This window comes from Heliconius melpomene, chromosome 9, assembly GCF_056956725.1.
Source record: "Heliconius melpomene rosina isolate 202511_hmr_F chromosome 9, ASM5695672v1, whole genome shotgun sequence".
NCBI lineage: Eukaryota > Metazoa > Arthropoda > Insecta > Lepidoptera > Nymphalidae > Heliconius > Heliconius melpomene.
In genome coordinates, this window is record NC_140397.1 from 1,852,800 (window position 1) to 3,006,232 (window position 1,153,433).

General features: G+C 32.7%; 24 protein-coding genes and 27 non-coding genes across 67 annotated transcripts; 35 read left to right on the forward strand and 16 right to left on the reverse strand.

The window, feature by feature from the left end:
• The first annotated feature begins 54,031 nt into the window (after positions 1-54,031).
• LOC146536136 (MICOS complex subunit Mic10-like) lies at positions 54,032-54,822 on the forward strand. Its single transcript, XM_085190511.1, has 2 exons — positions 54,032-54,199; positions 54,650-54,822. The coding sequence occupies exons 1-2, from the start codon at positions 54,127-54,129 to the stop codon at positions 54,820-54,822; spliced, it is 246 nt and encodes an 81-aa protein (XP_085046637.1). The 5' UTR covers positions 54,032-54,126.
• A 1,686-nt stretch (positions 54,823-56,508) lies between these two features.
• LOC146536137 (5S ribosomal RNA) lies at positions 56,509-56,627 on the forward strand. Its single transcript, XR_014878286.1, has one exon. It is a non-coding gene; the product is annotated as a 5S ribosomal RNA (ribosomal RNA).
• A 158-nt stretch (positions 56,628-56,785) lies between these two features.
• On the forward strand, positions 56,786-56,904 carry LOC146536138 (5S ribosomal RNA). Its single transcript, XR_014878287.1, has one exon. It is a non-coding gene; the product is annotated as a 5S ribosomal RNA (ribosomal RNA).
• A 152-nt stretch (positions 56,905-57,056) lies between these two features.
• Positions 57,057-57,175, forward strand: LOC146536139 (5S ribosomal RNA). Its single transcript, XR_014878283.1, has one exon. It is a non-coding gene; the product is annotated as a 5S ribosomal RNA (ribosomal RNA).
• A 155-nt stretch (positions 57,176-57,330) lies between these two features.
• On the forward strand, positions 57,331-57,449 carry LOC146536140 (5S ribosomal RNA). Its single transcript, XR_014878262.1, has one exon. It is a non-coding gene; the product is annotated as a 5S ribosomal RNA (ribosomal RNA).
• A 155-nt stretch (positions 57,450-57,604) lies between these two features.
• On the forward strand, positions 57,605-57,723 carry LOC146536141 (5S ribosomal RNA). The gene has a single exon (XR_014878263.1). It is a non-coding gene; the product is annotated as a 5S ribosomal RNA (ribosomal RNA).
• A 155-nt stretch (positions 57,724-57,878) lies between these two features.
• LOC146536142 (5S ribosomal RNA) lies at positions 57,879-57,997 on the forward strand. The gene has a single exon (XR_014878264.1). It is a non-coding gene; the product is annotated as a 5S ribosomal RNA (ribosomal RNA).
• A 153-nt stretch (positions 57,998-58,150) lies between these two features.
• On the forward strand, positions 58,151-58,269 carry LOC146536143 (5S ribosomal RNA). The gene has a single exon (XR_014878273.1). It is a non-coding gene; the product is annotated as a 5S ribosomal RNA (ribosomal RNA).
• Positions 58,270-58,424: 155 nt separating this feature from the next.
• On the forward strand, positions 58,425-58,543 carry LOC146536144 (5S ribosomal RNA). The gene has a single exon (XR_014878265.1). It is a non-coding gene; the product is annotated as a 5S ribosomal RNA (ribosomal RNA).
• A 154-nt stretch (positions 58,544-58,697) lies between these two features.
• LOC146536145 (5S ribosomal RNA) lies at positions 58,698-58,816 on the forward strand. The gene has a single exon (XR_014878266.1). It is a non-coding gene; the product is annotated as a 5S ribosomal RNA (ribosomal RNA).
• A 157-nt stretch (positions 58,817-58,973) lies between these two features.
• On the forward strand, positions 58,974-59,092 carry LOC146536146 (5S ribosomal RNA). Its single transcript, XR_014878267.1, has one exon. It is a non-coding gene; the product is annotated as a 5S ribosomal RNA (ribosomal RNA).
• Positions 59,093-59,249: 157 nt separating this feature from the next.
• Positions 59,250-59,368, forward strand: LOC146536147 (5S ribosomal RNA). Its single transcript, XR_014878268.1, has one exon. It is a non-coding gene; the product is annotated as a 5S ribosomal RNA (ribosomal RNA).
• A 157-nt stretch (positions 59,369-59,525) lies between these two features.
• On the forward strand, positions 59,526-59,644 carry LOC146536148 (5S ribosomal RNA). Its single transcript, XR_014878261.1, has one exon. It is a non-coding gene; the product is annotated as a 5S ribosomal RNA (ribosomal RNA).
• A 161-nt stretch (positions 59,645-59,805) lies between these two features.
• On the forward strand, positions 59,806-59,924 carry LOC146536149 (5S ribosomal RNA). Its single transcript, XR_014878277.1, has one exon. It is a non-coding gene; the product is annotated as a 5S ribosomal RNA (ribosomal RNA).
• A 161-nt stretch (positions 59,925-60,085) lies between these two features.
• Positions 60,086-60,204, forward strand: LOC146536150 (5S ribosomal RNA). Its single transcript, XR_014878275.1, has one exon. It is a non-coding gene; the product is annotated as a 5S ribosomal RNA (ribosomal RNA).
• Positions 60,205-60,361: 157 nt separating this feature from the next.
• On the forward strand, positions 60,362-60,480 carry LOC146536151 (5S ribosomal RNA). Its single transcript, XR_014878276.1, has one exon. It is a non-coding gene; the product is annotated as a 5S ribosomal RNA (ribosomal RNA).
• A 157-nt stretch (positions 60,481-60,637) lies between these two features.
• Positions 60,638-60,756, forward strand: LOC146536152 (5S ribosomal RNA). The gene has a single exon (XR_014878272.1). It is a non-coding gene; the product is annotated as a 5S ribosomal RNA (ribosomal RNA).
• Positions 60,757-60,914: 158 nt separating this feature from the next.
• On the forward strand, positions 60,915-61,033 carry LOC146536153 (5S ribosomal RNA). The gene has a single exon (XR_014878269.1). It is a non-coding gene; the product is annotated as a 5S ribosomal RNA (ribosomal RNA).
• A 157-nt stretch (positions 61,034-61,190) lies between these two features.
• Positions 61,191-61,309, forward strand: LOC146536154 (5S ribosomal RNA). Its single transcript, XR_014878270.1, has one exon. It is a non-coding gene; the product is annotated as a 5S ribosomal RNA (ribosomal RNA).
• A 160-nt stretch (positions 61,310-61,469) lies between these two features.
• On the forward strand, positions 61,470-61,588 carry LOC146536155 (5S ribosomal RNA). Its single transcript, XR_014878274.1, has one exon. It is a non-coding gene; the product is annotated as a 5S ribosomal RNA (ribosomal RNA).
• A 157-nt stretch (positions 61,589-61,745) lies between these two features.
• Positions 61,746-61,864, forward strand: LOC146536156 (5S ribosomal RNA). The gene has a single exon (XR_014878271.1). It is a non-coding gene; the product is annotated as a 5S ribosomal RNA (ribosomal RNA).
• Positions 61,865-61,939: 75 nt separating this feature from the next.
• On the reverse strand, positions 61,940-92,266 carry LOC146536157 (uncharacterized). Its single transcript, XM_085190512.1, has 3 exons — positions 92,162-92,266; positions 62,569-63,079; positions 61,940-62,130 (listed from the first exon to the last, which is right to left on the reverse strand). Exons 1-3 carry the CDS (start codon positions 92,264-92,266, stop codon positions 61,970-61,972), a joined length of 777 nt encoding a protein of 258 aa, XP_085046638.1. The 3' UTR covers positions 61,940-61,969.
• A 20,203-nt stretch (positions 92,267-112,469) lies between these two features.
• LOC146536158 (uncharacterized) lies at positions 112,470-114,626 on the forward strand. The gene is made up of 5 exons (XM_085190513.1): positions 112,470-112,495; positions 113,139-113,691; positions 113,815-113,892; positions 113,995-114,142; positions 114,454-114,626. Exons 1-5 carry the CDS (start codon positions 112,470-112,472, stop codon positions 114,624-114,626), a joined length of 978 nt encoding a protein of 325 aa, XP_085046639.1.
• A 47,824-nt stretch (positions 114,627-162,450) lies between these two features.
• LOC146536159 (uncharacterized) lies at positions 162,451-165,869 on the forward strand. 2 transcript variants are annotated; one of them, XM_085190397.1, is made up of 4 exons: positions 162,451-163,677; positions 163,758-163,838; positions 163,931-164,066; positions 164,832-165,869. In XM_085190397.1, exons 1-4 carry the CDS (start codon positions 163,006-163,008, stop codon positions 165,011-165,013), a joined length of 1,071 nt encoding a protein of 356 aa, XP_085046523.1. In that variant the 5' UTR covers positions 162,451-163,005; the 3' UTR covers positions 165,014-165,869. The 2 variants fall into 2 exon arrangements, with proteins under 2 accessions (XP_085046523.1, XP_085046524.1); XM_085190398.1 differs by lacking the exon at positions 162,451-163,677 and having other exon boundaries at positions 163,703-163,838.
• Positions 165,870-166,751: 882 nt separating this feature from the next.
• Positions 166,752-172,555, reverse strand: LOC146536160 (uncharacterized). The gene is made up of 3 exons (XM_085190514.1): positions 172,483-172,555; positions 171,931-172,113; positions 166,752-167,685 (listed from the first exon to the last, which is right to left on the reverse strand). Exons 1-3 carry the CDS (start codon positions 172,553-172,555, stop codon positions 167,504-167,506), a joined length of 438 nt encoding a protein of 145 aa, XP_085046640.1. The 3' UTR covers positions 166,752-167,503.
• A 5,168-nt stretch (positions 172,556-177,723) lies between these two features.
• Positions 177,724-178,726, reverse strand: LOC146536161 (uncharacterized). The gene is made up of 2 exons (XM_085190471.1): positions 178,619-178,726; positions 177,724-178,442 (listed from the first exon to the last, which is right to left on the reverse strand). The coding sequence occupies exons 1-2, from the start codon at positions 178,645-178,647 to the stop codon at positions 177,959-177,961; spliced, it is 513 nt and encodes a 170-aa protein (XP_085046597.1). The 5' UTR covers positions 178,648-178,726; the 3' UTR covers positions 177,724-177,958.
• Positions 178,727-195,064: 16,338 nt separating this feature from the next.
• LOC146536162 (uncharacterized) lies at positions 195,065-197,242 on the forward strand. Its single transcript, XM_085190516.1, has 4 exons — positions 195,065-195,211; positions 195,874-195,954; positions 196,235-196,382; positions 197,073-197,242. Exons 1-4 carry the CDS (start codon positions 195,065-195,067, stop codon positions 197,240-197,242), a joined length of 546 nt encoding a protein of 181 aa, XP_085046642.1.
• A 530-nt stretch (positions 197,243-197,772) lies between these two features.
• On the forward strand, positions 197,773-198,945 carry LOC146536163 (uncharacterized). The gene has a single exon (XM_085190271.1). It carries the CDS (start codon positions 197,961-197,963, stop codon positions 198,807-198,809), a length of 849 nt encoding a protein of 282 aa, XP_085046397.1. The 5' UTR covers positions 197,773-197,960; the 3' UTR covers positions 198,810-198,945.
• Positions 198,946-215,797: 16,852 nt separating this feature from the next.
• On the reverse strand, positions 215,798-223,350 carry LOC146536164 (serine/threonine-protein kinase 40-like). Its single transcript, XM_085190380.1, has 7 exons — positions 222,717-223,350; positions 221,997-222,230; positions 221,622-221,754; positions 220,977-221,157; positions 220,577-220,670; positions 219,914-220,114; positions 215,798-219,505 (listed from the first exon to the last, which is right to left on the reverse strand). The coding sequence occupies exons 1-7, from the start codon at positions 223,191-223,193 to the stop codon at positions 219,008-219,010; spliced, it is 1,818 nt and encodes a 605-aa protein (XP_085046506.1). The 5' UTR covers positions 223,194-223,350; the 3' UTR covers positions 215,798-219,007.
• A 711-nt stretch (positions 223,351-224,061) lies between these two features.
• Positions 224,062-227,350, forward strand: Afg3l2 (AFG3 like matrix AAA peptidase subunit 2). Its single transcript, XM_085190379.1, has 2 exons — positions 224,062-225,654; positions 226,177-227,350. The coding sequence occupies exons 1-2, from the start codon at positions 224,202-224,204 to the stop codon at positions 227,040-227,042; spliced, it is 2,319 nt and encodes a 772-aa protein (XP_085046505.1). The 5' UTR covers positions 224,062-224,201; the 3' UTR covers positions 227,043-227,350.
• A 52-nt stretch (positions 227,351-227,402) lies between these two features.
• On the reverse strand, positions 227,403-231,952 carry Taf3 (TBP-associated factor 3). Its single transcript, XM_085190378.1, has 2 exons — positions 231,720-231,952; positions 227,403-231,565 (listed from the first exon to the last, which is right to left on the reverse strand). Exon 2 carries the CDS (start codon positions 231,543-231,545, stop codon positions 228,066-228,068), a length of 3,480 nt encoding a protein of 1,159 aa, XP_085046504.1. The 5' UTR covers positions 231,546-231,565; positions 231,720-231,952; the 3' UTR covers positions 227,403-228,065.
• A 747-nt stretch (positions 231,953-232,699) lies between these two features.
• Tfb1 (transcription factor B1) lies at positions 232,700-244,624 on the forward strand. Its single transcript, XM_085190381.1, has 11 exons — positions 232,700-233,143; positions 233,725-233,926; positions 234,423-234,559; positions 234,840-235,041; positions 236,241-236,346; positions 236,787-236,912; positions 237,292-237,531; positions 237,963-238,061; positions 238,457-238,583; positions 239,162-239,337; positions 239,516-244,624. Exons 1-11 carry the CDS (start codon positions 232,990-232,992, stop codon positions 239,636-239,638), a joined length of 1,692 nt encoding a protein of 563 aa, XP_085046507.1. The 5' UTR covers positions 232,700-232,989; the 3' UTR covers positions 239,639-244,624.
• Positions 235,515-235,587, forward strand: TRNAT-UGU (transfer RNA threonine (anticodon UGU)). The gene has a single exon. It is a non-coding gene; the product is annotated as a tRNA-Thr (tRNA).
• Positions 244,625-244,962: 338 nt separating the features above from the next.
• Positions 244,963-252,559, reverse strand: Syx13 (syntaxin 13). Its single transcript, XM_085190383.1, has 6 exons — positions 252,409-252,559; positions 251,894-252,125; positions 250,502-250,667; positions 250,089-250,217; positions 249,509-249,647; positions 244,963-249,095 (listed from the first exon to the last, which is right to left on the reverse strand). Exons 2-6 carry the CDS (start codon positions 252,112-252,114, stop codon positions 248,920-248,922), a joined length of 831 nt encoding a protein of 276 aa, XP_085046509.1. The 5' UTR covers positions 252,115-252,125; positions 252,409-252,559; the 3' UTR covers positions 244,963-248,919.
• A 30,920-nt stretch (positions 252,560-283,479) lies between these two features.
• On the forward strand, positions 283,480-362,805 carry LOC146536170 (fibroblast growth factor receptor homolog 1-like). Of its 3 annotated transcripts, none has more exons than XM_085190386.1 (15): positions 283,480-283,660; positions 320,956-321,096; positions 352,342-352,501; positions 353,757-353,881; positions 354,978-355,280; positions 355,718-355,909; positions 356,148-356,350; positions 357,931-358,066; positions 358,494-358,750; positions 358,986-359,223; positions 360,005-360,194; positions 360,549-360,660; positions 360,873-361,066; positions 361,511-361,648; positions 362,040-362,805. In XM_085190386.1, exons 2-15 carry the CDS (start codon positions 320,997-320,999, stop codon positions 362,242-362,244), a joined length of 2,553 nt encoding a protein of 850 aa, XP_085046512.1. In that variant the 5' UTR covers positions 283,480-283,660; positions 320,956-320,996; the 3' UTR covers positions 362,245-362,805. The 3 variants fall into 3 exon arrangements, with proteins under 3 accessions (XP_085046512.1, XP_085046510.1, XP_085046511.1); XM_085190384.1 differs by lacking the exon at positions 356,148-356,350 and adding an exon at positions 356,769-356,986; XM_085190385.1 differs by lacking the exon at positions 356,148-356,350 and adding an exon at positions 356,769-356,986 and having other exon boundaries at positions 320,959-321,096.
• Positions 362,806-366,535: 3,730 nt separating this feature from the next.
• LOC146536171 (putative glutathione-specific gamma-glutamylcyclotransferase 2) lies at positions 366,536-383,603 on the reverse strand. The gene is made up of 3 exons (XM_085190304.1): positions 383,076-383,603; positions 379,776-379,811; positions 366,536-368,563 (listed from the first exon to the last, which is right to left on the reverse strand). Exons 1-3 carry the CDS (start codon positions 383,301-383,303, stop codon positions 368,048-368,050), a joined length of 780 nt encoding a protein of 259 aa, XP_085046430.1. The 5' UTR covers positions 383,304-383,603; the 3' UTR covers positions 366,536-368,047.
• Positions 383,604-385,499: 1,896 nt separating this feature from the next.
• On the reverse strand, positions 385,500-669,190 carry cv-c (RhoGTPase activating protein). 4 transcript variants are annotated; one of them, XM_085190195.1, is made up of 20 exons: positions 668,707-669,052; positions 434,502-434,573; positions 418,044-418,192; positions 405,082-405,195; positions 403,181-403,323; positions 395,963-396,575; positions 395,728-395,867; positions 394,432-394,572; positions 393,028-393,137; positions 392,471-392,638; positions 392,055-392,167; positions 391,579-391,831; positions 391,021-391,124; positions 390,570-390,697; positions 389,986-390,145; positions 389,498-389,592; positions 387,861-387,998; positions 387,435-387,575; positions 387,119-387,337; positions 385,500-386,646 (listed from the first exon to the last, which is right to left on the reverse strand). In XM_085190195.1, the coding sequence occupies exons 1-20, from the start codon at positions 668,897-668,899 to the stop codon at positions 386,532-386,534; spliced, it is 3,309 nt and encodes a 1,102-aa protein (XP_085046321.1). In that variant the 5' UTR covers positions 668,900-669,052; the 3' UTR covers positions 385,500-386,531. The 4 variants fall into 4 exon arrangements, with proteins under 4 accessions (XP_085046321.1, XP_085046322.1, XP_085046323.1 ...); XM_085190196.1 differs by lacking the exon at positions 668,707-669,052 and adding an exon at positions 639,009-639,456; XM_085190197.1 differs by lacking the exon at positions 668,707-669,052 and adding an exon at positions 441,380-441,657.
• An 18,971-nt stretch (positions 669,191-688,161) lies between these two features.
• natalisin (neuropeptide natalisin) lies at positions 688,162-690,385 on the forward strand. The gene is made up of 2 exons (XM_085190547.1): positions 688,162-688,425; positions 688,609-690,385. The coding sequence occupies exon 2, from the start codon at positions 688,621-688,623 to the stop codon at positions 690,115-690,117; it is 1,497 nt and encodes a 498-aa protein (XP_085046673.1). The 5' UTR covers positions 688,162-688,425; positions 688,609-688,620; the 3' UTR covers positions 690,118-690,385.
• A 214-nt stretch (positions 690,386-690,599) lies between these two features.
• Positions 690,600-785,485, reverse strand: LOC146536174 (rho guanine nucleotide exchange factor 17). 3 transcript variants are annotated; one of them, XM_085190543.1, is made up of 21 exons: positions 785,216-785,485; positions 747,232-747,337; positions 744,218-746,243; positions 704,469-704,546; positions 702,124-702,306; positions 701,584-701,812; positions 700,599-700,911; positions 700,139-700,230; positions 699,441-699,663; positions 699,147-699,238; positions 698,914-699,044; positions 698,281-698,441; positions 697,982-698,071; positions 697,602-697,822; positions 696,065-696,085; positions 695,429-695,606; positions 695,156-695,223; positions 693,313-693,461; positions 692,823-693,000; positions 692,304-692,474; positions 690,600-691,986 (listed from the first exon to the last, which is right to left on the reverse strand). In XM_085190543.1, the coding sequence occupies exons 2-21, from the start codon at positions 747,291-747,293 to the stop codon at positions 691,700-691,702; spliced, it is 4,953 nt and encodes a 1,650-aa protein (XP_085046669.1). In that variant the 5' UTR covers positions 747,294-747,337; positions 785,216-785,485; the 3' UTR covers positions 690,600-691,699. The 3 variants fall into 3 exon arrangements, with proteins under 3 accessions (XP_085046669.1, XP_085046671.1, XP_085046670.1); XM_085190545.1 differs by having other exon boundaries at positions 747,225-747,337; XM_085190544.1 differs by lacking the exon at positions 696,065-696,085.
• Positions 785,486-791,695: 6,210 nt separating this feature from the next.
• Positions 791,696-796,357, forward strand: pasi1 (septate junction component pasiflora 1). Of its 2 annotated transcripts, XM_085190087.1 has the most exons (7): positions 791,696-791,780; positions 791,970-792,224; positions 792,866-792,933; positions 793,539-793,658; positions 794,006-794,056; positions 794,353-794,463; positions 794,751-796,357. In XM_085190087.1, the coding sequence occupies exons 2-6, from the start codon at positions 792,038-792,040 to the stop codon at positions 794,437-794,439; spliced, it is 513 nt and encodes a 170-aa protein (XP_085046213.1). In that variant the 5' UTR covers positions 791,696-791,780; positions 791,970-792,037; the 3' UTR covers positions 794,440-794,463; positions 794,751-796,357. The 2 variants fall into 2 exon arrangements, with proteins under 2 accessions (XP_085046213.1, XP_085046212.1); XM_085190086.1 differs by having other exon boundaries at positions 794,353-796,357.
• A 184-nt stretch (positions 796,358-796,541) lies between these two features.
• Positions 796,542-951,614, reverse strand: trh (PAS domain-containing protein trachealess). 3 transcript variants are annotated; one of them, XM_085190084.1, is made up of 13 exons: positions 951,376-951,614; positions 927,477-927,509; positions 903,498-903,545; positions 880,702-880,722; positions 832,607-832,845; positions 821,477-821,553; positions 814,907-814,996; positions 810,824-810,989; positions 805,796-805,920; positions 803,611-803,804; positions 803,132-803,238; positions 799,142-799,289; positions 796,542-799,033 (listed from the first exon to the last, which is right to left on the reverse strand). In XM_085190084.1, exons 1-13 carry the CDS (start codon positions 951,522-951,524, stop codon positions 797,833-797,835), a joined length of 2,598 nt encoding a protein of 865 aa, XP_085046210.1. In that variant the 5' UTR covers positions 951,525-951,614; the 3' UTR covers positions 796,542-797,832. The 3 variants fall into 3 exon arrangements, with proteins under 3 accessions (XP_085046210.1, XP_085046209.1, XP_085046211.1); XM_085190083.1 differs by having other exon boundaries at positions 803,132-803,241; positions 951,376-951,611; XM_085190085.1 differs by lacking the exons at positions 880,702-880,722; positions 903,498-903,545; positions 927,477-927,509; positions 951,376-951,614 and adding an exon at positions 851,537-852,191 and having other exon boundaries at positions 803,132-803,241.
• On the reverse strand, positions 872,270-872,408 carry LOC146536177 (U4 spliceosomal RNA). The gene has a single exon (XR_014878281.1). It is a non-coding gene; the product is annotated as a U4 spliceosomal RNA (small nuclear RNA).
• A 23,196-nt stretch (positions 951,615-974,810) lies between the features above and the next one.
• TRNAA-UGC (transfer RNA alanine (anticodon UGC)) lies at positions 974,811-974,882 on the reverse strand. The gene has a single exon. It is a non-coding gene; the product is annotated as a tRNA-Ala (tRNA).
• Positions 974,883-975,845: 963 nt separating this feature from the next.
• On the forward strand, positions 975,846-975,917 carry TRNAA-UGC (transfer RNA alanine (anticodon UGC)). Its single transcript has one exon. It is a non-coding gene; the product is annotated as a tRNA-Ala (tRNA).
• Positions 975,918-982,024: 6,107 nt separating this feature from the next.
• TRNAA-UGC (transfer RNA alanine (anticodon UGC)) lies at positions 982,025-982,096 on the forward strand. The gene has a single exon. It is a non-coding gene; the product is annotated as a tRNA-Ala (tRNA).
• Positions 982,097-983,161: 1,065 nt separating this feature from the next.
• Positions 983,162-983,233, reverse strand: TRNAA-UGC (transfer RNA alanine (anticodon UGC)). Its single transcript has one exon. It is a non-coding gene; the product is annotated as a tRNA-Ala (tRNA).
• Positions 983,234-988,133: 4,900 nt separating this feature from the next.
• TRNAA-UGC (transfer RNA alanine (anticodon UGC)) lies at positions 988,134-988,205 on the forward strand. The gene has a single exon. It is a non-coding gene; the product is annotated as a tRNA-Ala (tRNA).
• A 226-nt stretch (positions 988,206-988,431) lies between these two features.
• On the reverse strand, positions 988,432-1,013,265 carry LOC146536183 (tubulin monoglutamylase TTLL4-like). 5 transcript variants are annotated; one of them, XM_085190030.1, is made up of 17 exons: positions 1,012,327-1,013,265; positions 1,011,883-1,012,233; positions 1,011,071-1,011,305; positions 1,000,589-1,000,767; positions 1,000,016-1,000,212; positions 997,823-998,071; positions 997,124-997,398; positions 996,538-996,745; positions 996,105-996,231; positions 995,639-995,858; positions 995,112-995,261; positions 994,649-994,747; positions 994,191-994,407; positions 993,971-994,038; positions 992,716-992,736; positions 992,373-992,430; positions 990,517-990,627 (listed from the first exon to the last, which is right to left on the reverse strand). In XM_085190030.1, exons 1-17 carry the CDS (start codon positions 1,012,704-1,012,706, stop codon positions 990,623-990,625), a joined length of 3,039 nt encoding a protein of 1,012 aa, XP_085046156.1. In that variant the 5' UTR covers positions 1,012,707-1,013,265; the 3' UTR covers positions 990,517-990,622. The 5 variants fall into 5 exon arrangements, with proteins under 5 accessions (XP_085046155.1, XP_085046154.1, XP_085046158.1 ...); XM_085190031.1 differs by lacking the exon at positions 992,716-992,736 and having other exon boundaries at positions 990,518-990,627; positions 1,012,327-1,013,264; XM_085190029.1 differs by lacking the exons at positions 992,373-992,430; positions 992,716-992,736 and having other exon boundaries at positions 988,432-990,627.
• Positions 1,013,266-1,014,178: 913 nt separating this feature from the next.
• woc (zinc finger protein without children) lies at positions 1,014,179-1,028,633 on the reverse strand. Its single transcript, XM_085190051.1, has 20 exons — positions 1,028,356-1,028,633; positions 1,027,384-1,027,803; positions 1,026,561-1,026,922; positions 1,026,154-1,026,328; positions 1,025,632-1,025,778; positions 1,024,978-1,025,148; positions 1,023,430-1,024,713; positions 1,022,949-1,023,225; positions 1,022,598-1,022,706; positions 1,021,769-1,021,889; positions 1,021,010-1,021,654; positions 1,020,470-1,020,637; positions 1,020,018-1,020,265; positions 1,019,179-1,019,389; positions 1,017,543-1,017,668; positions 1,017,040-1,017,161; positions 1,016,498-1,016,636; positions 1,016,181-1,016,280; positions 1,015,208-1,015,383; positions 1,014,179-1,015,010 (listed from the first exon to the last, which is right to left on the reverse strand). Exons 2-19 carry the CDS (start codon positions 1,027,760-1,027,762, stop codon positions 1,015,209-1,015,211), a joined length of 4,959 nt encoding a protein of 1,652 aa, XP_085046177.1. The 5' UTR covers positions 1,027,763-1,027,803; positions 1,028,356-1,028,633; the 3' UTR covers positions 1,014,179-1,015,010; position 1,015,208.
• A 1,547-nt stretch (positions 1,028,634-1,030,180) lies between these two features.
• Ino80 (chromatin-remodeling ATPase INO80) lies at positions 1,030,181-1,044,881 on the forward strand. 2 transcript variants are annotated; one of them, XM_085189852.1, is made up of 29 exons: positions 1,030,181-1,030,356; positions 1,030,546-1,030,791; positions 1,031,014-1,031,219; positions 1,031,683-1,031,880; positions 1,032,565-1,032,656; positions 1,032,930-1,033,122; positions 1,033,739-1,033,876; positions 1,034,344-1,034,537; positions 1,034,885-1,035,077; positions 1,035,356-1,035,535; positions 1,035,632-1,035,887; positions 1,036,222-1,036,368; positions 1,036,917-1,037,057; positions 1,037,182-1,037,303; positions 1,037,694-1,037,971; positions 1,038,249-1,038,499; positions 1,038,957-1,039,057; positions 1,039,504-1,039,671; positions 1,040,087-1,040,246; positions 1,040,587-1,040,714; positions 1,041,074-1,041,163; positions 1,041,556-1,041,633; positions 1,042,145-1,042,303; positions 1,042,618-1,042,720; positions 1,043,022-1,043,095; positions 1,043,310-1,043,430; positions 1,043,568-1,043,726; positions 1,044,013-1,044,203; positions 1,044,668-1,044,881. In XM_085189852.1, exons 2-28 carry the CDS (start codon positions 1,030,554-1,030,556, stop codon positions 1,044,192-1,044,194), a joined length of 4,350 nt encoding a protein of 1,449 aa, XP_085045978.1. In that variant the 5' UTR covers positions 1,030,181-1,030,356; positions 1,030,546-1,030,553; the 3' UTR covers positions 1,044,195-1,044,203; positions 1,044,668-1,044,881. The 2 variants fall into 2 exon arrangements, with proteins under 2 accessions (XP_085045978.1, XP_085045979.1); XM_085189853.1 differs by having other exon boundaries at positions 1,030,550-1,030,791.
• A 15,480-nt stretch (positions 1,044,882-1,060,361) lies between these two features.
• Positions 1,060,362-1,066,112, reverse strand: LOC146536186 (protein takeout-like). The gene is made up of 5 exons (XM_085190350.1): positions 1,065,952-1,066,112; positions 1,063,701-1,063,926; positions 1,061,999-1,062,129; positions 1,061,609-1,061,764; positions 1,060,362-1,061,200 (listed from the first exon to the last, which is right to left on the reverse strand). Exons 1-5 carry the CDS (start codon positions 1,066,037-1,066,039, stop codon positions 1,061,019-1,061,021), a joined length of 783 nt encoding a protein of 260 aa, XP_085046476.1. The 5' UTR covers positions 1,066,040-1,066,112; the 3' UTR covers positions 1,060,362-1,061,018.
• Between the last annotated feature and the right edge of the window lie 87,321 nt (positions 1,066,113-1,153,433).

Consider the following 1,153,433-nt stretch of genomic DNA (forward strand, 5'->3'; position numbering starts at 1 on the left):
TAAACATAATACATGCTACAATATATATATATATATACCTACACAAATTATAAATATATAATTATATATACTGTTAAATCGACTATATATACATATACATCCATATATAATACATACATAAAATATACCCATACATACATACATATATACATATATATATATATAATATATATAGAAACACTGATTAAAGCTATTATGTATTACGCTATAGAATTAAACATACACAAAATACACCTAGGTTCACTCTGCCTACCTCGCAGCGTGCGGGATGCGGCATGAAGCTGATTTTTCACTCTACATTTTTCTCAAACAAAAAAAATCGTTCATATTTTCATGCCAATCATATTTATTTCTTTATACTTATTAACCCAGTTATGTTTAAAAAACCCAATTCTAATAGACTGTATTTCTTCCTAAAAAAAAATTGGATATTATTATAAATATACCAACAAAAATATAATTTCAGTTTTTTCCAGAAATTCTAGCGATAAGCATAAAATTATATGTTTAGTCTTTGTAGTCGTATAGCCTTGTTGAAATGTCACGGTCCTTGGTGGGGCTTCCCTCATTCTACCGTTGAAAATACTTATTTTACAATATTATAATTTTGGGAAACCCGTGGATTCAAAGGGCGCAGGACCGGACGGAGTAGCGAGAATTAGGGGAGGCCTATGTCCAGTAGTGGACGTTGAAAGGCTGATGGATGGATGGATATTGATTTACCGTTATGAAATAATCTTTATTATCGGCGCATCGTCTGGTGGCAAACGTGACCTTTGTTTTGAGGGTTCAATGCCCACTCCCACTCCCAATCTTCTCCTTCAGGTGATAAAACGAAGTATGGCATTGAAAATGCAATGTTTAGAAAATTGTATGGAGAGTGGGGAATGACATATCTTAATGTTAGGTTCTCTCTGCCTATATCTGCTTAACAGTAGATCGAGCCACCGCATTTATAGTAGTTCATTTATGTCATGATGGAATAAATAGTATAATAATATAAACATTGCTAGTAGAGTAGGGAAAAAACCATTTCAGGAAAACCAAGGGCAAGGTCGCCTCCCACGAAGAAACACAAGGTCCATCCACAAAGAGATTGAGAGTTTATGTAAGACGTGAAAGGAATTATTATTGAATCATTCCCGTTCAATGTCAGCCTTTAGAAATGCGAAAAGAGACTTAGTTTTTTTAATAACTAGTCGTCGCTCGCAACTTTCTATGGAAATATTTTAAATAATAATAAAATTGGAAATTCCGGAAGATTTTGAGCACACAACCTCTCGCGTTTACGGTCACATGCTTCTAGAGCAACTGAGCCATGGCTGGCCTAATACTTTTTATTTACTAATATATTAACATTTCATAAGTCTGTTAAGACATAGCGCGGTGTTGTATTTCGCAATTCAACACATGAAAACTATAAGCTCCTAAAATTAATTTCTAACCGCTTAACCTGAATTTTACAGAAAATTTTTAAGAATTTATAGAGACTAATTTCCTTTCATTCCATTTTTGATTAGGGAGATCAGGACCAAAAAATATAACAAATAACATCAAATACATCAACATTCTCCACAAAACAATGCTGCTACAAAAAAAAACACCAGCCAAAATTAAAACCAACCCTTTTGTCAATAGAAATGCCACTTACAATTTTTCTGCGCCCAGCCCGTTAGCGTTACATTTGCAAAATTACACCGACCCCCCAATGGATGCCCACAGACACTCTAATGTCCAACCATCAGTACTTAAATGACACACGTCAGTCACCTATCCAACTCTTCAAATCAACGAAATCACAAATTCCTCATCCATTGCTTTTCCAATACAAGAGAAAATAATAGAACTAAGCTGAAAACAAGCAATGTATACTAAATTTTACAATTCTCATGTTACAGTAAAAGGTTTTCGTTCAGGAATTATGGGATAAATCCATCTCTGCATTCAATGACGTCATTCCGCGTCGCAACGACAGGGCGGCGAAAGCGCATTTGTCTATGGTATTGCCACCATTCAAATTGTGATGTCGATCATTGTATTTCAGTATTTGTTGTCCTAACATATTATTATGTATGTATATACGAGACGATGAAGTTTCTGAAAGTACAATGTGGTGCCCTATACCGATTAATGGAGTATATAGCCTATAAATTTCATCGATTGAGGCCAGTCTGGTTCACTCTGGGTAGAGGCAAAGCGCGGCGTTAAGTTTCGCCATTAAACATGCTATGCCTCAAGAATTCGATGAAAAATGAGGAACGGAGTGTAAGTGAACATTAGATTCCCTCTGCCTACCCTGTTGCGGTATACAGCGTTAAGCTGTATATATATTTTATAAGCTGTATATATATATATTTTTTTAATTATTTCAGTACGTTTCAAGTTTTTTAATTAATTATTTCATAATCTTGATAGCTTAACTATAATTAGATATGATGCACGAAAGGTTATAGGTACAGTATATATAAATAGAAATATGTAAGTAGATAACGTAAATAAGTCCGGTATTAGTAGATTCAAATCTCACTCAGAAAAGTACTTATATTAATTACATTCCAACATAAAATATGACATAAACACTGCGTGAATTTGAGTTTTACTTCCCAAAATAGAATCATTAACAATCTTATCTTTTAATAAATAAAGTTATATATTATATATATGTATATCTTATTTATTTAGTTTAGCTAGTTTGTTCGAACAAGTAAAATTCAGTAACCCCTAAAATGCAAAAAATGGGTATGGGCTGACTTAACAACAAAACAAAAATTGTCAAGTTAAGAATTCAAGCTTTTAATTTATTTACAGTAAACTTTAACTCCATTTCCAGAATATATTAAATGCTTTATAAAATCTCTACGTCATCCTATCCTTTACTCTGAAGTCATTGAACTCTTAATCCCTACTAGTGCAGTCACCCAACTACGCTCACGCACACATGCACACGCACACCCATCACAGTGTAAGCGTGCACACACACACGCACATTGACCCAGTTATTCCCCATTTTTCTGTAATTACTCACCGCGTCTTTGTTAATTTCCCTGCATGAGGTAGAAAGTTCGACTACAGTGACTTTTCATATTATTTTTGAAAGATTTTCTCCAACTATAATAGTGGTATCATATTTCAATCATGAAGCCTGGCACAGCGTCTCACTTTAAACGCGACGGTTACCCCTTCAGCAGATTCTTCTTCATTCTTCAGTGAGAATAAAGAAAAATATGCTGAAGATATGGCATGTAGGATGTCACAGTTGACATCTTCGCTACTACCGGCCATTCGTTGTATGTCTTCATTGCGAATTCAATCAGCTACACTAATCCTGCATATCCTAAAAAGAGACCATATTTCCACAGCATTAATATTTCTTTAATTCTTCCTGCCGAAAACTTTGCGTAAATTACTACCACTTTTTTACCACCACTTCCTCCATGTATTTGTTTCAACCGCCATTTCTATTATTAATAATGTATATATCTTTTACAATAACAATTATATAATAATTGAACATAAAAAAAAAACGTCACGAAAGAACTTCTAACTATCAGTAGTTTTAAAGTGAACGCTTCAAACACCTAGCACCTGATATCTTTGGCACCCCTGAAACTGGGGGAGTATGGAAATTGTCACCCCATTGTCATTTCTAGTTGTTGTAAACAAACTGCACTTGGTTTTTAATTGCATTTTATAAAATTAAAATTAAATCAGCTACACGCTGTATCCCGCACACTGCAGCGTAGGCAGAGGGAATCTAGTGTTAAGACACTTCCGTTCTCCAATTTCCGCCGAATTTTTGCAGCCTTTGCGTGTTGAGCGACGAAACTTAACGCCGCTCTTTGCTTCGACACCGGGGCGAAGAATAGAAAATATAAATTTAAATAAATAAAAATACTGTTGTTCTACTGTGTAATAAGTGTAATACTGTATAATAAATGTAAGTAATAAACAAATTTAGCACAAAATTATATTTTAGAAAACGTATAAAAATGTTGAATTAAGCGGGACTCGAATGTGCACCTCTTAGAATTTTTAAGCACTTTGAACACTAAGCCGATCTGTACGTTCTCAACAAGCTACGTCTAAATTGTTATACACCTGTTACAAGTTTCTTTTTTCAGCTTCGCGCTGTACCCATCATATAGCAGGTTAGACAGAGGGAACCTTGTGTTAAGTCACCGTGTTCTATAATTTCCGCCGCATTATTGAGAAATTGCGCATTGAGTGCTGGCGGACAGTTATGTTGTAAGCATATATGTAGAGTTCCTCTAGTTTTAGTTGCCATCAGCTGACTCGTAGGCTCGTCTTGTCTTTTCCTTAAAAAAAAAACCAAGACTTTCTGTCAAGTGAGTCCGTTTTCCAATTTTCAGCCAAATTTCCGAGACATTGCCTTGGAGAATGACAGAACAACACTGTTTTTTCTCTATTAGATCGGGTAAATAAAAATCACTTAAATATCATCGTTCCCCCAAATGAGAATCAAACCTGCAACTATCGCGTTTATAATGATAAGTATGATTCTATTAACTCAGCCTAAATTTAAAAAAAAAAAAAATTCACAAAATTGACTCAAAAAATCGATTACCACAAAACTTATAATCCGATACGAATAAAAAAATCAGCACCGAATGGAATATCGATTAAATTAAAAGGCAATTTTGACGAGAGTTACGTATAAATGAAGCAGTGGGCAGATGTAAATCACAAAGGAGTCATGTAAATGCCGTTATAGTTGTTTTCCCGCCCATAATGGCTCTCTGACAAACCAATAGACAATACGTTATGGGGTTACAGACCTATGAATAATATTACATGAATAATATTTATGGTATAATTGAGATGTAAAATATTATTATGGAAAAACTAATTAAATTTAAACCCAGATTTAACCCCCACCTTTTGGAAGCTATTCTTAAACGTGTTACTAATATTGAAATATAGATTTTGGTTTTACCTTATGTATGTTATATTTTTTATAATTAAGATTAATTTTAAGGTTACTTTGTATATATATAAATATAACATTATAAAATGCATGTTGGTTTATTCTAATTACTTTAAGTACGGTTATTATGTTAAGATAGATCAATATCAATATAACTAAAATAAATACTTATATTAAAATATACAAAGTAGAATGCTAAAATTAGTCATATAAGTTTCCTTTGGGAGTATAGGGAAAGTGAGTCACTGAGATGAGGGAACACTAATTCCTATATTAACGAGACGAAGCGGAATCTTACGTTTTACGTGAAAAATAAACAACTAGTTATGGAAACAATTTGAATTCTTTATAAGCTAAAAAAAAAATAATTTAAATACGGCACGTGGGGAATGGAGTGTCTTAACAGGGTAGGTTCCCTCTGCCTACCCTGCTGTGTGCGGGATACAGCGTGAAGCTGATTTAATTTTTTTTTTAAATACTAGTAAATTCTATAATTTCCTAACTCTACATCCGGTTACACCCAAAACGGGCATCAATCAAACGCGTAAATTGCTTCTCTCGACACGACAGCTTTAAAACGCAATCCCTTTAAAGCTTATATCAAAGCTATAGTTATACACTACTATACAAATATGGGGACGATGATTGACTTTTGTGTTACATGGGAATTGTAAGAATTTTAATTAACCAATCGTAGAGCTGAAAAAATATTACTTATTTCTTCTATTTTTAAAGAAAAAGGTAAATTTGGTCGTAATGGTATAAAAAATGTGGTAAAATATTTTTTAATACTTTTGGTAAAATAGAATCCTATTTACTTGAAGTATTAAAAAAATATTAGTAGGATTCTTTTTTTACCAAATAATAATTCTTAGCCGAAATTTGTAAGAAAATCCTACATATATAAAAGCTTACAATATAAATGAGTACAAGTATAAGAATTTTGACGTAGCTTGATGAGAACGTATAGGTTAGTTGTCATTAAATACATTATATATTTAAATTAATACAACAGAGAAGATAAGAGTAATTATTTTCATACAAGTGTCCAGACGTTTCATATAAAACGTTTCATGTTAATGACAACACGTCCGCGTCAGAGTTGATTTACATCTGGCATGCAAATGTTAAAGGTAAGTTATATTTTCATAGTGTCCAAAAGGTAGTATTAGTGCATATAATTTTCTTTTTAAGGTCCCGTACAACAAAAGGTAAAAATAGAACCGTTATAGGATAATTTTGTTGTCCGTCTAGATCGGTACTTAGTCCAAAAGCCTCGACGAGTCCCTCTCGCACTTAAGCGATTTTATCTTTCCACTTAAAGAATCGAATCCACTACCATCCGCTCAACACTCAGACCCAACAACTCCAAGACATCTCCATCCTTTTGATGTTCATCTGATATACAGCACATCACCTAAAACAACAATTAAATTAAGTCAATAATTAAATTTTCTTATTATCCTTGTAACTCTCTCAAGACGTATTCCATTAGCAAGTCACATTCGAAGTCGGAGTCGCGATAACGTCGACGTCGACTCCTTTACGTCCAATTTGCACAAATTGCTCCGAGTGCAGCGAATTGAGGGAAACTTAGGAGATATCGTTAGCTAGGCGGTGTGTAGTTGGTTATGGGTGCAGATCGCATTTTATTAGTGAAATAACATAATTGGATCAGCTTAGATGAGGATGCGGTATTAATCATTCATTGTTTTGAGGATTCCTGATCCAGGACACTAGGGTGTGACTGTAACGCGATGGTTATGAGTTCGATGCTCACTCTGGGGGTGAATTATTATTTTTATTTCTTCGCTCTGTGACCAAGCCTAGCGTTGGGCTGTATGTTTTTTTTAGAAGTGTTGCTGAAGAGGACAAGATGGTATCTCAACCACATTCACATTTCTTTTATTCGTCTTCTTCCATATCCACGAATGCAAAGTGGTATTATATAAGTATATAATATTTATTTACTATTCATTGTGCAATAGTTTTATATAAAAGAAAGGAAACAGTAAACAAACACCATCTAAAATAAAACCAGTTATATTAATAATGCTTTCAGTCGTATTAAGCCCTAATCATAAGGTAGAATTTAATATTTTTAGTGAAGCTCAATAAGTGTATTATATTTTTTTCGACGCCCATTACAGACGACACAGTCTTCAAACAACACACACGTTATAAGTTATTTATAGTTGGTTTCAAAATATTTAAAATCTAATATAATTATGTATTATTTTCACTCATTGACAAATTTCAAAAGAATTATGAATATTCGTCTATATTTCGGACATTATCATTATCCACAATATTCCTCATTTACGAATAATATTTTCCGTTTATACTGTGCTATTTATACTGCGAGTGTCATCTTTGTCTATTTCTACATATATCCCAGTCCTCTCGATTTCTATTACAGTCACATTTCATATACTTACACATTGGTTGAGGCTATCTTCGACAATTTACTATCTCTTGTATTACGTGGAAAATATTTAAGGCTATTATATGATTTTATAATTCAAACTGAAAATATGCTTAATATCAAAGGTTTTGGGGTATCACGTGGTATATATTTATCCTTGTTTTTCTGTTTTGCTCTTCGTGTGTACATAGTATTAAACTATAGCCCGTTCAAGTTAACCGATATTCGTTGTTGGATAGCAGGATTCGCCTATTTGTCTCTGTGTGTTAATTACATCTCTAAAATTATTGTTTTCGATGTGGTGTACCATCGTCTAAAAGCTATCAGAATTAAATTCGAATTTAAATATGTATGTATAAACATGATTGGTAAAGAAAGAGTCAAGTACAGAATTAATAATATCAAGACTTGTGTATCCGTTTATCATGAATTGATTTATTTTATTAAAAATATGGACATTGAAATGCAAGCTTGGGTAAATTTAATAATGTTAATTGAAATTTCCTTATGTTATCTGATTATTAGAATAAAACTTTTCTTTTTTTCAGATATTTCTTACTTTCTTCATAAGCTTCCCAAAAACAATCGTTTTTACACATAGATCGCTGTCACGGCTGCTGAAAATGGTATATATGTATCGAATTTATTAAGTAATGTAACATAAAGTAGTAGTGGGAAAGGGAAGCGGGGGGAGACCTCGGATGTCTTTCATGACGATGTCGATGATGCTGGAGGAAGGTCACTTTAAAAACATGAGGTCCCTCCGCAGGGCATGCCTAAAGAAATTGATACGCGAAAGAGGTACGCTAGGGATAAGCGTGAAGCTAAAAATGAAGAAATAAAAATATTTAAACATAATTGAGACACACACGTCCAGAACACAAGTAAAGTTACTTAGTTACTTGGTTGGCTGATTCATGTTCTTCTGCCAAAATACGAACTAGTTTAATATCATAGTCTTCTGGGAAGACAAGTTATATATTAGAAGATTTATAAAACGTATTTTAAAGATCTTACTTCTATTGCAAACTAACATATTATCATATATGATATCAATAATATTTTGTATCTATTCAATTTCAGACTTCTTTTGAACTTGGCCCTTTTATAAGTTTGTCAGTATCAATTTACACGGTGATTATAGCGTGTATACCGGCCGTGTTTGTGGAGTTGGCGGCGAATGAAGTAGACATTATTAAGGAAGTCTTAGCCAGGAACCTATTGCTATGTCCTGGTAAAAAATCTTAACTATATATATGTGTAACTATAATATATATAGCGTAAAAAACATATTTTTAATACAAGTGAAACTTTTCATTATTCTTTATATTATTCAATTTATTTAGTAAAACACCAAGAATTTTGACCAAGTCTCTTTTAGACTCCGAATAATTTAATCAATATAAAAAATTGAGCTTTAAAATTTAAAGAAAGTCAAGAACGTTTTTATGCATCTTATTTACCTGCCAAGGTAACCACTATCCAAAGTTTATATTTCTTGATAGTGTTTACAGGTGTTGGGTTTCATGCGCATCTAGGATCTTTCACGTGTTGCAACATAACGAAGGTCTAATAGGGCGGGAGCAGTCAGACTTTTTGACTATTTCTATATGAATAACTTATCACTTATCATACATTAATTTAATACAGAAGCAGGAATATTAACTAAGATTATATTTAATTCCAGATCAGGACCTACTATCGGAGACGCAACACGCGTTAGATTATATTAATCTACTACCATTTAAATACAGCATATGGCGGATAATACCTGTGAATGCGTCTCTTCCTCTTAAATTTCTTGGATTATGTGTAACTTATATTATAGTAGTAGCTCAATTTAGTGGAATTACTATCAATGCTTAATTTATAATATTTAAATAAATTTGTATGGATGCATTATATTCTTTTTATTTTTCTCTTTCTTTTTCACTTCACTAGTATTCAACCTGGGCACCAAGTGGTAAGACACTCCGTTACAAATTTATATAGTAGTTACGCTTTGAATCGTAACTAGTATCAATAAAGACATTAAATAATTCGTTCCCCCGAATGAGAATCCAGCCGAGCATTAAATCATCTGGTCTAAAATACTACCTCGTTATTACTTCTTCGGTCTTCTGTGGTCTTCAGTGATAGTTATTCCTTGTACTTGAGCCTCTGAAAATTTAGTCCATTTATTTAGATACTACAATAAAGAAATTAAAATATTAAATATTTCATTTCCTAGAGTGGGAAACGAACTCACAACCTGTCGCGTACCGTCGCACTTTTGTGCCTGTACGCCACAGGATATTGTATTTTTTATAACATGGGTTCGATCCCCACTGAGATGAAATATTTAATTTATTCTAGTGTCGAGGCCAAACGCGGCGCTAAGCTCTGCCACTCAACACGCAATGCCCCCAGAATCCGCCAGAAAGTGGGTAACGGAGTGTATTAACACTAGGTTCTGTCTGCCCACCCTGCTGTGTGCGGGAGACATGAAGCTGATTTAATTTTATTTTATATATCTTTATAGACATGTTTAAAAAGCAAGGTCAAATGAGACATTCTACCGCTACAAATTATAGACAAAAGTGGAGAAATCTTTGTATTTTATGTGTTATTTAAAATATTGTGTTATAAATAAGTACATCTATATTTTATAATTAGTTAATGGATTATGTTGACTACTGTTTGCCTCGGTCTTCGCATGATATTTTAATTTTATTATATTTTTATCTATTATGTATGAAAACTTATCAATATTTTTAGTAGGTACATATTTCTCTCGTGATTTATTTTTTTATTTTTATTTTTTATTTTTTTATTTTTTTATTTATAAGGCCCACCAACAATTGATACAATTATTACATGCCATTAAAGAAAAAACAAACTAAATTATTTCTAATTGCTCAATTATTTACAGGTAAGCTCCACGGAATTGGTATAGAAAAACTTAGTAACTGTATTATAAACACAAATATAAATGAAGATAATATTATTTTAGGCTTATTAACATAAAACGCGATTAATAAATTGCCGTCTGAAATTAAAAATAAATAAATATGTTCATATTGTATGTACACCAGATACATCTAAAATTAGTATAAAACAGTCTGGGTTCTAAAAGAAATTGATGATGAGAGAGATTGAGATTTGGAATGGGAGGGACAGTCTGGGGGTTTTGTGGTGTTTTAGTAAATATACAATTAATACTCAAATTCTTATATATATAATATATATTTTATCTTTTGCTATAAAATTCAGATTTTATATGTAGCAGTACGTAATATCATTTATGCACCTATATCCAATTTTGTCATATTAAATCCAGTGGGCAGAATTTCTATTAGGTGGAATAGCGGTTTGAACAGGGTCACCGAAAGCTGAAGGCAACTCAGGACTGGCGTTGAGCTCTGACACTCAACACGTAGTCTCCAGAATTCATTGGAAAGTGAGAAACGGAATGATGAGGTATGTCTTAATGTGAACAGAATACTCTTTGCCTACCCTGCTATATGGGATACAGCGGTATATATCTTTAGTAAGGCTATGTCCTGAAACAAACGTACAGATATAATATTTATTATAGATTGGATATTATGACTTTATTATTATCGAAAAACATTCAATATGAATAATGATATTTTCTATGACACGTAATGACGTACTACCATTCCATCAGTTGGCCTTACAAAATATATCTTGTAATACGCAGTTTCATATGAAAATAAACATAATGTTTTATTTTCAAAATTTACAGGATTTTAAGAAACTTATGAACATACGTTTATATTTCGGACATTATCACTTTCCTGAGTATTCAAAATTTACGTGTTATTTTTTCAATATTTATTGTTTTATTTATTCTGCCAGTGTATTCTTTATATATTTTTATTATTATCCACTGCCTTTAGATTTTTTTTACAACGTCACTTACACGTACACAATGATTGAAGTGATTTGCAATAACCTACTCTCTTTACTATCGAGAGGAAAATATATTTGGAAATTATATGTTTTAATAGAAAATGTTAATACTAAACTTAATTTTAGAAAAATTAGAGTAACTATCGGTATTTATGTGTTTATCTTTATATGTGTGGCATTCCGCATCTATATGGCTGTGAAGTATAGTCCATTTCCGTTAAAAGATTTTCAGACCTGGACAACCACAATCGCTTTTACAGGATCGTGTGTTAATTACTTATCTAAAATAGTTCTATTTGATATTATTTATAATTTAATGAAAGCTATACGGAATCGATTGAAATCTAAATTTATGAATGTGAACGTAATAGGGCAAGCGAGAGTGAGATATAAAATTGAGAACATTAAGTTATGCCTCTCAGCTTATATTGATATACATAATTTTATAGAGAATATGGATTTCGAAGTTAAAACTTGGGTAAAAATTTTACTTTAAACGTATTGTATGTATCTGTAATATTATTTTAATATAATAAATTAAATTGTAAATATATTTTCAGATCCTCGTTACTTTATTTATAAGCTTACCGAAAACTGTGATTTTTACTCACAGGGCATTGGCGCGAATATTTAATAAGGTATGCTAATACATTTTACTATTAATATATTTGTAAACTAAGCCCACATCCTAAAAATATTGGCATAATTTAAAAATAAGTTCAAAATAAAAACTTGAAATGTATAAGGTGAAACGTTGATGGAGTCAAATAAATGCCATATTAACTTCCATATTTATAATTTAAAAAATTGAGATCTCGAAATTATTGGATTGTAAGCTTTAGAGAACTAGTCAGTGTTAAGAAGTGTCTTGGGAGTCAAATTTAATATATCTATATATGAGGCCAGTCACAAATTGTGACAGTAAACCGACTGGTTGTAGGTTCGATCCCCACTCGAGGAGATGAAATATTTATTTAAATTTGTATTTCCATGTTTTCGCTCTGGAGTCGAGGCAAAGAGCGGCGTTGAGTTTCGCCACTCAACACGCCACGTGTCTTAATTGGAACGGAATGTCTTAACACTTGGTCTGCAGGTTCCCTCAGCCTACTATATGCGGGATACAGCGTGAAGTAAAAAAATATCTCTAGGTATTTACTATTTAATTCCTAAGAGAATCCATCTCCATATTACGTCATGCCTTTTAACACATGTTTAAATGCTTATAAAAATCTTTTCTTTTCAGTCTTCATATTTAGATATAGGAGCCATCTTATCAGTTGTAATATCTATTTACACGTTAATTTTTCTGTACATACCAGTCTTGCTGATAGAGTTAGCAGCAAATGAAGTTGATAATTGCAAAAAAATGTTATCAATATGTGTTTTACTTAATAAAGGTAAATAAATTTATTATGTTTCTTAATTATATAATAAGTAAATTTTGTGACTAGTATATTTTTTTTAAATAAAGCATAAACGATCATTATTAAATGTGATCAAAAATTGTGAGTGCACAACAGTTGTTGTTTTTGAAATCAATCCACACAGAGAAATTAATTGTTCAATATTTTTATTTCTCTGCTCTAATAACAAAATAAAGTATAGCGGCGTTTAGTTACACCACAACGCAAAGTTAGCTCAACAGAAATAACATAAGTTGTTATTACATACATTGCAAAATTAGTTGTTATTATAGATATACACGCTTAGTTGTTTATTTGTTGTATAACTAGCGGACACGCGCTGCTTCGCTTGCGTATTTAAGGGTGAATTCTAATAACCCATGAAACATATGTTCAATGAAATATTTTTAAGAGTCTAAATTTCAAATTTTATAAAAATCGATGGCGATTTAAAGATTTTTCCATACAAACTTTCAACCCCTTATTTGCACCCCTAGGGGGTGAATTCTAGAAAACGATGAAACACGTATTCAATTAAATACTTTTAAAAATCTAAATTTCAAATTTTATAAAAATTGCTGACGATTTAAAAAAAACCTATACAAACTTTCAACCCCTTATTTGCACCCTTAGGGGGAGAATTCTAAAAACGATGAAACACGTGTTAAATTAAATACTTTTAAAAATCTAAATTTCAAATTTTATAAAAATCGGTGCCGATTTAAATTTTTTTCCATACAAACTTTGAACCCCTATTTCACCCCTTTAGCGTTAAAATTTTTAAAAATCCCTTCTTAGTGGATGTCCAGATTACGAAAGTATATTTTTGTCTAAATTTAACGTTTCTACCATTAGCGGTTACGGCTGTGCGTGCGTCTTACCTCAGTCAGTGAGGACAAGTCCTTTTATATATATAGATAATGATAGAATTATTATTTAAAAGGAAAAATCCTTCACATTTGAGGGAAAAGAGTATCGTAACACTACTCCCTAGATCCCTGTTAAAAAAAGCGTGAAGCCTCTTTTTTGACCTAAACTAATATATAATTATAATTTTACTTTCAAAGATCAAGCCTTGGTTGAAGAAACGCAGCATGCTGTAGACTATATCAATGCTTCTCCAATCAAGTTAAATATATGGAGAATATTGAAAGTGAACGCGTCTCTACTATCGCTCTTTACAAAATTATGTATAACTACATTATTGTTTTCGCACAATTTACAAATTTTAGTTTAAGTTAAATGGTTGTTATGTAATATAAAAATATAAAATTTTCAATTTGTGTTTTCTTTTATTTTTTTAAGGAAAAGAAAGAAAGAAGTAAACTGAGAACCTAGAAAGAGACCCAAGAGAAAGATACCCAAAAATTCCGTCGAATTCTAGAGGAATTGGGTGATGAGTGACTTGACTCTTACTAGGAATCGAATCCCAACCGTTACTTTTAGAGTCAGATGATTTCTCAAGACGCCATCATTTCTACTCTAGTCATAATATTTTAGCATCCTGTTATGCGTTAGGTACAGAACTTTAATTTGTTAAAATAAGAGCATTTCAATACGTTTATTATCTAAAGTACATTTAATTTTAAAATGTTAAAAAATTGAACATTCCACGATAAAAAACAAAGTAAAAGCAATTTCATTTCGCTTTAACCTATTTTTACGACTGTAATTAATGTTTGTTATAGAAATGTATTGTTAATACATGTATTTGTTCCCGGTTTTTACCTTAATTTCTTTATAACTCACATTTTTGTATTTAAATTGTGAGTAATAACTTAAACTAGTCAAAGGTTTATACGAAACTATATAAATCGTAAATCTTCTTACGATTTACATAATCTTTCAAGCTTAAGCTGTTAGGTAATTACATTCATCTGACATGATGAAGTAGGCAAAAGGAACTTAGTGTTAAGACACTCCGTCCCTCACTTTCTGCCGAATTCTGAAGGCATTGCATGTTGAGTGGCAGAACTCAACGCCGTGCTTTACTTGGACCTCGACACCAGAGCGAAGAAAGGGAAATATAAACGTAAATAAATATTTCACTTCCTCGAGTTGGGATCGAACCCACAACCGTCGCGTTACAGTCACACCCTTGTGCCGCTGCGCCATCACGGCCTCGAGTATAAAACGTGTAAAAGTTAGACTTATAAAAAATTTAGGTTTAAAAATAATAGTACTTTAACAAATAAAACAAATCTATTTTTGATATTACATATACACAGATCAATTACAAAGTTTCAAATAATTACAAAAAAATTGATATATTCTATTTCATACTTAGTGTGCTGTGACGTCATCCATATAATATTTTACCCATATTTAATCAGTCGTATAAACATTCTAATATCAAATATATGTATGTAAAATGTATTAGCTTAATACTGTATCGAAATTGAAAAAACTTATGGATTCGCGTCCATTATACTTTGGACACTACCACTTCCTAACTATTTTAATTTTGTAGTTTTTTTATACTGCTTACTTTATATTGGCGGTATTTTCTTTGTGTATTTCTATATATACCTTTGGATTTTGAAACAGTATTTGCGTGTTCAGTTTTACAGTCATTAATCAAAATGAAGGTAATATTTTTACTGGTATGTTTCAAGTGTATTAGTATTTGTTGTCCGACTTCAGTAAAACCTGATACCTAGTTTGCTTTACATCTGTTTTAAAAAACTTACAAAATTCTGAAAAGTCAAATAAATATGCCTATAAATATCTCCTTGAAAACTTTCAAAAATGTTATAAATAGTCGTCTCTTGTTTGGTCACTATCATAATTTACAATATTCAAATTCATTAATACGATTGTACTGTATTGCATTCACTTTTAATTTAATTATCATATATTTTATACTATTTCCCGAACCATTGAATTTTGACAAAAACTATACTTTTCCAATGATAGAAACAATAAGTAATAATTTGGTGTCTGTTATATTTCAAGGGCATTATATAAAAAAATTGTATATCTTGGTGGAGAAATCTCAAAAGATTTTGAATGTTACCAAAATTTCAATAACTTGCTTAGTTTATGTGTGCTTAGTTCTAATTTTCGCACTTCGCTTGTATTTCTTATTAAATTTCTCGATGTATCCAATAACAGATATTCGTTTTTGGGCTTGTGCTATTGCCTTATCGTCATACTTTATTAATCATATAACTAAAGTCGTAGTTTTCGACATCATCTATCAAACAATGAAATTAATAAGGAATAAGTTACAATTTAGATATGTATTTACAAACGTAATTGGTAGAGAAAGAGTGAATTATAGGGTACAAAATATAAAAAATTGTTTGTGTATATATGAGCAGCTAGTGAATTTTATGGTGGATATTGATATTGAGCTACAAGTTTGGGTAATTTTTTTTTTTCGTAGATAGAGGGAACTTGGGAACTTAATGTTAAGATTCTTCGTTCTCATTAGAACACTTTCGTTTTCCACTTTCCGCCGAATTCTGAAGGCATTGCGTATTGTGTATATCTATACACAATACGTAATGCAATTATTTTTGATTTTATCTAAATATACTAACTAATCTAATCTTGTTTCAGATTTTAATAACATTATTACTTAGTTTTCCAAAAGCACTCACATCTATATACTTAGCAATGAAGTCGGTTAGCTTATTATCATATTTTCTTTATATAATATTCTAAATTAACCTGAAAATACAAAGTAAATGGCGTGGAGTTTACTCATTAGATTAAAAAAAAATTAAGCATACACTTAAAAAAGTATTAATTAAATATTCATATTCATACTGAATCAATTCAATATAGAAAACTTTGGTAGAAGACAATATGGAAGCAGATTCTTGCGCGACAATTGATAACTAGAACTATGTTGACTGTAGTAAAATGGTAGTAATTGATTTCAAATAGCATCTGACTCTCACCTTCTATTCTTATTTCAAGAATTTAAACAGAATATCCGTATAGTACGGAACGTTTCAGGGTTTTGCATAAAAACAAAAGAGTCTCATTGTGAAGTACCTTGGGACCAAGACCAAGATAATTGATTTTCATTTATTAGAAACTTGCCTATTTCAATTTATTTTTAATATCTATATATTTTATGTAATATCTAAATAATCAATTAGTCCATAACAAATGTATATGTATTTTCCAGAATATATTCCTTGCAATCGTCCATTGCATAATAACATTCTACACAATTTACATTTCGTGTGTACCAGCTTTACTGATTGAATTAACATTAAATGAGGAAGATATGATAAAGAAGGTATTGATGAACCAATTGCTGGTGTCAACAGGTAATTGTAAAGTTTTAAGATCTTCTGTGGCATTGGTAGTGTTCACTTATGATGGTAGAAAATACGAATTCAAAGATCTTATATTTCTTTTTTTTATTCGTAGCTATGTAGCTACTTCTCTGAAAATGATATATTTCTTCAATAGTGTTGGAATTGCTGAATATTTGTATATTATGATCTATTTAGGCTTCATGATCTATTTAAGTAAATGTGTTTACGTACGTTACGTTTGTATGTTTATCCACAAATTCCGAAAATTTAAAGTCATATCGAGATGATCCTTTTTAATTAAAATGAAGTACATTCAAAATTCATCAAAATCGGTTCAAAAAATTTTGAGATATATACTTTGTATCAAAAGCATAAGATTAAGGTCTTATAAATAATCTTTGGTCTCTTCCAGATTATGAGTTGCAAGAAGAAATTCGTCGTGCATTAGATTATATTCATTTAGTGTCCATAAAGTGTCACGCCTGGCGAATGATAGCCCTGGATGTAACTCTGCCCTTGAAGTTTGTCAGCACTTGCATCACCTATGTAATTGTCATAGCGCAATTTAATAATGTTACTATTTCATAATAAAACACTATAAGTAAAACCTATATTTAATTTTTAATCCAATTTTGGTAAAAGTCGTCTACACATTTTAGAATAAATATAAATTTAAAATGACGGAAGCAAATATGCAATTTATTTCAATAGCTAGCAAAGAACGAAGCAACAGCTTAATATTTTAATTTTTTATAATATTTTAAAGATGTAACTTATTTTAAGTTATATGATCCTAGAATATTTCTAGACTTCTAGCTTGAATTATTTAAATAAATTTTAACAAATATAAAAAAAAATACTAGTATAGTAAGCTCTTATCCAAAGAATATAATAGTAATAATAATAATATTATTAAATAATTCGTAATCGTAACAAAAATGAAAAAATATCATAACAACTAAAAAATAAAGGAGCAATATTTTAATCGAATAACTAACTACACTTTCTCGTCTGGTGTCCCACAGGGCTCACATTTTGGTTCAATTATTTTTAACATTTTTATAAGTTACTTAATTTCCTATTTCAAATATTCGACACCACCATATTTATACAGTTTTTGCGTAAAATACGATTTTCTAATGGTTCTAGCTGTGTCCATAAAAATCACAATAGTATTGTTTACTGAAGTAACGCTAAAGGAATGGGGTTTTACAAAAACAAATGTCATCATAATAAATTTATTTAAAAATAAAATCCCAAACACGTACAAATAAGGTAAAGTACAATGACACTCAATTGGTCAGTGCAAAAAATGTATTATAAATGTTAAATAATAATATAATACAATTTAAATGAATCTATCTATTCATATACCGTGCAATCATTGCGAAACATAGTCATTTGATGTATTAATCACTCGATCGATTGACTTCTCAGTGTGGGGGTGACAAGTTTGCAGTAAAATGGAAATACACACACCAGCCAAGGGAGGTAATATTTACTTTCGTTTACATATTTAAACAGACAAAGAAAACTGAAACGATTCCATACATTTTTGGGCCCAGAATATAAAGAAATGAAAATAGTATGATTTAATACGTTCAGGTTAATCATTCCCTCCCTGAAAATTCAAATATTTTAAATTTTGGCAATCTGAAAGCTGAGTTATTAGAGATTTGATTAAAGGGAGATTGTTGTTGCTTGTTCCAAAGGATGTCTCTGTCAGTTTCTGAGTATTAGAAAGAACAATTGATACACTGGCTCCGCCTGTCGAATCTTCTACGTGGAGATGCCTCGTTCAATACATTTGACATTCTCAGAATTCAACATACGACAAGAAGTACAAGTTCTCAATAACAAAATTGAAAATGCAAAAATCATCAGACACGATGTCATTGTCAATCAGCTGTCACATCTGTCATTCAAAATATAATTGAATTTAATCAGTTAAGGATCTAAAACTTATTTTTTCATTTTTCTCCAAGCTTTTAGTATGTCAATTAATTATTATTTGCTATTCTAAAAAGAAAAAAAATACAAATTTTTTAGACCACATCTTAACTCTTTACATTTAAGCCTAAAAGTGTCAGTTTCTTTTAGTAGTTGTTGATCATAAAGAAAATTCTAATATATTAACAAGCTTATTATTAAAAAGTGATATTATTAAGCTGTGCTACAATAATGACAAAATTGATACAATTACTGATATATTTTAGAAGCAAAGTTATATTTAGATCTACCATCCGCCATACATTATATTTAATAGGTACACGATTAATATAATCTAATGCATTCTGAATGGCTTGTTGCAATTCGTAATCTGAAATAGAAAATATTATATTTTTTAATCATAAACTTAGGCAAAATCATAACCATAAACATAAATTTAATCATAACCTACCTACTAATCATAACGGATTCAAATGCTATACAAAAGAGACTGAAACTTTTAGGCTTAAATGGAAAGAGTTGAGATGAAGTCAAAAAAAATTGTCATTTTTTCATTTTTAGAATAGCAAATAATAATTAATTGACATACTAAAAGTGGAGAAAAATAAAAAAAAAATGTTTTAGATGTTCCTCGCCCTCTAGTGCCTTCTACTCTGATTTATCACTTTGAAACCTGGATATTACAGACGGAGAATGAAAGAAAGACTTGAATGGTAACATGCGAAGATATCACAGTAGTAATGAAGAAGAACATACCAGGTGGTATGGGTACATCGTTAGAATGAACGATAAAAGAATAGCAAAAGATTTTAAGAACAAAAAGAATTAGTATACGAAAGTGAATGATTAAAAATGAAAAAGTTATCTAGAGGCCGTAGCGTTTGGCGCTCCGTTCTTTGTAACCCCGATAGAGGAAAAAAAAGACGAGTTGCTACATCTTCTTATATAGCTAGTCATACATTGTCATTTACGTATAAATAATTCTTACGTATCTATGATAACGCTGTCTGCAAAAAAAATAAAAACAGATTATTTGAAATATGTTGTTGATAAAAACCTGTCGATATTATCAGATGATTCATCAACTTCTTCTTTATAAGATCCACTTCATGTGATGTTAATTCAATCAATATCAATGGTAAACATGAAAGCTGAACTGTATAAATTGCAATCATGTAATGTATTATCCTATGGTATGTATCCTGAAATCAAATCCCATCACCAAAATAAACTTGTAAATTACATATAAGGAAAAAAGGGAATCATTATTTATTAATATTTTCATTTCTTCGCTCTAGCACCAAGGTCAAAGCTCGTCGAAAAGTGGGGAACAGAGTATCTTAACACTAGGTTCTCTCTGCTCAACCTACTATATAAGGGATACAGCTTACGCTGTGATGTGACCGGTTTTTTATTTAATATGCTATGCCGATTAAAGATTTGAGATGTAAATAATATCCAGTTCTTACAACTATGTTTCAATAAGATATTGTAATTTCACCTCTTTCAACGTGAAATAAACAGCTGTGATTGCTCTTGGAAAACTTATTAATAATGTAGTTAAGATCTGAAACAAAGTTTTATCAGTAACAAGTTTTTCCTCATGCTGAAATATTCAAACTATGATATATCTATTCCTTTTGTGCTATCCGTGGGTCTAATTACTTAACATAAATAACCTCTGAAAAGATTATACAAAAATAAGTATGTAAGAGGCCATTCGTTGCGCAGGGGCACGAAGTGTGTTTATTTTAATTTATATTTCCGTTTCTTGGCACTGGCGTCGAGGCAAAGCTTCCAGAATTCAGTGGAACGGTCTTACTGGAGTGACTTAACTGCCTACTCTGCCTAGTATAGCAAAAAATATAAATTTATGTTTACCCATGTTTGTATCTCAAAATCAATATTCTCCGTAAATTCCGCCAAATATTTGTAAACGCGCATACAATTTTTAATATTTTGTATTTTATAATTTATCCTTTCTCTGCCTATTGCGTTCAAAAATAAATATCTGAATTCGATTTTATTTCTTACAAATTTCATAGTTTGATATACAATGTCAAAAACCACTAATTTTGTCATATAATTGATGCAAAGGGAGATATAGGCAAATATAATAAGCCAAAATCGAATATCGTTGATTGGGTAAAAATATGAATATAATATAAAAGAAAAACGAATTATAAGTAATAAAATAAAGTACACATAGGCCGCGATAGTTAGACGAACTTTTGAAATCATCAAAATTTTTTGAGTTTCGTCGATTAGGACGTACATTTTTTTAACATAGCCTCCTTGAAATATAACAGAAATAAAAGTATTTAATATCGCTTCTGTCATAGTATAAACATAGGGTAAGGAAAAGTTCCATATATCAGAAAATGAGAATATATAAGTGAAAAACAACGTGAAAGCGATAATTACGCAGAATAATCGTATTAATGACTTTAAATATTGTAAATCATGATAATGTCCAAATAAAAGACGAATGTTGATAATTTTCTTAAAAGTTTCTAAAGAGATTAACATTTTGTTTTCCAGGTTAAAAACAATCACAAGAAGCAGTAAATGTAAACTAGATTTTACACAACGTGTATTACCTACTTGAACCAAATAAATAAAATGATTACATATAAATTGTATTTATTGCTCAAAAAAAATATGTTTTCAATATTCTAATAACCTTTCGAATACAATCTATTTGTTTATAGATTACTATTGAAATGAATAAATCAATGTGTCTGTACATCAAATATTTAAAAAGATATATATCATCAAGATTTTGTACCATAAGTACAAAAATTGTACAAAAGTTTTTTTCTGAACTTGAAGTCTAGGCTAATCAGAACCCTTTCATCTGATACCTTACTTGAACTAGCAACTTTAACACCAAATTTTGCCCCATTTTAAGGCTTTACTTTACTCAACACGAAATGCCTTCAGAATTCGGCGGAAAGTGGGGAACAGATGTGTCTAAATTGGAACTGTGTCTCTTAACATTAGGTTCCCAGGTTCCATCTGCCTATATAGCGTGAATGTTGTCCTAAAGTACAACGCGCGTCCGATCAAATCAAATTTTAGGACCCGCCCGCTGGATGGTTAGTAATAAAAAACAAAAGCTGGAAGTACTGCCATACGATGAATATGGTAAAAAGGTTGGGCCTATTTTTGGCAACAGGTGACAACAGATGGTATATATAAATTATCCTCACGAACGAAGTTGTGGGCACCAGCACTAGCTGTGCGTATGAGTGTTTTTGTGTGCTTATTATGTATGACCATGGCATTTTAATATGAAGTATTTCTATTAATAGAACCTCATAATTAGAAAGGCGTACGACTGCATAATTGCATATACATATTAAAATGTTGCAGTCAATATATTTTATAGAAAGTTGCGTATAATACCAATTAGCCTAACTTGTTTTTTTTTTATCATGAGGTTAATGGTGCTAGCCCTATTGACTTTTACAGTGACACCGGTGGGGGGGGGGGAGGAAAGAGGGTACTCTGTCCCTGAAGAAATGCAAGCACTATGTGGCTGCCTGTGAGGAAGTCGACGACTGTAAGGGAAGCACTATGGAGCTTGTAAGGGTGCTGATGGCGTGAAGGGTGTCCCCTACGGGACTCAAACCTCGGTTTGCGGCCGTCGAGCGGAATGGTAACCTAATTCGCTATGGCATTTTACTGATGACAACATTGTATTTTATCAATAACTAAATTGTAGAAAAGTCCGCATTTCATTAGATTGAATTTGATTTACCATTTTGGGGTTCAGCATTTAAGGCAAGTAAAAGAATCCCTGAAACTTAAGAGTGAGCTTGAGAAATTCATCTTTCCGTGGTACCTAAAGCAGTATTACTTTAAAAAATATTTACAGTATTAATGTTCTTAGAGGCTACGAGACTCGTGGCGCAGGAAATGAAATACTTATTCAAGCTTATATTTCGGGGAACAGGATACAGTATGTGCGGGATACAGCGTGAAGCTGATTTAATGTGAAAAAAAACTAAACTAAAAATTAACAATCTTATACAAGTACACCCAGATGCATCAGCTATACCACAACCCTACCTAACTAAACACGATAAACAATAAAACTCGTCAAGAATAATAACTTGGATTGTATAAACAAATAAAATAACGTAAAATATTTTATCTCTTATGAATATAATCCACGTTTTATGGCTGCATTAAATTTGAACAGTTTCCAGGGGGTAGCATAAAGATGGCATAAAATTTCTGAGCCTCTAAAGGATTATCTGGCGCCCCAGGTTTTTTTTATATTTTAAGAGCTACTTAAACCTTTGAAGACGATTTGAATAATTAAAGCTAGGTGATAATTTGCAAGTGAAAATATTTTCTTCTCTTACTTTTTTTGTTGTTCTGCATTTTGCTTGGCGAGTGGGGAGGATTTAGTGTTACAGTGATAATACTAAAAACTTCAATTTTTTGCTTAGAGATGTTGCAGCTTTATAGTTTAACTAGCGGACGCGCGCAGCGTCGCTTGCTTAATTAGGGTGAATTCTAATAAACCATGAAACACGTGTTCAATGAAGTATTTCTAAGAGTCTCAATTTAAAATTTTATAAAAATCGGTGGCGTTTTAAAGATTTTTCCATACAAACGTTCAACCCCTTATTGGCACCCTTAGGAGGTAAATTCTAGAAAACCGTGAAACACGTGTTCAATTAAATATTTTTAAGAGTCTGAATTTCAAATTTTATAAAAATCGGTGCCGATTTAAAAAAAAATTCATACAAACTTTCAACGCCTATTTTACCCCTTTAGGGTTAACATTTTTTAAAATCCCTTCTTAGTGGATGTCCAGATTACGAAAGTAAACATCTGTCCAGGTTTTTCGGTTCTACGCACAGCCGTAACCGCTGTGCGTAGTGCGTCTTACCTCAGTCAGTGAGGACAAGTCCTTTTATATATATAGATTATATAAAATCAAATCAGCTTCACGCTCTATCCCGCTCTTTTTTCACTTTGGTAAATGTAGAAAATGGAGAGCCTTACTTAACACTAGGTTCCCTCTAACCATCCTCTAAAATACAAGATAAAGCGTTAAGCTAAAAAAGTATAAGTTTACAATTTCAAAGCTTTAACTTTTTAAATTTCTGAAACAATATCGCTACTGACTGCGGTCCAGGAAGTTAGCAATTATAGAGTTATGTATCAAAGTTGGTGCCCCTCGGCGACAAGCAGATGAATTTTCTGCCATCCATCATCCCCCGTCCCTCGAGTCCGGTAGTTCAAAAGTTAAATTGAGTGCACTTTATAAAGATACATAGAGATTGAACGGTTCTTAATACTTTATTGTTTCGCTTGGACTTTAATGAAAATAGTAAATTATGTTATTAAAAAATGTAGTTCCTTGCTTTGACACCTGGACGAAGAAATGGAAAGGGGGAAACAGAGTGTCTTGACACTAGGCTCTCAAAAAAAAACACATAGTAAACACGTCTCGATTTCTGACTGTAAAATCTACGGTTGTGGTTTTGATTTTTACTCAGAGGAATTAATTACTTCTATATCTTCGCCTCCGTATCAAGACAACGCGCGGCGTTGAGTTCCTTTGCCTAATCATATGAAAGTTACATAACTTGTATTTATTTTATACAAAATTTATAGAAAGATATATATAGAAAGATCAGTTAAATTTTATATGTGTTAACTAAAACCAATTTCATAGAAGATTAATTGCGAAACAATATTAATTTAGGTACAACTAAAATGTTCAAATGAGCTCAATTAGATACAACTGACGAATGGAAGGATCCAACAAATAACTAATATGAAACTAATTTTACAAATCGACGTATTGGACTAATAGTAAATGGTTAGTTTAGAATGGTTCAATTTATTATAATGATTTGGATCTGTTCTTCAATTGTTCCGTTGTCAACAGGTTGGTTTAAATTAATTTAGTATCTAATAACTTAAATTTGGGGGGAATGATTATATTATAATCATCTCCATTTTCCAGTCTGGTAAACGAACAGCGGCGTTTAGTTCCGCCGTTCAACACACAATACTTTCAAAATTAGTCGGAAAATTTGAAACTGGGTATCTTAGCATTAGGTTCCCTCTGCCTTCTCTACGGCCTTCTCTCTCTCTCTCTCTCTAAAAAAAATAACGTAACTTTATTGCTTAGTATCTCGAACTTTATAACATACGAATTGATGTTCGTCACCTCAAAAGCAATGAGATAAGCCATTTTCCGTTCCCACCTACCGAAAAATTTTTGTGGCATTACTTTGAGTGGCGAATCCCAACCTCACGCTTGCCCTCGCTACTATAAGAAAATGAAAACAGTAAATGTCATTCCCTCGAGTGGGAATCGAATCCACAACCATCGCGCACTTACTCTAGTCATTTATCATATATAACAACCATATTTATATAATCCAGTAGTTAGATAGCACGTAACTAATGAACTATAGTCGTAAATCAAAGCGGCCGTATATTAACATCGCACAGTATTGACAGCGGACACCGCACGCATTTATCAATGTGTCTAAACATGAGTTCGTGTATTGATATTGAAAGTACTATACCTATATTGTTTATATTAGCAATTAAATTTACGTGTATTAATTAAATAATTAAATGTGACAGGTCGTAGGTTCGATTCCCACTCGAGGAAATTAAATATTTTAATTTTTTTTTGCTCACTCTGCAAACGAGGCAAAGAATGGCATTGTGATTCGCCGGTCAACACGCACTGTAATGCCTTCAGAACTCGAAAGAAAGTGGGGAACGGAATATTTTAACACTAGGTTCCCTCTGCCTATCCTGCTGTAAACTGCTAAACCTAGTATAAATCGTGATTGATTGTCTGATGTTTATTTTTATTTGCCTAAGCCCGAGATATTCAATACCACGAGTTATTGTAAACGATATTTAGAAAATCCATAGAAATAAAAATACTATGTGAAAATACACAAAACCTCCATCCAATTTGTGAGAGTATCGCTTACAATTGCATCGTATTCAAACGTCGCCATATTTACGTATCCTATTTGCTTCTACTTAGAGAAGTAATATTTTTCAATAGAAATAGAAATGTATGTGTTGATTCTAAACATATGTGTATTTTTATTTTCTTGGCTCTATTACAATTTTTCTTTTTTCTTTTTTTTATTGATATGTGCATCTAATCACGCTAATCTCGTTTTATCCCGCACAATGCATGAACCTAGTGTTAAGACACTCCGTTCTCCACAAATTCAACAAACAACGTGCCTAGTAGCGGATCGCGATGCTTTGAAATGAAAATATTAAATATTTCTTTTCCTCGAGTGGGAATCGAACCCGCAACCTGTCACATTTAAAGTCTCATGCTTTTTCTTCTGCGCCATGACTGGCCTTTGAAAAATACAATATTCTTATATATTCTGACTAGTGGACCCGGGCGCGGCTACGCCTGCTTGAACTATAAGAATATTTATTAAATATTATATAATATATTTATTTTTATAAGGATGAATATCAAAATATAAGTTCATTTTGGGTGACGTTTTCTTAAAACAACAAAGAAACTTTGCAAACCGGTGCTTAGCAACGACGGTTGTTATTAACATGGCAGAATAAATTGCATGTCAAATTAGAAAGTATTATAATTTATTAGTATATATGTGTAATGTAATGTTATATAGCCTATAGCACTTCTGAAGAATGCAGCTTTCATACGAAACAAAAACATAGTAAATCGGACCAGTAGATCCAGAGATCTTAGCGTTCAAACAAACAAACAAACAAACAAACAAACTCTTCCGCTTTATTATATTAGTATAGATATCACAATATTATGATACTTACTATTTTGCAACCTGTTTAGATTCACTCTGCAATAGTTAGGCTTTCCCTTTGATGCTACCTTTCGATTTATTGATATTTATTTTTCTCCCAATCGTACATTAATAGAAAGTGTGTTTACTCAGCATTTTATCAACTACTTTAACAAAATACGTTATAATAGGGTTTTTTTTATTTACATTCAATAATGGAAAAATGTGATTTAGTCTTTGATGTATTATTACTAGGATTTGTGAAGTTAAAAATGCTTGAGAAGTATAGTGGATATTGATCTTGCAATATTGTCATATTTAAATATTTATACTTTAAATTATATATATATATAGATAGATATAGTTGGCTAAGTTTATAATTATGTTTTTCTATAAAATTTTCGTAAATGTTAACTTTTCAGTATTTTTTTCCTTATGTTTATTGTAAATTCTCACTTTAAGCCAAATTTTATAACTGTAGGACAACGAGAAGTACCGTATAGGTTTCTCGCAGCAAAAAATTACGCTAGCTTAGTTTTTTCGCTGCCGTGTGGTTTTTCTGTGACCATATGATCCGGCGACGGAAGAGCAAAAAGAGGGTTATTATCTTGACCGATAGACATGTATGTATGTTCATCTGTTCATCTGTAGCTTCTAAAATAATTATCATAATAGACGTATGCGTATATTTCAATAGATATGTATATAAGAAATAACAGTCGTACATGCAATTTCAATCAGGCGAGTGGTCATCCAGCGCCAGATGTGGCCGTGACGAGTTAATTTCATATGCTAATGTGCAACCTGCGCTAGTATTAAAATGTTAGGTTTTAGCCTAATATTGGGATGTAACATTAACGAAATAAAATTTAATTGGGGAAGTTCCTTTAATTCCAAAAAACCCCTTGTACTAAGATTTTTTTTATATATATTAAAATAATTTACTAACCATAATATAAAATACTACTAAGGCCGTCGCAGCACAGAGGCACAAGCTTGCGACTGTAAGCGCGACGGCTGTGGATTCGATTCCCAGCTCGATTAATTCAAATGTACTGATGTAACATTATATTATGTAGTAATGTAATATTTTTAACATGTTTTTATTTCATCATCATCAACATCATCGACAGTCATCTTTGGTCCACTGCTGGACATATGCCTTCCCCAATTCTCGCCACCACACTTGATCCTCAGCTCTTCGGATCCGCTTCCCGCCAACCCCTTTCTGTTTTTATTTACTTCTGGCCAATTTTAATTGAAAATAAGTGAAAAAACATAGCTAAAGGAATTAAAAGCTAAAGGAAAGAAATTGAAAAAAATATTAAAGTATTTCCTTTTTTTATTTATTTTATATAAAAAAATCTAATCTAAGCATAAAATCTTTATAGCTGTATACATCAATATAAACGACCCACTATGTAATAAATATTTGATTTATTATGTTTATTGAAAGGGAATGTTGCTCTAGTTAGAGCTGACATAGCGAAAACGCAATTTTTGATTAATAACCAATATTTGAAGAAACATTTCTAAAACTTTAAGTTACTCTTGTTATAAACAATATGATTTTTTTTTCCTGAAGCTATCAACCGCGTCCCGTATATAGAAGGATAGGCATTGCCTGGTATTTCCATTCTCCACTTTTCGCAGAATTCTCAAGGCGTCGATTGTTGATCGGCGGCACTCAACGCCGCGTTTTGCTCCATTACCAGAGCCAGGTAATGAGAATCTGTACTTATAACAAAATCGGAACTGATTGATGTCTGTACATGGAAGATATATTAGGTCCTTAAATATTAATTTGGCGGTTGGGAGGACTTTCAACGTCCACTGCTGGACGTCCTCCCCTAATTCTCGCCACTCCGTCCGGTCCTGCGCCCTTTGAATCCAGCAGATTTCAGCTGTCTTTTACTAATATACTTATATCAAAGAACAAAGTATATATGCACTTTTGCCGCTTTATAGTATTTCATTGATCGTCAGCTTCACGCTGTATCCCGCACACAGCAGAGTACGCACGACATCTAGTGTTGAGACACTCCGTTCTCCACATTATTTTCATATGTAAGGACCCTAATATTGGGGATATACTCGTATAAGGTAAGATTCCAATCACAGTCTCTGAGTACCTAATACAATCTTCAATCACGTACTATCTACTAACAATGACGATCACTGTCCGTATGTTCGTATCGTAATGATGCCCCGGGGCCTCCACTACGGTGGTTTGTAGTTCAATTAATAATGGGAATCGGCAAAGCTGACCGCTTCAGTGGTATGGGAATCAAACAAATCTCTTGTGTGTATTGGATGGCATTCTCTTGTTTTCAGTGTAATTTTATTTGTATCGTAAGTTCGATTACCAGTCGGTGAAATAATTGTACAATTTTTTCAGTACCTACATAAGTGTAATAGTGTTAAAACACTTCGTTCTTCGCTTTCTATTCAATTTCCATGATAGCATGTGTTTAGTGGGAAAGGAAAAGCTGTGCTTTATCTTATTACCGCAACGAGAAAATGAAAAAAATAATTCGATGATTCGATTTAATCGATCAAAACCTTCGCGTAAAGTCAGACGTTATGCCGCTGTGCTATAAGAATAAAATAAAGCTAGTGTTAATGTTAAGACATACTGTTTTCCACTTTCCAAAGAATTTTCATGTTGAATGACAAAGGAAATGATGTTTTTTTTCTTATTGATTCCATTTTCTCGTTGTATCCCGCAGTCAGCAGGATAAGCAGAGGAAGCCTAGTGTTAAAATACTCAGCTTCCCATTTTCCGAGGAAATGATAATATTAGATAAAATTTTCATTTCCTCTATTGAGAAGCAAATCTACAACCTCTCGTGCTTACAGCTCACACTTGCACCTCTGCACCATAACCGGCTTTAATATACAATTGAATAAAACAAACATTCTTACATTGCAGTATCTTAAACAAAGGTAATTCAAGAAGTCATCCTCGAGGCGCTGCGGAATCGAGAAGCGCTTTAGTCCGATAAGTCGTGTGTATTTCCTCCCGCTGTTCTCGTTATCTTTATACTGTTATACTAGTACTATGAGTTTTCACTAAGTTTAAGAAATATTTAGTTTTCAGCTTCACGCTGTATCCCGCACACAGCAGGATAAGCAGAGGGAACCTAGGGTTAAGGTAATTCCGTTCCCCATTTTTCGATGCATTCTGGAGCATTTGCGTGTTGTGTGGCGGAAGTCAGAAGAAGAAAACCTCGTTATCTTAACAAGGAAATAAAAATATTACCTGTATATTTAATTTGCTCAAGTGAGAATCGAATTAACAACCTCTCAGGTTTACAATACGCCTGTACCCCTTAAATATGTAAATAATTAAAAAAGCCATATCTTTTTAACAATAAACTATTAAATATAATATTAGTAAATTTTATTCCTAGTCTTTTACTATAGTAGTTGCATCCAAGACAGCTGCAGGCGAACAATGCATTATGTATAACTTTTTATAAGGCGCTCGAGAGAATGCAATTTGAAACAAAGTATCAAGTTTAATGTGATTTTAGATTAAGAGTGGCGAGAAAACACTGAACCAGAAGGAACTGTATGAAATGATTTACTGCTCTCCGTTTTATATTTATTGTATGAATGGAAATAATATTTAAGGAAAAATAGAGAATATTTAGTGATATTCAGTTATTATTAAAACAATTAAGCTTATAAATAGAAAATCGCGTGCAAAACGATCTATTTGTTTAGGTTTTCACTGTATCGCGTATAAAGCAGGATTATCAGAGTGGACTTAATGTTAGAACTCTCCATTCCCCATTTTCCGCCACTTGTAGTGACTATAATATATTGTTGAATGGAGAAAATCAACGCCACAATTTACTTTGTTAGCAGAGCGAAAATAAAAATAATGTATTCCCCCAAATGAAATCGAACCTACAACCGTCGAGTTATTTTTTAAATAATAATTACTTTAATTTTATTCTACAAAATAAAATAATCACGATTCCATACAAAGTATCAAAATTTATGTGATTTCAGATTAAGAATGGCGAGAAAACACTGGACCAGAACTGTGTGAAATAATTTACTGTCTTCCTTCTTTATACAGCTTATGTTTATTTAATGAATTTTGCTGCCAGATAAATGATTTCACGATGTATTTGCTTGAAATTGTTATAAGTCTAAAATATTTTTAATAAATACTTTTATTTGATTGGAAGCCAGTCGTGGCGCAGGGGCACAAGGTGTGACTGTAAACTCGATTGGTTGTGAGTTCGATCCCCATTCGAGGAATTGAAATATTTATTTAAATTTTGATTTGTATAGGATAATAAAAAAATCGATTAAGTACTAATCGCACTTGCTCACTAACGCTTCCGTACCAATTTCAATGGATTGTAGGTCAATGGGAAGTATAACTTATAAGAGTTAACTGAGCAATTTTCTATTAAATTCTTATCAATTTTCATTCTTCGGATTGTTTACTTTATTCGTATTGCAAGTTCAAATTACATAACAGTAGGTCCACGGAAAGGACCCTATAGGTTTTGACTACGAATACAGCTTCATACAAAATGCAACAAAATCGAAATCTACAGTGATTTGAACATTTCATATCAATTTCAGCTTGATACCTCCAAGCAATCTCAAAATAAATGGTCTTGACAGACGAACAGACGGACAACAAAATGATCTTAGAAGGATTCCGGTGTTTACCTTTAAAAGTACGGAGCCCTAAAATAACATTTAAATAATAAAAGCAATGAAAATTAACAAAGAACATCACTAATTAAAATATAATCCTCTTCTTTATAATCGCATTCCTAATAGCTATAATAACTCTGTTCCAAGAGATTTTATTACATAGCGCTGGTAATTCATCACGAAATGGAAGATGGAAGAAAAAAAACTCAGAAAACTCAGGTGCATTTTAAAATATGAATATTTTAGTTGCTTTAGAATTAATTACTGTAACAAAAAGCCACCCAAAAAATAAAATATTTTAGATTTTAATATAACATTCTACACACTAGGTCCGTTTTTCCTACTCTACTTAAGGAAAATATGGAATTAAAAAAACACACGTTTTTAAATGAATAGATAATTTTGGGTCAAAGGTCTTTTATGTTTGATGCAGTCTTTAACTATTTTTAAGTAGAGAAAGGAGTGACAATTCCGTAGATTTTCTGTGCTTAATTAAGAAAATATAACAATTCTTACATAAATAATCTTAACTACAAGTTTTTTTTATTTTGTCGCTCTGATAACGAGGCAAAGCACGGTGTTGAGTTCCACCATTCAAAATGCAATGCGTATAGAATTTTTCAATAAGTGGAGAACGGAGTGTCTCACCACTAGGTTCCCAGGTTCCCGTATACAATGTTAAAATGAAAAAAAAACTAAAGATTTTTTATACAAAATTTACAGTCAAATTATCAACAACAATGTTCCTTGAACTAAGAATCGAACCCATTACAGCTTAACAGACATCACAACCACTAAACCAATAGTACTTTCCACATACTCCTGGCTTCTAAAATATCAATACCTATTGCCAATTTAACCATAAACCATAAAAGCTATTGAGTGCAATCGTAAACGACATTTCCCGCTCGATCGCACGTCGTCTCTCCTTCATCCAACGTATTCATGATGCTTTATAACTTTTATGACGTTCAGAACTGGAGGAACGGTATTTCCATGTTTTTGGATTTTATTGTTCTTGGAAACTATTATAGTTTCTCTTTAAAATTATATATGGATTCGCTCTATTGTTAGCTTCTTTCGCTTCGCTCGTTGTAATGATAAAAAAAATATCTTTTAATGGGAACGTTTTGTTTTATTATAGTACTTACGACTGTGCTTCCTCATACTCGATATTCTTATATAATATGTGTTATATTTAAAATATATCTCTTATAGCTTAAGTCTGTACCTAAGGAAGTGTTTTAATTGAAACTGAGTGGCCTAACACTAGGTTCTCAGGTTTAGGTGCGAAAAGCGTTAAGTTGTATCTCCAATAGCAGGATGATGGAACCTAGTCAGAGGAAACTCTGGTCCCCACTTTTCGCCAATTTTTATTCAACAAGCAATGCCTTAAGGGATAAAGTGACGTTAAAACAAAGGAAAAATATATGATGAGTATCAGTAAAAATATCATCATAATAAACGAATACGAAAATAGAATTGAAATATTGTCACCATAAAATAATATAATTTAGAAAGATAGAAGTTTTGAAATATTGGCTGTCATCTGTTTGGCACGAATACGTTGCTGAAGTAAACATACAGTAAATTATTTTACATTTCGGATGTGGCATTTCTCGTTCTTTTTGCTTCACGCTTTGTATCCTGCACATTGCAATAAAAACAGAGGGAACCTGGGAACCTAGTATTAAGACATACTCCGTCCTCATTAAGACACTTCTGTTCCCCACTTTCCGCCGAATTCTGGAAGCCTTATGTGTTGAGTGGCTGAACTCAACGCTACGCATTGCCTTGTTACTAGAGGGAAGAAGTGCATTTCCTTGATCGGAAATTGAACCCACACTCACACGCTCTGTGCCACGACGATCTAGAAAAAAAATAATTTTCCTTTTATTTCGTAACTCAGTGTATTTTAGCGAATTGAAACGTTTGCAGAGATGATGTGCATTAGGTCTCCATAGCGCGTGGGATTGATAGCGCACATTTGTTTTAGCTTTGTATCATATATGTACATAAATATATGTATGTCGTTACGTTCTCGCTTATATTAGGAACTGAATATATTAAATGTAATACTATGTTTTCTTTATAAGTTTCATTTTTAGGGTTATATACCTCAAAAGGTAAATACGGAATTTTTTTTTTCTCTGTGCTTCAAGAAACCATAACCCTAAATTTCAGCAGACCGACAACAAACTGATCCTAATAATAAGATCTAAATAATGAATGGAGTTCTATAAGGGTTCCTTTTTTACCTTTTGAGATATGGAACTCTTAAAAATAAACAATGTGGCCAGTAAATTAATAATTACGTTATTTAAGCGGGCGAAGCCGCGAGCGGGCGGTTCTAAAATATAACTAAATTTAATTTAAGGCATTTCTTTTGTTGTTTACTAATTAATAAAATGATATTGCATATTATATGAAATAATAAAAACTTATCAACATTCTCATATTCCAAACTTAATTTTTATACTGGAACCTGACCCTCCCTTAACATATTAAATAGGTATGCATATTAAAACTTCCCTGAAGCGTTCAGGGAAATCAAATAATATAAATTAAATGATATCACATTAACATACAACGTATACAGAACTGATATCAACCGCTTGTTTGACAAGCATTAGGCAAATTGTATCTTGGGGCTATATCCGTTTGACTTTGAACAACTGTTTGTAGGGGAATAGTTCGGGTAAAGGGCTCGAGAGACCTGCTTGTTTTATTTAGCTGCTACAAAGAGAATTTTGGGAATATTTTGGGAGTTTTGAAGGATTTGTATGGGTTGTTGAAGCCATTGACAAGCCATGGCGTAGTGGTTTTGCTGGAATTGTAGGTTCGATTTAACCTCTATTCTAAGTCTGGTTACAAATTTACTTAAAAAGGCAATGTTATGAAAATTAAATGGAAATTGGGGAACAGAATCTCAGTTGACGTTAAGTTTCCTATGCAAGCCCTACTATATGCAAATATAGCATGAAACTAAAAAAGGTTACCTGATATCTATGATAAATAGGATCTATAACCATTATATCATAATTTAAAGCTGTTATAGGAAAAAACTGTTATAGATAATGTTCTCTTCTTAATCTTTATTGAAAAAGCTTAAGAATAATTGATAGTTTAACAAAGACAAAGATAGATATTAAATTATTTAACAAAGATACTATAATATGAACACAACAAATATACATAAAACTACATATTTGTCATCAAATCCAACCTGAAATTATAATACTAACAATATTAAATTCACCCACTGAACTACAGCCTGAGGCGAGGTTTTAACGAATCTACTCAAATTACTTAATGTATATGCTATTTTAATTACTTATACGATTCGTCTACGTAGTAATTAATCGGAATTAAATAATTAATTGCAATTTGTGTATGAATCCCAGTTAATAATTATGAGATTTGAACTTTGATTATGTAACGATAACGTTTAGGCAAGGAGAATTTAGTGATATATTATTCTGCTTTCCTTTTTTTTCAAATATTTTATAGTTTAATCAAAAGGTTTAATAAAATTCAAATCCATAAATAAAATCAAATACAAAGGGTCAATAAAATAATCGCTACCGGTCACGAATTCACATGTAAGGTAAGATAATAATTCACAATAATGTTCCTTTTATTACCCACCCCCAAATAATAGATGTACCGTACAGGACTATTAAGGTATCTTTTTTATCTTTTTCTTTGGAATAGAACTATAAGATATATTTGAAATATATTTTTTATTCAATTGTTCTATCTTAGCTTACTTTTTTTCCTGTAAAATTAATATAAAGTAAGTATTTATTTAAAATATGGATAATATGTATTGTTGCGTCCAGAATGAAATAAAATAGACAACTTATTTTTTATTAATATAATAAATGTAAACATAATAATACTATTTTAATAGCAATGTGCGACGTAGAAGTTCTACGGCGTAGACCGTAGTAAAAAGAGATAAATAAACTGTCTGTTAACCAATTGTCACCGAAATTCAGTACATCGTTTTACTTAGTTTACTAAAGAATATTCCATTATAATAATAATAGGAAAAATAATAATAAAAAAAACAAAATATAATAAAACACTACGCTTTCTGCCCAATTTTCTAAACTTTTTATAAGGGGTGGACAAAGTGTGACTGTACAGTCGACTGGTTGTGGGTTCGATTCCCACTCGAGGAAATGTACCACGCACGCAATAAAAATATTAATTATATTTTTATTTTTGCGCTCCGGTGTTGGGACAAAAGCGTGGCGTTGTGTTCCGCCACTCAACACGCAATGCCTCCTGGGTTCGGTGGAAAGTGAGTAACAGAGTGTTTTGACACTGGGTTCCCTTTGTCTTCTCTGGCCAGATCCGTAGCTTTTGGCGCACCGTTTTCTCTGGCTATCCCGTTAGGGATAAAGCGTGAAGCTAAGTTAAGTTATAATATCAATAGACTTAGATTTTTTTCGTAATAAAATTAAAAGTACCACACCTAGTTCCACACCGTCGTTTGCCTATGACTAAGACCGTAAAATAAACAAAGCAGCTTGCCTCCGGGACCCATAAAACGTTTCTCAATAGATATATACTTCCTTCAGAATTTTTAAATTTACGATCAGAATCGGAATTTTATGATTGTTTTAGTGTCGATACGTTTATGTCTCTTAAATATTGGATATTTAATCAGCTGTGAACGATTGCAGATTGGTTGAGATTTTTATAGTAGAGGTTCTTGTTGCAATTACTTTATAAAATTTATGTAAAGTGTTCTATATTTATATTATGTAGAACCTTAGATTTCTTATATAATAATTAAGCAGATAGAAGTAGTAGGCAGAGGGAACCTAGTGTTAAAACACTCCGTTCTCCACTTTCCGCTGAATTTTTCGAGGCATTGCGTGTTTAATGGTAGTATTCAACGCCAATGAAAAAATGAAAATATTTAAATAATAAAAACTATATATTTACTAGCAGTCCAAGTTTCCCTCAGCCATTTTCCAATTCCATCATCAGACCAGCTCGACAATATTTAGATTCTTAGATTTTAAGGCATAGTTTATTACAGCTCGACCTAAAACATTATAGTAAATATAAATAAGTGATTTTATTGAAATTGGTCTCAAGAAATGTATGTTTTTTCTAAGATTTCAATGTTAAAATTGTTTTCATTTAACTACGGGTCCTCGTGCCAATCCCCACGATTAGAATAGCTTATTTTCATATCCTCGTTTTAGTAAGATAAAACGCGGTATGGAGCTTCATAATTCAACATGTAATATCACGAAAATTGGACAGAAATTATAGAAAGGAGTGTCTTAGCACTACCTTACGTCACTCAAAACCAAACTTTAAATGAATGTAAAAAAAATTCAAAAAATATGTTTCCATTCAATTCAATTTAAACAAACTTAGATTAATGTACAGTTTTGCGGAGCACGAGATATTAATATTAAAATTAGTTTTCATTTAAACGGGGGTTAAGCTGACGGGCTACGAGACGCTGAAAAATTACCTCGCCTCGCCTTTCAGGAATTTACAATTTCATGTTTACTTATACTGAAAAATATTACACTATTGTATAAGGTGTAATATTTTTATGAAAAATATAATATGAATCACTTTTTCTGTATAATTTTTATCACACCCACCTTTATACAAGAAACCTTTGTTTTTTCACTCTGTGTCTCACATATAACATAGTAGGTACATGGAGGGTAATCTAGTGTCAAGGCACTCCGTACTTATAAAGGCACTTCTGATCACCATTTGAAACTAGTAGAGTGTCGAATCTTAACGCCGCATTTTGCCTCGTTACCAAAGCGAGAAAATGAAAATATTAAATATTTAATTTTCTCAAATGACATCGAATCTGTCGAGCTTCCAGTCAAAACCCTTATTTATGCCTCTACGCCAAAACTGGCAACTTTTCTCATTTTACAAAAAAGTTACATATAAAAAGAAATATAAATACTCATAGTTTCCACAAACTTGACTATATTCAATTCCAGTCTAAATGTCACTTCCTAAATTTCACCTCAACGCCGATGCTTTCGTTAATTGCTTCACCCAAACTATCGAAGTTTATTCTAAACTCACACGTTAGAATATCGAATACTCGGATCGTTCTATCAGTATTAAAACTGGAAATTTAATCAGTCGGAACTTCCACATGGTTAGTTCAAAACTGTTAATATTATTGAAATGGAAGAACTAGAACGAGATAGTTCTAATATTTATTGTTATATTTTTTTTTAGTATTTTTACTATTTTTGAAACTGGCTTAAGAAAAGCGAGTGATAAATCAAAAAAAATCAGAGGGAACCTAGTGTTAAGACACTCTTAAAATATTAAACATTTCATTTCTTCAAGTGGGAATCGAACTCTCAACCAGTCGCGTTTACAGGCACACCCTTGCATTCCTGCGCCACGACTGGCCTCAAATTAATATAATGAATACTAACATCAAAAAGGTTTATTTCATGAAATATTAATACAAAAGTTTCCATTATATCTCGTATAAAGTTAATACCGCCCAATTATTGTGAATGCCTCATACAATTACAACCTATAATTTAATTTACGTGGTCCCAAAATGGATGAAAAACGTTTCAAACTTTTCACTGTCGAAGCCTAACATTACGGTTTCATTGGAAGAGGAATAATTTTGTTACAAATATTTAATTATAGCGAGAGTGGCCTTTGTCATATTAAATTTATATCAAACTTTATATTTCAATAGCGAACTTTAATGAGTAAATTATTTTTTTATTTTGTTTTTCTGCTATTCGTACAGTAATAGTAAGTACAGTAAATATATCTTTATATTTTTTAAAAATATTTACTTATATACACGTCGAAGCTGACACCTGACATTGAATGTATGACAGCGACAGTTGTAAGTTCGATTCCTAGGATTTTTTTTTTATTTCACCGCTCTGGTAACGAAGCTAAGCGTAGATTCCGCTACTTAACACACAATACTTGCGGAATTCGGCGGAAAGTGGGTAACGAAAGTGTCTTAATGGGAACAGACACTCTGTTCCCACCAGCTTCACTGCTATGTGCAGGATACAGCCTGTAGCTAAAAAAAACCTTACAAACTGTCAAATCAGTAGAAGTTTTAGTAGCAATGAACTTCACAAGAATTTTTACATAAAAATAATTGGTCTACCAAGAAAAAATTTTCAATATAAATGAGTTAATGCATCGTTATGCATGCAATACTTAGAAATTAACTAAATAATACTTTTACTTATCCTTGAGAACACAAATTGCTTAGTAATTTGTACAAAATTATTTATAATGCTTAACTTTTATAATTCCACGAATGTAGATTACAATAATAATTTTATTTTGATGAAATAGTTTTATTTCTTGTATTTTTATTTCTTCGCAAAAAATATAAAAATACTTACTTAATAAAATATAATAAAAATATATTTCTCACGGTTATTGAACTCACGACCTTCGCCCCTAGATAATGTGCAAAACGAATAACAGAAAGAACAATTATTAAGCAATAAATCAAAATCCAAGGCTGTCTAAGGTCGTTAGTAAGAGTACGATGAACTATACAAATCGTTCAGTGTATTTATAAAGTATATAAAAGCGTACAAAAATACCTACATATTTAATTTTTTTTTAATAAAATAGTCAAAGGGAACCTAGGGAACCTCGCTCTCCACTATCCAGCTACTTCAAAGACATTAAAATGTTGGTAGAAGATATTGATTACTATGAAATGGTTCATTGAGTTCCCTCACTCAACACGAAAATTGTGTGGTGCGTGGAGAAAAGTGTTCAGACACTGTATTCCTCACTTTCTGTTCAATTATAAAGTATACCTTAATGCTTTATTTTCTCTACCAGAGCGAGAAGTGGGCATCGAACTAACAACCATCGTCTCTATAAACATAAGTCGTAGAAAACAAAGACTTACATATTAAATTATTTTTACTCATCATTAATACCGGTCTATTCGCAATGAAAATTATTATAATCAATATTAAATTTCAAATACAATTTGAACACGTTCCAAACGTTTATACAAGAAGCTATAGTAATTTTATTAACACCTCTCATTTAAGCACTAGAACACCTGCTCGGCAGACGTCTATAATAACACTTGTATTTTGTACTAACTAGGTGTTTTAAGCTGTTACAATATTCACTTGAATTTAAATTAAAAAAAATAGTTTCTTCACGCTCTATCCCGCATGTAGCAGGGTAGGCAGAGAGAGCCTAGTATTAAGACGATTCATTCCCCATTTTCCGCCTAATTCTGGAAACATTCCATGTTTAGTGGTGGATTGCGTGCTTTTACTTCGATATCTGAGCGAAGTAATGAAAATATTAAATATTTCATTTCCTGAATTGAAATCGAATCCACAACCTATCGCTTTTATAGTTGCCCGCTTGTACCAATCGGCCAGGACTGGCCTCTAGAATACATCTAGACATATTTTTTTTGTTTTTCTTCATAAATTAAATTAGTTGAATATTTGTACTTTTCTTTATAATTCATATTGACATGGTCGTAGAATACGAGTAGCATAGGAGATTTAGATCTTACATTACAAAGAATAACTTTGTACTTATTTATGAAACAACTACGAGGATAGAAGACGTTTCTCTTGAAATCTTTTTAAGCCAACTACCATCTTTTCTGCAGACTATTGCTAACTACAATAAAGCCAATTTAAAAGAAATTAGCTTCACTGACTTATTATTAATAGAACCCAGTGTTAATACACTCTGTTCCTCACTTTCCACCATATTTATATACTTAGAAAGGAAAAATGAAAATTGCAAATATAATCCTTCCTTCAATCATCATTCAATCATTCCTTCAAGTTCTTAGTTCAAGATCTTAGAACCCATGAAGGCCAGACAAAAAACCAGGTACTATCGCTCTGCAGCACCAAAACCTCCTTATACTATTGAAGTTTTGTATACTGATTCACAGCGGTCAATATACCTCGACCCAAACAATGGTGTCTGGGTTGAAAGTGTAATGTCATGGCTTTATTGTGTCTAAAAATGTATTTGGCCTTCTAAGGACAGACATAATATGCTATTAGAGCTACTTGCAAGAAAGTTTTTTAGCTTTATGCTGTATCCAGGGTAGATAGAAGGAGCCTAGTGGTAAGACACTTTGCTCCCCTCGTTCCACCAGCTTTTGGAACTGTTTCGCAGTGATTGATGGAACTCAACGCCGCTCTTTTGCTGCTTAAAAAAATGTTAGAAAATAATTTAATAACATTCAAAATATTATTAAATACTGAGGCCGTCGGTGTGGGAATGTAAACCCAACGGTTGTGGATTTAAATCGAGAAAATTAAATATTTAATGTTCTCTTTATCGTTCTAGTAATGACGCAAATCACGGCGTTGAGTTTCGCCATTTAACACCCAATATCTCAAGAATTCAGCGGAAAGTGGGAATCGTAAGTATCTTCCTCCCCAACTCTCGGAACATTTCATGTTGAGAGGTGGAGTTCAACGCCGCGGTGTACCCGAGCTAGCAAATGAAAATAAATGTAAAAAGTATTATTTAGCTAATAGTTACCCAGTTTCTAAATATCACAAATGCATACTATACTATATGTATGTAGATATATCAACTAAATGACTACTTTGTCGCTAATGTGTCGCTGAAACTTTCCAACTTCATTAATTTCCTCATACATTAAAAGCTGTAATTTAAATAATGAAGAAGCTTGTTTGCTCTCTAAAGCAGCGCTTATGTGATTATTATTTAACTAGTAACATGAACGCGACTTCGCCCGCTTAAAGCTAGCAAGCGTTAATGGTGACACGGTGTTAAGTTCCACCAACTAAAATATTTAACATCCGGAAATGAGCGGAATGTGGAGAATTCGGTTAAAAACTGTACGTTTTTTTCTGCCTTATCCAACAAATGTTAATAAAAAAAGTAGTATATAAAAAAAATGTTGTTGTTGTTGTTGTTCTTTAATTATGGCGATCTATTAATAATAATTTCGTTTCTGTTCTTTTTTTATAAATTTTCATTAAGCATATTAAGTTAGCCTTTAAGTAAGGTACATAATTTATGTTAAAATCTTTTAAGATTTTTGTATTAAAATTAGAAAAAAGTTGGCTTTTTATTAAATTAAAAAAAAAAACAAAAACACTTACTTCATGGCCACATCACATGGTGAGGCTTTAGATAAGCGGATTCATGGACGTTACGTCAAATGCCAACATTTGAGGAAACGCGGCGTCTACTAAATGTATTTCATTATTTAGTATATTAGTTGGTTGCAAGTGGATTTACTTAGTTATATAAAAGTCATAGAGAATTTTATAATTATATAGGATTGTTTTACTTTCATGCTTATTTTACATTTTTCTATAGAAAAAAAAGTTTTTTTTATTAATAGTTAGTTTAGGCAAAGGAAACCTAGTTATACGATACTATATTCTTCTTTTTGAGTCCTGTCTTGCTTAACTATTTCCCGCGAAAATCTTGGGAATCGAACCAACACCCGGACTGACCTTGTTTTACTTCGCCACTATGGTCTCAATTATAACCATAAGCACCATTTTCTTATTTTCAAAGAATTTATTTTAAAAAAATCCAGACTTTAGACATTTTTAAAACAAAAAACAAAAGAAAGTAAACAAATAGGAAAATACTAAACATAAATTATAGTAAAAATAAAAGTAAATACCTAAATAATAACCAGTCAATAGGAAGGTATCCTTTCAATAAATACACTGCAGGGGACGATTAGTACGATTCCTGGAGTCTCTCAGACATAAAAATTGCAAATTATGCGGAATAATGACGCTATTTTTCTTTTTAATTTCTATATTATGAAAGAAGTTGTCGTTGTTGCAGAGAGGCTATCAACTGTGAAGGAAAAGGAAGCAATATTTAAGCCAGTGTTTAAGTTGATTTCTTTAAAAAAATGATTTCACTAAAATCATCAATATTTTTTTTAAATATGAAAAGAGTAGCAAATGCACATTGATATTATTTTCGAAACCACTTATGGTTGAGACGATTTGTGGTGCAGGTGTGCGCCTGTAAACGCAACAGGTCGTAGATTCGATTTCCACTCGAGAAATATTTAATATTTCCATTTGTTCGCCCTGGTAACAACGCATAAGGCGGCGTAGAGTTTCGCTCCTCAGCACGTAATGCCTCAAGAATTCGGCGGAAATGGGGTACAGAAGTGTCTTAATGGGAACGGATTGTCTTACCACCAGGTTCCCAGCTAAAATCTAGAATCTCTCGAACCTGGGGAATGCTTATGCCCCTTCGCCATAACAGGCCTCAAAAAAGGCATTTTTTATATAAAATTTAAATATTAAAAAAACATTTCCATTAAAAACTCTTCGTTCTATGACAACGTCACAGATTGCTATAGTTTATCCGACAAAGAGCTCAGAAATTCTGATATTGTGCTTCAAAACACAAAAGACGAGCTTCAATGAGACGGCACGATTAAAATTTATTGTTAGAAAACTCCACACAGAAATGTATAATTATTATACTTTAGTTTTCTTTAGTTTATTTTTGCTATGGCTTGTGGCGGAGTGCTGTATCGTCTGATCGTAGAAATGATGATTGTGGGTTCGATTCCCGCTAGAAGAAGGAATTATTTTTATTTTAGCAGGATATGGCACGATAGGAGGGGAAGCGTTATGTTTTGAGTGCCAGAACTCTAAGCTAATCAATGAAAATAGTAAAAAAAATTATTTCCTCGAGTGGGAATCGAACCCACACCTCACGTTTTGGTTCTGGCCTCAAAACAACCACTCATTTATCTATTACAGCCCAATCAGACTCCATTTAAAATTGAAATACAATATTCATAACACATTCATTGGGGGTACGAAGTAGTAATTAACACATTAGCATCCAAATAACTTGCACAAAAGGTGTTTCTGTGTGGGCCTAACGTGTTTTGGATTTGGTAATGTTTGTTCGTGAAATTGATGTGTAATGTAATTTTTAAGGTTCCGTAGTTTAAAAGATTTTTAAAATAAGATTTTAGTTGAATTTTGTGTGAATTTTTTGCTACCTAAATCTATATCTCGTGGACTTAGAATTTCGAAATATGATAAGAAATGACAGTTTACAGTGTAAATAAAATAAGCGTGACCATACGTACATACAGACAGACAGGCAGACAAGAAATTAAAAAATAAACTTTCTGTTTTTGTTTTTAAATATCCCTCTTTCCATTTCAGTCAAAAATTTTAAATGTACAGACAAACTATTTTTACTGTTTTATTATATATAGAAATTAGATATTTTTAGCATTTCTTTAGCCTCGTCCACTGACGTCTATATTTTTATACATATTGTCCGCGGGAACCTAATGTTTTTTAACCTTCCTTACTTCCCGATAGTCAACAAATATTTTCCATATAAATATAAATTTAAACTTCCACTTAAATATACCGTACGATGTATACAAACCCACTCTCACCAGTATGAAGTGGCCTGATTACTCTGTTTATTCTATTACAGCGGTAATTGTTCACTGAATGGGCTTAGACTGCTGCCATTAGAGATATTGTGAGTCGCTATGGTAATATTTATTTCCATTTATTACTGTGATGTCACTAGAGACAATTTAATATTAGTAATCTGAATGAATTAGTATATATTTTATAATAATTCTTCAAATTTATATTAAACGCTTATAACGGAGTAATCTGTCACTAAAATCTCTTTTCTCTCTACATTTTCAAAACGAAATGACGTATTATCTTATAATTATACTAGCGGACGCGCGCAGCTTCGCTTGCGTAATTAGGGGTGAATTCTAATAAACCACGAAACATGTGTTCAATGATATATTTTTAAGAGTCTAAATTTCAAATTTTATAAAAATCGGTGGCGATTTAAAGATTTTTTCATACAAACTTTCAACCCCTTATTTGCACCCTTAGAGGGTGAATTCTAGAAAACCATGAACCACATGTTTAATTAAATATTTTTAAGAGTCTAAATTTCAAATTTTATAAGAATCGATGGCAATTTAAGAATTTTTTCTACAAACTTTCAACCCCTTATTTGCACCCTTAGGGGATGAATTCTAGAAAACGATGAAACACGTATTCAATTAAATACTTTTAAAAACCTAAATTACAAATTTTATGAAAATCGGTGCCGATTTAATTTTTTTTCCATACAAACTTTGAACCCCTATTTCACCCCTTTAGGATTAAAATGATTCAAAATCCCTTCTTAGTGGATGTCCAGATTACGAAAATAAACATCTGTCCAAATTTCAAGTTTCTACGCACAGCGGTTACGGCTGTGCGTGCGTCTTACCTCAGTCAGTGAGGACAAGTCCTTTTATATATATAGATATACTCATATTGTATTATAAGTAAACTTAACCATATTGACTTTGACCAGGACAGCCATGAGTGGATTGAGCAAGTCTGTTGATTCAGCTAATGCACGCCATCTAGCCTTGGGGCTTGTTCTGTAATCTCTTATCATAATATAAGTATAGATTATTATCTCATTCTCTTCTTGTTATAGACTCATCATAGCCCGCAGCTTTGTTTGTGTGGACTTTAAAATTTGAAATGGAAAATCGTTCGCATTTCCTCGAAAGAAGGAAGGGAAAATGGTTTGTTCCTGTTCTGTATGAATTTCAAAATCCTCTTTAATTGCTCCCCTACAGTCGTTAATTCAACTTTTCAAGTACAGTACTTTCATCTGTGTGACACTTAAAATATTTTTTCCTCCAAGTGGGAATCGAACCCACAACCGCTGTGCCACTTTGGCCTCTATCCCTACATTTTATCTCAACAAACCGGCATAGATCAAACATCTTACAGCATCTCCCCTTTTCTAAAGTCATCGCATCTTAAAAGTAACTGTCATATGCTCAAAGGAAACTATCCTAAATTCATAACTAAATTGAGGGCCGTTGAAAGCTTAGAGTATAGTGTAGAGTCATCTTCACCAGGGGAAATATGCTAAGGCCAAATCGAATTACCAATGATTTATTTGTCAGTCCATTTTCTAATATTTCACAAGTCATTGAAGATCGTTTAGAAAAATAGCACTATATTATCTATGTTGAATTATTATGCTTTCTCGTTTTTGTAGCTTTACGCTGTATTCCGCAAAAGGTAGTGGGGGAGGTCAGAGGGAACCTTAAGATACTTTTGTCACAAAATTCCACCCAATTTTCTAGATTCTACTTGATTATAAATAAAATAAAATTAAATCAACTTTACGGTATCCCGTACACAGCAGAATATCCAAATGGAATCTAGTGTTACGACCCTTCTTTCCCCATTTTAAGCCGAATTCTGAATCCCTGAATTGTTATATAATACACGGGGAAAAATTAAATAAACTGGGAATATTTCATGTAAATAAATATTATGCACCAATATTGCGCAGTTGCCTTTAATTGCCAGTCAGTTCGAATTTCACGCTTAACCCTATCATAATAGCAATTTTGGAACACCTGTGCTGCCACACACCTTGTGTATGAGTCGTCGATTCTATTTAGATAGATTACAAAAGAAGATTTATATTATAAAAGGGAGTAATGTAACGTATGAAATCGAAAGGTCACTCACTCATCACGAAATCTCAGAAACTACATGTGCTAGGAATCTTGCATAGGAGTTATTTATAGGACGTAGGTGCTCACTAAGACGGGAATTTGTAATATTCGATTTCTAAGGGGTTGTTTTTGGGGTTGAAAGTTTGTATGAAACTTCATTACTAATGACATTTGTCTTTGTCATTTGTTACTAAATGCTAGGAGTCTCAAATTTTGCATAGACGTCACTAGGACATAGCCATGGAGACAGAAATTAATAATAACATAGTTCACGCGGGTGATACCGCGAGCGGGCCGCTAGTGTTTTATAAAAACTAGAAGTAGCCTGTATACTTTCTTTGTATAGTGTTTTTTACTGGAATTCTGGGGAAAATGGTGAACGGAAATATCTTAATATGAACGGAATGTTCGAACACTAGGTTCCACGTGCGTTCCAGAGGAATACAAAAAAAACAATTAAATCTTTTATTTATACTAAACTTAACCAACCATATAATATGATAATTCAATGAGTCACGAGTAAATCATTGAATAGATCATAATCGCATAAACAGATGGCGTTTAAGTGAATGGGAGTTGTATGCAATAAGCTCACCTGTTATTTTTCTTACTTCATGTTACTATAATATGAGGGATTATTAGTATAGTAATTGCGACGGTTCTGGGTTCAATTCCAAATCAAAATGTTTTTTCTAATTTCCCAATCTGGTTATAAGGTTTTAAAATAATAATTATTATGTGATTATAATAAAGTAAAAGCAGCTTCAGTTCTTTTCCTACATACCAGAATTGGCAGAGAGAATCTAGTGTTAAAACAGTCCGTCTTTCACGCACAGTCCAATTATCGAAATGGTAAGTATAGAGTGATTGAACGAAACGCCACGCTTTCTCTTGTTACCAGAGCAAGAAAAAGAAAATAAAGCATGCCCCTGAGTAGAAATCGAACCCTCAACCCACCAAAATTACAGCAGACATACGAGTATATATAAATACTAGCGGACGCGCGCAGCTTCGCTTACTTATTTAGGGGTGAATTCTAATAAACCACGAAACATGTGTTCAATGAAATATTTTTAAGAGTCTAAAAGAGTCGGTGGTTTAAGAGTCGGTGGCGATTTAAAGATTTTTCCATACAAACTTTCAATCCCTTATTTGCACCCTTAGGGGGTGAATTCTGGAAAACCATGAAACACATGTTCAATTAAATATTTTTAAGAGTCTAAATTTAAAATTTTATAAAAATCGATGGTGATTTAAGAATTTTTCCATACAAACTTTCAACCCCTTATTTGCACCCTTACGGGAAGAATTCTAGAAAATCATGAAACATGGGTTCAATTAAATACTTTTAAGTGTCTGAATTTCAAATTTTATAAAAATTGGTGCCAATTTAAGAAAAATTCTATACAAACTTTCAACCCCTTATTTGCACCCTTAAGGGGTGAATTCTAGAAAACTATGAAACACGTGTTCAATTAAATACTTTTAAGAGTCTGAATTTCAAATTTTATAAAAATCGGTGCCGATTAAATTTTTTTTCCATACAAACTTTCAACCCCTATTTCTCCCCTTTAGGATTAAAACTTTTCAAAATCCCTTCTTAGTGGATGTCCAGATTACGAAAGTAAACATCTGTCCAAATTTCACTTTTCTATCATCGCCGGTTACGGCTGTGCGCGCGTCTTACCTCAGTCAGTGAGGACAAGTCCTTTTATATACAGGGTGGAAGAGGCTGCGCTTCTTTAATTGAAACTGCATATAGGGTAAAAAATTTCAAACTCGAAGCTAAAGAAATTAATCAAGATGCCTCAACAGTTTGGACGTAGGATTTTTTTTTCATTTCACGATTTTTCTCTATACCTGTATTTCGTGTGACGCACACATACACATACTACTACAAAAATACTACTAAGCGTTGCCAAACTTCTACTTTTCATTCGTCAAAACAAAACCGAACGAGAAAGAACGATATCTCGCGTTCTTTTTCACGCAATTACCTATTTATTATAAATCTAAATAATGTTCAAACCTCTTATTAAAATTGTTTAACAAAATCCTACTTTAAGTCAATTTATTATATCACTTTTATTATGAAATTATTTAGAAATACTGCATGGTTATTGAACCACCCACAAAGTTATATTCAAAATTTTTAACACAAAATGATATTGAACTACGATAGATAGGTACTTACATTTAACATTAGTTTTACATCGTCGTTGTCGCATTCTCCTTTTACTATCACTAATATTTACATCATAAGTAATATTAAAAACTCAACATTTGTTTGAAATGTCTTAAAAAATGTATGTTTTGATAGTACACTCAAATACTGACACAATAGTTTCACATTTGAGAAAAATACTCAGTAATCACATCATCACGATCACGAAACATTCATCATGATTTTAGAAATCCGATTAATGATAAAATTAATATTAAACAACATCCAAATAATTTAAAACACTTAATAATTATTCAATGTATAAAGTTAAACAAAATAATGTAAATACAACAGAACTTAGCCGTTCCGCGGCTAAGTTCTGTTCTCACACAGATAATTAAAAACATTGTAATAGTTGCCATTAACTAAAATACTTATCGAATATACTATTAAATTTTTTATTAAGATTTTCATTATTATTTATATTTGTATGATTATTTTGATAGAAAATCGTATAAAAATTAAATATTAAACGAGTTTTATAATGTTACACGAGGACCTGCGAAAACTCAATACGAAATAAATTAATATTTAGTAATTATTTGTAAATAGTATTGATAATTTTATTAATTATTTTAATATCAAATCATGCGTAAAAAGTATAATCTACATTTATTATGAATTATAGTGTTATATTGCACAATCAATCAATATTAAAAATGAATTTTGTTATCTGTACAAAGACACCCCGCTCACGCCGCACCGATTACCGGGGATTCCCATAGAATCGGTGCGGCGCGTACATTCTGCGCAATAGTAGTTGGGTCGGACTATAGCTGAATGCTATTTACTAAACCATATAAATACAACGGGTTATGGGCCCAGACCACGTTGTAACAATAATAAAGAAGATTGCATCAATCGTAGAAAATTAGAAATACTGGCGAGATTAAAACAGCGTTACTTCACGCGACGCTTTGGCGTTGGTATTGAAATTTGGAGGTTAAGTTGCCGGGAAGGAATAAAAAAGAAAAACAAGCAAAATAAACAATCACAATGAAAAGGAAACAGCACAGTAATAAAACTGGAAGGAGTGAAAAATTGGAATGCTTGGAAGTTCCAAACCATAATACTACTACGGGGGGAAATTGTGTCATCATCATCTGCATTTATTGTAAAAAGAAATGCTACAATTAAAAGAAATATTAAATGTTTCAAGTGTAATAATATGGGTCATTATCGAGCTGAATGTAATGTGGACAGAAAATGTAATATTTATTGTTAAAAAAAGTGAAAAAAAATGCTATTATTGTAATAATTTTGTAAACATGTTAAAAATGAGTGTTAGTTTAAAACGGGAACATAAAAAATGTGTTTGTAGTGCAACAAAAGTAAAATTAAAAACCTAATAGAAATAATTCAATAAAAGTGTGTGTAAAGTGTATTCCTAAGTGTTGCGTTAATTTAACATCAGCTCGCCGCCGTTGCCTACATACCTACGCTAGTTGCTGCGACTCGATTTCTTGAATGAGGCGTGTGCGACGTTGCCGCGCCGACAGGTAAGTGTGTGAGTGATAATATAACACTTTACAAATGGCGTTTTTTTTTAAAACGATTATTTTATTATTTATTTTGTTTGAAAAAATAACTTTTTCATTTTTGGGAATTATTTTTTTTCTGAATTATATTATGCTTTTATAGAGTAGTTAAAACTGTGGTTTCATTTAAAGTGGTGCCGTCAATTCCACCCTGTATATAGATTCAAAAATACTAACAAAATTAAAAAAAAATTACAAGTGCATATATGTAGGTACTAAATATATATATTTTTGGGAAAGTAACATTTGTTGCTTCGTTACAAAGATATATGACCAAATGTTCACTTGATGCGTGCTTTAGATACATAAAATTACAAGAGGTGCATAAAATTATAATAAATTTAATTATTTATGTGATATTAAGTACCTATATAGTTTATTTACCTGGTAAACTTAATTGTTTCTTTTTTCATTTTCACGCTGCCTACCAACTTTCTCATCACCAGATAATTTGAGAATCATTTTCTTTTCTCTGGTATCGAGGCAAAGAATGCCTCCAGAATCGGCGGAAAATGAGGAACGAAATGTCTTAAGACCTGGTTCCCTCTGCTTACCCTGCTATGTGCGGGATACAGCGGGAAACGATAAAAAAATACTCGAATTAACCTATTCTATATTAGTTGTAAATATTTACTACCTTTACACCAAAGTATACAAGCCCTTCCCTACTTTAACATCACTTAATTATTCAAATTAGTATACAAATGCCGTGTGACCTGCAGTATGGTACACAAATACTGTTGATAAATCAACATTATGCAAATAACTACAAACCGAACAAGTGTTCTTTTCCACACTCGTTGACATGAAAAGACATATTTTTCTTATATTTTTTTAGGGTTCCGTAAGTCTCGAAGGTACAAGAGTAAACCCTTATAGAATCACTCTGTTATTCGTCTGTTCGTCTGTCAAAAGTTTTTATCTCGAGATCGCGTGAATAAATAGATCTGAAATTAATATAAAATATCGCATAGCATATAGCAGGGTAGGCGGAGAGAATGTAGTGTCAAGACACTCCATACCCCACTTATCGCCGAATTTTGGAGGCATTGGATGTTGAGCGATTGAACTCAACGCTTTACCTCTTTACTAAAGGAAAGAAATGAAAATATTAAATATTTTCTTTCCCGAGCGGCAATCGAACCCACAACCTATCACGCACCCCTGCACCACGACTGGTATCAGCTTGCTCAGATAAAGATTAACAATCTATATTATTAGTTACCAATATTTTATATATTATAGACCAAATTAGTCTCATAATACATTTACTTCCTTACATCGTAAAACTTTCATATTAGAGCTTACTTTTACAACCAACCAGTTCTAATAACGAAGACAAAGCCGGGAACTAATCATATGACATTAAATTAGGATGACTATAAAACACATAAGCTTGGGATATCGTAAACTAAATTAAGACACTATCTTGTCACGAAAATGAATGATAATACGAGAACTTCTAGTAAAATATAGATTTTGACTTTGGCGGCGTTAAGTTTCATCTATAAATGCGCGGTGTTCACAAAGAGAAAAAAATACTTGTATCCTAATATACACTACGTGATCATGGACTACTGCAAATTGGTTCCCAGGTTCCCTGCCTACTCCGCTGTATATTACGCATATAGCGTGAAACTAAAAAACACAATATTATATTATTAAAACACAGCTGAAAAATATGTCTCTAATTAATATGAAATACCAAAAGGATTTTTTATAGTAATTAGGTCTTATAAGGATTACATTTCTAAAGGTGTACTTGAAGTCGCGACCTAATTAATTTACGAAGCTTAAACTTCATAAGCATACTAATTAGCTGTTTTGAAAATGTATATTATTACTCCAAAGGAATAAGATTTTTGGTAGGTGTTGGTTTTATAGGGTTCCGTACTTCAAAAAGGAAAACGGTATTCTTATAGGATCACTTTATTGTCGGTCTCCGTCTCTCCGTCTGCCAAGAGCTTTTATATCGAGATCCAGTGGATGTATTAATTTGAAATAAATGTAAATGTAAATAAATATTGGAATCTACAGTTTTGATGCATTTTGTATGAAATTGGCCTCGTAGTGCTTCCCGTGGACCTACTATCATTAAATTTCGTAAGTAATGTTTCATAGCAAAAAATCTATATTTTTTTTATTTTTAAGGTTTTTTTCTATTTTCTTATCTCCTTACCCTACTCCATATAAAAACATAATATATACTTTAAATAATCTAAAGAAAAAACTTCAAATTATGACTTTATACAATTTTCATAATAAATTAAACTCTTAAAAGCTTTTAAGCTCCTTTCAAAGCCATCTTACTTCACAATGATACCTATTATTTAAGTTATTACGCGCCTGCAGCTAAATTAGGGCTGTTTAAAGGACAAATTACTAACAATCTCAAGAATTAATACATCATCGCGCAGTGGGATGCCGTCTGAATGTCAACGAGATGGCTGCAAGTTCGATTCCCACTCAGGAGAATGAATTATTTTCAACTCTACACGCCTCTTCTCAACACGCTTTTAGCGCTACGTGCTAGATATAACTTCACGCTGTATTCTGCACATAGCAGGCTAGGCAGTGGGAAGCTGGAAACCAAGTGTTAAGACACTCTGTTCACATTAAGATATTTCCATCCCCCCTTTTCCGCCTTCTCTCATTTTGCCTCGTTACTAGAGCGAGGAAACAAAAATATCAATTATCTCAGAAAGAACAAAAATAAAAATTAAACCCAGAACCATTGCGTTAATAGTTGCACGCTTGTGCCCTGTGCCACAACAGCCTCATATACAGCGTGCGGGATAAAGCGTGAAGCTAAGATAAAATTAATTTAAAACAAATAATTACTTACCTTCATAATATACTAACAACATCATAAATGTATGTACCATAGTACTTGTATTCTTAGTACTGATATCTCAAAATCACAACCCAATTATCAACTGATTTGCCTTCAACTACCCCCCCTAATGCCTCTAACTAAGCAGACGTACGGCAATTTAGCACACATCGATGTAGACAGAACTAGTAATAGACAAAGGCTTACAAACTGTAGGCCTAATGAAGACCAGATCATAACACCATATGAATATCTTCTGGACGGAAATATGAAGGAAATGTAAGAAAATATTGTTTTATATTTATACTTTACAGAATTTAAGAAATCTTTATATACAACTAGCGGCCCACTCGCCGTTTTTAGCCGCGTGAACTATGTTATTATTAATTTCTGTCTCCATGACTACGTCCTAGTGACGTCTATGCAAAATTTGAGACTCCTAGAATTTGTAGTAACGAAGTTTCATACAAACTTTCGACCCCAAAAACAACCCCTTAGAAGTCGAATATTACAAATTCCCGTCTTAGCGAGCACCTACGTCGTATAAGTAACTCCTATGCAAAATTTGAGATTCCTAGCACATGTAGTTTCTGAGATTTCGTGATGAGTGAGTGACCTTTCGATTTTATATATATAGATAAAAAAACATCTTGATATTTCAACCCCCAACTCTTAGTCATCACGTTCAATAGATAGATATCTATCTATATCTATCTATATCTATCTATCAAAGGTCAATAATAGAAATTCGTGAACAGGAAATGAAGCAGTTGATTGAAATTATTAATTATCCAAATTAATGCTCTTAATTAACGTCAAGGGTAATCTCCTTAAGCTACAGAAGCCTAATATGTCACATCTAATTTCAATTATGTACTAATTATATGGAATATAGTTATGTTTTTTGTTATCAGCTGCACGTTGTATCCCGCACACAGCGTGTTAGGCAAAGGGAACGTAGTGTTAAGACACTCTGTTCTCCATTTTCCATCGAATTCTGAAAGCATTGTGTGTTGAGGCCAGAGCGAAAAAATGAAAATATTAAATATTTAATTTTCTCAAGTGGGAATTGAACCCACAGTCTATCGTATTTGTAGTGACATTTTGTGCCCCTGTGCCTCAACTGGCCTCATATAGTTATGTAGAAACATGAAAAGGTGGACTTTATGTTGAAAAGTTTGTGGAAAATGTATTTTATTGTAAAAAGATATGTAAATTTAAAACTTTAGCGAAAGTAGAATATCAGATTTCATAGAATTACTACATTCAGGCAGCTAGTGTTTTAACACTGGTGAACAAATAGTTTAAGTTCCGCTAATCAACAGGGAATATCTAGAAAGTAGGGCAAAAGGGGGGGAAAAGAAAAGAATATTGCCTTTGCCTCAATCATTCATTCTGTCATTTTATTTTTAAAGGTATAATACTTGTGTCAAAGCATAATAAATAGTTCATATATATATATTTCTTCTTTAATACCAATGTCACTAAAAATATGACATTATAAATGTCTACATTTTGTTATATTTAAATATGTAATCGTAATTAGATATTTGGATATATTCTAGGAAATGCGTAAAGAAGATAAAAGAGACTTCGAAGAAAGATTTAATGCGTGTTTTGTAGATTTCGGTTTAAAAATTAGTAAGTATAGAAACCTACTTTTTAATATTATAAAAGCTTTAGTGTTTGTTTCATTGAAAACATTTCTCAGGAACCACTGGTTTGGATAAAAAAAAATATTCTATAGTTAAGGCCATAAAACATCATGTTTATTCTTCCTCCTGACATTAATCCCGGCTATTTCCAGGGTCTGCCTTCCTACTCAACCTACTCCACTTTGCACGGTCTTTTGCGATCATGTTTATTATTTCAATGTAACCCACTGCACTTGTGAAATTTATCTCCGAGATTTATTTGTAGTAGCTTTCAGTTATTTCCAGAAAATAATCGGGGTAGATAAATAGCCGCACTTTCCGCCAAATTTTTCGGGGCATTGCACGTAGAGTGACAAAACTCAACGCCGGGCTTTTTCCCTTCGAGAAATCAAAATATTAACTCCCCCAAATTTAATTTGTCATATTTTTTTTATAGCGACCGGCCTCTTAATAGGAAGTATGTTGGGTGGATTCTTTCTCCGTGGTTACAGGAGGTGGCCTATGTACATAGGAGGTGGTCTGGGATTCGGCATGGCATATAGCAATTGTGAGAATAGCCTGAATGGCTACTTGCTATCTATGGATCCGAAAATTTGTACTATTAAGTAAATATTTATTTTTTACCTTAATATATTCTATAAACAAAACTTATTAGTAGAGGGAACCTAGTGTTATAACACTTCTTTCCCACTTTTCGACCAATTTCAAGTTGTAGAGACATTAAGTGTTGAGTAGCGGAACTTAGCGCCGCAGTTTGTCTATCAGAGCTAAATTAACCGTTTTCGGCCGTCATGACACTGATTAAACTTTTTTTTTCTTTTTTTTCAGAAAACAACCATGACTTGAAACAACATTTTTTTCATTATTTTCTTGTCTTCATGTATGTATGTAAATTTATAAATAGTATTATTAATTGAAATTGATGATTATACTAGTCTATTGTAAAATTTGTTTGTAATAAAGAAGATATAAAGAAATGTGACTTTAATAGAGATGATATCAGTAATATCAAAAAAAACTTACATTGTTATTTATTAGCTTCAAAGTCTTGTGGACGTAGTGGACAACAGAATATCTTAGCACCATTTGTCTATTCTCCCATAGCAAAATAGCCAACTAAGACATTCCGTTGTCCACTTTCTGTCAAAATTTAAGACATTGCATTTCAAGTTGTGTAACTCAACGACGCACTTAGATACACTTACTATAAAAATTTTAACACTCAATATTTTATCTTACCTAAGCCTACCGCAAAATAAAAATAGAATATAAAGAAATAAATTTTTATTTCTTTGAATTTTCATAAAAACCTTTAAATAATAGCAGAGTAGGCAGAAGGAACAAAAAAACTAAAAAATAAAATTGGTAAAACAATGTATTGATAAGTACTAAAAGGTTAACAGTTTCACCATAATTTTATCAGAGCTTATAAAAGTTTAATTTCGACATTGATATATCACCCATAAAGCATATGGCTCTTTCGAACTCGACTTTTTCAACAAACATAACGATATTGTAGTCACATTGTCCGTTTAAAGTCCATAACGGATTAACGATGCAAGTCCGCTAATATTTTATTGCGACTGTAAAATTGGACCAATTCTAGTCAATTTTTATGAAGAATTACTATTATTATTTTCATATTCTTGCTCTAGGAGAGCTAGAGCTAGGAGACGCGAGGCGTTGAGGTTCCCACTCAATGTCTCGGAAATAGGGCGGTGCGAGGGGAACGGTGTGTCTTAACATTAGGTTCCCATTTTCTTTCTGCCTACCCATGCTATGTGTTAGACTACGTACAAACGAAACTACTAGATATTGAAAGTTGAAATTTGTGAAACTTAATATACTCGCAAGCAAAGTTCAAATAAGTAATCAAATTGTTTGTACAATTGTTTTAATTTTACCAAACATTTGTAGAATTAGCAAAATTCGCTCTATAATATAGATGACTACAAGTATACGGTTCCATGGTGTAAGCGTGGTGTTCCATGGTGTGAGCACTCTGGACTCTGAACCTAGCGATCCGAATTCAAGTTTCGGTGGAACCTTGTATATCTTATTTCTTGTGTACACAAAATGTAACTGTTAGTTTTTTTACATTTATTATACTCGTAGCTTATGTTTTTTTAATAGATCTGAAGGCTAGTGATCAAAAGTACTTCCATACAAACAAGTTAATGTTCACCCTACAAAAGTATTAAAGGAAGTGATTGACTCGAAGATATGTTAATTAACGACAATGTTAATCAAACATGACTTTATTAGATTTTAGCTTTTTCTTTGAACAGTTCTGTCGCCAACGTCCATACCACGTTGAACACACCGGTTCTCGTCCGATCACCGAAGTTAAGCAACGTCGGGCGCGGTCAGTACTTGGATGGGTGACCGCCTGGGAACACCGCGTGCCGTTGGCTCTTTTTGTTTTTTGTTGTTGTTTAAGTAACCTCTAATACCTAATATTATTATGCTCGGTTTGCATTGGGTTGATAAAATGTAATGAACTCTACATTTATCTATTTGAAGCTGTCAAGAGTGACGTTGTCAGATATTTAGTTCTTTAGGATAAGCAATCGCCAACGTCCATACCACGTTGAACACACCGGTTCTCGTCCGATCACCGAAGTTAAGCAACGTCGGGCGCGGTCAGTACTTGGATGGGTGACCGCCTGGGAACACCGCGTGCCGTTGGCTCTTTTTTTTTGTTGTTTAAGTAACCCGTAATACCTAATATTATTATGCTCGGTTTGCATTGGATTGATATAATGTAATGAACTCTACATTTATCTATTTGAAGCTGTCAAGAGTGACGTTGTCAGATATTTAGTTCTTTAGGATAAGCAATCGCCAACGTCCATACCACGTTGAACGCACCGGTTCTCGTCCGATCACCGAAGTTAAGCAACGTCGGGCGTGGTCAGTACTTGGATGGGTGACCGCCTGGGAACACCGCGTGCCGTTGGCTCTTTTTTTTTTTTGTTGTTTAAGTAACCTGTAATACCTAATATTATTATGCTCAGTTTGCATTGGATTGATATAACGTAATTAACTCTACATTTATTTATTTGAAGCTGTCAAGAGTGACGTTGTCAGATATTTAGTTCTTTAGGATAAGCAATCGCCAACGTCCATACCACGTTGAACACACCGGTTCTCGTCCGATCACCGAAGTTAAGCAACGTCGGGCGCGGTCAGTACTTGGATGGGTGACCGCCTGGGAACACCGCGTGCCGTTGGCTCTTTTTTTTTTTTGTTGTTTAAGTAACCTGTAATACCTAATATTATTATGCTCAGTTTGCATTGGATTGACATAATGTAATGAACTCTACATTTATCTATTTGAAGCTGTCAAGAGTGACGTTGTCAGATATTTAGTTCTTTAGGATAAGCAATCGCCAACGTCCATACCACGTTGAACACACCGGTTCTCGTCCGATCACCGAAGTTAAGCAACGTCGGGCGCGGTCAGTACTTGGATGGGTGACCGCCTGGGAACACCGCGTGCCGTTGGCTCTTTTTTTTTTTTGTTGTTTAAGTAACCTGTAATACCTAATATTATTATGCTCAGTTTGCATTGGATTGACATAATGTAATGAACTCTACATTTATCTATTTGAAGCTGTCAAGAGTGACGTTGTCAGATATTTAGTTCTTTAGGATAAGCAATCGCCAACGTCCATACCACGTTGAACACACCGGTTCTCGTCCGATCACCGAAGTTAAGCAACGTCGGGCGCGGTCAGTACTTGGATGGGTGACCGCCTGGGAACACCGCGTGCCGTTGGCTCTTTTTTTTTTGTTGTTTAAGTAACCTGTAATACCTAATATTATTATGCTCGGTTTGCATTGGATTGATATAATGTAATGAACTCTACATTTATCTATTTGAAGCTGTCAAGAGTGACGTTGTCAGATATTTAGTTCTTTAGGATAAGCAATCGCCAACGTCCATACCACGTTGAACACACCGGTTCTCGTCCGATCACCGAAGTTAAGCAACGTCGGGCGCGGTCAGTACTTGGAAGGGGGACCGCCTGGGAACACCACGTGCCGTTGGCTCTTATTTTTTTTTGTTGTTTAAGTAACCTGTAATACCTAATATTATTATGCTCAGTTTGCATTGGATTGACATAATGTAATGAACTCTACATTTATCTATTTGAAGCTGTCAAGAGTGACGTTGTCAGATATTTAGTTCTTTAGGATAAGCAATCGCCAACGTCCATACCACGTTGAACACACCGGTTCTCGTCCGATCACCGAAGTTAAGCAACGTCGGGCGCGGTCAGTACTTGGATGGGTGACCGCCTGGGAACACCGCGTGCCGTTGGCTCTTTTTTTTTTTGTTGTTTAAGTAACCTGTAATACCTAATATTATTATGCTCAGTTTGCATTGGATTGACATAATGTAATGAACTCTACATTTATCTATTTGAAGCTGTCAAGAGTGACGTTGTCAGATATTTAGTTCTTTAGGATAAGCAATCGCCAACGTCCATACCACGTTGAACACACCGGTTCTCGTCCGATCACCGAAGTTAAGCAACGTCGGGCGCGGTCAGTACTTGGATGGGTGACCGCCTGGGAACACCGCGTGCCGTTGGCTCTTTTTGTTTTTTGTTGTTGTTTAAGTAACCTCTAATACCTAATATTATTATGCTCGGTTTGCATTGGATTGATATAATGTAATGACTCTACATTTATCTATTTTAAGCTGTCAAGAGTGACGCTGTCAGATATTTAGTTCTTTAGGATAAGCAATCGCCAACGTCCATACCACGTTGAACACACCGGTTCTCGTCCGATCACCGAAGTTAAGCAACGTCGGGCGCGGTCAGTACTTGGATGGGTGACCGCCTGGGAACACCGCGTGCCGTTGGCTCTTTTTGTTTTTTGTTGTTGTTTAAGTAACCTCTAATACCTAATATTATTATGCTCGGTTTGCATTGGATTGATATAATGTAATGACTCTACATTTATCTATTTTAAGCTGTCAAGTGTGACGCTGTCAGATATTTAGTTCTTTAGGATAAGCAATCGCCAACGTCCATACCACGTTGAACACACCGGTTCTCGTCCGATCACCGAAGTTAAGCAACGTCGGGCGCGGTCAGTACTTGGATGGGTGACCGCCTGGGAACACCGCGTGCCGTTGGCTCTTTTTGTTTTTTGTTGTTGTTTAAGTAACCTCTAATACCTAATATTATTATGCTCGGTTTGCATTGGATTGATATAATGTAATGACTCTACTTTTATCTATTTTAAGCTGTCAAGAGTGACGTTGTCAGATATTTAGTTCTTTAGGATAAGCAATCGCCAACGTCCATACCACGTTGAACACACCGGTTCTCGTCCGATCACCGAAGTTAAGCAACGTCGGGCGCGGTCAGTACTTGGATGGGTGACCGCCTGGGAACACCACGTGCCGTTGGCTCCTTTTGTTTTTTTTTGTCGTTGTTTAAGTAAACTTTAATACCTAATATTATTATGCTCGGTTTGCATTGGGTTGATATTATGTAATGAACTCTTCATTTATCTATTTGAAGATGTCAAGAGTGACGTTGTCAGATATTTAGTTCTTTAGGATTAGCATTCGCCAACGTCCATACCACGTTGAACACACCGGTTCTCGTCCGATCACCGAAGTTAAGCAACGTCGGGCGCGGTCAGTACTTGGATGGGTGACCGCCTGGGAACACGGCGTGCCGTTGGCTCCTTTTGTTTTTTTTTGTTGTTGTTTAAGTAACCTTTAATACCTAATATTATTATGCTCGGCTTGCATTGGGTTGATATAATGTAATGAACTCTTCATTTATCTATTTGAAGATGTCAAGAGTGACGTTGTCAGATATTTAGTTCTTTAGGATTAGCATTCGCCAACGTCCATACCACGTTGAACACACCGGTTCTCGTCCGATCACCGAAGTTAAGCAACGTCAGGCGCGGTCAGTACTTGGATGGGTGACCGCCTGGGAACACCGCGTGCCGTTGGCTCTTTTTGTTTTTTGTTGTTGTTTAAGTAACCTCTAATACCGAATATTATTATGCTCGGTTTGCATTGGATTGATATAATGTAATGACTGTACATTTATCTATTTTAAGCTGTCAAGAGCGACGTTGTCAGATATTTAGTTCTTTAGGATTAGCATTCGCCAACGTCCATACCACGTTGAACACACCGGTTCTCGTCCGATCACCGAAGTTAAGCAACGTCAGGCGCGGTCAGTACTTGGATGGGTGACCGCCTGGGAACACCGCGTGCCGTTGGCTCTTTTTGTTTTTTGTTGTTGTTTAAGTAACCTCTAATACCGAATATTATTATGCTCGGTTTGCATTGGATTGATATAATGTAATGACTCTACATTTATCTATTTTAAGCTGTCAAGAGTGACGTTGTCAGATATTTAGTTCTTTAGGATAAGCAATCGCCAACGTCCATACCACGTTGAACACACCGGTTCTCGTCCGATCACCGAAGTTAAGCAACGTCGGGCGCGGTCAGTACTTGGATGGGTGACCGCCTGGGAACACCACGTGCCGTTGGCTCTTTTTGTTTTTTGTTGTTGTTTAAGTAACCTTTAATACCTAATATTATTATGCTCGGCTTGCATTGGGTTGATATAATGTAATGAACTCTTCATTTATCTATTTGAAGATGTCAAGAGTGACGTTGTCAGATATTTAGTTCTTTAGGATTAGCATTCGCCAACGTCCATACCACGTTGAACACACCGGTTCTCGTCCGATCACCGAAGTTAAGCAACGTCGGGCGCGGTCAGTACTTGGATGGGTGACCGCCTGGGAACACCGCGTGCCGTTGGCTCTTTTTGTTTTTTGTTGTTGTTTAAGTAACCTCTAATACCTAATATTATTATGCTCGGTTTGCATTGGATTGATATAATGTAATGACTCTACATTTATCTATTTTAAGCTGTCAAGAGTGACGTTGTCAGATATTTAGTTCTTTAGGATAAGCAGACGCCAACGTCCATACCACGTTGAACACACCGGTTCTCGTCCGATCACCGAAGTTAAGCAACGTCGGGCGCGGTCAGTACTTGGATGGGTGACCGCCTGGGAACACCGCGTGCCGTTGGCTCCTTTTTTTTTTTTTTGTTGTTGTTTAAGTAACCTTTAATACCTAATATTATTATGCTCGGTTTGCATTGGATTGATATAATGTAATGACTCTACATTTATCTATTTTAAGCTGTCAAGAGTGACGTTGTCAGATATTTAGTTCTTTAGGATTAGCATTCGCCAACGTCCATATCACGTTGAACACACCGGTTCTCGTCCGATCACCGAAGTTAAGCAACGTCGGGCGCGGTCAGTACTTGGATGGGTGACCGCCTGGGAACACCGCGTGCCGTTGGCTCTTTTTGTTTTTTGTTGTTGTTTAAGTAACCTCTAATACCTAATATTATTATGCTCGGTTTGCATTGGATTGATATAATGTAATGACTCTACATTTATCTATTTTAAGCTGTCAAGAGTGACGTTGTCAGATATTAAGTTCTTTAGGATAAGCAATCGCCAACGTCCATGCCACGTTGAACACACCGGTTCTCGTCCGATCACCGAAGTTAAGCAACGTCGGGCGCGGTCAGTACTTGGATGGGTGACCGCCTGGGAACACCGCGTGCCGTTGGCTCTTTTTGTTTTTTGTTGTTGTTTAAGTAACCTCTAATACCTAATATTATTATGCTCGGTTTGCATTGGATTGATATAATGTAATGACTCGGTTCGGTTCGGTTCTTTATTTATGGCGCTTCGAGCGTGCCAGTTGAGCACTATTCACTTCGCCAATGTCACGTTGTATGGAGAACACACAAAGGAGGTTGTACGGTAAAAAAGAGATTATATTACACGATAGGAGAATGCATGTCAAAAAGAGTCCAGTTAAAGTGTTGCCTTCACCTATAAAATAAAAAATCATAAAATAAATATATACATGAACATGAGTTAGTAGTAAATAGTATTTTACAAATATATTAATTTATAGTTTAATATTATTATATCTAATATATTTACATAAAAATTTACATAGAGGACTAAACACAAACATTAACAAACATTGAACACTAAGAGGACGGGGAACTTTATAAGGAAGAACATCATATAAGGGATGAATTAATTTAGGACAGGAAAAAAGTATGTGGGAAGGTGAACCGTCGTCCAGCCCACATTCACACAGTGAGTGGTCCCTGACCCTGATCTTGGCTAGGAGCACAGGCGTACAAGCATGCCCAAGGCGCAAACGACAAATAGTTGATAAAACCCTCCGTTCAGTAATTTTTTGAGAAAAAAACCAAGGTCGCCTTGGGATATTGGGTTGAATAGTGGCATAATACTTACCTTTCTGAGATTTTGACAATTCCCAGAATTTAGTCCATGACAAATCCAAATGAGCTTGTGCAAGAGACAGCAGATCCTGAGCCGAAATAGAAAAGTGATCTAAAGTACCACACTGGATGGCTAATTTAGCACAAGAGTCTGCAGATTCATTCCCACTGATTCCAGAATGCCCTGGAATCCATGCCAAAGTAACATCTAAACCCTTTAGATAACATGAGTACAGTTCTTCACGAATCCTTAAAATTATGGAAGATCTCAATCTACTATGAAACGGATTTCCCTTTATAGCCAATATGCAGCTTAATGAGTCAGTAAAGATAACAGTCTGTTTAAAATCGTGGGAGAGTGTGAACAGGATTGCTTCCAACAAAGCAACAGCCTCTCCTGTAAACACAGATGATTCGGGAGGACATTTAAATTGTAATATAATTTTGAATTTTGGTATCCAGCAAGCTGCACCAACACAGCTTTCCTTTGAAAGCTTCGATGCATCTGTAAAGATGTAATGACTCTACATTTATCTATTTGAAGATGTCAAGAGTGACGTTGTCAGACATTTAGTTATTTAGGATTAGCATTCGCCAACGTCCATACCACGTTGAACGTCACCGAAGTATAATTTCGTATTAATATATTTTCTCACATAGCAGAGAAAATAGAGAAAATCCTGTACTAAGGTAGTGCGTTCTCCGCTTTACTCAATCAAATATCGGCGGAACTTTATGCCAGGCTACGAGTATGTCTTGCCAGGGGGAATGGACTAATTTTATAAATATACATCCAATAATTGAACCCACAGCCACCAAGCGTACAGTGAAACTTTTTTCTACAACTCCAATTTCTTCCAGTTTCCTTCCTCGTTGAAGAAGAAGGTACTCGAAGATCTGACTGTATTATTACTATGCTCCTACTACCGACTTGCCAAAGTTAGTAAAAATACGTAGGTATAGGTCAAAATGTTTACTAAAGTTTAATGTGTTAACATTTCTGCCATTTTCTGGAAGAACATTTTTAATACGTAAATGGATACATTAATGAGATACTTGAATATGATATTTCACACCTATTGCAATAATAAAATTAAACAGAGCATTTAAAATTATATTACTTGTAAAACATGGAAAATGCATATAGGCTATTGCTATATAGGTACGTATGTAGGGCCTTATTTTTTAATCGCTCTCAGATCTGAGATCGATCTTGAGATGCCATTTTCATTCATTTCATATGTAATTGAGATGCCTTTTTTATAATTTCATATGTAATTTATAAATGAACGCTTCAAAATCCCTCTTAGACTTGAGGGCGATTTATAAATAAGAGCCAAAGATATGCGTCTATAAGATGTACCTCATTAAGAACCTGTTAAGTGTTCATGGGAGGTATCCTTATCCCTTCCTGATTGCCTTGTGAATTTCGAAAATTTGTATTTTTTGATTGCGTTAGCTTAGAAGTTTGATTTTTTCACAGCTCCAAGGGACGGTAGACCTGAATACCACGCATACCTAAGATCAGGATCTTAACAGACAGACAGACCGACGGACCACAATGGGGCCTTAAATAGGGGTTCTGTTTTTTTTTTGGAAGGTACGAGAACCTAAAAATACCCAATAATAATGAAATACTAAATGTATGTGTATATAACATCCAGAAATATATTTCTGTGAAGCACTCTGATTCTATCTGGTCATTGTTTTCGAACACTGCTGTTAACTTTTACGATATTTCTATATAACGGTGTAGAAAAGTTCATTTCGTTCTTTTATTAAGTTCTAAGCTTATAACACTGTCCACTTCTAAATTGGATATCGCGTGATATTTTGTATTTATGTGTACAGTTGTTTTTCTCATTTCCTTTTATGGTATTATGGTGGGATAGACATGGTGGGGCCACTTACGCTGTAGGTAAAAGGTTAGTTTTCTAATATTTGTAAAGAAATAATATATGTATGTACATGCAGTTTATAAGAAATATTTAGTAATAAAGAGTATAATTAAAACATATTAATTTTTTCAGTTATTTAAAACTGGGCATGTCCAGCAAATGGTACAAAAAATTCAGAATGGACGTCAAGTATGTGTGATTTTTAAATAATATCCAATTAATCTAAACGAAATGTGACGAGGGGAGTGTCTAAACACTAGGCTACCCACTGGCTTACCCTATACTATACTCTATGGAGGGTAGAATATGAAGCTAAAAGAATACTCCGTAACTCTCGATTGATCGATCTTAATTTTTAAATTCTCAACTAAATAAGCTTTTTTACAGAAGTCTCATATAAATAACTGATACTACTGTATTTATATTTGACATAAATATATCTCATGAATCAAATAATATTAACTTCATATATAACAAAACTATAGCAAAATAGCTCTTATTGATACAAGATATAGTTCAAATTTGTAAAGCTTTCTAATTTGGCTTAGGCCCTATCTATATTAAATGACCCTGATGTACAATACTTCCCTTCTATGGTCAGCTACGGTTAATATGGAAAGACATTTTTGTTAAGATACCGTGCAACTTTGAACTCTGCCTCTATAGGAATAAACTCTATAATTGCTCCCGTGGGCACAAGGTGCAATCGAAATGTTCTATTGAAGTCGAATAATTCATCCCAACCCTTATAATAAATAGGGTTGGTAGTGATTATTATCTTTTTTTTGTTTAAAACAAATTGGACTTGAAACTTTTTAATTCTTTTACTATATTTAAAATATTTATTTTTTATTTGGGATTAATTTGTAAAACACGTATTTTGTAAAGTCGAAAGTACTGGAAACATATTATACCGTTTCGACTTTCAGTTCACTTTAGAACACTTAACAACTTAGGTTTGATATAAATCTTCGAGGTTTTGGGTACAATTGCCTATCGGGGAAATATATTTTTTTTATTTCCTTGCTAAAGTAACTAAGAGAAAGTTATCCTAATAAAATTGATAGCCAATTTACAGTCACATTTACTCTTTTGCATAATTATAAAAAATGCCTACATAAATAAATATTTTCATTCATTCTTTCAGCAATTTTTTTCATAAAATAGCAACCCTAGTGCCGTAACGCTACATAATACGGTGGCGTCACACAGTCGGTCACCCTTTACCGGCGCGTCACTCCGCGTCCGCAATATCGATAATGATTTATTATATGTACGAGTATGTACATCACTACTTGTACTATTTGATATTTATTTATTATCTGTATTTTTATAATTTTACCAAAAAAAAATCTTAGTAATTGTTATTTTATCGAATTAGAAGCATTGGTTAAAATTTTGCAAGATTACAATTCAATTTATTTTCAGACATTTTTTAATTTTTTCGGAAATATTTTAATTGCAAAATAAATTATTATTCCTCCTTCATAAAATATGGTATGGTTTCACTTTCACTGTTACAAACAAAATACAAATTACGTTTTTTTTTAAATTGAAAATTATAGCTTCATTCTCTAAACGTCCATAATAATATAGAACTCGTGTCAATAATATCGCCTTGTTAAAAATCGCAACCTAATATTATGAAATCATTTATGCACCTTGCCTTATGTCAACATTTTCATAATGGGCGCTTGTTACCGTGTCATTCTTATAATTCTTTCAAAAGGCAAATTACAAGGGTTATACAGGTTTTTTTGTGGAAATTGTATATACGAGTACGTATTTATTAGCTTGTCAATGTATCCCTTCTAGAGTAGGCAGAAGGATCTTTATATTAAGATAAACTGTTTCCTATGCATCTTGACAAACGTTGGCAGATACGTAGAGGCATCTCCTCGCTATGTGTTCTCTACCGTATTTTTAATAAGGAGTGATCTGGGGAACTGTTTGAACTTTAATCTCCCACCGAATTTTATAACCCCACAGTACGTCACAAACTCAAGTATCATCCACATCTTCTAGATATGTTTGACTCCTCTACTGTGCGCTGTCGTAAAAACTTCCTTCTTCACAACTGTGGAATGCACTACCTGCGGCAATGTTTCCAGGTTGTTATACCTTAGGCACCTTCAAAAGACGCGTTTATCTTTACCGTAAAGACCGGAAACGCACCTGCAGGTCCTCTGGTGCACCATGGAGTCGTGGACGGCGGTCATCACTTACCAACAGGTGTCACGCTCGCTTGTTTATCTTGTCTTTTCCAAAAAAAAGGACAGATATATAGACAATGAAGTCTTAGTAATAGGATTTTGTTTTACCCTTTAGGTACGAAAACCTAAAAATAAAATAATATTTTAAGAAAATATTTAATCGACTAAAACATATCGACTAAATGACTTTACTAAGAAGTATGAGTCACCGTACTAACACTCGTATGAGAAGGGAAATATGTAGTACTTTCTTTTTATAACTAACATTGAAATTAAAGATCATTGTTACTATGAATGGTGACGCTATTATAGTGCAGTAGGGTATATCTTAGTATATATAATGGTAGTGGTTTCGAATTAAATAGAGAAAATATCGATTACCTGGAGATGGAAATTTAATAGAAATTTCCTAAAAATGATGATATTTTTTTTCAGCTCCACGCCGTATCCCACACAGCAGGGCAGGCAGAGAGAATATAGTGTTAAGACACTCCGTAAATTGGATGTTTTCAATCCAATTTCAACAACGATTATTATGGGAAGTTAGATTACTGTATTAATTCAAACAACTAATCTAACCACATGCTTACGGGTGCTCTAATGAGATCGATCTCAGGCAGATCCTCACTAATATCTGACATAGCTTAGCTCTAGGTAGATTAATCTAAATCTCAAGTCCACGTACATACGGTACATATTATACATAATATAAGTTTATGAAAGTTAGAAATAATTTATAGAAGCAAAGGAAGAAATAGAAAAATATTCTCTGAAATAGAAAAAATACGTAACTAAGCTATGAAACATGTGAAACAGTGATATCTAATTGTAAACACGATGGTTTTGGGTTCGATTCTTAAAAGTGGATGGTGCGTGGGAAGCGGAAAAAAAGAAAAAGTATTCCATTATGCATATTGTACATATAAAAATTATTATATTTTTTATAAATATCCTACACTAGTAACTTGTAACCCAAGTGCTGAAAATATTGAGACATTAGATCTTCATTTTCTTGTCGAATATAAGACATTGGAATTAGGTGAATTTAACTCCATAATAATGAAAGTAATTTGAATAATTCTTTCAATATTTAATCGAACTCTACTATTTATAATAAGAAAATTTCTAAGTACTTATCTATATAATTTATCTACTATTTTATATTCAAATTTGACTGAAAGACCATAACCTAGGTTCATGCAGTATCATTTGATTGGGTTGTTAGGTTACAATGTATGTAGAACAAAGCCGTTCGTATGAGATGCAGTTAGCATCACGTTTTAACAGTCAAAGGGGAATAGTTAACAGAAATTCAATTATAAGTTTTACTCTTAGAAGCATAGAGTAAAATAATATCTAATAATATTCAAATTTTTAGTTGTGATTTTTCGTGTATCTATATATATAAAATCGAAAGGTCTCTCATCACGAAATCTCAGAAACTACATGTGCTAGGAATCTCAAATTTTTCATAGGAGTTATTTATAGGACGTAGGTATTTATAGGACGTAGGTAGGTAGGGCGGGAATTTGCAATATTCGACTTCTAAGGGGTTGTTTTTGGGGTTGAAAGTTTCTATGAAATTTCGTTACTACAAATGCTAGGAGTCTGAAAGTTTGCATGGAAGTCACTTATAGGACGTAGGTGCTCATGGAGACAGAAATTAATAATAACGTAGTTCACGCAGGCGAAGCCGCGGGCTGGACGCTAGTATGTCTATATGTATATGACTGTTTTCCCACTTGGAAATACTTCCCAAGATCAACAGTCAGAAGTAAAATAGTCATATCTGTCACAAGAATGGTCTGTCTATCATTTTACCACTTCGGATACTCTTTTTCCCATCTTCCACCTAATCTTGGAGACATTGGTATGTAGTAAAAACAAACGCCGCACGAAGTCTTGTTATCAGAGCGACAAGTTCTAATATTGGGAATCGAACGAATATATATAATTAATTATACATATTCTGCCTAAAATATTTATTCTATGACTTGAAGTTTATTTATATATCACCCAAATGACTCGTATCTTGAAATACGGAGGAACTAAAACTTGGCTTTAAGATATAATCGTTAAGTCTTGGTGATAAAATGTAAGATATTTCTCTTATGAGATATTAGAAGTGTTTAATTTTTATTTTTAGCTCAAGTATCGTATCCTGCATATAATATGTATAAGGTACGCAAAGGGAACCTTGGAACCTAGAAAGCGTGCCTTGTTAGCAGAGAGAAGAAATTAAAATATTAACAAACAATAATACAATCCCGAAAAATTCCCGAAAAATATAATTTATATATTATAAGGCAGAGGGAACATAGTATTGAGGCACTCCGTTCCCTCTGCCTTATAATATATGAATTATATTACAATAACAATTACTTAAACTTATTTAATTCACATGCATTTTTAAACTACATATATAATAAAAAAAACAACATATACCCAATTAAACAGAGGCAACCAAATAAGACGATGACAGCGCCAGCACGAACGCTATGCTCTGATACGACTGCGTTATCCAATTTATTTAATACACGAACGAACTTCAACGTAGAAACCACTGACGTTTAATTAAGACGGAAAATTTAAAGTAATTTTATATAATTTTGTTGTTCAACGCTTTTATAGGTAACTTCTACTTAACTGATTACATGGGCTAGTGTATGTGGATTTGTAATTGTTGTTTCTTTTTTTTTACAAAATAAAAGAAAACTTAAGTTAGCAATTATTTAATATTTTCGAAGATTATTTGATGTTTTCATGGCAGGCAGTAGAATAAATAATCATAATATATTAGTATCAGGCATAATACGTATTTATAAACCACTCTCAAGACTGAGATTAATCTTGAGATGCCGTTTTCATTTGTACAGCTTTATGCTGGTACAGGCAGAGGGTACTTAGATACTCGGTTCTCCATTTACCGCTGAATTCTGGAGCCAAAGAGGCGCGAGTCCAAATCCCGCTAAATTAAAATTTTTATATGTTTTCTAAAAAGTATTTTACTTTCATAAGTGTAGAATAATACTTTAAAAATGTAAAAAAAAAATTTAGAATTTTAGTAAAAAACGAATAACGATATAACTGTGCTGCAAAACAATTATTCTAAGTTTTATTCTGTTACTGCATTCGCGGTTTGCCGATGTTCATTAAAGTGAATGCGGGACTCGAGTTTAAAATCTATTAATTATTTTTTTATTCATTTTACCTACGAGCGAAATAAAAACAATTATCCTTTGAAATAAAATTATTTCTTTCTATGTCATAATCAGGTAATTTTTTCAGCTTTAGGCTGTATTCCGGTAACCTAGTGCTAAGAAATTCCGTTCGCCACTTTCTGTTTAATTCTGGAGACAATGCGTGTTGAGTGGTAGAGCTCAACGTCGTGCTTTACCTTAACACCAGAGCAAAGAAATGAAAATGTAAAAGGAATCGAACCCACAACCAGTGGCTTTTACAGTCACACTTTACTTAGTTGTGCGTCTGAGCCATGAGTGTCCTCGCGTATATGTATTTATATAAACAGACATATTTAATACAAAATAATTATATATAGAAACAATATGACATCACAATAAATAACTCAAGCAATAATAATGTATACCATAAAATCTGTTACTCAATTTAAAAAAAACAAATTAAACAAAACGCCTGTATACAAATTAAGAACAATGTCAAAATAAATTGTATGAAAGCAACTCCACACGTCCACTAATGTTTTATTCCTCTGGGTAAGTTTTCGTTAAAATAGACAATTGAATGGAAATGTGAACAGAGATGGTGTAGAGTATTTGTTAGTTATATTTGTATTTGCGATTTATTTTAAATTAAAATGAAACGGAACGATTCAGTTATTTTTGAAAAAAAAAAACATTAGATTAAGTTAATTTTTTTTTAATTTGGAAAATGTTCTATTTCTTTTTTGTGAAGTTCAAGCTTCCGCGGATTAGGTATATTGAAACATTATATTTCGATAATACTTCGAAAATTATAATAAATAGTATGTTTAAAAATTAACAACATCGCTTACTTCAATAATACGGAAGATCCATATAAACCAAAATTAACATACCCAAATGAAATATTTAATATTTCATCGCTCTGATGTCAAGGCAAAACGCGGCGTTGAGTTCCGCCACTCAACACGTATTGCGTTCAGGATTCAGTGGAAAATGGGGAACGGAGTGTCTTAACACTAGGTTCCCTTTACCGATAGTAAGACAATAGCTAAAAATAAAAAGAATTAAATTTAAATATACATATAAACACTAGTTTACCAAACAATATTCTATTACACTCTATGACATTTTACTTCTATCACGTCACACGTGTTGGTCACGTGACCGGTGCACTCCCTCTAAATGTATTGTTCTTGTTCAGAATCTATAATATAATTTCGATCGTGTTTTTCTTTTTGTATAAAAGATTTTTTTTATTTGTTTATATAGTGTTAAAAATATTTTTTCTATTGGTTTAACTTTATATGATCTAAATATATCTGAACTTTGCCTTTTCTGGTATTCAGAAGTTTTCTGAGAGACAGTTTAGTGGTTTGTCACTAAATTGTCACTAAGCCACTTATTAGAGAAGTGACAAATCACTTTGATTTTTTTAAAATTATTATTTTTGAAAATCCTGTCAAAATGCCTTAACAAGTTAAAACACCACGAGACAATTCAAGTTTTTGTTTTTTAATATTTATATTTGTCTATAATCTTCAATTTCCTTTGCTTTTCTACAAATCAAAATCTAATTCCAAGCCCCCAACAAATTGTTTGTTTAAACGCATCACATCAAAAATTTCGCTACTTATCTCCGCATGAAGTGAATGTAACAATAACGCACAATTACGTGGACGTGCGCGAGACAGAGCCGTGGCTTGAGGCTACTCAATTATAGAACAAGGGTTGTTATTCTATTGGAAAATGTCTCTTAGTTTGGTATATATATTTTTTTTATTCCATTACATATGTTACGTATGTACGCAACGGTAAAGCGTCTGTTTTTAAACGGGATGGTTGTACGTTCAATTGCTACTCCGGGATTGATATATTTTAATTCTTTCGCTCTCGTAACGAGACAAAGAGATGTTGAGTTGAGAATAAATTGAAATGTGGGGAACGGAGTATCTGGTTACTAAAACTGCTTCTCTTCCGGTTCCCTCTGTCTACCATGGTGAAGATGCTGAAAAAACTCATAAAATTACACGTGTAACACTGGAAATTTCTTAATTTTTTTTATATTTTTCTTCATTATGAAATTAATTATAATTGAAGATTATCATTGTTAATTAGTACTTCTTGATACTTTTGATAGTAAACACAGTCTACAGTGTACTGTGATCACGGTATTTTGTACTTACCACCCATAATATAGTAAAAGTAAAAAGATATCATATTATGTACTTGATCTACCGTCCACTCGCAAAATCTAACCCTCTAATGAGCGCGGCCGGCCGTTAAGACCCCTGGATATCAAAACAAATATAGCCACGTGGCTTTACCATCAGCAAATTGCAATTGAAGTATGAAATATGTCAATTATAATTAATAGATTATTGATCTCGTGTTTTCCCCTGGACTTAACGAGGGTATCTTCGACCATTGTTACGAACACGGTGTTAGGGTCAACAAGGGTTCTTAAGCCGTTCTTAATTGTACTTCAATTTTTTTTGTTATAGGGAAGATTATTTGCTTATGAACAATATTTTTTAAAGTTCCAGCGTTGAACTTCACGAAATTTTATTGTATTTTTATTGTTTTTAATTGTGAAAGCAATTTTTGTATAAAATTGAATTGAAATACGTATAGGTTATAAAAATAAAAATAAAATTGCCATGTCAAAGATTGACGGTAGTACTTCAAAGCAATATGTCATGACGAGAGTCGACTTTAATTCGCAGGAAATTCGTCGTAAACTTTTACGATATCGCCAATCGCCTTCCGAAACGAGAAAGGGTTCCGATGTTACGAATAATTTTATATATTTCAGCATATATTTGCATTCTATCCTATACTATCTTTATTTAAGACGCACATACATTTTTAATAAATAAATTTAGGTTTAAAATTTTAGCTTGCTCGGCTTTGTTCAACAATAATCTGTTTTTTTATTTATTTAATTATTTTTATAATTGAATTTTAGAATCAATATGAAACAAAAACAATATCAAACAAAACAAAAATATTGAAATAAAAAAAAACCACATTAATTGAACATGTATTCAAACAGTTCAGTTAAACCTAAACTTCTTACTACAATAAAAAATGTGTATACAAGTCTAAAAATTTGTATACTATTATGTACAATTAGTTACAAGTGTATTTTATTACTTTATACATAATTGTAAATAGTTAAATTGTTATAAATTGTATGATTTATTTTAAAAAATCTGAAAGACCACGAATTTTCTCAAACATTGAAAACACATTAAACACTAAGGTAGAATTTATAACTATAATAAACAGCTAAATAAGGACAATATATGAAGTAAAAACATATATATACATATCTATGTATTTATATTTCCATACACTTCTGAAAAGAGGGTAAGGTAATAAATTTTAAATCCATTAGTCGCTGTTCGCAAGTACACGTGTTTTGAACTAAATTTTCGCTACATTTAACATAACGAGACTGGAGTCCTATAAATTGTTGCCACTCTAGTTTGAACTGATTTGAATAGGAATATAGAAATATATTTTTACATATTTTTATTAAAAAATAAACAAAACATATTTTCAAAAATGCGTAAAAATAAATCTACATTGGCGTAATATAAATTTTCTTTATAAATATTAAACGATTTTTAAAATTAATCTATTTGTTATATCTACACTATTTATTAATAATATAGATGGTACTTTAATTAAATAGAAAAGTTTTATTTTGAATGTTCAATAAATAAGAACATAAAAATTTAAGAAGCATCAACTTAAAAATACGAAAGTTATGGACCATAAATGTGAGTGTGTAAATAATAATACAAAATACAATAAGTTGCGATATTGAGAGTGATATCTAGAAACAGTACAAAGGGTGGGGTACACTAAGGAGATAATAATATTAAAAAATAGTTTCACAATGTTCCCCTCATACATCAGAGGGAACCTAGTATTAAGATACAGTATTCTTCATATATAAATAAGACAAGCCACGACGATGACTACCGCCAATCAATAGGCAATGTCTGGAGAATTCGGCGGAAAGGGGGTACGAAAGTATCTTAACACTAGATTTCCAGGTTCCCGCTGGCTATCCTGCTATATGCGGGATATAACAAAAAGCTTATTGTGCACCATTCTTTATTAAATTGACACAAGGCGTCATAAGGACGCGTTCGCACCGCGGCGAGTCTCGCTCGTAAACATTTACGACTTGCCAGATTAAATATACTGATAGTTCTTTTTTTATTGAAACAACTCGCAAATAAAGAAAAATATGATATAGAAAATTTGAATACCAACATATTGTATTTTTTAAAAATAATTTATTCTTTTATGTTATTTTGTTTATCTACCGCATTTAAAGGGTTAGAACTTAGATGCAAGCAATATAAGGAAAAGTGAACTCGTTTTTTTAGAAGTGGAAATCTTCCTGGTATGTTTTACATACAACGTGATATTTACTAGTGATTATTAGTAATTAGTTCTTAACTGAAAGGTTTGAAACGCCATAATGAAAGAAGAGAACTGGACAGAACCACTGTTCTTACTTTTAGAGCTATTATTAAGTGAGGAAACCAACTATGTATCAAATTAATTGTTAAATTGAACTCAAAAGTTATTGATTCAAATACAGCATATATTTTAACCAAACCAATTTATATAAATTAAACACTATATATGGAATCTTTGTTTATTTAACTTGAACCTACCTACTAACATAAGGCTATCTTTATTCCCAACCCCTCCAATCTTCCCCCTGTCTATAATTCACTAAATCTTATATGATATTGTCATCATCACATCTTCGTATAATAGTCATTTTATTACGGACGTGTCTCTTAAATAATTCTAGATAAGAGCTCATATCATTTACTATAACGTTTGTAATATAGGCATAATAATAATATGTAGAAACTGTTTCATATACGGGAAAATCAATGGGTTAGTGTGGATATGGCTATATTATTTATTTTTCTATAAGTATTTAATGTTAAAAATCATAATTTTTGTTATTTTCACTGTATCCCGCACGCAGCAGGATAGGCAGAGGGAGTCTAGTGTTACGACACTCCGCTCCCCACTTACAATTGAAAAACTCTTTTTTAAAAATTCATAATTTTCTTTTGGCTGTAGTGACAAACGCGAAGCTTGTAAGTTCAATTCCGTCTCGGAGAAATTAATTATTTTCATTTTTTTCCTCGTTCTGGCAAAAAGTCATACCTAATATTAATTTTTTATTATAATTACATAAGAATAGGTAATTGTTTTTTTTTTAAATATTATTTCCATATCCATATTAATTAAAACTATTTTATAAGGAAAGTCTTTATCAAGGTTCTAAGAAAATATTGTATAGATATTAGGCAATATACTTTTATTGTTTCTTTACTGTATTTATCTAACGTCCTTTCACCGGATTGTTACGGAAGCTGTAAAAGGACTTATCCTACACATGGAAACAAATCATTTGTTTGTTAACACTTTTTCGAGTGTTAGTATATAAATAAATAAATTGCATCCCGCATATAGCAGGGACCCTAGTGACTAAATATACTCCGTCCCGTACTTTCGATAGTGGCGGCACTCAACGCCGCTTTGACCATAATTTTTCTAAAACAAATTATAATACGGAATACAATGAAAAAGAATTTCCACTAATCTTCTAACGAATAAATAAAAATCTTTCAAAATGAATCTTAAAACTATACGATAAGACATTATCATTCGTTGTAAAGTGTATCTTTATGTATATGGTGGTTGTGGATTCAATGCTAACAGGAGATTCCTTATTTTAATAGAGTAAGCAGATTAAGACATTTTTGAGACATTTTTAACTATTACACTTTTTAGGCATCGCCGCGTTTCTTTATCTATTTTTATTTATATTACCCACCGACCGATATCGAACCCATAACCCTTGCGTTTACAACAAAACGCTACCGCTGTGTTCTTTAATTGTTGTTAAATCACAATAAACGAGAACAGAGCCTGCAGAGCAGTAGTTCCTTCAATAAAACGGAACAAAAAGGAGTTACGACCTAAACTGTGACATCTGGTCGACTTAATACGTATTTACTTAATGTTTTGCTGCTTAATGAAAATGTCAGCTATAAACCTGGACTTTGGTTGTTGTAACAGAATTACTAAATATAAAATACATATAATTTTTATTTCTCTTTTTTGTCTCATTTAGCAAAGTAGACAGAGAGAGGATAGTGCAAAAACATTCCGTTTCTCATAATATGTTTGTCCTTCTTAGTGACATTATACAATGGATGGAGATTTGAACCCATAACTATTATCATCAATATGACCCGCAAAAGTACCACAAAGATATCAAACACATAAAAACTTAACAAAGCAATACTTAACTAATTAACAAACAACATAAAATTACTTAACCAAAGTTAAGAGATATCCCCCCCTTATCATCTCCTTGTTATCTCGTAGGACCAAAACAAAAGAAGCTTATATGTTTTACGATGGATTATTTTATAGTTATTTGTAATCACTATGATGTTGTCAATGTGAACTTTTAGTATTCCAAAGGCATTACGTGTTGAGTGGCAGAACTAAACGCCGCGCTTTGCCTCGACACCAGAGCGAAGAAATGGAAATATAAACGTAAATAAATATTTCACTTCCTCGAGTGGGGATCGAACCCACGACCGTCGCGTTACAGTCACAACTGGTGTTTTACCAGAGCGCGAAAATAAAATTAAAGAAAAAATATCTACGCTATATCCTGGATGTAGCCCTTACTATAAATAAGGGAACCTAGTTAAGACAAATGGACACTTTCAGACGAACTTATCGAGAAATTATGTCTTAACGGGCGGATTTGAACGCCGCGCTTTGTCGTTACCAGAAAGATAAAATTAAATTATAAAATAATATAAAATATTTACTTTCCGTTTATTTTCATCAATAAAATCGAACCCGTTATATATGACAGCTATTATAACTCCACTGCTAATGACACACTGTCCATACCAAAATTAATATAAAATCATATTCACAATTTAATTAGAGCATTCAAATACGTATTTTGATGGTTTGCTTAATTAACGTAATTCAAGCCGCGTTCAAACGCTTGCAATTTACAACCCGCATGCTGTGGAGAGCGGAGGGCGGAGTGATTATTGTTTTGGGGTCATTTGGATGGGATAAAGCAATGTAGACACCCTTATTGACACCAATAGGAAATGTATGGGGCTGTCAAATGTAGTATTCGTTTTTATGTTTAGGAGTTATAGTGTAACAGAGAGAACGTTAATAATACTGTGTTTTGGTTATTAAGTAACAAACTGTAGGGAATTATTATTTATTGTTTATTTAATATATATGTATTTTTAAAGCAAATATTATATTTGAAATACATTTTTTTATCAGAAACCATAAATAATAATTAGTTTTTTTTTAAATATTTTCCAAAAATAATTACAAAACATCGATTTAATACAAAAAAATCGTCTCAACGTCCGGGCTGGACGTTAAAAATTCCGTCAACTCATTTATAAAACCAAATGGAGTGGACGCGTTTCCCAGCTTTGCAATTGATAGCCTTCGACTAAGTGTCATTTCGAGAGGAGAGTACGCCGCATATTTTAAATTCTCTTTTTATTATGTAGATTGAGGTATTAACTTCGATATGGGTTCGATATGGGGATATACGATAAATATTTTTTTTTATCTTTTAATAAAGTGTTTGTAAGCGTGACGGGTGTGGGTTCAATTCCCATTCGGGAAAATGATGATAGATTTATTATTACTAATAACAAGCGGGAAAATGATGACAGATTTTTGAGAATATACTTTTATTAAATTAGTGAATCAATTTTACATTTTTAAATATAAATTATTATAAAAAAGATTATTATTATTATTACAAATAACAAGCTAAGTAAAACCGCAATGAACATGCAGTGTATCAAAAACTGGATAGAAAGTGGAGAACGGAGTAGAATATACACAGGCAGTACGGTACCTAGTGATAAGACTCTCCATCTGTGGAAGAACTCAACCCCGCGTTTTTCCTCTTCACCAGAGCGGAGAAATGAAAATGTATTCTCGAATCTAAGAGTGAGAATCGAACCCACAGCCTTTCTCGTTCAGTCACGTTTGTACTCCAGTGTCACAACCTGCCCCTATTTTTTTAAATTTTTATTAATTCAATAAGCAATTGAGCTAATTTTTTCAACCGGATACAGGCTTCAGAATGAAAACCGGAAACTCGTCGCGTTCATCACGCCGGAAGTCCTCTAGCTATTTGATAAATAGTTGTTCTTCAACAGTTTTTCTCATGCAAATGAGGGGTCGGATGACGGATGGCGTTTGTCACAATTTTTTAGGATGAATTTAATTTAAAATTGTAGAGATAAATGGAAATTGTCGATCAGATTTTTTTATATATTTACTAGGGGAGTTTAATTAAGAGAATACTTTACAATATACGATCTACCACAGTTATATATTATATAGCATATTTATACATGAATAAAGTAATAAGTAATACTATAAATAATAATTTAACAAAAAATGCATATCCCGTATAAATATAGAACCCCAGATGTTTAATTTATCAGAAGAAATCAAAAGTAATTAAGGTATCACTCACCTGATTAGAAAATTGAACCCATTACAATCTCATTTATATTCACACATCGCTATTAATGCCGCACACAGCAGGGTAGGCAGAGGGAACCTAGTGTTAGGGCACTCCGTTCCCTACTGAATATTATTATATTAGTGCTTACACAAATATAAAATTGTATATACGAAAGTTACTTTATTCCTTATTGTTTATCATTTCAAACACAAACAACATACCAAAACGAGAAAATTTATCGAACGCCATTCCTTCTTTACCTATCACAGCGGGATGGATACGACCTAGAGTTGAGAAGGCAACATCTATACAAACTTATCTAAATCTTAAAATCACGAAAATCAACCTTAATACCTTAGAATAAGCCTTTACGTCTAAAATAACTAGTGATGTGCCAGCATAATGTGTATCATTTATAACGTATTGTATTTTGATAGTACGTCACTACGCTAGTTCTGTTGGATGGATGGTGGTCATGAATATAGGAAATGGTTATGCCCTTAAATGAGCCAAGTTTGAAATGTCTAAATCGCTGAGTGTAATGCTACATCGCTTTTGGTTATTGTCTTTGTCGTTTTGAAGCGTGAAATTTGATGTTTGTTGAGAATATTTCGCAGATTGAACGGTAAATGGATTATGGTTATATAAGATTTGTCTGGTAAGTTTCGAATGGTTCTAAAGTTATTATATAAATTTCTAAGGCTGTTTTGGTGCAGTGGGGCACAAACTAACTGAAATAATTGTGTACACAGTCTTCGTTCGGGGCAATTTAGATGAGGTATTTTCATTTCTCCATTTGACAAGATAAAATTCGGTGTTAAGTTCCGCCATTCTAAAAGCAAGGAATTTGGGCAGAAAGTGACAAGCGATCTTGATATTACTTTTATGTCTGGTTTACATGATTAAATATATTTTTTTAATGAAAAACGTTATAGCAACATAATAAAAATTAAATGTCGACATAAACAGCTATGTGCTGCCAAATACAATAGTTGTATTCACTTCTTAGAATATTCAATAAAATAAAATTGCTTATGTTTGGTATATTTATAAGCACTTTCACACACTTCAGTTTAATTTCTTCTCTTTCTTCCGTAAAAATATAGTATTGACCTGATGAATTTATTTAAAAAAAAAAACAATATTAGATATATATTGCATAAAGTAGGTAAGATCTAAAAACATCATTTCGCTAGTTAATTTAGTTTAATTTATAATCTCTCACAGATTATACAGTCCCCTAACAAATAGTGATGTGCTGATAACTTACAATCCCGCGACTGACAAATGGTGTTAATAAGAAACCTGTCGCGGTGGGATTAGGCTGTGTTAATTGCAGCGCCTACCGCGTAGTGATGTTCTTTATTTTATTACATTTTGTTTTTTTTTCGTCGTAAGCCGTCGTAACGTTGTAGACATATTCTGCACCAGGGATCATTTTACTGGTTGCTGCTCAAAGAAACGCATATAGGAAAACAGCAACATGTTTTTTCCTTCTCTCGTTCTCGTTATCTTCTCTCGCTACACATAATGCAAAAATTTAATATTTTTATTAATATAAAAAGAAGAAACTAAATATCCTTAACATATATCGGTAATAATATTTAAAAATATTCTTACCATATTTTGCGTCTCTCTATATTATTTTTAAATTTTGTGAGCACAGCATCGTTTATCGATATTTAAATGTAACATCACTAGTTAACTTTTAGCAAACTGTTGAAAGCGGATTATCTTTAAATTAAAATGACTTTGCAAAATTAAAATATGTCATAATGTTTCGGGGGGGTCTAAAATGAATACAAAATTAATTATTTTTTGCTAAATATTCTTTTGTGTACATTTGAATAAATGGGTGCCAGTTTATAGATTCTGTGCAATTATTCTGTTTAGTTAAATTCGTAAGCCAACACATAGGCGAATAAATATTTTTAAAAATACCTAGTATTAGTCTAGTATTGAGATTACGGTACCACGGTACGTTACGTACGTACGGTTACGGTACGTTTTCCGTGTTGAGTGGTGAAACTCAACGCTGTGCTTTGTCTTTTTCTAAATCCGAAAAATAAAAACACTTCATTCATCCAAGTGACTATCGAACTTACAGCCGTAATCATATAAGAAAGTATTATATAAATGAAGTGAAGCTAAAAAATACTTTTATATCATAAATAACTTAAAACAATAATAAAAAAAAAACAAATACAGCGTAGAAACAAACTAACAATATACCCTCTTTTTATACGTACAAATTAAGTTGTCATAGACAAATTCTTAGTGACCAGCCACTATTGTATGATGGAGTGCGCGATCAGCGTGATTTAGAGGAGGCTAGAGGGTTGTTATGGAGGATTATTAATCTCAAAAGGAGGATTATTAAGCTTTATTTCAGAGGTAGCTTTGGAGTAATGAAGTTATATAGTAAATAGTATCGTATATTTGGTTACTTTTGTATATTGATAAATACATAAAATTATATTTATTCCAAGTAAAGAATATGAGTTTGTTGGCTTTGAGTGCTCTAATCTTATTAAGTACTTGGTTGGAATTGAAAAATAATTTTTTTGTTGTATAGTCGATGTATCTAGATGTAGATTCTAGGCTTTAGACTTATATTACATCACCTTAAGCCTATGTCCTAACCCATTTCTTTTTAATTACGAAAATTCCTTCAAATTGGCATCGAACTTATGACCATCGCGAATACGTTCAAACATTCAGTCCGTTCTGGGAAATATTATTATTTTAAATACTACTATTTTGATTTCCTCGCTCTAGTAATAAAAAAAGCGTTGAATGCCATCACTCCAACGGTTCCCTAGAACGGAGTGTCTTAACACTAGATTCTCTCTGCCTACTACGGAATCCTACACACTGAAACGTAAACTAAAAACATATTATACATAATCTAAGTTAATGATGTAACAAACTCCAACCAGCATCAACTCCCATATAAACTGATGGAGAAGGGTCCAACACAAACACGCTCTTCAATACACTACCGTGCCGAGCCGCTGTCAGCGAAACAAAACGCTTTAAGAATGAAAAATGAAATCAAGTGGACATTGCGAAGTGCGTACTGTGTGAGTGCGGTAACTTTGAACTTAGTACAAAATTGTGTGTGAAAAATATTTAATAACATATAGGAGAACATATAGGAGAGGCAGAGGGAACCTAATGCTAAGATACTCTGTCTCCTAATTAAGAATCATTACAAACTTATTTTTGTACCTACAATCCTGTAATTAATACGGAACCCTTGTTGGGTCCAACTTGTATTTAACTGGTTTTTTTAACTATATTTTTAATAGACACATCAGCTACCGTCCTACAACCGTTACATTAGTAATCATTTAAATAATAACACAATATTTTAATTAACCAAATCCAAATTAAAACTAATATATAATTAAGAATATACGAGCTTGAGGACAGTGAACGAGACGAAGAAGGTATGAGACTATAGTATTTCTCGCTCTATTTTCTCTGACTACCTCGCTAGACATTCAGCGTGAAGCTAACCTAAGTTAATATATGATTGGAATATTGCCCATATATTATAGGGGTTTTATTGTAATGTCCATTGCCCATGTAGACCTATAGGAGAAGCTTGACCATCCATTTATCAGCACACTTAACAAAATTTACATAAAATCCAAGCATGATTAATGTCCGTGCGTGGTGCGTTGTACGCAGTCAGTACGACCGACGCGGGTTTACTGTTTATACGTTGTATAGTTGATATATTAGCTGATTTAAATTGATAAGATTTGGCTGAAATATTCATTAAATTATTACAGCCTCAGCTTCGAGGCCGACAGTTGTGGATTCGATCCCTACTGCTTGCAATGAATTATTAGTTATTAATATTTTCATTTCTTCGCTCTGACATCAAGGCAAAAGCCCGGCGTTGAGTTCCGCCACTCAACACACAATGCCTCGAGAGATTTGTTGGAAAATGGGCAACGGGAGTGTCTTGACACTATGTTCCGTCTATACTTATACGGTCATTAATTTAGACATTATCTATGAAAATTAATAATTTTAATGCGAAATAGTAAAGCTTTTAAGAGACATATTAAAAAAAAGATGCCAAAAATATAATTTCTTATGTCTACTTTAAATCATTTAAAAATTTCTGTACATAGTAAAGTAACCTAGGTGTAAAAACAAGTGCAGAATGAAAATGACAAATGCGCGTATTCGATACGAAGACAAACGGGAGCTGTAAATCTAAATTAAGCCAGCGCTAAATAATGTATGAGAAGAAAACTCCTGAAGGAATTATGATATCCATTATTCATTTTCATGATAGTGATTTGTTGAAAAATTCATATTGACGTCGCTTTTCTTTAATATGTTTTTTTAAATGAGAAAAAAATATATTATATAGAAAAACTAGTTGTTGCTCACAACTTTGCTTACGTGGATTTCTAGCTGTAAAATGTAAAATTTAGTTTTTTTCGGTTCGTAGGAACTTCAAGAAATCTATTAAGATATAGAAGATAAGATAAGAAGAAGAAGAAAATTTTCTAAATTAAGTACTCATCATCTCAAGTACTCATCAAGTACTCAATCATGACATGAAATATAATAATAATAAATCGGAAATTGGGGGAGTATCCAAAATGGAAACAGAAGCTTAACATTGGGTTCCCAAGTTACCACTGCCTACTCTGCTATATGCAGGAACTACAAAAAATAATAATATTGTACATATAACAAATATACACATATGTGTATAATAGATATTATTTCACAATTCCGTATTTGTTAGCTTATTCCTCATAAAATAAACAAACGATATCAAAATAAATGGCTAAAGGCATAATCTACCAGACGGCTGTGCACTGACGTTCGTTTTTCTCACATTCAAATTTGACAAAGACAAATCCCCGGTCATTTCCTCTGCGGTTCGGGTGTTTCTCTGTTTATTTTTGTTTCGATTTTTAATATGAAACAGACTGTATATTTGTATATATAAGAAAATAAGAAATAATAATCGTCGTTGAGTGCCATTGTATTTGATGTTATAATATTTCTATTCGTTTCTAAATAATAATTTGCACATTTTCTCATTCGACTCCAGTATATTAGGGTAGACAGAGGGAATCAGAGTAAAATAAATGGAAAATTTGAGACATTGCAATGCAATGGCGGAACTTAACACCATATTTTGTCTACAGAAGCGTAAATATATATGTATAAATAATTTAAAGATAGACGCTATTCAAAGTTATAATGAAATAGTTATAATTAAACCACTCTCTAAATATATACGTACTATATTTTCATCATATACTTACCATAAATAGGCAAAACAGGAAAATAATATAAGAACCTACACCGTGCTAAGCGACCCGTTACAGAATCACCCTTCGCGACTCAAACATCCGTATGTAAATGCTATCGCGAATTTATTGTTATAACTCCTACAGCTAAGTGATATTCAAGATTTTCTTCTAAATATGTTCGTAGCATTTCCCTTGTTTTACCTAAAATGGACCATTTTATTTTGAACTATGAATAAAATTTCCAACCAGAAATAACTATTCAAGTGGAAGACCAAGTAAGGCTGGTTAAACTCGTGGTTTATTTCATATTTCTCCTCGCTGATTACTCGAAAATTGTAGGTAATATTGGAGAAAATGAAAACTGATTGTAGAATGCTTTTGTATGAACCAAATGTAATATAGAGACCATTTTCAAATTCGACCATTTCAGTTTGTTTGACATTGAATAATGAGATTTTATAAAGGAAGGATTCGAACGGAATATAATATCTACTGCATAAGAAACAGTGACTGAGTTTAATGAAGATTTATGGGAAAATGCATTTTCTCATTTTCTCATTGTTGGTTATGTGAAAACAGGTACTAGGAAATATAACAGCTTTCCATAACAATTTGAAGGACTAAAATTGTTATTGTATTGTCTAAATATATTCAGACATGGATAGGTAAATTCGTATTCCGAATCAAAATAAAATTGAACACATTTCTAATTTTTCTTAAGTATCTTTAAATATATCACAAAAACTGTAAAAAAAATACAAAAAAAAAACATTTTCCATTAAGTAAAAAATAATACCAAATATTCATTTGCCCTTAAAAGCTATCACCAAATCAATCGAGCTGAGAGGACGTTCAAAACAGATATTTGTGAATGAATTACAAATAAAACGTTCGCGATGCCATCAAAAACGCTTTCGCCATAAATTAAAGGTAATATACATGTTAATGGTATAAGGAAATCCATGTCTTCCCCTTTGCACTCGTTGACAGTTTGCGCCTTTTTGTAGAAGCGATTTGGAGAAGGTATTGTCAATAAGCAACTTCACGCTTTTTGTCGCTTAACACGGTAGGAAGAGGGAACTTAACACTTTATCTTGTAACTGGAGCTAGGAAATGAAAATAACTCATTAATCTAAGTAGAAATCGAACCCACAATCGTTGCGTTTTCCTTTAAACCCTGTTGCTGCTGCTCCAAGCCTCAAGCGTAAAATACGTTGGTTAAATGAAAGTGCTATATTAAATTGCAAATAATTTATTTTCTAATTACTTAATGCCATATCCATTTCGAGTAAATTCAAGTTCTGGATCTCTTATATGAACCGAGCATTGGAGTGAAACTAAAAGCATTGTAAATTTTATACAAACGCCGTCAGTATATTCGCCGTTTACAAATCCACGAGATATAGTACTCCCTGAAGTAACATTTAAGTGCATAATATACTCAGAGAAATAGGTAAATTTTACCAACTTACTATAAAATTTGTATTTTCGTTAAGATATATGATATTATAAACTTTTATTTTGTGACTTTAAACAAATTAAAATCAGCTTCACGCTGTATCCCGCACAAAGCAGGATAGGCAGAGGAAACCTAGTGTTAGGACACTCCGTTCCCCACTTTCTGCCGAATTCTGGAGGCATTTCATATTAAGTGGTAGGACTAAAAGGCTCACGACTCCAGAGCGAAGAAATGAAATAATTATTTCCTTTCCTCGAATGGGGATCGAACCCACAACCAGTCGATTTTGCAGCACCCCTGCACCAATTCTATATTTAAAAATGACAACGAAATCCTTTAACCTAATACTAATAAAATGGTCCCATAACAAAAATATATACACAAAAACATTCGAGTTATCGATAACAAGAGTTTATTGCAATTGTTAACGTACAAACAAATCAACGTTTGGTTTAATTAAGCTAAGTGACACAGTGTTTATCATCTAAACGATCGCGTCGATTGTGAATACGAATGCAAATTTAGGCAATTTGGTGTTAAATATTCAGGTTTTACCGATTAAGTGTGGATTCCACTAATTTTTGTTATATTTTCCTGAGAGAAAGAGAGAAAAATCTTATTAAAATTATTGTGCATAGTCTATTCTTAATTATGCTGTCAATTATATTATGCTGCAACTAAAAAGTTTCATTAAAATCCGTCCAGTAAGTAATTAGTTGTACGTATTCAAGTATTCATTTGTTTACTGTTATGCTAGTCGTAAGTCCCGAAACTTAGTTTGCGTGTACATAAAGCCTTTCAAAAAGCTGTGCGTAGTTTTTTAAACTTCACGTTTTATCCCGCACTAGTAGGGTCAACTAGTGTTGAGACACACTTTTCCCATTAAGACATTTCACTTTCCGTTATTCTGGAGACATTGTGTGATGCCAGCGTAACTTAAGCACGTTTGCATCGTTACCACGGCGAGGGAATGAAAAATATTTCAATTTGCGCTTACTATTTAACAGGTCTCGATCATTTCAAATAACATATAGATAAAGATAGATAGAAGAAATAGATATAGATAAAGATATCCTATAGTCACCCACAATTTCTATATACATACAAGTCAAATACAAGTTATCCTATTTTCACTTGGCACCTCTGTCCAACGAGGCGTGACCGCCAGATGTCGGCACTAATTACGTGCGTGTGACGCGCATTCCGATTAAATTGCTTCGTGATCGGCGTCCACACTCTATACTCTATACTCTATACTCTATGCTCTATGCTCTGTACTCTATGCTCTATGCTCCATGCTCTATCGATTTGCAGTACAATGAGGTTATTAGTATTTATTGATGTAGCTGGTTGGTGTAATTAAGGTATTTATTTGTATTAATTCGTTCAAATTCTGAGCGAAGCCTTACTTTGATAAAGAAAATGTTAAATTAAAAAAGAGATATGTAAAACATCAAATTATTTAATTTCTGAACTTTAACTTTATGCTATATCCCGCACACAGCATTGAAGGCAGAGGTAACCTAGTGTTAACACTCTTGGTTCCCAATTTTTCGCCGAATGTAGAGGCATTGCTTGATAATTGGTGGATTTGAACCCTACACTTTGCCTTGTTGCTGGAGCATGTTAATGATGAAAATGTTAAATTTTTCATTTCCTTGAGTAAAAATCCAACTCACAACCCGTCTGGTTTAAACGACTGCCCCATATGTGTGTAATTAAAGGTGATTTTAATCCAAAATTTAAAATATCCAAAATAAAAACCAAAAACACCAAAATTACATCAACCTAAACTAAATTTCTAGTCCAATCTCATCCTAAAACAATAACCAACTAGCTTGTCATCCACGACTAAATGTGGACTAACGACAAAGTATCTAATTATGACCACGTTTTAATCAAATCCTTTACGAAATACAAAGACATTCCTCGAAATATCCCATACATATCAAGCAGATTTCTGTCTGGTGCATACAAAGAGGACTGCCCGGTCTGAATTCTCTTGACCAGTATAAGATGACCCCTTTCATAGGACCCATTGCTTTTAATTTTGTTGTAAGGTTATATTGTCTAATGCCAACTTATAGTAGTTGGTTTGTGGTAGTCCAATTGTGATATATTTATTAGAAATGTTGGTAAATATGGTTTTGAAATGTAATAAGGTCTAGCCGTGGTGCATAGGTACAAGTATGACTGTAAATGAAATAGGTTCGATTCCCACTCGAGGATATGAAAGTTGCGAATTTGTGAAGCATTTTTATTTGTTATTCAAAGGTAGTATCATAATGTTAATAATAAATTTAATAAAGTAATAAGAAAGATATATATAATACTAGCGGCCCGTTCGCGGTTTCACCCGCGTGAACTATGTTATTATTAATTTCTGTCTCCATGGCTATGTCCTAGTGACGTCTATGCAAAATTTGAGACTCCTCCTCCTTGCATTTGTAGTAAGGAAGTTTCATACAAACTTTCGACCCCAAAAACAACCCCTTAGAAGTCGAATATTGCAAATTCCCGTCTTAGCGAGCACCTACGTCCTATAAATAACTCCTATGCAAAATTTGAGATTCCTAGCACATGTAGTTTCTGAGATTTCGTGATGAGTGAGTGACCTTTCGATTTTATATATATAGATAAAGAAAATAATAAGATTAAGAAATGATTTCATTTATAAAACAATACTGTAACCCAAAGTTAAATCACTACGGTGTAAGAAATAACACTTATCTCTCCGTTGACAGCTTTATGAGGCGGGGCGGAGGCCTGGCGGTGTGAACACATAAAATATTAATACACAATTGGTACGAGTGGCCGTCTGTTAATCTACTTTTATAGAGATTTGGCAGAGGATTAATTATGTCAAAGGAATTTGTGAAAAGCATTTACTTGTACTAGGGCTTTTCTGGTGAAACTGTATTTTCTGTTAAGACGGAAGTTTTGGATGTTCCAAATCAAATCAGCTTGACGCTGTATCCCGCACACAGCAGGGTAATTAGAGGGAACCTAGTGTTAAGACACTTCGTTCCCCACTTTCTGTCGAATTCTGGAGGCATTGCGTGTTGAGTGGCAGGACTGAACGGCGGAACTCAACATTTATAAATATTAAAAAAAAACCATTTTAATTTCCATTTGTCTAAAGATACATCGCTATATATTTCTAATGTATTTTTTCGTATTTTAGCAATTCAAAGTGATCGTGACTCAAGAAGATATCACGATAAGTCTCACGTAATTGCACTCGTTTTTTAACGACTTTATCTGATTTTTCTGAACCATAAATATTTCTTACACCAACTTTAAACTCTACGCTCTTACAACTAAAGTTGCTTTTTCTAAAGCAAATTTAATATCACAGACAGTGGGGCATCCATCTGGATGGACAAGCATTTTGCGGAATAAGAAATTGGTCCGAACGATTTATATAAAACGATTCAAAATGTGTTAGCTATTTGAAAAGAATTTTTATTTGTGTAAAATATTTATATTTTGTGTTCGCTTATACGTTTATACTATTCTATTGAGTCTAAATCTAACTATAAAAGCGAAGGTTTTAGGTTCGATTTTTCCTTAGAGAAATGAATTATATACGTTTACTCGCTTTGGTAATAAGGCAAAGCGGCGCTGAGTTCTGAAACTCAACAGGCATCTCGCATAATCCTAGAAGGGTACATAGAGGGATCCTAGTGTTATGAGACCTCATTCTCGAGGCACCGCCCATATTTCAAAACATTGTGTATTGACTGAATGAAGGCATCAACGCCCATTCTGTTGTTACCAGAGCGAGTTAATGAAAATAATTAATTTCCCCAAATGGGGATCGAACCCACAACTATCATGTAACACGCTGTACCACGACGACCACTAATCAAACATACGAGTTTGTAGGTATATTAATCTATATATATAAAAGGACTTGTCCTCACTGACTGAGGTAAGACGCACGCACAGCCGTAACCGCTGTGCGTAGAAACGTGACATTTGGACAGATGTTTACTTTTGTAATCTGGACATCCACTAAGAAGGGATTTTGAAAAATTTCAACCCTAAACGGGTGAAATAGGGGTCGAAAGTTTGTATGGAAAAAAAATTAAATCGGCACCGATTTTTATAAAATTTGAAATTTAGATTTTTAAAAGTATTTAATTGAACACGTGTTTCATCGTTTTCTAGAATTCTCCCCCTAAGGGTGCAAATAAGGGGTTAAAAGTTTGTATGGAAAAATCTTTAAAACGCCTCCGATTATTATAAAATTTGAAATTTAGACTCTTAAAAATATTTAATTGAACATGTGTTTCATGGTTTTCTAGAATTCACCCCCTAAGGGTGCAAATAAGGGGTTGAAAGTTTGTATGGATTTTTTTTTAAATCGCGACCGATTTTTATAAAATTTGATATTTAGACTCTTAAAAATATTTAATTGAACATGTGTTTCATGGTTTTCTAGAATTCACCCCTAAGGGTGCAAATAAGGGGTTGAAAGTTTTTTTGCAAAAATCTTTAAAACGCCACCGATTTTTATAAAATTTGAAATTTAGACTCTTAAAAATATTTCATTGAACACATGTTTCATAGTTTATTAGAATTCACCCCTAAATACGTAAGCGAAGCTGCGCGCGTCCGCTAGTATAATACAAAAGAATTAGTCTTCTCAAGCTACTCTAAAATGCATAAATCAAGAGCAGGTCAGTTTGACACTATAACAAGAAGATCGTTGCATATAATACCAACTTTGCAGTTGAAAAGGATGACTGATGACCGTACTAAATATTGTGCATCGCTTGACCGGCGATTTGCTTACAACTAGCGAGATTAATGATACATTTTATATATGACCAGTAATGAACTAAGTTTCTGTAATCTGTTGTTAGGAATAAATAGAAAGATACAGTCAAAAAAAGTTAAAATAAACAAGTTGTGGGGTTCGATTCCCACTCGAGGAAAAGATATATTTAATCTTTTCATTTTTTCGTTCTGGTGTCAAAGCAAAGACCGGCGTTGACTTCTTCCACTCAACTAGCAATGCCTTAAGAATGCGGTGAAAAGTAGGGACCGGAGTGCTGCCTATATAAGGGTGATAAAATGGAGAACTGAATCTCTATCTATTCCTCTTAATTCAGAACTTACCAAAAAAAAAAATAGAAAACCCGTAGACACTTATAAACTATACTAACTATAACAATGTAACAGAACTATTTACATAAATATACATACATATAAAGGAAACTAGTGAATCTAACCCTTGCAGCGCTGTCACATCTCCCCAGCACCGCCCGAGGCGAGGGGACCATTGTCCAAGCGCAGGGTCACCGTACTAAAACAGGATATTGAACTAATATTGCAGTTGAATAATCCAATTAGTGTGCTGTCGATACGGCTTGAATGTAGCCTTTGATGTAACAGACTGCTTCTGGAACAGTGGCTTACTAAATCTTGTGATATGAAAGTCTTATTGTAATCATTGAAAATCTAAAATAGGTATATATATCATATTAATCTGTGATATTTTGTTTTTGTTTAAATATAGTATAAACCCTCATGGTGCAACGCCATAGCACCTGAGGTTGAACGCGACGGTTGTGAGTTCTTTTTCGACTTGAATAAATAAATATATAAAGTACAAAACTTAAAATTACTTAACGAACATACTTTAAATAATAATTAATTACCAAAGTTAAATTACAATTAATATTTAACAACATATTTCATAGCTATTCGTATCAATTATAATACCATAACTAAAAGATACATGACACACACTGTATATATATATATTTTACTAAAACAATTTAAAACCTAGACTAAATTTAAACCTAGAAAGATAAGATTATATCTGAAATTTCAATAAAAATATCTCACTTCAATTAAAACACAATCAGATCGCCCCTTAATTCTTGCAGCTATTAACTCCAAGCTTTATCTCGACCGTCCAAGTATCCACGTCTACTCCAAACTATTTGTCCGATCCTAAATAATTCCATCGAGAGAAAAACAACCAATTCTCCTCACGTCACGTACTCGCTTGCGTTTTACTTTATCGTGTCCGCATCCAGGAATTAGTCCTGACATTGATCGATGTCGGTGATACGAAGTGGTCTAACAGACCGATTTCGATTTGTATTGAACTAGATATGACCGACGGGTTCTGTTTTAAAAAAATACAATAGTATAAATATTTTATTGCGTAAAAAGTTAATATACTTCCAGGCTTTACTGGACATATTAGAGGTTGGCATTTAACTTGGTGCCTGGTGGTAAAAAAATAGCCAAGTCCAATTTACAGCTTGAATTTTATTCCGACTGAACACAGAAATCAACACCCATATAGCTATTCTTTTATCGGTGAATTCGAAAACGATGCATTACTTATCATTTGTCTTGGCTTTTATTTCATATTTATGTTTTTGATTATTAATATCCCATCGTTACTTTTTGTAAAAAAACTAACACTATAACTCTGTAATACCTTGATATAATTTTCTTACTTAATTATTTGATTCACTATCAAGTTTCTAGGTCATCTAGAAGTGGGTTGAGTTTTTAATGAGTGAAAGAGTCAGCTAACACCGGTTTTCAAATAGAATTATAGTAACAACCATTAGAGTTAAATAATTGAAATTTGAGCTACGGAGTTTAGCTTACAAAATATAAGCCACGCATTGGTTAAGTAGTTGTTATGAGAAGTTCAAACGTAGCTTGAAATTATTCCTGTAAAATGCACTTTTTAACTTGGCTTAATACGCTGGCGAGTGTCTTGATAACAGCTATAGTCAAATCTGAACAAATTGCTTGAAATGTTCACTCATAAATAATCACACCGAAATATAACATTCGAGCATATAACCTAGCAATTAATACATTTCATACTACCTCAATATCAAGAGTAAAGATATTACTGAACCCGCAGTGACAAATATCAGCTCGCGTCTAACAAACTACGCTATTAGTAAAATTAATTATTTACCATCTCGTTCTGAACGTTTTGTTCCTTTGACCATATCGCTAGAGTCGCCAATCTGCTAAGAGGCAAGTTGTCGATAGAACATTTATTCATGAGATCCAAATCCATAGCTTTCAGACCAGTAATGGATGGCAGTTTCAGTTTTGTTTATATTGTGCTACTTTATATAATAATAGTTTTATATAATTTAATTTACTTATTGAATGTAATTTGGAGTCTAGTCAGACATAGTAACATCACTCTCTTCTTTGCGTACAGCAGTAATTAATTTGTTAAATACAACAATTATGTAAATTTTATAAATGACTTCGCGACTTCAACACAAGAAAGAACAAAGAAAACTTATGTAAATACATGTAAATATATTTAAAACAAAAAAAATCAGGGTAGGCAGATGGAACCTAGTGTTAATTTAGTGTGTCAGACACTTTCTTCTCCATTTTCCGCCGAATTATTGAAACATTGTACGTTGAGTGACGTAACTCAACGCCACGGTTTGCCTCTATCTTTAGATATGATTTATATGTAAAATAACTATCGATATGGAATTAACATCCCCACACTCTAATACTATCTGTTGTGAAATCTGAACAATACATTGGGTATATATTAGACTGAAATCAACGCAGTGTACGTAAATTTACTTGTTGGGAATAAGCTTTTACTATACTAAAAGTTATTTAGAAATGACCATAAATACATTGTGGGTGTACAAAATATTTAATGATTTTTAAATTATAAAATAATTGAATTTATTTATGTGTTTTGAAACAAAATTAAAGAACATTATAAAACGTATAAAAATTTACTAATAATTTTTATTTTTATGGCAATTTTTCGCTATTTTGCATAATGAGTAAAATGTGAAAATAAATTAAAAATAATTATATCTCCATACTGGGAATCCAACCCACGTACCGCATTTAGATTCAAACACTATTGAAGATTTCAAACCGCTAAAGGTAAATGATTCATGATTGAATGATGATTCATTTACGTATTAAAATTAGAAATACCTACAAATATAAGATCAATATTACGCAATGTATGCTATACAATTGTATAAAGTCGTCTTTATTTGTATATTACATAGTTATTTGCATTGAAATGGCAACTGTCTTTTGTCCTTTGAAACTACATCTTCAAGATTGCTTATTCAGGTCTAAGACAGCTTTCTAACGAGGAATGGTATTAATTTTCAGTTAAAATGTTCTATAAAAATATTTAAGTAAATAATAATTATTATCTTTTATCTTGTTATATTTCTTTTATCTTTATAAAGTATTAAATTAAATTTAATTTAATATTTTCTTTATTCGCTATGGTGTCGAAGCAAAGCACGGCGTTGAGATTCGCAACTCAACATGCAATACATCCAGAGTTCTTAGGTGAAAGGGAGGATTTTAACACTATATTTCCAGGTTCCCTTTGTTTACCCTGTACGAGATACAACGTAAAGCTGTGTATAAATTAAATAAGATGTTTTAAGAAAAATATTTAGCGTTCGCTATAAAAACATAAATATTTTACTATCACGCCGTTCTGAACATTGTACTCAATTTAATGTATCTCGTTTTAATTATTATAATTATAAATATTATAATATTGTTAACATATAATAACTATAAAGGTACCAAAATTATGACAACCTCATTCTAAAAATGTTTAATATTATAAATATTTCATAAAAAATACAGGGTTCAGTGAAAGAATGTTTAACACTAGTTTTTCTTTATCCTGTTCTCCGAGAAAAAAAAATATGTCCGGAACAAAAAAAAACTAAGTATCCGTTAATACTAAATCATATCAAAATAAGGATATAAGATGAAATAAGACACTTTACTGTGAAGGGCTCTTGATCAACGCCATCTGTCTGATGAGCGTGGACGGCCCTCACTGGCCATACATATTTATGTTGGGGATGGTTGGTCCTGTTTTAAGTTATAGATAGCTATGTATGTATATATAAATTATATATAATTACTAGCGGACGCGCGCAGCTTCGCCCGCTTATTTGCACCCTTAGGGATGAATCCTAATAAACCACGAAACACGTGTTCAATGAAATATTTTTAAGAGTCTAAATTTCAAATCTTATAAAAATCAGTGGCAATTTAAATTTCTTTCCATACAAACTTTCAACCCCTATTTCATCCCCTTAGGAGTCGAATATTGCAAATTCCCGTCTTAGCGAGCACCTACGCCCTATAAATAACTCCTATGCAAAATTTGAGATTTCTAGCACATGTAGATTCTGAGATTCGTGATGAGTACCTTTCGATTTTATATATATAGATTACTAGCGGCCCGCTCGCGGTTTCACCCGCGTGAACTATGTTATTATTCATTTCTGTCTCCATGACAACGTCCTAGTGAAGTCTATGCAAAATTTGAGACTCCTAGTATTTGTAGTAACGAAGTTTCATACAAACTTTCGACCCCAAAAACAACCCCTTAGAAGTCGAATATTGCAAATTCCCGTCTTAGCGAGCACCTACGTCCTATAAGTAACTCCTATGCAAAATTTGAGATTCCTAGCACATGTAGTTTCTGAGATTTCGTGATGAGTGAGTGACCTTTCGATTTTATATATATATAGATATAAGAAAATCCACTTATTTGTTTACTTATCTGAATTACTTTCGTGATCTAATAATATTTTTCAGAGAATATCTGTACATTGGAACTTAAAATTTCAGCCAATTCAATTATTTTGTAGCAATTTTGTTGTTAATACAGTTTCAAAATCAATTTCCCATTTCTCTGTTTCTTCCAATAAAAAATAAACAACAGAAAAAAAATAATGTTTATTCTGTCAGTATCATTATTTGAGCTTACAATACAATATTTGCATACTGTCACGTTCAGCAGCACGTGTCACGCTGTCGCTTCACGCGGATTATATTTATTTCCAATTATTTAAAGCTATTTTGCAATTTCTATAATAGAATATTAATTTTCATTTTGTTCATTAGCTACGTTATTTAGTTTTCTCTTATCCTTGTAATCTTTGTAGAGTCTTGCTATATGTGTCGATAATAATATTTTTTTACACTATATCCTAGAAGGATAGGCAGAGGGAACCCGGGAACCTAGTATTAAGATATTAAGATACGTCCTATTAAGACACTTCCGTTCCCAACTTTCTGCCGAATTATGGAAGCATTGCGTATTGAGTTATGCCTCGTTACCACAGCGAGGAATTGAAAATATTAAATTTTTAATTTCCTCAATTAAAATCGAACCCATAATATCATGAAAAAGAAAGTAATTAATTTAACAGATTAATTATTATTGCAGACATAATAATACATATCCTCAGCCAAATTAAAAATATTTTCTAAACAATATTAAACAATTTTTATTATTATTAACAAAATAATTGTAAACAAACAATAAACCTATTCGAAACTGTTAGCCAGATGGGTCCCTTTCATAATATAATAATTCTGTAACAAGCCACCTGATCTTGATTATCAAAGAACTCATTGTACTGAATTTAATTGGACAAAGGCTATAAATTATTAAGCCTAGTTGAGGAAGTAAATTAAATTGTATAATAATTATACGACTGTAGGAAGTTTTTGATTATACTGATGGTTGTAGGTTCAATTTCTACTCGGGGATTTTTTTAAATATTTTTTTCTAGTCTGTTTTTTACTGTTTGAGTAAAACATAATAATAATTACAAATTACTATAGTAATTATTATTAATAAAGTAATTTGCAAAGCACTGATCACCTAATAGTATATTTTTTCTCTATTATCTATCCTAATTAATAAACTTACTAACAAATTAATAAACTCTACAAATTTAAAATACTACTACATACATACAGCATTAACGTGAGAAGAATTAGAATTTTGAGGTTTAGTTAAACACGTCACAATTGAACCAATAAAAACATAACACAAAAAACCTTACAAAAAATAATATTTTCATTTCATCGCTCTGGAATTGAGGAGAGAGAAAAGTGAGGCGAGTTCCACCACTCCCGAACTCAGTGGAAAGTGGGGAATGAAATTGTCATAGTGCATCCGGAGTGTCTTAGCACTAGGTTCCCAGGTTATACAGCGTGTACCTAAAAAAAAATCATTTAATTTACAATATTCGTTTATCGTATCGGGATTTAAAACCCTTGGTCCATGGTCCAATGGCTCTACAACCATATGAGCTTATGTTAACTTTTTAAGCTTTATTTTTTCACATCAACATTTACATCCCATGGATTAATACATCATTAACTTTAAATTTCTACTAGTGATGTATGTATATACGAATGTAAATAATAATATCTGTAAATAATATGTGCCACCGATATTAGCGGATACGAATACGAATGTGGATATTGTTTTTTTTAATTTGGCATCAATCTCATTTGTGTGAGATTTTTTGTTTTTTAAGTTCCAATAAAAAGTTAATACTATAAATACGGAATCTTGAGCCTTTATAAGAAACGTAATTAAGGTACTTTCTCATAATAATGAAAATAAGTAATTAATGAATTTACCTAATATTATTTTTTCTGCTATAATATTCACAAAATATTCGAATAATGGCGAATACGAATCGTTACGTCACTAACTCCTATGGGGCGTAAATCGAACCTACTACATGTTAATTAACCATATTACTTCATATCCACATGACCTATTTTTACCCCTCACAACGTTATTTTACTCATTTTACCCTACGAGGGAGACAGGGTAAAGCGAACGGTTTAGAAGAATAAACTTAATTAATTAGGAAATTATTACCCTTTTTTAATTGGACATCCGCTATCGGGCTACATTTTTTTTTTATTTCCTATTAGATATTATGTATGATAAAACACAGGCTTGTGTCAACTTTTTTATGGTTGAGGGGTTGAAAAGGGTTGAAATTAATAAAATATTATGTTAGCTTATTTATTATCTAAATATCAAATTAAAATACAAAATTTTCGTTCTTCGTATATTTTGTAAATAAACTTTTTTAAGGCCATATCTTGTAAGCGCGATGATTGTGGGTTTGAACTAAACTTGGGGCAATCAATTTCTTTACACTAGTAACATGAAGCAAGATATTCAGTTCAACCACCCATCACGCTATATCTCCAATTCGAGCAAAAAGCTGCAAACTGAGTGTTTTAACACTGACTTTCTCTGCCTAACCTGTTTTACAGAAAAAAACATTAATCTTATCTTTCATGTTATACAAATAATCCTTATTACTAATTTAGATAACTAAATGAAAAACGCATAACACTATTATTTAATTAATTTTTCAAAGCCTTACCATTTTTCAGGGAGCTAGTAAAATTGAAGTTTTATTAAATCAAAAATAGTTAAACGCTTTAGGCTCCCTCTAATTTAATATACGAGTACCCACATTCCTTCATATTCAGCAAAAAATATCTTATTAAGAGAACACTACAAAACTAAGGTGGATATAATTTAATGTATTCCCGTAGACTGATTTCATTCAATTACGTTACTATCCTATCTGGATTTATATTAAAAAATAGCTTTTTTGCAGAATTGAGGCCAGTCGTGGTGCAGGAGCACATGGATGTGACTGTAACGCGACAGTTGTGGGTTCGATCCCCACTTGAGGAAGTGTAATAATTATTTACGTTTATATTTCCATTTCTTCGCTCTGGTGTGGAGGCAAAGCGCGGCGTTAAGTTCTGCCACTCAACACGCAATCGGCAGAAAGCGGGGAACGAAGTGTCTTAACACTAGGTTCCCTCTGCCTACTGTAGTGTGCGGGATACAGCGTGAAGCTGATTTAGATTTTTAAAGAACATTCTATTAAAACAAAACCTCATCTACAAATCTGCTCTATCTATCCACATTCCAATGAAAAAAATTAAACTAAAATAAAAAAAATAGAACCCGCACTTATCACAGGAGCAAATTTCAAAACCAATACGATCGTCAACATAAAATTTGAATGGCGTAAAACATAGCGCGAATCCCTACCGCTTATCAAACACTTGTTTAGTTAAAAACCCGTGGTGTTCATTGTTCATATCAGCCAATTAGTGAGTTCGATGTCAACGATAACTTAAAAATTCATATTTGCATAGTCATTTAAAAGAATACTTGAGCATATATTTGTATTTATAGTCATATAAAATATTTCAGTGTAAAATAGTTTGGTTTTGCTTACGTAGGTGCTTAAGGAGTTTTGAAATAACAACTTGAGTGAAAATTGGTTCGTAATTTTAAGCTTGTTAGCTGCTATTAGTGTTGGAAAATAATTGAAGGGTCCAATTACTAGCAATTTTGGTTTCTTATTCTACTCGTAATTATTTTGTAAGCTTATTAGAAAATGTTTTGATTTTTATTTACTGAACTATACTGATTCTTTAGAAAATACTAAAAATGCGTGAAAATAAAAAAGTCCCCTGCAATCGTTTATCTAATATTGAGGTTAGAAAAGGAAATAGGAAACACATGGTGGCGCTTAGACCCTTGGTCCTGCCGGAGATAAGTTCGTTGATTCAATAAGGACCAGCTTTTAAGGTTACAGCTTTATTATTAAATTTTCGTTAGTTTGTTTAGTAGACATTGAATTTGATTTTCGGGTACTGGGCCTAAAGAAAAAGAATTATTTAGAAAACGTATAAAAAATTTAACGTAGCGGGATTTGAACCTGTACCTAAGACGTTGACTACTAAGCCATACGTTCTTATCAAGCTACGTCGAAATTCTTATACACTTGTTACAACTTGTTTATGTTGTTAGCGTATCTCTATAGGATTTTTTTACGAATTTCCCCTATTTCAAGATAATTGCAATTTAATATTTTAAGATAGATTTGTTTTCAGAAAGTCATTTAATAAAATTATAAACATAATATTTTATCATAATATCAAAATATTTGATAGCAAAAATGTCAGTAATTAATCTTACCCTTTCACGAGCCGTTAGCGTTAGCGAATAAAAACGAACAACTTTCATCTTTCAACTTAAATTTCTAGCCTCATTAACTAAGAATATTAACTAAGTATAGAAATTTCTATGCAAAATTAATATTTAAATCTAAAGTAATTAAACGTTGGCGCAGAGGCACAAGCTCGCGACTATAAACATGACCGTGGGTTCGATTCCCACTCGAGTACCTACATAAAATATGTAATATATTCTTTTCCTCGCTCTGGTAACTTGGCATACCGCGGTGCTGAGTTCCCCCACTCAAATTAACTTTATAATTTATCAACAAACTCGCTTCGTTTTCTTCTGTAACTGTCTAAAAACAACAGCTAGGACAGGAGAAAATAATGCTAAAACATTCCGGCCATCACATTCCGCAGAATTTTTGAGACATTCTGTATCAAGTGGCGAAACTCAACGCCGTGCTCTTTCAATCAGAGCGATAAAATAAAAACGAATGTCTGACATCAGAAATTTTCATATAGTTATGTTTACAATTCAATCAGTTTCAATAGGTTCCAGTAGTAGGCCTCGCCGCAACAGTAGGTCCCCTCGTTACGGCGTGTATTACAGCGCCATGTCGACAGCGATCGTAAAACTTTATGAACTTACGCCCTCTTGAACTATCTGACAATCAGATGATGCAGACTAATTTTGCTAGAAGAATCAAACAGTCTACTTTTCAGGAATCTGTTTTTTAATGAAAATATAAAAAAGTTTATAGTGCCGTAATTGTAGACCGTTTCCGAAGAAATTTTGAGATTTTCTAACCTACTTAAATGTAAAATTTTTCCTTTCGATATCAATATTTTTGTATGTGTATTATAAATTTACTACTTACTTATAAAGTCTCCTAGTTTTTTAGCTTCTCGTTGTATCATATATAATAACATAATGGCAAATATAGATGAAATTTTGAGAAATAAAGATTGTAACCATAGAAAAAAAATATAGATAAATATTTCAGAGACTGCTAAGCTAAATCATTACTCTGTACCACCAGGGTAGATATTTCAATAACGACATCCGATACGTGATTGCTTGAAGATGTTCTACATAGCGCTGCTAAGTGACAGACTGACTCGGCGATTTGTATGAATGTAGTAAATAAAAAATATATTAATATGTTATTGGGTTCGATTCCCATTCGTGGGTATGTTTATATTTAAATAATTTTCGATATTCCACTCTGATTGACAAAAGCGCGGCGTTAAGTTTTTAATTGTTTCAAAAAGATTTCAGATATTTCTTGTAAAGCCTACTAAAGGCTACTTTAAATGTGACGCGGTTATGGGTTCGATTCTCATATGGGGAAATAAAATATTCAATATTTTCTTTTAGCTTTTTTTAAATTATATATTATACTTACATAGAAAAATAGGAATTTTATTTAAAAATATCCTCCCGTACAATCTTCTGCACCAATAAAACAAGAATAAGAGATCAAAGAAAATAAGAAGAAACAAATTCTACTAATAAATAAACTCGAATAGACACAATAAGGGCAAGGAGTAATGGCCCCGAACCTTTCGATGAATGTTTAACTTCAAGTATGGAACTGCTAGAGCTGTTATATAGCAAAAAATATATTATATATTTGGCTACAGCCTATTTATGCTAGTTTCTCAATTAGTGAGTGTCTACTTAATTTTTTTTTTTTATGTTTTTCCACTCGAAAGAAACAATAATATTAAAAATATACCTAATAAAAAAATACGTAGCGGGATATGAATCCATCCATCTAAACGATATCTAAAAGTAAGCACGACGATTGTGGATCCAATTATTTTCAATTCCTTGATGATAAGACAAACATGGCGTTAAAATCCACTACTCTATAGGCAATATTTTGAAGATTGGGGAGAAAATGTTGAAGCCCTAAGGTATCTGGTATATGAGGAATACAGTGGGAATCTAAAACAATAATAAAAAATTAAGTAATATCAACTCAACACTTCCTTTCTTCCACGTCTACAAGGATAGTCACTGATGAGGTCAGATAAGGCACAGTCCTCTTATTTATAGCACCGACGTCTGACAAATGTGGCGAACTGTGTTTTTTTCTCTAATATCGTTAACCCTGATTAACTATAGTCAATGTTTTTTCAAGAGTGAAAGGTTAGCTACCAATCTTTTGTAAATGAGATATTAAATAAGAGAAACGAAAATCATTTTGTTACTTTTATTTAAATCAACTAATTAAAGAATGAGTAGGACTCTCCCATCAAGGCTTTCGTATCTATTTCAGGATTGTAGGCCAACGGGAAGTACAATTTATAAAAGTTTGTAATGATTTTTTTCTATTAATAGTTATAAAAAATCACTTTTTTTCTTCATTTGTAAGTTCTGACTTCGTGCCAAATTTAACCTTTTGATTGCGTTTATTTAGAAGCATATTTTTTTGTACTTCAGGGGACCACATTTGATATTAATTTCAGCTTGATATCTAAACCTTGACAGACAGACAGATCACCAAGAAAGTGATCCTATAAAGGTTCCATACTTTTTGAGGTACGGAACCCTAAAGTTTAAAACCCCTAACCCTAACACACTGAGTAACTAAGATATTATACCATAAATTTTACTACTGAAATTCAAAAGCTCATTTCTTCATCAATATGCATCGCGTCGTCCAGTAAACGTGAATTTACATTTACGATGAATGTGACACGGTTCCAGAACAATAAAATCTTTATAGCTATTGCCTCACATCGCCTTTGTACGTTGATCCTGGTTTAGAACCCTATCGAACTATTCTCGAGCTCCAAATAACTAGGTGAGATTAAATTAATATTATCTATTACGTATACGCTACCCTTGCTTACCTATAGAAACGGTTTAGTATGAAAGGATGTATTTTTTTTTTAATTTTTAGTTTCACGCTGAATCCCGCACACAGCAGATACGCAAAGGAAAGATAGTGTTAAGACAATCAATTTCAAAATTTCTGCCCGATTTTCGAGACATTGCGCATTGGGTGGCGGAAATGAACACCGCACTTTGCATTACCAAAACCAGTAAATGGAAATTATTTATATCCCCAAAAGAAGAACGAATCCACAACAATCGATGGCTTCAATACTATAACATTATACCAACAACAAGTTTCAACCAACTTTTCACAAAATCAAATCGACATAAAGAAAAAGACAAAGTGCCTAATATTGAATCCCTAACACGCTTGTCTGTGTCTGATGCGGGTTTCAAACTATTCGTTCCTTTATCCATACCGTACCTGAAAGCTGTACTAATTACATTGCAGATACTGAGGTGGCGAAAAATTTCATTTTCGAATACGTTGCATGAAGCTACTATGTAATCTGGTTTGAAATATGGAATTGTAAGAATTAAAAATAGATATTAGGCCTGTACACACGACTGGTTGTGGGTTCGATCCCCATTTGAGGAAATGAATAAGTGTCAAGGCCTCCAAAATTCGGCGGTAAGGAAGTGTCTTAATAGGAACGACGTACCCTTCACTATGTTCCCAGATTCCCTCTGCGTATTCTGCTATATATTATACAATATTCTTACAGAATATTAATTGTCCTATCAGTGGAATCCAGATTCTTTGCAGTAATAAAAATAGCAACTGCATTTGCTACAAAACACACTAGACATTTTCATAAAAGAAAAATACATTAAAAATCCAAGCAAAACCAAGCTACACCAGCTAACTTACATCCATATCACTATCCCTAATTAAAAGGGGGGAACAATACGTAATGGAAGTCTAATCTGGTTACATCGTCATCGACGTCGATGATTGCGCTGATGACGTACGAGGAGCAGCAATAATCCTTTTAGTTGCGTCTGAGGGAAAAACTAGTTAGCACTAACGTGATATGCGCCTTAATCATTGGGTAACTGGCTTTTGTGTGTAACGTCTGTGTAGACTTAAAAAGTAAATTTATGATAAAAAGTAAGTTCAACGCTTTTTATTTTTTTAGCTTTATAGCAAAGTAAGCAGCGGGAACCTGGGAACCAAATGTTAAGACACTCCGATCCTATTAAGACATTTCCGTTTCTCACTTTCCTGGTAATTCTGAACATTTACAGGCTTGTGCCCCTGCGCCACGATTCGTCTCGTATGATCTTGTAATATTATTTTATTCTGTAAGCATTAATTTAAAAAACTACGTATCGAGTAACGCAACTTAGCACCACGGTAAGAAAATAATCTAAAGTATGAAAAATCATAAAATGGAATCTGCACGACTGTCCACAGCAACGTAGAAAAGCGTGAAACTGCTTTTTTTTCAGGATGAGGATAAAATCCACAAGTATTGTGGAATGTGTCATGATAATCTTAGTTCCTAATTGTCTTTTAGCAAAGTGTACAAGTACTTCAATTTATTTATTTACTGATATTGAGGTTCGTAATGGCGCAGAAGCACAAACGTGCGACTGTAGACGCTACAGGTTGTGGGTTTGATTCCTACTCGAGGAAATGGAATATTTAATCTTTTTATTTCCACGCCCTTATAACGAAGCATAAAATATAATTCTCAACACGTATATGCCTCTAGAATTCGGCAGAGAATGGGGAACGATAACAGAAGAGATGACGGTCTCTTAGTGAAACGAGAAAAGTGTTATTTTCTCGATGTGCGGGATACAGCGTCTATCTAAAAAATAAAATAAGGGAAAACAAAAAGAAAATACATATTATTAATTGTAATACAGTAGATATTCGTTTATGAGTATATTTGCAGGCGACACGGCGCGAGGGAAGTGTCGCCATGATTTACGTCGCTTGTTCACTTGTTCGATGCTAATCGTGTGCTAAGCAGGCGGTTGATTTATGAACGCGGATTCCAGTATAATTATTTTGTGATTTTAAGTAGGTAAGTGCGTGTGTCAGTTTCACACAGCAGAGGGAACCTAGTGTTAAATCACCAAGATTTTCCTCGAAACCAGAGCGAAGAAATGAAAATATTAAATATTTTATATTCTGGAATAGGATTCGAACCCACCACCAGTCGCATTTACAGTCACTTTGTTTTTATTTGTATTTTGAATTTGTAAAACAAATCTTATTCTTTAAACAAAATTTATAGTAGCATTATTGTCTAATAACTAAATTTGAGTACTTCCCTAACCGTATAAAAGAATATAAAGACGGAGCGATCGCGCCTCGATGTACTGAGTTAATGGGCCGTAAAGGAAATGGGGCGAATGTGCTGACCAAAATGTATACATAAGTTAGAATGTATATTTCTTATAGTATTATAAGTTATTTGTAGCCAGACTAATAATGTCTTTGTAGGAACCTAGTGATAAGACACTCCGTTCCCAATTTTGCTGTGACACCAGAGAGAATATATAAGTTGGAACGTATATTTCTTGTAATATTATAAGTTACTTATTTGACTAATTTAAGTAATTTTAAAACAAATTAGTTTTTTGAACTTCAAATGGTTCATGGTTCCAACTCCGGTCCTTTACATAAAACTTCGAATATTTACTGTAATATAAGAACCTATACCACCGGTAAGAACCACCATTAAGCCTAACACCCATCAATTTATTGGTGAAAAATGTATATCTAAGAGCTGTTGGACACATCATTTCCTCTTCCGCCGAATACGTCTTAGTCAGTTGACACCCTTTTAATTTATCAAGCAAAATGTAAAAAAAAAAATTATCTAAGCATTTTATGAAACTCCTTAAAGTACAATATTTTTATTTTATTTATTTATTTCAGCTTCTCAGTGTATCCTGCACATGGCAAGGTAGGCATAGGGAGCCTGGGAATCTAGTGTTAACACGCTTCTTTCCCCATTAAGCCAAATCGAGAGTGGTGGAACATTACGTCGCGCTTTGCCTCGTTACCAGTAAATAAATAAATAAATATTAAATATTTCAATCCCCCAAGTGGGAGCCGAACCCACCGAACCGTGGTGATTACAGGCGCACGCTTGTCACCCCTATTCCACGAACACCTATGCCACGAACTTCTTATTTTATTTTTTGTTTAAGCAAAGCAGGACATAAAGAGGTTGGCGGGAAGCGGATGGGTCCGAAAAGCTGAGGATCGAGTGTGGTGGCGAGAATTGGGGAAGGCCTATGTCCAACAGTGGACAAAAGATGGCTGTTGATGATGAAGCAAAGCAGGCAAAATAATCAAAAGGAATTTCGTTTTAAGACACTCCACCTCTATGCACCTCACAGTTGCCCAGACATTATGATGATAGAGGAGTGGTGGTACCCAACGCCGCTCTTTCTTTTGCTACCAGGCGCTGTTCCGAGAATTACATAATAAACTCAATGTAAGACAAAACTCCCACAAAAGCTTTAGATAAGCAAAAAGATGAACGATTTAATCCCACTGTGCCAGTATGATAATTCCTTTGACGCTACGTTTGTCTTTATCGTTGAGAATTTTCAACTTGCCCGTAAATTGTCTGCTTACTTGATACTTCTAGAGCAATTTTATTTAATATCTTATTTATATAGTATTTGACTGTTAAAAAAAGGTTGCGGGTTCGATTCCCACTCACAGAAATTAATTATTTTTAGTTATTAAATCTGGTACCAAGATAAAGCTAGGCGTTGAGTGTGGATATTCAATACATAATGTCTCGAAAATTGAACGTTGCTTCGGGTACGGAATGTCTTATCACTAAATTCTCTCTGCCTAACCTGCTATATAGGGTGTTAATATATAACCTGTTATATATTATATAATTAATTTATTTCCAATATAATCAAATCATGAAATGAAGAAATAAATGATGTAATAAGGGAAAAAACGCTTTTATTATTTACAGCGACTCAACAGCTCAGATGTGCGCGCCATTGAACATTGTGACCTGCGATATTTCCTTAACGTACAGGATGTTCCTTATGATTTTTTTTAATTATCTATATTTAGTGGAGAAACAGAGAGAATCTTGTGTTATGGGACTCTTGTGTAAAGTTGTCGAATTGGATAAAATTTCAAAATATTTAAATAATTTTCAAATTTTAATTTCCAATTTGTGTTCTGCATATAGCCGGGTCTGAGCAAAGCTAATGTCACAGCGCTCTGTTGCCCATTTCTGGACAGATTTTTGAGATATTGTCTATTTGGCAGCGAACCTCAACTCTGCGCTTTTTCTTGTTACCAGAGTAAAGAAATAGAAGTAAATCATTCCCCGGATGGTGAAATTACTTCTCTCAGCTGTCTACATTATAGTCAGATGGCCTCAATTTTCCCTGGTCTGTTACGATAAAATATAGTGTTAAAATACAATATTTAACAAACAATCTCAACAACAATTAAGCGGAAAGTAAAAAAAAAACTACAATTATTACACACTATCTCGCTCTCTCTCATTTTTTTCTTGTATTATTATCACAATATATTTATTATATACAAATAAAATATATTTTTTCTCTTTAATTTAATCCCTAAAATCGAACACGCTGTACATAGACAAATTGAAAGCAATGAAGTCGAAAGCGTAAGTTCTCAATCATTCAAGTTAACGACAACTGTGAAGAGGGGTTGCTCTAAGAATAGCTAAAATCTTAAATAGATGCGGCAATTTGAAAAGTACTATCGAGTATGACTCATAGGAAGTAAATATTAAATACAGAATTGTAGTTTAAAAAAGTATATTAGAATACATAAATAAATCGCTTATTTTACTCGTGCATTAATCTCATTTGTATGAAATTTTAATAAAAAATGTGGTAACTGTTTCGTGGTTATCTTATTTATAACAGTTCTCATTTATTGATTTAGATTTATGGGCTTTATCCCCCATATAACGACGTTGGCAGCGCCTATTACTCTCACTTTACTCTCTACAAGAGTTGGAGACAGTGCGTGTCTCTAATGTCTGTGAACTTAGCAGAGCATTGTCCAGCAGATCAAAAAAAAAATGGAGTTCTCTTCGCATGCACCTGAGTTCTATAGTTCCTGATAGGTTTTATAAATAGTTCTGCCGTTTTTACCCCTGAAAAAGTTATGTAAAAAAATGATCTGCTGACTTCCCGTAGCAGATCATTTTTTTGCAAATAAAAATCGGGGCGAGATCTGCACTCATAGGGATGAATAAAATAGTTCCTGATAATTTTTAACAATAGTTCTGTTAATTTCACGAAGAAAAAAATTTTTAAACAGAAAAAAAGAACGTTCGTTTCGAAAATAGTTCGAAAGGTAAAGTAATTTTTAAAATTAATAAAATGATACTCAGACGCGAGAACTCTTTATTTTACAATAAAATATAAGTAGTTCTGCGATATTTAGCCTGAAAGAAAACCAGAACTCTGAAAAAACTGCCAGCAGAGCATAGTTGATTGTATGAAATATTGAAAAATGTCCATTTCAACTCTTCATATGTAAAAGTACTAAATAATTTATTTCTGAATGTGCTCAAACACGAGAACTCTTGTATTTCTAACAGAATATGAGTTGTTCTATTATAAAAAGCCAATTACAAAACTAGAACTCCTGTAAAAATGCCAGCAGAGCATAGTAGAAAATTCGATTTGTTGAAAAATATCAAATTAACTTGTTGCGACGAAAAATATTTTTTAAAAATATGAATATCTTGCTCAGAAGCGAGAACTCTTCATTTTTCAACAGAATACAGGTAGTTCTACGATATTTAGCCTGAATGAAAACCAGAACTCTGAAAAAACTGCCAGCAGAGAATAGTTGATTGTATGAAATGTAGAAAAATGACATTTTAACTCTACATATGTTAAAGTACTAAATATTTTTTTTTGAAAGTGTTCAGACACAAAAACTCTTGGATTTCTAACAGAATATGAGTTATTCTATTATACAAAGTCAATTACAAAACTAGAACTCCTGTAAAAATGCCAGCAGAGCATAGTTGAAAATTCGATTTGTTGAAAAATATCAAATTAACTTGTTGCGACGAAAAATATTTTTAAAAATATTAATATCTTGCTCAGAAGCGAGAACTCTTCATTTTTCAACAAAATACAGGTAGTTCTACGATATTTAGCCTAAAAGAAAACCAGAACTCTGAAAATCTGCCAGCAGAGCATAGTTGATTGTATGAAATATTGAAAAATGTCCATTTCAACTCTTCATATGTAAAAGTACTAAATAATTTATTTCTGAATGTGCTCAAACACGAGAACTCTTGTACTTCTAACAGAATATGAGTTGTTCTATTATAAAAAGCCAATTACAAAACTAGAACTCCTGTAAAAATGCCAGCAGAGCATAGTTGAAAATTCGATTTGTTGAAAAATATCAAATTAACTTGTTGCGACGAAAAATATTTTTTAAAAATATTAATATCTTGCTCAGAAGCGAGAACTCTTCATTTTTCAACATAATACAGGTAGTTCTACGATATTTAGCCTAAAAGAAAACCAGAACTCTGAAAAAACTGCCAGCAGAGCATAGTTGATTGTATGAAATATTGAAAAATGTCCATTTCAACTCTTCATATGTAAAAGTACTAAATAATTTATTTCTGAATGTGCTCAAACACGAGAACTCTTGTATTTCTAACAGAATATGAGTTGTTCTATTATAAAAAGCCAATTACAAAACTAGAACTCCTGTAAAAATGCCAGCAGAGCATAGTAGAAAATTCGATTTGTTGAAAAATATCAAATTAACTTGTTGCGACGAAAAATATTTTTTAAAAATATGAATATCTTGCTCAGAAGCGAGAACTCTTCATTTTTCAACAGAATACAGGTAGTTCTACGATATTTAGCCTGAATGAAAACCAGAACTCTGAAAAAACTGCCAGCAGAGCATAGTTGATTGTATGAAATGTAGAAAAATGACAATTTTAACTCTACATATGTTAAAGTACTAAATATTTTTTTTTGAAAGTGTTCAGACACGGGAACTCTTGGATTTCTAACAGAATATAAGTTATTCTATTATACAAAGCCAACTATAAAACTTGAACTCCTGTAAAAATGCCAGCAGAGCATAGTTGAAAATTCGATTTGTTGAAAAATATCAAATTAACTTGTTGCGACGAAAAATATTTTTTAAAAATATGAATATCTTGCTCAGAAGCGAGAACTCTTCATTTTTCAACTTCGAAAAATATCAAATTAATTATTTAAGACGAATATATATTTTTTTAAAAAATGAATATTGTGCTCAGGCTAAATTTCGTAGAACTACTTATATTCTAATGAAAAATGACGAGTTCTTGGTTCTGAGCAAGATATTAATATTTTTAACAAATATTTTTCGTCGCAACAAGTTAATTTGATATTTTTCAACAAATCGAATTTTCAACTATGCTCTGCTGGCATTTTTACAGGAGTTCTAGTTTTGTAATTGACTTTGTATAATAGAATAACTCATATTCTGTTAGAAATCCAAGAGTTCCCGTGTCTGAACACTTTCAAAAAAAAATATTTAGTACTTTAACATATGTAGAGTTAAAATTGTCATTTTTCTACATTTCATACAATCAACTATGCTCTGCTGGCAGTTTTTTCAGAGTTCTGGTTTTCATTCAGGCTAAATATCGTAGAACTACCTGTATTATGTTGAAAAATGAAGAGTTCTCGCTTCTGAGCAAGATATTCATATTTTTAAAAAATATTTTTCGTCGCAACAAGTTAATTTGATATTTTTCAACAAATCGAATTTTCAACTATGCTCTGCTGGCATTTTTACAGGAGTTCTAGTTTTGTAATTGGCTTTGTATAATAGAATAACTCATATTCTAATAGAAACTTAAGAGTTCCCGTGTTTGAGCACATTCAGAAATAAATTATTTAGTACTTTTACATATGAAGAGTTAAAATGGACATTTTTCAATATTTCATACAATCAACTATGCTCTGCTGGCAGTTTTTTCAGAGTTCTGGTTTTCATTCAGGCTAAATATCGTAGAACTACCTGTATTATGTTGAAAAATGAAGAGTTCTCGCTTCTGAGCAAGATATTCATATTTTTAAAAAATATTTTTCGTCGCAACAAGTTAATTTGATATTTTTCAACAAATCGAATTTTCAACTATGCTCTGCTGGCATTTTTATAGGAGTTCTAGTTTTGTAATTGACTTTGTATAATAGAATAACTCATATTCTGTTAGAAATCCAAGAGTTCCCGTGTCTGAACACTTTCAAAAAAAAATATTTAGTACTTTAACATATGTAGAGTTAAAATTGTCATTTTTCTACATTTCATACAATCAACTATGCTCTGCTGGCAGTTTTTTCAGAGTTCTGGTTTTCATTCAGGCTAAATATCGTAGAACTACCTGTATTCTGTTGAAAAATGAAGAGTTCTCGCTTCTGAGCAAGATATTCATATTTTTAAAAAATATTTTTCGTCGCAACAAGTTAATTTGATATTTTTCAACAAATCGAATTTTCTACTATGCTCTGCTGGCATTTTTACAGGAGTTCTAGTTTTGTAATTGGCTTTTTATAATAGAACAACTCATATTCTGTTAGAAATACAAGAGTTCTCGTGTTTGAGCACATTCAGAAATAAATTATTTAGTACTTTTACATATGAAGAGTTGAAATGGACATTTTTCAATATTTCATACAATCAACTATGCTCTGCTGGCAGTTTTTTCAGAGTTCTGGTTTTCTTTTAGGCTAAATATCGTAGAACTACCTGTATTATGTTGAAAAATGAAGAGTTCTCGCTTCTGAGCAAGATATTCATATTTTTAAAAAATATTTTTGCATCTCAACAAATTAATTTGATATTTTTCAACAAATCTAATTTTCAACTATGCTCTGCTGGCAGTTTTTTCAGAGTTCTGGTTTTCTTTCAGGCTAAATATCGTAGAACTACTTATAATCTATTTAAAAATGAAGAGTTCTCGCGTCTGAATATCATTTTATTAATTTTAAAAATTACTTTACCTTTTGAACTATTTTCGAAACGAACGTTCTTTTTTTCTTTTTAAAAATTTTTTTCTTCGTGAAATTAACAGAACTATTGTTAAAAATTATCAGGAACTATTTTATTCATCCCTATGAGTGCAGATCTCGCCCCGATTTTTATTTGCAAAAAAATGATCTGCCAAGGGAAGTTAGCAGATCATTTTTTTACATAACTTTTTCAGGGGTAAAAACGACAGAACTATTTATAAAACCTATCAGGAACTATAGAACTCAGGTGCATGCGAAGAGAACTCCATTTTTTTTTTGATCTGCTGGACAATGCTCTGCTAAGTTCACAGACATGTGTCTCTAACCTAAGTGGGAAGCCACGACCTTCGATTATTATGGTACACGTTATCCCACAACGCTAACACCCACTACAAAAACCCAATAAAGTACCATTTATTTATAAAACCTATAGAGTAAGCTTTTTAAATTCTTTTTAGCTGCACGCTGTATGTGTTTCAGAATTTAAGAAATTATAATTATATAATATTGTAAATTATTATTAAATAATTCATTCCCTCGAGAAGAGATGGAGTCTACAACCTTCACGTTCATAGTCTCTTTCTCTCTCTCTTTCTCATGTGGCACAACGGTCTCTATACAGTAAATTCTATCTAAAATATACCACATCCGTTATCTAGTTCCTATGAACTTATCTGTTTCTAGGGGCAATAACAACTTAATAGTGTAAGAGCATGTGATTGTCGAGCGAGCCGCCTAATGGCGACTCTTAAACAATTTACCTTGCTTTATGTCAATGTTTTTCCTTTCTTTGATTATTGCTACGATTGTTCTTAGAAATGTTTAAATGTCTGTATTTTCCGTACAATTAAAGTTCACATTTTTTTATTATACATGAGTGTGCTGGTGATGGATTTTTATTAGACAGTCACTTCTAGTCCTATAAATATTTAAACAAAAATATTCGACTGTAATATGATTTAAAAATAAATAGAATTTTATGATGATAAAATAAGGATAGGAATCATAGTTATACTTTTTCAAAGAGAAGCCCGGAAATATATTTTTTAGCTTAACATTCGCACATAGTGTAGGCAGAGGGAACCAGGAACCTAGTACTAACCTAGCGCCTTACACGTTACCAGAGAGAGGAAATGAAAATATTAAATATTTAATGTTCGCGAGTAGGAATCGAACCTTTCGCGTTTACTTACGCTTGTGCCCCTGCGCCACTACTGGCCTCAATCTATTTATTATTATTTAACCCTATTGAAACGTCCTAAATATACGACATTCATATCTAAATTCTTTAGAACTAACATTCTTAATAAAGCACCAAATATAAATATTAAAATATACATAATCTATGGGACAAAAGGCAGAATCCGTCTGATAAACTTTACATCGCCTTTTCACTGTTAACTTTTGTCATACAGGTATAAACGAATTGAAAGGCTTTGTGAGCGCTGCGGTTAGTTCACGTCATTTTACTGTGAAATTCTATAAGCTATTTCGTCGTGTTCGTGTTGATGATGGTGTATTTGGTCTAGTGAGAACCTTAGATCTAACCATGTGCACAAAAATTGAATTTGGCAGGTATATTTTTATTGCCCATTTTTTTCCCAGCATAAAAGAGTCGTATAAAATTTACAGCATTAGTATCAAATATTAAGGCTAGTCGTGATACAGGAGGCATTCCAGTCCTACCCGAGAAAATAGAATACTTGATATTTTTAATCCTTCGCTCTGGAATCACGGCCAAGCGAGACGTTTAGTTCTGCCACTCAACACGTAATGCCTACAGAACTCGGCGGAAAACTGTGAACAGAAGTATCCTAATAGGGAAAGGAGTGCCTTAACACTGAATATCCAGGTTCCCTCTGCCTATCGAACTATATCCGTAATACAGCTTAAAACTACAAAAAGCATCCAATACAAAATCAGAAACGAAATACCTCATGTTAAATGTTAATCCCGTTGTTATTGACAGTCAGCCCCAAACCGTTGTGACGTTACTTTGTGAATAAACAACATAGCACGTTGCCATTTCCACGTAAATCAATCCAAATATTGAAAAATATCCAACACCAATGCAGTTCAGAGCTAAAAACAATTTCAATCCCAAATTGAACTTACTCGACCGATACAAATGTTTTCTTGCTATTTTATTCTTCTGCGGTTTCAATCTTAGAGTTTTTAAGTTTTTCAATAGATTTAGAGTTTTATCAATTATTTACAGTATTTCTCTTATTATTATAACCACTTCAGCCACTGTATATTGCTGTGTGACAACCAATATTTTACAAACATGGTCTTTAGTTGAATATATATTGTCTGTTTCTATTTTAATCATCTATAACAGCAAAATTACCAAATTCTCGTTCAAGCTTCACGAAATTGACATCCATTTGAGAATTAACTATGATCATTATTATAGCATCAGGAAAAAGGTTATAATAACTATAATTTTACTCTGGATCATTAGAATTTGCTACACCAGTATTCATTGTTTGTCCTATGACTGTTTTATTCATTTGATTACTTTCATAATAAGTCTCTTCGCATCTTTTTCATTGGATTTGAACCGAGTATGGCGTTTCGTAGTTTTGGATATAGTGTATCATCGTCTTTCCTTGCTCCGTAAAAGACTAGAAGAAACTGCTGAATGCAATTACTATTTGTATATAAATAAAAATAAAATTATTAAGGAAGATAAAATTAAATTTTGCATCAACTTGTATAGAAGTATTGCTGATATCACTGATTTAATTTCTCCTGAGTTGCATGCTTCTGTAAGTATGACAATCTGATAATTATAATAATTAGGAGCCAGCAGGACTTCAATATGAAAAACATGTCTTTTTTTATTATTTTCATAATGTTTTACATTATAATAAATAATTTATCTTTTTCAGATGTTTGCTAGTATTGTATGTAGTATACCAAAATTGATCATCAATATTTATCACGTACTTCTTGTATTGGAAGGTGTAGTAAGTATTTTTCCCGTTTTTCGAATTTTAATTAAAATAAAAATATTATGAAATATGGAAACAACATTTAGTAATGATACCTATTGAATATATAACTTATAGGAACCAGCACAGTCCATCGGATTTCTTATAATGCATATTTCTCACGTGTGTTTCCTTCTATTTTCACCATGCGTACTAATTGAACTGCATTTAATAGAAGTAGAAAAGATAAGATGCCATTTACTACATCGTCTTATTGAAGAAAAAGGTACATTTTTTTATTTTTTCTGTGTACTTAATAATTATTTCAATTTCATGCTTACCCATATAGCATGGTAGAACCCAGAGACCCCAGTGTCGAGACACTCAGTTTTATATATTATGCCTGAACTAGTGATTTACTAAGTATAATATTATGTTTTTTAGCTTTACGCTATAGCAAGCTAGGTAGAGGGAAACGAGTGTTAATGATCGGGGTTACAGTCTTAACTACACTTAATCCATAAAAATCCAGGTTTGCTAAAATGACGTATGTCTGAGGGCCCTGGGATCTCACTTTATTATAATATATTGTTACAGATCCAAATATTAAATCGGATATAAGTGATTTCCTAACGTATACAAACATAAGGAATTTCGAAAGTAAAATATGGCGGTTCATACCAATGAATATAAGCCTACCCATAGAAATTGCAAGTATGTGCGCTTCTACTCTGATTGTGATTATTAATTTCACACACTTGTATGGGTAAAATATATGGAAAAAAGTAAGAATCCAAATGGCTTTTCTTTTTCCCGTTGACAGGATGTGGATTCGATACCAAGTTTTCGACTCCAAAAAGTTAATAAATCTTTTATGGGGCTGAGTATACGTATATATAATAAAATTCCGCAGTGTATTCTTAGTTTGCCACTACCAAAATTTAAAATATCTGTAAAAAAAATTCTAACAAGTAAAGCTTATTACACTGTTCAAGAATATTTAGAGGATAAACATGTATGGAATTAATGTCTATTGAATGTCGGGCAGGACAGCTGCCAGCTAATGTAATAGTAAAATATACCATTGACTTTGAAAAGAGCAACTGTTGAGTTTCTTGCCGGCTCTTCTCAGCAGAACTGCCTTCCGAACCGGTGGTAGCTTTTTGTTGACATGTACAATCGACTATTCAAAAGTGCTTTTATAGTTTATTTGAATAAAGAATATTTTGAATTTGAATTTGAATTTGAATTCCCACTCGAGGAAATTAAATATTTAATATATTCATTACCGCGCTCTGGTAACGAGGCAAAACAAGGAGTTCCCCCACTCAACAAGCAATGCCTCCAGAATTTGACGGAAAGTGGGGAACGGAGCGTCTTAACAAAAGGTTCCCTCTGCCTACTCTGCTATGTGCGGGATACAGCGTGAAGCTGATTGAATTTTTGCTTGCTGAACTAAAGACGCGCTCTGGTAACGAGGCAAAACAAGGAGTTCCCCCACTCAACAAGCAATGCCTCCAGAATTTGACGGAAAATGGGGAAGTGTCTTAATGAGTATAGAGTGTCTCAACACTAGGTTCCAAGGCCCCCTTTGCCTATGAAGCTAATAATGTTTCAAAAAAAGCTTTGAACTAAATAAATGTACTTTCCGTAAGACCTCAATGACAGTTCGAAGGGTATGGTTTGACGAGCTGACTGCACATTGGTGTAATGATATACTTACTTACAAAGATTTGTCAAACTCAAATTTAGAAAAACTTTTCTTTGATTACTCTTTTATAAACACAAACAGGAAAAATTGGTTATGATTTAAGTTCGACCACAAAATCTTTAATTGAGCATTTAGTATATATATTAAATTAATTACTATACTTTACTTTTCAGCAATTCCAGTGCTTGAGCCGAGTAACTTTTTAGTATAGTAAATAAATTTAAAAAATTCAATTAGCTTGACGCTCTATCCCGAGCATAGCAGGGTAGGCCGAGGGAACCTCTTGCTAAGACGCTCCGTTCACCACTTTCGCCGAATTCTGGAGACATTGCGTGTTCAGTGGCGGAACTAAACGCCGCTCTTTGGCTCACCACCAGAGCGCAGAAATGAAGATATAAAACATAATATAATTAAAACGATTATGAAATTCACTTTTCTGCCTTGTTAAATCCCGGACCAGATCACAAAGAGGATTCACTCACTTCACTTTGATCACATCACGTGTCAACGCCTGTTTTAATGTTTTAATTTCTTCCATTCCGTTTCTCTGACAAAGGAATAATTTATCGTCATAAATTATTAATTTAAGTGAATATTATAAAAATTTTAAAAAAATAAACAGGCCGTCGTGGGGTAGCGGCACAAGGTTGTGATTGTAACGTGACGGTAGTAGGTTCGATCCCCACTAAAGGAAACGAAATATTTAATTTTCATTTCCTTGCTCTGGTAACGACGCAAAAGGTGGCAGTGAATTCCGCAAAAGCAGTAAAGTCTTAATGGAAACGGAGTGTCTTGACACTAGGTCGCCTCTGCCTACTCTGCTATGTGCAGGATACAGCATAAAGCTAAAAACACATTTAGAATTCAAACCCCCTAATAATCTACAGTAAAGACAAGAACGTAAACTGAAATACAAATAAAACCAAAAGCACTAAACAAATCGTACTATATTATTCAACTTAAACGAGTTAACGACATGAAAGTGATTAGCACACAGTAATACCCAAACGTAGGTAACGCCGCCGTTAATCCGTTACGCCGTTACGCCGCTAACGCATTTAATACGTTCCAACGTTATCTCTATACGCTTGGTGTCGTTAAAAATAAAGAGCGACAGTGAAATAGGCTCTGATAAGAAATATATGTAGTGTTATTTTCATACAGTATTACTTTAGTAGTAGTTGTCTATAAATTTATAACAATATAATAATGGTAAGATAGGCAAAAGCCACACAATACAAGAGGAAAGTCATGTTAAAAGCATAAGTATATTCCGGCGGGCATATATTTATATATATGTGCTAAAGATAGAAGACGAGGCGAAAGAAGTATGTAAATTTGCTACGTTTTCTCTGCCGTTAGGGAAAAAACAGTTGAAAACACAAAGTAAAGGTAATTTTCAGTAGCCAACAATATTTCTTTCATCACCATCATCATGTCAGAATTTCGACGCCCACTGTTGAACACAAGTCTCCTCTAAGGATCTCCACGCTGATTGACCCGCTGCCTGCATCCAGCGGTTTCCCCCAACCAGATCATCGATCCACCTGGAGGGAGTGGAGGGCCTGCCTACCGAACGTCGTCGTCCGGTTCTAGACCACCACTCGAGAACCTTTCAGACCCAACGGCCATCGGTTTTGTCTTTTTTTTTACTTTAATATATATAAAAGCCTACATACAATAAGCGTATATATATATACTCATATATATACGTATTTATATACTAATGTTTCGCAAATCATAAACTAAAAGCGCAATCAACAAACGTATTATAATAACTTTCATCGTACAAATGCGATGAAATAATGTCGAAAGTCTCTCACGACTCATTAGCAGATTTAGCTTAGGCCGAACACAGAACAAAAATATAATAGAAATGACCTCACTTGTATATTTATATATATATTTTATTCTGTTATTAGTATACATTACTATAACGACAATACAGAAATATATTATCTGTGAAAATTTCAACTATCGGTTCATGGGGTACTGCCTAGTGACAGACAGACACACAGATAGACACACGATAATTATTTTACCCTAACCTATTTTACCCTTTAGATACGGAATTACGGAACTCTAAAACCGGGTGACCTGATGATGATCACCGCCGCCCACGACCCCGTGCAGCACCAGAGGAGCTACAGGTGCGTTGCCGGCCTTTGAGGTGGAGATAGACGCGCTTTTGAAGGTACCCATACCATACCGACCTGGAAACACTGCCGCGGGTAGGCTATTCCACTGTTCGGTGGCGCGTGGAAGGAAATTCCTACGAAACCGCACAGTAGTGGAATGCCACGTATCCAGATGGTGCACTTACACTATTTATTCCTAAAGTTCAGTTTTTACAACACTTCTAAACTTATTCTTTTTTTTTCCTAGCTGTACTGTCCCATTGTTAGGCAAAGGCCTCCCTCCACTTCTTCCATTCTGGTCTATTTCGCCCTATTGAGTAGCCGTTAGGCTTGTAATGGTCCAGCTCATCTCGCCATCTCTCTCTCTCTCTCTTTGCCAATTCTCCTTTTAGAGTTCAGAATCCAGCTGATAGAAGATTTCGATTTCTCTTGTTCTATGACAAGTATATTTTCTTGATGAATTGTAAACTCGTTGATGTGGCATTTTATCTTGTCGCTGGAACAAGTAAGTTTTAATGGTGATTGAAGGGGGTCTTTCTTGTGATGTATCTCATGGTTTAAGAAGGGGTGAATTTGTATAAGCGTTTAGTGCGTCTTGGCTGTTAGAGAAGATAAGTCAAATAACTTTTTATTACTAATGTATAGTGTAAGAAATATATTATTTACTAAATGAGGAGAAAAATGCTACAAAATATTACTCTCAACTAAGTTATTTAAATTTAAGGAGACAAACGCGCTGTTGAGTCGGTGTTTCCGCCACCTGACATGCAATGTCTCAAAAATTTGTTGAAAAGCAGAAAATGAAATGTCTTAATTTAAAATATCTCTATATATATTAAGTTATCACTGCATATCGTGCTATACACAATCAATATTATGAAATCCCACTGTCTTGCTATTTGTATGTATTACATCTGTATTTATAAAATAATTGGTTAAAAGTTTAAATTATTTGGTAAAGGTAAAAAGTTATTGGTTATTCCATTTTACAATCGGAGAAAACCATGAAAATTTAAAAATATTTTGTATTGCATTACATTCATCAACATCTTTCAAGCCTTATGACAACCACTACTGGACATAGACCTCAAGGATTACAAAAATACCTTCACGCGTTTTCCCGCAACGAAGAGTATCATATTATATTACGAAAAATATATAAATTAGTATTATAATAAAGACAGCATCCTTGTGATGTCAATTTAGTTCCAGCCATTGCAATTGAAATCTTATATCTACAGATATACTCTCTAAGGACCGAGCTTAACTAAGCTTTAGAAAACATTATAAAAACTATTCGAGAGCACCGAATAAAAACTTTATTGATACAATGAATAGAAAGTGCCGCCACTTGGGATGTAACTTGACTAGTCTTCGCCTCTTACTTTAGACATATACTAAAATGCAAGCCCTAAAACTAAAAAGTCGGTAGCAACGAATTTCTGTATATTTTTATTATTTAAATGTTGTCGTAGTGCAAGGGAAAAACAGTAGATTATATTAAACATATTTACAATTTTTACATGATTTACTAAAACAAACCACGGCGTTCAGTTGTGCGCCGCAACAACTAGAAATTCGGGTGGAGAACGAAAAGCGTAGTATAAGCTTTTTTTAATTTCACGCTGTGAAGTTTACGCACGTAAGAGGGTAGCCAGAGTAAACTTGGAGACTGGGAATCTAGTGTGAAGAAACTTCTATTTTCCATTTTCCGCCGAATTCTAAAGGCATTACGAGTTCAGAGGTGGAATCCAACGCCGCGCTTCGCTAGAATAAATACGGCGTTCAGTTTCGCCTAACACACACGAATTCTAGTGGAGAAGGGAGAGATTAGCGCCAACCTAGGTTCTGCTTTCTCTGTAAGTACACAAATACCAAGAAATAACATATTTTATAAGAACGAACTAACATAAAAACATATATTTTTCCATATACATAGATAATGAAACACTGAAATCCGGATATTACCAAGTTCAACCGGAGCCGTAATATTGCTCTCATCGCTAGATAAAAGAAGGGTCGTTTTAGTTAAATCGTCTTCTTCACGCTTTCTCATTTTCAGTCGAGTGTTTTTGTTCTTTTCATACAATACTAGAAAGATAAGGATTGTCCATTTCAAATATTAATTTTATAATTATAAAAGGATTGGACTTTGACGGTTGATATGGTACAGTTGGGAGATATCGTGGTGTTTAAGGGTTAGATTCTCACTTGAGGGAAATTTACAATACGGAAATTATCATATTAAATTAAATTCTATTGTATTGAATTTAATTTTATGTTGAATTGAATTGAATTGAATTCAATTTAATATAATCCCTTTTACAGTCCAAAATTTAATACTCATTAAATTGCAAATTTGAATAAGACAATGTTATAGGTATTATAATTTATAACAATAATATAAAAAGAAATATTATATGGAACCCAGTGGTACATCGTACTATTTTTCTCCCCTAATTTGCACCCACTTTTATCCCATAAACATAACCTCAACATAAAATCGAACCCGCGACCTACTCTATACTCTACATACAAACATTTACGTTACATAAAATAACACAAGGATATTCTCATACAATTCTAAACTCGATTGCATTTTCATACATTTAAATTTAAAATTATGCAACGTTTGTCCTTTAGAATTTTTATTAGCTTTTGTATATAAATAAACTAAGCTAGCAAAAATTAAGTCCAGAACATGCTAGCCATACAATCCCCTAATGAAATTCGAAATCAAGGGAATACGAAACAATTGTGCGCTGCAAAACGATTTTATCCCAATCGCAGAAAGAAAGTAACGGAAAAAACTTGCCTGAATACAGATGAATCTATTATTGAAAATGTACTGCGGGAAAGACTGTCGAGCTATAAAAAGTAATTAAAAAAATTGCTTTTCGCTTTTTCATAGTAAAATAGACAGAGGGAACCTAATATAAATATAATTGCAGATACTCCATTCCATACTTCCCAAACAATCGAGAGTTTATATGCGAAGTGGCGGAATTTACCTCTAAACATTAGTTACTTCCAGTGGGAATCGAACCCAAAACCAACGACTTTACAACTGGATCACCCTGGCAGAATATGGCAGGATTAAATATGTCGTAACTGCCCTGAAACTAAAATCCTTCGTCAAAATATTCACCCGTGAGTACACATACACCTCTGCCAAAAGCTAACAGACAGACCGACTGCCATGTAGTCGTCTCGTTTACATGTTGTTTACAGAATAAGAACAAAAAACCAATACAGTTGCAGTACTCCACAATTGTTTGTATTTGCAAATAGAATTTGCTTATAAATATTGCTTTCTATTCAATGAACTGTATCGACGTAGAATATCTCTAAAGGTAGTTTTAAGTTATTCAATTTCTTATATTTGCTGTGTATTTTTGTAATGTATTGGTTAGTTGCTGTATTTAATGTCCAGATTAGTCATTATATGTTTAATTTTCTAAGCAATTTTTTTTTTTCAGATTTACGATGTACCCGACTAATAGCAGAGCAGTTGGAGATCCTGGTACTTTTACACTCCGTTATCCACTTTTCAGCCAATTTTGAAGACATTGGGTATTGAATGGACCTAAAAAGCGTATTTTGTCTCGAAGCCAAAGCGAGGAAATGGAAATAATTTATTCTCCCGAGTGGGAATTGAACCCACAATCGCTGTCCACGACGTCCTCACATACAAACATTATATTATTGAAATTCAAAGAATCACCCAAGAACACATATTTAAAAAGAAAATAATAAACAAAATATCTGAGTATCACAAAAAAAACAATATCCTTGCCATTTTATTGCGAAGCAGTGGAAATATCAGAAATTTATTTACGAATAATATATTATATTATACGAGGTAGGTACCTCCGTTGTACGCAAGGATCGCTCACATTCATCACCCCCATTCAGTCATCCGTCAAAAAAGCGTTCACCGTAGTTTATTGTCTAGCAACACCGCACCGGGGAAATTCCTGCCCGCTTTGGTGTTTTCATTTTTAGGAATCCGCACAATGAATTTATTTGGGGTCATTAAAACCTTTTTTAAAATCACATTTTGTAGTAGAACAAATTGGGGGCCAAACGACATTTTTTCTTGTAAACTGCTTTAACCTTCGCTTTACGATCTTGACTTGCTAACTAAACTTTTAATTTTGTATTTCTTATATGTTTTTATGTGCAATAAAGTATATATGGGTCATAATCAGAAAAAGTGCACATTTTGTGTCTTTTCTTGTCCCGCTACTTTGAATGCGTTTTAAAAATACAATTTTAAAGATAATTTAAATATTTTGCCATTTAAGATAAATTTACTTATTAACTTAAAGATTTTTGTAATATTTTAAATGTATTAAGGCTTTTAATAGTATTTTTTGTTAGTTGCAAAAAACTTTTCAAAATGCTTCCATACAATTTTTCGTGTCCCATTCACCACTTTACTTTTTAAAAATTGATTTGTTACGAATGTTTATGGTTTTATTTGATTTCAGATATGTTTATATTACTTTACTTTATGCATAATATTAAATAGAACTACTTTTATTGATACATTATTTAATAAATAATATATATTAATTAAGTAAATTTGTCCCAAAATATTGTCTTTTTGTTACTCAGGGCTAGTAACGTACAATTAAAATATGAACGCAATTATTTTGGATGGTATTTAATATTAGTTTTTATTGTGGCACCATAATTGTAAAAGTCAATGCTATCGTAGCTACAACCAGTAGTGTTCTCGCAGCAGTTGAGGGGTTCAAATGTTTTAAAGGGAATGCGTAAAATTACATCTCAGGGTTATAAACGGCTTTTATTTTGGTAAGTATTCTATAATTTCGTTTTCTTGTTTATGTTATTTGCTTCTTTTTACAAAATCTCAAAAAAGAACGTCAGTGCTTGCACATGCAACACGTGGCTTATGAGCAAATATTTAAAAAGGTTAGAATTTCTCAGACTTCATTCTCAATTTCGTTATATTTCGTTACGTAACGAAATTGAGAAAATATGAAGCCTAGTTCACAATTACGGTACCAATGTTTTCTTATATATGTTTATAATAAAATTTTATCGAACCGGTGCTTGTATATGGAAGATATGTATATAAGAAAAAAAAATTGCTGGCATATGAAAAAAACTATTAGTGACTTTTCATAACGTAAAGTAACCAAAAATAATGATTTTTAAGTTTTTTTGCTTGTTTGCTTGTTTGTCTATGTGTTTGTGCACGCTAATCTCAGAAACAGCTGAACCGATTTAGTTAAATTTATTTTTATTCTTTCTGAAATTAGTTGTGATTTTGTGATTTTTATTTTTTGATATATATTTTTGTATTTTCAGTAAGCGTAAGCTCCTATGTCAAATGCTGAAACAAATGCTTTTTTTTTTTTAGATATAGAGAACGTCTTAAAAAGACCAATCCTATTAAATATGAAGATATGCAGAATAAACACTTACAAAGAATTAAACTTAATTCCAATGATAACGACTCAAATTTTGATATATTTTAAAGTGAATTTAATTTTATCATTAACTTTGTGATCTCTAACTAGAAATATAAGTTTATTACGTTACGAACTAGCATTATTATATTGTTAATATTCTCACTTTGTTATGTTTTCTTCTTACATTTATAATCTGTTAATTCAACGATTGAACCTTTAAAATTTTGATCTGTGTCTCATTAAATAAAAAAAACAATAGTTGTATTCATATAATATCGTTATTTTGTTGTGTATAATGCCTTATGTCATCAGTTTCGTAACAAACTTTATCAGTGTTGTTACTTATCAGTTACGTTACGAATTCGAAAATGTCCACTTTTCTGATTATGACCCATATATTTCTCCTGATATTTCTTCAGCATCATCGACTGTATTCTCGCAGATGGGGAAAGTTGTAAATAAAAATAAATCTTATTTCTGAAATTACAAAAATTCCATTTACCTACTTACTTTTTAAAAGGCACCTTTTGGGTTTAAGCCATCTTTATTTAGCTTCACGCTATAGCCCGCATTTACATTGTAGGCAAAAGAATCCTGGAGACCAAGTGTTAAAACACTGTGCCCATTAAAATATTTCTATTCCCCACTGTCCGCCGGATTCTGGAGGCATTATATGTAGAGTGGCGGAGCTCAACCCCGCACCTGTCTACTACCTACTTGATAATATTTATGTCCTATCAAAAACAGAATTACATGCAGAACAATTTTTATTCTACGGAACTCTTCACTATAAAACAAATTCCCTCTTCACTCCATCCACTTTTATTTTTTCGTAGCAACACTAGCGAAAGATATGTTTTAAACATTAGAACCGTAGGGCTGTATTGGAAATCGCTTTATTTGATATGATGAATCGGTTTAAGGTTACATGTAGCTACGAGTAGGCGACATGAAGGTGCACCCTTGCGAACTTTTGTATAATAGTATGTGTTATTACAAATATAAATATATTTGTTAATTGATTACATAAAAAAAAATACTGTATGTAAAAAACCTGAATTCATTTTTTTCCCCAAATGAGGATTGAACTTATTACCATCGCGTTGACAATCTCTCTGTCTTACTATGTCGTATTACTCCGCAATTGCCTTGGATATGCATATTATATCATCCTGCACATAGCAAGGTAGCCAAAGGAAACCTGGGAGCTGGGAACCTAATGTTAAGACAGTTCCGAATTCTAGAGGCATTGCGGTTAGAGGGGCAGAAGCCAACACCGCGGTTTGTCCCGTTGACAGAACGACGAAATGAAAATATTAAATATTTCAGTTCCTCAAGTGGTAATCGAACCTACAACCTGTCGCGTTTACTGTCTCACGATTGAGCCTCAACGCTACTACTGCTCTCACAAATGTATAATAATAAAAGTTTCTGTTTTCAGGTTCCCATAACAATCACATACAAAAGATTCACTTCCAATATTAAAATTACCCTTTTACCTATAATAATAATCGGATTATTAAAAAAAAATATCTTATTCATACCAAAATAAATATAAATTTGAAAAAGATATTTCGAAATGAAAAGCGACCACTTCCTTCGCAATAAATCAGTGTAATCCCTCGACAGTATGAAACCTTTACATTGTTAAATGATATATGGGATTCCAGTCCTTATGTGGGTAATACTACTTTATGTCGTAAAGACTATTTTCCCGTGTTCTGCTGTTAAGATATTATTTTCATACGTTTATTTGTCAACATGCCAAAGTAGCCCTTTGATTTCCATGTATCCCTTTTCTATACAAATAGGGTATAAATGTAAGGGTGATTTTGAATTATTTTAATTTTAATAAAATTTTGCTGTGGAGTGTTTACAGTTTTTTTTTTATTTAGACAGAGAGAAGTCTCACTACGTTCTCATTTTGCATGTTGAGTGGGAAATACTCCCGAGCGGGAATAGCTAGGGAATAGCTCCAGAGCTTACCCACCACCATCACCATAATGTTCTGAATAATCTAAATCGTCATCGCTAACAATTTTTATTTGTATGACTTCTGAGATGTAAAATAAAACAATTATGAACCGATTGAAATAAAAGTAAGATTAAATTTTAAGGGAAACTTGCTAAAATACAATAACGATTCCAATTAAATCAATTAAGCCTACAAGATGAGATTACAAACCAACAGACAAAATTATTATATACCAATAATATTTTTTCTTATATATCTTCCATGTACAGACACCGATCTTTTACGATTATATTATAAGTATGGAAATATAAGTATATAGATAAATCTCAATATATTTCCAATTTTTCTCCTATCTCAGAGAAAGGTTGTACAAAACGTAATCAATGTAACCGAATCAATGCTTTTGTTCATTTTCTTTTCCACCTCAATTCCGTACATTTAACTGTTTCACAGACAGACATTCGGTCTGTATTCAATTAACAAATCTAAAACAGTCGACTCGAATCTTTTTGTAGAAGTTGAATTTAAATTTTCTTGATATAGATTTTTTTAAATTAACTTCTTAATTTTTATACTTTTATTAAAACAAAACCAGTAAAAGGTTATTTATTTAACAAAATTTCTATTTGCTCAGTGTGTATACAAAAATAAAACCTTTTTAACTTTTAATGTTTTTAATTTTCTCGCTCAAAACGCAATGTCTCCAAAATTCTGCGGAAAAGCGTAACGGAGAAAGGAGTAAACAGAAGAGTCTTAATTAAACGAAGTGTCTTAACACTAGATTCCCAAATTCGTTCTGCCTGGTCCCCGCTATGGAAAGATAACAATAAATAAAAAAAATCACAATGTAATATACTATATTAAATATCCACATACTTTCTAAAAGACAATTAACTAGAATTGGACTTTCTCAATAATAACTCAAAATCACAATCGTAAAAATCAAATTTGTATCGCCTAATATGAAAATCCACAATAAAGCAATAAATATCAATTCGGAGTGAACAGCGGTCGAGATATAAACCAAACCGGTGATTAACAGATCGACGCTTAATAGACCTAGCGGTTATAGGGTTGCCAAAAATGTGTTTGTAAGTTAGAGGTCAGTTTTTTTTGTTTAATTAATCATCTCAGTTTTGTGGATGAGAGAAAGCATTTAGTGTTAGGGTAGTCCGTTCTCTTACTGAGGCCGAAGTAACGCAGCGGCACAGCGCGTTTGTAAACGTGATGAGGGTAGATTCGATTTGCACTCGAGGAGAATGAATCAGTTTCATTTTCTGCTCTGAAAACAAGAGAAAGCGTGCCGTAGTGTTACCCCACTTAACATCCAATGTCAATAATTGGGTGAATATGAGGAAATTTTCTGCCTACCCTGCTGTATGGGATACTGAGTGAAGGTAAAAAAATCAAAAACGTCAAATTATATAATTTTTTTATAGAAATTGCCCACTCGGTAGTATAACGCTTCACGCATGACACGCTGGCATTTGATTTATTTTTTTCATGCATTAAAAATATATTGAACTTGAATTAAATTGTAATTAAATTTGAATTATAAACTAAATTCGTAGTAAAATTTTTAACATTTTTAAAAGTGTTAATCACACACTAGGGGTAATAAATATTTGTATTATATTTCTTTACTTAGTGTTTGTTATTATTTCAACAAAAAAAATATACAAAGAATTAAAGCAATAAAACTTCCTAATAGTCAACCCTAAAAAGCAATTGTAAAACGACTGGATATAACTCAGCAGCCGCAAGGCCATTTAATCATATAACCGATTGCGGTGTTGTAATGAACATTACAATACAATCTAAAATATACACAACAAGCATGACAGTAAACGCGACGAGTGTGGGTTCGATTCTCCCTCGAGGAAATGAAATATTAGAGATATTTAATATTTAATTTTCTACAGTGATAATATTCATTTCCACCCTCTGGTAAAGCTAAGGCGCGGCGTTAAGGTTTGCCACTTAACACGCAGTGCCGCTAGAATTCAGGGGAATGTGGAGAATGGAAAAATCTCAATGGTGGAATTATCTTAACACTAGGTTCCCAGATTCCTTCTGCTTATACCTTAGTTCGTTGGCGCGTTCGTTGACGCGTTCTTACAGTGTGAAGCCGTATCCCGCACGAACGCCCTGTCTTGTTACTAATGAAAATATTAAATATTTAATTTCCTCGAGTGGGAATCGAACCCAGAACCCGTCACGTTTACAATCGCACTTTTGCACTCCTGCGCTATGATTGAATACCAATATTGACAGGAATATAAATATCTATATATACAATCAATCACTAGGACAAAAATTTGTATAAGACTTCTTTGATCCTCCCAACAATACCTTAGCAGAGCTTATTAACTTCGAAGTAATAACAATTTTACTAAAGGAAATTCACACTTTTTTCCATTCGAGGGGATTTTTCAAAGAAATCTGCTATTAATTACTGTCGTCGCCAAAGGGTTCAAATCTTTAACCCCTTACCACAGGGAAGTATTAGCTGGAGGCATTTTATGCACTCCTAAACTCTTTTAAACTTATTGTTTTTCTTTTGTGTAAATGTCATTGAGAAATGGTCATTATTAGTGTTTGATGTTTGTTTCTGAGTGGGCTATTACTTTTTATAATTTCACCTTTTTTTTGGAGTTTTTTTGAGTGACAGTTAAAAATTGGTGTCGATTATTAGGAAAGTAAAGGATTTTTTTTTAATTATTTAAATTAAGTGAAAAAAAAGGTTAGTAGATAGTTTCACAATAGAGCACGTAGAATTGTAGGCAGAGGGAACTTGGGAACCTAGTGTTAAGAGATCGTTCTTATAAAGATATTATTCGTTGAGTGACATGTTGTTATTGACACTACATTGACTCCAACTCCCACTCAACACGCAATTGCAGAATTTCGTGGAAAGTGGGTAACGGAAATATTTTAATTTGAACGGTTCTTAACACTAGGTTCCTAGGTTCCCTCTACCTACCCTGCTATATGCGGGATACAGCGTAAAAGTAAAATAAAATAATAAATTATATATATAAATTATTATATATAAATTGTTTTTTTCTATAATTATAGCGTTAGCATAAAATAACATTGTATACCTGTCACCACCTCTATCATTCATCACTGACGCAATGGAGGTAGAATAGAAACTGACCTAAGCTCTAAGCACGATATACAATATCAAGTGAGCTTTTTGATTTATTGTACTAAAGGAATAATAGAGTAAAATATATTTTCAAAACAACATTTCGAAGTTAATTATTCTTTAATTGTATATATTTCTTTAATAAATATTATTGTAAATGGAAATAGAAAATCCCGGGTCAAACATTATATATGAAAGTTTGACGCACAGACAACAACTGTATAATTACTTCTATAGTTATCTATTCTTGAAGTAGTGTATAAGTGCTATAACTGCCATATTTGTATACTTCAAGAGCTTTACGATGTAGAACCGTAGGTAGAAAGAATTTAGTTTTAAGACTGAACTCAAGTTTCGAAACATTGTATATAGAGTGGCGGAGCTTAACGCCGCTTTTGTCTATCTTATCATTCTCCCTATAAAAGCTGATATACTTACAATTTCGCAAATATAATTAGGTAAGGTAGTTCTAAATATATTACATACATATATTATTATAAACACAGCAGGAAATTCAATACAATCTAACATTAGGCTTAATGTTACCTCTGTTTATATTCGTACTAAGGATTCCCACAGAGCCTTTCTGTAAGATACATGAAGTTCGTGCTTAGAAACTGTTAAAAGTAAGGAAATAAACTTTAATAATGTGGATCCGTAACGTCGATATGGACAGTTATAGACGCAAAAAGGGTTTTTGAAATAAAAATAACAATAAACTAACTTGAAGCTGACGGTTTTGGGAAAAGTTTAGAAAATTATTGTGAAATATATCGTTTAAAATTTAATTCTTATTAAATTATAGTTTATTCTATTTAAACTCCAAACTATTACTTTTAATTAAAAAGATAATTTTTACTCTTCAATCCATTTTTTACTTATGTATCTCAATATTTTTCATTCCAGCTTAATTTACATTTACATAAGCTATACTTTATTTTGTTACCAGAAGGAACAAATAAAATAAACCATTTTCGTGATTAGAAAACGAACCTACGACCGCTGCGCGACGATGACCTCCTAGTTTAAATAAAAATTTATATTTCAAAGAAAAGAACAAACACCTTGTCCACGTTTTTCTTGATATTTCTTCCTTAGTCTTGATTTTTAATATAATTTCAAATATACAATACATATAAGGCAAAAGCCCGGCTTTGAATTCCGTCACTCAACACTAATGCATGTAATGTAATGCTTCGTAAAATTTAGTGAAAAATGGAGAACAGAGTGTCTTAACACTAGGTTCCCTTTGCCTAACCTGCTGTGCGGGATATAGCGTGAACCTGATCAAATATCTCTCCCACATGATATTATTTCACACATCATTTGTTCACATCTCTTGTTTCTTCAGGTCATTTGTCAAAAACTACAATGACAGTTCCCGGCGTGATTTATTGTTAGCCGAGCAATTCGTGTAATGGATTTATCTGTTGAACTTGCTGGTGTTTATGTTTTATATAAAGTTATTCTTCCAAACTTTTACCTGTATATGTGGTGTTTTTTTTCTACTTATATTGTTACTAGTGGGCCCGGACGCGGCTACGCCCGCGAAAATATAAGCCTAAATAATCAAAATAAGTTAAAAAATAATAATAAGTGGAGATTTATTATTAGAAAAAATATCTGAGTAACCGAAATGAACCAAAAGAAATAAAAGAAACTAAAGGAAATTCTTAATATCAGAAAAAGTATCTAAAGTTTGCCGTGCGCGCGTACTAAACATTTTTCTATATTAAATAATTATTAATTTTTGCGAACAATATTAAATAAAATCCCAAATGATTAAAATTACGATATTTTAAGTGTATAACATCAGTATAGACAACCGAACTGAGATAAATTAATTATAAGCAGCAAATAATTTCATAAAAAATAATAGTAATTCGAAAATATATAAAAATTTACAAAATCATCAAAGTCAAGATCATACTATACCACTCGTAGGCTAGGTCATTTGGAATCAGTGACATCTTAATTATTTATTAGAATGTTACACATTACACTATAATTTCCATCAAGATGAAATGCTAAAAGTGACTATTATATTTATTTTCATAAGGATGAATATCAAATTATAGAAATCATCTAATTTTTGTTAATATATACAAATCTATATCGGCGCGCGCCATGTATGCATTAAGCAAACTCACTTTGGGTGACGTTTTCTTAAAACAGCAAACTTTGCAAGCTGTTGCTTAGCAACGCGTATCGACGATTGTTATTAACATGGCGGAATAAATTCCTTATCAAATTAATTATTTTAATATATTGTTATATAACGAAAATATTACAAATATGAGAAAAAAAAAGTATCCTATGTTCATCCCGGGACCCTCAAGTATCTCTATATGAGTATTTTATCACAATTAAATTAGCGGTTTGGCCCTGATTGCGTAAAAGACAGACAGACAGACAGACAGAGTTACTTTCGAATTTATAATATAGGTATGGATTCTTGAGTAATTGATAATTATAATCTAGGTGTGAAAATGAATAGTACTCAAATTCAAAATACAATACAAAATTTTAAAAAATGCAGCTTCTGGCTTTTTCTTTGTCTGCCTTAGTTTACAACAAAGCTGAATAGGCAGAGGGAACCTTCTTTTAATACTATATTAAAAGAACGTTTCCTCTGCCTACCAATTTTCGGGACACTTTTTACGTAGTGAGCGCCGTAACTCAACGCTGCGCCTACCACATTTATATATATTGCATCAAGATACACATCTACTGGTACAATACTTCTATCCCTTCATAAAATTAGAACCCACTAACCCAAACTGAACTCTAAAAGCTTACTTTAATACTAAACACATACATAACCCATATCTCACAATGATTAAGACATTGCCACAGAACCCAATAGATAACATACAAATTGACACGTAATTGAAAACCTTATCAGATATATGACACTAATTACGAATCGATAATCCACCTATAATTAACCTACAATCAGGCTCAATTGACATAACGGATAATCCACGCGTATAATTAGTGGAATACTCGTATTGATATTAGAAACAATAGCTAAGCTATGATATAATACAATTAACTAGATAAATACTAAATTAGGGGACGGTCCAGTGATTATTAGCTAAATCTATATTAGCTATAGTAATGTTGTAAAGCTAAACAGTTTGTTTGTATGTTTGGATGTACTAATCTAAGGAACTGCTTGTTGGAATTTAACAATTGTGTTTTTAGACATACACAGCAGAGTAAGCAGGAACATGAGAATTTAGTGATAACATATTCCGCTTCAATTAAGACACTTCCGTTGCTCACTTTCCACCTAATGGAAGTGGAACTCAACGCCGCGCTTTACCTCGTTTATATCTCAGACATTTCCTTAGTGACAAACTCACGACGTTAATTCCAACAAAACATATCCCAAGTGCATTACCAACGTCCATCTTTGTATTTGAACAATTGAAACTTTAATCAGATTTATCATTTTAATAGAGTACCGTTCTAAATCCATTAATATAATTGCATAAATCAATTAACTGGTAACAATACACAATCCATTTACGCTTCTAACCCTGCATATGTAAAGCGGGCGGTCTTTTTGTCCATCTCTGTCCACCGGTCAGCGGGTGCAAATGTAATGAATAACTTAACACCCTAAATAAATTTAGATAATTGAGTTTCCGTTTATAACGAGATAAGCTCTAAGTACTTAGTTTGCTTATCCCGTGATGTAAAACTGATAGTGAAATTGTCAGTTTTATCGAGTCATTTAAAACTATGGATAAAATATATATTAAATTTTTTGTTAGTCCTTTTTCCAAAAAAAAGCATTAATTATAATAAAATAATGCATTAAACTAAAAAAATTGCACAGGAGCATCTTATTTATTAAGTTACGATTCAATAAAGTTTTAACAGAAACCGTATTTCTTTTTAAATAATGAAATTTTCTACTGTAATTATAATATAACTGTTTTTATAAATAAGTAAAACATCTTACTTAGTACCCTTTAGTTAGAAATTTATGGCTCGACACCCCATTTGTTGACCACTGAAAGAGTCAAAGGGAAATTAAATTCCCATTTTTCTATTGTAACTAACCCTTGAAATGCGTGTCAAACTCAACGATATTTTATTGCACGGAAAATCGCAAAAAGGACCCAGAAATTGTATGGTTCAAGATAAAAGTACCTTACAGAATTAAAACCGATTTACTAAAGTATAAACATTAGAAAAGTTAAAAAAACTATATGTCAAAGTAAATTGTCTTATTTCAACATAAGGACTTCTCTATCTGATGCTAAGCCAGTTAATTATAAATATATACTATAATACTAATATATATTTTATAAGTAGAAAAAATGTCTATAACTTTTGTTAACCTGCTAGTAAAAATATAGTTCATATAAAATGTCACTATTTAACTAAATTATAAACACCGCCTCGACTCATGACTTACGTCTGTATAAGAAAATAATTTCAAAGGAAACACAAAAGCAGTAAAAAAATCACGACGTCCTCTCCACAACCCTTGAATGACCAGTTCCTGACGGTAAATTTAGCATTTTTCCATTACAAGGGGTTGAGATGACCCCTTTCGTTTTGTCCATTCTATATTGTGTTTTATATAGGCTATTACGGAAAATAGAAAGGCATTTTACCCTATTTTATTATTTATTGTTTGCTAGTACAATATCTATAAATCCTAGCTTCCGCTTCATTACCTTGAAATCTAAAATATATCTTATACAGATTTTTACTTTTAGTAGCCTCTTCATATATTTATAGGGACATCACTTAGGTCTCTATAATGATAAAAAATCATTTTAATTAACAACAACTTTTACGACAGTGCATCCTCATACACAATATCTCATATAAAATTATATAATTGTTTTTTTTTATATTTTTGAGTAAATTGTCATTTTTATGTTTAAGTAATTACTATAATATACTAATTATTATTATATTATAATAATTATGTAATGACAAAACGTTAAATTTCTTACTAAAAAAACTGATATAATATATATAGAAATTTTACAAATTCAATGAAAAGCACTAAAGATACTTGTGGATTCCATTTACCACCAATCCTTAATTTGCTTTGCATTTTACGATATCTTGAACAATATCTGTCAATTTCCTTGTCAATAAATTGTGGGCGTTTATAGCGAACGATGTCATTTGACGGTTTGAGGCGAGGTTGGTAATCCTCGGTCTGTGGGACCCCATCTGCGTCGTAAGGGTTAAATCGCGACAAATAGACCATTTGCAAACAATAAAACGCATGAAACTCACAAATTAGAAATTTCATTTTGTTGAACTTGTAGAAAAAAATGGTAAAAAAATATTTTGATTTCTCTGCTCTGGTAAGGCAATGTGCGGTATTGAGTTTTTCCATTCGACATTCAAATTTTCGAATTTGGGAGTAAAGTAAAGAACAAATACACTCATGTCTATACACTCTAAGTTACAAACATTAATATATTTATTCGGTTTATTCAACACTAATCGATGTCCTTCAAGTGGATGTACATTTGTTTGGGATTAAGACTTAACATTTTTCTTTTAATTTTCAATGCTGAACTACCGTTATAACCGTATACCGTTGAAAAAATATATAAAATTATATATTTTGATGCAGTTTCATTCTAAGTATTCTTTTTCTTGTATCTTGCGATTTTCATTATCTTAAAATTTTTCCCGAAAATATAAGCAAGTGGAACGAAAGCGTGCGCAACTCTACGCTCTACGTCGCGTCGTGTGTTCGATTCCCACGCGGGGAAATAAAAGATTTAATATTTTCATTTTAGTAACGAGGTAAAATGCGACGTTGTGCTCTGTCACTTAACACTCTATGTTCAAGAATTCTCCCTGACTCTTTTTTATAGCTTTAAGCTATAAAAAAATGAGATCCTTATAATTATCCACATAACTAAAAAAAAAAATGTTAAAATAAACAAATGATTAAGACTATAAACCTCTTCTCAACAAAACAAACAATACTCACTTACAAATTTGAAATATCTGTAAGTTTTCACAAAGTTCCGCTCCACGGTACATCCGGTTACTTTCCCGAATAGGTACACCGTGAGTACAGTGCTTGATAAATTCCAGTACATTTCACAGTCTGGTGACCACTTTCACAATATAAGCACAATGCTTACTATTTTAGCTTAAACCATGCTAATGCTAGTATATTTGTTAGGCAACTTATTCTTATTTGAATCTTTTATATAATAAAAAGTTTTATAAGAAGAATTTTATAAATAAATTTTGTCTTTTATGTTTACAACCAGATATGTTCTTACATTACACTTACTGTTCTATATTATAAGAAATATTATTAAGAGAAAGAACCTAGTGTCTAGACCCTCTGCCCAATTTCCAGAACTCTCTCACTCGCTTTGTCTTGTTACCAGAGCGAGTAAATAAGAAAAAAATAATTCCCTCGAGTGGGAATCGAACCCACAATAATACAGTGCCACTGCACCACAACAGCTTTTAAAAATAGAATACTAGATATTAAATATAGTGACTGGAAACACGACAGATTGTGAGTTCGATTCCCAATTGAGAAAATGAAACAATTAATGTCATTCAATAAGTAATGCCTCCAGAAGAGTAGGCGTGTCATAACACTAGGTTCCCACTGCCTTCCCTGCTGAGTACAAGATACAGAGACTATAACAAAATAACTTCTACTTAATTCAAATGTATATTACTCCTAAGTTATTTTTCTTATAAATTATAGCTATTACAGTATGATCAACCCATATCATCTGTCTACATTTTCATACAATCTTTTATTCAGTAGGCGCCAGTAATAAGTTTTGTTCGAACAAAACGATCCCAAGTGACACAGATACAAAAATTTTACAAACTTATCTATACTTCCACTACACCAAGAATAAATAGAATTTGGACTTTATACCATTGTAATTAAGCTTAATATTAAAGAAATATTATTAATAAATGGCAAAATAAAGTTGGTATTAGCATTCTTTTAGAGGGAAACCGGTGATTCGTCAAAGTCGAGTATATTTATCGTTTTAGTTGAATTTTATCGAACTAATAGCTTCGGAGATAAATTTACGATTGCAGAAGGACGAAGGAAATTCTATGTGGAAAGGATTAACTTAAAAAAAGAATAATCATATAAATTGGTAAGTAAAGTGTACCTCTTTTTTAGTAGAATAATTTTTAATGTTTATTATGAGTTTTAGTGAGACCAGTGGTGGCGCAGAGGAACAAACGTGCAGCTATAAACGCGACAGGTTCTGGGTTCGATACCCTCTCGAGGAAATAAAAACCTCTGGTAACAAGGACCGACATTTTTTAAATGTTAATAGTTAATTCCGCCACTCAACACGTAATGCCTCAGAATGCCAGAATTCAACGGAAACGGGAGGCGGAGTATCTGAACACTAGGTTCTAAGTTTTGCTAAGTGCATGATATAGCGAGAAGCTAAGAAAAATAATTATTAATTTAATATTGAATATCATTACTTAACAAGCAATGTCCATATTTAAAACTTAAAAAATCTGTTTTTATTCTGTTTTAATTCTATATTAAGCTATTCATATAAAAATAAAGGAGAACCACTGTCCATTCGTTATCCAATTGAATACATCTACACAAACTGTCAGAAACATACCAAAATAAACTCATTCCTTTTATATTCGAGTATTTAGAAATATAAAAACCAATATTACGCCTCGCTTCATTTTGTTTGTCGATATCTTTTATATATAACGAGGCCACTGTAAATGCCACAGGTTGTGGATTCGATTCCCACTCGAGAAAATGAAACATTTAACTAATACTAACTAATATTTTCAGTTCATTGCTGTAGTGACAGAGCAGACAACCAGAATTCGAGGGAGGGAAGGTTTTAGTACTAGGTACCCAGGTTCCCTCTACCTACCCTGCTATGCGCGGGATACAAAACAAAGCTAAAATAATTGTATACATTTCATTATCAATTAAGTAACCGAATCCCTCTTAAAGTGATACAAGTCTAGAAATTTGCATTGTTCTAATATATGTTAACTTAATTTTACATATCCCCCTTTATGCGCCTTACTTAGAATAACTTAGCTTCTACTTGAAAGCTACAGTCAATATATACAATTTACGGTAACTAAAGATAGATTATTGTATAATTGTACCATAAAATTATTTTCTAACGTAAACTTTGGCAGTATCTACTTATTAATTTCTAAGGTCTTGCATATGCATTAAAAAAGTTATTTTTAAAGGAAACTAAGAGTTAAAACACACCGTTTTCCACTTCCGCCAAACTTTCGGAACTAAAAGCCGTGCTTTTTTAACCTTTTGTACCAGAGCGGAGGAATGAAAATATTAAAACAATAATTCATTCCCTCGAGTGGAAATCGAATCCAAAACCGTAGTGTTACAGTCCCACGCTTGAGCCCCTAAAATAAAAACTTTGAATATTCTCGACAGATGTATCACCATACGTGCTGTAACTATTTAATAGCAAAAGTTGAGAGTAAGAATTTCTACGAATGTTATCGTAAGTTTCGCTTTAAAGCGTCTTATGCACTGCCTTACGAAACAATGAAGCAAGAAATGGAGAAGGTAATGTTTTATTAGCTTTACGCTATATCCCGCACGAAGCAAGGAAAGCAGAAGGAACCTGTGAACTTGTGTGTAAAGACACTTTCTTTCTTTCCCATTAAGGCAATTCCGTTCATCACTTTCCACCGAATTCTAGAGGCATAACGTATTGAGTGGCGTAACTCAACGCCGCGCATTGCCCTATTACCGAAAGAGTAGGAATAAAGCAGAGCCTGTCGTATTTACACTCAAAGGTAATGTTTAAATATCGTTAATAGACTGTGCCTCTACGTCATACAATTTTTTACCAAAAATATAAAATGCCATATATATACCTATAATACATTTCGTACTTTAAGAACTCTACCCACTTCCTGTTCTTGTCACAGTAAAGTTTGGAATTGAAGTAGCTAGCTAGTATTTCGATGTTCGCAAGGTTATTATGCAAAATGGATGATTTACGTTTTCTTCGATGTCGTTTGTTATTTACACGAAAATGAGTTGAATATTATTAATAATTATATTTAAATTTACTCCTATTGTGCAGTTGGTACAAAAATAATTGAATTCGATGGTTGTGGATCTTAATAAGGTATTTATATTCGATTTTGTTTAGCTTCATACGTTTATCCCGTATTAACAGTGCTGGCAAGGAGAATTTAGTGTCAAGACATTCCTTTCTTCATTTTTAGCTCCAATTGCATGTTGAATGTCGAAACGACGTCAATCCTTGTCGTACCATAGAAGAAATAAAAATTCCCCCAAGTAGATAACGAACCCACGCATTTACAAGCAGACATTTTTTTTAAATAATTGTGTACATTGTTATATTCTCTTAATAATCGATTTTAATTTAATATATCTTTCAGGTATAGACATCGTTGTGTTACAGTTTTATTATATGTATAAATTAAATTTTTAAATATACAAAAAAAATACAAATAAAGTTAATAAGAGTAAATTAATGTAAAAATATAAAAATGTCTATATAAATATTAAATATTACATCCATATTCACATTTTCTAGTAACAGTTAAAGTTTAAAACTACGATATAAAAACTAAAAAAATAGTTATCAAATCTCAATAGCTTTTCACATGAAAATATTAAAAATGCTCATAAAAACTGCATTTTAACTCCATAGTGCGATTTAGTTTATGCTCACCGTATATGTTACACCGTTTATCTAATATCTATCTATATATAGTATAAATATTATAAAGAAATGTTTTTGTCTGTCTGTCTGTTTTATTTTTCGCTTAAGCTATAGAACTTGCAGATTTATTATATCTTCTTTATAAAGACAAATAAATAGATTTCATAGAGCCTCTTTCAAAAATGAACTCAGAGAAAGATGAAAATCGTCGTCGTCATTTTTTTTACATTTTTAACTTGTTATTCCACATTCCAAAAAAACTATTTTATGTCCATTGATAGAAAGAACGTATGAATTAAAACTTAACATATACTTTTAAGAATTAAAATGAAAAGAATGGTAAGAGTCCGCCGTTTAACGTCTTGACTTGACGAAAAAGGAGAACGGAATATTTTGACATAAAGCTAAAAGAAATAAGAAATATATATATAATGCACTAAATGTATATAATAGATATATAATAATTTATATAATATTTTTAATATTACACACCTTATAACTTGAACATACTTTTATTAAATATGTGAATAAATTTTACATTTTTAAATATAAATTATTATAAAAACCTTATTATTATTAAAACTCTAAAACAGAAAAACCCACAGGCTTAACTGGTAGTCTATAAAAACATTCTAACCGTACCACGTTAGAGTTAACGGTTATGGTTAAAATTTTAACGGTTTACGTGATCGCTTTCAGAGATAACGTTTCGGGTGCCTAGATGAAATTATAACCCTGTAAATGGATTTAACTAAATTTTTATAGGAGCACCGTGCATAGGTTTTTGAAATGAACATCCATGAGGCTATTATGGTGCAAATAGCATCTGACTGCATGCGATGGTTATGGATTCGGTGCCCGCTCGGAGAAATGTGGTATTTTCATACCCTCACACAGGTAAGGTAATGAGACAAATGGCGGCCTAGAATTCTGCCAATCAACACAGAATATCATAAATTCGGTAGGAAAATGGAGAACGGAGTATCTTAACATTATGCTCTCTCTAGTTGCTCATCAGAAAAAAATAAAATATTAAAAAATAACACTCGTTCCAAATTTTAATATTTCAAAGAACCAATATACATTATCTGTTCAAATATACACAAATGTAGGCGGAAATATCTTTTTATTTGTCAACGTCAAATCCCCATTGCGAATGACAAAAAGAGAATGAAAGAGAGGAGGTTGCCCCCAAATGAACCGTATCTCGGTTATCTTATTAGATTAACATTTCGATTTAGAATTCTGTGTGTGTGTTTGTATGTGTATGTATGTACCATACAAATTTTCTTTATAGAAATGAATAGCGATTTGCGAAGGGATGATACTGGTAATGTGTGTTTGCCTTAGCTCCATGCTATACCCCGCGAAGTAGACAGAAGGACCAAGACACTCTCTTCCTTTCTTTCCGCCCATTTTTTCAGATATTGCATGTTGAGCGGATGGAACTTAACGCCACACTTTCTTCCATCCTGAATCTCTTGAATTCAACGCCGCGCTTTGCCTCGACATCAGAGCGAAGAAATGGAAATATTTATGTAAATTAAATATTTAATTTCCTCGAGTGGGGATCGAACCCACGACCGTCGCGTTGCAGTCACACCCTTGTGCCGCTGCGCCATTATTATATAATGTTTCTATATAATAATGAAATATATTAGTATAGTTATTGCTGCATGTAGAAAGCACCGCAAGTTACCGCGTGCAACCGACAGCTTATACATACGGACCTAACAATTTAACGCCTTGTAAGTGGATCTGTACACTTAAGATTTAAGTTCTATTCTTTGATTACCTGACCTTTGAATATCTATCTTTGAATGCGGAAACACCATATTCAAAGGTCTGAGGGAACCTGGGCACCTAGTGATAAGACACTTCTCTTCCATTAAGATACTTCTATTCTTGACATTAGGAGGCATTGCGTGTTGAGTGACGGAATCCAACCCCGCGTATTGTCTCGTTACTTGAGCTAGAGCTAGGTAGCCCTTGCGCCACAACTGGCCTCATTAATTTGATTAATTTTATTGTATAGTTTTATGGTGCATCCTGCAGAGCAGGGTAAGCATATGTAACCTAATGTTAAGACATTCTATGTTGAGTGGTGGAACTCAACGCCGCACTTGGAACCAGAGTGAACCCTTGAATTAAATTCATTTGCCCGAGTCAGAATCGATCCCAAAACCGTCAATCGCTAAAGAAAAAGCGATAGAAAAATAAATAAATCAATTCTTCAAGCGCACGTGTGCAATGAACCTTAGCCCTAACTTGCGTCTTGAGGTCGTCTTAGTAGTTGATATTAAATTAAACTGAGACCTGAAGTCATTAGGACCCGTCGAATACATTTTCACACGTAAATGTAGCAATTTAGTATGTGGTCACTGTATTTAGTGGATATGTTTTGTTTTCATATAGCATCACGCTGTAACCCGCACACACCGTACTACTGTTCCCTTCTGTGTGCGGGATACAGTTGAAAAAAAAACTTTAGACGTTTTCACAACAGCTTAGAATCAAAATATTTAATGAATTAAAATTATGTTTAGTAGAAATGGAATATGGTATATATTCGATTTCATTTATTGTATGTATAGCAAATATTTCTCAATTTCGGCATGATCACATTGGATGGTTATAAAAAAAAATAAAAAAAATCCATTCTAAGAACAACTACGGATATTTTTTATTAAAATATTTATATAAAGACTTTCTAAAAGCTCTAAGTAAGAAAATTTTAATAAAAATAACATGTAAATTATGCAGATGCTGAAATTTTCATAGTGTCCTAAATAACAAAATTAATGTATAAAACCTGTTCTTTAGAGTGCACTCTATTTGAAGATTAGAAAAACTAAGTAAATAAAAGCAATCGTGTCTCAGCGGCACACCGCCTGCTCTAAATGCGATGGGTTCGATTCCAACTCGGAGTATTTTTTTTAGGGAATATCAAGAAGGAAGTATCTTAACACTAAATCACCTACCCTGCCGTACAAAAAGCGGGAAACAGCGTGAATCAAAATAAAAGTTAACTGACCCTCGAAGCAAGCTGTATACTACTTGCTGAACTTGACATTCTCCGGATAAAAATAATAATGTTAATTATTTACCTTTAAGCATCATGTTTTGGACCCTAGAGGAGTAGTCAAAGGGAACCTAATGTCAGACACAACGGACCATACACCTCGTTTACTGTCAGACATTTGAATCTATAACCACTGTCTCGTTATTACTTTCCCTCTACACCATAACAGCTTTCCACCAATTCAATCAACTAAAATTAATTTAGTAAAATTACTTTAAATCTATACATTAACATATATTTCGTCCCCTAATCTTTTTTAATAGCTTCACATACATTTAATATAGAACGTTTATGCAAATGTGCTTTTTGCCATATCCGAGTAAATTTGCATTCATTTGAGGTCTCATTTCTAAAGTTCAATGGTACGTATGGGATATAAATATTGTCGTTTTTTCTGTTTTTTGATGGCAACGTTTAGCCCCCCCAAATTGTTCCCCCTTAGGTCATGATTATGCATATCGCTTGAAATTATATTTGTTATTCTCGGTTTTTAATTTTGTAAAGTAGAAATTGTCAGTTGCGACGCAGTAGAAATGTGCTCGTGATGATGGTATGGGTATGGGTTCGATTTATATGAGGGAAATTTTGTTTGTGTATCGCATAGAGAAAATATTTTTACAGCTGTACCCTTATAGCAGGATAGGCAAATGGAACCTAAAGAGAAAGGGAACCTAATGTTTTCCACGCAGCGCCTAATATTTAAGACGTTTTTTTGTCTATCAGAGCAAAAAAAAAAAAATAATTTAACTACCTTAGATTATAGAGAAAATATTAATACTAAATATATAGATTTTTTATAAATTTTTTATCAATTGTTTATTTTCCAGGACAGTTTTCCTGAAGAAAAAGACCCACATAGCAAACGTCAACAATACTTTTTTTCCGTTTAGATATTCGCACCACTGACCTGAATATACCTAACCCTTGAGATCTCTTTCAATTATTCAAAGGACCTTTGAACACGAAGGGTAAGGCGAGGATGTAGAGGCTTTTGTATACGTTTTATAACAGTACTTGTTGGCAAATTGTGTGGAATTCCAAGTAGGCTTTTATATTAATATATATGTACGTAAATGTTTTTTTTTCACCCTGAATTTTGCGAATACATCGCAGGGTATATAAAAGGAACCTAGTGTTAAGACACTTAGTTTCCCAATTAGCAAGTGCAGGAGAATACCGAAATTAGACTTAAGTCTCTTTCTTTACAGCAATAGGTACCCATCTATTTTCTTTTTTATTCTTTTCGTTTTTACTCTCTTTCTTTGTCTAGCTTCTATATATATCTCTAGCTTTTGCGGACTAGTACGGCGGAACTTAACCCCGCGCTTTGTCTCATTAGCAGAATATGAAAATGAAAATATTAAATATTTAATTTCCCCTCTCTGGCAACGATATTAGTAAATATAAAGTAACTATTATATTTTTTAAAAAGAATACTGGCAAAACTCATTTTAAGTTTTCTCAAAAGCTTTCTCACTTTCCTTATAAATATAAATTTATACTACGTTTATCTTTTCTACGTCTTTGTTATCGCAACCTTGCTAGAATGTCATGGACTATCTTGCTTTTCCCCTGTTCGACTTGAAATTGTTTTTATATAATTAAGGCTATAGTTGCATAGGGACACAAGCGTGTGACTGTAAACGCCAGGGTTATGGGTTGATTCCCACTTGGTATAATGAATTAATGTTTTCATTCCGCTGTGGTAACGAGGTAAGAGTGGCGTTTCTCTATTCAACGTGCAATGCCTCGAGAATTCAGTGGAAAATGGGAAACGGAAGTATCTTATTACTAGGTTCCCGTCGGCCCTCTGCCTACCTTGATTTGTGCTAGTAAAAAAATCTATATATTTATAGTAATAAATCATTATTGAAATATATAATTATACATTTTACATATTATTAATACATTATAAATATTAGAATGGCTGTCAGTCCAATTAAAAAAACTGTCATGGTATTATTTTGTACTATGCAAATTAACACGTTGACGGACAGTAGGAACAAGCGAAGTTCGAAAATTGACACTATATGTTTTGAAAGAAAAAAAAAGATAAAGATGTTTTCAAAACACGACACTATGCTTCTACGTATACGCCAGTAAGTGCACATTTGTGCTGCTATAGCCGTAGTGTCTAAACCCGACCGTTTCGTTTTGGACGGCTATAGCAGTCATGCCACATTGTGAACTTCGCTTTGACGGCTATAGCCGCAATTGTCCGTCAACGTGTTAATTTTAATGTAACAATTTTTCAGTGAATGTGGCCTGGACGACGGTTCACCTTCCCACATACTTTTTTCCTGTCCTAAATTAATTCATCCCTTATATGATGTTCTTCCTTATAAAGTTCCCCGTCCTCTTAGTGTTCAATGCTTGTTAATGTTTGTGTTTAGTCCTCTATGTAATTTTTTATGTAAATATATTAAATATAATAATATTAAACTATAAGTTAATATATTTGTAAAATATTACTAACTCATGTTCATGTATATATTTATTTTATGATTTTTTATTTTATAGGTGAAGGCAACACTTTAACTGGACTCTTTTTGACATGCATTCTCCTATTGTTTAATATAATCTCTTTTTTACCGTACAATCTCCTTTGTGTGTTTTCCATACAACGTGACATTGGCGAAGTGAATAGTGCTCAACTGGCACGCTCGAAGCGTCATAAATAAAGAACCGAACCGAACCGAACAATTTTTAAACTTAATCGTATATTAAATTCTTAATTACATATTTTTTTGGTCGAACAGGAAAGAAACCTTCTAGAAAACCAAGGCCAAGGTCGTCTCACATAAAAGCAGTAAAAGGGAAGCTCAAGGTTTGCTCCCGCGGAGATTGTGAATTTATATGAAATGAAGGAAATTAATATTACGCTTCAGGATCTCAATGCTGGCTCTCTACGTCTCATTACTTGTAGTTTTCTAAGAAATACAGAATATATGGACACTTATGCACGGGAAATGATCCATAATTTTAAAATACAGTAATAAAATATCTATGCATTCTCTTTTAAAGTAGATTTGGAGTACTTGTTTGTGTAGATTTTATTATGTGTATATATATATGGCCTTGACCTGATCGAGTGAGCTATGATATACTAACGCCCAATATTAATAATGTATCTCCTATCTCCAGTTAACGTCTATCTCGTACTGTCCGACATGTCTATCCAATCACTAACCTGCATGCCTACCTCCATCTCTGTCTATTTCAATCTATGGTAGCAATTTTTGGATTAGGATTGGTTATTAACATTGGGCTTAAAAGAACTCACTAAAAATGTACAGAAGAAGATATCACTAAATATATATCCATCCATTCATCAGTCTTTCAACGTCCACTGCTGGACATAGGTCTCTCCTAATTCTCGCCAATCCAGAATCCAGATTGAAATATTGAGAAGATTATTTTCTTAATTTTTAATATAAATGAATAAAAAGAGGCCGTGACTGTAAGTGCAGTAATTATAGATTTGAATGGATTATTACTCCGCTCTGGTAAGTATTATTAAACTAATTTTGTGGGAAGCTAAAAAAATCTCAAAAACAAAGTAGGCATATATAGTGTTCAGACATGTTATACTTTATTTAATGTAAAAAAGTAAATAATTTATTGAATAGGTGGTGGAACAAATGCCTTACTTACCTGCAGTAGTAATAAAGCTAGATTATAAAACAGAAATATTTTATAATAGAAATCATCTAAGTTTTATTTTATTACATTTACCAACAATGACTATGGTAAACATATAGGTGATAGAAAAACCAAAAGGAATATGGATTATAAACAAAATAATTTTAATTTAATTTTGTCCTAACCCTCTTCTGTAATATATCACGAATTCATCAAGACCTAACAAATGAAAGGCCATAGACACCCTAAAAGTGACCATACATTTATGTATGCATGGTATTTTCAATATTACTTTTTACTCTGATAAATATTGTACATTTTATTCCATTGCTGGTTTTTTTAGTAAATTTTTCTATAAACATTATAAAACAGGCATGTATTGAAGCCTGGTTAAGTTAACGATATGGTAGTGAAAGCTTTCACTTTAGGATTTATGCGTTAAATCCATCTCTGCAGTGACGTCATTGACATAAGGGTTCTGTATGCGTTTATGTTACTATCAGTTACTATGAAATATATAGTTCTAGGCATTTGTTAAAAAGGCTGATATATATATTTTTTTATTATTTTCTTATTTATTTTAGATTCATGTTAATTATTCCTTCGTAATCTATTAGATTTGGATTTATTTCTGTTAAAGGAGGAGATTATCAATTCGATTGTATTTTTGCAAATATTTATTTCAGAAGTTTCTTTTGACTAGGTGAATCGATTTTGATATATTTTTTTTTATTTGAAAACTGATGCTTTCTGTGTTGTCCGATTTTATTTTCCTCTTTTTCTGACAATATTATCCATGAGAAAAACACATAAGTCTTAAATTTTCGTTCTGTATGTCCGCGAGCGATGGACGAATGGCTCAATATTACGCCAACCGATTTCGATGATTATTTTTTTATTGGAAAAGATACATACAATTCTAGGGTAGCTTGAAGAAAGTTTGGTTTAGTAGTAGTAGTGTAAATTAAAAAAAAAATTAAACATTCTCAAAAAAACTTTGCATCCACCAAAAACATAAAAAAATTTTAAAAAAATCTATTAAAAATAACTAATCACTTACAAAATATATTTCCCACTAACGCAATGTAATACCGCATTTGTTACGCGTAGATGAAATTGCATCGCCATAATGTGAGCTTTATTGAGTAAGTCCCCTTGCACATTACGCTTGCATATATATACAAACATACACACAAACATACATATGAACATATGTGGGTTTTTTTTAAAGGGCATATTTTTTTCTAAATCATTGTACCTATACTGGAAAACGGAAGTGTCTGAATGGGGAACGGAGTGCTTTAACACTAGGTTTTACATTCCCTCTGCTATGTGAGGGTTACAGCGTTAGACACTTTTTTTATCTTATTCTAATGGTTTATTGTCATATACAAATATACTTATCACATATATTATGTTATTATGTATGTGTAGCTAGGTTAGCATTCAAAACCGTATTTTATTCTATGAACCAAATATTAACTTTTTTGAACCCCGTGCTTCATGAAATTTCACGATAAAATATCCATAAGTTAAATATAATTAACAAACATTGACGCCGTCATAGCGCAGAGGCAGTAACATGCGACGATAAACGTTACTGGTTGGGGGTTCGATCCCAATTCTTAATATTTTCATTTCCTTGCTTCTGACCGTTATCAGAAGGCGTAATGTCTCGAGAATTCGACTTAATGGGGAATGAAATGTCTTAACACTAGATTCTCAGGTTCCCCCTACCTGTAGGATAAATGAATATTGTATGTAAATCTACCCCCTTATAACATTATATCACAAAATCAAAACAAAAACGTTAACTGGACACGGATCATTAATAAGTTAAAGGAAGTCATAAACATATTTTGTATAATTGTAACCACCGTGTGGTCGGAGGGCAGCTATTTCCTGTGAATATGGAGAAACATGAAGATTTCAATAAAATTAAACGTAATAAATAGGATAATAAATAGAGTAAGAACAAACAGATAGATAGATAGATAGGCAAAGAGATTTTCTAATAAGGGTTTAAACTAGAAGTTGATCGCAGTAGTAGTGGGTTCTGTCCCCATTTTGTTCTTCTCCCTGTATGCCGCACGTAGCAGCGTAGGCAGGGGGATCGGAGAATCTAGTGTTGAGACACTCTTTTCCCATTACGACACTTCCGTTCCCCAATATTGTAAGTGAACTATTTTGATTTCCCTGCTATGGTAACTCAAAGTGCAGTGGTAGGTTCCGCTTCTGAACATGAAATATCTCAAATTTAGGCGGAAAACGAAGACGACGCATACCCAAAACATCTAAGCATAGATAACTGAAATTTAACCTATTTACCAATAGGTTTTTTGTGAAATGTAGTAAAACAATAAGAAGTGGGTTTCCCATTTCTTACGAGAATGGAAAAAATAATTTTTGACGTATTATAATTAAACTTGCGACTTCTATTAAAACTAGTGAAAATTTATTAAATAATTATAATAACATAACATAACAACAAAAAAAACAACAAATTATACATTTAACCGAAGCTTTTCGACTCTTTAACCATCAGCACATACTAATCTCCATAATACCTACATCATACCTACATCTGAGTCATCATCATCCCAACACTTCAAGAGTCATTGAACTCTTAATCCCCACTAGTGCAGTCACCCAACTACGCTCACGCACACATACACACGCACACCCATCACAGTGTAAGCGTGCACGCACACACGCACAGTGACCCAGTTATTCCCCATTTTTCTGTAATTACTCACCGCGGCTTTGTTGGTACCCCAAGGTATGAGCTGCGACCACGGTAAATGTGACTTTAAATATGCAACGAGCAAACACGGGATAAAACGATGGTTTAAGAGGTATGTAATATGTACATACATACATACATCTTGATTTTTTTTTATCTGTATTCATCTCAAATCTGAGGGATGGTAAATGATAAAGTGACTGATCACTCTGCTCTGTTAGTTTTAGTAACAATTTTTATTTAGAGTTGCTAAGTCAAAGGAAAAATCAAATTATGAGAAATTGTTGCTACTATTATAAACTTCTAAAACTATCTGTAAATGTCTTAATTATCTATATAACCAACTGAAGCAGTCATGACGCAGGGGTACAAACGTACGTGAAAACGTATTCGATTCCCATTCTACGGCATGGTCAATATATTTTTCGGCGGTTCGGTTCCACCTCTCAATACACAATGGATCTCCAAGATTTATCGTAAAGTGGGGAACGGATATGCCTTAATAGGAACGGAATGTCTCAATACTAGGTTCCCAGGTTCCTCTGGCTATACCACCATACGATAAATTAATAAAAAAAACTAGCAAGCTAAATCCACAGTTTAAGTAGTATCAACATACCGAATAATACTTCAGAACGGGGATAGCCAACACCTGTACATCCCTCCAGAGCCTGGAACTGGGGGAGTATGAAAATCATCACACTCTTATCACTTCATTACACTCGAAAGAGACTAGGTAATGCCCAGCATAATTTATTTTTAAAAATGTAACGTGATTTAAGCTTAAAAAGATGTAAATATTAGTAAAATATTTTTTTGAAAAGAAAAATATGATTTCTAATGATTATTCTGATAGGTAATGTATTAGATTAAAATATGGTAAAAAAGGAAAAACTTGTTTATCCATTTGTTCTTTAGAGTAAAATTTAGAAAATGTTAAAGAATGAAATAAAAATAATAATGATTTGGAAAAATATTATATAAAAAAAAACTTTTTCAAAAAATCTTTTATGGTTATAGACAAGTTGTACTAAAATCTAAAGAATAATGTTATGACATTACAAAAATTTGTAGGTGATATGAAAAACAATACCAATTAAGACACTTCCTTTATCATTTTCTTTATGCACTAAACTCTGTAGGGATTACGTGGTGAGTAACGAAAGTCAACGCCGTGGTTTGCCGAGTTGCCACAGCGAGAATTGAAAGTATACAAAATTTCACTACCCCAATTATACTCCGGGAATCAAACCCATAACCGTCACGTTTCGACGCCATCGATGACTTTACAATTTAACATACGTTTTTTTATAAATATTTTCCATAACAATTGAAAACAAAAAAAATAACATCATATAAAAACTTTGATTAAAAATTAAAGAGAACGTATAAAAAGAGAAAAACGTAAATAAACACCGTCTGGCCGCAGAGTCCTTTCAAATGTTACGTTAAAAGGCATCAAAAGCCACACATAATACATTGAAACATAACCGGAAGCCTAATTCAATAAACACTCAATCAAACATGGACGTCGATGTAGATTATTATGAAATGGCAATGTTATATTTTGAGGCCAATGGATGCTATACTATTATGGACGTTGTGGATTCGATTCCCATACGAGGATATGAAATATTTTCATCTCTTCGCTCTGGTAACGAGGCGCGGTGTTTGAGTTCCGCCACTTAAAACGAAATACCTCCAGAATACGAGGAATGTGAGGAACAGAGGTGTCTTAATGGGAACAGAGTTTTAACTCTAGATTTTTAGGTTCTTCTACTTCTATAAGAAAGCAACTTTCGTCTGTTTTTCTTTCCGAATATTCAAAATTTATTTAGACTTTCTTCTTCTTTTTTTTTTCAATCGTTTATTAGATTAATTTATTATTATATCAATTTTTTAATGAACTGATCGCTTTTTTAATGAACTGAACATTTATACAAGATTCCAAATAAAAAACCTTATGGTGAACACATCTAGTAGATTAAGACCTTCACGCGACATCTGATGAAACATTTTCCATTCAAATGAACAGCCCGTCCCTTTGATCTTCACCAGGCTCTGGTGCATTGAAAATTTTAATCGAAACTTTACGATCGTTGACGCTTTATCGCGATAACAAGTTAATTGAGCGTGAGTTCGTATGAAACGGAATATGCGAGCTTTGATAATATATAAGTGTTTAGGGTTGGTTCATCAGATAATTATTATATATAAGAAAAACAAAATATATATGAATTTTAGGCGAGTTCATGTCTGTGTGTGGTTCTCTGGCTACTGTACTCGTAGTGTTATAGTGTCATATTCAATAGCTTATTTAATAATTTACAATTTTAAAAACTCTCACGGATTTACTTATATCTTAAACCGGAAAATTATATACCTGTGTCGTATTTATAATATTCCTCAACAAGTTTTTCCGATAAGTAAATGTAAGAATGTCAATTAAAAAAATTGCTTATACAAAAGTATAAGACAATTTTGTGGAACATTATCTACTAACCAAACTGTGTTTAGTTTTTGTACAGTTTCATTAGACTTAGGAAGTTAGATTTGGTAACCAGGGCGTCCTCGTCCTTAATTAAAATAATTAATTCGAGTGGAAATCGAACACACATCTATCGTGCTTGTAGTTAAACGCTATAATACCATTACGTGACGATAGCCTCTTAAGTAAAGATTAGAAAAATCTAATATTTACACAAAATTAAGGGGAACCTCGCCGGAAGTGGGTGCCAACCTTTACTTGTTACTAACCCTTTAGTGCGGAATAGTTCAAATAGTGCTGCATTTTAAAATAGGGTTAAGTGCGTCGCAAAGTATAATTAGCTTCCAGCAGCTCATCTATGTATACCATAAAATTACTGTTTGTTTCTAATTAACGACATACAGACGGCAGCTGGTTTATGTTTTTCTAAGTAAGTATTGAAATTATAATATTTTCTTAATTTCTTTAAAAGTTCACACGCTTTCATGACATCGTCGACATTATAGTACTTTTATTTCTGTTTTGTTTTTTCAGCTTTACACTATATACCGCACGTAGCGCGGTAGGCAAATAGAAACCGGGAACCTCTGTTCCCATTAAAACACTTCCGTTCCCTACTTTCCACTGAATTCTGGAAGGATTTGTGTTGTGCCCCTTCGCCACGATTGTTCTCAATTATTGATTAACTTGAATTAAAATAGATTTATTCTTACTTCTAGATGAGAAAAGAAGAATTGTATCACATATCTTCGATAAGAAAAATACAAACAATGTTATATTCCAAATATAATATAACCAAGGCAAAAACAAGAAAAACATAACAATTTTCCCAAAACCGTCATCACCATCAACTCTAAAGAATCTCTTGAGATGATTGAAGTTGAATAGCATACTTCCGATATACTCGTACGTGATAGAGTCACCATTTAGAATATTCAGTTATTCATAGAAAAACGATCCATATCTCGGCTTTTAGTGAAAAATGTATTACCATAACTATTTCCTATTGTAGTTTTCCCTTTAACTTTTTTGCTGACGGTACTATGCGTGTTGAAGCATAATGGGAGGGTTATCCACCTCTATTGGAAGAAAAATAAAATGGGCTTCAATTTTTTTTTTTTGTAAAATTCTTTTAATCGTTTCTAAATATAATACTAAAGTGGTGTTGGCGTAGTGGCATGACCGTGTAAACGCGATGGTTGTGGAAACGATCCCATTCGGGGAATAAATTATTACTCATTAAAGGTGAAGAAGGAAAGTGGAAAACGAAGGAGGAGGAGGAAGAGGAGGAAGGTTCCCTCTGCCTAATTTGTTATATGCCTATGCTATGAAAATAAACATATATATCACTATTTTTACTTAAACTTTAAATAATATTAGCATTTGAAAAACTATATACCTGAAACTGAGAGACAATGCCCAGGCGAAACTACTGACTTTAGAACGGAACACTTCTGAACTCTTATCATATGCAAGATATGTACTTGAAAAAAAAACTAATTTTTATTTTCTTACTATCTCTATAAAAGAGTTATAGTTTTCGACCTAAAAAATTATAAAAAATAAACAAATTAATTCAATTAAATATGGGAAAAAATATACATATATGAATATTTATTAATATAATATTTTGTTAGTTTGTATATATTATATTGTATTTATTATATATATCTGTATGTATTTTCAAAATTGATATTTTAATTTTTTATTTTTTTTTTATTTTTGCACGCCTACACTTTTTGTTCTCCCACATGACAGGTTGGCTGGTAGAAAATGCTTGTTAGCGTTAAGCCCGCCTATTGTACATTTTTTTTTTAATCTTTTTGTGCAATAAAGACTATAAATAAATAAATAAATATTTTATCACCACAAAATTTTACTCATTTTTTTTAAATATTAATTATTAATACTCATTTATTTGTAATTATTAATATAACAGGTATTTAATAATCTACAATCTATGGTTAATAGCTATATCGATATTAATACAAGCAATCTATTAAATGAAATAGTTTCCATAACGCAAACTTTACGAGTTCGAGTTAAAAAGCCAATATGCATATTCCGTATTGTTTGACGCCGCGAAATGACTATTCACGAGTGCATATTTGACGTCCACCCCTCCACCTATCCCGCTTCCTCCACCATAAAACAGAACAAGCCACTTTCATGTAAAAATGTATGAAACTATATGAAAAATAAAGTCGAAATTGGTTTGTTGAGTAAAATTTAGTTCTATACAAAACTCGGCGCACCCTGTATATGGGTAACAGCTTTTGGCGCTGTGCGTTAATGGATTTCAAGTACAACATTGTTTTCGAATACATCGAAACAAATGGAGAATGGACATTCGCAATCAAAGTGCGTTTTTATTGAAGGGTTCATTTAGATATGTAGAGAGTATTACAGTGGATAAACTATAAATATTTTCTATTTTTGTGATAAGAGACCAGTGGCGAAACGGAAGCACAAACGTGATTGTATTGATTGATTGTAACTTGCTATGCCTCATCTGCTAGGATACTGAAGCTACAATCAATGAAATCAAACCATGAAATTAAAAAAAAACATTACTAAGATTAAGATAAAGTATAAAAAAATGATATTTTAATCTTATTTTTAAAATAATTTACACTCTTTACCCTATATCATATTCGAAGCAATAAAATAATAAAAAAAACATGCATAAATGCAAGAGATAGATGCAAATTTAAACGTAATTTTAATGAAAAAAAGAATACAGAATTGTTATTCCATATATTTTGTTTTCTGAAACTTGATTACTTATTATTCAAGCTCTGGGCAAGATTTTTCAGAATATCGTTATGAAAACATCACCGGTAACATGTTTTTTAAACAACAAGAAAAAAAAACGATTCTTTAAATATTCGCTAGCATTTATATTCAATTTATTAAAAATACAAAATGGAAAAATTTCAAGCTGAATACTCATAGCCTATGATATTAAAAATTTATATATATGTACACTGTAGGTACATTATTCATATACTAGTTTTTTTTTTATGATTAAAGTATATCATTTATTTAATTGAACAGGCTTATCTCAAGAACTACAACAGCTAAGAATTTTAAAATTGTAAAAAAAATAGAAAAATAAAATTATAATTGATATCTATGTCATATAAGTTCTTTACCTATTATCTTTATTAAGTACTATCGAATTTGACAGTACTGTTGGATTAGGTCAATTACATTGCACCTATATAATATTTATATCATAGTACTTTATCCTAACTTCACATACATGCCACGCTATCAACATAAGAAAAATATACTAAAACTAATATATAGCATATTTTTTCTACGTTCATCTAATAAAAAGTTAGAAACCATTATTTCTAACCCTTTTCCTTAAATATATACATAAGTAACTGCACATCTCTTTAACATTGCAGATCAAACGACGAGAGCAAAGCTACCTTGCATCCAACATTGTATGTACCGGAATAATTATAAGAAAATATAAATGATCTTTTTTATGCATGCGAAAGGGATTTTCTATAATAATTATGATATATAATACGTTTTACTGGATGAGGCTGCATAAAATAATTAATAAAGTTAGAATTATCTTTTTGAAGTACTAATAATGTATAATATAGATAACATCTAATAGGAGAATAGACGGATTCGTTACGTAACGCGTAACGTCTGTCTGGCTTTTCTTTCTCTCACGCATATGGCAGCGCCAGGCAGGTTCCTCATATCTCACTCTAATCAACAGCGCTACGCGTATAAAATTTTAAAGTGCAAGAATTATATCTAAGAATAAAATATATTTTATAATCAATAAATGATTTTATTAATGAATAACCTTTTATTACATTATTATATTCATATACATCAAATTTAAGTAATAACCTAAGTTTTACTCAAGTTAAACAATTTCAATATTAAATAGTTCAACTCAAATTCGTTTACTCGTAAATACTTGTCTTCGTAATAACTTCTGTCGGGCGTCTTGGGACGCACACCTTATCTTATTCAGTTTCAAACAGGGTAAGCAGAGGGAACCTGAAAATGGAATCGAACCGACAATAGCCACAAATTTTTATTTGACATTGGAAGTAATAAAGATATCGTGAAACAGGCACCGCCTAGCGTCTGACTACTAACGCGGTGATTAAAGGCTCGATTCCCACTTGAGAGATTATTTTCGTTTCCTTGGCTTGTACTACGTCACTCCACCCACAATGCCTAAAACTGAGAAACGGAATATCTTAACAATAGGTTCCCTCCACCTCCGCTACCATATGCGAAAAAAAGCTTGTACAATAAAAGTAAGCATTAACCTCCATAACTTCCAGTATCTCTAATTCTAAGTTAAAGGGTGCATAAAGGAAATTCAAAGGAATGTCGCAGGATGTACAATACGGCTGAGTTCAATGCACCAGCCAACACAGGGTTTGCGGGTCTCTATGTTAATATGTTAGTGACAACTTGGGGGGTGACTCTAAGCTAGGTAGGGAGACACTACCACTTTTGACCTGAGGGAATAGCGGCTAGATAAAAGATTCACTGATATAAGTTTCCATTTTTATAAATATTACTTAATAATATTTTTTTACAAATGAAATAAATCCATAAACACATTACACTTTTTTGCGTGGTGCAGGTGGGTAAAAAATTTACAAACAATTATTCTGCTAATAGAACCTGTAATATACCAATTATTGGGTTAAACAGCCGAAAACGATATCCTAGATCAAATATAAATACGGCTCATTGCTTTAATCCCTCTTTGTATATATATATATGGGCATGAACAAACAATATGCTAATCTGTTGACATCGCCGATCCGTTAATCATTTGATATCGCACGCGTCACCGAGATATTCATATAAAGCAACGCCTGTATAAATTGTATGTATTGTGTATATTTAATTATTACATAGGAACTGGTGGTGGTGTCGTTATGGGGGGAATGTAGTGGGTTCCATTCCTGTTCGCGGGTATGAATTATTTTTATGTCAGCGAACTAGTGAAATAAAACAATTGACCTTAAATACTGCCACTCAACACTAAATGTTTTGGGTTCGAGCGAAAACGCAGATGAAGTATTTTAAATGCTGATCCTAATTTCTCTGATAAGAAGAATAAATCTTCATAGAATAATGCCTAACTAAAGTGATGGATGTAAGCTCAATCCGAGACTACGATTTTATTTAAATTATTGTTGACGCCCGCAGTCCATACCCGTATAATGTCTTAAAGAATTATTTCATTTGTGGACTCTGGTACCAATGCGAAATTTGAGAATCGGAGTGTCTTAACAAAAGCTACTCTCAGCCTATTTAGCTATGATTTTATAGTAAAATGCAAGTCGAGACACTAAAGGTTGTCTTAGGTTTCGATACCCACTAAATTAATCACTATTATCACTAAGACATTAAATATTTAATATTTCCATCTTCGCTCTTATATCGAGGCAAAGCGCTGCATTGAGTGCCACCACTCAACACACAATGCCTCCAGATTCGGCGGAAAGTGGGGAGCAGAGTGTTTTAACACTAGCCTCCCTCTGCCTACCCTGCTACGTGCGGAATACAATATGAAGATGAAAAAAAATATTACAAGTATATTAAAAGAGTAAAGCTAAAAACATTATTAAAAATAAAATCACTTATACTATCTACAATATAAATAAGAATTATGAAGATAAAGGTATTTTATAACTATATTTCCTCTATATACCTAACTCTCAAGACGCATTTCATTAGCAAATCCCATAGAAGTACGAAGTTCTGGATACTATCGACTCCTTTACGTGCAATTTACACAAATGGCCCCAACTGTTGGAAATTGAGACAAACTTAGGAGATATCATTACCATAATATGGGTGAGAAATACTTGGGTTGTGTGAAGTTAACTTGGCTGAACACGATTGATGCAGGTTCGAATATAAAGTTTTTTGTCATAAGAAAGCTAGCTGCGTTGAAGAAAATATAAGTAAAATAATTTCTTTGAAACATCATCATGTTTAAATAGAAGTGAGATAATAGAAGTGAAAGTTTTTTTATTTTTATATGGTTTTCGGGATAAAAATCATATATAATTAAAAGAAATAAAAAAAAGGCGTGGGGCAGTGACACTAGGGTGTGATTGTAACGCGACGTTTGTGGGTTCGAACCCCACTCGAGGAAATATTTCCATTTCTTCACTCTGGTTTCGAGGCTCGCCGTTGAGTTCCAAAATTCGACGGAAAGTGAAGAACGAAATGTCTTAACATTAGGTTTCCACTGCCCACCCAACTCTATGCGGAATGCAGCGTGAAGCTGATTTAATTTTCATTTAATTTACCTACCTACCTACCTCCCTTTTCCTTCTACCTACCCTGGCATGTGCAGGACATATCGTAAAGCTAAAAAAAACTTCTTCGGAATTCTTTATTAATTTACTTAAAACCCTGAAAAATTGTAGAAACAAAACATTTTCATATATTGATCAATTTGATAAAATGTTCATTAATCACTATTAATGAACACTCTAGCAATAATGAAAAATGTAACAATATGTGTTTAGAAATATTGGTTGCAATACAAAAGACAGTAAATAGCCGTTACTCGGAACTAGTTAACCCAAATGTAGTGACTGTTCTAAAAAACAAAAAATGCCTTACTTTAACAAAAATATCTCTATTAATATTATTATGTATTTTCGTTTATTAGTCGGCTTATATTCTGATATATTTCACAGAAAAAAGTTTTTAAATTTCATTAGTAAAGCCTATTGCGTTTTCTTATCATTTATTTGTACTATTAACTGTATATACTTAATTAAAAAATTTAAAGATGATAATTCAATAACAGTCTATTATTCATTCATTTACAAATTAATTATTTTCAATTTGGTAACTTTAATATCTATTTTAAGTTGCGGTTCAGATTTATTGAAATTTTTGTCCGAAATAAATGCAATACCATATACTTACAATGGAAAATCACAGAAATTCGAAACGTTGATTTCTTTGTGTATGTTTATAGTTATATTAGCATTTAATGCTTTGCGAGGTGCTATAGCCATAATGGTATACGGATTCGAAGGTTTTCCAGTATTTTGCACGGGATTTATACTCTTCGTAAATATAAGCCTTAGCCATATAACGTTAGTTATAATGTTTGAAGTGACGTTAAGTCGAATGAAGGCTCTTAGGAAAATTATAGAAAACAATGTTAATTTCTCACATTTGTCAAGCAATAGTCAAATGAGTATTCAGAGTGTGAAATTGAAAATGTATTTACAAACATATAAGAGACTAATTGAGAATAATAATAAATATTTTGGTGTAGCTTCGAAGTGTTTGGTAAGTTTTTAAGAAATAACTGTAAAATTTTAAATGACATCCAGATAGATATACGAGTACGTATTCAATGATAGATATTGGATTAGAACTTTATGAGGAAAAACATACTGTAAAGAAAGGAACCTTAGGTCAGGTGAAAACGATTTAGGAAACAGAAGGTGCACACTACAACTCTGCTCTAAAACTAAAACATAGAGTAAATTATAATATATTTCTTTTATAATTTTTATTATCTTTTATCTTCTCCTTTCAGGTACTATTAAGTTTGCCATCTTTCTTCTTTTATATGATTTCTACAGCTATAGACGTTCTTAATCGAAACCCTCAGGTAAATGCAAAAAAATACTTTTTTTATTTCTAAAATATATACTCGATTGACTATTGTAAAATTTCTCTCCAATTTCTTTATTGTGGCACAACATCAGACTTATCTCCATTTTTTCAATTCCAATGCCTCCAGAATTCGGTGGAAAATGGGGAACAGACTTCAATTCATAAACACTTGCTTAATGGAAAAATAGTATCTTAACACTAGGCTTCCAGGTTCCCCCTACTTACCATACCATTATTGAAATTAAAAATATACATAAATAAATTATTTTTTTAACAGGCAGATTCAATTTATATAACAGATGCCATACTGCACATATCTTACCCGTGTACCTCAGCTGTTCTTGCAGAATTAGCCATAGCGGAAGTGGATAAAATCAAAAGATATATTAAAAAACAACTTTTGAAATGTTCAAGTAAGTAATAATTAAGTAAATTATTTGCATGCATTAAAAAATTACATTTTATATAAAATATTAAATATAATATTTATAAAATACTATATATAATATGTATGACTTGACCTCGCTTCCCTTTGGCTTTTCTAAGGCTTGATTTGTAGCATTTAACTAAATTTAAAATGTTAAAGAGGCCATCATGGCTTAGCGGCACAGTGTCTGGCTGTAAACTATCTTTCCTCGCTTTTGATAGACAAAGACAAAACGCGGATTTGAGGTCTGCTTCTCAATTCACATTGTTTCTATAATTAGGAGAATACGGAGAATAGAGAATAGAAAGATCAGTTGTGGTGCAGGGGCACGAAGTGTGCTGCAAAATCGACTGGTTGTGGGTTCGATCCCCACTCGAGGAAAAGAAATATTTATTAAATTTACATTTTCATTTCTTCGCTCTGGTGTCGAGGCAAATCGGGCGTTGAGTTCTGCCACTTCCACACACGAAAGGAGTGCCCTAACACAAGGTTCCCTCTGCTTACCCTGGCCTATGCAGGATACAACGTATACTACTTATGTATTATATGTTTGTTTCAGACGCAACTTTTAAAAACAAACTATACGATGGAATAGTTTTCCTCGAATTCAAACCTCTGAAGTACAGCGTCCTAAGGGCCTTCTGTGTCAACATCACTTTGCCATTGACGCTCATTAGCTTAAGCACAACTTATACTATTATTGCAATTCAATTTAATCATTTAATTTCTTGTTGAGATGACTATTTGTGTTTCTAATTCATATTATAAAGTTATATAAAAAAATATAAATTTAACATTGTTTTATTTCTATTTTTCTTTTAATTAAAGCGCACCATGACTTCTGCCAATTAATCTGTAATTAAGAGAATGAAGCCTTAACACGTGAAATAGTTTGTCTAAACTAATTAGAAGAAATAAAAAAAAACAGATAAAGAAATACTTCCTTATAAAAGATTCAACTGACTGTTAGAAACACTTAATTGATTGACCTATTTGAAATGTAGAAAATTAAGAATTGAGATAAGACCTTACTTTCTAATAACTACCACATTTAATTTAATATATTAGACATTCTTGTACTATAATGCTTTTAAGAAAAAAACAATACACATCTTTATCAATTTTTTTTTCTTAATCCTTCTGTTATTTCCTAAGCAATCTGCTTATAGGCAAAGAGCGGCGATGAGTTCCGCCACTCAACACGCAATGCCTCCAGAATTCGTCGAAAGTGGGGAACGGAGTGTCTTAACTTAGTTCGCTCTGACTACCCTGCTGTGTGCGGGATACAGCGTGAAGCTGATTGATTTTATTTTTTTTATTATTCAAAAGTAAGAATGCTAAATATACAGGGTGGAAGAGGCAGCGCTCCTTTAACTGAAACTGTATATAGAGTTAAATATTTCAAACCCAAAACTAAAGAAATTAATCAAGGTACCTCAACAGTTTGGACGTAGGATTTTTTTTTATTTCACGATTTTTAGCCATACCTGTATTTCGTGTGACAACCTGTATTTCGTGTGGCAACGTCGCACACGTACGTGTGCGACGTTGCCGCTTTGACAGGTAAGTGTGTGCGTGTTTATGTGATACTTTACATATGGCGTTTTATTTTAAAACGATAATTTTATTATTTATTTTGTTTGTAAAAAAAACTTTTTCATTTTTGGGAATTATCTTTTTTCTGAATTATATTAGGCTTTTACAGAGTAGTTAAAACTTTGGATTCATTTAAAGTGGTACTGACAATTCCAGCCTGTATATAGTGTCATACATATTATTATATTATTTTATTATTTATTTTTCTACATCATACCCAATATAAATATGACACACTGATATCTTTCCTCAGCGAGGATGTTCCTTATACAATGTATTGCTCAAGGACCATTAAAATAGTGAACGTATATAAAATCTAAATTTATAAAATCAATAAAATGATTCAATATTTATTATTAAAATGGTCTGTGAACATCAATTTAATATGAATAATTAATTAAAATGTTCCATATATATATGTGACATTGAAATTGTAACTTTTTCATTCCTTATTGAAATTACATATGAACAAACACGTTTATTTCTACAATGGCCGTAGCTATAGAAAAAACGGTTTCTCACAAGTATTCTACTTTTACAAAGATAATTGTACAAGTCCAATTATTTTTGGGATTATATATAAATTTATATAATAATTATATACTTAACATTGCAACAATTATCTATTGTGTTATATTTAATCTTTTAGATTGCTTTCGTTTTTATTATTATTTCTGTTATACGAACCTAATACCTTCAGAATATAGTGATTATACCTTTTTCATCACCTTATTCAAGCTATTTTACTGTCTTGTCTCAGCTGTACTCTCCGTATTTAGTAATGGAGAGAATTTAAACATATTTCTAGGCAGCATGAACTCCATTAGTTACATTTGTTCATTAGAACGACAAAAATATGAATCAGTTATAAGTTTTTGCGTATTCAGTGCGATGGTGGTACGAAACCTACTTCAATTTCTATATTATATTATATTTCGAGAGGAAAAGTTTTTGTACTATTTAGGAAAGTTTTGCCTAACTATACAAGCGAATGTAAGTAATATGAAAAATATTATTATGTTTGAACATTTATGGAATAAGTTGAAATCTTTGAGGGAAATGATATCGAAAAAAATAGATTTTACAAATGAAGCAGTAATTGATATGAACATAAGGAAGCTTGAGGAATTTACTCATATTTATGATAACATACTCGATAGTATGGAGTATATAGGAAATGCAAATAAAATCTTGGTAAGTTTATCTACACTTATAATAAAATAAAACCTTAAGAGGGTCGCTCTCTGTAATTGGAAGATATTTAAAAAAAAATGTTATTGGGAACCTTTATTAACCTAATAGAACCCAAAACAATGATTTTTAATTTTTTTGTCTGTTTGTCCGTTTGTCTGTGCGTTTGTTATCGCTAATCTCAGAATCGACTTCACCGATTTAGATGCGGTTTTCACTATTGGATTTTGCCAAGCTATCGAAACCATATAGGGTTAATTTTATTACAATCGGTTCATAAATAAAAAAGTTATGTCAATTTAAAATATTTAGTTCGACAAATTTACTAATTGCCGTAACAATTATTTTATACACCTGTTTTACTGAATTGACTGGATCTTTAGTTTTCAATTTGTTTATTAATATTCGTATTCCAATTTAAGGGAACCTAATCCATCTAAGCATTAGAGGACAATTTAAAGAATAAGATACCTACAACTTAAGATAATGTAACTTTTCCACAAAAATTGTTTAACTTTTCAGATCTTAATGAACTTGTCATCGTATTTCCTGTATATTTACTACTTTGTGATTTTGCTGAAAACACAATTTTATAACCCTCGTGTATGTACCTTCTACTCATATATGTTAATAATTTAAAAATTATAGGGTAAGGTTTCCCTGCCAAAAAAAAATTACAAATATATTTGAAAAAAAAATTTAATCTCTAAAATTTAATCAAGTAATCTTTATAATATTACTACACCATGCGCTTTACTATTATAGAAATGTAAACATTTTACTAAAACTTTTGCTTTATTTAATAATGTTAACTATTTCAAGAAAATATTTATTTTCTATTTTAAGCCCATATTATTACAAATTGGACTAGTTAATAAAAATCATCTTTTCCTTTAGACTACAATTACTCTGATAGATTTGATAACACTTTATTCTACAACATTGGTGCCAGCTGTGCTAGTAGAAATGGGAAAAGAAGAAATTAATAAAATTGAATATTTCCTTAAGGAACAATTAATCCACGTAAGATGTGAGTATTTATGAATGAACTAAAAATAAAGAAACACGTTGACGCTCAAATGTAAAAAGAAATACAAATCTTGACAACTTACCATTTTACTGTAATGATGTATACGAGTATTTAAAGCCTTAATTACTCGTATACATCAGGAGTATTAAGCACCTATGATATCGTTCAATTTTATGAGACTGCTAAAATTAACTTTAAACGTTTTTTTTTCTAGTTTTAATTAGTTTATTATAATAATAAACGAATAACGCGTTCAAGGGAGTATATTCAATTACACATCTGGTTATATAATCAGCTTTTTTTAAATTTCAGATTCACCTACGAAGGATAGAATCATTGATATCTTAAAGTACCTGGAACTTCGTCCCTATAGATACTCAGTTTGGCGACTCATCTACATGGACATTTCCTTACCATTGTTTATCATCAGTGCATGCACCTCTTACACTATTATAGTCGTCCAGTTTCTTCAAATGTAATAAATCTTATTAATGTTTTTAACCAATAAATTCTTCACCATTAATACTTCTTTTAGTTAATAAATCAACTGCGTTAAAAAAAACCGATTTTAATTTTAAGAATAAAAAATCATAAAATAACTTAATAAATATTTAATTTAGAATATTTCTTATACAAACCTAAATTATGTGTATAGGTTTTAAATTCGTGCTGGTATAGGCAAAATAAAATTTAATATTATAAACAGCTTAAATTAACAATGCAAAATTACAGTAATGAATATTTATAATTTCAATCTCCATCTTAAATCAAAGACTAGTTACTGTACTATTTTTTATAAACAATACAAATAATTATCCACTTCTGTCCCCTAATCCAGTATCTGTGATTGTGATATCTGTGGTTGATGAACAAACGAACAGACAGACAAAAATTCTGGGGGTTTTTTTAGCTCCTGTGATCGATATTTCACCAATTTCATTTCAGTACTTTATCATGAACTATACATTAAATTTACTACAAACGACACTTTTATATTAAGTAATTGGTATGTTTTTGAAATATAAATACACACATTATCCATAGTTTCCATCCAATAAATGAAAATGTAAGAACTGAGTAATTAACAAAAAATCCTTTAAAATGTTTTTTTTTTTATTATAAAGTAACAAACTGAGGTGATCGGAACAACAAGAATATGACGTCCATTTATATTTACAAAGAAAAGTTGAGGCCATCGAATAAATTAATCAAAGTAATTTGTATAATACGAGTTGTCTTTGGCATGTACTCGGAAGTATGCAAAAATTTCTACATTTCAACCTTAATAAAGTTATACTCTGTTATTTCCATAATATGTTTAATATACTACGGAAGAGGTATTCTATCAATCCAAGAATTAACAGATTACAGCGTAACTAGTCTTCTATCAATATTGAGTAAAAATCAACATTTTTCAATGTATGTATCAAAAATTAATGTAATTGATGATGAATTGGACTTTAAAGGAGATTTCATGGAGGGTCATATTTCATTTTACGTTTTCTTTGGATTAATGATTATAAAATATTCTACGATGGCAACTTATGTGACTAAAGTTCCTTTCCCAATACCTCTTAAGATGCACGTGGTTATACTGTATTCTTCAACTTCTCTGTCAATCAGTCACTTCCCCGGAATCATTATATTCGAAATGTTATGGCATCGGATAAAATTTCTCCGTAAAACAATGAAATACACTTTGGTTTCCTTCAGAGTGCGAGATAAAAGATTAATTGAACATAATTTGAAGAAGATTGTGTATTATTTGAAGATGTACTCCAAGCTAAGAAATAACCTCCATGATGCTGGCGTCGCACCAAAGATACTTGTAATTTTTTCCATTTTTTTGAAGATGCACTTATATTTTATTCGTATTGCTAATGAATATGGTTTTTTTTTATTTTTTAGATTTTTATTCATTTCTTTGCTTGCGTACGAAATCTTATAATACAAGTTGCAAAACTTATAATGGCCCATGAACCACTTCAGGTGACTTTTTATATATACTCTAATAATACTTTGTTTTATATTTTAATTTAAATTTTAATCAATTCTATAAAGTAATTTACCTATTTTTTCAGAATTTAATATTTATAGTTATATACGAGTTGGTTTTAATAGCGCTTACATTTTTACCCTCATTGTATTGCGAATGCATTCGTATTGATTTGGAAAAAATTAGATGTTTCTTATCTAAAAAGATATTTCAAACTTCAGGTACGTAAAATTATGTTAAGAATCTTCTATATTATTAAGACCGTAGCGCGTCATAGCGCAGCAGCACAGATAATTATTTTCATTTCCTTTCTCTAGTTACAAGAGAAATTTCGAAAAGTCTCGAAAAATGGGCCGAACCAAGGGAATAAAATTTCTTAACTCTGGGTCTCTAAAGTCTCTTAACTTCCCTCTTCCTATCCTACTATATGTATACAACGTGAAGCAAATTTTAAGGGTTCTATACTTCAAAAGGTAAAAGAGAACTCCTATAGGATTATTTTGTTGTCAGTCTGCCAAAATCTTTTTTTTTTTTTTGAGATTGCTAGGAGGTATTAGGCTGGAATTAATAATAAATATTCTTGAAGCACCGAAAAAAATTAGCTTCTAAGTTAACATAATTAAAAGATACGAGTAATTATGTATCGATTTTCCTGCATCTTAAATTAAATTTACCGCGAAATCCTACCTACAACAATTAAAGGAAAAAATCGGATAACTGAAAATTTATAAGTATTTCATAGAAAAAAACATTACACACATATTATATTTATTTAATTATATTAATTTCACACAAAATGAGTGCATATACAAAGTTAATTGGCCAACTGTTTTGTTATTTTATTTATATATTTATTTTATTTTAATACTTTATTACACCATAATTGATATTAATTTACTAAAACACAAAACGAAAAACAAACATAAAACGTTGCTATGAATTGAATTATGAGAAATATTGTATTTAAATTTGTTTTTGTATTTCAGATGAACATACAAGCAACTCTTTATATGATGCACTAAAATTCTTGCAACTGCGACCGTTCAAATACACCATCTTCCGTTTTATGTCAGTTGATATGTCGATGTTTGTGACATTCGTAAGCGTTGCAACTAGTTATATTATCGTTTTAATACAATTTGTTAATATTTCTAACTATATTAACTAATTTTAAGTAACTTAAGTACTACATAGTCCTTTGGTTGAGAGAAAGATTATCGATTTATATGGAGTGAAATCATTTTTGTTTTGGGTATATGTTGTTGTTGACATTCGGTGTTCATGTTAGTTTTCGCCAATTTCGTTAATTTCGGCTCCGAATAGACTCTGGTACTGTTGGTATCGTATGAGGCATGCGAGGAAATACGGGGAAAAACTCCAAACCTCTCCTGGAATATGACAGCTACAAAAGAAAGAGTGAACTGAGAGGACAGGAGAGTACTAACACCTCCGGTGTTGTAAAATTCGCCCGCCGGATTCTAGGGGCGGCACATTCTAGGTACGGCTATAGAAAAGGCAAACGAGCTGAATGTTATATTTAACGTGGATTTTAACCTGAATGCGGTGCTCAACTAGTTATGAATATATTTAAAAATGAAAATAAAAATAAAACTTGATTAGATATATACATAATTAATATATCTGAAGGAACTGGACGACTATAATAGTGTAAGAGGTGCATGCACTGATAATGAACAAGGGTAAGGAAATGTCCATGTAGAAGATGCGCCATATGGAGTATTTATAGGGACGAAGCTCCAAGTATTTAAGAGCATCAATTACTCTATTTCTTGCCGGTGAATCTGAAATAATACAAAAAAAATTGTATATTGAATGCCTAACGAAATACAAACGCATATAAATTGTTTTAAATCAATTTAAGTATAGTCCTATTATTGTTATAGACTTTATAGTTGCCTTTTCTTCACAACTAATGTCCACTAATCAAGTGTACCTAATTATCATAATTCTCACTAGCTTTAAATATAATTATGTTTACTGAATAAACAAAAAATATTTTATCATTGCTACTATTTTTATTCTTATATTTAATCAAACTTACATGTAATATGAAGTAGTTGAGATCGAAGGAAAGTCTTGATTTTATCTATTTCTGCATTTCCTAATTCTACAAGAACGGCTGTCACCAATGTTACTAAATATAATGTTGTAAAATCAGCCAAGATCGCTTTTGTCTGTAAATAAACATTATTATTTTATGATTCTTTCATTTTTGATGAAACTCAAGATTATTTAACTATAAATAATTCCCAAATAATAGATAAAACAAATGTAATAGATACAATAATAAAAATATCAAATGAATCAATGACTTCAATTTGTACTTAATTTTCATGAAATTATAATATATGTTTGGGTTTCCAAAAAGATACATTCAGAATGTAAAACTAAAACATAATCATATATTTATTACGTACACGAGAAGCATAATATTGAGTTGTGAGCCTAATAACAAAATAGTAGATATACAAGAAGAACGATGGCAAGCTTATCAATATCTGAAAATTTAAAACAAACATTACTAAATGTAATTTTATTCTGTTACAAAAAAAACACTGAAAATTTTACATATAATGTGGACGTACCAAGAATTTTGTTACATGACCTATATATCTTATACTGTCAATTATTTTTTCATAGATGTTGATAAAATCCTCCAGTTTCTTTATATTTGTTTCCATTACTGCCTCATCAGCATTTGAAGCAAAATCTAAATCTTTAAGTATCATCTTTCTCAAGGACTTAAACTTACACCATAAATGCTCAAACATTATTATTCTTTTCATACTAGTAACATTCAATTGTAATGATAATAAACACACTGTGAAGATATACAAAAAATCGTAACCCTCACTTATAAAATAATATAAAAATTGAACTGTATGTCGGATGACCATCAAACTGAATGCACATAAACTTATAAATGACATATAATTTTGATATTCCAATGTACAATTAGGACCTGTTAAATTTATACTATTGAAAAATTTATTGAAATGTTCGCCCTTACTAAATACGGAAATTAAAGTTGCTGCAACGCAGTACAAAAGCCTATACAGTGTTATTATAACGACAAAGTAAAACATACTCGTATTCGGTGACATCATTTCTGTATAAGTGAAATAATAGTAACAGCGAAAACAAGACAATAGATTAAAGAGAACGCAATAAGACATCATAACAGTTTTGATTACATTATTACTACTGAAATCAGTATATTGTCCCAAGAAAAGTTGGCCGTACACAATTATTTTAATAGAAGTAGAATACTTAACGTAGGATGCAGATTTGCTCTCAGTATCTGTCATTGTAGCAATGAACATATTCGTATGTAAGTCCAAGAACAAATAAATATATAACAATATTATTTCAACATGAACTTTATTAGCTTTACAGAAAATATTTTTATTATTCATGATAATTTGATGAACACATTATCATGCGGTCCATCAATGTAATAACAGTATATTGTATTGATTGAAATATTAAATATGTACCTATGCGTATCTACTATGTATATTTTTAACCTTAAATAATTATAAGTAGGAGTTTCTGAAGACCTAACCCAGTTTCATTTTGGACCATTATTTACTGGATATCCTATTTAGATTTAATAGTTTTCTTAGTTCTAGAATTTTTAATATGTATGCGTTAGTTGTAATATAACGATAAGATATGTAACACACAAATTAATTATCATAATAGGTAATGTTGCATCCATCGGGAAAATCTTCAATACATAAAATTTGAAAGGTCGAGCTTCCACGTATTGAATGAAACGGTCGATATCTTTAACTTGATTTTCATTTGAAATCGTACAATATGTAAATATTTAAAATAAATGTACAAGTAAAAAACCTTCGGATAATCTTTTTAGCTTAATAAGATTTTGTCTTACCAGACAAAAATAAGAATTATTTTGAATATTATTCTTTCCACATCCACTATCACTTTATGTACGATGAGACGACAATGTCAAACAATTATAATTTTAATATTTCGCACTCACTCACTTTTCTCATTAATGTCACATTTTTCTTAAAATACTATTTTCTTACCTGTGGTTTCAAATTTCATATTATGTAGAATTATTTTTATATTTTGCGCTTCACTCAAAAGAGATGATGCAAATATGGATGGAGCAAAAATCACTATCAATAATGAAGTCACTGAAAAACACTCCACCACATAGCCTACAGGTGATTTCTAAAAAAATAATTACATTATTATAATATTACATTATTATAAAATAATTACATTATTTTTACTATAAACACTCATTTCAATTTAAAGCTTCAAACCATCCTGCGAGTAGAAACTCGCATGCAGGCTGTCTGATCTGTGTAAAAAAACTTTACAGCAGCAAGAGTCCGCTCACATTGTACCGGGGTCTCTCAAAATGTATTTCTCATAGCTCTGTAAAACTCTCTCTTCTTCGAAATCGCCTAACGGAGCTGAGATACTGGCACATACTTCGCAAACAAGAATACTCTCGTTTTCCCCAGTGTGAAGCAAACCCAAAGCAGTTGCGGATCATATATTCTACGGCTGTATACTATCAGTCGTACCCATTCGATTGATTTCAATGACACAAACAACGTAAGAGGTGGGCCTCTTACATTCCTCCCAGCTATTTATAGCTCTTTAAACTCTGTAAATATCTTCTATTAAAAAGGAGACTTACAGTACTCAATTTAATCTCGATTATTATTGTATACATGACAAACATTACACTTGGTATATTGAACAACAAAGTTATTATTATCTGAAATATATAAGATTATTTTAATACTCAACAGAGAACCAAATATTTTATTAATACTTTTATAAATATACTAAATGCGTGGAGTACAAATACAATTTCATGTTAAACTAGACTTATTTATGCAAAACAATAAATAAACAGATTTTGTTGTTAAATAAATAAATAATTTTAATTTCTTATACTTGTTGATAGCGAACTGTATATTTTATACAATATGTACAATTAAACATATTATATTGTATACTTAGTATGCGCATAAATGTATGGAAGATACATATACTATACGTATTATGAGTTATTATCTGGTCTTTTCTAGTTTTGATATTTTTTTTATGATAAATCAGCATTTTAGAAAATAAAAAGTGTTTCGCTTTCTATTTTGATTGTAAAAATGTGAACTTACTACAGGATCAAAAGATTTTTTAGTAGTTTCCGTCAAATCAATCAGTGACTTGTATACTTGATTCATCTGTTTTGTCATTCTCTTATGCAAAAGACACTTTCCAATACCTATAAGTCGTAAGCGAGCTGCATAGAACGTGAAGACCATCATAATAAAAGGTAAGTCCAAAGCGAGGAAAGGAACAAAATATATAATTTGTGCCAATACGGTAATAATACAGCCCACATTTTTAGAGCAATACACCCCAGATAATGCTAATTTTACAGAAAAACACATGATGGTGCAAAAAATTATCTTAAAATTGAAATATTTGCAATTTACACCAATCTGACAGTCAATTTTTTGTAAATTTTCTAAAAAATCACAAAATGACTTGTTTTGTGGTATAAATAAAAAAAATAAAACATAAGTTATGTATTCTAAGAGATATTTAGTATACCACATTTGATACTCAACGTTTGTCCCAGGCTCCAGAAGGATGAAGCAGACCAAATCAGTGGATAACGCATAAAATGCTGTCAAAGATTTTACAATAAGCCTATGTATAGGAGTGAACTTTGTGAATCCATTATCAATGGCGAATATAATATGTAATAATATAAAAAAGAATTTCAACGTTTTTGAGTGGGGTTTGAATTTGTGATTTGGGAACTCTTTTACAACCAATTGAGGTGTCACTCGAATCATTGTTATGTTTTTATTATTTTCATAAATTTTTGTCACTTTATTTACTTCTTTCTTTCTTTTTATTTCTAGTGTGCAACTTATTTCATATGTACTAACGCAATTAATGTTAAAGTTCAACAATTTACGTTAATTCATTTAACACATTAATTACTTTGATGTATACCTAAATTATTTAATATTCTTCAATATTTTATCTTTGTATCCACAGAAAGATATAAAATATTCAAACAATAACATTTATTACTACATATTTTCAATGAGGTTATTAATTTTACTTTATATTTAATTACTTAAAAGTTGTACGCTGATTTTGTTATTGGATTAATTGCTATTTAAGCTGGATCACAATTCAGATATTTTGGATCAGATACATTTTTGGGAATTGAAATAATTTAGCGAACATTTCAAAACGTTATACTAAACATCCTATGTTTAATAGTCGGATTGTCTAAAAATTATATATAGAACAACCAAATAAATAAATCAGCTTCACAGGTATATCCCGGGTAGACAGAGGGATGGAAATATAAATTTAAATAAATATTTAATTTCCTGGAGAGGAGATGGGACCCATAAGCAATCACTTGTACAGTTACATTTTGTGCCCCTGCGCTACCACTGCAAGCTTCTGTATCCCATATAAACATGTAATCATAGAAATCATAAAATTTTCGTATAATCTGAATTGAAGTAGAAAAACTATTTCCGCCTCATTCATGATGACCCTAGAAAACAGCTTATAGACTCTGGCCGAATAGGTACATTGGTGGGTAGTTGTTTAAAAGAGTTTTGTCTCCCTTTTTGAAAACAAGCCAAGACAGTCTTAGTGAACATCCACGTCCTTATAAATAATATCCAAGCAAAATTTGGAACTCCCGACACTTATATTTTCAGAAATTTCGGGATGAGTAATTGAGTGACCTTTCGATTATATACTTATTCATAAATAGATGTAGGTCATATTTTTTCCAAAATAATTATAGACCCTTATAAGAAAAACGGTAGTATAATATGAAAGTTTTAGATATATTCACATTTAGAAGTTATTAAAAGTGCGCTACATACATAAAATATTAGAACTCGATAATAATTCAGTACATTAAATAAATAATTGTGTAGTTCAAGTAAGCGAGTCGCTAGTACTAATTTAATATTTAATTTATATTACACATTTGTATTAAATTAATATTTAATTTATATTAATTTAATACAAATGTGAGAGTTGCACAGCGACAATCACATATGTTATATGTACATTGACCAGAGTAACTAATAACTTAGAATTCAGTGGTATAAGATCGCAAACTAGAAATTGGAATGGTCTGGTTTCTATATACTGGATAAATCTTCTTATCGCCTTTACTTTATTGTGACCTGAAGCAATAATTTTTGTTTAAACATTTTATTTTACTTACTTTTTAAATATATCAACATGCTTTCCAAAATTGTTTTGTAAAACGGTTAAACGGTTAAGAAAACATTGCAGGTACCTGTAGTGTAAAGCAGCTTATCATGAAGAATAATTTTTATCTTACTCGCTTCAGCTTCGAGCTTAGTGGCACAGATCGCCGGTAAAATTAAAAGTAGCATATATTGGAATATTGTTGTATACATTAATAGATGATGATATCGAAGGTTCTGTAATCAATGGAATAAAGATTATTAGGAATAGACAAGCTCGAAGCGCCATAAATAAAGAACCGAACCGATGAATAGACATAAAGAAGAAGAAACATTGACATAAATAACAAACTTCATTTAATGACATCTGTTAATAAAATCAATTTTTGAAAAGTTTCGTTGAACCGAATAAAAAGTTATTGTGGCTCTTAAAATTTCACTATTAAAAATGTATACAATTAGAGATATCGAAATAGCGTCTGATTAATACTATTACGCTTATTAATCATATTTTTAATATTGACATGAATAACTACAATACAAGAAATAATACAGATAATTACTTACTGTGGCATCCTTGAACTCTTGTATTATGTTAACTATAGTAAATATTATTTCCGGTACTTTAATAATTAGTAGACATAAGAACTAAAAAATAAATTTTCTATAAATTATACCTTACAGAATTCTCTAATTGTATCTAATTACAATACACTTGTAAAATTTACCAAATAATCAAATATTTCTTTAGTTTGCTCCGTCGCATCTATAAGGTATTTATATAAAATATGACTGGAAATAATTTCACGGTGATTCCTTTCGATGGCGATTCTTAATTGTTTCAAACGACAGTACACAGCGTAAAATAGAAAGAAGTAGATCATCAAAGGAATGTTCGGACCGAAGAAAAAAAGAATGTATAACCAATAATAATAGTTTTTGATATTATTACAGATTTCCGGAAAGAAATTACAATGAAGAATCCATAGACCTATATTGTAAGCGAATGTAATGGTTATACAAATAACCATTTTCAATTCAACACTGTTTCTAACATTTAAACGTAAATCTTGATCAGCAAGAAACAAATTTTGAAATAAGGTATACAAAGTTTTGCGTTTATTACAATACGAAAGAATGATAACATTGAAAAAGTAATGAATGATATATAAATTCCACCAAAACGCGTATTTGAAGGGAAAATTAGAAAATAAACGAAATTCAAATAAAATTGAAATGACAGTAAGTTGTATTACAGTAAGTAATGCAAAAAACAATTGTCGTTTTCTAGAGAAAGATCTTATAAAACCGAAGTCTAGCATAAAGAAACCACGAAGTATTATAAAGAAGATTTTGATACTTTTTGATTTATCAATATTTTTGTCCTCTTTTTGCATCCATTTTAATTTAGGACTTGGTCTCCCGTAAATCATTGTCTCCTATCAACACCTGTGTATTTTCTTAACTGTTTTACACGTCTTAATCTGGCTAAGTTAAAGTTGCCAATGTATTACCACGTTATTTACTATACCATTTAATCAACTATATTGACATTTGAAATGCAAAGTTACTGCAGTCGAATGTTGAATGTTTAACGAAACAAGAATTAATTAACCAACATATTTAAAATGGCTGACCCATTTATGTTAAATTTTGCTAATAAAATATATATTCATTATATATTTTATTAGCTTCACGCTATATTCGCCATATAACAGGTTATATAGAGGTAACCTAATCCATTCTCATCCAGGATTAAAAATAGTCTCATGTGCGTGAAGTTATTAAATAAAATATAAATTTAATATAGTATATGTTTAGTCGTCTTCTTCCTCCTGGCATTAATCCCGGCTATTGCCAGGGTCTGCCCTCCTACTCAACCTACTCCACTTTGCACGGTCTTTTGTGTCCTCGGTGGTTAGACCATTGGCTCTCATGTCCTGCATCACGACATCCAGCCAGCGCTTCCTTGGGCGTCCAGGAGGTCTCACTCCAGGAACTGATATAGCAAGGCACTTGCATCCGACATAGTTCTTAGGCCGGCGCGTAACGTGGCCAAACCATCTCAGACGACGCTCTTGGAGCTTATCCGCTACGTCACGGACCCCAAGACTACCTCGAATGAATGTGTTCCGTATGCGGTCAGACCGCGTTACGCCGCACATCCACCTCAGCATCTTCATTTCCGTGACGTGAAGCTCCTGAGTGTGCCGAGATAGTGCCGGCCAACATTCGCTGCCGTATAAAAGAACCGGTCGGATGTTGCTCTTGTATATCAGCCCCTTGAACTTGGGCGGTATTCTGCGGTCGCAGACCACACCAGTGACCTCCCGCCATTTGGCCCAGGCAGCGCTTATCCGCCCTTGGACATCGTGATCGATGCCTCCAGACTCGTGCATAACGGATCCAAGGTACCTGAACTTCTCCGACTTAACGGCTGGCTCAGGACCTATAAGGATGGTGCTCGAGTCCCGGCTCCCGCAGGCCATGTACTCTGTCTTCGACACATTTAGTTTAAGACCGCCGTTCTCAAGCGTACCCTTCCAGAGGTTCACTTTACGCTCCAGCGTCAGTCGGTTCTCGGCAATGAGTGCTATGTCGTCGGCATACATCATCAGCCATGGAGGCTGGTCCTGGATGTGAGCCGAGACAGTATCGAGCACTACATTGAATAAGAACGGACTAAGAGCCGAGCCCTGGTGAACTCCTACTGTAATCGGGAAGGGTCTAGTGTCGCCAACAGCAGTCCTAACCATAGAAGCGGAATCGTGGTACATGTCTCTGATAATCTCAATATAGGCCTCAGGGATCCCTTTGGATCGCAATGCCCACCAGATACACTGACGAGGCACACAGTCAAAGGCCTTCTGCAGATCTAAAAAGGCCACATGCAGAGCTCTCCTTTTTTCCCTGTATGCCTCCATCAAAGTTCTGAGGGCGAAAATGGCGTCCATGGTGCCCGATCCTGGCTGAAATCCATATTGAGACTCAGAGATAGTACACTCTCGGCGGAGCCTGAGGTCGATCATGCGCTCGAAGAGCTTCATGGTATGACTCATAAGCTTAATTCCCCTATAACTACCACAATCTTGAACACTGCCCCTTCCTTTGTAAATAGGGGTAATGAAGCTAAGCCGCCACTGATGCGGCATCTTACCAGTGTTCAAGATATGGTTAAAAAGGTCAGTAAGCATGAGCACACCAAGAGAGCCCAACGACTTCCACGCTTCGATCGGAATGTCGTCAGGTCCCACCGCTTTTCCGTTCTTCATGCGTCGAAGGCAATTACGTGTTTCGTCAAGGGTTATTGGGGCAATAAGTCCGAGGTTAGGCGGTGGGTCGTGATGAAGACTGCATGGGTGCTGAGTATTCAGCAACTCCTAGAAGTAGCTTCTCCACCTCTCCTTCACAGAGGCATGAGTACAGAGCGGCGTGCCCTGGGAATCTTTGACGCAAAGATAAGATAAAATAGTATATGTTTAGTCGTCATTGAGATATATTTAGTCATGCCATAAATATTGTTACAAAGATTTTTTTAATCTACGTAGCATTTGATACTATTAAAATATGTTAGCTTAATACATAAATATAAATAACAAAAAAATATTAAACTTATTCGACGTGGTTTCCATTGGCTGCAAGTACGGTCCTTTAAACGTTGAGGCCAGTAATCAACAGCAGCACCCACTCTTTCTTTTATAATTCTTCACTACCAATCGTTTGGATTGTATTAGGGATCTATCCGTCCTATATAAGATGACAATAAATCATAATCCAGAGGATCAGGCACTGTTGACGGCCAGTCTTTAGCGCTGATGAAGTCCGGTACGTTCGTGTCTAACCAACTCATAACTGGTAGGACGCACTCGTAAAAGACTGAAATTCATCAAGTCTACGCGCAAGACCATTCATTATGACCTTAGAAAATAACTTATAAATATGGGATAATTAATTAATAGGGAAATTGGTTTGGAAATATTTAAGTTATATTGCACAATGTATTAATTTAATATTTAATTTATATTAATTTAATACAAATGTGAGAGTTGCAAAGCGACAATCACATATGTTATGTGTACATTGACCAGAGTAACTAATAAATTAGAATTCAGTGGTATAAGATCACAAACTAGAAATTGAAATGGTCTGGTTTCTATATACTGGATAAATCTTCTTATTTCCTTTACTTTATTGTGACCTGAAGCAATAACTTTTGTTTAAACATTTTATTTTATTTTTTTATTTTATAATTCAACAAAAAAATAGTTTTGTAAAACTGTTAAAGTTCTGCCTTGTCGGGCCAGGCCAGTTGTGTGACACCACTCTCAATGCCCCCAGAATTCGACAAATAATGGGGAACCAAAATGTCAATGAGAACAAAGAGTCTAAATGGGAACAAAGTGTCTTACAATTTGATTCTCAGGTTATTTCTGCCTACCCTGTTTTGTGCAGGATACAGCGTGAAGATAAAACAAGTTTCTACAGAGAAGAGTAAAACACACACACACAACACACATTGCAGGTACCTGTAGTGTAAAGCAGTTTATCGTGAAGAATAATTTTTATCTTACTTGCTTCAGCTTCGAGTTTAGTACCACAGAGCGCCGGTAAAATTAAAAGTAGCATATATTGCAATATTGTTGTGTAAATTAATAAATGATGGTATGGAATGTTCTATAAGCAATGAAAAAGAATTAAGATATTGACATAATATAACATACTTAATTTAATGACAGGTTTATGTGTTAATAAAATCAATATCATTGTGAATGAACATTCACATTTTAACCGAATAAAAACTTATTTATTTATACTTATAATAAATCTGTAGAAAAGTCGTTTCTGTACATTGAAAATATTAAAAAAAATTAGCCAGGGTGTTAAAGGATAAGTAAGAGAATCCATTTTCAACATTTTTGTTGTCTGTTTGTCTGTTTATGTGAACACGTATCACGTAAAAAGCACACAAAAAAATTAAGCAACTTTTATACATTTAAATTATAAGTAACTCAGAGAAAGTTTTAGTTTTTATTTCATTGTAATGCTTCACTCTATCAAAAGATTTAAGTATTTAAGTTTTTAAGAAGTTCATATTTGATATAGTAGAAATAGACACATGTAACGCTATCTATTGTCAACAAATGGTAGGTTCTAAAATATCTTGATAACGCATAAAACATACTGTTGAATTAAGCATTAATTTCGACAGGAGGACTTTTAAACATTCTAATACTTTAGTACAACATAAATCCTCGGGCGAAGCCACGGGCAGGCCGCTGGTTTTTTATAAGTTAATCTCATTATTAATTTCATTATTAAAATGTATGTAGTTGGATATCAATATAAGTTAAATATCAAAATGGCGTCTTATTAATAATATTTTTAAGTATTATTATTGGCATGAATAACTCGAAATAATAATAATAAAAAAAAATAATACAAGAAATAGTAGAGATTATTACTTACTGCGGCATCCTTAAATTCTCGTATTATATTAAATATAGTCAAAATTATTTCTGGTACTTTAATGATTAACATAGATGAGAACTAAAAAAAGAATTCTCCATAAATTATACCTTAAGGAATTCTCTAATTGTATCTTATTGCAATACGCTTGTCAAATTTACCAAATAATCAAATATTTCTTTAGCTTGCTCCGTTGAATCTATAAGGAATTTGTATAAAATATGACTTGAAATAATTTCATGGTAGCTTCTTTCAATAGCGATCCTTAATTGTATCAAACGACAGTACACAGCGTAAAACATAAAGAAGTAGATCATCAAAGGAAGGTTTGGACCAAACAGAAAAAGAATGTATAACCAATAATAATAATTCTTGATATTATTACAAATCTCCGGAAAGAAATTACAATGAGCTATCCATAGCCCTACATTGTAAGCGAATGCTGTCGTTATACAAACAATCATTTTCAATTCAATGCTGTTTCTAACATTTAAACGTAAATCTTGATCAGCTAGAAACAAATTTTCGAATAGAATACACAAAGTTTTGCGCTTATTACAAAACGAAAGGATGATAGCATTGAAAAAGTACTGAAAGATATATAGATTCCACCAAATCGCATAAGTGAAGGGAAAATTAGAAAATAACACAATTTCAAAAAAAATTGAAAGGACATTAAGTTGCGTTACAGTAAGTAACGTAAATAGCAATTGTCGTTTTCTGGAAAAAGATCTTATAAAACCGAAGTCTAGCATAAAGAAACCACGAAGTATTATAAAGAAAATTTGGATAATTTTTGAGTTATCAATATTTTTGTCTTGTTTTTGCATCCATTTTAACTTAGAACTTGGTCTGCCGTAAATCATTGTCTCTTATCAATATTTGCGTATTTCGGCAACTATTTTACACGTTTTAATCTGACTAAGTTAAGGCTGCAAATGTATTACCACATTAAGTACTGTACCATTTAATAGTATTAGTTAATCAACTATATTGACGTTTGAAATGCAAAATTACTGCAATCGAGGGTTGAATGATGAACGTAAAAGGAATTAACTAATTAACATAAAATAATTCATCTTCTAGTTTTAATATGAAATTTATTTATTATAATTATATTTTAATAGATTCGCGCTATATCCTGCACATAGTAGGGTAAACAGAAGTAACCTAGGAACCTCATCTATTGTCCAACGTATTGTCTTAACATTAGGACCGTTCAGATACTTCCGGTATCCACTTTATGCCATTGTTGAAGTACTATACTAGAATAAGATGATAATTATACTATGTGTTTATTCTTGTCAATAATTTATTATAACATTAAAATACTTTATTGAATCCAAACTAATTCTATTATATGAAAAATTTTACCAATCTATTTCTTCTCTAAATTTGTTCTGAACCTTTCTCTTGAAGCTGAACCGTTGCCTTTCATATGTTTTAACTTCAACGGGCATTTTCTTCACAATTTTGTATTTTCCTTGTTCAATCCATGGGCTTAAGTTGATTTTGGTACTAGTGACGGCATCAACAATAGTACTTACTGAGACGACAGCCAGTATTATTCCGATAGATACTATTAGTCTATCCATCATCGGCATATATTTCTTAAACGATTTTACAAATTCATATAATGTATACATTTTCTTCTTTTTAAAGATTTCACAAGGCTCCTCTAATATCGCAAAAGGCATTGTTATCCAAAGTAATATTCCGAATGTTGACATCAATACGGATATATAGAAGTTTAGACTTTCATTGATTTTTAATTTAGTTTTATAAGGTTCTAGTTTCACATTCCTACCGACGAATTCCAAACGTGGTTCATTCAATCCAATGTATTCTATGAGCCTGTAATATATTAGAATAGTAAAATTAAATTATTTATTTAATAAGCTAAAAAGAAAAAAAGAAAATAATCATGTATGATCTTTTAAAATTTTATCCTTCCTAATTTGATTATATAGAAGAAATAAAAGAATACTTACATTATAGAAGAAGGCAAAGAAATTCAAAAAAATACTTACTTTTGCCAAATTAATCGATAAAAAATCATTTTGATCGCTTGTTCCAATAGTTCTAACGTCCTAACTAATCCTATACACACTTCTTGCAACTGACCATAAATTGTAATATATTCATATTATATCTGTTGTACAAATTTGTGATGATTAAGTCTATTTACTAATGAGGTCGTTTTATATCATTTGTCTTAATTGATGTTTAAAATGTCTATTAATTGTTATTTTTAACCGACTTCTGTAAGAAAAGGAAGTTATTAAATCGATTTTTTTTTGTTTGATACCTCAGAACTTTTGACTGGGTGAACTGATTTTGACGATTCTTTTTTTAGGCCTTATTAGTCGTAGTAATTATATGATATAATCATTATAAAATCCTATAATTATATTACACAATTAGCTAATTAATAATCCCCTAATAAAGACTAATTTAATAAAAAAAGACTAATTAATTTAACTGCATTGTCAGAAATTACTGAAATAAAATTGAATTTAAAATTAATTAAATTAAATTTCCGATCTTAAATCATGGTGACTTCAAAATTTATTTATTTACTTCATGCATACATTTTGTCCAAAAAAATATAGTGCAGGTTTTTAATATTGAGCCTTTAGCTTCAGCTTGAGCTTTTATCATTAAGAAGGATTTCTAAAAATTTTAACCCTAAAGGAACAAATAGGAATGGAAAGTTTGTATGGAAAAATCTTTCAATCGTCAACCAATTTGCTAATGCGACTGTGTCATTGAATACATGTTCAAAATTCAAATTCAAAATATTCTTTATTCAAATACACTTATTATAAGCACTTTTGAATCGTCGAATGAACAAAAAGCTACCACCGGTTCGGAAGGCAGTTCTACTGAGAAGAGCCGACAAGAAACTCAACAGTTGCTCTTTTCAAAATCAATGGTACAGTCTATTACATCAGTTGGCAGCTATCCTGCATTACATTCAATAGACATTAATTCCATACATGTTTGTCCTCTAAGTATTCTTGAACAGTGTAATACGCTTTACTTGTCAGAATTTTTTTTACTGATATTTTAAATTTTGGAAGTGGCAAATCTAGAATACACTGTGGAATTTTATTATATACACGTATGGTCAGTTACTTTATTAAAATTTACCTCCTAAACTGTAAATATTTTCATAAATACATTTAATAAATATTTGTATAGTTCAAGAAAGCGAAGCCGAAATTAAAAAACATAAATAAATTAGGAAAATTTTAATTTTAGTACAAAAAAATTTTGGGCCATCTATTCCATTGGGGCATCTATCCTGATTTTACCCTTATATTTCATCACTTTAATTTCCTAAGGTATATAATTTTAAACTAATTGAATATTTTATCTATGTACTCGTACTGTGAATTCTATGTATAGAGTATAACATTAAAGCAATTAATATAATATACGATATTAAGTAAATTGACAAATAATAATACCTATTCATAATGTTAGTAGATTTGAAACAAGTAAGACACTAGTGCTTATAAAAAAAAAAAATTTTCAAAATGCTTCACGTTAAACCTCACAGAGCCTCAGAAGCAGCAAAGAAGCTCCCAAATTACGAGCTCAGACCATTATCAAAAACTTTAAAAATATTTTTTATATTAATCCAAATTATATTCGCCTTTGATAATGGATTCACCAAATTTATTCCTATTCGTAGGGTTGTTGTTAAATTTTGGTCTGTGTTTAATGCGTTCTCTGTCGATATAATATGCTTCGTCCTACTGGAATCGGGTAAAAAAATTGAGTATCGCATGTGGTTTACTAAATATCTCTTTGAACACTTGACTTACATTTTAATATTTTTATTTATACCACAAAACAAGACATTTTGTGATTTTTTACAAAATTTACAAACAATTGACTGTCAGATTGGTACAAATAGTAAATATTTCAATATTAAGATTATTTTGTGCTGCATTACTTGTTTTTCGGTGAAAATAATTTTGTCAGGAGTATATTGCTACAGAAATGAAGACTGTATCATAACAGTATTAGCACAAATGATATACTTCCTTCCTTTCCTCGCCCTGGATTTACCTTTCATTATGATGGTCTTCACATTTTACGCAGCTCAATTACGACTCATGGCTATTGGACAGTATCTCCTGGATAAAAAAATGGCAAAACAGATGCACCAGGTTTACAAGGCACTGATCGATTTGACGGAAAGTGCAAAAAAATCTTTTGATCCTGTAGTAAGTTACAAGTTTATTATCAAAATTTATAAAATCTTGGTTTTTTAAGCTTCATGCTGTATCCCGCACACATCAGGGTACACCGTTCCCCGCTTTCCGCCGCATTTTGGAGTCATTGCGTGTTGAGTGGCAGAACTCAACGCTGCGCTTTGCCTTGAAACCATAGCCTAGCCTAGCATTTAACCTATTAAATATAGTAATTTAATTTATTTTTAATGTAAAGACTTAATCTATATATATAAAAGGACTTGTCCTCACTGACTGAGGTAAGACGCACGCACAGCCGTAACCGCTGTGCGTAGAAACGTGAAGTTTGGACAGATCTTTACTTTTATAATCTGGACATCCACTAAGAAGGGATTTTGAAAAATTTTAACCCTAAAGGGGTGACATAGGGGTTGAAAGTTTGTATGGAAAAAAAATTAAATCGGCACCGATTTTTATAAAATTTGAAATTTAGATTTTTAAAAGTATTTAATTGAACACATGTTTCATGGTTTTCTAGAATTCTCCCCCTAAGGGTGCAAATAAGGGATTGAAAGTTTGTATAGAAAAATCATTAAATCTAATCTAAGGAAAAATTTTATAAAATTTGAAATTGAGATTCTTAAAAACATATCATTAAACATGTGTTTAGTGGTTTATTATAATTTACCCCCTAAGGGACCAATATGCAGCTGCGCGCGCCCACTAGTATGTTATAATTGTTATGCTCTTTAATTTAGTTTCTCATATTTTTTTTATTTTAGATCATTATGACTTTATTCTTCAATGTACCAAGTGTAATGCTTATCATGTATCAAATAATAATAGAAATTAAATTGAGTATGGTAAGTGTAATCTTATACCTATAACCGTTTTAATAATACCTGTATATAAAAAAATATATATAGGGTGGAAGAGGCAGCGCTCCTTTTATTGAACCTGCATATAGGGTAAAATATTTTAAATCCAGAACTAAAGAAATTAATCAAGGTACCTCAACAGTTTGGACGTAGGATTTTTTTTTTCATTTCACGATTTTTATCCATACCTGTATTCGTGTCACGCACACATACGTGTGCGACGTTACCGCTTTGACAGGTAAGTGTGTGCGTGCTTATGTTATACTTTACAAATGGCGTTTTATTGTAAAACGACAATTTTATGATTTATTTTGTTTGAAAAAAATATTTTTTTATTTTTGGGAATATTTTTTTTCTGAATTATATTAGGCTTTTATAGAGTAGTTAAAACTGTGGTTTCATTTAAAGTGGTACTGACAATTCCATCCTGTATATAGCTACTTGAAATTTTATCAAGTCTGTCAATTTCTACACCAAAAGAACAAAAAGTAAATTTTATTGACAAGATCATTTATATATTTCAAATAATATATGTTTTTGTTTGCTTTCTTATAATCACTATCCCAACATACCTTTTAACTCAATCAGTATTTGCAATATATTGCGTTGAAATACAAAGAGTGAAGTAATGCTCTTCCAGGTTTTCTTCTAACCTCAAAACATGTTAGTACACTAAAACTAAACATTTATTACAGAAAACGCCAGTAGGGTATGTGTCAGAGTGTTGTTCAGTAACTTCACTGTTGATAGTGATTTTTGCCCCCTGCATGTTTGCTTCATCTCTGCTAACTGAAGCACAAAATATTAAAATAATTCTACATGATATGAAATTTGAAACCACAGGTAAAAAATGTATGGTTTACGAGAAATATAAAATTAATATAATGGCGTGAAAGGAATCTGATCGTGATCATCTCAAAATCAAGACCAAGTTGGCCTTTAAGAAACTGGGGACCATCAGCAGCCATAGGGTCAAGATTTGGCCTCATATGGAATACTGTTCTTATTTCTGGGCTGGTGCACCCTTGTAGTAACTTGACCCATTTGATTGCATGAGCTCTCAACCGCTTCTCATGGGCAATGTTATGGGGAGCTGTTTGACCTGTTACCTGCCGCCGAATTTTCTAACCGCACAGTACCTCACAAATTCAAATACCGTCCACACCATCTGGATATGTGACGCTCTACTATTGTGCGGTTTCGTAGGAATTTCTTAAGGCGGTGATCACTTACTATCAGAGGACCCGTACGCTTGTTTGCCTTGTCTTTTTCCATAAAAAAATAAGGAGAATATACGACCTAAAGAGGGGGAAAATGAAGCAAAGGGCCGTTTCCGTCCAAAATTGAGTCTATGCATATTTAGTGACTAAATATAAAAAATAACTATACATTAATGTTTTCAGATCAAAATCAAGAGAAAGACATTGATCGTTTCATTCAATACATAGATGCTCGGCCCTTCAAGTTTTCTATACTAAAGATTTTCCCATTCGATGCAAAATTACCCATTATGATAATTAACTTGTGTGTCACATATCTCATTGTTATATTACAACTGACGCATACATATTAAAATATCTATATTTATATGTTTAAATATCTACGTCTATATGTCTAAATATCTGTATCTATACGTCTAAATATCTATGTCTATATTGTATAATTTATTTTAGTAAATTAAAAGAGTATGTTATTACTATTTATTTGTTCATAACAAGTAATGACACTTTAATTTTGTAAAGTGAGTAGATTGTAAATGTGTTTTATTATTTTAATATTCAAACCACTAGTGGAATATATGTAAAATATTTGTAAAATAAATAAATAATAGCTAATATTTCAAATTCGTTCTGTACATCCTGCTCTTTGATGACCAAGAAAACAACGAGTGTGAATTAATAGTTTTATTCTATACATAATAATGTCTTATATACATAATATAATACAACTCGAGAGTATTGAGCATTGAATATTGTGCAACCTCTAGAGATTTTAAAATTGTCTTCGAAACACCAGCCTACGAAAACATGCAATAGGAGATCAGATATTGACAATGTTCTAAGTATATTTATTTTAGAGAATCCAAATAAAGTTTCTGAGGTTTTTGTCTATTTCATTAGACATAATAAGTGTATGTGGAAACTAAAGTGGCTGGAATCTAGATTTACGCCTAAATATTTGATTACTTCAACAATTGATTTGCAAAAACAGATTGTCGTCTGTCGTCAAGAAATCTATATAACTTAACACTAGGTTCCCTTTGTTCCCTGCTCAGCGCGCGACACAGTGTGAATGTGTTTTATATTAATTATCAGACAAATAAAATAAATATATTTTTAAAATATACTATATATTTAATTATACTTAATAATAGCAGTAGCAGTAAGCAGAAAAACACACGCTTTACAATACAATAAGTTTGATTAAATTCTAAATGAAAAATATATAATTAGTTGTGAAATTTCATAATTTTTCTCATATTAATTATTGCATTTGAAGAAGCTGAATAACTACAATAATAAATGAAGTGCATGCACCTACAAGGTATAGGGGTAGAGATACGTCTACGTAGAACGTTCGCCATACAGAGTATCTATAAGGGTGCAGCTCCAAAAATTTTAGAATGTCGATTATTTTATTTTTTTCCTTTGGACCTGAAATTAAATACTTTTTTATTTTATTGTTTTATAAACCTCATGTTAAAGCGGGGTTGGCAGAGAGGAAGAAACGCTATGGTCTCTGAACACTTCTTTCTCAACATCTGCAGTCATTAATTTTTCATATATACTCTCTCTTGACTTTTCTCCAGTATCGTGGGTACTATGTCCACAGAAGGTCGACCGGGGTCTCTCCGCGCCTCTCTGACTCCTCTTTTAATTTCATAAATCTTTAATTTAAATAATGTTAAATTTGATGTAAAAGTACAATTTCTGACAGGATGCTTAAAATGGTTAATAAGTCACTTTTCTTATGTTATAGAATTACTTATTTTTTCTTTTATGTTTATTTAAATTGTATGAATGATTTATCATTAATTAAAATTGTTTTATGTAAGTGATTTTTAAAGTTAAGCGGAAAATCAAATACGTGAAGCACTGTGCTATAAAAAAACTAAATTTTACTCGTATAATTGTAATAAGCGATGCGAGTATTTAGCGAGGAAAGTAAGCCGGAATGACAATTCTTATATAAAAAATATTATGATTTTCATATTTCTTACTCGTAACATGAATGAGTCGACCCTCAATAAGTGATTGAATGGCGCTAACTTCGACGTTTCCTAATTCAACAAACAACGCCGGCACCAGAGGTATAGCCAAATTTATTATTAAATCAACGAAGTAAAACACGTCTATCTGAAAATTTAGGATATTTATTATTTAATACATATAAAATATACAATTATCGTACAGACTGCCACCCATGAGCCCATGACCCATGATCTAGAGAGAGCTAGAGTGAGTCACCTACCATCTACCAGAAGATCTTCCTGACGTAGTACTTTAACTTCAGAATTGAACTGCTAGTTATCTGTCAGAAAGACATTTTTCAGATTAACATTCCACATACAAGCGCGGCGTTGAGATCCGCCACTCAATACGACAAGCGTCCAGAATTCAGCGGAAAGTGGGGAACAGAGTGTTTTAACACGAGGTTCCCTCTGCCTACCGTGCTGTGTGCGGGGTACAGCGTGGAGCTGTTTTTTTTTCATTCCACACATAGCTGGATAGGTGGAGAGATCCTAGGGTTAACGCACTTACCCAGGCACGTCGAGAAAATCAGTAGACTAAACCACTACGCCCCCCAGAGCCATTTGTTACTAAACATATTTTTTGTATTTTTAAACGGAATCTAAAAAATAAGTGGTACTTACTTTTACAGTTCCTGGTATAAATACATTTACCACAAAACAATAGATATATACAAAATACGACGCCATATTAGTAAGTATCTGGAAAATAAAAATTGTCATTTATAAAACTTACTTATTTAATTTTATTAAAATAAATTTTAGAACCCGTTTCAACAAAAGAATACATTAGAACCAAGATAAAGAAAATGGGAAAAAAAATCAAAAATCTTTAGATTTTGAATCACAGTTGTAGATTCGATTTCCAGTCAGAGAAATGACGATATACAACATATTTAAACTAACTACAAAGATATTTTAATGTCAAACTAATATAATACTAGCCCATTAAAATCTACGAATATTTATTTAATATTTTTTATAACGGTTATTTATATTGTAATACGAATATCAACTTTATTTAATTATGCAATATTCGAAAATTAACCCGGACAAACAGAAAAACAGACAGATGGACAAAAATTACAAAATTGTTTTATGTTTCAATTTCGAATAAATAGTTATGTACACTTTAAACATGTAACCACATTGAAATCACACGCGTATCATAATCACACTTTATTTTACTTATAGCTTCACGCTTTATCCCGCACAAAGCAAAATAGACAGAGGGAACCTGGGAACTTTGTGTTAAGATACTCCTTTCTCATTAACAGGATTCCAGAGCGGTGACAGTTCTACGGTTGATTACTTACCAAAAACTTTGTAACGTTGCCAGCATATTTTTTATGATATAATATTTTACCGTAAACAAGCATTAATTCTTGCAGCTTTTTTATTTTTATTTTAGTATCATCATTTGAATCACTTGTAGACTCTAAGCAGTGCTCCTTTATTTCTTCCTTCAGTGATGTCAATTTACACCAGAGACATTCGAATATCATTATTTTTGTCATATACGTTAAAGAGTGTTCTATCCATGACACAGATAATGCCACAAACCAAAAAATCTCAGTATCTCTATAATTAATATGAAAATATACATATCTTATGATATTTTTCAGTATTATTCCAAGAAATATGAAAAAACTAATGGTTGATTCGTTTTTTCTATGCGTCAGTAAATTATTAATTTCAATAGAATCGATACTTTTTAAGAAATGTATTATGTTTTCACCATCGCTGAACAAAGATAGTATGGATGTTAGAATTGTATAGAACAAGGTGAACGTTAAAGGGAAAAACAGATAATTCACACTCTCAAAATAAAAAGTTACTACATGAGTATAAAAATAAGCTAACGAAATTGTAGCACTGAGACAGTACAATTTTAGAAAGTTATTAATTATTCTGCTAGTACTCAAATTTGCGTATAGACCAAGGGAAAGACGGACATATAAGATGACATTCACGAAAAATGATCGTTTGAATTGTGGCTTTACTAATTTCGCCATAGTTGTAATTACAAAGAATGAAACGAAAAACTCTCATCAAAATCGGTCCATTCGTTTGGGAACTGCGATGACACAGATAGACACTGCCAAAACTGGAAAAGAGGGGTGCCTTTAGCTTCGGGGGTCGAAGAAGACGTGTGCTTTCTCCAATTTACGAATATAATCTGTATATATATATTAAATTTTATAACAAAGTCAAAAGGAATTATGTTAATGCATTATGAAACAGTTCATTTTGTACGTAAATGCAATTTATCTATGATCATCTACTATAGTTAATTACAATATGTATGTACGTATGTTGCTATAGCGACGTCATTTTATCTTCACACATCTCACAATTAATAGTGGGTAGACGAAGGTTAATTAATAAAACCATTACGTTCTAAATCAGCTTCACGCTGTATCCCGCATACAGCAGGGTAGGCAAAGGGAACCTAGGGTTAAACACTCCGTTCCCTACTTTCCGCCGTATTTTGGAGGCTCTTGCGTGAAAGTGGCAGAACGCAACGTATTTGCCACAATACCAGAGCGAAGAAATGGAAATCTAAACTTAAATAATTATATCATTTTCTCGGGCGGGGATCGAACCCACAACCACTCGTATGTATACAATGCTTACAGATATTCAGATGTGCTATTCTCGATGCTACGTTTTTCAACTTAACTTAATTTAAGTAATCAATGATGGACAGTCGTGGCGCAGGGGAATTGGTTCCCTATACCTACCCTGCTATGGGGGGGGGGGGGTAATAGTTATAGATCATAGTTGTAGAGTACTTTTATAATAAAAAAAAATATTTTCTGTAGAACTTAATATATACTTTAGCATTATGATAAAAAATTAACAATTAACCAAATGGTCGCACTGCGTCAAACTGTATACGCAACTAAAAATATTTTTTTAATACAATTATATTCAATACAAAGTATATGTGTAAGTTATTTTTAGTTAATAGCAGATATGGAACCCTTCATATATTATTATTTTAATTACATATGTATATTTATTTACCATGGCAGGCAGGGTACAGGGAACCTAATATTATAACACCAGTTTTCCCATTTCCTTCTTATTAGGATTTGAATCGGTCACCTAAATTGATTTCACATATCATCATAACAGATCGCATCTCCATAGCATTCTTCATTCTTCTTCAATAATACCCACGTTTCGCTGCAGCGTCGGTACCTGGAAAGGAAGTGTCCTTTTAAATTTTATCTATTTTCTTCTATTTTTAGGGTTTCGTACTTGTTAAAGAAAAAAGGAACCCTTATAAGATCACTCTGTTGTCCGTCTGTCTGTCCGTCTGTCCATCTGTCTGTCTGTCAAGATCTTTTGTCTCAGGAACGCTTGCAGATATTTGGATATACTTAGATCTACCATAATTTGTTAAAAAAACAACAATTTCTTGATAAACAATAATTTCTTGATTAAAACATATTTCTATATTTACTTAGAAACAAGATATGGCCGTTTTTATCGCAAAAATGCGCATTTCGACAGTATGAATGGAATCAAAATTCATAGGATACTGCCGGTTGACCTAGAATTATGAAATTTGTAGTATCAACATATAGTATTTTTAATAAATCAAATCAAATCAGCTTCACGCTGTATCCCGCACACAGAAGGGTAGACAGAAGGAAGACACTCCGTTCCCCACTTTCTGCCAAATTTCGGCAGATAGAATTTATTCAGGAAAAAATCTGAAACTATACGTTTGTGGTTAAATCCTAAAAAGTAATAGCCTTAAATTGCAAAAAACGCATATTTCGACACTATAAATGGGATTAAAATTAATAGTATACTTTCAGTTGACCTAGAATTATAAAATTTGGCAGCTTACAAGTGGTACTAGTTCAGGAAAAAATCAAAAAACTATTCATTTGTAGTTAAATCCTAAAAAGTAATATACTTAAAAGGGGGCAAAATTTGGTATTAAAGCCGCTAGATCAAGTGAGGTAACAAATGAAAGGGCTCTTTTTTTTTTTTTTTTTTTTTTTATGGAAAAAGGACAAGGCAAACGAGCGTTCGGGTCACCTGATGATGATCACCGCCGCCCACAACCCCGTGCAGCACCAGAGGAGCTACAGGTGCGTTGCCGGCCTTTGAGGTGGAGATAGACGCGCTTTTTGAAGGCTCTACGCTAAGCTAATTCTGAATTTCAGAAGCTCGATACGCTCAATTTTTGTACGGAACCCTCGGTGGTTGAGTCCAACTCGTGCTTGTCCGATTTTTTTTATATGTTAAACTTATAAAATATATAAAGTTAATGAATCTACTCAACTTACAGACTATTGTCGTTACTATTATGCATAATTAAATTGATAATAACATACTAAATATACATATTTTTAAATCACAACATAGGTATGCAACAATGTCTAAAAAGTGTCTTCCTTTTAGACATTTCAATTAATAAAATGCACTGTTATTACAATAATGGACAGTATCATTGAGTGTACATCAAATTACCATAAATAAATAAAACAAAGTTCATGTAGAAATAATATTGTTATATGTATGTTCATCCACTTATTGGGATTTGATTCGGTCAGCTAAATTGGCTCCATATCCTCATCACCATCATCATCTATCATCGGCATCCTACGAATAAATCGCATCTCCATAACATTCATTGTTCTTTCTTTCGCTGCAGCGTCATTTCATTATTTCATCAATGCAACTAAGGCAGTGTTAATTCTGTTACCTTCACTAATAATTTATTTGTGGTAATCTGTCCATTTACGCCTTTCTTGCATTCCATCTTTTTTATTTTTTTTAAAGACACCTGGACACATTTGTCCCTTTATCTTAATCAAATGTGATTTTCATTTCCTATAGCATATCATATCATTATATCAAAATATTCTATCTATGTACTATGAATTGTAGCCCAAGATCCCAGAGCCGCCAGACCTATGTCATTTTGAGGACTAATATGTTTGTAGTCAAGACAGTGTGCCTACTCACTAACTTGAAAGTGGGGCCCTTTCAGAGGTAGCGCCAAATAACGGTATATCTCTGTCTGGGAAGATGATTGAGCCATCGGATTGGTGTGGATGCTTATGTGAGGTCTTAAGCTAACGCTATCTCTGAAAGGTCCCCACTTTCAAGGTAGAAAGTATGCATACAGTCTTAACTACATATTAGACTAATTAATCCACATAATTTCGGCTTTGCTAAAATGACGTAGGTCTGGGGGCCCTAGGATCTCAGTTTATTGTATAGTATAATATCAAAGCAATTAATATAATATACGATTTTAAGTAAATTGACGAATAATATTCACAATGTTAGTAGATTTGAGACAAGTAACACACTAGTAACAAAAGGAAAGTAAATAAACGTAACAAAATTTATGAAAATAATAAAATTGGGACAATGATTCAAGTAAACCCTCATATAATAGCTGAAAATTTCCCAAATAATAATATCAGACCATTATCGAAAACGTTGAAAGTTTTTTTTATATTATTACAAATTATATTTGCCATTGATAATGGATTCACAAAATGTATTCCTTTACGTTGGTTTATTGCGAAATTTTGGACTGTGTTTTATGCAATATCTATCGATATAATAACTTTCTTACTGCTGGGTTTAGGTACAAACTTTGAGTTTGACATTTGGAGTATTAAAAGTCTCATTGAACACATGAGTTATGTTTTAATTTTTTTATTTATACCACAAAACAAGTCATTTTGCAAATTTTTGGAAAATCTACAAGCAATTGACTGTCAGATTTTTATAAATTTTAAATATTTAGATTTAAAGATTATTTTGTGTTGCGTTACGATTTTTTCTTTGAAAATAGTTTTATCATGGGAATATTGCTCCAAATATGAGGACTGTAGCAAAATTGCATTTACACAAATTATATATTTAGTTCCTTACTTCGCCCTGGATTTACCTTTCATTATAATGGTTTTCATGCTCCACTCTGCTCGCTTACGACTTACTGCTATTGGAAAGTGTCTTCTTGATAAAAAAATGGCAAAACAAATGCACCAGGTGTACAAGTTACTGGTCGATTTGACGGAAACTACCAAAAAAACCTTTGATCCCATAGTAAGTTACATCTTTTACTATCAAATGAAAATAGCAAAACACTTTATAATTTCCATAATGTTGATATGATAAATCAACACAAACTTGAGCTGAAATATATAAATTTGATAAACTCATAAGTTTAGATTTAAAGACTTTTGACGATATTCGTTTTGAAAAAGAAAAATTTTAGAAATAAGAACATTATATGAATGAATTAACATTTATTAATATTTTCATTTCGTCGCTATGGTGCAAGGCAGAAGATAATTGTTTTTTGCTCTTTAATTTACTTTTTCCATAATTTTTTTATTAATTTTAGATCATTATGACCTTGTTCTTTAATATTCCAAGTGTAATGTTTATAATGTATCAAGTAATAAAGGAAATTAAATTTGATATGGTAAGTGTATCCGTTTTTATAATTCTGATATATAAAAAAATGTGTAACGTAAAAGATTACGGAAAATAATAAAAAATTCAGCTGCTTACACGACTAAAAAAAATTGTTTATTAACTGACGTGAAAATGGCTTTGCCTTGTTTACTTTATCTACTTTCAGTGTGAATATGTCCTATGGCATTGGCATTGGCATTGGCTTTGGGGTAATGAAGCCTTTAACTGATATCCCAAACATCTTTAAAAATATTATTTAATAAATAATGCTTTGGCTCGTGACTAGGCACTAAGTTGTCTTTATAAGAAATTAGATCCTAAAAGATCGTGTCATCATAGGCTTTGAGTTATTATATTACATTTGTAATACATATTTGTTACGAGTTTTCATATAAAAACTCGTATAGTTTGACTCGACCGCTGCCTTCGCCTTTCGCCCCTTGATAGACGAGAAAGCGGTTGCGACACTCGGGACGCCAATACATGAACTAGTCAAAAATAATATGATATTAAAAATATTTAGATTGTATTATTCATAATTAACTATGTTATTTATGTGTATTGCCATGCATATTTTATTTTTATTTATTCATTTTACAATTTATATCCAAGGTACATACTGTTACAACATGCCATGGGAATGGTCGCTTTAATCTACTTATTTGACACTTGGAAAAATTAAGCATGTAATTTTGCCTATGTCTTGTTTTGAATAAAATTATTTGCCCTTGACTGAAATATAAAAGGCGAAGTGATGCTCCTTTGGGTTCTGTAGCCTCACAAAATGTACTATGTAATCTAAAACTAAACACTTTTTACAGAAATCGCCAGTAGACTATGTGACACAGTATTGTTCAATGGTTTCATTTTTGATGGTGATTTTTGCCCCATGCATATTTGCTTCGTCTGTTCAAACTGAAGCACAAAATATTAAAATAATTCTACATGATATGAAATTTGAAACTACAGGTAAGAAATTAATGTTTTAAGAGAAATATTGAAAAAGGAAGTAAAGGATATTTTTACTTACCTAGTTGTAAGACACTCCGGTTCCCGTTTCCCGCGGTTTAATTCGATTTTATGCGGGTTCAGTGGCGGAACTTAACGCCACGCTCTGTCCTACTAGAATGCGGAAATAATCGATTTCATTTCCTTGTGACACTATAATCCAATATAGAGACACACTGGCGCACTGCACCACGACAAAATTGGTAAACAATGGAGAACGGAAAATGGAGAATGTCTAGAATATGTAAGGTTTCGTTATTTATTTAGTAATAAAAAGTAGCTTATGTACATATAAATGCTTCCAGATCAAAATCAAGTGGAAGATATTGACCGTTTCATTCAATACGTGGAAGCTCGGCCCTTCAAGTTTTATATACTAAAGATTTTTCCTTTAGATGCTACATTGCCTATTATGATCATTAATTTATGTATCACATATTTCATTGTTATATTGCAACTAACTCATACATATTAAAAAAAAATCATTTCTTGAATTTAATGTGATATTATCTACAGTGTCCCAGGAATCAACGATAAGGCGAAAACAGGTGATAGACCAAGTCGTGACAGTTATGAGAAAAATATAAAAAAAATCTTTGTCATGTATTTTTCATATTATATTTATTTTAAAAAATATTGGAAAAACCGACACCCTGTGATGATTTTTCAAGTCCTAAGACTACAAATAATACTCTTTTTTTATTTTTTTCTCTGTAATGAAGGTTAATACCTAAAAATCACGAAATCTAATGTAAATATAGAATTTTTTTTAATGTAGTTATAAAATATAAGAAAAAAATCTCACAATGATCATTTTTCACATCTTATAGTATTAAATACGAACTGTTCCTTGCCTGCTTTTCTTGTGTGTAATTTTTACTTTAAGGAATCTTTAGGATCTATATCAACTATATTAGTGCATAGACTTGTGGACTTATTATTTCATTTTCAAGTTGTTAATAAATAGGCACTAAGCCTCCTTTTTACATAAAAACTATAATATATAAGAAAAAAATGTTATTGGAGCATTTAAGTATAATTAAGTAAGTAATAAAAGTCGAAACAATGATTTTAAGATTTTTGTCAGTTTACCTTTATGTCGGTTTGTCTGTGTGTCAGTTGGTAAATAAAAAAGTTTTATCAAAATAAAGGATTTTATTTGCCTAAATTGCTGTACAGCAGAAGTTGATGGTAGCTATAACTAATATTGTAAATTTAGCTTTACGTTGTATTTCGCACACAGCGGGGACGGAGAGAACCTAGTGTTAAGACACTCCGTTCACTACTTTCCGCCGAATTCTGGAGGCATTGCATGTTGAGTGGCAGAAATTAACACCACCTTTCCTCAACACCAGACCGAAGAAATAGAAATATAAACTTTATTTCACTTCCTCGAGCCTACAACCAGTGTCGCATCTATAAAATGCTTATATGCTGATATTCAAATGTGCTATTTTCGATGCTACGTTTTTTAAAATTTCTTCATTTAAGTAATCAATGACTGTATCATGAGGACTGGGACTGGGACTGGTCCCCTATACCCACCCTGCTATGGTCCCCCCCACAACATGAAACTAATAGTCATAGATCACAGTTGTAGATTACTTTTATAAAAATAAAAGAAAAATTCTATAGAACTTAATATATTCTATGGTATTATGATAAAAAATCAATCAAACAAATGGTCGCACTGCGTCAAACTGTATACGCAACTAAAAATATTTTTTTAATACAATTATTACCAATACAAAGTATATGTGTAGGTTATTTTTAGTTAATAGCAGATATGGAACTCTTCATATGCTATTATTTTAATTACATATATATATTTACTTACAATGGCAGGGTAGGTATAGGGAACCTAATATTATAACACCCGGTCTCCCCCCCCAATTCTCGAGTTGTTGCACAATTTTTTCTTGTTACCAAAACGAAGAAATAGAAATTATTCTCTTCTCGAGTGGTACTCAATCCCACGACCGTCGTATTAACAATTACATATAGTTTTTTAAATTTTTTTTTTCTTTTTATTTTTCACGCTTATTTTAAGGAAGACAAAGATAAATTAGCGTCACGTAATTTTATTCTTAACTTTCTGCCCCTTTCGTAAACAAACACGCCTTAAATGAGAGGATCCAATGCGAAGATGTTTCTTAGAAGACCAGGGAAATTAATATAATATATCTTAAATGTTTTTTTGCTATCAGCTTATAGCAGCAGGCAGGGTGTTGAGACTCCATTCCCCACTTTCCGTCGAATTTTGGAGGCATTGCGTGTTGAGTCGCAGAACTCAACACCGCGCTTTGCCTCGACACCAGAGCGAAGAAATGGAAATATAAACGTAAATAAATATTTCACTTCCTCGAGTGGGGATCGAACCCACAACCATTCCGTTACAGTCAGTTAGTCAGTCTTAATATTTACCATTTGCCATTTAATAGAATGAATATACATTTTGTATTGTTTGTTCATATTTATAACTATAACATAGATATGTAATAACTCTATGTTATTAGTTGATTAAAGACCATTCATCAAAAGTTGATAGAAGTACCTTAATGGAACAATTAAGTAATTATAATTACTTTATAACATAAACATTAAACATAAATTTTATTTAAGTAATTCTTTCTGTCTAGATAACACTAGTTGTGTTAAAGAATCGAGGAAATGTCCAAAGAAAATCGAGAAATAAAAATTATTGTTCGTGAAAAATCAACTGAAAATAATATAAAAAATGACAATTTGAAAATATCAAAAGCTTTATATATATACTTTTTTATTATTCGCATAATATATGCGTTAGATTTCGGTTTCGTTACATCCACATCAATAAGAATTAACAGAATATTGAAAATAACGAACGTCGTTCACGCAATTTTCTATTTAATTGTATTACCGATTTTAATTTTCAATGATTTTCCTGATTTAATTAAATATTGGTACAGTGTTTATGCCTTACAATATTTCATTAACATTATATTTCTCCTTCTCTGCGACAGAGAGAAAACAATACGTCAGTTTTTAGAGAACCTTCTGTTATTTGATTTTGAACTAAAATTAAATATTAGTCGTTCCGTCGACTTCGTTATAATCTTTTATACAGTATTTTATATACTTTTCAAGTTAGGTCTCTGGATCATTTCGTGCATTTATTTCGATATAGTATGTCAATATTCTGAAATAGACCATACATTTATTTTTATTTTAGCTTCAGGCTTAAGTTTGCCTCTAATTGTTTATTTCTATTTATTATATTCTGTTTATATTCGTGTGAAAAAACTTAAATGTCGTCTTGAAAATGATTACAATATTGTCTCTGGCCAATTTCTTTATAAATTCCTTTATGATTGTACAGAGAAAGCTAAGGATAAAATAGATTATTTAGTAAGTCTGTTATCTAAGATACTTAAATAATAATAAAAAATATATGTATATTTTTTTACAAATTACATATTAATCCTCATTTTTCTTATCAGTTTTTTCTAGCTTTGCTGATAAAAATACCGGAATTACTCATCACTGTTTATTACACAATCAGCGAAATAAATCCTTCGTTGGTAAGTATCAATAGTGATATAACTTAATGAATTAAAGGTATATTAAAAAATAAATTAAATAGACTCAAAAAAATGGTAAAAAGTGGTAAAAACGTATAAATGTGTGTGACAGCAAATGATGGTTGTGGATTCGACTCCTCTCGGAGAAATGAATAATTCTCTATCAAGGTAAAAAAAACATATAGGGTTGTTACCCTTGTCTTAAAAGCCGCTACGCTACTATATTATGCCAAAATGTTTAATAGTATATTTATCCTATTTATATTTATTTATTTTCTAGAACGAAGTTTTTCGTCACATATCGATATATTCATACGTATTACAAAATCTAGTACTGATGTTCTTACCAGCTTTCCTAGCCACGATTGTCAATGCTGAAGCTAATAATATAAAACTTTTGCTGCATAATAGATTACTTCTTGAAAGAGGTAAGTATCACGTTCTCTAATGATATGAAAGTGTTTTGCTATAATTTTTACATTTTTAACCAAAAATTAATCAGTCTAAAGTCTGGTTTCTCACCGCGAAATAGAAATGAGAAGTGAATGCTTCTTCTTCTCCTTTTAAATAAACTAGGTTTAAACAACAATAAATAGTTGTGTATTTTGTAATTATTTCGCTCCACTCAATCCATTCCGTCTATCAACTGGTGGAAATTTAGGTATGCAGTTTACTCTTGCGAGTTCAACGTAGTCATTAATGGGTCAGTTTTGCTCGCAGCACAAGCCGGCTTTAAGTCATTAAATTGATTAGTTAGCTATTTTATATCACACAGCAAATATAGTTCTAAATAGTTGAAAGGTGCTTCTAACTTCTAAGAAGCGCGTCTATCTCCACCTCAAAGGCCGGCAACGGAGCTGCACGGGGTCGTGGGCGGCGGTGATCATTATCAGGTGACCCGAACGCTCGTTTGCCTTGTCCTTTTTCCATAAAAAAAAAAAAAACATGACTTGTCATATTACGAGTACTTCTGCAGTCAGCGTAACTTACACTATACAAAAACAGAGAAAATAAATATTGTGTACTTTAGTAATATTTTTTATTTAGATTTATATCTTAACATTAGGTTCCCAGGTGGAACCTGCTCGGAATACTAATTTTACAATACTTTTTTACAGATCAACCCCACATAGCTGACATAAGACGCTTCATAGATTACATAGAAGCAAGGCCGTTCGAGTTTCGAGTATGTAATTTCATACCACTAAATTCAACTCTGCCTCTGATGGTTATTAATATGTATATAACTTATTTGATAGCAATTGCACAATTTTCTCATGTTAAATAAAATATTATAACAATATATAATTTGTTTTTATTTTCTTTTTTTTTCAGCTTCACGCTGTATCCCGCGAGCTGGGTAAGCAGCGGGAACATGGGAACCTAGTGCTAAGACACTCTATCCCTCACTTTTTGCAGAATTCTAAAGGCATTAATAGTTGAGTGAGACGACTCAACGAAGAACTCAAAGAGCGAAGAAAATAAAAATATTAAGTTCTCTAGAGTGGGAATCGAAGCCACAACCCATTACGTTTACAGCCGCTGTGCCACGTTAGACCTCATTTAACAATTTATTAAGAATAGGAAAAATTACTTGTGATAATAAAAGATAACATATTTGATGTACATATATAAAAGATATATCGTTATTTACTGTTACAAAAAATTATCTAACTACAGCACACAGAGTTATTGTTTAACGTTTAATTGATATTAAACCAACACATACATATTTGTTGTTGATGTTGTTATAATTATTTTAACTATTTTTATGCAAATATAATTTTCAACAACAAGAAACAATATTAAAACACCTGTGGCTTGATGAAGAATCGACTTGCGCTCGCGCATAGGTCAAACCGGTCGGTCAGTCGTTTCTTGTAACACACGCGAAGCGCATGTCTTTCGCTTGCTTGTCGCTCGCTTGCTTATATCGCTAACGCCACGTGCTTCGTTACTTAACACATAGTACACACATTCTATACTGGTGACCCCTAGTTTGGACAATGTCTGTTGAGAAAACGGTGAAAAGCGCAACCGGACCACGCCCGGCAACCAGTGCTGGGGCACGGTCGATAGAAAATGTCGATGTGTTTCGTGTTGGTGTCAAGGTGCCACCATTTTGGCCAGAGGAGCCAGATATATGGTTTGCTCAAGTAGAAGGACAGTTTGCGATATCTGGAATTACTAGTGATGTGACTAAATTTAATTATGTAATTGGACATCTCGATAATCAACATTCCAGGGAAGTGAAAGATATTATCGTAAATCCACCACCGACGGAAAAATATGAAAAATTAAAGTGCGAATTAATTAAAAGATTGAGTGCTTCGAAAGAAAATAAAATTAAACAATTATTAATGCACGAAGAGCTTGGGGACCGAAAACCTTCCCAGTTTCTGCGACATCTGCAAAGTCTGGCAGGATTAAATGTTCCCGACGATTTCTTAAGAACGATATGGATAAGTCGTCTGCCACATGGTATTCAGACAGTGTTAGCTGGACAAGCCAGCACAGCTTCACTCGAAAACTTGGCGGATTTAGCTGACAGGGTGAATGACCTCGCCTCATCTACTCCAAAGGTAGCCACCGTTAGTGAAATACCAAGATCTATCGTTAGTGACTTGGTGAAACAAGTGGCAGAACTGCGCAAAGAAGTACAGAGACTATCGATGGGTAGAAATAGCCGAAGCCATTCGCGTTCGAGACCGAATCGTACATCCAGACAGCGATCACTCTCAAATTACCGCAAGTTCCCAATTTGCTGGTATCACGATAAATTCGGCAGTAAAGCTACAAAATGCGTGCGACCGTGTGACTACAAGCAGTCGGAAAACTCGAAGGGCAGTCGGTAATGGCGACTGACGATTGCCTTTCATCCTCCACTGGTCGCCTGTTCGTCACGGACCGGACTTCAAAGATGCAGTTTCTGGTTGACACTGGAAGCGACCTGTGCGTTTTTCCAAGATCGGCAGTGCGTGATCGTCGTGCTCGAAGTGACTATAATTTGTGTGCTGCAAACGGTTCCACTATAAATACCTATGGTTTTATTCATTTAAATTTAGATTTTAGTTTACGTAGAATTTTTCCTTGGCGTTTCGTAGTAGCGGACGTCACAAAACCAATTATTGGCGTAGATTTTTTAAAATATTATAATTTAATTGTAGATTGTCGTCATAAAAAATTAATTGATAATTTAACTTCTATTTCTGTTATTGCTACTGTAATTAATTGTAATAATATTTCTTCAGTAAAAGTGGTAACAGGGGAGTCGCAATTTCATAAAATTCTTAATGAGTTTCCACAAATTACACGACCAGCTGGCATACATAAAAACATTACGCACAACACACTTCATCACATACACACGACACCAGGCCCCCCAGTTTGCTCTCCACCTCGCCGCTTAGCACCAGATAAACTGAACATTGCTCGCAAAGAGTTTCAAGCTATGCTGGCTAATGGCACAGCTAGACCATCTAACAGCCCATGGTCCTCTCCACTCCATCTAGCTCAAAAAAAGGACAACGGATGGCGTCCGTGCGGTGATTACCGCAAATTGAATGCCCGTACCGTGCCTGACAGGTATCCAATAAAGCATATTCACGATTTTACGCATAACATATCAGGTTGTACCATATTTTCTACTTTAGATTTAGAAAAAGCTTACAATCAGATACCTGTCAGCCCCGAGGACATTCCGAAGACTGCCATCACGACACCTTACGGTTTATTTGAATTCCCGTTCATGACATTTGGACTCCGAAACGCGGGGCAGACATTTCAGCGTTTCATCGATGAAGTTACTAGGGGGCTGGATAATGTATACTGTTATCTAGATGACTTCCTAATATTCTCACGCACTGAGGTTGAGCACGAAGAGCACCTACGCCAAGTCTTCACAAGGCTTGAAAAATATGGTATCTTGGTGAACACCTCCAAGTGTGTTTTTGGTGTGAAGGAAGTAAATTTTCTAGGTTATAGCATTACAGCGCAGGGATGTAGACCCCTGGATAAAAAGGTCCAGGCCATTCGCGAGTTTCCAGTTCCATCTAATGTCCGTCAGTTAAGGGCATTCCTGGGTATGCTAAATTTTTATAGAAGATTTCTTCCTCAGGCAGCCCAAATTCAATCTCCATTACATGCACTACTTACAGGGTCAGTAAAAGGATCTCAACCTGTCACGCTTACTGGGGAACACTTAGCAGCGTTTCAAGCTTGTAAAGACGGCCTTTCTGACGCCGCTTTATTAGCACACCCAGACTGCAGTGCAAAACTAGCTGTAGTGACTGATGCTTCTGATAGATCTCTCGGTGCAGTACTGCAGCAGTTCAAGGAAGGTGCATGGCAACCACTCGCCTTTTTCTCCAAGAAGTTAAGCCCATCGCAGGTTAAATATTCGCCATATGACAGGGAACTTCTTGCCATTTATGAGGCAATTAAATATTTTAGGTATATGCTTGAAGCTAGGCATTTTGTTGTTTATACTGACCACAAGCCGATCAGTTTTGCGTTCCATGACAGGAAAAATAACTGTTCGCCGAGGCAGTACAGACATTTAGATTTTATATCTCAATTCACGACGGACATCCGCCACATATCTGGCAAGGATAACGTGGTTGCTGATGCCCTGTCGCGAGTTGAGGAACTATCAGAGCCGGTGGACCTCAAGGTCTTAGCTGAATCTCAAGTAGATGATCCTGAGCTTAGCAAACTTATTTGCGGAGAGTCATCACTTCGCCTCAAGCAATTGAGAATTCCTAACTCTCGAGTAGACCTCTTTTGTGATGTGAGTACATCTTCAGCTCGACCTTTTGTCCCTAAGGACTTAAGAAAAAAGTTGTTCGACAGTCTTCATAGTCTAAGTCACCCAGGTGCTAACGCAATGGCTAAGCTAGTCGCCGAGCGATTTATTTGGCCTGGAGTACGTAAAGACTGTCGTGAATGGTCCCGTCAGTGTGCGGCATGTCAACGTGCAAAGGTAAGTCGCCATGTGTCATCTCCCTTAGGCACTTTCGATCTACCTCGCGCGCGATTTGCCTTTATTCACATTGACATCATAGGACCTCTTCCTATCTCACAGGGATATCGCTACTGCTTCACTGCTGTGGATCGTTTTACCCGCTGGCCGGAAGTCACGCCTATGGCGGATATCACGGCTGAAACAGTTGGGAAGGCGTTAATATCCTGGATATCCAGATTTGGATGTCCTATGGATATTGTCACTGATCGCGGGCGACAGTTTGAATCCGCACTTTTCCAATACCTTGGAAAAATGATCGGATTTAAACATCGCAAAACAACCGCGTATCACCCAGCATGCAACGGGCTAGTGGAACGATTTCACAGGCAGTTAAAGGCAGCAATAATGTGCCACGCAGATACGAATTGGGTGGATACATTACCATTGGTATTACTTGGCATACGTAGTGCATTTAAAGATGACCTTCGATCATCATCCGCTGAGCTAGTTTACGGCGAGCCATTGCGTTTACCTGGAGAGTTCTTCCAGGCCGCAGCTCCCCATTCCACGGATTTGTCGGAGTTCACTTCACGTCTTCGCCAATTTGCCTCAAGGCTGCAGCCCTCACCAGCTGCGCGGCATAGCAAAGGCAAAATTTTTATCTTTAAGGATCTGTCTTCATGTACTCACATTTTTCTTAGGGATGATTCTTTACGTGGTGCTTTACAACCACCTTACACCGGCCCCTACGAAGTTCTAGAACGTGGTGATAAAACATTTAAAATATCCATAAAAGGTAAAACCGTGACAGTATCAGTAGACCGCATCAAACCAGCCTACATACTGTCCGATCCTTCTCCCAATCCTATTCCCACGCCTACTCCTAAATCCAATCCTGATTTTTCTTCCAATGCTCCCATTCAAGATGGCTTAAAGCGAACTCGCTCAAATCGAATTGTTCGGTTTCCCGATTATTATCGCCCTTGACAGTCTCTGGCGGTGGGTGGTGTGGCTTGATGAAGAATCGACTTGCGCTCGCGCATAGGTCAAACCGGTCGGTCAGTCGTTTCTTGTAACACACGCGAAGCGCATGTCTTTCGCTTGCTTGTCGCTCGCTTGCTTATATCGCTAACGCCACATGCTTCGTTACTTAACACATAGTACACACATTCTATACACCTCTTCGTATTATAATAATATATTCGTCACTCGTACACTCGTACAGTCGTATAAAAGTTCCATAGCACCGTCCCGTAAGATCCAATCTGATTTTTGTAAAAATCTGAAAAATTCATGAAGACTACTCATGACAGCGAATATGCCATTGACACTATCACACACCGCTTGTAGGGATGGGAAGTATTAAACAAAACTGAAAAAAATTGCTATAAAAAGCCTACAAATATATTCTTATTCGAGAAAATGAAATATTTATTAAAATTAATATTTTTATTTCTTCGCTCTGGTGTCGAGGTGAGTTTTAACACTAGATTCCCTCTGCCTACCCTGCTATGTATAGGCTACAGAATGAAGCTGATTAAATTTTTTTTCTTTCTGTCTTAGTAAAAAATTAAGGACACTTAAATATTCGAGCTGTATTACATTACAAAACTCTATTTTTCTACTCACAGTTATCCAAAATTTTATTAATTTGAATTATACCATAAATGTCTAAATTTAATAAATAGTAATTTCCGCTTCGGCTAGACAAAACGCAGCGCTAAGTTCCGCAACCTACCAGCCGATGTCTATAAAATTATCAAAAAGTTAAGAATGGAGTGACTTAACACTACGCTCACTCTGTCTTACCATTTTAGTACCAAATATAGATAACAAATAAAAGAAAAATTAATTCTACATTCTTATCATCAGTATGTTAGCTCAAAAGTAAAGCTCCCACCCGTAGCGCCATTAAAACACGCGGGATCAGGGAAATCTCGTCCGGGATTTTATAACTTGAATACATAATTTACGACCCGACTTCACTCGTGAAGTAGTTGCCGTATATCCGTACTGGAAACTGAGGATCTGGAGATAATTACTTTAGGACTTATGATTCAGACTTAACATACATACAAATAAATATATATATAATTATACTGAAGTAAAATTTGTCTGTACAAAGAATTTTAGTTCTATAGTAAATTTTATTTTATAAAAAATATTTCACAAATATTACCAGTTCGATTTGTGTATGGGGTTTTCTTTTAATGAAATTAACAAAAAATTAACCTAAAGATTTGGTATCTTATTTTCTCGTATATCTAAACAGAGAAAACTTACCGTTACTCAATTCTCCGTTTTCTTCTCTTTATTATTGTCATTGCATGAATAATATTAATCAATACAACAATTATTACATAATGACTTGAGATATATGTTTTTTGAGATATTATTCTATTGACCACGTGTTTCACGGTGTATTAGAATTCATCCCTAAGGGTGAAAATAAGCAGGCGAAACTGCATAGGTTATGTTATGTTTGTTTGTTGAAATTATATCACCAGTTCACTTTGAGATGTGCTATCGAAGCTTTACGTTATTGTACATAGTTGGTTTACTATTAAATATTTAAAAAAAAAATAGGGGGAACCTAGTGGTAAGACACTCCGTTCTTCATTTTAAGCCGAGGCATTGTGTGTTGAGTGACCAGTGACACCAGAGACGAATGAAATTATAAATTTTAGAAAATATTTCATTTCTTCAAGTGGATATTAAAATGTCTCGAAGACGAAGTTTTTACTTATTTAGACACTTCTATCAAGAAAATTTGGCCGATATCCAAAAGTCACAAGTTTTTTATAGCAAACTTATCTATATTCTTACCTCATTAAACAAGCATTACTCTGTACGTTCATCGACGGGCTTCCCAATGCTCGTTGTTCGTATCCGTTGAATTATTCATATAATTTCATTCAGACGTCGTTCGACTTTATGTCACATTATTCACAATTTGCGCGAAATACCTTAATTCGTGTGTCATGTAATAACATACATATTTATCAAATTTATTTCGTATAAATCAGCTTTTTTTTATATAATATTATAATGGCGATGTAGAGATCGGAGAGTAAAAGGTAAACTTGCTAAGTCTCTCTCTGGTGGATACCAGGCGTATATAAAAAACACGGCGTTAAGTTCCATCACCAAATGTATTTGGGTTTTATAAAAAACTTAAGAAATGAAATGAATTAGGCAGTGATGACTAATGTAACTATATTCTAATGACAGTGTCCATTTTTTATGTCTTATTATATTTAACAAGATTATTTTCGAAAATAAATTGATTTTCCTTTGGTTAATGTTTTTTATCTTATCATGTGATGAGTAGCAGAAATAAACGGCTACCAGGCTAGAGAATTATATTATAACTTTAATCCCTGAGTAGGAAGGAATCAAACCCAGCTTGGACAGCTTGGAGTTGGACTTTGTGATGCTGAAATATTTTTTTTATTAGTACTGGAAGGACTTGTTTAAAATAAAATTCTTATTGAATGTATATTATTTTATAATATTATAAATAATTTTATATATTTATTTAAAAATTTAAGAAATAGTAAGTAAGTAAGAGTACAGGAAGTTAGCAATTATAGACTATGTATCAAAGTTGGTGCCCCTCGGCGACAAGCAGATGAATTTTCTGCCATCCATCATCCCCCGTCCCTCGAGTCCGGTAGTTCAAAAGTTAAATTGACTCTTTTCATTAGCTACGCGCAAAAAGATTTAATTTATTATATGAAGATGAAACAAAATAAGGAAAAAAGATAAAATCATTTTCTATGTTAAAAAAGCAACTCATCACTCTTACCCATAGTGAAGGTTTTTTGTCAAATTTATGGGACTGCGTGTTGAGTGGCGCAACTTAACGCCGCATATCTGCAGTTTTAATATTTTTTTTAATTTTAAGTTTTTAAAGGAATCCTAAAAACTAATTAGTGTTTTACATTTAAAATTATTTACTGACTTCAATTAAGCTTATTTAGTGAACGTGCCGTCGCGACAAATATTCATTATTATGAAATTAGTCAACATTAAATCTACGTACGGCAATAAATTTATATCGAGATTTCCAATAATGCCTTTAGACAAGAGCGCCCGAAACATTGCGCTACGAAATTGTTTTGGACATATTCTAATAAATTATCTGTCTGAAAATTTAAAAAAAAATCAGCTTCACGCTGTATCCCGCACATAGCAGGATAGGCAGAGGGATCCCAATATTAAGACATTCCGTTTCCACTCTGTCTAAAAATTTAAAAAAATATATTAGTTGGTATCATAGTACCGTAGAAGGACAACATCGGAACCTGAGTGGTTTTGGGTTCTATCTCCATTCGAGGAATGCATTGTTTTCATTTACCCAGCTCTAATAATATAAAACGTGGCGTTAAAATCCGCCGCTTCAAATATTTTTTAACCGACTTCTGTAAGAAAAGGAGGTTATTAATTCGACTGTTTTTGTTTTACAAGACGTATACGATTTTAACTTTTGTTTTTACTAATTAATAGTTCAAACAAAATTCTACCAATCAACTAAAGATATTTCTAAGCACAGGTCCTCCATTATTTAAAAGCTCCAAGTAACATTAATAAACAGCTTAAAATCGACACTGATATATCGACAAACGATTCGTACAAATGTCTGGGCGGGTTGTACTGGTTTTGGCAGTTGCATATAACACGATTAATGAAACATTGCCTTTATTGTTCTACTGTAGCTTTTTATAGTATATAAATTAGCTTTTGTCTGTCTGTCGTGCGATAAATTATCAATATATCGCACGGCGTTGAGCTCTACCACTCAACATGCAATGCCTCCAGAATTTGGCAGAAAGTGGGGAACGGAGTGTCTTAACACTAGGTTCCCTCTGCCCTGCTGTGTGCGGGATACAGCGTGAAGCTGATTTGATTTAATTTAATTTAATCTATTTTGTATTATATTATTAAACACTATAAGAAAAGACTTTTTGTATATATATATCGATATATGGTTTAGGTCACTAGGTAAAGTATAGAAAGTGAAAAATCACAAAATTTCAAAAAAATATTTATTTATGCGTTTTTAAACGTATATTTAATGGAAAATTCCCTTTGTTCAAGTAGTTAAAAATAGCATTAAAAGATACTTGCAATTTTTCACTTATAATACTTTATCTAGGGGCCGTCGATATATATACTAATGTTAAGACACTCCGTTACCATAAGGACACTTCCGTTTCCCACTTACCGCCAAATACTGGAGGCGGTGGGCATTGGATGGAACCACAACGACTACCTCAAAAATGGAACAGCGTATTTTTCTTTAATATTTGAGATCTTTTTTTAATTCCTGGAATTAGCGCTTTCAATCTAGCTTTATTCGATTTTATAATCCATACCTATATTATAAATTCGAAAGTAACTCTGTCTGCCTGTCTGTCTGTCTGTCTGTCTGTCTGTCTGTCTGTCTTTTACGCATTTAGGGCCAAACGGCTAATTTAATTGTGATAAAATACTCATATAGAGATACTTGACGGTCTCAGGATGAACATAGGATACTTTTTTTTTCTCATATTTGTAATATTATTGATATATACCAATACCTATATTAAAATACTTATTAATTTGATATGCAATTTATTCCGCCATGTTAATAACAACCGTCGCTAAGCGACCGTTGCTAAGCAACGATTTGCGTTAAGCAAGCTCATTTTGAGTGACGTTCTTTCTATTGAAAACTGAAAATAATTTCATAAATATATTTAATAAATATTCGTATAGATCCACTAGTAGTTCGGGTCCACTAGTATTAATATAAGTGAAGTAATACGTAATACGAATATTTACCCATCGATAAATGTATATACATACAGTGTCCGCTGTCAGTACAGTGCAACAATGATATACGGCCACTTTGATTTACGAGTACACTTCATTAGTTATCCATTACCTATGTCTATGTCTAAGTTCCAATATTTAATTATGTTAAATACTAATACTAGCCTAACTCAGACTAGTACATATTTTTTTTAGTTTCGTATAGCATGGTAGGCAGAGGAAACCTAGTGTTAAGACACTCCGTTCTCATTAAGACACTTTCATTCACCTCTTTACTTCTAGTTCTGGAGACATTACGTGTTGAGTGGCAGAACCTCGAAACCAGAGTGAAGAAACGTAAATAAATATTTAATTTCCTGGAGTAGGTATCGAACCCACATCCAGTGGCTTTTACAGTCATACAATTGTGCCCCTGCGCCACTACTGGCCTTTATAATATAGAATTCTAATATTATTTAATATCATAATGTAGATTTAGAGTATACACAAAACCTCCATCCAATTTGTGAGAGTATCGCTTACAATTGCATCGTACTCAAACGTCGCCATATTTACGTATCCTATTTGCTTCTACTTAGAGAAGTAATATATTTCTATACAATGAAAATGTATTGACAAGTATGGAATAAGAAGAGAGATTCAGTGTACTTTAAAGAACTTTTATATGATAACCTAAATATTGTACTTTGACTGTATTGCTTACTTTAGTAGATCAATATTTATGTCCTTGACAACTATGTTTGTCTTTTATTATATTTTATGGTAAAAAACCACCAAATTTTAAATAAAACGTCTTTTATAATAAGTTGGTAAAATTCACTGTTTTTGAAGCCAGTTGCTCAAAGTGTTACTGTAAGCGCGACAGGTCGTGGGTTCAATTCACATTTGAGAAAATGAAATATAATATAATCATTTCTTCGCTCTGGTATCGAGGCTCCAGAATTTGGCGGAAAATGGGGAACGGAGTGTCTTATCACTAAGTTGCCTTTGCCTACCTGATACATGAACCTGATTTAATTAATTTTATTTTTTCATTGTTTTATAAGCAGCAAATTACCGTTATCTAAATTTTATATATAAATAAAAAAGTATTTTACTACTCCCCACCACATAAATTTATCGTATAACCGATTTTAGTTCAAAAAGTCGAAAAAAAGTGGATATTCTAAACGGATTCAGTTTCATTCGGGGAACCTCCATAAATCCTAAACAATTAGTCCACCTATATATTGTTTGGGAAAACTGGGGAGGAATTTTAAAAAATGAGTATTTCCTGCTCACGTGCAATAACCTCTCGCTGTCGCGGTACAATGGACCATTGGGCGCGAGCTCTTTATTGTTGATGTGGTACAATTGTTAGTCTACAAGCGATATTTAATACGAAAAATCTTGAAAAGTTGGGCGGAGAGTGGAGAACGATATGTCTTAAGATTAGACTCCGTGCTATAAAAGTAACTCTTAAAACAATTTTTTTCATTTCTTAGTGACATAAAAGAATTTGAAAAGTACAAGTGCTTTGACCATTATATTCATTTTTGTACATTCTTATAAAGCTACGTCGAAATATGTTGTTTTATCACTCTTTAGAAAAATTCACACAAATTGTCGCTACCTAAACTTGGTTGTTTAGAATTATCATGAATTGACAGGAGTCAATGATATCTAATAATATTTTTAACCAAGACCACTCGAAGAATGAGATATTTAATATTTTCATTCTCTGCGCTCTGGTTTCGGTGCAAGGCACGCCGTTGAATTCCGCCACTTAATAAGCAAGGCTTCCAGAATTTGGCAGAAACTGGGGAGCTGATTATTTTAGCACTAGACCCCCTCTGCCTACCCTGCTACATGCAGAATACAGCATGAAACTAAGAACACTTAATTTTTTTTTCTTAACAATTGTAGAAAAACATTTAAAAAATCCCTCCAAACTATTCCCCCACTTATAACTTGCACCACACATCTCGATATCACCGGTACACACTAACTGTACATCAGAAGGACATCCGAGCGGACTCTACGCATACTAGTTGTTAATTTTGCACGAAACGGCAACACTCTACTGGTTTATTCCTACGGCTATAGCCTCGCAGGGGTGATTTAGATTTGGGACTTGGACAATGGAAGACTCTAGCCCATAAAACGGTGGTGGATACCAAATATTTCAGCCTACATTATTGTTTTGATGATTAAATAACTGGTGTAGACTTGGGGTGGAGCTGGCTGGCTTGTTTATTCGTATGTTTTGTATGGTCGAGCTTAAAATTATATTTTAAAGTGATTGTCTACTATTAGAGACCAGTCGTGTGTGTGACTGTAAACGTGGCTAGTGGGGTATATATAAATAATAATATATATGGGGTATTTATAAAGTATTTCGTAAATAACGGTAAAAGTTCAAGTGCAGTAATTATTATTGATTAATTTTTATAATAATATTTGATCAAACTTGTAAACAAAAACGCACTTGCAGGAATATTAATATTTCAATAGTTGTTCACGCCTGTTCATTGAATTTAGGTATGTGGCGTTGGATTCATAGCCATGTATATTCATTCCATTATATTAATTTTGTTTATCAGCATCACGCTTTATTCCACTTGTAGCAGAGTAAGCAGAGGGAGAGAAAAGAAGTGAATTCCACCAGTCAACACCAGAACGAGGAAATAAAAATTAAATATTTCATTTTCTCGAGTCTCAAGTTTACAGTCTCAATTAAAATCTTTATGTTCATTAAAAGATTTAAAAGTAAGTACTTGAACAAGTCTATTTAAACAGATTTTAAAATATTTTAAATGTAAATTTGTTACCTACAGGCAATAAGACAACTTATTACATTCTATTTACATTGTTGGTTAATTCAATTACCACTCGTGGAAATTATTATTTTTTAATTTATTTTCATTTCCTTTCTCCGATAGACGAAACGCGGCGGTTAGTTACGCCACTCTACGAATGTGGAAGAAATAAAGAAAATGTTTCAGAATATTGAATTCACATAATACAAACAAATTATGATATGTACATGCAATTTCAATCAGGCGAGTGATCATCCAGCGCCAGATGTGGCCGTGACGAGTTAATTTCATATGCTAATGTGCAACCTGCGCTAGTATTAAAATATGAGAAGCTACTATAATAAGTCACTAAGTTCTCGAATTCAATATTCTTTACATGGAGTTATGGGTTCGATTCCCACTCGAGATCTAAATTTGGTGTCTAATTTTCTTCGCTTTGGTGTTGAGGCCAAGTGTGGCGTAGAGTTTTACCAATCAACATGCAATGAAAGAAATAAAAAATAAACAATTGAATTTAAGTTATATTATATGATTTTTTTTATTAAGACTTTGACTACTTCCCCCACTTTGATTATTACCCCCATTTTATACAAGTAATACCAAAAATAAGTAGTACCGTCCATATTTTTATTAATGGACAAAAGTTTACATTTGCTGTGGAGCTCTTTTATTTCGCCGATTTCATATGGTAATGCGATGCTGAATAAAAATATTTACATGAAAATTTTAATACTTTCCTGCTTTGTTGCTTTAAAAATATTTTTTTATTAAAAGTATAAATTTGTGACGTTAATACAATTTCCTTGTCATAAGTACGGCTTATGTTTAAAATACAGATGTTTCCATATATGAATGAAATGAGATCTTTAATCAGGTTCAGCAGTGGAGAATTAAAAATAGAGTGTGTAATTAAGATCTCTCTCTCTCTCTCTCTGTCTCATGGATAGACAAAATATGTCTGGCTATAATTTTGCCTTACGACGAATAGCAGAAGAAATATTAATAATATAGAGGCCAGTCGTGGCCCAGGAAATTATCACTCAAGGAAAATGTAGGACTCGAGGAAATGTTTAATGTTTACAGTATCCTCAATCAACAAGTCAAGTCAATAGAAAATGTCTTAATGGGAACGAAGTCTATACAACCTGAAATTAAAAACTAATATCCTCAAATGAAGATTGAACCTACAACCTTCGCAATGTGATACTTAGTAATTGTCCTAAAAAACAGAAAATTTATATAAATACCTGCAAAATATATGAATTCCAATTAAATTATATTAAAATCTTAGCAAACAAAGGATCTCAGCTAAATATATTTTGGAAGCTATCCTAATGCAATACTCAAGCTGGAGCTACAGTTTATTTTATCTAAACAATGATTAATGGCACCCAGAAACGAGTTAACGATGTATTGTTGAGATTCTAAATTAATGAACTAGCAACAATCACTGATTAATTATATTTTTAGCTTAGTATTTTCTTACGTTTTCTATTGTATTTTTGGAGATGGCGCCATCCTGACGTTTTTTGGGTTAAATAAGGTTTATTTAACAGAGATTTAAATTTAATATATAGTTTGTTTTCATCCTGACGTTTTCTGTTTTGATAATTAACATTGATTTAATAGATATATAAATTTAAAATATTGTTTTTTTACATTCAGGTTAACTGTATCCCGTACATAGCAGGATAGACAGAAAAAACCTAGGAACCTAGACCTAAGAAACGTCCGTTTCCTACTTAAGTTCCAGCACTCAACGCCGTGCTTTACCTTGACACCAGGGCGAAGAAAAAACATATTAAATATTTCATTCCCTAAAGCGGGAATCGAACTTACAACACTACAACGGCATCAAAATTATAATTAATATCAAACGAAACTATCAATATAGATTACACTTCTATTAACTACACTTATCCCCTATTCAGCTCAGTGGTGAAAGCATTGACAAATCCATATCAATATATCAGGGTTGGAATAGGCAGGAACACAGCAATTACGCATCAAACAAAGCGCGTATGTAAATATAGTGATATTACTTGTATATATATAGATATAGATATATATAGATATCTACCGACCGACGCCCGGACAGACGGACGGATGTGAAAATTATACGGAACTACCGAAAGGTGAGGTTTTAGTTATGGTATTTGTGTTTGATATTATAGTGAAACGAAAAGGAAGCTTATACATATTTTTAGTATTTAATTTTTAGTTTTCTTTGGATACTTTTTATCCTCTATATTTTTCAGATATATATTATTTTTGTTATTGTTCTGACTTCACAGTTTTGCCAATAAGGAAAAGGGTGCATAATAATTTATTGGAGATTGTTATAGTCTCGATTTCTACTTAAAGCCATAATCATTTATTGTCATTTTCCTCGCTCTGGTAACAAAATTAAGTTCCACCACCCAATACGTGACGTTTCGGAAATTGGGCGGAAAATGGAGAATGAAGAAAATGGAGAGTGACTTTACGTTAAATTCTCTTCGCCTGCTGTTTACGGAAAACATAGTGAAGCTATAAAAATTTCATGCCTGAGACGCTTATCACAAAATTATAATATCTGGACAATCAAGGACATTATTTTATTACTATACTTTCTTATAACACAAACTTAGAAGAGAATTAAAACTTAGAGAGAAATAAAATTCCATATATAGTTTTATTATAATAAAATAAATTCCATAAGTATCAATTTCCACAACAGCAACACAACTACCCTTAGGTCTGGTCATTAAACATGGATTTGAAGGGTCGAATGTGCTCAAATAAAGTTAGTTCCTGCCTCTGTTGAGGAACTACCGTACACTTTACAGGTGATTAAGACAGTTTAGAGAGCATTTTGTATGGATTTGGTGTTAGATTAGTTTTCCTTATTGCTCTACCTTCATTATGGCTAGGCTTTCATCATTTTCATCAGCCTAAGCTGCCTCTAAATGCGTGACTATATATTTTGATGTTAATGGATTCTTATTAAACTAGAAAAAAGAATTAAATAGTTTTTTTCACGCTGTATCCCGCATATACTAGGGTAATGAGAGGAAGTTAAGAAAAAAACTCTGTTTATTAAAACAGATTCCTAGTTTTAATAAACAGAGCCAACCGGCCAAAATTATCAACTACGGCTATAGGATATACACGTATCACTCAAATACCTATATAGTAGGCTCTCGTGCTATCTCGTCTAAACACGCAGCAAATCATAAATCATAGTTCAAGCTTGGATGACTATATCGTTTAGAAATTTAGCCGTGACATCATCTTGATGCAGTGTTCACATAAATTCAAATTATTCTACAGTTTATGTTAAGGTTTATGAACAGAGAGATAGTGTGCAGACACTTCATTCTCCATATTGATTGTTTGGTGGCTTAAATCAATGTTTCGTTTCTCATAAAGCATATTTTACGATTTGATAAAGAAATAGAAGTCACATAAATATTATTATTATTAGAGTAATATAAAGTTTAATATTTTCATTCCTTCGCTTTGGTGTTGAGGTAAAGCGCGGCGTTGAGTTCAGACACTCAACACACAATGCCTTCAGATATCGGCGGTAAGTAGGAAACAGAGTGTCTATTAAGACACTACACACTACACTACAGGTTCCCAGGTTCCCATGTTACCGTGGAGCTAAAGATAACTAAGTAAATTTCATTTCCTTAGACAGATATAGAGAATGTATTAAAAAAAAATCCAAAATGTTGTCCTCATCATCATACTAGCCTGTCATTTTTAAATGCTAAGCATAGCATAGATCTTGAGATGCTGTTCTCATTCGTTATTTATATACTTATTTGTGAAGGAAAACGGCATCTCAAATTATTTATTCTGAAACATGATTATTGTATTATTCTCCAGTAAAAAATACACCAACGAGTACAAAAGAAAAACACTAATTAAAATATAATCCCATTCTTTATAATTGCCACCATTAGCTAATAACTGGAATAACAGTTTTTCCCAAGGGATTTAGTAGGAGAGAGAGCGGGTAATCCGTCAACAAATGCAGACAGAGTAAACGCAGGTGGTATTTAAAATGCGGAATTTTTAAAAATCTACCTTTTTTGCTTGAAATAGGTTTTATCTTTTCAAGATGTCCGGAATAATTTATTGTGCTACAATGAATAATTTAATTAAATATTTGTAAGTGTGTTTTTTATTGTTAATTATGAATATGATAAAGCCATCATGGTGCAGTTAGTGCATGCATATATACGTTGGTTGTAGGTTCCATTCCAACTGGAGGAAAAATCATTTTAATGTTCTTTAATTTCACCAGCAAAGAAATTTAATAATGGTTATCTATATGTTTACCACTAGTCTTTATAAGTATTGCTTCTCTCTGGTGTCGAGACAAAGCGCGGCGTTGAACTCCATCACTAAACAACGCCTCCAAAAATTCCGCGGAATGTGGGTAGCAGATCTTAACATTAGGTTCCCTCTGCTTCCCCTGTTATATGTGGATACCGCTTAAAGCTGAAAAGAAAAATAGAATTTCAATAAAACCCATTTTATCTTTTGCTGCTTTCACATTATTATTGTCAACAAAATACAACGTAATTTAACAATGTAATATATATTTTCATTTTCCTTTTCTTCACAAACCTAGTTATTCGATCTCTTATTAGCATATGAGGCGGGGCTCGCGGCCCGAGGCGACAGCTTTGCCAGCTTTTGTCAGCGATATCTGTTGGCTACAGGCTGATTTATTGTAATGCTATTTTTATTAATATTTAAATTTATTTTACCTACTTTTGAATTTCGCTGTAAAATAAAAATATATTGTCTGAATCTTATAATTTTATAACGGCGTATAGTGGACGCATAGATGGATACAAGCGTTCGAAAGTAAACGCGACAGTTATGCGTTCGATTCCCACTTAAGAAAATGTAATATTTAATATTGTAATTTTAGTGCTCTGGTGACGTCAAGTTCCGCCACTCAACTCAAAAATCGGAAGAAAGGAAAGGAAGTGCCTTAAAAAACAACGAAGTGTATTAACACTACATTCCCAGGTTCCCTTACCCTAAATCCTTCCCTGCAATTCGACATACAGCGAGAAACTAAAACATACCCCTAAATCAAAACGAATAAAATAAAAATAAAACACCCTGTATTTAAAATTCACATATGAAAGATTACGGCAAAGCAGAAGCCATGGCGTATATATCATAATACGTCATCAGCTCATAAATTATACACGGCTACGTTCATACTCCTTGCTTACCTGCTTCCGGTTATTATTGCTTTGGATCGTTGAATCGCTTTGTGAACTCAGCAGAAATTAGATTTAAATCATATGAAATTTATTGCTTTTTTCCTTTTTTTTTTTTGTTTTGTGACGATAATATTAATGTATGTAGCTAGCTGGTATTTTAGAGTTTATAATTCAAATGGAATTATTTTATTAATAAATTTACATTTTCATTTTCATTTTGCAATTTTAATATTATTACAATTTTTGTTAGGTGGTAACTAATCGTATTACGCAAACACTGCTGTGTGCGTAAAGCCCTCGTAGGCAGAGGGTACCTGGGAACCTAATGTTAAAACCCTCGGTTTTCTTTGAAGATACTTCCATTCTCTACTTTCCGCTGAATTCTGTATGCATTATTGAGTGGCGAGGGCCAGGCCAAGGTGAGGAAATTACGCCTCTGCCGCCGCGCCACAACAGCCACATAGATACGGCCGACATGATAGTTGTTAGTTCAAAGTCGTTTCATGAAATAAAATATACCTTATAAAAGCTAACGCGTAGAGGGTTACGACGTAGGAAGCCCACGACGTCGGAAGCCTACGACGTAGCTAAAGTCTACAAAAAATTATGAATAAGAAAAATAAAAATGAAATTAATTTTCTTTTATAAGTTTTATTATAGTATACAAAAATGTGCAATGTGTAAAAACATTTATTAAAAATAAAATTTCAGCTTTAACACCGTGGGTTAACAATTAAAGACTAAAAAAATAGAGGAACGTAATTTTTTAAATTTACATAAATCAAACTAAAATCAATTGTTCCGCCATTCAACAGTCAATTTGGCAGAAAGTCGGGAATGGAAGTGTCTTCATGGGAACGGCTGGTCCGTGTTGAGTGGCAGAAAAAACTCGACGCCGCATGTGTATATGAAATACAGATTTAATCCATATCACTAATTATGTTTAATGTAAAATACTTAACTTTACTACTAATAAAAAATATATATATTTTAATTTCAACGTATGGCCCATTTTGATTAAAACAAAAACAAGTTTTTATAATAAATTTATTCGTCTACATACATTCGCATGCAAGAGATAACAAAATTGCCTACTTACAATATCAAATATTTGTATCATACGTACATTAAAATATAGAACTTAATAATTATATGTATATCAGTACCGAAATAATGGGACAGTGACGTTTTTTTTATTTTCACGCTGCATCCCGCATACAGCGGAATAGACAGAGGACAGCGATCCCCACACATCGCCTAATTTCCGAGATATTGTGTGCTAAGTGGCGAAACTTAACGCCGCAACGCCACGCTTAAATAAAAGGACTAGTTAAAGTAATAAGACTTTATTACTCTAAAATAGAATATTATTTAATAAAATTTGCAAGACAACACTGTAGTCTGTACCTATATTACATATCGCACTTTTAGAATTATAGTGACGATTGATTAGTTTTTCACTATAATTCTAAAAGTGCGATATATTTCGTTTGTTAAGACACTCCGTTCTCTACTTTCAGCCCTTTTAAAGACAACACAAGTCCATGTCACGCTTTATCTAGATAACCGGAAAAGCGAAAAAAAAAAAGAAATAGAAAATATTCCCACGAATGGGGATCGAACCCACGTCCATCGCATTTACAGTCCGACGATGTACCAGTGCGCCACTATGGCGTCTAAATAGCATAGTTTATGTCCCATGATTAAATATACATAAAAAAAATACCATCACACCTACATATTGTTACAAATTAAAAAAATCTATAATATGGACGACAACTTTATTAAGTAATCAATAATTTTATTAGGTGGAATGAAATATACATAGACATTGGGTGTTGAGAGTTGAAGAGTTACTTTAGTTCATTTAAATAAAATTTTAATTTTAGTCAACATAATATGTAGCATAATGTTAAGACAGTCCACTCCCCACTTTCCATGGAATTTATCTTTATTGAATAGCGGGACTCAACGCCGCAACTCGACAGCACAGCGAATGAATCAAATTATTAAATATTTCCTTTCCTCGAGTGGGAATCGAACCCACAACCGACGCGTTTATTTTTAGTTCCACGCTTGTGCCTCGACGCCTCGACGGCCTCAACCACCTTGGTAGTTATTTATTTATACTAGAAAACTTTCTAGTCCGCTTTACACACAGAAACTTAGAAATACCTAAAATAACATTCATAGTATTCAACGTTTTTTTAAATAGAATATATTTTAAAAAAAACATATACGTACATTTCATTTCACCATAATTTTAATAACAAAAAATAATAGTAATAATTATAATCAAAGATTAAAAAATAAGTCTAACGTCTAAGAGATGAATATTTAAATTATCATTATTAACAATACAAAAATATAAACATTTTTTTACATAACCTTTTTGTATGTGATTACTTAACCTTTAAATATACAATATTCTTTATGAATTGAAGATATTAATATTTTAAACAGTTTTAAGTGTAAAAATAATGGACTTGCTAATACCAAAAGTTTAAAAAAACAATCGAAATCGATAATTGTGTTTTTAGAAGCGATTTCTTATGTGTTTATTTTATAAATCACATTTGTACATTTCAGGGTTAAGTCGAATATTGTAGTTGATAATAGATCAAAATTGACATTAAATCGAAATAACATTGTACGGCCGAATTCGACAACGGGAGACAGCGTGTGTTAATTGGCGGAACTTAACACCGTGCTATGTTTAATACAACGCACTACGGCGTTATGTTCCGCCACTCCGCACACCACAGGACAGAGAAAATAAAATAAATGAAATATCTGTATAATACCCACAATCTTTGCATTTAGGGTCAGATTTAAAGTAATATATCAACAACAATATTCATTAATTCATTAAAAGCATAACATACTTCTTAGTTGTGACCTACTAAAATATTTACATTACTTTTACTATATTTTTTATATAAAGAAAAACATATAACGTACATAATGTGTAAGTACGTAAGTGGGCAGTTGGTGGAAAAATAAATTATATAAATGTAACTTTAATATTTTTGGAAAAGAGAAATTTATATTTAAAATGTTTAATTAATAGTATTCACATTTAAAATACTAAAAGCTATTATTTTTTAAAAAAAATCGGTTGTTTTTATAATATATAATGTTATTTTTTTATTAACACAAAATAATCATTATACATTATTTATTTCAAAAATCATAATTTTAATGGTACATATAAATGTGTGTTTATGTTATATTAGCTTAAGAGAAACGATAAGATTGAAGAACGAGAACGAGAAGTGATAAAACATTTTGATACCGTTGTTTAAGTTGAAAGAAATGTTAAAATTAGTATACATATGCAAAATGCAATAAGCTGCCATTTTCAAATAAACATGAAAAATATTCATCATCATTTTCTTTATCATTATATCATTATTGACCACAGGATCAGGTCAGGACGAACAACATAGTGTATTAATGGGAACCGAGTGCCTTAACATTAGGTTCCCGGTTTTCCTCTGTTTACCTTACTATGTGTAGGATACAGCGAAACTTAAAAAAAGATAATTATTGACATCATCATTGATTGTTAAGTTAAACAAATTACAATTCTAAAAAATATACAAAAGTAAAAGTTTAATATTTTCGGATAATTAATAATATAAGCCACAGCGCCTATTCCCCGTTTTAGGGATGTAATATCCCCGAAACTTTAAAAACTCAAAAAAAAAAATTAATTATATTATATGATTTTTTTAACATCGAAATACAAAACATTAAATAAAAACAATTGGCGTAATTACTAAATTAAAAAGATCACAATTATATTCAAATTAATCAATTCATTATATTTTAATTCTATTATTAGGTCTTTTAACATTCATCATTATTAGGTCATGAGTTGGCCGGTACCAACCATTATACGATTATCATTCACATTTATTCTAGAAATATCTTGAACTGGCAACCATACTACATAATCTTGGTCTAATCTATCCACCCTCGGTCTTTCAAACCACGGGATAACCCTAAAGTCTGGTTTAACAGGGTTAAGCCTAGGTATTCTTTGAGCTAGATTTCTGTGCCTAGAATTTGCATTTTCATAACAAAAATAATAATTATCAATCACCAAGCTCACTTTACTAAAACAAAAAAGATATATATATATACATATATATATGCATTTTAATACTTTTTTAAAAAAAAATCTTAGTGTTGAATAATATTTAATAATTGTTTTTAAAAATATTCAGTTTAATGAATCAATTATATTCTAAGTCCGTATCATTAGGTCTTGGATTATTAACGACAGCTTCAGGGTTAACAGTATGCACCGGGGCCGGATTCATTATACGATTATTATTCACATTTATTCTAGAAATATCTAGAACTGGCAACCGCAATACATAATCTTGATCTAATCTATCCACCCTTGGTCTTTCTGACCACGGGATAACCCTAAAGTCTGGATTGACAGGGTTAAGCCTAGGTATTCTTTGAGCTAGATTTCTGAGTCTAGAATTAGTACTTTCATTTCTATTTTCTTGTCTATTTGTAAACATATGTTGATATCTCGATATCTCACAAGGTAGCAAAGGGCGCGCGTCTCTGCCTATTCTATGTACGGTTATTTGTCTTTGATTTTGATTATTTTCTATTGTGGGGTGTACAAGGATGCCATTTTGGGACACTCGAGTCGGTGATGGGAAATTTAGTGCTAAGAAATCTGGTAGGGGGACGCAGAACACCCCCACTTCATCCTGTAAAATAAAAGGAACAATTAATAAAATAGAATTGAAGATTAAAAATCAGATCTTTTCAAGAAATTCATATTTTAAAAATGTGGGTTAAAATCTTCTCATAACATTTATGGTTAGTTTTATTGAAATAGGTTAGGTTAGATTAGTTTAGTTAGTTTTATTGAAATAGGTTCCTAAATATTGCTACGAAAAAGTTTTTATTAAATAAGCTGAAACAATATTTTGCAATGGCCCATACATTAAAATCATAATGTCTTGAAAATGTGTTAGATCACAAAAGTAATTCAGATAAGAAAATAAATAATTCTGTAGTAAAAGCGGTCGAAGCCGCGAGAGATTTAATATACCTTCATCAAATATTTTTTCTTTTTCTAAAATTTTACAAAAAATTGAAAATATTATACTCACATTTGATCCAGCCGTCCTTTCCCCACTATCTGGTACACTCAAAAATGGCTTCCTGTCAATTTCACACGAGCCTTGTTTCTCTTTCTCCTTCTGTTTCTCTTTCTCTTCCTCTAAAGCCACATCGGGTACCACTTGAAGGTCCTCTGGTGGATTAGGTATTACCACGTAACTTGCTATTATACTTGATAGTTGGTCTAGAACCTGAAAAAAATATATATATATATTTATTTTTGCTTCACATTGTATTTCAAATATAGGCATACAATATAGGCTATAGTCAACAAACATAATGTTAAGACAATTCCTTCCTCCCGATTTTTGAAGATATTGCATATTAAATTGTGAAACTAAATGACACTTTGTTTTGTTTACCAGAGCAAGCGAAAAATATCATTATGATTTGCAAGAGAGGGGAAACAAATCAACTCAAAAAACGTTTTTTTTTGTTTCTTGTTAAGTAAAGAATGGTGTGTCGTAACACTAGTGTCGCTCTGAACGAAAAAGCTTAAAACTATTTTTTTTCTCACTATCTAATATTTAATTTATGTGACTGCATGCAATGATTTTAAAATCAGATATATATCACAAAAGTCTTTTTGTTATTGCATAACTTAGCTTTTAATTACTATAAGTTGTTAAATATATATAATATATAAATTATACCTGATCAGCCAAAAGTCTGTGTTTAGGATCCTTAACCAACAACCTCTGTATTAGAAACACTGTATTGTCTGTCACTTGAACTGAATTGCCATCCCTGAAAAATATATTAAGCATTTTTTATATTATTAAAAATTGTTTGCAAATTATCCATATAAATGTGACAGAACTGGTATAAGCTTATGACCGTAAACACAACAGGTTTTGGATTCGATTCCCATTTAAAGAAATTAAATATTTAATATCTCGATTCTCTTGCTCTAGTTAGGAGTGAAAGTGGTTCACACATGTCTTAATGGGATCGAAATGGGATAAAGTGTAAAACTATATATATAGGAGGAATTACCTTGCCAAGATAACAAACACAAAAGCAAACAATATAACAAAAACAAAACAAACTCACGGTGGTATATTATAGCTGGCCGCCTGTATCCTACTGAACAGCTGGGCGAGGCTTGTATCGCAGAAGGGGAACTGACCATATAGCATAGTATAGAGCACCACACCAAGTGCCCACATGTCTGAGGGTTTGCCGAGGTAAGGCTTGCATAATAGCACATCTGGTGATATGTAGGCAGGGGAACCTGAGGTTTTCAATTATTATTATTTAATTTAAATCAACAGCCAGATAGTCTGCAGTCAGTTGTGGTGCAGGTGCATTTAATTCGGCGGAAACTGTCTTGACATTAATAGCCTCTGCCTATATTGTTACATATGTGATACAGAGTGATGGTGAAAAAAATCATTATTTATACAAAATATTGCAGCTCCTATACTTATATATTTCTTTAATAACAAAACTAAATTCTGCACTTTGTCTTATTAGAAAGGGGAAAGAATAATAATTGCAATACAAAAATTGTAAATAAAATACGCTATAAAAACCAAGTATATATTCCAAAAGACATAGAGGATTAAAAGAAAAAGTATTATAATTCAGATCTAAAACATTTTTTTGTATATAGGTAATGATTTTAACTCTTTACATTTATCTGAATGAATTTGTTTATACAAAAAAAACAAGAATCCTCTTCTAATACTCTCTTACCTCTTTGATCTTTTAATAAGTCTCTATCGCTGCCTAAATGTGTTCCTAGACAAAAATTCGTTAGAACAACTCTCCCTGTTCTCTGATTTAGTACAATATTGCCCAGTTTTAAGTCTCTGTGCACTATATTTCTCTAAAAATAAAATTTTCATATAATTTAATGGAACAGAAGTTATTACGGCTTATATTAATAAATAATAATGAAAATTACAGCCTTTGAGGTAAGACAAAACATGTTCTTAATGTCACATTTAATAGACCTCACACATGGAAACTCATTTCAGATAAACTATTAATCTTCAACTTTTAATTGGTTAATATTTTTATAGTTATTAGCATGATGATGAATTAACATAAATAATTAAATAAAATCACCTTATGTAAATTAGCTACAACCCTAACAATGTCATAAAATATTAAAATAGCTTTTTTCTCTGGTACTTTCTTAACTTTTGTAACATATTGTTGTAAGTTTATAAGTTCACTGCCTTTTTCACTAAATTGATGGGCGGTCACAGAGTCTAACACTAGAAATAATCTTTGTCTAACTCGGCCTGTGTAAATGAAGCCAGGGCCATTTGGATTTGGTATTTCTTCTAATGCATGATCCTGAAACATATAAAAAAGAATTATAAGATTTCATATTAATATACTTTCATTGTTATTGTAATTATATACTACTTTATGCAGCATATACATATATCTGAGTGGTGTTTTTAGTTTTTGAGATAATGTATTGAGTGGCGAAATTTGACCCTGTGGATTGTATGAGTAGGAGAGTAGGTAAAATTTTACTATAATCATTTCAGAATTAATATTGGGAGCTCTGGTACACCCTGGGAGAGGCCTATGTCCAGCAGTGGATCCGAATAGGCTGAATTGATTGATTGATTTCCCTGAGTAGATATTGTACCCACTACTAATGTGTCTACAGTCAGACACTACAATACATACTTTTATTAAATTAACAAGTTATAAATCAAATAAAAGAAAATATATAATAAATTATAAAACTACGCATATTTTACCTATGAGCATGTATGAGTATCATGTACCAATAATTTAATTAATAAAATAATTATGAAACATTTGTACCTTAAATAAACCATGATGATGAATAACTCCCTCTTGGTCTTTCAATAGAGATAATAATGAATACTCTGTATGCAATAGCATTTTCCCTTGCCTATCATCTTGGGTTTCTGCTTGACCTTCAGTTCGAAGAGTTAAAATTTTTATTTGGTAATAGTCATCAGTCTTTTCCTTACGAGCTAGACACTGCACTATACTCTTAACAGGACTAGGCCCTAACTTAGGCCCTAGTAAATAAGGACCAGCCTTACGAACATGTTTTTCAGGCACAGGAGTACCTGGAGCTGGTACATCACTTTTATTATAAGATACTTTATGTTTTCTACTATTTAAATTCAATTTTTTGGAATTTTTGAGCATAGAACTCGATGTTGAACTAGCGTATGCGGACATTCGTGCAATCTTCGGACTTGGTTGCAGTAACAGAGGTCGAGTTCTTTTTCCATGGTTTACACTACACCCAGGCTTTTCTTGATCCATTATGTTTATAAACTTATTACACTTATGTTTATAAACGTAACACTATCAATTATGGTTCAACGGTCGAGTCGATTGTATTCTGTTTTGTACACGAGAATCTCTAAATCATTATTATTAAATTGTAAGACATACCAACGGTACCAAATTAAAAAAAAAGTTCTTTTATTTACTTGGACAGATGTCCACTACGTCGTACCACAGATTAAGTAAAAAAATTATAATTTATACACCACAGACTTTTTACACAAAATGGAAACGGTACGGTATATAAGACTATAATTCTTCTAATATCAATGATTAGTTGTGGCTCGCAATTTATTTTGCGTTTAACTATATTAATACTGAAATTAATTTTCAGATAGTTTCTCTTAGTGCTTCCTCACACTCCACGTCTTGAACTTGGCTTGACTTACTACCGCCTATCTCAATATATTCGGAACTCTATTTCTGATTGAAATTCATATATGTAATAAAAAATAATTAGAAATTGGTGGAATTAAAAATATGAATTAGCAGGGAAAAATAAGTACGATAATAGTATTATTAGAACAGTCTTAAATAATAGGGATAATGAAATACATATTACAATTTGTACTAAATATATTATTCAATTCATTTAAGTCTACCGTACAGTCTGATAGGGTATTTAAATTTTGACGGTTTATAGCTTATTAAAGATTAATCATAATAATTTAGTTATAAAAAATATATTAAAAGTTTAGTTAATCATTAAATACTTAATTCTGTAATTTGAATAAATATATTGATACTTTGTAAATAAAATATAATTACTTAAATATATATTTCAACATTAGGTGTGCAAATGATGAGATAATAAGTTTTCTTGTGCAACACCAATCTATGATTAACAAATTTTGACAGATATTTTTAACCATGTTTTTGGGAGGACCTATTTAGTTCCCGATAATTTTTAATGACATAATATCACCGCGATTGAAAGATATTTATCATAATATTAATTGTAAATAAAATAAACTCCATAACAGCATGTGGAAAGGACTTAGATTAACACAGTCTCAGTTAGCTAAACTGCATTTCAATGGCCATAAACTGCAACCTATTGGAGTTCCTGCTCTAGATTCTGTACTGAATCAGTGGTATGAATTTTGTAAGAAACCACCTAAAGGGTTCGAAAAATATTTTCAACCCGGTGGCAGTCCGAAACAGGCGAAGAAAGCAGAATCAAATGAATCGCCAGCTCCCTCAAAGAGCTCGCCGCCTCCACCAAAGCCGAGTTCGCCGCAAGATAAATGGAATATGAACATGTTCTCAGGTGGCACTGGCGGTGGCAGAGGCCCAGGTCGCGGTAGCTACGAAGGCCCCGATAAAGAAAAATGGATGATGTTTGGTGCTTTCGGAGTGGTCACTTTACTTGCTTCCATAGCTTACTTTGAATTAAGATATAAGGAAATAAGTTGGCGAGATTTTGTCAACTTATATCTAAATAAAGGTCTTGTTGAAAAACTTGAAGTAATAAATAAGAAATGGGTCAGAGTGAGACTGCAGGGCTCTGCTTTAGAAGGAAAAATAATATGGTTTGCCATTGGCAGTGTAGATTCCTTTGAAAGGAATTTAGAAAATGCACAAATTGAAATTAATGTTGACCCACCTAATTTCATTCCTGTCATCTACAAGACTGAAGTAGAAGCTGCAAGCTTAACAGGAATGTTGCCCACTTTGTTAATTATTGGATTTTTAATTTACATGATGAGAAGATCAGCTGATATGATGGGTAGAGGAGGTCGTAAAGGTGGTGGTCTTTTCGGTGGAGTAATGGAATCTACTGCAAAATTGATTAATCCAACAGATATTGGTGTGAAATTCCAAGATGTTGCTGGTTGTGAGGAAGCTAAAATTGAAATTATGGAATTTGTCAATTTCTTGAAGAACCCTCAGCAATATATTGATTTAGGAGCTAAAATTCCTAAGGGAGCCTTATTAACAGGACCCCCTGGAACTGGTAAAACTCTTCTAGCTAAAGCAACAGCTGGAGAGGCTAATGTTCCCTTTATTACAGTATCAGGTTCAGAGTTTTTAGAAATGTTTGTTGGTGTTGGTCCCTCTAGGGTCAGGGATATGTTCTCTATGGCACGGAAACATGCTCCCTGTATATTATTTATTGATGAAATAGATGCTGTTGGTAGAAAAAGAGGAGGCAGAAGTTTTGGAGGTCATTCAGAACAAGAAAATACTCTTAATCAGCTTCTAGTGGAAATGGATGGTTTCAATACAACAACCAATGTTGTAGTATTAGCTGCTACTAACAGAGTGGACATTTTAGACAAAGCCTTATTAAGGCCTGGTAGATTTGATAGGCAAATCTTTGTACCAGCCCCTGATATTAAGGGGAGAGCTTCAATTTTCAAAGTACATTTATCTCCTTTAAAGACTACATTGAATAAGGAGAACTTGGCACGCAAGATGGCCGCATTAACTCCAGGTATGTTACTTAATTACTTATTTAATTAATTGAAATGTAACAGCACTATTCTTAGTATTCTCACTGATTTAAATGTATTTTGGCAAACTATCGTTACCATTTACTGTTTATTTTAATTCAATTGATTTATAAATAAATATATATAGTATTTCGTACGAGTAATTGTTATTTATGTATTGCATTTAAAATAGTAATGTTATTAGAATATGAAAATAATCCAGGCTAGACTATATATATGTATAGCCAATCTAGTAAATAAATAATTAAATGAAATATAATTTAATTTTAACTCTTTTAATAGTAGTAAAAACATGCCTTTAAATAAAAAAAGTAATTCTTAATATTTAAATTTAATGTGAAAAGAAATTGATTCATTTTAACATTATGAAAGATCAATGTTTATTTATATATAGGAACTGAAACCCACACCCACACATCATGTTTACAGTCATCTGACTGCCCCAATGGGCTCATTAATTGTATAATTTATTTAAATCTATAAAATATATTTTTAATTTTCAGGCTTTACTGGTGCAGACATAGCAAATGTATGTAATGAAGCCGCTCTCATAGCTGCTAGAGAGCTAGCCAACAATATTACTATGAAAAACTTTGAACAGGCCATAGAAAGGGTTGTGGCTGGTATGGAAAAGAAATCCAATGTCCTTCAACCTGATGAAAGAAAGATTGTTGCTTACCATGAAGCCGGGCATGCTGTAGCTGGTTGGTTCCTACAGCATGCTGATCCTCTACTCAAAGTATCTATAATACCGAGAGGCAAAGGTCTGGGTTATGCCCAGTATCTACCAAAAGAACAGTATTTGTATAGCAAAGAACAGCTTTTCGACAGAATGTGCATGACTTTAGGTGGTAGAGTGAGCGAGGAAATCTTTTTTGGTAGAATCACAACAGGAGCCCAAGATGACTTGAAAAAGATAACTCAAAGTGCCTACGCCCAAATAGTACACTATGGAATGAATCCCAAAGTAGGTAATGTTTCCTTTGAAATGCCACAACCAGGTGAAATGGTTATAGACAAGCCATATTCAGAACAAACGGCAGAATTAATCGATTCCGAAGTTCGTGAACTTATAAATTCTGCGCACAAACATACAACAGATTTATTGACGAAACACAAGCCGAATATCGAAAAAGTAGCAGAGAGGCTATTGAAGCAAGAAATCTTGAGTAGGGATGACATGATTGAGCTTTTAGGTCCTAGACCTTTCCCAGAAAAGAGTACTTATGAAGAATTCGTTGAAGGGACAGGATCTTTAGAGGAAGATACAACCCTTCCAGAAGGGTTGAAGGACTGGAACAAAGAAAAACAACCTTCCACCCCACCTCCAGCAAGTATACCCTCAGGAGCGAGCCCTAGTAAAAATTAAGCTCTTTTAGTTGTAGTTTGTTGAGTTTTTAGTTGGTTTATGTGAAATAAATAGATTATATCTAAGACCTAAAAGGCTTTTTGTTTTTATGTTCATCTTACAGTATTTCGAAATAGGATTATAAAAGTAAAAAAAAAAAATAACTTGGCAATCATCAAATTTTAATAAACCAGAAAAACTGGAGTCTATTGCAAACAATAATTCAGTACATAATTTATTGCATTTCTCTGATAAATAATTGCTTTATATATATAATAATAATATGAAAAATGTAACGAAGTTTTATAAAATAAATAATATGCATTAAACGTTAGTTTTTGTTCCGCACAATGAGGAGGTTTTAAATAATTCACTACAATATTGAGTACCCAATATATTTAATTGGCCACTGGCTGAAATCAAATGTACATACCTCCCCTCAAGTACCGTTTACTTAGGACGAGCATCTACCCCGTGACCGCGGTTTCAGAGGGCAGTACGAAATAGCGCTAGCCCTGTACATAAAAGGAACAAATTCAACAAAAAAGAAAAACAGGGTTATATTAAAATTATAATATGAAAATATTCAAATATCGGCCGAACTCACGTCCAGCCTTCTTTCTGTTTATTTAAATATTCACTAGATTACTTTATACATCACCAATTTCTTAAGTAAATTCAGTTTTTGTACAATATAAAAAGAATCTTATATTAACTCTATGCTTACACGCGAGATGTGTGCAACACGCCCGCATTCTCATTAAACTTGATCTAACCGAGCGAACGAGAAATAAGAAATTTAACAAAAATATTTAAAAATTATGGTAATTAATACATGTACCTATACTATTTTATGTTCAACATTTTATGTCAATATTCAATTATTAACTATACTTAGATTCTATCCTATGATAACATTATAAATGATGAAAAACGTATCTGCACGATATCATCCAACAATATTCCATTAACAATCGCATCCAAATTCGCTGCTATCGAACGGAAAATTATAACTAATCTCAGTAACAACAAAACGTCCGTCGGTCAATGACAGTCTCTGGTCTTTTCTCCTTTCGGTTTTCGGCCACGTTTCTTGCCGGAGGTGACGCCCGCGAAGACCATGGCTGCGCGTTTCGCGCGACAGGACTTGCAGAACCAGTCTTCCGTCGCGCCTGGTTCTTCGGTGATGCCCACGCATATCCAATGATACCAGCCGTCGCAGCCATCACAACCTATCATCGGTGACCCATTATCAGGTTGTCCGCAAGCAGGACACACCCAGATCTTGTTACCATGCTCATCCACATAGTAGGGGGTCGGTAAGGGGCCAGAAGGTTTATCGGGCGCGGCTGTTGGTGCTGATACAGGCGCAGGCGTTGCTGAATCTTCTGATATGGACGCGGTATCCTCCTCGCCATTATCGCCTAGACCTTTCTTTGCTAACGGTTTAATAAGTATTCTCTTGTACTTAGAAGAGGGAGGTCGATTTTTCCTTGCAGGCGAAGCGGACGGCGACGAGCCTTGTGCTTCTGACTCCGTTGAGTGATTATGCTTTGAATGTTTCTGTTTCGCCGGCGGTCTTGTCACCAACGCTGATATCTGGGCCAACTCTGGCGACCTGCTGTTTTCACGCGATACAGGCTCTTCTTCAACAGGAGAAGAATCATCTTCTTTCTTTACTACTGGCTTTATATTTAATTTAAATATGTCAGGCGAACTCGGCGGCATTGGTGAATTTGAATTGGAAGAACTTATTTTTAGTGTCAATTTAGGTACCAAGCCATCTGCTAATTTTTCTTTCTTTTTATCTTTCTTTTCTTTTTTTATTCTATCTTTTATTTCTTGTCTCTCCTCTTTTTCCTTTTTCTTTTCAGACTTATCTTTGTTTTTATCTTTCTTATCTTTTTTCTTTTTAATTTTAACACCATCTTTGTCTCGTTTTTCTTTTTTATGTGATTTATCTTTTTTCTTGTCTAATATGTCTGTTTCTTTTACTTGTGATAAATCGGAAGGTGTGACTGTTATCTCTGGCTCTATAACCGGCTCAGGTTCGGGAATCGGAGTGGGCGGTAATAGTTCCGGTGAAGGTAGTCTAGCTGGGGGTGGCGGTTCCCTCGGCGGTTCTTGTCTCACAGGTTCAACTTTCGGAGGATTTAATTCTATTGTGATATCAGGCTGTACTGGTGGCATTTTGTATATACTTGATTTATGATCTTTACTAGACTTTGATTTTTGTTTTTGTAAAATATTTGGAATGGTTGTAGCTTTGTGCTTGTCGTGACGATCTTTTTCACGGCCCATCATAGGAGACTTACGCATTATTCTTTCTTCTTCATTTTCTACAGGTATTACTTCCAGACTAGGGCGACGGAGCATTGGCGGTATTTTCACCGAGGACGATCGGGACGAATGGGGGAAGTTACCCATTGGCATTAGGTGATTTGGAATACCTGGACCAAGACCACCCGGTAAGAAACTAGGTCCCGGTATTAGTGGAGAACCACCACCCATTGCAAAAGCATTATTAAGAATATTTGGCTGTAAACCTCTCAATGCTGGATTATTCGCTAAACCAGCTAGGAAATCACCTCCAGGAATCAATCCAGGATTTGGAATTAACCCTGGTCCAGGCATCAATCCTCGACCTGGAGTCATTGTATGGAAAAATGGAAAACCAGGTGGCATTTGTGTCAGTTTTTCACCTTTTGGTCTACCAGATTTTGGATGTTTCTCGTGTGGAAGCTTCATCATTTTCTTTTTCTCTGCCATTTGCACCATTCCAAAAGCCAACTGTTGGTGCTGTTTCTTTAATTTTGCCTCTAACTTCGCCGCTTTATCTTTTTTATCTTTATGTTTCTTTTCTTTCTTAACTTTTGGACTGACACCAGGTACTTCTTTGGAAAATGGTAATTGTAGTGACTTGTTGATAGACAATGCTCCTGGCCTAGGTTCTGGATGCGGAACTCTAGACTGAGGTGCTGGACTTGCTTCCAATGAGTCATCATCAATATTAATAACTTCATGTGATCTTATATCTATTTCTCTTGACAAATCTACTGGACTATTATTATTGTTCATTAAGGATTCTTCACTTTTTACTCTAATATTTTCACTTTCATGTGAATTTTGCAATCGTGAGATCATGGTTTCAGACTGTGTATTTAATTTTTCAGAAACAACCTCTGGAGCATTCTTATCTTCTTTAGATTTGTTCGATATTCTTTTAAATATATTAATTTTTGATCTATCTGGCTGTGAAGCCAATTTTTCTTCTTCATCTATGACTTCTTTTTTAATTTCAACTTCTGGAATTATAGAATTTGTATGATGTTTATTTACAGGTAAAGAATTTGAAACAAGTGGAGATTTTGAAATAGGTATTTTCCTTGGTACTGGAATTGCCTCTTCCCCTGGTATTAATGAACTTCTAGGAACTACAGGTGGATCAATTGGTTCTTGTTTAATAACGGGTTTTACAGGTTCCACAGCTACTGGACTTGGAACAGGTATTTGTGGGGGTAGCATAGTTTTTGGAGATGATGCAACCTTGGGCGCTGGCATAGTTACATGATTATGGTGTGTAGGATGTACATCTTTACTTTTCATTGGATGTCCTGGAGGATATCTGTCTATTTTATTACTATCCTTAGATTTATTACTTTCACTTTTATGACTTTTATCTTTTCTTTTACTTTTCATAATTTTACCATTCAATAATTTATTCTTTTTAGATTTCTTATCTTTATCTAGCATTGGTACTTTCACTGCGTTGGAGTGGTGTGAGTTAACTTTATGTTTATCATGATGTTTTTCAGTGACTATTGTTGGTGGTTTAGCTTCAGGTAGCTTGCCCTCCCTCGCTGGTGACAGAAATCCAGACATGGTCATCATAACACTACTGATTTCTCTAGTTCTTTCCTCCTCATCCAGTCGTAACCTTGGTCTTTTACTATTCGGTAACGACACAGGATCAATGGGTCTCTTGAATGGGTCTTTAGGTTTTTCTGGACTGTCTGTGACAGATATCTCAGGACTTGCACATGTTGCATTGCTGTCATTACTTTCAATACCATTTTGACGAATTTCAACAGTCCCTGCAACAACTGGTGTATCGCGTTCCTTTTCAGGATACATAGGAGGAAGGTGTTCATGTACATGCATAGGTCTTGTGACAACCTCATGACTGCCAGGTTTGAGAAAGTTCAAATTGGACTCCTTTGGTTTGGGAAACCTTTCTGATTTGACAGGTGTTGGTACCGGTGGTACACAGCGAGTGTAATCACCTAGTTCAGGTAATTGAATATGAAGGTCACGAAACACTAATCCTAAATCATGTAAATTTGGTTCAGTCCTATTGAATTGTTCAGCATATCTATTAGCTTGTGTACCCAATGTGCAAATGTATTTCTCCAAAACATGAACCAAAATATCAAGTGGGGTGGAGTTTATTCCATTCCATCCTATAGTTTGGCATATTTGCGCAACATTCCTCCGTAGTATCTCACGGGCGTACGCCTCTGACATTATGACACCAACAAAGTTATCTGGAACAAATGAATATATAGAATTAATACAGCTAAATAATGTTCAAATAAGGTATATGGAATTTGCTGACGACAATATGCACATTCACATTTAAACTTGATATGTTTATATGCGATAGTATAGCTAAAACAGCAAATCTCATGATTTTCGTACCTGCAAGTGTCTAGTAGTACAGAGACGATATCGCAAACAAGTGGAAACTCCAAGTTTAGAACACACATGTATGCTTCGCTAGTATCCTTATAATTCACGGATAATTTATCATAACACATTTATGGGTTACAATGAGATATAATGAAGTGTTTACGTAAAAACTTCTCAGCATTCTACAAACACAGTGCCCCGTGCGCCATGATTGCATTTTGGGTTGTCAATGTTCTGTGTTGCAAGGCAATAATAAATAAAATGGCGGTCTTATACGGGTGCGTTCACTAATAAGAATTAAAAGATAGCAGTTTAGAAAGTATAAGAACTGTCAAGATTATTTAACTTAAATAAATATATTAGATAAAATAAAAATAATATAAAATTTAATCAATTATAAAACTATTATTTTATTAAGTAAAGTATGTAACTGTTTTTCTTTGAATTAATATATAATCACACATAACAGTATCGTAATTGAGGACGTCGCGGCGGAGGAGAACAAAGGGGTGACTGTAACAAAACGGTTATTCCATTCAATCACCACTCGGTGGAATAAATTATTATTTATTATTATTTTCATTGTTCTGCACCAAGATAAAAGCCCGGCGTTAATTTATGCCACTCAACACGCAATGCCTCGAAAAAAACTGCGGAATGTAGGGAACGGAGTGCCTTGACGCTAGGTTCGCTGGCCGCTGGCTACTCTGCTATATGCAGGATAAAAAAGAAAGAAGTACCGTAGTTACAAATAGTATTTCGATTTAGTTCTTACTTTATGGTGGTATGGTATGGTATGATTCTTTGATTATGGCGTGCAGAGCGTGCCAGTTGAACAATAACCACTATGCCAATGTCACGTTGTATGAGGAACATCAAAAAGATAAAATATTGGTAAATTAAACTAAAATATTGGCAAATTAAATAACACGCAAATAGAATATCGTAACAACTTATTATAGCAACATTATTTATTTCTTGTAACCGATTACCAATGTGACATTTAGCATTATGTCAAACAAAACCGCAAATGGTTTTCTGACGATGTGCTTTTGTGGATGCGATTTGGTTTATTATTTAACATTTGTAAACTCGTAGACATGTTATTGTAGTGCTGAATATTTGTTACATAAAGCTACGATCTTCATGAAAATCTTTGAAGTAATGATAACATATAAATTTATTGTGTACAAAGAGTTTGCCCTACAGTTGAGAAGGACTTGGAACGTTTCTTAGTGATATCGTAAATTATTAGTGGCATTTTTTATACGGCCAGCAAATGACTACTTCATCAGAGGACGTTTTGCTGAGCGTTGGCCATGTCAGATACAAAAAGGGTGACGGAACCCTCTATGTAATGAACCAAAGACTGGCTTGGATGTTGGAAAATAGAGATACTGTTGCTGTCTCTCATAAGTATGCTGATATTAAAAGTAAGTTATGTTCTTTAAAAATTATATTTCATATAAGTATAACATTTAACTATTTATAATTTTGTGTTAACAAATCAAAATTTTATAAATTAAGATATATGAGATCTTCTGTTACATAAATGCTAATATAATATTTCCTTACCAGGCGTGGATAGTTTGATGAATTGACTTAGATATATAATTTTATTTCATCGTAACTAGCTGCTTAGTACTCCTTAGTAAAGTTATTTAAAGTACAATTTTTGCTATAAAACAGACCTATGAATTTAGTTATTTATTAATTTTACTAATTAAATATAGCAATTCTAATGTCAATCATGACAAAAAATGATGCACAAGACAACTTGTCAAATTATTCATTTATATAAGTTGTTATTTAAGTACACATATCAGGGGGGTATGTAGGTTAGCCAAATTTTTGAGATATTGCCTGTTGTATGGTGGAAATTAATGTTGAGACCAAAGAGTGCAAGTAAAAATAATTTTTATTAATGATATCAGTCAATCATATTACATTATTCTTTACCAGATAAATTAAATATATCTTTAGAAAAAACTTCACACATTAAAATAATTTTCAGCTCAAAAAATCTCGCCTGCTGGTAAACCAAAAGTGCAATTACAAGTGGTTCTGCATGACGGGACATGTTCGACATTTCATTTTGTCAATGCTGCTGGCCCCGAAGCTCAGGCCAAGGATAGGGATCAAGTAAAGATGTTATTGCAGAATCTGTTGCCTCAGTTCAAGAGGCAGATTGATGGTGAATTAGAGATGAAATCTAGGTTTGTTATAGTTACTTATTGATATTTTGTATATCATAATATAATAATATATTAAGTATTTGAAATTAAATATATATTTTACAGACACACAAATAAACACCCATGCTTTGTTTTGTTATTACAGTGGGATGGTAACTTATGGTAAGTTATATCATCAAGTGAGAATTGAACCCTCAACTATAGTGTTTACCATCAGATACTGAGCTACAATGGTCTCAATCTTATTTTATATCATTATATCAATTATTTTAAATGACTACATCGTGAATATTGTGATATTAAATGTTATGTTTTTACTTTCCTAACATAACTGACAGTACAGTTATAAATTGTGGCCACCCTGAAGCTAGTTGTAGATGGTTGCCAATTTTTTTAGGCTTTTTTTATTTAGATAATTTACTTTCCTAGTGAACAATGCACCAAAGATCAGAAAACCTAGGTATATGGTGGTACAACTACTGGTACTTTAGATTATATTAACCTCATTCTCTCACAGGTTACTATCGCTACATCCTACCCTAAAGCATTTATACGAAGACTTAGTTATGTCAAAAGTTATAAACAGTGAGGAGTACTGGAATACACCCACATTAAAACATTACACGGAGTCAACTAATATGAAACAGGAAGCTGGTGAGAGAAATCATTTTATTTGACACTAGCTTTTACCTGTGGTTTCATCTGTGTTGATAAAAAGTCTTGTGTGTCATTGAAATTATTTATGTTGTATAGTATTGCCTTATATTAATTTATTTATGAATGGGGCTTTGATTTATTTACCACTTGGAGTTTTATTAACTTAGTATAACAGAGTATGCACACACTAGATTCACTCCCTACACTTCAATATGCAGATTATTATAAAACTATAAAATAAAAAATATATATTATTTTATTATTTCTTTATTCACAGGAGTATCAGGAGCATTTCTAGCAGATATACAACCACAAACAGACGGATGCAATGGTCTAAAATACAATCTAACGCAAGATATAATAGATGCTATATTCAAAACTTATCCGGCAGTCAGAAAAAAACATATAGACTATGTACCCAATAAAATGACTGAGGCAGAATTCTGGACTAAGTTTTTTCAATCACATTATTTTCATAGGTAATCTTTTTTACTAGTTTATTTTTTAAGCATTAGTCTGTATCCTTCATATGGGTGGGCAGAGGGAACCTACACATAGTTATAGGACACTGTGTTCCCCATATACCGCAACTATATTAGAGACTGCTTTGTTTCATGTTGCCAAAATTAGAAAAAAAGGTAATAATGAAAAAATATTATAAAAATTCAATTAACCAATAATTACATCCAATAACTAAAATCCAATAATAAATCCGCACCGCAATCCTTGGATATCTCCGCACAGGGAATCCTAGTGAGATATCCAAGGTGCAAATGTCAGGACAGGAAAAAATTGCCCTAATGTAATTTGTATTGGTTTTGTAAATAAAATAATAATAAATAAAAAAAAATTTACTAATCTAGGAGGAAAAGTTTTGATAGTAACATGAATTGTTATATATATTTGTTATCATTTCTATAGAATGATACACATTTTTACCTTATTGTTCATAGCCTCCATAGCTCAGGGGTTAGAGCACTGGTCTTGTAAACCAGGGGTCGAGAGTTCAAATCTCTCTGGGGGCATTTTTCATCTCTATCTATAAAATATCTTTTTGTTGATTTTTTTCATTTTATTTTATTTTTTTTTCTTTTTTCGTGTTATAAAAGTTTGCTCAAGTTTTTTTCTTTGATCTTGGCAAAATATAAAACTCTACTACTCTCATAACTAAAGATTTTTTTATAACGTTGTTTTCTTTTTTAAAAATAAGTGACATAATAAAAAAAAATACTCATGTTTATTTTAATTTTTTTTATCCTCATATAGTATGTTCTTTTGGATTAAATATTTTATTTTATATTTATACATAGCGTTTTTCTTATTTCCTTATTTTTAGGTTTTAGTTAAAGATTTGCCAGCTTAAGCGCGGTGTTGAGTTCCGTCACTGAATACGCAATGCGACCAGAATTCGGTGTAGAATAGAGAATGGGAGTGTCTTAACACTAAGTTCCGTTTGCCTACTCTCTTGTTTACGGAATACAGTGTAAAATTTAAAATGAATTAATCGAGTCTTACGGACACTGTTTCCTTACACCGCCGTACTATCGAGACATCGTCCGTTCAATGGAGGAACTCAGTCTGTCGCTTTGTCACCTAAATTTATTCTCCGAGGTGGGAATCGAATCCATTTAAGGTTAGACGCTGTACCTAATGTTTTGTATTATTTATTTTATTACAGAGATCGTATAGCATCGTCATCTAGTAAGGATTTATTTGGGGAATGCGCTAAAATGGACGATCAGGCGATAGCGTCAGCAATGAAACACACACCTTTGGATATAACGGTATTTTATAGTTTTTTTTTTATAAAAATAAATAAAAAATTTGACATTTTGGATTTGATCCTGTGACTTTTGGAAACTTCAAATTTGGCTTATGGCTTAATTCAATTCTCTTATTTAGAAAATGCATAAAAAACTGAATGCAGCCTCAAATATACACGCTATATTTGTATAGTACATTGCTTAAGTATATCGGCAATAACAATTTTTAAATTATTAATAATATTTCATAAATTATATTTTGTTTTAACAATTATTATATTTATTTAACAATTATTTGTAATTACAGCCATTTTTACTTTCTTTTTTGTCTACCTAATAGGCAGAGCTGTTGAGAAAAAACATACTAATAAGAAAATAAAACCATTGCTCAAATGGGAATCGAACCAACAACCATTGCGTCTATATGTATATTTAAAGCATATATTAAATATTAATTTCAGGTCGATATACCTCAATTTACGGAGCCAATACCTCTCTTACCCGAAGAAGATTATAGCGAAAGGGAAAAAGATGGGACTTCAATACATAGGAGTATGATTAAACGATTTAACCAACATTCTATTATGGTGATTTCTCATTTTTGTTTTTAATTTAATATTAAGTATTATAATTTTTTTAGCTTCAAGCTTTATGAAGCATATATAGGGTATGCAGATTGCCTAGTGTTAAGGCACTCCACTTTCCACTTTATTTTTAAGGCACTGCTTGTTGATTGGCGGACCTCAATGCCCCGTTTTGTCTCGTTACCAGAGCAAAACGAAAATATTCATTAATAATAATTCATTCCCCTGAGTGGTAATCGAATCTACAACCGTCACATGTCGGTGGTAAGTGAGGAACGAAGTGTATCAACACTAGGTCCCCTCTTCCTACTACTGCTATAAGCTGAAAGAAAATACAATATAGAAATTGACATAAAATAACTAATGTAAACCAACATTTTAGGTGCTAAAAGCTAGTCAAAAAAATTCCAACACAAATTCAAATACAAACAACAACAACAGTAAAACAAAAGTAATAGAGAACGGTGTTAAAGAGAAAGAGAGTAACGGTATAGAGAAGAGAAGAGCAGAAGAAGAAATACAAGCACCGGATAAAAAGAAAAGATTACTGGAGAAGATTTACTATGAGGATTTGGATAGTGGCAGCGGGAATAGTGATACGCAAGAGTTGAAATTATCGAAGGTAAGTTTTGTAAGTCTGTTTGTAGGTAAAATTCATATATAGGTATATTTTTTATTGATTATTTATGTGGAGTTCCGCCAATGCCTTCAGATTTCGGCGGAAAGTGGACATTGGAGTGAGTTGTGGGTTCCCTCTGCCTACCCTGCTATATGCGGGATACAGCGTGAAGCTGATTTAATGTTTAGTTAATTGTGGATTCTGTGGCACAGCGGCCAGTGTCTGAAACGACGGTTATTAGTTTGATTTTCAATCGTGGAGTGAGTTTCATTTACTTACTCTGGTAACAAGACAAAATTTCGCCGCTCGACACAATGTCGTGAAAAATTTGAGGATATTTTTTAAAAATTAATATGAAAAAGGAAAGGTGAGACTTTCATAACTAAACATGCTTTATATAACAAAAAAAAATTTAATGTTATGTGATTTTACAGGTAGAAAGATATTTATTAGGGCCAGCGTCTCAAGTGAGCCAAACCAGTACAAGCACAAGTAACCCACCGCCTCTTTCAGCATTAGTGTCAATATGTCAAGTGAGTTATATTTTGTTTTTATTTTAATTATCTGTTACTTATTTAATTATCTATATTTTTATTAAGTTGACTTGCCTTCTTCAAGATAGATAAAGATACATCTATATTTAATATTATTAAGCTGAAGAGTTCATTTGGTTGAACGTGTTAATCTCAGATGCGGTTAGGATTGAAAAAATATTTTTGAGTTTATTATATACTAAATTTTAGCTAGTATATAATAAACTGAATGAATTGAGTCATCGAAACTAAACTAAATCATCGGCGCCGATGCACCTTGCGAACAGTACTAATACATCTATCTCTTTCTTTCAGAAGAGAAACAGCAGTCCTTTATAGCTCTATATCCATGTCGCTCACACATACAGTTATATATATATCCCTCTCTCTCACAGGCATGGAGCGGCGGTCAACAGTGCAGTCGTCCGGTCCGCATAGGCGCGGGCGCGGCGGTGGGCGCGCTAGGAGAACTGTCGCCCGGTGGAGCTCTTATGAGGCAACACCATGCTGCTTCTATGGCTCGTGAGTTTTTGTTTTTATTTTGTTTTATTTTTAGGGTTAGGGTTTTGTTACTCAATTGTAAGTGATGTTATTGATTTGTATAAGAATATTTGTGTAGGGCGGCCTAAAGCTAAGAAGTTGTAGTTTTAATAGACCGTCAACGTGGCCGCTTTCTTATTAGTTTTCTTTACTCATAAAATCAGACATTTAAAGTTTATAATAGTTTAGGTGTAGAACGATTTAAGGCTTAACTTTATTTCTAATGTGAACATGAAATAATTACGTAGAAAGAATCATCTTATACACTTATACGAAAATTTATACAGAATCCCTAATGGATTATGACAATAGTTATAAATTTAATATAACTTGCCATGTAACTTTAAGTTTGGTATGAAATAATTTTCCACATTTTTCAGACGGAAAAACTTGCCTTCAGCTTGTTTGTGGATTTGGGATCCATGTCTGGATGTGTATGCATGCTTGAATCCATCTTTACATGTAATCATAGTCATAGTCAACATGTGTGCGTATGTGTATGATTTTTAGTATTTTCATTTCTATATCGAGTGTTTCTCTCTGCCCTCCGTGCTATCCAGAGCTGGTTCCGCCCGACGTGAAGCGCGAGCTGCAACGCCTGTACCTGTCGTGCGGCGAGCTGCTTCGCGAGCTGTGGCGTTGCTTCCCGCAGCCCGGCGCGGAGCCCGACGCGCGCGCCGGCGCCTTCTACGACGCGCTGCTCAGGTTCCGCAACGTCAAGTTACGCCCCTTTGAGGTGAGTATACTTTGATCGGTGAATTGTGATCGCTCTGACGCTAGGTTTTCAGAGAATTCTCACTAGGTTCTCTATCTGTTTAAAATGAATATATATATTATAAATATTATATAAACGAAATTGTTGCCAATAAAAATAGATAAAATAATATTCTTAACAACAAAACAATAATTTCCAGGAAAAAATGCTGCGGGACTTAACACCGTTAGCCACATCATTAACACGGCACATGAATCAAATGATAGATACCGCGTGCGCCAAATATGCATTATGGCAACAAAGGCAGGCAAAATTACGGTAACATCGTCATTATTGGCGCTATAATGATCATTACGTTTATTTTGTCATCATTATGTTCATTATTCATTATCGGCATTATTATCATTATTCTGTTGTGCGTACTGAATGCATTATTATTATTTTTTACAATAGCCGTTACAAATATGCATATATAATTCTAATATACATAGTTATTGAAGACATAAGAAGGTTGAAGTGTTATATAACTTTTTCCGAATTTCACTGTTTTATGTCTTAATAATGTATTTTTACGTTTATAAAATATTGTGATAAAGTAATATTTATTTGTTTTCTATTAAAAATCAGCTTCACGCTGTATCCTGCATATAGCAGAATAGGCAGAGGCAACCTAGTGTTAACACTAGTGTCTTAAGACACTCCGTTCCTCACTTTCTATCTAATTTTTCGAGGCATTGCGTGTTGAGTTGCGTAAGTCAATGCTGGGCTTTTGCCTTGGTGACAGAGCAAAGAATGAAAATATTAAGAAATAATAATTAATTCCCTCGAGTGAAAATCGAACCTACAACGTCGCGTTACAGTCACACTCTTGTGCCCCTGCACCACGACGGTTCCATTTGTTTCCAACTATATATATATATTTTAATTCCAAATGTGGTGTGGGTAACTTTAAAGTTAAATTATCTGGAAATTCTGATTGTACAACTCAACGCTTTAATTCGTTTATGTTATTAATAATTATTATCATTACTATGATGATTGCAATTACTATGAATATCATTATCACTGTTACTGTATTATTCTTGTGAATATTAAAAATATAATGATAATAAGGAATAACATGTCTTAATGATGATAATGTTGCCTTTTCGTACTTTTGTTAATGTATGTATTAATGAAAATGTATTCAATGTATGAATATTTGCGAATAATAGTATAAAAAGTATTTTAGATTATTATAGAAATGTACAGTTATATAATAAGATCTTTGATTTTATTATATAACAAGAAAAATAATATTCTTTTAAATTAAACAGTTATATTAACTAATTTGTTATGCAACATCTTTTTTTCCAATTTTGGTTCCAACAAATTAATTACGCAAGTTAAATCTATTAAATTTAATTTTATTATTATAAAATTACGAATATATCCGTTGACTTCACTTAAATAAATGATATTTATAGAAAATACTAATAATATTTTTTTTATATGCAAACTCTGTCATCTTGTCAAAACGATAAAAAATATATTATTTAATTTTGTTTTAAATTGGAAAACAATTTCCATACAAAAAAAACATGGAATATGAAAATAAAAGACGGTAAATTTGAATATATCTGTCTCTTTAATATCAGTTCCTTATATTTAATAAGTAAGAAAGGAATGACAGTATGATGCTATTTCTTTCTATAGCCATTTGTGAGTAATACTCTGATTGTTAAAATTATATTATTTGAAAAGATTATTAAAATGAATTTTTATATTGGGATAATTTATGAAAAGTTGTCTCATTTTAAAAGTCACTATACATTCTTCCGAGTTTGTTGAATTTAATAACTTGTCTTTACATTTTGCCAATTAATAATTTATTTTGCTAATTTCACTACTGCCAAAATTTGTTGTTACTTGTGTTTTTTTCTAAGAATGATAAAAATTAATAATCATGATGTACAATTTGTAAATTATTAATTACATTACAATAGTGTGTTCAATCGCTAACAGAAGCAATAATAAGCTTGCAAATTTTATATTCAAATATAATCGATTAAATTTAACGAGTTATAAAAAATATATATAATATTCTTTTATTGCACTAAAAAAATACATAATAAACAATAATCATTTTTTTCTCAATTTGCATATATATATATATCAGCCTTTCGATTTTAAAGTATATATTATCTATAATTTAAAATTTGATAGGATATCACACTTTCTTTCATCTGTGTTCAATATCGCTAACTGTTACAAGACGTCGAACACCGCGGTCAGACGACTCGGCAGGCGAAAAAAATATATTTCGATTTAATTTCAGATCTTTTTGATATTTTTAAGATATATTAAATTGAGTAATATTCATATATGTATATTATAAATATGTTCATTATTTTTATGATTCGTATAATAAATAATCCTTTCGTACGAAATTGCCCAATACGATCTCTGTACTTTTTTTTCTTATTTTGTGGTTTAAAATAAATGAAGTAATATAAAAGCAATATTTAGGCTACCACAAGGTGTTCAACGATAATAAATCAACAATATATAAATATATCAATTATTTTTTCAATAGCGTTTGATTTTCGATTTAAAATCAAAAAAGTGTTATTGAAAACTAATAAAATAAAGAAATATTCAAAGTAAATTTAGCATATTTTTACTCAATACCTCGAGAATCCGGTAGTGCGTGGAGTGGGTTCCCGCTGCCTACATTGGTATGCTGGAAAATGCGTGAAGCTATCAAAAATCTTCGACATTGAACCACTTTTTCCATTAAAGTATCGTACGTTCAGTTACTCAAAATAAATAGACTGCCTTTTGTACCAATAAACAATAAATAATATAGGGTTAAATTAATAAATTTTAAATAATAATAGAATCTGTTTGAAAAGCTTATTTGTATATAAATAAAGAATGTTATCATACATATTATTATAAATTTCATATAAATTCATGACATATTTAAGGTTGCTTTTATCAACAAATTTAATAAAAATAAAAGATAATATAACATAAATTATTACAAACGAGCCGATATTCAAATAAAAAAATATTAAGGAATAGTTACAATATTTTTTTTAACATCACTATGATACAATGTATTAGTTTTTTAAAAGAATATGTCTTAATAATAACTAAAATTGCTATTAAATTAGGGCTTCTCTTAAAAATATTTTGAAGTATAACTATATGAAACTTGTATAGAATTATGTTTCCTAGCGAAAATCGATTAACCATTAAAAAATATATTTTATCTGTATTATGCTAATTTTTTTCAATTCATATCAAAATTCTAGAAAAATCCTTCTTATTTTTGTTTAAATCTTTCACATTTTTTCGATTTAGCTGTAGCAGAATTAGATTAGAATTATAAATGTATGTAAAAAAATTGTAAATAATATAAAATTTTGTATTGTATAGATATTGTTAAACACAAATTTACTATGTAAGTTTAAAATGGCATTTTTTACACCAAATAATAATCGTTCTTCTGCATATCGAAAATATTTAAAAATAAATAAATTGTTGTGCCTGTGAATGTATTTATACTTATATTATATTTATGTAAAGATAGTTTGACTAATTGAAAAAATATTTAAAAAGGGCGCTGAGTTTTTTTAAATTGAAATGTCAGACTTGCTGACAACTGTCAAATTGGCAAAAAATATATTAAACCATTTATACATATATAACTATCTCAAACACATAATATAAGTAAAAATATATAATTTCATTATTACAGACCAAAATATGATTATAGGACTGTTCAAAGAATTTGATGTCTTATTGTACGGAATTACAAAAATAGAGAATAATAAAAAAAAAACGATTTATTAAAAGCATTAATAATTATTATATTTAAAATGTATAAATGTGTTTTTTGTAAAATAAATTTAGTTATACATTTTTGGTTGATATAGTCGAATTGGTTGGTACTCTCTGTTTAATTGGTAATATTGATGCATTTTTAGTTTTACGGCGTTGAGTTCCTCCATTCAACACGCAATGCCTCGAGAATTCGGCAGAAAGTGGGAAACAGAAGTGTGTTAGTGGGAACGGAGTGTTTTAGCACTTATTAGGTTTCCATGTTGCCTCTACCTACTCTATGTTTGGGATACAGTGTGAACCTCCAAAATATGCATTTTTAGTTTTATTATGAAACATTCAAAGATTAAAAATACTTGATAATATTTTATTTAATTTCACACATCTCCGTAGAAAATAGTGAAATAAGTTTTCATGATCTCAACCTTCCATATTAAAGATATTGTGTTTTAAATGGCGGAACTCAACGCTACATTTTGGTTGTTTCACAAATATTTTGTGTTGCAGAGGGAACCTGGGAGCCTACGGTTCCCATTATTGATAAACTTCTGTTCCCCACTTTACCTTTTATAACCAACGAAAATAAAGTAAAGAAAATAAATTTACCTATCAGATAGACAGAACCAAATGACGAATATTTCTCCCACAAGCAATAAATAATACCTATTGTTGTAATAATATTTTAGTTTCTCATTGTAAAAACGATAGTTTAGTTGATTTTTTTTAGTATCTTTCTTAATAAGTAATTTAAACATGTTTTCAAAAAAAACAGTTTCAGTCAATTTTATATATTGTTCAAAACGTTCCTGTATTTATATACATTATAATTGTAATAAAATATAGTACGGTCAATGAGTCGTGGCCGCGATACAGATGGCGGCGCAGGATTTTAGGATATTTATTAATTTTGATTATTTCTCGAGTAAAAAGCTGAGCAAACGTTTAAAATCAGACTAATGAAAAAACTAATTTCGAGGCGAGACTCGTCAACCGTACTGTAATAATTTGTAATGACAATAAACGTCTAGGCATTAAGTGGCAGTCAAAATTTCTGGTTACCATATTGGTTTAGTTAATTTACTAGTTAAAGTATTTTTTTTCTTATTTAGGTTAAAAAATAACTTTTTTTTCTTTGAATGTTTTTTTTGGGAATTAGTGACGATATTGAATAAATATATTTTTGAGTATTTAAGTACGTAGGAGCCTTTTAAGATGTTTCATACAAATGTGGTTATGATTTTTTTTTATTTTGATAATTTATGTAATTTTTGTTCTTAAGGTCTGATATGTTCTTACTATTGAGTTTTGTTTCTGTGAAATGTATAAAACGTTTAAATATTAGCAAGTATTTTTCATATCGCAATTGATTCTCACGTTTCAGTTTATTTATTATAATATATTTTTTTTCTCATAATTCTGTTTCGAGAGAAACGCTCAACTCTCGAATGGGGTACATTGTAAATAAACAGTATTTTTAATTTTTCGTTGTTTTCTTTTTAAACCTATTATTATAAGTCCTGGAAGCGGTCGTAACGTAGTGGGACTGGATGGTGGCCTATAGCATTAACTTATTAAGAGTTATAATGAAAACTTGATAAGTAAAAAGATGAATTTGAAGGCGAATTTTGTGCATAAGCTTGTCAGAATTATTTTATAAAATTTAAAACATTAATTTGAAATTTTGTAAAATTAAAAAAGATATAATACTAACATAGAAAATAGGATACAGACCGGATAGATTATCAGTTTTATATAAAAAAATTAAAAAGTCTATGCTTAGGTTCCAAAAATGTAAAGGTAAGTGAAAATAAAAAAGTATCATCATTACAATATTCTTTATTATGAATTGATAAATACTTCGATACTTACATTTTTATTACAATTCTTGACTGGTGCACTATTATATTTGATAATAAAAAAAAACAACAAAAAAATATGAATACTGTAATTAAATTAAGTAACACTGTGGTTTGTAGATAATAACATGTTTAAAAGAAAAAAATAAAATATTCTTTTTACATATAAATATGTACAAATCTATTATTTTTTTATGGCATTACTGTCGCCTAATTTCCTAGACATTGCGTATAGAGTGGTGGTAATCAACGTCGCACTTTGTCTTGTTACTAGAGGGAGGAAAGGAAAATAAATAATTCCCTCAAGCGGGAATCGAACCCACTACCATCGTGTTTACAGACAGAACACATGAATCTATTATTGTTACTAATATTGTAAAATTTACATTTCAATCAAATAAAAAATTATATATTTTATTTTAGAAATAAAGTTATTGATATAAAATATTTATTTTAAAGCTATATTACAATATAAAAGAGCTACATTAATAGTCGATATAGTAGGTATAGGTAGGCAGGTATATGATTATAATTATTACATTATATTAATAAATAAAATTAATAAAAGCATTTTCTATGATAAGTAAATGAATCATAAATATCTAATATTATATTTAGATGCTGTCTCCAATATGTGACGTTATATACTTAATGACGTCACTTGTTCTTAACTATTGAATAGCTTTATAAAAAGTTTTATTTTATAATAACACATAGTATAGTTCATAACAAATTTTTTTTCTGTGCAAGCAACTTTTGTTGGTTAATTTTTATCAATATTTAAAACTTAGGCCATCACTATCGATATTAAAATATTAACAAAAATATATTATACGGTACTAATCCTGAATAATTGTTAAAACATGCATGAAAAAGACGCTTGAAAAAAATACTGAGGTCATTAAATAATATATTGCACATACATTTGGAATATTTAGTAATATTAGTAATGTTCCTTCTACATGTAACCAATTAGTAATCCGGATAATATCGAATTCGTATAACTGAAGGCCGAATAATATATAATAACTTCTTCAACTATATAATAACTTTCCACTGTATGAAATCATTCATTCAAGTAAGAGGTAAAAGTGATATATAAATTTAAGTAAATTATAAACGGTGGACAAAAATAAAAATTATGTGTGTACTAATTATAAAATATAATAGTTTTAAAACTCATTTGGTTTAAAAAACAGTAATTTTTATAAACTGTGGTAAATAAAAAAAATATAGCAAGAAAATATTTTTAATAAGTTCAGCAGTTTATTTTGAGCAAAAAGTATTTAAGTTTTGAAGAAATTATTTTTCAAATTTTATTACGAAATATTTAATTTCTATATATTACTTTTAAAAATAATAAAATAGATATTTATATGAAGTATTATTAATAAATAGAATATAGTCATATTAAAAAAAAGACAAACATATTTCTATTGTACAATATAGAATAGATGAATTTTAGATAATAAGATATTTTCATATATTACACAACAGTTAACGAAATTAAATCTTAATATAAAGAAATGGAATATACAATTTATTTTAAAAAATTTCATATTTTTATCTGAGCTTTAAATTCTTAATATATTAAAATTCCTAACACAATATTAAGTAGAGGAAAATAAACAAAAGTAACTAAATAATTAATTATTAGATTATATAATTAATAATTAATTATATATTAGATAACAGAAATTATATAAATATTAAGTAGAAATATATATTCGAAGGGAAAATTCTATGAATATTAAACGTTATAGAGATGTGAGAAATTAAAAAACAATAGAATAATAACAAAAACAAATATTAAAAACTATTATATAGTTACAGATATCAGATAAAGAATTATTATTCTTATATGTAGTAATAATTTATTACTTTATTACTAATAATTATATGGCTAATTCTATAGTGCTTTTGAATTATTATATAATTTTTTTTTATAATAAATATATTAAACATTTAAAAATTATTATATTTGAATAAACAATTCCTATACTTCTGTACATATTAACATACAGTGTAAACTCCATATATTTTGATTTAACGTGGAAGAAATTCCAAAAAGCTTCTAAATTCCTTTAGTTGGTTTATATTATTTATCATACGAAATCAGCTTCACGCTGTATCCCGCACGCAGCAGGGTAGGAAGAGGGAACCTAGTAATAAGGCATATCCGAAGCCTTTACCGAAAAAATTGTCAAAAAAAGTGGACAAAAAGCAAAATGCAGAAAAGGATAAAATTTCGTCACTCTGGTGACGTTCTTTCTTAACACGCAATCCCTCTAGAATTTGGCGGAAAGTGGGGAACGGAAGAGTCTTAATAGATAAAATTACATTCTTTTATTGTTCTTGTACGTTCTTGTACACATATGATTTATTTATTATACATATGTATCTACTGTGCTACAGAAATGCCACACAAGAAAGATAAAACCACATTAAAGGATATTACAAAAATAAGACAGGGGATCCCCTGTTTCCTAAATTGTTCTCTGCTGTTCTGGAAGAAGTGATGAGAAAACTACCCTGGGACAATCTTAGGTTTGCAGATGACTTGGTGTTGTTACCAGAAAATCCAGAAACCTGGCAATCAATGCTCCTAGACCTTACAAGTAAAAGTGGAGAAATGGGCCTAACAGTCAACCAATCTAAAACCAAGATCATGAAAAACAATATCGAAAAAGCGATAATTCTTGACAACAAACAAATAGAATATGAGAATACCTATATTGTTACATGTTGGGTAAGGACGTTGGCTGAGTTTTAAGGTCTTGTAATACTAACAAATGGACACATGTCTGAAAAATAAATAAATAATAATTATTATTATATTTACCTAGGACAGTTAATATCATTCCAAAATCAGATGCTACAAGAAATTGACAGGCGAGCAACAAATGCTTGGAAGCGATTTTTCGCACTTAAAGACATTTTGAAAAACAAATATACAAAATGACTGTTAAGAGAAAGCTCTTCAATACCTGTCTACTACCCATACTAACGTACGGCTGTCAAGAGTGGGCCCTAATCCAAAAAGTGCAAAACAAACTAAGAACTGCCCAGAGAAGCATGGAAAGGAGCATCCTCGGATACAAAAAGAGAGATAAGATGCGTGCATCTGATCTACCTAAGATCACCAAATTCGAGGATGTTACGATGAAATGCAAGTTACTAAAGTGGAGATGGTCTGGCCATGTCATAAGACAGCCAATAAAAAGATGGGCAAAAACCCTCACCGGATGGACACCCCGTCATAACAAAAAAAGGAAAAGAGGTAGACGGTTCATAAGATGGAGTGATGACTTGTACAGAACAGCAGGTAGTCGTCTCTGGATAAAAACAGCCAGAAATAGAGAAAAATGGAAGAAAAATTTGTATTATTCTTTTTAAGCCCTCTTTATCCATTTCAGTCAAAAAAACAAAATAAACAGACAAAATATTTTTACTTTTTTATTATATATATATAGTACTATTTTTTTTCTCCATTTGATAACTAGTTTCAGTGTGTATACAGAGTTTACACTACATTAAAATTATCTAATTAAACCACTAACTTCTTATAACTCATCGAGTTTGTGTAATAAATTTTCATAATTAATTCATATAATAAGAATACATAGCATATTCTCTTTTATTAATAATATATCTTTTTATAGAAAGAGTCAGGCAAATTTCAATTGCAATTAACAATTAAATATTAACAGACCATTTGTTTCTGTGGAAATCACAATTTACAATAAAATTATTGTCAATTGTATTCTTACAATTATTAATTAATTATGTTTTAACTAATTAATCGTTAATATTTATTTGTTAAATGCAATAAAATTTTGCAACCCCGATTATATGCACTTCATACTATAAAAAATATATTATACCATACTACAAAACTCCAATTTTTTTTTAAAATAATTTATCTAAAAGCTTTGACGATCCACACAATTAATATAATGGCAAATATAATACCTATAAGGCTGAAAAAGAACATTTTCTTCCTGTACCTGCGTTGATATTCCGCCGCCTTGGCAAGCTCGTCCACGCCCGTTTCAACACTTGCTCCGGCAGCTTCTATATGACTTTCTACTGTATCTGAAAAAAGAAAAATAAGTTTTTTTTTTAATATAAATAAGTTCTTTTTATAATAACAAAATTAAAATTAAATCAGCATCACGTTGTCTACAATAGGGTAGGCAGAGGGAACCTAGTGTTAAGACACTCTGTTCCCGACTTTCCGCCGAATTTTTAGAGGCATTGCGTTTTGAGTGGCGGAATTCAACGCCGCTCTTTGCCCCGACACCAGAGCGAAGAATTTGAAATATGAAATTGGATAAATATTTAATTTCCTCGAGTGGGGATCGAACCCACAACCGTCGCGTCCCACTCTTGTGCCCTACGGTCACACCCTTGTGCCCCTGGGCCACGACAGCCTCATCTGATTAAATTATTTTTATTTTTAAACGGTATATTATAAAGGTAAAACCTTTCCGTACCGTCGTACTTACCAACATTCTGTGCTTGAGCACTGACCATGTCAGCTAATTCTTGCATAATTTGATTCACATCTAATACATCAGCTTCTATTTTGTTCATGTAGGCTTCTTTTTCTAATAGCATGCTTGTTTCGAATTGGACGAGACGAGCCTAAAATGATTAATTTAGTTATTTTTTTAATATCTTGTATGGTAAAAAAAAATACCGAATTGCCGACCTGAAGTTAGCTGTAGGTAAAATCATAAGTAAAATCGTTATCCATTCCATTTTTCGTACTTTTGACGCCAAAAAAAATTCATACAGCTACACCGTTGATAAATTGTGTTTTTATAATGAAACTTTAATTTTAACAACATAAATCATTTTATAACTTAAGCAAAACGTCATATACTAATAAAATCATCCTTGTGGATTTGACACGACACAATTGTGATGCCATTGACTGTTAAAATATGTAATTTTTTTCCTAACTTACTTTTTTAAGTAATTACTACTGGTTTTTAAGTAGTTACTTTTTTAAGTATTACTGGAAATCTTCAGTTAAATATAAAATATAGCGTCATATAATAAAAAAAACCTTATATTTCTTACCTGAGCCTGTTGATTAGCTAAAAGCGAAGCTTCCTCGTCGTCAGCCATGGCTTGCCGTTCCAACGCTTCCGGATCATTCCTAGACCGACCCTGCGTCGGCATGTGGGCCGCCATTTTTTCTGATAACTCCTGAAATAATTTAAAGTTTCCATGTTTTTTAGTTTTACGCATGATCCACTTATTATCGTACAAATTGTTTCTTGTATAACTTTGCTAAATGTTATAAAAAAATAAATAAAAAATAAATAAAACATAATGTGTCAAAAATTAGATGATAATCCACACTTATGTGTGACAACTCTACACAAACTTTAGTCTTTTTGCTAAAGTAGGTAAACGACGTACTACGATGTGTTACGACGCCTTTAAGTAATAAACATTATTACGCACAAATAACAATTAAAAAATTATACCTTTTGTGTTGTAGAATATTTAGCTAATGCATCTCTGAAAGCTTGAGTCAAACGTTCCACTTGTAATTTTTGCGGTTTATCCCCCCTACGCACTACCACGCTAAGCCTTTGTATGTCACGGGCGGTCGCCGATACAGAACTATTTACGTTTTGTTGTGTATCATGACTGAAAAAGATAATAATTACATTGTACTTTAAAAAAAAAGTAAAAACTTAACAATATACATTATAAAAAGTAAAAATGAACAGAATAATTAAAAATATATATATATACTAATAATATAGTTTAAAAAAAAAACTAATAATTAACAAAATTGTTTTAAAAATTGTAGTTGTCCTAGCAAAGATATAAAATTCAATAGCAAATTGCGAATTTACAAGTACACCAATACCTCGCTTTGTGTCGGAGTTATGTTCCAAAAAAACACGACGCAAAATGAAAATAAATTTTCTATAGCAAACCATTTAATGATCGAACATAGGTTCCAGGCTTACGAAAATACTACCTTTTAAAAATAAAACTGAACAATGTAAAATGTAAAAAAGAATATAACTCTGCCAATAAATAAATTAATGCCAATAAAAAAATATTTATCTTTTTTGTAATCAAAAGCACCACGTAAAACTTTATATATGTAAATTAATTATTATCTTTTAAATTAAATAATTAAACTGAACCCTAAAATAAGCAAAACAAAGTAAAAATGAAATTGTATGAAATTTGTGTTGATTTTTAGTTAGAAAGGGAATCTCCAAATTTTGATGGCAGGGCACAATTAAAAACAAAGGTTACCATATTTTAGAAAAAAAAATTAAAGACTCAAGTCGACACTCAACTCAACTCGACTACAAGAAAATCAGTAAAAATTAAGTAGCGTAAGTTCGAAAAACCGCAAAACAAAACAACCTAAAAAGGTATTGGTATAAATAGCTTTGACTCGAAAGAAAATAGGGTAGTTTAAATTATAATATAAATATAGCATTATAAATGTGTAAATTGTTTTTCAGAATAGATTATGTTTAATGATATACAGTTATTGATTCACCAGGAAGTATGAGTACATTTCATTATAATAACATTAATAATCAAAGTATGTATAGTATTATATGTATAGTTTCATCAATCAGAAAAAATCTTATTTATTTTTTGTTAAATGTTAATATTCAATTTGGGAACACTGTGGCACAGAAAGATAAATTCTAATGTATATAACATCCTAATGTATTATGTTCCAATTCTCATTTAGGGAAAAAACTTACTACCAGCACTTACTCCTTTGACAATATATTAGATATTGAACAAAATAATTGCCATAGACCTTCTTATATTATGGGGGTGGAGTAGATTAATACATATTATTTTATTATAAATTTGAAAAACAGAATACTTACATTTTATCTCTTAGCTGCACACTATCGTTGGGTCCACCAATCTGTTTCATTGTCTTTTGCAATGCCCGTAATCCATTATTTATTGTATTGATATTATCCGCAATTCCTTCACTCAAGTTGTAGAGTTCTGTTGGACTGAAGTCTGCGAAAGCTACAGTGGGAGGTGCTGCCGTAGCACCATAGTCACGGCTGGATCCACTAATAGGCTCCCGTTCAGACATAATTTTTTTTCCTAAATATTCGGTTTCATTAAGTTTATTACTTGATTTGGATAAGTTAGATAGCTAAATCAAAACTTTTTTAGTATAGTTAAATAGAATACAAGTTTGTACGCAATGAGGCACTGAATTGGTTATTTTTTCCATTTAATTTTAGAAAATTTATACAATTAATCATTGATGATCAAAACGGCGTAAATAATTTTATTATGATTAAACTATGAATCATTTATATCTTATTAACAAGGTACATAACAAAGAAGTTGTAAGAATTCAGTTGCACAATAGCTGACTAACCTTTGCGTAACCTACTTGAGGGAAACCGGTACGAAAAATAATTTTAATTCAAATAGCAAGAGTCTATTAATTTCCAGTTTCAACAATATTGCGGCTGTATTAATGCAAATTAAGAACTATGAATTGTGATAGTGAAACGTCAACAACAATATTTAACATTGACAAACGTCAATGTCAAAACTTTGACAATGTTGTTAGCAACATTTATTTATCAAATTTAGTTATCAAATGTAATCTTTTTAATCTCTTATTATTAATTTATTGCATTGGATTGTTATGTCTATTAAGCATTATTTTTAATACAATCTATTAATTAGATTCTTTTTCATAAAATAAGCATGACGTAACAATATATAGTACCTAAAATAAATAATAATAAATTGGATCATATAAATTACAATTTCAATAATACAGAATAATGTTTGATAAAGAGATGAATATTTATTTATGTAAAACATAAAATATGTTTTAAGTTAATAGATTTTGCCAAGAGATGTCGCTGACTGAAGCGGTTGTACAGTTTTATTCATAAACTAGCGGCTTAATTTAATCATTTTTCATAACTTTGAGAAAGTGCAAGCATTACGTAGCTATTTACGAGGACGAAATCAGCGGCAAGGGCGCTCCCTGTGGGACTTGAGCCTATGCTTGCAGTCGTAAACAGAGCATTGAATTATTTTAATTTAACATTTTCTCGAAAATTATAGGTGTGTATATACAATTAACATGCTATAAACGCCAAAGCTTATCTTCATAAAATATCCTTGATGATAAAATAAGTTTCGCTTGTAAGTTTCAATATCTTTGTCAAATAAAAAAAGTTGAAAACGTTGAATCTTGCTATTTTCAAAGATATTTTTGTGATAAAAGGTTGTAGAGATAGATAAAGGCTGTCGTGCACGTGTAAAATTTAAACGTTTGAACTAATGAAACCTAGTATTAGTAGTTAGTAGTTATTGTTATTTCATTATTCAAGGCCAACTAAGAATTACACCGTAATGTTATATACTCTGTCTATAGCACTCCTGAAGAATGTAGCTTTCATACAAAACATATAAAAAGTAAATCTGACCAGTAGTTCCAGAGCGTAGCGTTTAAAAAATTTCGCCTTTATTATATTAGTATAAATACATACTTTTAATTAATATAAAGTTTCTTAGTATTAGGCTTACGTAGAACGTATGCAAATCTGAATAAGGCTTTTTTAACCTATTTTTACACAGGCTTAACTCGCATAAAGAATGTTGCAGAGACAACCAAATGTTAAGCCACCCGTTTCCCCATTTTAATTCTCAAAAATTTTTTGTTCTTTCCATAATCACAAGTTCAATAAAAGATGTGCTATAGATTCCCAGTTTCACTCATTAATGTAAAAAATAAGCCACATATTTATAACATTATTTTTTTAAAAACAGAAGACATATAAATAATTAATAGCTATTATGACGTGCCGCAATGCTGCAATTTAATTCTTCACTTTTTGTGTTCGCATGCAAGAATTTTTCTCACAACCATGACTTGTCAGGAGTCAGGACGCATAAAGCACTCGACACCTGTTGCGATTAAAAAAAAAACAACAAAGATGAAATTAAAATAGCTGTCAGAGCGGAACCTTGCAGGTTTGCGCGCGGAATAATAAAATTGTTAATCCTATTACGGATAGGACCTCCCGGGTTTTTTTATATTTTTATCCATTATATTGTAAGCTTCTTGACTTTTTTATCATTTTCCTTGATTTTATTATATTGTAAAGTGTCACTTAAGCCTAGGTAAGATTAAAAACAAATATAATTAAATTACAATAAATTTGCTTTATGCTGTATCCCGCACACAGCTGGGTAGGCAAAGGGAACCTGGGAACGTAATGTTTAGTTCTGTTCTCATTAAAACATTTCCGTTCTCCACTTTCAACCAAATTCTGGAGGCGGGTGGGTCTATAATTTATAATTTCTAATTGAACTGAATAGTATGAAACGAGATGCCTTAACACTAGGTTCCCTCTGTCTACCCTGATGTGAGCGGGATACAGCGTGAAGCTTATTATTTTCCACCACGTTTCAATAAATGAGTGTAGTGTGTTTGTGATCTTGGAGTTTTATGCTAAAAATACATTTTGCTATTTAAGACTAATACTAGCAATTATATAATGTCACCTCTAGATATAGAAGTGACTGAATCGTTGAAGTAAACACTTACCAATCATTTGTCTATCTGTCCGTTGGCGCATATAAATCAACTCATTATAATATTCTATAAATAAAAACTTTTCTAAGAATGGTTATTAAATGTGTCTATTTATTCTGTGCAATATAAAATTATTATAATAAATACTTAATATTTTTTTATGATGTTGAAATCGTACTAGTTGTTGTTAGATAAATATTTAGTTTGTTATTTTTTTACGGCCATGAGGCAATGGCACAAGAGTGTAAACGCGACAGGTTGTGGATTCGATTCCCATTCGAGGATTTCCTCAAATGGGAATCGAATCGGCAATATTAAATAAAAAAAACTTTGGAAATATTTAATATTTTTTATTTTCAAATCGAATAAAAAATTCCTATATGCCATTTGTTTATTAATAGTCGTTTTCACGATATTTTCTTTTGTAAGCTAATTTTACTTTAAGTTGTGACTAAGACTTAATTAGATACAGTCATTTTACGTTTTGAAATTGCTCGTGAAATAAGTGAAATTTATTATTATGCGGTGCGGCGTACAAAACCGCCGACAGCATCAAACTACCTATCATCCACATTATTTACAGCGGAACAAGAATGAATAATGACTTTCATAATAAATCTTTGTAAACTTCTAGATTATAATGAAGTGGAATCTTGGCATTTGGCTTTCGATTTAAAGTTTATAAAACACGAATAAAATATATATATATTTTTATTTTTTTGCTTTTTCTTTGTTTAATTAAGTATCTATAGTATAGTAAGCTATTTTTATGGTTACCAAATTTACTTTTTAACCTATTACTAAAGAAAGGAAAATAATTAAAAAATTAAATAAAATCATTTGTTTTCTTAATTAGTATTTTACTTATTTATTACACATTCAAATTAAAATATCAGATCAAATTTTAACTTTATAATTACATATAAGATTAATTCTTTTTCAATTAGAGTTAAATATATTTTTTATAAGTTTACCTTATCTATATTGTAAAAAAAAATGGCATGTCTTTATAGTCTGTGCACTTTTTCAAAATCCATTAACTACATTTTCGCAGTGAGGTCTTAAAGCCACTTGAAATGTCTAGACAAGTCAAATAGTCGTGATTAACATTTATCTTTATAACAGAGACCGTCGTAGCGCAGCGGCACATGGGTGTGACTGTAACGTGAGGGTTGTGGGTTCGATCCCCATTCGAGGAAGTGAAATATTTATTTACGTTTATATTTCCATTCCCTCTCTCTAGTGTCGAGGCAAAAGGCTGCGTTGAGTTCTGTCACTCAACACGCAATGCCTCCAGAAATGGGCAGAAAGTGGGGAACGGAGTGTCTTAACACTATGTTCCCTTTGCCTACCCTGCTGTGTGCGGGATACAGCGTGAAGCTGATTTGATTTTTTTTTAATATAATACCAGTTGTGTGCCCAGCAAGAAAGTTTAATATAAATTATCATCGATAGGTACACATTTTTCGTGAAATTCTTCTATATTTTTTGTATTATTCTATCAGTTTTTGAAGTAGCATCCGTCAACTTTTTTTTGTAGTAGCCGAAGCTTATAGCTTCAACAGCCGGCGTTTCCGGGCTATTTCACAGACTTAAATATTTATTTAATAACATTTTTATTTCGAAAAAAAAAACTACTTTACTTTTAAAGTAGGTACTTGACATATACTATATGTACATATATATTTCTTATACACATATAGACATTTCGCCTCTTGCAACAAGTTTTATTAATTTATAATATTTTTACATGTTAAGTACAGAAACTCGAAACCGTATTACTAATTAGCATCTTACATAGGCTTTATTTATTACTGAGATCGAACGTTACTTGTAATAACGATGCTTCTTGGTAATAACTAGTACCCACTTAATTAAAATTTTACATAATTAACCTTTAGGTACTTGAAGCATCGCCTCTTGATCAAAAGGAAATATAAATCAGCTTCACGCTATATCCCGCTCACAGCAGGGTAGACAGAGGGAGCCTAGTGTTAAAACACTCCATACCCCACTTTCTGTCGAATTCTGGAACCATTGCCTGTTGAGTGGCAGAACTCAACGCCGCGCTTCTCGACACCAGAGCTAAGAAATGGAAATATAAATTTAAATAAATATTTTATCTCCTCGAATGGGGATCGAATCCACAACCAAACCCAAAACCAAAGTTTCAGAGTCACATATTAAACAAAAATTTTAATCCATAATCACAATATACAATCAAATTCTTATGAAGTGAATAATAAATAATAATATTAAAAGATATAGAAATAATATGAATTTCATACTAAATCATAGTATAATTTAGATACAAATGAACTTTAGCTTTGCACGCCTTTGAACTATGTTAACAAGGCGCCGGTGTAGGCGTAAAGCCGTTACAAAATAACTGCTTCATTATGTTGACATCAAAACGTGGAATGATCGTAGAAAAATATACTTATTTGTATAAATTGAGGCCAGGCGTGGCGTAGGGCACAAGTGTGTGAACGCGACAGGTTGTGGATTCGATTCTCATTCGAGGTAATTAAATTTTTAATATTTTAATTTCTTCGCTCTGGTGTAGAGGCAAAGCGGCGGGTTTCTGCCATATAATACACAGTGTCTCAACACTAAGTTCCGTCGGCATGTTTTGCTGTATGCGAGATATAATTTGACGCGAAAAAAATACAAAAAAAAAATGAATATAGATTAATTAATGTTTTTGTTAATTAAAGTTAAAAAAATTACAATTAAAATTAATTAATGTATAGGTAATAATAATATAACTCATATAGACAATAACTTTATGAACTCACATATCGTTGTGTTAGAGACGTAGTTTTTTAAAGTAATTTATAAAATAAAAAAATGAGAAAAAATGAGTGACTCGAGAATGAATAAATGAAAAAAATATTTGTGAAGCATGTAAATCATGGCTTATTTGTTAGTATGTTAAAATATATTTATAAATAAGACCGATCTAAAAATACTTGCGGTAAATACATTAATCGAATATTAATTAGTATCTCCTGATAATATCCTAAGATTACTCGTACAGTCAGTTTGTTTTGTGTCGCTTCGAGAAACAATTTGCATATTGATTCGATATCTATGGAAAATGAGAAAAAAGTATTTAAATATGTAAATAATTACTTACTTTAAGCATATTATAAGTAGCATATATAAGTTTTATATTTGCTGTTCTTAATTTTCTTTATATATTATCAAAAAAAAACATGTACGCGGCATGGCGCTACCTAGAGAATTCGGCAGAGAGTGGGAAACGTAGTGTCTTGACACTTGGTTCCTATGCTTATTTATAAGGCAACTGCAGTGTACAATCACATAATGTTTAATTTGTAAACTTCATTAAAATTAGTATGACGAATCCACGTGTAATTAGCCATCTCAAACTTGGATATACAGATGTAAGAAACGGTAATGGATCTGGCATTATTAAATTTCAATTTATTTTATTTCATTAATTTCGCTCGCTTGTGTTACACAAATATTTATTTTCTCATGATCTAATGATCGCGAAGTAATTGAGATTTGCAATATCATTCTTAAGACAATATACATACATTGATAACTATTATCAGCTTCAAGCTATGTCTACTACGATAGGCAAAGGGTTAGTATTATGACACTCCGTCCCCCACTTTCCGCTGAAGTTTTTAAGGAATTGCATGTTGAGTTGAGTTCCAGAGCGGAGAAATGAAAAAAATAATAAATACTAATTCATTCCCCCCGAGGGGATCGGGGATCGTTTGAATATTTCTATATAACTATGCAAAGATAATAACCAATTAAACAATTATTGTTTTCCATTTTTAACTCAAATAGAAACACTATATGATGTGCAACATAAACAAAATTAAAATAAATTATAATATACTTTAACCAGTATCGTAACACGGTAATCAGTATGAAATCCCAAATCCACAAGTTATTTCAAGAAAAAACCTTATCAAAACCGATCCATCTATTAGCATACGACATCAACTTTCCTCGCATTTCACATTAGCACGTCGACAGGAAGTTTACGGCACGCGCGCCATTTCCTCGTTCGCCAGGATGTTGTGCCGTGTTGAATTCTGAACTACTATTATGTTGGACTTTGGTACTGGTGGGTGGGTAGGTATGGTAGGTAGGCTATTTGTGGTAGTGGGTTCCTTTTTGGCTGTAGTTGTTAGTTGTGTTTGTAAAGGATTGTTTGTTTTTGTTTATGATGTATATTGTTTATTTTTTTATAGCTTCACGCTATTACCCGTATCTTGCGGGGTAAGCAGAAGGAACATATAGTGGTAAGACATTCCGTTTCCCACTTTCCGCTGAATTTTTCGAAGTGGCAGAACTCAATGACGAACTTTTGCCTTGGTGTCGAAGCGAAGAAATGAAGATAAATAATAATTCATTCCTTCGAGTGAGGATCGAACCCACAAGCATCGTGTTACAGTTACACCCTTGTATCCCTGCGCCAAGACGGCCTCTTATAATATAATTTTGACATATTCCAATGTAAGTTTTACTTGTGACTACAATCTTAGAGTGGTAACTATTTATTTTAAATGGACTATGGTTAGTCTAGCCAAAAGAAGATCAGTATGAGCTTAGAATGAGTTTATTTCATTGAAAATGGAAAGATGAATATGCCCGCAAACTTAAGTTTGTAAATTGTTACAAATTGATGCTCCCACCGAGGCTTTGACGGTGGGAGCATCCGACTCGCGCTTAGCCCATTTCTTTTGAATAACTTGCTCGATTTGAATAAAGAAAACAAAACAAAAACCTTTATTCCTCACCAATGTATATAAATACAAACAATTATTTACTTTAGTCGAGCTACTAATTATTTAATGTTCTACATTCTATAAATACTGAGTTTACTGTTAAACAAGCAAACGCGGTGATGTTCCAACGATACTATTTCTAGTGGACACGGACAGGTGCGGTACATAACCCGCTGTGTGAAGGTCACAGCAAATGCAATTGTTTTTTTCAGCTTCAGCATGGTAGGCAGAGGGAACCTAGTGTTAAGACACTCTGTTTCCCATTTTCAACTGAATTCCTGAGGTATTGCGTGTTGAGTAGCAGAACTTAACGCCGCAACCGTCGTGTTACACTCACACCCTTTTGCTGATGCACGACAACGGCCTTTCATATGTGATAAGTTAAAATGTTAGATAAATTATTGTTATAATTATTTAAAAAAATTAAGGAAGTCAGTCGCAGGGGCATCTGTCATTGCGAAAGGAAGTGGGTTCGATTATCAATAGAATCGATTTATTCTGTATATATTTATTATAATAATAATAATTCTATGACTAAATTATTTAAAGCCCAGATAATAGCTAACAATGTTAACTGGCTGGAATATAAGAGGGTGTTTGTATTTATAATAAAACTTGAGAGCCATCTGGTTCCTTTGGCGCCATGTTTAGAATATCTTTAAAACTTTTTTTTAGACCTAAGTTACTCTCGCTAAATGACTATGATATCCTTTACTTCTTTATTTTCTTAGCCAGATATCAAAATATTAGATTTTAATTAAGTATTACTTATTACCAACAAGCATTAAGTAACGCCTAATTTTACTAATAAAGAAAGCCAATATAATAAAGAAAGCCAATGTGAGGTGTTAATTAACAAGATTTCGAGTAACTGTTTTTTTTAGCTTTACGTTTTATTCTGCACGTAGTAGAGTAGCCAGAGAGCCCGGGGACCTAGTGTTAAAACACTTCATTCCCATTAAGACTCTACCGTTCCCCACTTACCGCCGATTCCTAAAGCCATTATGTTAAAAGGCGGAATCGAACCCCGCGGTTTATATTTTTATTTCCTCGTTACCGTAAATAAAAATATTAAATATTTCTTTTCATGAGTGTGAATCGAACCCACAACCCATCGCGTATATAACAAAAAATATTATATAGTTTAATTATATACTCTGTTACAGAAATAATTTGCGCGGGAAAACAAACAGACGTCAACAAACATTTTATAGTCTGTTTACTGTAAAGATGGCGGTCGTGTTTCTCTCATTTGTGCATCATTAGTGAGCGGATATGGTACAATTGGCCCGCCATGGGGTTGGTCATTTAATCAATATTAACAAGTAAAAATCAAACGTCCGTCGGTTCATCGACTCTTGGAAATTTCTAGAAAGGACCATTATTGGGCTGTTGGGACGTATCGTATGTTAATTTCAGTTTAATTTGTAATTTCTCTTTAAACATTTGAGAAGTTTAAATTTTGTAAAATTATGAAACTAAAAAAGAAAAACGACTAGTATTTTAACATTTTTATTACATCTTCACGCTTTCCTGCATATAACAGTTTAGGCAGAGGGAACCTAGTGTAAAAACACTCCGTCATCTACTTTCCGAATTTTTCCAGGCAGTACGTGTTGAGTGTCGGTCTTTTGACTAGTGCCAGGGCGTAGAATTGCAAATATTAATAAATAATAATTAATTTCCCCGTGTGGGAATCGAACCCGCAACCTAGCGCGCTTACAGTCTTTTGTGTCTGTGCGCAACGACTGGTTTCAGTATATGTATATTTTATTGTTATGTACATAAAAGTACAACCTTTTTATTATGCATAGCTAAAAAGGAACTTTATGGAAATGAAACTTATTTAAAAGCTCTTTCCGAATGTAAGTGCTTCCGGTGCATTCACCTTGTGTTGTCAATTTTTTTTATTATATGAATTATTTATTTTTGAGCAGAATTATTTAAATTTATATTTCCATTTCTTCGCTCTGGTGTCGACACGGAGTGTCTTAACACTAGGTTCTATTTACATAACAAACAAAAGTGTTACGCTATAAATATAATAAAATTAATATGCAAACTTTAAAAAAAAGTCTCTATATACGGTATGGAAGCTTATTTGAAAACTTTACACAAGTACGAGTACATCCGGTACATTCACCTTGTATTGTCGAAACTACACGAGTAAATTAGAAAACAATAGATATAAATATTCTTCACCAAATTATGTTATGGTAAAACAAGTGTTTAAAAAGTGATTTATTTTTGTTAAGTCGGTTAACTGGTAATTACATTTTGTAGATCTTTGCTTGTAATTTCACAGTTCTCAGCTTTGATTTAGATATAGTAAAGAAGTGCTATAACTAAATTATATATTGAAAATTTAAATGTTAGTAAATCACGCTTCACGCTGTATCCCGCACTCATCCGGTAGGCAGAGGGAACCTAGTATTAAGATACTCCGTTCTTCACTTTTTGCCGAATTCTGTTACTAAATTATATGTATTATTTTAATTATTACTGAGGTTAACTTCAAGCTCTATTAACGAGGCAGAGGGCGGCGTTGGGTTCCGACAGTTAACACTCGATCTGCTTCCAGAATTCAGCGGAAAGAGGGGGACAGAAGTATCTTAATGGGAGCGGAGTGTCTGAACAATAGGCTCCTAGGTTCTTTATGTCTACACTTAAGAAGCTTAAAAATCTTTACATAAATTATAGCGAATGTGCCATTCTGATGTATTCAAAGCAGCAGCGGGATAGACAGAGATAACATAGAGTTATGACCCTTCTTTCTCCTCTTCTAGCATATAGTACTGCTCATACGTTGAATATTAGAACGTCATCAAAAAGGCATAGAGAACATTCCTCTTTTTAAGTAAATATATTTTAGAACAGCGGTACAATTTGGGTAGGAAATCCTATTAATGTCCCCAATCAGTATGAGCTTTGAACTCACAACTATCGCGCTAAATCCATATCATATCTCAACTGTGCTATGGCATTAACTAACTTACAAACCTGAATTATAAAAAGTCATCAAAGTAAAGAGGCAGAGGAGAAGCAGGGGCACAAATGTGTGTACGCGACTCATAGTGGATTCGATTCCCATTCCACAATTCAAATCTCCACTATTTTTTTTATTTATCAAAGTTAATATATGTAGTTATATAAAATATCACATAACACCGGAACCTACGAAACAAATTGAAATATATCTTAATAATAAACTAACGAAACGATCGCATTGAAATTATAAGGTCCATTATTGATATAACTAATTGTAATTGTAAGTACGTAATGCGTTGGAGACATTAGCATAAATTTTAATGGGGCACAAGGGTGTGACTGTAACGCGACGGTTGTAGGTTCGATCCCCACTTTAGGAAATTAATTATTATTTATCAATATTTTCGTTTCTTCGCTCTGGCACCAAGGCAAGAGTCCGGCTTGAGTTCCGTTACTCAAAATGCAATGCCCCGAAAATTTCGACGAAAAGTGGGGAACGGAGTGTCGTAACACTAGGAAGGTTCCCTCTGCCTACCTTGCTGTATCCTACTGTATGATGAACCGAGCTATCAAAGCGAACCAATTACTTAACTAAAAATTTCTTTCTCGCGACATTGGGAATCGAACCTACAAACACCAAATTTCTAGTCACATGGCTTGGGCCACTGCGCCAGGCTACAAAATGTATGTATGCATAATATCAAATAACACCGGAACACAACAGAATGAAATATGTAAATACTAAACAAACATTGATAAAACTAATTGTAATATACGTAATGGGTTGGAGACATTAACATAAATTATTAGCAATATATAACACAGCTATCAACGTGGGTACCAATTACTTGGATCTCTTTATCAATGCAGGATTTATTCTGCTTGGTACTTGGTATATAATATATGGTGGTGGGTTCATTTGAGGATAATTAATAATTGTGCTTGATCAACATATATTTAAGAATTTCTTTCGAGGCAAAACGCGGCGTTGAGTTACGCACACACACACACACACATGCATCTAGAATTTGACAGAAAGTGGTTAATGGGAACGGAGTCTAAAAAATAGATTTATTTGGCTTTTAGGCAGTGCTGGCGCAGTAGAACAGCGTCTAACTTCGATTCTTATTTATGTAAGTGAGTTATATTCTTTAAATTTTTAAATGAAATTTCTGGGGTGGGCTTCCAATTATTCTTAACATTAGGTTATCCCTCTACCTTGCTGTATGCGGGATACAGCGAGAAGCAGATTTAACTTGTTAATTTTAAATTACAATAACCCAGTAGACCACCAGCTCCAAGTGGCAGAACCAATCCCCATCCAAGCCATTGCCCACAGTCAGTAATTAAGAAGCACTCAGCCTTATAATAAATTTGCACCAGATACCGGCCACAGCGATAGTAATTGAATTGTTGGGGTTTTGCATAATTATAAACCTTTAAGCCTAGAATACGATATACTATATGAAGGAAATCCAATTAGGTGCGTGAAAGGTAGTTTGGTTATTATTAACTAGATTGCTTTTACTAGCAAATTGTAGGTATTAATAATAATAATTATTATTATTATTTATGTATTTTTAGGTTTCGTGTTATAAAAAATACCTTAATTATTATTATTAATTGAGGCAATCGTAGCCTAGTGAAACAGTGTCTGTATGTAGACGGTTGTGGATTCTTGTGATGGGTACGGAGTGTCTTACCACAGCGTTCACCAATTTGTGCTGACCTGAACACCAGAGAAGAATTCCCCTCGAGCGGTAATCGAATCCACAACCTATCGCATTTACAATCACACGCTTGTACCACTACTCCATGACTGCCTCGTCATAATATTATATTTTTCACAAAATAATAGTCATTCTGTTTAATAATCTTTACTTTAATTATAAAGCCATCACTTTTATCGTAGACACGAAGTAAAACCAATTAGGCGCGTGAAAGCCTATTAGCATTATAAACGAGATAATTCCTATGTTAAATGAACAGTTATAATTGTACTAGCTATGAACATTTTAATCTGATATATAAAGCTTTGGGGGTGACGTGGTGCGTCAGCTCAGAAGGTTACGTGTAGGTTGAGGGGCGGAACTGAACGCCGTGCTTTATCTTCTTAGCAGCGAGGCGAGAGAGAAAATGAAAATAATAAATTCCCCCGAGTTGAACTAGAACCCACAATCATCGCGTTTAGGTAGTAATAAAACCTGTGCCGTCACGACATCCTCAATGATCCTCCTGGTAATCTGACTAATGTTATGAATGTTAAAGTTTATGAATATGGATGTTTGTTTCACGTTCACGCAAAAACTACTGAACGGACTTTGATGAAACTTTACAATAACATCAGGTTGTAACATTATGATAACAAGAATAGCCGGGCGAAGCCGCGGGTAGCTATAAAATATTATATATTTACTTAATTATTGTATAGATAAATTACTATGGGAAAATCTATGTGCACTTATAATCAGTTATAAGTGATGGGGCTAAGAGTATACTCTTGGCGGTACTAGAATTGCTTCTATTAATAAATACCATTTATTTTCCTTTAATATATGTGTTATAAACAAAAAACCCACATCAAGCACATCAATTGGCCTAATTAATTAGTTTAAGCGGTTCTCAAACTATGGTGCTAAAAAATGTAAAGAAATAAAAAATAAATGATCATATTAATAAATATCTGCGATGTATTTATAAATTTAATGTAAAAATTATAATTATGCACAAAATCGAAACAAAATGGGTAAAGTAGAAAATTATATGTTAATTATTTCCAAATAAAGATATCAATAAAATTATTGATATTAAGCATACTTGTTTTGAAAGTTGGTTAATTTTATTATAGTATCTTACTTTTTATTCTTTGTATTTTATTATTATATTTGTCTTAGCTGTCTCTTTAATACAAAACTTCTTCCTTTTTGATTACAACCTGCAAACATCTCATCTCACTATTACTATGCTTCTATACAATAAATGTTAACATTTCTCGATCCACAAAATCTTACACTTTAATTAAGATGACTCATTTTATTTGTAAAACAATAGCTAAGTTTAAATTAATCGATCATTAATTGCAATTCCTTTTATAATTAACTTCTTCTATAACTCCTACGTGACCTCAAAATTAGATGTGGGCGATTCCAAAAGCTTTTTAGGTAAGCTTTGTGAGGTCGAATGCCTTTGATGATATATAGTTGGTGAATCGCTAGTAGATAACTATTAATAGCATTCATAGGCTAGTTGTGGCGCAGGCACAAAAGCGTGATAGGTTGTGGATTCGATTCCCAATAGAGGAAAATAAATATTTAATATTGTTATTTCATTGACCTGGTGATGAGGCAAAGTGCTGTGTTGAGTTCCGCTTCTCAACACACAATACCTCTTAAAACTCTAGAGAAAGTGGAGAACGGAAGTGTTTTAATGGGAACAGAGTGTTTTGGTACTAGCTTCCCAGCTTCGTTCTGTCTATCTTGCTATGCGAAATACAGCAAGCTAAATAACACCGTATTTCATATGTATGACACAATTCAAGCGCATTTAGTATATTCGTATACTAGTGGGATCCCTATTATATCTTCAGCATTACACATAATAAAAAGTAAAACATAAATAAAAAAAATACAGTCGAATTGATAACTTCCTTTTCTTACAGAAGTCGGTTAATAAGAAAAAATAAAAGTTTGAGAACCAGCTCAGAAAGAGGAATAAACAAGCAAAGGAAAAAACGCAATGTTTACAGTGCGGCGTTTCAAACAGTAGCGACGTCCATATCAAAGGAAATGTAAAACACCATCAAATGGTGAAGTCGGTGCCGAATTGCCAGCGATTGCTTTTAAACAGTATTGATGATGGAAACGATTGAGGGAAATTAGATTGGGATTTTATTTACTGAATGTATTTTTGAGTGTACTGTGGTGGAATGGGGCTGGGTTTGGATTTTTGTGTTATTTATTTTCATTTCTCCACTCGGAAGAGAGAAAGTAAACGTAGAGCTCAACTATTAGCAACGTTTGGGCGGTGAATTATCTTCATAACGGCGTTTTGGTTAAGAGTAAGAAGCAAGAATTCGAGATATACAGATTTTGTGGCTTTTGTGTCCTGGATATAGCAGGGTGGAGAACCTAGAGTTAGACCAGTCCGTTTCCCATTTCCCATACAATCTTCAGGACACCGCGTACTGCCTGGTTACCAGGGCTAGGTTGTCCTTGTGGCATCGAACCTACAATCGTTGGGTTTTCAGTCAGACATGCCACTAAACTATAACAGCTTCATTAAGGTATAATACCTACATATGTATATGTAATGAAATATTTAAACAACGTTTTACTATTTTAGTACTAGTTTATCATAATTAGTTTATCTAGGTAACACAAATTCTCCACTAAATAGTGATAATTGCTAATTATTATAGCAAAACGTATATGTGCTTCAATTCACCAATTACGAGTAGTTCGTGTATCATCTAACATTATACTGTTAATGAGAAATTGGGCTTATTTGGAAGAAATTAACATTCATATGTAGGTAAGCATACTGTATATGTGAAGAGAATATTTAAAAGAATTTCTTATTCCTTTTCTAGTTTTCCCATTTATCCCTGGAAGTGCTAAATGCTACATTTGTCACGTCCATTGTTATCGACCTCTTCATGCACACCCTCCGGGAGGTTCTTGTGCTTCATCTCTCTGTTACGTTCTTCCAGAATTATTGAAAACATATTTTTAGGGCGACTGAGGTCTTCTGATGTTCCCTTATGATTCCCCCTTATGATCTTGTTTAATATTTTTTTCGAAAGGACTCTAAGTATTTATACATTCCCTTTTTCCCATTTCGCTATAGTTTAAAATAGAAATTTGTTTTGAAAAAGCTTTTATTTAACTTGCAATGTATGTACGTGGGTTCGGGTGAAATCTTAGAGCTCAATTTTGAAGTAGATATCGTCAACCGATTGAGCTGAAATTTTGTATACACGTTTACTTTGGATGACAATGCACGATAAAATATGTGACGTCATTCTAAATGTAATATGGCGGACCATGCAAGATGGCGGAATTGTTATTTTTAATGTACTTCTACAATATGGGTATCAAATGAAAGGACTCGTTGAGAGCAACTCGAAACATAGTGTGATGTCACTCTAAATCCCATAAGGAGGATATCGAAGATAGCCGAGTATCTATTTGGTCTACTTCTACAATATAGATATTAAATGAAATGGGTCGTTGACCGTAACTCTAAAAATAATGTGACGTTATACTAAATCCAATATGGCGGAACATCTAAGATGGCGGAATAGTTATTATTTATGCACTTCTGCAATATGGGTATCAAATGAAAGATCTTGCCGAGAACAATTAGAAAAATAATGTGACATCACTTGAAATCCAATAGAATTGACACGATTCAAGTTTTTTGTGCTTTCATATAATGAAAGGTATGTTCGTATGATTGAGCTGAAATTTTGTATACACGTTTGGTTTGGATGACAATGCACGATAAGGTTTGTGACTTCATTCTAAATACAATATGGCGGACCATCCAGGATGGCGGAATAGTTATATTTCATGAACTTCTATAATATGGGTATCAAATGAAAGGACTTGTTAAAAGTAACTGGAAAAATAATGTAACGTCATTCTAAATCCAATATGGCGAACCATCCAAAGTAACAGAATAGTTATTTTTCATGCACTTATACATTACGGATATCAAATGAAAGGGCTTCTTAAGAGCAACTTGAAAAATGATGTGACGTCATTCTATATCTAATAAGGCGGACCATCCAAGATGGCGGAATAGTTATATTTAATGCACTTCTATAATATGGGTACCAAATGAAAGGGCTTCTTGAGAGCAACTTGGGAAATAATTTGACGTCATTCTAAATCCAATATGGGGGACCATCCAAGATGAACGAATAGTTATTATTTTTGCAATTCTGCAATATGGATATCAAATCAAAGGGCTCATTGAGAGCAACTCGAAAAATACGCTAACGTCATTCTTAATCCAATATGGCGGACCATCCAAGATAGCCGAATAGTTAATTTTAGTCTACTTCTACAATATGGATATCTATTGAAAGGGCTCGTTGAGAGTAACTCGAAAAATGTGACGTTTTTCTAAATCCAATATGGCGGAACATCTAAGATGGCGGAATAGTTATTATTTATGCACATCTGCAATACGGGTATCAAATGAAAGGGCTTGCCGAGAATAAATAGAAAAATAATATGACATCGAGTGTTAGAAACATTCTTCCTCTTGGCATTAATCCCGGCTATTGCCAGGGTCTGCCTTCCTACTCAACCTACTCCACTTTGCGTGGTCTTTTGCGTCCCCGGTGGTTAGACCATTGGCTCTCATATCCGGCATCACGACATCCAATCAGCGCTTCCTTGGGCGTCCAGGAGGTCTCACTCCAGGAACTGATATAGCAAGGCACTTGCATCTGACATAGTTCTTAGACCGGCGAGTAACGTGGCCAAACCATCTCAGGCGGCGCTCTTGGAGCTTATCCGCTACGTCACGGACCCCAAGACTACCTCAAACGAATGTGTTGCGTATGCGGTCAGACCGCGTTACGCCGCACATCCACCTCAGCATCTTCATTTCCGTGACGTGAAGCTCCTGAGTGTACCGAGATAGTGCTGGCCAACATTCGCTGCCGTATAAAAGAACCGGTCGTATGATGCTCTTGTATATCAGGCCCTTGAGCTTGGCGGTTTTCTTCGGTCACGGACCACACCAGTGACCTCCCGCCATTTGGCCCAGGCAGCACTTATCCGGCCATGGACATCGTGATCGATGCCTCCAGACTCGTGCATAACGGATCCAAGGTACCTGAACTTTTTTAACTTAACGGCTGGCTCAGGACCTATAAGGATCGTGCTCGAGTCCGGGCTCCCGCAGGCCATGTACTCGGTCTTCGACACATTTAGTTTAAGACCGCCGTTCTCAAGCGTACCCTTCCAGAGGTTCACTTTACGCTCCAGCGTCAGTCGGTTCTCGTCAATGAGTGCTATGTCGTCGGCATACATCATCAGCCATGGAGGCTGCACTACATTGAATAAGAACGGATTAAGAGTCGAGCCCTGGTGAACCCCCACTGTAATCGGGAAGGGTCTAGTGTCGCCAACAGCATTCCTAACCATAGAAGAGGAATCGTGGTACATGTCTCTAGTGTGAGAAACCTAGCCAGTGGTAACTAAAAAGTAAAAAATAAATTATAAGCAAAAAATCATTTTTAGAAAAAGCTTTTATTTAAACGCTTTAAAAAGGAGAAAATAAAATTTCTCTTTTAAATTTTAACTATCAACTCATAACCTCATTGTACACAATTTATATGATCATAAAAGCTTGTCACGTTAATCAATATTTAATTAAATTGAAACTTTAAAAATTAAAACTTATCAGATTTTACATAATTAAATTAGTACTAGTTTAGTTACACAAGTAAATCGCGCGACAAGCTTTTATGATCATATAAATTGTGTACAATGAGGTTATGAGTTGATAGTTAAAATTTAAAAGAGAAATTTTATTTTCTCCTTTTTAAAGCGTTTAAATAAAAGCTTTTTCTAAAAATGATTTTTTGCTTAAAATTTATTTATTTGTAAAAAGAAAGAAAAATGTTTTGACGAGTGGGATTCGAATCCATAAACTTATCATATAAAGTTGCGAACACTTTTGAACACTTTGTGCCATTATGAATCTATAGTGTAATTCATGTATTTTAACTTTTAAGTATTTGAACCTACTATTAACTTCCTCTACAAATTTTTATTGAAATATTAATACTTTTTCCTTTGGTTTGCATTCTTTTAAATAAGTTGTTTACAAAGCCTTGCCCAAATTTAGTAACCATAAGGATTCTATAAGAAGAAATGTTATTTATAAAATAATTTTCAACATTTTATTCCCACAACAAAAATTATTATATATTATTATATAAATAATTTCATATAAGTAAAAAATACGGACGATAAATATTTAAGGAAGTTAATTTGTCCGATCATTCCGATACGGACGTCGCCATAGGAGTACTCGTAAAAGCGAATTAACTTTTTTTTCTATTTGTCCCCTTGGCTTGGTTTACATAGTCGTAGCACGTACGAGCACGTCTCTATATGGTATAACAAGATAACTCCACTGGACACGGTATTTAAATCTGTGGCATTTTATATACTTTTTAGGGTTATGTATCTCAAAAGGTTTGTTGGGAGACCCAACAACAAAACGAGTAAAAAACTTTTAAGTTTACAACGTTTATTTACGCTTTATTGTCCGTCTGTTAAGATGTGTTATCTCAAGAATGAGTATCAAACTGAAATTAATATAAAATATTTCAGTATTTGGTCCTTTGAAGCACAGAAAAAATCAAAATTCTAAGCTGCATCGATTTTGCTGTATTTTGTACGAAATTCACCACGTAATCAAAACCTATAGATTACTCCCGTGGACCTACAGTTACGACAGTTTGCACGTAGTGGAATTTTATATTACAGATAAAGGAAAATCCGAAAAGTTAAAATTTATATATATGTCATAGAAAAATAATTATAAATATATATTTGCAGTTCAATTCATAGAAAATGAGTGATGTTTCTGTATGAAAGTTGCACCCATAACCATTTTCTATATTCCATAGTCTAAAAAACTCTATACCCCACTTTCCTCCCAATTTTCAAGGCATTGCGTGTTGGATGGTGGAACTAAACTCTGCGCTTTGCTTATATCAGAGCGGCGGAATTTAAAATAATTTACATATAATTATCCCAGTGGGCATCGAACCTACAACCATTCCGTTACAGTTATAAGCGGTTGTCTTACCGCACCGTACCGTGCGTAGCCGACCTAATAAAATATGTGAGATAAAATTTTCACATCATCTTCATCCCACATGTACATTTATAAAACAATAGCCTGTAGGGATGTTCCTAAGGTCAGATGATAAGTGTGAGAAAAAATATACTAAATCTTAAATAGAAATCAAAGAAGATATTAATCATTGATAGATATCTCTTTGATATCAAAATATTAAACTTTATTATAACTTATATTTCAGCTAAGTTTTAAGTACTATTTAAAAAATATATTAAAGTTAATAATTTTTTTTATAATTATGAATTTTGATCTGATTTTGACGATTTTACATAATTTTTATTATACTTTATTTTCTATATTTTACATACAATTATTTCAACCTTATTTCAAATATGTCTTAACGAAATATATGAGATAAAATCTTTAGATTATCTCCATCCCACAGTTAAAACGAATGGTTAAAGTGATTTATTAAACAATCGCCTATAGGGATGTACCTAAGGTCAGTTGATTAGTGCGAGAAAACGTCTTAATCTCACGTAACAAAATAGGTATCATTGGTCGACAATACGAGATGGACAATTGAATAACGATTGTAACGCTCACTGGGGTTCGGGGATAGTGATGTGCTTATATCGTAGAATAATATAATCAATTAATTTTTGTATGTACCGTGGTAACTGATACTTTTAGTATGATAGTATAATAAAGAATTGAAGATCGGGCGATGTAATTGTAGAAAAATTTTAATAGGAAATATTTGCATTTTCTCACTATGGTATCGGGGCAACGCGAGTTGAGTTTCTCCTGTCAACACGCAATGCCTCCAGAATACGAAGGAACGGAGTATCTTAACACTAGGTTTCCAAGTTTACTCTGTCTACCCTGCTATGTTTAGGGTACGAGATATTTTGTAACTTGTAAAAAAGATTTGCACTGTTGACTGACTTATCACTAGAATTACAAATGTAAAGAACAATATTATGTAACAAGAACTAGGGTTAATATTTATTTAACTATCATTACTTATAATTAAAGAAAACAAAGATTTAGTATAAATGACCTTTAATCTTTGTTGTAACAGTAAATACATTTAAGGTCATTACTGATATGGAAAATATTAGTAACAGGTCTTTGTATATACATTATAGTATAAAGTAAATATTTAGAGATAAAATTTTAATTGTTATGTAAAACGTAAAAAGTGATTATAATGCAGGAGATGAATTTTTTTATTCATCATACCATACTTATAATATAAATGTAAGTGTAAGTTTGTCTGTTACGCTTTGACGCCAAAATGAATCTCCTGATTTTTATAAAACTTTGTACACATATTATTAGAGGTATTAGAAAAACCATAGGATACTTTTAATTAAAAGATATATTAAAAAAAAATCCTTTGACTGTAACATAAAGTAAGCGACACCGTGTTAGAGTTTCTACAAATATAACATTTTTAAGTGTTGCTAACTGCGCGGAAACTAAGAGAGTTACTTATCAAAACGAAATGTATGAGAGTTTCTTAGTTTTATTTTACTTATTTTTAAATTTATTTTAGCTGTTTATCGACATTTTCTGTTGGACATCACGTATATGACGCACAATCGGTGTAATGGCTGGGTCAAGTGGATACGGGAGTCTATTTGGCATTGTACTAAATCGCCTAGAGTAATCTAGTTCACTGAGATTTGCTGACTAGCTACCTATCTATATAAATATAAATACAAATAAAAAAAATTATATAAAAAAAATTAAGACATAAAATATGTATAATATCTTTATTTGTTTGGCTGTATAATTTTTAAAATAGATAGATCGTTACAGTATACAGAAGAAAATAAGCTATAGTATTAATATATTTAGCATTCCTAGGAATGTGCTTTACTTTTTGAAGTCATTTGTTCAATATGAGTATTTATTAATATTAAATTGAAAGGTTGTGGGATCTATTCCTATTCGAAGAAATTAAATATTTAAAATTTACGTTTCCAACTAACAAATTGGCCAACGGAGTATCTTAATACTAGTTTTCCAGGTGCTCTCTGCTAAACATAATATTAAACAAATTCTACTATTTTTATATAATATAAATAATAAATATAGCATAACCGTAATAATGTACGTATAAACACTTTCATTTAAGAGTTAACTATTTTAAAAAAACACCAAAAATATTTAGGGAAACATGCAAAACTATATCAAAACAGATTCATTTAGTTTATGTCCCAATAAAAAAAAAGAAATAATGACAAATCATGTTGACACGCTTCCCGAATCCAGTAACACTTATCTAGTTTATAGTTTTCGTCCCACCGGCCATTATATTTTATGTTCTATGATGCAATCGAGAAAGAAATCAAATAAATAAACCAGCTTCACGCCGTATCCCGCACACAGTAGGGTAGGCAGAGGGAACCTAGTGGTAAGACACTCCATTCCCCACTTTCTTCCGAATCCGACGCCGCAGATCGAGAAAATGTGAAATTTCGTTAGGACGCTATCATGTAGAGTTCCTATTACAGTAAGAGGTAAATTATTGAATATTTCATTTCCTCGAATGGGAATCGAATCAACAACCTGTCGTGTTTACTACACGATTACTGGCTTGATTACTAACCTGCGGCTTCGCCCGCGTGATGAAATGGGACCAACTAACATTTTGTAACATTTTTCATTGTTTTCTTGCTCTTAGTTATATCAACTCAAAAAAGAATTTTTAATACAAACCATCACTGTCTGAGACAACTAACTTAAAATGTAAACGGAGAATTTGAAATAAAAAAAATATTAACTCTATTTACTTCATAACATAAAAATAATATATTCCACGTTAAACCGTAGACCAGAGCGCAGAAGTCAAGGGCCATCAATAAGCGTTCCCAGAAGCAAGTAACCAATTGTGGCCGATTAAGATGATCACAAGCCAATTGATGAGGTTTGAAACAACTGTCGGTGTTTACATAAGAGGTTAATATTGTAAATGTATTTGAACTAGCTATCACCTACGGCTTCTTGCACAAAGCAGGGTGGGCTGAGGGAACCTGGGAACATAGAGTTAAAACACTGCGATCCCATTAAAATACTTCTTTTACAATTTTTCCGCTCAATTCTGAAGGCATTGCGAATTGACTGGTGAAACTTAGAGCAGCGTTTTGCCTTGAAATTATAATATTAAATATTTCATTTCCTCGAGTGGGAATCGAATCCATTACCTGTCATGTTAACAGTGGCACAGTCTGGTCTTTTATTTGAACTTATACTTCCTGAGATACATTTGAACTAAGCATACTCTTTAGCTTTAAAACATTAGCAAAGATATAAAGGATTTTATATATATTCCGCAAAATCAATAATTGCAAACAGACAACAATGCCCTATAAAACATATATATATATATAAAAGCCCGGTTGTAAATCCGTTCCGGTGTCGAAAATTTAAAAAAAAATAACCATTGTCATACAATTTAGTATTCACTCTTCGATATGCGAATTGTTTTTAAATCGAGATGTGAATTTGAGATAAATGCTTAATAGCGTACAGTACTGGCATGTAAAGTGGCGGTCAAAGGCGAAGCTTGCGGCGGATAAACGAACGTAAGTTTTATTTTTATATATATACTAGCGGCCTGCCCGCGGCTTCGTCTGCGAAACTACGTTATTATTAATTTCTGTCTCCATGAGTACCTACCGAATTTTGCATGGACGTCACTTATAGGGCATAAGTGATGTCCATGCAAAATTAGAGACTCCTAGCATTTGTAGTAACGAAGTTTCATACAAACTTTCAACCCCAGAAACAACCCCTTAGAAGTCGAATATTGCAAATTCCCGTCTTAGCGAGCACCTACGTCCTATAAATAACTCCTATGCAAAATTTAAGATTCCTGGCACATGTAGTTTCTGAGATTACGTGATGAGTGAGTGACCTTTCGATTTTATATACGAGTATATAGATTTTACGTCTTGGTAAGGGTTTTGTTATTGTGGGTTCAATTACAGTTCGGGGATAGCAAGGATGCAGAGGGAACCTAGTGTTTAGACACTTTGTTCTCTACTTTGTGGTTTATTTTCAAAGATAACTGTTTCTGCCCATACTTCGAGTTATTATTGACTGTTTTTCGATGAAGATGAAAAAGAAAATCATATTTTTGGTTATTTCCACATTTCTCCAGTTATTATAAGAAAAATTTATAAGCATCCTAAATTTCAAATATTATTACAATTTCATTATTTACTTATTCCTGTAAATTTAGTTGTGATCATCAGTAACATTGTCAGTGTAACGAGACATGCAAGCTATGACCCACTTCCCTTTCCTCGCATACAGAAATAGCCGCGACAAATTTAGGATGTTTTCTCGAATTTTCATCATACTTGCTAAAACATATTTATTTTATGCAATTTTTAGCTTAAGCCGGTATTCTGTATATAGCTGGGTAAGCAGGGGGAACCCTGTGTTAAGACACTCCGTTCCCCAATTTCCACCGTATTTTGTGTGTTGAATGGCGGATTTCAACGCCGCACTGTGCCTTGTTACCTGGGCGAAGATATATTAATAAATAATAATTCACTTGCCACAAACATGCTTATGTGTGTTGAGTTTAAGATGTAAGATGTAAACTCCCGATCTTTTCCATTTTCGTAGGATTTTAGATTAATGTAAATACATGTAAAGTTATTATTATTTCCAAATTGGCTCTTCCTTATAAATATGCTATAGGATAGCCAATTTAAATAACTAAGAAAATGAAATCCGCTGCCATAATGGAAGAAAAACTTAGGTTCTTAGTGCGGCCTTAACATCGCACTTTGTCTACTACACCGAGAAAATGATAACAATTTAAATACAATCTTTTCCCCAAGTGGGGATCGAACCTACAATCGACGACATCTACTACACTGCGCTACCTCTCTCCATATCAGTTATACACAATCGATTACTTGATCAGATATAAATACAAAATATAATAGAATCTATAAGAATGTATATCTAGCTGAAGGCCGTTCCTTATCGAATGCACTAGCTGCATACAAAAACGTTAGTCACTGTTATGCAATGCGCACCAAACCTTATTTGTATGTGTTTGGATGATCTTTTATTAATTAAGCTAGTAGTTCCAAGGTTAGGTTTGGTTGTCAGTTAGAAAAATTAAGGATTTTGAAAGATTTGGAAAATATCCATTGAAGCTGATCGGGGATCGATAATGAAAGTGTCTTTATGGGAATGGAGTGTCTTAACACTAGGTTCCCAGGAACCCTCTGCCTACCATATATCCTGATACCTTAATTCATAAATATAAAATGGATAAAATTGCAACTAAATCATCATATTTAATTAAAATAATTACTTTGGCTGTATCAAAAATGATAAAATTTTCAAGACATTTTGTTTATTTAAAAAAAAAATCTTACTATGCCGATGATATTTCGAAATAGTAATTTTTCATAAACGTCATACAAATTGCACGGGAACCAATTACATACGAATATATGCAATTACATTATAAGTACTTCTCACGTACTATACGATTATCGTAGGCGTTGTGTTAACGACATTATAACAATTTTATAGCCAATTACTCCTAAATAAGTATAATTTTTGAAAATTTTCGAAAATAAGTATTACAGGAAAATAAATCTTATTATAATAGAAATACATGCGTTAATAATTTGTAATATCACATTTTTTATCGTTCATACAATTCTCAACTGAATTACAAATTACATAGAAGTGTTTTTTCTTTATCACTTAGCAAATTAATCTTAAATTTCATTATTTTCAAGTAATTTCGCTTGATAGGGGATTTTAAATCATATTTTATTAATAAAAAAAGGTTATAATGCTATATTTTTCATTATAAAATCTTATTTTGCCGACTGTACACGGTAGCGTCCGCGTAACGCGTAACTAATGACTTCCTACGGTGCGTGCCTGTCTGTCTGTCACAACGTATTGGGAGCTTTTTGACATGCATAGAAATGTGGAAATGGATTATTTTTCTGTACTTAATGGGGTTAAATAAGTTATATCTTGTAAGTTATAATTATAAGTGGTCATGGTGGATTGATATAATTTGATTTAAAACGGTATAAGCCTTATGAGGCCAGGAGTCGCATAGGGATACAAGCGTGGACTGTAAAATATTTCAAATTCTCTTCTCTATTTTATCTATCTCTATTCTTTCTACCTTGATTTGTGTGATAACTTGTAAAGATAACATTAAAAACAAATTTAAAATAGGTAATGCAATTTCTACATTTAGCAATGACTGCCATATATAGCTTATACCTTCCCTTTGTATCCCGCACATAGCAGGTTAGGCAGAGGTAATCTGGGAACATAGTATTAAGAGACTCCGTTCCCTTTAAGAAACTTCTTTTCCTTACTTTGCTTTACCTCGATACCAGAGCGAAGAAATTAAAATATTCAATATTTTATTTCCTTGAGTGGGAATCGAACATAGAACCGGTCACGTTTACCAACACACCCATGTGGCCCAGCGCTTTAAGTTAATTAAGTATGTAAATTAATATTTTCCAATTGCATTATAAATTTCAGCTTAAGTTAATTTCACAACCTATAACTAATAATATAATTTTTAATATAAAAAATTAAAGAAAATTAAACTTTAAATCACTGAAAATTACATATTTCCGGTATTTTATTCCATGGAGATATTAACAAAAATCATTCTCCACGCACCAGTAGCTCACAGGACATCATTAAGAATTGGCTTTAGCTATTTCAACCGACGTTTGACTATACGAAGTCGAAAAAAAAAATAGTTTCTATATCGGGACTTGAAAAAACCCGATACAAGCCTAAGACGATAAGGCGGATGCGCGCGCGCACGCGTTCAAAGTACTTTTTAACAATTAATAGTTTCCTCGAGCTTATTTCCTATTCGTGTCGAAATGTCGCCGCGAAAAGATTAATTTATTTATATTAGTTATATTTTGTTAGGATGCTGGCTCTACGTCCGGTTTTACGGCGGTTCCCCTTTTGTGTGCTGCCGCGGAACCCGAAGTGGTTTGACAATTCGGTAGTGATTAAAAGAATTGTTAAGTTTTTTTTTTTTATTAAATGTTCTAAGAAATCGGTAAAAGTGCGTGTGTCGTGAGTTTAAAATAAATGAAGAATAATTTTAATATTACTAAATAGATATAGTAAAAATTTAAATTAATTAGCAATAACAACATTCTGAATTAATTTTATTGACTTTTAATCTTATAATGCAAAGGATAAAAAAAATCTCTGAAAATATTTTTATTTAAGAAATTTGGAGATTTTTGTAAAAAGATAGGAAGAAGGTACTGTCAGCCACTATTTTAATTCGGTATAAAGAAAATAATTTTTTTTTAAATGTGTCACACTTGTGGACGAGAACATACGTGTTTGTCGAGCTACGTTAAAGTTCTTATTCATTTGTAACAACCTATGTTTTGTTAATAATCTTGAGTGGCGGAACTCAACGCCGTGCTTTGCCTGATGACAAGAGCGAATAAATGAAAATATTAAATATTCCATCGAGTTGGAATTAAACTCACAACCGTCGTGTTTACGGTCGCACGCTTATGCCTCTGCACTGCAACGGCCTAAACGACGACTTTTTATTACGTAAAATTATACAGTATATACCATCCATACCTATATTATAAATTCGAAAGTAACTTTGAATGTCTGTCTGTCTGTCTTTTACGTAATCAGGGCCAAACCGCTAATTTAATTGTGAGAAAATACTCATGTAGAGATACTTGAGGGTCTCGGGATGAACATAGGATACTTTTTTTTCTCATATCTGTAGTATTTTCGATATATACCAATATATTAAAATACTTATTAATTTGACATGCAATTTATTCCGCCATGTTAATAACAACCGTTGCGATGCGACCGTTGCTAAGCAACGATTTGCAAAGTTTGTTGTTAGAAAACGTCACCTAAAATATATTACAACCTTTAGAATAGTAATGCACATTGTAGAACAGAAAGTAATAAAGCAAATATGAATTAAATAATCTTTCTTAGAAGTCGGGCAAAACAATGAACAAACAATGGTAGATGTACCGATTTAATAGTAAATGCAATAAATCTAGGGTTAGCTCCTTTCTATATTGAATATTTAATGAATCTATTGACTTGTTCGATCGTGGGTGTTGTATTTAGTGAGTCTAGGTCTTTTGTGTGGGCTTTATTTTATTTTTTAGCTTATTTTTTTTGTAGGGGAAGAAAGGGAACCTAGGATTAACTTTTATCATCCACTATCTACTGAATTCTAGAGGCATTGCGTGTTGAATGGCGGAACTTAACGCCGCGCTTAGCCTCGTTACCAGAACGAGGATTTGAAATTGTTAAATATCTAATTTTTTCGAGTTCGAATCGAACCCAACCTATCGCGTTGAAAAATATATTTTTGTTTATAATTTGACATAAATAACCAAAATACCTATATAGTAAAATTTTAACCTTTAAAAATTACATTTATTTTATACTTAAAAACACTATTTTAAAGTTAAAAACACTCGACTCACGTAACCAAAAAAAGAATAAAAGGCGCAACTTCGTATAATAAATATTAGAGACAAAGAGATGAACAAAGCGTACATACTGTGTGGGTGAGAAACGTATGGGACCTGATATAGATATGTCATATCTTTTACATTTAAAATTTATATGTTATTTCTATATGAAAAACATATAGTTAACGAGAATATATATGGCGTTTTTAAATTATTTATTAATCGTGGGAAGTAGGGGGAAGCTGAGTGAAATTTTAATTGTGTAGAATTTGTTTAATATGAATGAAATTGAATTGAACTTTATAATATTTACTTAGCAATTAACTTTCTGTAATAAAAAGATATTTCGAGTTATAATTAAAAAAAGTGCATATTTAAGCACTACAGGTTGTGGGTTCGATTCCCATTCGAGGAAATGAAATATTTAATATTTTTATTCCCCCCTCTTCCTCTGGTAACGAGATCGGTAACCGGTGGAGACGAGGTAGGTAAGTGCGGCGTTGATTTCCTCCACTTAATACGTAATGTGTTCAGAATTTAGCGGAAAATAGGGAACAGAAGTGTTTTAATAGGAACGGAGTGACTTAACACTAGGTTGACCCAGGTTCCCTCTGCCTACAATGCTATGTGCGGGATACATCGTGAAGCTGAAAAATATATAAAATACTATAAGAGTCTAAAATTTCAACATAATTTCTCAAAATTTCACATTCACAAATTCCACTAAAACAAACATAAAATATGTATTTTTATATAGCTAAATCAAGTCTAAGTCTAATCTAAGTCTACCTTACGTATATTAATTTTAACATTATTTCCTGGTAGTGTATAAACAATGATTTTATATCATATTTATGATAGAATGGGTCGTCAATTCGATTCTTAGATATGCAAGTCCTTATTCCATATTAACTCTGTATGCAAAATCAGAATATGGCATTCACTATGCAGTAGGTACCTACTTAGCATTCAAAGCCTCTTATTTACTAAGTAAACATTATAATGTTGGATTTATTTATTGATTCTAAAAGTTTCGACTTAGAATAAATATTATTATTTATTATTAGGATTCTATTCAAAGAAAGATAGATTTGAGGCCAGTCGTGGCGCCTAAGTCCACTAAGTGTGACTAAAATCCATTAGTTGTGGGTTCGATCCCCATTCGAAGAAATTAAATATTTCTTTAAATTTATATTTTCATTTCTGTGCTCTGGTGTCGAGGCAAAGCGCAGCGTTGAGTTCCACCACACAATGCCTCCAGAATTCGGTGGAAAGTGGGGAACGGAGAGTCACACTAGATTCCCTCTGCCTACCCTGCTGTGTGCGGGATACGTAAGAGAGTCGCGCGCGAGTGTTAGTGTTAAGACATTCCAAATCTCATTGTCGAAATAGAAGTAATTAAAATCATATCTATAATTGTATTGTTATCTAAGGCCAGTCGTATAGCAGTGGCACTTGCAGTTCGGAAAAATGAATGATTACTTATTAACATATTCCTGTCGTCGCTTTGGTAACAAGGAAAAATGCGGTGTTGAGTTACAACTAGGTATTAACACTAGGTTTCTTTTGTCTAACCTGCTTTATGCGGGATAAAGCGTGAAGCTGATAAATATAAAGATTTCATTAACAGTTTCATTCATAACGAGTGTACCCCGCACCGTACATTTCTATGGGCGTTTCTAATCAATTCGAGAAATGATGTACGTTAGATGATATCGATTGTATCGTCGATATGTTTATTAAGATTTATCTTAATATCTATTTACTATTGGGTCGTAAGTTCCATATTAAGTATATATTGAAATTAACAAGATAGAGGAAAGTTTTGAACTTTCCTATGTATGTTTTTTTTAGCTTTACGTTGTATCTTGTATATAGCAGGCAGAGGGTGCCTGGGAACCCAATGTTACACTCTGTTCCCATTAAGACACCTCACTTCATGACTCTCCGCGGAATTCAGAAAACATTACATTATTAACATTGCTATTTGAAAAAAAAAACGAAACGCACGAAGAAATTAAAAAAAGAATTAATCAATTTCAAACGTTTCAAAAAAATATTTCCTTTCAAAAAAATCCCCTTCTCAAACAAAAGACATAAACAACAAATACTTAAAACAATAATATAAAGTTAAAAATTAACTTCCTTAGCCGAAGCCGGCACGCGCCTAGTCTCTAGACAGGAAACGGATACTTCTGATCGTACATCGACTCGAACAAATTCGTTTGCCAATGATTGCCTCTCGATTGATTGATGGATGTGGGGTTCGGTTCAGAATATTACTAAGACTGCCTCTGTCACGTTGTAAATAAAAATACGATTGTTTTCCTGTATTTTTAGGTTAGGTTCCCGCTGTATCACGTACGTAGCGAGGGCAAAGGGAACCTGGGAACTGTTAGTGTCTATTCCTATATTATTTGGCGTTATTTTGGGCTTAGTATATTTCGATGTTAATATACTTTATGAATTAAAAATTGTTATAATAATTATGTTTTCACGTTTTAACCAGTTGTAACAGGATTGAGAGTTAGTGTTAAGACACTCCGCTTTTAATTTTTCGCTTAATTTTAACGCATAGTTGCGGGTTATGATTAAAAAAATTATATGGAAAATATTAAAATTAAAAAGAACTATTCTTACAATGATATTCAAATCGGTAAACGTGTTTTCACTTAAGATACGAAAGTATAGAATAATTTTCAAATACAATTTTAAAAGGTATATAATTTCTTCTTCGGTGTATGGCGAGCTTAGGAACTTAGGAACGAGCTTAGAAACTACTGATTTAAATTAAAAACTAAAATTATATTTTTTTAAATTTAGATAATCTATTTTTTTAAAAAAGGCTATATATGGTGGATACATTATGATGGGTTAATAATATCTACATTGAGATCACGGGAAAGATAACAAATAGTGATTTATCACTAAGCAGTACTTAAATAAGGTATTAAAAGTATTTGTAGCGTATAATCATTGGTAACATTGTATCGTTCTACGGAACCAGGAAGTGAGAACGTGGTGGGCAGATAGGGAAATAGCGTAAAATTGTTTTCTGAGAAGAACAATTTCATGTGTAGCGACTAACGACGCTATAACACATAACTTCCCAATAATTATGTAGGTATTACATGGTATTTGAACCCATTACACTATTCCTTCGGCTTAAATGAAGAAACTAGTAATTATACTAATATTCCCTACTAAGTACCTAGTTCTTGCTTTCGATATTTTATAAAAAAAACTAAAATAAAACACGTTATGTCCTATAAATTTACTAAAAATTAAAAAATGAAGAATTGAATTCTACCTGTTTTGCAATGCAGAAAAACTATTCTTTGGCTATTTAATAGTTTTTTTTTGTTTCCCAGTTATTTTACAAATAGATAATAAATAAAAAAATATAATTTTCTATAAATTACAAAATTAAAAATATATGTATATAGTCCATAAATAACATCTTTACTATTAATAATACATTCTATGTAACATATCTGTTCTTGTTCCTTTGAATCTCTACATTAACATATAAAGCGAAAACATAAAAACTATTAATCAGAAAGTAGAATAAATCACACGAATTACGTAATACGAACGTTGGCTTTTCTTAATTTCCACGCAGACATTAGGTGTGAGCGAGACAGATATAAAACAAAAACGCGAGCTTGTTAACGAGTGAAAGAGACAGAACTCTACACTGAGTCCGCGGTACATGCGCGCGCGCATCGCTACGCTGAAAGCTTCGATTATCTTCAGTTTTAACTCAAACGTTGAGCCGCGAGGACGTGCTTTCTGTTGTGTTTACTGAAAAAATATCGTTATCGTTTTAGCGGGAACTTAATCGTGCTTAGTGACTTCATTGTGAGTGATTATACTTATTGCTGGCTTCGTTTTAGTGACTTAACAAGTGACATTTTAGTGTCCGCGGGAATTATTTTCGCTGCGATCTCGGTAAGTTTTGTGTTATTTTAGGGTATAATTAAATATAGAACGTCGGTGTATGAAAATATAATTAGTTTCATATAAAACATGATTCAGAGTTAGCTAGAAATGTACGAATTGTTCGCTCCGCTGGAACTTGTGGAATTCGAAACACATGTGTAGAGGGATGAATACTACTGGCATGTGTTTTTACTTTGTTAATTAAAAAAAAATAGGATTTTTGTTGAAAATATCTAGTCGCTGTTGATTTTTTTTTATGTAGAAATATTATTAATTTAAAATATATTTATTATCATTTTAGATTCCTCGTTTATTTTTTAATATATAGATTACAAAAAGGTTACAAAAAGAAAAAAATATTGTATAATTATATCTATATATTATTATTATTATTAGGTTTGATATTTGGTATTGATTTATATTCGTCATTGAATTTATATAAATTTTTATAAATCATTTATAATTAATTCGTATAACAATTCAAGGCTACAAATTCCTAGCAGGCATCCTGGTTATCGTAATAATGGATCTTGGGTTTTTTTTTAAGTAACTAATTAGTTTAATTTTAAAATGTTAATTATATTTTTTGAAACATCTTAGAGAAAGAAGCCAAACTACTAAATTCTTCTTATTTTAAGACAATATAAGTTGAATGATCGAATTCAACACTAATTAACAATAATATTTATTTTAGAAAACGTTATAAATAATTGTAAGAAGCGATACTCGAATCTACACTACTTCAAAACCGTCCAAAAGGCGTGGTTTCGAGTCCCGCTACGTTAAAATTTTTTATACTTTTACAAACATTTACTTTGATTTTAAAAATTCAAAATATTGAATTAACAAAATAGTGGGAAAAGGAAGTGTCTTAATGATAATGAAGTGTCCCAGGTTCCTTCTGCCTATGTGTGGCAAACAGCGTAAAGCTAAAAAAAAAAGTAAAATGACTTGTATTTTCCCTAAATATTATTTAGGTAAATCTATAATAGTAAGAATAGTATAAATAATAGTATAAAGTTTATCTATTACTAGCGGACCCGGACGCGGCTACGCCTGCTTGAAATATAAGAATATAATTTCTATAGAAATATAATTTCAATCTAGATGAAATGCTAAAAGTGACTATTATATTTATTTTCATAAGGATGAATATCAAAATGTCGCGGTAACGAACACGGTCGCGTAGCGACGACGGTTGTTATTAACATGGCAGAATAAATTGCATGTCAAATTAGAAAGTATTTTAATTTATTAGTATATATGTGTAATGTAATATTGTATAGCCTATAGCACTTCTGAAGAATGCAGCTTTCATACAAAACAAAAACAAAGTAAATCGGACCAGTAGATCCAGAGATCTTAGCGTTCAAACAAACAAACAAACAAACTCTTCCGCTTTATTATATTAGTATAGATATTAGTATGGAAACCCAAGGTTCTGAGGTTCTTAGCATGCATCCCGGGTAGCGCAACACGTGGTTAACAATGGGTTTTTGTTACTAATGGCACAACGAATGGGATAAAGTCTTCATTTTTTGTTGGTACTAAATCTTTCATTTTTATTTTTTAGTGCCCAGAAATAACCTAGCGGGATATCACTGTTATCCAAGTCGTTTTTAAATATATTGCGTGGTTATGGTGTGGTCACTTTGCTTATAAAAACTAGTGAAATAGAAATATTTTAAAGGTAGATTGAACTTACAACCATCAATTGTTTACAATGTTATATTATTTATATATTTCCTTAGCTGTGGTATACATGTAATAATTTTATCGCAATGAATTGAAAAATAAATGACAAAATGAAAAAATGATATATTTTTATTATATATATTAGACAAACAAAATATTTAAATAGTATATCTATTTTTAAGAAACGAAAGCCTTATCATGGGTAAATTCGGATACGGAAAAAGAAATAAAAGAGGAGAAAGGCTAATACAATATGCTCTTGAATATAAACTATCCATCATGAACACTCATTTTAAAAAGAAAGACAATCGGAAATGGACATGGATTTCGCCAGATGAAAAAACAAAAAATGAACTAGATTTTATTACATCTAATAACCCTCAGAATATTGCAAACATAGAGGTTCTAAGCAATGTAGATTTCCCATCAGACCATAGAATAGTTAGAGCAACATTAAACTTAAAAAGTCCGAAAAAGTGTAGAAGAAACTATCGAAATTCAATGTCGTCACTGAAATCACAAGAAGAAATAAAAGTATACCTACACAAATTAGAATCGAACATTACAGACCTAGCCAACTTCGACGAAAATGACATACAAAAAACCTACAATAAATTCGAACTATACTTAAGAAACAGCTTAAAATCAGATAATGCCGATAAGAAAAACGAACATACTTGCTATTTTTTCAGTGAAACAACTAAAGCTTTGATCCAACGGCGCACTGAACTTATAAAAACTAAAAACAAATCACGCAAGATGAAAAAAGAGTTATCAAACCTTTACAAACAAGCCAACAAGTCAATAAGAAACGATTACAAGCAGCACAGGCAGAGGACAATAGAAAATAGCATAACACGCTATAGAAGCGCAAAAAGAGCCTACAAGCAACTAATTACTCATACAGACTGGATTAAGGGCTTTAAGAACGAACAAAAAGAAACAAGATCAAGAAAAGACTTAATAGCCTGCGCCACTAAATTTTACAGAGCTCTATATTCGCATGAGCCACAAAACATAACCACGCTCACAGAGTTACACTCAAATAGCTTACAAACCAACATCGAAGAAACGACTATTATAACGGAACAAGATGTCTTAGATAACATTAAAAAGTTGAAACGAGAGAAGAGCCCAGGACCCGATGGCTTAAAGAGTGATGTATTAATTGAAGGAGCCAAATTCCTCACCGGACCACTCACTTGCATATTTAACTTGGTACTAAAAACAGGCATGATACCGGAGCAATGGCTGAATTCAGACATAATACTAATATACAAAAAAGGGGACCCTCTGGAAATCACTAACTACCGCCCGATTAGCCTACTATCAAGTGTGTACAAGTTATTTACATCTACAATTCTAAGCAAAATTAGCTCAATAATTGACAGAAAGCAACCAGTAGAACAAGCAGGATTCCGCCCTGGATTCTCGACTATAGATCATATCCATACGCTGGAACAAATAATGGAGAAACCCTTAGAATTTAACAAGAATTTGTATATAGGTTTCATCGATTATACAAAAGCCTTTGACAGTCTCTATCATAGCTCTATCTGGGAAGCTTTATACAACTGTAATATAGACCTAAGAATAATAAAAACTATAAAAAACATCTACCTGAATAGCGTGAGCAGAGTTAAACTAGAAACTCGAGGCGAGAAGATCAGAATAGCTCGAGGTGTAAGGCAGGGCGACCCATTATCTCCAAAACTGTTCATAGCTGTTCTGCAGGACGTTTTTTCTAAACTGAACTGGGCATCTGACGGCATCCCTATCAGTAACGAACGCCTTACCCATTTGAGATTTGCTGACGACATCGCAATCTTTGCTGAGACTCCCAGGAAATTAGAAAATATGATATCACAACTAAACAAAGAGAGCAAACTAGTGGGATTGAGTATGAACCTCAGCAAAACAAAAATAATGGCTAATGGATCAAAAAGTAAAATATCGCTAGAAGGGGTCGAACTGGAGTACGTAGAGCAGTATTTATACTTAGGAAAGCAAGTGTCATTTCTTAAAACAAATAACGAAGACGAGGTCAACAGAAGAATCACGTGCACCTGGAACAAGTACTGGGCTCATAAGGAAATACTAAAAGGCAACTATGAATTAAATATGAAAAAAATCATAATGGACACTTGTATTCTCCCCTGCTTGACCTATGGCTCCCAAACGTGGACAGTAACAAACACAATAAAGAATAAGATAAAAACCTGCCAGCGAGCAATGGAAAGAAGCATGTTACACCTAAGAAAAATCCAAAAGGTCAAAAGCGATGAAATAAGAAAAAAGACAAAAGTGACCGATGCACTGTACAAAACACTAAAACTAAAATGGGGCTGGGCTGGCCATGTCGCGAGATCCACTGACCAGCGATGGACTCTCAAAACCACTAAATGGATCGGCCCACAAGGAAAAAGAAAAGTGGGCAGGCCACAAAAACGATGGGCAGATGACATAGTGTCCATTGCAGGGAAAAACTGGATAAGACTAGCACAGGATAGAAAAACATGGAGAAAAATGGAGGAGGCCTATACTCACCAAGAGGTTCCTATAATTTAAGCTTATATATAATTAAAATAAATAAAATTAAAAAATAAATAAATAAATAATAATAAAAAAAAAAAATAAATAAAAAAAAAAAAAAAATACATGTATATATATAAAGAAAAAGAAAAAAGAAACTAATAAATAAATAAATAAATAATAATAACATGTGAAAATTGTATTTCCAATTTAATATGTATGTAGTAAATTTTACTGTAAATTTTATTTATTTTTGTAAGATGTTTATTTTTGTGAAATGTGTAGAATTTTATGTTTATAGGAAAATAAAAGGCTTTATTATATTATTATATTATTATTATATCTATTTTTAAACTTAATATATTGTATAAAACAAACAGGAAAACTAACATAAATTTGGAATAATTCTAACAGTAAGACGAGTCTATTGTTTTCTTTCGTCTACTATCTTTACCTACGTAACGTGTGCCAAACACGTGGTAGGGACCCCAGCAAAAAACATTAGTTAACTATTGCTTGAAAGACATCTTAATTTATCTATTATCTATTATTTACAATTTTAAAAGCTTAATTGTTAAATTATTATATGAAAATCTGTTATAATATAGGGTAGAAATAGATATTAATAGTGTCTCTAATTATAATCTATAATGTCTTGTTGCTTTTTGTCACTAAAGTAAAAAAAAAATATTTTTAATAAAAACATTCCCTCGAACGGGAATCGAACCTGCATACTAAGTATTAATCTAATATTTCCCAAATGAGCCAATATGTAGTTTATTTGACTTGTGGTTATCTATTTACACTAATTAGGTTATTTGTTGTTTAATCTAATAAATTAAAATGAATAATAAATGTTTGCCTATTACTATGGAGATAAATTTTAGTTAATTTTTTTAGGTACAAGTCTACGTATTAAATGAATAAAAAAATATACTAAATACATATTCTTTATGATATTTATAATTAATAGATATATTTAATAAGTTCGAATGTATATAATATTGGTCATTTTTATTCTTTTTCATAGTAATAAGTAATAGTTAGATATAAAATCGGGTCACAAAAAAAAACTAAAAAAAACTCTAGGTCCCTTTCTGAAAATTTGGAAAACCCAATAGCGTTATTAGTTTATACTATCTAAATAGAAAGAAAAAAAATGTGATAATTGATCACTTTACACATCAAAGTTCGAAAGCGGGTTACTGGAAAAACCAATGCCAGATTTTAGTACAAATATAGAGAAAAAATAACAAATATTTATTGAAATATAGGAAAAACAACCATTTCCTATTATAAGGATAACTTGGATAAATCATCACAACTACTATATCAACTCCGTCGGTCATTAGAAATGATCAAAGAAGTTTTACGGAAATAAAAAGCTAAATATTTCTTGAAGTTCTGAGTAAAAATGACTATAAACCCAGTTTGTTAGCGTTTTAACCTATATTAGAGTAAGTAATGGGTATAAATGGTGGAATCGATGGGTGCCATTGATAAATTGTGAATAAATAATATTTGTTATGAAGTAACGAGGCCGTCGTGACGTAGCGGTGCTGCGTTTCACTGGAAATGCTACGGTTGGGAGTTCAATCATCAGTCGAGGATATTAATTATTTTCATTTCCTCGTTTCGGTCAAAAGATAAAAGTTATGGTAAAATGAGTTGTTTTTTTACCAGAACTTTTAACCTCACTCACAATATTAAGGAAATTATGTGGAAAGTTGGGAACGAGTTTTGTTCCCATCCCAGAATAGTCTGGAATGCACTCCAACATTTTTATTTTTACTAATGTAAAATTAAAGATATTTACTTAATTAACGTCACGCTTTATCCCTAGCGCGGTAGTCGGAGAGAACGGACCGCCATACGCTACGGTTTAAATTAAAGATTAAAAGAAAATTTTAAAAAGTTTACAGAAATAGACAGTTTCGAGTTAAGGCTTTTTTTCCATGTTCCTCAAAATTGAGAAGATATGTTAACATTTTAAATGATTAAAAAAACAAAAAAGTAGTATTTTTTTAAGCTTAAAAATTACACTAAATACCTACTTTCTATATTACTGGCAACTTTTGTAATAATAATATTAGTAAATGTAGGTAAAGTAGCTAAGAGTTACTATTTTAAATTTATACGTATCTTATATACTTAAACAAGAAAATCATAAAATATACAATAAAATATAATTGGATGTTGATTCAGTATAGTTTTAGCGATCAACCCGAAGAAGAATATAGTTCGTCTAATAAACGCACTTGCCAAACCGCGAATGAACCTCCTTTGTCTGGAATTCGTAGAACAATTCTATTTTAAAATTCTAATATAAAATTATTACCTCTTTTTCGTTATAGATATAAAATAGAAGTTATTTTATACAACTTTAAAAAAACGAGATATTTTTCAGCTTTATGCTTTATCACACACAGCAGGCAGAGGAAACTTAGCGATAAGACACTCCGTTCCCCATTTTTAATCGAATTTTCGAACCACTAGACTACACCAGACTATTCTGGGATGGGCACGGTCTACTCAACCCACCCCATTTCTACGCCCATGCCAGCTATTCGGGAAACGCTATGAAAAAAAAAATATATAGAACATAATTTTTAAATATAGCCTTACATTTAGAATGAAAAGTTTAAGAAAAATCCATAAATAATAAATAATGGGCCTATGGATGGTTCAAAATTGTCATATAGCGGGTATATTACGTTCGTCAAGCTCGTTTGCGGACGATGAAATATTTAAAAAGTTGTATATATTATTTTTTATATTAATATTTGTTATTTTTATAAAAAAATATTTCTGATATATTGAGAAATATGTTATGAAGGTTACTTGTTATAGGTAGTATATATACGTTATAGGTAGTAATTTGTAGAGACCTCCGAATAAGATATCAATGGTAAAAACAATATCATAATCTACTTTACTTTTGATGAGAAGAGAATATGAATCAAAAATAATCTTGTAACAAGAAAAAACCAACGAAAACATCAAATTCGTCGTTGTGGCGCAGGGGCAGAGTTCGATCGAGTTTTATTATTATTTAAAAATATTTTCATTTTTCACTTTGGTACCAAGGCAAGGCCCGGCGTTTAGTTCCGCCACTAAACACGCAATGCCTAAAAATTCGACGGAAAGAGAGGAACAGAGTGCCCTTCCACTAAGTTCTCTCTGCCTACCCTGCTGCATGATGAATGAAGAAAAAAAAAAGATTATCTATAATACTTAAGTAAAATAAAACCAAAATGAAAACCATTAATTATGTTAATGAATGAATCCCCAAGAATCAATACAACGAGATAAGATTGGAATCTACTAAAACTATTCTCTTAGCTATTTTAAAATCAGCATTTTGCCTCCAGGACGTTCCAGCATCAGCCTATACACTGAACTAACGAACTAAACAACTAAAAAGCAAATATCGAACCTGCAACCATCGTAATAAGAACCTAAGTAACTAGTGTTAATTAAATTAAAACTATTTTTGTTGTTTTTTGTAAGATATCTATTATATTTACTTGTGGGAAAATGGCCGCGAGATCCTAAGAATGTATGGAGTGCTTTAACAATATGATTCATTTTCTTGTGTTGGATTCCTCTGTCATATAATTGCGGAAATATAAGTGATGGAGAGACTGGAATAGTAATGTCTCTTCAATTATAATTTATAAGTTTATAATTAATGGTACATTAGTGCCTTTAGTTACTAATAAGTAACTACAATAAAGTTTTTCCATGTTTTTTTTATTAAAATTATAAAAAAAGAAATAAATCTATGGATTATAACGTATTTGGTTTTTGGGAAATTGTAGAAATTTTAAAGATCGTCTATGTTATTATTTTTAAGTATTAATATTTTACGAAAAAGCTCTAAATCTGTGTTTTTTTATTTCGTCAAGTGGGAATCGAACCCACAATATAGTTGCAAGCTTGTGCCTGAGCACCACGACTGGCCCTTACGTGTTAAAATTAATATTACAAAGAGAGCCTTCACTTATAAAATAATTTCAATATTAGCATACAAATAATATTTCCCATCACACGTTACAATAAGTCCTCCAAGTTCTAAGTTCAATGGGTTTCCTTGAATTTTAATGCGACCACATAAACATGGGCATTGCCTAATTTATATGTATTGTAGATATATATTGTACATATTATTAAACGTATAATAGAATATAATATTCTACATACGTTTCAGACTTGGTTTGCATAATAAATTAGAAATTATGGTTATTTTAGGCCCCATGCCTACGAGTGAACGTCATAGCTTCCTTGTTTTATTCCTTATGTTTTATCTAATAGATGTTTCTGAGGATGTAAGAAAATAAACTTATACTCGTTATATACGTTAAATATTTATTACCATTTTCTTTCGCCCACTTTTTAAATTTTAATTTATTAACTTATATAAAAAGTGTTTATTTAGTAAAAATTTGATAAAATTTTACAATCATTCCGCCCGTGCTCATTTTCTCTATATCATCGAAGGTTAACTAAGGTCTTCCTCTGCCTTTCCTATCAGTCACTCTTCCTTCATAAATCTTTATTCCATTCATTCGTAATTCAATCTCTTAACGTTCAGGTACCTAACGGATTCGGTCAGCTAAACTGACTCCAAAGCTTTTCCATCTCTACTAAATATACTTCCCAAATCTATATTTTTTGGCTTCACGTTAAATCCCGCACAGAATAGTGTACGCAGGTTCTCCACTATCTGGAAATATTCTTATATTCTGGATGCATTGCGTATGGTACTCGAAATCGAACTCATAACCTGTCGCTTTTACAGTCGCACACTTGTGACCCTACGCCACGACTGGCCCAAACACTTATTAAGTTATTATATATTTTATAACAGTGGAGAAATATTTATATTAATAAATATTTTTCCAAACTGGAATTTGAACCCAATACCTAATGCATCTAATAAAACTCATTGCAATTACGTCAGGAAACACGTCAACCGAAACTTATTTAAATATCAATCTTGAAATATCTTTTTTCCTACGACATTTGTATGCAAAGCTGCACAAATATGGATGACATAATATAAGGAGTAATGTACTTGCTCGTATCGACTAGGAATATATTTTTTATTATATCATAGAATTTGCCTGTATAAATATTAAACTTTGAATTATGACGCAGAACTTAACGCCGCGCATTTTCTAGTTACCAGAGGGAGGAAATTAAAATAATTCTATCCTCCGAAAATCGAACCCATAACCGTGGTGTTACAATCAGATGTTCTTCTATTTAAAATTTCTTCTATTGTAGATTATTATAGAATTCCTAACTTAAGTTCCTAATAAAGATTTTTATTTAAGTTCAATTTACATAATTCAGATCGATATAAAAAAAATATAATAAAATCAATCTTCTAAATGCGAAATTATAATAAAAACATCTAAATGCGAAATTCATATTCTACAGACTTAAGAATAATATAGTTAATATTCTTATCGTAGCGGCCAAGCTTAATTCTAAGAGCTTCGTTGTTTTCTAGCATAAGAATACTTATTTTATAAAATCCTGGAAATGCGTAATATATTGAATTGTAAATTCTTCATATAAATTAACTTTATTATAATTTTAATGTTTTCATATTAGCCAAGTTCGAGACATTGTGTGTGGCCTTGGACGCGGGACTCAACGCCGTGCGTTGTCTTATCAGTGTTTGTAAATCAGGTAATCTATAATGTGTGGGCAAAAGGGAACAAATCAGGTTGAGCCTCTAAAGGCTAAACAGTAAATTTAAACAATATTTTTAAATAAACCAAAAAATATTTTTCAGTAACAAGATTAATAGAAATAGCACTAGATTCCTTACATGCGGGATGGAGCGTAAAGCTGAAAAAAATATCGGTAAAATTGAAAAAAAAAAAAAACCTATTGCGTAAGCACGGGACATTTGGGCCTGGCATATTACCGTATCAAATCTGTGGAACAAAAGTCCCATCTGGAGAGTAGAGAGAGTAGAGTTTGGGAAGTTGTCTGCCAACTTTCAAGATGGTCAAAGAAGAAGATTCATTAAAATTGTACTATCAATAAATATATATTTTACATTTTGTCACCACCTAAAATTTACTACAATACACAAAATGAATACTTCGATATACCTAAGATCGAAGAGGTCGAGTCAGTTCATATATCCGCCAATACATCATCACTTCCTCCACGATAGGATATCATTGTTCGTGTCAAACGGCCGTTTGATTGACGTATTGAGTGTTCTATATACGTCTAGATCTATAATATCTCTAAGATATACGTCTAGACCTATAATATCTCTAGGATATACGTCTAGATCTATAATATCTCTAGGATCAAGATTTGATGAAGCCAGTCATGGCGCAGGGGCCCAAGGGTGTGATTATAACGCAACAGTTGAGGGTTCGATCCTCACTCGAGGAACTTAAATGTTTAATTAAATTAATTAATATTTTCATTTCTTCGCTCTAGTGTCAAAGAAAAGCACGGCGTTGAGTTCCGATACGCAGTGCCCCAAAAAATTCAGTATAAAATGGTGAACGGAGTGTCTTAACACTATGTTTCCTCTGCCTACCCTACCCCAATATAACTTTAAAACAAAATAAATTACTAGTCTATAAGCAACCCGTCCTTCACTTAAAAATTACGTTGCGTATAAACTTCCTTTACAGCGTACGTCCTACGTCGTAGGAACCTTTGTCGGCATCTCTCTTGTACCCTTTTGTTGGAACTTCAAAAGCTTTAGGATATTATCTAAAAGGCCGTCATTAGTTCTAAAGTATATAATTCTGGTGTGGTTATTTTGTGGTCATCCTATTTGATGGCTTGGAATGCTTTCTAGGAGTCGATATAATAATAATTTTAGTGTTTTTTTTCTCTGTTTCTGATTTACTAGTTGAGTTGCGGGTTTTAAAGCCGCCTTTCAGTTTGTCTAATCGAACCATAACCATTTCTTTTCACGCAAACACAGAATTAGGCTACTAATGAATCAAAATAAAAAAAAATGAGCATAATTTTTATATGTATTTTATATTATCTGTATTCCACATATGGAAGGGTAGGCAAAAGGAACCTAGCCTGCCTTGCCCACGTTGTATGTTACCAAAGCGATGGAATGACAATTAACTGATTCCCTAAATTGGAATCGAACCAGCCACCACGTTTACAGTCTGATATTTTGCCCCTAATATGTTTATGTTGAAGCTAACTAAAGTTCTTAGAAACAATGTAGGTCATCAATGTCTTGCCATATACCTAGAACGCAATTGTGCTAAATACTTTTAAATAGCTATATATGAATTAGTATGAGAATATTATAATTATAATAACTCATGTTCAATCAATCGTCATCATGCTAAAGTATGAAAAAGTGGTGGGTAGTGTCAAGACACTCCGTTCTCCATTTTCGGTATGATTTTGAGACATTTTGTGTTGAATACGAATTAGATAGGATTCAATGTCGGAATTTTGTTTTACCAGAGCGTATGAATAAAAATAATTTATTCTTTCAAATAGGAGTCGAACTCACAATTATCACTTTTCGGCGTTGAGTCCTGCACTCAACACGCAAAGCTACATAGAATTCGACGGAAAGTTGGTGAACGGAGTGTTTTAATAATAATTTCCCTCAAACCACCGTACCGGGATACAGCGTGAAAGTGTTTTTTTTTATTTTTTTATCAAACCAATATCCCACCACCAAACAAAAACAAACACGGTAATTCAATAAAACAAAAACGGTCAGTGATTGCTTCAAATCACATGAGTGGGACATTATCTTCGATTGTCCAACGACGATAAATATTACGGAGATCGTAACGTAACGAAATATACTACCCCCTTTTAACAAAAACCAACCCTAACCCTACAACTTAAGGTTTAAATTCCTTTAACTATAAAACACCATGCTTATCCAAAATTGTTAATTAAAAATGCATCTTATTTGTTTGGATTAGAGTTGGTTTTCCAATAGCAATAAATGACGTGAAGTGTCGTTAAAGTCCTAGAAAGAGACAGCATGAGAAGTAATAAATTTCAATTAATGCCGCCGACAGCCCTGTATTGTCTTACAAACAGATTTGGCTATGATTTCTTTTGGTCGTGCGAACTTTTTCCATTCGTTATTATTAATAATGGATGATATTATTAATTTTTCAAATTAAAATGATTTGTGGGGTTATTTTTGATTATTTATTGGTGTTTAGGCTTTCATGTTTTTTTGGGGGTATCTTGTTTATATTCCATATATCAATGTGATACTATGTCAATGTTTTTTGTTCTCCATTTGTGCTGCACGGGCACGACTGGTTATAGATTCGATACCCACTCGAGAAAACGAAATATTTATTCAAATTGAATTCAAATTCTGGTATCGTGGCAAAGGGCAACTGACTCCTCCACTAAACACGCAATGCCTCGAAAAATTCAGCTGAAAATTGGGAACGAAGTGTATTTACACTATGTTCTCTCTGTCTACCCTGCTGTGTGCTTTACGTAAACACATTTACATCATATACAATATCACGATTCCATGAAAGCGCATCCTTTATAGACGTTATTAAGATTCAATGCAGCCTAATGTTATATCAATCGTGCAGCGGTCGTTCTCATCGTATTCGCAAACGAATAACTCATTTATTATTATTCATCTTTTATTTCTTTTATTTGATGACTTTTTTTTTTAAAGTAGTATTTTTATGAAAAAGTAAAATATAGATAGCTGTCAGTTACTGTAACTTATTCTTTCTGCCCATTCTTAAAGATTAACATTTTTTGAACCAATTAACATCTAACCGTTTGTGGTATTGTGATCTTCCATTGAAGCCCTAAATCAAAAAAATCTATTATATTTTACCAATAATATAAATATAACTTCTACTTCAGAATATCATATATTATCATCATAGGTTATAATTTCTGTAAAGACTTATGATCGGCCAATAGTCATATAACGATTTATTTATTACAATTAGGTTCAAGCGGGCGAAGCCGCAGGGTGGGTCACTAGTGTACAATATGTATGTATTTATTTATTTTTATTATAATGAATATATTATTATTATTAAGCCATAATAGAGTCATACCTATTCAGACACGTTTTCTAACGTATCCATTGAAAAAATGTATAAAATAACATTTTAAAGTACACTGTATCGTAAATGATCAATAAATTGACGTTTCGTATTGCAAATCGCTACAGAATTGTAAATAAAGCTTTGGAATTGCTAATTTGCGTTAAACGTGAATAACCGAAATATAACTATAGGTAAACATGATTGTGGGTTCGATTCCCACTATATTGAATTTGATTTCCTTCAAATTATATTTTTGAATTCCGCTACTCAACACGCAGATGCATGTGAGTGATGGATTGTCTTAACACTATGCTCCCTCTGGCAACCCCCCTGTATACGGGATGCAGCGTGCAGCTTAAGCACTTAAAACATATCGTGTTATATGGAAAAAAGCGTTAAACTACGTTTTTTTTTATTGCTGTAAGCTTTTGATTTTATTTAAATGGTAATTTATAATTATTAAAATTTATTTAGCTTTACGACATATCTGGCACATAGAAGACTAGGCAGAAGGAACCTGGGAACCTAGTGTTAAGACCTGTCAAGTGCCCTTGCGCTACTCGCCCCTATGAAAATTAAAATTGAAAACTTAACCACCAGAACTAAAAAATATATTCATTGAATATTCTTCCAAAATAGTGTTCTTGAAGTATATAGCAGTGTATTCTCTTACAGAGAGACATCAAGAAAGAATACGGCCATACAAAATAAAGCACAATCGGATATTACATCTATTACTTAATACAATATTCAAATTTCACCTATTTACTTCTGACATTTTGATTTGTATTTTCATCAGAAATCGTTCTCACTTCCTTGTGCGTGTCTTGCATTTTACTAGTTATCTTGTGTCCTTTTCTCTCTTTATGGTTGGTTGGTATGCGTGTAAGGGACAGAACGATGTCTACTTGTCGATCATCTTTATTCGTGGTGGCTATATTATAGCTTCCGGTTGAGTTAAGTCATTGACTCAAGAAATGGTGAATTACTTTAGTCCTTGCTTATGTAATATTTTTCTATCTTAACCATTAAATCTCTTTGTAAGTTAATATATTCTAATATATTATTATGTATTTCGTTTTTAAATATTTAAAAAATATTATTTTAGGAAAGAATCAGAATCAGAGAGTATTTAGTGATGCATCACTTTATTTTTCGCCTGTTGAAAAATGAATGCTAGGTAGCGGGACCATACGCTACTCTGAGTAATTAAAAAAACGGAAACTTGTATTTATTTTAATGATATCCTTTAATTAGACAAGATCAAAAATATTTTGAACACTAATATAATAAAATATATATTTTTATTAAAGTATTTTCATAGAGCTATAAAATTTCTGATTTCTCAGTAGATTTTAAGATATTATTATACAATTTAATATTATAAACAAATTGCACTTAAGACATACATATACCTATATAAAATAGGTTACTTTAAGAAATGCATCATTCGAAGAACTACTTACTCTTTTGCAATTTTCCTAATTACCTGACATTATAGTGTAGTTAATTGAGGCCAGTAGTGGCTCAGGGGCAAAACCGTGCGACTATAAACATGATAGGTTGTGGGTTCGATTCCCCCTAGAGGAAATTAAATATTTAATATTAACATGTCCTCGTTGTAGTGTCAAGGCAAGGCGCGGCGTTAAATTCCGCCACTCAACACATGAATCAAACCATGAAAACAACCTCCAGAATTCGGCGGAAAGTGGGTAGATAGATAATAACAAAATATTAATAAAACATATATTTTGCATATAACAGGGTAACCCTGATAAAAAATTGTCTAAAGATATTTCATTTTCACTTTCCGCCTAATTTAAATACTTATAATATGTACTTATAGCGTTTACAAGCTTGTGCCTCTAGGCCACGCCTGGCCTCAGTACTGTTTAACAGGAGAAATCCTCAAATACCCTCTAATATAAATAGATTAAATATTAATCATAACTTGACACCGTCATACCTTATTTTAGTTCTAGGATGGTAGAGGCGTGGTGGTACTATTAATTTATATACTCGTAGATAAGTACCACGAGTATGCCGTTACCATACCGTTAATACGCGTTGTTAGATTATTAATTGATCTAGTCCTTTGTTTAATTGTTAATGTCAATTAAAATGGTCAAGTCTGATAATATATGAAGGATTATTAATAATATTGTGACCGATAATGTAAGTAAGATTATTAATAATAATGTATTATATAGTAAATAAAATTAATTGTTTTGTCAAATAAAATAAATAAATTAAGATGTTTTGAGGAAAGCTAGTGTTAGGACACTCCGTTATCCACTTAACGTTCAATTCCAAAAGTGTTTATATATAACAGTCTATTTGAATAAAGAATATTTTGAATATCAATTTGAATTTTCGAGATATTTTGTATGTGACTTTGTCTATCAGACTGGAGAAATTAAGATAATTAATTCAATTGCCTCAACTGTGGATCGAACTCGCATCCACCGCGTTTTAAATCACACCACGATGCCCTCTATTAATATATTTTTTCTATATAACGTAAAGTCCACGCAAACAAAATTGGGGGCGAGGCCTAGTATATTTATATATCTATTGCTTATCGGTCTCCTACTAAAGTAAACATCTCACGTCAATTTCGAGAACTTGTAACTGTGTAACTATGAATATTAATTTAGGCCCCACAGAATTGGTTGGTCTAATACAATACAAGCAAGACACTTTTTTTATAGATTTACGACGTCTTGGGAATATAGTGTTAGGACACTTCGCGCTCATTAAGACACTTCCGTTCCACCTTTTCCGCAATGCTACTACTGCTTCCGCATTGATGCATAGCATCTTGAGTGAGAGTCAAAAAAGTCAGTGCCACAGACAGAAAATAGTTTTACGTACCAAGCAAATTTTATTTAAAATATAACATGAAATTCCATCCATCAGCCTTTTAATGTCCACTGCAGGACATAGGCCTCCCCCAATGCTCGCCACTCCGTCCGGTCCTGCGACCTTTGAATCCCGCTGTCTGTCTGTCATGAACCTAATGCAAAAAAAAAATAAAAATAAAAAACTAATTAATTCTAAACCATTACGCACATTTTACACGTAATATACCTATATATACACATGGTACGTGTGTTACGCGAAAACTCATAAACTTATTATTCTGCCAAGTGACAATTCCTTGTACTATTTAAAAATTTACATACAAATGTTTTAAAAAACATATTTCAAGTTGTAAAGAAGCCGAACTTCAACTTTCACTAGGATTCGCCCGCCACTTGTGGATTCGGGGCGCTATTCTGTAACTGTTCGATTAACGAAAGAATTCTGTCACGACATATTATAAGAATTCGACGCGTTCGATAAGAATGCTAATGTTGTCCCATTTATGTTGTGTATAATATGGTGTTTACATGAGATTTTATGTAGGGATAAAACTCTCTTTTTTAAATTTTTCGTAACATTTTCTTAATAAGGGATTTATATATGATAATTTATAACTTTATTTTTTTTATTATGTATTTTAGTAAGCTGAGAGTTTAGTGATAAATCACTTTTTTAATCTAAGGAAAACGTTTCGTAGCAATACAGCATTTGGCTGTAAAGGTTGTTAAAAGCTGTGAGTTCGATTACCATTTAGAAGAATAAATAAATTAAATTTTCTTATTGTAGCAACATGACAAAACGTGGCGTTCAGTTCCGCCATTTAACACGCGATGTCTCGGAAATTGTGGGTCTGCCTACAGTGCCTACTCTGTTATAAGTGAGTTACAGTGTAAAGCTAAAAATCAATTTAACGCAAATTTTAGCGACATTAGGTATAAGATAGTAGTAAACAAAGCCGCGGTGTGTCTTAACTGATCATTGTTACATTCTTAATTCTTCATTTCTTTTTTCATATTCTCTCTCTCTCTCTTTCTTATGAGAAAGGCGTGGAATATATTAAAACGTATCTATCATCATCTAATAAATTGCTTACAATGAGGTGTTAAACATAGCACCCTCCATTGTCCAGGAGATGGTATCTAGGACCACGTCATTTGTCATTCAGTTCAGCCGCCGAGATATAGACGCGAGATGATTCCAGAATAAGGCACTTTTCTTAGAATAGCTTTGTTAAAAAATATGTCGATATGCGTAAAGTATTTGTAAGACGAGGGTCGCATGTAAAATGGCCGCCACCTTTTTTGTAATTTTTTCGGTTATTTTGACATCTTTGTAATTAAATAGGTTATTGGTAGTCAAGAGGTATCTTGGGTTTTGCATCTGTAATATCTTTTTATATATTGTCTTAGTATACTATATCCTATATATATGTGTTAGGTTTCCTCTGCCTAGGGAACCTAATGTTAAAATAATCAGTTCCCCACTTTTAAATTCAAGTACAATACGGACGAGTCATAGCCGCCCTGAAGTTATCTGTGACGCTGCGGAGAATTGATTTTAGGATTTTTTCTTTTACTTTTAATTATTTTGTGTCTAACTTCAGGGCGGCCAAGACTCGTAGTCGGCACTATATCTAGTGCTTGTTCGATTGTGTGACTCTAGTCAAGAGATACTTTAATTTTGTTTCGTATATTCTATATGAAATGAATAATTATTTATTTAATGTTGGCAGCCATATATCCCGATTTGTCTAATTAGACAGAAAAAAAACATCTTTACCGTTTCCTTCGCATTAAATAGACCACATTCAGAAAAATATGATATCTATATCTATCTTTATTTTAATCATCCTTTCTATAATCTGAAAAATAATGAAAGATATAATATTAATTAATTTTTCAAACTTGAAATTCAAGAACAATCCTCTCAAAAACAAGAGGAGTTTAAAACCAAAGTAAAGCAACCACAACCACTAAGCTAAAGTAGTCAATAGTTAATTTAAAAATAAACTCGTATACGTGTATCTATCAACTTGAAGTGCTCTTCTGTTAACCAATGTATGTATAAAGTAACCATTCTACGGCTCAAGACGGGATATTTTAGGTTGCCGTGCGGTAGGCAGAGGGCACCTAGTGTTAATACACTCCGTTCTCCACTTTCCGCTGAATTCTTGAGGCACTTTTTAAGGTTGAGTAGCGGGACTCAACCCTGCTTTGTCTCGACACCAGAGCGAAGAAATAAAAATATAAATTTAAATAAATATTTCATTTCCAGAGAGGTGATTTCGTTTTTATTGTATGGCTTTAATTTTTCTCGACATCTGATAATGCTCGTTTTTTTAGGTATAATTGACACTTTAATAAATAATTTAATAATTAGTTTTTTTTTTGAAAAATAGCGGCTACGATAACCGGGGGGAAATTTGTGTATGCCCACTAAATTTACATACCACTCGGGACACTGGGACGTATATACAAAAGCGGGACAGTCCCATTCAAAACGATACTTATGGTCACGTTATGTATGTAGCTAATGCTATAGTGGTTTGAATAGGGGAGCTACAATTTAAGCTACTTTATCTCTTAATACGGTGTTTTGATGTGGAAATACTTTGTTTTTTCTTCAGCTTTATGATGTATCCCGCATGTTGCAGGGTACCTAGAGGGAACCTAATGTTAATACTAAACAGAACTGCAGAATTTTTGGGGCATCGCATGTAGAGTAACGAAATTCAATATCGTGCTTTCTTTTGTTATCAGAGCAAGCAAATACAATATGAACATTTTAGTTATTTTCTTCTTTCGGGAATCGAACCCACAAACGTCGCGTTTACACGCTAGTGCCAATGCGCCAAAAAAATAAAGTGTCATGTCTAAAACGCCTATGACTGACGATGTAGTCAACAATTACTAATATAATGTATAATATAAACATCCTTCTCCATTTAGTAAAGAGTCTCAAAAAGTGGGGCAAATCTGACAGTCTTAATGGTGAACTATGAAAAATTTACCAGACGCTACTATGTAATTGATTTAGGAAGTCTAAGTGCGATGATCTGGTTAGAAAGGGGGTTGGCTATTCCCGCTATTTTCCGCATCGCAGAATAGTCAGAGGTAATTTACTATCAAGACATTCCGTCAAAATTTTGAGACATTACGTGTTGTTTGCGTTGGTGGATGTGGCGGAATTTAATGCTGCGCACCATTAACTAGTGCGAGGAAATTAATATTCGAAATATTTAATTCTTCCGAGTAGGAATCGAACCTATAATTGTTGTGTTTACAGCTTTAACCGAGGTCTCGTCCTGCTTCTTTTATGACTCACCAATGTTTCATAAATCTCTACTAACCACTCTAACAAATTCAAAGTTAGAATCTACAACTATTACATTTTTAGCGTAGAGTTCCACCATTGAAGGTTACCCGGTTCTCCTTACTAGGTTCTCTCCCATATTCCTCCTTCTATATAGCAGGAATACTTGGGAGAGAATCTCGCATATGCGGGATACAGCGTGAAGCTGAAAAAAACCTATTACATTTACCAGAACACCTAACAATTGAGCTAAGAGGTATAAAATATTAAAAAATCTAATATATTCATATTGACACATTATTCATGTACTCGTGCGACTCAGTTAATGTCGTGGTTTACATCTAACCGCAAATAAACTAGTCGTGCATATACATTTTTTTGTAAGTTGGTATTTCATTTTTTATTATTTTTTTTTATTTAAACTTTAGTTGTTGCGATAATATGTAAATTTTATTTTATGATGGTTTGAATTCTGATATTTCAACACGCAATGCCTCAAGAAATCGGAGAAGTTGTACCACTAGGTTCCCAGGTACCCTCTGCCTACCTTGATAGGTATGTGCAGGATACGACGAAGCTAAAAAAAATAATTCTATTATGCGCTCTCTTAAGAAATATTATAATAATCGTATCCAAAATAAGTATACAAAACAGCAGTAATCGTAATTAAAAATTTTACAAAGAAAAAATATAGTTAAATGCAATCATTGTGGGTTCGATCCCCATTTGGGTCAAAAAGAATTGGCTTTGAATTACGCCACTGACAAATCTCTTAAGGATATTTCTCTAAAAATCTAACTTATACTGAAATCCAACTAAGAGTTTTACCATAAACAAATATGGATAATAAAAACAAAAATCACTCTTCCTTCCGCTTCTTCTTTCACTATCAATTAATGTAATTTATATTGGAATACAGTATAAACATATAGTAATTTGTAACTGAGAGTGCCATAAGTGGGCACGTTAAATATTTTTTTCAACAATTCTCTGTGATGTCGGGCGATAAAACTATAAACTTCTTTGGGGATATCCGTTAGATGTTTATTTTCGTTAAGCCACAGGAATCTCTGTTTTTATTTATGAAGTCAGTGAGTTCTGGGTGCGCAGTGGTGAGGAAGTGATATTTAGTTAGTTGGCTTTGTGTTCGATATTCTTTTAAGATCATGTACATACCTATATCTTGTATATTTGAGCGTGCGACTGTAAGCGTGACAGTATAATAAGTATTATATTTAATTTTCCATTTTTTCCGTTGAGCTCCGCCACTCATGACGTAATGTCTCCAAGTAAATACAAAGAAGTCTCTTTCGTCTAAGCATTATCCCGCTCATTTCTCTTTCGCAGCGAAACACTCCGTCCCCATTAAGATACATCCGTTTGCCTCATTCCCCCGAATTTTTCGAGGCATTACTTGGTGCCAGAGTGAAAAAATGAAAATATTAATATACTATATATAATTCGTGGGCTCGAACCCACGATCGTCATGTTATTCGTTTCCAATGAATTCTAAGTCAGCGGCCGTTAACCAAAAGTAACATTTCAATTCTGAAAATGTACGTACAATGTAAACTAAACATTATTTCCCACGTACGAGTAGGTACATACATTTTGTTCTATATATAAAGATGACGAGATTATTTTTAAATCAGGTCGGCTTTCCTTAGAACTTCATTTTCGTACAAAAAATCTTATTCCAATTTCTCTTGTTGTATATTCGAGACATTCCCGGACTTATATATTTAAATTTAATTTAAAAAAAAGAAGAAAGTGAGAAAATTCTAATAAACTTCTATTCTTAAATCGAGAAGAATATGATCCACTAATCACGATATTACTATATATATATATATTCTTTATTGCACATGTAAGAAAAAAGTAAGAAAACAGTTAAAAAGATATGTTTACAATGGCGGACTTATTTCTGAAAGAAATCTCTTCCAGCCAACCTATGGAAGTGGATGAGTGCCAAACAGCGGAATAACAACACAGTGCAATCAAAAAACAATTATTAAAATATCAGAAAAATATATATATTAACTAACACATTATATACATAATACATACTACAATATATATATACATACACACATATATATATACAAGTTATAAATATTAAATTATATATACTATTAAATCGACTATATATACATATACATACATATATAATACATACATAATATATACCCATAGATACATACATATATACAAATATATAATATATACTAGAAACACTGATTAAAGCTATGTCTAATTACGTTCACTTTTAAACAAATGTTTTTTAAGTTTGGATTTAAATGAGTTTAGGGAATGGCTTTTCTGGATAGGATTGGGAAGTTGGTTCCAAAGGGATGCGGCATATACAGTAAAGGATTTTTGAAGGAATTTGGTATTGCTCTTCGGTACGTCCAACATCGGAATGACATACGAACGCCTAGAGCGTGAGGGACAGGGAAGCAGATTAAAGCGGGGATTAAAGCGCAGGTAAACAGGATAATTCATGTAATTCAGGATTTTAAAAAGGAATATAAGGAGGAATATAGTCTTATATTAAATTTATTGTTAAACTTGTACATATACAATGGAAAAATTTACCTATATAACATAAAAAAAATGTTTTATATATTTTATGATTGAGAAGAGAGAGAGAGAAAGAGAGAATGAAAAACATATTATTATTACAACTTTTCGTTTATTTAAAGACGAGATTGCCGAGCTTTGATCCCACTAACATCGCGTGATGGCACGTGCCAGCTTTTAAGAAAAATGTTAATATACTGATTTAATTGATAATAAAATGTGATTAACGTATAAAGCTTAGTATTTAATTATATATAGATTATGGAATATATTAATTATATCCTAATGAAATAATTAATATTTTAATTTTCTGGCTCTGGTAACGAGGCAATGTGCGCTGTTAAATCGGCGGAAAGTTGGGTTTAGAATGTCTTAATACTAGGTTTTCCAGACCTTACTAGGTTCTACTAGGTTCCCTAGAAATATGATTTTTTATATTCTAAATTTCATGTCATAGGTAAAAATATCAAATTTGAGCCGGGCGTTGCCCAATTTAATTGGTTTAAGTAAAGTTTTATTTTGGTTTTTTTTTGAGACTAAGGCTTGAACTGGTGACCATCACCATTATATAAAAAAAATTATATAACCATATAATTTAAAAAATGTAACTTCTAAACACCTGCAAACCTACTAAAAATAACTCTGCGTAATCTAATTGAAGAGAACATTTAGTTCGGCGTTCCACTCGATTTTTGATAACATTAAAATATTTATTTAACCATTCATCTTTAAAAGATGGTTCTAAATTGCCACTGATATATAATTCAATGCATTTACAACTCTAATATAGAGGATTGAAGGAACTATTATATTATTTTATGATATAATAACCATTGCTGACGTAATGTTTGAGTAAATCTCTCTATTCCTAGCTCTTGACCTTAGTCCATGTTATATTATAAGATTCTTATTATCTATATTTCCATATTAATATTATGAAGCTAATTTGTTTGGTTGAACGCTCTTATCTTAGGAACAATCTCTCTTCAGGCTTCTATTTGAAAAAAACTTTTAATCCTGTATCCTTAAATTACGTTGAACGCGGGCGAAGCGTGAGACTTCGCCCGCTTAGTACAAAAGTACTATTGAGTAAGAACGATTTATGTATTTCAATAACTTTTAAAGTTCTTAATATATGCATATAACACTAGGAACAATTTATATTAGTTACAAAATTTTAGATATGTAATTCTTACTCGTTTCTTTTCTATCTTTCCTTCCCTTTATTTTATACCTTTTTGTATTACTTTACCTTTACTTAAATTCCTTATATTAAAACTATAAAATCATCAATTATTTCATTCTTCGACAAATCACTGTAAATATACGGTCTCGCTGACAGCGTTATAAGGTAAACAAACAAATTTAATCCGTAATTACCTTGACATAAGGTGTAATGTAGATCTCATCTGTTTATCTAACGATGTGTGGAGTGATTTGCGATGCACTCCAGTCTTCTATTGCATATTGATGTTTTTTTAGCTTCACGCTGTATCCCGCACTTAGTAGGACAGGCAGAGGGATCCTGCGTATCTAGTGTTAGGACATTCGGTTTTCATTAAGACACTGTGTTGAGTGGCGGAACTTAACGCCGCGCTTTACGTCGAAACCAGACCGAAGAAATAAACATAGACCTTCGAAGCGAATCAATCAAAACAATATTAAATCATGTTTTTATAATACACATTTCTCCAATTTCTTCTACCAATTTACTTTTACCAATACTTCTACCAAAAACCACATTTACTTTTCCACCAATTCTTTTCTTCATTCGAATTGTATAATTCATTTCGTAACACGAGTTTCTGAGTTTTTGTAAACATTACATACAAATTAGTTTAGTGATGTTCTGGAAACTTTTAAGCCTACACTTTTCACATCAAGGTTATTAGTTCAAGGTGGAATTGAATGCGAAGAGATTTATTTATTCTAAGCAATGAATGTAAATATATTTTAAAGAACGATTTAGATAGTTCTAAAATAATAATATGTAGAGTTCGGGATGTTCCAGGTATAAATACGTTTCGTCCATACATATCCTATCCTATCCTATTCCTATATCTTATAAAACAAAGTCGCTTTTCGTGTCTGTCTGAACTTTCTAACTCTTCTTCTTCTAAACCACCCAACCGACTTTTATGCGGTTTTCACCATTAGGTCGAGTATTTCTCAGGGAAGGTTTATATATAGTTTATTATTTGTACATTCTTATGTAAATTAACATAAATACGATAAATGTATATAAAGTCCTACCCGTTGAGACACTTTCGCGCATGCGCTGCTTTAATGGTAAGTACTACATGAAAATAATGTACTGGAGTATTATTCCTCTTAATAAGATCTACAAAAAACTCCGCGACAGCATATTCTTATCTTTTAAGAATAACGTGTAGTGATCATATTTCTGTCTAAAAATAATAATTTCAATATATTTTTTATTGTGAGGGTTACTTTTCCATAATGGTATTAATCCTTATCCTTTAAAATACTTAATTAAATTTCTACGTTAAACGAAGATAAAATTTTCTTTTTACTCAATTTCGAAATTGCGAATAGTTTTAGAGAAAAACGCATTTAATTGTTAACACATCCCGCCGTTGACACATCAGCTGTATGTTACTCAAGTTTCACTTATCCCTTACTCTCAGCATATAAATAAGTATATTAGTTACGCTGGTCATTTAATGTAGATCAAAACTGTCTTTTACGGTTTTTCATTTTAATAAGTACTTTAGAAGTTGTTACAATATCAAAAAATCCTTGCTGCGAAACGCGCCTCGCGACGTTATGCTTATACAAGCGAGTCCGCCGCGCCCGCCTACCTTACACGCATCGGTGGTTCAGTGGTAGAATGCTCGCCTGCCACGCGGGCGGCCTGGGTTCGATTCCCGGCCGATGCATTCTATATAATTTTCCTCACAGGCAGCCACGTAGTGCTTGCTTTTCATCAGGGACAGAATACTCTCTTCAACATTAACCACAAGCTCGAAAATAAAAAACCCGCCTGCGTCTATATATAGTATTGGATGATTGGAGTTGAATGTATTATTTAAGCGCGATATATTTGGTTTCACATTTTTTGTAGTAGTTATTAGTAGGTAGGTTTTTGTTTATAATTTCTTCCGTTTAAAAATAATCATTTAACTATCTAAATATATATATAGTCATTTAAATATATTTTAATAAGTTCTTGAAAAGATTAGTAGCACAGATTTAAAATTACGGTACCTACTAAAAAATCCTTGCTGTGTAAAACAATAGGAAAATCCTTATTGAAACTACGAAAATGCGGGTTGCATTAGGGTTTAATTAATTTTCACATTATCTTAAGTGCTTTGCAAATGATACATTATATGAATAATCCAGTAGTATAAGCGGGCGAAGCCGCAAGAGGGTCGCTAGTTTTAAAATAAAAAAGACAAACATAAAGACAAATTATACGCAATGTCTCGAAATTTCCGGAAAGCGAAAAGTGGGGAACGGACTGCCTTAACACTAGTTTCCCCCTATCCCGCTATGCGCGGGATACAGCGTGAAAACAAACAAATACACAGTGTAAAACTAAAGTATTGCTGTTCAACTATAATTCGCATCACGTAACATTTTGTAGCCACCGTTATGGCTCGTAGCGCTCAATTGAATAACGATCGGTGGCGTAGGGATGTACTGTGTCGATAAAATTTGTTTTTTTTTAAATATTTTTAGTTTTAGTTATTTGTATTTAGGCAGAGGGAACCTGGGAAATTAGAATTAGGACTCTCCACTCCCGTAACTAATTTTCCGCGAATTCTAGATGAGTTTCTATAGTGAAGAAATGAAAATATGTACATTTTACGTACTTTTTTACATTGATATGTAAATAATGTAAAAAACAGTATAAAATGGAACGTGGTAGTAGATCACTGTGTTTTTTTCAGCCTACCACGCAAAACATAGAAAATTTCTTTCTAAAATAGAATCGACTGAGCTTATAATATTAAAAGAATATATTACCAATAGGAACTTCGAAGTAAATTTATAATTCCTATTCTTAAATCACAACAAATCTCTATGAAACGTAAATAAATCTATAAAATTCAAAGTATGCAATATTTATTAGAAGTTATGATAGTATCGAAGTAACTTTAGTTTGATTTATGAAGTAATTTAAAACATATCAAAAAGTTCTTCTTGTTCTTCAACATAAGAAAACTTTGTTTAAAATGTCTATAAATTTCATACATTTAGGAAGATTAAATATAAATAAAATTAATTAATTTTTATATACATTAATCTACTTAAGGCCGTAAACTTAACTTAAGTAGACAAGTGGGTACTGGATATAAAAATGTATTTGTAATCTGAAAATTCCCCCAAAAAAGGGTTTCGATTCTACGACTATCGTTTTTCATTAAGCACATTCCAAAGTTTATAATGAACAGTAATTATAATTTACTTCAGCTTCACGCTGTATCCCGCATATAGCAGGATAGGCAGAGGGAATCTAATGTTAAGACACTCCGTTTTACACTTTCCGTATTAAGAGGCGGAACTCAACGCCACGTTTGCCTCAACAGCAGAGCGAATAAATGGAAATATAAATAATAATAATCAATTTACCCGAGTAGGACTCGAACCCGCAACAGCTGTATTAACAGTCACACGTTTGTGCCCCTACACCACTACGGCCTTACACGTAATTATAATTTATCGACAATATTTGAACCTAATAGACGCAGATATTACCATGTAATACAAAAATATATGATATTATTACAGCAATAAAAACTAAAATCGCTTGACATTTTAACCTATGTATGGTCTTTTGTCCATTGTCCTTGAAATCCGGAAGCTTTTTTTCTCAATTCCACCGAATTTATTTGGGGTTTTTATGTGAATTTGACTTATTTGTTTGTAATTTGGTTATAGGGGTGGTTTTGTAAGATTTATTAGTGATGTATATTGTTATATCTTTTTTCTATACTTCCCACACAGCTTGGAGTGTAAATGTATTTAAAATATAAGTATGAGAATCGAATTTGTACCTATTATGTATTAATTGACCAGTCGTAGCGTAGGGGCACAAGCAACGCAACAAGTAGTGGGTTCGATTCTCACTCGTGGCAATTAAATATTTTTCATTTCTTCGTTCTACAGTCGAGGCAAAAGGGCGGCGTTGGGTTCCGCCTATCAACACGCAATACTTGTGTGATACTTGCAATGATTCTCTGAAGTAAATAGTAAAATGATCCATTCCCCCGATAAAGAATAGAAGCTACAACCGTCGCGTTTATAGTTAGATGCTATACCTACCGCTGCGCTACAACGCTGTTAAAGTAATCCATGATAGTAATCTGTCTGTCTGTCTGTCTGTCTTTTACGCAATCAGGGCCAAACCGCTAATTTAATTGTCATAAAATACTCATATAGAGATACTCGGTCTCGGGATGAACACAGGATACTTTTTTTTTCTCATATTTGTAATATTGATTGATTTGCAAAGTTTGTTGTTAGAAAACGTCACCCAAAATGAGCTTTCGTTAAGAAAGCACGTCTCTATTGAAAACTGAAAATAATTTCATAAATATATTTAATATTCGTATAGTTCAAGCGGGCGTAGCCGCGTTCGGGTCCACTATTATTAATATATTTCTATTCTATAAAATATCTGGAATTCTCCATACGTGTAGCTTTTTGTTAGTATATCCGATATTTGTTATAATAAGAAATGGCGAAGGACGAACTTAACCTCAAAGGAGGATATGGCAAGACTCAAGTTTCACATTTTAGTGGTTACGTACGATAAATTTTTATTATTGCCAAATGTTTTTCACTATAATACTAATTTTTAAAACTACGTATTTATTTATTTTATTTTAAAAATATACGTTTATAAAAAAAACAATATAAACTTTTATTTAAAGAAAGCTAGAACTTAAAATATTTAGATAAAAATATTTACCATGAATCATAAAAACTATGTTGAGAAGATCTAGTGATATGTCACTTTATTCTATTTTAATTTTTCTTATAATACGCGGTATTCCACATACACATGATAGGCAGATGAAACCTAGAGTCAATACATTTCGTTTCCCAACACATCACCCAATATTCCACAGATCGTCTGTTAACTTGCGGAATTTAACACCGCACTTTATTTTGTTACTCCAGCGAAGAAACAAACTCATTCCCCCGATTGACAATCGAACTCACAACCGTCACGTCCTAAATTTACAGAATCTTTTTTTTAATATATATTTTTTACATGGAAGAGGAAAATCTTCCATTTTTCCATACTTTTCCATTTAAAAGTAAACAAGATGCTATTATCAGGTCATAACTCGCATTATTTGGAATACGATTTTGCAGAAACCACCGATAGATGGAAAACAGCAGCCGGTAGTGGCCGCGTTTACGTTTGGCGAGTGGCTTGCCTGCTTTGTGTTACAATAAATATGATTATAGATTGTAATTAGATTTAATAATCTAACAATATAATTATAATTACATTTACTTTAACAATAACAATATATTTATATATTTACATTAACAATATAATTATTGTATTTTTGATTATTTTTTATTAAGAATTTTATGTATAACTATTGTTTATATGCAATATAGATTAGGAGAGATTAGAGAGATTAGGAAGAGAAAAACTAATCTGATGTTTCAAAAACTGCGCAATGAAATCCACAAGACTATGATTTTAGTTAACATTTCACGTTATTTTAAGTAAAAGTTATTTTTTTTATTATGGACCAAAAAACGATAGATTAATAGTTTTTAATTTCCTTGACATACATATAAATTGTTTTAATATTACATCCAATCATTTTATAAAATTTAATAATCCACATTTAAGAAATAAAATACGCTTTCAACAAGTGTAAACGTAGCACCGTGTATACAATCTACAGAAATAGCATATTGCGTGCAAGATTTGACCGATCTCACGTACATACATAAAATTAGATGACTATATATAATTTAAAGATAGTTTTTTTACTTAACGCTGTCCCCCCACTTTCCCTAAAATTCACAGCCATTACGTGTTGATTAGCGGAACTCAACGCCGCCAACTTTTTACCTTGATACCAGAGATATTCAATATTTAATTTCCTGTGTGTAAATGTTGGTACTATTTAAAGTAAAATACTATTTTTTGGTTTTTATTAGTAAAGTTTTTTCCTGTAGTATGACAGACATTTCGAATGACTGAATCGCCGTAACTGAACGCCACGCAAGTGTAGTTAACAACATTGTTCAAATTAATTATGCCTACACCTATAATATGTAAGATATGTTGAGACGCCTATAGGATACATTTGGCTGTAAATTCAAATAATATAAATTAATAAATTATTCGTCTTGTTTATATTTATAATATCCTTTACGTATTTAAGAAAGTGTTTAATTTCTTAGTTCAAATGCAATATCCACGCTTTGGTTGAACGTGAAGAACAGAGTGATGAATCACTTTTATTTTTTTCTTAATAAATATTAAAATCAGTTCAAATTTGAAAAATACTTATGAAAATAATAAATAAAGACATTTTCCTCAGAAAATCTTTTATTTTGTCACCAAGAATAACTTTTAAAAGCGAAACCAACGAGTAATTAGTACTAAATGAAACGAACAGTTTCAATTTATTCTGTTTGTACATCCAAAAATTAACCCCAATATAGAGTTACTGAGATTCGTCGAATAAGACAGCTAAAAATATATCGTACGGGCGTGTCGTTCTCAGTAAGGAAATAACGTATCGTAATCTACGTACCTACTACGTAAATTTCACGTGAATAATGAATTATTCAGAAAATAAGTGATTTATTAGTGCTTTTGTCGGTATTTCTTGGCATCAATATTTATAAACAGATGCTCTTGAAACGTGACCAATAAATATTTTGTACTAAGCAAGTTCCGTGGTTTTACTTGAATTTGTATTGAAAAATGTATTTTTAGTACGTTGAGGCTAGTCGTGGCGTTGGGGCAGAAGCGTGTGAATGTAACGCGACAATTGTGGGTTCGATACCAACTTGGGGGAATTAATTATTATTTATGTACACTTTAATTTCTTTGCTGTGGTATCTATCAAGGCAAAAGCGTGGCCTCTACACGCATGGACTCGAAAATTTAGCGGAAGGTCTTACTTAAAGTGTCTAACTTAATAGTAATTAGTTTCTATCCTATCCTGTAACATGTACAGCGTGAAAGAAACAAATTGATAAAGAAAAAATTGATTAAGAAACAAATCTTCTGCATATGCTAAATTAGGCAGAAGGAACTTAATGGGGCACGTTTTGTGCGCAATTTTTTTTTACATGATGTGTAGAGTAACTAACTGAAAACTAACGACGCCTGGCTTTACTGGAGCAAAGTAAATAACATGAAATTCATAATAGAAGTCATATTCTCTATTCTATCTATAAAACAATTCTTTATCTTATCTTATACCACAGAAACTGTTCAGAGTAAATAAATTAAAAAAAAACAAGAAATCAATCACTTGAAACATTCTTGAAGTATATAAATACATACATATCTATATATATAAAATCGAAAGGTCACTCACTCATCACGAAATCTCAGAAACCACATGTGCTAGGAATCTCAAATTTTGCATAGGAGTTACTTATAGGACGTAGGTGCTCGCTAAGACGGGGATTTGCAATATTTGACTTCTAAGGGGTTGTTTTTGGGGTCGAAAGTTTGTATGAAACTTCGTTACTACAAATGCTAGGAGTCTCAAATTTTGCATAACGTCACTGGGACGTAGTCATGAAGACAGAAATTAATAATAACATAGTTCACGCGGGTGAAACCGCGAGCGGGCCGCTAGTTTATTATAATATTTAAACTAAAGTTCAATGTCATATTCAAGGAGCTACCAGCAATGTGTTCCAAAAGTACTTGAGTCCTCCAAGTCCTCCATATCTCCTCCCAAGAGTCCTAAGTAACTCTTTAAAAGTATATATAATAAAATAAATCAATCTGTCTGTCTGTGTCGGTCTCTTGTTTGTGGACGAGCGTTATTTATTGTTGGCGAATACAAAATGTATGGAGCAGAATTGATATACGAATACTTAAATGAGTAAATGAGTATATCAAGGTCATAGTGGCGTAGTATGACAGTGTGGCTGTAAACACGATGTTTGTGGGTTCGATTCCTACTTAGGAAAATTAATTATTTTTATTTTTCTCTCAGGCAAGGCGCGGCGTTCAGTTCTGCAATACATTATATCTTGAATTCTAGCAGAAAGTAAACTGATGTGAAGATCAGAGTGTTTAGAGTTAGACACTAGATTCTCTCCATCCTTGCCATATGCGAAAAAACGTTAAACTTTAATAAATATGGCATGGGAAATATTTTTCGACTTCTCATGATTTAATATCTCGAGTACTACAGTTATTACAGCTTTTAATCGACATCATTTTAATTAATTTCGCTTTGTTAATATTAATATCTTAAATATTATTAATATTAATAAGATGCCATTTCTGCTGCTTTATCTGTTTAAGTTCGCGAGCGTGGGCAGCACGAAAGTTGTAGGTATGTGCTAATGCATTCACATGTTTTATTTTTTATCTGTGATGCACTTCAAAACATAAACTATACAAACAATAAAAAGATGAAAGACAAAATTGTTTATTTTTTTTTAATGTAGCTTCACGCTGCTCACAGCAGAGTAGGCAGAGGGAACCTGGGAACCCAGTGTTAAGACATTCCAACTGTACCCACCAAGACACATTATATTTCATTATAACAAATTAATTTGGTATTATTTGTTAGAATGTTTCAAAAACTTCCTTTTATATATCATTCTTTGAACAGAGAAATGCTTAAAATACCACATTTGCTCGTAAGCAAAAGACTATATTTAAAGAGGCGAAAATTCAATTTAGCTTCTTTGATATTTGAGAGTGAAATATGAGGCCGCCCTAGACCTTTGTTATTAAAATTCTACATAATCTTGTTAGTTAAAGTATATGTGAAATAATAACTAACGTGGCGTAGGAGAACAAAGCTGTGAAACTGGTTATGGCTTCGATTCCCACTCGAGGGAATGAAATATTTATTTAAATGTATTAAATATATGTTTCCATTTATTCGCTCTGGTGTTGAAATTGGTTGTAGGTTCGATTCCCACGCGAAGAAATCACGTATTTAACATTTTCGAGGCCAAGTGTGAGGTAAGTTTTGTCAGTCACCTTGACTTGATTTGGCGAAAAGTGGGCAACGAAAGTGTCTTAATAGCAACTGAGTGTCTTAACACTAGGCTCCAATCCCTCTCTCTGCTGCTATGTGCGGGATACAGCGTGAACGCTAACAAAAGCACAATAAATAAAAACCTTATACCAATATAAACAAAGCTCATTTTGCAACTTTAATTTACAATACATTGAAACTACGATATAAAGTAAAAGGAAATTAGTCTCTAATCCAATAGGGTGCGTCTGTACGTCTGTACGTCTGTACGTATGTATATACGTTATAGGCAGGAAGTTTAGAGCACGTGCGTTTCCTTGCACAGGATGTTGTAGAATTCGAAACGAATTCGCTACAATTGATGTTGGAAATGGCGAATCGCTAACTATTGTTTTGTTTTATTTTTTTTTTCTATTGTATTATATATCTAAATGTTTGGTAAATATTAAATAAATAAAATTAAATGAAGTTTTTGTTAGTATTTTGAATTAAAATATCTTTATAAAAAATACATACCTTTTAAACTCTTAGAAAATATTTAGAAGAATAAAATATTTAACCAAGACAAGAGTTCCTTTAAGCAAAAGCTAAAGAGTTTGTTTATTTAAATGCGTTGATCGCAAAAATTACTGGTTTAAATTGGACAATGCTTCTATACTGGATAGTCTTTATAGAGGAAAAACTATAGGCTATATTACATCACGCTACAACTGCGACTGTCTACACATAGCAGAGAAGGCAGAGAGAATATAGAAGCCTAGTGTTAAGAAATTCCGTTCTAATTAAGACACTTCCGTTCCCCATTTCCTTCCGAATTCTGAAGGCAATGTGAGAATTAAAGCAACAACCCATCACGTTTACAGTTGTATGTGCATATTTTTAAATTATTTTTCTACAGAGACATTACTTATTTATCTTACTACATATATGAATTATTAAATATTTATACTATTAATAATTCTAATTTAAAAATTAAATACAATCAATATATAAAATGGCTAATATTTAAATTTGCGGTCACTTTACTAACAAACGTAACACGGGGGCGATTGTGAAGCCGTTGCGGTTTATTTATTCGTGTTTTGATTACGAATTGGTCACTAGAGTTCATTACTTTTATTTTATTAACTCAGTGTAGAACAGTGACTGTAACGCGACGATTGTAGGTTCGATCCTTATTCAAGGCAATGAAATCTTTATTTAAATTTATATTTTCATTTCTTCGCTCTGGCAACAAGGCAAAAGCCCGGTGTTGGGTTTCCCCATTCAACACGTTATGCCTCGAATAAATAAAAAAATATGCGGAAAGTGGGGAAAGTCACTTCGTCTATCCTGCTGTGTGTGGGATGACTAATAATAAGAGAACCTAATAGCTCCTTAGCATAATGCAAACTTGACCAGGTAAATAAAAATTCTGTAAGATGCAATTTTAAAAAGATATTATAGATGATAAGGTCCTCGTCATTGCGATGCCATTGTCGGTTTGATTCCCAATCATGATAGTATATAATATAATTTTTTTCGTTCTGGTAACAAGATGAACCGCAACGATGAGTAATGAAGTCGACCACTCAACAACCAATGTCTCGAAAGTTAGATAGATAGCAGGAACGTATTGTCTTAACACTAAGTCCTCTGTGCCCTCCTATATGCGGAATACAGATTATAAAATATTATATTCCAAGACATCACACTGTACATTCATAGGTAGTATAATAAAAAAAAATTGTTTACTAATATCAACGTAAAAAACCACCGCACGCGCCATCTGGCGTCGCCTTATATAATTGTTTATGTTATCTACACCTCTGTTGTGCATACAGCGAGGTTTTTTTTCTTACTATCTTTTTTTCCTTTTATCTAAAGTACACTCGAGTCTATAGAATCAACGTACTTCTTTGTAGCCTGCCTATCTCTTGTTTAATTTATGAAATATATTTTAAAGGACAAAAATTTCATTAAAAAAATATTTTTTTGTAGGGTAGTTTTAAAATAGTATTTTTTGATGTAATTTTGTTTAAGTGTAATATAAACCTATATACACATGTGCAATAAGCTCTTCTTTTTATTTTTCAACTTTCATGCTGTTTATGGCATATAGTGGAACAGTCAGAAAGAACCTTAGAGCCTAGTGTTAAAACAATTTGTTCTCAACGCCCCTCGACATCAGAGCGAGAAAAGGAAAAAATCTTCTTATTACTTTATATTTGATCTAAATATTTAAACTAAACGATGATTAAACTTTTTTTGTTTGTTATTATTAATTTTAAATAAACTAATATAGCACGACTATAATATAATATACACCTTAGTTAATACATATAAATCAAAAGGTATTACCCACCCATTAATTCATAAGTAAAATATTCCAGATATAAACGTAGAAGCAACGCCCTTGTCTCAATTATTTACACGTCATATATTTATACCACGGATTATAAAAACACGGTTAAAATAAATCAAGAGCGAGACCGCTGAAAGTTCTATTTCTATAACGAGGGAACAGAACAATAAAAAAGTGATTTAACCCTCTACTTGATGCAGCTACTTTAAGATGGCGCATCTCATCAGGCCATCTGAAAATTTTGTTACATCTATGAATTATTGTTCTTCTAAAGTATCTTTTATAATATTGCTTGGTAAGGAGAGAAAACAGTGTTTAGTCACTCCGTTTTTTTGTTGTTCATCTTTAAAGTGCATTCTAGACGGTAAAATTACAGCGACCAAAAACATATGTTAGTGTAATTTCTAAACTAAAACTTTTTATTTATTTCACGCAGTATTCCCCATAAGACCCATTCCCATCACTAGGTTCCTTTTATCTACTCTCACTCACTGTGCCCCTTTTCTCGTAGAATATTATAGGAAAAAAAATGTTAATTTCTTCTAAGCTGATATTGTTTTAAACCACACCATTATACAACAATGTTATAGAACAAGTTCTTATCTATTAGAAATATCGTATCTGCTACCTTTAACGTAGAATACCAATATATTTTATAATAATATATCTAAAATATGCATCTGACGTAAATAGTGTATTGTATTTTAGTTCCCGTTTGGGTCTAAGCTTGTAACGTTAAATATATCGAGTTAACCCTTCATCGCTATGATATATGAGACCGGGGCACGTGTTATACGGTCTAATGAAAAGTAACATTAAACAGAGTTTAATAGTTGAAAGTTTTTCTATCTTTTTTTTCTTTATGATTTTATAGTATCTATTTTTGTTTATACGTTTTATATTTTGAATGGTAACACTGGATTGTTTTAATCTTAATGGCGTTTGTATTTAGAATCTTTTTTTAAAAATTAAAACTGTTAAATGATATACATTGAAAGAAGGTGTTTACAATCTCATTTTATCATCGTTTCAATAATTATTTATTTATGTAGAAAATATTTTATTTAGTGCTTTATTATTAATATTTAAAATGATTCTTTTAAAAACCACGCGGGATTCATATTATTATGATTTTTTAGTAAAAAGCTGTTTATATATATTTTTTCTTATTATATATTAAATTATTATATTTATTCTATATATACTCGTATATTTAAAAATGTCAACGCTTGCTTATACACTATTTGAAAATATAAAATTACACCAATAACACGACTATCAAACAAACACTTTTTATATACAAAAATATGACAAAAAAAACGTTTTAAAATTCCCCTTCCAAACAAGATTAACATTTCACGTGTCTGTTTATTTAATGTTTAATTTTATAACCAGCCAATGAACTCTCACTGCAACGATAAAATTATACCCATACTAAAAAAAAAATATATTTCCATACTAACTGCAGAAAATGCATTAAAAATTTCCCTACAGGCGTAACATGAGGCGTGTAAATCTCTGTTTTTATTATAAAAATGGTGTTGCGTTTCGATTTTAAGTCTTAAAATTTGGAAATAAAGTGTTTTATCGTATAACAAGGTTCAGAACGGTTAACGTGACAAAATTATTATCTGTAAATACTAGTTTTTTAAGATATTTTATATGTTACATTAGGGCTAGGATTTTAGTATATCTTAATATATGATCCAAAGTGTTTTTAAATGGCAACATCTTTAAATAATTAGGCCAATCGTAATGTAGAAGCACAAGTGTGTGATTGTAAACACTACAGGTTGTCGATTCGGTTTCCATTTGAGGGAATGAAATATTTAATATTTAAATTTCCTCGCTCTGGTAACGAGGCAAAGCTTGGGGTTGAATTCTGCTAGTCAACACGGAATGCCTTCAGAATTGGCAGCGGATAACATAGGACGAAAGTGTCTTAATGAGAACGGAATGACACAACACTAGGTTTCCAAATTATCTCAGCCTCAAAACTAAAGTTCTAAACAAGAGTTAATTTTAATGCTTCTACAAAATATTATAATAGCTTTAGGTGTTGAGTGGTCTATGTCTATAGATATGGACTATAGTCCATACGCATCAGTGTTTAACTTATATGGGCGGGCGCAAAGGGAATGGTTATTGACGTTTATTACTTTTCACACACCTGTATTCCAGGGGAGAACATTGCAAAATTACGTTTGAGGTTTTATAGCTAATGTAAGTACAACTATATTTAGAATGCTACAGATGTTCCAACCAAAGCCGAGTTTATATCTATATTATTATATTTTATAGGTCATTATTTGTATGACATTTTCAAATGATTTATGTATGTATTTACGTATGATATTAAAGTAACTTAAAAATATGGTTTATAATTCTAATGACTATTTAATGTTATTATTATTTCTTAAAGTAAAATGAAGTTTTAATATTTGAATAATGTATGCAATTTAAAAATATCGACATGTATGTATTATACTTGTAATTGCTAAACATAATTTGAAATAAGGAAGTAAAAGAAAATTGTTATAAAATATATCCAATAAAATAAATGTCGACAAGCTATGACTAAATCATTCCGTACAAGTAACAGTAAACGGACAGACAGTTAAATTTATACAAATTCTATTCTAACTACAATAAATATTAAACCTAACAAAATAAATAAATCTAATTTTAGTACTTACATTGTTCCAGAAGCTAATGGAGTCCAATAAGACGAGCTGAGCTGAAGAAACATGACGCGCGCCGCCATTGCGTTTTGGCGCGAAATGCCAATCGCTGTCACACTTTTAGTGGCATTGGCATGCACGGCTTCAGCCAGAGACATTGTTTTGAGTAAGTAAATAAACATTTATTTTTTAACTGTGGTATTAATTGATATTTGTTTATATTAAAATCTTCTTTTTTAATGTATTTTTTTGAAATTGATTTAGGAGATCTTGCAAGCATTTTCATTTAGAATTTTTATTATGATATGTCAAATTTTTATACCACTAAAACTGAGGTTATGGTTATACAACGACATAGAATTTACGATTTATATAATTATCATAAAAGTATTAAACAAAGTTAAATTTCTCTTTTATATGAAATTTCTCTCAAATTTATTATATATTTTAATATCGGCGTTCTAGTAACAAGTGTAGTGTATGTATTTTTTCATACATTATTTTTCACTTATTTTTTCTCTGCATTTTGACATTTTACAAAGACTTATCAGTAAACACAGATCGTATAAAGAGTAATGCATTTTATTGCTAATAATAACAGGAAATCCTTGCAACATCAACATGTTAATTGACGTTTATTTTGACAATGGACCTGTAAAGACCGTCCATGTCAGTTTTATTAATGATGCAAAAATTATATTGTGCAGGATGTATTTTTTTCACCAGTGGAAGTTATCGATCATCTTTAGCAAACATTAATAAAATTTGAAATCTATATATATTTTTTAAATCCAATCCAACAATGGCTTACGACACTTATCGAATTTTTATTATGTTCATAAATTGATTATACTAAATTATTTATTCCCTATACATACTACTGTGATATATTAACAAAAATCTTTGAAGACACGCTGGGAATATCAATTTTTTGCATGACTCGCATATTGATGTGTGACGAAATATAAAATGCATTTTTGGTACAAGTTCCAAGAGATTACTATTCATTGCAAATTGTATGACACCGTAATTGTATATCAGATTGAAATTGAAATTTGACTTGATTCAAATTTTAAAACGTTTTGAAAGTAATTATTAAAAGTATAGTTATAGCTATAGTAAGTTGTGAAACGAAGTAATTTAAATTAATTTTAAAATGTAATTTTTTAAATCAAGCTGCTTTGTGCTTGTGTCGGATAAAAGTAAAAAAACGCATAATACCAATGTAATGTATAATAATTGTTTTCATTTCACCGCATTGATTGACAAAATGAGAAGTCGATTTCCATCACTTAAAACTCTAGTCGCTAATTCCGTCGGAAAGTGAAGAACAGAGTGTCCTAACACTATTTTCTCTATCTTTACATAATAGAAACATCAGTGAAAATGAAACGTAATGAAAACACTAGTGAAAATAAAAATATTCTTCGCAGACTTTTATTTTAGCTACAATTTGTGACAGATGTGTTAATGTAATATTTTTTTCATATAAATAGAGAATTAAAAAGTTTACATGAAAAAGAAGCAGGTGAACAAGTTTAAACGGAAGTCGTTTATCTCAGCCACGGCTACTTGCAGATTTCGTTTTTCGTACTATTAAAATATAAACGTCGTATTAAATCGTAAATATTTCAATAAGGTGCTTAATAATTTATAATTTTATATTATTAAAGTATAGTATAATATTAATATACTGTAGATTTTTAGTGATATTATAAAAAAGAACATATTTAACGATGACATAGCGAACATTGATGACATTGACTGTGGACTTACTTAACTATACTTATCTATCGTTTCGCTTTGCATAGCTGTAATGAAAACTGTGAATTCTTACTGAACTGTTCTTTATTCGCATATATTAAATATTAAATGATTAAAAAATATGTTAAATAAATATTATAACTATTCGAGTATTCTGTCATAAAAACGAATTGAAGCAAACTGGTCTAAGTAAATTAAAGTAGAAATTTATCAACTATCCTACTAATATTATAAATGTAAAATTTTGTGATAATGGATGTTTGTTCCACTTTCACGAAAAAACGACTTAATGGATTTAGATAAACCTTTACAGTAATTTAGCTTATACATAAGAATAACACATAAATTACAATTCAGGTGTAAATTTCGTATAATTTGGTTACAATATAACAATAAGTTTAAGCGGGCGAAGCCGTTTTTGGATCGCTACTTTAATTATAATCTGTATAAAGACCATACAAAATGGTTATTATCATAATTTTGTCTAAGCATCCGGTAGCTTAATGAGTACCAAATGAAAGGGTTAGGGCATTTAAGGGGCAATTGATTTGAACCCGTGACGTAATAACGTGTTACGCGGTAATTTGTATTTAATTTTATTACGTTTTTATAAATTTGTATGAGCGTAGAGCCGAAAATTTTATCCTACAGGTGGTATTTTTTTAAATAAAAAAAGTGTAATAATATTCGTGGAGTTGTTCTGAATCTGCATAGATAATTTAAAGATTAAATATTTTTTATTTTTTCGGTCGTTGAGTTCAGTGACACAACACGCAATGTCTCCAGAATTCGCCGGAGTGTCCTACACTAAGTTTTCAATGTGGGATACAGTGTGAAGCTAAACAAAATATTAATAAAAATCAACATCTTTGCTTTTTAAATATTGGTTTAGAGTTATTTACATCAAGACAGTTATTCTTATTATACATACATTTCTATATTGTATATCTTTTTTAAAGTGATTCAATGGCAAGAGAGTAAATACCAATGAAATTTATTTTCGATTTTATGACTGAAGCTATCAAGTTTTACGAGTTCTCAACAAATACACTCTTTATCAGAAAGTCGGTAAATATTTACAATGATGGCATTCTGCTTCAACGATGCTTTCAATTTGGTCCTAAATAAACAAAAAAAAAAATAGATAAGAAAGATTTACGACAAAAATGTAATATGCGTGTAGTAAATTTTTTTGCGAATTGATAGTTATATGTGGAAACAGTGATAAGGTTATGCAATTTGATAAAACTTGCTTGTAGAAATAGGCAATAGCATTTTAGCTGAACTGAACTATCTTATTGGGAAAGCACTGTCTTAACACTGCTTTCCCATTAAGATAGTCCAGGTCTCCACTTTCCACCGAATTCTGAAGGCATTACGAATTGACAGGCGGACCTTTTTCAATCCCCTTGTATGGGTCCTCAATCCGTTATAAACAAATAACTTATAATAAACCTTGACAAAACAGATTGCTACATACACACATCAGTTCAATTTATTTATATATATTTAAAGGCAAGGTTGCGTAAGGACAGAGTCAGTCACGACTCGGAGTTCACGAGTTCGTTTCCAGGCTTGGGAAATTGCGAATGCAGCGCTACGTGATGATGCTATGTGAGATATGATGGATTCCCATAGGATGTGTGTCCGACGGTGCAAAAGCGCCGACTTCCGTCGACTATTGTTATTCTAATGTTTATATGTTATTTTTTTATTTTTTCTAATGTTTTTTTCTACTAAAAGGTTATGGTTAGTATTATATATTTTTCTGTGCATTGATGTTAAAAATGAGCTTTTCAAGATATATAGAACTTAGTCGTGGCGCATAGGGCACAAGCGTGTCACTGTGAACCCAACAGGTTGTGGGTTTGATTTCCACTCGAAAAAGGAAATTAAATATTTTATATTTTCATTTGTTCTCTGGCGTCGGAGCAAAGTTCCACCACTCAATATGCAGTACCTTTAGAATCCGATGGAATCCTAGTATTTCTTTCTTTATCTTTGGATATAGTGTATTTTGTAGTTATCTCTAAATATTTTTTCTTGGCTTTCTTTTTAAAAAAGAATCAATTCTTCTAGTTATTTCTCACATAAACTTAAATAAATAACATAATTTCTAATTTTAATACTGTACAGTAAAACTAATTGAGTTAAATCAAATAGATTTACGAGAAAGAGTAAATGTTTCAGTCCATTGTAAGAGTTGTAAAATTAACGTCAATTTTTTATAGCATATCCCTAACACGTAGCGCTGTTGCTCTACCACAGAGTCGCTCGATTGTTTCCAGAAACAAGCTATTAAATGGAATTAATAGGATATTATGCGACATATATATCGGTGAGCGGTAAAATGGCCTAAGTTAAAGTTTTAATTTATGCCATATAAATCATTCACATATCTAATTCGGCTGAAAAAAAGGAAATAAAACGAATTATTAATTAGCTAAAAGCGAATGTCGCTATACTCGAGTCGAGATACAGGCAATTTATTTTGATAAAACCATCATCTCATATTAAAATATGAGTCTAGTTGCAAAGCGCAAGGGCACAAAATATGTGTAAACGTGACTGGACCGTTACTCAACACTCAATGCCTTTAGAATTCCGCGGAAAATGGGGAACGTAGTGTCTTAACACTAGGTTCTTTGGCTACCCTGCTGTGTACGTGATACAGCGTGAAGCTGTTTTTTTTGTATGAAGTTTTCAAAAAACTAAAAACTACAAAACGAACAATAAAAATTAAAACATGAGATATGCCACTTTTATTATTTTCTACGAATTTCACATAAATAATTCTTTGGAGAGTAAATTCGGTTGAATCATAGTTGGGGTGCAGAAGTGGAGATGACGCTTAAAAAGCCATAAACAATTTATAGTTGGTTTGAAAATAAATAGTTTTTCACTGTGCTCCTTCTGAAAGTTATACAATAAAAATTTTACAGCTCTAAGAAAATAGACCGGTACTGGTATGGCTACCGTTTCGTAATCTTAGTATGTAAAAATAAAATAAATATATGAATTAACTCCTCTGGGGAATTTAATTATTTTTATTTCTTCTCTGGGAAGACAAAGGGCGGCGTTGAGTTACGCTACCGAATGCTCAATATCTTGAATTTTGACAACAAGTTCAGAAGGCATGTTCCTTTGAAGATATTGTTAATATTTACAGTGACACCGGTTTAAAAGGGTACCTGAGCCTGAGTAAGTGCAAGCACTACATGGCTGCTTGAGAGGGCGTCAATGGCGACAATGACGTTTAAGCTGAGTTGCATACAATAAAAGGAATATTTTTTTTTTACTTGTATCAACAATGTAAGATGACGTTGAGAGATGTCTCAAAAAAGGTATCCTATATATAAATAAATAAATAATAGAATTAATAGTTACTCACTTAATAGGCACTTAGAGTATGTCATGTGTCAAACACAAATTTTAATTATTTCCATTTGGCCACGGGGGAGAAGCCACAGGTCAAAGCTAGTTCTTCAAATATATATTATATTTAAACAAATTTTTAATAGCATATTTTCGCTTATAACTTTAGTTTATAGTGTAGTGCATAGAAATAGGCGTCTGGCTCAGTAATAAAATAATATCACCTCCTAAACAGGTCCATTAAATTTGAGATTAGAATGAAGAGGTAGCAGCTGCTTGAGACAATCACTAAAAATATATGTAGATTTCAGTATACATGATACTACATTATAAGATTATAGATAAATTAGTTAGCATATAGCAGGGTAGGAAGAGGGAACCTGGGAACCTATTGTTAAAACAGCACATCTCCACAACACATTTTTATGCTGAATTCTGGAGGCATTACGTGTTGAGTAGCAGAACTCAACGCCGCTATTAACCGCAATTTATATACTTACGGGTAACTTGCTCAGTTTTGCTCAAAAGTTTTTCTCAGTAGACGCATTTCAAAAAAAATGTCAACTTCAGGCGGGTAGTGTGAGAGAATCTAATTTTCAAATTCTCCATTCCCCCTAACTGCCCGATTTTGAAGACCTTACATGCAAAACTTAACACCGCGTTTCTTATAGCCAGAATGAAGAAAATAATAATAATAATTTATTCCTTGGAGAAGGAATCCAATTCACAACCATCACATTTACACTCAAACCCTCATCCACTATCTCTCGATGACCTCCAAATATTTCTACTTTATATCTAACCTGCACTTACGTAATCCATACTGTAATATCTAAACAGTTAACACCGCTAATGCTAATATAAATTATAATCATTTATACATCAAATTCTAATATTCGGTACTAGAATCGTGTTTAAATACACGCCATATTTCAACCTACACCTACGAGTACGTAGCTTAGGATTAAACTCACCATTATTCAATAATAGTTGTTTGTGAAACTTATGTGATTCTATAATAGATTGAGAACCACCCTGATGTAAAATGGATGTGGTATCTCTCTGTCTCTCTCTCTATCTTCCTTGGTATAGACGCATCTCAGATACTCGTACAAATGGCTATAATAAATAACTTACGGTTTCGTTATTTTGCAAGTGCAGAGATTTATATGCAATTATGTTGAAATGATAGGTTTTTATTTATTGGTTTTAGTGTTTATTCGTATAAACTTGATGTTAATCGGTTCGATTCCTATTTAGATTTCTTTATATTTCCTTCTCTCTTTTACTAAAACAAAGTGCGGTTTTGAGTTTTGAAAATTAAGTGGAACGTGTGGAATACAATATTTAGGTTCCCTCGATTTTCCCTTTGCCTACCTCGATATATGCTGCGTAAAGTTATTTATTTTTCTTAAGTTATTTAAGGGGATTGCTGTTGAAAGCAAATAAAAGTATAATTTAAGTCAATTATTGTGATACTAGACACTGTGTCTAGCGTTGAAATAATTGAACGTAAAAAACGTGAAAAATCTTTTTTTTTCAGTAAATGTTGGATGGATGTCAGCCAGTTTTCAGTTATATTTTTGATTTAAATTTTTATTTATTTTTTTATATAAAAACTAAATAAAAAAGAGTAATTCTTTACTAGATTATTTCATTCCCCGCAAATTAGAAACGAGTCAGTCAAGACATTCGAAAAAAAACTAAAAAAACTAACAAGAAATTCCATACATTTTCATATGTCACATTAGTAATTTGTACAAATTTGCTATTGCCAGTATATTTTAAACCAGCTGTTGCTATCAGCTGTCGTCACGTCGCTGTATCGCGTACATTCCTATCATAATTTGAAATATCCTTCCACAGGTTTATATTTGCAAGTAAACGGTGTTATAAGTTAACTTTACTAATATTATAAAGTTAAAGTGTTTGTTTGGTGGAACTCGCTAATCTCAGGAACTAACGGATTAAATTGTTCTTTGTATTATATATTATATCACATTTTTAATGTATGTAGAGACCGTAGCGTTTGGCGCTCCGTTCTCCCTGACTATCCCGCAAGGGATAAAGCGTGAAGCTATATATGTATATATTTACGATAAGAATTACTTCTACTATGTAAATTAAAACTATTACATATTTTCATTTGACGAGGCGGGCGAAGCCGCAGGTTGGAGTTACTAACTTATAATTTAATACACATGCATACATACATATGTATATACATATACATGAATAAGTCGCGCATACATACATACATATACATGAATAAGTCGCTTTTGAATTATAAATTGCTGTAATTTTGATGAATGCACCGAGATTTGATGGAGGGTTGGAATGATTGATTCGTTTTATATACAGCTTGAATTATCTTTTCAATGCCTTGTGTTCTTGTTTCTTTAAGGTTGTTGTTGTCTCAATTATTTAATTTAAAAGTAAACTTTGAATTAATAATAATGGATAATAATGGTTCCCAGGTTCCCTTTGCCTACCACGCTATTTGCGGAATACAGAGTGAAGCTAAACAAAAATTGTAACATTATATCTTTTACTTAAGAAAAGAACAAATAATAATATTTTTGATAGAAACAAATTAGAAAAAAACAATAAATTTATTATAATCGCGTACAAAATCTCTGTCATCGACATACCCATCTAGCTGCAGCTGGCTTCTCTAAATATTTGCGAGCATGATATGTACAGTTCATTGCTCGCGATCTATATTTGTGATCACAAGGGAAACTAGTATTTCCATATCGCACAGACCGACTTAGTTTATGGTGGAATTCTCCTCTTGTCTATCTGGTAACATTCTTGGTGCTGTGGAAGTTCCTTTGTAATCTATAATGTTAATATTGGCAATTTCTTCCAATAATAAACCTGCTTTGTCCTGCGTTGGCTTAACTGTATTTCTTGTTTTGAGGCATTTTCAACTGAAAGGCAGAAAAATTAGTGATGAAACTCATCTCTTAATTCCCTGATCTGATCTGATCATGTGTACACTTCTCAATTTCATCACGTCACTTAACGCGCTGGTGATTATTTAGATAAACTATTTAACGACGAAGAACGGTCTTCTCAAAACGAAAATTAATTGAGCTCACCTTCTCAAAAACATTACAGATTCTCCATTTTGGTTTCGCATGTGATTCTCCCTAAAAGACCATTAGCAACGGGCCGAAACGTAATGTCAACGCCACCCAAAGCAAATGACAAATTATTCACTTGTCCGTATTTACAAGGGTATCTGGACCAAAAATTAATGAGAATACCAAAATTTAGTCTTTATGGAAGAGATGGGTAAGATTCAAAATCAATTTTAGCCATTCCATGTATAAACTGCTGCAAGTTTTTGAAGGCACATGGTGTCTCCACATTCATTTTACAGTCTGATGCTATTCTAGGAATCATATTCCACCATATCTTCGTGTATTTTCGGTCAGGTGACCAGATGTCGATGGCTTTTGTTCGTTTTGCGAAATATCCAGCGGGGGACGTCGTTTCGAGTACAATTTGTCTTATAAAGTCTCCTTGCAATGGATTTATTGGTCTTCATTTTTAATCTTGTTTTGAAGTATTTGCGGCGTATCACCCCAATTACTCGACGTTGATTAATTGTTGATTCGTACGAATCTGGAAATTCTGGGCAATTTTTTTTTTCAATATCACGCTATTTTCTGTATATAGCATGGTAGGCAGAGGGAACCTAGTTTGGGAGACTCTGTATTTCTTGTTGATTGGTGGAACTCAACGTCTAATTTCGCCTTCTTACTGGAGCGAAGAAATCCCACAGAAATCGAACCCACAACCGTCGCGTTTACATGCTTGTCTAAACGACGGTGCCACTCTGCCACGACGGCTTCTAATATTCTATATATAATTATATATCTAATAATTTAATTTTTTATATTAGCAATAATATTTACTAATTAATTATTTATTTATTTAAACAAAGTATCCTAACTCTACCTTCCCTCTATTTATCCCGCTATGCGGGAAAAAGCGTGGAATTTCAGTTGATTAAGGAAATAGATTTGAATCTAACACTAAAATTTTTTAGTTTTAAAGTCAATCTCTACAAATACCATTTATCCCACAGGAACATGGATTATCCTAATGCAATTTAGAAATATTTCAAAGTAAAAAGGCTGCCCGCTAGAATCACAGAGCGGACTAGACTTTTTGCAAGGTGGCGGCGTTCCTCAAAGTGAGCTGTGTGTATGTTATTACGATTTTCTCACGAACACATGTGCTCGTGGAATCCTGCGTTGCAAGTAACGGATGTTTAATATGAATGCAGCGAAAGGGATTTTACTTAAATTAACATTTGATAAGTAAGAGTGGATTTGTGTGTAATGGTTCCGTTTATTTATAGATATAAATAGGAAAAATATTTAATAAGGTATTAAAATGTAGATTTTTTTTGTTTTCTATATATTTTTAATATTTTATCTTAGTTCAAAAGGAAATAGGAGTACACTCGATTGTTTTGTCATCGATTTTATTTTTCAAAATCAATTTAATCTGACCAGATATAGAGACAGAAATAGTGATTTGTCACTCCACATATATAAAAAAAACAACCAAATTACATTAGTCTACAGGATCTCTAAAAGCAAGTGCCATCAATTTCACCTTTCGAAAGAAAACGTTCAGTCGCCATACATTTCCTATCGCTCGCAGTATTCCTATAATTACTGCTATTCAATATTTATGGCTTGCGTGTGGTCTCTCCTTGCAGGATTTATTGGACAAATTATTTATTTATTGTAAAAGTTTATATACTAGTTGTAGCTGCACTCAGAGATGCTTATTACCGTTTGATTATGATTAATCTATGCGGTCAGTATATACATATATAGGTATATAATTTAATATCAGTTAAACTATAATTGGAGTCTCTGAGTGCGATCATGAAGCCTATAAGTTTTTGAAGCATATCTTCTGCGTTACGTTTTTTATGAAAAAAATTAAAAAGGAAAAATAAAAAAAAAATAGATTTTAATAGGATTTCTTTGTTCTTTTATAATGTCGTTAGTAATAAAAAATTAGTTCTTTAAATCAAAAAAATAATAAAATAAAAAAAACCATACTTGAGTGCTTAATTTTTATCACCATGTATAGCGACATATTTATGTGTTGTCCTCTTTTGTTTATGTTGAAAAGTTAAAGTCATGTCATTAAACAAAAAATGACCTTAAGAAGTCTTCAAATACTCAAAGTGTGTGTGTAATTTAAAATATTTAATTAGAAAAAGTTTCACATGTTTAAAAAAATAAGCTGTTACATATTTATATTCATGTAAAAAAAATATAAAATATATATTTTTATTAAAGCCGTCTCGCAGCTTCTGCAAGAGTCAATTTAAATTTTATTTTTATAATAACAACTTTCCGCACAATTCCCTTGACTAAAGCCTGCTTGGGAGAAAAAAATGGGGAATCCACTAACCTTTATTAAGGCCGTCTTGTCGCAGCTTCTGCAAGAGTCAATTTAAATTTTATTTTTATAATAATAATTTCCTTGTGTAGACTTATTCGACGTTTCTGCTTATTCTGCTATATGGGAAATACAAAATAAAACTAAAAACAAATAGTTAAAGTAATAATAATAAAAAAAAACATTTTGGTCTAGAATACAAAGATATAATGAATTTTGAATGTACGGAACAGTAAACAGTCCGGGTATCTCGTTGTTATTGTAAAACAGAATGTATTAGATTACAGTAGGGGTCGCTTTACTATGAAAATATAGTCAAATAGTTCCCGTCTTTCAATGTGTTGCAATACTAGTTTTTCTTTTTTTGGATATTTTTATTAAAAAGAAATCTTTATTTTATCTTTTATATTTATGCAATTATATCAGTTAGGGATAGAAAGATATTAGTAATATGTTATTCCTTCATTTTAGGTTATTTGTAGAGTATCGAATTGCCCTAAACTTTCTTATCCTGATTAATAATATTTTTCTTAGCTTCACGCTGTATCCTGCACATAGCAGAGTACGCAGAGGGAACCTGTTCAGTTCCGCCTCCAAACAAGCAATTCCTTAGAATTCGGTGAAAAATAGGGAACAAAAGTAGCTTAAAGCATACGGAGTATCTTAACATTAGGTGCCCAAGTTACCTCTGCCTATCCCGCTATGTGCGGGAAACAGCGTGAAGCAAAAAAAAATTGTATAAAGATCATCCATTACCACATCATGCCATATAAACGTTAGACGTGCAAAGTAAACAGTTCCGATTTACTCTACCGCCCGCCCTTGAACTCAACGTAAACATGCAAGGGAGAAACAGAAATAGATGAAAACCCATAAATTTATATATTTAGATTTAAATGTTTTTATACTTTAAAATTTAGTTTTTGTAATAATATCTACAATATATATTGCTTAAGGGAAAACGCAGCGTTGAATTCCGCCATTCAATTTGTATGTCTCAGTTAACTAAAATATTTTTATTTTTCAAGTAATTGAAAAATATATATAAAAATAATCTAATTTACGCTGTATCCCGCATATAGTAGGGTAGGCAAGGGGAAACTAGTGTTAAGAGATTTCATTTCCTATTTTCCTCCAATTTTTCAAGGCATTGCATGTTGCCTTGAGCAAAGAATGCTTAAGCAAAGGAATGAAAATATGTCCAATTAATAATTCCAACAAGTGGGAATCGAACCCACTACCGCCGTGTCTCTTGAGTCGCGACGACCTCAAAATGAATACATATAAATGAAATCAAAGATTTAAATAAAACTACACTTTTATTTAAACATAACATCAAAGGCAAATATTCTTAGTTGATAAAAAAAAGAACAAAAATTGAACTTTGCAAACACCAGAGCTTCGAATCAAAGTTCTTGAAGTGGTTTAATGCAAATAACTTGAGATCACAGAAGTATAGACAATATCTATATATTTTGTATGCATACATTTTTATTTAAAAATTAGAAAATGGAGTGATCTAATCCTGATTTTTCTCCGCTTTATTCTATAAAATATGAAAAAGTGCAAAGCTAAAAATTTTAAATCATCGAAATTAATTTTTGACTTTAAATTTAATATTTTAAGTCCTTGTGAGGTAACCAGGGAGAGAGGAGAGTTTAAAGCTTCTTCTACTTTTCATATATGTAGGTAATTCCATAAGGACTCCCCAGTCCTTATAGATTTTATATACAATTAGAAACCTAGACAAGAAAATAAGTGGTGAGTTACCAAACATTAATTTAGTGATTGATCACTTATTATAAGCTTAATTAAGAAGATATTTAAAAGTTCACATCACGCTGTATCTTGCACTCATCGGGGTAGGCAGAGGGGTTAAAACTGGGGGATAGCTAGGTTAGCTCTTATACAAGTGTCTAAGCATTTCTTCAAAATACTTAGTATAATTAAGAAGATATATAAATATGATAGGGTACCCTAGTGTTAATACACTCCGTTCCCCATTATAAGATATTTTTAAAGAATTTAGAATAGCTAGGTTAGCTTTTATGCAGGTGCCCACGCATTCCTTTAAAATACTAATTCTAGATCTAGAATTCTAGACTTAGAATTTCGATATTAACCTTGATGTACAGTTAGTTGCAGACAGACAAAAAACCCAGACGGCCATTTAACTTTACTATTGAGATAATTTGCAATAGTCATGGTGCATACTGGTTAAATTTGCAGTTTTGCTGTAACACTTTTGTATCATTTTGAACTTTAATTGTATAGTAATAAAAGCTATTTTCTTTTATTTTGTATTTTAGTAAACACTGTGCGGTTATTGTATAATTTTTTATGGATTATACTTAATGATTGTGGCTTGATAATTATTAATCAATTTTAAAAAAATATAGTTTATACAAACGACTTCCCGTGTCTTTGTTCGTGTGCATTACAGTTTAAAGAATTATATTTTTATATCATTTTAGGGATTGATTTTTATTCGTTTTAATGAAAACTTCCATTGTTTAATAGTTTATTGGTTTCACCTTGTATCCCGCACTTAGCAGGGTAGGCAGAACCTAGTGTTAAAACACTCCGTCCCCCAATTCACCCCGAATTCTAAAGAACCTCAAACTCCCCGAACTCAACCTTGCTTTCCCTTCCCCAATAGAGCAAGGAAATTAAAATATTAAATATTTCATTTCCTCGAGTCGGAATCGAACCTACAACCAATCCAAAAAGGATGATTCTGATCATATTTAAAAAATATATACACTTTTTCCCGATTAACAACACTAAAAGACAGAAAACATTAATATTAAAATAGCTATTAACATAAAAGATAATTACTACAAGCAAAAGTAAACAATTAATGGCACCTTACGCCATGTTTAATCTGTTAAAGGTACCTAGAAGGTGTCAACTGACTACCTTATTAAAAGAACAAACACTAGAATACCAAAGTAAAGTTATCTTAAAGGTATCTGAAGAGGTCTGTAAATACAATAATGAACGTATGGCGCTATACAGTTGAAAGGGCGGACGCCTCGTCCGTTTGTTCTGTTTGTTTGCTGAAATATCAAATATTAACTAGAAGTAATGGTAATATGATGATGTGTATAGGTCGTCTCCTTTATTTCTCCTTCCATTTGTGGTAGAGAGAGAGTTAGTTCACTACATAATCCAAGTCATAGTGCAGTAGCACGTTTCTGTTGTGGGTACGATTCCCACTCGGGTGAATGAATTATTTAATATTTTCGAGGTGCAGTCGAGGTCAGTCGTGATATTGATTTTAGCTACTCAACTCGCATAGGCATGAGAATTCGGTGGAAAGTCGAGAATGGAAGTCTCAATGTGAACACAGTGCCTTAACACTAGGTTCCCAGGTTCCCTCAGCGTGAGTTGTACGTTCAATTATCACTTAATTCCTTCCTTTTTCAGTTCCTGGTTTTATTAACAAGACAGAACCAAGTGTCATAACAATAAGTTTCTCTTGTTACCCTGCTTTAAGTTAAACAGAAAATCTTTCCCCACGAAGGAATCGAACCCACAACCACTCCATTTTAATACCCTAATAGCCTAAATGATCATTATAATTAATATAAATCACTACAAATAAGTATTATTTTGTACGACCTTGTGCCCGAGACGCCATCCAGACGGCGCAAGTTAGTCATCTATAAGATGAGATGTCATACGAAATGGGATCGGATTGACTCACATTGAAAGCGAGAGTGAGTTATGATGAAACTTATATGTCGTTTATTATTAACTTGTGAAAATATAAAGTGATATTTGGTACTTACTTGCAGGTTTTGGTTTTTTTCTATTTTACTTAACATTAGGTTCCCTGAGGCCAGTCGTGGTATTATCCACATGTAACAATGTAAGCAGGGAGCCTAGTGTTAAGATACTATGCTCTCTACTTTCTGCCTTCTGAAGGTATTGCGTGATGACTGCCAGAACTCGACACCAGAGCAAAAAAAAAATTAATAATAAATATTTCATTTCCTCAAGAGAGTCGATAATTGAACCCACTATCTGTCCCATTTACTGGAAAACACGTGAAAATATTGTTTATAATAACAATCTCCAACAAACTGTTTCAGAACAGAACGAACAGACAGCTACCATCAGCCCATTAAGCAATTATGCTAATAAAATCGTAATATCCAATACAAATCTGGTAAAAACAAACAAAAAGCCCAAATTGTCTTCAAAATTAAAGCACGACACATGATCATACCTAACCGAAGCTGTTGAAAGCACAGCATCCGCAATCTACGTGGAAAACAAAACAAATCTAATGTGATTAACACTTGTTCTACTTACCACTATATGGATGAAGTGAGTCAGTTCTAAAGTATTCGAAATGAACGGAAACTCCTAATCTTGTTATTTGCTATAATGCTCCCCCGCGATTTTACTTTCTGGTTCATGTAATAGGTATATTTTTGGGTTATATCATAGATGTTGAGGCCAGTCGTGGCGCAGGGGTAAAAGCGTGTCTGTGAACGTGACAGAATGTGGGTTTGATTCTCAGTGAGGCAAAGTGTGATGTCAAGTTCTGCTTCTCAACACGTAATGTCTTCAGAATTTAGCGGAATCAGCAAGGTCGGGAACGGAAGTGTCTTATTGGGAACGGAGTACCTTAACACTAGGTTTCTAGGTTTCTTTTATTTACTCTGCTGTGTGCGGGATACAGCGTGAAGCGAAAAAAAGAGTTTAAAAGAGATAGTTGGTAAAAAGCTGATGTAGATGGTATATTTGGACATTAAACATAGAAAAAGCATGTAGAAAATATATGTTAAATTTGGTAAGCTTTCTAAACTCTTTTGTTGTTTTGCCTATTAATGGAATTCAAAAAAATAAAACCTGAAATTAGCTTCAGATTAATTTCATAATAAACAATAATAAAATCATTCTGTACCCAAAGTTGTACAATTTGACAATGTTATAGAAACCATTTTAAAATAAAATTTTAAATAGAAGAAAAAATCGAATCCACTACTCTATATTTTAGGCCAGAAAGAATGCAGTATAGCATACTGACCATTAGGCATTAAGACGTGCCACTGCATACAAAGAACTATTATTTTTAATCGAACCCATACAGTTATATATTGTTATGGCAAGGAATGATCGACGTGACTCGATAGTGTTGTAACTTGACACCTATTTTATATTAACCTGGATTTTATGTAAAGATTTAAATAATTATGTGAGAATTTATGTATGATATTCGTATATACTTTGCGTGGAACAACACTAGTCATTATATTAAGTTATCTTAATTTTTCATATATCAGGGTAAGCTGAGGAAACCTACATCAGGGTTATTAGAGGAACATAGTGTTAAAATACTCCGTTATTTTTCGCTTTTTTCTTTTCTTTTAAGTAATGGTCTTTTCCATGGCCTTCTAATACAATTTGTCGCCTTGGGATATACTTATTTAGTCTCGAACTTAGGCAGAAAGGGACGAAAAAATTTTTAGCACAAAAACACTCGATGAAATAAAATATTTAATATCTTCATCTCCTCTTTCTGGTAACGAGGTTCCTTATAGAAACGGAGAGTCTTACGACAAGGTTCCCAGGTTCCCTCCGCCTAACTTACTATGTACAAGAAACAGCGTCAACCAACAAAAAACTAAAAATAATTAAAGAATTTCTTCATAAACAAAAATAAAATAAACTATAAATGAAAACAATGCACGCCATCATTGCCGCTAACCGCAAGCAACCTCGTTTGGTTCGTTTGCGTCAAATATTTGTTTATATAAGATTTATTCATTCTCGAACGCTAACTGCAAGCGCCGGGAGTGAAATCATTATTCTTTATAAGGCAGTCATTTATTATAAAGGGAAGGGTCTAGATTCATATCCAACTGTAAAAGTTTTGAAAAGCTATATATATATTTATATTATATTTAAAAAGCACGAAAAGTCATAACTAAAATGAATTTCAGTATGTCTGTGTATGAATAAATGGTTGAATTAGATGTAGATCCGTTTTTTTAGTAACATTAACATTTATCAATTCAGTAACATTTATATATTAAAATAAAAAAATAAATTAAAATAAAAAAAAAGCAGAGAGAGACTAGTAGACACTAGACACTCCGTTAAAAAAAAAACAGTTTCACGCCGAATTCTAGAAGCATTGTGTGTTGAGTGGCGGAACACAACGCCGCACTTTGCCTCGACACCACAACGACAACGAATCGAACCCGCAACCTATCGTTTACAGTCACACTTAGTGCCCCTGCGCCACTCCTGGCCTCAGATTTATCAACGCTGATAAAGTAAATGCAGTAACAATAAGAAATTCGTTCTAGAGTAAATTTATATGTACGAAAGTCCGTAAATCTCGGGCTTGTGATAGCTTATCTGCGCTATCAATCAACATTGATACAATAGTATCTAAATACATAATTGCATTAAAATTTCGCTAGGCGTAACTTTTTTTATCTTATATAATTAGGTAGGTATTTAAATTGTATTAGAGACTAAAATGCGACTTCTTTTTTTATGTTACCTATAAGCCAAAGGATTTTTTTTCCCTTACTTAACTTTAAATAAGGGAAAAAAATCGTAAAAAATGCAAAAGAAAACAGGTACAATATTCTATAAAGTCACTGCGTGCACAGCAATTATAGACTATATCTATATATATAAAAGGACTTGTCCTCACTGACTGAGATAAGACGCACGCACAGCCGTAACCGCTATGCGTAGAAATGTGAAATTTGGACAGATGTTTACTTTCGTAATCTGGACATCCACTAAGAAGGGATTTTGAAATTTTAACCCTAAAGGGGTGAAATAGAGGTTAAAAGTTTGTATGGAAAAAAAATTAAATCAGCACCGATTTCTATAAAATTTGAAATTTAGATTTTTAAAAGTATATAATTGAACACGTGTTTCATTGTTTTCTAGAATTCTCCTCCTAAGGGTGCAAATAAGGGGTTGAAAGTTTGTATGGAAAAATCTTTTAATCGCCACCGATTTTTATAAAATTTGAAATTTAGACTCTTAAAAATATTTCAATGAACACGTTTCGTGGTTTATTAGAATTCACCCCTAAATAAGCAAGCGAAGCTGCGCGCGTCCGCTAGTCATGATATAAAACTTCTTACTGCTGCTACTTGCTGTTTTAACGTTTATCCTTATAAGGACTTCTAGCTCATATAACCATATTTGTTATAAATACGCCAGTTTACTATTTTGGCTTGTGTCATTAATTTGATTTTGGATGGCGGAGCTTAACGCCGCGCTTTACCTCGTGGCCAGAGCTAGGAAATGAAATTATTAAATATTCCATTTCCTCTAGTGGGAATAGTACCCACAACCTAACGCGTTAACAGGACGCTTGTAATCCAACACCACGACTAGCTTCAATATCATATTTAAAAATTATCTTATTTTTTTTTTCAATTTTACTTTTTCAACCAAACAGAATATTAAGAACAAAATAATAATATCTCCCATACTTTTTCACAAAATGAAGAAGAAACATACGTAAATAACATATTATTATAGAAATTTTAAAAATATATTATACCGACTTCCGTAGTAATATGGACCAAGTGTCCGTGACAAATGGTTTCCTCGGCCGCCGATGGGATCTTAATTAACCGGAAGGATTCCCGAAAAGATAGAAACGAGAAGAAATAGACACATGTAGGAAGAATCGTAGACACAACATTAGAAGCTTGCCAAAATTTATTACAGTTTTTATGAGAAAAATATTTGAATGTTTATTTAAAATTTTCACGTTTTTTTTAGAGGAACCTAGTGTTCCGCGACTTTTCCGCTTGCTTAAATTTCGAGATATCGTATAATGGAACTGAACGCAGCTTCTTTATTAAAGTAGGATCTTATTTTATTAAAGAAGCAAATAAGAAAAATCTGATGAGTATGTTACTTAGTGAATTTTTCCTACTTATTAAGACATTCGTGTGAACTTTACATATTTCAAAATATAAAAAAAGAAACATTTTTCGGAATTAAAATTATGCAAACGTTTGTGCAAACTCATTTATTTCTCAAACTACGATATTTCAAAATTTCACTTCAATCAGGAAATCTAAGCTAGAATAAATATAAGACCTGGCCAGTAGCTATTCCGAGTGGGCATCGATCAAGCAGCTCGACTGGACACTATAATAAAACACTAAAACGTCACTTCGTCTAAATTAATGTTCCTACAGTGAGTAAACACTGTATGGAATGCTTAAATTGAGCTTAAAACAGTATTATGGTTTTCTTTATACAGTTATTGCTGGGTTTAAAGTAAATAAGCTTAGAACAGAAATTACTAGAAAATTTTAGTCGTTCTGTTGTTATTTGGGATAAGCAGAGAAAAAATAGAATTTAGAAAAAAAAAAAAATTCGAAAAATCATTGCGTTCTTTTGTTTACGATTGTATAACGTATGTTGGTAGATGGAACCAATTGTCACGACTAATCAATACAAGAAAAGTTCTTTATCCACTATATAGCAAGATATATAGAGAGAACCTAGTGTAAATACACTCCATTCTCCGCTTTCCACCGAAATTTAAGATATTGTATGTTAATTACCTGAACTCTATACCACACTTTCTTTTCCTAGAGCAAACACAAGCCTTTTCCCCTATTAGTAATCGAACCCACACCCAACATATTTACAATCATATGCTACCCACTAAACTACGACGGTTTCCCATAATTCTAAATAAATTACCAGATTATAAAGCATTGAATTAAATTATTTCAAAGTAATTCCTTCTATCACGGACCTGTCACTGTCAATGCTAGACTGGAGACGCGCGGGCGTCGGAAACCACTCGAATCTGCCAGCTCGATCTAATGAGGCTAAATTACTAAATAGTGTCTGTTTTTTATGAATCTAGAATTAAATAGACATTTATTATGTTAGGAATTTATAATTTTTTTGGGTATATTTATGCTGTATTTTTTTACATGGCTGTGGTAGTTTTTAGGTTTTTTTTTTATTATGTCACAATTGAGATAGTCCTTTAGAAAGGAAAGAAATTGAGTGGCGGAACCCAACGTCGCGCATTGCTTCGACACCACAGCGAAGAAAACGCAAATATTAAATATTTCATCTTTTCAACTCTTCAACAAAATCGTCATTCCAATGGAAACGTCACTTCCTCTACATAATTAAGTTAAAATTTTAAATAATACCTTGCACATGTACGAAAATGGCCTATAAAATCGATTTCAAATAAATCAAAGTAATTGAAACCATACTATGCTCTACCTCGTACCTCCTACCTCTAAGTGTGAAGGGGCACGAGCGCATCTATAAATACATTTGAAATGGCTGACGACCCTAGCTGTAGCTGTAATACAAAAAATGTATTTGAAACGGCGTCTGTACGTTTCACGTGAGACTATTAGCAGAAATTCAAATGCATATGTATAGTAGGATCAACGAGTTGTGGCCTCTTTGAAGTTAGCTATAGAAATGACAGTGTAATATTAATTAATTTTAGATGTTTTTCTTAATTATGACTATTTTTCTTTTTAGTGAATAATGTGCGAAATTTCCGAAAGTTTAACGTTAGGGCCACAACTCGCCAATCCTACTATATATGCAGGTACAGAAGCAGATGCATGCATCTTTGTTAACGAGATGCTGGAAATAATAACAAGGGAAGTCTTGTTGTACGATATAACGTAGTGTTGTTTTCGCTTTCGGTATAGAATTTTGGTTTTTTCATATATATGTAGAAGCATCAGAAAGGGCCTCAAAGCGGTCTTGGCTGTTTCTATTCATTTGTGGGCGTTGTATCAATAGAGATGTTTAAATAAAAGTCACACTTATATTCTGCAGTATCTTATTACTCGTTTACATAACAGTTTTACAATAAATCTCATAAGATTAACAAAATTACGATAGATTAGGAGCCAATAGGTTAATTGGTGAACATCTCACGCCATAGCTGTCAACCAATGACGTCTGCTATTATTCGTGGCTACACCTACTACCCTATTCGGGGTTACCCGCTCCATTTTAAATATTCTTCTAATATAATCCATTACATAAATCATTTAAAATCGAAATGTAATAATTGCGAGATTATAATTAAAACTAATACATAGCAGCGCGCCGTCACGGCCGTCCTGCATCGTCACACGTCCTCGTGTGCATAGGTTCAATCTGTGAACAATAAACATAGTGCTTTGCAATACGTCCCGTTCGGTCTTCCTGACCACACAATATCTCCCCTTAGTGGATGTAACAGTGAACTCATAGTGATTACAATTTTATAAGTGTATTACAAATACTACGAAATGTTTCGTATAAGGCAAACATAACAATCTTACAAATGTCAATACCACATAGGCTAACAGTCACACAGACAACTCATTGCCACAACAGTTAGTAATTGCCACATCAGTTAGTAATTGCCACACAGGCCAGTCATTGCCACACAGGCCAGTCATTGCCACACAGGCTAGTTTCTGCCACACAGGCCAGCCATTGCCACACAGGCTAGTACTTGCCACACAGGCTAGTCATTGCCACACAATCTAGCTGCTGCCACACAGGCTAGCTGCTGCCACACAGGCTAGCTGCTGCCACACAGGCTAGCTGCTGCCACACAGGCTAGCTGCTGCCACACAGGCTAGCTGCTGCCACACAGGCTAGCTGCTGCCACACAGGCTAGCTGCTGCCACACAGGTTAGCTGCTGCCACACAGGCTAGCTGCTGCCACACAGGCTACTCGTGGCCACACAGGCTACTCGTGGCCACACAGGCTTGTTGTGGCCACACAGGCTACTCGTCGCCACACAGGCTACTCGTCGCCACACAGGCTACTCGTCGCCACACAGGCTACTCGTCGCCACACAGGCTAGTCGTTGCCACAAAGGCTAGTCGTTGCCACAAGGGCTAGTCGTTGCCACAAAGGCTAGTCGTTGCCACAAGGGCTAGTCGTTGCCACAAAGGCTAGTTTTTCTAGTTTGCTAGTTCTTTTTTTTTTTGTTTTTTTTTTTTGTTTGTTTTGTTTGTCTTAGCTTTGTTTGTTTGTCTTAGTAACACAGGCTACTACAGGGTAAAAGGGGTATGTAACTGTTTAACATGGCCGTCATCGACACATTCTGACTTTATTTTGTTGTTAGAATTGAAAGCCCTTAATAATTATAAGGGTCTTTAAAACTTTGGGTCAAGTTTGTTTTGGTTACAGCACATAATCACCTACTTAATTCTTTAACTTTGCTTTACGTTTATCAAACTAAACCTTCTCAGAAGAAGCATTAGCTTCTTTTGCTCGTGTCGATTGCTCGATAATAAGATTCAAATCAAATTCATCCATGGCTAACATTAAGTTTAGAGGCATAGAAACCTTTACTACTAACAATTCTAAAGGACTCGTCCTGGTTATACTACTCATAATAGCTGCGCTAATGGCTAGCTGATTGTCAGATAGTGCATCTTGCTATGACTAATTATTATCTATCTCGACAGAGCTGACTTTATTAAAGAGCATTCGGCAACAGAGCCGAAACAAAATGAAAACTTCTCACCAGATTCATCTAAAAACTGATCCATAGCTAGTTGAATGGAGCAAACATTCACCCATCGTTCAACCCGTTCATCGCATGCCTTGGTATCCATACTAATGCAGCACATTGCGATGTGGCCGCATTCACCACACGTGAAGCAAGTTGGAGTAATCACCTTCATATGCACACCAACTTCCTTAGACTGTAGAGATGAGGTAGTATCTGAAATCTCACAACGTAAATAAGAAATTGCTATTACAACTACTATTGCCACAACAATCACTGGATACGTGACCCTGCTTGTCACAGTTATAGCATCGCTGTGATGATTCTATTAGTGGCTTTTTCACTTCCATAGTCGGAGTAGTCTTCTCACCAATCGGATGTCCTCTTTTTCTATATTCAAATTCAAAATACTCTTTATTCAAATAGACTATTATAAGCTCTATTGAATCGTCACGTAGACATATTAACAAAAAGCTATAACCAGTTCGGAAGGCAGTTCTGCTGAAAAGAGCCGACAAGAAACTTAACAGTTGCTCCTTTCAAAGTCAATGGTATAATTTATTTATTACATTAGCTGGCAGCTATCCTGCATGACACCCAATAGACATTATTTCCATACATGTTTATCCTCTAAATATTCTAAAACAGTGTAATAAGCAGCGCCCGGCATACGCAGATAAACACTCGTCTGCTCTTGGACCACCATTGAGTAATCGCCATAAATTGCAGCTGGAGTCTCAACAGTATCAAATCTAGCTAAGAACAGATCTTTTAATTGTGGTCTTTTAATTCCGGGACAAAACCAGATTGGGCAAGCCAAGATGACGCCGATGCCTTGAGTGCCTGAGCATTATAAAAGGCTTGTTCCCAGGTTTCTCCCTTTACCGGAAAAACGGTGTCATCAGCAAAAGACACAATTTTTTCAAAGTTTATAGGTAAGTTCAATATTAAAATAGTGTTGGTCCCAATATACTTCCCTGTGGAATGCCATATTTGATAGGAAGGTTTATGCTGGTATTTTCTGCTATTTTAGTGCATTGCATTCTATCCGTGAGATAGCTTTCGAATAGTTCGTGTTCGTTACCCCTTACACCAAAATCACAGTTAGATTTTAACGAATTTATAATTCTTACAACTTCCATTTCATCAGTATCAAGTAAAACGAACGACAGTTTGATGTTATCTATTTGTGGTTTTCCACTGATATTAGGACACCTATTTTTTTATCTTCTCGGCAAGATTTCCACCAATGCTGACGAAATATTCATGAACTATGTCAACTGAATCCTGCGGGAACTTGAGTTCCGCATTAAATCAAAAGCGTTATTCTTATTGTCACGAATACTTAACTTATTTTTTAATACTTTTCATAATTCCTTATTATTTGATTTCGCTCTCACAATCTCGGAGTTGTCAAATTCTATCTTAACTCTTTTTGTGCCTTGCTCACTGTAATTATCATATCACTGCCAAAAATAAGTTTTTCTTGTAAACATATGTCACACCAAATGCGAACGTCGTGATCTGCAGCATCAGAATTAAACTTTCGTAACATTATTTTTTTTAATGTCAGATACCAATGGCTCCCGTAAAATTTTGTTTCTGCATGTCAAAAATAAATTTTCAACTTCACATTTTTTTACAATTTTCACATCTTGTCAAATTTTAACACTCTGTTCCGTATTTTGTTCCTTATTTGGTGCTGGTAATCCCACTTCTGATGTAGAAGCATCAGAAAGGGCCTCAAAGCGGTCTTGGCTGTTTCTATTCATTTGTGGGCGTTGTATCAACAGAGATGTTTAAATAAAAGTCACACTTATATTCTGCAGTATCTTATTACTCGTTTACATAACAGTTTTACAATAAATCTCATAAGATTAACAAAATTACGATAGATTAGGAGCCAATAGGTTAATTGGTGAACATCTCACGCCATAGCTGTCAACCAATGACGTCTGCTATTATTCGTGGCTACACCTACTACCCTATTCGGGGTTACCCGCTCCATTTTAAATATTCTTCTAATATAATCCATTACATAAATCATTTAAAATCGAAATGTAATAATTGCGAGATTATAATTAAAACTAATACATAGCAGCGCGCCGTCATATATATAATACTAGCGGCCCGCTCGCGGTTTCACCCGCGTGAACTATGTTATTATTAATTTTTGTTTCCATGACTACGTCCTAGTGACGTCTATGCAAAATTTAAGACTCCTAGCATTTGTAGTAACGAAGTTTCATACAAACTTTCAACCCCAAAAATAACCCCTTAGAAGTCCAATATTGCAAATTCCCGTCTAAGCGAGCACCTACGTCCTATAAATAACTCCTATGCAAAATTTGAAATTCCTAGCACATGTAGTTTCTGAGATTTCGTGATGAGTGACTGACCTTTCGATTTTATATATATAGATAGATAGATAGATAGAAGATAAATGGTATTCTGCTTTGTACGGCGAAAAACGTATGTGATTTCGTTCAATTTAGAAATATTATTTAACGTAGTAAGTATTTACATAGAACTCGATGAACGTGAGTACGATATTTAAATTATTTTCATTATCCCCGTTCTGGTGGACAAAAGGCAGCGTTGAGCACCGCCATTCAAATAGAAACCTACTTACTTTACTACGCGAGAAAAGAAAGGAAGATCTATCTATAAAATTAATGCTTAATACAGTTCTTTGATGGCCTTTCGGACATATTAGTTGAGCAAAAAAAAAACATTTTAAATTCGCATTTTTTTTTCATAATTATATTTAAAACAGCTACCATTCACTATTATAATATAACTGTCGTACAAAATTTAAAAGACAACTAAATCGTAAGCCCGAAATCCAAAGAGGAAACGGATGTGTCGCTGGGCTGTCGCGTTTTTAATATTTCTATTTTACATCCTACTCGCGTCCACCGAATGTAAGTATTAAAAATAAAAATAGTTAAAAAAAAATGTCTTTTCATCTTTGCCACGTAAGTTGTTATAGTTAAAACACTATTATTCTTTTAGTGAAATATTTCTTTTTCCACAGAAAGTCATAATTAAACGTCTCACACAAACATAATTAAATAATGAAGATGACAATTTTTCATTACGTTTTCTCTGATTTCTTTTTTTGATTTAAAAATATTAACCAATAATAATTAATTCCCACAAATGGGAATCGAATCCACATCCCTCGCGTTACAGCTGCGCTACGACGACTTCAATATATTTTTAAATTATAATTAATATTCTATACGTATGCCAAGATTTCTAGAGTTTAATATTAGTTATGACAGAGAATTACACCACTGGATGGAAAGGAAGCGACGCTATTTAAAAATGTCATACGCCATACTAACGTTTCGGTAGACATGGGACACCCTCGAAAATACAAAATTATTATAAAAACTCAAAAAAATTACAATATTATCTATTGTTTACACCATAAAGCCTAAATTTCTTTGTATTTTGTTTTAAGAAAGGCATGTTTCATTTGTAAGGGTGAGAGTATCGTTTTAGAACAGACATAGATACTTGACGCTTCGAGTGTCTTTTGCAGTTTTTTAATTGGTTTTTTTTTCTGTAGCGTGAAATGGTTTCGCTCTTTTAGCTTTTTTTTTGTTATTAGTAAACAAGAGCAGGCGAAATTTATTATAAACACTACTAACGATGAGACGGGTTTTATTGATTTTTTTTGTAAAAATCGTTAAGATTTCGCTTTATGTTTTTTACTGAAAAAAATGCAGATGTTAAATTATATTTATCTAGATTTATGTACATTTAACAATTCTTATAACATAACGTCGCATTCCGCATACAGGCAGAGTGAACTCAGTGTTTAAATAAATGAGTGAACTCAACTCTCCGTTCTATATTTTTCGACCAATTTTTGAGACATTGGCAGAATTTGTTGATTTCTACGCCTCAACACGCTTTGTTTTGTAACCAGAGCGAGAAAATAAAGCTAATTAATTTCCTGCAAGTGGGAATCGAACCCACAACCGTCACGTTTAGTCGAGACGCACTGTCAAATCAAATTAAATATATATTCATATAGAATTACATATACTCATTTCACTCTATTCCAAAGAATATATTTATCAAAACAACTTGTTGAAGATCTTATCTTAACCGTATATCTTCTTTCTAATATTGGAATGATTTGTAGATGAAAAGAAAAATAAATGGCTACTGAATAAAATATCAAATTTGTTAGTATGTATATGTATTTCAAAATTACTACCTAGAACTGATTTAATATATAAAAATAATTATTTAAATATTAAATATATGAGATATTTGTTTGCTATATATAATACTAGCGGCCCGCTCGCGGTTTTACCCGCGTGAACTATGCTATTATTAATTTCTGTCTCCATGATTACGTCCTAGTGACGTCTATGCAAAATTTGAGACTCCTAGCATTTGTAGTAACGAAGTTTCATACAAACTTTCGACCCCAAAAACAACCCCTTAGAAGTCGAATATTGCAAATTCCCATCTTAGCGAGCACCTACGTCCTATAAGTAACTCCTATGCAAAATTTGAGATTCCTAGCACATGTAGTTTCTGAGATTTCGTGATGAGTGAGTGACCTTTCGATTTTATATATATAGATGAGAGGCACAATGGAACAGTGTATGAATGTAAGCATGATGGTTGTGGGTTCTATCCCCACTCGGAGTTATACTTCCTCGGTCTGGTATGATAAAATGCCCTTATTACCTTCAGATTTCGGCGTCTGTCGTACTTTCGAGCTAGGAATTAGGAATTATTTTCTATATTGGAATAAATTATGTATAATATATTAATTTATGTGCTAAAATTGTTATTTTAATATTTTATATTAATTAAAAAAACAAAAACAGTAATAAAATTTTCAGTAAATATCTTTCTTACTACCGACGATCCTCCCTTGTAGTAAGAAAGACTTCGTAAGAGCTTGGAAGTAGAAGGAAGCTGTCGGGTCAAGTGACCTTTGCAAAATGGCAATGGCGCAACCGATCTGAGATAAATTTAATTAAAATTCTTCACCTTTGTATATTTTCTAGTTGCATTATAAAATTTTTGATTTAAAACTCAAGTTAAAACTGTTTTATTTAATTTAATAAATATATTATTGGAGACAGAGTGTCTTAACACTAGTTTCTTTCTACCTATCCTGCTATGTACGGGATGCATCATGCATTGTGAACCGAAAAAAAATCTCAACCATTGCCATCTACAAAAATATATACAATAAAATATATAGTAATTAAAAATCCCAATCTAAAACGTCCCGTATAACCAGTCACATCATAAATATTATAATGCCAACAAATGTTCACTTATAGAGGTGTCTCAAACGTCAAAACGTCGTCGAGTTTTACGTAAGTGGTTAGTTGAGTGGAGCGAAAAGCTTTTTTAATTGACATCTTGACAAATTTATAATCAGTATATGATGTTATTAACTTCTGTAGTGGTACAGCTTCTGGTGGTAAGCTTCTGGTCGTGGGTTCGATTCCTAGTCGAAGGAATTTCATTTGCCAGCGAGATGACAATGTCTTGTTGGTATTAGGTAGTAATTTGCACACAAATTTTCACATTTATAATATCACAGAGTTGTTTACGTAAATGTGCATAAATAAACACAACTATATACATATAAATGTGCATAGAAACACATAAATAAACCCGAGTTAAGTAGATTCAGCGTAATTAAGGGACCGACTCATATTTCTCCTCTAATAAAGCCGTCATCGCGATTCTAAACGGCGACAGGTCCCTTCTTTAATTCGTTTAGCCCAAGGCTCTAAGAAACTGAGTTATGAGGTATGACATAAAGATATAAATACTGTTTCTGAATGACAAACAACACACTTTGTATGAAAAGCGGAATGCCAGAATAGTTATGAAGTAAATTTAGATTTGCATAAATTATTTTTGTAGTTTTTTGTTTTAATTATAATATTTTCTTCTATGATGCCCTCAAAATCCATGTGTGAGCCAACAACTATTGTTCGTTCAAATACATCAAACCCAGAAGTCAAATCGTCTTAATAGGAATGGAGTTTCTTAACACTAGGTTCCCAGGTTCCCCCTGCGTACACTGCTGCAAGCAGCGTACAGCGTGACGCTAAAAAAAATATGCTTAAGTATAGTAACTGAGAGAAATTAAAGTAATTATTGAAAATAAGTAATATATAAGTTGATAAAAAATGTTTTTTTATTAATTAATATGGAACGTAAGTCTTTTAATTCATATCTATTTTAAACTTTTACTTAGAATTAAAAGCAAAACATTTAACAAATACCTTCTGTTTCTGAAACAAGTAGAAAGCTAAAAGATTTAAAAACTAGATTCTTTCCTTATCCCATAAAAAGATAAGCGAATATGTGAAAATATGCAAAGAAATATTAAAAAGAAAACATTTATATGAAATAATACTAAACACCCACATACAAAAATCTATTTGGACTAACTCCAAGCAATCAAAAACCCATACAAAATGGAATCACAAAAGATCCACACGAACTATCGTTTATTCTTATTCTGTTTGAAAATTCTTGATTTACTGGTTTTTTTCTTTCATATTTTTATGATATTCTTGTTTATATTGAACTTTGACGTTGTTTCTACTTTATAGCGCTTGTTGACGGAGAAATATGAGTTTTAAGAATATTAAAAGCCAGTCGTGGCGCAGGGGATCAAGCATGTGGCTGTAAATACGAGAGGTTGTGAGTTCGATTCTCATTTGAGGAAATAATTATTTAATATTTTCATTTCTTCGCTCTGATGTTCTGATGATGTTTCTGCCACTCAACACGCAAAGCCTCCATAATCCGTAGGCTCTCTCGGCTTACCAGCTGCTGAAAAAAATAATAATTATCAATGGGTTGCAGTGAAATAACATTTATTTTTATATATATTTTTGAAAAATCTTAAATTTCGTTTAAAATTTAAACTGTATTTTCTTCTTAATATTAGTAGTTACCGCAGCTTACAAGGAGGAATACATTAGATTTAATTTTTCTAGGAAGCTACGAATAGAAAAGTTTGTCAACAGTACAGAACAGTCTTTCAGTAAATGACATCCTTTACAGTAAAATTCTAACAAACACTGCCAATTAAAAATATCAATATACTTATATTTTTTTAACCAAAAAATAATTTACATAGTTCGGGCATCCTGTCGTCCTTCCACTTATTACAAAAGTATTAACATATTAAAAGTAAAATTACATACAAATATTTGCACGAAACAAAAATTTGCATTTAGATACTTAGAAATTAGGATACGGTCGACTATTGTCAATTTTTTTAAATTGAATTTAAAATTGCATTTTCGTCGCATCCTTTCTTACTTCCCTTCTCATGGTATAACATTTAAAATAGCTAGCTGGTAATTCAGTTCTCACGCCAGGCTATTGTTTTTGGAAGTAAAAAATTGTGATTGAATCTTGAGAAATGTTTTTTTTGTTAAAGGCAAAGGTCTGCATCTGTACAGCATGTGCAACAAAATCGATATTTTTGTTATGCGAATAGTGACATCGAGAGATTTATCGACATAGTGAAGGATTTTATTGATTTAGAATTAGAATAGCCATTTGTTTAGGCAGTTATCCGTTATTTGATATATTTTATTATTATTATTAGAAATAATTTTTATAATTATTTACCATATGATTACAGAAATAAGTTATTAATTTAACTTTTAAGCTTTTGTGCTTTAAGAGTTAAATATTGGTAATAATTTCTTTTTCTAACTAAATATTATGCAAATATAATAAACAATAAATATCGATATCGATTATTGATGACGTCACATCATTACTTATTTGGTCATAAATCTCGGGTCACAAATTTAAGTCCCTTTAACGCCAGAACTCTTACCCTTGAGACCGCTAACAAAGGTATATAAAAATTTTATACTATTTTATATTATTTTTAGCAACTTAATCCAATTTTGGTTTTAAATAATTATAAGTTACAGTTAATTAGGGAAACGAAGTATCTTAACACTAGGTTCTCTCTTTTCACCAATTTCGCTATTTGCCTACCCAGGCAGAGGAATGCCTAAGAATTCAGTGTTAAGACATATCGTTCCCATTAAGACACTTCTGTTCCCCACTTTCCCCCGAGTTCTGGAGTTCTGAGTCCTTCCACTCAACACACAATGCCGCGCTTTGCTTCGTTATTAGAGTGAGGAAATGAAAATATACTTTTTTACCCCGACTGGCCTTAACTATCTAAAATATAAAAAAGTTTTTCAATTAGAACCAGAAGTTCTGAGATTAGCGCATTGAACCAAATAAACTGTGCAGCCTTATAACATTAGTATAAATATAAATAAATCCTTAATCCTATCATGTCAAACACATTTTTCATGCTTCATCACAAATTTGAAATATAAATAATTAAAAAAAACTGGATAAGCGCGAGTGAGGCTCGCCCGGCGAAGGTTCCGGATAAAAATTGGAGGTCTCTCTCTCTTGGAGGTAACTCAAGGCTTTAATACAAAATTTTGACTGTGCTCTTGACAGACAGACAGAAAAAAGTGATCTTATAAGGGTTCCTTCCTTTCTTCCTTTAAAAGGTACAGAATCCTAAAAACAATCCAAAAGTAACCGAAACCATGTCTCATTGTTTACAAAGTAATAATTCGTTGCGTTAATCCTTTAAAACTTTAATACCACTTTACAGAAAATATTGCGAACATTTTACGACCGCTTTTATAAATATAAGTGTAACTTTTAGGGTAGGGTGGGGCAAAAGTAGCAATTCGGCATATACTGCACGTGTAGGATTTAGTTTTGTTTTTATCTTTTGTGTTGGTATTTTTGAGTATTTGTAAATTAAAACTGTATACAAAAGGAACATATACTATAGTACTAATTTACGCGTACAGAACGCGTTGCCATGGCAACGTGTATGTCGCTTTATTTTATACGAAAGTATATATTGTCAAAGAAAGTAAATGAACTTTTATGAATTATTATATATATTATATTATCTATATATATATAAAATCGAAAGGCACTCACTCATCACGAAATCTCAGAAACTACAAAGGCTAGGAATCTCAAATTTTGCATAGGAGTTACTTATAGGACGTAGGTGCTCGCTAAGACGGGAATTTGCAATATTCGACTTCTAAAGGGCTGTTTTTGGGGTCGAAAGTTTGTATTAAACTTCGTTACTACAAATGCTAGGAGTCTCAAATTTTACATAACGTCACTAGGACGTAGTCATGGAGACAGAAATTAATAATAACATAGTTCACGCGGGTGAAACCGCGAGCGGGCCGCTAGTATTATATATAACTAACAACATTTTTCTCTTACAGAAGACAATATAGAAGCGGTAGCTGAGGTATCTACGAATGAAAGACTTCGCCTCATCTGTGGACTGAAGCTTAGAACACAAAGTGGCAAGATATCGTGGTTTCATGATGGAGGTCATCTGGGCAGCCAAGCTAAACAACGAATGGGGCTACAGAAACCATGGTAGGTGTATTCAGTGTTCTATATAGTTCTCTTCTTCCCGAGTGACCAATGAACAAAAATTCAGATAGCCTAGCTGTAGGGCTGTCACAGCTCATTTACCATACTATATGTAACATACTGTAGCTGATGCCTTATGTTGAAGTTATTTAGGATACTTAGAATGAGTCATATACAACTCTTAGTAAAATTAGAAAACGCAACAGGTTATGGGTTCGATATCCACTCGAGGAAATGGAATATTTAATACTTTCATTTCATTAAACTGAAAACAAGATATATCACGGCGTTAAGTTCCACCATTTAATGCCTCCAGAATTTAGAGGAAAGTGGGGTCCGGGGTTTATTATGCATGAGTATTTATAAAGACCCCATGAATTACGCTAAAGCTTACATAAATTAAGTTTGCGTGTTTTCAAATCACATTCTCATACTGTAACTGGAAAACTAAAAATATCCTTGCAATGAATCTAATTTAAACAGCTTTCATCAATATTTATGCTTTTCTATCCGTTGCTAAACCACGTAATAACTCATATGCAATACCAACAAGATGGTATGGGATTGGTGATGGTATTTCAATACCAAGGATTGTATCGATCACAGTAAATCCTAAGTATTATCGACGATTGATGGGTTTTGGTTGGCGTTTCAAATATACATGATAAATTGAATGTATTTGATTTGATAATAAATCTAGTGGCTAATGTCTATATTTTATTATTTTATGATTTTTTTAAAGATCTTTGTATAGAGTGGTGAAGAGTCTAATTTTGATTTAATTCAATTTCGACAGGATTAAAATAATAAAAAATATGAAATAATAAATTTCAATAGATATTTTGTCTGACAAATAATTAATTTAATAATTTTTCGTTTTTATGTGGCACAGTGACAATTATGTTCTCTACTCTCCGTTCATTTATACAAGGGTTTTTGATTAATTTGCGTTGAAAGAAAAGAATTTAAGCTCATTTTTAGCTTCATGCTATATCGAGCACATAGTAGGTAGACAGAGGGAACCTGGGAACTAATATTTAGTTTCTCCGTTTTCATTAAGCCACTTCCGTCGAACAGGATGCATTGCGATTTGAATGGCGAAATTTAACCCACGTTTTGTCTTGTTACAAGGAAACGAAATTTACTCGAGTGAAAATCGAACCCATAACCTTACAAACTCTCTAAGAACGATACAAACGCACAGCGAAATTTATTTATATATATACATCTAAGTACATTATTATATCCATATTTTTAGGTTCAGAATAAGATCATTTAGAGGGAAAGATGCCGGCGTCTACAGCTGTCACAGCGATGAAGACGCGAAGGAGATGTTCATCACACTCAAGCTCAAGCCAGATCTCAATGTAGATAATAGTGAAGGTAGTTATTAGATAATAATTAATATACATTTTTTATTAGAAATTTAATAATTATAATTTTTGCTATAATTTTATTACAATAGTCAATATGTCAAATTTTGATTAGTGAAAATAGAGAAATTATTAGTAAAACATTACGGTTTTTATTTTTTGTTTATTTAAGAATATTCCTTGGCGACAAGTCCAAACTTTAGTCCAAAACGAATGAGGACACGAAATGAACCCACAAACTTTCAGCACATTTCTCTAGTAAATCGCAGCTTTGCTATTTTCTATACATAACATTAAATTTCTTCCTGCCTGTCCGTTTGTCTCCTTATTTCAATATATTTAATCGGCGTCTTTATTACTGTCCAGATGTGTAAACACCTAACGTACTGGATTCCGGCGAGTGTAAGCCGTAACCTATAGAACCGTCGATATTTATTTAGTTAAAATATTCCTTGTAAATGAAATATTTATTTAAATTTATATTTTCATTTCTTCGCTTTAGTCACGAGGCAAAGCTCGGCGTTGAGTTCCTCCACTCCGCAATGTTTCTAGAATTCGGCGGAAAGTGGGGAACGGAGTGTCCTAACGATAGGTTCCCTCATACTGTGTGCGGGATACATCGTAAAGATGCTTTGATTTTCTATTTTTTAATATTCCTTGTATATTTCACTTGTCTAGTGTATTCTTTATTTTATTAGTATAATCTCTTTGAATTTATATGGAATGCTATAATAAAGTTTTGTAGTCGGATTAGATGAGGAATTATTTATAGTTCTGAAGGCGGTTTATGTTTTTTAAAAATCTTTGTTTCTTATGTTTATAATATTATGTTAAAAGTATTAGATAAACACTTTTAACATAAAAAACTTTTGAAATATAAAGTATTGAATTGTTTTTTTTTTTTTTCTATAATTATGGCGATCCGAGCGTGCCAGTTCAGATTGAATTGTTTAAATTTTGCTCGCATATCACAGCGAAAATAGATCCCCATTTTTTCTCAAATTCCGGAATATTAAAAATATCATTTTTTTAAGTGGAACTCTAACCAATAATTGGTCGCGCGACCGGTCTCAATAGAAATAAACCATAAAACATTTTTTTCACAGAATATCAATCAGATATAGACGTAGACTTACGACCGATGCCAGAAATTCTTTCACAACATTCAGCTCCATTAGTAGAAAACAACACTATCGAAGAAAACGGTACAGAACAAAAGCTAAGATTCAAAGAATACGACAACAAAGACGAAGATCTTGATGAGAAGAATGAAAAGGAACATCTAAATTATGGGCATGTCGATGATACTAAATCGAAGTATGCACCCAAGTTCAAGCATCCGTCCAAATTGTTCAAGATGGAAATGAAGCCGGCAGGAAGTTCCGTCCGCTTCAAATGTGCATCTGAAGGTAGTTAGGAATATTAGCTACGCTATAACAGATTTTAGATATCCGTGGCATGTCGTGGATTGAGTTTAGTTATTTTATGTGTGCCGTCGTGTGATAAATGGATTGTGGGTTTGATTCCCACTCGGGAAAATTAATTGTTTAATATTTTCATTTCCTCGCTCTAGTAATGAGACAAAGCGTAGCGTTGAATCCCGCCGCTAAATGTTTCGAAAATTAGGCGGCCAAACCGCCTACCTTGCCATATACGGGATACAGCGTGATTCTCATAAATATGTTTTGGAATATTTCAAAGAATTTTTTTTATATAAATTAACAATGTGGGGTTAAATTACTCCACAAACTTTAGCCTTCAAGTAGCCATACTTTTTATGGTAATCGTAAAAATATTGTTCCTGCAGACATATACATTAATACTACTGTATCTTTTTATAATTTAGGTAACCCAATGCCAAACATAACATGGTACAAGAATAACGGGACGCCCATATCGAGGGTTTACTTTAAGCCGTCGTACGGGAAGTGGTCGATGGCGTTAGATGAGCTGACCAAAGCTGATAATGGCAACTATACTTGCAAAGTTTGCAATGAATTGGGGTGTATTGAGCATACATACACATTACATATTCAAGGTAATTATAATGAAATTTTGTACTTGAAATTAAATCCTTCATTATAATTAAAACAAAGGAAATCTTTTGAATTAGTAGAAAAGAATGATTTGTTACTGGTCCTCACTGGTCCTCACTGGTCCATCACGCATATAAAAGAGTATTGACTCTTTTGTAGATGTAGATTTCTGTAATATTATATTAAGTATAATAAAAATATGAAAGGATAAATGTAAACCACCTAAATTTATCGTCATAGAACGATATCCATCGAAGCCGTACATTAAAGAGGGATATCCTGGGAACATAACGGTACTTGTCAACGATACAGTGAGCTTGACTTGCCCACCTGTTTCCGACCTAGAACCCGTTGTATACTGGATCAGACCAACGAACAATTCCGTTAAAGACTCAGAAGTCGGGCCGAGCGATTCACCGGTTCCGTTCGGAGATATAGTTGAGGTGCCTTTGGTTTTTTTCGGATTTAGGTGGAGGTTAAAATAATATAATTATTGGAAAAATTTATGGATAACTAATTTTTACAATTAATTTGTATAAGTCATGTAATAATCAAAATTATGTTGGTAGTGGGAGTCCATGGTCAATTGTACAAACTGTGGTGGTGGTTAACTCTTTATGTTAGTTTAGGGTTAAGGATATGGGTTAAGGTTTATAACTGTAAATAGCAGGTAATATAACAAATAATATGCACATAAAATCTTACACTTTCAGCTAAGCTAAGAATTAGGCAGGGTTAAAACTAATTCATTACTTGTAAAAATGTCTCCATCTTCTCATTGTGGAAATTTTACAATTTCTCTGAATCAAAAAAAAAAACATGTCAATCATCATCTCTACAACACACGATCTTTTTTCCTAGAGCGGCTATACGCGAAGCCAGTATTGACCCAAGGTGCTGTTAACCAAACGAAACTGGTCGGTGAGACCGCCAGGTTCTCTTGCGAGTTCCTCACCGACCTCCACCCCTCTTTATACTGGATGTACTTCAATAAACACGAGTACATTTATAATGAGACCACTATAGACGTGTCTACTAAAGAGTCGATAGTGTATAAAGATGTTTCAAGAATTGTCACGGTGAGGGTTTGTGGCTAACGCATGATTTGGTTTTGTGGCATGATTTTTTTTGTTGTTGTTATTTTTTTTTTGTTGGATTTTATTAAGAAATATGTTTTTTTTATATGGTAAAGAAAAATATTATTGCGTTTTATTTATTGTTTATATGTATGTATATATATATGCATGAATTAAATGTTTTTTTTTCAGCTTTACATGGTACTTGGTCATGTTCTTTAATAATCATTTTCTAATCATTAGTTAATGGGAACGGAGTGTTTTAATTTAACATTAAGTTCCCAGGTTCCCTCTGTCTATCTTTTGGGGTATAAATAAAAAAAATAAAAAAGAATGCCATTGGCCTATATAAGTGTTGCATTGAACCTACTAAATATTATTGTATAACATGTTATCCCACGCACTTGGCACGCAGATACAATTAGAATTTGCTTATTAATATTGAATATCAATATCTGTATATATGTTGTTTATATTAAAATATTAAATAATATATTAAAAAATGTATTCAGGCAGCGAAACCTTGTCTTGCTATATTGAAGACATTTTTTTATATTTTGAACTAAATTTATGGCCATGAATCAATGTCAACTTTTGTTTGTTTGTAAATGCTTGATTGATACTAACACTCATAACTCATATGAACTCGTAAAATACTGAAAATCCATTGAAAAAGTTATGGCTGGACTGTTAAAATTTCTTAATGTTATAGAATTTCCTTGATTTTTCCATACCATATATTTTCAACAAAAATGTAAACATATTAATTATTTATTTATTATAATGTTATAATTTACAAAATCTTTATCTAGTCATTCATTAATATTAGTAATAATATTTACCTTATTACTTACATATGAATATTTCACTAAAACCAAACCGCATGTTAAACTAGGTCACCTTCCCAAAGCATTATTTAGATTTTCAATATAAATTTTGCTTTTCAGAGCGAAAACCCGGAAGATAAGCCCGAGCAGCTAACTATATACAACGTGACTAACGACGACGAGGGCTGGTACGTCTGTGTGGCTCTCAACAGCTTGGGCAATACTACAGCTAAAGGATATCTTACTGTTTTGGACTGTAAGTATTTATTTATTATATATAAATGCTAAACGGCGTTAAACGCTGAATAGAATATAATAGAATAACTTAATTGCACACAAAATAAATATAATAAAATGGAGAAGATTATAAAAACAAATACAGAGCACGTAAAGTCACTGTTGCTAGTAGCAATCTCTTATAGACAACCCTTGAAGAGACAAATTTAATATAAGCAAATACGTGTTACTGAAATTTGATATGTAGGTTATTACTTGGGCAATGCACGGCGTTAAGTTCCGCCACCACTTAACATACAATGCTTCTAGAATTCGACAGAAACTGGGAACGGAATATCTTAACACTAGTTTCCCTCTGCTTACCCTCCTATATTCGTTAAACAGCGTAAAGCTGAAAAATCAATAAAAAATATTTTAATTTTTTCACTAAATATCTCCCATTACAGCTCTACCAATAACAGAAGTGCTGGATCACAGTAAACATACAGTAATAGTAAACGTGGTGACGGCAGTGCTAGGAGCGATGTTCTTCGTAGCAGCCATCATAGTAGTTATGGTATTTAAAAAGTTAAGGCAAGAGAAGGAGAAGAAGCAGCTGGCGATAGAGACGGCAAGAGCTGTGATAGTCACACATTGGACGAAGAAAGTGACGGTAGAGAAACCACAGATGAATGGAACTATGAATGCGGCTGGGGAAGGATTGGTAAGTTTTTGAAGTTTTATGTATTTAAGTAATATATTTTAAGTGAATAATAGGGTATATTAAATGTTTTTTTTTATTTATCAGTATGTTATTTGTTATCATGGCTGAGGCCAGAAATGAAGAAAGGTAGTATTTAATACTTTAGTTTGCAATTATATAATTGACTGAACAAAACTTTAGCTTCACTTATTAATTAGAAAAATACATATTTCCTAAACGAAACCTCTCCCAACAGCTGATGCCAGTGGTGAAAATAGAAAAACAAAAGTTATCACAAGTCCAAAGCAACACGGACGCCATGATGATGTCCGAATACGAGTTACCAGTCGACATCGACTGGGAAGTGCCGAGGGAGTCTCTCTGTATTGGCAAAATATTGGGAGAAGGAGAGTTCGGAAAAGTTGTTAAGGCTGAATGTGTTGGGATATTGAAACCGGGGCTGCAGTCTGTTGTGGCTGTTAAGATGTTGAAAGGTATACCATTAAATTGCTTTTTATTATAGCAGTTCTGTATTAGTCATGAGAATCCAATAACTTGGGTGGAAATCTGGAAAACCTCTACTAATATTACGTTAAATGAAGTTATTTTTATCTATATATATAAAATCGAAAGGTCACTCACTCATCACGAAATCTCAGAAACTACAAGTGCTAGGAATCTCAAATTTTGCATAGGAATTACTTATAGGACGTAGGTGCTCGCTAAGACGGGAATTTGCAATATTCGACTTCTAAGGAGTTGTTTTTGGGGTCGAAATTTTGTATGAAACTTCGTTACTACAAATGTTAGGAGTCTCAAATTTTACATAGACGTCACTGGGACGTAGTCATGGAGACAGAAATTAATAATAACATAGTTCACGCGGGTGAAACCGCGAGCGGGCCGCTAGTAAATCTATATATATAAAATCGAAAGGTCACTCACTCATCACGAAATCTCAGAAACTACATGTGCTAGGAATCTCGAATTTTGCATAGAAGTTACTTATAGGACGTAGGTGCTCGCTAAGACGGGAATTTGCAATTTTCTTCGATTTCTAAGGGGTTGTTTTAAGGGTCGAAAATTTGTATGAAAAATTTTGCATAGACGTCACTAGGACGTAGTCATGGAGACAGAAATTAATATAACATAGTTCACGCGGGTGTAACCGCGAGCGGGCCGCTAGTATAATATAAAACTTGACTTACTTTCCTAAATAGGAATTGCTAACTAAATAGTTAGTAATGCTAATCAATAATATATTTTTAATTGCAGAAGGCCACACAGACGCTGAAATGATGGCACTAGTATCAGAAATGGAGATGATGAAGATGATAGGAAAACACGTTAATATAATCAATCTGTTGGGATGCTGCACTCAAGATGGACCGCTATACGTTATCGTGGAATACGCACCGAATGGAAATTTGAGAGAGTTTTTGAGAAACCATCGACCTGGAAACAGGTTGGTTTTTTTAGCTTTAAGCTGTATGCTGCCACACTTTGCCTCATTACCAGAGCAACTATTATTATAATAGAAATATCAAGTATCTCATCTCATATCTTAATAATATGTACCCAAAGTTAAGTGAAAATCCTTACGAAGTGTCTTAACTCTACCTGTTAAATGTATACGGGATATGATCAGCTATACAAAAATATTTTTAATTTTCTAATTGATAGTATAAGATACTGATAAAATAAATTTAAGTTTAATCTCTTTTTAAGGGTCTAGCCCGGTAAGCTAATATATTTAAATCTTTCTACGATAATAAAATCTATAACTTTTTACTTATTATAATCAAATCTTATTTTCTAGATACGAATCTCCAGCGGAAGACATGAAAGAGAAGAAAACGTTAACACAAAAAGATTTAGTATCTTTCTCCTATCAAGTCGCTAGAGGGATGGAATACTTAGCATCGAGAAGGGTAAGACCCTTTTTTACCCTTGTTCCTTATACTTGTTAACAAATACATACTTGCAAGCACCACTAATTTAACATACCAGTGGATTATTATATTTTTTTATAATACAAATAATGTTATTATATTATAAGCCATTATAGCCATTATACTATAAATATAGTAAGATCTTTGTTTATCTATCTATCTTTGGTCAATAATAAAAACCAACTTTACAGTGTATCCACCGAGATCTGGCAGCTCGAAACGTCCTCGTGTCAGACGACTGCGTCCTCAAGATAGCTGACTTCGGTCTCGCTAAGGACGTCCACAGCAACGACTATTACCGCAAGAAGACTGAAGGCAGGCTGCCGGTGCGGTGGATGGCGCCAGAATCTTTATATCATAAAGTGTTTACCACGCAGACTGATGTGTGAGTGTTTTTATAGCTTTTTTTTGGTTTCACGCTGTATCCCGCACATAGTAGGGTAGGCAGAGGGAACTTAAATGTTCAGAGTTTCACTTTCTGCTCAACTTTTGAATGAAAAATTAAAATAGGTAATAGGAATTCGTAGGAATTTAATGCCACGCGCCACCGAACTGTGGAATAGCCTACCCGCGGCTGTGTTTCCAGGTAGGTACGATATGGGTACCTTCAAAAAGCGCGTCTATCTCCACCTCAAAGGCCGGCAACGCACCTGTAGCTCCTCTGGTGCTGCACGGGGTCGTGGACGGCGGTGATCATCATCAGATGACTCGAACGCTCGTTTGCCTTGTCCTTTTTCCATAAAAAAAATATATATATATTGTAGATATTTTTTCCTGATCTACAAAATTTCTATAGACGACTATATTATGTATTTTTTTCTTTTTCTAGCTGGTCATTTGGCGTTCTACTCTGGGAGATAATGACTTTGGGTGGAACACCGTACCCGACTGTTCCCGGGCAGTACATGTACCAGCATTTGAGCGCCGGACATAGGATGGAGAAACCTCCGTGTTGTAGTCTTGAAATGTAAGTTTTTATCATTAACTTTAAAATTAATTTTTGACTTTTCTGATTACTATTAGATATATCAATTATTTTATCGTGAAGGCACAATATAACTATTTAAAACTACTGTTCCTTTCTTTCTATTCACCCTGCTATGTCGTAAAAAGTTACGTTAATATAAAAGAATGTCAACTTTCTAAATTTTTCAGCGTAGCAGGAATGACATATTTTTAGTTTCCAGTTTGCACGAATTTAATGATTAAGTTTTGTTAACGACGACGTTTATATATAATTTCCAACAGTTACAATATGTACCTTCAACATATTTTAATAATATAATGTGTACTATTATTAAAAATTCTTAAATTATTTACTCTTATTTTCTATACTTACTTTTCCTTTTTTTTTTCAGATACATGTTAATGCGTGAATGCTGGTCCTTCTCTCCCGGCGACAGACCGTCCTTCACCGAATTAGTAGAAGATCTAGACAAGATATTAACAGTTACAGCAAACCAGGAATACCTGGATTTAGGTCTACCTCAGCTAGACACGCCACCGTCCAGCTACGATGGCTCTGGTGACGAGAGCGACAGCGAGTTTCCTTTTATAAAATAAAATTATTTATTATAAATTGGTATTAATATTGTGAAAATTGTTAAGATTTGTTTCTTTGAGAGATGGTATAGTCAGTTTTATTGACTTGGAAGTTGTTTGTATTTAATGGAATAATGAGTGTAATGGCAAAGATATGGTAGGAGTATAAGACGTTTTGATATTTGACAGTATTTTCATAATTTGTATTTTTTAAATAAAAATATGAAAAATGAGAAATGAAAGCCGCTTGGAAAAGTTTTATTGTTAGATGAGATATTTTTGTGCGTATTAAAATTCTTTTTTTAATATCATAACGTACGCGTCCTATTTTCAAAGAATTAAGTATTTTTTAAGAGATATTGTTTATTTGCAAAGTTTTTCATATCAGCTTCATAATCGTAATTACCTTCTTTACCAAAGCTTTCAAATATAGAATATACAAAATATTTTTATCCTCTGCCATTTGCGGGATAAAGCGTGAAGCTGCAAAAATTAACGTGATTAGTTACATCTTCTCGTCAGTATTTTATTAGTAATACTTTTAATCATTATATTCTATGAGATTAGTTGCATTTTTAAATATTATAATATTATGTAGCAATTTCTTGTTTCCCACCTTAGAATTTAAATGTCAGAGAAGTCTACAAACTATAATAAGTTTAGTTAAATATCTATGTTGACTTTTTTTATATATTTATGAGTGTATCTCGAAATTTTAGTTTAAGTTTTAAATGAAATATACTTTGCTTATACTGTTTTTTATAAGATGCTTTATATGATTATTTTTTAGTTTATTTTTTTATTAAGTTGCTATATTAAGACGCAATATGGCGTTATTTTCGTTTTTAATATTTATTCTTAGATTTTTCATAACAAATAATTACCGTAGTTTATAAATAGCGTAGGTACAGCATAATATTTCGTTTATTATGTAAATATTTATTTTTCTTATTTTATATGTAAATACTAAGTACCAAAGTTTGTTTGTGAATCAGTGTATTATAAGAAAGTATTATCAACTGTAGCTTATTTTCTTATTAAGTAAGGTAAGTGACGGTAACTTCGTGATAGTACGTGGTTTCGTGAGTTTTGCTTCTGGCAAAAATAATAAGCAATTTAAGTATTATTTACGGAAACTATATATTGGTATATAATCTTTATACTTTCAACTGTCTAAAAACTAAGTAACAATATTTTAATGATAAAATTGAGCGTATAGCGACATTTTAAACGCAGAGTTGGCTACAAACTGCATTGTAACGTGTCTGCGATGCTTGCGACCGTAAGACTAGCGTAAGAATTTCTTAAGGTTGTAGAAAGACAAAGGTAAGTTATTCGAATAAAACATTGAATATATGCTTTTTTGTATTCTATAAAAAAACATTTTATTGAAAAAAAAAATAGATGGAAGCATAAAATTCTTTTAAAATTGCAATAAATCGATTCACGAAATAGCAGACATTTTATTTATCAAGTGTCCGCTATTTCGTGTTACTACCGAATTAGGGAAATCTTAGATACTTTTTAATAAATTTATATTTATGTTATAAATAAGATAATTTAAATTTAAAGCTTAAAATCAGTTACTGTATTTATTAAAGTTTCTCGTGATCGAAATTCGGTATATGTTTTGTCCACTTAAATTTCTATAATACTATTTTAAAGGTAACCTGAATTGGTAATTTTAAGCTAAATTCGTATAGGTACTGCCAATGTAATTTTATTTTTTAATCAACCTTTATAATTTATTTTTGTGTATTTTATCGAATATACGTGGTAGTTAATGATTACTTTACATAATGTAAAAAATACTGAATAAACAGAACTGCGGAAGTTACTAAAATCAGTAACACGAAATAAGATCCCCTACATTTCATTATTTTCTCTAACTTCGTGACAAATAAATCTACGTAAAATCAGCACATTGACTTCTTTGTCTTTGTTAATAGTGTTTATCTTAGTCTTGTTATAAGTCTAAATAAAGATCTTTTTATTTTTTCAAGAATTTTTCAAGAATATAATATATACCTACTAAACACAAAACGCCGTACAAACTGGTTGCGAAAATATATAGTTCTATAAACTGGCATACCTAGCTTCAAAAAAATTAATTTGAATTTTGAGTTTTTTTATATATTTTTTATAAAAAAAATATATATAAAAACTCAAAATTCATATTTTTTATATATTTTTTATAAAAAAAATATATAAAAGTTCAAAAATATAGTTTTTTTAAAACTGAGCTTATATAATTTGTAAATTATAAAAGTTGGGCTACTCGTGGCGCAGGAGTACAAAGTGTGACTGTAAAACCGACTGGTTGTGGGTTCGATCCCCACTCCAGGAGATGAAAATAGGAATAGTATAGAAAATAGAAAATATTTATTTAAATTTATATTTCAGGCAAAGCGCGGCGTTGAGTTGTGCCACTTAACATGCTGTGGTGACTCCGGAATTCCGCAGAAAGTGGGGAACGGAGTGTTTTAAAAACACTAGGTTCCTACCTGTCTACCTACCTAGGCCTATCCTGCTGTGTGCGGGATACAGCGTGAAGATGATTTAATTTGATTTGATTTTTTTTATAAAAGTTTTAATGTCGTTAAGCTGATCTACCTATTTTTATTTATTTACAAATTCTTTACAATCAAAACCAATAAAGGTGTTATTTTTTTTATAAAACCTCACTCGCGAGGTAAAAACTTGTGACCCGAAATAGGGGACACAAACTCACGAAGTTAGAAACAGAGCTAAATTTTATCACGAAGTAGGGTTCAAATTAGAGGTCCACAAATAAATTAATATAAAAATTAAGGTTAAGTTAAACCGCATAATTCACACATTAAATTACTGCCAAAAGACCCACTTTGATCACACTAAAATTTGCAAATTCATATAACCTTTAATAATGTATTTACAATAGTTTAAAGTTATGAGAGCCTTAAACTGCCGAACTCCCGTACATTTACCTTAATTGTGTCCATGACTTCTTTATATTTCTTTTAAATTAGTTTAATAACTTTTGAAATTTAGAAATGAAAATAATTAAAAAATAGTTAGCAATAAATGATCTTCGAAGGTGAAAGTTCAATGACTAAATTAATTATTTAAAATAAATACTTCAAAATAATAGTAAAATCTAGTCTTCTTTTTTTAGTGTAACTTTTGTTTTTAAGTCGAACAATATAATAATTATGTTAATTGTACTTAATTAGTTTATAATTTTAGATACAAAACAAATATTAGTGTAAATAGTAAAAATATTGAGTAGGAGCTTTTAAATTTTGCTTTTTAGAAACAACTGTTTCTTTGCATAGAAATGTTAAGAAATATTTAGGTCTTATTGCAATATCTGTAGAGTTTATATGGATATAAATAAAGGAAATGTAAATATCAAAATTAAGTAATAAACTTATCGGTTTTTCTCATCTTGTTTGTATATTTGATGGTATCATATATTATTTGTATTGATGTCGTACGATGATGTGAAATTATTAAATATGTTTAGTGCATTTACTGTGTTTTATTTGTACCTTCATTTTATATACTAAAAATATTTTTTTATGCATATTTTTTGGTTAAAGTTCATAAATGATACAATATCGATGGTTATGAATTATGATTGTAAAATATTTACTTCAAAAACCTTTTCGATTCAAAAAAAAAAAAACGCAGCTCCATCTTTGTTTTAATTAAAACAATTTTAGTACACAAGTATGTGTCATCAGAGGGCGCTGTATATTTTTTAAAATTATTTTTTAATGTTATATTTTAATTCGCGTTCTTTTAATAAAAATGGTTGTTGATATTGTTACTTACTTTTAGACATGTATTATAGTTATAATGACACTTATCTAGTTGTTTTACTTGGATAGTATATTTTTATTGTTCTCAACACTTTTTTATGTAAATAATTTAATAGAAATCAATTACAATTTTTAATAACTAGCGGCCCGCTCGCGGTGACACCCGCGTGAACTATGTTATTATTAATTTCTGTCTCCATGACTACGTCCTAGTGACGTCTATGCAAAATTTGAGACTCCTAGCATTTGTAGTAACGAAGTTTCATACAAACTTTCAACCCCAAAAACAACCCCTTAGAAGTCGAATATTGCAAATTCCCGTCTTAGCGAGCACCTACGTCCCATAAGTAACTCCTATGCAAAATTTGAGATTCCTAGCACTTGTAGTTCCTGAGATTTTGTGATGAGTGAGTGACCTTTCGATTTTATATATATAGATATATAGATTAACCTTTTGAATTGTCTTTAAGCTGTATTATTTATAAAGGGATTGCAAAAAAACGAAAATATTATAATAAGTCATTAATTTATTACATTAAACATAGGCTTAGCCTTACATGGTCGATTACAAAATCCATACAAAATTGTTACATTCCTAATTTTACATAGAATACTTTAGAACAAACAACAAAATTAATTAACACAAATATATTAAAAAGAAACTTTTTACATGAAATCACAGCTTAAAACTAACAGGTTCATTATTATTATAATACTATGTCAGTTTTGGTTTTACAATATTCATACATTACATATTTTAATTATATTTATTAAGTTAACATATTTTTTTTATGACTCTAGTTTTTTTTTACTAGAGTCAAAACGTAAAATAGCATTTGACTAACTAACATAATTGCCTTATTCATATTTCTATAAAGCATCAACACAACCATTGCCAGCAAATGGACGACTAAAATTTTGATTTTAAATTGAAAAAAAGTTTTTAACTTTATGCTGTATATCGCACATAACAGGGTAGGTAGAGGGAATCTGACATTTCCCAATTTTCCCCTGAATTTTGAACAAGAAATTAATGCGGAACTAATTTAGATGATATTTTTATTCAGAAGGTAAATTATTGTTATAAACATAATTAGGTGGCCTTTAAGTCGATCGTGAGAATGTCAAGTATTATCAGTAAATTAGTAATTGGAACATAATTATATTGTGAACGTGTATATGGTCCAAATCGCTTATCTTAGTCTTCTAAATTGATTTTTCTTCATTATCAATAAATACCATATTGTAAAATTAAGATTTTATTTTAAGAAATCTAGTCTGGCCTAGGATTTATAAGCAAGGCCATAGGATTTATAGAATAGCAAATATATCAAAAAGGCAGTCATACCAAAATTCTTCATAAAACTGTATAAAATGTCATAATAGGAAGTTAGATACGTGTCAATGTTATCAAAACATGGCCTACATTAAAAAATAAGGCAATTTCATCACCCTATATTTTTAACTATCACAATCGATAAAGCATTGCAAAATAGACTTTAGGGGTCGAGTTGTTTAGTCGTTTTCTAAGTCATATTTATTTTAGTTAGGTTAGTAAAGTCGAACATTTTTAAATCTGGTAATAGACACAGGTCTTATTTTTCCCAAAGCTGCCTTTGAATTTGATCAAATTGTTGGCAAAATTCTTAACTTCTCAGTGTTTTAACGCAAATACTTTACTTTCAAGAAGTCCCACTAAAATTATTTCAATAACCATATACAAAGAATTAGCTATAATATACGGAGTCTTTCCTTATATGCTGGATTCTCCTCTATTTCTTTTCAAGGAGCATTCTCTATTCTACGCTACCATCAATTTTCTGAATTGCTCCCATATATTCAATCAGAAGTGACATTACCTAACGAGATCACCACTCACAAATCCAGGAATGACGCAAAATTTGTCATCATATTTGGTATTTGGAAGTTCCATACTAAACAAAATTACGTGGCCAGCCACAAAAATAAGAAATTTTTAACTTATTTAAATAATAGCGCCCTGTGAACCAATATGGGAATAATCACATATTGACACAACGTAATTTCTTATCAGGAATTCTCGAGGCAAATTGGAAACTGGGCGCTGGAGATTGGGCTTGTTCCGGTGCACGTTCCTCCTTTTCTTCACCCATTAAACTCCTCAAACATATCCTCATGTCAGCTGCAAATTTCCTAACCAACCTCTCTAAAGAGAACAAATGATCATCTAAAGCTTCAGGTATTTCGTCTCGCATAAAATCTGCTAGCCTTAACAGATATTCTACATTGGAACCGGAAGAACCACGGCATTCTAAAATTTGTTTTGCCATATCTGGTAGAGGAGCAGCACCGAGCCAATGTTTATTTTCTGGCACAGCAATATACAGAAGGGCATCTTTTTTGTCTATATTACTATTGGATGGTAGGAACGAGGGTTTTGGGTGGAAGTTCACTGTGTAAATCCTATATCCTCCTAGTTGGCATTCTCTAGTGGACAGATATGGTAACGCGGCGTTGTTTTCTGCTGCTACTAGGAACGCTTTGCCCCAAGTTATACCCTGAAACAAAAGAAACATAATATAAATACCTTTTATATTCTTACATTTTAAATCTATATAAAACTCCTTCGTTACTGAGGAACTGAAGAGAATGCAAAGACTAAACTTCTAAGTTGGGAAATTCTCTAAAATTCCTACAAGAACGGGAAAAGTCGGGATATTCTTTGGTACAACATTTGGAAATCAAAAGGTTTCTATATTTTTTATTACAGTTCCTATTTTTTTGTTTCAACACGCTTATTAGCAACAGCTGATCGTGTTCATTGATCCAAGTAATGAAATATCGTCGTGTCTAATTTCTGAGTAATTAGATGTCAACCTTAAGTGTTAAAAAAAATAAGGAAGTCTTCCTAAAGAAAGAACTTTTTGCTTTAAATGGTAAATTAAATATAATAGCTTTTTATTTAAATGAAAACAAAACTTCCTAAAGATTTCCGTATATCATATATAGCAGGGTAGGATGAGGAGGCTAAGATTTAAGAACATTTCGTTCCCAACTTTAGATTTTTAATGATTTGATTTTGAAATTAATAAGAAAAACGTGTACACTATTCAAAATGTCTCTTACTATAAAACAATTGATACAGCTCAAGTAACTCGACAACCCACTTGCTTCTAGAACTTTCCTCGTTTAATTGATAATATCTTTTTTATGTTAAAAATATTTTATAATTCCATTATTAGATACACAATCATAAACAATAAGCTTTGAATATTATGTTTATAATATAATATCATCAATATCAACGACTGTAGACTGTACTATCGTTATATTTCTAAGCTACAATTTTAATAGCCGCGTTCATTTAACTTTCACATTGAGGTGTCTATGGGATATCGTATAACCATAAATATAATGGTTGTGGGTTTCAATCATAGCAAATTCTAAATTTTGATTCTCCTTGGCTCAGACAAAACAAAACTAAAATTGCTTACGAAATATTAATACAAATTTCAAAAGTTTTCGATACTGCGGCATTGAGAAAGAAATTATCTATTGACGCAAACGCATTAGGCACACCATTTGTTTCGTAAACTTTGGTAGAAACAATCAGTGTTGTAAAGGTTAAAACCCATGACTGATGATTAAAAGTGAACCAAATTAATTTTCCAAAATGAATTCTTCAAGGGATACGATTAGTAATTTTGATTGTTCTTAGAATATTTGGGATTCATGGTATAATATAAATCTGAAGAGTTTAGTTGAACGCACTAATCTCAGGAACTACTAGTTTCAAATGATAAATTCATTTAATGTTGCGCACTTATGATCTTAGTTAGCTATTTCCATTCCACCACTGGGGCGAAGTCGCAATAAAAGCTAGTATAACATTGATTCTAAAATATGTGTGCTGAATGGAAACATCTGTTTAATTATTACGCACATATTTCCTGACAAATAAACAAAATTTAATGGAAAATTCTGTTCTATTATGGTATTAGAATCGATATAGCCTTGTTGAGTATTTACATAGGTGTATTGGAATCGGAATTTTTTGATAGAAAATAACCAACTGTTGTCAAGCAAAAATATGTTTGCTTTAATTAATTCAATTTTTTTCTCCTGTCAAGCAACACTATACAAAAACAACCAGATGAATCATACTTTTACTACAACTAAAGAAGGCATAGCACATATATATTTATTTAGTTCTAAAATAATAGTTAAAAAAACAAAGTTATATAAGTTGGGGAATAGTTAAACGTTCTATCGGTAACTGGTTTACATTAACTCTATTAACTTCGCCCACATACGAGTAGAGTACATACAGTAAGAGTATCTCGTCAATGTCAATCTTACTTTAGACCTATGACTTAAACGACACGTGTACGAGATATAAATATAATCTCGAGTAGATGTAGATATATATATATATATATATATATATATTCGTGTTTACATACATTTAAAAAAACATAGTATTTAAGTAAATTATATAAGAGAAAGTCGTACACTGAGTGGTGATTACATCCGACGTATTTGAGCCAAATACAGAGAGCACAGAGATAAACGCATACCATACGTGGTATCTATATTATTGCTATTGATATAAAAGTGTGCCAGTTTCGTGGCGGTTGACTGTCGACGGTTGTAGGTTCGATTCCCATATAATATTTCAATTCCTCGAAGAAATGAAATTATTAAATATTTTCATTTATTCACTCTGGTGTAGCAGTAAAGAGCGGCGTTGAGTTCTGTCATCAACAAATAGTGTCTAGAAGAACCGGCGGAAAGTGGAGAACGGAGTGACTTAACATTAGGTTCCCCCGATCTACGCTGCTACATGCGGGATACAGCGAACGTATATAATTTTATACCCCCCCGTACAATGTATGTATAGATTTATTATTTTGCCTCGTGAGATATGAACCCCCAACCGCACGTCATTGAGTGTAACATGATGACAGGCACGTTGCGCTTAACCGTGCCACGAGGCAGCAGTATAAGATAGGATATATTTATTTCTTTGTTTATTATTAGATTAATAATTATCTATTCTATAGGGTAATTGTAGTAAAATGTCAATAGAGCACGTAAATTATGTCTGTTGATAAGTTCATATTGAATTGATGTTAAACTTCCGGTAATGAGTTGAAATATTTTAATTAGGACTATTTTGTTATTTTCGAGGCCAGTCGTGATGCATGGGCACAAGTGCATGTGTTGTAAGCGCGGCAGATATGGGTTCGATTTCTACTCTAGTGTTAAGACACTTCCATTCCTTACTCTTCGTCTATGGTATGTTGAGTGGTGGAACTTAGCGTCGTGCTTCGCCTCGTTACCACAGCGAGGAAATGACAATGCCTTTAATTTAATTGTTCAAGTAGGAATCGAACCCATAATCGAGTTTAGTCGCAGTGCCCTGCGCCAAATATCATATCTGCGCCAGGACGGTGCCAAATTTGTAAACTAACTAATCATAAGCTCGAAGATAGTATGTTTAAACAAAGATAACATGGTTATGAAATAATTGTATAACAACTATTATCTTTGTATATACTCGTATATATAATTTGTATTGATATTATTCTTTAGTAAATATACAAGATCTTAACTTCTTTCTTTCTTCATTCTTGACTACAATTAGCAATAAGCTATAATATAAGCTATATATTTCTCAGAATACGTTAAAGATATAAAAAATTGTTAATTTAGTAGTATTAAAAGCTAGCAGCTAGCAAAAAAGAAATGGATGAATATAGTGTTAAGACACTCCGTTCTCATTAAGTCACTTCCGTTTCCCACATTTCCGCCGAATTGTGGCAACAGTAGCGGAAGTAAACGCCACGCTTTCCCTCGTTACCAGAGTTAGGTTGCCACGGCTCTGCACCAAGAGAGGCCATCTCTTGACTTTATTGGAAATTTTGTCCTACAGTATAAGAAGATATGAGACCAGAAACACGAGGCAACTATACATATATTTACTTATTTACTATTAAATTCTATTGCTAAGATCGTTTAATTATAATAAAATATGTTTGTATTTTTCTCCACGAGGAACAAGCATGGCAAGCTTTATAAAATAATTGCAATATTATAATTAGATACTTGTTTATTATCTATAGGTTAATAATTTAGCTAAGTGTAAGTAAGTGTCTACTTCTGTACAGTAGATAATAATAAAAGAAATTAAATTTATTGAAATCAATAATTGGAAATAAATTTAAACATAATTCAATTAAAAGGAAATAAATCCAAAATTAATATTAAAATAGTAATTATTTTATATAGCAGTGTAAAATTAAAACTATCGCATATTTGGAAGAATCAATCAACAGAAAGGGGAGAATGGAAGTGTCTTGATGAGAATGGAGTGCCTTATCACTAGGTTCCTAGTGCCTACCCTGCTATGTGCGGGATACAGCATGAAGCTAAAGAAAAGTTTAAAACATATGTACGTATTATAATATTAATTATTGTATTATTTTCCTCAATTTCAATAGTAGATCGTCATAAGGTCGGGTCACTCCACCAGACCGTATTTTATCAACAACGCCTACGTCATTGTTTGTGTAGTGGACGGACGTTACCTCAGTCAGTGTTTAAACTGGCCATTTATTAATAAGGTCACTATACTCAATGTTTTTAGATAACCTCCTATATTACTCTGTTACTATGAATTTATTTAATTATTGTAAAATTTAAAGTGAAATAATTATTTTAATGTTAATATTAAATTCATATTATAATAACGTATATGTGTAAATTTACATTTACTTCCATAATCTAATAAATCATATTTTATATAATTTTTATTTACATATAAATAAATATTTTTTTATCATATCAAAAAATTTGTATTTACTATGGTGTCGTCATGGGCGCAGAAATTGGGAGAGGCTGGGTGGTCCGTGCCCACCCCAAAAACTTTAGTAATAAATTAACGATGAAAAATGAACCGAATATATCTGTTAAAAGCTAAAAAGTCCAGTCCAGGTCCTAGAAAAATATTTTAAGATACCTGTAAGCTTACACTTGGAACCAATGTCAATTCCATTTGGACGACAATCGTACCCCAACCTAATATTATAATTGACGTATTTTTGGTATTTTTGAAATAAATGTTATCAACTGGTTTAAAATATCGTTTTTAACTTTATTAATTAACTGTATGATAAATTAATATTTTTATGTATTGTAATTTATCATGCTTATATGTTTACAATTTTATGGGGCATTGGATTTTCCAAACTAGTTAAAAATTAAAATGTTGTTTATTTTTGTCAGCTTTAACTTTATTATCAATTTAGTACTATCTTTATGAAAACACAATAGACACATAATTCATTGCAAAAAAATATTTTCTATTGAATATGTATTTTATGTTCAATATTTATTATTTTTTATATATGCTGCGCATAAGTGGGGAAAGCAGTGTTTTAACACTAGGTTCCCTCTACCTACCCTGCTGTGTGAGGCATAGGATATAACGTGAGGCTGATTTTATTTAACAGGGTATGCAGAGGTAACCTGGAAACCAAGTGTTCTCATTAAAACTCTCCGTTCTCATTAAAACGCTTCCGTAACCCACTTTCCGCCGAATTTTCCGAATTCAACGAATTTCTGGGGGTATTATGTGTTCAATGGCAATCTCAATGCTGTGCTTTTGATCCGTTACCTCCTTTTCCCCGAGTAGGAAGAGAATCCAAATTCTGACGTGATTACAGACGCACGCTTGTACGTCACGACTATAGTCTTACTATAGGGCATTATAGGGGAACTAGCATACATATTTCCTTGCTGAATTAGGGTAAAGTAATTTATTTATTTTTTATTTTGCCAGCTTCACGTGTTATTTTACTCAGCAGGGTAGGCAGAGAGAATATATTGATTTCTCCGCCTCCAGCCCCAATTTTTTAACACGCTCAATTCGTTACCAGAGCGGAGAAATAAAATTAATTCATTCCCCCGAGAATCCAACCCACAACTATCCTGTTCACATGTTAACACTGTCCCATTGCACTGCGTCACGATGGCCTAATAATATACTAGTAATAATCGATTATAATAACTAACACAAGGTTATCTAAGCCCAGACTAGGCAAGCTGTATTATAATTACTAAAATACTGATAATAAAATATACTTGTATATACATATACAGATTAATTGAATTGAAAATAATATGTATATATACAGATTAATTATAATAATTAAGTTTTGTCCATTGTCCGAACTGATCGCACTTCTTAACGATAACTTATAAAATGTATTTGTTAAATATCTGGGGTGGGCACATAGAGGAGGGGGCTCCCATATTCCTCCATGTGAATGGAGTATCTTAACATTTGGTTTAATTAAATTTTTAATTTTTTAATGTTTGGGTTTGACATACAGTTCACATATAGCTAAACTAAACCAAAGTGCTAAACCAAAGTACTGGGTTCAAATTCTAATGAAGATGATATATTTTATATAATATATTTCAATATTACTTCTTTCAGAAAGATCAACATTCAATTTAGAGACATATCTCTCCGCGGGAGATGAGTAAGAACAAACAAAAACAAATTACAAATTAGACCTTGATACAAAAACAAACAAAAGTTAATCCTTGGCTCAGTTTTCATGCATTTATTATTAGTGTCTTTGTTCTCTTTATTGCAGATGTAACCACCAACTCGTACGTACAGCAAATAAAATTCGATAAGAAAACACGTGTCGTACGATCGTTTTATTTTTAAACTACCCCGAAATGAGATCGTGACCTAGAATAGACATTGGAATAATAAAGTATTTTATATAAAAAAAAATATTCACGCTTTTTCTTGCAGAGCCGGTTAAACATAGGGAAGGTAGTGTTAAAACACTCCATTATCCACAATGCTCCATTTTTTAAAAAAAATCATATTAAGTATGAATTATTTATAATGGTTTACATAAAATCCATACCTTTTTTTTATAAAAATAAAAGAAATGATGATTTTCTTAGTCCTTTCTTAGTCGTTTTAACCGAACGAAAGTTATCAAAGAAAATTCCCGCAAAGCGGGGTCTCGCGAGGTTGAAATTTCATAGCAAATGCCGAGATCTAATAAAAGATGTAGGATTTGCTAGTTCGATTCCCAGTCGAGGAATCAATTATTTTATTTAATTACCAATCAAAGGTAAAAGGTAAAGTAAAATTAAGTATTCGTAACAATATTTGAGGTTAAACAAAAACATAACTTGTCACCCCGCTCTCCCCTATTTAAATTTTAATTAGGTACCTACATATTAGAAAAAAAAAGACTAATTGAAGAGTTTACTACAACTTACTATCGTATTATTACGAACACTTTCCACCATGAATAATTATGTGGAACTGTGCCAATTGGGAAACAAAAAAAAATATTTTTGAATACTAGTATTTTCGAAGAGACGCCAACTACGCATACACCATAGCCCATAGGTATTTAAAAAAAATCGTTTATTCTTTCCCCATTTTACATCGAATTCTCGAGGCATTACGTGTACTGAGTGAGTCGAGTCGACTCGAATGGGAATCGAACCCACAAGCCTGCACCACGAGGGCCTCAAAACTAACTATATTTAATACAGGATGTTATAAATAAGGAACGTTTTTGTTTTAATATCACTAACAGTGCGTCTATAGAGCTATTAAACGATAATATTAAACATTTATCCCATTGTCAAAGAGACAATAAAGGCTTTACACCGATGATGTCCCTCATTTAAATATGTATGTAATGTCGTATAACTATTCTATAAATAATATATGGATATTTTCATTGAAAGAGGTGTAAGAAGTAACGAGTTTCATTTGTTTATAATATACTAATTTTGCCCGCGGTTTTGCCCTCATAGTCATTCAAAACGATTGAAGTGATGTAATATTCTACTAGAATAGAACCTTTCTCGAAAAGTGTACTATCCAACACAAAAATATTTTTCAATCCGAGGTCTGTCATGGCGCAGGGCCACAAAGGTGTAACTGTAAGCGCGACTGGTCGTGGGTTCGATTTCATACGAGGTAATAAAATATATAATATTAAAGTTTCTTGTCCTGGTGACGAGCCAAAGCGCGGCGGGGCGTTCCTCCACTCAATTCATAATGCCTTCGGCACAGTGACTTAACACTAGGTTCCCACGTTCCCCTTGTCTACCCTGCTATGTGCAGGATATATGTACGTCCAAGTAAAATTTGTATAGTACAAGGCCTTTGAAAAACGAGTATTCTAGTAAATAATTGTTATTCATTTCAGTGTGAATAATTTAAATATGATGCAACTAATGTAATAAGTAAATGTAAAATATATTATTAGGATTACATCATATTAATATACGTGGCAAATAAATAACTGTATCAATAGAATTAAATATAGTTTAGTTTTTTTTTATTGTTTCTAAAGCTTACAAATATTTTTAACGCAGATTCAAGCCGTATATATCGAACATAGCAGGGTAAATAGAAGGAACCTGGGAACCTAAATCGAAAGTTAACTATTGAAATGACTGTTCTATAGTTTAAAAAGCTAAATAATATAAAAAAATGTGAATATTTCGCACAAGTACAGGGGGGGAGTCACTAATCAACAATTGCAAGTCTGTCAAACGACGCAGACATCAACTACGTCCGGCGATTTTCGAATTAGTTTTAAATTTACACTATTGTAGTTCAATGCTTAACTTTTGTACTATAAATACTATGGGGAAGGTCGCTGTATCAAATCTTGTTAAAAAGTAAGAGAACATTTTTATTCTCTTAATTCCGGAAAAATAAAATATCTTTATAGTTTTTTTAGCGTTACACTGTATCCCGCACACAGCAGGGTAGGCAGAGGGAACCTAGAGTAAAAGCCACCCCTTTTCCCATTTTTCGCCGAATTATGGAGGCATTGCGTGTTGAGTCAAGAAGCCAACGGCGCTCTTTGCCTTGACATCAGAGCGAAGAAATGAAAAAAAAAAAACATGTATTATATTTATATTGTTTAGATTTATAATATTTTTATACGGAATGCAGTATTAAAGCTGATAGGCCTCCTTCATAGAGCGCCAACCATATCGATCTCGAATTGCAATCATGTATACGTGTTATTCTTATTTAATATTCATTTGATTCCCTACATATATATATGGCTAGGAATTTTATTTATTAATTCATTAAACGTAAGTCTCATTAACTTTATGCAAACAACGAATCTAGTAAGTATGTGGGACGTATCATTTTGAAGATCAATTATGATATTTTTTATTAAATATTTTATTTCCTCGAATGGGAATCAAACCGGCACACGCTTCAACTCCTGTGCCACGAGTGACCTCGACTATGTCACACATTTAATTTAATAAAAATAACTATAAATACTTTGTTTAAGGTTTAATTTTTTTTTCACACTAACTAAATAAAAGTAAGCCTATCGCGTAGTTTAGCTCTACGCTTTACTAAAAAAATCAGCTCCATGCAGTGTCCCGCACACAGCAGGATAGGCAGTGCAGGATAGCAGGATAGGGAGGAAACCTAGTGTTAAGACACTTCGTTCACTTTCTGCCGAATTCTGGAGTCATTACGTGCTGAGTGACAGAACTCAACGCAGCGCTTTGCCTCGACACTAGAACGAGGGAATGGAAATATAAACGTAAATAAATATTTCATTTCCTCGAGTGGGGATCGAACCCACAACCATCGCGTTACAGTCACACCCTTGTGCAGTTGGGCCACGACGTCCTCGTCTTTCTTCATTTACGAGTATCTATATATAAAAAAACGAAAGGTCACTCACTCATCACGAAATCTCAGAAACTACAAGTGCTAGGAATCTCAAATTTTGCATAGGAGTTACTTATAGGACGTAGGTACTCATGGAGACAGAAATTAATAATAACGTAAATTACGCAGGCGAATTACTAAATATATCCGTTCACAACCTTGAGTTCCAAATTGAGACTGCTTTTCTTACAAAATGCGGGATTCGGGTAAAATGAACGTCATTTTCCTGTTCCCAATCTTGTAAATAAATATAGAAGCGGGAATTTACTAAGATAAGACTGAAGTCTCGTAAAATATTGACACCCACACTACGCTGTAAACATAGTAATCTATAGACACTCGAGGAAAACGGCAAAACGTTTTGTTTACAAACATTTCTTGAAAGTGTAGTGATAAAATGAAGATTAAGAAAAATATTTTCGACAAAACTTGTTTCTTTTTTACAAAATCTATATATATAAAATCGAAAGGTCACTCACTCATCACGAAATCTCAGAAACTACATGTACTAGGAATCTGAAATTTTGCATACGAGTTATTTATAGGACGTAGGTGCTCGCTAAGACGGGAATTTGCAATATTCGACTCGAAGGGGATAAAATAGGGGTTGAAAGTTTGTATGACCACCGATTTTTATAAGATTTGAAATTTAGACTCTTAAAAATATTTCATTGAACACGTGTTTCATGGTTTATTAGGATTCACCCCTAAGGGTGCAAATAAGCGGGCGAAGCTGCGCGCGTCCGCTAGTAATAAATATATTTAATAATAAATTACGTCACAAATTACTTTAAATCATAACAATATACCTACCTATCTAATAAGGAATAGGTCGTCCGACTGTAAGCGCGACGGTTGTGGGTTCGAACCCTGCTTGGGGGAATTAATTATTTTGATTTTCCCGCTCTGCACTCAACACGGAATGTCTCGAAAATTAAGTGAAAAGTGGGGAACGGAATGTCTTAAGGTTCCCATTGCTTACTCTGCTTTATGCACAGTACAGCGTGAATCTATACAAGAAAAGATTATGATTCAGACTTTTGTGACAATTGTTATAATAAAGAAAAGATATTATAATAAAGAAAAGATATATTCTTTGTTATATTTTGCAACAGGTGCTGTAAATTGTATTTGCAACATACACACACGTCTAACAATATAACAAATAAGATGCATAGGTAAAATCTAAAATATAAGTCACTTAAGGTATCCAATCTATTTTTTAACCGACTTCAAAAAGAAGGAGGATCAATTCGACTGTATTTTTTTTAAATTTAGTTTAGCGCTTTTTCGAAGTAGTAGATACTTCTTGAGAATAGCTCGTTGTTTCAATCACAATTTTCAGATCTATAATTTTAAGTATAGATAGGATAAGTACAGGATGGTGGTGTGTTCATTACAAATTCTGTCTACAATATTTCCATTTGAATTGATTCTGGCATAGGGTTCTTCTGAACATGCATTATTTTCAAAATGGAGAACGCAGTGTTTTTGCTTCTTCATTCTCTGCATTCTTCACAAATAAAAAAAAAATAGAAGAGACTGAGATAATAATCTGACATTATCATAGTTGTTGTGGACGAGATCAATGATAATAGATAATATTGACAAATGTAAGTGGATTTCGAAATTGAAATATTTCACTTTGTAGTAAGAAGGTATATAGATAAAGTAAGTAGTATCAATAACCTCCTCTTAATTCAATACTAAAGAAACTTGCTTCAGCTTCACGCTGCATCCCGTATACAACAGGGTGGGAAGAGGGAACCTAGTGTTAAAACACTCCGTTCTCCACTTTCCGCCGAATTTTTCGAGGCATTACGTGGTGGAACTGACGAGCTTTTTTTCGCTTAGAGACGGAGCGAAGAATGAAAATAGTAATACTCTCAACCTGTCGCGCTTATAGTCAGACGCTTCTGCCCATGCCCCAAGATCTGGTTTCATATAATAAAAAAAATATATTCTATAATATATAAATAAGCATAAAAAAGAACAATTCTCACCTCCTTATCTTCAACGAGAGTAGCGACACGGCCGGGCTGAAACAAAAGCAGTACTTTATCACAAATGAAAACCGGCAATAACCTGAAAATTATCGGTCTTGTTTACTATATATATAGAAAGATTACAATCAGCATTTTAAAAAATCTACATATAGGTATTTAAAGTAAATGTTTTGTTGAAAATTTTGTTTTTCTTTAGTGAAATTAATTCTTTTTAAACTGTAAAACAACACGTGAAAATAGTTTACCCAATTCGATGCTTGGGAAATTCAAATTTTATACTATACGGCTATTTACAAATTTAAAACAAAAACACCCCGTACCCCATGTTTCTGTGAAATTGCTCATCAAATAGCAATTGCTCATCAAATTGCTCATCAAACCTGGCGTTCAATGCCGCCACTCAATATGTAATGATGGAAAATTCGGCGGAAAATGGGGAACGGAGTGTCTTGACACTAAATTCTCGCTGTGTTACTTGCTAGGTTACAGCGTGACGCTGTATAATACTCACGTAGCTTAACTGCGCAATACATTTACATAGTTATACCACGTGTTTCCAAATTTACATACTAAAATTATACATACGAATTTAAATAGCTCATAAAAAAAGCAAATAATAGAACTAACACGCGGCGGTAACGTGTTTTACCAAAATAAACAACGGCGAATCCCGCGCGTCCGCGTGACATAATATGATAATATCTATATCTATAGTAGATAGCTAGGTATTTTATTATTAAGATAGGGCTATTTTTATCTAGGCATGTTGCTATAGGTTGTTTTTAGAAAAAATCAGCTTTACGCTGTATCCCGCACACACCAGGGTAAGCAGAGGGAACCTAGTGTTAAGACATACGTTCTCCACTTTCCGCTGAATTCTGGAGGCATTGCGTGATGAGTGGCGGAACTCAACGCCCCGCTTATCGTTGACACCAGAGTGAAGAAATGGAAATATAAATTTAAATAAATATTTCGTCCAGTGAGGAAGAAGTATTATATTATTTTATTGAAGGTTAAATAGAAAGAATTTAGTGCTAGGTCTCTAGGAATTGTGAAACAGAAAAATGCAGAAACGCGAACTGTCTTTTTTTTGTATAAGCTACAATTGTAGTTTCATTTTAAAATTCGGTATTTTTACGTGAAAATGAAAAAAATAAACAAACATTTATATATAGGAGTCTAAAATTATTAAAGATATATATAATGAGCTAACAATAATTAACCTATTTATCAACAAAATAAGCTGATTAATTGTTTTTATTGTCTTATCATAATAATTTAATAGTTCATCGCAAACCATATAGCTAATCTTGTAAACAATGATTTACATAAAATGTTCAGGAAAATTGTTGGTATTTGATATAAATATTTTTGTGTTTGTCAATGTTGTTATTGTCGTATGAATGTTACATCTAATTTGAAACGATACATGAGTTTGAATCAAATTTTAATTAAAATTATATTTCAAAATCAAAATTAATTAAAAAGTTTTACTTTAACCTTTTTGAAAAAAGTGTGTGTTTTGTATTTTACGAATCTATTGATAGCAATTGATATTGTCTAAAATACTGAAAAAGCATGCATGTTTACAACAAAAAAATATGCAAGTAAAAATATTTTTGTTTGATAACAATGTTGTGACTACAATGAATGTTAATCGAAAATGAGTTTATAATAACAATAATTGATATTATCATAATATTTATTAATTTCAAACATTCATTTTAAATAAAATATAGTGGAACGAGATATGGCTTTTACGTTTTGCAAAGTGCGTCATTCGCAAAAGCATAGGGAATTTAACAGGTGTTTTTACCCAATGACAAAAAGGAAAGATAATTTAAAAAGCAATCGCGCTCATCAGCTATATTAATCATCACCGGTTTCATAAAAAATTATATATTCATTTTAAACCTTGACCTTTTTAAGCTATATGTGGGTTGTAAATTAGGCATTGCCAAATTTCTCACTTGACAAAGCAATGAATCCATGGAATTTTAATTAGCATTGTGAGAGTTTATATATTTGAAAACAAATTATATTTTATATATACATCAAAATCAGGGACAGAATCTGGAACGCCAAACATGGAGAATGAAAATAATTATTTATCTAAGTGAGATACTATCATTTTAGTTGATTCAGTTTTATATAAATGGCAAACATAGTACTCAAAACTCATATACTACAATATAAATAATGTATTTTTTATCATTTAATGCATGTTTATATTAATGTCAACAATGTTGCTATTTACTTTGAAATACTCTGATATTGACTTTGTTTAATGCTATAAAGTTCGTATATTTTATTTCATATGAAGTGTTGATATAATAATCTCTTTGATAGTAATATTTTTATTTTATTTATGCTGATTCCCATATTATATTATACAGGTTGACAGAGAGAACTGTATTCCCCACTGCTTATGTTTTCTAGATATTCGTTATTAAGTGGTGGAATGTAAAGATATTGTGTATTGTTACCAGAGTAGAGACAAGAAAATAATACATCTCCTGAATGGAGAGTTGTTTTTTTTTCTTTTTAATTTCATATTTAACCATAATATAGCAATTAGATGGTGGGGCTCTATGACTCTTTATTTTTTCAGATAGGAATCAAACATTGGGTGCAAAGGCACTGTTTCATTGAACTAAAATAAAGACTAGACACAAACACTGCTTTGCCTACACTTCTTGTATAATAAAATATTATTTTTTCTTACTTAAATATGTAGTTAGCTAATAAATAATTATGTATATAAATAAGTTGTTACAGCATGGAATATTTTAATATTTTTGCATAAATATTAAACATATTACATTCTCTACAAATACTTATGGAAATAACGAAATAATTCAAAAATGATTATAGCTGTCATATATGTCGATATAAATTATGTCATCAGTTGACCTTGTTTTGCCACATAATTTTATTTTCAAATAAACTCTTGAATATAAAAATTTACCATGTATACTTTAATAACTTTAATATACTTTAAATTATTTTTCATTATTTTCAATATATAATTCAAAAACATTAAGTAAATAAAATACAAAAATCAAAATCTTAAAAGTCGTAACGACAAGTCCCGCAAGGTGAAAGGCCGCTCATTTGTTGCATCAGACGAAATATTTTCATACGTTTCGTGACGATAGCGAGAAAATACACAGAAATTTTAAATATAAAATAAAAATTCAAACATAAAAAATGTTATTGTGTAAATATAGCTTCTATGTAATAGGGTAAATTAAATATTAATGTTGAAATAAATAAGTATAGTTATTTTAAAATTACCTTCGATTCAGTTCCTCGATGTATCGTATTTCCTTGCCAGAATCTCCTTGAAAATCCTTTGATATATCCAGTAATTGACTGCTGATATTCAAAGCCTGGATTCCAACAAAGAGATCCATAACCGAAAACCCAGAAAGGCTCTTCCCTTGTTCCCTCATCTGGCTTTTGTTCTACAGCAGAACACATTTTCGTCTTGAAATTTTCTTTAACGTCTCCTTTATTTTCCATTTTATTTTAATATACCATATAAGTTACGAATAAATCTACTTTCCCGAATGAAAACCTCGTAGAGATTCTGAATGTGGATTAGTGAAAGCTATGAAAGAATGCCGCGAGGATAGGATTATCACAGTTTTAAAATACACTTAATAATTATTCTACTTGTGTCTCATTGTGGGTATTTGGAATACGCGTGTCTAAACACAAATTATCACTATAAATGCAAATCGTCTTTAATATAACCATCCATGGCGGTCTACGTTTGTCAACTGATTTATTTTGCCCGCTTATTTCAACTGTCAAATGTCAATGCCGTTTCCGCAAGACAAGTCAAGGTGGTTATATGAGATCCGTTTCACGGTATGTTGTTAGTTCAATATTTTTCCTAATTAATTGTTAAATTTAAAAGTAAATATATTTCTAAATTGAATGGAATAATTAAGTTAAATTAGTATATTTATAAGTTAAGAAATTTAAATTGTATCGTTTTATTCTTTTTTCTTCACGCTTTGTCCCATATATAGTATTCGTATAAAGTATAAACATTTCTCCAAATATACTTACTTCTATAGGACTCGAACCTTGCAAGCAGTAAGTCAATAGAGTTTGTTTTTATAGAGTATATGAAAAAATAAGAATACTCTTTATTTAGCTAAATATTTTAATACTTTCTATAAAGAGATTAAACATTTTAATTTATCAAAAAGTTAATTAAAAATGAAAATAAATAAAACTTCATTTAAGTGTTGTCACTTATAATGGTCCATATAATTCATAAAGAATAAATCACAATGCATTAGTTTATTACACTTATTAAACTATTTTACACAATAACACATAAGGAGTATTTAACGGTGAATATTTTTTTTTATTAAATATCATTTTGTTACATTGAAAATACGTACATTGAAACATTCACATTTAAAATTGAAAATACTGTTTTTTTTATTATTAAATATATTAATACAGACAACTGTTATAATAATATAATGCCTTATGTATATATAGAATAAAATTTAACAATATCTTTGATCACTCTGTAATAAATAAGTATTACACAAATTTCTAATGTGCATAGAAGTTTATTTTTGTGCATATAATTAAATATTCTTTATAATATATTTGTATTTTCTGTTAATTTGGACTAATTTCATATATATGTCAAGTATAAAATTTTATTTTTAAAGGATTTTTCATACCTTTCCACTTATCAGTATTATGCAAAGAATATAATTTATTCAGCCCCAAATGAAATTTATCCAAATTTTTATTAATTTATATATTTTTATATGAAAAATACAATGTACATACAACAATTTAGTATAAGCTATTTAAATATTTTAGTAAAATACAATATTGCGCTTATTCTTAACGGCACCAAAATTATCATTAAATTGTGATTCCACAGGTAACTAACAAAACATAAATTATGTTAATTGAGATTACTTTAAAATATCAATTTAAAATTCTTAATGTTATTCTTATATTATCTACAATAATAATAATATTGTGATATTTGGCTCCATATTATTTTCCAATATTTGGAAATATTTTATTTAAATATTTTATCTATATGAAATGCGTTTTACTTTAGCGTGAGAAATCAGAGGAATGTGTTATTTTTTGTTTCTTTTCAGCGATAATACGCAATGTTTCGAAAAAAGGGAGTGTCTTAACGCTAGATTTCATCAGCCTACAACGCTATACGGGGGACGTAGCGTAAATTTTGTTTGATATTAAAATATCATTTTTAGTTTTATTTAATTATAATTCTTTGAATTAAGTATACCTGGATATTAATTACTATTTGAACTAAATAAAATGCATTTCATATTACTTATAAAATAACAATAAAAATTGTGATGATTAAATCTATTTATTTACAATCAGACTTTTTACAATAAAAAAATTATTACAACTTTAACAAACACGAATACTAAAAATTATGAATATGTATAATATTTATTTAATAATAATTATGATATACTGCAAAATTTAGACGCCGTCGTAGATATTGCGACCCATACACAATTTTTTATAATAATAAGATTTTTTCAAAAAGGCAATAATATATTTGTTATATTGCAATAATACATTAGTGGAATGAAGGTCGCTAATATTGTTTATTAGCAGGAATGTTACGGATGTAACGTTACGGATCTGGATACGGATGCGAATATCTCGATTTTTGTTACGGATATTAGATTTTTGGTTATTTTATATTTTCTTGTATGAAACGAAATTGAAAACCTGTCATATAAAGTGACATTAATAATTATCATATAGAAATCATTTATGGTGACGGATAGTTTTCATTTCGAATATCCGATAATTTAGATTACGGTTACGGAGTTCCGTAACATTCCTGATTAATAATGTATATTATTGATAATTGTTTTTTTTTTATTTGTAATACTATGTTTCCTGAACACAGGGCAGGTACTGATAATGTGTTATAATTTAATATTGAATATTATATTTATATGACTAGTGATATGTTATGATAACTTTACATAGGGATTGGTAAAACATTTTCAAGTGCGCGTTTAACTGTGAACGCGACGGTTGTGGGTTCGATTCCCAATTGGGGGAATAAATTGTTTTCGTTTAGTCGCTCTGGTAAAAAGAGCGAGACAAAAATACATATTTTACACGAACATTGAACAAAAAAATGGAACGGAGTGTCTCAACACTAGGTTCCTTCTGATACAGCGTGGACCTATAAAATAATAAACATTTAATGACATTACTTTCATACTATCAAATGTGATGTTAGTTTTAAATTTATTATTTAATATATACAGAACGCACCATAAAGGGTATAATATAATATAATCACGAATTTAATTTGTATAATATAATTTTCTAACCTAAGAAACTAAATATGCATAACGCAGTCAGGCTTTTTGGTAGGTCCCTTAGGGGAAATAGGATTTACAAAATGGCTACGTTTTTACTAAACCAACTTTACTGGCAAAAGTATTGTAGCTTTAACAGTAGTTTGTTTTGCACCTTACACAAAAATTATGGAGGTAGGTAAAATCGCTAATAAATAATATTGATCAGATAATTATGCTTAACATTGGATTTGTTTTGTAAAAGAGATTAAAACTTAAAAGATATTAATATCCACAGATAATATAATTTTAAGATCCACAGATAATATATGCCGTTAGGCTGTTTAATGTCAAGCTTAAGTCTTTTTCAATGGAAAGAGACTTAAGCGGAATGCTTGGATCATACATTCGATTCCGGACCTTCTGTATTGTGTTTGAAGGAGGCGCGGATCCTCGCCAAGTATAAAGCGCAGATGTGGCCGTAGCATTTGTTATACCATTCTGGTGTTCTTCCCCTGAAAAAGAAAATAAGAATTTGTATTTATTAAATTTGAATAACGGAATATGATATCTTTTGATGATTGGAGCTGTAGGATAGCTACGAGTCGTCGACCGTACTATATATTGACAAGTATAAACAGAAAAAGGTACTCTTGAGCGCGCATAATATTACTAGAGCTGAAATAATTCGTTCGGAGCTGTTCCTAGTCTACAGCAACGTAGAAACTTTATACAGATCATGGGGTACTAATAATAATAATACTCAATTAGTATCAATCTTAGAAAAATTCACCAGTTGACTCCTATCTTTTTCGCCGGTTAGGCCAAGTGCCATGAAGCCGGTAAAAAGTTCTCTCCACTCCACTCAAGGAAATAAAATATTCAACATTTTCATATCTTTGCTCTAGTGTGAAGGCAGAACGTGGTATTGACTTCCCCCACTCAACACGCATTGCCTCCAAAAAACTGATTAAAAAGAACACTCACATGGTGTCAACCCTAGCTAGATGAACGAGGCGACTCCTTCCTTTCCCGGCTGGCTGCGCGAGGTAGCGCGAGGCGAGTACGACGCCACGCGCGCCCTCTCCCGTCGCACCCCCCGTACCGCCTCCTGCAACCCCCGCCGCGCCCCCCGCGCCATGTGCCACCGACGTCTCCGCCACCGCGCACCAGCCTCCGCCCGGAGACCCACCTTGTTGCCACGAACTGGAATCAGATTGTAATAGTTTTATTTTAGATTTTATATAACATTAGCTTTTAATTATTTATAATATTAGTAAGATAAGATAAAAACAATACACACCGTAAAACACAATAGTCCCTCGTCGCCAAATTGAAGCTGGATGCGGTAATGTACTGAAACACTTCAGCGTTGGGGCCGAGCTTCTCCGCAACTCGCCACTTTACTAGCGAATCGTCCCAAATATGCCGTTCTCGGAGTATCCTGGAAGTAGAATGAAAGTCTGATTTGTATACTTTAGGAGTACTTATACGAGATAAATTAATTGCACTTGTTATAGGTTCCAATCTTATTCGGGGGCATAATTATATTTATACTATTTTATTTTGCCAACTTGGTAAGTTGGTAAAACAAAGCATGGCATTCTTCGTCTTCGTTTCGTCTTAATGGGAAACGGAGTGTCTTAACACTTAACCCAGGTTTCCTCTGTTCCACATATCGGGGATATGTGCGGGATATAACGTGAAGCTGTGAAGATCAAGATCAAACCTTTGCATAACCTCCTGTGGCGGTGCTTCAATATCAGTAGTGGCTCGCCACAGCCGTAGCGGGTGACCGTCGCCCACCTTCTTGCAGCACAGCTCTACGTGAGGGGCGGCCCCCGAAACTGACATCCAACCTCGCGTTCTAAAAATTGAAAAATTATACTTTATTTTTATAGACGTAGGGTTTGTTTTAAGTTGTTGTTGAACTCGTCTTCTAAAAATAGGAAATTGTACTTTATTTTCATAGATGTAGGGTTGGTTTTGAGTTGTTGAATTTGTTGGTTACCTCGTTTTCTGGTAATTAGAAAATTAGACTTTATTATTATAGGTATAAGGTTGTCTTTGAGTTCTATAGATATTGTTGTAGGGTAGATAGAAAAAAATAATTAATTAAATTATGTACCAAAAAATATTAATTAATAATGTTTTTGTGGTGTATTTGTTTTTTTTAGGTGTCTTTTAGTCTGTATTATGTATATAAATAAAATCTACCATAATAGATTGTATATATATTATGTAAGTTTGTCTGTGTATAAGGAATGTTGATATTATATCCTATAATTTGTCTTGTAAGTTCATCTTTTAATTATTTTGACAGTGTTATAATCATTATGTAGTTCTTATAAGACATTGTTTTTTTTTCACATATGCTGTCAATTAAAAAAAAAATTCGGGTATTTGTGTCGTTTTTTAATTTAAAATCGATTTTACGAGTATACATGGCGGATTATTTGTGTATCTATTATAAAATTGTGTGTCTTTTTTAGTGGTGTAGTCGATATTTTAAGTATTATTTAATTTAATTTCATTAATTCATTTTATTTAAATTTTTAACATAAGCTACACAGCAAACAACATACATACATACAAAATTATCTAAGCATTCTTCGTTAATAATTTATATTATTATTTACTTATAATTATATTTTTTATTTTAATGTTTTTCCTTTTTAATGATGCATATTATTTCAAACAGCTAATTGATCATCTAACTTGCACCAATACGTCTACAATGGCGGTGAAGTGAAACTATTTATAATCTGTCCTTTATTGTTACTTATTCATTAATAATAAACGGAAATTAAAGGAAAATAATAATAGTTAAAAATCATAAATTAATAATAAAATAATTTAAAACATTTTTTTTAATTAAAAAAATAGAGTAATGAAAAAAAATAATTAAATTTTCAAAACAAATAAGAATTTATTGTTATATTTCAGATAAAAATCGAAATAACATGAAGCCATAGGCCATAAAAAGACTCTGATTTTAGATCAGGTACTTTTAAAAACACAGTTTTACAGATATAAAAGAAAAACATGTAAAATATAAAGTATATTCAAAGATTTAAGGTAAAAAATATAGAAAAAGAAAAACAAAAAACAATAAAGAACAGATTGTGAAGTAAGTAGATGAGAAAACGGTGAACCACTAACACCTATCTCACCTCTTTCCTGACCGCCCACAGACTCTAAAAAGGCATGAAAAAGTTAATTTCTATAAGAATTTCCTAAAAAAAAGACAGAAATTTGTACATGAAGGTAGATTACACCTATAGTGTCTTTAAATAAAATTAAAAAATATATAAGTTATTAAAAATATATAAGTTATTAAAAATATATAAGTTATAAAATCCTTACTTTTCTTTGGCCTCTTTTAGTAAAGCTTTGATGCAGGCTTGTTGGAAACCTTTCCAGTCCTGATTGAAATCTGCTCCTAGCTCTTCGAGTGCAACCTGGAAATAGGAATCCAAAGTATAAAAATTTAAAAAGTCTCAAGAAGAAGAAAAGAAGAAAGTAATAAGTATTATAAATAATTTTAAGATTTATAATTTTATTCAGGATTTTTTTTGTGTCTATTGAGGTCGTCATGCTTCATTGTAGGCAACAGTATCTAATTGCAAGCATGATTATTGTAGAATCGACAATGACTCCGGAGAAGGAATTTCCCCACTTTTCTACTCTTGTACGAAAAAATATCGTCACTAATAAATAATTAGTAAGTAAAGCTTACAACTTCATTATTGAATAAAAATATTTGACTGTGGCCAAATTAAATTTTACCACTAAACACGCAACATCCAAACAATACGGGAAAAAGCGTGAAACTGTCTTCAACTAACACTCACCGGCACACTCTCTTCAAAATAATTAAACTTGCATCTGGCCAGCATGTCCGCAGGCGCCAGGAACAGTGTGCGGTGTTGCTGTATGAGCAGCAGGAGGCACGCGTGCGCCGCGCGGGACTCGCTTATCTGGCGCTGGTCTGCTACACTTTCTATTATCATCCTGGAAAATATATTAGAAACCTGTTGTGGGTTTGATTCCCACTTGGAGTAGTAAAATATTTAATATTTTCATTTCCTCGCTCTTGTAAGGAAGCAAAACACGGAGTTAGTTTCCTCATCTCACATACAATGCCTCAAGAATTGAGAAGAAGTTTTAATGGGGAACAGAGTGTTTTAACACTAGGATCCCAGATTCCTTTTGCGTATCGTGCACTGTGCAGGATACAGAGTGAGCCTAAAAAAAATATTTGCTAAAGAATAGTATAGTAATGTATAAATGTGCATTTGAATATTCCTCTCTCTCTCTCTCTCTCTCTCTCTCTCTCTCTCTCTCTCTCTCTCTATTTAGTCTGGACTAAATATGCGGTATGTCATCCAGGCACTTTTGACTTAAATATTAGATATCACCACCAAATCTTATATACCTATTAGAATTCCCTTCTTTGGTACTGCCAGTGTGCGGCGGCGCGTGATGCAGCCTCAGCAACGTGGGCGCGAAGCAGACTGCGAGGTTAGACGCCGTCATTTGATTGACAGCTGAATGTTCTGCCACCTGAAAGAGATCACAATAATAACCCGTCATGGAACGCGCAAAACTTTGAAAATTTGGCGAAATTGGAGAAGGGGGTGTTTTAATTCTAGGTTCCCTCTGCCTACCCTGCTATAAGCGTACGAAGCTGATAGGAAGTAACAAATATAAATATTAAATATATATAATAACCTATATATTTAGTAAATATATAGGTTATAATATATATTATTTACTATGTTGTTAAAAGTTTGTACAAAAAGTCAAACACCCTTTAATTTTAAGAATGATTTACATTGGGACTTAGAGATATAATTATGGCTACTCAGTGATGTTTCAATACCAACCTCAGCTAAGAATATTAACAAAGACTGCAACGCTTCCAAATGCTCCTCTGGTAGAAGTAACAGAGCACATTGAACAGCATCTGGTCTCAATGGTTCAGGAACATCTGGAAAATTAAGATATGGTTTAAATATTCTAAATCTAGAAACTATATAGTCAATAACATTTCAAGGACTTTTTTTCATGCCGCCCTAGAGTAAGACACCCCGCACCTCACTTTTCGCCGAATTCTAGAGGCATTATGTACTGGGTGGCGGAACTTACCGCCGCGTTTTGCTTCGATACCAGAACGAAGAAATGAAAATAAATTTTCATTAAAGTAAATATTTTATTTCCTCGAGTGATCATGGAATCCACAACCTGTCCAGGTTATAGTCACAATCTGTGCTCCTGTGCCACGAGTGGCCTCTTTCACTACCTTCCTCTGGTAAAAAACATCACACAACTTAATGTCTCGGAAATTGAACAGTAGAAACGGAGTGTTTTCACACTAGGTTCCAACCCTACTCTACTATAAGCGGGATAAAGTGTGAACCTAGAAAAAAACAAAACCAACTTACGTTGAAATATAGCAATGAAAGTTTCACTAAGCTTATTAGTGAGTAATGCGTCGGGGAGTTCCCTAAAGTACTGTTTCACCATATCAGCCACGTCGTGAGCCTGGGCACCTTCAAAGTTCAAACTGGATTGAGCAGGTTCGACTGTATTGATATTTTCTATGGCAAACGCGGCGTTTACCGCCCCAGCTGATTCTACCATTGTACGGAGTTTGGCTGTGCGAGATTTTACACCTGCTTTTCTAAATATACCCATCTGTAAAAATAATTGGTTATAACTTATAGACTATGAAACAATTATTAAAATAAATTGTTTATTATATTGAATTCGCAATTTTCGTCAAAACTATAACTTCTACCTATAAAATAAAATAAAAAAATATTATTATAATTCAATAAGAAATAATTCTATAAATATTTTCTATGTACTAGTCTAAAACTAAAAATATAAATATATAAAATTTACCCAGTTTACTTACCTGATCGAGAGCATTATTCTTCAGCCAATTCAAAGCACACTGTATAGGTTTTGGTAAAGAATGACCGGTCCTCTGTAACGACACCGTCAATGGGACACCAAAAACTGTTTTATCTGAAAATAAATATTTATATATTAAAAAATATATATATAAAATTATATCTGCCAGTTCCAAAATATTTGATGCCAGTCGTGACGCAGAGGCACAAACGTGGGACTGGTGAGGACAACCTCAATTCACAAGCATTCGATTCCAATTCCAGAAAATTAAGTAAAAATTTTCATTCCTCTGGTTTTGAGGCAAAGGGCAGCGTTTAGTTACGCTACTTAAGACACAACGTCTCCAGAATCTTACGCAAAGTGTTGACCGAAGACTTCCAAAATTAATAAAAACCTCAAATAGAATTATTGCCGTACCTTTATAATCAGGAGTTTTAATTTTCCTAATAAGTTTAGGAAGCTCCCAGTTCCAACCAGATTTGTGCGACGGACAGTATCTCTCCATACACGCTGTTAGCCTCAATAAAGCTAGTTTCCTCAATATATGCAGTTGGCCGCATGAAAGGGAAGACATTGGACGGGATACTGTGAAGAGAATACAAATTTTAATATGTTTTTCAGTTTTACAGTGTGGTTGATGAGTCGTGGCTGCTCTGAAGTTATCTGTAGATGGTTTCACAGGTTTGACCATCAAGGTAATGGTAGCGCAGCGGTATAGCGATTAACCGTATATTCGACGGTTATGAGTTCACCTTCCATTCGGGGGAAAGAATTATTTTCATTCTTCTTCACTCTAGCCACAAGGAAAAATGCAGCGTTAAGCTTCACCATTAGCACACAATATTCTAGAAATTAGGCGGTGTGTGGGGAACGGAGTGTTTTAGCACTTGCGTTTCTCTGCCTAACCTGCTCTGCGGGAAAAAGCGTGAAGCCATATTTTTTATAAATATTTTAGATAATATATCGATACTTACGATAAGTTTCTGGGTTCTTCTGGTTAGGCGCGGGTTGTAAAGTGTTGTTGGCTTTGGGTCCACCGTTAAGTGCGTTTGTTCTAAAGGAATACCACCTTTGGATGTTGTTTCTGAAACAAAAACAAACAAGGATAAGTTTTATTCAAAACTATGAAAAAGATTGCGCATATTTCGTTCTCATTAGGTTTCCTCTGTTTGGAGATTTGTTGTCCGTTCAATTTGCCCCGAATTCTGGAGGTACTGAGTGTTGAGTGGCGGAACTAAACGCCTGCTTACCAGTGTGATAAAATGAAAATATTATGTAGTATTTTCTTCATTTCTTCGAGTAGGATTCGAACCCATAACCTGTCGTGCTTACAGTGCCCCTGCACTACGAGTGGCCTCTACTCGGTTGTCAATAAATAAGTATATTCGAATTTATAACACTTTTTATATATTTCCTTAGTTCAGTAGTTGCGTCTGTCCGTTATTTGTTAAATAACTCAAACGACGAGTTAAATAATACAAGAAAGGGTAAGGAGTTCGATTCCACAAGCACAATGCAGCAAAATAGGCGACGACTGAATAAAATTTAAGATTTTTTAAATTAAATACTCATAATAAAGGTATACTATTTTCTAATTTAATTTATAAAATACAATTTAAAAATCCATTATAAAATTTCGTTCAAAATGCTAATAAGGCATACGGTATTTCAATTTTGGGGCTCAGTGAAACTTTGGAATAGAAAAAGGTTTAAATCATTTATTTTTTAGACATTTACAAATAGGCTTAAGAACCTACTGTCTGTCTAATGGCCACTTTCTTTAACTTAAAATCTTTTTGAGCTAATGCTTATTAAAAATACAATAAAAAAAGAACGGAGTAGGTATATAGTTTTCGTTAAAAAAAATCATAATTAAGAAAGAAAGAAAATCGAAAATTCTTTTCAAATTTTATTATTTTGAATATACTTCTTTTGAGAGGAAAACAATGTGTGATATCGTAATTTTATTAATTTTATTTTAGCGCTATACTATGTATGTGTTGCCGCCCGCGACTCTGCTTGTGAGCACTTTACCATATTAAAAAGATGGAGTAGCAGTACAGCGACAGTGGGTTCAATTTCCACTGGATGGAATGAGTTATTATCATTTGCCTCACCCTGTGTCCCAAAGTGGGAAACGGAGTGTCTTAACACTAGGTTTTCTCTGCCTAACTTGGTATATGAGGTGTACAGCGTGAAGCTGATTTTTTTGGTATCAACAGCAAGTTGAGCGGGGTTCAGACCGCCATTTCAAATGCAATATTTCGTAAATTAGATGGAAAGTGGAAAGATTCTATCTCCCTACCTACCTATGTGCAGGATATAAATTGAAGTAAAAAAAAACATAAAATATTCGAAAGATTTCATAGTAAACTCACTTCTTAGTTTTGATGTCAAGGCTATCATCATCGTCGTCGTGGTCTCCGTCGTGCGACCTCGAACCCGCCGAGTTTGGACTGCTGTCCAGTTCGGAACTCCTTGACGCTGACTTGTCTCTCTTAAGGCTTCTATCGCGAAATCTAGAAAAATATATGTAAATGCTAAATTGTATGACACGATGGATGGAAGAGCGGATCCTCTTGAAGTACCTAATGGTTATTTTGACCAAAGTGGCGAAGAGTTTTGACATCAACTGCGGGCGGTAAGTAGGAGTTGAACGGAGTGTCTTAACACTAGGTTCCCTCTGCCTACACTGCTATATGCGGGATCAGTTTGACGCGAAAAAAGTATGTATATTTATGTATGTGCATTTATATATATATACAAAACCCTATAGCCCTTTGATCCTTTCTATCACTAAACAAGTTAACGTAACTACATCCAGTCAAAAACACTACTGAAATGGAATTCGACGCATGTGGACGACAGGTAGTGGGTTCGATTCCAACTCGAGGATATACAATAGCTATATCTATATATATAAAATCGAAAGGTCACTCACTCATCACGAAATCTCAGAAACTACAAGTGGTAGGAATCTCAAATTTTGCATAGGAGTTACTTATAGGACGTAGGTGCTCGCTAAGACGGGAATTTGCAATATTCGACTTCTAAGGGGTTGTTTTTGGGGTCGAAAGTTTGTATGAAACTTCGTTACTACAAATGCTAGAAGTCTCAAATTTTGCATAGACGTCACTAGGACGTAGCCATGGAGACAGAAATTAATAATAACATAGTTCACGCGGGTGAAACCGCGAGCGGGCCGCTAGTATATTTATATATGTATATACAAAGTTCGAAAAGCCCTTTGATCATTCGTACACTAAATAAGTTAACCTAACTAGGTCCGGTCACAAAAGCTACTGAAATCGAATTGGAGGCTTGTGCACGAACGCCTATTCACGAGTCAATATTATTTTTGACATTGCAAGAGGAATACAGCCAACGAGGTTAAGTGCATGACATGTTGATTGGTTGAGGGTATCTATCGTGCAACGGGAATCTGGTAGCCAAATTACGGCGTTAAGTTCCGCAATTCGATTTTGTTTCTCATGTCTTCTCTATTATGTCTTGGAAAAAGAACGTGTTATTTTCTTTATAGGTGGCAATTAAAATTAAAGTTTATATACAATGGGGTGAATAGAGGAAGAGTAAGAGTATTTAAACCGTTGGTTATAATACATATATAGTTTTTTTAACACTCACTACTTATTTTCTTTCTTATTAGTACTTACTTTCCTTCTTTTCCCAAGTTCAAAGAACTCGTTCTTATAGCTTGTCGTCTGTGCGGAGTGTGGCCTGGTGATTTTTGGACTTCCCTTAGCACTTCAGGATCAGGCTTCAGCTCTATAGTAGCCGGTGGATCACCGTACACCTAAAAATACATTTAATTAATACCTAATAAAAATAATAAAAAAATTATTTCTTTTTTAATATAATAACAAATGAAATATATAGTAAATATTTTACCTCAGTATTATGATGAATATTATGCTCCTTATAATAGTTATGTCTCCAACTCGCCGGTTGACACTCAGAGTCACTCAAAGCACTCGAATCGTCACTTTTCAAGCCTCTGTGGAAGATTCTCTTTGCTCTACCTAATTTTGACTTAGAACTTTTATTGCTTGATCCCATACTGCCATCTGATGCGTAGCTTGAACTGTCATCACCGAAAGGGGGGTGAAGAACAAAGGATTGCTCAAGAGGTGCTATGGGGGAGGGAGGCATGATGGTCATCGGTGATGGTGGCTGCGTCCTGATAGCCGGAGCATGTATGGGGGAACTATGGAAATCGGGAAACGGAAACGCCGTAGGAGAAGTTGGTGTCATATCGATAAAATTCAAATCAGGATATTTATCCTGTTGGACATCTAAAAAATGTGGCGACGAGACGATCACTTCAGTTCTGTTCTGTCGTTTTCTCCGCCTCGTTTTTAAGGACTCGACCCTCCGAAGCAACGCTTTGGCTCCGTCACGTAATCTTTCTGAGCCTGTTCTTCTAAACCTAGTACCCGTTTCCTCTTCATCTTCCTTATCACTTGGTAACTGTATATGAGTTTGTTGTCCAGGTACTGTAAGCCTAAAACAGAGAATCGGTTTCTATAATTATTTTAATGCAAAATATGGAAATAAACAAAAGTAAAACCTATATAGATATAATTATTATTGATGAAACGATAACGTGAGATTCCAACCACATTCCTGTGCTAAATAGATTGTATATAAGATAAATAATCAATACACACATATAGAGAAATTTAGACTCTAGTGGCATAGAGGTTAAGTTTTTGACAACACTAGCAGGTACCAGATTCAAATTCCTTTAGAGAAATAATTATAAGCATTTCTTTTGTTTGCTTCTATCCTGTAAAGAACAGCGATAGAGATCATCCATTAATTTAATACTAAATGTTAAAATTCGTTTTGTCTAAGCTAGAATAACCTTAATATTATAATTATTTAAACATATTTTAACGATCGTATCGTAAAGTTATTTAATTAATTAATTATTTATTAGTTAATTAGTCTACTTTTGTATCGAGCCTATAATTTTCATATGAGAATTAAGATTCATAGATAAATTAAAAATTAAATAATGGGTTCAGCTATTATAGTTCATTAATAAAAAGTTATTGCTTTTACAGGGCGATAGTTGCTTAATATATTTTATTTAGCTAGGATTGAAGTTTGTGGGTTTGTTTCTCTCTTGTAAAAATTATTACATTTAAAATATAACTTGCTTGTCTTATTTAATACATAATTACTCTATATCTTATAAAATCACTAGATTCTATTATGTTCATTTGGACAAAAAATAGTAAAATAAACACGTTTGGTACATATTCTTAGTATATCTATATGAGAATTCAAGACAAATTATAAAAATCAACAACCAAAAATGTCCCAAAATAAATATAAAAATAATTAAATTTAAATCTACTACATATTAGACCTCAGAGAACCCGTACCCAAATATTTACGACAAATAACATAAAACGCATAAAATTTACGACAAATTCGATCAATCTCTACAAATATTCGCTAATATTCGAATCAAAATGTCTACTATTAAATAGTTCCCATTACCTACGTCCTAAGGTTCCCATTATGTTCGTCCCTTTACTTAAATACAATATAAATGTATGTAAATTGAATGGTACGGTATGGGACTAAGTACTTTACAAAGCAAACTAAATTGAATAGAATTATTTAGTTTTCTAATGAAAGGAGTGTCCTAATACGTTTAAATTGATGATATTAGGAATGTTGTTATATTAGTACTTTAATACAGCCTTGGGAGTTAAGTGGAAAGTGTGAACGGAAGTATGTTAGCATTAGGTTCCCTTTGTGAGGCCAGTCGTGGCGAAGGGGCACAAAGTGTGTCTGTAAAATCGACTGGTTGTGGGTTCGATCCCCACTCGAGGAAATGAAATATTCAAAACGCGGCGTTAAGTTCCGTCACTCAACACGCAATGCCTTCAGATTTTTAGCGGAAAATGGGGAACGAAGTGTCTTAACGCTAGGTTTCCTCTGCCTACCCTGCTGTGTGTGGGATACACGTTTCGAACACTTTGTAGTAGTCCGTGGTCACGGGTAGACTGATTCATATCGTTTCTATTTTTCGCTGATTTTAGCGTATTTCTATTTGGTTGCGGAACACAACGCCGTATAGCAGCTTGATAATATACCTAAAGCCCTAAGAGCGAGCTAAGGTATCTAGGAGGCGCGGGTTCCATTAGTGATAACTTAAAAAAATTTAAAAGCCTTAGTAAGCAAAAACAAAAATAAATATCATTAGCACCTTATAAAATATACAATTAAAAAATTAAATTTCTAAAAACTCCACTAGAAGCACATTAACAAAAACTACCTTTAATTTGTATGTGTGTATCACAAAAAGTTATGCCAGAGCGTTTATAGTTAAGCGTTGTTAAGACAAGTTTCGACTTGTTCCAAAGCAACTTGTCCAACATTTATTCTATTAACATTCTTGTGAAGCTATTTTCAGTGGCAAGTTCTGAATAAGTTGATGGAGTCAGAGGCGGTCGTGGCCGAGGGGTACAAAGGTGCGACGGTTGTGAGTTCGATTCCCACTCGAGGGAATTATTTATTAATATTTTCTGAGGCCAGTCGTGGCGCAGGTGCCTCGAGTGTGACTGTAAATACAACTGGTTGTGGGTTCGATCCCCACTTGAGGAATTGAAATATTTACTTAAAATTCTATTTCTATTTCTTCGCTCTGGTGTCGAGGCAATCACGATTGGCCTCAGTAAAATATTTCTAGATACGACAATGAAGTCTGTGTAGAACGATAAAATATTTTCCTTTGGAACACTAAGGCCTGTATTTATAAGTTTTCAAATTCAAATTCAAATTCAAATTCAAAATATTTTTTATTCAAATAGGCAATTATTATAAGCACTTTTGAATCGTCGAATGAACATATGAACAAAAAGCTACCACCGGTTCGGAAGGCAGTTCTGCTGAGAAGATCCGGCAAGAAACTCAACAGTTGCTCTTTTCAAAATCAATGGTACAATCTATTACATTAGCTGGCAGCTATCCTGCATTACATTCAATAGACATTAATTCCATATATGTTTATCTTCTAAATCTTTCAATTCAGATATATATAATTTATGACTGGAAACGGCATCTCAATATCGATTTCAGAATTGAGATGATCCTGCAACCCTAGAATGGGCCTAAGAGAGGATTTCTCAAAATTCCAACGGAATCAGAATTTAACGTTTTATAGTTCACGTAAACGAACCGTTCTTAAATAATATTATTATTGTACTTTATCTATATATATAACATCGAAAGGTCACTCACTCATCACGAAATCTCAGAAACTACAAGTGCTAGGAATCTCAAATTTTGCATAGGAGTTATTTATAGGACGTAGGTGCTCGCTAAGATGGGAATTTATAATATTCGACTTCTAAGGGGTTGATTTTGGGGTTGAAAGTTTGTATGAAACTTCGTTACGACGAATGCTAGTAGTCTCAAATTTTGCATAGACGTCACTAGGACGTAGCCATGGAGACAGAAATTAATAATAACGTAGTTCACGCAGGCGAAACTGCGGGCGGGCCGCTAGTAATATATATATTTAAATTTCCCAACTAGGTTAATTATTCTTATCTCATATATACTTTAAAAGTTTTCTAATAAAATTGAAGGCATCATTTCACTTTTTAGCTTTTAATCTACTTGAACTTGTTCCGCTCCAGAGCGCACGCCCTTTATTTATATTAGATACGACTGACGCAACACATAAACTTAAATTCAACGGAAAAATATATAATTTTATGTATTGAGAAGAAATGTTTCCGTTTTAACACCTACTTGGATGGTAATAAAATTAAAATTGTGATAAATCAAAAATTTTATGGTTTTTTGTTTTGCATAACGTGCTTAAAGTATTCAAAATATTTGTAATTTATTAGTTTAAGTTTATTATTTGGGTTGAAAGCTGAATGCAAGTAAGAGAAATAGATGTGGAAAGGCGTATTGCCAGCAGTAACAGAGTTAACGGTGCCTTAGCTGCAGGAAGACTGGGAAAAAGTCACGTAAAAAGCATAGGAACCCTCCGGAGGCCATGGATGCTTTGCTACTCGACACTAGAGTGAAGAAAAGAAAATATAAATTTAAATAAATATTTTTTTTCCTCGAATGGCTGTTGAACCCACAACCGTCGCGTTACAGTCACACTAAACCACTACGACCATCACGAGCTATTTTTTTTAATTCGAATTTAATTCGTTACCAATGCCTTCAATCCCCCAAAAGTGCAAAGAGACTAGAGAATGGAGTGCCTTAAAACTAAATTCTCTGAGCCTATCCCTCTAACAGCGGGATATGCGTGAAGATTACAAAATTTCGAAACATAAATAATAGCATATTATTACATATGGTATAGTAATCAGCTAAAGAAACGTGAAAGGTGAAGGGCTGGGAGCCCAAATTGTAAGCAGAACAAATAGCCAGAGGGCCCCATTATAGTTATTGTATTATGATGGACGCCACGAGACCCATTATCCACGACTACTGTACTTTATCAGATAAAATTATATAGCCAGAAACTTTGAGCCGACGGACTGTAACCCGACGGTTGTGAGTTCGATTCTCTTTCGGGGCAAGAGTTATTACTTATTAATATTTTCATCTCTCGTTTCTTTGCTCTGGTGCCAAAGCAAAAATGTGGCTTTGAGTTTTGCTGTTCAACAAACAATACCTCGAAAATTCTGGCACATAGACAGTTACTCTGTTCCCATTAAGACACTTCCGTTCTTCATTTTCTGTTCAATGTGGGAGGCATCTGTATGTTAAGTGACACCTGCAGGTTGTTTATGTTTTTTAAGTGCTTAGAGTATATTTATACCCAATGACTATGGGTTCTATTTCCATTTGAAGAATTACTAAAATTCTTTTATTGTTGGTTACATTAGAAAAAATAAGAAAATACGTACAATTTGCCAATCATGTAAAATTAAGGAAGGGAAGTCTAAAACCTACGAAGAAAATACGAAGGCATTGCGTATTGGCAGAGTTAAACGCCGCAACGCATTAATTTTAAGTTCAATTATCAATATATAAATATAACAAAGAAAAAACTTATTGATTATAAATTAATAAACATGATTTGACATATTATTACACACACTATACATCGTTTCGAAATTTGTATACAATTAAGGGCAAAGAAGATAACAAAAGTGAATCTTGCCGGTAGCGACGTGAGCGCGTCGGACTTGAAACGATAATGGACAATGACCGAATGATTTTAGGGAGCCCTGTACATTGGGCTAGATTATTATGGAATTTGTCCATTTTTGTTTTGGTGTCGAGGCAGAGCGTGGCGTTTAGTTTCGCCACTCAACACGCAATGGCTCCAGAATTGGGCGAAAGAGGGGACAGAATATCTTTACGCTAGATTTCTATCCAGGGTTTGGCTGTGTGCGGGATACAGCGTGAAGTTGATTTTTAATTTTTGTAATGGATTTTCTTCTAATACGTGTTAATATAGGTATTGTAAATATTTCCTTAGGTATGTTATAGTTACTCATATTAAAAAAATGGGTATCTCTCTGTCTCTTAAAGAATGCTCTTCATTATTTTGCCAATTAATTTACTGACTCTTCCAGCATCGTCCAATTTTCCAGATATTCTGGGTTGAGTGGCAGATTTCAAGTAAGATATTGTTACCAGAACTAGAAAATGAAAAAAAAAATGGGTGGAAATCGAACTCACAACCATCGCTAAACTAAGCCACTAGATCATAACAGCTTTAACTATACTTAATAAAACATTTCAAATTAAACCTGATTGAGTGAATGGAAACGGTTCTTTAAACGTGTGAAGGGTCAATAAAATTGGCGTTAGAAAGAAGTCGATATAACGTTTCAATTAGTTACGTAACACAACTCCGAAGAGTTGAAGTCCAATTATCCTCAACATTATTAACAAGATTGTAGCGATGATTGGTGGTATTGTGTATTTTATTAATTTCTTTGATTGATGCTTCTATAGTATTCTGTTCATATTCTATGATATTTATAATGTATGAACGACACGAGGTTTTTATGTCGATTTGAATGGAAGTGTTTGATTTGCTAAGTTTTTATGTGTAGAAGTTGTTTCGTCTTGGTAAATTTTTTTAGGGTTCCGTATTTCAAAAGCCAAAAACGTAATTCTTATAGAAATACTTTGTTTTCCATCTATCTGTCTGTCAAGATCATTTATGTTGAGATCGACTAGTGGTTTCAGGCTGAAATTAATAACAAAAACAATAAGAAAATTAATCTTCTAATTCTACGCAATTAAAAGATATGAGCATCGTTTTTGTTGAATTTTGTATGAGGTTCACAAAAAAATTGGTACGGAACTCTCAATGGGCGAGTCTGAGTGGAACTTATCCGGTTTTTGGTATATACTTTTGATGGGTAAACATTTGGAAATGAAAATACCAATTCAATTGGTTATGAATGCTTATAACACACTAGTAATTGCTCTTCACATGAATAAGTTTAAAAGCTCTTAAAGAAAAATATATTTCTGCTTAGAAGAGCTCAAGAATTCAGTAAAAAATAATAAACCTAATAGTATTCTTAAAACCAAAAAAAAATTCTAAAATTCCAACATTTAGCCATTTAGCCTATATATATTCGAGTCCCGCAGGATGTAACCTTACAGTCGTCGACTTCCTCACAGGCAGCCACTTAGTGCTTGCATTTCTTCAGGGACAGAGTACCCTCTTCCCTACCCAACCGGTGTCGTTGTAAAAGCCAATAGGGCTAACAGCATTAACCTCATGTTCGAAAAAAAAAAGCCTATATATAATGTATAAGGTTTCCTGACAGTATTGACGAATATTTGCTTGGCTTGTGGATTATTTAAGTCCACTTTTGATTTCACAAATATCCTTAAAAAAAACTTTCTTTCAGCTGGAGTAACAGTTAGATTTGAGGGAACTTCATGACTCGAGTCAGCTACTTTTTCACGGGATGTGGGCATATCGAACTGAACAGACGTTCTATAACGTTCGCCTTTAATGGGAGTTCTTATCATAAGCTCATATCGTATTTCCCGCTTACTTTCTATTTTTTCTATGTATTAGGCTTATTGAAGTAACATATATTCATTAAGAGAAAATAATAAATTAAACTAAAAGTTACTTACAAATCAGGTTCAACATCAGTATAATGTCCATCCGCGTCCACCAACCCCACTCTGATTGTGGGAAGAGTTTCATCCTCATCATCTTCCACTTCTCCCCTTGCTTCTCTTGCTTCTCTTTCCGCCAAGGCCCGAGCTGCTATTACCTGTGAAATTTATGTATTTACTCGTAAGTTAAGATTAATTTTTAAGCAGATATCTACTGTGTATACTCGTATAATACTAAAAAAACATAACGCTAGTAAATACAAATATATCACTATTTTCTAAAGTAATTTTGAAATGAATGTAGATGGATAATTTAAAATTTAAGCCTAATCTGAAATTATAATTTTAAAGTTTTGGGTTAAGCTTCTTAAGGTCATCAACATAAATTATGTAAGTTATACTTTTGGGCTAAACTCTAAATATAAATGTCATTGTCATAAAAATTCTTTAATCATTTTGATTGTTAAGCTGATGCGACAATTTAGTTAAGAATAACATGAAGAAGTGCCTTATAGCGCAGTAGAATATACATATATTTTTTACTTAACGCTATATCTCTTCTATAGCGGAGTAGGCAAATGGAACCTATTGTTAAGACACTCCGTTCTCCACTTTCCGCCGAATTTTTCGAGGCATTGCCTGTTGAGTGGCAGAACCCAACGCCGAGCTATTGCCTTAGTGCCAGAGCGAAAAAAAATAAATAATTCATTCTCTCGAGTGGGGTTCGAACTCACAACCGTCGCGTTACTACGACCGCGCTACTACGACCTCTAATATAAAAAAAAATATTATTTAAAAACAAAAGTTAATTAAATACACAGAGAAAGAAACCAACTAGGCACAAAGCAATACGTCACGTCAAATTTGACGCGTGAAATTCATCATTCGTTAGAATTACTTTACTTCGAAACGATTGAAAAATTGAATGTATTTATCAAGTTCTACTTGGCTACTTAAAGGAAGGAGGTGGAAATATTCTTATAAATTGTTTATCTTCTTCTCACCTAGCAGGGATAGTATTTAATATGTTAAAATAAAAAATAAATCAGCTTCACGCAGTATCCCGCACACAGCTGCTAGGCAGTGGGAAGCTAGTGTCTTAACACTCCGTTCCCTACTTTCTGCCGAATCCTGGAGGCATTGCGTGTAAACATTTTATATAAATTGGCTATAATATAATAATAAATTAAGGCGGGCGAAGCCGCGTGAGGGTCGCTTGTCTTATATAAATAAAGTCACTTCATTATCATAAAGATATTTATTGCCTTTACATAGCTCTATTACATAGTTATTAGATACAGTTACAGCTATTAGATTTAGTTAGAGCGCGGCGTTAGGTTGCGTCAATTACAACACAACATTTCAAAAAGCAGAAGCAGAAGAAAAGAAAGGAAAAGAATAAATAAATATTTTATATATTTGACCATCTAATATTTGATATTTTCACAAAAGAATATGTTTATTATGAGTAAAATGTTTTCCTCGTAACAAGGATATGGTGAGGGGTTTTCCTTTGAAGCCTCATTTAACAAATAAACAAAGACATAGATACTAAATTCTCAACTTTTTTATTTCAATATATTCAATAATATATTATTAGAAGGCAATATTTTTATGTATATTGTATAATTATTGTTTTTTGTAGCTTCACGTTATAGGTATCGGAAACCAAGGAACTTATATTCCCAGTAAGACAACTTCCTGTTTCCCACTTACCCACTCTTCTTTACTCTGATGGCATGATCGTCTGATTGCGTGTTGACTGGCGGAACTTACCACCACGCTTTACCTCGTTACCAGAGCGAGGAAAAGAAAATATTATATATTTAATTTCTTCGAGTAGGAATGTCTTAATAAGAACGGAGTGTCTTAACGCTAGATCCGATGTCTTAATGTCTTTTCAAGTGAGTACGAACCTGTAACCTCCTTTGAGCCTGCGGCGTTATCTCCACCACTCGCGACCATCTTCTCGATTTCCTCTCGTATTGCCACTTGTCGCTTAGAGCACATTGCTCATCATCAGAGTCGTTCTGTAACAATGAGATATATATTAGAATTCATAGATAGATTAATTTCTATATTTTGATTATGTGAGGTCACTCGTCGGGCACAAGCGTGCGACTGTAAACGTGACGGTTGTCGGTTCGATTCCCACTCGAGGAATTGAAATATTTAATATTTCCATATCCTCAAAGCGCAAAGTTGAATTCCGCCATTTGACACGCAAAGCTTGCAGAATTCGGCTGAAAGTAGGGGACGGAGTGTTCTAATGGTAAAGGACTTTCCAAACCCCAGGTTTCCAGGTTTTCTCTGCCTACCCTACTATAGGCAAGATGTGTTTAAGAATTTTTCTTGGAACTATATAATTAATTTTCTGTTCTATATTTTAATAGATGACATTTAAAATTAGCTTATTTTATTTTATCGATAAGGTCTATCCTTAGCTTATAATTATAACATCCAGTTTATAATTATAATTTTAATTACGGAATGTATCTATAAATAAAGCTTAATACAATGTTTATTAAAAGAGAGCAAAGAGATTTTTATAGATTCACGCTTTAGCCATACCATGTAATTAATGTATGGTATCCCCATACTTCAGGTAAAAAAAAAATTAATGGTAAGTTCCTTGCTGTCATCTCGAATTCCCCTGAGTGGACATCGAACCCACAGCCTACTAAAACTAAAGTCCAAGCTCATTAAAATTAATAAAGTTCAGAAATGCTGATTCTTATTAAATAACTTATTACAATTCATAAAGTTGTAATCTTTTGTCTCTTCATATTATATCAATAAATATAGTATCTTTGTAGTAAAATTGATTAAAATTTTAATAAATTATACGCAATTTAAATGCAAAAGTTATTTTATAGTTATGAAAATAAAATTTAAATAAATATGAATTTGGGGCCAGTCGGAGCCCTGCGTGCCGGGTTCCTCAGTGGGGATCAAACCCACTATTAGTTGCGATTACAGCCATACTTGTGTCCTCCAGGATAAACAAAGATGAAAAGAAATCAATATTGAGATTTTCATTTCAAGTTTTCAAAGTAAAAGTCTCATCTGTCTTTCATTTGCAATGCAAAAAAAAACAGAATAACAATTAAGAATTCCAATATCCTCTTTTGTGAGATTGAGATGTGGGATTTTAAAAGCCTTATTGTGTTACGTTCCTATGTTGATGATTTTCGCGAAAAAAAAGAATATGATAAGAATTGAAAAAAATGCTATAATTTGTAATATTATATAGGCCGCTCTAATATAGAAGTAAGAATCAGAGTGTTTTGTGCGGGTATGTGCGAGATACAGCGTGAATTTGAAGAATACTCAAATAGTAATCTCTTATCATTTTAAAATAAAGACCATTCAAGCCAAACTTACATATTTAAATATAGAGATTTATTCAAGTGAAAATCGAACCCACTGCCGTCGTATATATTATAAAATACTTTCTCACTGACCCATGAGCGTCTTTACTAATATAATACAGTGATAATTTTATATACCCGATATAATTGAAGAAAATTCTTACCATCTAACAATACCATTGGGAAATTACTGAGAAACATTTTACGAAAGTAATAAGAACATTGTTTTAATTAAATATCAACCATTCTATGTTTAGTTTTAATTTTCACTGAAAGGTTGAAATCTAAAAAGTAACTGTAAAGTTAATATATCGACATCTCTTAGCTACTTTTTTAGAAATAAATTCTGTAATTCTGTTTTTCTTTAATTTCTAACTTTGAATAATAATCATAATAATCATTAATTACAAAAATATAACTAGTAATATTAATTAATTGTGACAAACACCAATATATTAAATTTTTCTTTAATTAAATTTATCATAAGAATTATACCGCTGTAAGTAATATTTCGCTATATTCCACAGATATAGGGGGTAGGCATAGGGAACCTGGGAACCTCTGCTCTCTATTAAAACTGACTGAACTTTGCCGTGAATTCAAAAGTTTGCTTGAGTGACAGAACCCAACCCAGCCTGTCAGCAGAGAACGAAAATGAAAATATTAATACAATACTTCACTAAGCCAAAATAGATAAAACTCGAATAAAAACAACCAATAAATTAAATTTAAACCCTTATTACCATGTAATTTATGGCATATTGTCTTAGTTTATATTGTCATCTCTAGTATATATTTAACTGGCTGTCATTGCCTTGGCTGTGGTAGTGAAAATGAGTGTATTAAGCTTACTTTAGTTAGCGTTCTACGCCAATTTGTTAGAATGACATGGTAGAACCACCGGTGAATGATCCGTGGACAATTGGTTAGTAAATTGTTTAAATATTTATTTAGAAAACGTATAAAAAAATTGCTTGTAAACCGTCTAAGAGAGGGAACCTAGTGTAACGACTCTCTGTCACACGAAAAAAAAAAATTAAAGACAAGGATTTCAATACAAAATAAAGTTATTTGTTCATACGCAAGAAAACTATTTAAAATTTTCGTTATAAAATCCTAACAATAAATAATACAAAAAATATTGTACAAGTTCAAAATTGGGCTCCACGTTCCAGCTTCTACCATAAAGCCTTAGGTTTCCAGGATAAATGATTTTTAAAGTCCTTCGCAACGCGTATGCGGTAGCTGGTGTTTTCTTTGTTTTGTTTTACCTACCTCGTGGCCGGAAATTTTAAATGAAAAACTAGAGAAAAACTAGAGTGGATTGAATTTTTAAAACTATTATTTTAAAGGTTGTTTTTGACGTAACTGTGGGGCTATGACGTCATGGCACTAGGGGAAGGTTAGATTAAAATACATATAATATAAATATAAATATGTAGGATATTTATAGTTTTTTTAGCTTCGCGCTATATTCTGCACATGCCAATGTAGGCAGAGGGAACTTGGGAACCTAGTGTTAAGACACTTCCATTCCCATTTCTGCTTGTTCTTCTACTTCCATTCCAATTTTAAATATTTATTTAAATTTATATTTTCATTTAACACGCAATGCCTCCAGAATTAGGCGGAAAATGGGCGAAAACTGCTCTGTGCGGGATGTATCCCGTGAAGCTGATTATTGGAGTAGTAGTCGAATCTACAATCTGTCGCATTTACATTCGAAGGCGTGTGCTTCTACGTCACGAACTGATCTCAAAATATAAGTGACAAAACACTAAGTTTTTCAAATACAAATTGCAAGGAAAAAATCACAATAAATTATAAATTAAATGTAACAACATCTATTAACTTATAAAACACAAACAATGTATAAACAGTCAACAAAAAACAACATTCCTATAGAATTACAAACTAACATTGTAAGCTATTTCTTATGTTAAAAGTAAAGTAAAATATTTTAATAGCGTCGAAGGATTTTCGAAGCGAGTGTACCTACTGCAAATGACTGGAAACAATTCGAAGATGGCAGTAATTGCGGAATTAGTAAGTATTTTTGTTTAGGAGTAATACCTGGTGGAGCAGTTCAATGACTTTATGCAATGGATATTGGCTATTTTATTGAATAAAGTGATATATTATGCTTTTTTTATTAATATAATGATAGTAAAAAAAAGTAGAACAATGGAACGATATAAATAAATATAGTAAAAAAATATATGATAATAATAAGTTTGTAGCTTCGATCGCTACTCCGGGAAATTAAATATTTAATATTTTCATCTCCGCGGTTTGGTAGCGAGGCAAAGCGCGGCGTTGAGTTCCGTGGGGAACGGAGTGCCTTAACACTGGGTGCCCTTTGCCTTTGCCCAGAAAAAAAATGATAATTTTAATATACAATCAATGCGAACAATGTGGCAGCCAACTGTGTTAAAATTAAATGATTTACAATATCTACATTTAATAAAATCAGCTTCACGATGTATCCCGCACACAATAGGGTAGGAAAAGGGAACCAGTTGTTAGGACTCGGTTCCCCCACTTACCTCAGAACATCTATAGCTTTGTTAATTTTCAAATATACATATAATAAACTTAATATTGTTTAAACAATCTTAGATAGTACGAGCTCAGTTTCATGCCCTTTGAAATTATTTCACGTCGTCGAAGTAATTGGGTGTGACCTTTTAAATAATTGGTGAGAAATATGGAAAGATTATTTCTAGTTTTGGCTTCGTTCGTGTTAGTTCGTGTTGCTTAATTTCTTAGACAATTATTTTATATAGAATCATTGATTTTAGTATTTACTTTGAATCTGTTTTTAGATCATCATGTTTATAACTATACTAATATTATAAATATTTTAAGGATTCAACACGCAACGCCTCCAGAAGTCAGTCTGAAAAATGGAGAACTAAGTGTTTTAACACTAGGTCTGCCTACCCTGTGTGCGGGATACAGCGTGAAGCAAAATACTCACACACATATATATATATATATATATATATATATATATATATATATATATTACCAGTGTAAATCTAAAAAAAAATATCGATTACCCTCCATTCTGTTTATTTTTGTATTTCCCTATCACCACTTGTAAAGTCGACAGTACATAATGGATAGAAAATGAAACAATAACTCTAGGGTTTCATCGTTTTTCACGGAAACGTAATGTATAAAGCCGATAATACTAAAAGCGTACCCTTTCACGCATACAATTTGAAATATAATTTACATTTAGAAGAATAACATTTTTGATATTTTATTTTAAATTTCAACCTGTATACCTCATATTACAAGAACCCAGTTTTAAGATGTTCCTTAAGATCCAATCCTCCGGCCAATTTCACATTCTCGTATATGTGTACTTATATAAAAAAAAATACTACAAATGAACAGTATCTTTTATTTTTTTTTCAACTTCAGGGCTCACACTGTATCCCGCATGCAGCAAGGTAGACAAAGGGAACCTAGTGTTAAGGCACTCTGCCCTCCTATTTTGTGCCGAAATCTGGAACTCAACGCCGCGCTTTGTCTCGACACCAGAACGAAGAAAATAATATACTTAATTTTTCATTTCCTCGAGTGCCCCTGCGGCACGACTGTCTTCAAACAGTATTACGATCTTATCTTATCAATATTCTTCTCTTAGGAAAGCAGGTGAATTGGCAGATGAATTTTAAGTGTTTATAAACCAAAAAAAAATATTTTTTCAATACTAAACCTACACCATAAAAAAAGACTATAAATTATTATATTAAATAAAATAATAATTTATAGTCTTATTCTAAATTATTATATTAAATAAAAGTGAACAATATATGGTTTTACCTCCCATAATAACAAAGGGGTAACAAAGCTGACCTTTAAACATAATCAATAATGCGAACTTGCGGAACATTTTTAGCATCGTTATTGGATAACGTGGTAAAATGGATAAATTTTATATGGGAAAAGGAATTTAGTAGTGTTAGAGCGGGTTAAATGTTTTTTTTTTTCGATTTAGTAATATATTGTAAATATTAAAAAAAATGTTTTTTTCAGCTCTTACCGAGTTACGTCGAAATTCTTATACCATTACACTACAATTTTTTTTGTAATATTTTAAATGAAAAGTGAGGAACGGAGTGTCTCAACACTAGTGTCCCTGCCCAGCCTGCTATGTGCATGATAAAGCCTGAAGCTAAAGAAATATATATAAAGTGGACGCTAAGATCAATGACAATGAAGGATTAAAATAATTTTGGAAAAACAAAAGAGCTTTAAAACTTCCGTTGTTTTTCATATTATCATATTAGAAATCACTATAAGTGCTCTCCAAAGATATATTAGAACACAATAACTATATATATATGTCGGAATTTGTAGTACTGAGGTGGTTCCGGAACGCCAGCGCCATCTGTTGGCGCTCGACAGAGTTAGTGTTATGCATTGGTATGGAAAGGGCGAGTCGAGGCATGGCCGACGGACATCGACTCACTTTGTGTTTGGCGGTCGGCCGGTGCAGACGACACTGAAACTGTCCCGCGTTCCGTGCTGTGTATCTACCTACTGGGATAGCGGTAGCTGCTTTCTTGTGAATTGGTTACGGTGTTGTAATTAATTCGTAATATCACAAATTATGTTTACTCGTGCCAACATTATCCACTGAAGCCCACAGTAGACCGGGTACTCAAAACTATGTGCGAGGGAAATCCACCCAACTCCGACATCAGAAGTGCGATCGGTGTTGGCACAGAGAACAATGGAGATAACCACTGGCGTGCTATGTTCGGAACCCTGTATACACCGAGGCTAATTCAGGGAGGTATATGTGGTTACCCACTTATGATCCTGACAAAGAAGACACGGACGCGAGATCGTGGTGCGCAACGGCTGACTTGTGCTTTTCACGTGTGGCGGTCAACTCGAGCTTGCGGTAAGTAAGCCACAGAAAAGTGAAGCATCTACGTGGCTGTCTCAAATAACAGACGAGTGTGATGGGCTACTCTCACAAATCACTGGAAGGACGTGGGCAAAGACCCGCGGCTTTAACGTTTAGCGCTTACAACATTGGAATGTTTGAGCTGCGGAAAATTGGCTGGCCACAAGTGAGCGGAATGCAGAAGCCTATCGATGCGACGTGACAAACAATCTTCAACGTCGAATCAAGCGGTGTAGCAGCCGGCAGCGAGGCCTTTAGTGTGCTTCGAGTGTGGCAAACTGGGTCATATCGCTGTCTGGTGCACGAGCGGCGGCGGCAGGCCGGGTGACGGCAGCGGGGACGGCGCAGCGCGCGGTGAGCGGTGTGTGGACGTATGCAGTGTCCATCCTCCAAAGGGTAGGATACAGGACAAAGGTGAACTGATTTGTTTTGTTTACGATTCTGGTGCTGAATTCTCGTTAGTTGAAAGTTCTTCTGTTAAATTTAGCGGTTGACGGTTTAGTAATGTTGTTACTATGGTCGATATTAGTCAAACACAAGTATACAGTACCGAACAAATTCTGTATTGTGTAGTATTAACGATTGCCCTCTTGAGATATTGTTGTCGCGAGATTTTATATCAAGAGTTTTCCTGTAAACATAACTGTGACTGACATTTGGTTAGACGGGAATCTGTGTAAATTCAGTGAATAACGATAGTGTAGATAGTGTAGGTCAAGTTGACTTTGACTGACATCTCAGCTGACCATTACTGGTAGTGACCAATTGAAACTTTTAGAAACCTTAGGTCGATATTCAGAATTTTACACAGTTGGTTTTCCAATGACTCTAGTATTAGTTCGAATGTTTGAATTGGTTCAAATCGCACAGTACAGCGGCGTCCACATAGAATGTCAGCGGATGAACGTGGCATTATACGTGACAGAGTTAAGGAACGGCTACACGCGAATGTCATTAGGCCGAGCTGTTCTCCTTTTGAAAGTACAGGTTCATTAGTAAAGAAGTATGACGGTTCAGATCGTATCTGTATTGACTATAGTGAGCTTAACAATAATACCATCCCGGACAGTTATCCGCTTCCATTGATTACTGATCAAATTTCACGTTTTCAGGGTGCTAATTATTTTTTTGAAACTCTATAGCGCAAGCGGTTTCCATTTGACCACAGTAAACGAAAATTCTATAGACAGTACTGCTTTCATAACAGCTGAAGGGCAGTTTGAATTCTTGACTGTGCCTTTTGGTCTGAAGAATTAAATTTCGGTTTTTAAGAGGATTGTGATCGTGTTGGGTGATTTGGTTCGCTATTGCGCGGTGGTGTATTTTGATGACATTTTGAATGTCTCTCCCGATTTAGGGGTCCAGTATGAGAAGACTTAATGAAGGCTGTGGCGGGTGCTGGTTTCTCTTTGAACCTAGAGAAGTGTTCCTTCCTCAGGACGAGGGTGGGGTTCTTGGAGTTCGAAGTGGAGGCTGGTCGAGTCTGTCACCAAAGACTATGATTAAGTTGTGGCAGTTTGTCGGATTTCCGTCAGTTTCCTTCTGTCATCTCAAGGCTGAGGGGACTATTGAAAAGCTTTTTGACTGTTGCTGGTTTCCGGGTATATTATGGTGTGCTGGAGGATTTGTGGACGACTGCGTTACTTGTAGGGTCGCGAAATTTCACTCAGGGAGAGTTCAATTCTGTAGACGTGGCGAGTAGGCTCAGCGGTGAAACGGTAAGGAGTACATTTTCATTCTGACAGGCGCGTTCGCGAAGTGTGTTCTTTTGTTTCGTGCGGCAGGCATTGACTCTTGGAGTGTTCACGAGGTGACTTGTGGCTTTGTTTGGAGCTCCAATCCGCATCATTGCTGACCAGGGAAGATTATTTTACTGGTGGTAGTTTCACTAGTAGACTTAGGTTGGCATCTTACGGCGGCGGGCTTACCCCGTGCTAACAGGCAGGTAAAGCGCGTCAGAAGTGTGTTAAAGTCCATATTAACGGCGTTAGAGACTAGCGGTAATAGGTTGTAGCAAGAATCTGTAGGAGAGTACAACTCGTGATAAATTGTACGATAAACCGGGAGCTTTGAGCTTTTAATACGTGAAGTTGCAATACCATTGTATTCATTCTACCGTGTATCGGTGGTGTATATCATTGATGTGTATCATTGATGTGTATCATTGGTGTGTATCATTGATTTGTATCATTGATATGTAGTAGTGAGGTATAGACTGACGTTGACATTGACGAAATTCGTTTAGTAGCATCAGACATCATCATCACAAGTTAGTAAATTTTCTGTTAGCGTATTGCTAGAAAACGAAGAGAGAAATTGGGCAAAATTAGATTCGAAATTCAAAGGTCCATTTAAGGTTGTCGAAGTTTTTGAGTGTGATCTTTACACACTAAAAGCTGTAAATTATAAACGTCTTGTAACGTACAAATTTGCTTACGATAGGTTGAGGAAAATGCCAGTAAGTCATGTACCCGACGAAATCAATGTGTGATTTGATGTTGTTGATGATGATGGTGTTCAAGCTTAAGTAGTTGAAGAGACTCGAGTAAATGGTTCTATCGGCCGTAATGTGTTCGACCGTACCAGTAGTTATTTCGTAGTCGTAGCCCGGTAGAAATCGGTATCTCTTGGGGCAACTCAAGTAGTCCGTGGGTGAGCGGTGTGCGTTTAACTCTGGCGGAGGTCGTGGTCTGTAGAGACCGTAGCGTGTTGTCGCAGGTGTGACATACACAGGCTATCCACGCGGTGGATATGCGTATTGAGAGGTTTTCGACCGTACTGAGGTCGTGGTCTGCAGAGACCGTAGCGTGTAGTCGCAGAGGTGACGTACACGGGCGATCCACTCGATGGATATGCGTATTGAGATGTGAGAGAGCAATGAGATTGCTGTTCGGCTGGAGAACCGTGGCGTTAGAGGTCTTTACTCGGAGGTTTCTGTTAATTTGGTTGTAACTTGTTGCTGAAGTAAAGTGAAGTTAAGTAAAGTAAAGTGAAATTTTGGTTATGATGATGTCGATGGTACATGGCTGTGGTATTTGTGTAGTGATTAGTTACAATTATAATCCAGATTAATGTCAAGTTGTAGTGTCGAGTTAATCTGGTGTCGAGTTGATCTGGTGTCGAGTTGTTCTGGTATAAGGTCCTGGTCTAAGGTCCTGGTCTAAGGTCCTGGTCTAAGGTCCTGGTATAAGGTCCTGGTATAAGGTCCAGGTATAAGGTTCAGGTATAAGGTTCAGGTATAAGGTTCAGGTATAAGGTTCAGGTATAAGGTTCATATATAAGGTTCAGGTATAAGGTTCAGGTATTCGGTTCAGGCATAAGGTTCTGGTATACAATTACTAGTTTAATTACTAGTGTACGTGTATTACAATTCTAGTGTACGGTTCTGGAAGTTGGTTGGTAAGGTTCTGGTGTAGGTTGGCCGAGCGGTACGAGGTACTGTTGTAGCTTTTTCTTCTAGGCTAACCAACACACGAGGACGTGTGCTAGCAGGATGGCCGTGTCGGAATTTGTAGTACTGAGGTGGTTCCGGAACGCCAGCGCCATCTGTTGGCGCTCGACAGAGTTAGTGTTATGCATTGGTATGGAAGGGGCGAGTCGAAGCGTGGCCGACGGACATCGACTCACTTTGTGTTTGGCGGTCGGCCGGTGCAGACGACACTGAAACTGTCCCGCGTTCCGTGCTGTGTATCTACCTACTGGGATAGCGGTAGCTGCTTTCTTGTGAATTGGTTACGGTGTTGTAATTAATTCGTAATATCACAAATTATGTTTACTCGTGCCAACATTATCCACTGAAGCCCACAGTAGACCGGGTACTCAAAACTATGTGCGAGGGAAATCCACCCAACTCCGACATATATATATTTTTTAATATTGCAATTCGAGCGGGCGAAGCCGCGGGTGGATCGCTAGGCTATCTATATATATATAAAAGGACTTGTCCTCACTGGCTGAGGTAAGACGCACGCACAGCCGTAACCCCTGTGCGTAGAAACGTGAAATTTGGACAGATGTTTACTTTCGTGATCTGGACGTCCACTAAGAAGGGATTTTGAAAAGTTTTAAACCTAAAGGGGTCAAATAGGGGTTAAATCGGCACCAATTTTTATAAAATTTGAAATTTAGACTTTTAAAAATGTTTCATTGAACATATATTTCATGGTTTATTAGAATTCACCCCTAAATAAGTAAGCGAAGCTGCGCGCGTTCGCTAGTTAATAATAAAAAAAAATACGAAATTTTCCAATATCCAATCTATTGTTTGTTTAATAAATTCTTAAATCTTCATTAAAACGCTGATAGAAGCTTATAAAGTTAAAGACCCTCAGAATAATTACTCCTCTAGCCGTCGAAGTGATGGAACATAATTCGATTTGCCTCGCACTGAGCCAGTGTGGTCTTATTTGAAATTGGTTTTCTATCTATATTGAGGAAGTTGTGGCACAAAGGTACAAGCGTGCGATTGTTAAACGCGATGGTTACGGGTTCGATTCCCATTCGGAGGAATGACATAAAAAGTTATATGAGATTATTATGAAATTGCCGTCATATATGGGATATGGTTGACTTCAAATCTTGCTAAAATAATGTTAATTTTTTTCAGCTTTTCAAAATATACTGATTTATCTTATATTGTGGCCGTCGTGGTGCAGCAGCACAAGGGTATGACTGTAACGCGACGGTTGTGGGTTCGATCCTCACTCGAGGAAGTGAAATATTTATGTACAAAGAGTTCTACCACTCAACAAGCAATGCCTTCAAAAGTCGACAGGAAGTGGGGAACGGACTGTCTAGGTTCCCTCTGCCTATCCTGCTGTGTACGGGAAACAGCGTGAAGAACCTCAATAAACAAAAGTGAAACTAGAAACATATATAATATATACTTTAATATATAAAATGTAATAACTTTCGGTTTCAACTCCAATATTAGCATAATGCGCACATACTTTTATTTACTCTGCCATTTTACGATCGTGGCCACGCTTCAAATGGTCAACGAAGTGGTCAACTTTCTTTAGTTAATACACCATTTGTATGTTTGTTTATTGGCAATTAGCGTAGGAACCGGCGTTTTAATTGTCTATTATATATATGAGGATATTGAAGCCCTCGGGTTGTTAACGATGGTTGTGGATTCGATTCACACACGGGGGAATAATTTTCATTTTTATTTCATTAATTTTCATTTTTCTCGCTCCAGTAACTAAAGCGCGGTGTTAAGCTCTGAGAAAATGGCCAATAGAGTATTAACACTAGGTTTTCTTCTCCTACTTCGTTATATTAAAAAAAAGCTTGAAGCTGTTTGTGAAGGTGTTGTAATGCAGTTAAGGATAAAAGTACAAAAAAAATATTTGTTAAAAAATATTGTAATTATTCTAGATATTTTCTCTGTTTTACTTAATAGCTTTGGCCTGAAATACAGCAAAGATAAGTAAAAAATCTGGAAGAATTGTGAGGTGAGTGACGGAACTCAACGCCGCACTCTGCCTTGCTACCAGAGCGAAGAAATGAAAATATTAAATATTTAATTTGGGAGTCGAACCCACAAACTCTCGCCTGCTTGTGGCCCTACGCGACGATGGTCTCTTTTTAATAAATATGAATTGAATACAAATAAAATAAACTACTTAATGTTTCTTCGTAATAAACCACTAAAATTAAAGTTTATTCTGTTCTACAAACTATTATAAGAGATTTAAATCATCAAAGTGTAATAAAACTCAAATTTATCTAAAATTAAGTGCTTTAACTTTGTTAAATTTCACCAGTTTTAAAAGTATATTTAACTTCAATTTATACGAGTACTTATTGTTCTCCCTCGTGGCGTAGTAGGACAGCGTCGTGACGGTTGTAGGTTCTATTTCCACTAGGGAACATGAATATAGTCTTCTATTTCCATTTCTGAAAGAAAATCGGTGGAACCTAGGAGACGTAGTGTCATAACACTAGGTGATCTCTGCCTATTCTGCGGCGGGAAAAAGTATGAAACTGTTTTTTATTGCTTGTAACTTTACAATCTATACGAATATAATAAAGCGGAAGAGTTTGTTTGTTTGTTTGTTTGAACGCTAAGTTCTCTGGATCTACTGGATCGATTTACTTTGTTTTTGTTTTGTATGAAAGCTGCATTCTTCAGAAGTGCTATAGGCTATATAAGATTACATTACACATATATATTAATAAATTAAAATACTTTCTAATTTGACATGCAATTTATTCTGCCATGTTAATAACAAACGTCGTTGCTAAGCAACGGTTTGCAAAGTTTCTTTGTTGTTTTAAGAAAACGTCACCCAAAATGAAATTATATTTTGTTATTCATCCTTATAAAAATAAATATATTATATAATATTTAATAAATATTCTTATAGTTCAAGCAGGCGTAGCCGCGTCCGGGTCCACTAGTTATTAATATAACGCAATATTTAAGTGTAATGGGAGAATGTAGTGCCTTGACACTAGGATTTTCGCCTACCTTGCTATACAAAATATTATAGAATATAAATTAGAATAGATTTCAAAGGCATCTTCACTTCAAGCAATCTCTTATAGAAATATAATAATAACGACTTACAGATCTTTTCTGATGATGATGATGTTCCAGCTTCATGCTGGCACAGCGGTTCAAAGCTGTGAGCCGCCTGAAGAGAGATTGTAGAGAGTCCGCGTCCAGGAACGGGTGGTCGTTTTGTACACCCGACACGTCGATTGGGAACTGGAGGTCTGGAATAAGGTAAAAAAAATAAGATTCTCACTTCTTTTATCAAGTAGTAGAAGTTAGTGCATTTGAGGAAGAGATAAATGTGGTAGAACTCTCTGTTTGCTGTAATTATTAGTGTCCTAATTTACTGCCAAGGTTTTTTCTTTTAATTTACGTTGCATTCAACACATGCAAAGTAAACAGAGAGAATCTATGAACTTAATCTGGAAACACCAGTTTTCCATTAAGGTACTTCTGTCGCTCAAATTCCGAACAGCGAAACTCAACGCCGCACTCTGCCTCATATCTTGAATGAGATTTGAACCCACGCGAATCAATATTAATAACAATATATGTATAGTATAGTATATAGTATTTCAATTTGGGGGGGTTAATCTGTGAAGATACTGTGTTTCTGACATATGACACCTCGTAGGATGGACGATGACGAATTAATAATAGATACTAAATTGACAATCTAGTGGGGAAATTGGGAAAAAGAGTCTTTTAGTATCGTTGAATTAGTAATCAACATCTGTCTAAAGCATGGATATATGTGTATACATTAGCATATATTAGTGTAAGCATAGGGAACCTAGGGTTAAAAAACTCTGTTACCAATTTTCCACTTAATTCCGAGACATTGCTAGTTGAGGACAGTAACCCGTACTTCATATAATTATTATGTTTGTAAAAACTGCTAAGCTATAGAATAATGTAGAAAGAGATATAAAAGCTTTTCTATGAATATTTATGAACATTTATATATTTGGAAAGTAAGCTGATGCTGTCGTCGCGCATAGGCTGAGTGACTGTAACTCGACGGTTGTGAGTTCGATACCCACTCGAGGGAATGAATTATTATGAATTAAAATTACTTTCTTGCTCTAGCACCAAAACAAAAACCTGGTTTTGAGTTCCGCCAATCAACACGCAATGCCTCAAAAATTGGGCGGAAAGACGGAGTGTTTTAACTCTATGTTCTCTCTGTGTACCCTGCTGTTTGCGAAGAATAAGATAAATAATTTTTACTTCTTGTCTGTGCATCTAAAATTTCAACATTAAGAAATGATATTAAACACTCACACGATAAATCATGTGAGATGCAAGATTTTTGTTTAACGACCTCAGTAATAACCGATTGCTTTGGGGGTGAGACCTGCAATTTGCAGGTTCGTGACTTCAACAGTCATAATATTTTTTTATATAGATTATCTACTTTGGTACTGATATTTATTGTAATGAGTTTCATGGATTTTTTAAAGCGATATATTTTAGAATTGCCATTTCCTTTATTTTCTGCAATAATTTTAAGATATTCTCTTCCCCACTCTCCACAATATTCGAGACATCGTTTTAAGACACTTCAGTTCCCCTCTTTGCGCCATTGCGTTTTGAAAACCCTTTTTTTTTTTTTTCGCTGGGAAATGCCTTTACGCAGACCGCCCAAACGGAAGGCGTGCCTTACGGATGAGCGGTACTGTGGGACTCACTGGTGAGACCGATCATACCCACTAAAACCCAGCGGAAACCCTCTCCACCAAAATGAGACGCCGCAGGATCGCTCGCGCATACTACTACGACGCCTCGGTGGAAGGCCCGCCTTTTGCAGGCCATCATCGCTTTCAGGGTGCCCTAGGGCATCCGCAATAGCCTTGCAGGAAGATCAACCTGACCCTCCCGCGGTAGCTCCTCTAGGGTAGTGGGAGTAGAAGACGCGCATAGTGAGAACCCTAACTCAACTCATTACCAGAGCGAAGAAAATAAAAAAAAAAAAAATATTTCATATCTCCGAGAGGAAATCGAACCCGCATACATTAGCAAAGATAGAAAATTGTCAAATATATAAGGTAAGGAGACAATTCCTGAATGCTTGTATCAAAATTGAAACAATGTCGTATTCATATTGTCCAAATACCCTCATTCAATTGCATACAAACTGTCAGTCAATGTCAGTACCGTCCAACAATGTTATCGTATGGGATTATATAACGTAACAGGTATTGTTTGGTTCCCTTATTACCTCTCTTGGTTCCCTATATATGTTATATAGAATATATTATTATATTTGGCAAATATTATATACAGTTTTTGTAGTTTATCGAGAAGTTATAGGGTAGGCAGAGAGAACCTAGTGTTAAGAAACTTTATCTTTCATTTTCCACCAATTTTTTTCTGGAGGTATTGCGTGTGAAGTAGTCAAAGGAAGAGCCGAGGAAATCAACATGTATGGTAGGATATATTGTGTATTTTTTTTAATTACACGCTTTATCCCGCTTATAGAAGAGAGGGTAGAAGAAATCTAACGTACACATATACCTTTTCCTATGCAGTGCTGAATTTTTCAGACATTGCGAGTTGTGTAGCAGAGTTTAACGCCATGCTTTGTTTTGACATCAAAGCAAGTAAATTAATTATCTAGTACACCTACTACCCTTTGCATTTATATTTAGAATTTGTGGCCCTCTACTAAGATACGTTACCCAAAAGGACTCTATGGTAACCATTTCCCAAATTAATTAGAAGAATTGGACCGTAAATACTATTATTAATAAACGATAACAGGTTGTTGTGAAATTGGGTCATACACAGTCTTAGATTGAAATTCTGATTGAGTTGTTTAATTAGTTAGCAAAAGTATGGCGTTGAGCTCCGCTATTCAATACGTATGTACATTGTACATTCTACACATCTGCTTGGGCAGAAAATTGAGAGAGATTTCGGAGTAATTATTTACTAAATTATTTCTGCGTTCCACAAAAAAGAGAAAAATAGGTTATTTATTATTCTTACTTCATGTTGTACCACGCACCTAGGAGGGTAGGCAGAGGGAACCTAGTGTTGGAGACCAGAACAATGAAACGAAAATATTAAATAATATATTTCTCCGAGTACGAGGAATCGAACTCACAACTTTATAGTCGCACGCTTAAACCACTGCGCTATGACGGCCTTTAATTAAAATATTAAACAAAAACAATACTGTAACATGAAACAAAACAAAACAAAACAATAAATTATTATAAAGTTATTTTATACTCTACCAAACATTAAAAGCGTTTTCTCGTCGCTACGTACGAACTTATTTCCCGTATAGAACAACATTGCTGAAAGGATAGAGATGCAACCAGCTGGGACCAAATGTGCATTTAATATTTACGTTTTAGATGAAAACTTTTATATATATATTACAAGAAATATAGAAAACAAAATTATATTCCTTTTTTATATACTGTCATTTTCAATATATTTGAACAAAGAGATTGTATAGCAAATAAAAGATTAAAACTTAAATAGTATCATTACATTTTGGAGTACAACCAAACCTACAACCATTTCTTAAGCATTTAATGAGTGCGTAACTCAATTACGCTGGCTATATTCTTACAAAAATAATCTGTTATTATAACTAATGTGAGATGAAAGGCCAGTCATGGCACAGGGGCACAAACGTGCATTGTGGGTTCGATTCAAAGTCAAGGAAATGAAGCATAGATGTTTTTCATCTCCTTGCTCTGGTAACGGGACAATTTTGGGGAACGAAAATATTTTAATGGGAACAGAGTCTACACACTAGGTAGAGTAACACTAGGTTCCCAGGCTCCCCGGTCAAGCTAAAAAAAACCATTTCAGGCTGAATCATAGGTATATAGTGAGGCAGTCGGAAAAAAAATCTGGAGATAAAAAAATCTATAATACCTGTCTGTCTTGCTACCAAAGCAAAAAAAACAAACAATTCATCCCTCCAAGCGGGAATCAAATCTACGACAATCGTTTTCACAGTCAAACAAAGAGACGAGATGTTCCATTTAACTTATACAGAAGTGGGTCGAAATGCCACACTGTCTCCGGTAGCTAACGCGTACCAGAGGAAACGCTTCCGTGGAAATGTCGGAAAACCTACGAGTATATGATTGATATTGGAAGAACAATTGTAATACTAATAAAGCTAGTGTGAATTTAATATATGGTTTTTCAGGATAGTGTTAAAACACTCCGTTCCCCATTTTCCGTTGAATTCTGGAGGCTTGTGCTTTGAGTGGTGGAACTCATCGCGCTTTGCAGAGACAGATTCGACATCAGAGCAAAGAAAATAAAAGTAAGTAAAAATAAAATGTTTTCAGGAACCGGGAATGTTCCCTGGCAACGTTGTTTTAAGACACTCCGTTCACATTAAGACACTCCTCTCACTCCTGTGCCCACTTTCAGGTGAATTCTCAATGTATAAGACGAGGATATGAAAATATTAAATATTTTATTCCCATAGAGAACGTAGAGTTACAGCCCACAACCATTGCGTTGCAGTCGCACATGAAATTTCTATGTACTTGTTTCTATGTTCTATGTTTTTTGAAATTTCTGTGTTTTGCCTATTAGGAGGGAACCAAGTGGTAATAGACGCTCCATTCCACACTTGTCTTCTAAATTTCAAGATTAATAATAAATATTTAGTAGCAAATATTCTGAAATGAGAATCGAACGCAAAACCGTCGCGTCACTAAGGAAAATTGAAAAATGATCATATACATAATACAAAAATGTATAAAAAGTAATTTTAAATTGATTGACATGAATAAAAAAGGGTAAGAAAAATTCCCTACGCTTCGATAGGGTTTCCATTGTTTGTATAAAATTCACCCTTCCGGTGTATAAAATTTAGTAGCATTTTAAGCGTAATTTTGTCGTTTCGAATCTCTTTCAGAAGTTATTTTAATGAATTTGAAGTAGGTAATTTAGTTATTTACTTTGTGTATTTGAATTTCTACTTAAACAAATGTTTATGTTTGAAATGCGAAACATCAACATCTTTGGGTAGAAGTTTTTGTGCTTTATATTGTTTTTAAAATATGACAAAGTAAAAAAAATGTAAAAAATGTAAATAATTGAACAAAAAATAAAGGGAACCTAATGTGAAAACATAACGTTCTCTATTTTCTGTCCAATTTTGAGTCATTGCATATGCAGTTACGCAGTTGAGCCCTGCGATTTGTCTTACCAGAATAGATGGAAAAAATAATATTCATATGTTGTTTCGATAAATACTTAGATCCCAATTCCATTTTGCGGCAAAAGTTCCAAAATAAAAATCCGCACTTTTCCTTTCACCAGAGCAAAGCAATGAAAATATTCATAAATAATAATCTATTCTATATAATTATATAAATTGAACCCGCAACCGTCGCAATACAATCACACGCTCTCGCCCTGTGCCAGGACGGCCTCAAATATGCCTAAAATATTTTTATTTTTCAAAAGTAAATTTAGGAAATATTACATAATCCATATACACAGGATTCAGTGTAAAATTAGTTCGGGCGCAGTGGCCTGTGCCGTACACCTCAGCGAGTCCGCTTTCATCCTAAACAACCAACTCCAACTTAATTCATATAGTGTATGTATGTATGACACATACAATGTACGTACATACATACATACAAACGTGACAGATAGATTTGAAATTGTTATTTATAGAAATACTCGTTTCCTTTGACGATGTTTCATGCAAATTAAGCGACGGCGGCGGAAAGTGGGGAAGGGAGTATCTTAACACTAGGTTCCCTTTCGGACCCATCCGCTTCCCGCTAACCTCTTTATGTCGTCTGCCCACCTGGCAGGGGCTCGTCCCACCGGTCGTTTTGTACGGGGTCTCCACTCAAAGCTGAGGATCGAGTGTGGTGGTGGGAATTGGGGAAGGGCTATGTCCAATAATCGATAAAAGATGGCTGTTGATGATGAGGTTCCCTTTGCCTACCCTGCTGTGTGCGGGATACAGCGTGAAGCTTAAAAAAAATTAAGGAATGAGCGGAAGAGATAACTCTTTTTTTTTAATTGGTACAGCGCCTGCCTGCAAACGTGATGGTTGGGGGCTCGATCCTCACTCGTGAAAATAATTATAATTTTATGCTCATTTTCCTGTTCTGATACACTAAGCGCGGCATGGTGTTATACCAGGCAACAATTCCCAATTTCATTCCCCACATTAAAAAAAAGCTTATTAAAAATGTTACAATTCTATTGCTTATATTTCCGCTTGACTGAAGGGCAAAGGGAGAATTCATTGGTTGATTCATTTATACCAGTAATCGAATGTACGGACGACTGACTTCACTTTGTGTATAGTTAATTGTCAATATAGCTGGTATATAGGAATAAAGACCCTCCTATAATGTACATAAAGGTGTATTCTTTTTGTATTTTATTGTTTTTTTTTTATTGCTAGCTTATGAAGTTTTTTTCAATACATGAACTCTTTTGTTTTAACTAGTGACGACTAAATCACTCATTGTTTTCGCTAGTGAGATCTATGAATTGATTTTTTGTACGAATCTAGTTGTCTACAAATAAAAGGACAATTTAGTTTTGCCTAGATCGATTTAGTTCTTTCTGGTAAGCCTATAGCTGATAGAAAAAACCAGCGTAGCCTAGACAAAAGCAGTTTGTCTTGAAATCGGAGTACACCTAATAGAATACATAATATGTATATAATAACAGTTCATTTATCAGAAAGGATTCTAATTTTTTCTCCTTATCAAATATAGTTAATTCAAAATTAATTCAAAATGACGGAATATAAATTTTTGTACAATCAACTTAATATGGATATCAAATAAAATGGCTTGATTTTTAAACTAAAATACATTATGAGAAAAATCTTGAAAGTTTGTTTTGTAGATTAGATAGTCTACGAGTGGAATCGAACTCACAACCTACCGTATTCGTTAATTATTATTATTTATACAGATTAATTTGTATACAATACAAACATATATAATATATAATCTCAATAGCATAGGAACATAAGTTCTAGACACATCAAAGGTATCGCAATTCAAGTACATTCAAAACTTAATTAGAAACTCCTTGATTATGGAAACGCGCGAGTTAGTTCGCATTGCTTAGATTTGTTATAACTAGTAAAAATGATATTTCTATAGTGCAAATAAATTTACTAATATAATAATAAATATAAAAATTTGTAGGTTGTGAAGTTGGTTGCACTGTCACGCCAAAACTACTGAGCGGATTTAGATGTAACTTTACAGTAATTAAAAACTACAGATTATGAGCTTTAGTATAATGTGACTATAATATAAAAGTAAAATGAAGCGGAAGAATCCGCGAGCCAGGCACGGCTTCGCCCGTTTAAAGTCTTTGTTATATTATAATAGCGAAATTATACATTTTTTTAATATAAATTGTATGTGGCTATGTTACTAAAGTTTCATCTTAATCTATTTTTGCGTGAAAGTTACAATTCCTAACATTTATAATATTGATAATAACAATTCACAATCATGGAGCATTGCGTGTTGAGTAGTGGAATTGAACGCCGCGCTCTACCATGTTATCACTGCGAGGAAATAATTATATTCATTATTTTCCCGAGAGGGAAGCAAACCCACTACTATCGCTTGCAGTCGTATTATTGTACTACTGTCCCACTATGGCCATGCTATTTATATATTTAAAATATTTGAGGCTTCTTGGATTCGCCGCAGTTTGTATATATCTTTACGATTTTTAATATATAATAGGTATTTTTTTAAGCATGACACATTATGAACAACATACAATACAAATTTATTCGTAACAAAATTTCTTTGAATCGATGGTAAAGTTACATAAAAAAACCCAATTTCTTCTATGGCTACCATAGAAAATGCGTGAGACATAATACGTTGAAATGATAGAAAGCGACGTTATATTATAAAAAAACCTTTTTTTATATAAAGTGAAAGTAATATCGTCGTTCATTATTTTTAAACATCTTTCTTTTCAATAAAAATAATTCGTATTCGCATGCCTTTTGTGAAAAGTGAGTACAGTTAACGCTTGGCGGAGCAAAGGAAACTAGGTAGCTACAGTACGTTTATATCGAGTTTAATAAAAAACATGAAAATAATAAGAATTTCATAATTATTTTCGTCTTTCTATATAAATGTATTTTTAGGCACCTTCTTTTAGGGTACTTAGTAGGTTAGACAAAGGGAAACTGACTGGAACTGAGCCTATTTTTAACTGTGACAGTTACGCGAAATTCTGGAGACATTCGCGCCTTGCCTCGTCTCCAGAACGAGCAAATGAAAATAATAAATATTTCATTTTTCCGTGCAGGAATCAAACCTACAATCGTTCCTTTAAGGTCGCATGCTTGTGACACTGCGTCACGGCGGCTTCGAGCCTCGGCCTATTGAGCATTTAGAAGTTTAGAATTTGGCATGACGGTAAGTCGGTTTAGGGGAGCACTTTGGGAATATTTCACGAAATTACTACTGGATTCCTGCACACAGAAGGGTAGGCAAAGGGAACCTGGGAACCTATTGTTAAGACAGTCCCTCCCCATTAACTTCCATTTATAAATTTCCATCTCCCCATTAATTTCCATTCCTCATTTCTCCGACGAATTCTGGACGCATTGCGTGTTGAGCCTCAACATCAGAGCGAAGAAATGAAAATATTAAATAATGCATTAAAAATTTTAATTTTGCATTAATAAAATTAATATTAAATTAAATAAATTACCCCGAGCGGAAATCGAACCTTCACGGCCATTATACATACAGCTATTATACCAATATTTCTCTCAATATATTCATTAAATAGAAACCTTGATCAGCTTTATTTTATAATATAAATATCTAGTATATATTTCACACTCATTTATCGCTAATGGAACCGATCGCCGGATGCACTTAAAAGTTAATATAATAAACTGTTTATAAAACGTTCATGGATGCAGATTTAATGATTTTATACTAGATTTATAAGTACTCTAGCTTTACCTGTGGACTTGCTGACATGGTCAAATGGAAATAGTTAAGAATTTATAAGTCCTCGAGGTAACTTTGACTGCAGGTACTGTAGCTCAAGGTTACTTTAAAAGGATTAAGACGAGATCTCTGGAAAGATTTTTATTAGCCAATCCCTAGGGTAGATCATCAAGTATCATATAGTATTTCAGTAAGATGCAATACAAAACGCTACCCCTAGATATTCTATGCTCTGCATTTTTTCACATTCACGGTAGGATAGGTAGAAGGAACCTAGTGTTAAGACACTCCAGTCCCCATTTCCCGCCAAACAGGGGGTATTGAGTGTGGAATTGCGAAACTAAACGCCGCGCTTTTGCCTCGACACCAGAGCAAACAAATGAAAATATTGAATCATAAATTTCCTCAAATCTAGATTGAACCTACAACCTTTCGCATTCACTGTAAATATAAATGATATATAATACAATATATATTCAGAATAGATAGGTATATAGGCTGGGTAGGTATAGACTAGTGGCATAAGCTGGACAAGTGGCCCGCAAGCCACCACGTGCATCCAATATAGGGCACTCAAGGTTATCCAACATGTGCTAATGAAACAAAGATACCACTGAACGATATCCCTCCTAGCATACATTGCGTTATAGTACGGTTGAGGAGTTGTGGTCGCAATCATGATGGCTGTGAATGGGTGTAAATTTGATTGGTTGACTTTTTTAATTAGGATAACTTTTTTTCCTAGTAAATAAATAAAAGTTGTGAAAGCTTAGGTTCACGCGACCACGACTCGTCGATCGTACTTTATTTTAATTCCTTGTTGTTACAAGCTCAAACCTGTACACAGTTTGTATAGACATCATAAAATATTGTAATAATGGTGAAGAAATGTTAGATGCACGGCGTTGATGCATGTCTCAAAAATTAGGGGGAAAAGTGTGACCTCTGCCTAATCTTCTAAATGCAGGATTTCGCGTGGAGCTATTGAATTTTTTTTTGTATGATGTAAATTCAGTTCCACTTAGACAACTATACCACATATTTCAAAATTGTAATGAAAAGTTGATATTTTATATTATTTCGTTATTTTTATCATTAATGAGAGACCGTTTAGGAGATAATATCGACATATAACCAAATAAAAAACAAATACTCCTTATAAAAAAACCACTAAGAAGAGACGACTATATCCTAAAGTTTAAGTCTATTCACATCCATTCACTTATTTTGTCTATAAAATTAATAATTAATTGCACTTATTTTGATTTTAATTGAAATATTTAATTTGGAAACCAATTCGATTCCCACATGTTTTTAATTAAGTTTTACCTACATTTTTTTATTAAATCATTACTTAATAGAGCTATAAAATACAAACATACGTAATATTCAACGTACTGATGTGAAAGAAACAAAAATACACACACAAATTTCAAATAAGAAACACACAAACACATACTATTTATCACTTAAGAAAAATAAAAAAAACTTACTATAATTTTGTTCGGACGTGTTAAATCCGGCACAAACACTACAAATCACTCATTATATTACATTTAAACACTCATTTACAAAATTATGTGTCCACCCAACCACTATCACAACAACACTGATACCTGAATCCCTAATCTAAAAAATTGACATATTTCTCCTTTTCCTATGCTTTTAAAATCCTTTTGAATCTTGTATAAGCGGTCTGCGTATAACCTTAAGGTTTCATTTTGGATGGGTGACCGTCGCATATTTTTTCCTTGTCTAGGTCACGTTGGCGCAAAATGTTTAAAAAGTTAATTTTGAACTTTATTTTGTGGTTATAAGGTTCAAATTCGAGGTATCATTTTTTTTATGTGATTTACAAGAATCGTTTACCTGAACGATAAGACTAATCGGTTATGTTTTTATTTGTATTTGGTTTTGGTATGACATAAATGGTATTCCGCCTATTTTATGATTATGGACGTTTTTTTTGGATTCTTTAGGAATTTTAATATTTTACTACGGTTGTTATGGTATAATGGTACAAACATGTGAATGTAAACGCTATCACTCAACACGTAAGGCTTCGAGAGTTCAGCGGAAAAATGGAGAACGGAATGTCTTAACATTAGGTTCTCATGTTCTCTTCACTTATGTGGGATAAAGCTTGAAGCTAAATAAACACTACTTGCGGGATAGAGCTTGAAGCTAAATAAACGAATACATAATAATATTCACAAAGTAGCGGGCAGCGGTTGGATGCGAAGAGCTGAAGATCGAGCTCAGTGGCGTGCCATTGGAGAGGCCTATGTCCAGCAGTGGACGAGGACAGGCTGATGATGATGATGATGATGATAATAATAGAAATACCTACATTGTGAAATTAAGGTTATGGCAGGTCAGAATCTGACTGTAAATAGGTGCATTGGTTTCGAGTCAAACCCACTCAGGATTGACCCACACCACCCACAATGATTTTTTTTGTTTTCCCTGGTAAGAAAAATGGCAGCGTTCAGTTCCGCAATTCAACACGCGATGTATCGAATTGAAGTTAAAAATGAAGAAACAGTATGAGTTTTTCCTATAAGGTGCGAAGTAAGTTAAATATAAGAGTAGGTCTCTTATATTTAATTCTAATTAAATTGATATAATATGACAGATACTCCAGAACCATAAAAATAGCATCGTTTAGAACTAATATAGGGTTTACTTTACGGTGGCGGACCCCATAAATTATGTTGTTCAAAGAAAAATATTACATCTATTTAAACATTCGGGTCATTTGTAACATTTTAACAACCTATTATTTTCTTAACATTCTTCATTCTTTTTTGTTTTCGTTTTGGGTTGTTTTTGTATTTTTTCCAGTTTCACACGTTTTCTGTATAGGTATTTTAGTTAAATAAATAACATTTTGGAAAAAAAAAATATTTTAAGTTGGTAATTACAATTAATTATTATTTGAAAATTAAAAGTATTTCTCAAGATTATATTTATCTCTTTATTGTATACTTATTGTTAGAAGTATTTTTATCTTCACGTTGTGCCCATATACATCATGGGAGGTAGAAGGAACTAGTATCAAAACACTCTGTTCTCCGCTTTCCATCCAATCCATCTTTTTACTAGAGCGAAAAAATGAAAACAATTCATTTCCCCGAATGGGAATCAAATCCACGACATTTAACAGTTTACATTCAGCCTAAATTACTAAAACTCACGTCTTCCCAGGATACGATTGCGTCATTTAACATTCCAGGAGACACACCACAGAAGTACGTACCTAAGTCGTACAAAACCCTTATCTTATCAGAGATTATGATAAGAAATATCATTTTTCTAGAGTAGCACATCGAAATGGCTATCGCATTTTACTATTGTCGCAAAGTTAATTACCATTATTACTAATTTCTAGAAATAAGCTGTCTGGCGCCGACACTGAGTTACGTAATTTAGCTTTATCTTTTATCTTTTTGGGCTACTTATATTTTTGGTGGAAAAAAAAGGTAAAGAATTCTTCGAAGCTATATATGATATAACTGTTTTATTTCTAAGAAAATATAATAGAAGTTATGATTTCTTTTTAAGTACATATCTACTTGAGAGTACTTATGTGGAATTTGCATAAATTACGTTCTATTTTGCTTATTAAATTGTTTATTGTAAAAATATTTAAGCGTATAGTAATAGTATCGTATATAGCTGAAGACTATGACAAAAAAATAAGGCATAATATGTAGAAAGACGATTCATTCTTCATTTTCCGCTGAATTTTCAAGTTATTGCATATAGAATAGAGGAACTCAAAAAAAAAAAATCAATTTCCCGCCCTATCCTGCACATAGCGGGATACGATAAACACCACATGGGTGGCTAAGTCCAACGCGTTAGATAACGATAATAACACATAATAAATAATACTATTATATAATAAAACGATAATAATAATGTATTGTAAACACGAATGTTGGATTTTATCTAGGAGCCGGTCGTAAACAAAACAATTTAGCGACATCCTGCTAATGTACGTGCTTCTAAGTAAATATTTTATAGAAATAGAAGTTATTTATAATTGTGCTTTCATATAACGTTGAGAGTTACAACTCTCTGTAGAGGCGACTGGTTGTGGTTTTAAATCCCACTCGAGAAATTTAAATATTTAATATTTTCATTTCCTCGCTCCAGTAACAAAACAAAAGCTCGGCGTTGAGTTACGCTATTCAACACTCAATGCCTCGAAAAGTTCGGCGGAATGGCAACGCAGTGTCTTAACTCTAGGTTCTCTCTGCTTACCGCATGCTAATTGCGGGATACAGTTAAAAGTTGATTTCGATTTGTTTCTTTTTCATTTACTTACAACAATATAAGAGATATTCCAACGGAAGCCCGATGTGTGCATTTGATATCTGTTCCACATCTGTCTCTATTATTGTAGGCAATGTGGACCTCAAAGCTGAAAGTACCTTTAGATTTATTCATGCATTTTGCAAAGCTATGTCAGCTAGTATTAAATTTTACGAAATGTTTTCACAAACAAACTGTCGTAGTTACAACGGTTGTGAGTTCGATTCCCACTGGCGGGAATAAAATATTTAATGTTTTCATTTCCTTGACGGGAATTCAAATTCACCATCCTATTTTAGAGTTTTAGCAGAGCGAACTTAGTGTTAAGACATTCCATTCAGAATATTTTTAGCCCAAATTCGTAACACAGTTTTAGGTATAATGAATGTCGGAACTCTCCATTGCGTTTTGCCTCACTAATGCGAGAAAATAACAATAATCCACCGAGTAGAAATCGAACCTACATCTACTTTGCACGCACATATTTACAGTTGAATTCTGTACCACTGCGATAAATATAAATAAATATAGAACGATCAAAATCCATTACGTCAATATAGGTTTTGGATGTAGCATGTCAATAACCAGGAAGAGTTTGCGTCAACCTTTGCTCCTTTTAGACGATAATTTGGGTCTTATTGTCGTCGATACTAGATGTGGTCTTGTGGATAGGACTATTTATCTATGTATATATTTTAATAATAATAATAATTAATATTATTAATAAATACTTATTTTTTTTATTAGTAAGTTTTTATTTGATAGATAAATTCAAAGAGGGGGCACAAATATGCGATTATGAACATGTCAGGTTATGGGTACGATTCCCGCTTGAGGACATTAAATATTTTTATTTTCTACAACTGGTAACGAGACAAAGAGGGGGAATAAAAATGATCATGATGAAGTGCATATCGAACGTGGGTTCGACCATCGCAGCCATAACCATCTCAGTTAAAGTCAGAGGCGGTACCACCGCTTTTCGATTTATAAGAGAAAACATAACAATAACTACTTACTATGATATTAAGTTAATTTTTGCTATAAAAATTTCGCGACAAAACGACACAAAATGACGTCACAAATGTATGTATGACTAATAAAAATTCTTAGTTCAGTTTATTTCCCAGTTAATCATTCAAATGACGAATATTTCCTTTTGAACCTTTTGCTATGAATAAAAGATATATAGAAATGCCATTCGCATAAATCAGTTGACCCGCCCGTATTTGATGTTATAATATTACTTATAAATATGTATATTAGTTGCTAGTAAAATATAGATTAAATGAATATTATAGCAACTAGCAAAGCCAACGCGGCTTCGCCCGCATAGATTATTGTTATACTAGCGACCCGCTCGCGGCTTCGCCCGCTTTAATTATAGTATTATTTATTTACTTATCCTGAATTACTTTCGTGTTCTAATATCATTATCACTTTAAAGATAATATCTATACACACGAGTAGGTCTAAGGTTTAGGCCAATTTAATAAAAAAAATGATGCATTTTTGTCGAACTAACTTTTTTATTTATGAACCGATTGAAATAAAACAAAATTTTAATGTTAAAGATTTGATTATAGTATTTTGGCAAGCTGTCTAAATATAATAGTGAAAACTGCATTAATATCGGTTAAATATTGTACAATTTCTATATAAATTATCTATAGCAAGGAATGATCATAAGTAATAAGATTAATAAAATATTTAGAAGACGTATTACCAGAGCGGGAATATGAAGCAAGATTTTAACCTTAATTCACATAATTGTTAGGCAAAAGAAACTAGTGTCAAAACTTCTGCTAAAATTGTAATATTAATTTTGCAGCGCAAATTACTAATAATTAACTTCCCCGAATAAAAATTGAACCTACTACCATTTCTTTTACTGCATATTATAGCTTGAATTTGCCGCTAACTTATGTAAATATTGGTCTGTCAATTCCATAGCTTGTTTTGACATGTAACGAAAAAAAACACTATTTTTTGTTTCTTTGTTTTCTCCGTGTTAATATTAAAATTAAATTTTTGAATATAATTAAATACAATATCTAAACTAAACTGTTTTAATATTTCCAAGTCATGTCCATATTAGACAGATGAGTGTATCAATTGTGAAGGATTGGGCTACATCTCTGCAGCTGAACTTAGTTATCATCTTCATATACAGAGTGTTCTTTTTGATTCATATTTTATTATATTTTTTGTAGGTACACATTTTTAGAGAGACGGGACGATTGTGGGTTCGATTCCTATTCGGAGGAATAGATATAATATTAATTATTTTATTTCCTAGCTCTGGCGACACTCATCTACTATAGAATTTGGCGGAAGGTGGAAAACAGAAGTGTCTTAATGAGGAACAGAATGTTTTAACATTAGGTGTCCAGGTTCCTTCTACCTCTACGTGCGGAATACAGCGTGAAGTTTAACAAATATATATATTTTAAAGTAACTAATTTTTCATTTTAAAAAAAGTATAAACGTTTGAATGATCCATGTTATAAAGCGTATAATTAGATTTTAAGTATAATTATTATGGCTTTAATTTCATACTTATTACATGACATATACATTTTAAGTTTTGCTCTGCGCATATAATTTTACGAAATAGAAAACCGGTTTTAGGGCTTTTTTAAATTACTTTGTACCAAAAAATAACGTTACACTACCATCCCGACATAAACCAACATCCTGTATATGTGGGACATACGCATTTCAATGGATAAGTATGATTAATAGACCGTAGAGGCAGGTCGGGATCGCATTAGATTTCCTTGTTGGGATACCAGCAATTGTGTCAATAGATCTCTATGTTAATATATGTAAAATGTAAAAAAAAAATATAGTTTAGATGCCCTTTTATGGGCAGCTTTAGAATGAGTATTTTGGTCACTAGGTTCCTCATTTTTTTGCTATTACCGATTTGATTTATCATTGTTCTATATGTATATAAAAAAGTAGATACACGAGGCACAGCTCAGGTAAACGCCACGGTTTTGGGTTCGCTTCCAGCTTGAAGGATTAAATAATTTATTTCCTTGCTCTGCCGCCGAAAGCGCGATTTGAGTTCTGCCACTCAACACAATGCAGAATCAGAATTCAGCGGAAGCTTCTTAACGTGAACGGAGTGTTTTAACACTAGGTGCCCAGGTTCCCTCTGCCTACCTAGCTATGTGCGGGATACAGAGTAAAGCTAAAAATAAAAAAGAATGAAACTGTAGTCAAGTAGGCTTACCTTCGTACATCTGAGCATACTGTGGGAAGCCGGCAGCTCTCAGCCATTTGCAAGCTTCCGCTGCTTCGATCTCTATAACAAATAAACAATAACATTAGATAAAATATACATAGAGATAAGAATATAAGCACATTATGTCTATTGATTTAATATTTGCAGATAGCAGGGTAGGCAGGACAAACATGGGAACCTAGTGTTAAAACACTTCCGTTCCCTATTTTCCGTCGAATTGTCGAGTATATTTTAATATGTAGTGAGTACTATTAGATCTTAATAATTAGAAAACATAGTTGGCAATCAGAAAAGTCACTAAAACCCATACAACAAAAATCGCACAACAAATACTATATCAAAAACAAAACACCTTTCTCCTTATAAATATTAATAACCTGACCACATTTGTTGAGCCCTAGCGCCCTTGAAACCCAACCCTAAATAACGGTTCAGGTCAAACGATGAGGTTCTCGTATAACTGGTAGAGATCCAACTTAGAGTGTAGGGCAATAGGGCCAATCAGTGCTATTGTGCGTTTGACTGCTAGAAATGCCAATATTATATTATTTATGTATGGAAATCCAAGAAAAGAGGTATTTACTAAAGAAAACAGGTATTTGTTAAATATTTTATTCGATCGTGCTGATTTGTCATCTTGCACCTTGAGGCATCATAAGGTCAAAACGGTAGTAATTGATTGATAATAACCAACTTCAAAAAAGGTGGTCACTGATTTAATAAAATTTCCTAAGAGTATGTGTATTTGTACATAAATTTCTTTGTCAACTACTTATCATACCGCGATAGTTTTTTTTTGATTTCATTTAGATAAACTTCAGCTTTACTTAGGCTGTAAGTAAATTTCATCAACATCGGTTCAGTCATTTTTGAGGTTCCACATATATTTGGAGGGCACAGAAAGGTAAGTAGGTAATTGATAAGACAGAATTAAGTAAGAAGTTTCCTCTCATACAAATTTTACTGTCCTGCAATGGCTATACTTTGGAGTAAAAAATAATTTAAATAGAGGCCGTAGTGGCGCAGTGGCACAAGCATATGACTGTTAACTCGACGGTTATAGGTTCGATTCCCACTGGGGGAAACGAATTCTTTTCTATTATTAATATTTCGCTTTGAAAAGGTAAAACGCGGCGTTAGTTCCACCATTTTGTTAAGTAAACACACAATCCCTCAAAAAGTCAACGAAAAGTGGAGAACTGAGCGTCTTAACACTCTCTTCCTCTGTCTACCCTACTACATACGGGAAAGAACGTGAAGCTAAACAAAGAAAAAAAAACTTTATACAATCATTAAAATTATATCAATTCAAAGAAATAAAAACAAGTAAGTATATCTTATAAAAACCAATGCCATATCCAATTTGTGTACAATCCGTTACGTAAGGTACCCCAATGTTAAGGTCACGAGGTCCACGTTACTTAAGTGGTATTGCGTGTGGTAATTTTTCACCGGAACTACGCGGTGATGTGAATAACGTGCTTTTTTCTATACTATACTATACTATAAGAATGAAATATGTTTTTTTTAAATTTATTTATTAAAGAGACTAGGGTATCCATATGTATGGAGAATTTGTTAAAAAAATCAATACAGGCTGCCATATTTCCTAATAGATATAAAAAATATCGCGGATGGGGCCGAAGAGCTGAGGATCGAGTGTGGTGGCGAGAATTGTGGAAGGCCTATGTCCAGCAGTGGACAAAAGAAGCCATCTTTGCTGATGATGATCATGATAAAAAATAAAACTTTAAAAAGTGAAAAAAGACAGACACTTGTTCAAATTGTAATGATATACTTTATGATAAAAAAAATCAAATCAATTCACGATGTATCCCGCAAACAGCAGGGTAGGCAGAGGGAACCCAGTGTTAAGTCACTCCGTTCCACACTTTCTGCCAAATTCTGGAGGCATTGCCTGTTGAGCAGCAGTACTCAACGCCGCGCTTTGCCTCGACACCAGAGCGAAGAAATGGAAATATAAACGTAAATAAATATTTAACTTTATGATAGATATATTATCTTATTGAAACAAGATATAAAACGATATTTAAATGATATAACATTGTTATTGCTTTTTTCTTTGTAACAGTGATTCATTATAGATAAAGTAAAAGTGTAGGTGTGTCATTACAATATTTCTATATTATCAAATACATTTATCTTCCTTCCTACTATTTTCTGAAGTATATGAGGTGTTCTTGACACTTTATGTAATGTAAATAATTATATTAAAAAAAAAGCTAAAGAGTGTGTTTGGTTAAGAACTATTACATTCAATTGACGTTTTTTATGTTGGATAGTCTATTTGTAAACAATGGGTTTATATTATAATTCATAAGACGAGGTCATACATAAACTGGTTTATATATAAATGAGAATAAAGTGACATTACAATCTTCTCAGTGTAGTGTCTAGTAGTGTGTCTTCTTTATATGAGTAAAAATCACCAAAATAAATCTCGCTGTATATAAATCACATAGCAGGGTAGGCAGAGGGAAACTAATGTTAAGACACTCCGTTCCACACTTTTCTTGACGCCAGAGCGAAGAAATGGAAATAGAAACGTAAATAAATATTTCACTTCCTAGAGTGGGGCTCGAACCCACAACCAGTTGCTTTTGCAGTCATCACACATTATGCCCAAAACACAAAATTAGGAAATAAAAATAATGAAAGTAATAGATACTATTTTAAGATAAATCATGGTGACCCTATCTGCCACTGAGTTGCTGATGGGAGATGAATCGTGGACCACCATCAAGTGCAAGATAAAAAAAACAAGCAATGCTTTTAGTTTGAAGTGTAATTTGTGTGTTGAAATTTTGATTAATTCATATTGCAGTTGATTTAGTTTTTTTTTTATAATGGTAGTTTATGTTTATATTACTAGTAGGTAAGTAGCTATAATGATTTGCTAGGGCTTTACTTTTACTTTAATACCTTTTTTATAAAAAATAATATAATAATAATATAAAATATATATATTTCTATACATTTAATTTCACTAGTTAATAAATATAAAAAATTGGTTCATATTATTAGAGGTATGAGTCATATTGGATTTAATTTCTTCACATATTTTTTTACGTAATATTTTTTATTTTTTACGATTTGTTGCGTTGTGTTGGAGATGTAATGTTTCAAAAATTGCTAGGGAAGCAGGAAAAGGAGAGTGTTTCGATTCGTAATAACTAGTAGTACTTGAGATAAGTACTAACAATAGATTCATCCAGGGACTATTAACTACAAATTAGACTATGAATCCTAAAAACTTTGCTAAAATGACGTAGGTCTGGGGGCCCTGGGATCTCCGTCTATAATATTATAAGCGTAAACGGGAAAAACATAAAAATCCAGTCATCTTTCTAATTAAAGCAATTAACCATGTTCTAATAAAGTAGGTGATGTTCACTCTCAGGATGTTCTCGGAGTTCCCAAGGCGAATGAATCAAATGTAAATTTAGAAACCATATGTAAACAGGTAAATGTGGGAAATAAATTTTATATCAAATATTTATATGAAATGAATTTTCTTTTTAGAGGAAAAAGAAACGGAAGTTTTCTTAGATCACTTTTTTGTATGTTTGTCTGTCAGATCCTCTTTCAAAACTAAGACGAAGATTTTTCAGCTATGATGTTGAAATTATTACAATATCTTTTTTTTTATACTACACACAGGTAGGCAGAGGGAACCTGTGGACCTAGTGTTAATACACTCCTTTCCTAGTCCCACTTTCTGCCGAATTCTTGAGGCATTGTGCGTTGCTGATCTCAGCGCCGTGGTAACTAAACTATGGTTACCAGAGTGATGAAACCAAGACATTAAATATTTTATTTTCGCGAGTAGGGATCGAACCCACTACCGGTCGCGATTACAGCCACTGTGCCACGACTGGCCTATGTAAATTATATTAATTGATACAAAACATACACTTGTAGTACTAGCATGTGATTAATAAGGAAAACCCTTGAATAAATTATCTGTAATTAGTTTTAAGGAAAAATGCGAATCCTGCGTCGTTATTGCCTGCTAGATTCGAATAAGATTAAATATTTTAATGAAATAAATAATTGGGGCCATCGTGGTAGATTGAGTGTCTGTTTGTAAGCGCATTGGTCGTGGGTTGAATTTCTACCAAGGAATAGATTATTTTTGTTTTTTTACTCTGGCAAGACAACGCATGACTTTGGCTTAGAATTTGAGCAGAAAGCAGAGAGCTGAGTGTCTCGACAGTAAGTGCTCTATGTACACACTGCTATGCGGGATCATTACCTGTTGGCTAACGGACTACAGTTATCTATATATATAAAAGGACTTGTCCTCACTGACTGAGGTAAGACGCACGCACAGCCGTATCCGGTGATGGTAGAAACGTGAAATTTGGACAGATGTTTACTTTCGTAATCTGGACATCCACTAAGAAGGGATTTTAAAAAATTTTAACCCTAAAGGGGTGAAATAGGGGTTAAAAGTTTGTATGGAAAAAAAATTAAATCAGCACCGATTTTCATAAAATTTGAAATTTAGATTTTTAAAAGTATTTAATTGAACACGTGTTTCATGGTTTATTAGAATCCACTCCTAAGGGTGCAAACAACCAGGCGAAGTTGCGCGCATCCGCTAGTTTACTATAAAAATCTATGAACGATTTTTTTAAAGTATAAACTAATAAAAGTGAAGATATTTCTTATCACTAGAAAGACCTTCCACTAAAATGGTAAAGCCATAATAAATCAAACTATTCAAACAATATTTAAACAAAGTAAACAATGTTTACACCAAATAGTATAAATAGAGAATGACTGCCTCATTATCATTAAAACTAATTGACGGCTGTGACAACATCGTTAGAGGAGGAGGAGGAGATACGGGCACTTAAAGAAACTATAGGTACAAATAATATAATTATTACATATTACATTTTAGCTAGTGCCAATATTGATAAAACTTTTTAATAATATTAAGTAGCTGTAGTAATTAGAATGTCTATAATATTTACCATCTTTTCTTTTCAGATTTATATTGCAAAATAGATAAAAGGAATCTATTGATAAGACACTCCGTTCTGTATGGGTTTATGAAAATTATTCATTCCCCTGAGTGGGTGTGGTTTATAACCAGACGATATCGTACCACCACGGCTAAGTTAAACCTATCTTCTTAGATTCTCTGAGCTTCACCATGTATTCAAATATGGCAAGGTAGGTAGAGGGAACCTAGTGCTAAGACAGTCAGCTACCCAATTCCCGACGATTTTTTTGAGGATATGCACGTTGAATGGCGAAACTTAACCCTACGCTTTACCTTGTTAACAGAGCGAAAAAGTGAAAACATTAATAATTAATAAATCTTTCCTCCAAGTGGAAATCAAACCCACAACTATTAAAAAATCACGGGAAACTAAACGTTAATCTATACTTATAATAAATCTGTAGAAAAATCGTTTCTGTACATTGAAAATATTTTAAAAATTTTAGCCAGGGTGTTAAAGGATAACTAACAGAATCCATTTCCAGCATTTTTGGAATTTTTGTCTGTTTGTCTGTTTATGTGAACACGTATCACGTAAAAAGTACATAACAAATTTAAGCAACTTTTATACATAAAAATATTAGGACTTTTAAACATTCTAATACTTTAGTACAACTCGGGCGAAGCCACGGACAGGCCGCTTGTATTGTAATATTATAGCATTAACTCATCATAAATAGCTAATTTTAAACTATTGCGTATTCAGGTAGATCAGTCTATCGATATTCGAAGTAAATATTATTAAATCGATTACGACATCAATATTTACTCGATTCCAATTTCATTCGATTTGATTTGCAAAACAATTTACACTAACGTCCATTTGACGAATCTATTCTTGTTGTAAACAAACTAAAATTATCATAAACTGTTTTAGATGTTATATGAAAATAGGGAGTAATATTTTCGGTCAAAATATTTAGGAGAATTAGAATGGACTTGGTGTTAAAACACTCTGTTCTCTACTTTCTGCCTAATTTGCGAGATGTTACGTGGTGGTGGTGGGAAAATGAAAATATTTTAAATACTACAGCTGTTAAGTTTCTTGCCGGTTCTTCTCAGTAGAACTGCCTTTCTAGATTGTGGCAGTTTCCGGTAGGACTAAACTTACTGACATTTGAGCGTAACTTAACTCAAAATTGCTTGTCATGCCTAATTGAATAACAAATATTTTAATTGCACTATTACTCATTCTCTGAGTAGAGATCAAACCCACAGCTATCGCGCTAAAAGTCGGATACAAACCCACTGTGCCACTACGGCTTTTAAATTTAAAAGCTATTCAATATATATTAACAATATAAACAATTAAATAAATATAATAAACAAATGAATTATGCCTAAAGACGTTCCGTACTAAAATTATCAAAACCGGTTATATATGGGTCATCTCGTTACTTAATATCATTAGTAGGTTTACTATTTTTATAATGAATAGTGAAGAAGAGATAAATTAAAGTGACAGATCACTCCGTTACTTCTTTAATATTATATTTATTTTGCTTAGTAAAGAAATTAATACAATGATAAAATAAACAAGCATTATTTCAAAGGTTGAAAAGTGAAACAGTCTCAAAAGCTGGATTTTTGTACTCTGCTATATATTAAAGATATGAAAACTCTCTTAAAAAGCATATAAAAAGTTGGAATCATAGCCAATTAGCCATATACGAAAGGGAAACGATTAGGCTAGAGTGCTTGGACGGACAAGAGGCGCAGGTTCAAATCCCGCTATAGTCAAAAAATCATAGTTTAAAATAACACTTTAAATAATATTAAAAAAACAACTAAAATAGCTAGTAAATTTAAAATTTTAACATAAAAAAAATACCTGTTATCTGGTCAGCGCTCAAATTAGGAACACTCATTTCTTCACTAACGATCACTAAACACTAAACAACGAGGCACGCTCCACTGATTCATACCAATACCACATTTCGTAATATTCCTATGTAATTAACACTAAAAAAAAAAGTTTACTAACACTACTTTTTTTTAATTGAACGTTACAAAAGGTTATTCAAAAAATCACTTGTTTTTAAAAACCATTTCAATATATCACACATTTAAAATACATCGATGTTTTTACATTTGACTTTCTATCACGTTAAAACTAAAACTGGTAATGGATGATTAAAAAAAAATATATTTTAATAAAAAATTTAAGTGTTTTGTACAAACAAGCCCGTATACTCGGAGTGTTGGTGTAGAATGAGATTATCAGTGTTTATCATAACTAGTAGGTACTTACGTCCTTTAATCGCCCACGTCACCGATAGCGGTCACGCTGAGCTACGAAACTTTGATATTTACATGGAAATGTATATTTTTATATGTAAATATCAGTATAGCGGAGTGTTTTAACACTAGGTTCCCTCTGATTTTTAATAAATGTTTTTTTATTACATTTAGCAGTATTTATATTGATTTATATTTCTTTTGTACGTGCGAATTTTGAACGGTTTATAAGTGGAGCGGGTTTGAATTTCGTTTAATACGTATTTTTTTTCTAAAAACGCCTTTTTCTTTTCTTGTTGTGAACTAACAATTAAAAAAATGTTAAAAGGCCAGCATTTAGCGGGATTGGTGGAGAGAATCTAGTATTAAAACATTTTCACTTGTGCTACCTAGTGTTTTAAAAATCAAAAAACCAGCTTCAAGCTGTACCTCGCTCACACGCCCTGCGGTAGGCAGAGGGAACCTAGTGTTAAGACACTCCGTTCCCTACTTTCCGCTAAATAAAAACTTATATACTTAATATTAAATCTAAACTTATATACTAAAAATTAAATCTATCTTATATCTATATCTTTTAAACATTAGAGGAAACCACTCCAAACAGACATATAGGGCAACCTGTAATAGTGTAATAACATAAATAAAAAAGAAACTCACATCGAATTACATTCGCAATCTACAATAATTGGTATAATCAGTCTTGTCTACAAATACTGTCCATATATGGTCATTTAAAACCAGTATAATATAATATATATACTGGGATGACGTTTACAGCTACTTTAGCCCTTATCACTTAGGAAATAAAGCTGATTAATATTTTCGAGATAGTGGGAAAAATGAGCACTTTATATGCGTTGAGATTAACGATTTTAAGAAATATATATATTTATGGTAATAGGACATTCGATATAGGGGAATTATATGTAACCTTATTTGGTTTATTTAATTAGTATGTATGCGTTTACTTAACTTTGAATATGTTGTCTGCGTTGCATTGGAATATTTAAACAACTTAAAGAAAATTTAAATTTTCTATTAATAAATCTAATATTGTTATATTTTCTCTTCGTATTCTCTTTTTTCTTCTTGTGCCCAGATAACATTATAGCAGCTAAACAAGCAAACAAGAAAAAAACTCGCAATTTAAACGTTAATATTACCCTAGTCTTAGTAGAAACATCAGCACATGACCAGAAATAGTTCTAAATATGATTACAAGCATTTTGGGCATAGATAGATAGAGAGAGAGAGAGATAGAGACACGTAGCAGCTCTATGTCTTACCAGTAAAGCGGACTCACAAAGAACTTACTATCAAAAAAAAGTTTTTTTTAGGAATATCCATATTTCGTAACTTCAGGAACCTTCTTCCGCAACGAATGAGTTTAAAAATTAAGGGGAAATATTTTAAAAAGTGGCATGGTATCTCGGCTGTCATTCAACATGTTACATCTAATTATTCAACGTGCGTACTGTACGAGAGTAATAAATAATATAAGAACAAGGCAATACAAAAAAAAATATAATTTCTATCTTTTTTTCATTAAAGTAGGGGAAGACTAACAGCATATACCGCAGACAGAGAGATAGACAGAGAGAGAGAGTGATGGAGAAATATAATTGAAAGCATTATATGTTAAATAATTAATGTTACCTATTCTGTAATATTTATTTATTTCCTTTTTTTTTAGTTTTAAATACGTATTAAAATATGATCATTAAAGAATTCCTTATGTATGAGAGGAGGTCAGGTTAAGGTCAATTATATCTATACATGAGAAATAAATATTTTGTATTAATACTAGAGAATTTTTAGAGATAATAATTATGCCTTTAGTGTCGTTAGACCTTGATTTATTTTAAGCAAATATTTTCAAATAAATGAAGGTCTAATCACTAGTAAGAATAAATTAAATTGTTAAAAATTATAAAGGGGGCTGTGATTGTGGGTTCGATTCCCATTCGAGGAAATGAATTATCATATTTTAATATTTTCATTTCTTTGCTCTGGCACCCGGTGACGCCAGGTGTTGAGTTTCGCCCCACCACACGTAATGCCTCAAAAAATTCGGCGGAAAATGGAGAACGGAGTATCTTAACACTAAGTTCCCTCTGCCTACCCCGCTGCGTGCGGGATACAGCGTGAAGCTGATTTTCTATTATATATATATATACAAAGATGCCATTTCTCACGCACTCTATGCTCTATGGCCACAGCAAGTTAAGACCTTGTCGTGTTTACGAACCGAGACGGTTATTTATTACATTGGACAAATATACGTAAAATGTTACTGCGATAAAGTTCTAAGTGCAATGCTGTAACCATTGTTTGTCATAAGCTTGTTTATAGACTGAAAATTGATTATAATTTAGTAAAATATACCTAAAGATTTGAAAAATACAGTTGATTTTTAAATAATGATAGGCCAGTCGTTACGCAGGGGCAGAAAGTGTGTTGCAAAATCGACTGATCGTGGGTTCGATCCCTACTCGAGGAAATGAAATATTTAATATTTATTGTAATCTATATTTCCATATCTTCGCTCTGGTGTCGAGGCAAAGTTCGGCGTTAAGTTCCGCCACTCAACACGTAATGTCTCCAAAATTCGGCGGAATATGGAGACACTCCGTGCACACACACGAGGTTCCCTCTGTCTACTCTTCTGTAAAACACTCTAGTTTGATGTAAATTTCCTTATAAAAACTATCAGATACGAGTATATCGACACGTGTTATCATTTGTTTTGATGATGCAATGAATCATTTTCAGTTTTCAGGAAATCTAGAGACAATGTTTATCTGTTTGAGATTTATTAAGAACGAAAAGATAATATTTATCTTTTTTTTTAACCAATTTCTGTAAAAGAAGGAATTGATAACCAATTCGACTGTATTTTTTATGTTGGTTACCTCAGAATTTTCGATTGGGTGAACTGATTTCGACTTAAAAGGTATTTTGATGAAAATTTGGCTATATTAGGCAGAGGGAATCTGGGAACCTAGTGTTAAAATAGTCCCGACGCATTAAGACACTTTCGAGCCATTGCATGTTGAGTAGAGGAACTCAACACCGCGCTTTGCCACGCTACCAGAGTACGACGAAAGAAAATATTAAATATTTCATTGCCTTGAGTGGGAATCGAACTTATAGCCTGTAACTATCTAGTATGATAATAAAGGTTAACAAAAGTTAAGTAAAGTAGGAAAATTATGATAAAAATAGCTATAGCAGATACATTACGAGTAGGTACGACTCAAATACCTTGAAATACTAATTTGCAATTATCTGCAATCTTCACTTCGGTTTCTTCGTTTATGGTAAACTGAGATTTATATATGGGTCATAATCAGAAAAGTGGACATTTTCGAATTCGTAACGTAACTGATAAGTAACAATACTGATAATATTTGTTACAAAACTGATGTCATAAGGCATTATACACAACAAAATAAGAATATTATATGAATAAAAATATTGTTTTTTTTTATTTAATGAGACACAGATTAAAATTTTAAAGATTCAATCGTTGAATTAACAAATTATAAATGTAAGAAAAAATAACAAAGTGACAATATTAACAATATAATAATGTTAGTTCGTTCGTTTAAAATATATCAAAGTTTGAATCGTTATGACGGGAATTAAGTTTAATTCTTTGTAAGTGTTTATTCCGCATATCTTCATATTTAATAGGATTGGTCTGTTTAAGACGTTCTCTATATCTTTTATGTCTTTCAGCATTTGACATCGGAGCCATGACGCTTACTGAAAATAAAAAAAATATGTATCAATAGGTATTTAATAATATTTCATGTTTATTGTTTAGATCTTTACCAACGCTAGTACAGAAAGTATTTGTTTTTATATAAAAGCCTCACCCGCGTGAGCTACAGAATTATCAATTCGCTATCTCCAGAGAAAAAAATAGTAATTTCAAAATAACAACTAATTTCAGGAAGAATAAAAAAATGTTTTTAATTAAATCGATTAAGCCGTTTCTGAGATAAGCGTGCACAAACACATTAGACAAACAAGCAAACAGGCAAAAAACTTAAAAATCATTATTTTTGGTTACTTTACGTTATGAAAAGTCACTAATTATTTTTATCCTATTTTTTTTTAAATACATATCTTTCGATGATAACGTAATTATGAACTAGGCTTCATATTTTCTCAGTTTCGTTACATAACGAAATGTAACAAAATTGAGAATAAAGTCTGAGAAATTCTAACCTTTTTAAATATTTGCTCATAAGCCACGTGTTGCATGTGCAAGCACTGAAGTTCTTTTTTGAGATTTTGTAAAAAGAAGCAAATAACATAAACAAGAAAACGAAATTATAGAATACTTACCAAAATAAAAGCTGTTTATAACCCTGAGATGTAATTTCACGCATTCACTCTAAAACATTTGAACCCTTCAACTGCTGCGAGAACACTACTGGTTGTAGCTACGATGGCTTTGACTTTTACAATAATGGTGCCACAATAAAAACTAATATTAAATACCATTCAAAATAATTGCATTTATAATTTAATTGTACGTTACTAACCCTGAGTAACGAAAATGCATTATTTTGGGACAAATTTACTTAACAAATATATATTATTTATTAAATAATGTATCAATAAAAGTAGCTATATTTAATAATATGCATAAAGTAAAGTAATATAAATATATCTGAAATCAAATAAAACCATAAATATTCGTAACAAATCAATTCTCAAAAAGTAAAGTGGTGAATGGGACACGAAAAATTGTATGGAAGCATTTTGAAAAGTTTTTTGCAACTAACAAAAAATACTATTATTTGCCATAATACATTTAAAATATAACAAAAACCTTTGAGTTAATAAATAAATTTATCTTAAATGGCAAAATATTTAAATTATCTTTGAAATTGTATTTTTAAAACACATTCAAAGTAGCGGGACAAGAAAAGACACAAAATGTACACTTTTTCTGATTATGACCCATAAACAAAATATGTTTATTATTATGTTTTTTTAGTTTCACGCTGTATCCCGCATGTAGCAGGGTAGGCAGAGGGAACCTACACTAGGTTCACAAGACACTCTGAATTCTGGATCTATTACGTGGCGAAACCCAACGCACTTTACCTCGAGCGGAGAAATTAAAATATAAAATATTTAATTTCCTTGAATAGGAATCGAACCCACGGTCTTTCGCGATTACAGTCACACGTGCAGGTGCATCACGGCTGGCCTTACAAACATTTATATTCATAGAATGACTTATAGGCGTAGTTTGGGGTGTTTAAAAAATATATTTATATAATTTGGAACTTAATATTTTCAATATAGTTCGAGGCCATCAAGGCACATTAGAAGTGTCTGACATGTGATTATGAATTAATTTAATTTCATTCGTCGGCAGACCACGATCGGCGCGCGGCGTTGAGTTTCGCCATTCAACAAAAACACTGTCTGTTAGTGTCTTGTCAATAATTTCCTTCTGTCTATCCTGCTATATGCAATTTAAATTAAGAAATATTTATATTAACATATTTAGTTGGAAGAACAGAACGTTTCAATAGAATTATTAACATGTATTATAATCTAAGGTGACCACAAAGTTTTTGAAACATCGTTCTTTTTTGAAGATTAGTTTAGCTATTTTTAAATAACGTAGGGAGTAGCCTTTTCTAAAGTTAATATGGAATAATACTGTAAAATAATTAAAGTATAATTGTATAGTATTTAACATAATTTTAATAAAGCGGGAAGATTACAGTGATTTCTTACTAGGTCTTAGTGTTGATGCTAAACAAATACGAAAGATATGAACGTTTTTACAAAAACTAAACAAACTTAAAACAATACACTTGCAATTTAATAGCTGCAGTATCATATTTCATTATTTAGGTTTATAAGTTTATAAACCTAAATATCATTAACTGCAGATATTTACTGTTAATGCCGACAAATTACATGAAAATCGATACGGCATTTTCATAATGTTACATACATATATAAAACTGTAAAATTTAACAATTTCATAATTCACCAGTAAACATCTAATATACTATCGAAATGCTATCGGGAGTGACCTCAGTGTTATCAAGATAGGTTTTCTATCTACATTGTTGCAATAGCGAGCTTCCATTCTTCGTTAAAAGTTTATTTATTAAGGTTATTAAAATGTAAACCAGTCGTGGTGCAGTAAATGCGACAGGTTGTAGGTTCGATTCCGACTTGACGAGAAGAAATATTTCATATTTTCATATTTTCAGTTTCGCCACTCAACATGTAATGCCTCCAGAAATCAGCGGAAAGTGGTCATAGCAAGTGTCCTAATGGGAACGTAGTGTCTTAAAAAAAATAAAAACTCCTCACTATCCCCCAAACATGGTCACTCCACACCATAAATCATATTTACGCTGATGCGCGGTCGTCAGCTATAATAAATCCGATATCGATATTAAAAGCGCAGCTAGATCCAGCTTAGAGCAGATGTTGCAAGTGCTTTTAAAATAGAAATTGGAAATGCCACTCATTAGAACAGCTAGCTGGTGGTAGCTAAATGTGGACTTTATGAGTAATATAGGAATGTTATTTTTTTAACCCGCTGTATCCCGTATATAGCAGGGTGGAATAACTTAGTGTTTAGACACTCCGTTTCTGATGTTCGAACCCACAACCGTCGTATATTATGCGAGTATTCGTATTTCGTATAAGAAACAGTTTCCTGTAAAGGTAATAATAAATATCTGAAAACTTAGCCTTTTAATCAACTTTACTAAATAATTGGAATATTAAATTTTTAATATAATTAAAATTTTCCTTTAGATTTATCATATCGTAATTATTTGTTATATTCATGCCAAATTTAAATATATCAATGATGTTATTGGGCCCTTTAACCTGTTTCCTCATATTTGTTTTACTGTATTCATTAATTTTTACAGTTCTTATCATATAAATTCAGATATTCGTATTTTACAACTTTTTTAGTATTATAGCTGAAAGTGAATATATTTTATATATTTTTTAAAAAAAGTATATTATGTTATATCCGACTGCTAAGGATCCCCCTGAGAATATATGTACAAAGTTTCATGATAATCGGTCGCTCATTTGGATTTTAGTTTGGGTAGTAATTTTTACTTACTTAAACAATTTCATGCTATATACCGCATAAAGCTGGATTAACGAAGTTAACCTAGTTTTAAGAAACTCTTCAAGATATTACGGGTTGAGTGGCAGAACGTAACACCGCGCGGTGTCTTGCCAGAGTTGGGAGATGACAATAATAATTAAACTCCTCAAATGAGAAATGAACCCACACCCACCGAATTTATACTGAAATGTAGTTGATGTAAAACTTTAAATGAAACTTAACGGATCCAAATTGACTGCTCGTCACTTAGCGGCAAGGAAGTGCATTAATTAAAATTACCCCCGCAGGAATTGAACCCGCACTTACTTTAAGTGTTTATTCCAAAGCTACTTCTTATAATTTTTATAATAAACACATTATTTTCCTTATTCCGTTTAAAATGCGACCTCCTACTATTAACGATGTAATTTTTTTCGCAGTGAATTAAAAGGTCAAGTGAATAACTTAAAGGCGGTTCTGCTTGAAATTTCAATTAGTGTAGTATTAAAACATTATTGTTTGTTAAAATTCATTCGCGTACCGCCCTTGTGGACAAAACGTAGTGACTCATCACTCAGTTTACTGAATTTCTCAATTAATTTAAGAAATTGCTTATTTAAACAACGTTGCATAATCTACAAATGTGCTAGAGGATGCTTTTTTTTGGCTTTATGCTGTATCCTGCATATCAGGACAAGCAGAGAGATCTTGGGAAGTTAGTGTTGAGATATTCCATTAGCATCAAGACATTTTGAAAACTAAAATATTAACATAGCGAAAAAGCTTTTGGAAAGATTTTTATTCTGTTCTAGAAACTAAAAACAATCACAAAAACGATAAGTAAAAAGAAATATTATAACGATATCAAGGATCATTTTTAATAATTTCAAGACATAATTTGATTCTTTCTACAGCGGAGTGTTTTAACACTAGGTTCACTCCATCTACGCTCTCTCTCTCTCTCTCTGCCTACAGCAGGAGATGCGTGTATCTATATAGATATATACCTTCGTATGGTCTTTGGGTGGTCCTAACCTATTCCAACAGTCGCTGACCCCCCCACAGGTCATTTCAGTACGAGTATATCTAATGTTGACGTACGCGTTTGTATCCAAAGGTTAAGCTTTTAACTGTTGTATTGGAAAGTGGTTCGAATTTATGAGGAATTAACTTTTAGTAATGTATGTAATATGTTCTTAGTACGACTGGTAGGAGTTTGAAGATTTTTAAACGTTTTTTTTTCAAGAATTAAAGTTTTGTTTTAATTGTTTTCTCGTGGTGCAGTTGTATACTGTCTGATTATAATACGGTGGTTGTGAGTTCGATTCCAACTCGGGGGAATTAGAATAAGTTAGTTTTCCCCGCTTACGTACTTATTTCCTCATATAAGTAATATTGCTGTAATATTTTCAAATGAAATCACTCACAAATATCATTTTATGTTTGAAAGTTCCTTTTTTTCTCGAACTTTAACTTTATAAATCTTGGGCTAAAATATTGTCTGTTCATCTCAAATATTTACCACTTTAGAAAAGAAAAGGAATCCACGACCTCTGACAAAGCTATCGATACTGTCAATAAAGTTGTAAACTTAAAAGATTATCTACGTTAGAAGAACATCGTAGAGTGGCGCCATAAACGTGACGAAGACGCTTGAAGCTTTTACGACAGTCCATGACGAACGTATTATATCCTTATTTTATATGTCGTTAAAATTTCAAGCTTTTAGATAAATTTTTGAGTTTAAGTTCTGTTTTTAGGGTTTAGTACCTCAAAAGGTAAAAACGGAACCCTTATAGGATCACTTCGTTGTCCGTCTGTATGTCTGTCGGTTTTGTTTTAATATATGGTGTAATCATTTTTCTTTCAGCTTCATGCTGAAAGAATTCCGCACACACCAGGTTAGGCAGAGGAAAACTAGTGTTAAAACACTCCGTTCCCCACGTTGTGCTTTTGCCTAGGAACTAAGAAATAAGTGAAGAAATGAAAAATTATTTAATAAATAATAATTCTTTCCCGTAATTGGGGATTGAACCTAAAACCATCGCAATACAAACACACTCTTACGCCACGACGATCTAAATTACGTAATTCGTTTTACTTTATTGATATTTTAGTAAACAGGATAGGGGTATTGTAAATAACTTATTTGTAGTTTACTTGTTGATTTATTACACTTTACTTTGAAAATACAATTAAATATAAAAAGATCTTTTTAAGGATTTCTAATACTTAATTGCGTATAAATTAATTTTGGCTTTAGTAGTGATATTTTTAAGATATTTGACACAAGCGTTGTCGGTTCGATTCCCACTCGAGAAAATGATATATTTCTAATTTTAATTTCCACGCAATACCTCCACAAACCGGCGCAGGTGAACAGAGTTGTCTTAAAACCAACGGTGGAGTGTTTTAGCACTCCTCCGTCCGGTATCCGGGTTCCCTCTACCTACCCTGCTATGTTAAAAAAAAAATAAAAAAACCCCTAATAATGTAACAAAACAAATATCTAAGATATATCAATATAACGTTATTTTTCTTACAATCCTGTCATAGAAAGTTCCCATAGATCTCATGGTTTTTTTATTACGTTGCGCACATCCGCTTAATAAATTCTAGTAATGGGTCATTACAGTGTAAAAACTGTGGCTCTTCATTAAAGTGGGAATAAGACTTACTCAGTAGGTGGTCAGAGTTGAATGAAGTTGTTATTATATATATCTTTCTTTTTTTTAGGTTCCCGCTGTATCCTGTATATAGCAGGGTAGGCTGAGGGAACCTAGAGTTAAGACAATCCATTCCCCAACAATTTTGAAGGTGTAGAAACTCAACGCCGCGCTTTACTTTGATACCAGAGCGAAGAAATGAAAATATTCCTCGAGTGGGAATCGAACTCGCAACTTGTTACTTTTGTCGATGGCCTCAATAAATAACTTATTTACATATTATTATTCAACATAATGTCAACACGATTTTTTCAATAAAATTCTTACACCAACTAAAAATATTTCTCATGGCAATACAATTTGTATTGGTATGCATAAGGTCACCATTCTTTTTTTTGATCAAAACGAGACATCCGTTTTTTTCGTTAATTTGCAATTTTTATAATTATTATTATTATTATTGTCAGCTTTACGCAGTATCTTTCCAATAGCAGGGTAGGCAGAGGGAACCTATTGTTAGGACACTACTTTCTCCATCTTCTATCGAATTTTCGAAATATTACGTGTTGAGTGACGTAACTCATTGCCACGCGTTGCCTCGATACCAAAGCGAAGAAATAAAAATATCAAATATTTCATTTCCTCGAGAGGACACCCAGACCCTCACACCCAGAACCCGTTGCGCTTACAGTCACGGTCGCTTCTGCGTCACTACTGGCCTAATTATTTTTTAACTAATATAATAAACTACAATTTAACTTTTCATTCTTTTTTTGTGTACCATACTTGGTTTAGCTTTTATGGGACCTTCGTTTTTTAGATATTCGTCCATTGTACGTCTCAGCGCCATCTTTGGGGGACACCGGGACCCATAAACTACGAATGGGACAGTCCCGTACAAAACGTGACGCCTGGTCACTGGTTAGCTATGCAGCACCTGTCATTCGCGTAATGCTAAAAACAGCGGATTAAAGAGCATTGGGCCTTATCGACCTCAAGGTGATATGACTGTGTAATACCGCAGACACTGTGTCAGCTTAAATGCCTTTTTCTTATTTATTTATTTATTTATTAGTCGTTTTAACGCGTTAATGAATAAATCATGTTGGATTATGTTTAACAGTTTTCACCTTCACGCTGTATCCCGTATATAGTAAAAAGACCCTAGTGTTATAGCACTCCGTTTTCTTAAAGGAATTTCTATTTATATAAATTTTGAATTTGGTTTCTAATCGGGTTGATGTATTATCATAATGATGATGATAATTTTTTTTGGTAATAAACCAAATTTTGGTAAATACAGGCGGAAAATGGCGAACGCAATAACTTAACGCAAAGCAAAAAACAATTATAGCTTCACGTTGAATCCCACACATAGGGAACCTTACTAGGTTCCCTATGCCTACCCTATAGATACTTCTATACTAATATATGCAAAAAAGGAACCTATGATACAATGGTATATTCCGCATAGTCTCAATAAAATAATAGAACCTACATAGTAAATGTAGGTAAAAGTAACAGGATTTATAGAGGACTCGAGGGCGTCGACAATAAAATTTTTACAGTCGAAGATTTCATTTCGTGTTGTCTTTACGTTTTATCTAAGAAACGCTAAAATATGCGAGTTTTACAATTTATTTTTATGTTTATTTAAAATTGCTTTGAAAGTTCGCTGTATTTAATGTAAAAGAAGAATTGTTAAGTTTAATTTTATGATAGACTAAGGCACGTTGGTTGGAGCAACGTATGACGTGATAGTAGTGGGTTCGAGCTCCACTCCTGGATTGAAATATTTCAAATTTTTCCCCAGTGGTGAAGTAAATCGCGGCTATTCTAATATTCTCATTAATCAAATTATTTTGTTGAAACATATTCAAGCTACTCGATAAATACTTCACCTATTATATTGAAATCAGCTTCACGCTCATTATCCCGCAAACAGCAAGGTAGGCATAGGGAACCTTTCCGCCAAATTCTGGAGACATTTGTGTGTTGAGTGGCGGAACTCACGCCGCTCTTTGCCTCGATACCAGAGTGAAGAAATGAAAATATAAATGTAAATAAATATTTAATTTCCTCGAGTGGGGATCGAATCCACAATCGTCGCCTTACAGTCACACCCTTGTGCCGCTGCGGCACGACGGGCTATTATATTGCTTTTTGAATTTCACGTTGTATCCCGCACATAGACGAGTAGACATAGTGAACCTAGCAACCAAAAGTTAAAATACTCCGTTCCCATTAAGACACTTCCATTCCCCATTCCGCCAAATTCTGAACGCATTGCCTGTTGAGAAATAAAAATAAATATAGACACAAAAAAAATCCCTCCCAATGAGAATCCACCTCGCGACCACTTCCAGACCCAATCCCCCAACAAATGTCTTATGGCATAATTTAAAAAAACGAAAGTTTCCAATATAAGACAATAGCATTGTTAATAGCGAAACTCTGTGAAATTATGCAAATTGAGTCAGTTACATAAGATTCGATTCGCGTTACGTTCATGTTGTAATACATTAGCATCCTCCCACACCTTCCCACCTTCCCACGAGGATATGGTAAAATGATAATTGCATTAATGATTTCTTAATATTTCCAATAATGATTTCGCTACTCGTATATTAATGAAATTCCTTTTTTAATGATGTTCTTGGTTTAGCGAAATAGTTAGGGGAACTTTAGTGGTAAAGGTGTTTGTAAAAAAAGAGAATAAGAAATTCTCTTTTTACTAAAGAGTTTTTACTAAAAGAGACTTTTACTAAACCCAAACTAAGATTGAACTCACGACTAACGTCATACAAATTGTAATAATTATATGTACTTTAACCTATCGTATATTTAAACAAACGTTAATGATAAACAATATAATAAACCGACTCCTACAAGCAAGCAAATCTAAGATTTACTATGGCGAAATAAGCTAAAAATTACTTCATCATTTTGTATGAATAAACTTATAATAATAATTATATATTTTATTAGCAGGGTAGGCAAAGGGGACCTAGTATTAAAACACTCCGTTCCCCACATTTCGTACAATTTTCGAAGGGCTGCGTGTTGAGAGGGGGAGTTCAACGCCGTCTAGTTACCAGAGCGAATAAATTAAAATATTAATTAATATTAAATAATTCTGCCGAGTGGAAATCAAACCCACTACAATCCCTTTAAGAATCACGCTTGTGCTACTGCCCCAAACCTCCATACGTTTAAATAAAAGTTCTAAAAAAAAACAAAAAAAAACAGCTTTTCAACTTAAGCTGCAATTTATTGAGGAAATTAAAGCTTATTTTCATTTCCTACCCCCATATTTGTACCCGTCGCACATAGGAATTGACAAAGGAGGACCATTTCTCCACTGCCCCTCGGAATGTAAACATGATTATACTTGAAATATTTGTTGGTACGCTTTTCTACTTACCTTATACTAATATTAAATGTAAATATAGTGAAATTCCTTATTTATATAGGTTATTGGAAATATTTAATATTCTTATACTATACTCTGGGGACATACGAGGAATGAAAAAGCACAAGCTTGCGGCTTTAAATGTGACAGGTTCGATTTCCGTTGGAGAAATTGGAAAAACGTGACGTTCAATTTTAACACCCAACCCTCCAGAACTTGGCGTATATAGGGAACGAAAGTATCTTAATGGGAACGGAGTGGAGGAACTTCTTTGAACTGGAGCTGGAAGTTGGAGCTCGAGTGGATATCGAACCCACACTCGCGTTTTCAGTCATACGTTCTGACCTCGTGTATATAAATATATGTAAATATTCCTACTTCACTTATAGCCACTTCTAAAATAAGTGTATAATCGTGACTTCTCTAACATGTGTTCTAAACGTTTTCAATTTAGTCTTAAACGGTGTTTGGCAATCATTAAAATGTAAAACAAATAAGCCATGAGATGACTGACATCATCACACGCGGCCAAGTTTGTTTTGTAGATATGGTGTGTGGTGCAAGTTTATTATAATTCTATTATATATATTTCTTTCCTATGCAAATTATTAAAAATTGCGTGAGAAAAAAAAAATTGCGGCAAGCCTTGTCAAATCAAACAAGTAGAGGACGAAGAGAGAGAGTTCATTGAAATGTATTTTTCAATATAATTAATAAAAAAAATATCCGCAACAATGGTCACCCTTCATTATATTAAGGGAACATGATGTATATGTATATATATGTTTTTCTTGTAACTTTCCCTCAACTTTTCAAACATTGTGTGTTGAGTGGCAGAGAGTTCTACGCAGTGCTTTGTCTTCCAGAATGGGATTGATGGGATTTTTTCTGAGACATTGCGTTTTGAGTGGCGGAAATTAACGCCGCGTTTTCCCTTGGTACCATAGCGAAAAAAAGAAAATTTTAATAAATAATAATTCATTCCCCGGAATCAGGATCGAACCTACTACCGTAGCGATACACACGCTTGTTCCCCTGCCTGAGCCATGACGACCTCCCTTATTGTTTAAAGAAAATTAAATACCAATACCAATATATAAAATGTTGTAACTTGACACCCATTTAGATACGCCAAGCAACAGTTGCGTTTTTGTTTGTATGTTAACGCAATCATACTTACGAAACACAAGGCGTCAGGCGAATCTACGTGTATGTGTGTATGTTTGTTTGCACCTCGCATACCTCCTCATTAGGGAAGCTGTTATCAGAATATTATCACTATTGTTTAGAAATTTCTTAATATTTTTAGTAAACAGTTTCGAGTGAAGTTTAAATATTCTAATATTTATTAAGACGTTCTTAGATTTTTTTATCTTAATATCTTGAGATGTGGATCTTCTTTGTACGTTGGATGGTGGAAAGCTATATCTTAACTTATTTAAAATCTGTATTCATAGGAATCTTTTTTTTTTATGGAAAAAGGACAAGGAAAACGAGCGTTCGGGACACCAGAGGAGCTACAGGTGCGTTGCCTTTGAGGTGGAGATAGACGTGCATTTTGAAGGTACCCATATCGTACCGACCTGGAAACACACAAACATAGGAATCTGTCTATATAAAATTGTATTCATAGGAATCTATCTATAGCTGTCGCCTATTCATATTTCTGTATTGTACATCTGGTGTTTTTAAGTGCTTGAACGTAAACTTTTTTAGCATCACGCTGTATTCCACACTTAGACACTAGACACCCCGTTCCTATTAAACCACTTCCGTTGCCAATTTCTGTCGCATTCTAGAAGCATTGAGCTTTAATTGGCGGAACTCACCGCCGCACTTTGCCTCGTTACCAGAGCGGGGAAATGAAAATATATTCAATATTAAATTTCTTCGGGTGGGAATTGAACCAATAACCTGTTGAATTTAGAATTGCACGTTGATGCCCCTGCGCCAGGCATGCTCTCAATCTATATTCCAATTAGTGTCTACATAGCTAGGAGTTATGTCTAACAAGACCAGTCTGGTCTTCACATAATTGACATTATATTCGTATAATAATATCATCGAATGATATCATAAATAATCGAACGCACAACCTTCGAGCTCACATTTAAACATCTAAAAGATACCTCAAATACACTAACCAGTAAGTTACTATTCAACTTAGACTACCTACAAGTGATGACTCCTGGAAGAGTTTTTTTTTTTCCCTTTTCCCCTTTATTTATTTTAAAATGTGGACAAAGGACGTTGTTGGCGGCGTATGCAAATTCTTAAGTCGAGAAATTCGTGAAATATTTACTGCCAAACGCCTTTAGCCTGTATTACTTTGTGTTAGGAACTATAAAATACACAATGGACCATTCCATTCCAATTTGGATTTTCATATTTCCATTTTTTGGAGGCAAAGAATATTATTTTTTGGTTATTTCTTAGCTTTTGGTTGTCGTGATTCTGTTTATTTGATTTTGAAATTTCTTTAGATTCTTTAAAATATAATAGATATATTTTAGTTCTTCCTTGCTTTCGTTTTTTCTGAAGGAGGTATTATTTCTTTTTTTTCTTTGGCTTACAGGGGGCCGTACTCTTTCACCTATTCTATTCCATAGTTTTCCAAGGTGTTAAATAATACATTTTTATGTTAGGTATTTTATTTGGTTAGAGAAAACGCGGCGTTAAATTCCGCTAATATACGGCAGGATGCTGAAGCAGGTGCAGGTGAAGCTGGTTATATATGTAGGTTTAAGTGCATCATGATGTTTTATAATCAGTAATGTTTATTTTTTAGTTTCATGCTCTAGCTTTAAAGTAGGCAGAGGAAGCCTAGTATTAAGACGAGTGTCCTTCGACGACGATTTAATAATTTTTTTCTATAATAACTTATCTATATATATAAAAGGACTTGTCCTCACTGACTGAGGTAAGACGCGCGCACAGCCGTAACCGCTGATGATAGAAACGTGAAATTTGGACAGATGTTTACTTTCGTAATCTGGACATCCACTAAGGAGGAATTTTGAAAAATTTTAACCCTAAAGGGGTAAAATAGGGGTTGAAAGTTTGTATGGAAAAAAATAAATCGGCACCGATTTTTATAAAATTTGAAATTTAGATTTTTAAAGTATTTAATTGAACACGTGTTTCACGGTTTTTTAGAATTTACCCCCTAAGGGTGCCAATGAGGGGTGAAAGTTTGTATGGAAAAATCTTTAAATCACCACCGATTTTTATAAAATTTGAAATTTAGACTCTTAAAAATATTTCATTGAACACATGTTTCGTGATTTATTTTAATTCACCCCTAAGGGTGCAAATAAGCGGGCGAAGCTGCGCGCGTCCGCTAGTATATAATAAAATTTTTCTATAATAACTTATAATATATAAGACATTCTCACTACAAGAACCTGTTAAGTAATTTCGCTATAATAATATTGCTTAACTATCATGTAGTTTGGTTTTCGCCACATTTGACACGCCGACGTCGATTTCACGCTACGTAGGTTACGACCAGCGCCGGCCACACGGAAAACACTGGGTTTCTCATTTTCTTCCTGATGTAGTGATTATTAATATTTTGATTTAAATCTGTATCTAGTATGTAAAAGTAATATAATATTCTTATAAAAAAAGGTATTTCGTAGAAAAAAAGAAAAAAAGTCGAGTTTAGACATGTCGACAAAAAATCATTTTCTTATTATTATTATTATTACATCTCTATTTCTTTGTATTTATTATTATTATTTCTCTATTATTAGTTCATCAAATAAGTTCTGCTATCCCAATAAGTTAATGCCTAAAAAACTAAGTTTTTATTGTACGTCCTATATAAGCAAAATTTTCTTTATTTCAACTAAAGAAATGAATGATATCCTAAGAGAGAAAAACTGTAATTTAAAAAAAATATAGTTATCAGTGATAAATGACCAAAGATTTTAGTTTTACATCAGGCTTGATTAAAAAGAACATTGCTTAATAAAAAAGACCTTTTTAAACCTCAAATACACACATTTTTGATAACAGATTAAGCAGACAGAACCTAGTGTTAAGACACTACATTCCCTGCCTCCCAATCTTCGAGACAACGAATGATTTGCGGAACTTAACGCCGAATTTCACATACATATATTATACCATACCACACTTAACTCCAATTATCACACTACAAAGATAACAATAAGCACATATCATTACAAAATCTCAACCATGTATTATTCATATACATTGTATTCAAATGATACTTTCGCCAATCCCTCGCACCAAATCCGTAAGAGGGAGGGTTGGGTGATGAGCTGATCTGGTAGAAAGCTGATGGCCTAGCTTTTAATATGTTTTATTTAGCAGCTTTCGAATGTCTTCGTATTGATGTTACGGTCTTTAGGACAGTAGGTGATGTTTATAATGGCTTATGGTCCATGAAGGATAGGTTTTGCTTAGTTTTTTCTATGAAATTTAATTTATTTGTGCTTCTATCTTTTAGTTCGAAAGAAGGAAGAAAGTTCGAGGAAGTGAAATATTTATTTACGTTTCTATATCCATTTCTTCGTTCTGATGTCGAGGCACACTGATGCACGCTGTCTCCGGTATCACGCATATAGCAGGATAAGCAGAAGAGCCTAGTTTTAAGATACTACGTTCTCCAGTTCAAATAGGTGTACCTTTAAGTTTAATTCGACAGAATATTTTTTCACACATATATATATAAATATATTATGAATTTTAATATGGAATCAGTTATCTAGTGCGTATTTCTTCTAATTCAACAGTATGAGAATAACAGAGGGTTTGTTGGAGATGTAAGCACTATGGATGTAATTTCGACTCCCTCTCAATTATACTCCGCCTTTCAAACGAAATATGGTAAATATTAACGGAGAAAATCAGCACAATCAACTAATTACTAATATTTTTATCAACAACTATTTATATTTGTACTAAGTAACCATTTTTAGTGGGTATCCAACAATTTTTATTATCACCTATAAAATTGAAACACCTCGAGTTTATTATCATTGAATGAAAAGATAATATAAGTTGCAATAAAATTCCAAAATAGGCACCGTGTCTGTGCAATAAATAAATATGTCGAAAAACGTTCATATTTCTTGTATTATTAAAACAACCTGTTCCAAACCAGCTTTGTCAATGCTCCTTTTTGCTAGGCTCTGTGCAGCTATGTCATGCCTTGGATTTTATGGGCAAGTCGTAGAGGAAAAGATGAAGCGTCTTTATAATAAGCATAATATTTTAAGGGAAATCAAGATATTTGGTTCCCCCAAGTGAAACTCGAACCCACAGCCATTCCACTTACAATCTTCACTCTGATGCTCATGTTTTTGTTGAAATATTGTACTACTAGTAAGTGAAGAGTGATTTGAAATAGTGAGAAATATATATTCTCTCACAAATTTGTGCCTGTTTTTATTATACCTATTTTTAGGATTCCGTACCCAAAGGCACCCTATTGCTAGGGTTCCGTTGTCTATCAATTTTGTATTTTTGTTGTCTATTTAATTTTTTAAATATTTTATTTCATAAAATTATAATACATCATCTTCTATATATATAAAATCGAAAGGTCACTCACTCATCACGAAATCTCAGAAACTACATGTGCTAGGAATCTCAAATTTTGAATAGGAGTTACTTATAGGACGTAGGTGCTCGCTAAGACGGGAATTTGTAATATTCGATTTCTAAGGGGTTGTTTTTGGGGTCGAAAGTTTGTATGAAACTTCGTTACTACAAATGCTAGAAGTCTCAAATTTTGCATAGACGTCACTAGGACGTAGTCATGGAGACAGAAATTAATAATAACATAGTTCACGCGGGTGAAACCGCGAGCGGGCCGCTAGTATCACATATATCTTAGTAGCTAGTACTTAAGTGATAAATCACTCAGCTTAATACTTAAAACTCAATATATGAGTAAAATATAAAAAAAATATTGTTCTCACATTAGAATTCAACCTGCGACCGATACAGGAAGTAGTAATGAATTAATTGCATTAATAATAAATAATCTTATCTAATATATTTCATACATTTGGTTAAACAAACATATTTTAATAGAACAAGGCCACAAAGATTTTCGAAGGCTATTATTATATTAAAATACAATTTTAAAATTACTTTATTGAATATCTTAATTTTTTATACTTTTGAAATCTTATGTCGAATAGGCATATGATATGGCATAGCATATAGCAGGCATAGGATGTCACTCCGTAATCCATAGAGACATTGTTTTGTGAATGGGTGATTGGAGAAATATCCATTTATAAGCATAAATATTCTTGTAATTATATTTGAAGTTGTAACTCCAATACGAGGCTCTAATTGAGGCAGTAGTGGTACAGCGGTACAGTGTTTGATGGCAAATGAAATGGGTTCGAACCCCACTGAGGGGAATTAATTATTATCGTTAAATATGATTGTACTATAAAAAAGTTGTTTGTTGGCTGTGTCGTTGAATAAGTTAGATTCAAGGTTCCATTGGGAAATATTATTAATTTTTCATTAGAAAATGTAGGAAATATTCTTAAAAGTAGTGACCAATCACTAGTATGTGATTAACAAACATCATTTACAGGTATTAAGTGAAATATTTATTGACAAATTCATTTTCAATGATGATATGTTTGAAAAATTATTTTGTAATTAATAACAATCGTTTTGTTTCTTATTAAAAGGACCATAGGTTAATAAATATATTACCATATAAATATAAAAAAAAAATAAACATGACAAATGAAACAAAAAATCGAATAACAAAACCTCTGAATGAAAATCGATATTTGTTCTACACACGTTTAAATCGTTGTCGACTATTTTATAAGTGGCATTATTAATTTAATCGCTGACCTACTTACGAAGTTAATATTTTTATAGTACTGCAAATATTTCAAAAGAACTATTATTCCCACACTTAGCATTATAAATAGTTATAATAGCATTTTGTGTTAAAAAAGTAAACGATTTTTTTTCAGCTTTGCGCTCGAGTTCCTACTAAGCCTTCTTAGCTTATACATTAAAAAGATATAGTTGTTTATTAATATAATTCAGAACTGTTGGCAATTTAAATACATATATATTTTAAAAACTACATCTTCATAATATTTACTTTACAAATCATAATTTAATTTATATAATCAACATTGGTTAAGAATTAATCTAGCAATGATATACAATATTTCAAAAAATCTCAATCTTGAAGCCCTCGTCGCAGGGGCACAAGCGTGCAGCTGTAAACGCAATGGTTGCAGGTTTGAATCCCGCTCAGGGGAATGAAATATTTAATATTACCATTTCTTCGCTCAGGTAACAAGGCAAATCGCAGTATAGAGTTTCGCAATTCAAGAAGCAATGCCTAAAAATTCAGCGGGAGTTGAGGAACGGAAGAGTCGGAATGGAGAACGAAGTACTACGTATACCAGGTCATGTCGTAACTGGGTTTCCAGGTTCCCTCTGTCTATCCTGCCATGTGCGGGATATAGCGTGAAGCGTAAAAAACACAAAAAAAACTAGATTCACGAAACCATGTGTACCTACACCAAAAGGAAACAGTAACCCCAACTGCAGTTGACAACCACATGATGATAAATCATCAAATATGCATATTAATGAATAATTCATTAAATCCAGCAAAAATACATCAATATGTTGATCGGTAACGGTACACTCTGTCACTAAATACAGACACTACCAAAAATAGTGAACGTTTACTTTAAAATTTATAAAGTAATCGCGATGAATCGCTTATTTCTCTTTTGCAAATGTCTTGGATATCGTTGAAAAAGTTACATTTGAGTAGCGTCAGTAGAAAACTAATTTTAAGTTTAAATTATGTTAGATAAAGTTTTATTTTAATTTTATTTTTTTATCGTAGTGGTCGTAATGGTGCAAGGGTAGTAGCTACAATATTTGACTAAATGCGCGACGATTGTAGATTCGATTCCCACGTGGAGGAATGAATTAGTATAATTTTTCCCGCTCTGGTAAAATGCGATATCGAATTCTACAACATAATACGCAATGTTTCGAAAATTGGGCGAAAAGCTGCGTTTTGTGGATTAAAAATTAGGTATCGCAGTGTCTTAACAGTATGTATGTACCTTGCTATGCGAGAAAAGGCGTGAATCATTTTCTCTTTATCTCGTATATCAGGCAGGGTCGGTAGAGATAGTCAAACTCGATTCGCTTTAATAAAAATTAATCTAATAAAAATCTGAAAAAGATGCAATAATCCATACAAGAAGAAATTAAGTTCCAATAAAAATATGTACTTATTTATATATTTTTTTTAAATAACAATAATCCAAAATAAAGCTAATTTTATTTATCTGTCAACGGTATCCCCAGCGCCGTACCGTGCCTTGCCAAAATACTTTAAATTCAATTTGGACATGAGCGCAAAGGAGAAGCTGCATTAAAGTGTCGTCTGCAAAAACAAGATTTCGGAAAACGAAAAACAAAGAGCGAGCCAGGACTTCTGAATGGATCACCAAAAAGGAATATACAGTCTCTTCGTAATTTTAATGTGCATGAAAAATTTTAAAGTTATGTATGTATGTCGTTTTTTATATACGGATGGCTCTGGAGGTTTTCGACAAAAAGTACTTTATGAAAATTAATTTGATTTTATTGATACATTTATTTAAGATATTTGTTGTAATTAACGTTTCTTTTAGAGATGATTAAATATGATGCCACAATACGATATATGTACTCGTATTATATATCTTCTTTGTATGTTATATAATAAAGTCACGTCTTGCCGATGTATGTATGTTTTAATGTTTCAAACTACGGAACTATAAAAGATTTTCGGTAATCGACACGTTAATTTGGAACAAACTAAGAATCCATGTAACCCTTCCTTTTGAATCACTAATATTAGAATGTAATCGATGATATCTAAGATTTGTAATGTAGTAAAATCGCATCAAAATTACTAAGGATAAAATACTTCTAAGTAATTTTAAATGTCTAATATACGCTGGTAAAACCACTAATTGTACAAGCACAAGGATAGAGCAACGCATAAAATAATTAAATAAGGTAATGCTGACAAAAAAATCGTCAATTTATATATAGATAAAATTTACAAAGGCCAGTTTATTTCTTTGTAATAACAAAACTTGAATAAGTATATTTTTATTTTTCTCAGTACTATAGTCATCAATAACATAAGTTACACTTTTTATTTCAAAATAGCTATAAGTTTTTGCAAATCAACTTTCCTTATAGGTGAGCTAGCTAAATATATTTCACAAAGTGGTATTCCCACGAGAAGTTTTCAATAGTAAAAAATGAAACGCACAAGCATCTCGTACAATTGTGGGTTTTATAAAACGACGGAGACATCGACGGAGTAATATAAAATTTAAAATATACTTTTGTGGAGGAAATTCAATGGGACACATTTCAAGTTAACTGTCCGCGTCTTGTTATTTATTGGTTAAATTAAAATTAACTACTTACTGTATTTTTACAGTTACAGTCGTGAAAAATTTCGTAATTTTTGGAGTTTTGTTTTATAATACACAATTAACTTCTGTTTGTGGGGATTTTAAAGAAAAGCGTGTAACTGTGAATGCGACAGGTTGTGGATTTGATTCCAACTCGAAGAAATATTATTTATTATATTTTTCATGTATTCGCTCTGGTGACGAGGCAAAGCGCGGCGTTGAGTTCCTTCACTCACCACGCAATGCCAGATCAAGACTTCGGTGGAAAGATGGGGAATGGAGTGTTTTAGCACCAGGTTCTCTCTGCCTACCCTGCTGTTTGCTGTCTGCTATCTTTATCTAAACATACGAAAATGTACAATTACGTAGGCGTCTAGTTTTTACAGTCAATGAGTAAAATACTAAAATTATTATCAACATTAACGGCAAAAGTTATTTAAAATATAAAAGCAAAATATATACCAACTTCCTTCCTTTTTGGAAGTCGGTTAAAAATAGGATCCAACCCAGCATGTACACAGTGAATGCATAATGAATCGTTGACAGACAGAAAGTAGGCCTGTCAGCACTGAACGATACGATAAAGTAACCTAATATAAATACATTAAATTTGGTTAATTCTTATGTTGAAACCAAAATTTGGTTTTATTTTTTTTTGTTTCACGTTGTATCCCGTACGTAGCAGGATAGGAAGAGGGAAGCTGGTGTTAAGTCACTCCGCACTGCGTGTTGAGTGATGGTACTGGATGCTGAGCTTTGCCTCGTTACCAGAGCGAGAAAATAAAAGAAAAATAAATATGTTATTCTCCTGATTGGGAATAGAACCTATACCCTGTCGTGATCATTACTAGTCTTATGGTCATACGCCACGAAATTCTTTGAACTACAATGGCTATACAATAAACCATGTGTGGCTTTAAATAAGTAGGACTTTAAAGCTACGATTGCTATTTCAGTATATTAAAACTAAAAATAACACTCATCTAAAAGAAAAAAAGAAAAATACACTCATAAGCTTATACTGGAAATAATATGTACATATTTTACAACTTTTACACTTATTTTTACACTAAATACATATAAAAAAAACGTGAAAATTTCAAAAGAATCAAGACATAAATTAAAGTATTAATGTTGTCACAGATTAATCTATTCAGTACTATAATACTCAATAAATAGGGAATACCAAACTTAAAATATATTTAAAAAAACTTTATTTTTCCTTATTTCCACTATAATAAAGCTTATAATGCGACCGAATGAGCTTCGCCAGTGAAATGTTGGTGCGGCAAAGGATTTGAGTGCACTTATATTTATTAGGATAATCCTCTTATGATCTACTGGGACGTTTGTGGAGTCTATAGTTTACTGCCTATTGTATAGAGGGTGATTTTTTTTCCAAAGAAATGGAAGATTTATTTTCGTGCGCTTGCGAGTGGGATAAGTGTACGTAGAGAAAAAAAAATGTTGTTGACTATGGTTAAGTATTATAGGTTACTTGACTGAATTACTTATTTACTTTCTTTATAAGAAGATTTAAGAGGTTAGTTGGTGCTAACGTATCTAAAAATTAGTTTTTTTTGCTATTTCATTATTTTTCCGCAAAGCAGAATAGAGAGAGAGAGAGAGAGAGAGAGAGAGAGAGAGAGAGAGAGAGAGGGAGGGAAAGAAAGAATTTACTCCTCTTTCGGCACATAAACTTAGTTTAGAATTTAACTTAGAATTTGTTGAACAAAGAGTGACAGCTTTCCTGGAGTTTAAAATCAAAGTCAAATAAAATAATATTATTGAAATATACATTTTTCAACACACCCTGTACATAATAGAATTTGACAAAGCTTACAGTTATGGATCTTAAAATTTTGATGGAGATCGTTAATCGGTAGCAACTATATGAAAAGCTATTTGTCGGCAACCGACATATTACCTAATAACTTAAAATATTAATATTAAAAATAGTATATCATTATTATTATATTTGGATTTGTATTAGGTATATCATTATTATTATCATTATTACTGGATCTCTTTTTTACTGCACGCTGCATCCCGCACATAGTAGGGTAAGCAGGAGACACTTCCTTTCCCATTTCCCGGAGAATTCTGGAGGCATTGCGTGTTGAGTGGCGGAATTAAACACCGGGCTTTTGCCTAGGTACCAGAGCGACTAAATGAAAATAAAAAGAAATAATAATTCAATCTCTCGAGTGGGAATCGAACCAACAAACTATCGCAGTTATAATCACACTTTGAACCCCTGCGCAACGACTGGCCTCCTTACATGTATTCTATTGTTTACAGTTATCCATTTTTTTACCGGTAATTTCCTTCGTATGTTTTCCATACAACATGACATTGGCGATGTGAATGGTACTTAACTGGCAAGTTCGAAACGTCACCAATTAAGAAATCAATCAATCAATCAAAAATACATCGAAAATATTCATTAATTTTTATATAGCAAGTGCACAGCGTTTAAACGCGACTGTTGTACGTTTAGAGTTACGTTACGAGCGTTAAGTTCCGCCACGTTTAGGCGAAACGATTCGAACGTAACTCAACATTCATTGTTGAGTTACGTTAAAATAAAGCGAACGACGAAGACGTAAATATAAATTGTTTCTTAAAATTCAGGAGATGTATAGAGAGAGAGAGAGAGAGAGAGAGAGAGACACGAATGTTGAAAGAAATCCATAAACACTATTAATTTCTACATGAAAATCTTTCAATTTAATAATTTATAATATTTTTAATGGTTCAGATTGTAAGAGATTGTATTCACTTCCACACTTACTACGAGTAGATAATAAATCATGGAGGTCGTTAAGCACGTTTGTAGTAGCATACCTGGAACAAACAAACCATAATGGATAAGTTAACAGAAATTTTATTAGAAAAATATATTAAAATATGTTTTTTTAATATTTTCTAAGAATGGAAAAAAATAAAGTATTTTTAATATTTTTTAAGTCTTATATTTGACATGTGTATTTTTGGACTTCGCCTTTTGGAAACAGTCGCGAGTTCTAATCCCGTTATATACTCTGTTTTTCAAAAAATGTTGTAAGTAGGTAATAGCTAGTAAAGGTGATGATTGTGTTTGTAATTTTCTTTTCCGTAGAATTATTTATTCATATAAAATTCGTTTATATAAATATAAAAACATTCATTTTTACATTACAGAATAACAATACAGAATTTATTTATGTGCGTGTAACAGCGGGAAACTAACACACTTGTATATAAATAAATAAATAAATAACTTCTATTATTCTTCTATTTAGAGCAAGCAGTCACAGCAAAATCTCTGTATAAAAGAAAGAAACAACCAAATGAAAAGCCGTAAATCCATCACCGTAGAAAAAACTATAAAAACTTGCATAATATCTTTAACAAAAGTGTTCCCGTTCCCGTTCATCTCAGTTTAACAAGCCTCCTATCCAATTACTCTAGTATTATACTTACATTTTTTTACAGGCGTAGTCAGTAAATGGGATTTTAGTAACCCTTCAACGTTATGGGTATAATATAAAATTTTACGATAGAAACTTCTGTGCTTCTCAACCTAAAAAAAATCTTAATTTGGAAAAAAAAAGGTTATTCAGAGGGAACCTAGTGTTAAGACATTTCGTCTTCCATTTCCAACCGAATTCGAGACATTACAGTGTTGAATGGAGACACTCAACGCATTTTTTATTTATTTTATATATACTATATGAATAATATAAATCCATTTAGATATATGTTGTATATAAGATATTTCTTTTACTTTAAATATCTACGATTTCTAATATACATTTTTTTAATTTCAAATTAAAATATTTCTTATTGCATATCCTCCTATTCCTAGCTTCTCGTAAAAAACGGGGGTCAAATATGATATCTGGTAGATCCTAATAGCGTATTGTTGTCGATTTAACGGATGTACCTTTGTCTGTTTGTTGATTCATAATATCTCATTCAACCCCTACTATATATGCCCCCAGAATAGTTTTTTTCCCCGCCAGCTGATATTTACGAAAAATGCTTAGTAATATTTAGAATAATGCATTTTTTTGTGTTATTTTTAATACAATAGCCTATTTTGTAGGTGAAGGGGTGATCTATTGTTGTTTTTAAACCACAGAATTAGTTAAGTCTATAATTAATTTGTTTTTGTTGTGAGGGGAATTAAAAAAAATATGGTTAATTTTTATGTTTGTACGGATTATGTTTTGTTTAATTTGTGGTAATTTATATTTACAAATTTTTATTATTAACGGAACTTAACACCGCACGCACTAACTCGACAACGCGACTTGGATTTAATTTGGGGAAAAAGATTCCTTTTATTTTATTTTAATTTTCATTTATCTGCTCATTTGCAATTCATCTATAAATTTCAAAATACTGGAAAAAGATCCCCAGGTCAAGATAGGAGGAGAATGCATGAAGACCTCCCGAAGGGCATGTATGGAGAGGTTGATGACAGTATACGACGCAAAAGAGAGAGACCGTAGAGTTTGGCGCTCTATTCTCTCTGACCCTGCCGGAATCCACCATGAAGCTGAAGTTAAGTCAAGCTAAGTATTATAAAATTAAATTTTACAATATTATTAGTTACATATATACACTCGCAAATAACCTATAACTCTCCGCTTTGTGAACCCAGGCGCTACCCACAGCCCACAGGCGTACTGGCTCATTATTAAGTGACCGCTTTGAGTACGCCGCACGCTGACCGCTAATAACGGCCTTTGATCTGTGCGTGACGAGATAGCGTGACATGTAGGTATATAGATTACCTAAAACTCAATTAGCCAGGTGGTTATGAGGGTAAACATATCCGGTATCCCGTATATAGCGAGGCGAATCTAATTTTGAGACATTCGGTTTCACAATTTTAGACTAATTTTCGAGACATTGTGTGTAGAGTGGCGGAACTCAACGCCGGCTCTAGCTCTTACCTTCCGCCAGAATCCAGACATTCTGTATTTAGTAGCGGCGGTCGCTAATTTTATTTATTACTAGTGGACCCGGACGCGGCTACGCCTGCTTCAACTATAAGAATATTTATTAAATATATTCATGAAATTATTTTCAATTCTCAATAGAATTAGTAAGAAAATATAAGCTCAAATAATCAAAAAGAATAATAAGTAGATACACATTATTAGAAAAAATTATCTGAGTTATTGAAATGAACTAACAAAAGGATTAAAAGTAACTAAAGGATAGGTACTCTTAATATTAGAAAAAGTACCTAAAGTTTTCCGTACGTGCGTACATAGATATCGACTCTACAAAATAACTAAACATTTCTCTCTATTAAGCAGGATAATTTTAGCGGGCAATATCAAATAAAATAAGAAGAGAATCAAAGTGTATTTTAAATTAATTATAAACAACAAATAAAGTTCGAAAATGTATGAAAATTTATAAAACCGTCAACGTCATCTGCCCGTTCGCGTCGGTCATACTATGCCGCCCGCTAGGTGGCTAGGTCATTTGGAATCAGTGACATGTCCTTAATTATTTATTAGTATGTTATACAGTAAACTATAATTTCAATCTAGATAAAATGCTAAAAGGGACTATAATATTTATTTTCATAAGGATGAATATCAAAACGTCGCGGTAGCGGTCGCGTAGCAACGACGGTTGTTATTAACATGGCAGAATAAATTGCATGTCAAATTAGAATGTACTTTAAAATATATTAATATATATGTGTAATGTAATGTTATATAGCCTATAGCACTTCTGAAGAATGCAGCTTTCATACAAAACAAAAACAATGAAAATCGGACCAGTAGATCCAGAGATCTTAGCGTTCAAACAAACAAACAAACAAACAAACAAACAAACAAACTCTTCCGCTTTATTATATTAGTATAGATGAATTTTCAAGTCATCATATATACGACTGACACTCTACTACTTAATATTTTTTCTTCAAGGGACTATAGATATAAATTTGATATTAATTTCAGCTTTATACATCCATACGATCTCGAAATAAATGGTCTTGATACGGACAGACGTACTACAAAGTGTTCCTATACGGGTTCCGTTTTTACCTTTTATGTATGGAACCCTACATAAACCATATTTCTCGAAACAATAAAAGAAAACTAAATAAAGGAAATAATAGGAGTATAATTCAAATAAGCATATATATAATGTGAAAATGGAAAAGTTTAATGATATTTTCAGAATGAAATAAAAACAAAACATTGCCGTTCTTATTGTTGTTTGTTTGATGGCAAACAATCGATTGCTTTTCTGAAAGTTATATTAAATGCAAATAGAACCGACAGACTCGATGTTAGATTAGATATGTATAATATACTGAAAGAAACAAACTAAGCAAAATATTATGGATTTTTTATTTTCTTTTCGCATTCTTTACTTTCCACCTTAAATACCATAGATTGCTTCGCGGAACTTAACGCCGCATTTTGCCTTGCCAGGGCAGAGAAATAAAACAATTGAATCAATTTCACCATAAGGTGTTTTTAGTAATGATGAGTAGGTAATAGTCGGAATATTGTAAAATATTAAACTTTATAAATATTTTTTTCAATTTCACGCTGTATCCCGCACACAACAGGGTAGGCAGAGGGAACCTAGTGTTAAGACACTCCGTTCCTCACTTTCTGCCGAATTCTGGAGGCATTGTGTGTGGGGTGGCAGGACTCAACTCCTCGCTTTGCCTCGACACCAGAGCGAAGAAATGGAAATATAAACGTAATATTTCACTTCCTCAAATGGGGATCGAACCCACAACCGTCGCGTTACAGTCACACCCTTGCGCCACGACGGCCAATTTATTTGATGCTTAAAAATAAATATTCTACGAAAAGAAACAGTATAATATATAGAATTCTTTTATATATAAAAAAAATTAAGAAAATAATTATCAAAAATCTCACCAAGTAAATATCAACCTCAATAATATATTTAAAAAGAAACCAACAAATAGTGATGTACCAAATTAAATACAAACTCCATGAAGCGTAATCGAACATAATTTATGCGTCGTTATTGTTTCTAAGCCTCTCCCATCACTATCGAAACCTGGTAATGGCTTAATCATTCAATAGAGCGTTGTAAATAAACAACACTATTATTTCATTTTAAATGTTAACTGAGGTATAAATTTGCTTTGGAGATTACTATTTAATACTCTCTGGGGCCAGTCGTGGCGCAGCGGGTCAAAGGTGTGGCTGTAACGCGACGGGTGTGAGTTCGATCCCCACTCGAGAAAATGAAATATCTACTTATTTAAATTTATATTTTCATTTCTTCGGTTTGTCTCGAAAAATTTGGTGGTAGTGTATACTAGGTTCCCTCTCTTCCTTCTTTGATTTTAATTTTATTCATATTTTAGTAGTTTCTTATGTAACATTTAGTGTTTATCTATTTTCAACTTATTTAAATAACGCTAATCTTATTTTTATCGATTTACAACATAAAAACTTAGTTGTCGTAATTGAACCTATGATCTTGTAGTAATAAATAAAGATAAACAAATACTATATCTTCTTTATGAAGAGAAACTTCTTTATCGACGTATGGAAGAGACCTTATAGCAGTGTTAAAGAAAAAACATCACATTTTCTGCCACTTTGGACTGAACACTATTACAATGTTAATAATAAGAAATATTAGTGTCATAACACTTCGGTCCTTCTGGTGATGTGACAGAACTCTACGCCATACTTTGTTTCAGCACAGCAAGAAGATGATAATATTTTAAATATAATCTTTCCCTTCAGTTGACATCGAATTTACGACCATCGCGTTGACAGTTAAGTCTAATACTGAGTCAGACACTAACATAGCACCAATGTACCTTTTAAGAAAAAATATCCTATTAAGTTTTTAACCGACTTCTGTAAGAAAAGGTTATCAATTCGACTGTATTTTTTTTTGTATGGAAGATTTTATGTTTAACTTCAAAAACCTCCAATGTACTGGGTTAATCAAGATACGTTAAATTTACGACAAATTATTCGAAACAACGTATATAATTTTGGCTTAAATTGGTTTATCTTGTACTTATCTAGTGGCACTTGTTAATATAATACTTATGGCCTCAGTTTATTTCGTTAAAACTTATTATTACTTAGCGAGCGGCGGCGGCGTTGAGTTCTGCCACTCAACACGCAATGCCTCCAGAACACTAGGTTCCCTCTCCCTACGCTGCTGTGTGCGGGATACAGCGTGAAGCTGATAGTGATGTAATATAACGGTTTCGATTCAAAGAATATCCTTTAATAAAGGAGTTATTTGATATTTTCATTTATCTTCTAACAAGACAAAGCGTGGTGTTAAGTTCCGCCGCTCAAACCGAAATGCCTCGACAATTCAGTAGAACGTGGGAAACAGAGTGTTTTTACACTGAATTCTCTTTAGGTAGGTACTAACAAAATGACCGGTGGGACGACCCCCTGCCAGATGGGCCGACGACATAAAGAGGTTGGCGGGAAGCGGATGGGTCCGAAGAGCTGAGGATCGAGTGTGGTGGTGAGAATTGGAGAATTGAATGTCCAGCATTGGACAAAAGATGGCTGTTGATGATGATGATGATGATGAGGTACTATCTTTAAAAATATAACAATAATCTAACAGGCTAGCATTGAGGTCCATCATCCAACATACAGGCTCATCAGAATTCATCGAAAAATGGGGAACGTAGTGTCTTAACACTAGGTTTCCTCTGCCTACCTGCTTACTATGAGCGGGTACAGTGTGAAGCTGAAATAAACGAACCTGAACCCCAATAAAAACTATATTTGAACACGTTTTAGGAAAATAAATACATATTTCCACTCGTACTATGATCTAAGTTCAATGGCGGCTGTCAACGTCCCCTCGTACAGGATTTATAGCGGTATAGATTACACACAGACGCGGTCGCGTGATTTAGATTGTATCTATACTTGTTTGGATTGTTAAATAAACTTTCTTTTTACTGGAAAAAATATTTATTCATGGATAGTTCATTCATTTTTCCTTTAACTTCGCGGATTTAACGCGTGGCGGGTTAAACAGACAAGATTTTTTTAGCTTCATGCTTTTATACCAGACTTTAGAGATTTTATAGTATGGCAGGATTGGCATACTATGTCTGTTGGGAACCTGGGAATTTAGTATTAAGATACTCAGTTCTCATTAAGACATATCTTTTACCCACTTTCCGTCGAATTCTGGAGGTTTTGCCTCGATAGTAGACAGAAGAAATGAAAATACTAAATATTACATTTCCTCGAGTAGGATCGAATCCACAATCTGTCACGTTTACAAACACGCTTTTGGGTCCCTGAGCCACCAGATTTGCCTCAACAGACAGACATGCAAGATTTAATTTTTAAGTCAAATTGACAATGTCAATAGATGTCTTCTCAGCAGCAATGTCTTCCGCGCCGATGATGGCTTTACGTACTGGATTAACACTACTACCTGACTTGGATTAATTGAATAAAGAATATTTTGATTTAGATTTCAATTTTTTAGGTAAATGAAGGAAAAATAAATGTATTCGGTACATATACGTCTAAAAACCTCTTTAGATAGAATCGTATTATATTCTAAAATCAGATCTTTCCTAACATTATTATTATTAATATACCTACGAGCACAAGATTTGACCGGTCAATTTAACGAGGTCTGGACAACGTTTTGGCTTACTGTAAATAATTCTCACGTTACTTAATTAGTGTAGGGGATAAGTTATAAGCAAACGCGATTACCGAATTATATTAGAGATTATTAAAAAATAATACTTTATAAATTAAAAAAAAAAACTATTACAAGTATTTTTTTACATTTTGTGATATTTATGTAAGTAGTTCCCATAATCGCATTATGCATTGTGCATTATTCTGCATATATCCTGCATTTCGTCGGTCTGGTAACGAGACAGAGCGCGGCGTTGAGTTTCACCACACTCTATCACTCTAGAATTAAGGTAAGTTTTGTGCGGGATAGACCGTGAAGAAAAAAAAACTGCGATAAATATTTGAAATCATTATTTTTATTCCAGGTGGATTCCAAGCTCTAAAAGGAGAATTGGCAGACCAAAACGGTGATGGCGAGACGAGCTGGACCATTATAAGCTTGACTGGTGCTCAATAGCGCGAAATAGACCAGAATGGAAGAAGTGGAGAGAGGCCTTTGCCCAACAATGGGATGGTGCAGGCTAGGGAAAAAAATATCAAACCCACACCGAACCAGAAGCTATCAATTATAGTAGCATTCGATAGTTAAGTTCGGCGCACAAAGCGTATAATGTTCCTATCAATTAAATACATACAAATCTCACAAAACTAGTTTTCATACAATAACATTGGTAAAACACTTTTACTTCCTCAATAATTGAGATTTTACTTTTCTATATGATATTTATTTATGGTTGTTATTTCCTTAGTAAGTAGTTATTTAAAGTTGTCAGTTGAGCTTATTTTTGTAATTGATAATGGTTATAAAATAATTGAATTTGAGTTTTAGAGTTTTCGCTTTTCACTCTACTTTATATATGGTAAGGTATAGAAAATAAAATTACAGACATTATTGTATTGTCTCTTTGGAGAGTGGAGAAAAGAAAGGCTTTCGGAGAAAAATAAAAATATAAATAAATAAGTTCAAATGTCCAAATATATGTGCAAAGAATGTGCAAAACGGAAGTGTCTTAATGGAAACTTAATTTCTTAACTTCTTAATGTTCCCTATGCTAACCCTGCTATGTGCTGGAGATTTGTTGTAAATTTACGAATTCCATAAAGTCCCTATATTATATAAAACTGAAATTTTTCTCAGATCATAAAAAATAACACTTGTTCTGAATATATCGTTTCTTTGATGAACTTGTCAAAAATATAAATAAACGCATATTTAAATCGATATTTTCATTGTATATCGATATTAAAACAGAAGCGTGTACCAACATGCTCTTAGCCTTACGTAAGTAAAGGTCAGTCTTATGTAAGTCCCCAATTTAGCTTGCCACTTGACCCCTTATCAGTATGTGATAATAAAAATATATTTCATATCGTAAAAAAAATTACATTCAAAAGTTAACTTTATTGTAAGGGAATATAGGTTGAAATTAAATGGTTACAGCCTTTATCTATATATATAAAAGGACTTGTCCTCACTGACTGAGGTAAGACGCGCGCACAGCCGTAACCGCTGATGGTAGAAACATGAAAGTTGGACAGATGTTTACTTTCGTAATCTGGACATCCACTAAGAAGGGATTTTGAAAAATTTTTACCCTAAAGGGGTGAAATAGGGGTTGAAAGTTTGTATGGAAAAAAAATTAAAGCTTCACCGATTTTTATAAAATTTGAAATTTAGATTTTTAAAAGTATTTAATTGAACACGTGTTTCGTCGTTTTCTAGCATTCTCCCCCTAAGGGTGCAAATAAGGGGTTGAAAGTTTGTATAGATTTTTTTTAAATCGACACCAATTTTTATAAAATTTGAAATTCAGACTCTTAAAAGTATTTAATTGAACACATGTTTCATTGTTTTCTAGAATTCTTCCCCTAAGGGTGCAAATAAGGGGTTGAAAGTTTGTATGGAAAGATCTTTAAAACGCCACCGATTATTATAAAATTTTAAATTTAGACTCCTAAAAATATTTAATTGAACATGTGTTTCATGATTTTCTAGAATTCACCCCCTAAGAGTGCAAATAAGGGCTTAAAAGTTTGTATGGAAAAATCTTTAAATCGCCTCCGATTTTTATAAAATTTGAAATTTAGACTCTAAAATATTTCATTGAATACATGTTTCGTGGTTTATTAGAATTCACCCCTAATTACGCAAGCGAAGCTGCGCGCGTCCGCTAGTCGAATATAAATCTTATATCCGTGTTAGGGTTACGTCGTTTTTAGCTAATAAAAAAATATTTCATACATTTTTTAAGCTTCACGCTGTATCCCGCTCGCAGCAGTGTAGGCATAAAGAACTTAGAGTAAGACACCTCGTTTCCCATTTTCCGGCGAATTCTGAACATATTGCATGTTGAGTGGAGGAATTTAAAACCGTGTTTTGCTCCGACATCAGAGAGAGCGAAGAAATGAAAATATTAAATATTTTATTTCATCGAGTGGGAATCGAACTCACAACCTTTCGCGTTCACAATCACATTAAATATAAAAAGTCTATTAATAATAAAAGGCTTTTTAAATTACCTTTATTTTTATTATATTTTCGTTTGATCTTCTTTCAAATTGGAAGGTCCAATTTATTTTAATATCAATATAATTAAAAACAATATATATTTTTACCATTTATTTAATTATTTCTATATTCATTATATATCAACTTAAATTAACAATAACAAAAAAAGTTTTTATCCAAAACAATTTTATTCCAAATTATCTACGGAACCCAGCATCGTGCTCTAGTTCTACCTTGACCGCTCTATTACTGTTTGGTTTAACTATTGGGTAATTTAGTTGAAGAGGCGTCGTTTGATCTAAACTTTAAAGGATAATAAACTTAACCGCTGGGTTACCAATTCGTAACGAACTTCCGTTACGTAAAATATTTTTCGTTACTCTATAATACTACTTTTTAACTGCGACTTTGTCCGCAATATCAAACGAAATTAACTAATCTATATTGAAATTTTAGTTAATTATAGGTTAATTTTCTTTGATAAATGAACTATTCAACACATAGGTAGTTTCTGAGATTAGCGCGTTCAACCAAATACTTTTCAGTTTTGTAATATTCGTATTAATTAATTGCATCGTATTGATTAATTTTCATAATTAGTTATAAAATGGTTATAATTAAAATAAATACCGATAGCATGTTTCAATTTTATGAAAAAAATGTGTTATTAAATATGTTACTTGTTTTTTACTGGTTTATTCTTAGATAACCTTTTTTAGCTTTACGTAGTATTAAGACAAGTATCGCCCAATTTCCTAATATGAATGAATTGAATGCTAAGATTTATTTTGTTAAGAAAAAGTGAATAATTCTTTTCCTCAAGTGGGGATCGAACCCACAACCATTGAATTTTTTAAAACTAAATAAGGTCATTTTTGCAGGATGTCCATGCATTATATCAATATTCTTTTAAATCAATATTTAATTGCGCTAAATGAAAAATCTGTGTATATATGATAATATCGGGTTTTTCAATTTAACTTTGCAAAACCTTAAAGTTAGCAAACGATCGATAATCCTGATAAATTAAAACATATGACATAATAAAACGTTGCCTTATACCGAAATAGATTTTAGAATTGCATGCATTATATTAGCATTATTTATAAATACACTATGCTAATATATAACTAATTATTACAATGTAATAAAGACTAGAATCGTGTGTGTTCATTTCGAATAATTTACACCTGGTTTACTATAATTTTCTTCATAGATGCGTGGTTCCGAACAATGGAGTGTAGGCGGTATGGGGTTCACGATCTATTGCGTACATCGGTGCCTTTAAATTACATATAAACATAAAAGAAAATTGTATAGTCACGTCTGTTTATATGACTAAAAGTTAGAAGTAAAATTATATTGATTTTCATATAATTTTAATGAAAATATTTTATTTTCGTAGTTTAACGCTGTAAATGTGCATGTGGAAGGGTAGGCAAAGATAAATATGGGGTTAAGCCTTCCGTTCTCCACTTTCCGCCGATTTCTGGAGACATTACGTGTAGAGTCATGGAATTCGAGAAAGCGGTTTGCCTCGCTACCAGAGCGACGAAATAAAAATATTAAATATTTCATTTCCTTGAATGAGTCCTTTCCTTGGTATCGAACCTATAACCTCTTGACGAATGGCTAGAGCTTTACCTAATATTTGTTACGTATTCCATTTTACATAGCCAAAACAAAACCTTTTAAAATAATTTAATAACACCCCATACATTTATAATAGAAAACGAAAAACACGCTGAAAGCTCTCGCCGTGTAATGTCGTTATACAAAAAGCGACATCAGTATGGGGTAAGTTAAAAATAAAGCGTTCCACTTAGATATTAGATATGTAAAAAAGCTTGTTTTCTTAGAAGTTTATTTTGTATATTTTTTCGTATATAAAGAAAAAAGAGGCCGTCGAAGGCTTTGACTGTAACGCGACGGTTATGGGTTCGATCCCCACTCGAGGTAATGAAATATTTATTTACGTTTATATTTTCGAGGCATATCGCGGCGTTAAGTTCCGCCACTCAACACGCAATGCTAACAGAACTAGGCGGAAAGTGGGGAACCGAGTGTCTTAACACTGAGTTCCCTCTGCCTACCCTTCTGTGTGCGGGATACCAGCGTAAAGCTAAAAATAAAAAAGGTAATATTTAATACAATTTTCTATATCAAAAAGGGTTAGAACCCTATATATTAAAATAAAACATAAATATATTTTCGCCATAGCTACCATCAGCTATAAAACAATTAAAATCGGATACAGGAAGCACTCTATGTTATTATCGCACGCGAACACGCGTGTCCGCTTCCTGACCACGACCTCATGTGTAATGCAGAACGCGTGGTCACAGCGTGAGTTCCTCACTCAGTTATATTTCTTTGTTTTTTGAAAAGATATCAAGATTTTGAACGTAGCGGGATTCGAACCCGCCGCGGGTTTAGTCGGAATCACTGATTTTTTAGGCGGAATGCGAAGAACGGAGTATTATATATGTCATGAGTGTCATTGGTGCTATTCAAGATAATATATTGTTGTTATTTTTTAACGGAAATGGCATTTATTTTTTTAAAGCACGCTGTATCTTGCACACAGCAGGGTAGACAGAGAGAACCTTGTGTTGAGACACTCCGTTCCCCACTTTCCCCCAATTGTGGATAGATTACTTGTTAAATGGAGGAATTCAACGCCGCGCTTTGTTTCGACACCAGAGCGAAGAAATTAAAATATAAATTCCTCGAGTGAGGATCGAACCTATAACCAGTTGTTTTTACAGTAACATACGTGTGCTCCTAAGCCACGACTGGCATCAATCTTATATGTATTTCTTTAAAAGAATCCTTTGCAGAATATGTAATCCTCGCTAAATCGGCAAAAGAAGCAATGATAAAGGGTTTGTTTCTAAGAAAGATTTGATTTGAACGTCGGGATTTAAACTCCAGGTTTGTAGGGTTCAGCCCATCTTTAGTTTAGGATTAGCTTTCAAATAATTTATTGTATAAAGATTACTATAATAAAACAATACATATATTATTAATTTATTTTTGTTGAAATGATTGAAAAATTATTGAAAAAAACAGAAATTTATGAATTCTTTTCAATTATTACACACGCAGAACAATGCTTTTTTCTTTGCTCTGGTGTCGAGGCAAAAAGTGAAAAATCTCCAAAAACTCTGGGGAAAGTGGGGAACGGAGTGTTTTAACACTAGGTTCTCTTTGCCTACCCTGCTGTTTGCGGGATATAGCGTGAAGCTGAAAAAAAAAGAAAAGCAAACAAAGTTGCAACTAAAGACTAATATTATATACACGCTTATTAATAAAAAATAATCGAAGTTATAAACCTACGTCAAACAAAAACAAATATAAAAAAAATTCAATCAAAATTTAATACTAAATATTGCAAAGAAAATTCCAATGGAAAACTAAAAAAATCCAAACTAACTATATAAAAAAGCGAACACTCAAAGCTGGAACAAGTTTAAATTAAAGAACTAAGGTATTAATAATGTATGATAGTGGACACGTGTTCATTTCTATTCTGGCCGCGTCGCTGAAGGGACCAGCCGTTTTGATGGTATTGACATCTGCTGTCATTTTAAGGTTGCATTTTTTTGTTCAAAGAATTTATTTGTATTAAGGGACGTGCTCGACTGCACGCTGGGTGTGGGTTCGAATAATAAAAGGAATGTTAATTTAAGTGGAAGACGTACAGTGATTGTTATTATTGTTTAGCTTAAGTAAGATATAGCGCGGTGTTTAGTTACGCCTCTCAACGCCGCGCCATTACATAATGGTAGCATAAAAAGGAATGTCGCGGTTTCGCTGGCTTATACATATTTTTATATAGTCAAATTATAAAAAAAAGTAAGTTTTTTATTTATAATAAGTATCTTATGTTCTTTCTATTACCTCTAAGAATGTGTGTACCTACAAAGTTTCATGGAAATCGGTTAAGTAGTTTTGACGTGAAAGCGTAACAAACAAACTGACAATCATTTTTATAATATTAGTATGACAATATGATATTAATAAATAATAGTAACAAGAGGTTGTATGTTTTCTGACAAATATAAGGTAATTAATTATCTTTACATTCATTATGTTCGGTTACTCGTTAGAGAATAAAGAAAAAATAAGGAAAAAAGATATGTACACTGTACATCAAGCCGAATTAGTTAAATTCTGAATTACTTTTTTTATATAATTATATCCTTTTTCGCGCCAGTCGTGGGTTCACTTCCCATTCGAGGAAATTAAATATTTAATATTTCCATTTCCTCGCTCTCACTCACTCAACACCCAATGCTTCAAGAATTTGTTGGAAAGTGGGGAACAGAAGTGCCTTAATGAGAACTAAGTGTCTCAACGCTAGGTTCCCAGGTTCCCTTGCCTATCCAGCTATGTGCGGGATACAGCGTGAAGCTAAAGAAAATAAGGAGATAATCTATGGCCATAATGCTAAATGATCCACTTATTGTCAAACCTAATTTTCATTCCACATAAAACATATTAAACAGACCCAAAACCAAATCCTAACTGACATAATAGCGGTCAAGTCAAGTTATCTCGTGCAAAGTTTAAGGGTTTGTGATTCTATTAGAATTTGGTAAGTGACGTGTCACTAATGCTAAAAGACGTTCTAGTTGGAGGTATTTTAAGGAATTTTTTGAGGCATAATGGATTTTATTAATTAAATGTTGAAAATTATTGTGAATATTAAGTCTCCTTATCTTACTTTATTTCTATGTTTTAAAACGTGCAGGTAATCTGTCAAATTAATTTATCTAGCAACTATGCGAGGCAGGTAGAATTTAGTGTTGCAATTCTCAATTCTCCTCTTTCCACCATGTCTTCGTCTTGCTTTAAAGTAGCAAGGTATTCTTTTTGTGTTTCATATGGGAGGGTAGGCGGAGGTACTCGTAACATGAAAACCTAGAGTTAAGACACTCCGTTCTCTATTACGATACTTCCGTTCCCTAGTTTTCGTCCTATTTTTGAAGCATTTCTTGTTAAGTGGCAAAACTTAACGTTGCGCTTTACGTCTATACCAGAGCGAGAAAATAAAATAAAGATATATCATTTCTCTGATTGGGAATCGAACCTGCCCCTGCGTCACGACTATATCTTCATTATCTAATAAGAAATCAAATTATACGCCAAACAGTACGTCTATTTAAATAGAAATGTTACTTAAATAATTAAAATTTCGGCAAACTCGATCGTAAATTCAATTAAGTTGTCACAACCAATTTACCTTTCTTAAGCGAAGTTTATATACAGTTTATAAAAATTACAATATAATATAAGATATATACGATTATAATAAAGAAAATATACTTTATGGAGAGGTGGTTCTAGGTTCGATTTCTTGGAACCATAGGAACCATAATATATATATTTTTAAATAGTATGAATTTTGTATATTTTATTTTTACGCTGTAGATATCTCTCTAAACCTAACCTAGTGTTAAGACATTCCATTTCCCATTTTCAAGATATTGCGTAGCGTTCCGTTTGATGGCGGAACCTAACGCCGCACTACTGTCCTGCTACCAGAGCGAAAAAAGAAAACAACTTATTCCCCAAATGAGAATGGAACCCACAACCCACCATATCTAAGATTATATGCAAAAATATCTAAACTAAAAAAACGTAAATTTACCGTAGCATAATAAGGCTGGGTGCGCACGAGCGACAATTACCTACCATTGTTCGTGACCACCGTCCGGTGGTACGTAATTACACGCTTACTGACTTGACTGACTGACTTATCTTAAGCTAAGGTAAGGTAAACATTTTTTTTATGTTTCGTGTGTGGTCTGGTTTATTTCGATATTTCTTACTAATATGTTTTTTCTAAATATAAAGCTCTAATCTTTGTAAGAAAATATTAGTTTATATCTATTGGATTTTTTAATATAAGATTTTCTTTTCATGATTTATGACATATGTAGGGGGTAATACAATTAGGGCAAAGATAATTTAGGGTTATGACACTTCTCTCCCTATTTTCCGCTGAATTCTAGAAGCATTGCGTGTTGAGTAGCGGAATTCAACGTCACGTTTGACCTCGTTACCAAAGCTAATAAATTAATATATTAATAAATTTATTTCCTATAAGTATTTAAATAAAAATAAATACAAAACTAAAGTAAGTAATAAATATAAAACAAATGAATGAACCCTGTCCCCTCACTAAGAGTTAATGAACCGTTTTAACCTATTTACGATCAAAGAGCTTTCTGGTGTACACGTAACAATAGGCTGGAGCTTTACGAATCGTCAAATATTTTAAATCTTATTTTTGGTTTTCTTCACGTAGGCTTGGCCGCGATAGTCGTCTGTTCTATTCTCACTCATTTTTTGTTTTTTTTCATTTTCCCGCTCTGGTATCGAGACAAAACACGGCGTTGAGTTTCGCCACTCAATAAGAGATGTGGAGAGAGAGAGATGTGGTTGTGTACAAAGGTATCGTAAAACTAGGTGTCTACAGAACTAAACGCTGTGTTTTGCACGATTAATTTCAAAAATTAAAATATTTTTAACTATAAACATATGTCTATACTTAAAAATATATACCTATGATATACCTTCATTTCTTTGGTATTGTGTTGAGGCAAAACGCGGTGTTGAGTACCGTCACTCAACAGGCAATGTTCTCAGAATTCGGTGGAAACTTGGAAATAAAGTGTCTTAACACTAGGTTCACTCTGCCTACCCTACGTGTGACCGATGTTTGTGTTGATACATAGATTTTTTAGTGATTTTTCTCCATCTCTCCTCTTCTTCATTAAACTCAATTTCTAGTTATAAAATAATTACAAATGAAATTCGAACTTCGCCATATCTATCTAAACCACAAAATCTATACAACTAACGACTTCATTATATTTAGTTTGCAAATTGTAACTAACTATATTTTATACGTCTCCTTTGAAACCATTGAAGCGTAGCATTTACCCCAATTACAATCAAAGCGAATGAACCCACGCCCTCTGTAGTGGCTACGTCCTTGTCAACTTTACTGGAAGGGAGAGTGGGGGGTCGTTAACGGTTATTGATGTTAGACGAAGTGAAAATTCACTAATTATACTGTCACATGTTTCTAATGTATACAAATACAGTATATATTCGATACTAGTATATGGATATGGTTTTGCTTAAACTTGCGCCCAAATTAGTAAGACGAGATGTTGAGTTGTGAAACTCAACGCCACGCTTTGCCTTGTTACCAGAGCGAGGAAATTAAAATATTAAATTAATTAATTTCTCCGAATAGGAATCGAATCTACTACCTCCTCAGAATATACTGATAATAAATTTAAATAAAACATCATTTAAACAATAATATTTTATAATATAAGCACATACAAATATTTAATTTTGTTAAAAAAGACCTTTCAAAACACAAAAAAATAGAACCTAATACCCATCTAAAAACAATCCAAATCCAGCTTTGGCATACATTAATCAAATTTCATACTACACATACAAAAAAGAAACACAAAAGCCTGTAAATATCTGGATAAAAAAATTCAATTAAGTGAGGCCATTCTTCTTAATCCCTAGCCAAAGAAGGTAGTATGGTTAAACCCATACAGGATGATATCCCATTGTACATGAGCGGACTATGCAAATAGATAAAATGGGGTTGGGCTTAAGGTATAAGTGGTAGCGATGTGGTAGTGGTATATTACGAGTATATGGCGAAGTCATGTTGGGACCAGTCGTGGTGCAAGGGTACGTGCCTGTGACTGTTAATGCTTTAGATTTGATTTTAACTTGAGAGAATGAAATATTTAAAAAAAAAAACAGGCAGATAGGCAGGTAGGCAGAGGGAACCTAATGTTAAGACACTCCGTTCCCCACTTTCTGCCGAATTCTGTAGGCATTGCGTGTTGAGTGGCATAACTCAACGCCGCGCTTTGCCTCGACACCAGAGCGAAGAAATGGAAATATAAATGTAAATAAATATTTTACTTCCTCGAGTGGGGATCGAACCAACAAATAATAACATAGTTTAGCCATATTATAATAAGCCAACACCCAATGCCTCGAAAATGCAGCTAAAAGTGGGAAACAGAGTGTATTAACACTAGCTTCTCTCCGCCTCCTCCGCCATAAGCGGGACAAAAATTTCCGCTGAAGCCTATAAAATGATCTTAACCCCCCATAATGATATTTTGATTGATTCATAATTCATATCGACGTTATAGGAAGATCAATTACTCTGATGATGAGCAAAACATATACCAAATCAGATGTAGCTTGTCTTTTTTGTTCACGAATACCATATTTCATATATTTCAAGTCACGTTATGTTAATTTAATAATAGAAAAGTATATATATTTCTTTTTTATTTAAATATTTTAGGAATCTAATGCTTCAAACTGAGGTCGTTTGACTGTAAACGTGAGGGTTGTAGGTTCGATTCCCACTCGGGGAAATGTAATATTTAATTCGTTCTGGTGTTGGGGGAAAGCTCGGCGTTGAGGTCTATCATTCAACGTAGAATTTCTCCAGAATTCGATGGTAAATGGGGAACGTAATTTTTTGTAATGGGAACAGAGTGAGGGAACTAGTGTTAGTAGTCGGTTTCCAGTTCCCCTCTGGCTACCTTGCTATGTTTAGGATATAGCATGAAGATGACATATTTTTACTTTTTACGAATCTAATTCTGTAAATTCAGGCCGTTCGACAAGTGAAAATTAACCATTTTCATTTCCTCGCTCCAGTAACAAGACAGCACGGCGTTGAGTTCCACAACCCAACACGTAATATGTCGAAATTTGTATCCCAACAATAAATCCTCTTCCTACCTCGTTATGCTATCTAAATTTAATTTATACGAGTATATCTACATTTTATCTATATATATAAAATCGAAACGTCATTCACTCACTCATCATGAAATCTCAGAAACTACATGTGCTAGGAATCTCAAATGTTGCATAGGAGTTACTTATAGGACGTAGGTGCTCGCTAAGACGGGAATTTGCAATATTCGACTTCTAAGGGGTTGTTTTTGGGGTTGAAAGTTTGTATGAAACTTCGTCACTACAAATGCTAGGAGTCTCAAATTTTGCATAGACGTCACTTATAGGACGTAGGTACTCATGGAGAAAGAAATCAATAATAACGTAGTTCACGCAGGCGAAGCCGCGGGCGGGCCGCTAGTATTAAATAAAAATGACCAGATAATAAATTATAAGACATTTATAATGAGACATCGTTTTTTACCGCTACACTAGAATGAATATAAAATATAAATGCCAATTTAAACAAAATGAAATGTCTTATGACATTAATCAATAGAGACACTCTTTAGTAGATTCAAATACTGTTTGATTTATTTTGTCTGTCGCTTGCGAGAGTTAAGTAAAATAAATTATGTGGACACCTGTTCTTGTTTGGTAATACTAATATATCTTTAAGATTTTTTTATCACGGTGTATCCCGCATATAGCACGTAGGCAGAGGGAACCTAGTGTTAATATACTTCGTTCTCAAGTTTCCGTCTAAATTTTGAGTAGGTAATAAAAAATGCCAGAGTGAAGAAATGAAAATATTAATAAATAATAATTCATTCTTGCGAGTGAAGATCGAACCCACACCCCAGTCGCATTTCTTTAATACTCCTTTAAGATCTCGGTGGGTTTTTAAAATAGGTGTTATTCTGAGATTTTGGTCAAATGGAAATAAGAGTTCTGTATGATATATTATATATTATAGATGGCCTGCGGTCAGAGTTACAACAAAAGACTCTGCACCCCAGTTTCTGCTGAATTCTGGAGGTATTGCGTGTTGAGTGGCGGAACTAAACGCCGCACTTTGCCTCGTTACCATAGGAAGGAAATGAAAATATTTAATATGTCTAAATGGGAATCTAACTCTGCGTCGCAGCTGGCCTCGATATACATTATTTATGTTATAGATATCTTATTTATTACAAAATCAATCAAATGCAAGAGTTAACTACGATAAATATATAAGATAATTTTAATATAATAGTATAAATAAATCATCACTCTGCTCTCTGATACAATCTCTTTCTCTCGATTTCAGTCGTAGTTCACACGAATGTTCTATTGTTTCTATTAAGCCTATAATGGGTGTTTTAGATTTAACATTAAGATATTTTATTTAATCTGATGGTGATGATATGTATGGGCTATGCATGGACTATAGTTATTATAAGTTGTTTATTTGAAGTTATAGTTATCTCGACTTATTTTTAAATGGTACTGTTGCAACGTTTTAAAATATGTACGTATGTATTTGAAGAAAATGTTAAAGAAATCGTTGTTATCGTTAAATCCTTTGTTTTTTTGTAATATCTTTTTTCGGACTAACGACCCGTGAGTGTCAGTTGTTAATGGAATGGAAGAATTTATTGATATTTTTTTTCTGTCTTATCTCGGATAGAAAGCGATAGCCTAGTGTTTAGCTTCTCCGTCATCAGCTTACTATCCAAATTTCTTTCTTTTTTTACCAATACTGACGGATTTATAAATCTATATATATAAAATCGAAAGGTCACTCACTCATCACGAAATCTCAGAAACTACAAGTGCTAGGAACCTCAAATTTTGCATAGGAGTTACTTATAGGACGTAGGTGCTCGCTAAGACGGGAATTTGCAATATTCGATTTCTAAGGAGTTGTTTTTAGGGTCGAAAGTTTGTATGAAACTTCGGTACTACAAATGCTAGGAGTCTCAAATTTTGCATAGACGTCACTAGGACGTAGTCATGGAGACAGAAATTAATAATAACATAGTTCACGCGGGTGAAACCGCGAGCGGGCCGCTAGTATAACATATTGTCAAGTCTACCATTTTTGAATGGAAATTAAATTTTTAATATTATAATTTCCTCGATCTGGTAACGAGGCTAACCGAGGCCTTGAGACTCCTCTCTACAAGCATTGCATAGAGAATGGAGACCAGAAGTGTCTTAATGAAAACGTAGTGTCTTAACACTAGAATGCAACGTGAAGCGAAAAACAATATATAAAATTCCACCTTAAACAAAAGCTGAACTTGATTTTTATTTCTCATTTAACACTTAAGGAAGTCAGTCTTCCTTTAAGAGATAAATTAATTAAATCTAGGAGTACAGCGTCTATAAGAAGAAGGAAAATTAACAATTGAAAAGGCATTATTTTACTTAAGCTTAATACCTATTAGAGTTAATTATTCTTTTAAAAACTTTTTAAAATTATATTTGTATAAATGTATTATTTTCACTTTTTTTCATAAGGAAGATTGGGTAGAGAGAATGTATATTCTCTCACTCTTTCTCTCTATACTTTGGACATTATTTTTCATTTAACTTTAAAACATTGCTTTAAAAATGCTATGGTTAAAAATAAATAGAAAAACCCTACAATTAAAATAAAAAATACATGTTCTTTTTAATATACTAATTGTTCACATAAATAACATAAGGTTCAACATTTATAGCAAAAGCTCCTTAGTTATATGCAAATAAAACTAAAATTGCCGGCGTTGAGTTCCGCTACTCAACACGACTGTCTTAACACTAATTTCCCTATGCGTATGCGGGATAGAGCGTGAAACAAATTTTGTTTTATCTACCTGACCATATAAGTCTAATATTATGCCAGACGGTCTCAAGATAGACTTGAATATAAATATTTACATTCATAGAAATAATATTGTGATTCTTGAATGAATTTGTAGTGCAATTTCTAATAGTAACTCCTACACCAGGTTAGGTACTATAATAGGGTACCTAGGGTACCTGATTACAGTATTTTCAAAGTGTATGGCAAATATTATGCTTATGTTAGTTAACAATAAGAGTGGGATTCGAATGAATTTGTTGTATTTTTTCACCTTCACTCTATATATAAGGTAAGCAGACGGAACCTAGTGTTAAGACACTCCGGTCTAAAAGCACTTTTCGCTTAATTTTTCCAAGGTTATGCGTGTTGAGTGGTGGAACTCAACGCCGAGCTTGTGCCCTGTTGCCAGAGCGAAGAAATGAAAATATTAATAAATAATAATTAATACCCTTAATTGGTAATCGAACCGACAATCATCGCGTTACATTCACACCCTTGTGCCCATGCGCCACGAACAGCCCCAAAATAAATTATTAAAAAATATATATGACCAAATAATGTAATTAGATATACCTACTCACTCACTACATACATGTATATAAATTTATTGCTTCTACCCTGTTTATTTAGAACGGATGATAACAAAAAGATTCCATCCAATACGTTTCCAGTAATTGGAAATAAAAGAAATAGAGTTTGAACGGAGGGATTTTAAATCAGCGCTGCGGTCGTACAAAGCGGGCGATTAATGAAAAAGAAAACATTGATGCGGGCTATAATAGGACGCGTGGCGACCGCACGCGATGCTATAATATAACAAATAAATATATAAGTGTATTCTTATAGCTTTTGTTCTTATAGTATAGACAGTAAAAAAATTGTAGGATTTTCTATTTTGTTGATAATTTTTAAATAGTTTGTTAGTTACAAAATAAATAAATATCAGTTATTTTCATAGTCGAGAAAAGTGTTAGTATATAAATTCTTTAAAGCTCTTCTTGTTCTTCTCTTATTCTTTGCTTCTGAATGATAAAATATTATAATATTCATCTAACTCTGAAAAGCGCAAATTTAAGAATGCCTCCAGAATTCGGCGGTAAGTAAGGAATGGAAGTGTCTTAATGGGAACGGAGTATCTTAACACTAGGCTACCAGATCCCCTCTACCCGGGATACACTATGAAATTTAAAAAAGACACTAAAAAGGTGCACATCTAACACAGTCCACACATATATATGGTAGCACAAAACAACACAAATGAATCGATTCACATAAATCGTTAAACTTCAAACTACTTTTACTTTTATACGGCAAAGGGGCCGCGCGGCTCTATACGATTAGGTTCGATCGTAAATTTTGTTATTATTATTATTAATTCGTATACCATGTTGGTAGCTGGTTAGTTTGCGAATGTGAATGTGAAACTAAAAATAGTGATTCATTTTTCCTTGTAAGTTCAAGGCGGGTAGTGTAGGTTAGTGAGTGAGGTTCAAGATTCGATTTTAGGGTGAGGTAAATATTTGTAATGTAATAACAAATACCTGCTGCTCTATAGCAGCAGCATAAAAGAAATTTCCATTTCTTTGCTCTGGTGTCGAGGTAAAACTCCACGTTTTGCCACTCAACACGCAATGCTTCCCGTATTCGGCAGAAAGTGGGGAACGGAGAGTCTTAACTCTAGGTTCTCTCTGCCTACCCTTCTACGTGCGAGATACAGTGTGAAGCTGATTTTAAATAATAACATGTATTTATAAGTAGGTAAGCTAAGGCACAAGGGCGCAACTGTAAAACGCAAAGGCTGTGAGTTCAATTTCTACTCAGGCAAATGGAGTAAATCACATTTTCATTTCCTCCTTCTGGTAACGTAGTAAAGTACATTGTTCAGTTTCACTACTGAAGACCAAAACCTCGTTCATTTAAACTTATTTTTATATATCTAAAAAATAATATATTTTTAAATATTTAAAAAAAAATGTTCTATGTTCTTTCTATTATCTCTAATGTACACAAAGTTTCATGACAATCGGTTCCCTAGTTCTAGCTTGATAACGTAACAAAATTACATTCACATTTACAATATTAGTATGATAATAATGATTTAATGATAATGTAATTTATATTAATATTACCAATTTAAACATCGATATCGTTATTACCATCTCTACGAGTGTATGCGGGCGTATAAGTTCTGATACCATCTATTTTTATCTATGGGCTACATTACAAATAAAATGAACCCTTTTGTTAAGAAATTGCTTCTTGCGTTTATATTTTAAGTCAATATTCTATCATTTTAGTTTGGGCATTGTTTTTTAGAATATCTAGGTATTTCAGACGAAAATACAACTTCTTTTGCTGTAACTTAAGAAAGAAAAAACCTACGGTTAAGACACTTCGTTTCAGATTTATTGATATTTCAAAAAGTCCAATTTTCCTGACTGGTAATCGAACCCACAGCTGTCGTAATTACAGCCATACACTGCCACTGCGCCACTATAACATCTATTTAAGATAAAGCCAGATTTAGTCCCTAGATTTTCGATAGCTTAGTTCCCGAGTTGGTTAACGAGCTATTGTGTTTGTGTCATAGGAAGTAATGTTTGTGGCATATTGCCTGATTGTTGATTTTGATGTCATTTGTATGATTTATCTGGACAATGGTGGACTTTCCTTGTTATAGTTGCACAATTCCATTATTATTTATTTAGACATCAAAACTGCCCTTTGTGCTTACTTTTGTTTGAATTGTGTAGAATAAAGTTCGTATCAGCATCACGCTGTATCCCGCACATGGCAAGATAGGCAGAGAATCTGGAAACCTCCATTTTCCTCCATTTTCTGTAAGACACTTCCGTATCCCACTTTTTGCCGAATTCTGGAGGCGTTGGATGTTGAGTGGCGGAACCCAACGTCGCGTTTTACCTCGTTACCAAAGCGAAAACGTAGATATTTAATATTTCATTTCCTCGAATGGGATTCTTGAATCAAATTAAACTTCATCTTATCCAAACCACACAGAAATATACATTGATAAGAATAGATCACATATCTCCTATATTATCATTAATAACAATTAATCTATCTATCTAATAAGTCAGTAGTCAATAGTTAACCAAATGCCAGTTAAATAGTATAAGATTTTTCAAGTTAACTCGACCATTTAACTGATTTTACCTCGCTAATCTATTTCTAACGACTGTCGATCTCGTGACAAAAGTGTTTCATAGAACTGCATACAACGAATTAAGCTTGCAATCAACAACAATCAACTTTAATGACTGTATAAACCTATATACGAGTATATATAAATAGCTTCCTAATTCGCGTTTCCTCCTTTTTAATTGATAGTGAAATTTAGTGGTCTTGGTGTCAACGTACTGTAATTGTTTAGACACAATTGGTTTTTTTATTAGTTAAAATGAGTACTTTCAGTGGTGTAATGTAGTATATTAATAATAATAGAAAAAAAAAACCATTTTTCTTTATATTTAAAAATATTAAAATATTATTAAGTGTTTGTCCACCCTACTTCAAACGGCTGGGCAAATTTGGATAAAATTTTATGTACCTACAATATTTAAGTAGATACCTGAGGTTGAGGTACCGTTACCGGCTGGAGTCTGGCTCTAAAATATATATGGAATTAATATAATATATCACCAAAAAAATATATATATTCATTTCTGTAAACAATAAAAGCTTCCACAATTAAAACTTCATAACAAAAACAATACTGATAACTAAAGTCAGGGGAAATATCTAGTGCATAATAAAATAATAAATAGTCACTACTTCCATACGATAGTGTCAATACACATTCGAATACCGCGTCCATTCAATGGAAAATTAATACTAAACACATTCAAATTACACAGCAATAGTGATGTCAACGATTTATATCGATAAAGCAATACGTCGCCGTCGCCTTGTTAACGTTAACATAGCGGTTATAGCATTCAATACGGAAATTGTGAATTCAATAACTAGTGAGTTGCATTCGTCTGTCGCTTTGAGTGATTGTTTCGGCATAATTATATTTAATTTTAGTATCGTTATTATTTTTATAGTAGGGTACCTTATGCTAAGACACTCCGTTTTCCTATGATAGAGCAATTCTAACTGACAAAACAATACACTACAATAGACCTGATATAACATTTATAAACAAAATAAATAAACAAACATACTTGATAGATATAACAATTCCAAATACCCATAACCTGTAAAAATCTATAACAGAAAGAAATAATAAATACACAGATTTAAAAGAAGTTACAAGAATATGGAAAATGAACAAAGTATATATTTTACCATTAGTGCTCTCCAGCACAGGAGTTATACCAAAAAGTCTTTTACACTATTTAGAGCAGATAAAATTACCTATAAACATATACATAACTATGCAAAAAGCCGCAATCCTTAATACTTGTCGCAGGAAGGAAAGTTTTTACAGGAATACATTACTTCCCAACTAATTCCAGGAAATGGACCACACTTGGCATGAAATTATATTTCGAGAAAAAATATATATAAATAATAATAATAAGCTTTATTTCTCATATACATATGTGTATGTAATTCAAGAATTAATATTATATCGAAATATAATTTTATTTTGTATTTGGGATAAAATTCAAGATTTATTACGTTATTTGTTGAGATGGAACGCTCGAATGTGACTTTTATGATCTTTAGTAATATATTGGAGGTGAAAGAAATGAATAAGATGTCACAATATTTTTTATAATGTATGAGAAAAAATGTAAATTAATAAATACATCGTAAGATTTTTTTTAATAAATTTTAGTCATAGCTGTTTATGAGTTTACTACTTCAAATTTAGTGATAAGTGTCAAAATTTATATATATTCACGAATCTGGTAACACTTGTTTAGGTTATTATCTACGAATAATGTTGTTAAATCTCAATATGTAAATGTGTCATCGAGTTGGATGGATTGATGGACCCATGGATTATGCTTAATTATTCTGTAGAAAACACTGGTAAACTTAAATAACAGCAAGGCGATCTTGAAGATGAAAGAAATATTTTCTTTTAAATGACACTTTTAAATTGCTAATATTCACCAGAGATTGAACTCATAAAATTTTATGCTTAGAATAGTTAATCCTTCTAAATTCATCAGTAACTCGCCTATATACCTACTCAACATTTTGATTATGCGCTTAAATTATATAGTGAAGAAGTATTGTTGAAACCTGATGAGTCTAATTATTATTAGACTTTAGCATTTAGATCATGCGAAATATAAAATAAATATTTTTTTTTATAAAACAATAAAATAAAATATGCAAATACCTACGTTTTTATATATTTATCTATATGTAAAATGCATAAACATAAAAAATTATAATATCAATAACATTTCTACTTATTTTTAATATATACTTCAATCATATGTACGCATTTACAAATTATACCTGACATATATACACGGTAATCCGCATAATCGAATTCATATAACCGAAGTACGGATAATCGAATCTCCACAATAAGCACACCTTCATAACCAATAAAACCAGGACATTTCTATTTCGTGCCGTTCCGTACTTAATCCGTCCCATTGCGGAAGACTTAGCGTTCCCACAAGCGTCCGTGTGAAATCGCGTGTTGCCTCAATCACTTTTATGTCGGTCAACTACTGTCAATTGTACCATGCCACGACCCAATCAACGTCGTCGAATTTACATTTTGCCGAGAAAGGAAGTCAAGACAGCAAGGTAAAGTCCTTTTGAGTGATATTTTAAGGTCAAAATGCACTTCGAATAGCTAAAGTGAGATATGAGTGCTTATTGTTGTTTAATTATATGATTTAGAGGCATCCGCTTAGATATGGTTGGATTTTGAATAATTAGATTTAATTATAAGTATTAATATTACATAAAATTTTAAAGATAATATTAACAAATTTCGTTAGTGATTATTACAAAATTCATCATCTATATTAACTGAGTGTAGCTGCTTTGAAAACAATAAAACGGATGTGCCATACAAATCATTTCAGAACTATAATTATCTAAATCTATTGTAGTCATATTTGATAGAAAGAAAATAGCTTGATGCTGTCAGTTTATCGATCCGTCAATTACACATACTATTAGATAGCGTGTCATAATGGTGTAGTTTAGATACGTTTAGTTATAGCTAAGGTAACTATCTGTATTATTGCGATAGTTACAAGTTCAAATACAATGTATAATGCTTAAAAATTAAATTTAATTTAATTTCCCGCATTTTTAAATATTTTCCATATCAAATTGACAAAGAAAATTAATGTTTAAGACATTTCATTCTTCATTTTCAAGAAATAGTATTTATTTGATTTTTTAAATAACTGTAATGCTGAGCTCGGATATAGAACGTCAGCGGACATAATGTAAGAAACAACACTAGATCCACCACGAAAGAAAAATTAAGAAATTAAAATTTAAATATCGATAATCGATAATACGCGTTAACACCACTAATTCATATCGACACACGCGATTGCAATTGATTGAATGATTGCGATCAGCGTCTCGATGTCTATCGTTTAGTATCCGTTGACAAGTAAATTTCTACTTAGTTTCCGACAACAGACTAATATGCGAATATAGCAAAATATAAGAATTAATTATTTAAAATAAAAGATAGAATGTTAGAATTCAAAGCTACAAACAAATATGACAAATTGGTTATTACTGACAAAGTACATGATAGAAACTTAGAGGGCAATAACCTAGTTTGATGCCGTCAAAGAGAATGCTGGACTACCTAATAATTACTGACATTTTAAGGCAAGGTGCAGACAAGGTCACATAGAAGCAGCTCGTCAGCTCCTTCTTCAAGGCTGAAGCTAAGGCAAGAATGGACAAAACTTTTGGTAATGAAGAATACAACAAAAAACAACTTCTTGCTTACGATAACATTATCTCAATTCGCAGCTGGTACCGCAAAGCGTGGCGTGGACTTGCACCAATATCATATATAAAGTTTAAAGTTAAATAATATTCTTATATTATTTTACAAATTGTCAATTTTTATACTGCTTTTCATATGATTCATCTACATATTTATATGAATAGGTAATGCATAAAACGATTTTAATACAAATATAAAATATATATCGATATTTAATGTTAATTTTACCTTTTTATAAATAACTAAACTATTAACAGCTGGTTATGTTAAAAATTTAATTACTATAAGACAAATTTTAAAAGAATTTAGTATACATTTAACATCAAAAGTTCTCTGTCAGTCCCTTACTCTGTATGTAATTTTACCATTAACTTTCCTAAGTTTTTTGCTAACCAAATTTTTTCTACAGCGTGACTTCATACAATTAAATGACAGTTAGTTTTGCAGTTATATAACTTGTCTAGACATAATTATTTTTTTAATAACGTGACATTTTTAAACACTATATTTTATAACACTTTCACGCTTAAGGATAAATAACTTAGGATGACATACAAACTATTTTTTTAGCTTCACTCTGTATCCCGCACACAGCAGGGTAGGCAAAGGGAACGTAGTGTTAAGACATTCTGTTCACCACTTTCTGTCGAATTTTGGAGACACTAATGTTAAGAGGATTGCCTTCAGTTCGTGACAGATGTCAAAAATTAAGTAATTTTCAAATTATTTTTTAAAGATATAAGTAACTAGCGGACGCGCGCAGCTTCGCCTGCGGGTAATAGGGTAATAATACTTTTAGGGGTAAATTCTAATAAACTATGAAACACGTGTACAATTAAATATTTTTAAGAGTCTCAATTTAAAATCTTATAAAAATCAGTGGCGATTTAGAGACTTTTCTATACGAACTTTCAACCCCTAATTTTGCACCCTTAGGGAAAGAGTTTTAGAAAACCATGAAACATGTGTTCAATTGAATACTTTTAAGAGTCTGAATTTCAAATTTTATAAAAATTGGTGCCGATTTAAAAAAAAATCTATACAAACTTTCAACCCCTTATTTGCACCCTTAAGGGAAGAATTCTAGAAAACCATGAAACATGTGTTCAATTAAATACTTTTAAGAATCTGAATTTCAAATTTTATAAGAATCGGTGCCGATTCAATTTTTTTTTCATACAAACTTTCAACCCCTATTTCACCCCTTTAGAATAAAAAAAATTTAAAATCCCTTCTTAGTGGATGTCCAGATTACGAAAGTAAACATCTGTCCAAATTCCACGTTTCTACCATCAGCGGTTACGGCTGTGCATGCGTCTTACCTCAGTCAGTGAGGACAAGTCCTTTTATATATATATAGATGATGTGATTTTTTATCTTTACGCTTTATCCTGCACAGCAGGGTAGGCAGGGATCTCTCCTCTCGCTCAAATTCGATATATTTCATGTTGACTGGTCATACTTTGTCTTACTGAAAATAAAAAGATATAATTTTGCCCGAGTGAAAATCAAACCCACAACTGTCATGTTTATAGTCAGACGCTACCTCATTGTTTCATAATAAATTATATACCGAAGAGATGACTAATCTCATATATTTTATATTATACCCAAAGCTTGGCGCTCATCACACATCCACATACAAACATAATTAAATTGCATTAATATAGCAAATTTACATTTTACACGCATTTGTGCTACTTTGAATTAAGCGTCTGCTTTCACAATTAACGGTCTTTGTTTGCTATGTTTTGACCATTTTATAGTTAAAGTTAGATTATACTATTTTATATATTTATACCTATGTTATTTTGGAACATATCTATTTTTAGTATATTATATAACTAGCGGGACGCCCGCGGATTTGCTCGCCTGGACTATATGTATACCAATAAGGTAGGTAAGGTTATTCATTTACTAAATACTGTTTAAGTATATTTAGACAAAATGATCACTCGCGCCATTAAAACAAATCCAATGACATATCAAAATAGGTTCACTGGTTTAACAATTAGCGAGCTAAACACATAATCCTCCTTTCAGGCTTCCACAGTCGGTTAAAAAGGAATAGCGTTTGTGGGCAGCCTTTACATCATTACCACAGAACACAAGCACTTTATGAAACAATATTGACAGATCCGATCGACACGATTCCGATCTAATTCAGATACAGATAGATTATATCTTTAGATTTCGCTACTATATTAAGATGCTATCAGGATCATAGATTTTTATTAAGAAGAAATATTGTAAATGCAATTTTGATTCTTAATTTCAAGGATGTAAGGTCCAATTTTTGTTGTTGTCGAGTAGAAAGTTTTTTTTTGTGAACCACAATGGTACGTGTGAAATGTAATGATAATGATGTTGTGTAAGTTGTATGGGAAATTGCTCTAAATATGTCATTATATAAATAAGAAAATATATTTTTTTCTACTTATCTTTATTTTATTATATCATAGAGAATAAAAGTGATTCGCAAATTAAGTATTTTTTTCATAATAAAAAATATTAAAGATTACATATATTAAGCGTATTTTCTTTAAAACAACAAAGCAGACGAATTTAATTTAAATTTATTTATTTATTACTTTGTTTAAATCAAAATAAACACAATTATTCATATAAATTACACAGTACATATAATTATTAGATATTTTAAATGTCTTATAAGAAAAAAGAAAGTGGTGGATTAAAGTGGCAAATCACTAGGACCTAGCAAAGGTCAAAGCAAAGGTCAAAAAAAGAAATAATAAACTTAATAAAAACTAAGTCTTAACTGTAGGTTAAGCTGCTTACCCTGCTCTGTACGAGCTATAACGTGAACCTTTTTTTTAAATATATTATTCAATTTGACTCTTTCACGCGTTTAATAATAAACAATAAATCACAATTCAGTAACTCAGCTGCAATTATATATTTCAACGTCATTACATACATCACTAGCTGTGACACTTACCGATAAAAGATAAGGCTATCTATAAACATGTCAACAATAAACTAGCAGTGGTTCCGCATTTAAGCTCAATCGGTGGCGATAAGCCATCTCGATATCGGCATTTTCTGTCACAACACTACTGCCTTATACATTGCAATGCGGTTAAATATCAAAGGGCTAAAGGAAAATTGTAGTAAGTGTGATATTTTTGAAATGTCATCGAAAAGGGTTTGTCCTTTATTTTTATTATTTAGTACAGGCGGTGGGTGTAGATTCGAATATAAGGAAGAAGATATAGAGACGTTTTTTGGTCTAGTTTAAATGATATGGTAGTTATTTGTGGAGAGTGTAGTTATTATTGTATTTGATTATTAATTCTAATTCTTTTCTAATTATTCAAATAAAAATACACGGCAATTTTGAAAAATATTATTTTAAAAAATCTTATACATTTCTTCTATAGATATATTCTGTAGATTTTACAATAAAACACAAAAAAAAAACTAAATTTCAATAGTTTTTTCCTTAAAAAATATTTGAATATCAAATATATCCAATCAATCAATTAAATCCGACGCTACTGGCTTTGATAATATTAGTCGACGCATGATTCTTCTTACACTTAACTCAATTCTTCCTGTCCTGTGCCATATTTATAACTTTTCCCTTTCCTATAACGAATTCCCTGATGTTTGGCGTCATGCAATTGTGATCCCTATTCCTAAAGTACCTAACCCAGCATCTTTCTCAAACTATCGTCCTATATCCATACTGCCTTTCCTATCTAAGGTTCTTGAACGCATTGTACACGAGCAAATCTATCTTTTCCTACACAATAATAACATACTCTCTCCTTTCCAATCTGGTTTCCGTCCTGGGCACAGCACAGTTACAGCTCTAAATAAAGTCTGCGACGATATAAGATGCGGTTTTGAACACCAGCAAGTGACTTTACTTGTTCTGTTGGATTTCTCTAATGCATTTAACACAGTTGACTTCGATGTTCTATTATCTATTTTAAATTCTATTAACTTCTCCTCGAAAGCTACTGAATGGTTTTCCTCTTACCTACACGGACGCAGACAAAGTATCAAGCTTGATGGAAAAGCTTCATCAATTTGCAGTATAAACGCTGGCGTCCCACAAGGTAGTGTACTATCACCATTACTCTTTTCCATTTTCATTAACACTCTCACTCAACTCATATCGTCATCGTACCACCTTTACGCTGATGACTTGCAAATTTACACAACTGCAGCTGTAAACGATATACCAAATGCGGTTAGTGAAATTAATTCAGATTTACAAATTATTAGTTCCTGGAGTAAATCGTTTGGGCTCTCTGTCAATCCCAACAAGTCTCAGGTGTGTATATTTGGTAGCTCTAAACAATTGTCTAAATTACGTTCTCCTTTACCCTCAATTTTTTATGATAATGTGTGTTTGGAGGTTAGTGAGAGTGTTAGGAATCTGGGAATCAGGATGGATGGTTCTTTTTGCTGGTCGTCTCACGTATCTGAGCTTAGTCGTAAGGTCTTTTGTACCATAGGTAGATTGAGAAGATGGAAGAACGTCTTACCGTTAAAGACTAAAATCTCTCTGGCCCACGCTCTCCTTCTACCTATCCTAGACTATGCTGATACATGCTACTTAGATCTGTCCCAGCAACTACTAAACAAACTTGAGCGTCTGCAAAATCTTATAATTAGATTTATTTTTGGGTTAAGGAAACATGACCATGTGTCTCAGTATCGTAGTCAACTGAAATGGTTGCCAATAGAATACAGGCGTAACTTGCATGCCCTCACTCTTCTTTATAGCATCCTTTTCAATCCTGTTACACCATCCTACCTCAAGGAGCGTTTTAAGTTCCTGGGGTCAGACACCTTCGACTCCCAAAACCTCCGTTCCCACCTTAACCATATCCTCGAAATTCCTCTATGCCACACGAAATGCTATAGTGACTCTTTTACGGTTAAAGCAGTAAAGCTATGGAATAAGTTGCCGCTGGAAGTAAGACGGTCCCAGTCAATTGGGATTTTTAAACGACGTCTTAAACTTTACTATCTCCAACTCAATTCATAAAACGACAATATTATAATTGTATATGTATTTATCTTCAATTGTTGTATGTATATATATATGTATGTATGTAGGTATTTGTGTAGATATGTATGTATATATGTAGATATGTATGTATGTATAAATGTATCTATTAAACTATTTTGTGTTCTCTGAATATTGGTTTATATATTTTATGTACTTTTTGCACCTTTCTGCCTTCTTTTCTAAATTTAATCCTTCCGTTTTTTCTTTGGTTGCCTGTAAGAAATCGCTTTTAGTGATAAGGCCGCCATTGCACACTTGTTAATCGTGTTTCTAATGATTTGTATTTTTTTTTCTCTTCTTATTTGTGCAATAAAGTATTATATTATTATTATTATTATTATAAATACTTCGTCGCTCAGCTTTGATTAAAACTGCGAGTCTCTGTTTTCGAAAGATCTTTCATTTAAAACCCCTTTGAGATAAAAAATACCTATTGAGTACCTTTAGGAGACGTTTCATTTTTTTAAATCTTTATCAAGTTTTCTAATTATTTCATGGAGATTTTCTAGAAAATTTGTAATTTTTGTAGGTTGGTCGATGGAATTTTTGAATTTCTTTGTAAATCTTACTCAATATAAACAAAACTAATTTTAAACATTATTTTCGAAAATGTAGCGTAACTCGAATCCGCGATTTTGGGAAACCATCAAAGTTTATATACGTTTGCTTAAAATATTTTTCTAGCCTTAGTGTGTGACAACACTTTAAAAAAGTAAAAAAAAAAAACAAAAATTTTTGACTAAAATATTATAAACCATTCCTATCACAACACTATTCCAATATAACATTATAATACTAATAAATATTAAAATTCTAAAAGAACTTATTGTAGATTTATATATTTTTTTCATAAAAATGTAACAAGAATTTCTACAAAAAAAAAAAAAGGATATTTTTACAAAAACATAAGCCTATGTGATTCCAGAAAAAAGTCACGTATCTCATTACAAGCGAGATAAACTTATTTGAACTTCTAATGACTTTTGTTTTCAACTTTACTCTCTCTCTGCCTGTCTGTAAGTTGTCTATCTGAAAGCTGAAGTATACTTCGTCAGCTAACAAAATAATACATTGTAAAGATTATTGGTACATGTGTTATAGATTTCTTCGTTCTCATGTCGCGGCGTTGAGTTTCGCCATCCGCCACACACGCAAGGCCCAAGGAATTCGGCGGAGAATCGATAACAGAGTGTCTTCACACTAAGTTCCGTCTGCCTAATTAATATCTATGAAGATCTATGTGCAGGACCATTGGCCAGTTTATGACAGCTTATATGGGAACACTGAGAAAATTACATTCGACATGGAAATTTACATTCGAAGCAGGGCAAGGAAAAAAAATTTTAGATTATAAACACTACGGTTGTGAATTCAATTCGCACTCTAGGGAATAAAGTATTTAATATTTTATAAACTCGCTCTACTAACGAGGCAAAACGCCGCTCTTGACTGTTCGGTGAAAATTAGGGAACAGAAGTGTGTTAATGGGAACGGAAAGTCTTAACACAAGGTTCCCAGTTCTCATCTATCTACATTATTATATTTGGAAACAAATAATAATAAATCATAAAATCCACTCAACTTAAGTCCATCATCCCAACGAATTAAATATAAGCAAAGTAATTATAAACTAAACGACTGCCGGGGGCGAGAGCTAGTCGCATATACCTTACAATTAGGTTCCAAGTTATAAACAAGTACCTAATTGGTGACTAACTTCCGTGCTGATAGCATCGTCGTAAAGTTCACCGCATGCTGCAGCACCAGCGTAAAATAATTGGAGAGGCTAATGACATAACCTAATATATGCAGCTGTTGATTCTGGTTTATAGTGTAAAAAATATTTTTATAATAATATATTGGAATAATAAAAAAAAAGAAAAAAGAAAATGGGGAACGGAGTGTTTTAACACTAGATTCCCTCTGCATACTCTGCTGTGTGCGGGATACAGCGTGAAGCTGATATTGGAATATTTTTTTCTGCAAAGTTAATTTAATTATTTTTCAGCATCTGCTGCTGTTCTCGTTAAGACCAGGCATGACTGGAACACGTTCGTCTATGCAAGTTTAAACGCGACAGGTCGTCGGTTCGATTTTTGCTCATTGATATGAAATATTTATTATTTTCATAGCCTTGCTCTGGTAACAAGACAACGCGGCGTTGACTGCCTCCAATGCCTCCAGAATTCGGCGGAAAGTTGACAACGGAAGTATCTCAATGGGAACTGAGTGTTTTAACACCAGATTCCCCGGTTCTCTCTGCCTACTCTGCTATACTAAAAATATACAATTCGACTACAATTGTTAAGTAATCGAAGATTTATTAAACAGAAATGTAACACAAATATAAAGTTTCAATTTCAAAAGACTATTGGAGGTTTAATTTCAAATACAAATAGAATTTCCAACAGATCTCATTGAAGTTTGAAAAACTTGAAAGTATTGAAACGTTAATAAGAAATTATAACGATTCAATAGTAAATGTAAAACTAGTGTTTTTAAAAATTAAACACAATCTATTCTCTTTCTTTGAGAGGAATTGTCAAATTTGAAGACTAGACTAGCTAACCTAACCTAAAACCGGCACGCAACACAAAAATATAATTACATAATCATCATCATCATCATCATCATCATCAGCTGCCATATTTTGTCCACTGCTGGACGTAGGCCTTCTCCAATTCTCGCCACCACACTCGATCCTCAGTTCTTCGGACCCATCCGCATTACATATTGAAATTAAATTACAAATAAATTACATAACAAAAAATAACGTTCTTTTAACAGTGCAAAGCGCGGCGTTGAGTTCCGCGATAACACGCATGGCCTCGCGGTCCGCGAAAAGTGTAGAACAGAAGTATTTCAATGGGAACGGAGTGTCCTGCGTGCTATGTGCGGGATAAAGCGTGAACCTTGTCAACAAACAAATAAACGTGAGTTTATATATATTATAGAAGCTGTGAGTATTAAACATTATATATAATAATAATTACAAATAATTTTACCTAAAACAATCGTCTATTATCCAATATTTGCAAGGAAAAGTAAACACTAACAATAATACCTGACGTCGATGAGTTAAAAGCCTAACTTAGGCATCTGAACAAACACTAAACATGACTAACAAATAAGGTGGACGTGGAAAAACTTTGAAAGCCTTTACCGTTTTATTATAAACAAATAGTGATGTAGTGCGGCGCTCTCACTTACTTCTTTGTTTTAGTGTTGGGACACTTCCCAAACCCAATTTGCTTGATTTTTTTTACTGACAAAAGGACTTTGAGTTGACTTGGTGGAACGCCACGCTTTTACTTCTTATCAAGGCAAGAAAATGAAAATAAATGATTCCCCCAAATGGGAACCTAAATCACAACCGTCGCGTTTATAATTAGACAACCTGCGCCATGACGGCCTCGATTTACATAGACGCCATAAATAAATTATTATCAACGGCTTAACCAAAATCTTTCCAAAATCAACATTTAACTTGATTAACTTAAGAGAAATAATAATTAAGAATTAACTTATACCTTTTGATTATAACTCAAGTAAACTAACTCCATAATTCAGAGGAAACTGAAGAACGGAAGTCTTTGTGGGGACGGTGTATATTAACAATAGGTTCCCAGGTTCCCTCTGCCTACCCTGCTATCTAAGCTGATACAACATAAAGCTGAAAAGAAATTACTTCGATTTAATTACGGCTTTGCCTGTATTAATCACAGAAGCACAGTGTTCACGAATAAATGGTTCATTAAAAACGGTAATAAGCAATTTGCAACGGATTGAAAACAAACCCGCACTTGAGTTTACATTAGCAATAACATTAATTGTAAGCCTTGGGGCTATAGTAAATATGGAATGGTTTTCTTTGAATTATACATATTTTATAGCTTCACGCTGTATCCCGCATATAGAGTGTTAAGCAGAGGGAACTGAGTGGCGAGATGCTCCGTTTTCTATGCGCTGATAATTTTTTTAAATATAGCATGTTGAATGACGGAGCTAAACGCCGCGTTATGTCTTATAACTAAAGCGGGGAAACAAAAATAATTCATTCCCCAGAATTAGAACCGAACCCACAACTATTACTTAACATATGTCTCAAATATTATGGCTTAAGGCAGAGAGAAATTAATGATATGTCTGTTTTTTACTTTCTCTCAAAATCTTTTCAAAGGATCTGATATCTACAGAGTGCTCAGCTGGGGTTCCAGCTTGGCACTATGTAGATATCATGTTGGGTTAACACTACTGTAATATTAATATAATTTTATCTGAAATAGCTTTGGAGGGTTAAAAGGATATTAATCTTGTAGAGTAGAGATTTTAAGACACTACATTTTGCTTATATTTTAAAAATATTCTCATTTTATTATTTTTAAATATTTATACTGAAGGAACCTAATTAGTTATTTCAGACGTAAATTTTTAAACAAAATTTATTTTGAAAACGTCTAATATAATTTACTTCTATTCATAATTAAACTTTAGCTTTTAAACTTATAAACAAAAAAAACATAGCCAAGTTCAAATTAAAACAAAATCATAATAAAAAAAAAAACAATAATCGTGATCTTAAAAAAAAAGATAATAGTAAAAATAAAGCGACTAATATCCTCTTGACCTCATCTGTCAGTTAAGTCAGTTAAGATTGGACAAGAAAAAAAAAGATCTGCCTAACAACATTGATTATTATTTATTGGAAAGTAAATGGAGCGTGCGATATTTAATAACTATAGTGCGAATGTAGACACTTCATCATTCATCTTTTATCTTATATCTTTTATCTATAATGTATTGTTATCGCCAATACTTTTTATCTTTGCGAGCTGTGCAAGAAGCTTTCTAATGAAGCTTTAACTTTTTTAACAGATTCACACTGTATCTCGCATGGAGCAGAGTAGACAGAGTGTTAAAACACTTTACTTTCCATTTCGCTGCCAAATTTGGAGTCATTGCGTGAAAAATTAAATATTTAATTTCCTCGACTGTCCTCTAACTAAGCTTCTAAAGGCCATATAACCTTATCATTTAAAATGCCGATAAAATTAATTGTTAGCTTTTAAGAATAGACGGAGATTAAATCATAAGATTGAGGGAAAGCTCATCTCGAAAACCAATTAGCCATTTTAATGCGGTTTTCATTACTTCTATTCATAAAGGTTAAGTAGGTCACAAGAGGTTTCTAATGAAAGCTGCCAGTTACAACCCTATATTTAAAGGTTGTATTTCTGTCTGGCAAGTGCCATCAAATGTTTATACTTCTGTACGTAGCTTTATGTTTATTGACAGTGATAAAAATAAAGTAATCTAATTAAATATACAAATTGTCTTATATGTTTTTTAATGAATTTAGAACGAAACTAGATGTACCGGGGTTCAATTCCGGTAATGGATGAAATTTAATTATTAAAAAAATATTAGTTTATTATTATGCTTTACATTGCATAATATGCTTATTGCACAAAAACATAGATGTTATATATTATCATTTTTGAGTTCTGGTGGAGGAAGAAGGCATTGAGTGTTGAGTGGCGGAAATTGACACCATGATTTTTCCTCGACACCAGAGCGAAGAAAATGGAAATATTAAATATCCTCGAGTCGGAATCGAATAGGAGTGGGATCTTTGTGCCCCTGCACCATAAATGACCTCGGTTTAAAATGGGGAGCGGATTTTAAACAACAGTAATTTCCCTCTGCCTAACATGCTGTGTGCGGGATACCGCGTAACTAAATTATTATTGAAATATGTCCATTACAAATATAATAAAATAATAGAAAAATCTTAAATAATATTATCGATATTATGATATAAAACATCACTAAACTTACCAGTAATCGCACAGTTGCAAAAACCACAAGATCTACGCGTCATGCAGTCTAGAGGCTGGTGGAGAAACGAGCAAAAAATCCAAACCCCGTTCACATCGACATAAACAATATTAAACTTTACCACGTTAAATTAAAACTGTATGAAAATACCTTACTAAAATTGCATGTAAACGGGATATTTATGAAGAAAATATGAAATGTGCCTTAGATTTTGAGAATAAAGGTTAAAATGGCGTGTTTAAGTAAAAAAGTAAAAATTACATGTGTTTGGAAAAAACTAAATCTATCTTATTTCTTAAGATTAAGGGTTAAAATGGCGTATTTGAGTAAAAAAGCAAAAAGCATATACTGGAGTGAGTGACTAACTTGTCACGGCTGTCCATGGAATGTTGTTTGGTAAATAAAAATACGTTATCGTCTCCTCGCATCAAAGTTCTATACTAGTTTCTTACTTAAAAGATCACATTCATCCATACTGCTGGCCTTACTGTTTATAGTTGGCCTGCTATTAAATAAGCTTTTGGGTGAATTAGTAATGGCTTGTTAGTATAGTGATAACATCAAAATCGATAATTAAGTTATCGATTTTGTTGTTATGTTTAGGAGAAATGTGGGGGAGGACTGATGAAAAACAAAATAAACAATTTACCGATGTCTAGATATAAGTACCTTATTATATATTGTAAAATATCGAAGTTTGTTAATAAAGGCTATTTTTATTCTATTCTATTCTATTAGGAGAAATGTGAAACAAACTGACATAGTTGTAATTGGTACTACTATGAACGAAATTGAGATGAATGTTTAAGAAAAAGACATTCTTATTTAGCTTTCGCCAATTATTTAGATATTGCATGTTGAGTGGTGGAACCCAACGCCGTGGTTTCTCTTGTTATCAGAGCGACTAAAAGAAAATATTTAATTCTACGTAGAAATCGAATCCTCAACTGTCGTGTTTATAGTCACACGCACTTCGATAGAGTTTTTACTGAAAATTCTTTATCTATATAAAGCAGTTGTTAATACATTTCTGGCATTTAAGTTTAAATTGCAATTAATTAAGTTGTCAAGCCCATTTCACTTGACTCTGATAACGTTATAAATAACAAAATTCATACAAAAGTATAAATAATTTTTATAATTTTCTTTATAGATATTATTAGCATTACGTTGTATCCTAGGATAAGCAGAGAAAGCGGAAGTGTTAAGACACTCCCAATTTCCATCAAATTCTGGAGGCATTGGATGTTGAACACCAGAACTCAATAACGGGCTCTGCCAGGATACCAGAGCGAAGAAATGAAAATATTTTAATATTTCACTGAAATCATTATTAATTTTATGTTTTCCCTACCTTAGTGGTAGAATAACACTTCAGAAATGTTAAAAACAAATAATATCACAATTTTTTCCGTTCTTTGTCTCATACCACCCAACAAGCCATATTAAAAGGGAAGTGACATTAAAAATACATAAAACACTTAAATAAAAATATACTTATTAAAAATATATTATTGACAGTAAAAACATGTTAAACAGTAAAAAAGAAACAAGTCAGGGTCATTCATTGAACAAATATTGGCATTGAAAATTAGCGAATATAAAATAAAAATTACTTACATTATATTACTTAGTCATTTTGTTTGTAGATTGCGTAAGTTTTGTAGTCAATAATATTAATATCGATGTGAGTTCTTACCTGAAATGGAAAAAAAAAGTATTAATTTCATAAGATTTCGTGAGAAAAAGAAAGTGGCTGTAAATGCGAATGTTGTGGGTTCGATGCCCACTCGGGGGATTGAAATACTTTTTATTTTCGCTCCCTCGCTTTGGTATTGAGAAAAACCTTGGCTTTGAGGTCCGCTACTCAACACGCAATGCCTCAAGACATCAGCGGAAATAGGGGAACGACAATATCTTAATAGTTTTTTTCACTACGTTCCTATGTTCTCTCTGCCTACCCTATCACGTGTGTCATATAGTGTGAAACTAAAAACCCGAAACAGGAACCTAACAGTCATATTAGCTGTAAATACTTTTTTAACAGCTTGGGCAGAGTAAAGGGAACCTAATCTTCAAACATTCCATTCCCCACTTTCTGTCCAACTGTGTATTGCGGAACTTGTTGAACGCCGCGTGTTATTTATTAAAGCGACAAAATAAAAATGATTAAATTTAGTTTCTTAATTATACATTACGTTCAATTTGAACCTGCTGCCCTTTTCATAGTGATAACATCAAAATCCCATAAAAAAATACATTTAACGACATACATACATACATTGACAAATACTTATCGCCATTTTATTATTAGCTTTTAATCGAGAACTTATCGTGTTGTTTATAATATTGTAAGTAATTAACTTAGTATTTATTCTTATCTCAATAGTATGAAGTCATTCATAAATTCATTTTATTTTTCAGCTTCACGCTGTATCCCGCACACAGCAGGATAGATAAAGAGAGTTTAGTGGTAACCCTCCGCTCTCCACTTTTCACCAAATTTTGGAGGCTTTGTTTGTTGAGCGGTCAAAAGGTTAAGGGCTTTGTCTCGAAACCAGAACGAAGTGACCTCAAATATTTTAAATATTTAATGTCTTCGATTGGGATTCGAACCCGCAATCTCTTGCGTTTATTTAGTTTGTTAGTTAGTAAGTTTGTGAGAACTTATCGCGTTGTTTATAATATTGTATACAATCAATCAATCAATCATATCAGCCTTTTCGGGTCCACTGCTGGACATAGGCCTCTCCCAGGGTGCGCCAAAGCTCCCGATCCTCCGCCTTCCGCATCCAGTCGAAGCCAGCAACCTTCTTCAGGTCGTCGGTCCATCGAGCTGGAGGGCAATGGGCTGGACACATCTGTCGAAGGACCGATGGCCGTTGGAGCAGACGAGTCCTTGAGTGGAGACCGCGGATTGGCAAGCGTAGCGTAGGGCGCCCTCCATATTGTATACGATAATTATTATTTATTCATATCTTAATAGTATGAAATCATTCATTCATATTTGTGCCAACTGCTAAGTTATATTATAATTGCTTAATACTTTTTACTTGCATGTCTTTATTCTTCTATTTTTCCAGATTTTTTTATAGATCTCACGTACCGTAGGGTAGTCAAAGGGAACCTAGTGCTCAAAATTCGTTTCCCACATTATTTTCAATTTTCGACGTATTGTGTGTTGGGTTGAAAACTCAACACCGCGAACTATGATGTTACCAGGGCTGGGAAGTGAAAATAATTAATTCCCCCAAATGGAATCCGAACCCACAACCATCACGTTTACATACAGACAGCCTCTTTACATTATTTATATTATATTATATTATATAAATAGTATAAAACAAATGGATAATTATTGTCGAACGCCGCCGGCACCTCGTGAGCTTTTGATCCTATTTGACAGTCCGCAACGGTTTCTTAACAACATTAAAAGTATATTGAACAATAGTGATTTAGTTTCTATAATAAATTATAAATCATTAATTTTACATTTTAGTTTAAAGAAACATTGTTGCGGAGATAACAGATTTTCTGTCTGTAGGTTAACTACAGAAAATAAAAAACCTGCCAGAGGATAGTTGTGGTGCATGGGCACGAAGTGTAACTGAAGGAAACTCTAAATTTCCTCTGCCGATCCTGCTAAATGCGAGATACAGCGTGAAAAAATAAAGAAAAATATTAAGCACAATAGTTATTACTTCGAAATTGTAGAGTCAAAGACCTAAACATGTGCTATCTATTAACTAAATTAATTTAAGCTTTTACAGATTTTGTATGAGGTTTCTGAACACCTATCCTCAATTTTCATTTCTCACTTCCCTTAATTTTACCCGGTCACTCGTAAGCTCTGATAAGCTTTCAATGTGAAACGATGACCTGGGGTGTACTTGTGTCGCTGAAATTGGGTATCATACTATAACTTGTCAAGTCAAGTTATATAGGATGAATTCTTATTTGACTTATTTTGCTTAATAGGAATTTTGTCTCTTTTTTTTATTCTTGTCCTGCAATAGACCCTTGTATTGGGACACTCCGTTTTTACGGTCTACTGAATTTTCAAGGCATTGTGTGTAGAGTGGCGTAACTTAACGCCATGATTTGCCTTGTTACCGGACGACGAAATAAAATTATTTATAAATAATATTTCATCTCCACGAATACGCTTGGGGTGTAGAGTGTCCTAACACTGGGCTCTCTCTGCCTACTCTGCTACTTACAGGATACATCATGAAGCTATTTAATTAATAAATCAGATAAAGAATCTTGAATTAATCAAACAAATGTATTTACATTGATAAATATTTGTATGTGGGAACTAACTGAGCTGTTCCTTAGAAGCAATTGTAATTCTCTCGTCCTTCACTTTCATACATATAAATAGAAAACACCGGTCAAGTGCGAGTCGTACTGGTCTACCAAGGATATCAATTTTAAACAAACAAACTTAAGTTTGCGGATTAATATACTTATTTTGTATAAAATTAACTACAAATATAAATTTCTAATGATTTTTACTGGATATAAAAATTTAACTTTTCAGATATTTTACTTTATTTTACGAAAAAAAAAACGGAGAAATATATCATTAAACCTTAACCTAAACTGTCAAATACACTAAAAAATACCATAAAAAGCACACATTCACACCACCATCAAAAACAAATTAGCAGTTCCATAAAAGTTCGTTCACTCACTCGCTCGGCTCGACATCCACACACTCGCACGCTTACGGACACCGGCTCTCACGCTTCACCTTTCACTTTCAATATGGCATTGTGTTGCCCAATTGCAATTATCTAATCTTAATCATTTATCTAAATAGAGGTTACCACTTTTGTATTAATTACCGCTACTAGAGGTACGTCTCTAAAATATTTCCTTAAATTAGGTTGTAGATTCGATTCCCGTTCGTGGGAATGAGTTATTTACACTTCCTAGTAAAAAATGAGTCGAATCTAAGTTATTGAATGTCTCTATAATGCTAAAATATTAAAAATACTTCGACAATAAATTAAAATATTGGTATTAAAATTTCTATTATTAAATTTAATTACATAATTATATCAAATATTTGAGCAATTAGAGCAAATACTTGAAACTTGTCATTACCTAACACAACTACAAGATTTAAAAAAACAAAGAATTATTATTATTAAAGCTCTACAAAAATAATATAAAAGAAAAACAAATAAATAAATAATTAAAAATAATTAAATTAAATTTCATTATCTACTTTATAATATCGATAAGATTAAATTAAATTTAATTTCTTATTAAGAAAACCAATCGAAAATCATTAGTACAGAGAGACTGATAGCAATCTACGCCATAGCGTACTTGTTTAAACGGTCGCGAATTGTTTCTATACAATTTTCATGTAGGACGGGTCTATTGCTTTTTAGTACTACATTGTAGTTCGCGATAATTATGTTTTTTTTATATATATCCTTGTTGACCGGATGTGGTCGCTGTATCCTGCATTTCATCAGGGTAGGCAGAGGGAATCTATAGTGTTAATACACTCCGTTCCCTTTTTCTGCCGAATTCTGGAGGTATTGCATGTTGAGTGGTGGAAGACAGCGTCCGGCGTTTTCCTTAGTGGCAGAGCAAAGAAGAAGAAGAAAAAGTGAAGATCGAACCCACAACCAGACGCCGTTTACAGACGCGTACACTTGGCATCTCTACAATGATGTTATATCTTATACTAGTGGACCTGGACGCGGCTACGCCTGCTTGAACAATAAGAATATTTTCGCGTCGGTCATACTCATACTATGCCGCCCTGAAGGCTAGGTCATTTCGAATCAGTGACATCTCTTTTATTATTTATTAGAATGTTATACAGTAAACTATAATTTCAATCTAGATAAAATGCTAAAAGTAATAATATTTATTTTCATAAGGATGAATATCAAAATGTCGCGGTAACGGTTGCGTAGCGACGCGACGGTTGTTATTAACATGGCAGAATAAATTGCATGTCAAATTAGAAAGTACTTTAAAAAATATTAGTTTATATGTGTAATGTAATGTTATATAGCCTATAGCACTTCTGAACAATGCAGCTTTCATACAAAACAAAAACATAGTAAATCGGACCAGTAGATCCAGAGATCTTAGCGTTCAAACAAACAAACAAACAAACTCTTCCGCTTTATTATATTAGTAAAGATATAAGAATAACACATTTTATGTAAAGATTTTGTATAATTTGGATATAATAGTACAATAAATTCAAGCGGGCGAAGCCGCGTTTGAGGTACAATATATTACCGACGTCGATACATACATAATTATATTATGAACATAATATGAACAAAACAAAAAAAATAAATGAAATGAATACTTAAAATATTTTTTACGAGGATAAAGATAACATGTTGAGATAAGACCACTATATTTGTATTAATTTATTAATTGATTTTTTTAAAAAAAAAAAACAAATTTACCTTTTTCGAATGCCAATAATAATATGTCACAAGTAATTTTCGTTAAGTTTCGCTTTTCGACCTTGTCAATTGAAATACTTAATGAATAAAAAATATGTATTATATATATTAATTATACAACAATACATTTCAGTACTGTATTTAAAAGGATATTATAATACTAATGGTAAGACACTCCGTTCCCCACTTTCTGCCGAATTCTGGAGGCATTGCGTGTTGAGTGGCAGAACTCAACGCCGAGCTTTGCCTCGACACCAGAGCGAAGAAATGGAAATATAAACGTAAATAAATATTTCACTTCCTCGAGCGGAGATCGAACCTACAACCGTCGCGGTACAGTCACACTCATGTGCCTGCCTCAGGATATTAATTAAGACTGAATAAGTTTTTTAAAAGGAATTTTAGTCATTTTAGTCGTTGATTTTATTATTTTTTTTAACTATGTCAAAGGAGGAAATTCTCAATTCGACTGTATTTTGTTTCGTTTTTTGAACTCAGATTTTTTAAACTGGGTAAGAATAGGTCCATTCTTATGATTATTTATTTATTTGAAAGCAGGTGCTTACTGTGTGCTTCCTATTTTATCTGTCTTTCATGAAATAAATCATATTCGAAAACGCATACTGTTGGAAGTCGTTTTTTTTTTGTTAAGTATAAGTAGAAATATATAGAAAAACTACAATATTGTATATTAATAGATGAATATCGCTTTCTTGCAAGATTGGAGAAATGAATAATTTAATATTACTGAATTAAATAAAATAATAGTTGCGTCAAACAATCATAAATTTCAAAGTAAGCTATAATTTAATTTGTGTCACTAGGTTTTGCTTATACTATAGAATGCCAAATTAGCATGAAATTTAAAATAATATTATTGTTATGAAATAAAAAATCTTTGCTTACCACGTTCCCTTAGCAATTTAGAGAAATTATTTCATAGCTTCTTTATTCCTCTACACACTATACCTTTTTAATCTACCAACATACCAAATTTATACTTTCTAAGTAGAATATGGTTTGACTTCTATTAAAAATAACAGGATTTCATTGAATTATTTGTGATATTTCCTTAGTATCGAATAAGTTAAAGATACAAGATCTTTTATTAATATAATCTTATACAGTTCAGACTAAATGAGGCCAGTTCGGATCAGAGGCACTAGCATGTGATTTTAAACGCGACTGGTTGTGGTTCAATTCCCACTTGAGGAGATGAAATATTTACAAAAATTTTTATTTTCATATTTCGCTCTCCCACTCAACACACAATGTTTCCAGAATATAGCGAAAAATGTAGAACGTAGTGACTTAACTCTAGGTTTTCTTTATTTAGTCTGCTATGAGCGGGATACAGCGTGAAGGTGATTCCTTTGATTTATACAGTTCAGAGGAATTAGGGTAGAAATATCTGATTGAAAAATAAACATATTTATGATCTACTACTTTGTCGAAATGATGGGATCAAAGGAAAGTATTACATAGAATACGGATAAGCTTGGAAATGTCGCTTTAATAACGTAAACGTAAATTAGAATTACAAATTTCCTTTGAAACTTACTTACTTACATAAGCTATTACATTTTTTTGGCTGCTTTAATGTTTTTGAACATTAGACTAAGTACGTTTTAATAAATAAGTATTACTATTGGTGTTTAACTAAAAGAGGTAATGGTTTTAACAACACCCCTTTTTTTAATTCGAAATATTTCATTTCATCGAGCGGGAATAGAACTCACAACCTACACGCGTCACTGGACTCATGTTTATTTAATAATGGAATATATATTTCCTAATAGGAATTCCTAAGGAGATTTCCTAAAAGCACCACAATCACAATTAACTTCTAAACTTCAGTACCAAAATTGTTATTCTCACAGAAATGATGGCCAGGTCACGGCGTTTAACCCATTAATCTAGAATATAACAGGATGTTACGTATAAAAACTGTACAACGTCCGCAGTCAAAATGTTCATTTTGATAAAAAAAGTTACGCAAAAAACTAACTAAACATGTAAATTTTTATCGACAAGTTTCAAAATTGAGAATATAAAACGGTATATTTCAAATTTTAGATAGCACTATTACCCAAAAATATACTTTAAGACTGTAATTACTATAACATATAAAATTATAAAGAAAAAAAAAATAGATTTTTATTATTGTTCTTTTAAAAAAATATAATAATAGTAGACACAAAATTAACTAAGCGTATAAATTCTAATATAAATGAAGTATATAATATTTTCAATTTGTTAGCTCTGGTGTCGAAGTAACACGCGGCGTTCAGTTCCGCCATTCAGCAAGCAATGCCCGAATTCGGTGAAAAATGGGGAGTTTTCAGGTTCCATCACTTATAGCAAGGCAGAGGAAATCTGTTGTTAAGAAAGTCATTCCATTTCATTGCATGTTGAGAGGCGCAACTCAACCCCGCGCTTTACCTTGATACTAATAAATATTAATTCTTTCCCCCGAGTGGGAACCTAACCTACAACCGTCTCCTTCACAGTCACCACGCCTGAACCCCTGCGACACGAGGGTCTACGCCCATATCATATCTCATATAAACACCTAGATCGATCATAAATGTCCACTGACTTATTTAATTAAATACGATACTTTTATAGCTCGTGCATCAAGTTTCGCAAAAAAACGCATACAAATGGGTGTTAAGACGATGTAATGCAAAATGAAAATATTTATTTAATAATGTTAAAGAACTTTTTGATTGTATCGTGTTTTTCCTTTACACTGTATCCTGCAAATATCCCGCAGGGTAGGCAGAGAGGACTCAGTGTTAAAACACTCCATTCCCTAAGCAGCATTTAATTTTGGAGATATTGTGGATAAAAGGCAGATTTCAACGCCGCGCTTATAAATAAGGTGTAAACCCTAAACATATTATTTTGGTAAACATTTTTGAATTCTTTTCTATGAAAATAAAATTATTTTAAGCTTTACGTTTTATCCCGTACATACAGTCACCTCGGTAGGCCGAGGGGATCTAGGAACCTAATGTTAACACACTTCCATTCCATTAAGACACGTTCACTTCCCACTTTACGCCGGAACGAAAATAGATTAGAAAACGAAAATAATAAATATTTCATTCCCTCGAGTGCTTCTCGCTTCTGCCCCTGTCCCACTACTGGGCCTCTTAAGTCATACATAAAATAAAATATTCACAAAAAAAAATTAAACTTTTGCTATTAAAAAATATGTAAAAACAAAAAAAAACCAATATATATATATATATATATATATAACGAGAAGCTAATGAACTTTTATTAAAGGAATCAGCTTAAACAATAATTCCGAATGCACAGACAGACAGAAATAAAATAAATTTTGATGGCAGCCATTTATTTATAAACATCCGTCACGGAACGTTTCAATCAAGTTCTACGTAACTTTGTTAGACAAATCGCACTTTTTTTTTATTATTTAAAAGGTTTTTAGCTGTGGAATTTATTCAATTCAATTCAATTTATTCAATAAAAATGCTTTTTTTTCAGTTTTACGTTCTATCTTTCAAATAGCAGGGTACGTTGAGGGAACCTATTGTTAAGACACTCTGCTCCCTACTTTCTAGCAAATTTGGGAGGCATTGGGAGGCAGTGGCGGACCTCAACGCTGTGCTTTTGCCTCGATATGAGACAAAATTTTAATTAGAAAGTTGAAATCTAGCATAGAGATAGGTTTGACATGTTAGGTAACCCAGGAGAATATATCTCAAAATTCATACGGCAACGGAAAACAACGGGATTTCCCATTATACGTCTTGAAGTCCACATTCACAAGGTTCCGGATAACCACTAGCACCTTTGTCATACAGCTCCTTCATTATACATTTGCGTTTTATTCCTCATATAGCAGGGTAAGCAGAGAGAACCCAGTGTTAAGTCACTCCACTCTTTTAGTCCTAATTTAAGACACTGCATTGTCAATTAAATGAATAAATTGACTTTCATAACAAATATGGAAAATTTCACATTTAATTTAACAAAAAAATAAACAAATTATAAATGACTTAGTTATTACTTGCTCGTGTATGTTGGATATTTCCAGTGAATTAACTTTCATTCAGCATTATCTCTACATATTTATTTTTTATATACAGAATTATCTTTTAATTTTAGTTGAAGCTAATATTTATATAAATTTTATTCTTGTATACCTTTTGCTCTTGTACAGACACTATGTCTCTTATAGGCAGAGAAAACAAAAAAAAAAACGTGTTGTAGTTCGATTCCTACTCGAGGGAATAAAAATTTATTAATAATTTCATTTCTTCGCTCTGGTACCAACGCGGAAAAACGCGGCGTTAAAAACCGCCATTCAACACGCAATGTCTCAAAAGTGTTTTACTATTAGGTTCCCTCTGTTTACCCTGCAATATGTGGGATACAGCAAAAAGCAGAAAAAAAGAATTACTTATATAAATAACTACACCCAGAATCGAACGCACGACTACCCCAGTAGCTTAGTAGTCGCAAAAATTAATTACTAAACTAATTGTAGCCACTAAACCTTTATTACTTAGAGTGTAAACTCAATTATATATATTTTCATATAAAAATTTTTCAATGTCAGTATGGCGCGGACGATCGTAAAGTAATCTCGGTGTTTATGGGACAAGCGAATAAAACAGGTTTCGCTTTTATAAAGTTGAATGAATCATTTTACTTTTTTCTGGTATTTTTACTTTAAAATTGTATATTTTAAAGAAATTTAGTGTTTTTGCTTATATGTATTAAATCTATATGAGGTTGTAGTGTTTGTACACAATGTCACTGTCACATGACACTGTCACAATGACACTGTCTCGAGCTAAGGGGTGCGGGGTGCGCGTCATTACCGCGCGAGCCACGGGCGAGAGCGGACGCGGCGCTTGCGCACATCCTTGGTTGGCGAGCCAGTGCATCATAGACGACACAACAAGTGGCGACGAGGACAAGGGTTGGTCAAAAGATATTATAATAATACTAAATAAAAAAAAAATAAAAAAAAATTGGTAATAAAGACAAAGTGATATATGTTTGGTCAGTGAAAAGCAAAATTAGCAAAATTGTTTGTTGTTACGGTTAAGTTTCAATGTAATACAATTAAGTAAATCTTTTACCTCTGCATACCATGGTGATATTATAATTATCTCTGGTTGCAGCATTTATAAGTTTTGATAAATAATTATTAGAAGTGGGGTAGATTCTTGTCGGAATCATATTTTAAAGTGGGTGTAAATGTGAAATGACATTATACTAGGATGAATTCAACTCGAGTCATATATATTATTCAATTATTGATCAATAAATGAAATGAATGAAATATAAAAATAAATGTATTATATAATGAAATAGTGTGATTGCTATATATTTATATATTTCTCATGCATAATATGTCACGGTGATATTTTCTTGTAGCAATAGATTAGTAGTAATAAGTAATAATATTAATTAATTTACAGTATTTTTATAAAAAAAAAAAAAAATAATTGTAATAATCAGGAAACAAAAGCAATTAAACATTAGGGTATTATAACAATTAAAATGTATTTATTTATTATATGTCATTATTGTAATTCTATTTATTTAAAATTTTAATTTAAATTAGGTATAAAAAATAGCGTTTTAAGAAGATATTTTGATTGATTATATTCAATTGGTTATTGGAGTATTACCCCAATTGAGTGGTAAATACTTGGTACAAATGTACCTTCATTAAATTGGAAATATTTGGTACAAATGTACCTCCATTAGATTGGAAATACTTGGTACAAATGTACCTCCATTAAATTGGAAATACTTGGTACAAATGTACCTCCATTAAATTGGAAATACTTGGTACAAATGTACCTCCATTAAATTGGAAATATTTGGTACAAATGTACCCTCATTAAATGTAAAATATTTAGTATAAATGTTCGTTCATTCGATTAGGTGCTTTCAATTTTAGGTCACCCCGCACTGTCATCATCATGTCTGGCAACTTACCGTTATTAGAAAAACTTGATTTAGAGGGTGATAATGCATCATTAGGACAGCGATGGGAAAAGTGGAAACGGTCCTTAAGCATATACTTAGAGGCAACAGATATTACGACACCAGTAAAGAAAAGGGCGACATTGCTATTACTTGGTGGGTCAAACCTACAAGAAATATTCTATAACTTACCAGGGGCTAATACGGAACCTACTAATAACAACAATGTTTTTGAAATAGCGATACAGAAGCTAAATGATTATTTTACTCCTAAACAGAGCAAGGTTTACGAAAGGCATGTCTTCCGCCTAATTAGGCAAGTGGAGGGAGAGAAATTTGAAAAATTTATTGTGAGGTTAAGGAATCAGGCGGAGAAATGTCAATTTGATAAACCAGAAGAGCATTTGATAGACCAAGTAACAGAAAAATGTCTATCAACAGACTTAAGGAAGAAAATATTGACAATAGGTGACAGTATAACGTTAGACAAGATAATAACGGAAGCTAATACGCTAGAAACTGTTAATAGACAGTTAGAAGAATATGGACAGCAAAACAAGAACCACGACGTTAACGCTATTATCCCTGCCAAAGGGAATAGAGATACTTCGAGATCCGACATCACAAAATTCAGAAATTTTCCAGACAAAACGTGCGGAAGATGTGGTAGTTTTAAGCACACATCAGAAGGGAAGAACTGCCCAGCCATAGGAAAAACTTGTCATTTATGCGGCAAGTTAGGACATTTTCGACAATACTGCAAGACACAACTACAAAGGAAGCGGAAAATAGTTGAGCGCGATACACAAAAAGAAGGGAGACTATCGAAACAATGGAAGAAACGGAAAGAAATTGATAATGTTATAGAAGAAGAAGAAGTTGATTACGTTTTTAATATTAACAACGATGCGAATATATTATGTGATATTGGAGGTGTAAAAATAAAGATGTTAATCGATTCTGGCTCAAAATACAATTTAATTACAGATCAGACATGGACAAAGTTAAAAGAAGAAGGAGTGACATACTTAAGTCAAAACAATAATCCTGGGAAAACACTTTTGGCATATGGCAGTAAAACTCCCCTAGACATTTTAGGGTCATTTGAGACAACTATTAAGGTTAATAACCGTGAAGAGAACGCTCATTTATACGTTATCATAAATGGATCCAGAAACTTACTGGGTAAAGATAGTGCCGTAAAACTTGGTGTCCTGAAGCTAGGGGTTGATGTAAATCAAGGGAAGAATGAGCCGTTTCCGAAATTTAAAGATGTTTTGGTACAAATACCAATCGACGACTTGCAAAAACCTGTTTCTCAACCGTATCGACGAATACCTATACCAATTGAAGGGAAGATTGAACGGAAAATCAAAGAATTATTAGAAAATGACATTATAGAAGAAGTTCATGAACCATCAAAATGGATTTCTCCTATAGTGCCAATACTGAAAGATAATGGAGAATTACGTCTATGTGTAGACATGAGACGTGCCAACACGGCCATTATGCGGGAGAACCATCCCTTACCTTCGATGGAACACCTTTTGCCAAAGATTAGGAAAGCCAAGTTCTTTACTAAGCTGGATATTAAGAACGCTTTCCACCAATTGGAACTCCATCCAGACTCAAGGCACATCACAACTTTTATTAGTCCTAAGGGGCTTTACCGGTATAAGCGCCTTATGTTTGGTATTTCCTGTGCTCCTGAAATATTTCAAAAGACTCTAGAAAAAATCCTTCTAAAATGTGATGGTGCTATAAATTTCATCGACGATATTTTGATTTATGGGCGGACAGAACAAGAACATGATTTGCGTCTTCAAAAAGTATTACAAGTATTAAAGGAAAATAATGTTCTGCTTAACAATGACAAATGTTTATATAAGGTTAAACAAGTCAGTTTTCTGGGACATGAATTGACTTCAGAGGGTGTCAGGCCCTTAAACAAATATATAGAGAGTGTAGCCCATTTTAGGGTTCCGAAAACTGTAGAGGAACTACAAAGCTTTTTGGGTCTTGTAAATTACATTAACAAATGGATTCCTAATATGGCTACAACGACTGAACCATTAAAGCAGCTATTGAGACAAAAATTTGGCAAAAATGCAAATATAGAAGATTTTTGGACTACTGAACAAGACCATGCTTTCACCTCATTAAAAGATACGTTATCGGAAATTAAGACACTTGGTTACTATGATATGAATGATAAAACTCAAGTCATAGCTGATGCTAGCCCAGTAGGATTAGGTGCAGTCTTGGTACAAATTGATAATAAAGGTCCTAGAATTATTGCATACGGAAACCGCACGCTGACAGACTGCGAACGAAGATATAGTCAAACTGAAAAAGAAGCTCTTGCTTTGGTATGGGCTATAGAACACTTTAATGTGTTTTTGTTTGGTAAAGAGTTTGACCTTATCACGGACCATAAGCCGTTGGAGATTTTGTTTGGAGCAAAATCAAAACCATGTGCTAGAATAGAGCGATGGGTTTTAAGGCTTCAGGCTTACCGATATAATATTAAATATAAGCCTGGTAAGTCGAATATAGCAGACTCGCTGTCGCGGTTGTGCAGATATGCGAATTACCCAAAGACCAAAAGTGATGAACATGTTCATCAAATCGTGGAGAATGCAAGACCTCGTGCAATTTCTATGAACGAGATTAAGATACACTCAGAAGGAGACATGGAAATAAATACTAAAAGTGAAAAGAGGCATTTACAATAATGAATGGGACGATAGTGTAAAAGGATATAAAATTTTTGAAAATGAACTGTGTTTCTTTGATAATATACTTTTAAGAGGTAATAGGCTGGTCATACCATCTCGGCTTCGAAAGAACGTTTTAGATGCAGCACACGAGGGCCACCCAGGGATCGTGGCAATGAAGGGTCGTTTGAGATGCAAAGTATGGTGGCCAAGGATAGATAAGGATGCAGAAACCTTAGTGAAGAGTTGTAAGGGTTGTACACTGGTTGGGTTGCCAAATCCACCTGCTCCTATGAAGCGTCGTGAACTGCCGGAAGCACCGTGGTTAGATATTGCCATGGATTTGCTCGGTCCATTACCAAGCGGTGATTATCTTTTAGTTGTAGTGGATTATTATAGCCGCTAAGGAACTGAAAATCACTAAAACCATAACTAGCGCTGTTATAATCAGATTATTAAAAGAAATATTTAGCCGATTAGGCTATCCTTCATCAATCACAGCGGACAACGGACGACAGTTTGTTAGTGACGAGTTCAAAACTTTCTGTAAAGATTGTAACATACTGCTATTTAATACTATCCCCTACTGGCCTCAGCAAAATGGCGAGGTAGAAAGACAAAACAGAGACATATTAAAGCGTTTAAAGATTGGCAAACTCGAAAATAAAGACTTACAAGAATGCCTAAACGAATACCTCATGATGTATAATTCGACACCTCATTCAGTGACCGGAAAAACACCGACAGAGTTATTCTTCAAAAGACTAAACAGAGATAAGATTCCAACATTTCAAGACATAAGTAATGAAATTGATGACACAGAGATAAGAGACAAGGACAGACAACAAAAAGAAAAAGGAAAAGATTATAGTGATAAAAGAAGGAATGCCCGGGATTCAGATTTAAATGAAGGAGACAAAGTGTATATAAAAGAAATTAACAAAACAAATAAGCTTACTTTAAATTATAATCCAACACCACACATTGTGGAGAGTACAAGAAATGGAGACACAACAATCAGGAACGAAGAAACTGGACAAACTCTAAGAAGGAACATATTACATTTAAAAAGAATAGAAGGGCAATGGAAAGCTTTAGGTGAGAACCAAGAAGACGAAATTGTTGACTCTGGAGAAAGTGGAAGACAATAAATTAATGAAGTTGGAAACGATTTAATTAATTATACATGGTTGATTTAGCGTTACTAATTAAATTGTAATATGACTAAATTATGTACATTGCTAAGTTATATTAAAGTTTTGATAAGGAAGGGATGTAGTGTTTGTACACAATGTCACTGTCACATGACACTGTCACAATGACACTGTCTCGAGCTAAGGGGTGCGGGGTGCGCGTCATTACCGCGCGAGCCACGGGCGAGAGCGGACGCGGCGCTTGCGCACATCCTTGGTTGGCGAGCCAGTGCATCATAGACGACACAACAGAGGTCATGGCGCAAAAGAGTGTGACTGTAAAAGCGACTGTGGGTTCGATTCCAGCTCGATCAAATATTTTCATTCGCCTCCAGATTTCGGCAGGAAATGGGGAACTGAGGTATTTTAAGGGGAAGGGAGTTGTTTTATACTAGGTTTCCAGGACCTCTTTGCCTATTCTGCTATGTGTAGAATACAGAATGAAAGAAGTTTTAGTAGTTTATTTGCTTAATTAGTATTGGAATAAAATTATTATAAAAAATGTAATTGTGATATATTTTAAGAAGCACTGCGAAAACAAGGATTTTAAACAAAAACTATTAATTGGGGGGAAATTAATAATTCTTAAGCTAATTTTACAAATAATTACCACATATTTATTAACAATAAAAACATTTACCACTTTCCTTCACTACATAAGCAGAGAGAAAGTGACATATCACTCAGTCCAACATAACACTATGGTATGGTCATGTTAACCGTTTATAGTTCTACAACCATTTTACATCCTATTGTGAATCATAGTAGAAGACTTTCGATTTAACAAGAAATCTAAATTTCTCGTAAACATATATTATTAGTTACTAGTGGACCCGGACGCGGCTACGCCTGCTTCAACTATAAGAATATTTATTAAATATATTCATGAAATTATTTTCAATTCTCAATAGAATTAGTAAGAAAATATAAGCTCAAATAATCAAAAAGAATAATAAGTAGATACACCTTATTAGAAAAAATTATCTGAGTTATTGAAATGAACTAACAAAAGGCTTAAAAGTAACTAAAAGATAGGTATTCTTTATATTAGAAAAAGTACCTAAAGTTTTCCGTACGTGCGTACATAGATATCGACTCTACGAAATAACTAAACATTTCTCTCTATTAAGTAGATTATCCTACTTATCGGGCAATATCGATTTATTTTAGCGGGCAATATCAAATAAAATAAGAAGAGAATCAAAGTGTATTTTAAATTAATTATAAACAACAAATAAAGTTCGAAAATGTATGAAAATTTATAAAACCGTCAACGTCATCTGCCCGTTCGCGTCGGTCATACTCATATATGCCGCCCGTAGGCTAGGTCATTTGGAATCAGTGACATCTCCTTAATTATTTATTAGAATGTTATACAGTAAACTATAATTTCAATCTAGATAAAATGCTAAAAGTGACTATTATATTTATTTTCATAAGGCTGAATATCAAAACGTCGCGGTAGCGGTCGCGTAGCAACGACGGTTGTTATTAACATGGCAGAATAAATTGCATGTCAAATTAGAATGTACTTTAAAATATATTAGTATATATGTGTAATGTAATGTTATATAGCCTATAGCACTTCTGAAGAATGCAGCTTTCATACAAAACAAAAACAATGAAAATCGGACCAGTAGATCCAGAGATCTTAGCGTTCAAACAAACAAACAAACAAACAAACAAACAAACAAACTCTTCAGCTTTATTATATTAGTATAGATTAGTAAATAAATTATTGGAAACGTAATTTTTGTTTAAATAGCACCTTTCTAAACTTCTATATGCAAATTGCTTTTAGGCATATAAAAGTTAATGCTGAATCATGATTATTTGCTATAATCTGAAAAGAATATTATAGGAAAATAAGTATTATTATATATTTTGAACCAGTCTGTAAGTTTCATATGTTGTGAGTTTGATTTCCACTAGAGGATTTTTTTTTTGGATTTTTATTCTCTTCTCTTTGATGGAGGTAAAGCGAGTTCTCAATGCCTCCAGAATTTGGCGGAAAGTGGGCAACGGAGTGTCTTAACACTATGTTCCCTCTGCCGACCCAGCTGTGTGCGGGATATAGCGTGAAGCTGATTTATTTTTTTTATTTTATCTCCAATTCTGGCAAAATCATTAATATTTTTCTTTGCCTGGGCACCAGAGCGAAGAAAATTGAATAATTTAAGTAAATATTTAATTTCCACGAGGATATCGAACCTACTATCACTCGCGTTAACAGTCACACTTTGTGCACTTGCACCACGACTGGCCTCGTCATAATATTAATACTAGAAATATCCGCAAATATTTCAAATACAAATATCAAAAGCACAAGAAAGCTTTGACATGAACTCCTTCGAAGACCAAAGCTCATGTAGAGACAAAAGTTTATCGAAAACACATAAAATACGAACGAGATACGCCGTACGGAAGTTGTGGATACATTTCTCAGTTTAATAATATAGTAGAATCTTGTGAAATAGGAAGATATGACGTTAGGTGGTAATACTAGCAGTGCTAGTGACACCGATACCCGTGAGTCACTGTTAGTGACTCGATGGTAATTAGCTTTGGATATTATTATTATAATAAAGATTGGAAAAAAGGTTATTGATATTATAATAACTAACTGGTTAACTAAAAGGTTATTGATATTGAATAACTGTAATTTCTTTTAATAAAATTATAGTAAAAATGATGGTTAATAATATGTGTTAAATTATATTAATTTTCACAATTAAACAATTAAACTTTGATGCATAAATTTCTATATACCTACGATACTTATCAACATATAAGCTTTAAGGCCGGTCGTGGCATAGGGGTACAAGCGTGTGACTGTGATCGCTAGAGGTTGTGGATTCGATTCCCAGTCGAGAAAATGAAATATTTACAGAAACATTGGTGTCGAAATAATTTCCTTTTCCCTCCCTCTATCTACCTTACTACATGCGGGATACAGCGTGAAGCTGATAAAAAAAACTTATTTCAATGTATCAAGATGCAAGAGCAAACGCCATAACACCAAACACACTATCACAGCCCCATTTATACGTTTGCCCGCACAATGGCGATTCACAATAGAAATTCTATCTATTCTATATAATTCGATATATTTTTCAATGTCACAACTAGCTTTGTTTGTTAGATGATAGCTTTTAAAGTTATGCAATTCTATAAATTTCAAAATGGTTATCTTTTATGAAAAATATTAAGAGATTCAGATAGCGTTGTTGAATTAACAGATAGTGGGTATAAACGTTATATTAGTTACTAGCGGCCCGCTTGCGGTTTCACCCGCGTGAACTATGTTATTATTAATTTCTGTCTCCATGGCTACGTCCTAGTGACGTCTATGCAAAATTTGAGACTCCTAGCATTTGTAGTAACGAAGTTTCATACAAACTTTCAACCCCAAAAACAACCCCTTAGAAGTCGAATATTGCAAATTCCCGTCTTAGCGAGCACATACGTCCTATAAGTAACTCCTATGCAAAATTTGAGATTCCTAGCACATATAGTTTCTGAGATTTCGTGATGAGTGAGTGACCTTTCGATTTGATATATATAGATAAGACTTTACAGTTTTACGTCTTATTTAGATGAGGCCTTCGTCGACGATTGCGAGTTCGATTCCCACTTGAATTATTAATTAATTAATTTAAAAAAAAATATCTAGTTTTAGCTTCATGCTGTATCTCGCACATGGGTAGGCAGAGAGATTTTAGTGTTACTACACTTCGTTGCTTATAATCCGATGAATTCGGATTGTGAGTAACGAAGTGTTACCAGTTGTTACCACATCAAGGAAATAATTATTTAAATAATATTTTATATCCTCGAATGGGAATCGAATCTACAACCTGTCGTGTTTACATAAAAACAAACTAAACGAAAGCAATCAAAAAAAAATATCTTTAATCGATATCGTAATACCGACTGTCATTGTCCGTTTATCGTCGATCGGTTTTGACGTGAAAATGATTTTGTAATACGAATTGTTGTTATATATTGTTGTTTTTGTGTGTAAGTTCAAGGGTATTGTGTCAGGGTTTTAAAGTTATTTTATTATGTATTTGTTTGTTTATAAGAGGAGATATTCTAGTTGAAGTTAATATAAAAGCTTAACAAGCTTAGGAAAGTGGGGGTTAGGAAATTAGGTTCCCGAGCTCCCTCTACTTAAACTGCTATGTTCGTGCTATCAAATTTTATTTATCTATATCAAATCAATAGAAGAATTTATTATATTTTTCACTATCGAAATCTCTGATTTATAAGTAACAATAGAACGGTAGAATTTTGTAGTGTGAGAAGAAGCTAGTGATGTAACACTTAATGTTTCATCTTCCCACACAATATATGTAAAATAATATCTAAAAATAAAATTTTATATAAATAAAAACAAATATCACACCCACAAATTATATCGACGCTATTATAATTTGAATTTAAATCTCATATTATTTAAAAACATATACACACATATATATCTATACTAAACTATAAAATACAATAAAATCATTCGAAATAAAATCGAACGGTAATAAAATTTGAATAAATGGTAAAAAAAATCGATTATTAATAATCGAAATCATGTTTAGCATAAATTAGACGTTATAATCGATTATCTGTTCTGATATGCAAATTTCTAGCCGTTTATTTTTATTATATAGGTAATGACTTTTGTTTTGGATTAGAGTTCTCTAGCAGTATTGGTTTTATAGGATAGAATTAGTATTTCATTATATATAAAATATGTATTTTATATGTATAGGCCGTTATGGCGCAGCGGCATAATGGTGTGACTGTAACGCGACGGTTATGGGTTCGATCCCCACTCGAGGAAGTGAAATATTTATTTACGTTTAGGTATATTTCCATTTCTTCGCTCTGGTGTCGAGGCAAAGCGGCGCGTTGAGTTGTGACACTAAGTTTCTGACACTGACACTCTAACACTAGGTTCCCTCTATCTACCCTGCTGAGTGCGGGATACGGCGTGAAGCTGATTTTTTTTTAGAAACTTATAAAATGTACTTTTTTGGCGTTTATCCCGCAACAACAGATCATCCTTTTGTTGAGGCCAGACGTGGCGCAGGTCGTAGGTTCGAATCCCACTCAAGGGTATGAAATATATAATATTTTCCCCGCTCTGGTAAGGTAAAATAAAAGAACACATCCAATAGGACAATACATTTCGCAAAATCTAACATTTAAACAGTTTTGTTCTTATAAGACTTTTGTTTATTTTATCGGCATATGCCGAATACGATGTGAAACTTCTATATAGAACGAAAAGAAAATATTTTTTCACGAAAATCGAATCCACAACCGTCACGCATACAGCCAGATGCCGTACCACTGCACCACCACCACCCATTATCTTTCATTTAAAACCATTGTAGAAACTTATATGTCCTTTGAAATATTTTGAATTCAATGCAATTTCATACAATTTGTTATTTCTTGACTATGGCTTCTTTATATTCATTGATAGACAGAGAGATAGGTGAGTCTCAGTATTGTTGTGTCAGCCGAGGTTGTCTTCTCTTTGGGAGGATTTGTATATCTAGGAGTACTTTAAAATGGATTGGAAATGTAGATGAGAATAGGACTGACTAAGCTTACGTATGAAAAAAACTATTTATCTATAAGTATATTAGGACATATTTTTGTATTAAACCTATGAATAATCACTGAACTTATAAATATACAAGATATTATATTTTAAAATGTTTTCTTAAATATTTTACGTAAAAATTCAAAGCGAATATTTATTTAACCAAAAAAATACCACATTTATATAATAACTAGTAGATCCGAACGCGGCTACGCCCGCTTGAACTATACGAATATTTATTAAATATATTTATGAAATTATTTTCAGTTTTCAATAGAGGGATGCGTTAAGCAAGCTCATTTTGGGTGACGTTTTCTAACAACAAACTTTGCAAACCGTTGCTTAGCAACGACGGTTGTTATAAACATGTCGGAATAAATTGCATGTCAAATTAATAAGTATATATCGATAATATTACAAATATGAGAAAAAAAAGTATCGTATGTTCATCCCGAGACCCTCAAGTATCTCTATATGAGTATTTTATCATAATTAAATTAGCGGTTTGGCCCTGATTGCGTAAAAGACAGACAGACAGACAGAGTTACTTTCGAATTTATAATATAGGTATGGATAAATAACACTATTAATACTAAAATTATATTCCACTCGCAAAAATAACTCATCCATACAAAAAATAACGTCCATACAAAATACATAACATAAATAAAACATATGAAATAAATGCAAATCGAATATAAAAATTGAAGTCCGATATTGATGGATTGTGAAATATCATACAAATTACAAACGCAATATATTTCTTCAATAATAATTTATAACAACAGTAACCAGTAGGAGCGATTATTTTTGCAATTTATACTTTATTTTCAGAGGAATAGAGTTCAAATACGTTATATTAGTATGAAAGCTTGATTTAATTGTCGAAATGTATGTAGTAAGGGTTGTCAGGCATCTGGATTAAGCGAACCTCAATAATATTAATAACAAACTGTCTCTGGTAACAAGACAAAAAGCGGCGTTTAGTTTCGCCATTAAATACGAAATGTCTCGAAAGTTGCTCACTGTGTGGAATACGGAGTATTTTTTGAACCCTCGTTTCCCTCTGCCTGCCTATATGAGGGATACAGTGTAAAGAAATTAATTTATTGGTATAATTTTTATTTATATTCACGTCTATCTTGTCTTATGCAAAATAACCATTTAAAAGATTCTTGTTTCTTGATCTATATTTATAGAAACTGATAACGTAATAAAAATCTAGAAAATATAATTACAAAAAAACAAAATTTCACGAACTGACAACCCTACTAGTACTTAAGTTACCATATCACCTTCATTTGCATTGGTTAATAACTTAATTTTGCATTTTTACATTCAAAAAGCCCCCACACGACGTAAGATACGGTCTCTTCACATAAAATGGAGATAGTGAACTAATTGGTTGTTTTGCAAATGAATACTGATTATATCAGTTGTTCTGATAGCGTCCAGTTTATGTGTATCGACGACGGGAAGAAAGAAAGAATTGTTGCTAAGAGTTAAATAATCTTTAAAGAATGTCTTTAAGATAATATAAGAAAAAAAAGTAAGTGGAGAACGGAGTGTCTTAACACTATGTTCCCTCGGCATACCCTGCTTGGTGCGGGATACAGCGTGACGTGATTTTTTTTGTTTTTTTTAGTTAGTACAGAAATGTTGCTTCTTCCTAATAATGCTTCCCACTTTCTACTGATTCTTGAGGTAACGTGTGTTGCGTGGAACTTAACGCCGCGCTTTGCCTCGATACATAAAAGTAAAGTTGAATATTATTAAGCATTTAATAAATATATTTAGGCCATCGTAGCTCAGCAATACAAGATTGCGACTGTAAGCGTGACGGCTATAGAGTCGATTCTCACTCTGAGGATTGAAACCCATATTTAATACTTTGGTTTTCTCACTCTAGTAACCAGGGAAAACGCGGCGTTGAGTACCGAAACCCAATATACAATGCCTAAAGCGGAAAGTGTCACTAGGCCATATCGCCGTCACCAGGTTATCTATAGGTTATTTTAAAAAAAATGAAAGCCATAAAAAAACACCTTATTTGATTATTTTTCATACAATACATATTTAAATATCGCCTTCTTTTGTTTTCAATTTTATGGACACGGATGCGCGTGTACAATTATTTAAAAGAGAAAGTCGTATGAAGGATTTATCATCGTATAGGCTATCATTTGCCGGTAGGTGGTGCCTTATCAAAAACAAAATTATAGTACGCTCGTAGAATTGTGGCCGCTTATAATTTAAGCTTTAGATGTGTGCGCAGATTTGGCTGTTTGATTTTTCCTACTTTTTACACCATTTTCCGTGTAAAACAATAACAAATCTAAACTTTAACGGCCACAACTCGCTAGTCGTACTGTATTTAGAGATTTTTGGTAGCGGTCATATTGATGTTTCATATGGACTTTTCGGGTTTTTTTATTCAAGAATTGTGTTAATTTTTATGTGTCTGTTAAGTACTTTTGAAATTGCTTTTATTTTCTTTTCGTGGTCGGCGTTTTTGCTAATTTTTTTTTAAATATTTAATTAATATTTTTATTGTGTAATGTTAATAATGAGAATAAAAAAAAATATTATGTAACATTCGCGTATTGTTAATATAAATGACAATTTCAAATTAAGTAAAAAGGATTTTTTTTTTTTAATAAGAAGTCTATGAACGAAAAGCGAATCAATATTTGATGTAGATAATATTATAATTATCTATATATCTATTAAAATAGACATAGGTAGGTAACTTGGAAAACTAGTGTTAAAACACTTCGTTCTCCATTCCCCACTTTCCGCCAAATTCTTGAGGCATTGCATGCTGAGTCGCGATACTAAACGTCACGCTTAGCCTCATTGCCAAAACAAGAAATTGAAAATATTAAATATTTCACTACCTCAGGTGGGAATCGAACCAACGACCGTCGCGTTTACAGCCACAGTCGATTAAACACTTACGTTATAATTTGATATCATCAGTTTTATAGCAAATCGATCGATAAGATTGAGACAGAGCAATATAAGAAACTAGCGGCCCGACTGCGGCTTTGCCTGCGTGAACTTATTAATTTCGTTATTATTAATTTCTGTCTCCATGAGTACCTACGTCCTGCAGTGACGTCCATGCAAAATTTGAGACTCCTAGCATTTGTAGTAACGAAGTTTCATACAAACTTTCAACCCCCAAAAACAACCCCTTAGAAGTCGAATATTGCAAATTCCCGTCTTAGCGAGCACCTACGTCCTATAAATAACTCCTATGCAAAATTTCAAATTCCTAGCACATGTAGTTTCTGAGATTTCGTGATGAGTGAGTGACCTTTCGATTTTATATATATATAATAGATAATAGATAGATAGATATCACTCGAGTGAATGAACTATTATTTATTAATATTTCATTCCTTTGCTCTGGCATCAAAGTAAAAGCAGGGCGTAGAGTTCCGCCACTCAACACGCAATGCCTTCATAATTCGGGCGAAAAAAGAAATCTTATTACTTAACTATACGGTGTTAAATTACGGTCCAAACGTCCAAACTATCCAAAAAATTACTTATTAGGGACTTATAGACCCCGCTGAGATCAAAAACGTCGAATTAACATACTAATTCCTTTGTAATGTACCCGAAAAAACCTACACCATTATCGAATAGCATACCTTATTAAAAACATTAAAAAATTCCACAGAGCGTCGGTGACTTCAAAAAAAAACACTATAAAATACATTTACGAGACATTCAGAATTCCTTGAATGAAATTTGGTGAAAGTAATTTTTTAGTAAGCTTATTTTGAACCTTAGTCGTTTGTGATAGGGACTAGCTGAAATATTTAAGATTCATTCATAAAGAGTCGTGGGTCAAGTAAATTTAAACTTTATTTGAACGCAATAAGGTTAAAAATTAGATAATATATATAAAATCAGCTGTTCTGCACTCTCTCAAAGCTACCTTAATTAGTTTCGTGGTTAATCGAAGGAAATTGTTACTTTGATATCGGATTCTTTTATAATAAGTACCGCCCAAATCCGAGACATTGCGTCTTAAGTAGCGGAACTTAACGCCGCGTTTTGTATTGCTGAAAGTAAATGAACTCTTTTCCCCTATAAGAAATCAAACTCACTCACTCTTTATAGTACCACTTAATCACAATTTTACATACTTATATTTAGTGTTATAACACTTGCGGTGTTGAATTCCGCCACTCAACACGCAATGACTCCAGAATTCGGCGAAAAGTTGCGGACGGAGTTTATTAACACTAAGTTCCCTTAACTTACCCTGCTGTGTGCGGGATACAGCGTGAAGCTGATTTACTTGATTTAAATCCAATATATTTATTTATATCTATTACATTATAAACCAAGAATCATCTATATATAAAATTACGTAACTTAACCCCTGCTGTGCGACGCCAATTTTAATTACAAATTAATTACTTCTGTTCAGTATAAGCGAATTGAAAGCTAAATATTAAATTTACTCTCGTATATTGCAATATATTAATCAAAGCTTCTATGATCGTAAATATAAATGAAATAATGAAGTTTGGATTTAAATTATGCAAAAGTAAATTTTAGTATTTGTTGGTTTGATTCCCAGTCGGTATAATGATTTTTTGGTGGCGTTAAATTGCGCCACTCCCCAATATCTAGAAGTGTTAGGGAAAATGGAAATTAGTGTATTACCTCTAGGATATCTGTGACACCTTAAAAAAACAATTAGGCAAGCAAATTAGATTTTCGAGCTAAATTTTATAATTCTACTCGTTATTAGATGGAAAATGCTAGTATTGTATAAGTAATATAATTTCTTTTAGCTTCCGTTTTATTCCTTGCAATGGAGCCAGAAAGAAAGACAAGGTAAACGCTACGGTCTTTGCTTAGTGAATACTTCTTTGCCCTGGTCCAATTCCATCGACTTCTTCACTCTCTTTTTTATATATCTCTCCGAGGTATTTTTAAGTATTTTACGTGACCTTCCTCCAATATCACCGGTACTATATCTCGGAGGTCTAACGAGGTCTCCCTCTGCTTCTTCTACCACTCATTCTTATTAAATCTAACTATATATATGAGTATATATCTATATAATTTGTATATACATGTATTCTTTAGTAACTTATTTAACATTTACTTCTATATTAACTTCTATAATAAATTAAGTGGGTACATTGATTTAAGTTTAAGCTTTTTAAACTAGCTGTAAATACTATTAATGTGTTTAAACTAGTTGTATACTGCTTTTTCGTTTGATGAAAACATAATTTTCACTCACGACTCGACCATACAAATGCCATACAAATGTCGCCATATTAGGTTCAATAGTGTATGTGTTGCGATGACCATGTTTCATCCTGTTATATATTGCGTACAATAACTCTAAACTAGATCAAAGTTACTTTAAATTATGTTTGTAGGTACTGTATGCAAAAAAAATATTATAGAATAATAAAATTATTATTATTAAAATGAGGCTGTCATGGCGCAGCGGCACAGGATTTGGTTATAATGGTTATGTGACGGTTATGGGTTCGATTTCCATTCTAGGAAAAATCTTTTTTCATATCCTCGTTCTGAGCTCTGCTAACCAGAAAATTGTAGTGTAAAAAGTATATCTAATACCTACTATTATAACGTGTTCTTTCAAGAAATTTAAGAAGTAAAGAACTAAAGACATTAAGGGAAACCTTAGTCCAACAGTGGACTCCAAAAGTCTGATAAATAGATTGAGGGATGGAAAGAACTAGAGTACACTACTGTAAACATAATGGTTGTGCTCAAATCCACTTGAAAAAAAAAAATAAAATAATTTTCCTGCTCATTGGTCCCTCCCCATAAAGGTATGGTCCCCAGAAATTTTACTAACCCTTAAAAATTCAAAATGAAACAACGTTCAAATCCAAACTAAAAAGTCCAGGCTCCCAGAAAATACCTCTAGATAGGCTCATGTGATTTGTCAAGATAAGCTGTGGCGTAGAGCTCCGCCAATAAACACGAAAAATAAAACACAGATACGCTATTTGCATTAAACAAATCAATAAGTACTTATTCGGTAACCGTACGACATAGTTTTTATGCCAAGGTGAGATTGCTAATCATGCTTTTTGCCATTGACTGGTGTTGGCTAACACAAACGTCACGATAGTGTTTGTATGTATATATAATGTTTATTTTGAGGCCGAATTATACTGACAGACTGACAGAATGCTTAATTGTATTTTTGTTTAGCATTTAAATATAGTTTTTCATTGTTATGGGCTTATATCGCCAGTATGGCACGTTTAGGAGTTTGTGAGTAAGTGCTGAGGCCAGTCGTCACGAATGGTTATAAGTTCTTCACTCTGATATCGAGGCATCCGTGGATTTCAGTTCCGCCACTCAACACGCGATGCCTCCAGAATTCGGCGGAAAATGGAGAACGGAGCCTCTTAGCACTAGGTTCCCTATACCTACCCTACTTTATTTGTGAAGCTGAAATTAATAAGGCACAAAATACCAGCATTAAATCAAAACAATCCTCATTGTAGCAATCAATTTTACATATTCCGTACTTACATAACCAAGAACATATTAAGTTACTTCCAAAACAAAATCGAGACATTACACTGTAAATGTCTTTATCTCGTAATAAGAGACAGTCACATGTCAATCTCGTTAAGGGCTCGTACTAATAAGGTGACCGCGGGCACAACGTGGCAACCATTCATATATATGTATAGTCCAAACGACTGTAGACCTGTATAGTGGAATAAGGGGGTGTTTGTATTTGAGGTTTATTTTATAGGAAAAAATAATACTTTTTTTGTTTTTTTTTTTATTTATTTATGAAAATATTATTTTTGTATAGACTTATAGATATATAGATTAGACTTTTAGCTTTCCTAGAGGAAAATCCAGTATATTTTCTTATCTTTTTATCTTTATATTTTTAAGTTAAGTCTCAAGTGGGAATCGAACTTACAATCATTGTACAATGCATGTCTACTATTATTATTTTAAAATAACTTCTAATACCATTTATATACGATTCTATAAATAGTTAACGATAAAGTTAACTTTCTCAGTTTAACGTTTATTTTTAACATTTGCCAATATTGAATTCAAAAGTAGAGCAAGCTTATTTTAGCTCGTCGTCCACTCTCACACAAAAGTAGTGTGAGACAGTTATCGTATTTTATTTTAAACTTTTATACTTAGGAATTTGGTGGAAACTGGGGAACGGAAATGGCATAATAGTAACGGAATATCTTGAAACTAGGTTTCCAGGTTCCCTTTGTGGCATACCTCATGAAGCTAAAACATAACATTGATAATATGCATTGGAAAAACATAGGAAATTGGCTGTCGCTAATTTTCTAATCACTTCTAAATATATCTAGTCTAGACTTAGATATATTTAAAATTTCTATATAGAAACCCAATCAAATACATATCTAATTGCATCACTATCTCTTTCTTACTTAATTTCTTAAATATAATTAAATATTTAATTTATCATTATTATACACCAGTATAAAAAAGGCATAACGATGCTAATTTATCTCATAATCTAAAATGTAACTCGAGAACCTTAATAGGCACTCCGTGGAACTTTCTAAAGGCATTTATGGATTTTTAGATGCAACATTCATAATTATATATGACGATTCAAAGGAAAATTAATTATAGTTGGCTAAGATTCTAAATTATGGTCACTCTAGAATTGGTAGTGAAAGCGAACTGATGAAATAAAGGTTTTTTGGTAACTAGACCTTCAGATGAATAGAGATTTTTTGTGTTATATTTTTTGTTATTTACTTTATTACAACAATAACAAGGCAAATCAAATTTTTGGCCAGATTAGGAAAGCAAAAATATTTTAGCCTTTATTGGCTGTATACGAAGGAGTGTCGGGACACTAGGTCCTCTACCTTCTCTGCTTTATGAAAAAAAAAACAAAAACAAAACTGCTCTATATAGTACTACTATGTGAAAAATACTTAAACACTATCAAGCTAAGTCTAATTTATGTCTAAAACACAATCACTCTATTACGAAATCGGTAAATTATCATTAATCAACGTTAGCTCTATTCAAGTCGTCTCACAGTCCCTCATTATCATTAACAGACCTTAGACAGTTTGTGTGTACGAATGTGATCGAAATAGAACTAAATATAAATATTTATACAAATCTCTTGAGAATGTCAAGTAGATTTCGAATTGTAGAATTGCGTAAAATTTACAAATGTTAATATATTATCGATGTTATCTATTGGTATAGGGCTAGTAGCTCAGTGCACAGTATGTACGACGGTTGTGGGATCAATTTCGGTTGAAAATTATGCCGGAAAATTGTGGAAAAACCTTGCTATACGCAAATAACCTATATAAAAGATAATATTATCGTCTTGTTGTTCAGACCTAAATTTGCAAGATGGTCATTAGTTCAAAGTTCACTTTAGGTTATATTTTAAGGGGCTAAAAATAAAATAAAATATATTTATATCAGAGATAGTCATTAAGTTTTAATTATAATTAAACATTGGTCTCCACAACGCTAAGTGTTTACGAATGAAGGGTTTGTATAGTTAATTAGTTTCTGTTTGTCTATTCGCAAAATGCGGGTAGCATATTAAGATAAAATGTATTGGTAATTTAACTATCCTTAATTATTGCTATAGAAAAAACATACATTAAGAATATGTATATAATACTTAACTAATAGTTACTTTAATACAGCTAAAGTTATAAGAATTAATTTAATTTAATCTTACCGACTTCATGAAAGTAGGAAATACAAGTGTCTTAATTGAAACAGCGTGCTTTGACACTAGGTTCCAAGGTTCCCTCTGCCTATCCTTCTATGTGCGAGATATAACGTGAAGCTAAAAAAATCTTCCCACATACCAGAAAATTCAGAAGAAATCCTAGTGTTAAGACACTCCATTTCCAACTTTCTCTTTATCTTATAAATAAAAAAGAATAACAATTCAATTAGATACAATTCCCAATATAATATATCTCTTTCAATTCATATATTACGTTGTAAACATAAATTTCATAGTTTAATTTGATTTATATTACTGTCACTGATATTTAAATGTGTTTTTATACAATACTAGTGGACCCGGACGCGGCTACGCCTGCTTAGACTATAAGAATATTTATTAAATATATTATTTTCAGTTTTCAATAGAATTAGTAAGAAAATATAAGCTTAAATAATCATAAAGAATAATAAGTAGAGACATATTATTAGAAAAAATAACTGAGAAATTGAAATGAACCAACATAAGAAGTAAAAGTAACTAAAGGATATTCTTAATGTTAGAAAAAGTACCTAAAAACTACCTAAAAGGATAATATTTGCCAATAATATCAAATAAAATAAGAAGAGAACCATAATGTATTTTAAATTAATTATAAACGTCATCTGCCCGTTCGTGTCGGTCATACTCATACTATGCCGCCCGAAGGCTAGGTCATTTCGAATCAGTGACGTCTCCTTAATTATTTATTAGAATATTATACAGTAAACTATAATTTCAATCTAGATAAAATGGTAAAAGTGATTATTATATTTATTTTCATAAGAATGAATGTCAAAATGTCGCGGTAATGGTTGCGTAGCAACGCGACGGTTGTTATTAACATGGCCGAATAAATTGCATGTCAAATTAGAAAGTATTTTAAAATATTAGTATATATGTGTAATGTAATGTTATATAGCCTATAGCACTCCTGAAGAATGTAGCTTTCATACAAAACAAAGACATAGTAAATCGGACCAGTAGATCCAGAGATCTTAGCGTTCAAACAAACAAACAAACAAACAAACAAACAAACAAACTCTTCCGCTTTATTATATTAGTATAGACTAGTGGACCCGAACGCGGCTACGCCCGCTTGAACTATACGAATATTTATTAAATATATTTATGAAACTATTTACAGTTTTCAATAGAGAGATGCGTTAAGTAAGCTCATTTTGGGTGACGTTTTCTAACAACAAACTTTGCAAAACGTTGCTTAGCAACGACGGTTGTTATTAACATGCAGGCGGAATAAATTGCATGTCAAATTAATAAGTATTTTAATATATTGGTATATATCGAAAATATTACAAATATGAGAAAAAAAAGTATCCTATGCTCATCCCGAGACCCTCAAGTATCTTTATATGAGTATTTTATCACAATTAAATTAGCGGTTTGGCGCTGATTGCGTAAAAGACAGACAAACAGACAGACAGAGTTACTTTCGAATTTATAAGATAGGTATGGATAAACTTATATTATATTACTTTATTAAATTTATAAAATTATAAATGTGTCATCTGAAGTTTTTAACACAGCGGGATTCGAACCGAAACGTTCTCGGAAATAGGCCTACGTAATTTCGTTTATTATCTTCGAATGTAATATAAAATGCTGTTATAATATAAAAAAGGTATAAAAAAATATGTTTTACAGATTATAATAAAAGAGAAGAAGGCAAGAAAGAAGTGATATAAAAATATATATATTTAATAGATTGTAGTAGAAAGAGTGACGAAACTCAACTCATTTGCCTCGTTACCAGAGCGAGAAAATAAATATATTGGGAAAAGAACCTCCAATGGGGGTTGGTTGACCTCATTGGGGGTTCAATTACTTGGGGGGGCTTACGCTTGTGTCACTGCGCCATGACTGGTCTCAATTCATTTATCTATATATATAAAATCGAAAGGTCACTCACTCATCACGAAATCTCAGAAACTACATGTGCATAGGAATCTCAAATTTTGCATAGGAGTTACTTATAGGACGTAGGTGCTCGCTAAGACGGGAATTTGCAATATTCGACTTCTAAGGGGTTGTTTTTGGGGTTGAAAGTTTGTATGAAACTTCGTTACTACAAATGCTAGGAGTCTCAAATTTTGCATGGAAGTCACTTATAGGTACTCATGGAGACAGAAATTAATAATAACGTAGATCACGCGGGCGAAGCCGCGGGCGGGCCGCTAGTCAAATATAAATATGTATGTAATTGTATATGTATATAATGACCGGCACTTCAAAGTAAACGTCTATGGTAAGGCGTTCGTTTCCAATATAAATAGTATATGATGTCCAAATTCAATATATTTCTATGAATCTAAATATTAGAACAATGGATCGTTGGGAGGTTCCGTTTGTGTTCAGTTTGCGGTGCAAAATGTTATAGAGAATTGTTGTTTAAATAGATTTAATTTAATTTTATGTTTGTTTGTTGTTTTAGTGTCACGCTTGCCATATATGGGAGTGTAGGTATAGTGTTAAGACACTTCGGCCTTACAGATTAAAGAGTATATTGGTAGTGTCACGATTTTTTTAACTATTTTTTTTTAATTTACATTGGAAATTCATAATGGATTTATTGGTTTTAGTTTAATTATGTATCTCACACCGTGGCAGTGTAGGCAGAGAGAATCGCGGAACCTAATTTTCAGACACTCTGTTCCCATTAAGGCACTTCATTTTTCCACTTTCCCCGAATTCTCAAGATATTGCCTATTCAGTGGAGCAAAATGAATAATAAATTTTTCAGTCCCGCGAGTGGTAATCGAATTCACAACCATTGCATTTACTGTGCACCCGTGCACTGAGCACCAGAATTACACCACGACGATATGTGTATGCTATATGTAATTATAGTATACAGGAAAAATATTATTTTAGTAACATTAAAAAAAAATGCCGTACTATAATATATTTGAGAATAATATTATATTCATTTAGAAAATTATATTAGGTATATTATTATATTTATATTTTTACATTCCGCTATCACTTACAACTTAATAACCCAACTTAACCGATAAACCACAAATTGTGGGCTCCCGCGGCTGTAATAATGGACGTCCAATAATTACTTCCCGTATGACGACAGTTTACACAGCCTTGCATGCTAAGGATCCAGTGGTGGTGAGTTACGTCGTATTTAAGAAGAGAGAAAAGGCAAAACTACGAGGTACGATTCTGCGTTAAGTTGCGCGACTCAGGGTTGAGTGACTTTAGTACTAGGTTCTGCCTAGTAGCTATTATATAAGACTAATATATTATTGGGTGAGTATAGGTTCAATTTTGCATGATATAGTTAAATTAATCATTTTATTTGCCTGAGAACCTAGTTTTAGGACATGCAGCGAAAGTCAACTCTACTCTGGTCGATGCTTTACCCCGTTACCAGAGCGAGGAAATGAAAATATTAAATATTTAATTTCCTCGAGTGGGAATAGAACCCAAAACCTGTTGCGTGCTTGTGCCCCTACGCGACAACTAGCATCCACTAAAATTATATGAAAATAATATTTGAAAATAATAGAAAACGCCATAATGGTGTAGTTGGGAAATGTTTAAAGATAATTAAATTCTTAATAAGATATTTCCAATTAAGTAATAGAACGATAGCCACAATCTGTTAACAAAAATAATATCCACTCTACTCATATTGTTTAGTTTCTGAGATATTTCACTATGAAAAACATATAAACAGAATAATACTACACAATTGTTTGAAAAATCCAACACAAAATACTCTTATATGCTTTAGAATCAACTACATATAAAAAAACACTTCTACATAAGTATTTCACGAAAGAAACACTCAGAAACCTAATAAAATATTAACATAAGTAATATTCTAAATTAGTTGAGTAGACACACTACTCTGTGCCGTCTGACTCAATTCTAGAGCATTACGCGAAAGATTGAATTACAGCGGGTCGTCGTGGTCTGAAAACTCAGTGAGGTACGCATTTCATAACCCGAGACGATCCTGTATTTCTAAAATAAATAATTTAAATATATCAGTTTCACGCTGTATCACGCACAAAGCAGAGAGAACGTAGTGTTAACACTAGCTAAATTAACTAATGTGCTTGAAAATAAATTAATTTTTAACAAAAACAAAAACCGACTTCTAACAACGAACTAAAAAGTGAAAAATAATTTTACAAAGATTTTATAATTTTGAAGTCGGTGTCAAGCTAATGCTAGGTGTTGTAACACCTTTACTAAAATATCTAATTACTAAGCCTGTTTGTTCTACTGAGCACCGACTTCAAAATTATAAAATCTTTGTAAAATTATTTTTCACTTTTTAGTTCTTTGTTAGAAGTCGGTTTTTGTTTTTGTTAAAAATTAATTTATTTTACGATTTTAAATGATGGGTAGATCTTAAAATGATGCTTCTTGAACGAGTGGTGATGGTGGTGGTAGTGGTTGTCAACGAGTGGTTGTGGTTGTCCCATGTAAAACTTCATTTAATTAGGTATTATTTTTGCGCAAAGTAACATTTTGGTATATTGACAAGAACATACATAAAAAGTATTCGGACGAATTGGGAATCTCCCTTTTTTGAAGTTGGTTGAAAATGAGAACATTCTCTTTTTTGAGGTTGGTTGAAAAGAAATGTAACGATCAGGAATCTCACTTCTGACATCGAGTTAAAAAGTTTTTGCTTGTAACTATTACAGTATAATCAATTTTTTACCAAAAAAAACAAACTTTCTCAAATTTCACCGGATTCCATAATCGGAACTAGCCAAACTTTCACCAAATTATCCTTGAAGTGTATCCTTTCAAATAAAAAAAGAATCATCAAAATCAGTTTGCGCGACATTAAGTTATGCGTCTATTTGTCGCGCACATACCTAATGCAAATTTAAGACTTATGTGATTTTCTCATGGATACCATTGTCAGACATGGACCAAAAAAAAATGGGACCATTCGGGAAGCTTCACCTTTCAAATAAAAAAAAATTATCAAAATCGGTTCACCCAGTCAAAAGTTATGAGGTAACAAACATAAAAAAAAAAAAAAAAAAAAAAAAAAAAAAAAAAAAAAAAAGAAAAAAAAAAATACAGTCGAATTGATAACCTCCTTTTCTTACAGAAGTCGGTTAAAAAGTAGATTTCGTAATCACAAATGAAGTTTGTTTGTTCAGAACACGGTGCTAAGTTCCGCCACTCATTAAATGAAAATAGAGAACGGAGTATAACATACTCTATATCGTACAATAGATTTTTTCTGCCTATCCTACTATAAGCAAGATACAGGGTGAAGCTAATAAAATTTGAACTTGGCAATAGAAAAATTTTTCTTTTGCCAATTTTTGGTGGTGGTCTGAAATGTAGAAATTAAACTTTCCTATCTTTCCTGCATAGCAAGATAGGCTATATATAACCAGAGCAAAGAAATAAAAGTAATTCAAATATAACGATTTCCCCGAATGGGAATTGAACCTGACATTAACAAACTGTAAAATAACTACCAAAGCCTTCCAATTCTAATAAGGTTAATCAATTATTTAAGGCACAAAGCCAAATACCTAACTCAATTATTCGTGTTAGAAAAAAAAACTAACTTTCAAACGTATCGGGGACTTTGGAACAATACATAAATGAATTTAACACGTTTTGTTTTTAATAGAAAACAAAAGAGTGATTGTCCTCTACAAAAGCGTAATAGATTGTTATAGCAATAAATAAAGTCTAAAACTCTCGTTGTTTAGTTTTGCAAGAGGAGAGCTAACTGATAAGCCTAAAATTGGCTATTATATATATTTTTTCAGGTTTTAGTTGTATCAGAGTATAGAGGCAAAGGGAACCTAGTACTAAGATACTCCTTTCCCCATTTTCCGCTGAATTCTTTGAGGCTTATTGAATTCTTGGTGTCAGAGCGAAGAAATTTTTTTTTTATAAATTTATTTATTTATTCCTCGAGTGGGAATCGAACCCCCAACCGTCGCGTTACATTCACACCCTAGTGCCCCTGCGTACTAAATATCTAATATTTACTTTCTATCTATCTATTTCTATCTATCTATCAACCTACGCGTCCGGATATCGTGTTAGGGCGGTACAGACGGATCTAACTTAATTCATGATGTACACGCGTGGACACGCCCTTATTGAATTATAATATCGAATTTTATACTTTATGGAAATTATGTATGGAAAGAATTTTAATAATATATTGCAAATTAATTATATGAACTTTTTAATTAATTAAAAGTACGCTGAAAACTCATTTAATTTCAGTAAACATTTTATTGAAGCAAATACGTCATATTGATATTTTTTTAAATAAATTTAAATAAAACAAATACTAAATGGTAAGGGAAGCTGCCAAATTACAATAGTGAAAACTGCATTTAAATCGATTAAGCTGTTTCTGTGAATAGCGAGGACAAACGCACAGATAAACAAAGAAACCAAGAAACAGACAAAAAAAATAAAAATCACCAATTTTATTAAATAATAGATTTTCTCATATAAATTTCCCTTATACAGACAGCAATCAGTTACAATTTTATTATATGTATAGATATATGATATTACCGAAGTAAATTACGTTTACAAGGGATGTAATTACAAACAATTATGTTTAATATAATTTGGTTGATATCGCTTCCGTAATATGAGGGGTAGATGAGTTTATAATTTGGTTATTTTCAAGATAAGTATTTTATTGCATATATGTATATGTATATTTTATGCTATGTTTTTTTAATTTTTATAAAAAAAATAGCTTCACGCACACAGCAGGGTAGTCAGAGGGAACCTAGTGTTAAGATACTCCGTTCTAAACTGCCTGTTGAATTCTGTAGGCATTACGTGTTGAATGGCAAAACTCAACGCCGCGCTTTTTGCCTCAACGACACAGCAAGAAATGTAAACATAAATTTAAATAAATAACTCATTTTCTCGAGTGATTATCACTCACTCACTCACTCACGAACCCACAACCAGCGTTAAAAAAACAAATAAAATGTTATATAGTCTATAGATATAGTACTTCTATAGGCTATATAACATTTTTTTTGTTATTATAATGAAACTGAAAACTAATAAGAAAGAACCTTTAAAATTACCGGTATAAAAAAAATTATTAAAAAGGAACCGTCGCCCATACCAGTATAATCAATACCGGCATTATAATACCTGAAAAATATCAGTATTACACTCCTATATATGTAAATAAAATAATTATCTAATAGAAAAATATTCTTTATAATGATTGCGCGTTCATCCAAATAAACAGAACACTTTTATAATATTAATATAGAATAAAGTACCGCAATTTACTCTGAAAACCCGTGACCTGGCACATATGTACGTAATCCTAAAAAGCCCCTAAAAACATACAATTTATATATCTAAATACGCGGCACAAACATATTATCAAAGGTAAAAACTCATTTTAGTCAAAGCTCCAATTTAAAATCACCCACGCTTTAAATATAGCCTATGGAGCTTCACGCTTTATCCCGCATATAGCAGGATAGAAAGAGATAGCCTAGTGTTCAGACACACCATTCTCCAGAATTTCCGTCGAATTCTGGAGGCTTTACCGAGTTGATTGGCGTAACTTAACGCGCATTACCTCGACACCATAGGGAAGAAATGGAACTATATACGTAAATAAGGAATCGAATCCACAACCGTCGCGTTACACCCTTGCACCTCTGCGCCACAAACATCCCATATTGTACTAAATGTGAATATAAATTTTCGATATATTCCTACTATGATTTATCGAATACAAATTTACTAATAATTTGTAACAATTACATATAACTAGAACCAAAGGTAAACTTGCTATATCTTTTGTAAACCCCACGCGTATTTAAATGTGTCCCACTTTAAACTAACAATGATGATCAGTTGTTTTACACGGATATTGGATACGCCTAGAAAATTATTAATTTAAAGCACAATAAGAGGCCTTAATTTTTATTTAATATAATATACAGGTAGTGGGTTCGATTTGAGGAAATGAAAAATTTAATATTTTCATATCTCTCGCTCTGGTGACGAAGCAATGCGCGGCGTTGAGTTTTACCACTTTACACGCATTGTCTCCAGAATTTAGCGAGAAATGGAAAAATGAGTGTCTTAACTCTATTTTCCCTAGAAGAATATAATATTTATTTCAAATATAAATTCAATATTTTTTTCTTCAAATATAATATTTTTCTGTTAGTCACTATACTCTTCCAGAAGAAACAGCGGTGTTTCACAGATATCCACTTCCACTGGTAGGCTGGAAGAGATTTCTTTTAGAAATAAGCCCAAGCTTGTCAAGAAAATTTTTCTTCTCTTAAATTTCTGTATTTTGTTTTGTGCAATAAAGAATAAAGAAGAATTATGGGACTATTTTATAAAATATTTTTAATCAATTGTGAACACGTTCACGTTCAACAGAACGACTTTTATTTGCTCATTCTTGTAAAAACACAAAGAGCGGCGTTGATTACCGCCACACAACATGAAAATGACAGAGTGTCTTAACACTATACTAAACTTTAGCTAACTTACCTATATAATATATCTATTATATTCGATCGGTGTTAAGCAATAAGATTATTTCAATAATATACAAAATTTACTCCCACAAGAAATACACGATGACATCAGTCCAACAGGCGATAGCAACATTGTAAGGACGTTAAACGTTGAGAGTTGAAATCGATATTGATGAAACTAAGGTTTAAACTACGGTTAAACGTATTTAAGTACTGCAACTTATTATATTACTAAAGAATGTTAATTTGTATTGGGAGAATAATTATAAACATATATTTATATTTATTATACAAGAAATGTAGGTGTGTGTGTAATTTTTTTTCAAATGTAATACTATGTCAAAAAAAAAAAAACATCTCTGGCATGTCATCATTTAGTCATTTATCGACAAATATATCTGCAATTGGTTGCAATGACAATCAATTCGTCATCTACCAATCACGCAAACTTGGTGGATACGTGATGACAGATGACGGGAGATGGATGACAAATTACGACTTTTACCCAATTTGAATTTGAACCGCCAACCACTATTTTCACATGCTCATTACCATACAATAGAGTCAAAACTATAAAATATGAATAAAGTCGTTAGCGAAAGCAGGTGCATCTATTTTTATACGCCTACCCTACTAATTGCAACAAGCAGCTGTTCCTTGCAATTATTTGTTACATTACTATTACTTTTTATAGCAAAATTGATATAAATATTCCACATTTTGAGGTCATTTACCGAGAGGATATCAAACTAGGTTTTCATTGTTTTTGTTAAATATTAATTTTTATTTAAGGCGATCGTTGCTCTTGCGATAGTAGTAGGTTCGACTTCTATTCGGAGGAATTAAATATTTTTATTTTCTCCGTTCTGGTAATAAGGCAAAGGCACTAAGTTCCGTCTGCATATGTAAGATACAGAGAATAGAAAAAAGTCATATAACGCAGTGTCTTAACACTCTTTATTCCCTCTATCTCAATTGCTAAACGCGAAAGATGCACGAAGAAAAAATACCTTTTAAATTGTTTGCTTAAATTTTTAACAAAGTCCAGCATTTCAACAATATTATCGTATATTTAATTAAAAAACTTTCCCTTTTGCTAATCTCTAATTACAAAATTTCGGACCCAATTTCACTTAAAAAACAAAAACACGGGGTTCTTTTGTTCAAATTAAGAGTTCATGATAGAAAATAACAATACCAAACAAACATATAGTAATATTTGTTTTTTTTTAAATTATTTTTTACTTCAATAACGAACTAAATCATTTTCGATACATTGGAAAGCTTTATTATGTTATGCATAACAGGTTCAGCAGAGGAAACATAAAGACACTCTGTACCCTATTTTATGCCAATTTTTTAAAAATTATAAGATGAGTGGCGGAACTCTACCCCGCGATGTGCCTTGACTGGAGGAATAAATGAAAATAATTTAAATATAATCATTCATTTAAGTCTACAGTGAGACTCAGTTCCATTGTAACTACTATTATTGTCATTATAATATAAATAAACTATAAGTTTTTCTTTTCAGAATCACATTGAATCCCACATGGAGCAAGGTAGGCAAAGGGAACCTTGTGTTAAGATATTTCATTCCCTTTCGCTCTCGTTCGAAAATATATATAAACTAGCGGACCCGGACGCGGCTACGCCTGCTTGAAATATAAGAATATAATTTCTATAGAAATATAATTTCAATCTAGATGAAATGCTAAAAGTGACTATTATAGTTATTTTCATAAGGATGAATATCAAAATGACGCGGTAACGAACGCGGTCGCGTAGCGACGACGGTTGTTATTAACATGGCAGAATAAATTGCATGTCAAATTAGAAAATATTTTAATTTATTAGTATATATGTGTAATGTAATGTTATATAGCCTATAGCACTTCTGAAGAATGCAGCTTTCATACAAAACAAAAACATAGTAAATCAGACCGGTAAATCCAGAGATCTTAGCGTTCAAACAAACAAACAAACAAACAAACTCTTTCGCTTTATTATATTAGTATAGATAACAATTCATTTCCTTAACGGGAAACGAACCTACAACTGGCGCGTAACTGTCACACTTCGAACCCCTGTGCCACGAGCCTCGCCCTTTATTTCACCAACAAAAAGAAATACCATAAAGATAACCATAAACAATAATTCGATATTAAAACAGCTTGCAAAATTTTGCAGCTGCATTCTTATCAAAATCGGTACAATTTAATCATACTATTTAATCGTATTTCTCAACCGTCACAGGCTATTCGCTCTAACTAATACATACATTTATAAAGAACATTTTGTCTATGCTATGGGTACATATCAATAGATGTTATCTAAACGAAATTCCCATTCACAATTCCATTCTATCTAATATAAGAAAAAACTGGTCAAGTTCGAGTTGGATTCGTCCACTGAGGGTTCCGTATCCCTTTCAAGGTTGCAAGAAAACGGTAAATACAACTTATGAAAGTTGAAAAACTTAAGTCTTCGGCTATATACACTTATTTTTCTATTAAACGAACTGCAAATATAAGTTCATTAGAAATAACTTTTCAAGTTTGTACTGCAAGTCTTCACTAGGTACATACCAAATTTCATAATTATAGGTCCACGGTGATGAATGGTCTTGACAGACGGACAATTAAGTGATTCTATAAGGTTTTCATTTTTACCTCTTGAAGAACGGAACCCTAATATAAGAAAAACAAACGAAAAGGTCGAATCACAAAGGTCCTAATTGAAGAGCAGATGGTTTCTTTTAGCCACGTGCCGCTAGCGCCTGTTTTTTCGAGTAACTATAAAAATATATGGCTGATATATTTTCACTTTTATCACAATATAAATAAGGCTTAAAATGATATAATAATTAATATTATACTTATAATTATTCGAAAATGGTGGATCCGACCATATAAATAGCGTAATGGCGATTTTTTTATACAGTCCGGATATTTATTCGGTTGGTCCTTGATGGGTCCAAGAGTCCCTTCTTACCTGGGGATTTTGACACTCACCTGGAACAAATAATAGTTTTATTAATTTTATGATTAACAGCTATGAGGCCAGTAGTGGCGCAGGGGCACAAGAGTGTGATAACGAGGTTGTGGGTTCGATTCTCACTCGAGGAAATGAAATATTTAATATTATCATTTCATCACTCTGGAAACGAGGCAAAGGCCGTCGATGAATTCCACTATTCAACACGCGATGCCTAGTATTCGGCGGAAAGTGGGGAACGGAAGTATCTCAATGGGACGTAAGACTAAGTTCCCAGGTTCCCTTTGCATACCAAGCAAAAAAAAAACTAAAGTAACACGATATATTGATTTACTTAACTAAATCTATCCATTTGTGTCAGTTAACACGTTCCCTCACACGTCTAATAGCGTTGAAAGTTTAAAATTCCATAACGTTAACTAACTCTTGTATCGCCATATAAAGCGGTTACGGTAATTATTTAGTTTCAAACGAAAGTAATACTTTCAAACGACTTCAGTATTTGTTATATTTCCTGCATGTCTAAACATGTTGCCATATATTGACTTCATTTACTAACTACTTTATTAATTAAGTACTCGTATAGATATTTAAGTGTTTAAACGCAATGATTGTGAGTTCAATTCCTATTTGGAGGGATGAAATATTTATTACTTGTTCTCGTTCTCGCAAACACGGCGTTGAATTCCGCTACTCAACAGGCAATGGGCCCTAACCAAGGGCCACATCGGTCTCATTAAATCAAATTTTAGTAATAATATTTCTTAATCTATACTATGTAAGACAATTGTCAGTGTGAGGGCAATTTTACAGAAAATAAAATAATAATACCCACATAATTATTTAGAAAAGAGGAAGGGAACGGCTATAAAAAGTGACGTTTTTGAAGGATTGAGTCAGTACGTCGTTATTCTGCCTGTCGTAAGGTGTAAAATTGTGACAGTGTTCAAGTATTTAAAATCAGTGTCATTGTTGGAACTATGCGTTTTAAAACGTGTATAAGTGTAAAGTGTTATATAGAAACAGTGTTAGAAGTGTGTATATGTAAAAGAGGAACAATAAATTGTGGTTATTAAGTATTTTATTATACTTAGCACCTGACATTTTTACAAATGTCAGAAGTGGGATCCAACACCTAAAGATAACTGGTGTTGTTACTACGCCCAAAGCAGACCAACCGGCGCACGACGACCAACACGGTACGTCTGCGACGGTGATCGTAGACAGAATAGACGCGGAGATAATCAGCGGAAGCGATCACAGCAACCGGAATAACCGAAGTTGTAGTCAAAAGCATAGTTATGGTCGTCGGCGAAGTAGCAGAAGGTACAGTCGAAATCCCAGAAGACGTGAACGTGAGGAACAGAGACGTCTCAGCAGGCGTAGGTGCGTGGTAGCAGGCGTGCCCGTAGTAGTGTTCAACAAAGCAACAGCGACCATGTTTATAAGCCGAAGCGTGAACAGTATGTTTGCCGCTAGCGTGACAGCCGTACAGATGGCTCTTCTAAAGAAGACAATGAAAATCGTCTTCCTTGAAGTAAGCATCGTTATGAAGGTACGAGCATTTTATTAATAGTAACAGTAATATTAATCATCAAGTAGAAGTGCAGAAGCGGCACAATATGGTAACAAAATTTTAATAAGATATTAAGATGCAAAAGTCAAAGTAGTCGCTATAATTAAAGTCTCCTTTATAACAAATCTAACAGTGTGCTAAATGTCATCTTGTAGTTTACTTAGTTAAAGTCTGTAGAAAAGTGAATCGCGTAAATGAACTAAGTGAAAATGTAATCGAAAGAAAAAGTAATACAATTAACAGTGACGTGTTCTCAGTAAACGGCATTGTTTTGAATTCTTTCATTAAACGAGGAAGAACTTTTAGTGAAATAAAAGGTCAGCAGTATATTATGTGAAATAAGGATGAAACGGAGCCTTCAATAGGTTTTGGTAACTCGACCGTTACACCCGTAGATAGTTATGATATTTAAATTATTATTGATGGCATTTTGGCAATAACGGAAGTGCTTAGTGTCTACTGAATATTTACTTAGGTTATGCTGTTACGGAAGAAACATTTATAATGTTTAAGACTTACGATACTTTTAAAATAATAGCTAAATAAAATTATAATACCTGCAGTATTATCATTTAGTAGAATTGAACAAAAAAAAAGTCTTATAAAATCAAAGCATCAAACAACGGTTTAACAATGGTTAGTGTATAGCAATGGTAGATGTAATAAACTTGTAGACGTGGAAAGAATATTTTGTTTTATAAGAATTAAATGAATTTAACGATAAAAATGGTAAACTTATTCTAAAATATCTTGTTGAAGACAAAAAGAAATAAGCTGTTAAAATATAGTTAAAAGATAGTTAGGTGTTTCAATAATTATAAAAGTAATAATAGTAATTTAAATAAGCAGACCCAAACTTAAAGTAACTTAGAAATAGAAAATGAATAAAAAAATAATAAGTGTTAATGTAGATATTACATTAAAGGAATACATATTGAAATTGTTTTGCTTTTAATTCAAGAGAATTAGGTGGTTATCTAGCAAATTAAATTAATTGATAATAGTGCGGTAGTTTCTGCGTTATGGCGCTTTAGATTTTATTCACTGGTCTAAAGGTTAATTTGGTGACATATTGTATTCATTGCGGGCAACTTTTGAAAAACGTGTTAATTCCTCAAGTTTCTCGCTGCTAGCGCCAGATTCCATAATGTAATTGGTACATTGAATAGTGTGGCTAGTAAAATGAGCCACGCGGATGTATTAAGTGATAAACCCAGTTTTATTATTATATAAATCCAGTTTTAAATGATAAACAGAACACTGATGTAGTCATTTATGTTTCAAGTAAATTCAACAAAGTGCAAAAAAAATACGTACGGTTATGTTTATATTGTGTTTATCACAAGGCACCTGATGCAAAACCAACCAAAGATTAGTAATAAAAATAGTTAATTGTTGTGAATCATTGACATATTTTCCTAAACTATGAAATAATACAACCAGTTAGAGGAACAGATGCTAATTATGTAATTACAATATAAAATGTTATATTTTATATTTACTACTTCAGTTAGACTGACCAGATAGTTGTCTTATAAGACAGACATTTAAAAACACGATTTACGTGTTAAGCCTATTGTTACCGTAATCTCTACTCCACGATCTAATGAGCAGGTGGATATAATCGGAGGAGGATAATGTTCCAGTAGTGGTTTGAATATAAGAATAGTAAGGTGAGCAGCGTCATGTTCTGTTGGACTCTCTTGGCTAAACAAATTGTTTATTTGTATATTTTCGAGCTTTTTATCGAATGAGCTACTTTTATATTTTAAATTTGTACAATATAGAAAGTAAATATATTTGTCAGAGTATTATTTACAAATCAAGGTGTCATTAATTATTAGTTATAATTGAATTGAGTATAAGACTGTTTAGAGGTCTTAGAGTAAAAGTTATACAAAAGGAAATAGAATACGGTGTTGCTGGTACTAGTTACAAGTACTTTTTATATAGTAAATGAAGCTACTTAATTTAAAGTGTCATTACTATTATTATAACAAACCATTTTGATGGATAGAAAAGTACACGATAATAAATAGAAATATTCTATTAAGTATTGCTAGTGTTGTTTAATACTTACTTCAATTCAATCGTTAGCAATTGCGGACAATAATTGTGTTGTTAAATAATATTCATAATAAAGGAATCGGTTGAACGCAGACTGAGGTTTAAAATGTGAGTAGCAACTCTGATAGTCTTATATTAAAGTCATTAAGCGTAGATATAAAGAATAAAATAGAGAAACAATTTGTAATAAAATTATAAATGAAGTATTTATAAAAAAGGGGGTCAAATATATATTAGCATAAAAGAACCGCCGTGTAAGTACCAAAACGAATTTTTCGTTAGAGTTTGTCTTAATAAAAAGGTTACAAGTTTTCAACAAAAAAACAAATATGACATTTAAGATCTTCTCCCAAGTACAAAAAGTGTAGGCGTGTTTATAAAGCAATAGTGGCCATAGATAAAGATAGAGCGTGGGTAGTGTTGACCATCTTTCAGACGATAGTGATTCTCAAGCCAAATCGGGTAGTCATGATGATAATGAATGTCAGTCTCGAATTATTTAATTTAATGAAGTCTTGTATAAGTTGATAAATAGTCTAGATAATATTTTAATACTATTAAATAAATTTCAATTAATAAAAAAGTAGCATGTATGAAGAGGTTGATGACGGTGGACAGGGCTAGTTAGTGGTAGCTAGGCCGTGGCGTTTGGCGCTCCTTTATCTCTGACTGCCCCGCTAGGAATAAAGCGTGGAGTTTATTTATGTCAAGTAGATAAAGTATACATGTATATGGATTTATTTAATTCTAAGTGAATTGTTATGTTTAATGTATGGTTTTAGATTTAGTTTTAGAGCAATTGCTCTAGTTCAAGAGTGGCAGATTGCCCCAGTTCAAGATGGGCAGATTGCCCCAGTTCAAGATGGGCAGAGTGCTCCAGTTCAAGATGGGCAGATTGCCCCAGTTCAAGATGGGCAGATTGCCCCAGTTCAAGATGGGCAGATTGCCCCAGTTCAAGATGGGCAGATTGCCCCAGTAAAAGATGGGCAGATTGCCCAGTTTCAGTTGGGCAGATTGCCCAGTTTCAGTTGGGCAGATTGCCCCAGTTTCAGTTGGGCAGATTGCCCCAGTTTCAGTTGGGCAGATTGCCCCAGTTTTAGTTGGGCAGATTGCCCTAGTTTCAGTTGGGCAGATTGCCCTAGTTTCAGTTGGGCATATTGCCCTAGTTTCAGTTGGGCAGATTGCCCTAGTTTCAGTTGGGCAGATTGTCCTAGTTTCAGTTGGGCAGATTGCCCTAGCTTCAGTTGAGCAGATTGCCCCTGTTTCAGTTGGGCAGATTGCCTCTAATGTCAGTTGGGCAGATTGCCTCTAATGTCAGTTGGGGAGATTGCCCTAATTTCAGTTGGGCAGATTGACTCAGTTTCAGTTGGACAGATTGCGTTCAGTTTCAGTTGGGTAGATTGTCTCCAGTTTCAGTTGGGTAGATTGCCCCAGCTTCAGTTGGGCAGGTTGCTGCCAGTTTCAGTCGGGTAGATTGTCCCTAGTTTCGGTTGGGTAGATTGTCCCCAGTTTCAGTTGGGTAGATTGCCCCAGTTTCAGTTGGGTAGATTGTCCCCAGTTTCGGTTAGGTAGATTGTAGCAGTTTCATGTGGACAGATTGTTCCAGTTTCATGTGGACAGATTGTCCCAGTTTCATGTGGACAGATTGTTCCAGTTTCATGTTGACAGATTGTCCCAATTTCATGTGGGTAGATTGCCCAAGCTTCATGTGGGCAGATTGCCCCAGCTTCATGTAAGCAGATTGCCCCAGTTTTAGGTAAACAAATTGCCGCAAAGCTGATCACCTACCAACTTAGGCCAAGTAGACGCGCAGGTAGCTGCTGCGAGCTACCTCGAGCAGACCATCAACGGTGACAACATCATCTTTGGCTCCGTAAGGTGCCTAGCAGGCTTCTGCCGCCACGTTTCACGGAGGAGTCTAATCTTCGCTGGCACGCAGCCAGTGGGAGTCGAGGAGGAGCACTGTGAGGAGGGACAGATTGCCGCAAAGCTGATCACCTACCAACATGGGCCAAATAGACGCGCAGGTAGCTGCTGCGAGCTACCTCGAGCAGACCATCAACGGTGACAACATCATCTTTGACTCCGTAAGGTGCCTAGCAGGCTTCTGCCGCCACGTTTCACGGAGGATTCTAATCTTCGCTGGCTCGCAGCCAGTGGGAGTCGAGGAGGAGCACTGTGAGGAGGGACATATTGCCGCAGATTCAGGTTGGCAGATTGCCGCAGGTTAAGGTAAACAGATTTCCGCAGGTTAAGGTGAGTAGATTTTGCAGGTTTAGTTGGGCAGATTGCCACTGATTAAAATAGGCAGATTGCCGCAGCTTAAAATGGGCAGATTGCCGCAACTTAAAATGGTCAGATTGCCGCAGTTTAAAATGGGCAGATTGCCGCAGCTTAAAATGGGCAGATTGCCACAGCTTAAAATGGGCAGATTGCCGCAGTTTAAATTGGGCAGATTACCGCAGCTTAAAAAGGGCAGATTGCCGCAGCTTAAAACGGGCAGATTGTCGCAGTTTAATATGGGCAGATTGCTGCAACTTAAAGTGGGCAGATGGCCGCAGGTTAAGGTTAGCAGATTGCTCTAGATTCAGGTGGGCAGATTGACCCAGGTTACGTGGGTAAAAATTGGCCCTAGTTTAACATGGCAGATTGCCTTTAAATATTGTTTGTGAAAGCTGTAAATCATTTTTGTAAGAGACATTGTTACAGTCGATTATGTAAGAGTTATGAACCATAGTTATTCTCTTTTTGTTTTGTTTTTTTTGGAAACACGGGGTCGTGTTTCGGTGCAGGACGGCCGAACTGTAAGACAATTGTCAGTGTGAGGGCAATTTTACAGAAAATAAAATAATAATACCCACATAATTATTTAGAAAAGAGGAAGGGAACGGCTATAAAAAGTGACGTTTTTGAAGGATTGAGTCAGTACGTCGTTATTCTGCCTGTCGTAAGGTGTAAAATTGTGACAGTGTTCAAGTATTTAAAATCAGTGTCATTGTTGGAACTATGCGTTTTAAAACGTGTATAAGTGTAAAGTGTTATATAGAAACAGTGTTAGAAGTGTGTATATGTAAAAGAGGAACAGTAAATTATGGTTATTTAAGTATTTTCTTATACTTACCACCTGACATTTTTACAAATGTCAGAAGTGGGATCCAACACCTAAAGATAACTGGTGTTGTTACTACGCCCAAAGCAGACCAACCGGCGCACGACGACCAACGCGGTACGTCTGCGACGGTGATCGTAGACAGAATAGACGCGGAGATAATAAGCGGAAGCGATCACAGCAACCGGAATAACCAAAGTTGTAGTCAAAATCATAGTTATGGTCGCCGTCCAAGTAGGAGAAGGTACAGTCGAAATCGCAGAAAACGTGAACGTGAGAAACAGGGACGTCTCAGCAGGCGTAGGTGCGTGGTAGCAGGCGTGCCAGTGTGCGTGGTAGTAGTGTTCAACAAAGCAACAGCGACCATGTTTATAAGCCGAAGCGTGAACAGTATGTTTGCCGCTAGCGTGACAGCCGTGCAGATGACTCTTCTAAAGAAGACAATGAAAATCGTCTTCCTTGAAGTAAGCATCGTTATGAAGGTACGAGAATTTTATTAATAGTAACGGTAATATTAATCAAGTAGAAGTGCAGAAGCCGCACAATATGGTAACAAAATTCTAATAAGATATTAAGATTCAAAGTCAAAGTAGTCGCTATAATTAAAGTCTCCTTTATAACAAATCTAACAGTGTGCTAAATGTCATCTTTTAGTTTACTTGGTTAAAGTCTGTAGAAAAGTGAATCGCGTAAATGAAGTGAAAATGTAATAAAAAAAAAAAGTAATACAATTAACAGTGACGTGGTCTCAGTAAACGGCATTGTTTTAAATTCTTTCATTAAACTAGGAAGAACTTTAAGTGAAATAAAAGGTCAGTAGTATATTAAGTAAAATAAGGATAAAACGGAGCCTTCGATAGGTTTTGATAACTCGACAGTTACACCCGTAGATAGTTATGATATTTAAATTATTATTAATAGCATTTTTGCAATAACGGAAGTGCTTAGTGTCTAATGAATATTTACTTAGGTTATGCTGTTACAGAAGAAACATTTATAATGTTTATGACTTACGATACTTTTAAAATAATAGCTAAATAAAATTATAATACCCGCAGTATTATCATTTAGTAGAATTGAACAAAAAAAGTCTTATTAAGTCAAAGCATCAAACAACGGTTTATCAATGGTTAGTGTATAGCAATGGTAGATGTAATAAACTTATAGACGTGTAAAGAATATTTTGTTTTATAAGAATTAAATGAATTTAACGATAAAAATGGCAAACTTATTCTAAAATAATTTGTTGAAGACAAAAAGAAATAAGCTTTCAAAATATAGTTTAAAGATAGTTATAATGTGTTTCAAAAATTATAAAAGTAATAATAGTAATTTAAATAAGCAGACCAAAACTTAAAGTAACTAAGAAATAGAAAAGGAAAAAAAATGATAAGCGTTAATACAGATGTTTCATTAAAGGAATACATATTGAAATTGTTTTGCTTGTAATTCAAGAGAATTAGGCGGTGATCTAGCAAATTAAATTAATTGATATTAGTGCAGTAGTTTCTGCGTTACAGTGCTTTAGATTTTATTCACTCGTCTAAAGGTTAAAATGGTGACATATTGTATTCATTGCGGGCAACTTTTGAAAAACGTGATGTTAATTAAAAAACTCGAGGGAGTTACTCGTTGGTAGCGCCAGATTCCATAATGTAATTGGCACATTGAATAGTATGGCTAGTAAAATGAGCCACGCGGATGTTTTAAGTCTTAATCCAGTTTTAAATGATGAACAGAACACTGATGTAGTCATTTATGTTTCAAGTAAATTCAACAAAGTGCAAAAAATACGTACAGTTATGTTTATATTGTGTTTATCACAAAACTGATGCAAAACCTAAAAGATTAGTAATAAAAATAGTTAATTGTTGTGAATCATTGATATATTTTCCTAAACTATGAAATAATACAACCAGTTAAGAGGAACAGATGCTAATTATGTAAATACAATATAAAATGTTATATTTTATATTCACTACTTCAGTTAGACTGACCAGATAGTTGACTTATAAGACAGACATTTAAAAACACGAATTACGTGTTAAGTCTATTGTTACCGTTATCTCTACTCCACGATCTAATGAGCAGGTGGAGAGGATAATCGTATGTTCCGGTAGTGGTTTGAATATAGGAATAGTAAGGCGAGCAGCGTCATGTTCTGTTGGACTCTCATGGCTAAACAAATTGTTTATTTGTATATTTTCGAGCTTATTGTCAAATGAGATACTTTTATATTTTAAATTTGTACAATATAGAAAGTAAATATATTTGTCACAGTATTATTTACTGAGTATTATGTCAGAATGTCATTAATTATTAGTTATAATTGAATTGAGTATAACAGACTGGTTAGAGGTTTTAGAATAAAAGTTATACAATAGGAAATAGAATACAGTGTTCCTGGTGCTAGTTACAAGTGCTTTTTACATAGTAAATGAATCTACTTAATTTAAAGTGTCATTACTATTATAATAACAAACCCTTTTGATGTATAAAAAAGATAATAAATAGAAATATTCTATTTAGTATTGCTAGTGCTGTTTAATACGTACTTTAATTCAATCGTTAGCAATTGCAGACAATAATTGTGTTGTTAAATAATATTCATAATAAAGGAATCGGTTGAACGCCGACTGAGGTTTAAAAAATGAGTAGCAACTGTGAGAGTCTTATATTAAAGTCATTAAGCGTAGATGTAAGGAATAAAATAGAGAATCAATTCGTAATAAAATTATAAATGAAGTATTTAAAAAAAAGGGGCCAAATATATAATAGCATAAAAGAACCGCCGTGTAAGTACCAAAATGAATTTGTTGAAAAGTTTTTCGTAATAAAAAGGTTACAAGTTTGTAACAAAAAAACAAATGACATTTAAGATCTTCTTCCAATTACAAAAAGTGTATTGGTGTTTATAAAGCAATAATGACCATAGATAAAGTTAGAGCGTGGGTAGTGTTGACCATCTTTCAGACGATAGTGATTCTCAAGCCAAATCGGGTAGTCATGATGATAACGAATGTCAGTCTCCTTTTTATTAATTATTTAATTTAATGAAGTCTTGTATAAGTTGATAAATAGTCTAGATAATATTTTAGTACTATTATGGATAGACAGATAGATAGATATATGCTAGGGAGGTATGTAGGGGCCCGTGGCGTTTGGCGCTCCTTTCTCTCTTGACTGCCCCGCTAGGAATAAAGCGTGGCGTTAAGTGAAGTTAAAAGTATAGTATACAGTGTATACTTATGTCACGTAGATAAAGTATACATGTATATGGATTTATTTACTTCTAAGTGAATTGTTATGTTTAATGTATAGTTTTAGATTTAGCTTTAGAGCAATTGCCCCAGCTCAAGAGTGGCAGATTGCCCCAGTTCAAGATGGGCAGATTGCCCCAGTAAAAGATGGGCAGATTGCCCCAGTAGATGATGGGCAGATTGCCCCAGTAGACGATAGGCAGATTGCCCCAGTAGAAGATGGGCAGATTGCCCCAGTAGAAGATGGGTAGATTGCACCAGTTTTAGTTGGGCTGATTGCCCTAGTTTCAGTTGGGCTGATTGCCCTAGTTTCAGTTGGGCAGATTGTTCCAGTTTCAGTTGGGCAGATTGCCCCAGTTTTAGTTGGGCAGTTTGCCCCAGTTTCAGTTGGGCAGATTGCCCTAGTTTCAGTTGGGCAGATTGCCCTAGTTTAAGTTCGGCAGATTGCCCTAGTTTAAGTTGGGCTGATTGCCCTAGTTTAAGTTGGGCTGATTGCCCTAGATTTAAGTTGGGCTGATTGCCCTAGATTTAAGTTGGGCAGATTGCCTTCAGTTTCAGTTGGGCAGATTGCCTTCAGTTTCAGTTGGGCGGATTGCCTTCAGTTTCAGTTGGGCGGATTGCCTTCAGATACAGTTGGGCGGATTCCTTTCAGTATCAGTTGGGCGGAATGCCTTCAGTTTCAGTTGGGCGGATTGCCTTCAGTTTCAGTTGGGCGGAATGCCATCAGTATCAGTTGGGCGGATTGCCTATAGTTTCAGTTGGGCGGATTGCCTACAGTTTCAGTTGGGCGGATTATCTTCAGTTTCAGTTGGGCAGATTGCCTTCAGTTTCAGTTGGGCGGATTGCCTCCAGTTTCAGTTGGGTAGATTGCCCTAGTTTCAGTTGGGCAGGATGCTGCCAGATTCGGTTGGGTAGATTGTGCCTAGTTTCGGTTAGGTAAATTGTACCAGTTTCATGTAGACAGATTGTCCCAGTTTCATGTGGACAGGTTGTCCCCAGTTTCGGTTAGGTAGATTGTACCAGTTTCATGTGGGCAGATTGCCCCAGCTTCATGTGGGCAGATTGCCCCAGTTCATGTGGGCAGATTGCCTCAGTTCATGTGGGCAGATTGCCTCAGTTCCAGGTTAACAAATTGCCGCAAAGCTGATCATCTACCAACTTGGGCCAAGTAGACGCGCAGGTAGCTGCCGCGTGCTACCTTAAGCAGACCATCAATGATGACAGCATCACCTTTGACCCCGTGAGGTGCCTAGCAGACTTCTGCCGCCACGTTTCACGGAGGATTCTAATCTTCGCTGGCTCGCAGCCAGTGGGAGTCGAGGAGCAGCACTGTGAGGAGGGACAGATTGCCGCAAAGCTGATCACCTACCAACTTGGGCCAAGTAGACGCGCAGGTAGCTGCTGCGAGCTACCTCGAGCAGACCATCAACGGTGACAACATCATCTTTGACTCCGTAAGGTGCCTAGCAGGCTTCTGCCGCCACGTTTCACGGAGGATTCTAATCTTCGCTGGCTCGCAGCCAGTGGGAGTCGAGGAGGAGCACTGTGAGGAGGGACATATTGCCGCAGGTTCAGGTTGGCAAATTGCCGCAGGTGAAGGTGAACAGATTTCCGCAGGTTAAGGTTAGTAGATTTTTGCAGGTTTAGGTGAGCAGATTGCCACAGATTAAAATGGGCAGATTGCTGCAGCTTAAAATGGGCTGATTGCCGCAGTTTAAAATGGGCTGATGGCCGCAAGTAAAGGTGGACAGTTTTCCGCAGGTTAAGGTGAGTAGATTTTGCAGGTTTAGTTGGGCAGATTGTCACTGATTAAAATGGGCAGATTGCCGCCGCTTAAAATGGCAGATTGCCGCAACTTAAAATGGTCAGATTGCCGCAGTTTAAAATGGGCAGATTGCCGCAGCTTAAAATGGGCAGATTGCCACAGCTTAAAATGGGCAGATTGCCGCAGTTTAATATGGGCATATTGCCGCAGGTTAAGGTTAGCAGATTACTCTAGGTTCAGGTGGGCAGATTGACCCAGGTTACGTAGGTAAAAATTGGCCCTAGTTTAACATGGCAGATTGCCTTTAAATATTGTTTGTGAAAGCTGTAAATTATTTTTGTAAGAGACATTGTTACAGTCAATTATGTAAGAGTTATGAACCATAGTTATTCTCTTTTTGTTTTGTTTTTTTGGAAACACGAGGTCGTGTTTCGGTGCAGGACGGCCGAACTGTAAGACAATTGTCAGTGTGAGGGCAATTTTACAGAAAATAAAATAATAATACCCACATAATTATTTAGAAAAGAGGAAGGGAACGGCTATAAAAAGTGACGTTTTTGAAGGATTGAGTCAGTACGTCGTTATTCTGCCTGTCGTAAGGTGTAAAATTGTGACAGTGTTCAAGTATTTAAAATCAGTGTCATTGTTGGAACTATGCGTTTTAAAACGTGTATAAGTGTAAAGTGTTATATAGAAACAGTGTTAGAAGTGTGTATATGTAAAAGAGGAACAATAAATTGTGGTTATTAAGTATTTTATTATACTTAGCACCTGACATTTTTACAAATGTCAGAAGTGGGATCCAACACCTAAAGATAACTGGTGTTGTTACTACGCCCAAAGCAGACCAACCGGCGCACGACGACCAACACGGTACGTCTGCGACGGTGATCGTAGACAGAATAGACGCGGAGATAATCAGCGGAAGCGATCACAGCAACCGGAATAACCGAAGTTGTAGTCAAAAGCATAGTTATGGTCGTCGGCGAAGTAGCAGAAGGTACAGTCGAAATCCCAGAAGACGTGAACGTGAGGAACAGAGACGTCTCAGCAGGCGTAGGTGCGTGGTAGCAGGCGTGCCCGTAGTAGTGTTCAACAAAGCAACAGCGACCATGTTTATAAGCCGAAGCGTGAACAGTATGTTTGCCGCTAGCGTGACAGCCGTACAGATGGCTCTTCTAAAGAAGACAATGAAAATCGTCTTCCTTGAAGTAAGCATCGTTATGAAGGTACGAGCATTTTATTAATAGTAACAGTAATATTAATCATCAAGTAGAAGTGCAGAAGCGGCACAATATGGTAACAAAATTTTAATAAGATATTAAGATGCAAAAGTCAAAGTAGTCGCTATAATTAAAGTCTCCTTTATAACAAATCTAACAGTGTGCTAAATGTCATCTTGTAGTTTACTTAGTTAAAGTCTGTAGAAAAGTGAATCGCGTAAATGAACTAAGTGAAAATGTAATCGAAAGAAAAAGTAATACAATTAACAGTGACGTGTTCTCAGTAAACGGCATTGTTTTGAATTCTTTCATTAAACGAGGAAGAACTTTTAGTGAAATAAAAGGTCAGCAGTATATTATGTGAAATAAGGATGAAACGGAGCCTTCAATAGGTTTTGGTAACTCGACCGTTACACCCGTAGATAGTTATGATATTTAAATTATTATTGATGGCATTTTGGCAATAACGGAAGTGCTTAGTGTCTACTGAATATTTACTTAGGTTATGCTGTTACGGAAGAAACATTTATAATGTTTAAGACTTACGATACTTTTAAAATAATAGCTAAATAAAATTATAATACCTGCAGTATTATCATTTAGTAGAATTGAACAAAAAAAAAGTCTTATAAAATCAAAGCATCAAACAACGGTTTAACAATGGTTAGTGTATAGCAATGGTAGATGTAATAAACTTGTAGACGTGGAAAGAATATTTTGTTTTATAAGAATTAAATGAATTTAACGATAAAAATGGTAAACTTATTCTAAAATATCTTGTTGAAGACAAAAAGAAATAAGCTGTTAAAATATAGTTAAAAGATAGTTAGGTGTTTCAATAATTATAAAAGTAATAATAGTAATTTAAATAAGCAGACCCAAACTTAAAGTAACTTAGAAATAGAAAATGAATAAAAAAATAATAAGTGTTAATGTAGATATTACATTAAAGGAATACATATTGAAATTGTTTTGCTTTTAATTCAAGAGAATTAGGTGGTTATCTAGCAAATTAAATTAATTGATAATAGTGCGGTAGTTTCTGCGTTATGGCGCTTTAGATTTTATTCACTGGTCTAAAGGTTAATTTGGTGACATATTGTATTCATTGCGGGCAACTTTTGAAAAACGTGTTAATTCCTCAAGTTTCTCGCTGCTAGCGCCAGATTCCATAATGTAATTGGTACATTGAATAGTGTGGCTAGTAAAATGAGCCACGCGGATGTATTAAGTGATAAACCCAGTTTTATTATTATATAAATCCAGTTTTAAATGATAAACAGAACACTGATGTAGTCATTTATGTTTCAAGTAAATTCAACAAAGTGCAAAAAAAATACGTACGGTTATGTTTATATTGTGTTTATCACAAGGCACCTGATGCAAAACCAACCAAAGATTAGTAATAAAAATAGTTAATTGTTGTGAATCATTGACATATTTTCCTAAACTATGAAATAATACAACCAGTTAGAGGAACAGATGCTAATTATGTAATTACAATATAAAATGTTATATTTTATATTTACTACTTCAGTTAGACTGACCAGATAGTTGTCTTATAAGACAGACATTTAAAAACACGATTTACGTGTTAAGCCTATTGTTACCGTAATCTCTACTCCACGATCTAATGAGCAGGTGGATATAATCGGAGGAGGATAATGTTCCAGTAGTGGTTTGAATATAAGAATAGTAAGGTGAGCAGCGTCATGTTCTGTTGGACTCTCTTGGCTAAACAAATTGTTTATTTGTATATTTTCGAGCTTTTTATCGAATGAGCTACTTTTATATTTTAAATTTGTACAATATAGAAAGTAAATATATTTGTCAGAGTATTATTTACAAATCAAGGTGTCATTAATTATTAGTTATAATTGAATTGAGTATAAGACTGTTTAGAGGTCTTAGAGTAAAAGTTATACAAAAGGAAATAGAATACGGTGTTGCTGGTACTAGTTACAAGTACTTTTTATATAGTAAATGAAGCTACTTAATTTAAAGTGTCATTACTATTATTATAACAAACCATTTTGATGGATAGAAAAGTACACGATAATAAATAGAAATATTCTATTAAGTATTGCTAGTGTTGTTTAATACTTACTTCAATTCAATCGTTAGCAATTGCGGACAATAATTGTGTTGTTAAATAATATTCATAATAAAGGAATCGGTTGAACGCAGACTGAGGTTTAAAATGTGAGTAGCAACTCTGATAGTCTTATATTAAAGTCATTAAGCGTAGATATAAAGAATAAAATAGAGAAACAATTTGTAATAAAATTATAAATGAAGTATTTATAAAAAAGGGGGTCAAATATATATTAGCATAAAAGAACCGCCGTGTAAGTACCAAAACGAATTTTTCGTTAGAGTTTGTCTTAATAAAAAGGTTACAAGTTTTCAACAAAAAAACAAATATGACATTTAAGATCTTCTCCCAAGTACAAAAAGTGTAGGCGTGTTTATAAAGCAATAGTGGCCATAGATAAAGATAGAGCGTGGGTAGTGTTGACCATCTTTCAGACGATAGTGATTCTCAAGCCAAATCGGGTAGTCATGATGATAATGAATGTCAGTCTCGAATTATTTAATTTAATGAAGTCTTGTATAAGTTGATAAATAGTCTAGATAATATTTTAATACTATTAAATAAATTTCAATTAATAAAAAAGTAGCATGTATGAAGAGGTTGATGACGGTGGACAGGGCTAGTTAGTGGTAGCTAGGCCGTGGCGTTTGGCGCTCCTTTATCTCTGACTGCCCCGCTAGGAATAAAGCGTGGAGTTTATTTATGTCAAGTAGATAAAGTATACATGTATATGGATTTATTTAATTCTAAGTGAATTGTTATGTTTAATGTATGGTTTTAGATTTAGTTTTAGAGCAATTGCTCTAGTTCAAGAGTGGCAGATTGCCCCAGTTCAAGATGGGCAGATTGCCCCAGTTCAAGATGGGCAGAGTGCTCCAGTTCAAGATGGGCAGATTGCCCCAGTTCAAGATGGGCAGATTGCCCCAGTTCAAGATGGGCAGATTGCCCCAGTTCAAGATGGGCAGATTGCCCCAGTAAAAGATGGGCAGATTGCCCAGTTTCAGTTGGGCAGATTGCCCAGTTTCAGTTGGGCAGATTGCCCCAGTTTCAGTTGGGCAGATTGCCCCAGTTTCAGTTGGGCAGATTGCCCCAGTTTTAGTTGGGCAGATTGCCCTAGTTTCAGTTGGGCAGATTGCCCTAGTTTCAGTTGGGCATATTGCCCTAGTTTCAGTTGGGCAGATTGCCCTAGTTTCAGTTGGGCAGATTGTCCTAGTTTCAGTTGGGCAGATTGCCCTAGCTTCAGTTGAGCAGATTGCCCCTGTTTCAGTTGGGCAGATTGCCTCTAATGTCAGTTGGGCAGATTGCCTCTAATGTCAGTTGGGGAGATTGCCCTAATTTCAGTTGGGCAGATTGACTCAGTTTCAGTTGGACAGATTGCGTTCAGTTTCAGTTGGGTAGATTGTCTCCAGTTTCAGTTGGGTAGATTGCCCCAGCTTCAGTTGGGCAGGTTGCTGCCAGTTTCAGTCGGGTAGATTGTCCCTAGTTTCGGTTGGGTAGATTGTCCCCAGTTTCAGTTGGGTAGATTGCCCCAGTTTCAGTTGGGTAGATTGTCCCCAGTTTCGGTTAGGTAGATTGTAGCAGTTTCATGTGGACAGATTGTTCCAGTTTCATGTGGACAGATTGTCCCAGTTTCATGTGGACAGATTGTTCCAGTTTCATGTTGACAGATTGTCCCAATTTCATGTGGGTAGATTGCCCAAGCTTCATGTGGGCAGATTGCCCCAGCTTCATGTAAGCAGATTGCCCCAGTTTTAGGTAAACAAATTGCCGCAAAGCTGATCACCTACCAACTTAGGCCAAGTAGACGCGCAGGTAGCTGCTGCGAGCTACCTCGAGCAGACCATCAACGGTGACAACATCATCTTTGGCTCCGTAAGGTGCCTAGCAGGCTTCTGCCGCCACGTTTCACGGAGGAGTCTAATCTTCGCTGGCACGCAGCCAGTGGGAGTCGAGGAGGAGCACTGTGAGGAGGGACAGATTGCCGCAAAGCTGATCACCTACCAACATGGGCCAAATAGACGCGCAGGTAGCTGCTGCGAGCTACCTCGAGCAGACCATCAACGGTGACAACATCATCTTTGACTCCGTAAGGTGCCTAGCAGGCTTCTGCCGCCACGTTTCACGGAGGATTCTAATCTTCGCTGGCTCGCAGCCAGTGGGAGTCGAGGAGGAGCACTGTGAGGAGGGACATATTGCCGCAGATTCAGGTTGGCAGATTGCCGCAGGTTAAGGTAAACAGATTTCCGCAGGTTAAGGTGAGTAGATTTTGCAGGTTTAGTTGGGCAGATTGCCACTGATTAAAATAGGCAGATTGCCGCAGCTTAAAATGGGCAGATTGCCGCAACTTAAAATGGTCAGATTGCCGCAGTTTAAAATGGGCAGATTGCCGCAGCTTAAAATGGGCAGATTGCCACAGCTTAAAATGGGCAGATTGCCGCAGTTTAAATTGGGCAGATTACCGCAGCTTAAAAAGGGCAGATTGCCGCAGCTTAAAACGGGCAGATTGTCGCAGTTTAATATGGGCAGATTGCTGCAACTTAAAGTGGGCAGATGGCCGCAGGTTAAGGTTAGCAGATTGCTCTAGATTCAGGTGGGCAGATTGACCCAGGTTACGTGGGTAAAAATTGGCCCTAGTTTAACATGGCAGATTGCCTTTAAATATTGTTTGTGAAAGCTGTAAATCATTTTTGTAAGAGACATTGTTACAGTCGATTATGTAAGAGTTATGAACCATAGTTATTCTCTTTTTGTTTTGTTTTTTTTGGAAACACGGGGTCGTGTTTCGGTGCAGGACGGCCGAACTGTAAGACAATTGTCAGTGTGAGGGCAATTTTACAGAAAATAAAATAATAATACCCACATAATTATTTAGAAAAGAGGAAGGGAACGGCTATAAAAAGTGACGTTTTTGAAGGATTGAGTCAGTACGTCGTTATTCTGCCTGTCGTAAGGTGTAAAATTGTGACAGTGTTCAAGTATTTAAAATCAGTGTCATTGTTGGAACTATGCGTTTTAAAACGTGTATAAGTGTAAAGTGTTATATAGAAACAGTGTTAGAAGTGTGTATATGTAAAAGAGGAACAATAAATTGTGGTTATTAAGTATTTTATTATACTTAGCACCTGACATTTTTACAACTAATAGGCAAAGACGAAATTACTGAACCCAGAAATTAAAAATTTGTCATATGAGGAATTTAGGGGAGATTAAAAGGATTTTCTGGACTAAAAACTACTAGAAGGAGAAAAACACGAGGTGTTAGGGCAACCACTACTGATATTATAAAACCTATAATAAGTTAAATTTAAATTGACAATATGAAAATTGAAGATCACAAGCGACTGACATTTTAACGCATTAAATCTGTTAATTTAATTATGAGATCAAAGAATCTACAGATGTCACGTTTCGTAAAGGTTATTTATTTATTTCAGTTATTTTTAATGAAAATAGCTTTAAAATAGTAAAGATTAAATATATGAATTAAAAATAGGTATGGAAATCCTTTTTCTTTCATTACCTTAGTTTTGTACCTTTTCCATGTCTTTAGGATAAATGACATTAAGTTTTTAATTTAGGTGTCCCATTCTGGACAACGATTTATGAATATTTTGATACTCTGGTAGCAGAAGAAAGCGTGACAAATGAATATGGGTCAAAGTGAGGAACGGAGTGTCTTAACACTAGGGTAAATTTGCCTACTTTGGTGTTTACGGGGACAGCGTTAAGCTACAAAATAAGACATTCCATATAAGCAGATTTATTAATAAATACAAATACAATAATAAAATCATAAATTAAATATCGATTCAAACATTGATTTATTTCTATCATTGATACTGTATGAAATGCAATAATTTATAATGTAAGCCAACTGTCAACTTGTAAAGGTAATAAATTGGTGAAAGCAAGGACGAACGTATATATATTTTTATTAATTCTATTATAAAACTATTAAAAATATCTGACATTGCCTAGATAATACTTCAATTTAATATGAAAAATTATCGCGAAAAGGTTTTTAGTGAAAAACTTACGGCCACTGAATAATAGTTAAATTAAAAAAAAAGAAAGAAATATAAAATTTAAAATCTTTGTTTAAATCGAATAAAACAAATATCTATTTTTATCTTATCTTATCTTTCTAATCATTGCGTACCATAATAAATATTAAATAAACAAGACGAAATTATAATCAAATTTTTACACCATTGTCTTAAATATCCAAAAAATAAACAAAAAAAAAATATAATTTATCTATTCTGTCAAAAATTCTATACACCCACTACAGTATCTAAAAGAACAGTATAATAATAATTATATATAGTTTTAATATTACTAATTAATCGCTTCTGACTGGGCCGAGACCCCCGCGGTGAGACGAGTGTGTGTATCATCCACCTAATGCACAAAGATACATTCTCATTAGATATTTCTAACATTTCGACATGGATAAATGTAATATTTTAGGGTTTGTTACTACTGTCTTATTAATATTTATATTAAAATTTGAACGGATTGGTCTGTTCATGGAAGATATATGAGAATTTTTTTTATTAAAAATGTTAAGAGGTTATTCTAATTTTTGTCTGTGTGTCTGTTTGCTTAACCGATTTAAATGCAGTTCTTCACACTTCGTCTTCGTCACTTTTGTGACCTCTGGTCCTGGTTTTGGGACCTCCTTCCCTTATATAATTATGAAATAAATCTGATCAAATGTTAATCGTTTATCGTGTGGTGGAAGAGAAAGTGGGGAACGGAGTGTATTAACACTAGGTTCTCTTTGCCTACCCTGCTATGTGCGGGATACGGCGTGAAGCTGTTAATCGTTTATACATAACCATTAATCAAATGGAGAACCCACAACTATCGTTTTTACAATCAGATCCTATGTAGGATAGCTGCTTTACGAAACCCTCAAAATCGTTAATATATTTTATGGAAAGAGATTTATACCTCACGCATATACAATTCAAAAGCAATGTTACAGAAATCAATTGTTCCATATTTTCATACAAATCTATCAATAAAAAAAAAACATATTGTACTGGCGGTCTCATCTCATAGCTTCTACGTAACTTGATATCCAGCAAAAGTTTTACCCCCCACGGACTATCTTCTATAATGATATATTTAAAAGTCGTTATTACAACAAGGGAATCTAGAAATGTAATAAAATATGTATTTTATGCTTTAGATAAAGTAAAATGGTACTTTCTTTATAAATATTGATTTAATGAGAAATATAAAAGGATAGGTGGTTCAATTCCCAACAAGATAAATAAATAACCCATTCTTATATGAACTATTTCTTGTTAATGATTATGAACATGACTATTTAAATTATGTATTGCAGGTATAAGAATTAGCAAATTTTAAAATACAGGAAAAATATCACTATTTCTTATATTATTATTAAAAAGGACTTGACAAAATAAATATTCTAATTCCGTACCAATACCACACATGAGGACACGCGGTATTTCTGTTCAAATGGAAGCCAGATTGTTAACAATCCTTATTTAAAGCAATAAACAAAGCCAAACGTGCTTATTGAATCACATTTATTTTTGTACTAGCGGCGTGCCTCGGTTTTGCTGCAATAATCGTATTTTTTTTCCTTAAAAGGTACAAGACTATAGCTTACAATATAAATTTGCTACTAAAATTTGGTTATTCTAATACGGAGAGTTTAAACACTAGGTACTGCAGTAGGATTTAATTCTCTGAGTGTAGCTGCTTTTTTTAATTTTTGGCAATAAAACGTCTGAGGTTTATAGAAATGTAACTCATTTCATTTTGTTTCTGCAAAATCAGATAGTAATCTGGTAAAAATGACTGCTGTTTATTAATAATAGATTTAATAAGTAAATAGTTCTTAGCCCCAAATTTCTATCGGACAAACGTTAAATATGAAATATGTTGCGGTTTGTTAACTAGAGTTTTAATTAAATATGTTATTTATTATAAAATATATATAGAAAATGAAAATCAAAGGGAATATGGCCAAATTGAACTCAACCTATTTAACTACGATATTCTAATTGAAACGTAAATTTAAATAAAATTATATAATATTCGATAAATCTGAAATGCTTATAAGGACAATAAAATAAGCCAAGTATTGAGTTCATAATATTATTATAAATTAATCTAATTCGTTCGAACTACCGTCAAAGATAATATTTGAGGGGTATCGAGCCTAATAAATTGAAATTCGATTTGACATTAAACTTTGACTTGTTACTGTCTGCCTAATCAATCAATAAATTTGATCTATCTGAATTTTTACCGCCATCATCATCATCATCATCTAGATCTTCATCATTATAATCATCATCAGCTTATCTTATTATTCACAGCAGTATGTAGCTGTCCATTAGCACGTCACTGAGCTAGATCTTTATTCTTTACTCCCAACTGCTGTTACTGCTATGGAGAATGTCTAAAATGTATACCTAATTCTGTCTTCAGTATTCATTAATTTCTTCCTAAATACACCTATAAAGTAACTTGAAATTTATACATTCCTAAAAGAGTTGATGATTGAAAAAGAAGCCAGTCGTGGTGGAGCACTGGCACAGGCGTGTGACTATAAACGAGATAGGTTCTGGGTTCGATTCCCACTTGAGAAAATTAAATATTCAATATTGTCATTTCTTCGATTTGGCGTCGAGACAAAAGTTAAGTTCCACCGCAATGCTTCTAGAAATTGACGGAAAATGGGGAACGACAGTGCTTTAACACTAGGTTCGTTGAGTTCCACTGCTTAACACGCAATGCCTCTAAAAATTAACTCTATATTCCCTCTGCTATCCTGCTGCAGGCTAAGAAATAAGAATGTCTTACATCCTATTATAAATACCCATACGCACAAATTTATTTTATTCTCGTTTGATACACCGACTTAAAAATAAACTGTATGCCTTTGAACATTTTATTTAGATCTTTATTGGCTATTAGCTTTACTAAGATTGGATGAAGGTGATTAATCCTGTTCTAAGGACGCCTTAGTTCATAGTCGCTCTTGTTTTGTATAGAACTTAACATCTAAACATTCCTGGGGCTGATGAAAGGAAAAGTTGTTGAACTAATTAATTTACTTTTAGTTACTTTAGTTTTTGGTAATATTTAGTTTAAAACTGGTTGTTTTTGAGGTATTTCTTAGTGAGATTTAATTGCAAATTTAGCGTTAACCAATTTCAATATTTCTAGAGGCCAGACGTGGCGCAGTGGCAGAAACGTGCGAGGCGAGACGCGGCGTTGAGTACTGCAACTCAACACACTAAGCCACTAAGCCTTCAGAATGTAGGAAACGGAAGCATCTTAATGGAAATAGAGTATCTTAACACTAGGTTCCCAGGTACCCTCTATCTATCCTGCATGTCTGGACACAGCGTGAAGCTTAGAAAATTACAATTATTATACGTAACATAAAAAAATGGTTAAAAATAGTAAGTCATTTACAACGAATGTATTAAATTTCAGTTTCTCAGTACAGCAAATGTTCACATTTGGGTCACGATCGTAGAGTCCTTATGTTGGTACACGTTAAACATGAACTTCAGTGTTCTCATAAATAAAATAGAAAATAAAGTTTTAACACTATAAATTTACTAGGATTTAATTATTCCTTAATCTGTATTTTAGGATCATGCTGTATTCCGCACACAGCAGGGTAGGCAGAGGGAAACTAGTGTTAAGGCACTCCCTTCACCAATTTTCGCCGAATTCTGGAGTCATTGCATGTTGAGTGACGAAATGAAAATATTAATTTAATAAATATTTAATTTCTCTAGTGGGGATTGAACCCACAATCACTCGCGTTTAGCCTCATCGAGACTGGCCTCAATATATGTTATTATATTGAAATAGCGAACTTTGATACCAGATTATTACATTATATAAACAAACAGTTAAATAGTTAAATTAACTGAAACGGTAAACATAACCGTTAAAATTAAATATCTCTTTGTTAGATAAGTTAATTACAGTAATAGTTAGTTATAATATTGCTAGCAAAATAAACATTGCGGTGTTTAACACAATTTTGTAAGTATTCCTGCGAGAAGCCGTCAGTCAAGCTGGAGATTTAATTATTTTCAGGTTCTCCAAACATTTGTATAGGACGAGCGTAATTTCAACTTTTGCTTGAAAGGTCTTCTGAAACTTTTATGGGGGGCATTTTTCTAATAAATTAATAAAGTTTTCTTGTTTTTTTGGGTTATTGTGAATAAGTGGACGCGTTAAAATAATATTTACTATGTAAATGCATTAGAGTTGAATTTGCATGATAGTTCACAGGTTCAAATCATGCTTGCTATTTAGTAATAAATGCTGTTTAATAAGAATTAATAAATTTTAATAATAAGCATATTAGTTAAGGCAAAGCGCGGCGTTGAGTTCTGCTACTCAACACGCAAAGCCTATAGAATTCGCTAGAAAGTGGGGAACGGAGTGTCTTAACACTAGGTTCCGTCTGCCTAATTTGCTGTGTGCGGGATACAGCGTGAAGCTGATGTTAGTTTTAGGTTATTTATTATTTTTATTATGGCCGCACTAGCTATTATTTCTAGATAGGCAAAAATCTTTCGATTTCTAATATATACACCTTTTATCTATTACGTCATTCAAAACATAATTTTTTAAACTTCACCTGTATCCCGCACACAGCAGAATAGACAGAGAAAACTTAACCTTCATATGATGAAGTCATAACTGAGCTAAAGTGGTATTTATATTTTTTCTAATATTACCTATAAATGTGACGAAATGTTATTTTGTTTGGTACAACTCTCTAATCTCAGGAAGTTCTTATTGGATAGTCGATTTATCGATGATGCCTTTAGAAGATACTACCACCATATTCTTTTCCATAACCATATGATATTTCATTGATATTCCATATAAATGATATCTAAATCAAAGTTAACCGCCATTTCTAATAACTATAATAGTAATATAACCTCAACATCAATTCTACAATGAAAATATCCAGCTGACCTGTGAGGACATATCATTTCATCACCGTCCTCCCACACTTCCATGATTATAACAACTTAAGTACTGGGATCCTTTAAAACAGAGATAATGCCTCACTTCTCTGACAGTTTCGTTATGAAGTCGAGATTTGTAAGACCCTTTTAGAGGAACAATTATTATTTAGATATATATTATTGTGGAATAGGATTTAACTGTAAAGGCGATGGTTATAGATTCAATATCTATGTTCTTTTTTAGCTTCCCCCAGATGGAACATGGGAACCTACAGTTAAGAAACTCTGTTCTTATAAAGATTCTCCACTTCTCATTTTTCGACGAATTCTAAGGGCATATTGGAAATATTTATTTTCTCGAGTGGGAATCGAACCCATAACTTGTATCGCTTACAGTCGCACGCTTCTGCTCCTGCGCCATGACTGTCTGTCGTCACCTGATTTTTCCTTATCATGCTAATATTATTTTTCCGCAACTTTGCGGTGCCAAGTTACGCCAAGTATTTTTGTTAAATAAGCGGATGTGGTTTCGTATTCGTGTTTCTCTGACTAATTCACGAAATAAATGATGCGTGGCAAAATGACGATTTTTTTTTAGTTTATTTGTGGTTAAATTGGCTTGCGGTGAGACGTTAGAAGTTCATAGTCAAAAAAATGAGCAGGAAGCATAATACGAAAAAAAATATATAATAATATTTAGAACTAGATATTTTTTTATATGATAGGACTCTAGGAAACAGCTTCCAAGGCTTTCTAAATATTATTCCTTTCTCAGGTCTTTAAAAAATATATTTAAATAAACTGTGACACTAGAAAACTATAATTATTAGCTAGTATTAACTACTTTTGATATTGAAATTGTAAATATTAAATTCAAAAAGAAAATATAATTTATATTCTAAAGCACTATTTACTACGTGATCGATTGTACGTTTGGTGCCGCCGCGTACTTCTTTTGTAAATTCTTTATAATTCTACTATTGACCTTATTATTTTGTGCGTAACGGTAAAAAAGTGGATTTATAAAGATTTTCAACAAAAAATTCAATACAATTGTATATTATCGATTTCGTCGTCGTTTCGTATACGTATATCGATTTTTTTGAATCGATTTAGAAATTTCCTAAAGCTTTTATATTGTTATAGAAATTACAACACTATAAATAATTTAATATTTATTTTAGACAGACAAAATCTATTTCAATAGTATTTAGACGTATCTACATGGAATAGACTATTAGAACTAAATTGAAATTAACAATATGAGTTTTTTTAATTTTCATATACAATACAACCAGTATTAATGAAAGTAAAAATACAAAAAATAATTTTAATGAAAATATCAAAGCTATTGAACTTAGAAAGCTGATATTTAAAAAATAAGTAAAGATTAAGGGGTTCATGAACCACTAAGAGAAGATTTGTCGAAATTCTAAGACTATGACAAGCAAAATGGGGGGCGATAACTAGTATAATAAAAACAATATAAGATGTTCACAGAATACTAGATTTGGCCGAAGGAATAACCTTCATTCGTTTAACCAGAGGTCAGACGTAACCTTTTAACCTGCGCTTAGACCCAAGAACTCTAAAACGCGAAGTCACGACACCTTTTATTACTGATGCAAATGGCGAAATTCACTAAGTTTATTATATTGTTAGTTTGTTTTTGTTTTTATTGTTTTTAGTTCATTTTATCTCATTTTGTATGGTAATTAGAGAGAAGTTAGCGACTAATTGTTTTGCTATCCACTTTTATTATAAGAATATTAATATTTATTTTTATAATATAGGGTTAAAAATATATTAAAATATACCAAAATAACATTTAATAACTTTAGTAAACAAATAATTGTTATATTCATAAATTTAAAAATGTTATTCCACACTACCGGCACAAAAACATGTTTTTAGAAATCTATAAAAAATTACATAACGAGATTCGAACCCACACCCATTAGAACTGTTTCTTTCCATATATTTCTTTAGACGTTAAAAAAAACAATACAAATAACACTACACTAATATTTCATATTCAAAAGAGAAACAACAAGCGAACGCTATTCGCATAATGAAAATCCACTTTAATGTTAACCGATCGATACATATCATTCCTTTGTCCTCCAACAAAGGGGGGGTTTCATTAAAAAGTCACTACACTGTAAATAGCAAAAACTGTTACGCAAACGCCGATACGGTACCGTTAACGTGCTATGTGAAGTATTCTATGACGATTGTAAGAAGGAGCTTTTAGAAGGACGGGCGTGTCGCTGTGAATTTTTTTTTTAATTTTAGAGTCAAAAAAAAATGTTATTTTAGTGAATAAACACTATCAAACCTAACTACAAATAAACACTATTTAGTTTTAAGATTTTTTTTTATTTCGTTATACTTTTTTAATTGTTTTTAGAATACTTCATATATACCGCTGTAAATTGCGTCGTACGTACGTTACAGTTGTGGATTCGATTCCCGTTTGTGGTTTTTTTTTTTCATTTTTCTACTCTGGTAACAAGTTCAAGTGTGACGAAAATAAATATCATATACCTATTCGATATTTTGTCACTTTCAAAAAATGTTTCTAATAGTATTTTTAATATTTTTTAAAAATAAAACATTAGTACCCATTTAACCTTGAAAATCAAAACTACTTCGTTTAATCTATTGAAAATCTATTGAAAGTACAAAGTAAAAACAAAAAAAATAATTCAATATGAACTAAATAACTTCCACCCAAAACCCGCACCGACCCTCCATCCGTCTGAAGCACCACGTGGCCGACCTCTCGGACAAAACGTCTACAACAATACTGACGCGAACAGTTATACAAGAAAAATGAATGTCAACGCCATCACCACCACCGCGTGACCTCAGCTCGCTCCTCAACACAATACCGGCACCAGATGTTTGGATACTTGCAGCCATTGATCTGACAACGTTGATTTGTAACAGAGTTTTGCTTTAGGAAATGATTTTGATACGTAATGACTTATTTAAAATGTAAGCTGTATTCATATATATAGCATAGCAGGCTAGGTAGACGGAAGCTAGTGATAAGACACTCCGTCTCGCCCATTGAGACCTTGAGTGTAGCGGAATTTAACAATAGCACATACCCCCCCCCCCCCCCCCTCCCCCTTCCTAGTGGAAATGGAATCCATAAAACAGTTGGACAGTGAAACTGTTAAAATGTAAATGCGATAATTGTCTGTTCAATTTTAACTAAGCGAAATAATTATAGCCATCTCTTGGCTCTGGCAAGACAAAGGGTTACATTTAGTTCCGCCACTCTACACACAGTCTAGAAACTTAGTGCTTTAACACTATTTTCTTTTAACCTATCTTCCTACATGTGGGGTATAAAAGTGAAGCTTATAACAATAAAATACATTTGCAAAGTCTATATGAGACCGTCAGAGTCACAAGCGTTTGATTGTAAACGTAATGGTCGTGGGTTCGATTCCCACTCGGGAGAGTAATAAAGCGAAAAGTGGAAAAGAAAAAAATATTTATTAATTTCATTTTTTCGCTCTAGTAACGAGGCAAAGCCAAAGGTTTACATAATTCAGCTGGAAATTGGAAATGGAGGTGTCTCGATGAGAACGGAGTGTCTCAACCAAAGGTTCCTAGGATCCCGCTGCCTACCATTATACGAGGAATACAACTTACGGAAAACAAAAGAAATAAAACAAAAAATCCAAGGGTATTTAGAATCCCTTTTAATTCCCTTTTTATATCTTTTCAACCTCAACATTAGCATTAGCAATCCAACATATAATACCGCGGGATTAGATACGGGATCGCGGCTGCAATCTGTTTACCGCTATTGCGTACAGCGCTGATGAACCACCACATCTACTTGGTATCTCCATTGGATCTTAAATAGAATTCTATTGAAGTTTATTATTGGAATAATTCTTGGAATAAAAATTGGGTCGAATAAAATGTAAATTCAATTGCATTTTTATTGCGAAGTTCTTTTTCTTTATGTTACATTGAAAATTTGATAAAAATTTAAAAAATAAATCAGGTTCACGCTGTATGCCGTACATAACAGGATAGGCAGAGGGCACCTAGTGTTAAAACACTCCTTTCTCCACTTAAAAAATAATAAACGACATTTTCAAAATAGTCGATACTTTGATCTTTCGTTCTATTGTAAAAATTAGGTACCCCAGAGTTGTAAAAAATTTTTTTTTAGAAATCTAATGTCACATTTTGCCTAATTATGCGAAAAAATATTTCAAAGTTATAAGCTTCGCTTGAAAAAGAGGTCGTCAGAGGTCACATGTTACAAATGGAAAAGGAGTGTCTTAACATTAGGTTCACATGTTCCATGTACCCACCCTGCTATATGCGGGATACAGCGTGAACCTAGGGAACCCTTAGATGACATAATAGTGCTTTTAACAGTGACTCACAAATATTGACTTTGTTAAATAACAAAGTGACCACAAACACTTCATTTAGAAAGAGAATGTCTAAGAGGTCATTGACGATTGAGCTATGGGAGTAAATATTTTACTTTTTGCTATAGTGATTCATATTTACGAATTATTCTAAAAATAATACTTTAAGTAAATTTAGTTAAATAATCAATAAATTAAAATTAAACACTGACTTGATCGTAACTGATTTTTCCTATGGATGTTCTAACTTAAGGAAGTTTTATCAAAATCGATTCAGTAGAATAAATAAATTGTATGAAGTCCGTTTAATATATATATATATTTTTTAATCTAACTATCACATTATTCTCTCTTTTATATTTCTTTTCCTTTGCAATAATGTTATTGAATAACGACCTCACGTTCACTAATATTCAGGAAATGTGAGATCTAATGTATCTCACGTTGTAATATGCAAATAATATAATATCGAAGAGCTAGTTGAGAGCCTCTTCACCCTCGGGACAGATGGGAGAAATGACATTCTGGCATTGCTTATATTTCTAGACGTATGTTACCTCCTATACTTCGTATTATATGAGTTGTAAAATTATTGGTATTAGATTTTATTGCCATAATCTATACTAATATTATAAATCTAAAAAAAATGAGAAAACATAGTGTTTTAACACTAGGCTCCTCCTACTTATCAAAAATGAATATATATTTTAAAATTATTCTTTAAAAATTAAACAAATAAAACTCAAACTTAAGTAAGCTACAAACTAATTTAAATATGAACGTCAAGTTATTGTGTTCTTATTTTTAAAAAGCTTCTGTTTACGAGAACTTTAACGTCAGCGGGGAATTTTAACCTGATTTTTAGAGGTGAAATAACAAAAGACGCTACTCGTGGCCCAGAGGCTATGTGACTGTTATTTGGACAGGTTGTAGGTTCGATTCCCATTTGAAGAAATAAAAAGTTTATTATTTTCATTTCTTCGCTCTGGTAATAAGGCAAAGCGCTTTGAGTTCTACCACTAATCGGAATTTGGCGGAAAGAGGGGAACGAAAAAGTCTTAATGGATAGGGAATGACGTAGCTCTAGGTTCCCAGGTTCCCTTTGCCTACCTTACTATAAAAACAAAAAAAGAAATAACAATACACGGTCCTACGGTAGATAGGCCGACAAAGTGACACAGGAATGTACGGTATGAATGTTAATATGGCACTCAAAGTCGGCTACAGTTTAAAGATGACGTGATACCCCTTTTGATTTGTATATGAGCTTTGGAAGCTCAGTTTGGAATTGTGGTTTTTTTTTTAGTTTTTAAGGTAAAAGGTAAATTTATTTATATTTGTAGTTTAGGTAGTAAAATGTTGAAAATGTAAATTTTTTTTGTGGATGATATAAAAAAATAAATTTACTGTAGAATTTCAAGTTTAGCTAAATTTCAAAATATATAAAAATTTAATATACTTAAAATTGTTATTTCGGTAAAATATTATTTTACATGTTTTCTCATATAGATTATAGGTACCTACATACAAAAAAATTAAATAAATGAATGGCGTAACTTCACGTTTTATCACGACATCATAGCGAAGAAATAAAAATAATAAATATTTAATTTCCTCAAGTAGGAATCGAACCTATCCTGCACACGTGTTCGAACTCTATTTGAATTCACTTTACAAATATACTTATAATATCTTTTTCTAAATCATAAAAAAACTCATAAAATATTTGCTCTTGGTCGGAATCGAACCCACAATCAACCAGATTTAAATTCTAGCCTATAATTTCATTAACTTTTTAATTCTCCCATAGATATATCTATCATTTAAAAGATCTTAGTTAACGTGGGCTTCGGCTACCGGTCACGAGTAAACCGCCTTGAACTGCTTTAGCTAGAATTAAACATATTTTCATTACGCACGACAGGTAGCTTGTACTGTGAATATAAAAATGTATGTTTATCTCTCATTATTTTTTTAATTTCACGCTGTATCCCGCATGTAGCAGGATAGGTACAGGGAGCCTAGTGTTAAAATATTCCACTCTCCACTTTCCATCAAATTTGTAAAGGCATTGTATGTTGAGTTAACACCAGAGCCAAGATATTAAAATAGTTAATATTTCAGATCGTCCAGTTGGAATCGAACTCACAACCTGTCGTGTCTACAATCTCACACTTGTGCCACTACGCCACAAATGGCCTCCTTTATGGTCCTTAAAAATTCTTCTTTTGTAGAATGTCTAAGTACTTTAAATATTTCTCAAAAATACGTACTTACGCACTCTTAAACGAAGATAAAATCAGTTTTAATTAACTCCTTTTGATTTGTAGTATTATTTTCACTTTAAAAGTCTTCTCTAAAGCTATCATAATTTCAAACGATGGCAATTTAGGTCATACTTTTTAAGTTTTCATCTCAAATTATAGACAGAAATTTGTAGAGGATATAAAATGGAAAATTAGGGTCAGTATTTCAATTTGTTAGCGGGAAAGTACAGATATTTTGTTATAGCTTCACGCTGTATCCCGAATACAGCCGGGTAAGCAGAGGTTACCTAGTGTTAAGACACTCCTTTCTCTCCTTTTTTCGAATTTCGATCAACCGAATAAATTTTCAAGGTTTATTATTAACTATAGATACATAAGATATGTATACTAATTATATAATTATTATTAACAATAATCAAACCTATTACTAAATTATAACTCATTCATTCTCCCACTGTACCAGGAGATACAAAATAAATGGTAACATTTTTCTAAGAAACATAATAAAATACCACGCATACGAACGACCTTAGATAATACCATTTCAAATGCATCGACCACACGCTCCATATAAGAGGAACGTGGTATCACCAACTAGAATAGACTTTTGAAAGGATAGCTTAGTACTTGGTTTTGATTTTTTTGATATTTTGTAGGGTAGATATATTTTTTAAATTAGTAGTAGGTAAATCGGATAATTCGTGAAAATTCGTAAAAAATATTTAACTACTTTGACGTTATCTAATGCTATGGATATATAAACATAATAGTAATATACCTAAAGAGAACGATAAAAACAAATAAAAATATAAATTTAAGCTAAAATATTTCTTTTGAAACATTATTAATAATAAAAACACAGTATTTACACGTAAATAACATGAATTTGAATATTTCACTAAAACTATAAAAATCCACGCTACCAACCACCACGCCCACAGAACTGTCAAATTCCTATACAACACACAACCTCTCAATTAGCAAGTCGGTTAACACAGTAACTACTGACGTGGGATCGCGTCTCACGTGACATGTAAGCACTATGACGTCATACCATTGTGCATTACTGACCGCCAACACATGTTTTTGTTGAAATAGACTACTTAGGTTTTTTTTGTAGTGTTTTTTTTCTTAAATGTCACATCTTGCGTCAGTAATAAGGGATTCATATGTATATCTTTGTATGTAAACTGAACAGTTTATTTGGTTGAGCGCGGTAATCTCAGAAATTAGTGATTTGCATTGAAAATTGTTTTAGATACAATATTTATAGAGCAGATTCCATTTTAACACGGAATTGAAGTTTCGATATGTCTAAATAAAAAGTGATGATGATTGAGGCTATCATGGTGCAGTAGCAGATGGGTGTAGTTCCAGGTGCGACGGTTGTGAGTTCGATTTCCACTTGGGAGAACGAAGCGTTGAATATTGTCATTTCTTCGCTCTGGTAATGAGGCAAAGTGCGGCATTGCATTCCACCACTCAACACGCCATGCCTCGTGACTCAGCGGAAAGTGGGAAAACGAACTTCGTGTTTTAACACTAAGTTCCCAGTTTCCCTTTACCCAACCCGAGGAAAAATATTATAATTTTTATAAAAACCAGATTACCAAACTCTTAAGTAGGCGGTAAATTTGGCTACCATATGTTTATACTTATTGCGACACAAATACATTACTCTCATACAAAAAGCAATCCAGTTAATTTGATTCTCATGTTCCAAATAAACGAAAATGTTTTCATTTTTTATAATATACTTCCTCTACTATATTATTAAAGAGTTATTTTTGACGTTTGTTGTGTTGACTCTGAATAGAAACATAAGCTTATAACTGTTTGTGAATAGTTGTGAGTTCGATTCCCACTCGAGGAAGTGAAATATTTGATATTTTCATTTCTTCGCTCTGGTGTCGAGACATAGCGTGCCTCCAAAATTCTACGGAAAATAGGAAAAGGAGTGTCTTAACACTAATTTCCCTTTGCTTGCCCTGAAAGTAGTGAAGTTGAAAAAAATCTATATAAAAGAATCAATAACATGCCATAGTTAATATCGGTTAATGGATATATGGAATATTCCAGTGAATTGGAGCATAACAATGAATTTTTCAAACAAACCTGAGGACAAACAAACTTCGCAAATAGCTCGGCTTAAAACAATTTATAAATTAAAAATAATTTTTATATGTTATTTTAATCCTGAAATATATGAACATTAACAAAAATATAATTTTAATATGTTTATTCTTTTTATGTAGAAAAGTGACAGAGTATCCAACCGTACTTTTCACGTCCTCATTTAAAAAAAAATAAGCTAACATTCAAAGGTAAAAAAAATCTACAATTTTAAAAACACACTCACAATTTACCCCAAAATTAAATTCGAATACGTTACCATAGTAACTACATATATGACAAATAGCACACCCTATTAAATACTATTACATATACTATTACATATACTATTACATATAATTAAAAATATATTTTCAAATGGCAACATTAACAATGGCCATTCCAGTGTACAATAAAATAAAAATACAATCAAGGGCACTCAGAGTCCTCGATTAAGTCCAGGTGCAGACTGTGGAACTTTTGTTCCCGATTTGTTATTTTTCTGTTTTAATTAAAATAGTTATTCATTCGGTGTTCTTTAATTAGTTTATTGAGAGGTTTTTTTTTGTTGTGTATAAAATAGATTTTTTTGTCTCACGCTCTGTTCCGCACACAGCAGGGTAGACAGAGGGAAAGTAGTGTTAAAATACTCTGTTTCCCACTTTCTGGTGTTGAGTGACAGAATCCAACGCCGCCCGTAAAAATCCCTCAGTCAATATTTTTTCTTTATTATGGTGTATTTCATAGAATGGATAAAGGAAGCTCATGTTAACTTATGTTAATTGTACGCACGAATTAATATATAAAGAATTCTGTATTACACAAATTAATGACTAAAATTTAATTATTTTATTAAATAATTAGATTCCTCATTTATAAAATTAATATTATATTGACTTTCGCATAATAACTGTCCAAAAAATATACCTCCATATGTAGCTCCAACACTTCCTTGTAACCCGGAAAAGAAAATACACTAAGAAAATAATAAAAAAAGCTATTCACATTACCACATTTCCAATAATTCCATACATTGACAATAAGGAAACCCGCAATGGTTTCGAACCCGCATGCGGTTAGGTGTGTGGGATGCCTAAGAGAAGGCATCTACAACGGACGGAGGTACGAACTAACTGAGTGTAAACGAAGCGATAAATCAATGTGCAATTGTGGACGAGTGCCACTACTTGTATTGGAGTTGGGAGTTATGTGGAAATGGCATAAAGTTTTTTTCAGGAATTCTTAAAATATTTTTAAAATGTATATATATCCAGCATTTGGTTATTGTAAGATAAATAAGTGATTTTTATATATATATATATATAAATACACAGAAATATTATACTTATCGCTAGTAGGTATATCTTGTATAACTTTCTTCTTTAAAATATCAGTCAAGTGCGAGTTGAACTCGATAGTTACGTTTTAATTCCAGTCATTCTTTTAGTTGAAATAACCTATAATTTATTTTCCATAAAATTCTTTAAAAAAACATTTTTTAATTTTTTTCTTTATTTGTATTAAAAGTTCTCGCTTCGTGCCCAATTTCATAGTTGTAAGCAAACTATAGCTTATGGATTCCGCTGCAAATTTCATACACAATGCAGTAAAAACGATGCATAAAAGCTCGTATATTTTGATGACATTGACTTAGAAATTTAACATATTTTTTCCACGCAATCTTGAATAAATGGTCTTAACAGAAAAACAACAAGGTGATCCTATAAGGGTTCCGTTTGTTTTAGATAATGACACGAACGGATCCCTAAAATGAAGAGTCGACGTGTTCTTCAAAAAGTAAAAAAAATAAAAATGAAACTAAATCATTTACCTAATTATATAATTTCTAGATATATATAAATATTTCACTTATTCCAGAGATATTATTTTTTAAGTACGATACAATATATTTGTTAACCTAACATTACAATGCTATAATTGCTAGTTCAGAGTTGAATGTCTTAATTTGATTATCGTATAGTATCTTATTACGTTCCATACAATATATTTCGAAGGTTCCCTGTTCTTTGGTAAAATATAATTGAATAAGGCCTTCGTAGTTCGTATGGAATGAAACAAAAGATGGTAAGTTTTGATCATTCGACCAATTATTAATATGTTTTAGTACGATTTATCTATATAATATAATTTAAGTAAATTTGTAATTTTGTTATCAAGAAATGTTATACTTCTTGATAAGAAAAGTATATAAAATTAGTACAGATAGTTGTTGCTAAAAGATACATCTAAAGAATCATGAGAAAAAGCTACATATTTGTTAAAACTTTCTCTCGAATTACAATAAAAACAGCAATCATTATTAATTGTTGTACAAGTATTAGTTAAACATTATTAATTATACCAATAATCTTCATTGTATTTGAAAAAATAAAAACAAATGAATATATTAATAAGTAATAACTAATAATAGTATATTATAATATGTAAACGAGTTAATTTCAAAGGTTACAGTTCAAACGTAATTGAGATTATCAAACCGCGAGATGGATGCGCGTGCGCAGCTAAGTGCCACCTTTCGTAATCGAAGCGACAACTTGATGTGCCATGTCGGCTATAGCAGGATGCATTTCGAAATAGCAAATAATAATATATATTTAACTAGGTTTGAATATGTTAATTTGTATGTTAGATTATAATTTTATATTTTTGTAGTCATCATTATGCTGAATAATTTTTATTAACTAATTGGATATATATGGAGGACGTTGGAAATTAAACGATAGTGGAGAGGAGAGTGTCTTAAAACTACGTTTTTTTCTTCTTCACTCGTGAAATATATATTTATGATTAAAAATCATATTCAACTTATTTCTATCGTTTGTCCTGAAATTATAACTAAGAATAACTACAATGAGAAAAAAGCGATGTTTAGTCCTATCTTTCTAATATAGAAAAACTGTATAATTATCTAAAACAAAACATAATAGATCAACATTATCATTACTTCTAAAGCGTGTAAATTTTTTTTAACAACAAATAGCTATAGCAAGTAATAAAATCTTCCACCTTTTGCCGCCAGTATGTAGGCTAATTACTACAGTATTTTTGTACGAGTACTTTTGTCCAGTAAAAGTGGAAAAGCGCGACCTTAATATCCGCATACGTATATTATATAAATGGCGATTAGAAAACTTTCCAATTCTAACTCAGTTATTAATATGTTTAATTGCTTTCGTTTAGCCCTTTCTAGTTCTTTTATGGTTGTAGTGTAATTAGAATTATGGTCGATGTGGCGTAGTGCAAGTGTGTGATTAGTAACGCAATGGTTGTGAGTTCGATTATCGCTTGGACGAAAGAAGTATTTTCATTTTCCTTGCTATGATAACAAGATAAAACGCGACATCTATGGTTCCGCAAGTAAATATGTCATGTCTTGAAATTGGGCAAAAACGGAGTGTCTTAACACTAAGTTACCACTACCTTGCTTTGAGGAAAAATAGTGAAGATGTGTGTGTTATTGAAATACAATTTTTTTTCTTACTATCGGGCCTAAAATCTTGAAGAAAAGAGTAACCAAAAACAACTTAATGTCAAGAATGTAGATGTTCCATGTATTTTTTTGTAAAAAACTACTAAACTTTCCCGTTTCCCTCTCTTTTCCGTTAAGACACTTCCAATCCAAACTTTCCGCCAAATTCTGGAGACATTGTGTATAGAATGGCGAAACTCAACGCCGCGCCATCGACACAGCAAGCAAACCTCATAGTGAAAAATTATTAATATATACTCTTACAAGTATTATAATCATAATTTAATAAAATATGAACCCACACCCACATACATGTTATTCATACAATTTTATGAATGTATGAAACATAAGATAACGATTCCGTGGGATTCATTCACAAGAAATCTTATATTTCAAGAAAAATCTTGTCATATTAGCACCTTACAACTAACTTAGTAAGTAAAATATGTATGAGAATTAGATGGTGTATTTCATCATAGACGATGTTCGTTTCTACAGAGAATGTCTCTATTTCGTGAGTTTGTCTTAACAAAAGTATTAGGTTACCATAGAGTAGAGAAAAGGAAAGGCCTGTAAGTACTATATAGGCTGTGGGTTCGATTCCCATTTGAGAAATTGAAAAATTTCATATTTTAGCATAGCACGTTGACTTATACCAGTCAATACGCAATGCCCCCAGAATTCGTTGGAAAGTGGGAAATGGGAACGGAGTGCCTTAACACTAGTTTCCTAAGTTTACTTTGCATACCCTGCCATGTGCGAAATTCATTATATAAGATATCTATTAAATATTTCACTTTAAAGAAAACGTAGTGTCCCATCACTAACATTATAATACACGTTTCAAACAAACAAAACATTTCATTTATCAATAGTAAATATTATAATACATCAGTTTAGAAAAAGTTTTAATTTCAAACAACGTATTCTATTATCATAAATAGTTAATAATGTTGACACAAATGTATGTTTACATCGAATATATGACTGCCGGCGGATCGAATCCACGACCTTCGACTCTATAATGTGTGCCTCACCGTGTCAAACATGAAATAAATTAAAACTAGCGGCCCGCCCGCGGCTTCGCCTGCGTGAACTACGTTATTATTAATTTCTGTCTCCATGAATACGTATGACGACGACCATGCAAAATTTGAGACTCCTACTTTGTCTCATCATTTGTAGTAACAAAGTTTCATACAAACTTTCAACCCCAAAAACAACCCCTTAGAAGTCGAATATTGCAAATTCCCGTCTTAGCGAGCACCTACGTCCTATAAGTAACTCCTATGAAACATTTCAGATTCCTAGCACTTGTAGTTTCTGAGATTTCGTGATGAGTGAGTGACTTTTCGATTTTATATATATAGATAGATAACATATCTAAATACCGTTGTTAATAACTATTTTGATGTAGGTTTATCATATGTTTATAATAAAAAATATAAAAAATTAGCTTCACGCTGCATCCCGCACATAACAGGGTAAGCAGAGGGAACCTAGTGTTAAGTCACTCCGTTCCTCACTTTCTGCCGAATTCTTGGGGCAATGCGTGTTGAGTGGCTGAACTCAACGCCGTGCTTTGCCTCGACACCAGTCCGAAGAAATTGAAATATAAACGTAAATAAATAATTAATTATTTTTTTCAATTCTTCTACATTTAGCAAAGTAGGGGGAGAGATAGTGTTAAAACATTATGTGCACCGTTTATTGTTATTATAAAATTAAGTATTGTATAACGGTGCTTAACACCGCAATTAATAAAATCGGACCGGATAAATAAATATAATTTAAGTAGTTTCCTATATCGATCTTACAAGTACTTTCTTATAGTTCGTTTGTAAATGTTTCTAGGTACCTCATCAAAATGCAAAGATGCACGCTGTTATAGTTGAAATACGGGCGAAGCCGGGGGCGGTTACTAGTTTGGAAATAAATTTAAATACAACAGCTCGGTTTTATAGTTGTTTCTAGGATGATTGTTTATTTCATATTTGCAAAGTACTGAAGAAGACGAAAGACGTTTAATTTAATACAGGTTGAAAACTTAGGTAGAAAATTATTTAGACTTGTTTATAATCAAATGTCTATTGCTATTGATTTTTTAAATATGATTGATATTTTAGCTAAATTAACTTAAAATTAAAAAAAATATACTCAATATATGTAATGCTTTAAATTTAAATATTTTGAATGTACATACATATAGAGGTAACCATTCCTTAAAATCCCATAATTATAAAATATACCATAATTTAGGCCGTAGTGGCGCAGCGGCACAAGGGTGTGACTGTAACGCGACGGTTGTGGGTTCGATCCCCGCTCGAGGAAGTGAAATATTTATTTACGTTTATATTTCCATTTCTTCGCTCTGGTGTCGAAGCGAAAGCGCGGCGGCCACTCAACACACAAAGCCTCCAAATATCGGCAGAAAGAGGGGAACGGAGTGTCTCAACACTAAGTTCCCTCTGCCTACCCTGCTGTGTGCAGGATACAGCGTGAAGCTGATTTTTATTTTACTTACAATAGAAACCAATATTTATTATATTATAACAAGAATATTTTATTATAACAAGAAATCTACAAGTCAATCGTATGGTATGATAAAATTTTATTGACCGCCGTCATTCGCGAACATCGATACATTATATCAATATGTAAATATTCGAGGGTATTGTTACCTGCAATGTATTGGATGTGCATACAAAATATTGACTTGGCTATTTGACTAGCTGGTGAAGAGTTGGATCTTATAGCGACAGCAGGTTCGATTTTGATTCGGTAAAATCCTTATATGCTTTAAAAAGTAAAGTTTCCTTATCAATTATACTGCTTGTGATAAATGGTGTATCACCATTCTACTCGTATCTTTCTAAATTGTTCAAGAATAGTGATGCAACACTTTTCTTACTAGTTTTTATTCATTTAAAATTATTGTTAGTAATAAAATGCATGATTTTAAAAAAAGGGTTCGATTGGTAACGAGGTTAAGCGCGGCGTACAGTTCCACTATTGAACACGCAATGCCTACATATTCAGCAGAAAGAGGGGAACAATTAATGGGGACAGAGTATTTTAACACTAGCTTCCCAGGTTTTCTTTGCCTTCCCTGCCATGTGCGGGATACAACGTGAAGGTAATAAGAAAAAGTATATCGTAAACTTACATGAAATAAAACTATCTACAATTTCTATCTATCTATTTTCTATACAATATTTACATTTTACAAATACTTTTAATAACAATATTTACTCGTAGCTTATAACTTGGCTTCTTTTCGTCATCAGTTACAAAACACATTGGTGTCATCGCCCCAAATACCGTTGTTGAAGCTCCAACGAACAGAACAGTAGGCCTTGTGGAGCAAGGAAGCGTGTTTTTCGATATATATAGGTCAATTTTGATATATAGTGATGTACACTTAATAAATTTGAACGAATGAATGAAGTATTTAGAATGAAATCATTTTAGGCAATCTTAATTAGTGTAATTAATTTTGCCTCGTATAGGATAGTTATTTATATTAAGTGTATTATTATTACTTATAGATATATTTTTGTGTATAATACTTATGTGAGGTGTAAAAGTATATATGTATATATTCAAAAATTAAAAATTATCACATACGCATACTATGACAATTTAATTATTTAAGATGATTTCTTATACATATTTTATTTACAACTGGCACGCTCGAAACGCCTTAATATCAAGAATTCAATTCAATTATTTTATTTGTAATACTTACCAATAATTTATTGCGAATGAATAACTTCTTATTTAGGACATACCTATAACAAAAAATGGTCATTATTAGATATATAGAATAAAATAATATAATAAATATAAATGCAATTTAAATAAAAGTGACAAAATAATAAATAAAAATATTTTCACGGCTTTGGCACATGGTGGGGCAGGCTCAGGGAATGTCGTAGTATTCCAGATATTGGGTGTTGGTTGAGTGAAAATCAACGCTATAATTTGTCTACTAGAGTGAGAAATAAAAATTGCTTAAATATAAACACAGCCATTTAATAATAATTCTCAAGAAAATTATAACCATTTCATCGATTCGATCACGGCACATCACTAGCCGCAACGAATTGCATCATTTCGAACTTAGATTTAGTTGAAGCTTCGCTTACTGAGTTTTTCTTTGAGATATTGCTTCAACCATTGCATTGTTTTCTTTAAAAATAGCTCAGTTACGCCCTTAGATCAAAAATGTGGAAATGGTATATGGCTATATTTATAATACTTTTTTTTCCAGCTTCACACTGTATCTCGCATGTTACAGGGTAGGCAGAGGGAACCTAGTGTTAAGGCACTCCGCTCCTCACTTTCCGCCAAATCCTTGAGGAATCGTGTGTTTGAGTGGCGAAAATAAATGCTGCGGTTTAAATCGACAGCAGAGCGAGGAAATGAAAACATTAGGTAAATATTTTATTTTCTCGAATGCTGGGCCACGACTGGCCTCATTTATAATATTTAGAAATTAAATTTAAATAAAATATTTTGTTATTTAATTGTGCATTTTGAGAAAATTAAAAAACAATTTAGTTTAATTTTTTTTAGTTATAACTAATAACTCTTAGAGATTTACCTATATTTTTATAGTTCACCAATAACAAAATATCAAGCGATAGTGACAGTGCTAGAAGCGATACTTAACGCCGCGTCTTACCTTGCTACTGATTTTAATAACTATCATTCTATAACTATTTTGTCTAGAAATAATTCCCTGGTTGCCTCTGCCTACCCTGCTATATGCGGGATGATTACTAAATTTATTTAAAACTCTCTTGCATCTCAAGCGATGCCACTTTTATACCACGACTAGCGTTGTTAGAGCAACGGCCGATAAAAACATCAGTAACGCTTGGCTCTCTTTTGTATTACCAAATTACGTATTTTGTTTTGTTAGAGTAAAAATATTTAAGTTTGCTCAAACATTTTGTTGAGTATTTCATATATTATGCTAAGAAGATTATGTAAAGTTGGAGGAACCACTTGGAGTTAGGTTTTTAATAACTTCAAGTTGTATCCTGCAGCATCCTGCTTAGAAAAGGATGGGAAGAGGAAACCTGGAAGACACTATACCAATTTCCACTATATTCTGGAGGAAATGCGCGGATCTCAAATCCGGGCAACGCCTTGATGCCAGAACGAAGAAATTAATATATAAATTTACATAAATATTTCATTTCCTCGAATGGTAATCGAACCCACGACCAATCACGCTTATAGTCAAACTTTGTGCCCCTGCGCGACGACTGGTCTCATATACATAAAATACTATATAATTACGAGACTCCCACTAGGTTCCTTCTACCAATTCCACAAAGAGAATCTCAAATAACCAGAGAATCCTTATGTAATATAAGAATTCATAACTGAAACGGAAGCTCGATGAGTATGGCCAATGTTTATACTATCGATATCGATAAATATTTCAGCGGGCGTCCGGTCCGGCATGTGCTACTTGCTTCCTGTGACATCATGTGGAACATCTTGAGTGTGAAAATGATACTTAAATAGCTTAGCTTATTGCTTCTGGCTTTGCTTGACTTTTAATTATATATCTTTTTATATATTTCCATTTTACTAAAGCAATGCTACCAGAGTTTAACGGAAAGTGGGGAATCTAGTGTTTTAACCCTCTGCCTACTCTACTATCTGCGGGATATAGCGTAGAGCCGGAAAGAGAATCATATATTCACAATGATTATACTATACTTTTGGTTTTCAATTCTTTAGTTCTTTTCAAATTCTTATTCTTGAACGGTATAAGACGTTAAGTTTCATTCCTAAAACTCACGAGTTAAATACAAATTGCTACAAATCACATGTTGAAATACGCAACTAAACGCCATAAGTACCAAGTAGCCTTGTTATCACAACGAGAAAATGAAAATAGCACCCACAAATAGAAATCGAACCCACAATTATTACATTTACAAAGAGAAGCACACCACTGCGCCACCAAACCCTCTTCAAAACATTCCATAACAAATAAATAGATATTTAATTTCAAAGGTACAAGATTCAATTTTTCCACGTGAACAGCCCCATAAACTTTTCAATGTAACCAGCAATAATGTAGAATTCAATAGGTTGTTATTCTATCAACAACTGTGCTAACACGGTTTAACGCCATATTTTATGCTTTGCCCAGAGATTACATATGTTTAACTTGTACGAGTTGGCCTTTTAAGTTAAATAGACAGGACAATTATAGAATTTCGACGTAGAGAAGTGTTATAGTGCTTAGCGGTTGGGGGTTCGAATTCTATATAGGTATAGTATAGGACTTCCTGTAGGATCACTGATATTTCTGTATAACTTGACTGATGATCCAAAAGTGCTTGGCAGAACCTCCTTCAGATGTTCTGAAGGAAGTGATTGGTGCTCAACTATCACTTTCAGGACGACATAATCAAAAGACAGAACAGAACAGAAGAGAACAGAATAATCAGAACAAAAGTGCTTGTAATGGCTTTATTGAATACTGATTTCATATTCAACTTCACGCTGTATCGCGTAAGCAGCTGGATAGAAAGAGGGAGCCTAGTGTTAAAACACTACGCTCTCCACTCTCCGACGAATTCTGAAGGCATTACGTGTTGAATGACGAAACTCAACGCCACTACAAAGCAATTAAACACTTCCCAAAACACATTATTATCAAATTCCTAATTTCCAACATTAACAAACACTAATTGTTATAATTAATTTTAAATTGTTCACAAACGAAGATGTATTTTAAAATCCATTTGAAGGTTACCATTATTTATAATGACCACTCATACTCATTAATTAATAACTAAGTATAATTAAAACGTACAGTGTCGGTTCGCGTGTTAACTTTAATTTGACTCTTTAATGTCAATTGAGAGAAGTATTCAGGTCAAATTTGTGGTATGGCATTGTGAAGATGTGTTATAGGAAAAAATATTTTAATTACTAGTGGGGCCAGTCGCGGTGTAGAGGCGCAAGTGTGTGCCGTGGCAGGCTATGGGTTCGATTCCCAGTCGGAAGAATAAATTATTATTTACTAATATTTTCATTTCTTCGGTCTGATACCAACTAACAATGTTCCGAAAATTCGGCGGAAAGTGGAGAATGAAGTGTTTAACGCTAGGTTGCCAGGTTCCCTCTGCATACCCTGCCAAGTAAACTAAAAAAACATTATAAAGCAGAAGACTTTATAATATATTATTTATATAACTCATATTGCAAAATGAATTAAATGTCTATAATACATTTTTAGAAAACGTATAATTTATTAACGCTAGGATTTGAACCTACACCTCTTTGATACCGAAACAGCACTATGACATAAATGTTCTGCGATTATGAACTATAGATATGTCCAAAATGCAAGCAGATCCGAGTGAATTACTTCTACTACTTATTAATTTAAGCGATTTCTCTGAAACAAAATTCTCGTCATATTGCTTAGACAAGTTAGATAATAATAAAGTAGCAAGACAATTCGACAATGTCTAGACTATTTTATTAGAAACTTCACTTAACTTATCCTCCTCTCCGGAGGGAGTTCTAGCAGTCTTTGCCTTTTTGCTTAGAAAAGTCGAATAAAATTATTTTACTACACTTTAGAGATTCACTTGAAGTAACAAACAAATTCTTCTGCTTAAAGGGAACCTGGGAACCTATTGTTAAGACAGTCCGTTCCCATTAAGACACTTCCGTTCCCCACTTGCACTCCGAACTCTGAAGCAATTGCATGTTGAGTGGAGAAACGGCCGCGCTTTGCCTCATTACCAGGGAGAAAATGCTAATGTTAATATTTCACTTCCTCAAGTGGGAATCGAACCTACAGATAGTCGGACTCTATAACATTAATATGAAAATATAAATTAAAAAAGAAATTAATTATTCTATGCAAGAATGCACTTTGTATTCAAAATCTATTGTTTTAACAACTGTTCCTACATACAAAACTAACATATTCGAAGGCGGTTAGCGATCGAAATCTACAATAATCGATTTGTAAGTCATCAATGTCTATATATATTCGTAGCGAGACATCGATATGTTACACCTACATTTATTATATATAAAAATAACCCTTACGTTATAAGAAATAGAGACGAAAATACTGTATATGAAAATAATTGATTTCGATTTTTAGACATGTAAGTTATTTAAATTGCAAATTCAGTTACCTAAGGGACTGTTAATGAGTGTCAAATATGGGATGAACGCTGTTTGAATTAGAATTTTGGTTAAAATGTGTTGCTAGAATTAAAAAATATATTTAATATATTTTTTGTTTTTTTTTTTTCGTTTTTTTTCCTTTTGTATTTGCAATTAAGATTCTATTCTATTAATATTGAATGAGATGTATGAAAAATACTAGCATTTAAATGTGGTTTTATAAAGGAAATTAAATGTTTAAATTCGGCGGAAAGTGGGAAGCGGAGTGTATACAACTACACATGGAACACTAGGGTTCTCTACCTACCCTACTACGTGAGGGATACACCGTGAAGATGAAAAAAAATATTAAAATTATGTGGTCGAGAGCATAATTATTAAAACTAGGTCGAGTAAACCTATAAAACTTGAAAACATTATAATTTACACAAATAAATATATATATTTTTTTTAATTACCAATATGAGTATATTTTGTATAATAAGTATTTTCAACCTGCGGCTTCGCCCGCTTAGTTAGATGGAAATAGGTAACTCAGACCGCAGATACATTGATCCGCATCAAACTATTAGCTTCGCATCCTATATTCATTGAAAGGATTATCCAATAAAAAGAGAAGTAGTTCCTGAGATTATTTCAACTAAGCAAACTCACATATTTTATAACATTACTATATATATGTAGACAGAATCATTTAATATGACATGCGAGTTGAATGTTTAATTAATTTTATAAATGGTTTCCAAGGCAGTTTAATTTAAAAGCTAGCTCTGAGATCAGGCTTATGTAGAATAGGGTTAGCGTTTAAAATAGGTCCCGAGTCCCATTGTTTTGAACTTCCATGTTTAGAATCTGTCTTTATTATATTTTATGCAGGAATTTTGAGTGACTCGAAATATGCTACTTATACACTTTGTATAAGTAGCATATTTCATAATCAAACTTAGACTTATTCTATCTGAAAAGTATTTGGGTTTTAAGCTAATCGAAATTCTAATTGGTTATTTATCTTTTAAAAGTATAGTAAATTCTGTTGGCGATTAAAATGTTTTTTTTTTTTTTAATTTGGCTATAATACTTAACCTATACCAAAATGAATAATTTTCAAATGTTAATAAAAATACTTCACTACGTACAATATAATTATAAGTTGACTCTAGCTTACCCCAGCTCTATCTGCAAAATGTAAGAAATATTCAGAAAATACAAAAACAGAAAAAAATATAAAGCTTTAAAAATATTAAAACAAGTACAAAACCTCACTCGAGAACCGAACCTATGACCTCAGAGCTAATAATTATATAAAAATAGAGACTTATTACATACAAATCCAACAAAAACAAGTCAAACAACATTCCATTTTGGTACAACCTTGAAGTGGTAAAACAACATATATGTATATGTACATACAAATATATGGGTATAGAGGTATATTAAATATTTGCTAAATAACTGTATATAGTAATAAATCATACTATTATAGTTTTATACCCATGAAGTTATTTATTAGTAAAATACTAAATAATATTGAGATATGACATAATGACTTTGGAATTTTGATTAAAACCATAGCAAATTATATAATTTTTACTTTTAAGGTAGTGGGTTCGATTCCCACTTGGAAGAATATTTAATAAACTCCCGAGGCACTGCTGTGTGTGACGGAACACAACGCCGCGCTTACACTCGTTACCAGAGCGAAGAAATTAAAATATTAAATGTTTCATTCCCCCAAAGAGGGAATCGAACCCACGCACCACTACAGCCTCAAGCCTAAAAAAAATCCTAAATAATAAATATTTTCGCGTTCTGTGAGAATTTCAAAGGTCATCTGGAAAGATCAAAGTTCGTTGGAGATAAAAAGTCGAGATTAGATATTACTTCGCCAAAACCGTTTTCTTTTTTTATATTTATCTATTGTAATAAAATGTTAATGAAGCTATCTCTTCTTAGCTAATTTGTAATTATGTTCTTCTTATTAATAAATACCAATGAACCAGTAAAAAAAAACTTATATAAAAAATATTTGTGAGTTTCGAATGAAAAATGAGTTTATCTGTAAATTCTAAAAACCCATAATTATATGTAAAACAAGAAAAATATTTATTTATATGAATAATATTATTAAGAGAAGATAAAACTAAGTAAGCTAAAAGTAATATGACTAGCAGCTTTGCAAGCAGACGCTGAGAAACTGTTTTCTAAATTACCCTTAGAGAAGAGGAAGTTTATATTGTATAGAAAATAAATATCTTCATAGTATATATACCTACAATAGTTGTGGGTTCATTACCCACATTCATTTTCATTTACTTTTGTTTATCTTCACTCTATTATTTCCTAGGCATCTAATGCTACGGCCTCTTCAAACCATTATAGCCTCTTCCTTTTCCATCTCCTCTCACCTCTCTATCTATTATCTATCAATCTTTCTTTACTCGTTTACTTCGTTTTAATGAATGTTTCTTGCAAATTATTATTTTTACTCACATTCTCCATATTTAATCACATTCTCCATAATTTTTACTCACATTCTCCAAACAAACTAATACAAACAAAATATTTATAATGTCATCTAAATAATAAAATCGACATACAATTAGCATTTACAAATAAAATACTACCTTCATAAAATTCGTTCGTACACAATGAACTCCCTGGGGTATTTAATTTACTATACAGAAGTAGCGTGGCATCGATTTGAGCGTGTCATTGCTGTTTATTAAGTTTATGCCGATATCGAGGCGTCTGGAAGTATTAAAAATTTATAATATGTAACTTTAAATATAAATATATTTTTACGATCGTCGTGGTTCAGGGGCAAAAGGATGTGACTGTAACATGAAAGCTGTGGATTCGATCCCCACTCGGGGGAGTGAACTATTATTTATTAATTACTATTTTTATTTAATGGGACCAAAGCACCTGGCACCAAGACAAAAGCTACACGCTGTATCCCGCATAGAGCAGCGTATGCAGAGGGAATCTGGGAAACATTCCGTTCCCATTAAGACACATTTGTTCCCGACACTTTGTCGAATTCTAGAGTCGGCAATTAAGCCGGCGGAAAGAGGAAAGCAGAGTGACTTAACACTAGCTATTAAGACAAAAGTCATTAAATTTTATGTGTCACTAAAAAAATATTAACTAGAAAATCAACTAAGATAAAGAAAAATAATGACATTATCTTCTCAGAGCAGACATCTTACGAAGAAAGCTATATAAAACCGATTCCACAGCGACCTTTTGCAAAGAGATTGCCTAGCCTTGATATTTTAAGATTTGCGAGGACGCTTCCTGTGTGGTCATCTGTCAACGTGTACGGTAAGTAATGTAAGTAATGTAAGTACAAATTCTGTTCTAAAATAAACACTAACGTTGCAATTTGAGATATATTTATATTAGTAGGATGTTTTGATAACTTCTTATATCTTTCTCATTTTATTCGTATGTAGGTAAATTTAAATTTATGAAGAAGCAAAGAAGGGTTTTTTTTTAAGTTTTAGACTATATCATGCTAAACTCTCCGTTCCCAATAAGGTATTTTGGGTCCTCATTTTCCGTCAAATGCTCGAAGCATTGAGTGTTGAGTGGTGGACGTTCACATCGTCATTTGTCTTGCCAGAATGAGGAAATAAAAATAATTAATTGCCCCGAGCACGAACCGAATCCACTACCATCACGTTTCTAAACGCTGACGCATAATAGTTTAATTAATTTTGATAATCAGAAGGTTACGCCCACTCCAGAATATGGTATAAGTTTATGTCATTTAATTATTAAAATATGAAAATACGTCTTAGAAGTTTAAATTGTATCAATTATCTTACTTAAAGATATCAAATGAAGTTCTTAAATATAATAAAAATACTTTAAATTGAAAATTAAGCTTAAAAAATATAATACAGTAGAAACTCGATTATCCGACCCTCAGTTATACGGATTCGCGATTATCCGGACTATCAACCGCATTTAGAAAACAAATTCAAAGTTAATATGTACAAACAACTATTTTGTGCTACATATGTATTAAACTAGCTTTTCTCAATACATTCGATTATTCGGATTATCGATTATCCGAATGACTAACGAAAATAATTAGTCCGGTTAATCGAGTTTCTACTGTATTTTCAAATTTTTGTTTTTATTCCATAAAATATTTTATAATTGGGTTGTGTTCCGCAAATCAACACGTTATGTTCTGAATTCGGACGTAAAATTAATGGCTTACAAAATATTATAAAACATTATTTTTTCACGCATCCTTTCACGTTCCCCACAAAAATACAGCTAAATAAACCAAAAAAAAAAAACAGATTATATAAGGACAAAACAAAAATTATTACAGATAATCAAAACACCTTTCAAAATCAAATTCCCAATACCATCGACGATTATACCTTCATTCGCCTACACTACAGTTCTCAATAAGTTTACATCATTGCAAAATATTAATTCTCACGGCCCACGTCACAATATGCTCATTGATTCGAAGCCTGTAGCCCACGCCTTGCATCATTGGTACATTAAAAGTGGATGAACAAAGTGTTTGTAGGTCTACTGAGCTAAGTATATCTCAGGAACTCAATGAATTGACGTAATACGGTAGATTTAAATTTAAAAGCTTTATATGACGATACTTAACGAATGTTTCAAAATTTGGGTAAAAAATAATAAAGAATGTCTTAGATCATGTTCTAGTTATTCTGTATTATTTGGACAATAATATTAAGCTAAATAATTAATTTAATTATTAATTGTATAGTAGAACTTAACGCCACACTACCAAATATACTGGATTGGATATTTGAACCTACACATAATATAATACGAGTATATTTGATTATTATTTAGCTTCACGCTCTATCCCGACGATAAGCATAGGCATAGAGAATCTAGAACCCACTCCGTTCCCATGAAGACACTTCCGTTCCTCACTTTGTACCAAATTCTTTATATTTTGCATATTGAGACACCATTGCATTACCAGAGCGAAGAAAAAAATATTTAATATTTCATTTCTCCACTGGGCATCGAACCCATAGCCTTTTATTAACACAATCCATATCTGTCTGTCTGTCTGTCTTTTACGCAATTAGGGCCAAACCGCTAATTTAATTGTGATTAAATACTCATATAGAGATACTTGAGGGTCTAGGGTTGAACATAGGATACTTTTTTCTCATATTTGTAATATTTTCGATATATACCAATATATTAAAATACTTATTAATTGGACATGCAATTTATTCCGCCATGTTAATAACAACTGTCGCTAAGCGACCGGTGCTAAGCAACGATTTGCAAAGTTTATTGTTAGAAAACGTCATCCAAAAATGAGCTTGCTTAACGCCTCTTTCTATTGAAAATTGAAAATAATTTCATAAATATATTTAATAAATATTCGTATAGTTCAAGCGGGCGTAGCCGCGTTCGGGTCCACTACTACACAGTAACATAATATATAATACAAAATTTGTCATATAACAGAAACAATATTTATTTAACATAATTCCAGGTCTTAGTTCCGACATATACAGTACTTCGTTTGTAACAATGCTTCATACATCTGCATAAGCCAGGTGTAATCCTAGCAGCCTTGTACACCAGGGGTGCTGGTACAACCACTATTTATGGTTACAATTAAATTTGCATATTATATGCTGATAGTGTTGTTTTATTGTTATTATTGTTTAATTATTGTATTTTAATGAAAAAAAAAAGATATATTTTCGTTCATACATTAATCTTCTTAACTTGCTAAAGCAAAGCTACATATAAAAGCTTATCAAAGCGAGAAAATTAATATAATTTATTCTTTTGAGTATAAATTGAACTCGCTATTATCTCGTTTATAGCCAAAGACAGATTAGACTAAACTACTTACTTATACTATAAATATAATAACCGTTTATCAATCATTTTACAGAAAAATTCACCCATAACTATCAAAAGCTTATATATATAATTACAACTGCATTCATTATATATCTAAATAAATAAATCAATCACGCTGTATCCTACCTAGAGAGCCTAGTGTTAAAACACTCCGTTCCCCATCTAAATAAACAATAAAAATACTAAAAATCTAGGTCCACACAAACCATTGCGGGCTAAATTCATCCCACTGGAACGTAGAGGCTAAATACGTGACGTGCCCCGCATATGCCGCTTCGTATTTCATACCTTTCATTCTGGACGATCCTGGCGTGCTTTTGTATAGGGTGACCGCTGACTGGAGTGAGGGTTAGGTAAGGTTAATTAAAATTATATAAATGTAAATAAAATTTGTTTTAATTGGGGCCAGTCGTTGCGCAGGGGCACAGGTTCGATCTGTTGTCGAGGAAGTGCGGCGTTAAGTTTCACCTATCAACTCGCAATGCCTTCAGAATTCGGCGGAAAATAGGGAATGGTATCTTAATGCTAGGTTCCCTCTGCCTTTTGCTGTGTGCGGGATACAGCGTGAAGCTGATTTGATTTTGATTTTAAAACACAAAGTTGCAAATAGTAATAAGATATGGTTATAATAAAACTAGCGGACCCGGACGCGGCTACGCCTGCTTGAAATATAAGAATATAATTTCTATAGAAATATAATTTCAATCTAGATGAAATGCTAAAAGTGACTATTATATTTATTTTCATAAGGATGAATATCAAAATGACGCGGTAACGAACGCGGACGCGTAGCGACGACGGTTGTTATTAACATGGCAGAATAAATTGCATGTCAAATTAGAAAGTATTTTAATTTATTGGTATATATGTGTAATGTAATGTTATATAGCCTATAGCACTTCTGAAGAATGCAGCTTTCATACAAAACAAAAACAAAGTAAATCGATCCAGTAGATCCAGAGATCTTAGCGTTCAAACAAACAAACAAACAAACAAACAAACAAACAAACTCTTCCGCTTTATTATATTAGTATAGATTTGATGACTCGTTTCATCGATTTCAGTTTATTTAAAAAAAAATTAAGTAAAATACTACAGAACTACTGGTATTGTTAAATATGTATTATATATATATATATATATATATATATATATATATATATATATATATATATATATATATATATATATATATATATACAAAATACAAATTCCCTAGTAGAATTCGAATATAAGACTGTCACTTCCTTGCTATACCACGATAGCCAGAAACCACATAGATATATCTATATGAAAAATAGAAACTAAGAAATGAATCATAATTATTTGCAAAATTATCATTTTATTTGCTGTATAAATAAACCTAGCTAATATAAAGTATAAACAAATAATATGCCATAGTCAGGTTTCTAGATTTATTTACCTTATAAGGTAAGAACCATCACGTACGTACGTATGTTATTTTATAACTTTTCTAGGCCGTAGTGGCGCAGCGGCACAAGGGTGTGACTGTAACGCGATGGTTGTGGGTTCGATCCCCACTCGAGGAAGTGAAATATTTATTTACGATTATACTTCCATTTCTTCGCTCTGGTGACGAGGCAAAGCGTGGCGTTGAGTTCTGCTACTCAACACGAAATGCCTCCAGAAGTCGGCAGAAAGTGAGGAACGGAGTGTCTTATCACTAGCTCCCCTCTGCCTACCCTGTTGTGTGCAGGATACAGTGTGAAGCTGATTAATAACTTTTAGCTATTTTGGCGCAGTGGACCATATTTGATTGTAAAGCTGTTAGTTATGGATTCTATACATCCACTTGAGAAAATGATAAAATTCTTTTTTCCCTCCTTATAGACGCAACAAGTGATAAATTTTTCTACTCGACCAGAATGTCTTGACATTAAATTATTTCTTATTTATTCCATTATGCAAAAAAAACTATTTTTTTAATATTTGATACACAATATTTTCGTTATACATATATTCGAACCCAAAACCATCACATTCACAGGCACACGCTTGTGCCACTGTACCACTACGACCTCATGTATTTCTATGTATTTATTAAAAAATATTTTCGCTTAAATTAAAACTAATATAACGTGTCCCACATTTACGTTGATAATAACGGTAGGAGCGTAATACTTTTCAGCAATATAGAGATAACCGCTTCTTAGAATGTTATAATAAAAACTTTGTTTTTAATATACTTATTATTCTAATACTTAATTATATACAATAATTAAATAAGTATATTTTTTTAGATTTATTAGAAAGGCGCACAACGGTGTGACTCTAACGCGATAGTTGAGGGTTCGATCCCCATCAAGTAAATAAATATTATATTATTTTAGCGTTAAGGTCCGCCACTCAAAATGAAAAATTCGCCAAAAAATACGTCGGAAAGTGAACGGAGTGAAACACAAGGTTCCCTATCCTGCTGTATGCGGGATACAGCGTGAAGCTTCAATTAAAGATTCAATTAAATACACCATTTCCTCAAGTACCAATCGAACTCACAACCCATCACAATTACAGTTATATATAATAACATAATTTAACCATTCCCAAGAAATTGCTGAACAAATGCCAATGGGATTACAGCCCATTATCTCCCATAGGACGTCTCTAGTGACAAGCCAGGATAGGAGTGTATAGGATATACGAAAGATGCCCAAGTAATAACTCCTTCATGAGAACAGGAAGGCCGGCATTAGCCAGCATAGCGTAGAAACGATTTGCGTAGATTACTCTAATGTGCCTATTATATATAATAATTGTGGAGTGGTCGACGTGATTGAATATATGAGGTTTGGAGTTCGATTCCATTTTGTTTTGATGCAATTTTATAGTTGTAGAAGTTGTATTTGATGCCAGTTGTAGAACAGGCGTACAAGCGTGTGTAATGCGAATGGTTGTGGATTCGATTCTTGTGCGAGGAAATTCAATATTTAATCTTTTCATTTTTTCGCTACGGGATCGAGAAAGTGAGATGGCAAGGAGGATTTTTCTATGAATTTGTCACTTTGTTTTTTTTTTTCATTTTCACGTTGTATCCTACAAGCACAGATATAGGTAGACAGAGGGAACCTAGTGTTAAGCCATTCCGTTCTCCACTTTCTACCAAATTTACATGGCGGAAGTTAACGCCGCGCTTCGTCTTGTTACCGGAGCGAAGAAATGAAAATAATCATATAAAATAATTCATTCTCACGAGTGGGAATCGAACCCGCAACCATTACGCTTACAGTCTTACGCTCGTCCCACTGAGCCACAACGAACAATACGACAGGAAGATTAAAATTAAAAATAATTATCATTAAAATTTAAAATACCTTTCATTTCATTACAAGTAATGAAAAAGCCATAACAAACTTAAGCTTACATCTATTAAGGAATGCCATTAACTTCCACAACATTATTTCTCCTTTTTAGCTTGACAATTGATAATAAGGATACAATTTCAATGTCTCGTTTAGGTTCCAAAGTGACTCCCGGAAGTCATTGGTATTTACCTAAAGTCGGTGAGCACAAAGAGTTGTGGCCACTTAGGTACTATGAGTCAGTCGTGGGCGTATGTAGTTAGTTTTGTACGCGAAGGCGCATCTAGGCTGTGGTTTTGCATGTAAATTTTAGCATTTATTTCTATAATTGAATGATTATTTTTATTTTTTTTTTTAGGTTCACGCTGTATCCCACGTGTAGCAGGGTAGGCAGAGGGAACCTAGTGTTTACACACTCCGTTCCCCACTTTCTAGCCTTTATAGTGTTTTAAGAAATATATTTACATATATCAAACAATTATTATTATCATCAATTCAAATCCTGGTTGGGGAATATTTTTGGATTGAGATTGAGTGTGAGTTATGTATCTTGCTAATGCGTTTTAAAGTATTCTTAAGCTTATTAATCTTTAAATCATTATAATTTGCCTGCTCTGTCAAGACAGAGCGCGGAGAAGAGTTACGCCACTCAACACAAAATGTACCTATCGAATCGAATGTGGAAAGTGATAAATAGTGTCTCGACACCAAGTGCTTTCTTACCTTGCTATTCGGGATAAATGGTAAAGCTGTTGTCTTTAAGAATTGTTTTTTTTTTTAAATAAAACTGAGCACTGTTTTCTTATACTTACAACTAAACATTGAATATAATTCTATTTTTATTTTTTTATTTACGTTGGTAAATAAATAAAAAAATAAAAATAGAATGACATAAAAATACCTGTATTTCCACAAATAATTATCACATTAATATTTATTTATTCTTCACCTGGATGTTACTTTGTTATATGTGTTTAAAAAAAAACCCCATTACGATTTCACACCAGCCCTTGACATTTAATATAACCCTACTTGCACCCGAGTTCAGTTATTTTTAACTTAAATGTCATTGTGTTTGAACCCCTTGTGAAGGCATTAAACTGTTATTTTATAGATTAAGAATAAAAATTCAAAAACATGTTCTAAATAAAGAAGTGAAATTAACTGTTTTTAACTTTATAGCATATTCTACTGTTAAGACCATCTGATTTCACTCAACATACAAATTTTAAGACACTGATTGTTGAACGGCGTAACTCAACACCATATTTTTATCAAAGCATGTAAATAAACATATTTCATTCCCACGAACGGTGATCGAACTGACAACTATAGCATTTTCGGTCAGCCGCTGTTCCACTGAGCCACGATAGCCTATTATTACTATCAATGGAAACTTACATAGATAAGCCTAATAAGCAAAGAGTAGAGGCAACAGTAACCATTAGTTATAGGCACTCTCTGTCAAATTAAAAAATATCGAAGTGACATAAAATACCAATCAAACAAAACCTTTAATTTCAGTAAATATTTGATTAAAATCATTTCAAAATAAGTTAAATCGTGATTCAATTGTGCCTTTCGCAGCTAATGGCATAGTAAGGTAGAGGCGTGCGGTCGTGAAATATCTAACTTTTTTTATGCTCACACTCTATCCCACACACAACAAGGTAAGCATAGGAAACCTAGTGTTAAGACACTCCGTTCTACATTTTCCACCGAATTCTGGAACCATGACGTGTTGAGTGACAGAAATTAACGCCGCGCTTTGCCTCGACATCAAAGCGAAGAGATTAAATATTTCATCAAAACCAAATAATTACAAATTTATTGCTGTTCTTTACAATAAATATATAACTTGCCTTTTCTATAAACTAAATTGATTTTTAATAATCATTATCAATATTATCTATATATATAAAAGGACTTGTCCTCACTGACTGAGGTAAGACGCACGCACTGCCGTAACCGCTGTGCGTAGAAACGTTAAATTTGGACAGATGTTTACTTTCGTAATCTGGACATCCACTAAGAAAGGATTTTGAAAAATTTTAACCCTAAAGGAGTAAAATAGGGGCTGAAAGTTTGTATGGAAAAAAATTTAAATCGGCACCGATTTTTATAAAATTTGAAATTTAGATTTTCAAAAGTATTTAATTGAACACGTGTTTCATCGTTTTCTAGAATTCACCCCCTAAGGGTGCAAATAAGGGGTTGAAAGTTTGTATGGAAAAATCTTTAGATCGCCATCGATTTTTATAAAATTTGAAATTTAGACTCTTAAAAATATTTCATTGAACACATGTTTCATGGGTTATTAGAATTCACCCTTAAATACGCAAGCGAAGCTGCGCGCGTCCGCTAGTCAATAATAATAATCTAATTAATTTTATTTTATTTAAGTTTAATTTTCTTTTTTTATTCATCGGCAACTAGACATTTGTGTAAAACGGCTTGTCTGTCGACAATAATATCTTTTAAATAATAACTTTTAAATAATAGCTTTTAAATCGTGATTCAATTTTCGTGTTTGCAGAGTCTTGAAATACTTATTATATTTTCTTATTTTTACACTCAAAGAAGAATTCTGGAGGCAAGTTATGCCTTTTAAGTTGAGTGGCAGTAGTTAACACCGCGTTTTGCCTCGCTTGCAATATCAAAATACCTAACTGATTTAAATCATAATTCAATTGTAATTTCACAGCAAGTGGCTTAGCGAGGCAAGGGCGTGCGGTCGCGAAATACCTAACAACTTGTTAAATTTATATTAGTCAAGACATGAAACGGTACCTTTGACTACCGAGATTGAAGTAAGCCATTATCGATGTTGTAATACCAAGTAATCTTGTTATCTTGGAAATTTACATTTTAAACCTTATTTTAGGTGAATTGTTTAGAAATTGTATCCACTCAACACGTAATGCGTCCAGAATTCGACGGAAAGTGGAGAACGGAGTGTTTTAATACTAGGTTCCCTCTGTCTACCCTGCTTCGGGATACGGCGTGAAGCTAATGTTTAGAAATTAGAATATAATATTGTTTTTTTGGGGATTTTGAGTGTGATTACGGTTATTAGTTAAGTAAACTATCTATTTTATAAAACTAAATAAAAAAATCATAGTTAATTTTATCATCAATATTTTAAACTAAAAATACATATAACATTAGAACTTACATTTATTCATATTAAAACCGATGCTGGTCATTTAAAATTTGAAACAAACTCTTTATTTTTAGTTGATAATAAAAAATAGTCATAAAAAATACAAAGTAATAAAAATGGCAAAATAAAATTGTTAGAACTAATTCTATTTCATTTCATAGCTTATTTCCCGTAGGATAAGTGTATAACCTATATAACGTGAAATTTCAATATAGATTCCCAAACTTTTTCGATCGAGACAAGAGCAATTCTCTTGGGCGCTTCTAGTATAACACATTTTGAACACACTTTTATTTGGTCGACCTATAACTAAGCAACTCTGTAACAAAGAAAGAAACAAGAAGAAATAAGACAAGAAATAAAGAAAGACAATAACAAGAAATTCTAATTGTTGTATAATCAAGAAATTCATTATAATATGTAGATTAGATATAAATATAGATAATTAGATAAAAGACAATAGAAAGATTATAACAATAGAACTGTAATAACCGTACTTAGATTCAATGAAAATGGGGAAGATGAAAATAATATAAATATCATTAGTTTACCAAGTTAGAAACGAATCTACGACCACCGTGTTTACAGTTAGTTCACATAGCTCAACTACACCATAATGAACTCAGCTTCACGCTGTATCCCGCACACAGCAGGATAGACAGAGGGAACCTAGTGTTAAGATACTCCGTTCCCCACTTTCTGCCGAGTTCTAGAGGCATTGCGTGTTGAGAGGCAGAACTGAACGCCGCGCTTCGCTTCGACACCAGAGCGAAAAAATGGAAATATAAACGTAACTAAAATATTTCACTTCCTCGAGTGGGGATCGAACCCATAACCCTCGCGTTACAATCACACCCTTGTGCCGCTGCGCCACTACGGCCTCTATGAATTCTATAACTATACTATAATATTACTTATATTTAACATCGTATAGTAAATTTCTTGGTTTAAATTTATTGACTGAGGTCTATGTACCTACCAATGAGCTAATGTTTGCCTCAAGCAGTAATTGAATACATGGTCTCTTGAGATGCTATATACATATATTATTATGTTTATTTGTGATTGGCTTTTACTTTAATAATATATAAAATACTAGCGACGACGCGCGACTTTGCACGCCCTGAAGTTATTGTAATATTATAGACTATTTTTTACAAAATCTTTACATAAATTTTAGTCAATTTGCTATTATGATGTGTTAGCTGTATACTGTAAGGATTCATCTAAATCTGTTTTGTAGTTTTACCATGAAAGTAAAACAAACATACATCCTCAAAAATATTCTCATTTACAATATTATATTAGAAGGATAAGTAAAATACGTAAATTATTGAATTTTGTACTCATGACGTATGAAGAAAACGTAAGGATACTTTACGAGGATTTTACTTATTTTAGGAGGATTTTACTAGGAAAATAAGAAAAATGTCAGAGAATCAATTCAATTAGAAACAACTCCGAAAATAACGCCTTCGAAAAATTTTGAAATAAGCTTATGATTTTTCAACAATTTATTTACAATTAATGTAAAATGTATCAATAACTTAAACAATAATAATATATTGACCAAAATAGAAATATGAAACATGCTGTATACACCATTCCTTATATAGTAAGATTAAAACACCCTATGTAACAAATACGAGATGATTCATTGAATCATAGCCGCGGTCAAAATTCTCAGAAAGTACTGAGATGGAAAAATCTAAGCAAAACACAAGAACTAATATAAAAAATATTATTTACACGACACGATTACGATGCGATTTCCTTACATTTTATTGTGGAAGTTAGCAATAAAAGTCAAATTATTTTGACAATCAGTTATTATATTTCTCCGTTTTTGTAACTAGAAATCGGACGAAAAGCGCAGAGAGAAGTGTATTAGCACTATTCTACTTTTTGTGGAATATTTACATTTATGGAATTTAAAAACTTGAAAAAGATTGAAACCTTCCCAAATCCAAGATTTGAATTGAAACCTTTCCAAATCCTATTGACTATTGTACTTTTATTACAAGTATTGTGGAAATATTAGTAAATGAAAATAATAAATATTTTTGTTTATTATAACATAATTGCTTTAGTACCGTTTTTCCTGTAGACGAAATGTATGCACCACGACAGAATTCAAAACCAAATTCACCATCTAAAAAACCATGCTTCATCCAAGAAAACAAAATAAATAACATAAAAGATTTCGCTATACAAAAGAAAAAAAATCTGGCGACACATTTTGATTGACATTTTAGTTCTTTGTTCATGAGATTTACATATATTATATAGTATATAATAAGCACCTCTAATTTGTATACAATCTGCTTTTGATTTTTCGAATACAATGGTGTTTTTCTGATTATTATTACAAACAAAAACAAGAAGTTCAATTATCCGAACATATCCGTATAAAAACAATGACGCAGCAATAAATATATATAGTGTTATTAAATAAAATGACTTCTTCAATTTTTAAGTATATTAAAATATGGACAGGTTGATCTGGTGGTGGTTTTTTTTATTTTATAATAAGGTCCTTAATTGGTATAATCAACCAAATAAAACAATTAAATATTGTTATTGATATTCAAAGTGTGTATTTTTCCGAATGAGTGGTAGGAGAAGCAAGGAGCCCTCGATTATCCTTCCAAAACAGTATTAATGAGACTAGAGTAATGTTATGTAAAAAGAAAATGCCAGAGAATCTCCGGAGAGTTTGCATGAAGATGTCGATGACAATGGATAATGAGGAATTGATATGGAGAGACCGCACCATTCTCTCTGGCTACCCAGCTTGATATTTATGTTAACCTAAACATATAACTTACTCCGCTTTCCGTTCAAATTGTGAGATATCGTGTGTGTTGAGTGGCGAAACTTAACGCCGCTCATGTCTTGTAAGCAGAGCGAGATAATAAAAAAAAAATGTATTCTTCAACAACAGTATCATCAATTCTACAATTAATTATAACTTCTAACTAACATTCAGAAATTAGAACAAAAACATACACACATACTAAAAAATAGTTTCGCTTTTCGAAAGCTCCAATTATCTACTACAGTAGTTGCGTTTATTTAACACGTTTAAATACGATAATTGATGATGCACCGAACGTTAGGTAATTTTTAGTTTTAAGGTCAAATTGCGTTTGGACTTTCCAAAAATTTCGCCGCTTCTATAGTTAGTTTAATAAACGAATGAATAGATCATATTTCGCTTTTAAAAAATATTTTTTTGGTAGAAAAATGCAATAGAATGATTGTAGCAGCTTTAGCTTCACGGTGTATCCCGCATATCGCGGGATAAGGCTAAGAGAATCTATTTTAACACTTTTCATCCGATTTTCGAGGTATTATGTGTTGAATGGCAAAACTCTGCGCTCTCACTCTTCGCTCCCTCGAGTGGGAATCGAACTCACAACCACGTCATAAACCGACTTTAAATTTATATCGTATTTGGTTTATTTTTTAATTATTTGTTTTAAGTAACGAGGCCAGTTTCCTTAGTGAGTAATGCTTAAGTAGCTTACTTATATTAATGTTCTAATAATTAGTTTATGCTAAACAATTAATAATGACTCTAATGTAATATAATAGTTTATTCTAAGAAATAAAAATAAGGAAAATGTTAAAGTTAACGGGGAACGAGGCAAAACGTGGCGTTTAGTTCCGCTGGTAAACGTGTAATGCCTCCAGAATCCGGCGGTAAGTGGGAAACGGAAGTGTGTTAATGAGGACGGAGTGTCTTAACACTAGGTTCCCAGGTTTCCTCTGTCTTTACAGCTATGTGTGAATCTAAAGAGCTATGAATATAAGGATTTAAGACACTGTACTCTACTTTCCACCGGAATTCGAGACATTACATTAAGACTAGCGTAACTTAACGCCGTGCTTACCAAAGCTAGAAAATTACGTACTTAGATCAATGGAAATCGTGTCACCATTTTTAACTTAAAAGTAATAATAATAAACACAATTTCATACAAAAAGTAAATTGAAATGAAATTTAAAATTTAATTCATCCAAAGCTTATTTAAGCTAGCTCATTAAAAAATTCATATAGTTATAAAATTGTTTATTTTAAACCGAGTAGCGTCAACTCGGTCGTTTTATATGCATTCGTTTCATATATTAATTAATATGGCCTTTTATTTAGCTGAAATAAATTTTATATAAATAAGAATAAAGAATACAAAAACGCTACAATACGTACAATTTGTTGTAGAATTGGAAAAAATTATATGAAAATTATTAATAAATGAACCAATTTACATAATTTTGCTAAAATATAAGTATAAGAGATAGGTAGAGCCTACTTTCTAGGTCTAGTAACAAGGTAAAACACGGCGTTGAGCTCTGCTACTCAACACACAATGACTCGGGACTTCGGGGCTATAGGGAACGTAAGTATCTTAATTGGAATGGAATGTCTTAACACAATGTATACAGGTTCCCTGTATCTATCATTCTTTGTGCAGGATACTGCGGGAAACAAAAATTTCTTTAATTAGGTACCTTTCACGTTAAAAGATTACATCGCCCCAAGTAGATATTTCACTCTACTTTCTTCTCTTTCTCATAGTTTGAACAAAAAATTTAAAAAATGTAACGAAAAATTGTAATACAAACATTTTCATTTCTTAATTATTATACTAACTTCCATAGCAATTGATCAGTAAAATAAAAGAATCTGTAATTCACTACGACAAAACTCATAATAATTTCTTTTATTCTTGCAATTAGAGTTCTTTTATGTAACTTCACTGTAGAACACAATAGCCCAATTTTCCCCTTCAGCAAAGCGAAAAGTTGATTTTATGGGTACGCACGAACTTTAAAGATCCAATATAAAACAATGTATTTTTAATAATATTTACATAACATAAGAGTTTTGATTTATCTGATTTTAATTGGGGGTTTGATTCTCACTTCGGGAAATGGTTTCTATTTCCATTTCCTAAAGTAAATATTCAAAGTAATTAATTTCAACAACCAATATGTTGTCATGATGTAGCGGCACAGGGCCTGGAACTGTAAAGTAATACAACAGTTTTGGTGTTCGATTCTCATTGGAGGACATTTCCCATCACTCTTTACTTAGACTTTCTCGCTCTAGTAGCAATAAAAATCACGACGAGTTCCATAAATCAAACACACAATTGATAGTTTCAAGAGTTGAAACCTGAATCTCTCTCTCTATCTTTCTCTCTCTCTATACTCTACTCTAAAAAAATAATAATTAAATCAGCTTCATCCCATCTCTGTATCTCCACTCTAGGTTCCCTTATACGTACGTATATAAAACATATGAAAACTAACCTACTAAATCCCTACTAATTCTCCACTCTCCAACTCGAATAACATATCAATACACGAACTACAACCGTTTGACGCAACGATATGTAAAGCCTCTGATATTTCTGTAATAAACTTGTCGCGTTCTATCGATCATATTTCATAATATAACCTGTTGGTGAGTCAATAGAGGTGCTGATCGACAATAATGTGATAGCAATCGTTGAGAACGGACAGACTGTACCATTTATTATATATATATATATATATATATATATATATATTCTGATTTTCAATACTCTCCGTGGCATAGTGTAGGTAAAGTAAAGTAAAGAAGTAAAGATATTTATTAACATAGAACTAGGTATTCCCGTATCGTGGCTTCCAATATATGATTGTACAATTAACGTTTAATGTTGACACTCGTTTAACGAGATATACCTAGATAACACAGTAAAAAGGTAAATAATCATAAAAAAAATTAAAGGTAATTCTAAAACATAGTTCATTTTTGAATTTTTTTTTTTAGAAAAATTGTAATTACAGTTATTAGTTATAATAACTATTAGGTATTAATAGTATTAATAAAATTAATAAACGCAGGTGGAATTAAACATTTTTTCAGCTTGAAATATTTAATTTTCTCGAGTGGGAATGGAACCCACAACCTGTGTGTACAGTTACTTTAGCTACTTTAACTTTCAAAATTGAAAAAAATACTAAAATATTAGTTAAATTCCCTCTTAATGCGTCCAGAATTAGGGGATAGTGGGTAATAGAAATGTCTTAAAGAGGTCTTAACATTAGGTTCCCAGGTCACCTTGCAATATGACGCAATTTATTCTTTAAACAACACGACAAAATAAATACGGATATTTAATATTTACCTACTTCTGTGTTTATTTATTTCTCTTTATGCTTAACATTGTTAAGTTAAAAAAAAGCGAACCAGTTTTTCCGTATTTATATTTTTTTTTTGTTTACATTCACAATAGCAAGATACCGCCTGTAAAAGGAACCTGGGAACCCAGTATTAAGATAGTCCGTTCCCCACTTTCCTCTGAATTCTGGAGGCATTGTTAAGGGGCGAAACTCAACGCCGCACTTGGTTTGTTGCTACAGCGAAGAAATAAAAATAATAAATATTTAATTCCCCCGAGTACAATTTAAACGGAAAACCACGCGTTTTAAATCTTATTTTACATACAAAGCACTCAATATTTATTTTTTTAAAGTAAAATTAGATAGTCAAAAAGAAAAATCGTATAAGTCTTATATTACCTAATATATTAATATAGATATAATTCGCACATATCTCCTAACCATACAAATTTACTTTCTTATTTGTTCTTCATTTCTCATAGCCAATGTGTAAAACAAGCGAAAAGAATTTTATGAACGAGTGTATGTTTGTCTGTATGACGAAATCGTCTAAATTATCACTTTACGCTTTCTATTGTGAATGCTGTAGAAATTATTAAAATAGTAGTACCTTCTTTGTTTTAGTCATTTATTTGGTATTAGTGGACCTAGCGGCTACGCCCGCTTGAACTATACGAATATTTATTAAATATATTTATGAAATTATTTTCACATGTTCTTTTATTGGTTAAAAGGAGGTAGAATACTTTTTTTAACAAAAAATAAAAAAATATTATCCTTTTGCTTTTGCTATAATATAAAAATAAGTTTAAGCGAAGGAAGTTGCGCTTTAGTCTCTAGTATATGCATAAATTTTAATCATTTTTTTTATCATAATTTATACATTTGAATAATAATAAGTTTATAATACCTTAAATAATAGTTTTATTGAAAGATAAAAACAAAACCCTAATTTTGCTATCATACTTAATACGATATTAGACACAGAAAGTTCAAACTATATTCGGCAGAGGAAACCTAGTGTTAAAACATTCCGTTCCCCATTTTCCAATATCCCCAAAACTTTTTACCATTATATAAAAATATATAATAATGTATTTTATTTACACGCTATTATAATATTGACTCGAGGCTCGCGTGCTACTGTATGTGACCCAACTCTCTATGGGTCAAAGTAAACACTTGTTTTCAAATACCAGTAGAGTGTGTATTTTAAACAATGCTTAGTTAATTTAGGTATATTTTCATATTATATTCTATTTTCATATAAGGTTTTTCTATTTTATTTACATTTATTGTTTGTAAAATTATTTAAATTTATTTTTAACAAAATCAGTTAATTAAACATTCTAATACAGTTTTAGTTAAAATAATTTAATATTTTTTATTAGTTGTGTTTGGTGATATTTTTTTACATTGATATCGTGTTATACATGAAAATTTAGATTTATGATAATTTTAAATGAAAGGAAGTCTTACGACACTCAAACCTCCGCTTCTCGAAATCGTCAATAGAAAAAAGAAAAAGGAAACAGAAAATTATGTACAGTTCGAATCGGAATCGAACCCATAACCGTCGCATTTAAAGACAAACAGTGCTCCACTGAGCCAAGAGGGCTTCAACTCTTTTCTATTTCTAATATTGACTTTTTTATCTAATATGTACATACATATATAGCTAAAATGTCACTTTCATTTTAGACTTATCTCCCAAGTGAAAACTGTCACTTTTTAAGGCGCAGCTTATTTATCTATTGAACGAAGAAATACAAACTTACAAGCTAGGGCGTGTGTTGCAATACTTTACTGCACTTTATCTTTTTTACTAAAACTTTAGATTTTTTTCCTATTAATTATTATTAAAATATATTTGTTTCATTAAATTTTACATAAATTGTAAATAAATAAAAAGAAAATAATAGTTGTCTCAATTAATAAGTGTATAGTAGTTATTGTAAATATATAACGTAAAAACACACAGAGAAACAAACTAAATCTTTGTACTACTATTATTATTTTTTTAAGTACGACCTCTAGAATTCGTCACAAAATGGAGAACGGAGTGTCTTAACACTTGGCCTCGTCATTCTACCTGCTATATGCGAGATACATCGTGAACCTTTTTGAACGACTCTATAGTATCAAAAAAATATAATATAGTTAGATATAGCATCTAATTATTTTGGTACTAATCTATAATTTCAATGACTTAAATATATCATCATCATTATTCATCATTACTAGAAATACGTCATTTCTTCGCTCTGGTGTCAAGGCAAAAGCGCGACGTTGAGTTCTGCCACTCAACACGCAATTTCCCACTTCCTCAACACTAGGTTCCCTCAGCCTACCCTGCTGCGTGCGGGATACAGCGTGAAGCTGATTTTTTTATTTATTTCATCACTTGTAAAATCGAAGCCGCTACTACCGTTATTCATAACAACTAACATACAAACTAAGTATGTTACATCACTTAGCCTCAAGTCACTCGTCATGGGAGACTGAACCGATGATATTCTATTCTAGTAACGTGAGAAATTGTTTTTCTTTCTCTATTTTATTTCTTTCTTTCTTTTATTTACAATTCTCACGTTTATATATATATAGATGGATTTACGGAAATTATACTGTCATTCTAATTCGCGGTGAAATTTTGGTGATGACAGGACAATACAATTAATATCAAATTATTATTGTAATAATAATTATTAATATTATTTTTTCTTTTTTTTTTACGAGAAAGCTTCTTTGAATTCTAAATATAAGAGGCCTATTGTTGTTTGAGATTATGGTAGAATTCGGGCATTCGTTTCCTATTTGACAAATAATAATTATAAGAACAGTGTGCCAGTCATGTTGCAGTATATACGACAGGTTGTGGTTTCGATCCCCAGTCGAGGAAATAAAATATTTAATATTTCCATTTCCTCGCTCTGGCTGGCATTTATTAGGTAAATTGCGGTGTTGAGTGCCGCGTTCCACAGAACAATAGGCGAAAAGTATTGAATCGACACCAGAGCAAAAAAATGTAAATATAAATTTAAATAAATATTTCTTCTCGAGTAGGGATCGAACCCACAATCAGTCGGTTTTACAGTCACATTTTGTGCCACGACTCGCCTCTGCCATAAAAAAATTATAACTAAAAATTAAAAAATTGTAAAATAGTAGAAAATAGCTTGTCCCCCACTTAACTAAGTAAAGAAACAACATAACACCTATAATTTCGAAGCCACCGAGCGACCTTGCCCAATCTTGTTTGTTTTCATTTTGCAAGAGTCATATATATGGGATGGGCATTAAAAAGATAAAAAAAAGATATAAAAAGGAAGATAAAGCTAGTTTTGTGAACGGCGAACTGGACAACCAGTTTAAAGGAATCCAGTACCGGTACCGGTACGGGCGACCTTTGACAAAGTCGTCACTGGTGATAAAAATACCGGGTAGGTATATAGCTGACTCATGGATGATAATGTGCATATAATTATAATGGTATTGTTTTTTTTTATTTTTATATGCAAGTTTTTAAATATAAATATAATTTATGAATATATTGATATCGGCAAGATGAAAACGGAAATGTCTTAATGAAGAGTTAAGTGAGACTAGGTTCCCAGATTCCCTTTGCGTGCCGATATAGATTTAAGAAATCCTCGTCTGAGATTTTCTCTTTCATAACACGATGAACTAACAATTAAAATTAATTTAACTTAAACATTATATATATAATTTTAATTAAGCATTCTGTAAATTTTACTAAACAAAAATTATTTATTTACACAAAGGGAACAAGTTTCACTTTAAAAGCTGACAATTGAATAAGCAGTAGGTACAAACAACTATAAAACTTGGATTTCTTCACGCATGCCACTTTTACATAATTTCTCTTTTCTTTGATACGCATCACGGCGGGTTCACTCGACAATTTCACTAACATATGATATCTTTTAAAGTACTATATATCTTTTAAAGTAAGTATATCTTTATTGAATTTCCTTGGAGATTAAAAGATCGGTGACAGGTTGTATTTCCAACTTTGAAAGTGAAGTTACATTTTCTTATAAGCAACGGTCAGGAAATTTATCTTTTCTCTAAACTCAGGGATTTCGCTCGTTGTTCGCTTCGCTCTTTATAATGATAAAAAAATATCCATTATGCTAAAAATAATATAATTGTACTAGTGTCACGCCCTCACATATCACAGGAATCCTGGGAACGAAGTGTTAAGACACTCCTTCATTTCCGCCGAATTCTAGAAGTATGCTGAATGGTGGAACTTAACGCTGCATTACCATAGCGAGGAATTACTTTTACTAATACAATAAAAATCACTTATAATAAACACAAATATGATAAAACCAGCAGCTCTCGCCAAGTAACTTCATGTCATACTAAATAAAGGTACTTACTTGCTTTTATCTTATCTTCGTTGCGAGTCAGATTTACAAATATTTATACCTACCGCGTTTAACGCCATTTCCTCGTTCAATTCACACGATACTAAAAATCTTATCGTTATCTGTAAAATGTGTGTAAGATTTGTTGTTCTTTTGAAAATCTTCATAAAAATATGAATGCAGATATCGAGGAAATTTGCAATTTATATCAGTTATTAATATAATTCCCTGGCGTTTTGTTTTTATTACCATTTCCCCGAATGGGTATCGAACCCACACCTGTCACGTTTACAGTATGATTTTGTGCTGATGGGCCACAACGGGTGTCAACTATTTTTTTTTATATTTTTAATTGATTATAGAAACAAATATGGTCGATTCTTCTAAATCTTTCAAGTACTGTCTGTATTCTAATGTATTCGGCAATTGCGAGTAGACTTGGGGAACCTGGAAACCTAGAGTTAAGTCACTCCATTAGCATTATTTTACTTTCGTTCCCTATTTTCCGTCTAATTCTGAAGATATTGCATGTTGACAAGCGCAACTAAACGCCGCATAAATTAATGATTATAAATTAAATTCAATATTATTCATAGAGAAGCAAATATTTTAAATTCTGAAACACCGGTCCGCTTTGTCCATAGACACAGCAGAGTAATTCTGTAGAAATTCAGAAAGAATTCTTAACATTTCTCAACTCGTATAGCAACTATTAGTGTACTTAATTGTTTTGTAATACAACATTGTTTTAGAGTAAAAATTTTTGATCGTCATTGCAACTGGTAGTAGATATAGTGGGTTTGAATCCCATTCTTGGGACTATGATATATTTAATATATCATATTTTTCCACAAACTGGTTCAATAGAATAAGTTCATTTCCATGTGGAACCTATGAATCTTGTAAAAAGACACTCCGTTCCTATAAAGACATTTCCGTTCCCCACTTTCCGTTGCGTGGAGGAACTAAATGCCGGGTGTCTGCCTTGGTGCCAGGGGGAAGAAAGGTTCCCTCGAATGGGGATGGAACCCACAATCGTCGCGTTACAGTCCTTTGGGGCGTCTCTGGCCTATTATTTTATTCTTATAAAAATGAACCTTTCCAAATATCAAATTCATATATAACAATTATCTATTAAATAGTACAAAAAAACTAGTCTAAAACATATAATTCCACAATAAATCAATTTTCAAACACTAGAATGCCGTTTTATTCGTACCTACTACAATATACAATATTCCTTAATAAAGTTCCCACTTAGCTCGAGTGGGTACTACATTGAAATCGACAGCTGCCGAATGAGATTTGTATTGCCTTCTCTAAGTTTTATAATGACTAATAATGAAGTAGATTTGTTAAGGTTAATTTAAGTAATTACTTTAAGTAATTCTGTTGGAATGCTTTGTTGAATTCAATAGTAGAACTAGAAACTAATTCAATTAAATTTAATAACATCTGTTTTTTTTTTCAATTTCACCCTGTATCCCACATATAACAGGGAAAGCAGAGGGAATCTGGGAATCTAGTGTTAAGATACTCCGTTCTCACTGATACACTTCCATTTCTTACTTTCCGCCGAATTCTGTGGACGTTGCGTATATTGACTACCAGAGCGACGAAATGAAAATATTTAAGGTAGCAAGGCAAAGCGCCACTTAACAAGCAATGCCTCAAGAATTGAAGTGTTGGAAGTGTCTTAATGGGAACGGAGTATTTTAGTACTAGGATCCCCAGTTTCATCAGCCTACATAAAAATATTAGTTGAATTTAATCTCATAACCACTAATATAACACTTTAATACAATAAACCTAAAATAATATCAAAATAATATTTTTTTAATTCCACGCTGTGTTTCTCACATAGAAGTGTTGGCAGAAGCCTAGTGTTAAGACAATCTATTCTCTATATCTACCCCAATTTAGAATAGCGTAACTCAACGCCACACTTTGTCTTTATCAGAACCAAAAAAAAAAACAAACAATCAATTCCCTCAAGTGGCAATCGAACCTACAACCGTCATACAATCATCAATTACCACCACTATCTCAAATAATATAATTTCACAGACCATTTAACTAAGAAACATAGCAAAACGGAGTTAATTACAAACAAAAAGGCTAAATAAGCTGTAAATCTTAAATGTACCGACTCCTGGCGGCTAATTAAGCTTTAATTTGACAAGCTTTGGCGTAGGCGTAAGCTTGCGGTCACCTTTACAGGAGGTTTCATATCAAAGTAGATTTTCTATATAATGTGGTTTTAGATATTATTTTCTATGTTATTATATACAAAAAAATGGTAAAGTGTGAGTCGTAATTGCTATTAGTTTATTACTACAGTAGTGAGGGTTCCGTAGCAATTTCAAGATTGTTAATTCTGTGAACTTAAGTTTGAGTTTGTTTCATCTGTAATGTTTTATATTATGAAATATCTATAAATATTTAAAATTTGGATTTTTTCTGATCGGATCTTCACGCTGTCTCGAGATAAATGGTCTTGATAGACGAACAGACCGACAAAGAAAATTCATCAAAGTCATTTATATAATAAGTTATGATGAGGATGTTAAAGGTGATGATGATGTTAAAGGGTTCCGTTTGACCTTACGAGGTACGGAACTCTAAAATAACCTTTCATGCTTAATCTATATTCACGATTCAGTTATTTAAAACAGGGATCAAAATTTATAAAATAGTAATTTAACCTATTTTACGCAGATTATCTTTCTAGGGAAGAATTTTAAATATACTAAGAATATATATACATTATAAACAAAATCATGTATTTTTATTTAACTATATATGTAATTGCCTATATAGTTATAAGCAAACAGACAGACACATAAAACGTTTAAAAAAAATCAACAGGTATATAAAACCAATTATATGCCCCATAAACAACATTGGCACGCCCAGAAGCCGCTATTATAGAATTGAATAGAATATAAATAGCTATAGTACAATTGAATATTCTCTAAAAGTTTAATATTCACTTCGTCATTTACTTGTCACCTTCAAAAAATTTACGTGACTTCGTCGGTTCATACAAAGCCTACACTAACTAAACTACTATTATTAATGAAACATAATTTAACTATATTTACAGCTTCTTAGTGTCAAAAAACTCTGTTGCCTATTTTCCGACTATGTTTTTTAAGATAATATTGCATGTTGGGTGACGGACCTCAACGCCGTGCTGTACTATATTATACTCCTACATGTGATAAGTCAGACCAAATTAGCGTTGGCTTTGGCCACCCAATCTGTAGCGCCTAAATGGTTTGTAAACTTCCTTAGAACTAAAACTTTATTTCTTTTATATAAAAAGCTTTCTTAGGGAATGTAAAGGGCACTAAATGTTTAAATTTTTCCAAATGCCAACAAAATAGAGAAAAGAGTCGTTCTAATATAAAAGATAAATAATAATATAATAAATAAATAAATAATATAATCTAAAATATAAATATGCCCACTACTTCTAGGCCAGTCGTGGCGCAAGCGTTGTTACAAGCGTACGACTATAAACGCGACAGTTCGATTCCCACTTGATAAAACGAAATATTAAATATTTTTAAACTCCAGAATTCGGCAGAAAGTAGGGAACGGGAGAGTCTTAATTGATATAGAATACCTTAACACCAGGTTCCCATGTTCCCTCTACCTACCCTACAATAAACGATAAAGCATGAACCTTAAAAAGAAACGAAAACACACCCTCTATATACATATTTGTTATAAACTCTCATAGCGAAATCGTGCACTACCTTTGCGGTAGCCGTGTCTTTAAAATATTCAAAATGCGGTCAAAGGCTGCCCCCATAACTGTCCACGTTCATACTCATACTTTACTTTTCCTGGATATTGTTTAAATGGTAACCACTACTTATATGAGGCCAGGCGTGGCGCAGAAGCACAAAGTGTGACTGTAGAATCGACTGGTAGTGGATTCAATCCCGACTCGAAGAAATGAAATATTTATTTAAAATTTATACCTGGCGTAAAGCACTCAACACGCAATGCCTCCAGAAAGTGGGGAACAGAGTGTCTTAACACTAGGTTCCCTCTACCTACCCTGCTATGTGCGGGATACAGCGTGAACCTTATTTAATTTAATTATCTTCTATATATATAAAAGGACTTGTCCTCACTGACTGAGGTAAGACGCACGCACAGCCGTAACCGCTGATGATAGAAACGTGAAATTTGGACAAATGTTTTCTTCCGTTATCTGGACATCCACTAAGAAGGGATTTTGAAAAATTTTAACCCTAAAGGGGTGAAATAGGGGTTTAAAGTTTGTATGGAAAAAAATTTAAATCGGCACCGATTTTTATAAAATTTGAAATTTAGATTTTTAAAAGTATTTAACTGAACACGTATTTCATGGTTTTCTAGAATTCTTCCCCTAAGGGTGCAAATAAGGGGTTGAAAGTTTGTATGGAAAAATCTTTAAATGGCCACCGATTTTTATAAAATTTAAAACTTAGACTTTTAAAAGTATTTAATTGAACACATGTTCCATGGTTTTCTAGAATTATCCCCCTAAGGGCGCAAATGAGGGGTTGAAAGTTTGTATGGAAAAATCTTTAAATCGCCACCGATTTTTATAAAATTAGAAATTTAGACTCTTAAAAATATTTCTTTGAACATGTGTTTCATGGTTTTCGAGAATTCACCCCCTAAGGGCGCAAATAAGGGGTTGAAAGTTTTTATGGAAAAAAAAATAAATCGCCACTGATTTTTTAAAATTAGAAATTTAGACTCTTAAAAATATTCCTTTGAACACATGTTGCATGGTTTATTAGAATTCACCCCTTAGTGAGCTAGCGAAGCTGCGCGTGTCCGCTAGTTACTTATAAGTCCACAGTAACTGCTTTAGTTCTTTAAGGTATCGATTACAGTTAGAACTGCTAAATCCAAATATAATGGCTGAACCAAATGTAATAGAAAATGATACCAAATATAATAGGAGAACCGACTTTAGAATAGACTTGTATAGAATGAATAGATTCGATATTTATAGCTTATGGTGATAATGGTGGATTGTGTACCAAATACTGAGTTTGGTGTAAAGGAGAGATTTGTGACCAGATTTTCTGCATTTTTTAATGAAAAACGAGGATTTTTCATGCAGAAAAAGAATTCGGCGGTAAATGGGGAATGGTACATCGATGGGAAACACTAGGTTCCCTCTGCTTACCCTGCTATGTGCTAGTACTATCGAGTACTATTGTAAAGTTAAAAAAAGATTTCAATTTCGATATTTCTTATGCTTAATACGAGTACACTAGTTTCAAAAATAACTTCATATTTCACACTATATTTCCGAAAATAACATCATATTATGTAAATCTACAACCACTAGCTAGTAACTTAACACCGTAGAACAAAAACTCGACACACTAAAGAACAACGGTTGCCACATACTTATCTATATAAAAATTTCACCATAGATAAACCGCTAATTAAAAATATTTTTTTCACAGTCGAACACCCGATATATTTCATATGAAACTGCTATTGCTTATTAATTTTGTTTGGTGCTAATTAATTATTATCGTCGTGTCCTTTCGAAATTGCAAGTGAAGCGAATCAAATGAAAGATAAATTATGTTTAAATTAAGTTAAATCAGCTTTTTGCTGTATCCCCCACTCAGAATAGTAAGCAAAGGGAACCTAATGTTAAGATACCTTCCGCCGTTTACTGGAGTCTTTGGGTGTTGAGTGGCGAAACTCATCGCCCCGTTCTGTTTGGACACCAGAGCGAAGATATGAAAATATTTAATATTTCATTTCGAATGGAAATCGAACTCACAACCTATCGCTACACACGCCTGCGCCACTACTCACATCCAATAATAAACATAATGACTTAATATGCCTATAATAAATATCTAAAAATATCTTCCACCATAAAATATTACATATCAGCAATAAGCTGTAATAACTCTTCAATCGTTTATTAAAGAACACCAGCACTGACCCGACCCATTTCTCGACATCCATGAATATAAATTGTCTTCATTCACAACATGTAGGTGAAATAAGCCATTGCAAGTTTGTTTGTTTGTTACGGAGAAACGCGTGAATGTGCATTTGTATCGATTTTATTTGAAAATGTTATAAAAAATGTTTTTTTAGGTTGTTTTTAGGTTAAATTAGACGCCGTCGTAGCGAAGGGGTGCTAGGGTGTAACAGTAATGCGCCGATTGTGGGTTCGATTCCCATTCGGGAGAATGAATTACTATTTATTAATATTTTTATTTCTTCGCTCAGGCAACACCGGCCCGGCTTTAAGTTCTGCTTACCCTGGTTTATGCGGGATATATCATTAAGCTTTTTTTCCAAGCTAGAGAGGAAAAAATCGTGTGTTGAGTTACTCCATTCTCCACTTTCCACCTCAATTTGAGATGGAACTAAAGTAATTAATTCTCCCATGTGGGAAATAAACTCAAAACAATCGAATTTGCAGTCAAACGTTCTTAAAGATACAAAACATGTAAAGAATCGAACCTACTACACAAAACTCACACCTATACAATTAACAAAAGACCAAAAGCTATCTCCATTATAGAGTCGACTAGCAATTTATATATGGTTTTATAGCCAATGCTTAAGCTTACATGTCTAAATTAGCAGTTTAATATGAAATGGAAGACAAATATGTATTTTATTATTCCTAATACTTTCACTTTGTTAATTAGTAAATAATAAAAGTACTGCTTTCTATCTCGTTATTGAACGGATTGTTCCTTATTAGTTTTATACATAGATATAGATAGATAGATAGAGGTAAACTGGTCGTACGACTAAATTAATTTTATAGGTTCGTGGGTTCAATAAAAGAAAATAATTATGATTTTTATTGCTCTATAATTTTTTTAATGAGCTTACTATAGGCCTACTATGGTAAAGGTAGATACACATAATATTGTTAATGTTTTTTTTTTCATTTTTTAGAGAATTTCGAGAGAAAATGGGATATTTTCGTAAAAGGCGTGAATAGGCTTGTTAACAAAAATTTCACCTGGAAAAAAAAAAATTCTCTTCTTCTCTTCTTTTCCACCTCTCATTTCTCTTATGCGGTAGAAATCGAGTTATAATTAGCATTAAAAATAAATTGTATTAATTCTATTATTAAAATAAAATGAAAGTAAGTTTTATGCCTAATGTCTCATATATCAACCACACATAAGCAAAGTCACGGGCACTAGATAGTCAAATTTTTTTTTTCAGCTCCACCCTGTATCCCTCATGTAGCAGGATCAACCTTTCACCAAATTCTAGAGGCATTGCGTGTTGAAAGACGGGACTTAACGCCGCACTATGCCTAAATATTTCATTTATTCCAGTGAGAATCGAAGCCATAACCAGTTGCTTTTATAATAAGTTTAACTATACATATTCCTATATATAACTATACAAATTTACTAAGAATTTTTATTTTTAAAACATAAATATTTATAGTCCAACGATAAAGTAAAAGAGGACCACTTTACAATCCACACGTAAACACATTTTTAATAGTTGCCATTTTTACGCTCACTTTTTATAGCCCATCGAATTTATGCACTATATAAAACCAAGGTTTCGTTGTAAAACTAAAAAATAAGATTAAAAAAAATCAGCTTCACGCTGTATCCCGCACACAGCACGGTAGGCAGAGGGAACCTAGTGTTAATTAAATGTAACGCCTAGTTAACACTCAGCGGTTTTCAATATGTAATATCTCGAAAATTGGGAGGAAAGTGGAACACATGCCTACCCTGCTATGCGGGAAAATGCGTGAAGCTGCTTTTTATTAAGAATTTACTCACTCTACACATATTTCATATTACTCTTGATTCTAGATATAATCGGAATGGAAAATGAACCTGCGACCTTCGCCTATACAGGGTGGAAGAGGCAGCGCTTCTTTTACTGAAACTGCATATAGGGTAAAATATTTCAAACCCAGAATTAAAAAAATAATCAAGGTACCTCAACGGTTTGGACGTAGGATTTTTTTTACATTTCACGATTTTTATCCATACCTGTATTTCGTGTGACGCACACATACGTATGCGACGTTGCCGCTTTGACAGGTAAGTGTGTGCGTGCCTATGTTATACTTTACAAATGGCGTTTTATTTTAAAACGAAAATTTTATTATTTATTTTGTTTGAAAAAAAAAACTTTTTCATTTTTAAGAATTATTTTTTTCCGAATTATATTAGGCTTTTTTTTATAGAGTAGTTAAAACTGTGGTTTCATTTAAAGTGGCGCTGACAATTCCACCTGTATAATATAAGTATCGTTACTTAATTGAAAGAAAAGAAAATTAACGTACAAAGTATAAGAATAAAAAAAAAGGTGTATAAAAGATATAAAGCTGTAATATATTCTTACAATTATTGATAACTTATCTAAGTATAAGGGTGTTGAACTTTTTACTATAATAAAATGGGTTATTGCTTGGTGAATGGATGAACACGTTTTGATAAAACTTGAATGATGGGTTCAATTGTAAATTTTGTTTCATATAGTAGGTAGTTCCTGATTGACTGTAAGCTAGAGGATTGTGAGTTCGATATCCGCGCAGGGGAATATATATATTTTTTTATTTTTCTGCTCCACTTACCAATAACAAAAAGCAGCTTTGAGTGCCCTTTAATAACAACGTCTGGAAATTTTGGTGGAATGTATAGAACGGAGTGTTTTAACACTAGAGATTCTTTTTAATATTGAGCAACGAAATAAAATGTCACTATTTCTATTTTCACATAATAATATACAACTTCAAGCTGAATCCCTTACACAGCAAAGTAGGTAGAGGGAACCTAGAGTTAAGACACTAATTTTCTGCAGAATTCTAAAGCCATTGCATCTTGAGTGGTTAGTGGCTCCTCGAGTAGGAATTGAACCTAATACCAACCATAATTTAAAAAATATATATAATTTTAAAGATTTTTTTACTAATAGAAACAAGCAAGTAATATATTCTGCTAAAATCGTATAAGTGACAAGCTTCTCAATTAGAGGGTGCCACGGGTGCATTCCTTATCAGTGGCATTCCTTCCTTTGATTGATAACCATATGTTACTTTGAGCACCCACGCTTCACTGAGTGTAAACCAGACACCTTGTTATATCAAAATGAGACGAGAGCGAAGTAAATGTATCGAATTATTTTTTCTAGACTTTTCGTTTTTTCATATAATCGATATTAATAATGTAATAATAAAGACCTATAATAGAAAAGCATAAGAAAATATAATAATTTATTAATCATCTTGTTGAGGTGTTCGTTTATGGCCTTTGGCTTCGGCCATTTAACAAACAATAACAGAGATGGACGATGGGATGTCCTAGCGAGATATTCTGTCGGCGTACTCTGTTAAATCCATGAGAAAACACAAAAATATATTTTCAATTTGCACCAGAAGTTCCGGAGATAAAGAAATTCAGACAAACTAAGTCTATTGCTTTAAAATATGTTTTTAACAACTTCACGCTGTATCCCGCAAACAGCAGGGTAGGCAGAGGGAACCGAGTGTTAAAACACTCCGTTCTCCACTTGCCGCCGAATTTTTGAGGCATTGTATGCCTCTCAAAGGCAGGAAGAAAAGAAAACATTCTTAAATAATAATCAATCTTCTCGACTGGGAATCGAACTCACAACCTGTCACACGCTTCTACTCCCGCGCCACGAATGGCCTCACTAAAATATTAATATAGATAATAAATATTTTAAAACAAGCTATCATTTTCGAGCTCATTTCATTTCTCTCAGTATATTGATATCATAATCAACTACGTATTTACATATAATATAATTGGATTAGGTCAGTTGCAATTACGGACATTATAATTGAACACTAAACAGCAACTAAATGTATTTCGATAGCTGTACTAGTGTTTTCTCGTGGTTTTGTCTCGGTTTTTATGGGATATATTTTATTTTATGTGATTACTAGTATCTTTTCGTTCTTCTCGGTTTATTTTTATTTAGCTTTATGTCTTCTTCTGTTCACAGCAGGATAGGCAGAGGGACTTAGTGTTAAGAAACTTCAAGCTCTTTTAAGTCGTTGCGTGTTAAGTTGGGAAACTCAACAAATATTATGAATTCATTCCCACGAGTGGGAATTGAACCCGTAACCGATACGTTTCAAGTCACTCGCTTGTGCCACTGCGCCACTACGACCTTTCTTGGTTAATTTAAATGTAAATGTTCATTTTAATAATCCATAAATATAACATCTGAAAAAACATTTATGAAAAGTGTATTTTTTTATTATATTAGTTTTTTTTTCAAAATATCAAACTTAAATTGGATATCACTATCCAAAACGAAATAAATATCTTAATAATTGGTTAAATGAAACCATACCATCTAGATATTATTATATTAATCAAAAGGTTCCCAAATTAGATTTTTAAACTAAAACCGCCATGTCAATCAGTCAGCTCGGCCAGTGTCAGTCAGTCTGACTGCAAAACGATGCTGCCTAAAAAATAATTAATTCTAAATTTTAGTACAGGCCACTTGTAGCATAGAGGCACAAGCGTGTGAGTTTAAACGCAACAGGTTCGATTCCCACTCGAGGAAATGAATCATTTCTTATTTTCATTTCATCGTTTTGGTGTCGAGGACTTCCCCTTTTCCTCGCGGCGTTGGCTTTCGTCACTGATCAAGGAATTAGGCGGAAACTGAGGAACGGAGTGTCTCAACACTAGGTTCCCTGTGCCTACCCTGCTGTTTACGGAATACTGAGTGAAGCTAAAAAAATTGTAAAAAAATATTATAAGATTCTTTACTACAATCCTATAGTATTTAAATAAAGCGACCTCTAAATTGTACTATAGAAGGAAAATATTGCATTTTAATTTTTTATTAATCATTTGCCTGGTTTCAAGTAAGTTACAAAACTTTATGGTCGAATAATAAAAAGGCATTAACTTTAATTACTGTTTAATGATTTGTAGGAAATTACATAAAATATTTATTTATTAAATACATATTAGTATTTAACTAACATTGAGGCCATGATGACCCAGTAGCACAGTGCCTGACTGTAAAACGACGGTTTTGGGTTCGAATACGCATCACTGTCTTCATTATTTGGTGAAAAATCGGGAATAAAGTGTTTGGGGAACAGAATGACTAACACTGATATGTGCGGGATTCAGCGTGAAAGTAAAAAAATATATTTTGCTATTCGAATCAGTAGTTCCTGAGATTAGCGCTGTTTTGGAATATTATTTATTATATTGCATAACAGAAGGCACCAGATAATAATCTCTTCATCAGATTTCAACATGTTTTTCGTATTATATAAAATTACTAGCGCCCCGCTCGCGGTTTCACCCGCGTGAACTATGTTATTATTAATTTCTGTCTCCATGACTACGTCCTAGTGACGTCTATGCAAAATTTGAGACTTCTAGCATTTGTAGTAACGAAGTTTCATACAAACTTTCGACCCCAAAAACAACCCCTTAGAAGTCGAATATTGCAAATTCCCGTCTTAGCGAGCACTTACGTCCTATAAGTAACCTCTATGCAAAATTTGAGATTCCTAGCACTTGTAGTTTCTGAGATTTCGTGATGAGTGAGTGACCTTTCGATTTTATATATATAGATATAAATGTCAAGATCTCAAAATAGATAAAAAAAAACATCGTATAATATTTAACATTATGCATATAATTTGTATACCAATGTATAATTTTATTTAATTAAAATATTAATTTTGAGGTCAGTCGTGGCGTAGAAGCACATGTGTGTGGATTCGATTCCCACTCGAGGAAATTACATATTTAATATCTTCATTTCTTCGCTCTTGTGACGAGGCAACGCGTGGCATTGAGTTCCAACCAGCACAACCTCCAGGATTCAGCAGAATCTGGGGAGCGTAGTGTCTTAACACTAGGCTTCTTCTGTCTACCCTGCTATATGCTGCATATAACGTGAAGATAAATAACTTTAATTTTTCCTATGTACCGGAATCGAACCCACACCGCTACCAATCAGGCTCAAACCAAATCACACCGGCATCTAATATACTAAAACTTAATTTACTCTTGTGTCGACCCAAAGCGCGTCCCTCTCTCTGCCTACCCTACTGAATGAAGGATACAGCTTGAATCCATAAACCCAATTTTTTTTCCTCAACCAGAATCGAACCCATACCGCTATCAATCCAGCACGAGGCAAACCACACCACCATCAATATCTAATATAGTAATAGCAAATTTAAACTACCTAATTGCGACCACTGCCTCACTAGTTAAACGTTACTTGAAGATCGTAAATCTTAAGCTAGAACATTAGCACAGTCAGACCGAAAGCGAAATGATCTAGCCCGAAGCATTTAGAAATTTTTTTTTTTTTTTTTTTTTTTATTTCTGTCAAATATCCATACAACTATATATTTACATTGATGAAGGCACTACAAAAAACCACGAAGGTTTGTCTCGAGTACCAAAACTCGTCTAAATTATAGATTTAAATAATGTTTTTTTAATAATTGATTTAAGCTCCTCTGAGTAATTTTACTTCTTATTTTAGGGTCTAGATTATTTATTAAGTTAGGAACCATGTATGCCCGGGTGCGCTGTCCGTATTTGTTACTAGCTGATAGTGAAACTAATCTATTTTGTGTGATATTACGTGTTGCAATTTTATGAGAAATTTTATATTGAAACTGCAAGTCGAAATAATTTTCTTTTAATATTGTAAAATTAATTTTATCATAAAGGGGAATAACTTGGCAGTATTTAAAGAGAAGGTTTTCATCAGTTGCCGCTTGCAATTTAATTTTTAAAGGGACGATGTTCTTCAATATTCTAACCTGCAGCCGGTATATGTAACTCAAGTATGTTTTGTCCGTTCTGCCGTAACTACTAAGTCCATATGACATAATTGAGTCAGCTAATGCGTTATAAAGCATCATCTTAGTCTTATACGTTAATCTATTCTTGACAATAAAAATATTTGCCAAAAATGATCTTAGCTTATCACATACATAATTAATATGCTTATGCCAGTTGAAGTTGTGATCAATAGTTAATCCTAAATATTTATGGGATAGTGCTACTTCAATTGAAGGACAGCCACAGTGGCTACTGGGGTTGTGCAAGCAGCAGTGAGTGTGAGCTATAAGACTACAATTCATATCGCTACCTGCTTTGAGGTTTGGAGAATGAATATGTATCAATTTAGTTTTTTGCGGATTTAATACTAAATGACTATCATGACACCATTTATTTAACATATCGAAATCTTCCTGTAATAATGTCATTCCTTCATTCACGTCTTTAGCAGCTACAAGCAAACAAGTATCGTCAGCATATTGATAAGTTATACAATTGTTAAAAATTTTACTCATATTATTTATATAAGCTATAAAGTGTAAAGGCCCCAATACAGAGCCTTGAGCCGTGCCCTCCGAGACTTTTATGCTAGTGCTAAAACTGTCGCCTATTTTTACGCAATAATTCCTATCTCTAAGGTAATTTTTACACCATTTAAACAATGGACCCCGTATTCCGGTGTTTTCTAATCTTCGTGCAAGTATTTTGTGATTTAATGTGTCAAAAGCACGGGAAAAGTCAATAAACAGCGCCAAAACATGTAGTTTCTGATCCAACCACGTATTTACTTGGTCCGTAAATGTTGACAATAACATTGTCGTATTTTTACCTGGTCGAAAACCGTACTGTGTATTGTTCAGTATATCATTTTTTTCGTAAAAAGACTGAATTTGATTACTTATAAATTTTTCAGTAATTTTATTTAACACAGAAGTTACCGTGATCGGTCTATAATTGCTGACATCATCTTGTTTTCCTTTTTTATAGACAGGTCTCACACAACCAGCTTTTAATTCATCCGGGTAGGTGCCCATTTCAACGCTAGTATTAATAAGTTTGGCCAAAGGTTTACAGATTTTTTTCATCAATGCTTTAACTTCAAACCCTCTTATACTATCAATACCTGGGGCTTTATTAGAATTTAAATTTTTAATTAATTTTAACACGTCATTTTCAGATGCTTTTTTAAATTTTATGCTACAAATGGATGAATGATTATTATCTATTGTACTATCTAGTAATTTTAATTTACAATTTGGGATAATTTTTTTAACGGCATCTGAAAAACCTACTGCGAAGATTTGCGCAATCTTTTTCGGTGACAAATTAGTACAATTAAATGCCGACAACACTACTTCGTCAATTGACTTGCATATTCTGCCCGAGATTTTATTTAGTATATTCCACAGTTTTTTAGTATTCCCATAATTCATATTTATTTTGTTTTTATAATATAAATTTCTATAGTATTCAATAACTTTATGAACTTTATTCCTCGTCTTATTATATTGTAGTCTTAGGTAAGCATTATACGGATTACGTCTCCACCTGTTAAATAACTTATCTCTTTTTTTAGACAGATTAATAATGTTTTTATTAATCCAGGGTGCAACGCGTAAGTTATTTTTAGTTTTACAAATAGTTTTTCTAGCTTTCAAGTATGCGGATTGAAATAAATCTTTAATATATGTATATATTTCCAGTGGTGTGCCTAAATCATCAACGCGCTCCCAGTTTGCATTACATAATTCCTTTCTTAATATTACAGAGTCGTAAACATTCATTTGTTTGTTAAATTGACAATTATTGACCGGTGATTCATAGACGTTGCATAGTGCAACGACGGTAAGCCTATGGTCCGCTAGTACAGTGTCGACTGCAGCGGTGAACGGACTGATCCCGCGCGACCTTACAAATATGTGATCTATACACGATTTCGTAATTGTTTCTAATCTCTTTTCAATACGCGTATATTCTGTAATACCACAAAACAGTCCGTTCTCCGCCATCAGATCGAGATAATTATCTCTTATACTTGATGATATTCTTAAGTCAAGGTTCATATCCCCTGCTATTACAATATTTAATGACGTAGGTACATTTTTTAAAAGTAGTGAAAGTTCAGATACAAAAAGTTGCTTATTATATGAGGGAGGTCTATAAATAGCACATATTGTGACAGCTTGGTTACAAGGAGTTTTAATCGTGCCTACTAGTGACTCGAACAAATATGTATTATAGTTATAAACTGTGAACTTTAAATAATCTTTTATATAAGTAATTATACCGCCACCTTTTTTATTTTTGCGTAATTTTGTGTACATTTTATATCCCGGAATGTTAAATAAATTACTAGTTTCATCTGACACTCCTACCTCCGTTAAAATTATAATATCAATGGGATGTAATGTTACGTCTAGAATTTGTAATAATTTTGAATAATTTTTAACTATTGATCGAATATTTATATGTATACATAAAAGATTTATATGACTGCTAGGTATTTTTTTAATAAAGCTATTGCAATTTATACAATTATTTAGTTTTATTATTCCTGATGAGTTATTTGTGTTATCCATCTTATTAATATCATTTTGCTATGTCTATAATTAAATCAGCTTCACGCTGTATCCCGCACACAGCAGGTTAGGCAGAGGGAACCTACTTCATTCCCCACTTTCAGCCAAATTCTAAAGGCATTGCGCGTTAAATAGCGTAACTCAACGCCGTGCTTTGCTTCGACATCAGAGGAAATGGAAATACAAATTTAAATAAATATTTCATTTCCCCGAGTGGGGATCGAACACACAACCACTCGTCATCTAGCGCCAAGACTGGCCTCATGTCTATAATTAAATGATTGTAAGATCTATTATGCATAATTATGTGATGACTAAAACGGTAACGGTGGCGTGCCATTGGAGAGGCCTATGTGCAGCAGTGGACGAGGACAGGCTGATGATGATAATGATGATGATGAAAACGGTAAGTCATTTTAAATGATTTGGAGTCTTGTCCTAGATGTATGATGATTTGGGTGTGGCATGGTATACATATATGTAAAAAGGTATATAAAATGATTCTAAATAGTTAAATGGTATTAATCAGGGTACGTAGAGGGAACCTAGTGTTAAGACACTCTGTTAGCTATGAACCACTTAATTTTCGAGACGACTTTTGTCGCAGAAATTAACGTCGCGCTTTGCCTTGTTTCCAAAGTGAAAAAACGAAACTAATTCAATTATTCGAATAGAAACCATATCCACTACAGTTAAAATAAAATGCAGCGTTAAGTTCCGCCATACTATTGTATACAGAGCTTGGTTAGCGGAACTAAACACCACACATAGTCTACAAAGGGACTATATCCGGGATATAAACATTCCTTCAAATGGAATTTAGGCCCACAAGCATCGCGTGCAGCCAGGCACGTTCGCGTTAAATAATGTTATTATAGTGCTCTTAAAAGAGATTGACACGACAAATGGAATATGGAAGTTATTTTTTCTTCTTTTATAAGTTTATATACTTTTTTTATAAGAACTATGTATAAATATAATTAATTATAATGACTTTAGCGATATCTTTATATCAATTATTGTCTGTATGTGAACCATATTAATATTCTGGCAACAGGTATCTACATTAATATAAGAAAAACTGAAGTTTGTTCAAAAATCTATTTTTGCATTGGATGGGTAATTTATCAAAGGAGGATATTGTTTAAACTCACTGTATCAGCTATTATAGAAAAAAAATAGAATTTAGCACTAACTTTTCTAACATTCCAATTGAAAAGTAGGTTCATAGGTAGGTCTTATTGCTTTTTATTACACTCACGTACAGATAAACATTAGATAATTTGAAATTTTATTCAAACGGTGAACGAAAGAGCTGACCAAAATAATGAATGGCTAGTGAATGAATTTGAAGGTATTACCGTTTCTATACATGTTAATGAATGAACAAGAAATAGTGAAAATATTAATATATAGTTCATATTGGTTGAGAGAAGATATAAGAAATAAATTTCTTGCTATGATTTATATGAAGCAATATAATAAAAAACCTTTTTTGTTACTTTAGGCATTCATAATTTAAAAAACAGAATTAAATGACCTGAACCAGTCAATTAAAATTGTCCATTTAAAGACTATCATAATTTTATAATATTAATAAGTAATTTATAATTAAATTTCATTATCATCAGCTTCCTATACCGACATCACCGTCAGGGCTTCCACGCGCTATTTGACATATGCCAGACATAAGGGATTATTACTAAATATTGTTACTTAGAAAACCTCAACTGATAAATTAAGAAATAATTTTAAAGAAGTAATATAAACAAAGAGTTGGGTCCGAAGAGCTGAGGATCGAGTGTGGTGGCGAGAATTGGGGAAGGCCTATATCCAGCAGTGGACAAAAGATGGCTGTTGATGATGATGATGATGAATATAAAAAAAATGTCCATTTAAAAATTTATATATCCATATTTTATATAATAACATTTTTATAATATAAATAAGTCACCTGTTTCCTTCACCTATCTAACGGAAAGTGTAAACGTCGCACAGTGACGTCACCGTCAACCATCAGAGCAACCACACGCAAGTTGACATATACGAGTACATAAGGGATTATTACTTAACACCGTTGATTAGAAACCTGAACTGATTACGAAATGATGATCTGATGATGCTAAACAGGTAGATGGTAACGTTGGTAATCAATTGTATGTGGTAGTACCAGTTTATGGTACTGCCACATGTGGTGGTGTTGATGTAGTATGGTGGGATTGAATTTTTTTAGCTTATGTTTTGATGAACTCGAATCTCTTCTTTTATTTACACTATTTAATTTAATAATTTTAATTCAAATCAAAATTTAAAGCTTTTTCTTCTTTTTACTTTAAATCTATATAAAATTCTTTCGTTACTGAGTGTACGACAGACAATGATAATCTTAATTAAATGTACAGACGTAACTACTGGGCTTAGAAAAGGTGGGGAAGGAAATGTATAGGGGTTCTAAGAGAGGATCTCTTAAAATTTACGAGAGTGAAAACGCCCTAAATTTAATTTTAAACGTCCTAAAACCCACGCAAAAAATTATACTTAGCAAGTTAGTAATATCTAAAATTTCCATCAAATACGATTTAATCATTGATATTTCAACTTAACAAGCTGTCATATTTAAATATTAATCAACGCTATCGACAGCTATACTATTCACGGGCTACGAGTATGACGCATACAAGAGAAGCCTGTTTAGAAATATTTACATACAAAATTTTGCAATATTCGTTCACACAAAAGCTATATTTTTTTCATATATATAAAAAGTTAACATAGTCATCTAAAGCCTTCTCTTGGACTCCATCCAAACGCTCTAGCTCAGGCTCTATGTTTTCTTATGCTAAATATGCAAATTTAACATACTTAGGATTCAGGTATTAAAGTACATATATTATGGATTTTAGTATGTTGATATATATATAAATTAAACAAAGCGCAGTGAGTTACGCCACTCAACACAAGAGATCGTGACAACTGGTTGGAAAAACGCAGTGTGTTAACACTAGCTATCCTCTGCCTACCCTGTTTTGAGGGGAAAAGCGTAAACCTGCTTAGTTTAATCATAGAACTAGCAAAGATGACTTATATGTCTGCTGAATGGGATCTCATTTAAATATTTATTTTATGCAATTTTTTGTATTTGTTATTATAGCGGCCACAAAAAAAACATCACCTGTAGAAATTTCAAGTGTCTAGCTTTGGCGTGATATATAGATACAAAGCCTGGTGACAGACAGACGGATAGATAGCGGAGTCTTAGTAATAGGGTTCCCTTTTGGGTACGGAACCCTAAAAAGGAACAAGATGGGTGATACGTTTTAGTATTATCATCAACATATGTTGTAATGTGATCCGAGGGGTATTAGGGTCAGTACACAGTGCAAGGTCAGTTTTTTGCTTTTACTTTATACAATATAGTTTTTGTTTGGGTTTTTTAATAACCATGGGGGCCATTTATCATTTTCATATTGATGATAGTGTAATTAACATGGACATATTTTAGGTTAATAAATATAATATTCGTTGATTTTCTACTAATACTTTAGAAAAAATTGATTACAATCTTTTTTGGTTCCCGCACACAGCAAGGAAAGCAAAAGGAGCATAATGTTAAAACATCCCGTTCTCCATTTCCTTGTGTGTTTACATTGCGGAACTAAGCGCTGCGGTTTGCCTTGACAAAGAGCGAAGAAATGAAAATATTAAACATTTAATTTCCTTTTCCAACCACTTGTGTCCCTGTGTTATAACTGGCTTCAACTGTTTGGATAAAAATACATATTAAATGTAATAAGACTTAAGCCATAATTTCTTATAAATGAAAAATATCTAGATTTAAAACTTTTTACAGATATTAAACTGCAAAGAAAACAATTAGTGCGATGGTATTCTCTTTCATTTAAAAGTTCTCAAGCTGAACGCTCGGAATTCCATTCAGCATTTATTACTTCAGGTCTGGCTAGGTGGGACTTGCTTTGCAAATTGTTCTTGTATATTTTTATTTTCTTCAAATTTCTGTAGTTTTTGTGTAGATTTATCTTTATTGGTTATAGGTGTTTTTTTTATTTTGTCACTTTTTCACAGATATTGCAAATATTCCGTCCTATTCCTCGCTGTAAAAAAATAATAATCTCTTAGATGGAATCAATATCATATTTTACTCCATTTTATCACTAACCTAAATTTGATAAAAACTTTACTTTCAAAATTGATTCGAACCTACACCTATCCTGATATGTTCCAACTGTACCAAATACTAATATTAATCGAAACCTTATATAGAAATTCTTTGCACAGGTCTCTTATACCGTTGTATAGGAAGAAATTCAAACTCGATCAACTAATCTAAGAACTTTTAACTTACCCCACTATAAATAAAAAAACACCCTCAAATGAATTCAAACCTACACCTATCATAACATGCCCTCATATGCTAGTTGCTAAAAGTAATCAAGGCCTGGGTTAATAATCTGAATGCAAAACAAAGAAGCGTTGCACCGATACAGTCATCATCATTAACCATTAGTTTAAATCGTTCTGTATTTATTTAAAGTGTTACATCCGCTACTAAAGTATTCATATTATTGTATGTAAAAAACTTCTTTTTTTTCTTCTAACATCAAGATAAGCGCTAAGCGCCGCACCCGTATGTGCCTACTTTATATTACTGACATTGATAGACAACGTCGAAATTAATAGTCAGTCATTAATAGGAAATTTCTGTCGATTTCTTTATAAAATGTTTCATATTATAATAAAAATTGGCTACTTTTTGTTAAATTTATTAATACTACTGGTAGGAGGACGGAGTGTCTTAACACTAGGTTCCCAAGTTACTGCCAGGGTAGAAAAAAAGAGTAAACCAAAAAATAAATAAATAAACAATAACACTATACATTCCAATACGTTTCTAATTCGAAAGATCCTAATTTTTCCCTATGTCCAAGAGCTAAAATCATAGCTTTTGATTGTTTATATAATGTAGCCAGACACCGTGCGGCGTTAACTTCTGTAATTGAACACGCTATTAGTAAGTACAAAATGGAGTAATTTTTTCTCTATTCTCTTTTCAATACGTAAAAATAAATCACAATTAAAAAAAATAAACCAATGTAACCGAATCCTACCATCAGGGAGAAATACCACGTGGGTGTCTGAATAGTGCTACAATATTATCAATGGCATTTGAATGAGCACGCAACAAAAGCGTTGACCTGGTATTGACATCGAGACAAGCGTAAGTAGCCCAAGAGTTTCCAAATAGCTCTAAATTGATGGACATGGACCAAAAGTTTGGGTAATTTTGGTTAGATTTAGTAAGTACTTTTGTTTTAAGGTATGTTTAAACCAGATTATGTTAAACAGATTCTTTTGTTTTTTGGTTATCTTGGAGATTATTTTTTTATTTAGAACAGATACAATACACATTAATTCGAGGTAGTCTTGAGGTTCGATACTTAGCGAACTTAGCACCAAAAGCATCGCTTGAAAACCATCTCAGCTTTACCAATATGTACATTGAACGCTGACCTAGGAACTATGTCGAAACTGAGGATACCCCAGGAAACGATGGCTGGATGTCATGATGCAGGACATGAGAGTTAATGGATTGACCAGCAAGGATTTTCAAGACTATGCAAATTGTAGGTTAATTTGGAAAGTAAATGCTGGCAGTAAAAGCTAGGACCAATGCCAGGTTGAAGAATAAGAGATACAAGTACCTAATGGTTATGGGTTTTTTACCTATTGTGTATTTGTTTTTCCTTTCTGAGACTGTCCTAATCATTGTAATTGTATTTATTTTGGATTTTATTAAATCCTTTGTGTTATTTATAGTTTTTTTATGAAAATATAACAAAATAAAAACAGAATTTCATAATATTTTATTGATTTTTATTTTTAATCTTACCCCCAATGCTCATGAAAAATACAAAACTTTTCGTTTTTAAAATCCAACAAGAATTAAATATGAATATTCATTTCTACACATTACACAATTTAATAACATTAACACAAAAACCTAATTTACACTAAAAATTAAAAGTACAGGCAGGTGCGAAATTTCGTCATTAATGCATATATATAATATTAATTTAAAAATATTTAATGTTTTTATATTGCAATGATAAGTATCGAATTTCGTTACATATTAAAATTATTAAAAGAATCTAATGTCTCAAGACTGGTTGACCTTGAACTAAGTTTGAGTATTACAAATACATATATATACCTCATTGAGAGAAGTGATTTGGAAATTCGATCGACATATTTGGTTATTACCTAAGTTTTTAAGTAAATAATATTTAAATTACATCTAAGTAGCGCAGTGGAATGATTTAAATAGGTATAATAGAGTTGATAGTGGGTTCGAATTGCATGTTGAGTTAATATTTTAATTAATTTTGTTAAGTTAAAATTAATCCAATTTTGGAAAATTAAAAATTAAAAAAATCGGTATTGTAAATAAAATAGTTCAATGTCTGTAGCGAATAGTAAATGCTCCTATTTGTGAACCTTATGCATAGTAGAAGGAACCTATTGTTAAGACATTCCTTTACCCAGTTTCCGCGCAATTTTCGAGACGTTATATTATAATTGCGGAACTGAACACCGGCTTTTGTAATCACAAGTCATACAATTCCAAAACAGATTCATATATCTATCTAACATATTAAGTATATCTAGATTTAAACATATTATTATGAAATAATTAATATCTATTAATATTATATTTTATACGTGTTATAAATAATATAGTGTTAGGAGACGCTCGGAAGTTGTTTGACAATGATACCGGCTGAAGTGCGAAGCTAAATAGAAGTGGATTGACAAGAATCTAGCTCACCTTGGCCATTATTTCCTATTTACCTGAGCTACGTCTAGTATTAATGTGGACTCGTAAAAACTTATTTTTTCTAAACTGTATTGAAATAAGATTTTTTCCGTAATTTGTTTTATACAAAAATATTTAGGTACACTCTATTAATATTTTATTTTATTGTGAAAATTAAAATATTTTTCTTAATTGTTAATTTTAGTTTATAGTGTTTTTAGTTTATAGTGTTAAGACACTCAGTTCCTCAATTATCACCGAATAACGTAACTCAACGCCGCGGTTTCGCCTCAACTACAATTTCTTAATTATTAGATTTGGAATATCATTTGTAATCTGTTAGTTCACGATAATAAATTCTTAGATAATCTATACATTAAAACAATTGACCTTCATTGTGTGCGGGTTCAGCGAGGAAATATTTAACAATATCATTACACGAACTCACGTACTAACAAATTAGTTTCGACTGCGGAAATTTAATTTTACAGTTAACTTTAAAAACAAAAGTTATTTATGAAAATACTTAACAAAATTAAAAACCAATTAAGTAACTGAAGCGCACTTTTTGCACTAATTAAGGAAGTAGCCGGTGCCTTTTGATATATATGCATTGTTACTTCAACCGGTAAGTAAATGACGTATTTAATATTAAATCGATTCCTGTATCTCAATTTGGTTAAATTTAACCGTAATGGGTTTGTTTGCGCGCACAATGTGAAAAATAAAAGGAAATATCGTATATGCAAAGTTGATATTTCTATTTTATTGTATCGATTTTTATTATATTACTTTAATTTGAATTTTTTTATATATATTATTTTGTAACCTAGATACCTAGAACCTATAAGAATCCTAGACATCTATACATACATAATATTAAGTAATTTTTACGAGTTTTATTTTATTACTCTAAGTATAAGTAAGTGCATTTGAAAGTAAAAAAAACATTACCGTTTTGTAAGGATAACGCGAAGAGCTCGTCGTCTTGCAGCCATCGCAGCTCGCTAATTATAGACATATCAGCTTGGTACGACATCAATGTGTCATGATAACTGCATAACAACAAATCCACAAACACTAGCAATTACTAGGTTAAGCACAACACTATCGATATCTGTATCATCACAACACTAGCACGCATCAAACGTCAAAACATTACGAATTATTCATGAGAAAAAACCTCGCCATAACTTTGTGTAACACTTCTTCTTCGTTTTTTTTTTAATTTTGAAAAGAAAAAAAATATTATATACGATGGTACAAAGATCAAAAATCACGAGTTTAATCGCTCGTGGCTCGTTACGAAACGTCAAATGTGACAGGTGACGTTTGACGATCGCAAACACACGGGGTGAACGAACGCGGTGCGCGCGCGCAGCTGACGTGCTCAGCGCGTCGCCGTAGCACACTGACTGAGGCGAGCCAAACCACATCACTTCGGCGGGGGGGCCGGCACTACGTCCTTAAAAGTTGAAACGATACGAGTAGGTACATCATCGATAACTCCTGTTTTGAAATCAATAATTCGCATCACTATCTCGCGGGTAAGCAAGGGCATTAGCCCTCGTTTTATATCTCGAGGCAAGTGTGCGTTATAATTATTTTTATTATTTTGGCAACTTATTCAATGGTGAGTTTATGGTGATTTTATGGTGCAATTAGGTCCTTACCGAGCTGAGGGTTCATGTTATTTGCTAGTGATTTATGGGTGTCCGATTTAGCAATTTGTTGTCAGGTTATGGTTAAAGAATCTTTATACTGTATATAGTTTTTTCTTGATAAACATACATACATACGTTTCTATTATAAGTATGAGTTAACTATAATTAAGTTTTTTTTCTATTTTAATCCATTTTGATAGAGTTCACTGTGTTATCTAGTTTTCACCCACCCAGATGTTGCGTGGTGGGTGACGATATCTAACTCGGTCATATATCATTATTAGACCATAAACACTTCAAATTTTCACATACTCATACATAAAAACACCTAAAAGAATTAAAAACAATAAAATCTGAGATTCAAATATTAAAATAATATTAATAAATAAAACTATTTTCGTTATATTTCGTAATATTCATGGACACGTGGACCAAATTAAATGTTAGATACTTTATCTCCGCAACTATTTATGTAGACATACATACATACATACAAACGAGTTCAAATTTAAACAGTCTTATCAGTTCCCTAAGCTGTGATAATGCTTCTTAAAACATCGTCGGGCCGAAATTACGAGATGCATCTTTGTATTGCATCATGGAGATTAAAAATGTTTCATATATGGTTAAGGAAATTCCATTTGGCTGTCTTGGTGTAGTTGGGTGTTATCTGGCTGTAAAAGAGGTTGTAAGTTCGATTTTTACTGGAAGGAATAATTATAGTTGAATTAGAGAAGGGGAACGGAGTGTGTTAATACTAGGTTCTTTATGTCTACTTCTTCCTCCTGGCATTAATCCCGGCTATAGCCAGGGTCTGCCTTCCTACTCAACCTACTCCTCAACACTTTGCACGGTCTTTTGCGTCCTTCGTTCTTCCTTTTTGTAGTTCTTTATGTCTAGTGTGCTTTAAAATTGATTTTTATTTTTCAGTAGTGATATAGTGGTAGAAAAATAATGGTATGGCTAATGTTATTAGAAAATTAATATAAAATTATAAATCTCACATTTGTGTAAATGTTTCTATTGGTAATTTATGATTTTGTATGATTGTTACAACCACTGTCATCGGTCATTTAAAACAGAATATCCTTACTTTCTAATTTGGGAAAATTAATTATTATTTGTTAATACTTTCATTTCTTCATTCTGATATCAAGACATAAAACGCGGCGTTAACTTCCGCCACGCATCACACGATGCCACGAAAACTTGGCGAAAAGTTTACCACACTAAGGTACGCACTAGGTTCCAATGATTACCCTTCCATATAAGAGATACATCAAGGAATACAGAGAAAAAAAACACAATTATTCTAAAATCATAATTATTTCCATATCTAGACAATATTATACAAAAATCTCAAAATTAACAACCAAGAAGACCGAGAGAACCTTCAATTATACTAATTATGATGACCCATCCATATCCATATCCATACAATAACAGTATTGAATCATTGTCAATTACGTCATTCCACTAACTGGCCAGTCATCGAAATCATCACGCCATACTATCACAGGTTTTTGCTCTTAGAAGACAGACGCTGCGGTCGAGTTTAGAATTGTTAAATGAGTTTAATGTAAATATAACAATACTAGCGGCCCGCTCGCGGTTTCGCCCGCGTGAACTATCTTATTATTAATTTCTGTCTCCATGACTACGTCCTAGTGACGTCTATGCAAAATTTGAGATTCCTAGCATTTGTAGTAACGAAGTTTCATACAAACTTTCGACCCCAAAAACAACCCCTTAGAAGTCGAATATTGCAAATTCCCGTCTTAGCGAGCACCTACGTCCTATAAGTAACTCCTATGCAAAATTTGAGATTCCTAGCACATGTAGTTTCTGAGATTTCGTGATGAGTGAGTGACCTTTCGATTTTATATATATAGATAAATATATGTCTTTTTAAGTATCTAGAGGCCAGTCGTGGCAGGGGTACAAGTGTTACTGTAAAGGCGACAGGTTGTGTATTCGATTCCCACATTTCTAAGTTTCTAACCAACAGATTGACGGCAATGGCTAATTAATAAGCATTCCTTATTTTTTTAGTTTCACGATATATTCCGCACATACACTAGGCAGACGAACCTAGTGTCAAAACACTGCGTTCTCATTGATTTCCATTTTCAACTTTCCGTCGAATTCTTCAGGAAATATGCCTCTGAAGGAAAGGTAATCTATTATATGTATAATAATATATAAAATTATACCTTTATACCTCACAACCGGAACTACAAAGAGTACGAAAATGAAATTTGACTTGCAGATTCCTCGGGGAGTTTAGAGTATTAGATATAAAAACAAAATTCCCTCAAAGATCTGAAGCCAGAAACATCATTTTCTCGCACATCCTGTTAGTAATGGAAAACAAGAAAAACTAAACCGTTTCCAATTTACAGTATTGAAAACACGCACAAAGCTCAAAGCGCCACAGGGAACCACTCAACACACAGTGCCTTCAGAATTCAACAGAAAATGGGAATGGAGTGTATTAACACTAAATTCCCTCTCCCTGCCTCGTGCGGCTGTATCCCGTGAAGCCAATTTATTTATTTATTTGTTTTTACTCGTTGTATTGAAAATTAATTGAAATTCTTTGTTTTTTTTCTTTAAATTCTACGTTCGGATTTAATTCGGCATCTTAAGACGTCACTCTCAATGACTAGTTTTTGCATAAGTATTATAGTTTCCGTAAAAAAACGAGTGAAGGTTGTGAGGCTAAAATACAGTTTTTGCTTTATCCAATTTTTTTTGTATGTTATTCTCGATAAGATTGATTCATTGAGGTACAGTAATCAAAGAATATTATAATATTTCATAGAATTGTGGGTTCGTATCCTTTATGGTTTATTTCCTTATTTTTTCACATATACGTGGCAGGTTGTAGATTCTATACACACTTGAGGAAATGAAATCAAAAGCGCGGCGTTAAGCTCCGCCTCTCTATACGCAATATCTGCTGAATTCAGTGGAAAGTAGGCAACGGCATTGTCCAAATGGGAACAGAGTGTACTAGTATTTAAAAAGTAGAACAGATTAAAATTACATAAAATATAGAGATGCCTCATGTACTTAATAAATGAAACAAGAGGCAAGCCACTTCGTTCTGCAATTTCCGCTTTAGTCGAAAATGACTCTGCCGCCGTCGCGCTACGTAGTGCCAGAGTGAGAAAATGAAAATAATGTTCATATAATACAAATTCCACCAAGCAGGCATCGAACTCACAACCTTTGCGAGTATATCGAACTCTTTGACTGTGCCATAATTCCAAAATAAATAATATTTTAAAATGTGACCTTCACCTCTTGAAACCAATAGCTCATACTAGCCATTGCTATTTTAAGGTCGTTATGGCGCTCTGGGGCAAGTTCTGACTGTAAACGCTATGTTTGTGGGTTCGACTCCCATTTTAGGGAAATTAATTATTTTAATTTTACTGCTGTAGAAAGTACCTTGAATTCCGCTAATCAACAAATAATATAAGATTATATAAGCTTAAAGTAGACAGTGTCTCAACACTAGGTTCCCTCTGTTTACCCTGTTTTGCGGGATGCCGCGTGAAACTGTTTTTCCCGCTATTCTCAGAACCACATATAATATCACTGCAATTACGATGCCATTATTAAGTAATATTATTAACGCTTCGCCGACAGTTTAATTACTTTTAGCGGTTATATTATTAATCGAAATGAGGTATCCGTTTTCTTAATTAAATTTATCCTTCGAATTTTATATTAAAAATAAACATAATGATTGTTTTTTTTTGTTTATTTTGATTTTAATAATGCTTCATCTTTTAAATTGAGTTCTTTTATATTATTAAAATAATTAATAATATGTTAAAAACGATTAGTATGGGTTTTTTATGTTCGAGTATTATATGTCTGTAATTAAAATAAATTGAATGTTTTTATATATGTATACATAATTACATATTTAAGTACAAATATTTATAAACATAATTATATACATGAGTATGTATAAAATTCGAACATAGCAAGATTTGTTTCAGAGGAAAGTGTGGAAACACTAGGTTCCCATATTCCCTATACCCACCTTTATATATGCGGTATACAACCTAACGTTATAAAAACATTTTAAGCTTGTAAATGGTGTATATATATTTTAAAATATAAATAAGAATCATAATATTAAAACACTCAGTTGCGTTGAATAGCGGAACCTAACACCGCGCTTTGTTTTACAAGACCTAGGAAAATGAAAATAACTGTATATGGCTATATATAACCAAGAGGAAATTTCATACAATTTCATATGCTTTGTGACGTCATACCGTCGAGTTAGAGAATTACTTACAAGTCCTTAGAAACGTTTAATAATGAATGAAACGTAATATAATTAAATATAGTTCAGGAGTTACCGTTGTATAGCACTTTGTCCAAGATTAACCTTGACACATTTATGGTATTTATTTATATTAGCTATATTATATATATATATATATATATGTTAATATAATATGTGGGTTGCGAGTTCGATTTCCACTGCAGAGAGTAAAACTAAATTATTTTCCTGGCTCTGGTTACAAGACAATGTAAGGTGATGTCTGACCTGATACTCAAAACCTTGAAAATCTCGCGGGTGGGAAACGGATTTATTAACACAAGGTCTACTTAATTATGCGGGAAAGAGCGTGAAGCTGTTTCTCTATGTAATAATAATTATAATATTTTTCGGGATAAATTTAAAGTGCTGAAAACCATGAAATGAAATAATTCTTTCACACGAGTGGGTATCGAACCCACTCCCATCGCTTACACCCAACTGTCGCATATAATTAAGAACTTATTCTCATAAATAACAAATATAAATACAAAACCACCATATTAGTTACAACCAAAGTCGGTTAAACATTTATGTCGTTACCCCTGTTCCGCGCAATCAACCAAACGTATTACGTAAAAAGGTTATCATGTTTCGACAGGAAACAACAGACGAGGCGCGTGCGCGAAAGTAAACTTAATACGAGACAATTGCATTTGGTGTAAGGTGGGAGAGATTGGTCACTAATTTTTATGATTATATTTAAATTACTTTCGTTTGTGTTCGCTCTGGTAGACGATGAGCGGCGTTAAGTTCCGCTATCAAGCTTGCAATATACAGACAATTCAAAAGTGGTCAGCTTCTTAAACATTTCAGTGTGTTTTACTATAAATAGATTCATAACCTCGTCGGAACTAATTATGGCTCAGTTTAGAAAAAAAGCCAGTTTCACGCTTTTCTCCACATCCTAGGCAGATGATCTAGGGTAGCCTAGTGTTAAAACACTATGTTCCCCACCATGTGAGTGGCGGAACCGGCCCCGTTTTATGGACCAGAACCCATAATCATCGTATATAGACTCAACTGTTATCGCACTGCGCCATTACGATCTAAGTCTAGTATTAGGACTTTTAGCTTAAAAATATATAATTAAAAAGCTTTCCGCTCATTCCTTAAACAGCTGTAACGTAAGGCAAGTTTGTAATACATTGGCCGGCCACGTTACAAGTATATCAATAAAAACCAACTTCCGAAATACAACCCTCTTTTATGGGGAGGGAACCCCTAGGCTCGTTCCAGTGCATGGAGGGCGAAAACCAAGTTAAAAGGCACTAAAATAACTATAACGGAATTCCTAACGAAATGCCGCCAAGATGTGTTTACTGCAGCCCGTAAGCATTTCGGTATTAAAAAATGCTGGTCAGCGGAAGGCATGATTGTTATTTTGCTACCTAATAAATCTAAAATCAAGATCTCCTCACAGCGCGAACTTAAACAACTGATAGAACAAGGCTCCGTAACGAAACCCTGACAGCAACTTAGTCCTTTGTTTACATCACTTTAATATAGCCGGTTAACACCTCAATATAGACTTTATATTACTTTTCAATTGTAGGGTACATTCATATTTATGTTATTATTCTTGCTGTGGCAATTATAAAATGTATTTTAATTTCGATGTTGGCTAGCTGTGACATAATATTTTGTTTACAATTCGACTTTAAAATGTATCACCTAAGTCATATGTTTGTATGCACAGTCTTGTCTTGTTGTACGTTCCATTTTATGTTACACCTTTTCTCTAGTAAGTCTATTATTATTATCTTTTCTTATAATTTTAAATGTAGTGTAAAATTGCATTTAATTCGACTTATACAGGTAATTTATTTTGTAAATTTTATATAGTCTAGTTATATATATATTTATTAATTTTTCTTTATATATTTATTTTATATATTATAAATATACTTATTTTAATTAATTTATTTATTTGGATATTTATATTATGTTAAATGAAAATGAATACTTTTCTTCTTCTCCTAGTGTTCAGGATAACGATCCTGATTCAGAACCACTTTATGATAAACTGTCGAAAACTTTTGACAATAATTGTTCTTCAACCCTCTCCCTGGTGCATATTAACGCGCAGAGTGTTCCGGCTCACCATTCCGACATTCTCGCTTCCTTTAGCTCCGGCGTAGTTGACTGCATACTTATATCCGAGACCTGGCTGAAACCTTCACTTTCATCTGCTTCCTATTCTCTTCCTGGCTATCAGCTATACCGCAATGACCGCACTGGTAGGGGTGGTGGTGGCGTTGGTATTTACCTCCGTGATTACATTCCCGCTAGTGTTGTCTTTTGCTCTTCACCTCATCCTGATGGCTCACTAGAATGTCTTTTTCTAGAGTTGACCTTGCGTCATTCTAAAGTACTGGTCGGAGTTCTGTACTCCCCCAATGATCAAATCGATTATTTTAACACTCTGGACGGCATTCTTGAGAACCTTCGACCCCTCTACGAACACATGATTTGCATGGGTGATTTAAATACGTGTCTTTTAAAAAATGATCGTAGAGCTCATCTACTATAGGCACTAAACGAGTCCTATAATTTACACCTTTTACCTATGTCTTGCCCTACCCATTACTTTCCTAATTGTAGACCTTCTCTTCTTGATCTTATTTCAGTCTCTAACCCTATACTGGTTTCTTCTCACGGTCAAATGACCGCTCCGTTCTCCTTTCACGATCTTATTTTTCTATCGTATAAATTACGTCCTCCAAAGGTTAGAGGCAAAATTCATTTTCAGCGTAGTTTTAAGCATATGGATCTTGAACGCCTAAGGGAGGATGTGAGGAACATCGACTGGTCTTCCGTTATGTCATCTATGAATATTGACACGATGGTACAATCTTTAACTGCTGAACTGATTAACATTTACAATATCCATGCCCCTGTAAGGCCAGTTCGTATGAAGCATGCGCCTGCTCCCTGGTTAACACAAGTCATCAAGAATACAATGGCTAAGCGTGACAGAGCCAAATTAAAAAACAAAAAATCTCCTTCGCCAGAAAATCTTACAACCTATAAAAAACTGCGTAACATCTGCAACAGAATGTGTAGGGATGCTAAGCGTCGCTATTTCCATGACACCATTCAGAATCTCAGTCAAGCACAAGTTTGGAGATTCTTGGAGTCGTTTGGTGTAGGCAAAACCACTGAAACTCGTCAAGTCTCAGTGGACCTCCACACTCTCAATTCTTTTTTTACAACCCCACCATGTAATATAAGTCCTCTTATAAAATCGGAAACATTATCTCTGCTGTCACGTCTCAACCTACCAGACTCCATTCCTTTTAATTTTAAAGCAGTGTCGGAAGATGACGTCAAGAAGTGTATCCATTCCATTTCCACCAAAGCCTTTGGAATTGACAATCTCAGCCTTGAGATGATCCTTCCTGTGTTGGAAAGCATTGCACCAGTGGTCACCCACATTATCAACTTTTCACTGACAAGTAATGTCTTTCCTTCACTATGGAAGAGTGCCTATGTCATTCCATTACCCAAAACCTCTAATCCCTCTAATGTCGCTGATTACCGCCCCATTTCCATCCTCCCTATTCTATCTAAGGTCCTTGAATCTTTAGTCAATAACCAACTTTACTCCTTCCTATCAACTAATAATCTACTGTGTCCATTCCAGTCCGGTTTCCGTCCGTTTCACAGCACAGTTGGAGCTTTGTTGAATATAACGGAGGACGTTCGGTATGCTATGGACAACACCAAGCTCACTGTTATGGTTCTGTTAGATTTTAGCAACGCTTTCAGCTCTGTTGACTTCGATATACTTCTTGGCACACTTCGAGCAGTTAATATTTCATCTGCAGCTATAAGCTGGTTTCGCTCTTACCTCTTCGGTCGCCGGCAATGTGTTAAAGCTAACAATATCACATCAACTTGGCTTGATCTTACTGCTGGCGTTCCTCAAGGCGGCGTTCTTTCTCCTCTTCTCTTTTCTATCTTTATTAACAATATTTCTAAAGTCATTACTGCTCCCTTCCATCTGTATGCGGATGATTTGCAACTTTACCGCCATAGTAATTTAAATGAATTGCCTGAAGCTATCGATAGTTTAAATAGTGATCTCGATGCGATACGTACTTGGGCCGAATCTTTTGGCTTAATTATCAACCCCAAAAAATCTCAGAGTATCATCATAGGCAGTAATAAATTAAGACATAAAATTAAATGGGATACTATGCCAGCGGTACGCTACTCAGGTGTAACGGTTCCCTATTGTAACGAGGTTAGGAATTTAGGACTTATTATTGATTGCAACATGTCTTGGGCATCGCATATCAATGCAATCAGCAGGCGCATGCATTTCTCTTTCCATTCTCTTAGGCGTCTCCAATACTTCCTTCCTCACAAAACCAAAGTTATGCTTGCGCAATGTCTTCTCCTTCCAATACTCGACTACGCTGACGTCTGCTATTTGGATGCGACTGAGGAGCTACTTAACAAATTAGAACGTCTTCAAAATCTCGCCATACGCTTTATTTTTGGCTTACGTAAGTATGATCATGTTTCTCAATTTCGTGCTCAGCTTAAGTGGCTCCCAATCCGTCTTCGCCGTGATATGCACATCCTTACCTTACTTTTTAAACTCCTTAACTACAAAAATTTTCCTACATACCTACGATCCCGCTTCAAAGTTCTTCCTCCTCCCTCACGCTCTAGGCGGTCGTGTGTCGTTCCGGCGCTTGATATACCTAGGAGCAACACCAAATTCATGCAGAAGTCCTTTTCCGTATATGCCTCATCCCTTTGGAACCAACTCCCTAATCCTATCCAGAGAAGCTCTTCCCTAAAATCCTTTAAATCCCAATTAAAAAAGCATTTACTTGCCACTGGGAACAATTAATATATATTCCGACAGAGTTTCAAATTATTACATTTCATTTTTCTTGTCATTTATCTCTTCAAAATAGTATAATATTTGTGTATTTATTTAATATTTATGTTTATGTATGTATTTTTTTTTCTTTTTATAGAATATATATGTAGTGTGTGTATATATGTATATGTAGTTTATATATATATATATATGTATATATATATATATTTATAGATTCAAATATAATATTTTTCTGTTATGCACTATACTCTCCCCGCTGTTTCACAGATATCCACTTCCACTGGTAGGCTGGAAGAGATTTCTTTTAGAAATAAGCCCACCCTTGTCAACCAAAGTTTTCTTCTTTAAATTTCTGTATTTTGTTTTGTGCAATAAAGAATATATATATATTTTCGTAACACATATGATTACTCATACTTTTTTAAGGGATGTACCTTTACAGTGACTTATTTCATTTTAATATGGAACCACCAAATACCCTATTTGTGGAATGACTGGCCCCTTTGTACGCTCGGATATCCGACTGACCTTGGACGTTTAACAGAAGTAAGTAGACTCGCTTTAAAAATATTAAATTACATTTTTTTGTGATTGCACTTTACTTAGTTCTCCATTTCTCTCTCTCTTCTCTCTGTAAAGGGTATAGATGCATAATCCCGTCCTTTCCTCAGTTGCATAATTTTTTACACCATATATATATTTAGCTATATTTTTTTCGGATTTACGCTGGATCCCGAAAATAGCAGGGTAGACAGAGAGAACCTAATATTAAAAGACACTCCGTTCCCCACTTTCTGTCGAACTTTTCGGAACATTGCGTGTTGAGCGGCGGATCTCAACGTCGGGATTTGGCTTTGGTGCCAGAGTGAAGAAATGAAAATATTAAAAAAATAATCTTTCATTCCCTCGAGTAGGGATCGAACCTACAACCGTCGCGTTACAGTCACACCTTTGTGCCCCTGCATCACGATGGCCTCATATTATATTTTTATTATGTTTTGTTTGTGTTAATTCTCGTATATCTCATTAAGGTGTTAAAATAACGTCTCGTAAGTTACATACATTCTTTTGGCTCGAGGCAAAATAGCTTTAACTCGAATCTCACTTAAGAAAATATTATAACATATTTTTTTACCACATTAGATATAAATCTACAGCTAGCGCAGGGAAAATAAAAGATTTAAGAAAAACGGAAAGTGCTAAAATAAATAATAATTCACCATTAAATTAACAAAGAGCCTTAATAAAAACCAAACAAATATTAAATATTACAACTTTTAAAACAAAAAACATTTCAAGCGACTCCACTCATCTCCTGTCCCCGGTCACAAGAACAACAAGCTCACTGTATCTAATTACCAGAGAAAGAATATGTACAAAGAGAATTAAAAACGTATTGTACGACCTTCGGGCAAATTGGCAGCGTGATTCATCGTCCGGCAGCTTGGAGGGCTTGCGTGTTTCACTATTGTCAGTTATGTACATTTTTAAATTTGATTTTTTTATAGCTTCACGCTGTATCCCGCAAAATTGGCATCCCGCAGGAGAGATAGAGGCAGTATTAAGACTTTCCGCTTTTCATGTTTGGCCTAGTATTCGAGAAACGGCGTGTTGAGTAGCGTAACTCAACGCTGCGTTTTTTTTTGGTAGAGAGCAAAGTGACAGAAATATGTCCAAGCGGACTCGTACCAATAATCGTCGTATTTGCAAACAGATATTGTATTTATTTTTTAATTTTAACGCAATATATTTCATCATGTGCATTTTTTGTACATTTTACAGATACGTCAAAAACGGAGTGACTTAACACTAGGCTGAGGAGGCAGAGTACTCCCATATATAGCAGCGAAGATTATTTTAGAAAGGAACGTAAAAAACAATTCTATTACTAAATCGTTCGTTTCGTCTAGCTTTAAGCTTAGCTTAGTTATTTTGAAATATCTTCTAAAACCTATCAATTGATGTCGGCGTAGCTCAGCTGTATTTGCTGTTGATAGTTTATAATTTATCTTTCTATTAGGAAATTAGGCTTAAAGAATCATGTAATAGAATAGCAAAACTGTAGATTCTAAGCTATAATTTATTGTTATTAATAAGCACATTTCAAATGAAAATTTCGTTAAAATATTTTTAAATTTAATTTTGTACCATTTAGCAGAAATCTCTTAAAAATCCGAAAGAATAACCTGAATGCGCCAATAAATCCTGGACTTGTCATCAAATTCTAATGAGTAATAACAAAAGTTAATAAAGGAAACAGGTTCTCGCTACTATACCTTAGGATAGGCAGAGGCAACCTTGTGTTAAAACACTCCGTTCCTCATTTTCCGGCCGTATTTTCAAATTTCAATATAATAAAGTAGGTGTGCTAATAACACTGTAAATTATTGCAAAATAATATATATATTATTTTATATATAGCCTCAAATGACATTAAAAACCCGGATGGAATAAATCATTTGGAAAGGACACCATTTTGAAACATAGTAAATTTGATTAGCTATATTAGATTTGTATTGGTTAAGGGGAAGCATTCATTTGTTTGTATTGAATTAATTTAATAATACAATTTTGTTTTAGCTGTCTTGATTATTTTGAAAATTAACCTAATGAAAGTATTTTTATTCTGTTTCCCCCTCTCTTCACACAAAAGCATGGCAGAGGAAACCTGGCGTCATGACACTCCGCCCTCCATCTCACTTTAAGTGCTTATAACATCTCAGTGCTTCGTGGATTAGTTAACTAATGAAAATAATTAATTTACCAGAGTGGGAATTAAACTCACAACGCTCGCTGTAACTGGAGGCATTGCTATTTAACAAGTAGCGGAACTGAACGCCGCCGACAACACCTTTGCCTTGACTATGCTTGCTGCTGATAAATAAATTAAAAAATCACCCAAACTCACTTCTCTTTAACAGAGTAATTTATCAATAACCAAAAAGATTTCTACCCATACATTATTACACTAAACGTGCTTTCCAACGTCGGTCGGCTATCAATTAGCAAATAAAATTTATATAGCCGATAATAATACCCGCGGCTATTACTAAAATCGCTTTAACATAATCAATAACTTATATAATGTTATTGATGAAATTTATAGCGAACTAGCGTTTGCTCCCGTATTTGGGTGGCATATTTACCTAATTAATGTGAGAAGGATTGTTATTTACTGTAATGTACTGTTCTTATCGTATTCGGGTGGTTATTATAGGTTCAAATCTATTGGGCGGTAAGTAAATGCTTCTGTTCCTTAGAATATGCGTTTCGTTTTTAAATAAAAATACCAAAGGTATTTATTATATTTGAAATTCGGCGCGTAATTAAAACCTATAGGGTACTTCCCGTGGACCTACATTTACGAAATTGGGAATAAAGTGAGAACTTACAATACAAATAAAAGAAAAAATTCGAAAAAGGAAAATTGATAGGTATTTAGTAGAAACAATCATTGCAAACTTATATTTGTCGTTCATTTCATTTTAAATGAGCGCATATGCTGGCAAACTTAAATTTGTCAACTTTTAAAAATTATAATCCTGAAATTAGAGCGGAAACTTCGGTGAGCGAGTCCAACTCGCACTTAACCGGTTTTTATTTACTAGGAAACTCGATTTAATACAGGAGGAAAAATAAAAGCAAGAAAATGCTATGCATTATGACGTCTTTTGTCATGTTACACGAAGTTCTTTGTAATGCGAATTCGTTTATACAAAACTGATGGCAGTAAGGCACTATGCATTTATTCCTTTGAATCTCAAATAAACAGCAAAGCTAGGAGGCCAGTCATGGCTGAGCAGGCTTGTGGGTTTGATTCCCACTCGAGATAATCAAATATTTTCATTTCTTCGCTCCAGTATTGAAGGAAAGTGCGGCGTTAAATTCCGCCATTTCATACAAAATATCTCCATAATACGATGGAAAGTGGGGAGCGGAGTGTCTTAACACTACGCTCGATCTGCCTACCCTGCTACTTGCAGAATACAGCGTGAAGCTGAAAAATAAAAAAGAACAATACTATAGACTAAAAAGTGCTGAAAAAATATGAGAGTGAATTTTATAGGTACTAAGATCTCTTTCCCATAGATGAATGCTTATTTACATACATATCTATATATATAAAAGGACTTGTCCTCACTGACTGAGGTAAGACGCGCGCCCAGCCGTAACCGCTGTGCGTAGAAACGTGGAATTTGGACAGATGTTTACTTTCGTAATCTGGACATCCACTAAGAAGGGATTTTGAAAAATTTTAACCGTAAAGGGGTGAAATAGGGGTTGAAAGTTTGTATGGATTTTTTTTTAAATCAGCACCGATATTTATAAAATTTGAAATTTAGATTTTTAAAAGTATTTAATTGAACACGTGTTTCATCGTTTTCTAGAATTCTCCCCCTAAGGGTGCAAATAAGGGGTTGGAAGTTTGTATGGAAAAATTCTTAAATCGCCACCGATTTTTATAAAATTTGAAATTAAGACCTAAAAATATTTCATTGAACACATGTTTCATGGTTTATTAGAATTCACCCCTAAATAAGCTAGCGATAATATAATTATATTTATATTTTTATATTATACCGCTAGTATAATATAAAAATAAAGCATATATATATGTGTATCAATTTAAAAATAATAGAAATGAAAATTAAATGAATGAAAGAGCCATAGCCAATGTCTAATTTTTATTGCAAGACGACACAACGAAAAGTGCGGCGTTAAGCTCCGTAAGCAATTGGATAACAAAGAACAGGAACTCCATCTACGCGTAATGTCTAAAAAGCGTGAAGATATTAAAAATGCAAACTTAATTAATAATAGAATGTATATTTTTATATAACCGTAGTAATTGATGTTGAGAATATTTTTATGTGACTTTTATGTTTGGTATAATTATTATAATTATTTTGATTAACTAGGTTACTCGTAAACTTCTTAATGTATACCGTAAATTATATATTTAATTTCTTTATATAATACGTGAATTAAGAAAAAAAAATGATTTAGCAATAAGAATTCTAGTAATAGAATTTATATAGGCACTGACAAATAAACGTTTTTTTGTTTTTATGTCTTTGAAATATATAAAGGATTGTGCTACCTAGTGTCCTCCTCTCCCCACTTTCAGTCGAATTTAGAAGGCATTACGTGATGAGTGGCTTTGCCTTTACCCCAGAGCGAAGAAATGAATATATTAAATATTTTATTTCCTCGAGCGAGAATTGAACCTACACAACCTTTGCTCGTTTACAGTACGTGTATGCCCCTACGCCACAACTGGCTTCTCTAAATACTACGAAATACTGATGATGTCAGACTGTAAGTTGAATTATGTGATAATTTGGCTAAATTACAATCAAGGAACATTTTATTTATAATATATGTTTTTTTTTATATTGTATTGTTAGTTTTTGATAATTTATCACTAAAAACTACCTCTGCTCTATCTGCCTCGCAAAATAAAAAATAAAAAAAAAATATGGCAACAGTATTTCTAGATAAGGATTAAGGAAAATGCATAAAACGTATAAAAAATTGATTCCTAGCAGGATTCGAACCTGCGCCTCTTACAAAACGTTTAAGAGGCACAAGTTCGAGTCCAGCAGTGTTCAAATTGTTATAAATTTTCCAAAATATTTTTCTACGCTTTTCTAGTACAAAATAACACTCTAAATCACTAATTTTTGATCTTTATGCTGTATTGCGCATATAGCAGGAAAGACAGCCATAAATATAAACTAGTAGAAAATATTTTCAACTCTCTACTCTACGCGTATGCGTACAAACACAACTTCGATCAATTATACTATCATTATAATCCACGTAGTGTCGTTTTATCTTATTTCTATTTACTTTATAGCCAGCGAGGGTGGTCGCCGTTGCACTTGACAGTATCAGCTAAGAGCGTTTATCGAAGTGGAACGTGAGGAATTATAGAAAGTTAAACTGAAGTTAGAAGAAATCTTTAATCAATTAACACCTTGGATATGTTGGCTTTTGACCCCTTTTTGTCTGTTTTTATGTGATATAGCGTATCTGTTTAGGGCTGTAAATTCGATTCCTATTCGGGGGTATGTATTGTTTAATATTTTTATTTTCTTGTTCTATTTGACTGCGTTATTAGTACATAATATAATGCGAAGAAATGTCTATATATTTTATTTTAATAACATAAAAAAAAACACAAATGATGACCTCCTCCTTTCTGAAGTCGGTTAAAATATCGAAAAGTCAGTGAATTCTATTAATATTCCATAAATGTTTTTGTCAGGCATGTCAGTTAACTTACAAGCGCATGTTTTCCGCGCCTAGTTTTCACACGTCAACGAATTTAGATGAAAGTTCATGTAAAATTGTTTTTTCAACTTCAAAAAGCTATAGTGTTTGTTTAGGTTTTGAATAGTTGTTTGATTTATTTTATTAAAATTAATAGATTTCAGAAGCCAATATTTATAAGTATTCAATGATATTATTGTATCATCTATAAATTAGTTATAAGTGTTTTGAGTTTTTGATCTTACTAGGCAAATTCTTTTTTAGCAGTGTATCCCGCAAAAAGGTGGAGGGCACCCAGAAACCTAGTGTTAAGACACTCATTTCCCATGCGTGTTGAGTGGTGTAACTCAACGCCGCGGTTTGCCTCGTTATCAGATGGAAAAATAAAAATGTTATATACTAGCAATTTGCTATGGCTTCGTCTGTTCTAATGTCTTATTTTTGTAAGACATATATATAAAGTTAAGTTGGTATTTAAAATATAAATACTTGTATATAAAATACAGTAAAAGAAAAGGGAAATTTCATTCATTTCAATTCAACAATCACTACTTGAATTCTATCTGGTTCATAGAACAAGTTACCTTATTTAATTCATTTACGCACGTAAATGAAATTTAAAATTATTCATAATTAATGATCGATTTCCATTTTTTGTGAGTCCATGTGAAATATTGATTTTGGTGCATACTATTAAATCGATCTCGGTTTGCTTTTAAATATATAATATTGTGAGCTAAATTGATATTTAAATATATTAATAAGGTTTTTTTTACATACAGTACATTTATAGTTGCAAAATATATTGAAAAATTTGAAAGTTAGTAATTAAGTATACACAAATAAAGAAAAATGATGTCACAATTTTACAACTTAACAAATAACAATAAAAATCGATAATCGTTCCGCCATTGTAACTATATGCAAAATCGATTAATCGATATTGCCCTCACATGTAAATTACAACCATATTTGTTTGTTTGTTTCTTATAGAGATTAAAGCGAAAAATTCTTCTTAAGGCCAATTATAAATTTCCAATGCTACATTATTATGCCATAAAAAGAAACTTGACCCGAAAATTCTTTTGCCATTCGTTCAAAATTGCTTCGACTTTAAATGGTCGAAATTCCAAGATCCGACATGGCCAACCTAGATATATATTTCTTATAATTAATTGTTGTCAACTCAAATTACGAAAATATTCAATTTCATTGACATTTTCACTGTTGTAGGTACTAAAAAAGTAAATAATATAAGAAAATTATAAACATATGTAAATACGAAAAAAAAATTGTGAAAATCTATTTTTCAAAACCTAAACGAATAATACAAATTGTTAATGTTTTCAGTTCTAATTTATTTTTTAAAATAACATTATGCCCAAATATTACCTATGTTGAAAATAATAGAAGATGTAGAAGGGTGTGAATAAAATGACATGGAGAGTTGATGGGAAAATCCATTATTGGGGAGGTTTTTGTCTGTTAGTGTCTGTTAATTGCCCTAAAAGGCCATAGGGCCCAAACCCTATTTAAAGTCAAACGTTGCCCCACAACGCCAAAATTACCTCCGAATTACATATGAAAAAAAAAACACATAATACATACATTATACAAAGAAAGTAGATTAATTACGATTAAATCTTAAAGCAGAATACAAATAGGCCTAGCATTAGCAATCAATAGTTACGTAAATTCATTGAATATTAAAATACCTTTAAATACCTAGTCTGTGGCAATTCTAAACACATTTTTACTTCCGTTTTGTTTTAATGAAAGTAATTTAAAATTCTATGTAATCGTTTTACTATAATGCCCATGTAGATTTAAATAATTTACATTTTAAACTATTTACGTAATGTATTTGTAGAAATTGGTGTTTTTTTAGTGCCTATCGATTTATTTCGTAATAAATGGTTTGGAATAAGCAGTAGAATTTAATATATTTATCAAAATATTTAATTAAAAGAAAATTCAACTGTAGTATTTTTCGGCACCATCGTAAGTAAGTTGGAAATTACTTAACTATACAAGGGTGTCGAGAAAGCAAAGTGGGCAGAAGGTGTATTTAGCAGCGGTGTGTGTGTTTAGCAGCGGAACATAACGCAGTTCTTTGTTTTCAACTAACCTCTATCAGAACAAGGAAAAAATAATCCAATTTCTCTGATTGGGAATTGAACCCACAAAAACAACATATAAATTGCATATATCTGTATATTAATACGTGAAGGAAAAACTTTGTACGAAACTCTCTCTCAGTCTACTCTCTTTTTACGAAAAGTATGAAATTCGGAACACTTTGGTTTATTAGTAAAAAAAAATGCAGAATGAACTAACATTTCTTTCAACTATGCCTAAAAACACATTTGACAGTACACACATTCACATAAAATTACACACGTTGCCATGACAACGCGTATCGTACGCGTCAACAGCTCCTCTAGTCTCCTTAATTACTTACAATCTATTTGGTATTTCATACGTCTACTTCCTCATAGTACTCGTACCAACAACTGTTCTAGTCCAAGTCTCCGCGTCGGGACTATCGTACACGACGCACGCGTTGTAATTACCATACAATATGTGCGTGCTGGGGCCCTTCAATGAGATGTAGGGTACCCATTTTGATGGGGTTTGGTGTTTTTTTTTTTATTGTATTTTTTTAATTTCTCGTTGTTGTCGAGATATATGCGTGATAGAGAGAAGTAACTTAGTGTTAAGATACTAATTTTCCGATGTTTTCTTTCATTTTCGAAATAAATTTGCGTGTTAAGTTGCGGAACTCACTCACTTTGTTTTGTTATCAGAGCAAGAAAATAAAAATAAATTATTATCTTGAGTGAAAATAGAACCCACAATTCGTGTTGACGACGCTTGCAAAGAAATGTTATTTTGCTAAACTTAACAGAGAAGTAACAGTAATTAGCGAGTTCATTATTATTGATTTACTCTTAATATAAAAAAATATATACAGCCATTTTGTATAAAAGAAACTACAGATACACATTTTCAAAGATTTTCTATAAATCACCTTTCATTTTTTAGATAAACGTTTTATCAGAAGAAGAAAATAGTCAAGCTATTTCATTACGTCCAAATTAAAAATATTCTGTAAAACTATTTGGTTAATTAAGTAATAAAAATTCAAATTTCTGTATTACATACTTTGGAAACATGTTTAAAAAGATATCAACGAATTTAAGCAACACATGTATTATATAAATGTAATCATTAAAGGGAATGCCGAATGTGTTGAAAGTGAAAATGATGATACGAGTAACCTTGCAGCTAAAAACATCTGGCACTCTCGATGTTTTTATACGTCCCTCACACTTTGTTGCGAGGTAATGACAAATCGATCATTTTATTGATTTTAAAATGTAGTGTTAAGTACGACAAAGAAATATTTTTTAAGTAGTAAGCTTCTAAAAACTGAAGTGTTTGCTTGAACTGACATGAACTTAGACGATCGGCATTTAGAGATATTTTTCAGGGTGTCTTGACTCTAAGTTTAACCTAACATATTTATATAAAAGTTATTTTTAACTTTAGGGCGTAATTATTAGTTACAAAAAAATTTGGGTGGACACCAGACTATTTTGGGGTGGGCACGAATAGAGTAATCTATACTAATATAATAAAGCGGAAGAGTTTGTTTGTTTGTTTGTTTGTTTGTTTGTTTGTTTGTTTGTTTGTTTGAACGCTAAGATCTCTGGATCTACTGGATCGATTTACTTTGTTTTTGTTTTGTATGAAAGCTGCATTCTTCAGAAGTGCTATAGGCTATATAATATTACATTACACATATATACTAATAAATTAAAATACTTTCTAATTTGACATGCAATTTATTCTGCCATGTTAATAACAACCGTCGTCGCTACGCGACCGCGTTCCGCGTTACCGCGTCATTTTGATATTCATCCTTATGAAAATAAATATAATAGTCACTTTTAGCATTTCATCTAGATTGAAATTATATTTCTATAGAAATTATATTCTTATATTTCAAGCAGGCGTAGCCGCGTCCGGGTCCGCTAGTTATTTATAAATACTGATCGCGTAGTAATACGATTAAAATGAACATATAAATACATTGTTATTTAGTATATTACACTTATATTAATAATTATTAAAAAAGACTATTATTTTTTTTTTAAACATCCTTGCCCTTCAAAACCCACAGTCACCGCACACCTCACATCGGTCCTTAACCCCTTCCAATGTTTATCCAAGTGACTGTTCACCTCGCTTATTACATTTTCCTGTTCATCCCTGCACTTGCACTTTGATGCAGATACTCACTTCTAGAGGCACTTTAATTAAAATCCAAGCTTATAGTCTACAAATGAAATATACTTTATATTAGTTCTGTGTGGCAACTGACAAGTGGGTAGTTTAGTTAAACACTCGTGTAAGAGGACGGTTTGAATTATATATATAGAGTAAGTATTGCAGTACTATTTAACGTATTGCTATTAAAATGTAAAGTACTAACTTATATGTGGAAACGAAATGCGAAGAATTCATATAGAAATATATATTTTTTATCGAGTATGTGGGAGTACTAGGTTCCCTCTGTTTACTGAGCAATATTCGGGCTACATGGTATAACAGAGCATTCGAGGTAGTCTTGGGGTCCATGACGTAGCGGATAAGCTCCAAGAGCGTCGCATGAGATGGTTTGGCCACGTTACGCGCCGGCCTAAGAACTATGTCGGACGCAAGTGCCTTGCTATACTAGTTCCTGTGGCGCGACCTCCCGGACGCCCAAGGAAGCGCTGGTTGGATGTCGTGATGCAGGACATGAGAGCCAATGGTCTAACCACCGAGGACGCAAAAGATCGTGCAAAGTGGAGTAGGTTAAGTACGAAGGCAGACCCTGGTAATAGCCGGGATTAATGCCAGGAAGAAGAAGAAGAAGGTATAACAGAGCATGTTATCATTATGGGTTTGGGGATTCTGTTATGTTTTTTACTTCCCGAGTGTACATAGCGCATAACCTCTATGCTAACTCTATTCTCTGTTTTCTCCATCAGCATTATAAAATAAGCAAAAACTTACAAAAATCCGAATCCGAAGAATAAACAGATCGATTCGACTATAATAACATCCCAATGCAAATATGTAAAAAAATATAAAAATAGTGAATTGTATATTCGTTATAGTATACCATGTATTATTAAATACATATTTTGGCAAAGAAAAGCAATAAGAATATTATTCACAGAAACTCCTACCATTAATTTATAGCAAAACTCCTTTGCAATGTTAATGCTATAAATTTTTAAGTAGGCGCTACTAGCATGATGCTAGTGCCGAATAAATAAATGGTAAACATTATACCGTAAAGCAAATTGCCTTTTGGTAGTCAACGACGCAATATACTTCAAAATTTGGCAGAGTGCCAGGACACTAGCAATATTTACGATCGAAGTAATTTTAAATGTTTGTATGGAAATTATGGTATTATGTCATATAATTCGTATAAAATAGAAAGTTAATGGCCTTAGTCATAAGGTTAAGAAACTTATGAAGAGAAACCCTGAAAATCATATTTGAGTGTTTAAATTTTCTTGATGAGTTAACATGTATCTCATTAATATTATTTGTGGCTGATTTAAAACTTGATGGTTCTGGTTGAACACTCAGGGAATTATTAATCGTCATTTGACCACTCTGGTAGGCAAAAGCATCTAACATTAAGGTTCCCTCTGCCTACTCTGCTATATGTGGAATACAGTGTGAAGCTTAAAAAAAATCAAAATGGTTGGGAAGAAAAGAAACTATTAAAATATTAATATCTTCCTTTGTATCCACGCGGTATATATGGTAAGGTACGTTTTAATAAGACAATAATACCAATACATTATTCTAAAGTATAAAAAAATATTCTAAAGTATTAAATTTTAAATATTAAAATTCTATCCTGCATACAATAAGATTTCCCGAGTCCTATGGGATATCGTAGTTTTTACTATAATTACTCGACACACGCTGTATTACTAGTTCGTTTTCAATTTTCTTTAAAAAAAAATCTTTTAATATTTTTTTATCCTGAATAATATTTTTAGGTAGAGAGCAAGTAGAGTTAAGACACCTCCCCATACAGCAAAAAAGCGATAGCGAATTTACAATTCCATATTCATTTTTTACAATTCCCACTTAAAAACTGTTTCATCATAACTTCATATATTTTCTTTATTCTCTCAAGTCTCTCTCTATAATATTTATTTATATGAAAAAAGAGCACTCAAATCTACAATATATACTCCTTAACGAATGTCAGACCGAATGACTGTTGGAGAGGCTCGCTCCGTGTTATGAGAGACAATATTTGCAGTTCTTGCATCTTGTGAATTTTAAATAAAGGAAATATGTAAGTAAATTTATATTTTTATTAATGTTTTTTACTAAAATATATGTATATATAGGTTACAAAAAGGTACAAAAAGTTCATAAATTGAAATAATTGGAAAATCATATAAGAAAATCTAATCTAATTATAATAATTATATGCTCGATCCTTTTTATTTATTTTTTATATATTATTTTATTTTTAATTTAATAATATTTCTATTCGACACAATTGTTTTAACTGTTTTTAAACAAAATTAAGTACAGTACATTTATTAAGAAAGATCTAGTAGTAAAACTTTAGTTTCATACTTAATTCTAAATCAACATTACAAAATCCAGATGTCTCATTCTTTTCCATCTTAGAACAAGGTGAACTCCTTAATAATATGTTATACAATAAATTATTTTATAGTAATATTCAACGTGTATCGAAAACTATTTAAAACTTGAAATATTTTGTATATTTATATTAATCTAGAAATATAATCAAAATCGTTTCAATGTTTTTTCAGTATAATGTATTCGAAATATGCTAAATGTAAACTAACGTGTGAGCTGGTATTGTTTCTTTATCATATATCTATCAGTTGTAAGGGCTCAAAGTGGCTCAACTCATGTTTTAGAAAAAAATCTGATTTATTTTTTCATGTATTTTTTACATTATTTTAGGTCAACTAAATAGTAATTATGTTAATATAATATTACATTAAATTGAAAACATTTTTATTTGAAAATTACTTCATAATACCATTTTTACCACACATATTGTTCAAAGAATCTATTAAACTAATATATACCTTGAATATAACATATGAACAAAAGTTAGCTTTTTGTAAATAATTAATTAAGTTTTTCCTATTATATTATTTTTTTTTTATTCGATGCCATATATTTAGTCATATTTATATAGCTGTAAAACAAGTTATTTTTACCTATATTATAAATATGAATTTAATTATTAACTTTAAAAAGAAAAAAAATGGATTATATCTAGTTTGCTTTAATGACTCATAGTTCATAGGTACTATTCACAGCCATTTAGCATTAAATTTATATGAATCAAATTCTTATATTATTTAAATATTTATTTTTTTATCGCACTTATTACTGTGCAAACTACAAAGGGATTGTATGGGAGAATCGATGGCTTTGGCGAAATCGATAATTGTATTGTATCGAAAGAAATATTAATATCGATATTGATCAACACGTCAACGGCTACTTAATTTAGTATTATTTTGTTGAGTCATGAATAATAACATTTTGACGCACTGAAAATGGAGGATGTCACGGCGAAAATGAAGAAGAACGTGTTCAGATGTAAAAAAATATTATGAAGGAAGAATGAGTGGTAAGAGAGGCAGGTTTAGACCTCGGTTGACCTTCGATACGAAAGTATCGCTGATACTGGAAGAAGGTGACGAAAAAGGATTCTGGCTCTCTCCCTCCATGAATGACAGTGGACGAGGCATCAGACATACATATACAGAGACCATTTGGCGCTTCCTTCTCTCTGGTTACTCCTCTAGGGAGCGATAAGGGGTTAAGCTAAAAAAACATTAATATGGGCACATAAATCTCGAATTTATGGTAACTTTCTTCTCCAAATATTGGCACTAATGAACGTCGTACAATCTACGACTTACTACCAACCATTTAACGAAGTCTATTCTAATTCAAGTAAAGTAAGACAAGAGGTTGAAGCAAAAGAATAAATTCTAAAAATAGTAACAGTTTAGTATAAAAATGTTGCAATTGTTATGAATATAATATGAAAAATACGAGACCGACGATAAACAGACGTTCAATCGCGTTTAGCGAGTAGGCGTTATCATAAATATTACTAACATTTTCACGACTAAACTATTTCAAAGGTTCCGATAAAAATATGAAGTTTGTACTGGAATTATTAAATCTACGAATATGTATAAGTACTAGTATATACAAGTCTTCCTTCTTCTTCCTGGCATTAATCCCGGCTATTACCGGGGTCTGCCTTCCTACTTAACCTACTCCACTTTGCACGATTTTTTGCGTCCTCGGTGGTTAGACCATTGGCTCTCATGTCCTGCATCACGACATCCAACCAGCGCTTCCCTGGGCGTCCGGGAGGTCGCGCCCCAGGAACTTGTATAGCAAGGCACTTGCGTCCGACATAGTTCTTAGGCCGGCGCGTAACGTGGCCAAACCATCTCAAGCGACGCTCTTGGAGCTTATCCGCTACGTCACGGACCCCAAGACTACCTCGAATGAATGTGTTGCGTATGCGGTCAGACCGCGTTACGCCGCACATCCACCTCAGCATCTTCATTTCCGTGACGTGAAGCTCCTGAGTGTGCCGAGATAGTGCTGGCCAACATTCGCTGCCGTATAAAAGAACCTTGTATATCAGCCCCTTGAGCTTGGGCGGTATTCTGCGGTCGCAGACCACGCCAGTGACCTCCCGCCATTTGGCCCAGGCAGCGCTTATCCGGCCATGGACATCGTGGTCGATGCCTCCAGACTCGTGCATAACGGATCCAAGGTACCTGAACTTCTCCGACTTAACGGCTGGCTCAGGACCTATAAGGATGGTGCTCGAGTCCCGGCTCCCGCAAGCCATGTACTCTGTCTTCGACACATTTAGTTTAAGACCGCCGTTCTCAAGCGTACCCTTCCAGAGGTTCACTTTACGCTCCAGCGTCAGTCGGTTCTCGGCAATGAGTGCTATGTCGTCGGCATACATCATTAGCCATGGAGGCTGGTCCTGGATGTGAGCCGAGACAGTATCGAGCACTACATTGAATAAGAACGGACTAAGAGCCGAGCCCTGGTGAACCCCCACTGTAATCGGGAAGGGTCTAGTGTCGCCAACAGCAGTCCTAACCATAGAAGCGGAATCGTGGTACATGCCCCTGATAATCTCAATATAGGCCTCAGGGATCCCTTTGGATCGCAATGCCCACCAGATACACTGACGAGGCACACAGTCACTGTATGATAAACTTGACATTGTATGATAACATTACATATGTACAGACATTGTATGATAAACTTGAAACTGTGGAGGGGCAGAAGCTCATTTACAAACTGGCACGTTCCCGGGATAAAGTGACGCAAGATATCGCAAAATGTCTTTGCGTCAGAGATTCCCAGGGCACGCTGCTCTGTAATCATGACTCTGTGAAGGAGAGGTGGAGAAGCTACTTCCAGGAGTTGCTGAATACTCAGCACCCATGCAGTCTTCATCACGACCCACCGCCTAACCTCGGACTTATTGCCCCAATAACCCTAGACGAAACATGTAATTGCCTTCGACGCATGAAGAACGGAAAAGCGGTGGGACCTGACGACATTCCGATCGAAGCGTGGAAATCGTTGGGCTCTCTTGGTGTACTCATGCTTACTGACCTTTTTAACCATATCTTGAACACTGGTAAGATGCCGCATCAGTGGCGGCTTAGCTTTATTACCCCTATTTACAAGGGAAGGGGCAGTGTTCAAGATTGTGGTAGTTATAGGGGCATTAAGCTTATGAGTCATACCATGAAGCTCTTCGAGCGCATGATCGACCTCAGGCTCCGCCGAGAGTGTACTGTCTCTGAGTCTCAATTTGGATTTCAGCCAGGATCGGGCACCATGGACGCCATTTTCGCCCTCAGAACTTTGATGGAGGCATACAGGGAAAAAAGGAGAGCTCTGCACGTGGCCTTTTTAGATCTGCAGAAGGCCTTTGACTGTGTGCCTCGTCAGTGTATCTGGTGGGCATTGCGATCCAAAGGGATCCCTGAGGCCAGTATATACAAGTCTTCCATTACCGAGTAACTGGTAGGTAAGGCATTGTTGAATATGGCGGCGGAATTTTCAGCTTTACGCTGTATCTTGCATGTAGAAGGCAGGGGAAACCTAGTGTTAAGACACTCCGCTCCCCAACTTCCGCCGAATTCAGGATTTCCTAGAGGGAATCGAACCCACAACTTGTCGCGCTTACATTCACACGTTTGTGCCACTGCGCTATGAAGTTAACTCTGAACTCAATTTTTAATGAATCTACAGCACGACTAGCCTCTATTGAACTGGTATTCTATTATTATTTTTAATATTAACCAAAACATTTTTTTTCGTAAAAATATTTAATATACAAAACACAATATTTTACTATTTAATTAAAATAAAGATAGATAATTAAATTAATTACCCATTCATTAAATCAATTAAATAATTGCCATCAATTAAATGAAGAAATACGATTGAATTTTACGTTTACGTCGTTTCCAAACAAACAATTTTTTAAAGATACAAACAGTCTGGGATGTTATATGAACCATAAAATTTACAACTTCCTTTCGTTGCGAGAATTCGAAATCGGTTTAATCGTGAAAATCTTTGTGAGGCTAACATTGAAGAAGAAAATTATTAAATTATTAAGAAGTTAATGGGTTCGATTCCACTCGAGGAAATTTGATATTTAATATTTCTTTCTTTTCTCTTGCAACGAAGCAAGGAGTGGTGTTGGGTTCCGCCACTCAACACGCATTCTTCAATTTTGGCAAATTTGCCCTTAACATTTAGTGTTTGTCTTATTTAAATCCGTTTATAAATAAAAAAGTAAAATAATTATTAGCAGAATTTTTTATTGTGCAGTTCAGGCGGGCGAAGCCGCGGGTCGTTAGTTACTACTATAACAGACGTTGAACTGATATTGCTTTCAGTCAGGCTATTTAACCAACTTATTAAGTAATTTTCAAATCTTTTAAATACTTTTCTTCCTTCACTGCCTTATCTTCACCATTATGGCGCCAGGCCTACATTGTTTTAATATTATTATATTTTTGATTCTCCTTTGAATAACAGAATATATTATATTAGATAATTTCTATGTAAAATACGGCCAGACGGATATTTAATATCTGGTTCAACAAAAAGCGAGAAGAAAACCGCCACACTCAGCTTATTAAATTGATAGAAAGAAGAGAACGGTGGGTTGTGTCACTAAGTATTTTCTACCTACTCAGCATAATACGGGAGGAGAATTACAATGGCTTTAAGGATTCATTAAATCATTGTCATTTTACAGGCCATCTCGGAAAAGGTAACTTTTACGACCATTTTTATCTACTATAGGCACTAGAACTTTTATAGCTGTCTTTAAAAGCTAACCCTTCCATCTAATCTTCACTGGAAAACCACAAAAGTCATAAACTTTTACGATCATACTTAATAATATGACAATAATGTCATTATTTTTATGTTTTTTTTTATTTTTGAACGAAATGAAAATGGAGGGTGATGGGAATTTTACTCTGGAAGAATATTACAGTAAAAAAAACAAAAAATAAGTTTTTATCATCATCATTATCTTTATCTCCGCCTCTATACTCTAGCCTAATTCTGGCAGCTGAACATGAGCCCCCCCTATATATATATATCTCCTAGACTATCTATCGATCCATGGAATACAATCATGGGCCGTGGTAGTGGGACAGTTGAAATTTTCACAGATTTTGTCGTTATAACAAAAAATACACAAAAACGTGATTTCTTTTGCCATTTTTATAAATAATTGTACTGATACCTCCGCGCATGATTCCGACTCGCACTTGACCATATAAAAAAAACTGATCTAATAATAAAATATTTATAAACCAGTTTCCCAAGAGAAATGTGAAATTTATATACAAATTTCTCTAGTAGCCATTTAGACCAATTCTCTCACAATAAAACTTAGGGCGTTGAGTGTAAGTAACCATTAAATATTTAAGAATACTTTACAAGTGTACCTAAGTCCAGTCTAAGCCTACTTAAATAAGATTATGCTAGTACAAACTATAGGAACTACCCTTCAAATGTTGACCTTTAAATATGACGAACTCATATTATATACCTAAATGAATAGGATAAGTTTTGGAATTAATGTTTTTAAATTTCTGTATAGCAGGTTAGGCAGAGAGAACTTAGTGTTAGGACATTCAGTTCTCTACTTATCGCTAATATTTTGAGATAATAATGTCTCAAAAAAAAATTAAATGAAATATAATATTTCTCTTAGTGGAGATTGGGGAGTGTTCCTTAAATTCCATAAATTTTATTTGAGACCAGTCGTAGCGCAGGAGCTGTAAAGGCGACAGGTTGTGAGTTCGTTTCCCACTCGAGGAAAAAACTATTTTCATTTCTTCTCCGATGTCGAGGTAACCACCGCCATTCAACTCGCAATACTTCCAGAATTAGAAAATTAGAAAACTGAACTGAAACCGGAAGTGTCATAACACTAGATTCCCAGGTTCCCTTTACCTACCCTGATTTATGTGGGATGCAGCGTGAAGCTAAATGAATAAATACTTAAATTTACATCTTAGTAGCATTATTTTAATATTTTTTTCTTTTGATTTTGCTTTAACATTGTCTATCACCAAATAATAATCTGATAAGGAATTGACGAAATTTTTAAATCCAGCAATTGGATGATGATTTGCCAAACTTAACGCCGCATATAAAATATACAATACATCAAAACAAAATCTGATATTGCTACCAATAAAGCTGTAGTGTCCACACAGATATACTACAATAGTACTTCTATTCTAAACAAAAGATTTTGTATCCAGGCACCGATTTATCCTTGTTATTGTATCAGGTGAACAAAAAACGTGCGAAATCCTCTTTCATCCCCATATTGCCTGTCAAACCCAGCACTGTACACTTGTGAGATAAAACGATATTGTTTGGCTATTTTTAAGGCTATATAAGCTTGGTATTTTCGTTCTTCGAGGCGAAACGCGGCGTTGAATTACGCCACTCATCACGCAACGCCTTCGGATTTCGGCAAAAAGTGACACGGAAGTGGGAGGTTTCCTCCATTCCCTATTTTTCGCGTAATCTCGAGGTATTACGTAGTGAGGTGGTTAAGACGAATAGCGAAAATTTGTCTATATTTAAAATTTCATGTCCTCGAGCGGGAATCGAACCCATATCCTGTCGCCTTTATAGTTACACACTTATGTCCCTGCACAACGAGTAACCTCTTAACATACGAAACAATAACGTCATTGTGTCGTCAAATGAGTTTTTTTAATTAAAAAATAAAAACAATTTCCTACTTTCATTGTCTTGACTTAAGAAATATGAGAATATTTTATTGAAAAAATATTTAAAAAACTAACTTACCTGCAATTTTCCTTTCCCGCATCTTCCGCCATAACTGCTCAGCCTTTCTCATCGGCCAGTTTTCTATTTTTGCACTGAAACTTCTGAAGAACTTGTATTCTTTGAAGTGGGACATTCTTCTTTCCATTTTACTAGGAGTATGTCCCGGAGGTGGCGGCGATGGTGCCTTGGGTGTAGATGATGGTGACGCCATTTTTTATTTACTTTTTTGTTAAATTTTATAGTAAAATAACTGATTCGAACCTGTCAACTTTTAGATATACACTCATTTTTTAATTTTTTGTTTATTATTTGGTCCCGATTACTTTTTTGCTATTTTTGAAATTGATATATTGATTTTGAATTTTAATATTATTTTAAAAACCGATTACTTTTACTTATTAACAATATTAAAGTTAAACGAGATCAAATATTATATTATCTATATATTGGTATAGAATATTTTTAAAAACACTTTTATTTATAATCTACATTTTTAATAATTTTGACGCAAGAGCACTTCACTATTTTAGGATCACCTGAAACAAAAAAATCCTCCTTACATTGACTTAATAGTAAAAAATATAAAATAAATATTCTAATAACGTAACACTAATATGCATTTCAATAGGTAATTAAAGGTAATCTAATAAAAAGAGTCTCACTTAAGTAAGTAATTAAGTATGGTGGTATGATTTAAAGAACCATACCACCATACTTTATTCTGTAATCTTCTAATATGACTTTTTTAAGACATTATTGTAATTTCTATTCACGCCATATATAAAGAACTGAACTGAACAAAATATTTATTTGTTTTATATATGTATACATATAATATCTGACAGTAAACGAAAAGCTAGACACTAATGATATTGCCTTACCAGAGGAGAAAAATGAAAATCATTTATTTCCTCCATCAGTGGGGATCGAACCCAACACCATCGTTATTAAAATCCTTAATTACCATATAACTTGGAATAATTAATTATTATTATAGATTATATCGTAATATTATTCGTAGTTACTATTATGAAATTGGATTGTAATTATAATATGCAAATAACAGTATATGTAAATTAACACAAGTTGACACGTAAGGCTTAATTTATATATTTCTTTGTTTAAATATTTGGGTGAAATATAAAATTAAACTATTAGCAATTTTGAAAGACAAAATTCAATTTTTTTAGTTTTTTTTTATTCACGCTGTATCCCGCCTGTACAGGGAGCAGACAGGGGCAGACGGAACCTGGAAACCTAATGTTAACTACTACCTACTTCTCTTCCTATTAGGACACTTCCGTTCCCCACTTTTAATCAAATTCTGGAGGTGGATTGGCTGGCACGTAATACCTCAAGAATTCGGCGGAAAATCAGATGAGGAGAGTCATTACCCTAGGCTTTCCAGGCTCCCTATATAATCGGAATAAGGTATGAAGCTAAAAAAATATTCTAATTTAAATCTTATTCAAATTAAATCATATCATAGTATAATGAAAATGTCGAAAATATATTTTCATATAAAGTTCACAAACTACTCGACTAATTCCCGGCTTACATCGCACCAACTAAATAATTCCTGAAGGGACTTACTCCGCGCATATTATTAGCCCCAATTCGAATGTATGAAAATTATCTTTATAAGGGAATTTATATGATTTTTTCAAATTTTAGCTTCACGCTTTATCCCGCAAAGCAGGATAAGCAGAGATGTATTGGGTGGTGGATATCAACGCCGCACATTATATACCAGAAACCGGACGATAAAGAGATATCGTAGTGTCTTAGCACTAAGTCTTCTAGGTTATAAGCGGCAATGTCCGCCTTTGCTAACATGCGTTTATATTTGTACTAGTGGACCCGGACGCGGCTACGCCTGCTTGAACTATAGAAATATTTATTAAATATTATATAATATATTTATTTTTATAAGGATCAATATCAAAATATAAGTTCAATTTGGGTGACGTTTTCTTAAAACAACAAAGAAACTTTGCAAACCGTTGCTTAGCAACGACGGTTGTTATTAACATGGCAGAATAAATTGCATGTCAAATTAGAAAGTATTTTAATTTATTAGTATATATGTGTAATATAATATTATATAGCCTATAGCACTTCTGAAGAATGCAGCTTTCATACAAAACAAAAACAAAGTAAATCGATCCAGTAGATCCAGAGATCTTAGCGTTCAAACAAACAAACAAACAAACTCTTCCGCTTTATTATATTAGTATAGATAAGTAGCAAAATTATTCTAAATAAAATTTATAAAAATACAAAAACATAAATATATGTAATAAAAACATACACTCCGTTCCCATTAAGACACTTCCGTATTCCACATTCCGCCGAAATCTGGAGCTATCTGCTACTTTACCAGAGCGAGAAAATGAAAATATTTGATTTCCTCGAGTGGGAATGCAACCCACAACCCTCGCGCCACAGTTACACTTTGAGCCCCTACGCCATTTCATAATATTGTGAGTACAAAGTACACTATACAAGAGAATCTCCGTAATATCTTGTTATTGGAGCTTAACGCGGGTACTTCAGTGCATGCTGTAAACAAAATTATAGTCTTAAAGTTTATCTAAGAAAGCTTCGCTCTTAGTAGCGGAAGTGGAATAAATATTAACCTGACCCATTTTTATAGGCAGAGGTAGTCTATTTTTATAATTTATTTATAGTATATTTCTTAAGGTTATGGTTATTTTTAGGGTTCCGTATTTCATAAGGTAAAACCGAAACCCACAACTGACCTCAGAGTCTTTCGTATTTTAATAATTGTTAGTTCATGGCGCCAGGTAGGAGAATGGTTTCGTTCTCCAAGCTACAAGCTCTATGCCGTATGTGTATATCACAGTAAGAAGAGAAAATTCTCTTCTATAACTCTCTGCTTTCCGCAGTTCAGAATTCAAGACATTTAATAGTGCTATTCCACAATTAGGAAAGAAAAAATACATATGACACAATTTAAAATCAAATTAAAACAACAAACTGGTTTTAGGAATGTCATAATTTAAAATAACAATTGGAAAATAATTAATTTCCTTTAATATTTATTTCCATTGCACATAAAATTTAAATTTTTTTTCAAATTCAGTGAGTCTAAGCCATTATAATTAAAGTTAAAGTAAACGAAAAACACATATTCTATATAAAAAAATATTTGGAATTCCATCAATCAGTTTTGTTGGTGGTTTCACGAGAGAATCGTTTTTAGATTATGTCCAAATACATTCTGGGCCACGGTCGTGCTTATTTTTCTTATTCTAATATTATTTATTCAAGTTTTCGAAGTAAAATGCCTTAGAATTGTATTATTTTACATTAAATATTTATTCCATATAAATACTCATATCACTTCATAAATTAATTCAAGAAAATTTATATTGAATTTTAAAAAGAAAACATTATTTTTCTACTTAAGTATGTCGCTTGCAATAAAAAGCACATATTTAGTTTTTAGTACTCGACACAGTTTTATTTCAAAGAAATCGAGTCATTCGAATAATTTAATAATTTCATACCGATTGTTCGTGCGCATATGTATGAAAAAGGTAGCTATGGGTTAATTACCGCTCGGGAAAATTAACTATTTTCATTCTAGCCAGATAGAGTGCGGCGTTGAGCTCTGCGACTCAATATGTAATGTCTAGGTTCTAACAATAGGTTCTCTCTGCCTGCAGAAATATAGTGTGATATTAAAAACTATATCAAAATATAACTAAAATGGAATAAATGTGTAAAACTTTGAAACATAACGCTACCTTTAAAGCATTTATCTTTATTAAGTACATTTACTGCGAAAAAATAGTGGTGTTCTCTAAATATTCATATTTTTGTAGGATCGATATAACAACGCAATGCGACGTTCTAACTTTTATTGCTTAGACAGGTTCTTAAATATTAAAAAGAAAATCAGTTAAACTCATTGATTATTAAGAAAAAGTTATTTAAGGCCGTTGTAGCGCAGTGGCACTAGCGTGTGACTGTACACGTGCCGCTTGTGGGTTCGATTTTCATTCGATAGAATTAATTATTATTTATTTTTATTTTAATTTATTCGCTCTGGTAACAAGGCAAAGAGCGGCGTTGAATTTCGCCACTCAACACGCATGCCTCGAAAATTCGGCAAAAATTGATGAACGAAGTGCCTTAACACTACTCGATAATCTCAGGATCTACTGCGTCAAACAAAAAAAAAGTTATTATGTTTATTTATCGTAGTTTGTAGGCCATATATTACAAATTTACAATATGTTAATCATATTGTATACAATCATATTGTATATAATTTACAATATGTTAATCATATTGTAAATTTGTTTAGATTACATATTTGTATAGATTACATATAATTTACTATAAATATATTTATGCATATATATCTATAGAAACGAAGACCTGGCTTCGCTATACCAGAGCTCGGGGGAGAAACAAGATTACACCGCATCCCAACTTAAGCCATTTCCAACATCAATTTAGGGTAATTCATAGTAAGTTTAAGTTCCAGAGAAAATGGGAACAACACGATGTTTTGCAAACACCGACGCGGATCCATTATGAACTGCAAAGTTTTGATGGATTAACCAAATTACCTTATTCTATTATATACTCGTATAGCTTTGGTAATTTGCATTTTGATATGTTTTTTTTTTCAGCTTCACGCTGCATCCCGCATGTAGCATGGTGGGCAGAGGGAACCTAGTGTTATAACACTCCGATCACCACTTTCCACCCAATTCTGAAGACAATGCGTGTTAACTGGCGAAACTCAACGTTCAAGTAATAATTTATTTTTTCATTTCACCTCTTCGTCTTTGAAAATCGATGGATTATAATAAGAACTCGTAGGCAACAGCTTGTTATAAACTTAAATAACTTGCCAACTTTTTAAACATAATTTTCACAAGCTCGACTCTCTTCGATATCAAAGTTTTTATATTTATCAACTGATGATATTTTAAATAGGTGCTTTATCAACAATATTCATTTTATCATCAATATAAAAAAATATATTATATATTTTTAAAATTATTAACGTTGTTTCAAATTAAATGGTTTTTTAAATATATTTTTGTTATTTTTTGACTAGCGCGTCTTAGTTTTCTTTAGTGAAATTGACAGGAAAATACTGAAGCACGATCGAATTCTGAACTGAACATGTCCCGTCTATAGAAAAAAAGGAAGACGGAGACATTTTTTTTATTTTTTTATATTAACTAACTAAGCACTACAGACACGTGGTTTCTTTTTAAACGGTTTTATTTAGCTCACCCCGTTTATTTGTTTGTTTGGGTCAAATTTAGTAATTGAAATTTAACCCTCTTCCCGTTAACCGATTGATCTGAAATTTGGTATACGCCTTTGATTCTGGTGACAATACAATTATCCATATTCAATATTATTGTGAATCCAAGATGGCCGCCGCTACAAGATGGCGGACAACTTAGTTTTTTTCAATCCCATCAATATGGGTATCAAATGAAAGGGCTTGTCAATTAGAATTCAGTGGACTATACAAAATCAAAATCCAAGATGGCCAACACTACAAGATGGCGGACAAGTTAGTTTTTTTCAATCCTATCAATACGGGTATCAAATGAAAGGGCTTGTCAAGTAGAATTCAGTGGACTACACAAAATCAAAATCCAAGATGGCCGCCGCTACAAGATGGCGGACAAGTTAGTTTTTTTCGACCCCATCAATATGGGTATCAAATGAAAGGGCTTGTCAAGTAGAATTCAGGGCACTATACAAAATCAAAATCAAAGATGGCCACTGCTACAAAATGGCGGATAATGTAGTTTTCAATCCCATCAATATGGGTATCAAAATAAAGGGCTTGGTAAGTATAATACAGTATACTATACACAATTACAATATGAATCTCCCACCTAAGTCAAGATCTGGTATCCTGTCGAGGACTGTGTGGCTATAGGGTGCCTAAAAATGAGACGTCGCTAGGGGTACACCACCCAAGGTAAAAGGTAAAAGCGCGCCGAGAACTGTATGGCACTAGGTGGATAAAAATGATATGTCGTTAGCGTTTTCCCCTCAAGATTCAGGCACATCTTGTTGTACATAGCCTTGCTCCTCTATTGGACCTCTGGGGGGTCGATTGTAACATTCTCCATTAACCTTGCAATAATGAGGCACTCAACGAATTGAATAGTAGGAGAAATAAAAACTAAAAACTTAAAAATAAAAAAGTAAAAAAAAAATTTTAAGTTAAACGGTTTTATATTGCAGATAAATGTACTAAAAAATAAAAAATAATATCATGGAAATTATGATTACTAAAATAAAATCGTGGGGCACGTCTAATATCTACAATCGAAAGACATGGCATGAGACTTCACCCACCTAGTGGTAAGTAGAAAGTGTCCCCACGATTTTATTTTAGTAATCATAATTTCCATGATATTATTTTTTATTTTTTAGTACATTTATCTGCAATATAAAACCGTTTAACTTAAAATTTTTTTTTTACTTTTTTATTTCAGCTTCATTAAAATTATTATTTCCCATTTCCAGACGAACTAAAATGACGTAGCCCAACGCCGTTTAGACTAAACCAGACCAGAGTAAAAAATGAAAATAAATCTCTCCACACTCCCATAAAAAAAATCATAAATATATACAAAAATAAGTAATAAGAAACAAAAAAGATTTTAATATACCTAGTAGAACAATTTCCAACAAAATACGTCTCTAAAATAATTATCCGAATATTTTTCCTTTTACCAATATTACCTACGTTTTCAACAACTTTACAGGAGACATCTAATCGCTTCCATTATTGATACAATTCCTTTTGTACAATTTTCTTCAAAAATGTGATTCAAAGAAAATAAATGGTTGATACTTAAGAAATTTCCAAATATATCATCATTTTGATTTTCTATTTCTAACGGTTTGTTTTTCTTTAATTTGGGTGGTATTGTTTATCGCATATAGTAGAATAGGCAGGCAGAATAGGCAACTTAGTGAAAAGACACCCCGTTCCACACTTTCTGCCCATTTTTTGAGATATTGCGTGTTGAATAACGGAGCTTAACACCGCGCTTTGATGTACGCTAGAACTTACATTCTAATATATATATATATATATAATAAATAAATTACACAGAAGTACTAAGCTATTATTTATCGTGACATTTTGTATATGTAATATGGCCATATAAACACTTATTAAGGGTTTTAAGTCCGCATTAACTTTTCGTCGAATTCTGAAGGAGAGTAACTTAACGCCACGCTTTACCTCGACATCACAGCACAGTCCTCGATCTGGTAGCTAACGATAGGTAACCGAAGTGTCTTAATGGAAAGGGAGTGTGTTAACACTAGGTTCCCATTACATTCTTTCTGTTCTCTCCTTAAAAAAGTACATTTTTCTTCATAGCAATGTGCGATAGGGCTTTTTAACATTCAACTTTGCCTGAGGCCTTATAAACAGAAAAAAATAAATGAACAGAGTATCTTATTAAAAAGTTCCTTTAATCATTTATTTTATAAGTAAATATTTGTCATATAAATCGTCTTCATTTTGATGAAACAAGATTTTTTTAATACATGTGTATAAAAATAAGTATTTTTAAAGTAATTTATTATAATATTAACAATGAAATGCTAATACACTATTAATATAATGTAATGTAATGTAAAATATAATACCTTTTTTTTAACAAAAACTAATAGTATGATACAATTGGTGGCGGTTAACTTTGCATAAAGATATTTTGTACTTTATTATATCAAACATATAAACATACGCTATTCATATATAAATACATACATAAATACATAGATACATTCATAAATACATACATATATACATAAATACACACATAGATACCATATATACATTCATATAGAGATACAATACTTACATATACATATGCACAAAACAGATACATAGATTATAACGATAGGTAGTACTCCTTTAGCCGGCGCTTAAAGATACCAACTGATGTCGACTGCCTGATGCACCTGGGTAACTCGTTCCATAATTTCGCCGTTTTTACGGTAAATGATTCACTGTAGCACTTGGTGCGACATAGTGGAACCTCCAATACGTTGTCATATCTTGAACGGAGATTGAAAGACTGAGAGTGGGAGCCCAGGAAAGTGAATCTTTGTTTGAGGTATGAAGGAGTTAAAGGAAGATACAAGATAGAGTATAAAAGGATAAGTGCATGATAATTGCGTCGATGCTTGATGGTCAACCATTTAAGTTGAACTCGATGTTGAGTAATACTTCCGCAATCCAAAAATGAACCTAATTATTACATTTTGAAGACGTTCGAGCTTGTTTAGTAATTGCTGTGACAAATCTAGGTAACAGGAATCTGCGTAATCCAGAATGGGAAAGAGAATGGATTGAGCTAAAGATATTCTGGTTTTAAACGGCAATAAATTTTTCCATCTCTTTACCCTCCCAATAGCAGCAAAAGCTTTTCGACTTAATTCTGCTATTTGAAGAACCCATGTCAAAGAACTATCCATCCTGATACCCAGATTCCTCACGCAAGTACCAAACTCCTTCTTGCAATCATCAAGCATTACGGAAGGAAGGAGGGAGTAGTCAATTTTGGAGAGTTGCTTTGAGTTACCGAGGATGCACAGTTGAGACTTGGTAGGATTTATCGACAGACCAAATGATTTGCTCCAGGTACTAATAATGCTTAAGTTAAAATTGATATGCCGTATAGCATCAGCAATATCATCAACTGCCGTGGTCGTATAAATCTGCAAGTCATCAGCGTAAAGATGAAAGGACAATGTCAGCAGTGGAGTTAAGAAGTTTATAAATATAGAAAAAAGTAACGGAGAAAGTACACCACCCTGAGGTACCCCAGCACTGAGTCGATTGTATGAGGACTGTTTGTCATTAGCACGAATGCATTGTTCACGATCGACGAGGTAAGAATAAAACCATTCAATAGCGTTTTGCGATATATTAATAGATTTAAGTAAAGCTAAAAGTATATCGATATCAATTGTGTTAAAAGCATTAGAGAAATCTAATAAGACTAATATGGTAATATTTTGCTTGTCTATTCCGCTTCTTATATCATCGCATACTTTGTTAAGTGCTGTAACAGTGCTGTGTCCCAGCCGGTAACCAGATTGGAAAGATGATAATATATTGTTTTTCACTAGGTACAGCGAGAGTTGGTGATGTACAATTCTCTCGAGAACTTTGGATAGAAAAGGAAGAATAGAAATAGGCCTATGGTGTGTGAAAGATGTAGGATTGGTAATTTTAGGTATAGGGATAACATAAGCAAATCTCCAAGAGCTAGGGAAGGAATTGGGAGTAAGGGAACAGTTAAAAATATGACAAAGTACAGGAAGCACAACATTCAATGTCATAAGAATCATTTTACGGCTCACCCCATCAGCGCCAATTGCGTCCGACTTTATGGCAAGGATATGCCGTCTATCATCCGTGACAGTAACTGAAGAGAAATTGAAAGGAGTAAAAGACGGGAAAGGTTGTCCATGCGTTAGAACTCTATCAGTAGACGATACTATTATTAAATCCAGTAAAGAAGGAGGGCAGTGTGGAAAAAAGTGAGTAGGATTGGAAGGAAGTATATCTAAATTGACACTTTTTATGGTATTTGACAACTGCTTTGTACGCCAATCGTTTTTTAGAAGACAGGTGTTGAAATCGCCCATTATTATAACGTGATCCGCATCTGGTACGTGATTTTCCAGTAATTCTTCAAATGTCTCGAAGTAATTAATTTGAGATGAGGGGCTATAAAATACTCCGAGTAGCAGTTTGAAGGTCCCGAAAAGTACTTGGATAAATAAATGTTCAGATGTTCTTGAGTACGGTGATGGCGACTTGTCCAGTATACTAAAAGGAATATGACTGCGCATATAAATAGCAACACCTCCACCACCCTTTTCAGTTCTGTCGTTGCGTATTAAGTGAAACCCTGGCAATGCAAACGATGTCGATGGTAAACATGGTTTTAAAAACGTTTCCGAAACCAGGATCGCATGGATATTCGTTGCTTCAAATGAACTGAGTAAATCGGGATAGTGGGCAGGTATGCTCTGTGCATTTATATGTACGACATTAAAATTTTTCCCAAGGTTTTCAAAAGTTGTATTTAATGCTGAATTAAGTGGCAAGGACTGGATACTCTGGAAACTATCATCTGAACTACATTGAGACAAAACGTCGTCATGTGAGTCATCACATTCAGAATTATGTCCAATATACATGGCAGCAGTATATATAATAGCAAATAATAATAAAAATTATCAAACAAATTACTAATATATAAATAAACTTATTGTAATTTAAGTAATGTTCAAATAATAATATATATAAATAAAAAGATATGTTAAAATAAATGTATATATAATAGATAATAATAAATACAACCAATATAAAAATATCTATGAATATTAAAATAAATGTATATCTAATACTATAAAAACCTTTATGCATCGCTTCCCGCCAGCATAACATCGCATGTTAATTGAAGTAAGAAGTAAATAAATGAATAAGTTATATATGATAAATAACATAATAACAATATGTGTGACAATGTAGCTTAAATATGTAAACTTATGTATATTATCAATACAGCAATTAAAAGTTAAAAATAACATGAAAAGGAATGAGATTTACAATATATGTTTACTGTCAACTGTCACTTGGCAGTTATTGTCAAATGTGAAAGTTTAGTTTATTTCTTAAAGACAAATAAAGAAAGATTGCATATTATAATATTTGTAAACAAAAAGATAAAAGTTTAAACTAGTTTACATGACAAGAATTCAAATATAAGTAAAATACAAAGAGATTAAGCATAAATTACAATAAAATAAAATAATCTATTATATTATATAAATAAAACAATTTTATATGAGAAACTTGATTAACTAAATAAAAGATATTTTGCAATTAAACTAATTAATAAATGACTAATAAAGTTACTTTTTAATTTGTCTCTTTGTACGTGAGACTAAAGTTGTTTTATTTATTTTGGAGTCAGTAGCCGTCATTGTCCCAGGTGAAATGTGTGGTGGCCTAATCTCAGAGACACTGGAGATCTTTTTTAACTCAACTATGGAAGTGAAAGTGTGGCGCTTCCCATCTGAGCTTATAACATTTATAACACCATCTTTTGTCCAACACTTAGATATCCCAAATTGTTGTCTAGCCGCTAGGAACGCTTCATGTCTGGGTTTTGTCAAGAATTCAGACAAAGTAATCCCCGTATTCTTAAGATTAGTTTTACTAAACCAAACTTTATTTCTGGAATTGAGATCTTTGAAGAAGAAGTTCCCAACCGGTGGCATCTGCTCACATCATTAACAGACAGATCAGAGATTTTCAGATGTTCAGACAGTACCTGGATGACTGTAGCAGATGTATTTTCTTTCTTATCCTCCGCTACCCCATGAACTAAAAGAATCTTTCTTCTGCTGCGCATTTCAAACTGAACCTTCAAGTGAGACATTACAAATGACCGGAAAGCGTTAAATTGTGTTGCCAAGTGAGAAGTTGGACTTGTAGCTGGTATACTACTAGCACATGAATTTAAATTTTGTTGGAATTCAGTCATTTTGCTGTTAAATTGCTGTGTAAGTTCTTGAATTGAGTGCTTTATTGAAACCATAATAATAATATTCTATAGAATTGAGTACTCACAATTGGTCAGTCACCACAATCACAGTAATGCTTATGTTATATATCTTGAAGAATGGATGTATTGCTGGCAGGTTATTTAGCTTCTAATTCATTATTTTACTTGTAATAAACATGTATTTGTAACTTTTACTAACATATTAAATAGAGAGGACCGCCGAAAAAAGGAGGAAATTTCCTTTGAGGAAAAAATATTTACTTGCTTCTTATAATAAAAACAAGGAAGAATTATATTAAATAAGTAATTAATAATACCTTTTATTAAAAATAACTATATTGTTTTTTTTTTCAGGATATTTCAGGCTTAATATGAAAATATGAATAAAATATATTTTTCTAACATAAAAACTCACCTCACTGTTTTTCATACACACACAAACACAAACACTAAAAACATCGATTTAAACACAAACACGTTTATTTCAAGCACTGAAATAAGAAAAGTTGCGAATGAAAATTGCGAAATTAAACGTCCGGTCTTCGCGCGCGAATCTACAGGTCTGACGCCGCAATGACACAAAATTTCCCGCGTTGGTGCTGAAACGAGACGAGTATACACATTTTCTGTAGGTGCGAAAGAGATAGATATGTTTTTGTGATTTCAGTTTTCATAATGAAAATCGTAGACAGGCTATGGTGTAACGTCATTAATGCTATAAATATGGAGAAATATGAATGTGGATATTACCTTGGACGATTTCAGAGGAAGAGGTTTTTTTCTGAAGTGGAATTGTTTTTATTTTTTTATTGACAAAAGAGAAATAGGGAGAGTTGAGTTTTACTTATTCTTTACTTTCTTATTTTCAAAATGGGACTAAAAATTAAATATATGAAAGCAAAATGAAAATTGAAACTTTATTTTCACAGAAGTTTAACAGTGATCCGTTTTTTTCTTCAGTTTTCACCCTTTTCCGGGGTGACAAAATAAAAATAATTCATTCTCCCAAGCGGGAATCGAATCCACAACCGTCCCTTTTTCAATCAGGCACTGCGCCACGCTGCTCTTTGCCTTTACCAGAGCGAAGAAATAATTAATTGCACCAAATTGTCAACGAACCCGCTACCACTGCTTCTCCATAAACTTTTCACATAAAAAAATCTCAAATATACAATATATAAAATAAAGGTGTATTTCATTAAAATAGTACATAATTAAACTATTATTTCAAAAATATTATTTCACAAAACAAAAGCTCTAAAATAGAGTATCTCATCAGCAATGAGTAATGAACGTTATAATGAGGTCGTTTGTTTAGTTTTTATTATTATGTAATACAAAAGCTTCTGTAGGTACCTTCCTCCTGGTGTTCCTGGATTGTTATATTATGAAAGGGCTTAGAGAAAATGCTAGTTGATGCTGAATTCCATGAAAATGAATTGTGGAAAAACTGAAATAGATTTTTATTTTAGTTTCCCGCTGTATCACGCTATACCAGGGTTGTTAGAGAGAACCTCACTTTCTGTCGAATTCTGGAGGCATTGTGTGTTGAGTGGCAGAGCTTAACGCCGCGCTTTGCTTCTACACCAGAGCAAAGAAATGGAAATATATATAGATATATTTATTTTATTAAGACTATTTTGATGATCGTAATAATTAATTAATTAGGCAAGTTGTAGCGGAGGGGCATAAGCCTGCGAGTGTAAATTTGATCATTAGGGTTCGATTCCTGCTCGAGGAAATTAAATATTGAAAATGAATCCGGAATATGAGGAACAGGTGTCTTTACTCTAGCCTCCCTCTGCCTACCCTAGAAGCTGAAAAAAAATCATCTCTTATATCTTGTGAGATTTCATATTATGTTGTATGTGAAATTTCATGTAACTCAATGTTTAAGCATACCATAAAAAAATATTATTTTAAACAAAAAAAAGTAATACAATAGAGATTCAAACCTAAAACCATAGTTTTTAGTTACAAATAACATGGCAATGAATAATTATAATTACATTGATAAAACATAAATAAGGAAATTTAATGAACTCTGTAGTATGTAAATTATTTATAAGTGGTATTTTGTATTAATAGCTGATTGAGGTCATATTGTATCTCATTTATTAATAATATGGCTTAATTAATATATGTTTAAGGAAAGTAGCAAAAAATATATAAATAGAATTAATCGCAGAATACAAAACGACGGTTGTAGGTTCAATTGAGTTCCGTCATCAATATTAACTCTTGGTTTTCTCCGCTTACCGTGCTATGTGCGGGATAAAGCGTGAACGTAAAAGAGGATAAGAGAACAAAAAGGTAAGAAGAAATAAATTATTTTATTCAAAGAATACAGTTATTGATTTTCGCTGATTGACAGGAGGGCTGACATTACTGTCAATTTTTAGGTAACTTGACAGAATTAATCTTAATTATAATTTAACTATTCTTTATAAAGCCAGAGGAAATCTAATTTGAAGTAAGACACTCCGTTCCAATAACATTTCCGCTCCCCACTCTCCGCTGATTGCCGGAAGCACTGCGTGTTGAGTGGCGGAACTTAACGCCGCGCAGCAGTCATACTTTATGCCTTGCGCCACAACTGGCCTCATGATTATATTTTAGCATACAAATTATATATGACATATAACAATTACCTATTAACCTTTCCCATTGTATCACAAGCTCGAGTGCTGAGGATTTTAACCTGGATCACATCCATTAATTATATTGCTCCAGGATTATACAACGGACGACAGCAACAGTAGAGATGACAATATAAATTATTATTATTATACCTATTTTAATGATATTCTAAGTGTTTGTCTTTGTATAATTGTTGTGCGGCGTTTAGTTTCGCCACTTAAAAGGGGACGTATCGGATTTGAGCGGATAATAGGGAACAGAGTGTTTTAACAATAAGTTATCTCAGCTCAGAGTAAGTTTTTTCAGTTTCACATATATAACAGAGAAGGCAGAGGGAACATAGTTTTAAGATACTTCGTTCTCCACTTTTCAGTGAATGTTCGAGGCATTGTATGTTGCGTGTTGCGTTGCGGGACTTAACGCCGTGGTTTTGTCTCAACCAGAGCGAAGAAAACGAAAATATTAATGAATGTTATTTCTATAAATTCTTTTTGGACATAATGACATTTTTTTTTAAATAAGCAACTTAGCTATCATTGGATCCTAGCACGTGTGTAGATTTTTTGGCATTAGCATTAAAAGATTTTTATTACAATTTCTTACATATATTAATTAATTCACATAGGTGAAACTATGTTCGTAAGTTAAATTATTTATAGAATTTTCCCGCCGGTTCTCAGAGGGAGCGTAATGTTAAGACACTTCCGCTTCCCACTTTACGCCAAATTCTGGAGTCCGAGAGTGTTGAGGGGCGGAACTCAATTTGTTGAACACCAGAGTGAAGATATGAAAATATTAATTATTTCATTTCCTCTAGTGGGATTAGACAAAAAATCGTTAACTGAATGAACTAATAAAAAAACAAGTTTTTAACAATAAATTTCCCAAAAAAATATATATCTACTAATATACTTAATTTAGTATATTATTGATAGTAACTCAATGCTCACCCTAATAGCGTGACGCGGTCCACCACCCACCGTGTTAATGTAACAGTTACTTAATAATGTTATTTCCTCTTGTTTGTTTACTTTTACTTCGATAACAAAACTTTTAAATTCAATATATACTCGTATATCGATTTTCACTAAATTCTCACGTTTTTTTGTAAGTAAGAAGAATAAAAGTAATGTTACTATAGTTTTTTTTTTCAGCTTGACGCTGTATCCCGCACACGGCATGGTAGGCAGAGGGAACCTAGAATTAAGACACTCCGTTCCCCACTTTCTGCCGTATTCTGGAACCATTGCGTGTTGAGGGGCAGAACTTAACGTCGCGCTTTGCCTCGATATAAGAGCGAAGAAATAGAAATATATGTAGATATATTTATTTTACTAAGACTATTTAGATGATCACAATAGTTAATTAATGAAGCAAGTTGTGGCAAGGCATAAGCCTGCGAGTGTAAATTTGACCGGTTGAGGGTTTGATTCCTGCTCGCGGATTTTTTTTTTTTATATTTTCAGTTCTTCGAATTTTCAATGCTTACGGAGTTCGCCGGAAAGTGGAGAGCGGAGTGTCCTAAGATTAGATTCCTCATGTCTACGGCAAGATATTAAGGAAAGTATTGAATATAAGCATTCTCTAGAGTGGGAATCGAACCCACGCTATCCTACTGCATCACGACGGCCTCATATCCATATTTACACCAGTCCCAATCCCAATACAATTTTATCAACACTTCATCAAACGTTTTAAAGAAGTTTAAAAATAGCAACCCATTAGATTCAGGGCTATCGGTGTAAACGTTATGACTTCGATTCTGTTTATCTCATAATGTTGGTACTCGTGGCTGTTCTTGTCTTTGATATTTGGAATATTAATTGGTGGTACTCTAGTCCAATAATGATGTGATGACGGTTTTTTTTTGACTAATCAAAGGATAGATTCTTTTTTTTTTTTTTAAGCTACGCCTTGTAACCCGCAAAGAGCATGGTATACAGAGGTAACATGGGAACCTAGCTACTGGGAACTAAGATACTCTATACCCCTTTTACAGAATTCCATTTCCCACTTTCAGCTAAATTTTCGAGACATTACGTGTTGCGGCGGAACTCAAACCTGTAGGTTGCGCGTGAAAAGGACTGATGTATTTTAATTCTTCATTGCATACATAAATCATATTTTAAGTAAAAAAAGTAAAAACCTAATTGAATTAATTTGAAGATAAATCAACCCGCTTTTACACTTGTACGCTAACAATATATAAATTCTATTAAATGTATGCATGATTGTACGTATGTATATAAATGATATTAAATAAACTATAAATATAAATAATAGTTCCCTACACCAGGTTTCATCAGATTTTCAATAGATCAACAAACACTGAAACAAAATAACTTAGTTATTTGTATTCTATATAAGTTCGTGGCGAATATAAAAAGGAATATCGTCAACATTTATTTAGCTTCACGCACTATCCCGCACATAGTAGGCAGAACAGACTTAAGCACCAAGTGTTAGGATAGTCCGTTCCCATCAATACATCTCCGTTTCACACTTTCTGTAAAATTTGAGAAATAAATCAGCTTCACGCGTATCCCATACACAGTAGAGTAGTACACAGGAACCTAGTGTTAAAACACTCCGTTTCTTACTTTCCGTCGAATTTTTCGAGGCACTGCGCGTTGAGTAGTGGAACTTACCAGAACGAGGACATAAAAATGTTAATTAATAATAATTCATTCCCTCGAGTGGGGATCGAACTAACAACCATAGCGTTATTGTCACACCCTTGTGCCCCTATGCCACGACGATCTCAAAAATTGACGCAAACCTTAAAATATGAAGATAAATTAATAAATAAGAAGAAATTAATAAATAATAAATAAGAAAGATTAAACAAGTTGCCTAATTAGCTTTACAACTTCTCAGATATCACTTTATCAAAGTTCTAAGAGAAATCTGTAATGTACGCTTTATATTCATTTTTGATACAGTGAGAAAACTTTGACAGAATTTTAGCATAGCCTTCGTAGAACTTTGGTGGATTTGATTGATAGCTGCGATGAGCTCTTGTGAATATGGAAATTTTATGCTGGTGCCTGTAGTGCCTTGTTTATTTATGGAAATTTAAAGAAATATTTTTGTGACTAAAAAATATGTGTAATATTTTTTTGTAGAGAAGGCAAAAATAACTAGGTATCACAGCAGCGCAATAGGTTACAAACCCATTTCGTAGTACTTCTCCTTCTTTACGAATCTCTCTTAAGTTGAGTGATGGAACACAATGTTGCGCTTAAAATTAAAATAATTGGGGGAATCACAAGATGGATTGAACCTGTAACGATGACGCCAAGTAATTATCCTACTTATCGATTTCGATGAGTACTTATTTAAATACACATATTAAAAATACAAAACAAATCTTACCTAAATTTTTAATTATTTTTATTTTACATTTTATATCCTCGTCAATATTTCATTTTAATAGTTTTCCTTCTAATTATTATAATATTAGTATTTCTTTGCTCTACAAAGTTTCCTCGAGGAGTTTCAATGAGAAAATAGGACCTCTAGATAAAGTCCCCATATTTATACGTTCTAGCCAAACGTGTGCAACGGAGTGGGTAATGGATACAGAAACAATCTTATTACTACAAAAAACACAAAGGAATAAAGGGGAAATAGGGAAAAGTGGGCAATTTTAATTTTGATTAAATAAGTTAAAAATAAATGTCGATGGTAAAATTGTAAATTAAACCGATAATAAATTTAATAAAAATATCTATTATTATTTTTTACTAGCAGCTTTGCCCCCGTATCCAAATGGAAATTAAATTTATAGCACTGGATGTAACTCTGGCAGCAGGTACTGTAGGTGACATATAAACGATTAACTTCATGTAAAAAAAGCAAATAGTTTTCCTTGATAAATGGACTATATACGCAAATTTCAAATTGCAATGGACTATATACGCAAGGTTCAAACAAACAAATTCTTGATTTGTAGATGAATCTTTTGCTAACTATTGCTATTTGCATTATTTTTTATTATTTAAAAGTTTTTTCTTTTATGTTACCATTGACACAAGAAGAAAAAATAAATAATAATTGTACCCTTTTGGTCGAACCTTCCCTTATTCCTCGTGAACCTAATCAAGGAAACTGGACACAAAACGGTTGACGGTTCAAAGTAATGTTGTTAAGATGAATGTTATTTAAGAGTAATTTTGTTTCTACAATCTCTAAAGTATTTAAAAAAACAGAAATAAATATAATAATAGTAATAAAATTATTAATGGTTGAATTTCAATAATAAAAAATTTTCAAATAAAATTTGCGATACAAAGATATGCCTAATTATTACAAAAAAGAAATTAAATCAGCTTCACGCTGCGTTTTCTTAATGAGTATCTTTCTTTCCTAAGTGTGGAATAACACTTTAAAAATGTAAAAAAAAAAATATTTTAAAAATAGTATTCTCCATTGCTAAACGCTAATTCTAAGTTATTAATTATCTTTGGGTAGAGGAAATTTGTAAAAATTTCGCTACAGAAATGCTAACAACATAAATAAGCTGTAACAAGCGTATAAGAATTTCGAAGTAGCGTAGAGAACGTATGGCTTAGTTCGTCAGATGTTTCGCTTGGACGGTTTCCAAAGAGGAGCGGGTTCGAATCCCACTACATTAAAACTTTTATACGTTTTCTTAATGAGTAGGTATGTCACTGTTGCACCAAATTACCAATATTACAATAAAAATATGAAAAAAAACATAGTATAAGTTATAACATGATATCATAACAACGAAATAGAATTGTGGCGATACCAATAAAACATAACATATGCATAGAATTTTCTTTAAGACAGATTTGTCTTCGTACGAAAAACAACCCTTTGAGGGTTGACACATTTAAATATTCCAAAATCAATAAACCTATATAGGATCATGATAATATTTAATACTACTGTAATAATATTTTAAAACATTTTTTTTTTATTTAGATAGATAGAGATAGAGGTTGATGACAGAGGACGAGGCGAAAGAGATATGTACAGATCGTAGTGTTTAGCGCTCTGTTCTCTCTGACTACTCCGCCAGGAATACAGCGTGCAGCTGCACAAAAAATATCTTTCTCAATACTAGGTTCCCTCTTCCTAAATTCTTTTCTCTCTGTAAAGCTGAAAAAAGTGAAAAACCATATAACAATAGTTCAAATTGAAAATACTACGAAAACAAGTGATTCTAAATAGCACTTCCCCTTACGGCGAGTCCAGTACAATAACGAGCAAGCATTGTTTTAATGTAATAACGGCCACATGTCCCAACTGAATTAGACAACAAAAAGTAAAAAATATATTTCTCTGTGCCACCCCTGAGGGATTCCACCTACGACCGATTCCTTTATAAAAGCTGCAACCCTGTGGTTATTTTCACATATTTTACCAGCACCGTGAAGATACCATCGTCTCCTTAGTTGTATTTTGTTACAGTTTTAACATGAATATTAGTTTTAACTGATTTTATGTAAGTATATCTTGAAATAAATTTGTATTTTTATTTAAATTATTTATTAATATTTAAATTATTACCGAATTCAATTAAAATATTGTTTTTTTGTTTTCTATTTTCATTAAAATTTAAGGAAAAAATAATTATTATATGTCCTATAACCAATTAAATATTAATATATATATTTTTTATCTTCAGTGACAAAAAAACATGAGAAAGAAACTGTTTATGATACTAATATTCTTATTAATAATAAACGTTTACGTTTATGGAAAAAATGTTAATAAAACTAAATCAATAAAACTTTTCCATAAGAATACTAAACAAAAAGAAACCAAATCTCGTACGAGGAGGTCGTTGGATGAAGATTTTGATAAGTTATTTACATCTTCTAAAGATTCCACGCATTATGGTCATATAGTTGAAGGAAGAGGAAAGATAGTAAAAATACAACCAATTATAGATAAAGAGCCACCGTTTTGGGGCTCACGAGGTCGAAGAGATTCATCTGAAGAAATCGTTCCAAACGTGGAACTACCTGCTTACAATCATCAAAAACACTTTACAAACAAACAAATCAACAAATTACATAGATTATACATAAACTACGAAGACAAATTACGAAAAGATGAAGAAGGTTCTCCTTTTTGGGGCAATCGTGGAAGACGTGATTCTGAGGAATCCGATGAAAATGATATTAATTTATTTTGGGCCAATAGAGGGAGGAGGCAAGACGATGAACCGTTTTGGGGAACGCGGGGACGTCGAGAAAATATACTTCGACCCTGGGCTAGTACGTATGATGATGAAGAGCCTTTTTGGGGAAATCGTGGCAGACGTCAAGAACAAGAACCATTTTGGGGCAACAGAGGTAGAAGAGAGAAAAGTGATCGTTTAGGAACGAATAAAGTTAGAAATGTATATATGGGTAATGCAGTAGATGAGGCTTTAGACGAAAATAAAAATGCATTTGAAATAAAACTGAAAAACACAATTATTGAAACCATAAATCATATCCAACATAAGTTAGGAAAGTTGGAACGAAATAGACGAGAGGAACCGCGATTACCTTTTTGGGATAACAGGGGGCGTGATAGTAAACTTATGTCACTATTTAATGGAAAAATAAGAAATCGATTGCATTACGTCGTAAATGATCCAAATAAAGCAGCAAAAAACTTACGTTCCAAAACATTTGAACAAAATACAGTCAATGATGATAGAATTTACGCTGAGGAGCCTCGATATATTCTAGTAGAGAGAAGTAGCCGGTCATCAGCAGAAGATGATCCCTTCTTCATTTCTAGAGGCAAAAAATACAGTGACTTAGACAATGCTGCACGAGGGAGACGTGGATCGATAGAGGATCTCGTAAAATCTGTAAGAAACGATCCATATTATATAGCCAGAGGCAAAAAGCAATCATATAAAATCAAATCTGAAAATTCGACCAAAACTGATGATTTTTCTAAAACCAAAGAGTTAATATGCTCTACAGTCGGTATACTAATGTCCAAATTTCATGGGAATAAAGTAAAAAGAGAAATAAATGATAACGAACGTAACAGACGAACGATATTAAAGAAACTGGCCTTACAACTTCAGATGGATCCGTATTTTGTGAGCAGAGGTAAGAAAAACGATAAGTTAAATGAAAGAACTAACTCTGAAGACTTTATTAACAGTATTGTGACAATGTGCAACTAGTCCTAAAACATAAAAAAGATTCCGCACTTTAATATGGATAAAAATGTAAAAAATATGTAAAATTGGGGCTGGTTATTATATTATTATTTTAATGAAATTTTATAATTATGGAAATTAAGCATTTGAAAATGTAAAAAAATAAATTTTAGTTCGTAAGACTAGGCTGCAATATCACGCATATTAGAGTATATTAAATATTTATTTTCTTTGACTGATCGCTTGCGATACTTGTAAGAATTTTCAATAAATTACCTTTAGATATGCTTAATGTTGTATTACTTATTAAAAATTTTAATTTTTTAGCTGAAAAATTCGTAATTAAACCATTTAACTTTAACATGTTTACTTTTTGAGTGAAAAAGATCAAATAGATATTTACTAAATACATTTTCATTCTAATTTAAATATTTTTACCCTATTCATTATTTATTATCGGGGTTCAAATAAATCAGGGTTTAAAATCTGGATAAATAAAAACAACCTTCAAGTGCGACTTCATTTTATTTATCATCAGCTTCATTTATAGATTTACACGTTCATATAAAATAATTATATGTTGCAAACAAATGTTGCTCTGATTTTTTATTATCTGGAAGGTAACGTAAAATAATTTGTTTTGAGCAATAAAATTTTAATTTCTGAAATGACATTCATTTTTGTTTTAAAACTATAGAGATCTACGCAAAGTTTATTACGACAAAAATTAAACCAGATTTGGTAGTGTCTGATTTTTATAAAAACAGACCATTAATTTCTTGATATTTGGGTAACGTATACGCTTGCATAATCAATATTAAATTACACATTTATTTTCGTAATACTAGTAAGTTGCGTAACCGCAAAGCCCATTCAGTACTATATGATATGATTAAATTACGTAAAACTCCTAATATTTGTGATCGGAACGAGACCCTCTTAGACATTGTAATACTGCCATACAAATTGTAAAATTTTGATGATTTTCGACATTTCATGTCCTAACAGTTAATAATCTCAATACATCTCTATCTCAATATAGCTAACTCGCAAACAATTATAATATCTTAAATTGTATGATATCAACAATTTTAAAAAAAAGCTGGAACATTCATGTATTAACAAAATTAGAATCTAATTAAAAATCGGCGAGACGAAATCGATTATCGATTTTTCAAAAAATTTAGGCATTAAAGTAAACTATAAGAGTTTGTTTTAATTAGCTCTTATTTACAAATTACGCTAAGTTACGGAACACTTAAATTATAGCTGTACCTGATAACTTTCAAACATCAATTAATAATCGACAATAGTTAATACAAATAATCGATATTTCTGTATCTTTTCTATATCAACTACTTTAGGTCCATTATTACAAAATATATCATAAATTATTCTCCGTACCTCATTTTTTAGCCATTTTGTTTCATCAAATACAAACTGCGTTTGAAATATAAACGGTAGCACATCAAAATACATTGTAATAACAAATTCTTCTCCAGACTTCTTTCTGTAGCTAAATTCTTCAAATTTTACCATAATTTGCGTTTGACTGAAAAAAAACGCAAAATTTCATACTTTAACCCTGTAGGCCGAAAAAATTCTTTCAAACTCTCCACAATAAGAGATGATTAGTAGAGTCCTCCCTTCCCGCGTCTTCAGTCATGGAGGAACTCCTGAAATCCTCGTAACCATCTCCACCAGAAATAATTAGTGTTTCTTTATTATTTTGTGTTGTTTCTGCCTGTTTCTGTAATTTCTCCGCGTTTTGAGATCGTCGGCTTAGCGCTTTTGTTTTTAAACTCTGCGTAGGTTTTGCGGCTGGTTTGTGTAGTACGGGGTTCTCGACGATCGTTAGAAATCGTACGTGACCGGTGTGTCCGTAGTGAATACCTAAAAGCAAATTAGAATAAGTCATGAAATACAGAAAAGTGACATCGCTAAATATTTCCTGTGAATGAAAAAATATTATTCTTTATTAAGCTTAATTAATATTATTTTCACAATATATAATACTGTTGGAAGCCAGTCTTGGCGCAGGGGCACAAGGGTCCGACTGTAAACGTAGGTTTGATCACACGGGGCCATGAACTATTTTCATTTCAGGTAAATTCTGCTAAAACACACAATGGCTCGAAAATTGGCCAGCATGTGGTGAACGGAGTGATATATTTATACAGCGTGAACCTAAAGAAAGAACTACAACATACCACTCAGCTGCGGTAAAGTGAACACCCCAGTTCTAGCATTAGGGGCGTTATGTAGTGGTGCTGTCAGTAAGACACCAGCGCTCGTCCCCACCCACAGAGTGTCGCGGTGCGCCAGTAACGCTGTTACACGGAGACACGCTGCTTTGTGTTGACGGATTATGTCGTCACAACCTAGTATGTAAGAGAAAATAGAAAATATTATAAGAAAAGTAGATGCTAAAAAAAAATTTATTATAATATATAGTAGAGACCGTCGTAGCGCAGCGGCACAAGGCTGTGACTGTAACGCAACGTTTGTGGGTTCGATCCCCACTCGAGGAAGTAAAATATTTATTTACGTTTATACTTCCATTTCTTCGCTCTGGTCGTGTGTTTTGTCACTTAGCACTAAATTCTTAAAAACCGACGGTGCGTGGGAGATAAAGTACCTTAATACTACAAGCCTTCTGCCTATCCTGATACATGAAGGTTCTACTTATATACAGGTGTTTCTTTTTAGAAAAATCTGAATTCCCTCACCATGCAACATCTTAGTAACATGAGGTGTGATATTAATCTCAGCCAGCAAGTCTCTTGCAGCCGCGTGGTAACACCGTAGTGTGGCCGCGTTGTGTAAAGACAGCCATATCGCGGCGCCCGCCACCGCCATGTGACTTATTGGTTTAGTTTCTGAACTTATTTGGAATGTTTCGTCGATCTGGAATAAAGAAAGTCATATTTTGGTATAAAGTAATATGTGAATTGAAAATAATTTTTATTTGTATACATAGGTAATAGTTTTAAAAGAATTGACAACACTCTTTTAAACAAATAATAAATAATTGCCAAAAGTAATGCTATGAAAGCTTACTAAAATTAATTCTTATATGTATGAAGAAATTTAACATGTATAAGAATTTCGACATTAAACAATTTTTTACGAGTTTTTTATAAAATATTAATTTTTACTCCTAAAAACATATGAAAAAACATTTAAAATAAGCTTGGCAATTAAAATATCTCTAAATACCTGCAAAGTATGCGGATTGATGATCTTAATAGATGAATGCGAAGCGCACCACAGCCTTCCCTCGGAGAGTAACATGCTGCTGACGGGAGCCCCACCACCGCCCGCGCCTGAACCCACTGGTATTGTCGATCTTTCTGTCCAAGATCCGTCTATGAAGAAAACAAATTTGATATACAGGGTGAGTCATATTGAACTTTCCGGTTTTGGAAGGACGTTGCACGAAGAAGGGAAGGAGTAGAAGGGTGGGGATGGTGTCATTAGACGCGCCATGACATGCAGTTTTAGTGTGAGCAATGGCTTGGTCGGGACAACATCGTGCGTTCGTAGTTGAAGAGTTTATTAAAAATGGCGGCTCCGTGATCACAACACAGCGTGCGTTCCGTTTACATTTTGCTATTGGTCGACGTGATCCCATTCCCACTGGACCAACAATCAGAAATTGGGTATCAAATTTTAGAGCAACATCATCAGCATTAAAAACAAGACCACAAGGCCGAATTAGGACGTCAACGTCAGCGGAAAACGTGGATAGAGTGCGGGCTTCAATTCAACAATCCCCTCGGCGTTCTGTTCGGAAACATGCCGCTTCACTAGGATTATCTTTCAGTAGTGTCCGCAGAATACTGCATAGAGACCTTAAATTTCACCCATACAAGATTCAGGTAGTGCAAGAATTAACAGTTAGAGACTTAGACACACGATCAAATTTATGCCGCGACATTCAGCAGATCCCCCGCACTGCTGTTTTGATCTTCAGTGATGAGGCACATTTTCACCTCGCCGGAACTGTCAACAAACAGAATTTTCGATACTGGGCTGAGAATAACCCACGAAACCTACACGAACGACCACTTCACAGCCCTCGAGTGACAGTGTGGTGCGCTATTGCAGAGTTTGGTGTGTGGGGTCCCTATTTTTTTGAAGAAGATGGTCAAGTCGTCACAGTTACCTCTGCTCGGTATTGTGACATGCTTGAAACTTTTCTGAAACCGAAATTGGAGGAATTAACGCAGAATCATGACAACGATAACATCTGGTTCCAACAAGATGGTGCTACAGCCCATACATCCAGGCGTTCAATGGAAATCCTGCGACAAATGTTTCCCGGTCATCTCATTTCTTTGCGAGGTGACGTTGGGTGGCCGCCGAGATCACCTGATTTAACCCCCTGCGATTTCTTTCTCTGGGGTTACCTGAAGGAAAAGGTGTACACGCATCGTCCCCGAACCATCGATGAACTGAAGGCTGCAATCACGGAAGAAATCAATGCTATTCCGCTGAATATGACTCGACGAGTAATGGACAACTTCCGGGAAAGGCTTCAGCAGTGTGTGGTCAATGGAGGTAGACATTTACAGGATATCATTTTTAAAACCAACTAAATTAAAACTGCATGTTATGTGCTTTCAAACAATAAAATAATTTTTACTGCATGTCGCTTTGTTTTTAATACACACCTTATTGAAATCGGAAAGTTCAATATGACTCACCCTGTATATATGAAACTTGCGACCTACGCACACTTCGCCTGCTTTAAGCTATTGTTATATTATGACCGTGTTTGGGAAAAAAACTCGCGCATGGGCATGGGCATTGTTGGCATTGATCACAGAGGATTGCAATGGAATTCTCCAGGAAGTGGAAAAAAACGGGATAGCAAATATATTTTTTATTAATTTAAAATTAACAAATTGATATTTTACTTACTAATCTTTTATACTGTTTTGCGGTTGGATTGTATGCTTCTGAACTGTTTCAGTTAGATTTTTCCAAATATTTAGAGTTCAAATTAACGATTTAGTTTTAATACTAATTTTATAGCATAATAGTCTTTATAGCTTACCAATATCTCTACAATAAACGACTAGATCGCCGTTCCCGAGCGCCACGAAAACCTTTCCCTCCATATATCTGAAATAAAAATATTTGATAAGGGATGTTTATCTTTTCAAACCAATTGTTAATAAAATAAAATATTTTTTAAAATATATTTAAAGTGTCATCCCACACTTAGGAAAGAAAACCACTTTTATTAGAAAAACATAATTTTTTTAACGTAGCAGGATTTGAACCCGCGCCTAAGCTTTGTAAAATAAAATAAAAACGAAACACTCACACAATGGAATGCACACCAGAATTATGCTGCAGTTTCACTTTATTCTTCTTAATACGTATATTATCTAAGCAATTGTAGACGTGTATGCAACCGTCTTCCGTTCCTAGCCACATGGTGGGCTGGTTGGTTGTGGCGCTGTCCTCCGATGACTGTCTGCTTGCTGGTGATGATAGTGTACCTGGGTTTGATTATTTAGAAATTAAAATTTAAAAAAAATTGAATTGAATTGAACCCATAACCTATCGCTTTTACAATCGCATGCTTGCGCCACGGCCACGGAACTGGCCGTAGTTCTTTCCCTGTTAGATATGTTTTTTCCTTACGCTTCTCCCGTTTAGTAGGGTAAGCTAAGACATTTGGTCCACCACTTGTCGCTTAATTTTCTAGACATTGCATTGTCAGTGACGGAACTTAACGCCACATAGTGTCTATATAGGTAAAAAAGTAATTTAAACGAATCGTAATCCACATGTAAATTCATTTTTTAATAAGACTATTTACAACAATGAATCTAAAAAATAAATATGAAACATAAATATAGTAATTACAATGTTTCAAAAAATATAATTAAAAAAGTGAATAGATTTAGATTCTACAGATACTCAAAATTAAGTAGAAAATAATGAAGGTCCATACCAGCCATTATACGTCCAGGAACTAAGTGGCGTTAGAAATAAAGGAAAAGTTCTGTTTTAGTTCTATTCTAATAAAAACAAGAGTATGGAAATGAAAACAAACGAGTAAATATTTTTTTACATAAATCATATTTTACTTACTAAGGTGTTATGTAAATGAAAAATGATTAAAATATTGACGAAATTACTACTGAATAACTTAGAAAGTTATTTGGAAACAAAACTTATATATAATGTTAGTTTATAAAAAAATTACCTTTATCTGCTTGCTTTTGAAAAATATAGTTAAACTACTATTTATATTATTTTTGCGTAGGTCATTCCACGCGAAGCGGATAGGTAAATAAATTCGAAGTCTCCGATTTTACTGAGTACCAGTACCTCGAGCCCTTATAACTGAAGACAGTATATTAAAAATATTGTGGATCTGGAAGCACTTGCAGATAAACTCAGCTCTGCCGCGTTCGCAATTAACAAAGTAAGACAAATGACGGACGTTGAAACTGCCCGACTAGTCTATTTTAGCTACTTTCATAGTATTTTATCTTATGGAATGCTGCTATGGGGCAGTGCTTCAGATATCAATTCAATATTTATTCTCCAAAAAAGAGCTGTGAGATATATTTATAATTTAAGAGCTCGAGATTCTCTACGACATGTTTTCAGAGATGCAGGTATTATTACAGTTGCAATCCAATGTTGCAATGCAATCCCAATTTATATACTATAATATTCTCTTTGTCCGACAAAATATACATTGTCATAGAAAAAATAGCGACAGTCATAAGATAGGAACGAGAAATAAAGATAAGATTGTTACTCCAAGTTTTCGCCTCCAAAAAGTTAATAAATCTTTTATGGGGCTGAGTATACATGTATATAATAAAATTCCGCAGTGTATTCTTAGTTTGCCACTTTCAAAATTTAAAATATCTGTGAAAAAAGTTCTAACAAGTAAAGCTTATTACACTGTTCAAGAATATTTAGAGGATAAACATGTATGGAATTAATGTCTATGGAATGTCAGGCAGGATAGCTGCCAGCTAATGTAATAGTAAAATATACTATTGACTTTGAAAAGAGCAACTGTTGAGTTTCTTGCCGGCTCTTCTCAGCAGAACTGCCTTCCGAACCGGTGGTAGCTTTTTGTTGACATGTACATTCGACGATTCAAAAGTGCTTTTATAGTTTATTTGAATAAAGAATATTTTGAATTTGAATTTGAATTTGTGCAACTGTATTAAGACCTAGACCTCTTCGGGTGGAATGTTCGCAAAGTGCAATCCAATGAAGCAAACAAAAGTAAGAAGAGATATGTACCAATAATTTAATAATCTAGTGCAGTAGGGTTAAGATTTTACAAACATTTTTCTACAGAGATTAACTTTTAGTTACTGAATTATTTTATTTATTTATTTATTTAAAAAGTTATTTAATAAATTTTAAATATTTGTTTTACTTATACTTTTAAAATCTATTTCTTTTACATTTATGAAAATTCAAAACAATTTGTAAAATTTAAAACATATAAACCATACCAGAAGTAATACCCATAGCTTGTTTATCCACAGCCGGATTCGAACTGGACTTCATCACGGGATGTACAGGAATGTTCTGGCCGGTGTGAGGCGAGCTCAAACTTTTACTATGGTTAGGAGTGAGGGTCTTGGTGAGGCGGGCTGATTCCTGGCTACGTTCAGAATTAGCATCTTGGTTCTCGCTTGATGAACCGTCGTCGTCATCGTCGCTTGATGATGAACTGTGTGATGAGATTTTGTTATGAAATTGATGAGGGATATGTAATTTAACTGTTAAATTCTTTAAACGACTTTAAAATATATGCTATGCGATATTAACACTATTTTCACTTAGACCACCTCTCAAGGAACCTAAAAATAACTATTACTTTTTGACATACCTGTCTAATCTAATGCTCTTGGAGCTTTCATCTGGATCCGATATACTAATGCCGGGCTTCGAACTGGTGCTGTTTAATGAACTTGTACTCCTGAAAATAAGTAACGTTATTTTTAGCTCTACGCTGTGTTCTGTATATAGTAGAGAAGACAGAGAGAAATCTAGTTTTAAGACACTCCGCTTCCATCTAGACATCTATTGCCCACTTTCCACCGAATTCTGGAGTTTATTGTGTATTGAAGATAATAGAATAAAAGAAATATTAAAATAAATAACAAAAGAAAAAATACTAAAACCCACGGTATATCCAAGGTCTGCTGCCTCGTGAGCGCCGGTGCTGGGGGTATGCAGGCCACGCACAGGATACGCGCGTTGCAAACACCATTGCATGACGTCACTTGCGGCTTAGGAGATAACGTTAGCACGCACACTTGGCCTACGTAGCCGTCGCTGTTACATACCTAGAAGGGAGAAAATAATCATAAAAGAACTTGAGAAATATGGTATTTCATGTGATGAAAATGATGAGAATAAATTTTGTATATGTTGGCAACACTTTTTTATATATATATTTTTTAATATATTTTTCATCTGTGGCAATACTACCTACATGTACACTGTTATCTATATTGGATACTAGATATGCTTGGGAGTTCGTCTGCGTTCGAAAATTGATATAAATTTTTCATTCATGAACTAAATGAAATTAAATAAATATTAAAAGTTAAGATAAGTTTGCCAAAATATAATAATAAAAACTGAATTAAAATCGGTTAAGTAGTTTTTGAGATTAGCTTACATAAGTGTACAAAGAAGCAAACAAAGTTTATATAAATAAATAAAGATACATGCCCTAAATTATAGTTTCTCTTATATATCTTCCGTTATACAAGTATTTATTAATATAGTATAATAGATTATAATAATACATACCCAAACATCAGGAGACTGTCCCTTAGGAGGTAACGTCGGCGCTGCGCAGGTGAACTGCAATCCGGCGCGGGTCTTCCTTATCGGGACGGGCGATAGGAACTCAGGAGCTGGTCTCTCTGGACCGTATACACCTGGAATTCGTTATTTTTTGTATAAAAAGGGAGGTCCAATCAAATTTTCTTATTGCCAAAAAATACTTAAACTTGTAGAAGTATTTTTGTCACAAAACTCACTCAATTTCTGCTTGGTCTCATTTATTAGCTCCTCCCAATTACTTCTTTTTTCTGTTTTAGGAAATATTATTGTGAGATTTTCTGGTCCGCTCCTGAAAATTTATACATATTTTTTTTATATATATATACATAGATATAAATAATCTTATGCTGTAATTCAACATGACTCCAATATTTTTTTTATGAATGATACTTTTATAGTTTGTTTTGTTTTGATTTAAACATTTAATGGAATCGAACCCACACCTAACACAATCATTTTCCAACCTATTAATATTAACAAACAACACTCACGAAGTATTAACACTGACTTCCATATAGCACAACTGCGTATCACTATTCTGTCGTTCTGACAGCTGCCTGTTGACAGTATGCAACATGTCCCTCACAAGTTCCTCGAGCTGACCGTGCTGGGTGTGCAACGCCGCCACGTGTTCAGATATTTGAGTTAGTGTGTTGACGTCCTCCGTTAATGTCTCTACTTCGTGTATTATCCGCCTTATGTTTTCGTCTTTTGCTGTGGAATTGATAATTGTTATGTTAGATATAATGTTTTGTTTAGCTGGTTTTGTTTGGCATATGGTGATAATTATAATATATTGAACGAAGGTTTCTTTCTATATTGGTACTTTTTTCCTAGATTCGTTCGGAATTTTAACAGCATACAATTAGTATGAGCAGAGGGAACATAGTGTTAACACACTTCGTTCATCACGCGTCGCCCAATTTTCCAGATACGTGTAGAGTGGCAAAGCCCAACGCCGTATTTTGTTTTATAAAATCAAAATCAAATCAGCTTCACGCTGTATCTCGCACATAGCAGGTTAGGTTACACTGATTCCCTCTAATCAGTGTTAAGGCACGTCCCCCGTTTCCGCCGATTTCTAGAGGCATTGCGTGCAGAGAACCCAGCGTTGGGCACACCGTTTATTTTGACAGAAATAGGAGAGAAACATTTAATAAGATTAAATTAAGCGGTACAACTAACTTACCCTTAACGATTTCTACGTCAGCTAACGATATCCTCATTAGAAGTTTATACTTATTTCCTTCCATTTGACTCGCTATACTGCTTTGGTATGTTCTGTAATATACAAATTAAATAAAGTTAAAGTAAGACTCTTTTCATATATTTTTTTATTACTAACTAACTCTAAGAAATATAGTTAAAAATTGGATTTACTTTTAAGTTACTTCTGCTAATTGCAGGGAAGACAGAGGTAGTCCAGCCTCAGGCCATTTGTGCCTCCACTTTCCACCCAAATTCCAGGAATAGTTTTTGAAGAGCAGACAAATGAAAATATTTCATTCCTCCCATGAGTGGGAATCGACCCCACAATCCCCTAATTTATAGCAACGCTGTCCCACTGAGTCATTCTTATTTAAAACTTCTAACAGATTAAGTTATCAACCATAATTTAAATTTACTATCCACATACAAATTCAACTTACGGAATGGGTTTCTTAATAGTTCCAGTTCGTCTCTTAACACTTGTAATGAGGAGAGAATCGTTGAAGAGAAATAGAGCTCTATCTTTTATAGTGCCTTGAACGGAAGGCATAGTGACCATTTCATGTCGTATAAACGTCCGGTCCACAATCACTAAGTTGGAGAGGCCTTCAATCATTTGTTCTAGATCTCTTAGTGTTTGTTGTTGTTGTTCTAATTCTAGACTTTCACGTTCAGTGCAGTTGATCAGTTCTAATAGGTCGTGGATTTCTTTCTGTGCTTCGAGTAGCAATTTGTGGTCAGGGTGGGATTGGTCTGTAAATTATGAGATTTTTTTAGTTTCACATAGCATCACGCTGTTTCCCACATACTCGTATAGCAGGGTACGCAGAGGGACCCTAGTGTTAAGACACTACGTTCTCCACTTTCAACGTTTCGATACATTGAGGCAAATGAAAATACTTCTATCCCCCGGATGGAAATCAAACCCATGAGTACAGATTTATTTTGCATTCTATACTGATATATGGTATAATTTTTATATAGTAACGTCTAGCTCAGCCATAAACTAGGTCAATAGAACAGTTACCAAAATAGATAAAAATATCTAAAGACACTTAAATAAATCAATAACAATTTCATTATTATTTGTTAGTTAGATTAAATGTATTAGAAATAGTATCATTACATAGATTGAAATGGAGGCTACAAGGCTGAAGTTGAAGCGATTATTTCTTACAGTCTATAAACTTTTATTCGTGACTTTGTCTGTCTGAGAAAGGATTATGTTTAGGTTGATTATAGTTGTAAAAAATACATGAGAGATTTTTTTTAATACGAGAAATTGGTAAAATGATGTCCAACAAAAAGGTTTTTATTGGAATAAAACCAAGCGAAGCGATAAAGAAACAAGTCCCCTAATAATTCTTAATTAAATTCTAAAATAAAAAAAATATCATCTATAATTAAAGTAACAAATGGTTATACCTGTATGTTTTATCAGCCTTTGTATTAAGAGCTTATAGCTTGGAAACTTCTGAACTGGTTTAATAAGAAGATTGTCCAAAGACAGTTTTCCCTTGTGGTCCCTCGCCATAGCGTCCAGGAATTTGGCAAACGCCGGCCTCGAAGCTGCTGCGTTTTTGATAGTTTCCTTTGCTTTCTTCAAATTGTTTATGAACGACATGTACGTGTCCATTACGGTGGGTTTGGTAAACTGGAACAATTAAAATATTCTATAAGTTAAAATTAATTTTAGAAGCATGCGAGTGTAAACGCGGCGGTTGTGGGTTCGATTCCCACTCGGGGAATTAAATATTTAATAATTTGTTCGCTCGCTCTGGTAAAGCCTGCCTCAACGCCTTAACATAGGCGAGAATTTAGCAGAAACAAACAAGTACAGATGTGTCTCATTGAGAGTTGTATAATTACTACATGGGAGTATCTAACACCAGGTTCCGAGGTTCCCTCGTTTTACACTGTCATATGCAGGTTACAGTCAATAAATAACCAAACATTATCACTCACCACATCCAAGAAAACATCGCCAACTTTCTGCTGCAGGTCCCATTGCTCCAGTCTCCGCCTCAACTGCTCCAAAAACACTTGATGCACGTTCAATATGGCCGGCACCTGGTAGAATATTTCATCCACCACGAACGCGTCGAGAAGTCCTGCGTTTTCAGGACTTTTCAGTGGTTGGAGGTATTTCTGTAAATAATTAAATAAAATATTATGTATTAAGAATATTTATTATATTAGGAATATTTAAATCGTTAATTAAAATTATAAAAATGTTAATTTAGTCTTATTTTCCTTTAATTTTTATTAAAAAAATATACTAATGATGGCAACGTTGCCACTGTGACTGTGACATCGATGGTAGTAGTTTCGAACCCAATTCTTGGGAATTCTTATATATATTTAATTTATTTTGGTAGACAAACACGCTTTATCTCGAAAGTTCTGCGAAACGGAATCTCTTCCCTCTGCGTACCTCCTGTGTGCGGGATACAGTGTAAAACTGAATATATATTATGTAAATGTAGTAAACAAAAATATGTAAGCAATATAAAATTATAACACTAACAAAAGAAAACCAAAACAAAAGAGAAATCCAACCAGATTTACCATCGAGAGCTTTTAAAAGTAGCACTTTTACAGAAAAATGTCATTTCACAGAGACGCTCGCTTAATGAAAGACAAACCCAATCGGAAAATTTATAAAACCCAGCATCCCCCTACTTACATCTGGTAATGCAATAAAGACTCGACTCTACCAAGTTAACTTGCTATGGAATGGAAAATTTCATTGGGTTCCATAACTGAGTTATAAATAAAAAACTTATTATGAATGTATATTGTTTCTATTTGTACTTATATGTTTTATGTTTGTTTTTTTATATCTTTTAATGATCTCTTTTTTGTTTTTGTGATCAAAATAACAGGTGGTTTGTATAATTTTTGAACGTCAAATAATTTACCACCATTATAGTAGAGTTACTGCCTCAGACGTAAGAACCAAGTAAATGAACCAGAGTGAAAAAAAGAAGAAGAGTGAAGAAAATCCAAGAAACTCAGTTTTTAAGCAATAAGGTAAGTATTATATAAATCAATTTAAATATGCTACATTTATAATGGAAAACTCGTTCAAAAAAAAAGAATCTCTGAAATTAGTCTGCAAATGACAGATAATAGAATAGAAATGGAGAAGTCGACGGACAAACAAAATAATATATATAGGAATTGAACCTCCTCTTTTTTGAAAAAAAGAAGTAGTAAATTAAAAAATATTAGTAAATATAATGCCACGTTTATTTCCAAATATTCGTACACACTTTAAATCGAATTTTTGATTTGTGGCGTCATAAATAATGTCACTTTGATTGAGGCGGGTGTGTAATACTTCTAATAATGGTTTCCAGAATTTCTAGCTAAACAAGCACAGAATGTTTTCTTAAAGAAGGTTATTTCACAATATTTTACGCTGTAACTTAACGCCGCGCTTTTCTTTGACAGCAGAGCGAAGTAATGAAAATATTAAATATTTCATTTTCTCAGTGGGAATTGAACCCATAACCTTTTGCGTATACAGTCACACATGGAAAATAAGAACGGAGTATCTTAACACTAGGTTCCCTCTGCCTAATCTGCTGTGAGCGGGATAAAGCGTGAAGCTGAAAAAATCTTACACCACAGTAAATATATTTCCTGTCACCATAAATCAGTAGCTGTCAAAATGTATATTTGAAGCAATATTTCCACATAATTTCATCAAACATTTATTATTGAATCAAATTTCTTTGTGAAATATGGAGGAAAACCAGTGCCTATGTATATCCTTCCATCGCCAGCCCTGGTATTTCCACGGCGGCGTAAATATAATAATTTTGTCAACCACTTAATTTAGAACGGATGGACGGACAGATTTATATTAATATAATTTTATGATGCATATTAATATATTAGCTAAAGTTTTCCATGGTTTGTTCCAATTATATTTAGTTTAAAATCGAATTTTCTGGTAATTTGAGGTAAGTCAAGAGCACTTTGGCACTTACTTATATAGAAAAATTTGCCAGAAAGTAGGGATCGGAGGGTTTTACACTAGATTCTCTCTGTCTACCCTGCTATATGCTTGATACAGCGTGAAGCTGATTTATTTTCATTTATTACTATCATAAATATGTAATTATTTTTTTTACAATACAATTTTTTTAACTGCAACTTCTCCCACGTGGTGACATATGGTACATTTTAAGCACCCGAGGTAACTCTGACCGCCATTACAAAATATCTTCGTTCTTCCAATCCCTTTAAAAACATAATTTAACTCGGGAACGAATAACTAATATTTTTCTAAAAGAAATTACCTTAACTAAAATCTCCAAAGCCTCCACATAGGATTTTTCAGTCTCGTACAATTCGACCACGACGTGCGTTCTTGTGTCCTATAACAAAATAATAAATTATATATAAATTATTTGAACAATATACAAATACAATACAAATAGAGGCACAATAGTGTAATTGTGAACGTAACTGGTTTTAGGTTCGATTTCCACTCAACGAAATGAAATATGTATATATACATATATTTATATTTATATTGCTATCAACAAGCAATGCCTCAAAAAATCGGCACAAAACGGAGAACAGAGTGTATTAACACTATGCTCCCTCTGCTTGCTAGTAAGTGCCTACCCCGCCGTGTGCGGGATACAGCGTGAAGCTGAACATTAGTTAAGATCCGAATAATAACTTAACATATAAATTACATAACTCAAGTACTGACAGCTTTATTGTTATATGCGCTAAACAATTACAGTAATTACCGCCTTAGCTAGTATTAGTGGGTAGCCACAATTAATGAGAAATTGATCGAATACTGGATGATGGAATGGCGGTAATTATTTACTGTAAATTAAAAGCAAATCAGCTTCACTCTGTATTTCACATACCGCAGCTCCTTTCCCCATTTAGCCTACCATTTGGTAGCTTTTAGTTCATATGTTCATTCGACGATTCAAAAGTGCTTATAATAAGTTTTTTTGAATAAAGAATATTTTGAATTTGAATTTGAATTTCCCACCGAATTTATGTTGAGTGAATCACGACACCAAAGCGATGAAAAAGGGAAATATTAAATATTTAATTTCCTCTAGTGGGAATCGAACCTACAACCCGCTGTGTTTACAGTCACAGTGCCCCTACGCCACGACTGGCCTCAGGATTATAATTTCACATATTAATTACATAAGTCAAATATATGCATTAACATTAACATAATTATGGTCTTAGCTGGTATTAGTGGATATTCACAATTAATGAGATATTGGTCGAATACTCGTATATGACTATGTAATCTGTACTGGATGGTAGAATGGGGGTGTTAATTAACTGTAAATTTATTTTAAAATACCTACAATATTAAATATGAAAATATATATTGTTAGAAATAGGAAGCGGTTGGCGTTTTTAAGAAAACACGATAAAAACACATACCGTCTATATGTTTCCAATGTACTCGGACAGAGGTTCCACGTAATTACAATAGTGACATGTATCACTCAATAACAACATTACACACTAGATACCTTCCAATCAGGGCTTCCGCCTACAAGCAACTGTTCCCGTTTGACACAATTCCACTGCTTTTACTGTCTTTTTCACCTAAATCTACCCACTTTTACACGAGTACGCTAACAATATTATATATTTTTTTATATTAATCATATTAGTTATTATTATACTAAATTAGACAGAAACCAGTGGTGACGAAGTGGCAGCGTGCGTCTGTTAAACAGAACAGGTTACTAATTTGATCCCCTTTCAAGAAAAAATAATTACATTCATAAATATTCATAGTGTAACGCAAGTGTGTAAACGCCCTATTCGGTAGCAGACATCAGAAGTGGACTACACGAAGTATTGATTAAACGCCAAAGGCGAGATAAGGCCTTTACAATCAGAACCCAGTGATTTCTACCTTAAATTTAATTATTTCTATTTTGTCTTAGTTAACAGCGCTTAACACTGTATATTATAAAATAAGACTGTCTGTGGAAATGTCTATTATTCTCATTTTACTGAGAAAAAATATCTTCTCGTCGCTAGTACACACTGCACTTATAACTTTTCTATAAATTTACCAATATTCGAAAAAGTTTTCAAAGAAACGAAAATTTTAGAGTTTTATATTATATTTAAATTTTGTTTTAAAATTGATAGACGGAACCAAATATGAATGGATTTAGTTGAATAAATTATTCTAGCACACAGAACGGTAGATACCAGCGAGGATACCACAATAAAAATGAAGAAGAACGTGTTCAGAAGAATGTTTGATTTATATATGAGTAATAAAAATGCATGTGTTTCTCGCCTTATTCAATAGTAGACTGAGTGGACACAATATTTTATGAGATATCGATCCGGTGTCGAGGTCGAGATAGATAACACTCTTGGAATCTTAAATTATGATTTTTATAGCTGATAAGGGACTAGATGCAGGTCACATTTAAAAAAAAAACAAATCAACTTCACGCTGTATCCCGCATATAGCAGGGTAGGCAGAGGGAACCCTAGTCTTAAGAGACCCCGTTCCCCACTCTCTTTCTTGCCTTATTACATTAGTTATAGTTGTAATGCTTAAATTTGGCTAAATATTTTTACCAAGGGTTAATTTTTTAAAGTTCTTCACTTCAAAGATATGAAAAGAAGAAAAGATTCGATATCCACTCACGGAACTGGAAATTACTTAAACTTCTTCTACATACACAAAATTAATGTATTTAAAGTACTATTCCACACTTAGGAAAGAAAAATATTTATTAAAAAAACCTATAAAAAAATTGAACGTAGCGGCATTTCAACCCGTGCCTCTTGGATACCGTTCAAATGCTTTACCACTATGCCATACGTGTATAAGCCAATTAATAATTAAATAAATATTTCCTTACAAACTTTACATTTTAATTTTTTTGTAGACGAGGTGTTAAATATCTAAGTATATAATTTAGTAGCGGTCGTCATCATTCTAAAATTAAAGCGAGAAGTACTACACGATGAAAGCGTTAGGTGTCAGTGGATTTGTTCATTTTATTTTGGATTTTCCTCATTGCGCAAATTGGGAGGCTCACTTAAGATTGTTCGTGTTATATTTTTGGAAAATTTTATTTAAGTTACAAAACTCTATTTTTATAATGAGAATATTTTGTTTATGGGAGCGGAGTGTAACGGTAGGGTCCCAGGTTCCCTCTGCTTACACTGCTATTTGTGGAATACAGCGTGAAGGCGCAAAAAAAGCTTTTTTTTTAGTATATTGGATGTGGATTCGAATATCAGTCCAAGAAATAATAACTATCATTATTATTAAGTGACAAATTTAATAATTAAATTGTCAAATTTAACGCTATATCCCGCACAAAGCAGGATAGACAGAGGGAACATAGTGTTAAGACACTCCGCACCCATTAGGACACTTACGTTCCCCATTTTCCTCTGAATTCTAGAGGCTTTGCGTATTCAACTCTACGTCGCACTTCACCTCATTACCAGAAGAAAGATAAGAAAATATTGAACATTTCAATGGGATCGAACCTACAACCACCCCCGCACAACTACAGGTCATATACATATTTAAAACCCAAAAACTAATATAGTTTATAATATTTCAATAAACAAACATAAAATTTAGTAAAACATATTCTTACGTCAATCTCAATACCAATCTGGTGAAAGCGAAATAATAAAATCGTAACAATGTCCAAATAGGTGTATTGCAATATTGTTGCATATAACTTGGAGTACCTAATTTAAGTTTTATTATTTAAATTATAGAGTTGATAATTGCTTGTAAATGTGGGTTGCTTGTAATGGCGTCGCTGGTAGCATTTCCAGGTTAATTATGGGTTAGCACATGAGCTTAGCGGTAATTAAAGTGCTTAAAATATAGGGCTGTATCAGAATTATAATAACTTAATAAATATATTAAATAGTTTCATGTATAGTGAGGTATGAATATATTTTTCTTATATATATAATTATTCTTTAGAATAGAGAGAATGCGACTAGCTTTGGGTTCGATTTAACAAGTAATGTCTCCAGAATTCGACGGAAAGTGGGGAACGGAGTGTCTTAACACTAGGTTCCCTCTGTCTACCCTGCTTTGTGAGGAATACAGCATGAAGCTAAAAATATCTTATTGTTTAAGTGTTTATTTGTTTGTTTGTGTAAACAAAAGTACTAACAAGAGAGTCATTTCGATGAAGCTTTAATACGTAAATATCAGACTTGTAAACAAACAATGTAATTCATAGAAATAAAAAAAGATTACAAAAATCAGTTAGTTATACACAATTAGTAAAACTCTACTTTTTTAACCTAAGAACCTAAAGACACTTCTATTCTCCACTCTCCGCCAAATATCATTACAATTACTTCACTCTAATACATTTTCATACAAATAAATCCTATTTCAATACAAAAAGGCTTTTTACACAAAAACATCGACTTCCCAGCCCCATAGCCTTGTAATCGTGTATCGATCCGATATCCAAGGTGAAAATGATTTTAATGAGAGTATCAAACCAATTTGGGGCAAGGTGACGTCTCCCGTGCCTCATTAGTAGATGTACGAAATGAGCTTGTATGAGATAAGGGATATCTTTGTTTTTAGCTTCACGCTGTATCCCGCACGTAGTTTGGTAGGTAGAGGGGAATTAGGAACCTAATGTTAAGACACTCCTTTGCTCACTAAGATAAAAATGTAGCGACAACTAGAGTGTAGATATATATATATATTTTTCAATTTCACGCTGTATCCCGTTGTGTAGGCAGAGGGAACCTGGGAACCTAATATTAAGACATTCCGTTCTCATTAAGAAATTTTCGTTCTCTACTTTCCACCGATTCTGGAGACAATGGTGGCGTTAAGAGACGGAACTAACCACCGCGTTTTGCCTCGCTTCTAAATTAATATTAAATATCTCATTTCCTCGAATCGGGAACGAACCCCTTACTTGCGCTACAAATGGCCCTAATAAAAATAATTGAATCCACAAATATTTCTCACAAAGTTAAATATTTTCAAGTTTTCCATTTTGTTAAACAATATATTGGCCGGTCTCTCCGCACCAGTCACGTGAACCATTCTGTAATGCATCGGTGAACATTTCATATGTGTATATACGTCAAACGTGATCAATTTCAACGTACAGACGACAATAATAATGTAGCCGAAAGCAGAATTGTTATTGGTATTTATGTCGATGTTTCTTATATAATCAATGGGTTTTTTTATATATTTATTCTAGCTTCACGGTGTATCCCGCGTGTAGGTGGAGGGATCCTAATGTTAATTCTGGAAGCCTTCTGGAGGTCTTCTGAAGGCATTCTGGAGGCATCGCTTCGCTTTGCCTCGACACCAGAGCGATGATACGAAAGTATTCAAAAAATTATTTCCTCAACCGGACATCGAAACCATAACCAAGTGGGGAATTGAAGTGTCTTAATGGGTACAAAGTATCCTTGCATTAGGTTCTCATGTCCCCTCTGCCAATCCTGACTAACAAAAAAAATATATACAAACACATAAATTCTGTTATAGATTATACATATACCAATTTTAAACAACACCTCTAATATATATAAACCCCATTCCCTCTTCTCCCACCCAAAACAAAAAATAAAAAAAACCCACTCCGTTAACGTCAAACAAAAACCGTTCCTCATGCATCCAAGGTCGAAACCCATAGAAGCGGCATCTCATTATTCCGAGAACCCTACACAGCTTTGAATACATATACTTTGGTGTTTAAGTACACCACCTACCACATTTTTATTATAGTTTGTGGAGGAAGTCAATACAATGGAGAGACAACATAATAAAGTAAACTTTCCGCTTTCTCGTTTGGTCTTTGGTACTTACAAATAAATTTACTTATATCTATATTTATTCGTTGTATGAACATGGAAAGGTAAGTGTAGGTTTTATTTACATTTTCAATTTAATAATGCAAGTTTATTTTTGTATTAATTGCCTGTTTTTTTTTGTTCACGCTGTTTCCCGCTCATAGCATGATAGATAAGGGGAATCTGGGAACCTAGTGATAAAACAGACAGAGACAGAGACATGAAACAGATATGTCTTAACGGGAAGCAGAGTGTTTAACCACTAGGTTCCCAAATTCCCCATCTAGTTCCCTGGGGAGTTTCCGCCGAATTCTAGAGGCGAACGAACGAACCATTAAAGAAATAAACAGTAAAAAATTATGTCAAAACCAAACGCTTATATAAAATCTAGATTTTTTCTTGTCTGCGATAAATCCTCTTAACTTAGAATAAGAAAAAGGCTATAATTAAAAATCATGTCTGCTTCAACAAGTACTTCTTACGTATCTCGTTCTTTTGTACCACACTTTGAAGGTTAATTTTTTTTAGTTTCACGCTTTATCCCGCATATGGCAGGGTTATGGCAATTTTACTTTACATTATGTTAAAACACTCCGTTCTCTACTTTCTATTCAATTTTGGAGACATTGCATGTTAAGTGGCAAAACTCAAAGAAGCTAATTGTCTTGTGACCAGAGCGAAGAAAATCAAAACAATTAATTTCTATGAGTAAGAATCGAATCCACGACCGTCGCGTTTGACGACTTCATTTACCTATCAGCTTAACGCTCTAAGCCTGAATACAGCAATGTAGATAGAATGATATATCGAGACGTTGCGTGCCGAGGTAGAGCGAAGAAATAAAAATATAAATAAAAAATAAAATTCATTCCCCCAAGTGGGGATTGAACCTGCAACCGCCGCGTTACAGTCACTTCTTTGTGCCCTACCCTACCCCTTCATGATTTTCATTTAGTATGATTATTTAAAAGATTATGGCTCTCTTCGCTAATTTCCCCCGTGAACTTCACGATGAATGGAGAAATCTTGATGAATGAATGGAATTAATGGTTTTATAAATTACCTGAGACGGGTAACTGGTATTTGAATTGAATAAGGTAAGCTTTAAAGAGTCATAAATCATTATACATATTTCTTCAATTTACTTTTTTATTATTAATATATGTTTTTAGACATATTATGTTGGGCAAAAGTATGCGAAACTGTAAACCGATGCTTCTTGGTTCGATTTCCACTGTGGGAAAACTGAATTGGTGGAATGAAATATTTTATATTTGCACTTCCTCGTTCTGGTAACGAGGTAAAGCGCAGCATAGAGTTCCGCCACTCACGGTGTCAGTGTCTCGACACTAAGTTCTGCTCTGTGATCCCTCACAGCGTGAAAATAACAAAAAAAGTAAAATACAAAGGAACAAAAGCATCTAAATATAACAATAAATTGTATTGTTATGACATTCGGAGTAAACGCAGCGGTACTAACTCCAATTTTTCACTTTAATAACTCGGTAATGGAGGAAATGAATATTTTTCTCAGAAATGTTTATTAGATTACACTTTATATGCTAATTTATTTATAATTTAGAAAGGTTTTACTTTATATTTTAGTAAACAAGCGGTCTGTTCCAATTTTGCTTATACTAATCTAATGAGATTAAGTTAGTAGTAGATCAAACGGTTGTGGATTCGATTCTCACTCGAAGAAATTAAATTTTTCATATTTTCATTTCTCGTGTCGAGGCAAAGCTCGGCGTTGACTTCTGCAACTATCCTCTCGAATTCTATGACAAATGGCTATAGAGTCTTAATGAAAATAGTGCCTTAACACCAGGTTCCCTCTGCCTACCGTACTACACAGTGTAAAGCTAGAAAAATGTAAGTATATCTTAAAGAAAATTCCATAAAGAATTCCACAATAAACTTTTCATGAAAAATTAATATGAAATGTAAAACCTACAAGTGTAAATCTTGTTAAAACGAGAAGCTCGCGAACTAACCAGCGATGCGATAGTATCGTAATTACAAAATAAAAGCACTCTATAAAAGTTCGAAACAACTTTTAACTCTGTTGCAGCTTTATATGAAAGTGTAATTTTTTTAAGCCTTTTTTATTAGCTATTTTTTTTATTTAATAAGAGTACCTCGTTGAATTGTATCAGATGGCTTTTTTGAAAGTTAAGTAATAAAAATAATTAATTCAATCTGAGTTGGCATTGAACCCACAACCATCGCGTTCGCTATCAGTTCAATTATTTCATATATATTAAAATGTATTTGCACAACAGACATTTAAAATTATTTGTTTGTGTTTCAGTATGTTATAAATAAGTATAACATGAACTTGAAAAAACAGTTATATTAAAATTACATACAGACAAATCAATTATACTCGTATTTATATATAGAGGAATAAATGTTTTAAGAAAAATAAATTACTACTATATTATTATCTACAATTTTTCCATATAAGTCGGTAAGAACAATTTTACTGAAACCCAAGTACCGCCGCCGGCACACGTGCTAGTGACGTGAACTGCCCCTCTTCAGGCTTAACTAAGCTACGTATAAAACCCTCTTAACTTAACGTTCCTATAAATATACTGATGCATATAAGAAATTAATATAGTTCACGAGATAATGTTAGATATTTTTATAATTAAATAAAAAATGTATGAAAGCAGCTAAGAATATTCTAGAGATATTGATTTTTATTATATACCTAACTGATAGGTTTCTATAGCATATTCATATAAAGAAATTGTCAAAATATTAGATTCTCAAAAGTATATGAAACTAGCGGCCCGCTCGCGGTATTACCCGCGTGAACTGTGTTTATATTCGCGCGTCATGTTATTATTAATTTCTGTCTCCATGGCTACGTCCTAGTGACGTCTATGCAAAATTTGAGACTCCTAGCATTTAGTAACGAATGACAAAGACAAATGTCATTAGTAACGAAGTTTCATACAAACTTTCAACCCCAAAAACAACCCCTTAGAAGTTGAATATTACAAATTCCCGTCTTAGCGAGCACCTACGAGCACCTCCTATAAGTAACTCCTATGCAAAATTTCAGATTCCTAGAATATGTAGTTTCTGAGATTTCGTGATGAGTGAGTGACCTTTCGATTTTATATATATAGATTATGTATTTAAATCAGCTTCACTGTATCCCGTATACAGGGAAGGCAGAGGGAACCTAGTGCAAAGACACTCCGGTCCCCGCTTTGTGCCGAATTCTGGAGGAATTCCGTGTTGAGTGGCAGAACTGATAAATGTCTCTAATAATCTGTCTGTCTGTGCGTGAAAGATATATAAAGGAAACCCTTATATATCTTTCACGCACAGACGATCAATTATAATTTTATTATATATATAGATTTATAAGTCACTCATAGTAATTATCATATTTTATATCTAATAGTGTTAAGAAAAAGCGCAGTGTTGAGTTCCCCAGGAAAATTAAGAAAGGAAAGACAGGAAGTGTCGCTAGTTCCTTACCAGGATAACTTATACTGGATACTTTTATAGAAATATACATTGTAACAGGAAAAATATCGCCTGTAAAATAATAAGTAATGACAAAGCATATTTAAAGTTAACGATCCGTAAAATATTGTAGATGTTTCAAAATATAACTTTGTTTTTCTGTTTCAATAATTGTCAAAATAAATTTGATGGTATATTCTTTGGATATTTATTAATTTCTGTAAATTTCATGTATACAGAAGAGCAGAAGAGGGAACCTGGTGTTCCCAACGCAACGTCCATTTTTTTAAGGCTTTATGTTCTGAGCAGAGTGAAAAGATTAAAATAATTAAATAGTGCTTTCCAGCGTCAGCAGGATAGGCAGAGGGAACCTAGTGTTAAGACACTCTATTACTCAAATTCTGCCGAACTGTAGACATAGCGTGTTAAGTGGAAGAACGCAACGTCGAGCTTAGCCTCAACACCAGAGCTACGAAAAGAAAATATTATACATTTAATTTCCTCGAGTGGGAATCGAACCCATCTGCACCACCATTGGCCTCTAAATAAATAGTGTTATTACATTTAAAATGTTATTTATTTTGGCGACCGTTGTAATCGGCTTAGCTGATATTCTTGAATTAGAATTATGGTTTCCTAATAACTTAATGTCACTTGAAGTCGAATCTCTGCCATTGACTTTGTGTACGACAAATATTTCATAGAGAAATGCTTAAGTATTCTTATTATTTTTAAGTACCGAGGTCGTTATGTCGCAGCGGTATAGCGTTTGACTGTGAACGCGAGGTTTATGGGTTTGATTCCTACTCGGGGGTATCGAAAATATTCAATTTTTCTTTTTAAAATTGTCGAAGTAGACATGGCTAACTTTTCACTAAGGCAGTGTGGAAAAGAGTAGGGGAGAGAGGGATGTGTGAGAATATGAGGCAAGTACAAACTGCAAGAACGTAAACGCGACAGGTTGTGGATTCGATTCCCAGTCTACGAAATGAGGCTCCCTCTCCTCTCTGCTCCATACTGGATACAGCGTGAAGTTAAAGAAAAAAACCTCCTGACTAATAAATAAGCAATAAACAACTGGTCCATCTAAAATACTCACTTGGGCAGCAGATATAGCAGCTGGAATCATATAAGCATCATCACCACTCCTGGAGCTGCGGCTCCCACGATCTGAACTCTCATCCTCAGATTCCGAATGGAACGAGCTGACAGACACCGAGTGTGGGTCACTGAGCTTCAACTTTAAACAGTCACGACGCATTGTGAAGAACTTTATATTATTGTCATGTTTTAAACATATTTTCTTAGGTTTGCTCTTTGGTATCACTTTGGGATTTATTTTGGTTACTTGATTTTTGTTTTTTTTTTAAATTTTAACTTATTGTGTCATCTGGGGGTTTGGTGGATAATTAAGTTGTTTGTAACGTCTTCTGCGTGATTTTCGAGGATAATAGAATTATTGGACTAAAGAAAGAACATATTTAGACATTATCCACTATAGGATATCTATGTGAAAAATGGAAGTTCGATTGGACTTAGTTTTCACTATCTAATTTATGAGGAGGAACATGTTAAAAACAGAAATAAGTTAAGTTTTGGATATTTCAACAAAATTTTTGCAAAGCATTTCAAATGAATTAAATAAAAAAAACAATATAACGAAATACTGTTACAAAGACAGAATTTTAAATGATATTTCTTAGATCGTCCAAGTTGTCCATTTCATGTCCATTTTGAAAATGAAAAGAATGGATTCAAATCAACATTCTATCAACTGCAACTTCATCATTTTTCCCGCATCCCATACAGAGTGAACCTAGTTAAGACGTTTCGTTCTCCATTTTCAAATAACGCAGAAGAGCTTAACGCCGCGGTTCTACTTATTGAGTTTTACAATTTAATTTTAATTGAAATTTCATGGAAACCACAGCTGCGTGCTAATGCTAGTAATTCACGAAACACTCGGGTCGCCAAGTTAGTCCATCAATCAATATCAGCAAATTGATATCTAATTACATTGTTAAAGCATTTTCCGTTTTGATACAACGCATTATGGTTTATAATTCGATATATTATGTTTGATATTACGCAGTGTTCATTATTCGCCTCGGTTGTCACGAACATAACTACCCAGACATAGGGTTCCCATATATTTTTTGGGTAAAAACGGAATTTTTGTGTTTTTTTAATAAAAAATCAAAAATAGTTGAAATTTTTGGTTATAATATATTTGCTTTAATCATTCTTTACTTCACTAACGATACTACAATTCTTCTCCGAGTAATAAGGAATTAACTCATTCACATTGAAAAGCTTAAAGCTGTTTTTAAAAAGTCTAAACCGTCTTACTGAGAGGCAATGGAAAAATGTTTAATATTAATTTTAAACAAACGCCTACAAAGTCTAATTTAATTGAAAACACTAACTAAAATTGGACGTGAGACGTATCTCGTATCTAAACGAAGCTCTAATCAAGTAAGAAGTTCCAGTAAAATGCTTAAAGTTTCTGTAGAATTAGTAGGAAATGTATACATTTTTTAATATGAAAAAGTTATAAATATAAAATGATAATAAATTTAATTTACAATAAATATTCTATTAATAGATATATCTATCGTTATGTTAGAAGACAAAAACGATGGAGTCCGAACGAACAAGAACTTTCTTTACCAAAACGAGAAGAAGTGAACTTGGTTAATCACTTCTTTCACCAATTTTCATGTATAAAAAGCGCGTGTGAGGCCAGTCAAGGCGCGGGGGCGCAATTAAATATAAACGCGACTGCATGCGGGTTCCATCCCTAATTTATATTCTGATAAATGATAAGGGCGTAGGACCAGGCAGAGTGGCGGGAATTAGGGGAGGCCTATGTCCAGCAGTGGACGTTGAAAGGCTGATGGATGGATGGATGAAATGATAAGGAATCACTTATAAATGGGAAATTCCGTAAAAGATCATAAATAATGGCAAACCTACACCGTAACCTTACACTGGTTGGACGAGACAGTTTGGGTGTTAGCGCGTCCGCAACGGTCTCCATGATGACTTTATAACGCGATGTAGCCGGCTTTTACTTTTTGTTTATATAATATTAGTTATTTATTAGGCATTAATATAATAATTTATGAATATGATAAAAATCAATCAGCTTTATTACAGGATACACAGAGGGAACCTATTAGACACTCCCAGTCCCCACTTTCCCCCCAATTTTTTCAAGGCATTGTGTTTTGAATTGTGAAACTCAACCTGAGCTTTTATCTTGGTGCCAGAGCGAAGAAATGGAAATATTCATAAATAATAATTCATCCCGCGAATGGGGATCGAACCCACAACGTTTATATAATATTCGTTATTTGTTAGCCATTATTATATTAATTTATGACTATGAAAGCTAGCTATGGATGATTTATCGCGTGATTATGACGCCATAATGGTTTGGTTTGATGGAAATTAGAATAAATCTATATGCAAATGTATCGAAACGATAGACTACGGTGGTTGCGTGGTTGGTTGTATATTTTCTACCTGTAGCGTGATAGCAGGTTGTTTTCTTTTCGATTTTTAATAATTTTCTATAACAGGAAGTCTAATTATTAAAAAAAACAGTTTTTTACGGACCGCCGCGCCGAGAGATTGCGTGTTGGGTGACGGAACTGTACATTAAGTTTTGTTTAAAAAATAAACTCTTTAAAAAATAGAGTTAATCCATTTGCATTTACCAAACATTATTTTTTAAAATGCCAAAACTTAATAGGTAAAAGCGCAATTCTTTTATAACCTAAAATCACTACTACACTGTAAATCCCACATAAATATAAAACGGTATAAAGTATTAAAAATATATTTTAAGAATTTCTCAAAGTAAATATTAATATAAATACATGCATGTACGATAGTACCTACATACTCGTATTTCTAAAAATCTTCTGTAAACATTTTTAAAATATTTCAACCGAGTACGCCTCGCCGTCGCTGTATGAAAGGCATTCAGATAGGGAATAAGAATTCTAAATATTAAATCTTAAAGTAAAAGTGCTTTAAAAGTGCAGGCTTACGTGATTTTTACTAACAACTTTTAAATATGAGGCCACTCGTGGCCCAGTGGTGCAAGTGTGTGACTTTAAACGCGACTGGTTAAGGATTCGATCCCCACTCGAGGAAATTAAATATTTATTTAAATTTATATTATCATTTCCTCATTCTGGTATCGAGGCAAAAGCGCGGTGAGTTTCACCACTAGCCCGAAATGCCTCCAAAATCCGGCGAAAAACAGAGAACGGAGTGTGATTTTTTTAAAGCGGTGTTATATATGGGCAAAATACGGATAAATGAAATTTCATTTAAGATGAAAAAAAACCGCGGTATTAAACTCCGACCTGATTGCAATACATTTTAAACAGCGTAAGGAGTATGACTTTTTGAAGATTGTAAGTTATGGCTAATAAAAAATTCATATAAAAAAATAGTGTTGTAGAGATAAAAGATTTTACTTAAGTACAACTATAGCAATTAAAAATCCCCTGAAGGGAATCTACAAAGAGAATGGTAGAGGCGAAAGGGTTTTTTTTACCCTGTATCGCACACAGCAGGGTAGGCAGAGGAAACCTAGTGCTAAGATACTTCATTGCTCATTTTCTACTGACTTCTGGAGGCATTACGTTTTGAATAGCGGAACTCAACGCCGTGTCTTGCCTTTACACTTGAACCAAGAAATGAAAATATCAAATATTTCACTTCCTCAATCGGGAATCTAACCCACACCCCACTTAATACCGCTGCGCCAAAACTGGATTTTCAATTAGGTATGTAATATATTACATAGAAATGACAACAATATAGCGCAACGAAATTAAAGGGAACTAGAAACGAATAATCGATTAACATTATATTTAGAATGTCCTTGCCGATTTTATTGTAGGTGCGTTAAACGTTATGTTTCTTATTCATCTGTATGGAATTTAGTGTTTATGTCCGCGTTGGCTCTGTCTTCCAGCTATTAGACTTCAAAATTAATTTATTAGTGTATTTATTATAATTATAATTATTATATTTCTAGGTTAATAATACTATTTCTATAGTTAATATCTTTAAATTAAAATTGTAGATATTTTATTATTAAATAAAGAATTGTGCAGTTCTAGCGGGCGAAGCCGCGAGCGGCATATCTTTAGAATCATGAAAAATCAGAAAATCGATTAGTCATTTATCACACGCTTTCACCGCCTTCCATTAGGTATAAGATATAAAAGCTCCTTAACACAAATATTAAAATGACCTAAAAAAATTAAATTAAAGTAACATTTAAAGAAAAACAGGAAGCAAGTCGTCATACTACATCCGCACACAGGAATTGAACAGAATACCGGAATTCAAGAGAATATCGAAATAAAAATAATGTATTCCCCCTAGCTGGATTCAAACCCACAAAAGTCCCATTTACAGACTGCCCCCACTGCACCACTACGGCATATAATAACACACAAAAACACATTATTTTTCACAATCTCAGTACCAATGTGTTTTATGTCTGCCTGAAGACATTCCATTGGATCCAACCTTCGGTATAATCGAAATCGTAAACAATTTCGATACATCGATCAGTTTACATTTCAATTAATTCGGATGTTTTAGTATAATTTATTAGTTTAAGGATTTCGATCGGTCTTGTCTTTACTGCGTTTTATATATTACTGGCTTTTTCCTGCGGCTTCGTCCGCCTGGGCAATAGGAAATAACTAAGTTTTGTATGACACACGAGTCAATCTAAGTTTTCGACGTAATTCTGACCGCAGGTACCATGGGCTAATTGTGGCACAGGGGTTGTGGGTTCGATTCCTACTCGACGAATTGAAATATTTAATATTATTATTTCCTAGCTCTGGTAAAGAAACACAACGCTTCGTTGGGTTCCGCCAATCAACACAGAAGTCAGCGGAAAGTGGGTAAATGAAGCTACCTATTTAAAGTTAAATGTTTTTTTTAATTATATGTTATAAAAAAACATTATAATAAAGGAAGATATAATTTTTAACCCTAAAATATATTAAATATCAGGAACGTTCAATCGCTGTACGAACTCGTCTACGTAGAATTTAATCTAAATTGCTAAAATCATTACTTAACTTATCCCGGGAAGAGCAAAGCTTTGCTTGTTTAGTCATAAGCTTTGCATAATAATTATGTTATAATATAAAATAACCTTATGGTATAATTTTAATCTATATCTATGTATATATAATATAAAATTCCTGATACTTACTGGTATATAAATAATACACAGTCGAAACTACTGAAAAGGGGAAATTTAGTTTATACTCGTAGCTTCCTTGGGTAATGTAGAGAAGTAATAAAAAAGGATTTCCCGAAATTGTTAAATATATGATAACAACAGGATGTTTTTACGAATAAAGTAAAGAATAGATATAGATATAAGATAAAGATAACTGCGATAAAAGTTAGAAAATAGAAAAATCTGTCATCTAAATTCACCTTCAAAGGCATTGTTTAGTGGCACGTCTCTCCATTTTACTTTTTTCTAAAATTTCTCATATATAATTTAGTAACTTTAATTGTGTCAAAACCAGACTTATCATTTATCATAATCGGTTCACTGGTTTAACAGTTACAAAGGAACAAAAGATCGGACATACATTTAAACATAAATACGCATTGAAAACATAACCCTCCCTTGGGGTTTGCCGCAGTCGGGTAAAAAGATAATGGGAAAAGAACAATAAAACGCAGACTGTTTACTTCGAACACGCAATATCGTGATATCGTACTCGTATCGCGGGAAGGACGCGTGTTATCATATTTCTAGTTGCCCTTCAGCAACTGTATAATATACCTTTAGGATGTGATTTTTATATATAATATTTACTTTACATTCAATAATTAATTAAAAATCAATCAATTATTTAGTGTTTCACGCTGTATCCCGCACGCAACAGGGTAGAGGGAAACTAGTGTTAAGACACTTATTTTTTTGCTGAATTATTGAAGGCATAACGTGTTGAATGGTGGAAATCAACACTGAGCTTTTGATTTGGTTGTGGGTTCTATTCCCACACGAGGAAATGAAATATTCAATATTGTCATTATTTCGTTCTGGTGGCGTGGCCATGCGCGGCGTTAAGGAAAATGGACAACGAAGTGTCTAAACACTAGGTTCCCTCTACCAACCCTAGTGTACGGTTTTTAGCGTGAAGATAAAGAAAAGATTCCACTTGTGCTAGTCGCCGTTACTTTGTGTCCCCAATTATTTCCTGTTTCCGTAGAAAATTCAAGAAATGCTTTTTTTGTACCTGCACTCTTTAATGAATCTACATTCTAAATATGAACTTCAAGTTCAGTAGTTTTAGCTATGTGTTTTGTATTACTTGTTAAAATTATAAATACTCGTATGTCTATGTAAATATTTTTAATTTTAATTTAATTTCCTTATTTCATATCTAAATTATTAAAATTGAATAAAATATGTTTAAATATTATATGGATATAGTAAAACAACATTGAGGATATCTATCTATATATATAAGAACAGTTGAAATTCAAGGATATATATTTATAAATATACTAAAATGTAACGGAATTTATACAATACGTTGTTTTCCGTGGTACTCGAGTCATCTGGCTAACGTCAAAACCAATCAGGATCGCAGACATTCGAAGACAGAGCCAACACTGCTTCCAGGAGCATATTTGAGTTATAATAAAACGGAAAGCAAGGTTTTAGTTACGAGGCCGTCCTGGCACAGTGGCATTGACTGTAAACAGAACGATTGGGGGTTCGATTTTCCACTAAACGAAATGTTTCTTTTAATCGTTCTGGTAACAAGGCAAAGTTTAGTACTGAGTTCCACTGTGCAACACGATTGTCTTGAAAATTTGACAGAAAGTGGGGAAACGGAGAGTCTCAACTCTCTACATGTCTGCTCTACGGGATACAACGTCAGGCTCAAAAGAAACGTACCACTAAATTTAAGAATAACATACTGTTTTTGGGCGTAAAAGTATATTTTTCCAACTGTCTCTAGCTACTGAACGTAGGGAAAGGTCTGTTAGCCCCATAAGAACATTAAATATTTAAGCCTTTAAGGTCGCTAAGGGATACGCAATTATAACAAAGCTTTCCGTTTTGTTCCTTTATGAATTAAAATCGTCGTTTACTGTCTGAATGTTTGGGCTATGTTTTTTTTCTCTTTATGTTTTCATTTTCATGCATCTTGCGCATCATTACAAACAAAAAGAACTTAGTGATAAATCTCTCCGTTCTGCATTTTAAAGCCATTTTTTTAAAAAGGCGGTTGATACCTGAATGGTAGTAACTAACCTAATGTGGTACTGTTTATCATGAGGCAAGGAAATTATGTTTAAACTAAAACATACCGAACAAGAATCGAACCTACATCCAACACGTGTTCAATCAACAATTACTCAGTGTATTTTCCTATTATATCAATGAATTATTTAATTTTCCAGAAAACATTAAAAAAATTACACAAAAACCAATCTCAAATCTTACACAAAAATAACCCTTTGCACACCTATTATCTGCAAATGAAATTTTACCGCTTTTATTTTTTTCACGTATTTTCATTACACGTTATCACGTATTATAATTATATTAATTTTCACTTTAAAACTTTCAAAGAAAAAAAATATTGTTAAATAGAATAAATATGTATTTTTGTATTATAATTTTCCTAAAATAATTAAAAATATAAACCTTTTAAAAATATAACTTAAGAAAAGCTTAACAAATTAATAAACAAAAATAAATATTAATATAACAACAACAACAAAAAAAATAACGCTTTTAAAAGAAAAATAATGAAAAAGAAATCCACCGGAAAAGTTGGTAAACAAAATAGGCTGAGAGCGATCCCGAAACGCACGCATCAGACAGACGCCACACCGATAATATTATACATATATAGAGAAAACACATCAAAAACCACAAAAGAACACTACATATTTACAACTGAACTTATTTTACATTAAAAATATATATTATTTTCATTAAAATATGTCATATTTTAATATATTTAGTTTAATTTTCTCACACGAAGTCCATTTTCTATAGGAAATTTCGGGAGCGTCGCGACGGCCACGTACAGTGGCGCCACGCGCGGCACTGGCTTAAACCTCGCTACCACCGTAGAATATCGCAAAACCGTGGCCTTATTGCTATAGGAATAAAGGCTATATTGCGGTATACTATTAATATATGTGTTTGTAGGGCTGTCCCTTTTGTTCTGTACACGTTTGCTCGACTCCTTCCAGCGGATTCTGTTTCATTACGTACAAAATCGTTATTAACTCTCATTACTAGGGGTAAGTACTTAATTAGTTTATAGAAGTTTAGTATCGATATTTATTTTGTTTATTTATTATGTTGATGTTTTTTGTTTTCAGGTTCACGCTTTATCCCGCTTGTAGCAGAAGCGAAACCTAGTGTTAAGACACTCCGCTCTCTACTTTCCGCCGATATCAGGAAGTATTGCGGGTTGAGTGGTGGAATTTAACGTCGCGCTTTTTGTCTCGATAGTAGATCGTAGTAAATATTAAATATTTAATTTCCTCGAGTGAGAATTGAACCCCCAACCAGTCACTTTTACAGACATCTGAAAAATAGTTAGTTTTTTTATCGAATAGCTTAATAATATATTTAGAATAATTTAAATATTAATATTATAATATGTTAATCGTGTAAAAATAAAAATATCTCCTAATTATTTTAATTAACATACTTCTTTAAACGGATTAAACTTTTTTGGTAAAGCCAGCCAGCCTGTCGGCATTTGCCTTTGTCTTGACCTTGTATAAGCTGCCCCATAGAATCTTTTAGGAAGCTATTTTTTTTACCTGTATTGGATTACAGTCAGTTTTTTTGCTATAAGAAGAGGAAGTCATTTAGAAATATTTTATACAGTATATTGCAGAAATCAAATAACATTAGACGTAATAATATAAAAAAATAGTTCTACATAATATGTACCTTTTTTAGCTTCACGCTGAGTCCCGTATATAGCGGGGTAGGCAAAGGGAACCTGGTAACTTAGTATTGAGGTATTCCATTCCCATTAAAACTATTTCCGTTCCCCATTTTCCGGTAAATTCGAGGCATTAGGCTTTAAATCAACCAGAATATTACATATTTCATTCCCTCTAATGGGAATAGAACCCACAACCATCGCGTTTACTTACAGGCTTGTGCCACTGCAACACCCTCCTATTAAAATCTATAATCCTCTAAAACCGCTCTATCTTAACCCTATTTATTACTCTTCCCGTATAAATTTTCAATTGTCAAAGGGAACAGCTATGACCGGATCACCAGATAAGTTTATTACGCTTCATGATAATTTTATTGTGGAGTTTCAAAGAGAAATATCGAACGCGAAGGCTCTGTGACCTACTTCCCGAGTTCATTTATTGACAACGTTAAATATTTATAGTTATTCAATATTTATAGTAAATACTGTAAAGACTATACTGCGATATTGAGAAAATTATCAAGGATATTCCGTATTTTATGAGATGGCTAGAGAGTATAATAATAAATCACTAGTTTATCTAATCGGAACGTACCCTACGTTACCCTATTTTGTTTTACGGCGCTGACGGAACCCTAAAAATGGAAGCCGAGTATATGAATATCACAGAAGCACAGAAGAAAATCAAGCATCTAAGTCAAAGCAATCAAAAGATATGAGCATTTATATGCATAAATGAATTTAATACAAAATGCAGCAAAAACTATGCAGTTTAGGTTTAGGGTTCGATTCCCACTTGTGGAAATGAAATATTTAATAATTTATCGCTTTAGTTCGAAAATTTGGCGGAAAGTGACGAAGGAAGTATCTTAACACTAGGTTCCCTCTGTATATCGTGCTATATGCAAAATATAGTATGAAACTGAGAAAAAATATTTTAATGTATGCGGAAAGATAGATTTTATGTCCTGAAATAGTTCAAAAAGTGTAAATACGTCATTGTTGCACCAAATAACCGATATATCTATAAATATGATAAGCTACCTGGTAAAATTTCAACATATGACTATGAGTTTAATCACACATACCAACTTCTACCCCCAAGGATATCTAAATGAACTTTAATTTCTACTTTTATTAATAATTACACTATAGAATTTTTTATCGACTTTTATTCCGAAGAAACTTATAAGAACATTCATTTCCTAGGAGGTTTTAAAGTTTTCCTCCGAGCGAGCCCCAAGATTGCAGCTCGTCGAGTATTTGCTGGTGGTTTCATTTTATTAAATTGAAGCCCTTAACGAGATGTTACAATGTTATTTTGAAAGTTATTATTGTTTGATGAAAAAGAAGAATAAAACTGGTCAAATGCGAATCAAACTCGCATACCGAAGGTTCCGTACAAATTTCAGAATTGTATGAGTATGTCAACAGGAAATATAATATTTAAAAGTTGACAGAACGACTCTAGTGTACAGACATTCCGTTTACCATTTTCCACCCAATTCTGGAGGCATTGAACGCCACGACGAAGAAATGAAAATATAATTTTAATGAAATATTTCAATTCCTCGAGTGGGGAACCTACAACCAGTCACGCTTACAGTCACATACTTGCTCTGCGCCACGACTGGCCTCAACAACCATATATTTAAAAAAAAACTGTTAGAAAAAATCTCTAATTTAAAAAAAAACCTTACTTATTGAATACATAGTCACATGTGTTCGTAGATTATTTACACATATTATGTTTCATAGTATTAGACTCTCGACATATTAAGTCGAGGCACGTAGGACGCGGGCGTAGGAAGCCAGTGAAATACGGGGGACTAATGTTGTTAATTTTGTAGTATGTATTCATTTTTATTTGGGTCTCTTAAATATATAATTTATTGGTAATTTAATTATTTCTTTAACAATACGGAGAGCGCAAATTTTCTAGAAGTTAATTTTGCGACGTAAGTATATGTATATGTAGTGGATGGAACTTAACGCCGCGTTTTGGAGAAATGAGAATTATTTATTTTTCTAGACATACCCGGTAAAATGACCTATATAATAAGCATAAGCTAGGGGCCAGTCAGTTAGCTATCGCTTAGTTATTTAGTTAGGATTTAAAACAAATATTAGTTTAGGTAAATATGACATTTGCAGCGTTGACTTTCCCCACTCAACACACAATGCCTTCAGAATTAGGCAAAAATAGTGCACGAAGTGTTTTAACACTAGATACCCTCGGCCTATTACTGTGTGCGGGATACAGCGTGAAGCTGAGTAATTAACATAATCATTCTAATAGAGCAATGCATATGTTACATACCTATTTAAGGTTAGGTTCGAAATATGTGAAATATGTGGGTACATGAGTTTAATTAGACGATATCAATCTCAATTGATCAAAGCCTTTCTATACAGATATTTAGATTTACATACATTTGTTCATATGTACGTACATACAACATTGTTATTATACAGGTTAAGTATTAGGTTTTAATTTAGATTTACATGAGTAGGCAGTTAACAGGTTATGGGTTCGATTCCCACTCGAGACAATGAAATATTTAATATGTTCATTTCTCTGGTAAACGAGGCGGAACCGTGTCATCACTAAACACGCAATGCCTCCGTAATTTCACGAAATGTGGCAAACGAAAGTATCTTAATTGGAACGGAGTGTCCCAATACTAGCTTACTTTTCTTACACTAGCTACTATACTAGCTTCCTTTTCCTATACTAGCTTACTTTTCCTATACTAGCTTACTTTTCCTATACTAACTTACTTTTCCTAAGCGAGAAGAAACATAAAGCTGTAAAATATCAAAAAGACCACCACCCCCACCTAAGTGTCAGTCAGTCAGTCATTCAATGAGGAATGCGTTAAAATGCGCAAATTACTAGAATACATGATCTAAGACTGTTTTCTATGACGTCACACATCTATTTCTAGAGCAAAGTTTATTTTATTTATACCTCTAGTTTACAAATCCAAATGTTATTTATAGATGCTTCCAGGCTATTTGTGGTTTTATATCCGTGACTGATTTTATTACTTTAAAAACATAAATTAAGTTATTTTTGTCTATGCCCGAACGTAATGTTATGCTAATTATTTCGCTTGAAAAGTATCTAAATATAGAAAAAAAAATTTTTTTTCCCTAGCCTGCACCATCCCATTGTTGGGCAAAGGCCTCTCTCCACTTCTTCCATTCTGATCTATTTCGCGCTATTGAGCACCAGTCAGGCTTATAATGGTTCAAACTCGCCATCTCCGTTTTGGTCTGCCAATTCTCCTTTTAAAAAAAAACTATAAATTTTCTTTTTTGTAAAGAATAATTCGTTTTAATAATATAAACAATAAGGAATTCCAACTGCGATACGGTGGCTAATTGTTTATGGCCGGAAAGAGAGAGAAAATCTCCTACTACTCTCCTAGAAGTAAAGTAGTTACGTTTTTCGCTCTCCACCGTAAGTTGAGACACATGTTGGGTGGCGGAACCTAACAATGCTCTCTTCTGACCTTTCAATATATCAATATCTCTATGAATAATAATATACTTAACAATAAACTGCAATAGCTTGTAGCGACGTAGATCGAGTCATTATATGACGGATGCGCTACGGAAATTGATCTAGGAGTGTAGCAGAACATTTAGTTGATAGCGATTTAAATGAAGAATTTAATTAAAATTATTAAATATTGATAAAAGGCGAAGCGCGGCGTTGAGTTCCGCCATTCAATAGGCAATGGTGATTGATGTCATTATATGATTTGTTTCTTAGCTTCATATATCTAAAATAATAGAGTGTTTCTCAACACTAACACTAATAATTATATTTTTTAACATGATTAGAATCTAACCAAACTGTCAGCAAATTACCCTTGAAGTGTATTCTTTCCTATAAAAAAAGAATCATTAAAATCTATTCACGAATCGTCGAATTGATAACGTCCTCCGTTTACAGAAGTCGGTTAGAAAGAAAAAAGTTTAAGATTAACAGTCGGGCCCAATTTAACTTTTACTGGGCTCCTTGGGTAGATTAAATTGGCAGAAAAGTTATGAAAGGAACCTTTGAAAGATTTATGAACACCTATTCAACAATAGTTACTTTTATGGCAATTTCGTCGATTTCTATTATTTTTTTTTCAGCCTTACAATGTATCCTGTACACAGCAGGGTAGGGAGAGGGAACCTAGTGTTAAGGCACTCCGTTTTCCCTACTTTCTGGCGAATTCTGCAGGCAATGCGTGTTAAGTGGCAGAACTCAACGACGCGCTTAGCCTCGACACCAGAGCGAAGAAATGGAAATATAAACGTAAATAAATATTTCACTTCCTCGACTGGGGATCGAACCCACAACCGTCGCATTACCCTTTATTATTTTTTATTTTACAATATGCCTTAATACAGTTGTCGCTGTGATAAATTTTCATTATTGTAATGTTACACTCACAAGGTTTAGACGAATCGTAAGAAACATCTAAATCTGCCAATCCGTTTAATCTCTAATAGGAACAAACATAAAAAGACTGATAAACATCTAACTCTACTTTGCGTCGCGGAGTCGGGTAAACTACGAGTATAACGTTTAAATACAACAAAAAAGAATAGAACAGAAGTTAATTCTCATTAAATTAACATTTTTATTATAAATAGAAATTGTAGAGAAACAAAAGTATTTCATATACAGGGTGGAAGAGGCAGCGCTTCTTTTATTGAAACTGCATATAGGGTAATATATTTCAAACCCACACCTAAGAAATTAATCAAGGTACCTCAACAGTTTGGACGTAGGATTTTTTTTTCATTTCGCGATTTTTATCCATACCTGTATTTCGTGTGACGCACACATACGTGTGCGACGTTTCCGATTTGACAGGTAAGTGTGTGCGTGCCTATGTTATACTTTACAAATGGCGTTTTATTTTAAAACGATAATTTTATTATTTATTTTGTTTGAAAAAATAACTTTTTCATTTTTGGGAATTATTTTTTTTCCGAATTATATTAGGCTTCTATAGAGTAGTTAAAACTGTGGTTTCATTTAAAGTGGTGCTGACAATTCCACCCTGTATATATTTTAACTGTATAGTTAAAATGGTATAGTTAACTTGCTTACTTAACCGTAGGTAGGGTGTTCATGACCCAAAAATGTTGGCAGCAACTCAAACATCCTCTGTCTGTATATAAACATTGCAGTGTACTTTTGTGGATTTTACGAATCAATCGTTAAATATACAACTTTGAGTTACGAAAATGTATTTATTGTATATAGTTAATAATAATTATTAATAATATATATATTTAGCTGACTCAGGCACTCAACACGCAATGTCTCAAGAATTCTTCGAATATTGGGGAACAGAAGTATCTTAACACTAGGTTCCCAGGTTCCCTCTGATTGATATATTGGTGAAGTTAAAAGTACTTGAAAGTGGGTGGATAACGGAGTGTCCGGACGCTAAAGTCTCTCTACTTACCCTGTTAAAAATATTTTAAAATTTGAATAAGTTCTACATTTAATCGCTATATGTGGACAATATAATATATAAAGTAAATTATTTTTAAATAGCGTTTTATAAAGGTAGTTATTTTAAAAATATTATAACACTTTGAATTCTCAGAAGAACTTATAATTTGCTTTTGAACTTAGAATTCTTAGATGTTCTTAGAGTTTCTATACGTTTATACGAAAAATTTAAAAGCGAATTTCAATAAATTAAAATACGAATTAAAAAAACTAATTTATACACAAATATTATAATCAAAATTAAAATACAACGGAAAGTCAGTACTAAATTTCATAAAACGCTGATAGCGATCAATAGTTTACGAGATATTTCGTAACAAACCAACACGAACAGACCAAGGGCGCAGTAACATTAGATTATGTACCTGCGCTGTGATATTAACGATCTACAACAGATGTTGCTGAGATAAACGGGTCAAAGGTGTTAGATACAGACATACATACATAGATGTGCGATTTTAAATAAAAGTTCAAATATGTTTTATATATTTAAACATTATGAATCCATCCCGTATATTAAAAATTTGCCAGTAAGCTTTCTTCTTATTTCTTAAGATATACGTAAGTATAAACACTATCACTCACTGTTCACTTTCTAGGATAATCTCACTACTTTTTACTTGGTAAGTAAAATATAAGTGAAATATTAAATTATTTTCAAGTCCAACTTAAAAAATAAGAATTGAATATGGTTCCAGCCTGTTGTATTATCTATCTATACTAATATTAATATAATAAAGCGGAAGAGTTTGTTTGTTTGTTTGTTTGAACGCTAAGATCTCTGGATCTACTGGTCCGATTTACTATGTTTTTGTTTTGTATGAAAGCTGCATTCTTCAGAAGTGCTATAGGCTATATAACATTACATTACAAATATGTACTAATAAATTAAAATACTTTCTAATTTGACATGCAATTTATTCTGCCATGTTAATAACAACCGTCGTTGCTAAGCACCGGTTTGCAAAGTTTCTTTGTTGTTTTAAGAAAACGTCACCCAAAATGAACTTATATTTTGATATTCATCCTTATAAAAATAAATATATTATATTATATTTAATAAATATTCTTATAGTTCAAGCAGGCGTAGCCGCGTCCGGGTCCGCTAGTACTAATATAATAAAGCGGAAGAGTTTGTTTGTTTGTTTGTTCGAACGCTAAGATCTCTGGATCTACTGGTGCGATTTACTTTGTTTTTGTTTTGTATGAAAGCTGCATTCTTCAGAAGTGCTATAGGCTATCTAATATTACATTACACATATATACTAATAAATTAAAATATTTTCTAATTTGACATGCAATTTATTCTGCCATGTTAATAACAACCGTCGTCGCTACGCGACCGCGTTCGTTACCGCGTCATTTTGATATTCATCCTTATGAAAATAAAATATAATAGTATATTTCTATAGAAATTATATTCTTATATTTCAAGCAGGCGTAGCCGCGTCCGGGTCCGCTAGTCTTATATATATTTGATTTATTCAATTTTGAACACCCCTATAATTTTTAGTGCCTTAAGCTTGACCTATTTTATTTTACTACTGAAAACGCTAGAATGCGCCGTAAAACATTCATAAAAAGGTTATCATAGTGTTATTTATCTTTGTACAAAGAAACTAAATTAGTTTTTTATAGACACAGGTCTTTACCTACGTACCTATCCAGTTAAAAATATTATATTTATATTATGTTTTAATAAATCTATACATATTTTTATACGAAAGGGCAGGCAGAAAGGACCTAATTCGAGACATTTCCTGATTCGAGACATTGTACGTTCAGTGGCTGAACTCGTTCAAAAATTAGACATTTCGGAAAATATCCGTATATTAAATCCTTTTATCCTGCTTATAGCAAGGTAGAGGTAACCTAGTATTAAGACATTCCATTCCCTACCTTAAATATAAATAAAAAATAGTTTATTTCTCTAAGTGGGAATTGAACCACCGTCTCGTTACAATCATACCTAAATGGTGTTACATATATAATAAATATAATTTATATTCTAATTTAATTTTCAAGCATACATGAGATCACTCTTTAGTCAACAGTCAACGAACTACGCATGCGCAGAAATACATCAAAATGCAAATTAACTAATTTATATAGTGAATTAGATTAATTCAATTTCCGCCCAAACGGGAACAGATGTAAAACAATTTCCTTTGTAAAACTCTACGGCAAAAAGGTTTCGATATTAAATTTGTAAAGATTTATTAAGATAAAATTATAAGTAATTAATATCTATGGTGAAGAGTTTGTTTGGTTGTACGCTCTAATCTCAGGAACTGGTTCAATTTGAAGCAAGATGACCCGTACATCCTTAGGGGCAGGAGATGTTATACTACGAAGTGGACTACATAAGATAAAGGATATCTTTTTAATATCTTTTACAGCACGGTAGGCAGAGGTTCGAGGCACGAGGTTCCCAGGTTCCCACCTGGGAACCTCGTGTTAACATGTTGTTCCCCATATTTCGCCACGACAACCTCTAGTTACGACATACTTTAGTAATGAAAGCTCAAAATTTACACTCTAATAATTCAAATAATGATGAATAGGCCACATTTAATATCGACTATATTTTTCATCATTCAAGAATATCAAAGTATAAATACTTCTATGTATTTGTTTTCAATGTTATTTACTTTTTATTATTAAAACACTCCTTCTCCTATCCAAACACTTAAGACACTCCGTTGAAATAAATATATTTTATCCTATTTTCATATTATATTTATATCCTGTAATATGTTTTTACTCATATGAGATCATAATGGCTCATCTAAGAGTCATAAGTCAACGGACGCTTCTTATCTTCTTGTTAAACCAAGACATGTGGATTTGTTGTAATCCTTTAATATTATCTTTCCTACGGCCTTATATCAAATTACATTAATATATAAAATAACGCCATTCTAACTCAGTAGATAATTAGTCAAGTAAACCTGTCTATTACTGTTTTCAGATCGAATCCTTAGATACAATTAGATACTTAGATACAATAAAAGATACTATGTTTATAATAATTTTTGCAGATGAAAAATCTAAGAGCTCTTCCAGAGCACAAAAATTAAAATAAAGAATTAACAAGAATAAATAAAAAATGAAACTTCTTTACTACTTTGTTTAAACAGTACTTATGGCATTAAATACAATTTTATTTTCAAATTCACGCTATATACTGGCTATAGCAGGGTAAACAGGGAACCTTTTGTTAAGGCACTCCGTTCCTCACTTTCCGCCGAATGAAGGCATTTTGTGTAGGGCGAAGAAATATTAATAAATAATAATTAATTGAGAAATCGAAGTGGGAATCGAACCCATCGCATTACAGTTATACGCTTGTGCCTCTACGTCACGACGGTCTCAAATAAATATAAAATAATTAGCTCTCTCATAATTAGCCAATTCCATGCATTCCTTAAATTTCAGCTATTTAATATTAAATACCAAATAAGTAATTCCTTAACAGTTGACCTTTCCTTTTCTAACAATGAAATACTATAAATATATATGAACATCGTTGTTTCACGACTGGAATAGCGGCGGTTATGGGTTTGATTTCCACTCGGGGCAATATCTTTTTTCCATTTCCTAACTATGATAAAAAGAAAAATCTCGACAATTAACATTTAAAAAATTAAATATTTTGAAATACTTCATAATAAAAACAAAAAAATATTAATCTGTTTAATTTTCATAGTCGCTACCGAACTAATATTTCTCAATATTAATTAAGAGTTCATAAAAATGACGACTCATATTTCAATAGATACATTAGGTTTATTAAAAATACTAAAAATAATGGAAAAATGACTTTTAGGGTTCCGTACCTCAAAAGATAAAAACATATCCTTATTTTAACCCTCACTTCGTTTTTAAATGACATAGTTTTTTATATTATTAGCAGAGAGAGAGAGAAAGAAATAATAGTAATCGAGTATTATTAAAAGAAAATAAAAGTGCGGATATTGTTTAATAATATTTTCTTTCTTCTTATTATAAGCTTACTATAAATATTGCATAACGGCGCAAATTCTTTGGCATTGGCATTAGTTTTAAAATAGCGCACACGTGTTGATATGAAAATGTTTTTTTTATATAATTATAACTAGATTAGAATTATTATAGTTTGAATAGATATACTTATCTTTTTATTTATTAATAGAATATATTTTTCATTTCTACACAGACGCTTAGAAAGACTAAAAAAAATAATTTGACATGTAAGTAAGAGAAAGGTGGAATTTCTCGAAATTCGTACGGGAATGAAAATATAAAAAAAAACAGGATTTTCTATTTAACGTGTTAAAGACACTTAAATAGAAAAGTCCATGGCACTTCATAGTTCTTCCTAGATTACACAAGAAATATTTGAAAATTCAATATTTTTATTAAGTAACCCAAATTCCTTTTAATGTATATAAAAATATTAAAATCGAATAAAAATACACCAAAAAATATAACACAGGAAAGTTTTAACTTGTTTTCCTGCCTTCTTGGTAATTTATGAGAACTAAAAATGTAATTAATGAGAAAAAAATATTATGTCACTTTTTATGGTGGTACTTGAGTACTTGTTATCAATAACTCGTTTACTTAATTTATTTACACAGCAACATTATATATACATAAAATTAAAACGTCTGTTTGTTACATCAGCTTCACGCTGCATCCCGCCCACAGCAGGGTAGGCAGAGGGAACCTCAAATTAGGTCACTCTGTTGCCCACTTCCCGCCGAATTCTGGAGGCAATACGTGTTGAGTGGAGAAACTCAACACTGCGCCTTGCCTCGACACCAGAGCGAAGAAATGAAAATATAAATTTAAATAAATATTTCCAATCTTCGAGTGGTGATCGAACCCACAACCACATTGTGCCCCCGCGCTATACCACTTGCCTCTTTGAAATCAGAACCCCCTCTTTTTACAGAAGTCGGTTAATATCTATCAAATTGCTAATTTTAATTTGATATATTTAAAAATGCGATAATATATGACTACGAAGTCGTGTAAAATAATATGTTTTTACAGTTACATTAAGAAATCAGCACAAGCTTCCATAATTAAAAGTGAATTAATTGCATTTTTATAAAACATCGAATAAATGAGTTGAATAAGTGTTTTTTATCGATTGCTACCGTTCAAATGTAATTATCTTTTTTTTTTGCATTTTATTAATTATTAATGTATTAATTTATGTTTCAAATTAATTTGTTTTCGGTTCACTAAATAAATATTGTGTAACTGTTGTGTTGAAATTGATACGTGGGAAAGGACTTGCATTTTTTTGTTTATTTTAATATGCAATGAAAGTTAAGAACAAGGAATACTTTTTTTAGTATTTATATTTTTAAAGCGACATTTCACACTTAGTAAAGAGAAATACAGTTTATATAATTTTTTTTCTGGTCTATCAATCAATCTATGTATGTTATTTACATTTGATAAATTATTCAATAATGATAGCAAGCTCCGTATTAGGTATTATTGTAGGACAATTAAAGCGTGCTTGAAATTAAAATTAGAATTGACTAAATTCTATAACAAAAACTAAACTAAAAATCATTTTTCTTTCTAGTAGAGAAAGATATTACATAAAATATACATATTCGAGATTTGACGTTTTCAAAAGGATTAAAAATTTAAATTATTTCTCACATTTGAAAATACTATTCATATTATAGGAGATAAATATACAATATTTCAAACGAAACGACCAATAAACAATAGAAAATAGCAAATTTCAGCATATTTCATAGTTTCAGTCATAGTTAGTTCTTTTAGCAAAAGATATTTTCGCACACATCCCACATTTAACATTGTATAAGTATTTATTTTGAGTTTAACACTATTTTTAGATGTTATATCACAATGACGCTGATCCGTGTACCTATATACGAAATAGAGAAACAGAGAAATCACTTCTCTGTTTCCAAAGCTTGAGAACACGTAGCAGGTGTTTGGCATTCCTCTTAAGTTTTTTCAATGGTTTTTGAATGGCGAAAATGAACGTAAACATACGCTATGACGTATTCACTTTGGCAGTATTAGATGTAATTAGGTTTTAGCACGTTAGGGTATTATTAGATTTTTATTTTTGTTTTAGAAGACAGACAGAAGTTGTATCTCGTATATAGCAGGGTAAGTAGACTAAACCAAGTGTCAAAACACTCAGTTCCCAACTATTTGCAAGAATTTGGGACGTTTTAAGTGGCGAATATTCCGTCAAATAAAGCAGAGAAATGAAAACAATTTATTTCTCCCTCTATTTTTGTGAAAGAAATTAAAAATTCTTTAATGCACCGATGTCGATATATCATTTAAACTCGTATATTATCTACTCGTATATTTCTACAACTAAATCGATGCGATCGAACATACAACCATCGTCAACCAAGAAGACCTCAAGAAAAGAAAAAAAAATAAACAAAACTGAGAGGTACAGTCGACAGTCGTAGAATTTCTGAAATATGACGCATTGGGAGGAAAATAATCAAATGTACGAAAATCCTAACATATAGTCCACAAACTTCAGAGCAGCCATGACTCGTCAAGCGTACTATAGAAGAACGTCCCACACAATATAAATAAATTAGCAGGTCTAATCTTGGGCTAAATTAATAAACGTCAATAAGCCCTACAGCTAGCGACATCTGTCCGTCCGTGCGGGCATTAAGAGGATATATACTTCGCGCCTGCAATTGAGATCGTCAGTAGGAAAATGACTAATTTATACTATAATTAAAGAAATTAAACTATTTATAGTCAATGGCTTCACTCAACCAGGGTAGGCCGAGGCCGACTGTCGTGTTAAGATACATCTGTTCCCCATATCCCGCCGATTTCTGGAAGCATTGCGTGTTGAATGGCGCAACTCAACACCGTGTTTTGTCTTGATAGCAGAGTATTAAATATTTCATTTCCTCGAATAGGAATCGAACCCACAACCTATGGCGTTTACAGTCCCCTGCGTCACGACTGGCCTCAATTAGTTAATAAATTTGTCTTGTGCTAGATTAAACATTGTTGTTTAATTAAAACATTACGTTGGGTATATCATTAATTTCAATAATAAAATCTAATAGTGAGACTCTTAGTGGAAATTCTCTTTCGTTTCTGGTTTCCATTTGACCTAACAATATACTTATGTGAAAAACCAGGATGTCATTATTTCGAAGTCGATTCTATAATAAAAATTAGTAAAAATCTAGGGAATTAAATATTTAATAGTTTCATTTATATTTTAATTTTCTTGCTCTGGTAAAAGCGAAACGCGGCGTTCAGTTCTGCCAATCAACATATCGTGTCTCAAGAATTTGGCGAAGAATGGGGCTGAGAATGCAAACTTTTTATCAACAACTTCTCGAAGTACGTATAATTAATAATATACAAATACAGCAATAATATGTTTGCCAACTAACTTTGTAACAAGTAATAAATAAATGGAATATAATTTCGAAAATATATAAATTACAATTAACTAAATCATTTCTATGAGACTTAAGTATAATTAACTGAGGCCAAGTCGAAATTCTATAATTAAAATTAATTCAAAACACGTTGGTGCTAATGTGCATTAAGATTTGAGTTGGTTGCCAATATGTCTTTTCCACTTCCTTCTAAATTTTGGAGTTAGCATTGAGAAATATATTATGTTAGATCTACAAATATATAAGAATTTGAACGTAGCGGGACTCGAACCCGTGACTATTTTGCAAAATATATATATATATATATATATATTATAAACAAAATATTATTAGGAGCTATCTGGCTTCACGTTGTTTTATAAATATCCGTATCACCGACCAGCTATCAACACTACTATATATATATATCTAAAAATGCCAGTGTACGTGTCTGTTTATTGAAAGATATATTGAAAAAGGGGGGGGGATTTTAATTGATATAACAATAGTGATTTTTTTTTTAAATAAGAAACCCAGGAATTATATAGAAAGGTGCAAGACATGGGGATAAAGTAAAAGCAAGCTTGGACTCTTTTCTTATTAGAATAAAGTGAAGTGAAGAATGTTACTTAACTTCCACTAAGGTTTTTTCAGCTTAAAACATGTATATTATGAAGAAGAATAAAACTCTTCTCAAGCAACCGTCCTCAAGTCCTTCGTCCATCGTGAGCTAGAGTGAGTGGACATAAAGACAGGGGAAGATCTCGGTTATCTTTCAAGACCACGGTATCGATGAAAATGGAGGAAGGTGAGAAAAACCTTGAGCACTTCTCGGGCGCGTGCAGAAAGAAGTTAATGACAGTGGATGAAGCTAAAGAGTATGTAGAGACCGTAGAGTTTGGAACTCCGATTTTTTTGGCTATCCTGATAGGGAAGTATAAAAACTAATCCCCACCAAAATCAATATGTACTTCGGATGTCTACATTAAATCTTTTCCTTCTATAGAATTTTATTTTTAAATAAATATTAAATTCAACTAAGAAATACTGTTTCAATTCACACAGCATACAAAAATATGTACATATATATAAAACGGACAAGGTCGCGTGAGTTGGTTAGTATTCGAAATCGCGGCACTGTGATATCTGGCGTCGAGCCAGCCGCTTCCGTTATGAAAAAAACATTTCTACTCTATCGATGATCGCCAGTATTAAAAATAGGCGACAAATTATTGCATTTATCTTTCTTATTTCGATATAATTGGTCTTAGAGATCAGAAATAAAAATCAGCTGCACGCTGTTATGTTACTTACCCTAGTGTGTGCGGGAAAAGGGTATCTAGTGTTAACAAATTAACACACCAAAATATTCTTCGTCTATTTGTATTGCTTGCCAAATTACATTATGTATACAAAATAATCTGAATAAACAAATTCAGCAAAGTGGGGAACAGAGGATTTTAACAGGAGGGTCCCTCTGCCTACCCTACTGTGTGCGGGATACAGCGGGAAGCTGATTTGATTTTTAATATTTTCATTTTCTCGCTCTTGTAACGAGGCAAAACGCGGTCCAGAACTCAACACGTGCTTGCAGAAAGCAGGGGAAAGTGGGCAACGCAAGTTGTTTTATATGAGAGAAGAATCATAAGTCATAACACTGGGAACCTAGGGTTCCTTCTGCCGACCCTGCTCTTTTGCATAAAAGTCCATTAATCAAAGGCTATAATCTTTCTACACACATGTTACGTTACGTCGTCCATTGAATAGATAATTCCAATTAGCCAGGTGGTATTATTTATAAGTAGCAACACTCAACACTAAAGCTCATCTCAAGATCGCACTCTGATACCGGGTATTGGTACACACTGACCAGTAACTAAAAGTCAAAAATATCTTTCAAAATAAAACAACTTCTAAAGAAAGTGTTTTAAAATAAAAGAACTTGTAAATATGATATTCGACGCGTCATCAGCCATCTTTGACTAACCTTTGATCCCTTTAAATAAAGAAACATGACGAATGACGACTAAGGCAAGCTTCACACATTTTTTTTTAACTCTTAACTTTTTCTTTTACTCAATAAGTTAATTTAATTATTATTTTTACAACTGTTTTTATTGTATAATCTTTAATTATATTATATTGCTTCAATAAATCAATGATTTCTTTGATAAATGTCATCATAGCGTAGTAAATGTGTATATGTGTATATACAAGGAATATTACAGTAAAATTATGGAGAACTTGGTAGTCTGGATGTATTCATAGAAAATGTTTAAAAAGAATATGCTAGAGTGAGTAGAAAAACTTCAGGTTTATTCGAAAACTGGTAATACTGAAGAAGATCACGCAAAAAGGAAGATTTCTTCTAACCGTAAGTAAAGCTTACAGTTCCGTTACTTCTTCCAGTTCCATTACTATAAAAGAATAATAACCGAAGAGAAGAGAACCTTTTCGAGAAGAAGAATAACCGTGTATTCAAATCTTACTCGTGGGAAGATACAAATAAATCTGTCTCAAATATGCGAAACAAAAAAAAAACAATAACTCCCATTACAATAAAAATAAAGGCAATCACAAACAAATTGTATTTTATATTCCAATCAGTTTCAAACTCCCTTCATTTATAGGTCATGATACGACCTATTTATTCCTCAAATAAACTTTTTAAGCAACGGTTCGAACTCAATTATTATTTTTATTTTTGCCAATATTTTTATAGCGTTACATCGCTCGTATCGTAAACGTCGTACGTGTGAAACGGATTTATTTCCTGTTCTTGTAATTTTTTTTCATAATACTTAATAATAATTATTATTTTATCTGTAAATGTAACTTTCGCTTTTTATATGAAAAGTATTATTGTGTTGCAATGAGAGCGGTGGTTGTGGGGTTCAAATCCCACTTGGGGCAATTCATTGTTTTCATATTCCATCTCACATAAAGTACGAAAGACACGGTCTTCAGTTCCATTATGAGGTATAATAAATGAAACTGAAATAATAACATCAACTAAAAATTATCAAAGTTTAATTAATAATTATATTAAGGAAATCTGTAGCTTTCAAAAAGTTTGTTTTCAGCTTCACGATATATCCCGCACACACACACTAGGTAAGGAGGGAACCTGGGAACCTAATATTAAGACGCTCCGTTCCCATTAAGACGACTGGCCTATTAAGAATCAAAGAAAATCTATAGAATTAGCGTTAAATTCAATTAAGAATCTAACACGGTCAAGATAATATGTATACACAAATATGCCTAATTACCTATATACTTCATGTTTACTAAAATTTTCGCACAAACTTCTGTCTGTCTGTGTATAAACAGAAAATCGCATATTTCCATTTGTATGTTGTATTCCATTTTTCAATATTGTGGTTCATACTACTGAGAATAATGTATTAGTCATTCATTTTTCTTACATTTTCCTATAAAAGTATGTATATTGAACATTTTAAATGGAAATGATGCTGTTTAAGCAAATAAATTTAAAAAAATAAATCTGGAAGCGTTGCGTGTTGAGTGGCAGAATTCAACCACCACCAGACACCAGAGCGAAAAAATGGAAATATAAACGTAAATAAATATTTCACTTCCTCGAATGGGGCTCGAACCAATCTATCGTGTTGACAGACAAACATTTATACCGCTCTGGCCTCAAACCGCAAAAAAGTAGCGAAGCTTAACGCCGACAATATTTTTTAATTCCTTACCGATGTTATATGATAGAAAATAGTAATAAAACCCTGTCAAACTGTGCCACACACAAAATTACGATTTAAATCATTAAAATGGTGCACCAAACGGTCAGGTACATCAAAGTGCTGTTACAAATGCTCTCGATGACACACCTAATTATTTTATTGGCTCCGAAACTAAAATAAAATGGCGCCAGGGATATTGCGGTTGGTACCATCTATATTATGGTACCAAAATAAATATAGAAAGTTAGGTTTTCTATGGTATATAACTTGATTAAAGTCTAATATTAAATTTTAAATAAAAAAAGTAAAGAAAAAGTAAAAAAATGTTTTTCAAAATAGAACCTTAGGTTTTTTTATTTTTTTATAAAGAATTTTGTAAAAATAATATAAAATTACCTAAAATACCTTTAATTAGTAAAAGAATTTCTTTGAATCTCAATTAAAACAGCAATAAGGTACTGCAGTTAATAGATTAAAATCCCACTTGTTTTAGGGCACACAGCAGGGTAGGCAGAGGGAACCTAGTGTTAAAACACTGCTCCCCATTTTCTGTCGCATTCTGGAGACATTGACGCCTTCCGAGACTGGAAAATTCGGTGGAAATTGGGGAATGGAATGTCTCACCACTAAGTTTACCTACCCTAGGATAAAGGCGCGAAATTCTTTTGACGTTTTTCCATTAAAACCGATTGGTTAAAAGTTTTTCAACCAAATGTCAAAACAAAAAAGCGTAAGAACAGAGAAGAACCTGTACATCGTCAATTCATTCAAAGTATATTTTCAATTGACAGATACAAAAAAAAGCCCACCGAGCTGTGATTCATTGTATGAAATTAACGTTGTTTGTCCAGAGCACATGTGCTGGAACTACGACATGTAATTAATAACTTATAATAATAAATATTATTTGTATTAGTACGGAGAAAAGTGAGAGAAATCGATTCGTCTGTATATTGAAGTCTGTAAACTATTAACAACAGCTTAATTCGTACATTCTTTTAGTTTCATGCTTTATAGCAGTAGCAGGGTAAGCAGAAGGAACCTGGGAACCTTATGTTAAAACACTCTATCCCATTAAGATTTCCAATCCTTTTGATCGAATTCCTTTTCCTATTTTCCGCCGAATTCTGATTCGTTACCAGAGCGAGAAAATGTAAATATTAAATATTGCATTTATTCGAAAGGTAATCGAACCCACAACCTATGCTGTTACTACATATTAGAACTACTTACTCTCCGTTTACATTATTTACTATATAAATGACGCAATCCAGAAACAGAAACAGAAACAAGCGACGAAACGCCACTGACCTATTTCCCGTGATGACTCACGTACGAGTATATAAGGGTTGGGATTTAATTCGTATTAAAGTTATTTCAATTCATCTACAACACTTTGTACCGTACTTTGGTTTCGTGGAAAATTTTGTATTGTTTCTTGTATTGTTTTGTATTGTTGATCCTATCTGATTCTGATTTATTATGTTGTTAAAAGGAAAAATTTAGAGATTTTTGGAAAATTCTTTTGGAAAATACTAATCAATTTTAATTTTCAAAATCTAGAATCGCCGACTCAACCATCCCAAGCTTAACCCACTGGACTACTACGGCCTCAAATTTTGCTTATCCCTAATAATGAATCAATTTTATTACCATTAGTACTATGAAAGTACCAGCAAATGACAAGAGACAGGTACAACATATCGGAACTATTCCAAGCTATTTCTACGAACCCATTGTTCTCATGAGAAGTTGGGCAGCGACACAAAGGGAACTCTAGAATATAGATAGATATGTATAACATAGATATGACATACATTTATACATTTTTTCTTTCAGCTTCACGCTGCAGGGTGAGCAGAGGGAACCTAGTGTTAAGACATTCCGTTCCCCACTTTCTGCCGAATTCTAGAGGCATTGCGTGTTGAGTGTCAGAACTTGATTTGCCTCGACACCAGTGCGAAGAAATGTATTAACGTATTATAAGTTTATGACAATTGTAGGTTTGATTCCTACTCTGGGCAATGAATTATTGCTCCGTTCTGAGATCAAGAGAAAGCGCAGTGTTGAAAAAAGGAAAAAAACCGACTGACTTACTCAGGTTCCCTTTGCCTACTTTATATGTATATGCGGGAAGTTAAAAAAAACCTTTTAATGTTTAGGTATCGAAAAAGATATTTTACCTATCTTTGCATACCTATTAGACGCATTTAGGACATTTTTAACTTTCCAACGACTACTAGAATCATAAATCTTCTTACTAGTTTAGACGCAGGAAGATGTTGGAATGCAAAACCTCATCAATCTCATCTGGATAGCTACGTGCAATAAGGAAAAGTACCGAAGGGAAAATCTAGTAATTAAAATATTTTTCTTTGCTCTGGGGAATTTTATAAGAAAAAGGTATTTTAATAATTACAACGCAAGAAAGGTAGTTACTTCGTTGCAAGAAATGTTTCAAAGTATTTTGTTTTTGCTTCATCAATTCTAACAGAATAGAAAAAGGGAACCTGGGAACCTAGTGTTAAGACACTCCGTTCCCATCAAGATTTATCTCCCCACTTTTCCGCCGAATTTGGGAGGCATTGCGTGTTAAGTGACGGAAGGGAACGCCGCGTTTTGCCTCATTACCTGAACGAGTGGGAATCGAACCTTAATTCGGAAATCTTAATTCGTAAGGATCGTATCCGAAAGACATATTAAACATTTTTATAGTAACTAATTATTATAAAAAAAAATATCGACATCTGTTACAATTAATATATAATTCGATTTTTACCTTTTAAAGGTTGCATCATATTATAGTTATGCAAAACGTAAGTTTTAAATAATTTTATGCAATACTTTTAATTGACCTTCAGTAATAATGACCGGACCAGGCCAGATCCGTACTTTTATACTTTTGCGTTAAAAGAGAAAGCGAAGCAATAAATTCATTAAATTAATCAATAATACAAGTTCATTTTGTTAAAAAAAATCATTAAAATCGAGTGAGTTTCGTGAAAGTGCTACTGTAATTAAATTTTACATTCGACTTTTATAGTAAAGTTGATGTTGTAAGCTTTAAAGAGATGGTGAATATTTTTTTTAATAATAATCTAAAAAAATGTGCAATAATGATGTTTTTGTCTTATTTTTATTTTTTTTAACTACACCCTATATCCTGCACATAGTAAACAGAGCAGGCATAGGGAACCCTAGTGTTAAGATCCGCTCCCCATTAATACGCTTCCTTTCCCCAGATATTTCTTTTTTTTTTTATTTTTGAGGTGTGTTGAAATCGAACCACCGATCTAGCGATGGCGTTTACATGTGGTGCGACAATTACCTCTATACTCGCACACATCTGGGTAGGCAGAGGGAACCTAGTGAAAATATTAAATATTTTATTTTCTCGAGAAAAAATCGAACCCACCGTGCCACCACTGGATTATTTAAAATATAAAAATAAACTATTATTTATATTTTCCATATCCTCACAGTATATTAAAAGAATACTTACAGTAGAAACATAATATAGACTTAAAAAGCAACTATCAACACAACATTCTTTCACAATCCACGATCCCCCTTAAAATTTGAATGTTTTCGGAACAGCTGTTGGCTTGGTTGAATCACACGACATTGGCCTGAGAAATGCCGGGAAACACGAATATTTTAACATTCGGCCATGAATCTGATATCGGATTAAGAGAAACCGTAAAAGAAATTATTTATTTCTTCATCAATGATATGCAACATTGATATTGTCGTGGCTAGTGGAAAAGTTGGTAACGGATATCATAGGTGGTATTATGTAAGTCCAAAGTCTAAAACTACTAAAACCTAATAAAACCTAATAAAAGAAAATAAAATTTTTTTTTACTATAATAAACCTATAATTATGTTTTTCTTCGGTTTTTCGCCAATTTTCTCTGAGTATAATTCGTGAAGGTGACTTTGCCATTGCCTTAACGTCACACTCAATAACGTGAAATACATATCTATGGATTATGTTTACTTTAATATCTATTATAGAGACATATATCTATTGTATAAAATAAAAAAGAAATCTGTACTCACATTATGCTGATGCAGCGTCAATATAACGTTGTCGAATGTTGAAGAATTAGAAAGCGCTTCAGAGCTTCCACGGAGGAGTTCAGCAAGCAAATCAGTACCAGGTTTGACGCCTGCTAATTTAGAAGGTGATGAGGTGGCCCTAACATGTGTGGGGCCCTTGGACCTAGTGCTGCCCGTAGAAACTGCGCCAGCGCTTATTTTTCTGCAAGGAACTGTTGCGTCTGAGAAACTTCTGCGACCAACTTCCGTAGATCTATTAGGAGCCTCCAAAGTCTTTCCGAAAGGCCCTCGGTTAAAATGCTGACGTTTTACTTCCACATCTGATGTATCTGACGGACTAAAAGGAGATGGTGAGGCTGTTCTATCACGAGAGCAAGAATCACTCTCTGCCTCTGATGGAGAATCTCTGCGACATACAACCCCATATTTTCGACTTCTGACTCGAAACGTCTCATCATCTCTCTCATCTGAACTTTGTTGAGAAAATCTGGCGCGTCTAGCTCGTAATTCCTCAGATCTTGGCCACACGGGTGTTGATGCTTCACTTGGACTAGGTGGTCCATTTGTACAAGAATCATCTGATTTTTCTCCAAGCAAAGAAGATGTTCTGGCTTCAGCTGATAATCGCATATCGGATAGAGAAACGTCACTACTTTCACGCTTGCACCCGTTTACTGAGGAAGATGGGGGGTCCTCTTCGCCTCCATCATCACTTGCGGTAGTAATATATATCCCTTTTCTCCTTTTAGTTTTGTCAAGTGGCCTACGTCTCTCTCTAGCACCTATTGGCGCCGCTGTACAAGGATTCTGTACAGCTGCTAGCAAATGTGCAACTTGTTCACTGGTTATCGTTTCATCTTCTTTATCTCGATCTAAAGATCCGTCAGAGGCACCATCTGAGCGCTGCGCATCCTCCGCTGGGTGATCTTGAGACCACTGTTTTACTATACACTCATATACTGGCACAGGTATTGGAACAGAAATGTCGAGTTCACTAGTAGATTCCTTACGCGAAGGAAAATTAGCACATTCACAGTCTACATTTGCACACACATTCGCAGGAGGATCGGGAAGGGGAGGGAAGGCAAAGGGCTGAGCGGGTTCTAGAGGTGACGTCCCTTCACTATGCGCCTGCGCACTATCAGCTTGCGAACCGTCACTTTCTTCACGTAGTTCATGTAAAACACGAGTTGCCATCAACACCGGCAAACTCCCTCCGGCATCGGTCGATTCCTCCTCCCGCACTGGAGGCACGCGGCGCGGCAGCGGGTGCGTCAGCGAACGCGCTCCTAGCTGCTTGTGTAACGCGTCCGGAGGAGAGGAGCGTGGCGCGGGCGACGCGTGCACGATGAGTCCTTCATCTGATCCGACAGCAGAGTCTACGGAAGCAACCGACCCACCTTCCGTCACATTTTCTTCCGTAACACTAGTGGTGTCCTCGCGACCCGACACGGATTCACTCTCTTCTGTTTTTTTGTTACGTTTACCGAAATCAAAGATTGAGGGCTGCTTTTCGCGATAGTATTTCTCCTGCGTAAAGTCACCCTGGGAGAAAGACGCGCTGCGATAAGGTATAGTCTTTTGTGCGTACGACCCGACGATGGAGCGCGGCTCGACGCGGACCAGGGTGATCTTGTCGGCGTCGAAGTCGTCGAGGCGGTCGACGGAGGTGCCGCGCGGCGGGCTGTGACGGTGGCGAGCGCGCGGCGGCGGCACGGGCGGCAGCACGGGCGCGCTGTGCGGCGGCGCGACAGGCGCGGGCGAGGGCGGGGCGGCGCGTGGCAGCAGGCGCTCCGTGAAGTCGCGCAGGCGCTGGTGGCGGCTGGCGGCGGAGCGCGGGCGCTCGTCGCGCGGGCCTGCGCGGCCGAGGCGGCGCTGCAGGCGCTCCAGCGTGCGGCGGTCGGGCGCGGCGCGGCCGAGGCACGCCGCCACCGCCTCCTCGGAGCAGCAGCGGCAGGGGCAGGCGCGCGGCGGCGGCGCGCGGCGGACGGAGTAGCGCACGGCGCCCAGCGTCACGTACGGGGACCTGCGCACGCGCTACGATGAGGACGAGCGGCCCGCCGGGCGGTCGGGCGGCGAGTGCGCCGGATTTAGAGCGGGCAGCCTCCCCCGCCACAGCGACTCGCCGCTGAATTCCGGGAGGATTCCCCGCGACCCACTCCGGCGGAGAGTTATATCGGAGCGGGTGAATCGCATCTGCGCGCGCTCTGAGGAGCCGGCGCGGACGGTGGGAAGACATACATATGTATAGAAGCGAACTTGAAATAGTTTCAAAGCGTACCACTTATATGAGCAAAGACGTCTGTCCAGAGACAAGAAATGCTAGTGATCCGCTAGAGGACGACAGGTGGCGGACAGACAGACGGAAGACGCCTCGAGTATAAATAGGTGGACGTTGGCGATTCGGCGATACGCGACCTCGTAACAATGTTTACATCTCGTATCTTGTTGCAGGGGACCAATTTATGTTATTATATTTAATGCATTCCTCGAATTACTCGAGATGAAAGATAAGAGGTAAGACAAATTGTTTTAATGAGAGAGCAAACAGAGGAGACGCGAGTACACCTCCACGCTGCCTACGCGTAAAAAAATAACATGATTGAAACACTAATAATACTTATTGCACTGACTCACACTCGCCTGTTTAGTTGAATGTGGGGTTTATGTATGCAAATAGAATTGTTAAATTATACTCAATCTTTGTTACTTACATATGTCTATTATTTTGAGCTATTTATTTGCTATTTCATAAAATTACGCACTCGAAGTGGGATTATTTCCATCGAAAATGCATATAGCATTTTAAAATATTTCTTTTGTCTTTCTGTATTTTGACGAGAATGTCAACATTGAACATTATAAATATTTTTTATATATTTTTTTGTGGGAATCGAACCCGGTGTGGGTTCGATACAGTGTTCAATAAAAGAGTTTGTAGAACTTGTAACTTATAATCTATTATAATCTTAAATTAAAAAAATAAAATACAATTGTAAATAGGTACAGGGGACCTGGTGAAGTCGCGTCTTCTTCGGACGCCATCTTGGGGGGAGCGAGGGCGCACGGTCGCCATTGATCACGTGACGCCGCGCATAGTGCGGGCACCTACTCGCAGATCTGAAATAAAATTAAATTATGTTAATATATATTTTTTACTTTACTCTGTATCCCGCACATAGCAGGCTAGGTGGAGGGAACCTGGATAGCTAATGTTAAGGTACCTCGGTTCCTATTAAGGTACTTCCGTTTTCCACGCCTACTACGCTACGTTAAGTTTTTTTTTTATTAAATAGACAAGGCAGGCAAGAGTGCGGATGATCTCATGGCCAGTTGTCACCACCGCCTACTACACCTTGTAACACCAGAGGAACTGCAGGGGCGTTGTCGGCTTTAAAGACGGGATGCGGTAAGAGTTTACAAAGGCATTACATCTCTTTCGTTCGACACGTTCTCATCCAAAGGAGCCAATATCTTAAGAGGATATCGCTTAGCTGTTGGATCATGAACAGTTTTAGTTGAGACAGCGCGTATTGTAAGGAGGTTCTCCTCTCTGGAGTTCTAGCCACCGATAGCTTGGTCCCTTGTCCCACCTCTGAATAGGTATTTTTTTGCTTTCTATATTTTTAAATGTATTTTTTATAAAAATTTATGTTTAAAAATGTAAAATTTGTTTCCGTTAATGTTATTAAAGTATATACTGTAAGTCAATCAACTTACCCCCCTCTATTATACATAGAAATATAATTCAAAAGTTAATATTAAAAATATTATTTTAATACAGCATATGAAAAACAAATAAGTATAACCGGAAGTTAATACGAACGTAATTTACAAAAATTATATTTTCCTTACATTTGAATATCACGTTACACAAAGCTCGAGTTCCTTTGATGTTTCAGGACAATGTCGCCTGCGGGACATAAAATTGGATAATAAAACCAATATTATATTGTAGGTACTTTGTGATTGGCAGTTGTAAAAGATATGAGAAATTACTTCATATATATATAAATTAATTCATTTATATAGCCTGATTTTAAAAATTTACACAAAAAACACAACACACGGAGTGACTTAACGTTTCTCCGTTCTCCACTTTCCGCCGAATTCTGGAGGAATTCTCGACACCAGAGTGAAGAAATGGAACTATAAATTTAAATAAATAGTTAATTTTCTCGGGGATCGAACCCACGATCAGTCGCATTAGTCACACTTAGTGCCTTAACCCCACGACGGGCCTCGTAATATAAATATGATACCTATATAAACTAAGTGTTAGATTAGAACTTGTAACCCCAACCAAAAGTTAAAATCCTGAACGTTTCCATTCCAACAATAGTGCAGTCAAAAACTAAATATAGAATAGCATACCAGAGCCACCTACTGTGAAGGAACGAAGTTAGGAGAAACCTCGTGAACCTTTGATGCATATAAAGTTTGGGCGGGCGGGAAAACTAAACTTGTTATCAGTACCATCGATAGATGTCGTGGTATTGAAATATTAGATATTTAAAATATGTAACGGTAAACGCTTTATAATAATTTTGCTAAGCGGAAGTAAATATGTTTAGAATATAAATCAAATTATAAATGCATTTAAATAAAAAAAGTCAAGATGAATTTGTTATTATACAATTTATAGTCTGTTTAACATATTCGCTTTAAATATTTTTTAAAACATTAAGATTATGATGCCCGTCGTGGCGCAGGGGTACAAGCGTGCGACTGTAGACGCAACAGGTTGTCGGTTCGATTCCTACATGAGGAAATGAAATATATTGCATTTTTAATGTCTCGCTCTGGTATCCAGGCAGAGTGTGGCATTGCAACAACACAATTGCATAAACAAGCAATGCCTGGAGAGGAGGCAAGAATTCGGTGGTGGGAAACGGAAGTGCCTTAATGACAAGTAAGTGTCGTACCACTGGGTTAACTCTGCCTACTCGACTGTATGCAGGAGACACTGTGAGAGTAAAAGAAAAAAACAGATCCAGACAGAAAAAAGTAATAATGTTTTCTCAGAATCTATAATAGGCTCATCAACCATAATAGGTACATGTCAGTTGCGAGTTCATTTCTCTTCCAAAAAGATAAAGTACAGTGTTGTGTTGCCCGATCTAAAAAAAAGTTATTTAATAATTAAGACCTTTTGCCTAATTGCAATGAAAAACAAAATTACAAGTTTAATATTTGAACTTTTTAATAGGTCGTCGAGGTGCAACGATGGAAATATTTCTTTTTTCATTTCCTCGCTCTGTTAACAAAACAAAGCGGCGTTGAGTTTCGCCACTCAACTCTCGAAAATTAACCAGAAATTGGGGAAACGGAGAGTGCTTACACAGTATTCTCTCTACTTACCCTGCTATATGCGGGATACTGCGTGAAGTTATAAAAAAAGTAATAAATACCCACTTTAAAAGTGATTTATGTTACCACCTAATGCAACACGAGCATTTATGTTGATATAGCGAGGTGACTCAGTATAAATTGAAAGAGCTATAAACATTAAATTATTTTTTACTTAAATAAAATGTTAGTTTATTGATAAAAAGTAAATTTTAGTACTGATATCTCAATGTGAAATAACAATTTAAATTAATTACCTTTTTATATACATACATTTTATCAAAGGTATATCAAAAATTATTATATTAGGTGTTCTTCAGATATCAAAGGCTACAGAGATACCAGAAAACAAAAAAAATATTTATAAGATTTGTATAATAGATTATTATAGGTATTTACCAAAAGTAAATTTAAGTGTATTCCGAACTGTAAAAGGAGAATTGGCAGACCAAAACAGAGATGGCGAGACGAGCTGGACTATTACAAGCCTGGCTGGAAATAGACCATAGTGGAAGAAGTGGAGGGAGGCCTTTGCCCAGCAATGGGCCGGTTAAATTAATAGGCTAGGGAAAAAAAATATAAACAGCAGGGTAGTCAAAGACAATCTTATATTATTCGAATGTCTAGAGGCTCTTACCAAAGCGAAGTAATAATAAAAAAAATATACTTTCCTGAGTGGGAATCGAACTCACTATCGGTCGCGTTCATAGCCACACGCTTGTGGTCCTGTGCCACACCTGGTCTAATAGGATAAATTGATAAATATATAGAAGAAACATAATTCGACTAAAAGAAGACTATCTAAATGACGATCAAGTACACGTGTGGGCAACTCCATACTAAAAAAACACTTAAAATATAATAACAGTCATCGTATATTAATTTTCATCATAAATTACATACAAACATACATACATATCAACAATTTATCCTATAAATGGGTACCCCGATAAAAAAAAACAATTATGTTTTAAATTAAATATATTCAAAGTTGATCCGCTAAGGATGTCACAAGGGCATGTGAGGTATTAATATTGTATTCTGGTTCCTTGCTGTAAATGCCATTATATATCCTTTATTCTTTACTACCGTGATGGGTAATAACCTCCGGCATTGAAGTTTTAAGGTTTTGGCTTAAAAGCTGGGTATTTATTGGGATTTTTGTTGTTGTTATTATCAAAATACAGTTATTATTATCGAAAGCCTTTTTGAGGCTTTTAAGATATATTTGTGGCTGCTTGAAAGGTTTCACATGTATATGTGATATATGTAAATATTGTATTTATATGAACTGTATACAGGTGAGGCCAGTCGTGGCACTGAGGCATAAGCGTGCGATAGATTGTGGGTTCGATTAGAGAAGAAGCGGGGCGTTGAATTCAGCAAATCACCACGCCTCCAGAATTCAGCGGAAAGTGGGGAACGGAAGTGTCCTAATGGGCACGGGTTATCTTAATACTCAATTCCTAGGTTCCCTTTGCCTACCGTACCTTGTTTAGGATACAGTGCGAAGCTAAAAAATCTGCATAGAATTATATATATTGACACTGCTAGACGGGTTCGTACATACTTTGAAATTGAAACTTGGATGAAAAGTCGTATAATAATAAGTAGTTATACGGTACTTAATGTATTAAATCCTTTTAGAGATTTTTAATCCTTGCAAAGACGAGATTTTACGAATTTTAAAAAGAAATCACGGAAAATTACGAAAGTTGGAAATCAAATGTAAGCAATTTAAGTTTAAATTACTATACAAAATACATTTTATATATGGGCTAAAACGGTAACATTATATAAGAGTATGTGGAACGCCCTTGCACTGTGGTCTCGCATTTACCACAAAACCACACATTATGTAAAAATTTCAAAACAGTCATATGAAAAACAACACCAAAAATTATAAAATTATCACGCACAAGTTATCGCCAAAAATTATCACGCACAAGTTATCGCCTACAATTAATTATATTAATTGCATTTAATTGTAATTAATTGACGTGTGCAATGCGCATTTATTTAATGAACTTTGTTTTTTTATCTCAATTAATGACTTTATTAGGGTGTCCATATTTTTGTTGATAAGTTTATAATATAAGGAGATAAGTTTTTTCTGTAATTGAGCAATATTGATATCGCTGGTAGCAAGGTATTTAAAATATGAATTTATACTTTTAAAGGGTATTTATTTTTTTGCTAATAAAATACTTTTAATAAAAACGGAATGCGACGACCACGGAATGGTTGTACATTTAATTGTAGCTTTTACTATACTATTTTCGCTTTGTTTAACATTTAGTGTTTGTTTTATTTAAATCGACTAATTAATAAAAAAGTTATACCATTTTATTTTTCTATATGGGTAGGGTACATATATTGTATTTATAATTATATTTTTATTATAAAATTAAAGTGATGCAGATTAGTAAATTAATATTTTTTAGTTCAAGCGGACAATGTCATGAGTAAGAATGATTCGCTAGTTTTTTTAATATATTTTTTCAAAAATGTGTGATTATTATTACTATTTTTTATTAAATTATTGTCTATAAAGATTACACTTAATTAAATTTAAAAAAATAACATTAAATGAATTTCAAAAACTCTGCTTACCCTACGTAAGTAGACAAATTGTAGTTAGAACTTGAAAAACTTGTAACATTAGAGACGTTGTCGGCCACTATCTTGTTACGGACCTGGACTTCCAGCTCAAATAGACTTATCACTTTATACGCCTGGGATCTGGTTTATAAATGTACTTGTATCTGGTAAATGGGTATAATTTTTTTAATTAATATTAAAAAAACTGAATAAATCTCGTATATCTTTCTTTCAGATTGACGTTGTAATAGCAGGAAAATAGAAAATTTAGTGTTAAAACTCTACGTTCTCCGCTTTCTTATCAAATTCTAAACATTGTATGATGAATGCAGCAACTGTTAACCGTAATGGGTTTCTTACAAGAGCGAGACCAATTGATTCCCCCGAGAAATCATCGCACCCACAATATAGTAAACACAAATTTGAGTAAATTTATAAATTTTTGACAACAATACTTAAGAAGATAGAAAGGTCAATTTAATGTTTTTTTAGCTTTACGCTGTATTCGGCACCTAGCAGAGTAGACAGAAGAAACCTGGTAACCTAGCCTTAACTCCTATGTTCATAAAGACAATTTATGTTCCTTTTCCGCCAAATTTTTAAAGCATTTTGTATTGAATACCGAACTCAAGGCCACGTTTTGCCTCGTTACCAGAGCGCGAGAATGAAAATATTAAATTTAATATGTAATTCCCCCGAATAAGAATCGAACCAATAACCGTCGCAACTTACTGCCTCACAACAACCTCAACTTATTACACTATAACATTATATACACACACCTTGTATAGTACTTCTTGAAATAACTTAGTTAAATATAATCTTATTTCATACTCGTTTTATCTTCTGATAAACATACAAATTAGTGTAGAGCAGGAGTTTATCTAAATGGCGTAGGAAAGTGTTAATTAATTCGTCTGCCAATCCAGTTGTGGTATAAGTAACTCGATTATTTAAATCACTCAGGTACTTGTACCAATAAATTATTAATATAGTGATAAAAGGAGACCTTTTTGCGGGTTAGCTTCACGCTTTAACCCGCAGAAGGAATGGAATGTTAAGACATTCCGCCCAATTTTCGAGATATTGTTGAAAGTCAATGCCGCGTTGTGTTTTCTTAATAGAGCGAAGAAGTGAAAAGTTTTTTTTTTTCGAGTGAGAATCGTACCCATAACCGCCGAATTTTAACCTTAACATTAAGTAACTAAAGAACTTAGCATAACAGTATCTATATAACAATCATAGTTAGCAACTTCAAAGTAGATTCTGTGCTGCCGATTAAATCGACCTGAAGCCGGATGTCGCTACTTTGTTGAGCATCCTGCATATAGAACCTGTTACCGGAAAGGGAGAGTAGGCAATTAAAATCGTTTCTGTTGGGTGTACGGTAGAGCCTAGCTTTCCACAGCAATAGTGAAGAGAACTGCCACTCAACACGCAATGTTTCAAATTCGAGTGAAAAGTGGGACCGGAGTGTGATGACACTAGATTCTGCTTACTCTTTTATGCGCTGGTCAAGCGGAGTGACTCTGCGTAAGATCTGTATTGGGACAGAACCGACACCATTTTTTATTTCTCTCCACCTTTGAGGCCAGTCGTGGCGCAGAAGCACAAAGCTTGATACAAAATAATCTGGTTGTGGGTTCGATCCCCATTCGAGGAATGAAATGGGGACCTAAGTGTCTTAACACAAAGTTCCCCCTTCCTACTCAGCCGTGTGCGGGATACAGCGTCAAGCCGAACTGAACTCCATCTTTGTACAATTTATTAACAGAAGATTATCATAATCGTTGTAATTCTCTAAGAAAAATAATAAATATAGCCAAAGGTAATATATATGAACCAATAGAATGCAAACTAGGCAGCATAAGCATCGTTCTACTTCTGTATAATAGTACGAGTACAATTCGTTTTGCGTGTGTATATTTTCTTTACAAATTTTAGATATTTTATAAAAGCATTTTAAAATTACATAGAATTTAAAATCTTTATACAAAATTTATTACATTTATTTACATCGTCTCTCAGTGACTCAATAGCACAGGTATCGGACTTTACGAATTATTTTTATAACGACGCCGTTTTAAATAATCTGCTAACAATGTATTATGAACATGAGTAGATTCGGAGAAGTGATATTTTTAGTAGCCTTATCGAAAATATTAAATAGTAGTCGGTCTAAGATTAAAATAATTATAATAGCTCACTAATACGAAGCAAAAGGCAATCTGCAGTTTCTCTATACAATTTCTTTTTGTAGTTTTTGCATTTAGATTTAAACTAGCGACCCCCTTGCGGCTTCGCCCGCTTTAACTACTGGATTATTCATATAATGTATGTTTGCAAAGCACTTAAGATAATGTGAAAATTAATTAAACCCTAATGCAACCCGCATTTTTGTAGTTTCAATAAGGATTTTCCAATTGTTCTACACAACAAGAATTTTTTAGTAAGTACCGTAATTTTAAATCTGTGCTACTAATCTTTTCAAGTAGTTATTAAAATATATTTAAATGACTATTTTTAGATAGTTAAATGACTATTTTTAAACGGAAGAAATTATAAACAAAAACCTACCTACTAACAACTACTACAAAAAATATGAAACCAAATATATCGCGCTGAAATAATACATTTAACTCCAATTATCCAATACGTGCAAACGCATCTAAATCTTCGTTGTTATAGAGACAGGCGGGTTTTTTTTGAGCTTGTGGTTAATGCTGAAGAGGGTATTCTGTCCCTGATGAAAAGCAAGCACTACGTGGCAGCCTGTGAGGAAAATTAAATAGAATGCATCGGCCGGGAATCAAACCCGGGCCGCCCGCGTGGCAGGCGAGCATTCTACCACTGAACCACCGATGCGTGTAAGGCAGGCGGGCGCGGCGGACGCATGGCGAGTGGCGAGCCGTTTCACAGAAAGGATTTTTTGATATTGTAACAACTTCTAAAGTACTTATTAAAATGATAGTTTTGATCTACATTAAATGGCCAACGTAACTAATATACTTATATATATACTGAGAGTAAGGGATAAGTGAAACTTGAGTAACATACAGCTGATGTGTCAACGGCGGGATGTGTCAACAATTAAATGCGTTTTTCTCTAAAACTATTCGCAATTTCAAAATAGTGTAAAAAGCAAATTTTATCTTCGTTTAACGTAGAAAATTAATAAAGTATTTTAAAGAATAAGGATTAATACCATTATGGAAAAATATCCCTCACAATAAAAAATATATTGAAATTACAATTTTTAGACAGAAATATGATCACTACACGTTATTCTTAAAAGATACGAATATGCTGTCGCGGACTTTTTTGTAGATCTTATTAAGAGGAACAATACTCCAGTACATTATTTTCACGTAGTACTTACCATTAAAGCAGAGCATGCGCGAAAGTGTCGCAACGGATGGGACTTTATACACATTTATCTTATTTATGTTAATTTTCATAAGAATGTTCAAATAATAAACTATATATAAACCTTCCCTGAGAAATACTCGACCTAATGGTGAAAACCCCATCAAAATCCATTGGGTGGTTTAGAAGAAGAAGAGTTAGAAAGTTCAGACAGACACAAAAAGCGACTTTGTTTTATAAGATATAGGATAGGATAGGATAGGATAAATAAAAATTACAAATTAGGATTTTTTTTCATTTATCTAGCAAATAAGCTAATAATGGTTACAATAACAATTTATTTCGAGGGAATGACGACGGAATGATTTAATTTTTTTTTTTTACATCTATAACATAACATAACATAAAAACTCTTTATTTCACACCATATTAAACATTTAACAAAAACAAAAAAAAAAACGTACAAAAAATAAATGTGAAAGGGCGGCCTTATCACTAAAAGTGATCTCTTCCAGGCAACCTAATTTTAGAAGAATCTATTTAAAAGACAGGGCATGGCGCGATCAATCATATATATATTTATACACCTGCATAAATACTATCTCATAAACTACATAGAATACACATACATAATAAAAATAAATAAATAAATAAGTAAATAAATAAATAGATAGATAAGTGCATAGATACATGACAATTACGTCGAAATACATAAAAATACTACATACTAAGATAGTAATTTTTAACTTTATATTTAAATATATTTAAAGATTTAGACTGCCTTATAGCTCGCGGTAACGTATTCCATAGCTTCGCAGCTTGGACAGTGAATGACTCACTGTAGCAACGGGTACGACACAAAGGTATTTCCAGGACATTATCACTTTGGGATCGGAGAGTTGGGGCAAGACGGGATTCAGAGCCGAGAAAGGTAAAGCGTTCTTTAAGGTAAGTTGGAGTTTCAGGATGGAAGAGGATAGAGTAGAGAAGAGTTAGAGTATGAACATTCCGACGTTCTTTGATAGGAAGCCATCCGAGCCTCGATCGATGCTCACTGATATGATCAAATTTCCTCAGTGCAAAGATAAATCTTATGACAAGATTTTGTAGGCGCTCTAATTTATTGAGTAATTGCTGCGATAAATCCAGGTAGCAAGTGTCTGCATAGTCTAGGATGGGTAGTAAGAGTGAGTGTGCTAGGGTTATTTTAGTTTTAATCGGTAATAGATGTTACCATCTTTTCAGCCTACCCATAGCACAGTACAGCTTGCGGCTTAGCTCAGATACTTGAGGTGTCCACGAAAGAGTGCTGTCCACCTTGATACCTAGATTTTTTACGGTGTTGCAATACTCCAATTTACAGGTGTCGAAGATTATAGGTGGAAGGGAAGGGAGATCGATTTTGGTAAGTTGCTTAGAACTGCCAAGAATACACACTTGAGACTTTTTAGGATTTACAGACAAACCATATGATTTGCTCCAGGTATTAATGGTTTGCAGGTTGGAATTAACTTGACTAATAGCCTTAGCAATGTCATCTACCTTGGTGGTCGTGTAAATCTGCAAGTCATCAGCGTATAGGTGAAACGGTAAGGATAAAAGCTTAGTAACGGAATTGATGAAGATGGAAAATAGAAGAGGAGAAAGTACTCCACCCTGAGGAACACCAGCATAAATACTGCACACAGACGACTGCTTATCATTTAGCCTAATGTATTGCTCCCGTCCATGTAGATAGGCGTGAAACCATTCAATAGCTTCTGAGGAAATATTAATAGATTTTAGGATAGCTAAGAGAATCTCAAAATCGACAGTATTAAAAGCGTTTGAAAAGTCCAGAAGGGTAAGAATAGTGATTTGTTGATTATCAATTCCGTATCTAATATCGTCGTTGACCTTATTTAATGCCGTGACAGTGCTGTGTCCAGGGCGGAATCCAGACTGGAAGGGAGATAAGATGTGATTTTTGATCAGGAAGGACAAGAGCTGTTGGTGGACTATACGTTCTAGTACTTTGGAAAGGAACGGGAGGATAGAGATCGGGCGGGCTATGTAAGATATCACAAAAAAAGGAACGGCTTAATTGACAATTAGTTTCCCTTTGATGCGGGAGATGTCTTCAAACAAAAATAAAATAAACTTCTAATACAGTACTAGCTACAATAATAAAAACTAGGTCCAAAAATAAATACTAGACTTATTCTATATGAACCATCTTTGATAGTTTCGACAACACATTACTTTCACCACGAGCTTCATAATAGCCGTAATTCACACCATTTGAAATTTACATTTTAAACTCAACCAACAAAGAATTAAAAACTATAAAATCCAAAAATAACGTCGCCGTGGGTGAAAACATCTATCATCGCTTAGTCTCTATAATAAATTTCACCAATAAAGTACTTAAAAATGTATAGAGACGTTAGAAGCTAAATTTAGAAGTGGTGTGTTCACGCGTACTCTTAAGAATAATGGTGGTTACATAACTAAAAATATAAAATTTTATTTTAAAATATAAGATGGTTGTAGCGCAGTGGGACAAGCGTAGCGTGACTGACCTAACGTTGTGAGTTCGATTCCCACTCGGGGAAAAGAATTATTATTTTTTTCATTTCATTTTTCGTTATGGTAACAAGACGCCAATGCCTCAATAATTCGGCGAAAAGCGGAGAACAGAGTGTATTAACACTATGTTCCTTATGCCTACCCTGTGCGGAAAACTGCGTGAAGCTAAAAAAACCAATCAAATAAATAATCAACAATATTAAATCATTTCTGTTATAATATCATAATCTATGATTACAGAACACTGGCTGCCAAACTTCACGAGACCGTATGGCGGGGCGTTATTTAAAATAGAATAACGTATTAAAAAGGTGCATAACCTAATAAAAAGTGAATACGTAGAAATAACAATTGGCAGAATGCCACATATAATAAACGTCTCTTGTCCCACGCCAATTTAGTGGTACGCTAAGAAAATTACTCGGAAATTTAGCTAAATCAATAAATCTTTAATTTATAAAGTGAATTCAGTATTTAAATAAATAATGTTTATATTTACGAATTTATATTCCACTACTTAATGGGGCAAATGATGAAGTGGACGATTTAAAGCTGAGCTTCACGAATTTTCCAGCATAGGTGGGCAGAGGGAACCTAATTTTAAAACACTTCGTTTTCTACGCGCCGCCCAATTATTGAAACGTTGCGTACTATAATAAGTGGCAGTTCACTCTTTCTCTATATCTTCACATTTTGGTATCATGGATTATTTCTCCGTTTGCATCACAAAAAGTATGCCTAATAATATAAATATGGAAATTCGTTCTTTTATTAGGTGCTCAATGACCCACTGTTTGGTACTTTATGACAGACAAGGCTACTACTGGTATGTAGGTTCTATGGAAAGTGTAGGAGAGATTTTCGCGACATTCCTACCCGAATGCAAACGTAGTTAAGGGCGGCCACTAGTATTATATTATTTTTTTCATTTTTTTTTACATATTTTTTCATGTAGAATTCTAGAAATTTGAGTTTTCCTAAAATAGTTATCAGAAATGAAGGAACAGATTCTTTCCTTAATTAACATACTGGAGTCCCCATTTATTTGTTGTAACAGTTATGCATTTCTGCCTTAATCGTTGTGAGATCGCGTGGAATTTTATTGTTCTCGATGTCCTCATAACTTTAAGCTTCTAGGAAATTTAAAAAGTAGAATTGCCTTCTAGATATTAATCTAGGTTTCTTAATGAAATGCACTTATGTAGGTATCTTAATAAAATGTATTTTTTATTTTAATAGGTTTTGTTTGGTATTAACTATCTTTTTTTTATTTGAATTGTCTACACTATACACAAAACCTATTTTCATTTACATGTGTTGGCAAAGAGAATATTGTAGAAAATCGCTTCAAAGGTACAAAAAAATATAAAGTTTCCTGTAGCGTAGGGTGCATAATATGCATTTACAGTAATTTTAACTAATGCAAAAAAATAAAATATTTGAAATATGTCAAAAACATATTGACAAGTAGTTAGTTTTTGATCAGACCGATCAAATATTAAGATTTATTATACTTCAAAAAATTTAACATAACGGAACGCTTACATTAAAATACAAGAGTAAAAGCATACAAAATAATAAATTAATAATATTTATTTTAAAACACTACAAAACACATTTTGCATTTCATCGAATAACGCACAAATGATTTATGGATGTTAAAAATTGAGGATGCGTCATATTGCCACTTTAAAAATGTCTTCAACATAATAAAAATTATATTTTCATACTCACTCATACGAGTCAAAATAACCTCCAGTCAAAATACAAACAATGAATGATTAATCATTAAATATTGACGTATTGTTGATTTTGGATAACGAAACACTGACACCAGTAGCTTTTAAGCTACCCACATACGCTATTTTTTTTTTCTTTATATAAACTTGACTAATCGTCGCACTCAGAGTTGTATTTTAACTTTTAATTAATATAAAAACTTTATTTTAGTACACTATATACCTAACATTTAACTATAATTAAAAATCAGCTTCACGCTTTTTCCCACGAATCAGATTTAACAGAGATACGTCAGATTATAATAAAGATATATATTTTTAATGATAATTATATTATAATAAATAAGATAATTATACTTTTTGATTATGTCAGTATTACGTATAGTAAAGAAAACACTAATAATGTGATGCAGTTAAAAATGCAGAATAATAAAACTGATTGATTGTGATATGATGGCGAATAGGCTGGTTTAAACACTAAAACACACATAAAAATTGAGTTTGCCTCAAATTGTATGTCATATATACATTTTATTAACCGACTGCGGCGAAACAAATGGATTATTATTTTGACCGGTACGTATTTACTAATAAAATTACCCAAACAAAAAAATATTAATTTTGTCAAGTCAAATGTAAAAGCTAAAAGCAGTTAGACCACCAGCGCTAGTATTAACCGTAATATTTTTATTTAAACCAAAATGAAAATATATTTCTTAAATAGATATATCGCTTAATTAGTTATTATGACAAAACAAGTTAATTAAATATGCCAAATCAATTATAAAGGATATTAATCAAAAAAAATATTAATTTATGAGTAAGAAAAATAATATTTAGCGTCGGCGTCTCTTTGATATTATATATGGTGATCGTGTCAAAGATTAAACGGGTAAACAGAAACGACATCTTTGTATGAAGCATAAAAATATTTTAAGTTATTTTTATTTAACCGCTTTGGAAAGGAAAAGGATTTTTTATATATAATTACAACTTTTGATAATCGATCGATCTTTTTATATATCATACGAGAGCCGAAAATTTTTCGTAGTAATAAGTGATAATTAATAACAATGAAATACAAATATTTAGCGAGTAATATTAGCCTAATTTAATTCTAACAAGATATAAATTAATATTAAAATAAAATTATATAGCATATTATAAGAGGCCATAGTGGCGCAGTGGCTCAAGCGTGTGACTGTAAACGCGGTGGCCGTGAGTTCGAATTCCACTCGGGGAAATGAACTATTATTTATTAATATTTTCATTTCCTCGCTAGTAACAAGGCAAACCGCTGTGTTGAAATCGGTCACTCACCACGTATTTTCTCGAAAAATATGGAACGAAGTGTTTCAGCACTAGGTCTCCTCTGCTTGCGCTGATGAAAAAATAAATTGTGAAATAAAAAATGAAGCCTCTAAACTACAGTTATATTAGCCATGTCGATTAAATACAGATGTATTTTTTAATCTGTCATCGATACTTCACCTGTCACGATTATCAATTGTATGGGAGGAGATTTAAAAGATCAAGATTGTAATTGCTAAAACTATCCTTGATTCGCATTGCATTTATATTAAGGTTAAATAATTCCATATAAAGAGGCCATAGAGAGAGTTGGGGCGAATGACCATAAGTAAATGACAATGAACGCGACTGGTTGTAGGTTCGATCCCCACTCCAGGAAATGTTTATTATATTTTCATTTCTTCGCTATAATGTCGAGGCAAAGCGAGGTGTTCAATTTTTCTTCGAGTGGGAATCGAACCCACACTCAATCACGTTTATAGCCGCAGGTTTGTGTGACTGGCCTCATCTCCAATGTTATAATTTGTTCCGATTTCCAATAGTATCCCAAATTCCTATGTGCCCAATAATCACTTATGTATTATAATCATATTTAAAAAAAAATTGAATCTTGAAAATGATAATATTAAAAAAAATCCAAATCGAGATCGAACTTAATTCCTAAACCTCTTCCCGTTGTTGCTTTACCACTGCGTCACGAGGGCCACTATCAACAAGTATAAGACGTAAAAAATTTAACATATTCAACTACCGAAGCATAAAATAATAATTATATTAGGCACGTGCGAAGTATCCATTGACATCTTTATTGATGAACAAAAAATGTAATGTTATTTGCTTATATTAATATCTTCATGTATTTACTTATAATATGAGTATACGTTACATATATTAAAACAATATATACTTTTATTATTAAAGAGAAAAATTTTACATTTTTAAAAACAAATTAATATTTATAAAAAAATATTTAAGAATAAAGAAACACTCTCGCAATGCCTCCAGAAATCGGCAGAAAGTGGGGAACGGAGTGTCTTAACACTATGGTCCCTCTGCCTACCCTGCTGTATGCGGGATACAGCGTGAAGCTGATGTATTTATTTTATTTTTTTACTCTCGATACTAAGATATTTATTAGTAGGTATATATTTTTTTCATGATAAGTCTATCTTAAAGAGTGACTTATCTTCTGACTTTGATTAGCCAAAAAACCAAATCAAATTGGAGTCCAATCGTAAATCTGACTAACAAATAAACAGCATAGTCCTAGTCAAATTAACGAACAAAAGTATATAAGTATGAAAAAAAAAATAAAAAAATATATTACGTAAAAAGACATAAATGGCAAAAACAATTTCCTCACTATGTTTTAAAAAAAAACATATTATTTAGATTTTTTTATTTGTAGTGTATAAGCACTTAATACCTTCAAATTTGTTTATCATTGAAAAAAACAAAGTGATTTATCAATTATCCCGTTAAGTTGGAGAAAGGCGTTTAGATAAAACGTATCTATCATCGCACCACAACGTTTTCCGGTAGTCGTATTGTCAAGTAAAATGTTTTTAGAGATTTATGACCGCCATCCCTCACGCTAGAGTAATGTAATTAATATAGAACTTGGCTCTTTGAGAAATATATCTAAGATATATAAAATACAATTATATATCTTATTTATATAGAAATAAAGACTGAAACTGCTAGAGATATCGATCAAATATCGATGTTTAGAAACAATATAATATTTACTATCAATAGATAAGAATTTCGTATTTTTTATTCTATTAATATAATTTTAAAGACGATATTTGCATAGCAAAATCTTCTTAAGCAAAAAACCTTTGAGTAGAAGCGTCAAAACACACCACTATATACAGAGTTAAACGAACTCACACTTGACCTTTCGCTAACGTTTAAAGTTCATACGAACATTATCAATGCTGTTATTAATAAAATGAAGTAGTACTATACAAATGCGAAAGGCGTTTAGATAAAACGTATCTATCATCGCACCACAACGTTTTCCGGTAGTCGTATTGTCAAGTAAAATGTTTTTAGAGATTTATGACCGCCATCCCTCACGCTAGAGTAATGTAATTAATATAGAACTTGGCTCTTTGAGAAATATATCTAAGATATATAAAATACAATTATATATCTTATTTATATAGAAATAAAGACTGAAACTGCTAGAGATATCGATCAAATATCGATGTTTAGAAACAATATAATATTTACTATCAATAGATAAGAATTTCGTATTTTTTATTCTATTAATATAATTTTAAAGACGATATTTGCATAGCAAAATCTTCTTAAGCAAAAAACCTTTGAGTAGAAGCGTCAAAACACACCACTATATACAGAGTTAAACGAACTCACACTTGACCTTTCGCTAACGTTTAAAGTTCATACGAACATTATCAATGCTGTTATTAATAAAATGAAGTAGTACTATACAAATGTGCTTAACAATTGTATTGGAGAAGAATAGTAACTATAGAATTGAGAAAATAAACGAAATAAATATCTTCTCATATTTTAAATCTTCCTTATATTCTCTTGTCTTATAGAATAAATTATATATATTTTTAATATTTTTTTTATTTTTCAGGGTAAACGGAGAAATTTATAACTGACAGTTACTATTTGAATTAAAGATTAAACATAGCTAAAAACAAAGAAATATAAGGCTAGTCCTACGCCATATTTTTTTTTATAATTGTGACAAAATTTATATTTAATTTAAATACTATAGTGGTAATCCCACTAGCAACTAGGTAAAAATTAAGGTTAAATCAAAGAAAAATATATCATAATAAATAAAAAATAATACCATTTTAATAATAACATCACCAACTAGAATTTGAATCTACACCTATCGAACTCAAACATTCCACCAATCCAAAAACTCTTCAACTTAAAAAAAAATTGTTAATATAAAAGCTATTTTCACCATAAACTACTTATTTATGCAAAATAAAAAAAAATATAAGGCATCAAACCATGAAAGGATCCTCAATACAAAAGCTGAACCGAACTGGTTTCCATTCGTAACATAACTTTCGAATGATTTATCGAATCACTTTAATTCTTACACTCGATTATAATGCACACTTCAAAATCGATATTTATGGCGAAAGCTTAAAAAACCGGGCTCGTCAGCTTTTATTTTATTATTTTATGCTTTTTAATTTTATCTATCAACAAGCGAAGATGAGCTTCTAAAACTTCTTTCATTTTTATATTTCTAAGAAACTGTTATTCCGATTTTTTAATATAATATTTATAAACATTTTCTTGGTATTGTCAATTAGTTTTTAAGCTTAACTCTGTATAACCTAGAAACTTAATATTAGAAGAGGCACTGCGTGTTGAGTGGCGGAATTCAACGCCGCGGTTTGACAGATTACAAGATCGAGGAAATGAACCACGACTGGCCTCAAATACGTCTCCAGGCTTTCCATAACTAATTGTGGCTTGTGTTAATAAATAATAATAATAAATAATAATAAGAGTAATCGAAGCGAAAATAATAAAATTAAAAAATATATAAATACTTCAAAAAACATATATGATACAACGTAAGCTGAAAAAACAGAATAATTATATTAAAAAAAATACAGTCGATTGAACCTCCTTTTCTTACAGAAGTCGGTTAAAAAATAATATGATACTACTATTACGAATCATATATATTTGCGAATCTCAAAGTTTTAAGACAAGATTTGTACGTAAAATAAAAATTCCAATGTGTTTTTTATTGGTGAATGTACGTAATTTATTACAATGTGTTATTCATTTTTGACATCGGTTATTTATGTGTTTCACTTACGTGTGTTTTGCCAGTTTAATAGAGGTGACATTTTATTATCCGTTTAAAATACCGGAAATGATGATATGTTGAAGACATGGTTTTTGATCTTATTTTTTTATTCAATTTTGTTTTGCAATTATGTATTAAAATAGAGATCTTTTTCCGCTTCTTATGAAATTTCTTTTCGAGTTCTTTTTTAGCTTTAACTTTAATCAAGGTGTCAGTCGTGGCGCAGGGGCACAAAGTGTGATTGCAAACGCAACTGGTTGTGGGTTCAATCCCCATTCGAGAAAATGAAATAAAAAACGAATAGAAATATTATATTAATAGCTAAATATCATGTGCGTGTATATTGTGTCAACATTTAAATAACTTTTTCCTAGACAGGCTAGATATATATTATTACGCGATACTTATTTTCCAGACCTCGTTTATACAAGTGTTCCGCAAAAATATAATGTTTTCTTAAATAATTTATCATTTATATAATAACTATCGTTTATGTAATAACTATGAAAAACCCCATTTTTGCAAATTCAAATTCAAAATTCAAATTCTATCTTAATCAACTTTTAGATTTTATATAATTATACAATTTATATATACAAATGATGGAATTTTATAATATTAACATAACATATATTTATATCTAGGCATGTCCACATTAAGATAAAAAATTGTGCGTGAACCAATCACGCAAAGTGCGTGTCATTAAGTGCTGACAAAAACCTAATGACACTCTTACAAGAGATTAATGACGAAATCAAATTTTAATGATAAACTTAAACAACTGATATATCTCCAACTAATTTATGAGATTTGTATTATAATTACTTTTGTATGTATGTTTATAATTATAAGTAGAATTTATAAGTTAGTTAATAAGTGAAAGTTGAAGAATATTTGTTTTAAGTTTAATGAAGCTTTCGTGGTTCACCTTGGATGCGTGTGACTGTACACGCGACAGGTAGTGGGTTCGATTTCCACTCGATTTTTTATTAGCTTCACGCTGTATCCCGCACAGTGTAGTGTAGACAGCAGAAACCTAGTGTTAAATCACTCCGTTTCCCATTTTCCACCGAATTCTGGACGCATTGTATATTGAGTGAACTCAACGCCGAACTTTTCCTTAACGCTAGAACAAAGAAATAAAAATATAAATTTAAATAATAATAAATTACCTCGAGTGGGGATCGAACCCCCAACCAGTCGTGTTTCCAGTCACACACTTCTGCCACGCCACGACTGGCCTCAATTCAATAATTTAGTTTATTTCTATATAAATTATTAGTAACATTGTCATATTGACTGTATAATACAAAACTAAAATTTAGTACCGAGTGGCCCAATATAATACAAGTTAATTGTTGCAATACATTATTATGTAATTATAGGCGCCGTAACTATTTGTACTACGGAACGTTTAGTTCGTGAGGTTCGTTGCAACATACAGACTGACATGCCTCTGATGTAGCGAGTTGAGTGATCTGTTACATAAATATTATATGTAGAGAGTTTTAACTTTTAAGTATTATTTATGGGTTGTGGTTGCTATTTGTTTATTCGTGATGATTGTTGATAGAGGAGACCTTGGAGTAATTGTATCAGTTTCACGCTGTATCCCGCACACAGCAAGGTAGGAAGAGGGAACCTAGTGTTAAGACTTTCCGTTCTCCACTTTCCGCCGAATTCTGGAGGCATTGCGTGTTGAGTGGCGGAATTAAGTGAAGAAATGGAAATATAAATTTAAATAAATATTTTATTACCTCGATTGAGGATCAAACCCACATCCAGTCGGTTTTACAGTCATTTTCTATCCCTGCGCCACGACTGGCTTCAGTTAAAAATATCCAATTATAGATTCCCCTGAATGGAAATTGAACCCACAAATATCCCTCTTACGAACGCTGTTCCACTGCACCACAACACCCCATAAACTACTCTTATTGGTACTATATAAAAGATTAACATATTTTCTAAGAAATAGAGAACACATACTCTTGGAATGCGATCGGCCACGCTGCCGCTGCCAAGAGCCGGTACTGTCATGTACAGGTACATCCCAAACTCTTAATTGATAGTGCTGGAGTGTGAACGTAATATATTATCAATTGTAAATCACATATTTAAAATATTATATATTAAAAAATAATAATATATAATATATTTAAAATATAATAATCTATATATATAACCACCAGAGAATAAGATAAACGATTGCGTTGGATACCGCCTCGTCCCATACGTTATCACGAATTTGGATGAAAAGTGGAGAACGGAGTGTCTTGATACTATTGTTCTCTTTGTCCGTCCTACTGCATGTTTGTGCATCATTTTCTCTAACTTTCACGCTCTATCCCGCAGGTAGAATAGAGTTAAGAGGCCCTGCTCTGTACTTTCCGTAGAAATGTAAGTGCCTTAAATTAACACTGCGCTTTACCTCCACACCAGAGCAAAGAAGTGAAAATATTAAAAAAAATATTTCCTCGACTGGTAATCGCTTGAGCCCCTACGCCACAACATAACCTAAAATATTAATTACAAAGATCAAGATCCCGATAATTGCGGTACACAATGCGTGTTTGGCTTTCACGCTGCCCGTTGATTAGTCTTTTGTGATAATACATCATTGTTGTAAACGCAAACACTCGCTTAATAACTCATTCAATGGCGCTGACTTCGCAATTTGCTTAATTATATGATGATTCGTCAATTATGTATGTGAGGATAGGTAAATGTTGCCAAATGAAAAAAAAAATTTTTTTAGTACAATATAAAATGCTTTAGTTGAGACCAGTCATGACGAGATAGGTTGTGGATTCGATTCCCGTTCGAAAGAATGAAATATTTAAAATACTTAACTAAAATTACAAACTAGAATTACATCGCTAAGGTTACAAACTAAAATTTAAACTTTCCTAAAGTAACGTAGGTCTGGGGGCCCTAGGATCTCATCATCTCAGTCTAGGAGTAAAAACTGATTCGGCGCATAGAGGTAAGCGGAAGTGTCTTAATAAGAACAGAGTGTCTTATCACTAGGTTTGGCTAAGTTTGCGCAAAAAAAGGGGGAATCCGTCAAATCTATCACATTTACAACGTACAAAGGTATGCAATACAATACGAGTATAAAATAAAGTGCAATCAAAATAAACAACATAATTACGTATTATCTAAGGAATGCGGTTAGACAAAGCATTTTATATGCAGATTCTCAACACTGACAGCGAGGCTGTGATAAGAGATGTAAATATTGATATGCACGAGGTGCGAGATCAAGGACAGTCCCTTTTATAATTATTTATATTGTTATATACTAGCAACTCATCCGCGGCTTCGCCCGCTTAACGTTATTGTTCTATTATATCTAAAATTCACAAATATTTTATAGGTATGATAATTATATAAGATACTGTGTAAAGTTCCATCTTAATTCGTTCAGTAGTTTTTGCGTGAAAGTGGAACTATCATCCATCCTTACAAATGTAACTGTCACATTTACAATATTAGTTAAGATTTTGTAAGATAATAATTATAACGTGATTTAAATAAATATTACAAATAATAATTGTATACAAACAATAATTCAATAATAATAATATAATTCAAACAATTTTCGTACCGTATTTTTTCCACATTATATTATACTAGCGGACGCACGCAGCTTCGCTTGCGTATTTAAGGGTGAATTCCAATAACCCATGAAACTTGTGTTCAATGAAATATTTTTTAGAGTCTAAATTTCAAATTTTATAAAAATCGGTGGTGATTTAAAGATTTTTCCATACAAACTTTCAACCCCTTATTTGCACCCTTAGGGGGAGAATTCTAGAAAACGATGAAACACGTGTTCAAATAAATACTTTTAAAAATCTAAATTTCAAATTTTATAAAAATCGGCGCCGATTTCAATTTTTTTCCATACAAACTTTGAACCTCTATTTCACCCCTTTAGGGTTAAAATTTTTCAAAATCTCTTCTTAGTGGATGTCCAGATTACGAAAGTAAACTTTTGTCCAAATTCCACGTTTCTACGCACAGCGGTTACGGCTGTGCGTGCGTCTTACCTCAGTCAGTGACGACAAGTCCTTTTATATATATAGATAATTGTCAAGACCTAACACCGTACTTTCTGAAATTTTAATAAGTAATAACGTTGTTGGGGGTGGGGGTTCGAATCCACGACCGTCGCGTTACTTGTGCCCCTGCGCCACAACAGTCTCCAACATTTCCAAAAACCCCCAATTATTAATAATTTTGAAATAAAAAAAATCTCAAAACAAGAAAATTACAAACAATAGTGCAAATTTGGTATAAATTACATTTAACTGTTAATAATATAGTTCAGTAAGGAAATGTAAATGTAAACGTAGAGCCAGAGGCGACGTTCAAATTACAACGTTTAAATGAAATATACGACGCGACGATGTTATTTATCGGTAACCAATTATATATACGAGTAATTATTATTATAATATATTGGCGTTGCTACCAAATATGTATAATATATTTAGGATTACTAGCGGCCCGCCCGCAGCTTCGCCTGTGTGTACTACGTTATTATTAATTTCTGTCTCCATGACTACGTCCTAGTGACGTCCATGCAAAATTTGAAACTCCTAGCATTTGTAGTAACGAAGTTTCATATAAACTTTCAACCCCAAAAACAACCCCTTAGAAGTTGAATATTGCAAATTTCCGTCTTAGCGAGCACCTACGTCTTATAAAAAACCCCCGTGCAAAATTTGAAACTCCTAGCTCTGGTAGTTTTTGAGATTTCTTAATGAGTGAGTGAGTGACCTTTCAATTTTATGTACAGGAAGGAGTATATAAAATCGAAAGGTCACAGGAATCGGATGTCCCAGGAGTCCCATTTTATCGTTGACTTCTGGGACACCTGTATAAGTATAGATTATTTTCGAACATGAGGTTAATGCTGCTAGCCCTATTGACTTTTATAACGACACTGGTTGGGTAGGAAAGAGGGTAGTCTGTCCCTGAAGAAATGCAAGCACTAAGTGGATGCCTGTGAGGAAGTCGACGACTGTAAGGGCGCCCTCTGCGGGAATCGAACTTCGGCTTGCGGCCGTCGAGCGGAAAACAATTATTATAATTATGATTAATATACTAAATTTGTTTAACTAGAAATAAGTATTGCAGAAATAGAACAGTGTATCTATATATGTAATGATTTAGGGTTCTCTTTCTGGATATGATTAAATAGAAATTATTCTTATTTAAGCCGTCAGCGCAGTCGCGGCGTTGCTTTATAGTGTTTCACTATAAACGTGTTGTTTCGATTTTCACTCGGAGAAATGAATTAGTTTTATTTCTTATCTCGTAACAAGATTAGGTGCAGGGTTAAGCTCAACCACTCAACAACAATTGTCTTTTTTATAGTGTTTCATAACCAAAAGGTAGAACGGAACCCTGTTCTTAAGACCTCTTTCGTCCATCTGTCTCTAGGCTATATCTCACGAAGCATGATAGTTAAACAGTTGAATATTTTACAGATGATATATTTCTATTGAAGATATAAGAACAAGTCCTAAAAAACCAGAATAAAGTAAAAAAAATCCAATCCTTTATAACAACAAAAAAAATATTAAACTTATTTAGCCACGGAAGTGTGTAAAAAAATAAAAAAAAAATGTTTAAATAAGAAATCGTAGATAACATTCGTTTACTTAAAAAAAATCACACAATCTCATCTAACTTAAATTAGCATTTTATTGCACCCATAATCAATACTCAATACTGTTTGCCATCTTAATTATCGTTAAACGGAAAAAAAACCAATAAAGGCGGGCCAAATGATTCCGTTCAAACATACTTTTATGTTTTCGCAAAATTCTGTGAAAAATATATCTTTACTTTTAGGTATAATGTATATTTGCAGATAATAGTCTCTGAGGCCACTCGTGGCGCAGGGTGTCTGTAGATAATGGGTTCGATTTCCACTCGAGGCAACGAAATATTTCATATTTTTATTTCCTCGCTCTGTTCCGTGGCATAGCACGGCGTTAACCTTTTTTTTTATGGTGAAAGGACAAGGCAAACGAGCGTTCGGGTCACCTGATGGTGATCACCGCCGCCCACGACCCCATGCAACACCAGAGGAGCTACAGGTGCGTTGCCGGCCTTTGAGGTGGAGACCTAACCTAAGCCTAAGCTAAGACATGACACAGACCATTGCCATTAAGACACTTCCGTTCCTCTCTAAAGAGAGAAACATTATATTACATAAGATATGTCAAAAAGATTTATACTTATCTTTTTAAAAAAACGTAATTACGTCATTGTTACACCAAATTAACGATATGTTGTTCACATCAAAACGGACAGCACTACAAGCACATTTACCACATTGTACATACGTATATACATAGTTAGAGTAAAAAGGTCACTGAAATAACACAATAAGAAAAAAATAAACACGAATATTTAAACATAAAAAACATAAGCATAACTGATATGAACGAAAATTTTAAGAGATAGGTAATTTTTTTAACTTCCTATATCCCGTACATAGCAGTGTAGGTAAAGGGAACCTGAAAACGTGATGATAAGACACTGTGTTCCCCATTGAAGATTGCAGGCACTTCCATTCCTCACTTTCCGATGAATTCTCGAGGCATTGCCACTCAAAGGCGGAACTGAACACCGCAACTCGTTACCAGAGCGGGGAAGTAAAAAATATTGAATATTTCATTTCCTCGAGTGGGAATCGAACCCTGCACTTGTCGCAGTTATCGCACTCTAGTGCCCCTGCGCCACTTCTGGTCTCAATTCGCATTAATATAGATTTTTATTTTTGAGAAATAATTTACCGTTACCTGCCAACAACTTTATTTCAATCGTTAGTTCGATAAGTATCAATACGAAATTAAAATAACTTTATAGCAAGCAAGGTAATACTATTTTTATTTTTATGCAGTATAGAAAAAAAAAATTAAGTACACTTACAATAACTAAATTCTTTTTGGGAGTGTTCAAATATTACGTAAACTAACTGGGGTAGTTTAGTAAAAGGTTACGTTGCGTTGTACAAGCGGGGGGGAGGTTACCGACAGCGCTTTATGTAATTTATCTTTTTTTATTAAAAAAAATAAGTATAATATAAATAAAAATTAAGTTAGCAATAATAAGAATCGTTCTTTGGAATTTAGATACAAGTGGGTGAGGAAATTCAATATTGCTTTTACTTCATTTAGTTAAATATTAAGTTGTTATACTTAAAAAATAAAACACATAATATCGGCATTACAATATTGTTAAAGTAAAATACATATATACCTACATTAATTGGCGTTCAGTTCCACCACTCAACACGCAATGCCTTCAGAAGCTGGCGCGAATTCGGGAACGGAAGTGTCCTAACACTAGGTTCCTAAGTTTCCCATGCCTAAACCTCCAAAATGCCGGATATAGCGTGACAAAAAGCTAAAAAATATTGTTCTATTTATAGTAAAATTTCCTCATAAACCTTCCAAATCCAATCTTTATAGTTTAAAGTCCATTAAGAAAAACCACAGAGGATCTCTAAATACCTCATTGCTCTTTTTTGTTTATTCATCAATATGCAAGATCTCTATCTTAAATGATTGTAATAGCTTATAATTTATGCAGTACTGTCAGTAAAAAAACCAAACTTGTTACGTGTTAGCTTACACGGGTTTAATGAGCTTTTTTTGTCGACAGTACAAGTTGTTCGTAAACTTAATTCTAATATTGTGAGTTGTGTATTTATACAAGTTTATTTGAAGTAACGTAGGCATAAATAATATGAATCGACCGCTAACTGTACTAAATGTATGAAATTGAAATTGTTTTTTTCGGATATTTTTTTTTTCTTGTAGTACCTATCTAAGAGGAAATAAAGTCAAGTCAGTCTGTTTTACAATTTTGCTTCTAAGATACATTTTAGACAAATTGACATCTAGGAATTTATAGAATTGTTTTATATACAAATTAACCTATCTGTGGCTTTACCCCTTTTCGAAAAGGAAATAACTAATAATTACGCATGATGACCTTATTGCAAGAACAACATGCAATGCCTCCAAATTTGGCGGAAAATGGGAAACGTAGTGTTGTAACACTCAGTTCTCTCTGCCTTTCTCGTGTGCGGGATATAGCGTGAAGCCGATAAATAATAATTATATAGACGCCACTACAGTGCTACTAGAATTTAAAACACATTGTTAACACCTCTTATAGGTGTTGCGTAAACAAGTGACACACTTACGTATTAGAAACACGTATTTTTAGCTTCTAAGATTAAAAGAGTTTCAAATAAATATGCCGTTATTTTTACATATTTGCAATGAATATATTTGAAATTAGTAATAAGAAGTTTTGAATTAGATTCTCTAGAATTCCTAAACAATTATCAAATCATATATGTTTAAAATACTTTTGTCGTCCGATATAGACATGTCCCTTTAAAATAAGTAGAAAAAAATAATTCTATTACAAATTTCATATACTATATTTGTGGGAAATTAATCATAGCTGTTTTCTCAAAATGGCGTAGAAAACATCCAATAAATATTTTTTAAATAATATTACAGCTCGTATCTTTCGGTCGTAATGACTGGGCATCACAACTAAAAAACACTGTATCCCACACCCAGAAGCTACGGAGGGGAAAACCTAGTATTAAGATACTCCTTTCTTCATACTTGCCCCTGGGCCACGACTGGCCTCTCTACTGATATAGAATAAAAAATAAAGATAGAGTGAACTAGTCATCCTCGTCTTTATAAAAGGAATATATTTGAATTTGCACGTTGAGCTTGTCAGACGATAAGGCAATTGTCGTAAAGCGTGGGAAGTGTTGAGGACAATGCCTCATTCACAAATTATATTAAACATTCAAATTACAATATTTGTCGTTAAAGCCTTGTTTATATTGTCCATTATACAAATGCGAGGCCAGTCGTGGTGCACAAGCTTGTGTAAACGTGAGGTTATAGGTTCAATTCTTATTCAAGGAAATTAAATTACCGCTTTTGATAAAATAAGAGGTAAAATATATCTCAAATTTTGCATAGGAGTTATTTATAAGACGTAGCTCCTCGCTAAGACAGGAATTTGCAATATTCGACTTCTAAGGGGTTGTTTTTGGGGTTGAAAGTTTGTATGAAACTTCGTTACTACAAATTCTAGCAGTATCAATTTTTGCATGGTCGTCACTTATAGGAGGTAGGTACTCATGGAGACAGAAATTAATAATAACGTAGTTCACGCAGGCGAAGCCGCAGGCGAAGCCGCAGGCGGGCCACTAATATTCTATATAACCCAAGATCCTAGAGCTGCCAGACGTACGTTATTTTAGCAAAACTGAAATTTTGAAAACTATATTAGTCTAATATGTAGTTAAGACAGTGTGCCTAAGTGTGTGTCACTTGAAAGTCGGGTAATTTCTTTGCAAAGACAAAAACCTATCTCTAAAGCTCTAGTAAGGAAATCTTTAATTAAAAATTTCAAGCAAAATCTATGATAACTATACGAGAGAAAGCGCCAATATTTAAATCAGGTTGTCGATACAAGATATTTGCGGTAATTATTTTGACATGCCCGACCGCTCCCTGACATCGCGTGATGTAAGCAATTGTAAGTATATATAGAACATGGGAAGTTTTGGAGATGGTATCGAAAGGACGGATAAACATACTTAGGACTGTTTAAGTAATTGAACCTAAGCAAAATACAACTATAAGCTATCTAATTATATAAGCTGGAATTAGGATATCAGTATTTATTATAATATCTACTAATTGTAAACCGCAACTTCTTTTATGTGAATAACTTAGTGCTCCCCTACAATCCTTAAGGAAGCTACATACATCAATTTCAGCGTTTTACGCACTGTAATTTCGGCTATGTGTTATCTGTAGCCATTCAGTAATAGAAGAATTTTATAGATAGATTTTTTCTACTCTAATTTATTTAGAGAATACCTTTACAAGTCATAGAAAAAAGCTAATAGAAGACTTATTAGGTTTTCTCAAGAGATAATAATAAACTATTTATATCTAATTTTCACGGTGTTGAATTCCGCCACTCAACAGACAACGTCTCCAGAAGCAAAAAGTGGGGAACACTATTATCTTTATCTTAACGGGAACGAGGTGCCATAACACTAGGTTCCCAGGTTCCCACTGCCAACACTTCTATATTTACGTTATAATATTCCTTCCATATACATATGCATATTCTATGAAGCCAACGGTAGCCGTCAAATGGAATACCAGATTAGAACTCTAGTATTTAAGCGGCAGTACTGGTCATTTATTTCTGTTTCAAACTTTAAAAATGTTATCAATCATTTAAAAAATGACAGCCAAGGTGTTATAATTATTAATTAGTTGCTATGCTAAGTAGATTTAGGTATTTTATCTACTCTTGTCTTTTTGTTGGCAGTCGTTATGTACATATAAGTAACAAGCAAATTTTTTTTAGCTTGAAACGAAATTGACGCTACCTTTGTCCATTTTTCTGAGGATTGAATTAGTTTAAAAGAAATATATAAACTATCGGTAAACTTTTTTGGAATAAACATCTATGTGATTTGGAAAATTTAAATAAAAACCCAGCTTCACGAGATTCCCACAAACAGCAGGTTAGGCAGAGGGAACTTAAATACTTCGTTTTCTGTTTTCTGCCGAATTCTGGAGGCATTGCGTGTAGAGTGGGTGAACTCAACGCCCTGCTTTACATCGACACCAGAAACGAAATGAAAAAATAATTTTTAAATTAATATTTAATTTTCTCGAGTAGGGATCGAACTCACAATCTGTCGCCTTTACTATTATACACTTGTGCCCCTGCGCCACTACTGGCCTCTGAGAAAACAAATTCCGACCGAAAGAGGCCTAGAACACAATTATTATACTTTAAATGAATGAAGAAATAAACATAAAGTACCAATACAGTGATATTTGATATAGATAACGAAATGAAGCAGAACAAATCATGTTCTCTTCTTAGTATCTCCACGGTTTTACCTACCTAGTAAGAGTAGGCAGAGATAATCTACTTTTACGACACTCCGCTGTTTTCCGCCTAATTTTCAAGACATTATGAGTTGAGTAGCAGAACTCAACACCGCACTTCGTCCAGCAGATCGAGGAAATCAAAATAACTAAAATATAGTTTAATCATTGTTCCAAGTGGGGATCGAACCCACAACCATCACGTTTAAAGACGTTGTCCCATAGTCTCACGGAAAAGCCTCTTCGGAAAGGCACTTTTAAGCTATAATTAAACGTTTATACAACGTAGTACAATAGAATTATTAAGTTAATTTTGGTATTTAATTCCTTATTACAGCTTAGAAGGTACAGTAGCTATACTTAGTTATATTGTAATAAAATCATTATTCCTCATTAAATAAATACAGTTCTCTAAATAGAATAATCTAAAACTACCAATTTAAACCAGTAATAACCCATTTCAAATTTACAACTGCAGTAGGTACCTAGTTAGCAAACGGCTTGCTATTAATTAATTTCTCTAGAGATAATAAAATACTTTGTAATTCATATAGAAACATAAAATAAACATATATTTTATTTTATAGTGTAGTAATAACATATAAAAGGGACTTTAATATTATATTAGTTGGTTGGTTAATGTTTAATAGGATATGTCTACACCTAATAAAATTGGTTTTTTAAGATTCACGTTTTACATCTAAAGCAGAAGCCAGAGGGAACAGAGCCACGAACGCTGCGGGCCTCTTTAGCCTCGTCTACTGTCATCATCATCAACCTATACCTTTACCTATATACTATACAAGACCTTCGGGGGCCGGTTTTCATGAATTTCTCTCGAAGGTCAAACGATATGTCCTCTGCCTCTTTTACCAAGTTCTCTTACGATCTTAATTCTCACAGTGACATTTGTAGTACTTGCTATTTCTGTACCTTTTAAATGCAATTTTGATTAGCTAAACTGAATCCGCATCTCTACTACATTCCCTCAATCTTTCATTCTTCTCTACTAAATATGATTTCGTCTCTACTAAAGTTAGGTACTTCCCAGACAATTGACAAAAATGTACCTACCTACTTCTCAAAGGAAATTAAAAAAAATAAATGTCTCACTCTTGTATTTAAAAATATTGTCAAATTTTCTTGTGAAATAAAGAATATCGCATATTATAGGTATGCGACGTTGACTTCCGCCACACAACAGGCTTAATGTCTCGAAAATTTGAGACATCATTATTTTTTATCTGGCGCCACTCATAATAATAATTATATATAATATATATGGTGGACCATTAATAGATAAATTACGCAATAATTATCATGTAATCAATCCGCAATAAAACTTGGCTATAAAAACAATTATGCATGCCATTATATCTAATGCGCTGATTAAAATTTTATATGAACCCACGATCCTTTTTAAATTTGAAAGGTTCCCTACATAGTGGAGACTGTCGTCGCACAGGGGCCCAAGGTTGTGACTGTAACGTGACGGTCGGGGGTGCGATCCCCACTTCTCGCTTTGATACCGAGGCAAAAAGAAATAGAAAGACTTGATGCGGTCAAACGCAAGCCTATTTAATATAACAAAAAAAAAAAGGCCGGCGTTGAACTCAACGGGCAATATCTAAAAAAAATTCGGCGGAAAATGCGAAACGCAGTGTTTTAAGACTAGGTTCCCTGTGCCTACCCTGCTGTTTGCGGGAAACAGCGTGAAGCTGAATATTATTCTTTTTTTAACAAATTTTCATTTAAGATTTACTATTATTATTATTATGTGTAAGTTCATAGTTAGTGTGGTCAACATTTATCGAGAACCATCTACGACCTACATTGTAGAGAATAGTGTTTATCAAATTTTTGCTATCAAACAAACGTATTTATTTTCCTTAATATCGCTTTTTATATGAAGATTATCTATATAGTCTTAGAATTTGAAATTTAAAATGTAAGATTTTATTAGACATAAATTAGAAAACTTCGAACTAATTCGATCAATATAATATGTAAAGCATAGTTTTTTGAGATAACATATATCATTGTTTATATCTGAGACACTTTCGATTTTTTTATTATATTTTCTATTTCTTATTAGTGTGTCGACTTATATGATAAAAAAATACAAATATTTTATTTGCAAAATAAAAAATTACACTAAACTTGAAATAAACTGTAAAAATTACTATCTTCTTTTAGCGTCACGCAGAGGGAACCTGGGAAGCTAGTGCCTTCAGTTTAGTGGCGGAACCGAACGCCGCGTTCTACCACACCTGATAAAAATATTAAATACTAGCGGATGCGCGCAGCTTCGCTTACTTATTTAGGGGTCAATTCTAATAAACCATGAAACATGTGTTCCATGAAATATTTTTAAGAGTCTAAATTTCAAATTTTATAAAAATCGGTGTCGATTTAAAGATTTTTCCAAACAACATTTCTACCCCTTATTTGCACCCTTAGGGGGAGAATTCTAGAAAACGATGAAACACGTGTTCAATTAAATACCTTTAAAAATCTAAATTTAAATTTTTATGAATATTGATGCCGATTTAAATTTTTTCCCATACAAACTTTCAACCCCTATTTCACCCCTTTAAGGTTAAAATTTTTCAAAATCCCTTCTTAGTGGATGTCCAGATTACGAAAGTAAACATCTGTCCAAATTCCACGTTTCTACGCACAGCGGTTACGGCTGTGCGTGCGTCTTATCTCAGTCAGTGAGGACAAGTCCTTTTATATATATAGATATAGATTAGACTCCCCCAAATCAAACCCCAACCGTTACATTTACAATTTCACTCTTGTGCCCCATAAGAACAGCCACAATTAACAATCTACTCGTCGATTATCGTTCCGCCTCTGCCAAGAGAGTAGTAAGGTATTCATATTTTTTCGCATAAGGATGTCAAAAATATCGCATTTCACATCTGAAATTTAATATGAAAGTTTACCGTTTTAAATCTCCCGTATGCTCTTTTGTGTGGAGCCATTCATGTAATGGTATCTCTTTGTGAAACTTGTGTTTGACCGCGGGTTTGTTTTTTATTTAAGATAAATTTTAGGTTTTTCCTTAACAACAGTGGTCAAAGATATAAAAAAAATGCTTTATCGTATGAGATTTAGTATATCTAATAGCAATAGGAATAGCATCACTTTAAGAGTACATAAAGAATAAAGATTTGCCAGCTTAGATGACTGACAACATTTAGGTCCCCTCTCAGGCACTGCCCCTCATACAACGCGATGGACGTTGGAAGGCCAAACAAAATGTATAATTAAATAAATAAAAAAACGAAACGAAATTTTGGCTCTAGTTCTGTAGCACACCTCAAAATAAATACAGGTAAATACAAACAGGATTATGTTTGTTGATAATATGTATCTAATCTTTTTATTTCCGTGATAAAGTTATTATGAAAAAAAATATTGTTCCATAAAAATATTGTACACTAGCGGCCCGCTCGCGGCTTCGCCTGCGTGAACTACATTATTATTAATTTCTGTCTCCATGAGTAACTACGTCCTAAGTGACGTCTATGCAAAATTTGAGACTCCTAGCATTTGTAGTAACGAAGTTTCATACAAACTTTCAACCCCAAAAACAACCCCTTAGAAGTCGAATATTGCAAATTCCCGTCTTAGCGAGCACCTACGTCCTATAAATAACTCCTATGCAAAATTTCAGATTCCTAGCACTTGTAGTTTCTGAGATTTCGTGATGAGTGAGTGACCTTTCGATTTTATATATATAGATAGAAGAAGATGATAGAAAACACATGCTCGTATTATGTGTGTATATATAGCAGAGTAGGCAGAGGGAACTGGGAACCTAGTTCTGTTCCCATTAAGACACTTCCGTTCCCCACTTACCAATAATCGATTTCTGGAGGCATTGCGTGTTGCTGGTGAAACTCAACGAGCTGACGCTTAGCCTCGTTACCAGAGAAAGGAAATAAAAATATTAAATATTTCATTTCCTCGAGTGGGAATCGAACCTACAGAAGGTACATACTACTTACAAAATTAGACCTCATTTAATGTGTATTTTTTTGTTAATTATTTAATTAACATCTTTCTAAAGTGGCAGATTTTTTTTATCTTAAAATTCTATAAAACTAAAAAAAAATAATATAGCAATCAAATGTATTTTGTTTGTTATTTCATATAATTCTAAAATAATTTGAATTAATTTAAATAAATTGGATCAAATTATCAAATAGGCTTATTTAAAGTATAAATTACGACCATATCAGTTTCTATATCGATTTATATTGCTATAATAAAATGTGTAAAAATTTACGATATCAGTCCATAGAATTTTTGTAAAAACTTGTCAAGGATGCTGGAAACAAGTAATAGGATGAGAGTAAATCTTGATGTGGTCTTAAATACTAAAATGTTATATATTCGTTATATCGATTCGTCGCAGGCGAGCAGTGGATCGATAAAAAATTGAATTATATTGACATTTAGAGTCCATTTTTTTTACTATTCTTTGTAGGGTTCAGTATCTGAAAATTAAAAACGGAATCCTTAAAAGAATTATTTTGTTATCCGTCTGTTCGTCTGTCAAGAGCATTTATCTCCGAATCATGTGAATATATCTAAAATTAATATAATATCTGAAGCTGTACGCTCGCTTGCAGCAAAGAAAAAATAATCTTCTAAGTCAAAGCAATCAAAAGATACGAGCGTTTATGCATTATTTTTGCTATGAAATTTACCGTGTAATTAAATTTGGCAAGAAATAAGAACTTACAGTACAAATAAAGGGAAAACATGTGAAAATTATCTGAAATAGTTATCTATATACAGGGTGTCCCAGGAGCCAACGATAAAACGAAACCAGGTGATAGACCAAGTCGTGACAGTTATGAGAAAAATATTTAAAAAAATCTTTGTCATGTATTTTTCATATTATATTGATTTTAAAAAATATCGCAAAAACCGACACCCTGTGATGGTTTTTCACGTCCCTGGACTACAAATATTACTCTTTCTTCATTTTTTTTTCTGTAATGTAATCATGAGTAACCCTTCTGTGAATTACAGTTTAAGATTTAAACATACCTGCATCAGTTTTCAATAAAATGTGGTGTTTTTGCCAAACATTAAATTCAAAATATTTACTACACCCAACTTTAACCGACTGTACTATAAAAAAAATGTACTACACTGTTTTTGCAAGTAACTTTAAAAGTTGGCGCATTTAATCTGGATTCCGAAATGGTACGACACTTGCTGGATTACTTCTTTGTTGAAGAGAGAAAAATCGAAATACACGATAATCGGGATGACGTTCAGCTTTTTGGTATCTTTTCCGATACATTCTAGCTGCAGCATTTGCGTTACATAACCATTCTCCATGAATGAAATGCATATTGGCAACGTGTCAAAGACCGAGTATATGGCCTGCGAGAGCCCGGACTCGAGCACTGTTCTTATAAGTCCTGGGCCAGCCCCTAAGTCGGATAAGCGTTGCCTGGGCTAAGTGTTTAGTTTAGGGAGGTGACTGGTGTGGTCTGTGATCGCAGGATACCGTCCAAACTCTTATCCGTCTTATAGAGATCGTGATCGATGTCTTCAGACTCGTGCATGACGGATCCAAGGTACCTGAACTTTTCCAACTTAGGGGATGACCCAGGACTTATAAGGACAGTGCTCGAGTCCGGGGTCTCGCAGGCGATATACTCGGTCTTTGACACATTGCCAATATGCATTTCATTCATGGAGAATGGTTATGTAACGCAAATGCTGCAGCTAGAATGTATCGGAAAAGATACCAAAAAGCTGAACGTCATCCCGATTATCGTGTATTTCGATTTTTCTCTCTTCAACAAAGAAGTAATCCAGCAAGTGTCGTACCATTTCGGAATCCAGATTAAATGCGCCAACTTTTAAAGTTACTTGCAAAAACAGTGTAGTACATTTTTTTTATAGTACAGTCGGTTAAAGTTGGGTGTAGTAAATATTTTGAATTTAATGTTTGGCAAAAACACCACATTTTATTGAAAACTGATGCAGGTATGTTTAAATCTTAAACTGTAATTCACAGAAGGGTTACTCATGATTACATTACAGAAAAAAAAATGAAGAAAGAGTAATATTTGTAGTCCAGGGACGTGAAAAACCATCACAGGGTGTCGGTTTTTGCGATATTTTTTAAAATCAATATAATATGAAAAATACATGACAAAGATTTTTTTTTATATTTTTCTCATAACTGTCACGACTTGGTCTATCACCTGGTTTCGTTTTATCGTTGGCTCCTGGGACACCCTGTATATAAAATCGAAAGGTCACTCACTCATCACGAAATCTCAGAAACTACATGTGCTAGGAATCTCAAATTTTGCATAGGAGTTACTTATAGGACGTAGGTGCTCGCTAAGACGGGAATTTGCAATATTCGACTTCTAAGGGGTTGTTTTTGGGGTTGAAAGTTTATGAAATGTTATGAAACTTCGTTACTACAAATGCTACGAGTCTCAAATTTTGCATGGACGTCACTTATAGGACGTAGGTACTCATGGAGACAGAAATTAATAATAACGTAGTTCACGCAGGCGAAGCCGCGGGCGGGCCGCTAGTATATTATATATTAATAAATATAAATTTGTAAATATTCCATATAAGTTGTACTCCCCGTTGATTTACAATTCAAATATTGTTACGGAACCCTCAGTATGCGAGTTCGACTCGCATTTGACCAGTTTTTTTTATTGTCTATATCTGTATTCATATTTTGAACTAGTTTCCTTATATAGGGATAGAACAAAATGTACGCTCGAACTTATGTAAGATTTGAAGACAAAACTCATACATCATCAACCAAATATCGTCCATCTTATTAAGAATAAGCAAATAGTCGAAAGTGAGATTTTACAATGTCAAAAAAAAAATTTTTAATTGAAAATTTTAACAAGAATAGTCATATAAATACAAATTCATAATTATGTAAATATAAATTCTGAGTTCAGTCGTAGCGCACAAAATATGACTAAACGCGACTGGTTGTGGGTTCGATACCCACTCAAGGAGATTAAATATTTATTTAATAAATTTAAATATTCATTCATTTTCATTTCTTCGCTCTGGTGTCATGCAACTGGCAACACGCAATGCCAGAACAGAGTGTCTTACCACTACGTCTTGTATGATCCCTCTACCAACCCTGCTGTGTGCGGGATACAGCTTTAATTAAAAAAAAAAAATAACCTCACCCAATGATTTCGAAAGTAAATCTTGTTTTCATTATAATGTTGCAATATCAAGCCTACAAGCAAGAATAATCTAAACAAATGTGACTTATTAACACATTGCGAAGCGTACGTGAGTTACCATTGTTATGGGTTCGAATAAAATTGGTATTTATATACCAAATTAGTACTTTGTACGTGACGGCTGGCGTTTGACACATTAGATATAAATAATATATGTTAAATATATAAATAAATAGGAATGGCGCCGTTTAGGCTTAATAGATTTGTAAAAGGTGATAGTTGTGTGTTCGATTGTCACGTTTTATTTACGTTTCACGCTTTATCTCTCTCCGTTCTCTACTTTCCGGATCAGTGGCGGAACTTAACGCCTTGCACATTTTATTTCCTATTATAGGAACGTTATTTCCTATTTTAGAAGCGTTATTTTTTTAATTTTCAATTAATTTAGTTCTCTATTTAGAACACATATTAAGTTATGACAAACGATATAACAATTTCAATAAGAACGTATGGCTTAGTAGAGAGCTTGGATGGTATCAAACAGGCACGGGTTCGAATCCCAACAAAACTTTCATACCTTTTCAAAAGTACATGTGTTCGTACAGTTATCATTTATAAATTCAAAATAACGTTGTAAATTTCGATACTTATTTAGTACAAATTCATATTTCGTAACTTTAACTGTAACTTTTTAAAAACGCGACAATGATACCAATCTTAAGAATGATTTAAGACATTTGTAACATGAATCCTTACATACCGTATTTAATATCAGATGAAAAGAGAAACCAAAATGTATGTATAGATTATATCTCAAGGAGAGTTTACAAGCGCTTCTCTCGTTTTCTTTTTGTATAAATATTCCAATATAGCGTCCACTTTACTTCGAGCTGACTTTGATAAATGCAATGTCAATCATTCTTCTTCATTCCAATTGTATAATAGCCTATGTGTATAATATTTATAGACTGCATTGCTTACTAGAATCTTTTTATATCTTTTTTTAACTTTAACGCTGTATTTCAAGGGAGCGGGAACCCGGGAACCTAGCGTCAATGATAACGCCTACACCGCTATATACTAAATACGTTGAAATCAGAATCGATGTAATATTCAATTAAAATTTACAATATTAATGATCTTTTAATATGGTTAACTAAAACGACATTGGGTTCCACCCAGCGATTAATATTTACGAAGTGGTTCAAAAGAAACTTATTACTAAGTACTAAATCGTAATTACATGAATATTAAAATTAACTATTCCTTCTCTTGTTTTAATACATATTTTCGTTTCTTTGCACGGATGTACAGGTAATTGCGGCGTTCAGTTCCGCTATTGAATTCACAATTCAGCGAAATGTGGGCAGCGGAGTGTCTCAACACTAGGCTCCCTCTGACTGCCTCATTTCTTGCGGGTTACAGCGTGAAGCTGAGATATATCTTGCATAAGTGTATACTCGTATATACAATCGTGACTTATACAGTACTTTGCAAGAATCTTAATACTGAACTGTACTTAACTGTTTTTTGGATTTTATTTTTAAGTTACGTCATTTTTCGACCTCGTCCACATAATGTAACCGATTTCAAAAAACTTTGGCGAAACGAAATTTATTATTGTTTTTTGTTTTGTTTTGTATAACAATACAATGGACTTTTACACATTTTTTTTAATTGTAATGGCGTCCCATGAACAAAAAATGTTAAAATTTTCAGTGATCAACTTTTTCAAAGTATACTATAGTTTTAAATTATTACTAAATATTAGAAAAAAAAACCGAATATTTTATTTTCACTATGAAACTTTTTAATTAACCAAAACAAGATTTTCATTACTTGCCTCGAAGTATTACAAGCTGAACGAGAACAAATAAAAATCTTATTGGTCTCTCCACTCTACGTAAAATAAAATCCTATTAACAAAATGGCTTACAGCTAACTCAGCTCGTTCAAACAAAATATACCGAGTAAAAGTTACAATAAAGCAACAATGAAGAAAGTGCCCCAATCATAAATCCACTTACCAGTTTTGAATCGAGATAACCACGACAATGAACTTGACTGAAGCTATTGGGAACTGATATCAGCCAATACCGGTACAAAAAGCTTGAAATTTCACTTGGATCCAACTGAAAGCACTATGCGAAAACGTTTTAAATATCACTAATAGCACTATTTTTTGTGAAAATCCATAAAAATCTCATTAAAATCCCTGTTGAGAGCAGTGTGGTTGAAAAAAAGGAAGTCGCCGGGTACATGATCGTCGCCGCGGTGCGCGGACGCGGGACGGTCTAAAACTGAACCAACCGGTATGAAGTTGCCGCGATCGGGAGCGTGACCATGCTCGATCAGTCGGATCGTTGCTCACTTCACTCTGCACTACTATAATATAATATTTATATCATAATGTTTTGTTAAATATGTATTTGAGGGCAATCTCGCTTTGGTTAATGTTTGACGTAGGTGGGATGTGGGTTCGAATTCCATTGAGGGAAAATAAGTGGGAAATTCAATACACTAACATTGACACTAAATTCGTACGGCTTATTTTATATGAAGTTAAAAGCAGATTTAAGTACTTAAATATATGTAAATTTGTGAAAAAAGGATGAGATTGCATTGCATCTGAAGAGGTTCGTAAAGAATACATCGTGATAACGTATCTTTATGATTTAATAATGGATGCATAAAATATTATTATGCAAATATATTAGTTTTAAAAGTTAATATTACTCAATAGTTACATAGAAAACCATAAAATTGACTGAAATCCCTATAAACTGAAACAACCCAGATACATTCTAATTCGGGAGAGACGAAACGAGATTAAAACAGTTTTGAGTTCAATTTATTGCATTTCATAATATAGTCTTAACCTAATTTTAATGAACTTTTTTACGCTTACTTTTTAAATATTTAATATTAAAAAATTGCTAATTTCAATATTTTATCTAGATTTGGTGAAACATTAATTCCAAATAGAGCCGGAAAGACTTGTAGTGTAATTTCTGAAATATTTTGATAAGATAGGTATTTTATATTTAATATCATTAAACTTACTTTATTTAATGGTTTAGAAATATATTAAAATTTGTATTTCTGAACAATTGTTACGCATCGATTTTACATTTGCTTTACAATTGCTATAATTTTTTAAAATATAAAAAATATACTATATAATTACCATAGCTGATACTATAGAACTATTTATAATTTAGTCTGCAATGGATCGAATCCACGACCTCTAGCTTACCAGATAGAGCCACCAACCAATATCGAATAACACACGTTTAGAATCATAAGTACAATTGGGCCAAAACAACGAATATTTCAATTTATATATATATAATCTGCCAGGCCTACTATATAAATGCAGATTAAAGCGTGAAAGTTTAAAAGAAATATTTATAAAATTTGGACATAACGGCATAACATTTAAAAATATATATTTTACATACCTTCTTAAGGAATAAATATTAAAAATACTTTACTTATTTAGCTATCACATTATCTAAAGCATTTAAATCATTATGTCATCTTAGAGTAATTTTTCAGTGTTTGTCATACATTTTTTTCTCCAAGCCAAGTGGCCAAGTTTATATGAGATAAACATCAAGGTAAGTGTAACGTTATCATATATTTATGATATATTGACATTGCAATATATACCGACACAATACTATCGTTCATCGGTAGGTACTATTGATATGGTATCGGTCATTTGCTATCTTGAATTTATTATTTATTTTGTATTATATTAAAAAAAATCCAGCTTCACGACATCGTGAAGTGTGGAGGCACTGTCTTAACACTAGTTTCTCTCTGCCTACCTTGATGTAGGACTTTTGTCTTGGTGTCAGAGTGAAGAAATGAAAATATTAAATATTTCATTCCCTCGAATTCCGGAATCGAACTCGCAAACTGTCGCATTTACAGTCGCTTGTGCGTTACGACTGGCCTCTTCTCATTTTTAAATGTAAATTTAAAAAAAATGGTAACGAGATAAACCACGGCGTTAAGTTCCGCCATTCAATACGCAATATCGTTAGAATTCGGTGGGAAGTGGGGAACGAAAGTGTCCTTATTAAAACGAATTGTCTCGAAACTAAAGCCCCCGTGACTCTCTGCCTACCCTGCTATGTCCAGGATATCTACAGAGAGAATCTTAAAAAACCAAAATAAAGTAGTAAGTTGCAATTAACACTTTAATTAAAAAATACTTAACACTAAAGAGGTATTATTAATTTAATAGTATTATTAAATTCGATAATCAATAAAATATATATTTTTATTGAAACACTTTAAATAATAATTAGCATTTCTTTCCAATAAAAAAGAGTTCGACTGGGCTTTAAATCTAAGCTAGAACATTTGAAGCGCGCCACAATGTAATTAAGCTGAGTAATAAAAAAAAACAACTTTTTACTCCAGCATAGCGTTAACAGGAAAACTGTCACGATAATTGCAATACTAGTTTTAGAGTCAATCAACTAAAATAAATATTTAAATTACTTACATCGATCTATTTTTGCGAATTCAAAGTATTTAAAAGAAAATATTCGTTTTGTTTTTACATACCTTAGGCTGAATATGAAGTGATATAAGCCTAAAAATATTTTTTTTACCAAAAAGGTGGGAAATTTCTTAATATGATTAAAAAGTAATATTTTAACTCGTCTATCATTTATTACATAGTAACTAAAACAGTTAACAGATAAAAATAACACATTAACATTATTCAAAGTGCCAAAAACATTGTAATAATTACCATATTTAAATTTAACAGCTTTATTTAAAATGTAGCAACACTTAAAATTTATTATGCCTATTCATTATTGAATTATTTATTTCAATACATTATGTTACTTATATGGTTTTACGGAAATGCATATGACGGCGATCAAATTTACGTATTTCCGGTTCTTCAATTTGTTTATATGGTAATATGCTTAATCTTAATGTCGACTTTTATTGTGTTTATGGTAATCATTCACACGCCTTAATTACTGTGAAAAGTGTAAGTCAAAGTATAAACAATCACTCATAAAATTCGATAAAAATTTTATAGTGTAGTATTATATTTCAAATAAGAATTATACCCACATAATATCTATTTTCCTTGTGTCTAAATTAGTTAATATTTGTAGCGTCACGCCGGGTTCCCTCGTGTAGGTGTGGGACCGCAAACAGCAAGGTAGGCAGAAGAAACCCTAGTGTTAAGACATTCCGTTCGTCACTTTCTGCGGAATTCGAGGCATTGCGAGTTGAGTAGCGGAATTGAACGCCGCGCTTCGTCTCGACAACAGCGTAAAGGAAATGGAAACATCAAATATTTCATTTCCTCTAATAGGAATCGAACCCACAATCTGTCGCGTTTACTGTCACACTTATTTACCTTTGCGCCACGAATTGTCTCTATCTATTTTCCCTGTGTCTAAATTAGTTTAATTAATTATACAATATTATTCTTAATTAACATTAATTATACATTTCGTCTCATTTTTGCGTGTTCTATCTGTATAATATTGCGGGGTACCTGAAGAGAGCTTAGTGATAATAGCTATAATTATCTAGCTTCCGGCAATTTAGACATATTTTTCATTTTATTATACGTAATAATGGAATGTAAATACGGCTTAATAAATATTTAATATATAGATAATGTAATTTCGCTTTGCTCGCTTCGCTTGCCATCTTCAGCTTGCTTCGCTTGCTCTCTGTTAGAAAAAAACTTTAATTCTATAAAGAGTGTTTTGTGTCTGTTTAGGGATATAATATAGATCGTACTAGATTGTGAAATTGGATGTATTTTTCCACTTTCAAGCAAAAATTACTGAACGGATTTAGATAAAAGTTTACCGTAACACTTATATGCGTACATCAGAAGGACACACAGAATACAATTTGTTGTAAAAAAAACGTATAATTTTGCTATAATATCGAGTAATTAAATTAAATTAAAGTAATTATAATAACGGGCAAAGCCGCGTTTGGGTTGCTAGTTCCTTATATAGATACCTACCTATAATTCAATTTCTTTCTTACGTTAAATTTTACAATATAACGAAGCGAAAGAACTAGTTTAAACGCGCAAACATAAAAAGATATAAAATTTATGAATGTTAGCTTTTAATTAACAGATATTTTAATAGATAAATACACAGAATTAAAATTTATCGAGGGCCATGGCGACCATGATTTACATAATACAAATTTAAGTTAATGAAACACCAAAGTAACCGCCGCGAAATTTTAGGAAATAATCGCAATATTATTAATTAAGAAAAAAGTTTATGGTGTCAGTTACTAATTATAACGATAGGCCTAACATTCTTTATAAAATAATATTTGAATAATAAATAATTTTATTAGGTATAAATTATTTTTATATGTTTTTCTAACGACTGTCAAATAATAATTATTAAAGTATGTTATTTTTAGTAAAGATTTTTTTTTCTTTATTTCTTTATAACTTTACGTTTATGTAAGTAGGTAACACACGATTACAGAGCCTACAGAGTGGCCAAATGTTTGTTTTTGGAAATGTCTAGTATGTTTTTTAACTTCCCGCTATATTCTTAACGTAGTAGAGTAGACCGAGTGTTTCTAGGTTCCCTCTGTCTACTCTGCTACGACTACGACTCTCCGTTCCGGTTTCCGGAAGCACGCTTTGCCTCGGCACCAGAATGAAGAAATGAAAATATTAAATATTTCACTTCCTCGAATGGGAATCTAACCTGTCTTGGCTGTTATATAGTCTCTTTGTGGCTCTACGACTGGCCTCAAACTACAGCAACGTTAAAACTTATAATTTAGCATATCTATAGCGAAAGTTCTTATGAACTTTTTTAAAATATATAGTTATTAAAAAATTAAAAAAAAACAAAATACATTTTCTATTCATATCGATTCAATTCCTAGCTTGCGTTCTCATTATCAGCCAGGCTATGTTCTTGGAAAGAGTAGTGCGCAGTCATTGTTATTGAAATCTCTTGTTTGTTTTATTATTTGGTTGATCTTACGCGTTATTTTTTAAACATAATATTTTAGGGTTCCGTACCTCAAAATGTAAAAACGGAACCCTTGTAGGATCACTTTATTGTCCGTCTGTCAAGACCATTTATCTAAATGGGATGAGGTATCAAGCTAAAATTTATATCAAATATTCAAATATTCAGTTATGAAATTTGAAAACTGAAAATTTTTAGACATTTCATAATATTTATAAATATATGTTTGTACTTAATTTCATACAAAATGATTGCATACGCCTTAAGTTTTTCAATTTCTGTAAGTTGTAGGTACCCGCGTCCACTAACTTCCGGTAACCGTGATCAGTTAGTCTGTCCACCCAGTACTGGGCCTACCCACAGAACGTCGCCAAGCTGCCACTTAAGAACCCCTTCGCATCAACGGCCACCTTTTCTGCCACACGCCCGCCGCACACTCAGAGGTTTTGATCGATTTATCGAAAATAAAAAAAATAATAATTGTTTCTTTCTATAATAACTAATTAATTCGTTTAGAAGAAATTACGAAACGTACATTGTACATATATCGTTCGTAATCTATATATATAAAAGGACTTGTCCTCACTGACTGAGGTAAGACGCACGCACAGCCGTAACCGCTGATGATAGAAATGTGAAATTTGGACAGATGTTTACTTTCGTAATCTGGACATCCACTAAGAAGGGATTTTGAAAAATTTTAACCCTAAAGGGGAGAAATAGGGGTTGAAAGTTTGTATGGAAAAAAATTTAAATCGGCACCGATTTTTATAAAATTTGAAATTTAGATTTTTAAAAGCATTTAATTGAATACGTGTTTCATCGTTTTCTAGAATTCTCTCCGTAAGGGTGCAAATAAGGGGTTGAAAGTTTGTATGGAAACATCTTTAAAACGCCACCGATTATTATAAAATTTGAAATTTTGACTCTTAAAAATATTTAATTGAACATGTGTTTCATGGTTCTTTAGAATTCACCCCCTAAGGGTGCAAATAAGGGGTTGAAAGTTTGTATGAAAAAATCTTTAAAACGCCACCGATTATTATAAAATTTGAAATTTAGACTCTTAAAAATATTTAATTGAACATGTGTTTCATGGTGTTTTAGAATTCACCCCCTAAATACGCAAGCGAAGCTGCGCGCGTGCGCTAGTAATTTTATAAAGTCATCTACACAGAACACATGCCAAAGTCATCTAATATGTGAAAATCGCTCCAACATTGATCGTTAGATGGCGTTGTTCTGTTAGAATAATTTGAAAGATATTAAAGTAGAGTGTAGTAGAGTGCCTTTTTATAGATGCCATAATATCGTTATAAAAATAATAGCTTTACTTAATATTTAATAATAATATATTTAAGAATATAAGAATAAATATATTTTAGGATTAATATTTTTAAAGTAAATAGTTTGTATTACAATGGCTATAAATATTTATTATGTTATTAATGAACGCAAGCAAAACACATATTTTTAAGCTGTATCACCGTTTCCTTTGACATCTGTCATTTTAACTGTAAACTGTGATGTCAACAACGAACAACAACGTATTTCAATTTGAATAATTTAGGTTGTTACGGTACGTAATTGCAATAATTTAGTAATTTAAAAATATAATTTTAAATGTATAACCCTAACTAACTTTAAATAAAAGATGATTTGATTCATATTATCATAAAACTTCCATAGCGAAAGTACAGTATATATAAGGTGTGGCATCATTCCTACTTTGACTATTGTTTATTTATTTTCTTATATTTTTTTACAGATTTCTCACGTTTTGACCTACTCATTGTAACATACATTTGACTAAAACAAAAATCATAAAAATAAAATATGACAGTGTTGGAATCTTTCTGGTCACCATGTATTTGGTCTTCGAACGTGAAGACCGGGAGCAAAGTAGTAGCGGCATATACAGCAGCTATGAGCATAGTACTGATTACATTTATAGCATACCAAATGGCTGGTGGAGATTCAACACAATTATGGAATCCATTATTTGAGGCAGACGTAAGAGGATGTAAGTGAATTAGTTCTCTTTTTATTGTAACTTTAACCTATAGATATAGTCTTGAGACAATCCATTTATGCTTTCTGCCAAAATTTAGGCCCTCCAGGTGTGTGATGGATTGCCTCATGGAGACAAGAACTCACAACAAGTACAGATGCTACAGTCTCCAAAAACATCAACAATTAAAAGATATTACATGTTTATAGTTATATTCTTACTAGTGGGCGCGCGCGGCTTTGCATGCTTATTTGGACCCTTAGGGGTGAATTCTAGTAAACCATGAAACATGTGTTCAATTAAATACTTTTAAGAGTCTAAGTTTCTAATTTATAAAAATCAGTGGTGATTTAAATTTATTTCCATACAAACTTTGAACCCTTATTTCACCCCTTTAGGGTTGAAATTTTTCAAAATCCCTTCTTAGTGGATGTCCAGATTACAAAAGTAAACATCTGTCCAAATTTCAAGTTTCTACCATCAGCGGTTACGGCTGTGTGTGCGTCTTACCTCAGTCAGTGAGGACAAGTCCTTTTATATATATAGATTAGAGTGAGGAAATAATAGCACTTCACTTTACTACGATGGTCTTATGTGAGTCTTATTATTAAATTAAAAAATAAATATTTTATGTAATTTTTATAAATTTTCAGCTCTTCAAGTGTTTGGAACAATTTTCATAGTAATCCTTATTTGTCTCATCATATCATCTATTCTCATGGTAAGATTTCAAAAATGTTTTAATAAAAGTACTGTGAAAAATATTTTGTTACAAATATTTTATTATCAACCTGATTATAAAGCTTTATGATACTCTACATTAATGACTAGTAAGAATTTTAGTTAAAATAAGTTAATTTTTATATTTTCATTTCCTAGCCCTGGTAACAAGATAAAGCATGGCGTTAAGTTCTGTCACAAAAAATTCTCAAGAATGAGGTGGGAAAGGAATCTATATGTTAAGAGGCTCCCTTATAACACTAGTTTGCCACTGCCTATGCGGCTGTAAAAAAATAAGGGGCTGTCATGGCACAGTGGCACAAGGGTGTGACTGTAATGTGACCGTTGTGGGTTTGATCCCCACTCATGGAAGTGAAATATTTATTTATGTTTATATTTCCATTTCTTTGCTATGGCGTCGAGTCAAAGGGTGACGTTGAGAAAAAAAGTGTCTTAACACTAGGTTCCCTCTGCGTTGTGTGTGGGAAAGTGTGAAACTGACTTATTTTTATTTATTTTATAAAAAATAAGAATATAGAAATTTAAATATAAATTAGATAAACATAAATTTAATACTTCACTGATTATTTTGTTTTTAAATTTCAGGTTATGGGAATTAACATGTGGTTACGAGGGCTAATGCTACCTTGGCTTATTACTATGGGAACTATTATCGCATTTCAGTTTATATTTGGACTATGGCTGCTCGGAGGATATTATATTTATGTAAGCTATTTTTTAGTGGGTATCATAAATATTATAATACAGTAGAACAGGAATGAACAACATGTGGTCTTTTAAACATGTTTGTGTGGCCCACATGCTTAATCTCTAAAATTGAATTTATTTTATTGACTCTCTCCCCTTATAAAATTAATTATAATAAAATGGTATTGTATATTGTTATAAAATTAATTATAATAAAATGGTTGTACATTCTAAACAGAAACAATTGCTTGTTGTTGCTGCTTAAAAATTGGAAATTCTGTGCCGCAATTGGCTTTTAGTTCTTATTTGATCTAAAGTGGTTTTAATTTAGATAATATTTCATGTTATATTATTTTTATTTACAGCTTGACGCAACTTTTGCCGCTTTATTGGACTTCTTCTGGATGTCATATAATGTAAGTGTAATCATTTAAATTATAATTTTAAATTAATTCCAAAATATGAAAAAAAAAGATTGAATTTACTTTTAAAGAGTCTTTTAAAGAGGCAAAAAAAAATTTAAATGCTGTGTTAAATTCTGCCACTCAACACAGAATGTATCAATCGAGCAAGATCACTCAAATAGGGCAGAAACAAGAGAATGGAAAATCTGGACACTTAGTTCTTCCTCTTTATCTATTTAAAACAGCATAAAGGTAAGAAGTTGGATTATATATTATTTTTTAATATTGTAATTTTTATAAAATTTCAGATCTACTGCTGGATGTGTGTTCTTTCACAATACCAAATAATATTGGAAATGCAATCACCAAACATTGAAATATTGGTTGAATATTAATTTATTGACTGAAATATTTAATATGTAAGCATTGTATATTTTTCAATAGTGTAGAGGCATATAAGTAAATTACTTAAAGCAACTATCATTCAATTGCTCCAAAAAAATTAAGTATTCCAGTACTTTGTCAATCCCACAATCAGAACCTAACCAAACTCTTATCAAACTGCCCTTAATCAATAAAAAAAAATCCTTTTCAATAAAAAAAAAACATGGAAATCAGTTAGGGTGATATTGAGGTATTCGTCCATTTATTGTGCACGTACTTACTGCAAATTTAAGACTTATGTGATATTCTCATGGATTGTCAGAACCGGATCAAGTACCAACTTTCAAATAAAACAAGAATCATCAAAAACAACTCTGAAATCAATCTTGAGAGTGGGCCTGTGTCTGAATAATTTTTGAACAATTTAGAGATAGAAGAAAGAAGAATATGTTTAAGATACTAAAATAAAATATCTTATGCATATTATCTTAATAAAAATGTAGTTAATTATTAATTTTATACTATTGATAGATTATACAATATAAGGTTAAGCAATAATTAACTCAAAACAAGTTTTTTACCGACTTCTGTAAGAAAAGAAGGTTAACAATTTGACTGTATTTTTTTGTTACATTTAGGCCCTTATTTAAAACTGCTCTCAACTCTGAGATCGATCTTGAGATGCCGTTTTCTTTCGTGAATATAATATATGTATGATTGAAACGGTATCTTAAGATATATAAATGGGCATAGAAGGAGAAGTTATGTGTTCAACAAATATTGTCAATGTATCATACTAAATAATGTTATTAGCAGCAATTCATTTATTACTTAACAAAATGAAGATCTGATATATTTTATATTTTTTATATGGTTTAGTTATGGTTCACTAATGGCTATTGTGAAGTGTGTGGGTTCGATTCTTGCGACGGGGAGATTAATTATTTTCATTTCCCTGCTATTGTAGGACTTGGCGCGACATTGAGTTCTGCCACTCAACTCAAATATATTTTTCAATTACGGTGAAAAGTCTTCACACTAGATTTTGTCTGCCTATTGTAAAAAAATTAAATAATGATTGAGAGAGTGGCTCGTCACTAAGTTCTCTTTAATTTTGACAATGATGAAAATCTGATATTTTATGCTAATAAATAAATTTTATATAAATTGTATTATTATAAGGAATGCTAGTGACTTTTTTTTATTCTTGAAGTTTTACTTGTGGGGATAATAGTTTTAAAATCATATTATAGAAAACTCTAAAACCTATATTTATAATGTGTATATATTTATAAACCTATATTTATAATATATATATTTCAATTATATGCTATAATATATAAATATGAATTTAAATATGAACCGTCCAGTGAATTGTCTGTAACTCAAATACATACATATATAATGGTTGATGAGTTGTGGGTGTTCTAAAGTTAGCTGTAGATGATATTTTTGAGATGTTTTTGATTATATCCTTTTAAATGTAAGCGTTATTAACGTTGGGTACAACGAGTAAAAGTTCAGAAAGTCTAACGCTAGGGCGGTCACAACTCGTCGAGCCTACTCTACCTATATGTAAACAATAAAAAACAAATACATTGAAATATTATACAATAATATATCAATAAATTTGTTAAGAATACTAGTTTAGTTATATTTGTCTTGTTGTACTAAGCACGTTGTTAATGTTCATTTTCAATTTTAAATATTAAGTGTAATTTTCTTGTAGGTTTAGTTATTTACATTAATTGATATTAAATTGTAAACATCCGTCCAATTTACACCACCGTCTTAGATTATTGTGTATATTATTTTTTACACTAAAAATAAGTTTTAGTATCTATAATGGCCTTAACTGAAGATACCTATATATATATTATATGTTTACTGTTAAGTCTAAAAATGAAATATACATTTTTTCTATTTGCATTATAAGTGTTTAAATTATTAAATTAATTCACGAAAGCAATGTCAGACATTATTAAATATTTTATTTACAATAGTATGTAACTATGTAATGTACTACATGTTTAAATTTTCATTTGGTCAATGTAAAAATACTTATCCATTTCAAACAATACAAATTTTATTTCAGGAGAGAAAAAAAAGCTCATTTAAAATTCTTAATATTTTATTGGAGATTTCTGTCAAGTTATTGTTAAAAATAAAAATCAAAAAATATCAGTTCAAAAAAAATTTAAACATAACAAATAATTTCGATACAAGCCTATACCCAATTACTTTAATTACATCTTTAATACAATTTTTACGATAAATCTTAAATTACGATATAATAACGAAGCCTAAAAATCAAAATGAACAACTTTTCCATTCATATTGCACAATAAAATAGCACAAACAGCATAAATATTAATTTAATAATTATGAAATAACGTCTAATTTTATATAAAAAAAAATGTGTAAAAAGATTTAACTGGAATGGATGTGAGTATTTCAATTGTCATGCCTTTGTCTCTAAAAATTAAAAATAATTCTTTCTGGAATGTATCTTTTAAATCAAAATATCGATTCTATATTGGTTTAGAGTTAATCGATTTCTAAATTCAAATCGTACCAACACTAGATATTCATTGTCTGTTAGTTTAAAACTCAGAGAGGCTTCGATATAATTTTTACAAATTTATATTATTCGAATTTTAGAAAAGAAATAAAATTTCCACTGAATACAATTAAAACGTCTACTTATTCTAAATGTAAAATATTTAACAAAAGTCTTTGAGCGTGTCAAGAAAACAAAAACTGTCATAGATAATAAACGACATATTTACATGAAATCTTATTTCGAATAATAAAATAATATACAATACTTATTCTATAATTTACAAGTTAATATTGCCTAAATACGACCTCTATACTATATACTATACAATAATTTACAAAGAAGCTTACTTAAAATCGTTAAGTGATATGCAATAAGCTATAGGTATAGCTTAGCGGGCGAAGTCTTTCCCCTATTAAAACACTAAGAACAAAATACTGTTTTGGCTCATTCCATCGCCATTACAATGACTTGTCTTTCAATAAACAATTAAAAATATAAATAAAGTAATTTTCTTATTCCAAAATATTATAATATACCAGAATTTTCTACTCAATAATGCCAGTGGCGTTACTGTATAAACATTTGGCACATTATGTCATGATGAACAACTTATTTCCAAACAATCTACGTTCTCGCCGCCGTTCTGAGTATTTCGTAATACTTATTAAATATTATTTAATCAAATCATTTACATTCAGTATTCAGCCAAATTTGGCGCATCATTTTAAGTAACGAAATTATTACAATGCTTTAAAAACCCCAACAATTGATGTGACGATTCATTGCTACAAGGAAAACTCCTTCGAATATTTCCAAAATTTCATCACTACCGCAAACATGGCTATGAGCTTGTTGAATACCAATTAGTGTTCGGCGGAGCGGACTTATCCACGGGCTGGTGCGAGTGAGACGCGTGCGCGGAGTGCGCCTGTGGGTGATAAAGATGGAAGGACGACGGAGGATGGAAGAACTGCGTCTGATCTAACGATGATGCGTAGTCTAGGGCTCCTGGCACGGCTGAATAAGCCTGAGGTTTCAAAGGTAAAGGAGCTTCTCCCAAATAAGAGTGCCTTAAAGCCTCAGAATACGCGCTGTTGTCGTATGGTAAAGCATACTGTTGTTTGTCTCTAGGAGACACGGACCCGGGCGGTGTCATCGCAGAGTGGTAGTCAGCGTAACCGCCGTACGCCAACGTCCCTATATCTGTTCCTTTATGACCCAATTGTTCTCCATATCCAGATCCCTCGCTACCAGGCGGCGTGGGTAGCGGTCCTGATTGCCCGTCACTGGAATAATAGCCACCTGTACGGCCATCCCCTAAAAAGTTACTTCGAATGACACTTTCACGATTCGCGTAAAGCTGCCTCAATAAAGCCGAAGCAGGTGTTGGAGTGTGGTTTCCAGGAATTTGACGATTTAAATGATTCAAGTGATGATTTTGAGTTCCGATCCATTGTATGGTAGATTTTTGTTGCTGTTGTTTTAAGAGTGCATCAGTAGAAAAGTCAGTTGGCCTGTGCGATATTTCTTTTCCATCTAGCGCTACAGATGGTAAATGCTTGGACATGGCGTTTTCCAAGTCTCTAACGGACGTGGCATCAGACGTTTCTGGAATAGCTATTGCTTTGGTCATATCTCGTTCAGGAGTGATTGCGGCACCAGGGTTAGACGAGCTCTTTCGTCGTTCTTCGTCCCTGTCGACTTCTTCTTCACAATCAGTCGTATGTTTTCGTTTCTTCAGTCTTCTGGCTGGAATTGGCGAAGAGGCAGTTCTCTCCTGTGTTGTATGCAGCGGTAAGGGCTGGTCATTCAGTCTAGTTAGATGTGTGACATCAGAGGTAGGTGGTGCTGTTGAAGCGGAATCTGTGTTAGTAGGAGCTTCGGTTCGGTCTACATGTCGTGATGGGGGCGGAGGTGCTCCAGGAGTGTCAGCGTCTGGTGGGCCGTTTTCCGGGTCACCCGTTGCTTCCTCTCTCTTAACTCCTTGAACACTTTCTTCCAATTGACAGCAGTCCATTACCGTGTTAGGATATTCACGGCCACTGCAAGATAAAAATGCATTATGAAGTAATTTTACATTTTGAATGTATATTTCTTATTTTAATTTGATTATTTCGAGCAATTTAAAAGTATAAAGAAAATATAGTTACCTAATAACATAGTTGACGCATATAATATTCTGTTCCTCTGCATTCTTGGAGGAGCAGACGACAGTGGCACACGTCTGCATCCAGGTGTAGCCGCCGAGCTTATTCATGACTCTGTAGTAGTGTGTCAGCACTTGCCCCTTGTTCATCACTGTAATAATTTAAATGTTATAAATTAAAATCAAATCAAAAACAATCATTTCGTCATACTTTACGTAAAATTTCAAATGACTCATTTATTTCATTAGATTCTTCCTCCTATTCCTCATGATGCAAAAAAAAAACATGATTCAAGAACAATCCTTTACATAAATTCTAAACAAAAGATGCCATATTATTTCTATAATTAGCTCTAATCCTAAGTGGTTTACTTTATTTAGATTTCATTTTCAATAGACGAGTCAAACCATGAGATTCAACACAATGAGGGTACCTATACTATAATATAATATATTATATTATAGATTGTACCATAATCATAATTACAAAGAAATAATACAGATTAATCATATAATTCAACCATAATTATATTCATATACAACTAAATCAGTACAGATACTCATAATCGCAACCTTGAGTTAGTGAATTAAAGTGCATGATGACGATATTATATTATAAGGTAGTGTCACAAGTCGTAAGACAATTTTGTCCTATGTTTATGTCATTCATATTATTTATTAAATGGAAAAAAAGTAGGATGTAGTTGTTTATCAGGATAGGCATTAGTCAGAGGGAACCTTTTTCAAGACTTTGCCTTATTCTTATCTTATTAGGTAGTTTTAAATTTGAATTTTATTCCTTGGGTACTATCATTAAAATAAAGTAACAAGTTTACTTTAGGCTCGTATTCCGATATACCTTACGCTCTATAGGTAGGTACATTCAAAACCAGATTAGAAACAGTCAGATATAAGAAACAGGCAGAATGGAGCAAGAATTATAAGAAAAAACAACAAAAAAAACTAAAATATACTTAAAAAAGACATCAGTGTTGCGCATGCGCATGTCAACTTGCATTAAATTCAATACGTACGAAGCACAAAGTGTCCAACATGTGTATTGTGTACGTGAATCATTAAGACGTAGCAATATTTTGGTTTTGTTGTTTTATTGTTTATTGTTGTAATTTACAATGTGGCTGGCCGCGAGCCAAATGTTAGGCGTCATTTGTAAATACTACCTAACCTATAGTGTTCTATCTTATTGTTGTTTTTGAGGTATTGGAGGTATTTCTAATTTAAAAGTCTGTTACGTAAATGATTGGTGGTTGATGAATGATGCATAGTTATTTCTTATTATTCGGTGTTAAGGTTTCAATTGATTTCTAACTTAGACAAGCGTCTGGTAAAATTGTGATAAAATGTAAAAAAAATCAATCCCGTTATGAAATTTATATTAAATTATTTTCATACCTCGCCCTGGTAATAAGACGAAGGGCGGCGTTAAGTTCCACTAGTCAATAGGTAACATATCGAAATATGGGCAAAATGAAGTGTTTCAACACTAAATATCTTTTGCCTACCTTGCTAGTGACAGATAGTGACAATATTCACGTGCTACGAACAACATTTATGTTTAAAATACAATATTTACATTTTTTTAATTGGGATAATTCTAGAAATATCCCGTGTTATCTGGATACGCCCTCAGTCTTCACTATAAACCTACAATACCCACTTATTATATTGTCCCAACTTTGTTATCGATCGTTCATTCTATTACTTATGACCTCTACTAAAAAAGAAGAAGAACATTCTTAATGTACTTATTTCAAGCTCATACGAGTATATCAATTATATATTCCAACCATCACACACAATATAGGGCAAAACGGCAATACCAATACATTTTCCTGCCCATTTAATAGAAATCATTTATCCTTATCGATTGAAAGAATCGATTGTTTTCGATTATTCGTCCACCCATGACCCAATAAGAGTGAAATCGCTGCACTGACTGGTGGCGTAACGACACTTTGTATTCAGTGTGTGTTGATAGAAATTCATGTCAAGAAGACATGAAGGCAGCTGGTAGATTTATGGATGATCTCAATTAAACAGTATTTCGATATTTATTTGGCTTGGTAGTCCATATAAGGACTATAGAGCTTATGTCAACTTTAAATAAAATAATAATATGAAAGTTTATTTTAAAAGTAAAAATAATATAATAGTTCTAGTTGACTATTTTATATGAAAAGGCTGCTTTTCTTTTCGATACTTTTTTGTCTATATAATTTATAATTGAATTGAAAATTTTGAAAGTACAACATTTAAGTATATCGAGTAGAGCGTGGGCGAGCTTTAAAGATAAAATTTTAAATCTAGTAGTCTATTTTAGGTATATAAAAAAGTTCAAAAACAAATTTCCAATTTTGGAAATAAGCATAAATCCTAATTATAATCTATAGCGCTTTTGAAAATGTGAAAAGAATTAGTAACTTTTCACTGAATATCTCTTTGATTCAGTACTTCTTAACTAATAAAATATAAAAAAACATCTTCCATCTTTCCAAATTCACATAACACAATATATTCTAAAAATGCGTGCCTATATAAATGTAGCAGTGGAAAAAGAAATATAACCAAATAATATCATTTTTGTATGTAATATTATTATTTTCCACGTATGCATGTAGGTATCCGTCAGAATACAATTTAGGCCTAGCGCCGTACTGTTTGTGATTTGAATAATAATATACTAGCATCATTTCCTTTCTGCCCCGAGACGTGGGAAACGTCCTTAATGTTTTATGCCCACATTTTTTACTATGTAACCACATAGGAAAGAAGTTAATAGATATATAAAGTATTATATAGGATAGTAAATTATGAGTGAATCATATGGTCTCTAGGTATATGAGCTTACATACATCGTTAGATTTTGCTATTTTAGGAATTGCCAGCTTTTCGAATTAAACTATAAAGAGAGTGAGAAAGAGAAACGTCATTTCTAAAATAATATTATTCCGTTATTAAATAAACTACTGGACTTAAAGTCGAAATTTAATATGCTAAAATAGATTGAAATTTCATTTCATCACTATTGAAAGCTTTTATCCCAAAACTATCCCACTTATATAACAACACAACCACCGAAGCCTAAGGTATACGTACACGATTAACTCCAATCACGAAGCCTCAACGTCATTTACTAACATTTTTACCACATTGATAGCTTTATGAGACGATTAATTTGAATTTAAAATACAAAATACGCATATATATGTATATATGTATAGATGGCGGCCAAATGTGGACATTTCAGTCGTAGAATAACAATGTATGGAATTAACATAAAGTGCCCGGTGTTCGCTAGAAAGCGGGTAATTTGGTTACAGACGTACACACATGAGAATGGGATGCCTTATTTTGATATCGTATATAAATTGTTTATGTAAGTATATGTAATAAAATTAACTAAAACTTCCGTCAGCGCGCGATGGTGGAATTACAAATTTGTTTTATTGTTATAAATATCGATTAAGGACTAAGTATGTAATATATTTTTAGTATAAAAACTTAGCCCAGAAGCCTTACAATGTAATGTTTATTGCTTTTGTCGTTGAACAATTTTATTATAAAAATAATTAGTTATCTATTTTTTATTTATTTTTTTAGCTTTTCGCTATATCCTGCCTGAAGGGTGGGTATGTACTATGTACCTACAGAGAACCTACTATCAACCAACTCTGTTCTGCACCATCGGAATGACGAAACTCAACGTATAACATTTATTTTATTTATTCCGCGTAAAGCCGCACATAGCAGGGTAGGCAGACGAAATCTAGATTTAAGATGTTCTGGAGAAAGCACCACTTCCCGCCCAAATATTAAAAAAATCTTTAATTGTTGTTTAGACTTGCAAGAACGAGAAAATGAAAATAAAAATAAATCTCCCGAGTGGGAATCAAACCCACACTCGTCGTGACGACGACAACAGCCGGAATTATTAAACTTTCATAATAAATAAAATTTTCAATATAATACTTACAATCAACGTGACATTTTCTAAGTTTATTCGCGTCTTCTCCATGACATAAAGCGTATAGGTTTTTTCCAGTGAGCTCCTCCGATGTGTACCCGAGAAGTTCTGACACCCTGCTGGTAAATACAAAATAATCTATTACATCTGTTGATGATGTGCTTTTAGTTTTTTTATGGACTGCTTCCTGTATATCTTGAGGCTAAATATTAGAATAGATTTCATTAAGGTTTGTCGTTCAAATCCTGTAATAGTTATTGTATTTAAAATTAAATATCAAAATTACTTCAAATAATATTTTTTTTGTAGAAGTAAAGGTATTTTTTTAGTGAAAATTAGAAAAGATAACTTCATTTCTTTTTTTCTACAATGGGCAAAAATATTTAAATAAAGACAATTAAATTGATTTTGATAATTTAAACCCTAATCTACTCATAAACCTGATTAACTTTAAGCTATTTTAAAAATCATATAAATATCTGTAATACCTTGGCTCACAATGTGCTATTCGGAAATCAAAGTTGATCCTGGTGACGAACATGTCCGATTCCAATCTTATTTCGTGAACTGACGGTGGTGGTAGCGCTATGGCTAAAGCCACCATGCCCAATAAAGATGGTGGTGTTTTGCGGCTATGGGAAAACGTGTACTGCGGCCGAAGACGGCACAGCATCAGCACCACCTGGAAAGAAAATAAATGGTGTTGAAGAGATAAAGAAGATATAAAGAATTATGGAAGCAATGAAAAAACCATCCATGTTTTTATATTGATTATTGTTTAATGAAAAGTTCATAAAAAATAAATAATCATCTTTAAAGTTTTCCAAGAAAAGTGCTAATTTTAATATGTTTCCTACAATAAAATCCCATCTAAGCTAAATAAATAACAACTTAGCATAACTTCTCATATACCAAACACCCAAAAACTCTACACAGAAGCAAACAAACTCTAAGAACACGTACAAAATGTATTCAGGTAGCTAAACTTTTAAAGGATTAATTCTAAATTTCCACCATAAAGGAGACGCCCGTGGCACAACTCCCATATAAAGGGTTACGAACGATATTCTCTAATTGCTCTGTCGATATTTGCGAATTGTATGAGCAATTTAGATTTAGATAAACACGAATTATGGGTTTAACTCTCTAAGTACTAATCTCGAAATTTGTAATTTATTCTACGTGCCCATTCTATTTAGATATAGAAATGTCTTTGCTCTTGTCTCTAGAAGCAATCTTGGTATTGTTCATCATCATTCATCATGACTCAGTTAGGTTCTCATAATATAATATTCTTTATTGCATTCAACATTAAAAAAAACATTTAACAGAAAAAAACGTTAGCCTCGGTGGACTTATCTCTTTAAGAGATTTCTTCCAGCCAACCTGTGGGAGTGGTTGAAAATATATGGCGAGAAGACAAAATAAGCTTGATTTAATACATAAACTAAAATCTATTTCATTTTGTAAATAAAATTATCCACTACTAGTACCTAATTAAGTTGCAATTTATAAAAAAAATAGCAAAAATCTTATCTAATTTAGTAAATTCCTTAAAAATCCAAGGCAACATTCTATTACCGACTGTCTTACTCCACCTAGTACGTTATTCGCAAGTCGCTAGAGATATAATCGCATTTTATGTTCTAACACCGAGTTAAGGCAAAAATTATGGGCCACAAATCCGCCCTGGGGCACCCCACGCCCGATATAACTCCAACAATAATATTTGTGATCCAGTAACGGATAAAGCTGGGAAATTATTAAGGAGCAATAAAATTGTAACTCGCGTATTTATGGTGCCGTTTAAGATATATTATTTTTTTAAAGTGCTTGTCAGCTATTACTTTCAATATTTGTAAGTTATAAATTAATTAAGCAAGTCTTTATGGTAGTGTTAAGAGACTTCGTTCCCCATTTTCCGCGGAATTCTTGGGGCATTGCGTGTAGTGTGGCGGAATTAAACGCCGCGTTTTGCCGCGGCACCAGAGCAAAGAAATGAAAATGTACTCGTAAGTTTAAATAAATATTTCATTTTCTCGAGTAGGGATTGAACCCACAACCAGTCGCGTCCAACCTTTCTCAGTTATTTGTTAGTGAATATCTGTAATCAGTAGGAAAAGTATTATATATATTTAATTATGGCCTATATATATATTTGTTAAATAGAATATCAGTTTGCATTTAATAATGCAGCCTGTTATTTGTGATTAAGGTAAAATAGTTACAAAATAAAAACAATGATGTAAGTAAATCTGGAATCTCTGCACAAAACCTAAAGACACAACCCAACACACAAACGTAAAATCATTTTCTTCTCCAGATACCCACCCGCCAGTTACCACCCTCGTTTCGCGAAGAATGCCATTCGCCATCTCTGCTTCTTCCCACCTAAATCGAAAATGAAACTTCAGTCTTCATTTTTCTCACTCTAGATATGATTTGGAAAATGACCAAATTCTTAAACTTCTACATTAAATAATAATACATAATGGAATTGTAGTTACAATTATATAATCTAGAAATAAGAACCTAATGGTAGAATTAAAAGAAGCAAAATAGTAAGATCATCATGTTTCTAAGATCAATGAAATCATAAAATCATATTTGCTCAAAATTCGCCTCTCAAAGTTCTACCAAAGCTTGCTAATGCTAATAATAGCTAATGCTTACCCTATATCCTGAAGACTTGAAGTGGCACCCCCTCTTCGTTAACGTACTTTTCATTCGTATACAGAAAGCTCGATCCATGCCTTTGAACAAGCTCCCACTAGCTGCCAGGGTCATTTGTGCTGATACTGTAGAAAAAAAAAATTATATTTAAAAACTTGACTCCGAATGATCTGAATGGAATATGTAGGTAATATTTTCCAAGTGCAGCGTTGGGTTCCGCCAATTAATACGCAATGTCTCCAGACTGGAATGTCTTAACTCTAGGTCTCCCTCTCTCTCTCTCCTCTCTTCCCTCTGCCTACTCACTCTGTTAAGTGCGAGATGCAGCGTAGCAAAAAATTGTTACTTTCAATTACTATCTTCACAGAATAGAAGAAATCAATTGACAAAATCTCCAAATCCCATTTACCTATTTAGTTAAACGACACTAAATGAAATTCAATTTTGAAAAAACTTTTAACGGTGTAATAGGTTCGAATCCAACGTGATGCTTAGATTGATTACAAATTTATAATTAACCCTAACATCTTTGGGAGCCACGAAGCGTTTGTTAATTGATTTTACTGATCTCGTAACTTTAACTATGCTGTGATTCTCAAGATGTAGGAACTAATTCGTTCCTTTCTGAGAAGAAAAAAAATTAAGAAATTTCTTTTCAATTAGGATTTTACTTATCTGTTAAGTATTTTTTTTAGTTTTTACTTTATGCCATTTAAATTTGTTTTTACTATAGTATCCCAGTTTTTTCTATGCAGCACAGTTTAGGATGCACTGGATCGATTTCAGAGGCTTGCATGGCTATCAGACGACAATATGACTTTATCCACGCATTTCACCTGTCCATCAACGTCTTTCACGACGTCACCTTAACAATCGTCCACTGTCACATGGATCCTGATTGATTTTTTCTATAAATCAATAGATTCCTGCATCAAGTTGAGTTAAAAAAAAGCAGGATAAGTGAGTGACGTCGTCAAACGTTTAACTTTTTTGTTAAGTTTGAAATTAATTAAGTATTCCTTGTTAATAGTTTTCACAGTATACTCAAAATTAAGTTAAATAATAGTTGTTATTAATTGCGAACGATGCTTGTTGTGAATAGAAGATTATTTTAAAAAATATATGAGATAACTATAATTATATAAATTTTTCATTTACCACAAAATAAATAGACAATTCAATTAAAAATAAAGAAAAATGCGGTAACTAGCATAAATTGCAAACAATGTTTTTTTTTTAATTTCATAGTTTAAATATTTATTTAAATGGGGAAAACTAAGAAAAACAAGTATATTTCAACGTATCTACACTGATATAAAAAATTTAAATATTTAACGTCTGAATATTTACAAAAAAATAAGTAGAAAAAAAGAAGAAATTACATGCAAATCAAAGTTTTTACGACGAAACAACGTAAACGTATTTTCAAATCCACTCGACCGAGTAACTGGTGAAGTTAGAGAAATTATATGCTATACAGTTTTTGTTCCACCATCTTAATTAAACTTAGCCTATATTTGTTGATAAAAAGCGAAGCGAAGCTTTCGAAAGTCGAACCGAGCTATATAAATTTAATATTCAATACAATTCTTTCCCATAACGCGAAGTATAATATAGTAATAATCAAAACGACAAAGGTGATGCTGACTCCCCATTGACCGTTTCATAAGGTGCCAACATGCCGTGAAGACCATAATCTAATTTCAATTTGGTGCACAATTTATTATATTATTTATTATTTGAGAGGCCAGTCGTGGCGCAGCGGTACAAAGTGTGACAGTAAACGAGACTGGTGGTGGGTTCGATCTCCACTCGAGGAAATGAAATATTTATTTAAACTTATCGTTCCATTTTTTCGCTCTGGTATCGAGGCGAGGAGGATTTCTGCCACTCCACACGCAATGCTTCCAGAAATAAGCGGTAAGAGGGGAACGGAATGTTTTAACATTAGGTTCCCTCTGTCTACCTTGCTGTGTGCGGGATACAGCGTGAAGTTGATTTATTTTCAATTTATTTTACTTATTATTTGTAACTTATAGAGGCTGTTAAATAAAATTTTAAGTGAAATAATATTTAACACCAGTACAGTCCAAAAGGCAGGTGCATTACCCTCCGAAATGGTGGGAAGTTTAATTTAATTTCATATAGTTTTTTCTCCATTTTGACAGAGGTCGATTTTTTGTATTGGAAGTTGGAACAGTTTTGGCTGGAAAATGCAACTAAGTAGATTGGCTAACGGTGTTGTCGGTCCGTTGTATAAATCACTGCATTTTTTTTCGTTTTTTTTAAGTTAAGTCTTATATTCTAATTTTTGGGCTAAATCGCGTGTAATGCTTTGATTCGCATGTATAATTTTTAAATAACTTTTTTTCTAATGTATTTCTTTTATTTTTCCTTTCTCTATAACTGTTCCAACTGTGGCCGCTAGGCCGGTACGTTTTTTCCACATTTACCAAATGCTAAAATGAACTCACTAAAAGATTATTTAGTGACGGTTAACTAAAGTTTTAATAAAACACATATCAGTGTAAAATGTAAAAAAATATTTAAAAAGCTTCATAGAAACTAAGCTTAGGTCTCTTAGGTAGGTCATCTATAAAGTAATTATGTTTGTAATGTAACCTGACGATTGTGGGTTCGATCCCCACTCGAGGAATGAAATATTATTTATTAATATTTTCATTTCTTCGCTTTAGCACCAAGGTAGAGTCCAGCGCTGAGTTACGCTACTCAACAAGCAATGTCTCGAAAAATTGGAGCGGAAAGTGGGGCAGCGTGAAGCTGAATTCATTTTTATTTTAAAATACTTTAATACTTTATTGGAATACACAAGAAACAATTTGTACGTTAATAACCGCATTAGTGATACACTGTGTTGCGGCTATTAACGCCCACCTCCCTAGCGTTGCTTAGTAACTATTGTAATTATATGAAACAGCAAAAATTTACAATGAAATACAAAAAAATAAAATAAAAAAGCTATAAAGCTTTGCAGAAACTTAGCTCAACTAGGTTAAAGCTCATCCATAAAATAATTATAGCTTAGATATCATAATAATCCGATGATATTTACATTTCATCAGACCAATGACACCACTGATGTGAACATCATCAGTCTCCATAATAGACTAATTTGGCAGTCATTTGCATCAACTCGACATTTTAAATGACTTTATTCTAACCACAATTTTACCATTTGAATACATTCATTCGCGCCCAAATGTTCTTATAATAATAAAAAAAATGGCTTATTTTCATAAAATTATTTGAGTTTTTGTTTGTATGTGTTGTTTATGACTTTAGAATAATTAATAACTTTACATATAGCAAGAGAGGCAGAGGTAACACACTCCGTTCTCCATTTTCCTCTAAATTCTCGAGGTATTGCATGTTAAGTGGAGGAACTCAACCCCGATAATTCTTGTAATCTATTTACATCCGTCTTATAATATAAGTACTTATTTAGATCCTACAGTTTCACGGTACACTAATTCTAAAATGATGTTTATTTTTTTTTATTATTCTAAAATACAACACAGAAGAAATTTGCATTGTGAATTGTTTAATTTTTTGTGTATATTTGATTAAATTGAAAATTAAATGCTATATTTGAAAAAAATCTTATCTTCTGTATTAAAAAAGTAAGGCTAATCTGAAATTTAAACGTTTACACCGCACGTTTACTGTTATTGTTGTTTTTGTATTAAACGCTCAGAGATCAACAAATAGAAAAAAATATATAAATAAAAATGTAGATTTTTATTTTCCTAATAAACTATAATTTTTTGCTACCTTAAGGTGGCTTAGAAGTATCTGATAGCATACAAAAAATCTAATATGTATGACTGACTGACTCGTGGTCGCGCCATCTAATTAAAAAACAACTCATTTTATGCATAGGGGAATTGTGCTTAAGATGACATACTTTTTGTTTGAAGACAAATATTTCAAATAAATAAAGTCATCTGAGAACAGCATATTGCGTATACTATTATATATTTCATAATCAACGAAATTATTTTAGTTTCAGAACAATCATCTTTCAAACATCATAAAAACAAACAAAAATCGCACTTAGGTCGACCAGTGTCAGACGACACATCTACAGGGTAAAATGACATACCTAGTATGTGGCATGAAAATGCCATCATTATTTGTCGAGCATAGTTCACAAATAAATAATTTCTTCTTTGCTGGGGAGCTTTTAAACAGTATTAAGGCCAGATTCATACATGTTGCAAATTTTATGAGGTTGGATTCCGTTATCAGTCACTTCCTTTTCCAAAAGGGAAATAAGCTTCGTCACTTCGGCTATTGAATGCCCTTGCTCTAGCAGCCTTATCCATGTCTTCTTGTGACCAATATATATTCGTTTGTAATTGCCAGGCATTTTGTAGGTAAAGCAAAAAAATACATCGATTCTATTTATAAGGGTAAGATAGTATGCCATCTTATACTCACGTTTTGTATGTCGTCTTACCCAATATATATATATGAATTTAATTTTAACCGTTGTGACAAAAGTTTATAAGTTAAGATGCGCTTTTAGCGTTAATTGTGTCATATAATAATCCTATTTTACATTTATAATTAGTTCAAATAGAAAATCTTTATCTTACATGGCTTTTCACCATCAAGCAAAAGCGAAAGAAAAATTTGTTGCAATTGAAAATAACGAAAACATGAATTACTCGCCCATGTGCATTCACTTTCAGCCATACTGAATTTAAGCACTAGCTGCATCTACAGACACTCTCTAAAACGTCACAAGATCGCACTTAGCGCTAATAGTTTCATCAGTATTGGTAGTGTGTCATCTTATCATAGTATGCCATCTTGAGCACAATTCCCCTACAAGTACAAAATAATTAATTCCCACGAGTGAGAATCGAACCCATGATAATCACATTACAGTAACTCACTGCGCCATAATGGTCTCAATGGATTTTTTCTAAAATTGAAAATAAATTGAAAACTGGGTGATAATCGTAGATATAAATTTTTTTCAAAAATTAAATATATTCTTACCATCAGGATTATTGGTGCCATGCTGGCTGCCCTCTTCGCTACCAGACGCAGGGCTGTTCAAACCAGCTCCACCTCGTCCAGCTAAGGAGAGTCCAAGCTGTTCCGCAATCTCCGCATGGTCAGCCTGATGCACGTAGTCGAATATACTACTGCCTGTCATTTCTACCTGTGTACATAGAAAAGAAAAATATATGCTTCATTGTAATTCATAAAATTATATCAAAATAATCTACTATACTAACGAAAATGAAAAAAAAAAAGATTAGGTGGTACTCTCTCTCTTTTAAATTGGGAAACCTGTCCAAATACAGGCAGGATTAAACGCCACATATGAACCCATAACAATCATCCGTCTTCAGATTAATACATTCCAATAATGTACCGAGAGACCTAACAACTAGTGATAAGACACTCCGTTTTCGCCAAATTATGGAGACATCACGTGTTGAGCGACAGAACCCAACGCCGCGTTTTGCCTCGATACCAGACCAAACTAAAGAAAATAGTAAACATTTAATTTCCTCGAGTGGCAATCGAACCCATAACCAGTTGCTTTTACAGTCACTGGCCTCAATAAACATAATATAATTGAAATTTAAGGTAGTCAAACGCTATGTCACGTACAGGCGGCAATAGTTATGAATGAACTGGCCTTTATCATACATCGCGAGGCAGGTGGCTTACCAACTGGAAGCGAAGACAACCTCGAAGGCTTTAGACGGTTATAAACAACGTAATTTGTTTACTAAATAAGATAAAAATTACAGATAATAATAATTGTTAGTATTTTTCTTAATAAGATGTGAAAATATTTTTGTTTTTATGTCATATTTTTGTTTTAGCTTCAAGTTGTGTTCCGCACATGTCATGATAAGTAGAGGGAATCTGGGGATCTAGTGTTGAGTGGCGGAATTCAAAGCCGCAATCTGCCTCGTTACCAGAGCGAGAATCGGACCCAAAGCCTGTCGCGTTTACAGTCGTGCTTGAGCATCAGCACAGAAAACCTTATGTCACTCTGTACTCCACTTTTCTCCACAATTCGAGGTATTCCGTGTTAGAATCGCTTAAACTATGTACATATATAAATGCTATAGAATCTGTCCAAACCTCAGCACCAAAACCTGGCTGGCTGGCTAAGACCCCTCATTTGGCAAAGGAAGCCATTATTCATAGAAAATTCCACAACTCTTAAGGATCGCATTTTTACGATCACTATTGGAATACGGGTTGCTATCTAACTTTCTTGTATCCTTTCACGGCGTATGCAAATGTATCTTTAAATAAATTTATCAAATATAATTGTGAGATCCTATTAAGCATTCAGGTGTCGTGTATCCGCAGTGACGCCGCGCATGTGAATACTGCAGACAATGGTGACGTTACGGTGGTCGGTTCTGGGAAAGATCCTTGGGATTTTATGGTGTTTACCGATTCTATTGACGGTTTAGGATTTTGATGTGTTGACAGGTGATTTGTAGGTGGATAAGTTAGTTGATATTGTAAGCTGTGTCTAAATTAGCAGTATGGTCCTTCCTGTTATAAAATATAGTTCTACCAGATGATTACCATATGAGATAAGCATATGTTTAACATATTTCAGTTATTTTTCTGGAAAATCAACTTCTACTGTGTCAACATACATCCCACAATTGATAATTTCTCCTATATAAATAGAATTTAGATTTTTCTACAGTCACTTGTCATAAAAATTGAAAGATCAAGACTACATTCCTCAAAATAGAAACATCCAAAACAAATAATGAACAAGAACCATCACGTAAATAATTTTCCAGAAAGGGCCGGAACATGTCAAAACAAAAAGTAAAATATCCATTTTCGGATTTATCCTTAGAAATATGATTTCCTATTGTCGACGTTATCAGTCTTTAAGGGTCCCGAAAAAATGGCGGCACCAGAATTTAATATAACGTAGACGTTGCTCATAAGAAAGTTGTATCTGCTTATTTACCAGGAAGTTTATGTATTTAATAACGCACACTACATCACTTCGTGTGTATACGTGCATGTACATATGCTAGGTGTGCGTGGTGGTGTGCGTGCGCGGGGGTGTGTGAGTGCCTCACATTAGGATGAGAGACACGCGCGCGCCTTGCCCGCGACGTGACTAGCATCTCTCAACGTCCTTTTCCCCCCATTCGCTGTCTCACACCACCCTCCAGCCATTTTGGATCAACTGTTTCTCAGTTTTCAGATCTTTTCCTTTTCCCTTTAATTCTGTAATGTTTAATTTCATCTGGATGTTAATTTCTTAATTTTATTACGTTTTTTTCGTTGTTCACAGAAATTTGGCTAAAGGCAGCTGCTTTCGTTAGTTATGTCCTAAATTTTCTTCACGAAAATATTTTATAACTTCACAAAGAATTCCAGTAGATCCAGATTGATCTTATTTAAATTATTTCAAAACACGAATGATTTTACACTAGTGAGTCCACCATGGCCCAAGGGTTCGATCCCCATTCGAGGGAATTAATTATTATTTCTTAATATTTTAATTTCTTTGATCTGGCACTAAGGCAAAAGCCCGGCGTTCAATTCCACCACTCGGCAAACAAAAAAAACACCTTGAAACATTTTTCTCTCTTGACCATAGATTCTCTCTGCCTACCCTGTCGTATACTGGAAACAGCATGAAGCTGATAAAAAATGATGAGCTCTAACATAGATAAGCCTAATACATAAAACAAGTTAAACCTAAACATATTCATTCATAGTTCACATGAGACGCGATGTAATCGCTGTTTCGGCGTTAAGACATCCGACAGATCGTGGATAAGGCTCGTACGTGGGCGGAGAGTTTTACTTAAATTACAATTGCACCGACATTGTTAGCTTTTTAAATAAAACCTTTTATAGTTAGTACCTGATAGCATATACGGAGAACAATGACTTTAAATTAATTTAATTAATTCGGTGGAAAATGGGAAAATGTTGCTATATGAGGGATTCAGCATGAAGTTAAAAAACTTTAAAGATAAGTGGACACCACCTTGGAACAAATAGAAGGTGTAAAATGAGATGGAAAAGTAAATGATGGTTGTGGATATTTAGACTTTAGGGGATCTTTTTTAGGTTAAGTGATCCGCTAACACGCTATATCCGAAACTAAGCGTCGCGGTTTGCCTCTACAATTAATATCCAGTTATTTTAAATTATATTTATTGAATTGTGTATTCTACTATAGATATTTCATGAAATTTTCATTTTCGTAGTGAAAAACAATTGTTGAAAAACATATTAACAGATATCCTATGTTTCCACAGTGTCTTTAAAACTTACATCAAGCCTAACAAATGCAAATATCGAACTGCAACCTATCAGACGGTTGCAAATTATTTAAATACATAATACGGCTAACTAATTGTCATTCATCGTTAACTTAACTAATGTAGTTAATTCTTCTAACTAGATATCTACGTCTCGCATTTTAATGTAACATTAGTACTATCTTAGAATTAACTTTCATAGTAACAGTTTGACCAGACTGTATAGTAGACGGTGAAAATTATTTCTAACTACAGTCGCTAGCGAGTATCGAGTTTTGAAGGTGGCGTAAGTATAAGCCCGTGACTAAATTGTAATTATATTTAATTGAATATTTAAAGGACCATAAATAAATGTTTAATAGAAGTGACGTAACTCAATTTATTATGTAATCATTAGAAATCAATAAAAATAGCAAGATTTATTTACATATATATAAATATTTAAAACACGTAAAGTACTTAAAAGTTATGTAATAAACACTACTTCTTTATATTTATTTCTTTCCACAATTTACGTATAAAAAGCCTAGTAGGTAGTAATAGGGTCGATCTCCCACTAGGGATAATAAATTATATTATTTTTTTTATTTTTTTCACTAGCTACACATTGATTTCTACTGGTCAATATGCAATATCAAAAATTCTGGGGGAAAGCAAAAGGAATGTCTTGACACTGGATTCCTTCTATCTACCCAGGTATATGGGAAAAGCGTGAAACTGCTTTTAAGATGGCGTGGCCTGATATGATAAGATAAAAATATATAAAAGAAAACTAAATAAGTAGATAAAATAAACTTACTTGTGATAGTCCTAAATATATAGAAACAGTTTCGGATATGTACAGAAACCTCCCATCGGCCGCTACAGACAGCGCGAACCCGTCGAGAGACTGTGGACGATAAAAAAACATATATTCAATACTATATCTAGGACGAATAGCAGGGTTTGTCCAAGAGGTGCAGGTTGAAACAGGCTACCTTAAATTTTTTTACTTTAAGTTTTCTAAAAAATAGTTTTCTTTTCTAAATATGGATTATTTGATTTTTTTATTACGATTTTAATAAGTCTTATTGTCGACGCAACGGTTGTGGATTCGATCCATTCTTAGGAAAATGCTTCATCATCATCATCATCATCAGCCTGTCCACGTCCAGTGCTGGACATAGGCCTAACGCACAATTACTCTGAAAATAGATGAAAACTAGTTTGTTTTTACCTACTTTTTAAGTGTGAGGAATAAAAAAATAAAGACCTTATGTCTTAACTAAATTATTCGTTTATTTTCAATCGAAATTGGTATCAATACAAACATTTTACAACGACCTCGGGCCGTTCTCTTAAAACCTTACTAAAGTACAATGTTTTTTTTTATAATTAGTTAAGATTTAAATGACTAATAGGTATAATTTACCCAAGTTTCTTGTAATTAAAATATCATTTATATTCAAAGGTTATTTCAATACAAAAATTCAATAATAAAGTTAGAAAACAAAGAAATATTCTTATGTTGTATGTAATATTCTATTATTATGAAATGTAGAACTGATATCATTTAATAGTCTTAATAGGAGAAAAGCAAAATAAATAAAATATCTAACGAATTTAAATTTTCTTATTTCATAGATACCAATGTGATAAGCCTATAATGTGTGTAATCACGCTGTATCCCGCACACAAAAGGGTAAGCAAAGGGAAATTAGTGTTAAAACTCTTATTTGTCCACTTTCCGCCGATTTTTTTAACGCATTGAGTGTTGAGTGGCGAAACTTAACGCCGAGCTTTTGCTTTGGTGCAAGAGCGAAGAAATGAAGATATTAATAGATAAATCATAATTCATTACCTCAAATGGGGATCGAACCCAATATATACTATATAATATAATCTTATATTAGTACATTTACAGGAACGCGCTAGTAATAACCACGAGACTTATAATTTAACAATAATTTTATGCATATTGAGCAAGCGCCGTACAATCAAGTTCAATATTACAGCGCCAGACAACCAGTACAAGTGGGTACCGTTGACAAAATAAATAAAGTTACATTTTTATTTAATTAAAGAAAATAATATTTTTCTTAGATTATTTAAAATGAATGATATAAAGCTTTTGTGATGCTAATACATCGTCAGACTCAACACACGATGGAAGTATATTCGAAGTCCGTTCAACAGAATTAGTTATTTTCATTATACAACCCTGGCGTCGTGGATTTGGGCGGAAAATGAAGTGCCCTGCTACAAGTTAAATAAAGCTCTGTTGTTGTTTTTTAAATCAATAATACAAAAACGATAATTTAAAAAAATCCAAAGCTTCTGCTTAATTCACTATATGGTTATAAATTTGGCGAATTAATCAATAAGTAGTAAAAAAAATGTTTTTACATTATATAAGCATAAGCGAAGAAACATCTACATTGAAATATAATTAGTATAATATAAAACTAAAAAATATCGACAGTTCTAAGCATTATAATTTAGTCGCAATCATTAAAAAAATATATCTATCTAAAAAAATAAAACAAGGTAATTTACAAACATTTATTTGACGACTCTACATAATGTTGATAAAAAATAATAGTTTCATATCCATCAATTCAGTCGGAGATAAAAAACCTAAACAAATAGTTTCTGGTGAAAAAGTGTTGTGACGCTGCAGTCTGCACTGTCGACAAAGCAGCCTTCCACTAACTAGATGAGACATTGCCTTCTAAATTATACTAGCTTTCACCGGCGGCTTCGCCCGCATCGTGAGTTTAAAATAATTTAGAATAACTAACCAAATAAACTCTTGAACTATACCTATAATAATAGAATATTGGATATCATTCAGGGTTCTGTAATTTTGATATTAGTTGCATTTTTTTTATTTTACCCTAGTAAGTGGTAGTAGATTTGGCAAAGAAAAGAAAAGTGCCGAGACACTTCGTCCTCTATAACAATAAATTATTCATAATTTTTATATTATATGTGTACCGTTGTATACTTTTTATTTTTTAACTAGCGAATATCAATTATTTTACTTCCATTTACGTAATTTTTATACATAGACATATAATTAAGAGATGTCAACAACAACTACTATATATTATAGCTTAATTTATGAATGCCAGTTATTCCTAGTTTGTTCTGTTTTCAGTTTATGGAGTTCACTCCGCCAAACTCTCTCTGGAGAAAATACGAAAGAGATTACAGCAAAAAAAAGATAATATTACACAATAAGCGAATATATGTTAAAAAGAGATACTGCCTTCATCTACAGTCATTTCTAGATGAAGTTCTAAATCACTGTCATTTATAATGACAGACAGTTGACAAAATAGTTGTAGTGATGAGTATTTTTTTTTTACAGAAACTTCAATTAACCGATTGTTGCTGAAGATGTAAAAGGAAAAAGATATCGAAAGCGGTTCTAATCTTTTACGTCTATTTCTCCAGACGTGAGTCTAGTTTTAAATTTATGTAGAATTAAAATGTTTTAGCCTATTAAAGTTTTATGTTCTTAAAAGATTTAATATAGGATCTACATTTTAAAACGAGAATTATTATATTACTTATTTAAGTTAGCGATATTTATCTATAAAAATTCGGAATAAAGATATCTTAATTTTATAATATACTAAAAATAAAGTGAAATTCGCAAAATTTTTGTATTGAAATAACATAAATTAAAATTTAACTAAATATATTCTTAATAATAAAATACCCTAAAAAAATATAAATATAACGAAATTTAAATATTTTCAAGTAAAGCATATTATTTAGCTGAAATTTGTATTGGTCATACACTGTTTCGGTCTGGTTAAAGAGAAAGTGTGGATTGAACTGCCCCCTAGCGCGCATCAACCTAAATTCATGAAAATGTATAAAAAAAAGCAAAACGCCTTGTCTTATTTACTGACTTTACTGACAGTAGTTCAGTCCAGTTATTTAACTATGACGTTTCGAGTATGTCAGTTAAAAATAAAGCACTTCGCCTATGTCACGTTGTATGGGGAATATAACATGAGAATTGAACAATTAAAATGAAAATAACTTTATACAATTATAGAAACCATGTTTATTTACAGTTTAGTAGTTTTTTCTCGGTAAAAGCAGGATTTTTGAACACTTTAAGCAGAAAAACGGGATTCTTTTACCAAAAACGGAATAAAAATAATAATTATTATTAATTAAAATGATATAAAATGGTTTTTTTTTAAAAAAAAAAACGTCCCTATACTTTTTATTGTTTTGGTTTACCATATATTGTAAGGCAGTTCTTAACTTACGAAAATACTTATTATTATATCTATGAAATTATTAATAACTAATTAAAATCTTAAATATTAATCTTAATAAATAAAGATTTCTCACAGTACGTTCCAATTGGGACTTAATTTTTGGGCTAAAAAACGGGAGGTCTCGCCAAAATGGGGATATCTGGTAACGCTGGTATCACACCCAAAATATAAAGTAATTTGACAATTACAAAACAGATAATAACATTTAAGTTTTTTTTCAGTTCAGTTCAGTTCTTAGTTTTTTTTTCTAATTATAGAGACAAAGGTTTTACGTCCAACCGTCTTCGTTCAAGCGAAACGATTATTTGAAGTAATTAATATCGATTATTATGTTTCATTGAGAGGTGACCTCAAAAATATATGTGCGTCCTTAATTTTTTTACTGAAAACGTGTAAATTGTTAAAAAAAATCGACCAAAGCAAGGTATCACGTACTAGCTGCTCTCGATACTGACCGCAGCGCCCACAGTGTTATAATACAAGGTGATTGCATAAAATTATAATTTACGTGATCGAGTGACAGCTAAATCGATTTTTTTGGCATTCCGCATTTGTAACGGTGAAACGAGTTAGTATTTAATCGATTATGTAATGGGTCTAATACGATGAATCGTAAAGTATTAAGTATGAAACTTTACAATTTTACTAAGTTTCATCTAGAATTTGTATAGCAGTTATAATTCTATTACTATACACGTTTAAGCTGTGTTAAAAATATTGAAAGGCGATTTTTTTATGCTTATCTATATATATAAAATCAAAAGGTCACTCACTCATCACGAAATCTCAGAAACTACATGTGCTAGGAGTCGCAAATTTTGCATAGGAGTTATTTATAGGACATAGGTGCTCGCTAAGACGGGAATTTGCAATATTCGACTTCTAAGGGGTTATTTTTGGGGTCGAAAGTTTGTATGAAACTTCGTTACTACAAATGCTAGGAGTCTCAAATTTTGCATAGACGTCACTAGGACGTAGCCACGGAGACAGAAATTAATAATAACATAGTTCACGCAGGCGAAGCCGCAGACGGGCCGCTAGTCTATATATATAAAATCGAAAGGTCACTCACTCATCACGAAATCTCAGAAACTACATGTGCTAGGAATCTCAAATTTTGCATAGGATTTATTTATAGGACGTAGGTGCTCGCTAAGACGGTAATTTGCAATATTCGACTTCTAAGGGGTTGTTTTTGGGGTTGAAAGTTTGTATGAAACTTTGTTACTACAAATGCTAGGAGTCTAGCCGCAGGTGGGCCGCTAGTAACTATATAAGTACGTATATCTTGTAAGCAATCTACAAATTTTGTATCAAATTATAATTAAAGGAAAAAGTAGACAAAAGTTATCTTTTTAGCGATACCAACCGCGAAATCAAATTTTATGACTTATAATAAACTTGATGATATATTTTTTCTAGATAAAACATTTCTCTATACAAAAGTGAACGTAATAAATCCTCACCAACTATTCAGTGCCAATCATTCGAATTACATCGATTATGGCACTCTCATAACAATAGATAATCGATTAAAATACGTAACACTATAACAATCGATAAGAAATCTATTTTTTTTAAATAGCCTACAGAACCTAAATCACGACGCTATTCGCACTTGACCGACATTTTTTTAACCAATCCTGCGATAAAATGTACCACAAAGTATATATTCAATTAATTTTGTTATGAAATTAAGTGAAATCGTCGAAATATTATATTGGAGTGTTGAAAGTATTGTATATACACTATACGCCTAGCTATTGTATAGAAGTTAATTTTAGATATAAAAAGCATGAAGTCGGCCAATTGAGAAACTAAGTCAAGTTCGATTGAGTTTTCGGAGGTGACGAAAACGAGCAAACTTTGAATAAAGGCTACGTAAACGTCAATAGCCAATTTATTAGCTACGTTTATAATTGGAGAGCATAAAATATATAACTGTTTATTGGTAAATGCGACGATTGTGGGTTCGATTCCCTATTCGATTTTTATTTATAGTACAGTTTTAGCTATATAAAAATACTAAAAATTCTCCAACCAAAATGTCTCAAAAATAAGGAACGGAGTGTATTAACACTATATACCTATACCACTATATACATTTAATCCATAATTATTATTTAAGTACCTAATCGTACCATTAAATAATTCAATAATATAAAAAAAATGTTTAAATCTATCTAAAAAAATCTATTAATCTTTTAATCTACCTTTAAAAAAGTCTATATAAAAAATAATAAACATTGCCGTTACAGCTTTGCAACTAAGAGAACTTCTTATAGGTTAATTTTTGCTATACGACAAAAACTTGTTTTCATATTTAGTTCATTTATTTTTTACTCGTGATTCTTCACTTTAAATATTAATTTTGAGCCATTTTATGCTTGACGTTGAAAATTCTATTAAATTAAATTGTATCTTATTTATAATACAGTTATACCTAAGTAAAAACTTTGAATTATATTGAAAAAACTGTGTATTTCCTAAACCAGCTAGCTAATAAATACTAATAGGTTGTAGAAATATATGATAGCTTAAAGTAACTTAACTTTAATAGTCAAAACTACTTACTAAACAAAATTACATTAACCAAGTGTAAGTCGAATCCGCTACCTTCAAATATATACAGAGAATTAATAAGAAAACTGTCAACTATAATTGTAATTATAGGTTCTACTTTATAATTTTTTTCACCTTATTTGGAGAATTACAATAAAATGTTTTTAATCTGATTAAATTCGATAATAACTTAGCTATTAATTAATTACATTGTTAATGAACAGAGGCCGTAATGCAGGGGCACAAGGGTGTGACTATAACGCAACGATTGTGGGTTCGATTCCCAATCGAGGGAATAAATTATTATTTATTAAAAATTATAAATTATTATTTAGTAAAAGTGTGTTCTTCGGTCTGGCACCAAGGCAAAAGCCCGGCGTTGAGTTTCGCCAGTCAACACGCAATGCCTTCAAAAATTCGGCGGAAAGTGAGGAACGTAATATCTTAACACTAGGTTCCCTCTGCCTACCCTGGCTGTTATTATTAAGTAACATTAGTAATTTAAAGTTCAACTCATATATTACCTGAAGTATGTGTGTGCCCTGGTGTTGTTCGAACAGTTCCATAGCAAGACCTGCCGCCGTTCGTCTGCTTTGGGCACCTATGACAAAAAAAAATAATTAAATAATATTTCTTTATGAAGAATATACAGAAGCAGCGTCCGAGTGTAAACCTGACGATTGTAGGTTCGATTCCCACCCAAAAAAAAATTTTTCATTTCCTCTAAAAACAAGACAAAGTGGGGTGCTGGATCAAATCCACAATCTTCGCTTTTACGCTTAGAACCTGTACTGCTCCACCACGACTACCTATTATTAGATTTTAAAACACCTATATTTATTTAAAAAAACCATACTTTTAATTTAACTTCAACAAAACGTCAACGCTAAAATAAAATACTATATAAAAGTAAAATATAAACATATATTTTGTCATCAAGAACAAAGGGTATACCATGTAACCAGATACAGATGGTATCGCGAGGCGGTAGCGCCCTCAGCTTCTACGTACGAGGTACCTGGTGGCAAGATGTATGGTGGACAGTTTTATTCCTGTATTACTTTACTTTTAGCTTGGTTTTTAATTAAATTTTATGAAAATTATATTTTGTTTGATGATCGCGACAAGTTGCGGGTTCGATTCCTAGTCGAGGTAAATATATATTTGACATTTACAATTCCTTGCTCTGATAACGAGTTAAAGCGCTGCGTTAAGTTCCGCAAATGAGCAATCATTATGATGAAATTGGTTACGCAAATGTAACAATAGGTTTCCAGGTTCCCTTTGCCTACTCTGATATGCGCGGTAAGCTTAATAAATATATGAAAGTGATTTTTTTAAAAATAATTTCCCTCATAGCATGATAGGCAGAGGGAACCTGGTATACTCCGTTCGCCATATTCCACTCAATTTTCGTTTTCATTTTCCTGTTGCGCGGCGTTAAGTTCCTCAATTTAACACAAAATATTTCGAATATTAGGCGCAAAATAGAGAACCTAGAGAGCTATATGGGAAAAAGCTACATTTTCATATTTCCCTTTAAACAAAAACGACGTGCAAACCAGAACGCATACGAGTATAACTCCACCAGTATGTAAGTACTAGATGGTTATTGAAAGTGACACCCACAAGGACACCAAGCGTCGTGACTCCAGGTCGTGAGCGGCGACAGACAGACATACGCACGACCAGCGCAATATTACTATTAGTATATTACTGCGAGCCATCACGAGCTTGCATGGCATTGTGGAAACCATCACGTGTGGATATTTACAGGGGGAAATGGATATTGTGGATATTCTGTAATTTAAAAAATCGATTCATTATTTTTTTTTCTATTTTATTATCAGCTTCACGCAGTATCCCGTACAGCAGGATAGGTAGAAGGAATACAAGTAGTAAGACGTTATGTTCCTCATTTTCTGCCGAATTTTCTCCGTTTCTCTGCTGTGCTAGTACTGAGACTACATTATCCTGTGACTTCAAAAGTTATATGTGAGATATAGGGTGTAATGCGAAAAAAGAGTGATAAAATCAGCGAAAAGTTTAGAACGGAGTGACAAAACACTAGGTAATATTTGACTACAGCCTATAATATATACTTTAATGATTTCACAAGATTACATTTTTTAATAACGTAAAAAAATAATAATCTTAATAAAAATAATAAATAGGAAGATGTACAATGTTTAAATAACTTTGTCACAAGTCGACCGTAACTTGTGACAAAACAAAGCAAAACTGTTTATGCTATGACTTTATCCACTGGCGCGGTGACCAGGAGTTTTGAAATTATTTTTAGGAATAAATATTACTTTATTTATTAATTCGTAAGTAAAAATCATTGTTTTTTTTAAATGCGTGTTTCATACATATATTTTTTTTGTATTTCGGTTGGAGTTTACTGAAATAATTAAAGGAAAAAATTTTTTTTAGCGTTGTGTCGAGTATATCTCGGAAACAATATTCTGGCTTCTCGCTATAATTGGCTTCACGCTATATCCCGCACATAGAGAAACTAGGAATCTAGTATTAAGACATTCAGTTTCCATTAAGACACTTCAATTCCCCATTTTCCGTCGAATTCTGGAAGCATTGAGTGTAGAGTGGTAAACTCAACGTCGCGCCTACCAGATCAAGAAAATATTAAATTAAACATTTAATTTCCTCGAGTGATAATCGAACTCACAACCCATCACATTTACTATCACACGCTTGACCCTGCCATCCACTAAAAAAACTTACAAAATATCCCCAAAAACACCACAAACATGGCTCTAAACCAAAGCGGCGATATCAAAGAGCTCTTGTCTCTTCTATGTAGAATTAAATCGTAATAAAGCACACGCCGTGGCTATCGCGACTTCAAACTAAATATAATATTATATAGTACTATAGTACTAGTATATGCCCATATATGGCATATGCCCATATATGGCATGTGAACTTTTTTTATCAGTGTAAAATTTCAGGGCAGATCGGGTCGCTCGATTGTTTCGCGTTCGCTATGATATTTTGTAATTTTTATACGAATTAAGCGACAATATGGCGTTTAAGGCTATATTATTATAAAATCTCTATCTCTATGTTTTTTATTTTTGCAAATATTTCTATAAATATTACGATTTTTGTACGTATTGATGTAAACGCGACAGGTTGTCGGTTCGATCCGCACTCGAAGAAATGAAATATTAAATATTTTCAATTTTTCGCTCTGGTGTCGAGGCAAAGCGTGACAAATGGGGGGAATCGGAGTGTCTCAGCACTAGATTTCCTTTGCCTACTCTGCTGTGTGTGCGGAATATAACTTGAAGCTAAAAAAACAGCAAGTTTTATTCCGCCTATAGCAAGCTAGATAGATAGACTCTAGTGCCCAAACACTATCCATTCTCTCTTTTAATTATTTATTTGACATTAAAAAAAACCAAATATTACTCAATTCCTCCAACAAAATCCAATATAAAAGTAATAAATAAAACAATTTATTTTACTCTATCGACCCCAAAGCTAGAACAAATTTTTATAGAAGCCGCTAAGTCTCAGTATAATTTTCTCATTACCGCTGCCACTGCAGCATTACCCTTAAGTCAGATTCGGAACTCATAATGGCTGTAATTTCAAGGCATTACTTCTTATAAGTTAATAAAGAATAAATAGATAGATTTATTATTTGTATGTAATAATAATAATAATAAATGCCAGTAGCGTAAAGGCACACTTGATTATATTGTGAAAGGTTGTAGCTTCGATTCCGACTTGAGAATATGAAATATTTGATATCCTCGCTCTGATAAAGATGTAAAGCGCGGCGTTAAACTCCGCTACTCTATACGTAATACCTCTAGAATGCGGCGGGAAGCGTTTAATTCCATTAAATAATAGCATTATAGCAATCTTTGCTATGGCTTTCCCTAGTAAGATATTTTTAATTTTGACCTAAATTTACATGTAAATAAAAGAAAAACTATCTATACTTCTAATATTATAAAGCTGAAGTGTCTGTTTGGTTGAACGCGCTAATCTTAGAATTCAATTATAATTCACATTTAGTCAATTATTTTACTCGGGCGAAGCCCTAAATAAAAGCTAGTCTTATACAAAATATGTTCAAATTTTACAAAAAATTCTTCCTCCATTTCTATAAACGTTCAAAACCGTACAACGACGAACAGTCTTAGCATTTCGTCTATAAGGGGTGGTTATTCTTCATTAGATCGCCGGGTTCCGGTCAAGTGCCCTGGGGGTTGGTAATCAACGCGGTTTGTATTATTTTTATAAGGGAGCAACGTGTCAGACCATTTATTCGAATCGTTTAGTTAATTTTAGTAGTATGATAATATTACATATTATTCCAGCATTTACTTCTTGAAAATATATTTATTTATATATAATACTAACGAGCGCTGGCGGCTTCGCCCGCTTAAGCTTTTCGTTAAGACAAGCAAACCAAAATATTGACATTAATTGTAGCCTATGTGCTATTCTGATGTGTAAGTTGTATTATTGTAAAATTATATGTAAATTAATTTTAATTAATTGTTTTTGGGTGAAAGTTGAACAAACATCCATTCTTACAAAGTTTCATATTTATAATATTAGTAGATTTAGGAAGATTTAAATACATAGGTACATTAAAAAAATAATTTAAACGCCATTTTGTCGTATATAGGATTGATAAAATAGACTAATTAGCTATTAAAAACACAGCAATTATCGCATTCACAATGATTGGAATAAATAAATAACAGAGAATGGTATGAACTGACATCAAACTTTTTTAGCTTTTACTGATAATAAATATCCAGTTAAAAATGGGAAAGCACCTTAAAATGTATTGTTATTTAGTTTTTTCAAAGAATGATAAATAAAAAATAAAAGAAATGATAAATGAAAATACATCAATAATGAAACAAAATAGAGGAAAATTCAGTAATGAACCAACCGCATAGATCTTAAGTAAACTATCTTCCACCCTCGGTTTATTAGGCGTTGAGTTTTATTTAATTTCGCTCTGAGAAAACACCCCTGGTCAATGTTAGTATTGGCCGCACATGTCCAAATGGACAAATACAGCTAAATTATTACCTTTCTGTTTAAATATAAGGAATAAATAGTTTTATCAAGTTTTATTGCTATAGTATTTTAGTACATAGTTTACGAAAAAAAAATTAGTACAATCATGATTATATATGAAAATACATGACGAAGCTTTTAAAAAGTTCGTGTAGCTTTTAAAAAATATATTATATTTTTTGTATAATATAAAAAATAAAGTGAAGTTTGGCGGAAAGCGGAGAGCAGAATTTCTGAACACTAGGCTCATTTTGTCTAAATGCAAGATACGTGAAAGCTAAAAAAAAATTAAAAAATAATTTTGGGCACAACTAGAGTTTGAAAACTGACAGTGTAAAACTGACGTCAACACAAACTGTACAGATGCGAATCACTCCACGCAAATTCCCCTAAATAACTTGTGAAATACCAAAAAATCACTATCACATCGAATAATGAATTGTAACTAGCCTATTACACGGGCGGATAACCCTTCAAGCGGCCACGGGGGTCGGGCCGGCCGGTGGCGATCGATACTAAATAAAAATGGCTTCAAAATCCCGGAAAATGCTGCAGCATTCAGAACACGTACTGTCAATATAGAATGGCGGGCGATGATTGTGATGCACCGGTGGAGGGAAGGCAAAAATGGTGTTCCGACAACAGCGGATTGAAATAAACCTAGCTATATAGGTAGTTTTCCGTAGCGACTATTATGTTTGATTAATATTTTCCTACGTATAGATTAATAACGTGAAAATATATTGTTAGTATATTTGGATCACCGCTTCTGCTCTTCTTCTTCATTATAACACTACGTTCTCCGTACTTCCGTTTTTGGGATATAATAAAGAGATATTATTTTTATTAACAACTTTAATATGTTTATTTTATCATTACAATTTGTCTATGCTGTTGTACACCCTGTTGTGTGCGGGACAGGCAGAGGGAACCTCATGTTGAGATACTCCATTCCCCACTTTCTGCCGATTTCTGGAGGCATTGCGGGTTGAGTGGGAGAACTCCACGCCGCGCTTTGCTTCGACACTAGAGCGAAGAAATGGAAATATAAACGTAATTAAATATTTTACTTCCTCGAGTGGGGATCGAACCTACGTCCGTCGCGTTACAGTCACACCCTTGTGCCACTGCCACGGCCTCTAAATTTTTTTGTACTTCTAAAATATTGATATTTATCTATGAATATATTAAATTTGCAAAGATGCATTTGAAAACATTTAAAAAATGGATATTTATAATTATTTCTATCCATTGGAAGATACGGCACATTTGCTTAGCAGCTTCACGCTTTTCCGTATGCCTTTTAGTGTCTTAGCACTAGGTTCTTGCAGAACCTAGTGTTAAAACACTCCGTTCTCCATATACGTAAACGAAATATATATATAAAAAAACGAAAGTATATTCCGTATGAAATATTTAATGGTTTCCAACAACAAAAGAATACACTAAGAGTGTTTATTGTGAAGGGGTTACAGTTCATTAAAGACAGATTAGATAGGGTTAACTTATTGTAAGCGACCAAGGTGTGTGATAAGTATGGATGAGGGGATCAACGGGGCTTTCTTAGGCTTTCTTATTGAAGAGATAATGAAAACGATAATCTGTTCATTAAATGTATGTATGTATGTATTTGTACTTCTATTATTATGCTCCGATTTCGTTTCTTCTTAAATTTTCACTGATATGAGATTTTGAATTCAGATTGATTTTATTAAAAGTTTTATGTATTGATATTCGTTTAGGAGACCCGAATAAAAATAGAGAATAATTAAAAAATCTATTAATTTTTTCTTTATACTTAAGTACCAATTTTAGTTTAAATTTTAACGAAAGGCAAATTTTCTATGTATAAAGGAGTATAGGGAAAAAAAATATTACTCTATCAACATTATGATAACAAAAATACCAAAACATCAAACGAAGCACCTAAGCAGCAGCCGATTTTTAATTTTTATTTTTATTATCATTCATTAGCAACAACTTTACGTTGACATCAAAGAGGGCATTAAGAAAAAATTATATTACATTCACATTAACTTTATTACACATTCGATACTAATAATTATTAATTTAATTAAATAAAAAAATACGTAAACGAACATAACTATTAAAAAGAATAATACAAAATGAAGAATAAGAAAAAAATTGTGAAAATCCAATATGAAATCGAGTCGTCGTCGTTTTCCCTTATTTATTGTTATTTTTCTATTTCGTTGGCAGATGTGCCGTGTTGTGATTTACGATAGTCGTGTATTAGGAAGCAGAGTTATAGTGGGTTGGTCAATTTTTCTTGTACTTTAATATTATTATAAATAATGATATATTATATAAACAAAAAGTTATTTTTTCAATTTTTTTAGATCCAAAGAGAATTATTTGTGTAATATTTATGAAAGAGTGTAGAGACCTCGGTTGACCTTCGAAAACACAGTAACAAAAATACTGGAGGAAGGTCATGTAAAAAGCATGAGGATCCCGCGGAGGGCATATATGAAGAGGTTGATGACAGTGGACGAGGCGAAAGAAGTATGTAGAGACCGTAGCATTTGGCACTCCATTCTCTGATGCACTCTGACTACCCCGCTAGGGATAAAGCGTGAAGCTATGTATGTATGCATGAGTGTAGAGTCATTTTAAAATATTAAATACAAACAAAGCAACTAAACAAAAATCTAACTAGTTTCTTATTTTTATGAAAATGAAATTAGTATACTATTACTTAAACTTTTTCTAGAAAGGAAATTCAAATATGCTTATTAATACTTCACATTCATAATAAATCATTCATTTCAACAAGAAACACAAACAATGTATCCAAAAGCTTGTTAACATACGTCCGAACGCCACGAGCGCCAACACCCTTCTGCCATAAATCAAACGTGCTGCCACCACCGGCAATATGGGGAACAAAACACATGTTTACCGCCAAGTTAATTTGTCGAATTTATCGCTGTCTCCTTATTGTATTGAGAAATATTGCATTTCATATACTTTAGACGTTAAGATTCCGTTGAGATAGAGAATGCCTATTTTCTCTATATTTTGGTTATAAATCTTAAATAAATATCAAATGTACTCGTATGTACGTGAATAGGTTTCTTGTTAGTACTTATCACAAGATCAATACGTCAGTATGTAATAGAATTATTTTCTTAGATAAATTATCATAGGAATTTCCTATTTTATATAACAACTCAATAATACACAATAAAAACTACCATCTGCAAAAAATCTACCAACAGAATTTACCCTACACAAATCCTGCCCTAAAAGAACGAAATTCTCATTTTAAATACGCAAATTGTAACACAAATCCAACACAAATTCGTTTCATTAACAATAATATCATTATAGATGCGGTGCAATGTGCTCTGCTACTAATTCCCAAAGCCACAAGAGGTGCCCAATTAAATAGGCCAGACGAAATCGTCAAATGTACCCCTAAAATTTGAATAAAACGAGTCAAGTCACGTACGACAAATAAGCAACACTAACAAGTAGTATATCGTTTGCACTGATTGTTAATTGATTAAATTAAAAATCCACGAAGCAAATTGCGAAGGGCGGGTCCTGCATAATTAGATGTTTTATTGAAGGTGTCCTTTACAATTTGGATGTTGACAGACGTTTAAGTATGGTAATCCTGTTATCTGAATTATTGTTAATATTTTGGTTAAGATTTCTGTGCGGAGAGACGAAGAAACGAGATTTAATCGAGGAAAATAAAATTTATTTTCTTTATATTTATTTTATTTTTTCCCGACCGCTAAGGAAGGCTTATTTTAATAAACTTTAAAATAGTACACTGATTACGAAAAGTAATATGACAATGTAATATGATCATAATTTATTGCGTCATTTATTAATACTTTTTAAACATATTTCTACTGAACACTACTCTAACTACTGAAGATAACTTTTTTCCTTTATTCTTAAGGTAAAATTTTTAAGTTATAGGATTAGTATATGACAGCACAGTGCCATACTATACCTACTTTTTATTGTTATCTTCCCATAGTATTAATATTTTTATTGAAAGTGATTAATAAATATACTATCTGTTATTTATTTTCATGATTAATATAAGCTGTAGCCTATATATTTCTTTCTACAAAGTCATAACTCTCCTTTTCGATTCGCCATAGTCGAGTAAAAAAAAGGAATAAATCACACAAAAACACCTTACAAAACTGAGTACTTTTCCCAAATACGCTTTATTGCATACGTGATCATATTGTCTATAGCCCCATAAGCATTCGCCATACAATTTTGACACCCCTAAATACCCATGTTTTATTGTCGAATAGAATATTTTTATTTTAATACCGTTATAGACTATAGGTGGGTTTGAAAATTGAGTTAAAATGACAGTGGCGTATGTAGTGATTCGGTCGGCGGTCGCATTAACCGCATTAGGGGTTGAAATTGGATTTGGGGGGGCGGTGTGTTGGTACACTTGTTACGAGTCGCTTGTACTGAAATTTGTGTGTAATTTTAACTTTGTAAATTTAAATTTTAGAGTTTTTTTTGTGAGTTTTCTAAGTTTTTTAAATATTATTTAAGTAGATTTTCTACGTTATAATTTAAATAGTATGTATGATATAGCTAGTGTATGAACAATTTTTTAATTATTAGTTTTGATAAATGTATCATATTTCATTTTTGTTTTGACGATATATTCTTATCTTGTTTTAAACCAAAAGTCCTTAAGCTTTTAATATAATAATAAAAAAAATAATAGTCGGAGACTAAAAAGAAACAATTTTTTAAAAGAACCTACAGTTAGTAATAACTTTATTAGTACCTCCACTCAACAAGATTCTGAAATTTGACCTAAAATTGGACATCCCATTTCCTACCCTAAAAAAACTTAACATTTTTTACCCTAAAAAAAATTTAAAGCAACCGAAACCACTAAAAACACCTAGTATAACAAGAAAATCGTATTCAACAGTCTACAATCAGCCATAACCAAGGCATGCGTCACGTTTGCACAGTAAAACAAACGTTTGTATTTTTTCCCTATATCTTATAGTATAGAATATAGTATAGGTAATTTATTTATTTGAGGTTTCGTGGTGAATCAGGGTCCCCAAGGCGTCTTTATTTGCGTGCACGCTTCAGTTCACAGTGTTTGTGATTTTGTCAGCTTTACTTTTTATAGGGAATTGTGTTATTGTGCATTTCTTTATGGTACATGTGAACTAATGCACCGTAGATTTGATAGTGTTAAATCTTTAATTTTTATTGTTGTTAATAGGAGAAGGTTTGACAGATACAGCGTAAGTTTTGAGAATTTAACTATTTTTTTAGGCTTCACGCTGTTTCCCGCATATAGCGGGGTAGGCAGAGGGGAACTAGTGTTAAGGCACTGCGTTGCCCACTTTCCGCCGAATTTTCGAGCTTTTAGGTCTTTAGTGGTGGAACACAACGCCACGCTTTTGCATTGGTGTCAGAGCAAAGAAATGAACATATTAAACTAATAATTCACTCTTCTGAGTGGGAATCGAGGTATGCTGCGCTTGGAAATATGACTCGTAGTTTTTTTCTATTAACTTAATCGAAATTTTGCAAAAGTTAGTAGGTATTTTTATGTCATTTTTTTCCAAAAATAATTACAATTTTAGTAATATTCCATATGTGTATTAACTATAAAATTATTTTAGTAAAATATTGCATAATATATTGTCTACTTTTAATTTATATACATATTTATTAAATTATCGGTTCACCCAGTCAAAAGTTCTGAGATAACAAATATAACAAAAAAATAAAATAAAAAATACAATTGAATTGATAACTTCCCTGTTTTACTGAAGTCGGTTAAAAAAGAATTAAGATTATTAAAAAAAATATATTTTTTATTACTAAATAATTGTTAATTCACTATATATATTAAATAATAAAATAACTCAAACCATAATAATGACGTTCTTGTACAATCGAAATCTTATTAAGCTGTCTGTACGTAACGCAGTTAGTGCCGACAATGACTTGACGAAGGCAAATCAGATTTGGGAACCCTCCCAGTTATTTTAAACTCACTCACTCATTTTGAATAGTTCTGGAGGGTTGTGTTTTAGGAGGAACCCAATATTGTCCTTTTATGGTTATAATTTTTGTTTAAATTTATTTATTACATGTTATTTACACGACAGGTTCCGGGTTCGATTGCCATTCGAGGAAATGAAATATTTAATATTTTCATTTCTTAGGTAGATAAATTACAAAATTCAAGAGAAAAACTTTATCTGACGAGAAGATATGACGTCACAATATGTATTACACCATTGTAAAGTTATTTAATTTATGCTTTTAAGATTTGGTACATCCAGGTAAAAAAAATATTTAAAGTTATATTATTTGTAAATTTGTCTAAGTACCATTGGCATAGAATGATGGTGGGCGGGTTGGCCGTGCCTACCCCAGAAATATTAGTAACAAAAAGAAATTGTCCTAAAAAAAACAATTAAATGAACAAAGCTAAAGTCCAGTTTCTTTTTTATACACTTTCCCTGTACAGACATCAATCAGTTACAATTTTATTATATATTTAGATTCATTTATTTAAAAAGTCCTACCTTTCAAAGCTTTACTGGTCGGTGGAGGATCACGGCTCCATGGCGGGTCCCCATGTCCTGAGAAGTCACGTAATTTGAGGTAGCTTATCGTCAGCCTTATTATGGACGCTTTGTCCAGCTGGCTCGTTATGGCGGCTGGTAGAGGTAGCATTTTAGCTAATTCGTAAAACTCATAGTTCTCTTTGCCTCGTCTGGACCTTGCAGCATCTCGGCTTTTCTCTTTCCGTAGCTCCAGGATACTGTAAAGAGAGATTAAATTATTTTTTCTGGTGTAAATTACGGGTAAGTTGTTTTTGAACGTATTTTTTATCAAACTACGGTACTGTTTGTTTTAATATTAATTTTGTTATTATTTAAACTGTATGTAGGAATCTTTTTATTTAAAGAATCTTTTAACTTCTTGCTGTAATGTAGAGTAGTGGAGTAGGGTATACCCTAAGGTATATAGTGTCAAGACACTCCGTTCCCAACTCTCCGTTCAATTTTCGAGATTTTGAGTGTTAAATGGTGGATTTCAACGCCGCTATATATAAAAAAGTTAACTTAAATGCTATCAATAGTATTTTAATAAAAACTAAAACGAATCTACATCTAATAATAACGATTTCTAATATTAATAAAAATATCTAAAATAATATAATACACTATACATGCGTTCTACAAGAGGTCGTTAAAAAAAAACATACAGTCGAATTGATAACCTCCTTTTCTTACAGAAGTCGGTTAAAAAAATTGTATAAACAGACAGGTGGGTGTTACCGCGCCCCTCCCACGGGCGGGGTCGCTAATGAGTTTGTTTTAATAAGGCTGAGAACCGGTGATACGGCTTGGAGGTGGGTATTTGTATGGAAAATTAAATTATTTTACTTAATTTTACTTAATATACATAAATGTTTATTGTTTAAGTTGGTTAATGTTGAAATTAAATAGTTATGTGTTTTGTTAATAATGTTAATTACTTTATTTTAAATATTTGGTATATTTTTGAGTAATTTATGACAAATATGTTGGTAATATCACAATTATATTATGTTTATTTTTTTTATAATTTTTGTTTCGATATCAAATGTTATTATTAATATCTTATTATTTTTTATTATACGAGATTCATGACACGTTCAGTAATTTTCATCAAACTATATTAGGCTTGCTTCTAAGCAAGCTTAAAGCTTGCTTTCCATTTGAATAAAAGAAATATATTTTAGCTGTGGGATACTCTATATATAATCTTACTTGACTAAAACACTTCAATACCGTGATTTTTAATTAGCAGGTTAGGCAGATAGAACCTGGGAAACTAGTGTTAATACACTGCGTTTTCATTGAGACACTATCTTTCCCTACTTGCCACCGAAGTCTGGACGCGTTGCGTGTTGAGTGGCGGAAGTGAACGCCACGGTTTGCCTCGTTACCAGAGTAAGCAAGAATATGAAAATATTAAATATTTAATTTCCTCGAAGGCACGACAAATGACCTCAAAGGTACAATCTTTTTATTATATCAGTTTTGAACCTAAAACTAGAATTCCTTTGCAATGATGCCACAAGTAAATAGATTACGGCATTTATGCACTTAAACATAGTATTGTTTTCGTTGTTTATATTAATTATTAAAATAGATGTTAATGTATGCACATATACCTAGCTATATTTTTAAACATGTGCTATTATTATTTTTATAGTAATAAATCTATCTATAGGTAAAGTAGCGGCAAGAAACAATAAAATACGATTATGTTAAAGATGCAGAAAATATTTCTTACATGATCATAAACACTGTATTTATATGAAGATTGTTTGTTTTTCACGTAAAATAATCTATATAGATAGATAGAATATAATATATAGAAATATATGTATAAGTTTTTAGTTTTTAATTTAAACCTTATAAATAGGTCTAATTCTTGGCTTTTTAATGGTGTTACTAGAATAGTCATGAGCTATTGTCCCATTTTGTCTATATTTGTTTTTTTTTTTCAAGGTAGGCCGAGTTAGGACACTTTGCTCTCCACTCTCCGCCGAATTCTGAAGGCATTGCCTGTTGAGTGGCGATACACAACGCCGCGTTTGCATCAACACCAGAGTGAAAATATAAACATATTAAATATTTATTTCCTCGAGTGGGCATAGAACCCACAAACAGCGTCTACAGTCACATCCTTGGGCCCCTGCGCCACGACTGGCCTCTATCTTCCTTATGTCATTAATCAAATTAGCGGTTGCATCATTTAATGTTTATTCAATAGTTGGCGCGCTAATTACAAAACGGAATTATCCTACATTTATATTTTAATTGTAATCTTTTGTAAAAATACCCATTTGTCTCTAGTTGTAAAGATAGTTATTTAATGATATATAGCTAGGGTATATATATGGCACAGTGGCAGAGCTGGTGGCTTTAAAAGCGATGGTTGTGAGTTTCATTCCTTAGCGGGAGAATTAATTTATTTAATATTTTCATTTTACCTATTTACAAGTAAAGCGTGGCATTGAACTCTTCCATTCAATATGCACTAGGTTACACTAGGTTACACCTGAAATCCTTGCTATATACGGGAAAGAGCGTTAAACAACAAAAAAAAACACGATAATGACAGTAAAGTAATCCAACATTAAGAAGCTAAGTTTACGGGCAGGGGTGCTCAACCGAAGGTGCGGAGTAAGCGATCCTCTGATGGGTCTAGTTTACGATCGGGCCCGATTACTGCCATCCCTGGAGACCAAAACTTTATTGTCACCTGAGTAAGGTCATTCGAAAATGTTTGTTGTCGTTAGAAGGAAATGTTTTTTTTTGTTAGCTTTACACCTTATCCCGTAAGAATAGAGGGAACACAGTGGTAAGACACTCCGTTCCCCATTTCCCAACGGATTCTACAGAGATTATTCAGTGGCGTAACTCAACGCCACGCTTTGCCTCGACACCAGAACGAAGATCGATTGTAGTTGTGCTGTTTTACTTGGTACGTTGTATAATAGTTGTTGGCGACTACGATAAAAACGTCGAAAATTATTTAATTTTCATGGTATTTTAAAATTAAATTTTATATAAATATAATTTTGAAATATAATCTAATTTTGTATTCTATGAAAAAAAGAGCGAATCGAATCGAATTCGAGCGTGAAGCTAACGAGCTCGTAAATCGAAGAGCGTACCTAGTACCTAACAAAAATTATTATATATACCTTTCTATTACATATAAGAACATTAAGAATAGGTAGGTACATTGCTCGATTTCAAAAACGTCTTATCACTGTCTTATCACAAGAGAACTACAGCTTTGGGACTAATAACTTTAAAATATAAAGGAAATCCATATATACCATTTAAAAGATATCAGATCAAATTTGCCGATAATAGTACAAAACGGTTTAAGTATAGAACAACCGGCCCTTCGAGCCTGATTTAATGTTTCTCGAGGGTCACTTTTGACCCAATACAGCATTAAATTGTTTAAAATAACTTTCCGCTGACCGAGGGTACACCGCCCCTGGCTTTTAAGTAATATTCTAAGCTATTTTGGGATTAGCAACACTAATCTTTTATATGGTAAATTCGGTGAAATTCGAAATCGATTTCAATATTGAAATAAATAGAATCGATTAAGTTAATAAGCGGTGTTAATGTAATGCTTCTAGAATTCAGCGGAAAGTGGGGATTGAAAGTATCTAACGTTATTTAACACTAGGTTAAGTACTTCCAGGTTCCCTCTGCCAATCCTATTAATTTTATTAGAGAACTGTTGCTTTCATTGGAAGTTGTCGTTGATGATGATGTAACTTCTCTATGATTACACCATAAATTGTGAGAAAATGATGGAACAGAGTTAATAAAATGAGATCCCTAAAATCGTATTAAAAAAATCTAATGAGCTAGGTATTATTATTAAAATAAGTTATATATTATTAAACATTAATAATAATAAGAAATAGATTGTATATTTTTCCATTAAACATAATAATAAAAAAAAACATTATACCATTTCTATTTCACTTCCATTTGTTTCCCTATAAATTCTACTCAATACTAAGTCCACTTCAATGTTTTTCTTTTCGTCCAATTTTTATGACGGAACTCCCTTCATCTTAGAAGTGGCTGTCTTTAAGTGTACGCGTACGTGTCCCGACGCCGTGTACACCTGGGAATCAAACCCACAATACGCTACTAACGCCTTGACCCCCCCTAAAATATAAAACAACACAAACACCAAACAAAACTAAACCTTAAACCTAACTGCATAAAGCCCAAAATACATAACCAAACAACCAACACAGCGGTCAGCGTTGATTGGAGATAGTCCAACGAAAAACATCCTAACTCAAAACTTATTTCAAACAAGAACCCTATATCAAGGAAATATAAGGAATATCCGACTTATAAAAAAAAATAGTGCAAATTGAAATAGTCGGGCAGAAATCGAACCCGGTAATAAAAGGCCCGACGCAACCGTGTCCCGGTAGTTAAGGCTAATGTGCTCGGACAAATTGAGTTGTGCCTCGCTGAGAATTAGTATACCCTGGGGATGAGTGGATGACAGCCCGCTATGATTGCATTTGGGTACTGGAGTTCTAATCGTTGACGCAATTTGTACGACTGTCAGCGCGATAGTACAATTGACGGTAGTTGCAAATTATATCTAATTGCGTATATTATTTGTAGTTATTAGGCTAAAGGTCGTGGGTTCGATTTTCTTATATTATCCATTTGTTTATGCTGAAGTGTAGAATTGGTTATAATAATCTAGATAATTTTCAAAATATGAATAATTCAAAAAAGTTTTTTTAAAGTCACTGCGGAACTCAACGCCACACTTAGCCTCATTACCAGAGCGAGGAAAAAAGTATCAAATATTTCATGCCCTTGAATAGACCTGAACCCGTTCTACCTGAACATCCGTTGCGTCTCAAACAATAATTAGAACAAAAAAAAATGCAAAACGAATAAACAGACAAAACCGGGCTAGAAGCATATATCATGTATGTATAATTTACATTCACAGAGAGAGAGAGAGAGAGAGAGAGATTCAGATAAATAACAAAACCCATTTTTTAAAGCGTTAACAGTTACTTACAATAAAAAAAATCACACTTTAACTTTAAACCACAGATTAAGTTATCAGGTAGTAAAAGATTAAAGCTAGCTAATGGTCTATTACTTTTATATAGATGAATATAAACCGACACACAGAGAGGATCGTCAAGTCGACACTTCGATTAACAGTTTAAATGGGGTATATGCGATTGTACAATTTTTGGGGACCCCTGGGAACCTTTGAGTACTTTATGCCTCAATAGATATAAATCCAAACATTGGTTTTCTTTGTTGTGGTTCTTGTGTTTATTGATAGTTGTAATTCATGGGAAACGGGTTTATTTGAGTATAAAGTTATCATTTGTTAGCGAAATCGCGACTTAAAGTATTTAACAAGTAGTTTTGAATCTATTAATATATCCTGAGCGCATGTGAACGTTGTCAGTTCAAATCCAAAAAAAGGGATATGTTTTAATACAAAATTTAAGAGTTTCTTTTCTTGAATTTAAACGAGGAAAATTTAAAAAATTACAATTAGCAGGATAGGCACATGGATTCTAGCGTTAAGACACTCCATTCTCTACCTAAATTTCTAGTGAAAATAACCTAAATATATGGGATTCGTTTTTCAAGCGGGATTCAAACCCACCACCACCATCGCGTTTACAGTTAGACCCTCTCAATGCCCCACTAAGGCTTAAAAATTTATAATAGAATAAAATCATAAATTATTATCCAAAATATGGCAACCCCAAATCGTCACAATAACCTCTTACCGGTAGCCGACATTAATGACACGTCATTGTCAGCAACAAGTGGCGACGAAAAATGAGCCACTCGAATATAAGAGATATAATAGTATGTCATATTGTCAAAATTTCTTTTCATGTTTCTATAGCGAGAGAAGCTGCTTTGAGAAGGTATTAACCACTTCAAATACAGACCATTTAAATATAAAGCTTTAAATATAATTAGGCTGTTATAATGTAGCGGCAAATGTGGGTTCGATTCTCGCTTGATGAAATAAATTATTATTTTTGTCTTATTTAGGTTTAGTGGCGCTATTAAAGATTTTGGTTCCCCTGTCTATCTGTTATATGTATGCGGGATATAGCATAAAGTAATTAAATTATATATTATAAATTAATTTATTATTAATTTTATTTTTTAATTTCATGTTAAAGTTTCTGTTTGAACTAAATAGGGAGTAGCTAGGTATTTGTCATTCATTCGAGATGCGTAATTGATATGAGTCATTGTTAAAGGAAATATTTAATATTTTCATATAGAGGTCGTCGTGGTGCAGCGGAACAGAGCCAGCTACTGATACTATATATAATTTCGATTCTCCTCGGAGACACGAATGATTGTCTTCAAGGCAAAACACGGCGTTTAGCTCCGCTACTCAAGACGCAATACCTACAAATTTCTTAAGTAGACTGTGGAAAGCAAACGTATGAAACAGAGTATTTTAATACAAGGTTCCCAGGTGGGGAACCTGGTTGTATGCATAGAGCTATTAAAAACAAAAGGATATTAAGCCATAAATTCATTATTTTACATACACGGATCGCAAATAAATCGCCATCAATCGCTCGATGTCAACAAATGACGTCGATGCAAAAGAATTTCTATTATTCAACTCTTTTTCCAAAGAAAAATAGGATTCCGATGTGAAAAATGCGATACAAAGTAGTGGGCGTAATAGAGTTAAACGGAGTGAAACTTTTCAAAAAGAAATTCACACCCCATACTGAGGGTTCGCTGGCTTTCTTTAAAAGGGAACCCCCTGGAATTTAGTCAACCGGTAAGTCCCCGGGGCCCTTAGAGCCAACGGTCACTTGGAGAAAATTCAAATGTAAGAACTATAAAGGAATTCCTGTGCTAGAAGTTCTTAGGAAAATTTTGTTTAGAAGTTTTTAAGAAAATGTGTTACGAAAATTTTATTGCATTTAATTTTATTATTATTTTTTACTTTTCTTGGTAGAAGACATTAAAAAAAAATTAAAAATCTAGGCTAGCCTTAGCAACCATAAGAAGTTAAAAATATATAGTACCATCTTATAACGAGAATATACCTATATCTAAGACTAACTTCTCAATTACATAAGACTAGCCTTTTCCTGCGACTTCACGTAGACAGAATGTCTGAGGTAACTCTGACCGCAAGCATAGTGAAATACATCGAAAATAATAACGTAATCCAATACAAAAGTAATTTATAATATTAATATAGATATTAATAACTTAATTATAACAACTATCTACGAACTAATATTATACACAAATATAACCAACACATATTAACTAATATTTATTCGTCCATAAATAGGGGTTCTCGTATTTGACGTCGGAAATGAAAATGTCATCTTATTACGGCTATTATTGATATAGCTGGCGATTATTCCTATTAGATACAATCGTGATGTCAGCCATGGTGCAAGGGCCTGGCGCTACAGGTTGCGGGTTCGATTCCCACTCGAGGAAATTAAATATTTAAAGTTATATATATTTCATTTCTTCGCTCTGGCGTCGTCGAGGCAAAGGCTTTCAGCGAAAAGCGGGGAACGGAGTGTTTCTGTGTTTGACACTAGCTTCTCTCTGTCTATCCTGCTGTGTGCGGGATACAGCGTGAAGCTGATTGTTTTATTTATTTATCTCACAATCGCTGTAATAATAGACGCCATATTTGATTGTATTGATTATGAATCGTGATTATTATTATAATAATTGCATAAAATTTTAGTGTTTCTATCATTGAAGCTAATAATATAGGAATAATAGAATTTGTAGAGACTCATAGTGAGTCATGTGGTCTGTAATGTACTTAGCTTCAATAATTATTATTTTCGTTTTCGATACTATTTTAATATATTTTATTAGCGCCTTTAGTATTTTTAGGCATTAATTGTTTAATAGAGTTTATTTATTTAAAATTATTATTCATTATTAATAAAAGTTTTTATATTTTATAGTTAAAAAACTATTTTAATGTAATGTCAAAAGATAGTAAATACTTCGCCTGATCTAAAATATGCGTGTCGAAGCAAAGGTCACGCTGACCATTTCGTCACCTTTGGCTTAGGCGTGTAGTGCAAAAGATTAATCTTGATACTTTTTTGTTTTCCTTTTTTTTTCTTTAATTTCTCTCTAAATGCCTGAACCTGGGAACTTAGTGTTAAATCGCTCCATTTCCATTAAAATCCTTTTATTCAACCTATTTTACGCCAAAATTCAAAGGCATTGATGTCTATACAATTGCTGATGATTATAATTATATGTATTGCGGCGTTCAGGTCCGCCATTCAACACGCAATGCCTCCAGAGTTCTCAGATTTCCTCTGCCTATCCTGCTATATGCGGGATACAACGTGAAGCGAAAAAAATCATTATATGTAAATATTAATAGCGAAAAATAATACCATTATCAAAAACAGCTAGATCTAAAGTATATCCTCAACAAGCGGAAGGCGTCTCACGGGACACCGGTCCTCGAGATGAGCTTAATATGACTCGGCGAAAGCTTCCGACGTAAAAGCTGTCGTTACTAAGCACAAATTGTTGAAACTTTAACATATTTATAGTGGCAATTCTTAGTTTAATCGAATACTATATAAGGATAGGCCTAATATAAATATTGCAATTTAATCTTATTTACTTATTTGCAGATAGCAGTGGATTCGATTCTTCCTTTAAGTAATTCATGAATATAAGTATTATTTTTATCTTCCTTCTGACAACAAGATAAATTGTGGGGTTGAGTTCTATCACTCCACACACGAAGTCTCGGACTAGGCGTTGTTGGAACGGAGTGCCTTAACACTACTTTCTTAAATTAGAGTTGTAGAACTTAGTTCTGGGCAGTTTTAGTTCGTTCTCCCCCATTTAATTTTCGTTTTTTTTTCTTCAACGTTTTGTTGAATCAGTGCCAAGAACCGTATAAAAATGATCAAATAGAAAAGAAAATAATTCATTCGTTCAAGTGGAAACCGAACCCACCACCACCGCGATTACATTCATACGCTATCCCACTAAGTATATTAAGTTAACTTGCTTAAACGAAGTTAATTTAAATAAATACAGTTATTATAAGTACGTTTGTTGAGCATTTATTACAAGGTTAATCTAGATAATTTTTTATCTGTAAAACGTGGAATTTACGGGTGCGGGCTAACGTTCTGTCAGCTTTTGTTTAGAGCTCGCGGTTAAGTAAAAAAATATATAACTTCAATATCTTCTTTTTATAAACTAAATATTAAATAATTAAATTAAATTAATAATTACAAAGAAAAGAGAAATTGTTAAAATATATTTGTCATACTACGATACATTTTATTACGATTTACAACATAATAACGCAATTAACGTAATAATATGTAAAGGATAAATATTTATATTTTTTTAGCTTAAACGGCGCCTAGCTCCGTTCTTCACTTCCCATCTGAATTCTAGAGATTGCCTGCAGAGTTTAACGCCACATTTTTTTATTTTACCAAAGAAATCTACAACCAACACTTTTACTGTCTCTAGTCCTAAATTCTAAGAATACATACAAAAAAATACAACAAAAAAAAACAAGAAAATTCGTATCTATTACCACCAATATCAATAATACTTCTAAAGCTAAACGTACAAATAAATCTAAATGGTCAGTCCTATGGGACCATGGATTCGGATTGTCCAAATTGCCGCTCCTTAGATGGTCTTTAATAATCACGTCATATACAATTTTCCTTTGAAACACGAGAGGAATAGCAATAGCAATAGGGGGGGTGTTTCTATTTGTTTGAAAATTGATTTTAATTTGTAATAATAATTAAATGTACATTTATACCAACATAATTATAACAGCAGTGTGGCTGATCGAAGACCTGGTGTTCCTCGTACAACACTGTTCCTCATTTTCCGTCCACCGTTTTACTGTAAGCGTGACAGTCGTGGGTTCTATTCCTGTTTGAGAGGATGATTTTTTTTTCAATGTCTCGAGAAAAATGTGAGGAACGGAATGTCTCAACACTTCCCTCTGCCAAATCTGGATGCAATATCAAACTAAAGTAAAAACGAGTAAGATTAAATCTTACAATAAACAACACAGTAATTTACCTTACTGATGTAAATAAACACCGGCTGTAACAGGTTTATAGAAGCAAAAGTAAATAAATAATTATTTCTTTATTAACAAAGATACTAAAAAATATTGAAAATTATTTTTAAAAATATCATCACAATTTCAAAGCTTTTATTGAATTTATTTACTTTTTACTGGAAAAGTAAACGGTCACGGATATTTATTTGATTTTGTGTAAATATTAATTTTCGTAGCCACCTCTGTAAGTCCGCAATAACGTTTTTACCATACTTTTTCATCTAAAACCACAATCTCTTTTCAACTTCACATGACATCCGCAGTAAAAAATATAAAATCATAATTAAAAAGCCAGATACAAAAATGAAATAAAAATATTCTACAAAAATGAATAAATAACCAATCTCCCAAGGTTTTCTTCACCAGAATTAGGTTCCAGATTCACACAGTGCAAAAAATCTAGACCGGTAAAAGAAACAATTTCGAACGTCACCTTATTTAATGAAATATTCTCGACAGAAGGTTTTTTCTGCAATATACAAATCAATTTTTTCGTCACTTCTCTTTTATGACTGTGAATAATGACTAAATTATATTATTATCAATTTTAACCTATCTTTTGTGTAAAATCTAATTATTATTAGTAAATGTAACTGTAATTTCCGTTAATCAGCACAGAATGCCTCCAAAAATCGGCGGAAAGTGGGGAACGGGAGTGTATCAACACTAGGTCCCCAAGTACCCTCTGCCTACCCTGCTATGTGCGGGATATAGCGTGAAGCAAGAAAAGGTAACACTAAAAGGTATATGATTAAATATTTTAATTCTTTTGCCAACATTATCATAGATGGCAAGTGTCTTACTAAATATTACCTATTTAGGATATATTTCTAATAATACTAATAAAGATATTTTTAGGTCCGGGATAGACAAAATACGGTTTTAGGTAAGCCAGTTCGCAAAATACTCATGTTTTTAAAGTATTTTCAGTGTTTCTATACAGGGTGGAATTGTCAGCGCCACTTTAAATGAAACCACAGTTTTAACTACTCTATAAAAGCTTAATATAATTCGGAAAAAAAATAATTCCCAAAAATGAAAAAGTTATTTTTTCAAACAAAATAAATAATAAAATAATCGTTTTAAAATAAAACGTCATTTGTAAAGTATAATATAGGCACGCACACACTTACCTGTCAAATCGGAAACGTCGCACACGTATGTGTGCGTCACACGAAATACAGGTATGGATATAAATCGTGAAAAAATCCTATGTCCAAACTGTTGAGGTACCTTGTTTAATTTCTTAGGTGTGGGTTTGAAATATATTACCCTATATGCAGTTTCAATAAAAGAAGCGCTGCCTCTTCCACCCTGTATATTTCGATTAAAATTTACAACAAGACCATACATTTCCATTAAAAAAAAAAATTTAACCCAAAATAATAGAGCTTAAATTATTATATGAAAATATGTTCTGAAAAGAAATTTACTTTAACACATGTAACTACTTGTGTTAAATTAATGTATTAATATAAGGACATTAAACAACAAACCCTGACTGTCCAAAAAAAATCACCATTCACATCCATGGAACACCCTAGTGGGCACAAAATAGATAGTGGACAAAAAAAATGGACAATCTACTCGACGCGTCGATACGAGCATGACTAATGGCCGTCGACCGCTTAGCAAATTGCCTGTCGAAATTGTAACGAAACTGGAAAATTGTTTCATTCATAAATGCAATAGCCGGGATTTGCCCTGGATACGTTTGTGATGGGGAAAATTATCCGGGATGGATAATATTATATAAAATAGCTATCCCGGGGTTAGTTTTGGGCACTTTTGGTCAGGATTTTGGGTATAATTGACGAATAATAATGGTATTTTCGTTATAAATCGTCTGTTGTCATCGTTGGGACGATCAATTTTTGTTGTTTAGCCAGAGTTTTTTTTTTAATAGTAAAAAAAGAATCCCTCGTGGTTAACATATGCCTAAGTACAGAATTGGAATCTTATTTTAGGGTATGTTTAATTATTTAATAGGTATCATAGGGTATTATTTGTGTCTTGTAAGATCAATTTGACCTTTGGCTAGGTTCCATAAAATATATGAAAACCCTTCAGGTTCCTTCCTTAACAAAACATTTATGATACAATCACACAAATACAAATATCTTAAAAATAACCATAAACTACCTTAGAAATCTCCAAGTAGACTAAAACTAGCATTACCTAAAATTAGCAATACAAAAGAGACCGACAGGGTGAATTCTGCCAATTGAAAGTAGAAGGAAGTCAATAATAGTTATTTGCTATAATCGACAGAAGGGATGCCTGATTGCGCCGGGGGTGGGGGCGGGGGTGAGGGGGGCGGTGACGGAGTGAATTTTTACTCCATTTTATATGGAAACATGCAGTTTAGGTGCAATGCGATTGCCTTTTATTTGATCTGTAATTTGAAACATTCTAAATTATATATTTCAATTTGAAAAGAAGAAATTTTTAAGCCATTTTAAGTTTATTTCCGCCATTTACATACCAAATATCTATGGAGTTTATTTTTTTTTAGATTTCCAGAGATATAGATACTTAATCTAGCTTAAAGAGCTGGGCTGTCGAGCCAAAGCGTGGCGTTGGGTTCCGCCCCTCAACACGCAATCCCTCCAGAATTTGACAGAAAATGTAGAACGGAGTGAACACTAGGCTCCCTCTGACTATTCTGCTGGGTGCTGGATGAAGAGGTTATAATAATAAAATTTCATTATTAAAAATTAATAATTAATACTTAAAATATACATAAATTCATACTATATTCTAAATCTTTTTCTTATAAACTTCTAAGCTAGACATTTCCAAAGAAATCTCTCGATGATGCACCATAATGAATCGTCGATAGCCCTCACCCCACCCCAACTACTACCAATTCAACCCTAAAATAAAGAATTAAAACAACAGGGGTCAGTACAAAAGTCCGTTGATGAGGTAAAAGGGGAAATAATATGTCATTTTCGGGAGACTTCTCCTGTTAATACTGGTTTTACTTGATTGATAGATGTATAGATCATTTAGAATTGGTATTTATATTATATTTTCATCGAAAATAGCTGGAATATTGCAAATATTCTTTGATATAAGTGATTAATTGTTTTTCCACGCCGCTTACAGCGAGATAGGCAGAGGGAATTAAGTGTTAAGACACTACCAGATAGTTTGTCAATTTCTGTCCATTTTTTAAGACAGTGTTGAGTTTCTGGAATTCGTTTCTATAGTTCGATTTTTTTAATATAAAACCAAAAATCTAGATATTTGCAATTTATTTTTATCTCAAATATTGCTATAGAATGCAAATCACGTCATCACGAAAACGGGCAATAACCGCAAACGTATCGTAAAATAGAAATTATTATATATTTTTAAGCAAAAACTTCAAAATTTGAAAAACTTTTAGATTTTACATCACAAAAGAGCACGAAAGTACTGAAATAATGGATTATAAAATTTATTATTTTAGAGGCCAGTCTTGGCATAGGAGCAGAAAATTTGACTGTAAACGCGACTGGTTGTGGGTTCGATCCCCACTCGAGGAAACTAAATATTTATTTATATATTCATTAGTGTCGGGCAAAAGCGCGGCGTTGAATTCCGCCACGCAACACGCAGTGCCTTCAAAATTCGGCAGAAAGGGGAACGGAGTATCTTAACACTAGGTTCCCTCTGTCTAACCTGCTACGGGATACAGCGTGAAGTAATTTTTTTTTTTATTTTATTACTAAGGCCAGATGTCGTCACGATACCGCATTCCAAGTTATTGTCAGCGAAAACGACAATGACGGCAATAAAAATGTAAATGTATGAGTAACAAGCAAATTAAACTTTTTGTTTCTAGTCTAATTTTATATTTTTTTATATACGTAGCGATTGCGCATTTAGTTAGTTAGTTAGTTAGTTTATTTGTGAATGAATTATATTGGAAGAAAAATTAGACTTAAATAATAATTTATAACAAAAAAAAGTGCTTATTTCCTAATAAAAATATTATTAACATAGTATAGGATTTGGCTTTCCGAATTGAATAGGTTCCCTTTGCCTATCCTGCTGTGTGCGGGATACAGTATGAAGCATAGTATAGGGCTCTGTTTAATAAACAATAAAAATAGTTTCATTTTAAATACTATCATCCCCGAGTGAGAATAGAACCCAAAACTATCTTGCTCGCCTCACTGAACCAGATGGCCTATCACCATAATTATATCTAATATATAAAATATCATCAATATCATTAAAAGTTACAATTTTACTCAATAAAAACATATTTTTTGCCCAAAGATCACAAATTCCTTATAATAATAAGAAAATTCAATACAAAATTGCATTTCGATTGAAAAACACCTGCACCAGCATTACAGAGACCGCAGACACAAATTGACGATGTTTTTTTGATTCTATTTCTTATTTATATTCGTTTTTTTTTCAATAACGGTGTCGTTGTCGACAATCTTTTGTCAATTATTAATAAAAAATATAATTATGGACAGTTTTATTATTGTATATTATTAATAAAATAGATAAATAGGCTAAAGCCCAGGTCACGATACTTAGTAATAGTTAGTAAGGGTGGAGGAAGGGGGGTTAGATAGGGAAACTTAAATTCAATGCAATCATCACGTGTTGAGTTGCGGAATTTAACGCTGTCGCGTTCACAGTCAGTGACACGCTTGTGCTCCTGTGCCAAAACGGTCTAATTCTTAATACATTTCACCCATATTTAAAGCTAAACAACAATACTCCACAACCAGTTTTCTTTCAGGATATTTAAAGACAACCTAGTGTCCAAACTCTCTTAATTTCGTTCTCTAATGTCCGCCCAAACTGCTGACACTTGTTAAATCATATCAATAACAACATCCACCCAATTTTAGCCTACGGAACTCTAAAAATGAGTTAATTATTTTTCAATCGGCACTCCCAACTCCCATTCAATATAATATGTGATATCGAAGTCAGTCAAGTCAGTCAACTTTCAAAACATATTGGAAAGAATATTTTTTCTCAATTACTTAATAATATGTTCTAGTTGAAAGTGTTAAGCTACGCTATCTGAACCACAAAAACTCCAATGGACAGAGGGCGAAACGAATTAGCGTGATTCAGCGTTAGCGTTGATTGAACCTACTACTGTATTGTACAGGGTGTTTCGAAATGGGTAAAATGAAAAAATTAAATGTGGTGTCGTGGGACACAAGGTAGGAACGAAGTTCCTTCGGCTAATGTAGAATCGACACAAATTGCAAAAAAAGTCGTGCTCAATTTTATGTAGGCTTTCTTGATTTTTCTCTTAAATTTTGCTTATTAGTTTTTATTTAAGTACAAGAAAGTATTTAGGAAATTCAGTATTTTAGGAAATAATAAATTACTTAAAATAAAAAAACAACAATAACACACAATCATGCAAAAAAATGATGAGAGAACGAAAAGAAAGAGGGAGAAAGAGAAAGGTATTATACACTACTCGTCTGTGTATGCGACTGTCGCGCCTGCGCACGTCTCATTTAACGGTTTTATTCCACGCATTTTTCTTACGGTTTTACTATCACATTTTTTTCAGTTCGGTCACGCAGCGAAATCCCTATCCCTTCCAAGCCTGCCGTAAGGAACTTCGTTCCAAAAATGGAAAAAAAATCGTAAAATGTTATTTTATATACTGGATATATTACCTATATGATTAATTATTTAACCTAACGTGACTCAAACCCACATTTATTAACAAAATAGGTTTATATATTTTTTTCATATTTTCATTATTTAATTTATTTTTCTTACAAGATATTAGTTATATACATATTTATTATTTATTGTGTTAAATTCTCTCACTTTTCGCGTTCTAAGTTCTTTTCATTGATTCGCGTAAACGTAGAACATCATTGAAATGAATTAATTTCGATAGTTTTTTTTTGTAAACACCCTGTGAAGTGGCCCACGAGAACAACGCGGGACAAAACGTAATAGATCCATACATTATAAAAGGGCCGTTCGTTCTTACATTCAAATAAGAATTTAATTATCTAACTCAAATCAGCACTAACGTAGAGGAATAGAATACAAAATTGTATGGAAAAATCATATTTCATTTAGATATTGGCTTTAGTTAATCTTCTAAAGATTACTATACTTAGTAACTTTAGTATTGAAAATTGATATTTTTTTTTAGAAATACCCGCATATGACAGGCACGCTTGACCTAAATTGTATGAAAAAAACTGAAATTTCATAATCGCTGCTGTTATATAATACCGTTTTTTTTAGTTTTTTTATGTTTATGGACACTAGTTATTTTTGATATAATTACCTACTTGGAGGTCGCTAGTAGTGTCTTTTTCCGGTTAATTTAGTATAAACTAACATTCTTATACAACTCTTTAAAAATATGATCAAATGAATTACTTTAAAGTATTTATTATAAAAATGGGGAACGGAGTGTCTTAACTCTAGGTTCCTTCTGCCTACCCTGTTGTGAGCGGATACAGCTTGAAGCTGATTTCATTTATTATAAGTAAATTATTATAAGTAAAAAATGTATCTCTTGTACCTAGAGGGAGGAAATGAACATAATGGATTCCCATGAGTGGGAGTCGAACCCGTTGTAACAAAATATTTTAATAAACACACCAAGAAAAATCTATTCAAAGTAGATATTTATTTTTTCAATCGATTTGAAAGTCATGTGATATACGACGCATCATTTAGTCACGGCTTTTATTTTCCAATCAAAATAACTTCGAGAGAAGACAACGGATGTGGACCGCCTTTTTGTTTTCTTCAAATTTTTAAAGGTTTTTTATGGGGAAGATTTTGATGAAGTGTGAAAGGGTTCTTGGATTGAGTCAAAAGACTTTGTTTTCTGTATAAAAGGGGCAAAAACGTGTTTAAATTTCCATCTGGTTATACATCCTCCATATGGTATTTTAGTAGAGACAGAAAATACTAACACTTTTTATAATATCAAAAAAATTGTAGAGTAATAAGAAAGAAAATGATCTGTACTAATAATGGAACTAAATTAGAATTAAATAATCTAAAAAATAGATATTTAAATATAGGAGTTCTTAGCATTATGAAAAAGTAACTGAAGAAATCTAAATGACTTATTGAAAATCAAATCTTATAAGAGTAACATTAAATTACAAATTTTATACTTTTTGTAGTATTACTAAAAATATAATTATATTACATTGTCAGCTTCACGCCTTTGAGTTAATGTATGTTGAGTTGCGGAACTCAACGCTGTGCTTTGTTTTCCAGAGTGGTGAAATAAAATTAATTTATCTCCGTGAACGTACTTAATAGTTATATTATTATTGAATTAAATTTATATGAGAGACGTAGTGCGGTGTTGGGTTCTGCAACTCTGGAAAACTGGTCAAAAAGCAGGAAACGGAGTGTCTTAACACTACTTTACCTCTGTCTTAATTAGTCTTACTAGGTGCTGCGTATTTATTATATTATCTTATTAGGTAATATTTTTACGAACAAACGTCAAAATGACATTTAAATTTAAATAACTGCGCCCGCGCCGGTCTAGAGCAGATACGAAATACAAGTCATGTTATGATATCATCTTGTTTTACGTAAGATTGTTTTTTTGTATAATTTTTGTATTGTTGTTTTAATATGGAAATATTATTATAATGACTGAGTGACTGACAGACAAGATAGAGACGGAGAAATTAAGCACAGACTTAGAAAGTAGAAAATTTAAATTTTAGTAAGGTAGAGTATGTCTACCTTACTAAAATTACGAATTCACGAATTATCGGAGTACGAAGAGAAGATTTCCCAAAATTCCTACGGGAATGGGAAAAAGTGGACTTTCTATTTACTTCTTAAAGTTTAGATTAAAGACTTAGGCTTAGATTATAAGGTGTTTGTTTGTTTGTCAATTTATTTTATTTCTTAGGAAAATGTACATACTCGTATATTTAAAAAAATATTTTCGGTAATGTAGAGTTAGTGATTAACGGAAGCAGCTGTTAGTAGTTATTTTCAAGATTTTACAATTTCAATTTAAAATGATTTCTTTATGATTATTAATAGAAATTAATATTAAGGGATATTTACTAACAATTTAACTATTATTTTATTCTTTGTTTATTATTTTATTACTCAAATAGTTAGACGAATAAACGATGCCTCGCCTAGAAATGATCAAATCAAAAACCAGCCACAACGTTCTAGAGATAAGATCAAAAAACATAATTTTGAAGGTAATTTCGCTCGTGCTCTTAAAAACTTTATTGTCTTACCTAGTTAGTTTAGTATACATTTGTATTGTAATAATAATATAATATAATATACGAAGTATGTTAATTGCAAAGTATATGCAATTCCTTTTTATGTTATAACTATATCTTTTTCTTTTCCTATATTTTTATTTATTTTACTAGTTGGTTCTTATAATAGTAGGCTAGAAAATAAAAATAACACGAACGTCACAAATTTACACAAAGTTCTCTAGTGTTTTTAAGCACATTTAAAGAAGCTTTTCAAAAATAATTATGCAAAATTATTAAAAATGCTCATCGGATATTTAATATAGATTTTATTATCGATTTACTTACTTAAAAACTTTATTTTAAGATATTTTTATATTTTATTAAAATAGAAAACACTACATTAGTAGAGAGCAGAATCTATAAACACTATTCTTGAAATTATTTCATTTAATTAAGCTATCAGAATAAATTATTATAAGTAAATCGTCAATAATAATTAATATAAAAAAGAAAAAATATAAAGAAAAAAATGAAACGTGCCCAGGTTCGAGATGCGATTGGTTGGATGCTTGTTGCTGCCGACAGATATCCGGGCTTGTCTGTACGAACCAGGAATGGGTGAACGCTGTGTTCAGGCCTGGGTTGAGGCCTGGGCCGGGGCCAGGGAGGCCCATCACACCCGGCAACCCTCCAGGCCTCTGGTGATGGAAACCAGCGGACGCCACTGCGTAGTCCATTGCCACTGCTTGGTACGGCAACATTTTCACTGAGTTCCTTACAATTAGTCCGAAATTTCCCGTAATGTCACACACATTTTAAATGTCTAATTTAAAAAAAAACTGTCCCATACACACACACTCTTTAATTAAGTCTGTCTCTACCAAAACATTGACATCTCTCCTTAGTTCTTTCCCACAAAAAAAACCACAAACCGCGAAACTGCGCTATCAATTGTTCCAGGCGTTCTCTATCAACAAACAAACAGTGCTGTTCCCGATCGTCACGGGTTCACTCATTGGAGAAAAGTCACGCACAGCCACCCACTTAATAAATATTCTGGGCATATATCCGTTTTTACGGGGACGTGACTGGCTGTGCACTGTCCGATTTTCACGTACGGAACGCGCGGCCGATTATCGAAAACAGTTGCACGCGTCCCCCTCCTACGACCTCGGACGTGCGACTGAGGGCGAGCACGCGCCAAACCCGACTCTATCACACTCGGCCTAGACCAACTGGAAGCTCGGGTATTAGAGCGAGACAGCGCTATACGAGCGAGCGGGACAACCGTAGATCGGACGTCATCGCGGAGTTAAAAGCCTGCGTATTACAGCCCGTAATAGGCGGTTACGTGATGGGGCGTGGCCTGGACTATTAAGTTGAATTGTCGCGCCCTGATTGGTTAAAATTGGTAGTAGTCGGGTACGTGATATGTTCAGGAATACGTTTATAGCGTCCGCTCATAGAATATAATAAGAGACGTTGCTTGGATTTGAGCCAGTTGCGGGGAGACTTTTTAGTGTTTCGTTTCTCCGCGCGATGTTTTTTAATTATTGCTAACACCGTTAACTGGTCAGCGTGGTTATGCCGTTGAATAATAAAACACTCTTCAATGAAGCGACAGTATGGCTGACTGACACCTTAACGATTATCGTATTCTTGTTAAATAATTATTCTTATTGTATTGTTGGTATAGCTGTAGAATTAAATAATATATACTTACATATAATAAATATATCTATTTAAATTTACATTAAGTAAAATTAAAATTTATTGAAATCTATTACGTATTTTGCGATTGTAAGGTATAGGCACCTAATCGACTGTACCTACTATAATCTGAACAAATGGACCCATACATGTACGTTCGGCGTTGAGTTACGCCATTCAGCACGCAATGCCTCCGAAATTCAGCGGAAAATGGGGAAAAGAGTGTTTTAACACTAGGTTCTCTCTGCCTATCTTGTTGTGAGCGAGATACACCATAAAGCTGCTTAAATATAAACTCATAATATTCCTAACTTTTAATAAACACATCAAAAACGTGACTGGAAATAAAATATTACGCTAAGCAACTAGCTACGTTTCTACGTGACAGCTAGTTAGATAAAAAAATAAACTCTAAGATATAATTTGAACTAAAAAATTGATTGATTTTATTGTTATACAGGCTGTTTGTTTATACTAAAAAGCGTATAAAAACTAAAACGTACCTAGACCAGTTACCTGTTACCTACAAAATAGCAATAATAGTTTTTAAGAAATAAAATAAAAAGTAATAAAATTTATTTAGTACTGAATTTTTAGATACGTGTTTTGTATTTTATATGAAAAAATACATCACGTAGATTTTAACCTCTGCGTAATGTCAATTTAGTAGTTTCAATAAGAAATTAAATGTGGATTGGTCTAGCCAAATTAATTATACTATTTAAACTTTATTAAAATATGTTTTTGCTAGTTTCGAATCAACACGTTTTTGAGAAAATGATAATGAAACATACTGACTCTAAACACAACGGTTGCGGGTTCAATTCCCTTTCAAGTGTTTGACATATTTAAATTTCCTCGCTCTGGTAAAAAAATGAAGTGTTGTTATTTCAACCACTTAGCACGCCCACAATTTGATGGAAAGTGGGTAAACGGAATATCTTAACACTAAGATCTCTCTGCCTACCTTACATATAGTAGGGTATACAGGGTGAAGCTATAATAATAGTTATAATAATATACCTTATTATAAGCTAAATGTAATTCATAAGCCATAAGATAGAGTCGTCTCTACAATTTTTCTGGTCATACAAAAAACTAATTTTATTATACAACAAATAGAATTCACCTATAAATATGATATTATTATACAAATATAAATATTTCTAATAGTTATTCAAATATAGGTAGTTAGTTATAAGTATGTAGTAGACATAGAGGCCACGCCCTCGACGCGTCTAAATCAATACGTAGAGCTAAGAATATTCTATAAGTAGGTATAGATATGTTCCTATAGTGTCGTACGAATTTGGAATATCCCGCATAAAGGTAGGCTGAGGGAACCTAGTGTTAATACACTCCGAGTCACCGAATTCTTCGGGGCATTTCGTAAAGTTAGTTACATCGGGCTGTAATTTACTTATTTTAAAATAACTTGAACACATACAAATTTAGTTAGAAATATTTCAAAACTAATGTAAAAGAAACTCATTATACTCGACTAAAAATATACTACATTTTATCTATTATTAAAAAATAAAAAAGTACTTTCCTAACAAAAAACTAAAAAAATATATAGTAGGTATTTTTTCTAAAGAACATATAATGAAAAAATATGGATATTAATATTGTACATATGTACGTAAGGGTTTTAAATAATTTAGTGACAATTTTCTACTTACCTACCTTACCATACAAAATAGAAAAAAAATAAAATAAAAAAAACCCTATTTTACCGATTTCTTAATATAAAATATATTTTATATGGAATAAACTAAGTAATCGATTGTAACCGAGTGAAGTTCAAGTTCGTTCACACTCAACGGCAGTTAATATGCCGAGCGGCGTTTACTGGACGCCCCCGCCGTCCGAGCCTTGGCTCTATTAGGTTTAACCATATAAAATAATATTAATAATAGTAAATATATATTTAATAGTATTAAATGTATAATAATATTAATTAATTATCTATTGGCATTTCTCCTATATGGGCGTAAATTAAAGATTTTTACATGAATACGCGTTGAAATTCTCTCTACCGGATCTCTCCTTCCAAAAGTATAGTGGATTATCTTAACACTATATTCTCACTGCCTATAGCAGAAATAAAGCTTTTAGGTAAAAAAAAAATCACAAAAAAATAATAATTAAATATGTAATTCTACTAATTATACTTCACTTTCACATAAAACAAATACTGAAATAATTGACATGAAACTTTTCAGTAATCTATATATATAAAATCGAAAGGTCACTCACTCATCATGAAATCTCAGAAACTACAAGTGCTAGGAATCTCAAATTTTGCATAGGAGTTACTTATAGGATGTAGGTGCTCGCTAAGACGGGAGTTTCCAATATTCGACTTATAAGGGATTGTTTTGGGGTCGAAAGTTTGTATGAAACTTCGTTACTACAAATGCTAGGAGTCTCAAATTTTGCATGGACGTCACTAAGACGTAGTCATGGAGACAGAAATTAATAATAACATCGTTGACGCGGGTGAAACCGCGAGCGGGCCGCTAGTATAGATATAAATATTCATATTAATTTTTTGTATATTTTGGCTATAACATAACAAGCGGGCGAAGCCACGTTTACGTTTCTTTTAAATAATAAATATATTAATTCATAATAATAGAAATGAAACATTGTCCTATTATCTTTAGTCCTGTTAGCCACGCCGGACGTTTACTCGCTTGCGGCTTCCGTCCGCTAGCCAGCAATTTAGATACTTGCAAATTGCATCATATAACATTACAGTTAGATCTAACTATAGGTGGTTTAAAACTGTAAATGGGATAGTTGTGGGTTCGATTACTATAAGGATAATTTAAATTGTTTACATTTTATCGCTCTGTTACACAAATTGTGCGTTAGGTTCCGTTATTTAATATGTAAATATCTCAAAAATTAGGTGAACAGTGTGGAACAGAGTGTTTTAACACTAAATTCATTCTGCCTAACTTGTATCTACAACGTTATCGTAATATATATACACTGACGCGAATAATGACTGCTTATTTAGATATAGGTTAATTATCTACTGATGTTCGCTTACTCAAGGAAAGAATTTTGTACCATAAGCTTCAAAACCGTAGATATTCTTGTTAACAAAACCTTAACACTTATTTTATTATAGCTTCAAGCTGTACCCCGCACAAAACAATGTAGACAGAGGGAAGATGGGAACCTAATGTTAAGACATTTTCATTCCCCAGTTTACCCCAAATTCTAAAGGTATTGCGGGTCTAGAGCGAGAAATTGAAAATATTAAATAATTCATTTTCTCGAGTGGAAATCGAACCCAAAACCGCCATATTTACAGTCATAATAATTTTCCTCTATATTCTTCTTCCGCCCAAAAAAGATAAGATAGATAAACCTCGTTATCACGTACAAGTGTTTTGTCTACATTCTTTTCAAACAAAAACCTAAAACATCGTACCTCCTTACATAGTTTCCTAAACAAAAATTCCTAAAAGCTTCTAAGTACTTGTGTTTCACCAAATCATTCCCCAGTTTTTGTTTTGCGGGTAGTTACGGTAAACAGTATCTGGTTATAATCAATAAAGAGATCGATTTTGGACGCGGTCACGCGGTGCTGCGCGGACGCGTCGGTACGCGGGGTGCGGGTTGAGTGTGGGCGGTAGAGGTAGCGGGTATTGGAGCTTCACTTTGCTTAACTTTTTAGTTTCACGATTTATGTCGTATATATCAGGGTAGGCAGAGGGAACCTGGAAATCTTGTGTTAGTACACTCCGCTGATCCACTACCAGTGTTCACCGAATTTTGGGGACGATTGCGTGTTGAGTGGCGCAATTTACTCCGTTGGTCACTATTGAAAAGCATGACTTCAAATTTCACTAGGACATTTTCATATCTAGTAGATACTATTAATAATATATCTAGATTATTTTTAGCCTAATTTTCTTAGTTTACTGATTAAAGTATAGAAGTAAGTATTGTTACTAACTTAGAATCTTAGAATTTTAATTTTAACCTAACCTATAAGTATGTAAAAAAAAACTATTTCCGAAAACTCCTATTATTTTACAATACAAAACAGGAAAAATAAGAAGATATAAACTAATTTTCAAATAAATAAGCATCAATCAATACATTTAAGCAATAAATAATTTCAGCCGCACAATGCCCACACCCGTACCACATTCAACCAGAAAACAGCTTCTTATTGGATAATTCGTGATTTTTCCATTTTTTTCTCGACAGGTGTTTGAACCTGCCACGATCTTGACATTGGGAGTTTCTGATATTGGAATCACCAATGGCGTTCCAGTTCGACGACATCTAAATTTACGTACCTATCTAAAATATTTTTTAAAGTTATTTTAGTGCTATTTTTCTATTCTCCTTCGCTTTACGCTACATCCCACATATTATAACAAGGTATAAGTAACCCAGTGATAAGACACTCCGTTCCTCACTTGCCGCTCAGTCTTTCAAAGATTGTGCCTTCAGTGATAAAACTCAATGCTGTGCTTCGTCTTGTTACTAGGGCGAACAATTATTCATTCCTCGAGTAGAAATTGAACCCTTAACTATCGTGTTTTCAGTTAGTTACTGTACTGCTACTGCGCGAGGAATTAAATTATTAGATTATGTAGAAGTATATATATCTTATTGTTGGATTTGTGGTTAATGACAGCCTATGAAGCTAAAACCTATGAAACCTATGCCCCTCAAATCAACTACATGAAGAATTTCAATATTCTCCACCGCGTACTTCAAGCTGTGGTTTATCTTTTAGTCACTGAGCAAAGATGTTATCTAATTATACCCAAATAAGATGGCTAATAAGCATTTTTGCGACGAAAACGTGGGAAAATCACGATCTGTCCATGGGGAATGACGCGTAACATCCTGTTTAGGTTTACATAAACCGCTAATAATTTATTGATAAAATGGCTGTATTGCTAATTTGGTATACTTTTTAATAATTTCGTTCTGTAATTTTCAAATAATTGGACAAATAAGAAGGCCGTTTTTGAAATTCTTTTTTTAACAAATTGTGCTGTAAATATAATTTTATATTTACTAATTATTACAGTTGATAACATATTACATCTTTGGATGGATTTCTAAATTTTCTATTTTTAGTCCAATCTGAATTCAGGTTCTAGCCAGATCAGAAAAACGATTTTTGATCATTACAAGTAGGTAGGTACATTAAAATAATAAGAACGTTATTGTGTAGTTTATTGTCGGTGGATTTTCCAGCACATCCAGAATTCGGCGGAAATGGGGTACGGAAATGTCTTAATAGGAACGGAGTGTCTTAACACTAGGTTCCTTCTGCTATGTGTGAAAAAAAAAGATAAATAAATACTTATTATTTGTATATACTATATATATAATATATATAATAGTAATTAAGCAACACCACCACATTAAACACTAACTAACACACTAGTGACGTCACACATCCCACCACCACGCACCACGAGACCATCGATACAGAATTTTAAGCAGAATCGATCGCCCTACATTCAGCAAGGGACGCACGTACAATGACCTAACCTTTATTTTATTGGTGGGGTGTCATATAAATCTCCTACTAACAGTTAGTGCATCCGTGGTCTGAAAGCCAAAACGGCGTTTAACCTTAACAGTATTTCTTGGATACAGAATCGATAATACCTACTAAAATATTTATAGAATTATGCATTTCACGCTGTATCCCGCACACAGTAGGGTAGGCAGAGGGAACCTAGTGTTAAGATACACCGTTCCCCATTTAAAAGAAAACTAAGAAAAAAAGTATCTATTATTTATACAATAATAAGAGAATAATCTCAAAAAATTGGTTAAAGATTTTAAAAAGAAGTTTAAAATTTCATTTGTTTGAAGAAATAGTTTTTTTTTCTGGAATATTGGAAAAGAATTTCACGTTAAAATGAAAATTAACATTAACATCATTATTATTGACTTCTTTTGGCTTCTTTTTTTATATATATATATTTTTTCTTATCTGTACTACTTAAAAGTAAGTAATTATTTATAATAGTTTATTTATATAAGCAATCTTGTAAGGAAAACGTTTAAAAGACCGACTAATTTTAATATGTAAATAAAGGCACGAACTCTCACATTCATGCATGTCTAAACGCCATAGCTGTGAATTCAAATCCCGTTTGAATATATGTTAGGTATTACATTAATTTTCATTATAATTTACAGTATACGGCGTTAAGTTTCGCAACTCAACCAAGAGTGTCTCTACATACACTAAATTTTATAACTCTGACCCTGGAAAATCCTCGTAATACGAGAATTTACACGAAACACAGTAAAAAAATGATCGATCAACTTATGATGAAGTCATCGTGGCGTGGTAGACGTGGTGGACTGGTGAACAAGATGAGGACAGCAAGTGGTATAACTTGGTTGTCTCTACCCACATTGCAATATGTGGAAATAAATGCAAAAATATTTATTTAAAACATGTTAGCAGAATACAAACTTGACTACTTACTAAAGAATAATTAATTCCATCGAGTGGGCATCGAACTCACAACCGTCGCGTTACAGTCACACCCTTTTACCCTTACGCCAAGACGGCCTCTATTATAAATTAATATAATATATTATAATCCTAAACATTACAAGCACATTCACTTACACAAATAAACATGTCCGAACACACGAGTTTATCTCCGTTTTACCGGAATTAGGGAGCTCACATTAAGATGGCAACCCCGATTTGATATGAATTAAGATATTCTAATTTTAATTGCGAACTGTGTTGCTATTAGTGGAGTGGAAATTTGCCTTGTCTTGGCAATTGTTTTATTTCTTTTCCAAATTGATTTTATTAATGTACTCATTAAATGATATATATAGGGAGAGTCCAGTCGTAGCGCAGGCGCTCACTTAACATGCAATGCCTCCAGATTTTGGCGGAAAATGGGAAAATGGGTATAACGTGTTCAATTTTCTCTGATTTAAAGCTATTGCACATAAAAAATAATATAAATCATAGTTACAAATATTATAAATGTGAATGTTTAGTTGTTACGCTTTCACGCCAAAATACTCAATAAATTATATTTTTAGAAAGGAATTAATATAATTTTTATAAAAAAATAATATTTATAATAAAATATTATCTTTTGGCTATAATACTCGTTTTAAATTAATATTTCTTATTATTTTTTATATTTTTCATCATTTAAATAAATAACAAGCACTTAGCACAAGTAATTAGGTATAACTAAACAGTTTAGCCAGTTAGTTCCCTAGCTAAGTAAAATGAGACATACCAACACCCCAACCAAGAAAATGTATTAAGCTACGATAAAATCAGGGTAAACCATTAAACTTCGCATATGGGGCCAATTATGATGAAATTTGTATAATTCCAAAGATATGCGCCTAAATAAATTAATAAAACAACCCTCTACGGGGTTAAGTTAAGATAATATCTTTTAACCCTTTCTGCTTACTGTGTTTCGAAGTAAACAAGTTTTTGAGCTATAATTTTAGTATGTATAAACATTTCTTTTTTAGTATTAGTTTTAGTTTATCTATAATCTTATTACTACTTATTACTTATTAATCTTATTACTACTTATTATCTATAAGTTATAATTATAGTTTAATAACGAATCATTTTCATTTTCTTGCTCTGGTAACAAGACAAAGCGTGGCGTTAAGTTCCGCCACTCAACACACATTATTAATCGAAAATTGAGCAGAAGGTGTGACACAGAATGTCTCAACACTGACTTCCCTCTGCCTACTCTGCAATACGGAAAACACCGAGAGAAAGCCAATTTTTTTAAACCTCCCCAAAAGCCACCTTCTCAATAATCAACTACTATAATAACATTAGATATATATTAAACAATTTCCTTTAAATTTTATCTTAAGCGAGTGACTTGTTGACACGATATTAATACGAAGCTAAAAATAGCGGGCGAAGCCGGATATGAGTTTTGGGGGCGAATCAAGAATGCAGGACACGCTGCGACCCCTTGCTACGAATGTTTTACACTTATATGTATAAGTTTATATGTATGTATGAGATAATATATCTAGTAAACAGAAAGACTGTTAAGATTTAAATTTACTTGTTGAAAATATACGTGTAGTTATAGAGGATGTTGGGGCGCAGTGGGAAAGCGTTTGGCTGTAACGCGACGGTTGTATATTCGATTTCTAGTCTTGGAATGAATTATATTTAGACTTGTATCGGCCAGTAACATCGCACGGGGAAAAGTGTGCGAATATAAACGTAATGGCTTTGGGTTCGATTTCCATTTGAAAAAAATGATGCTCGCTCAGGAAACGAGAGAAAACACGGCGATGAATTTCTACTCATCACGTAATGCCTCCAGAGTTCGTCGGATAGTGGCGAATGGTATTGTCTTAACGGGGACGGAGTGTCTTTAAACTAGGTTCCAGGTTCCCTCTGCCTATTCTACTATTAGAAAAAAAAACCTATATCATTTATTAACAAAATACATAGTGAAAAATACTAATAAAAGAATTAAACTCACAGTAAATTATAGTATATCGTAAAAAGCGTGATTGCATTAACACCTCCCCCCCTCGAAGTACATTTTTCTTGCTCGGCGGCGCACATTCCTCTTTAGCCAATAAAAAACGGGTAAGTGAATTTTTTTTCTTGGGAACCTAATAACGCGGGTAATTTTTCAATTCCCTCTAAGTTGGTTTTGAACACCTTAGATGATGGTGTTATGCCATATATTTTAAGTAATTTGTGGAGCTTCTGACTGTGAACGTAACGGTTGTGGTTCCGATTCTGGCTTAGGGAAACTTATTGAGTTCCGCTACTCAATACGGAATATCGCAATCTTGAAACCACAGACAGTATTTCAATAACGAATATTGCATTTGCAATTTATTATTTCCATTAATTAAGAAAGCGTATTTAATTTTAATTTAATAACCTTTCTCTGTAATATCCCAATTTCTACTCATATAATAACATAAACCATATATTTTTACATTATTTTATAACAAATAATATTTCTATGTTTTTGATGAATTACCAAAATGATTGTTAAATAACTTCATTAAAATTTTCAAATGATTTTTTGGTTTAAAAAAAATGCAGAATTTAAAGGGTAACTTCCTGCATAACACCCTCCCAGTGACAGCTATTTGCATACACAATTTTTCTAAAGGGACCATTAGCATTGTTCATTCCAATTCGTCATCTATTTAACTCTGAAAAGAAACTGAATGCTTTTGCAATAATTTAACTATTATTATTTATTTTCTGCTTGGCAATGAAGGCAAAGAGTAATGTTAAAACACTCCGCTCCCCACTTTCCGAATTCTGGAGGCATTGCGTTTAAAGTGACAGACTTGACACCAGACCGAAAGAATGGAAATACTAAATATTCATTTCCTCCAATATTTTTTACTGATGAAGGGTTTCTAGCTTCCAATGTTTCTCCCATTAATTGTAAATTATTGCACACGTTTAATTTTATTTTGAAAAGCACAATATTTCCTTTAAACTTTTAACTTCTACTTCCCTAGAAGAGAATTTTTGAAAATCCCTTCTCAGTGCTCTCTTCAAAGATATTATATACAAATTATTAACTATCCTAAAAGGTAGAAGTAATGTTTTAACCAATGTATCTGGCTCCAGCGTGACCCCCACAAAGTGCATGTTGACGACGTGTTGACAGCCGAATAATCGCGACCCACGAATGCATACTTCAGTGAATATTGCTATAGGTTTATAATGAAATAGATAAGACATTATCTTATCTTATATTTTTACCGTACCAATTCCTTCTTGTGTTTTCCATACAACGTGACATTGACACGTTCAAAATGCCATAAATAAAGAATTGAACTAAACTGAAAAATAGATAGATGAATTATTTAGTGATATTCACCTTATTTTATTATGATAAAACACTCTGTTCTCCATTTTTCGCCAAATTCTGAAGGTATTGGTCTCGACACCAGACCGAAGAAATTAAAATATTAACACCACGATTCTCTTCATGTATGTGCAATATTAAAAAAAACAAAATCCTTATTTTTTAATGAAATAAACAGTCTTGTCTATACATTAAAAACTCTATAACCAACCCCTCACTGCCAAAACGTTTGGGTGACTCCAAGAAAAAAAAACTGTTAAAAAAAGTACGAATTAAAAACATGACTTGTGCATTATGGCGACTGACTTGGACATAATAAGACCGTAAATAGAATGGCGACAAATGTATTTAGCTATTTATATTTTTATTATTACAAAAGTACTTTTTAAAGTCTTTTTGCCAACTTTGAAATGGAATAAAAATATTTATTTGCAATTTCTATACAATTGTAATGCAAACGCGATGCAAACGCGATGGTTGTGGATTCGATTTCCATTTGAAGGGAATTAATTATTTCTATACTCAACATGGTAAATTTCAGATTCGGGCGGAAAGCGGAGAATCTGACACTATCTGCGTGAAGCTAAAAAAAGTACATATAATTATAATATTATGATAATTATAAAACAAAATAATTTATACTTTTTACATAAGCAGAATTATAAAAACATACACATTTCTTAAAATACAGAAATATATAACATAACATCCACCATTAAAACCAAAGAAAATAATTTCTCTATAAACGAACTAACTCATATAATTATAGTACTAGTAAAACAATGAATGGACTCGATAGAGACGGTAGCGAACTAAGGTATGCGCCTTTGTCCCTGAAACGCGTACCTGTTATACTGTAGATAATCAATCTTGAGCATTTAATAAATTTAAAACTGTTATATTAAAGCAAGCGTGTAAAGCGACAGTTGTAGGTTCGATTCCCATTCGGGACAATTAATTATTATTTAATAAAATGCCTCAAAAATTCTGCGGAGAGTGGAGAACGAACTGTCTTAACACTAGGTTTCCTCTGCTTACCATGCAATATGCGGAATACAAAGTGAAGCTGCAAAAGAAGGAACTTAGTATAAGACACTCCGTTCCCCACTTTCCGCCGAATGTTGGAGGCATTATATTTCGAGTGGCGGGACTCATCTCCTCGATTTGCCTGGACACTAGAGCGAAGAAATGGAAATATAAATTTAAATAAATATTTTATTTCCTCGACTGGAGATCGAACCTACAACCAGTCACTTTTAAAGTCACACTTTGTGCCCTACTACGACTATCTGTATTTTCTTTTAAATCATTCCTCACAAGTATCAAAATCTATTCCAAGCTATCAAACGATCTTAAAATCGACATCAAAAGTCACGTAAAAGCGCGGTCGTCACCGCACGTACACCAATCTTCTGAATCGAACCCGTGACCACGTCCCTCTCACACGCAGGCGGACCAGATCAGTCAGTCTCGGTCCCTCTCGTGGATCTACAGGGAAATCTGAATGGTAACTATGAAGTCTTTGAATTAGGTGGTTTGACATTTCTGTAAAAGGCATAGTACATCGATATTCTTTAGTATGTAAGGCGAAATATATGAAAATAGTTTGGTTTGTATATAAATAGAATTGGAATTTTCTGATTTTTGTTATGTTGGAATAGTATAAAAATAATAATATTTTCGCAACTTGTTAACACATTTATATTCCCCACTATTTGCTTTTTCGAGACATTGCAATATTGCATAAAACGAATACGGAACACAACGCCGCTTTCTATCCAACATCGTTCACGGAAATAAAAAAAAAATCAACAAAATTTACTTACAGTACGTTAGAAATGGTACCAAAAAAAAAAAGAAAAGATGTACTTTTAACTATTCCCAAACGTATGACAAAGAAAGTTCCCCAAACGCCAAAAGCCCCCGCGAAGAAGTCGGTCGTGCGTAGTTACTGGAAATCGAATTCTAGATTGATTTCTGAGCGTCAAAAGCAACTTAGTTTAGATTTACTTTTGCTTAGAATATAATAAGATCAGAAGATAATATAAAGATAAGGAAATGGAAGACTTGTCAAGTAAACAGTTACGAAGGGCTAAATACTAGGATAATGATATTATTAAAATCGGCCAAGTGCGAGTTGGATTTTCACACGAAGGGTTCTTTACCATTATCTATTAAAAGGGCAACGTTTGTTTTGTGGGAGACTTAAAGATTATTTTTTTCAGTTTTTTTAGTGTTTGTTGTTATAACAGAAATACATCATCTGTAAAAAAATATTAATTACAACTAAAATGGTTCATGAGATACAGTCTGGTGATAGACAGACAGATAGTGGAGTATTAGTAATAGGATCCTGTTTTCTCTTTGGGGATGGAATTATCGAAACATAACGCCATAAGTGGAGTTGAACACCGCCCTTAGTCTACGAGAGCGTTGACATAAAAATATTTGTTAGTAAATCATTCCCTCAACTGTTGATCGAACCTATAACCGTTGTATCCTACTCTCCTACTGCGCCATGACTTCTTATAGCACTATAGAAAGTTAAACATGGAAATGCGATTTCGAAGGAAGTAGAACAGTTAAAAAGAGAAAGATTCGTCACTACTTACGCACTCTGACTCAGATCCCTTTAGAAAACTTGAAGATGAATATATTTTTTTTATTTCATTTAATTACTGTGGATCTCTGAAATCTGAAATTAGAAAACGATTACATAATCTTATCCTACATAAGAAAAATCGACAAAAACAAATATCCCCATTTAAATACAATATAACTAGAGAAATGCTTACAACATAGACATTTTCCTTACGGGACATCAAAGTCCACTTTTCTGGTCAAGCGGAGTGCGAGCGGTGTACGACCGCCGCCATCAATGATCTATCAAAAGGTTCGCGAACTGAATATAAAATGACCATTTGACCATTTCAAATGGACATAAGAGATATATACGAAATTTCAATTTTTAGACCAATCTCTTTTGCCATACAGCTTATTTCGTGTTATTATCGTCCCGATAGCGCATTAACTAGCTGTCGTAATTTCGACTTTATGTCTATAGAAATAAGTGTGAGTTTCCTTGTTTAATTATTTATTGAACATAAATTTATTGCAATTTGTTTTTAGAATATAAACTATTTCCTGTTAAAGGCGTACCGTAGTTGGTTTCGCTGGTGATGTCATGGTGAGCTTTCGAACGTATTGTTATAAAGTTGGAAAGCCCATGTAAAAAAATATTTGCATTAAATTTTTATGAACGGATGTCGTAATTTTGTTATATTCAATGAGATTATCATAAATAAATACACATATATTTATATAAATTGTTTGATTATAGGGTAGTATTTTGTTCTTATATTTTTTTATGTTTAAAATCCATTTACTTACTACTACTGACATACTAGTATCACGCTTAATTTTTCAGATAAAATCTTAAAACCGAATTCCAATATTAAAATAATAAATTCGATATCTTTGGCTTTTACATTCATGACTTATATAGTCAAGAAAAATAATGATTTGCAAAGTCTAGACCAGACAAATGCTTATGAGTATTGTTTACAGCTTCACGAAGTGTCCCTCAATTGTAGGTAGTAGCAGAAGAAATATAACACTTCCTTCCACACTTTCCCCCACTAGAGGCATTGCGTATTATCTATACCAGACCGATGATATGAAAATATTAAATATTTAATTTTCTCTAATAGGCATCGAACCCACAACCTGGCGCATTCACCCCTGCGCCACTACTGGCAAGTTCATATATTTTAAATGTACCAGACACGTCCCAACTTCTAAACTAACTAACTAGATAATCTAAAAAATTATTATATATTTATTCTTAAAATAAAATATTGCAATTATAAATTTTCCTACAACCCTTCACTGCAGGTGGATACAAATAATTTATTCAAATGAATCTCACGAAATTTTCACAGCGCGATGTCTAGCAGGCCCCTGGGCGTCGTTTTGCAATTCTTTTAACTGCACCAAAGAGGTCTCCTTATCGCAATCTTAATGGAAACACCAAAAAGGTGAATTGGTTTATAAAGAACTTCCACGTTTTAATACTTACAACTTTGAATATGTTGATGTTAACAAAATTTGCTTGTGTACTTTGTCTAAAAAATAAAAAAAAAAATTGCGAAACCTTAACGTCAGTCGTGAGGAAGAGACGCACAAGGGGACGCGACAGGTTTGGGTTCGATTCCCGCTCGAAAAAATGAAATACTTAAAATTTTCATTTCCTCGCCTGGTAATGAGGCAAAGCGCGTAGGTTTATAGGTAAAGCAAAATAAAAAAGAAATCTACTGAAATAAACAAATTGTAGTATGGTTAATTGGCTTATCATAACAAATCTCATGCAGTATGTGCAGTATATATGCAAATATTGTATACGTGAAGAATGTTTAATTAACTTTTTATCACTAAAAAGGATGTTTAAACGAATGAAAACTTGTTGCACTCTCTCGCATGGTATTCATGCACATAGTAACGACTACGTTATAAGAATCTCGTAAATACCAAAATAAAGAGAAACTGGGAACCTAGTGTTAAGTCACTATGTCAGCTCCAGTCTTCACTTTCCAACGAATTCTGGAAGCATTTCGTGTCTAGTGGCGGAACTCATTAAATATTTCATTTGGGAATCGAACACACAACCTCTCACCTTTGTTACACGCTTGTGCCAGTGCACAACGACGCGACGGTCCTTAGAATTACTGATTTAAAAAATATTTTTAAGTTTAAATTTAATAAGTTTATATATAACTCAATATTCAATTATACCATATATAATTATAACAACATTAGCGTATCAAAACAATCTCCACGGAAGTATCTCAGGTCGTAAATAAGATATAGCATTATCGTGTTATTTTAATTTCTTCTCGCATTAATCATAGCAAGTGTCGTAGCCATTTATAACGGGTACTTTTTAATTTGTAGCGGCTGAGGGAGGGTTGGCGATTATTTATGTTGGAAAAGCTGTTGAAAAAAATGTACAGTTTATATAAATATTTTTTGTTCTATAGTAATTATGTTTACTTTTCATGTTCTCTTTAATATTAATAAAATATTAAATTCATATTATTAATTAATTATTTTGTAAAATTCTTAAAAACATCTCTCACAGCCATGATTATTTACACCATAGTATAACCATGTATTCTGGAGTAAGTGTACAGGATCAATGTACTTAAAAAAAAATAATTTCAGTCCAATACACCTAGATAAGCTAGACTAGATAAACACTAAATCATTTAATTAATTTAAAAAACATTTCCTCGACTAACTGAAATAAAAATTGAGACCCTAACCAAAGACACAAAACAAGAGAGAATTAACACTTAAAAAAACACTAATATTTCAAACTATGGCAACACTACAGTAGGTGTAAGCGCCATCTTTGTCAACGAAGCATTGTGGGTTATTTTACGATGTCATAAATCTAAATGCGTTATGATCTCGCGATAGCCAGACAAAGTCAGGTGTCCCTCTGTACCTGAGTTTGGAATTTTTATGGAAGGTCTAAGCCAGGCCAGACCTCGTTCGTGGCCTTGCAGATTCATTGTTTATTATTAATAGTATTATTAGCACCTACTGTTACGTAATGGAAGTATACAATTATTAAATTAATTGTTTTGTTTGATAGTCTGTGATGTCAATTCTCAATTTATTTTATAAATTGCAATTGTTTTTATTTTTTTTGTTTTCTGTAAAGCTAATAATATCTTTTAATTAGTATTGATTATGATTTTTGAGTCAAATTTTTAATAATCATTATAATACAAATTTTAAACAACCATTTTCTTTGTCAGAGGAAACCTGAAGACCTAGTGTTAAGACATTCCGTTCCCATTAAGCACTTCCTTTCCCCCACTTTCCTTTGAATTCTCGAGTGTTGAGTGGCGGAGCTGAACGCCGCGCTTTGTATTTTCTTTAAACTTATACAAACACACATTTTAAGAGTACCTTTTACTTATATAAAAAAATCTAAACATTATATCAAAGTTCTCAAAAGTCGTCCACGCAGCCTACACGCACGTCTTATGACACCTACATGATTTTTTATCGCGATTTAAACAAAACTTAGGCATATCTCCCTCCATCTGCCCACCTTCATTCACAAACCTCCACATTTTTAGATGATAACCAGATTTTTTTAAAAATGATCTACTTAATACGTAACGTATGGAAAACAAGAGCAAGGTAAACTTGATAGGAACTCGTTGTATTGCTTAGCTGATGTGAATGAAATTTGGCATAAACAAATTGACATGGTCAAACCTTGTATAAAAGCAGTTTTTTATCGCTTATAGTTGATATTTCAATGATGGTAGCAAGTGTTTTCATTTTAAAATATATTAAAGATGATGATCTCCTCCTGTCCCATCTGAACTCGAAATGTCTAGACTTCGGAGAGAAACTGAAGGGAACATAGTAAAAAGTATAGTACAGTTATCACTGCCTATCCATCATATAGCACCTAAACACTTCCAGACATCTAAATTTACTAGGCCGCCTAAGCGCGGCTTCGCCCGCTTACTAATTGTGTAATAAATGTTGTAGCCCAATTCATAAATATTACATAATTTTAAGCCTATGTATTATTCTGAGGTATAAGCTATAATACTGTAAAGTTTCATCTAAATTCGTTTAGTAGTTATTGCGTGAAAACGGAACAAACATCCATCCTCATAAATTTATAATATTAGTAGAATTTTGTACATTAGGAGAATGAAGAAGCCACGACCACGTGCGCGGTGTTGGGATTAACCAGAAAACACGTGTAAAAGACCTTCCCTTAACTATAACATAACTTTGTACTGGGAACCGTAAACGTTCCTCACAAGATTGTCATCTAAAAACTTCTTTGAAGCGAGAGCAAAGATTTTGGGGTAAAATTGAATATTAATAGCGAAATTATATTCCAGGGACGACCATTTCTGGATTCTTATTACTTTATTAGTATTAAAGAAACATTTTATATGTTCTGAGAAGGGGCTGGTGTCAAAAAACAGTAGCATTTTTATAGCTTAATCGCGTGTGTTTGTTTTATGTAATTTATATATATTAGCACTAGTTTTTGTAGGTAGTGATAAAACTTTTTGTGTCCAATCGTTTCTAGTGGAATGGGTCCTTATTTTTTTTTTGGTTGTTTCTTATGTGTTTTATTGTATTCTGCTCCATGCTGTCACAGGTTAGACAGAGAAAATCTAGTGTTAAGACACTTCCATTTTCCGTAATGAAAATTATTTATTCCCTCGAATGGATGTCGAACCCATAAACATGGCGTTTTCAATGTGCAGATACTATGCCTCCTAATTGAGTTAAATTTCTTTAAATATTATTGTTCTTTTAAAAAGCAGCTACTATATCACTACTTTATTTAATTTTTTTACCTAGACTTTATTATTAAAAAATATTAAGGAAGATAACATATTGACTTAAGGAACTTAAAAATATATTTTTAGGATTAAAAAAACAATTAAATTAATTAATAATAATCATTAATAATAAACGAAGAAAAAAAAATAACATATACCTATAAAATTTAAATAATTTTCATGTTTCAATTTCTTCCACATCCTCATCCCTCATCTACGTATTTTACCAAGAAAGTTCTTATAAATCACACATTTATCATTAAATCATTAATCATAAACAGCCATAAACAATTAAAACTGCCCATAAATTAATAATACACACAGATTGTCAAAATAGTGTTAGAAACAGATGAAAAAACAATAACAAATTGGCAATAAACCGGGAACCGTTGTCTATGATTTATATTTTTTTTACAGTAATAAAAGTGAGGTCCTTTCAAAGATGGTGGTTTCGATTAAGTCATATATTATCTGTAAATTGCCACAGATTATATCAAAGTATTAAATTTCGGACATTAGTATTGTATTTTTTGTTAATTTTGCCGGTTTATAGCTTTTCGGTGAATAGAAATGCTTGACATCGTTAAATGTTTTTTTTAACAATAATATTTATAATAATTAAAATTATTAAGATAAATAAAAGTATTTAAAATTCGAGGCGAAACATAGTGCAAGGGAACAAATGTGTGATTGTAAACGCAACTAGTTGTGGGTTCGATTTCTACTCGAGGAATATATTTTCATTTTTTCGCTTTGTGTTGAGCTCGGCGTTGGTTCAGCCATTCAACACGCAATGCCTTTAGAATTTGGCGGAAAATGGGGAACAGAGTATCCTAACACAAGGTTCCCTCTACCTTCCCTGCTACGTGCGGGATACAGCGTGATTTTAAAAGTGTTTAATTTTGTACATAAAGCTATATTTAATATAATGGACTGTATCTTAAAAACACTGGCCGGTAAAAGAACATTTTTCACAGTGAAACTTAATTTCTACGCGCTCGTTTTTCATGTAACCCCAAGGCCAGTCTGAAGCAAAGTGGTGTAACTAAGTAAATTAAAAAAAATAATCGTACATTCATATTTTTTAAGGTCGTTACAAATTATAAACGTAACTATTAATTACTCAATTATAAACACAGTAATACTATACTGTACCATAGTTACACAATAAAATATTTTATTATTTTGTGATTTAATAAACACAAATTACGTAAAGTAAATAAGTAAATAATTGATTATATGCAACGATACTTTTTCTTATTCAGACGAAAGTTTCATATAGATAATTGTAAATAAATAAATACGTTTGATTCTCTATCTGCTATCTGCAATAAAAGCTTATCTAAAGTAAAAATCTAAGTAAAAATATATAAAAAAAATAATTATATCTATTTAAGTAATTTAGTGATTTATCACAAAAAAATATTATTAATACGGAATTAAATTTAAACTAAAAAAAAATATGGCGTTTACCAAAAAAATATATAAAAATAAAAAAACATTAAAATTCTCAGTTACACCATTTCTACTTTTATATATCCAGATAAAAGGTCGCGTCTTGTCCGTGCCTTGAATAGCGCCACACTCAATTTGTTTAGCGACAACCCCTAAACCCCTAAACCCTGGAAAGTTGAACATTATTTGTACGTTACAAAAAAGATACGTCAAAGTGACAGTTTCAGTCAGTATTTATTATTTATATTTTATATAGTTTTTTAATGTAAAAAGTCAGTACTTTTAATGTTAACAATAGCTTGTTCTTAAAAATTAAATAATGTGTCATATATTATATATGACACTTTAAAATAATGTGTCGTATATAAATATTTTGTTAGCTTCAAGATGATATACGCTTAAATATTTTACTACTAGGTTCCCAGGTCTCCACGGTTCCAGGTCTACCCTGATTTGTATGAACTAAAAACTAAAAAAAAGTGATAAAAAACATAATAATTTGCACTAATTGAAATCCAATTAATTAATTAATTAATAGCCGCGATCAGTAATGCAGGTTGAGCTATTAACAACCTACATGTCTACTGCTATAAGAATTAAAATAAAAAATATTGATTATTTATCGTTGTTTTATAACTATTAATAATAAATATTTAACTATTATTATTAATATAATTATCATTAATAAACTATTTTCGACAGTGTCCAAGACACAGGTTCAAATATCTAACCCAATATATATATTATGAGTTAAAAGCTAATATATAAATATATATATATGCTAAAAGAACTTTATTTTTTTATATTATTATATTAATAGTATTTATTAGGCCATTACAGCCGTTCAAAAATTGCCATAGCGGTCGGTATTTCACGACCACAAGGCGGGGTATTGGTAAAGTTTTCAACTAGCAATAATCGCACCTCGGATTAACCTCATTGGTTACGATATTGCCTCTGCGCAAAGTTAGCTAAAACCACCAAAAATCGAAGTATTTACGCATAATAAAGAACGAAACCATAGCGCGATTCAGATATACCGTAACGCCATCTGGTATCAACTTTCGTAAACTTTTGATGTTAGTTTTTTACGTTGAGGTACACTGGAATTTTTTTAATTACACGCGATGGTTGCAAGTTCGATTCCATTATATATTACCAAAAAAATTATGTTATGTGTGGCTTTAAACAGGTAATGGATATGATTTAAAAAGAACTTGTATGTTTCTTCCATTCATGAAGCTCCAAAAGATAGATTTATAAAAGGAAAGATGCCAAAAATAGACCTAAAAAATATAGTCTTCTTCTTCTTGCTCCAGTTTTCGCTGAATCATATGGTATTGCGTGTTGAGTGGCGAAACTTAACGCAGCGCATTCAACATTTCATTTCCTCAAATCGAAATCGAACCAAGAACCAATAGCGTTTACAATCACACGCTTATACCCCAGTATAAAATCATACATATCCATAATACGTATAAGATAGTGACTCAATTTTCTCCCCACAAAAAAAAGAGAAATCGGCCACTCACCATCACCTGCCCGAATTTCACCGAACATTCGAATGTAGAACCACGCGCGTTAACCGTTAGTGCATATTTCTGAAATAGAACACGCCCGCCATACCGAGTGCCGGTACGGCACCTGCTCAGATTATAAAACAGACTATTTATTTTATAGTAGCCAATAAAGTATGCAAAAGACGAACAATGACCGCATACGTTCCCGTGAAAATGGCTATAAAACGTTTATTCGATATAGTCTATAATATTATAAGATGTTTATTTAAGTGTTAAATGTCATTCTGTAGTTGTAGAAGGAAGTTAATTATTAATATTGTTATAGTTATTAATATCTAACTTGAAAATATAAAAGTCTGTCTAAATGGTATTCTAAATGCCATAATGACGTATTAGATTATTATCCGATCGCGCAACGCAAAAGAGAGTAATGTGTTTAGAAGTCTATGTATGTATGCATTCTCCAATCAACGTTGTTTTCGGAGAGCTCTGTAAGATTTATATGAAAAATAGAAATACATTTAAAAAAATAAGCTTAACCTACAAACCATTTTATCTAATATTTACACTAAAAAAATGTAATTTAAAATAACAACTTCATATAGTCCAGAAAAATATCTAGAAAAGGGACAAACAAGTATTATCATTACACGAACTCTTTATATTAAAAGCTACAGTAGCTGCGTTTATCAACGTCCCCAGTTTTAAGATAGACCAGTTTAACCTGAACCGCGCATAAAATATTTTTCTCTTCTAAACACTTTTTATTAGGAGACAGAAGGATCAAATTATTTTGGATTTGGACGAGTGTCATTTGTCATGTCAGATGTTGGTGATACCACGTCACATAGTCTGATGGACACAGATTTGTATACTTAATACAAACTATGAATATTTTTATGCCCTAGTGGAAGAGAGGCACAAGCCAAGTTGCGGGTTCGATTCTGGGTCGGATGAATAAAATATTAATTCCTCGCTCTGGTAACAATAATCGAAACTGGGGAACGGAAGTGTCTTAATGGGAAAGGAGTTCCTTACATTAAGTATCCAGATTCCCTCTGTCTACCCTTCTTATGCAGTGCGAAGCTAAAAAAATATATTCTGGATACAAAATGTATTGGTAGATTAATAAATTTTAAAAACGACTTTTCATAACGATTTACAATTATTTTCCAAGGTAGGTACATATATTTTATTATTATTCTTTCGAAAAAAGATAAGGCAAGGCGGAAGTCACTTAGAGATCACCAAACCACCACTTCCTGTAGCCATTCTGGACAAAATATTTAAACTTTATTTTTATTTAATATTTTTTATATTTTATATTACCTATTATTATTACATTTATATACTTTCAAAAGGCTTAACAAATAATTTCATAGAAAAAAAAACAAAAGAAAAAAAAATATCTAAAACAGTATAAAAAATATAAAAACAAACTGCCAACAAAATTATTCCATAGTAAAATTGCATTTACCAAATCCATTACAGCGGTATGAATAACAAGGTACAAAAATCTGAGCTACCATTAATATAATATAAGCCTAGTCTCAGAACATAAATAAACATTAGAAAGACACCGCAGGAATACTCTTAAAAAATTCATCGAATTTTTTCTTCAAAGAGTTCACACCTTCTGAGGTTGCTTGGGGTTCGTTCCCCGCGTGAAATTTACATATTTCCTCAGTAAATTTTGCCCGTCTAGAGATTATAACTATGAAAATTCGACAATATGCGCCTGGCACTTACTTTTCGAATGATTTTTATTCGTTATTCTAATTAACATTCTGTTTCTTTGCTTAGATTTACATTTTCTTTTGTAATTTTTTTATTTTTGGTGGTAGAATAACTTGATTAAGGCTATCGAGGTGCAGTTGGCAAGTATCTGAGTGCCTACGATATTTAAGGGTTCATTCTACCTACAACGTACAATAAAATAGGTGGTTACGCAAAATGCAGAGTTGTACACCGCCGATCTAGATCTTTCATCAAAAGCGTAATAATAAATATTAAAAGGTTTTTTTTTATATATAGACCAAAATTTTTTGTGCTATATAATTGATTGATGATATATTTGATATGAAGTTTCTCGTGGCCCAGGGGCACAATGTGCAACTCTAACCAGACAGGTTGTAGATGCGATTTCCGCTTGACAAAATTAAATATTTAATTTTTCAATTCCTCGCTCTGGTAACAAGGTAAAATGCTTCCAGAATTCAACAAAAAAATGGTGAACAATGGAAATCTCTTAATGAGAACGGAGTGTCTTAACATTAAGTTCCCAGGGTTCCCTAACCTACAATATAAAAAAAAAGAATATTCCTCCTATTAACTATACTTTAAAATATACAAATAAACTAAAAAGTATTAGTTATTCTAGTTACACGAGAAATTCAACGAACGACACACGTCAAAAATATGTGAGAGTTATTTACCATTCCAACCACTCATAGTGTTGATATATGACGACATTGACGAAAGACAATTACATAGAATATTCCGGTCAGGCATCGAATCGACTACCGTTTCCTGTACAACCAACAGTTGGGCAAAGTTTATGAGTACTGCGCTGTTAGAGAAAAATGGTGCTTAACTTGTAGAGAATTAAGTTAATTTTCGAGGATAAGCGCAATTTCATGTTTTAATGGGAAAATTATAATTGACAGTTCTATTGTAAAGGCCGTGGTGGTGTGGTGGAACAGCATCAGATTTTGAACACGATGGTTGCAGGTTCGATCCGCATCCGGGGAATGATCTCGAAAGTTGGGGGAAAAGTCGGGAACGGAGTGTATTGACACTAGGTTCTCCTGTCTAGCGCAGGCTATGCAAGATAAATACTGCTTATTTCCCTGTATTTATAGTATATATTTAACTTTTCTATTCATAATTGAATAGGTTTGTATGAAATTTTGTTTAAAGGGTTATCTGTCAAAGATTAAAATTCAAATCGAAGTAAAAGTTTAACGAACTATTACTACAGGCTCTTAGTGTCTATAAATTATTAAAAATATATTTTAAGTATAAAAATTAAAATATATTTTTAATAATTTATTTCCGTTCTAGCCATATAAACCGCGGCGTTAAATTCCACCAAGAAAGAAAGAATTCCGTAAGAAATACCATTACTTCATATTATATTGACTAATAGGTTTCATTTGCCCAATTTTCTAAATATGAGATAAAGAATGAACCTAAAGAGAAATTAACCACAGAAATATTTAAAACTCCTTTTCAAACCTTAAAATATAACAACGAAAAAACATACGAAAATATACTTACTTAATAAAAATTCCAACAGCATCTAACGTAATCACGAAACAACCCCTTGTACAAACGTGGAGTACATCTCTTAAGCGGATACAGTTTAAAATGTCCCCTCAGATAATAAAAACTACGTAGAGCGCTGTAGACAATAAGATAATAAGACATAACCCTCTTTTCTGTTCTGAATAAAAGTTGGCAAGAGAGAAACTGTATGGTTTGTGACGGGTTCCGTATAGTTTTTTTAAAAAATATACGTATTTTTTTTTGTTTAGTTCAAACTGTATCCCGCACAGGGCAAGGAAGTAGAAGAAACCTGGGAACTTAACTATTTTTGCCAAATTCTTGAGGCATTGCGTGTTAAGTGGCGGAACGTTACCAGACCCTTTGTGTCGTTACCAGAGTGAAAGAAATGAAAATTTAATGTTCCAGATGAAATGCTAATAGATACCTAAACCAGACAAGCAATTATTGCAAATAGATAATGTTAAAGTAATAAATTAAACCAGTCGTGACGCAGGGGCCCTAGTTTGTCACTGTAGACGTGACTGGTTGCGGGTTTGATCCCTAGTCGAGAAAATCGAAATATTTATTTAAATTCATATTTCCATTTCTTTTTAGCTTTTCATTCATTTTAAATTCGTGCTATATCAGCGTAAGAAAATAATGAAGAAATAAAAAATACCCGTTTTTATCACTTCCAACGGAACCACAAAAGACAAGAAGGTAAGAATTGTATAGAACGGCGGTGAATTTAAACAGGACCGTCGCAAATGGTGTGCATCAAAACTCACAGGTTTATAGGTACGAGTACAGTCGTCGTTACGTGTTATTGCGTTTTTATATTATAGAAAATTGGGTACTTTTTGACACTAGCGTGGTGTAATTGGGTAAGCAGCAGTTGTAGGTTCGATTCTTGACCGGGAATTGTTTATATTTAAAATGTTTGTTAAAGTATCTATTTCGTTAATTAGTGATTTCTTATTATAAGTATAAAGTGTAGTCTAGCATAAATGCGATAGCAAATGATCGAGGACGGACAACAGACGACGGGCAACGAATTAGGTATATATATTTATATTGTATCCATATAAAAATATATTTTGTGTGTTTGTTTCGTAATAATAAAAATATAAGGCAATAAGAAAATGTTAAATCAAGAATATAATAAAGATATTTTTTCTTGACCAGGTAACAAAACATAAAATTCCAACTCTCAATTCACAGTCTCAAAAATAAATCTCTCTCTCTCTCTCTCTTGTAAATCTAAAAAAACTCCTAATATATTCTTTAAAAAATACAACATCAAATAAAAATAGACACTTGCAAGCTCAAAAACACATAATTTTAAACCCCTCAACTACAAGCCAAATGATAGCCAATAAAAATAATAATAAAAGTAATCCTTTACCCTAACTGCGAGTCGAACTCGCACTCCCCAGGCACCTGTACGAGTGCGACGTATTTATTACTATCGTTTAAAATCTGCTTCAATAAGCACGGATTTATCGACGTTTTTCTTGTTTTTGTCTTACAATTTTTATACTTAATTAGCTTTTGCCTGTATCTTTTTTCTAGAACTAATCTAATAATGACAGATATATGTTTAGATATGAGTTGATGGCTATAAGGTTAAAATGTTTATATATCTATTATTATTATTAAAGAGGAATATTTTTTTATTAAAACAAAAAAATATACTCTCCCGACGATAGGATAAGAGTCTATTGATCTAAGAGGCTATTGGTAACTTGGGTACCAGCAAGAGGAACCTCCTGAAAAGTAACACTGTCTTCTGCATCAGGTTCTTGATCTAACAGCTAAGCTTTACAGCTTTTAACAAGTTACCCTCATAAGACGCTTAAGCCACGGAAACTGAACCCGCTACTACAAAACGTTATATTAAAATATTAAAAAATATGTAAAAATAAAAAGAAAAACAAGAAGAAAACTCACGAAACACGAACAACCGTTCTATAATCTTTCCACTTCAATTTCCCGAGTTGATAAATAGAAGTCAATAAATCTTCTAAAAAAAATTCTTTATCCCACCAATAAACCGTTTAGCATTTTTACGAAGCTGTCGTTTGTAAATTTAAACAAATGCAAGAGGGGGGGAGTATCTTTGTAACACCGAATAAATAAATGTGGGTAGTTTATAATTTGTCATTTTTCATGATATTTCGTTGATATTTCGTTGTTTTTTTTTTAGGTTCACGCTGTATCCCGCATATAGGGTAGGCAGATTAAACCTAGTGTTAAGACACTCTGTTTTTCACTTTTTCTTTCAACGCCGCAGTGTTTTTCTAAAGGCGTTAGTCTATTTTGATGAATCCTATGTCAAACATACCTATATCAATTTAGATTAATTGTTAAAAAATATTTTATAAGTAAAAAATAGTAATATTACTTTTGATTGATAATGAAAGTAAAGAAACTTTCCATAAGATTCACCTATATATAAATATTAAGCTTTTTACACCTATTTCTATACTGTACGTAGAAATTATTGATTAATTCCTCCAATTTGAGCCCCAATGAACCCTGTTATCAAACTGGGAAAACAGCTTAGAAAATTGTCAAAAAATAGAAGAAAACAGAAATTATGTTTATATACAAGAAATAACTTATATATAATTTTAAAACAAAATCTTCAACAAAATCCATCTCAAAGCAACATTCACCTCATCTACTCTCACCACGTCTCTCGCGATGGAGTTTCAAAGAAAATTTATATGCAAATTTAGTACCTGAGCTGTAACGTATCTATGTTTAGTTATTTTATGCTTAAATTATTATATTTATTTTTAAATATAAGTCTTTATTAGAATTAATAAAAATAGTTTTTTTTTTAACTTTACGCTATATTCCCGCACACAACAGGGTAGGCAGAGGGAACGTAGACCTTAAAATAATCTACTCCTCACTTTCCGCCGAATTCCAGGAGTGTTAAGTGTTGAGTGGTGGAATTTAACGCCGCGCTTTTGATTTGACACCAGAGCGAAGATATAAGGAAATCTCGAAAGAAGGGGGGAACCTAGCGTCCCAACACTGGGTTCCCTTTGCATATCCTGCTATATGTAGAATACAGCGTGAACCTAAAAAAAAACTTCAGTATATATAGTACGTATATTAAGTAGTCGATTTGTCCCCCATATTAACCCTGTCGATATCGAGGGGTTGGGTTGATTAATAGGAATCACAAATCAGTTCCTGATACCGTATACGAGTAAACATTGAATAATTGTAGTTTGACGTATTTAGATTGGCAATAATTTGTATTGTGTATTTTTATTGTCTTTTTGTATTGCTGAGCTTGTAAGAGGCAAGAGGCTTGTTGAATTTATTTATTAATTATATATTGTAGGTACATTTAAACAAAAATATATATATCTGGGCATATAGAAACGTATAAAAGTTGAAACATAGTGGGACTTGAACCCATGTCCCTTGGAAACCACAATACGCTCTAGCTAATTAAGCCATATGTTCTTATCGAGCTACGTCAAAATTTTAAATGATGCTTAAAGCTTATATTTTTTGTTAGTATCTTTTCAGGGAGATAATTTTAATAAATAACAAAATAAGTTAATAAAATCATAAATATCAGCATATCTACTACAGATTAGGCAGAGGAAACCTACTGCAAAGACACTCCTTTCCTCACTTTCCGCTGAATTTTTCGAGGCATTGCGTTTTGATCGGTGTAACTCAACGCCGGGTTTTTACCTTAAGCCTACTTCTAATAATTAATTCTTTCGAGAGGAGATCGAATCCAGAACTATCGCGTTATATCGCACCCTTGTACTCCGGCGGGAGTCTCGTTTTATTATATTAGTATAAATTGCTATAGATAAAATATATAGGAGAAAATAGAGCCAGAATTAAATTCAAATAAGACGAACACTAATAACATTATCAGTGAATACTTTTATTTTCTTAAAGAGATACCTAATTTCTTTTATTGTTGGACTTGATTTCAAGGTCCGTTACGTTTTAACCCTTCCGTGGCTAATGGGTATAAGAATTAAAACTGTATTAACATTTTATTATTATTGGTTGACTGTTAATGGGCCGTGGTATTTACGTGGTAACTTAGGTGAAATTGTATAAGGAGTTATCTTAGGTATCTTTAGCAGGGTGGCTAGAGGGAACCTAGTGTTAATCCCCCCCCCCCACTTTTTGATCGATTGATTCGATGATTTGTGTGTTTAGTGGTGGAACTCAACGTAAGCTAATATGTTTTTTATATACTTACTACTATTTTGATTTTATTGGGAATATCTTAACACTAGGTTCCCAGAATCCCTTTGCCTTGCTGTTTTGTGGATATAGCGTGAAGGTGAGAGAGCGAGGTTCATTTGTCTGATGATGGGTTAGGATAGCGACAGATGACAACCTGCACCATAAAATTAACTGGTTGCGTGGAACATGCAGGGATAAGCAAATTTAATTTAAAGAAATAAAAAAGTTTACTTAACCAGTTCTCTTGTGCATAGTATCTGAAACAAATTATTTATATATTAATTGTTGTCTTTTATAAAATATACAAAAAATATTCTATATTATAAATAATAGTAAAAGTCGTTGACGACGTCATAGCTCAGCAGCACAGCCTCTAACTGTAAAGGCGACGGTTGTGGATTTGATTTCCATTTGGTGGAATGAATTAAACTCTGTAACTGTGGTAACAAGATAAAGCTCAGCGTTGAGTTCCGCCACTCTCAAGCCATGTCTCAAAAATTTGGCAATAGGTACCTAATACGGGATTAATAATACGGGATATATCATGAAACTAAGAAAAAATAACATTTCTTAAGTAATATAGAATACAAAATAGGCATTAAATAAATAATTGATATATTAAATTCTTAAATCACTATAAAAATAAATAATCACAAAACATAATATTAAAACTAAATTTAATTTATAAAAAAATATCATAATCATTCAACTAAGTTTAACGGAAAACAAAGACGGCAGCGCCATCTATTAACTACAAAGCAGACTAATCATACTTATTTTTAATTCTTCCGTTTGACACTAGATGGCGATAGTGTAATCATAACTATAGTTTTGCGAAAACCGCCTGTTTTACAATTATATCACAATTTAAATAAAATAGCACGTCTTTTGCCCCATAACAGGGTAGGCATAGATAGCCTAGTGTCAAGACACTCTTCATTTCGCCTGAATTGAATGGAGCGTGTTCAGCAGAGGAATGTAACAAATAAAAAATTAAATAATATTTATTAATATTTAAGGCAAATATAATTTAATAATTAATTGTTGAAAATAATCTAGTTTATTAAATCTGTCGTTTCGCAAGGGCACAATCGTGTAACTGTAAAAGCGACATTTGTGGGTTCGATTCCCATTCGTTAGCTGAAGCTAACAGGGTAGGCGTAGACGTTGAAGCTGAAAAAAAAATCAGACTGACTTTCTTTGTGGGTCATCACCCAACACACACTGTTTTATGATAAAACGCATTACGCATATAATCAAAGCTAATATCAAAATCATGAAAACAAAGGCGCATGTACGAATACCTACCTATGTTCAAATAGATGGGTAAGAAATCATAAATCATTTGACTATAAAGACTGGTACACATTGTAAAGTATATTTAAACATACGAGAAACGGAGTGTCTTAACACAAGGTTCCCAGGTTCCATCTGCCTACTCTACTATATGCGAGATATACCTGAAACTAAAATAAAAAAAGAATTTTTATATCCCTTATACTGTTTATAATATACAAAACGCTGTAACTGATAAATTAGTAGCAATTATTTTTTATCAGCTTCACGCTGTATCTCGCATAGCCCGCAAGGTAATTAGGAGGAACCTAGAACTACACCACTATGTTCCCCGCTTTCCAATAAATACTCGAGGCCTTTTGTGTTGAGTGGAGGAAGTCTTTCCACCAACGCGCATTGCCAAATCACCTTAGCGAGGAAATCAAACCCATAACTATCGCATTTAAAATCACACGCCTACAGTGTATAACAGGCCTTATAACATTAGAAACATAATTATTCCGTATGACTCATGACCTCGCATTCTAATCTAACTGCGAAATATTATGGTGAATGTTTCCATATGGGAAACCAATGGGAAGCGTGGCTTTGAGTTATGGCAGATACTTTCTACTAAATTATAATTTGTCATGGTGTAATTAAGACTGTGGATTCGATTCTGGTTTAGAGAAATATTTATAAATTGACAGTTTCTTGATTTACTTGGCACACAAGTCACTATATAAATGTATTAAAATTTAAAAATTACGTTAGTAGATTTTTTTTAAATTCTTTGCCCTATACTGTAATGTAGGGTAAGGAGATAATACTGTCAAAACAGTACTTTCTCCACTTTACGCCCAAAGTCGAGACGTTGCGTGTTGCGAGATTTAGGACGACTTTAAAAAAAATATCGATTTAATAAAATTAAACACACCAGAAGCTACCAGACTACGGTACTTTGGATTGGACTCATAAGAAATCACAGATTGGAGTGTCCAACTCTCCATTAAAATTAAAAATTAATAATTAATTTTTCTCTCTCTCTGGATAGCGAAAAGAAAAGAAAGTACAAAAAAGATACAAATCTATTATAAAATCTGCATCGCCGTCATCTTTAAACAAGAAAGAAGAAAATAAATCCTATTATAACAACATTACAAAATAATAAAGCCCACACCTTAATCTTATTACATTATAATAACTCGGAATAACTTACAGATGTTTTGCCAATCAAATTTTGCATACCCCAATTTTTCGTCGATGGAAATTGCGTTGAAAATTTACATTGCCACCGGCGCCCGCCATCTATGAGCGAGTAGCTTAACTAACTTCTAATTTACCAATATCTTTCCCAACCAAAAAAAACTTTATATCTTTACCAAGATTAAATAAGGTTCAATTTTGAACGGCATACTGTTTATTAGTTTTATATATAACTTAGTAAATATTGAGAGAATAAGATTAGGGTTCCGCACGATAACGCCCTTTGGAAAAACAGTATGAATAATAATGTGATTTGCATAATATCGAGAGCGGATCTAACAAGGATATTTACTTTGATACGGGTGTAGTTGATTTATGGGCTGGTATCGATTCCGAAAATGCAATATCTGTGAATAAGGGATTGTATTTTCTCATGTACCTAATAATATTAAGAATTCCTTTCATGCCAGAGTGAATACAAAAAAATATTTTTTGATGATAAGGGAAATAAGCAAATTAACTCAAGTTATTTTTTTTTCAGCTTTACGCTGTAATCCACATACATATAGCTGGGTAGGCGGAGATAATCTAGAGTTCAGACACTGTTCTCTATTCTGGTCAGCGTTTAACACTTTTTCTTATCGGACCAGGGAAATTAAAATAATTCGTTCCTTCGTAGAAGTTTCATTTATACAACCTATATTTCCTGAATTTCATGATCTTTTTTTATTTTAATTATCAAATTTATATAAACAATCAAAGATACCATGAACTATCATGGGATCTTGCCGTCGTCGAGCCCTCGTGGCGCAGAGACATGAGAGTGACTTACTAGGTGGAATGAATTATTATTTACAAATATTTTCATTTCTTCGCTCTGGCAACAAGGCAAGAGCCCAGCGTTAAGTTCCGCCACTCAACACGCAACGTCTCGAAAAACTCGGCGGAAAGCAGAGAACCTATGCAGAATTTCAATAAAATTAGCATTTAGTTAAGATTGCACGTTTGGTTATAAAATTGTCTTAAAATATAATTTTTCTTTTATCTCCACCCTTAACCGAGAGCTAAGCCACTCCGTTAACCACTTTCCGCCCGAATTTAAGACAATGCATTTTGAGTGAACGAACTCAATGGTCGCGTATATCTTATAACAACCTAATTTAAGATATTCTTACTTTTTCTATATAGTTCTCTTATTGACCTTTCAATATAAGTTTTCCGCATTCCTAATAAATTTAGGGTCAGCGATCGTAAATGTAAAGTTGGTATCATTGAATTATGTAAAGGTGTTTCATACGATCCTGCTAAATATTCATAGATATTCACGAAACATCTTTATATGAGTTCTTTGATTGCTTCTATAAATTTATTAAATAATTAAAATTAACAATTGTTTTTCAGCTTCATGCTCTTTTCCACGTGTAACAGGTTAGACATGTCCCATTTTCCACCTAATTTTCGAGATATTGTAAGCTAAGGGGTGAAACTTAAAATCGAGCTTTGACCTGTTACTAGAGCGAGGAAATGCAAATAATTCAAAATTCCCACAAGTGGGAATCGAACTCACAACTGTCACGTTTACAGTCAGCAACTATGCCGCTACAGTACAACAGTATCTAATATTAAAAAATACAAAAAACAGCTTCACGCTATATCCCGCAGAGGGAACCTAGTGTTAAGACAGTACGTTCCCCACTCGAATTCTGGAGGCATTGCGTGTTGAGTGGCAGAACTCAACACCAAAGCGAAGAAATGGAATTATAAACGTAAATAAATATTTCACTTCCTCGAGTGGGGATCGAACTCACAACCGTCGCTTTACAGTCACACTTTTGTGCCGCTGCGCTACGACGGCCTATCTAATATTATTATTCACAATATTTTAAAAACGATTCAAAATTATTCCTTTCCTCCAACAAGAGAAATAAAAATTGATTTGGTGTTAAAAGAGGAATGACGGACAAGGTGATAAAATGTTTAATATGTAACTTTAAATGTATTATAATATATGTATCTCTACGATCAGATGTGAAGGCGCCCGTACTGATTTTCATTAACGAGTTTTCGCGTAACAAAAACATTGGAGACCAATATTCATGAAATGCTAAACAAAGATAATTAAAACTCGAAGCGAACGTTTTATTCTTATACTTTATTTTATCTTTTTCATGTTTTTTGTGTCAATATGTAAACTTGATTAATATTTGTTTTATGTTTTAACATTGGTAATAAAGGAAATGTAGTGATTCATCACTCTCTGATTTTCTAAATGTCGCTGTTTCATTTATTTATACTTTTAAAGAAATTACTCCAAAAATCTTAATATATTTGGGTAATCTATGTTTTCAAAAAAATTATATTTGTAAATTGTCTATCCGCATTATCGACATATTTTACTGTTTTTTTTTGTCTTACTCTATAGAATGAGAGAAAAAGTCTCTATTTCTGTAAGTGGTTACCTACAGAAATAACAATGTAACTCATTAGCATAATACATATAAATTTTCAGTTTATATTCATGTTTGGTGCTAAATATTTTTAGCAGTGTGGAACTCCGGCACTCACCACGCAATGTCTCAAAAAACATATTTTATTAAGACAACACGACTCCCTAAGACGAGAAGACGAAGACGAGGAACTTAAATAAAGAAAAAATATATAAATACGCTATTCCTATTTCCTAGTAAAAATTACATAGTTAAACCAATTTTCCTAACACATATTGCCTTTATATAGACAGATGACGGAATCCTAGAAGTGAAATGTTAGCCCAGCAGGAGTTGTCAATCAAGTTGCCGTCGTTATTTATATTAAAATTCCCTTTTTTATGCGCACGCGCATAACTCGAGTCAGGAGCGATAACGAGCTGTTATAGAATAAAAGTATTGTACACTGAATTAATTTAAGGTGGACTTTTTTAAAATAATATTTGTTAAATGAATTATTTAATAAGTTAATACAAGAAATTATTTATTAAATAATAAGTTATTACTCTTGACTTTCCATCCAATTAGGGAAATTGGTTTTTGGATGGTGAAATATTTGGTAGTTAATAAGGTCCAAATTGTTTATGAAATATTAAATAATATAAATAAAATAACAATAATTTTCGGTTTACTTTTTATGGCGCAGTTCCAAAACTGTACATCTACAGTTTTTAGTAAAATATCTGGAATGGGCACAAGCCTTTCCTGGATTACGGACCACCCGACCCCCCCTATTCCGACGCCCATACTTTTCATCCTTTATTAAACTTATATTCTGGTATCACACATAAACTACCATACATTCTTCCTATCAACAGTATACCTATCAACTAAAAATTTAAAACAACCACACCTAGAAAACACACCAGAATCCTAGGCCTAGCTACTAAATTATTCTATTACGAAAACAAAAGGTCAATCGGCATAATACAGTACCATCGACCACCATCCAAAAGTCCTTATTGTCGAGGAATTCCATTTAACAGCCCGCTAGGATCAAACAAACGTTTATCGATGCTGCCCCGCATTTTATGAGACATAACCGTCCACTACGGCTATCTGATGCATTTTTAGATTCGGCTTTTGGGTTAAGACAATCGGTTGTGTTTGTGGTCTCTTTTATAATAGGTGACGATTTTTTTTCTCTTTTTTCTGTATCCCGAATGTAGCAGGGTAGGCAGGCGGAACCTAGTGTTAAGACACTCCATTCGGAACTAATCTATATATATAAAATCGAAAGGTCACTCACTCATCACGAAATCTCAGAAACTACAAGTGCTAGGAATCTCAAATTTTGCATAGGAGTTACTTATAGGACGTAGGTGCTCGCTAAGACGGGAATTTGCAATATTCGACTTCTAAGGGGTTGTTTTTGGGGTTGAAAGTTTGTATGAAACTTCGTTACTACAAATGCTAAGAGTATCAAATTTTGCATGGACGTCACTTATAGGACGTAGGTACTCATGGAGACAGAAATTAATAATAACGTAGTTCACGCAGGCGAAGCCGCGGGCAGGCCGCTAGTTAAAAATATTAATAAGATAAATAAAAAAAAATCATTTCTTCAAGTGGAAATCGATCCCACTACATTCACATTACACACTTGTTCCCCTGCGCCACGATAGCCTGACGATAAAATTAAATTAAATTAAAATAAATAAAAAATTAATTAAATTAGGAATTAGGGCATGAGCTTATTAGCTATTTATTGCTCTTAAGATGTAAGTTTTTAAGTATACTAATAATATAAAGCTAAAGAGTTTGTTTGCTTGAATTCATATACAAATATATTTTCATTATTTTTGTATTGGTTAGTCCATTTACCTGGGAAGGCTGGCTATAAGTTCGTAATTGTTCCTATATGTACATAAAAATATATAACATATTAACATTTTCAAAATAAAATGGATATTTTATATATTATAAATATTTCTAGATTAAATAATTTAAATATAATAAAAGTTCATACAAACGCATATCTCTTATAACTTGTTGACTACCGAAAACCAATCTACCCTGTATAATACAGTAGCTGTAGCGGTATTAGGATAAATGCTCCAATGTTAGCGGTGGTCCCGTAAGTCCTGGAGGATGCTTTGCGGATACTAACATTGCCATATAAACTTTGTATCATCAAGATAAGTTTGACTTCTTTTAAATTACCGATAAATAAATGAATAAATAAAATAAATCAGCTTCATTCTGTATCTCGCACACAGCAGGGTAGGCAGAGGGAACCTAATGTTAAGACTATTCGTTCCTCATTTCTGGGGGCATTGCGTGTTGAGTGACGGAACTGAACGCCGTGCCTTGCCTTGACCAGAGCGAAGACATGAAAACATTAAATAGTTCAGTTCCTCATGTGGGGACCGAACACGCAACCCGTTGTGTTTACAAACACACAATTGTGCCTTTGCATCACGACTGGCCTCGATTTATGAATTGGTCACCGAGGACGCAAAAGACCATGCAAAGTGGAGTAGGTTGAGTAGGAAGGCAGACCCTGGCAATAGCCGGGATCAATGCCAGGAGGAAGAAGAATGGAAAAAATATATTAATATTTATCTGACAGTCAAAGATGTTAGAGGCACTTCCATGCTGTATTCATATTAGTTAATCTAGACTAAGTACATTTGCTCATTGCTAAGACCATCGAGGCTCAGTGAATGGGTTCGACCCCTTCTTAAGAAAATAAAAACTATGTTCAATCCGTCTCTCTAGTAAGGCAAAGTACAGTATTGAATTCCACCACTAGTGTAGTGTCTTGACACTACGTTTTCTCTGCCTACAATACTATGCGAGAAAAAGCGTGAAACTGAAAAAATTGTTTATACTATTACTACTATTGTTTATACATACCTATTTTACATATTTTTACATATTTTTTGTTTATACTCTTACACTTTTACATATTTTCTTTATAAATTTCACTATATTTTAAATATATTTGAGTAGCCGCACACAGAATGAAACGATAAATCGACATCAGAGGAGGGCGCTCGTAAAAGTGACCCCGGCCATTCCGAGGGTCAAGATGTTGGAGTGTCCTATGAACAGGAAAAGAGATAGAAGTGTTACTTACAATAACAAGTTACTTTTTTTTCGAATATACAAAAATATATTGCTTAAAAATAAGTAATAAATAGCAGAATAGTTTTGAAATTTGTACTTTGAAACAATCTAGCACCGATTAATTTGCGTTTATTAAAAAAACCCCGATAAGGGATACAACGTAAATAAAAAAAATGTCTTCCAAATCCAGCGGAAAGTGGAGAGCGGAGTGTATTAGCACTAGGCTCCCTCTGCCTACCCTGCTAGAAGCGGAATACAGTGTGAGGATCACGTCATCAAGTCATCACGGCACATGCCACTTGTGTCACACCAAACTTATATTCTATGACACAATGCAGTACTAGTATTCAATAATTTATACAATTGATAAATAATAAATAGGGCATGACCGCCGCATTTTATTTTTATTTTCTCCGTCTAGGCGCTACGGTTCGCCATTTGCGGTATGGAAGTACCGCGTTTGAAATATTCATGCAAGCTTTTGAATTATATTACTTATTCGTTATTTACCACCGTATGTTGTTTAAAATTAAATAAAAAAAAATACAGTCGAATTGATTTCCTCCTCCTCCTCCTCCTCCCTTTCTTACAGAACCTCAGAACCAGACCTCCTTTTCCTACAAAAGTCGGTTAATAATATTTTCACAATTGTATTTTTTCTTTTTCTCTATTAAAGAGGCTGGTATTTTTTGTTAGTTTCTACATGTGACCTATATATAGCAGGATGGGTTAAAGTGATCTCCATTTAGGACACTTCCTGTATCCCGCAGTAGCAGGGTAGGCAGAGGGAAACTAAGGAACTAGTTTTAAGATAATCCGTTCCCAATAACACACTCCCGGTTCCCACTTTCTGCTGAATTCTGGAGGCATTATGTTGAGTAGCGAACTCAACGCCGCGCTTTGCCTCGACATTAGAGCGAAGAAATAAAAAATATTAAATATTTAATTTCCTCAGGTGGCAATCGAACCCATGACCTGTCACGTTTATAGTCACATGCTTGTACCCCTGCACCATAACTGCCCTCGATCAAAAAAGAAAAAGACAAAAAAATAAAAAGAGTTTTCATTTTATTCTTTTATTATTGCATCTTAATAAAACTTTTCTTTATTTTCCATACGACTGCATATTTCACTAAATAATATGTTTTGCGATTTAGAGCATTCCTTATTTTTAATATAGAAATTGTCAAACGAAATTCAACATAAAATCTATTAAACTAAAATTCATTTTTAATTGCCACCCCTGCCCTGGATATAGGAACACAATGGCGATAGGATCGTTCATTGATCTCGTCAATTCGAGATATACTCAAAAAAAAAGCCATTTTATCTCATAAGGTCTTTTATAATAGACAGATTGCATTGTTACCGATGTTCCTTATTGAATGAACTCTTATCAGAAAATACCTTTTCCCTAAAAGGCGCGAGGTTCCTTTTCGGTGAAGAAATCTTTGTCATATATTCATTGTCTGTCAGGGTGTTCTTGGATATGTGTAATAAAATGGGCGTTTAATTTGGGATATTGGATTTTTTATGTTAAGCTTTGGAAATCAATATGTTTGGAGCTTTTATATTATTCTTTTAAATGAATCAACTTTACGTTGTATCCCGCACATGGTGGGGAAGCAGAGGAAAGTCAGGGTAGTCTACCGAATTTAGTGACGGAATTAAACGCCGTGCTTTTGCCTTGGTGCCAGAGTGAAGAAAAAAAAATATTAAAATGAATTGTAATTCACTCATTATAATTTTAAATGAATGTAACCAACATTTGATTTATTTAAGTTAAGTTGGAAATGATAATGATACATAGTCATTTCTTTTCAGCTTCACGCTTTTTCCCGCAGATGGCAGGGTAGACAGAGGGAACATAACGTTAAGACTCCGTCCCCCATTAAGATTCCTTCGTTTTTCACTTTCGGCATTAAGTGTTGAATGGCGGTACTCAACGCCGCTTTGCCTCATTACCAGAGCGAGGAGTTGAAAATATTATCGCAAATGGGAATCGAACGTCTTACGTCCCCTAACTTTATAATTCATGTGTAAAAGTAGTAATTTCAAGTTGAAGTAGAGGCAAAAATCCCTACTGGGTCATCTCACGAAGTTTACGAGCTAATAACGACTGTTCCGTAATGACTCCTTAAGACTTGCTAACTTCCTACTTAGTGGGCGCTAATATGTTTAAAATTTTCTTAGTAGTTTGAATATTACTATACATTATAGTACAGGCGAAGCCTCTTACTGTATGCGAGACGGTTGTGAGTTTATTTCTTACTCAAGAAAATGAATTATTTAAATTTAAGACAACGCACGACTTAAAATTCCGCCTCAACACCTGCCACCCTCAAGAGCTGGGCGGAAAGCGGGGAACGGAGTGCCTTAACACTAAGTTCGTTCTGCCTGCCTCGGCTATATGAAAAATACAACGGTAAGCTAAATATAATATTAATTCTAAAATTTAGTAAGGAAAAGTGAAGAATCGAGTGTCTTAAATCTAATTTCTTTCTATCTATCCTTATGACTTAATTTTTTTTGTTGCCCGTGGCAAGTTGCTGAATGGTGCTGTCGGTTCAAATCTAGCTAGAGAATGCTTATTTTTTTGTTATTCCATCTAAATTAGTAAACGGCGTAGTAGTAGGTAAAAGTGAATGAAGAATGGGTGGTCGTTTATTAAGCAGAGGAATTAATAATCTATATATTTAAAAGGACTTGTCCTCACTGACTGAGGTAAGACGCACGCACAGCCGTAACCGCTGTGCGAAGAAACATAAAATTTGGACAGATGTTTACTTTCATAATCTGGACATCCACTAAGAAGGGATTTTGAAAAATTTTAACCCTAAAGGGGTGAAATAGGGGTTGAAGTTTGTATGGATTTTTTTTTAAATCGGCACCGATTCTTATAAAATTTGAAATTCACACTCTTAAAAGTATTTAATTGAACACGTGTTTCATGGTTTTCTAGAATTATTTCCATAAGGGTGCAAATAAGGGGTTGAAAGTTTGTATGGAAACATCTTTAAAACGCCACCGATTATTATAAAATTTGTAATTTTGACTCTTAAAAATATTTAATTGAACATGTGTTTCATGGTTTTCTAGAATTCCCCCCCTAAGGGTGCAAATAAGGGGTTGAAAGTTTGTTTGGAAAAATCTTTAAAACGCCACCGATTTTTATAAAATTTGAAATTTAGACTCTTAAAAATATTTCATTGAACACATATTTCATGGTTTACTAGAATTTACCCCTAAATGCGTAAGCGAAGCTGCGCGCGTCCGCTAGTTGAATGATAAATTAAATATACAAATTATTTTTTATATTTGTTCAGCTTCACGCTGTATCCCGCACACAGCAGGATAGGCAGAGGAAACCTAGTCCCCCAAGACACTCCGTTCCCCACTTTCTGCCAAATTCCGAAGGCATTACGTGTTGAGTCGCAGAACTCAGCGCCTTACTTCGACACCAGAGCGAAGAAATGGAAATATAAATGTAAATAAATATTTGACTTCCTCGAGTGGGGATCGAACCCACAACCGTCGCGTTACAGTCACACCCTTGTGCCGCTGCGCCACGACGCGACGGCCTCAATTCTGTTTTTTATATGTTTTATATATATTTTATAATTATTTTTTTGTAATATATACCTTAAACCTACCTTTCAAGAACTATGATAGCATCAAACACAATTAAAGACGTATACCTACACGTTGCTGACGCAGAACAGAACGGAGAATGGTCGTAAAAGACATTGGATTTTTTCACGACCCCCGAGCGAGGTTTAATTATTGTTTTATTACGTGTTAGGGGTCTCGAGTTCCGCAGTTAATGTCGATGGCATTCGGCCACCGTTCTATAGAGTGCGAAATAAATGTCTGACTTTACACTATTAGAGAGATAAGATTAACTTTTTAATGTTTAAGGTTTTTCATATACATATATAATATATGTGTTGAATAGATTATCATACAATAAAATTGCTATAATTATTATGAAACTAGAAAAAAATATATATGTATAATAAATACCAGGCTATCTACAACACTGCGATAAAATTCTATAAAAAGCAAAATATAAAATATACCTAGAGTTTACATACGATTTCAATTCATTTTATTGATTAATTAATTAATTGTAGCTAAAATAGCAGCATTATGCTCCACCAATTAAAAAATTACTATAAATTATTTTTCTTTGTTTAAAGAAAAAACTTCACGTTGTATCCAGCACATAGCAGTGGCACAAAAAACTAGAGTTAAAACACTCCGTTTCCCACGCACCGGCCTAATTTTCGAGACATTCCATATTGAGCGACGCAGCGTACTGTCTGGTTACCAGAGCGAAGAATAAAAATAGTTCATCCCCCAGATAGGAGGATCCCCCATCCCCCAGGATCTCATTCAACCATGACGTCCACAGTCAGACGCTGTGAATCCACGTCACGACAGCCTCGCCCTCATTTTCATCAATTTTACTTCGAATTTATTACAACTGGTTTGTTTCACTTCAATAACATTTGTTTTGACAAATAAATAAATTCCATACGTAGAATATAAGCAAATAAATTATTTAATGCTAATTTCATCAATTCGGGTGAAGACATCAAACTTCAATAATCAAAGTGGGGTCCCGAGCGACTCGAGAGGGAATCTTCGAGTTAGAATTTATAATATACTTGTTATTAACATCTATACTAGACAAGATCTTATTAAGAAGTTGGTTTGGATATTTTCATATAAAAAAAATTAAAACATTTTTTTATTTGTAAAAAAGTTTAAATTTTTCTTCATGCACATTCTTGACTTAATTTTTCCTTGCATAATATTTTTATACGTTTCTTATATTCTTATTCTTATATTCTTCTATAGTTTATATTAATTTCTGAATTATCAGAGGTAACTAAGAAGATGTAAAAAATAAGATGCCGCGAAGTTGTGAGTTCGATTCCCACTCGAAGTAATGAAATATTTTTTAAGACAAGACAAAGCACACACAATGCCAGAACTTGGTACAAAGTTAGGAGTGGATTTGTACTAATGGAAGCGGAGTGTCTTCACACTAGGTTCCCAAGTTTCCACTGCATATTCTGCTACGTACGGTATAGAGCGTGAAGCTCAAGAAAATTAAATCCTTACAATATTTCTTTCAATTTCAATCAATATCCATTTGTCTAAATTCCAATTTTCGTAAAGCACTTGATCTAAACCTGATATATGAACAACCCTTCTTTAATCCGGCAAGCATTTGACGCGTACAATCCAAGTCGAGGATTTACTTAACATATGTAGTGGGGTTCGCTGTAAATAATAACTCTTGCCCCGACTTCCAGATAAATCGACATATGCTAATATTGTAAAATTATTTATTGGGGGGGTAAACCTTGCGCGAAATTCAGTGTAGAGGATACGGGAGCTCTAAAATTGTTTTAAAACATTTTTGTTTATTTGGAAATTAACTTTTCAAAATTAATTTTGAGGTATCAATACATTCATAGGCTTGTCAATTAGTTTAATTAAACTATGATATTTTAACTCAAACTGTTTTTAACGTGTATTATCCTGTGTAAATAGAGTTATTCTTTTCTACTCCTAATTAGAAGCTGAATTGAGCTTAATATTGAATTAATAAACATTGATTTAATTGGAAATAACGAAAAAAGTTGCCACCATCTTCACAGCACTTCCTGTCTTAGAAGTAGATATAATCGCTGATATCTGGACTCATGATAAGTACTAATGTGCATGCTTAAAGATCTTTTTTTTCGAGAGAAAAAAGGAGAATAATCTTTTAGGAGAATAATCTTGTTTCTCAGATTTTCTTTGAGCTCTATTATTTGGAAGAAATTTAAAGAAAATTTTAAATTTTAGAGAAGGTAGCGACTTTCAGACTTAATATCCCATGGACCTTCTCTCCAGTATCAACTTATTTATCAAAGCATTCTTAAGAATGGACAGAACTTTAATTAATGTAAATATTTTAATTTTATAACATTTTCAGTTTTCTACAAACACACATTTACATACAATATGTATGAAAATGAAAAAAAAAACCATATTCCACATTATTATTCATAACAATTAAAAAATAATAGATCATCCACTCCCATCTTAAGGTGGGGCTACACCAAGACAAAGCGTCGCCTATTACCGTTGACGTGAAACAAGACAAGTAACTTATTACCGCCTCTCGCGCCTCTCATGACTGACTGATGGAGTTAATTAAAATCAAACATTTAAAACATCCCCTTTATTTAAGGGTTCAGTTTTATACTCGATGACAGACTCGAGCGTAATGGTTTAGATAAATTAGCTATAATAAACGATAAGCGAGAGCAATTTTGTATGATCATATAAATAAATATTCTTTGTTTATTGTATTAATTGTATGCTTCCATAATGTAATTAGAAGCTTATGTATTCTGTCATTGATTGTTTTTATGCTTACTATTTGTATTTAGTTTCACAATTTTTAAATATTGTATTTAGTTTTTTTATTACCTAAATTATATTTTTGTTAAGAATATGTCAAGTGTAATATTTTTTTAGTTTTTTAGTCAGGGGGAACCTGAGAACTTAGTGTTCAGACACTTTGCCCCCATTAAGACAGTTCTGTTGCTACTTTCACTCGAATTCTGAAGACATTGCGTATTTAGTGACGGACTGAACACTGCGCTTATCCCTCGTTACCAGAGGGAAGAAAATGAAAATATTTTATTTCCTTTCAATTTGACGTTTACAAGCACACGCTTGTTAATGTTCTCCTGCGCTATAACTGGCCACAAATGTAATACATATAAGAAAGTATTCAACACATCTCAATCATATAAAAAAATGACTTTTAAAATCTAAGAATAACTAAGACGAACGCTGACAAGCATCACTCATTCGTTGTCACCAAATGTCACAAAAAGAAACGTCAGTAGCGTCGCCTATCAAAAAAAAAAATCCGTCAAAGACGCCGCCTCAAGAACCCGCCTCCATTAATCAGAAGCTAGAGGGTAAAAGATACTTAATCAAAGTATCACAATATGACGAGTATAACAGGTATATGAATATTTATAAGGGAATTAGGCTCGCTCGGGGCCCGGTGTGGCCTTGCCTTAATAATTGTTTGCGGGCCTTTTTGTGTTGTCTCGTTTTGTGGTGACTATTTATATGTTTTATACTTTTATATGGCTTCACGGTGTATCCCGCATATAGCAGGATATGGAATCTAGTGTTAAAACATTCCGTTCTCCACTTTCCGCTGAATTTTTCGAGCCATTGGGTTATAAGTGAAGGAACTCAACGTCGGGCTTTTGCCTTGATGCCACAGCGAAGAAATGAAAATATTAATAAATGATAAAATTCATTCATACGAGTGGGTATCGAAACCACATTTGACTATTTGACTTGTTTAAATAAATGTAGGTATATTAAAGTTAAATTTAGATCGCCTGAATCATGACATCGTAAGTTAAAATCTTAGCGCTTGAAATATTAAACCTTAAGACAAGCTGCGGATCTTAACGCCGCACTGGCATAATGTTCATGTTGAAAAATTTTAAGAATGAGCGCCATAGGATAGTTCCTATGGCAGCATTAATAAATATTAAAATTCAAAATTAGTGTGTATCACTATGATACAAATCAATATTTACACATATTCTATTTCGGTTTCTTTATTCTCTCTCTCGGCGTCAATCACTAATTTAGAATTTTAATATTTATTAATACTATATTTATTGATACGTAATCAATGGACGTTTTGACAAGTTTCAGATATTATTGATAAATTTATATAAGAACACATTGCTACACATAAAAAACACCCCTCAAAAATAAAAAAAAAAACAATGAAAAGCACAGAATACCTTTATTTAATTAGAAACTTAACTTATTTTGAAGACTGACCGATCAACCGCAAGCAATACAAACACGAATTAGCCGTACAAGGGTCCAAATCCCAGTTTAATAATGTGATGCTGGTCATCCGATCCTGGGATCATTCTCTAATCCCGGGACTAATAGCCGGAGGAGGAGAACTCTTCATTTGACGTCCATAAGTAACGAAAAATAACTCAAAATATACTCTAAAATGTCCGAATAAAGCTTAAATTCAGTTATTTGTGAAAATTCATTTATCAAAAATTGTTTTTCCAAGAGAATTTAGGTTGAAAGTAGAGAAAAATAAGGTTTAAATTAGCTTGGATTAGAGCATAGTTTGTAAAATAATTTTTAGACCCCCTAGAAATGTGAAAGCATTTCTGTGTAAGATTATGGTATTGCTTTAAGCTGTAGTTATGGTTGACATATTTATGATTCAAATAATGAAAAATGTGCTGAAATAAATCTATTAAATAAGTTAAAAATAATCGAATAAATACTGCAATGCTAGGTTGCCTGTTAAAAAACTTAAATCATTTTAATTATATAAGTTTTTTATACGCAACCACTAAGAATATTTTTAAACAGTGATGTGAAATCATTAAATTAATGTTTTTTAAATATTTTTAATGAATTCCTATACAACAAAAAAAGTAATGTAATAAAATACTAATATCTGTACCTACTAACATTATAAAAATAATTATATTCAGCTGTTAGTGTTTTTGAAACTAATTGCTAAACTTATTCTAAGAAATTATGGCATAGTTAATGCAACGCAAATTTTTAATTTTTGTTTTTTTTTTTAATATTTTCTGTTGAAATGGGATAAAAAAATACCCACCCAGACAAAGCCAAATCAAATTGCTAGCAAGTAATAAGAAACAAAGAAAGAATAGCCAAAAGTCTTTGATAGAACAAATAAATTACAACACCCTACTAATTGATGCTGCCAGTATTTTCTTCAGAGGAATTTATGCAAAGCACTCGGCGCGGACAAATTAAAAGTGTGAAGGAAAAAAAAAAGTATAAATTAATGCACCCAATTGGGTTCCTTTTAATTATGTAGGCGAGGGAAGTGGTTGTGGATAAGACGAGTAAACTTAATATTATTTTAAAATAAGGAAACAATTTCAATTCCTACTCAAAAAAATTTAAATATTTAATCGCTCTGATATCGAGTCAAATGCGGCGTTGAGTCCCGCCTATCAACACACTATGCCTCCATAATTTTCAGTAGAAAATGAGGGACGGAGTGTCTTAACACTATTACTTCAAAAAAACAAAAGATAATTTTTTTTTTTTATTTTTATATAATAGGAATATCCATACAACGCCGTTAATTTAGTTAAGTCGCAAGTCAGTCGAGGGTCAAACGGTATTATAATGGAGACAATAAATTCTGCTTTCTCTAATTATTAGTACTTATTGTATACTTTGAACTTTTTAATATAGTATGAAAGAAATTGCGAACGCTTTAATGATTTAGTCCAAATTTTAATAAAAAAAATCTAGAGGGAACCTAATGTTAGGACTCTCGTTTGTTGAATGCGGGACTCAACACCGCGCTCATTTATGCCTTGGTACTAAAGCGAAGACATAAAAGTATTAATAAATAATAATTCATTTCCCCGAGTGGCTTCTCCATATTTTTCTATATTGTTTTTTTGTTTGTCCGCTATTTTTTAGCTTCTCGGTTTATCCCGCACATAGTAAGGGAGGCAGAGGGAACCTGAGAATGTAGTGTTGAGACATTTCATTCTTATTAAGACACTACCGTATTAAATTTTCCGCCGAATTCTAGAGGCATTGCGTGTTGAGCGATAGAACTTAACGCCGCGCTTTACCTTTACCGTTTTTAAAAGAAAGAAAAAAATATTTCAGTTCCTCGAGTGGAATCGAACCCACTACCTACCGCGTTTACCGTCACACCATTGTGCCCCCGCGAGACTGGCTTCAAAATGAATAAATGACATTAAATTAATTCAGATATATTCTATATTAATAAAAAAATAATATTTTGCATTTATATAATGTAAATAATAACTAAATAGTTAAATACAGATAAACCCAATATTTAATAGTTTCCTTAAAGAGGTTTACAATCTAAATAATAATATCAGATATAATTTATCGAGAACAACTTTCTTTGTACCAACGAAGCCGACTCTAATTTGTGTATTGCATTTCTGTTTATCCGTTTACCGATCGTATATCATTAACTTTACCTTTGCTGGGTGCTGTCAAAATTTACAAAAGTCACTTTTGCATATTAACTAACTTGTATTGTGAACTAGCGACCCGCGGCTTCGCCTGCTTGTATCATTATTTAATTTTTCATATGAATTATTTTTGTGTGTTAATATTATGACTTTAAAGACAACTAAAGTTCGGGTCAATTCATTAAAATATTTATTTTGTAGCAATATTTTTACATGCAATTAATTATATTGATATAACTTTTTATTTACGCTAATATTAAAAATTGAGTGATTTTTGCCAGAATATTATAACAAATATTAATTATAATTACATCACTAAGTGGGATCGAACCCACGACCATTCCGCTTACAGTCAGACCCTGTCATACTACGAAACGTCACACGGTGGTCCCATTTAACGAAAGCTATGTTTGTTTAATCATGTTTTTTTAAACTACCGACTTCCTCTTTCGATACATTTGGCAATCAATGTAAAGAAACGGTAAATTAATATGGCAAAACCAAGATATTGAATATTTATATAGAAAAATACACCAATTAGGGCATCGTAGTGCAGTGGTACAGAGTTTGGTTGCGGATTCGATACCTACTTGAGAGATTAAATTATATCGCTCATTTAATACAAAGCACAGCGTTAAGTTCCGCCACTAAACACACGATATCTAAATAATTAATCAAGTAAGAAAATATATAGGAAAACATAACAACAATATGTTCTTCGATGAACATACCGACCGACAGCCTCCACTCCCTATAGAAGAGAATTAGCATACGAATGTACCGACAATACTTAGTCCCTTTCTCCTCTTCGTTCATATTTCGACTGAATAGACCACAATAACCGTGAAATAGGATTTTTGGGAACCTTTTTAAATATTTAAAGTGACGATCGCCATTGAAATGGAGACAAAACATGACAACCCCGTTTTTTTAAACTATATTAAAATATGTATGCGTAATGTACGTATAATTGCAATATTTTTAAGTTTTTTTGATATGTGAGACCTAGCTGAGGTTTTCTAAGATTTAAAGTATTAGATACTAAAGAGTCAAGGGTAAAGATTTTGATTTTTTTTTTTTTTTTTATGTGTATTACACAAAAACACAATAATTTTTTGACATGACGCATGTCTTTAACCTTTCATAAGTAGTCTTAGCAACGCGAACTATGTTTTTTTTGTAAATATTTTTTTTTATGAAGCGTTGCGTTGTCTTTTAAAATCATTTGGATTGAAATCCTTGCTACAGTAAGACGCTATCCCATTGCACCACGATGGTTCATCATATACCAAGACATATCTATGTATAGTATACAGAAAAGTTCTATCCTATCCTCCAATGCCTTCAGAATTAGACGAAAAATCGTGAGTGGAGTGTCTTATCACTAGGTTTCATCTGTCTACTCTGCTATGCGAGATACAGCGTGAAGCTGAGAAAAAAAAACCAAAAAATATTATTCCTCATTTTAAATTCAACATTAAAGTAGAAATATAATATTCTCTCCAAGCTTTATAGCCGAACGATTATATCCGTAGCTCATTTGGCAGGCAGGCAGGTTCCGGCCAGGTGATTTTTCATGGAAACTGCCATAAAATGGGGAAAACTTTACGTTGCTTGTACGCCGGTCACGTGCTCGCGGGAGGAAGAGGGAAGCCTTCCAGCCTTAATATTATAGGTGGCTAAAGCTGAGTTTGATGTATTGAAGATATTTGAGTGAGTCATCAAGCTAGTTTAGTTTGTATGAGAAATTTAAAAAAATCATTAACATATTACTTTTTAGTTACATTTACAAAAATGAATGTTTAAAATGTCAAATGAAAAAAATGAATGCAATGAATGTTTAAAAAAATCATCTACATATTAATTTTTAGTTACATTTACAAAGTATATAGCGATTAATGAATTAGATAAGACAATTTTTTTCTGGACAACTAAGTACAACTAATATTTGAGTGTTTAAGAAGTGTCATATCTTGAAATTATATTCTCTCCGCTTTCTTGAATAGCTATTAGTACAAATTATACTCTACTACCTACAAAATATATTAATTATATTTTATTCTATGAGTCAAATCAAATCAGCTTTACGCAGTATCCCGCATACAGCAGGATAAGCAAAGGGAATCTTTAATCTCATTTTATTTTCCACATTCCGCTGAATTTTTCGAGGCATTCCGTGGCGGAACTTAACGCCATTTTCTCGAGTGGGGATCGAATCAACAACCGTCGTGTTACAGTCACACCCTTATACCGGGCTCAAATCTCTTTTATTCTCTCTCAAAACTATTTAAAAAAAATACAATAATTTAACTAAATTCAATTCATCGAAATTACTTTCACTTAATAACACAAACAACCCATAAAAATGTCGCATTGCTATCTATACTTCTCAAGCATTCATTTTTCCAACCAATTTAAAAATACCATTTGAATAATCGTAACTTACAAACCCCATAACTACAATATGCAAATATATTTTGATTAAAACCATAATAATAAATTGTTGTATCGAATAAGGAATCGATACGGGACATCGATATCGATCTATCGATTCTTGTCCCGTACTAGGCATGCAGTAATTACTCGCAACTATTGTTGTCGGATTTATCTCCGATACAATATGTATGGATATCGATATGTTTTAATGAGCGTATAGAATTCTCGATTATTATGACGGTAGATTTAATCGATTTTAACGTTCTGCTAAGTGATTTAAGTAAATTAGATCCAAAGGTCGCTGGTTTGGTTATCTGTTGAGATATATTTTTAGTTGAATTGTAAGCTATTTTACTTATTTTAAGAAGTTCAATATTTTATTTTTATAATCTTTATTCTTACTGGTAGGTAAGATAAGGTTACTTTAGGAACATTACGTGTTTTGTTTTGGGAACCAATAATATTTTTTTATTATTCTGTTCATAAATAACCTTAATTAAATATTTATATTTCAAAGAGACAATGCAACCTTTAATAGCTATCGCTCGGAAACAGAATTATATTATGTAAATATTCACCGATTCCATCGATTATTCGAACTATTTAGTAGTAAATAATCGATTTTTATCATTAATTTTAATTGGTATAATAAGTTTTAAGTAAAAAAATTATAAATTTTGTTATTTTGGTTCGTCTGACAGTAAATGTTGTATGTTCGATTCCTATTCGAGGGAATGAGTTATTTTTCACTCTGGTAACAAAAGTACCATCACTCAACGAGCAATGGAATATGGAATATTGGGCGAAAAGTAGAGAACAAGTGTCCTACCACTAGATTCCTTCTGTCTACACCTTTCGCTAAGCCTATGTACATCTCTCTATTCTTCATATCACTAACGAATGAAATATTTTTTTTACAATTTACTATATTAAAGGTAATATTTTGTTAATATCTATAAAGTTCATTATATTAGGTACTTGTGTCAATTTATAAACTGCACTATATATGTCGCAGAAAGGCAGGGTGGGCAGAACGAACCTATCAAGACTCTCCGTTCCACTCTCCACTTAATAAAGCTTATTACTCCTTTATTACCACTAAGCATATATATACCGTATTGTATTATATTATACGTATTCCATTACGTGGCGAACGTCAAATAACACGCCGCAATCGACATAATTGTGATTGGATATTGTCTCTTTTTCCCTTTTCAATATCTCTTTGCTTTAGGGTTCGTTGGAGAGATAGAAAAACCGTTCTAAACTGAACCAATTTATTTATTTTGTATGATATAATTATATTTGTAATACAAAGAATATATTATTTAAAGTATTTTCACTCTAGTAGTACAGAGCACGGCGTTAAGTTCCGCCACTAAAAGAACTATGTCTTAAATTCGGCCAGAAAGCGGAGAGCGAAGTGATCTGACACTTTCTTAGAAAAAAATAAGAATATAAAGATATTTAGCAACGAAACGTTCGATACAATGGAAAAATCTTAATCCATGATTTTATATACGTTGTATCTAACCAGCAAAGTACGTGAAATGGATAAAAAAAATAGAAGTAACTAAAAAAACATTAAAGTGACTTCAAATACCTGTAAAACACCTAAGTATGTCAAATTCCATGTCCAAATATTTGCGAACCAATTTTGATGAAACTTAGATTGTTACCTAAGTTACAATAATACACCTCATGTAAATCAAAGAAAATCTTTCTTCGTATGACTTTTAGTTTCCGAGATATAATTATGTGACAACAAAAGAAATTGATAACTTCCTTTTTTTATAAATCGGTCAAAAATAACCCACCGATCACACTTGACCATATTTTTTCACTCTTGATCCTTTGTTTCACCCGTGAGAACGGTACGGAAATTACCATTTTTAGAGATTGGATTATCGGATGCGAAGGATTTTGAGGTCGTTCTCAAAACCTGATGGCAAACGAATCGGGAGCTCGATGTAGATTGCTTTAAAATAACACGGTATAGGCGGTGGGTATAGCTTCGACAGAAATGAAAATCATAATTTATATAAACAATTAAGATAAGAAAAAATCAATTCTAATGTATTATATTTACAATAGAATATTTGATTGTACTATATGCCAAAGGTACCAGACAAAATATACTATAAATATAAAAATAAAATATACTATCCTATTGCCTTATCTTCTCGCTGCATCGAGCATAATGTAGAGTAGGCCAAGGGAATCCAGTGTTGAAACACTCCGATCGCCGCTTCCCGCCCAATTTAACACATTGACAGAGAGACATTGCGTATTAAGAGGCGGATACTAACGCCGCGTTTTGTCTTGTTACCAGAACGATGACATGAAAATATCTTATTCCTCCAAAAGAGATTGAACCCACAAATTTGTGATTTAAGACAGACGATTGTCGTTACGCCATGACGGCTTTACTAAAATTATAAAATATATTTAATTATAATTAACTTATAAACTCACCGACTATTTACAGAGGCCGCGTTGCTCACTCCATCTACCGATGGTTTTCTGAAATAAATAGATAAAGTTCAATCAATCGTTTTTTTTTTAAATAAAAAAAAATAATATTTTATAATTAATCTAAAAACTAAACTTTTTTTTAAATATTATTGATGGAACTTTTGATAGAACATCCCTATTTTTTTATGATTTAAATATTCTTTACATTTTAACTACGATTTTTCAATTTAATTAATAGCTTAACTTATCCTCGTCCTAGAATATTTTCACTAGGAAAAATATTTCCTGCAGAATTGAAAACTTCTTTAGATCAAGTATGAGAAATAATAAAAACAGTTTCTCGCTGTATCCTGTATATGTATAGAGCAGACATAGAGTCCCCCTGTTCCCCACGCATATCTCAATTTTCGAGACATTGAGACATTGCTTGTTGAGTGGTGAAATTCAAGGCGACAAAACTCGGCGTTAAGTTCCGCCACCCAACAACATTGTCTCGAATATTGGATGGCGCCTGGGAAACAATATATCAACACTAGGAAAAAAACTAATATTAATACTTACAACCAATACTGTTCCGTAAGACCAGAACCAGGAGGTCCATAATGGCCCGGTAAATGATATGGCGTACACAAATTCATCATTGGTACCGCGTACATTTTTCACTTTCAATTTTTATGTTATTTCAATAACTGTTATATATTAATAATATCATAATTTATTATTTTTTTAATTCACCTGTTGCTTAACATGAAAATATAGTTCAATATATTGGATTTTTTAAACATTTTTTTTATCAGCTTCATGTTATATTCCGCAAATAACAGGGTAAGCAGAGGAAACTTAGTGTTAAGACACTCCTTTTCACATTTTCCGCCAAAATCACGACTGCGAGGCAAACCTGAACACCAGAGCGAAGAAATATAAAAAAAATATACAAAATTAAATAAATATTTTATTTCCTCGAGTGGGGATCGAACCTACAACCAGTCACGTCACACTTTAGTGTCTCTGTTCCACGACTGGTACGTACGAGTATTTACGTTCTATTCTTATCGATATCTAGTATGATAAAGTGTTGTATTTCATTATATCACTTTCTACTAAAGTGATGTGTATGAAACTAATATAATATTTAAACAATATGATATTTGAGACCGTCGTGGCACGTCGTGTAACGCGATGATTGGGAATTCAATCTCCACTCGGGGAAATGAATTATTATTTTTATTTATTCGTCACAAAAGCGTTCAGTTCTGCCACTTAACACGTAATGCTTCCAAAATTCAGTGGAAAGCAGGGAACGAAGTGTCTTAACTTAGCACTAACACTAGCTAGCCTATCCTGCTATATACGGGATAAAGCGTGAAGCCGAAAAAAAAGGAAAGATATACGATATTTGCTCTACAAATATAACAATCACCGCTACAGCCACAGGCGGCATCACAACAAAATCTAAGGAGGTCTAGCGAGTGCTGACAACAAAAAAACACATTCCAAATTTTAAATACACCGCGACCGTCACTAAACAGAATGTCTGTAGTACCAGAACGCCGACAAATGCCTCGACCGGATCGAATCCCACAATGGCACCACTTAGCGAGAAGTCGTTAGCGCCCGCTGAGCTACATGCAGAGATACGGAATTAAACGCTGCTTACTTATCCTAAGGAGGAAAAAATTAAACATTTCCTCTTTTCCTGGGGCTACTGTGTAACCCTTTTTTGTAGGAATTGAGTAAAATTGATACTAGAATATGTATTAATAAATTAGGTTATTTAGTTAATGTTAATGTTAAATAACGTTTAAAATTACTTTCTAACTGATACTACAATTTTAAAAGATGTTGATAGGTCTTAAAGACGAAACCTTAACTCTTAAGAGTGAAACGTTTATTTGTAAAATCTTTATCATTTCTTGTGTGAGATCTTTTTATTTTATTAACAATATTAAGAAACTAAAGAAACGCATAATAGTTTCGACAATATATTATTTTAAACAATTTTCTCATTTTTTATTTCACAAACTTGTTTTTTTATATTTTTTTATTGGCCATATAAAAGAACAAGAGCTAGCATACCTTTCCCATACTGTTCTTATCTATTACAAAAAAACTAAGAAAACTTAAAGACGGTAAAACATCAAGATGAATGCATCCAAGTATATATATCTATCACAGATATCACAAATCGATCAATCGCGCCGATTCCGATTTACACTCGATTGTAATCGATGTCGGCACATCAAAGAAATAAATAAATTCGTCGTGGAAACGCAAACGAGATGTCGTTTGTCGATTAAACATCGATTCGTCACAAAAAATATTTTAAAAAAATTGTAATTCTTTGGTAACTTATTGTTAAGTTTCTTTTGATTATATAATTATAAGTTACAAGCCGCTACTTTAAGACGTAAAATGGAAAAGCCCGTTGTTCTCGTTAACGAAGAAATAATCCTGCACTCTCTAGATTAGGGAGCTAATGTTAGGGAACCTAATTGTCAGCTGTAAGTCCAGTAGGTTTGTCTGTTTGTTGTCAATTAGTAAGGTAAGAGTTTTAAATAGTAATTGTTGCAGTTATTATATTGCGACTCCGTAAAATGATATATGTAATGTAATGTTTTGGACCTAGTATTCGTACACGATAGCTACAGTTTGTAATTTTATTTAAATTAAACTTACAAATGTTTATATGTATGTATTAAAATATTTATTGGAACGAAGTTCCTTACGGCAGGCTTGGAAGGGATAGGGATTTCGCTGCGTGACCGAACTGAAAAAAATGCGATAGTAAAACCGTAAGAAAAATGCGTGGAATAAAACCGTTAAATGAGACGTGCGCAGGCGCGACAGTCGCATACACAGGCGAGTAGTGTATAATACCTTTCTCTTTCTCCCTCTTTCTTTTTTTAGTTGATAATTTGAATTACGATGTTTTTTTATTTTAAGTAATTTATTATTTCCTAAAATACTGAATTTCCTAAATACTTTCTTGTACTTAAATAAAAATTAATCAGCAAAATTTAAGAGAAAAATCAAGAAAACCTACATAAAATTGAACACGACTTTTTTTGTAATTTGTGTCGATTCTACATTAGCCGAAGTAACTTCGTTCCTACCTGGTGTCCCACGACACCGCATTTTAATTTTATTTATTTTTTGAATAGGGTGTTCAGATAGAATATATATTTATTAGATATTATATAACTATTACAACTACTATTAGCTACTGTTACGTAGACTTAATTTCTATTTCTAATAATGTGGATTTCATATTATACTTGTTACAATGGAAGCTAAATGATTATTAATGAAATTTAAAAAAATCTATTTTAATACATAAAATAAGAATGTGTGCTTCAGCGTCCTTTATTAATATAAGTGCTTTTGAATTATGTATGCTTTAATAAGAAATAAGCTTCAAAGATATATTGCATTTTTGAATTATCACCGTAGAGTTTTTCTTGTCGATCGTTAATTTAATAAGTATCAAAACTTATATTTAGCATTGTATTGATTGCTATAAGTTCACTGAAATATGTCATAATTACATAAAAAGAATTTGTGATAAGAAATTTCTCAAACCTGTTTCGAAAACTTTTCGATTACACCAACTAAGGATAATAATATAAACATAAACTCTTTGTATTCCAGATCTGGATGCGAAAATTTCTCTTGAAAATAAATATAAAAAAAAAACTTTGCAATGAATTACAGAATAAACTACAAATAAATTTTGACATTCCTTCATTTACGTGGTCAACAAGTCAATACAAATGTCTTCATTACAAGCGGACGGTATTTCGTGCAAAAAATCGAACTCCCACATCGCGAATTTCCAAGAAAACTCCTCAAAACGTCAAATACCACGATAAATCGAATATGGCCTGCGAGTGATTAATCGGGACGTTGCGAATAAGCAATCGATCACAGACTCGTTTCACGTCACTAAACCCGATTGGCGGCGAAAAAAAAGTTTTAAATGCCTTCCTGTTGCTATAAGTTTGCTTAAACTTAAAAAAAAAAAGTAATAAACGTATAATTTAAATCACAAAATAAGAATCATTAATTACCATAATTATTTTTTAGTTTTAAAAGAAATTAAAATAGTTTACGGTTTTCGACACTCGTGTAGTATTTTTTTACGGTTTTGGAGTGCGTCAGTGCGCACTTCGCGGCGTTTCACGTGCTTATGCGGTGGGACAGGGTCGGTGTCAAACACCCTCCGGAAAACTCAACCCCTAACATTCATACAGGGTGTGTGTAATCGAATAACAATCTGTAATCGCTGCTGAGACCAAACGAGTCATTAATTTCTTGACTTTGACTTTTGACTTTGTCTGGCCTTTCTGGAAGTTGTTAGTGGTTGTTGATGAAAGTTATCGGGAGAGCTGTAAAGTTTTTAAGGATGATGTTTGATTGATATTTTGAAATATATGAAAAGTTTTGCTGTCATCTTATTTTAGGCTTTATGCTTATTTAGAATTATGAAGTTCCACAAAATAAATTTATATAAATCCAAAAATATTATAAAAAAAATATATTTTTTTAAATATCGCGTACTAGCTAATCGAATAGAAGATCGAAAAACTTTGCAAAATATGCACAGTGAAGGCATTTTTTCGATCCACGTTAGAGGCACGACTCTAGACTCTACAAATTCAATCACGTGGCATCCCACAATTGGCGAAAAACGAAGAACAGAAAACCGAGTGACGTGTCACTGAGAACTCTACGAATTCGTGAATATTAAAAAATCACAGCACCTACCCTAACTAACCAAATGGAATATTGATGTTCCTTAAATATATTTAAAGTCGATTTTAGCGGTCGTCTGCGTATGACTGAAAACGCAACTATTACTAGTTTAACATCCACTCAGAGTTATGAATTACTTCTCTGATAATGAAGATAAAACACGATGTTGAGCCCAACCTCCACTCAACACAATATCTCAGAAATTGGGCCCTACTTAAAAATCTTAAAACTAGTTTACCCTGGCCTACCCTGCTATTTCTTTGGTAAAACATGAAGTTATATACATAAAAATATTAGAAAAAGAAAGCCTAAAAAATATTCTTCTTGGATTTCTAATTTACCCGCACTTGTATTTGTACCCTGTAACACCATGCCCAATATAAACTAAGCATTCCCCTCACAGTCTTAGAATATTTCTCCAATATTAGGGTAATATGACAGAAGAGCCACGATGTCTGAATAATAGATGCACAACGCGGGTCTCCCGTCGCGCCCTGTCAATTATTTATTCGAAAATGATGCAAGTGCTTTACGTATTTTTCTTTTGTTTTGGAGAAAAATTATCTTGTAGACGTGTGTGTAGGGGGAACCTGGGAACCTAGTGGTAAGACACTTCCTTTTTCCACATTACGGTGAATGCTACAGGCATTGTATAAATAAAGTATCAAATATATACAAGCCTATGTAAATAACTCGAATAGTAATTATAATAATTAGTAAAATTATTATAATTATGTAAATTATTATATTAAAATCGCGATGGTTGACATAAAAGACTAAACAAAAGCAACTCTAATTTTCATTCTCCAACAAGATTGCTAACATGATTATATGCAAATTGATATGGTATCTCGATATGAAGGTTGAATTACCATTTTTTTGGGTAAAAATATATAATCAGTACAAATATCGAGGACGGCCTGAGGCTAAATCATTAGTTTCGTGCTATAGACTTTAAAATTTAGAAGAAACATATTAAATGATGGTACTATTTAGTTTAAATTTAAAATGGTTAAATTTTAGTGGAAATTATTGAAGTTTTATGTAAAATTTCTAATACTTTCGATAGGTATATAATATGTTTTTAATATAATGATAAATTTAAAAAAATAACACAATTTTTGACATTATAAAATACCACCCAAATCATTTCATTCTTTATCAAATACAGAATAAATATATATAACTATATATTTATAGAAGTATCTTAAAAACATTCTCCCCAGGTCAGTACCATGTCACCTGCGCATCAACATCAACAGAAGTCAACCAGTAAGGTTTACTGCCACTGTGGGAGCGCCCATAAAGCCGAGGGCGTCTAATGAAGATTTAGTACTGAGAAGGGCCACCAGCTACCGCACATTAAAACATTTTGAAAAATAAACTTATGTACTATCTTTTCTTTTTGTTTTTTTTTCTAAAATTATCTAGAAATAGGTATATTATGTTTGTTTATTACTTTAAATGTGAGTTTATTAATTCATTTGTTACTAGAGACCCAAACGCTGTTTTTATATATTTTTTTGTTTTTTTTTTCAGCTTCACGCTGTATCACGCGTACAGCAGGGTAGGCAGATAGAACCTAGTGTTAAGACACTCCGTTCCCCACTTTATGCCGAATTCTGGAGGCATTGCGTGTTGAGTGGCAGAACTCAGTGCCGCTCTTTGCCTCGACACATAAATAAAATATTTCACTTTCTCGAGTGGGGATCGAACCCACAACCGTCACGTTACAGTCACACCCTTGTGCCGGTGGGCCACGACGATCTCTATAATATTAGTATGGTTGACAAAAAAATGCATATTTCTGTCATTTGGTCCAAAGAAGGGTAGCCATACGGAACCCGGTATACGAGATGGGGCTCGAACCCATAACCATCGCTTTTCCTAACAAACTTAAAAACTACTTTAAAATCTATTTAAAATTTTAATTATTTAGAAAAAACCCGCACCTTTTGTTTTCCACTAATTCATGTTTGTCAGTTCAAAATGTTTTATATAGGAATTGTTAACTAAAGACATCTGCCTTCCCCATAAATTTATGACATTAAGACAACACTTGTCTTTTTTTTTAAATGTTATTATATATGTTTCTTTTTTATAACTAATAGCTTAATTTATATAATGTATAAGTTACTACAATCTAACAAAAACAAACTTAATTATAAGGGAAGTAAGGAATTATAATAAAATGAAATTTATATTATAAAAAAGATATAGGAATATCCCTCTAGGATAGGATACCACCGTGAAACGGTATCGATATCGATATCGCCTGAAAACGACGTTTACGGGTTCGATTCCCACTTAATAAGGATGAATTCATTTCCCCGTTATCGTAACAAAACAAAGCGCTCCGTTAAGTTTCACCACTCAACACAAACCGAGAACCTAAACACCATTTGTCTATCCTGCTAAATGCGGGATACTGAAGCTATATGTAGATATAGACAGCTCGAAGGTTTTTTATAATAAAAGTTAAATATATTGTCTTTTTTCATATAAATAGTTGAATCAGGTGCATCCAGAAGTAATGCAATAGTAATGCCTACATCGGCGGGAGCGTAATGAAGATTTATGTGAACAGGAGAATAGGATATACTGTAAGTACTTTAACATTTTACTATAATTTTAAAAATAACATAGACCATCGTAGCGAATAGCCTTTGAAGATGCCTATAGCGACGATTGTGGGTTCGATTTCCAGTTCGATGGAATCTTTTTCGTTTCCACGCTCTGGTAAAAATATAAAGTTCGGCGTTAAATTCTGTAACTCATGACAAGTGCCTTGTAAATTAATTATTGTCTTACCATTAGGTAGGTTCCTTCTGACTACCCTGCTATAAGCTATTTTTTTTGTGTGTTCGATTATTCACTCATTTCACATTTATGTCTTGGGTTTGGTAACGACAAACCACGGCGTTAAATTCCACCACATTACGAAATGTCTCGAAAATTAGGCGAGGGATCGATGTTTTGATACTAGGTTCCCTCTGCCTCCCTTTCTAGAAGCGAGATACAGTTTAAACAGAAAAAAAAGTATAAATATCGATTAAATATTTATGACATACAAATAGGGAACGGGACGCAGGGTAAAAAGTGTACGCATAATGCTACATGCGCCGTGATGACGATTGCAATTTCAATGTAATTTTTTTTGCTATGTCACCTGTGTGAACATGCAGTTTATATGTGTTTGGTTGTATTAAATATAGTCTTTTTAATTTTGACACCGTGGCACAGTGGCATGTGACACAACGGGTGTGGGTTTGAATCCTATTCAGGAGAATTAATAATTTAATAACGTGACACTGGCGAAGTGATTTTGTGCTCAACTGGCACGTTCGGATTGCCATTATAGAAAGAACAGAACAGAACGGAACAGAATTATTTAATACTTTCATCTCCCACTCAACCCGCTATGTCTCGAAAGTTCAGCGAAAAATTGTGGAACGATTTGACCTAAATTAGGTTTCATCTGCCTACCCCGCTATGTGCGGGATACAGCGTGAATCAGAGAAAAAAATATTTTAAGGAATTAAGTATATGCACTTTTTAAAAAATATAAGAGTAAAAATACATATCTTTCCACATACACATTGACATATTTAATTTAAGAAAAAATCCTTCCACAACTTTGTTGCAATAAATGATCGATATAAATTGTGATTTCTTTGCACGATTCATATATAGTTTTTTCAAATACTGATAATGTAATGTTTATCTTGTATGGAATCTAATTATATGAAAACAAGCCAAAATCAAGGCCAGTCGTGGAGCAAGGGTGGAAAGTGTAACTTTAAAACCTAAAGGTTGTAGGATCGATTCCCACTCGAGGAAATTATATATCCATTAACGTATATAGAATTTTCATTTTCTTCGCTAGAAGCATAAACGCTCGTAACTTTCTATTACGTTGACTCAGAAGCTTAATTTCTGTGCTCCAAAGGACCATACATGCACACCATCTCGAAATAAATGACGACGACGGAGAGATGCACAGCAAAGTCATCCTACAAGGATTTCGTAACAGCTTCCCATTCTATCAAGTCTCTGTAATATAATCAATAACTCTCATTTCTTTTATTTCCAAAACAATATTTCTCAAAAAGTATAACTTTTGTTTGCCTTAATTGCCATATAAAAACCACATTTCCCCCCCAAAACACACATTTAAACCCTGTAATGTTATCTTAAATCGTCTGCATTAAGTAGCAGGATTTCGAGTAAGTCTTACGCTCGTTTTAAAATTACTTTTAGTGAGATATGGAGGTAATTCGCTTAAGTATCTTGTTGCTTATAAATATTGTAGAGCGGATTTTTTAAAGACGAAAGAAAATGTTATAAGAATAACTATGTACGGGGCAGATTGTGAGTTCGATTCCCACTCGAGGAAATTAAATTTAATGTTTTTATTTTCTTAATTCTGGTAAATAGGCGAAGCTTAGCGTTAAGTATCGCCACGCAACACGCATTGCCTGCAGAATTCGGTGGAAAGTGGGGACCATTATTTTAAGAAAATGCTCTATTAGTTCAACCGCACATAACCCCAAGGAACGTGCACACCACAGCGTTCTACGCCGCATAGTTTTAATTTCGCATTATTTGTCAGTCACTAAGAGAAAGAAAATTTTTTTTAATATATATAAATAAATATAACTACAATCTTAACACTCTAAGTAAGCCGTAAAGTAATTAGCGTAAGCCACAAACTTTCCTCTCGTGTCTTATAAGTTTTTAATGTCCGCTTTGAAACCTGGGGTTACTTTGTGTTGAGAAACTTCGAAAGTTGCTATATGCATAATGTTATTTATGGTTCATTTTTGTAGATTTAATAATATATGTTAATATATAAGTTTTGTTTAAAGCTTCACGCAATAGAACAATCCCGAAAAATAGCAGAGTAAACAGAAACTTGGGGACCTAGTCTATATATATAAAAAAATCGAAAGGTCACTCACTCATCACGAAATCTCAGAAACTACCTGTGCTAGGAATCTCAAATTTTCTATAGGAGTTATTTATAGGACGTAGGTGCTCGCTAAGACGGGAATTTGCAATATTCGACTTCTAAGGGGTTGTTTTTGGGTTTGAAAGTTTGTATGAAACTTCGTTACTACAAATGCTAGGAGTCTCAAATTTTGCATGAACGTCACTTATAGGACGTAGTTCACGCAGGCGAAGCCATAATAGTTAGTGTAATATATAACTAAGTTTTTATAGATAGTTAGATCCAAAGGGCATAGGATTAAGGCACTTACGAGCACTAGGCTACGAAGAGAATAACGGGTATATACTCGTACGTATCAGTCACAATTTAAACAAAAATACTCTCAAGATTGATCCTGAACTCGCTTCGTTATTGTGTTGGTACGGACAGCATAAAATGTATGCAAATTTAATTAAAAATAAAGTTAAATAATTATAAATACAACGATTCATAAAACGATTTAAAAATAATCTTCAATTAGGTTATTGAATAGCACAGTTCACAGAATATGAACATATTTAATTTTGGGGTTTCTAGATTATTTATTGAAAGCGCAATTTCTTTGTGATTACTAAAATTATGCTAAAATTCTGGTACACCAGCATAGGGTGAAGCTACAACTAAAAGTTAACTTCACCCTATTTCTAAAGCTAAAAATATGTAATAATATGTATTCTATATAATTTAAACAAACTCTTTCCAATTCCCACCAAAAAAATTATAAAATATAAACAAAAACACACGACCCAAACAAAAAAATCCCAATTAATTTGCGAACGGTACTCTAAAGTAATAAGTCAGTAAAAATGTGCACACAATGGGATGCATTTGAAATGCAAAGAGATGGAAGCGAGACGTCACTCAGGGTTTATACATGTATACTATGTTATAGCTATGTGGACGCATATAGTAGTATGTCCTTACGTATATAGGTAGTGGGTTTATAGTCTTACTTTGTAAGGAATTTACTGATCAATTTGATACGACCAAAAAAAATTATATTAACGATACTCGAAGTATATCGAAAATTGGGCGGATAGTGGAGAACAGAGTGTCTAAACACTATGTCCCATCTACGTGCTCTGTTGTGCGTAAAGAAAAAAGATTTCTTTTTGCCGTTCCGCCACTCAGCACGCAATCCCTCCAGAATTCAGTGGTAAATGAGGAACAGAGTGTTACCCTGCTGTTTGCGGGATACAGCGTGAAGCTGATTTGACTAATTTAAATAATTTTCAAATAACTGTCATAATATCTCATAATTACAAAATTCAACACCATTTATAATATTATTTGGTAAAAAAAATATATGTATGTATATATGTATGTATGTCTCAATCACAAAATCTCACGACACCGCAAATGCAATGACAATTAAGCAACGGTGACCGCGTAAAAAATATGCAAACCTATAAAAAAACCTGTCATATTTAACAACTTTAACGTTTTTTTTTAAAGTTTTTTAACATTAATAACTTTGAAAGTAATAAGTCAGTGTTGTTTTCTAAGTAACACAACAAAAACAATTTGTCGACATTTTGAAAGTTTCAATCGGTGGTTCTTTAAGTTCCCAATCTGCATGTTAAGTATGGAGATAATAACAAATTTACATAAACACAAAACCTCCTTTGTCCGACCGACTGAGTCAGTGGGGACAGTGTGAAAACCTCGGTCGTCGGCCCAAACAAAGCTGTTTCGAGATGCTGTCGGTGAATTGGCCTCATTTTTTAACTTAACGCACAAATATAATAATTTTTATGTGTCTTTTATGGTATTTTTGTCATTTCTTGAAATTTACGATCGCATTTTTTATTTGATTTCTTTTAAATGTATCATAATATATGTAAAGAATACATTGAAATAAAATAATATAGAACATGTAAGTAATGTCAGTAGTTTTATATCGAACTTGGTTTTTAATATATCTTCTATTATTTTAAAATATATAAACTTTCTCAATTTAACAAGGTGGTAATATATATCTAGACTGATAAGCTAACTATTTAATACAATAATTAAACAACACACACATGTCATCAGTCTACCATTTACAATTTTTTGAAAATAAATATTCAAACCATTTATTAAAATAACTTAAAAATATAACTTTAAAAGTTTAAATTAGAAACCGCAATTTTAGTCTAGCATCCATTCCACCGACATCAACGCGAGTACAACCCCGCGGAACTAAAACATTTCTTTTGGCTCTCGTTGTCCTAACGACATACAATCACAACGTAACGGCAAACATTGCGACATTCACTTATATACATATTACATATCTAACACACTTATTACTAGGCTAAGTATAAAATAGTTGCTATAATGGTTTTTTTTTGTTAATAAAATGCAAACATAACACACATGTAAAAAAATAAAATCAGCTTCACGCAGTATCCCGCATACAGCAGGATAGGCAGAGGGGACCTAGTGTTTAGACACTCCGTTGCCTACTGTCCGCCAAATTCTTCAGACGAGAGTAAAAATTATGAGAATTCAAATCTGATGTAGATGTTTTATTAATGACTAATTATCTTTTTATTTTAAAAAATATTCTCTGACTCTACTATCAATAAACACACACAAATACAAAGCAAAAGCTTACGCCTCGCTTATACTTGTTTATAGCAAATATTGTCTATTCTCTCCTATATAATTCAAGTGCTACAGTCAAAATAACAATCGTGCAATGTAAATCGTTGCCATTGTTGGACGCTAACGACGATGTCCATTACTAGACGATAGACGATTGACGACTGGTAGCCAGTACGGAGTTCTTCCAATGGTTAAAAAAGGAAAAAACAAAATTCCATAGATGGGCCAGTCGTGGAGGTACCAACGCAAAAGATTGCGGGTTCGATTCCCACTCGAGGAAATCAAATGTTTAATATTTTCATTTTTTCCGTTCTGGTGTCGAGGCAAAGCGCAGAGTCAAATACCACCATTAAACACGCAACGCAGAAGTTTTTAAATGTAGAATTACACAACACCTATTAGCTACTATTTAGTTGACATCACTCTGTATCCCGCACATAACAGGGTAGACAGAGGGCACCTAGTGTTAAGACACTTCGTTCCCTATTTTGCACCTCATTCACCTAGCAGAATAGCTAAATTCAACTTATTTCCAGATCAAGAAACTGAAAAAAGCTTAATTACATTCCCTCGAATGCGAATCGAACCCGCAACCTGTCACATATACACGCCAACGACCTCCATAGATATAACATAGTGCTTACATAGTACCTAAAAGGTACCCACTACCCACCATAAAACAAATCGATCATCCCAAACACCCCCAATTCCTCAACAATCGAAATTGATCGAGACGAACAAATGCCAAGTTCGATAGTATCCTACCATTGTTGCATTCCATGTTTTTGAGGAGCGCGCATTCTCCACATTGCACCGTCGAGACAGCACTTCGTTTAGACTAATATTTTTTGCCGGTTCTCTTCGACTGGCCGCTGCCACAATAGTATTACACCTTGTAAGTAGAGTTAAGTATTTAATAATCATCCAGAAAAGAATTTTCAAATGGTCCAAGTTTTATGTCAAGGATTCTATAAGCAACTTGTGAACGGCTTTGGACAATTCATTCTTGTTGGGAAAAAAATTCAATGGAGATAGCTCTTGGGTCTCTTGAAGGATTGATAATAAATCATAAATGTTGTAAGAAATTTTCTATACGCCAATTATATAATCGATTTTTCTTATACACATTATGCTGTTATTAGTGGCAGGAAGAAAGACAGCGGTACATATTTCATTAAATGTTTAAAATATTTTTTTCTTTTTATTATTCTTTTGTTTATGATACTGACCTGCATCAATACTTTACTTGTAGAACTATTCCACTACTCCGAGAACGTGCCAATAGAGCGCTAAACACTTCGCTAATGTCACGTCATAGCATAAAAAAGAGGCGTGACGTTTCCTGTCACTCATCCTGATATTTCATTAAAGGATAAAATTCTTTCCTCAGAGCATTTAATGTTACATATTATATAGATACCATATATGTAGGTAAAAATAAAATTAAAACAGCTTCAAGCTGTATCCCGCACACAGCAGGATAGACAGAGGGAACCTAGTGTTAAGACACTCCGTTCCCCACTTTCCGCCGAATTCTGGAGACACACACCAGAGCGAAGAAATAGAAATATACATTTAAATAAATATTTCATTTCTTCGACTGAAGATCGAAACCTCAACCAGTGTTTATAATCACATTTTGTGCCGCTGATCCATGACTGGGCTCTCTCCTCTCTCTCTCTCCTCTTATATAAAAATAATACTAAAAAGCACCTCGGTCACAGCTTACTGCACACAGACATAAGTTCCACGTATTTCCAAGTATAATTAGAGCCACTTAAAATCGATACCTAGAAACCAATCAATTCTTCAATGACAACGAAACAAACCCTTATTATTTTTTATTCGATAATAGTCTCCTTGAATCACTTTAATGACAACGTTTATTTTGCTATCGATTTGGTTTTTATTCAGTTGTGTTAAGGTTCATTATATATAATTTTTAATGTTTTCCAAACTTTGTCATTGGATTTCTCAAAGTATCTTATCCGCCAATTATACAGCGTATAATTGAATTCGATACAGTGACAATTTTCTATAATAATTCAAGAATTATACAGTATGTCTCGTTTTGTTCTAATTTAAGTTAAACTTATAAAATATTTCTATATAATGTTCAATTATGTATTCTAATGCAATTACATACTAAGGAATCATGTTTTTAGCACAAGCTTTAAATGACTAGAGTTTTATAACAAACTAGCGGCCTGCTCGCGGTTTCACCCGCGTGAACTATGTTATTATTAATTTCTGTCTCCATGACTACGTCTTAGTGACGTTATGCAAAATTTGAGGCTCCTAGCATTTGTTCTAACGAAGTTTCATACAAACTTTCGACCCCAAAAACAACCCCTTAGAAGTCGAATATTGCAAATTCCCGTCTTAGCGAGCATATAAGTAACCCCTATGCAAAATTTGAGATTCCTAGCACTTGTAGTTTCTGAGATTTCATGATGAGTGAGTGACCTTTCGATTTTATAGATATAGATAAGTAATCATTAAATAATACAAAGTAAAATAAGTAGTCATTAAAAAATTGAGGTCGTTGTAGCGCAGGGGCACAAGAGTGTGACTGGAACACGACGGTTGTGACGGTTCGACTCCCAGTCGAGGAATTATTATTTATTAATATTTTCATTTCTTTGTTCCGACATCAAGGCAAAAGTTGAGTCCCGCCACTCAATACACAATGCCCCACTCAATACATGAGTGTCTTAACACTAGGTTCCCTCTGCCTTCCCTTTTGCCTTCTCCTGCCTTTTTGCTGTATGCAGGTATATAAGCTATGTAAGCTAACATAAAATTACGATATGTAAGCTATCATAAAATTGCTCAGTTTTTGCCATTTCTACTAAGGGCTACTTTAATTGATTGTAATTAATAGTAAAAATAAATATTTGAACGCCAACAAAAAACTACATAAAAAATATTTTATTCGTACAAAAACAGAAAAAAATAACCTTAAGCACATGTTTAATAGAATTGGTATATACCAATTCTAACCTATAAAAATAGTTTTTAATTTAATTGATATAGATCAATAACCAAAAAAATAATAATCTATCCACCTTGTCCACTTTTAAGTTAACAAATGTCCTATACCCATAACCGATATGACATTCCTTAGATGAGCACCGATAAATGAGAACGACTACAACTTGCAAACAACTCCAGGCGTCCCATTAAATATAATGATGGAGAGTAAAAATACATGAACAGTGATGATATTACATTTCACTTTATATCTTTCTTTCTTTAGTGGCAGGATAGGCAGAGGAAACATAGTGTTAAGACACTGTTCCCATGAATACACTTACATTCACATTCAAAACGTTAAAGCCTCATATGCTTATATTGGGCGCCACTTCAAGAATAATATTGCAAGCACTATAAATAGAATTCTTCTGGGAGTTCAATTAAACCAGGTTCTTATCTCCTTATTCTCGAAATATGTCCATATAAATAAGACTTTTATTTCTGCACTGGTCGACATTTTCTCGAGAAAGCGTCCAGTGTACTATCGTCTAAAGTAAATAGACCAAATATCCTTTTTGAAACGAATACTTGCTTTTTTATTTGCAATGTAATTGAAATATATTACATACAAAGAAAGGAACGTTAATAGCTTTAGCGTACATTTTTTTTATACTATTACATAGTTGGTAGAAAACCAGGATGACTATTCCACTATAGCGACTGATCCAGGTCTTACCCTATATTAGGTATTAGTTAGCATAAAACACCTGTTGAATTAATGATATTGTAATAAGAAATGACACAAACTATTAAGCCATTTCGTTTCTTTTTAAAATTTCTGCATAATAATATGAATATAAAGTTATTTACCGAAACTCTTCAAAAGAATAAACTTGAGCTTATCAGATAAAATAGGATGTAAGTGCATAATATTTACACAAATTAATTGCCAATTATTGTTTTTGTTTACAATTACTAGTTATTTTGTATAAAGATGTCCTTATAAAGTAATAAGAAAAAGACTCTATATACAGGGTGGTAGATGAATGAGTAAACTCATAACAGGACAGGTGGTAGAGAAGGTCGTTTCTAATTGTTTTTTACCCCTGAAATTTTACCGTTCCTGAGCCTTAGCTACTCAAAATCTAATCTAAATACCATATAAATTGTAATCACCTATGGCAATCCTTCGAGAAGAGACATATTTCTAACATACCATTTCTGGGGAGTGAAAACCAAAGTAAGAAATAGATATTGAGATCCTTGATTCTTTTCTTTCTCTTACTATGAGAGATATAAGCAAATCTAGAGAAAATATTTAGAGGCACATTATGTCTTAAAAGTTTATAGTTAGCATAACATTTATTTGGTCTCAATCAAAAAAAAGAGAAAATAAAAACATCCTTTTTAATTTCAAAGGGCCAATTTTTTGAGTAAAAAAATTGTAGAACAGCTTGTAACAATTACTAATAAACATTTCATTTCAACAGGAGTGAGGGAATCGAACCCACTTCACCCACCCACCCACTCACTCACCCACTTGTTATTTAAAATATGATAGAGTCAACCAAGTCAAAATGTGATATATACCCGGTATTACAGTAATCGAATACGGGTATATGAGTATATATTATAATGTAAAGAATGGTTGTTGTCGGCGATATCGGATAATTTCTTTAGTATCTAAAAACGTACCATCTTTTTTATATTAAAACGTAGACTAAAGAACATTTACAATGTATAGAAATTGAAAATATTTTTAATATCAAAATTAGTATTCGCATGCTAAAAATAAGTATTGTCCTATCAGATTTATTGTTATAACACAAATTGCTCTTGAGTGACAGAACTCTACGCTGCACTTTGTTTACTAGATAGAGTGAAAAAAAAGCTTTTATTTAAGTAACTAGAGACCAATCGTGCGTTTGTAAATACGACAGGCTGAGAGTTCGATCACTCGAGGAAATTAAATATTTAATAAGATAACAAGTATAATAACTACTTTGTTTAAGATATTTTTAAAAAACTTGTATAAAATATTAAATATATAAGTTTTATAAAATATTTTTCAAAAATAATTCATATCATAAATTTGTAAGATAAGTCTTTACTAATAGATTATTAACCCTGTGGCCGAGAGTAATGAAAAAATAATTTAGCCTGATTTATAGCTTACTCAACCAACGCAAATTACTGACAGTTAGGGACGTTTAAGTTAAATATTGGCTGCGCTTGCGCATTTCCATTTTTATATAAAATTGAAAAATAAAACATATACGTCGTGAACATATATACCTATATATAGGTACTAGGGACCATCCAAAATTTCGTTTTTGTAAAATATAAATAAATAAGATCCTTTTTTCTTTCTCGTAGAAACATGGGCGTAGAAATAGAGGTGGCTGGGTGGTCCGTGCCCATCCCAGAATAGTCTGGTTGCCCACCCTAGAATTATTAGTTATAAAAGAATTACCCTAAAAATAGAAAAATGAATAGTTAAAAACTAAAGTTACCTATGCGTAAGAATTTTGAAAATTTTTCTCATGGAACGGAAACTACTATTGCATGTCATGGCATTTCAGCGTTCTACACCGCGTAATTTCGTATATGAGATGAGAATTGAGTGTCTTAACACTATTTTCGTTTTTGCTACCCGGCTATGCGGGAAAAATCGTGATGAGTTGCTTTTTTTAATATTACAAACCAAACCACGTGTGGTCACTAGTGAGCTAACTTTATACGAGTATACTTACACTGGCCAGGTTTTCAGATATTTCGATTTCGATCAGAGAGAGGTGATTTTAATAAATATAGGTTCCCGAAATGCAAATAAGTGACGTCCAAGTTTACGAGGTAACATTAACTTGTATTTGATCGATGCCTGATATTTGGTTCGTATGTTATTACTGTATAATGATAATTATACGGCTTTATTACTGACTTATTGTGAAAATATACGTAATTGCGTGAGGTACCGACTAGGTAACTAAGACTTTTTTTTCTATAGATATAAAGAATCTAAAAATTCATAAGTTGTAACCTAAGATAAAATATACTGTAGTAATATAATCAATAAAGCGCGGCGTTGAATTCTGCCATACAACACGGAATGCCTCCAGAATTCGGCACAAAGTGGGGAACGGAGTGTCTTAACACTAGGTTCCCTCTGCCTACCCTGCTGTATGCGGGATACAGCGTGAAGCTGATAATATAATCAATTACATTTATTATAGGGACTGAAAGTACCTACCCTCACTTTTTATATATGAAAGTAAGAAGAAAATAATAATTTGAGAGAGAATTTGAGCAACCATGGTATACCTATATGAATGTAAGAGTGGAATGTCAACTTATAGTAAATATTGTTTTGATTATTCAATAAAACGCAGTAGATTCGTCCACGTAACGTTTCGTAACACAAAAAAATACTTTAAAAGATATCCCCGTCTTAAGATTACTGATATAAGTTTAGAGGCCAGTCGTGGCGCAGGCGTTGAAAGAAGATAGTATGGTAAAGAAGAGAGAATGTTTCTCGATAAGAAATTGCATATTTAAATGTAGTTAAAAGTAGTTCGTACGTCGTCTATCCGTCAAAATTTATATATATATATATATATATATATATATATATATATATATATATATATATATATATATATATATATATATATATATATATATATATAAACCAAATAGTGTGCCTTTTTTTCAATAATTATGGTCTAATTTAGTCTATCAACTAATTGGTAGCCCAATAAGTATTTAAACGTAAAAATTTATCCTATACTTATCGGCGGTCAGAACAAACAGTACAAATTCTAATTAATTCGCATAAAGTAGATCTATTTGCATGCGAGATATGTCGTGAGAATGACTAATGTTGAGGGAATGACATATAGGGAAATGACATATAAGGCTTATTACTTCACGAATACTTATAAAACCTTATTTCTTTTAAACTAAGGCTTAAAATTAAGTATTTTAATTCTTAGATGTTTATATAAAAATATTTACTTTTTACTGTCAAGCACGTTTTTCAAGCAGAAATATCCAGTCGGGTGTTATTGTTTATATTTTGACACAATCGTTTATTATTTATGCCTTCTGTCTGTTTAAAGTATTTTTTGTTTTGTTGTTAAAGGTCATTACGTAGGGACCTACTTATGTAAGATATTCTTTTTTGAGGTTAAGCTTTGTAATGTATAATCGATTTCATGATTTGAATAAAACCTGGTGAAGTGCGAGTCGGATTCGCCTACCGTGGGTGCCGTCCCAATTTCATGATTATTGTCTCAGAGATATGTATGTACCTATGGCACGTCTCTTCAATTTCGGCATCTCTTTTTCGCATACATTTTCCTATTGTGTAACATCATCTCTTTTTTACCATACTATCTTCTTCGTATTCGTAGTTCCTTCGTTCTGCTTAATTAACGCTTACCTGGCACGCTCCGAACCGCCTAACTAAAAACAGAAACATCGAAGTTAAAAGGAGTCCTAAAAGAGAGTTTCTCGAAATTCCTTCGGCAACTGGAAAAAGCGAGATTTTCCATTTTATGCCTTAAAATCCACGCAATCAAAGTTGTAGGCGATGACTAGTTAACATAAAAAAAACGATTAAACAATGAATAATAAAAGTATAATATAATTTATTAGTAAAAAAGATAAGTGGAAAGCTGTGGTCTATATCGGCACCTTTAAAGCGACCACAAAATTTGGCTCTCCGTTCTCCTAACCTAACCCAACAACAGGACAGCCAAAACATTACGTAAAGAAAAAAAAACAATTTTTTAAACACCAAAAACCCTCCACTTTCTACAAAACAAAACATAAAATAACTACCATTCCAACCGTATTAGACAGAAATTCCAAATTGAAACTTACATTTAGAATTGAACCTGTTACCTCCAGTGCAAGTGCAAGTGATAAAAACAATTAAACAACAATCCCGTTTTGCGACACGCGGTCATTATGGGCCAGCGGTGGCCCAAAGCCGCCGTAATTGCTCGACCGCGATACCCGATACATAACTCCCTAACCCTAACTTAAACTGTGGTGGCCGGTTTGACCCATTGTTCGGGTAGGGTTGAACATGTGCTTTAATCTTGCAAGATTATGCTAAAAGTTTTTCTCGTATTTTTTATTTTAATTCAGATTGAAAAAATATTTAGAAATGAGAAACAGGAATAAATTTACAAGGAAAAAGAATGTTAATAATAAGCAGAAGAAAAAGAGGGCGTTGCGGCGCATGGGCACGACTGTCAGCACAATCGTATTTATATAAGAAATATCTCAAAAATTGGGCGAAAAGTGAATAAAGTGTTTTAACACTAGATTCCCTCTGCCTACCCTATTATAAATGGCATACCTACAATGTAAAGCTAAAAAAAAGAACTAAGCATACATTTTTTGACATCAAATATTATTTCTCAAAATTTTAAACCGATCAATTTAAATAATACCAAAAAAAACAAACCTAACCACCCCTAAGACAAATTCCCATTGTTTTCCAAGCCACAAAATAAGCCATTTCTGACCGCCCCCCGGACAAGGGAAGTCGATATCCAATTGAAACCGCATGATGACCATAACGCTTTATGATGTAAACCTTAATATCGGTGAATGATAGATGTATTGACTCGTTTCCGGATACCATGTGTCTTTTATACTTTAAATGGGATAATGTTAGATATGTAATTTTGTTTTTGATTTGAATAAGTGGTTTGAATTTTAGGGTTATTTTCTTCTTGAACCATTATTTACTATGGGATTGTGATTTTTAATTTCACGCTGTATCACGCATATAGCAGGGTAGACAGAGGGAACCTTAGAAGTTCCCATTAAGACTCTTCAGTTTTCAATTTTCCGCCGAATTCAATGCAGCGCTTTGCCTCATTACCAGAGCGTTGAAATGAAAATATGAAATATATCATTTCCTCGAGTGGGAATCGAACCTACAACCTGTCGCACACAACTTAACTTTTTTTACTTGTATATTTATATTTTAATATATTTTTTCTTGAACGAAAACTTGAGTAACGGACTTACTATGGTATTTAACATGGTAGGTAATTTGGAACATAGTGTAAATACAATCTCTTTGCATTGAGATACTTTAGTTTATGGGTCATAATCAGAAAAAGTGTCCTTTTTGTGTCTTTTCTTGTCCCGCTACTTTGAAAGCGTTTTAAAAATACAATTTTAAAGATAATTTAAATATTTTGCCATTTACGATAAATTTATTTATTAACTTAAAGATTTTTGTAATATTTTAAATGTATTATGGCAAATAATAGTATTTGTTGTTAGTTGCAAGAAACCTTTCAAAATGCTTCCATACAATTTTTCGTGTCCCATTCACCACTTTACTTTTTAAGAATTGATTTGTTACGAATGTTTATGGTTTTATTTGATTTCAGATATGTTTATATTACTTTACTTTATGCATAATATTAAATAGAACTACTTTTATTGATACATTATTTAATAAACAATATATATTAGTTAAGTAAATTTGTCCCAAAATATTGTCTTTTTGTTGCTCAGGGCTAGTAACGTACAATTAAATTATGAACGCAATTATTTTGGATGGTGTTTAATATTATTTTTTGTTGTGGCACCATAATTCTAAAAGTCAATGCTGTCGTAGCTACAACTAGTAGTGTACTCGCAGCAGTTGAGGGGTTCAAATGTTTTAGAGGGAATGCGTGAAATTACATCTCAGGGTTATAAACGGCTTTTATTTTGGTAAGTATTCTATAATTTCGTTTTCTTGTTTATGTTATTTGCTTCTTTTTACAAAATCTCAAAAAAGAACTTCAGTGCTTGCAGATGCAACACGTGGCTTATGAGCAAATATTTAAAAGGGTTAGAATTTCTCAGATTTCATTCTCAATTTCGTTATATTTCGTTACGTAACGAAATTGAGAAAATATGAAGCCTAGTTCACAATTACGGTACCAATGTTTTCTTATATATGTTTATAATAAAATTGTATCGAACCGGTGCTTGTATATGGAAGATATGTATATAAGAAAAAAAAATTGCTGGTATATGAAAAAAACTATTAGTGACTTTTCATAAAGTAAAGTAACCAAAAATAATGATTTTTAAGTATTTTGCTTGTTTGCTTGTTTGTCTGTGTTTGTGCACGCTAATCTCAGAAACAGCTGAACCGATTTAGTTAAAAATATTTTTTATTCTGCCTGAAATTAGTTGTGATTTTGTGATTATTATTTTTTGATAAATATTTTTGTATTTTCAGTAAGCGTCATGGCTCCAATGTCAAGTGCTGAAACACATAAAAGATATAGAGAACGTCTTAAAAAGATCAATCCTATTAAATATGAAGATATGCGGAATAAACACTTACAAAGAATTAAACTTAATTCCAGTGATAACGACTCAAATTTTGATATATTTTTAAGTGGATTTAATTTTATCATTAACTTTGTGATCTCTAACTAGAAATATAAGTTTATTACGTTACTAAATAGCATTATTATATTGTTCATATTGTCAGTTTGTTATGTTTTCTTCTTACATTTATAATCTGTTAATTCAACGATTGAATCTTTAAAATTTTAATCTGTGTCTCATTAAATAAAAAAACAATATTTTATTCATATAATATCCTTATTTTGTTGTGTATAATGCCTTATGACATCAGTTTCGTAACAAACATTATCAGTGTTGTTACTTATCAGTTACGTTACGAATTCGAAAATGTCCACTTTTCTGATTATGACCCTTATATAGATTTTCCACCGAACTCAACGTCGCGCTTTGCATCGACACCAGAGCAAAGAAATGAAAACATTAAATATTTTATTTCGGAATTGAACCTGCCCTTACCCTTGCGCCAAGGCTCTCTTCAACAATTACAATTATTAATCTATCTACTTAACTAGCCTAGCCATAAGACCAAACCTACACCAAATGGATCCAAGGATTTTCCACACAGACCATCCTCCATTTATACATCCTAAATCGAATTCTAATACGAAATCCGTGAGATTAGGCGGACGCCAAATATTTGTTCTGACCGAGATTAAAATATTAGAGTGGTCAGTCCGTTTGCTCTGCGCGGCGTTTGTTTACGTATTGTATTAATTAAGCCGTGGCCTTCGTGGTGTTTGCTGAATTATTAAAAAATAAATATAATTAAAATTAAGTAAATATAAATTGCATAGTTTAGTATTTGGTATTGCTATTGCGTTTTATGTTTCGCTAGTTCTACTATTAGCACAGATCATCAATTGGTTGTTTAGCAACAAGTTGCAGCGTTGAACTCCGCGCGAAAAATTCTCCAAATTTTATGTAATAATTAAAAAGTCTGATGTTAGTCAGATTACATCCTGTTAATTTCTTACATTTGTTGTCAGCATACTTAATAGTAATAAGTTATCACATTTTTTCTATTTTAATTTATAAGTAAATGATGACATTTATATTATTATCAAATGTACTTCAGTAGCATTTGAACCTGTGTCCCTTGAGTAAGGCGACTAACATAGTAACAAAATTTTTATTTTTTTTAAAACTTACAGAACTTTACCTTACTAACTGTTCTTTTAAAATAAATTACAAACTATTTCCACGATATAGAAAATAAACTAAAATAACAAAAAATATTTTTAAATAATGTCAAAGATTTCAAAGTAAATTACCTGTCTGACCAGCACAGCGCATCGTCCCGATATCTGAAAAGAAAATACATCAGTATAATTTAAACTTCTAAGACTAAAAACACTATTTGAACCTAGTGTTGAGGTACTCCGCTCTCCACTTTCCGCTAAATTCTGGAGGCATTGCGTGATAAGAAGCGAAACTAAACGCTTTACCTCGACACAATCGGTCGCGTTTGTACACGCTTGTACTCCTTCGCCATAGCTGGCTCTTGAATGATCACATATTTTGTTATTATCATTTTATAGTAAAAACAATTAATTTATAAATATCTTGTTAAAGATCAAGTTTAAGATCGAGTTTTAAGATAAAAAAAAAGGAATTACAGACGCACGAGACGAGCGATAATGAAATATTCTGTATTTAAAGTTAAACATAACCGCGACAATTGCGATTGGACTCTACAACGATGTACACATTTCTAAATGTGGCTTGAATGACCAGGCCAGTCATGGCGTAGGGGCACAAAGTGTGACCGATTCCCACTCGAGGGAATTAAATATTTATTTCATTCTATATTTCCATTTCTTCGTTCTGGAGTTGAGGCAAAATCGCGTCGTTGAGTTCTGCCACTCAACACGCAATGCCTCCAAAATTCGGCAGAAAGTGGGGAATGGAGTGTCTGAACACTAGGTTCCCTCTGCCTACTCTGCTGTGTGCGGGATACAGCGTGAAGCACATTTTTTTTGATAAGAGAAAATATTATAAACAATATTTCCTCACCAACTCTATACATCTTCGACATAGGCTATTCTCAAAGTCTACGACCTCCCGGGCGATAATGAATAATTCAGGTCCCCGAGCTCGGTACAGCGTGGTTACATTATTAATAGGTAATAGTCAAACGCATTACTGCCTTTGTAGGACCTGGATAGGAAATATTTGATTGAGATTATTATATTTTACTAATGTCTATATTATATTTTTATTATTTACTAGCGACCCTTTCGCGGCTACGCCCGTTCGAACTATACAGTTATTTATTTAATAATCGAAATTACTCTCGTGTCCTCGGGATACTATTATTTTAAAGGCTATATGTATATATCAAAAATTAAGGTTTCAACCAATTCAATAAAAAAAATTGTAGCAATTTTATCGAACCAAATACTTTTTTATATTTTTTTTTATTGGTGAACTGATTTTCCTGAAATAAGCATTAAATATTCATGGAAGTTAAAGGCAGAAGATTCAGGATGAACCCCCAAATCATTCCTCAGTTTATACATATTTAACACTTTTTAAATATTTATTAGGCTCCATTTGTTTCCTTCAAAATAATTAACAGAACATAATTCCATTCAAAACCAACATTTCTATGTAAAGTATTGAAATGCTAACCACTCATTCTAATGCTTGAGTCGAAACTAAGGCAGTAGAAATTGTCACAAGCAAGCCTTCAATGCTGTGAATAGCTTTTAGGTAAACATGATTATTTACATTTTTCAATAGAAATATGTCAGTCCACATACTTTCATCTATACTATTTGTTTTGTTCTTACTTAAACTTCATTCAAAGAAGACACAGCATGAAACCTGGGAAGCTAGTGTTAAGACACTACGTTCCTAGCAAAACACTTCTGTGCCCCACTTTCCGCCGAATTTCGAGTCATTAGGAGTTGAGAATTCAAGTACGGAGTGGCTTTGCTCTGTTATCAGAGCGAGAAAATGAAAATATTAAATGTTTCATTTCTTAAGAGTGCGAATCGAACCCACTATCTGCATAACTTTGTTATTTGGATAAAGGAAAATAAAATTTTCCCAACTATAAATAAATAAACTGTAACAAGCGTATAAGAATTTCGACACAGCTTCATGAGAACTTATAGCTTCGTGGTCAGTGTGTATGGGCGTGGGTTCAAATCCTTCTATATTATTTTTTTTACAATTTAAAAAAATATTCCTGACTGCACCGTAATATTTCGAAATATCGCATATATAATAGCGAAATTTAACACTGCACTACACCCAGCTATATAACAGCGGAAAACAGCGTGAGAGTAATAAATTAACAAAAAGAAAATAATATAATTATACAATCGTTTACTATAACAGTGACGCTTACGTTCCACGATGCAATAACGCCATGTTTTGAATTTAAACTCTCTAATTTGGTACGTTCGGCACTCGCGTTTTCGCATAAAATTACAATCACACACATCCTTACTCAGCGAAATTGCTGTTTACTATATGACGTAATGTATTATATGATATATGGTAATAATATTAGGTTTTACGCTTCAAATGGCAGGGCAGACAGAGAGAAACTAGTGGTGAAACACTTCGTTCTTCACCTCCCGCTGAAGTTTCGATATATTAAAAATAATTTATTCTCCTGAATATAAATCTACGATCGTTGCGTTTACAGCCAGATTCTGTTCCTAAATATGCCATGATGACAGCCTAAATAATTACTTATAATATTAATTTTCCACGATTTTTTTTTTAATAAGAATTGATGATATAGTATCTAAAGATATGTGAAAAAAACATTATTTAAACCTGTCAACCTGTTCCCTTAATTTAACAAACAGACAGAAATTTATTTAATAATATCAAATGTCTATAAAATTACAAATAAGGAAATTCTTCCTCTTGTTAGAGGCAGTCGTGAATCGGAATCAGGGGCACAAGAGTTTGACTGTAACGCGACGTTTGTGGGTTCGATTTCTACTCGAGGGAATTAATTATTATTTATGAATATTCTCATTTCTTCGCTCTATTATTCAGCGTTGAAGTCCACAACTCAACTTAAAAAAAATCATCGGAAAATGAGAAAGCGAGTGTTTTAACACTAGATTCCCTGCCTACTCTGCTGTGTGCGGGATACAGCGTGAAGCTGATTTAATTTCTTGTTAGATTGATGATTCCTTATTATTATTTAATATAAATTATTATTAACAACAATATTATAATAATATAGCTATTAGCCACGAGGGCACATATCACGTGTGCTTTACGACGCGAACTTCGATCGTTTGGAACTTTGGTCGCAGTAATTATACGGATTAGCGCGAACTTCGATAAATGTTTGGACGTGACTGTTTTGGTGTAACTTTTATTGTCATATAGGCACTGTATATGGTGAATGATGTCTGGTAATTTGTATAATAAAATTTCCCTAAATTTTCCCGTAAAAACGGAAAAAGTTAAAATAAACGACATCATTATGCATGTCGATGTAACGCGAGCGCTAGGCGATAAAACGCGAAATGACAGGTCGCGGGTGTTGACAATAGTCCCCCGGAACTTCCTAAACAGAATTCGATTAGGTTTTATTACGTTAGTTATTTGAGTTTTTGAATGAAAAGCTCATGTTTCCGATACTAAATGTGTATACTTAAATACTGTATTTTTCATGCTTCATCCCGTATAGAGCAACGTACACAGAGACACTAGTGTCAAAACACTTTCTTTCCTTGCATCCAGGATATTAAGCTGAGCAGCGTAACTCAACGCCATACCTTGTCTTGCCAAAGCGAGAAAATTAAAATTTCATTCCCCAGAAATCGAAACCACAACCATCGCGTTTACAATCAAACGCCACTGCGTTATGACGGTCTCAAATAATATCTTGTTAGCTATCAATCAATCAATTAATCAGTCAAATCATCCTTTTCGGGTCCACAGCTGGACATAGGCCTCTCCCAGGGTGCGCCAAAACTCCCGATACTCCTCCGCATCCAGTCGAAGCCAGAAACCTTCTTCAGGTCGTCGGTCCATCGAGTCCATCTTGTTAGCTAATTCATAAATAATTTATATTTAACTCAAGTTAAATCAACGATAATTTAAAAGACTATCTAAAGGACATTTCCCTAATAAGGCAGAGAGCGGAGAAACGTAACCATTCTTTTTCTATGAAAAAAAAACATTTTATTTATGGAATTCTAGACGCTTCCAAACCATTTTAAAAGTCGTTGCAGATATATGTAATATGTAGGTAGCGGCAAACTGCAGTTTTACGATCGCATCATCGCTGCGGAACTGTTCCACATATTTCATTTTGCAAATTTACACCACATTTCGATGGCGTTTTATTAAAAATTTTTGCCAAGAAACACGTGTGTTAGATGTTTTTCACAATTTTTTTGGGTAATTTTAAGAAAACAAGCCATTTTTACTGGCCTATTTGTTTTTTTATAAAGTTAACCATATTTTGTTTTCTTAGAGATTTACTTATTATGGTGTTAATAAAGAATAGACTTATATATAAACATATTTAGTAATTCTTGAGGCAAGTAGTAGTGCAGCGGTGAAAAGTATGACTGTAACACGACTGGCTGTGAATTCGATCTCCACTCGAACAAATTAAATATTTATTCAAATTTATATTTCTATTACTATTTTCTTTCACTATTCAACATACTAATATAATAAAACGGAAGAGTTTGTTTGTTTGTTTGTTTGAACGCTAAGATCTCTGGATCTACTGGATCGATTTACTTTGTTTTTGTTTTGTATGAAAGCTGCATTCTTCAGAAGTGCTATAGGCTATATAATATTACATTACACATATATACTAATAAATTAAAATACTTTTTAATTTGACATGCAATTACTTCTGCCATGTTAATAACAACCGTCGTCGCTACGCGACCGCGTTCATTACCGCGTCATTTTGGTATTCATCCTTATGAAAATAAATATAATAGTCACTTTTAGCATTTCATCTAGATTGAAATTATATTTCTATAGAAATTATATTCTTATATTTCAAGCAGGCGTAGCCGCGTCCGGGTCCGCTAGTTCAACATATAATGTTTCAAAAATTAGGCAAAAAGTGACCAACGGAGCATAACACTGTAACACAACACGCGGTTCCCTCTAGTACAAAACGCAAAAAAATCTATATTGCAGCAAACAAACATACTTTTATACGAATATACATATATATTTCGAAAGTCATTCTAATATCGAGAGAGCGGGCGTCGCGTCGCGCATACTGAGTGGATTTTAACGCTGAAAGGGCCCCATCCGGTGGTGCTTTTCGTGAAAATGTGATATATCTAGGTATGTTAAATGAAAAGATATTTTTTTAAGCCTTTCGTTACATTGCTAGCCATGTGCTTTTCTATTTATACTAATACTGTAATCATTTTAGGTTAACTTATTACTTTCCTACCTTTTTTTAAAAGTTCATTTATTTTTTTGTTTCTAATTTTTAGTTTTACTGCCGCCCTTGCCGCGCTTTGCTTCCTTACGCTTTGCCCCGAGTAGGAATCGAACCCACAACTGGTCGCGAGTACAGTTCCTTAAATTTTGTATTTAAATATCTTTCCGCGCTCTAGATGTATCTATTCTATGCAAAATATAAAATGAAATCTACAAACAAAATATATCTTTAACCTGTTAGGAATATATCTCATCAAAAACGAGAGAAGATAAGAAATGAGATCCATGTTAAATGTTAAGTAATGCGTGGTTCTCGACATCACCTACTAAAGAATGGGAGATCTACATGGGTGTCAAGTTTACGAGTTATGAAGGACTCAAGAACTGGAAATAAAAATAAATCAGCTTCATGCTGTTCCCCGTACACAGCAGGGTAGGCAGAGAGAACCTAGTGTTAAGACATTTCGTTCCCCACTCTCAGAATTCTGGAGGCATTGCGTGTTGAGTGGCAGAACACAACGCCGCGAAAAGCTGGAAATGGAAATAAAAACGCATTACGCATTTCCATCTTTTTAACTTGGCTGGACAAGCTGGAACATGTCTTGACACTGCTATAAGTTAAAATTTACAGGTCTCTCCACTCACACTCTCCATAAAGTCAATAACATATTAAAATACATACAAACTATAAAAGCAATGACACGACAAAGTAACCAAAGCCAGAGAAAACAAACTAACTTGGCGTCCGCTCGTTAATACAGCAAACAATGGCTGGCCAGCGAGCTGTATATGATTACAGAGGAAAGCAATTAGCCAATCTTAGACGTAGTGAAGATAAACTGAGATACCTGACACCTTGTTGGCTTTGTAAATTACTGAAGATATGTAGGTACTTTAAATTGCTACTTATTGATTGTATAAAAATATTGTTTTTGTTTAGCTTCTCGTATCTGCCTATCTGGCAGAGAGTTGAGACACACCGTCTTCTCTACTTTACGCGACTTTGAAACGATGATTATCGAGTGTAAATTACTACTTATGTAAAGTATAAAAATATAGTTTTTGTTTAGTGTTTCGCATATGAAAGTTAGGCAAAGAGTCAACACACTTCGTCCTCTGCTCTCCGCCCAATTTCGAAACAATCTTACACATAGTTAAGATAAACTGAGATTAAACACCTTGTTAGACCTAACGTCCTACGTTGACTTTGTTTATTGTCGTTCCGCTGAATTCTCGAGGCATTGCATGTTGAGCAGCGGAACTCAACGCCACGTTTTACCAGAGCGAGGAAATGAAAATATTAAACAATTCATTACCTGAGTGAGAATCGAACCCACAACCGTCGCGTTTACAGTTGACTGGCCCCAAAGGTAAAAAAATAATCGAGAAAAACAATTTTAAAGTGTTGCTCTACACAAGAACCATTCAGCAACACAACAAACATTAAGCAACACTATCAGCTCGCCATGGAACGAGTCGGAATCGATAATTTCCTATCAATGACCGCCACAGACCGCTTATTAGAGGAAAAAAACAATAACTATACGTAAGATTATATGTGTAGTGATTAGGTACTACGGACACACCTAACCACTACTATTTATATATATAAATAAGTTGTTATAAAATATACATATATACATACATACATAGCTTCACGCTATATCCCTAGCGGGGTAGTCAGAGAGAACGGAGAACCAAACACTACGGTCTCTACATACCTCTTTCACCTCGTCCACTGCCATCAACCTCTTCATACATTTATTATTATAAACATAATAAAATTTTAAATCGAAATTGTGACGTTTTCCTTTTGATCTCATACGATCACCACTATTCTAAAAGATAAAGTTTTAATGAAAGAATATTTTTAACAGTCAAGAGATTTTGCTTATATTTCGTGAAATTTTGCCTTATTCCAAATAATATCTATTCTTTTTATTTTTTATATAATTTTAAGGAAATTAATATTTAGGGTAAACTATCCATAAAGTACCTGTTACGTAATAGAAGCACAAAACATTTTTTTTAAATAAAACCGTAATTAAAAAATAAGTGACTTATCCACACTACGCCCAACCATATAAGTTTCCATTGTAATATCAAATCAGATATAATTCTCGTAATCGCTCTCATTGCTCATAACCTTTCACACCTGACGTATAAAACAGTACATTGAAGTTTTTATTAATGTCCAAAATTAAAGAATTATTATTATTGTAAGGACGTCGACGATATGGGTTCGATTCCCAGTCGAGGAAATTAAATATTAAATATTTTTATTGGTCGGCGTTGAGTTTTGACACTCGACACGCCTTGCGAGAATAAGAATGAGCAAGTATTCGCTGAATTCTGGAAGGAATTCTCAATGGTAAGGGAGTCTTAACAGTAGGTTCCCAGGTTCCCTCTGCCTACCGTGTTAGTGCGGGACATAGCGTGATCCTAAAAAACATTTAGTCATAATTAACACTCATATCTCTTAACAATCTGTTGACATGTATTTATTAATGTCTAGAGTCCAAACATAAATTGCAATAAAGAAATAATTTAATACCTAATAAATCAGTAGTAATAGACATTCCTTGCCTTTGTTAGGTCTTAAGTTCAATTACAAAGCAATATTTTTAAGGTATAGCCTTAAACGTCGACACTTGCTGTAATAATTACGTTGTTTTTGACAATATAATAAGTAATTAAACGATTTAAGAATTGCTAAGTTAATTTTACTTTGACAGTATTACTACATGTATTTTCTACACAGATTATTAATTGTTACAGATACAAAATATGGTTATAGATACTCTAGTGTAGAGGTGGTTTTAAAATTTTTTTTATGCATATCCAAGATTCCATGATCCATTTGAATAAGATTTAATAAGTAAAAAGAAATTGAACATATAATACAAAATTTAAAGATAAAAAAAGTGTTCTTCACCTTCCACACATACCCTTTCGTAGCAGGACCAACAAACCAGAGAAAATCAAGACACTCCGTTCTCCATTTTCCGCTAAAATTCAAGTCGAAACTTTGCATATTGAGGGGTGGAGCTTTACACTTTGTTTTATTAATTTTCCTGATTGAGGATAGAACGTAATGTGCCACATTCACCTCAATTATAATGTTTTTGGTTTAAGGCAGAGGGAACCTGGGAAACTAATATTAACACTCTGTTCTCATTCAAAAACAGTTCCCCACTTTCGGCGGAATTCTGAAGGCATTGCGTGTTGAGTGGCGGAGCTCAAGGCCGCGTTAAACCATGTCCTCGAACGGGAATCGCACTCACAACTAGTCGCTTTTACAGTCACGCTGATGCCCCTACATCACTACTGGCCTCAATTATATTGTCCATATAATATAGAAACTATATATAATATTATTACCATGTCTGTCTGTACTAACAACATTCAGCACGTACAAATTGATATCTTCCAGATATCCACAAAGATATAGAGAATAAATCGATAAATTCACACCAATCACAAATAATCATCTAACTCTCCGTAATAATTACAGTAATAATGACACGTTGCTCGAAATAAGCCATCGTTAGCCTGACTCACGGTTTAAACTAATATGTGTTGAAATTTAAACCTTAAGTATAGTAAAATAAAGTGGAAAATGTTATTTAAAACAAAGATATGTCTAATTTAGTATTGTGTGGAAAAAATAACCTTATTTGTATGTACATTGAATTCAAATTTCAATGTCTTAATCTGGCAGTTTGCTAACTTAGACTCCAGTAACGGTAATAGGCATTTTCACACGAACGTACAGAGACATTTCCCGGTATTTTTCGGTAATATTGTTAAGTTATAGTGTTAATGGCGTTGGTTAAAGATCGCGAGAGGTTGTTAGAAATTTTTGTTATTTTTAAACGATATTTTTAAGTGTTATGTTTAAAAAGTTAATTGGCTGATTCGTAAGTTTATGTAGTGTCTACTTTCTTTTAAATAAATAGGAACTATGATAAAGTATTGGTTAATGACTATGATAAAGTAAACGCGACGGTTGGGTTCAATTTCTATTTTTACTTCGTAATTATCATTTTCTCGCTCTGATAACAATACCAGACATAATTGAATTACAACACTCCACGGCTCACCCAGTACTCAACAATGTCTCGAATATGGAGGGGAACTTAGGGAATAAAGTTCCACTTGGGTTCCCTCAGTTTAATTTACTTGTTTCAAATCCAACAGCTAGTATAGAAATAGTCGTATGAAATAGCATCAAATGCATGCATCAAGTTGCATGCATTTGATGCAATAAAATGCATCAAATGCATGCAACTTGATGCATTTTATTGTTTAATCCAATAAAATGCATCAAGTTTAAAAAGGGTTACAAGTCGAAAGCCAAGTAAAAATATTTAAAACAGAGGAAGAAAAAGGTGCATCACGATTTTCAGCATAGCATGACAAACAGAGAAAACCTAATAGTAAGACAATCCGTTCCTAAATTTTCACTCGATATTGTATGTTGAGTGACAAAACCTAACGTCTCATTTGATGTAGAAGTAAAATAATATATATTAAAAAAAAATGAATGGAACTAAATTAATATTAATGACTATAACAAAATAAAATGTGATAAATAATATTTCATTGCCCTCATAAGCGAATATCTTCTTAGCATAACATTTTATAGCAATAAAGTAAGGACTCTATGTAAGCCTATAAAATATAGCGTAGTTTACCTTTGTTATGCTATTTGATGTTAAAGACAAACATACAAGTCATTAACAGACACATTAAAGTCGTTCGCATCGTGCTGCGAACAGTTCGTTTAACATATAAACAATTCCTCATATTAACTTATTATCTCGTCAAGTATTTAGGTGGGTAAGATATGTCTTTTTTCTTAACTTTACATAAATTTTACAAGTTTTTTGTTAAATGTTGAGTGGCGTAACTAAACGCCGTGTTTTGATTTAAGCCAGTGAAGGAATTACCTAAGCTATAAATTAAATTATAATAACTTTCTCCCAAGAATGTTTAAATTTGGATTCGAATTCACAACTAAGTAAATTTGGCACTTGTAAAAGGTTGTGCAAGGTTGTAAAAATTTTCATTAAAATTTGAATTTCTAGGTAACTTCTTTTTTTTAGGTAAAGAAAATAGTCTTAGTACACATTGTTTACCACTTTCCGTCCAATTTTCGAGACATAACATTTTGAGTGGCGACAAACCTCAATTCATTCCCCTGAACGGGAATCGAAATCACCACCCATCAGGCTTACAGACACTGCCTTACATCACGAAAGCCTCTATCGATAACAATATCTATATTATCAATATACCTGTATAGGTAAGGTATCTTTATATGATATGTGCGGTATTTTTAGATGTTCAAAACCGCCATAATACCTTATAAGGCTGTAGTCGTAAAATAATATTCTATAATACATTATAATAGAGGCCATCCCGGGTAATGTTCCTAAGTATTGGAATTACAGGGCGGCGGTCGGGCCTTGTGCGTGGTGTGGGTACAAGCGAGCTTATAAGTACTGATTTTGTATATGTTAAGCTATTAGTAGAAGGTGTGACTGTAAACGCGAGAGTGTGGGTTCGATCTCCATGCGAGGGAAAGAATAATTATTTATTAATGTTTTCATTTCTTCGCTTTGGTGTCGAGGCAAAGCGCGGCGTAGATTTCCGCCACTTAACACGCAATGCCTCGGCAGAAAATGGGGAAATTGGTGAACACAGAAGGAGGAAACATTAGGTAACCCCTCTGTGTGCTGGGTACATCGTGAAGCTGATTTATGATAGCATAGCTAATTCTGAAGCCCACATCGTTATTAACAATAACAAATTAACAAATTCACGTTTATACTTACAAATTCTCTATACTTTAAAAATAATTAGTCCCCTAGGCCTAGGCCCAGGCCTCTATTTTGAGTAATGTAGAACTCGCTACCGCTTATGAATTAAACCGCTCACTCACGTCTGATCTCATCGCAGCATTTGATTGGCTGCGGGTGGCGAAATTATCCGATGATGATTCGATTCATTTCGATGACAGATTATATTTTCGATTTTAAAATGGAATCTTTTTGAATCGAATTGGAAGCAATTTACCGATACAAATCGATACACAATATCGATAACTTTAATGTGACTATCGTTAAGCGGTTGCTACTCATTTTGCTTAGTTTTCTATTTAATAAATATTATTAATTTTAAAATAATTAAATAGAATTGACGGATTGGATTCCTTGAATTTTGGAGGCAATGCGTGTTAAGTGACAGAACGCAACGCGCGTTACTAGAGCGAGAAAATGAAAATCCCACCTCCCAAAAAACCTATAAAAATTCTGGCCAATTCTCGATGAAGCTGTTTTTTTCTATATAAAAAAAACTAAATCTCTGGTAATGCCAACCCAACTCTAAAGTTACTACTGCGATTTTTTTATTATTATAGTTAAATCTTATATGATCGACCGTCCAACTTCGGAAATATATGACCCACTAGTTTGAAATTAGTAATTTCTGGTGTGTGTTTATAGTTTACTAGTAGACGATAATATAAAAGCTCTAAATCGATTATTCTATATTTATAATGGTTCCAGGTAAGGAACGCATGTTTCGCGCGCCACTTTCCTGGCTTGCCCCCATATATTAAACATTTAATTTCCTCGAGCACGAATCGAACCTACAACTGTCGCGATCACACTAGATTTGAACTTGAAATTTATATTATATAATGAAATTTCAAATGATCGAATGGCACTCGAGCGAGCTAAAGTTAAAAGCAAAAAAAGGACCAAAACTAATAAATCCCTATTTACACCTTTATAACGTATCAGTTCGATTTACGATTCGAATATTTAAATTGGAGATTCCATAGGTATCTGATTTCGCCTTATTTATTATCTCCCAGTTATCTCGCGGATAAGCTAACAAGGTACACTATAGTTAATTACTACAGAGTTTATGCGACCAGATTGTGATGGTAATTAGGCCCTTTGGAACCCGCCTAAGTGGCGTTCTCCCCGATTTGTTCGAGATAAATCGTATCAAAATTTATATTAAAAATCCATTTGGGTACGTGTTTATATTGCTTAGGTGGGTTTTTACTTTTTTAGTAGTTTTTTTTTATTTAGCATTCGGTAGCTGAGAATTTGTTTTGAAAGCGTTTGTATGTATGTAATGGCTGTCGTTATAATAGAGGGTTAATTAATGAAAGTTTACAGATTAGTAGAATTAGTTTTTTTTAGAGAAAGTAGAAATTATGTATTGCTTAACTTATTTTCAATGCAGTCGTGGCGCAAAGGAACAAGTGTGTTACTGTAAGCCCAACAAGTTGTATATAATTCATATTTAAATTTTCTCGCTCTAGTACAAAGGAAAAGCGCTGCATTAAGTTCCTCAATTGACCAGGCACTGCTTCCAAAATTGGTCGAAAACTGAGAAACGGAAGTGTATTAATAGGAACGCATCGATACCAGGTTCCTTCTACCTAGTCATAATCAAATCCAAATTAAAGTTCACTTAAAACGTCGGGTCGAGTCGAGTTTCCTTTAACATTGACCATTTAATATTTCAACAAATATTGTATCCAATCCAATAAAAGATTTTTAACACATTTAACTAAATAAGTAATAATCGTCCATATTTCATACAAGACAGTAATAAACCACACCTTTAAGTGAGACGTCAAAAGCGATACTCAAATAACATAACAGTACAACATGTTTAACAGATTTAAATGTAAAAATGATATTTTAAATGAATTTAAACAAATAAAATACAAGCTTCGCCTTGACAGTCGCTGCGGGAACCCAAATATTACTTATGCCTCTTCCTCCTACGACCTCTTAGAGTAAAATGGAAGTGACATATTCGGGATGTTTTAAATATATGCAATTGTATTAATATTGTAAATGTCAATTAAGTTTGTTTGTTACGCTAGCAAGCCAAAATTACTCAACTAATTATGATGAAACCTTTGTACACATGTTTTTAAAGGTTTTAAATAGAATATAGGACAATTTTTTTATAGTATAAAAATAAGTTTAAGCGGGCGAAGCCGTGTTTAAGTCTCTAGTAAGTATATATATAAAAATTCCAATGCTTTCGCTTTACGGGCGAAGCCAATATGTATGGAAATTTAAATATACTTTACATGTTATGCTAAGAAAAATAAATTAAAATATCTTTTCCAGATAAACTCAATTTCATAACTTATAGATTTTTTTTAACTTCACGCTGTATGTCGCACACAACAGAGTAGGAAGAGGGAACCTAGTGTTAAGACACTCCGTGCTCCATTTTCCATAAATTCTATAAAGCCAAGGCAAGGTAAGAAATGAAATAATTAAATATTTTATTTTCTCCAATGGGAATCGAACCCACAACCAGTCGAATTTATTTATGCCCTGCGCCACGACTTACATATAGATTTTTGGAAATTTATAACATTGATGACATTTCTGATTATATTTTTGTTAAACCTTATTCTCCTTACTGATGTACTACCCAGATAACTTGTAAATCAGATTTTCAGTAATTAATTATATCATTATGTGAAATAACAAATAAGACTCATTTAATATATAATTTTACCTATAGATCTTTTGTAAAGTAAGGAATACAATAAATTAATAATTTCACCTTCACTTTCAACAGGGCCTTGAAATTGAAAAATTCATTAACTTATTTCGTTGTGGGTTCGATTCCAACTCGAGGAAATGAAACATTTAATATTTTAATTTTCTTCACTTTTGTATCGAATCAAAACGCGGCGTTACTCAAATCGCGAGAACGGAGTGTCTCAACACTAGGCTGTCCTTGCCTACCTACTACTACATGCGTAGTATAAGAAGAAACTGAAAAAAAGAAAGAGATAAAGAGATGACAAAATATATAATAAAACATAATGGTCCCAGGTTCGAATTCTGACTGTGTCATCAAAATTATAAATATAATAATGAAATATTGGTGCAATCTCTCATGGTACTCTCTTCCTTACCCACTTTCATTCTTTCTATTTATCGTAGGTACTATATATGTACAGTTTTAAAGATATTCCGTTTGCGGAATTCAACGCCGCATCTTATTTTATTACCGAGTGGAAATCGAATCTATAACCTTCGTTCTTGACAGTTAGACGGTATGCCACAGTGCCACTTAAATAAATAATTCTTATAAACCTTTTTTTATTAATCCATTAAAATAAACAAAACGCAAAGTTTCCTGTAATAAAAATTAGTTCTCAACTAGCAGAGCTGGTTTGTTTTCAACACCAGACACAAGTAATTAAGGGCTGTATTCATTTTGATAGCGTTTAATGAAAGTATATAGTCCGAGATAGCGGCGCCACGCGACGATGTTTTATGTTCTTTTGATGATAATTTACTTGCCTCTGTCGTTTAGTGAGAAATTAATTAGTTTTTTTATATGTTTTGTCTGTCTTTTTTCGTTATATAGGGATATTATGAAATATTCAAAATGTGAAATCGTTTATATGTGGTACAATACAATGAATATTGAAATATAAACCTGTAACCACCATGTTCGGTCTACGTCTGATCAACAAAAACAGACAGAGACTGGAGTTCACAAGTTCTTAAAAAAAAAAATAATACCCTAAAGAAAAATCATTTGAGCATCTTTTATATAATACTTAGACTGGAATTGTTACATCATCTATTACTAATATTATAAATGTGAATTTAATTTGCATGTGACGCTTTAACGCCAAAACTACTCGACCGATTATCATGAAACTTTGTTCACATATTCTTAGAGATATTGGAAAGATTTTTTTATTATTTTTCTTAAATTATCATCATTTAGGTATAATATAAAAATAACTTTAGATTAGCGAAGTCGTATAATAAATTTTACTTCCAATACAATTTTACTTTAAAATATCTGTACAAAATACAAACGAGCGTTTCTAGCGCAGACTAAAAAACGCTCGTATACGCAACCCACAACGACCCCCACAGTCACGCGATTTGTCTCCGCACCGCACGACATTCCGCTACAAGAACAGATAATAAAATTATTTATTCAATAAAACAAATAGAGTATAGAGTATAAAGTGTGAGTTTTGTCACTGTTGCCTTGTACGAGGTAATGGCTGGCATAAATATAAAACGGCGGCCGGACGGTTAATTTTACTATGGACAAAATCATAACTTTAATGACCGCTCGTTTGTTATAAGATTCACTTGTTGGATTCGTTTTGGTGTTGATAAAGAAGTTTAAATTATTTATTGCTTAATATCAAATATTTATTTTATTAAAAGTACGAATTTAAGTATATTTGTAGTTGTGTTTATTATATAAAAAATTGAGGCAGTCGTAGCGTAGGGACACAAGCGTGTGATAGACGCAACGGTTGCGAATTCGATTTCCATTCGAAGTGAAAAATATGATAAACGAAGTGTTTTGACACTAGGTTCCAAGGTTTTCTCTGTTTATCCAGCTTCATGTAGAATATGGTATGAAGTTAAAAATATCATTTTCCCGGTATCATGCTGAATTTATTTTCACATGAATGTTTTGTTCACTATTGTATTTGCACTTTTTAAAAATTTTAAGAGACAATTAATCAAAAGCTTCAGCCCAATCGACGTTAAAGTCTAGGTTCTAATCCCGCAGGAGGCACCTTGGCCGCCAACGACATCCTCTCAAGAAACCACGTAGCACTTGCAATTTCTCAGGGATAGAGTACCGTCTTCCCTACCCACCCAGTGTCGATGTAAAGGCCAAAAGAGCTAACAGCATTAACCTCATGTTCCAATTAAAAAAAACAGTCAAACACTAAATACTTCCCGGATACATTGACATGATTACTTAACATTTGAAAAAAAAAAACAATTACGTCATTGTTGCACAAAATAAGCATGAGTTATGTTTAATGTATTGCATAATAATAATATTCTCTTTTACACATTCTCGTACTCGTACATACGTTATATTGTGATTTAAACATAACTTATAAAAACCTGTATTTAATAACAAAAAAGTGTGGTATTTCGCCCTTATGACACTTATAACAAAAAATCTTTTTAAAAGTATATCTAAATATTATCAAGCCTAGGAGGATACCGTTGTGGTGCCGTGGCACAAATGGCAGAAAGTGCAGAAAGGAGTGTTTTTACACTAATTTCTCTCTGCCTATAGTATGTATAATATATATTCCGCTATATGCAAAATGAAGCTGAGAAAAAAAAATCTAAACATTATAATATACAAAGTAACAGGTGGAAAAGAAATGGGAAGAAAAAGGAACCTTTAACCTTTTCAAGTCCGTTATAAAATGTCCGCCAATAATCAAAACGGCTAATAGAGGACGGGACGCTGAGCGCCTTTTAATTCTCACACCCCATTTGCGAAATGCAATCGTTCAAACAGGGCAATGCTTAGAGTAGAGAGAGAGAATTTAGATTTATTTAAAGTATTTTTTTATTTTTTTGTTTACAGAGAGTATAAGTTGCTGAATATATCATAGACCACCTTCATCTATATATATATAAAATCGAAAGGTCACTCACTCATCACGAAATCTCAGAAACTGCATGTGCTAGGAATCTCAAATTTTGCATAGGAGTTACTTATAGGACGTAGGTGCTCGCTAAGACGGGAATTTGGAATATTCGACTTCTAAGGAGTTGTTTTTGAGGTTGAAAGTTTGTATGAAACTTCGTTACTACAAATGCTAGGCGCCTCAAATTTTGCTTAAACGTCACTAGGACGTAGTCATGGAGACAGAAATTAATAATAACATAGCGGGCCGCTAGTATTCACTATAATTGTTTTATATCAAGCATCGAATCTACCAAAAAATAGTAAGACAAATATTAGGACAATCTGCTCCCCTTTTTCCTCTGAATTCTGGAGGATTTCGCGTTGGGTGACTGAACTCAACACCAGAAAAATGACAATATTAAACATTTCATATTCTCTAGTGAGAATCGAACCCCCAACCTATCTCATTTACAGTGACGCCAGAGAAATGAAAGTAAAGACAGAAAATAAGACTCCATATCAGCGCTACTCTCCTTGTTTTCCTAATACCGCGCCCAGCCCGTCGCCCTTTCATTTGCGCTCAATAGTCCAGCGTGGTGTTGGCACGTTTCTTTTATTCGCACTTTTTCCCTTCAAGGAATGTCGCTTACCCCGTACCTAATACCGTTGTAATTATGATTCGTAAATTTATTTTTGTTTTTTAAGTCTTGGGGGGTAGGACGAAAAAATAATTGTTAACTGTAGGGAATCTTAAAAAGGAAGGTATTGAAGGAAACAATTAAAACGCAACTTCACGCTTGTTCCCGTAAAAGCATATAGAACCTATTGTTGAGGCACTCCGTTCCTCATTTACTGTGACACATTACTTCCATCGGCTTTAATACAAATCCACACATTTTCTAGTGAAGCGGAAAAATGAAAATAAATGGAATTCAATAATCACTACACTTCAACTAGACAAAAAATCAATGTAAATATTAAATCAATTATAAACTCCGAGGCCAGTCGTAGCTTAGGAGCACAACCGTGCGACCGTAACCACGAAAGGTCGGGGTTACGAATCTTTCTTGAGGAAATAAATTATTAGGCTTGGTAACGACTCAAAGCGCGTTCTTAAAATCCAGCAATAAATATACAAAGCTTCCAGAATTAGCCGAAAAATAGGGAACGAGAAGAGTGTCTTAACAGTACGTTTCCAGGTTCCCTTTGCTTACCCTGCTATCAAATCTTAGGATATCAAAAAATTATAATAATAGTGTATTATCAAAATCTTTTACTTATTATCGAAAGGAAGAAGAGTACACTAATAAGTCTACAGGCCGCCTACGCAAACCATATGAATGTAATCAGATTATACCATTATCAAACTCCATGTATTCACATGACAATCCTATAGGAGACAACATGGAAATTAATTTCTATGGGGCAATTAAGCTGTGAACTAAACAAACTGTTGTTAGTAGGTAGCACTTATTTGAATTTATGTGTTATTCTTCTAAAATAATGGTTATTTAACTAGTTATTTTAGTATTTATCTTTTTTTTTTTTAATTTTTAGCTTCTTTTTTATTCATTAATATTCCATTTATTTAAATTTAAAAAATAGACCTAGTCATAATTATGAATTATAAAATTTTCAATTTTAACTTTTTTTCTAAATAAACTTATTTCTAAGCACACAATAGAATTAATTTTAATAAAAAAATAAAATATCAAAAACAGACTTGGTTACCTAGCCTAGGCACAAAAAAGCGTCAAATATGTAAATGCAGAACCAACAAGCACCATTCATTCACAAACATGGCTTTGATATAACTTAAGATATTTTTACCGACTCTAAATAAAAAGGTAGTAAAAAGGTAATCTTATCACTATGCGTGAATACAATCTCGTATAAATCGACTCGACATCTCTCGAGAACCAAGACTTAAATAAATATACATATTTTTTATATAGTTCTAAAGTCTAAATAAAGTATGGCAGTACTTTATGCCTTTATCAATCCGTCAACGTTGAATCTTAAGTTATAAATTAGAATCAGCTTCACGCTGTATCCCGCAAACAGGAGGGTAGGCAGAGGAATCCTAGTGATAAGACACTCCGTTCTCCACTTTCTACAAAAGTTTTTAAGGCCATACGTGTTGAGTAGCATAACTCAACGCTGGGCTCTTACCTTGGTGTCAGAGCCAAGAAATAAAAATATTAAGAAATAATAATTCATTCCCTCGGGGATCGAACCCGCAACCGTCGCGTTACAGTCCCTTGTGCCACCGCGCCAAGACAACCTCAACTGAATATATGATTTTTCATACAATTCTAAAGTCTAAATAAAGTATGGCAGTACTTTATGCCTTCATCAATCCGTCAACGTCGCATCTTAAGTTATAATATTCCTCATTTCACATACACCAAAGCAATCGTAACTAGTAATCTAGTAATAAGTTTTATTGGACTGTTCCTGAATTCATTTCCATATATATTATGTATGGATTTACATAAAAAATTACAATTTCACAATAATTTATTTACATTTATATTTCCATTTACTCGCTGTGGTGGCAAAGCACGGCGTCCAGTTCTCAACTCTCTCCAACTCAACTGTTCCAACTCTCTCGCGGAATGTCTCCAATATACCGCAGAAAGTAGGGAATAAAAAAATCAATATATGTATGTATATTTATATATAATTATATTTATTATCATGATCTTACTTACAGTTGAACTTATTTAGTTAAGTAAAAGGGTTAAATATTACCTTAGCTTTTGTCGCTAACAAGGCAAAGACAATTTGTTCTGTTCTTTAGAAACAATGTGAAATGACGAGCCAGTTGCCTGCCTCACCTGCTCTCATATGAAATTTATTTTATATAAATATTACATTTTTTTATAATAAATATTAATATAAAATGTATTTTATATGAAAACCTAGACGTTCCTTAGGTACTTTGAGTTTTGGATTGAACCAAAATTTACTAACTATGCAAATGTATATAAATGCTTAAGGCGGAAGACCGAAATATTTTTAAATATAAAAATACCCAACATTCGATCTCAGCGGTAGCTTGAACTATGATTGATAATACCAATTTATTATAATTAACAATCAAAAAAGTATATAATATAATTTATTTAAAATATTGTATACCTTCAAACTAAAACGTGCAATCAAATTATAAGAAATACAAAAATAACAAGAAAACCTCTAGACAGCACCACAATTTCTGAAAGCTCCAACCCCAAAAAACTTGAAATTCCCTCCAATACGAGGTATTTGTTTTAATTATGGTTGCCATCATTAATTATTGATGATAAAGAGAAGGACACACGACGACCAATCGACACCCACCTAATGAAGCGGTCCAAATACAACTAATCAAATATTGACATCACAGTAAGAAATATTTGAAATTGAAATCTGTTATTCTGTTCACAATTACGTCCTTACGTCAAAAATTTTGATAGAATGTAGGTGTTTTTAAACAAGCCTGGCGCAGGTGGTCTTAACGTGTTTCATAAAATATAAAAAGTTCATATATCAGATGCTTCTCACGTATGTAATAGGAATTAGTGCGATGTTGCCCTTAAATGTAGGATGCAATGATGATATAAAAAAAAAAAAAAAATTGATGACAAAAAATTAAACGTTAATTCGATATCGAATGTTGTATTCATTAAAATTGATTTAGAAACACAATTAAAATTAATTTATTATTCTCATTATTAACCAAAAAAGACATAAAAATTTAACTTTACAGTTTAATATTTAGAATTTATAAATCGAATACATTAACAATAAATCAGATATAACCAAAGCAAAGGAAATCAACATTGAATGATAAAACCGAATACAAGATGTGAGTAAAACAACTTTTTGCCATCAGGTAGGATATCGATGTCGTACAAATGGTAAGAATACTATAAGAAACCGTAATTAGGATGAGATCGGATGACCACATCGACCCGCGAAATGACACGGTTGCCGCCATTTTGATTGTAATTTCGGACTGCGTACGCGCAGATTATAGTGCTGTAGACGACATTTACGATAGCGAGGCCCGGATAGGCCAATTTGGGTTAAAAAATATTGTGAGTCGATTGTGGGATATTATTTTTGATTATTCTTTTGATGTTTCATGTAATTCGAATGTACGGTAAGGTGGTAAATATTTTAGATATATCTATGTATTTATTAATTTTTTGTAAGTTTAATTTCAACTATGTGGTCATTTCTATTGTAAAAAAATAGTATTTTTTAACATAAATTAATTTAACATCACAAATAAGTGAGACATTATAATAAATTGTTTTAACTTATAACGAGACATTACGTTATTTTTTTAATTAAATTGACATAAACAATTAGTGAAAGTAAATAAGTACATATATACTTGCGTTTAAAAATATAAATAGAACCCATTGTCGCAGTAAAGTCCGAAGAAGTCCATCCTAAGATCCTTCATTAATGTTATGGGATTTTTGCTTAAATACCACTTTATATAATTTTTTAAATTCAGGTGAATTTCAAGTCTAGGTAAAAAAATACCTTTTGGTGAAAAGACAGTACTTGTAAAAGGAGGCTAGTCATAGTTCAGGAGACAAATGTGCCGTGTTACTGGTTATGGGTTCGATTCATACGCGAGGACACGAAATATTTAATATTTTCATTTTCTCGTTCTGCTTATAACTACCAAGGCAAAGCGCGGCGTTGAGTTCCGCCATTCAATACACAATGCCTCTAGAATTCGGCAGAAGTGAGTGAGTGTGAGTGAGTGTCTTAACATTATGTTCCCAGGTTCCATCTGTCTACCTTGCCAAGTACGAGAGAGAGGGTGAAGCTCAAAAAAAGAAAGTAGAGCCAGTTTTGACAGTTCACTCTGCCTAAATTGCAAGAAGTTATAAAAAAACTTAAATTTATTCGGAACATCCTTACAGAATTCCTATTTAATATGCACATGCATAATAAAAAAGATAAAACTTATGATACTTTAAAATTGTAAACAAAAAGTGGTTTCCTTTGGGAATTAACGTTTATTTATTTGGTGAGCATGTAGAGTAAGGGATCGCGATTGTATTCCTTTTTGTATAATGTTTTCACTGAATCACCTGTTTCGTGTTCGTCAAAGCCTAAAGAATGGCGATGTTCCTGAGAAATGCACTTTCTTTTTGTATATACTTTAAGTAAATTATATGTGTTAAATATTTATTTAAAAACAATGTGAGGCCGTCTTGGCGCAGAGGCATGAGCGTGTGACGCGGCGGGTTTTAGGTTCGATTCCCAGTCAGGAGAATTAATTATTATTTACTAGTGTTTTTATTTTTTTTTTATTTTTTCGCTCTGGTACCAAGGCGCGGCGTTAAGTTCCGCTACGTAGTCCAACCCGTAAGGATGTATTGTGAGTGAATGTATTGTGAATGGGGAAATATTTATATTTAAATTATTTACCTGATTTGATTAGAAACATGCAGTGACTTAGTTTGGATAATAAACTGAAAACAATTATCTTTAACGAAATTCTCATATATTTGCGATAGTGCAAGAACTCTACCTAATATTTATGTCGGTGTTTCAAATAAAAATTATTGGTTGAATGTTTTTTTTATTTAAGGAATGAATATTTAAAGAGGAAAGAGAAAGAGAAAAAAAGAGGCTTAATTTAAAATTTACGTCTATCATAGTTGTAAATAACTTGACGCACGTTAGCCACATACTAATAAATAAATGAAATTCCTACATTATATATTGTGATCGACTATTTAACTGATATATTATAACTCAATACACTTTATATCTATATAAAAAATATTTAATTAAATTTTGTATCATTTTAAAGTAACATTACACGTTATTTAGTTAGAATTATTTAAATGTAAAAGATCCAATTTAAAACAAATCTAATATAATTTGTTTTTATATTATAAAATTTTGGTAGTGTTTTAGTTACCTGTAACCACATCCTCAATCTTTCATATAAACCAAGCATGTCCTTACAAAATTGAGGCTTTCCAATACATTCTGAGAAATTTCCAAACAACAAAGAGAGCTTCATGGTAAAAAAGCGATATCGTACATTGTAACTTTCCTCGCTTCCTTCTCTTCCCGTGGTTTATGCGACAGGAGAAACAAAAACCCGCCCGGCATCCAGACCTAATAGGTAACCTTATACGAACCTGCTTTGAAAGCTGAGATTTTGTTTTGTTCTGGATAGACAAATAATAGACTATTGTGATATTGTCTTTGAAATAAACTTCTTGGGATATGTCATTTTAATTGGTTATAATAATAATATTGATAATAAATTATTTTCTAATAAAATATTTTTGGTGTTTTATATAAATATCTTCAATAATATAATACTAGTACTACTACTTCTGTTGGCGACTTCTCTAGCAAAATAAAATATTTACATCATATTATGACCGTAATTAATGAGTTGTGTATTGAATATTGAATTTTACTCGTAACTTAAGATTCCAGTGTATTAATAAATAAAAAAAACGTTTTTAATAAAATAGTGTTTATCGTTAAATAATAATTTAAATTATACTCGTAGTTAGAAATTGAACCGCGAATCGACTCTACTATATCTAATAAGACAATGGGTTATGTTTTAGTTAGATTGATTTAAGATTTAGTTAAGTTTAGATTTAGTTTAGTTAAGTTTAAAGTTTGAGTTAAGTTAAGATTTAAAGTAGAACGCAAATTAACAATGCTTTCGATTATCATTCGGACGGACACAGTCCATACGTACGGAGTTACGTAACTAAACTTGGCGTCATATTAATTATTTAAAAAATTAAGATTTTAAATATATATATTTACGCATATACTTTTAATATCTTTATTTATGAATAAAATATATTCTTGCAAAAAGTAGTAGATATTGCACCACCTTAGAAAATTAACAAAAAAAAACCAATTATAGAAAACTAAAGTATTTAATTTTTAGGCTCTGTCAGCCTGACATGAATGCGCACGCGCATAAGGATACTCATGATGCATAATTCCATGAAAGCCATGGAGTTGTGGAACATGCAGCGCTACCCAAGGATCCCAACCCAAACCGCCTAGATGCCACATCACTCTCATCTCTTACAAATTGTTTGTCGTTGGTAATTTAATATATTTTTTTTCTATTTTTGAATTAAATGGTAAATGATTTTTAAGTATTTTGAACATTGGCGAAGTAAGTGGCGAAACTTAACACCGCCTATTATCTTGCGGACCATAATGCCCTTTGGACTTTCAATAACATAAATTATAAACAAAATGAAATAAAAAACTTACCGATAGTACGGAAACGCTTGTGGCACATGCAGGTCCATAGGCACGGATGCGTGGGCATGAGCATGTGGGTACTCATGCTGCATCATCCCGTGGACGCCGTGGCCCAGCATCGCGGCCCAGGGGGATGCGAATCCACCAGGGTGCTCCATTCCACTTGTCACTTGTTCATTGTTTTATGTTTAATTTAGCACTTTTTGTTTAATGTTAGTGTAGGAACATTGTTTGTCTTAATTTTTTATGATTAAAAAGCCATTTATTTTTGTTTTGGATACTTACTGCACAAATGTAATGTAAATAAATAATTAAGAATAATTATTAAATTCAAATATTTGTATTTTAAATTCTAATGAAAATTTAAATTTTTATTACTTTATACCTTCTATAATTTTCTTTATATATTTCTAAAATTTGAAAAAATGTATCCGTATTTACACTATTCCTATACAAAACTAGCCTCTCTATCTATATATTGTATAAATAATTTTAACAGAAATACTATTAAATGAACCGGCGTTGAGTTTCGCCACTCAACACACAACGCCTTGCAAAATTGGCGGAAAGTCGGGAACGGAGTGGCTTAACACTAGGTTCCCTCTACATACCCTGCTGTATGCAGAATACAGTATTGTTAAATAAAATATTTTATAGTAAAACTAACTGGCAATGAAAACGTATTTACCGTACGTCTACGCTTCTCATAGTTTTCGTCAGTTTTATCATCACCTATTAGTATAGAGTTTATTTGCTCTTGTCTAACTCTAAAGTATTTATTGCGCAGTGTTTTGTTAACCTCACAGATTACAGGTTTTTGTACTGACGATGTTTGTAAAGCAATGGCATCTGTTTGAGTTGGCTCGGGTGCGCGGGAGTGCTTGTTGGACCTCACTAAATTGTATTTGTTCAGTTAATTCTTATATTTCAACTATTATTTATATTATTTACGAAATAACTTTGAGAATTTTTGAAAATGATTCTAATAATGAATTGATTATCATTTAATTATCTAACTCTACATTTGACAATATTATGCTACAAATTAACAAAAAAAAAACAACATTTACTATACCAGAACAACCGTATCACTTAAAAACACACACAAAAATCACAACCGGTCACAAAAAAAAACAAAACGAAAACTGTCAAAATCACCGAAAAAAAACCCCACAGACAATCAATCAAAATTCACATTGCAAAAAGGCGCGAACTGTCAAACGTCGGAAACGTCCGGATACACATACGAGAACAAACGTTAGAGTATTTACATGCATTTTGCGAACACGTGTGCCGTGTCTGTCGGTCCAGCGGTCATTGAGAGGATGCTATCAAAACTAAGTATAGTATGGTAGTGTGCGCCGAACCGGCCCGCAGCATACGAAACAAGATGTTGGCGGGGCGTGCTAGCGTGGCTGAGCGTCACGTTGTAATTGGGTTACCTTTACGTGACGCGGGCGACTGTCACGTCTCTAGTAGGGTGTGCCCTAATTATTGCTTTCGCGAGTTGTTAGAACTCGATACATCGATCCGAACGGTTTTCTCGATGTTTGGCACGTGTTGGTTTTTTTTTTAGGTTTTATATGAAATTAAATTATTGTATTAAATTAAATATATGCTTGTGTGCTATTTATAAAAAAAAACAAGCTTTCGCTTTTCAAAAACAAGTACATCTTATCATGAAATAAATCGTCGCGTATCGCACAATCGTCTCATTAAATTTCTGACATACCAATTTGGGAGGCTGCCTTTAAATTCAAAATTTTGAATAAAATACACAATTATCGTCGAAATGCCTTGGAAATGTAGGAGATAAGTTGTTTTCTCACGACATTACACCTATGACCCAGCCTCGAATACGTTTGTAACTGTCGAGCAATTTTCATGTGAATGAACTACCAGTGTAATTGGAGCCTCTTTTCAGTGCTTTCTCCATATTGAGAGAGGTCAAACTTAATAAAAACGATATACATATACTAAGTCCATAAAACATTGGATATGTAGATCGTAATTACTCATAGAATGATACAGTATGACTAAGCTTACGGTATTTCTAAATATAGAGATATTTGAAGGTATAGAGAGAGATATCTGGTTGATGAAATATTTTATTTTATTAATTATAGTAATCTTTACAGTTAATTTAGTTTTTTGCTAAATAGAATATTTAAAATATTTTTCCTTATAAAAGTTCTTTTGTACCTGTCAATATTTTTAAACCAATATTTAGTGATATGTGATAATTAAACAATAAATTTAAAAAATACCTTGATATGTTAGCTATTTTGAGTTGTATTTTAACACTGTTCATATTTACTTATTAAAACATGCAATACTAACCACCATTACAAACAAAAAAAAACAAAAATTAAAACTTACACGCCATACTAAAGACAAATTTAAATGAAAAATAAATAAAAACAAAAACAAAACACCAGAATAAACTAAATAAAAATAAACCAACAACACTTTTTACATTCACTCTATGCCATCCATTTTAGAGTGAAACAGATATATATAGCGAGTGTCGATTTAAAATTCAAATGGCGGCCGCTGATTGGCCGAGGAAGTGAGGGCGTGGCTGGCGCGGGTGGGCGTGTCCGTTGATTACGTGTGAATTCTGACGGGTAATAAATTAGTTTTACAGAATAACGTAGCCTTGGCTTCCCTCGCCTTGGGGGGTTACGGTGCTACGACGTAGATACTATAGCTAATATTTCAAATATCACGTAGAATTTTCATATTAGGTAGTTTTAAGTTGGGTAATGTTTATTTAATGAGTAATTATTCGAGTTTCTAATATTGTCTTGGTAAATTGAGACATCTTCCATATATATAGTTTTGCATATATAGTGCAGCAGTTGAAGCTAGGTATTAGGTTCGAATTAATCCAAGGGGAGTCTCTCTAATATATACAGAATCTAATATTGTAAGAACAACGTGAAAAAGGTGATAAGGCTCTATCTATATATGCGATGCGATACAATGCGGAAGAATCAAACAAATTAAACGCCCTTTAAACAACTATTTATACTTAATTACAATTAAATATAGTTACAGACGTATCGTTTCATAAAGTCAAGGAAAGTTATGTACAATTTTAACATTTAATTAGTAATATATTAAGTTGTTTTTGTATTTGATTGTTTTTAATGAATAAATGATAACTATAAATTAAATATAATTGACATTAAAGTTACTATGATATAATTACGAAAGCAGAGACTATGACTTTTAGTCTTGTCTAACGACTTTTCTATGCCTCCAAACATTGACCTTCTCTAATAGGCAAGGGTCACATAAAATGTAAAGGATTTTGACCCTTATGCTGGTTTATTTTAAGGTATATATAAAACACAATAGCGATTCCGCTAGGCTTCGTATTAGAAATTCTGGAGGCGTAGACAGTAATCGATAACACTGTGAGTGAGTACCTACACATATCGGCAAAGACGAGAAAAATTTTAAAATTGGTATTTTTTGTGCAAAAATGATTTTGTAGCTTCACGCTATATCCCGCACATGGCAGGTTAGGCAGGAGGAACTTAGGAACGTAGTGTTAAGAAACTCCGTTCCCTATAAGAACTTCTATTCCCCACGTTCCAGAGGCATTGCCTGTTGAATGGCGGATGTCAATGACGCACTTTGCCTCGTTATCAGAGTGAGAAAAAGAAAATATTGAATAAGTATTTCATTTCCTCGAATGGGAATCGAATTCACAGTCTCTTTTTAATTCTTAATAGAATTCTAAGTATTATCTATTAATATTACATTAAAATATACTTCCTAATACTCCTTAAAACTTAATAGGTAAATTACAGATCCTAGTAGTATTTGTACAACGTCTAATGATTTATATTGAATCTACGGCATTATAATATTTATTAATTAACAATATAAACCAATTTGCCTTGAAGATATTTCTATTTTTTATACAATTCTACTGACTGTATACTTGAGATAGTTAACTGTCAAGTCACGTGCTCGTATCGATCGATCTGCAGACGCCTTTAGAGGCTGCTTCAGATATTACAGGGAAAACAGGAAAATTGTAAGTGGAATGGACAAGGAATGAAGGAAGTAACGCTTTTGAAATTTATTATAAGTCTGCTTCAAAAATTATTTAAATACGGTAACCCTCAAATATCTTGTATTCCCCCAATAAAAATTACATCTTTGATTTTGTGCTTGATATAATAGATATCATATATAACAAAAATATAATAGTAGATATTAAATATATAATATTTTAAGCATTAAAAAGTATTTCCAAAACTATTAAAATTTGCACTAAATTTAAAAATGATCAAAATTGGTTTCAAATGAAATAATGGGGAAGTATGTATGTATGTCACAAATAATGCAACGGTGAAACACAAGCTGATTGTGGAGTGCCATTCATCACCTGGAACCCGAAAACACATTGCCATTTCCCTAAAAAAATTATAATAAAAACCAAATCCAAAATATTATTTAAAAAACAAGCACTACATACAGCATGAGAATAATTTAATGATAAGGACGTTCTGTAGCTCAAAGTTTATTTACAATAAACGGGACTACCCGATGAAAAATAAAATAAAAAACACATTTATAATATGATACTAAAATATTTCATGCAAATGACACCTGCGGTAGGTAGCAACAAAAGTTATTGCAAATAAGGCCACTGTCGTGCATAATAAAATGGAGATTCCCTTATACAAAGTTAATTTACTTAAATAATCGATAAATCTCGCACCCGAATCGATATAACAAAATTTGCGAAATCGTAAAAAGATTGAATGTATCGAGAGGACGCGGCATGGACGGACGGACGGACGCAAGAAATCATTATTACCGCTGCATCCATACAAATAATTGGCCCGTAAACATGTCAGGGCGGCGTCTCTGCCATGTATATTGTTGTAGGGTTGTCCATTTGTCCGGTAATAAAAGATTAACAGATACTGTAAAAAAATTTTATTTTTTTAAGATAATATTTATAAAAGTTAAATATTTTTTTTATCTGGAAGTTCCAAATTTAATATTATATGAAAAGCGTAAGACACCAGCCTATTACATATATTAATAAACATAACTATATAAAAAAATAACTGTGTCACTGAAACTGAAATAAAAATTTAAGAAAATTTAGAATTTTAACTTGGATCTTCTGAATATATTATTTTCAGTTATTTATTATATTTTTTATTCAACAATTATCTATATAACTACATCATTAATAAACCAAAGTTACATTTTTTAAATATATTTTTTTAGAGCTAAAAGCCTCGACCCTACGCCATCAGAATCTGTCAATGTCATATCAATAGAGTGCGGGCGATTTTTTGGCGCGTCGTCGTGCGGCATTGTGATTGTGAGGTAGGTGATATCTTCATTGCTATCTAACCTACAGTACGGGAACAAATGCACATTATAATATATATTATATATAATCCATTTCTTCTATAAATGAAATGATAAAATCCATTTCTCTGGTGTCGAGATAAAGGACGGTGTTGAAATCCGCCATTCAACTATTTTACAAATATCTCTAAAACTAAATGTCATATCGAGATTTTTCTACCTACCCTAAAATATTTCTATGTATTAATAACAGTAGCATACTACAAACTTAATATAAAATATTTATAATTTATTTAGAAATAGATACATAGATAAATTAAGGAATTTAATATTAAAACCGATATGACATTTTTTTATACTAGTGTAATAAAAACAATAATTCCATGTTTCTCTTCATATTATTATAAACTAGCGGACGCGCGCAGCTTCGCTTGCGTATTTAGGGGTGAATTCTAATAACCCATGAAAGATGTATTCGATGAAATATTTTTAAGAGTCTAAATTTCAAATTTTATAAAAATCGGTGCCGATTTATTTTTTTTCCATACAAACTTTCAACCCTTATTTCACCCCTTTAGTCTTAAAATTTTTCAAAATCCCTTCTTAGTGGATGTCCAGATTATGAAAGTACACATCTGTCCAAATTCCACGTTTCTACCATTAGCGGTTACGGATGTGCGTGCGTCTTACCTCAGTCAGTGAGGACATCCTTTTATATATATATAGATTACTAGCGGCCCTCTCGCGGTTACACCCGCGTGAAGTATGTTATTATTAATTTCTGTCTCCATGGCTACGTCCTAGTGACGTCTATGCAAAATTTGAGACTCCTAGCATTTGTAGTAACGAAGGTTCATACAAACTTTCGACCCCAAAAACAACCCCTTAGAAGTCGAATATTGCAAATTCCCGTCTTAGCAAGCACCTACGTCCTATAAATAACTCCTATGCAAAATTTGAGATTCCTAGCACGTATAGTTTCTGAGATTTCGTGACGAGTGAGTGACCTTTCGATTTTATATATATAGATGACACCTGCCTTTTTATCTTTTACACATATCTTTAGTAAAAAACTTTATTTTCCATATAAGTTATTGTATTGTAGTTATAGCAATAATGATCAAGCTAATTAAATTAAAATAAAACTTGATTCTACGTTTTTAATGAAAATAAAAATTAAATTACAAAACAAATGTTCTCCAATGATCGAAAAATTGTCAGCTGACATTTTATTATGCTTTTTCATAGAAACGATTGGGGCACTGAAACATTTTAACAATACAAATTGTATTTCAAACGCGTGACAGCGTGGCCGGTACTGCGGGCTCGTTTTTACTCCAAATAAGAGCGGTTCCATCGATTAATAAATCGATCGTTAGTTCAGCATTCCATCGACAGGTGGCGTCATTGTCCGCCAATGTGTAATTAAAATGTTTTTTTTTTTCGTTTTTAGCCTTAAGCTGTATCTCGCACACAGCACACAGCAAGGTAGGCAGAGGGAACCTAATTGTTCCAAGTATCAATTCACTTTCCTATTTTCCGTCGAATTTATTTATATATTTTTTTTATATTTTTCATCTCAACAGAATCAACTTTTCTATGTTTTTATTATTTATAGAATTTCTAAGGTGGGAATCGAACCCACAACCTTTCGCTTGACAATCACACTATGTGCATAGGCGCTAAATTAAAGTTAACAGACAAGAGCCTATCATGGCTTATTAATGCACCAATTAAAATAATTAAAGTAACTTGTCTCTTTCTATTAAGTTGTTTATCTCTCGATAGGTTATAATTTAATTGGAATAAGTGAGTCTCAAAGTTGTCGATCAATGGACGATTTAGAGTAGCGTTAAATTAATAGCTGCTGTAAACTGTACATTAAGAATGTGGATAGTAGGAGTTCTAGATATTACTGTTTTCAAAGTCAAAGTCAAAGTCAAAATATCTTTATTTCATAAAAATGCTTAACATTTACTTGGACATGTCATAAAATAGAAATCATATATATTTCATCTATATATGTAGACTAGCGGACGCGCGCAGCTTCGCTTGCGTATTTAGGAGTGAATTCTAATAACCCACGAAACATGTGTTCAATGAAATATTTTTAAGAGTCTAAATTTCAAATTTTATAAAAATCGGTGGCGATTTAAAGATTTTTACATACAAACTTTCAACCCCTTATTTGCACCCTTAGGGGGTGAATTCTAGAAAACCATGAAACACGTGTTCAATTAAATACTTTTGAAAATCTAAATTTCAAATTTTATAAAAATCGGTGCCGATTTAATTTTTTTTCCATACAAACTTAGAACCCCTATTTCACCCCTTTAGAGTTAAAATTTTTCAAAATCCCTTCTTAGTGGATGTCCAGATTACGAAAGTAAACATCTGACCAAATTTCATGTTTCTACTATCAGCGGTTACGGCTGGGCGCGCGTCTTACCTCAGTCAGTGAGGACAAGTCCTTTTATATATATAGATACTAGCGACCCCCTTGCGGCTTCGCCCGCTTTTACTACTGGATTATTCATATAATGTATGTTTGCAAAGCACTTAAGATAATGTGAAAATTAATTAAACTCTAATGCAACCCGCATTTTCGTAGTTCCAATAAGGATTATCCAATTGTTTTACTCGGCAAGGATTTTTTAGTAGGTATCGTAATTTTAAATCTGTGCTACTAATCTTTTCAAGTACTTATTAAAATATATTTAAATGACTATTTTTAGATAGTTAAATGACTATTTTTAAACGGAAGAAATTATAAACAAAAGCCTTCCTACTAATAACTACTACAAAAAATATGAAACTAAATATATCGCGCTTAAATAATACATTCAACTACAATTATCCAATACGTGCAAACGCATCTAAATCTTCGTTGCTATGCCTCTATAGCGGGCGGGTTTTTTTTTTCGAGCTTGTGGTTAATGCTGAAGAGGGTATTCTGTCCCTGATGAAAAGCAAGCACTACGTGGCTGCCTGTGAGGAAAATTAAATAGAATGCATTGGCCGGGAATCGAACCCGGGCTGCCCGCGTGGCAGGCGAGCATTCTACCACTGAACCACCGATGACTGCTCATGACGCGCTTGTATAAGCAAAACGTCGCGGGGCGCGTTTCGCAGCAAGGATGTTTTGATATTGTAACAACTTCTAAAGTACTTATTAAAGTGAAAAACAGTAAAAGACAGTTTTGATCTACATTAAATGGCCAACGTAATTAATATACTTATTTATATGCTGAGAGTAAGGGATAAGTAAAACTTAAGTCGGCACAGCTGATGCGTCAATGGCGTGATGTGTCAACAATTAAATGCGTTTTTCTCTAAAACTATTCGCAATTTCGATATAGTGTAAAAAGCAAATTTTATCTTCGTTTAACGTAGAAAATTAATAAAGTATTTTAAAGGATAAGGATTAATACCATTATGGAAAAATATCCCTCACAATAAAAAATATATTGAAATTACTATTTTTAGACAGAAATATGATCACTACACGTTATCCTTAAAAGATAAAAATATGCTCTCGCGGACTTTTTTGTAGATCTTATTAAGAGGAACAATACTCCAATACATTTTTTTCATGTAGTACTTACTATTAAAGCAGCGCATGCGCGAAAGTGTCTCAACGGGTAGGACTTTAGACACATTTATCGTATTTATGTTAATTTACATAAGAATGTACAAATAATAAACTATATATAAACCTTCTACGGAAAATACTCGCCCTAATGGTGAAAACCGCATCAAAATCCGTTGGGTGGTTTAGAAGAAGAAGAGTTAGAAAGTTCAGACAGACACGAAAAGCGACTTTGTTTTATAAGATATAGGATACCAATCTGTAAGTTCAGCCTGTGCCTTAGTTTTTTTTTTTTCAAAATATGATTAAACTCGGCCAGCCCTAATCCAATCATCAACTACGCTACTATAAAAATGAAAAAAAAATAAAAAAAACCCGTTTAAGTATTTTTTAATGATTCAACTTATTATTGGTCTATAACAGTTTGTTCTTATAATAATGAACGGGTGTAATTTTAAAAATTTTAAAAGATAAATATCTCAAAAAAAAATTTAAAATTTATAATCAAATAATAGATCTAACATATTGATCAGTCCACTATAAAAAAATATATAATAGTCCACTATAAAAATATATACTAATAAAAGAACTTCAAACTATTTTATATTATTCTCATGGGAAAACAAGCACGTCTCTTACCACTTACCTAGTAGTCGATAGTATCGACGCCCCATAACATTCACCATAAAACGTAGACACCAACATTTCAGTGTTCGCACTATCTCGATAAAGATAAAACGTATTAAATCAAACGACGCCGCGTTTTTTAACCTGTATTCTTATTCATTAAATCTTTAAATAAAAGGGAAAAAGTCACAGCGAGTGGGGGGCTGACATAAACCATGCGAGCAAAAACTAAGATTCCAAGTTTTAACATAAGCCCCGTAAAAACTGAATTCACTTCTGATTTTCTGTACAATCCACGGACTAAAATTATTATATCCTTAAATGTTATCTATCTATATATATAAAATCGAAAGGTCACTCACTGATCACGAAATCTCAGAAACTACATGTGCTAGGAATCTCAAATTTTGCATAGGAGTTACTTATAGGACGTAGGTGCTCGCTAAGACGGGAATTTGCAATATTCAATTTCTAAGGGGTTGTTTTTGGGGTCGAAAGTTTGTATGAAACTTCGTTACTACAAATGCTAGGAGTCTCAAATTTTGCATAGACGTCACTAGGACGTAGTCATGGAGACAAAAATTAATAATAACATAGTTCACGCGGGTGAAACCGCGAGCGGGCCGCTAGTATTATTATATATGTAACTATATGTGTAGTTTCTCTGAACGGGCACTGCAGATGTAGGTTGGGGGTTCAAATCAAAGAAATGAAATATTTCCCCCGGTTGATATACGAGTAGGGTTGTTATTCTTTCAGATTGGGAGACACAGTCTAAGCAAATAAGACAATTTATTTATTAAAATTATATATGTCGGCTGGTGACAATTTATTTCAATATTAAGAATAAATTCATAATTAGTTAATTAATTACAAAAGATGTTTTAAGGAGTAAAATTAGAACATTTAAGAGTTAATAAAATGCTGTAATTATTGAATTGATGGTTCTGTATTTGTCAGCTTCCGGTGGCGCCACTTTGGGCGCGTCACCGTTGTCAATGTCATTGTTAACTTATAAAAGGCCGTGCGGGTGTTGTACGCCCAGTCGAGGCTCTGCCACGGCTCGGAGCACTACTCGTGCTTCACCGCTGGTTAACCTCGACTATTTTAATTATGAATGTTGTTAAGACCTATTCGTAATTATACTGGACTGGAGCAGTGAAAGGCGAGTGTTGATATATCGGAAAGGGATCCCTTAAGCCTACTCCTGGGGTCACAAGTCCCAGGCACTGTTCCAAGCCATCATTTAAAGAATAAGATAATGTTGTTATTATTTTCCTTGTAATTTACTATGTTTCCAGTTATTATTTGGTTTATTTATTTGTTTTAGATTTACTTATTTATTTAATTTAGTATTTCGAGTAGAACCAAAGGCCAGGACATGGTCGGAGGTTCTACTAGTTTATTTTTAATGTCTATTACGCCTTTTTATTTCCGACATCAGAAGCGGGATAGATCCAGCAGGTCCATCCTTTCACATCTTCTCAACAAACAAACGTGCCAAGGCATTCGGAGACACTCTTGCTAATAGAAGAGATGAGAAACGCTGTCTAATCAACATCAGGCTAGTAGGTAAGTTAGTCATGAGTTACTTGCAAGTTTATTTACTAAATTCAACTACAACAATACTATGACTAAGATTGAGTAATATTTATATCGCTACATTCAATCCAGAGGAGGACGTACTTTTAAGGAACTGGCGTGATCACGCTGAACAAGTAAAAAAAAAAACATGTGTAGTGAATGGTTTACAGATGCGGTCAAGGCAGAGTTTGAATGTGTGAACAATGAACTGGCCTTTATCTAGTGAGTGTGCGTCTAGTGGGTGTGCAACTATTCCCGAATTAACCGGTCACATCTACTTTTAGGCCTCGAGAAGTTGGATCACGTAAACCGCCCATACCTCACTGGCGTCCCATATGAGCGATGAATCGTCAGGGGTCTATAGTCTGCTTTGGGTATGAAGGGGCTGGACAAACTCAATTCAGTTGTAATAGACTGACAAATAAAGTGAGTGACCACGGACCATTTTTGAACTCAGATTCTGCTTTTGAAGCTAGTTCAGATAGATCAGAAGAAGCCTGGGCCTAAATGCAATTACTGTGGCAAAGTTGGGCGTGTGGAGTTTGAGTGTTTCAAAAGAATTGGTGATGATTCTAACATAGTCAACTTGGTGAATGAAAGTAATGAACTATTTTTTTTTTTTTTTTATGGAAAAAGGACAAGGCAACTCTTTTAATGCTGAAAGGAATGGGTAGCAGGAGCGTTTCAGTCTTGTCTTTTCAACAAATTGAGACTGTGTGTGGTATTAATAGTGTGTTTGTCGAGATAGAGTTTCGCATTATTGAAGACATTGAAACTCCTTGTGTCGTTTTTAATTGGTGCGGATATAGTTAAGGGAGAAGGGCTGAGTGTACTTTTACCAAGCAGGGTATCACTGTGGTAAGAAAATTTTGAGAAGCCATTTCGGGATATTGACGCTGACTTGATCGACTAAACGAAAATTAATGAATTTACGATTTGATGGCCGATGGTGTGGCCCGAGAGAGTGCTTCTTGATTCGCGAGCCCGGTAATTCTCGTGAAAGAGGAAACGGTGAGGATAGAATGTGCACCGATTGTTGCGAGCTTAATAAAAATACAGTTCCTATCAAATTTCCATTACCTATGGTTTCGGATCGGCTCTGTGAATTGTCAGACGCCGCATACTTATTATATGCCTCGACATGGCGCAGGGATTTTGTCTAATACCTATTGGTGGGACTTTCATTCCTAGAACTGGTCCAGCTGATTTCTTTGAATATGCATCAATGTCTTCTGGATTGACTAACGCCCCGGCGGAGTTTTGACGGTGATTATGACTGCTCTTCGACCGTTATGGGTAACATTTTCGTCTATATGGATAACGTTTTCATGGAGTATGGAGCTTTTTCGGAAGGTTTCAGAGTTTGCAATTCTGAACGGGCTTTTGGTAGCTTTATCCATACCTATATTATAAATTCGAAAGTAACTCTGTCTGTCTGTGTGTCTTTTACGCAATCGGGGCCAAACCGCTAATTTAATTGTGATAAAATACTCATATAGAGATACTTGAGGGTCCCGGGATGAACATAGGATACTTTTTTTTTTCATATTTGTAATATTTTCGATATATACCAATATATTAAAATAATTAATTTGACAAGCAATTTATTTCGCCATGTTAATAACAATCGTCGCTACGCGTTGCTAAGCAACGGCTTGCAAAGTTTGTTGTTTTAAGAAAACGTCACCCAAAGTAAGTTTGCTTAACGCATACATGGCGCGCGCCGATATAGATTTGTATACGTTAACAAAAATTAAATGATTTCTATAATTTGATACTCGTCCTTATGAAAATAAATATAATAGTCACTTTTAGCATTTCATCTTGATGGAAATTATAGTTTACTGTATAACATTCTAATAAATAATTAAGGAGATGTCACTGATTCGAAATGACCTAGCCTACGAGTGGTATAGTATGATCGACGCGAACGGGCAGATGACTTTGATGATTTTGTAAATTTTTATATATTTTCGAATTACTATTATTTTTTATGTAATTATTTGCTGATTATAATTAATTTAAAATTTATTTGCTGCTTATAATTAATTAAAAATTAAATTACTTAAAATATCGTAATTTTAATCACTTGGGATTTTATTTAATATTGTTCGCAACAATTAATAATTATTTAATATAGAAAAATGTTTAATACGCGCGCACGGCAAACTTTAGGTACTTTTTCTAATATTAATAATTTCCTTTAGTTACTTTTACTTCTTTTGTTTGTTCATTTCGGTTACTCAGATTTTTTTTTCTAATAAATCTCCACTTATTATTATTTTTTTTTAACTTATTTTAATTATTTAGACTTATATTTTCGCGGGCGTAGCCGCGTACGGGCCCACTAGTATATTATATATATATATAGAGGCTGGATTTTATTGGCTATAAATGCCGGAAAGTGTTTATTCTTCAAAGCAAGATTGAATGCCTAGGTGACCTAATGTCTAACGGTACTTTACGCCCGGGTTCAAGAGGGGTTGAGCCGCTTGAGGGGTTGCCTGTGCCAGCCAATGTCGGGCGGTAGCGTCGGTTCTGTAACCCAGCGGGTCGTTTTGGACGATTTATTTGAAGCTTAATTTATTTGAAGCCTTTTTAAAGCGTATGATGCTGCTTTACAGCCTGACCGGGAAGGAATGCTAGGTTTGAATCGACTCCTGATTGTGTGGTCATGCTGATCGATGCATACGCGAAATATATGACTTTGGCATATGACAACTGATGCGACGGCGAGCGCAATGCTTCGTACGCTAGAACGTGGTTTTGTCGTTTGGGTTACTAAAGACAAATTATAAGTGATCAGGATGCGGCCTATGGAGTTGAGCTTGGGAAGTTATGTAAAAATTATGGCATTCATCAGCATTACATGGCTCTCGGCGTAAGCCATACTAATATACAGATTGAACGTGTCATGGCAGTCCAGTGGTTAGGAATGGACTGGCGATTATCCGGAATTATGTCATAAGGGTTGGAAAAGGGGATTAGGTGCGCTTTCGTTGGCAATTGACTGTTCTAGGCATAGAACTGCAAATGTTGGTCCTGAAGGGGATCTGGCTGATTCACTGAGTCGGACGGACGGGGATGATTGTATTGGAAGGAGGATTGGTACTGGAAGTGCTGAGAATAAATTAGGGTTCGACAGAGGAGAAGCTAACGTGGAAGGATTTCAAAATAGACGAAATAGTTTTGTTCAGAGCGGGACCTAGTACTCAAATTGGATTAGAACTTAGGTGCCCTGATGCATATGAAATCTGAAAAATGTTACGTGAAGTAGAGGGTATGTCTGGAGGAGGAGAACTGACGGAGGTTTCTCATGAACAACTGCGATTGGCGCCCAAACCAGGTGAGAGAGTGATGGTGCAGGATTCCGTGTCGGCATCGGGAGAGGTGACAGATGAAGGACCCACCTGAACCTACTTATCAAACTTCAACATAAAATGTTAATCATTCTATCAATACAAATGACTTTTTGTTTATAAGTTTTTGCTCATAAGAAAGTTGTTTGACTATGTTCATTATTATTGTTATTTTTGTTTTATAAAAAATAAATTAAAAAAAAAAAGGTTGTTGAGTTTTAATAATTTTGTTGAGGACAGGGGCCTCCAAAATTTGTGTGTGTGAACAATTTTGTTGAGGACAGGGGCCTCCAAAATTTGTGTGTGAACAATTTTGTTGAGGACAGGGGCCTCCAAAATTTGTGTGTGTGAACAATTTTGTTGAGGACAGGGGCCTCCAAAATTTGTGTGTGAACAATTTTGTTGAGGACAGGGGCCTCCAAAATTTATGTGTGAACAATTTTGTTGAGGACAGGGGCCTCCAAAATTTGTGTGTGTGAACAATTTTGTTGAGGACAGGGGCCTCCAAAATTTGTGTGCGAACAATTTTGTTGAGGACAGGGGCCTCCAAAATTTGTGTGTGTTTGTGACGAATTTTGTTGAGGACAGGGGCCTCCAAAATTTGTTTATTATATTTATTTAATATTTTATTTTAACTGCAACGGTGACAGCGTTTAAGTGGTAGTAATTGTGTAGAGGACAGGGGCCTCCAAAGTTTACATGCTACTTGAAGGTTTTCAATATTTATTAATTTATTATGATAAAGGTCAGGGGCGACCTTATTGCAGAATGGCCGTGTCGGCTGGTGACAATTTATTTCAATATTAAGAATAAATTCATAATTAGTTAATTAATTACAAAAGATGTTTTAAGGAGTAAAATTAGAACATTTAAGAGTTAATAAAATGCTGTAATTATTGAATTGATGGTTCTGTATTTGTCAGCTTCCGGTGGCGCCACTTTGGGCGCGTCACCGTTGTCAATGTCATTGTTAACTTATAAAAGGCCGTGCGGGTGTTGTACGCCCAGTCGAGGCTCTGCCACGGCTCGGAGCACTACTCGTGCTTCACCGCTGGTTAACCTCGACTATTTTAATTATGAATGTTGTTAAGACCTATTCGTAATTATACTGGACTGGAGCAGTGAAAGGCGAGTGTTGATATATCGGAAAGGGATCCCTTAAGCCTACTCCTGGGGTCACAAGTCCCAGGCACTGTTCCAAGCCATCATTTAAAGAATAAGATAATGTTGTTATTATTTTCCTTGTAATTTACTATGTTTCCAGTTATTATTTGGTTTATTTATTTGTTTTAGATTTACTTATTTATTTAATTTAGTATTTCGAGTAGAACCAAAGGCCAGGACATGGTCGGAGGTTCTACTAGTTTATTTTTAATGTCTATTACGCCTTTTTATTTCCGACATATATATAAGCAATCTCTGCCTAATCCGCATACTTTATTGATGCTTGATAATAAAATTGTACATGTAAGAGAACTACATTTCTGTATATTTAAAAAAAAATCAGCTTCACGCTGTATCCTGCACCCAGCAGGGTAGGCTTTATCCCACTTCTAGTTTATGTCTTAAAACTAGATTCCCCGGCTTAGTCTATATTAACTCCGTTCCCCACTTTCCGCCGAATTTTCGTGGCTTTGCTAGTGGAGTGGCCAAACTCTACGACGCTGTATGCCTCATTACCAGAGCGAAGAAATAAATAATAATTAATTTACCCGAGTGCCATATACGGATATTACAATAAATATAACTAATATCACTAAACATTTCTACAATTGCGTTCAATTCAACGAATTCTATTTCTGTTATTTATAAGAATACTGACAGATGTATTTTACTAATATGTTAAATTTCAAGAATGTTATACAGAAATACGAAGAAACCAGCGGTATTCTGCATACCTATTACTAAAAAATACAATATTTAATTACTTTCGATCACCCATTTATGTTACATAGCCTAAAACCAGTTGTCGTTAAGGTTTTCAATTGAAATATAAGCTATAGCCGATCGGTCGATCGAAAAGCACCGGCTCTTGTCAAAGCGTTCAAGCGAGAGCAAAAAATACTGTAATTATTTCACTCAAAGGGTAATTTTAACTCATTGTTCTTGAGAAATACCAATTATATACAATTACTCGTATATGACAATGTTATGGATGGATTCCTTCGTATCGATACAGAATCGATGTCTCAGATGTCTCGGATGCCAGGCGCGTTCGCTTCGGTGCAGCCTTTGTTCTCGCAAAAAGTGGAATAATGAAAACTAAGGAATATTATATAAGCTGGTCGATCGCGGGTTGTGACGGATAGGTGTGAAAATTTGGAGATTTCTTATTATGTGCTTTGAACGTCGAAATATTTACAAAATTTAAAATTTATGAATTCTACAAAAATAATATTTATTTATTGTTTTCATAGTGAAAGATATTATCAATCTTTAATCTTAAAACATATTAATACATATTTCCAGTTGCCTTTAGAAGAAACTATATTAGCATTTATCAGATTCACCGTGAGTCACAGGTTAAGCAGGAAATATCCACCCTAGGACTGGGACTCTGAAGTGTTAGCTTATCATTACATTTTAAAAGACTTAACAGATGCTGCATTATTGAAATTTAATTATTCAATAAGTGGTTTAAAGCAGAACAGAAAATACAAAATTACAATTACATACTATAATGCATTCTATGAAATTCAAATTATTTATTTTTTTTCTACCATTTGCCATGACAAGCATTCTTAAGGTAATAAATAATCAATCAATAATTGTGTTTTTCAGCGAAGGCCAACTAACACTAGAGAAGCCATCATGATAATGGAGTGATTGTCTGAAGAATTATTCCACTTGGGCTTACCATTTGCCATACCTGGATGATATTATAATAGATAGGTATGTAAAATCATTATCATATATATAAGAGCCTATGGCGTGTGTGACAGTATAGGCGGCAGATAGTGGATTCGATTCCTACTATGTGCGAGATACACCCTGAAACCAAAAAAAAATCACGAAAATTTAAAAAAAAACAACCTTACTCTATGACAGTATCATTAAACAAAATTTGTCAAGCCACATCTAAATATATCAGAAAATGATCCAGATCTCATTGGCATCGTATGCAAAAACGCCAGCATTAGTATCCTTATAGATCTTATATTAATTAGTACAGAATAAGATCGATTAAGCCAATACATCGAAGTTAAAGGAACCGCCCGTCACTCGCACCTATCCACCATATATGAGGATGAGGAGACGGCCGAAACGCAAAAACTTCGCTTTCCTCCTTGGATTTATTATAATTACTTTGAATCGGCTGATAATGATTGTAAGGGCTGTTTTACACTGGGATGAATGTTTGTTGAATCATTTTTTTTTACTCGGCGGAGAAGGCGGAGAGTCCAACGTATACTCTCTTTTAGATTTTCGTGTATTTAATAATGCAAAAAATGTAAACTTAACTTTTAAGCTTTATTTATAAAACTGAAAATTTATCATCACGAATGATGATAAATTTTCCGTGATTTTCCGATGCCTGTAAAGGTATATAAGGAAAAATGTTATTAGTAGCTTTTATTATTGATTTTTAAAATTTTTGTCTGTTTGTCTGTGCGTTTGTTCAAGCTAATATCTGAGATAGAAAGGAATTTCAAATGCAATTTTCACTTTTTTTTTTTGTAAACGTCCCTTAACATTCAGTATGTGTTTCATTACAATATTGGTCATAAATGTTGGAATATGTTGGAATATGGAAAAAACAAGAAAACAATTTAGTAGAGGTGAGCGATGGCAGCCGTACTAGTGTAAACTGTGTCACAGCTGCCAGCATCTTTGCCCCTTAAGACACTAATTCGATGACAAAAATGAGAATACTCATCAATTATATATTATTATGTCGATATAAGCAAAAATAAAGCGATAAAACAAAAGGTTTAAATTAATAGAAAAGGTATATAAAGAATTGCTTGTATATTCTTTTAAATTACAACATTATTAGATCACGAAAGTAATTGAAATAAGAAAATAAATAATTGTACAAGCGGGCGAAGCCCCGTAGGGTTCACTAGTATCTAATAACACCCGTAATAAATGCGAGAATGATACTGATTAAAAAGTTTGAGATTTATATAATTTTAATAATATTTAAGTTAAATTTAGGATGTCCATAGGCTTACCGAAAAGAAGTTTTCTTTATAAAATTCTTACGTTCTCACATTCAAAATTCATCTCTTCTTTGCAAAAACTTATGTTAATAAACTCCAAGATTAAAGTCGAATAAATAAATTCCTTGTGAAAATATTTCTTTTTATATTATCGACGTCGTTTTTAAACTATAGTATTAAATGAGATTTATATTTTAATACATTATACGGCAGCGTATGTAGAGAGAACTTGGAAACATAAGATTAAGATAATTCCGTTCTCCACTTTTTAATTAAATAAAATGAAAAAAAAAATAGCAAAATTTAAAGATTTGTCTATGAAGTCGAGAAGGTCGCACTACTTAATATTTAACTTGGCTCTAACTTCACATTAATTTTTTTATGGGATTTTTCTTTCACTAGTAAACATCTCAAAAAAAAGTAAATAATATTGAAAATAATAAAAAAAATTCAAACGAATGCCTATAGATAAATAACGATAATGTACATGTATAAAAAAAAAGATTAATTAATATGGATACATTTGTTAATTAATTATTATTTTTATATACCTACTATATTAGCTTAAATTGATCTATATACATAAATTTAGTTATTTATTATTACTATTTGTTTTCTATATATTTTCTATCTCATGTTACGAGTACTAGTATTATACTAGTTACTTACTAGGTTGGATTCATTACTTTCTATGTAGCTATATAATATGTGAAACTGAAATAAATATTTTTATTTTATTTATTTATGTACCTACATAGCAGTTAAGAGTCAACGGCACGTCCGTCGTTGACACTATATAAGAAACTTACGAAACAATGCGTTTATTGATAACGTTCGCAGAGCAATATTCCATTATACTTTATAGATATGGGTTCAAATCCTTTGTTATAGTTTTTTGTTTTATTCAATAATTTTTAAAGATATCGTCATCTCATGATAAATCTCGACTAATGAGGCCGACATTCAGGGGCTCAAGGGTGTGACTGTAACGCGACGGTTGTAGGTTCGATCCTCACGAGTGGGAATTAATTTTTATTTATTAAAATTTCTATACCACCAGGGCAAACGTCCGGCGTTGAGTTCCGCGGTCGAAAAAATCGGCGGAAAGTGAGGAACGGAGTGTCTTAACACTAGTTTACGTATCCTATCCTGCTATACGCGGGATACAGAGTAAAGTTGATAAAAAATAAAAAATCTCGATTAATAGGTCTCTAAATATACCGATAGCCTTATATGGACGTGTTGATTTACACAAACATCCCATAATTTTATTTGATTCCAACAAAGTTCTAATATGGCTAATGCTACTATTAACAGAATAAATTTAATGTTTTTCTCAGTTTCTCTCTTTCTTATACTTTCGCCTTAGTTTGGTCTTATATATTATTTTTATGAAACGTACGTATAATTTTTATAAAGTACTTAGTTATTTTTTTACTTTATAGCTTTATTACAATTCTCACGTATTTGCTGATTTAGAACAATACATCGAAATATAGAAGTGTTGTATCACTCTATTCTCAATTAGATATACGATCCGCACATTTAGATATCCATCCATCAGCCTTTTAAGGTTCACTGCTGGACATAGGCCTCCCCCAATGCTCGCCACTCCGTCTGGTCCTGCGCCCTTTGAATCCAGCGGGTTCCCGCTGTCTTTTTAAGGTCGTCGGTCCACCTGGTTGGAGGGCGGCCTGTACTCCTTTTGCCGAGACGTGGTCGCCATTCGAGGACCTTTCTTCCTCATCGGTTGTCGGTCCTCCTGACATTTAGATATACTCGTAGATATTATGAGGCCAGGCGCATGGGGTACAAAGTATGACTGTAAAACCGACTGCTTGTGGGTTCGATCCCAACTCGAAGAGATAAAATATTTATTTTAATTAATTAATATAAATTAATTAATAAATAATTTAATAATTATTTAAATATATAATTCTTCGCTCTGATGTCGAGGCAAAGCGTGGCGTTGTGTTCTGCCACTTAACACATTATGCCTCCAGAATTCGGCAGAAAGTGGGAAACGTAGTGTCTTAACACTAGGTTCCCTCTGCTTTCCCTGATGTGTGCGGGATACAGCGTGAAGCTGGTTTTTATTTATTATCTAAATCTTTAAGTATACATATATTTTAGATCCTCTTAAGGAGTGTTTATAATACAAAAAAGAAAGCGAAAGCTTTTGATTGTCCTCGATATAAATATTAATAGGTAAGTGCAGGTTGATTCATAAAGCGTCGAGCGGACAGAACAATAGCTTAGGATCTACATACCTACGTCTCAGTCACACTTGTGAATGTGACGAAACCGATTAGGGATGTGGGTTTGATGGAATTTTTTTAAAATATAAAAAAAAAAGTACAAGTACATAATATATTGACAGATATGGAGAATCAAGACTATGATACGATATGGGTACCTTCAAGAAGCGCGTCTATCTCCACCTCAAAGGCCGGCAACGCACCTGTAGCTCCTCCGGTGCTGCACGGGGTCATGGGCGGCGGTGATCATCATCAGGTGACCCGAACGCTCGTTTGCCTTGTCCTTTTTTCATAAAAAAAAAAAAAAAAGACACTTCGTTTTCTACTTGTAGTAACCAGATTTTTATAAGTGTTTCTATACATACAGGTATTATAAAGATATTTTTTGGTTGAGTGAAGCAAAAATAGGTTGCTATATAGAAGGACAGAGTTAGTTACTCGAAGCGAAATTCAATCTTTCGAACCAATGAGGCCATCATGGTTGTGGGTTTTATCTCCACTCAGGGGAATTCATTATTCAATATTTCCATTCCTTAGCTCTGGTAACAACAATCCAATGCCTTGAAAATTAGGTGGAAAATGGAAAACAGAATATCTTAGCATTAGGTTCCTTTTGCCTATTCCGCTATATGGAGCATTGGGTGAAGATAAAAAAAAAATTAAAATAAATCAACCATTACTCTCACACAGAATCAAACCCACAACCATTTTATTATAATCGACACTTTTCTTTCAAACATAAAAGCTTTGGATAAGAAACAATTAATTTTTAAATAGAAACAAACATTAGACAGCCCTATTGCATCGTGTTTGTTTTTACGTAGACCCGCGAATTCATCGCATACATTCTCTTAGTATGGACAAAATAAGTGAGTCGGAACTACACGTAAGAAGCTGTCTGTTCGTCTGTGTCGCCTGATATAGCGAACTAAATTCAACTCTATTGTTACCACAATAAATATTATAACTTGAAGGTATAATAAAATGGCTACCGTTCTTTGAAGAAAATCAGTTCTATTTATTTGGGTTAAAGTGTAATTTAAAATAACATGTCAATTTTGTTTTGAAACTTTAGCCTCAGATAGGCTAAAAACAACGTGATGATGGAGAAGTAAGCAGAAACGTATTAAATTCGCATTGACGAAAATGCCATTTCGTAGTTTTTCTTCGTGGATGGGAATTTTTGTGGGTATCTCACATTTTTAATGCTTCACGAAAATCGAGTAGATGCGGCAGGTTTTTTTGAAAATTGGCAATAAGAGGTTGGGTAAAACAATATATTTCATTAATGTACGCTGTAAAATTATATTAGTTTTCTCATTTCGAGAACGTTCGAAAGGTAAAAAGGAGCGACGCGTAGATAAATTTGGTATTTTTGGACTATAATAAAAATTGTTGTTTTTAGTAGATTGTAGGTAGGTAGTAAGTAGTTGACTTTAGTAGATGTGCAAATATATAGATAGTATTTACATGTTTTTAGCTTTTAAAAAATACCAATTTTTGCAAAAAATATAATTATACATATTTTAAACGTCAAACTGTAAAATATAACGCGCTACTTACTAAAGAACTTAACTGAAAAACATAATGTAATAATATTTTAATTATCTCACGTAATATATATTAGACATATATTATTAATTCCAATTACACGTTAAGCGGTATTCATATAAAAAATAAATTCTATTACAAAATAGTTTAAACAGGTTAATATGTATTTTACATAATAGTGTTCTAACAACAAGAAGAATATAAAATAATTTATAAAAAGAATAATTTAGTTTTCTGTTTTGTTTAGATAAGCTGTTGCGTTTAGTTTCGCCACCCAACACGCAACGTCTCTATATCTGTCCACCGTTGACACTGTCGCAGTAGTACAGGAATTTGATTGTAAACGCGATGGCTGTAAGTTCGATTCCGATTCGGAAAAATGAAATATTTATTAGTATTTTAATTAAGCACAGCGAATTCCGCCACTCAACACGCAATGCCGCATAAATTCGGCGCAAACTGGACAACTGAGTGTTTTAACACTAGGTTCCCTCTACCTACCCTGCTATATAGCGTACAGTTAAAAAAAATCTACCCGCCTACCTCGGATAACACAAAAGATAAAAGATATTATATAAAAGATATTAAACATCATTCTACTATTTGCTTAATCTTCCAATAAGATCTCCCTTGGATTACTTTTGATTTATGACGGAGACGTCACTCCGGACGTCCAAACGCCATTACTGCCCTCCAAGTGGCCATTACTCGAGGCGATGGACATATTGTATTGTAGCAAGTAAAATTTTATGTTCTTATGAGAAATGCTCATTTGTTTATTTTTATATTATCTTTATTGAAAATAAAATAAAATACCTGTCAAGTCTATTTCGCTCAACTATTATAGATATATTTTGTATTTAATTAATATTTATATGATTTAATTATATTTCTAACGCTAAACTACTAAGGGAAACAGTAAATTTGTGATAAAAAGCGAAATTGAATGGAAATGCTAAAAAATTGGAGATGCCGGGGATCGAACCCGAGGCCTTTCACATGCAAAGCGAACGCTCTACCACTGAGCTACATCCCCGATGAATAAATGTTCCATAATTTTATTAGTATGCATAACTGTAAAAATAACAAAATATACATGAAAAATTACTAACGAGACTGAAAGGCTCCTTTATTTCTCGTCTCTCCATTTTCATGCCCTCATTTGCTTATCTTTAATTAAATGATTGTATTTCAATACATTTAATAAAATATCTTTATATGTAACATATATCATAAGCAGAATTCTTAGCTATATCACAAATAAAAACAATTTAACATAAAAAAAATATTAGACATACTTCTTTAGATAAATTGGTTAGAAAAAAATCGCGAGTTTCGTGCCCCTTCGGTCAACATGTCACAGAAGTAATTTTTTAACACTTATAGCAGCTTTTTTAATATGTCTACACAACTGGCCAGTGTCCCTCTAACAAAAACTAAATAACATAAGATGAAAGTTTTTTTTTATATTATCATTTAGAAATTTCCGAAATCTATATGAGAAATACTATAGCTAATTGTTTTTTTTTTGTTGATCTATCGTTTATTAGAATTATATTATGAAACATACAGGTTTTGGGTTTTAGGTAAAATCACGAAAACTTTACTATTGAAAATTTAAAAATATAAAGCTTAGCCTTTTAGGCACTATATAGTACAGTAAAAAAAAACCATTTCACTTGTTTTATTAAATGAATCTCTTCCACGAGGTCTATCAATCAAGTATATCCCAGCCATGGGGGTAGAAATGGGAAGAATTTTACTAATACAAAATTAATCATAAAAATAAAATAAAAACCTTTACACAAAGAAATCATTTCTAAACTAAAGTCAAGACCTCCTTAGAAAACAATATCTAGATAAGTCCATGCCAGCCTTTTCAAGATAGCACCTGCGACAATAAACATACTTAACGTAATTTTGACCTACTTTGCAAATAGTCGGTACTAAAGTTACTTACTTTACACGTACTATGTATAGTTCTTAACATTAAGTCATAGGGGATGTAGCTCAGTGGTAGAGCGTTCGCTTTGCATGTGAAAGGCCCCGGGTTCGATCCCCGGCATCTCCAATTTTTTTATCGCATGAAAATATTTAATTACTTTCTCTTATAAAAAAATATTACTTTATAATAGTAGAATTTTTTTTGTAGTATATTTATGTAGACAATTATAGTACTAATCTTAATTTACTATTGTACTTTTATTTTATTTTCACGTTGAATCCCGTACATAACAGGGTAGCAGGGTAGAAGAGGACCGGGGACCCTAGTACTTAAGTCTTAAGATACTCCTTGTTTCAGCTGAATTCTGGAGACATTGCGTCTTGAGTAGCGGAACACAGCCAGGAAATGAAAATATTAAATATTTCTTTCCCCGAGTGGGAGTCGAATCCAAAATCTTCACATTAACAATCGCAGGACCTTTTTTATACTGAACTACTTAAAAATATAAACAAATATTAAAAAACATTTTTTTATATTCTGTCGAACATATAAAAAGGTTGCGTAAGTCGAGCTTTCCTCTAATCATCCCCTACCGGTACCGTGCATCATAATGATAGCTCCTCATTCATGACACGTACGCGCTACGCGGCGAGGTATTACCATGCTCGGAGGTAGGAGATTCAAAATTTACGGGTGAGTTTTAAAAAATATAGATAGTTATAGTCTCATTTGTGGTGGTTATATTCAATTTTATTTTGATATTATAGAGTACTAGCGGCCCACTCGCAGTTTCACCCGTGTTAACTATGTTATTATTTATTTTTGTCTCCATGACTACGTCATAGTGACGTCTATGCAAAATTTGAGACTCCTAGCATTTGTAGTAACGGAGTTTCATACAAACTTTCGACCCCAAAAACAACCCTTTAGAAGTCGAATATTGCAAATTCCCGTCTTAGCGAGCACCTACGTCCTATAAGTAACTCCTATGCAAAATTTGAGATTCCTAGCACATGTAGTTTCTGAGATTTCGTGATGAGTGAGTGACCTTTCGATTTTATATATATAGATTGTATAGGCTAGTTATGGCGCAAGTGCCCAAGTATGTGAATGTAAACGAGACTGTAGATTCGATTCCACCTCGAGTGCCGAGGTAACTTGGGGCGTTTAGCTCCGCCACTAAACAGGTAATGCTGGAAGCACTACCACCACTAGGCTCCCACTGCCTACCCTGTTACACACGAGATACAGTCTGAAGCTAAAAAAAGATTAAAAATTTTATTCTTATAATTTGTAGGACAGAAGTTGTCGGTAATGAATATTGTCTATAGTTGCTAAAATAGCAACTGTAACACGAAAAATTAAAAATATACAGAAAAATATTAACATACAAGTATAAAAAATAAATTCAAATACACTTATAATTCACCAAATTTACACAGTTCACTAAAAAAATCATTTTAGAAAATGTAAAAAGGTGGTTTTTTTTCCTAATGAAGAGGAGAAGGAGGATATTAAATTCGACACAATTGCTGAAAATAATTCAATTTCAGTATTAATAATTTGGCTCTACATTATATTATAACAACTTCTTTCCATTTAAAAACAAAAAAACAAAGTCAATTTACAAATAATTCCGTAAAACTTAACATTCTAAAGCTGTGAGAAGAAATTTTATTTCCGAAATAATTTTCCGTATTTCCATCTTGTTTTTCGTAGGTATCTGTGACAGGGTGCCGTCATGCCGGTCACGTCGCGCTACGTGCCCCTTTATAGCGGGATAGATAAAGGTAGATATGTAAAGTTAGATATAGATATATATAGATATACTTAGGGAAGTCAATACTACGTTGAATAACTTCCTTAAAGGATCACGTTTTAATGAAGTTAAGACGAATTAGACAGGTAAATTATAATACTTAATTTGGGATGCCAGTCGTGGTTGTGGTTTCGATTCTCACACAACGAAATGAATATTTATTATGTTGATTTCTTCGCTCTGGTGTCGAAGAAAAGTGCGGCGTTTAGTTTCGTCACTCAACACGCAATGCCTCCAGAATTCGGCTAAAAGCACAATGCCTTAACACTAGGCGCCCCGTGCCTACCCCACCGCATGCGGGATAAAGCGTGATGCTGAAAAAAATCTAAACACTTCCAAGCCACGTGACTACGTAAGCCGTATCAACATAAGTGTTAAAAAAGCTGATTAGTATATTATTTCACATTTGTTTGTAGAAAAATATAAACCCATAAACTTATACAATTTTGCCGTGTACTCAAAATCCTAAACAAATATTAAAAATACAATTTTTACACATGTTTTTTTTTTATATATTATAAAGAAAAAAATAATAACTAATTTGTTTTTAATATAAAATACCACAGGAATCTATTCTATGAGAATTTGCCAGTATTATCCTATACATCATTTCTGTACATCTCTTCTAATAGGGTTAAATACTTCATCTAACGCGTGAAGATATTTTTATGGGCAACGAGGAATGCCATCAGCAACGGATCTCGCTCCCTTTGACAACTCCATGATTTAATACACTAGTGCTATTTGATTATAACATAATCCACAATTTATAAGGCCATTTTAAATGATAGGAATAATTTTATTATTTAATATTATTCAAAAGAGCATTTAGTGATATGGTTTCATTTCTCTGCTCTGAGAGGTGGGGCGTTGAGTTACGCTATTTTTATATAAATGAGATAATTTTAGAGGTCTTCGTGCTGCAGTGGGAAATCGTGTGACTAAAAACACGACGGTTCTGGGTTCGATCTCTAATTCCTAGTGGGAATTAATTATTTACAATTCCCTGCCTTGGTAGAAAGGTTTCAGGCACGTTTCGAATTCGAGTGAAAAGTGGAGAACGGAGTGTCTTGACAGTAAGCTCTCTCGGCCTACCCTACTATCATATATAGTAAATGTGCAGTTTAGAATTTTTTTTAAATCAACTCCTGTTGTAAGTCTCACCCATGTTTCCAATGCTGAAATGCTTTTTCAAATATAGCATTTTTCAAATATTGGCTAGAATCAATGATGAAATCACGTAGGTAAGGAGATTTATATTGAAAACTGGCACTTTGCACTAGCTTCGACTGGTTTCCTATGCGGTTGTGCTATTTAAAATGTATAATGTGGAAGAATTTTCTCATTCTTTTACAGGTTCACTTTTTTTTTGCATATCAGTGTAGACAACCAGACACAAAGATCTCGTGTAAGAGACATTCCGAGCTCCAATTTGAACCTGAATTATTATATATTGTAAGTTGGTTAACGGTACTTAACGCCGTCGTCTATCTTTTCGAATCGAAGATAATATTTTCTAAGGTCGAGATCGAACCTACGTACGGAACCGTACGTTCCCGTTCCCGTCCCACTGCAACAAAATGAATACATTTTCTCATATTTCAAATTAATTTAATATTTCAAGTTACTTCTACTATTTTTATTTTCTTTTATCCTTTAATAATACAAAGTAGCTATGTAATTCTCTGGTAACGAAGCAAAGCGCAAGGTTGAATTCCGCCACTCAACACACAATGCTTCAAGAATTCGACAGAAAGTGGAGAATGGAAGTATCTTAATGAGAATGTAGTGTTTTAAGACTAGGTACGCAAGTTCCCTCTACCTTGCCATGACGAGATAGAAAACCATCTGTGTAAACTCTACAGTGAATAAAATCATTTTGTATGACTTCATTAACATTTTAATATAATATTTGCATACTGTAACTAATTACAAATCCAGGTTAAAAAAATAAAATAAAGATAATTCATTCATTTATATTTTAATAAATACTAAATTGGAGACGTGGTGGCTTATTGGGTAGTATGTCACCTTCGATCAATTATAACCTTATTTTGTATAATTTTTTAAAGTATTATATTGAGAAAAATTACTAGGTCGAGAATTTTTAAGTTAAAGTGCTCCACAAGGCTTCCTCGTCATGGCTACAGTGGGACCTGAAGAAGACCTAAGAAAAATTGACTTACAATGATCTCTTTCTTCTTTTCTCTCCTCTTCATCCAAAAATTAACAAAAAGACATATAAAAGGACATTTTGTTGCATAAGTCAAAAGTTGAAACAAGTTTAAATAAGTACTCAAGCAAATTAAACCTATATATATGGAAAAATTATATTTGGAATAACGCACTTGTCATTCATATTTCATTCATACCTTTATAGCTTAACCCACTGAAAATAAAAACATGAAATTTACGGATATCATAAAAAAAAGAGAAAATAGAGCATAAAACGTAGAAAAAACAAAAGTTACCGCAATCAAACGAGCATCGACAGTAAAACAAATGTAGAAGTGATCTCCAAGTTCATTTACAGCAGATTGACAACAGCGTGGTGGTGGTGGTGGCGCCCTGCAACGCGAGAATTAGCAATAAAAACTTTTATACTATCCTCCTGGGGTAAAGGGAAGGTGAAATTATAGGGGATGTTTTTTTCGATAAAATGATTTTTTTTTATTGTTTAAACCAAAATTTCTGTAAAAAATCACTTTCAAAACATTTATTTATTTACGCTAATATGATATTAGTTAATAATGTTTTTATTTCCGTCAGCATCTTTGGCTAACGTATTTAAAGAAATGTACTTCTATTTAAGTCGGTTACTACAATCAATTGCGTTCAGTTAAGTATGTTAATGTTTAAATTTTAATATTAAAAACTTACATTAACTTTGTCCCCTAGATTAATATATATTTTCTTTTAGTTAATTTACCGTTAAAAATAATAATTAATAAAAAAGCACCCATATATTACGGATAAAAAATCGAAATGGCATGTCCATGATCTCCCAGGCACATCACTATTTCGTAGGGCCATAATTCTTGGCCGCACCTCATTTGCATTTCTTTATTGGATCGCGGGGAGATTGAGAAAAATTTAGGCTTTCCCTTTTAATTAAGGCTGCACTTCAAATAATAATTATTTGTTAGTACATGAATGTTTAAACGATTGTTTTTCTTATCTTCAAATATCACCCTCATCTTGTATAGTAGGCGGAGAAAAACATTTAAGTTGCTATTTAATCTTAAATCGATTATTTTAGTTTCACGCTGTATCCCGCATATAGCGAGTAGGCAGAGGGAACGTAGAGATAAAAGAAGACACCCCATTTCCCACTTTCCGCTGAATTCTGGAGACGAGTGTTGAGTGGAGGAATTTAATGCTAATCTCCATTTATTCACTCGGAATATATAAAAAGTCACAACAAACTCTATTCCTAGCTCTTACTGAACAAAAGAGTAAAAAAATACAGTCGAATTGATAACCTCCTTTTCTTACAGAAGTCGGTTAAAAATTAATATTGTTCTTTATAAACAATGCACTTACAGTACTGTAGATACGCGTATATGAGTCTATATAATTTTGTTATCGCAATCATTCACGGAACGTTTAAAACAATTTTCTGTTTTTTCGCAACCGATCCTTATTATATATTGTTTAATGATTATATATTTATTACCGATAAGAAATAAATTAATGTTTCCGTGTGTCCGTGACGAAATGGTGCTGAAAAAATACCCATTCCTGGCCTTAGAGGCATCTCGGACAAATCGAGCAATTGTATTCGTTAATTGCTAATTAGGAACGCACCTTGCATTAATGTGAATGGATTTTGAAATATGGTATTTGTTATATCTGAGAAAACAGTTGTTTTTAAAATAATTTCTTTTAACCGTACAATCTACTTCCTGTGTTCTCCATACAACGTGATATTGGCGAAGTGATTAGTGCTCAACTGGCACGCTCGAAGCGCCATAAATAAAGAACCGAACCGAATTTCTTTAAAAAAAACCTTGAATATAAATCTACATACGTATTTAACCTATATAAAACAATTTCGAATTATAAATAAAATGTATTTACCAAATTTCATAGAGTGTATGTTAAAACTCACTCACTCCTGTATATCTCGTCATAAGAGTCCAATCTTTTAATTAAGGTCATGAAAACCTAAGTAGAAGCTTGCAATTATCTAATTAAATTATTGCCAAATGATTATTATTCTATTCTATTCTATATTCTTGTTTCAATATCAAGTTAAAAATAAATTGAAATAATTTACAATATGACCTAATATCAATGACCGCCAACATTTACTTTACAACCAGTTTATTCAAAATGCTGATCACATATTACATACTTAAGGCTTTCACTTCGTAACCAAATGTTGTACTGTATTTTTCATTCTACTATCATCGGGGATGTAGCTCAGTGGTAGAGCGTTCGCTTTGCATGTGAAAGGCCCCGGGTTCGATCCCCGGCATCTCCATTTTTTTTATTTTTACTATTGTTTTTTTTTTCATTAGAATTAGTGAGTACTAATCTGCTGATTTGTTTATTAGGTAGTAGTATTTTTGTAATTTAATTTAAATTCGTAAGTATATTCAATATTCAAACCAAAATTTGGACGTAGTAGGACGATCGGATATTTGGATTTGGACGACTTGAAGCCCCATTTACCGCCTCTATCGTCCAAGCGCTCTCAAATTGTACGCTTGTTGCCACAACGATATTTGTATACAGTTGGTTTTGTTGTCTTAATACACTGGTTTAAATCCAATATTCCAATATTAATAAAAATCAATAAATAAAAATAAATAAATATAAAATCGAAACCAGAAACTACATATGCTAGGAATCTGAAATTTTGCATAGGAGTTACTTATAGGACGTAGGTGCTCGCTGAGACGGGAATTTGTAATATTCGACTTCTAAGGGGTTGTTTTTGGGGTTGAAAGTTTGTATGAAACTTCGTTACTACAAATGCTAGGAGTTTCAAATTTTGCATGGACGTCACTTATAGGACGCAGGTACTCATGGAGACATAAATTAATAATAACGTAGTTCACGCAGGCGAAGCCGCGGGCGGGCCGCTAGTATTTTTATATATAAAAAAAAATATTTCTTAAGCCAAATACACGAACCTATGTGTATATATTTGACTTCATAACAATAACTCATTCTCAATATTAAGCAGCCCGGCAGTTAAAGTAAGATCTTACATCTGTAAATTCGCGCAAGTAAACATATAAATTGACAGTTATAGCCCATTCGAGCGCAATCGGCGGATGAGTCCATACATCTGCACCGCCTTCATCCATCTCGGTAATGGCGCCGTACCTCGCGGCTACCTTGAATCTTTTATAAGGGAATCTATGTCTAGGAAATAGTGAAACAGCGGGATTAAAAAAAATGGTATAAGTGTAACGAGACGCTTTAGAAAGACAGGTTACATTTTTTAAAGTTCTGAATTATAAAAATTTTGATTCAACAAAAGAGCAAGGAAGAATTTAATTAAGCATAGATAATGAGGATTTTCAATAAAATACATATTTGGAGATGCCGGGGATCGAACCCGAGGCCTTTCACATGCAAAGCGAACGCTCTACCACTGAGCTACATCCCCTATTAAAGGTTTTATATGAATATTCGTTTCAACTCTAAAATCTAGTAAAGTCCTCAAAGGCAACCTTAAAAAGATATCCATTTAATACAATTTAATAATATACCTACGTAACATGTAATTTAGTAAAATCTGCTTTACGTTATATCCTGCACACAGTAGGGTAGGCAGAGGGAACCTAGTGTCAAGACACTCCATTCCCCTTTCCGCCGAATTCTGGAGGTATTGCGTGTTGAGTGGCAGACCTCAACGCCGCGCTTTCCTTCGACACCAGAGCGAAGAAATGAAAATGTAAATGTAATTTAGTAAATATGAAATAATTACCTCGTATTAATAACATAGCAATGAAAATCTAATAGTCTTTGTTACGATAGCAGTTAAATTACATACAAGTAATACTAATTTTCGTTTTTTACTTCACGAACCTTTATTATATTTTTATCCTCATACAAATAAACTTCCACTTTGGGAACCTAAAATAAAATTATTATCCGAAACGTGAAAGACATATACCCAAACATTTATATCACTATACGTGCGGTCTAGCAGTAAGCAAAATAAATCGTAACCACAAGAAATATGTCGCAACACAAGTAAAAGATAAAACGGACATTTTTCAAAACAGGAAATTTATGGCCGCTCAATTGAATTTCACACTTGATTTGGGCGCGCGTTTGAAAAATCCTTCCGCTTTTCAAATTTGGAATACATATGTCAAATAAAGGCGGGAAAACGCGGTGTTGCCCGCTCAGGCGGAGGGTCGCCATGTGTCAAACGGAAATAGTTATTTATGGGGCCCATTCACAAATTGCATTCGGCCGAATTGATATATTGGTATGTTTTATATGCAAATGTGATCTAAGATGAATGTGTTGCCCCAGAAACGGATATTGAATGATTTAGTTGACGTGTTAAGCTGAATGATGCTCAACTACGAACCAAACCAATGGAGGCGAGTCGTGTAGACGCGGCTAGTTGTGGGTTCGATCCCCACTCGAAGAAATGAAATATATATTTAAATTCATTTAAACATTAGCATGTTTATTTAACAGATATTTGTTACGTGTTTATAAATATCTAGAAATCAGTAGATATTTAATATTTTATTTTCTCGCTCCAATCAATACACAACTTGCGACAACTTGCTATATGTATACAGGGTTAAGCTGAAAACATTTATATAGCACTATTGTTTTAGTTTCAAAATTGAAAATATTAAGATCGAACCCACAACCGTCGCGTTATAACCACACGCTTGTGCCATTACGCCACAATGGCCTATAATAATTATGTAAAAAACTATATAATTACACAGGTTAAATGTCAGGTGGTAAATGTAAGAAACTACTTAATAACCATAATTTATTGTTCCTCTTTCACTTGTACACACTTCTAACACTTTACACAGCACACTTAACACTGTTTCTATATAACACTTTACACTTATACACGTTTTAAAACGCATAGTTCCAATAATGACACAGATTTTAAATACTTGAAACACTGTCACAATTTTACACCTTACGAGAGGCAGAATAACGACGTACTGACCCAATCCATCAAAAACGTCACTTTTCATAGCCGTTCCCTTCCTCTTTTATAAATAATTATGTGGGTAGTATTATTTTATTTTCTATATAATACCCTCACACTGACAATTGTCTTACACACAATATGAAAAAATAGTACAAGATTAAAGTTAAATAACATAATATTAAAACATAATACACAGTCACGAATATATAATAAATCATACTATAGGTTCAGTAAATCAACATCTGTTCGCGGAGCGGGAGTCCGAAGGTCAGTTCGTGGACAATAGACTTAGATATTGTTGCTATTCAATATGGATCGTAAAACTGTCTGCTTATGTCGTAAGGCTGCTAAAGTTGGAAGTAAAGGAGTTCATAGGAAATGTAGCAGTATGCTTGTGAGTTATATGCTGTGGCGCAGGTTACGGGAGAGTGTGGTTCTAAATCACACGTAGAGAAATTTAATAAAAATTTCTTCCTGGTTTTTCAGATTATAATGGATTGGAACCTACGACCGTTCAAGTGCTAAAATTTACTTTTATATATTATTAAAATGAGGTCAAATAATTATTATAAATAAAATAAATCTCAGTCAATCATTCTTAAAAGAATATATATTATTTTATTAAATATATATTATTTTTATTAAAAATAGGAGAAGTCGTGCCGCAAGGATAGGTACTAGCGTGTGAATGTAAATGCGATGGTTGTAAATACGATTCCTACTCGGAGGAGGATTCCTACTCGGGGGAGTTAAATATTATATCTTTTCATTTATCTTGTTACAAGGCAAAGGGCGGCGTTCAGTTCCGCCGCTCAACACGCAACGGCAATGGAAGTAAAGAATGGTGTGTCTTAATAGTGTTAAGACACTCCGTTCTTCACTTTCCGTACTACCTTGCTATGTGCTGGATGTAAGCTGAAGAGTAAACAAAAAATATAGTAGTCTTAGGATAAAATATAAAACAAAGTTAATGCGCTATAACCAGATCTTACTCTACTTCAACCTCTAAACATGACATTATTTCAATATAGATGTCACGTGCTTTAAATTTTGACGTCAGCCTTGCCATGTCCAGTACAAGTTAGGGCTGCCAACGTTCTTTAAAAACTACCAATTTCGTAGAAATAATTTATATGCTTTTCAAATAATATTTTTGATTTTGTATAAAACTATTTGAAAAATATTGAATCTCAATTTCGTTTGATTTGTATAAAAAAATAATCAGTATTTTGTTATCATTACAATAAATATATTTAAAAAGTTAAGATTGTACTAAAATATTTAGTAAATTATTTTAAGAGCTAGAAGACAAATTTACTATTCTGTTCTGATATTTAATACGAAAGAAATTTTTAGTAGTATAAAAAAAATTACAGTTAGTAACACTAAAATTCTGATTAAATACAGATTGTCATTTATTATTGTCATTTTCTAAAGCCCCAGTTTGTGTTATACGCTCTTTCTGCTTGTGTGTTGTTTACATTTTTAATTTAAATTTACATTTAATTTTACAACATTTAAATGGATTTCAACGATAAAGTCGTCCTTATTACTGGCGCTAGCTCCGGTATTGGGGCAGCTACAGCTATATATTTCTCCAAACAATCGGCAAAACTATCGCTAGTGGGCCGAAAAGAAAACAATTTAAGAAGAATAGGTCTATACTGTGAGAAAGCAAAAGGAATAAAACCTCTGACCGTCGTAGCTGATTTAACTGAAGATGCGGACGTCGAGAAAATTGTTAACGAGACCATAGAACATTTCGGAAGAATAGATGTTTTAGTGAACAATGCCGGTATTGTCGCCATGGGAGGCATAAAAAATTCCAGCATTGAAGCATATGATAAGGTAATGTCGACAAATATGAGAGCCGTGTATCATTTAACGATGCTCTGCACCCCACATCTGATTGAAAGTAAGGGGTGTATCGTGAACGTTTCCAGCGTCCTCGGCAGTAAAGCTAGCTCTATGGCATTAGCTTATAACGTTTCAAAAGCAGCACTAGATCATTTCACGAGGTGTACTGCGTTGGAACTGGCACCTGACGGCGTCCGCGTCAACTCTGTGAACCCTGGTTTCGTGAAGACCAACATAATGAAGAACCTCGGCTTAACTGACGATCAATTGGAATTGTATGCTAAGAATGCTGTTGGGAAGACGCCGTTGAAGAAGATAGTGGAAGCTGAAGAAGTCGCGGGCGTCATTGCTCATCTGGCTAGTGATAAGGCTAAAAGTATTACTGGTACTTGCAATGTCATAGATGGTGGAAGTATGTTAGCTTAAATCTCAATACAACATAGTATTATTAAAAAACTCATTTATCTAGATTCTAGTCAATGATGTTAAAAATGATAATTATTTATTTTTATTAACAATAAGTTTTAAAAAATATATTAATAAATGTACCTTATGGAATTAGGAAATGTATTTACATAATGTGTATGATGTTCTGATTAAAATGTATTTACTAAAAGAATTTTTTTTATGTTTCTCCTCCCATAACTTAAATTTCACAAACTTCACGAGTGCACCGTGTGACTGTAAACGCGACAGGTTGTGGGTTCGATTCCCACTCAAGGAAATGAAATATTTAAATTTTCATTTCTTCACTCTGCTGTCGAAGCAAAGCGCGGCGTTAAGTTCCATCTCAGCACGCAATGCTTCTGGAATTCAATGGAGTAGAGGGTTACGACACTAGACATCTGCTTACCCTGCTGAATGCATTAGATACTGAAAGAAAATCAAGTGGAATTTAAATCAACAATAAATAATATTCAGTCTAGCAAATTCCTTCACTATTAGAGCGACGATATTCTATTGTAATGTTAAACCAGTATTACCATAAGAATACATTATTATTTAAAGACAAAGTAACCCCTTGCAATTGTAATCTATATTCAAGAAAAATACTTTAAAACAACGCGAGAATTAATATTTTTAATCAAATCTATTTCTTAGATTGGTAAAAATTCATTGGGAATAACAAGAATCATTGCAGCATATTAAATAATACAAACCTATATTCATCATATTTTTTAAAAATTAAGTCTCTACATTCCTAAAATTATCAGCTTCACGCTTTATCACGTGTTACGACACTCCGTTGCCCAATTTCAGAACAAAGAAATGAGAATAAATAATAGTTCACTCCCACAAGTAGGGATCGAATCCACAACCCTTGTGCCCCACTACGGCCTCTACGTACCTATTCATAAAAACATTAAAGGTATTAACATAATGTAATCAATTTCTTCGTATAATCGAGGTCAACTTATCCATACTATTCAATATGCTGAACACACCTTACATACTAGTCTTTCACTACAACAGTAAAAACTCGGATATTATTTACAGCATAACTTATATCGGGGATGTAGCTCAGTGGTAGAGCGTTCGCTTTGCATGTGAAAGGCCCCGGGTTCGATCCCCGGCATCTCCAGATATTTTTGTTTTATAATCAATTTTCAATTGTTTATTTTTGACAAGTATATTTCGACATATATTTTATGTACCTACATATTACGTATTATTTGTATTTTTTCTTATTATTATAAGAATTTCATAAAAATAAATTATACTCAACTCTTAATTAACAAGATTAAAACTCGAAACATCGAAATAGTTAAATTCTAAAAGTTCAAATGTAATAAAAAGAAACAATCACAAAATGCGTATATATTTATTATTAGGTTGTTCAGATTGAGTAAGAGGCATTCACTTGGGAATTGCATAACTTGATAGCCTGACATCTCTTTGGTTGTTACAATTTAAGACTACCTTCAAACGGCCATTAAAAATAACAGGTTCACAAAATGTCACGTTACCGCTACAAAAATCTTGTTCAAAACGTAATATATATATATATAATGAAACAGCTTAATACGAAGCAATAAAAGAAACGCAAGTTAGAACGTTGCAATCAGTCGTCCTAAAAAATTACATTGTCAATGCTGTATTACAAAATAATTTATTATTTCCGACGATATATAATTAAAAATATATATAGTAAACAAAAAACTATGTATTTTAATATGTTTTTATTATATCAGCGTCGCAAAAGAAGATTTTCTTCAAATCTTTTAACAATACACGTGCACTTATGATGTCTCACTACGATTCAATTGTTTACACAATTTTCGATTTTAATTTTAAAAAATCCTATTTTTTAGAGTATTCCATCTTTTGCCTACATTTCGAGAGCATATTTGAAAATTAAACATACATAATTAACAAATAAACACTCATTTATCATACAACAGATAGTATAGACACAAGATTTGAAAAAGGAATGAATATTGTTTGACATTTAGTAAAATTTAAAAATCGATTTTTCATTTCAAAATATATACACAAATTTAAAATCGATTCTAATCAAACTGTGAACACGATTCGATGACATCACAAGCTTACCCAACCACTAATCTAGCAACACTATTCATACAATGAACACATTGTAATAAAACACTTTTACATGACATTTAATATTTCTAAATATTACTTCAATTTCATAAATAGGTTTGATTCGTGGCTCTCTTTTCTTGCCCCAATTCGAAAGACATTTTTTTAAATTTATTTATTTTTCCAAAATATTTTGTTTAAGCACTTTTATTGAGGGAATTTCAAAAGATTCAAATTTAAGTGGAGAAAATTGGGATTCTATATTATATCATTTTACCATCAAAATATCTAGACTATGAAATACTATCGAGAAATAAGCTCCTGGCTATCTTAGAAACTAAAACACACAAGGCGAATAACCGACTAAAACGCGTCGTGTGCTCTAGTTAAAGAAAAACATACATTTTCTGTATGTATTATAGTCATCCCTAATTTAGCTTATTTATAATTTTCACGTAAATTGTCATAGTATTTTTACATTTTGATAAATTCCGCTTTTGTATCGTTTTGCACAGAGTATTAAATAAGCCAATAAAAGAATAAATTTGTTACTACACAAAAGTTCTGATATTTAATTTATTTTCATAGAAACAAACAAGTTTTAAATAATTATGAGTTTTGTAAGCAAAAGGAACATTACCTGAATGTAATTTTTTAAAATTATCTATCATATTGGTTTCATATCAGTACTATTTCTTTAGTGACCTAAATATAATTAAATTAGATTATAATTAAATAAAAATAAATTTATTTCAAAATATTACATGCTAACTTAATTTTACAGAACAATGTGAAATAAACGTTGCTTTTAATAACATTATAGATACTGTATTGTTTCAAAATAATTGTATGCTTTGAGCTTGACTATTTCAACTGAAGTTGGACTTCTATTACTTTGACAACCATTTGGAAGAAAAAAATAAAAACTCTTTAAATGATCAAATTTTTAACAAAAAAAATTGCAGTGGATGGCGTAAGTTTAATATATTGGTTTATTGTCTACATCATTATCTATATTGTTATTGACACAACACAGTATAAATATAAAAGACTGTAGAAAACGATTTCTTCGGCGGCCATTAAGGGTGGATTCACACTGTGGTGCCGGTTACGTTTCGTTTTCGGTCCAAACCCAGTTTGCCAAAATAATCTTATATGAGAAATATTCACACATGCGTGATTGGACCGGAAGGATAGTATGAATGCTCTCATAGTTTCTCAGACTGAGATCGAGTCGCGACCGGCACAATAGTGTGAACCCGGCCTAACGCTTATCGCACTCATTCATGTTCAGGTCTGTGTTGTTAGGCGCGGGGCTGCGGGGCGGCGGCGGGGGCAGGGGGCCCGGGGGGCGCCGGCTCGCAGGGGGGCGCTGGGGACCCGGAGGGCGCGGGGCAGGGCAGCGACGCGAGCGAGGCTGTGGCAGAGACCGAGGGGGCCGGCGTCGGCGCGTCCACGTCATTCTGCAACGATCCAACTGCTGAGCCGCCCGCTATAACACCGGGACCAGGCGAGGACACGGGGACGGGGGGACACGAGAGGCGGGGTAGGTGGGAACGGGGGAGGGGGCACCGTTACTCACTCGCTAATCTGCCGCCTTATCACCGTCGCTGTCTACGCTTTAAATTACATGGTATCTAATCTAAAGATAAAGTTCTAATAGCTGTGATTGCCAAAATAGCATTCCTATATGACTTTACTAAAGTAAAAAAACAAGTAGAATTTTAGGGACTTCCTGCTCTAATTCATTTAAGACAGTCAACGGTTTAAAACGGCATACATAAACTACGTTTGTGCTGATATACATAATTACGGTAAAAACTATGAAAACAAAATTGGACTGAAACATAAATATATTTGTAAAATTTCCAAAAAAAATCAATAGCTTAAACCAATAACAGCTTTTGTGCTGAAGCGTATAGCGATTGGGGGAAATGAAATTTGTAAAGCTAGTGCTCATGAGTTTAGGGTGAGTATGAAACGAATACCAAACACAAACGATACAACAAAATTTTAGTTGAAGTTAGACATAAATAGTGTAAAATCAGCACGAATTGCGAGTTGAATGGTGCGTGAGGTTTTAATAACACATGCAACACACAAAAATTGATGACAAAACAGCAAAAATAGTTGAAATTAAATGTTAAAAAAAAAATATATAATTTCAACCACAAATCCTTTTAACTAATGATGAACTATAAAATATCAGTGTTAATTGAGCACAGCCATTATTATCATTCAAAATTCAACATTCAATCATCCACACAATGAAAACAAATATCACACAACCATGAAAAGTGATGAGGAAAGCAACAGGAAATAGTTATATGCTAAGCATGATAATACATACAAAATATATAATTAACATAATAGAATCATAATAAATATAGAAAATATAAACACATATAATTACATCATATTTATATCTAAAACTCTTAAAATTAAACGTTTACCTATGTTGATGTTACATCCTACCTTATGCTACAAATATATATTAAAAACAAATACGCACAACACATTATGAAATATAACGTTTAAACAAAACTCTTTACCTGTTACAATGATGATGAAGATAATAAAACTGTTAGGTCATATACATTTCCTAGTTCCCGAAACGTAGCCGACTAAAAACAACACATTCAATATTACATAATAACTATATACGGGATGTAGCAATACCACTGCACAAATACTAGAATACGAATTCTATTAAGTACCTATTTATTTTATTATTATTTTTATAACAATAAAATTACTACAATTTCAAAGATCTACGTTTAAACATTACTCCATAGATAGAAGTTTTCTTTTTATAATCTATTATATTCTATAGTGATACTAGTATTACTGTCAACATTTTAAATTTGGAACACATCAGTGAAGTATCAAGGTGTCACTCGTTAGCCAATCATGCACTTCTATTTGTTCATAGTTTAAAAATCGATTATTACGTTACGAATAACCAAAACAAATTAATATGCAAATATTATAATAATTTATACTTGAGCTATACTCGTACATAAAAACATTCATGTTCCTCTTCGTTCTAGCACTAAACATCGTATCACTAGCGTCATATTCTATTTGAAATTCGAAATTCGAACGTCTATATAGTCTATGGCCTAGAGGTGTAGCTTGTACAGATAAAAAATACTAAGAAGATCGCTCGCGTCGTTTCGATACCGGCGGCTCCGTTCTACGCACTTACTGTGAGCGACGTGTTTACAACCCAAGTACGCTCTCCGGAGCGCATTTGTGACTTTGCCCTGATTGCCACAGAAAAAAATCTTAATATCCATACATGCTTTAAATTTCATTTCATTCTATAGTCTATATTACAAGTAATTAAAATATTATTAAAGTTCTTGTGAACCGAATATAAACAAACGAGCATAACCATTTGATGAAAGTAAATGTTTCTTTTTAATTGTCAAAACGTGTCTGATTCTAAGAATGCGTTCTGAATTATTATTATCCATTCCATGTCACGTATTGAAATATGAGAAAATAGATTAAAAAAATTAATCATGCTTTAACGTAAAATGTCTCACCACACTAACTCCTGTTTTGGCCTGTAATTATAACATTTACTTTAACCTATTGTTCCTTTTGTCACATATACAATAGAATCTATAATTTAATTAATCTATAACATTTATATAACTTTTTTCAAATTTGCGAAAAAATAAGCATTAATTAAATGACCGTCTATTATTTACTTTTTTTATTATTGTTTGTGTTATTCATCCATTGTAAAGAGTAAAATTGTGTATTTGAATCATACCTAACATAGTACTATCAAATATGAAAGAATTGCACATACTGTTTGTTGATATATCCACTTATTTATTTATATATGGCCTAAAGTTTAAGTGACCCTAACATAAATATAACTTTGATAATTTCAAATATATTATCTATAGTATAGTAATAATAAATAAGAAAATTAATATAAGAATAATACAAATATATATGAAGAAGGTATACGGAAATATATTAACAATTTTTAATTTTCACATTTAAAAAAAATAGATTATTTTTCAGTTTTTTTTTCATCTTAGGGTTTTGTCAAAAGTAGAAAGAAAGAAAAGCAAATATTGTAGACTTTTACTTTAATGTGAAAATTGAAAACACATACATATATACATAAATATAAAATATATACCCAAAACCAATAATAGAAAGTACAACATACACATATGAGGAGCGAACAAAAATATGGGATATTGTGACGATCCGTACTGTTGTTGTTTTTCATATCTCACAAACACATAAAAACTAACAGAAAATAGTTAATTTACACAAATATTCATAGTCTGATGAAAGTATTTGTTGTTTTCTTTGAGTATTGAAGTACTAGTAATAGACATCTTGAGAATATTTTCACAACTATTTTTTTATTTATAAAGTCATTAAATGCTACTGCAATAGTTACATTAATTATAGCCTATATATGATATTACAAAGTATGGTACATATTATGTATCCTAAATAATAACTTAGGATACATACAGAAGTTGTGACGCCCCGTCACAACTTTTTACTACAAACGCGAAGGTTGCAAGTTCCCAAAGTTCCCACTCAGAGAAAAATATATTCATTCCCAAAACACTTAAAACGCGACCCAAAATAAAAAAAAAACATAGTCTACCTATCCATAACCTAACCTACAAAACTCAACTAAACCTATCCAACACTCCCACCTAACAACAACCGCTCAACAAACAACAATAACACCCCCCACAACAACAGTACGGCAGCGTGAGGGGCGCGGGCGTGCGGCGCGGGGGGCGGCGCGGGGGTTACCTTGAGCGGGACGGGCGGTGCCTCCAGATGGTAGCCGATGTCGCACAGCGAGCGGAGCAACTCGATACCTGCGGAGAATCGATAAGGAAGGAATAATCGATATGATGTTTGTTAGGCTTAGTGTTAGTTTTTGGTGTATTAACTCTATGTTCAATAGGGTATGGAGGTGATTAATCGATAGATAGATCATAGACTAATATAAACATAAAAGATCACCAACCAGGCCGTCGGTCCCGCTCGTAGCGTGTCTCCCACGCGTCAAAGAGGCGGTTGTAGTAGCGCGGGCCGGCCAGGTAGCCCAGGTAATGGTGGGCGCGAGCGGCCGGGAATACGCGCTCCACGTGCGCCGCGCCCGCCGCGCTCGCCAGCTCGTCCTCCGCCTGCACCAGGTGCCGCACGTCGTCCGGCGTCAGCGTCGACAGGATGTCGCGCAGATACTGAGGATAAACACAGATATTTTTTATTATACTAAGTTATCGCTCAATATTCAAAATATAGCGTCTTTGCGCTTGTGTTTCTTACCAGAGTGCAGACATGAAAAAATATTTATTTACCCCGAATGGAAATCAAATCCCCAAACCATCGCGTTTATAACGTTTTTTATGGCTATCCCAAGCAATTCAAAATGCTATAAAATTGAAGTCATACAAATACCGGCCAGTATTTAAAACAACTTACCATATCTCTATCTTCCATGTTAGTGTAAATAATATGTTTGTCTCTTTCTTCTTTAGACAGGTATACTGTATATAATCTACTATCATAAGGCAAGCCCGCCTGAAAACATTTAAAATTAAATCATAGTATATTATTTATTAAAGTATATCAACTTTAATTTTGGAAAAAAATATTAATTTAAAAATACACATAAATATTATTGTTTAAAAACATTTTATAATATTTTTGCACATTTGCATTCTTTTACAATATATGTACTTCCTATGCGGTCGACGACTTGTGTCCGCCCTAAGCTTAGCTGTAGAAAGCTACGCAGATTTGATTTTAGAATGCTTTTTAATTGGTTATGCCATACCATGGTTCGTAAAGCCTGACTTCAAGGTGGCCACGACGCATCAGCCATACTGTATGTGCGTGTCAAAGACAAGGTAACTACTTACAACATAATTTAAAAAAAACATACCAATTTACTAGGTTTCTCTTTGCATAGAGTTTCTAAATTAGTTTTGGCGGGCACTTGGAACTGTGCTATATTGAGCACAGTCGATACTAACGGACCTTTAACGTGGATGTCTAATGGGGACGCGCTGTGCAAGCTCGGCGATATGTTCACCTGAAATTGTTTGTATTATTTTTGTATATTTATAGTTTATATGTGATACTTATTTTCTTATATAAAACTAAACGCGGCATAAAGCTCCACTATCGACAAACAATGTCTCAAATAGTTGGCGAAACTCACTGAGTTGGAGTGTCTTAACACTAGGTTCATTCACCGTGACTTGCGAAAAGAAATAAAATTAAGATTTCAAATAAATTTCATTAACAAAACTCCCCTGTTTCGAAAAGACTGGCAATCGAACCCACAACCGTCACGTTTAGTTACACCCTTGTGTCACTACGCCGCGACGGCCTCAACAACAAAACATCAATAATACTAATATAATTACTTTCATAAATTAACACCAATAAAAAGAAATCAAAGCATACCTCCAAGAGCCAAGGCTTTAAATCCTCGTCCAACAGTACATCAATACCGAATAATTCGTAACAATTGTACCTCGAGGTTATATTGGCTTTGGTCAACGAACTGATGCTCGCCTCACCGGATATGATTGTTTTAATTACTAGATCCTTTATGTTCTCCCACAACTTATCTGTATCTACTTTCTGTTCAGTCTTTAAATATTGAAATAGTGTTTGTAGAGTCCTGGAAACACTATTTGATTAGTACTATTTATACATTGAATGTTTATTTTCTCGCTCTGGCAAAAGCCCGGCGTTGAGTTCCGCCATTCAACATGAAATATTCACGAAATATTCCGCGGAAAGTGTGAAACGGAGTGTCTTAACACTAGTTTCCCTCTGTCTGTAATCTGCTACATGCGGGATACAGCGTGAATCTCAATCTGTCTCTCGTGAACAGCATCAAAAATAAAATACAATAAATAATTACCACTTATGTCCCTCGCAAGCAGCAAAATCTTCATTAGGTGTATAATTCTTAGATAGTCTATTGATGGAGTAATTAGTTAAATGCATGTATCTATCGTTTAATGATGACAGTTCATCATTATATTTCACTGGAAAACGAAAAAATTAATAATTATTTATATGAATAACTGCATTTTTAATTTGCTAACAAACTATTTTCTTAATTTCTATAATAAAAAATATATACAATATATTATGGTTATGTTATTTGATTAATGCATTCATATACACAATGTATATGGAAATTGTACATTTCAATGTATAAACTAAAGTACGAACTATGAGTTTTGGCCTTTTTTCTTTTTTGATTTTTTTTAATGTTCAATTTTACTTTGCTTGCGACATATTTAAATTAATATTTATACATAAATTACAATTCCATATATTTAACTTACCTGAAGCAAACCTCGCTAAGCCATCTTTATACAAATATATCCTCAACGGATGTATAGAAGTAACAAGTACATACAATCTGAGATCAAACTTGCTACCATTGATCAAATAAGGCTTAGATACATATCGTTGAACAACAACGGGTTTTTTCTTAGGTATTTGAGTCCAACGGGATACTACTTTGATACCCGTACCGCGAGCTGATGCTGGCTAAAATGTCAATTTTTATAAATATATAATCTGTTATTTATGGTCAAATTTTTATATTTCCTTGTAAGATAAAATATTGTTATACCTGATTAACATAATGGATGCTATATTGTATCAACATTTTGATAATTATCGTTATATTTTTTACGCTGTATCACGAATCTTAAGCAGAGGGAACCTAATGTTATAACACTACGTTTTCCGCTCACTATTTGAGACATCGCGCGTAGAGTGGCGGAACCACTCAACTGTAAAATCACTAATCAACTCAATTATAGTCTTGTTACCAGAGTGAGGAAATGAGAATAAGTGATTCCCCTGAATTGGAATCGAACTCCCGTACACACTCTGTTCAAATAATATTCATTCAATACATACCGGCTTAATAATCCATTTTTCATTATTAGCCGCATACTTTTCCCAGTCATGTTTCAATATCTTCAAATCATGTGGTAAAACATATGTTTTGGGCATTATACCAAATTCGTTAACGCCATATTTAGATGCTAATTTCTGTAAATTCCTCCATAATCTATCTTTTCTACCTATTTGGAAGGTTCCCGGGAAGTGGTTCATTTTCTGTCCGTCCTTTATTGCTCTGAACATTATTGACTTCATGTGTTTACCCCATATGCCTATCCAGTCTACTGTTTCTGAAATTAGAAATTTACAAGTGTTAAACATGTTTTTTTTTTGTAAAATTTTATTAAACTTGAATGATTAAGATATAAGACCATTAATAAGACGTCCTTATGTCAAAATTTTTGGTATGCTGAAATTTAAATATAATTTAAAACTTTTTTACCAGACAAGGAAATAAAAACATTAAATATTACATTTCCTCGAAAGGGACTCGAATCCACGACCTGTTGCGTTTACAGTCACACTTCTATGTCCCTGCGCCACGACTGGCCTCATTCAGTTTATAATTTTTAAGTGTCAAACCTAGATTTTTAAAACATCAATAATTGCATTAGTTATCCTAACGGATAATACACATATTTTAGAGAAACCACTTCAATATAATATAAAATCTAAGTATCTACATGTAAATTTATATACAAGAAAAAAAAAGACCTTCTTGTGGACATTCCGCCGTATCACACTCACTCTTGACCAATTTAAAGCCCGAATTAGTCAATGTTTTCTTAACAACTATAGGTGTTATAGTAGTGACTTTCCATTTGAGATGTTTCTGTATTGCTAATGGAATTTTTAAGGGTGTAGTTTCATCATGGCTGACGAATTTGAGGTATGGTGGTACTCGAGGAAAGAGAGACGGTCTTAAACAGCTGCTAATTGACTCTGGTAAACTTAAAGGTGATTCTGAAAATAAAAGCACGTCTTTTAATAATAAATAGAAATACAAAATAAACTTATTTATATAATTTATTCAAAAATATAAATGAAAATAAAAAGCTAACTAATTATTAAAGTTAATAAATAGAACCAAATAGATTAAATAGTTTTTAGTATTTTTATTACGAAATTATAGCAATACAACATAAGTAATATGTACAATGTTTACTTTTAAGTTAAACTAATAGTATTTAAATAAAAATTAGGGATATATATTTCTATAATTATTTTCTAGCTAATAATAACGTCTGTAATTCAATAACGCAAATTACGACTGAAAAATCAAATAGACAACTTAAAAAGAACCAAATGATACGAATTAAATATACACAATTTAGGAATTATTATTAATTTGAATTAATAATATGTTACTGTGTTCTTCATTACCTACTCATTTACAGATATTTTGTATTAAATAAGCAAATCTGTCTATCTTTACATCAAAAATACGTTATAGAAAAAAGAAACCAAACAAAGCTACAAGTTTTTCATAGAGTTGGAGACACTACACTACACAAATTAAACGATTTTAAATAATAAAAGAATATAAATGAAAAAATATTATTAACAACTAACAAATAAGCGAAGCTTTAAATATTTATATTAAATATTTAAAGAAAAATTTAGCTTTGTAACCTTTGCGCGTTGGTAAAGTTTTGAAGGGATTAGTTGTGTGTAAGGAAGCCAAGAATTGTTGATTTTTGTTTATTTTCTCTGTAACATTTCAACTACATGTAGATATTAGAATTACATGAAAATATAAAAAAATAATTATACTTCTTATTCGATAAAACCCGTAAGATTAATTAATAAAATGTATAAAAGAAAACTACGATTTTATTTACAACAAAATAATACGAATAGGTGTATGCATATTTAAAACGATATTGTAATTTTTATTCAGCTTTACGTAGTATCCCGCATATAGTAGAGTAGACAGGGGGTGCTAAGACATTCGGTTCCTAACTTTACGCCTATTTTTTCGAGACATTGGGTGCTGAATAGCGGACCTTAACATCGCGCTTTGACTTGTTACCAGAAGGAAGAAATACAAATAATAATAAAAAAATAATTCATTCCTGCGAATGGTAATCGAACCCATAGGCGTTGTTCCACTGCATTGTCAAATATAATTATAAAAATTAGTCTTTAACCCAAACATACAATAACACTGTTATTCTTATAGAATAAAATGATGTACATTATGACGAAAATCTTCCAAATATTATTATATACAGAAATTAAGTGTAGAGCAGTAGAAACATTGATAAAAACGCCGCTATCTAAACTTCTCAATTAACAATAAATTAAACAGTATTTAAATTTAAAATATACACTCATTATCTCGAATCTCGATGGAATGACTTTACAAAAAAAACACTACGAATAAAACTATCTAAAATAATTTGGCAGAGTCAGGACACCAATTTTTCGATTTAATATGATTTTCTAGAACAACGTTTATTATTTTGTATTAGGTGTGGAAAGCGATGGAGATTCACACGTGATAAATTAAAGTTAATTTATATTAGCGTCAGTACTGACCTTGCCCACTCTAGATATCTTGTCAAATAATATTCTTAAATAATGGCTGACTTTTAAATAGTTTATGGGTGAGTTTGCGTTGTGAAATAATTTAAGTGGATTTTTATATATAAGTTTACCTAATAAGTTATGTGACTATACTAGAAATATTATAGATTTGATTTTTTATCAGCTTCACGCTGTACACCCAAAAACCACAGGGTAAGTAGAGGGAATTTAGAGTTAAGACACTCTAGACATTTGATTTAATAAAATCGTTTATGTAAAAATTAATTGTATCCTAATTAGTATTTAGCTTATGCATTATACCCACATTTTTATAATGTCGATAAGTAAAAACGCTATAAAATGTAAATAAAAACTCACCTTTCGAAGGCAGTGGTTTAGTAGAGACTACTGTTCCATTCAATTTCGTTGCTAACTTGACCATAGAATTTTGTTCTGGATCATTCTTAGGTACCAATGGGGGAGGTGGTTTGTCCAATTTGTCTATTTCTATTGAATCTGTGTCCATTTGCCACGTGTCCACTGTGGGGTCAGGTGATGGCGATCTGCTGTTAGAACTGAAATAACAATAAATAAACATAATTATTTTTTGTTATTTATTTTGAATTAAATTATATGTATTACTTTGACTATGGTAAAGAAAAAGGAATATATAACTTAGTTATATTACTATTAACTAATTACTTATATATTAGTATCAATAAAATGTAAAGATATCAAAAATAAAAGCTAGCTTTAAAAATTAAGTCTAAAAAAACATTATATTAATACTTATTTAGTTAACGTACAAAAATGTAAACTCTTACTTTTTATACATTTTCTAAATAACTATCTTTCTTTCTTTAGTGTGGAATAACACTTAAAAAATGTCAAAAACCATAATATTATATTTTTCCCATCTTAATTCATAACAAAAACACCAATACAACTTACTCATCAGCCTCCCCAATAACATCATTAGTGCTAATCTTCATCTTAGTGCTTTTAATTTTCGTCTTGGCCTTCTTTTTGGTTTTGACAGCTTTCTTCGGTACAGGTATGGCAGTCACCGAGCTTACGGGCAAAGCTGGACTCACAGCGGGCCTGGTAGGCGTGTGAGTGTCTTGACGAGGCTACAATATGTAAAATATAAAGTTAAAAATAATCCTCTTAACAGTTGTGCCGAATGGTGAAGTTAACATTGAAAACGGTGGCTAATGACGTTCGAATTCCATGGGAGTTTGTGTTTATTTTTATAGTAAGTATAGGTGTTTCACAGGTTTGATTAAACAAAGCGCTTCCCTGCGTTATGCTTCCTTAAAAAAAAAATCGCTAGAGTATTAGAGTCAAAGAATAATTATCTCTCTGATATCCCACATAATAGCGTAAAGAGAAAAAACCTAGTGTCTGAACTCTCCGTTGTTTACTTTGTCTATTGAGTGTCAGGCGGCGGAATTCAACGCCGCATTCTGTCATATCAGAGCGGAGTCGTGAAAATAATCAAAACAATCATTACTCATGGAATTACTAAGAAAATATATACTAGTAACAAACATCTTTTACGTTACTTAATTCTTGTAGCTTGAATACAATTGGCAAACAATTTAAATATAACTTTATTTTCAGTTCGGAAATTCCTTTGTGATCACATAAAGTGTTAATTTTAATGACAAATACTAGATGAGAATATTCGTGCGCATTTCAAATGAAAATAGAAACATTAATCCCCAGCACCCGTTCAGAACAGTATGTTTTAGAATTTAAATTCTAGATTTATTATTTCTTTGAAGGCCTTAATGATGTCGTGGCGCAGTCTAGAAACGGTTGTGGGTTCAATTCCCGCTGCGGGAATGTATCATTTAATAATTTATAGACATTTAATGTAAACATTACTTTTGCATGAATCTAGTAATTTATTCCAAAAAGTTTACTTTTATCATCATGATTACAGCAGCACTTTGTACCCATCATGTTATGCAATTTTTTTTACTATCCCGCACACCGCAAAGCAGACGGAAAGTGACTACAGGGGAGCAGAGTGTCTTAACTCTAAACAACCCTATCCTGCTCAGCGAGAAAAAAAAACATCTACAATAATAGTATAAAATATACCGTCTATATTCATTTAAAAAAAAGTTAATATAACAAGCAATAAAAAAAATAGCAGAAACAAAACGCATCACAAACAGTATCACCAGACACAATGCAAACGTTATAAACGATCGACACGTGTCAATCAACAGAACAAAAGGGAAACAATCGACGGTAGTTTTGACGGACACAAATGATAATATTTAAAAAAAAAAGTGAAAACAGAACACGTTTTCCTACCTGCCACGTGGTAAACGACAAACAGGTTAACAATGAAGCGCCACCGACTCTCGACAAGAATAAACATAGAGAAACACGAATTCAGCGGATTACCGTAGCGCAGTTCCGTATTATAAATTTTGGCAACCATCACTGGAACACTAAGATTCACACTTTTCATCCACTTAATACCACTACACCTTGGTTTTTCAATAATATTATTTAAAAAAAAATTACAAAAAAAAAACATGCCAAGGATACCGCTTACAATGAAAACCGAGGGGAAGTAACCCGTAAATTGCTGAAGTCACGCGAGGGAAATTAAAAAGTTATAATGCACTAGATCGATTAAGAATCGAAGCAGAGTGGAGAAGTTAGATACTAATGCATCGTATTGACATTTGGTACAATTGGCATCACGCCCGAACCCGAGAAGCTGTGCCGCAAAAAAAAAATCTAGGATCCCGAAACCCGCTCACGTGCTGGTCGGAGAAATAATATAAGAACTTATTTAAATGAAAACGTATTTTAATTTAAAATTTGAACGTAACGGGATTTGAACCCGCGCTTCTTGGACGGCTTAAGTAAGTATTTCCCGTTCCTAAGTGTGGATTAACACTTTTAAAAATATCCAAAAATAATATATGTGTCAGTGGGCCTCGTCTTGGCTTGTGATGAATCAGTTTATTTAAAGTTTTATGATAAATGATCTAGTCATTTCGTATATGATGACGACAGCCTACGTCACTGTTGAAGCGAGTTGAAGCGTCAATGGTCAGGAATTCGAACAGAGGCAAGTAGCGCATTCTATTGTTATTCTAAGATGTTTGTTCTGGTTTAGCCTTGGATAATTTGTTACTTGAAATATATATAGATTTTTCATTAAGCTATTAAAAAAATCACGCTTCACGCTGTATCCCGCATATAGCAGGATAGGCAGAGAGAATCTAGTGTTAAGACACTCCGTTCCCCACTTTCCGTCGATTTTTTGTGGCATACCTGTCGAATGGTGAAAGTAAACTTTGAAAATATTAATAAATACTAATTGCAAATTAATTATAGATTTTAGAAAACGGCTAAAGTATTTTTGTATTTCACTAAAAAAATAACTATAAACAATAATGAACACTGCTCTAGTATATTCAAATGTTAGAGCGAAGCATTATCCTAATAATAAAACCAGAAGTGAGCAAGCTGAAACTAGTATCAATATTCGGTGGGACTTAAATAATAAATGTTACGCATACGTGAAATGTTCGTTGAAATGAATAACAATTAAGAAGCCAGTAGTGGCGCAGGGCCATAAAGTCTGACTGTAAACGCTACAGGTTGTGAATTCGATTCCTTCTCTAGTAAATTAAATATTCAATATTTTCTTCCACCACTCAACACGCAATGCCTCCAGAATTCGGCGGAAAATGGAGAACAGAGTGTCTTAACACTTGGTTTCCCCTGCCTACCCTGCTGTGTGCGGAATGCAGCGTGAAACTAAAAAAAATACTGGTATATTATTATTTAATTGACCCACTTTTCGCATTATTTCATCAAATTCGTACTAATTATTTACGATATTTAAATGCGTCATTAGATATTCGTTGATAATAGCTGTTATCAATTTAAAAACTAATTATTAAAAAAAATAGCACGACTAAACAAGCACCAAAAAAATAATACTTACAATGTGACATAACTTCGATATAATCTTTTTCAGTGATGGCATAGTGATAATAAATATGTAAACTCAACTAACACACGAATCACTTTTTAGCACTTAAATATACATAATAAAAAAAAAATCACGGCCTCTAGTTAAATTACTCAGGCGAGAAAAAGGCTTTTTAAAAATTATTTATTTAATTTTATAAACAACCTTTCTGTTTTAAAGCAAGTTGAAGACAGAGAATCTTTATTAAAATTTTATATAATTCAAAACAGTTAAGTCAGCCAAATACTAAAACACTATTGTTCGATTCCGCGAGGTGCAAGTGCGGCGTCATCGGAATGTATCCTTATGCTTATGTAACTCCTCCCTCCTTAAGATGGAAGCTGGTCCTGCAGGTTCCTGAAGCGTCCTCGCTGCTGGTTTCCTCCGGGACTCTGGGAAGATGCTCGTAGATTTTCCAAAAATAACATTTATTATAGTAGTATATAATAATCATAGATAAGCTTGAAACAGCCAGGATAATACTCTATTTCTTTATTTTCTCCTCTTCTTCTAGGGTTTGGATATTATATGCAAGTTGATGTATATAATCGAGAGGTATATATTCTAAATCCTTCTTTTAGGTAAGAGTACCCTTCGTTACCAAGTATAAGGGTTGGAATGAGAAATAATTGTTAGGTTATATTTATTATTAGAAATGGAAGGAATTTCTAGGATGGAAATTAGGAAATATTCTGTACTATATGCTTTCATCATAATAGACACTTTGATTTATTTATTTGAATAGGTTTAATGTTTACAAAATTAAAAACTACATATATTTTTTATGAATTAATAAATTTCCTTATAATAATTAGTAGTATCTAACTACTATCGAAACTAAACCATATATAATACCATGATTAACTCTAGAAATAGTAAAAATATTTTTTTTTTGTTTTTTTTTTATAAGTAAATCTAACTTATATTCTATTTTATTTCTATAAACCTTATGTATCCTTTAAGATGAAGTATTCTCGCATACAACAAAATAAGTTCTTTAAAATAATTATATATTATTATATATAGTATTTATTTGTATGTAAAATTATTATATATAATATTTATCTGTATATAGAACTATTATATATAATATTTATTCGTTATTAAGTAAGTAAAAGCAAGGTTAAACGTATCATTTTGTTTCAGAGTTTTTCTTTAATTAATAAAATTTAAATAATAATATAATATAATAAAATTCCATTATGTATGGGATCTAGGGTTATTTTGTGGAACACGAGGGACCTGAAATAAGATGAGGCCTTCGTAGCAATTTATAACGAACTCTATTAGAATTAGAGTTTGGATGATTTTTTATAATCTCCGTTATATAGTAAGGGTGCAAATTAATTATCTTATACGGACCTTTGAAATCTGGTATGGCTTTATCTCTGAGCGCCGTCTTAGCTACTTGCTCATAGACTGTTTCACCTACCTTATGTGGTTTTCTTATGTACTTCCTTAAGGATGATACTATTTTCTTCTCAGTATTATTTACTTTGGTAAATACGTCTTTTACCAATGTCCTAGTATTAGTTAATCTATTGTCTACTCTGTATTTCGAGCTGGGTGTTATTTTAGTGTTATACTTTGAACTGGGTGTTATTTCAGGGTTAAACTGCCTAACTAGTCTGTCATTATCGTTACATTTAATTAATAAGCCTTTATTTTCGTTATCTTGTTGGGAATGGTTAGTAGATACTAGATTATCAGGGTTGATTATTAAAATACTCATACTGTCAGTCTCAGTCTCTGACGGGATAATGTTTTGTCTGTCGTTGTCAGGCTCTATGTTATTATCGTTGTTATTACTAGATACAAGGGGTACCTGCGCTATGTTTTCACTAGTTTGTGCACTTAAGTCTTGGGATATACTGTCAATTATATTGTCGACTTTATTATTATTAGAATTTACAGTTGATAATGATTCGTCAGCTTTTGTATTTTGTTTGCCTTTTTTATATATAATATTATATGGTCGTAATTTAAATGTACCTATGTTACATATGGTTCGTCCTTCTGAATTGGTATTAATGACTTTAGTTATAAATTTTCCATTTTTAACATTAATAATAGCAGCAGGGGATGTTAATCCCTTAGACCAAATATAGTCGTCGTAGATATAAAATCCGTCAGTATAGTTTGTTTTTAACGTGATAAGTTTTTCACACTTTGGTTCTATTTTTATAAGTTTCTTATTATAGTCGAAATAAATAGGTATGTCGGCTGTCGCTGTATGTAGTATTTTATTTTTCAAATTAATATTGCTAGATAATGATTTTAATAAATCTAGACCTATAAGTCCTTTGTATTTAGGGTCGAAATCAAAAATAAGGAATTTATGAAGAATATTACTATTAAAGATTGGGGGTAAAGGTAAATTCACTACATGATTATGCTGTGTTGTCGCATGAGCTGTTTTTATTTCAAATGGTTCATATTCTACACAATTTTGAAAAATAGAATTAAGTATAACTTCTGGTGAGATAAGGGATCTCGAAGCTCCTGTGTCAATTAAAAACTTACCTTTAAATTCGGGAATTACTATGTAGGGTAAATGATCTTTATCATGATTATTTATTTTTACTATCTCTTTACGTCTGGGTCTATGCCTAACGTAAAATCCTGCTGGTTACTTATTTCGTCATTAACTGGTTCATAAGTATCCTGCTCGTCTGGTATATGTATATTATCATAATAATACTCACCTGGAGTGTAGTGTTGGGAATACTCATTGAGTTGTTGCTCCTGTGGCTCGTCTGTGTAGAAGAGTTCCTCCACTGCGAACTGCGGCTTCTCTGGTTTATTTGTTGACCTCATAGTCACATCTGATATTTTTTGGGGTGGATTTATTTGCTGGTGAGGGATGTTACCTCTATGATTAATTAAAGGTCTATAATTACCTGGGAGTTGTCGGTTGGTTAATCTAAATTGTGAATTTGGAAATGGAATAAAGTTTCTATGATTTTCTTTAACCTTACTTTGGGGGTTTGACATATTAAAATTATTATTAAATCTATTGTATGTGAGCTTAGCTTCTTCTTGCCTAGCTTGTACAATGGCTAGTTCTAATGTGGTAGGCCTGGCTAGACGCACACCTATTGAAATTTGAAAGTCTAATTGGTTCGTATATTGCTCTATAACCATGTTTTCATAATATTCTTTGTTACTATGTTTACCTACGGACAAAAGGGTGTCAAGTATGTCTCGAAGGCGTTTCCCAAAAGTTTCCGCGTCTTCATTTTTATTACGTCGCGTTCGAGTTAGCTCTTGCATTAGTTGTATTTCGTTCCTAGGTTCACCTATTCTTCTAATCAAAGCGCGTTTAATCGCGTCCCAAGAGTCTAGAAACTCTTCGTATGCTATTGCATCAATTGCGGCTCCACTGAGTCTGCTTTTGATTAAACACACAATAGCGGGGTGGTGTTTCGCTGCGCCCTCTATTAAGCTTAATATATTATCTACTCTTCTAATATAAAAATTCAAAATTTTTGAATTACCATCGTAACGTGGCATAAAATCTGAAATTAACTTAAAACTAGAATTCTCGCAATTTTCAAAAGACATTTTATCTTTTAATCACGACTAACCTATTTAACAAAATAATTCAAACAAATAAAATATTTCAATTCAATATAATATTTATTAAAATAATATTTTATTATTTCATTTAATTATTTATTAATTATTTCATTTCATTTATTTATTATTTTATTTCATTTATTATTTCATTTATTTATTATTTCATTTCATTTATTATTTCATTTATTTATTATTTCATTTATTTCTCATAAACTTATTCAATAATAGTAAATGCCTATCGCGATTTGAGCTATATAGACAGATACAAAAATACGGAAGGAAATATAGCATAGGAACTTGGATAACAAAAGTACTCACCAAAGAAACCTCTGCATCTCCAACCGGGACTCAACTGCTTGGCAGAACCTCCGATGCTTAGGTGCTCCGCCGGTCTCGCCGTCGTAGATTCTTCTTAATAGATCGCGGTAATAACGATAGAAACCGTTCGCGGGCTTTAAGAGTTTGATTAAAGCCAAACACGCCGCGATCCTACCGACTGCGCCAGTTGAATTACTCAGGCGAGAAAAAGGCTTTTTAAAAATTATTTATTTAATTTTATAAACAACCTTTCTGTTTTAAAGCAAGTTGAAGACAGAGAATCTTTATTAAAATTTTATATAATTCAAAACAGTTAAGTCAGCCAAATACTAAAACACTATTGTTCGATTCCGCGAGGTGCAAGTGCGGCGTCATCGGAATGTATCCTTATGCTTATGTAACTCTCTTCTTTCACAATAACGTAAAGAATTCATTAAAAAAAACACAACTCTCCGCGCTGACAACGATTAATATCTCTTTTAAAAAAAAAAAATATTCCACAACTTCCTCAACCCGATAGATGCTATACTTATGTACGCTTGCGGTTGTGTAAACAAATTATATTGTGCGAAATTATGACAGCGGCAATAGGCACGCGAACGTCTCGCTAGCGATAGCTTTGAAAAACAACTAACTAAAACGAATACTTTTAAAATCAACTTCACGCTGTAATCCAGCACTGCAGAGTAGGTAGAGCGAACACTCCGTTCTCCACTTTCCGCCGAATTGTGGAGAGATAAAGAGTGGTGGAATTCAACGGCGCATTTTTGCCTCGACACCAGAGCGAAGAAATATAAATAAATATTTCATTTCTTCGAATGCGGATCGAACACACAACCATTCGCGTTTACTGTCACACTGTGCTCCTGGGCCACGACTGGCCTCACAAATACGAACAGGTACTTTCAATGTAAACTAAAAAGGACGAGACGAGCCCCATGCCTCGTAACTTGTAAAAGACAAGAACTTTTGTAAATCGTGAATACATTGTTCATGTCACACTAAAGGCAGTCAAAACCCACGCTTGCAAGTTCGCTTTTCGTTAAGGGTTGAACCACCCCCATACCTACCCCACAGTTAGGTAAATGGGAAGTAAAAAGATGCTAGTTTACCCTTTCTTACTTCAATTTATGCGTTAGCGTAATAGGCCTAATTTAATTTTTTTATAAAGCCTCAAATTATCAACCTTATTTACAATGAGATAAGAGCGAATATAATTTCAACAACGATAACAATTCATCGAAAGCACCGTACTGGGATGTGCCAGGTGTTAAACGAACCGTGAAATCGCTTCAAAATACTACTACTTAAAAAAAATAGTTTTCAATGACATTTAATTTTTCATTTTAATGCAAATTGAGTTTAAAAACTTTAAAATAGATAAGGTGCTTATTGATACTGAATTGAACACGCAACGCCGAGGTCGAGTTTTATAATTAGCTCAATCGATGTGCACTATAGTCTACTACTATAACATATTATAATCATTTGTTTATTTTACTTTATAGGGTCCATTTTTTTTTCAGCTTCACGCTATATCCCGCACATAGCAGCGAACCTGGGAATCTGGTTAAGACACTTCCATTCCCCACTTCCCGACAAATCCTTGAGGCATTTTCAAATATTTCATTTCCTCGAACGGGAATCGAACCCACAACCTATCGCATATGTGTGTGCCCTGAACCAAAACAAGCTTCTTATATAATATTAAAACATATTTGTGAATATTCGTAAATCTATTTGAGAAAAATAATATGAGATAAGTAAGATAGCAAATGATTCTACAAAAATAATAAGCACAAATGATATCGATTATTACATAGAATTATCAATTCAACCGATAATAAACAAACAAAGAATTTAAATCTACTTTAACTATGTCACGATAATTATTTATATACTGTGAGGGGACCTTTAATAGATACAAAAAAATATATATTGCTTGAAGCTTAAAGTTCAAATCATGCCTAGTTAATTTGTTTTAATAATAGTATTATTATTGCATTTATTTTAATAAACCAACTCTATTTAAACGTAATGTAAAAAATATATACCTCACCTGTGTAAAACTCTATAATCAATATAATAATTACAAATTTTAATAAACAGACAAACCTATATGTTTTACATATATATAAAAATCTTCATAATCTCTGCAGTTTGATAAATATAATTTAGATGAATCTTAAAATAAATAATATTATCTAAGTCTGTGTTAATTACGGCTATTTTTATATTATTTTTTAAATACCTACCTTATACCTTACCTTATACCTTAAATTACATCAACTTTGTGAATTGAAATTTACAATGAAGTCATTTATTAAATTTTTATAGCATGTTTAATTTGTATTCATAGTGCTCTAACTCCGAAGTTGTCATCTAATTATAATCTAATTTAAAATTAAATTTGTTTGAATTCAGAAAACATTGAATATTTAATTTCGAGTGGGAATCGAACCCACAACCTGTGGTTTACATTCGCACGCTTGTACCTCTGCGCCACGCCACGGCCTCTTGGTTTCAACATACATATTATATATTAGCTAAAATAAAACAATGAAAATTTTACTGGATTTAAATTTCTTTCAAGCTTTTAGTGGTATAAAATATTCATACAAATGAAAGGAACATTCCCTCCAATGAAACAGTAAAAGTTACTAAAAGTAAGCCAACTCTTTATATTACTGTATACATACAGCTTTCTGTCATACAAAGATTTTCATTTCTATGCTAAGTATGGAAATAATGTACTTGAAAAATAATACACCTCTATGTACTTTACTGAGGCCAGTAGTGGCGCAGGGGCACAAACTGTGACTGTAAGCTCAACTGGTTGGTGGTTCAATTCCACTTGAGGAAACGAAATATATAATATTTCAATTTCTTTGTTCTATTGTCAGGAGACTAGGGGAATGAAATGTCATAAATGACACGTAGTGTCTTAACACTAGGTTCCCACTGTCTACACTGTTGTGTGCTCGCAGATAGTCATATACGAAGTCACACCCATCCAACATTATCATAATTAATACAATGTGAAAATGTTGGCAACAGCAGCACCAGTAAATGAATAATTTAATAATCACTGCAGATGTCATAACTGTAAGATAAGCAATTCACATAAGATGTTTGTTTTTTTCTAAATCTTGAAAGATTATAATAAATCTTTGTAAAAGAATGTCATGTAAAACTCATTGTAAAAAGGCTTAGTGGAAACCTTTGAATATCTTTACAGTTGCTCGCGACTGTAGCGTGGTAGTCAACATAACAAAGTTGTAACAATGGTAAATATTTAAATATCTATAACTTTTCTAACACACAATAGCTAAAGGAAGTCAAGAAATGTACTAAGTCAATCAATCACTATGCCATTTTGTTGCTAAATTAAAAGAGTTCTACTACTAAACACACAATATCCCAAATTTATGTAGTGAAACTGACAATGGAGGTCCTGACACCAGGTTCTTTCTACCTACCCTAAAAGTATTTATGTAAGATAAAAATGTGCAAATAAAACTTACCACAACATCTGTTTCATTATTAATAGCTGTAGTTCGTAAAACATGCATTTTGTACACATCATCTTTCGGTGCTATAATAACTTGGTCTTGGCAACTACATCTTGTGTTTTTTGAATAATTTGAAGGAGTTTTCGCGGGAGAGCTTCCTAGAGCCCCTATTCCTGTGCCATATGAATATCCTGTACCAGAATTATCCTTTGCCCGTTTCATAGTATTTGATAGATAAGATAAATGACTGAAACAAAATTAAAGCTTATAAGAATAAAACACAATAAAATATAGTAAATGTATATTTCATAATGATTAAACCTTTGTCTTACTAAATTTTTAAAATATTTATTTTTAATATATTTTTCATTTAAAAATTTAGGTTGGCTTTCACATATCACATTATATATACATAAATTAGTAACCAACTAGTTTATTTTATGTCATGTTGTTGGGTAATTAAACTTTATTCATAAATTACTTCCCACAATTTCATAATATTTAGACCCCATACTTTTGACAGCAGAAAATACTCCCAAAACATTTTCCTCTCTCCACCCCCCACTTTCTAGAGTAATGTCATATTTTAATTTTAATACTTAAAACAAAAATCACAATATTGTTTGCATTTTGATGTGTGACATCATAACATTTTTTCCCTTTCAGTGGAAAAGGAGTTTTCAAGGAGTGCCTTGTCACACAATGTCACACTTTTTACCCCCCAGGGGAAGACATGGGAGACATGTGACATATTAAATATGGTCCCTTAGTGTTTTATTAAAAAAAACTAAGAGCATGTACATGTTAATAACCTTAAAACTAACCTTTCATAGCCTGGTATAGGTGAGCTTATATGAAAATTACAATAGAAGTTGTCCGATTCACTAGATGCTCTTTGTCTTCTTCTACCTTCACATAATTTTGGTTCTTGGTATGTTCTGGTCTTAGTTTTTTTTAATATACTCTGAAGCTGAGATTTTGGTAATGGATTATTGAGTATAGATTTTAAAGGCTGCTTTGCCATTGTAACTTCCAGCATTTCCTGATCAACTTTCTCGAGCAATTCTTCAACTTTTGGTAACCTGCTGTCATCTAGCTTATTATTTGACATTGTATTCACTAAAAGAGGTCTGGTGGGGCTTGATTTATGAAATCTTGTTCTCCCTGGCTGGTAACTAAAAAAGAAGGAAGCATTGATTTACTTATATACTGTTTTGTTTTAACTATTGTATAGTTTAGGTTATGTTTTGTCCAAGACTATAACTCACCCATGATGCAAGTTACTCTCGTGAGCCATTATGTAGTCACCGTTATGAGATGCGGGCAGAGAACACTCGTGATGAAACCTATCGAACCGATGGTCGTGTCCGTTGTTTATAGTGAAGTAACTCTTGTTTGGCACAGCGCGGTGATGGCGAGTATTAGTATCGGATGATCGGTGGAAATCACGCGTCACATCCTCGTACGGCGACCTATCGACACCTTCGCTGCGGCAGCGCCGCCTCAGGACCCTGGCAGCCCCACGCCCCGACCACTCAAATACCGACCCTAACGGATCACACGCGTCAAACCCGGCCTCGTAGCTTGGGCACGTTCGCATGCCATCCATATCCGCGTCTAGTCTAGACGCATCATCAAAACTCCACATGGATCGTGCCACACCACAAATTTCACTATTACACTGCTAATTTAACACTTAAAATCTACGGGACCATGGACGTCCAGCTAAGGCGTCGTGAAGGCCAGACGACGACAGCTGACAGATCACCATTTAACAACTACAAAACAACGTGCCAGTTCTCCCGCCAAAATTGAAAAGAATTATATATTCTTTTTACAAATAAATACGAATTACTTTTTTAAATTTGTAACCCATACATACTCTCACCATTCAAAATGAATCTACACCGTTAATTTACTATACATGCTACTAGTAATGGCGTTCAATGTAAATATTTTTTAATAGATCATCGTAAACAACAATGAAAATTTAAACACAATTAAATATTTTAAAATCCATATTTACTTATCCGTGTCTTGTTAATAAACCGTTATTAAAATATATTAAAAATTGACATAATAAATGAAATTGATTATCGGTAACAAAATGTTCACAGCGCGACGGCTACATGGCTGTTTTATAAAGGCATTGATCTATTTTTTCATAGCTCTATCTCGTGAGGTATCGCGGAGTGCATGACAGGGAGATCCGAACAAGTCGCTTTCTTGCCACTTTAGCGACTTTACATTTCATTTGTTTAGCCTTAAAATTGTACTATTTTTCATTCATTCAAACGATTCACATATCATAATGTTGCTAGAATTTATCAATATTATCTTACCATAGCAAACAATGTAATGTACTATTCTCAAAATTATTTTAATTATCAATAATAAGGAATAATATACAATTATTTTCTTTTAGTAAATACAAATATTATTCAGTATTCCAGTCAGTAAAAAATACAATAGTTATATAAGTATTTTTTATATTGTATTAATTCGCCGTAGTTATACATTCCGTTATTTTAAAAAAAGGCAATTATTACTATTATAATATTGTTTTGTAGACCATATGGAATCGTAAATATTGTACAAATTCATCCAATAAACTAAAAAATATTTGGATGTTTTATTGTAACTTTAAAAGTTATACATAAAATAGTGCTTTGTACGCTTTAGTTATTTAGAAGGCAATTTAGCTTTAAAATCCGAATGACTATGGAACTAAACGTCGTTGTTCAAGATGTGGACACAGAGGATATTTATTTTGCAAGAAGAGAAAGATGATGAAAAGGTGTCTTGAAAGAGACTCGACGTGGTCAATGTTTTTTTAAGATTCTAAAGAACTTTAAGAATTAATTACTGGTTGGTATTTAAAATCAATCATCAATCATAAACATACGTTTATTATGTGGGCAACATCATCAATTATCACCATTCCCCAAATGTTTTACCATATATTTTGAATATTATAACATCGCTATAATGTCTTATATATATATATGAGACATGGTTCCTGTCATTGTACTCAAATAAATTATTAAATATCGAATGTGTTTTAAAGTAAAAACCAATAAATATATTTATATTTTACGATAGAGGGGTAAATAAAACTCATTTTACGAGAATCAGTATTCTTTTTACACAGTAATAAACTACCTCAACCTCGCAACTGACACTTATATACTTAAAATATTATACGAATCTGACTTCTTATCTAAATTATTATTTATATCAATAAAGATTTCTATTTGTGAGAATATTATATTTATATTTACGTTGTATAAAATGAATGCTACTTACTACAGCAAGTGCATTCATAACTAAAAACTTGGAATTTTCTCTTATATCTATATCGACATTACACAAAAGTAATTTATTCACGTCCTGGCACTGTTCAAGTTTCATCGCCGATTCTCAAAAAGATAAATCCTTAAAATTAAATCTATACAATTCATAAAAAAAAACAAAGAATGACGAAAGTCGCTTGGCGTGGTTATATACAATTTAAAATTTCTCAAAATCAAAATTTATATTTATATTATTCTCAATTTAAAATTCATATTGTAATGTAATCAAGTAACATTATTTGTTATATAATTACATTCATAAATAAAATCCGAATATAATACAAATCAAAGATTCCACATTCAATATATACCTGTACATACAACAGTTCACATAAAATGCTTAAAATCTAAGTCATTGCATAAAAAAGATTTCTATAATAAGTCTATTTTCAATATTTTTACTGTCTGTTCACAGTCAGATATACAAAGTAGAAAAAATATACATTGTAACCATCTTTACAACCATAAGGAAACCATTTGTTGGTATCAACAATTCATTGAATGTCTTCTCCTAAACAAAGCCATGTAAGACTGTTGTGGGATCCTGTAGCCATCTGTTTTAGTTTAGTCAAAGCCACCAAATGATTGCGAAATAAAATCTGTAAATAAAAATAATTATTCATTTAATTTTTTCTCCATGTTTTATCCCATATTGCACAATAGGCAGATAGAGAGAGAGAGAGAGAGAGAGAGAGACACTGGATGTCACAATGTTTTAATGCCTGTGTTTGGAAAAAGGTCTATTTTATTTTAATTAATTACAGAAGCATGTAGTTAGTGGAGGTGATTGCAAGACCTTAGCTGGTGAGCAGCGCGATGTTGATCTCCTTGACCATCTTGACGCGGTGTAGCATCTTGGCGAGTGCGGCGCGGCTGAGCGGCTGCGTGGAGTACCAGACGGGCGAGTCGGGCACGCACGAGCGCTCAGGCTGCAGGTAGAACACGTCGTTGCGCGTGCGCACCGACTCCGGGCTGCAATGGGTTAGATATTATTATAACTTCACACTCAATTCAAGGCAACATATCATTGCTCTGAAAGCAGCTCTTTACAAATTAAAACCAGACTGCTGCTTTCTGCTTTATACCTTCGCAGCCAGAGAGAATGGAGCGCTAAACGCGCATGCGCGTGCCAAACGTTTATGCATACCTCATTCTCCTCTGTTATCAATCCAAATACATACCCTTAGAGATTAGTATCTTCGATACTGTGTTTCCAACGACATTCTATGTATCTCTTCAATTAAGTTGACTCTGCATATCCTACGGAGAGATCTAATCTCCACAGTATTCATTTTGCTTTCATAGTTCTGCCATGTTTCGCTGCCGTATGATAGCGTCGGTACCAACATTGCATTGTGTACGACCAAACGTGCAGCTGTGCTGACGTTTCACCGTCTCATCAATGCAGCTAAGGCTCCGTTAATCCTGTTACCAGCAGCAATGCGCCTTTCCATATCCATCTCGTATCTTTCATTTCTACTAAACGTATTTCCAATTCCTACCATTTTCAATCCCTTATTCTAATATCTTAACACTATTTCTCTCAAAAACCAGAATCTTTGTCTTGCTCGCATTCTGAGTTCGATCATTATTTTGACACCCTTTTTTTACAGTGGTGACAAATGATTGTTACATGCAGATAAAGTTACACACATTCCATTTAAATCAGATTCAAACTGTATCTTCTGAATAATATTTGTAGTATTCTACACAATTATATTTAATCTAAACTAAAAACATTAATTCCATATTTGTAATGTACAACTTACCACTTAGAAATATAAAATTCGTATAATTTAACAGGACACCTAAGTGGATTCTCTTCATTTTCTTGTTGCTCATATACTTTCTTTTTTCTTGAATTTGCTTCTACATCAAATACAAATAAAAAAAACATTGAATAAATATATTTGACTTAATGTATTAAAGAAAGATTTACTAACGACAAAATTAAGTTGTAACAAATGTATAAGAATTGTGATGTAGTTTGATAACAAATTATGATTTAATTGGCTAAAGGGCTTGGGATCAGCTTACACATCGCGGGCTGTATGTGTTTTACAAATTTAAAAATTTATCAGCTTACCTAAAGCCGACTGGGGAGGGTAGAACCTTAACAAAACATTCCTAGAACCAGGTATTTTGGCTTGTCCTGGTTGATTCGGATTCCGTTTCCAATGTTTCATTATATGTGAAAACGATAGCTGCATGTGCTCTTCAACCGTCTGAAAATAAATTGAAATTATAAATATATATAATAATATTTTTTTTTTGTATCAGAAAAAAAAATTCTACAATGTTTTTTGTTAAAATGATATCATATAACAAATTATATTATATTTCAGATTCAAAACAAGATCACATAGACTCTAAGTTATACCATAATAAATAAAAATAAATATTATGTTATTTCTTTATTTAAAATTTTAATTACGCTTATTTCGTGAAGTGGGTACAGAAAACAAAGTAATAAATTATTTTATTTAGATTTTTTATATATAAATATACTAAGTAAATTTATATCTAGGCGAATATCATTTTTATACAATAAATGTAAACTTATTATAAACTTTTCTGTTCGCGAAATTAAGAACTTCAAACACAATTCAAAAATAATTTTATACTTACAACTAAATTAAAGTGTTTAGTATTAAAAAACATAAGCGTAGATAATAAAACGTGTGGCGAGTGCGCTCCCAACTGTTTACTTTCCCATAAATGCTCTTCTTCCACTCGCGTTACTATGTATTCTGCAAAAAAAAAAAAATAATGATTTGGTATGAATTTAGGACCAATAATGGTTGTCTATTCTATTCTCTATTAGAAATTGATATGACATTTCCATCAGAACGTAATTACATAAAAACGTTGTGTCCCACACAGTACTTGTACCACATGTACTCGTAGCAGGGTTAGCAGAGAGAAATTGAAGACCTAGTGTTAAGATTCTCCGATCTGTTTTAGACATTAGTGGTCCCCACTTTCTCACAAATTCTGAAGACATTGCTTATTAAATGGTGGAAGTAAACACCTTGATTTTACTAGTGTAATCTATGTTTAAGAAACGATTGGTATTTCTAAGAGTTAAAAAACGTAAAAAAGTGTTGAATTCAAAATTACTAAATACTTACGTGAGTCATTATATAAAACTGAAAACTTTCTGGCTACCTCGTCCAAACAATCAGTGAATTTCTCATAGTAAGGGTCCGTAAATATATTGTCTATCCTACCATTTTCAAACAAATATTGTTGTATACCTGCAAAAGAATAAAATTAATGAGAATGTAAATATTTTATATATTATACTAAAATATTTTGCATATTTAATAAAACACAATTGTTTCTTGTTATATTTCAACAAAAAAAAAACACGGAAGCCACAAACGTAACCTAAACGTTATGGAGGATATATATGATTATATATTTATATATAACGTAATATCTTATTAATATCCATACCTATATTATAAATTCGAAAGTAACTCTGTCTGTCTGTCTGTCTGTCTGTCTGTCTTTTACGCAATCAGGGCCAAATCGCTAATTCTATTGTGATAAAATACACATATAGAGATACTTGAGGGTCTCGGGATGAACATAGGATACGTTTTTTTCTCATATTTGTAATATTTTCGATATATACCAATATATTAAAATATATATTAATTTGACATGCAATTTATTCCGCCATGTTAATAACAACCGTCGTTGCTAAGCAACGATTTGCAAAGTTTGTTGTTAGAAAACGTCACCCAAAATGAGCTTGCTTAATGCATACATGGCGCGCGCCGCTATAGATTTGTATACATTAACAAAAATTAGATGATTTCTATAATTTGATATTCATCCTTATGAAAATAAATATGATAGTCACTTTTAGCATTTCATCTAGATGGAAATTATAGTTTACTGTATAACATTCTAATAAATAATTAAGGAGATGTCACTGATTCCAAACGACCTAGCTTACGAGTGGTATAGTATGATCGACGCGAACGGGCAGGACTTTGATGGTTTAATAAATTTTTATATATTTTCGAATTACTGTTAATTTGTATGTAATTATTTGCTGCTTATAATTAATTTATCTCAGTTCGGTTATCTATACCGATGTTATACACATAAAATATCGTAAATTTAATCATTTGAGATTATGTTTAATATTGTTCGCAAAAATTAATAATTATTTAATATAGAAAAATGTTTAGTACGCGCACACGGCAAACTTTAGGTACTTTTTCTAATATTAAGAGTTTCCTTTAGTTACTTTTACTTCTTTTGTTTGTTCATTTCGGTTACTCAGATATTTTTTCTAATAATAAACCTCCACTTATTATTATTTTTTACTTATTTTAATTATTTAGACTTATATTTACGCGGGCGTAGCCGCATCCGGGCCCACTAGTACGTAAATAAAAACTTGTAACTACAAAAAAAAATGCATTATCACAACCAATCTTATCTATATCAACATTGACTTCATATGTACAAATAGTTCTAGTAGTACTTTTTTAGAAAACGTATACAAATGAACCTGTTAGAATCTGTTAATTTTTTAAGCTTCATGCTGTATTCCGCACATAGTAGAGTAGGCAGAGGGAACCTGGGAATCTAGTGTTAAAACACCCCGTTCCCGTATTAAGACACATCTGATTCCCACTCCCAACCCCCTACAATTTTTTACAAATTTTCTAAAAAGAAGTATTTTTCTTTCCCAAGTCAAGGCTAAAAATGTTAAAAATATAGACTAAATATTATAAATGCACATACCTAAAACCAAATAATAAATAGTATCCGGAGCATATTCACTCCCATTGGGTTTACGGACTTCCTTCACGAACAAACACAAGGAATAATTTAATTCGTCAGCCGTCAGTTGTAATATTTCCGATTTGAAAGGTTTCCGTCGTATTGAACTCTTTTCGATTTCTGCATTCTTCGTCATCACCCATTGCTTCCATGCGTTTACGCCAAAGGTATACTACAAAGAAATATATAATAAGTCAGTTATTTTTCTAGTATTATATAAATATTATTATTATTATTATTCTATTCCCTTTAATTCATAATTGTGTGATAGATATGTTTTATTTACTTATTTATACACGTAAATAAAACTAACTCACCGATATCTGTACATGGAAGGTATATGACAAATTTATTATTGAGTGCATTTATGAATGTTCAATTAAAAACGTGTTCGTTCTGTGCGGGTTTATAGGATGACTGCTACTGCGCATTTTTATCCTGGTACCATTAGTACTGATTGATTGATTTATTGAGATTGATTGATTACGATGATTTGGTGCCAGTAGTTCTGTTATACAGTACTGTCGACGAGTTTTGGCCCCCCAAAGTTAGATTTTCCTAACTTATGTACATTGTGGACTAGTGAAGAAAATGAAATAAAAAGTAACAAATGAAAATGAAAAGTAACAAAATATCCTAAAATTTTGCGTAGCTGTCTGAATAGCTGAGTAGCGTAAGGGTGGTATTACTATGTTGTACTATAGTGCAGACCTCTACTACGCGTTGTTTTCCTAGTACTACGATACGACGCTAGTGTTGGTGTCAGAAGTACTATAGTATAGTATACAGTAGGAGGGTACCTTGAGACACATATTAGCATCAGGTTTCTCCATGGGCTCACGCGGCGGGTCAGGCGCGGGCGCGGGTGCGGGGTCACGACGGCGCTTGGGGCGGCGCGCGGGCGGGGGCGGAGGCCGCTTGCGCGCTACTCCTCCGGCGCCCGCCGCCGCCCCCGCTCCTGCCCCTGCACTGCTCGCCCGTAGCGCTGCCACCGCGCGCTGCTGCTCCAGCACCATCATGTGTTGGTGCATGGTCTCGCCTTCTAGACCTGACAACAATAAGTATTCTTAATTGCACATTTCTGTACATTACTAAGATTTTTATGTAAAATTACAAATAAAAAATGCTTGTTATTGCCTAAAGAATAAAAATATCTTCGAAGTTTGCTATGTAGAACGCATTTTAAACAAAATATTCGGGGTTTTATTTATTTAATTTGATTTAAGATCCTTAGGTGGCCTAAACAACTAACCTGGCATGCCTGGATGTGAGCTAGGTGTAATTGTATTGGCTGTCATGGCCGACTCCAAGTCCACTGGCTGGTCTTCATATTCAGTGGCCATTTTTAATGCCATTTGGAGCATATCTTCACCAAAAGCATTATTACCATCCATGCCTCCAACAGGACTGAATCCTTCTTCTGCAAAAAAAATTATAATTATTAGACAAAGAGTTATGGAACATTTAGTAAAAAATTATTGTCGTGACGCAGGGATACATGGGTGTAATTAACGCGACGGTTGTAGGTTCAGTTCAATCCCCACCCCACAGAGAATGAATTATTATTTCTCTAAATTTTTGCCACTCAACACGCGATGCTTCGAAAAATTCGAAAGTGGGAAACAGAGAAGACTCTTCGACTTAACACTAGAATACCTCTGTCTACCCTGCTTTTTTTATTTTTTTAATTTAAAAGATGGTAAAATATTTTTGATGAATCAAAAAATTAGGGCTAAAAATAATTCTATAGGTAATAGTTATATTTAAACTCGATAATAGTATAAATAATTACCGTTCTCATCTTCAGTATCTGAATCACTCTGGTCTTTCTTCTTATCACCTGCCACCATTTCGGCCATCATGAGGAGCTCAGCTTCAAACGGATCCGTTGGCATTTTATCATGTATTTTGTTGATTTCCTTCATAATTCCCTTAGCAGAATTTCTTGTTGTTGGTATAAAAACAGGAGTAGGTATTGGTATGGGTATAGGGACTGGCACAGGGAAGGGTAACGACCACATCACACAAGGTACGGGGACGTAAATGGGTACGGGGACAGGGATAAGTACTCGCCTTTCCAGACTGGGGTCAGTTTGACACTCTTTTGTACACGGATGAGGACGACACGACACTCCTTTAGATACCATCATGGGTTTCGTCATAGTGGCTTTATTGGCTACTTCGTGCGGGGGTAGGGTTTTGACTATAACGTGGTTGTATATTTTGGGAGGTAAAGGAGGAGGTGGGGTGACAGGTTTAGGAGGAGGAGGGGGTGTTATGGAGGCTTGAGGGGGTTCTTGTTCCGCCTGAGATTGAGCTTGCTGATGTCGCTTGGACTTGGCTCGTGTACTGTGTACGAGGGGGGGCGGGGGGGCTAAAGACTGGACATTTGAAATAACGGGCATACCAGAAGAGGAACGCTGTTGGTTTTTTGACGCTGTAAACAAGGTGTAGTTTATGTATAACATAGAAATAAAATAATTAAATTATAAATTTTTAAATATATTTATTTTAATACATATTAATTGTTAATTTTATATTAAATACATACCATTGTTTTTGTGAGTAGCTGCAGAATATGTTCTTCTAGGAGCCCCTGTGGGTACAGCCTTTTGTTGGTCGGCAGTTTCACCAGACTGTACCATCGGTAATGCTTGCTTCGAGTACTGACCCTGTCAACAATTTGTATAAATTTATTATTTCTCTTTAAAGTACTTAAGTAAATTTCTTCGTAACTTTGTTCTTCACATTAGTCTCATTTTAACCTTTTTTAATACCTTGCTTGACCCAATCGGACAAGGAAATTATATAAGTAAAACTAAAAAGTTTTTACAATATTAATTAGCTGACGATTTTGATTGAATGCTCTAATATTGGGAAGTACATGTTTGAATTGAAAATATATATTTGTAACATTTGTGTTAAATTGGTAATTTATCAAGGAATTATTTACATTATCTGTCAAGATATTACTCGCTCTACCTGAGGTCAGAGTTACCTCCCGCGCTTTAAGTGTGTCATGTGCATATACGTCTAGTATTTACATTTAACCACAGGAGCGAAACATCCGGCAGAAGTTAGTCTACCATAAAAGGTTTTTTTTTAGTTACCCTATATTGAGGCCGCCGCGAGTCTACGCCGTAAATACGACATGTCGAGAGCTCGCTTCCCACTCGAGGAAATGAAATATTTATTTAATTTATATTTCTATTTCTTCTCACTGGTCTCGAGATAAAGCACGGCGGAGTGTTTCGCCACCCTACACGCAACGTCTTCAGAATTCGGCGGAAAGTAGGGAACGAAATGACTTAACACTAATCTCCCTCTGCTGCATGCGGGATACAGCGTGAAACTGAAAGAAAAAGAAGCTATGAATGTACCTGAAATGTCATAACGCACTGGTAGGTGCAGAAGTTGCGCACTGTCGCGTCCGACATGGTGAGATGGTACTGCGCTAGCTCCGTCATCTTGCACATGTCACATTTTGTCCTAAGAATTTAAAAAAAACTTATTAATAAAAGTATATAAAACGTGTTTTACCCGCCCCCCCATATGAAGTTATGACTTCGAACACAATTATATTTTTTTAGTTTCATGCAGAATCCCGCACATAGGAGAAAGCAACGCAAATACCATTAATATTTCATATTTAGTCACTTCCGTTCCCCTCTTTCTTCCGAATTTTGTTGTCGTTCAGGCGGTACATGTTGAATGATTGATATACAACTTACCGTCTTGAAGACACCGCATTCACCGACACCAGATAGAGATTCAAACAATTGAGAGAACACATCATAATGGACTGCCCATTGGACTGAGACCGCTTAATCATGTCGAAATTATATTTCTTCACTTTACACCAATTACATGGCACAATGTGTCTGGAATTACTTATGTATATGTTCATACAGGACTTGGAACAGAAACAGTTGGGCACCGAGCCGTCGTATATTGTGAAAAACATGTTCAACTTCCTCTCGAAATATTTTTTACACCAACGACATTGATCTGGAAAAAATAATAAAACCTGTTCAATTTAAAAGTAATTTACAAAAACACAACAATTTATTGTATTACATTCCTTGAATTTAAATATATCACTATATATTACGTAATTATTTGAACATATTTTTTAATATTTATAAGTTTTAATAATAATTTACTTTTCAAAACTCCACTTAAATACCGGAAATAATACAAAGTTATACATACCTGGAAATATATTATTAACAAATTTGAAAGCAGCAAAACAGGGATCTGAACACAGCCTTTGAGAAACATCTTTATTCACTAACACTTCGATGGTCGTCGCTTTTTCTACAGAACAGACAGCACATTTGGCCCACATCGGTTGGGGCACCGGGTTCTTACTCATTTGATCGAACTTTTCCATACAACTTTGGGAGCAGAAATCTTTAAACTGGCCCTTGTCACCGACCGGAGCCAAAAACCCTTGATGACCCTGAGATATATCTTTTTGGCAATAACAACATATTTTCAAGCCTTTCTTAAACTCCTCCAAACACGCCGAATTACAAAACTGTCGTATATCATAGCCAAATCGTACGCAATATTTTCCTAAACTCGTATGTAGTACCGCGTTGCGACAATTTGAGCATTTGGATCCGATGAGATTTTGGTATCTCCTTAAGCACACTTCGTTACAGAAGTCCATTGCTTCCCACATAAGCATCTTCTCCTCGTCACTGAGTATAGTGTGACAATGGGTGCAGGTTCGAATAAAAGTACGTTCTCTTTCCTCTCTGGCGGCCTGCACCATTGCTGGAGTTCTAGTTTGAATTTTATACGCTTCATCTAAATATTTATCTGTAGCGTTGCTAATCACTTTTAATTTAAGTAATGGCGGATTCGCCGGTCGCGTCGGCGTCGGCGTCTTTTGCGGAGGGACCCGGTGCACCCTTTTCTTTTTTAACAAATACCTACCGTTTTCTTTAGCATTCAAATTCCTAAGACAGACCTGTTCACATATGTGTAAAGAAATCCCATATCGCACTAAACTATATAAACATTCCTTGAATTCTTCACATACACAACAGGTGGCTTCTTCGGGAGTTTTCTCTTCTACTGTAATTCTTTTTCTCTTGATCGTATAAAGGTCTTTTTCGTAGGCCATCATACTGTGCAAGCATTCTGAAGAACAATAATTTGTATCTTCACCATCAAAATTATAATAGAAGTAGCATATTTTCTTCTCTTCACATTCAGAACATGTAAGCATTTTGGGTATGATTTCATCGACAATATATTTTTTACTAACAACTATGTACTGTCCGGGATTTTTTTCTTGAAATAATTTGACACATGCCAACTCACAAATATAACTAAATCCATCCTTTGTGGGAAATCTAAAATTGCATGATTTTTCTTTGTCACAATGTACACATGTCTTGTCAAGAGGACTAATTTGTTGTATAGTCTCTGAATCAGATGATTTATCTTCAGTCTCAATGATTTCTTCATTTTCAAATTCTTTGTCTGTTGATATGAAACAAAATAGGTATAGTCACTATTTAAATAAATGTGATAGTTGTGGCTTCAAATCACACTTAAGGGAATCATTCACATTCTGCTCACAAAGCAAAGTGTGGTGTTTAGGTCCACCACTTAACAATGCAGAGGGAACCGACTGCCTCTAGGTTGTCTTTCTCTACCCTGCTATATGCAGGATACAGTGTGAAGATAAAAAAAACGCTATTAGCATATAGACATATAAAATTCACAAAACTGAATATCCTCTACCTCCTCCATTCTCCTGTGAAGGGTCTTCAGTACTAACATCCGCGTCCATCGCATCGCTTGCATCTTCGGCGTTAAGCTCCGAAATTTCCTCAGTCACCCCTTCACTGGTCTCCGGCACTTCCGTTTCAGTCTCTTCTTTGGGTACCGCCGCTTCTGCTGCTAGTGCTGCTTCTGTTTAAAATAATAACACCATTTTCAAATTATTATTTTTATAATTATTAAAATTATATATGAACTATTATTTATTTAATGTGATTTATGGTCTGAACATATGCATTTGTCCTCATTGCAAATCAAATATTTGTCTTAATAGATTCCAGCACTTTTAAATAATATGACATAAGATCTTGATCATAAGACACATAACAACATAAACTATAGGAGTCTTTCCAATCCCTAAAATATGGAACGAAATATATATATTTTAATATAATAATATTATGTGTATTGTAAGTTTACTGAACAATTTCCATATCAATACCAAAAATAAATCATTTATTTCAGATTTTTGGACATGGTCAAAATAAATCTTTGGTATATAACACTCATTTATTAAATCATTAGCACTAATCATTTATACAAAGACAAAATTTCATATATATAAAAGTATAATAAAGTTCTTTATCAAGTTTTTTTTTTATTTTTATAACTGACCTTCATCCCTTTTCCGTTTATCAGCTAAAACTTTTTCAGCGGCAGCCTTATCGGCTTCCGAAATCTCTCTTTCTGTATCAGGTAACAAACACACTTCTTCATCTGCACCAGGTTGCTCTACAAGTTCTGGTAAACTACTATCATCCTCTGAAAAAAAAATTATAGCTTCTTATAAAAAAAATTCACAATGAGGCTGATGTGGCCCAGCAGCACATCATTTAACTGGAAACTTTATTGCTGCGGTCTTGATGCAAAGTGCTTGATGAATAAGGTCTCACCAGTCACTTAATTTTAGTTATAAGACTAATTGCAGATGCGAAATGTGGAAGATATCCTGCTATAAGTCGGTAGGCAGTAAACCTAGTATGCCAAAGTGGGAAAGTGATAATATTTCCTTCCCTCAAATAGGGAACTACGCCAACACCATCTATTTGTAGTTATATTTATATCACAATGGCCCCAAAACATAATTTAATAGATATTGAATTGTAATTTTTGCTACAAAAAATTAAGTTAAGTTACCTGGAGGATGTTCATCTTCAGCATCATCATGACCATGAACATCACCTGCATGTGTGTCGGTATTATGATCATCATCATCATCATCATTAATGTTTAATGTTGATAAATTTGCCTGCCCTGGAGTATCAGTTGAATCTGAACGATCTTTTAGCAAAGCATCAAAGGGATCTAATGCCTGTAGAAAGTAAATAGAAAAAAAAATTAAGTTAAGTAATTATTTAAACATGGTAAGTAGAGAGTTTAAAGTATAGTAGAGAAACCTAGTGTTAAGACAGTTCTTGGCTATATGCCTGGTAGCAAGACAAAGTATGACATTTAGTTCCGTCATTATATACAACTTCTCAAAAATTAAATGGATTTCGAAGTGAACATAATAAGTTTTATATACATGAAACAGAATAACATACTTGAGTATGATCTTCTTGCTGATCATCAATAGAGCAATTGGGTGCAGTCTCAAACTCCGGTTTCCTGATTTCTGATTTATCATCACCTTCATCTCTATTTTCATTATTTTGTTGATTTGAGTCTTGGCTTTCTGTTGGTATTTCTTTATCTGTTGTACTTGGTTCAGTCTTTTCTTCAGAATTTGCCTCGGCCTTGACTTCCTCAGGAGCTTTGCTATCTAATTGGGGACTCTCTTTTTCTTGTTCTTCCTCTTTCAAAAGAATGTCTTCAGATTGAATTGTTTGTTCTGAACTTATTTCTTTATTTTTTTCTACATCCTCAGTTTGGTCTTCTGGTTGTGTAGAAACATCTGGCTTCTCTTCTGAAAAGTCAATGTTAAATATTTTAGAACAATTATATGTATAATAAGGTAAGTGGGAGAACACTTGTACATTTTACTAGGATCATTAAATGGCAGGTTGTAGAAGCCAATGTTGCACTTTACTTTTACTAAACAGGGAAATACATATTTAAATTATAAACATTTCTCCAAGACAGAATTGACTCCAAGCCAGTGTGTAGATAAATACTAAAAATCAAATTATAGCAAAAAAATTAATTAACATATTTAAAATATATTTAAAAATCATGATACATTATACAACTTTTTCTTGCATAACAGGTTAGGTTAAGAAACTACATTTACTGTTCACTGCCCAATTTTCAAGGCATTACAAATTGGCTACCGCAAATCAACAATGCTTTGCCTACCAGAGCTTGTGAGGATTGAGCCATAAACTTTGCAGGCATTTTTTATGATAATAAAAAAACTATCTAAAATACCTGTTTCTGAGTTTTTATCCACACTTTCCACATTTTCAGTTGGTATATCACAAGAAGTATCTGTTACAATATTAGTGTCCTCTTTTTCTACATTTTCACAGGTGTCACTGTTTTCAATATTATCACTATGTTCTTTATTTACATCATGGTCCAAATTATTTTGTATATCACTGTTAACTTCAGTATCACTATTTATATTGCTAACATTTTTATCACTATGAATATCAACACTTTCAGAAGTTTCCTTTGTAACTTCAGTTGTTGTATCGGTTTCAGTATTTTGAGCTTCGGGGTTTTCCGCTTCGGTTTCAGTAGTGGGCTCTACTTTGCTCTCGCTTTCTATTTCGCTGGGCTTTTCTATTACTTCTTTTTCGTCCATTGTTAGAAATCAATTGGAACAGATCACAAAAAGATCAACATCTGAAATAAAAGCGAAAATAATAATAAGCAGTCGCTTACAGAAAGTATACATAAACCGAATTTTGTACCAGTTGTTTGCTATGCGCTAGCCGCACCCGGCAATTTTTGAGGTTAGGAATACTACAACATTTTCATATTGTCACATATAATAGAAATAACAGAGATTCATGTTCTAACTCTATAATATTACACAATATTTATCAATTTAAAAATATAATCCAATGGTATTTGTAAAAAAAAACAGCAATAGGAATGCAATTGACGCCACTAAGTTCAAGCCACATATCCCGCGCTTATTCTTTTTTATGGTATGTTTGTTTAAAATTAAAATTACTGACTTATTCACTTTATATAGCCAGATATACCGATAAAAGTTTTTTATTTAGTAGTTTGTTTTATATTAACTTTGCACTTCAACAATATGTATTTTTGAAAATTGCCAAGATTTAAAATTTTTGTCGGTACGCATTTAAAAATTATGCTCTAAACTGTAAGCTATTATTGCTTAGCTGAACAATTTGAATTATACGATACAATCACAAAAGAACTTACAAAAATGAAATATTTAACAAATCACTTGAAAGCCACAACAAACGACCACCATATTGGATTCAACCAGTGCTTGCAATTTGCTGCGGATGTGATGGATTTCACCAACTGAAGAACTAGCATGATATATTTATTTATATTACTTTAAACATTTTATTTCTCAGTTATCAAATACTCTGAAATTATTATTATGCTGTAGCAAAATGTAAAATTTTTAAGGCTCACACAGAATAAAAAGCAATCAATGTTTTAAGGCAGTCAAGTATAATACTTCTTTGTGCTAATGTTGGTATATTCAGACGCTATAATTTAGTGATGTTCGCATCATTCTTACATTGCAATTATATCGAGCTATGTTAAACTGCTCATTATAAAATTATTAATAGTAATAATCAGATAAATATACTTTATTAACAAGTTTTACAAATAAAAATATTAAATTAAAACATTTGTATAGATTATAAAGATATGAATTAATTTCAGAATCACTCATATGTTTAAAGTAACATAATATTAAAGATAGAATTACAGTGCTTATCGATATTATTAAATTTACTACTATAACCTACTTTATAATATAGATAGACTTATACACTTAGAATGTTATAAATATATATAACATAATGTTATATACATAGGTAATGTATATTATAAATTACTTATGTTATATATTTATTATTCTATTTTTTTAAGTTTTTTTGTTATAATGTTACTTGAATAATTTAAATAGAACTATTCTGTTCGAAAATAAATCTTAACCAAATAATATTTTTACCTTGTTTTTCCAACACTAACAGTTCCTTACGTAAAAATTATCAAAATGTAATGAATTATACTATCTTGGACAACTAATTTTATTAATTTATTTATGAAATTAAATTAATAGTAAATGTAAATATAATAATAAACGTAAACATAATATAAAAAATCAGCTTCACGTTGTATCCCGCACACTCGACAGACGGAGACACTCCGTTACCCACTTTACGCCGAATTCTGAAGGCATTGCGTGTTGAGTGGCAGCACTCAACGCCGCGCTTTGCCTCGTCGAGGCATTAGAAATATAAACGTAAATAAATATTTCACTTCCTCGAGTGGGGATCGAACCCACAACCGCGGAGTTACAGTCACTCCATTGTGCCGCTGCGCTACTACGGCCACATAATAATGACTGTTATAATTTATAATTTTGTTTAGGGCGTGCGGCGATACTTGTCTTCAATATTTATAAAACTCTTCCGTTATTGAGTGAACTGATAACGTATAGCGTAAACTATTATACATAGATCGCTGAAATTTGACTTGTAAGTTAAGTGTAAAGGAATCTTAAGCGTTTGCTGAAATTACTAGGGAAACGGGAAAAAAAGAACTAGCTGCAAATTATTTATAATTTGACAACATATTTTACTTGTTACTTATTCCAATAAGCAAAATAAACTTTAAAGATATCTAAAAAGAAAAATAATCACGTTTGTCAACATTTATTCAAAATTCTTAATTATAAAAAATATGAGAAGCAATATTAAATTGATTTTTACATATATTTTAAAATCTATTATTTCAAAATAATATTGATATTTAATAATTACTAAATTATTTCATTAATAAAAAAACTATGTTATCAATTTGAATGCATCGTATTGTGTTAAAGATTTGTTTTCGATTACATTTACGTACATGTTTAGATATCTATATTTTTATTGGTCGATTTATAATAATTGGCCATTTTGATCGGTTAACGTTATGTCAACTGTGTTGAATTGAGCGCGTATTGGTTACATATGTACAAAATTGTAGTTCTAATTGTTAACAAAACGTCGCAGCTTATTATGGCGGGTTTGTGTTTTTTCAAGCTCAAATACGAAATGAGTAGTAATGTGCGCCGCCCGGGCGGCGACATTGACAGCGATTTGTCGAGTATTCTCATTCGCCATTTTGTGAATGTTATGGAATTTAACGTTAAGTAATCAAGGTACGCACGTCCTGGAGGATTTGGAAATTGGCGTAAGTGATACTTTGTATATTGTCTTACCAGACCTAATGTTATTCGAAATCCATCGATCTTTTTGTATGAAAACGCTATCTTTGCTACACTTTATTAGATAATAGAATTTAAAGTATTTCTGTCTTGTTGGATGTATAATAAACAATCTTATTTTGGGTTATGTATCAGACTGTCATCTTTTTTTTCAGAAAGTGAGATGTCTGAAAAATCTATGGTAAGCAAAACAGTTTTAAAGCGTCATGAAGTTGCTAGACCCATACATATTCAGAGGCTGGAAGCCGCCTTAGATATCAGACCATTTGTGAATCAGGTGGAAAAAATACTTAACTCTGATGGAGGCAGTGACAGTGATGATGATTCATTCGTAAAATCTATGCCCAATGAAATGTCTAAGGGTGATAAAGATATGCATGGAGTTGTGACTACTAAACAAGGTATGATAACAGTGTTTTTGCACCACATTGACTTTATTATAACAGTCTTATTGGCTGGTAAAAGAATATCTTTTTGGTTGTTATGTGTAAATAGTAAACAGTTAAAGTTTTATGTAATTTTGGTACATTCTAGTTTGAGTATTAATATTTTTGAATTATTTATTTATTTATTATCTATAATTGATACATTTATAATCAATAGAGATTATCTTTTGTAAACAGAAAGACAAAGCGATCGCATGAGATTATATAATTTGGCATCTGTTGGAGAAGAACGTCAGTGGCTTCGAGATGTATTGTTATCATCAGAAACTGAATCAAGTAGTGAGGAAGACACGTCAGCTGCTAAAGATCTAAGAATAAAACGATTACTCAGGGAAAGACATTTTCATAATAAATATGCAAAGGAATATTATAAGGATCCAGGGGTAGGAAAATTTCTTATTATTGTTTTTTTTTCTTTTTGCTTTTATATTTTTTTCTTGCATAGCAGAATAGGCAAAGAGGATCTAGTTTTAAGTTATTTCATTCTACATTTAAAATAAATGTATAGTAGACCATATTTTTCATAGCACTTATATGTGTAAGTCCTAAAATCATACATTAAAGCTAGCCAAGCTATTTGTATGAGTAACTTAATATTTGTTTAATGATTTCCACAAACAGTGGGTTGACTAATAATGACTAATCATTCCATTCTTGTCCTGAACTAGCACCATATACTTATTAAGAAAACATATAAAAATTTGTATGTTACAGAATTTGAACCCGTGCCTCTTTGGAAACTGTCTAAAAGCTTTTACTAACTAAGTTATATGTTCACATCGAAATTACAACTCTCATACAATAATCACAGCAACAACTAAAAATATATATATGTTTTTCTTGTAGAATTCTCGCTACATGTACTATGGAGCAGGTTTGCTCTCCACCATAGATAGATACCCCGAGAGAAGGATAAGCCGACCCATACAACCACCATCAAGTCGAGGCAGAAGAGGCCGTCCATCTGAAAGAGGTGCTAGAGGCAGTCAAAAACCTAAAAGAGGCAGAGTTAGAGATAGAGGGTATAATGAAGGTAGTGATGCTGTAAGTAAACTTATATTCTATTGTGTAAATACATATAAGTAGTGTTGATTTCATTATGTTATTATTTATTGAGTTATTTATTAAAGTAATATTATGTATGAAATTTATTATCAAAATTTTAACTCATATATAGTTGATATATATTATCATCTAATTAAGCTATATATAATATGAACATATCTATAAGCCTTTTTAATCATGTAAAATATTTTTAAAAATAATGTTAATCATTACTTTTAAATACTATTTTGGACTACAAAATATTCAATCTACTTCAAGTTTAGATCTAAATATTGCATATTAACCTGCTAGATGTTTTAATATCTATGCTGTATTCTGCACATAGCAGGGTAGGCTCAGGGAACCTGGAAACTTAGAGTTAGACACTCAATTCCCATAAAGATACTTCCGTTTCATATTTTCTGCCGATTTCTGAAAGCATTGTGTGTTAAGTATCATATATCACAGCAGTGTTTTAACTAATTTCTGGAGGAAGGAAATGGCAATATTAAACTATTCATTCTATCGAGTTGGATTGATTCCAACTGACCAACAACCAACAACTGGTCTCAATTATATTTAGTTTTAAATTATGTGATTAATCTTAAAATTATGAAGTATGCATGTTATGACTGTAGTTTGCATATATTTATACATATATTTATATAGCTTATTGTTTAATAGCCAGATGGTGTGGATTGGGAAGAACAATTAAGAAATCTTAAGGAAGAACATGACACAGATGAGTTTACTATTACTGAAAAGCCAGGAATCAGGTAACAAATCCTTTTCATAATTTCATATAATGTAAAGATACTTCTCTACTATTCATAACATTTCTAGATATTCAATATTATCTCTCAATTGATATTTAAATTGAATTTACAACAGTTATATATGGAATAAATTATTTTAAATCCACTTAAAAAAAAATCTGCAAAAGTGTCATAATGGGAATAAATTCTAATAAAGTATGAGTATCTTAATACTAGGTCCCCAGGCTCCCTGTGCATAACTATTATACTCTTATTATTTTATTTTCTAACCAGAGGCCGCAAAAAACCTACACTAAAAAGTCCAGAAGCACTAACAGCCCGTCGCAAACGACACTTTCAACTCCTTGTCAAAAAAGAACTGGGCAAGGTGCAGAGAGCGAGGGCGGCGCAGCACAGGGAGTTGATGCTGCAGAGAAAGAGACTTTCGGCTTTGTGTTGTAAGCATTGGCGGCATGTTGCTATGCAGGTGGGTTTTTTAAAGGAAAGTTAAGATAAACAAGAGTTTAGGTTAACTGATGATAATTGATCACTGTTATCCACAATTCTTATGTAGTGTGTTTTGGGGCCAATTGTGTGTGGGGCCAGTGGTGTAGCTAGGGTATTTGCTGTCCGGTGCGACCGCACCGCTCGCACTCCCCTAGCTGCGCCGTTGTGTGCCCCATATCTAGTAGAATAATTTTTCTTTTTCACTCTTTCTTTGTATAATTGTATATACTTATATAAACATATTTTTGTATGTTTTATATAAATGTAGTGTTAATATGTTTTTGTAGGTATAGTTTTGTAAATTGATAAATTTTTTGTTTATTTCTAATAAATGAAAAATAATAAGTAAATAAAATAAAGACAATGATTTATTTCAAATATATTAAACTCCTAAAATCTAAATGATATGAAGTCAAAATATGTGTAACTGGTATTGCATAAAAAATAATAATAAGCCTATTTTAAGATTTCATTGTTATTGACCACTAATCATAAATATAAAATTTAACTCTGAGTATTCAATATGTTTCTATTAAAAAATACGCATGTTTCAATTACCATTGTTTTTAATGAACCTAATAATATTTCACCAACAGTCACAAAAGAACATGAAGGAAACGGTATGGCGTTGCAAACGGTTGAGCAGAGAGATGCAAGCATACTGGCGCAGGTACGACCGCGCGGAGAGAGAGACGCGCCGCCGCATGGAGAGAGAGGCGGAAGAGCAGAGGAAGGTTAGAGACTTTATATATATTTATATATTTTTTTGTAGTATTTTTTTAAAATTTGTGGCATTATTAGCCAGAATTGAATTGTATCCATCTATATACTACTAAGATAGATTTCATATATTAATCTTATTACTTGTTAAATTAATGTTCATTAAATATGTACATAACACCTGTTTTACTTTCACACTTCACTCCACGCTTTTCCCCACAAAGCAAAGTAGCCTGAGGGAACCGAGTGTTAAGACACCTTATTGCTCACTGTGTTGTCGAAACTCAACACTGTTCTTAATCTATCTATATTAGAGTAAGCAAATGGACATATATCATCCCTGAGTGAATATGTAACTAACAACAGCGTTTTAATTTTTAGTTTTATTTTATTTAGTCGTTTTCATAACATTTGTTTTATAGCAAAGTTCCATAAAATACTTAATTTAAGAATGTTTATAAAAAATATGGTACTTCCACAGATGGACGTGGAACTAATGGAGGCGAAACGTCAACGCAGAAAGCTAAATTTCTTAATTACGCAAACGGAACTCTACGCTCATTTCATGCAACGGAAATTGAATGCAGATGACACTGACACTGATGCTGACATGATTCTAAGTCAGTTAGACGAAGATGCAGATCCGAGGCTTGCTGCTATTGATAATTATGATTGGTTAGTATTTAATGGCTCATGTTGGTGACTATAGTTTTCTATGTAAGTAAAAAAAGTAAAAAAGTAAAAATAAGGTATTGATCATACCTTATTTTTACTTTTAATAATTACTATAACTATTTTTTCTTTAAAATAATCATTATTAATGTTTATTGTTAATGTTTAAATAATCATTACAATAATTTAAGTCACAAATAAACAAGAGATAGCAAGTATTTGAGGGTAAACTTGATGATTTTGGTGGGAATCAACTAAACTTGTGTATTAAGGTTCTTTTTAGATTTTTTTCGATATGCTATATTGGAAAAAGTGCAAATTTGTTTTTTATAACTAACTTCAATTTTCAGTGAAGAAATGAAGGCCCTGGCGTCAGCGCACGCCCGCACGGCATTCCAAGTGGAGGCGGAGCGCGTGCGCGCGGCGCCGACGCCCGAGGGCGAGGAGCGGCGCCGCGACCACGATCAGCCCGCCATCTTCCGCGGCACGCTCAAGGGATATCAGCTCAAGGGCATGAACTGGCTCGCGAACTTGTATGATCAGGTGGGTGTTGCTTGGCCCACATATAATAGGAGTGTTTCATAGCCAACTTTGCTTAATTAATAAATATTCAACTGATAATTACTGGTTTGATTTCCAGTCAGAGAAATATTTATATCTAAAACATTTTCTTTCGATCGATATCGTTCATCTGTCTAAATAAAACATTATATGTGGTTCTTATCTAAAATGTCTAAAGGGAACAAAATATTATATAACATCATTTATTTTTCGAAATGGAAGTTTAAATTATAACATAAATATTTATTTTACTTCTTTAGGGTATAAGTGGAATATTAGCAGATGAAATGGGTTTAGGGAAAACAGTGCAATGTATAGCGTTTTTATGTCACGTGGCAGAGAGGCTCGGCGTGTGGGGACCTTTCCTGGTGGTGTCTCCGGCTTCAACCTTGCATAATTGGCAACAGGAAATGCAAAGATTTGTACCTGATTTTAAAGTGGTAAGTTGTATTGTAATTTGAAATATTTGTAATTTATATGTAAAATATATTATAAAACGATCTTTCACGATAATTATACAACATATTATTTAACAGGTGCCATATTGGGGTAGTCCAAGTGAACGTAAAATCTTACGACAGTTTTGGGAACGTAAAGACCTCCATACACGACAAGCGGCTTTCCACGTGGTAGTGACGTCATACCAAATAGTAGTGTCAGATTTGAAGTACTTGAACAGAGTGTCGTGGCAATATATGATATTGGATGAAGCTCAAGCTATAAAGAGTTCGGCCAGTATGAGATGGAAGTTGCTACTTGGATTTAGTTGTAGGAATAGATTGTTGTTGTCAGGTGGGTTTTGATATATGTATTTTATTATTATTGTTTAAAAATTTTGTTGAAATATCTGTTAATATTTTTTTGTTAAAATATAGATAAAAAAGAACCATTAATTTATTTTTATGAATAATCTCATTAGAGCTCACGTTTAAAAATGTTTATTTCTGCAATATAGGTAATTTGTAATCTGCTTACATGTCCTGAAATTAATAGACCATACTTTCAGAAATTGTCTTATTCTATTGTGATCTAAGTAGTTAATGTAAAAAAAATGCTAGCATAATAATAACTAAAAAATAGTTATGGGAAAAGATAAAAAAATCTAATAAATAATATGTTTTTATAGGTACTCCAATACAAAACAGTATGGCGGAATTGTGGGCGTTACTTCACTTTATAATGCCGACGCTCTTCGACTCGCACGAGGAGTTCAACGAGTGGTTCTCCAAAGACATCGAAAGTCACGCTGAGAATAAAACTGCTATAGATGAGAGTGAGTTGTTATATTTCATATTTTGAATTAATTATTTATTACATTTAATTATATGTTTCAGATTAATTTCGTTCTTCTCGTCTCATTAAACAAAACGCAATATCTTTACTTAACTTCTATAAAAAACTTAATTGGTCCGAAATACAAAAGAGTTTATTATTTCATATTTTGACGTCATCATCGCATAGCTGTACAGCGCCTGACTGTAAACGCGACCGGTGTGAATTCTATTCCCACTCGCGGGAATGATTTATTTTGATTTTTCTGCTCTGGTAACAAATAAAAACTCTACGCCGAGTTCCGCCACTCAACACGTATTATTCCGAAAATTATGTGGTGCGCGGGGAGTGGAGTGTTTTAACACTATGTTTTCTCTGCCTACCTTGGTTTAAGCGGGACACAGTGTGACGCGGTATAGCGACATTAAACTGAAGTAGGGAACACAGTATCTTAAGACTAGGTCGTCTGCCCTGCTATATGTTGTATACAGCGAGAAGCTAAACTAATTGCTTCATGTAATAAATGTTTAATAATCTTTTTTTTTCCAGAACATCTATCTAGGTTGCATATGATTCTGAAGCCATTTATGTTACGACGAATCAAAAAGGATGTTGAAAATGAATTATCTGATAAAATTGAGATTATGGTTCACTGCCCCTTGACTATAAGACAGAAATTATTGTATATAGGTAAGATATTATACGGTTTTATTTTAGTTTTTCTTAATAATAGTAAACACTTTGTTTGAAGATACAGTGGATTATGTTTAGTTTTGAAACGATTTTTTAAAATATTTTATTTATTGTTTTTCAGCTCTTAAGAAGAAAATAAAAATAGAAGAATTGTTACATTATTCTGTGGGTGCTGAGTCAGGTCATAATGTAGATAAGAATTTCACATCCAATCTCATGAATTTAGTTATGCAGTTTAGAAAGGTAACTCATTTTTAAATGTTTTTTTAGCTGCCTTAATCCCGCACATAGTAGAGTAGTTAGAGGAAATCTAGGAACCTAATTACTTGCTTGCTTGCTTAATACATCGCATTCCCTTGCGTATCGATTACGTAGAGGCATAAGCGAGCGATTGTAAGGGCGATGATTGTAGATTCGATTCCACTCGGGGGATGCTTCATTTTGTCATTTCCTGGCACTGTTAACGAGGCAAAACGCGGCGTTGAGTTGCGGCACTCAATACACAATGCCTCCTGAATTCGGCGGAAAATGGGAAATAGTGTGTTAATAATATATTCCCTCACCTATCCTTTTGTAAGCGGGATATAGCATGAAACTGAAAAACAAATAAATAAAATTATGGTTTTCTTATAGGTTTGCAATCATCCAGAACTATTCGAAAGGCGAGACGTACGGTCGCCGTTTGCAATGCAAGTTGACGATTACCACTTGCCCAAGTTGATAGCGGAGGACGGTATTCTACTACGATCGATACCGTCGAAACGTCATTTCTTATATAATAAATTATGTATTTTAACGCCGCAATACGTGCACAACAATAGTAAGGGCAATGAAGCGTTTTCTTTTGCGAGGTTCATGGATTTGTCGCCTATGGAGATTTATAGAGTTATGGTGTGTGGGTGGTTATATGCGTAAGTGATTTTTTTTACGTATAATCATACGTATTTTTTCATACTAGGGGATAGTAAAATATTTTTTAGAAAATGTATAGAAATTTTGTAGTAGCGGGACTGAAATATATATTTAGTAAATATAATTTAAAAATAGTCCGAAGTTATTAAATAATTCGTAACAAAAGTATAATAATTTTGACGTTGAATAGGACTATAATATTTCTCAAAACTTACTTCAGATAAAAAAAACTTAAAATTTTGTGATATTTATTTACTTTTATGAAAAATATTTCAGCATGCGTCACATAGAGCAATGCTTAGAAAAATATGAGAAACTACGACACAGACAGTACTGGTGGCAACAAGCGGGACAAACGGACATAAAGCAAGAAGAGAAAGAGACGGAATCATATGGAGATTACTATGATAGAGTGAATAGTAAATATTTACTGTTAATATGTCCCGATGGCGATGTATTGAAGAAAAGAAAACATGATTGTTTGTTGTGGAAAGAATTGTTGTTTACTGATGCATTGTGGGTTGAAGGTATATATAATCTTATCTTACTGTCATTTAATTATACAATTTTTTTTCTTAACTTCACGATATTTGTGAAGATGAATGCTTGAAGTGGAGAATTAAAAATATTTCACTGACCTGAATGGAAATTGAACTTTCAATTGTGTCATTTATTATTACACACTCACCATGATGGCTTCAATACTAATTCAGTTAGATGGCTTCAATACTCATTCATTCAGTCAGTTCAGTTAGTTATTGTAATATACTTAAAATAGATCCCTGTGTATACAAATGTTAAATTACAAAATGAAAGCGCTAGTAAAGAGCCACATAATAATTTGGTAATTCTTCTTCAACGTACGACTGTCACGTTTACTGTCAGACGCCGTCGCTGCACCACGGTGTTCCCAAAAATATATATTTTATCTACATTTTACAATTAATTAAGTAATTTTGGTAATTTTGCAATGATATACAATAGGAGGACCATTCTACGCCCACACGGAGCACAGTATATACTACATGCCTGAAACTGTGGAGCATCGCGGCATGCGCAGTAGAAACTTGAAAATTGAGAGTCAGGTAAAAGTGCTTAATACTAGTTTTATTCTCTGAAGACCTTTCTTATACTATGTATTGAATTAAAAATACAAAAAAAATTTTTATTCAGGTCACTGTACACACTGTATTCCGCATAAGCAAGGTAGGCAGAGGGAAATTAGTGTTAAGATATTTCATCTCATCCGAGGTAGCCGTGTGTTGAGTGGCGGAACTCATTGCTGGGTATTGTCGTGTTGGTAGATCGACGAAATAAAAATATATCGAACACAACAACTTAACCATTTATAACCATATGCTACACAAAGTGTTGCTATACAATACTCTAATATTTTTCGTTAACAACCGACATTAGAGGATCTCCACTCGGAGGAATGAATTATATCTATTTCTCCGCTCTGACAAGAAACAGTCAGTTGATAATTTATAAAAAGAAAAAAACATATATACTCATGAGATAACAATTCTAGGCAGAAATGCTAAGCGAAATAAAAACAGAAGAAGGCGGTGTAATACCAGTCCCAGTACTGCCTGCTGTCGCCGAGATGCCAGAGTTCCCGCACGTGGAGCGCGCGCCTGTCGTACGCCGCGACCTGCCCACGCCGCTGCCTGTCTTTTTGTGCACTGCTCAGCAGAAGGTATATAGTGTTTGATGGTTGCTACGACTCGTCTAATATGCTGTATTTGATTGGTATGATTAGTAGAGTAAAAAAAATGGTACAACAAAAAAAGATCATCAAGTAAACTAAATAATATGATTTGCAATTATTATTATGTAAAATTAAAAATGTCCAAATATTAACTTTATGAAATATATCATGAATCTTCCACATATTAATAACATATTTGTATAATATTTTCATTTTGATAAACCTCGTTTTGATAAATCTCTGAACTTGAACAATCTAATATTTATCATATGTAGAAAACCAAATAAATCCAGTGTTAAACATCTGAATTCAACGCCGCACTTTGCCAAAAGTCAGAAGATGTCCCACATCGCCACGACAGCCTCACTCATACACAATAACAATTTCAACAACTTTATTATAGGTGAGCGCCTTCACCCGCGCAGCATTCGCCTCGTCGCGTAGTTTCGCCCACCACGCGCGACGCCACGAGCACGGTGAAAGTGCGGCGGGCGCGGACTCGCTGGCCACCCTAGTGAGCAATGCGCGCCCTCCCGTCGGCTGGGCCTCGCTACAGGTGCCAGGTAATGTATATGTAGCACTGTTTTAAAATGTTTTAGTTTTTTAGTCTAATGAGCCTTGATGAAAGCACAGAGTACAAGGAGAACACCACACATTTTTCGTTTTTCTTTTTTTATTTAGTTTCAGCATTTATTAAGCATACCAGGATAGGCAAAGAGAACCCAGTGTTAAGACACTCGTTTCTCCACTTTCTGCCGAGACATTCCACATCGAGTAACCGCGTTTTGTCTTCTGCCAGGTAATGAAAATACTTCATTCCTTCAAGTGATAATCGACTCCACAACTGCCGCGTTTACTAGCAGACCCTATTTTATTAATTTGATTTCCTTTTTTTTCATTTAGATAAAAATCAGTTGGTGAGCGATGCGGGAAAACTTACAGTATTAGATTCCTTGTTGAAAAGACTGAAAGAGCGCGGCCACCGTGTTCTTATATATAGCCAGATGACGAAGATGATTGATTTATTAGAGGTTTGTATTGAAATTTAGTAAATCCTATAAATTTGAGTATAGAGCTCATCACAACAAGATATTACATTACACAATTATATAAGTAAATAAAATGAAGAAAAATAATATGAAATGCAAACGGCTAAATAGCCATTTCATCCAGACAATCTTTAGGACGAAAAAAAATCAAGTAAATTATTATAAACTTTTTTTGGTTATGGATGTAATATAAAGATACAACAAATGTAGATGATTTATATTACAATACTATGATATACAAAAAAGATATATGCTTAAAACATACCAATAGTAAACAGTTTGTTTAGGGTGAAATATATTTTTAATTTTTTTAATAATTAAAATAAATTATTATAAACCAGGAGTATATGTGGCATCGTAAACACAAGTACATGCGGTTGGATGGCTCCAGTAAAATATCGGCGCGACGAGATATGGTTGCTGATTTTCAGGTAATAGAATATATTAATTTTAAGTTATAATTGTTCTTAAATCTAAATGTACTAAGTACGTAGTGTAATGTAATATGTAGAGGCACGCATGATACTATAAACGCAACGGTCGTAGGTTCGATTTCCACTCAAGGAAATTAAATATTTTCACTTCTTCGCTCTGATAACGAGGTAAAGCGAGATGTTGAGTTCTGCCCCTCAACACGCAATGCCTCCAGGATTCAACGAAAAGTGGGAAACAGAAGTGTTTACACACTAGGCTCCCTAGTTTCCTCTGCCTGCCCTCACTAAATGCAAGATATAGCGTGAAGCTAAAAAAATATTAATATAGTTATCTAATTTTAAATTGTAAACTTTTTAAATTTTAATTTTATAAATTTCTAATTTCATAGGCTCGCACAGATATATTCGTGTTTCTACTATCAACACGCGCTGGCGGTCTCGGTATTAATCTCACTGCTGCAGATACTGTGAGTTGTTGTGTTTTTTTTTTTTCTTTATTGCTTTAACAAAAAATGTATCTACCATACAGGGTGAAATTGTCAGCGCCACTTTAAATGAAACCACAGTTTTAACTACTCTATAAAAGCCTAATATAATTCGGAAAAAAAATAATTCTCAAAAATGAAAAAGTTTTTTTTTTCAAACAAAATAAATAATAAAATTATCGTTTTAAAATAAAACGCCATTTGTAAAGTATAACATAGGCACGCACACACTTACCTGTCAAAGCGGCAACGTCGCATACGTATGTGTGCGTCACACGAAATACAGGTATGGATAAAAATCGTGAAATGAAAAAAAAATCCTACGTCCAAACCGTTGAGGTACCTTGATTATTTTTTTTAATTCTGGGTTTGAAATATTTTACCCTACATGCAGTTTCAGTAAAAGAAGCGCTGCCTCTTCCACCCTGTATAAAGATCAATCACATTTATTATAAGTACAGAAGTATAGATTAAATTATATTCTCCATTTTAGGTGATATTTTACGATTCCGATTGGAACCCAACAGTGGACCAGCAGGCCATGGACCGCGCTCATCGCCTTGGTCAAACCAAACAAGTGACGGTTTACAGGCTTATTTGCAAAGGCACTATTGAAGAACGGATTATGCAAAGGGCCAGGGAAAAGAGTGAAGTAAGTAGTTAATTGTATTTATAATAAATAAAAAATTTATATGTGTAAATATTTTTTTATGAAATTTCTCAACGCTGCGCTTTGTCTCGACACCAGAGGGAAGAATTGAAAATATTATTTCATCTCCTCGAGAGGGATGCAAACCTTCAACCTGTCGCGTTTTACAGTTACAGTCAGGGGCACGCCCCTGCCTTACGACTGGCCTTAGGCCGCATACATATACTTTGATCCATAAATAATTTGGTAACTTTTTGAAGACAAAAACTAGGAAATCATCAGCTTTTATTAATATAGTTTTTTTTCTCATTCTATAGATACAAAGGATGGTGATAAGCGGTGGTAATTTCAAACCTGACACACTTAAACCTAAAGAAGTTGTATCGTTACTTTTGGATGACGAAGAAATAGAGTTAAAATGTAAGTTACGTAGTTTTAATATTTTGTAAAAATTTGGTTCAAATATTATGTTCAAATATTATGTTATGAAAGAAGAACACTTAGGTATGTACACAAATTTAAACATAGCGGAAATTGAACTCGCGTCATTTAGGGACCGTTAAAGCGTTAATTAATTCGTACGTTCTTATAATTAGATATTTCTTAAATACTTGCATAAAAATCGACAGCATATTTAGCAAAAAAATATACATTAAAAAAATAAATATATATATTGTTGAAATAATAATTATAATTCACCAAAAAAATATATATTTAATAGATCGTCAGAAGTCTGAAGAAAAGAAAATGATGGAAGAGAGAGAACGGAAGAGAAAACTTGGTATATTACCTTCGGTGTGTAGTTTTATTTTTTATATTTTCATATCTTTTATATATTTTTTATTTTTACAACTTATACAAATATAAAATAAATTTACATCAACATAAAGATGAACAGATTCAATGACTATAACCTCTTTTTTTTATATGTAATTTTAAAATTGTTTATATTAAATATTATAGCATTAGCATTTTAAAGTTACACTTTGATTTGTTAACATATGACCAGCAACCCACTACCCCCGTGGAGCCGAAGCGACCTCGCGACTCAGCCTCCGAGCCCGGCAGTCCCCTACAAGTGGACGACGACAGCGACCACTTAGTTGTGGACGCCTCGCCGCAGCCTTTGCGTGAGTATTGGGACTTTATTTAGGCAGGAAGATATTTGTGTTTTGATCATTTGTTGTTTGCTTTTCGTCCATTTTAGAGTTGAGTTGTTAAGCGGAGCTTAAGGCAAGATCAGATTAATGATATTGTTTCCCCCCAGCGTACTCCCCCCCGGTACGCAGCAACTGGGCGGGCAGTCGGTCTTCGCGCGGCGCCCGGAGAGGACGTCCGCGCGGCTCGCGCCACGTCGGCACGCGCCGCCCCGAGTCCGCAACCGCGCCTGCGTCCGCGCCCGACAACGCATCCGCTGTCGCAGCAGGTGGGATTTAATTAGGGTTTCTTTTGGTTGTTGGATTTTGGGTTATAGTTTACATGGAGAGTGTTTGAGTGTTTTTTTATAAACCTTATAGTATATTCATTTGGGCTTGAGACAAAATGTAAACAAAGAAAACAGTTTGTCAAACGTTTATTGATAATAACACATTTGTAAGGATAATTTACACATATTATGTATAAATTGAAATTACAAGAAACAATTTATATTCTGACTTGATATATCACAGCCAGGTATATAAATATATGTACAAAATTAATATACATTCCAGGCGCGGCGTTACTAGAATCAGATGCGCCGCTCGAACCCCTCGAGAGCGCGGCGGTTGAGGCGCGCGGGAGGCGCGGGCCCGGCCGGCCTCGTCTGCGCACGCCCACACGAGCCGCACGCCCCGCCCGACGCGCGCGCCGCCCCCGCGAGCCCCTGCTGGTGCCTCTCGCGCCGCCGCCATAGCCAATGCAGGTACTACCACATACTACCATGCCATATATACTATACTACACGTCCTAGGGAACTAATCTGGCCGCACCGCCGCTGCTGGTACTACCACATCTATAGTATAAGTCATAGAGAACTATCGTCCTAGCCACTACTACTATTACTACTACACTACTAAGTGGATAAGACTGACCCCCCTCCCGCCGTGAGCCCCTGCTGGTTTACCAGTCCTACACTGCTGGTACTACCTTTACATCGTTGCCAGGCGTCCCAATTTTGGCGGGACGTCCCGATTTACAACCCAAAATTTAAATGTAATTAAATTTAAATGTGATTTGAAGAATGAGATATTCTGTTGTTCCCAAGTCTGATACGAAAAATATATTAAAATATAAAAACAAAATATACATGATTAATTATTCCACTTCTACAAAAACTAATTTATTACATCGGTATATTATTCATATTATTTTCATATTATTTTTCAGACTACAGCAGATTCGAATGAACATAAGTGGAATAGTGTGTAAACCCACCTGACGTTATAATGAAGAAAACTTATAAAAATAATTAAGTATACCTCAAATGACCATAAAAGGATGTTTTATCCATTACACTGTTTAAAGATATATAATGTTAAATCCACTCAACACAAAATGTCTTGACTTAAGACGAAAAATAAAGAGAGTATTATGAAACCAACTTCCGGGAAAAGAAAGCATTAATTATTTAAATTAATTTAAGAAAAGTGCTTATTATTATGATGTTTTTCTGCACTTATTAAAAAAAATATTTGAAACGAATTATTTTTTGTTTAAAAAACATCGATTTAAAAACAGTGCAGTGGACATAAATCTTGTTATATTTATTTTATTGTATAATTTTGTACAAATGAATGCTACAATAGCAGTGGTCCGAATAGGTCCGATTTAGATAACTGTTAGTCACATTTAATTATTTTTTTTTCCCTAGCCTACATTCCCATTGTTGGGTAAAGGCCTCTCTCCATTTAGCGCTATTGAGCACCTATAATGTTCCAGCTCGTCCCGCCATGGCCGTTTTGGTCTGCCAATTCTCCTTTTAGAGCTCATTTCTCATTTTAAATATAGTATAAACAAAATATATTATTCTAAGTACACATATAATCTATATATACATAAAAGGAGAAGTTGCCACCGACTGAGGTCACACTCACGCACTGCCGTAACTGTAACGTAAAATTTGGACACATGTATATTTTTGTAGTGTGAAGATCCACTAAGGGATTTTGAAAAAAATTTACACAAACAAAAGGTTGAAAGCTTGTATGGAAAAATATATTATATATGTAATTCACTTTTTTTGACACAGTTACAGTGAAAAGAAAATATTCGATTCTCCCGGAGTCGAACTCCCAATGTAGCATTTAAGATGTTCCTACAAAATTAGAAAGTGCATTAGCAAAATCTTAATTGGACCTATTTTCTTTCAAGAACATAGCGTTATACACAAAGTTTATGAAACTTATGTAATTAATGAACTAATAGAGAATATGTATATAATAATGAAATGAAGTATTTTACACTGTAATTTATATTCTGTGGTGGTTTTTTTTTATTGAATATTTGAATAATTTTTCTTTAAATATTTACTATTTAAAGAAAAATGATTCATGCATCTCATCTTCTATGCATCATATTAAAATGTCACCCATTATATTTATTAGATAGCTCGATAACACAAATGCTTTAATTTTCTTTATTATTTGAAGCACTAAATATTATTATTTTTATCTTATTATCAAATATTGTATATAATTATATATAACATGTTTATTTGAAAGTTTTAATTATTTTATCTATTATCAATTGGATTCATAATTGTAACATTTAAGAGATCTTGAAAACCTCAAATATAATAAATTTTATTTAATATGTTTTTTGTTTTATTTTTTTCCTTGATGTGGTGTTTTTTGGGTGTTCTTACTCTATTCAATGAAGTTGTGACGTCAGTCATGGTGCAGGGACACAGGCACACATGTTGGACATGTTTTGAGTTCGATTCCCATTAGACGGAATCAAATATTAAATACTTTTATTTCTTCGATGCAAAGCACGGCGTTCAGTTCCGCCACTCAACACGCAATGCCTAGAAAGATAAGGCGGAATGTGGGAAACGGAATGTCTTAACACTAGGTACCCTCTGCTTACGCTGCTGTGTGCGGGATACATCGTGTAGCAACAATTAGTCCAGTTAATCGGTATGATACATACGTATAATGTTCACTTATCGCTAACCTTATTCGTCTCTATATTAAATAAAGTGAACACGCTGTGCATATCAATGCGCTCGTGACACGGGTACGAATCTCGCGCAAGATCGAGCGAAATCTGTCCGTTTGACTGACAAGAGATAAACTGTCGAGTTGTTGACATGGGAAGGAATGTTGGTGGAATATAAATTTATGTAAATATAATTATATGTAATAATTTAAAATATTTTAAAATAATATGGTTTTTTTTTATATAAATTTGTGATGTCGTAGCGCACTTGGATGACTGAATTGTGTTGGATTTTATATATATAAATGGCATGTAATTTGTTGAACAAGTTTAAAAACCTTAATTAAAGATATTATTAATAATATAATTTTTAACTGAAAGAAATTAACATTAAAAACATTAATGTCATAATTGAGACTTTTTGGAAACAATTAAATTATTTTGGTTTTCTATAGATTTACCTTCCTGAACTAATAGAAGTCCTTAGAGTCCAAGTTGTCCACGTAAAGATGATTGACAACCTATAATTAATTATTAATTATCAATATACATGAGCTTTAATGAAGCTGTTTAAAAATAATATACTTATGTAGTATTTGATCAACGATCGCAACTATAAATATTTATGCAGCCAGGAATATATAATGTAGACAGGAAGCGAACCACTATTGTACCACTAGGTTTCTCTGCCAACCTTGAATTAAATCCAGCGGAATAAATAAATAATATTTATCATATAGTTTTCATTTATATCTATATGAAAACCAAACAATTTCTCGTTAGTAATTCTGGTCGCACGCGAGAGACGCTAACTCCTTTGTTTTATGGTATTTTTCTCAGATTTATTGTATATACGGACTCTACAGCTTCATTTACTGGAATTTACAATTTATACACCACACGGAATTATTAACGTCAAAACAGGTGCATTGTTATATATTGTTTTACTAAAATACTGTTTTTTATTCAGATGATGAAGTAAAATCTTGGTATTAAAAATCCAATAAGGATTTATGTATTATTGTTTGTATTAGTGGTTTTTAATATATTTAAGTATTTGTAGCTCCATCTTCCACCGCAGACCTTTTTAGACCTCCGAAAACACAGTATCAAAGATACTGGAGGAAGGTCACGTAAAAAGCATGAGGACCCCCCGGAGGGAATGTATGATGAGGTTGACGAGGCGAAAGAGGTATGTAGAAACCGTAGCGTTTGGCGCTCCGTTCTCTCTGTCCCCGCTAGGGATGAAGCGTGAAGTTAAGTTAACTATTTCATTTTATCGAGTCGGAATCGAAACCACAGCCGGTCGTGTTTACAGTCTCACGCTTGTTTTTGCGCCACGATTGCTCTCACAAATTGAACTAGTAATATTATTTTTTTCATTTTATCTATATATCATCAGCCTATCGCTGTCCACTGCTGAACGTAGGCCTCCCTCATCAAGCGCCAACCAGCCCGGTCTTGGGCTTCTCGCATCCATCCGGTGCCAGCCACCTTCTTTAAATCGTTTATCCATCGTGCTGCAGGGCGTCCTACACTACGCTTGCCTAAGCGCGGTCACCACTCTGGCACGTATCGGCTCTATCGATCGTCGACCATTTTATCTATATATAATAACAAAAAACGACTATCTATATCTAATATATTAGTAGCTATGTCTATCTGTCTCATTAGTAAAGTATTTTAAGCTACGGAATGTCTCTTTATAAATAAACAATACATTTTAGCGATTCAACGCACCGACAGCGACATTACATAGCTATTTGCACGTACCGCACTTCCTCCCTTAATTGATGAAGTAAAACATGAATAGTTATATATATTCTATATACATATATATAATAAAACTGTAACTGATTGGTGTCTGCACATTATTAATGAAGATTTTGATGAGAAGATGAGGCAAAGCGCGACGTTGAGTTCTGCCATTCAACACGTAATGCCTCCAGAAGAAAGTGTGGAACGGAGTGTCTTAACACATGGTTCCCTCTGCCTACCCTGCTATGTGCGGGATACAGCGTGAAAAAAAAAGAAATTAAATTCTTGTCTCTGTTCGTGTGTTGGTCTCTCAATTTTTCTTTTATTTCAATCGGTTCATAAAAATAAAATAAATAAATAATTAATGACATCAGTCAATATAAAGAATTGAATGCTACTACATTGCTACAAAACAAGTAATTCGTTGAATTGGTTAAAACATTAATTTTACGCTATCAATTTAAAATTGTCTTTAAAATGTATAATCTTATTAGACAATACCACCAAAATAATTAGATGAAAAAAAAAAAATTGTACAGAACGAGCGGGCGAAGCCGCGAGCGATTCCCTAGTATAAAATAAAATAAATGAATCATCCAGTCGGCTATTAGAGTTCCATACAATGAACGACTGAATAAACTTAGCAAAAGTTCACTCGACCAATTCTAATGAGTGTGTTTGTGTATGTGTGAAATGCTCTCTCTATTCATTTAGCATTAGCTGATGCAGTCTGCTTATGATGATATGGATATCCTGGGACGGTGGTGCGGATGGGTGTGGGTTCGAATCTTGATGTGTAAAAATTTTTTAGCTTCACGCATGAACCATTCTTTCCTATAACAGAGTAGGCAGAGGTAACCTCGTTATTCCGCCGAATTTTAGAGACGTTGACGGTGACAGAGTGTCTTAACACTACATCATTTCTGTTTACTTTGCTGTGAGCGGAATACAGCGTGAGCTATAAAAAAAATAGTGAAAGTAAATGTTTACATAAAAATTTACGATATATTGTCCACACTTCATCATTTAAGAATGAATGCAACTTTTCTCTCCAATTATGGAGATATTACAAGTATTTATCACCCGGGTTCCAGTGAACTGCATGTGAGACAGCATACGAACGACCGCGCTGATGAAATGGTCTTGTTTACTTACCGGTTGTTTTCCAGTATAATTTAAAGTAATAATCGTATAGAGTTAAAGGACAATTGTGCAACTGTAACGTGACAGCTTATGAGTTCGATTCCCACTCCAGGAAATGAAATACTTCATAACATATTTTGATTTCCGCGCTCTGGTGACGAGGCAAAGCGCGGCGTTGATCTCCGCTACACAACACGCAATTCCTCAAGAATTCGGTAGAAAATGGGGAACGGAAATATCTTAACAGGAATGGAGTCTCAACACTAAGTTCCCAGGATCCCTCTGCCTACCTAGCTATATGCGGGATAAAGCGTGAAACTAAAATAAAACACTTTACTGTATAACACCATTAGATTACAGTAATACATAAATGTGGGGTTTCAGTGGAGTGCAAAGAGTACGGGGGTCGCATACGAACGCGCGCTAACGAGATGACCCCGTTACAGCGCGTAGCGCCGTGACGGCACCGGCACCGCCGCGACGGTACTGGGGCATGGAAACGGATTTCCTTTGAAAAATTCTTTATAATTTAAGAAAAATATTTTTTATTAAATCAGGACTAGCGTTAAATTAAGGTTTATATTAAAGTGTTATCATTCAGTACTAAAATTTTTTTAAAATGTTAGTGTGTGTAATATTAGGGTAGTTATTCTGGGGAATGAATAAGTTAATCTTTCTATTTTCAAGCTCTCTGCCTATCCTGGTAAATGGGGGATACTAAATAAATATATTGTCTAGGCATATTTTATAGGAAAAGTGGCTTTCTATCCTCGTCTCCTTTGCATGATTTAAATTTGTATGAAAATCAATTAAGATGAGTAGAAATCAAAAAACCTCTAATACCTAAACTAAATATATACATAGAACTTTATTTAATTTCGCAAACGTCCATTCCATACAATCTTCCCCACAAATACATACATAAATCTCGAATCACGTACGTCACGGCGAGCGGTCATTATCACCGCTCGTCCCGGCCCCATACAAATGACGCTAGATGAAGGGAACAGACCAGCTCTCTCTGAATAAACCATCGCGAATGACAGGAAGTTCAAGGTTCTGTAAGGTCTTCTCACATACATTATAATTCTTATTGTTTTCGCTTATTATATTGTAATTATATACTTTGTAACTATTATTAGTTGGTATAATTATGTGGTTTTTTTCAGCTTCACGCTGTATCTCGCATGTGACAGGAAAGGCAGAGAAGCCTAGTGTTAGAATTCTCCGCTCTACACCTTCCGTCGAGTTCTGCAGGTATTTCATGTAGAGTTACGGAACTCAACGCCGCTGTTTGCCTGGGCGAAGGAATGAAAATATATTTAACTTTGGTTCGGTTGTCTCGACACTAGGCTCGTCTACTATGTCTCTTGCGAAGCTTAAAAACACTCCTCGCTTTTATAAGAAACTAGCGGTCCGCCCGCGGCTTCGCCTGATTGAACTACGTTATTATTAATTTCTGTCTCTATGAGTACCTACGTCCTATAAGTGACGTCCATGCAAAATTTGAGACTCCTAGCATTTCTAGTAACGAAGTTTCATACAAACTTTCAATCCCAAAAACAACCCCTTAGAAGTCGAATATTGCAAATTCCCTTCTTAGCGAGCACCTACGTCCTATAAGTAACTCCTATGCAAAATTTGAGATTCCTAGCACATGTAGTTTCTGAGATTTCGTGATGAGTGAGTGACTTTTCGATTTTATATATATAGAAGATACCTAACGTTGGTAATCATGTTACACGTACAAATAGTCGAAAAGTTGTGAGCAAAGTGACTTGTCACTAGATTCTCTTTACTTCTTAAAATACGATAGATAGGAAAGACGGCTCTTCATAAACTATTCTCAAATAATATTAAGAAACGGTTATTTTTAGACTATAAATAAACATAACTAGTATTTCTAATTATTAATATAGATGTTTTTTATAATAGTGTATTTTATAAGATCATTCGCGAAGGTCAGAATCGTGTTATTATTTATCACGTGTGACCGACTGCAAATGCGAGAGGTCGTGGGTTCCGCAATTAGAAAACCGGTTTTATTTGAGTTATTATGTTTTTAAACTGAATTTACAAGATTAATTTAAAAAAGAATTAAAAGATTACTTAAACTATTATTAAGGTAGTCCTGGCATATTATTATATACTGGGTTTGACTAAGCACGACGGTTCTAGGTTTGATTCTGGAAATAGGTTTGGGTTTGATTGATGATTTTAATTTTCTTTCTTTTAATATGACAAAGCGCGGCGTTGAGTTGAGTTGTAATTAACACAAATAAATACTAATTTGTGAAAATCTTTAAATACTATTCTTTCTTGAAGTATCTATATGAAAAAAATAAGATTTTTTATCCAACAGTTATTAATAGCAGCCTATTACAATTCCGTTTCGTTCCATTATAAATTCCATTACTATTTATATATTTAAGATCATTAAATAAATCAAATCGTACAATTTTCCACCTCTACGCTTCTAGGTGATACATCAAGTGATGACATTTACAGCGGCTGTTTTTGTACCCATACATCATCATTCCGCCCCTTTATCTGGAGACATGGGGTAGTCAATCTAAGACCGTTAATGGAAAAATATATATTAATATAAATATATTCTGCTATTTAATATAGATAAAAAATATTTGATTTTATATAAAAACTAGTGGACCCGAACGCGGCTACGCCCGCTTGAACTATACGAATATTTATTAAATATATTTATGAAATTATTTTCAGTTTTCAATAGAGAGATGCGTTAAGCAAGCTCATTTTGGGTGACGTTTTTTAACAACAAACTTTGCAAATCGTTGCCTAGTAACGCGACGGTTATATCAACATGGCGGAATAAATTTCATGTCAAATTAATAAGTATTTTATTATATTTTTCGATATATACCAATATATTTTATATATATTGGTATATATCGAAAATATTACAAATATGAGAAAAAAAAGTATCCTATGTTCATCCCGAGACCCTCGAGTATCTCTATATGAGTATTTTATCACAATTAAATTAGCGGTTTGGCCCTGATTGCGTAAAAGACAGACAGACAGACAGAGTTACTTTCGAATTTATAATATATGTAGGTATGTAGGTATGGATAGTTGTGGGCCTCGATGGGGAAATAATTGAAATTAAATTCTTTAGTATGGCCAGTTTCGCTTCACAATCCATAGTGCTTCGAATTCAGTCTCCTGATTCTAAATAAATACTCGCAGCCCCTTCTAAGTGATTTGAACTTGGATACTTAGTGTTAAGACATTTCTGTTTTACATTTTCCGAAGAAGTTTGAAGGCATTAGGTGATAAGCGGCGGAACTTAACGCAACGATACTTCGCTTTGCTTTAAAATGAAAATCTAAAATATTTAATTTCTTCGATTTGGAATCGACCCCACAATTTGAACCGACCGACCCCCCCCCCCAAGATGAATAATAAAATAAAAAAATGCTTATTAAAAAATATATATTAGCTTTAAACTTATAATTTTAGTCAATATTTAATAGTTTTGATATAATTTACACAATAATGTAATTTTGTTTCTACATGCGAGGTACAAAAAGAAAATCTAATGCGTTCCATTCACTCTGACTTTGGGAGCCCCTGACCTACCCCATCAGGAAATGACAGTTAGCAATGTTAAGGGGATGGCAATTTAGATTTTTTTGAGTGAATTCTTTCAACGTGTTACCTTATAATTAGGTCTATTTGTGAAATGATTCTCTAAATGGCTCGCCAATCAATCATTCAAGTTAATGCAAATGTATAGAATAGTTTACTAAAATTATATCTTTTGCTTATATTCATTGAATATATTATTATAAAAAGTATACTATAGTTATTTATGATTTCTTATAGTAATACGACGGTTGTGAGTTCGGTTCGAGAAATTAATTATATCCTCTTCAACATAGTAGTAGTAGAGGCCAGTCGTAGCATAGGGGCACTGTGTGACTGTAAAACTGGTTGTAGGTTCGATCCACTCGAGGAGATGTAATATTTATTAAAATTTATATTTACATTTCTTGCCTCTGGTGTCGAGGCAAAAGCGCGGGGTTAAGCTCCGCTCAACACGCAATGCCTCCAAAGATTCGGCGGAAAGTTGGTTAATTTTTTCCGTACTACAAGGATCTATAGATTCGAATATTTCATATTAATTTCAGATTGATACATCCCAGTAATCTCGATGAACAGAAGAACATTAAAGTGATTCTACAAGGGCTCCGCTTTTACCTCTTGAGTTACGGGACCCTAAAAAAACCATAAATATGAAGATTTAAGTATAAAAAAGGAAAATTATTATAGGACATATCAATTAAAGCATTCATTTCAATAAAAAAACATTTAGAAACGGCACATTTTCATAATTTTTTATTGCAAAAGACACATTAGATTCCCCAGTTTCTGACCATTTAGTTTGACCCACCCTTAAACGTTATTCTCTTTGTAATATTAAAGATATTTATGTCTTTACAGATCTTCTTTAATTGGTAAGTTATAAGTATCGTTTAAAACACACAAGGGTGAGTGTATGCGAGCGTGGAATGATGGATTCCTTTACAAGCTGGAGGAGTTTTCAGGGGGGCTTAGGAAGTACCGCGGTTCTCAAACTTTTGATTAGCCAAACTTAAATTATGAGGTTTATTTTAAGGAATGGTATGTTTTATATTATAATATTCGTTTTTAATTAAGCTTATATTGTAGCAAACCAGTTCTTCATCTCCTACCACTTCTTTAAGCTAAAATAAATAAAAGTAAATAATGATTATACTTTATCAAAAAGGTTATAAAATGTGACCTAATAATTATTATAAAAGGTAGTAAATTTTACGACGATATGCAGTATTTTATAGCTATTTTCCGTGTTAAATATTAAAAAAATAGGTAAAACTGTAATATATATTATATTTTAGTGAGATATAATAATGAGAAGTACAATTTACATAAATTAACATTCTATAGCGTTATTAAAAATATTTCACATACAATAATAATAATAATTCAAAATTAAACCTTTGAGAAGCACAAATGTTTAAGCGATAACATATCGTTCGCGTGAAAGATAAGTGTTTCAACCCCGACTTTTTACGCGATCTATTAAAAACGGGAAAAAGTATCCCGTTGCACCCCACCACAACCCCACGTGCGACGTGACAGGGATGAGGCGAACGTGTGTTTCATTTACGTGACGATTTTGTTATGACTTAAATTACTTATGGTATATCTGTCTTAACGGAAATAGATATGACAATATTATTTTTGAATAGTAAAAATTCTTAATTTTAGTTGAATGCAATGACTGTTTTTTCAGGTTTGTTCATTTTTACTAAGGCGCCATCGTGGTGTATTAGTAAATAAATAAAAAGAAATCAGCTTCACGCTCTATCTCGCACACAGCAGTGTAGGCAGAGGGAACCTAAGCAGAGGAACCCAGGGAACATATTTACTTAGCATTGGAACCCGCTACATGCGGGATACAGCTTGAAGTTAAAAAAAAAAGAATAATAAAATCAATATATATCTAGCATATATGCACGGCAATTAGACGTCGCGTCGGTTTCAAAACTAGTTCACAACAGCAGAAACAGTTTCATGAAATGGCTTCAGCAATTTTGTGAAGACTTAATGAATTGACCCAATTTGCTGACAACGAAGGTCTTCATCAGAGTTACTAGCTTTGAATTGTAACCTAGATATTGTAAGATTGTGAATTTATTGCTTGGAAACAAATTTTATTATATAAAAACCTGCCAAACGATGATTGTGGGTTCGATTTCCTCTCGATGATGATTATCATACTGTCTGATATTGTCTCAAAAATTAGGCAGCAAGGTCACGGTCCCCGCCCCTGATAAAGTGGGAAACCCTGCTATCCTGCAAAATACGTGAAGCTCCACATATAAATAAAAACAGTTCTTTTATTTTTATGTAACGACATAAGATGTTAATTTTTTTAAGTACTTTCATTGACTGACAAACATCCGGCACTGGTAAAATGTCACCTCAAATAAGTTCATCGTAGGTGCAAAAATCGAGTGATGATGTATTGGTAAAACGGAAAAAGTTCGGTGACTAATGGTGCTAGCTGATGAAAGGTTAGAACGGGGGACGCTTGGATGGGGGAAGCTAATCATAGCTGAATGTTTTTAGGCTGAGGGTAAAAAGTTTTATATGTATTTATTTATATTTAAATTTTACAAGATTTTTATATTAAATATAAAGTCTAGAATTTAAGATATTTTCTTTTATTTGGCGTAGTCTTATTTTACTCTGTTTCTATTAAGACACTTCCGTTTGGTACTTTCCACCAAATTCTTGAGGCTTTGTATGTTGACACAGTCAAAGGTGTTGAGTAGCGGAACTTAATCCCGCGGGATCCCGCAGGACCACCAGTCCCACAATACCGAGATTGATCTAGCTGCCGGATTGGAAGCCCTAATGCCAATGCCACTATATATGACATATATTACTGTTATATGTTTTATATGTTTTTTTCTTCCTATTTTGCAAGATACGGAAAATACGTTAAGAAAAAAGTAGTAGGTACAATTGCAGTGTTTTTATAGCAATCTATTGATTCTGGCGTCCAGTAGATTTTTTTTCTCGCATGTCAAGAAACCATTAATGTTCTATACAAATTACAGTTATTTTTTTATTTAAGCAAAGAGTCCACCGTGGCCCAGTGGATCAATTATGGGTTCAATCCTTACTCAGGGCAATAAATTACTTTTAATATTGATACAAAGTTCTTTTTCCTATCCTGCTATGGGGAAAAAACGTGGACATCGTTTTAAACAAATCGATGTGTACTTCCCACTCTATCTCACACACAGCAGAGTAGGCAAGGGAGCCAAGTGTCAAGACACTTCGTTCTCCATTTTCCGCCGAATTCTGGAGACATTGCGCCACTCTGTTGAGAAAAAACAAAAGAAATTATAATATTAAATATTTCAATTCCTCATGTAGGAATCGAACCCACAACCAGTTAGTCGCACTTAACACACTTTTGCACTTGGCCTGTTACTTTTACCTATATTTTGTCTCACTATTTACTTAGCATTGGAATTAATCGGTATAGTCTAGCCTATAAATATAGCCTACGGTATCATTGCCTATAGGTTTCCTGTTAGACTACTCTAGTATTACAGCATGGCTTACAAATCAATACTAATACTGGCTGAGCGTAATGGTTATTGTACAGTTGCGATGTAAAGTGATTAACTATATGAAATGAAACATATATACTATAGAAATAGAAACAAGCTGTATTAAAATAACTCGATACAAAATAAATAGATATATAATAGAAAAAATATTTATCTGTCAATGTTATTTAAGTTTTAAAGTGTCAGTTTAGTCGAGTTTTCTCACTTGATAACGGGGTTGTTATTATAAAACTCTATCTAGAAAACCTACATATATATAATCTAACTTTTTTATTGCGACAGCCTTGTTGGATTAATTACAAAATTGGTGATGATTAATTGCATTATCATCTAATTTAAAAATGAGAATTTCAGCTCAATAGGGGATTAAGAAGTGAGTGAAATTTTCTTTCACAATTTGACTTTGAATTGACAAAATGTTGAAAAAAGTAAATGGCAAGGGCTATAAAATCCACGCAAGCCAATTTGATAGGGGCCACAAGTTATAAAGAAACATTGTCTACAGTGAGAAATCTTAACTTTTAGCTTCGTTCTTCATTGAAGATATTAAGAACGGACAATGTGTGCTGAGTGGCGTAACTCAGCGCTGCGCTATATCTTGTTACCACAGCGAGAAAATAAAAAAGTAATTGTTGTTGAATCATTATTTTCATACCCTGGAGCGGGAATTGAACTCACTACCATCGCGTTATTAGTCCACAGCACCTCGATAGACTATTTTATTATAGCACTTTACTATCCACCCGTACAATATTATGCGTGAATAATGTCTCGTGTTCAACAATCTGGCTCCGCTAATTGTTGGGGACTTATCAATTAATTACGCGCTATTTGGACTCACATATGTCGACATTGATGTCGGTTCGATTCTGTTGTTATATATAATGTAATAATTATTATTATAGCAATTTGCTATAGTTATAATTACTTGGTGTATTGTAATTTGTTACTACCTAAGGTATATAAGGATTCAATATTAAGACTTAGTGTTAAGACACTACACTTGTAATTAATTGACTTAAAATTTTGTTTATTTATATTTTTCTTATTCTTCAGCCTTAATATTTAGCTAGTTAAATGTAATGGGTTGACACCAGATTATTATGGGGTAAGCACGATCCACCTGACCCTCGACCCTGGATTTGTACATCTATATTGCTCATCCTGATCATCCTTAAATATAGAACGTTTATCCAACAAATACCAAACAAAAAAAATATATTTACCAAAACCCATGACAACGATTCTCATGAAAAATGTAAATACATTATTCATCTTCATTTCCATTCCGTTCGATATCTATTTGCTTACGAATTATAAGTTTATTTGAGTCGTAAAATCAAAGTTTTCAGACGATGTCGGGATCGCGTGCTCGGTGACAGCCCCCGGATTGCTTTCTCTACGGTATTGCTATTGAAACTATAAAATAAAAAACAATCGAAATCTGGCCAAATTGGTTTTCTGTTCCAATGTAGGTTTATACACTTTTATTACGTTGCGGTAAAAGAACAATTGCATACAATATTGGTGGAAAAATATGCGGTATTGTTTTTAATATCACCTTGTTTTATAGAAATTGTTTATGAAAATACATTTAGAAATACAAAGTTTTTTCTTTCAGTTCCAGCTCTGTATTCCGCATATAGCAGAGTGTTAAAACACTCCGTTATTCCCTTTCCGCCGAATTTTCGAGCCGAGTGGGAATCGAACAAACAGCCGTTGCGTATTCAGTTAAACGCTTGGGCCACTGCGCCACGACGGTTTCAATAAGTTTTAATAGAGAGACATTTAATTATAGATGTGTTTTTATATTCATGAACTACCATTGTTTGTAGTCTTATAATTTCTGTAGTTTTTTCAGTCAAATACAAACTGATACAAAGTACCTTTCAGTTCTATTTTACTTATACAAAAATATATGTGGCTATATGGCCAATATTGAGTCCAGCCGTGGCGCAAGGCCATAAACGTGAGACTGTAAACACGATCAGTTGTGGGTTCGATTCCCACTAAGTGAAATATTTAATATTTTCATTTTCCTTACTCTGGTTATCTTCCCGTCGAAAATTCCCAGGTTTCCTCTTCCTGCGCCCTAAAATACATAAGGCGTGAAGGTGTAAAAAAATATTGATATAAATGTTTTTTATACATATATACTTGTATTAACTTTCTATAGATATTGTTTTAAAATAGTGAAAGTGCGGAGGTGGACATCGAATTACAATTTATCTACTAGGTATCGCCATAAACGTCCCGTGTTGGACATTAATGAAAATAATGAAAACATGTAAATGCTGATTGCTAGAAATGCTGCTCTAATGTAACCCAATCGATTGTTTTGACCTATAATTGTGACAGGTTCACATTTTATGTTAATTGGGTTTAAAGTTAGTTTCCTTAAGTATTTTTATTAATATTTAGTTTTTTTCCCAGCTTCACCCCTTATAGCAGCAGGATAGGTTGAGTTCCACTGGAGGAAATTAAATATTGAATGTTTTCATTTCTTCACTATGGTGGCTGGACAAAGCTGCAATGCCTGCACTCAAGATGTAATGCCTCATCATGCATGCAAAATATAGCGTGAAACTGAAAAAAAAAACCCAGAAATCGAATCTACACTTATTTACCTACTATTCAAATATAATTTTAGCCTAGCAACATTTAAAGTAACGTACTGTTGCGAAGTGGTTCCCACTTATGTAATGGTTGCAATTAATTAACCGGGGCAACCAGGCTTGTTCGACGGTTGCGTACTGATGTTGTCTTGATAGTGTTTTATGACGAATTATAAATTTTAATTATAATCTAAATATTATGACAAAGAAAACAGTTGAGAATTATAAAATATTACTTTATGAAATTAATTGAAAACGTTGTAGCAAAAAGTAAAGCTGACTGTTACTATACATGACGTGACGGTTGTGAGTTCGACCCCTACTTGGGGCAATGAGTGTATTTAATAATTTTCATTCCTCCGTTCTGGTACACGAAACATGATGTTGAACTCCCCCTTTTAAACATGCAGTCTCAAAAATTCTGGAGTTTTAAGACTAGGTTCTTTCTACGGTCTACCCTGCGGCTAAACTGTTATTTAAATTAGAAATTAAAAGAGAATAAACCAAGGAATCTCTCTCTTTCTAAAGTAATTAATTTTCACAGATTCGACCTTTTTAAAGAAAACTAAGAGAATGGCCATTTAAAGTGTCATTTATTATGTTTATTGGTGTTTAAAGGTGATTAGAATAACATCTAGGCAAAATATAAATACGACATTAATTATTTTTTTAACAGTCTAAATGTCTTCTAATAATCTTTTTCGTAAGATATTAATTGCTACAAGTTTCTAGGAATTCTCAATTCTTCAATTTATTTTAATGCCATGTAAATTGGTAAAAAATCTAAGAGGATAAGACCTTCACATTTGGTTTTTATGTATCATTCTTTTGATATTATAGGTAAAATAGGTTATTTTAAGGTTATAAAAAAATTATTGAAAAACAAGCATTTGTGTATTTGCTAATTGAATAAAATTGTGTGATCATTTTTAAAGTGTTATTCCATATTTAGGAACGAAAAATATTTATTAGGAAAACGTATAAAACATTTTAACGTAGCGAGATTTGAACCAGTGCCTCAAAAAATCCATACAGAAGACTATAAGAATTTCGACGTAGCATTATGAGAACGTATGGCTTAGTAGTCAGAGCGTTTGGACGGTTTCCAGGACGCGCTGGTTCGAATCTCGCTACGTTTAAATTTATATAAATTTTCTTAATAAGTATGTTTCCTGTTAGTCACTCAACGATAACACTAGATAATAAATAGAGGGTAATAGATAAGAAAAAAATATATTATAAATAATAATAGTATATTAATTAATAATAATTAAATAATTTCTTTTATGAAAACGCACCAGTACAAAAAATATAATAAATCAAAATTCAATATTGGCATATTGCTTAAGTCTCAAGTACATACTTTTATTAGGTTCTAGTAATATTTACACGGACGCTGGTACCAACTCAGAAGTGGTATGTGCAATTGCTAGTTCTATTATGTCATAGTGGTGTGGTTGCGTTACCATTGCATATTATGGTATGTATAGTACGGCAAACCAGTCGTGGCCACTCTGAAATTAGCTGTACATACTTACTTTTAAATATTTTCTTTTCGAGTGAACAATTCGGATTAATTGAGAAACGCTAACCTTGTAACGTTCTGCACGTTTCAATAGTTTTATTATTTATTTAATATTAATTAAATTATTTCTTAATCAACCATTTATTTTTTTACTGTTGCCAAAAAAATAAATAAATAAAATAAAAATATTAGCCTAATTATGAGCAATATAGAATTTTGGTTTATTTGTAAATATAATTTACTTATTTTTTGTTATTTACTTTTTTTTATTAATATTTAATTTCAGCAAAAAACATTATAAATACTGATTTCGGTGTAAATTATATCTCTAAAATCCTTCAAGTTTCTTATATATATCATAAATTTATTTAATTATCTTCGAAGAAATCTTCTGTAAGTGGCACTTTGCTGATCTGATCGTAAGTGTATGTGCTGAAGAACCTTTGTGTGACGTTCATAGCGTAGTCTATTGCGTAGTCCAGAATGGGACCTCCGAACTCCTGGGCTACTAGCTGGGAGTTCGTATTTAGAACTTCCAATATATTTGCACCTGTAGAAAAGACGGACAGGACGTTAATTAGGATTATTTGATATTTTTATAGTACCTATATATTTTTGGTTAATTGATTTTTATGATTTGAGGCTAGTAGTGGTGCTTAACACGTAATGTCTCCAGAATTCGCCGGAAAATGGGAAAAATGTCTTAAAACTAGGTTCCCTCTGCGTATCCTACTGTGTGCGGGATACACACGTGTGCGTCACGCTAAAAAAAAAGAAAAAATGATTAATACATTAATTTTAAATAGTAATCGAGGCTATTAAACGTAATGGTCGTGAGTTCAATAAACTCACTTTCCCCCGCCTTTCTGGAACATATCTAGATATTTACAGAAAAAATTTAAAGCTGAAAAAATAAAAAAAAGCGGAATATTTGTAAAAAAATTATGAATATTCTTACTTATCTGTGGACTGCCTCTGAATAAGTTGGTAAGATTTAGTTTAAGGTCAGAACCATAATCGGCCTTGTATTTGTATGAGTTTATTTTGTAATGGCCTTCACCGTTCTCATCTCTCACAATTTTTTCCCTTACTTCCAACCTTATGTGTTGGTTCCCTAAAATTTTGATAAAAATGTTAAATTATACATATCAATAAAAAGAAAAATATACACCGTCGTGGAGCAGTGTCAGAAGCGTGTAAATGCGACGATTGTAGGTTTGATTCTCCCACTCAAGGGAACGAATTATTTCTTCTTGTAACATCACAGTGTTTTAACACTATGTTCTCTCTGCCTACCCTGCTATATGCGAGATACAGCGATACAAAAAAAATATTTACAAATACTTACAAATTTTAATTTTAGCAGAGCCGTCAGTGTCGAGGTTAAATAGAAGGATTCTGCCTTGGATGCTGTACTGCCCTTTTATGGTAAAATTACAATGGATGTCGAAGATAAACGTTCGCTTTGCTCGTTGTGATCTGGAAGATATACAGATTTGGAAATACTTGTGTATTTTCCTTAAGCACGCTATTTTTATTTACATGGTCATATGTTTATTATTTTAGGTGTTTAATATTGAATATTAAATAAGTTTCAAAATAAATTCTAAAGATTTTATACCGCTATAACCGCTATAAAATTTCGGAGCGATAAATCGAGTGGACCTCTGAAAGGTACACTATTGAGGTCTTGGCTCCGTCATCAGACCAGTTCGATGATACCATAATGTTAGATTGTCACTAAGCTATTTACAACTGTTAAGTTTCACGGTGATACAATCACAAATTTTATAGATTTAGTAAAAAGCCTTTTAATTGCGAGTCGGACTCGCCCACCGAGGGTTCCGTATTAATTTCATGATTTTAGGTAATTATAAAAGTTGACAAATTTAATTTTCCGCTGATTTTGTATGGTTATTTTACACATAATTTTTTGCCTCGACACCAGAGCTAAGAAGCTATATGGATACATAAATATCCTGTATTACAAAATATACCTCATTCAACTACCGTGTAATAGAAGTCTTCCTATCGAGAAATCTTATACAACCGCCGTTTGCTAATAATTAAAACGCCTCTTGAATAAAATTAACACGTAAAGGTTATTTAGAGTCGTTTGTAAGACATTTTTTTTTTCCACATTTATTATCTTGACATGCCACATAGACACAGTGGGCAGGGTGTGACTGTAAGCTTGTGAGTTCGATGTCCACTCGTGGATCTTGTTTTTCCATTTCTCTGCTCTAGTAGGAATAAATTTGGCGTTAAATTCCGCCAATCAACCCGCAATGCCTCCAGAATTCGACGGAAAGTGGGGAACGGAGTGTCCTAACACTAACAGTTCCCTCTGCCTGTTCTACTGGGTGCGGGATGCGGCGTGAAGCTGATTTAATTTAATATAACTTATATATGAAATTAAATAAAAAAAATATTATTATACTGGTAAAGTACAGCTAGGTCTAAATGTTTATGCTTAAATAGAATTTGTAGCTCAAGGCTTATACCAACGATAATTACGGCATTTAAGTAGAGAGTTACTTTAGTCTTAAAATACTTGTATCTAGTTTATGCCTAGGCGGGGTAGCTGGAGAGGTCGGAGCTCAAACGCGACAATCACTATATATACCTCTTTCGCCTCGTCCATTGCTATTAACCTCGTCATACATACCCTCCAGGGGCACCCGTGCTTTTTACTAACGTAAACCCTCCCTCTTTCTTTTATCACTAACTCATGCTTCATTAATCTGTTTTCCTATTCTTCTCATTCATGTCAGAAATTCCAGCATATCCTAAGAAGATATCGTATAGTAGCGTATAACAATATTGCATTGTGTATGGCCAAACGTGCTGCTATACTACACTGATGATGACCATCTCATCATTGCATGTAAGACACTATCATTTCTTCTACCGGGAGCAATGCCATCGTTATCTCTATAGAGAAACTATACAGCCAGCACCAAACAACTTACGAGCATATGAAAATTAAATAGAAAATTCAAGAAAAACTTTCCCACGGCCGTAAAAGAACTACCTAAAAATCTACTTACGACACGTTGTCTGGTATACAAGTGCTTAATCCTGATAATTTTCCATTATGAAACGTCATTTTGACGTTTCCAGGAAGATTCATAGTGATGTTTCTATCCAAATATAAGGGATCGAGAGGTGGTATTCTAGCTTCGGGAATCCCCTTCACAACTCCTGGAATAGCATCGAGTGTGGCCTTTGTGAAGCATTCATCGGTTAACTCGCCACATGGATGAATGAAATCCGCTGCAATAAAGAAATTATTAGTTATTGTACATTATATGTTGTTATAATTTTTAAAATAATATTGCTATGCTTCCAGATTTCGGCGGATAGTGGGAAACGGAGTGTCTTAACACTAAGTTCCTGCTTACTCTGCTGTGCGGAATATAGCGTGAAGCTGTTTTTTTTTAAATAATTTCAAGTGACGAACGGAGAGTACGTAAAGAAAGGAATATAATTTGAAACTTGACTTTTCTAAGCACTACCGGTGTTTAGGAAAGTTAAGTTTCAAATTATATTTCCTCGAGCGAGAATCGAAACCCTTACCACTGCAAGACGACAGACACATTTCAATTGCATCATAACACTTTTTGTGAATGTTTGTAAATAATAATATTTACTTAATTTGACATTGAGTGAAAAAGATTTATATTTATTTAAGTCATTTTGTAACTTTATCTCTTTTAAATCTCGAACTCAGTATTAAATACAGGTTTATGTTTGCGAAACCATATTTAATTTATACTACATTCGATGATAATTGTCGAAACGTGCGGTTTTTATTTCATACATAAATTAGTATACTAGAAAGTCTAAATCTATTTTTTATTTAGCAGTTATATGTAACATATAAACTTTAGCCTTTGCTGACTAATTATGAAATTTGACATTGAATTTTATTTATTTCTAAAAATTAATACTATTAAAATAATGATTTATGCGTGCATTGTAACTTGCATTTGAATGTATAATAGATATTTTTTAATATGGCAACAATACATTGTTTTTTTTTTTAAATTAGGGAGGCACAGACACTAGTGTGATACTCCGTTCTCTAGTTTCTTTTATTAGGAAATACATTATGGTTTACTTTTTTTTTCATTCTTTCTTATGATCTAGTAATTGATAAACATACCGTTATATAAAATTATTTTTTCAATGTCCACACAATTATACAAAAACAGAGGCCCAACACGAAAAATTAAAGATTAAATAATATTTTTTTAAATATTTTTTTTAAACTAATGTGGACGAATTATCAATAATTTTATTATATCAACAAACAAGACAAACCTGAATACTCATAATGTTATGTTATAATTAATATAAGGTCCAGACGAACCTATTGGAATTTCGAAATTTGGTATTTATGTAGATTATGGAATGTAGAGGAGCAAATAGAAAGGATTTCTTTAACTTCCTACAGGAGTAGAATAAGCAAGATATTTATATTTACGTGTTAAAATTCACCCAAAGTTATAGACTATAAAAAAATATTAAAATCACAATCAATCTTTACCAAAATGCCTACAAGATTAAGAGTTTTATTAAGCTAAAGGCTTATTGTGCTCTACAAAATTCAAGCATAGGAACCTGAACTTAAGGTGTGGACTGCATCTCCTGGTGGAGCTAATGGAGCTGATCAGGTAGATGATACCATATTATAGTATTGTCACCTAAGCTAACTAAGATGAATGTTAAATTTCCAGATGATACAGGTATTGTGTCTGGGTCAAATTTATTTTTTTAGCATTTATTACACAGTCGTAGTACATAAACGTGTGACAAGACTGAAGTTTGTAGATTCGATTCCCGCTCGAGGAAATGAAATATTTCATATTTTCGTTTCTTCGTTCTGGTGGCGAGGCGAAGCGTGACATTGAGTTATACCACTCTATACGGAATGTGCCAGAATTTTGCGGAGAGTGGGGAGCGGATTGTCTTAACGTTAGCCTCTGGCTGTCCTCCTACATGCGGGATTACAGCCTGAAGTTTATTTGATAGGTACGAATTTACATAGAAATAAGTCGAATTAACAAAAATATGCTAAATTTATAGCGAATTTTATAATAACATTCTATTAAGTGCAAAGCGTATAAATAATAGATTTATTGTAAAACTAATCATTTCTTTTATTTTCTGATTTGTGTAATTGTTAAACAATCTGGGTAAAAAAATATTTTCTAAATATTAATTAATATTATTGATTCTATATAATAATGTGTACATAAAATGAATATAATTTTATTAATTTTTTCAAAAACTTACGCAACGGTACCAGCTGTAGAGTCCGATGGACGCAAAGGCACATCACCGTAGCTCCCAGCACGGTCAACACATCGTCAAATTGACGCATATTTCAAAAATGTTAAGAATATAATAAATAACAGAAGTGCCACATACGACGAGCGGTGTGCGAATGACTTTACCTCTTTCCCTTACTTGAGTTTCGAAGTCGTAATTAACAAGTGTTTCAAGGATTTTAGCTGCGTTGCCGTATGAGCGGTGGATTCGCTTCTATAATTTACTTTGCCTAAAAAAATATTAATTAAAATTAAGTTTTATTTCGTAAAAAATATATAAAATAATCATTAAATGTAATTTTGTATGATTCTAAACATATTGAGGCCATTTGACTGTAAGCGCGACGGTTGTGGATTCGATTCCCACTCGGATATAATTAATTATTTTTATTTGATCGATTTGCAATGTAACAAGAACACTTAAGACATAATGACTCGAAAATTCAGTAGAAACTGTTGAAAATGATCGGAGAATTTTAACTCTACGTTTCCTCTGCCTACAGACCTCTCCTTTGAACGAGGATTTTGTAATACAAAAATTTTTTTTATGAAAATTATAATTTCATATTAATTATGATATAAAGAATATCCCAAGTTAGTTATTGAATAACGAAGGGAAAGCACCACCTCCTATATTTTATTTTTCTTAAAGTTTCTAAATACAATGTCGATGACGAGGACGGATGTTTCTATTCAAAATCTCCAATTATACATGTAATGTTGATGTAATGTAGCAAAATAAATAAACTAAACGCTTAAAAAAGACAACAATAGCGCTCATCTTACTGTAACCTTAGCGACCTGTTTCTCAGAAAAATCTTATATAACAAATAACAATGAATCACTGGTTTAAATTGAAAAATTAATTTCGCGTAGGATAGTCTATTTATTGAAGAAGGCTATATTACTAACTAATATTACTAACGTGATGGAAACATCACGTTAATCTGGATGTATTAGTGTTGAGTGACGGAACTCGATGCTGGGGTATCTCTTGACACCAGATCACTCGGGGGAATTAATAATTATTAATATCTTAACACTGGGTCACGGCGTATTCCGCACACAGCCGGGTAATGGGAACCTAATGTTAAGACACTCCGTTCCCCATTTTAGGCCGAATTCTAGAGGCATTAGTGTTGAGTGGCGGAGCACAACGCCGCGTTTACCTCGATACCAGAGCAAAGATAAATATTTCATTTCCTCGAATGGGGATCGAACCCACAACCGTCGCGTTACAGTCACACCATTGTTGAAGAATAATTATTCGAGGATATTATCTCGAGCATCTTTTATATTCGATAGGATGTTTAATATTGTAATATGGATGATGGTGTGACAATATCCCTTCCGTGACTTTCAACTTGGAAAGTAGCTACGGAGAGAACAGCCGACATGTATGTTGAAAACATTGCATATTGAGAAGCGAGTCCCAATTTTTTTTTCTGTGGTCTTCTACCACACCTGGGAAATGAAGATAATAAAATATGTATTCCACTAAAGTATTTTCTGTTCTTGAACATTTAGAAAAAATAATTTAAAATATATATTTTTTAATTGAAATTTGCACTAAATCGTATATATTGGGTATAGTTACCAAAATATCTAAACATTTAAAGTACATACGTCATACATACTATAAAATATTTACTTTATGAGAATTAAACATAGACCTGTTTCTTTAGTACGCAATTAACACTATAATAAAAAATGACGGGACACTGTCGTAAATACGTAAATTATTTTAAAAGGAAATCTTCGCGGTGGACAAATAATCAATATTAGCACATAATCTTCATTTATGTGTATAGTTAAATTGACTTAAACAAGTAGATAAATGTTTCTTCTAAAAAAAATCTTCCTTTTATAATTTATTAATTTAATTTTTTATTAGTGCAGTAAACGAATAATTTAGCTCTCAGTACAAATAGAGAAATGTTTATTGAAAACTAAAAACTAAAACTTAATTACAAAATATTAGCAATTTCATTCTTTCGAGTGGGAATCGAACCCCTAAACAATCACGCTTACAATCACATGTAATGCCTCGAGCGGTGAATAGTGGGGAAACGGAGTATCCTTACAGTAGGTTCCCTCTGCCTATCTTACTATACGTGGAACATTCCACCTAAAAAATGTTCATTTTCTATAAGAGGCTTGAGGATATGAAGAACGAACCAAATATCAAGACATTTCATCTCCACTTCACATCCACGAACTCTACATCATGTTTAATATTGGTAGGGCAGCGAAATACAAATACCCTCGTTCTGGCAAGTTCAAATTTATTGCACTTAAAGGGGATTGAATCTACAACCATCGCGCTTACAATCATACCGTTATCCCACTATATAGTTCTATAGATTAAACCTAAATACATTTAACTTTTATAAATGCATCATATAAAAGCTTAAACTTTGACTTATTACGATAAATACTCCAAAACAAGCATTGTAAAAAACAAAAACTAAATGCACCTACATTAAAAATGACTGGTTCTTATTAATATTAAAATAAGGCTTACTTTCGAAACACAATCACAAAAACACAACACAATTTAATGTTGTAAGTTAAGCTGTAACATTGTGTAATAAGGCACGTCGCAATCATGAAATTGCCATACGAATTTAACCTTTAGTATAACGTATTAAGAATCAAAACTGCATGTCAATGATTAAGGCTGGTATGACACCAGTGACAGTCCTTGACATAATGACGTAAATATAGTAAACGTCTAACTCTATGCCATTGTTGGGAGTCAACAGTCAACAGTTTTAATCCATTGTTTTCCTTGGAGAAAAACAAAGATTTGCACAGTCCTTGCTGACTTCTTATAATGCCTTCTCATGTCAGGGTTCATGTGAGTAAACACTCGATGTCTATTGTAGATTTGTTTGTGAATGTTCTAAGTTGTTTTGTTTTTTTGCTTGTTTGGAAAGAGAAGTGGTTGTTTATGTTTATTGTTTTATAAAAAAAAACAATTATTAGCTGAAGATTTCTAGCTGAATATTATTTACAGCGGAAAAGAAAGAGCAAGCAATAAATATAATAGTATGACGAATCTTCCAAATATATGTTTTAAATATGTATTCATTCACGTCGTCATTATAATAAATACACTTAAAAAACTTACTAAACTAAACTGAAGGAACAAAAAACTTTTCTTAGCAAAAAAATTCTTACCAAAAAGTCAACTTTCTGTTGTAATCCATACCTATCCATCCATACCTATATTATAAATTCGAAAGTAACTCTGTCTGTCTGTCTGTCTGTCTGTCTTTTACGCAATCAGGCCCAAACCGCTAATTTAATTGTGATAAAATACTCATATAGAGATACTTAAGGGTCCCGGGATGAACATAGGATACTTTTTTTTCTCATATTTGTAATATTTTCGATATATACCAATATATTAAAATAATTAATTTGACAAGCAATTTATTCCGCCATGTTAATAACAATCGTCGCTACGCGTTGCTAAGCAACGGCTTGCAAAGTTTGTTGTTTTAAGAAAACGTCACCCAAAGTGAGTATGCTTGAGATATAGATTTGTATACACTAACAAAAATTAGATGATTTCTATAATTTGATATTCATCCTTATGAAAATAAATATAATAGTCACTTTTAGCATTTCATCTTGATGGAAATTATAGTTTACTGTATAACATTCTAATAAATAATTAAGATGTCACTGGTTCCAAATGAGCTAGCCTACGAGTGGTATAGTATGACCGACGCGAACGGGCAGATGACTTTGATGGATTAGTAAATTTTTATATATTTTCGAATTACTGTTAATTTTTATTTAATTATTTGCTGCTTATAATTAATTCATCTCAGTTCTGTTGTCTATACCGATGTTATGCACTTAAAATATCGTAATTTTAATCGTTTGGGATTTTATTTAATATTGTTCGCAAAAACTAATAATTATTTAATATAGAAAAATGTTTAGGACGCGCGCACGGCAAATTTTAGATACTTTTACTTCTTTTGTTTGTTCATTTCGGTTACTCAGATATTTTTTCTAATAATAAATCTCCACTTATTATTATTTTTTAACTTATTTTAATTATTTAGGCTTATATTTTCGCGGGCGTAGCCGCGTCTGGGCCCACTAGTTTTATTATAAATATCAATTAATATTCTACAGTCAAGAATCAACGATTTGTAAATGAACGAGCTTTCTATGTACACTTCAAAGTTGTTTCACTAAACTGACTAAGATCGTATTATTATATAGGCAAATAAAAAATATTTATTCTTTCATTACAATCCAGAATATCAATAATATCAGAATATCATTTCTGCGCTCTGGTTTCGAGGCTAAACACGGCGTTGAGTTACGCCATTCAACAGACAATGACTTCAGAAATTGGAAAGTGGGGAAGGGAGTGTCTCAATACCAGGCTCCCTCTGATACCATTACCACGAATCTGACAAAAAATACATATACAATGTATATGCCTCGTATAGCTTTATGCTTGTATAATTATTAATATTTTTTTGATAGCAATTTCAAATACAGCCAGCTTGTGCGCCCACACATAGCAGGCACAACTTCTAGTTTCCTTCTTAATAGCAAATACCAAATTGCTTCCCCTTTTTTCTATATTTATGTTTCAATTTACATATTGTTCCTTTCATATAGGAATTTCATAATAATAAGGTTTAATAGCGAAAAACCTCGACCAATACCTTAAGAGGTTATAGCTGGTAAGAACCGGATGCAGAAGGCAGTATTCGTGAGAAGGTTCCCTTCTGGAGCACTAGCCATCGATGGCCTGGATCCTTGTACCACTCCCACTAAGAGTTTTATATTTTTACATGTATTTTTTATGTTAATTTATATTTATAAATATGAGCCGAGTGTTTTAACACTTGGATCCCTCTGTCTGCCTTGATAGATGCGGGATACATCGTGAAGCTGAAAAAAAAAACAAAAAAATTATAGATAAATATTAATTAATTCTCTAATAACCTTATGTGGGTGGTCGCTTAGATTACAATATTCAAAGCTGTTTTCACACGCTGATCAACGAACGAAAATCACATATAAAATATACATAAAGCGAATAATCTTTATTGTGCCAGTGTCGGTAAATTAGGGGTATTGTGTTTTACAATACGACAGACGGTATTGTCGGTGGCTAATGGACTGATTTATAATGCATTAGGAATTCAGGCTTTTAAATTGTAATGTTTGATGATTCAATTTTCGATTAACTTTGTTCAATTATCTATATTAAAGTTTAAAACAGATTTTGATTTATTTTCTAGGTGGTCTAAGGTGTTAAAATTTTACTATCGCCGTTAAAGTACAGTTCATTGTAACGCTAAGGTTGTGGGTTCGATTTCTACTCGAAGGCATGACTTATTTTCATTTCTTCGTCCTAGTAGCAAGACAAAACTCTAGGTTGCCCCTTACTAGCGTGCTATTTGCGGGCTACAGCGTGAAGAGAAAAAAAATATATACAAATCTATTTTGCCTATATTATAGTGAGGTAGATTCAAATGTAAAATATTAAATACCATACATTTAGCCTTATAATATTATACAAACAAAAATAGTTTAAAGCAAAATATATAAAAATAGTAGATAAATGTATATTATAAATTTAAACTACTGCAAAAATATATCAGACTATTTAATTTTTTATAAAATTCATATATAAATTAAATTAATTTTAATTAATTATTTTACTTCACGCTGTATCCCGCACACAGCAGGGTAGGCAGAGACAACCTTGTGTTAAGACTTGACATTCCCCACTTTCTGCCGAATTCTGGAGGCATTGCGTGTTGAGTGGTAGAACTCAACGCCTCGTTTTGCCTCGCCACCAGAGCGAAGAAATGGAAATATAAACGTAAATAAATATTTCACTTCCTTGAGTGGGTATCGAACCCACAACCGTCGCGTTACAGTCACACTGAAAAACAGTAAGCTCCAATCAAAATTCCCATGAGCATTCAAATGCACCTATCACAAATGACTCTATTGAGCGAGGACGTTCACGCTTGGCTGGTGCTTGTACTTGGTGAAAACTGATTCAGCAGTGATTCCTCTGTGAATGCCGCCCGTGTGAAACCAGACAGAAATGAATACGTATTAATGCCTCCATTCTATCGTTATAGCTGAGTTAATTAGAGTTTAGTGTTATAATTGTGGTTTGTGAGTTGAGCTTTAGACATAAGGAAATAGGATTGTTTAGTGTCAAAGAGACCTTGGTTGGAGGTTGTAAGTTCGATTTTCATTTGAGGATATTAAATATTTATTATTTTCATTCAAGTTTAATAATTTCATTTTCGTGCTGCTAACGACGGTAAGCGCGATCTTGAGTTTCACTACCCATCACGCAATACCTCCAGAACTCGGCAGAAAACGGAAAACGGGAGTGATTCAATGGGGACCGGAGTATCTTAATACAGTTCTCCAGTTTCTCTCTGCCTACCCTGCTGTGCTGCTAGTCAATAATTTCGAGCTATAGAATACATAGATGTTCCCTCATCCACAGACCAGACCAGAACAGCTAGTTAAACAGTCAACACTAGCAAAAACATTTAAAAGAAGACCTTTTATTTCACCTCAACAGGACATTTCAGCAATCCTCCAAGTCCCTGGATAAGATCAGAACATGGATTCTTAGCTATTGTTAGGTAAATTGTATCACATTTGCGGATGACACGCGGCGGGACGAGATGCACGGCGGCTATAACAGTAAATCTGAGTCGTGCTCGGTCGCTGCAGGAATACTAATGCACATTTTAGTACTGTTTCCATGGATTTTGTATGATAGATATATTTATTTTCGGGTTCACGCTGTTTCACGCATATAGCAGGTTAGGCAAAGCGTAGTGTTAAGACTCTTCGTTTCCTACGTTCCGCCGAATTTTCGATATATTGCGTGTTGAGTGGTGGTTAAAGAAATTGGTAATTTACTTGATAATAAAATATTTTAATATTTTACTTTAAGTAACATATTAACACAAAGTTTTTAATAGCAAAAGTCATATCTATCTTATTGCTTTATTGCAACTGTAAAAAATGTCAACTAGTAATCGTCATGACAAAGACAATTCTTTTATTATATATCAATGTCATTGATTTTTTAAAAAAAAATTTTAATATTAACATATTTTTTGAGAAGAATTCGCTTCGTACTAAACGCAAAATTCTGACATAAGCTAAAATATTTAGCACTGTAATATTTAAAAGTAGTGTTTTTTAATATATCAGGTTAGTTGGCTAGAGAGTTCGTACACTACTTCCGCCTAAGCACTACCCACTCATTTCTCTTACGCGGTGCCTTCCGCCTGAATTAGACAATTTGTATTAAGTGACGTAAATCAACGCCGCTCTTCGTCTTAAGGAAGCGCAAAAAAATATGTAAGTATATTAATCTATACAAATACAAATAAAAACATTTAAAAGAAAGCAAAGAAACAATGGATACCATCATTTTTCCTAGACGACGTAAGAGTATACGAATATCGTGTTTTACAAAAATTACCGTGGACAGCGGGAATATGAAATATCATGCAGTTCGTAACTTTGCCAAAGTTGTTAAGTATAACTTATACTATACTGAAAGCTCAGCACGTTAACAATTTATTGAAATAATAATTTTATTCGTTAAATATATCCACGTTATATTAGTATTAAATAGTAATTTAAATTATTTTGATTTATTTTTGTCTTAGTTTAATAAATATATTTTTATATAAATGTCACGAGTTCGCTCGTTTATAGAGCCAGTCGTGGTGCAAACGCAATGTAAATAATAATTTCAATTCCTCGCTCTGGTAACGAGGTAAGAATTTAGTGGAAAGTAGGGAACGTAGGGAAGGGAAAGAAATCAACACTAGTTGACCAGGTTCCCTCACCTTGCAATGTGAATGATACAGCATGAAACGAAAAAAATAAAAAAAGAGAAAAGTTCCACAAGAGAACCTAGTCATTTATTTTAAGCTAGTACTTTTTTTCCTTTTTTTAAATAACATAATAGCTTATACAATGAAATAATTTTTATAATACAGTCGTTTTTCAGGAGGGCTCATTTGGTCCAATCGGGGCTTATTTATAGAGTAAGTGTGTTCGTCGAGTGTGCGCAATCTCGAGTCAGTCTATACTCTGGCAGTCTGAAAGCCGTCTCCTTTGATATATATATCTACGAGTGATTCTGTCTTGATTTATATTAATAGTACTATTGATGGAATTATAAATATAAAACTACTTATTTGTATTTGATGGTCGGTATTGCTTTTTATTTTTTTTTATGTAGGGGTTTTTAGGGCAGTTTAATTAACTTATTTTTATGATAATAGGTTATAGATATAAAGAATTAGTATTTTCTTAAAAGTTAAAGGCTTAATATAGAAGAAAATGTTTTGATTGTCTTAAACACTGTACTATTATAATTTCTTAATATATGTTTTATGATATAATATTTTTTTTCTACTAAAGTATTTATAAAGCTGACAAAAATGCATCATAGTTGCTTTTAAACTGTTACATGACATGATCGTACTTTGACTCGTTGATATTTTAAAAATGTACTATAATAAAGAAAAAATCACACTTAAATACAAATAATAATTTAAAAGCTTATTTTATTTTACAATACATATTTCTACACTACTCATCACTAGATGGCGCTAGTAGTCGCTTTTATCAGTTTCAATTAAAAGCTCTCAAGGCACTACAACAATTTTAATATTTTTTTAATAAAGTGTCATGACACAGGGTCATAAGCATGTACCTGTATACGCGACAGGTTGTGGATTCGATTTCAATCCGAGAAATTGAAATATTTAATATTTTCATTTCTTCGCTCTCAGTATCGAGGTAAAGCGCGGCGTTGAGTTCTGCCACTCAACACACAATGCATCTAGAATTCGGAAGAGTAGGGAGCGGAGTGTTTTAACACTAGGCTCCCTCTGCCTTCCCTGTTACAAGCGGGATCCAGTGTAAAGCTGAAAAGAAATATAAAAAACATATATTTTTTATTTTTGGTACCTACAAAATAGAAGATATATCATATACTATCAAATACCTCATAATTCCAAAACAACACTGCATTCAGAGGCAAGATGAACGTGATTCAGTACACTCATAGCATTACGTATCTCGATACATAATCTTACGTTTAAACGAAGCTAATATATTCTTAGAGTTTGGTTGTTCGTGTATTGTAATAGAAGAAATTGATGTTATTATGTAAAATATTGTTTAATTATTGTTTGAATTGGAAATTAATATAATAGTAGTTTTTTTAATTATGGCAGCTGTTTTTAAGTTTCTAGTAAAAATAATTATTATTTATAATACAAATTCAGGAACATATTAAATGAGAATAATTGTAAGGTAATTTCAATGTTTGTTATAAAAAAATTCTATATTATTGTAATTTGTTGGTAACGAGGCCGTCATGACGAAAGGGTAAAAGGGTGTGACTGTAACGCGACGGTTGTGGGTTTGATACCGATTTGAAAAAAAAAAAAAAAAATATTTTCATTTCTTCGCATTGACACAAAGGCAAAAGCCCGGCGTTGAGTTTCGCTACTCAACACGTAATGTCTCGACAAATTTGGCGAAAAGTGGGAAACAGTGTCTTATTACAAGGTTCCCAGGTTCTCTCTGCCTACTGTGCTATGTGCGGGAAACAGCGTGAAGCGGAAAAAAAGTCTAGTCACTCTAAAAATGTTTACGTGACGTCATGAGTCATGTTTTCTCTTAACAAATGTAGTCTATTTATAATATTACAAAGAAGCGCTATAATATACAATGTAATTAACCTATTTAAGTCGAATTATTAAACAGCTGCAGTATTCTATGTTGTAACATATATTTTTTTTCTTCGTGAAGACACTATTTCGTGCTGTAGAGTAGGCCAAGAGAACCTAGTGCCAAAACACTCCGTTCTCCACTTTTCAACTGAATTGAGATAATTCGCGTTTTCTTCTATCATAGATGGAAAATGAATATACTTATAATTGTGAAATATTGTACAGATTTATTTTATTTCTATAAAAAAATCTATTTTTTTTTAATTTAAGCTGTTAAGGCACTCCACTACTTTCTTTCGATATCTCGGGGCATTGTGTGTTGTTGGGCGGAAATTAATGCCTTTACCAGAGTGAGAAAATATTTCATTCCCTCGAATGGCAATCGAATCCACTACCTATCGTGTTTACAGTTGCACGCAGGTGCCCCTGCGCCTCAACTGGTCTCTATTAACTTTTATTTAAACGTAAATATTTTATTAAACAAATATTTATCGAAAAGTATATATGAATAAAGATATTATTACAAATTAATAAAGCATATAATATAATGAATAATAATGACTACATCATTTGAATCATCGATTTAAGCTGTAGCTCGTATAAATCCCGGTTATTTCTGTTATTTCTGCGTACGCGCCGCCCTGGATTCGTGTGATGACTCTTATTTATAAGAGATACTAGAGGACCCGAACGCGGCTACGCCCGCTTGAACTATACCAATATTTATTAAATATATTTATGAAATTATTTTCAATTTTCAATAGAGACATGCGTTAAGCAAGCTCATTTTGGGTGACGTTTTCTAACAACAAATCGTTGCTTAGCAACGGTCGCATAGCGACGCTTGTTATTAACATGTCGAATTAATAAGTATTTAAATATTTTGGTATATATCGAAAATATTACAAATATGAGAAAAAAAAGTATTCTATGTTCATCCCGAGACCCTCAAGTATCTCTATATGTGTATTTTAACACAATTAAATTAGCGGTTTGGCCCTGATTGCGTAAAAGACAGACAGACAGACAGGGTTACTTTCGAATTTATAATAGAAGGTATGGATAATGAAGAATTATTTAGGAAGTAGAACATGTTTAACATATTAATTTTATGCTATATTTAATTTGCTGGAGATTACTTTTAAGTGTTTTATTATATCGCCATACTTAACCTCGACTCCAGAGCGAAAAAAATTGAAATATTAAAAAGAAAATATTAATTTAATTTTTTCGATTGGGAATCGAACTCACAACCTACTGCGTTTACAGTTACACTTATGCCACGACTGGTCTCGAAAATTGTTTTTTAAAAAAATGTATATATTTAATATTTATTTCACATTATTATCCTTAGTTAGTTTAACGCCAGGATGTGATCGCAGATAATAAAATTACTCTTGATACGGTAATAAATTTGGTTAAGTTCCTTCAATGGGAACTTCCCAAGCTTTTTTTTTAATTTATGCAATTAACTGTATTTATATCGTCATTTACGAAACTTTATATAATATATTTTTTTACATGTTTATAAGTATTTATATGTAAAGTACCTACTATTTGCATGAATATACTTTTATTAAATTAGTGAATAAATTTTACATTTTAAAATATAAATTAATATAAAAAAATACATTTAAAAATATAAAAAACCACTCTTCCGAGGGCGGGACAAGGGTCCAAGCCATCGGTGGCTAGGGCTCCAGAGAGAGGAACCCAAACCGTGCCTTCTCAAGTAAAACATAAAAATAAATAAAATACATACATATAAATAAGTTACTATTAACCCAAGATTTTTTTTATAAACGAAAATTTTACTCTTATAAGCATAGTTAAGACATTCTGTTTACTACTCTACACCTATTATTCAAGACATTGCTTGGCGGAATTCCACGCCGCGTAATATATTGAAAATAACTCATTCCTCTAAGACGTGTCGAACCTACAACTGTCGAGTTTAGAATGAAGCAATTGTGACTTCATCATTTCTCCATATAAAAGAAGTTTCTAATAATAATTACAAAAACAAACTAAACCACAAATAACTTTAATCGAACCTGTACCTATCAAGCATAATATTTAAAAATTTTCGCCAGTACTATCTTTCAATTGGCGTTTAATAAAAAAAAAACACAGTTAGTGGACCTCCACTAACTCGTTCGGCTCCCCCGCGGACCGTGGGAACTGAGGCACGTGTGGCTCTCGGAGTGCCGACCACCAGCTTGTGGAGACATGTTCGCGAATTTTAGATGATTACTGGACTTAAAGGGTTCATTTGGAAGTAGAAGAAGTTAAAGAAGTTGAAGACTTAAAGGGTTCTTTTGGATGATTTGTGGGTGAAAAATGAGGAACAGAGTGTACAGAATTCACTAGTTTTCTGGATATCTTGCTATAATCGGGATACAGCTAAAAACAATATTTTATGTAAAGAAAAATATATTTATACTTGCCTATAAGACGGCAGCGTTTTATCGTTTTTTTTACATAAAATGCCTTTATTAGGTTCTACCACCAATTAGATCTCTATATCTATAAATATATTTGTGGAGTGATATGTCACCGAGTTTTTGGTTCACCATATTTCAAATCACCATTGAAAGTGACGTATTATATTAACGCAAATATATCATCATCATCATCATCATCATTAAACTTTCATTTAAAAAAAAAACAAAATCTTATGTTAGTAATATCTTATCTTCTCTGCTCTACACCAGAGAAACTCTACACCATTTGAACATATAAAAACAATATGTCAATACAAAATTATAATACAAAACCCATAAGAAAAGAGAACATTTTAATTACTATAGAATCAAACGGCGGCTTGGGGCATCGACCTGACTGAAATAGCCAACCTTGACCGCGCTGCCCTCCTTACCCGCCTCCTTGCCGAGACACGCGAACTGTGCATATGGGGTGTTTATGGGTTTCCTATGGTTAGATATATGAAAATATGTTGGTATTTATCAGAAAAGAAAGATATATAACCTGGAAACCTAATTATAGGACACTTTGTTTCGATTAACGCACTTCCCGTCTCTCTTTTCATAATTTCGTCGCTCAGTTAGAACATAACGCGGCGTTAAAAACCGCCATTCAACACGTAAGGTCCCTAATTCGTGTGGAAATTACGGGACGGAGTGTCTTATCGCTAGAATTTCTCTGCCTACCTTTCTATACGCAAATTATATATAATTTCTTTTGTTATATAAATTCAATACATTTTTTAAATAAATTGTATTGTCTTAAACGCCTCAAGAGATTATATGGGTTCAAATTTCGATAGTTTATTTATTTGTGTAAAGCTCTCACGCTTTTTGTCACGCGACGAGCCATGTGGACGTTGCTTTGTCTTTTTTTCTTAAAGGTATAAAATTAATTAGAGAACTCTCTCATCATAACAAGTTTGGACATGTTCGATTATAAAATAGGGGAATAGCAGAAATCTTATTTGATGGTTGCAAGTTCGATTTCGTTTAATTTTAAATTATTAATGTATTAATTTGGCTGTTACATCCGGTTCCGGTTTGTGGTACCGCAAGCATAAAATTGTATATAAAAATAAACAAAATAAAAAAATAAAAAAATAAAATTAATAAAAAAAATTGTATATAAATGTATATAAATATTGTTATTAGCCTCTAAATTACATTTTTTTATATATGATTTAGACCTCCCGTTAAGATCAAAACTTAACTAGTATTCGCCGCCGTTTTTTACCAAATATCCTCGGCATTGTAACGTTCAAAGAGAAACATGCAAATTTAGACATTTTATGTCACATCACGTTTACCGGTGGATCTTTTTTTTTCTATTGAATAAAAATAGATAAAATTATACGAAGACTAAAAGAAATGTAAAATTATAAACAAAAGTTTTAATATAAAATAATCAATCAGCTTTAGCTTTAGATGAACCTGGAAAAAAAACAGTCATATATTTGAAATCTGATACTCTTCCTCTCTCTCTTCTACTGCGCCATGCCGATCTCGATTATTAATTTTATAGATTCAGCAACTGCTTTTCTATCAAAGGGAGTTGAGAATTTAGATGTCATTTTTGACATTCTATTATGAATACCACAAGTTTGTGGGATTAGAAACGTTTGATAATTTCCTTTCTAATTGTTGATTAAGTGAATCTTTACAGCTTCCCGCTGTATCTCGCACACAGCGGGGTAGGCAGAGGGAATTTAGTGTTCAGACACTCTGACAACTCACAACCGTCGAGTCGACGGCCTCTTAATTTTAATTTTTAATCTTGTCATTATAGTATCAATAATATTAATAGATGTATTCGAAAATCTAATAACAATTTCATATATAATAATGAATTGTGATTGTAAATTTGATATTTAACATCTGTTCACGTTTTATCGCTTCATCTAAGCGGGATTCCATACTTAGTCGATTGTGCAACATTACGCAAAGTCCTACTCCACCATTGTGCATCACGTGGCTAACTTATTAGCGAATTAACGGATTTGCTATCAATGAAGATGAAGAGTTACGAAAATATAGACAAGTATATGGAAATATTTTTTTTTGACCACAAAGAGGGGATATGGGAGCCTAGTGTTAAAATACTCCGTTACCATTAAGACATTTCAGTTCTGGAGGCATTGTTACCAGAGCAATAAGCTATAGAAATTAAATCTGTCGTTTCTATTTTACTTAGCATAATTTATTATTATTTTAAACATTTTTAACATACGCCTACGGTTTTAAATGAAATCAGTCCATCCTTTAGCAATTTAGCAAAACAGAAAAAACTACAAACTCATATAAACAGTACTAAATAAATGGAAAATGACCTATCTATGAAATTTTTACATCTATCACCAATCCTCCACTCTTATAAAATGATAAATATCCATGGCTGTTCCCATGTATTCATCAATGGAAGTAATCCTCTACGTTGTCTCTCCATCACGTACTGGCTCTTCGTAACCAGCGAATGTTTTATAACCGTTAATAATAGTTCACATATTGTCGACTTTTGTTATGCCATAAATTAGTGTCTTTAGTGTCTTTTTAAAAAAAATGTTGTAAAATTGTCGTTAAATATAATTATTGAAAATGAAATGAATCACAAGTAATTGTTACGTGTTTTTTAAATGGTGTGAATGTAAACATACTAATATTTTAAATGGTATCGTAAAATATGGTACAATGGTATGTTCATTTTTTGGAAAAGAAAATATAGAATCACTCCTCTCTCTTCAATGAAATCGAACTTTTTTAATTAGGAATGTCTTCATAATATAACGTGACAAGTAGGACTATAAGAAATATTTATTAAATATCATACATACATACCCTTTTAAGGTAGCTTAGTGAAAATAAACTTCATATATTATTGTATAGTTGAATTAAGAATATAAATATTTAAATAAAAAAAAATCCAGAGTTACCGCATTCAAAAATTAAATTAACTTAAAAAAAATAGGAAAGAGAAAAAATAGGAGGAACAAATTATTACTAATTAATATTTTTATTTTGTGACTCTAGCACCAAGGCAAATGCCCTGCGTTGAATTCCGCCACTACGTAGTGTTTTAACACTAAGTTCCACTACATATCCTGCTATACCAGTATAAATATCAAAAAATGCAACGTTTCTAATGTCTTCATTATATTGATATTTCAAAACCTTCAATTAGATTTCCATACTCACACAGTTCTAACCAAATTTAGATTGCTTTTTATAAAAAACTAGGGAAGTGAAAGTCATCTCATCACTATAATCGATTCTATTTACGTATCGAGAATGTGGATAGAGTCATAAGTATTAATATCGATTTAGATTTATAATTGATGTACGTTGTTTCGATTATGTTATTTTGTGGTATATTTATTATATTTTTTATTTTAGTTTTTATTATAGATGTATTGTATTTTATGTATTAATATTAACTTTCATTAAAGAATTTACTCATCACTTTATATTTGCAAGTACTCAGATACGAACTCTAGTCTCATATGTATTAAGAAGTAAACATTTCTACAGTTTCTACTGTTTAAGAATATCGCGCATAGATGGACGTAACTCAACGCCGTTCTTTGTTTTGAAGGACTAGATAAATAAAATAAAACTAATGTATTTACGTATATAAGAGAATTATAAAGCTTAAAGCAATAAGACTGTCTTTGCTTGCACATTCTATGGTTTTCTTTTTAAATATATATATATTTTTAGGTGTTTATTTTCTATTCTATTCTAATGCCAATTCCCACTCATCACAATGATATTTTTTTTAATAACTACCAGTATTTTTTTTAATAAATTAAGTATATTAAACTATAATTATTATCTACATAACATAATTTCTCCGTTGTCTACACTCTATTACTCCATTTGTCTTGCGCAGCTTTTTCAATTACCAACGTCGTTAACAAATGAACATTACACGAACACGAGCGTCGACCATAAATAATTTTTATTATGCTTATGTTGTATAATATCTAAATAATTTATTTATTTTGTATACAAAATTACATTAATGTGAAATAGAAAGTGCACTATAACTGAAATATAAATGATATATTTAATCTGTTATTTTTAATATTAATTATTATAGAAGTTACTTTTGATGGTCCATATGTAAATATATGTTCATTTAAATTAAAAATGTAAATGGAAGGATGTTTCATTTATTTTTATAAATATTTAGTTTAAAAGCATTTTAAACTGATTTAAAACCCTAAAATAGAATAACTCTATATATGTCGTATAGAGTTTTTCTATTTTCTATTAATCTTAAAAAAAAAATAGAATTTAAAATAAATAAGAAATTTATTGAGGCCGTTTTGGCAATGGGACACAAGAGTGCGACGCTAAACACGATGATTGTGGGTTTGATTCCCAATCGGGGGAATGAAATATTTAATATGAAATATTATATTAAATTGCAAGATCATAAAAAAACCAAATTGCCATTTTATTACTACAATATTATATAGGTTATTAGGAAGCTTTTATATATTAAAATAATCTTATTAGAATAGAACTAGTTAACCATGATTCTAAATGCTGTATGAGGATGTACTGTAAAAGTATTCTGTCACAGTTCTCCCTGAACTTTAGCCGACATCCGTCTACTGAACTGAGCTGCTATGTTAAAGTCCCTTCACTTTTGTGATATTTTGAAAAATTGTTGTTTTATTATAATTTTAATTATTTTATTAAAATAAAAACAATTAAGTAATATAAAACTAATAAACTATGGTTTTGTTTGAGGAATTTATTATATTTAAAATATTTTTAAGTTTTCCAGTTATATCAGAATCTTACCTTGGTTAGGTTAATATATTATCAATTACAACTTAGGCACAGATAATCAGATGGTAAGAAACTTCGTTTTCCGCGTTTCGACCGAATTCGTTGCACTTGCATTACAGCAAATACAATTATCTATAAAAATTACAAAAAAAATATTAATATTATTATTGTTTTACTATTTTTTTTCATAGCGGAAAAATAATTACATCATCTGTGGAAACTTCAACTGTCTACCTCTCACGATTCATGAGATACAGCCTGGTGATAGACCGACAGACAGACAGCAGAGTCTTAGTAAAGGAAAGGAAAGGCGTTTCACCCTTTGAGTACGGAACCCTAAGAAACGACAATATATTTACATGTATTACCATTACTTTTATTTAATCTTATTCAAATATCAAACTATTTATCTATTCTAGGCACATATTATTATTTAGATAATCTTGCAATATATTGTATTCCGGAAGTGATTTTACAAGGATGCGTTACAAAAACATTGAACTGTGAACTTTAATTTAAATCCGTATTACATTTAAGAAGTAACTCTACAAAAACTATAATTAAATTAATTCGTTATATTAACGATATATTTTTAATTCCGCACTCTGATAAGACACTAAATGTCTAGAGATACAAAATAATTAGTGATTTAAATGAAGAAACAAGTATTTTGACACTACATTTTCTCTGCCTACCCTATGTGAAATAAAGAGTGACGTTAGAATATACATTTAGGAAATATTTTCATTCAGGCAGAAGGAACCTAGTGTTAAGACACTCCGTTCCCCATTTTCCACCGAAATCTGGTTTTAAAAACGTGCAATAATATTCAGTTTAATACAAAATAAGAATAATAAAGAAGACTATAGCAATTACTAGACGTACACGCTAGTAAGCTACAATATAGAGGGGGCTCGTGTCCCATCGAGACGTTGTCGATGCTATCTCCGCTCGGGATCCCACTTTATAAGCCTCGAGTATTGGCATCAGCATTATTTATTAAATTATATTAACTATTAATTAGAAAAAAATATATATTTTGATGTTATATAAGAAGATATTAAATAATTTAAAGTTAAATGTTTAAGTGCAGTTAACACTATAAGAATTTAAATATTTTTTATAATTATAATTAAAGCACAGCTATAATCAAAAAAATCACTAAACCCTTAACATCCATACAAAATTACGCAATAAAAGAACAATTTATACTAAAACGATTCATCACTCCAGTCTTAAAAACAACAATTAAAAGCATTAACGAACATATTAAAAAAATCCGTTACAAATATAAAAATAAATTAGAGCGACCATTCCACGTCGACCGTATAACGTCCACGTTCAAGTATTTATTTAGCAGAAATTGTTTATAGAGGTGCGCGGGCGCATCGCAATACGAAACACTTAACATTATTCAACCCACAATGCTATATGTTACTGGCGCACAGTCACGCTTTTCGGCTCTTCCTAGGAATCTGCATAATACAGCCACATTAAAGTTTAAATTTAAATTCATTTGATTTTAGATACATAAGTAATTATATTTAACTTTTATTTTATATAACAAATAGTATTTAATAGTTATAAATTATCTTTTTGTTAAAAATTCTATGTCTAGCTTGTTTTTTAATCTATGTTAATAGTATATATTTCTTTTATAATCTGTAGTTATAAATAAATTGTTTTAAAAAAAGAATATATGTAAATAAACTCATAGTCTATTCAAGTATCATTTTTAAAAAATGTAAAAATAAAACCCAACAATTAAGGGCATATTGAAAACGTATTCGAATTTCAAAGTATACCGAAATACTATCCTCTTACACGCATCCTCTATTTTTTTGAAATTCAAAAATAGAACACTAATATGAATTAATAGCGATCACGCGTCGACATTCACATGACTAACGGTCTGTGGTAGAATTTGGTAGAAAATGGTAAAAAAAAGTATTACTTTAAGCTTCGCCATATTTGTTTTTAGAGTGTGAAAAATCGCGTTTAGGATGGTCTGCGGTTGTTTAAGTAATACGAATTTGTACGTATTAGTTAATTTCCCGGTTGTGCTCGCAGCTGTGTCACATGTGAATCTTATTTTGTGATTTTTGTCAACACGTCGTGACGTTAAAAGATTGCTAGCGTGACATCTTATGCAAGTCACGGTTTGTATAGGTATGTAGTCTTAAAAAGTATTTATTTAGCTATTATTTTAGCTTTATGCTATCTCCCGCAAACAGCAGGGTAGGCAGATGGAACCTAGTGTTAAAACCCTCTCTTCTCGCGCTTTACTTCGACACTAGAGCGAAGGAATGAAAATAATAAATAAGTACTTCACTGGCCTATATAGTTAGTTTATATAGGTGTATTTAATAAGGCCTCGAGAATTTTTGGAATATTTTCATATAAAATATGCATAAGTATTTAAACTTGTATAGCATATTAGCTCTCTTTTTCTTATCTATACGACTTTTGTAATTTTAAACTTAAAGTAAATAAGTTAAAATTACCAAATAAATTAACCAAATTTCTAAAAATATCACCCACTAGAGTTAATTAAGGCTTAACAGTTTTAAAATCAACTTTAGTACGCCATTTCGAGAACGTGAAAGTCATTGTCGTTGTTCCCACATTTCGCATGACCACTAATTACATCCTGAACATATAAATATAAATATAAATAAATATGTGTGAACAGTTATTACTCGTAAACATATTTAAATAAGTGATAAACCGTTTTAAGCTGTCACCATATAGTGTTTGAGATTTTACGGTAAAATTAGTTATGTTAAAATTTAAATTATTGTAGTAGATTTTAGTAGATCTCTCTAGTTTAAGTTATGTAGGAATAGGATGTATTTACCAAAGGACCATTAATACTTATATTAAGAAGATTATTCAAGAATATTTAGAGGATAAACATGTATGGAATTAATGTCCATTGAATGTAATGCAGGATAGCTGCCAGCTAATGTAATAGATTGTACCATTGATTTTGAAAAGAGCAACTGTTGAGTTTCTTGCCGGCTCTTCTCAGCAGAACTGCCTTCCGAACCGGTGGTAGCTTTTTGTTCATATGTTCATTCGACGATTCAAAAGTGCTTATTATAAGTTTATTTGAATAAAGAGTGTTTTGAATTTTAAATTTTGAATTTTAAGACCGTCGTGACGCAGGGGCACAAACGTGCGAATGTAAGTAAGACGGTACTGGGTGCGATTCCTACTTGTGGGAATTAAATCTTTTATATTTTTCATTTTCTATCCCTGGTAACTACGTAAAGGCGTTAAGTTCCTATCCCCTATCCCTGGGATATATTTTGCATATTATCTAGATTTCGTGTTTATAGTCACACGCTTGTGCCTCTGCACCTCAGACCAGTTATATTTAATACATTAATTATATATAATCTTAATTAAAATTAAATATTTTTTTTAAATCATTTTAAAATAATCGATTATATGATAAAATCGATTGGAATCGAATCAACGCGAGCTTAGGTCTTACCTAGATCTGTACGTCACGTCAGTCGGCCAACTTTCACGTTCTCACGATATTTTAGTGAGTGCCTAACTTATGCATGCCTTGTATAATTTTTTATTGCATATGCTATTAAAATATTACTTTTTCAACTTTCATAAGGTATTATTTTTTATTTTATATGTAAAAAATGTTTTTAATGTCGCTTTCGTTTACTTTTAAATTCATATATTATCGTCTACTAACAGTAATATTAGTGCATTCGTCTTTCCTTATAATATTATAGAAGTAATATTTTTATTTTCTTCGCTCTGATGTGGAGGCTAAAGTGCGGCGTTGAGTTCCGCCATCCAACAAGCAATGTCTCCAGAAATCGACGAAGAGTGGACAGCGGAGTGTCTTAGCACTAGGCTTCCTCTGCCGAACCTGCTACATATAGCATGGAGATGATTTTTTATTTTATTTTTTGCTCTTTACCAAGATAAATATGACATATTTTTATTATATGCCAATTAGAAAGGTGACATCTTTTCCTTTTAACTTAAGCATTATATAAATTACATACATTTTTTTATTAATAAGTTAAATATATTATTTGATTTTTTTTCTTTGTAGGAAGAAGATTATCTACATCCTACACCCACGACCCTACTATATATGGAACACAGTGTGAACCTAAAAAAGGTAAGTGCTATGAATCCCTTACTTTTGACCTGTAAACGTCCCCATCGACGTGCTGACAGGCAACACGTGTTACTCTTTGATAGATGTCTCGCCTAATTAGCTACAAAATCCACTTATTATATGAAATTCCTCCATGCAAAGTAAAAATGTAAATACAAAAAAGTACCCTATTTATATAATTGTAAGGTGGAAAATACTACCGACATATTATTATGCTTATTTAAGTCAGCAAAACTCCCCTTTATTGGTTTAGAAGTTCAATTATGTTATTCTCTTTCGTGAATACTCTTGCTGTCTTTAAATACAAGATTTCTAGGAACGTAAATGTAATTTTTCTTTAAATATTTTTATTTTTCCTTGAAGATATGTTATATTAGTTTAATTTTTCCGTATTTTTAATACGTCTCAGTAGTGGGATTCAACGTAGCACCGATATCTTATGAAAAACTTTTCAGTGATTATTTTAAATTTATATTATAAGTTTGTCAAAAGAAGAAGAAACCGAGTGCCCATCCTGCTATATACGAGATACAGGTGAAGCTATATATTTTTTAATATATATAATATATTATTAAACAAAAAACTGAAAAATATTTATCAAAGAAATGCCTACAACAAAAATACTACCAGACGTACACAAGTCGCTACATCAAAAGGAGTTTAACACCGCAATTACAAGCATATCATATTAAATTAATTATTTATTATAATATATACATTTTAATACAATAATAAAATCACGACAAAACTGCACGATGCGTACTCGTGTCGCACGTGCGTGTCGCGTGCCTTTTTACAATATTCCTAGTATAGTTAACTATAGTTACTATCGTATAGTTAACTTTGTATGGGATCGTGATGCCTTTATCGCCAGCCGCCTGCTAATCGATATCGAATGTAAATTCAATCCTCCGTATAAAACATATTCGTTTTTTGTCGGTGAAGCCTAATTGGTCTGTTAGGTTGTTTGTAACAAAAGTTGATTTGTAGGAAGTAAATTTTGATGAAAGTAAGTAAAATTGTTGTTTTTTTTTCTAAATATTGAATTAGAATTGTTATTGCAGAGCTAATTAATTAAAAAAAAAATAATACAGATGGAGATATATATTAAAAAAAAAAAAAAAAACTACTACTTCCGAAATTTTTTGTAATAGTATCTTGTTTTTTTTGTTTTCACTTCTTCTTCTTTCATTTTTTCATTTTTTTATCAAACCTCATGTAATACCAAAATAGCTAGTGTTACCTTGCCGGCCTTAAGGTGGAGATACACCCTTATTTGAAGGCTAATGTCGACAGTACCTACAGAATTGAGTGACGGAACTAAACGCCGCACTCGACAGAGCTAAAAATTGGAGAACACCTCCTTGATACCAGGTTCTCGCCTATCTCGTTATATGCATGATACAAGCGAGACACCTAAAAAAACAAAAAAGTAAAGTTAATGAGGTATTATAGTGCACCTAAATACCCACTTGACGATTAATCCACATATAAACAGCCTATTTTACTCATACGTAGTGGTCTTTGAACCTTAGTCCTTCATCTCGTATGTAAATGTAGCTCTGCGGGGTCCCGGTGTTATTACAACATTGTTTATATTTGAAAGTTATTACCTTTTTTTTCTTTTTTCTTGTTATTTCCTTTAATGTCACCTTTCTATAATATATGTTCTAAATCTGTCAAACTAAACTAAACTATTTTATACGTAAAATGTCGTGATTAGTACGATAATGAATAATTATAGATAGTTCGATAAATATCTTAGTTTCTTATTATTTGTTGTTAGCTGTATATTTCTCTCGGCTTTCAATGTTGAGTGGTGGAACTTAACGCCGCGCCAGCGTGGAAATAAAAAATATTTCATTTCTTCGACTGGAAATCGAACCTACAACTTGTTACGTTTACAATTGCACGCTTGTGCCCGTGCCTGGTAAAGGCCTAACTTTTTTAGACTTCCTTAGTAGTTCAAAATAATATAGTAATTCATAAAAATAAATACGAAATCTAGTACATATAATTATTTTATCATTCATTTGATGAGTATTTTAAAGCATTTCTTATAAACTGTAAGTATTTTAAGGTTTTCGTGACACTTAATAAAAACAACATGGACCTTCCTAGGCTATAAAAAATAGTGACAACGCCAGCTAGCCAGTGATACAATAAAATATGTTACCTAATAGCCCCAAACCTTCCGTATAACAGAATAATCGATATTATCTCAGCATTATTATCAATCGAGTTTCGAAACACACAAACCCACTTTCAACAGACAAACAGACAGCAAAATAAAAATTTGTTTTCATACAATTTATATGGAAATATAAGATATATATATCGTTTGTTCACATTTAACATCGTTAATTTGTTCTATCCTTATAATTAGTGTGTGATAAGGTGTCGGGTGTAAGTCTTAGTATAGGTTTTTTATCTAATTTTACTCGAAAAAGTTAACATTATAGCTTTCGAGACATTAACTTAAGAGTTTTTGTCACGTTAATTGTCACTTTGTAAATACTAAACGGGACTAGCTGGTGGGTTTAAAAATGTAAAGATATGCCTTCTGTTTTTTTTTTAGTTAGCGTTTTGTATTTTCTTGTTTAATTTCTATGGTGGTCGCTTACGGTGAAAGTCTTATGGTGAGTGGTGATGCCAGTCGTGGCGCAAGTACAAATGTGTGACAGTAACGCGATTGGTTGTGGATTCGATTCTCACTTGAGGAAATGAAATTTTTAATATTTATATTTTTCGCTGTGACGTTGAGGCATGAGTGCAGTATGAGCTCTCTATGATTTAACAATACGCTCTAGAATTCAGAAAATGGAGAAAGGAGTGTCTTTACGCTCTCCTCTGCCTATCCTGCTGTGTGCGGGATACAGCGTGAAGCTAAAAAATACTAGTGGTTGTTTTTTTTTAACAACTTAGCGTTAAAATAATCGTTAAACATTCGGACCTAAAGAATATAATGATAATACAATAGATTACACTAGGGTTCCCTAAAAACGGTCTTTAAGTAAAATGGTGAACAATAGTAAATACTGTTGTTCAATTTATTACGAGTCAAACGTTATAAGAAGTTATTTTTTAAAAGATTTATAGGGTTCGGGTACAAATATTATTATTTTACAAGTATAGCCAAATTAAATATGCCCTTTTCAATAAAACAATATGAGAAAGGTCAAATGTGATCGAAAGTGGATGACGTGAGATGTAAGATTAGTTAATTATGAATTGTATTGCGTGTACCTAACACTTTTACAATACAATATATTTTATCAATTATTTAAAAAATGGCTAACAAAAATATTTATTAAATAATAAGAAAATTGGAAATAACGATATACCTAGTTGAATAAAGTCCATTGACATTGGTATGACGCAAATCGAATATACCTGCCAGATAGATTTTTGTGAATTTCAAGTTAAACTATATAATATTTTATATATATGTAGACATATCCTTTCTTTTCAGCTTTACGCTCAACACCTAGCAGGGTAGTAAAACTGTAAAGTATAGTGAACTTAGTGTCAAGACACTCCGTTCCTCGCTTCGCTTTAATGTTAAGAGTAGTTTGAATTATATTTTGGAGACGAACTCTACTTTTTTTATTTTTTTAAAGTGTTATTAGACCACACTTAGTAATAATAATACTACTATTCTAAAGAGTATTATAACTCTAAATTTTTCGCTTCTTACTTGTATTAGATAGATAGAGAGGTATTTTTTTCTTTTGTGAGAGCGGGCATTAAAATAATTATCTCCTCGTTAATATCGACCTCAAAATGTTTACAACTTGTTGTTTTTCTCTTTTTTCTCATTATTTAATAATAGTTTCGCTTCAAGAAATTCCCAGTATATTGCAGGATAGGCAGGTCTTAGTTAAGAATCTCCGTTTATTTCATTTAGTTTCCGAGACATTGTGCGTTGCGGCGAAACTCAAATTAAAATGATTGTTCTGAGTGGAATCAAACTTACAAGCGTCAGGCTTGGATTCATGGCAATACAATACCACAAATCTTGTTATAATTATAAAACAATTTTTAGGTATAAATACTTTGAATTTAAAGTTAAATACTTAAACTATCAATGCAGATGTCCCGCAATGAATAATAGTCAACACTCAAATGTATGGAATTGAACAAACGTTCGAACGAGGTTCGATTATTTCCTGTGACTGATTGATGGAGGATCATAAAATTTTACATACCAATAAATAACTTTAAAACAGATTTTCTAATATCTTAAAGTTTTAAGCAAACTTTGAGCTTAAATTGGAGCTTTTAAAGTTCAAAATACAGAAAAGAATATAAGATTTTTTTTTATAAAAACGCAGTAATAGTTCGCAAAATGTGCAATTTCTATACAAAATATCTAAAGCAATAGAGCACGTGTAAGATATAATAGAGTATAGATGAAATACACCTTTCGTTTTACGATTGGCCGGAAATTGTGGACAAGCTTGGGTTTTGGAGGTTAAGGTATGGAACTCTTTCACCTAATGTGTATAAGCTTTTAGTAATTACTTAAAAAATATAATTATATATATATATTTTTATTGCAAAATATTTAGACATCTTTTCCAAAGATAACTCATTATTGAGACACTTCGTTTTCTTCTTTCATCATTTCAGCGAGTGGGGATCAAATACCATAACCTTTACACCCAGACACTGCCCCACTAATGGCTTTTTGTCATTTCTTGTATATTTCATGTATTCCATAGTAAAATTATCATAAAAATACTATAAGTATGAAAAACATTTTTTTAGGAGATTTTGGGAAACATACCGACAGACTAGCACAATGGTACCATTATGACAATCGCAATCGGAAACGGAACGCGGCATGTGTAGCTAAAGGGTTGAATGGCTTTGACACCTCGCCGCGATATTGTAGTTCGAATTTAAGGAAAAAAAACCCGCACCCGCCGACCGCTGCCCGTTGCGCATAGATTACGGCCAGGGCCGGAGTTATAGGATAAAATTGTATTTTTAAAGAAATGTGTATGTATGTGAAAAAATATAATAGTTTAGTTACGTTTCTATAAAAAACAACGGTACATGAAAAATATATAATAAATTTTTAAATAAATTATAAGCAAAAAATCATTTTTAGAAAAAGCTTTTATTTAAACGCTTTAAAAAGGAGATAATAATTTTTTTCTTTTAAATTTTAACTATCAACTCATAACCTCATTGTACACAATTTATATGATCATAAAAGCTTGTCGCGCGATTTACTTGTGTAACTAAACTAGTGCTAATTTAATTATGTAAAATCTGCTAAGTTTCAATTTTTAAAGTTTCAATTTAATTAAATATTGATTAACGCGACAAGCTTTTATGATCATATAAATTGTGTACAATGAGGTTATGAGTTGATAGTTAAAATTTAAAAGAAAAAAATTATTATCTCCTTTTTAAAGCGTTTAAATAAAAGCTTTTTCTAAAAATGATTTTTTGCTTATAATTTATTTTTTACTTTTTAGTTACCACTGGCTAGGTTTCTCACACTAGAGACATGTACCACGATTCTTCTTCTATGGTTAGGAATGCTGTTGGCGACACTAGACCCTTCCCGATTACAGTGGGGGTTCACCAGGGCTCGACTCTTAGTCCGTTCTTATTCAATGTAGTGCAGCCTCCATGGCTGATGACGTATGCCGACGACATAGCACTCATTGACGAGAACCGACTGACGCTGGAGCGTAAAGTGAACCTCTGGAAGGGTACGCTTGAGAACCGCGGTCTTAAACTAAATGTGTCGAAGACCGAGTACATGGCCTGCGGGAGCCCGGACTCGAGCACGATCCTTATAGGTCCTGAGCCAACCGTTAAGTCAGAAAAGTTCAGGTACCTTGGATCCGTTATGCACGAGTCTGGAGGCATCGATCACGATGTCCATGGCCGGATAATGCTGCCTGGGCCAAATGTCGGGAGGTCACTGGTGTGGTCTGTGACCGAAGAAAACCGCCAAGCTCAAGGGACTGATATACAAGAGCATCATACGACCGGTTCTTTTATACGGCAGCGAATGTTGGCCAGCACTATCTCGGCACACTCAGGAGCTTCACGTCACGGAAATGAAGATGCTGAGGTGGATGTGCGGCGTAACGCGGTCTGACCGCATACGCAACACATTCGTTCGAGGTAGTCTTGGGGTCCGTGACGTAGCGGATAAGCTCCAAGAGCGCCGCCTGAGATGATATGGCCACGTTACGCGCCGGTCTAAGAACTAAGTCGGATGCAAGTGCCTTGCTATATCAGTTCCTGGAGTGAGACCTCCGGGACGCCCAAGGAAGCGCTGGTTGGATGTCGTGATGCCGGATATGAGAGCCAATGGTCTAACCACTGAGGACGCTAAAGACCGCGCAAAGTGGAGTAGGTTGAGTAGGAAGGCAGACCCTGGCAATAGCCGGGATTAATGCCAAGAGGATTCTTCCTCCTGGCATTTCAACCTTCAACCTTCTGGTTTCTCACACTAGATGTCATATTATTTTTCTAATTATTCTCGGCAAGCTCTTTGATTTGATACCCGTATTGCAGATGTGCATAAATAATAACTATTCCGCCATCTTAGATGTTCCGCCATATTGGGTTTAGAAAAATGTCACATTTTTCGAGTTACTCTCAACGAGCCCTTTCAATAGATATTCATATTGTACAAGTAGACTAAAATTACCTATTTGGCTATCTTGGATGGTCCGCCATATTGGATTTAGAATGACGTTAGATTATTTTTCGAGTTGCTCTCAATGAGCCCTTTCATTTGATATCCATATTGCAGAATTGCAAAAATAATAACTATTCGTACATCTTAGATGGTCCGCTTTATTGGATTTAGAATGACGTCACATCATTTTTCAAGTTGCTCTCAAGAAGCCCTTTCATTTGATACCCGTAATATACAAGTGCATCAAAAATAACTATTCTGTTACTTTGGATGGTTCGCCATATTGGATTCAGAATGACGTTACACTATTTTTCCAGTTACTCTCAACAAGCCCTTTCATTTGATACCCATATTATAGAAGTTCATGAAATATAACTATTCCGCCATCCTGGATGGTCCGCCATATTGTATTTAGAATGAAGTCACAAACCTTATCGTGCATTGTCATCCAAACCAATCGTGTATACAAAATTTCAGCTCAATCGTACGAACATACCTTTCATTATATGAAAGCACAAAAAACTTGAATCGGCACGATTCTATTGGATTTCAAGTGATGTCACATTATTTTTCTAATAGTTCTCGGCAAGATCTTTCATTTGATACCCATATTGCAGAAGTGCATAAATAATAACTATTCCGCCATCTTAGATGTTCCGCCATATTGGATTTAGTATAACGTCACATTATTTTTAGAGTTACGGTCAACGACCCATTTCATTTAATATCTTTATTGTAGAAGTAGACCAAATAGATACTTGGCTATCTTCAATATTCTTCTCATGGGATTTAGAGTGACATCACATTATTTTTCAAGTTGCTCTCAACGAGCTCTTTCATTTGATACCCATATTGTAGAAGTACATTAAAAATAACAATTCCGCCATCTTGCCTGGTCCGCCATATTACATTTAGAATGACGTCACATATTTTATCGTGCATTGTCATCCAAAGTAAACGTGTATACAAAATTTCAGCTCAATCGGTTGACGATATCTACTTCAAAATTGAGCTCCAAGATTTCACCCGAACCCACATACATACATTGCAAGTTAAATAAAAGCTTTTAAAAATAAGCTTAATCGCTATTTGGATATAGACAGAAGTAGTTTAGGTGATCTAAGAGAATATTTGTCCTTAATAAGCAATGTAACGAAATGGGCGAAATCAAAAAATGAGATTACAAACTTACTATCTCCCTTAATATACCTAGAATAATGTACAGAGGGTACTTGGGAACCTAATGTTAAGATACTCTATTCTCATTAAGATACTTCCATTCTCTACTTTCCGCCAAATTTTCGATTGCTTTGGACTTTGCTATTTAATATGTAGCTGTATTTCCAAAATTTACATAATAATAAAAACCCCAAAACCCCAACCCCACAGTCCGTACCCGACGCGGCTAGCGCAAGCGCACGCGCTCACCTTATTATTATATTAGACGGGCGTCACGCCGTATGTTAATAGTCACCCGTTGCACAAACGTGTGCCAACGCACGACAGCTTTGTTGTCTACGTAATAGGAAATAGATGGTAATGGTGGCCGTGTCTGTCTGTAGTATACGAGAAAGATGTCGGGATATCTATATTATTAGAATATGGATTTGTGTTGTTTTTTCTTGGTTCACACAGTAGGGTAGGCAGGGGTACGTGATGTTGAGACACTCTGTTCTCCGCTTTCAGCCGAAGATTAAGATATTGTGTGTTTAATCTAATGCTTAGTTATTTACAAAACAATATAATTAGTCTCTTGATTATTGTTTGTATCTTAGGGTAATTAAGTTTTATGAAAATCTTACTGAAAAACCTTTGTATATCCTTTTTTTTTGGTAAAATATATCTATATCTTTTAAACATTGTATAACATTTCCACAAACAGTTATCTATTATATATTTTATCTTTTTTACTATTATCCCTGTTTATATCATTCGATATTTCATTATTATTATTTAACTATTCTTTATATAGTCAACTAGTTCTTAAGTTTTTAGCGATATTTTTAACTAGCGACTCATACGACGTTTCAGCCGCTTAAACTTATTGTTATATTATGCCTGAATTATATAATATTTACATAAATTAAAGGTTATGTGTTGTTTAATAAAAAAATATATTATTGTGAGATTTCATCTAAATACGTTCAGTAGTTTTTACGTTGAAGCGGAAACAAACACTCTTTCATAATTTTACGTTTTTAATATTAAGTAAAATATATGAAAATTCTTTTTTACTTAATTTGCTATAAATAAAGAATTCCGTCAGAAACAACGACTTTAAATAAAAACATAAACGACAGCTCGTATGTAGAAGGTGCCCAAATTTGCCTTAATTACATACAGACAAGACAACATCGACATCATTACTAGACGCCCCTTCAAACACCTTTCGTTACCCGTCTTTAGCTAAATTATGTTTAAATTATAAGGGTAGCGATAATTTGGGAGCTACCGTCAACCCTTTTGGTGCTCCACTGGTAAATTAATGCTATGTAGTGCTATATTTTTTGTATGAAAGAGAGATTTAATTATTACATTTTTAACAAACCGTTTTGGTGAAATTCTGATTTAGGCAAATTATATTAATTTTATAAACAGACAAATAAATGATTGTATTATACTAAAATATATTTAATGAGATGATTAGTTACTTTGAGATAACTAAATGTAGATCTGTCTGTGAATCATTTGCAACTATTATTAGGTACCGCACATATTAAAAAATATATAGCAAAAATTTAAAAAATACTATGCCTTAAATAATATTTGAGTTAAACTGAAAAGTCACTCTACGATATTAACTATTATCTTTTCTTACTATTATCTCTTGATTAGAGAAGTTTCTTGTTTATTAGGCTGAGATATCTTACCACATTTTAAAAATATAAACAATGCCCTAAGGTGGAATTTGAATTCACTACCTTTGCCATAAGTAGGCAGTGAGACATATAGCTACTCTCTCTGTATTATAATATAACTAATATTATTTCCTAATATATTTAAACATATTTAGTGGATACTTATCCTAATCATAAGACTCCCATATAAAGAAGACGTTAGGGCAAAAAATAATGACCGTTTGAAATGGTCAGACGAGTTTTGGTTATTTTTGATTTTTTATCTTTTTATGTTAGTAGTGACAGTTGCATAAAGGGTTAACGTAACGTACCCTTACTTTTCGGGGTTGAACAGTTTTGGGGGTTATTTATGCATTTTACCTCACCATATGTAGGTGCTAGCATATTTATTAGTAGCTATAAAAATTATATATTTGGTTTTATTTGTAAATTATTCTGAATACATAGTGAAAAAAAAATATTAACTATTTTCTTAGTATGCAATATTATAATATTTTACTTTCAGATCCATATTCATTATATAGGAATAATGAAAAAGGCGGTATAAAGAGAACCTTCTTTTTATCGTTTGCAATGCCTCCAGAATTCGACGGAAAGTGAGAATCGAAGTGTTTTAACACTAGGTTGCCTCTTACCTTTCTGTGTGTGAGATATAGCGTAAAGCTAATTTAATTATTTATTTTTAAGTATAAATATAAAAATAATACTTAGACGTTACGTCGCGCCCCTCTACACGCTATGTCTAAAACTCAAGCTATTTTTTAAATATATAATAGATATTACCAAAACCCGGTAATTTAATTAAATGGTAAAATCACTATATAATAAACATTAAACCACAGTTGCAACTCGCAAATAAATAATAATAAGCTAAATAAACAGCTATAAACGCATCGTCTAGACGACGGTAATTTTCTTGTTAGGAATCTATCTAGGGAGCGGTTTTGAAAACCTATAAATAACTATTGATTAGTATATATCGATTCTACGTGAAAAAGTAATGGCTGTATTACACGAACTCGTTATGCTAATTGGTTATTGTGTTGGCTGTGAACTGTGGTGTTAACCTTAATTTTACTTTTTTTTTTATTTGCCGCTTCACGCTGTATCCCGCGTATAGCAGGGTAGATAGAGAAACATAGTGTTAAGAGATTCCGTTCTCTATTTTCCACAGATTTTTTCAGGCACTGTTTAAGTTGTGTTAATTGGCAGAACTCAACTTGCCTCGGTACCAGAGCGAAGAATTTCAAAATAAAAATAAACAATAATACATTTCCGTTGAATTGGTTGGATCAGTGGGAATTGAACCTATATCCGTTGCGTTTACAACTTTACACACACACCTCAAAAAATAAAATAAACATATTATTAATAGGTATTTTAATATAAATATTTTATTAACGATAGTCTGCAATATAATGTGAGCTTGCCTTTATGAGTCCTCAGAGGGTAATTCATTCGACTTCATTATTTGTCTCGTTCATTAATTTGGCGTTTTGTTCACAATACTAATTAACTTATAATCCATTTGTGTATTATTTTAATTTATAGTAATAATGTTTGGTATATTAATATGGCACTCGTGGTGCAGAAGCACAACGCAGCTAGTTGTGGGTTCTATTCTCACTCGAGGAAATTAAAAATTAAATATTTTTCTTTCTTCCCTCTAGAATCGCCCCTCCAGAAATCCGTGGAAGATTATTATGATTTTGGAAAAAGTTTTCTCAAAAAGAAATCCAATTACAAAAATATATTTTATACGTACCTACTAACAAATTATTAAATAATTACAATATATATCCTAGACCTGTAATCGTGAGAAGGACTTACTGATACCTTCCGTCCATTCAAAGACATTTTATGCCGATTGAATGAATCTAACGTCGCTATTAATTTAATAAGACGAAGCCGGATAGACGACGCAGTAACTTATCTACAGAGACTGTCCCACAGTAATATAAATTATGCGTACAACATTTAATTGTAAGAGCAAAGCACGGCGTTGAGTTTCGCCACTCAATATGCAATGCTTAAAAAATTAAGGGAAACTTGGGGAACTGAAGTCTTAATGATGTTCCTTCAGTCCTGGAAACCTAGTGTTCTAGGTTCCCAGCATAGTGGAAGCTGAAAACAAAATCAAAATCGATTCAATTTAATATATAACGAGTTCTGGCAAGTGCATCACATTAGTTTTGTCGCTTATTACATAAATTTCTACAAATGTTATAGAATGATATATCACGACAACAAGAATTAGTTATGTTTAATAGATTTAAATGTTACGTCAATTTAGATTTCTTAGTATTTTGTCATTTTAGAATTCATATGAGCAAGGGTTGCTTTCGCTACTTGCCACTAGATGGCAGCATGTGCGAATAAAATTGTTAAATCTTGCAGTTTTACGGTGACTAGTATGTAAAGACAAACGCGTCTAAGAATGTTTTTGATGAATATTTTTATGATTATCTTTAAGAAATATTATTTTTAGTAAACTTATTTAAATTTTATAATATGAGAAATTGTTTAGTAATTTAGTGAATTAGTTCCTTTGGCAATAATAACAATGTATAAATCTTCGTACATACAGAAATAAAACATTACCATAATATTTTAATTGCATTTTAATTTTATTCGTGACATAGTTAGGACATAATTATCTAAGTATAAGCAATGATTCTGAAATCAAATTATGTACTTGACGTAATCTTTAAAATTGATAAATTTATTTTTTTTATTTGTTTTTTGCTCCACCTTGTATGCCGCACATAGCAAGCTGGATGGGCATAGGGAATCTGGGAGTGTTAAAACACTCTTTTCCGATTAAAACACTTCCGTTCTTCACTTTTAGACGAATTCTGGAGACATTGCTTCTATTTCATATATGTATCAAGGCCATCTAGGTGCAGTGGCAAGGAATCTGAATAATAATATTCAAATTATTTTCATTTCTCCGCTCTATTAAAAAAGCTAGGCAAAGCAGAGTTGTGCTATTCGACAGGTTATGTCTCGGAGCGGATTGTATTGGGTTCCCTCCACCTTCCCTCCTACATGTGGGATAAAGCTTAATTCCACTAAACGTAACTAAAATAATACAGGCTATATTACATATACCTAAGAATCACATTACATATTGTTTTAAAATCTTTTTTGTTGTCACGTATTTTATTCTATACAATCACCAAAATGTGGAACGTTACACACGCTGGCCAACTGTATCAAGGCATTAAATTTCAGCCATTAAAATTCTTTTTATAATTACCTTTAACAGAATTTCTACATTCCGTTACAGGTATAATTCACATATTATTTTAAATTGTTGTGTATAATTTTAAAATATATATTTTTATATAGTAAAGTTGAAGAGTTTGTTTGTTTGAGCGCGTTTATCTCAGGAACTAGGGGGTCTGTTTTTTTTTTTTTTTGTGTTGGATACTGCTTCATTACTTTTTAAAAATGCAATATTAACTTTGATTTTAAAAAGAATGTAGTGATCAGTCATTTTGCTCATACTCTTTATCTTTTTCTTAATATATTGTTTGCTGTCTTTATAAAGACCATATGACAGTATTTTTACCCTAGTGTGATTCGAACCTACTACTGATACATTCCGTCTAGTTTATGCCACGTGGGTGCGCATTTAAAAAAATTATATATTGTCTAACTAAAACATAATAGATAAGTGAAAAACTTTAAGAGGCTATTTGTGGCGCATGGGGCCAAGTGTGGCTGTAAACACCACAGGTTTTGGGTTCGATTCCCACTCGAAGAAATAAATTATTGAATATTTCCATTTTTTTCTCTCTGGAGTCAAGGCAAAGTCTCCAGAATTCAGTGGAAATTGAGGAGCAGAGTATGTTAACACTAGGCTCCCTCTGCCTACCGCTATATACAACCAAAAAAAACAGCTTTATAATGTACTTCCACAGCATAGCTACAGTTCCTATTCATTAACCAGCCGTTTCGTAGTGTGCAGGCGGAAAAAATCGCTAATGTTTCATATAAAGTTCAAGGTGGAGGTACGAGGTTCGAGGCATGGTTTTTGTATGAGTGATTCACTCGATGGTGTCACATTAACTTTTATGATTCGTATGGCCTTTGAAATATGCACGATTTATATTTTCTTTAACACGTTTAATTTGTTTTATTGTTTTTTTCAGTTGTTATAGTTTTTTTGTTGAGGTTCTAGTTTTTTTTAGCATCACGCTGTATCTCGCTTGTAGTAGGGAAAGGAAATTTTGTGTTAAAACACTTTGTTTTCCGTTTATTGTGTGTTGGCTGATAGAAAGATAAAGAGAGTTAAGTATAGTACATTGAGAGTGACTATTGATATCTTGAGTTCAACTAGAGTAGGCTATAGCGTTGATGGTAGTAGATTTGATTCTTATGTCTGTTTTCAACTTAAATTACTGTTATGTAATAAAAAAACTGGTTAAGTGCGAGTCGGCCTCGCCCACCGAGCCTTCAGTATCTATGTTAGGATCATTAGGTCAACGGGAATTACAACTTATAAAAGTTGTCAATCTTAAGTTTGCGGGCACATGTACTCATTTTATATGAAATGAACTACAAATATAAGTTTGTTATTATTATTTTCTATAAAATACCTATAATTTTTATTTTACGGATTTTTTTCCTTTATAAGTATTGTAAGTTCATACTTCATCCTAAATTTCATATTAGAGGTTCCGTTTATACCTTTTGAGGCACAAAACCCTTAAAACGTTAATATTGTGAAGTATAAAGATACTTTAAATAAACATACTTTAAATTCTACAGTAATTGCTCTATACAAATCTCTTGCGAAATTCAGAATTTACCGTTGTCCTTTAACATTTTTTTTTCATTCAATTCATTGTTTTATTTACACAACAACTTCCCACAGAAAATCTTTTTTTTTTGATCTAATTAAAAATAAAATACACAAAATAAATTAAGTAAACGCTTTCACGGAGTTTTGAGTTTTCCAAAATAATTAAAAGGCGTGAGATTTTGAGTCCTCAACTGAGACGACCCTGATAAAGCAGATAAGAGAAAAATAACAATCTGTTATCATTTAGATATTTTAATCTAATGTAATCAGTTTTACGCTATATCCCTACATAATAGGATAGGCAGAGGGAACCTAGTATTAAGAGTTAAGCAGTTCCTGTTGCCGAATTTTCGAGACATGCGAGTTGAGTCGCAGAGACCAGAAATATTAACCAGAGCAAAGAAATATTAACAAATAATAATTTATGCCCTAAAGTGGGAATCGAATTCACAACCGTCGTTATAGTCAGACACTTGTGCCTCAACGGTTAAATCACGTTTTCCATACAATACCGCAAGAATTTCATAAATATAGAGCAACTTTCACAATAAAATATTTAGTAATTTTATCATTCGTATAATAAATAATAAGACCGTATAATTTGGCACTGACCATGAAAGGAAGTTCCACACAAAAAAAACCTACATACCTTTAATAACATACTCCAGTACTTCGAAGTATTTTTTTTGTTATAATAATTAGCCCGATTTTCCACAAAAGAATTCTTATCTTTTGAGATATTATCTTAGTAATTGTATTTAAAAACTCAATTAAGTGTCATAAACATGAAATTTATGTTTAATTAGAGATTGTTTGCGATTTCTATCTTGTGTTTTCGAATTGGAGGTTTCTGGCTAATTTCTGGACTATAAGGGAGTGGTGCATCCGGTTATTGGTTCCGGTTTTTACCGCTAATGTTTAATTATCTATATATATAAAAGGACTTGTCCTCACTGACTGAGGTAAGACGCACGCACAGCCGTAACCGCTGTGCGTAGAAACGTGAAATTTGGACAAAAGTTTACTTTCATAATCTGGACATCCACTAAGAAGGGATTTTGAAAAATTTTAACCGTAAAGAGTTGAAATAGGGGTTCAAAGTTTGTATGGAAAAAAAATTAAATCGGCACCGATTTTAATAAAATTTGAAATTTAGATTTTTAAAAGTATTTAATTGAACACGTGTTTCATCGTTTTCTAGAATTCTTCCCCTAAGGGTGCAAATAAAGGGTTGAAAGTTTGTATGGAAAAATCTTTAAATCGCCACCGATTTTTATAAAATTTGAAATTTAGACACTTAAAAATATTTCATTGAACACATGTTTCATGGGTTATTAGAATTCACCCTTAAATACGCAGGCGAAGCTGCGCGCGTCCGCTAGTAAATATATATGGCATATACAGGATGTAGCCATCGTGACTCAGCGGCACAAGGGGATCGAACCCCCAACCATCGCCTTACAGTCACATGTAACGTGGTCGTTGCGGGTTCGATCCCTATCCGGGGGAATGAATTATTATCTGTTAATATTTTAATTTTTTCGCTCTCGCTGTAAGACAAAACCCCGGCGTTGATAAACCGCCATTCAACATGCAATGCGGTAAAATTCGGCGAAAATTAGAGAACAGAGTGTCTTAACACTACGTTCCCTCTGCTATATGAGGAATACAATGTAAAGCTGACATATAATATAAAATTTCTAATTTAAACAGAAAATGACTGACAAGTAATTTATCTCTATTTACATGAAAACAAGACAATAGGGTACATTGTTGCAACGTTTCTAAGGGTCCCTTAATACATGAAATAGTAATTTTCATAAACGGCACCTCCATTGTCTTTGAACGTGTGTCCGTTAAGTAATTACCGAGACAATTTTACTCATAATAATAAAAAATACATTGTTCTGTTCGTATGTGGGTAATTTGCAGAATGGTGACCTATTTACGATGTCTCTACTGGTTGAGGACAAAAAGTATTATTAACTTAATCTATTATTATTTTGCATAGTCGTAGTGGTTCTGTATCTCTCTGTAGACGTGGGTTTTGGGTTTGATTCTCATTGGGGGGTTATTTTTTTTTATTTTCCGGTGAGGAAAATTGAGATAGCACCGTTATTTAATATTATAGGCAGAAGGTAATACTTTTAATTGGTATATTTCTTTTTAATTAATGAACCAATTCAAAATAGAATAGTGATGGTTTTGGGTTCCATTACATCAATAAATGCCATCAATGACAGTTTTTTTTCATATATCTAGGTGTCTTCCATGCACATTCATCGACCAGTTACAGTCTTATAATGTATAGAGAGAGATCTAAAAAAAGTCTTTTAAAAATTATAATTTTTATATTATAATTTTTTATATATGCTCTGGTGTGGATGTTACGAATCCTGCAATATGCGGGATACAGCGGGAAGCCTTAAGTTTTCAAACGATATATTTAATCAAATACATACATACATAATTAAATACAATCGTAGATAAGTGAAGAAAAATAAATATTCCGTAGTTGCGTAGATATTGTCGGTACAATGCATTAAACGTGTCCCCTTATTTGTTGTGCGAAAAGCAATTTGCTCCCGTTATCGGACAAGAAACGTTATCAATGAGTAAATAAGAGTACTTACGTTTTTTTTGGTACTATATGATATGTAATTTCCTTAACAAATTTCGTAATATGACTTAAAAATATATATAAGAATTAATGAGGCTGCTTTTTTGCATCTTCTCGTTCTGATCTGGTATGAAGACAGCGGCGTTGGGTTCCGCCATTCAACATGCACTGCCTCCAAAATTGGGCGGGAAATGAGGAACAGAGCGTCTTAACATTAGTTTCCCTATGCGTATAACAAGAAATACTTGTTGCTTTGATTTTTTTTCCAAAATAAATGTTTCTTTTTTTTATATTTTTCATAATATATTTTTTTATTTCATTACATATTTCTTACACAATTTTTGCGACACAAATAAAAAAAATATTTCTATACTTTAAATTTTTTGCCATATTTTTTTGATATATAATAGATATTGATAGACAGTTGAATTTTTAAAATAGTCGTTTTAAAATAGACTTAAGAGTGATTTTATTGCTAATGGCGACAGATTACTATAAGATATGTCAATATATGGCAAATAAAATAAATTTACATTATTACGACTTCATAATTGAATTATATATTTAAATATTTATATGTTTAAAAGTAAAAATTACATATAAATCAACATAGATATTTGTTTAACTTTGACCTATTGGCCTATTGGTTTTTTCTGGTATTAATCAGCTTTTTTTTGTATAAAAAGTAAGAAGACTTTTAGGAGTTTAGATTGGTATATGAATTGTAAGCTTCTAGTAATATTCATAATTTCTTTTTGTTTGTAGAGGCCAGTCGTGGCGCAGGGTCACTAGCATGCGAATTTCAACGCGATAGGTTGTGGGTTCGATTCCCACTCGAGGAAATGAAATATTTAATGCTTTAATTTCTCCGCTCTGCTCTGGTAACGTATCTTCACGCTGTATCCTACATGTAGCAGGGTAGGCAGAGGGAGTCTAGTCTAAGACGTGCAGACGAAGCGCAGAATGGCGGAGTTCAACGCCGCGTTTTGCCTCGACGCCTGAGCAAAGACATAGAAATATAAATTTAATTAAATATGTCATCTCCTCGCGTGGGAATCGAACCCATAATCAGTAGCGTTTACACACTTTTTGCCCCTCCGCGACACCAGTATGTTAGTTATTAATTCATAATAAGAATTAGATTTTTTTGATTCCTCTTTAGAGCCAATATTGATCTGAGGTCATCCTACATTCTTATCTCGATTCTTGTATTCTTAATTTATTTAATAAAATTACCAATTCAAGTTATTTTCAGTGATAGAGCTTTGTTTATCGCACAAGTTTCATATTGAAGTAATAAAAATTAAAAAATAATAATATATTTAGAATAATAGTAATAAGATATTTACGAAAGTTTTTTTATTATTTATATCGATTTTTAGGGTTAAAAGACATCCGTTTTAAAAGACAATATTTTTTGAGAGTCAGCGAACGCGAGAAACAAAGAAAAAAGGTAATTGTTCCCCAAAATGAACATCGAACCCACTATCACCACACTTCATATTACTGTTTATTATTAAACGCCTTTTATTGATATCTTGTAAAAAATATATAGAAAAATTTCTAATCTTAGTCTAATCTAAGACGTTACTTCCGATAGAAACGAATTCGCGACAAAGTAAACAAGCAATATAATTATATCACTTGACGTGACGCCAGCTTTATCACGTAGCGGAGTGCAAATAACCTGCCTGCGTGATAGAAAGTGTATAAATATTATATTTTATATTTATGAAAAAAAATATATCCGAATTTTGTTATCTTCACGCATCACTAGCAATTGGCTTGCTAGCCTAAAATAATTTAGTATTACGACAGTTTATATTCTATTTAAAATAACCTAACTTCGTCTAATCTGAGCAATTGAAAAAATATACATTTATATAAATAAAGTGGTAGTGTGAATGTCGTCATGGCACATCGGTGTGGGTTTGATTCTCACTGGGGGGAATAAAATATTTACTATTATTAAGAAATGACTTAATTCTGGTACCAAAACAAAAGTGCGGCTTTGAATTCCCATACACAAATAACAATTAAATTGTAATTAAACAATAGGTTTCGCCATTTTTAAAGTAAATTTTATGTAAATATTTGGATTTTATTCTAGTATTGACATAACACGAAATGCCGGAAGAACAAGACAAATGTGAAAGCAGTTGAATAAATATATTTGACGTCTCAATCCACGATATATGAACATGTTTAATTAAACTATGTGAGATTATTAAAGACCATTGTAAGGCATGCTTGTGGACTCTTTAGGTGCTTGGAAGTCTTTGGAAGTGACTTATTATTTTTTCTCTGCTTTGGTAAGACAAATCGCGGCGTTAAGTTCAGCAATATCAACCCACAATGTTTCAAATTTAGGCGGAAAGTGAAGAACGACGTACGCATTGTAAATGTAGGTTCCGGTCCTAGAGGTTATACGAGGCTTTCCCCGAATGGGAATCGAATCCACGACCTGTCGCGTTTACAGTCACTTTTCTGCCTTCTCGACTGGTAATTGGACTCTATAATGTCTCTATAATATACGAAATGTGAATGTAGATAAATATAATTATGAAAAAAAAACTTGTTCCGCTTCTTATTAAGAGAGATAATAGATAATAATAATTGTATCAATATCCTATTCTGTAATATTCTTCATATTAAAACCACACGATTAATATCTTAAACATGATTATACCATAAGCAACAAATAAAAGTGGTAAAGTGCGAGTCGGGCTCGTACCGAGGCTTCCGTATCAATTTTTTTATGATCTTTTTAACATTTTTTAAAGTGTTAGGAAAGAAAAATATTTATTAAGAAAACGTTATATTTTTATACGTTTTCTTAATAAACATTAATCTTATTATGTTCAAACACATATATATCTATATTGAAATGTGTATTCAAAGGAATTATATTCTACCATCTTCATTTTTCAAAGTAGTCCACAAAAATAAATGTGCATTTTAAAATATTTTTTTCCCTACTTAATACTAAACGCAACAAAGTAAATAATAAATTATTATATAATATAATACATTCCTAACTCTACTTTACTTGTTTTTTACTAACGCCAGTTACTACATTTATGGAATATGACAATGGAAATTCAAAACCCGTGATGCATTACGATGAGCTACGCGAAATTACAAACGCAACTATAATTTGTATAAACTAGAACATAAACTAGAGACAGCTTTATTAATTTGCTGGGAATATATTTTTTACTATTTCATTTTAAATTATTTTTTTAGTTTCTCGCTTTATCCCGCACATATCAGAGTAGACAGAGGGATCAATGTTCCGTTCTCTATTTTCCGCGGGCTTTGAATTCGGCAGAAAGTGGAAAACGGAAGTATCTTAATAAGAATAGTGTCATAACACTAGGTTTCCAGGTTCCCTCTCCCTAAATTGCTATGTGAATTAAGTAAAAAATCCAACGGTATGAGCTTAAACAGCTGCTAAAGTTCAATTAAAATTAACTTATATTTCAAGGCGACATGTTTCTTGTTTGTTTAAATAATTATAATATAATTATACTCTCCGTATGTAGTAAAAAAATTTAACTTATATTTAAATATGTATTTATATATAAATGTGCATTCTGTTAATTTATTATTACATTAAAAGTATTAAAATTTCTTTAATTATGACCTCGTTACAGTTTTATATGGAGAAAGGACAATGGCCACAAAAATATTTTTTCTTATATTGTTTCTGTAGTATATATAGTATACAATGATTTGAACGATTCAACGAAGCTCGTGGAAATTTTTACGATTTATACCATAAAGCTACATTGGTCTCAATTATCAATAGATGAATTAGGATTGCCTCAAAGCCTAGAAAAAAGTGGGGAACGGAGTGTTTTAACACTGACTTCCCTCTGTCTACCCTGCTACATGCGGGATACAGCGTGAAGCTGTAGTAAGAAGTAAGTAACACAGTTGATTCACTCTCTAGGTTGTAACACTAGCTACTGGAATTCGTTTAATATATTATGCTTTCCGCATGCTCTTTACAAGTACTAGGCCGCAGGTAGAAACCTGAACTGTGGAAGGCTTTAATAATAAGTTCTATTTATCGGGTAAATACGTGAACGGGTATCGTAATTTTGTAAGAGATAAACAAGTGACGTTTAAAATAAAGTATAATTTATACTTAAAAGTATATTTAAATTGCTAGTTATATTTTGCATCTAATACTTTTTTTAGGGTTCCGTACCTCAAAAGGTTAAAGCGCAACCCTTTTATATATATATTTTTTTTACATTTATAATGGAAAAAAATACAATCCTGGTTATACTAGACTAGCGGACGCGCGCAGCTTCGCTTGCGTATTTAAGGGTGAATTATAATAACCCATGAAACATGTGCTAAATGAAATATTTTAAAGAGTCTAAATTTCAAATTTTATAAAAATCGGAGGCGATTTAAAGATTTTTCCATACAAACTTTCAACCCCTTATTTGCACCCTTAGGGGGTGAATTCTAGAAAAACCATGAAACATGTGTTTAATTATATACGTTGAAGAGTCTGAATTTCAAGTTTTATAAAAATTGGGGATGATTTAAAAAAAACCTATACAAACTTTCAACCCCTTATTTGCACCCTTAGGGGGAGAATTCTAGAAAACGATGAAACACGTGTTCAATTAAATACTTTTAAAAATCTAAATTTCAAATTTTATAAAAATCGGTGGCGATTAAAATTTTTTTCCATACAAACTTTGCCCCCTATTTCACCCCTTTAGGGTTAAAATTTTTCAAAATCCCTTCTTAGTGGATGTCCAGATTACGAAAGTAAACTTTTGTCCAAATTTCACGTTTCTACCATCAGCGGTTACGGCTGTACGTGCGTCTTACCTCAGTCAGTGAGGACAAGTCCTTTTATATATATAGATAATACTTAGGTACTAGACAGAGGGAGCCTAGTCTTAAGACATTACTCTCCACTTCCAGCGGAATTTTGGAGACGTGTGTTGAGTGGCAGAACTCAACGCCGCGCTTCGCCTCGACGCCAGAGTAATGAGACGAAAATATTAAATATCATATCCTTTCTTTTCCTCGAGTGGGAATCGAACCCACGACGTATCGCATTTACACTCACACGCTTGTGTACTGTACCACGACTGACCTCAAATTTTAGCTGTTATCATTTCAAAAATAAAACTACTATAATGATAAAACTGTATAAATTAATAACAATTATTATTAATTTAATTAATGCTAAAACTGTATAAATTAATACAAATAATAATTATTAATTGATACAGTTTTAGCATTACAGTATAATTATTAATAACAGCTTATTGCGTAAGAGATTTCCAAAATTAACCATAACCATATGAAAAAACAAAAAATTTAAGGTTGTCATTCAAAATATCCCAAAATACCGATTAAATTCGCGTTTTATATATATATTTTTTAAAAATAATTGGATTAAAAATAAATTGAAAATTAACATTCCTTCACAGATTTGGTTAGTGGGTCAATGTCAATTACTTACTCTTAAAAAAAATATGGTAAAATCTACTTTTGGCCGTAATCTTGATTTAATCTTAATAAATTTATATTTATTTTTGTTTTGTCCTTACTGTTCTTACATTCTTTTCTCAGTTTCAATAAGTACGAGTATAAGCTGCGTGGATTGTAAGAGTGCTTGTTATTCGTTGTTTCTTCTATAGCTCTGCTGAACTGTTCCCCGACATGTATAACCTGGCCCTCTTTAAAAAACGAGTGAATAGGCACTACCTAGGCAAGCATGCTTCACCTTCGTTCGCATCATCACTTACCAGGTGAGATAGCGGATAAATGCTTGCCTATCTTCAATAAAAAAAAAGCTACTCTTATGTTATATCGGTGAAGAGTCTGTTTGGTTGAAAGCGCGAATCTCAAGAACTTGTGGTTCGAATAAAAAAATACAGTTAATTTACTGAAGGAAGGTTATTATAGGTCGTTGCGTAGCAGGAGCGTTTGGTATGGGTTCGATTCTCTCTCGGGGTAATAAAATATTGAATATTTTCATATTCTCGGTCTGGTAACGATCGCGATGTTAACTAAGTGCGGTATTGAGTTCCACCACGAGTAGAAATCGAATTCATAACCATCTTGTTTACAACCTGACTTTCAGTAGGTACTTTTTTATTAATTAATTTAAAATATAATATTAATAAACTAATTATATTAATAGTTGGGTTAATTAGATGAGATATATTTCCTTTCAATATCTTTTATCAATTAAATTCGACTTGTGTACAAATATGTGAATGGAACTTGCACGAGATGAGACCGAATAGTGTTGTAACTATGCTAGAAAATAAAAACAATTTGTTTTTTTTTTTAATTATCAATTAGTAATTTTATATGTAAAATTTTATAAAATTATATTTAAAGAGCTAAATGATATATTTATAGAGTGTAATATAATAACCATTAAATTGAAATTTGCCAAATAAAACCATTTTATCTTATATTGATATCGTGCGAAGATAAAAAATAATTAAGTAATATATTCAAATATAGAACAAAACATTTGCTACTGTGAATCGTATTAGGTTCAAAGTAGGTATAAAAAATAATAATTACCTTATCTAATTCCAAGTATAATTGCAAATTATTAAAAATATGTAAATTTAGCAATTATTAAAACCACATAGGTCATTTTATACTTCGTTTTCCGTAAACACTGTCAAAATGTTATCGGTATTCGCTCATCACTAGTGGGCATCTGTTTCAGATGTACGGCAGGTGTCGGTGCAGGTGAACGCCATACTAGGCAAGTCTTGTTCTCAACCAAAATTTTCTCGAATCATTCTTATCTTTTCTTAATATTTTGTTTTTTTATAGATATTTATATAATGACTAGCGGATATTTTTAAGAGTTTAAATTTCAAATTTTGTAATAATCGGTGGCGTTTTAAAGATTTTTCCATACAAACTTTTAACCCCTTATTTGCACCCTTAGGGGAAGAATTCTAGAAAACTATGAACATGTGTTCAATTATATACTTTTAAGAGTCTGAATTTTAAAAAAAATTGGTGCCAATTTAAATTTTTTTCCATGCAAATTTTCAACCCCTATTTCACCCCTGAGGGAAAAATTTTTCAAAATCCCTTCTTAGTGGATGTCCAGATTACGAAAGTACACATCTGTCCAAATTTCACGTTTCTACCATCAGCGCTTACGGCTGTGCGTGCGTCTTACCTCAGTCAGTGAGAATAGTAGAGAATAATAGTAGAGAATTTTATATATATAGAAGATATTAAATAATGTTAGCGTAGAAATAGGAGAGAAAGAAATATAATTTTTTCAGCACATTTTGCCATTCATAGCGGCGAAGTAAATGTAGAGTCGAGACTTATTAATCTACTAATGGTCGAATTGGAACTCTTATGATGATTATTTAATATTATTTGAATTCTGGATCTCATATTAATATGATAGTTTGTTTTGAGCCTAAGGCAAGGCAAATTGAAGACTAAACTAATTATTAAGGCTTGTGAGAAGTTCAATATTAATACCTGTTTATGTACAAATTATAATCACTTATTTCATTAGGCCATCCGTGGCGCAGGGGACAAGGTGTGACTGACTAGATAGCGACTGGTTGTGGGTTCGATCCCCACTCGAGGATATGAATATTCTTCTCCTTCTTCTTCTATTATATTAAACTAATAATTTCCTGCTTAATTAACTAATGTATATAATTCTAGAATAGCTAGCAACGCTTGTATAATACAGATGTTTTAATCAATAATAATCGCAGGTCTAACCTGTATCTAAAGTATTAAATGGATGCAAAGTATGCAACAGCTGGACGAGGGTTATTTATTTGAATTGTATTACTTGTTGAACGTGATTTATGATACCTCTATGTTGTTCATAAAAATAATTGTGTTTAGATATAGATGTAGGCATCGTAGTGCAGTGGGATAGCACCTAACTGTAACTACGAAAAGTGTCGGTTCAATCGCCTCTCGGGGAAATGAATTATTTTCATTTCCTCGCTTTTCTCTATTTCGAATTTGGACGAAACGCCGATGGATCCTCGCCATAAATGCGGACTAAAATATCGTATTTTACTACTGTTTTGTTAATAATCCTAATCTTTATTCCGGTAAGCATCGTTTTTATAAACTTAAAAAAATGTAATTTAGCTTAAATTTTAAATTATAAAAGTAATGGTTTTCAAATCCATACCTTCCATACCTATATTATAAATTCGAAAGTAACTCTGTCTGTCTGTCTGTCTGTCTGTCTGTCTGTCTGTCTTTTACGCAATCAGGGTCAAACCGCTAATTTAATTGTGATAAAATACTCATATAGAGATACTTGAGGGTCTCGGGATGAACATAGTATACTTTTTTTCCCATATTTGTAATATTTTCGATATATACCCAATATATTAAAATAATTAATTTTACATGCAATTTATTCCGCCATGTTAATAACAGTCGTCGCTACGCGTTGCTAAGCAACGGCTTGATTCCAAATGACCTAGCCTACGAGTGGTATAGTATGACCGACGCGAACGGGCAGATGACTTTGATGGTTTTGTAAATTTTTATATATTTTCGAATTACTATTATTTTTTATGTAATTATTTGCTGCTTATAATTAATTAATCTCAGTTCGGTTATCTATACCGATGTTATACTCTTAAAATATCGTAATTCTAATCATTTGGGATTTTATTTAATATTGTTCGCAATAATTAATAATTATTTAATATAGGAAAATGTTTAGTACGCGCGCACGGCAAACTTTAGGTACTTTTTCTAATATTAAGAATTTCCTTTAGTTACTTTTACTTCTTTTGTTTGTTCATTTCGGTTACTCAGATATTTTTACTAATAATAAATCTCCACTTATTATTATTTTTTAACTCATTTTAATTATTTAGGCTTATATTTTCGCGGGCGTAGCCGCGTCCGGGCCCACTAGTGTTATATAATTATATATATATATATATATACATGGAGACCATTACCACAAACACTACCTTTCAGATTGCGCAACTGATTTAAATGCCGCTTTCAAGAGAAAATAGACTTTAGATTTTAATTGTACAAATGATGCATATTATAAAAAATGTATTAATATTATATTTGTGTTATAAACTAAATTCCTATGCGAACAGGAAAAGAACTAGATTTTCCATTTTACATCTTAAAGTCCACGCAAACAAAATTGTAGGCGACGACTAGTGACCTATAAAGGTGTCAATCAGAATATAATAAAATTGATAGCCATATCAGAAAATAGATAAGAAAAGATATACTTTATTATGTTAATTATTATAAACCGTTAAATGCAGGTGCTTTGGGGGGAAAAAACTACTACCTGAATGCATAAATCGTATATATATCGAATTCAACTCTTCTAGTTATTAAATAAAATTGTATGTCATATTTAATATTAAAAAATAATTTATTTATGAAAGTTTTAGACAAATATATACTCAAGAGTATTTTTTTTAGAATCTTCAAAAAAATTACTATAAAACATAAGATAATTCCTGTGCTTGCAAATTTTATGAAAGTTTAATTTAAATAAAACAAACCACCCGCATGCTTTTCTTGCAAGCTTTTTCCTCACTCACTGTCTAATATTCAAGACATTAAAACAAGTGTTATTGGTAGCTTCCTTTAGGACTGACTCTACTGACATTTCTATATAACTACTGACATTCTGTGTAACTCGAAAGTGCCTTTAATGGCACTGAAATATTTTAATTTTGATTAGGTGGCGAAACTTAACGCCGTGCATTGTCTAAAAGAAAGAGATGATCTTTTAAAAACAATTTTAATTAAAATCTTACAATCCTGGGTGGCACTTACCTCCTAGCTATAATTCTCGCTGTTTATTTTATTATACGAGTAGTTTTAGTTCCTTTAATACTAGAGAATGTCTTATTGAATTTTAAAGTTAATATCCATTTAATTGTCATGTAGGTGAAAACATTATTTAAGTGTTCATCATTTCAGATGAACAAATATTACTTATTATTTATAATAAAAATTATGTTACAGTCGGCACGAAATTTAAACATTTATGTTTTAATTTTAAGTAATAGTGGAGTGTAACGACATTATAAATATCACTTTATTTTAATAGTTTTTTAGTACAATTACGCCTATACCTTACCCTACTACGAACTTCTTTCATAATAGCAGAGAAGAGAGAGACAACCTTATGTTGTTACACTCTGTTCTCCAATTTCTGTCTAATTATCATGACACTATGTAATCCAATGGCGAAACCTAACGCCGTTTATAATTTATGAAAGTGGGAAAACTAAAATCATTTAAATAGATAGTACCTCTGAGTGATGATCGAATCCATAACCACCTAATAAACCATACTGATAACATTTTAATGTAACTGCCTCTATATAGTAAATATATATTTTTATATATTTTTATCGCTCTAATTCGTTCCGCTTCGTTTGGGCGTCCAGCTTAATAGCATAATTATATAAACTAATTAATATATAAGAGACGTGAGAAAATGCGCTTTCATTTAAAATTATTTAATTTTATTAGATTTTTATCAAAAATCAATATTTATTGGTTATATAAAAGTCAATATTTATTAATATCTAGAGCAAAGAGTTTTTTATAAGAGGCCCTTGTGGGGCAGTGTTGCAAGCATATTTTTTTTTAATTTCTTCGCTCTGGTAACAATGCAAATCGCGGTGTTGTGCACCGTCACTCAAAACGTAATGCCCCGAAAATTCAGCAGAAAGTGGGTAACGGAGTGTTTTAACACTAGGTACCTTCTGACTTTGTAAAGCTGAAAAATAAGTCAAAAGTCAAAAGATTTTGAAAACCTCAAAAGCGATTTATTTGTTGGTAAAAACAGAACAATGGAGTGTTGTATCACTATATTTATCTGTAAAGCATCAACGAATGATAGATTTTTACACTATTTACAATTTTTTTAACACGAATCAAAGTTTTTTTATTAAAAAAAACTCATCCAAATGGGTTAGGTCTTCTCAAAATTGATCATCGGCAGGGGCGTGGGAAAAAGGCCTTCTGTTCTCATATCCCATTGTGGACTACACCTGCTGACCGTCCGCAGCTTTCGATAAAAAATCCATGCTCTGAGCCCTATCGACGATAGCATTGGTTTTATTTTTAAGGTAGTCGTGAGATACCGGCGCTATTAAGTGGTAGAACCACGAGATATTTCATTTTTTTTATTTTCAACCGAATGAAGGATAATTAGATATAATAAAATACAACGATTTTATTATATTGGATAACTAGATATAATAAAATCGTTGTTGAAGCTCTTATTAGAATAATTGTATGAGAGTCATAGGGTATGACGCCAGCCCAAGCCTCTGCCGATAGGTTGTGGGGTTCGATTCTCATTCGAGGATATGAAATGTTTAATATTTACATTTTTTCGCTTTAGTGTTGAAGAAAAGCGCGGCGTTGAGTTCTGCTACTCAACACGCAATGCCTTCAGAATTCGGCAGAAAGTGGGGAAATGAGTGTCTTAACATAAGATTCCCTCTGTCTACCCTGCTGTGTGCGGGATAAAGCGTGAAGCTGATTTATTTATTTTAAATATTTAATATTAACATTTCTTTGCTTGGCAGTGTCGACGCAAAGGGTGGCGTTGAGTTCTGCCACTCAATACGCAATAGCATCAGAATTCAGCGGAAAATAAGGAACGGAGTGTCTTAACACTAAACTCTCTCTGCCTTTAGCGTGAAGCTGAATAAAAAAGCATCGAGTAAATGTCTTAAACAACCTACCGCACGCATAAATAATCGAATAATGATTGTCCAACAAAAAACTACATTCAAACGCCATGTTGAAAAACAACGATGGTAATATAGTCAAATTAACCGTACCTCTGTCACGTACTCCGGGAGTTGCCTAGGCGAGAAAAAAAATGTATAATCTTGATATTTTAAGACGTCGCTACTTCACTTCAAATTGAGTTGTGATGATGCATTTCTTATTTGGCCGCATAAAAAATAGTTTATAACTGATAAATCGGGTAAACGTGTGATTTAGTTAAAGAAAACCACCTGCACTTCCGATTCTTTATCGTTTTCCTTTTAATTAGATTCGATGAGAGTGATTTGAATATTTCTAATACGAAAGCTGTGTTTGAAAATTATGTTTTCTGTTGTAAAACATTTATATGTATGTACTAGTGGACCCGAACGCGGCTACGCCCGCTTGAACTGTACGAATATTTATTAAATATATTTATGAAATTATTTTCAGTTTTCAATAGAGAGATGCGTTAAGCAAGCTCATTTTAAGTGACGTTTTCTAACAACAAACTTTGCAAATCGTTGCTTAGCAACGGTTGTTATTAACATGACAGAATAAATTGCATGTCAAACTAGTAAGTATTTTAATATATTGGTATATATCGATAATATAACAAATATGAGAAAAAAACGTATCCTATGTTCATCCCGAGACCCTCAAGTATCTCTATATGAGTATTTTATCACAATCAAATTAGCGGTTCGGCCCTGATTGCGTAAAAGACAGACAGACAGACTTACTTTCGAATTTATAATATAAGTATGGATATACACATAAATTTTCTTCAATTAACTATTTTTGTTGATTTTCGTTGGTTTTACAGATAACCGAAACGCTTTCAATAATTTGCATACATACATCGTGGAAGCTTTCTTATTAGAACTAATAGGTTATGTAAGTAATTTAAATTTTTAATTCTAGTTAAATAACTCTCATAAGATCTTGTACCTATTTTCAATATACTTAATTATAATTAAATTAACTTAATTTATTTGTATTTATTTTCGAAGGAATACTTATATTTTTTTAGAGCACGGCCCTAAAATTAAATAATGAGATCACTATTTAATTGGGGAGTTTCTTAACTCTCTGCTCATCCTTTTATATATTATTGGAAGCATTTCTTTAGTTCATAGGTACCTTAATACAAAATTAATATCAATCAAATTAAAAGGAGAAAAAGTTGTAATAATTAAGGGTGAAAGTTCCAAAGCTACTATATATTAACAATAAAGATAAAGAACACGATTATCTGGTCTAATTAGAATGTCGTTTTAATTATATGTAGGCTAAGTGTTTATATTTGAATTTAGTTTAAATTGACTCTTCATGGTTACGGTTAGTTAGTTATCTGGAGGTTAATCTTTTTTAATAAGACTAAATGGGATTATCTAAATTTTTAGGGTTCCGTACGTTAATAGGAAAAAACGGAGCCGTATAGGACCACTTTGATATCCATTTGTCTGTCTGTCAAAACCATTTCTCTGGAGATCGCGTCTCGTAGGTATCATACTCATCAATCAACACAATCAAAGAATACGAGCATTTATGCATTGTTTTTGTTGTACAAGTTTGTCAACTTTATTGGCTTCCAAATCAGTCTATAAGATATTTCCCGTAACGTACAATTATAAAAATTTTCAAGGATCCAAAATTTGCGATGCAAATACAGAAGAAAAACCCGAAAAGTGGAAATTTATATTATAGACAAAAAAATATTACAAGCTTATATATTATAGTTAATTTCATACAAAACGAGTGCCAACTATTATAAGTTATACTGTTGTAGACCTAAAATTCTGAAATTGAAATGGAACCCTCTGTGGACTAGTACGACTCGCACTTGACTGGTTTTTATTTTTGAATTTATACAGAATATTTGATATAAATAGATCTAAATTATTAATAACAAACACTCAACACGGAATGCATCTGGAATTCAGTGGAAACTTGGGAACGGAGTATCTTAACACTATTCTCTCTACCTGCTGTGTACGGTATACAGCGTGATGCTAAACAAATAAATGAAAAAAAATAATAATAATATTGAAATAGATACAAAATAACGGCTTATTCCTGCAAAAGGTTAAAATAAAACTATTCAATAATAATTAATAGTAATTTATCAACACAACAACTAAATAGTTGGAACACAAGCGGTATTGGGTTCGAATATATACGAGGATATCTTTCCATATAAGGAAGAGCGTGCCGTTTTATAACGTGCCATTATTAATAATGGAATTTAATGTAAACTAGTATATTATGTAGTACTTGCTATTAACAAAGGACTTTAAGTTTTTATATGAAGTTAAAACATTTATATGTTAAATTTGTTTTTTTTAATTATTGTAGAGAATATTGTGGTGCAGTGGGACAGAGTCTGGCTGTAAATGCGATGGGTGTGGGTTCGAACCCAAATTGAGGAAATTAATTCTTCTTCAATATTATTATTATTTGAACAGATTAGACAGAAAACATGTAATGATCGATTTATAATTATATATGTAGTATACATACATGAGAATAAAATTAGAGGTTCGATGTCCACTCGGGGAAATCAAATTATTAAACATTTACTTGCTCTGGTAACAAGGCAAATGGCAGCAGCTAGAATTCGGCGAAACATGGGTACCGGAATTGTCTTAATAGTAATTAATAAGAACGGACTGTCTTATAACTAGGTTCCTAGGTTCCCTTTGCCTACTTTGCTATGTGTGGGATGCAGCGTATAAATAAAAAATACCAGAAATGAAGATTTCCACCTTCTCTTCCACCCAATTTGAAATAAAACTTTCGTGACTGATATTGAAAAATCCTCCACCTGCATGACGAAAAATGAATACTTACTTATTAGTTCCACTCAATCTCAATCTCAATCTCAATCGATGAAGGTGCTCATCAGCCATACGATTATTCGATTACAATTATATATGTAGATTTTAACTGTACTCTAATTATAATATATGACATGATAACAAACTAATCGTATACCGGAAGTAACGGTAATTCTCACTATAATCAGTTCCAATGACATTTAAAACCCACAAGTGAAACAACCTGCTTAATGTAATGCATCGGAGGCAACAGGTTCGATTTACGATCGTAAGTTATCTTGTACCTCTTATGAGTTAAAATTGACCTATTAATTTTAAATGGAATATCGTTATGTTTTCCAGTCGTCGTATAAAATTGTAACGACAAAATAAGTAAATTTTACGTCAAGATATAATAAAAGTTAACATTGTGTTAATTAATTTAATTGGCTATTATCGTTCAGTCGACAAAAAAAAACAACTGATAATAATTTTATTAACATATCTTAACTAAGAAATGCTAAAAAAACTGAAAATTAATATTTGAAAAAATGTCTATATAAAACCAGAATTATATCTTACGGTCACCATTCAACAAGTAGGAGACCTCTACATTCTTAATAATATTTTTAAAAGCTTAGGAAATTCTGGGACATCTTATTTTCCGTTTCGATGTAACCAGCGCAGAAGTCTAAATTACCTCGGGTACTTAAACTTAACATATCGTTTCCATTCATAGATATGACATTTATGAATGAAAACGCCATCTCAAGATCGATCTCAGACTTGAGATATTCATAAATACGTGCCTTAGAATGGGTCAGACCTTATCCATAACTCTTAGCTAATCCCATTCCACCATACCACAAAACCTAGTAATATAAACAAGCAGCAAAATCAATGTTTATTAATAAGTACGCCGTTACACTATACAACCTGTGGACGCACTTGCGTAGTTTTTGCACATCCGTCCCACACAGGCGGTTCCGCGTCCGGTGGAAGTGAGCAGATGAGGAGCATTCAGACTTTTTGTTTCCACTTCCGCTAAGGATACCTTGATTGGAGGTGCGCTCTGACCTTGGCATCGTATTTCAAATTTAGGGTATAGTATACCATGGGAATATCTCGTTGTATGGGGAAGTATTATTACGTAAGTATTTTTACGAATTATGTTTTGGTTTTCGGTCTTTGCGTAATGTTCCGGTTGTTCTTTTTTTTGTTTTCTCGAAACGTGTAAACGGAACTGTGTTGTTTGGTTGGGTTTTGTAAATTGGTTCTTATTATTGCAGTGTAGTGCTAAAAGATTTTTTGTTTTTATTCGTCATGTGAAAAGTAGTAAATGAATATATTATGCAATATTCTGTATAAAATTGTCTTTAATCAAATATAATGGCTTTATTAAACTAAAATTTTGAACTGTATAATTTGGATAGTCCTTATCTACACTTATTTATTTACATCTTTAAAAGCAGTCAAGCCAAAATGAGTAGTAATTTATTTAATACTTTCAAATTTCATCAGATTTTTTATGCAACAGATATAAGGTGCAAGCAGATGGCGAGTATCAAATAAGCCACTTGCGCGGAACGATTTGTTTTTTTCGACACCATAAGGATTACGACTTCCAAGTTAAATCTACCTTTCTGTGCGTCATATTTGCATCTAAATGACATGTGCTAAGTTTGAAAATTAGAAAAAAAACTGAGATTGATAGAAAAAATCAAGGAAAAAAAATGGTTCAAGAAGCGACAGATGTACGTAAAGAAACATCGTCGGGCACGAGCCATCTGCCAAATCTCCTAAGAAACACACACACTACGATGGAATAGAGCAATAGGAATACAAAAAAATCCTATGAAACGCACACATAGATGCGCGATCTATCGAAGCAGATCGGCGCACGCGCCGCTCGCCGGCAGATGGTGCGCCGGGATTGGTCGACGCTGTTTGCATTTCAAACTTCCGCACAATACTGTGATAAGGAATATGACTTGTAGCCTGTTGGCTGACAATCAAGACGTTCTTAATATATTTCTGAGTACAAAAGTCTAATGTCAACCTTTGGATCAACAAAATATTCTAAATAAAAAAAAAGAAATAATGATATTAATAAATTAATTTAATCATGAACTAAATGCTATTTTTTTTTAAATATTATTTGTTTGTCAAGTTATGCTTATTTTTTTACGACTTAATTTTAAGAATATTTGTTCTTCATAAAAATGAATTTAAGATATATCTGCTTAGGAATAGAATGAAGAGTACTATATAATAGCGCTTGAAAATCTACCTCTTACATTACAATATTAAAAAATTAACAATAGCAGTAATATGACAATTTTTTTTAAAGGTTTAAGTTTGATAAAAAATTAAAAGCAAATTTGAGTCCTTAAACATTGAACGAAAACCTATTCTATAAACAGCCTTCATTCTTATTCTTGTAGTTAAGAAAAATAGAACACTTTAAAAGACTTCTATAGACATAGAATCTTTACCTGAAGACAGGACCAGCTGCGTTCACATCGATTAAGACTGGCGTCTCCTTTTGGATATTTTTTTCTATATCTATCATTGTAATTCTAGAATAAATGATTTAGTGGATATTGTAAGAGAAATCTCAACAAAGTTTATTTCTTTAAAGTAATATCTTAAAGAAATAAAAGCATAGGAATATTTTTAATATTTATCTACTAAGGATATGGTTAAATCTAAGATATACGGCGTAATAAACACCTTTTAAACTTTTCGACGTACGTCTGTTGATATTAATCAAAGAATATATCATATTATTTTTTTGCTGTATGTATATTTTCGTTTTCGATCTTCACATATTTCCCGTATTCTGAATAGGCAGTGAAAACTCAATTACTTGTCCATTCTTCACTTGTTTGTTTAACTGTGGGGTTTAAGCATGTTTCATTAATCGTGGAAACGATGATATCAATGTATAAGCACACAGATAAATAAAATGAGCGATGGTGTAGATGTACGAGTATATAATATTTTATAATATAATATATAAATATATTTTTAAATTTACTGACATCTTAAGTCTTTACAAATCTCTTTTAAAGTTTAAGTTTTCAAGTTCAAGTTAAAGATTGAAGCTCAAAAATTTCTAATCCATATTCTGTCAAAAATTTTGTGGTTTTATAAAATCAGCTGTATGACTTTACAAAATTTTTTTAACTGACTCCAAATTTGGTGCATTTTGTGCAAAATTTCATAGCACACGTGTTTTTAACATTGCAGAAGTTAAATTCTATACATCCTGTCTAAAGCCTTGTAGATGTAACTCATTTGTAAAACATATTTTATTAGTAAATCTATAAGGTTTAAAATTCAACAACGAAGAACAATATCTCATCATCCAAAATCAGCTGATTCCCAAGGCTTTCACGCATATCGGGTCGTATTTGCAATTTTTTATACGAGATCTGAAAAAAAAATCTTTTATCAAAGTTTATTTGCGCAAGATCGTGGGAAAGACTTGCCTTTGTGACCACGTGCTTCATTTTTACCTGAATTTCACAAGAAGTAGGTAGTAGGTTTATTTTCTGAGTAAAAGTTGACATTTTTTCATTTGTATTGATTGTCATTGACAGTTGCGGACAGATTTGATTGGCGTCCAGCTATGGAATTGTTTTTTTTTATGTTATACCTTTTTTTCTGATTTATCCACGTGGATTTTAATAGGATGCATGTATGAAGAAGTCGATGATAGTGAAACAGGCCTTTTCATCTCCTAATATTCTGCTAAGGATAAAGCACGTAGCAAAAAAAATACGCAAAAATACAATATACGTTATTTTTAAAAATTCCATATTATTTAGCTTCACGTCGTATTCCATATATGGCATGGTAGGCAGAACGGGAACCTGGAAACCTAGTGTTAAGACACTTAGTTCCACATTAAGACACTTTCGTTCCCCACTTTCCACCGAGGCTAGTGGCCAGTTCTGGCGCAGGGGCACAATCCTGTGACAGTAAACAGGCTGTGTGCTTGATTGCTAATCGGGTAATAGAAATATTCAATATTTTCATATTAAAGCCCTATTTAGTCCCCCCACTCAACACGCAATGCCTCCAGAAATCGGCGGAAATTGAGGAGCAGTGTCTTAAAACTAGGCTCCATCTGTATCCTGCTACATGCGTGATACAGCGTGAAGCTGGAAACACTATACATAAAAAATAAGAATAATAACACCAAAATCATACCTGTATACGACATAGTCCAAAAACCAAAATAAATAACCGTATAAAATCGGTCATATGTAGAAACACTAGCGTGATCTTTAAGTGTTAAATAGGGGTTATGGTTTAAGAAATAACCGTTTATAAGACCAGATAGAACAACCATGTCACACGCAAGGTTCCGCTAACAGCCTGTTACATTGATTTCAATATATTTCGATATATTATGTTTTTAATTATTGCTATCATATAGCACTAAGTAAAAGTTATTCTAAAGTATCATCATCATCATCATCATCATCAACAGCCATCTTTTGTCCACTGCTGGACATAGGCCTTCCCCAATTCTCGCCACCACACTCGATCCTCAGCTCTTTGGACCCATCCGCTAAAGTATAAGAATTATTAACTAGATAAGTATTGCTTGGTTTATGTCGTGCCATATTTTAAATAAACACAAGTACAAGTGAACACGTTTCCAAGGCTGGTTATATTTTTGCTGGTAGTTCTCATCCCAGGTTTCCCCTCTGTTTCCGCGGAGCAGGAGTTTCGCCACGCATTACGCAATGTATCCAGAATTCGGCGGAAAGTGGAGAACGGACGTTCCCTCTCCCTACCCTGCTAAGCGCGGGATAAAGCGGGAAAATAAACAATTCAATGACGTTATTTCCGTCTTTACATCATGTATGTTCTTGATGTGTTTATTATATAAAATTTATATTTATATGCTTAGACTATCTTAATATTCAAGATACATTATATGGGCACTTTAAGATAACCTAAGTATACTTAGAAGATATTTTTCTATATTCTCTATTATATTATATCTAATTCTTTAAATCAATTGTATATATTTTTATCGTAATTTTTGAATAACAAAAATCTATTCCACAATCGTAAAACTCATATATCTTCCAATAATTTAATAACCATAAACCATAAGTTGTCCAATTATTGGTACCGTAGTCCTATCTGTGTCCAGGTGACACCATATATATCGAGATTGTAAGAAACACTGTCCTTCTATGGATCCTAAACGAATCTCAGAACAGGCATTCTCTTTTGTGAAATCTGTGCATACAATAGCACAATGCAAGGACGAATTTCATTCACTCTATCAAAATGATATTGCGGAACGTTCTTACATTTGATAATGGCTTCCATCTATTTGTTGTTATAAAAAAAAATCAGCTTCACGCTGTATCCCGCACACAGCAGGATAGACAGAGATGTTTAGTGTTAAGACACTACGTTCCCCATTTCACGCCGAAGTTTTTGATGAGCCTTGCTGCCAGAGCGAAGAAATGAGTATATTAAACACTGCTGGGACCCTGCGGGATAGAAGATAAAACCGATTTAAATTTTAATAATTCATTTCCTTGAGTGGAGTCCGAACCCACTACCGGCGCGTTACAGTCACAACCCTTATGCCTCTGCGCCAGACGGCCTTTGTTCTTATCACCTTGTAATAAAGTCGCTAATATGATAACTTAAAATATTTTTTAATTAGACTTCTAGAAGTTTTAATAGCTTTGTATGTGGGACTTAAGTTTACGATACAAATGTGCCATTGACCATATATGGAAGAATACATTTGAATTTTTCTTAGCAAGTGTTAGGTATTTTTATATAAGTAGGTGTCTACTTGGTCTTATTAATCAAATATGTCGGAAGCTGAAGTTATTTTCTCATGGGAATCAATATAATATGTCTGTCTTTGAAATATATTAATGCAGATTTGAATGAATATTTATATATACATTAGATATTTAATCTAAAGTTAGGTTCTTGTTTCTTCTTGTCTAGTGATTATCAAACTGCATGATACAGTATTATTTGGGGCGTCAAGTTTACATAGAATATAGAACATTGTTTCAATCTTTACATTTAGATTTTCTATCACTCAATACACAATGCCTCCAGAATTTGGCGGAAAATGGGAAACGGAGTGTCTTAACACTACGTTTCCTCTGCCTACCATATCCCGCTGTATGCTTAAAAAAATAAAAATATAGACCCCCGTGGCTCAGCTCAATGTTTAACTGTAAACGCAATCGTTATGGGTTAGACCTCGATTCGGGGCAACGAATTATATTCATTTTTCCTATCTGGAAAATTAAGCTTGGTTAAAGCTGAATTCGGAGTGTTTTAACACTAAGTTCCAAAAATTGGTCCATTATATTAGTAAGTTAATAGTAATAATATAATTTAATTAGTTTTAGATCTCCAAATAAAATAATATATAATAAGTCCTTTTCCTATTATATTTATTAATAATAATTGAATAATAATTCAATATTCTCCTCTCTAGTAATAGATATCAAACGAATTATTTATTCAAATGCGATATCTAATCTCCTGACAATAAACAACCCCTTCATCCTGCCTTCAAGAACTCCCCTAATACTTGAGGGCACTATTTATTTATAGATATAGAATTGATTTCGTAATCTGCTTTAATTCATCATCCCCTTATAGTATGCATTTATAAAGAATTTAATATAGTATTTATAAAGGCCTTATGAGGCACGATGAGCACCAGGGTGTGACTGTAACGCGACGGTTGTGGGTTCGATCCCCACTCGAGGAAGTGAAATATTTATTTACGTTTATATTTCCATTTCTTCGCTCTGGTGTCGAGACAAAGCGTGGCGTTGAGCTCTGCCACTCAACACGCAATGCCTCCAGAATTCGGCTGAAAGCGGGGAATGGAGTGTAAACGCTAGGTTCCCTCTGCTTACCATGCTGTGTGCGGGATACGGCGTGAAGGCCAGTGGTGCAGGGGCGCAAATGTGTGACTGTATATCTATATATATAAAATCGAAAGGTCACTCACTCATCACGAAATCTCACTGTGCTAGGAATCTCAAATTTTGCATAGGAGTTCATTATAGGACATAGGTGCTCGCTAAGACGGGAATTTGCAATATTCGACTTCTAAGGGGTTGTTTTTGGGGTTGAAAGTTTGTATGAAACTTCGTTACTACAAATGCTAGGAGTCTCAAATTTTGCATGGACGTCACTTATAGGCCGTAGGTACTCATGGAGACAGAAATTAATAATAACGTAGTTCACGTAGGCGAAGCCGCGGGCGGGCCGCTAGTATATATTATATTTATCTAGGTTTTAAGATATAAGTACATATGTTCTTCATATCTTCATTTATATGCAAGCATATGAGATATTAAGTCGTTTTAATGATAAATATACGAGATGAGCTCAAGGTCATATTGTGTCATACAAACGTTGTTTACTTCATTAAAGAATATGCCTTAGTAACTTCTAAGTAGGCTGTCGTGGCAAAGGGGGACAAGTATGTGAGTGTAAACGCGATGGTAGTGGGTTCGATTCCCACTTGGAGAGTAAAATATGTAATATTTTCATTTCCTCGCTCTTATTGTTACAAGTGCAAGTGAATGCAGGCAAAACGAGGCGATAAATTCCACCACTCAATGCCTCAAGAATTTAACGGAAAGTAGGGAACAGAAATGATTTAATGGGAACAGAGCGTGTTTACACTAGACTACCAGGTTTCCTCTGCCTACCCCGCTATCACACATCTTTATATAGATCTTCCTAAATTAATATTTAAAAATTTTACAATGATCCCAAAACAGAAACTAAAAGAACTGGTGTTTTTTGTACCACTTGTCCAAACACTTACGTCTCTTAAAATGTACTTAAACTCGCATTATATGAGTATACAGGAGCTCCCTTATCTCCGAAACAATTTCAAGAAAGCCCAACTTGGCCATTTTCAAGGCGGCTGCAAAATATGAAAAAAAAAAAAAAAACATTCGTATTCTATTTTTAATTTATTCGAAACATAAGAAAAGCACCAGATGCACGCGGCAGGTAACAGCATCATGTTGCAAATTACGACAACCGACCGATTTTAGGAGTAACCTTTCGAGCTCGGTAATCGTAATGAATTGTAACATTTCGAATCGGCCGGTTAGTCCCGAAAAGCACAGCTTGCCTGACAGATGCATTGCACCGGCATAAGGAAGCCAACAAAAAACGAGCACGTGCTAGAAAAAATTGCATGCGGGCACAAGTTGTATGAAAAAAATAGTAGCACGGGATTTCTTAGAAGAGATTTGGCGTGAAATGCATACGTTTTGGAGAAGCAGATGTTACAGCTATAGCTAATCTGCGAGATGTGCGTAAGTCTATATATTTTTTATTGATATTTAAAATAATTATATAATTTATTTATTTTACCAAAAAAATATTAAAAAATATATGTTTATATCAAAAATATTTTTTTCAATTTCACGCTGTATCCCGAACAGAGCAGGGTAACCAAAGGAATTGGGAATTTAGTGTTATGATACTGACTTTTGGAGCATGCATTCATTGTATGTTGAATGGCTGAAGGAATGAGGCGCGCTTTGCCTCGTTACCAGAGCGAAGAATGTAAAATATTAAATATTTAATTTGCTAGAGCGGGAATCGAATTCACGATCCTTCTGCGTTTTCAGTCGCACGTTTGTGCCCTTGTAACTCGAGTGGCCTCAGTGTTTTAAAATAAATAATACTACAGTTGTATGCACTGGACCTAATTTTTATAACAAAATGCACTGAAAAAAATAATTTTACAAATAATATAATGAAGAAAAAAAACACTAAAAAATATTTTTTAAGTATGTTTTACAATATTAGAAAATTGTAAGTTTCGAAAAAAATTTAGATAATATAAACAAAATATATTTTTTTAATTTAGCAGGCAGTGGGACCTGAGTCTCTTGAGAACCCTCAAAGCACTCTAACCACCGACTGACTACTTGAGATTTTACTTCTACCAATAAATTTTAAGCAAATTTGAAAAGAGAGTGTCTTAACACTAGATTACTAGACACTAAATAGAAATGATACACCAAAATAATAGGTCAAATTAATTCTGGCAAAATACTATCAACTAAGAATCCGGAAGCGTTAATGGTCTTTACTCATTACCGTCCTTCCCGCACGTGTCGGACCACCCACCATTATCTTGTTGAAAATTGTTTTTGAAACTACCACTTTAATGTTTTCTATATAAAATATAACAAATATTGTACCTATTGAGTAAAAAAATTAAATATTATGATTAATTACTAAAAAAATAACAAATATTTTTATTATACAAATTTTATCTCTATGTCATCAGATTTCTACCATTAGAGCGGAACGGGAATATCTTAATGGGAAGCAGAATTGAGAAGAATAATATTAATTGATTTAGAATTGTGTTTTTGTAAATATGATTATTTACAAAATACTTAATCACGTTAATTACCTATGAATTATGACTAAAATACATATAAATCGTATAAGATTTCATTTCAACAAATTTTATTTATTTGACGGAAAGTGAGGAGTGTCTTCACATTAGACTCTCTCTGCCTACCTTGCTACATACTGGAACACAGCGAAGCTTAAAAAAATAGTAAAGAGAGATTCTAATAGATAGAAAATTAACAATATCCGAAAAAAAATTGAATTAATTCATTTATTAATCGCCAATTAGATTAGAATTTTACATTCTCTAAAATTTTAATGAAATCAATCGTTAGAATATTAAAAATGAAGTGACCTTGGATTTCGTTATTTATGTAATAAAGACAAGCTTTAGATTCTGTCATATTATATGCCTTAATAACATAGGCCTTGAAATGTACAAAAGTAGGAATTTTCCTATGTAATCTATATGTTTTTTTTTTGAGCCAATTATATAAGAGGTCGTAGTGGCGCAGAAGCTCAAGCGTGCGACTGTAACGCGACGGCTGTGAGTTCGATTTCCGCTCGGAGGAATGCATTATTATTTTTTTTAATTTATTCACTGTGGTACCAACGCAAAAGCGTGGCAGTAAATTAGGATACTAAACACGCAATTCCCTGAACATTCGGAGAGAAAAGTGGAGAACACACAAAAAAATATTATATATATATATATATATATATATATATATATATATATATATATATAATAATATTTATGATAATTTTGATATATAAATATATCAAAATTATCATAAATATTTAAAACTTTTGAAATTTGGTAACTATATCCTACCTAGCACATGAGATATAAAATAAATTATTTTTTTTATCGAAATTGCTATCAAGTCTATAAATTATAAATAAATATTGTTTTTCTAAATGATGCTACATTTAAATATATGTATAGAAATGAGGCATTCAGTTACAGATTAGGCCTGAGATTTCGACCAAAGTCAGGATAAAATTTACGTATAAATTATTAAATAGATATGGCGGAATTAATGATATTGTAATTTTGAAAATTAAATAATCAATATTCATTTAATCACATTTTTAAGCATTCGTAAGATTATATTTTTGGATATTTGTCATAGATAGGTACGAACAGGATCTTTTTTTTTGTTTATAGTAAATAAAAACATATTTATAGTCCATTTCGGTTTTAATATTATTAAAAATATTTAAATTTTTACATTTATTATTTAATGTTGTTCTGTATTTATAGTTTTTTGATATACCAGCTGATATGATGAGATGTCGCTCATATTTATACTAATATTAAAAAAATTGTTTGGTTGACGTTAATTTTTAAAAATAGTGGATCGAATCGAAAAAAAAAATGTTTTGGACTTACAGAATTAGCTTTAAAGTTTTCGCTTAATGTAAACTGTTGTGGTGGATGTCCACGGTCAGAATAACCTCGAGCTCTTAGAATCCCTATTCAAGGGAATTAATTATTTTCATTTACCTTCTTGAACAAATCAAAACGCAGGTTGAAATTGGAGAACGAGGTGTTGGTGCGGAGTCTTCCACTAGTTTCTTTATGCCAACTATTCTATGGCGCAGAAAACTGTTATTTTCTAGTGAGTGGTATTAAAAATCAATCGTTAATGAAAGATATAAATATATATTATTTATATTTAATAAAAAAAAAACAAAGATATATATTTTAAAATTATTTAAAGATATATGTAAAAATTAAATCAAATTAAATTAAAGCAGCTTCAAGTTCACGCACACAGCAAGGTAGGTAGAGGGAACCTTGTGTTAAGACACTCCGTTCCCCCCTTTCTGCCGAATTCTGGAGGTATTGCGTGTTGAGTGGCATAACTCAACGCTGCGTTTTGCCTTGATAGATATATGTATGTACAATTGTAATATTAACCTTCTAGACTGATGATACAAGCCTACATACTATAGATAATCGATAACGGCATGAACATATCGTAATAAATTCTATATTGTATATTAATGTTATATTAGTAATATAAGGAAACCTGTGTTAGGAATTATAGACGACTATGTCATAGTTATAGCGCCGGACCAGCTAACAACCGTTTAACAGAGGTTTATTGGAAGCCAGGAAAAAAACTTTTATGATCGTGGGTAAGAGTTTTACAAATGCTAGGTATTCAGTGTGAAAGAACCTAATTTATATCCTTTTATAGCAGGATATTGATTATAGTAATATCTTTTCATTTGGAATGGATATTTTAATAAATATATAACATATCATCGAGGCCAGTCGTGGCGCAGGGCCAGTTGTGGGTTCAATCCCTCATATTTTTCGCTCTGGTAATGAGGTTCCACCACTCAACACACATGTCCCCAGAATTCAACGGATGATAGGGGCCGGAAGTATCTTAATGTCTCAACACTAGGTTCCCAGGTTCCTTCCACTTACCCTGCTTTATGCGGAAAACAGAGAGCAAAATTAATAATAACAACAAATAAATAAGCATCTTCGTGTCAGCATATAGTAAATGTCGTGGAAAATATATATGTAAGTGACGTCACTCGCAGCTGCCCATATTAATCTTCTGGACACCAAAACATGCGCTGGATACTTGTTCTTTACTGCCAAAGGCCGACCTTAAGACTTCGATATGTGTACTCGTAATATTCGCCTATATGAATAAAACAGGTATGGTATGGTACTCGTATGTGATAAATTATATTTTTAATGTATATTGACTGGTAAAGTTCTAGTGGTGTTGAGAGGTGTTTGGGGGTTGCAGATTCGAATTCTATTTTTATAGCTTTACGCTGTATCCCGTATATAGCAGAGGAAACCAGGGAACCTGATCGAAATTCTACTTTCCGCGAAATTCTAATTCAATTAATATGTCTAAAAGGTGTACTGCCATTTCCAACTTTTTAACACTGTCCTTAATTTCTTAATGCTTACTGCTAAAAGTCAAAAGGTGTTAATATAAAAGCTATTGCTTTTAGGGTTCCGTATCTCAAGATAAAAAAAACAGAATCTTGTAGGTTTAATACATACTAAACTGACTATAGCAGCAAAAATTTGCTCCTTTTACCAGAATATTCTTACTAATAATCACCGTCGTGGCATGTCGGTAGTGGATTCGAAAAAAACGGAAAGCGGAGAATGAAGTGCCTTGACACTAGTTCCCCTACCCTACCCCACGCGTACCTCGCGCCTCATACCCTCACGCTATAGCTTCATTTCATACACTTTTTTACAAATATACCTACTAAGACCAATAATTAATATATGTAAATGTTATATATACTAACGTTATTATTTTTAGCCAAAGCTAACAACCTCTCGCGTGTTACAGTCCCATCATTAACTTTGGTTGATTGAAAAATCATTTAATATAACGTTCACATATACAATTTCAAAATAATATATGACATACGAGTATAAATTTGCATGTACATAAAATATGTCATTCTTTATTTTATTTTATTTTTGCTGTATCCCACATGTACGAAGGTAGGCAGAGGGAACCTAGTGTTAAGGTACTCCGATCCTCACTTTTCACCGAGTTCTAGAGGCACTGCGAGCATTTGCGTTCAAAGATAGAGTCAGCTTTACTTTTTTTCCACATAATAAGGTTGAAAGGGGAAAACTAAAAAAATATTATTTATATTTTTAAATGTCACGTCAGTTAACTTTGTAGGGTTTATTAGTTAGTCTAATAACAGGAAAGTTGACGATATTAAGATAAGTTTAACAAAAAAATTCGTTGATTAATTATTATAAGCTGAGTAAAAACAAGTACCGTTACATTCCGTACAGGTGTTCGGCTGCGCACGCGCTTACGTACACACCACTGTATTTGTACGACATTCTTGTTTTTTTTAGCAGGGTAGGCAGAGGGAACCTAGTATCTTAACACTAGGTTCCCTTCTGAATGTCTTAACATTCCGTTCCCCATTTTCCGCCAAATTTAAATGTATAGGCATTGCATGTTCAACAAAAAATGCAAATTATATATTTTTTTTCGAGTGGGAATCGAACCTACAACCTCTAGCCATTATAGTGACACCTTAAGCCTTTGCACCACGACTGGCCTTGACTTGACTGACCACATACTTGGATAAGGCACAATTTAGTTCATATATAAATAAAACTGAATTAATTAGATTATATAGATAATTGAACTAATTGTTTCATTTTAACAATTAATTAGGGGATTAAAGGGGTAAAGATGATAGGGAATTACATTGTAACACTATTTACTAATTAGTATAGAAGTTATATAGTTATTAGTTATTAGAAAAATAAATGGTTTTTATACAAGTTATATTAATTTCTAAAATATATTAATACTTTGGAGGTATTGTGGCGCAGTGGAAAAGCGTCCAAGTGCAAAGGAAATCGTTGTCGGTTCGAGGCTCACAATAAGCTGGTAGAAAGTTAGGTGTGTGAAATATCTTTAAGCTAAAAATAAACCTTAATTATGCATATTTTAGAGCATAAGCAGAAAATATATCTTCTCATTATAGTATGCAAAGTAGTTAAGCTGGTTTCAATTATAAGCACCTTTATATATAAAAATAAAATAAAAAAAAACATAAAAGGCGTATCGTGTCCACTTACCGTTTATTGTTAAATTACTCGTTATCTCTCCGCTATCGGAGACCGCCATTATTATTTTTGGATAAAAATTTCGCTGTCGCATAAACTGTAATTTGGGTGAAGTGACTGATTGGTGGCTATTATTTACGAAAATTGAATAATTACGCGGTAAAGTTGCGGCGTTTAATTCCGCCACTCAACACGCATGCCTCCAGAATTCGGCAGAAAGTGGGTAACGGAGTGTCTTAACACTAGGTTCCCTCTACCTACCTACTGCGTGCGGGATTTTATTTATTTGAATTTTTACTGATTTATTTATTTTACAAACAAAAAAAATGTGATCGATGATTCTTGCTACTACATCTAAAACATTCCCAGCAGCTGTACGAGTACATTCGGAATAACTGAAGTAAAAATACGTGATTTCATTTAAAAAGGAAGCATTAGATCATTGTTGTCCATACAATAGAAGCTAGTAGAGAAACAACAAACAAGTTAAAGAAATATCATAGTTTAGGAACTTCTTGACATCTGCCTATAAACCCTTTAACGGCAAAAAAAGGATTTATTCTACAATGGATGCATCCCTTACAATTTTCTGCTTGGTAAGCAAACCGGCTTCCAGTAAAGTAGCCAAGGTAGATGCTTCTTTGAAAGGAAAATAAAACATAATTATAATTACAAAGTTAACTTAATAATGTTTTTCTTGTCTCGGTCTCTGTATACAATAAAAATAACATTGTTACAAGCATAAAATAATTAATTTAGACAGATGTCGCGATCGGCACTTATTTAAAAAAAAATTACGATATATATATGAGTTCTGCCATTCAACACGCAATGCCTCCAGAATTCGGCAGAAAGTTGGAAACGGAGAGTTTTAACACTAGGTTCCCTCTACTACCCTGATGTGTGTGTAGGATACATCGTGAAGCTGTTCTATTATAACTTATTCTTCGAAAAACGTTTCGTTAGATTGTAGGTTCGATTTCCTTAATATTAACTTAATTAATTTCTTCGTTCTGGTACCATGGCAAAAGGCGTTCCACCATTTATCACGCAATGTCTTCAGAATATGGCGGAAATTGGGAAACGGAGAGTCATAGCACTAGGCTCTCTCTGCTTACCCTGCTACATACAAACAATATTAATTATGTAATTACATAAACAAACACTTCTAACAGATGCATTCAACACATTTCCTTATATTTGGTTCGAAGTTGATAAGGCTATCAACTAATTTATATATCGCTTATCAAGTTTGATAATATAAAACTTGTATATTTATGACAGTCTAATGTCCCAAATTCAAATGGAAGCAGCACCTTGCCCACAAAAAACCTGGCTAATGCAAAAGACAGGTGGAAGTGCAGGCAGGTATTTAATATTTTGGAAACGAATTTCTTGTTTTGAACGAACACGAACGAACTAGCGTGCGATTACGAAATGCTTAATATATTTAATAATTTTCACCTGTTAGTAAGTAGTAAATATAGTATGATGAGGTACATATGTCGCTGTAAACAACACAGATCGCGGGTTCGATTCCCGCTGCGGGAATTAAATATTTTATATTTTTATTTCTTCGCGTTGAATTATGCTACTGAACACAAAATGCCTCCAGAATTTGTCGGAAAATGCAGAACGGAAATTTCTAAATGGGAACGGAGTGTCTCAACACTAGGTTCCTACTGTTTACTCTCAAAAAATTACAGTGTATTTAAATAAACCTATTTTAGTATTCAGTATTTCATCCACTCTATTCTTTAAAAAAGTTAAATCTATCCATTTTATAATTGACTAAAGTAGAATAATAAGATAAATATATGATATGTTGTGATCTTTTTAGATCACAACATATCATATATTTATCATATTATAAACCAAAAATAAATCGTAAACCACAATTCGGAGGAAAGTAGAGAGTAGAGTGTCAGAACACTACTTCCTCTATTTACCCTGCTATGTGGGATACAGCGCAAAGCTCAAAAAAAAGAATATTAAATCACTCGCGGCCACAGCAGGTTTACTCTTCGCTAAAACAAAAATAATTACGGGTGTAATTAACCGATCGGATTTCACAATACGTTGTCAGGTTCCAAATTAAGTAATCCATCGAAAGACTTCCCGCCCATTTAGTATGAGGCTAAATGATAATTGTGCTATTTTTCTTAAAAAAAAACCATCAATTATGACTTTTTAAATATTATGTATGAATTAATATTTCGTTGGACATATAATATACGTTAAGGAATCTTTGTAAGTACATATTATACAGAGTGTGACTGTGAAACCGACTGGTTGTAGGTTCGATCCCCACTCGAGAAGATGTAATTTTTATTTATATTCCCATTTCTTCGTTCTGGTGTCGAGGCAAAGGGCGGCGTTGAATTCTGCCACTTAACACACAATGCCTCCAGAAATCGGCACAAAGTGGGGAACGGAGTGTCTTGACACTAGTTTGTCACTGCCTATCCTACTGTGAGCAGGATATAGCGTGAAGCTGTTCTATTATAACTTATCCCTCGAAAAACGTATTAAAACTCAGTTTAACCATGGTTTAAGCTTTTAAATTATATTTTTACACTAAAATATTATTAAATACATAATAATACATAATTAGAATCGCAACAGAGGTACATTACTATAAGTGAATAGATGAAATTAAAAATTTCAATATTATTCTTTTTTCAGCTTCACTCTGCATCCCGCTCGTAGCAGGCTAGGCAGAGGGAGCTTAGTGTTAGGACACTCCGCTCCCCACTTAACACTGTGTGCTGAGTGGCGGAACTTAACTCCGCAATAATTTATAAAAAGCTATATTTTGAAAATTTTAATCAACCAAAACCCTGAACTTGGAAATGGACTTTGCCCTACAAGTAAAAAATGACACGTTACCGAAATTGTAAGTATTTAATACGAGAATGTTTCGCGATATACTTGTTTGAAAGGAATATGGCGGCGGGCAGGTGATCACCGGCGCACGCGCAGCTGCGGCGCATCCAAGGTTAGGTACCCCTCCCCTCGCACCCTCCACGTAGTGATGGCCTATCTGGATCTCTTTTTTGTTTTTAATTAGTGTTGTAACGTAATTTAATTTTATACGGCCAATTATGTCACGGGTGTAGTTGGCCATTTTATTAATATGAAACATCGATCACCTTGTCCGTTTATTGATTGGTTTATTAGCTTTTGTTGCCGGTTTCTTGATACCGTAGGTATTGTAAAACGATATTTTTTATATGAGGCATAATAATAATAATTAAATTTAGTGAAATTATATATTTTCTATTCGCTATTATTAAATTATTAAAAATATTGAACTAAAAATTATATGCATGTGAGACATCACTATATAGTGCCACGTGGTCAGTGCGCACGCGCCGATAATGTCTCGAAGGTACCCATCAGTTGATCTGTAACAATATCGAGGTCAGATGGGGTGAGTCTATAAATAGTTGTTTAACAAGGGTCCTTTAAGTAAACCTACTATGAAATTATAACAATTTTGTTGTTAATATTATTGCTTTTTATATGCGTTTTTTATAGATAATTTTAAAATATTAATAGTTATATAATATAATTTGGTTCAATTATGACAATAATATAATATGCAGTTGGTTAATTATACAATGTATAAAGAAATATAGTGCCATTTATTTTCTTTGGTAATTTCTAGACTGACTGAGACTCAATGATGGTTTCATTATTTTTTTATTTTAACTATAGCATTTTACTGGATTTATAATGAGATGTCTTCGCTTACAATATGAATTATTTAATATTATTTTTTATGTTTTAATGGAATGTAATAAAATATATAAATATATAATAAAAAGAAAATTAAAAACATCATCTGCGATTGCTTATCTAACTCAACTAATCTCTTGAATTACCTAACCTAGTTAACTCAAAGATATAATAATCTAGATTCGAATCAATGACCTTCATAGTACATATTATAGCAACGACATTGTTTTTAAAGACAATGCCCTTTATTCACATTATTCTCAATTTTCCTCACATAATGAACAGATTCCTTACATGTAACATTCTTTTACATAAAATTTCCCAAGAAAAAAAAACAAAGGTTTCCTTAATCAGAGGCTTTATCGTGTGCTTCTTGTGTTTAACGCCCTTTCACATACCCGTACATCATAATTACAAGTTACGCGCTTTCCACTAATAAGCAACGCGATTTTTTATTCAATTTTTAGGGTTCCGCACCAAAAAAAAAGTAAAAACGAAAGCTTTATAGGATCACTGTGTTGTCCGATCATTAATTTCGAGATTGCTATCAAATTAATATCAAGTATTTAAGTCTACGATGCCTAGGAAATTTATATGTATTTCATTGAAAAAAATATTTACAAACTTATATTTGTAGTTCATTTTAAGCAAAATGAGTGCATACACCCGCAAACTAAAGTTCATTAATTTTTATAAGCCCTACTCCACGTACACCTAACAATCCTGATTGTAGTACGGAACCTTCGGTGCGATTTCGAATTTAGCCGATTATTTTGATATTTTATATATTTCAGTAAATATATATGTAAATTATCTAAGCTTGATAGTGCAAGTCGAGTGGCGGTTTTATATTTTAAAAGCTTTCACGTTTTATAATCGATTGATTATGAAAATATTTACTTCCGTTAATTGTATATTGTAATTGTATATTGTACTGGTTGTTTCATATTTTGCAAATTTCCTTTGACTATTCGAAATAGTAATTATTACAAATGTCACACTTGTCAACTGAAAAAGCTATTCTATTTTCATCTCTTTTTTAATTAAAGCAATAACATAGACACCAGTATAAGAAATTGCTAGCAAATATTTTGCCTTGCCTAGTATTGACCACATCATTTATTTATGAAATAAATATAGCATTTTATCCTTTCAATCAACTCTATCTCGTTTTAATTTAATAAAAAAATAAGGGAAACTAATTCTAATATATTTTTTTCAATTTAAGCTACGTAAAGTTTATTATATGGATGATTTTACTTAGTTTCTCAAATGGGATTAAATTTTTATAAGAGTATAGTTCTAACAAAGCAGCGTGCAGGTCTCAGTCAACACCGCTGGATCTCTTGGAGCGTGCAGGCGCCACGCATGACCATCACATGCTTAGGAGTTATACGGACATTTTATATTATCGACATTATTAATAGTATATAGCACGTATATTTTAATTAAAATCGATTGTTTTGTCGATTATTATATTATTTCTAAAAATACTGCTAGAAATATATCTAAATTTAGTTTTTGGTATTAACTAAATTTAAAATAATATTGTTGTTTCTTTTATTAATTTTTCATTTTTCAATTCATAAATTAAGTATATTTTTTAATAATCTTTTTTTTACTTGTCTACTGTAGCCTAAAATGATTTTTACATTTAAAATCAATAATATAATTTTTTAAACTAATATTATTATCTACTGTATTACTATATTACAAACAAATTTGAATGGAAATTTTTCAAAAAGAACATGGCTCAAATTTCAAACGAATCCTGCGAAATTCCCAAAAAACCAGTCTTAATGTATGCTAAAACAATAAAATGCTTAATTTAAATCCTTTTTTGGTTATTAATCACATGTAAAATGTTTTAATACTCGTACATTTGATTTTATTAAAGTTTTAAAGATATTTTTTCTTTTAAATTTATTAATATATTAAACGATTATTTGCTTAATAGCATTTACAAGTCTTTATTACCAGTTGATTGAATTTAATGATTTTTGAATTATTTAAACTGATTATAAAATATAATAAAATTAAATAAATTCATAATTTGAAAATATTGCGAAAATAGAATGGCCAATTTTTCTATTTATATGTATTTTAAAGTATTTAAACTCTATGGATAATAACTATTATCCAAGGCGAATAATTGGAAACATAAATTTAAATAATTATTTCATTTCCTCGATTGGGATTCGAACCCACAACCGGTCGTGGTTACTATCACACTTTGTGCCCTGCGCCGCGACTGGCTTCACCTATTAATATTAAACAAGCGTAGACAGAGGAAGGCTAGTGTTAAGACACTTTCCACCGAATTCTACAGGCATTGCGTGTTAAGTGGCGGAACTCAACGCCGAATTACCTGAACATCAGAGCAAATAAATCCAAATATTACATATTTCATTTCCCCAAGTGGAAATCGAACTCACGACTGACCTTCTAAAAATATATTATTTTTTTATAATATATATTATTAATATGAGAAGTCCGTATAGCTACTATGTAATAGGTAAGATTTAACCGACGACTTCCTACATCGTTCTGGCGGGTGAGCGCGCTAACAGCGTGCTTTATGGGAACATCCCCCCAAGAACAGTTAAAGAAATGGTTTAGCTTTTGTACTTGCAGTTAAATGGATTTTGTATGTAATGATACTTGTTCTTGTTAGTGTGGACTTGTTTGTCTGTTTGTTTGTTGTAATTTAATATTGGGATTGACGTGGTGGTGTGGTGCGTTTGACGGTATAACTGATGGTTGTGGGTTCGATCCTCATTTAAGGGGACAATTCCATATATCTTTACTTATATTGTATCATATTGTAAAGTTTCATTTAATTTTGTTCAGTAGTTTTTGCGTAAAAGTAGAACAAACATCCATCCCCATAAACTTTCACATTTATAAGATTAATAGTATAAAATAAATTATTTTTAAAGTATGCATCTGTATCTTAATGGGAATGGAGTGTCATAACACTAGGTTCCAAGGTTCCCTCTGCCTACCGTACTACCTACTTACTAAGGTATAAAAAATCGTTATTATTATCACCTCTGAACCAATTAAACCACTATTTGTACACTTCAAGCTCGATTAATTTTTATATATGGCAATGTATGAAAAAAGAAAATTTTGTTACAATCTTTTGACATTTAATAAATAATGTCAATTCTTTGTAGACACAGTAATAATTCTATATAAAAAAAAATTAAAACATACTTATAATTTTTGCTTTAATTCCACTTTCATTCAATATCTCAATGTTAAATATATTTATTACGCCTCTTGTCTGTCATATTATGTAAAAAAACATTTATTACGCACTTTATCATCACAAATTCAAAACATGCAAATAAAACTTAAAGATGTATAAAATATGTAAGTATTTTTATAATTTTGAAATGGTACAAAAAACATGTTAAGGCTGAAGAGAAACGCTAAAGTATCTATTAGTTATTAATTTAATAATCTATTAGCTTTGTTATAAGAAAATCATTTGAAAGTAAGTCGACTATAACAAGAGAAAAATGGAAAACTCCCTAAAGCAAGATTCAAATAGACAACCATTTCTAGCAGTATTTTTTTCAGCTTCACACTGTTTCTCGCATATAGCAGAGTAGGCAGAGAAAGTATTGTTAAAACACTCTGTTCCCCACTTTCCGCCAGAGTATAAAACCAAAGATTTGGTGCCAGAGTAAAGAAATGAAAATGAAATTTCTGTGTGGGAATCGAACCCGCTCGCGTTACAGTCACCCGCTTGTGCCTTAGAGCCACAAAAATTAACTTTAAACTCAATTAAATATAATCCAAATTAAAAATACAATCATTCCATATAGAACAACAGATACAATCAAGATACAATAATGAACTTTTGTCTGTAAGCACCTTTATTTGGAACAAAAGCTAAAAGCTGTTGTGACAGGCAGCTGTTGAAATTATTGATGTCTATATTTGTGGCCTATAACTAAATAGTAGACGATAACATTATCAGCCCCATCTGTTGATTATGAGATAACGTTTTTTCTTATAGAATTATATTATAGCATCACACCTTGGGTTAATTTTGCAATAAAATTGTTATACGTGATTGGGATGAATGGTAAATGCTATCTTCATTTAGGTGAATCGAAGGTTAACTTTTTAGTAATTATATAAAATAAACATTTTAAAATTTCAAACAGTCTTGTACTTGGTTTCACTATCTCTTGTTATAAATATAAAATAAGGGATGTGTATATATTTATTGTTAACTAGCGGCCCGCCCGCGGCTTCGCCTGCGTGAACTACGTTATTATTAATTTCTGTCTCCATGAGTATCTACGTCCTATAAGTGACGTCCATGCAAAATTTGAGACTCCTAGCATTTGTAGTAACGAAGTTTCATACAAACTTTCAACCCCAAAAACAACCCCTTAGAAGTCGAATAAATACGTCCTATAAATAACTCCTATGCAAAATTTGAGATTCCTAGCACATGTAGTTTCTGAGATTTCGTGATGAGTGAGTGACCTTTCGATTTTATATATATAGATAACAAGAATATTGTAATATAGTGAAAGTAAAAAAAATGGTGTCTGTACATTGAATACAAAAAGAAAATGTTGGGACGTTTCAAAACACTATTAGAATAAGATCCTATAATTTTTTAATTTTATCGGTCTGTTCGTACGAGCACATCTCTTAGAACACCATAATCAAAGAAATAATTATTTATTTTAATATAATTTGCATATAATTAAGAATTATGTGGACTAAATTATAGGAAATATATATATATATAATATACCAACAATGTCACGTCAAAGATGACGTCCGTCATTCAGGAATGCTATTTAATAAACAATTTGATGGACAATAGCCATTATGATGAAAACAAACACTAAATATGTGGTGACGTAAAGTTAACTTATAACATCGAAATTGTATGTTCTGTTAAACATTTGACTTATTTTACTTCTAAGAACCGCGGTAAACTTTAGATTTTTGCTAGTTTTTCAATTTCAGGGGAAGAGAAGAAATTTTATAGGGGGGAAGGGGGATTCGATACTCTCCATTGAATGCTGAGTCGTTCCTTCAGCCAGCCAAGCTGCTAATTTTATCTTTTTCCATGTTTTACTTCAAAAACTGTAAATGTTCTCTGTTTTAAAAAAATATATGTGAGCTTATATTTTTTATAATAAGTCCTTTTTTCATATATTTTAAATGAAGATATTTTATCGGGGGTTAATAGTTCATATTATGAAATAATTTTTTTAGCATTTACATATATGTTCATATAACGATTACACAAGAATTAATAATTTTAATTTAATTTATTACATAACATACTATGTTGTCTTTTTTAACCTGTTTAATATTATAATTTAATATTTTTTTATTATGCAACCGAAAAATGATTTAATATTCGTTATTGATTTTATTTTAAGATAAAGATTAAAAGATTAAATATGTATTCACAGACAGAGACACTGACATTTATAGATAATAATATTCTTATGCTCAGTATAGATTTAGCATATTATTATGAAAATTTATTGCTATAGAAGAAATACATATATGTAAATTAAAGTACAATTTAAAAAAATGTCGTATTTATTATTTCATAGAAGAATAAATGTTTTTTCCATTTATCTAAGAAAAAGTCTGCTTCACGCTGTATCCCGCCCACAGGAGACAGAGGGAAACTAATGTTAAAGCACTCCGTTAACCACGTTCCGCCGAATTCTAAAGGCATTGCGTGTTAAGTAGCTGAACTCAACGCCACGAATTGTTTTGTTACTAAAGAGAGGAAATGGAAATAAAATTAATCACAATTCCTGCAAACCTATTTCACCTAATCCACTGTCATCAATTTTTTCATATATTCCTCTCCTGCTTTTTACGTGATCTTCCTCCAGTACCACATACTGCTTTCTCCAATGAGGATACAAATGAAATATAATCCTAGCATAACATAAGCCTAATGCTTATAAGACTAGGGGCGCGAACCGGACCTCAATTTTAAATTTTTTTTACATGTAACCCTATGGGGAAATTTGACACTTGATTATTCCTCAAGTCCATTGAATTTTTTGAATTTTCTTTCGCCTAAAGCTATCTATCTACGTAGTCATATCTATATGTTTGCAAATTTTCATCTCAATTGGTCAAACCGTTTGGGAGCCTATTGGTGAGAAAGAGTGTAAAAAGTCTCCAGTAGTACGCTCCGCTCAATTATGCGAGTATTTACTGCTTATTTATTTATTCTATACTAATTTTTTTAGCTTCACGCTATTCTATATACAATAGCAGGATAAACTAATTTTATATGTTTTTTCTATTGTATTTAAATTATGTAAAGGAAGCCACTGTTTTTGTAAATGAACTTATTAATAACTTGGTAATTTATTAATATGTTAAAATGTATGTATGGTAGCTGTATGTAAATTCTCATAAACGATTGGTGGCAATTTGAAACCAATTACACGGCGAAAACATATTAATGTTAATTTCTTTATAATGTGACAAATTATGTATATAAACGTGAGTTTTAAAAGTCCAAGTTTTTTTTTTATTTAATGTTACTATTTATACTTTTAAGTATTTTTTTATTGTACCAATAATGAAAGTAAGTATAGTGTTTGATGACAGTAAATCAATAATAATAGTTTTAAGTGATAACTTCTTACAAGAGGGCATATCACTTCGTTACGTAACGCGTAACAGTCTCTTCCTCTCTCACTCTAACTCACAGAGCTAGTCATATTTCCGACAGACGTTTCTCTTGCCTTGTTTATTGTGCGATAGACATATACTGTTGACAGTGAGCATAAAAATTTAATAATATTAATAATTCTGCCGAATTCTGGAGGCATTGCATGTTGAGTGGTGGAAGACAACTAGATCCTCATGATGGCAATAATAATGAAAGGAACATTCTTAAATAATCCTGCAAAAATTACATCAGCTGCTATGCTATTAGAAGATTAACATAGAAACCGGATTATTATAATCGTTCTACTAACATCCTAAACTCATTCTGGTTATTCGATCCTGTCGTAATCTACCTCATTAAAATATTTTATCGAATGGTCGAAAACATTACACTACTGACCTTTTTATTCAGCTTTTATATCTTGTACCTATTGATACCTAGTGTTTAGACACTCCGCTCCCCACTTTCCACCGAATTCTGGAACGACGCGCTGTGCCTCGACAGGAAGTATTCTGTAGGTTTTAATTCCCTTGTTCTCGAAAATTCGATATATATTTCAGCTGCACGCTTCACGCGTTCCTGAGAAAAAGAGACTTGACAGACGGATAGATGGACGGAATATAGGGGGTCCATTTCTTCCTTTCAAGGTACGGAACCTTAAAAGATTCTTTATAATAACATTACTTATTTGGAAATATTTACACAAACACAGAGCAAATAAACTTGTATTATGAATTTAAATTATTATAATTTTCTAGTTTTGAATGGTGATAATCTTGTGCGATACACGGACTAGAATATGTAATAAATACAATTATGTACATATATTAAAGTTGATTAATTTAAAAAAAATCATAGCTAAGTGGTCGATATTGTATGTATATTTATTCTCATTATTATTATTAATGTGTTGCTAAATCAATTAGATTATAAATATTTAAATAAATGTAATTAATTGATTCGATTTCAAATTTATCATTATTATACAAAAATTTTTTACACAGTATGATATCAAAAAATCAATGGGTTTTTTCGTTTGCTTTTTTAGGGTTCCGTAACCATAAGAAGAAACAGAATCTTTACAGGGTCACTTTGTTCTCCGTCTAGCAGTCTGACAAGACCATTTATTTCGAGATCCATCCATCCAGTTAATATTAATATCAAATATTTAGATCTACTTTCTGTTGGAGCAAAAAAAAAAACGAATATTTATGCATTGTTTTTGCATTGAATTCGCTGCATAGTCAAAACCTATTCGGTACTTCTCCTAGGCTATAGGGAGAACTTATAATAGATACCAATAAAAGAACCGAAAAGTAATAATCAATAGATATTTCATCAACAAAATTCATTACAAACTTATATTTATAGTTCAGTTAAACAAAATGATTGTATACGCCCGCAAACTTAAGTTTGTCAACTTTTAAAACTTGTACTTCAGTTTAACCTACAATCCTGAAGTTGATACGGAACCCTCGGTGGGCGAATCTGCCTTTTATTTATTTTTAATGATCTAGACATCAAGCTGAGTGATATTCTAGCTTAGTAGTAGATCAGGCAATAATAATAAATAAAATATTTTATAAGATGTGGCCTTCGAGACATGATGGTTGTAAAAAAAATTTGGCAAAATTGGGGGTAAGCGGGGAACCTCGTGCGTGCGTTCGTGTCTACCTTGTTATATGTGCGCTACAATGTAAGGCTCAAAAAATATTAAAGATTTTTTTATTTCTTACAGTTCCGTTCCCATTAAGACAATTCCGCCCCTCACTTTCCACCAAACTCAGGAGGCATTGCAAGTTGAGTGGCGGAACCCAACGCCGCGTCTCTTAACAATTATACGAAAAAAAATAATAAAAATTTAAAGAACACGTCAAACAGAGGCTATGGAATCATAACATAACCATTTATTTTGCTTCTGGGTCATTTTTCAAGTGTATAATTTTCTAATTTACTAACTTTAATTACAGTGTTAATGCACAATTGTAGTTACATGAGAAAAGTTTTAATGTAAATTAACTAGTTTAATTGCTGTTAATTCTTATACTAATGTTGAGGTTAAAAGGGTGAAACGTGACTAAATCATTTTAATGTTATTTTTAAAAAAAAATTAAACTAATTTTAGAGCATTAAGTAATTTAATTTTTAAAATATATCTTTATTTACTTTTGTGTATGATAATTAAAAAAAAACATCTATATAAAATTTACAAAATAGTTAATTTGAACCCAGTTATGGCACTGACTGTAAATACGACAGGTAGTGGGTTCAATTCCCACTCGAGAGAATATTTAATGAAATCAGCGGAAAGTGGGAAACGGAAACGGGGTGTTTTAACAACAGGTCCCCAGGTTCCCTCTGCTAAATACAGTAAAAAAAATATATTATAAGGAATTTGTCTCAAATTTATTATCACCATATTACCACGATGGTTAATTTTAACCACAAACGATTAACAGTGGTCGGTTACACGAATGAACCGTCGTTTTATGACTCTATAGCAAATATTTAAACCAAACATGTTGGTAATAAAAGAAAGCCCGCATCTGATGAAAGAATCTGCAAAGTTTATTCATTCATTCTTTTTATTATGTCATCTGACTTCAAGGCCTGGCGGTAGGTAGGTTGTAAGTTCGATTCCTTCGAGAAAACGAAATATTTAATTATTCGTACCCTGGCTCTGGTAACGTGGTTAAACGCTGTAAAAACGTCAGTTTTTATTTAAGTCTTTAAAATTGAACAAAAAATAATAGCGAATGTGCTTATGTCTAATTATAGAAAAGGAGAAAAGAAATGGGAAAGTCTTTTAAATAGGATAGGATTTTAAAAAGTAAATAAATAGTTTCGTTTTTTAGAATTTGTTTAAGTTTGTGTACAGTGTTAGTATACTTTTGAAATTCAATATCCGTATACAAAAAATATGAAAGTAATTATGACGACTTACGTTAAAAAGTCACTCAAAGTTTTAAACTTTTTTAACTTTAGATTTTTTTCAACTTCACTTGTAAAGTATGTAATATTTCGCAAAAAAATATATTGGCAGGTATATCATTGTACCATATAGGTCGAGGAGAAATCTACGAATTCGATCCGGCTCTTAGATTTACAAAGCCACTTTCAATATTTGTAATAAACAATTCCAATAAAAGTAATTGTTCTGGAAAGTTATAGCTGTATTGGGTTCGGTATTGTAAATAATAGGTTTATAGTATTTTTGTTTCTTTTTTAAGCTTTTAGTAGGGTAGTTAGAGGGAACCTCGTGTTAAGACACTCTGTTCCCCACTTTCCGCCGAATTCTGGAGGCACTACGTGTTGAGTGGCGGAACTCTGAACCGATTTAGATGAAACTTTACAGCTATATAGCTTATAGATCAGAGTAACACATAGGTATCCCAATTTATGTAAAGATTATGTAATTTGACTACCTACTATATAACAATAAATCTAAATCGCTAGTTCTTCTATAAATTTCTATGATTTTAACATAATTTACCAATGTATAGAAATCTTCATCCCGTATTTGGGACTGACGATAATTGTGCGTTTAATTCTCCTAAAATACTTTCTTTTCCTCTCTCCGGTAAAATAAGTGAAAAATGAAAGGAAAACGTAGTGATGTATCACTTTAGCATCTCATAGTCTCTCCTACACCACATAGTGAATCAGATTTGTGAATTTAAATTGGTAATAAATATATAAAAAGTCAACTTCAAAATATTTATGTATTTAGACATAATATTGATAAAATAACATGTTCTTATAATCATCAACTCCCACATCCAAAAACTTTAATATAAAAAAAACTAAGTCTTTTTGGGGCTACCACAAAAATCACGCCGTTACAACCAAAATCGTGTAGAAACTATTTGAATATCTTTATCTGTACATAAAATTTTAAATAATATAATCGTGGGAAAGAATTGTTATTTAAAAAAAGTCGTTAAGCCATGTCTGAAATACATGCATATTTTTGTTGATTTTTGGTATTTTAGGGTTCCGTACCTCGAAAGAAAAAAAAACAGAACCTTTATTACCTTTTCTCATTTTTCTATAGTTCGCGTGGAGGTATCAAATCAACCCTCGATAGGCGAAACCGATTCGAAAACGGATGTGTCTTATTGGGAACGGAGTGTCTTAACACTAGGTTCCCAGGTTCCCTCAGCCTACCCATTGAGGGTGTACCTTATAATCTTGCAGTGTATTTTTAGTCAGATACTTCCAATATTTTATTACGATAATAAACATTTATGTTTACATAACTATAAAAACAATTTGCATAGTCTACAGGCTCATGTTACAAAGTAATGAAATCTTTTATAATATTTCTGTTATAATATTGATCCTGATTAAATAAAACAATGAAATATGCCATATTATATTATAGGACATTTAGAATTGAACTAGATGTCCTTGAAACTAGCTAATAATTATAATAAATGAAAATATTTCAATCCCCGACTGAGAACTAGATGAAGAATCTAGAAGATATCTATAAACTAGAATCTAGATTTGAATATTTAAGATATTTTCGTTAATATCGGCTTATCTTTTGAATCTTTTACGAAGAATATATTTATATTATTTATTTTTATTACGTGTTTTGCAATTCAATCATTCAGAATTTAAGCTATTTGTATACAAATAGGAAATTTATTGACCTTTTTAGCCTCTAAAGCTAGAAAATTAGGTACAACTATTTCACGTCAATGCTATATTTTGTCTGTAAAAAAACTCCTTTAAATGTCAAGATTTTTTTTAGACTCGCGTTGTATGCTGCATATAGCAGGGTAGGCAGAGGGAACCTAGTGTTAAGACATTTTATTCTCCATTTTCAGCCGAATTCTGGATGTACTGCCCCGACACTAGAGCAAAAAAATGAAAATATCAAATTTTTCAATTTCCTCTAGTGGGAATTGAATCCACAACCTGTCATGTTTACAGTCGCACACTTGGCACAACTGCGCTTGTAACTTAAATAGAAATAACTCTAGATAATTATATTTAATCACTATGGTTTCTTTACAAAATGTATAAAAAAGTAAGTAATTTTGCTATATTTAGATTCAATTTCCGGTCTAATCATATTGTTCAATTTAAAAAGAACTTGTTTTATATTTTTAAGCAATTCTGTATCATTAAATCTACAGATTGATCCATTAGATAAAGTCAATGTTATAATAAATTCTAAGGAAAATATATTTATAAATATTTTATTACGATACTAAGGTCGGCCGTGGCATAGGTTATGGTCATCAGTTCGATTTCCGGTTCAAAAAATCAGCGGAGATTTGGGAACGGAGTGTCTAAACACTACATTCCTTCTGTTTACTCTACTATAAGCAAAATACAGTGTGAAACTGCTAAAATAAGTACATATATATGTACATACATGAACCATGGGACCCTTATGGGACCCCAGAGCTGTAGTAACGTTATACATTTCAGAATAATACATCACTATTTAGACAAGCATGACATCGCCATATGCAATAACCTAACAAAATCAGCACGCAATAGAGAAATCAATCACAAACATCGATAAAAAAAGATTTTTTTTAGATCCATTGTCTAGAACAAAAGCTATTTTTAACGTAAAACCTACGTATTTATATACATATTTTTTAATAATCCAAAATGCCGGTGGCTGTGGCAGATGTGCAATGATTTATGGTAAATTTTTTAATGGTTTTTCGAAAATATTTATGGTAAAAAATGATGACATGTGGGGAATCCCGCATGAGACTCACGATATCACGAGTATCAGATGTTATGACATGTCCTTCTTTTTAAATTAATTATATTATAGCTTGAAATAACAACCAGACAAGACAGATGAAAAAGATTTAAAATTAGATTTTCAAACATTACTGACTAGTATTTTCGTCCGGCTTTGTCTCTGGCCGAATAGAAATATATAAAAGCTAAGTATTATAGATACAGTGGATGAGTTTAAAATAATTAATGTGATATAGCCTAAAACGTTATTTTATAAATAGATAGTTTAATACAAAAATATTTTTTAAAATTTAAAACTGTAGTTTCTGAGAAAAGAGCGTTCAACAAACCAAAATCTTTTAGTATAGATATTATTGCTAATAGATCTGATAAAGATAGTATCCTAACACGCAATGCATCCAGAATGCGGCGGAATATTGGGAGCGGAGTGTGTCAACACTAGGTTCCCTCTGCCTAGGCCTGAAAGTAAAAAAAATAAGGTCGTGTCTGATTCAAAGTATTATAAATAGGCTACAGCTTATTTTAATAAATAATATTTTAATTTGTTTTATATCTAAATCAATATTATTGTCTAATGTTAATGTGATTTTAATTTCAACAAAAAGGAAAAAAGAGTGATTTTCTACTATATTTCTTAAGAGGATCTCAAGTCCAAAAATAAAAAAAAAACCTATAGAGATCGCCACACTACTTAAAAGATTTTTTACGCCAAACAAAGTAGTATTAGAAATCTTTTAAATACAGTCTTCTATAGCGAAGGCGGGACTTTACTCTTATATCGGATTTAATATAGGGTCCCGATACTTCCGACGCTTCCTCCCAAATAGAAAAACTCCTTTTAAATCGTCATGCACATGTATTTCAAAACACGTGCTGGATTTGAATGGGTGACTACATGTTTTATATTCTTCTATTCGGATTTAGTACATTTTAGTGGATATTAAGTAATTTATATAACCTATGTAGATATTCATTGAATAATAGTTTCAATATCATTTAATAATTTTATTTTTATTTACTATTTTTCTAATCTAAAGAATGTCCTGACACTAAAGCTGAAAAAAATATTTTAACTTTCATATAAAAGCTTAAATATGTTTATGTATTTTGATGCGTAGTCCGCATAGTGGGTTTAGTGAAAACCTAGTGTTAAGACATTGCATTCCTCACGCATCACCCATTTTCTTTGTGAATTTCTTCTAAATTCCACCTATTCTTAACCGATTATGTTTTGATTCTGAGTCCTATAATACCGATATGAAAAAAAAAACTATAAAAAATCCTAATAATGGTTGCACTTCCTACTTCGTACAGCTGCTGAGGCACGTGCTTGGACCACACAAATCGTTATCACGTCTATTTTCTATACTTCACAAATTTGAAGTACCTATGGAATGAATACAATTAGGAAAAATATCCATTGAGACCGTCGCACGTCGTGGTGTAGCGGCGAATGCTTCAGCGCGATGGTTGTGGATTCATATTCCAGTCGAAGTAATTATTATATTTTCAATTACCACCTGTGGTAGGACAAAGTCTATGCGTTGAGCTATCGAAAATTGAACGGAAAATAAGTATATATCTAAACAATAAGTTGCTTTTACATTCCTTGCTATTTGCGGACTTATAAGCGAAAATGAGAAGGAGAGAACTGAGTCAATATCTATATTAGCTTAGCTTACGTCGAGGTGCAAATATTTGATAAGTTAAGAAAATTTTTGATTATGTTTTCGTAAAATAATTAATTTAAAATAAGAAAAAAAATAAGTTAACAATGTGTTTTTCTTATTATTTTTGATATAATATATAAAAAATCATTTAGAGAAAACTAAAATTATAATATTATTTTCCATAACTAACATTTTATTCGAAGAAAGTAAATAAACTGTGAAACCAATAAACTCTTTATATTATTATACAAAAGGAAAAGTAACAAGTAAAAGGCAGATTCGAAACAGTCACTCATATTTTATTATATTGCGATTTTAATGAATAATCACTTTGTTTTCTCCTCGATGGCTATTGATCGAGAGATTTGTTCGATTTAAAATATTGCTTGTGAAGCTATTTCATAGAAGCTAGTCGGTGCGTTGATAATCTTGGCTGGCTTATTCTTGATATAACACGACAATATGATTTTAATTTTTATATATTTTTTTTCATTTTCACGCTGTATCCCGTATATAGCAGGATAGCTAGAAGGAAGTTAGTATTAAGATACTGGGTCCCCCACTTGCAGAATTTTTGAGGTTTTGCGTGTTGAGCGGAACTCTAGTTTTTGATAATAATATATACCTATATTTTTTGGAATACAATAATTTTTAATTTATTATTTTATTGTATGTATGTATGTATGTAGTTTGTGTGTATATGTTTTTATATTTGTATGTATGTGTATTAAATAAATATATATATATTATTTATTTATTTATTTTTTTTTACTTTGTTAAGTAATACTTTTTGCGCCTTACTATAATTTCTTGCATAAGTCCTGCACTTTTAATGGTTGCCTGTAAGAGATCACTTGCAGTGATAATTGCCGCCATTGCACATGTTAATTTAAGTACCTATGTATCCTTCTTTTTCTTTTTCTTTTCTTTCCTTTTTTTTTTTTTCTGTGTAAATTTTATATATATATTTTCTTTTCATGTGCAATAAAGTATTATTATTATTAAATATTTTTTATATTCATTTTCGGATATTCAGCATCAGTTGTGTTTAAATTATAAATGAGCAGTAATTAGGTAGTAGCTGAAGTAAAAAAAGATAAATACGTAAAAATATAAAGAAAATCAATTTTATGAATAGAAACATTTATTACGAATAGATTATTTTAATAACAGATTATTTTCATAAAGGTTATTTTATAAAATATAAGACAAAAATATTAAATAAACAAAATAAGGCGCCAGCCTCTAGGTCGGGTCATAGTGCGAAACAACGAGCCGAATCACTTTCACCCATATCTGGCACATTAGTCATCGTCTATTATTTTACATATTTTTAAAATGATAGAACATAAATGTTTTTTATTAATTAAAATTATTTAATAAAAAAAAATCTAAAAGTATGTAATTCTTTCGTTTGTCCTATTATTTATTTAGTGTTTTTACTAAAAATTAAATATAGAGTACACCAAATAAAGATATAACATTTAATTTATGTATCTTTTTCCTAATTATTATTTTTGTTTTGTGAAAACTATACTAATATATTAGTAATATAAACATAACAACTATATATACTTATAACAATTGACTAATAAAGTTCTGTTGAATTTGATAGTTCACATTTTGTAGTAAGGAATAAGTTCAGAAATATAAAAATTTGGGTTTCAAATCAGTCAAAAACGTTTTTTAACAAATTCATTAATAGTGAAAATAATAAAAAAACACATATAGACAATAATAAAAAAAAAATGTAAATTTGCTATAAGTATCTGATAAGCGTCACATGGCATCTACGTTTAATTTTTTAAACCACTAACTGACATTTGCAATTCAAAGTGCAGTTCCTTTACAGACGGTTAGATCCTTAGAATTTAGACAAAACTTGAACCCTTTACCAATTAAATAAATATAAATAAATAAGTGACATCACCGTCTGTCGCGAATGGCGCGGCACATGCCAACCTAAAAATAACTGAAACAATCTACCATATGCACGCCAAAAAACCGTGCAAAGCAAAAACCTAAAACCATCTTGGAACCGAGATGAATGCACCAGAATGAAAAAGTGATACCTTAAAATAGTTTTAATTAAATTTAAGAACCATATATGGGCCATAGAGAAGGGTAAAAAACAAACGAAAAGGGGTAAACTGTTCCCTCAAATTTTCAATTTTGAAGGGTTGTGTAGAATAAAAAATTTTAGTCTTTCATGTTGTGCCAGCCAGGTGTGTTGATTCGGAACGTCTTACCGGAAATCTGTGGCGCATGTGTCTGCACAACCCGTTCGTGGCGGAAACAGAGCATCCCTTATTTTACTTTCTTATTTTGAAAAAGTAACCCCTTTAGTTAGTTAAGTGTAAATTAAGTTGAAAGTATTAAGTTAGGTCTTTAAATAAATTGGCTTATCGTTTATAAATGGCCATTCGGTCGTATAAGATAGTTAAGCTTAATTATGGGTTTTGCTAACGTTCTATAGCAATTATTTTCGTTTATTATAAATACGATTGGTTGTGAGTTCGATTCCCATTCAATGAAATATAATATTTAATATTTTTTTCTGAGCTTTAGTGGTGAGGAATAGCGCGGCGTTAAGTTTAGCTACTCAACACGCATTGTTTCCAGAATTCGACGGTAAACGCAGTGTCTTATCACCTCTCCCTCTGCCTAGCCTGCTACATGCAGGATACAACTTGAAACTGAAAAATGCAATAAATTAAAAATATCGCAATAACAGAAAAAATAGGAAAAAACTATCTATGATAGCAAAATAAATAATAGACATTTATTGA

What these genes read in the sequence shown, in the direction of transcription:
- LOC146536136 (XM_085190511.1), top strand. Translation starts at nt 54,127, where the DNA reads ATGCGTAAAGAAGATAAAAGAGACTTCGAAGAAAGATTTAATGCGTGT. An exon ending in AGATTTCGGTTTAAAAATTA is followed by an intron (nt 54,200 to 54,649) that starts GTAAGTATAGAA and finishes TTTTTTTTATAG; the next exon opens with CGACCGGCCTCTTAATAGGA.
- LOC146536157 (XM_085190512.1), bottom strand. Translation starts at nt 92,266, where the DNA reads ATGGATTTGGATCTCATGAATAAATGTTCTATCGACAACTTGCCTCTT. An exon ending in AAAACGTTCAGAACGAGATG is followed by an intron (nt 63,080 to 92,161) that starts GTAAATAATTAA and finishes AGATAAATGTAG; the next exon opens with AGTCATTACATCTTTACAGA. An exon ending in ATTGTCAAAATCTCAGAAAG is followed by an intron (nt 62,131 to 62,568) that starts GTAAGTATTATG and finishes TTTATTTTATAG; the next exon opens with GTGAAGGCAACACTTTAACT.
- LOC146536158 (XM_085190513.1), top strand. Translation starts at nt 112,470, where the DNA reads ATGTGCACAAAAATTGAATTTGGCAG. An exon ending in CTCCTGAGTTGCATGCTTCT is followed by an intron (nt 113,692 to 113,814) that starts GTAAGTATGACA and finishes TATCTTTTTCAG; the next exon opens with ATGTTTGCTAGTATTGTATG. An exon ending in TCGTCTTATTGAAGAAAAAG is followed by an intron (nt 114,143 to 114,453) that starts GTACATTTTTTT and finishes ATATTGTTACAG; the next exon opens with ATCCAAATATTAAATCGGAT.
- LOC146536159 (XM_085190397.1), top strand. Translation starts at nt 163,006, where the DNA reads ATGACGTCCATTTATATTTACAAAGAAAAGTTGAGGCCATCGAATAAA. An exon ending in GCGTCGCACCAAAGATACTT is followed by an intron (nt 163,678 to 163,757) that starts GTAATTTTTTCC and finishes TTTATTTTTTAG; the next exon opens with ATTTTTATTCATTTCTTTGC. An exon ending in TGGCCCATGAACCACTTCAG is followed by an intron (nt 163,839 to 163,930) that starts GTGACTTTTTAT and finishes CTATTTTTTCAG; the next exon opens with AATTTAATATTTATAGTTAT.
- LOC146536160 (XM_085190514.1), bottom strand. Translation starts at nt 172,555, where the DNA reads ATGATTTACGGGAGACCAAGTCCTAAATTAAAATGGATGCAAAAAGAG. An exon ending in AAATATTGATAAATCAAAAA is followed by an intron (nt 172,114 to 172,482) that starts GTATCAAAATCT and finishes CTTACAATATAG; the next exon opens with GTCTATGGATTCTTCATTGT. An exon ending in CGCCATCGAAAGGAATCACC is followed by an intron (nt 167,686 to 171,930) that starts GTGAAATTATTT and finishes TATTTACATATT; the next exon opens with GTACGATTTCAAATGAAAAT.
- LOC146536161 (XM_085190471.1), bottom strand. Translation starts at nt 178,647, where the DNA reads ATGATTTTTTATCGATTAATTTGGCAAAA. An exon ending in TATCGATTAATTTGGCAAAA is followed by an intron (nt 178,443 to 178,618) that starts GTAAGTATTTTT and finishes AATATATTACAG; the next exon opens with GCTCATAGAATACATTGGAT.
- LOC146536162 (XM_085190516.1), top strand. Translation starts at nt 195,065, where the DNA reads ATGTCCAAAGAAAATCGAGAAATAAAAATTATTGTTCGTGAAAAATCA. An exon ending in GCGAAATAAATCCTTCGTTG is followed by an intron (nt 195,955 to 196,234) that starts GTAAGTATCAAT and finishes TTTATTTTCTAG; the next exon opens with AACGAAGTTTTTCGTCACAT. An exon ending in TAGATTACTTCTTGAAAGAG is followed by an intron (nt 196,383 to 197,072) that starts GTAAGTATCACG and finishes ACTTTTTTACAG; the next exon opens with ATCAACCCCACATAGCTGAC.
- LOC146536163 (XM_085190271.1), top strand. Translation starts at nt 197,961, where the DNA reads ATGTCTGTTGAGAAAACGGTGAAAAGCGCAACCGGACCACGCCCGGCA.
- LOC146536164 (XM_085190380.1), bottom strand. Translation starts at nt 223,193, where the DNA reads ATGGATCAAGAAAAGCCTGGGTGTAGTGTAAACCATGGAAAAAGAACT. An exon ending in ATCATCATGGTTTATTTAAG is followed by an intron (nt 222,231 to 222,716) that starts GTACAAATGTTT and finishes TATATGTTTCAG; the next exon opens with GATCATGCATTAGAAGAAAT. An exon ending in CTTATTAAAAGATCAAAGAG is followed by an intron (nt 221,158 to 221,621) that starts GTAAGAGAGTAT and finishes TGAAAACCTCAG; the next exon opens with GTTCCCCTGCCTACATATCA.
- Afg3l2 (XM_085190379.1), top strand. Translation starts at nt 224,202, where the DNA reads ATGTGGAAAGGACTTAGATTAACACAGTCTCAGTTAGCTAAACTGCAT. An exon ending in GATGGCCGCATTAACTCCAG is followed by an intron (nt 225,655 to 226,176) that starts GTATGTTACTTA and finishes TTTAATTTTCAG; the next exon opens with GCTTTACTGGTGCAGACATA.
- Taf3 (XM_085190378.1), bottom strand. Translation starts at nt 231,545, where the DNA reads ATGTCAGAGGCGTACGCCCGTGAGATACTACGGAGGAATGTTGCGCAA.
- Tfb1 (XM_085190381.1), top strand. Translation starts at nt 232,990, where the DNA reads ATGACTACTTCATCAGAGGACGTTTTGCTGAGCGTTGGCCATGTCAGA. An exon ending in AAGAGTTGAAATTATCGAAG is followed by an intron (nt 237,532 to 237,962) that starts GTAAGTTTTGTA and finishes GTGATTTTACAG; the next exon opens with GTAGAAAGATATTTATTAGG. An exon ending in CATTAGTGTCAATATGTCAA is followed by an intron (nt 238,062 to 238,456) that starts GTGAGTTATATT and finishes TCTCTCTCACAG; the next exon opens with GCATGGAGCGGCGGTCAACA.
- Syx13 (XM_085190383.1), bottom strand. Translation starts at nt 252,114, where the DNA reads ATGTCTGAACGGGAGCCTATTAGTGGATCCAGCCGTGACTATGGTGCT. An exon ending in AATATTCTACAACACAAAAG is followed by an intron (nt 250,218 to 250,501) that starts GTATAATTTTTT and finishes AAATTATTTCAG; the next exon opens with GAGTTATCAGAAAAAATGGC. An exon ending in TAGCTAATCAACAGGCTCAG is followed by an intron (nt 249,648 to 250,088) that starts GTAAGAAATATA and finishes TAATCATTTTAG; the next exon opens with GCTCGTCTCGTCCAATTCGA.
- LOC146536170 (XM_085190384.1), top strand. Translation starts at nt 320,997, where the DNA reads ATGACGCGCGCCGCCATTGCGTTTTGGCGCGAAATGCCAATCGCTGTC. An exon ending in GGCTGTTAAGATGTTGAAAG is followed by an intron (nt 359,224 to 360,004) that starts GTATACCATTAA and finishes TTTTAATTGCAG; the next exon opens with AAGGCCACACAGACGCTGAA. An exon ending in AACCATCGACCTGGAAACAG is followed by an intron (nt 360,195 to 360,548) that starts GTTGGTTTTTTT and finishes CTTATTTTCTAG; the next exon opens with ATACGAATCTCCAGCGGAAG.
- LOC146536171 (XM_085190304.1), bottom strand. Translation starts at nt 383,303, where the DNA reads ATGGAAAATAAAGGAGACGTTAAAGAAAATTTCAAGACGAAAATGTGT. An exon ending in ATCGAGGAACTGAATCGAAG is followed by an intron (nt 379,812 to 383,075) that starts GTAATTTTAAAA and finishes CTTTTGTTTCAG; the next exon opens with CCCGGCCGTGTCGCTACTCT. An exon ending in CTCTCGTTGAAGATAAGGAG is followed by an intron (nt 368,564 to 379,775) that starts GTGAGAATTGTT and finishes CTTTTGTTTCAG; the next exon opens with GGTATAACTTGGGGCAAAGC.
- cv-c (XM_085190195.1), bottom strand. Translation starts at nt 668,899, where the DNA reads ATGGCGTCACCATCATCTACACCCAAGGCACCATCGCCGCCACCTCCG. An exon ending in ATCATCATCAGAAAAGATCT is followed by an intron (nt 405,196 to 418,043) that starts GTAAGTCGTTAT and finishes TCATTGTTACAG; the next exon opens with AACGACTCTGATGATGAGCA. An exon ending in CTAAAAGAGGCCAAAGAAAA is followed by an intron (nt 387,999 to 389,497) that starts GTAAGGATTTTA and finishes TTCAATTTTTAG; the next exon opens with AACGCGAGGTTGGATGTCAG.
- natalisin (XM_085190547.1), top strand. Translation starts at nt 688,621, where the DNA reads ATGAGAAAGAAACTGTTTATGATACTAATATTCTTATTAATAATAAAC.
- LOC146536174 (XM_085190543.1), bottom strand. Translation starts at nt 747,293, where the DNA reads ATGGCGACCGTGCGCCCTCGCTCCCCCCAAGATGGCGTCCGAAGAAGA. An exon ending in AGCTATGGGTATTACTTCTG is followed by an intron (nt 696,086 to 697,601) that starts GTATGGTTTATA and finishes AACGCCACTTAG; the next exon opens with TTCCTGGACGTATAATGGCT. An exon ending in CGTTTATTGTAGAGATATTG is followed by an intron (nt 693,462 to 695,155) that starts GTAAGCTATAAA and finishes TTTTCTTCATAG; the next exon opens with ACGGATCTTGGACAGAAAGA.
- pasi1 (XM_085190086.1), top strand. Translation starts at nt 792,038, where the DNA reads ATGACAGTGTTGGAATCTTTCTGGTCACCATGTATTTGGTCTTCGAAC. An exon ending in TCATATCATCTATTCTCATG is followed by an intron (nt 792,934 to 793,538) that starts GTAAGATTTCAA and finishes TTTAAATTTCAG; the next exon opens with GTTATGGGAATTAACATGTG. An exon ending in TCGGAGGATATTATATTTAT is followed by an intron (nt 793,659 to 794,005) that starts GTAAGCTATTTT and finishes TTTTATTTACAG; the next exon opens with CTTGACGCAACTTTTGCCGC.
- trh (XM_085190083.1), bottom strand. Translation starts at nt 951,524, where the DNA reads ATGGAGCACCCTGGTGGATTCGCATCCCCCTGGGCCGCGATGCTGGGC. An exon ending in GCGCTGTGCTGGTCAGACAG is followed by an intron (nt 903,546 to 927,476) that starts GTAATTTACTTT and finishes TATTTATTTCAG; the next exon opens with AAAACCATCGGTAGATGGAG. An exon ending in TACTATGCACAAGAGAACTG is followed by an intron (nt 832,846 to 880,701) that starts GTTAAGTAAACT and finishes CTCTCTTTACAG; the next exon opens with TATCCTGGAGCTACGGAAAG.
- LOC146536183 (XM_085190028.1), bottom strand. Translation starts at nt 1,012,706, where the DNA reads ATGTGGAGTTTTGATGATGCGTCTAGACTAGACGCGGATATGGATGGC. An exon ending in CTTAGCGAGGTTTGCTTCAG is followed by an intron (nt 996,232 to 996,537) that starts GTAAGTTAAATA and finishes TTCGTTTTCCAG; the next exon opens with TGAAATATAATGATGAACTG. An exon ending in CGAGCGGGACCGACGGCCTG is followed by an intron (nt 994,039 to 994,190) that starts GTTGGTGATCTT and finishes GATTCTCCGCAG; the next exon opens with GTATCGAGTTGCTCCGCTCG.
- woc (XM_085190051.1), bottom strand. Translation starts at nt 1,027,762, where the DNA reads ATGGACGAAAAAGAAGTAATAGAAAAGCCCAGCGAAATAGAAAGCGAG. An exon ending in AATGCGGTGTCTTCAAGACG is followed by an intron (nt 1,022,707 to 1,022,948) that starts GTAAGTTGTATA and finishes TTAAATTCTTAG; the next exon opens with GACAAAATGTGACATGTGCA. An exon ending in CTCACATCCAGGCATGCCAG is followed by an intron (nt 1,020,266 to 1,020,469) that starts GTTAGTTGTTTA and finishes TATTGTTGTCAG; the next exon opens with GTCTAGAAGGCGAGACCATG.
- Ino80 (XM_085189852.1), top strand. Translation starts at nt 1,030,554, where the DNA reads ATGTCTGAAAAATCTATGGTAAGCAAAACAGTTTTAAAGCGTCATGAA. An exon ending in TGATGCATTGTGGGTTGAAG is followed by an intron (nt 1,038,500 to 1,038,956) that starts GTATATATAATC and finishes GATATACAATAG; the next exon opens with GAGGACCATTCTACGCCCAC. An exon ending in CGAAGAAATAGAGTTAAAAT is followed by an intron (nt 1,042,721 to 1,043,021) that starts GTAAGTTACGTA and finishes TATATTTAATAG; the next exon opens with ATCGTCAGAAGTCTGAAGAA.
- LOC146536186 (XM_085190350.1), bottom strand. Translation starts at nt 1,066,039, where the DNA reads ATGCGTCAATTTGACGATGTGTTGACCGTGCTGGGAGCTACGGTGATG. An exon ending in TCTACAGCTGGTACCGTTGC is followed by an intron (nt 1,063,927 to 1,065,951) that starts GTAAGTTTTTGA and finishes TCTTTATTGCAG; the next exon opens with CGGATTTCATTCATCCATGT. An exon ending in CAGAGGCAGTCCACAGATAA is followed by an intron (nt 1,061,201 to 1,061,608) that starts GTAAGAATATTC and finishes TCTTTTCTACAG; the next exon opens with GTGCAAATATATTGGAAGTT.